At 37.7% G+C, this 1,153,433-nt stretch overlaps 2 protein-coding genes and 1 non-coding gene across 5 annotated transcripts; all 3 read right to left on the bottom strand.

Moving 5' to 3' along the window:
* Positions 1-408,002: 408,002 nt before the first annotated feature.
* Positions 408,003-408,109, bottom strand: LOC127027887 (U6 spliceosomal RNA). Its single transcript, XR_007767850.1, has one exon. It is a non-coding gene; the product is annotated as a U6 spliceosomal RNA (small nuclear RNA).
* A 71,557-nt stretch (positions 408,110-479,666) lies between these two features.
* EFNA5 (ephrin A5) lies at positions 479,667-693,273 on the bottom strand. 2 transcript variants are annotated; one of them, XM_050912579.1, is made up of 5 exons: positions 693,149-693,273; positions 518,515-518,807; positions 488,092-488,157; positions 487,619-487,699; positions 479,667-482,568 (listed from the first exon to the last, which is right to left on the bottom strand). In XM_050912579.1, exons 1-5 carry the CDS (start codon positions 693,271-693,273, stop codon positions 482,447-482,449), a joined length of 687 nt encoding a protein of 228 aa, XP_050768536.1. In that variant the 3' UTR covers positions 479,667-482,446. The 2 variants fall into 2 exon arrangements, with proteins under 2 accessions (XP_050768536.1, XP_050768538.1); XM_050912581.1 differs by lacking the exon at positions 487,619-487,699.
* Positions 510,297-1,062,060, bottom strand: FBXL17 (F-box and leucine rich repeat protein 17). 2 transcript variants are annotated; one of them, XR_007767787.1, is made up of 10 exons: positions 1,061,264-1,062,060; positions 1,049,877-1,049,999; positions 1,047,185-1,047,442; positions 1,046,284-1,046,415; positions 974,289-974,396; positions 963,788-963,918; positions 861,168-861,244; positions 776,496-776,638; positions 760,763-762,161; positions 510,297-510,306 (listed from the first exon to the last, which is right to left on the bottom strand). XR_007767787.1 is itself a non-coding variant. In XM_050912578.1 (9 exons), the coding sequence occupies exons 1-9, from the start codon at positions 1,062,026-1,062,028 to the stop codon at positions 762,024-762,026; spliced, it is 1,875 nt and encodes a 624-aa protein (XP_050768535.1). In that variant the 5' UTR covers positions 1,062,029-1,062,060; the 3' UTR covers positions 760,212-762,023. The 2 variants fall into 2 exon arrangements, 1 of the variants encoding a protein (XP_050768535.1); XM_050912578.1 differs by lacking the exon at positions 510,297-510,306 and having other exon boundaries at positions 760,212-762,161.
* Positions 1,062,061-1,153,433: the final 91,373 nt, after the last annotated feature.

Below are 1,153,433 nucleotides of genomic sequence, written 5' to 3'. Positions count from 1 at the left end.
CAGATCATTGATAGCTGCCTGAGACCAGTATACAGTTCATGGAGAGACATATAGCATTGCTAATGTTCAAATACATAAAATTGTCCTACTGAACAGGCATCACACACATCTGTGTCTGTATAGCAAGGCCAATGTTTAATCAAGACACTGACATCAGGTCATGTTTGAAAATGAGCAGCTGTGAAATTCAATATTAACACCTATTTAGCTGCTCTAAGTATTAGGCAATAGACTTGTGTTCCAATAAGTATATCTTCAGTATGATTATAATTAATTTGCGTCTCAGAAGAAGTAGGAAAGCAAAGTAACTAATGTCATTGAAACACTCAGATGCTCTGGTGACAAATAAAATAGGAACAACTGCAAAGAAATTAGAATTCTGTATTAATTGTATATGTCCCATAATACCTCATAAGACTGTTCTAGATTATGTGGGACAAAGAAAAAAAGGGAAAAAAAGGACAGCAAAGACACACAAAACCTTATATTTTAGATTACATGAAGCAACATTACATGAAGTAAAATTCTGCAGTTAAGCACGTGTTACAATGTCTAACACAAAATTAAGTGAATATGGCTTTTTTTTCTGGATATTAACAGAATACTTTCATATTTCAAGGAACAGAAAATAATACGAGCAAAATCAGGTGATTCCTGTGTTGGTGATGAAAAACACATATTTGAGATGATTCCATTAAGCTTAAATGGATGCTTCAGACTCTTCAACATACTTAAAAGTGCTTTCCTCAAATACAAAGGAGAAAATGCAATGCCTCAAATCTGTGAACTTTTACTACAGATCATAATATCATTGCATTTTCTTAGTTCTTTCATCTACATATATGCAAAAATGCAGTAAGATATCCTGTATCAAGTCATAGTATAAACTGAAGGTAATTTTTTTGTGTAGTACCTTACCAATCAAAAACTTATAGAAGACATGAAAACATTTAATTTTAAAAAATTTTGCATGTGTTTTTGCATTTCCATTTCTGCAGTTGGCAGAAGAAATTTTCACAGATTGTGTGAGGAACAGTGATTTGGATTAGATGCACCCAGAAACAGGAATAACAGAACATGTAAAAACAGTGCATGTGTAATCAGTACACAAAAGATGTACCAGTTTGTTTCTTTAGAAATGAGAACATTCTACTGTATTCCAGCAGGTTACAATAAGTAATAAGACATAAGGCCCTAATTACTGCTGATTTTGATGGATTGATCTCATCCCAGGAAATCCCAGGGAGGAGACAAGGCTAATGTCTGCTATGAACATCCAGCTAACTTATACGAAAATTAGCAGACCTATACATGGTGCATTTAGCCTACAAGAGCATTTTAGTACCATATTTAAGAGAGAACAAGTGCTTATAACCCACTACCCTCTTTAACGTCATGATCCATGACAATTTTGGTGGTTTTTTTTTTATATTTATAGCTGCCTACTTCACTACCTTTAAACTAATTTTCTGCCTAATTAGCTCCCATTCTTACTGTCTGGCAGACAATTCAAAAACTTTGAGTGAGTGCCTTCTTATCAGAAAACCTGCTAATATATAATGTTTCTCATTTTAATATGTTACTTTTCAAATGTTCATCTAATGTATATAAGAATTATTTCAAGGATTAACACTTATTTTGATTTAACTCAACAGTTATATGTTGTTAATATACTATCTTCTTAGGTGGTGAAAGAAAAGACCTAGTTCTATGAAGCTTTGACCTCATTCATTTACCATTTGCTTTGCAGGAGAAGCAGGTGTGATCTCTTTAAAATTAAATACATTTCTGCAGCAGACAGAGTATTTGCATTTTTTTTCTGCAATAATATTATGTAAGATCAGACTCTCACAGATTTCCCTACATTCTTTTAATGAAAAAAAGAAAAAAACTAAAAACAAGAAAAAGGAATATAAGACGTCAATATGAATACATCCTGTCAAAGACTCCTCTGAGTCATCCACTGAATCCACATTGCCAAGGATTTTCTGGTAGGGAACACTTTAATATTATGGTGAATTGTTTTCTCCCACCCCCACCAAAAAATAGATCTCCAGAGATGTGATACAGTCAGACACTGACAGAAAATTATCCCTGAGAACATGTTCTTCTGACCTGCTGTGTTCACTCTGCCTGTATTTCAAGCTGTATAGTTGTATTCCTGAAGAGGAATGGGATTTCCCCCAAGAAAGTGACTCCATTAATCAGTCACTACCAGTTCCTCATCTCCAGTTCCGGTCTCAGAAATTGAGGTTACATTGACCAAAAAGTTCACTGATCAGTCTGGTCACCACCAGGCAGTGACCTTCACAGCACTGTGGGGAGATCGTAGGGCATCTGCTGATGCTTCAGAGGCGCGTGAGGCAGCAAGACTGTGCTTTGCTCATTGCTAAGGGAAGATTTTTACATCCCACTATATTGCCATCCTGGCACCTGAATTCCCAGTTTTCCTAAGAGTCCTTCAATTTCAGTTTTGAAATTCCCTAAAGCTACTTTGGCACCTCCAAATGAAGCAGAGGCAGAGGATGTCCGTGGGTGCTGGAACTGCACTGTTGACCATGTTCAATAACTACAAAAATTTTTTGCAGGGTTTGGTACCAGACAAACTACACTTTCCCAAAAAATTTAAAGACATTATTCGTGAATGGCCAGGCACCATTCCCAGCAGGCAGTTTGTGTGCAGCTACCCTTGTTTCGGTGGCTAAGGAATTGTAGTAGTAGGGACATGTGCTTTTCTGTGCTGATCAGCCATGCCAGCTGACTAATGAATGGTCCCAGGACCATTTAATTAAGTAGTATAGTATGGACTACTTGTCCAGCCCATAATAATAATAATAATAATAATAATAATAATAATAGAATTTTGAAACAATCATTTTGAAGAAATAGCAACATTCTTAATTTAAGATCCTTGATTATGATAGTGTCCTGGTTTCAGCTGGGACAGAGTTAATTTTCTTCTTAGTAGCTGCTACAGTGCTGTGTTTTGGATTTAGTGTGAGAATGATGTTGATAACACCCCGATGTTTTAGTTGTTGCTAAGTAGCACTTATCTTCAGCCAAGGACTTTCCAGTTTCCCGTGCTCTGCCAGTAAGCAGGTGTGCAAGAAGCTGGGAGGGAGCAGAGCCGGGGCAGCTGACTTGAACTAGCCAAAGGGGTATTCCATACCATGGAACGTCATGCCCAGTATATAAACTGGGGGGAGTTGGCCGAGCGGCTCGGATCGCGGCTCGGGAACTAACTGGGCATCGGTCAACGAGTGGTGAGCAATTGCATTGTGCACCACTTGCTTTGTATAGTTTAATTCTTTTAGTATTGCTATTGTCATATTATTATTATTATCATTATCATTGTTTTTCATTCCTTTCTGTCCTATTAAACTGTCTTTATCTCAACTCACGAGTTTTTTTTTTCCTGATTCTCTCCCCCATCCCAGGGGTGGGGGGGCAGTGAGCGAGCGGCTGCGTGGTGCTTAGCTGCTGGCTGGGGTTAAACCACGACAGTCCTTTTTGGCGCCCAACGTGGGGCACAACGGGTTGAGATAACGACAAATCTGACTGGAATGTGTTAAAACAAATTTGTTATAAACATACATTATATTAGTTCAATAGTTGCTGGTCACAATGTTGATGTATTTGCTCTCAAAGTTGGTGCACTTGTTCTTAAAGGTGCGTTATGTAATACCTTACTTGCAGTATACGCTCCCTGTTGTGCTGTTTATCACCCGTGGGAATTGGGCCAGAGTTATCATGTTGTTGTACTTTGTAACACTGGCTTATGATATGACAGAATTGCTCGTTGTGGAACTAATCTGGTATTTGTACTCAGCATTGCCGTCACCTCCGTACTTCGGGAGCCGTCTATCAGAAACTATTAATAATTACACCTTGTACCTTTTCTCATCGGAGAGCCAAGCCACAGGGGAGACACATTTCTTCACCTTCCTCTTCTCCTCCAGGCAAATTACAGTGGCTCTTGAGAATTTTGAATATCCTTGGGATGTTCAAACCAGCATGTTCCTATTGTTATGTCTCCTGAATGTGTTCCAGGCCTTGTTTAAGGTTAAACAACTGTTTAAGAATATCTTTCGGAAATCTGCCCCGAGGCTTAATAACCATGGGTGACATGGCATGTGGGAGAAAATGGGCAGGTATCTAGAGAACTTCTCACCTCCAATGGTTTGGAACTTCACTCCTGAACAACTACAGGACCCTGATAAAATGATAGATTATCTGAAAGGAAAATGCTGTGGCAATTCCAAAGAGGCACAACTTATCGCACTGTGCTGGGCCCTGGCTAGTATCTACCAAACACTGCTCAATACTATGCAGCACCCTCAGGGGGAAGGGAGGGAAAACAGACTGACAGATACTGCGGCTACTCCAACCCCTGCAACAGACACAGCAGCTACTGCAACCCTGGCAACAGGCAAGGCGGCTACTCCAGCCCCCACAACAGACACTGCAGCTACTGCAACCCTAGCGACAGGCGCTGCGGCTACTCCAGCCCCGACAACAGGCGCTGCGGCTACTCCAGCCCCGACAACAGGCGCTGCGGCTACTCCGACCCCTGCGACAGGCGCTGCGGCTACTCCAACCCCTGCGACAGGCGCTGCGGCTACTCCGACCCCTGCGACAGGCACTGCGGCTGAACCAGAGAACCAATCTGTGCCAGTATCAGTCGCCCCTATACAGAAGAAGAAATATACAAAAAAATCAGCTCGTGTAGCGAAGGATGAAGATGAACCAGGGCCATCACGAGAACAGGAGGAAGAGGCAGAACCAGAAGTAATCACCCGATCTCTATCCCTGAGTGAGCTGCGGGATATGTGAAAAGATTTCAGCCGTCGTCCAGGTGAGCACATTATCACCTGGCTGCTCCGATGCTGGGACAATGGGGCTAGTAGCCTGGAATTAGAGGGTAAGGAAGCCAAGCAGCTGGGATCACTTGCTAGGGAAGGTGGCATTGATAAGGCGATTGGAAAAGGGACACAAGCCCTCAGCCTCTGGAGGCGACTCCTGTCAAGTGTGAAGGAAAGGTATCCCTTCAAGGAAGACGTTATATGTCAACCAGGCAAGTGGACCTCCATGGAAAGAGGTATTCAGTACCTGAGGGAATTAGCCGTGCTAGAGATGATTTATTATGACCCGGACAGTTTACAATTACCCAAAGATCCAGATGAAGTTCAATGCACACGACCCATGTGGCGGAAGTTTGTACGGAGCGCACCATCATTGTATGCCAACCCATTGGTAGTACTAACTTGGAAAGACGAAGAGGCACCGACAGTGGATGAAATGGCTCGCCAACTCCGGCAATATGAAGAAAATCTCTCTTCATCCCTACGAGCCTGTGTCTCGGCTGTGGAAAAACTGTCCGAAAAGTCCGAAGAACTGATCGAACTGATCAAAACCTCCTACTCCCCACCTGTACAGACCAATATCTCAGCTATTAGGAGTGAGCGTTCCTCTGATCAAGAGAGAGAATATAGAAGGTATACACCACGGGGTACCCTGTGGTTTTACCTGCGTGACCACGGAGAGGATATGAGGAAGTGGGATAGAAAACCCACCTCGGTCCTAGATGCACGGGTACGTGAATTGAAAGGAAAAACAACCAGAAAAGGGGATTCTTCCAGGAAAGATGACGCTCCGGTTTCTAGACAAAGTAGAAGGGCTTCTGACCCTCTTGAAGGGACCTCTAAGTCATTTTTACAAGAAGTGAGTAACAAATACTCTGACCAGGATTAGAGGGGCCCTGCCTCCAGCCAGGTGGAGGAAAGGGACAACCGGGTTTATTGGACTGTGTGGATTCGATGGCCTGGCACATCACACCCACAGGAGTATAAGGCTCTAGTGGATACCGGTGCACAGTGTACTCTAATGCCATCAAGTTATAAAGGGGCAGAACCCATCTGTATCTCTGGTGTGACAGGGGGATCTCAACAGCTAACTGTATTGGAGGCTGAAATAAGCCTAACTGGGAATGAGTGGCAGAAACACCCCATTGTGACTGGCCCAGAGGCCCCATGCATCCTTGGCATAGACTATCTCAGGAGAGGGTATTTTAAAGACCCAAAGGGGTATCGGTGGGCTTTTGGTATAGCTGCCTTGGAGACAGAGGGAATTGAACAGTTGTCCACCTTACCTGGTCTCTCTGAGGACCCTTCGGTTGTGGGGTTGCTGAGGGTTGAAGAACAACAGGTGCCGATCGCTACCACAACGGTGCACCGGCGGCAATATCGCACCAACCGAGACTCCCTGATTCCCATCCATACGCTGATTCGTCAACTGGAGAGCCAAGGAGTGATCAGCAGGACTCGCTCACCCTTTAACAGCCCCATTTGGCCAGTGCGAAAGTCTAATGGAGAATGGAGACTAACAGTAGACTATCGTGGCCTGAATGAAGTCACGCCACCACTGAGTGCTGCTGTGCCAGACATGCTAGAACTTCAATATGAACTGGAGTCAAAAGCAGCCAAGTGGTACGCCACAATTGATATTGCTAATGCATTTTTCTCAATCCCTTTGGCAGCAGAGTGCCGGCCACAGTTTGCTTTCACTTGGAGGGGCGTCCAGTACACCTGGAATCGACTGCCCCAGGGGTGGAAACACAGCCCCACCATTTGCCATGGACTAATCCAGAATGCACTGGAAAAAGGTGGAGCTCCAGAACACCTGCAGTACATTGATGACATCATCGTATGGGGCAGCACAGCAGAAGAAGTTTTTGAGAAAGGGGAGAAAATAATCCAAATTCTTCTGAAAGCCGGTTTTGCCATAAAACGGAGTAAGGTGAAGGGACCTGCACAGGAGATTCAATTTTTAGGAATAAAATGGCAAGATGGACGTCGTCATATCCCAATGGATGTGATTAACAAAATAGCAGCTATGTCTCCATCAACTAGTAAACAGGAAACACAAGCTTTCTTAGGTGTTGTAGGGTTTTGGAGAATGCATATTCCAAATTATAGTATGATTGTAAGCCCTCTCTACCAAGTGACCTGGAAGAAGAACGATTTTAGATGGGGCCCTGAACAACAACAAGCCTTTGAACAGATTAAACGGGAGATAGTTCATGCAGTAGCCCTTGGGCCGGTCTGGGCAGGACCAGATGTTAAAAATGTGCTCTACACCGCAGCCGGGGAGAATGGCCCTACCTGGAGTCTCTGGCAGAAAGCACCAGGGGAGACCTGAGGTCGACCTCTAGGGTTTTGGAGTCGGGGATATTGAGGATCTGAGGCCCGTTATACTCCAACTGAAAAGGAGATATTAGCAGCATATGAAGGAGTTCGAGCTGCTTCAGAAGTGGTTGGTACTGAAACACAGCTCCTGTTGGCACCCCGACTGCCAGTGCTAGGCTGGATGTTCAAAGGGAAGGTCCCTTCTACACATCATGCAACTGATGCTACGTGGAGTAAGTGGGTTGCACTGATCACACAACAAAGTCGAATAGGAAACCTTAGTCACCCAGGAATTCTGGAAGTGATCACAGACTGGCCAGAAGGCAAAGATTTTGGAATATCACCAGAGGAGGAGGTAACGCGTGCTGAAGAGGCCCCAATGTATAATAAACTGCCAGAAAATGAGAGGCAATATGCCCTGTTCACTGATGGGTCCTGTCGTATTGTAGGAAAGCATCGGAGGTGGAAGGCGGCTGTACAGAGTCTTATATGACAAGGTGCAGAAACTGTGGAAGGAGAAGGTGAATCGAGTCAGTTTGCAGAGGTGAAAGCCATTCAGCTGGCTTTAGACATCGCTGAACGAGAAAAATGGCCAATACTTTATCTTTATACTGATTCATGGATGGTGGCAAATGCTTTGTGGGGGTGGTTGCAGCAATGGAAGCGGAGTAATTGGCAACGCAGAGGTAAACCCATTTGGGCTGCTGCATTGTGGCAAGATATTGCTGCCCGGCTAGAGAACCTGGTTGTGAAAGTACGTCACGTAGATGCCCATGTACCTAAGAGCCGGGCCACTGAAGAACATCAAAACAATCAACAGGTAGACAAGGCTGCTAGAATTGAAGTAGCTCAGGTAGATCTGGATTGGCAGCATAAGGGTGAATTATTCATGGCTCGGTGGGCCCATGACACCTCAGGCCATCAGGGAAGAGATGCAACATATAGATGGGCTCGCGATCGAGGGGTGGACCTGACCATGGACACTATCGCACAGGTCATTCATGAATGTGAAACATGTGCTGCAATTAAGCAAGCCAAGCGGTTAAAGCCTCTGTGGTATGGAGGACGATGGCTGAAATACAAATATGGAGAGGCCTGGCAGATTGACTATATCACACTCCCACAAACCCGTCAAGGTAAGCGCTATGTGCTTACAATGGTGGAAGCAACCACCGGCTGGCTGGAAACATATCCCGTGCCCCATGCCACTGCCCGGAACACTATCCTGGGCCTTGAAAAGCAAATCTTATGGCGACACAGTACCCCAGAAAGAATTGAGTCAGACAACGGGACTCACTTCCGGAACAATCTTATAGACACCTGGGCCAAAGAGCACGGCATTGAGTGGGTGTATCACATCCCCTATCATGCACCAGCCTCCGGAAAAATCGAGCGATACAATGGACTGTTAAAGACTACATTGAGAGCAATGGGTGGTGGGACTTTCAAACATTGGGATACACATCTAGCAAAGGCCACCTGGTTAGTCAACACTAGAGGATCTGCCAATCGAGCTGGCCCTGCCCAATCAGAACTTTTACGTACTGTAGAAGGGGATAAAGTCCCTGTAGTGCACATAAAAAATATGCTAGGGAAAACAGTTTGGGTTACTCCTGCCTCAGGCAAAGGCAAACCCGTTCAGGGGATTGCTTTTGCTCAAGGGCCTGGGTGCACTTGGTGGGTGATGCGGAAGGATGGGGAAGTCCGATGTGTGCCTCAAGGGGATTTGATTTTAGGTGAGAACAGCTAATAGATTAAATTGTATGCTATATAATCCTGCCATTGTATATTGACAATGACATATGTCATCCTGTCATCATTATTATAACTGTTATGTGCTATATTAATGGTATTACAGTAAGAATTACTTAGATTAAAGAAGAATGAACTTTGATAAAATTGAGTGAAGTGCAGTAGTGATGGAACCAGGACTGACTTCAGCATGCAACAATCCGACACCACACACCATCCTCCTGCTGCGCCCAATGTCACCTGCCTGCCACATCACACCGAAGCCCAATCCTGTTCTGCCGACTGAGCGGACTTTGCATCATCCCTCCTGCCCAGACAGACTGTTACGATAGATGGAGCTCAAAGTCATGGACTGAATGAACTCAACAGACATTTGATAGAGACGGCCCATAGACTGCGGGAATGATATCTATATGTATATATTAAAAGACAGGAAAGGTGATGGTGATTAATTGGAAATGTATTGGAAAGTGTGGGATCTGGGCATAACGTAAATGGTATAGAATAAGGGGTGGATATTGTCCTGGTTTCAGCTGGGACAGAGTTAATTTTCTTCTTAGTAGCTGCTACAGTGCTGTGTTTTGGATTTAGTGTGAGAATGATGTTGATAACACCCCGATGTTTTAGTTGTTGCTAAGTAGCACTTATCTTCAGCCAAGGACTTTCCAGTTTCCCGTGCTCTGCCAGTAAGCAGGTGTGCAAGAAGCTGGGAGGGAGCAGAGCCGGGGCAGCTGACTTGAACTAGCCAAAGGGGTATTCCATACCATGGAACGTCATGCCCAGTATATAAACTGGGGGGAGTTGGCCGAGCGGCTCGGATCGCGGCTCGGGAACTAACTGGGCATCGGTCAACGAGTGGTGAGCAATTGCATTGTGCACCACTTGCTTTGTATAGTTTAATTCTTTTAGTATTGCTATTGTCATATTATTATTATTATCATTATCATTGTTTTTCATTCCTTTCTGTCCTATTAAACTGTCTTTATCTCAACTCACGAGTTTTTTTTTTCCTGATTCTCTCCCCCATCCCAGGGGTGGGGGGGCAGTGAGCGAGCGGCTGCGTGGTGCTTAGCTGCTGGCTGGGGTTAAACCACGACAGATAGGAACCCTGTCCAAGTCAGCATTTGGAGAGACTGATATTTCTGATTTTTTTACCCTTTATTACTAGCTTTCTGCTTCCCAGATTGAATGAGAATTTGCTTTGGATTCATAAAATGACATACATTTTTTGAATCTTTTCTAAAAGATAGTTTCCAAATGTGTATATGTTTATTTGTCGTTTAATAAAAACAAACTATCATCTTTGAATCAATATGGTTCTTAAGAACTAATAATATAAGAGGAAAATTATGCATCCTTTCAAGCAAGTAAATACGCTGAAAAATAGTACCGGTTCTTGAGCAAGTGTCCCAGTAATAATATCAGCATCATTTTCATTATCCATCAGCAAGCAAATAAATTATACCCATGCTTTAAAGCTGAATGTGTTTGAAGTGAAATGCAGGAAAGCTAGATTATACAACTCTTCTGAAACTATGGAAGATTTTGTATATAAGCTGCTGGAACACCTCCAAAGAGATCAAGTCCATATATTTCAGAAGCAAGAAAATGTTTTTTTTTTTCCCCAGGAAAAGCCAGGACACAGGTCCAGAAGTACCTCTGGGACCACACATTCCAACTACTGGGGGATCATTCTCATGGAGAGAGTTTGGGAGGGAAAGAGAACCACTCTGCTGTTGTGCTCATATGGCAGCTGTGGCAACAAGGATAACCAGAAGGGCAGCCCTATAAACTGATGCCCAGGTGGTTTGATTATAGTTTCTAATACTCCAGTTACTTATGCCCACACAACAGGTTAAAACAAGGGCAGGCCCTGAGAGCAGTCCTTCCCCAGTCCCATCCTCTTCGTCTCTCTGCCCCTCCCACCCCACCCCACATCCTAACCACTAACCAGCCTTAATTTTAAAAGAAATTAAATTATTAAAGGGAAATGGAATTACATTAGATCGTGATGTTATGTTATGCTATGTTTTTAGCATAGGGCCCAATCCTCTACTGACAACCACTTCTGAAAACTCTGAATTCTTGAAAATCGTTGAAAGGTTTGTGAACTGATTGTTACAATAACTTGTTTTTGTGAGATGAACTTTCATGATCCAGATTGCTCTCTTCCTGCATGACTTTAGCTGATATTGCTGTGTCACAAAATGGTTCCCTGAATATATATGGGCAGATTTTCATCACTGTGAGTCTGAGTCGGCTATTTCTTCCTGGGTTAAAGAATTCCAAACAATGATTAACGTTGGGGAAAAAGGAACATATGAATATTTTAAATATGGCTTTTTCTTTTCTCCTTTTCAGCATGATTATTGTTTTCCTGCTGTTGCTGCTTTAATTGGATCTTAAATAAACTCTATTTCTCTTTAAATTTTTCAGTGACAACTTTAAAATCTAAGTATATTACCCAGGTGACAGACAGGTTTCCACCACAAGTGTATAAAAGTTGGTATCATTCTCTTTGTGCTTTGTATACTCTTTTGCCACATTTAAGAGTTCTCTTCACAGAAACTGAGAAGCATGAGCATGTTACTGAAAAAGCAGCTGATAGAAGTAGTAAGAGCTATTGTATATTGGCTGCAGTTGAAGCTAAGAAGCCATTTTTAAGCTAAACTGCATTTTGAAGAAGCATCCAGCAAATAATGTAACATCACCAATACTTTTTATCCAGACGCATAGGAAACAAAAGCTCTGGAGGTGGAATTGATAGAAAAAGACAGGCTGCTACTTTACTAACTTTGAGTATACTTAAAAATGATACAGAGTACTTTCTCCCCAACCTAGCAGTCTTTCCTGTTCTTTATTGGCTTACAGTAGAATCACAAATCCACAAATCTTTCCCCATTAGTCTTATCAGCTCTACAATAGTGATCATACAATTTAACAAGTAGTTCTACATGAGTCTTTACCTTGTGATTGAATGAAATTTATGATAGACAATCTTGATTTAGAGGTGTTTAAAATGTCCCAGATCCCCAGATAAGTTATTACATTGATTAGTTGCTCTTATTGTTAAAAATTAATGTTTCTTTTCTGGTCTAACTTCCTGCCTTTGGAAAACAAGATCCTTTAGTCTGCTGGACTAAAGAAGCTCCATCCAGTCTTCGCCCTAGGTAGGTGCTTAACGGTAAGTCATCTCTTCATCCTCACCAGGACAAGGTAAACATGTTGAGCTCAATACTTGTTACTAGAGCTGGAATATTGTTTCTTGAAACAGGGTCAGATGAATCCTTTTTGAAAAAGTATCCAAGTAGGTAGTCCAAAGTGTAAAAAAAGTGCCTAGACATACATCATATATGGCATACTCAGTAGAGTGAAAAGGCCTGAAATTAAATAGCTGAGCATTTTTCATACACAGTTGTAAACAAACATTTTGAAAGATTTGGCTTCCCACCTGGAAATTTGCTGACAACACACAGTGATGAATGATGGCTTTGTCAGGTTCCTGTTGACAGCTGTATCCCCCTTTCACAGCCCTGTGTCCAGAAAATCAACTGAGTCAACATAACACCAGACACTTCAATGTTTCACAAGACCAGTCAGAGGCATAAATGGAGAGCAAAGAACATTCAGTGATGTATCTTTGTGGGGCAGAAATCATGAAGCATAAACTGATTTTTGTTCCCCCTTTTTCTTTTGTTTATATTTTCTTGATATACAAGTCTATTATTTTTTCTTCACTAGAATATAATGGAGATATATTGCCTAATAAGTATACTTGAGGTCACACAAAAATACCCAAACTCTAACTATATTGCATTGCAAAAGTGTTTATAGAAGCTCAGAATAGATTTAGTTCCTGCTGATACAAACAGCACAGGGACTACTATAGCAGTATGGTATAAACTTACTGTTTTAGGCCCTTCTTGTTTTGCTGGCGTCTTACTTAAACAATGTAGAAACATGAGGATTTCTATCCTCCCTTTAGTCCTTGAATACTGTTGGTGGAATTGAGGATTAATCAGAATTGATGTTTCCTTGTGTAAGGTTTCTTTTTCTATAAAGAATACTCTTTACGTTCTGTCATTTTTATGACAAGTTTTTATGGCATAATACAAACAATAACATAAAATTTAGTGGCAACCCTCAGACTAAAGATCAGGGATGGTAATCAAAGGACAATACAAATAACCTACAGGTGACCAGGGATGAATGTCAGTTCAAGGCCTGTCTGCCACTTTGGTGAAAAATTTCAAGGTAGTCCTTTGTGGGAATGATAATCTAGATATAATTTGTCAAAGAACTGGTTTGTGCAGAAATCTGGTGCAGGATCTGCAAATCAAATGGAAAAAAAAAAATAGAGGTATGGAGTTGAAGTCTAAGTCATGCTGCTACTCTACCTAGGAAACTTGGTTTAAGAGTTAATCCTATGTCAGAGGCCAGTATTTAAATACCAGTTCACAGGATTTGCTCTGTCTAGGATTTTCAGGGTTGGACTGAACCGACTCAAGATCTAATAGGTAGAAAAGGTACTGTTTGTCAAGTAATTTAGTAGTTGGAAAACTTGGTATTCTGATACTTTAAATAGAGGAAAATATGATTGAGTTTTTTAACCTGTGGCTAACATAGCCTTATTTGTAAGAACAGCATATTAGTATTCTGTGACATAAGAAAATGTGCCATGATCTGACAGATTATTTAATCATACAAATCTAGGAATTTCCAGATCATTATTTACGACAGAAGACAAATTGTAACAAGAAATATTATTGATGCCTTTTCTTATTTTCATCATGTATAAAATAGTATTTTGTGTGCCCTAAAAGCTATAAGACATCTCTCTAAATACAGAATTAAACTTCAGAAAGTCGTATTAATTGACTAATTTTTTGTGGAGTTAAAATTAAATTTAAAAATGAGGTAGCCTTGAAATTAATTTTCTCATGCTTGATATACATAAACATACATCTGGCTACTAATATTTATAGAATAGAATGGTATAAACACTTCCATGTTATTCTAAATTTCAGAGAAGACTCACATGTATTCTAGGGTAATGATGGACAGAAAAATATTTTGTTCTATAAGAAGCTTAAAGATCGTCTGGAATTTCCAGAAAAATGACATTTCTTATTGTAAGACTTTCTATTGTACTCCTGTGTGTTCCCCACAGTTCATCTCTTTGGTTTTTTTTTCTTTTCTTTTTTTTTTTTTTTTCCTATTTAATTATGATATAAAACGTACATTTCAAAATAGGAGGTCGTTCTCTTTTGTTTCTGTTTTGGTTGTTTGTGTTCCTGTTTTGAAAATATTTAAATGGAATGTATTGAGCATTTAAATCATCACAAAAAATATTTTCAAATTGGAAATTTATTGAATATTTTTAACATGCAAGAAAGAAGTACTTAAATATTTTAATCAGCTCTAATTACATTTAAAATATTAATCGTATTTTGCACTAGTTTTCTCATCTGAAAATGACTGTCCATCAGTGACAGTCAAATACAATTCAGCAAAGAACCACCATCTTTCAAAACATCTGTGTATCCCATAAAGGTCAATGGAATTAAGTTTATGGACTATCATTACAAAAAATGGCAACTTGAGAAAGTTGTATTTTTTCCATTCTTCTCAATTGGACTGAGGTCTCCAGCTGCCTTCTCTCTATGTGCTCTCAGCTTCCTGACAAAATAAGGGGCCAACATTTTTCTTTGAGTGCAGCTTCACTTCATTGTCATTGTGACATTTAAAAAGCAATGGCCATTTTAAAAATGGCATTTTAACAAAGGGCAAATCTGACCTCATGTTGTGAACAATAGCCATTCCGAGAAAAGACAGTTTTTTACTCATTGCCTCTGGTAGAGAAAATTTGAAGCATTAATCTCTACCAACGAACAAAAAAAATTAAGAGAGTGCAAAAAAATAGTCATTTGTTTTGGAAAATTTTATGTTGCAACTTATCTGCTTCCTGAAAGGAAGAGAAGGAAAAATATGGTGTGCCTGTATGGGTTAGAAGGAATGTAGGAAGGAAGGAAGGCATACAGAGTATATTTCTTCAGGGGTTCACACAATTAAATTTGGTAGAAGATCAGGAGATTACAATTCAGCAATGACACAGAAAGAAGAAAATTGAAATAATACGGAAGCACTGCAGTGTAATTTAACTTGGGGCCACAAAATGCTCTTAGCAATGTATGTTTACTACATAGTGTAGTTACACAGAAAAGTTAAGAGTGCTTATGTGACTTCACTCATATTCCATATTTTAGTAGCATTGGCTTCCTCTGAATAGCATAAAAAGTCTTGGCTTCCTTAAACGAGAATTTCTGGCTTTTATAGTTTGTTTCTACATTAACTTCATCACAACATTCCTATAACTGAAAGCCATCCTATATTATCTTGCATACTTACCTTTTCCTTCACTTTAGGGCACAGTTTTTCTGTAAGCTCTTGTTGGTATAAAATGTTTGATATGCAGAGATACTTCGTCAGTTATGGCAGAATTTCAGCTTCTCAATTACTTTGATACTAAACCAATGCATTGTATTCAATATTTCCAACTGCATGCCCTCATTTTCAGTGTCTTTATTAATTTTATACCTAAATAAATGAAGTAAAAGACACAAGAAAAACAGTAAGTTACATTAGAAAGCATGTTTTGGGTGGGTTTATTTAAGATTATATAGAGTGTATATGGAAAATGTCAGGCTAACCCCTAATGTGTGAAGACGATGCATTTTTTTAAACAGGGAAAAACATCAGAGCATGGCAGGAGGCCCCACTGAAGGAACATAGTTCCCTTTCACTGAGTTTTCGCCTAATGGTGCTGCCTCTTTAAACGTCAACAATGTATTAATCACAGGAAAGAGTACAGGTTGCAGATCAGGTCTGCTGGCTCCTCTCTGGTGAATTCACATAAAGGATGTTCCTCTCATCCAAGTAATTCAGAAGGTGACAAATATTACAGATGCTGAATTTATGTGAATGCTTGCTCCCTGTTTATTAACTCATCAATCTTGTGAGAAATAAAAGGACCAAACAGCGAGGCAAGTGGGCTTTTCTTATCCTGTCAGCTAAATGGTGTCTAAAAGTAATCAATATCTATAAATACTAAATCCTTCCAGGATATTTTAACCCTTCTTTAGTAGTCTGCTTCCACATCTGACAGGTTGATCAAATCCAAAACTAATTAAAAACAATGAAGTTTTAATTACTGCACTGATGCCTTTCATTTATTTCTCAGTCTTACTAAAATTGGTTCCATCATAATGGCAGATTAAGTGTTTTTTTTTTTTTAATTTGATGAATTAATAGAGCTCTCTCTGTAGAAAAGCATGAGTAGAACAGATAAGCATAAAATATGCAGAGATGCCCTGGGAATGAACAGATCTTTTCTGCCATGCAAGTTTATTTTTTATTTTGTTTTTGATTTACATACATTTCTCTGTGTGTGTGTGTGTGTGTGTGTGTGTGTTCACACTACTTTAAGAATAAATAGAAGCATTTAGGAGCAAGAAATATTTTTTAAAGCTCCAGATCTCAGTGCAAGTAAAAGTTCCAAAAACATTAAAAATGCTAAAAAAAAAAAAAAAAAAGTATTTTGTTAAATTTCAAGATAAAATTAAATTCAAATAGGCATTGTACTCTGAAAATTAAGACATAAAAAGCACAAATATTTATTTTATTCCCATTCTACTTAATTTTGAAAAATATATTGTACTTTTAAGCAGCTACCTTGAAAAAGATTATACACATAATTTCTTCTGTTCATTTACACTATCTGATTAAAGTAGTCTTTTCTTTAATTTCTAAACTGTAGGAAAAAGGAATCCAAGTTCATTTTGAAAATCACATTTTGCCATCAGTAGAGACTAGCTCAACAAGTTCAATGTTCCACACCGGGATTTTAGTCCGAATAATTGCCAGCTAAGAGTATGTTTAAATAAATTCTTGCAGATGGTATATTAGGCAGACTAGAATTTAGAATTACTTCATTTCAATTTAAAAATACAAGCATTGTGGGTAGCTTTCCACAGACACATGTAAAGGTTAAGTTTGATAACTGACCTCTAGATCAAAAAGAAACTGTTGATTTCTAAAAATAATGTCTAGTTACACACCTTTTTCATGCCATTCTCATTTTCTGGGGTGACTTATGCTTATCAGGTTTTGAGTCCACACTTTGTTCAACACAGATACTTGAAATTAGGAGTTAACTTTAGGAGTCAGAAATTATTATAAGTATATAATTTGTCAAATAAATATGACTGTTTCTATAAATAGAATAATATGCTTGATAAAAGTATTTCAGACAATTGTATTTGTATGCCCTGCAATTTTGTTAGAAGTAGAAAGAAACAAAGACTAGCCTTAAGTATAATAATTACACTTCATAACTCAAAATCTATGTGTCAGCAGATGGTCAAAACAATGGATGGGGAGACTTCTGACAATGTTGTCACATAGCATAATAATCTTATTAATGACTGTAGAAGTTATGAACAGAGTATTTGATATGTATACCCTTGACAACTAGAAAGAGTAACTGCTGATTAAGAATCTACTGCTAAAGGGCAAAGACTTTATGTTATTGCTAGAAAGACTAGGAATTTATTCAAATTCTAAGACTATGACTGTGGCTTGATACTAAAATGTCATTCATACATGCTGCCATCCAAAACTTACATATTGCAGATATCAAACTGACCCACTGAGATGGAAGATTTGTTGGAGTTTTTATGCAGAGTCCTGTTGTGAGTAGAATTACTCGTTTTATGTTGAGTAATCTTTTCAGTGGCAATCCTAGATATGGTTGAAGGCTGCTAGTAAGGTGCTTGTTTTCATATCTCTGTATATAATTTTAAAGTTCCTACGGTCCTATGAATAGAAGAACAACGATTATGTATGTCCTAATATGATCTTTCCCGCATTTGACAAATAGTCCTCTATTTCCCTGCTGTTTCAAATACTATTTGTTTCAAGAGCTATCTATATTAATAATGTTGTTGTAATTTTTTTAGGTAGCACATGTAAGACTTTTTTTTTTTTCATTTTATACTGAAAAATTAGTCACTTATTGTGATATTGTGTCCACCAATCTGTGTAGAGCTTGATTCCCATTTATATTATTGTAGGTGTACGTTACCTTCATATGTGTAAGATTTACGACAGAAAAATACTGCTCAAATTCTATTATAGATTCCTTACTGGTCCAAAATGCTTTTCATTATGTAATTCACTAATCTAATTTAGAAACCACCTAAAAATAAATATGCTGAGGACTGAAGAACAAAGTATTCAGAGTTGGACTGAGCTGGTTTTACAAGGGGGTTATTTTTGGAAATTTTTCTTGTAAAAGTTAAGACAGTTATCTTGATTTCACAAACAGAACTACTTTTTGATAATTTCTAAATGTTATGATCAAGTAGGGAGATAGGAAGTACATCAGATAAGAGATATCAGATTGTTTAAGTCTTAATTACAAATATATCTATTTCAAATATAAGATTGTCCACCTCTGTCTGTTGACTTAACTTTACATTGTGAAGCACAGGCATATCCATGTGGATAAAATATTAAAACAGTAGAAAGAAGTTGCATGCACTGCTCCAACAACAGATTCACTGTGGGTCAGAAGTGAAAAACACTCCTCAAAATAGTTAACAGGGCAAGGAGGTGGATACACATCAAATGGGTAGTGCTTGCCTTCATGGACTTCTTGCAGCACTAGGTAGAAATTCAACTTTCTACTTTACTTCAGGAGCTTCCTTGGGTTCAAAGGACTTAGCCTGCACATGGAAACTTAATTTACTGTTTCCTGAATCAACATATATAACATAACCAATACAGACTGAAAAATTATACAGAAAATAGCATGAAATCAGATTCTTCCATGATTTCTCAATCAATTTTCTTCCATTTTGGTCGGAAATTTGACATTTGCAAACCATCCTTGTGTTTATATGTGTGTGTGTGTGTGTGTGTGTGCACAGTAATTTTGTACTAATACTTTCAGCCCCAGCCAGTACTAAACGAGGTCAGCAAAAATGCTTAGATTTTTTTTAACGCTTAAGTAAAAATTTTAAGGTTGAGATCAGTTTCTGAATGAGCTTTAAATGAAGGATTCTGTCTGGTTTTGTTTCAGATGCATACAAGTTATACAAACTGAAAAACTGCATTGCTTAAGGACAAGTGCGATATTGTTTTATTTTTAGTGAAATGAGAAAGCTGTGAAAAAATCATCCACTGTGTATGTAGTATACACAATGATATAGCTGCTGCCAGTTTGGAAAATTACTACAAATGCCAGTGTACGCATACAAGCCATTTCCCATGGTTATAGTACTATGTCTGAAGACAGACCAACTCAACAGCATGCATGGGGACTTAATATCACATGGAGTGAATCCCTACTTTAAGCTCAACCTCACAAATTTGGAGTCATTGTTTCAACACAAAGGAAATTTCTTTTCAGGCAGAAACCAGCCTATACATGTATGCTTCTGTACATATGTATGTGTGTGATCACAAGTGATGTTGTAGAGGTATTGGAGTTTATCCTGAGAGAGACAGAGAAACACAGTCAAAGCTCAAAGTCAGGGTGGAGGATCAGGGATTTTTAGGTTACTTCTTTAGAATGTATCTGCATTAAATAGGAAGAAGTTGAAAGCCAAAGGGTAAATCAGTGCAGAGCTCTGTATGTGTGTGAAATAATCTTTCTAGTTTTGACTAATCTCAGCAGACAGCAATCGGTATAGAGACTCCATTGTGTAGCTCAACAGGACTGAAATTCATAGCTGGAGTTGCAGCAAGTTAGATATGAGCATTCAGGGAGGGTCTTAGAAGGAAAATCAAAACGTTGAAGTAGTTTTCAGTTTATACTTCCACTACTTGCTTTACAAGGTTCTTTGGGTCATATCTAAAGCTTATTTGATTGCTTCTCAGGATTCAGTCCAGCCTCTGTCCCTTATTCTTCACAATACAGTTACTTTTTGCAAAATACTAGTTAAAATAAAAGTGCAATTTGTCATCACAATGTCACCTTCATGGTTTTTTCTTTTCAAGCTAATAGTTGTACAGCTTCAGAAATACCTGGTTTTTTCTAGGTTTTGTTGTTATTGTTGTTTCAACTTAAGAGAGAGTTTATTATAAGAGCAAAATCAAACTACTCCAAAGAAAACACAGTATCACATAATTAGCTACATGTTAGAAGTGGCTTTTTCAACTACTCCTTAATATACTCAAAATTGTCATAGAACTTTATCTTCACAATGTCTACTTTGTTAGGCAGTAATAATTAGAGAATCTATACATGTAAATGATGTAGATCCTGATCCTGAAAGTAAAAGGGTAGGCAAAAGTGAAGAAGTTTTATGAATCTTTTATGGGAACCAAATCCTTTGAGCTTTCTGAAGGGAATCAGTCTAAAAGCTGTACTAACAAAAATCTATACCTCAACATGGAAGTCTACAGCTGTACTGTGAGATTAATATCACATCAGAGTCTCCAAGACACTTGCTTCATAATTCCTTGCCCACCAACATTAAGTTATTATTGAGCTGGACTTCTGACTGTACAGACAAGTCATAGTTTAAAATGATTGACTCATCAAAGCTGCAAAAGGACAATTGATACAACAGAGAAATCAGACCATCAGTTGAGAGTTTTGGTTTTTATTCTTTATTCATCTCAGGGCTGTTACCTTTGTGAGAATAATAATGACTACTTGTTCAGAACTTAATGCTTTTATCATTTTGCCTTTGGGTGGGGTGAGTCCCTTATTACAGGGAACGTTTTGTTTCAGCACAGTGCACTTACCTGACTTTACATTTGAGCAAAACAAATACAGTGCTTTCAGGACAAGCTAGATCCATGCATGCTAAAAATAGTAGGAGACAAACTTAAATCAATGAGAAAGTAAGCAGACTTTTGTATAAACATAGTGAAAAATAAATGTATTTACCCTGAAAAGCATGAGCTAGGGAACAATAAAAATCTGTATTTTTCACAGTTTCAAATCCTAACTTGTGAAGGAAAGAGCCAATAGGCAAGAGAAAGAGCTGGACTTTAAGGTTTTCCTCACAAACCGTTATTTTCAGGATATCTGCTTTAGTGAAACAACACCACTGGTTAAAAAACAAATAAAATAACCCAAGACCAGAACAACATATACCCAGATCTATGTCAAAAGTGCACATTTACCGCTGTCCTTTTCCTATCATTAAAAAAAGTATTGCCTTTAGAAGAACTCATTAGTTAAGGTGAAAGTAATAAAAATTTAAAATTCCTATATCCAGCATGGAGATATGAGTGCCTGTAGATATCTGTTTCAAATCCCTTTAATTATTTTACTTTGCTCCCTTGGTGTAATCTTTACGTGTTCTAACTTGAGGGAAACGAAAGTAGTTTAAAGTCACTTTTCTGTTTCCTTTGATAAGCAGAGTAAAACATCTAGCACTGTCCAGAAGAACACAAAGTCGCCCTTCACTTTTGTCCCTCAAAGCTCTAAAGGACCAATTCACCAGCAAATCGCAATAAAAAAATCCATCATATCGGTGTATTCCCCAGCTGGTTATTTGAGAAAGACATTAAATTTATTTAGGCTGTTGTGCCTGCCCCACAATACCAGTGGATTCAGGCAGGTCTTAATTATTGAAAAGATGTACTGGTGCATAGAAGCAAAGTATTCATATCCAGAACCCAGATAGTTTTATTCTGTTTACAGTTTGGCAATGTGTTCGAATTTTAAAAGAATGCCCCAAGTTATATAATTTAAACAATTATATAAAACTGTGGGAAAATCCCTTTGGTTTATTCTAAAGAAAAAAACCCCATAGGATACACAATTAATTGGAGATTAACAGTTACTATTCAACCAGTTCAAATTATCTGAGCAAATAAAAATGGTTGATGGAAAAATGAGCTGATAAGAAAATTACAGAATAGTTTTCAGGATGTCTACTTCCTGAAGACAGCCTCTTTGTGTGATTGTGGTCATATAGCACCAAGCAAACCAATTTCCTAACATATAGCTGGGGCTGTGAATGCAGATGGCTTGGAAATGAAGAGTTGTTCGCATGATTTCCTTTAATGTTACTTACTCAGTGAATTACACTGCTCACATGTATCACAAAGGTTACAGTCATGATGTTAATCCTAATGAGTTCCTAATTCAAACATTCTTTATGTTTCTTATTCTTTACCCCAAAGCACTGGTAGAAATGTTCTGGTTTTGCGCTAATAGAGCAGGTGCTTTGTGCACACTGAACAGAAAACGCCTTTAAGCCATGCTGCGTCAAATTGGAGCTTTCACAGAGAATCATACTAATTCTGGTGGGGAAAAAAGGGGGATAAACAACAATGAAGGAGATATAGTGCTACCTCTCTGAAATCCATTTAAGCAGTAATACTCTGCAATTAGAGCATACCATCTGATTTATCAGCTATCATAGCAGCAAACTGTTTGTTAACTGTGGAGGATACAATTTCAGGGACATTAATTCTAATGTAAACTATGTTTCATATTATTATTTTGTTACCATCATCGTCATATGTGCACCTTCTTCTACATACAGATCTCAGCTGAAAGACAGTGATGAAACACGAGCCAAGTAGTTGTGAACCAATGCAATTTCATCGCAGTTATGTGAAGAGTTCTCCACACTAGAAAAAATATCAGTAATACCTATCTCTGAGTGTCCTTTTTAATAAAAAGTCCATAGTTTCAGCAATAAGAAAATGCTTTCATGAGTTTGCCTATGAAGTCTTTTTCAGAGTTGTGGACTGCTTTTGCACAGTGGAAATAGGTGCAAGACACTGCGTACTGAAAAGGCTCTTGGTTATTTAATTGGTAACTCTAAGGGTCACTGACAATATTAATGTTTCAGGGAGATATTTAATTTTAAAAAAGTAAATAAGTATTTCTCATTAAACATCAGGAGAATCTTAACAGGAATCTTGAGTGTGTACTAAGAAGTCTCACAGCTGAAGGCTATCGGGACAGAGGAGGTGGACATAAATAAGGGACTGTAGTACTATCTGTATTCACTGCCTGTTGGGTAGAGTCAGGAAAGGGAAATTAATTGGGCCAGACAACCACTTCCCCTTCTCATTTTCTTAAGCATCCCTTAGCAATATGAAAGCTTGATTAATAAGGAGCTGTGCCTCCTGGCATTGTGTGGTTGTGACCAGTCACCTGGTCATGTTCAGGAAGGAATTTTTTTTCCTACAAAGTCATAGCAGCTGGTTCATTTTGTTGTTTGTTTGATTGATTAATTGCCCAAGGAGTCAGAGTTAGGCTGACAGCAGTAGAACATCAAAGTTTATCAGTAAGAAATAAAAGATAGTGGGCTGCTATGATCTTGGGGATAAAAACTAGAAAAGATTATTCCCCAGACACCTGTGATATCCAGGATTTCAGTGGTGGAGTTACGCTTATGGGGGAAACGGTTGGGGAGGTGGATAGACTTTTGCAGAAATATAAAGTTCCCTTCCATGGGGGGAGATATATCACCTTGCACCCTTTATACAAAGTTTGAGGAGGCCAGGGATATTTCAGTGAGGACCTATTCCCAGAATATGTGGTGATATTGTTATTTGACCCTGTTGGAACCAATTAAAACATGGCACATGAATGTGAAGTAAAGAAATCCCTGTCCATTACCTGTGTTGAACCCAGTAAAAGTTCAAATTATCACATAAAGTCTTTCCCGAGTCACTCTTCTTCATTTGTCTGCCCACCTGGTTCAAAGCATTTCAGCTCATGAATGGCCATTCTTAAAATATTTTATATATTCAAATGCCAGGCTTACTAACAAGAGGAGTTTGTCTTGCAAGGAAGAAGGTTAAGACTTTGCATGTTCTGGGACTTCATATCCACAAGTTAAGCTTTGAGTATAAGCTGTAGAGGTTCTGTTCATAAATAAATGAATTTTCACTCAGAATATTTTCATGGAAAGTTTATTTAATGTTCCTTTCATTGATAAAACAATGCCAGCTGTGAAGGATATACAAATCTATGAAAGATGAAAGAAACAAATATTGGAGCAACTTCTGACTACTTCTTCTTACCTCGCTCTTGGAAAAGCTTGAAATGTATAGTTAAGCTGATACATCTTTCTGCATTTTGGGACCACACAATTTTCCTGCTAGCCTTTACCAGCACATTCTTTTAGCATGACTCGCAACCACTTTGTTCTCTTGGACCTCCTTGGTGCAGAGCAGTCAGCACCACCAGTTAGATATTGCTTTGAAACTGAATTCCTTTAATAGAATTTTGCTTCTATGATGTTTCCTGACATGTTTTCCAGTTATACTCCCATTTCCCTTTTCTACATAGTTGTTGTCTTTAGTTAGTCAATCTTGTCTTATTTTTACTGAGTGGTGCAATCTGCAACTCCGGTCTTTCTCCAGCAGAGATTACAAATAGATAACATGCTTGCATCCTGCCTGCTCTTGACACTTTCAAGAATACGTGTCATACTTACGGGTCAGCCAACCTTGATTTGAAGGAAAGCACACTGAGAATAAAACAGCTGAAATGAAATAAAGGAAGGATAACACAACAAATTAATCTCAAGGTTGTTTTAATAGGCAAAATATAATTATAAAGAAAAATTAGTTTTAAAAGTTTAAAAGGAGAAATACTGTTTGTTTATTAATAAATAAATCGTATTTTTTCCCAGAGAACTAAAAACTAATTTCTTCAAGTAAATATACCCTCATACATGCTAAATTTATATTCTAAGAATTCATATATTTCTCTTCACCTAGAAATGAATCCTGTTTGCCAGCCAAGCTATATGACAACCAATCACAGAAAACTTACAAATATCCCAGACATCTATAATTCATGACAATTGAAGCACTAGCACTCAGGAACACTACTCTCAATTTTAAATAATGGCCTATTTTAGTTGTATAGTATTCTTTTCAGTAACAACATCTAATTAAGGCATTTGTTAAAGTTGTGTAATGTTAAACTAACAGGGAGAGCCTAATGGAGTTCTATTGGAATTTTTCCATTAAATTAACATTATGGACTTTTAATGGATGTCTTAATTAGATGCTGTTATTAACAGGGATGATGCACAAATAAAAATCAGGCCCTATGTGTGCAGAATGCCTCATTAGAATTCATTGTGGGACATAGATAAAAATGCCTCAGTCTACCTAGCGCACATCAGAAACAATTTCTTTCCTAAGCAAGCACATGCAGGCAGTCAGAGGGTAAAACAACATGTTCTTTGAGCCTTTTATTTTTAACTGAACTTACAATATTTGTTCAAATTTCGCTCTTATTTACATCAGTGCAACCTTGTTAAATTTAACAAGGCCATCCCATAGATGAAAATACTTGCTTTTAACCATTTGAGATGTGAAGTGCTAAGAAACAGAGCAAGGTATTTTTGCACAATTCTGCCCTTATCTTTTCTTTCCCTTCCTGAAATTAGGTCCAGCACGGTGGGTAAGGTGGTGATGGATCTAAACTAATGCTGTATTAATATGTTCATTGTGCTTTCCCTCTCTATCTTAATTGCACGTGCCACCACAGCTGAAAACTCTGACTGTATGCACAGCAAATAATTAGTCATAGAATCATAGAATCATAGAATGGTTTGAGTTGGAAGGGACCTTCAAAGACCATCTAGTCCAACCCCCCCTGACGTGGGCAGGAACATCTTCCGCTAGATCAGGTTTCTCAAAGCCCCATCCAATTTGACCTTGAAAACTGCTAATGATGGGGCATCCACAACTTCTCTGGGCAACCTGTTCCAGTGTCCCCTTACCCTCATTGTAAAACATTTCTTCATGTCCAATCTAAACCTACCCCAATTCAGTTTAAAACCATTGTCTCTTGTCCTGTCACTACAGGCCTTGGTAAAAAGTCTCTTGCCGGTTTTTCTTGTAAGTCCCTTTTATATATTGAAAGGCCGCAATAAGGTCTCCCCAGAGCCTTTTCTTCCCCAGGCTGAACAACCCCAGCTCTCTCAGCCTTTCTTCATAGCAGAGGTGTTCCAGCCCTCTGATCATTTTTGTGGCCCTCCTCTGGACCTGCTCAAACAGGTCCATGTCTTTCTTGTACTGGGGACCCCAGAGGTGGGCACAGTACTCCAGGTGGGATCTCACTAGAATGGAGTAGATGCACTGGCCCTCAACCTGTTGGCCATCCTTCTTTTGATGCAGCCCAGGATATAGTTGGCTTTCTGGGCTGCAAGCACACATTGCCAGCATGCACACTGCCAGCTCATGTTCAGTTTTTCAACCACTAGTATCCCCAAGTCCTTCACTGGAGGCTACTCTCAATCCATTCTTTCCTCAGTCTGTCTTGATACTGGGGATTGCCCCAACCCAGGTGCATGACCTTGCATATGGTCTTGCTGAACTTCATGAGGTTCACATAGGTCCACTCCTCAAGCCTGCCAAGGTCCCTCTGGATGGCATCTTTTCCCTCTAGTGAATCAACTGCACCACTGAGCTTGGTGTCATCGGCAAACTTGCTGAGGGTGCACTCAATCCCACTGTCTGTGTTGTTGATGAGGATATTAAATACTATTGGTCCCAGTACAGACCCTTGAGAGACACCACTCATTACTGGTTTCCACTTGGACACTGAGCCATTGACTGTAACTCTTTGGACACAGCCATCCAGCCAATTCTTTATCCATCTAACAGTCCATCCATCAAACCCATATTTCCCCAATTTAGCAGTAAGAATGTTGTCGGGTATGAAAGGCCTTACAGAAGTCCAGGTAGATGACATCCATAGCTCTTCCCTTTTCCACTGATGGAGTTGATAATTAATCTACACTGACAGCGAAACTAGCCCTTCTAAGCACTGTTTGTGTAAAAGACTTATTTGTTCTATCACTCAAATATTTGCAGTGTCAAGTTTTAAGGATGTTAGGAAGTTCAGAAATGCTGATAGTGACATTTCAGAAGTGTCTGGCACCTCAGCTCCAACCAAGACACAAATTCTGGCACTTCAGTAGGAACACAGACCACAAAGCTCAGGGATGAGGGGCAGAGGAACGTCATTTGACAGTGCAGATCTGCAGAGTAGAATTTCAAGACAAATCCACACTGATGACCTTGAGACAGCAGATTTCATTCTGGTGAGGCAACAGTCACACCCTGAGCTGCTTTTTTGCACCTCCTCCTTTGTTTTATCTTACACCTTCTAAACTAAAATGCAAGCCAGCTTCTTTAAACCAAGTGTTTCAGAATTTAGAGCTTATACTATCTGCAGTTAAACCAAACCATTTCTCAACTCTCATACGTGTAACTTCTCCCCAGTAGTGTGTTGAGTAAAAGATTTTGAAAGAGAAAAGAAAAATAGAAGCGGAGAGAGTAAACATATCTATAGCATCTTTTCATAGCACTTTTATTACTACAATAAAACAATGATTGCAAACAATATTTTTACTATAAGGTACAGCCTATAACAAAAATACTCGAGGTTCAATTCAGTAAAGTACAGAATAAGCTTATTCTCAGTATTAGGCACATGATCAACCCAAATAAAGCCAGTAGCTTCTCTGGTTCTTTTCAGTGTCATGATCTCTGCAATGTAAAAACAGTATTGTGGAACACAGGCCCTTGTTTAATTCTGTATTTATTTCCTTCTCCACATTTGCCTACTGTATTATTTCTAAAAGATTTACTTTTTCTAATCCTCTACTAGATTATGTAAAAAGGACTCTGATAAAAAGACTCACCAGTGGCTTTAAAAAAAAAAAAAAAAATCAGCTTCTATTGTAGTGTATTTTTTGCATTATAGTTCAATTTTAATACAAATAAAAATGAAGACAATGAAAATTTGATGTTTCTCAAAATAGAAGGCTGTGGATTGTTGCTCTTTAAGTTGTTCCTGTTTTTTAAAATTGCTTTTGTTTTCAGGGCCTTCCACTGAGATCAAGATGGGATGTCAGCCAAAAGGAATTTAACTTAGTGTTTTCCATTAGGGAATAGGCCTGAGTTTTGATCTCTTTCATAATCACTTGAATATGTAAACCAATGATTTCCATCTTTAACGGTTTGGCAAGAAAGATTAGGCAGACTCGTTTAAGGACTATTATCCTTTGAAGCATGCACAGTAATTCCAAATCATTAAATTTTCAAGCTGATTATGTTCTTCCAATGTAATACTTTATTTCTTCTTTTTGTAATTAAACATTTTAAACATGATAAAGAATTGTAAAACAATATAAAACTGAATAAATAAGAAGGTAACCTTTCTGTTGTTGAGGTTTCAACTAAGAATATTTGAGTTTGAGCAGATGCTATGTGGATGGTAGTTGAGGAATGTTAAAATAATATTGCTCATTTTATATTTGCCATATAAAATATTATTACTACCTGCACCACTAATAAATCAATACACATTATGTGATCACCCTGAGTATTCCTAATATTAATTGTAAAGCAGCCACACTGAAGGGAAACTGGTTACCTTAAAAGCAGTTTAAAAACTATGCACGTAATCTTTTGCAGGAATTAATTTTAAAAACCCAAAACTTTATGTTCAAAATAGATATCGGACTAGTTCTTGCACTCTTTGGATTTGATGGCAAAATTCCTACAGAGCCAAATAGAGCATATCCTGCATAAGTACAGTGCCTAGAACCCTACTCTGCAATTTTTTTCTTTTTTTTTTTTTTTTTCCAAAAATAATTTTGCAAACAAATTAAACCAATGCTGGAAATCTTTTTTGTACAAAAATAATAATTTCCAGTTGTGTTGTTGTTATGGCAGGGTTTTGGTAGCGGGGGGGCTGCAGGGGGTGGCTTCTGTGAGAAGACACCAGGAGTTGTCCCAATGTTGAACAGAGCCAGTTCCAGCCAGCTCCAAGATGTCCCAACACTGCCCAAAGCTGAGCACATCAGTGATGTTGGTGGTGTCTCTATGATAACATATTTAAGAAAGCATAAAAAATGCTGCATAGCAGCTGTGAGAGAGGAGCGAGAAAAATGTGTGAGAAACAGCCCTGCAGACATCCAGGTCAGAGTAGAAGGGGGGGTAAGACATGCTTCAGGTGCCGGAGCAGAGATCCCATGGAGAAGACCATGATGAAGCGGCTTGTCCCTCTGCAGCCCATGGAGGACCATGTTTGAGCAGATATCCACACTGCAGCCCATGGAGGACCCCATGCCAAAGCAGGTGGATATGACTTAAACGAAGCTGCAGCTTGTGGAGAACACATGGTAGAGCAGGCTTTTGGCAGGAGCTGTGGACTGCGGAGGGAAGCCCCTGCAGGATCAGGTTTTCTGGCAGGCACTGTGGCCCCACAGGGGACCCATGCTGGAGCAGTCTGTTCCTGAAGGCCTGTACCCTAAGGAAAGGACCCACACTGGAGCAGTTTGTGAAGGACTGTATCCTGTGAGAGGGACTCCACGCTGGAGCAGGGGAAGAGTGTGAGGAGGAAGGGGTGGCAGAGATGAAGTGTTATGGACTGACCACAACCCTCATTCGCCATCCCCCTGCACCACTTGTGGGGGAGGAGGTGGAAGAGTCAGGAGTGAAGTTGAGTCTGGGAAGAAGGGAGAGGTAGGGGGAAGGTGTTTTTACTTTTGTTTTTATTTCTCACTATCCTACTCAGTTATTCATTGGCAATAAATTAAATTTATCTTCCCCAAGTCTAGTCTGTTTTGCCCATGACAGTAATTGGTGAGCCATCTCCTTCTCCTTATCTTGACCCACAACTTTTTCACCTTATTTTCTCCCCCTGTCTTGCTGAGGAGAAGGAGTGAGAGAGCAGCTTGGTGAGTATCTGGCAGCCAGCCAAATTTAACCCCCCACACTGGTTCAAACAAAAAATGCTCTTCCCATACCCGCTATGACTGACCCTCAAAAGCACTTGCGCGTCTCCCACTGCACTTAAGCACTGTAGTAATCTAGACAAGAACAATTTTAAGACACACACAAAAAAAATTGTTTCTACTTAACATATATCCATCTGGGATTTCTTAATTCCTCTCCCAGCAGACTACGGGACTCTGCTTAACATGTCCACAAACTGCATTGTTGTTATTAATCCCTGAGCTGCCAGAGAGCTCTTACTCTACAACTGTTCTCCACTGTGGGTGAGGCTTGTTTTTCTAGAACTCCTTATTTCCCACTGCCAATGAGACAAGGATTTAACATGCAGTGAACTTCCCATACTTTCTCTGAGGTATTTCTGGGCTTCTATATGTCCTCATAGAATGGGGTTTAGCATCATCTAACAAAAGAATAAACTCTGCTTATTTTATCTTTATGCAGCAAGACTCTTACACAAGTACTAGAAACCTACTATCTTATGCTTAAACCTAAGCACATGCTGTTTGTTAGGCATGAAGGATTGTTCCTTGAGCAGCCCCCATCTCCTCCAGGCAAGAGCAATAGAAGAAAACTATTTTGGCAGCAGAGTCTGAATGATTAATATAATTATATTAATATAGTACATACATATGCATGTATACCTATATACATATGCCTCATAAACTACACTGAAAACTTCTATAATTTTTGAGGGTGTTTCTATTTGTAGTGGGGCAGCAATACAGATTTTTCCATTTAGATCTGGGTAAGTGGTAGCACCCACTGAAACATGTGGAAATGAGGAAATGTAAAAAGCTGCACATCAGAAGACGATTGCAGAGCACAATAATAGGCAGCTTTATTGGTCCTGCATTACAAGTTTGCAAATCCTTCCACACTAAGTCCTTGAACATGTGCTGGCTGTCTCCTATTGACAGAGCACTGGTGCAGCCAGCCGCGCCTGTGTGCTGCTCCGTCAGAGCTCTGCACACACACGTCTGTTTGCCTGCACCCTGTTCAGGAACCCAAATTCCTCTCAGGAACCTCTTTCCCTTGCTTCCATTTTCCACATGTTGTTGCAGCTATTTGAAGCAAAATTTCAAACCAGGAATGGCAGCCAATAAAATGAATGTGTTTTACTGTACTTATCAGTCCAGACACCACATGTGTATGCTCTGACTGACAACCTCACTCAGCGAGCTTTAATGCATTGAAAAGGGACTTTATTAGATTTCATGGTTGTTCCATGGGAATGTATAAAGTATCACATACTTTTATCTAGACCTGGGTAGAAAACAGAAAGCCCTATAAAACTTACAGAAGATTCAAAAGTCTTTGCATGAACAGATCAGAAAGATTTTAGAAGATTTCATAGATGATATCACAGGATTGCTAATACTCTAAGAGTAACATATTTTCTTCTTGGTTTTAGTTCAGAGACTTGATTTTGTGAATATATCATCTCTAGTAGTTACCTTGCCCCCAAAAACACGACAGGATTTCACCTTTTTTTTTTCTTTTTTTTTCCTTTTTTTTCCTGGGTAGCTATTCCTCTTAATAAATGATTAAACAGATATTATCTGATTAAAATGTTGTAATCCTGACAGAAAGAAAGAGATGATTCTGTAGCTACCAGGAAAGGAACAGAGCTGCATATGACCAAGTCCCTGCTCTTCCATTTCTCTCACATCTGTTACACTGGCAACTGGCTATTTTGGGGTAGCTTTCTATCATTTGGATTCTACCAAAACTTCTGCTTTGAAAAAACTTTCCTGTGAAAGGTGCTATGTTGTGATTATTTAATTGAAAAAATCTCAGCTGACTGTCTTCCAATACATTTCTGATATGCCTAGCTTTCTGGGGTCCTGTGGTAATTATTTTGAAGCAGAAGGGTTCTCAAATAAAAAAACATCCTATTTTGCTCCGCATACAAAAAAAAAAAATGCCTATTAGTTCACTTGTATGTGCTTTCAATGCATTAATCATTTCCTATAATGCACTGCTACCTGTTGTTCGTTTGCGAAGACAACTGAGAAAGATAAGATGACAATTCCAGACTGAATAGGATATAGGCAAGCTAGCATCAGTTTAAAGCAGAGAAAAAGACCACATAATGAATATGTATAATGTAATAGTTCGGAATAACCTCTCATAATGTATGTGTCATTTATTCCTCAAATGAGGCAAAAAGCTGTGGTTCAGACCACAGTAGATTTTTGCTTTGGGTCTATATTTAAGGTATTATGTTTCCCACATTTATGCTCATTCAGTCCAAACACAGAGCAGGGGGTTGTGCATATACATATATTTGGATACTTTCAACTATTATGCTATGAGTGTTCTAGAAATAGATTTGTTCATCAGACTTAATATAAATTCTGGCAAATACCAATTACCCATTAGTCTACATAATCTCTGTATATTCACTTCTTGTGCCTTTTTTAATTTATATACTCATTATAAGCAAAACTTAGTTTAACAGATAAAAATACATGTGATTCTTAAATCTGCAAGGTATTCTTTAACTTTTCTAAAATCAGGAAAAATGACAGACATTTCAGCTTACATTTGAAAATGTTTACCTCTCACCTACAGCAAAAGTAAGTAAATACTCATTTTATCCCAATATGTTGTATTCTCAAACCTGTAAGTCACCAGTTCATGGTTACCACATTTCATTTATAGACAGTAATCTAGAAATAAAAATTCCTTTTCTGCAAATCAAAAATGCTTTACTACCGCTTCTTACATAAGGTTATCAAGATGGGTGAACTGCATGGATGGGACAGCAAGATTTTTCAAATCTCACACTATTTGGTGATTTGATCTAGTGTAAGCTCTCAAAGTTTCATTTCCTGTAGTTTAAATTCTTATAATTTCAAAGATGATTAAACCAGTAAAACAACAATGTGTTCTTTCAAGATAAAAAAAACACCCACTTTTCTTAATTAGGGCTGAAATATTCCTAAAAAAGAGCTGGCACAGGTAATTAAATAAGATGCTGCTAAAATAAATATGATACTTATGTAATATTTATTGTATTTTTTTGGTAACTATTGCTTTTCATTTGTCTTCTTTCCATTTTAGAAACAACCTCTGTACCTTCATTTCTTTTATAATTTCAACATTTCCTAGCATTCCCTTTTTCTTTGCCTGTGGAAGTGTAAGCTTCTATTCCATTCCTCAGTGGCATGTGGTCAATATGGCATTTGTCATGGACTTAAACTTTCCTGACCTCAGTAGACTTCTGTGTTTAAATTTTTAAATTGCATATTTTCATCTCTAGTTATTGAAGTTGACAATCTGCTGACATAGGAAAATAAAATAATAGATTTGGGGAAGTTTTTACAGATTTTTCCACAGTTGAACATCCAGATTTCCTCCTGTCTATGCTTAGGCACATGGCTGAAATATCTGCATTAAGGAGATTGTCACTCCATTTTCCCTTGCAGGATACAGGCTACCCGAAATTCTTCTGGCTTTATAGAGGAATCTAATCCTTTCAAGTAATATTAAAAAGGAGCTATGGTAATTACACTGCTAATTTATACACCTCAATTATATGTCCAAAGTTAAATGAGGTCAATCCATGCTCACCTCCACTCCATCATATCTCACTGTGGACAAACAAATACTTGCAACATTTCTTAGACAAAATTTTGGGGGACATTTGGTTTATCAGGTAATCAACTTGATTCTTACCTATGTTTTCCCATTATGCAAATTATTGCTCGTGTTCATATAAGGTTATCAGACATTTTCTTCAATAGGTTTATATTTTCCATTCTCACATTGTCCAAGAGAAGTAATAAAATGTTTAATATATGAGGTGTAGGGACTCTGTGTTGGCTGGCCTTAACATTATTAATTTTAGTCATCATATTATTACCTTTATACAGTGCTTATTAAAGAACCATAGGAAGCTGGATTATTTTCTTAATGATATATTATACTGTACAGTTCATTCTTACCACCCACTGAAATGGATCCACCTGTAAATCAGAACATACAGGAAATGTAAAGTAGCACTTCCCAAGTTTAACCAAGTATAATATATGCTGCCAAACTGAAATCTAATAGGGAATGAAAGATAATACTCATATTCTTATTTAGAAGTGTTAAGAATTCTAATAGAAGCACAATTAACCTGAAAAATTCAGATGTGGTTTCCACATGCTTTCAAAATGTAAATATAACAGTGTCACATCCTTTCAGAAACTCTTTGACAGACATTAGTGCTGAAATACAACAGCTGACTCAAAAGTATGAGGTGTAAATCCAATGTTAGGGATGGATGTCCAGAACAAAGTACTCCTTGGGCCTGAGTTGGACAGAACTTTCTGATGCTAATCTATGAGACATTTCTGAGAGTAACAAATGTCGACCACATTCCCCAAATACAAGAATTTACATCAATTTCTGAAATATTTTTCCACAAGAAAAGAAGGAACAGCAGAAATTGTACACAAACATTGAGTTAGTCTCACAAAAGTTCTTTGAAGTTGAATACATTAAGAAAGTCAGTAATGAAAAGGTAAGGCAGAAGAGGAGGAGGAAGAACATCTAAGAATATCTAAGACAAGTAGGCACAATCAAATTCATTTATAAAGCAATATTCAAGCTATCCAACTTGCACTGTGCATATTTTCCTTTTTCCTCTAAACTTTGCTTGAAACCTCTTCATTTAATTTGAATTTATGTACAGTACAAAAATTCTAGATATCTATGCTGCTCCAAATCCATTTTGCTGTTTAGATGTGAGGCGATATTTCATTCAGACTTGGACTAGCTGTACAGTTTTTTATATAAAGTTGTCTCTATTCAATTTAACATAATGATTTTAAATATAAGCAAAACTTAGATCCATCTGCATTTTCAATTAATTTCTCAGATCCTTGACACACGTAAATTGAAAGATCTCTAATGGTTAATGAATAGCAAAAAACCCGCAAACAGTTAATAAATATAAGCAAAGGTCTGAAATTGTAGATAATCTATGGAAACAATTTTATGAATTCTATAGGACACAATGTTTGTCAGGAATCAATTTCAAGTAATTGGTTCCACATAGGCCTGTAAAACTGATGTCTACTTCCCTGCTGACTTAGCAATCTTTTTTTTTATTCTTTTCCTGAGATTGGGAACTTCATTATATTGCTGTAGTAGCAAGGTGTCTGTATGATTCTCTTAAGGCTTGTTACCCCTGACGAGTGCATTTTCTTTGGTCCCTTTATAAATCAGTGTAGTGCATCATGCAGTATTTATCAGCCACCAACCACCAGTGCCATAATTAGAGATTTGCACAGCAACAAGATGCTCATCTTTTTTGCACAAATGTTACATCAGCTTCAAGGAGCCAGAACAGTCAGAAGGGAAGGAAGTGGGCTCATTGCAGAGGCCAGTTCTGGGACAGAGGGTAATGTGCAAAACCAGAAAGTTATCACCTCCTGATCCCTACTTTGTCTGTCAAACTTGTATAATGATTAGCTGTAAACCATGCTTCTTTCCTCAAAGGTTTAGATAGCCCATTTATTCACTTTGCATCCAGCTGTTCTCGGTTTCTCCAGTGCTAATTTTTTTTTTAACCCATTAGAGAGGAGAACACAAGTAATAAAATTGGAAACTAAGGGCTTGTAGAATTGAGATTCTCATCTCAGAGTAAGCTATATTTAGAGTTTTTTTCAACAAGAGACATGATACATAACCTACTTACTCAATGGAAACTAACAAGTTCTTTTAACAATATTTTAATTCCATTTCTTATCAAATAAATACTGTGCTTAATCTACATTTTGACTCTTATTTATGTTTCCTGTTGCCTAAAGACTGATTTCTTGAGTTTTGTTTTTAAATTGCGTAGTTGCTTCCATCACTACAAAGAATATAAGATATATAGCAATAGGTATCACATTTCAGAATCAGGAAAACATCAATTAATGTTTTTGAAAAAGATACCAGCAAACCCTATTACAACATTCTACAAAATCAGTATAATTCCTTGAAAACATTTATATTTTTTCTTGTCTTTAACAGCATTTCTGCTCTTACTGGAACAAAATATGACAACGCATTGTAAAACTGTTAGAAACTTCCTAAACTGTGAATCTTTTTTAAAGTATTACTAAGCAGGTGGTAAAAGTCTGACCTAGTTTCATACATTTCTCACATGCATTTTGTCCTATACCTAAAGTTCTTTAGACTGATTCGCAGATAAGGAAATTTTGTCTCTTTCCATTAATTAGCATTGAAAGTGCAATTCAGCTGTGCAAAAGATGGAAAGATCTCTAATTTTTGATGGCACAGAACCTACATGTAGAGTTTCGAAGTTCTACAAGCAATTGGGCAAAATTACAGGAAAGAGAAGTTTATACAGAGCTTTCCATCTTCTTCCCTATCTCCTTCCAGTGCTACAGCCACAGAGATAAGTGTTTTGTCACTATTGGCTTTTTGTGCAGGATTTATTCTCCTTGCTGCCAGAGATACCGTTCTCTCTAGTAATCATAAAAGCTACTTTGACACAACAGAGAATGATTATTCTGAATTTAGTGTATCTTATATTTTTCTCAGCACTGAGTTGGGCCCTGAAAAAACAAAAAAAAAATACTATTTATTCCATTTACTGCCAACTCTCAACAAGACTTGTAGCTAAACAAAAAACAAAAAAAAACAGAGAATGAATGAAAACTTATTTAACTAATTAATATCTAATCCTTTATAATCTTTTTAAGTGAGTTCTGTGGGCAATGATGCTTGACATACCTACTTTATGCATGCAATATCAGCATTTAGCACCTCAGCAGAACTGAGACTGAAAGCTCTTTATAAACTGCTTTCTTATTATCAGGATCTGCCCCCTGGATTTAGATGCTGGATTTAGGACCCTATAAATAAGATCATCCCTTATTGTGAGACTGTCATTTCCATGGGGAAAGCATATTAACATACAAATATATTAGCATACATTAATGTGAATTTCTGAACATTTTTTTGCTTTTGTGTTTCCTTCAAATAAATGAACATCACAACCCTTCTCTTTTTTCCCCTTTAAAAATCCTGTAAATCAAGCAGACAGGTGTAAATAGAGTTAAATCTGGCCAGGGATGTCAAGGGCAACAAGAAAAGCTTCTATATGTATGTCGGTGATAAAAGGAAGACTAGGGAAAATGTGGGCTCTCTCCAGAAGGAAAGGGGAGACCTGGTTACCTGTGACATGGAAGAGGCTGAGGTACTCGACGAATTTTGCCTCAGTCTTCACTGGCAAGTGCTCCAGCCAGTCTGTCCGAGTCACAGAAGGCGAAGGCAAAGGCAGGGACTGGGAGAATGAAGAACCGCCCACAGTAGGAGAAGATCAGGTTCAAGACCATCTAAGGAACCTGAAGGTGCAAAAGTCCATGGGACCTGATGAGATGCATCTGTGGGTCCTGAGGGAACTGGCAGATGAAGTGGCTAAGCCACCACCCATCGTATTTGAGAAGTCGTGGCAGTCTGGTGAAATTCCCACTGACTGGAAAAGGGGAAACATAATCCCTATTTTTAAAAATGGAAAAAAGGCACATGGAAAACAGAGAGGTGATTGGTGACTGCCCATATAGCATCACTAAGGGCAAATTGTGCCTGACAAATTTGGTGGACTTCTGCAACAGAGTTACAACATTGGTGGATAAGGGAAGAGCAACGGACATCATCTACCTGGACTGGTGCAAAGCATTTGACATTGTCCCACACAACATCCCTATCTTTAAACTGGAGAGACATGGATTTGATGGGTGGACCACTCGGTGGATAAGGAATTGGCTGGATGGTTGCACTCAAAGAGTTGTGGTCAGTGGCTCAATAACCATTGACTGGTGACCAGTGATGAGTGCCATTCCTCAGGGGTCTGTATTGGAACTGGTGCTGTTTAACATCTTTGTCGGCAACATGGACAGTGGGATTGAGTGCACCCTCAGCAAGTTTGTGGATGACACCAAGTGGTGTGGTGCAGTCAACACGCTGGAGGGGAAGGGATGCAATCCAGAGGGACCTAGGCAGGCTAGAGAGGTGGGGCCATGAGAAACTCATGAAGTTCAACAAGGCCAAGTGCAAGGTCCTGCACCTGCATTGGGACAACCTCAAACATGGATATAGGCTGGGCGATAAGTGGATTGAGAGCAGCCCTGCGGAGAAGGACTTCGGGGCATTGGTGGGTGAAAAACTAAATATGAGCCAGCAACGTGCGCTTGCAGCTCAGAAAGCCAATCGCATCCTGGGCTGCATCAAAAGAAGTGTGGCTAGCAGGTCGAGGGAGGTGAGTCTCCCCCTCTACTCTGCTCTGGTGAGACCCCACCTGGAGTACTGTGTTCAGCTCTGGGGCCCCCAGTGTAAGAAAGACATGCACCTGCTTGAGCAAGTCCAGAGGAAGGCCACAAAGATGATCAGGGGACTGGAGCACCTCCCTTATGAAGATAGGCTCAGAGAGTTGGGGTTGTTTAGCCTAGGGAAGAGAAGGCTCTGGGGAGACCTTATAGCAGCCTTCCAGTACTTAAAGGGGGCCTACAGGAAAGATGGGGAGAGACTCTTTAGTGAAGAGTGTAGCGATAGAACGAGGGGTAACGGTTTTAAACTGAAAGAGGGTAGATTTAGATTAGATATTAGGAAGAAATTCTTTACTGTGAGGGTGGTGAGACACTGGAACAGGTTGCCCAGAGAAGTTGTGGATGCCCCCTCCCTGGAAGTGTTCAAGGCCAGGTTGGATGGGGCTTTGAGCAACCTGATCTAGTGGAAGGTGTCCCTGCCCATGGCAAGGGGGTTGGAACTAGATGATCTTTAAGGTCCCTTCCAACCCAAACCTTTCTATGATTCCAGGATTCTATGATCTTCAGTATTGCAGAAGTAAGACATATAAACAACAGCCAGATGAATTCTTCATGAACATATATTCTGGTTTTGATTAAAACTTTGCTGATGGAATTTCCAGATGAGGAAGACAGTGAGGTTCTGGACTAGTCAGACAGTAAAACTATTTGCTGTGAGAGTCGGGGAATATTCAAGTGCCTGACTTGGCGAAGGGCTTTGAAACTTGTTCTTTCAAATCATGGCGGGAACTAGAGTAATTTGGTTATTCTCTAGGACTTCTTATGTCTTTCTGTCTCCACCAGAATTAAAACCAATTTGAAACCTCTCTCTGGTACTGTTGACCTGGATTGGTTCCTTTGTCCTTTATACTCATAGGTGCTTCGCTGTCTACATTTGATCATTTTTCCTCCAGGACTCACGAGCCTGCCTTTTGGGTCTTATACCTTTATCTGATGTGCCTTCTTTTGGAAAACTTCTTTGCCCCATGTTTCCCCACGGGATTCAATTGCACAAGCATTCCTTCCTTAGCTGGAATCCATAAAACAATTCAGCAACATTTGCTGGTCAGAGTGCCTTTGTTGGGCTAATTTTTTCCATAACTGATTTATTTCATCTAACTTTGTGTAACTTAACTCAAAACAATCCAATAAAATGCATGTAAACAACATGTAAATATGCATGTAATTCATACTTCCTTTTTTTCATAACCCAGCAGTATACTTCTTAAGTGATGCATACATACTTTATAGTCTTTCTGTTTGGTTGGTTTTGTTTAAAATACTTGTTCTTCTCCTTCAGCTAATTATTTTTTTAAATCTTGCATTGAGTAACTGAAGTGGCCACTATTGTCCACTTGTTTTTACAGTAATTTTAATGATCCTAAAATGACAGGCAAGCGAAGAAATTACTATACACTTGTGATACATATAAGGGTATGTAGGGAGTACAGCAGACGAACTGGAGGCATGCAAGTGAGCTGCTTTGCAGAAAGTCCTATTATAAACTGAATAGATTGTTCCTATGGTTAAGGCTAAAATGTGTTTCATAACTATTTAATAATGTTGCATTATGGACTGTGGTTATCTTTCCTTGAAAACAAGCAGCTTTTCAATCACTTTGTGCACTGCAAGCGTTCCAGCCCTGAGCCCATACCAATTACAAAGAAAGCAGAATAACTTCCTCTTTCTCATATGTGCTGCTTTTATTTAAAGAGTCATTCCAAGTGGACTAATGCCAGCATTTCTACCCTGAGGACTTCTTCAGCACATTCACAGATGTCTGGCAGAGACCACAAATTTATGCAGTGGCTCACTCACCAGTTTGAAGCCATACTCACCACAACGCCCAGCCACTGAGTGGCCAACTAACATGACCACCAGGGTCCCTTATTAATGTTAGATGTAAATGAGTCCCTCCAAATGCCGGAAATGCCAGTGTCATAAGTTACACTTGTGTTAAACTGTGTGAGAAAAAAACAGTGAAAAATGCACACCCACTAATCCTTTGGTGGGAACTCTTACATTCAGTTTCATTATACAGGATCAGATTTACACATCCTGTCAGCAGCCACCCCAAGCTGAAATGTCCTTATCAGCTAGAAACAGGTGTGCCTCCAGCAAGCTCTCAACTGCACAGGAAGAATGTGAGAGAAAAATTAGAGTAGCCCCTGACCCAGAGCTCTACTCCTCCACAGAAAAGGAGAAAATTCCCAGATGCTTCTATGAATCAGGAGGCACCTTCTCACCTGACATTAATGGGAGTGTAAACTAGAGGCTTGTCCCAGTCATATGTCTTTTAGTTGTCTCATCTTGTACGTAAGTCCTCACATAGGAACCATCTTCTGCAAGACAGGTATTAACTCCTGTTAGCTACCAGTGGGAAGCCAAATCTCTCTTTTCCCAGAACCCAGAAGCTACTTTCCTGGCTTGCTTCCTTCCTGCTTATCCCTGCCAGCAGAGAAGACTGCACTGGGAGGATGGCTGGACATGAACAAATAACCATGAATGGTGTCTCTCTAGTTAAAAATCTCGGGCTGGAGGTAGTCAGCTGGTCAGTAATTACAAGGACCTCCCTCAGAGTTCTGCTACTCCCGTTTTTTTCTCTAAATCCAGCTACTGTTTCTCTTAGCACTCCTGCCTGAGGTCAAGAACTATATCAGTCTACAAGAATTAATGTCTCCTTTTCAGGGAACAATATGAAGAGTTGCTAAAAACTTTACTCCCAAATTAGGAGAACTGCTCCTGAATTAGAAGAAGGTGACATAATGCTTTTAAGTGCACTAAAACACACCCCAGGGAGTGGGGTGTGGGGGGGTTACATGAGCTAAAACTTAACATTCTTGAGATAATTAAAGCCCACATTCTGCTGTCAGAAATTTGCATTATGCTTCTATTTGACTCTAAACAGATCCCACTGGTTAAATGAGAATTACACCATTAGCTTAGGATCAGGTCCATTGACTTCAGAGAATGTAACTCCCTGACATATGACAGCAAGAAGAAGATAAACTTACGGAACACCAAAAAAAGCAAACTAAATATAAATTAATATCTTCATAATCTTTCAAATATGTAAATTTCAATTGCACAAATATTTAAACTGTGCTTATTCTGTGTATTAAATGGTCCTGGCGGTATAGAAATGATTTGCATTTGAGCCTTTGAGAGGGGAGAGTGCTGATTTATAATAAAGGAACATATGTTCTGAAATAACTATATGTGAGTCATATGATACCAAATACATAAATTGTAATGCATAAAACCAGTTTTAAATATTCCCAATTTAGTGTGTGACATTTTATGTATGATAATGGAATTGATGTGCGTTCTAAAATTATACATTCAAAACTGCTTGCATTTTCTTTTACAACTTACCCTGAGCAAAATTTATTTAAGATCACCAATCAGCCCAGTAAAACCCACATCAGATCCTTTCTTTTTTAATGACACACCTATTTAATTAACAGTTGTCAAGATCATGTACCTTGCCCATTCCGCTGACTAGATTGGATAATTTCTTTGCTTTCCTCCACCATCTTGTTAAGTGCAGCAAATTAAAACTTGGTGCTCTTGTACTTCAGGATTTTTAACATTATTAGGCTCTTGTAGCACTTAGAGTATCATCCTTGTCATCTCTGCTCTGCTGTTAATACCAACGTCTAACCCAGTTTGCCAGTTTGTAACACATATGTTTCTCTGTTTTTCTCTGTGCAATTAATTTACCCACAGAATTCCTTCTACTAGTTGATCTGCAAAGCTACTGTTAATTGTTCCATGAAATCATTGCTCCAGAGAGCCCAAAGGAAATTGTCCAGGTGACAATGATTAGGCTGAATAAGAGCTATAATTCAAGAATTAACCAGATTCAGACCATCAATCTGTGCACACTACTGGTTTATGCACTTAGTTTATCCTTGCCCTTCCCCCTCCCTTTTTCCCCATTGCCATGCAGTGCCTCAAATTATTTTGAAAGACAGAGTTTTTATGAAGGAAACATGAAAGAAAGGAAGAGCAAAGAGTTGAATCTACCTTATCAGCTGCAGTGCAGTAAAGGAAAAATCTGGAAGGAAGGAGTTATAGTTTTCTGTAAATTCCCTGTCCTTGAGAGTGATTAAAACCTTTATTTACATCAGCAGAGCCAGACACTGTACATTTTAATCAAGTGTTAATGGGAGCCAATGTCTGATGTACATGCAATCCTTTCAGTACTGGTACACAAGATAGAGTTCAGTAAAAACAGAAGTAATTTGTATTCCCAGAGCATTCCCACATTTCTGGTATTTTTTTTCCCAGTTTCTTCACCTTCTTGGGATAATTTATCAATGCATAGTATTGTTAAATAGGATGGTGAACTGTTTTTGTCTTTTGTTTTTAATGAAACAGATAATGTAGAAATTAGTCAATACTGTATTTGCATAACTACTTTCTGACTCATTTATTTGGTGCCAATAATTTTCTGTTACAAAAAAGAAAAGAAAAAAGAATACTTACTGTAATTTTGTCTTATAAAAAGTGTTCCTCATTTTCTGTGCTTCTAATTACATCTCTGATTGGCTACATATACACAATCAGAGCAGCTGTGATTGGCTGCACATTCACTTCTGCTTTATTACCTTTCAAATTCGCGTAATCATGCAATTATCTTAACAAGCCAATGCTTTCAATGAAAGTGGAATACATGGGCAATTATCCACAAGAGATGGATTTGTAATATAATGCAATCTAAAATATATAATACATATATTTAAATTCCATAGGAAAGATATTACAATCTGCTAGATACATCTGAAGAATTTTATTCTTCATACTAAATGTGTTTGAGATTTGCATAGAAGTACACAGGCACCTGGCTTCAGAATTCACATTGAATATTACCTCAGAGACCATCCTTGTTAGAGAAAATGTTGTGAAAAATAACTCAGTAAGAGGTGAATTCTTCAGTTTTCTGAGAATATTTCTTGCAATGAATATTCCCTTGGGAACTTCTGTACTGATGAAAACAGTCATCCAATATAACGGAAGGAGTGGTGGGAGGCTTTTATATTAACTGTTTCATGATTTGTACAAATAGATAAGTTAAGGTAAAATGTATAAATTAAATTATGTGAATTATTTTGTTTAAATGAAATATAAACATTTTTAAGAAGTTTTAAAGTACGCATTGCAGAGGAACTTTGATTCAGAATTAAATCTAGAAAGAACGATAACATGTATCTTCTTTCTCATCTAACTGTGAAACTAATAACATGGATTTAATGTATATTGGATAATACTAATGAGATCAATATAATTAAAAACAGTGGAACTGGCTAGTGCTGTTATTACTCAATTCAGGTTTCTGTTTTGAGTACTCATACATCATCTCAAAGACCACCGTTTGCCTGTGTGAGGTTTCATACCAGCACATATGAGTGCCTTGTTCAAGACCCGGAAGAATAGAGCCTTCTGTGTGCTCTGGTGAGTTTTTGCATCTTTCATGCTGCACTTTCTTATCTGAGACAATTTTCTGGGTATTCATCATTACTAAAGCCAGTTGCAATAAAACAGTTAGGTATAGCTTGTTGGAACTGCGGATCCAGTCATTCAAACTACTTCTAAGCCAAATGATTTGTAAGTGAACACCTTAAATACCTCAAAATCTGCACTCCTCCTTCACATGTTTGATTTATTTATTTACATTTGTAAATTCTGTACTCTTCAATTAGTTCTTGAAAGGTGAAAATTTCTCTTAACCTAAGGCACATTAAAGAAAGGCAAAGAATAGAGGTACCACGAAGATTTTCAGCGTCACAGTGGTCATACACCAGTTTAACAGACCTTTAATTTCTAAGTAAATCAAGCTAATTGTCAGAAATAGCCACCATTTTGTGTTTTTTTCAATAGACAGTAATCCAAGGTTCTCAGCAATTCATCTCTGCTGCAGTGTGATTCTCTCAGAGAAAGAGAGTAAATTGTTTGAAGAATATTAACAATTTCAGCCTGATTGCAGTTCATTCTAGCTATCTTGTGATCTGCAATGGGGTTTTAAAGGCAAATCTCCTGTATCAGTCATCTCTTTCTCTTGTTTGGTTTGTGTAAGCAATCAGGCAAGAAAACACAATCAGATTTCTTAGGAAAATGTAAATTACTCAAATAATTATGGTTTTTTTTTTTTCTGTTGCTTCATCAGAGTAGCACTGTTGATGTTAGTAGGTAGGTATATTTCAGAAGGCTTTGTTTTAGTGTATGCCCTTTAAAAACAACAGGAGATGGAACCTGATTTACATCATTTTGCTGACTACTTTCTTGTATTCCAGTGTGTTTTATTATTTCAATTACAATTTTGACAACAGTCAGTCAGCAAATACAAGCAGATATGTATGTTATTTTCTTAACAGATAATTAGACAAATGAGAAAAAATGTATATGTCCTGAGGCTGTCCTTTTGTCTTCAGGTATATCACTCCAAATATAGTGCATATCTTTGCAGAAGATTAACAAATTTGAATGTTTAATCAAGTGTTATTTTAAGACAATCTTTTTTTAAATTGATAAAGACCTCTAAGGTGTATTTAAGCTCCATGTGAATTTTGCAGGAAACTACTGACATTAGGGTATGGTCACAATGACCATAATCTGATATGTACATGAATCACCAACTTCCAGCAGAGACAGTGAATTCAAAGTCTTTCAGTGAAAATGAGGTTGAGTTTTTTTCACTTTTTGTTAAAGTTCCTCAGATAATACCTCCTAAACTGTTCTAGTATGAGGCTGGTCATCTCACTGTATTGCCATAATATCTCGTCATGCGAGAAAAGCAAAATACCTCATGCTATGATCAGATTGAATTAGCAGTATTTGGCTTTTTGGAGGTTCTCATACGCACTACAGCAAATCAAACAATGAAAGATTAGCAAGAGGTCTGAAAGTCTGTGCAGTTTTAACAGCTTTTGTTCCTATGTATGTGGGTGTACACACATCACCATTTCATATCCAGCTTCATTGCAAGTAGGTATTACTCACAGACAGGCCAATTTCTTTCATTTCTCGATCAAGATTGGGAAACATATTGCTTGCCATATGTGTGGAGCCTAGGAGCTTGTCTAACTAAACAGCTTAAGCAAAAGCTTTTTAATATTAATCAAAAACATTATTAACAGACATTTTAAGCATCAGGAACAGAGCTTTAAACAGATATTTTGAAAATATTATTTCCGTACACTGGTTATCTAAATCTCTCCAATAAAAGAGTCAAAAATCCTTATTCCACAAAAGTTTCCTTTGCAGTGCAGGATCTGGATCTAAAATAGTGCCACATAAGAATTCATATCTCTCAGTGCATATGTTTTAAAGTAGGTACTAACATAAATAATGTTTCATATCCCCAAATAATACATTGACCTTAATGTGTTTTTTTAATAACTCAAGAAAAAATGGTTAATAGAATAGGACTGAAAATATTTAAGCTGGAGAAGAACAAGGAAAATAAATACTATTATAAAAAATAATGTGTTTATTCTTTAAACAAACCTAAAAATATGTTGCTTAAAATTAAAGCTGAGGAGAGGAGAGGAGAGAGGAGAGGAGAGGAGAGGAGAGGAGAGGAGAGGAGAGGAGAGGAGAGGAGAGGAGAGGAGAGGAGAGGAGAGGAGAGGAGAGGAGAGGAGAGGAGAGGAGAGGAGAGGAGAGGAGAGGAGAGGAGAGGAGAGGAGAGGAGAGGAGAGGAGAGGAGAGGAGAGGAGAGGAGAGGAGAGAGAAGAGTTCCAGCTGGAAGGGACCTACAATGATCATCTAGTGACCACTTCAGGGCTGACTAAAAGTTAAAGCATGTTATTAAGGGCATTGTCGAAATGCCTCTTAAACACTGACAGGCATGGGGCATCGACCACCTCTCTAGGAAGCCTGTTCCAGTGTTTGGCCACCCTCTTGGTAAAGAAATGTTTCCTAATGTCAAGTCTGAACCTCCCCTGATGCAGCTTTGAGCCTTTTCCAGGCATCCTGTCACTGGATCCCAGGGAGAAGACATCAGCACCTCAGGAAGCTGTAGAGAGCAATGAGGTCACTCCTCAGTCTCCTTTTCTCCAAACTAGACAAACCCAGAGTCCTTAACCACTACTCACAGGACATGCCTTCCAGCCCTTCCACCAGCTTTGTTAGCCTCCTCTGGATGCATTTCAGTCCCTTAACATCCTTCTTAAATTGTGGGACCCGGAATTGCACACAGTACTCAAGGTGAGGTCGCACCAACGCTAAATACAGCAGGATAATCACCTCTTTTGACCAGCTGGTTATACCATGTTTGATGCACCTCAGGATGCAGAGGTTTGCCCTCTTGGCTGCCAGGGCACACTGCTGACTCATATTGAGCCTGCTGTCAACCAGCACCCCCAGATCCCTTTCTGCAGGGCTGCTCTTACCATTTTCCCATATACATAGCCAAAATCTTTTGGCAAAGAGGGATTAGAGTAGCGCCACTTTCTACATCTGCAGTTCTGATTGAAAATCCAAGTTTGGGTTGCAGTGAAAATACGTGTAATTTTCTTTCCCTTTTGAAATTGTTATCTTCACGAACTCCAAAAGACAGACAAACACAGCCTTTTTGGATAGTCAGTGGAATATTGAGGATGTTGAAAAAGCAATGAAATCATCCACGGTTTTCATGTCAATGACATTGTTCACTAACAAGGAAGACAATTTTTAAACTAAGATTCTTCATGGGTTTTTGATGCTTTCTGTTACCCACTTTCTAACCAATACTACTTTCTTCTTCTTTCTTTTCCTCTTCAGCAGTTGTGTCACTACTGTAGCGCTTTTTACTTCCTTTCTTTCTTCCTTCTACCTTCTCTTCCGAAGTACAGATAATAGATACTATTTCAGTATAGGGAAGGGCCTACCTGAAAACCTCAAATACATTTGCATTTCAGTAAACCCTATATATAACAGTCCCTAATTCAAGCACACTGAATTAATGAAATTAGGAGTGCTATGATAGATGTACCAGCAGAAGTAACTTGGGTAAGAGCATTCTGGGTAGTGAGATTTTTCACACTTTTTTTGTGCTTCCGTTGCTAACAGAATATTTGTTGATTATCATTATCTTTATATGATGGACTCTCCACTACTGATCACCATGAGCAGATGATGGAGACAGAGACCAAGACCCTCCTTTAGTTTCTTTTACATACAGTGAGATAGCACACATACTGATCCAGATCAAAATAGCTGTGTTGGTTTTCAGCAAAACACAATTGAAATACCAGTTACCATTGTCAGTACAAATACTAACACAGAGCATAGACCCAGCACTTGGAGTGTATTTCGGCTGAGATCCATGATATGCTCTGTCTGATTTGCCTTTTCAAAAGAAAACCTTGTCTCTGTCTGTTAAAACAGACTAGAGTGAAGGAGAATGATCCTTTGCCTCTACTCTGCTGGCATCAGAAAGGAAAGAAATTCAAAGCCACAGTGGGCAGCAGCTGGCCTTCACTGGCTTCTCCGAAAGGGCAGCTTCCAAAGAATGTAGCAGGAGAGAAGCTTCAGCCCTGCATCTAGGAAAGCTACAGTAACGATGAAAGTACTTTTACAATTTTCAGTTGGCTGACCAAGGTCCTGGGCTCTTGGCATACCACTTTTGGCACACTGCTAAAGAGGCCAGAATAAACCCATTGAAATCAGGGCAGCTGAAGGTGCCTTCTGGAGTTTTCTAAGTTTCCTTCAACTTAATTGTACTGCAGGGACATCAAACGTATTTTGTGGAAAGAGCTCAATCCTACCTTGAGTTATGGAATATTAGCTTGTATATATGTTCAGGATTGCACAGCTTTCTCCTGAGTAGAGTTCACACTGACCTCACCAGATGGTACCAACCTATACTGGAAAGAAAATAAACACCTTCTATAATAAATAACCTTAATATTGTCTTAACTTTAATAATCCATTGTCATTACATGCAGTATGGGAAAGTCTTTTCCGTAGGCCCAAGTACAATTTGGTTTCTGTTTCTTTCTCCTTCTTCTATTGTTTTTTCTGACTTCTATTGTTTTTCTGTGTGCTGTTCTGTTCTTCTGTATTTTTATCCCTTCAGTGTCTCCAGGGAGTGGAATGGGACTTTCAAAAAATCATCATCCAGCTTCACAATTGGCACTCCAAAGAACAGTGAGGCAGTTCACACCTTAGTGAATAAGTCCATCTGCAAATTTCTGCCTGAGTTTACATTCAGTTTACATTAATTTCATTTCACAACGTTTCATTTCACGACAAAGAGGGCTTGGCATATACTTGTTTTACAAAAAAAATGAAAAGTGAAATCCTGAGTAATCTGAATATATAGTGAATAGCAAAAAAACGTACCCAGGCCCAACCTGTGCACCTAGATCCATCAGCAGCAAATCTTGTTAAACTTCAACTTAATAATGAGACAGTCTCTGTATGTGACTTTTTTAAGTATAAAGGCTTTCAATAAATGTATGGAGAAACTCAGTGAGATTGGACTCCTCTTTCCTTATGCTTCTTTGAAAACTTCAGCCAAAACCAAACCCAAACCAACCCCACTCCCCCAAACCCCCCAAAAAACCCAGAACAAAACAAAAAATATCTCAGATCTTCCATCTGTGCATACTTGTCTATGCCCCTGAATTAAACAAGCCAAATAACTGTGGCAAAGAGTCACTGGCTCTCAACTGGATGCTGTACCACTAATAGGGAGTAGAGTGCAAATTCCACACACTGGAGGATTTTTTCATGTGGTGACTCAATATTTTTCCAAATTGGACCCAAAGAAACTCCAAGCAGTAACTTTAGTTTTTATCAGAAATATTCATTTTCAGGGGAAATTTCCTTTTTTTTTTCTTCTGGATTTTATTGCACTTCTCTGGTTTCATGAAGGAAATGCTGCTTTCTCACAGTTTCAAAAGGGTAAAGGAAAAATTACTCCTTTACTGTTTTCTGGGTTATTATTTTTGTTCCATACTTGCTGTATGCTCCTTTCCCAGGTAGTCTTTCTGTGAGGTCAGGCTGCTGTTTTGCTTTTCATTTCTGTGCAAGTAATAACTTGCTGGACCAGTCCAAGGCTTTGTCTCTATGCTCCATCCTCAGCCCTTTGTTTCATGACAGTTATTTTTCTCCTTCTGTTGGCAGCGTTTGCTTCTCCTCTGCACTGGCCATTTGCAACTAGCTCTGGTCTATCCACAGCATGCGCATGTGTGGACTTCATGGATTCCTCCAACCAGCACCATGTTGGCACCTGCTCAAAACACTTTCTGACGAGGGCTCCAGCTGCAGCTTTTTCTGCATTGTGCTGGCATTTCCCTTCCTGCTATAAAAAATGATACAAATTTTTTTTTTTTTTCAATCTGATAATAAGTGAAACTTTTGGTTAGTAACAGATTATCAAAAGAGATGTAACAGGTCAACTTCTCTCCACTTTCTACTATAGATGTTGCTGGATCCCCTGAGGATATTATTGCACAAAGTTCTTCTCATTCTTTTGATGACAGCCTTTTATGAATTACAACTTAAACACTATTCATATTCTAATAAAATAAATCTCTAATCATGCATTCAGTTCTTTAGTCTGATTGTTCCCTTTACTTTTTACCTTTTGTATGGTCAGAGGCATTGCTTTTATTTTTTGTTTCTGCAGTGCAACACATGACAAGTTTGTCCATGATTAGGACTCCAAAGTAGACAAGGTTTTCTTGTTCAAATGTAAGGAATGGGGGAGAAATGGACTCAGCATGAATAAAAACTGAATCTTTCCAATGTCTGGGTTTAAGTTAAAAAGAAATATATATTGTTTCCAATAATCTTAATGTGTTTCTTTTAATCCATATAGCATTCCAAGTTTTTAACACTATTTCTTTAACTTACGGTTTTTTGATATGTAACGAAATGTAATGAAGAGGTGTAAACCTAAAAAGTTTTTTTAAAATTTCAAGAGCTAATATCTCATCATTTCCAAAATGGAAATGTTTTTGCTATTAACATTGATACCTCTGTTTTCAAATTAAATATAGCTTAGTACTGAGAATTATGGTCTCATTGCAGGACTAGGTATCTGTTTCCACTGAATTTTGCCAAATGCTGGTTAAAGACCAAAGGCAGTATGAGATTTTTATAATTTTTTATATATCATATATTCTGGAAATCCTGAATAGAAGAAATAACACACTGAAATAATGTACTCTGCAAACTGCTGCATAGAAATTGTTGCTCTGGGAACTTAATTGACTTAACTGACAGTCTTAAGCGTTTCAGAAAGGAAGAAGAGAACTTACTCTATCCCTGCAAGGCACTACAGGAAGATCAACAAAACTGTATAGTCACTAGAATCAAATACTGCTGGCAAAGGTGACAAAATCAGTGTGATTCCTTTACTCAGGTCCACAGCCAGATGGGGATATAAGAAGTAATGTTATCTTCTTGTGCTAAGCTCTGTCCCAAAACTGAACCAAGATGTAAATGCACTTACTCCAACACTACTTGATGGTGAGCAAAGTCACTATAAGATAGCTAATACTGATATAGCTACCATTACACCCATAATTTGGTCGTTCAACGCACGGGTCTATACTCCCAGCTTGAGTAAGACAGGTCTCTCACTTTGTGGTGCATCCTGTCTGTCTGTGTTTTTATCGTAGGTCATAAAATGACGAAAGTGGTTCTTTAATTTATCTTAACAACACTAATACACACACACATGTATGTGTATATTTTAGTGCAGATAGATACACTATAGTTCACTTAATAAAAATCCAGTATTTCAGAAGTATGTATCAGTGTAGAATGTAAAATTCACAGGTGTTGTGAAGCAATACCAATTGTAGACAACTAGTTCTATTAGCCTTCAAAAATAAAAGATGTTCAGTATCCACCACTTCTCTCTTAAACATATTTGAAATTTCTTATCATTAGAATCTTTTTAAATTTTCTTTCACAAATAAACCTGCATCTTCAGAAGTAAGGTAAAAGTTGAATAAAAGAAAAAGAAATTCCCAGAAATTCCCAAGAATACCATGAAATGGACAAAACTCTTGAGAAAACAAAAATTGGTTTCCTAAAAGCTTGTCATACTCAGGTGATTTCAGTAAAACTTAATGTTTTCTCCATTCCCAGCCAAAGTGGATGTCGTGGTTTAACCCCAGCCAGCAACTAAGCACCACACAGTCACTCACTCACTCCTCCCCCACTCCCAGTGGGATGGGGACGAGAATCGGAAAAAAGGTAAAACTTGTAGGTTGAGATAAGAACAGTTTAATAACTAAAGTAAAATAAAATATAATACTAGCAATAACAATGAGATATAATAATAATAATAATAACAACAACAACAACAATAATGAAAAGGAATATAACAACAACAACAACAAAAAGCAATAAAACCCAAGAAAATGCCAGTGATGTACAATGCAATTGCTCACCACCTGCTCACTGATGCCCGAGCAGCAATCCCCCCTCTCGGCCAACTCCTCCCAGTTTATGTCCTGAGCATGACATTCCATGGTATGGAATACCCCTTTGGCTAGTTCAGGTCAGCTGCCCCGGCTCTGCTCCCTCCCAGCTTCTTGCACACCTGCTTGCTGGCAGAGCATGGAAACTGAAAAGTCCTTGGCTTAAGGTAAGCGCTACTTAGCAACAACTAAAACATCAGTGTGTTATCAACATTATTTTCACATTAAGTCCAAAACACACTGTACCAGCTACTAAGAAGAAAATTAACTTTATCCCAGCTGAAACCAGGACAATGGAATAATGTTCATAATACTTGAACTGGAATAAGTACCTGCAAATAGAATAAACAAGTTAAAATATTTTTCTTGTGGAGCAAGGTTTTCTACTCTGCTTACTTTAATTAAACAGAGATTTTTTTGTGCTTGTTCAGTGAATTCCTGCTTCTTGAATTTCCATGTCCCATACGTATTTAATACATAAGAGTCAGGAGAAGTCATAGGCAAGCCTAAAGCCAAATTCACTTTTCGCTAAACAGACTGTTCAGTTTTGACTTAATGTCCATTGTGTGCTCTGTACAATTTGTACTTCACAACTCCAAGTTGACTTACTGCGTTTGCTTTAATCAGTTTTGTTTTCACAAGGCCAGAGGTGCTCTATTTTAATTAGCATAACGAACAAACAGGAGTTATCTCATATCTTAGTTTGTCTCTGTACAAGAGTTCATTAAAATGACTGGATTTATCTTGTTAAACAGAAATACTCATTTTATGCTAACCCTTCCTCTGATACATACAGGATAGAGCTACAGATAAAAGAAATTAATTTATTTAATTGCTGTCCTCCAGTATAGTTCAGCTAGCCAATATGTGATGGCAGGACCTCACTCTGGGGAGTGTGAGTTGTTAACCCTGCTCCCCAGCATAACCACCTTGCCTGGTACTGTAGACTACCTGCAGCTGGTGCCTGCCCTGGTGCTATCTGCTTTCAGATGTGCTCTCAGCATAAGGAGTCACCATGTGTCCAAGACATCAATTTATTCATTGGAACCAGGAAGCAGGTCCCACTTTTTGAACACAGCCTTAATGAACCATTAGAGCAAAAATAGTAACCCAGTCTTTTACTTCAGGCTATGTGAACTTCCAAATACATTGATGGTTGTCCACGCCCTGAGAAAATAGTGAACATACAAAACTGAATTAAAGTTTTTATAGGACTTGTTTTCTGATGGGATTTTAATAAAATGTACTCAGAGGAACCTTACAACTCCTGAAAAGAAAAAGCAAAATATTTCTTTCAGGTTATCATTTTAATCCACCCCAAACCAAAAAAATGTTCACTTTAAGCTTCTTTCCATAGCTTTGATTTAATTTTCACACACCTATATTTTTATCTCATGTAGCTATGTATGTCACAGCTGTATGAAATACTGCCAGGAACTGTGAAGGATTTCCTAGGAAATATATGTTCTTTTTTCAGATGCCTCACATAGCAATTGCTGGTTTATGTACAGTTCAGCTGGGGTCCATGAATGAACCAAGGACCAAGGAGCAAGCTCAATCACATCCTCAGTAAGACTGGATCCTGTGTCACATAGACACCACACATATGCACCAATAAGCTTGATACACCAGAGGGTCTGCGCAGGTAGAAAAAACATATCCTGCATCAATTGTACTGCCTACTCAAAGGAGTCTGTCTCAGCAGCAGCAGGACACTTCACAATAGGAGGAGGCAGGTAAGATTTGTGGGGTTGTTTCTTGTCCCTAGCCAAACCCCTCATCACCACTAATGCCTTGATATTTTGTTGGCAAACAGCGACGAGGTCCTCTTTTGTGCTTCCCTTGAAACAAATTATCTCGTAGTGACATAGTCCACTGTAAGAAATAATACTACTAAATAAATTGGTAGATAACCTAGAATTGAGACTAACTAGGCATTTTGTTTGTTTTTAATGTGACCGCAAAGGAAACTTCCCACGGGGCACTGCTGATATAGAGTAAGTATTAATTCCAGAGGAAAGGCTAAAAAGTTGGGAAGAAGAGAGGAGAGAAGGAGCGATTGTCCTCTTCTCCAGACTTTTCTCTCCCAATGAAGTTATAAAAAGTCAGTTCCAGATGTCTTGCCAGCCCCCAGCTATAACTTTTGCCTTATGTTCATGTCCTAAGTGACATATTGCTCTGCATGCAATTGCAGAGCTCCTAGATCAAACAAGTACTTCATTCACTTCTGTGGGTGATGATGCTTGCCTGCAGGAGGAAAGACCAAAGGGATACTGAATTGTTCTTCAGTAGATGTATACCATGTACTGCAAACTCTGCAACAGCTGTTACACACTGAAGAAATGTGTAGCTGAGGTCTGTTAACATTATTAACATCTCTCTCATAACACTGAACACTAAGATGAGAAATTCTGAAGCAGACAAGGTATAAACAAGAGGTCAAAGTGGATGAAAATAAATTATAAAATTGTCCCTGTGTTATCCTCTTAGGAACTACACATTGTGTCTTGTAAAACACAGATTAATTAGTTATCAAGAACTTTTTGCACCAAAATAACATGTTGCAAAAGTATTGCACAGGTATTATTACTTGATTATTAGAAGTCAAAACCCCATATAGCTAGTTCTGCAAATTGAAGTCCTAAGTTGTGAGCTATGACGCTTCTCTCCCATAGCTGTATGAGTTTCAATGCCAGAGTACATAAGGCATCAACAGGTAGCTTGCAAGTCAGTCCCAAAGCCAGTCCAATTATACATGTACAGAACTTTTAATGCATTATTTTTATGAAACATCCATTTAAGAAAGTTGTGTTTTGTGGACAGATGGTTAAAATCTTTTAGATACATAGTGTATTACAAAACAATAATGACCTTTTAGATACATGCCTAGAAATCTTATACTTAATTGTTACTGAGAGCAAACAAAAAAACATTACCTTAGACAAAACAAAAAATAATCAAGGGAAGAAATCATGTATTATTCATGTATCAATTTGATTCTGAGCAACTTTTTCTTCTATTTTTAGAATGAGGGAAAAAAGCACTACCGGAAATATGAGATCTATTTTGTTACATGGGCTTGATCCTGAGGTTTCTGTAAAGTTGCAGTGGTCACCAGTGTCATTTCTTCAACAAGGTTTGCAAGACCGGATCCGTTGCCCGCAAGACTTTGCTAAAACAAACTGTATAGGACCTGTCTTGAAGAGGATTTAGTGAAAATCAAACAGAATAAATGCTTTAAAAGCAAGCAATGAAATCTCTACAACAATAACAAAGGGATGATTATGTAATAAATCTAATAAACTATCTTTAAGATATGCAACAAAGAAGAACTTAATTAACTTAGAACGTTGAGAAGCCTAAATGTTTATGGAGCATCACAAGAGTAAAATTCCTACTTTCAGAAAAATATTCATGCAAATAATAAGACACTATGCCTTCAATGTGCACATTCATCAACCACTGAAAGAAAGATGTAATTCATTAACTATCTTAAGGAAGCTCTCAGAAGTTAAAAGTTCAAACTGTCCTAAAAGAAGCAAGGGTATTTTTTTCCTATTGCATCTCTTCAAGTTGCTTCTAGTTGTTCTGAGACAGAGCTTAGAGTAACTTTTCAGTTAAACAAGTGAATTGTTGAGTGCTTTTTTTTGATGTGTGCCAAAGATGTCCTATTTATACTTTATTCGTGCTATACAATTGATTTCTGTGATTATGGTCACAGGATTTGGGGGGGGAGGAGGCGGAATTCTCTTGTTATACTCCCACACAACGCTATTCATCTTTAAGATCAAATAGTATTTGAAAAGGTTCCTATGGTGGGTAGGCTCAAGGTTTTAATAACCTTCTAACTCACATAGAACAAGTATTCATCCTACCCTGTAGACCTTTATGTGGGAACTGCCCAATGTGGAAGCATTAAGTCTGATGGCTTATTATTTTTGGCCTCATATTTATACCAATTAAAGTGGTATGAATGAATGAATTGTGTGGCAGATATGTTATCAGTCTGCTTTGGAAGCATTTAATATCTATGTTGGGTTCACTTTGCAAAGGGCAGGTGATTTTACAAAGTATGGTATGGTGGAAATTCAAACTTACAAACTCAGTGTCTTACAAAATCAGATGTAGACTTTGGCAGTGAGCCAACAGCAAGGTCTACGTGCTACTGAAGTTCCACTTATGCCTGTCAGAGGCCACTTGGAAGTTTTACAAACTGTTGAGTTACATTGAGAAAGAGTGGTAATGACAAAAAAAGAGGGTGTTTGGGGAGTCTCCTACAGTCTCAATGCCAAACCTTGACCACTGACCACACAAAAATTTTAAGATCTTCCCAGCAAGGGACATCTTTTTATACTGTTTGTTAGTGACCTGTCCCAGAAAGGCCCAGGTCTGGGACTGGGTTCTGCGTGATGACAATATGTGAAAAGCTCACTTCCTTACTTTGAAAAGATCTCTAAACTCTAGCTTATGTTCTCAGTCTGCTTTTCCAGTCTACTAATAACAGCCTAATGCCAACAAGCCAGTAGATGTTCTCTCCTTTTTTTTCTTTTTTTTTTTCCTCACCCTAAAATGATGTTTATTTTTGCCAAAATGTTCAGGTAAAGGTGTGTGAAGGAAGCATCATCTAAGTAAAACCTCTTTTATCTTGTATGTAGTGATACCACAAAATCTGCTACAAGCTTGGGCTTGAGTGTTGTTTCTCACAGAAAAAGCAAAAGACTCATCTTACTCATACTTTTCTTCTCTAGTTCCTTGTGTCTCAACACAAGCATAGCCACACGTTCTGAAAATGGAAAGATGAAGGGGAAGTACAGGCCACATTTACAAGATGCCAGTGTTTTCCACATTTCTCTGCCAAATACTGTCTTTTCCAGCGACATGACATGAAGACATTAAGCAATGTATGTAAACCATACTTGCTCTCAGCATTTATCAGCTATTAATGTTTTAACACAAAACCCAATGTCTATAATACTTGTGTAAAGATAGATCTTGTGTCCGTATTTCACCATGGTCAGGAAGCATCTTCAAAAGTCTCTAAAGGGATAAATCTTGTCCTGCTCTGAATGTTATCAACATGAACCTGGTTAGACAAGGCAGTTTTAGATGGGTGTAGAGGCAAAATCACAACTTCTTTCAAAGAAAGAACAACAACAGCTGAGCAAAGTGAGTGATGAAAGCATCTATCTAGCTGTTCTAGCTAGCTGTTCTAGGATCTAACCTAGCTGTTCTAGGATCTAAATATAATTCTTAGTAGAAATAGTTTTATTTTTTGACTGCTTGTAAACTTTTCCAACAATGTAAAGTGCATTTGGGCAGATTTTAGACAGTAAAGTAGTACAGTGTAAGGGATAATCTCAAATAGAACATTAAATGCTAAACTAAAGAAAAGAAAAAAGAAGGGAGAAAGGAAGGAGGAAAAATGCTTTTTAAAGTCCCAGATTACTTTTGCCATAAAAAGTTAATAAAATTATAAAATCTGTACCGTAGCCTTCAAGGACCTTCTGAGCACTGTCATGACACATAGTTTTCTGTGTAAGTAGAGTTACTATACTTACAATAAATAGATGATTATGTAGATTTTCGTAGCACCTGAGTCAAAGAAGGTTACTCTAAGTTTATTTTATAATAAATATAGCATTTTAGACAGACAAGAACTTACTTTTACTATCACATTTTGTTAAACTTTTCTAGATATTTGATTTAATTTTTTTTGCATTTTAAAGTTTTATCATATTTTTATAATCTCTAATAACTTTTTATTACACGTACAAAAGCTTTTTCTGAAAATTATGTAAGCTTTTACAAAGTATTGGATCACTTTTCACAAACAGTTAATGCTACTTAATGCAGAATAAGTGTTTCAACTTCCCTTAATAAAACTCTTATTATTGTATTCTTTTTTAAAAAGACATGTATTTTCCCACATATGAAGCATTCTACTGTTCTATTTATAAAAAGCAAACTTACTGTTTAGTCCTAAAGCATAACTTAAATAAGAAATTAGCTGATCCAGGGAAATATGTTTCAGAATGTGAGTTAAAAATACATGGTAAATACCACAGCAGTTCTTTCTTTGTCAAGAAACCCAGCTCAGGACAGGAAGCAAAGAAAGTGAAGCATTGTGTGGACTGTGAAGATGGAACCAACTATTAAAGTGCTATCACTGACTCTAAGTTTGTAATACCAATTCAGTTAGGTTCTTGGCACAAACCTGTATATTACACCTAAATATGAAGCCAGGTGCATGAGCACAGTATTCAATACTCTTTTTTACCCCTACTCCCTCAGTGCAAGAAATAAAAGCAGTGATTCTCTAAGACAAGAAAGTCTCTGCTGGGAGCTAATAGTATTTTACAGTGCGATCCTTATCTGGAACAAAACAGAATTTGCAGGATAGTCATATGTTTTGTATTATGCAGTGATGCAATCCTTAACTTTTCAAAGTACCTTTGACAAGATTCAGAGAGTCATGATGTATTTATAATTATGATACCTGTTAAAAATAAAAAGTAAGTAGTGGGTTGTTTCTATTTTTCCTCTGGCACAGAACATACAGACAAAATAGATTTTCAGATTTCTCTGTAGACATGCATTGAAAGCTGAAGTTTCATGGGGGCTCATAAAAAAACCCTCAATATTCTGGAAAAGTCATGGCATTGCCATGAAAACTGGAAGATCATAATCAAATTTCAGTATGTGATGGAATTTACCTCAAAAAATTATGCATTCAGCAGATTATTAATTAACGATCTGAACTGTTTACTCTAAATCAATTCATTTTAGTATGTTTTTAAGGTGTATTTGCAATACTGTCTAGTTAACATTCAGCCCTGAAAATACAGTAACCTACTCTGTAATCAGGTACTTACTCTTCATTAACATACTTGCAGCTGACAAAGCTGTACATCCATAGGAAAAATTAATTTGTGACTATATCAGGAAAGGAAATTTCATTTTTACATTTCATTGGAAATACAACTTTTTCAATTTTTTGTTCAGCCTGAGTAGATGAACTGGCTCCTGGCTCCTTCAGCCAAACAGGAGACAGAAAGAAAGTCAGGCGGTGAATATAATTAACCAATAAATAAAAAGTTCAAACACTTGCCTTAAAGTGTCTGTGTGCTATCTGCAAGTGAAAAAGGTAGTAATAAAGACATTTTTTAATTACTTCGAGTACTGAAGACATTTGAGGGAAATCGTGAAGGTCATATAGCCCTTCCCCTTATTCCGTAGTAGTAATAAGTAGGCTAGAAATGATCCTGTAGTATTTTCTCAGAGAGGATTTCCATTGGTATAAGAAAATTGTGCGTTAAGTTGTACATACCAAACATGTTGTCAGTATCTTCATTACAAGACCCAACAAAATGCTAAGGCAGCAGAATTGACACTTAGCTGTCTGTAGAGCATGTTAATGAAAAAATATGACTCAGCAAACACATTTTTGAGGCATCAAACTTTCGGGCTGGGAGAACTCTGTAAGTCATTTATTTCTTATTTACATTTACTGAGCAGTATTTACCTGAAAGACTTGAGAAGCTCAACCTTTAGGGTTTCCTGTATCTCCCACAGATAATGTTTTCCACTGAAACTGTGAGTTATTCCAATAGCTCGCTGTCGGAAGATAACGTTCCACTATACTATTTCTGTGTGTTGTATAAATTTTCCTCTGGATAATATGCATAAACAAGTCCTGAATTTAGGCCTGCTCTGTGCTGGCTGTTTGTTTGGATCATTAGATCATTGAAGCAAACTCTTAGCTTTACAGCTGGATAAATAAACCAAACTCAGACCATGTGGTGCTTTCTTTTAGGAGATGTAATTTCCTATCTATTTTTGAAAGAAAATGTAGTGGTGTTTTACAGATGGGTTCTAGCCTGCATTAGAAAAGGATTTAAGGCCCTCTTCCATCCTCAGCATTTCCTCTTTGGTTTGCTGTCACTAGCTTTATCCTGAACAAGTTAGTTTCTGATAAGTCTTCACTCAGTGAAGTGTTTCTTGTTGGTGTTATTCAAAGCTGCCTAGTTGTCCAAGTGTTCTGCATAGACTATGTGCCTCTCCCAGGGTTTGGGATTTCACCCTGAGGTCTCAGACCCTAACTACTAGAAGGTGTGACATACGGAGTTTTAGAGCATAAGTGTTTTGCTTTACTGTAAAAGGAAGTTTACGTGAATTGTTGTCAATTGGCTGAGCATTCACATTATTAGAAAAGCCAGCTAGTTTACAGGTAAGAAATAGATTGACGTTGTGCAATATCCTCATTACAGCTGTATCCCTGGAAAAATTGCCCCTATCACTTTGTATTTGAAAAGAGCAGCATGGAATACGTGGCATGAAGAAACAGTGTCAATAGAGCCAGGAGCAAAATAGCTTGCACGTATGAATAGCATAAGATCTTTATAATTAAGAAAGATTTGTTCATTACAGTGGTGGTATTTCTTTATTGTTTATAAAATATATTTTCCATTCCTTGTGATAGCCTTAAAGACTCCCATTTGCCAAAAGGCCTTACTTAAGTTCACTGCCATAATTACTACACAGTTACTATACATGTACTAATGTGTGTGGTACTATTTCTAAAGTGTATTCTGCAAAACGATCTCCACTCCTTTTCAAATGCAAGAGTCACACAGATACAGGCTTATACTGACTTCACTTGCGCCATGCCTAGACTAAAATGAAGGAAGAGTAGATGCAAATTTGTTTTAACCCATTAATTATTATATAGAGCAGCAGTGCCATCTTTTTAACTACCTTTTCTACATTGTTATTATGACTTTAAAGAAGTGCAGGTTATTGGTTAGCTTCCATAACCAACATGGATACAAATCAGAGGAATCTTAATTTCTGAGAAGCCTTCATACCTAGAAGTGGAATTGCACAGCCCGCAAAGAAGATTAAGGGCTGCTTTTCTCTCTTTTTCTACTTCTGAAATTCCATGATTATGGTGGGAAAAGTGATAGCTCTTGGTATCCCCAGAGAATACTTTCATTTTTTTCAATCATGTAAATTTCATTTGCTCAGACATCTATAATGAGACAGAGGTAGCTTACAATAATTTACATTTCTATCTCCCAAATGCATGTGAAGTGGAAAACAGTTCTGTGACAATAAAATTTTATTAGCTGAGCTAAGTGTAATTTACAGTTAATATATGAAAAACTTCTCAGTTCACTTCATTCTGTCTGATAAGGCAGAAAGAGCAATATATTAACATAATGGATCTGTGAAGTGGTTAACACTGTTTACTTAACCTATTGTCTATTACACGTGGAATTTTAGTTTGACACTTTTTCAAGGAAAGTGACATCAACAATTGACAGTTATTGATTTGGCAGCAAGGTGATTTAACTGTTTTTTCATAAATGAAAATCAAAATCCAATTAAACTTGACTTCCTAGCTGAACTATTTATCACTGACAGAAAGCTGAGTGAAGACTACTGATACTTGGGTAAGCCATACTTCAGTGTGATGAAATCAGATTGCTTAAATATAATACAATCTAAAGAGAGTATCTTATATTTTCTCTTTGTTGTTTGCAGACAGTAGTTAGTATGTATCCACCTTGAACAAAAACATTTTTTTCAGGTATCCGTCCTGAACAAAAGTATTTAACAGTAACATCATGGCTGAATTCTTCCATTTCTTAAGGAAAATCAAGATGGCAAACTAAAAGCTTATCTTCAACTCTCTTGAAAAGCAACAGTTCCCACAAACAATATTATTTTTATTAATAAAATAATAATAATCACTTAATAATAACTTAATAATGAAGTTTGCCTCTAAGTTTAATATTAACTTTAGGTTATTAAATCGCAACTGTTCTATAGAAAGAGTATACACTTATTCCATGAATATGGCCCATGAAAACTGCACTTTCTGAGTCAAGGTGCAGCTTAGCTCCCTGTATATATACAGACGTTCTCTGCTGATGTAGTGGTGTGGCAAAATCGGTGGAGAAAATGACAGAAGCTAATGCAGAAACAGCCCAACTCACTGCAAAAGCAAGACGTCCGTCTATATTTAAATGGTTGTATACAGCATAGGTTTAAACTCCTTAAGTTCAAAATAACCTGAAGGATAGAGGGTTGAGAGCTTAGTAATAAAATGGTATCTAGCACTCTTCATAAATTAAATGGTAAATTGTATCTTAATGGGAACAATGAATTACAGCATAAATTATGATTTAAAAGTAATAGTGCCTACTGCTTTTAGTCACTGTTCGCACTTTATGTTGCTTGGGATAGCGGTACTTTTATGAAGGCAACAAAAAGTGGATAAAGATTCCCCAGTTGTTAGAGCAATTTGATTATGACAGTTGTTCTTCATGCCTTTCTATCATTCCAGGAGCTTGCATGACAGTTTTACTTGCATAGTCTATAAGCATGATTTGTGGGAGCTTTGTACCTCTAGCTTACACACAGTCAACACAGACTGTACACCTGTCCATGGCCTTCAAGTACCACATTTCTTGTAAACATATTTGCATTTACATCCCCAAGTGTTGATTTATATAATAAAAAGGAATGTTTTAAGGTGAAAGAAATATATACCAGGAGTTATTGCAAATATTACAAACCCATCTTATACATCTAAAAATGCAGTAGACCATGGAAGCTATAACAAATGTAATAAATATTCTTATAATTCTATTTTTTATCTGGATTTGTCTTTCAAAAATCCCTTTTTTTTTCCTTTTTTTTCCCTTCTTTTTTTTTCAGAACTGCAACTTGAAAGAACATGGTATTTACCACTTCAGTATCCAGAAAGATACAGATTTTCTGCAAAGTTTGAGATCTGATACACATCTGCTAGGGTAAGGAGCTGAATTTAGAAACGTCTCTGTGCCTTTGGAAATCCACCTCCCATAAAAACTGTATGAATGTGGTGGAGGGAAGATCCTATAACAGTAAACCAGGATGTCATTTTTTGGAGCCACTGGCCGTAAATGTATCGTTTTCCCTTTCCCTGAATGGTGAGTTTATTTGTTGCTTGTGGCAATCCTTCTTGGCGGGAGGCAATGGATGTGGGAGGCAGCAGAGGACACCCTTCTCTATCGGGTGTCCCTAGCACCATCCTGGCCAAGGATTGGATAGTGCTGCTCTGCAGAGCTGCAGCATGCTGGTGTTGCCTCTCATTTGTCATCTTTTTCATGAAGACTTCCAGGGCAAATGACCTTTTGTATTGCCCATGCTAAAACTCTGCTCTGCAGTGATACAGCCAATCCCACAACCAAAAAATGACATTACCTTTTTAATTCAGATGGCAACTGCAAATAGCTGGTATGTCGCCAGAGAGACTAATGTATGGAAACAAATTAAACCTGATAACCCACTGCTGGACCAAGTTAGACCCTTCACTTTACATCAGGAAAAAATGCATCAGGAAATGTAGCAAATATTTGGCAAGTCAAAGGATTTTTGTTATGATATATTTTATCCATTTCATTTAGGTTTTTTTCCCAACAAAGGTATGCAACTAGTGACAAGCTACCTGTTCCAGAAAGTCTATGTATGTTATCAGTTTAAAACCAGATCTCATACACATGCGGCCTATCCTACTTTCAAACTTGGGCAAAAGGAAACGTTTGGATTTGTAGGCAAAGTCAGAAAGTACCAGTACTGGTGACTCAGCTTGAGGGAGCCACTGAAAAATTACACAACCAATGCAGGAACTCTCTGGCATTATCAGTACATTTATATGCTATGACCAGCAGATATTAGCAATGAGAAAGGATTAATGACTTTATTTGTGCTTGAAAATGTCATGTTTGCAAAGTGCTTCACCTGATACAAGAAATGGGCTGTTTTATCTATTCGTGGGTCTATTCCTACAAGATAGCTATACATTTGTCTCCAGGCTGATACATCAATTGCAATGTTCTTTTCTTTCAGAGTTCTGTCTTCACTATGCACTTATGGCAGGATTTATGACCTATTTTTACAAAAACTGTAAGAAATAAGATGTAAGACATGTAGACATTACAAAAGAACTCACAAACAGATCAAATGATGTTTTGTTGTTGAGCAACTGCTCTCACAAATTCAGAAGAGAACTATTTGTTCACCACCTTCTGTTTGATCAGACACCTTTCTTCTACATTTTCCATTCTGTTGGAAGTAGAAACAGAATTTTGCAGGTCAAGAAGTAAATTGCTGCATGAATGTCCTTATCTTTTGATTAGTTTCTTTATAGAGTTTATATCATGGACTTGCTTACAAATTCATGACACCGTCATTACTGAGGTATACTGACAAAATGCACTACGCCTTATACACATTAAGGATTGCATTAATTCTCTCCTACTTCTTTTATTGTCCTCCTACATGTTTCTGTTGCAGTAGACATTGTCATTAAAATAATAAAGAAACATTTTGCTGTCAGCAAGTAAGCAGTGCAGTGAAGATATAAGTAATACCCACCTTCAAGTTTCTAGGCTCAGAGAATATGAAGATTTCTCAACCCATTATAACTCACTTTTGTTTCTTAAAAATAACTACAGTGTTGTTATATGCTAAAGTGTCCATGGCTTATGCTTGTTTGCTTTCTGACACAGGATCTATTCCACCCTATTCCACAGAACTATGGCTGTCAGCGATTACATCACTACGTGTTAATTAAAAGTTTCCATATTCAGCTTCACAAACATTTTTTACCTTCTGAGCATTGCTAAAATGCAATGTGGAATTCAGGCTTGCATTGGTTTAATAGTAGTTTTCAAAATATTAATTCACAAGCTGAAGGTTTAGGAGGTGGGGGTTGTAAAGGTATTCTGAGTGTCAATAATTTCTGCTTCTACTCTACCACTGAATACCTCTGATAACAACAGAACTATTACTTTGCGTGACATTACTGCTAAAAGAGACTTCTGAGAAAGAAGTAGGTATACGTAATGATGATAGAACTTATACACTCTTCCTGGTTTACAGAAAAAACCTACTACCTAGTTATTTCTGTGGAGGTCAGCAATTTCAAGATTCAAGATAAATATTTATAACATCAGACAATAACACTGGCATACTTGCATTTCATTGTAGTAAATGTGACTTGCCAAATAATGTCTGTTATGCATAAGAAGAGATTTACTCATGTTGTCTGAAGACACTGAAAAATCTTATTGTAAAACCTAACATACAGGTACTACAGCGATTAATTTCTAACTTCTCATAGAACCATGTTGTGTATAATTTATAAGTGTAAAGGAACACGTCTTAAAGAAAATTCTCACAGCTCCTTCTCTTAGAAATCCAACACCCGACGTGCAATAAGCTAAAGAGATGTTGCATGACAGTATTGCTGGAGAATGCAAAGCGATTTATACAAGGCTGTTAGGCTAGCAGGACTGGTGAGAGTCTGACAAAATGTTTCAAGAATAGAGAGCTCAAGCAGTGACACACAAAGCAAGAAGTTAATAAAGGAGTTCCGGCAACAGGAGGAGTGAGGAATATACATGTGTGAAAATGCATTAGAGAGAGTGGTAATAAACTGGAAAAAAGATCACTTGGTGGAAAACTTCAGCATGAGAAAGAATGAGGAACTGGCAATCAGAGGACTTCTGAAAGTGGGACTCTTGCTGACCCTTGCAATGGAGCAAAGAGCATCTCAGCAAACAACATTGGAGCTGACCAAGGAAAGACACGTAGAAATGAGAGTATTAAGATGTCTGAGCTTATTATTATGGCAGGTTTTTGCTTTCCATTCATAAAATCCAATCCATAAATGCTGTCCAATGAGCTGGAGTATATTTCTTTTTCAACACAACAAACTTCAGATTTTTTAGAGTAATGCTGTGATATCAGAATGTATGAGAAAACAGAGACAATTTTACTCCTTATTCTCAAATTTTGCAATGTTCTTATTATTCTAACTGGAAACTAATTTCTGACAACCCAGGAGGTGTTCTTTCATTACACTTCCAAGCTGTTTTGAGTGAATATGAGCAGGAATTTTGAACTTTCTGAACAACAGAAGGGTTCCAGCTGGTAGCTGATAGAAACAGATTCTCAGCCAAAACAGGAAGAATAGTAAGAAGCCAAAGTTTGGAGGAATGTATATTAGTACAGCATGTATTACCCATATGTTTGCACATACAAAGATCCATGTACACACATGCTCTCAGTCATATTAACTTAATCTAGGTAAATGAAAACAAGATTTTGTAATAAAAATAGAATGCTGTGTGATATGACAACCGTCACTGAACATACCCACTTCATGAGTTATTCTCCATTTCAAAATAAAGTTCAGTCTAGAAGACTAGAATGAGTGGGCAATTTGGAACTTTTCTGCACACTATGATGACGTGCTGGAGCAAGAAAAATCTTGAGTAAAACTTTCCTCTGTTGGACAGCTGCAATTTTTGGATTATGTGATCCCTATATGACTGGCAATTTTACACATCAATTACAGATGAATAGTTGCTGATTAATTATGCTACAAAGAACACATGACATTTTGTGCTTTATGTATTTCCTTTAATATTTGTTACACTTTGTTACAGAGTGAACTTCTTCCTTATTTCTCACATAAATAAACAATGTGCTTTTTACAACCTAAACAAAACTCCATATCAGGCAGTTGTGCTTGCCACAAACAAGAGCTTTCCATCCATGCAAGAGCTGAATCAGAGCAAAAGTTTAGAAAGACAGCTGATAATATTTTACAGCTGATTCATTCACACAACTTCATATTTTGTTGGAGTTTTTTTAAACTGGCAGTGACTTCTTTGTTAACATACTAGCCCATGATTAACACTCCCTCAATATATACATTTTATTGACTAAAAAAAAAAAAATTCTTGTACAGATATTATTCCAGAGGCACTGACTTCCACAACACAAGATATGAATGAGTGCTTCAGGAAAACAAAACAAAACAAAACAAAACAAAACAAAACAAAACAAAACAAAACAAAACACTGTAAGTAGAGGTACAGAGAGTGGAGTCATACTGAAATGACTATCCATAGAGTTCTCAATTGATTTTTAGAAGAGCTTTTTTGTCATTTTGGCTAGTTGCTATGGCAATCGGAATTCTGTTTTTGTTAATACAATAAAAATTCACTTCACCAACATGATAGAAAGTCACTAATGCTATATGACTTTTATCACATTAGTACCTTTCTCATGGCATTAGAAACTCAATAGAGGACAGGAAAGTCACTGATCCTATGGCAAAGTCCCTAATAGAAAGTAGCAGTTACTGGTGTGATATGAAATATATATTATTTCACAGGACTTCAAGCTTTATTTGTTACAACATTACCTGGTTTTGGAAGACTATTGCTGGTCCAATCATAACCAGCTGATTTTTTGTTGAAGAAATTAGTTTTGGGTTTTTTCATTCACAATTTTTTTTTAAGTTAAAAAGAAATTACACAAAATTCATACAATTATATTATGTTTGGTTTTTTGTTTTTTTTTAATTTGCAGATTTTATTCTAAAGAGGTAGGGCCTGATCTAAAGCCTGTTATGGAAAATTAAAATGTTTCAGTCAAGTGGGTTTAATCTTTTCTTAAGTAGATAGCACATAGATAGCCAAATCTTTAATAAAGTCCTCTGTATAAGAGCCAGAGAGAGAGGTGTTCCAGTGATTCGAACTTCTATATTCACATTCATTTCAAAATAACTTTCAAAAGTCATATAATTTGACCTCAGCCATAAAGTCTTTTCAAGTCACTTTCCTGATACCCTGATCAGGAATTTGGAAAAAAAAACCATATTGCATTAAAAAAATTATTTTGCCTATCCTAATGCAAACTGATTACTATCCAACTCCTTTTTTTTTTAAACTTGGATAGAGCTTTCCTTTTGATTAAATCTGGATTAACTTCCATCATTCAAAACAGTCAGTTACAAAAAATACGTAGAGAACTCATTGACTTCTTTTCCAGTTTAAAACTTTTAAAAAGATATTAATTCAGTCTGTTGTAAAACATCTACTTATTTGTGAAGTAAATGGGTACGAGTGAAACTATGGAACTATGATTGTCCTTATCCTAGAACCAGATCTAGGGCATCAATATCCTGAATTACAACACTAAAAATTAAAAATAAACTGGAATTAAGAGACAAAACATGACAAAACAAGAAATATGACCATACAACCTCCAGGCATAAGGAGTTCTGTAACAAGTGGAAATATTTTCCTATGGTGTCAATACACTGACAATCACTTACTAATACAGAGTGGATACTCAGCCTCTTGCAGAATCATTTAGCCTCTTACAGAGATTACTGACCTTGACAGGCCACTAATCTGATCCAGGATGAAAATTCCCCTGCCATTATCGTGAGAAATGCTGTACTTCTGGAACAGTACTCTCAGACCTCAATGATTTGTTGATAGTATGCTCACTGTCCCAGAGTGCACAGTCAGTATACAACTACCAAGGGAACAGATAGTTTGAAGTCTCATAAGTCTCAAGCTTTGCATTGTGCGTTAATTAGTTCATATTTACACAGCTGTGTGAATCAAGCTGACTTCTGGTCACAATTATCAGCTTTTTTATCTTGAAATCACTGGCATGAATCATACTGGAACGCTTTCTGCAAAGTCCTGCAGAGGGGAAAAATGCCTACCCTCGCCACCAAACACTTAGAAAGACAGCCTTCATTAGCATTGCAGATGTAGTCTCAACACTAGCTTCAGACTGGGAATGATTTGATACTCTGCTATTAACCATTCAACTGGAATTTCAATGCAGCAGTTTGTTTAGAGATTAATAGTATCCTATTACTTTGAGACCACAAAGCTAACCGAACATTTCCTTTTGAAACCATTAGGTGGCAAAGCTTTTAAGGAATGGTTTGTACATTTCAGTCAAGCTAGTAATTAATTACATGCTATTAATAGATTTGATTTGAATTCCCTATTTTGCTTATTTAGTTTGGCAAGAACATTGTATAAAACTGGAAACGCGCTTCCCTGTCAGTGGAGTTCCGGTCCCCAGGAGTCCCACATTGCATCATGAAATGCAGTCACAATGCAGTGGTCTAACAGTGACTTAGAGATGGTCCTTGGCCTTCCCATTGTTCTGGTCTTGCTATAGACACTGAGAGCTTCAGAAAGATGCAGACATGTATTGATTATCTCTTCAGTAGTCATCGGCTGTTTTTTTCACAGAACATATGAGGAGTGAAGAAAGATACTAGCTAGAAAAGGCGACAAATGCCCACCAGTATGTATGTATGTACTCTTCCTAGGGTCTATGGTATTTTGATCACACACTTGTTTGCAGCTGAAATATTGCAGATTCCAAAAGGAAGTAGCACACTGCTGTGTAAACAAACAAAAAAAACCCATCCAACCAAAACACAGAAAACAAAACAAAACAAGACTGCAATATCAGTCCCATCAGCGTTGTCATCTGTAGAGCATCTTTGCAGCTTATTTTTCAAAATTGACTACTTCTTGACGTATATCTAAATGTGACCTGTTTTATTAAGCTAAGCAAACATGAGAACAGCCCAGAGAGAAAAATACCGACGTTTTCCAATGTAATTACATACATATGTATGTGTGAACACATACATATACTTGAGGTTATATGTGTGATATAAAAATCTACAAAAATAATAGTAAATATGTAGTTAAATAGACTCTCCCACTCACAAAATTTCAACCTAGGGAGTGCACAAAACTGGGAGATGCCAAAAATACAACTGTTGTTGTGCAATTACATGTATATTAAAAAAAAAAAAAAAAAAGAAAAGAAAAATAATCCAATTATGTAAGTTGAATGGAACTAGTTGTAAGTTATCTTCTGTACTGCACATTTGACAAGCATCACTGTCTAAATTCTCTAATTAATCTTCTGGCATACTAAACTAGAAACTGGGGATGTGTGTATTTTCTCCATATCCCTCTTCCAGACACTGAGGTTTTCCCTCTATTTTCACTTCACTCAAAGCTTTTCCAACAGACATTACTAGTAGTAGGTAATAACGTTACCTCTCTTCTAATTTGTTAACCCACAGGTATAAAAAGGATTTTTAGTTTCAACTTATCTGATATAAAAATATCAGATATTTCTCTTGATTTTCTTCATGATGTAAGGAGAAATGTCCCTTACAGTGGCCAGATCCCTGAGCTAAACCTGAAAAAAATGCTTTTTCTCTCAGAAAATCAGCAGTTCCTTATGTCAACAGTTGGTCTCTTCACCGTAGATACTCATAGAGATCATAATATTGTTTGGAACCAACACAGACAAAAATGATAGACCTGCTCCAGTGATAATCAGGCAACCATCACCTCCAGAAACTTCAGGATAGTCTTCAGAAATAACGAGTCAGTTGGGTATAAATTGGCACTATTTGTTGTAGTATAAATAAAGTCACAAGTAAATTCTATGACTTAGCATATCCCAAAGATTTGTGCTACTACTGCACTCCTTTCTGCTGCTACAGACATTTAAAGTACCTCCAGCCATTGTAGTTGATTTTTAAATATATGTTTGAAAACATGCCTGTATGACTGAAAAGAGATTTCTGTGGCTTAGCTAGAGTACTCTGGAGAAAGAAAATACCTCTCCTAGAAGAAAAACTTGTCTGTGTATTTATCCAACAGGAGATACCACTAATTCTCAGAGACGTGTTTACTGAAGCATTTTTAGCAGCTCTGCCACCAGAAGGAGAGAGTGAAAAATAAACTGCAAAGTAGAAAACTTTCTTTCTAGTACTAGTCCTGATCATTTGAATAAAAGATTGCACCAAAATGACAAAAACTCACAACTATGCAAATATTTCTCATTTTCATGATGTAGAGGTGAGGCACAAAGGGGAAGAAACCCTGGTGAAAGTTCCTTTCAGTGAAGCACATGCTAGAGTGATAGTATACACATAGAAAGCCAAGTCAGTCAGACAGACTATAAAAATTATCAGTCATACTCAATTTCCAGATAAATGGTTTATGCAATAAAACAATCAAGATGACTTCAATAACATATTCTAAAAAAGATTGGTATATTTCAAATTTTGTTTCAGTATCTAAAAGCTTTCTCCTTAGAGAACTACAAACTCTTCAGCCTGGTACTGATCATAAACAAAATAATGGAACAGTGAATTTGTCACTAAAAAATAAAAAAACAAAAGGTATAACAATGACAACAAACATGGTTTCCAGGAACAAAGGTCTTGTCAAACAGATTGGTTGTCTTTCTCCTGACAGGGTTATAAATGATGCAAATATAAGTGATTCTATTGTTATAGTATATCTGCACTTCTTCATGGTATTTGACATGAAATTATGATTTTAAAAGCTTGTATTATAAGAAAGTAGCAGAGAACATATAAAATTAATTTGGAGCCAGCCCACTATATTTAGAAATCTGCCACCAATTAGGTGTCAACGAGCTGGGCATTTTCTAGCAGCACTTACAGAGATGAATTTTTGGTCTAAATCTATTTAATACTTTTATAAATCAGTTTAAAAATAAAGAAATTTTGCAACTTACATTTGTAGGATTATGAAGAATAAAAATAGATTGTGCAACAGCATAGTTTGTTTAACCTGAAGGTATTGAAGCACAGGTAAATGTTGTATAATGCTTTCTATGATTATCTGGCAAAAAAAAGCAACACAGTTTTGATTATATAAAAACAATTATTTTGAATAAAGGAGAAACTGTCTTGCCTCTTAATTTTAAAATGGTGAGACTTTCATGGGTATATTTTGTCCTGTCCAGAGTTTTCTCCTCGGGTTTATGGTAATCTCAGAAAGTATAATGCAAAGAAGATCACAGAACAGATCCATGTGTTAGGAAAATAATGCATTTTTGAAACTTTGACCCATGTGAGTTATTAAAGAGAAACCTCACTAATATTCACCTTAAAAGTACCTACACATGAAAAAAAGACATTTAGTACTTTGGTGATTTTCAAGACCTTCCTGATAACAGCACAAAATAACATGACTACATTGCTGGAAAAGAAGCTAGAGAAATCTTGTCTAGAGAACTTTCAAAATTAAATGCAATATCTAACTATTAAGGTCCCTTACATACTCAAAAAAACTTCCCAAAATATATGATGAATTTATTTAACTTGACATTTCTAAAATGAGATTAAAAAAATATTGGTTGTGTATGGAAGCAGAGATTGGGACAAAAACACAGCACAACCTTCTGGTAATGGACTTCCACATTTCACTTCTTTCCTCTAAGGTGGCCTGACTGGACCAGCAACACTGAAATATACTGATTCCAACAACCATATTTTCTGATTTCAGCTGGTCAACAGTGGATTTAAAGAAAGAAAAATCTGTAGCGAGGATGCTGAAAATGGTTATACTGAGGTCTTCTCTGATGCCTCACTAAGGTACCTTGTTTCTGAAGTCTGGGATATACTAGTGGTGAGATATGGGTTGGGAAGGAATGTCTCCCCTTTATCATGCTTTCAAGGAATTTTACATGGACAACTGCTGGACCCCTTCCTGCAAAGGGAAGAGGTCACTACACAGAGCCTGGCTCAGCTGCTGTGACCATATCTTCACATAACATAGTCTTTGCCTTTTCCCTGTCAGTCTTTCGCCTCCAAAAATCCATTTCTGACAGCACAAATATTTTGTGTCACTAAAATCTTTAGAGAGGTAACTGAGAATTTGGTTAATAAGAAGCATTGGAGATGATAAATAACAGGTCAAATTGGCAGGTCCTGTGGAATCTGCATCCTTAATTCGTTAATTCCATGAAATATTTAAACTTGATAAATCTCATAAAAATAACAATTCAGATGCTAGCTTTAATTGGTAATAAGAGGGAAATAGATGCAACAAAGAAACAACAGCACATCATATGAAGTATCCTGCATACTTTGCCACTTAATTTCTAGACAAATCTGTAGTCAATTAACATTTTTAAAATGTGGTCATTCACTGCCCTAACTTTAATGTGAGCAGGAAGCAGCAGTTGCAACAACAAAAGGAACAGCAGAGAGGTTTAACATCTGGGAAGGAGTTCAGCAGGGCTGCATTATGCCACTGCATCTGTTCAGGATTTATACTGAAATGGTAATGTACATTTATCTTGATGGTTACAATAGAAGAATTCAAATTAGAGGAAGCAAATGCTGTAATGTCAGGTATGCTGCTGATGTTGTCCTCATCACTGAGTCTGAGGAATCACTTTGCAAGCCAGTAATGAGTGGCTGCGGCGAGTTTGGACTGAGACTACCTGGGAACGTAAAAAAGACAGAGGAGCGATATAGAGAACTGGAAAGCAAAATGTTACAAAAATAACACAAAAAGAAGATCAAGAAGTCAAACAAGTAAAGACTCTTCACAAGGTTTTTATTGTAGTAATATGAAATTGAACTATGCCTAGAAGACTTTAGCATTAGCTATGAAATAAATAAACAAAGTAAGTCTGGGAAGAAAATTGAACCATTTTTTACTCCTGATGATGTGTCTAATCTGACAGTAAGCAGTAAGTCACTGTTATAACCTTCATATCCACTTTTATTTTACTCTCCTGATTTACGTTGTTACAAAATATGAACAATCTCCTTTTAGCATCTTTTTTGTTTGTTTGTTTGCTTGAATGCATTTTATGAAGAAAGTATGTGCGTGGAATGATTGAATTTTTCTAAAATTTTAGTGAAAACCCAACTGATAGTGAAAACCCATAGTGAATATATCTGTACACTTTACAAACAATTATTTTATCTTTATATGGAAAGCAAGTAGACATTATGCTAGCTGGCAAACTGACAACATAACCAACTACTACCATCTAATAAACACAGCTGGAGAATTTGCATTCAGTCAAACTCCACTTACAGAATACAGGGCTTACTACCAGGAAGCTGGATAATAAAACATCTATTTTAAAGAGAAAATACACTATAGTCTGGTATTCTGACTATTTGAAATCAATTGAAAAGATAGGGTAACAAAAATGTTCTGGATAAAAAGTAATAGAAAGAAGAAAAGCAAATAAAACTAAAAGAGGATAAAGATGCAGGCTAAAACAAAGTAAATTAGGAAAGCGTTTGTTACTGGCAGGTAAAGCAGAGTCAGTAATCCTCATTTGATATAAATCCATGAAATGCTGACTTCTGTAGAATCATACCATCTTACCCTGCCTGCATACCTAGAGATTATGTTAATTGGGGGAAAAAAGAGGATACACTTACTTATTTTTCAGACTAACAGAGTTTATAACTAAATAACTATTAAAAACAAGTATTTTAGAAAGCTACTTGTGTATTTTTACAGCAGAAGATTTTTGTGAAGTATTGTACTTAGAACAGAACTGTAATGAAAAGTAATCAAGACTGAGACTATAGTTTCTTTTGCCCATATTTTCCCCAATTCTTTCTGAAGTGGAATGCCTATATGTGGTGGCTATATATACTGTGAAAATCTCATGAAAATCAGATATATAGAATGGATAGTTGCAAGAGCCATAAATTCTTGTCTGATAATCTTGAACTACTTGACTATAAGAAAAACAAGCTTCATTTCACAGGAACTGTTCTTTCTGTGCGTCAAAAGTATTATATTTTTAAGACATAGGTTTTGTATGCTACTACTTTATAATCTGCACTAACTGCTTCTCCAAACTGAAGGGAAAAAAAAAAAAAAGACCAGCAAATCAAATTCTAAAAGTCATATTCTACAAATATTCAATACAGTACTCATTCCATGGTATTATTCAACATCACTTATGTTTGACACAATGGCAATTAAATACATCATGCAATGTACTAAGTGCCAGTAATAATATGTGATTGTAATTTAAGGGTAATTTGAACAAATAGCATAACTACATGATGCAGCATAATTACAAAATAGGAGAACGAGATGATGTAAAATAAGAACTGACAGAGAACTTCACCTTCCCACAAATTAGCTCTTTTCTGAGTTCAGTTTTCAATTCCCTTATATTTAAATCCTTATTTGCACACCTGCTTCAAATAGGGCCTGGAGGCTGCAGTAAAACCAGTGAAATCAATGAAAATATTGGCATTGATTGTAATGTATTTTTTCTCCAGCTCCAGTTCAGGTGACACGCAAATGTTCTCTTAAATATGCCATGTAATTTGATCACATGTATGCACACAATCATGTATTTCCATGTAAACCTGAAGAAATACTCACAACTATAGGTCTACATAGAACTCTAAAGTTCACTGTAGCCCTAGATCTTACAAAAAATGTTATCCTTTTGTGTTCCTTTGTGTTTATTTAAATATTCATGTTAATTCCTTAACAGAAGAGTACCTTTCATTCATGTACATACAGGGTAATTGGGTTAACGTGTTAATATACAGTAAGCTTTCATCTTTCTTACCATGTTTGCAAGTATGTATATATACTTGTAATATATAAACATGTATAGTTTGTGAATACTGAATATAGATGTGTGTAAATACATGCATCTATACATATTCATGTTCTCATATAGGTAGACTCTAATAAACGAAATATTTGGCCATGCAAGCAATGGTGTTAACATGATTCGTATAAGGGACTGTTTCAAAGACATCCCAAGTCAGAAAGCTCAATAATGAGACAAGAATCATCCCTATTTCTGATCAGGTTGTATTCTAGGTTTTTCTTTAATGCAGGGTTATATGAACTAGAATGAGTTGATCTACAGCAATGTTCATCACTGTGAACTTTTTCTCTGTTTCATGTTAATGGCAGGTCATTAATATCAATAGGACAAGTCCTGAAGCTGTTGCACTACATCTGAAATACTCCATTCACTTTGATGAGACAGGCTTAAGATTACATTTGGACTATGGGCAGTTTATCTCATGTTCTTTGGGATTAAATACATGCAATTCATAACATAGCTGAGGAGCAACTGTGGATGCTAAATTTGACTGGTCCTCACACAGAGTTTAAAATAAACAAACAGGTTACATTTCTAAAAGTGACCTATAATATATTTAATTAGTCAACATGCCATTTGACAAGAGTGGGCAAACCCAGTCAAAACCATTTTTTCACTAATAGCGAAGAGATGGAAGTGTCTAGGTATGTTTCATCTTTTCTTTTCTCCAGTGTTGAACTTTTCCATTTTCCTCCTTTAGCTAAATTTGAAAGGCTTTATGTTGAAAATATCTCTAAAGAAACCAGTAGGTTTTAGTGTAAAATTTCCTCCTCAAGGAATAAGCTCTAATTTTTCATTTTTCTGAGGGTAAAAATATTATTCTCTTAACATGAAAGGTCTATGTCTTCTATTGCTGAGGGAAAAAAAAGAACTTTAATATAGCCCAATTCATCAAACTGATTCTTTCTTGCTCTAGGTTATTTCTCACTGATATTCCCTTTGGTTGCTACGAGTTTTTAAATTAGTGTTTCATACATCTATGTAGCACAAGTTATTTAGCTAACTATTACCTTTGATTTGTATTCATTAAGTGTTTGTATGACTTTATCATTGCTCAGCATTATTACACCCATAAGGGAATGCCTTATATTGCTATAGCTACAGAGATAGTATTTCATTTTGAAATCAGTATCTTTTCTGTTCATAATCAGGTGAAGAACCAAACCATCAGTGTAAATAAGTCATTCTTATTTCTCTAGAACACTCTTATTCCTTCACAGCAACAAAGTCTAGCTTTGCCTTTTCTTTTAACCAACACAGGTCATTTTCAACCTATCCTAAAGGCATCTAATACTAATGCTGGAACAAGGAAAATTATAAGCTGCATGTTAGCAGTACAGGAGTTTTACGTCTTGTTTAAACTACAGGGGCCTCCAAACTCCAAACACTAATAAACACAGTTTTCTTTCAGCCTGTATATTCCTCTTCTTTCTTACTTTTTGGAAGTCATGAAAAGCCGCTTTGCAGCTCACTCTATAGAAAGCATAAGACTCCTACTAATGGAAAGCACAAGCCTACCATTTATATTATCATCTGTTCAGCAGATGTCAGTGAAATGTTTGTTTTAGGAGTTTTTATCATGAAAATATTTTTTATTAATATTAAGTTATTTCTCTCTTTGTTCCAGTACCAAGTGCAAGATAGTGTAACCCCTTCTTATAAGCTTTATACTAAGTAGTTCTAAGTATATAAAGTAGTACCTTAAGAACTTAACTTTCTAAAAATTGATGTGACTGAAATTCTGTGTGTGCAAACTCCACATTTTCTCATACAAAATCTAGTTGCTAGTAAGGTCTTGCAAATGCTCGTATTAGTTTGAGCACATGGTTTATTCCGCATGTCCCCCAAACACTTCAGAAGAAAGTCTAAACCCCTCAGTGAGCATTTAAAGTGGGGTGTAGGGTGTATTTGGGGCATTGGCATGGTCTACTAAATTGGTAGGAGATGAGGTACTAACACTGCACTTTTTAGTTTTGGTAGGTGACAACACATGCTGATGCGGGTTTTGTAGCTCATTGAATAGCTGTAGTGTAGGTGGTTTGTACTTGACTGTTAAAAGAAACCATGAATAATCCTTAATGTGTCTGTCTCACAAAATTTCATTTTCCAGGCCAAGATACACCTCTTCAGTTCAACTCGTTTTCAGAGACTATATGCAGAATACTTGGGATATGATGACAACTCCATGTTCCTAATAGTGTTTTACACTACTATGGAACTCATTACTTTTTACTAAAACATTTTAAATATAAAGGATTCATTAAAAACAGTAGTCTAATTGATTGAACTTAGGTTTAAATGTGGCATAATTACACCGATGGATTACAATTATTCCATGTGTGAAAATATGTGTATAAAGTAGCTTATTACACAAAGAGGTACAAAATACTTGGCCTTTAGGGTACAATACATTATCTTCTAAAGCAGTAAGAAAAATGAAGCATGGAAAATCAAATCCTATCCAGTAATGCATTTCTTTATTCCAAGCTATCTCTATATTTTAAGCTAATATCACAGGAGTAAAAAGCTTGAAACAAGGTAAGCAGAGAAATTAAAAAGCATTGTTTCTTTTCAGCTGTATTCTTTGGAATTTCAGTATAACAATAAACTGAGAAATCTTTGAAAAAGATCAAAATTACTTGGCTTTCTTCTCATTATATAGCTTTCACTCAAATAGAAGAAATCAGGATTTTCTTTGCCAAAGAGTTAGTAAAGGGTTAGCAAAATGCAAAGTCTTTTTTTTTTTTTTCCCCCTCTTTCTGAATTATTCATATGGTTGCTGTTGAGAAAAATAATGATTGCTGAGCAGGAAGTCCCAATAATTTTCTTTAAACTGTGTCATCATAACAAAAAAGAAAACATTTTTTCCTTGCGTAATGCCGAAGTGTGAGACTAATTTAAGAGTGTGTATGTATAATATTTAATGAGAAAATTTTGTCCTCAGAAAAGAATAACAGAAAACAAGATGTCCAACATTAGTGGACCACATACTTCCAATATGTGTGCCTGCTACTCAAATATGTATTCTAGCAAATCCCAGAGGTGGTGAAGGGCCAGACGGCTCTTGGGACTGCTCCAACATGTACATTGGTTAAGAGTAATGTTTTCAGTCAAATCAGATCAGGTCTGCGCTGGCACCTGTTCACTCCAGCAGAAATCAGAGCTGGTTCCTGAACTAGCAATTGAAACCTGTGTAGCAAACTGCTACTCTTGCTCCTTTTGTCCTTAGGAGCCCCATTTTTCCATTCCTGCCAAGGCTTGGAGCAGAAAGTCCTCTATTTTTCTGCCCAGCCAATTTACTGTCCCAGACTCAGCTGGTGCTTGTTTGGCAAGATATCCTTGAAGCAACTGGTGATCAGAGAAAACTAAGTTGGATAAGGTTTCCCTGTGCTTTGGGAATGAGTGGAATCCAAATGGTTTTGGATTAGTCATCATGTCACCTGGCAAATCACTCTTGTGGTGCTTCAACATCTTCAAGACACAGCACTAGGGGAAGCATACACCAAGAAAATGCCATTAGCTGACTGTCCTCTCCACCAAGGAGAAGGTAACCTTCAAAAAATGGGTTCATGTTTTGTCTTGTAGCTATTTCACAACCAGCTACCATTGTCTTTTTTTTATCTGCTAGACTTTGTGCACACTAGGACAGGTATGTGAGGACAGGTATGTCTTTAAAACTGGGACAGGTTTTTCACCTCTGGTAAGAGAGCTATAAGTACAAGCTTTGTGAAACTGACACAAAGACCGTGTTTAATACCTATTGGAAATATATTTCTGAGAAAAAAATTGGTGTAACTAATAGGCTTTGCATGGATATCTTTAAGGCATATATTTGTACAAAAGGCATCCTTATGGAGAAAGCGGTTTCTCTGATGATCAAAACACTTCTTTTCTGCAACATTCATGAATCATTTGTGGTATTGTTAGGTCTTTCTTGTTGTTATTCTTAGTCTTTTCTGTCTTTATTGTTTATTTTGTTTTCTTTCAGGGTTGTTCCCTCTTTCTCCATTTCTGCTATTTCAGTTTGGCCATCTCTCTAAATCTACTTTTGACTCTTGTATCTAATAGCAAATGAAAAGTCTTTGTTTGATTGGTTTGTTTTGTTCCACACCAGCCCCCCCCCCCCCCCCCAGCTTTGAAAAGGACTGATGAGGGTAATTTTTCCCTGTGACCTTAGAGCAGGAAAATAAATATACAGGTGTAACTTCTGTTTTCTAATCATTGATAAAGGTATCCTAATTATGACACAAGCCTATTGCTTTAAGTGTTGAAACTTTTCCCCACTACACCTTTCTTTTTTCTAGTTAGTTTTCTAGGATGTTGAGTCAGGGTTTTTTTACTAAGCATAAATATATAAAAATATCACTAGTGCAACCTTTTTCCATTTCCCCATTTCCATTTCGCATTGTTGTTTATTAATTGCTTATTAAAATGGTCATTTAAAATATTGCTTTATGATAACTCTGATATTTTTAACAAAACAAACATTTGAATACCTATGTAAGGGGTTTAATATTTTTTAAACCTGTCTCCTTTTATTATGACAGAAATCTGTTACTGCATTTTTAATTTCAGACAGATGCTAAAGGTAGTTCTAAAGGCAAAAGGTAGTTCTACACCATTCAGTATAAATCTTTCATTTTTTTCAAATACCTATTATTCTTCATCAATTTATACTGCAGCAGCATCCAAGTGGCCCACTGAGGATATGCTTCAGTGTACTAGATGCTGCAGAAACTTAGGAAAACATCGTTCCTGTCTTAAAGAAGATACACCTAGTCCCGCATGGAGAAGCTGAACTCAGTTAGATTGGATGTTCACATGCTTATAGTCATCATGATCAGGAGCTAACCTGAAGGAAAAGAACAGAAAGTACAGTGCTTTTAGCAAAGAGTATGGAATAAGGAAAAAGGATAACAAGATCACACGGTTAAATTCACAGATGCACTGTAGGGCCACAAAGGAGTGCCGTGGTCAATTAATCCAAATTTCACTGTACTTCAAGCCATAAGGCTCTCCATGAAATATGTTGTTTTGAAATAAAATTTATATTCTAAAAACACATGGCATCTTTCCCAAGATGCAGAATCTACTATTTTTGTTCCAACAGTTAACTACACTTGTTATTAGCTAATTCCACCTTATTTTAGCCTGAATTTGCTTACTGTAGAAATGGACATATTTAGCTAGGCTTCATGCATTGTTTATATCAAAATATGTGAGTTCAAAACCCGATTCATAATTAGTTTGAATTGGTCAGCTTCCATTCACTGGTTCTTGCTGGTTGCTAAACTGAAGATTCCATTTCAAAAAGTAGTTCTCATGAGTACCTGTTCAAGGACTGTGATCAAGTTACCCTTTGATATCCTCTTTGATAAACTGAGTAAATGGACCTACTGGAGTCTTTCATTATAAGATATGTGTTCCAATCCTTTAATCATGCACATAGCTCTTCTCTGAACCCCCTCAAAATTATCAACATCCTTTCTGATAGCTCCACAACACTTTAAAGCATTTTCATGTAAGTCAAGTCAGCTATCATCATCACTTAGCCATCACTGATTCCTTATAGGAATCAGTTTATATGTTTTGGCTATTGACAAAACACCCACCATTCACTTCTGAAGTACAGAATCATTTCACTGTTATTTCTAACTAGTGGGAAGAGGTAAGGGAAAAAAAAGAGACCTTTCCGCCAGCCAGAGAGCATTTTCTTTTAACATTCAGCATGCAAGCCAGCGCCACTGCCGTAGGAGTGTAGCAGGGAATTGTATTACCTGAAAAGGCAGTTGCTTTGAAATTGTAATACAGAATTAAAAAACATGTTGTTGCTTGAAGCACGTTAATGTTGATTTACTACCCAATAAATACAACAAGCTTCCACTGAGGCTTACAGGCCAATAGAGAGAAACAACACAAAGATACTTATGTGATTAGTTGTTTGCCTAATTACAAGCTGTGGCTGATTAGAGATGTTTAGTGTGACTTTCATGCAGTGGTTTCATTCCCTGTATCTAAACCTCGGAGTCCAAAAAGCTGCAATCTAGGCTGCCTGTAGGATCCCACCAGAATTTAAAACATTTTAGCAAAGTTATCACGGCCAGTTCTTTTTTACCCCAAATTGCTATGTAATGGCGTATAACAATTTTGGAAATCACCTCTGGTTAAAAATTCTGTTGCTGCAAAATTTTGATTTAATGGCTGGTAATATGTTGTCATATAGGTAAAACACTGCCTTACATGACAGGTGCACCTACTATGGGATATTGCATTAAGCTAATACTTCCCACATGCTTTGATTGTGACTGCCTTGTATCATCCACCTGAACAGTACAGCAAAGAGAAAGAGCAGTGCTAATATCTTCTGCTTTTCTCACATATTCAGATTATAGAGTCTTCTGCAGCACATGTTCTGAGAGATAATTCAAATGCAAAAGCTAGTTATATTCCAATCTTGACCAAAATAGTAAAACACAGGTGTTCTATGGAAAAAGCTAGATCCATCTAAGGTTGGATTAAGCTAACTGCTTCTGATGTCATTTAGAGGAAGAGCTCTTATTTTGTGATTCAGGACTTGTGTGTACATGGACAAGGAGTTCATTTAGGAGAGAAACCGAAAAAAACAGAAAGAATGAGATTAAAGAGAGCAGCAAGGAGGGAGGGAACTTCCTCCTCCCCCAAAAAACCAAAACCAAAAAACAAATCACAAAACTATGACGTGGAAAAAAAATTATCCTCTAAGTATCCTTTCTTCCTTCCACCTTTCTCCCCTTTCTTCCTTCTTGAGTTCTTTCCTTTTCTCTTTGCCTTTCCTTTTGCTGACCCCTCCTTTCCCACTTTTTCTCATCTTCCCCTTTTCTTCCTCTCTTCCCCTGCCTTTCCTCCCCTCCCTTCCCCCTTATTTCCCCTTTTCTCTTTCTTTTTCTTTCTCTCTCTCTCTCCCCTGCACTGTAGATCTGCAGTCAGCCCAAGCAACACAGTTGTTTCTTGCCCCAAATGCAGCTGGGAGCCATATCAGCTAGTGCTATTACAGCTGTTAATAACTGTGGAATGTCTTAGGCTTTACCTACCTGAGAGACTGCCTCTCTCGCTTCCCAGGTCAGGCTGCTGTTTAAGCTGCTGTCAGAACTGCAGCTGGTGGGAGCACTTTGATCAGATAGCCAAGGGACAGACAGAGAAAGAAAAAAATAATTGGTGTAACCTGACAAACCTGAAACTCTGACTCCCATTGCAATGAGAGATAAACACTAAGTGCTGGTGAGAGGGAGTGAAGATTTTCAGAGCTGAGTGGATCAGGTCTCCTCCCTCCTTACCCAGCTGAGTTCAAAGCAGGGAAAAAGCATTTTTGAGCCTTCTTTGCAGAAATATATGGTGATATCCACAGCCTGTCCATAAGAATTATGCTTGAAATATATCAGTTTACAAATAAAATTCTTGCTGGCCATTTAGTCTTACTTTTGGTTCTGCACAATTCTGCCTTACCTGTGTGTCTGTTGTTAGAGTCCCAGGTCCAGGAGAGTACTTTCGTTCTGCAACTCACTTGCCTTATTTCAAAATCCTTTGAACTGAATAATTTTAAAAGGCTTCTGTAAACTCATCCTTTCATCCTTTTATATTCTTCCCAATATTCAGAAAAATATAGAGAAATTAGGAAGGTTCCCTCCCCTCCCCCCCCTCCCCCAAAACATTGCTAAGGTTTTGGATGCACTTAGTTTACTGGCAAGATCCATTACTAACAGTTCTCCCATATGAAACTAGACAGATTAATTAACCAGCTGTAAAACTCCATCTGCTCTGTAAGGTATGCATAGGTTTTGTTATTATAAGCTCCTTCAAAAAGGAAAATCTTAACCTGGTGAATACTCTGTGTATGTGTGAAAAGTGTTCAAGGTAAGACACTGATAATCTTCTACTCAGAGAAATACTAGTCCTGCAAAGAACATTACAGCACGTTGTTGTGCCTCTAATTGTACTATCAGCCTTCACTCTGTATCTTTTCCTAATATTAATCCAAATAATTCCATTAATTCAGCTTATTAATATCTTTTCCAAATCACAAATTAGTTCTATCTATAATCATTGATTTTCCTTCGTTAGCTTATAAATTTTTTTTTACTTCCACCTGAACAAGTGTAGGAACCAAAATTGATGTAAGAATTTAGAGAATAAATACTCATATTCCCACTCCTATGGGAACATAAGTTATTAATAGCATAATTTTACCTATAATTAGAATGTTTTCCTGGACATTTTTTTCTGTTTCCACAGAGTCATTTATCTGGACAACTGATGACTTAACCAAATCAGTAGCTCAACTGCATTGTCCAGCACCAAGAATGCAGAGAATATGGTTTGTTTGCACAGTTCTGGCACAGATGTTGTGTTTGACTCTGAAAGCACATGGTAAGTCTGGTGCATGTTGCTAGGCTGGACTTACTGTGCATCTGCAGGTCAGCTAAGCTGATGCTGTTGATCCAAAATCACAGTGACTGGACAAATCTGCCAATTGCTTGACAGTGTTACTGACTTTAATGGAACCTGAATTTCAGCCACTTCATTTAGGCATTAGAAATGAGAAAAGGTAGAATACTGAGCATAGTTTATAACTTACTTGTGCTAGTGGTAGTCCTAGGGACAGCAACCAATAAATCAAATCGTGTTTGCAGTTTATGGACCTCTGGGACCCACACTTTATTTCTTTTGTGATCTGAGAGAGACAACTAAGATAAGCAAGTTTATATATAATATAAGGTAATACACATGTATGAAATTTTTAGGGGGGTCTGCAATACAATGTAAAATGCCTTAGCAGTCCAGAAATCAGAATAATAGAAAGCTACAAGTGCAGACATATCCTATATATAGCATCACCATCTATTAATTCTGTCACAACAACCCATCTTGTCTGAATCCCTTAGTCACTATAACATAAATAAACTATAACCATCATAATGAGTGTACAAAACTCTTAAATCTACTTTTTTAGATAATAAGGGTGATCATTTGGTTAAGTAAGAAAAAATGCACTTTATAAAGAAACTTCCCAGATCTGTTTATATTCTTGGAACTTCTTTCTTTGCATTTTGCACACATATACCCCCACACACCAAAACATATTTCTGCCAGGCTGAGACCTCTTCTACTAATTTAGCCTAGAACAAATGCCTATTGCTGAGTTATGAAGCACTGGAAATAGGAGTTTATAATGAAAATGTCAGTGACACTATAATAACTTCCAAATCATGTTCCTACAAAACATGCTGTAGTTCTTGTTACACTTAGCACAATTCTGTTCTGTTTCCGTTGCTCCTTAGGTTCTTAGCCTGTCTGTTCTTTTAGGCTGACAAAATCTGCTGAAGCACCCTAAATCTTTATATCTTCCTGTTCTCAGGTCATAATCAGTGTTCTATGGTAATATGATATATAAAATGTGAAAAATATTTTTCTTCCTTCTTAGTTCTAGAAGAAATGTGAAGAAACAAGTTCTAGAGAAATTACTGTCAAATTACATGTCATTTCCTTGTGTATTAGTTATTGCATTGCTGTTAGCTCCTAAATTAAAATAAAATTACTCCTTTCTGTTTATTAACAAATATATTTTTTCTCAATGCCAGTAATCCCACCTATGAAATCACCTATATGAATGCTCAAAAATACTCCAAAGAAGACCTTTTTTTATCTTTTTGCCTGATTCAGTGAGCTATGTTTCTGACATTTTCCCTTTGAGCTTGCTGTTGCTAGGTCCCTTCTTCTGGCTCTTCTGAGTTCATCATGAATGTTAATAACAACAGAGCTTGGTGTTACACCCTGCTGCTCAGCCAGTTTGAATGTTGCTAGGTACCATGCTGCTCTCTTTCAACCCCTTAGGGAAGTTTACAGCTAGTTAGTCCTGCAAACATTATTCCACTCCCTGGGAAGGAAACTATCTTCTAATCTTTTTTTTTTGGTTACAGTTTGCTTGTTGCCTCTGATATGATTACACTGCTGAGGTTACAATGCCTGGCTTTAAATCCCCATGATGTTTCCTCAAGGTTGCAAGCTTTTATGCTGGCTTTCCTGAGGGACTGGCTGTATCCTAAGATTGAGAAGTAATTTCCCTTAGCTGGTGATTGATGTAGGCAACTGCCCGCAGGAGTTACAAGGGGTAAAACCATTCAAAACTTGATGATGGAGGTGCATCAATAGAGTAACTTTTCATAAGGTTTGGGGTTTTTTGTTATGTTATGGTCAAATGAAAATTATTGTGTCAGTCCTGAACAAGAGCTAAGTGAATCAGGATTGGTTGTGGTACACAAAAGGGTTTTTAGTAGATTAAAACACAAAAACAGAGTAGAATGAGAGAAGTTTGGTGGGAATCTGACAGGATGCACAGGATGAGCTTGTGAGGTGACCCCAGGCAATAGACTTGGCTCTTCTGACCAGCTAAGAGAGCATTGCATTGGCTGTTGATTTGCTATGAAATATCATGGGGATCATATCAGTTAATTGGTACTATTAATACTGTTTTCTCAATTGCTTAGTAAAACTGTAGATCAGATCTTAACAGGTTGTGTGGCAGACTAAGAAAAGGGAAGTGTGTTACTCCACTAGAAGTAGCATGTCTTGAGCTCTTTGACCTAGTTGTCAAGCATGCAAATGTGACTCCACTGTAAAGTTACTAAAGTCTTGTAACGAGTATTTGGATTTCCTCTAACGCAGAATCAGCATCAAATAAATGGTGAGATCCTTAGGTCTTCTTTCTCAATATAAGTTTCCCCCACCTGCTCTAACTTGCACTGTTGGGCAGCTAATTTTCCAATATATTGTCTCTATATAGATATTAGAGATCATGGATAATCCAATTTCCACTACTAACAGACAAGACATTTTCCTGAAATACCAAAACAGAAGGTAGTAACACTAATCATAAAATTTCTTTCATAAATTCTCTTCTTCTTATCAAATAGACTTATCTTCATCAAATAAAAGTGGAAAAGAAAAAGGAGTAATCTTTCAGACGATTGATTCCAATCTTAAACATAAAGTAACATCTTCACAAGTATATAAACTAGTGGCTACTCTCACACCCCTCTAACCATGATTAGTTTTCAGCCTTCAAACATAAACTAGTTGCTAAGGTTCTTCTTCTTTGAAGTGTACATTCCATATAGGTTTTGTACTTATTAGTAGGACCAGGTTTTTATAACTTGTTGCTTGCATGAAATGCCAGTAAATCAGTACAGCTTATTTGCTATGAAACAAAACCGTTCTTCCAACTATGCTAAGGGGTCAGTAAACTTAGAAAGGAGCTCATGATATCAAAAAAACACATAAAACACACAAAGATAAAGAAAAGCTGTGCTGTAGACCCTTATTCTTCTATATTGAATTCTAAATGGGAGTATGCATGGTTATTTAGTAACTGATCAATACCTGAGAGCAATACATGTACCCAGATCTGAAAATATTCATTATATTACTCCCATTAACAATACTGACAATTCTATTAGGAAGATAAAGTTGAAATTGTCCATTGCTGTTGTCAAACTCCGTGGAAATATTCAGAGAATGTAATTTCCATCCTAATATTTCAACATTTGTTTTCAACCCAAAAGAGTATTAAGATGTATGATACTGAAAATGTTCATGAAACAAAGAAGTTCAGAAAAAAAAATATTTTGTAAAATGTCAGGATGAGTTGTTTTGACATTTTCAACTAATATGAAAAGTTTTTCTTTGCAAATTCAGAACATTTTACATTACTGATTAATACCAAGATAAACTTTGGTGTACTGCTGAGATACGAGATCCATCTATGGATCCACTGAATAGACATTATGTTTGTGATACTGTCTGTGTGTTGTAAAACATGTCTCAACCTCATAAGGAGAGGAAAGAAAGCAAACAAATCCGATACTACCACTATATTCCTCATGGAAAAAAAATCTCATTTTCTTTTTATTAGTATTTTACTTCTATTTGGTAAAAGTATTCTATTAGTGCCAAGGAAGGGATAAACAGTATCTTATGCTTACTGTAGTTGACTGCCTCCCCTCCTCTTCTTTTTTCCCTTGCCTTGCCTTGCCTTGCCTTGCCTTGCCTTGCCTTGCCTTCCTTTCCCTTCCCTTCCCTTCCCTTCCCTTCCCTTCCCTTCCCTTCCCTTCCCTTCCCTTCCCTTCCCTTCCCTTCCCTTCCCTTCCCTTCCCTTCCCTTCCCTTCCCTTCCCTTCCCTTTTTTTTCATGTAATGTTTTCTCCCATAGAATTGTAGAAGATTTTATCTAAACAACTGCCTGTAGTTATGTGGATACTTAAAAACCTACTCCAGTTCATATAGAATATAAAGTAAGTACAAAAGCTGTTGGCATTTCTGTATTTCATTCAGCAAATGAGAAAAGCATGAAGAGTCCTAACCCGGCAGATCAAAACTAGTTGTTCTGATTCACTTGGCACTTTTTATTTTGAAATATTGATGGAGCCACACCTAGCAGAGCCATTGTAATTAGATGACTCTATCCCATGCTATCATTCTGTCTGGCTGATTAGATGTAACAAGTATTATGAAACTGAGTACTTTAGAGATTAAGACTTGGTGATTTGACCACTTAACTTTAAGAGCACTGCTCCATTCTAGAAAACAGTAATTATATCTCTTCTGCTGAACTGAATAGGGTTAGCAGTGTAAAACTCAGTCTGTTCCTATCTGTTAAGTAACATGTAGTGTGTTTTGCAATTTAAGAGAGACCCTCACTGCTCAGGTCTTATTACCTTGGTATGAAAATTATTTGGCAGTTCATAGTCTTTTTACCCAGGTACACTGTCACAACAGTGTTAGTGATATAGTAGTCCCTAAGGCTCATATAGCATATGATAGGAATGTGAAATCTTTTCTTGCTTCTTCAGCATGACCGACATTCTTCCCTCTGCCCCACACAGCTTGTCCCTCTGCCGTGCTGTGAGTACACCAAGTTTTAAAGCACCTAGATTATCATTAATCTTGAATTTGGATTTTTTGTCTTAGTACCATGCCCACCAGGCTGCCTGTGCAGCCTGTACAATGGGTTGTACAGACGAGATGAGTTAACATGTTGCCACTTTTAAGAAGAAAATTTTGAAACTCACTGATGAAATTTAGACAGGATTTTGTTTTAAGTCCTCTCTAAAGCCTCCATGGCATGGCTGGAAAATGCTATGATGTAATATGAATATCTAAAATACCTACACCCATTCGTGTTAGGGAGTATCATCAAAGCTTCATTGTTCCCTCCCCAGCCAGGTGAAGGACTCACATGACTGAGTTTTCCTGTTTTCCTCCTGTATTAGTCAGTTCCTCTCCCTTAAAAAGTACTATTTTTTTTCAGTGGGTAGAACAGAATAAGGGAGGAAAAAAGTAAATAAAGTTGTCTTGGACATGAAATACTAGTACATGCTAAAGGAAATGGTGCAAAAGGCAGTAAAAAAAAATATTACTTCAAAACATTGACATTTTTTAAGAAAAAAGTATTTATTTAATAGGCAGAAATGTTCCTAATTTTCAGTTATGTTGTGACTACTCAAAGCATGTCCTGGAAAGCAGAAATCCATCATAGATATTTCAGTTTTATCAAATACACTGTTTTCTGCCAAAAAAAGTTTTGACAACTGCTTCGGCCTCCACAGCCATTATCCTGTTACTATTGCAATGACTCTTCTTACACATGGTCTGCTATACAGGACCAAAAAGATAATCCTTTTACCTCTACAGGCACAAAACAATGTTCCTCAGCTGCTATATATAACTAAGAGTGCTGTATTCAGGGAAGCTCTGCTAGTCTATGTCATCTAAGAACCTGTCCCAGTCTAGCAAGAATAAAATTTAAGTCAATTTTTACTGTCACGGAAATTATACTTTATTAATCAAAATACTTTACGACAACTCACTTGCTTTAGCTGGATATGTTTAATAAAGACCAGACTAGGTCATTATAGTCATGTAATCATAATAAACTTGTTGGATCACCCTCAAGATCCAAAGATTCTAGCATGAAATGTGTGGTTGAATTACAGTATATAATTAAGGAAGACATCTACTCATGATTTAAACTTCTGACTGTCAGAGTGTTCATCTGTTGTCTGTTCCAACAGATTAATTGTTCTTTCACTTTTACCTGATTTCAATTTCTGGTCATAGGAGCTTATTATATACCTTTGCCTACTAAGTTAGAGCTCTCATATCACATGTCATCTCTTCAGCTGTTAAGGCTATGGAAAACAAAAAACTCATGGGCATGATTTTTTTTTCTTTTTTTTTTTCCCTAAGATCATATTAGAGAGTTAAGGAAAAAAGTATGTTAGATTTTCTAACATAAAAGAAGTCATGACAAATAAGGGATTGTACTGTTCAGGATTATCAGTTTGAACTGAGTGTCTAATAAAATAAAGAGGTATCTTAATGTAGAAGTTTGTTAATTCATGTTAGGAATAATGAAAATCACCCTGTTTGGTTAACATTATTTCTGGTTTAGCTCTTATGTGAGCTGATCAGGGAAAAAAAGTAATTATATATTTTGGATTTACAGGGATTTTCGAATTTAAAATACCTTGACTTTCAAAATCATTAAAAGATGACCTGACCTTGCTCACATTTTTAGAATGTTAAAACTGTGTGATTTCTATGGACCTGAAAAGCCAGTGTTGACTGTCTTTGAAAACACCTCCAAATGCACACACAGGTCACCTTCCAGTTTTCTATCCGTGTCATATATGAAAGGTGAACATTTCACGGGAAGGTTTGAAGATTTATAATGAATCAAAAATATCACAGCTGTACATGAAGAAAAAAATCTGATCATTGCTGTTTATCAACTTACTGTAGCCCTTGAAGAATGAGGGAAGTTAGCTGTGCTACAGTCATTTTAGCCTCTTTTTGTTTATAGATGATCTTACTTTTTGCTCTTAAACTCATATAACTGCTGAATGCATTTATAGTCTTTTTACATTCAGGAGAGGAAGTAATGTTATTTAATATTGCTTCCAGGCCTTGGAAGGAGTTACTTTCTTCTACTAAAACAAAATATTTTAAATCATTCTATATTTTTATTGTATCAGTCTTTACGGAGCTGGCTTTGCTCCAGCAAAGGAATTTGTATCAGACCTGGAAGTTTCTATTCTGTGATTACTGTCATATCAAACTCTTCAAAACTAAAGACAGGCACTGATAGATAATGGAATTTTTGTAGTAATATTAAAACACATGAAATTGCACAGACTGGAAAAACGTGTAAAGTTTGAAAATAAATATTGTCATGCATCCATTTTTAAGTAAATGCCTTCATTACTTAGACATTGAAATGTCTTCTCCTATTCTTAGAATTTTTGTATGGATAATGAGATTAACATTAAACCCTGTTGTTTATTTGAAAGGGCCTGCATTTTAAGCAATACAGAGTAGTTTAATCTTTCTTTTTTTCTTTTATTCCAACTGTCCTGGTTTCGGCTAGGATAGAGTTAGTTTTCTTCTTAGTAGCTAATACACTGTGTTTTGGACTTGATGTGAAAATAATGTTGATAACATGCTGATGTTTTAGTTGTTGCTAAGTAGTGCTTATCCGAAGTTAAGGACTTCTCAGTTTCCCATGCTCTGCCAGCAAGCAGGTGCACAAGAAGCTGGGAGGGAGCAGAGCCAGGACAGCTGACCCGAACTAGCCAAAGGGATATTCCATACCATAGAACATCATGCTCAGTATATAAACTGGGGGCGAGTTGGGCAGGAGAGGTGGATCGCTGCTCAGGCATCAGTGAGCAGGTGGTGAGCAATTGCATTATGCATCTCTGGTTTTTTCTTGGGTTTTATTTCTTCTTTTTTTTTATATATTCCTTTTCATTACTATTATTGTTATTATTATTATTATATTTTTATTAGTAGTATTATATTTTATTTTACTTTAGTTATTAAGCTGTTTTTATCTCAACCCATGAGTTTTACTTTTTTTTTTATTCTCCTCCCCATCCCACTGGGAGGCAGGAGGAGTGAGGGAGCAGCTGCACGGTGTTTAGCTGCTGGCTGGGGCTAAACCACGACACCAAGTCATGTGCAAGTTCAATAAGTCTTTACTTCTGAAAAGTCATTTTTCCTAATAAACTTTTTTGTACTAGTGCTATACCCCATGTGGTTTTAAACAGACGAATAGTAAGCCATGATTAATAGCAATAACTCTAGTAAACTATTCGTCTAGATGACATCATCACACTAAACCTTCAGCTTCTTGCATGGATTTAAGAAGTGAAGCCTGGTTCACAGCAGATAGAAGAAACATATGGTGAATTTTATTAGTCTTCTGAGACAACTTGAAAATCCCAGGGACTTCTGTGATTGCTTTTTTTCCTATTATGTCCACAACATTATAGAAATCATACCTAGTATAGTAGAATGATGAGGAAGATGGGGATTATCCTTGCATGCAGAAGGTATATTATGCAGTTAGACCTTGGTGCCACACTGAGAGGAAAACTCAGACAATAAATGCCACAAAGCATGTGAGCAGCAGGGAGCCATGAGTACAGTCCTGGTAAAGTGCTCCAAAGTGAAAATCAAAGTAAGCAGATAAAAGCAGACATTGGTCTGGGCTTTTTAATCAGGCGCCTGGAGCAAAGCTGAGGCAGGAATGATAAATCTGTGGCTATGTTATGGCACAGAGGGAGCACTGCAGTCGATCAGGTCAATGTTTACGTTAACTGTGGTGGAAATCATTGAACATTCACCTTTCACCCTTGCGAATGAATCAGCAGGTTAGAAACTGTTGTTAATTTATGAAATAGCATGCAATCTCACCAACTACGTAGATGGAAACTGAAAGGTAGGCAATTTGAAACAATCCCTGGTTTAGATGGGGTGTTGATATAGTGAAATGCATAATGTGAATGTGAGCTGGCATTTTGAAACATCCATTTGCAACAAAGTAACAGGCAATTAGGAGGAAAACGCACAAATTTGGGCTGATGTTAGATAGCTTTACTGATACTTAAAGCACTTAGATAAACGGCTGCATTCTGAGGAGCTGAGCTCCTGTTGCTAGCCATTGAACTACAGATAGTCAAGCCTGCAGTTTCTGGTCTTTAAGTAAGTTTTCATGAGGAAATAATAAAACAAACAGAAAACATACTTATTTATTTTCAAATCATCTTCAACACACCAGAACAATTCTTTTCCTAAGAGTCACACCAAGTGCTCAGGGAGTGACTTAAAAGATGGAGGCATACAAACAATTGTCTGAAGAGGAGTTTTCAAACGTCTCCTCCGTGTGAGCTCAGACCTTCCTCAGCTTCCCAAATGTGTAGATTATACACTGGCAAAGGCTAACTACAGAAGCTGCTATTCACCCCAGTGATGAATTGTAAAGAGCGTAAGAGAGTGACCCGCTGGATCCCCATTAGCCACACTCACTAGCACTCTGGGAGTGCTCTCTGTTGAGTCTTTTCAGAAGACCCTTGGGGACATAATTCCAATCAGTCACTCAGCTACCTCAAGCACTTTCTCATTGCCACAAGACAAACAAACTTCCTCAGGGACGGAAACAAGCAGTTTCAAATTATGTCAGCCCTCTTTGGAAATAACTTGCTTCCCTGCAGAGCTGAGGAAGAGCACACTCTTCACAGTGCTCTGTCCCTGAGTTAAGCAACGTCACCTTCAGACACAGGGAAACACAATTATTCTGCTAACATTTATGGGTGGCATTGCAGTAATATTTTGAGTTGTTTTGCTGTCTTTCCTCAGATTTTGTCCAATTCCTACATCTACAGCCAGTCAGCTCTTGACAGTTCCCAAATTGGAAATGTTGATTTTCACAACTGCTGCATTGTTTGCTCTCAACTCTGAAGATTTCCAGATTTCCTCAGAAAGAGCACTTAAATTCCCTGCTGCATGCCTTTTTAAAGGCCACCTATCCACAGTGTTTAGATGATAGTCACTACCTACTATGATCTAGTACCATGCCCGTGACTAACATATATGGCATTGATGCCAAGCAGGAGGCAAAGAACAGAGGTGGATTTATATTTATGCTGAGGGAATTTTCTAAACTGGAAAGTAAAGTCTACAAAATCTCTTAATGTATTATCTTTCCTGCATCATCCTCCCCTCAATGTTACAAACATAACATTAGTATACAAGCTAAAAAGACTGACACAACAATGCACGCCTACAGAAGCAGCCAAGTATGGTTGAAGCTGATACACAGATTGCTTCAACTCATTTTGGATACTTGTTATTTTTTGTCTCTTACTTGAATTAAGGTTACAGTCATTAATCATAATCTGATTACATTGAAAAACACAGAAACTGAAGGATGGAAGAATCACTTGAATACAACCACTGTGGCTACAGAAAGGAAGCCTACAAGTTCAATAGGGAGATACATACTTTGTAAAAAGTTTTTTGCTAAATTCAAGCTTTCAGGAAAAAAATCAGAGGGCAAAACATCTCCATTATCTTCAGGGATAAGTACAATGAAACACAGAATAAGGCACTGAAACTATTTTGAAAAAAGCTGTTGAGTACATAGAAATAGGTTTTAACTCAATGAAGAGGTCATCGTGTAAATTACAAATAGTGTGATTCTGCTAGATGCAACACAATGATCCACAGCTTATTAAAGACAAGAAATGCCATGTCCTCATTTTGCAGATAGAGTCTGACATGCTGCAATGATTTATACATCTTAAGGCCAAGAGTATGATAGCTGCAACAACCTCCATACAGGTTTCCATCAGCATGAGTGGATAAACATTGTCACAGGTTATGGAATACACCTTTTTAAGTCCTGCACTTACAAGGGGTCTAAATGCAACATCTATCGGAAAGAAGACTTGGAGGGAAGAATAGCCTTAAATGAGAAAATAAATTCTGATTAATATCCTCAGTTGTTACATGGGTTCTTTTTCATAATCATCTGATGATTATTGGAGAAATGATACTGCACTGGGTGGACCAGAGGCTTAATTTATTCTGATTTCTGTTAGAAAACCAAACCAAACCGAATTGAACCAAACCAAACCAAACCAAAACAAACCAAACCAAACTAAACCAGCCATACCAAACCAAACCAAAACACTCACCCCCCCCCGCCATTTTCCATCATTTTCTTTCTGAAGTATGATTGCAGACTTTACATTTACCTTTCTTTTGCATTCTTTGGAATGATTAGGAGGCCCACAAAACAGATGCAGCTGCTAAATGAAGAAGCCCTTTGTGCTTCAGCCAGTGCCAACGAGGCCGACACTGACTGTCAGAAGAACCAGCTCCTGCTGCACTCCAAGGACATCTTGTCAAGTGCTAGCCTTTGACAATCATCACATAATGCAGTTACATGTTTTGTGTCAGCAATATTACAATAGAAATTCCTTACAGTGTCAGTTGCAGGAAGAATTGTAGGATTGCAAACACAGAATTCACCATGTGAGTGTTGAACACATAAAGGACGGAGAAGAAGATGCCTAGGTCACCTAGGCTGCTATTGGCAAGTGCATCTTTGTTGCAGTCTCAGGGAGCTTTATTTACTTATGGTTTTGAAATGAAGCATGTATATAATTCCTTTTTATTTTCCTCCTTTTGATAATTGTCTTCTTTCCCATCTCTATTTTCTTTTTCTTAGAAATTTCATTAAAATAAACACCTAATACTAACACAGAAATTAAGTTACGAATTTAAAATATACAGCAGTCAAGAAATTAAAATGTTAATATTTCCATGCAAAGACTAATTCTGATGTAATACATATACTGTACAATCTGCATGAAAGCACTTCTCAGTATGGCTAGTAATCCAAAATACCACAAACCATAAGTGTAGTGTGATCATGTTAATGTTGCCATGGGAATTTTAACACTGTAATTTCTTGACCCACATGCATTTGATTTCTCACACAAAAGTCACAGTAGATGGGATTTTTAACTGCTATAAAATGATATAGTTGGACTGAAATTATTGGACTTATCTTGACCCCCATGAACTGAAGCTCTACTTTCACGTAATTGGTCACTGCTCTGTCTTTCTTTATGCACCAAAGCACCTCTGGACAATGGCTCTTTTGCATTGTTGGAGTGCACACATACAAAAAATGGCCTTGCTATTTCATTAATAAGTGAAAAAGCTAATAGACTGTAGTCCAAGGTAGGACAATCTCAATAGTGTTCATGACACTTAGTTTCACTCCATGAATGAAATTATAAAATATGGATTCTGAGCCTAAAAATGTGTGGAAGACCTAATATCTGTCCTTGCAATTAAGCAGATTAAAATGATGACTCTCAAAAAAGTTTTTAAATGTCACCAGTCAGTATTGGTAGTGTAGGGAAAAGAAAAGCCTCTGCAGGATATAAGCAGTGAAAATAAGATTCCTGTGGTGAACCAATCTCAGGATAATGCAAGGTTTGGCTGGATCTGGAGATCTGAGATAATCACTGTTGAATTAGGAGTTTAACCTCCAATTCTACACATTCAAATTTTCCAGCTGAGGTGGCCTGATCTTTGACGCTGGGCAACCACAGCATTTTCTCCGTGAAGTTTTTTTAGATCAAAAAAGAATTCATACCCTATAAAAAAGAAATTGGAAAGGGGTCTTTGTAAAGGAATTAATACTCTGTGGCACATCAGTCCAAGTTTACCAACTTTTCTCATTAGATATAGATGAGTGAAGTTCTGTTCAGAAGAAACAGGAGTTTATAAAGCTCAGAATAGTGTCATACTTCAGTCATCCAGAAGGCAAATGTAGTACAGACCATGATCTCTTCAGTATCTGCTTCCACTCAATCAAAGCCAGACTTTATTCTTCCTCCTGCTTCTCATATTGCAATGAAATAAATTGCTATGAAGTATGTTACTTAGTGCCTCCAGTGGTACTATATTTTTGTGAACTGGATACTAGTCGAGTGGTAAACAGCTAGTGATTCATTAATTTGATACATGGTCAGCTGAGAAAAAGATCATCTCTTACAGTGTTTTAACATGAAATCCCTTCTTGGATTTGTTTTAATTAAAGTAGATTCCTTTTTTTGAACCTGTTCAAGAAATAATGTAACTATTATAACAATGTAACTGTATAAGAAGGACATCACACTACTAGAGCGTGTCCAGAGGAGGGCGACCAAGATGGTGAAAGGTCTCAAGGGCAAGACTTACAAGGAGTGGCTGAGGTCACTTGGTTTGTTCAGCTTGGAGAAGAGAAGGCTGAGGGGTGACCCCACCGCAGTCTACAACTTCCTCAAGGCGGGCAGCAGAGGGAGAGGTGCTGATCTCCTCTCGCTGGTGACCAGCGATAGGACATGAGGAAATGGAATGAAGCTGCATCAGGTGAAGTTCAGATTGGACATTAGGAAAAGGTTCTTCACTGAGGGGGTGGTCAGTCACTAGAACAGGCTCCCCAGGGAAGTAGTCAAGGCACCAGGCCTGTCAGAGTTCAAGGAGTGCCTGGACGACACTCTTAGTCATATGGTTTAGTTTTAGGCAGTCCTGTGAGGAGCAGGGAGTTGGACTCGATGATCCTTATGGGTTCCTTCCAACTTGAGATATTCGATGATTCTATGAAATATTGTAACTACAATAAAGCTGACTCAAGACCTTCTTAACTACCTGTGAGCAAGTTGTAAGGACAATAACTGAAATTGCTTGCCTAAAAAAAAGGAAGATGAACTTTAAATCTGCATTCAAAAAGCTTTAAAGAGGAATAAAGCAAAGACACTGCTCAGGTGTCATAAGTGCAAAAATGATACAGTCTGAAGGGGAAAAATTATTTACAACTTACTCAGACAACCTGCTTAGCTTTCAGGCCTTGTCAGAGACTCAATCCTTTGTTACAAAAAAAGACCCCTTAACAGCTCAGGTCTTCTAAAAGTGCTTATTCATAATCAGGCAATAGCCACAGGGAAGAAACAGTACTCTCCCTTGTTCAGAGGAAAGGATGAGTTAAATGAATTCATGAAACCCAGACTGAAAAAGAAGTGGAACATCTAAACACCAACTTTGGGCTGAATTATTTGGTATTTATTAGCACACATACTGCTAGCTACATAATGACTTCTTAAAATTATTAATGGAAGCAAAGCTGAGGAAGCTTTCTCTTTGGAAAATACTTGTGCACATCTGCACTCATATAGCCGCAGATCGTATCATAAATTTTATTTGTCCTTTCCTTTCTTGGCAGCCAAGATTGGTATGAAAGCATCTTGCTTGCATGTGCTAGAGAAGCTTTTATTCTATCTATTAAACTTTAGATTTATTACTCCTTGGATAAATATACTCATTACATTTTTTTACCATATAGTGAATTCACCATTCTTGCTTACCATATGCAATACACCAAAAACCCAAAATACTTTTTTTTTGTTTGAGTGAAGAATGGGCAAATTGGAAGAATTTCCAATCATTATTTAGAAGAACAAATCATCAATATTGATTCTTTGTTATTAATTCTAGTTTGCATTTATTTTAGGGGACATTTAGCTCTTAGTATTAAAATGATATTAAAATAATGCATTATTCCTTTAAAATCCTCAGCAGAAACCAGTTTTAATGACTCTTGCAAAGTAACAGTTTAAAGAATTTAGAAGTATTTAGAAGGGAGAATATTCTACTTACCTATTATGAGGGTAAATAGCGCTGCAATTTTATCCTTTCAAAAATAATGCCAAATTTAGCAATTGTTTGCAAAAAGTTTAATAATTTTATCCATAAGTAGGGGTGGAAATAACGCTAGCTGACACACACCTATACACACCCCTCTTGTATTAGAAGACTCCATGTCCTCTTTGTTTCACTGCATGTTCACAGCTCCTCTCACCAGAAGATTTCTTTCTAATGCTCTGAGTGTTCAAAGATAACCTCCAATTAAACCAAAAGTAATGGGGGGGAGCGTTCTTATTTCCTGTCTGAAAGTGTTGTTTGATCACTGACTCCAGCATTTCAGTATGCATTGTGATATACTTATCAGTCAATATACGGTTTTCCCTCTTCCACGTATTTTAAGGTCAGAAAGAACCACTACAGTTAGTTGTTTTGTCCCCAGTGTATCTCAGTCTCATCCAGTAAATGCTCTGTAAGACGCAGCCTGAGCTATAGCACAACTAGTCTTGATTTAAGACCATCCATAATGCTTCCATAAGAGCTCTAGCAGTTAATAGCCATGGCTGTTTATTATCTGCACCTTATTTCTTCTCTGTATCTGGCTCAGTGCTTTGTGGTAATATTTCTACTGGATGTACCGTGATTACGTGCAAGAATACAGTATGAACTCATAAAGTGAGTTTTCATCAATAAGCTAAAAGTTTCCTAAATATGGAGGATGTGACCAGTGACATATAAATAGTATGATTTACTCCTGAGATATGTAGTGTGGATTTTGCTTTGCATACAGGATGAATTTTCTAAGAATTTACTAATATATCTACAAGTTTCTGGATCTTGTAGGAAATAAAGGACTTTCTCATCTTCCTCTTGGATGTTCCAAGCAAAGAAATAACATGGACAACTGTCATGGTTTAAGCCCAGCCGGCCACAAAGCACCACGCAGCTGCTCGCTCACTCCTCCAGCCCCCGGCAGGATGGGGAGGAGAAAATAGAGCAAAAAACCTCGTGGGTCAAGACCAGGACAGGGAGGGATCACTCACCAATTATGGTCACAGGCAAAACAGACTCAATTTTGGGGAAAAAGAAACCAATTTAATTTGTTAACAACCAAATCAGAGTAGAATAATGAGAAATAGAACCAATAGAACCACTTAAAAACACACCTTCCCCCCACCCCTCCCTTCTTCCCGGGCTCAGCTTTGCTCCCGATTCCTCTGCCTCCTCCCCGCCAGCAGCGCAGGGGGACGGGAATGGGGGTTGCGGTCAGTTCGTCCCACATTGTCTCTGCTGCTCCTTCCTCCTCAGGGGGAGGGCTCCTCACACTCTTCCCCTGCTCCAGCGTGGGGCCCCTCCCATGGGGGTCAGCCTTCCACGAGCTTCTCCAGCTCAAGTCCTTTCCACACACTGCAGTCCTGCATGAACTGCTCCGGCGTGGGCTTTCCCACAGAGTCACGGCCTTCTCTGGGCCCAGCCACCTGCTGCGGTGTGGGGTCCTCCACGGACTGCAGCGGAATCTCTGCTCCACCGTTAACCTCCACAGGCTGCAGGGGGACAGCCTGCCGTCTCACCACGGGCTGCAGGGGAATCTCTGCTGCGGTGCACCTCCCCCGCTCCTTCTTCACTGACCTCGGTGTCTGCATGGTTGTATCTATCTCCCACATCCCACTCCTCACTGGAGCTCCTCTTCTTCTTCCACCTTCTTCTTCTCCTCCTCTTTTTTTACTGTAGCTCTTCTTCTTCTTCTTCTTCTTCTTCTTCTCCTCCTCCATGTTACTCTCCCACCACAGGAGTCTTTTTTTCCCCGCTTCTTAAATATCCTATCACAGGGGCGCAACCACCGTTGCTGATGGGCTTGGCCTTGGCCAGAGGCGGGTCCGAGTTTGGAGCTGAGGAAGCTTCTAGCAGCTTCTCACAGGAGCCACCTCTGTAGCCCCTCCCCCACTACACAAACCCAACACAACAACATAGCATGCATAAAGTTAAAATTAATTGAAATTGTTTGTTTGTTTGTTTTCTTTAAGAAATCAGTTTGTAGCAAGGGCATGATTATGTTTATTTACTTTTACTGTTGAATTCCCTTGCATGAAATCATGATGATTATCAAAGTTCTTTCCATAACCTGGCACTGTGGTGACACTGAGAAAAGACCATATACTTCCCTGCGGGACTTGTAGACGCTGAGACTCAGGAACAGAATTCACACCCTCTGGTGACATCAAAAGAATCAGCAACTCAAAACAATACATTCAGAGAAAGCGTAGATTCAGAGTATTTTTAGCAACAGACTGAAAATACTTCATAGTTATTTTAATTATCCCAAAGGAAAGCTTTAATGTTAATAAGTAATACTTAAGATATGTTTTCCTCCCATCCCCAACTCAGGCAAAAATATGGTAACATCCAGACAACCTTCTGTAAAATAGGGATATCCTATTTTTAACAAAAGGTTCGAACTGAAATGCACACCAGTATGACTTTTTGAAGCCATTTCAATCTCACCTGAAATTATAAACAGTAAAAATCATGACTGCATTTGTATTGCGAAGTATCACCACAGGTCTGAGTAATAGTTGTCTGTAAATCCTAAACGCATAAGCTCTTCTATGAGATGTCTATATTTGTAAAAAGGAGTTATACACTTTCCCTTCATAAATTTAATATTATTAATAAGCTTAATATTATTAATACTCTTAGATTTCTGATACACATGCTACGTTTTAATTCAAGTCTAGCATATTTCCTGCTAGGAAATTCTACGTCTACAATTACAGTTATTTAGGGTATGACAAATGAGTCATGTCGTGTAATTATATGCCATGAACATCAGTGTGTTTTATTGCAGTTCTAGCAATAGGCAGCAGCTAAGTGTACACTGAGGCATTTTGTTCTGCAGGCTGGATACCCTCCTGGTCAGTGTGCTAGTTCCAGAGATAGTCTTGTTATGCATCCTCAGCCACGATTTGAGTTAACATTCAAGGCTCTTAGTTTCTAGGCTGCCAGAGGCTGAACTCATTGGCGAGATAAATTATCCCACCCCTCAGGGACAGAAACAAGCCACCTGTCACTTGTTGAAGAACCAGCACTAGTGCAATGGTACCTAATGTCCCACCATCCCACCTGCAGGCAAAGAGGCTGTTACAAAAGCGTAGCCATGGATAAATGTGATGGAAAATAGGCGAGGATGAGAAGGATTTAGATAAATGACATCAGGTACAATTAGTAGCAAATTGCGCTGGCAATGGCTTTTTTAAGAAAGCTTTTAAAGCAACAGTGACCTTCATTTTTCCTTACTGAATTGCAAAGTAAGGTACTCAGAGAGACTTCTGTGTTTCATATCTCTATGAAATCCATAGCTTACCTTTTGCAAGTCAACCCTCTGTTGTTTATTTCAAGGCTGATACCCATGGTTTGTGTTTTTCTGAGGTTTGGTAAATGTGTTTTTCAGTCAACTGCAAGCAATGAATCAAGGCTACACTACCCTGAAAGTAGACATTTTTTTATCAGTTTTTACAATTAATCAGATCCAGAAGATTAGCAGTCACAGGAGTTACGATTGCACTATGCTTTATTGGCGTTATAAGAAGAGAGTTTCAACGAGCGCCTCTTCAAATTCAGCTCCATTTGTGCTCCACACTAATAATGACTTCAATTGACTGAAACCAGCAAAAAAAAAATCCAATTAAGTGTCATTACATGTTAAATGCCGCTTTGAAAAGTGTCTCAGAAGATATTAAGTTTCAGTGAGTTTACTGCAACATGCTGTGACTGAATGTTTAATTCTTAAAGATGCACTGTCATTTTAAAGCAGTAGCCTGTGCAGTTACAGATTAATTACTAGATTTCAGATTCTATGCTTTCTGTTTCCCTGAAAATTAAGAAACTAAGTGTGACCAAAATTGCCAGAGCACAAAACGAAAAAAAAAATTCTTGAAAACAGATTAATTACAGTGCAGTCTGTCTGTATCACAGCTTCAGGGAGAGAGTATGTGAAACAAAGCATAAGCTTCATATTTTAACTTAGACATAAGTCATGCATCTCCTGCCTTCACAATGTACAAACACAAGCTCACAGTGTAATACAAGATGAGATAGCACATCCCAACATAACACAATTTTGTCTGAACAATAGTTAAATATTTGCTTGATCCTATATTTTACCACAGAAAAACGCAAACTTGATTCTCCGAAGGGGATAATGGCTCTAAACTGGTGAATGGCAGGACATTAAAAACAAAATAAAGAAAGGAAAATAACAATACACAATAAAGCTGGAAAGTGGTGTGTCTAAACAAAATTGAGAAGCAATTACTTTATAAAGCAAGTCAACGGTCAGTGTCTTCTAATCAAAGAAGAGTACAGGGAGAATTTTTTCTTTTAAATCTCTTAGACATGTCAATAAATTATCAAAATTAATAGGTTCAATATGTCTGATTCTAGAAAAAGGGAATGAACATGAACATGAACATGAACGTGAACATGAACGTGAACATGAACATGAACATGAACAGCCTAGGAATTGGGAAAAAAAAACCAAAAATATCTCCACGACGTTATTGATGTCATTCAATGTTAGAGCATAGTCTTCTATTTCTTCTGTATTGTTTTTCTATTTCTCTTCTACAAAGATACAAGCTAAGTCTCAAGGCGCTTTAAATCAAAGAACAGAAAAGAAAGGAAAACTGATGAGTTTGTATGTTTTTATATTTAGCATCAGGGCCAACTGTCTTCATTTACTCCTCAATCCATCCTTTGAATTAATTGAAAAGATACAGTTGTCAAATTGGAGCTTAGTCTTTGCAATGGAGTTTGATGGAAAACAATGAAAATACCCTATTTGGGGGGGGAAGAAAATAAATAATAAAATAAAAAAAGAAATTTTCATGAGAAGCTAACAGCCAGCCAATGAGGAATTGAACATCAGACAAAAGGGAGGGGTCAATTTTGAAAGACCTTTAAAGAAAAGGCCAAATGTGCTTTGCAGTTTGTTCAGTTCCTGCCAAAGCACAATGAACCATAGAGTTTTCCCTTAAAAATGAAATGTGGTGTATCATAATTTGCTAAAATACGCAATTAAACTTGATGTGTTTAGAAGAGCAGATGGCTGTGCCTCCAAGTGTTCTCCCCTTGGATTTCCAAATAGCAGAGGAAGCAGGAGGGAGAAATACAAAAGACTTTATCAGTGTGCACTCATACAGCTTAAATTATGAGCTTCACAATCAAGAATATTTTGTACTGGGTAGAAATTTTCTGAATTTCTTGTATTTGTAAAAAAATTTTTTAAACTATTTTCATCACCTACTTAATATTGAAAAGGTGTCAAACATGTTGGATTTGCAACCATTTTCATGCTTATTTTGGATTGCTCCATCATTGTCCATATATTTGACTGAGAGTTATACATTTTCCATGAACCTACATCAGTGAAAATATATGGCTGTCTGCTTACTTTGAAGTGCTTTTGTAGGGAGATATAACATCGGTCCTTCATGGCTGTCCTGGCTTCCAAATGATTTCTTACTGACGTTAAAAGGGACCTTTAAAAGGTCAAATGGTTTGGTTCCTTGTTTCCCTAGAAAATGCCACTTTCCCAGCATGATACCTCAGCAATTGCCATCAGATTAGTCACTCAACTTTCTGTTCTGTTTCACAGAAAGACAGACTCCTTAATTCCAGAACTTACCCTCTTTTGCCTAGAAGAAGACAGCTTTGCAGACCATCTGGCCTACTCTTTTTCTGAAGTGAATGTGGGCATGGCGAGTGAGTAAGGGAGGCTTGGACTGTCAGCCATTGAACAAGCAGCAGAAAGGATTAATTCACTGACAATTAGGTCACTTGCTTTGTACTGTCGGATGTTTCTTCAGCAGCGTATCATTCCAGCTCAGAGGTTCTTTCCAACTCATATTACTCTACAATTCTATGATGTTACTTCCACTGAGAATTCCAGATGGGTGCTTTTTTACAGCAGAAAAAATACACAAATTGCCTACAATTTGGTTTGCTACGTTTTGGAAAGTGTGAATTTCTATACTTTCATCAGTCCAGAGAGGGAGTGCTCTTAGTTTGTGGTATTCTGTCTTTGCAGTTACATGTAACTGCATGATAAATTCCAGAGCAATGATTGTGAATGGTGGCTACGTGCCTCTCACAGGGTGCCTGGTCACTCTCATCTTCACTGCATGATGTCTCTGGAAGTGATCCTGGAATTTGTAAAAGGAAGAGATGTCTACAAAAGGAATAGCAAGGTGACCAGTTTGGGGAAAGGAAGTTCTCCAGCTGTGCATGTCAGTTCAGCTTGGTTTATTACGTCCTACAAATATAAACCCAGATTTGCAAAGGCAGATACATCTCCAACAGAGGCTTTTACTTATTGCAGTCTGGGTGGATCTTCTAACAACAAAATGAAAATGGAATTTGGGAATATTAGACCATCTGTACAGGCAGAAGTAAAAGGGTTTATAGGGCTGTGCTTAGCCTGGCCATTAAACTTCGTATGGGATTTAGGTCTTATTTTCCTCAGTTTCTTTCCCTGTGAGTCCACATGTCCTGAAATTCACTGTGAGTGCCTGATTCTTGCTTCAAACATGTCTACTGCTAAAGACATAAAAGTCTCCCAGAACAGCATGGTCTACTGACTCTCATCTCAATTCAGGAAGACCTTTAACATCAGAATTCCCCGCTATAAACCCTTTAACAAAGCCAAAAAGAGAATGTGTCACTGCCATCCCAGACAATGCCCTGCCCTGTCCCCTGTGTTAAGTCTTTGGCCACTCCGGCTTGCACACTTTGGAGATCATGATGGTTTGTCTCTGCCATCGCTTTGATACTTCCTTGACCAGCAGCTAAACACAGACTCCCGGTCCTGCTTGTTTAAAGAATGCCTTGCACTGACAAGGTATGGTGCAAATGGTCAACTGAGCATGTTGCAATTTATTCTAGAAGGATATATGAGTGGTTCAAGGATGCTACACAAACTGATTAGTGTGAAATCAAATCTGAGGAAGTGGAGCAGAAAAGTTGTGTCTCTTGGAATAATTTCAGATAGAATAATCAATCCCAGGGTTTACAGGATTTAATAAGGATTTAATAGGGCTTCTCTACTGCTGCACCTCTGAAAGGTTAGCAAACCATTTAAAGAAGTTAAGCTGGACAAATCTCTCAAAGCTCTGAGTATGTACTGCATTAACCCTAGCATATTCCACCTGCTTTCAGTATGTATTAAGCCATTCTTATACAATTCATGGTCTCTTCTACTAATGAGCACACTTCTGAAGACTGTATAAACATACTGTATAACAGTTTGTCCTAACTCAGTACACATCTAGATGATATTATATGAAATACTAACAATTGAAAAATAACATTAAGAAGCATATCACCAAATCTTCCTGGACCCAAGCTAATGCTTGCTTATTTCCCCTCCCTACTGGAAGACATCTAGCCTTACTGATTGACTCAGAGACAATCATAATAGTCTTCTTCCCGGCAAAAAAAAAAAAGAAAAAAAGTCCAAGATAAGGACTGCATTGTTCTTCTTATAGCTTTGAGTAAGGAAAGAACTCTTATTCCGTAAAATACTGAATCACACTAATTGTCTCTAGATTCAAGACTGTCTGTCTTTCTACTGAAGGTTTTGCCTTCAATAAACTACCCAAGTCATATGTTGCAGCCCCATTTCCTCTGTGCCTCTCCAGTATGAAAAACACTTTGGACAATAAAACTGAAATTTTGGGGGGTTGGGGGGGGTGGGGGTTTCCTATCAGTAATTGCTTTTTAATTCAGAGAAACATTACTATTTTTATTTCCCCCTTTTTAATTAAGAAAAGATATACAATTCTAATTTATGAGTGTTATGTTTTTCTGTAATGATCAGTTGCTTTTTTTCTTGGAAAGGTGGTTGTATGTTTTCTTCTGCTCTTTGTTTGCTGAACTGACTTTTCTGCAGAACATATTTACCTTAGAAAAGGTTATAATTATAAGCCATCACACTTACTTTGTTTCCCCCTGTAGCTGTGAATACAAAGTTTAACTGGTCTTCCAGATCTGTCAAACACACACCCACCAAAAAAAACCCCAAACCCAAACCCTAAAACACCCTCCCCCCAAAAAAACCAAACCAAAACAAAAAAAAGAACAACCAAAAAGTGTGTATTTTTGAAAATTCAGAAGGTCAACTTGGTCACTGCAAGCCCATCTTATTCAATAATCCCCCTGAAGAATAAAGCAAAGATAATGTAAAATGACATTTTACGCTGTGCACCAACAAAACAAAGTACACAGGTGTAGTCAATGTAGGATTGGGATAGCAATAATGGAATAGAGGAATAAGAAGTATGGTCTTACATTCCAAATGGAATTGTTCATGTAAGAATTTTTAATTTTTTTTCTTTTAAAGAAAACACTTTGGTCTGCAATGATGATACAAGACTGATGAATTGGGGGGATGTTGATAACATCAACATGGAACAAGCAAGTTTCATTTGCCAAAAGAAGTAATTGAACAAATTAGCTAGATACTGTGTTTGTACCAATGTCATTTTCAAAGGCTTAGAAAATGTTGTATCTTTTTAACTTGACTCATTTGTGACCACAAACAAATAATAAGAAATACAATAATGCTAATCTGGTAAAGTACATACACATAGGCAAAACTTGGTGTAAGAAATATCACTCACTTAAACTGTTTTCTTGTATTCTTGAGTATTTTCTACATGCACTCCTAATTCAACTCTTCTTGAAATGGCAGTGAACACATTCATACGCAATGCAAGACAAAATGAACTTTGAAAAGCTTGCCCTTAAGTGAACCTGAACTAGAAACAGATTTATATTTTTCAGAAAATGTGTTGGAATATCAAGCCTTTGCAGGAAATTCCTTGCTTTTCATTAAGACATTCTCAAAGGATAAGATAAAATACACTTCCTTAGGACTCTGACCTACATCAAGCCCAGCTGGATAATCAAGAGAAAGTTCTGCATGCACTGAACTCAACAGCATGTCTACCTACCTTTATGCAAGTAACTCAGCCATAGCAAATCATTGATTCATTACAGTTGAGCAAAACAAAACTTTTATGTCAGACGTCAAATTTAGTTTCTAGATGTGTGTTAAAAAAGCCTTTGGTAAAAGGAAAAAGGAGAAAGAACATGGGTTGTAAAGGGGATCATAAAATGCAGAACCAGAATTTGGACTCAAACTTTCAAAGACTTATGAGTGCACACAAAAGAGAGATGAAAATCTAGCAGTTCTTTTCATAACAAAACAACTCTCTGAATGAATTATATGTTGTATAAATGGCCAAAGTATAGAACATATTTGCTATGAAACATAGTGCGCTCTATGATTTATTAGACTTTTTTCCTGCAACGTAATGCTTCTCTATTATATCTGAATGGTGCACAAAACCAAGGAAGGATAAAGCCAACTGGAGGAAAAGAGGGGAAAAAACTCCCTTTTTTCACTTTAAAACAGACTACGTCTATTTTGCGAAGCAAAAATTCCCCAAAGCAGCACATGTAATTAATATACTGTGTCCCTATGGGCAACAGCTACAAACGTACACCCAAAAATAACAAGGCAGTTATACACCTTTTTTTCGGCAATGCAATAAAATGTGCGAGCTATTTCCAGATCTCCAATGTCTCATGTCTCATATGCCAGTTCTAGGACCACAGATAGTCTTTTTTACACAGTCATATTCTCACACCTGCATGGAAAAACCTTCTGACAATTTTAATAGTGTTTCAAGGGGAAAGTATATATTATATCAAATTGACATCTTTCCTCCAGGTGTTTTTTAATTTCTTGTTTCAAGAGCACTTTTTTGTTCTACTTAGAGGAGATCTCTTTTCAGCAATAAGACACATACAAGAAAGTTTTAGATTCAGAAGTCCTTTTTCAACAAGGTAACTGTTTTCAAGCTGGTGACTTACATCACTAATGAGCAAAGACACATAAAGTGAATTTTTACCTTTATTTTGTAATTAAACTCACATGAGCTGACCTGTAGGTCGATACAGACACCACATCCTGAAATAGTGGCCCCAGACACTTATGTGAAGTTTTTATTCCAATAGATTCAAGTGAGACCAAGACTTCCCTGCATACTTTTGTAAATCCCCGTGTTCCCAAAAGATGCACCGGAGAGGCCAGAAAATGTAAGCTGTATGGAACATGTTTTTCGTAATTTCTGAAGTCCTAGCTGTTGATTATGAAGATTTTGTTTATCTCATTAAATATCAAAAAATTTTAGTCTATTGATGTTCTCCGCTACAAACAAAAAAATCCCATGCCTGTTATCCCTGTATGTTAGACAAGAGTTTGCAAAGCCCATCTTACTGTACTTCACCGGTACTCACAGACAAATACTGCAAGTTGTGCAGAGATTTTGTGACCATCCAACTGTCATTACATTTACAGACGATCTGAATAACCTAGCCTGTGTGATCTGTGATTTTTTATGTAATCTAAATCACTCCTATTCATCCATAAACACACCTAACTCCTTTACCTTCACTGTCTTTATATCAGGGAAACTCATCTTTCAATATCCATGTAGTTGAGCTACTTTTTCACATCCAGTCTTTGAAAGGAAGTTTGCAAGTCAGGTTTTCTGGCCATCCTCCCAGAAAAAGCTAATATAGAAAAAGAAACAGGAATTACAGCCAGAAGAAAATCCATTCACTAAAAGAAACTGTAAAGATCAGAGAAGAAAAAAAAGGTATCTTTGAGGATGAAAATGAGGTTTCCAAATAAAATCTAAAAACCATAAAAAGTATTTTGTTTTATATCTCTTATCTCTAGCACACACAAAAGTCATCAAATTTACTAGAACTTGCTTAATTTTCTCTCTAACAGTATATCCAGTATGAAAAACACATTCAAAGATGACAAAAGAAAAAAAAAGATAAGATGTCTATCAAATATAAATTGCTCATTAAAAAGGCTTAGGGTCTAATGTGGCACAGCTGGTTCAACAATCATTTCTACACTCCTGTTTACCTCATCAGTTAAAATATGTGAGACTTCATCCTTCTCAACTGCTGAACTTATCTTGTTCTTGCCAGTAAACATAAACCCAGGACAGTTTCGTCTCTCCCAACTGTTGGCACTGCAATTCCTGATACAGAGAATTCAGTGTAACAGAGAAGGCAGCTGAGGGACACCTTGTTGGAGCTAGTACTAGCTGTATGGTACGGATCCATATTCCGTCTGAGATATTTTAAAAAAGCAGATACTGTAGCAACCTTTAGTCTTCAGTCTGTATTCTCATACTGAAAAGATAACAGAAAATCACCCGGCCTGCTCAGGGGTGTTGTATAAACATGGTTTATCTGGACCCAAGACCTGACCCTGATGCTAGCCAGCTCCAGAACAGAGCTCAGTATACTGTTACAATCCCCTGAGCCATGCAGATCCAAAAATGTTTTCCACAGTGTGAAAGCTTTTCTTTTTTTCTCTCTTCTTTTAAAATTATTGAGCTGTTGCTAACCCCTGCACATAACATTCCTTTGTCCTTTGCAATGAGAGTTTTACAAGAGTGTTTAAGGTGTAGAGTGAGTGAATATGCTCAGCAGACAAATGGCCTTTAGATTTAAGAGTCTCCCAGTGCTCTCAGACATGAATGGCTGAAACACCTCCAAAGAAATCATTGCAAACTATTGGATTACAAACCTCCCTTGAACAAGGATAAAATTAAGCAAATTTGAGAGTGCTGAAATATAAAAAAAAATCTCTTTTAAAACACCCTTAATTAAGAGACCAACATGTGATGTTGAAAACACATAGGCATTTTCAACTACAAAAAAAATGAAATTGTGAGAAACAAATTTGTTATTCCTGCTTCCTACACGAGTTATATTTTTTGTAGTAAAAAATAATATTTTTTATGAGTTGTACAAGACTATTTTAAAGAAAAATATTTAATATTTTTATTCATTTATGGGTATACCTAATGTTTTTATTTCTATTTTCTTTTAAGAAATAAAAGAGGAACTTTAAAACAAACTTTTTAAATTAAGTTACTCAAAGTATATTAAACCAGATTGAAAACTCATTGCTATCTTTCCTCACTTTAAGTTTAAACTGAGCTTTCTCTCTTTCATCCGCTTCCATTCTGAAAATCAGAATTAAAAATATATTTGCCTCACCTCCTGAATATCAGCATTGATCACAGATATGTGGTGTGTTCTCTATGTCTCTGGTATGATCAGATACCAGAGACACACGCTCTGTCTAGAGCAGAAAGCCTTCTGGATCATACGATCTGCTATACAGACACATGACGGAATGAGTTATATGCAGATTTCCAAGATTAACTCAGAATGTCTTGGCCTTTTAGCATTTAACCTAGACCATTACCATCATTTTTAACAGAGTTCTTACGTGTGAATAATCTACACCATCTGTTGAGTGTAAAAACACAGTGGAAAATATGTAACCTGGACACAGAAGTATTACTTTTACTGGTGTATTTTATGAACAGATGCTCAGAATAAAATTCAATTCCTGGAATAAAACCTTTATTCAGACAGAATCTAAAGATCAATAAACTTGGATTGTTCTTCCACATCCTAACCCTTCAAAAGGCTGAATATGAGAAAAATACTTATCAATTATGTTCTTTGAATAGCTAAATTACATAGGAAAGTGTCTTTTTTTGCTATGGTGATTTTAAGAAATAGCTATGAAAATATGGAATGTTAAAATGACAAGGTTTTAAAAAAATGAGAGATGTTCAACATGGAAAAAGTATGGTAGATAAATATACAATGGACTAAGAAGGGAAAAGAGAAAAGAAAATCAACAAATTAAGTGGCTAAACTCTATATCTGGATGTTTACCATCATTTGCACCATGGCTGACCAGCCTGCTGTTCATCTTACACAGACCCAAAGGTGCAGTGAGTTTCCTACAACAGTCAGATGTTTCCATGTGAGGAGTTTTGGTATTCAGTCGCATGTGTGACTACACACTGCAAAACAAAGAAAAACATGGGCAGATAACCTTTGATGCCCTAAAAGACAATGGTTACACCATTTAAAAATTTAATGACTCTTTCATTGTCTGCTTGTTCTTCTGTAGTTAGTCTATAGAAAACTGTGCATTACATATGGGATCTGAAAAAGACACAAGCAGCTAAAACCAGCTTCTGTCATCAGTTTGTGACTGCAAATCTTAATTCCAATCTGTCAGCAGCTACATATGTGATTTGAGTTTCATTGAAAGATACCCTGTTTAACTGCATTTCTTATGTGTGATCCAGGGTGTCTTTGCTCTTACTATGTTCAAAATGATAGTGAAAATGAAGATAGACTTGTTGCTATCATCCTTTTTCCCATAAAGTCACTTGTTCAGGTTTCTTACTGAGACTGGACTTTCGTCCCACTCCAATGACTGCACTTTTGCACCTTGCTCCAGCCACTGTCCACAGATCTCACATTTCAGACTGAGCTGTGCCAGATCGTCACAGGAAGATGTGTGGTGGATTCAATCCCCATGATAAGGCAGTTAGGGGCTTTATTAGCAATGGTGTAAACAACAGAGGACTTGAGGACATATGAAGTGATAAAGACAAGCTGGTTAAGTACTGCAGAGCACTTTACAGGGACTCAGTGGTAAAACTGAATTTGCTTTAACCATGCCCATATCACTTTTGTGTTGTTAACATTTGAATGACTGAATCATAGAAAAACAGAGAAAAAGGTGAAGTTCTCACACCTATGTACTTATGCTAGTAGTGCTCATCAGATTCAGAAATGAGACACAATTTTCAAACCCTAATGGTGACCTACCATATATAGCAATAAACACAAAAGCAAGAGTTCTAGCTACTTCCTTTGTAGATAACGTTTCACATGAACCACTGCAGATCACAGCACTCTAGAATAACTAATGTATTGTTTATGGGATTGTACACTATCTCAAAGCAGAACACGTTGTTCTCAAGATTTGTAGCCACTACCATGACAGAAAGTCATGGATTTAGCAGGCAAGTTTTGACTGCATCCTTAAAAGTGGGGTTTTACAAACCTATTTGGGGGTAGGTACAATAAGATAGTTTACGTACTTGACTGTCTTTAATATACCTTTATGTTAATCTAATTTCTGTTTATCTCATCATATTACCTAAGTCTTTTGATCTAGACATGTAAAGGTTTACCTCTTAGTAAAAATCTATAATCCTGTTCATAGGAGCCATTTTTCTTGCTCTCTTGCCCAAGACATTCTCCTTTTCTTTCCCCAGACAAAGTCAGATGGAGTTTTAGAAGCTCTTTAAGGTATTTTTGTGATATTCATATTATATTCACCCGGTTAGAGATACAATGAGAAAACAGAATATTTATATGTGTAATCATTAATAAAAAAATGTGAAAAAAGGTTGACAAGATTGACTTTTAGAGGACTTAAATACATGGTTTTGTGCAACCAGAAAAAGGCTTTGCTGGATTAGTCTGGAGTAAATTATTTTCCAAAAATTAATGTTCTTCCATAAATAGTACCAGTGTTAACTCTTTTAATTAATTTATTTGCTAAAAAACATATTCACCTAGGGAGCACCTAAATCTTGGAAGTCTAAAGTTCATTGTATCAAGACTATGGATGCTTCAGAGAATTTTAAAAATACTGAAATACTTCTATGGTACAGTTTGGCCTGATTATTTTCTACGGATTCTTAGAACTAAAATATATGTCCTTCTCATGTACAGTCTTTGGAGCTGACTTTCTAAAGAGGTCAATATTTTGGAGAAAACTTAGTAAAGTTAAGCAATTCAGTCAAAATCCTTTCCCATACAATATCTGTTGTACAGATTTCAAGCTAAACCATTATTTTTAAAGACTGACTAACTAGTTGAAAAACTCTGATTTTTTATTTTGATGTGCATGCATTCCAATGATAACTAAGTTCTTTACCTACAGCCCAGTGTTTCAGACAAACAGCTTTTGGAAACAGAGTTGCTAGAGAGATTTATATCATGCTGGAATATTTTTCTGTTTGAACTCTGTATCGTAATTTTCTCATGAAAACAGTTTGTAAAAATAAACTTTCCTAAAAGTACTAAACAATAGCTTTCATTATCAAAGTAAAAGAAGTTAAGAAGCCACACAATACAACACTAAAAAAAGAAGTTAACAGAACACAGAAACATAGAAGTCTTCACTTTAGAAACTGTTCCTGAAGATAAAACACACTAAAACCGAAGTAAATCACGCAATGCAAATGTGACTGTTTTGTTGTTGTTTTACAAACAATGTGGCAAGACTCTTATGGCTCTTCTACAGACCATATGAGCCAGAACCCACCTGAGGATAGGTACTGCTGCACAGAAGTGTGCAATAAAATGGTCTTTTAGTTAATAAAAGAAGCTTTCACAAGTGATAATCCTGTGAAAGAATACAGCTTAGAAAATGCAGGCAGACAGCCATTTTGACATGGTTCTCTTTAAATGAGCTGATCTGAATGTGTTGGTGTCAAAGAAACCAAAGTGCTTAGATGGACTTTTAATGAGTTTTATCCACCCAAATAGATCCCTAAAGACAGTGGGATTTCCAAATAATGAAGCTAGTTTTACCAGAATGCATTTCTGGACAAAGAGAGAGTACTGATGGGAAAATATTATTTAACTGGGAAGTGAACAGGACCCTACAAAGTAAGTTTAACGTGTTTTATTTATGCATTTTTATTTCCCAGAAGATGAACAATCACAATCTTTGTGTGGAACCTACAATTTCCAAGTAGCAATACTACTGCCAGAGTAAAATGAACTTCTCTAGATAGAAGTGAAATGATAAAAATTATGTGAGTTTTCAATAAGTGAGCTTATTGATAGTGAGGGAGCACAGAGACAATCTTAACTACATCTAGTTTGGGGTTATTTCTAAATATAGTTTTGTTCAGAAATACTTTTTGAACATCTGACAAGTTCTCATAATATATTACCATTATTTTGTGAGGAGGTGATGGTGGACATTGAAGTGCTTAGCATCTTTCAAACAACCCACAGTAATCTGCAAGAATGGATCTTCAAGCAGTGACCTGAGGAGAAAGTTGAGAAGGTTTGATTCCTGAAACAAAGAAACGAACAAGAAAACCAGCCCAGACACCTACCAAGTAGAAAGTTTTTATATTCAAAGTTTTATGATCTACTAGTGTATTCTTTAATAAATGATCATCTACAAAAGCCACGAACAGCATATCACTAACTCCCCAAGAGTGAAGCAAAGCAGTGAATGAGACAAAGAGGCTAGGGTGGATAGAGGTGAATATCAGAGCTGTTTAAGTATCAGAGTTGTCAAAAACATGAAAAAGTACTAGTTATGGCATCCCTGCTAAGGATAAAACAGGTAAGACTCAGCCAGTGGAGAATTATCAGATTATTAAAATGCTGTCCTATTCTGATATTTATAGGATTCAGAGCTCTCTGGACTGCCCGAGATATTACAGTATGTGGAGCTTGATATGCATGGGTTATATTATGCCATACTCTCACTTAAAATGACCTATTGCCTACTGCAAGTCAGTAGGAGGATGTCTCTGTCTCTGTGTTTTACAGCTAATAAGAAAAGTAGATATAGGAAAGCACTGTCTATTCACTTTGAAGTGCAAATTTATGTGCAAAGTTTATATAAATTTGACATAACATAGCCTACCTTCCATTTTCTTTAAACATTCTAAAAGAAAAGTCTAATCCAGAGCAAAGGGCAATATAGGATCTTTTATACCCATTTATACCAATTTGTATACATCCTACAGCCTGTGCTTCTACTTTTTACAAACCACATTTATTATTTTTTTCTTATAAAGTCTTCAATTAATAGGTAGTCAATGTCTGGCAACCTAGAACACTGCTGGCCTACTAGATCGCCCAGGAACACAGAGCAAAATTATCAGGAGTTGAACATAGTGCGGGATTTGCAAAATGAAGGACAGAAAACCTCAAAACCCACAAAAAGTAAAGGACGCATAGATTGTCATAGTTGAGATGGAGTACAGCAGAAGGCCATGTAAATTAAACATATCAGTAATCTTGTGTTAAACATTTGGTTTGGCCTATGAAACAGAGCAATCACTGAAAGTGCTAGGCACCTTCAGTTCCCTTGGGCCCCAGTTCTTCCAGATACCATTCTCTATCTTGTGTGATTACTTTCTGACTAATTATTTCTTATATTTATTTTTGTACCACAAATGCTGGCTGATCCTAACTTCCCAAACTATATGTAAAGACAATTAATCCTACAGCTTTTAAACCATCCTGACCTGAAAAATATCTTTTCGTACAGAGAACAAACTGAAACAGTTGAAGTTTTGGTTTGCTAAGCAGTTAACATCTCCACGACAAGGATGTAAGAAATCTAAGGGGAGAGGGAGAGAAGGGGACAGTTGCTCCTTTTTTAATGAAGTGCTCTGCAAATGTCTCATAACCAGAGCTAAAATGCTATTGCCCATATCTGTAATTTATTTTTAAATACTTGGTATGTTAGATGCAAAAATACCAAAATTATGTATCAAGCATACACTCTGCAACCACGGCCATCTGTAAGAGTTGTGTCCACTCCAAAGAAAATATCAGATTCAGCACAGACATATGTTTTAAATAATCTAGGGATAGCGTGCAGTCAGGAATAATTTATTATGCACATCTGTAAGAGTGCTACGTTTTAAAAGACATAGTTTTTATTATAGCTTAACATTATTTACTTAGGGGGAGGGGAGAATCCTGACAGTTTTAAAGAATCAGTTTTCTTCTTTAATAAAAAAGAAAAGAAATCCTCCACACTCAATTCAGTCCAGATTGTATTTGATCATTCTGCATGGTTTTGTGACTTTTATACTTTTCAACGCAGTGAAACAAAGGATTAAAGCTCAAAATCCCCCTCTTTAAATGGAAACAGCTTTTACCAGAAGCCAACAGAAATCTTTGTTCCAAGCTGACAGCCAAGGGCTGCATTCTGCCCTTGACACAGCCACCCACTGCCCATCGAGGTCGGGGGAGCTGTGTGCATGGGCTGAGGGGATTGCTATTCTTCCGAGGTTTGCTCTGGTTTCCTTTATTTTTCTTTTGTGGTGTGAGGGGGTGGATTCTGTTAAAAAGAACATCTCTAACTTGCTGCGTGGAAATGTCGCCAGCAAAGGCCGATCATGATCTACAGTGCTTCAGGGCATCGGCTTGGCAGACCCCTGCCAGCACCCCGCATTCCTGGGAAGGTGCTGACTCACTGCGTGTTTCCCTTCCCAGTGCTCAAAGCACTCCTGGCCAGGCAAGGACATGGACATCTCAAGTAGGAGTCCTCCAGGGGAACCTAAAACCAAAAATAAATCTAAGCCATTGGTAAGCCTTCAGAAGGTGAGAACTATGGATTTTTCTGCTTGGAGGTAAGTTTTTCCATGGTATGACAGAAGGGACAAGAACTCATTGCATTTTGCAGCCTATAGAAAAAGGAAAGTACGCTCCAGCTGAAGCTATCAAGTTACTTTCTGTAGTTCTACATAATCACAGCCTTCCAGTCCTTGTTTCCCACAAGTCACAACCCTCAGATTGCTCCTGGCATGAGAAAACTGCAGTTTCTGGCCTGCTGTTTTACTCTTGCCCACAGATCCCGGATGCTCATATCTCTCTGAATGTGATGTTTCTAGAGCAGTGGTGTTTGTTTATTTGGGTAATATTTCCATCTCCCTACATTTGTTTGCACCTCACATCTGTGTGCAGAGCATACGTTAAATAAAAGTTTTGAAGCAAGGACATATTTTCTAAATGTACTACGAGTGGGACATCCTTCTCTTGAAGGAGCCATCCTTTCTACCAAATTCCAACTCTTATTCTTCCCTGCTGGCTATGAAGGCCAACAGCTTTGCTTTGATTGGAACTGCCCAGATAGATTGGTGGAAAAGCCTGGAATAAGCACAGTGACCAAAATCCGATCCTATCTTGATGTTTATTTTTACTAGATAATACTAATGCTATTTTCTATCAAGCATCATTACTTAATTGTGCTTTATGGTATAGCACTGAGGGTGGGATTTGGAACTTCTATTGATTGCGCTTTACGTTCTGCTACCAATTTCAATGGATTACCTGGAAAAGATATCAAAGAACATCTCTCATATCTTTTCCTCTGTTTTCAAAATAAAAGAGAAACTTTTCTGTACTTTTAGGCTCCTTGTTAATTCAATGTATCTAAACAAAAATAAAGAAAATTGTGTATTTCATAAATGAAGGGATTTGGAATCATTTTACCCAAGTAGAGTACCACAGAAATTCAAAGTTGAATATTATTAAGTACAGTTATTAAGTAATTATTGCATAATAAATCCATGAGAAGTGGTAATCAACCTCAAGTTTCTTCCTATATTTTTACAGGCAAATAAAGCTTTCAAACAACATCTTGGCAGGATAATTTGACAAAATTGCAAAATTTACAAATATCAGCAAATTTAGTTTGGATATACTCAGATTTCATAGCAACTGCATTTCACAAAACATGTAATTTTATGTAAATATGAGATATATATTACATGGGCAAAACATCATCAGGGAATTATGTTGCTAAGCTTAAATAATAAACGCATGAGCAATTTATGGCATTATCAGAAAGTGGAGGATACAATAGCTACAGAAATGCAATTTGAAAGAAAGTTTGTGTTCACAGCATAAACTCATAAGAAAAATAGAAAGGTTAATTTAAAAATCAATTATTTGGACTAATAGTTGGATAGTGCCAGCTGGTATATTATTCACAGATTTAATAATACACACAGATGTGATCATTAACAGTAGAATATTAAAAACTTAATGCGTTGTATTGGATCGTGTTGTACTGTACTGAAGCAATGTAAATATGCCTGATTTGGACATCTTACGAATTCAGCATGTGTTAGAGGAGTAAAGCTTGAATGATATTTTTGCTTTTGTTTTAACTAAATCTTGAGAACAATGGTAACATATCAGATTTTGACATCTGTAAATACTGCACAGGACTCTCTGTGATTTGATATAATCTATATCATCCATTAAACTAATTTCTAAAGGAGTAGATTATTTGGACACTCCTCCTGCCCTCCTCCTTCTTTGAGAAGAAATGAAAATAGAAAATTAGAGGAAATAAGAGTGCAAAGGATCTCAAAATATCATTGAGTTCCTTTCTTCTCAGACTGTGCAGTCCAGTAGAGATGCGCAGGGTGCCACAAATAATGACATACAGTGTTCTCAGCAGAGTAAAGGGGTGCATACTAAGAGTCTAGAGGACTGACCCTTTTCACCCTTATGCTGAAACAAACTCAATGTATGTAGACAAGCATACTAGGATATAGAAGATCTGGAAGATAATGGAAAAGATGATAAAAGATGATAAAAAGATGATGGCGAGACATGCCAAATCATGAGTAGTTGTGGCAGCAGGGACAAAATTATCCTCCCTGGTGCAATATTTGATCATGTCTATTAAGGAGATATCTCAAGCAAAGCACTGATCTCTGGAAGTAAAAGACTGCAAGTATATGAGAAAACAAAGTACTGCTGGAGAAGCCTATATGTAGTGGATTCACACTATATAACAATACTCAATACAGCCTTTGTTCAGAATAAAAATCTCTGACAGGGCATAATACTAATATATAGTACTAATAAATAGTACTAATAAAAGGCAAACTGACTGTTTTGTGGACTCTGCACTGACTTCAGCATTTTGACTGTATGCAAACTCCCTTAATCACAGTTTCTGGACTGAAAAATGAAAGTCACAGAAGCTAGATTTTAATCACATTAATTAAAGTTTCTATATTTAGCATCCGTATTTATAATCACCACTTAAATTAACTTAATTTTGATAACAAAAATAATTAAGGTAAAAGACACTATAATAGCTGAATAGTAAAAACCTTATAAAAATATATCCCAGCTGGGATCTATCAAGATGAAGATCTCAGGATTGGGCCCAAATGCAATTTTTGTGCAATTTCAAATTGATTAAAACAACAAATACAGAACCTAGTATTAATCCATTCCATTTTACTCATATTAATCATAATTTAAAGGTAACAGCTCTACAGCCTTCACCGATAAGAAAATCACATATACATCTTATCTTCATCCTCATAGACTCATAATCATGCAGACCCTCTAGATACCAGTAAGAGATGACTGTTTGTGACATTACCTCTGCTATTAATGGTAACACGTACCATGCTTCAACAAAGTCAACAGGCACCAGTAATTTGAGTCTCAAAACTGCACTGTGTGTGTTAAAAAGCTCTAGCTTACATCGTGCAGTTTGGTTTAATTTATATCATGTGTGCTTTTTAGTATGGCACCTTGTATATAAGTGCCCATAACCTTTAATCTAATTGTCAGCACAACTTCTCTACAATCTGGAAAGTGCTTTATCCTTATTTTATATATTACGAAAAAAAGTATAGAGAAAATAACTGATTTGCAAAGAATACTCCAGAATTCTTTCAGAGCAAAGAAATAAAAGTAGGATCATATTGCTATCCAAAACACTGGACCATTTTCTTCAAGATCTTTTTCCATTGCTTATTATTACATCTGAAGCGGGGGGGAAAGAAACAACTATAATTCCACCTAAAAAGTAAAATCAATTGTAATTCTAATTTTAAATGCTAGTTTTTTAAAAAAACAGCAAAAATACAATAACAGCCAAAAGGGAAATTACAGTGGGCACATCTACATTTATTTCCTTTGTGATATTCAAATGTGGTGGGTTTTGTTCTTCTCTCCATATTTTTTTTTTCTCTCCAGCATTTTGGGTGGTCATTGCTAGAGTGGGACTTTTTTGCTAGAGTTGAATTATCTTTCTTGTGAGAGAAAATTCAGTTGCAAAAAGAAATTCCCAAACTGGAAGTCAAAATCTTCTACAAAATGGAATTGCATCTGCCAAAATGGTGCTATTAAGGTCACTGAGATACCATCCTTTCAGGCAATTCAAATGTGTCATCCTGATTTCTCTCTTTTAACTTTGGTTTATAAAATAAACATACTTTCTCTCAAAAATATTTTTGTCATGAATGATAAAAATATCCATTCAAAAAAAAGTCAGACTGGTATATTTTGGTAACACTGAGCTGTTTATTATTGCAGACAAAATGTTTTTCAATAGCAAGATGTTTCTCAAAATATTTACATTTCAAACAATCTTTCCATGTTTTCTTGTAAACACTTTTTTAAGAGATCAAATAAATACAATAAAATATTTTCCATTATTTTTGTTTGTTATTCCTTCTCCAGGTCAGCTAAACATACTTGGATGTACTTACACTTTATGTGTGTATTCACAACTATTTTTGAGGGCTTTTGATGAGCTGCTTCTACAGCCATCTGTGAAGTCATTTCAAGGAGCTTAGCTGCAAAACTGAAAGTGAGTCGTATTAGTGTGACATGCTACATGTTTCCAGCTTTCAAATTGTTATTTTTGCATGATACTACATCAATTGCCAGCTGTTTCAAAGGTAGTATGACATTTTACACGGGCTCGTCTGCGTCCTTTAGGAGATTAAGATAACTCTTTTTTCCAAGGACAGCCAAATATTTGTAGTTTACTAAAGGAAGCAATTTATTCTCACAGAAAATATTCAACGATTGTAAGACAGTAATAGAAGACAAGCAGCATTGGTTTTGAGCACCACTTGCAAGTGTTTGAAATGTGTGGTCAATTCCTGCTGTTGTCATTACGTACATCCAAGAGATCAAAATATTGACAGGAATGATAGAAAGCAAGATAATGGAAGATACCACGGACAGGTTACTATGTTCTTGCTACAGGTACAAATTAATTCCTCCTTTTGACAGCAAATGTATAATAATTTGCTGGAATTTTTGTTCCTCTGGAAATTTTATAATAGATTTTGCTCATTAGTTAATTATATTTGTAGCCGCAGAGGGTTCATTCAGGATCTGATTCCTCTTGTTCTACTGCTGTTTAGCAGGAAGTTAAGATAAAGGAAAGAGAGAAGTCTTACAAAGCTTGCAGTACAAGAAAAAGAAAATACTTAGGGTTTTTGGAATAAAGATTCGGCTAGCACTAAAATATGAATGAAAGAAAAATTTACTGAAAGAAGGAGGCATGAATTTGGAACTACTTAGATTGGGCACTTTAACTAATAAAGAACCTTACTGAAATCATAACTTTTCAAAGTAGAACTACTTTTCAGATTACTTCATTTTGAGAATACTCTCTATTTTTGGTGTGGTTTATACATCACCAAATGCCAGTTGCTAGGAATGACATTTCAGAATTATTTAATTCTTTAAACTGGTCTTCCCTGCCAGAGGGAATCCCTCCTCCATCACAGACTGATGTTCATATCTTGAACTTTTCTTAATTGTTCCACCTGTGACATGTGATATGAGACTAGTATCAGTACTGAGATGAACAATTTTGCCTGCAGTTTCCCTCAAGAGTGTTGCAATCAATCTGTGTAACACTCCAGTGGCATACGCATCCACTGATCACATCAAAGCCTTCAGCTGCCTATGTTCTGCCTTGTCCTTTAAACAGCCTTGTCCATTTCTGTTGCTTTTGTGCAATTTCTTCTGGCAGATAATGTCTCATTCTTTTTAGATTCAACCCATTTCTAACAGTCACAGAAGTTCAGTTATTTATCTGTCTTCAGTCCCATTCCAAAGCCACAGCTGTGATGCCCCTACATGCCCCTATTAATGACACTAGGTGCTAAGGTACTGTTCAGGACTATGTCTATTCCCCTGGTGTTGCTAAACTTCCATGTGACATCTGAAAGTCAAGCACATGTGTGTGTACAAATTGTGGTCACCTTCACCTGCATTTTTTGCAGATTAGTTTTAACAGCTGCTGTTACTTTCTGTGCATTAGGGGATGCCATCATCCTATTTAAAATTCACTCTGTAGAATTTTATAGATCTTTTTCCCTCTTAGACATGATGGAAAACTTTTTTGTAATGTGTCCACCTGCACACTAGTTACAAGCTGTGCTTGAAGTAAAGTCATTTAAACCCAATTCAAGTATAGTACATCAATACTGAGGAGTGGTTTATCTTTACTCACACTTCCATTCACAAACTTGTCCTCTAGTGATGTGTTTTTATTTCTCTCTCCCTCTCATTTCTCCAAATTTTCCTGTGACTGTTCATTAGTGATTAATTTTGAAATATTTTAGCAACTCGGTCATCCTACATAATTTAAATTTAAGTGCCCTCACAACTTTTCTATATCCTCTTTTTCCTATAAGAATAAAATCGAATCTGTTCAATCTCACGTTGGCCACCAATAACTCTTCCTGTTTCTGTCATCTCTTAATTACTTTTGCCTTAAGTCTTTCACTTATGTGTGTTAATATTAAGTAAAGCCTTTCCATCATTGTTAATTATAAGTGTGACTGTGAATAATTATTCTACAAATTTGCAGGGTTTATTTCACATTTACAGTGGAAAAGATATAATTTCTTTTAAAACTATAGTTAGACCTTAATTCACAATAAATAATGTAGATGAATAAGAGATGTTGAGCCTTCTCCTGGTAATAGTCATATATGTAGAAAGATCACAAATCACTGCCTCTGAAATCAGCAGAATTATTCCAGATTCAGGCCACTTTAATGAGAATAGAAATAGATACAAATCATAAAACAGGCAACTTCCAATGCAGAGTGCTCAACAGAGCTCAAGTCACCTAGCCAGTGACTGGATATTTTTGGCGCCCCAGGTACATTTGCAGACCATCTGAGTCTGGTTATATTTTTGGCTTCATTTGTGTGTAGTAAGCAAGTATACTACCAAAAAGCAACCTTGATAATTAGTAAAGTCTGTGATAACATCTGGTTACCAGTTGGTAGGCACAACATCACACAGATGTAATTCTGCCTCCTCCTGCTTGCAGAATACATCATTAAGAGTGAATCCTACTTATGACTCTCAGGGATAAAACAGACTTAAATTTTTACCTGTTCTAAATGAATTCTAGTCACTTGTCTGATTAACAAATTGTATTTCTCCAATGAGAGATTACTGTGCATACATAATTTAAACTAAGGAAATTAGGACTAATTGCATCCCCATGGCCAGCATCTCATGAACCATTTGCACATGCCTGAAGGTGTTCTTTAAAAAATAAGGGCTTCACAAAAAAGAGACGGTAATACAGCTGTCTTCTCCAAAACTCTTCTGTATAGAAGTGACTTAATGCAAGAATTTGAGTACAGGAGAAAAAAGGGGGAAAGATGCAAACAGATGTTTCTCTAAAGATCTACTAGACCTGTGCTATCCCATTGCAACCCATCCACAGGGCAAGGTATTCTAACTTCTGGCCTAAAGCCCAAGTAGCAGCAAAAACAAATCAGGTGGACAAAATAAAGACTATACAAGTTATTGATTTTCTTTAGAATACAAGGAAGTATGAATAAAAGTGTTTATGATGCTCTAAAATAAAAAGCCTCAAAAGGGCCTATCACTGATGAAGCAGTGAGAAGACAGCTAAGGAACCTCTGAGAAAGGCAAGTATTTAATTGTAATATAGAGTCTGAAGGTGAACAGAAGGCCTGATTATAAATTGAAGTTTTGACGAGTAACTTTTGAAGAGCACAGTGAATGACCCTGGAGAGAAAAGATAGAGAAGTCTATTTGAATCCAGACAAGTTGGTTCTTTCTGGCTTTGAGAAAAAAAGGAGAAAAGACTATGAAGTGGTTTGTCCTAGAATAAGAAAATTCTGAAAGGCAAAAAGAGAAATATGAAGACTTTTTTACATGAGGAATGGGTTTATTATCCTGAAAGAGTTAAAATTCTACAGTTGCCTGGTGAACCAATTTATCAGCAGAGATAAATAAAAATGAGCATCATCTCCTGATGTCAAATGTAGAGCAGACCTCAACATTGCTATAATTAACTTCATACAATATCTTAATTGTCTGTAGTCTTTAGTTTTTTACCTTGTATTTTTGCTATTTTTCCTAGTTTTCTTTTGTACGTTTGTAAACGAGAAATAGTCTTTGGGAGAAATCAGCATGAGGAAGTGGTTACATAGTGAACTGTTTTGGAAGAGTGTTATTGATATGTAGGATAGATTGAGATAACTCGTAACAACACCGGTGGAAAAGGAGTCCATTTGCAATAGGACAAGAGGGCTATTGGCTTAAAATGGGTTTACCATTGAGGAGAAAATAACCATGGTACTCTATGACCTCTGTTACTAGAATATTTGTATGCTTCACTGTTATTGATGTATTTACCTTCACAGTACTTCTGTGAGGCAAGGAACTACTACAAACTACTTCTTTCACAAAGGGAACTGAGACACGGCAGGATTGTAAGCAATTTGCCCATGGTCACACAGGATTTATGTGATGGAACAGGGAGCTGAACCCTTGTTTGTCAATCCAATCAACTTTTTAGAAGTACAAGGCTGCCTTACCTCACTAGGCCTCTAGCCAATACTCAAATTGAACTCCATGGGGGACTTCTTGTAAACTGTTCAGATGAATGTTTCTTTACAGGTATTCTTTCTTTATAGGCAGTGAGAGGTGGGAAAACAGTAACAAATAAAATAAAAATAAGAATATAATATATTTTAAAAGTATGAGTTAAAGGAGCTGTATCAACAGGAGTTGTGGATACCAAGCTTCTTTAAATTACTAACCATACATTTAAGGAGCCTCTTCTATAAAGGTCTTCAGGTCAGTTATATATGACATTTCAGATTATATATTTCAAAAGAAATAAAAAATACTGGAAGACTATACAAAAACCAGAAGACTTGGGACTCAAATTTGGTGTACTCCTCATAAGTTAAGAACTGTTGTTACAAACATTATGGTTCTTTGCAAAAAAGATAACAAAAACCTAATTCTGCTGCTGACATGTTTCCCCCAAAATGGCATTTTTAGGCACTATTACTTGAAGAGTAAGAATACTCCCTCTGGTTGGGAGCACTGGCATGTGGCTGGCAGTGGGTGACAGGCAGGAGGGGGGAAAACTTGATTCTCACCTAAGTTGAGCTGACACTAACATGATTTGGGCCACGCAGTTAGCTAGTATCAGCTATGCAGCTTCTGCTTGGGATCAGAACTTTATTCTCTTTATTAGGTGTAGTATCTTTCTAACATTATTTATGGCCCTAGCTCCAACCACTTTCCCAGAAGACAGTAGTTCCAGGAAAAATGTTACTGCTGGAAGTGTTCAGTTCAAACGTACTGCTCCTGGCAAGACTGTGACAGCATGGTATGTGTATGCTTGTGTGTATGTATATCACCACCACGACTTATAGGAGAGGATGTGATTTTAAGTATATTTATCTATTAGGAAGGCTGGTAGCTTTTATTTCAAAAGCATATACAACTAGAATAAAATCTCTCGAGAGGTGCAAGGCAAGGAATAAAAATGTGAATTAATTCTATAAATCCAATTCATATTTTCTATATGACAAATAACCATTATCAATCTCATGTTAAGTGAGTGTTTAAAATTTTACAAGTCAAAACAATTGAAAAATTGAATCCTTCATCATAAAAGTCAACATGACAATTCATCCCTCTCAAGTGTCACAGAGCCCTAAATTCCCAAATCCAATTCATTCTGGAATAATAAAATGAAAAAAGTTCTAAAAATATACAGATGTCAAATTCGCTTCTCAAGTGATTCCACACTCTGAAGCTGCGTCTTATATGTCTTTTTTTTTTAGTTTAACAAACTATTCATGCTATTTTTTTTCCATCTATACTCTACATTAAAAAACAATGCTGAGAATTAGACTGTACAATCCTATCTATTCCAAAAGAAAAATCAATTGAATGATGATGCCATACTCTTACTTCTTTCTGAAAAAAAATATTAGTCGGAAAAGTGATTCTTAGCCTGCATATCAAATTGCTTAGATCTCTTGGGTTTTTTTTTTAAGATTAATTCCTTGAAAATGAATCTGTCAAACGATTTTAAAAAAATAGTAGTACTGAAAATTCCTTCCTGTCTTAAACTCCTCCTTTGTGGATGGTATCTCTCTGAATTTATTTATGGTTTCTTAAGGAAATTTCACTATTATGAGATTCACCATTTTTAGTAATCTCTTCTGTGGTTTTTAAATTTATGAGACTGCCACAATACACCAGAGATAATCCATGTAGACACTGATTTTGTCAGAAGCATTGCTTACTTCCATTGTTCTTTAGAAGTGTCTCCAGCGTGCCATGCACAAATATGATTTCCCTTTGAACATTTGTTTTCCATCATCACGCATTCCTATTTTAACAAAGAAAATGAAGGGAAAAAAAGTCTCTATGTGTTGGCATACGTAATGCAGTGAGGTCTGAGTGGCACATTTTCTCTCTTAAAATTGACAAAAATACCTTTTTGTCAAAAATGTTGTTCTGCTCTTTTCTTTCTTTCCTTCTGTGCCACTTACAGATTTCAATCTTACAGAGTCACGGCTAATGTTCAGTGACCTGCTTTTATGTTCCATCTTTCAGGAAGAAGAGTAGGATTTTTTGGCACAGAATGACAAAATGGGTGACACTACTCAGCTTCACAGAGTGGCAACAGCAGTAGCAAACAAGTGCTTTTCAGGGGCCACTGGCAGCATCAGGATCATCAGCATCTCCCAGGCATTTAGTGGTGTGCCATGTAGTAAACTGCTTCTCCACCCAGCTTTAACATGGTAGTGGAGATTGCAGTATGCTATTAAGTATCACACCATACCAGGATTTCAGAATATATGCTCAGACAAAGAACCCATCAAAGCCTGAGCAGGGGACAACCATCAGGAAAGTTTTTCTTTTGACCTACAGATAGATCAAAAAAATCATAAAATGGAATAATATTGGCTTGTCGTATCTAAGTGTTAATGAACAAGCAGATTTGTTAAAATACTAGATCTATTACACCTTAGTGCTTGGAATTGAAGCCTGTATACTTACACTGCCAATTCTCCCCTCTCTCCTCACTTCTTCTGAAGTAACTTTGCATTCACTAAGTTTTCTAAGAGAATAGGATCTGGACAGAGGAAAATGATTCAAGATAGCACCCTCGGTAAGAGAAAAGCAAATGAAACTCTACAAAAGCCAGTCAGCACATACAAATGATGAGCTAATTGCATGTCTATTTTGGTTGCCCGGTAAGTGTGCGCACAGCTTCAAACTAGCTGTGACGTGAACTGTTTCTTACCTGGACATGGGTCTTGAGGGACTGTAGGCTAGAGAAGAAAAAATATATATTAAAAACTGGGGTTTAAGTTCTTTTGTAAATAAACAAAGGGCTTTAAAACCACAACATTTTCCAAAACCCTAATTATAGTATTATATATACAGATTAGATTTTGCCTTACATTATATACAAATATGAAAAGAAAATACAAGACTACTTCCCACTACAATCTCTGGCGTGTCCAAGGACAGAGGATTTTGCTGTAAGAATGTGTCTCTCCTTTCTTCTGCTTATATGTATGTACACAGGCTGTCTCTTGGATTTAAATCCCCTCAGTCAGAATATGGAATTGAACCCCTGATGTTGAGTAGCTGATCAAGAGCTACCAACATAACAGGGGATGCCAGGGGATGGTAGAAAATTGTAATTTCTACAGCCTTATTAAAATTAAGCTTAATTAATATTGAATTTAGCACCTGATGAGGAAATCTGCCTGTTCTTTAATCTTAAAGACAAAATAAACATGTACTTGAATTTTAAAAGTGACTCATTTTTTTGTAATTATCATGCAACCAGGGGGCATGATTTTTGTTTTATGATTATGTTTTTTACAATACGAATAATTCAAAATACGACCACTGTTTGCTGTCAGATCCTGAACACAAGGATAGGTAAGGAATGTTATACATCTGCGAAACAAGGCAGATTTTTCCACTTTCAGTTATGGGAAATTATGTTTGGAATTAACCTCCTGTATTTCAAGGAGATGCCTTTTTAACTGCCATAACCCACGAGAGAAAAGAGGTCAAGCTAAATAAAAATAACCTCAATCTCTTCCCCGCTATTCCAAATTTTGGAGGTGAATTTTAGCACTCAGCTGCCAAATAATACAATGTCTTTTAATGTCACTGAACCTACTGAAAACAGTGTTTCCCACATTTCAGACTGAAGATTTTCATCCTTTAAAAATATGCAGAGAGATATTCAGAATCAAAGCATACTTGCAACTTCACTATAAAGACTTCCTGCTGTTTTGACAAACCAGTGGTAAAACCATTCAGTTGGTCCTCAGTTCACTCATCTTGTATCAGAGGAAATCTCCAAGACATGAAGTGCCCACCAAGAAACTTTACCAATTGCAACAAGAAGGATAACCTGACTGGGATCGTAGGGAGGATAACCAGTCCATGGGGAGTCTCCTGCTGTCAGTACAATCCAGCTGGTCCTCAGGAATGGCAAGTACTGGAATATCGGGCACCAGGATCATGGGCAAATAATGGTGAATGAAAGACACTGCCCTCTCATCAAGTTCTGCTCTAAGCAAAGTCCACTTAGACCAGATCATTTGATTCTTACTTTAGTTTAAAAACAAACAGGTCAGAGAAGACCTACTATTTTTTCTTTTTGTGTATGTGTGCATGTCTATGACTGAAAATTGATGAGAACTACGATAACAGAGGTTATATCAGTGAAGCTACAATGAATCATTGGAGATGAAAAAAATCATTACTGTCCATAGCTTTCTAAGTCATATCTGACATCTGAGTTGTTCTAATTTTGTTCTAATAGTAGAGTGGATATACAGGGTCAGAGTAGAAGCAGGGTCACTACAGCAGACCAGGATCCACTTCAGAAGAATGGAAGATTAATGGGAGTTCTTCACTTCAAATAAATTATTACAGAAAAGTTCATGATTTGCACCATTCGATTCACTCTCATACAATTCCTAGATAAGTAAAGAAAATGGCCTAATTATGATCTTATTGCTGACGTTTTTGCTGTATCAGTTAAACTGAGAAAGAATCCCTGATCATGGTGATGTTCCTTCTGTGACTCTTATGAAAAGAAAATCAGCTCCTGAAAAAGCCGGGTATTTAAATCTCATTTCATCCCTTAATTGAGGAATGAAACTGACATCAGAGGAGCTAGGAAGAATTCATATCTAGAATTCCACAGGCAATTTCTATGTTTTAAACAACATAAAAAGTTAATTTTAGGAAAGGCCAAGTGAAATGTATGCTGATTTCCTATTATTTGGAAATTTCCAATATACACAGCTAACTTATTTCTAAGAGTATTTTCCTAGACATCTATACATTCACAGGGTATTTTAGTTAGTTAATTTCATAGTTTTCTCCTAAGGAACTCTTTTCCTCTACTGCAACACACATACCTGTGTACAGAACCACAGGCTCATAAATAGCCCTTTTTGTCAATGGCAATTCTGCTGCTAAATTTATTTCCTGGAAAGTTACTTCCTTCATTCCCTTACAAACCAAAAAAATATATACCACATTATCCTTGAAATAAAAGGAACTGATTGAATACAAAGGTGGTTCTGAAAAAAAATTGACCTCCAGCAGTGCTCACATAGGTGATAGGATAAAACGAGCAGGTGCTTTTTCTTTGTGTAAGAAAGAATTCATAAATGGGCTGCTTGAGAAAATGAGTAATATTCTTGGGCTGGTATGAGTCCTGTTAACAATTGCTACAAAAAGGTGGACTAGACATAGATGCCCCCACACTTCAATGGGAAATGATTGGCAATTCATCTTAGAAAGAGCAGGAGCAAAATTAAAATAGAGTGGGAACAATCATACAGAATAGTCACTGTCTGGTTCATCCTAATATGCAGCAATATTAAAATATGATATAGCTGAAGCTCATTTGTTCACATCACGTTACCTGTGTCATCATCATTCTTGATCTTAATAACCACCAGCACAGGCTATTTAAATCATAGCGGTAAAATAGTACTTGAAGAAATCCTCCCAAGTAGTCTCTCCTTCTGAAGCAACCACTGAATCTTAGATAGATAAATGTGCACAAGTGTGGCAGATGCTTGGTGCCTGTTTGTATTCATTCTGATCCTTTCCCTGCTCACTGCCCACCCCAAAATATCCTGCAATCCTGCTTTTAGTGTTAGTTAGATTTACAGTTTTCTCCTGCAAAATGTATTTTTCCAAAGCAGACCTTTTACAAGACAACTTCTATAGCTTATACTTGCATAATATTGTTTGTTCAGTCATTTGTAGGAATTGATGTAAGATTTTATGTCTTTAGATATTATCTGCACAAAAACAGTCCCTCTAACTCACAATTGCACAGTCTTCTCGGATATCTGAATAACCATTTGAGAAATGTCCCTAAACTGACTAATTTGAAAATCCTTTTGTGATTAGATCAGAAAAACATGGGATTCTAAATAAGATCGTGGTTTGAGGTGTATATTGCTGTGGAGAATTAGATATTCCATAAAGCCATCACAAGAGATTTCTTTTTCCAAGAGACCACAAAATGAAAGAGAGGGGGAGTGAGAAAGAGGGGAAGTGAGAAGGAGAGGAAGAGAGAAGAGGCAGAAGCAGAGGCAGAGGCAGAGGCAGAGGCAGAGGAAGAGGAAGAGAAGGAAGGAGGGAGGGAAGGAAGGAAGGAGGGAAAGGGGAAGAGGAAGGCGAAGGAGAAGAGGAAGGCAAAGGGGAAGGGGAAAGGAAAGGGCAGAGGAGGAGAAGGGACCGTTGTTCAAAACTGCACTGAAAACAGTGATTTCTTTGGGCTGCAGGCAGCTTCCAGAAAAACCTACAGGGAGTTAGTGTAAGGGAAGAAAGAACTATCTTATATCTGGGGTTTGTCAGTCATCTGTGGGTTTACAAGACAGAAAACTGTTTCAGATGTTATCGTATGTGAAAGTAGGGTCCTTTAAAAGCATTCATTAACATTGTAAAACTGAACCTTGGATGTGTAAATATGTATAAGAGTGAATATTGTTCTCTTCTCCAAGTCTGGCTTAATGCCACACATATTGCCAAGCACACAAAAAGTTTGCTACATTCCGTATTTTATCATTGCTATATGTATCTATTCTTTTTATTAGCTTGGGTTACTGGCAGAAATGGAGCAATCCAACAAAAAGATTGACTGTGCAACATGCTTAGACTGGACAACATGGAAAATCCTAACAAAAAGCTCTCCAAATAAATAAATGTGACAGGGAGATTTAAGACTGCTGTCTTTTCTCGAGTGAGTGTGGGCTGGTGGACTGTCCTCCTGAGGGACCGTTCAGTGCACAAACAAAAAGGGGAAGGGTCTCTGGGTTTCTCTCTGGTGGTGCACCAGGCCTGGAGCCAGCAGACACCTGCAAGCCATGGTCTGCTTTACTTCTGTGGGAGCTTTGCTGGAGTGAGGGGTGCTGGAGGGAGTGCAAAAGGCACTGGCCCTGCTGCAGCCCCTGATCAGCACCAGGGGAGAGAAGTGGAAGACTGTCTGCCCAGCGAGGCGGGTGCCTTGCAATACACATCCCTCCCTGGTGGAGCTCCCAGCACCTGATTAGTCCTCGTTCAAAACAAAGCTTCAGAGTTAAGGTTTCAGCAAGATAAATAGAGGAAGTTCATCCCTGTTTTGGCACTGTAGCACATTGTTTCGGTCTCTAGCAGGGACAGCAGAGCATTAATTTATGGTCTGAAGGACAGAGTCACAAGAAGAAAAGCCAGAAAAATTCCAGGATTTTTTTCCCCCATCTTTCCCTCTTTAAGGAAGCATTGCTTCTTCAGGTCATACAGAAAAATACAAGATTCTCTGTACCTGTTGGATCCAGTCATGCCTGATAATATGAAAGTGGTTTCTGTGGAATAAAATAAAAACTGATCTATCTGACCCCTGTAAGTAAAAACATGATATGGGGCTTCCATGGCTGCAGTAACTTTAAATACACATGAAAGTATCATAACATAAAAGCATAAAACTAAGAGTAATGAAATCATGCTTCCAAAAGGAACTTCCTCCCAAGATGTTGTTTACATATACAGCATGACACTCAGAAGTAAATGCCTTCTTTACAGTTTTCAAACACTAGACTTAGTTATAGTGTTTAACAGCAAAACACTTTGTTTTGGTTGAGACTTCTGTAGATCAGAATATTTTGGTACCATATAAACACTTGTGTAAGTAAGTATAAATAAAGAATATAAATAAAAGACCATATGTCAAAAAGATACTTAACAATGTAATTTTAATGTTATTGATGTGATAATGAGAATGTTGAAACAATTTTAGATTTATTATCTCATGTAATTTTTCTCTAAGTAAACTGTGTTGTTTGAAAAAGATTGAAAAATATTTAAAAATGCAATTTAAAAATACTTTCTAAAAACATTATTTACAATTTCATCTTTCCAGTTTGATTGTAGCAAAATAATTCACTTAAATATTCTCACTGGGTGTTCAAATGTGCCAGAAACACATTTGATGTGCTAATGTAATACTTCTTTGAAAAGTTTGCTCTATGTCTATTCCCTCATACACCATGGCATGATATTTAGAACCCATGGAAACTGAAAAGAAGGTTAGATACTATACTCTGTCACCCAATGGTATGAATCTATCAAGTAAGGAAAACCTCTTTGTGTATATTAATTTACTTTGTTTGAGCTAGACATGGGGATCTGAACTATTGAGACGAACTCAACCAAAGAGAAAGTTTGCCTAATAGAAATATTTTATAATTGAACTAAAACTAAAGAAACAAAACTATATAGACAAACCTTTTGGCTAAATGCCCTTTTAGTATTTAGCTAGGCAGAGAGTCAAATTTCTTCTCTGCAAAATTTTGTGTACTAAGTTATTCGGATACAGTTGAGTGTTTTACAGTGATGGGCGTTATTAGGACATTTTTCCAGTTTGCAAGGAGAAGCAAACGCCAGCAGAAGCAGGTCAGTATGCCTGCTTAAAACTCATTGGCACCTTTGGGCGTGGCACGTTCAAATGTTTTGCACTCAGGACGACTGGTTAATGGGGAGGAGGGGTCTGGTAGTTCACGCAGCTCCTGCTCAGGTTTTGGCCAAACACACAGCTCATGCCAGGGCATGACGTGTGCTGGGAGCAGCGCCATAAGGTCACAGTAAGAGCAACGCCTAGGCAGGACACAGTGGATAAGAGGAGATACGGGCCATCCTGTAGCCACTATCACCTGCAGCCTGCTGTCTCCTGCAACTGTCACCTCCTGCATCTTTGCATACTTACTGACAGTTTCTTCAGAGTTCACTGACTTATGGAAATGGTTTAGACCAAGCTTCCAAACTGGAAGGTATAAGTATGTCAGCTTATCCAAAAAAGCTTTTGAAGTGGATCCAATAGCAGACCAATGAGGCTTTCGTGCCTCCCAGCCACCTGCACCATGATAGAGGAGGAAGGATGAGCACTCTCTCCATCTGCCAGGTAACTTTTTGCTCATAGGTGTGCATGTTCCTGAATTCATGAATTAATAAAGTAACAAATTAGAGAATTCATGTTAGGCTAGTCTGCACAAAGGAGATTGAGCCCCTGTTAGATTTGTCTTTTTTTTAACGCGATGAGTTCATAAATTAAAGCTTAATTTACAAAATAGAGTGTTACTTAAATTTAAAAGATCCAAGCTGACCATGACAAGAAGATACCTAGAAAAAAGTGAAGTAGCCAAAAACCCTTATAATGCTTTGAAACACTTGTGAGAAGAGCTCCATGCACTTCTGTACTGTTGACATCAGCAGTAAATGAGCACCTCACAAGTCTCACTAGGTCAGATATCATCTCCCATTACGAGCAGATTGTGGAAACCATAGACAGTAATTTATTTTCTCCATTATGCATGTTACTTATAAATGTATGCAAAGACACCATCACTGTTTCAAGAAGTCCCTCGTGGGACTTGGCATATGCTGAAGAAATATTACTGTGGACTTGCCTTGTTTTCACCATCTTCCCTGGGCCTTGGCCCCTACAGAGTACAAAATACTTAGCTAATGGGCCTTTTGTCTGACCCTGAAAGACTAAAAGTGTTTATACTCTTCTATAAACAGATTAATGACTTAATTGTCCTGCATAAAAATTTGAAATAGAAGCTTAAATGTTTCCTTTGCATTTGATCAGATGATTTTAAGGTATAATGACTGGATATAAATGTTTGCTTTAGCTGGTAAACAGGGTTTTTTTCCTCCGGTTCATTTCATTTTGTAGCAACCTTATTTGCCTCTTAACATTGAAAATATAGAACACAATATGTCATCAGAATCACAAACCTTAAGGTTCTATGCATTTCACTAGGAAATTGTATCACACCTTAGATACAAGACGCTGAGAAGATCACTTACAGCCCATTCTTTATGACTCAATCCGTTAATGGGATAAATTCATTTGAAATGGAATAGAGCCTCATGTGTTGATTCACTGTTATTGGGAAGGCTTATTCTAAATCAAAGGATTAAAAGTCAGATGTTTAAATGAGGAAAGAAGGCATAGCTTTACAAATTTTTATTGAGTGCCTTCTAAATTCTGAGACGGAATATCCTCCATGCTTATTTCTTTCATACATATAGATATACAAGATATACTTGAGAAAAAATGAAAAAATATAATCAATCTTTTTTTGAGTACTAATACATTGTTGGGTCACATCACGGGAGAGACAGTACCGTTCAAAAAAGATAAATTGCGGGAAAATGGATATTATTTGTTCTCCATCCTCATTGTAACTTTTGCTCTATGCTTATTACTGTGAATTAGAATTTTTGAGTGAAATCCAATCAGTATAGAAGGCTTTCAAATGGTATTCAAGCTTTTAATGAACTGATGAGAATGAGTTTAACAAATCCTTCATGTGCATAGAGCTTCTGATTACAATGAAACCATTCCAGCACATCCCTGGGGTATAACAGAGTCTTTGAGCAACAAAAATTAAACTGCTTGAATACACTGCAGATACAATGAGCTGCTTCAACCACAACTACATTCAAGCAGTTTCTCGGAGTCAGCCAGATTAGCTACCTGATGTTTATCTAAAATGATTGTAATTTACCAACCTTACATTTCAAATAGACATCAAATGTGTAGGGAGCTGCGTAGAGTTAATTCATACCTTGATGCTCCCTGTTTCAGACCAGTCACAGCACAAATCCTCCATCCTTCCTGTAAGTGGCCATAAGAAGCATTTCTCTGTATTTTGCCAGAAAGTTCACATGTGATATGTGAAGTAATGAATTAATATACATCTACAAGAGAAACAAGCACTGACTTCTGTGTGTTGAGAACAAAAAAAACCAGAAGTGGAAATTTTTGGGTTTGCTGTAATAATGTAGTTATAAAGTAAATCTCATTTTATTGGCTCTGTCTGTGTGCCCTTCAAAATTATGTATATTCATGAATGAGAAAAGGTAGAGCAAGTAGCAATTTTCGTGAAGATCCAGAAAATTTTTCATTTATAGTGATTTTTAAGAGGTTCATTTTGCTTGAGAGCAAGGCTAGCTCCTGGATGTATCAAGCAGAGAAGAAATTAGGATCTGCCCTTTCCAATGCACATTTCATGAGGATTATTCACTTTTTCATAGAATCATAGAATCATTTAGGTTGGAAATGACCTTTAAGATCATCAAGTCCAACCATAAACCTAACACTGCCAAGTCCACCACTAAACCGTGTCCCTAAGTGCCACATCTACATGTTTTTTAAATACCTCCATCACCCATAATAATGAAAAGTGCCCAGTTTGGGGCTACCTTTCAGGACAATCAGGAAATTTAGCTAGTGCAAATTATAGTTCACACTTTTTTGTGAGAATATTGATTTACTTTCTGAAAACTTTACGGCCATTCATTTTTATCTCTAGGTTTAATCTGCTAAATTGTGCAAGATCTGTGCTCCCACTGAAAAATGATCCTGATTTTAGTAGTTGAGACATGTGGGGATGTAGACATGCCATGAATTTAAGCACCAAGGAAGATGGCAGTGCTTGAGTCCTGGGTTTAGCTACAGGTGAAACCCTATACGCCAAGAGGACACAGAGGCAGATTCTGAGTGTGGGCAGCAGAACCAGGACAGGTTAGGAAACACTCTATCTGCTAAGAGGTGCCTGTGAGATGGGATGAGTCTCAGAAAAGTGAAACCTCAGCCTTACCACCTGCAAAATAATTGCAGTGAGGTAACTGGTGATAAGTATCCTTTGTGCAAGGCAGCATCTCCCTGCTTCTGACAGTTTGCCTCTGATTTGAGAAGAAAAATACAATCAAACATGCAACACTGACAACCCCTGTTTCATGTAATTTTCTAAGCCATATAAGAAGGAAAAAAGGAGGCTCACAAAAACTTCATTAACAAGAATCACTACTTTTTTCTATGAGAGAGCCAGAGATGTCCTTGTGTATTTAGCAGACTTTAACACAAAAAAGTAAATCATATTACAGCCTCTACATGTGTATGTTGAATTCACACAACCTGGAATCTCAGCTTTCTTCTTTCAGGTAATTGTGAAAGAAATCACGTATTCTCAGAAATGTAGGAATGAACTTTCAGACTACATATCTTGCAAATAAGTCTCTGTAAGCATGAGAAACTCCTCTTTGATTATTTTCCAGTGTTTTCACTATTACTGTGCCATTTTTAAGTATTGCAACTAGGCAACTATAAAAACTAGTGAATCATAGAATCACAGAATATCCTGAGTTGGAAGGGACCCACGAGGTTCATCAAGTCCAGCTCCTGAGTCCACACAGGGCAATCTAAAAGTTAAACCATGTGTCTAAGAGCATTGTCCAAATGCTTCTTAAACACCAACAGGCTTGGACTTCCCTGGGGAGCTTGTTCCAGTGCTTGACCACCCTCTCACCAACAAGCCCAAAACTGCATACAGTACTTGAGGTGAAGTTGCACTAATGCTCATATAGTGAGCACTTCTTTTGACTGGTCAGCTACACTGTGCTTAATGGACTCCAGGATACAGTTGGCCCTTTTGGCCACCAAGGAACATTGTTGCCTCGTATTGAGCTTATAATCAGCCAGCCCCCCCAGATCCCTTTCTGCAGGGCTGCATTCCGGCCTCTTGTCCCCTGGCCTATATGTACATCCTGGATTACACCATCCCAGGTGCAAAATTCAGCATTTGTCCTTGTTAAATTTCTTACGGTTGATGATTCCCAGCACTCCAATCTATCACAATCTCTCTGTAAGACCTCTTTATCCTCAAAGGAACCAACGGCTCCCCATATTTTAGTACTGTCAGCAAACTTAGTGTGCACTCTGCTCCTGTGTCCAGGTCATTGATAAAAACATTGAACAGAAATGGCCCTAAAATTGAGCCCTGTGGAACACCACTGGAAACTGGCCACCAGCCTGATGTTACCTCAGTTGCTACAACTCTTTGCACCTGACCCTTCAGCCAATTGTTCACCCGTTCTATTTGTGTACATGTCCAGCTGTATGCTGGATATTTTGTTCAGAAAGATACTGTGAGAGACAGTATCAAAAGCTGAAAAATTAAAATCTGAGTACTCTTTCACTGCCATACTCAGTGATTGACTCTTTGGTGTCCTGAACAAGTGTTGCTATATTTGCTGTCCTAAACCTTACATTAACAAAGATATACCTGAATTAAGGTTGTTTCTTTTTTGTTCCTCATTGGAATAGGTTGCCCTATGAATATATCTATATTAATGTGCTACTCATCTGTTCAACAAACAGAAAGGAATTCCTGCATCACCTCTTGTATGTCCATATCTTCTCCGTATGTCAATCCACAGTTTTAACACTAACATCAGTGTTCAAGATAGCCTGCACAGACACATAAGTGAGGTTCTTGTTCCTCCATGTTTCCTAGCCTGTACGTTTGATATGGGTCGCTGTTAAATAAAACCGAATCTATTTACGTATCATTTCTGTGAACTATACTGTAAGTTATTTCTCAGCAATTCTGTGTAGATCAAAGAAAATATGACTTAAGCCTTTATTCAGATTGTCTACTTTTTGTAGCACAAATATCTGCATAAAGTGACTTGGAACACTTATTTCTTTGTTTATGAAAGTAATAAGTATTTATTTAGCAAGTATTTTCTTTTAAAATTTTGTACATGGCCATGTTTTTAAAGTAACCAGATGTGTAAACAAAGTTAATTTTTAGGATTTAACTCTGTTCAGACATAGGAATTACATATCAGATTACATTACTATTATTAAACACTCTTTAAAATATGTTTTCTAATTAAACTGATCCACTCACTATGTATTCTTTTGGTCTTAAAAATAAGCTTTTTAAAACTAAAATTTAAATAAGTGTAAACTAATTTCTTATTTTTGCAATCTCCTGCTCTACTGTGGCACAATAAGTGTAGATCCTATAAAGCAGAAATATGAAAACAGGATTGCAGCTGCAACTATCCTGTAATGTAACATAATAGGTTGCACAACTCAACTTTGATATTTCTTAGCTTTAGGCTAAGAAATATAAAAATAAAACCCCAAACGTCTTTGGGTTTTAGCCTGAGGACTCATATGCTGTTTGTTTTTCCAACACACACAAGGTAATTGAAGCATCTCATTATCAGCATGTCCTACCCTTTTGATGAATCTGGTAATTTCTTAGAAATGTCCTCCATTAGCTATTTGTTCAGAACCTTGTACCATGACATTGTCTCTTCTTTCTAAATTTCAGAACAGATGTATCCATTATTGATATATGACACAAAACTCATTTCCTTCTACCATCAGTGCTTTTTCAGGAAAAAATATGTACCTTTCTGTAATGTTTCAATTTCTTGTTGCATAAATAGAATCAAACCTTCTTTCTAATATTCAGAGATGAAGTTTTGTTCAGAGATGAAATTAAAATAAATTCCAAATGTCAGAATTCTTTGTTAAATAAATTTCCTGTTACCTACCCACTTTTCCAGGACAGATAAACTGAAATCCTTTCCTTTCTGTCGCTAAAATATTGAAACACCTCACTTTATTCAAAACAAACCAAACAGCAACAGCAAAAAGAAGATTGTTTCCAACAAAGTTAAATACCTAGAAAATGTTTTAGTGTTTCTTTGGATGCATGATGGGTAACTTCAGCCTTTTAAGAAATGTGGCTCAGAACAGTACCTAGAAAATTAGATGCTGATCCAACAGCTGAACCGGCTGAACTGGCTGAATATGTCAACAGACCAATCCTTGTCACAGAGTTCAGGACTTCTGTTTCCATAAAGACCTGAAGGTTAAGTTGAAAAAAAAAAAAAAAAAGTCATTTTTTTTGAACTCAGTAAAGGATTTGATTTTGGCCTGGCTGAAAAGACTTAATTCAAGTTTCAAATGAAGTTTAAGGTTTATTTGTTGAGGGAGGGGTTGTGTGACTTTAACCAAAACTGACTCACCTTCAAGTTTTTTGTGGATTTTCCAGTCCAATGGAAATGGTTAATCCTTGAAACTAGCTCCAGCTAGTTGAAGTGATACACACCAGAAGTGAGGGGGTTATTGCTTACTACATCAAGAAGTGTCTTTGAGTCATACAAAGGTATTCAAATACTGGTTTCTAAATTCTGACGGATCAGAGTATGCAGACACTTATACAGACATCATTTTTAAATAGATTTGATCAAAACAGAAAATCAGGCACCAGCACATAGTTACTTGGATTATCAGAACTGAGTGTAGCCTTTGGAGCTATATTGCTTAGCCGATACTAACCCTGTGTTTCAGGAATGTTTGCCTTATGAGCACAACATTCAAATCAAATTTCTCTGCAACTTGTTTCTTGGAAATCAGGAAACATTCTGCTATGTGTACAAACAAACAATAGGCATTTCTATATTTTCTAATTTATTTTTAATTTAAAGGAGTCACGTAACCTCCAAGTTATTTCCTTCCACAGTCTATGTTATTTCTGGTTTCCTATATACTGAATATCATGGTAGATTAAATTATGTTCCAGATTTTAAAGCATGTAGGTTCAATTTCATTATAGTGACTTACTGTGTTGTATATGAAGTAATACAATACAACAGAGCAAGAATGCAAGGAAACTACTACAGCTTGTGCTTGTACTTCTCTTGGGCAGTGCTGAGGCTAAATATAAGAAATGGGCAAACTTCAGGTACATGTTTGGTTACTTTTCTGTAATTCAGAACCCATTGTTTATAACTATTGGTCTCATATTGTTCTGTGTCACTTGACATTACTTATGTCAAATCACCAGAGTGTCTGACATGTCATTTTGTAGTCTAACATGAGGATGTAATGAAATAATGAAAGGTTAAAGAGAAGTCTGTTTGTCTTGGCAACCTAGAGCCACTTCAAACATAGATAGTATCTAAGCATCATTCAAGAATAATATTGTATGGAAAATGGTACATTTCTCTAGCCCTTTATTTTCTGCAGCAGTTCAGAAATGTGCTAAGACTCAATCTGAGTGGACTGCAATCACATTGAATTGTTGACACTTCTTTGCCCTCCCTCCTGCTGAAATCCTCCACCTGAAACCCAGGCATGCTGTCACAAGTCATACTAGATAAGTTGAATGTCCATTATGCGTTGAAAGTTCATTATGCATTGAAATCTCTACATAATTCCATTATGCAATCTATATGTAGCTCTAAATTGACAGCAGAAATGTCAAACACAATTAAGTGTAGCAAATCTTTTTCCACAATCAGAAACTTTTGGCACAAGTAATTCAGTGTATTCAAAACAGAGTATTTGAAGTTTCTTCAAGCTGAGGACAGCGTACTAGTGAACTGAGGAAGACAAAGATAAAATAGTTTTGAAGACACAGGTGGCTTTATTTTAAAATACACAACTCTGAGGTAACTTCTCAAGAGGAAAACTGGCTTGGTAAAAAGATTTTGTGAAAGGTATCCTTTTTGATTGGCACATTGTAGCAATCTTCAGAGTAACACTTCTAGGTAAACTAATGTGAAGCCAAAGACTGCTTTTACTGAAATGAGTGCATTACTGTGTTTCATTCAAATGAAAGAAAAGTGCAACTTATTATGCAAATATACGAATTGTATCTATTGTTATGCTAAAATGTGTATAATTGTGGTAGTGACTATTGCATAAAGATTACGTGCTGGTTTAGATTTTAGTCTTCAATTTCAGTAACACTGAAATTTTGAAAAACTTCAGTCCTTCAGTTTCACCTTGATTCCAAATCTACTGTTCTCAGTGGAAGTCTATCTATACTCAACAGAACTTTTGGAGAACTTAGTGGACTTGAGGTCAGCCCACTGAAAAAAAATCATACTTTTAATTTAGTCTTTATTTTTATTTAATCGTTGTTTATATTTATGGAATTTACACTCCACTGAAAAACTACCTTTTGGGGAATAATCATTAAATAAATATATTCATTCTCATCTGCTCATCTTCACTTCTTATATTACATGACAGGACACTGAAGATACAGAAGAAAAGGCCAAGTTCTCTTCTGTCTTCTATATCATTAGCAATTGCTGAATGTATATATTCCTGCATAATCTTTATCCAAGCTAATATGACCCTCAAGAGCAAAAAAAATGTAGTTAGTTAATAATATATAATTGACCTGAAAGAACCGATTAGTTCATTTATATATCATGTAGTATAGATAGCAATTTGCCTTGATTTACTTGGAGGACGATTTATTCTGTGACAGCCAGCTGTGCCAAAGTGCCTGGGCCACCTTCCACAGTCCCAGAAGTCCTCAGAGCATTACCTCACATACATACCTCAGTTAAGCCATGAGGGCTTCCATTATCATAGACCATCAACTGAGAAAACAAATTAACAACCTTATTGTCCTTTCATTTGATGGAAGACAGATGAACTATCTGAAGTATCCCTTCACTCAAAGGTGTAGTCAGGGCTTTACGTCTCTCCAGGTCTATGCACAGTTCTTGAGCAGGCAGACAGAGGAGTCCAGCTTTGCTGGAAGCTCCAAGTTGCCACCTTGGAGTTATCCTCCAGGTTGCCACACAGCCAGGGCTATACTGAAAATAACAGCAGTGACTAACTGGAATTGATATTTTTCACTCTTAATAAAAGCACTGAAACCTGACAGATACTCAGAATCTTTTCTATGGACTGATACCTATGTGCAGATATTGATAAAAAATACTTCCTATTCCTGAAAGAAAAAAGTTAAAGAACATTTGTTTTGTCTCAATTTGCATCTAATCAAATTTCTAGTAGTTGCAGTGTCTCAGAAACTTGAAGCAGTATGTTTTAAATCTATTATCAGCTTGTTGATGTCTTCAAGTCTGGAACACTTTTCTAAAAAATAGGTTTCATTTCAGTCAGATGTTTGAGATTTGTTTCAGAAATTATTTGCTGAAGGTCCTTGTATTCAGCTGATTATAACAGTTCCTTCTGACCTGGAAATCTAGGAAGATTTTCACAAAAGAAATGAGTCAGGCAATTAGAGAAATTGTATAACAATAATCTCACTATTTGTCCACTGAGCAGGTTTAATGTGAGAGCAGTGTATTTGTCATTCTTTCAGGAGAGGACTGTTTTGGAATACATAAGCGTTACTTTAGTACAAACTGACGAACTAAAATGGTCCTGAATAAAAGCACTCATTATAATTATAATGAATTAGTGTTCAAATTTATTTCAGTTTGTCAAAGTCTTGAATGTGACCAGACCCAATTAACGACAATATTATTGCCAGGAGTAAAGTGTGCTTGCTGATCACATCATGAAAACAGTGCAGTGCCTGTAGTTAAGGCATTAAGCATTTTATACATGTTACTGCATGACAGGTTAGCTTCTCAGACTTTTTTTTCCTAAAACTTTGAATTTAGAGAAGTGTGTATTTCCAGATAAAATAACATATTTATCTTCACCTTTAATTTAGAACAAACCAAATTTCTGTATTAATGATCATTTTAAGTGACTAATATTTCTTGCCTTTGCTATTACATAATTCTCTGGGTCTAACTTCATAAGGAAACTATACAAAATCCTGCCTGGAAAAGGAAAATTACTCCCCAGATTGCTAGCTTTGAAATGACTGAAATATATTTTTGGGGAAAAAGCACATATCTGTTATGATTTATCTCACCTGCTTCCAGATGTCCCACAACTACTTTGACTTTTCTCCCACATGCTTGTTCCTTCCTGCCTGAAAAGGCTGTTGCTTAAATATTACAGTGATTATAGGATACTTGCATGGAGCCTACCATCTGCAGCACATGTGGGTAATGCACATGCATATCATATATCTAGATTACAAATTGAAATATTAGCATCTGTAAATGCTAGTCCTCATCATTTTGGAGTGTAACATCTTCATAAAATTCCCTGTGTACATTACTTTGATTCCAGCAACACTTGTAAAAGCACTTAGCTAACAAGAGTACTTCATATACACTGTTTAAGTAATTTCAAGAGTCTCAACGTAAACAAAGGCATTTTGTGCAATATTGTATCTATGACAAACTCATTTCACGTCTTTGGACAGCTTATTAGATAAACTTTTAGCCACGTTCTCGGAGCTTACTCTGCTCCAGCTGGATCTCCAGTTTCCTTCTGAGGTGTGTTTGCATTTTTCAAGCAGGGGTAACACACTTAACACATTGTCCTTTGCACAGTAGTCTTAACAGACAGGCAGAGTTGCCAAGCAGCAAAACTCCTTCTTTGTCTGTTGGGTAACCAGCAAAAATTTCACAATCAGAAAATAGTCCCTGTGTTGAGGAGATAGCAGAGACTGTCAATATTAATCTTAGATTTCCTTTCCTTCCTTTCCAGTGATTAAAGTGGTTGGGGGAGGGCTAAGGGGGGAGGGAAGAGTAAGGAAAAGGCAGGGGGAAAGCAAAGTAGTCCTTACAGAGCTAAGAGGTTTCTAAATATAGGAAGTGTCAGTAGAACAAAACTTGATCTGAAATGCAAATGTGGTACGTAATGTGCAATAATTGTTGCAAACAGTCATGTAATGATTGTTAATAGTCAATAGGAAACCTGCTCCCTTCTCCTGCCAGCAAAATCATACAATGATCTGCAAAATCCTGTTTTCTCAAAGACCTAGAGAATACAGTTTATAAGATCATTTTTAAAAAGTGAATGATGGAAAACTCACTTCCTCTTTGAAAACCAGCTCTTTTCACAAACATTATGTAAACTATTCTCTGTAATTTACTGTAGACTTCATCTTTTATGTCAGTTGGACATATTTGGGAGAAAGTGTGATTTCCAAAAGCAAGAAATTCCCAACATTTAAAATTCAATATTCAATATATGTTTCTTTATGGAACTCTATTTCCTACCTCATTCTTGTTCCAGTAACACTGCCCAGTCCTTCTACAGAATATTTCTGCTTGTTCTCCTTTTGTTGGATTACACATAGCCCTTTCTCTTAAAACAACAAGGGAAAGTGCAGATGCTTCTGTCTCCATCCTCTGCTATTACATGCATTGGCACATCTACTAATTTTTGATTACACAGATGATAAACCCTCTCTGTGAGCTACTGAGCCAGCCTGCAGACTTCCTTACTGTTCTCCCAAGTGCATGCCTCCTTAAGGGCATGCTTCTAAGGCATGACTTTTTTGCAAGGCCAGAATCTAAAAATTAGAATTTTGGATCATCGCACTTAATGATTTGTGTTTATTTAACCCTCCTTGTATCAAAATTTGTCTATAAAAATAGACTTGATTTCAATAATCAGCACATTACTTTGGTTGGGGTTTTATTTGTTACTTTGTATTGTAGGTTGATTGAAGGTATAGTGGAAAACAAAAAGACTGACAAACTTTATTTTGGAGGAAAACTGTGTGTTTGCTTTTTCTAAATGAAAATCAGATGTACTTTGAACGATTTTAAACTGAATTCTTCTAAGACCTCAACCATTTGATGCTATGTTTGTTTTAGAAGTGTGATATAAAACTTAAATATGACCTGTACTTTCTACAAACTCCAGATACTTTGTGCATTATCTTCAATTAACCAGCATTCCCTTTTTTAAATTTCATGTGGCAACAATATCTGAAATTAGCTTTAAAATTTCCTCTAATAAACACAAATAAAATGAAGTTTTATCTTTTAGTGAAATGTAAAAATTATTTATGTCAATCCAAAGGTTGATTTCAAAAAAATAAAACATTTTACTTGCAAGAGTTTGCAATTAAACATTTTTATTACCTAAACTACTGTCCTCAATTTGTAATCAAGGTTAACTTTTAATCAAAGCTCAATTGAATTTAAATTGTAAAGTTGTTTTCTCACTAAAACTGTATCATTTAGTAGCTGAAAACAGTCTTTTCTAGTTCTGAGCTAAACTAAGACTTGGTTTATATAGGTCTGTTACCTGAGGGTGAGAAAAAAAACTTGTACGTCTTGCATTGTTCATTTGACTAGTTCTGTTAGCATTCTGTTCAAGATCAAATATCTAATTAAGGATAGAGGGCACAACCATGCAAAACACATTCTGGGTTTCAGTGTGAGAAAGCAGAAGACTGTAGCTTGTGGAATCCAGTCCAAAATGCATATCTTTATTTTCAAATTTGATTGTTTTCACTCTTAACTAAAAAGACTTGATCATGTCTTTTTGAACTGCCTAGACCAGCTTTGAGTTGAAAGCAAACCAAGATGAAATCTCTATAGCCGAAGATACATGTCCTGTCCTATTTCAGGGATATGCATTTATGCAACATGCAAACTGTAACCTTTAAGCACATCAATTTTCTTGAACTAGAAAATTAATAGGTATTCCTCAGAGTAAGCAAGGTAGTATTTGCTTACTTACTGAATTCAGTGGAGTCTGACTTTTACCCACAGCTGGCCTGTAAATGGCAAGAAAAGTACTTTCTGTTTTTGGCTAGCCACATATTTACAGTGAACAGTAGAGGGGCATTACCCCTCCAATTAGCACGATCTAGAGCAGTAATACGGCCTGTAGCAGTTAAGCAAGTAAGAAACATATGGCTCTACAGCGCTCTCCCTGTTTCTCTCCGCTTCTTCCTTCTCACCCTAATCAGATAAGGGCTATATCCATCCTGACTTTGTACTACTGTTCTCAACTGTAACTATCATGTGTTACGTGTAATACAGAATAATCTCCTTTCACTTGTACTACTGGTGAACCAGATATGGACAGGAAGATTTCCAGATCTCAAAAGTGATCCTAAAGAGTCCATTCTTGATGTTTATTATGCTACATTAAGCTCAAGAAAGCTGAAAGTTCTCTTCTTTGGAACTATTTTTAATCAGCTGTTTGACTAAGGATTAAGATAAAATAAGATTTATTCTTTAGACATAAAGAAAGGATTATCATATCTGGGACACAGTGACAAAATTAAAACATGAAATCAAATGAGACAAAAATTCAGAAGGCAAATCCTCTTTTGCGTCACACGATATTTATTAGAAGAAACGGTCAAACAACATTATACTATTAAGTTATTACTTTCAGGAAATACAGTTTCTTTTAGGTGAATTTATTTTCCTGAAATTTTGTGACTGCAAAAGCTATGACAACAGATCTACATACTTAAAAGATCAGCTGGAATTAGATAGAAGAAATGCTTTTAAGCATAGGAAGCTACTGACTTTTTAAGATTATTTTACTTGTCAAGGAATCCGCAATGAGTTTGCTTGTATTTACGTTTTTGTCATCTACAATAATTATAATAGATTGGCTTCTCTTTGTGGCAGTTCACAGTACTACCTGAGTTTGCAAAAACGAAGACTATGACCTACATCACCTCCAAAAGTCCTGGGGAAAAAAAAAAATGAAATTTGCTTAGCTAACTGAGTTTTCAATTGTCAAGTTCCCAGACCATTACTCCCTCAGACGTTAGATGCCTGGCATCATCACAGTTCAGAAGTAGTGTCTAGGTAGAGATCACACGTTGATGAATCAGCTATGCTTGCACTATGTGCACTTCTTCCATTACAAAAGGAAAAGATATCCCTGATTAGAAATCGATGATGCAAAACTAACATTAACATCTAAGAGATTTTCATTATGACAATTGCTTCTTCTTAATTCTGTTCCCGAAAGTCACCTAGAAGTTATACTGAACTTGAGTATGCAAACGGAATACCTTATACACTATATAGTTATGCTGGGTTAAAGGCTCACTCAACATCTGCATATAATTCTACTTATAATTTTTAGTTACTTTATTTATGACATTTTCTAGAAAGATGATGAATAAAAGGCAGCTTTGGAGTCCCATAGGACAGTCAATCCTTAGGATATCATCACTCATGTTAAAGAGTCAATGTGTTGTTTTAATCACCTTCTGAATTATAAGACCATTATTCAAGACTGAAACATTTTATACTTTGAACTGTAAGACATTTATATGCTGTAGAAATTCTCAAATTTTAAATTAACTCTAAAGGAATAATGTCTGAACAGCATCTGTTGTTTACTTTTGAAAAGAAATCTGACATTGTGTTTACCCACAGATGGGATGGATTGAACACTATTTTCTACTGCAGCTCTGTCACTGCCTTTCAACAGTGAAAACATTTATCTTCGGGGCAAAATTCTTCCCAGGAAACTAAGCAAGAGGAAACATTGGCAGGAGGATCCCTGCTTCAGCCTTGTATGGTTTATGTGCCTTGAAAGGCCCAGCATGATGAGGATGCTCACAGAAGTGAGTAGTCAGAGAAGGGAATGAATCCAAAACACAGAATTATGAAAACAATAACATTATTGTTCAACTTCATCTTCTAAACAAAACTGAAACAACAACAACAACAACAACAACAAAGTGGAGGCAGTCTATATTTTAATCTTTGTTCTTCTCAGGAAGCGGAGTACCTTCAGCAGTGTATTTGATGCACATTGTAAGACTCTGATCCACTGATTTCAACAACAGGTGATAGATTACATAATAAGCCTTCGGTGCATGCTGACGCAGAGGATTTTTGAGCTTTTTCTTTTTCAGATGAGGGCAAATTCTGTCTTACATCTTTTTCAGATTCTTCATCACATTCAGTTCTCTAAAACAGAGGTACCTGTTATTCAGTTTCAAACATGAATCACAAAGGTGATACAAAGCATTTCTTCCTGTACTTATTTTCCCACCTTGGCCAAATCTGAGGGTTGGAGCCAAAGTCAGACCTGGGTCTCAGAAGAGTAAAACCAGGCTTTTGCTCATGTGGCTGGACCACCTCTGGTTCTTAAACACGGTCATTTGAAGGTAGCTTAGGCAGCTCTGCATAACAAAGCAGTCAGGAATGACTAGCTCTGATCTTCAGGTCTGGCCTCCCAGTATTGCACATAGACATAAAGCATTTTCTGTGGCTTTACTGAGTTTCCAGAACCCCACAGTGCAGACGGCTGCTTCAGACAGCTGAAGTACAAGTCAGTATTGCATTTATGCCAGCCAGGAACTGCTGTGTGCCTGGGGGATTTCTTAGCTGCCCCCAGCTGTGCAAATGGAGCCAAATGAAAGTGAGAACCTGGCCAACTAAATTGTCATAAAATTGCCATTAAAGAATTATACAATTCTTCATTAAATCCTTGGCTTCCTATTCATAAATAGAGATCTGTGGGTAAGTAGAATAATTTGAGCATTTGCAGCTAAGTTACTCCAGGTGTTATTAAACTAATATGATGTAACTGACATGTAGCATATTGCTTATCGTCCCCTAGGACCTGTGTGGAGAAAACATGTTGTATCTCCTAAGGCCAATAAGATGGGGAAAACATTTTAATGAGAAAACAGAACCGTTTTAAGTAACATTTTAACGCCATAATCCAAACCATACTTTTGTATTTTATGAACAAAATCACTTCTTTGGTGTGAAACAGAAAATAATTAGGATATTTGAACTGTGGAAGTTTTGTCAAATACCGAAATATAAAATAACGCAGACGAATGGGCACCTGAATGAAAGGAATACAGCTCCAGAGAGAAATACTCGTAACAAGGAACAGTCAGCCTGTTCGCAAAGAGCCTGCCAATGCACACCTCCATAGATGCACTTCACTTAAGAAGAATAATAGGTATGAAACCGGAGGGGACTAGCAGAACTACTGAATGCTTTGTGCTTGCACTGAGGGTTGACGACAACCCAAGGAAATACTGTGCATGCCCTGAAGGAAGCTGTAGTGGCTGCAATGCAGCACTGCTGACATTCCATCCCTGAAGAAGAGTATTACATTTTTAATCTCTACTGGTATCAAAGTGCAAGAATTATTATTCAGTCTGTTTCATAGCAATAATATCTGACCCAAGGTCGGGTAAAGTTTGTTTGAGGAGCTCTGGACAAGTTATAGAAAAAGAGGCAGCTGCATTAAGAAAAAAAAACAACCCAAGGGATTGAACCTGAAAAATCTTTTGACACAAGTTATTGTGATTACCACATATACCAGTTTCCCAAAGCATAATTATATTGACATACTTCTCAACTTCCCACAGGCGTGTTTTGGATTTTCATTATAAACATTAATTGAAATATTACCATACCACTTTGTAAATGTAAGAAACTACCATGGTTCTTTGAACAGGGTCCTAAGTTCATGTTCCTTCTATGCCTTCCCAAGAGAACAATAGTGATTTGCTGGTGACATACATGTGCTGCACACACCTCAGCATCCACATGCATACATGTTTTTATGGGAAGCAAGACAGAAGAAACTTCATGAATTGGCAAAGGTCTGCAAAAAAGTTTTCTGTCATTCTAATTCAGCAGCAGTGGTAGCAAAAGACAGACTAGCCAAATTACACAAGTCTCACATACATGCTGGAAGATATGTCAGACTCCTGGCCAGTGCTCCATCTTTTCTGAAGAGAGTAAGTTTGTCCTGAGAGTCTGATGCTAACATAAACTGAGTACCAGACAAGCTTCTATTTCCATGGTGAGTACTGTCATGCTCACAGAAGCAGGTTTGTATTTCAAACCAAAAAATATGAAGTAAAAACTATCTTTTACTTCTCTGAACTTAGGAATCACATATTCAGAATAAGAACAGTACAAATTATATCTTCTACGGATTCAGCACAGAGAATTATTCACAGGATAGATTAAACACTGCCACGAACTTTCATGATTAAAATACCACCAATTCCAGTCAAGTATTGGTAAATCATTACATGCTAACCTACTGTAAGGATTTTAGTGTAAAGTAGACAACTTAGCAACAAACCCAGACTTCCTTTATTCCATTTACAGAATATATAAATAAATGAAGGTATCTATCTGCTGTAAAGCTGGTCAAAACCCTTATGGATGAGAAATGTTGTAACTTCAAACTAGGGAAATTTTGGGAAATGTGTCAGTTTCTCTTAAAATGTCACTAACAAGCCTGGGAATTCAGAGAAGAAAAAAACAAACCAAACCAAAATAAAAACTGCAAGACTTCTGTAGGCAGTATTTATACAGAGGAGGAATAAATAGCGTGAATTCATATTCCTACTTTCAGTCAACCAGAATAAGAACTAATTCAGTCTCTGAGTCCCACATAAGCACCAATGTCATCAGCCTATTAGTTATTCTAGGAATTACTTCTCTCCTTCTTAAAAAAACAGTAAAAATTATGGATAAGTAAATAAACAGAAAAGGTGGACTATTCTGTGCAAATTGGCATAAAGGGAAGTTATTTTTTGACACAATGGAATCTCTAAAGCAAAAGACCCTAATCTTTTACCTCTTTTATCCAAGCCTATACAACACAACTGCAGAAGACAGGGAAAGGGTGAAAATCAACAGCTAGCAGCTTCTAAGTAAAACTATTATATTGCTTAGCCCTGCATGCATTCCTACACAGTGCACATAACAACTGACTTCTTGTCACTTGTATCCAAGTCTCTACATTCTATTCTTTGGTTATTTTTTTTTTTCTTTTGGTCATACAAATGAGTATATGAGTTACCCATTTCAAAACAGATTCTAACTTGTTTGGAACACAGATAATTTCCTTTCGTGCTTTTATATGTTTACAATGTTCTTAGCCTGATCTGTGCTTTTGTGAAATGCTGTAGTGCAAATAACTGTTAACTCTGTCCCAGCCAAAACCAGGACAATAACAAAATTTTGAGCAAGACCTGACTGGTAGTTTTCCCATGCAAACTAGTTGTAAACCTGTTGCAAGAAATACAAAACGGTTGGCATTTTGCAATATTCCCTCCTGGATTATTATTTATTTATTTATTTATTTATTTTAAAGCAAACAATATCCTTTGTCTTTTATAAGGGCATTCCATGGAGGATTTATCAATCAGCTTTATGGTCCTTTAGCTTGGATTTTCAGAGAAACAGAGAGACCACTATCAGAGCACTAAAAATGAATTTTTTCTCTTCATTGCTGTTGCTTCCCTTGTTATACTTGATTTCAGTAGTTTCCACTCAAAGAGCAAGGCATCACCTGTGTGGTTCAAGCACTTTAAAGGTAAGGCACAGCCTTGAGCTTAAGATAATAGGTGCTGAGGTATCTGTACTGTGTTTGTGAAATTTAAAGAAGCATGGAGCATTGCCAGCTTCATCAGGTGAAGCTAAGCCACAAAAAAGTTGTGAACATCTGATCTACACCAATTTTCAACTGCAATCTCTTTCTTTCTTTTCCTCCCCCTCCCCCCCAAAGATCATCTTTCCTGCTCTCTGTGCTTTTACTTTTGCTGCCTGAATTGTGCTGCCTGGCAGTGAGAGCTCCTTCAGGAACAGACTGGTATGATTTGATTTTCATTATGCCAGCAAGATGACTTTCTTGTTCCATTTGCAACACACAATCTCCATTTTATTGTTATCACATAATTATGCAAGAAAGGTGTACAGTAATATTTTGATTCAAACGTATAAGCTCTTCTGTAACCCAGATATTCTTGTGAACCTCAACAGAGATTGAATCTGTTCATTGTTCCTTATTTTTATTGTAGTTTAATTTGTCAAAGTATTTTTTACACTGGCATTCTGGTGTCTTTCCAAATATAATCCACAACTTCTCAAATATTTGCCAGCACATTAAAAAGTGCTAATAGTTTTTCATAAATTTAAAAATAAATCTCTTTTTAAGAAATTTTTCACCTTTAAGTTTCTGTATGTTGTCAGTGCTTCAGGAAACTCTATATTTTCTTACAATGATAAATGCAAAATATTTCATGTGCTCAGAGATCACATTCTGCATTATTTAATATTTAATAGGTTCCTAAACATGTACAAAAATAAAAGTTATAGTCCCGGCTCCAAAACAATTACCATGTGTTAACTTCAAGTACAAAACATCAATTTTATAGAATGGTTTTAATGGAGAATCAGATTCAATAAAGTATTGGCTTGTAACTTAAGTGATTAACTCCAACTGCAATTTTGAAGATTTCTGTTCAGTTGCTCACTACTTTGTTGCCTTTCTGAGACCCACAGTCAGGTGGTTACTACATTTTTTCTGAAAGTGGCAACTGCAATTTTGAAACCATGCAGGTGGACAGGAGGTAGGAATTTCAGTCTCCCCCATCCCATACGAGAAGTCTGTTAAGCAACAGAATATTGTATAAAAGATGGAAGCAGAAAAACATGTAATTTTGCCTGGCTAGGTTTTCTAAATAAATGACTGACTCCAACTTAATTTTTGAAAAGTAAAACAGACAGCTATGTCCCAAAGAGGTTTATATGCAACACACGTCTGGTAAATAGAAAGGCCACAGCTGTCTGTTGTCCCCTATTCACTAGCTTCCCGTATTTCTCTCCGGTCAAGGGAACTGTCATCTGAAAATTTACCACAAAGACCAAGAAACATTCTCAGTAGTTTCACAGACATAACTAAGATGCCTAAGCTCAGACTGTGTTACTCCATTACCGGCTTGGATTTGAACTGTCCTTGAACTGTACCTATCTCTCTGCATGGAGTCCATAGGAGCATTACAGTGAAGGTTCTTCTGCATTAGTGCTCATTTTGATGCATTAATCAGGGTGTACACCACTGGATCCACCTCTAAGATCTCACAAATTGCTTGTATCAACTGAGATTGTCACCTAGAATAAGGATGTGTTGAGTCTGCACCAATGAAGACTAATTCTCAATACTTAGAGAACAAGTATTAAAATGACAAAAAAACAGTTAAGTTCTCACCTACCACAAAGTGAACCCAGATCAGGCACATACTTGGCATGCTTGATTTTACTATGATGAGAAGGTCCCGTGAATGGGTCAGGATTAGTAATAAAACATTCTTTGGAAACAAAAGACCCAATTTGTACAATGACCTATCAACACAAGCAAACTCTGACTTCTATAAACCACCTCTACCTATAACATTTTCCTTCCCTAAGCTGACTCATGGAGCCCAGCCCACACGAAAAGAGCCTGAACTAAGGTCCTTGAAGACTTCGGTTCTCATAAATATTCTGCTCCCTCACCCTCTAAAAGTGGGACCCATTTAAGATCCATGTAAGTTTTATATATGAAAGATAAGTCACTCCAATGCTTTAGCCAAAGAACAGAAAAGAAAGATGCCACCTCCAATGCCTCCTAACATTAGTACCATCATATTGGCAATGCAGGCAAGATAATGAGACATAGATGCTACAAGAAGTTAGAACAGCTGATATTCAGACAAAATAAAAATCTGCACTTCTTCCACTGGCCACAAGACTTGGTTGATTATCTTTAAACCTAAATTCCTTTTCCTATTACATCATACATGGGTTTATAACAAGTTATAAATTTGCTTCCAAATAAACAGGGAACCGGAAAATTTTCTCTACCGAATTTTGGCCACATTTCTGAGTATATTATTGTCCATTATGTACACAGACCACCTGATTTATCATCTTTCACTCTGACAAATACATTCTTAATGCAGTACATACTGCATTTGTTGGTAAAATAGCTACGCTCTAAATCTTTTATTTTATGAGGATTTTAAGTATATTATTTTGTGATTATGACGCCACCTCTGTCATTTAAACTACTATTCCTCTGTTATTGTCAGTGGAATGCTGTGAAACAAAGAGAGGGAAGAGAGGAAGCCCGATTCATCTTTAAACCCTATGTTAGGATGAAATATCGGATTTTAAAGATCCTATGTTGGAAGACAAAATGAGTTATAATTTATATAGATATTATCACAAGGTGTTACGACCCGGACCGGACAGACCAGAGGGCCGTAGAGGTTCTGGGATCCCCCCGGGCTAAATTAAGGTGAAACGACACCAAACGATCACTTTGAACGCTTTATTTGAACAATCCAAACTGCGGAAGGCATAACGGTGGGCAGCGTGGGTTGCAGCAAAACGTTCACAAGAAGAGAGAGAAGAGAGGAATAAGGAAAAAAGAAAGGGGGGGAGAAATAAAAGAGAGAGTCACCACCCTTGGATCCTGCGGTGTCGGCGACGAGCGTGGCAATCCTCCAGGGATGGGCGCGCGCCATGGCTCTTTGCAGTTGTGTCTTTTATAGTAAATCTCTGTCCACAGTCACGCCTCTTGAAGACTTATATGGGTTCATTCTAGACAGTTCTCAACATACATGGTAGTGTTCCAGAGGGTTCTTCACCTACTGAGCATGTGCGGCTTATTGGGGTGGTGGTCTTAGGGACTTTCTAAGGAGCTACAAGCCGCCGCATCAGATAAGCTTTGTGTGGCCTCTGGCCATCTGTGGTGGGTTACCGGGCTGGTTCTGCCAGAACACAGGACTGCACACCCGCCAGCACACCCCCTCTGTCCATGCCAGCCAACTTCTTGCTAATGGCCCTCTTTGTTATGCAGACCGCACCTTGGTTGCTACAATGTTTGAGACATTGACAGACATTAACTCTTCCAGTCCCTCACACAAGGGATAATATTAAAAGTATGTATACATTTATAGACACACAAATCCATGTATTTAATATATTCTTTGTCATATACACACAGGGAGGAAGAATATGAAAATATTACCATTTTTCAGTTGTATACTGTCCTTCTGTTGTATCTTGTTTCATTGTAAGCCTTAAATGTATGAGATGGACAAAGATGTTCAGTTTCTGAGAGTCTTTTTTTTCCCAGGAAAGACATTAACACAGTGAAAGTATAGAAATAGTTGCAAGTGTTCCCCCACACAGCTATCCTATCTTGATGTAAGTAGGAAATGTACAAGTTTACTTCACATAAACACATAATTTTATCTCCTTTTCTTTCCTTCTCCTTCCTCTTTTCTTCCCTTTTCTTTCCTTTCCTTCCTGGCCCTGTGTGTAGGAGGATTTTCTTTCTGTGTATTGCATCTTACTATCTCTTCGACAAGGACTCAGTACCACATTTTTCTGGGCTTCAGTAACTCAAGAAAACATGGTTCATTCTGCTAGGATTTCCCAACTGAATTCAAATGAGTTATATAAACCCCAGTGTTTAAATCCAAACCTTAGCATATGATAAAAGTGCTGAATAGCTATCAGATAATACTATAGGCTTCATTCATCTGCTAAGTTAAAGGAAGTAAAAAAATGGTAAACTATGGATGGTGTAGTAAATGTCTGCCACATGACGTTCTGGAGTTGCTTATCTTTTGAACATTTCAATTTTACCTATAATTTTCTTTCTTGTATTTTGTTTGTTACTCCTATTTGGGTTTTCGAAAGTGTAACACCTACAAAATCCCAATTTGTTGAACCACAGGGACTGCCACTAAATGCTTGGGCCAGTCACCAATAAGTCTACAGGCATCTGCCATGTTGGCTGGTTAAATGCTATCAACAGTGCTCCTTCTTGCCATGTGCCTTCTGTCTAGCCGCTTTGTGGCTCTGAAGTGGCATTGGATTCAGGTTCATGAGCCATCCAAGTGACAGTCTTATGACACGGCTTTATCACATGAGGAGCACTAGTCTGCTGAAAAATCCAAAGCTGTAGCTGTGAAGAAGTAGCAGATGCTGTGGGGAAAAGAAATAGAGGTTTCTAAGGTCAATACCACAAAATTTCCCTGTATCTCAGATGAATGTCTAGCCCACTCCCATCTCGTACTGAACCATGAGCCACCAAAGAGCTATTTTCATCTCTGTCCCAGTACTGTCCAATTCTTGGTCATGGACACCAGGGTGACAGACCACTCCTGATCTATTGTCCTGTGTATTTTCTGAGATACAGAAGAACAAGATACTTTTTGTTGATAGATTGCACTATTTGAGAACAACAAAACAGAAACTGAAACGGTTAGTTTAAATCCATATCCTGAATAGAAATGTGCCTAAACAACAGGTGCATTTCTGTCCATTTGCTTACTGCTCCCTTCACTGTGATTTCCCTCTGTCTCCTGTGCCAGTCTGATTGCTGCCCTAATCCCCTTTTTCTGCCAGCTCATCTCATAGTTTTTCATCATGCCACCTCTTGGTGACACAAATTCTGTCTTCCCATGCTCCACCCAGCAAGCACCTCACTGATCAATGAGGCAGCCAGCCCCCTGCACAGGAGTCACCAGACAGAGCAACCCCGATCAAATTCCAGTTTAAGTTTCCCTGCTCTCAGTATTATACTGCACAGCATCTCCTGGCAACCTAGAGGGAAAATTACAGAAAAGGCCTTGCTTGTCTCCTGAAGAGAAAATGCCTGCTTCGCCCAGCCCATGATAGCTCTGAGGAAATTCAGCATGTTCATGACAATCGGCACTTTAAAAGAATTTAGCAGTCAGTCTCTGATAAGTTTTTCTGATGTTGTATGAGCTGCAATTTCAGACTGTTATACTTTGTGAAGTCTGGACAATGTTTCTTATAATCTTAAATGACATTTCCTCTATACTCAATAGCTTGAATATTAGTAAATGCAACCTTTTTTTGTAAACTAATATCTGAAATGGCATACCCACATGGAGTTTGGCTGTTCTCTTATGCCCTTTAAACAAAGGCATGCAACCAGCATGAAAATTCCGTCCAAAAAAGTTGAAATTCGGCAAGCTTTTAAGCTGAGTTCAAGGGTCCCATAATAGAGACCATTACCAAACTAACATTAGGTGTCATCATTGCCAGTGCCATCTGTTTCTTAAAGGACTTTCAGGAAGAAAAATTTGTACAATGCTGATGTAGCATTATGTTGTAGATGAAAATAGGTCATGATAGAAATGGCAAGTAAGAACAGAATGTTTGAGGTTTTTTTTTTTCTTATTCTGTGGAAACATCATTCTTTGTCTGTACATCTGTACATCTGCCCCAGGAACTAAATCATGAAGTTCTCTAACTGCCACTGCACTCTTGGCAACCCTAATAGTATACTCCTCTACTAGAGATGGCACTTAAAGATAGAAGCTCAAGTTTTCTGACCTCTGCAACTCCAGTTTCACATGGACATCAGATTTACCTATCAGCTCCAAACTCCAAACACATTGTGCCACTTCAGTGTTGTCTAGTGCTGGACTTTGCATGAGCCAAGCAGATCTAATTTACTTCTTTTTGTCTGTTTGGTAACTGAAAATGACTCGATTACAGCCAAGTAAGTCAAAGGCTTAGAAACTTGGAAATGAAGGGAGAAAAACTTGGATTTATTTATTCAATTTCTTGCAATTTTATAATTTTGCCTGCCATTTCAAACTATTTTTACTGCCATTAGAAACTGATTGTTAGACTCTAGAGATATACAACATACACAAAACAAAAGCCACCTGCAATTATTCCATTAATCGAAGGAGGTGATGGTTAGCAGTGTAACAGCCTAATGTGTGTTAGGACTATTATTACTAGGATGTATAGCGCCATTTCTTCTTTTTCCCAGAAAATCTAAATAATCCTATAGAGAACAGGCAGTTAATAACATTACAGAAATAAATGGCCCAATTGCTTCTACCTGACATCCTTATTAACCGTATGAGTCTAATAAAATACAGAAGATTCTTGTAAATGAACTAGCACAGACTAACCTGGGGTCTTGTTTTAACATTGCAAACATAATGATTAGCAGCTGCCCGGAGCCTCTAGAAAGAAAACTGCAAGAAACTGAAACCTTTCTTTAATTCTGCATTTTTGTTGTGAAAATTAAGGTAGTATGCTTTTATCTTTCAGTACCTAATCAAATACAGGTGGAGAGGAGCCAAAGGGGGAAAAACAAAAGCAAAAGAGATACTGTAGTTCTAGTGTTTATTGGGGAGGTAAGTCAGTCTCATAAAACAACAGACACTAAGTCACTAGGCTTTCATAAACTGTCACATTGTCAAATTAAATAATATTAAGGTTTTATATTACTCCCCATTGTCTTTTAAAATAATCCCATATACAAGGATGTAGCTAATGTCATATGTCTGTAGGAAGACTGTGTTAGTAAAACAGCTTACTCTGGTTAATTTCTGAATGACACCTACTCTGTATTTTTTAAAAATATTATAAAAATTAGGGATATACATTTTTTCTGGAAAATTAAAGCTCTTCTTTTAATTGGAACCAAACGTACTTCAATGTATTTATTGAGAACGAGAACAAATTTTACATAGTATGTGCAATAAAATAACAAAACCAAAAGTCAACAAAAATTTATGAAAAAAGCCCTCTAAATCCCCTCTATTTCATATTTATTGTTGTTGACATACAAAAATAAATGTTTGTTTCTTTGCAGTGAACATTCTGCCAGTTCCTTTATATTTTGCTTAAGTTCTGTACAATGATAGGTTTTGCAACCAGTGAGACACTTATGTCTTTATTTATGGAATGGGAAATCTTCCCTTCTGCCTTGTCCAGATATACATTCTGTCTCAGTCCAATCTTCATATTAATATAAAACCCAGACATAACCATCCTTGTACTTAGCCAAGCCTGCTTCTTTGGGTAAAAGAAAAAAAAAAAAAAGTGGGAACACAGACTAGAAAAAAGCAATGCTCATTCACATCAGTGGATGAAAGGATGGAGGCACCTGGCCTGTAGGCAACTGTCTTACCCATGACACGTCTAACGCAGTTCCAGTGCCTTAACCTCTGATTAAGAGGATTCTCAAGCATAGATAGTCGTTGTGTTAACTCTAAATTCTAAATACCCTTCTACCATTCGAAATCCTCACTCCCAATTCGGACACACTGGCTCCAGATCTGAGCAGAAGCTTCCAAGGTAACTACGTGGTGGACTTTGATGTCTAAAAAACCAGGTACTGGAGATTAAATATCTAGCCTGTAGGAGACAGTAGCCATTTTTTATATTTAAATTCTTATTAGTATGTTTCCACCATAATTACAGTAACAAACATTACTGTAACAAAAAAAAAAAAAAAAATAGGTGTCCGGCCAGATGGTTCTTCAAAGTGTCTTCGTTTTTTATGATTATCTATGAAGTAGAGCACTTATATAGCCAGTGACTTGCACTCACAGTACATGAGGCTATGCTTCATCTCCAGATTGCAACAAAGTTTAGGCAATAGATTGCCTATTGCCAGTTGCCTATAGGCAACTGCCCTAACTCCCCAGATTTGGACATTTCAGGCAAAGAAATTGCCACAAAAGAGCTTTCAAGTCCTAACACAGGGCATCCTAGGAGTTTTGGACACAGTGAGTGTCAGGCAGCCACTGGAACACAGCTGGCTGGTTCACGTACAAAATAACCCCTTCCATATAGAAGCTCCACCTGAAAATAACTATGCATCTAGGATCACAGTTTAAAATGAGCAGCATTACAGTTTAGAAGTCTTGCATGTTAGCTAGTCAGGAGCTGAATTCATAATGCAAAAAACCACAGAAAGAGTAAGCAGTTTAGAAAACTGTGCAACTCATGGGCATAATATACACAGATTGTGTACTCTTGAGAGTACATATAAATAAAGATAATACTTCTGATCATTGGGCTGCAAAGAAGTGTAGTGGGAAAAGCAAGGAATAAAGATGTTCAAAATAAATTTCCAGGATCACAGCATGCTTAAGAGAGGTCTGAGAATTTATCTGCATCCTCTGTGAGGTTTCTTTCATAGAAAGTATTTTCTTCCTTAGGAAGGATAAATACCACCACTCCACAGGCAGAACAAAACCCGGTTAAATAGATTTCTCGTAGCAGTTAAATTCTTGCAAGAACAGCTGAAACCAGTTCTGTGTTATGCAAGCCAAATTCAGAGCTGATTTAAGTAGGTCCAACTCTGTTTAACAAAGTAGTGCAAGTTTGATTTTAGACCTTTTTCATCATCATAAAATAGTACCCTGTGTCACCTAAAATTAAAAATGTTTTTTCTTCTAAGTTCTCCCTAGTGAGAAAGTGAGTGTTGGTGATCATTACGTGGATATTAAGGTTCTGAATCAAGTGATGCGGCACGTTCAGTGTGAACTCTGACTCCTTGCTTCCTATGCTCCACTGGGACCTGCACCTTTCATCCAAAGAAGAAAAATGTATGTTTTATTTTTGTAAACAATTCCCCACACCAGCAGAAAACCTTTGAAAAGAGAAATACATCTCAGGGCCTGTTGCTGCATTGAATTTGTTTGGAAGGATATATTAAAGGAACTGTAAGCTATATACATAAAGGGAGAAGGAGAAGAACCTGGGCATAAAGAGAAACTGTTAAGTACTGAAGAGCCAAAAGTTAGGTATTGTAAGAAAAAAAGGGACTCTAGAGGAAAGATTTGCAAAGCTACAGTAACAAAAGTGTTCTGATGGCATTTTTTCAACTACTAATGAAAGCAGCATGTAGTTAAAATGTAAATGTTTTTGCCCCAAAGGCCAATGTATTATGCTACTGCATTACAACGCCTGCATGTATAACGCATATTTGTATAAATAAGACACAGCAGAGAACCTAAAGGGCTCAATTCTTTGTTCCTTAATGCTGATGTCAATGGTAACTCTCTGACTATTACAAAGCAGGCTCAGGTTTACAGTGAGCTGGGCTCATGAATTGATTTATGCTGGTTGTGATAAGCTAGTGGAAATTCTGGGATGGTACCATATAACACACTGAGCAAACTGGAGCTAAATTTTAGACTCCTAACTTCTCAGAAATTCTCCAACATTTTACCTTTCAAAAATCTTTGTATCTACATTTGTAGTCTCTTCTCATTTTTGTTTGCACAAATACATCCCCTGATTTCATAATAACTTAGATATATTTTGTATTTAAATGCTGTGAAGTAAACTTACTCCCATTCAGCCATACTTTTGTTGACAATGCTAATATTTTGTTGATGTTAGTCTCATTTACCCTCTAATTTGATTGTATTGATTTACAACCTTATTTATCGGTAAAAAGTCTTTACACAATGTAAAGAATCCTTGGCTGGCAAATGAAGTGTTATGAAAGAGAGGAAATTTGGTAGAGAACAGCACCTTCAAGCTGTATTTCTAAAAATTAGTAAGGAGCATTGTGTAAGACATATTTTCCCTTTTTCTATTCTTTCTAAATATTTATGTTTTCAGAATTCATACAACTGAAAATAACTGTCCTGAATGCCTGGCTCGTGGTGCCTAATGCAGTGGCAAAAGAAAATTAATCTGATGCAATTTGCATGGCTTTTTCTTTCTTGCAGTTATACTGAATATATAACATGGATGAATACATTTTCTCTCTGACTACAGTTTCCACTTCCTCCTTTGTCTCAGGGCTATTTTCACATACCAATTGTAATGCATATGAAAACAAAAGTATCATGTACTTGCTGTTTCAATAGGACAAAAAAAGCTAGGGAAACCGAGATATTTATTAGTCTTTCCCATTGTTTACACAATATATGAGACAGTAATTCACTGATGTGTGCTTTGCCATGAAAAAAAAAAAATCAGTACCTTTACTAAAATAAATTACATTTTTTTCTGTGATTTCAATAAGCAGTTCAGGTTAAGGCCTTTCTATTGCTCTTAATTCAGTGTTCAACTTAGCAATCTGTATTTAATGTATACAATCTTGGATGGTTTTCCTTCACCAGAAGAACTTAAGTGACCAAGTGAATTTACTTAACTAGCATGAGAATTAATATCTAGGAGCAAATCCATCTGAGTGCTCTGTTAATCATTTATTCTTCTTTTCCTGCCAGCATTAACTGCTTTTTTTAATAAGGACACTGATTTTCTTCAAAAACTGATATAAATAACTCCAGTATACTCACTTAGAAAAATTAAAACATTGTAAGCATATTAAAACAGCTTTCCTTTTTTAGCTGTGCTTTACAAGACAAGCATGTCACTCTTTAATAACAATCTTTCAGCACCTAACCAAAAGGTGTATTCCATGAGAAGTCATAACCATACAGAGAGTAGGTGAAGTACAGGTCTTGAATGACATTATAGAGAATCTGTACTGTGGAAAACAATGAAAGAAAACTGCAGATGGTGTGAATCATATAAAAGATTTCAAAGGAAGTTTTAGCCCGTTCTTCGTTAAGTGGTAGGAACATACTACGTAATTGAATTAATTTCAGATCTCTTGTTTCTTCAACATCTAGGCGCTACCTACCCTCTCAAAAGAAGTGACTACTACATCTCAAAGTTGTGCAGGAACCAAGGTTTCAAATTTGGAGAGTTTCTTAAAGATGTCAGAAAGTCATCTGTTTTGGAATGAACAAAAAATTGAGCCCTCAAAATATACCACGAACAGAGCATTTAAAAAAAAATAGTTTCAGGTAACTTTGCTTGTCCTCTTTTGAAAAGAAAAAAAAAAGCATTTATTGCCATTTTATTCAAATTATTCACTTTGCATATGCTGATATGATTATGATTAAGCTGAATTAAAAGATATTTCAAAATAAGAATGTTCTGTTCTAAAAAAGTAAACTTATTGAAGACTTCCACTTTGTATTAAAACAATTTTTTTTATCAAAGGTAACAGATTTCTATGAAACCTGTTGCTACCAACAAATTGTCATTTTCTGAAAGAATACTCCAATGGGAACTTCCAGTCAGCTCCACTACAAATTTACATCACCATTAAGTAATTTGCATTGACACAATCCAGGTGGGGAAAAAAAAAAAAAAAAAACAACCAAAAAAAACCACCAAAAAAGGGACATGTTCTTGAACATATAATAAGTATTTTTTACTTTCCGTGTTTTCTATCTTCAGTCAGGGACAAAGTAAACCCAATTGGGGTTAAAATACAATTCAGGTTAGAGCATTTATTTAGAAATGTTCAAATTCAAAGGGTAAAATCTATGTTTCTTTGTGAGGCTGTGAACATCACTCTTGTAAGATCAAATATTTCCAAAAGTTCCTGACAGCTAAAGTTCTAGAAAGAGTGACCACTTTTGCAAAAATTGGAAAACATCCAAATTAGACAAAAAAAGTTAAATGTTCACAACCGTAGAGCTCAACTTAGAAACAGTTTCAAATCCAGAGAAACCAATCCATGTCTTTACTTCTAATATGAAAAGTTGAGAATTCCACCTATGCATGCCATTTAAGACCCTCATTTCTATAATAATGGTAGTAAAACATCTTTATTGCAATTTTAAAGCTTATAAAGTGGAGTCAAAGAGCTGTTGAATGGTGGACGTGTTCATTATTTTATCCTGAAAATGTGATGCTAAGTCTTTTTCCTTTCTTCAAAGTTTTGAAGGTACAAATTTTAATATAGACCTCCTTTGGCTTTGAGCCTTTCAGTCTTAGCCTTTCCTTTGCATGAAAACAGATTTTTGCATTCAGTGTTCTTTTAAGAAAAAGTTTGTACCTGAGTGCAAGACTCATTGTGCATAATGAGATGACTAATTATGATAACTATTACTACTTCATAATTTAAAACTTCTTTTTTTGTGACCTATTCTTTACAGCATTGACACGGGTAAGTAGATTTCTGAAGAACTAAACCATTAAGTGTATCTTCTTTTAACATTGCATCACTTCAGCAAGATATTTTAATATTTGAGTGAATGAGCTTAATGTTCAAAATATTCCTAAGAAGAAAGAAGAGATTTAAGGCTCATAACTCCTATAGTGCCATGTTTATTTCATTAGGTCCAAATAGTGATGCCATCTCTATCAGTTTCCCTGACTCTAAACACACTGTCAGTGAACAAGCTTCTATACTTGAGCTGTGGCTACGTAACTCCTACAGCAGGAACATTATGGGTAATAGAATGGATTTGGGCATGACTTGGCTCCAGATGCCTTGCAGGAACAGTTCTGATAATTCGGAAACCTGGCAAAGAGAAAGCAATAAGAATTTCTGTGTGGGTTACCTCAGAGCTTAATATTATCTTGTGCAAGATGAAAAGGTCAAGTAACAGCCTCCACATTTCTGTAATATTTTCTCTCTCCACTCTCTGGCCATCACAAATAGCTTAGTGTGATTTTTATTAAACAAAACCCTGCAATGTTGGAGACTGGAGACACTTTTAGATTGGGTTTATTCCTGATGGGTCAGTCTAGATCATATTATTGCCATCTGTTAGTTCATGAAGTCCACTGGAGACTTTAGACACAGAAAAACCATCAGTATATGATCAGGCACAGTTTAAGATAGCATTTTGTGCTGGAATCACTGTTCCTTTGATCTCCAGTGGTCAATCTTCTTTGTTCAAGTGGAATCAGGTATCATTACCTATGCACAGTGAGGTGGTTCAACTATGTTTGCACATGGAGGACAAGAAAAGTAGGCATTGCTGGGCTTCTTTAATATCTTCCTTGCAGTGTTTTTGATGTACACTTAGTACATGTCTTAAAATAACAACATGACAAACAGACACATGCACTGTCTTCCAAGCAGCTAAACCTTGTGTCTTGGTTTCAGCCGGGACAGAGTTAACTCTCTTCTTAGTAGCTGGTACAGTGCTGTGTTTTGGATTTAGTCTTAGAATAATGTTGATAACACAATGTTGTTGCTAAGTAGCGCTTATCTTAAGCCAAGGACTTTTCAGTTTCCCATGCTCTGCCAGCAAGCAGGTGAGCAAGAAGCTGGGAGGGAGCACAGCCGGGGCAGCTGACCCGAACTAGCCAAAGGGCTATTCCATACCATGGAACGTCATGCCCAGTACATAAACTGGGGTGACTTGGCCAGGAGGCACGGATTGCGGCTCTGACATTGGTCAGCAGGTGGTGAGCAATTGCATTGTGCATCACTTGTCTTTTCTTGGGTGTTATTTCTTTTTTTGTTATATTCTTTTTCATTACAATTAGTAGTAGTAGTAGTAGTGTATTTTATTTTTACTTTAGTTATTAAACTGTTCTTATCTCAACCCATGAGGTTTACTTCTTTTTCTTTCCTCCTCCCCACCCCACTGGGAGCGGGGAGGGGGAAGTGGCTGCGTGGTACTTAGTTGCTGACCGGGGTTAAACCACGACACCTTGGTATGTTCTGGCAGCAAAAAAAATGTTGTTCATGCCTACATGGCTCAAGACTGTGACCATAGCAGTGAAATTATGGGCCAGCTAATTTAGTTTCTTTGTTGCTTGCAAAACAAATAATAATGTTTAGGACAAGACTTACGAAGAGAACTCCACACATTTCACATGTATTCTCCTGTCTTTCCACAAAGATTTCAAACCATTACACTTACTGGAAATACAATTAATTTAGTTCAAGTCTCCAAAACAGCACATTTCACCTCAGCCTGGCCGATAAGCAACACTTCCAATGTCCTTTTGTTTTGTAGTGTTTTTATTAATACTAAAGTTTGAAGTGCCAAGAAAAGAACAGGTTTCATATGTTATCAGCTTATCTACATTCCAACCAGAGCTGTTTCTTACCTCAATTTAGTTCTGTCTTTCTTACTTTCCTTCCCATTTTCAGTATGCTAACAGGACACTGTACTTAGACAGCTTCATCTGTTCTCCCTACTCTAGTACTCTAAGCTGATTCTTCTCTGCTCCATCTTGAATACTTTATATCATCTGCCTCTTTTGGCTTATTCTGGACAGAGGCTTGATGTAACAACAGAAGATGCTGTCCTAGCAGCACCTGATGTTATTCTCTACTGTAGAAAGCTTTGAACAGATTTCAAAAGGAAATTGAGATTTTAATGAGAATTTGCTGTTCATTAGAACTGAAAAATATGCAGAAATTATCTGAATTATGTTGCACAATAAATATTATTGATCTGTGAGGAGAGAGAGACACACAATGCTTTTCATGGAACAGGAGACACTTCCTATTTCTTCTTATTATAGTGAAAACATAGAATAGCCTTAGAGATTTTTTGATGTATTTTTCAATCTCCAAGTTTGAGAGATCTACAGAAGACATCTAGAAAAGATCAGATATGCAAATTACAGATTTCATGGAAAATGGAAAACATCGGACTAATTTAGTGTGGTGAGGATCCCTTCATAACTATCATAAACTCCCTCTCATGTTTTACAAAAATTATATGCACACATATAATTTAATTCCTTTTGAAAGTGACTGATCTCTTCATAATAATATCCAGAATATTTTCAGGACCAAGAAGAAAATTAAGTGCTTATTAATAATTGTAATATTTTAAAAGCACATGATCAGGTGATGGACTCTAACTACAACTAGCAAATGTATCTTATTTTAAAGAGTTCAACTGAGAAACAAATTTTTTTTTCTATAAAAATCTAGGAAAAAATTAACACAAATTATCTTTTTCAATGACAAGCCAGTGATAAAAATAAAAACTAAAGTTGTAAAACTCAAGGACCACTTGCAAGAAACTGTAAAATGAGAGAAGTTTAGTAATAGTTATACAATATCGTAAGGAATACTTTTATGCATCTTGTGTAAAAATACATAAATTTAAGAGTTGGTTCTGTACTTACAATTACAGCAATTGTAATTACATGGTTGTTACATTTCACTAACACTAATCACACAAGGTTTATACTTTTGGAAAGCCATTGAACTAATTCATGTAATGTCTGTATTCTAATTATTATCCTTGTGTGAGCATGCTTCCTACTTTTGAATTAAAGCATGTTTCTGCCACTTATTTTCATTATTAAGTTTATAGCTTTTATAGGTAACACAGCAGGTTTCTCTTCTATAAGGGAAAAGAAATGTGGAGCATTTATCTGTCTTCCATAGGCTTTAGGTTAATGGCAGGACTTAGACCTGGTCTAAGGCACTCTGGGCCCAGCCCCATCGCCCTAGGCATCATTAAGGGATGCTTCTCAGTTATGTCCAGCAAAACTGCAAAATGAGTAGAACAGCAAAAGATGGAGTGCAATAAATAAAAGTTTTACAAACTTTGTTGTCATTTTGATCCTGAGATGAGCTGTAAGTGTAAGTCAGACTACAGTTAAGGATATTGACGTCTACATCTCCACCTAATTATTAGTAATTCCAAAAGGATTTTTTTTAGTACTGGAAACCGGCTTTAGCTTCTCAGATCTTTAACGAAATGTAACCTGAATAACGACTTGTTTCTTTATGAGCAAATGTGGGTGTAATCAGTTAATTAGCCATAAATATTTGTCCAGAAGAGCCTTATGGCTATTATACAGGCAGGATTTATGTTCTTGCAGTTTTGATTCTTTGTGTTGCTCTAACATAACTTTGTGTTGCTGCCTTTTACGATTCTGAGTTGCGGTCTCTAATCTTTTGATTGTTCTCCTAGATAGTTTTTTTAACTCTTTACTGATTGCATTTTGCTTAGGATATCTTGAGTGATGTTTATATAGTTTATGTGATATTTATACCAACCACTAGTTTCATAAATAATGTTTATTTATGAAATGTTTATTATCGGACAGCTGACCCGAACTAGCCAAAGGGCTGTTCCATACCATGGAACGTCATGCCCAGTATATAAGCTGGGGGGAGTTGGCCAGGAGGTGCGGATCGCTGCTTGGGCATCAGTCAGTGGGTGGTGAGTAATTGCATTGTGCATCACTTGTCTTTTCTTGGGTGTTTTGGGTTGGTTTTTTTTGTTGTTATATTCCTTTTCATTACAATTATTATTATTATATTATTGTTATTACTCTTAGTAGTGTATTTTATTTTACTTTAGTTATTAAACTCTTCTAATCTCAACCCATGAGCTTTACTTTTTTTTCCTCCTCTCCACCCCACTGGGAGGGGGGGGGGGAAGTGGCTGCATGGTGCTTGGCTTCTGACTGGGGATAAACCACGACACCGTCATTACATGTTATTGTTTACTTTAAAGTTATGTTTCAGAAATATTGAAGAGAGCTTCCTTAGAGACACCTGCAAAGAGGAGGAGGAGATATAAGACAACCTTCTATCTCATCCTCAAAGCATCTAGCAATGTTACATCAAGGGATGAAAACAACCTCCTGAAACATACATCAGAGAGACATGACTATCAGAGAGAAGAGGAAGATCTTGGAATTGTGAGGTACCATTTTTGGGACAGGCCATGAATGATGTTCCATGTCAGCTGGAGTAACATCCTGTCATGTGCTAAACATCTCTTCACAGTTACTGGGTTGCCCTCAAAAGATAAGACCGTCTAATATGGGAAAACGTTGCAGATCTCACTTCATTGCTGTTAAGAGTACATGGCTGGATCTTTCTCAGCCATTGAATGGAAAAGTATAACGTGAATGCAATAACTAATGGTACTTACTGCCAGGTAGGAAGGAGGAAGACCGGTGGACAGGTAGAAGGAGTATATCTCTATATATCTATATAGATATACCTACCTATGCAGATAGAAGGAGGAACACAAGAATACAGTCGCAGGAGAAATACAGATAACAAAATGTTACTGTTATTATTCGCTGAAATGGAGACTCTTGTTCCAGTTTAATGTAACACTCTAGAAAGAGGAAAGGATACTAGTCTGTATCCTCTACTTCTCGTTCACATGGTGGGAAAGCAAGCCAGCTCTTTTACCTATTTGGAAAGAAGTTAGGCTATAGCCTAATGTCTTTCTGTTAATAGTGCTTCCTAAAATTCTCTAGAGAATTTCAGGAGTACTAGGATGAGAACAGAGCAAAACTAACCTCTGCAGTTACAGAACAGCTTGTCCTAGCACCTCATAAGGAAAAAAGCAGGAGGGATGCTATTTTGCAAAGCACACTCATGGTACCATTTCTGGGTTGAATATGGAAGGCAGCCCATCTGCCCACATCAAAGACTGCGACAGCATCATTTGGTAAACAGTTCTGCAACCCGCAAATAGGTGCTACAGTCCCAAATGGGTGCGACCTGGCACATCCAATGTCACCCAAGAATGCCTGATTTTTAGCTCCAGTTGCAGATACTGCCCTGTCCCAATAGGTCCCTCCGGCCCCAGCAGCCAGGTGTTAAGGCACAGATAGAAATGCAACAGATCTGGAAGACATGAGCCAACTCAAGCATCTACATGAATCATTTCACTCTGCTTTAGTGGGATGCTCAAGGTTTCTGCAATGTGCACTCAGCCACAGAAATGTCAGTGTTATTTCAGAACAAAAACAGATCAGGATACTGGCCATCCTACATAAGATTTTTACTAGGCAACCTTACAGGACCACCTGGGACCTATGGGGCAGCAGCCAACACAGCAGAGAACCAGGCCCAGGGGAACCACAGGACAGGTCTCCCCCAACTGTTGCCTGAGCATGCCAACCATATGGTCCCAATGAATCCATCCCAGACCACTTGATGTGGCAGGTGGACTGACATTGCGTATAGTAAGGCATGGGAGCACTGGTTCTCCCTGACAGATCTCGCCACATTGCCAGTGACAGTCAGCTGGACACAACACTTAGTGCCCTATTTCATGCCACTAGGCCAATTGCAATTATAAGGAGAACCAGCAGTGGTTTTGTATGCCTGGAGCACAGCCCTCCATTACAGCCAAGATGCTGCCCCAACTGCACTCCACTTCAAGTCTTCCAAGCCCCTTGACAGGGCAATGGCAACTATAAGTCACCATAATCACTGCTGGGACAGCTGTGCACTTGGTTCCTGTGGCAGGGGTATCCAACAAGCCAATAAAGTATGCCTCAGTTTTATTAAGCAACGTATATGGGACAAATCCAATTATTTCATCAATGAAAGTAATTTCTCTTCTTGAAATCCGTCTTCTCTGATGCAAGATTGCCATTAGCTCCCCCTTATGGTCCCAGCATCCTCAGCATAACCTCTCCCAGTGCAAGGGTTAGGTGGTTTTGGTTAGGTATTTAGATAGCTGAGCTTTATTTGCTATTGCCATTATCAGACAAGTTTTCCTGATTGACTTCTAGCTTATCAGAGAAATATAATAGTCCTTCTAATCATTACCTGCAAGGCAAGAACTTTTAAGTCTTTGTAGTGGTTTGACCCTGGCCAGCAGCTAAGCACCATGCAGCCACTTGTTCACTCCTCTCCCCTCCGATGGGACAGGGGAGAATAGGAAGAGCAAAAGTGAGAAAACTCAAGGGTCAAGATAAGGGCAGTTTAATAAGTGAAGGAAAGAGGAAGAAAAAAACCAAAAATGTTATGCAAAGGCAATCACTCACCACCTCCCACAAGCAGACCAAAGGCCAGCCAGTCTCCAAGCAATGAGACTTCCCAAACTCCCTTCATCTCAGTTTTCATTTCTGAACACAATGTTATGTGGCAGGGAATATCCATTTTGTCAGTCTGGGCCAATTGTGCAGGTTGCGTCTACTCCCAACTTTTTGCCCACTCCCAGCCAGTCCCTGAAGGAGTACAGAGTGGGAAAAAGAGAAATCCTTGACATTGTGCAAGCACTGTTCAGCAATAGCCAGAATTTTGGTGTGTTAACAATGCTGTTTTAGTCACAATTCCAAAACACAACACCATACAGGCTACTATGAAGAAAATTAACTCCATCCCAGCCAGACCCAGTACAGTCCTTATAAGGTTTCCAGGAGCTGTTGGGCTTATGCTGGACTCCAGTAGCCAGCCAGTCTTACTCAGGCATATTGCTCTCCCTCCTGGCCATGAGGAGAGGGAGTTTTAAAACAATAGTTCTCCAAATAATATGAAGTAAAAGAAACCACAAGGCATATCCTCAGTGAGGTCAAAATTCCTTCCACTTCCACTGGCTCAAACATATCTCCCCACCTGTAAGGATAAGGAATAACATTGTGTCTAGTTTCTATGTTCAGTGATACCCACAGTAAGGACATTTTGACCTAATCAACCGCTGTTCTCATCAGTGACACTCCCTGTAGCATTGCCATTCCTACGGAGTGTCTAATGACTTTTGGCATAGTCCTGTCCTGGTTGTGGCTGGGACAGAGTTAACTCTCTTCTTAGTAGCTGGTACAGTGCTGTGTTTTGGATTTAGTCTTAGAATAATGTTGATAACACGCTGATGTTTTAGTTGTTGCTAAGTAGCGCTTATCTTAAGCCAAGGACTTTTCAGTTTCCCATGCTCTGCCAGCAAGCAGGTGTGCAAGAAGCTGGGAGGGAGCACAGCCGGGGCAGCTGACCCGAACTAGCCAAAGGGCTATTCCATACCATGGAACGTCATGCCCAGTACATAAACTGGGGGGAGTTGGGCGGGAGGCGCAGATCGCAGCTCGGGAACTAACTGGGCATTGGTCAGCGGGTGGTGAGCAATTGCATTGTGCATCACTGGTTTTTTTCTCCCCCCCCCTTCCTGTTTTTGTTATATTCCTTTTCAATACTATTATTATTATATTTCATTATTACTATTGTTAGTATTATATTTTACTTTAGTTATTAAACTGTTCTTATCTCAACCCACGAGTTTTACTTTTTTTTTTTTCCTTTCCTCGTCCTCACCCCACTGGGAGGGGGAGGGGGAAACGGCTGCATGGTGCTTAGTTGCTGACTGGGGTTAAACCACGACAGTCCCCAGTCAACAAGTCTTTCTTTCTTGGCTGCAAATTTGAAATCCACAAGTGCTCTCCCTCATGTGGCAGTATTTTCCTCTTGACAGTAGTAGCACAGAACTTTCCTGGCCATGAAACAGAGTGTATGCTGATTTTCAGACAGAAACCATATGACTACACCATGTTAAAAGAGCTCAATATTTTTCCGCAGCCAAAAATGTTCTTACAACACGTAGTTTAAAGTTCCAAATATGTGGCTAATGAAACTCTTTTTATTAATATTTACTTTCTACAAAATTGTGTAGGCCAGCCCAGCCATATCATCCTGAGACTCAGCTACCACAAACCAAGACTTCCAGAATATCTCTTAGCACTAGAATGAATACAGATACTTCAGAGAAAGGAAAGTATTGTGAGAGAAAAAACAATCTAAGACTTAAAGCTTTCCAAAAGTGTCTCTAAGACTCCATCTATTCTCCTCTAATCTGGGAAAAGAGAATGCTGGGAACCCATCATTTGATCTGCTCTCACAAGCTGTATAAACTAATACACATCTACAATTTACACATACCTACTCACACACATATATATGTATTCGGTGTATATGTAAGATGTATAGTATTACCTAACACAAAGGTAACTTATATACTTTTATAAAAATATAAAATATATTAGAGTTCTGCAACCATTTTTCATCATGATTAAAGTTTCAATGGGACTATACACATGACAAAATGAAGAAGCATTACAAAAGTTACTCCCAAATAGTTACCCCAAATGGTGTGTACATAACCCAAAATGAGGCTGGAAAAGAGTCTTCAATCTACTGAGAAGCATTCATGGAATTTTTTCATACTTCTCCAACTGTTGAATACCGTCATCAACAACCTGGATGACAGGAGAGAATGCACCCTCACCAGTTCTTGGATGACAACAAGTAAAAGGAATGGTCAAAGCCCTGGAGGGAAAGGCTGGCAGTTCAGAGGACTTCAGTAAATTGGAGGAATGGGCTGAGAGAAACCTCATGAAACAAAGACAAATAGAAGTCCTACACTGGGGACGGACCAGCTCCATGCAGCCGGGGACTAAATGGCTAGGGCGATTCTTTGCAAGAAAGGACCCGGTGACCCTGGTGGACTATTAGCTCAACTTGAGTTTGCAGCGCTACCTTACAACAGGGAAGACTAACCACATCCTCGGCTACATTAGCCAAAGTAGAGACGGCGGCTTAAGGAAAGTGATTACTCCCCTCTAATCAGCATTAGGGAGGCCATATTTGGCATACTGCTGTGGGTTCCCCACTGCAACAAAGAACAGAGTTCAGTAGATGGCTGCTAGGATGGTTAGAGAGCTGGAGCACAGTACACTTGAGGACAGACAAAGGAAGCACTTCTGCCTGTTCATGCTGGAGAAGAGGTTGAAGGGGGATCCTATTGCTGCCTTCAGCTACTTAAGGGATGTTGTAGAGAAGACAGTCAGATGCTTCTCAGGCATGCACAGAGAGAGGATGAACGGCAACAGTAACAAGTCACAACATGTGAAATTCCAACTAGATGGAAGGAAAACAACATTTCATAATGAGAGTGGTCAAGCACGTATCTCCCAAAAGGGCTGTACAATATCTGTCTTCAGAGATCTTTAAAAATAGCTGGACTACATGCTAAGCAACCTGATCAATTTTTGAAGTTACTTCTGCTTGGAGCAGAACTAGGAATTAGATGTCCTCCAGAGGTCCTTTCCAGACTGGTTTATTCTATGATTCTCTGTTTTATCTGGAGGGAAAATCGTATTATTAGGGAGAAAAATTCACAGAAAAATCAGTTCAATGTTACCGTACACTCTATAATGAAAAGCTTTATAGGCTTTAATAGCCAAAACAGGCAATCTTACACTCTTGTGTTTCTTGTTATAATTTTCATTTTTAAATAAATTATGCAGATACCAAGACTGCAATGCCTGAAAGCATTTCTCATCCAAATCAAAGCAAAGAAAGATATAATGGGATAACCTCAGGAAGGGTAGAGATATTGCTCAATTAATCAAGCATAGGATATATACTAGTATATATCCCAAATAAGCTTCAGGATCAATGGTAAACATTGCCTTTCCAATGCTTCCCCCTCAAAGCATGAACATGATTTGCTACAGGGCATTGCACTTCTTTTTCTCCAGCAGTGCCACTTTCTGTATCTTGAAGAATGGAAGGAGGGCTCTTGTCATTGCCTTGGGATGCAGAATGTTACCAGCCAGTCCTTATCTCCCTGGGTGTGAAAAAGCTGGGAAAGTTAAACCCGACTCTCCTGGGAATGCAAATGCAGCTGCACATGGACAAACTGTCCCATAACGTCATTTACAAAGCAAAACCACCATATATTTAACAGTGAAAGAATGGATTCGTTATTCCAGACTAATGGCAATGTTTAAAGCAGCTTGATAATACATAAGGTAATATAATCATGGTGTGAAGAATTTTCACATACTGTTATTGAACATCACTTAATACACTCCAGTTGAAACTCATTCCAGTGAAAGCTCATTAGAGAAATTGTGACAAGATAAAACTCTGGAATGCATATGTGCACACGACCTCAAAATCAGCACTTCTTTATATTCATATGTGCAAGGAAAATTGAACAAAATATATAGCATTACTTTTCATTAGTAACATTCTTATGGGAATTAGGACTTCAGAATTGAGAAAAAACAGGAATTTACAAACATTGTCAGGTGATCTTCATAAAATATACTGACACAATAAAAGCCTAAAAGCAACCATTTTTTACCAGTGGTGATTTTTTCTTCTATTGTTTCTTTCTTCTTTTACTATTTCTTTTTTTCTTTTTTCCTGTTCCGTCTTTTCCATTTCCCGGTAACATTTTGCCTGAAAGAATATATTACAAGTGATTAAAGAAAGAGAAAAAACTTAGATGGAAAACCGACCACAATATAAAGATACAACATGCAGTTTAATCCATGGCAGAATGAGATATTTATATCTAAATTTTACCTTTCTTACTTGAACATTTAAATATGCCTAACAAAAACATCCTTAAATCTTTACATAGCTTTGCTCCTTTCATACCGACTTCATTTTGGACGCTAGTAGAAATTTACTGAGTTAAAGAAAAAAAATGTTATTTTCAAGCTCTTCAGCACTTACTCTGTTAAAGACTGATTATCACTGTGGTTTTCTCTCCAAGAAGGATAAATATTACTAGGACAGGAAAAATTTTTTGGCTGCCCTTTTTTGAATGATTAGTCAGAATTTGGTGAGTTTTCTATATTTGAAATAAATACTTTAGATTTAACAGGATTAAAACCTTTTCCATGATGAAAACAAAAATAATTTATTGCACTAACATAAAAAATTCATAACTAGAGGTTATAATAAAGAATTCTTTTTTTCAGAATTCTAAAGGAAGACAGGAAACACCACCTTAAACATAATAAGCTTTGAAAGACAATCATAAAAGTACTAACTGTAGAAAGTTAAGATCTGTATTTCGTATTCTTTTTCATTTGGAAGTGTTCAAAGTTGAGATACTTCAGTGAAATTATCTCCTGTTTTTATTATCTTTACACATGTAAAGACTGGCAATAAGTCAATAACTCATCTATATTTAAGAAAAAAAAGCAGCAGATTTTTCAGCAAGTGTGAACTGGCAAAGCTTCTGTGAACAGTAGCAACTTATACCAACTCAAGATCTGATCCAAGCAGTGAAATTAGAAACTATTTCAAACGTGCATGTGTGAAATGAAGTGCAAGACGCTTTTGTCCTCTAGTAGAAAAAAATGGTACAATGTTTGGGCAGATTACTAGCTACACATATTGGTAAACACTTTACCTATTTCACGCAAGGAAATTACAATGAAAGTCAAAGCAGAAAAAAGAACATTTTCTAACTGAATCTGAAGAATACTTTCAATATTACTAGCATAAAAGGTTAAAAAGTAAGTCATGAAATCATAGAACTCTGAAAAAGTTCAGTGAGTCCCTGCATTATTGATGGTAACATTCTAAATTGGATAATAAATTGGCTTAGTGGTGTTGCTGATGGCCAGAGGAAAGTGGTAAATGGATACAGATGGAGCAGGAGGGTGACAAGTGGATTGTCAGTGGGATCTGCGCTATGCCTAATCTGGTTCATACAGTACTGTATATCACTAACCTTCAAAGCAATTTTTCATTAGCTTAGCGATTGCCAGATAGTTTGAATCCATTTTGGTTTTTTCTTAACTCAGGGGAAGTACCTATTAAAATCTGAAACTTGAACTATTTAATAAGCTTATTTTTTTATTTTCTGCCACTCTGGAGTGACAAAGAGATTATGGAAATAAACTGTCAAGAGAATTGTTGGATTAAAAGTCTGCAATTTATATGAAATTATTTAATAATTTCAAGAGTATGTGATAACATGATTATGAAAACACTTTCTCTGTATCCTTTCTCAAATATAAAAATCACTGAAAAGCATGAAGCTAAATTTGGCATCTATACCACAGTTCTCATCTGATGATAGTGTTGAAATAAACTGTATATTAGCTCTTTCCTTGTGATCTGTTGTCTTCATCCAAACTGATAGGAAGGCAATGCCAGTACAAACCTACATCTACCTGAACACTGCATTGTTTGAACAGAAGGCAGTCTCTCTCTCTGCTCAATGTAAAACCTTTTCTGTGCGCTTGATCGAAGACATTCAGATTTGTTATGCCTCAGTTCACTGCTTTACTCAGATCCTGAGATGGTATTAAGTTGGTAGCTCAATGATTAGAGCTTTGTTAATTATACCAGATAGAATCAACCAAAAGAGAGTTCTATCATCACAAAAGTACAGTAAAAAGGGAGTAATATGTTCAGGTTACAGGGTGCAGCCTTAGGAGAGCATTAGTAAGTACACTGGAGTGTGGATAGTAGTCCAGGAACTGCATTAGAAGGAGTTACAGGAGGACACCTAGTAATGACCAGTCAGGAAGGTTACAGCAAGTCCACCTATGGCCAGAGGAGGCAGGACAGCTGTCTGAGGGAACAAGTTCTGCAATAAAGCTTTTGTCATGCAATCCTTGTACTAAACTTATTTGGATGGACAGGGGCAATCTGGAAACTATGAGGCTGATGTCTGATAGGATCATTTAATCCATGTCTTTTATAGCTGTACCTCCAGGAACAGTAGGCTATTGAAAATGCATGACTGATTTGTGGAAAGTCAATGCATCTAGAGTCTGTAGTCTCCAGTAGTCACAATATCTGTCATTCGCATTTGAATAATTGTTCATTTATTGCCAACTGATACTATCTTGGTTGTGCTGTCCTGTACCTAATAGCATAGCAGATGATTCTGTTTGGTCAATCATTTGCCGTATGCAAGAACCACAACTATTAGAGAGGTGTCAAGAAGAGAAAAACAGGGAAGCAAAAGACAGTGGGTGGGTTAGATGTTCCCAGAGATTAGAGATTCCTACCTCGGCAGAAATAGCCAAAAAGTTTAAGGCAACTAGATGGGCAGATCAACAAGACTTACATTAGTCTGTAGTTCCCAGTGATTGAAGAAAGTAAATTCTTCCTCTCCAGGATCTCTTCTCCTCTTCCTTCTCTGCTTATGGAGTAGGGCTTAATCTCTTCTCTAATAACAGGTATCACAGTTAAGCCAGCCATGTTCTTCCATTTTGTCTTTTCTCCGTGTATTCAAAACAGTAAAAATGTATATGTAAGGAGACTCACAGAGGCCTTGTTCTAGCCAAACACAGCTTTCATTGCCTTCATGATTATCATGACCATGCAAACTACAATCCATTCCAAGTATATAGCATGTTCCTTTGCATTTCTTAAGAGACCACTGCAATCTCTTTCAATATCTTTACAATATGGAAATAAATATTTGAAAGCTTTACATATTACAGGAAAATTCTAGATAATTTGTAAAATCCAATTTTATTACCCACTTAGAATGAAATTGTGACCTTGTCTGTAAACTAGTGCTAATTCTGCATCTACAAATCATCTGATGGTAAATACATTTTTAATGCTTACAGCCGTCCCTCAGAACAGATGTTTCCTGAACAGTTTTGTACTTGTTTTTCTGGTGCTAGACCTCTTAAATAAGTTGGCAATAATTTGTTCAGTTTTAAAAGAGAATCAGCCACTGGTGCCAATTTTGTATTGACATAAAACTTTAGTATATTTGGCCCTTAGTTTCTCCCATATGGAAGAGAAGTCGTCTTTCTTATGGCTTTTATTGTTTCATTCATCCATAATTTATGTGCAGATGGAAGATTCATTCCTTGACTCACTCATTCTATATTAATAAATAACTAATGCTAGTACACCCCTAGAGTTGTATAGCCCTTCAGGGTTAATTTCAGAGGCAAAATAGCTCAGTTCCCAAGCAATTCTGCAGGAAAGATAAATGCTGTGGATCATTTGTGTGGTTATAAAAGCAGATCACAGATGGATCATTTGCACAGTTATTGCTACTGTGACTCTTACTTACAACAAAGTTGCAGAAATGAGAATAATATCTATTCTTGCGTAATTCTATAAATGCAGAACAGAAATGTTAAATAATGAGAAACACAGAAACATCCTCTTGATGATCAAGTCCCTGTCACAGAGTCTGAAAATTAATTTCTCTTGACAGGAATCATGACTGAAATCTAAGTTCTGATTAAAAATAAAGCATTTCTAGTCTTCAAGACTATGCTTGTAACTTTGTAAGGCTGATACTGTTTAACAATATTTTCTGCAATCTAGAAATGACCAAAATACATCACTGCATTAGAGGAGATTCTGAAAGCCACAGATAAATTTAATCCCATCATTAACTAATTTGTTCATGAGAAAACTAGCAGAAATTTTACAAAATATATCTACCTCCAGATTCCATGCTTACCTCCTAAAGCCTTTTGGGGCCTAAGCCTCAGACAAAAAACCTAACAATTCCTATTCTGTCAGTAGTAAATGTAATCACATACTAAACCCAGGACACATGAGCACCACATTGAAGAATTTGTATTTAAATTGAAAAGAAAATCAAAGAAGAGGTTTCTACAACCACATACATTTTTTACATTTTCACGTTACATCACCTTTCTTTTCAAACTGAAGGGCTGACAAATCCAGAATCTTGTAGAGTTTAGGGTTTCCAATAGACTGTTTAAATCTAGTTTACTATTAAATATGTAACTTGATATTGCTTTCCTTGGTCAACACCTCAAAACTATTAATTTCTTTCTCTCCTTTTCTTCCTGGAGTTTCCTCATGATGTTTTTGTGGGGGGAGGAGAGAAAAGAGTTGGTTCTTGTATCTGTCTGAAAATTACTTACACAAAAAAAGCTGAAAAATAACTGCATGCCTTAAGTATTTTCATACAACTTGGGAAAGCATAATATCTGCTTTAAAATAATAATTAAAAATCATTGCATCTTAGAGATGTAGAGCTAGAAGGATCTTCAACAGATCACCTAAAACATTGGCTGAAACTGACTTGGTATCAAGGGCACAAGAACCACCCCTGGCAGTTGTTTGCCTAATCTGCTCTTTAAAGACCTTAGAGAAGAGGATTCCATGATCTAATCTACAACGGCAGACTGTTCCAAGGATTTACCACAATAACTAGTTTTTGTGAGTTTGTGATTTTTTTTCTAAGGTAAATGTCCTTTGGTGTAAATTAAGCCCATTTGTTGTTATCCTTCTCCAAGCAAAGCTGATGCACATTTTCATTAGCATGTCAGAACACAGCTATGTCCTTCTTTAGTCTTTTTTTTTTGGACTAAAAAAACCCAGTTCTTTCAGTCTTTCCTTGTAAGTCATATTTTCAAAATCTCTGACTATTTTTTCCATTCCTCTGGCTTGATGCTCTCAAATTTATCATAAAATGTATTTCTATCTAGCCAGAGTACAGAAAGCCAAAATCTCACAAAAGGTCACACGAATGGAATAATCACCTCCAGGTCTTTCATATGACTTTGCTGTTAATACATTCCAGAATCACATTTGCATTGTTTTAAAAATCAGTGTTAGAGTTCAGGGTTCCTTAGATCTTTTTTCTGAAGTTCTGCTACACTCATTCATTTCTACCCTGTTCTAAAATGTGTTTTTATGTACTACTTCCCATTTGCCTTTACTGAATTTCTTGTTGATTTTAGATGTTTTCTTCAAATTACAAAGATCATTTTAATCTTATCCTCTGAGCTTGGCATCACTGATAGGTTTTGTAAACATGCCCTACACTCCAAGAAAATAATTAATGAAAATAACGATTTTCATTATCTATTGAGTACATATTTCCTTCCCACCTGAAGCTTTGTGACATGATCATTTCCACAGCAACCAGTTTTGATGTCAGAAACAAAATTATGGCCTCATAGAGGTACAGCTGGAATAAATGAGCTCTTAGGAGCCAGATTTCATGCATATGTACATAGTTAAGCAGTGAAGTGTCAGGGATAAATATAGCATTTATACAATATATAAACAGCAGCCAATAATTTTTACTCATACAGAATTCCTGCTTGAGCAACAGCAGCATAATTAGCCCATACAGTTAAAATGTCTGTTTCAGAAAGATTTTTTTAAATGAAACTTCTTCTTTATGTGTTAAAACTCACAGTAATTAGGAGTTGTAAAAGTTTACCATATGTGATCAAAAGCGAAAACATTAAATTAATGCCAATGTGAAAGTACTGCAGTGCATTTTATGCACCAGTGACATTTCACTAAAACTTCATCTGAAGGTGTGGAAGACACATACTAATGTCTTGGCACAACATTTAGCTCTAGAAGATAGGAAGCAGTCGGGTATCCAGTCAAACGAAGAAAATCCTCATGAACATAGGTGGGAGAAGCTTTCCTTACGTAGCTCCAACAATATTAACATGGTGCACAGAGCCAAAGCAATTAACGCTGACCAAAAACATTCTAGTGAAACCCTGTTCTACAGAAAAACACAGATTTAACAGAATTTTAATATTGCACATGTAAACTAGAAGCAGAAAGGAAGAAAGGCTATGCAGCTCCTGGAATTGAAGCTACGTCCTTGAGCAGTTGTCTGACCATGCTGATCAATTCTCCAGCACAGCATCTGCTTGGGAAAGCAGACTTCCTGAGAATCGGACAATCAGGAACCAACATCCCAACATCAAAACCAAAACCAAAACCAAACAAAAAATCAAAGAATTACATATCTTTGTTTCAACCCCCCTGTTTGAGGCACTTTCTTCCCACTAAAAAGGTGACATTTCCTTACCAAGGTGAATTCTCTTTTTAGCCACAGCTCCTAAAAACCACTAGCATTTAACAGAGCTGCTGTGTACGTTGTCTTGATATCAGATCATAAGGAATACACTTCTTTTAGAAGCCTTGTTGTTCCCTTCACTCCTCTCAGACACAGCTACTCTTATGAAGCGCCATTATTCATCTGTAACATCCATGTTATATAATTATCTCAGAGGTCTTACACAGAAAGTAAACATTAGAAAGGAGGGCAGTTTTATGGACATATGGAAGTGCCTGGTTAAGTGTTGCTCTGGTTTGCTGACTGTGTAGACTTGATTTCAGGTATGCAGCCACTTCCTTATCTGTGCTTTTCTGTCAAAACTGATGCCTGGATTATGCCCCATTTTACCTACACAGTACTGTTACAGGAGCAAAAAGTAGACAGTGACTTTAACAGGTCAGTTGTTGTTGCCCAGGAACTCCCCTGAGTTGTAAGGCTGTTGTAATCTGCACTTCTCTGTGGAACACAATATTACCTAAAGATTAAAGAAGAAACAGTTCATGATAATCTACACTTTCCTGTAATAGTATCTCTCTCATGACTCATTACCCTTCATAATTTTAGTGTTCTTATCCAACATTGCAAAGTTTGTGGTATAATTGCTTTTATCATTGTGACCATTTATTAAACCTCTCAATGCATGTGACAAATGATGTATTTGCTGACTGAGAGCTATTTTAATGAAGTTTTGTGGAGCTGACACTTAGCGGTGCTTTGAATGTTCTTGCAGTTCTTTGTTCAATCTTTCTTCTGCGCTTGCTTCTTCTTACCTATCTTTAAAGTTTTAATAAATAGACTTAGGGTCATCTGTTACCATGGATTTTCCTTACTTGCTGAATAAAAACAACTCTTGACAACTCCCTAAAACAGCTTCTCCTTCCTTGCCTGCATATCCTTTGGAACAACGAGAATGTAAATAAATTTTATGGGATGAACCAGTGTGACTTTATATGACCTCTTGTTATTAAGTACCTTATTTCCTGACAAAATAAACAGAATTCTGTGTTGTTTTGCTGTTTTCGTTTCTTGCCCTTTAGCTGACTTTTTACTATAAATATCTCACTAATATGAAGCAAGGATTATATTAAGAACCTTAAACTTTGTACAACTATCTGCTTATAAACAAAATTCTTATGCATCAATACTGGAGATACCTCTGACATGTTTAAGGTTTTGTCTGTAAATTAGGAATAGAAATAAGTCAGGAATATCTCAAAATGAAGTGACTAGGATTATGAAATGTAGAAATTCTGTAAGCTGATCAAGCATTACTGGAAAATCCAGTAAAGATCGATCCAGTAAGTACTTACCATAAGTATTTCCCTTTACACATGTAAGCAGTTCCATGGAAATGAAAAAGATTGCTTATCGGTGTCATGACTTAACCTGTTTTGTGGCATATATGATCAAAAATATTATTTACTTTACATTCTTTAAAATATTCACATTAATATCTGTAATGGATTATCTTTTTAAGGAGTTTTAGTGTTAGGGACAGGATTTCATGAGCATCCTCAAATAGATACCTACAAATTCCAATTACATGTCCTAATTACGTAATTAAAGTTAGTACTGTACATGAAATCACATCATTAAAACATGTAATTAAGTAAAAGTTACAATTTTTAATTGACTAACAGAATGTGTGGTGTGTTTAATTTACAAGATATATGAAAGTTGATTAACTATGTATTGCACTGCCACTGTGGATCAGATTTAAAATTACGTTTGGCCATTTCAAAAAACATTTTTGTCAAACTGTCAAATCATTGACTTCTTGGATTTTTTTTTTTAAAGATCTCAGATATTTTCCTTAGATATTTTCAAATCAGAGAAGAGCTGTTTCTCCATTTTTTTAGGTGTAGAACAGAACAAATCAGGCAAGTAACCTTTTAGGTTACCTATAAGGTAATAAACTCCTAGGTGGGAGAATGTTTACTAAATCCTGTTAAGCAAATACTTTAGGTATTACATCAAACATCCATCAAACAAAGCTATCATCATACACCTCTAGGTTAGCCCACAAGTAGGCTCCCTTGCCAGAATTGTAATGGAAATTTAAAAATTTATGGTTGGCTAATTCTCCATCAAACATCTCATTCTTTACAAATTTCTTAATCTCAAAGATAATATGACCACAAAATTTATGGATTTATTCTCTGTTCACTTCAGTATCAGAAGTTCACTATGTTGATGCTCCCGGACTCAAGAAAACCTCCAAAAAAGAGTATTTGAGGGATTTCTTCTATCGGATTCTTTCTGTCTCTCAACATAAGGCAAAAAGTTATAGAAATGTCTTGGTTGACATGATGGAGTTTTTTATTCTTTCCCATAATATAATTTAACCTCCAGCTTGTATTTTACCACATTTCTAACCTTCTTCTGATAGTTCATTTTCTGCAGCACTTACGATAAAATTCTTAGAATTTAAAAGTTTTGAATATTCAAAAATTAGAAAAGTATATAAGAAGCTACATTCATCTTGAACTAGCGAATTTGGAAAGCGTTCATATGAAAAGAGAAATAGATTGGATTTTCTTTGTCAGCAGCACTAGGTTTGGTTACTTTTTCTCCATTAACAGTTATTAACTAACTGTTATTGCTAACTTTAAGTTCATTTTTATTCCTATGATAACTGTTCCATAAAGAAGTGTGTAAATTACTAATGCAAAGAGTTCTCTGTAGAAACCTGGGATCCAGATTTTCTATGTTAAAATGTTTAATTAAAGTTTTATTTCTAACTAGTAACATTTAAATCTTAGAGAATTGAGTATTGAAGATTAATTTTCAAATGTACTTTATGTTATTTAATCTTAGCTTACATTTTTATTTGGCTTTAAGAGACTGTGGTTTCTATAAATTTTTTTTCAGAGATCAACCTTTTTCTTTTGTCCATTTGCAGTTACTTCTTTTTAACTGTAGCTCAGTCACAGTTTTCACTTATATTATTGGCTTAGAAGCACCATACAAATCAGTTCAGATTATGATAGTTTTCATTGATTTAAAGTACAACAATCACCACTTTTCATATATGTAAAATTGAAGGTTAAATTTAACCCTGACCTCAGCTCTGAAACTCAAAAAAAGCTGTTGTGTATACCACATACTGTGGTGGTATTGTCCAAACCCAACTACCTAAAGAAAAGCAACTATGTAAGCAAAAGACAATGAGAAGTTTTAGAAGCTGGGGGGGGGGGGGGGGGGGGGGGGGGGGGGGGGGGGGGGGAGAAAGAAAAAACAAAAGAAAAGAAAAAAAAGAAAATAAAAACACCCCAAACAAACAAACAAAAAACATCCTTCTTGCTGTGTTATGAAAAATAGAGAAGTATTTCTTTTTTACCCATCAGTAAAAGACTGGTTCAAAATACGTTCCAGCTATGCAAAATGGAAATTGTACTCTAATCCCACATTTTTAAAAATTGCAAGGTAATAGTTATAGCAGCAACGTTTTAACAGAAAGATTGTTTTCTGTAAATTAGTTAAGGAGTCCTTATCTTCAGTAGGTCTTCTGCTTATGCTGCTCTATTGTTCTATAGCCTACTGGATAAGGTCCTCCAAAAAACTCATTTAGTGGTGCTAAATAGAGTCTGTATCCATTAGTTGTATTAAGCTAATGGTTTCCTACAAGAACATATCAGACTAACAGATCATGCCTAAGTAATGGTTTTCAACCCTTGTCAGCATTTAGTTAAATCTATCCCCACTAAGAAGCTTCATGATTATTGCAAATCACATTCTCCTCCCAGAATACAACAAAATCAAAGAGAAGAGAAGGCCAGCCACACTTCAGCCAGCTTTTTTCAGCTGAGAAACAACCACATGAAGCATATGAATTCTATAAAATGGCCTGCCTTCCTGGTTCCCAGGAGCTGCAAGAAAAGCAACCTCCTCTTGATCTTTCTGGCAATGGGCTTGGCAAGCCCAGAGGGGGACCCTCTGATTCCACTACCTGAAACTGAGAACATGTAAATCACCCTCAGGGTTTAAACTATTCCACAATTCCTTCCAAACCTCAAAGAGAAGTTTGCCAAACAATGTTAAAACTTGGTACTTCTATATCAGATAATTTTAGAATTCTTCCACTTTATGTATCTCAAACAGCTTGCCTAGTGTTTCTTGAAAATGTCTATTCTGACATCCTGTGTATACTAATGTGAGACTAGTTTTGTCTGATAAAGTTCAAAATGAAACTTACTCTAAGGAATAATACATTTGAATGAAGTGTTGCAAGTAATACATATTGTACATTTAATAAAAATCATAATTAACAGTATTGTGATTCTATAGCTCACCTAAGTTAAAATTTCTATTGCATATGTAAAACATTAACACATTTAGTACATGACAGTTGAAAATATCCCAGCTGCTTCAAAAACTGCAGTGACATCTTACTATATTGTTAGTCAGTTGAAGAGCACTCCTTAATACAAAAGAAAATCACTGTCCCATTACATGTTTCTAATGTGTAGATATGAGTGTGACAACAATGAATTAAATATTTAAGTTTTCTGAAAACCACCCTTTGTAGATATCTTTAGCCTGTACCACAGAACCACGGCTAACTCAAACATGTTAGAACAGTTTGGTTTTATAGTAATGACCGTTTTTTATGCATAACTTCATATAAGCTCACAGTTGAACTACCCGAATACTGTAGGCAGCAGTATCTCTTTCACACATTACTGTCTTACACATTTATTGTGAGGGTTTTTTGGAAGCGTAGTTCACCTCCATTGTTTCAGTTTTTTACACAAAAAAAATTGTGCAGAATTGAGAAGAACTCATCAACAGAGTAGCTCTAAACGTGGTGAAAACTGCTCCTCTCTTTTTTTTCTTGTGTATTTTTGATCTTCAAGCAACTGTGAACTGAATACACCTCTTATTTATTCATTCATTCATTTCTTAATTACTAATCAACTGACTACTGCAATTGCTAAAAAACTGTTCAGATTACTTGAGTGCAATCATTTTCAATCACACAGATCCATAAGCAAGTCCCTCTACAGTGAATAATAAAATTTGTATTGGCTTCAGTGAGATGAGTAATCGTCCAGCAAGTGCAAAGAGGATATTGTAAATATTTGCAGTTCATTCCCCTGAAGAAGTCTAGCCTAGGCTTCTGTTTAGGCTCTAGGACATGAGAACAATTGCCAGCATCATCTCTGCAGAAACTATAGTGGAGAACTCCTCCCACCTCAGGCAGCTGTTGTAATATTTAAGCATCTCCCAGTACTGTGGAGCTTACCAGAGTGTTTAAAAGCAAAGCACTGACATAATATTCCAAAATATTTTCCTAAGAACATTTCTTTCTAAGGTGTCGGAACTGGGCTAGAATGGCAGACATTAACAGAAAAAGCGATTTCTGTCTCATCATAACTGCACTTACCAGTAAACAAAGGAGATAAGAAATAATGCAAATTGGTTTTGCCCACATCAGAAACATCTTCTTCCAAAAACGTCTCCTTACTTAAGTGCACAGAATATCCCAAAAACGCTCTTTAAACATAGTTACTTTTTCCCATTTTATTCAGAACTCATGTTTTACCCTGTAAACTTTATTTTTGCTACTTTATAAATTAGCTATTGGTGTTTCTAATAAAAACAAACCACTCTCCATAACACATACAAAAACCCCTAACTTCAGTACACGTGATCACTCTTCATCACCTCAGAAAGATACCACAATGGGAATCTAGTAATCCTAACTGCTAAATATTCACAGTGGACCATTTTTTTCCAAATCCATAAACTGACTGAATTACAATATCTGAGCAAGATGTCAGCATTTTTTTTTTTAATATGTAAATTGAGTGAGCAGTAATCTCAACATTGACTGAGGATTAAGTAGGTGGTGAGAAAATGGAGGTCCCCTTGTACTCAGCAGTCCTTATAACTGCTAATTTACTACATGACGCTAATTAAATGAGGCTGGCTTCATAATGGAAATATATGGTGCCTGAGTAGAAAAGCTGTTAACATAATTATATCTGTTACACAGGGGGCGTAGCAGACTGCAATTATTAGAAAACTGAGTTTAAGGCTACTTTGTGTACTCTGATGTTAGGAGTGGCTTTTATACTCCTTCACTTCCCAAATAACACTCAAACTTGGCGTTAAAACTTCTTTTTTCTCCTTACAGTTTCAAACATACACTTTATAAAAATTAACTTACTCCCCTAAGTACTAAGTTTCCAAATGCAGTTCATTTTTAACAGTTAAGGCAATTGTGTATATCCCTGGGCATCTTGTCAAAACATTACCACAGCCCTCCTTTGAATGACTGGTTATGTAAAAGCCCCATCTCAAGCCATGCACAGAAAGCTGGCCTGCAAGAACAAAAAACCCTAGCTCTGCCTTGTACCAGTGACTGCTTTGCCTGTCACCCACTTGTCGCTTTCTTGGGGGTTCATGGCAGAGTGTCTATAGAGTTTTCTTAAAGTCAAAGGTTTTCTAAAGCAAGTCTGCATTACCTAACTTTATTAGAGGTTTACATTTCCCAGAATCCCCATTTTCACAAGCTATAAAATATTCCATATTCCATGATCAGGGGACTCTCAAAAACACATTTCAAAATAGCAACACATGATGTTAAAAGCAGGCATATCAGTGTTTCAAATTCAATTCAGCACTTCAAGAAAAAATAATTAAGGGATAACGTTCACTGTGGAGGAGTATTCAGGCTTTAAAAAGCTTTTGCGGATGATTAAGAGAAGTGAAGGGATGCCAAGGCATTTAATAACCACAAAAGATGTTTATTGTGAGTGTTTTTCAGTACCATGAACACTGTGTCTATTAGACAAAGAAAAAGAAAAGAAAAAAAAGATCAACAATCATCAAAGTCAATAAACAGAAACATAAAAATGGCCAACATTGTTTTTCTCAACTTCTGAACACTTAAAAATTCTCTGCTGTCTGCTGCTACAAATGTATTTTGAAGGGTAATGACCCCTAACCTTCCCGTAGGAAACATGCATTTGAGAACCTCTGTTTCAGTCACTAATATCCAAACCGCATTTACTTTTAGCCAATCATCCTTTCACTCCCAGAAGTGGAGACCCAGGGAAGCCACAGAAATACTGCAAAATACTCGGAAGAAAGGTATGAATGAACACTAACTAGCTTCACAGCAGTGTACTTTTCTGTTTCTTTTTCTCTTAAAGCATAAACACAATACCTGAATGTGTAATGAAATCTTCAGCAAAATATAAAGACTTCTTTCTTCAATACCTTTTTGTTCTTATTTTCTCCCCATTTGCTTGCTATTCTCTCATGTCTTTTTCTTCTCCTGCATTTCAGATTCCTGCTTGTACTTTTTCCACTCATCTCCTTTCTCCTCTTGTCCACGCCCTTAGTCCCTCCCCAGTCTCTGTTCTTTTCTCAAGGCCTTTGCCCATCATTTTTCTTGCTCAGAACATTGCTTCAATCTCCTGAATTCCCACATAGATCTTGAATGCAGAAAATGTTTTGCCACAGGTTTGAAAAGCAAACTGGCATCTGCTGCCTACCCGTACATTACATATCCCCCCCATTATACATTCATCTTTTCTTAATTCTCGGAACGAGAGAGGATAAGATATAAGAGGGGAGGAATGAAAGTACTGGCAGCTCAGAAAGCACGAGAAGGAACCAGGAACATGTGACTTCTCTTAACTTGGAGGAAATCATTGCTTGATCAAGAACAACTTGCCAAGACTAGTTCTGAGTTGTTCTTTTCTAAGTCCTCAAAGGCTGTCAGTCTGATGTTACTTAGGAGATCTAGCCAACTAAAACAGAGACATGAGGAAAGGTCTTAAAATTTTATAAGAATCAACAACATATTTTCAAAGAAACAGTATGTGTGCAACTTTGTGCTATCAAAGTATCAAATTCACTTTGCAGCCAGTCCACTTTGTCGAAGTGTCTAATTTGTTTAACTATACTGTATTGCTGGTGTGTCACTCAGATGAAGTGAGACTAAGCATTTGTCCTCAGATTGATCATGCCAGTTCAATGCCTAAGCTTTAGATAAAGCTCACCAATGCATCTGAATTTCAATTCTTAAGCCAGTTTTGGACTACATCTCTAATTTTGCTGTAATGAAGTGATGAAGAAGATTAATGAGAACTCTTTCTCTACCAGAAAAAGCAAAAGGGTATTTCACTGTTTGACCATGAGCTGGAGAAGTCTGTAGTGTGAAAGCTGCTGAAGATAATGCTACAGAAAGCAAATCCCCAGATGCTGAGGTGCTGAGAAATGTGTGAGCATTAAAAAAAAGGTTTCTGAATGACAGGCTAATACATGTCTCAGTCATCAATGTCAAGTGACCTGTTTGTGACAGTTCACCTTGTCTGATGTGACCATGAACAACTGTTTTGCTGCAGCTAAATGGTGTAACGTAAAAGCCAGGGAGGCAAAATAAGTTCAAGTCATTTATGGTCTACCAGTCCCATAAAAAGCTCTGCTTTACTCTGTTCACAACAAAGCAGAAACTGTGATACCAGTGAAGTACTGGAAAAAGCCAAGAGGACTTCATTAAATTTGTAAGATTTTCCATATGACAACCACTTTAAATGTGCCTGATGAATTCTTCTGTTGTGCAGGTTCTTATACTGTGTCATTCTTTGAGTACAAATAATCACTATGTGATTAGAATAAATTAATAGCAATTGTAGTAATTGTATCATGACCTCCTGTTGGTTGGACTATGGCCATCTAATTGCCTGTCAGTGTTCAGGGGCCCAGATCTACAGCTGTGACTGATCATTATGGCTCAGAGAAAGGGCTGTGCAAGCTTATTCACCTGTGAGACAGTTCAGTTTCATACAGTACAATTTAGAACAAATTTTAGGTAGCTATGATTTCTGGGGGGTGCAGAAAAAGTGAAGCTGCTCCATGTGGCAAGGAGCAAAAGCCTTCCCTGTGTTGCCTCATTACACTCATCTAACCCTTCTCAGTACAGGCATGCTGGGTTTAGGACCAAAATTCACACCAAGCAGGACCCACTACATTTGAAAACTTCATCGATTTTCCTGCAGCAGGGAAACATTTTCTCCAGTTTTGTACAGCACTGAGCATGCTGAGGGCATTCAATAATTCATCAACCACTTACACTAGCTAAGGAGAGAGAATCTAAAGTTTACAACCCCTACAGTTATAAAAACAATTTGAAAATTCTTAGAAATTCTTAGAATTCTTACTTCTTCTAAGTATCTTGTTTGAATTTTTTAATACATACAGTGAAATTTTAAACAATTATGCAATCTTCCTGACATGAAACCTGTACATTTTAAAAGCAGTTGTTAGAATATTTAAGTCCCCTGAGGTGTAACTGTTTCAGAAGTATTCATACACTGAACAAAACAATCATGGACAACAAAGACAGTGAGCAAGGATTTTCTCACAGGCCAACAGGGTCAAATCTTTAGAAATAGTTTCTGTTACTCGTACAGATAAGAAGTACCTCAGAGGCCTTGGAGATTAACAGGTTTCTTCAAAAGGGGAAAAAAATGTCCAGATAACTGAGTACAAAAGTAACTCAGCTGCATTTCTCGTCAAACGAGAAACTTCTCCCTCTAAGACAAGCAAACAGACTGTCAGACCTACAGGGGAAGTCACAGAGTGTCTAGAATATCATCAGCTCACAAAATATTCTGGTATTAACATCATCAGGCCTGCTCACTCACCCTACCCCAAATTGCTATACCTGTATATAAAAATAGCATCCTTCTAGGAGCATATTAACAGGATGATATGCCTCTCTTGCAGCAATGGCAGTGCTAGTAAAATTGATAAGCCTGAATTTTTCTGCCTTCTACCGGTACACAGCTAGAATACTGATTGCCTTCTCCTAACCCTCAGCAGATTTTCCTGTTCCCTGCCCTCCTTCTCAAGGATCCTGAGGCCGTTGGACAACACTGCTGTCTAGATGATTTGCTCCTTCAGTGGGTGCAATGAGGAGAAAACAGCAGAGCCTTCAGTCTGAAGGGAGCTTGAGTGTCCAAAGGGATCACATTATTGAGTTCTGCAGATGGTATTTGATAAACAGATTACAGATGATTTTAACAAAAGATTCAATTTTCTTACAGTAGAGAGAGAATGAGGCTCACCCAAACTGTTCAATGCAAATCCCAGAGTAGTGAAGAGACTGTGTTTCTGAGACACTTCTCCACTCCCCTGATCCCCTGCTTGACTGGTTTCCAAAGTGAAGACATGCTTGAAGTTATGTTTCAGATGTGTTACAGTGGTAACAGTGGTCCCCCAACATCATCTGCACATCCTAAAGAGACTGACCTCTTAAAAACCACCCTTTTCCTCTCAGATAATTTCCTCTCTCCAGCAGTGGAAAAACCATAGCACAAAACCAGTCATAGACAGTATGTAGAGGAAAAAAAGCTGCTGTTTCTGTTTGTAATTTCTACTAGTAGTATAGTCAGACCTAACAGTTGAAGGTCAGCCTAGAAACTAGCAGATTTTTTATTAAACCACTATTTTGATGCACCTCTTACTTTAACAGTCATTATAACTGGCAGTGAATGTACACCAAACTCACTTGTTAGCTCAAGGCTAGCATTTTTTTCTCATTACAAATACATACTTTAAAATAATTGGAGCATTTATTCAAGTAACATCTAGACATTCTTAAAAGTGTTACAAACTGCTTGGTCTTTCATTCCTGCATAGTAATTTTCAAAAATATCTTGCTCAGAAAAGATATTTACAATGACAATAAACTGTGAAGACCAAGAAAAGTTAATCAATACCAAGTTAATAATAGATTATTCCATTTCATTTAGAGCTTTCAGAGAGAAAGTATTGGGTTTGGTTTTTAGTATTTCAGCTGGTCATCTAAGCCTCGATTACCCATATCTGCTCTATTCTGTATTATTTCCACTTACACCATCCTAGTAGCATCAGGTAGGGAATGTTCTGCAAAAGCTTCACAACAGGAAATCAGTTCCTGGACTGATTGCCAAGGACTATTGCTGACTTCCATCCTATTAGACCAGTACAAACCTTTAGCACTTAGTGGACTGAGAGGAATAAAACACAAGCCTCACCTATTCTCCACTCTGTGGCTGAAGGTGTAAGAAAAGCTGGCACAGAACTGATACTTAACAATACCAGCTTACCTGGGGAAGATACAAAGGGGAGAGAGGCAGTGTATAACACTGTTTGTTCCTTGTTCCTGATTTTTGCATTGGTAAAATCATAAACTGAACAATATACATTGGCAAATTCCATGTCTTGTCTGTTCTAAACAGGATTTTATATATCATGTACATACATAACAGGTATAAAGACTTACACCTGTATACAGGCAGATTATGGATCTCCTGTCTCTTAAGTTATTAATATTTTCTTTTTTAAAAACAAAAGAGAGAGGAAATCTTTCCCTAACAAAACATTTAAACAGGGGAAAAAGAAAATCTAGCTGAGCATCAGGTGCTCTTTTGGTGTCTGATGTTAGCACTAAACTTCTCATGAAGAACATTTATTTCTGTTACAAAAAAATACTTATAAAAAGTCTGCTCTAGGGAATGAATAATAGATGCTAAACACAAATACACTAAGGGCCAAATTGTCAATGTCTTAAAATTCCATCCTAGGGCTGTGTACACACTGTCTTTTGCATTCTCAGAACCAATGCTTGGATAAGAAGACTGGGTATTCAAGCATGATGCTATTAATATTTGTGCAAAAGTGCCCATCTGTGCATGCACAGCTAGTTTTGGGTTCATCTGTGTACTGGGGATATTCACCTGAACCCGAATACTCTTTTATAATATATGTCAGTTTTTGAAATCCTAGCCTTCACTACAAAGCCACAAGGAGTCTGCTTCACTTTGTCAGAGCCAATCTAATTTGCTGTCCTGCTCCAGGGGTAGGAAACATATCATGCCCCAGCTAAATCAAATAAGCATTCCTCCCTCTTCTTTGAGACAACTGGGACAGCAAAGTAGGTCTTTTGCAGATATGTACCCAGAAAGGGGCAGTTCCCCATCCTGGCATGCATTTATACTTAATTTAAAAGTCAGATAGGGTTACAGTGTCTGTTCCTGTGAGAACACAGCTATGGCACGCAACACTCTTCATGCCCCCAACTTTAACCTCCAAACCATCTTGCGTGCACTGCTGAGCATGAGGCTAATGGCTGGGAATCCTTTTTTGACTTTCTAACAACCAATTAATCTGTCATCCTGATGCACAGTATTCAGCTGACCTTAGCCGTAGCCTGCCTTCTTGCAAATGTTGGTTTTGGTCAGACTGGTACTGAAGTCCTTTTAAAATCCACAGTGTATGTGAAGTAACATTTATTTGTGCTAGTGAAGGTTTGGGTTGTCTAAATACTGCAAAAAGCAGAATTTCTCCTAAATATACCACATTTTATTATTACATATTTATTTCTTACCTAGTGGAAGGATAGAGGCAAAGAGAGATTTTAAATGAATAAAAGTATAACACATTCGTACCATGAATATAGTGCTCTTAAAATAGTATTGGTTTTCTTCAGCCTTACCTGGGAGATGTTTTAATTCTGTATGGCTAAAGAAAAAAGAAGAAAAAAGAAACAAAACTGCAGAAGGATTCTTGCTGCTGCAAAACTGGATGAGAGCATTTACCTTTTCATCATATGTAAAGGTAGAAAATTATTTAAACATGTTGTGACTTCCAAAGCTCTGCTATGTCACTTCAAGGCATCTCTGCCAAAATCTTATTTTTTATCATAATTGCCTTCCAAGGTTTTGACCTCAGCTAAAACTTTTCACTGCAAGTTTTGGTGAATTACCTTAGACTCAGTCTATGTGGACTAATATTCAAATAACAGCTGCAAGATAAAAGTATCTCATATGTTATAAATCATGGTTTTTTCCACACTGCAGGAACCTTTGGACTCTGTCTCAGTGACTATTTCAATGCATGTTACATTATTATTTCACTGGCAGATACTGAACGCATCCTTGTTTGAAGGCACATACTGTCTTAATTATATCACACTCTCAAGTGTTTCGTGCTCCTTTGCAGACACTGTTACTCAGGCTGTAATTGGATTGCTGGCACACAGCTACAAACCCAATAAAGAATCCTCTTTGGGTGCTGCCTAAAATGTTCTGCTATTTCATATGAGAGCTCCTTACACAGCCTGTTTATCTTAGGTTTTTCTGAATAAGTAAGTGGAGAGGAAAGGCTTATTTGGGGTAGATTTTGATCTCAGCTGAACCCAGTGCAAATTTTCATGAATGTGAGCATATTGGATCATTAAAGACTTTTGCTGTCTTTTGTATTTTGCCAAAATTTAATCAGCTGAACTGTGCATGCATTGAAAGGTTTCAGAAAATTGCTGTCTCATATATATCTAAGTGCAGGATGCTAGCCATGTATCTACACTTATGAAAGGTGCTTTGTGCATATCTTTTTTCTTTTTTTTTTTTTTTTTTAATATACTGGAGTTTGTCCTTCTAATTTCTCTAGTATTATAGTATATGTATGTCATGGTTTAGGCCTAGCCGGCAACTAAGCACCACACAGCCGCTCGCTCACTCCTCCCCCTGCCCCAGCGGGATGGGGACGAGAATCAGAAGAAAAAGGTAGAAACTCATGGGTTAAGATAAGGAGAGTTTAATAAGACAACACAAGGAGAGAAGAAATAATAATAACAATAATACTAATAAAAGAGTATACAAAGCAAGTGATGCACAATGCAGTTGCTCACCACCTGGAACCTGATGCCCAGCCCGTTCCCAAGCCATGATCTTTCCTCTTCCCAGCCAGCTCCCACAGTTTATATACTGAGCATGACGTCATATGGTATCAAATATCCCCTTGGCTGGTTCAGGTCAGCTATCCTGACTGTGTCTCCTCCCAGTTGCTTGTGAAAATTAACTCTATCCCAGCCAAACCCAGGACAATGTACCATATTTTGCTATCGTTGTTATAGGAACTGTATATTACTGAGTAGCAGACAACATCTGGTAAACAGGATATAAAAGAACACAAACTGGCACTCTCCTCAGGTAGGCTTTGGATATATTTGGACGTTTGTGAAGCATCTTTTGTGAAAAATAAATCTAATCCTGTTGTTTCTTTTATGGAAGGTCTTAATGCTTATCTGCCTTTTTTCTTCACAGACTCCCTTGCTGTCAACTATACAGCATTGTCCACTAGAAGAGAAGTTAATGAACCAAATAAAAAAGCATATTACTTGGAAGGATAGTGCACAGGACACTCCTAGAAGTGGATTAACTACAGAGGAAGAAAACCTGCACTTCTGAGTATTTTTATAAATCCAGCCCAGCAGGCATGGCATAATATTGAAATTACTTTCTCTCTTTCTCCCTCCCTCTCTCAACTATTAAGCTATCCTATCTCATTCTCATTTTTTTCCCTAGTCCATTTTAAAGAAAATATAAATTCGTGAAAGAAATTATGGCAAGCTACATGCATTTAATTTGTAAAACTAGCAGGACTACATTACAGATAGCGTAAGTGTTTTCTTACCCATGAAGTTTCCTACCTACGGGAAGAACACCCTAAATAACCTTCTCAACACACTTGTCATGTACACTCATGTCATGAGATTCAGTGTAGCTTTTGTAAATGTAAATGTTCTTGACTAAATAATGTATAATAAGAGGCTGAAGTCAGCAATACCTACAACAGTACCAATGTTCCATACATAATTACTAGTCAATGTGCTACATTACCAAAGGAGAATAATTTTGTTTAAAAACTAAGAAGGTTTTAAAAATATGGCTTAGGTCTTTTACAAGGCTACAGTCACTAAGATGAAGCACTACTAGTTCTGTATCTAGCACCATGAGTTCAAAATATCTGACTGAAAGAGGTCTTGTGCTGGTAATGTAAATTACATGTTTCACCCGTTACCTCTCTGACCTCTGTTCTTTCACCTTTTCTCCAACCCCATCATCAGCTTGGCCATAAGATTGCTCTGCCTATACTTCATGCTGAATGGCACAAGCTGGCTCTGATTCAAAAGAGGCAAGGATGTTTCAACACTGGTCTCCAAAGGCAAGAGGTTTACCAGTGGGAGAGGAACAGAGCTCAATGTATTTTCTGTTAATTCAGGACAGCTTTGATCTCCTAAGCTTAGGAAAGCACCAAGGGTATGGCAACTTGTATGGAAGTCTCAATAAGCTTCCAGGTACTTTGAGAATGCATCAAATAAGAAGTCAGCTTGAAACTGACTATGCTCTTCCACATCTCTTCCTGCACCCGAGGGTGGAAGAGAAGAACTGAGAAGGGGCTTTGCTCAGGAACACAGGTGTTTTATTGGTCCTCTGTACCTCATCTTGTTCTCCCAAAAGTATGAGGACATTAGGTTGATAGATTCTTGGTAGTTTTGTGCCATTAAACAAACGTGATTTGAAATAAACCAAAACTAAACCCCACATACTTACACCGCATAAAAATAAGTGACATAATGGATATCTCAAGGCATGAGATTTCATTGAGTCTTTCATCCCTCTTTCTCCCCTATCTTCCTGTCTTTTTCTGATATCACAAACAAACCCATTATCTATCCTCTTCAACGAATGAAGGATAAAGTGACTTATCAAAATGTCTCTTTTCATGATGTTTACTGTTATCAATCAGTAGGCTTTTCTTCCATTTTCTTTGATTTAGATATAAAACCCTTGTTTTGAAGAGACATTATCATTCTGCATTAGGCCTAAAATGTTCTTTCTACCTATGGTTAGTGAAAATCTTGGTTTTGTTTTTCATGTCTCACATATTTCTATGTTCCAGGCTACTACTTATCTTTCTAATTTTCTCTTTTCTTTTGTGAAAATAAGAGTGCAGAAGCAGAAGAGGGTAACAGAGCATAAAATGACTGAAGACTGTGAAAGTAAAGTTATACATAGAAAGTGGTGCTTTTTAAACGGGAGTAATAACCTCCAAGTTGTAGTCTTCACAAAAGAATAATTTCGTCATGGAATCCTGGTGACCACATTCAAAATGAAAGAGCCAGAAGGGAAAAAGAAAGAAGGAAAAAATGTATAAAGAGCGCTGATAGTAAGAAGCTGGCACTTTGTACCATTCAAATACACAAGCTATCGTGTTTAAATAGTAAGGATACCGATGCCCCCATGCACAACTTTTGAACAATATGCAAAGAAACAACAGCAAGCCAGGAAGAAATGTTGTCTTAGCATGACACACCTGTATTTAAAACATTGCCTTGCATCTATTGTGACTATCAAGTCAAGCACATGAAAAGATTTGTTGCTCAGAAACCTCTGAAAGTTTCTGATTGGAAATTGTAAGCTGAAGTCATTGAGGATTTGGTCCATTTTTCATGTAGAGATTAAGACCTAATAAGTTGTCAAAGTGCCTTTCAGATGCTTCTGGATTGCAGAGGTTTTTTCATGCTCTATGCAATTTGATTCATTTATCTCTGCAGTTCTAACTGTTTAAGCAAGCAGTTACGTTAGTACTTAATGCTGCTAGATTCTGAAATCTCCCTTTTGAGCTCATCTCGGCATGCCTCCATGTCCTCTTTGCTCTTCTAGTTTTAAAAAATTACTCTTTTACTGTGCATTGTAACTTTATTTGAGAACCACCATCAATTATTTTACATTGATTATTGTCTAATTTGGCTGATTCTGACATCTCATCTGATGCTATATGCCAATAACTTTTAAAAGTCTCCTCCATTAATACACATTTAATGGGTAAGAGACAAGTGTAGACAGGATGTCTAAAGTTCTTCTTTTATCACACAAAAACATTGATTAAGCAGGTTGAATTTGAATGAAGATTAATCTATCATAATAACAGCACAATTTTCAACCTCAGGAAGCAGGGGTAGGAGTGAATTAAGTGATAACCCAGATAGCTTCAGTAACAAAATGACCTTTTTGCATTTTACAGCAGTTATTTACAGCTTTGGTCATCATTGTATTTTTCTATTGAAAGCACAGCCAGGCAGATCATCAATAGTTCCATTTAGAAGAAAGGGAAGCAAAATGCCCACACTGTGGTGTCAACACAATGCTAAAATAGAGTTCCGCTATCAAAAGAGTAGTTTTTTACTCTGTGCCTTAAAAGCAGGTATCTGGTCTGTCACTGCAGAAGTGGAGCTGGTTTTTTAAATAAATCTTTGCTGACCACTTAATACAGATTCCTGCACAATCTGTTATGCAAAGGAGTGATAAAGATAAAAACAGGACCAAGGTATCTTTATCCTCCTGATCAAAATGGTCAGCAGAGTGAGTTCGCACATATCCAGTTTTTCAGCTGATATTACAATCTACATAACGCCTTTTTTTACAGTTCATTTTCAGTACTCCTAGTTTGTTTGCTATCTCCCTGCTGCAATAGCTTGGATGACAATTCACACTAGGATTACATAAGTATACATACTATAGATATATTAGTAGAATAATACATTAGCATAAATTAGTAAATATATATTAATTATATATGAATTAAGTATCAGATATTAGCTGTATATATAACATATACTGTTAGATACATATATATCAGATATATTAGATATATGTCACAACTGGATATATATTATAATTAAAACCAGGATGACTGCGTCTTCTTGCATTCTTTTTTTTTTTTTTCCTTTTGCTCTAAAGAGAAGTCAAAGTAAGGTGAGGAAAAAAAGCATTACTATGCAATTTCAGAGGTTTTCTACCACCTAGAATCATAGATTCATAGAATATCTCAAGTTGGAAGGGACCCATAAGGATCATCAAGTCCAACTTCCTGCTCCCTGCAGGACTGCCTAAAAATAAACCATATGACTAAAAGCGTCGTCCAGATGTTCCTTGAACTCTGACAGGCTTGGTGCCATGACCACTTCCCTGGGGAGCCTGTTCCAGGGACCAACCACCCTCTCAGTGAAGAACCTTTTCCCAATGTCCAGTCTGAACTTCCCTTGACACAGCTTCATTCCATTTCCTCGTGTCCAATCACTGATCACCAGAGAGAGGAGATCAGCACCTCCTCCTCCGCTGCCCGCCCTGAGGCAGTTGTAGACTGCTTCTTCAGATGAGTCATCTCTCCCTGAGTGTCATCCTAGCACAAAAAATTCCACACACACACAAAAAAAGGGTTTTTTTTATTTCAGTATTTTAGCCCAGTAGGGTGAATTCAGAGATTATTTTCTTACTACTTCACCCCTAAATGAAGACTGAACAAAAATGGATCAGCACCTCAGGGGAACAGATGAGGTCTTCAAGCACAGCCAACAGAAGGTGAAAGATAGGCAGGCAAGCTGGTGAAATAGACACCCTCTTGAGAAATCACACTAAAGTTTAATCTTGGGACTCCAGAAAGAAAAGCACAAGCCACTGCTGCCCAAGATGAATAACTAGGACTGTCTAGCTGAAGTCAATAACAACTCATATACGCTGTGGGTCATCACAGAAGGTGACCTGTAACAAGCGCTTAGCAATAGATGCAGAAGACAGGCCAAAAAGGTCAGTATTTATGTTAATCCAGTGATCATTACATACCACGCATACAGCACAAAGGAGCTGAAAATGCGTCAGCTGATAGTGACAGCAGTCTTTTGAAAGGCCTTGCACGGTTTGGCCTGTCACGTTAAGGTCAGAATTTTACCTTCTCAGAGCCTCAGCTACATACAGATTTGTCACCTGTGTAATGCTGAGCTTTACCGAGCTTAGATATTGTGAATTGCATCCTAAGGACGTAAAATAAAGCTTTGTGCAACTCTCCCTCCACTCACTCTCTACAAAAAAGAGAAATACAATTCAGCCTTGGTTCACTGAGCAAACATGTAGATATACTTACCTTAAACTGAAATTCCCTTTGATGCAGAACGTCACCCACTGCAGCATGAATGGGTTCTATTACAGTTCTCATGCAGTGGATCCCTTACTGGAATAAGCACCCACTGCAAAACCTGCTTGGAAAAGCATTATTACACAGACTCACAGGATCTAATGCAAACACTACCTCAGGGATAATTCCTGAACAAAAGAGAAAACAGGACCTTTCTTGATACCACCTTCTGTACCAAAGTGTCATGCTTCTTCGTATTCACTTGAACCCACTACAAAGGAGAGGAGGTGGTGTTGAAATCCCTGCCTTCATTGCAACCTAATTTAGATTCTTTTAAAACAGTGAGTATAGATTCACCATTAGAGCAGCAGGGACAGTGTAATTTGAACCCCTTCCCTGTAGAATGTGTATCACCATTAGTAACAGCTCCACTGCTGCGACACGGCTCAGGCATCGCCTACTTTAATTGTATTTCAGAAGGGCAAACAACTATATACATCAATTGACTGCATTTCCTTTTCGTTATTATATTACACCTCATTGAGAAACTCTGAGCCATCTAAAAAGAAAGATTAATTTCCCATCTCATTTCCCAAATCTCAAGGGACAATTGGCCCTGAAGTATAAGGACTAAAGTAATTCAACTTGTGAACAAAAATAGGAAGTAAAATGGAAATCTGCATCAGGTCATTGTTTGCTAATGTTTATATATGCATATACTTTGTCACCTTTGTCATCTATACTGAGCGCAATGACAAATATGGAGTTGGGTGTCTCTTTATCCCTTATTTATAAGGGATATAACAGACAGAGTACTTAAGCAGAGCAGGTCAACAAAGTCAGCTGTCGGACCCTGCACAGAAATACTGTATGTATGCAAATAAATCTGCATAGCATTTACAGCATTACACCAGACACTACTCTAACATCCCTTATATGTTTTCTAAACTGGTGTTACTCCCTTGGCTTCAGAGAAGTTACTCCTAATTTGTCTGTAAGTGATGTTAGAATCAGATCTACTCTATTTCTTCAGATAGAAGTACTCTTTTAGTCCTCCAGTTAATCTATGGAGTGAGTGGTTCAGTTTTACAGTTTCCCACAAATAATAAAGGGAGACTTCTACACAGCGATTGAGCTTTCTGTGAAAATCAGTCTTCAGGTGACTCAAGAATCTTGAGTTAAAGGGCTAGAAATTGTATCTGCATTATTTTTTAATTGTCCTACTTTCAAAGGAATACATTTACTTGGAAATAATTTATATATTTGTCTCAATTCCTGTGAAGGCACTATCTACTTCCCTAGTACTTTTATGAGGATTATCTAACACACTATCAGAAGCAAAACCCACATAAAACAAAATTGACATTTACCTGACCTCATGATGGAAGTTACAATAACCTCTGTTCATCCTAAATCTTTCATTTTACCTCTTTCTCATATACTGGTAAAATTAAGATAGGCTTTGTACAACTCTCTGAGGTAACCAAGTCCCAAAACACTTAGGAATAAGACCCTTAGGTTAATTCTAAGCATATTACACCAGCAGCAGACGACTTAGCGCTAGAGTTTTATAGGTTGAAAACAACCTGCAACTAGAACCTAGCAAGCTGCTAGAGCAGCACACATACTGACTGATTACAATTAGCATAAAACTGCACTGGAAAAGTGGATATCCCTGTTCTGAAACAGCTTCAATTTCCAGATGGTCTTATTAAGGTGTAGCCTTGAGTATTACAAATTACATGACTGTAGTCTTTGGACCCAATCCTCAACTGGCACCGAGTCTCATAGCTAGGATATTGCTCTTTATATTTAAATAGTATTTAAATGATGCCAAATCTTACAAACTTTGTTCTTCCTTAAGGGAATATTAACTTTTGAAGTTGTTTGTGCTTGCTGCTGACTTGTATGGGAAAAAGCATGGTGGCAGAATCTCCGAGACAATTCTTCCTATAATGCACATGTGTGTATAGAGACATAGAGAGATAACATAGTTCAAGTACTATGTACTTAAATTCACCACCTGTAATATCATGCTCCGTTCTTACACAGTGCCAGAAAAAGTAGCACCAGATTCACCACTGAGAGGACTCTGCATTTCATATAAAGTTTCACAATATAAAGTTTCACCTGTGTGTCTTCTGGCTGTTTTCTCCTGTTACTGCCTTAGAGTCCAGAAACATCACAGAAATGTTCTTTAAAGGAATTTCAGGAGCAGGGTGGGTGGAAAGAATGTAATAACCACATTGCTGGGGGATGTCCCATCATCCAAACACATAAAATGCATATAGGGAATCTGAAAGTGAGAACAGGAAGAACATGGCAAGAACTCCACAGAGATCTACAGCAGGACCAAGTCAGCCACAGCTGCTGCAGGTGGCTCTGGCAGTCATCTTTAGCAATAGGTACAATGAAGATGTACCTGTAAGGACTCACCAAGGCTCATTAGATATTCCAAAGCCAACTAAGACACAAAGGCAGCTGGGAAAAATTCTCATGGGTAAGTACAGTCTTACTAAAGGGTCTTGTAGTTCAATCTTCTTACTAATCCCTGCCATGTTATCTACAGCTTCAAGTAGCCTTCATTTTTAATCTGTAAGAAAAATGAGTAATCTAACAGGCATCCCATTCCTTTGTGGTCACTGGGGTCTTCAGCTGCTCTTGCAGTACCCTGCAGCACAGTTCAGTTTTCTAGCATATGCATGAAGCTTTTTGGGATCTGGTAGTGAGAAGTGTGGGTGAAAAGCATCTTACACTTAGCCTTAACAAAGTAAGATTCATGGCATGTTGTAGTGGTGTGGGGAAAGTGCCTAAACCCTCAAGGTTTATGCAAGGGATTTCTAACAGGTACTCACAGCAAACACAAGATACTTGAAACCACACAGGTCATGCCCACATACTGAATTCTGTGGTTTCTTATCATACGCAGAGCAACGGCTTCACATATAATCAGCACTTATGCTTTTCAAAGCCTAACTTCAGCAGTCTTGAATATTTCTTTCCTGTTTTAAATAGAACAGTATGGCTTAGAGTCATACCAGAGAATCCATAGCCAAATCTGCCCTAAAACCAAGCAGCTTGGCAGTTTGCTTCACCCTGTCTGTAATTCCCTGAAGGACTGCATTTTCTGTATTACCATTTTTATTGATGGTTCCAGTTTTAATGAGCAGGATGACTCATCCAATGTTTAAGCTATTACAGTATCAAATTTTAGGAGAGAGACGCAAGAATTTGTTTCTAACTTGCACACACTAAAGGCAATTTTCTGTCATAGGTAGATGGCATTTCTTTCACTTTTTATCATGGTTATGCAAACCCATAAAGGAGAGGTACGTAGGCCTCAAAAAGATCACAGGCTGCCTGAGAGCTCCATCTCAGTAACATATGTAGCTAATTGTTATCTTTGTTACTACAAGCAAACTACTTAGTACTGCTTGTAATCCAGAAAATTAAAGGCTATATATAAAAAGAGGATAAGCAAAAGCCACCCACTACTGCAATAAAAGAAATGCAATTAATCACTACATGCACTGCCAAAGAAAGATTTGCTTGTGGTAATTATAGAAAAATATAACCTTCCATGGGCAGAAAGGAGAGTAAAAGAATGAGAATAAAAATAAGTAGCAGAGCACAGCAGACACAGGAATACAATTGCTAAGCCTTTAATAAGTTATCCAAGTGCCCTCCCTGGCTGCTTAGTCCAATCCTTCCTAATCAGTTGGGGGGTTTTATTTATTTATTTCCTTCCATCTGGAACAATAGTTGCTATCAAGGACAGCAGGCCCAGGAGAAAACCTTCTGTAAATAATAAATATTCTTCCACCCTTACTGTACTTCTCTCAAAAAATAAATAGAATCATTGACTGATGAACATGTATTTAGCCAGGCTTCATTTTTCTCCCTTTCCAAGTATCTATCCCTGGCTTTGATTTGCCTGGTTTTGCCTCTTAATGCTTTTTCCTGTACTCACAATAAAACAAGCCTGTCCATTGTCCTTCTGTTTGTGTGTACTGTGTATATATAGTACTAGGTGGGAAGAAGACTGTTCAATTATTAATGCCTTTAAATGTTTTTGATACTCAGTTTGGTTTCAGTTTTCTACTTAGGGACATATTCTCCCTGTTTCTAGCGTGAAAACAAATAATAGTATACACCCTGTCTTCTGTTTACCATATTTCTGTGTTAAATAGAGGGCTGAGGTGATTGAAGCACTCACTCCACATTAAAATTAAAGTCCAAGTTAATGTCCACAGAAAGGAGAAGAGGGTATAAGGAGCTCCTCCACTCCCCTACATGGTAAACTTGCAGAGGTAGGGAAGAGAGAAAAACCTCCAGGCTGATATTCCTAGTTAACTGCAGGTAAAGGGACAGTGGTCACTTTGAAGATGCAGATACATTGTCAAATTTCAGAGTCCACTTTTGGTTGTATGATGAGCATGGTAGCTAGTCATTGGTTTCTGTACCCACAGAGTCCCACCCCTTCTCAGTCACAAAAAGTGAAGCTAAAGCAGACAAACAAGAAAAATCAAGGCTCTGATCTCAAAATAAATGAATATTTACATTTGAATTACAACATGAAAGCATGTAAGCCCAGGTACTCTCTTAAAACCCGTTTTAAAAAGTTTCCACCCAGATAATTAATTCAAATGGTGCATTGACATATGTCTTAAGATAAGAATCTAATACAACACTTCTTGCTAATCACTGCTGTATTATCTACAGCTTCAAGTAGCCTTCTTTTTTAATGTCTTCAATGTTTGAAAGATGGCCCCAGAGTTACAGAGGGCTGTAAGCCTCACAGGAAGCTAGCTATCCGATCATAGGGAAGCTTGGCAGGCCTTGTGTCTGAGTGTAACATCAGATATGGTGGCAGGTTCTTAGTGGTAAATAAAGAATTCAGCACAATGGATTTTCAGTACAAAGAGATTCAGAGGCACAGTTAAAGCCTCTCATGGGCAAAGCAAGGTCACCCCGGGGCTGCCGCTACCCTCAGTGTGACTGCAGAGGCTAAGCCCCAGGACAGACTAGCCTAATTCCAACACTGATTTTTTTCCCTGAACTCAGATATCAGGCTGCATGTGGAGATTCACCCCAAAGAGTTCACTTTGTCTTTCTACAGAACTATTCATATTTCCCCATTGTTAACTTTCTTTTCTGGCATTTCAGCCTGCTTCTCTGAAATGACAAGAGTGCGTTGCAGACTAGTCTATTAGTTTCTACACTCAAATACTGTGCAGCCTGAGCCTGTCATGGATGGCAAAACAGGTTAGTTGTGAGTTAAAACGTGCACTTTATGAAGAAAGTTTCCACAAAGTAGCAGTCCAAGCTCCATTTCCTGAACACTACTCACGCAGTATGACCAACAAGAATTTTAAAAAGGAACAGCTTCATTTTATTACAAGCTTTTAGATAGCTCTTCCTGTCTCAGACAGCTTAATAAAATTCAGAGGTTACGTTAAAAAAAAAAAAAAAAAAGCCTGGAAGGATATTGCTTTTGAAATGTGGACCCAGCACAGGTAAATGATGATTAGACAGGAGACCACACACCTGGACCACTGCTTTGCCCTAAAGGTAAAACTAGCAAGGTTCATATAAAGGGAAAGAAAAACAAAAAAAACAAACAAAGAAAATCTCTTCAGCAGGTAAGAGCTGTCAGTAGAAACTTGATAGCACAGAAATAAAGAATATGAAAGCTACAAAGAGTAGCAAATAGCTAAATTGCCTGTAGCAATCTGTCATTATGCTTCTGGAACATTATGGTAGTTAAAAAAGGCTCTATTAATAATGTTTAGTGGTTCCAAATCTTTAGGAAAGGTCATCTAGCCTGATCCCTTATAGCTACCACTTTCAATACAGCTTCCAAGTATCCCTCTTTGGGTGACTTACATTTCTAATCTGTGCAAATCTGGTAGCTGGAGATCTCATACTCATGTGGAAAGTGGAAAAGACATTGAAAAAACTTTTAAAAATATCTTCTAAGTACATTTATATGTATGTACACACATATAAAAAGAAATCCTTATAGAATAATGGTTTGCATCAATGATAGTTTACTTTTTTCAGTCTCCCATCACTACTTGGGTGTATTTTGTGTTACAGGAAAAGCCTCGGTCTACACATGTAAAAAGGTGAATACAGAACAATTAATTGATTTGCCTAAGGACACAGTCTTTGCCAGAAGTAAGACAAAAACTTTCTGAGTCCAAGGACAATGTTTTATACATAAGATTAATGTTTTCTTTCCTTCCTATTCTAAGTTATTGACAATTTTTGACATCTTGTTGCTACTCATTTAGACAAACTTTGCGTGGTGAAGTGGAAAGAAACAATGCATACCTACATAGGACCAATTATGCTTTCCAATAGGTGTTTTAGAATTTTGACTGTGACCATTAAGGAAATTGTAAGACAGAGTGGAATTACTGTTTTCTTTGTCCAAAACAAAACAAAACAAAAAAACCCAAACCACAAAAAAAGTAAATCACACTATAAAGCAAAAAGCAGACAATAGGAGGATTTTAGCAGCAAAGATGCTATACATCTTCAGAAAATCTGTCTTACTACATTATTTCTCTGCAAGCTTCATCATGATAACTTATCTGAATTTGTTACAATGTTATCTCTTAATTTCCAGTCATTTGATTTTGTATTTTAAAACTGCTTCCCTGAAAGGCTTCACAAGAACATTAAATCAATAAATGTCGACACCTCATACAAAATAGAGATGATTTATTTCTCTACTTGGTCTAAAAAGATAATTGCATGGAAATCTGATGGGTACAAATAACATCTCAAGGTAACTAGGTGAGTCAGTAACAATGTTATATACAGTCAAAAGGGTAAAGAAAAAAGCCAAAGGCACAAATTTTGCAGCTGGTCCTTGATAAAAAATTGGTTTGTATATATGATATATATTTGTTGATATGGTCCTGGAGGTGTAGTTAATAATTTCTCATAAAGCAGAAATTATTTTGGAAACCTAACTGGATTGAAAAGGTGCTTTCTTTTGTTTGCCTTCGTAGCTGCTTACAGTTTGTCCTGAGATTTTACAGCTGTGTGTCCAGTCCATAACATGTACCTCCTGTACCTTCATGTAGTTCTTTGAAAGGGTGCGTAGCCTAATTCATACTATTAATTACTGATATGTCTGAATGCCCTATAGAAATTACAGAAAGCCAAATATAGGCTAAAAACAGATATAGGTTGTATGTTTACTCATTTTTCTTGCACAACTGTTTGTAGGAAACAGTCTACAGTTTGCATTTCTTTTCTCTTCACTCTGCTTTTGCATCTATCATCACTTAGCTACTGTTCCTAGAAGTAGCAATTAGTGTAGAAAGATTGCTATGTAGAGGTTATGTTTACATTTCTTCCTGAACATCTTTCGTATCTGTACAGAGAGGAGCTCCATGTCACAGTCTGAGAACATCTCTCCTTAAAAAAAAATTTGTGCCATTCTTTCCCCTGTTGTCAATGGGGGAGCTTTGCCTCCCCAATGAATCTTGACAATCGAGAGATGAAATCCCTAAGACAACCTGCTTTCAAGTCTAATGAGACCCCTGAAGATCAAGATCAGGAACTTGAATGTGTTCATTACCAGGACATCAAGGTAATAGACTGTATAAGCAGGTTTAATTCTGAGAGTGAACCTGAAATTACTGAAAGCTGTTGCACCTGATGTCATTGACTTACTAAGACCGTTTGAATTTGAGATTGCACAAAAGCAGTGCCCCCTTTGCAGATAGTCCAAAGTGTAAAGGCATAAGTGAGATATGATGGGATTCAAAGACAAAAATATGTTTTTCAGCCTTTGAAACCTTTGAAACACAAAATAATCATTCTCTTATACTTCCATATAAGAATCTGAGAATGTTAGTGCTGTGGTACCATGAATACAGCTCTTCCAAGGCTGGTGAGATTTTACTTGCACTTTTAACACACTTTTTACTATACAGGCTTTGGCTCCAAGGCTACCCAATATATGTTTCACTTAAAAAAAAAAAAAAAAAAAAAGAAAGAAAGAAAGAAAGAAAAAGAAAAGAACTAATAAGGTAGGAACTTTCAAAAAAGTTTCAACCAAGCAGTGGAAATATGGTAAAAATGTATATAAAACCAAGAATATTTTTACAGGGTTGTTTCTTTTGAAAAACTGCTCTTAGGTTTTCATACAGGACGAAAGCAAGACTGGGATACAATTGAAGTCTATAAATAAAAAGTAAAACATAGTTAAGGTTTCAGCATGAAACAATGGGATTCCTTTCCTATGCAGTCCTAAATAAAAAAAATCAGCCAAGTGTGACAAATGAATCATCACACACACAGATTTGGCACTTACAGTAGGTGTTTATGAACACAACCAGCAGCAAGATTTTGGAGCATTAAATCACACAGATCATTAAATGCTTTCAATACTGCTATCATTTACTGCAACCTCCAGATGGAAAGTTAAGGAGGAAGAAGGGAAAAGTTGTCTAATTAAAGAAGATTGTGGTTTACTTTTTGAATGCTGAAATTGTTCAGCTATCTTAACTTATACTCTTCCTATGACAATATTATATCAGCCTTTCTCTTCAGAATATTTTCATTCTGCGGTCCTAATGCAGATTTCAGTCAGAAATTACTCAGAGAAACTCTAACTGAATACAATAGAACTTGGCTACTTACAAACAAGAACCTTATACTTTATTCAGGCTGGTCCAAACCACTTTCTCTGTAGGAAAATTCTCTCATTTACCAAACATTCTGCTTCTGTTTTTCTTTTTCCTTAAATAATTTTTGATGTTCCAGCCAACTCTTTTACCCAGTGTGGTCTTTTCAGAACCTTCCACAAGCTCTTAACTTTGTAGTCTTTGAGGGCTATTCCTGCACAATCATTCTTTAGAGCCTTAGGACTCCCTTCGTGAGTCACCAGAAAACTTAAATATCAGAGAACTGGGTTTAAGACTGTGAACTGCTAACATACAGAGAGCTAGATAGATAAGGGACTACAAAACACTTCTGCAGGTCCCAGTCGAATACAAAGCAGAAATCCCATGCTAATGCTGACTGAAGCAAGCAAGCTAGGACATCCACACAGGCACAACACAGTAACATACAGCCAGATGTACCAATTCACATCTGGAAGTAATATAGCTGCAGCATATAGACCATTTAAGAGCTCCTGCTATGTTGAAATGTTCTTAGACCCATAGCTGACACATTAGGTGTTCGAGTACAAAACCAGATAAAAAGTGTCTGGTTTTGGAACACCTGAAGTTCCAGACCCTCAGTATAGATTTGTATAGCACTGCAACGCTTGAGCTGCTCAGCATCTATCTCAAGCCTAAACTCCAGAGGGATTTCACAGCTTCCATACTTTGTGTAATTCCAAATACCTTCCCAAATAATTTTTGGTTCAGTGGACCAACCAAATAGGTGTCTTCAGACCAACTTGCTTGATTCAGGCTTTTGAAAAGTAAATGGGACACCTAGTTACAGCATGAGGGAGGAAGGACAAGACAGGTAAATTGTGATGGCTGTCACAGGTGAGCAAGAGACAGGCTGTGCAGGAAGGCAGAAGGCAGATTAGAAACCAGAGGATGGCAGTGTAGCTGAGCAGTGATTAAGCTTGCTGGAGGGTCAGGTGTTAGAGATGCAGATGAAGTTCAGGGAAGATAGAGAAAGCCATAGCCTTTGAAATCATTTAACAGAGCCTGGAAAGCAGAAAGAAAGAAGATCTTAATGAACTGAAAGCAGTAAAGAGAAAAAGGAGAGTGTCTTTATCCATCAACACACTGAAGTCTTAATACAAGAAAATAGGAGGGGAAATCCATCCATTTATATCTTTATAATCCCAAGGAATCTCTGAAGTGAAATTAGAGATCATTTGCATCCTTTCTCCAGTAAAATGCAAACCTCTTCAGTAATCTCTACTTATCTGACATGAGTGTGAAATTTCTTACTGAGTGCCAGAAACTTCCATAAATTATGCTTGCGTGGCACAGCAACACAAGTAGGAAAATCTCTCCCCGAAGACTAAGGCATATAAAGAATGGTGAAGAGAAAGATTAAAACCAAAAACATAGAAGAAGGAAGAAAAGGAATGTATGCCACTAATTGTAAGGACTTTCAGCACTCTGGGAGCAGGTGTTTCCAACAAGAGCTACAAAGGGAAAAAAAAGACTGTCTCTTGCACACATTGCCTAATCCTAAGGAAAGGTGTCCTAAACCTGCTTTGCTGTGCAGAAGGGTAATGAAAAACGTTTAGGTCTTGACCACTAACCTCTTGGTAAAGTATAGCAGCATTTTCCCTATTCAAGTTACTAAAGTTTCCAACCCGAATTCATGCCCACTCTGTTTTATGAATAATGTACTGGAAGATAAACCTGTATGTGGAGAATAGCTGAACTGATTGCATGGCAGCCCATTTGATATCATTTTGGATTCCTTCTAAATACTTTTAAATATACTCTGTTGAAGTATCTGAAGTGCAGAATTGAAATATCTACATCAATGTCATATTGTATGGCTTTCTGAGTACTCAGTTGCTAAAAGATGAGGATGCCTCGATGGTGAAAGTTTTTGTCAAAAAGGCTACAACACAGTTAAGTACAAATCTTGCAAAGGCAAAGAATTTACAAAATTGTAAGGCATATTTGTGTATAGGACTAGTTATTAGGAATTTCAACTAATATTTAGGAGCTCAATTTTAGGCTTTTCTTTAAATCTTGGTCAGACCAGAACCTGAAAAAAAGGTAGCTTGTTACTTATCAGCTTGACAGTCATCTGTAGTGGTAAAAAATAAATTGCTGCAGTCACGGTGTTCAACCTTACTGGAATCAGCTTTGTACTAAGAACCAAGGGCTTGAGCCCCTGCAGCTTCCTTTGTGTCCTTAGTTTGAATCACTGAAAACACAAGAGACAATGAGTAGCTTTTTCAGGGTTGTAAGAAATGGGAGCACTAGTAAGTAGAATACACTAAGGCATATGTATTGTCTACTTTCTAGAAATTAAAGCACTTCAGTGCTTCATTAGGGTGAAGGCTGTCACCTTTCCAGTATGTTCAACAGAAAACCTACTCCTAGGTGTTGTCCTATTGCCATATTTGGTGAGAACACCAAGGATCCTGGCTGCCATATTCAAAGTTCAAAATATTTTCTGTGTTTGCCTAGGTGTCTCACTACTGTTGCTATGGTGCCAACAGAAGCCTGAATGCCACGCAGTATACATACTCATTGAACTCCACAAAGGAACAGTGGGAAAAACAAGATATGTGCTTGTAAGTACTCGAGATCACAATAGGACCAAAATCTTTGAAAAGCGGCTGCAGTGTTGTTGTGTTGACACATGGCCAAGCTGAAGGTGAAAAATAACTTTAGTGGTCACAAAAAAACATTGATTTTCTTGCCACTGTTGATTTGAATAGATTTAAATTATTTCTGCTTAACACAGTTCTATGAAAAAGTTAGCTTAAGAAGTTCATTGTCCCATTTTCTTTAAGCAAAAGGTCTGTTTAGACCCCTGCTGTACTAAAAAAACCCTCACAATAAAGCCTTTGTATAGTGAAATGGAACTGAGAGAAAGTGGACACAATGTCATAACCACGTATTATATGTCATTATGAGGCAAATGGGATTTAAACAGATTTAGGCTGCTTATCCAAAATAGTTCTACACAACTGCATAATGGTTTGAGGTTTGTACAGAAGCAAACATTTAAGCTCAAAAAGAATGAGAGTGCTGTTTGTAGAAATTTCACAAAAACAAAAAAGAAAAAATGGGGAATAGCAAAAGATCAATCCAGCAACCATTTAGTTTATTCAGCTGCACTCCCTTGCCAATCTTTTAATCAAACTTTTAAAAACTTTTCTCATGTATTCCTTTTTTCCTTTCACATTGTTTCTCTGTCCTGTCTTGCTCTTTTAAATAGCATAGAGGAGGGGCTAGAGATCATTTTGCCCTCAAACAACCGACTTTTTCCCCAGAAGGCATTCACTAGAATACTATTACCTATAATTCTCGGTGCAGGCCATGTGCAGACAGTTGGAAGAATTGGGGAAAAGAAAAAACAGAGAATTCATTTTGCGTCATTATAATGCCATTGGAACAGACTCCTTCCACTGCCTCCAGAAGCAATTAAATGGAAACAGATCTGTTTCTGTCACTGTGTACACTCCCAAATGCACATCTAGAGTTGCACTGCAAAGCATGTGATAAGGAAGGAAAGACAGCATTGGGCTGCTTCATTTCCATGCACAAGGTGAGGACATGGCAGCTTCTTTCTGAAGGAGAACAAATCATGAACATACGCAGGTATATGTCTTTCGCTCTGCTCCTGCGCTTGCATGAAGGATGGGGCAGAATCTAGCATTAAATAAATAAATAAATAAATAAATAAATAAATGTTGAACTGTCTCAAATATTTTTAAACCTTAGAAATTACAAAAGCCGGGGAAGGCCATTAGGATATTTTTTTCTAGCCTAACAGTAATATGTAAAAAAAAAATAAATTATTGTACTTTGACCTATTGTCAGAGTGGCAAGCATGAAATTTTCATATATGTGTACGTGTATACAAATGTGTGTGTGTATGTTGCATGTTCTTAAGAGTGTTTTAATGAGAAAGGGCGATTCTGGAAGTGAGTAAATTACTAAACTGTTATTTCCTTTGTGATTTACATATGTCTGAACTGTGATTCCTTTGCTTTGGCATGTTCTATAGGGATGTTTCTTGGACCCTTCCTCCAAGAACATTTCTCTTCCAGTAGCTGGCTTTCTGCCTCCTTCCCTCCCAGCAACCTCTAGCTACAACCTCAGATCTATCATAAACAGGAGACTGGGTGAAATGGCTGCGAACTAGAACTGTCCAGCCCTAAGAAAGAGGATTTAAGTTGGCAGTCCTGCCATAGGAAGTCTAGCTGTGAAAGTTTCCATTCTGCCCATGTCAGAGTTCACTTCTGTTTGACAGGCATGACTTAATGACTGTGCCTTGGAAGTGCTGCTGTGTGCATTTCTCTTGAGAACTTCTGTGGAATTTTGGATTAAATCAGAATTTATACTGGATCTCTTAGTGGCCAGTATTGCTGATATAACTGAATAAGTAAAATTATTCAGCAGATGTTATTCAAGAAATATCCCATTTTAACACACACTCTTCAAACAGAAACACTGAACAAATAGTGCTGTATGAAACAGAGTAAGTATTTTTTTGTTCATTAGATGAAAATTTTCGACTTGATTGAATGCCTGAACTTTGAACAGGGCACTTTAATATGCAGAAAAAAAGAAAAAATAATAAAACAGAACTGTAGTAATCATTTAATTGGGGCATCGTTTCGAGCATCTTAGATCCTGGAGTCATGTGAAAACAGAAAAATTGTTAGTTTCTCTGTGAAAGTCAAGACTAACTCCAACTGAAAGAGTGATTCCTACTGGCATCTGAAGAGAGCCTGAAAAACCACTTTCAGGGAGAAAAACAGACACAATAAATCTCACCTCCTTCCAACCATAGTCTTTTCTTTGATGGGGAACAGAGGTGCCTGTTGCCAGTTTTAGTATTTCCTCCTCTCCTACACACATCATTGTAAGAAATACAAAGATGATTGTTCCATACTGTTTCCTGTAAGGTTCCTCTGAGAGTTCATGATAGAGACAGAAACTCAAAGGACAGGGACGTGTACTATGCTAGTGTGCTTAGCAATGCTGTCACTATTATCCACATGGGAGTATAATACAAAGTTTTCATGTAATCTTGTAAATTAAAGCTGACTCCACTTCACAGATAAGTAGACTATTTTGATAAAACATATTGTGGTGAAAAAAATGGCTATGCACATGGGGCATACAGGTATGGAGATCTGGATTCCAAAGAGCTTATTTACATTGTTTTCTCAGCATACATTTCCAATTATTCTAATAAAGTTCCTGATTTACTCTGTCACAGCTAGGAATATTATCCACTCTGAAAAGACTATGTGTTTGAGTAGAAGATATACTGATTTATTACATGATAGTATTTTCATTTAGTAGCCGTACTTTATGTAGTTTAGAGAGAATAAGTCCCATGGAATTTGAGGTTTTGTGAGCTAAACAAACCTGATAAAACATTTTGTATGAGAAATCCTCCTGGATTTGCAAAATTATTCTTTAGTCGTTTTTCATTTTATTTTCAAAAGCGTATCAATCAATTATTTTCATAGTGAAGGGGTATGTATCAAAAGACAGGAAAAAAAATCACAGAAAGATGTTGTTCTGTACTACTGTTGAGCACTCGAAAACATCAACACAAGAAGCCCAAAAGTCTTGGGCTGTGGATCACAATCTGACTGTTCATCCTGGCCTTCAGGCCACTATATCATAAAAAGTGTTTATATACTCCTTCAGCTCTTTTCATGTTCTCTTCTAGACTTTATGCTCCACCAGGGCTGATAATCCTATGAAATTAATACTTCATGCATTTCCCACACAGACACTGATTTCACAGTTTCTTTCATGATTCTCCAATGTCTTTTGTATTGTGACTAAGATTGTTCATTAAGTCACTGTTTTTGCCTTCTCCAAATCCACTCTAGAATCTCATTTATGCTTTGTTACACATAAGAACAGAAAGAAAAAATAATTAGTCCCATTCATAAATAAGCAGTAAATAAATCTTTACAGTGTGCATATGCCTCAACTAGCAGGTAGGCAATACTGCTGTCATCATTTTCCTCCTTATTCTTTTCCTCTTGCACCTTTGGTGAGGTGATAAATAATAAACTGAGTTTTGCAGTGAAGTATCTTTCAGGGTTGTTTTTTTTGACATCTGAAATACTTGATTGTACTGAATACAAAATTGAATTATTTAAATTCCTTCTATGTCATCTCAAGAGAGGTTAGAGTTTAGTTGTCCTGAACTCACACTCTCTTTTGCTGATCAATATACTTGGAAAATTTGTCTTCTCTAGATTACCATGGCCACAACCTTCCTTTGATGCACTCTTTCTTCACATCACACGGAACTGCTGGGGTACATTATTGGCATTACACTCAAACAGGCTGTCTTAGAGTAAAAAGTAGGACCGTGAGACCTTCTTTTAAACACCTTGTTTATCTATTTATGTCCTTCGTTCATTACTTAATGACAGATCTATAATTTTTATTCTTTGTGTTGTAGATTATTTTAGCTTCTTTGCGGTAGAACATCTTAAGCTTACAGGTATTTATGAACTCTGCTAATAGATTGGGCAGTACAATGCAAGAAAAACTAAAATGCAACTCACAGAGTGTACTGCAAACTGCAGCAAATGATGAATTCAATATCACAATGGAACTCACCCAACTCAAACCAACAGCAGACACACTATCTTGTTATTACCACAATGGTATTTTGCTAGTCCATGTATTCTCATTAATCAAGTACTTCTAAAAAACCCCCCTTTCCTCTGTTATTATTGCTGCTTTTACAATGGATCTAGGATGGTCCAAAGCTGCAGTAAATATTAAACCCCAGTTGTGGAAGGTGCTGGTATGAGAACTGGTTAAAACTGCTGATTAAATTCAAGACAAAATGCACATCTCCTTTTGTTTAACAAATACAGTTTGGTTGTTCAATACAAAGCTGAAAATTTCCAAATGTGTATATCATAAAAACTCTTTTTCAGTGTGACTCTTCAATTTTAATAAAAAATAATTAAATAAACAACATTAGTGTTTAACCTGATGTAACAACGAGAGATTGTTGGCTAATCCAGCCCATAAAATTGTAATAGGGTGAAACATAATAAATTTAGCATCAAATGGGGCAAAGATGGAAGAGAAGGCCAGAGTTTCTAATTGCTACCATACAGTGGAATATACCTTGGTCACCTTCTGATTTATAAACCAGCAACAAAGCAATTTCAGAACTATACACATATTTCTAATTCATTCTTGGCAAGTTCATTTTCATATCTACCAGATGCTCTGCATTTTGCAATAGCAATCTGAATCTCTTGTCTGTTATAATATTTCCTGCCATGCTAAACATATCCATTCATGCTAAACATCTATATGCCTGTTGATGTGCAAAAGAGCAATCCAACAGGCTAAACTGGCAAGATCAGACCAGCGGAAAGTTTTTATTACAGGTTTTCAGATGGACAGTTTCTGATTTCTCTAAGTAGCTCATCAAGGTAGAAATGCACCACTGCAGGCAGCAATTGCTTTGCCTTTAGCTGAAATGGTGCAATAGCATTTTGTGCCAGATTTCTCCAGAGGTTCATGCTTTTGAAAGCTTGAGTCACGGTACTTCTGCCATTGACGCTGCTGGGAAATGCTAAGCAGAGCGAGAAGTGGAAATTGTTGGAGCAGCTGCCACCTGTGCTATATATGATGGAGTGGAAGCTGCTGTCATGTCAATTTTCTGTGCTTTTATATGCCAGGAGACCCACACTAACCCAGCCCATCATGTATTTTTTTCAAAGTCACACAGGACCTGGGCCTTTGTTAGTGTTCCAGGGTCCCAGTGTGAGAAGATCTTTATATCCCAATAAAAATTTGCAGTGGTGGTAGCTTTCACTGTAGTTTTCTGAGACAGAAGGAAAATAAGTTGGAAAACAGAAAAGTTAGAAAAACTTGACTGAGCCAAGTTTTTTAGTATTATAGATAACATCCTTGGCTGAAGTAATTTTGGAAGGCTTAGCAGCGTCCATTTGTGACTGGTGACAGTTAGGTCTTTTGACAGAACTGAAGAATCTTTCTAAAGATTATGTCTTATGCAGACCATCTGCCGTTATGTCTAAACTCTTGAGATATTTTAAAATATATTGTTCTGCAAAGTATTAAAAGAGTTTCTTACAGATAGCTTGTGTTTAGAAATTTTATCATGTCATTTAACTAGTAGATTAGGTTGCTAACTTTAAGCAACCCCACTTGAAAATCATGACTTATTGAGGGCTGATTTCTGCTGCAGACAATGAACCACAAGAGGAATTTTCTGCTTCCTGATTCATATTGACACCTGCATGTAATCAATCTGGATAGAGCCAGATGAAAGCCCTCATGAACTTTTATATATGCTGCCTGAAAACATCTTAATTTCCAGATTTCTGCTAAATGTAAGCGATGATGTACTCAATACCTGCCCATAGCAATGTTTGGCTAGATAATGATCACCATGGTTATTTCATTGTCATCTCTAGAAAGGACACAAACTAACCTTCTAATGGAGTACAAATACAAAGACAGGAATAGAATGCAACTCAAGCGGGGATGACTGCTAGAAAAACAGCTTAAATATGAAAGAAAAGATGCCAAACTGCTGGATTCTGATAGTCTAGCTGGTATGAAACACACATCAGAATCTGGAGGCTTCTCTTTGTATATGGCAGCTAGGTTTCCCGCACTTCCACAGTGTAAGCGAATGTACAGTAAAAAATAAATTGGCAATTTTTTTAAAAAATCACAGATTTTATCATAAGGGACTAGGAGGATGAACTGAAATAAAAATTGTCTCTAAAAATTTTTTGGTGTGAAAGAATAACAGAAGCTAATTTTGAAACCATATTGGGGTCACTGATTTCCACGAAGAAAGCAATATTAAGACAATTATCAAATCAAGATATTCTTCATCAACTTACTCCATTTTAATATTCTATCTCTTGTTATTGATAGAGAATACACTTTTCACTTTTAAGTTTTCAGTTTTCAGTTTTCTACTATTAGCATGACACCACTCTATAATCACAACAAATATTATTATGTATGTGCCATGCTGAGATATGGCCATTTCTCAGCTGGTTGAAGCAATATCCCAGCAAGGCACATAGAATATCTTATTCCTTAGTGTTAGAAGTACTTTTTATTTGCCAATAGGAGACAATTCCATATTTTGTTGATATGAATATTAATGGCTGACAGTAACTTTTGGCCAGAACACTTGTATGAATGCCAGCTTTTTTTGTGGGTGTTTTTTTTTTCCTTCTCTCAGATTTTGGCAATTTTCTTTTCTTCTTACTCAGGGATTTAATTCAGCTGGAATACACATAGAATTTTTACACCAAGAGAAATTAATTTTGTGAACGTGCAAAGCTGAAATTTTTGGGAATTTGATCAGGGTGCTGACACTGACTTTTGGTGTATCTTTGAAAGCAGTCATCTTTATGCTTTATGTGACCTATTGCCAAAACTTGTCCAACACACAAGGTTGAGTTTGGAACCTGGCAGGACAAGATTACATTCTCCAAGTCCTTCAAGGAAAAGCCAAGATACAGGACCTCAAAGAAGACAGAGCTCTTTTATCTGTCAGATCTTTTGACATTACCTCAAGGTGCCTTAGTAAATACTATGTCTGTACTTTACCAGTGTTGCAGGTGTACAAATTCAGTTTTCCTAGCAATACATATAAATAATCTTGTAGCAAAAGTGTCCGCCTGGCACAAGAGCATGGAAATAAGCCCTAACTTTTTGACTTTCAAGAAAATCTACAGGCTCTCCAACTTCTATATGGTCTGTTGTGCTTGGGCAGTTGGAGGATGTACCTAAACCACTAAAACATGCTTTCACTAGTGCCAGTCAGACAGGTTCGTACTCTCATGTTCCAGCATTTGAGATCTACTGGTTAGACACTATGCACAGTTTTATTAAATACTTGCAATATTAGTAAATGTCTTTTCTACTTTATTTTACTCAGCTGACATGGATTAGCTGTTTTCCTCTTAGTATAGAAATTCTATTTTCCTGCCTTAACCGTGTTGTTGATAACATCATTCAGCAAAACATCTTACAGAACACTCATTTGAGCACTGCAGCTTGGCAAGTGGTAAACAGTTTGTAGGAGTGAAAATCTTACAACACCATTTCAAGGACTGAACAATTTGAGAAGCATTAACATGAATGAATAAAAATGAAAGGCTCTTTAATAAACACTAATACTTTACTTTTTTAAAAACACGAAGGCCTGTTTAAAGGTTTATTTTCTTGAAAAGAAAAAAAAAAGTAAAAGGTGGTTTTAGCCAGTTATTTTACCACACTGTAAATTACAAAAACAGCCACCTTCCATGGAACTCAGAACTCTTCAGCCCTTTCAGGCAGTAAATAACAGTTTGTATTGTGTTATCTGGAAAAATAAAATATTATGCTTTCAGATTTTTGTACTCAGCTGCAGATTTGCACTGGGTTTAATGCCTCTTTATTTTCCATGTAAATGGATTTTCAAAATTGTTTCTGTGGAAAAGTGAAGGCATTTTTTTTCTATTTTTCCACTTAATGTCATTGAGCTGGCATTTGAGTGAATTATGAAAAACCAAGAACCTGAAAGCTATGGCCCTGCTCAAGTCCATTGTATAGTCAGAAGCAATTTATGCAGAACAATGAGAGAAAATCCAATAGATCTGGAAATGTGCACAGAGAAAGCAGCAGTACTTTGTTATATTAATAATTTAGTTCTCATTTCCATCTTAATTCTTCATATTTTGTTGGGTTTTGCCCTCTTACAGAAGCAGCCACAGCATGAAAAATACCCACTAGCACTAACATTTTCAGATAGTTTCCACCATACTTATACTTGAGTTTCCTGGAGTTCGTTACAGCAGAAAGTTCAAGCCATTTGCTCATGCTCAGTTTTCAGAATGGCAGTGACTAAGCATATCTTTTGCTATTAAGAGAAGACAAGAGAAACAACAGTTCTAGTTCAGCTAAAGTATTCAGTTCCTAATTCCTATTTACGACTCTAATTCCCATTGAAATCAATGACAGCCGGACATGGAAATATCTTTGTGAACTGGGGCCTTTAGTGCCTTATTTACATAAGCAGACACAGCTACCATAGACTTTGTAGCAAAAAGGTTGTGGCTATTAGAATCTGCTTCTTGAAAACTCTAAGTGTTTACTGATTTTGTGTCACGTATATTACAATATAGTAAAGGCCTGAAAAAAAGGAACGTTTAAGTCTGTTACTAGCAACCAAAACCTCAATCGCTTGATTTCTGCTGGAGGAAAGGTCTGTTTTCTCAATTGTCTATACATGAAATAAGTCATACACATTGATTATTTTTGGATTTGATATTTTTAAATAGGGAAGCAAAATTTTCTTTCTGAATTGCAAACATGATGAGTTAGATGTATGTCTATGGCACTAGGTTTCCATATGAACCAAAACCACCTATAGTCACATCAAACAGACAAAGAGGAAAACATAGCAGATTCCTCAGCCACTTGGATACTTGCAATTTCTGCAAACAACAGGCTGTCTTCTCCTGTTGGAGTGCTTCAGAAGTGTCTTAGTTCGGGCAATGCCAAAGACTGTTGGACTGTGCAGTGTCAGAATTAAACTGCTAGAGACTAACAGGGAAACACACAACAAAGACAACGATCAAGTTTCAAGATTTCTAACCAGTGTTCCAGCGGAATCTGTCACTGCCAGCTTTGCAGTGCCTGCTCTGTCATATAATTCATTTCATTTCACAGCTCACAACTGAGTCCCAGAGGCTGCTTAGCTTGTATCATGGACATATGTCTAGTCAAGTAAGGAGGAGAGAACATTGGTCGTGTACAAGTTCGCAAAGTTCTTATTCAGATATTGCTTTTCTGTGTGACAACTAAAAGTATGTTTATAGTTTAATCCTGAAGGTGACAGTAGGACCAGAATATTTTGGCACCAGTAGGGAGACTGCAATTTTCAGTCACCAGAAATTCGTTCCAAATTTTTTTATTTTTACTCCTCTCCATGGATTTTGTTCTACAGCTTTGAAAGCCTGCAGTCATCCACAAATCACATGGTAAAATAATTTCAGTGTCTTCAGAATATTTTTTTTTCACTGTGGCAATTAGTGTGGCTAAAGAAAAGAAAGAATTTGCAAATACTGCAAGTGGAAAAGCAAGCACTGAATGTACCACCACAAAAATCAAGCAGACTAGTTAAGAAAGCTTCTGGAATGTTGGAAATGACCATCAAAATCTTGTAAAAGTGCTCTAAAGTGTCATACTGGGAAACCAAAGAGAAAACAAGATCAATTTTAGCCTATGCAAATCCTGAGTATCCTCTTGGTGCTTTCAAGACTCTTAGCATCGTGCTGTCTCAGCACTGTGCTAACTAACACTTCCTGAACTTTTACAAACAGCCACACACAGGTTTGTGACATTTTCTTAAAAATTCTTAGGGAGTGACAGGTTTAATCTCCCAAGAACAAATGAGGAGCTTGCAGAGTTCTTAGAGGAAAAGCTTTGGTAATTCTACTCTTTTGGCTTGAGGGAAAGTTTCAGAACAGCTTATTTTAGGAAGTATGATGAGTGTCCCTACCTCAGTATCCGGCAGTTAGAGCAGTAATAAAGTTCCTTTCATAGCTAGAAACTTTAAATGAATCTCTCAAAGAGCTCAGAGAAGTGCTTCTCATCACTATCCGTCTGGATTTCAGATCAGCAAACAGGTGTCTCCAGCTAGTGGCTATAATCTCATTAGAATACAGCATGAAAAATGGCCTCAGAAATAGGTAACTCTAGAAATTATTAGCGTTTGTCATGTAGAAAAAATATTATACATCATATAATACTCATGACACTCTCCTCACAAACCTTCCTAGCTTTTAGGGATGTTTTCCTGTAAAGACAAAGGGAATCAAAGTAAAGACACCCAGGTCTTTTCAACTGAAGGAGACAGAAAAGAACAAAAGAGTGTCATGTTTGTAAACACTGTCAGAGAACAACAACCATTTCTTTTTGATGTAAACTTAGAAACCACTATCTGTGCCACTTCAAGACACAATTATTAAAACACATTTCTGCAATACTGTCTTCTGTTCCTGGTTCAGAAATGCAGTCTGGCACAGAAAGCAGAGTCTGCCCATGGCTGCTTTCAGTTACACTAGCTGCAACCCAAAGATCCTCTACAATGCATAAAGGTTGACCATTGCTCTTCAGGGTGAATTTCAGGTGCTGGTATCTGAGATGCTGTGAACACACCCTGTGATATGTTGCAGTGGCTAAGGTAAGTCAGTGTAATGTACCTTCAGGGAATGTAAATAGATGAATATTTTGTTTATAATTATTTGAGTTTTGCCTTCTAGAATTCCTTCACTGCTATGTTATCTAGAAAGAAGAAAGTAGGAACAGAATCTAATAAAATACAACAATAATAAAAGACAACTTCCAAATAGTTAATTGTAATCTCATATTCTGTTTAGTTCTATGACGTATTACAGGCAACAATGCACATTTTGTACAAACGTTTACACATTATATTCATTAGTGGTGTAGAAAGGGACAAGCTATGTCAAGTCCCGCTAAACTGTGAGATGATTTATAGTGGGTAGCTATGCAAGGAATCGGTAGATGCCTATCCTCAATTCTGCACTGTTAACTGTATTATGAAACAGAAAATTAGCCCCCTGCCACATTTTTATTTTTTTTTCAATGAATTCTTGGCTGTCCAAGACTGGTTTTTTATGTTCTGCTGAAAGTCTAATCATCTTGTCTTTAAAGCAAAGCAATAATTAACAGCGAGTAACTAATACTCCCCTGAAACTTGTTTTTGGTTCTTATCAGATCTCCTAGCAGAAGGTTTATGAGCTGAAAAATAAATGCCTTTTGCAGACAACATAAAAGCTACACTAGCTCATAAATCCCATGAACGTAAGCACTACTGGAGTAACATGCTGTACACAGCCACTGGGCATCCATCACAAACACCTATGGAGCACAGCAATCAGAAAACAGATCCAAAAAGCCTGCTGTCAGTATGGCTGTTTGGACATCCCTGGCATTTTCTCTAGGGAATGAGTTCATGCCTTCTTGCATGTGTCTCAGTCAGTAAGATCGAACTCAGACCATAACTTCTAAGTCAGACTAAATTCTTAGTCATTATGATATTCACTGTTTTTCACTGAGTTGTCTGTATTTTACGAAATAAAACATTCAAAGAGTATACTTGGACAATTTCATAGCAGGAATGTAAATGCCCCAAGAAGATCAAAAGTCTTGATATTTTGACATTTAAATAGCTCTTTAAGATATATTTTTATGTGAAAATGCCTCTGTAATTTATTGTTAGAACTCTACATGCTTCTAAAGCATAAACACTTTTTCTTCTGTTGATATTCACTCATGATCATAATTTTTAATGTATTTATCTTGCAGACAAATTGAGACCTGAATCTCATTTTGTTTTGCTGACACACCCTTAATACATCCTACTGGAGTTAAGAAAACATGTATTTAGTGGTTTAGGGAAAAATCTGGAAAAGAAGGTTCATTATTGGTGTTACTAGTTCTTTTTCATCAGAAAAAGATGTATGTATATATCATATATCTTGATACATACATACAGGGCAAGAAAGTTCATTTAACAGGCTTCAATTACCAGTTTGGCATTGTAAGGCGCTGAAGTATATTCTCCAGGAAAAACTAAATCTTTTAAATGAGCTGAAGTAGCTTTACAACAATCTGCTACCTCAGAGTGAAGCCATCAGAGTGTCTGATTTCCTGGAGAAATTGTGGTTTCTGGCAAAGCAGTTGAGGAAAAGGCTTCCCAGACAGAAATGGAAATGAAAATTCATTAAAAAAAGAATACCACAAAGGGTACTGTGGCATAGTATCTTAAATATAGCAGATTTGGAAAAAAAAAAAAAGGAAAAGAAGTATTTATTCTTGGAAATCTTTTAAGAACGTAATTTACATGGCTATATTTCTCATGGCAAAGAATGTTCTCACTGTATAACTCTTGACAGTGTTTAAGGGTACTCTATCCTGAGGACAGAAGGACGTCAGGAAGTAATACAGCTATCTCCTTTCCTCCCATCTATTTGTATAAAAAGCCATATGGCCCAGATCCAGACTCTAGGAAAGTCAGGAGTAGCCCTTCCACAGACCAAAAAACACTTTGAATCATAGATGTTATCTCACTAAATCATAAGGAAGATAGCACTCAGCAGATGAAAGAAAATATATGAATCCCCTAGTAGACAGATATTGAAAGGTTTTTACCTGTTAGATCTTATGCCAATTTCTAAGAAGTAAAAATAAAGCCCTAAAACATGAATTTCCTTCTCCTTAATTAAACACAATAATCATCTTGCTACAATAATCCTCAGGATGCTTGTTACCAGTGTAAAAGTAATTCTCTTCCTAAATTTTGAGAGCTAACAAATCTCTGAAATCTAACCACAGCCTCACCGCATTGTGATGTTTCCTTTTATCACTTCCAAATTTGCAAACTGTTTTGAACAAAACTACTCACCTAATTAGTCATATCTGTTTATACTTGCTGCCACATTCTACCCTTTCCAAGTTCTATCCCTGTATCAACAAAATTTACATATTAATTTTTCCTTGTCACAGCTCAACCTTTTCCCTTGCAACTGTTCTTTTGATGACCTTTGCATAGCTAAAATTCTAGAGGCTCTGATTGTCCTTGATTGTATTGGTTTACACTCAGCTGTATGCTGTCTTTTCCATGGTATTACCAGTGCTGCAATCCAAAATATATTCTCAGCTTTTATTGATGTCATACCAGAATAATTACTTATGACCTTCTCTGATTGATCTAAAGACTTAAGTCAGGCATTTTGCAGTTTTCTATTAAATAGTTCTGTTCTAGACTCTGCTGATGGACATTTTTGATGTATCACTACTAGAAAATGCTTTGTTGTGTTTTGGTTTTTTTAATTTATATTCTATAGTGTTGAACTGAAAAAATTCCTCCTTATCTATTCATTCCTCCAGTTCATGTGGATCACCATAAAACATAACTTCAGCTTTCTTTAGAAACCAGATCTGGTTGAAAAACAAAGTCCCATAGTCCTTCCTGCAGGTCGCTGATCTACAGAGTGAACAAAACTATCCTGCTAATGATTCCTACAGCCCTACTATTCACCTCAGATGATATCCCTTCCACCAATTTCAAGTCCCCTGTTTCTTTCTGATGGCACAAGCAAATTTCCTTCACTTTAGTCATGCATTTAGAGACCTTGGAAGTCACCAAAATTCATTCCGAAATCCAGGATTGCTTTTCTGTTTGGCTGAATATTCAATTGTCTTTAAAATATTCAAATAAGTCCATTTGAGTATTTGCTTTTATCTGTTTCTGGTGAACTGATGTTTCTAATTAAAAGCCAAATCTTCTTTTTCATTTTTACCTTACCTCTTTCCCTACTTCCCTACTTGACTTCCCAGTCAAGTTTAGAGATTTACTATATCCTAGGTCTTTGCCAGATTGCCTCTCAAAGGCATTGTACTAACTTTGTTTTACCATTTCTCATGTATTCAAAGTTTATAGCCTCATTTGGCTTTTCTTTGTGTCTTAAAGATTTTTTTTCCTATGATTTGTTAAGGTCCTGTTGCATTTTCTAGAATTCTACTGTAGATACTTCTTCTTCAAGGTCCTCCGCATTTTTTCTGTTTTTTCTAGTGAGATACCAGTTGTGCAATATGTCTTTATTTCGTAGATTATACAGTTTATAAAAAATAAATATTTCCTTTTGACTTTTGTTTCTTTTCTCACCTTTTGTCTCCTTATGGCAAACACTGTGTTGAGAATTCATAATATTCAGGTCTATTGCTTCTGTTGGTAAGTTTTGCTGGTAGTCTCTCTTTGTGGATAAAGCCATTATTATCTTAGCTATACTTTACACTCTCAACTCATTTTAATATTTTTAGTATTCTCTTCTATGCTTTTTTCTCCAGTCCAAGTTCCTGAAGACTGTGTCATAAAAAGCTGACAAATATTTAAACAAAGATTAACTGTTGGAAATCATATTGACAGAAATTTTAAACATGCAAGTGCCTCTGAAATCAGTAGGGTTGTAGGTGTCAGCATAGTATCGAAATACCTTAATGGGTCTGACTTTCTGTTTTGACTTAGTTTTACAAACATGTTACTGATTTATGACTCCATCTTTATTATTTTCAGAAGTGTGGCACTTTGAATCAGATTATTGTTTCTTCAGAATACCTGAAATCCATGGAGTTATCAGGTTCTCCATCACAAGCTCCTAGAGAGATATCAATCTATTAAACAGTCATAACAGTTAAAACTTTCTTAATTATATACTCCTCAAGAAATCTATTTCTTCTACAGCGTAAGTTATTCTGTCACCATTTGCATCCTGTCAAAGCAAATTTGTACCTGAATTAAATTGGATTAATTTAACTGGTCTGGGTATCATACCCATTTAAATACCTAAAAACTGATCTGGGAATGCTTACAACTAGTTTGGCATCTAAATGGATTCAGTCGTCAGCCCACTTGATTAGAAATAGCACACACCATTTCACAAGAAACAGATAACATCCAGCAAACACAGATTATTGGTGTTATGGCCTAAATTAACTGTGCCTGCAATGAGATGCAGAGAGCAGAGAGATACATACAAATCAGAATTTGTAAGTAAAACTCGGAAAAAACAAAGTTTGGACTGAATATAAAACAGCTCAAACCTTTAAGTGAACATTTCTAATTCAACACATGTAGAGCTACATTATCCAGTATGGATATGTATTTTGTCTATTGTTAAAACTGCAGTAAGTTTCTCCAGGGCCAAGGCTGAATTGTTTAATATTTTGTTCAGTAGCTAAAGTACACATTTATTTTTATTCCCAGGGTGTTTATTGTGGGTTGTTTTGGTTTTATTTTTCCAGTTTGGTCACAGTCAAAAAATATTCCATCAGAAAGTTGGTCTTCATCACAGAAGAACATTATCTAAGGCCCAGATCCTCAAAAGTAACTGAATGAAAAACTGAAAAAAATGGTCATTAGATTAATAAAATGAATTAGGTTAGGATCTAAGCCACAAAGCATAGCACTTCAGTATCTTACTGTAGCTTACATCCTAACGCTATTTTTACATTTACATTTTTGTTCTGTTGCCATCAACTACTTTTTATTTCATTGGTTAATAAAGCTCAAAAAGACTACCTAATTACTGCACCCCAAATAATTTCTTCTGCTGTATTATCAGTCCTACTAAGCCCCTCGTCACTATTTTCCTCCTTCTGGGAACTGTGAATATTACCTTAAACTGTCACACCAAAAATCCGTTTTCAAGACTCCTGTCTCTCACAGCATCCAGTAGGTATTTAGGGGGGCAATACAGGAAACAGTGACAACAGCTCTTTCAGCTCCCGTAGCTAGAGATGTAGGAATTCCTGGCCCAAGGATTACATCCAGGACTGTCACGTTAGAGGTCATTAATGAAGTTAATTCTTTTGTAAACCAGTTATATTTGGTCATGACAGTATTCTGGGGCAATGAATAATTATACATTACTGTGAAAAAGCATTTCTTTCTGTCTCATAGACAGCTGTTAGTTAATCATAACTCTTCTACTGTGATACATCATAAAGTTATTCCCTATGTACTTTTTCATATATTTTATATTTCTTATTCAAATCCTCTTGTTTATTCATATCTCTATTGAAAGGTCAGAAGCCCCAGTCAATATACTCTGGTTTTCAGTTAACACTAACTCGAGAAAAGCTCAAAAATTGTAGCTTGCATCACTTGCAACATCCCGAATTTCCTGCTCTCCACATGTCTAATCTTTCTTATCTGGAATCCATTCCAAGGGGGAAGAAAAAAAAAAGCAAAAAAAAAGCAATGTGAAGACAAAAAATCTAAACTACTCCTGTGGTTGTTTTCCAATAAAACACATTAAACCTATTATTATCACAACTTTTATTCCAGAGTCTCAGGGACTCCTTTCTCTATAAACGTACAAAACAGTTTATTAAGCTATGATATATACAGCTCTACAAGATAACAAATCCATGCAAGCAACATACGAATGATAATAAAAGACAAAGGAAAATATCTCCTGTGAGAAGGTAGTTTAAGTAACTTACTTATTCAGTAACATTCATATGAAAAAAATTAACCAGGCAGACGCTAAAAACGAAGAGTACTTACGAGTAAGACAATACAAAATGCAGCATCATGGATATTGCTACTTAAGTGCCACTTTTTTCATGGTTTTTACAGCATGGTTGAAAGTAAGTTTACATAAAGCCATCAATTTGAGAATCTGGATCAATTTTCATTTGCATAAATAGGCTCCAAGTAACCGAGAGCTAAATGCAAACAGTAGTATTGTCTGTAGTTTATCCTATGATAAATAGGAGAAAAACGGTTTAATAGCAAAGGCCATAATTATCTACAGCTCTTGGTTTACAATTAGTTTTCTTTGACAGTTAAAGTCATAAATGCCAGCTTTAATCATGTGTTCAGGTTGAATTAGGCACTGCCAATGCTGCAAGAGGTCTAATCCTCTTTCTTTCCTTCTCATAATGAAATAATAATGCAAATTCACCACATTGATGGGACGACCCATGTGAATTTATTATAGGCTTGGAGAAGTCTCTTGAAAGGGATAAATTCTTTCTGGGTACAGACTTGAGGTAATTCAAACCAGACAAGAAAAAAAATGGAGCTGTCATCAGAGGCCAGGATATGGAATGGATTTAATTTGTATGAATAGGCTTTTTAATAAGTATAACAGGGCTAAGCTCCAGCTTTACTAAGGGAATATTACTGCTGTCATTTTCCAAATCTGGATGCACTAACTTTATTTGTGGGATGAAGATCAGCTCCAAATCTCATTTCTTGTTACACTGCAGCTTGCAGTGGACAAAAAGATACTGCACAGTGGGCAGACCTAGTGACCAGGTCTTCTAATTATTTGAGTTAAGACAAATGGAACAATTAGCTCCTTGTAAAACCATATGTGGTACTCAGTGACACGTACCAACCTTTCCTGTAGAACAAACTCTACCTTTTAGTTAATGCTCAGATTTTATCAGGTAAGGCTTGTTGTCAATATGATAGAATACTTAATTATTTTAACTTCCAAGGGCCATTTCAGCTAGTGAGAATATATAACACTACCTAAAAGGGTAATTGTTCTCGGTAAATAAACAGATCAAGAACATAGAGATTGAAACTAAAAATGACACAACACAGATGTAAGTTTTAACCATGTATTGCATCGCCGTAAAATACAGCCCAATTAGTGAAATAAAAATATTTCCAAGCAAAAAAGAAAGTCCTAATTTCATTAAGCAACTGTCAGAAGTTTCGAGCTATCTCCATGGGGTTCACAGACATCATTACCACTACCCTGTTTTATGAAACTACTGTTCTGGCCACAGCAGGTTGCCTGCATTACTAACACTAGGTTTCCAGTGAAAAGACAAGGCGAAAGCAATAGTACAGATTTAAAGAGACATGATAAAATTAACCCCTTTCTTTTTACTTACTTATTTGTATGAATTATCCAAGGCATGTTTTCAAGTTTCTCAAACAGAAGAACCAATTATCTCTGCAAAGATAATGAAATCTGTCTTTCTCATCTGTCTTGCATACAAATAAATCTTCAACACAAAAATCAACTTTGCTCACAATCTTGCCAAAACTTGTAGTTATCTGGTTTAACAGCTATAAACATGGCCCTGTTGGATGATCAAAATGAAACCCAATGACAAATGCTTTGTTACCTTTCTATGCAAAGTAATATAATATTCTTTATATATATATATATATATATATATTCTTTTTAATTTCATCCTCTCTTCAGTCTAGCGTGCCTAAAATTTTCCTCTTAATTTTGGTGGAATGGGAATGTATAGCATTTCTGCTGTATGGCATCAGGCTTTTCAGATATTATTGATGAGCAGCTAAAGCTTTTTTCCTTTACCATTTAATGTCTTCAGCATCTTAAAATTTCAGATGAAATACTTAGTGCAGAAATCAGAACCCTTTCTCCAGTTATGAATACATTATTTATAACTTAATTAAAACAAGGTAAATGGTCATTTAAATTCAAAGCAAGGGATACAGAGGGATACAAAGCAAGAGGTACATTTGGAACAAATAATAACTTTCCACTTAGCTCCACTCCTACAAACCTTCAGTTATGTGAAGAATTTCATCTGTTGCATCTACTTATTTTCGTTTTGGTCCCAAAATAGTTTTGATGTATAAGAAGTTGCAGGAGAAAGATTCAGTACAATAATGGTAAAGTAATAAAGCCTGCTGAAAGCTGGTTGGTGCTGTTTCAAGATCTATACTCTCGGTCTGCACTGCTGTACCGGAATATATGCATGCATGATGCCATGTTGATAAGACATACGTTTAAATCAGGAAAAAAGGTTATTCGACAGTGTTATTTAAAGAAATTATTGCATGATTGTCTGAATATGGCACATTTAATCATAATAGGAGTGGGTGATTCACAACACAAATACGTTGGCTATGTGAATTCCACTACTGAACCATCACTTTGTACAGTATCTAGTACCATACATGACGACTAAGTTCAACCAGAATGAACACTACGAACATACAGATGATACTGTAGTTGATTAAATGAGATCCTGAAGCTGACAGCAGAGTGATCTGACTGAATGGTCATCTTGTAAATAACCTGAGGAATATGAAGTAAAATTAATTAAATTTATTCATACGTTACGCTAGTATTGACGAGCAAGTCACTTTTTTAGGAAAAAAAATCTTTGCATGTTACAAGATTTTCTTCCTACAGAAAGAATAATCATATTATGGTAAATGGATCTATATTCTTTCACATCTATTGTACTGCATTTTGTAAAAAATAATTTTTAAAAAGCTTTCTGGAATAGCATAATTTTACCCTAAAATTTCTTACACTTAGGCTTTGATATATAATTTGATTTCACACTACTAATCTGATAAACAACTTTTCTGAAGTTCTGTTTGGTATTTTCTTTAAAAATCTCCCTTGTCCTTTCTATTTTCTCTCTTGAATTTGATCTTCTGCTGATATCGTTTAAATGCACCTCCACCTGTTAAGCCTCACCAATATCATCTTCTGATCCAGCAGTGTTCTCTGACTCAACTGGAAGGGACTGTATTCTTTTATGGAATATGTGGTCCCCTCATCTTTTACCAGAAGGGTCCACATTAATATCACTTGAAGGTGAGGGGTTGCGGTGTCTATATAACAGAAATAGGGAAACAAAAAGTCTGTATTTTCTAAAGGGGAGATTGAGAGCTAGACTTCTAACTCTTCCAAACATCTGCCAGTTTCCTCATACTGCATTTGAGTAGCCAGCACTGCACTGCACTGCACATGGAGAGCTTCAGAAACTGAAATCTGTCTAGTAGGAGCTTGGCATCAGGAAAACCCAAAAGCTTCTAATCATTTTTTCCAGGTCTCAGATCCAGGCTAGGAAAAGGTTTTGGTTAGTTCTGGAATAATCAGTGCATTTGTCATTCTAGAAATAACTATTACAGCTCTAATGTTTTCTAGAGAGAGTATTAAAATTAAAACACTATTGAGTCTATTTTATTTCTGGCTTTCACATACACTTTTTTTCTTGCAGCTTTTTTATGGTTTTCTATATATGATTTTATCATATTTGGATATTTGGGTATCCATATCTGGATGTTTGTCTTCTTTTGTTTAGGTTTCCATTAAATTCTCTAGCTATCACTCACTATTTCATATTGTTTTCACTCTTTTTTACAACAAAGATTAAAGTTCTTTTCATTTTTATTATTCTCTCTCAACTAATGTTTACATTTTTTTTTTCCTAATTTATCTCATCTTCATACCTTCTCAACTTTCTTTGGACTTCCCACCCAATTCTCTCACCTCTTTTCCAATCTCTTTCCATAAATGCAACCTTCCATTGAACTACTGCATGAACAATGGCAAGACCAAAGATAACACTCTTTTAAGAATAAAAGACAGCCTTCAGAAATCAGTCACTGCATGTGCTCATTTGTCAGAGTGAAATATGTTCTTGTTTCCTAGAATGCTATAATGAAACCATTGTACAAATAGACACCTTTTTGTTGTTTTAAAAATTACAGCTCTTTTTCAGCTATTAAAGGGCAAAAAACCATGACTGGAGGAAAACTTCTTGATTTCCCCTCAATGCTTCCCCCCTCTTTGCTCCCACTCTCATCCTACTCAGTATGTCACTGTATTTAATTTTAATTGCGAACAACAAATGTTGTCCTGAAGCAATTTTTCTTTTATAGCTAAGTTAGAAACTTTTAAAAAATAAAAGTGCTAACACAACCTTTAACTCCATGTGAAAATGCTGCTACCACATTTGTATTTTTCCCCAGGTAAATGAAACTCTAGTACAAAAAGGTGTTTCTAGTTAAGAGAGAGATCAATTGTCTTCATATCTCAAACTTAGCCTCAACTTATGTAAAATTGCCTACAGCATGAGATTTTCAAAAAATATTCCTTTCTACAGCTGTTAAGAGGCCATCAAAGTGTGAGGTCCTACCGGAGGAAATAAGACAAAGCCTGTTGGTACACTTGGTTCTGATTTTTTTTCCCCTATATATGAAGACAAATTGGATTTTGGAACATTCTGAAGTGATTAATATGCTGCACGAGCAAGCAAAGGGCATAAAAGGTGAAGCTGTTTTATTTATATACGAGAAAGGTACCGTGCATGGATACTCAATGCAAGTTTTCCCACTGTGCAGAGGAAAAGAGGGTAATATTGTAAGAATGTGAGGATAGGCAGGTTTCTGATGTCCTTTGTCAGAATGCAAGCTAGAATGTTTGAAATATTAAAATTACCTTTGCTGACAAACTTCTTAATAATTGTGTGGTTTATACCAACATAGTATTTCAAAGACCACAAGGGCTTCATGCATACTAGCACTTCTTCCTCTCTCTGAAATGAAACCACTAAAAGAACAAAGGTTGTTCTTACAATGGGAAGCTGGGCTGTAGATAGGACTCATACAGCAGAATAATGCAGGACATAGCCCTTTGAGGAAAATATCTGAGATTCAGTGGCATGAAAGATGCCAGACTAGATTCCACTCCACTTTTTTGTGTTTTCATAGTATCACAGCAGGTTCAGTTCCACCCTGTGCATACTCATTTGCTAGAGATCACCAGAAGTTAATATATCTCCTGTCATCACCCACATGAGGTGACCAGCTTGATGAAGGAAAAATATACTATGCAGAGAAAAGCTTGCAGTAAATTACCTCCCTGATCAGGAAAATATTTCCATTGCTTAAGCAGGTTTTCCTGCATATTGTTGGAATCTTCAAATGCATCAGTACACAGATGGCATATGGGTCAAGTATAAGAAAGTTCGTACGTGGATCACATGGCATGTGGAATAGCAGCAGCAGCAAGACCCATAAATAAACTGCTTGCTTGTATTCTATCCTACTTCCATCCCCCATACCTCACACAATACAGTTGCTTTGTACTGCTACAAAGAGGCTCTCCATGGTGACCAAATGAGAGGCTGAATTTGTGCTTACAAAAGACAATGCAAGTAGTGCTTTTACAATTACACACTGTAAATGTACAGTAGTCATTACAGGAATATTTATCTGAGAAAAAGATCTTTTTCTGATATAAAGAGTATACATACATTAGCTACTTTGACTTCTGTGCAAATCACGTTTACCCTTTAAAGGTAATCTGTCACTTTTCATGTGACACTGTTGCTGAAAAAACAGCTGTGTTCATCTCAATACTGAATTATCAGTTTCCCCTCTAAAAAGGAGCATAATTGCTTGAATGTTCTGTATGCTACTTTTCCCCTTTCAGGTAAAATGCCAGAGCTGAATCATGACTCCCTTAGTGCAGGCCGTTTTTGTCAAAATGAAATGCATAATCAACAGTTAAAACAATTGAGGTGTTTTGCTAATCTCTTGTTTCATAGACCTAAGATTAACTCCACAAGCTGTCTTTCGTTATAAATCAGATAATCAGCACTGCTGCATTGTTTCTTAGCCTGCAGTTATATAGTGTTGAATATCGATCAGATTTTCTTTAGTATTGCTACCTTTTTATAATAACGTTTTATTGAATTTTCAAACAGTAATTACACAATAAAGGATTAAACCAACCAAATCCCATACTGCTGCTGAGTAACAATCAAATGCTTAATTGCTAATAATCAACACATATATCAAGCTGCTTTCTAAGTAAGAATGTTATTTATAACAACTACAATGGCCTCATTTATATGGGGAAGATGGAAAATAAGAATACAATGCATGTGCAAGTGTAGGCATTCACACATAAGACAAAAATAACAACAAACAATGGAGAAATCTTAAGGATAGCATTTTTGGTTGTTACAGTATGTGCACATGAACATATCTGACAGCCAAAGGATAAAAATTCCTGCTGTTTTCACACAGAATAAGATTTAGAGGAAGAAACCGTATGCTCTCTGACAATCTACACCCCTTCTGTGTGGTAGGATTTCCATATCTGCCTGGAAAGCTTTCAAAGACTGGGTTTAGCATCATCTTAGCTAGGAATATCAACTTTTCCTGTTTAACTGCTTAATTGAAAGACGTGAGAGACTTGGTAATGTCTAATCTGGATCAGCCACTAGGGAAAGATGGCCATGCTCATCTACTACTTTTGCAAGGGCAGGACAGATCTTAAAAAGTATTTACCAGAAATTCTGTGAGTGGAAACACTACCAAGGAGTCACTACAAATTGCATTCATATTGCATTTTGTGCATCCTATAATGAGATATTAAATTTGCGGGGGAGGGGGAGAGGTAGGGGAGGAAGGAAGGGTGGGAAATGAAGAACAAATCATTTTGCCAAGAGATTTTGTTTTGCAACAGAATATTGTAATACAAGCTTCTTTGTAGATAATGGTATGGAAGTTAATAGCATTGTTGGCATAATTATAATTAGAGGCTATTTCCTGAAGTTCCAGCAAATCTTTTTATAGCCTTACACACTTTGTCAACATTACATAAATATCTCTAGACTCAGCTACAGGAATACTATACATTTTCCAGGATATGTATGGAAATTTTCTTCCCAAAACAACTAATATTACGAAAGGGCAGACATGCCTATTAACACAAACCAAGGTGCAGGACTGTGAAGTTATCTGTTAATGCACATGGTGACTGATAGTTCTCTTAATATCACCATTATCTCCTGCCTGCCTTTGGTTCTCCATTTTAGGTGCATTCTCCATGTCAGTTTTGATCTTTGGATCCTCCACTAACTTGCTACCTGAAGTCTCTAGGAATATAAGGTTCCCCAAAAACGTTCCCTAAAACTGACTGTTTGCTTCTGTGCCCAGAGTGTTGGAATCTTTTCAGTGTTGAGTAATTAGATGTCTAGCTCATGACCAAATATATTATATTATATGTACTAAGTATTTCTCCATCAACGTCTCCATCTCCATCAAGAGCAGGGCATTCCCAGAGAGGATTCAGGGAACTGGAGTGTGTTCAAAACACAGCAGAGGAAAAATCATTGATAATTATTGTGTGTTATATAGTTTGGTGATTGCTATACCACTCATACAGAATATGCAAGACCCACTCTTTTGCCAGAAGGTATTTCTACCCATAGTTATTTGAAAACTTTATATCAAACATGTAATATTTGTGTGTGCAGGGAGGGAAACCTGGTTCTCCTCCTTTTCCTCCCTAAAATAAAGAAGATCATATTCAGTTTCAGAGAGACCTTGCAAAATCATTGAGGAAGATGCAATTAAGTAAGCATTTGTTTGACACAGAGGCAAAAGTCCGATGTAAGAACCCCTTTTGCCCCACTCCTGAAGAAATCCAGGATGCTCTATACAGACGCAACATTGTTCTGTAAGTATTATCAGTCTTTTTTGGCATGAGTAGGAGCCTTGCCAAATTCAAAGCCAGATTTGCACTCTTCTGCTCTTGAATTGAACACTGACTTTTCCTAAATTTCATTTATTACTTATGTGTATTTTGAAAATGGGAACACAACATAAATTTCAGGGACTTTCTGCTCATAGTGAGAGTATCCTCCTTCTCCTATTTTTACACTGTCTTAGAAAAACAGGTTTTGCTTTTTCTCTAGTTGACTAATATCACTCCTTGGAGCACTGGAGCAATTCCCGATCTAGGACATGACAGACACTCTGGCAGAAGAAAAATGTACTTTTTTGGTTTATTTTTCAGTAACTCTTCTAACTCCATAATCTGTTTCTACATGTGGTGCTGTGATACCAGAAAGGTCATAGCTTTAACAAGTTACATTCCATATTTTATTTTGTAAGTGAAAAAAATATATGTATTTAAAACCTACCTTTCTTTTAGTTCATCAGGATTAAAATTTGTTTCATAGTTAAATGAGTATATAAATGTTACTCTCAGCATTTTAATTTCTTAAGAACTATGGTATTCATAGTATGTATCGCATCAAAAATATCAGAGGCTTCAGTCTAGTCAGGAACTGTTACAGTGAACTGCAAAATATTTCTTCTAAAGCATAGACAACCCAATAAAGTTCAAAAAAAAAGGTTCCACTAAAATGAGGAATAAAGAAAGAGTTAACAAAGGAAATAAATATCCATAATTACAGTAAGATTAGCTTTTGCCTATTAAACACAGGGAAAATAAATCCCAGCTAAGCAGACTGGTAAACAATAACAGAATTAAAGCATAACATTAAATCTATTTCATATCTACAATTTCAAATTGAAGCCTAATAAACAATAAGAAACAACTGAGCCTTACAAAAGCAAGCATTCTGAAGCCTCTTCTTTATTTTTTTAATTCACAGGTAAAACCAGGCCAAATATATATATTTTTTGACAAAATTCTAGCAAGTCAGTAAGCTGGCAGAAACATACATGAAAGTAATAATTGTTAGAAGTTTTGAGGGATAACCTTATAAATACAACTATTTGCATTAGAAAAGTATTTTCAAACCTGATGACTATTGAGGGAATAGAAAGAATAACCTATGGGGGACACTAGCTTTGTCAAATAGATTCAACAAATGTATCAAAATAAACACATTTATCTATTATCTAGCTATTATTATCAAAGTAGATGCAGTGTGATTGATTCTCTGGTCTGTACGTCAAGCCTTCCTGCTTCAAAAGTCAAAGGGTCTCCCAAAAGAACACAAATGCATGCTTTGTTTAATAGTCTTTTTATCACATAGAAAAAGTGTTTGTCTATATTATGTAACAAACATGTTGTTCCAACTCATTTGACAATGGCAAAGATACGCAAGAATAAGTTTTTCCTGTTTATGTTTCACTTTTCCCTCAAAAGCATGGACTCTTTTCCTATGAGCCATTGCTTTCATCACACCTGGAGGAATTAATATTCTATTTTCCTGAAACAGTACCGCTTTTGTGTCTTACAAAATGCATAATGCAGAAAACAAATTTTCTCAGAAGAGTCACTAGTAAGAAATAGTATCCTGTACTGAGAATGAAGGACATTCAGCAGAATAATCTGAACATAATAGTCTTGCAAGAAAGGATTCGGATAAATACTTTCCTAATTTCTGTGGTTTTAGCTTGCTCATTGTGCTGATCAGAATTTTAAGTCACAAGATTTTTCTCACGAGAATAACATCGTCCTTTTATTTCACTGCTCTTAGGAAACTAGCCTGTATAGTTTACAATATCTTCTGAATAATGACTGACATTTTTAAACTCTTTTTTTTATATTTGTTTTTATACTGTGTGGGTCACAGTAAGCCTAAATCCTGGCTGACGTACTGGCAATTCCCTCATCATGAGATCAATTGGTAGTAATAGCAAAGAGGTGATCACCTTTTGCCCATCCTAAATCATTTACTTTAAAAAGAAATTAATCAATCCAACAAAAGATTGATTTTTTTTTTGAATGAATGAATACTGTTAAGGTGTCTTCGATGTAAACAAGAGGCATATTTTTCTTTCATGTTTCTAAGGTTCTGTTTACTTTCTCAAGCTCACCAAAACTCTTCAGGTGACCATTCTAGATCTGATGCACTACTATGTCCTTAATTTCTGTTTGAGAGATAAGCATGCCAAAATTTCAGTTGACTCAGGAGAATCGCTAGAGGCCAAACTTTTTTTTAGAATAGGGACCCTCAAGAGCAAAGTATAAATGAACACAAACATGACAAAATCACAAAGGTAGAAAGTATCTAATTAACAAATGCATTGATGCCGTATGCACTAGGCACCTACACAGTTAGAAATTTTTCCGTGCACACATGTATTGTACAGGGTGCAGAACTGCTCTATATCGAGATTTCTCTGAATGCTCTTGCAGCCATCTCTCTCACCACAGGGGAATCCCAACCTTAACATCATTTGTCACACTATAAAGCATGATATTAGTCCCTTTGGTCTCAGGGAATATCAGTGATACAAATAACTTAGATATAAGGCCACACTTATTTTCTTTAGAGTGCAGTAGGAAAATGTGATTTTTTTTTCAGGTTTTCATAAAAATTATCTTCTCTAAAAGCAAATTCCAGTAAGCACAGATTTTTACGCACTGTACCCCTGAAAAATCAAACAGAGAACATCTACACAAAAATCGCAACAACGGATACTGTGCACAGCTGGTAGCAATCAAAGGCCCAATATACCCTGTCACCGGAGGGACTGCTTGTCAGGACTGCCCTATGACAAACAGCATAGGGGAAAAACAAAATATTTTTTTCCTTAGGAATTAGACCATATAGAAAATAATTTGACACAGAATAAATATGCAATAAAGCAAGTAGTTTTGTTATTTTAAAATGTATTAAACTGTCAGCTCAGGATTTCAGTCCCTGGTCACGTTTTTCTAGGTACTGTCACAGGCACTTTGTCAATAAATAGTGGTAAAATGATTAAAGTGTTAAGATGTGTAAAACAAGAACAGTCTGGGTTAGTAGTTCTGAAGCTTGTTAGAGTAAGTATTTACATTTTTAGCTCTGAATTAATAGAGTACAAAAAGGTACAAGAAACTACTTTTAGAAGTATAACGCAAAAGTGTTGTCTCGATAATCATGTCTCTTGCAAGTATAAACGTATAGGACAATAGGGCTCATTGGCTACTGTGACCAGTAGGCCTACAACTTCTTAAGGTGCAATAGCTATAAAAAAGAAAGAAGCCGGAAAACTCAATAGTGGGAACAGTATAGAAAACTGTTCGAATCCCGCAAGAGACTTACAGCTAAATTCACAGTGTTACCTCGGTGCTGAACACAAGCACTGAGATGACGCTGAGATTCTTTAAGTACTGCTCAAGTGACATCTAAATCTACAGATGCATGCAGTCCTGCAGCATGTGAACTTTCATATCACTTAAGTCTCTGAAGGGGACCATTGACAAAAACCTCCTAAATCCTAATGCTCTGTAGTCCTGTCTTCCTTTTCTGTCCCTGGAGGATGTTTAAATTAGGTATCACTTGGATTTCAGGGCACTGCTTAGTAAATAGTATCACAGCACATCTGCTTGAACTGTTATTGTGTACATCCCTTCCTGTATGTGATTTGTGAACCTGGTCTGTTCTGCTGAATGCTCTGATGGTTGCATTATTCAGTCTGGGGTGGAAGAGACATCCTTTAGACTTGGACATCCTTTAGAGATGAACCTGGCTTTCCCACCTACCAGGAAAACAGTCAAATTCTGTTTCAAATCAGAGCAGATCAGAACTTGTCACTTAAAGCCAATCTAGATGCACGCCTGGGTAAGACAGGTGATGCATCTTCTTTGCTGCTGTATTTTGCTGGAGATTCTGACAGGGCTTGGAGTATGGAGTCAGCTGAAATTTCTGTTGCTCAGCAGTGGTCTCACCTTGTACCTGTCAGCAGTAGAAATTTTATTTCTGGCATTGAAACATAAGCATTCAGCTTAAATGAAAGGTTGAAATATCTTTGCTGGTTCCTTGATAGGGATGTTAAGTGCCTCCCTTTCAGCTCTCTCACAGATTTGGCCCTCTGAATCTCAACTGTCTGCCTACAAAATAGGTATAATAGTTCTTCCCTACACACAAAGCATTCTCTGAAAATAAAAATTTGAAGAATTATGAAAATGTCAGATATTATGGGGTTTAGTGTTAACCATCTACTCGAGCCAGAGAGGTTGCTTAGTCCAGGTCTGCATTCTCAATCTAACAAAAAAACAGCAGTGGCTAATTTCTCACTTTTCTGTTTGTATTTAACTTATTTTGAGTAAACAAGAAACCATATTGGGGCTTTACAAAATTCACAGTGCTCAGAAAGGAAAGGCTCATAAACATGAGGATTCATAATCACACCAGTCTGAAGTTAGTGACTGGATTGGACTTTGACATCATTGGAACATGACCCTGTATTGAAGCAACCATAAAGCAACAGTGAAAAGCTCAGAGCTCGGATATCATAAATGGGTGCTGCTGCAGCATTTAACAATTATCCTGAGTAGTCGATAAAATATAAACTAAGGCAATTTTCTCCAAAACAAAAGACCAATATCCTCAGAGTGGGAAGTATGAAGCAACAATACTGTGCCCAGCTGTTCTCCTAGTTACTTAAGGTCAATAAGACCAGCAATAATGTGTCTGAGAATAGGGAACATCTTTAAAAACATTCAATTCCTCTCTTTCCCCACACTGGCATATAAAAATATAGACAACATAAGCAATTTAATGTAAACTCTGTGTAATAAAATGAACCCTCAGTGCTGTTGCCAAGTTTGTCAATTTTTTAACAACAAAAATTTAGGAATAAAATAAATTCACAATGAAATGCAAAGGATTATGCCTAAGACTTCTTCTAGCATTGACCATACTTGCACATTAATTCTCTAGGGAGGTGACTGACTTGCAAGAGCATCATTACCCATTATATTTTGCTGTCATTGACATACGTTGGAGTTAGCAGGAACTGAAATTGAAACCTGATACCATATAGTTTTGCGTATTTAACCTCAAACCTGATCTAAATCTGATTATAGATAACAGAACATGTACTGAACAAAGGATTTTTTTGATCAGTCTGGAGACTAGACTAATTCAATATTCTCATTCACTGAAAAATGGAAAAAACCCAAAAATTTCCACCATGTCTGAAGAGTTTTCAGCAACAGGAAAGGCAAGAGCTGAAATTTGTTTACAATATCCCAGAAAGCCAAAAACAGAGATAGAGTAAAACTATATCACAAAAGAAGAATAATATAAAATAAGAGACCTGCAAAACCTAGCTCTATTTTAAAAAGAAAAAATTAAATAATAAATCCTTGCGCTATGTTAGATTTAGTGAACGTCAGGACTCCCAATAAAACCTATTCATGTTCATAAGCATAACATTTTCTGTCAAGGATACAGTCTTTTGAAACATGCACATGCACAAGCTACTAGCATCCTTTAAAACATACGTTGTATTCATAAAGTAATTATGAAAACAAAGTCAAATCCATTGATTTATATAGTTTCCAGGCTAAATACAACATGACAGAAAACTTATATCAGTCAAAAATATTTCAGTGTTCTTTAAAAGTAAAATTGAAAATGGAGAGCATAGACTTATCTGAGCTGTTGCTGTTTGGTTGTTTCTCAAACCCTAGGCTTCAGAAGAGATTTCATTCTATTGACCTGCTTACACTCACTGGACAGACTTTCCCCCAATGTCTTCACAGAGAAGCAATTGTACCAAATTATTCTAGTCCAAAGTCCATCTTTATTTAATAATTTAAAGAAACTTACTCTAATTAACAAAGTTAAAAACCATGCCAACCACAGGGTTAGACTTTTCACTGCATAAATGTGTCTGAGATAGTTACTTCCAGAGAGATAAGAAAGAGAAAATATCAGCTATGAAATACTTCTTGCTGTCTAATCAGTATTTGGTAACTTAAATTCCAAAGCAAGAATATAACTACTTTCCTGATGATCAGCCACACTGGAAAAAAAAAAAAAACACCTGGTTGGGGATGTTGCCTAAAGAAAACAGGGAAAAGTGCTGCAGCTTTCTTCTAGTTTTACATGGCAAACCTTGCTCAGGAAAACACTCAGACTTAAATTGTATAGATGGTAAAATATTTCTAATTCAGATATTAAAATAATTAATATATGATAGAAAAAAAGGAAAATATGTTTTAGTATTATTCCCCCGAGACTTAATTTAGCATAATACCACCTTCATTTAAAAATATGTATGTATTCAATTCGAACCACATCTTCCATTTTCCTTTCAAGAGTTTTTTGCTGTGAATGGTGAATACCAATAACATACATTCTTTTCAAATATGATATTTGCAAACAATAAGATTGGAGCCTATAAAGGATTCTTCTTGTTCGCACGTAAAGACTACTTAAAGAGGGAGTGGATCTAATGGGAAAGCATTTTGAGAATTTGCTCAAAAGAAAGCCAGATGAGATCAGATTTCTTCTCTCAATACACAAAGCTAAATTGAAAGGCCAGCTTGTCAGCAAATGTTTAACTACAATGAAATTCATGACTGCCTACAATAGAGTAATTGGATATTTCAACATAATTTAAGTATGGGAAATTCCACATGGTAATCCTATAGCAGCCTTACACTAAATGCTGGTCTGAATACAATTAATAATCTCTGGATATTCATTGTCAAGCTCCTAGGAAGACTCTCCTGTGGTTGAGGCAAAAAGATCTTGAAGTTTGGAAGCAGTTCAGAAAATATGATTCTGGTAAACAAATACTTGTTAGGCCTGTAAAAAAAGGGGGGAAAAAACTATTACCACAAAGCAGAATGCAACATGAAGTGAATTACCTTCATGAAAATTTAATGCAAATGACATCGAAGCAAAGCTAAGTTTTATGAGGTGTTGTTCAAAGGAAGCTGGTAAAATGACAATTTATAGAGCATTTTCTCTTTTGTGCTTGCCACAGGATATAGCAGTAAAATGAGGGAAAGGCTTTTCTGCATTATTACTTTTGTAGAATATTTATATGTTTACAACTTGAATATTGTTTCTGAGAGTAGAGTTTTCTTGTTGTTAAGACCATACCTATTTTCTTCCTTACATCCCTAGTTCCTTCTTCAGGTGCTCTATAGTAGATATCGATGTTCCAAATCCTCCTCTACTACACAACAATACCTGTAACACTTCTTAGACTCTATCTGCAATGATTAAATACAGTTGATTATTCAGACCCTCAGTCAAAATGTTTCTTTAAGGGGAGCAATAATACCTACCTTACTCTGCTTTTGCTTGAAGACTTTGAAGATCCCACTTGGCAATAAAACTGCTGTGTTGTACTATAGAGGGACAGGATACGAACAAGCACCTGCTCTGAAATGTGTGTGAAAGGCTAAGTTTATGCCATAATGAGGAACTGTCTCGGGAAGTTTCAAAGCTATGTTTAACACTATGACCCAACTGCTGCATCCACTTTCATCCCATTGCAGACAGACTTGGATTAAATGGTCATCTACAGATGTTGTGGGTTTACCTTGGCTAGCCATCAGCTGCCCACGAAGCCACTCTATCACTCTCCCTCCTCGACTGGAAAGGGGAGAGAAAACACGATGAAAGGCTCGGGGGTCAAGATAAGGACAGGGAGATCACTCACCAATTAGTGTCACAGGCAAAACACTCTCGACTCAGGGAAATTAATTTAATTTATTACCAATCAAAAGTCAGAGTAGGATAATAAGAAATAAAAAACAAATCTTAAAACACCTTCTCCCCCCACCCCTCCCTTCTTCCCAGGCTCAGCTTCACTCCCATCTCTTCTACCTCCTCCCCCCGAGTGGCACAGCGGGATGAGGAACGGGGGTTGCAGTTAGTTTATCACACACTGTCTCTGCCACTCCTTCCTCCTCACACTCTTCCCCTGCTCCAGCATGGGGTCCCTCTCACAGGACACAGTCCTTCACAAACTGCTCCAGTGTGGGTCCTTCCCATGGGCTGCAGTTCTTCATGAACTGCTCCAGCATGGGTCCTTTCTCTGGGGTGCAGTCCTTCAGGAACAGACTGCTCCAGCATGGGCCCCCCACAGGGTCACAGGTCCTGCCAGCAAACCTGCTCCTGCATGGGTTCCTCTCCACGGGGCCACAGGTCCTGCCAGAAGCCTGCTCCAGCACAGGCTCTCCATGGGGTCACAGCCTCCTTCAGGGCACATCTACCTGCTCTGGCGTGGGGTCCTCCATGGGATGCAGGGCAGACATCTGCTCCACCGTGGACCTCCATGGGCTGCAAGGGGACAGTCTGCCTCACCATGGTCTTCACCATGGGCTGCAGGGGAATCTCTGCTCCTGCGCCTGGAGCCTCTCCTCCCCCTCCTTCTTCACTGACCTTGGTGTCTGCGGAGTTGTTTCTCTCACATATTCTCACTCCTCTCTTCTGGCTGCTGTTGCACAGGGGGTTTTACCCCTTCTTAAATATGTTATCCCAGAGGCGCTACCACGGTTGCTGATTGGCTCAGCTTTGGGCCGTGGTGGGTCGGTCTTAGAGCTGGCTGCCACTGACTCTGTTGGACATGAGGGAAGCTTCTGGCATCTCGTCACAGAAGCCACCCCTGTAGCCCCCCTGCTACCAAAACTTTGACATGTAAAACTAATACAACAGATTATATCACCTGAACCTCATGAAGATGGGACAATTGCTACCTTACTCATTCTTGGCTGACAGAAAGCATGTGGGGTGAATATCTTATCTTAGGAGGCCTTATATCTGCTTGTAAATTAACCCATCCCCCATTTCTGAACACTTCAACAGGCAGAACAGTGTCTCATTTATTACAAAAGCTGGAAAATGTGCAGTTAATAAACTGGGGAACTGAAAGAAGAGAAAGGACTTCTCATGGTTAAAATCAGTGGAACGTGCTTCCTCATTCCTCCCCCTGCTCAGCCTGAAAACATCTTCCAGTCTCTGTAACATTAACAGAAATGGCCAAGAGCCTAAGAAACAAGAAGATAGTTCAGAAAGAGACCAAGAAACACTGTGGACATGCCTGTCCTTTAATTTGCAATGATGAGTTTGTCAGAGGAAACACTGACATGTCATTCTGTAGAAACCAAAGTTTAGTGCTTCAGTACTCTGGTAGCCTAAAAATTTCTGCCTCTTTTCAGCCTGAAAGACTCTCCATTCTTCTGTGGAGTATCCCTTATGGGACCCTTGTAACTGATGGTATGGCTCATTTGAAGAGGTGCTTCCACATATTGAGAAATACTTAGAGAAATCACAACCAATATATAGAAAAAGAGCAGAAATTGAAGGAGTAGATATGGAAAATTGATGGTTTTTTGATAATTATTAATCTGGTTTTCATTGATCAGGAGAGAAATGCCTTCAGATAGCTGTGTAGTGTGAAACAAGTTTATTTACATTTGGCTTTTGTGTGTGAACTACAACGTTTGGTTTTATTTATTCTGAATATATCAAGATACTGTTTTCCTTCTTTACTTATTAAACACTACTACTCCCTTGCTGCCCAGACTTTCATCTCTTTAATACAGCCTCCAAAGACTCTTTAGTGAATGTGTATTTGAGGTATCATTCTACTCACAATGAACTGTGTTGAAAAGTATCATCAAGATTTTAGCACAGAAAGAAATCAATCTAGTGATGGTAAATGGTCTGTGGTCTCACAGAGATAGTCTCATTTGTTAAAAATTTCGAGCCATACAAATGAAATACCCTTTCCCTTTGTAGAGAACTTCATGTGGAATTCATGTGACATAAGACACTTAGAATACTATTGTTTTCCAGGCTGCCAGCTATATGAACAATTAAAAATAAAGAATGTTATTTAGTATATATTAGCTAAATAACTAGCTTATATATATTTTAGAAGAAAATGAATAATATATCTAAATTATTTAATCAAGATTTAGGTCTTCTTTTTTCTGCAGACAGATGCCTATCAGCGTCTGTGAGAATTATCACAGTTCCCACAGCTCACCTAGTTGCCTACAACTTTCCAATAAATTGTTTCCAGGGTTTTGTTTTCTTAAATTTTCTTTCTTCTCTGTTTTGGGGCATCATACAATGCTTGTTCACAACCTATTGGTTATATTCTAAACTCCAAATTTATAGTCTGAGCTGCTAATTAGCTTTTCATATCCAGGAGGTAAGCTTTGAACCTCCTAAAGAAAAGGTGGCATTTAAAAAAAAAAAAAAAAGAAGAAAAGAAGAAAGAAAAAAGTTTTAAACATCTGAGGCATCTTTCCAAGATAAAAAAAGATCAATTAACAGAATTTGGTTCCAGCAAGTACAACATAAGAGCCAATATAGTGATTCTTTTATGAAATAACCAGAAAATTTTCTAATTCAGCAGACTGATTTCTTGAATAACGTCAACCTTATAAAAAATCCTCTCTGCAGCTTAATCCTTCTTTACACATATTCTGATTTATAGTCTATTAATTTTCCTGACAAATAAGGGAAAATTTGTATAATTTTTTTTCTTTTTGAGTGTTGTTGAATCCTCAATGGGAAGGTGAGATGAAGTCTATTCTACTCTCAACAGGGCTGCTAATTAACCTTCAGCTGCAGTTATACTCTGTTAAATTTACTTAACCTCTACAAAGTTTAAGGGCATGTCTAGCTATGCAAGCCTTTGTAGTTCAGAGAAATGCAAGACTTAAAACTGAGCAAGTTCAGTTATAAGAACCAGTCTAGTCATTTGGCACTGAGCTTCTCCAGGAGTGATTTGCCCCACTGGATGATTTACTGTATCACTGGATTTAATTAGTTCATTATCTTTACAAAACATTAAAGCATACCATTATACTGACTCTATGGGAGTCAGCCACAGGTTGCCAGTGACTGTGATCAAAGACAACACCTTCACTGGTTCTCAGAAAGGGACACGTACTTCTTTGCCTCCTTCTTTTCTTCCTTCTTGTGGAAGGAACCAAGGCCAGAGGGACAGGATCCAGTCCGCCTAAACACAGGTATCTACTAGCATTTGAGATGCTCTAAGTTACAAAGACATCTGTGCAGGATGGGCGGAGACGACAGGAGTACACACATCTGGAGAAGGATTGGAGCTGGCTGGAATGCCTCACTGCCTGAAAGAAGATTATTGGCATATGTCCAGGCAACCGACCCTCCTCCCTGGTCCCAGGCAATGTGATCCTTTCAAGGGTGTGGAGATCCTTTCTTCTGTGTGAAGTTCTTGGTACAGCTCTGACTTTGCTTGCTTCAGCACCTGCTCAGGCCTAAATCCTCATTCTAGTTTCTGATTTCAATCTTCTCAGGACTAATTCATAGTTCCCATTTCAGCTTCTGTTCCTACTCCACTACTGTCCCTGCTCTACAGCATCAGAGGTGTTTTCTCAGTTACGATGTACAGCTGAGTCATAACTTTAAGACCATGGACTAGATCCATGTCAGTGAAAGCTGAATTTAGGATTTTTTTTCAGTATGAAAGTCACACTCAGATCTGACAGAGAATTGTCTGCACTGGCAAACATAAAGGTATGTATTTTATTACTAATTAGCATATTTTATGCAGAATGACTGTCTAAAAGTGATTAAGAAATCACTTTCTTATGATTCATTAATGAATGCGGTTCATTAAAGAAATTACCACTTTTTGCCAAGTTACTTTTGAGACAAGAACTCTGCTTCAATAACGCATACCATAAATAGGCACAGAACTAGTACCTTACCCTACATCCCAATATGGAAAAAAATGTTTGAGTTAGTTCAATTGCTACAGGACAAAGCCAATGTATTTTCAGATATACTGTATAATAACCTCACATAAATACTGAAGTGAAGAAGCCTAATCCTGGTCTTTTTGTTCAGGCGTAGTTCTCTTCTAGTTTTAGTGCCCTGGTTTAGGCCTGAAATAAGCATATGAAAAATACTCCTATTATCCAATAAGACGAAAACAAAATAGACAAAATGCTGGTATGGCCTATGATTTGATTCAAAATTAGGAATTTCATGTAGCCAAGACCTCTGCTGGGGATCCTGAGAACAAACTCTCTGTCATGGTTTAACCCCAGCCAGCAGCCAATCACCACTCCGCCCCCTCCCCTGCTCCCAGTGGGATGTGGAGGAGAATCGGGAAAGAAGGTAAAACTCGTGGGTTGAGATAAGGACGGTTTAATAACCGTTTACGTCTTATAAAGTAAAATATAATACTAACAGTAATAATAATGAAATATAATAATAATAATAATAATAATAATAATAATAATGAAAATGAATATAACAAAACAAAGCGGGGGGGGGGGACCAATGGTGTACAATGCAATTGCTCACCATCCACTGACCAATGCCCAAGCAGCGATCCGCCCCTCCCGGCCAACTCCCCCCTGTTTATATACTGAGCATGATGTTCCATGGTATGGAATATCCCTTTGGCTAGTTTGGGTCAGCTGCCCCGGCTCTGCTCCCTCCCAGCTTCTTGCACACCTGCTTGCTGGCAGAGCACGGGAAACTGAAAAGTCCTTGGCTTAAGATAAGCACTACTTAGCAACAACTAAAACATCAGCGTGTTATCAACATTATTTTCACACTAAATCCAAAACACAGCACTGTACCAGCTACTAAGAAGAGAGTTAACTCTATCCCAGCCGAAACTAGGACACTTTCCAAAGACCATGCCCCTTATTCTTTCCTATTTCTTGGCTTTCACAGTCCCCTAAGGAAATCTGGCCCCAGAATCAGAGAGCTGCAAGCATCAAACAAGCCTCATGTATTTGCTGTCTCAGCTTAGAGGTTTGAGTACATCATATCTGCTATGGAAATAAGCCACAATCTTCCACACTGAATAATAAAATCTCCTGATGAAGTCCTCAAATTCATTGAAATCATGGTGATGTTAGAAGGAAAATTAAAGATTTGTGGAATTTACAGAGTTGGACATTAACTCATATGTAATGATTTACCAACTAAGTGTCTAACAAAATAGAAGAGGCAAACTGGGTAACCTAGGAGTCTCAAATTTCCCAAAACATCAGCACATAATAATGTTACTTTCTTAGTTTATCTCATGACAGCAAAGGGAAAATTTGTACCAGTAAGTGAGGCAAGGGCTTGAAGTGGATTTTTTTTTCCTGTGAACAATGTCTTCATTGTGCAGACAGAAATCTATCAATAAAAATTAGAAACAGAAGGTAAAGAGAAAATAAAAGAAGAGGAAAACTGTTTAAAATGTTTAGACAAGAGGTTAGTTTCTTTGCAATTATATCCAACTTAGTATGGTTTTCATTATCTAGGCGATAAAAGATTTAGAGTAAGGAAGTGGTTGTCATGAATTGGAATACTGTGAGTCCATGACATCGAGGACTGTGACTATTTTATGATAACCATGCATCCTAGAATAACCTTTTTTGCCATTGCAATGAAATAAGGAATCTTCATAGTATGAGCCAAGTATGTATTTTCCTTGTTTGTAAAATTTGAACTGGCAGTTCAGAATATTTAACAGCAGTTCCAGCTGAGACTTGAGGTTCATGTGGATTAAACTGCCCACTCACTATGACAATGAAGCAACCAATCCAAACTACACTTTGACATAAGTAGTTTTCTTAGTCTGCTGTAACGAACTCCAGACCAAAATTCATATGCAGGTCTGCAAACTCAAAATGACACTAGTTCATTACTCCTTTTGGTATATATATATATATGTATATACATGCACAGGTACATTTGCTTACCAGGTCAGCAAACATGTAAGAATTCCTTCCTTTCTGTTAAGATTTCTAAATACTTCACATCCAAAGAAATAATAGTAGCATAAAATTACACTGGAAGAATTCAAATGTTGTTCTATAAACTTATTAACTTTCCCAGTCATACAAGTGAAAACTGAATCTCAGCTCCTTAAACAAAAATAACTTGTCTGCTTTAAGAGCAAACATTTCCAGAAGCTGGCTTTTGTTAAACCAAAGTAATTAAAAAGCTCAACTTTTGAGCTCTAAAAATCTTACTATCTGTAATTGTGGTAGGTTATGGCTTAAGAGTTCTAAATTATTAGTTATGAAAAAGCCTTTCTAATGGTATACAAAAGTCATCATTTTTAGGGGAAACATAAATATAATTATAAGGAAATCAAGAACCAAGAAATATGAGATGTAAATGTTAGAGATATTGAGAGAGCATAAATAATTCAATGTTTAAAATCTTGATTTAATATTTTTTCTGGGAGAGATTTCACTAAACTTTCCATCAACTTATCCCCTAATCTCCACCATTTTCTACAAGGCTATGATTTACCCACAGAAAATACCCATGTTGTCAAGAGATCAAGTCATGGCAAAAAGAATATAACAATGATAATTTTTTTTTTTTGGTTCCTAATCTCAGAATTGCCTAATTTGCCTAATTTGGCTGCCTTATCCCAGGAAGTGGAAGGGATTACTACATTCACCATTGTAAACTTTTAGTTGAGGCCTGGGATACTTCAAAAATAAAGGTAGATTCAGAAATTGTGCAACTTCCCTGTAGGTGAAGCAGATTTCTAAACTAGGACAACAGAAATCTGATTTTGAACACTGCTAAATTTCCTTGATCATGTAATTCTCAAGACCATTAGTGGATCCTTCCAAAGAAACTGAGAAGATCAGAAAGGTTTTAAAAAAAAATTAGCATTATTTAGGAGTAAATCTCCTTGTTAAAACCTTCTTACTTGAAGAAGCTTTAATTTTTTACATTTCATTTTTGAAGTTGCATGTTGTTATTTTTCATTTGTATATAAGTGCTAACCCAATTGGTGAGCATTTGGGAACCCAGCCAAGGGATGCAAAACCCAAACATAAGGAAAAATTTAGGAGGAATTCTCATAATTTATGAATTTTCATAATTTATGAAAAAATTGCTATATAAACAGCAAAATAAAAAAAGTTTCAGAACTGTCTTTGATATCAACTATCAAGCTAGTAGGAAAAATTGCTTGTTTTCCTCCCACATTATTGCTAAAAAATCCACTGGTACATAAGAGTTAGCAACTGAATTACGTATTTTCTTCCATAGTACTTTTCATTGCTGTCAAGGCCATCCAGATCTCTAAGTAAATACACTTAATTAATATTTCAGGTAACAAGATGTAAAATTTCCATGGAAATTCTTTAGCTGGTAATCAATCTGGGGATAACAGATTGTTGAAAGCTTCCTCGTTTTGAAAGATTCTTCTTCTACTTGGTATAACAGAAACTCTGTTTTAAAATCAAGGCACATTTAATCTATCTGTCAAAACTTTTCGTACCAGTACTTGACAGCATGGACATATTATCAATCCAGTATTGCATTACTGTTTGTATATAGTCTATACCAGCTCATTTACCCCTCATGTTTTTGTGTATACCCCGTACTTCTGACATCTGGGATGATGGATATTCTTGTAAACAACGTAATTAGTGGTTAGAACTGGAGGAACCTCCCATACTCTGCAAAACAGTGCAGACCTCTGCTAAGTACTGAGAATGCGCATGAAGTTCTACAGAAATTAGCTTGCAAAGAAATTAAATTGAAAAAAGCCTTTCTGGTCTGGTTCTGAGAGAGAGAGTGGTTGACGAAGGAAATATTAGAATTCGAAGAGTAATATGTTAATGTTCGCCAGAAGTGTAATGGGAAGAGAATTTGAAAGAAGTACAGCAAACTCACAGCAATAGTACCTAAAACCACAATAATTGTGGAAGCAGTCCACCAAGCCTAGTTACTTATTATGTGTGAACAGCATTACCACGAGCAAAGAAATTCATGTTGAAAGACATGCCCAGACTTTCTCGTTATTTCAACACTATCACACGGTTATGAATGAAAACTTTCTGCAGCAGTACAGTTGATGATACTTTGTATTTTTCCCATGTAATAATAGAGGCACCATGTGACATCCTCATTACTACAAAGATGTCACAGATATCTGCTATTTAATCATAAGAGAAAACTTAAATAATCTAGTTGCTGTGATGTGGCAGTGGCTGGCAAATATTGAATTGTTGCTGGTAAGCCATAGAATCATTATTGTAAATATGAAAGCAAATACACTGGAAGAAACAGGTAAAATACATTATTGTGGATGTGCTTTCTATCACAGATCATCTCGTGATGCATTATAGAAATAAAAACTTCTCAGCCATGTGGTATGAGTTCTCAGTATCATTGCTGTCTTCTGAGATTTTGATTTTTATCTTTTCTTACCTTTTTTTTTCTTTCTTTTCACCCTTTTTTCAGTAAAAGACAATTCCAGAAGAAGCCTGTGAAAAGCTCATAATGGCAGATAATGTTAAAGGGAATTGCCTTCTCTGTTTAAGAAATCTGATTGTCCATCCCAAGATAAAATGACTGGACATTCATGAAAAGTCATGTAGACAGAAAGTAGACTCTAGAAGCTGGAAATGTTAATTACTATGGAAACAAACTCATTTATAACTGTGAAATAGTTCAGATTAGGCATACTAAAGTAATAATTGAAACTCCTTCTTTAATATTGGTGATATTCTCATGCAAAGTGATTTTTATTCCATCGAGTTCTGTTGAGCAAAATACTTTTGGTTAAATTTTTATTTCTGCAGTAGGGAAAAGGAAACACAAGCTATTAAATACATCATATAGCTTGAAGAATAATCCTGTTTATGAGGCTTCAAGTAGATTAATTATCATAGGTGTTCAAACACAGTTTTTGTCTCCAATTTCTTGAAACCTTTCTCAAATTCTTCTTTATTCATTTAAAAAAACTATTATAGTGCTAATGAAAAGTGTTGGTAACAGGTTCTCTTATGAGTTAGTGTATCCTCTGCAATAAAATGTACTGTGAGCCTGCTCCAATTTAAAAGAATAATTCAGTAGCCTTTTGTAATGGTTTGGACCATGTCTAACAGCTTTTTTCAATGAGCTTTTCAATAATGTAATAAGCTGCAATGCATTGGCCTGTGGCAATATTTCACTAAATGTATGTGGTGGAAAGTGAACTTATAGCATTGTATTGAAACAGAAAAAGGGTGACTTTTACAGGGTTTGCTTTTTTAGTAACAATTTTCATCTAGGTTCACTGGCCACATGGGGATCCATCTGCTGAAATTGGGCTTCGAAGGGTAAAGCCACAGCCCAGCCTATCTAGCTATATTAAGGTAACAGACTACAAAAAAGGCTGGAGCAAGAAATTTCCACCTCAGGGCTGGTGAACAGTAAAAGAATGTGTCTGCTGTTGCCAGTACTAATCCTTTGTCTCTTGATATGTCATATAAAGTCTATACAGCAAAATGAATGTATCACTGTAGCACAGCACTGCTGGTTTAGCACAGTGAAGTGCGGTGGTGCATTTCTGCATGTACTGGTATTCAGGAAACTAATTCCTCCAGGATCCCTGGCTCCATACTCTGCTTGCGGGTGCATAGTGACACCTTGCTGATCCTTCTCCAATTTAGTTGGTGTTCCTGCTAGCTAGAGAAAGCTGGCACAAATGCGTGGCTCACACTTTCCTACTAATAACAAGGAAGTTCCCTTGAAAATTTGGCCCAGGACCTTAGAGGGGCTTAGCTTTGTGTAAAGGTTTACTTAATCCTACTCACATTTCTCTCTGAGGCCTCAGAAGAGGGAAGACCTTAAATCTGTGCCTTAGACTGTCAACTATGTAAAGCTTAAAATGCATTAAGACTTTAAATGCCAATGAATCATATTATTTTCATAGTGTTCTCATTTTCGTTCACAACACAGAGGACAGGTCTCACTGCATCAATTTCATCAATACGAGTAAGTATTTGTAGAGCACATCCTGTAAATATATCTCCTGAAAATGCTACAAGTCTTCATTTAGTGTCACTACATTTATTATGGACTTAAAAATGACCTTAATGCTACAGGAAGTACTGGTGAGATTGCTTGCAGGTGCTCTAGTGTGGCAGCAGTATTGTCTGTAGAGCTCCAGTTCAATACAGAGAAAAGAGAAATATTCCTAAAATAAGCAAAAACAAAAACAAAAGTAAAACCAAAGAAGGGTAACTGAGAAGACACTAGATAAATAAAGCCCTATGTTCAGAAAATGAATACATTATATTTTAAGATTTGCACATCTGAGCCAAGTTAGAAAATGCAGACAGGAACTGTGAGCCAAATTCACCACGTCAGTGAAGCTGTGATGAATTTGTCCCAGGTTTTACAACTGCATCACTCTGTAAAGAGCCCTCAAGTACGAAAAATTAAATATATATAGATGGAGGAACTCATCCACCCTCACATGAATTCATCCTTAATAATCCACTGAAACACATAAAACATAAACCACATAAATCCCCCTCAGTATATAACTAGTTATTAAATGCAAACCCCAATACATGATAAAACTCAAAAGAAAATGGGAAAATGACACTAGCAATGTACTGTGAATGTGAATGTTATAACATATGGAGGCCAAGTTTATAAAACAGCTAGACATGCAGATCTAAAATTAACACACTTCAAGCTCCTGTGGAGATTGTACTGGACCTCAGAAAAGGGATACTAATTATGTTTAAGAGACTGTTACGAATCTTGGGGACATAAAAAATAAACAATGTGTTCCTGCAGTGCACTTAAAGGTCCTGATTTCGATGACATTGCAGTTTAAATTCAGTGTAAAATGTCTGCTTTCCCTGCCGTTCCTTTCTCTTTGTTGCTTTTGCTACTTTGGGAGAAGCTCTCTATCCCGTGTTGAGAAGACAACTCCTTGGCGACATGTTCCCCAGAATGAGAGAACTATTCCAATAATAGTCTCCTCCTCTGCATCAGCTGAACAGATGTATGAAAACAATAAGATTAATATGTTTGTTTATGGAGGTTTTTAATCCTTCTTGGTTGGCAGATGCTGCCGCTCCCTTGCAGTGATGAATGGAAAGAACACTGTAGCTATAGCATATAATCTATAACATATATAATGTTACAACTCACTTTCAAGTACAAATTTAAATGACCACTCAAAAGAAAAAAAGAAAACTTAAGAAATAGGAGAAGCCATCCTGATTGATACTTATCCAGGGAATCTGCAACTTCGTCTGAAATTTGAATGACCTTTTGTCGCAGTTGGCAGAAAGCTCCATTCTAATCATGAGTTTACAGGAGGAAGCTCAGACAGTTTGGAGACTGCTTCAACTAAACAGTTCAGAGATGTTCTTTGGCTGTTCTCGTACAATTTCTATTGCAGTTGGCAGAGATGTACCTACTGCATTCCCTAAATTGTGTGACCAGTTTCATAAAAGTACAACTTAACTTTCATGGCTGCATGGGGTGTTACTCGTAAGTTTTACAAAAATGTCAATTCCCACACTCAAACTTTTTATGAATTTTAATGAAGCAGCCACTGTCATAAGTATTACAGCTGCTGCTAATAACACCATTTGTACTAGAGCTCAACGATGTAGCTGTTAGACTGTGCACACTTTTTCCTAGCCTTATAATGAAGGTCAGCAGAGTAACTAATCCACACGATAAATTGTAGCTGCAGTTAGTTTGTCCTCCTGCCATGCTCCTCTTTCCCTCATTATTTTTCTGAGCTGCATGAGTGAGCTGTTTGGAACAACACCCAAACACCCTGAACATCAGGTGATCAAAGGAGCTAACCAGAGGGGAACATTTTATTCTCACATGTTTGCAGACAGGCAAACAGCAAGAGCACGAGGCCTTACCACATCTTCTTCGCAACAGGACTTGTTTGTAGGTATTGAAACAACACTGGTGTTAGCACCGTCTCATTCTTGGTGCACACTGAGCTTCCCGCTGTACTCCAGGCTGGAGTTCACTGGGTTGCTCCCATGCCGTTCCCTCTCTCATTGCTTAGTTTAGCTTCTAACAAGTCCCTCAAGCTGCTGAGGAGCTGTTGTCCACTTTTCGTACTGAAAATTGTACCTTCAATGCATTTTTGCTAAGGTCGATCAGAATTTCATTTTTAGGCAATTATCATATTAGAAATTCATTTTCAGAAATTTCAATAACTGAAGGAACATCAGGTTTTCTAATGAGTTTTTATGGGTTACAGTTTACTGAGATATGGAAATAAACATTTCTTACAAGTGTTTTCCTCTCCAAAAAAATTAAGCTCTGGGTTGACCTGACATTTTGGGGGTTATAAATAAGGGTTAAAGTCAGTGATATTTTAATCCAGGAAAAAAATAACTCACTTGTTTAAATCATTCATACCACCACTTTCAAGATGATTTTGGTAAGAGAAGGATGATTATAATCTCAAGGAGACTGAGTGTCCCTTGAAAAGATCACAGTGCTTTCATTAAATTCACGTGGATGAAAGTTGTTAGGATGATCTCCCTGAACTGACTACACAGTCATTGATTTTAAGAGTGTCACTTTATTTTCTTATTTTTAGAAATGCTCCCAGACAAAAATAAATGTTTATTTCAACCAAAACTGATTATTTTCTTCAGCTAAAATTTCTCAACAAATTAAATTTGTTTAATCTAAAACTATTTTATTTCTTCAGCCAACTGGAAAATCAATGATTCAAGCAGGATCTCTCTAGTTTAGCTGAAGGGGACTGAATAGCACCCACTCACCAAAAATATGAATAACGTATTTTTAATTCCCTAAATTGTTGCTAATGTACTGGCACTTGTTTAAAAAAAAAGCCAGCTTCGTTGACTGTCCAGGGTTAAAAAATTCTCTTATGTACTTTGTCACATTTTTTTCTAATAATACAAACTAAGTAAAATAATACAGGAGGAAAATCTGAACAGCACTGTTATCTAACTGGTGTATTCACTGTTATATCTGCAAGTTTCTGGTACAGCTGATGTAGTGCAGATTTGAGATTAATCCACAATAATGTGTTAATAGAATTACATTATCTGTTACTAAGTCAGTGTAAAGGTAAGGTGGTCTGTCAAGAAGCCAAACTTAAAATGAAGAGGAAGGAAAATCCAAAAACAATGTAAGTACGTGGAGAAAAAATATCCCACCTCTTCCAACTCCATAAACAGCAGACCAGTAACAGGACTGAACAAGGAAAATGGTTGTTTTGCCAACTACATGTGATAGTCTCACTACTTTGCCTTTAAATTCCCACTAAACAACCAGAACTGGCTCGTAATGAACTGGTAGGCGTTGGTGACCATCTGATACTAGTACAGTCTGGTTGTTTCTGAATTGCAATACCTCTCCGAGCTGCTCCTGAGGAGGAGAAATTAAGGGCCGCTACTTTCTCAGACCTGTGCCTACACTCACTTAGAATAACCCCAGTTGTCTACAGAACAGAAATTAACTGGTCTTTATACAGCTTCATTCTCGTATCAGTTAGTATATGTTTTATCAAACAATCAAAATACAGCTCAAAAGTAGTCCCTTTTTATGAGCCAAAATATTTTCATCCTACTTCACTGTCAATACAGCCTAGCAGAACCCAGCCCCAGATAAGAGCTTCCAATGCAAATAAATTTTCAGGCTTCTTGTACAGAAGTTAAAAATCACCTCCAGGTTATACACGCTGATTCGCAATGGCTGAATGAAGCTTATAATTATGGAGACAAAGTCATCCACATGGCATATGTGCAGGAAAGAAACTTTAATACCTAGTGGAATGCTGTGACAATAACCAAGGACATCTCACCTACTCCAGAATCATTTGCATTTGATAACAGAACCAAGGACAAATAATGAAGTCCTGAATCCTTCAACAAAGGTAAATGTAACAAACAATCCAGAGCAACTGCTGTTAAAAATCAAGGAACGGTTTGACTCATGATGGGTCTGATTCCCCTGATGTAGGCTCTTAACTCTACCAGCTTCAAAGTTACACACATATAAAATACAGCTGCTAGTATATAACCACGTATTTAGAAATTATGTGCTAGCATACATGATGCCAACGGAACTTACTTCATTACTCAGCTCGTATGGAAGTAGATGCTCTTTAATAAGGAAAAGCTCCATCTGTACATATATGACAGTACATATAGGAGCTCCCCACACACTGTAGTATCAAATTCTGGAGTATTCCCTGTTTCTGTCTTTATATTTATCTGAGGCAGGAAGACATCACTAGCTCCATTTTACATGAATAGAGGTATATTTCCTACATTGTCTTGGTCAGTTGTATCTGTGTGTGGTTCAGCCAGCTGCCCTAAAGCGTCTGTAGGATGTATTTTGAGTTCTGTCAGGTTTTGTCCTGCTCTGTTTGTCTTTTTCTGCAAAATCCCATTTTCTGCCTGGAACTAACCTCTTGTAAACTGGAGCTAGAATAAACCTAATAGCAGGAAGCATTAAGGAAATGATGCTTGAGACATAGGCTAAAACCTGAGCCAACAGGACAGAAGAGATGCCTAGAGAGATAGCATCCAGAAAGAGATATAGGTACAGCAATCCTCCAGATCGCAATGTCTTACTTTTAGGTAGCTGGCTTTTGGTCCAAACCTAGGTTTCAGAAATAAGAAAGAGTGACACCTCAAAACGGCATCAGAGAGAAGGGAGCTGTTTGAGTTCGGTTTTTTATAAGATCTTAACTGAGATTTTTAGAAAGGAAAGATCATAACCTGTATACTTTCAGTGAATTTGGGTTCATGCCTTGTACTTCCAAGTGAACTTGTCTTTCTAATCTTGTCTTTCTAATTCAAACAACACTAGTAAAACTAGTGCTGTGCCTACTTTTATGAAACAGTTGTATTTATATGGAAAATCCTATCTCCTGCCCAGTTTAGAATGTATGTGGGACAACCACTAGGATTTGCATATGACTGCCAGGGTGGTTAAACTTTTCTATAGCATCCTCTTAGATTGGGCGTGTAAGGTAGAAAAAGGCTTACTTTAAAACTTGATCAAACTTAGGTGCACGTTGGGTGCTGCCAAGGCCAGCCATGAAATGACTCTAACTTAGGAAACAGTAAATTATTCCGGTACTTTGCTGCAGAAACCTCAGTTGGTTTAAGGGTTACGTGGGAGTCTTAGGATCATTCTCTTAGACTGATTCCAGTATCCTTTTCTAGACCTAACCTAAGTGCTTTTGCTCAAAGTCATGTTGGAGTTTATACTGTGGATTGTTATTTAAAAAGATTAAAGCTTTTACTATAAATGTTTTTGTTGTCCCTGTTTAAAGATAAAAGGTCCAATTGCTCATTTACGAGCCCATAGGTGAGCCCAAAATCATGGAATGGAAGAAGCCCTGCAGACAGACTAAACAGGTATGTGCTATTTACTTATTAGCTCTTTCACAACACACTCTTGCAAAGAACATAGATATTCATTTTTTTATCACAGCTACTTCATCCACACTTAGAGACTGCTTCTGACAAGCTGTGCTTTGTTACAAGAAGAAATGCTGAGAGAAGAAAGAGAGCATCAGGGGTTCATTTCCCTTTGTGTACAATTCTTCTGCAATGACAGAACACAAGAGCAGTCATGGAGTCCTGCCAAGTCAAGGGAAGATTGGCAGCTAACACCACTGCAGCCGCATTTTGAGGAGCCATGGCACTACTTATAACTCACACCAACTAGCAGAGAAGTGGGTAGCCTACCTGACACCTTGTGGAAAGCGAGCTCAAGATCCCTCATCCTTCTTTCTTCATTTGCCACAAACCTCTGCTCACCTCTGTGCTGACTCTCTGGTTCTGAGTGCACATGTAAGATTTCCTTTCCTGCACATGGGAATGGAAAGTGATCTTACAGCAGGAGAAGCTAATATGGTCATGCATAAGGTCAGGCATCATGACCTTATGTGATTTTAACTGTTCAGCAAAGACTGGCAGCTGCAGTAAGAGGCAAACACAGGAGGTATAACATGCATTTCTGGAAGAGGGTTTTTTAGGGGTGTACTTCAGCAAGTGTCTGCAGCATCTTGCAATATGACCAAAGAATTTCTAGCTGAGATCTGAAGGCAGCGCTGTATATAATGTGTTATCAGGATTAGATCCTTAATATCCTCTTCATGACCAAGCAGTCTCTAAGAAGTTACATAAATTCAAAAGCAAACACTTTTCAAAGTAGTCTACTAGTATTTTCAGCATTTATACCTCCATAGAGCAGTTTAAGCCCTTATGCCACCCCAAATATTATTTAAGATGATTTGAAAGTTTATGCCATTTGAAAAATCTGAGGTGGTTTAGGCAATTATGGCACCAGGGGACTTAATGTGCCTTAAAACCATACACTGCTCAGGATTTTAGGCAATTTAAGCACTTATGCCATCATAAAACAGTTTAAGTGCTTAGACTGTCTTGAATGTTTAAGGTGGTCTAAAAGTTCATACTACATCATCTAGGATGGTTTGAGCAGTCAGTTCTTTGCCAGAATACTGTTTGAGCATGATTTGTAAATTATCTAAAGATTTTCTAAAAGTGGAACGTTGCCTAATAACTAGATAAAACTTCACAGCAATTACGAAAATATTTTTACATTATTATTATTATTATGACAGAGTTAGTTCAAGCCAACATTAGCATGTTACCACTGCTGATCAGCACTCTTCTCTAAAAATACAACACAGGCTTTAATTTCTAACCACAGCAAGATTTCTGAAATCAGGGACTCAGCTGCTAGTGGACTTATTTTAATAAGAGACTCACCTAAAGTTTTCAGCATTGGTTATAAAAGATATCAAATAAAACATGTTAGCTACTTTTATATACATTAAAATGATGCAGTTTATAATACCTAGTTCTTCTAAAATATTTCCACCTCTGATTGGAATGAAAATTTAGAATTTCTAGCACACAAATAAAGATTTTTTTTTAATGAAAACAATATATGCTTCAAAAATTATGTATGTCCAGTGTTCTGAGAAGAGTCAGCATGACACACTGTCACAAACCAGTCAGTTTCCATCACTGTTACCATCAGAGTAATAAAGTGTCATGCAAAAAAGTTTATCTAATAATGTAGGTTAACATTATCTGTAGATGGTGCAGACACAAAAATTGCTATAATTAATACTTTCGTTTGTGTATGACTTCTGAATATTCAATGCGATTTCACTGTTTTCTACTGCAGATGTGTAGGGAACATTGTAAAATTTGAACTATTTTCTACCCAGCTCCTACTAGACAAGCAACAACTTCAAATAAAAGCATAAAATCTTGACACTGTTTGTCAGCCTTATTGGTCACATCATGATGGGATACAAAAATGATGGAGAGAGCATATCTTTCTTTCAACTGTGTTAGTGCCTCTATGTGGTCAGAATGGCAAATACTAAAACAGTACAGCAAGCTTGCAGAGTTTCAGCAGTTAACTGAAATCAGCGAAGAATACTGGGGGATTATTTGGTCAGAATTTGCAAACATAGAGTGTTTCAGTCCGATATCTTACTCATCTACTTCCAAAGTCCCTAAAGTAGGCATTTTCTTTCACTTTTATATGCACAATTTTTTTGTGTTGTCAGCATCTAAATAAAAGTATGAATAATATCCTGATACTTGTTCAGGCACTCATCTTTCTTTGAAGACTAGTGCCTAAAAAACCTCCTTAGATCTAGAATGCAAAGTTCTAAACCGTGCTGGCAAAATTAGCTTCACCGAAGCTCCCATCACGAAAAGGAATCCGACGCTGCTTCTACACAGCTCTCGTTCACTGATCTCTTCCCACCATCTCCCAACAATTGCCAGATGCCTGTAACAGTATTTCTGTGTACATACATTAAGCAACATTGTCTTATTACGATTTATTTTTTATTTATGTTAATGCAACAAAATCACTCTAGCAAAGAACAGAATATTTACTGTTCTCATGGCTAAACAACATCTGTGGAAATCTTTGTCAGTCAGGATCCTGAAAAAGCCTTTAAGTCTTACTGGCAAAAGTGCATTCACACACACAGAGAAATACCTGACCAGATTAAAATTCTATCCCTATTAAAATTATATGGGATATACTCTAGGTAGACTTAATTGGTATTGATATGGGAGACGAAGTATCAGTCTAATACTCCACAATTAGTTGTGCAGATCTGTTCAGTCTCCTTTACAAGTGCAGCTCTGTGAACAGCTTCAGCAAGTTAAACCTTAAAAGCCATTCAGATGGGATTCAGGCATTATTCTTTAATTATTATTAAAACTGAAGTCTATAGTGGGAGAAAAAAGCAATGCTGAGATAATCACACTCTTATTCTAGTCTCATAGGGAGACTTCATTTGTGAGTTTCCCAAAAAGGATGACATAGCTGTCATGGGTTCATGATTCCCACAATGCATTTCTTTTTCTCTTCATTAATCTGTCACTAATTCAATCCGTGAAGGCTATGTCATAATCATATCTTACATTTCTCCCCATTACTGTGGAACAAATTACAACATTTTTCATTTCAGAAAGACTCCACTATTATTTCTGCTGTTGATAACAAGTTCATAAGGTAGAGCTCTCAGTCCTTCCAGCCCCTGTCCCTAACTTAAAGCCATTTCTTGAAAACATAGAAAGAATTTACACAGAATATAAAAAGGGCATTATATCATCCCTCATCACACCTATTAGAAGGATGCTAGTTCTTGGATTTAGGAAAATAATCTATTCTTTTTCATGACACTGTTTCTTTCATAGTTGTACTTCTACCTGTTTTCTAAAAAAAAAGACCATTCATAATGAAAAATAAAACCTGAAAATGTATATGATCTAAGCTAACAAAAATACAGATCTCTAGCTTGGGGCAGAACTATTATTGTTAAAGCTAAAATGAAGCCACTTCTAAGACCAGATTGCTCAAAAGATTAATAATATCAGACAGTTTAACATACATATCTTTTCATATTCATTGGCTGTTATCAAAATTGTTACTATCTGATGACTGCTTCCCATTTGAAGCAAAATGGATTTGGTAGTCTCTGTCCTCTTTTCAGGAGACCTTAATCCACTTCACAAAACATAACTGCATTTGACACTGGATGATAAAAGGGCCAAATCTTGAATATTTAAACAGCCAAATTAATTTCTCTCTCCTAAAAGTACCAAATTCAAGAATGTGTGGCCCATTGGAATCTTGCAGAATCACTCACTAAACTGAGGCTTTTGGTGGTGAAAATAGTCTTTTATTCTCCAGGATCACTACTCTAAAACTGAAATACTACCTAAAATGTGATAGTGAATTTATCATAGAGTAATAATGTTTATGTCATCCATAAAGTAATGATGCTGACATTTTAAGTATATTCTGCAGACGCTCAGTGATTCCATTTGTATATTTCTGATCTGCGATCTTCAAATTCATTTTGCAATTACAAGGAGCAAATCTGCCCACCCTAGACATATAGTCTCAAATACCAGAATACTTGGGATGTTATTGATGGCAGAAATTTTAACTGTACCTCAATCTACAGTTCATTTCCTGATTTGTTTGATTGCCTAGGACTGTCCTGAGTAATCCTGGGGTATGTCTATGTTATGTCTACACTAATTCAGTGAAATAGGAGCTGATCAGTAGGTTGAAGCAGGTGGTGCTTGGCCCCCACCACTACATTATTTGCAGCTCAAGGCCTTTTCTTCAGACACATTTAGTCTGGTCTCCTCGTATAGCACACCATATAAACGTAGCAATGTTATCCAAAAAAACATCCAAACCCTCAAATTCCAGTGAAAAGTTGAAACACATCTGGTGCACACCTGGAGGCAAGTTTGTAGTTTCATTTTTTGTTTTAAAAGAAAAATACTTCATGCACACCAAAGTTCTGTGAATTGAACCAACTCTCAGTAACTGGAAAGGATTGAAAGATTCGCTTTAAACTGCACTACTGCTCCAAATCAAAATGCTAACTTTGAGGGAACTAACATTGATTCCTTTCATGTTCCCAAAGTGGATACCGATAGATCTAAGCAATGCCATAAATGGAGTCAGAAAACGAGCAAAACCAAAAGTAAAGTAGCTTCATGCATTCTGAAGCTGTAGTGCAAAAGTTGTTTTCACCTTCTGCTTTAAGCAGTCAGCTATCACAAGAGAAGTTCCGTACATCTGTTCACTATTAGCTGGGGTAGCTGGTTTATCCCCAAACACTTCCTCACAGGGTATACAACCAATCATTAATTTAATACTTTCCTTTTGAACAGGACGTAGATGTTCTAAAGAGCTGTGTTTTTTCTATTATTCTAAAATCTCTCACAGTAGCAGTGCCTCTAGGGTAAAGGTCTGCTTTCCTGTGCTGCTTTTGTTTTCAGTGTGCAAATCTACAGAGGAAGCTGTACCTTCAGCTTAGTTTAAAAAAGTCATACACAAACAAAATTTGCCTTTTATTTGGCATTGCAGCCAGGAGAAGGTTCATTTCTGAAAATGAAGCCCTAGAGCTGTAGTTCACTGTTAGTAGGTCATGCTGTCCAGAATGGCTTTGTTCTGAAAGGTGATTAAGCAAACATTAAATATTCCTATTCAAGATAATTCCTGAACTTGGTATGATTTCTACTTTGGTAAAGCTGGTATGATAACATGAATATGATTTTTTTAATCCTGATTTAGTAATTGCATTTATTTATTTTAATTTCAGAAATAAAGTCAACTCTTCCACAGTAGAATACTAGTGAAGTCCTATATCCACTGTGTGTCATCATCAATAGATATTTTTCAATAAAGTACATTTCATTGCTATCACTGCAATTTCACAGTAGTCTATTTCTGACCTCTAAGTTTAGATAGGTAGCCCTGATGGATCATATTTTGCATTACTGTGCCTTATCTGTTTACACAAGGGATAAGTGAACACATATCTCTTAGACTTCTTGACACATTTGTAGCTGTTGGTTGATGTTTTATTGAAGACAGAAATATCTGTATATAAATTAGAAGCACATAACAAACCTCCATGTATCCATCCATATCCCCACATCCACAGCCACAACTTGCAAGTAGAGATGCTACAAGAAGCCTTCAGCATGAACAGCTGAAAAAGAATAGGATAAACAAGGCTTCTCCAGGCAATAAATTCATTAGGGACCATAGATGACTGATGGTAGCATCAGCAGCAGAAGGCAATTCCAGAACTTCACCTGCTTGCCACCTCTGGAGCTCCAGCATAGAAGGGGAACAGATTCACCACAGGAAAAGGGGGAACCATGCTGTGATTATTGCTGAATCCTGCTTTCTTACTTGACACTATGTCGGAGAGGCACCTGGAGTTAATTTCCCTCCTGCCTTGACCTTCCTGTTGTGTAGATGACCAACGTGACCTTCTAAAGGACCCCAAAAAATCCCTCTCTGCATTTAAGGTTGCTGTCCTGCACCAAAAACATGGCTGTCAATATCTGATATTACTGTTGTTTACATCTGCCCTTCCCGCAAAAAAAAAGTTTGTTCTTTCTAACTCTTTTTCCTCTATTTTTCTCTTTTGATAACACACTTTTTCAAATTTCCTCTTGTTTTACGTACTGTAACTATCCTGCTACTGACAGCCTCTGTTATTGATAGATTAATAATTAGAATTGTGGAAACACTGAACAAATTCAAGACCATTTTGACTTCCTTTAATTAAACAAATTTCTACGCATTTGATTTTTCATTGGATTTAATAAAAATAAGTACTATAATTTTGATCTCCAAGAAAGACCACCATCCTGCAAGCTTGCATATGTTTATGTAAGCACCTGGTCCATTGAAGTTAGCATATGTACTTAAACCGAAATCTTGACATAAAACACATCAGTGTTCTCAAGGCTAAGATCACTGTTTTCCATTCTCTGCTTCTCTGCCTCTTTTCAATGACCTAATGACTAATGCTCAAGTAGGAGAACAGCGCAAAGCTTGAGATGCCATCACTTCCAGATGCGCAGGCCTCTAGCAGAGGCTTTGCGAAGACCTGACTGAACACCAAAAAGCCAAACTATTCTGACAAGACACCTCTGTTTTGCATCGACAAAGAGAAACTCTCCATTGACACAGAGGCGGTACGACAGACACTGCATCTTGCTGTTCTTCTTCACTAGATCACTTGTCCTGTTTCTGGTGAATCACAGCTGCATGACAGTCCTCCAAAATATACTGACTCCTTGCTGCAAACTTGCATCCACACCAAACAGCATTGAACTGACAGGTCTTTCATAGGATGAAAGAGGATGAAAATACATGAGGATATTAGAAAAACCTCAGCTTTATTTTCTCTACAAAACTGCATGAAAACCATGATATAAAGCTATGACGAGTAGAAGATCTGGGACACAACAGTGTCAGGCATTTTGTGCATTTTCTGTTATATGCAGTAGTCTGTGGTTATGTACTGTTATTTGTGATATGGTATTATCAGGGAAATTAATTATGCCATGGATTTTATGTGCAGAATCTAGCTGTATTGGCTTGCCTCTTGTTCTTTGTTGCAACTAGTACTGCAGATGTATTCTCATTCAGAAACTGTTTGCAAGAAGAACTTTCAAACTGAGCCCAAGAATAGGAACAGTAAAACATTAACTGCTTTTCTAAATTAAATACAATAAGGAGGAATATTTTTTCTGTTCTGCTAAAATAAAATAAAAAACTCCTTGCAACTGAAGAGTTGTTAACCCAGTATTAAAATCGTTCTTGTTTAATGAAAGGATTCTTTGTTCACTGTCTTCTTCTTCCATACACTGTTGTAAAAATCTGTGTTTCAATACAGGTCTGGCAGACCTCTTTGTACTGTACACTATTTGTCATTCCAGCTATCCTTATAAGCCACAAAACAATAGGGAAGATTAGTTTATTGGCCTACAGATGAAAAAAGAAATAGTGTTTAAAATGAGGTCTCGGTAATTCTCTTTTTCAAAAACTGAAATATGCTGCACGAAAACTATTGGACATTGCAAAGAAAGTTTCTTCATTGTTTCTATTTTTATTATTATTTACAAATTTTCATAAAGCAATCCAATACAAACAAAGTAATGAGAAAATGAGTCTCATTAACCTGAATTACTTGCATTATACACAACTGTAGCATTGTTGAACTAGATCTTTTTATGCTCTGGTGATCATTTAAAGGTAATCAACATTCCTGTGGAAAGCTTGAGTAAAAAATGCCTTAGGAACTAAAGCTAAATATACAGCACACTGTGTTGGTAGGGACTGCACCTCACAGACCAATTCTCTGTACATTGAACTGTAAAAATAAAAGGTAGTTTCCAACTATTTGCCATTGTAATTATACTATCAGATATTTTTAGAGAACATACCATGGCTAAGTGTCCAAAATGTAATGGATAATAGGCAGCAAATTAATAAGTTATCTGGCTTTTCAATCACAAGGGAAGTCCTGTTCTTCACGCTATCTTTTTTGACACGCTAACCTTGTGTTTGTAGTATCACTTTGGGCCATGTTACTGCAAGCATCAGGACAGGCACACAAGATGACAATTTGATAGGTCATCTTGATATCTCCCTTCTTCTATTAGAAAACAAACTGTTCCTTAAGGGGCAAATCTGGGGATAGAAATAACCGGGGTAGCCTTGTTGTGAATTTCCCAGCATCAAATTTATGAAAAATTCAGGCTCTGCTCTTCCAAACAAACCATCCTCTGAGTCAGCTGTAGTTTGTAGTAGCAGAATTCACATATGCACACATCACAGCCAAACATAGAAGAGTTTTAAATCTTTCCATGACAGATTAATTCAGTGACAGTATCTGATATTTCATTGAATGTTATTTACTAATGTTCATACTTAATAGTTTTAATAACAACAACATAAAAAGCTACACTAGCTTGTTTGTGAGTCCACCTTTTTCCAAACTGTTCCAATTTTTCAACCTAGTATGTCTCATCATTAGTCAGTATTTTATGAGAAAAATAAATGAGTTTGGAAGGGAGAAAGTGGCAAGGACAGCTAACAGTGTCCTTTTTTTGTCCTAACAATGTTTTGGGGGGTTTTGTGTTTTGATTTTGGTAGGAGTTTTTTACTGAGGAGTTAAGTATGCAAGTCCATCTTCTCTTGTTATTTATACCCATGTAAAATCCTTACCTCTGATTACCTTAGAAGAATACAGTAATGTCACAACTAAAAGATGACTCCACGTGGGAAATAACATTAGAGAATGAACACTTATGGGGATAACACTCCCTTTCATTCTAGGATCCCTATTAATAAAAACCTGAAGGAAGTAAGAGTACCTAAGGTATGATACTTAAGCACAGAAACTCATTGAACTTTTCCAAATATGTAGCATTTTGACTGTATTTCCCACCAAAGTTTTGGACTTCAAGAGAAGAAAGGAATTGATTTTTTGTTACTATTTTTCAAAGTGTAATACCCCAAGTAAGAGAAACTTTTATCTAAATAACTGCCAGGCAACTCTAATAATAATCATCTTTAATGGAACATGACTAGAGCTTTTCACATGCACTAGATTTTTCCTCATGAAAAATAAATTGCAGTGCTTCAACATTTATTCCCACTTAATGGAAAATTAGTCTGGATACATTGACATGTACACTACCTAATGCATTTTCTTTTATCAGAGCACTGGAAGGCCTCCTGAAAGTGTCCACTTCTGGAGCTTGGCAGAAGGTTTTTCTCAGGAGTAACTAAGGAGTTGTTATCCAAACACTCAGGAGTGTTCTCAGGAGAACACTCTCTGGCCTGGCCTGGCTGGAATGTTGGATGTTAAACATCTGCAGTCCTATATAAGGCAGATAAAGTTACCAGCAAGAGAAAGACATTTTGCCTCTGTAATGCTACTACAAATTCCTCTGAGTTGATTTCTTTCTTTCTTTTTTAAGATACATATTGGACACCCTTACTCCCACCTCTTACTCCCACCCTTTAGGAGGAACCACTCATAGTGGCTTAGCCTGGGGTTAAGTTGTCTCTTACTACCTTTATACGCCATTGTGAGGCTAAGCAATCATATCATAAGGACTTCAGCAACTGACATAGAACATGCTGGAGAACTACAACCAAAGTTGTGAGTCATTTTCTCCTAATAAGACAAGGTAAGGCACTTTTCAAAATAATGTAGTATAAATAATGATCCATTGATTTTCACAGAAATGTAAGCAGAATCACCATCTATTGCTGGTATATATGTATAGAGGAGTGCTGATTAGAATTAATTCTAGAAAAACAGATTCTTTTTGAATTTGTTGGTGTCAGAGAGTGTTACAGGATAGACAATACACTCAAATGTAGACACTGGCTTACGTAAGAAATAGTGTTTGATTGAAACCTTGTCTGTTTCAGTGTTGTTTTGACTAGACCTTACATATTGACAAGACAGGAAGAAAACTTCATGAACACAATTTGAGGAGAACGAAATTCGTTCTTACTATACCTCCAGCAATTTGTACAGGATGCGTTTTCCCATAGTCTCCTCTTTATCATAGAAAAAAAACAATCAAGGAATGCACCATCCCAAATATAAACTTTGCAAACATAAGAACATTTGGTTCTAGGCTGGACTTTCAGATCAGACTATTCTACCACCTGCACAAAACGTCCTCTTCATTCTCCATTTTAATGGATTGCATCTCAAATCACTGATTGCCAACATTTTGTCCCTCAAGGTCTGCCTTCTTGAGATAGAGAGCAAGCCAAACAGTACATCACATAAAGTCTTCATTCTGAAAACTTTATGTGTGACCTTCTCCTGTTCACCCATGTATGTGAAATCAATCCCACATGACAGTTTTGGGATTAACTTCATTGGACACATGAGCTGAATTTAGAGACATACATAAACAACTCACTAAAAACCAATAGATTAAATATTCCAGTGCATTTTTAACTCAAGAAGTCTGGGTCCTATCTATAAAAAGACAAACAAACAAAAATACCAACATTCAGATCCACCGAGATAAGACTAACCGCATATTCAAATCAAAGAATAAATGTCCAGATTTTTTCTTACCCGGTCTTTCACCCTCCCACCTTGACTATCCCTTTTTGTTTTTTTCTTGGGCATTGTTTTATGTACATGATACTTACAACACTCATAAGTTGGTGTTGCATAATTTGTAAGTTAATGATTTTTAAGACAAAGATGAAGTTTCTACCAGGAACCTGGACTAAAATGCTAGTTCCAGAAGGATTCCTTATCATCCTCAGGTCCTGAACATCAAATACCATTTGAAGACTTTTTGGTTAACTGACCACAAGGACCTGGAGTGCCAGTCTCAAGTAACGTGAAGGAAAAACTTTTCTGTGAGCATAATAATTATTTCAACAGATCCCAGAAAACAGTGGGGATATGAAGAATTAGGGGAACAATTTCATAGAAAAGCCTTTCCATTTTTGTGACAGATGATTGGTAAAATGACATAGAAGATGCGTCACTGAAAGAGTAGGATCAATCTGAATTGGGATATGTCTGCACTAGCAAGGAAATAAAATGTTGCTTGTGGTTTCTCTTACACAGTCATGCTGAGTCCAATTTTCTGTCACGTCCCACATCTCCCATAAGCAACCAGAAGTTACCTTTTAAATAACAGATATCTGACATCCATTACTCTTCCTTCTAGGTCAGTCAATCACTCTAGAGGACAGGCTACAGAGACTGTTATCTAGTAGTGGATTTTTCCTCCCTCTCCCTCTTTACCATCCAACCTCCAGGAGCCGCACCTAAAATATGACCATAAAACATCAGCTAGAATTTGCTATAATTTTCTCTACTCCCTGCGCTAAGCTAATGGCATAGAAATACAACAAATGCTTACTTCCTCACCTCTGTTGCACACAGGTCATAGATAGAAAATATTCTAAGCTTGTTTTCCCAGTGCAAGTCAAGACACACTTACCAGGTGAGTCAAGATGGCTGGAATCATCTTCCAAAGACCCTGATTTTTTCTGATGTTTTACAATCTGAATATTCCCTTGGGTGTGCCTATGGCACAGTGATGCAGGATCAGATCAGAGATGATACAGGCAAATCCAAGAGAGAAGATGTACATACCTAGAAAAATGCACTGCCTGTGACCAGTGCTAGATCAGGCCTTGGAGACAGTTTAGCTTCAATCTGACAGCATTGCATTTGAAAGCACCTCTCCCAATTCCGGCATGCATTGTCATTTCTATATTTTTTCTGGTGTGTGATCAACTCAGGCCACCTGTTACACTGGAGAACGCTATACAGTGCACTATTAGCACTGATAAATAATGTGTAATTCTTCTGCATCAAAATCAGTGCTGCTGTTTTGAAAATAAAGCTCTCTTTAGATGCTGCGATTATGTCAGGGATCAGAAGCAATCTATTCTGTGACTTTGTCATCTTTCTCTCACTTCATTACTATTGGCTGTCCTGCATTAGAAGGCTTATAAAAAAAATCCATGTAGATGGATAACCTCTTATTTTATCCTATTCTAGACTAATGAAAGTGCATTCATGCTAATATTAACCTCATCAAATTACAAGGTAAGTAATTTTCCTTCTACTCCTGCCATTACAAAAGCCAGCCTTTCTGCATTTGCAAAAAGCTGTATGACATACTGACACTTTATATATGCAGCAGAAAGACAGCCAGACCATGACTTCTAGGCTGTCCTTCACATTAAGAGGGTGAATGAACAGCTCTGTCTTTGCTCAGCCAATGCAGCAATTTCATTTCTCTGGTAACAGTTATACCTCTATGTCTCCAATTCCTTTGGATGACAGTGCAAGTGCAAATTACATAGGAAAGTAACAATAAACTTCTAATGAGAACATTAGCTCATTCCAAGTAGGAAAGGTTTTCCCCCCTCACCAGTTTAATACATATTTGTCCTTCATTTTAAAGAAAAAAAAAAGAGGAGGAAGAAGAAAGAAGGTGGAATCACAGCATCAACATGAATGTTTGCCACTGAAGAAACTAATCTAACAGTTTATCACATATGCATGTCCATTTCAAGCATTCACCTTTACAAGGTCTCTGCTAAAGGAGGAAGAATAAACTGATCTGACTATTAGTTATGATTTTGTTTCTAGTAATCCTTCTGGTGAGCTCGGTGTTTTCCAACTGTATACAAAACCAAGAAAAAAAAGAGTCTCAAATCTGATTTGTAAGCTACAGTGATTTTATTTTCAGGTGTACAATTTAAGAAACTTTAAATGAGCCCTTTTTTACAGACTAAACATTGAACACCGAATTTCTTCTCCCTTCAAGATGTGCTAAATTGCATTCCCAAAAAAGCAAGGCACTCAGAATTGCTGACTGATTTTGAAAACTGATTTCATCTTTACACCAGAGAACTGATATACCAAGGAGTAAAAGTGATCTGACACAAAGCTTGAAAAATAAAACAAATGAGCTAGACAAATGGTAACTACAGCTGTTACGCTAATACCAAATTTTAATGAAGACCTAACATCAGTAGTCATATTCAAATTTGTTCACCTACACAAATGTTACAGTATGTAATTCCCTAAATGGATTTACTTTGGTGTAAGCAAAATCTAGGATAAGCTCTAAAACTCTTCATTTTTATACTGAATTATAATATTTAAAACCTGGACTGACAACTTTGACATTGAATATATCAACTTAATTACATTTTGCTTTTTCTCTTTTTCTTACATTATGAATACCTGTGCAATAATAATAATATTGACCAGCAAATCATCACATAGAAAACTTTTCCACTAGCTGGCATGTTCTGTAGAGAAATACATTTGTCAGTCAGTTCTATTACTGTTTGTAAATTGCTCTCCATGGAACAAAGTCACAAGCATCTGAGCCATACATTTTTAAAAGAAATGTTCCTTGTTTTATTGCCTAAAAAGGCTGAAGGAGAAAATAAGCCACAGGCAGGGTCATTAGAAGAATAAAATAGCCCAGGACTGCTTCTATGTAAACTGCATTACTAGCTTTAAAAGATTTCATCTTGAATGTTAAGAAAAAGTCATAAATAGTAGGCACTTTGAGCGTATGCCTTTTTCTGGAGCAATTATGTATCTATAAACCTTAGTGCAAGCAATGAATAGAAACTTGTTCTTAATGAACAGCAGAATTTCAAGAGAAAAAAAAAAAAAAACAAGCAAAAAACCTGAGAGGTCATCTGAAAGCTTCCTACTTTCCAGCAACACTTTTCCCTTTTGGCTAGAATTCAAGTAGTCTGCTAACTAACTGATATTTTGCCCCATATCAGACTAGAGCCTCATAAATGACATATTCTCCTTGTCTTACAAAAAATGAGTTAGATTTATGAAGAAAATCTTTCCCATGCAGTTTCACCAGGCTTGGTTTGAGTTACGTGTTTCTAAATCTTCACTATTTCATAATCACACTGAAGTTCAGGCAAATGCAAAAGTCTTGCAGAAGTCTTGATTGTAGGAGTAAGAAGTTTCTACTAATGCATATTTTGTTATGACTTTCATTTGGAATCTAATGTTTTTTATTTGGGAAATGCTGGTTCACCCCTTTAACTACTGTAGCTTAAGGTAACACTTGCATGTTTTATAGACAGTGCTAAACATGTGTTTGTACACTCTTTGTTTCACAAGATGATTTCACATTACATTTCTGCTAGAATCAGCTCTTCTACTTAGGGGATTACTATCTCTTGGGGTCCTATTTGGCGAGGGTTATTTGAACCTTTCTCTCCTTTACTTTTGCCTGCAGCTAGACATAACAAGGACATCCTGGATGCTAAAGTCAGAGATGCCTCCTCTCCTCCTTTCTCATACTTACAAAGAAAGAAGCACAGAGCTGCAACATTGGGTAATAGGTACTATGTTGGTAAAATGTGGATCAGAGGCCAACAACAGTGCATCCTGGAAAATGTAGTTTTTCAGGCGGTTATGAGTCTCTAGCTCTTAAACCATTAGATACTGAGAGTGTCATACAGATGGCACATTCAGTCCCTGCGGAGTGATGTTGCTGTCAGAAACACTGTACCAGATGTACAACTAAGAAACACCAGCACTCGTGGCTGGAATGAAAATTCTGGGAGGCAGAGAGAAGTGGGAACGCACACAAATGGATCAAACTTAATGGTTATTGTGACAGTCCTTCCATAATTATGGTAAACAAATTTAATGAAAATGAGTCTCTGCCATCTAAAATCATAAATATAAATTCATCAAATGTATGAAAGTCTACATATTAAGCAAAGAGGGCTTACCAGTATTTTTTTTTTACTTGTGTCAATCAATCTGCCCTTTGCTAAATCAAACATTGGACTACTGAAGCTTAATGCTACTATCTTTGGGAAATTTAACATACAGGTGACTTTCCAAAACTTTAGATAATATATCTATAAATATCATTTCAGTTCACCATAAATAAATCAAAATGTTTTTCCCCATTGTGAACAACAGATTTGTTCTCCAGCAGTATAATTTATAATGCTTGCTAAACAGTTTAATAGCAATCACTATCTGAAAATTCTGTTACTCACCAGTCTAATAAGTTTTTCATACAACTCTCTCACAAAAGATTTTACAAGCTTGATAGCTCTATCCATTTCCAACCACTGCTCATCTGCATGGACTACTCAAGAGTTTATTTATTCTGAGCAAATTTTTCTTTAGTTATCTTCTTCCTCCTAACTTTAACCGCATTGGGAAAGGCCCACTGTTACAGTATTAATTCACAGTCTCCTTCACCTGACATTTTAAAACAGATTAAATTCTGTTTCAAGACAATACTTTTTTTGCTAGTCTTCCATGTTTTCTCTCTTTTCTCCTTCTTTTCCTACCTTCCAAGTTACAGTTGGTGGAAAACCTTAACTGAAAAAGGTGTTCATTTAGTACTGAAATCACTGCACTCAGGGATGTTTATGGCTTCTCTGACACATATCTTTAGGGTACCAATTCTCCTGTGGGGATTTTTTCCTGTAACTTGAAGGCTACAGACTAAATCAAATCAAGATATACTGATCGCAAGAGTGTTCACTGGAAAAAAATTACACAAGCAAAATAAATCATACCATCTAAATGAATGACAACAGGAAAGAAAAGTATGGAAAATAATATGCTAATGTTAGCACTGTATACAATGTTGAGTTTATTTTATTTCAGAAGCATTATTTCAGTATCTCTACACAACTCGGCATAGTATTGGAATACACTTATTTGCACTGTGGAAATACTAGACCTAACTATCAGGCCTAATTAACACAACATTTTTGTAAGGCAAAAGTGGCCTTTCTTCCATCTGTAAGACTTGGTTCAAAAGGTAGCTCCCTAATGAGAGTTAGCATTAGCTTAAAATGTAAAAAATCTAAAAAGTCACACTTACAGAATAGAACTACATCCTAATCAGCTCTCTTTGTTTGTACTGTACAACCTGTACTGATACTACATCGCAGAAAAATTTCTTGATTCACTGTAAACTTGTCTTCATTGAAACAATAAATCTATTTATTTTAAAAACGTACACTGAAACATAATTTTTAATTTATCAACAAGCTGTTCTTATCTGATCTGGAACTGAGCAGGTTCTGAAACTATTTTTCCATTGTAAACTTCTAGGTTATGCCCCAGTTTTGATTTTAAAAAATCTGAACAATTTTATCTCTGGTTTTGAAAAAACTTCCCCCCATCCCTTCTTTTTTCTCTTTTGCAATTGACTCCAAATTCTGGAGCTTGAAGAAGTGGCCAGTCGGCCAGTCAAGTTAATAAATTAGTTAATTTATTAGTTAATTAATATAGTTAATAAATTCACTATAATATTGTGAGAATAGGCAGTATTTTAGTATCAAAAAGTGCTTTTCTGAGTGGTACTTCTTGAACTTCCAGAGTAAAGATAGAATTCCCAGGGTCTCATTAATCTTTACCTACTTCCTGTTTATATTTGGACTGGAAGTAGTACAAGACTACATTTCCTCACACCTGCACCAGCAGCTGGACTGAGGCAGTATGCAAACAGTTAAAAAGAAAAAAAAGACAAATAATTATGGAGCTTTTACATTTCAGAAATAATTCAAGAGAAGGCAAGTGTTGGCTCCAGCTTTATGAGAACATATGCTATATTTCTATTTTATATAGGATTTTTCATCTGTAATTCACAATATTAAATATTTCTATTAATTCAACAAAACAGTTTTATTACATGTGCTCTGGAGATTTCATAATTTATAAATCATAACATTGAAAGCAAATATAAATTTATTATTTGACTTACACATATATGTACCTGAGAGACTGGAAAATTATTATGTATATGGTAGCCAACATCATGGGTAGGAGTTTCCCAAACAGAATTAATCAGATATTTTTTGCTACCTCTCCACTTGTTTCCTATTTTCAACTCTCAAAAGTCACACTTCAGCTAATTTTCCTAATTCTTGTAAGAAAAAGTGTTTGAGGAGGAGATCACTTCAAAGGAGGGAAGGTGTGGCCTGCATATACTGAGATATATTTGACATTATGCATTGTGTCCTTCCCTCTTGTGTTTCATTTTGGTCTTACCATCAATAGCTAACTTCCAATCTTTAGAGAGTTCCTGATTTTTGTCAACACTTATCCACTGCTGACTTTCCTTTCTTGCAACAAAATTCAACTGAGGTAAGAAAGCTGAAAAACCATGTATTTCTTCCATTCAGTGTATATTTTGCAAGGGCAGGGGGAACTGTTCGTTGATGGGTTGGTCGGCTTTATTTTATAAATAGTGCATTTTACCTATATAACAAAAAACTAACAAAGCACCAACTTGCCCTTAAAGCTAGAAAAATAATTTTTTTTCTTTCTTATGCTGCTGTAATTAAATGGAAACAACAACAAAAAGGAAGTCTATAGCTTTACAAAGATGCTGAAGAATATGGATACTAGAGACTCAACAAAAGTTGATTCAGAATTGTTTGACATTTAACAACTGTCTCCGTGAAAATAAGACATATCTGCAAGCTACAGCTGAACAGATCTTCCTAATTGAATCTCTTAATTAGCAAAACAGTTCTCAGTTCCTATAATCTAGCATAACTGATATTTTACCAGCTAATCAAGCTGAGTTGTTTAAACTGGAGCAACATTGCAGAATCCAAATAGTCTTTCTTTGCATGTGGATTTCTGTGCAGCTTCTTCATTTCTGCACTTTTCTTTTACTAGTAAATTGGAGGTGCTTTGGGAGCAAGAAATTTAAATTTTAGCATAGATCTTAAATGATCTGTGCAAATAATGATCACTACTTTATCATAATAGACACTCAAAGTCAACAAAAGACTCCTTGTTATAGCATTTGCACCACAGATGGTGGGCAAGGTTTATTATTTGTGTACTGGAGACATTTCTTCTGGTTTGGAAAGAGTTCTGATCAGCATGATTACTGCATTTTGCTATTAATATCAAGGACTTCCAGATAATTTAAAAGTGCAATAGGTAAAAGGGTACTGCAAGAGAAAGATTATCATCTGTAAAGTAGATGAATATTATAGTACATCATACTGTATCTCCTTGTATTTAAAAACATGGAAAACTGACTGACACATAATTCACATGCCCAATATGAAATTTACATAATTTATGAAAACTTAGTGCTATGATGGAAATATAATGAGTCTTTGAGGATATAATTGTTTTATCACTCATACAGTTCAAATCCCACTCTTTAAATTGACCCTTGCCACCCTTTCTGGAAGGCAGTAGCAAACAATAATTTTACTGACAATGAAAGTGTCAGCCAGAAAAAACGACATTTGTGCATGTGCTTGACATCTTAATCCTACAGATCATAGACCCACTTAAAAAGTATATTAGCAACTGGAGCTACAATAGCCAAAAACCATAAAGTAACTTGTACTTACTCAGGAAAAAGAATATAACAGATTTGTTGGGACAGGTCAGGATTTTAACCAATAGGAAATCAAGGGAAGAAACTATGGTCATAGACAAAAAAATGTCATCATTAAAAATAAATGCTCTTATCTTTATAATGAACATTCTCACTAGATTTTCTTTGGTGGGTACAGGCCACTCTAATTCCATCATATTTCTGCACATCTAGCATACCATATGACTCTGGTAGGCTCCCAAGCTGGGTGACTTCATTTAATTTTCCTTTTGGGAATTGTCCCTGCCTCATGCTACTTCCTGAATCATGTCTGCAAATTGTTTGAAAAAGTGCTATTTGTAAACCGTGCCAATAACTATGTTAACAGTGTCCCAGTACCCAGGAACATTCTATGGCACTGTTTAATAGTATAGGTATAACCAAAGACACTACAGTAATGGATTCATATAGCTATAGTTATCTCCCAATTTAAGCAACTAGAAGAAAAAAGATAGAATACAGAAGTGTTTACAATCAAAAGCAATTATTAACTATAAAAATCTGTTAAATTAACATATCTACAAGAAAGGTGCTCTGGAACTTTCCTGGCTTTATTGCATAGGTGAAGGAGAAAATTCCATGAAGATTGGAAGCCAGAGATTCAAAGCCTCCTAGTCTCCAGATGGTACAACTCTGCAAGGGTTAATGAAGTTTAACCCATCTCCAGCATTCCAACATGTCTGTCTGTTTGAGATATGCAACATAAATAAGCCTGAAGGCTCTTCTAAATTGCATCAGCCAGATTAGTGTCTCCAATATTCATTTATAACTGAGTACTCCTAGTTAGAGTCTCTTTTTTTTTAACCAATCACAACCCCATTCTACAGTGAAGAAAGAAGCAGAAAGAAAAAATATGTTTTTATAATTAACTAGGAATCTCTCAAGCAATGTACATTTGGCAATTGCCAAAACAAGTGGTGATGGTCGTTTACAGCAGTGGCAACTAGCTGCCACAGCTCAGCCATTGACAAGTCCAGGAAATTTTTAAAGCATTAACACTGTACTTCAAAAAAAACCCCAAACGAACAAATAAGTCATATTACACAATCTTCAGAATCTTTAAGGAGGGAAATACACCTAAATACTTCATTTTTGAAGTATCCATGGTGTGATGACATTCAAAATGGAACACGTCTGTTTAATTCAGCACCAGTTGACATGCCCAGTCCTTGTCAAACTGCACAGAATTCTTCAGCCATCTACATACAAGATATAGAGAATGTAAATGATTATAAGAGCTAATCTTTTCATAGGCGAGCAAACAGATGAAGGGTAAAGACACAGATTAAAGCTCTCAGAAGCAGGTACAATATCAGTTGCCAAGAGTGAAGGATCTCCTGAGATTACGTATGTTAAGTATTACCTGGACTTGTGGTACTGCTTGTAAAGTTACATTATAAACATTAGTAGGCTACATATATACACGGCAATGAGGATTCATTGTGGAAATAATGTAAATATTGAAGGAATCATTTTTTCATCTTTACTTAGACAAAGTCCTAATTACTTTAGTAGGGAAGAACATAGAGGTTTATTTAAGGACTGAGGATAAAGATTATCAGTCCAGATGGCTAGGAAACTTTCTTTCAGCAGAGCTCACGTTCAAAGGGAAAGCAATCAAGAAGAAAAGATCTGATTAGAAGACAAAACTTCATCAAGTCACAACAAAAAGTAGCACCTTTGGTACAGCAAGAGAGTTGGCTAAAGTGCCATCCAATACCAAAAAAAGAGGTGGGAAAGTGACAGATTGGCAAACCAAACAAAATCTCAGTTAGTTCCAAGAATACATGCAGCCTGTCATTTATACTTCAGCTTTAGACAATAAAGTTAACATAGGTTCTCCTATGTTAACTTCGGCTCTATTCTGATTTAACTGGGAAGTGAATATTCCGGATGGAGTAAAACTAGAGGAAAACAAAGCTGCCAGCTGAAATATGAGCAGGCAGAGTATAGCTCCGTTGGAAACCAATAACCCAACAGAACAGTTAACAAGATTCTGTTAGGACAAAAGGTGATTCATGATTGACACAAAGTGTACTTACTTAATTCATATTGTTCTTCAATCTGCTGTGAAATATTTACTAAAAGTACATACTGAGAAATACAAAACTTGTTGTAATAAGTGACAGCTTGGAAAGGCTAAAAATCAAACTGTCTGGAACTGAGGGTTCTTGTCATCAGAGATACAATTTACAAAACCCATTTAATAGGTGGAAAGAAAATGCTAGTTCTCAGTTGTCTACTTGATTCACAATCCTTTACCCTAATACACTTGACTACTCCGTACTGAAGTTCTTCATGCAATCCTGTCCTGGAACCTGCAAAGAATGGCAAAGAAGCTCTGATTTTTGTCAGAAGTTTGTTTAAAAATCTTATTTTAATGCACATAGGTTTCATTTTTTTCCTTCAACTGTAATAGCTCACTTATTTAGGAACCAAAACACCCCTATTTATTGCAAAAGACTCATGGAATGCTTCGTTAATTGAGAGATTGAATTGATTGGTCGTTCTTAGGAGTTGCATAATTAGATAAAATGATTATTGTACACTGTAGGGAACAATCCTTTACTCACCCCCTGAGGGACAGACTAGGTGACCTAATTGGTCTTTTCCATTTCTCTTTTCTCTGTTTTAAAGTAGCTCTGCAAGACTACAAAATCTAATGAAATGTGCTTGAAATAAACAGATTAAAATTTGTTCTACAGCCTTTCAACAGATCACATCTGTTTATTGAAGGAATATTTCTGTCTTTGATATGCTTGAAAGTATGGGTTTTTTTCCTATCCAAGATGTAAAAATTAAGACTACATCTATCTGTTCAAACAATCCAGAAATTCAACGCACTGCAGGATCTTCTCACTTTACTCTACAAAAAAGAGATCACAGCAGTGTTTGTCAGAATCTGCTGATGATGTTTATGCACTCTTTATCCCCTCAGCTGAATGTGGAGTAGTCAAGGTAATGAGACAAAAAGTAAGCTGGAGATTTACTTTTAAAAAAATTAAAAATAGTACAGTTTTTTCCAATGACAGCATCCCTACTCATTTGTGGTCAGTTTCTTCAGTCAGCCCATAAAAGGTCATTTCAAAATTACAATGATACAACGGTTCTCAAGACAGGGTAAACATTACGCATGTTTTGGAAAGGTAGATATAAATATCCCAGACTGGAGTTAAAAAAAAGACAGCAAATGAACAGATAGAAGAGAAGGTTGAGGACAAATTTTCATGACAGTACAAAGAAGAAAGAGCATGAAACAGTTCAGTGCAAGGTAAAAACTACACCAGATTAAAGCTTTTCTAAATTTCCTCTGAAAAAGTCAAAGTCTCATCATTATTTATTAAACATTGCCAAGTTTCAGTAAAAATGGCTTAGTGTGAAAAGAGACATTAACATCTTACAGTTACATAAAGAAGATATCAGGTTCTCTTTTAAAAAAATATAATGTCTCTCAAAAATATATAAAGTAATATTTTTCTTCTTAATGTGAAAAATGCCTTTTCAGAATTTTGTTCAATCAGTATTCATTAAGAGAATAGGCCACAGATAGATGCCCAGGCTTGCCCTACCACAGAAAAAATGATAAAAGAGATTCTTTTCTTGTTATCTCTGTATTGGTATTCACTGCTTGTCTCACCCTAAGCACATTAAACTGATTAGCTATGTTTATTGACATAATAGTTGCAGATCAGGACACATGTTGAGAAACATTATACGTCTTATTAATAGGAATTATTATTTGTGGACTGCCATAAGCGCTCATAAAGTAAAAGCTTCACAACTTGCTTTTCCATTATTTCAGCAGTATGAGAAATGTCACATTTGTAAACTGATATCTGCTTCCCCAGAAGCTTTTAGAACATTTTAACAGTACTAATAACATCTGATTTTTTTCCCCTGTTTTGGTAAACAACAGAATAAAGAAAAATATAACTGCTGTAAGACAAACACATCCTATTTCAAATTAAGCTTTTTGCTTAACTAAGAAAAGGCAGATGTTTGGGTTTAGCTTTGATGAATATAATAAATAAGGAGGAAGATGAGTAGTTACCTATTTAAGAAACTTCATATTATTCACTCTTCCTATAAGCTCTTGCTGCTACCAAGTTACTAATTTCTCTTCTATAATGCAACTCCACAAAAAATAAAGAGCTTTTCCAGAGACATAAAGTTCAGTCAGTAAACTCCTTCTTGCTCCCAGGTTATGTTATCCTGATACCTATGGTCCATATAGACGCAGAACCTGTATAAACCCCCAAATCAAAATTACAAAATTACAACATTAGTCGTATTGGTGAAATTTAAGTTATTTAAAAGAAATACAGTAAGAGTTCAAGGGGAAAAAAAAAAAAAGAACCCTGCCAGAATTTTAAAATTTCCATTGCAGAATGGTTAATTTTCACTCTATCACCTTACTTGAAAGAAAGAAAGTTCATTTTCCATTTCTATTTTAAAGCTTTTTTCAAAATAATTTTGCAACAATTATACCTTGACTGTCGCCTTTCCAAGAAGTATACTTGAAGCATGCATGCCATTATCTTAATTTTACACACACAAAAAAACCCAAACAAACAAACAAAAAGATTAAAATGCACTTGACAAAATGGACTGTGAATATAGAGCTGTATGTCTCTGCATATCCATATAGAATCAACGTATGAAATCTTGACAATTGAGTAAAAATTTTTGGCATATCATAGAAAATACTTGTTTCTCAGAACACAGGCTCATTTGTGCAAGATCAAAGAAACCAAACACTTTCGTCCTGAAATAGGCCCTACATCCCCTTCTAAGAATAGGTTTTTGGTTGATCCCAGCTTTATTCATCTAAAACACAAAAGCCCCTGGCTTTGTGCAACTCATCTGACCACAGCAAAATTCTGAAGGTTGGTTTAGCCAGAAGTAACTGGCCTGTTGAAAGAAATGGTGAAAGAGAAGACTAGAGACACTATCGTGATAGATATCCAGTCCAGACCACATCCAGAGCATGTAGTTGAACAACAGATTTTAAACTACTTTTTGTTTAAAAGAGGCTTGCTGGACAGTCTATCTAAAAAAGTCTTGGAAAACATGTTTATTTTGTGCTTCAGTCTTTCTGATTTTCTTTTTGTGTTTATCCTTCATAATCTGACCCAAACTCTACTTTTTGTATTTTTCTCTATTTAGCCAAATTTAGTCAAGCTGTTTCCTAATACACTTTTTCACATTTCCACCTTCTGGGATAATTTAACTTGTCCTTAGTATTGCTTCTTTATAAGAAAACAATCTTTTTCCTTAATTCTTTTTTTCCTGAGGAAATTTTTCTACTTGTAAAATTTTACCTACTGATTTTCTGACCTTACTTATATTTGCATTCTTGGAGTCCACTATTTTTGTTTTTCTGTTCCTTCTCCTTTCTTTCAAATGCGTTGTGAACCTTTACTGAAGTTGCCTTGCACTCTCACAGTCTCAAGCAGTTTTCCTCTGAAGGTTAGAAACAAATCCAGAATAGTTTTCCCTCCAGCTTCAAACCTTGAAAATCTCTTTCTTCAGTACCAAAAACTCTCACTACTCTTATTAAATTTGCAGTAACAACAAGATGGAAGGGACTGCAAGTAAGTCGTAAGACATGATCAGAATTCAAAACTGTCCTATTAAACTGGAAAACTGATAAATCAAAAAGAATTTAATTCAGTGGGAATAATTACAATGAGTAAGACAAACTCGTAGGCAGCTGTTTTAAATAAAAGGAATTTAGGGGTGTAGTGAATCACAAGCACAATACCTCAGTAAAGTAATGTCTTTGCAAAAAGGCAAATAAGTAAGATCTATGTATACACTTGCAGAATTTACAGAGTAATCTCTCATGCATAATTCTGTGTCTTGTCTGAAAGGATGCCTTTAAAGAAAGACACCAGTCTAATGGACACCAAAAAGAATGGTCAGGCTTTCTTGTCTTGTGATGAAAAACTGAGAATTAAAATGTACTTATCCTCAAGAAGAAAATATTGACAGTGGAAAAGGAGGAGACTGACGCAAAGAAGAAAGGAAGAAGCTTGTTCTCTATGTTCATGGAGGTACTAGTGGCAATTTCACAATGAAAAATCAGGCTGGCCATTATGAAAAACTTTCTGTCAGCAAGAGCTGCAAAGTACTTTCTCATATCGCCTAAAAGAGAGCAGCCCTCACTTTTGGATTTCTTTATCAAAAAGTTAAAGATAACAAGTCTCATATATCTAGCTGGCAATATTCATCTTCTTCAGAAAAGAAGGACAGATTAAACAGCTCTAGAGAACCCTGACAGCCTAATTCTATTTATCTTCATCTTCCTTGGTATAGGGTGATCAGCAGATGGCCAGAGAGCTATACACAGAGCTCCGAAGCGGTTTATTAGCCTTCTCCCCCTGGATTTTTCCAAAGTCACCTTAGGAGCAAGTCCACTCTCATTTACATTATTTTCAGAAAAATGTCATGACTCATCTTCCATTATATAATGTGTGCATGTGCAGTCATATGAAAGGGGAATGGTTAAGGGAAGATAGCAACTTGATCAATAAAGACATCAAACTTTTTCCTTCATGGGTCTGAGGAGATTATGATGGCCTTTGTGAATTTCTGTCAAGCTGGCAATGCTCTTTCCCCTACCCCTTTTCCCAGACACTCCTCAGGCACTGACAGGGAACAGGATGAGGGCAAAAACATAGCAACGTGCTGCTGCTTCCCCATGTCAGCCTGAAAGTATGTTGAATCCAGCTTGTGATGGGGAGGGCAGAGTACTCTGCCTTCTCCAAGCCTGGAGCCTGCTTTCTTCGCCCAGAAAGCAGCCTGCCCAGCAGGAAAGCTCTGGCCCTGCAGACAAACATGCCATCAATAAATACACTGGATGAAGTTTAGAATGTAGCACAGAGTAACTTCTCCTATGCCATTAAAAATATGAGGCCACATCCACAGCTGGTGTAGCTCAGTAGTCTCATTGTTTTAAACAGATCAGTCTTGATTTATGCCAGCTGAGTGTCCGATTCACACAACATTGGTTCTTTTGATCTTTGGATTCTTGCAGCATTACTAAGGCTGGAGTTCTGAAGCAAAGCGAAATTTTTGAAGCTGTTATACTCATGTCTTTACCAAAAGCTTTTCCAGCTCAGAACATGTTCATAAACATGCCAGTTTCACAGGTCTAAACTTACACCCTACTGTGCATGTTATTAGTCTGTGCAACTTGCCTCTTTAAATTATCTTTTTCATGAGTTTTCTTCCCCAAATCTTTATCTTATTTAAATCTTTCTTCTTTTAAAATGTAACCTCCTTTTGATCTTGTACATATAGGATACCAACAGATATCTCAAAGCATTAATTCCATCTTTGTGTAGACCTTGGTTATTTATCATTTGAAATTATTAGTTTAAATTAGATATGAAGGAAGGAGAAAAAATAAGCTTTAAGCAAAATTGCTTTCACCAAGAAAAGTTGCAGAAAAGTGTCATCTTTCCAGGCATTTAATTTTGACAGATATAAAGGTGAAGATAAGAGAAAATTGCATTTCTGACTACTGCTCACATAAAAAATGCAAGTAATACACATTAGCAGGATTGGCTTTTGACACAATGAATGGAAACTAAACAGGCGTCAGTGCCTGTGAACAATAGGAAGCGTACTCTCACAAACTGAAATGTATTAAGAATACTTATAAATACTAAACACAGAAAGACTTTGCTAGATCAGAAATATTCCTAGGTGAATGCCAGCTGATATAACCTAACTAAAGAACAAGAATGTTGTGAAAATCATCGCAGGAGCTAAAAGGAGTAAAAACAGCTTTACATGCATTCACTCCCAGTCATGAGGGTTACACAGAAGGAGCAACAACACAGTTCTCTAAAGAGTTCATGAATCTCAATGCATTCTTCTTGTTCCAACAAGGTTCTAATTTAGGATCTCTTGCTAGCTGACTCTTTGATATATCTATTTTCAACTCATCATTAGCAGCACTTTTACAGTCATCCCAGGGACAAAAATAGTGGTTGTATCAGTGTTATGGCATGTAGTTTTCAGAGACTGTTAGAAATGCACCCACATTCCGAAGCAGTGGATGAGCAAGAACCCAATAAATGAAAGCCTTTATAAAGCAATTTTCAAGAACAAGTCTCAAGTTTTCACAGAGCTGAATCCTTCTAACTTTCCAAATGCTGTACGTGGTCTTAATGGCGAGTGACTACACCTCAGGAAGCAAGAGTGTCAGTTGTATGGCAGTGACAGCAGCACACATGCAGAAAGGCTGGTGGGTGAGACATGGCATCAGGAGCAACAGATCATTCTGTTGAGAGCAGAAACAAGTGTGCTTCTGGGCTGTTCAGAAGATTTGAAAAATACAGCATCGTTTCCTCTCATTGTTTAGTTAAAAATAGAAAAACAGTTGGCTGGAGTTACAAAACAGAAACCTAGTCTGATGCAGTGGTAAAGTCACTTTACTAGAATAGCTCCCACTCCATTAGCAACAAGACTGTTTGTGCAGTCTTGTACCTCACAACCCGTCAATACTCTACATCGATTCTCAAATCTTAGATGGTTCCCATTTTTCCATGCAGTTCACGCTTTAAGGAGAAGAACACAAATTTGCATAGCTATCAGATAAACTAAGAGGTAATGAGTACTAGATAAGATGAAACTTCTTTCCAAGTCGGACTGAAGATGGCAGGAAACTATGAGCTTTGTTAGTGAATATTTCGTTGTCACCTACGGCACCAAGAAGCAACGTAGCAGCAAATACTAGTTTGCTTTGGAATGTGGTCCTTTTTTTCTCTCTACTGAAAACAAAACTTTCCCAAGTATTTAAGGATCATGAACATCATCTACCTACCTTCATTAATGTATTGGGGCAGTTTCTAAAGTAGTTATAATTATTCCAGTTAGCTTAAAAGGAGTATAAGGGTATACATGATTCTGATCTAAAATGCTGTCTTTTCAGAAAAGATTGTAGGTAATTGATAAATCTATCTTCTAAACAATACTTGACACCCCAAGAGGTATGTGGATTTTCCTGCAAATGATAGGGCTTTTGATGCCAATAGCATAGTTATTTTTGAAATATTTGGTGTGTTGTGCCCTACCCATCAGATACGATTCATGAACACAACTCTTTTAAAACCATCCATTCCTTTAGTCATGTGCAAAACATATGCCCAACTTGACTTCAACAACGACTCATGCACCTGCATTTCCTGGCCCATGACAGTAGATATTAGGACTACACAGTAGAAATTGGTTTACTTCTCTGGCCCAAGTGAAATATGACTTACTCCTGGCTATTTAGCTCTTGCGACACACACAGGACCTATTTCAGTAACTGCTGAGGATGTTGAGTATGTAAGAAGAACAAGAATACCCATGATGCAATATTCTGTGGTGGTCAAAGAGAATTTAGCTGCAAAGAAACCTGAAACTTTTCTAGTTTTTGAAAATAGCAGGTACGCAAATTTGCCTTCCATACTTACAACTCCACTGCAGTATGGATACACTGCAAGAGAAAGCAGCAAGAAAAAGTGTCTAGTATTGCAGAAACGTTGATAGGTTATTCTATTGAATGATTCAGAGGAATATTCAGATGGGTATCAAAATGGGACAAAGCCAAATGAACATTACAAGATGTGCATGAATTAAAGGACAGATCGTGTACTTACATAGACTCATCCTTGGGCTCAAGCGCTTTTAGGGAGATGTGTCCTGAGCATACGTGACATACAAACATTGGCTGTTCCTATGTGCTGGCTATCTCCTTGTGAAGTGCTGAAGAGCACAAAACAATTCCTGAACCATTTTCTTTTCAAGCCATTTTTGCACTCTGAAGCATTTTCTGGAAGGATAAGGAATAAGATAGTTTCTACCCAGGGGAGGAACAAAAGAAGGTGCTTTGAACAAACCTGAGCACTTGAAATGGAAAGAAATAACATAGTGGGTTGGGATAGCTGGGATGTTACTTCATAGCTGGGATGCTATGAAATAGAGACTTTAGAGTCCATAGAATACCTGTTGGAAGACTATTTGATAAATGTGCAATATGCAGAGATGGCAAAAATAGAGGAAGAGTCCTGTAAAGTTTCTCCTGACAAGGCAATCACCAGACAATTGATCAACATTTCTGAAAAAATTAGTTCTGCATTCACTCAGTTCATTTGCTTGCTGCTTTTTGAGGCTGTGCTGTCTTATCCTTTATTTATCTGTGCAGCCTTAACTTTCTTATCATACTGCTAGTGACAGAAGTGCTCCGTCGAAATCGGAGTTTCTACAAGTCAGCACTAGCAAAGTAATTTGTAGTTACTGCAGTGTTTAACAGGTGTTAATAAATTACATTTAAATGGAAGAAGGATGGTAAGGCAATAGCTCATTCTGCACTATGCAGTGTCTGGTGCTCTAAGAGCAAGCAGTACTGCATAGCTTGTACTCTCATAGGCAGCTCTTCAAATGCACACTACCTGTAACACCATAATTAACTTCCATGACTATCACCATTATTATTCATAAAAAATCTTATGTTTATACACATGAAAATTATAGAAAATACATGAGTATACAATAACATCAGCGAAAGGCTGACCGTCTCAAGTATTTTTCCACACCTTTCCATAGTCATCGTGTTTTTAATGAAAACAAAAAGATTTTCACCCTGAAAGCTGTTCTAATTAGGGATTTGCACCAAAACAGATAACCACTACAATGGGCCATAATCAGCCACACAGGATCCTTTTGTGTAACTAGTCACTCAGCCCAGCAGAGAAACCATGGCATTAGAAGTGTTTATCTGTTCATAGCTATGAAGGTCCCACCAACAACTGGTGTGAAGGCTGGATTTGCATAATTAGCACATGCTAACTTTGCCCTTGTCTTTTGGGCCAGCAGAAGTCCTATATACAATTTATAAAGTTAATTTAAATCTTCATAGTTGGGCTTACATGGAAAAGAAGCAGTACAGCCAGCAAGTTTGGTAGGGCTAATTTCACCTTAAGGTCTTGATTCTGCAATGAGATAAACTTATGCTTAATTTTAAGTCCCATCGATTTCTGCAAATATCAGCTGATTTACAGAGCTGAGTATCTTCTATGTGTTTTATCATCTAGCTGTTATATCAATTCTTTACAGCTGTGTAAAAACAAGCAGAAAATATTTCTCACTGAAACAACAGTTCCTATCTGAAAATTTCAAATAAGTATTCCAAATTTCATTGAACAACAAGCTTTGCTTGCGTACAGAATACTGTTCTGAACTATAAGCAGTACTGTTTCATTTTGGCAAATTAAGAAACTGAAGTACTGGTGGATATGTGACCAACCTTCTATTTTTAAGAGAGCTTGCTTTCTAAATCTATGATTTTTGTTCTGAATGGAAGGCCATGTTACTAAACTATGGAAGTGAAGCTATATAGCATTTCTTGGCTCGCTGACTTTTTACAGTTCTCCTTTTCACCCTCATATACTTCAGGCCAGAGTGCTGGCTTTATGATGCATTTTCAGACAATAGGCTTGTTTCGTTTTTTATTGTGTACTATTTCTGTTCTCTACTTTTCGTTCTTTTTGTCACGCAGCTTATGTTGGTATTTTCCTACATATCTTACCTTGTGGACTAATCTCTTCAAGTTCATTTCTAGTATAATACTAACCTTTAAGATGCCTACTAACCCCCTATTTTACTGCCATTGGTAAATTTAATCAAGAAAGAAAAAGAAAAGAAAGGGAGGGGAAAAAAAGGGGGAAAAAAACCAAAACCTGTCCATAGTACTACATTTGAGCCAATGAGCTATCCAAATCAAGTCATAAGATCTGGGTGAAACCCCTGCTCCCAGAAGAAAAAAAAAAAGTCCAGTTGCTGGAACTCTTTGCCTTTCCTGACCTAGCTGAGACCCAAGTCACAGCTCTCACTCTTACTAATAACAAAGAACAGTCTATAATTTCTACTTTCAGCTTTGTTACCACTACCACTATTTCAACACTATATGCATATGACAGCACTCTAGGTCTATTATCATCCTCTTCCACCAAGGTAGCAGATATGGGGGACCCAGGGCACCAAAGACCCTTCGGATAGTCTCGCTGGTCTGTGGGACAGTTCTTCTCATATCCAGAATAGAGTCTGTTCTGTCCTCTTTTGTTAAACCTAAGCATCATTATCCACCACAGTCCATTACTTATGACGTCAAAGTGACCCAAGACCTACAGCATATCTTGTATACTTCTTACAGGTTTTCTTAAGCAAATCACAATAATACACTGTCATGTTTTACATACCAGTATACAAATTCTATAGTAACAGAAGTCAGAATAAACATTATTGTTAATGTAAGTAATGCAAACCAGGGCTGGCGTTTCTTCTTCAGTCCAACAGAAGAGCAGCCATTTTTCATAGCTTTATAGCCATAGGCCTTACATGTATACGAACATGAGTATTCTCACATCAGCTTCATTAATGACAAAGGAATACGTAAATGTCTGAAGTACCATGCACAATTAAGTTGGAGATTGTGGGTTTTTGTCAGAGAATTCTAGCATTTTATCCACAACGTAAAAAGAGTCTAAAGCACTGGTAGATTTTTATCTTTCTCTACATAGATTCAGAGGTCTCTTTAATCAATCTAAAGCAATCAATCAATTTCATCCTAAATGTAGATGTAACACAAGCCACTGCTGAGTCATACAGACTAGTTCAATTATCCCCACTGGAAGGGTAAAAAAAAATACAAGCACTTAAGTTCTGGTCCTCAAGGAAAAAAAATCTTGAAAGAACTAGAATCAAATGAGACTCAACTGTAAGAGATATTTTAGTGTGATATTTACCCCCAGGCAAGGGAACGTGACCTTTCATCCAGCATCCATCAGACCGAAAAACACTGGATACTGTATCCCTGCTCCTGCTATGATTACAGCAAAAAGAGTAAAGACTGTACACATTTCCAGCTTTTGAATTACATACAGAAGAGATACACTGTGCACACAAGCAGAAAGGTAACACTTGTTACACACTTGTAGAAGAAATACAAAACATTATATGTTTTCTGGTTTAGGGCCTAAGGCATCAAATGGGAAAGTACAAGTACAGGAGAGAGAAATCCTGAATGACTGAGACAGTGAGTGACCTGGAGTTTGAACATGTGGGAGTGATGAGAGAACAAGACAGTGTTAAACACTTACCTGCATCTTCTTCCCTATCGGCTTAGAGCTGAGTGAACCATACTACCTGAATATCCTTATCTTTTGCTTCCATTGCCTTTTTAATTTCCCTTCCTTACATTTTAAATGGCATTAACTCCTCTACGCTGTTTTCCATTTCCTTCCCATAGCTACAATGTCAGACTTGTGTTTTCATCCTGTTGAATATTTTGTTTATGGAACTATAATGAATTTTTCCCACCATTCCAAACTGACAAGGTCTCGTGGTCTTCCACTTTATCTGCAGTTTTAGGGAGTTTTCATACATGCTGAAAGCCATAGCCTTGGAAAGTTTATTGGTGGGAAAGATAAGACTGTGAGCTAGATGGTAGTTGTACGTTGTGTTCAGTGAAAGACTGAGGCCAGCTCTTAGGTTTTTCCCTACAAAAGCATCTCAACAGTTTTGTGAACTCAGACTCCTCCAGTAATCTCACTCTCCATACACACATGAGTAAAAAAGAGAGTTCATAAGTGTGGCAAGTAAGTAGCAAAGGTTTACACAGAGCTGTTGGCTGTATAGTAGTATGCCTTAGCATACTTCGAAGCCAGTGAAAGAACTAGCAATGGAAAAGTAAAGGTGGGTGTGGAGAATCATTCTCCACTTTTTATTTATAAGATGACTTTCTGCCACTTAAAACACTCTACATGTCCTTATTTTCAACCATGTATCCTGAACAGTGGAACTGTTACGAATTATGAACTGTAAAGACAAGACGGGGAAAAAAAATCCTAAAACTTGGAAATATTACTGGTACCTGTCTACTGTACTCATATAGAAGGTGTTTTGCAGGGAAGGAATATGCCAAAACATGTATTTTAACTGGAAACAGAATATAGAAAAAAATTGCATGGTGCTTCAGAGTACCTCTGCTTGGCTAACTCTGCCATTAAGCACAGATTTGCTGAAGGTAACAGCCCCAGATATACTCTTCCATATATAATTATTCTAGAGAACAACCTTGTTTTTCAATAAAGAGTCACAGAATGATGTTGCCGTCTGGTTGGATGAGAAAAAAGGGAATTGCACTAAGTGACAGCTGGTCTGTTGCTCTAGATTAAGATTCTCAAAGGCAATGGGAAGATGATTCCATCCTATTAAAGAAAACCAAATTACATCATACTGACCAATAGTACTGGACAGCAAAGCAGTTTCTAATTGGCCAGTGAACATCCTGTCACTTAGCCATGGTGAAAAGCCTGTCATTCAGAATATACTTGAAGCACTCATTACGCTAATTTGTATAAATAGATGAAGGGATACATCTCTAATGCATTTCTCTTTGCAGACAGGTGTGACGATAGGAAACCTGATCAGGCGAGTGATATGGCTTTAAAGGACAGTTTTCTGAAGGGAGAGGAAAGCATTAAGATAGCCAAAAGGGTAATTTGAGAGGTAATTTGATTTTGTGAACTCCATATGACTTCAGAGGCTCCACATGAAATGCTGATGAGTGTCCACGAGAAGACTGAAGGGATGGGAGGTCAGAGTGGAGCCTCCTGCCTGTTTCTGTCTGTCTTTGTCTTTTATTCTTGCAAACTCAAAATGCATTCAGTCAGGGAGGGGCACAAGTACATTGAAATGTAATTGAATGCCTAAAATAATGTTCTACTGCTGTCTTTGTGTTAACATTGTCAACCTTAATATGTCATTCCCTTACATGCAGCTGTCCAAGCAATCTTTGTAGTCAGAATCAAGTTTCCTTATTCTTTCTAGAATATCATAGAATTTTCATTAAGTTGAAGAGTGGATCATTTTGAAAGAGAAACGCATGGGATAATGCAGATGGATTACGGTTGGGAAGGTGGGGGGCAGATAGGGAAAGAAAATCACATTTTAATACATTGAAAGGTAGCCCTGTGAATACATTTTGTGTTGGGGGTGAGGGTGGCGGTGTGGAGAGTGTGGTAAGGGGGGCGAGGAAGATCACCACATCAGAGGGGAGGAAAATTAATTGTTTGAATTTAACAAACAGGTAACAGAAGTTATAAGTGAGGAAATGTATCCCCGCCTTTAACCACTGTCAAGTTAACATAGTATCCTTTACTGTTCTCTTAGTTATATCTTTGTAACACTAGTTATATCATTTTATTATAATTAATTGACTTAAATTTGCTAGCTAATCAGTAATAATAGCCTTAAAATACAACCATGAAAACCCTTTCATCTTTTAGTATATCAGCTATTAAAGTGAATAATCTGTATCTGTTACGAACCTAGCAAGGAAAGTGAATCTCGAGTATTGCTCATATGTTACTACAGATGTTCAGTTAAGGATACATCTGCACATGGAGTTAGCTGTTGCTTCAGTTACATCCCATATTAAACATCTCTTGATTGTTCAGATTCTAGGCGCATCAGTCTGCCAAACTAACCAGGTGCTGCTGCTGCCAGCCTGATCACAACCTAATCTTGAGCTTAAAAATGGTTGTGATTCTCAGACCAGGCACTGTACCTCTTACTTGTCTTGACTGCAGTGTCCAATGGGCTCAGCTCAACCCCCAAGGCTTTTCTCTGTGGTTAGTACCTCCCTCTTTAGACACATTTTTTTTTCAACTTCATGAACTTTACAAATCCTATTTTCAGGGGCCAAGTTTTCCTTGTGTGTTGCATAATTCGGTGTTAAGGGTAACAAAACCCTGCGGGGACTATGCACTAACATGCCAAAGTCCATCTATGGCCTACAGCTTCACATAACACCTGTACGTAGTCATATCAAGCCTTAGGGGATAATCACACAATTAATGTACTGTAGAGTTTCCCTACCTCTTAGGACTTGGCTAAACTCTAATGCTATGCATTCATACAAGTCATTATTCATGTGATATATTTCTTAGTAGAATTACAGAACCATGTAAGTTGGAAGTGGCCTCCAGAGGTTATCTAGTTTGACTCTTGCTCAAAGCAGGTCCAGTCAGAGCAGGTTGCTCAGGGCCATGTTCAGTCAAGTTTTGACAATCTGCAAGGATGGAGATTCTACACCTCTCTGAGCAAAGTGTCTCAGCTTTTAACCTTGTTCGTGGTAAATTGCTCATGGTAAAGCAAATGAGCAGAATAATGAGTGCTCTTATTTAAAAGTTTTTTAGCTTCTGTTTACAGGAAAAGCAAGTTCACTGCATTTGAAGTGGATGTGTACTAATACTCATTTGGACATACCTGTATTGTGTGTATTTTTTGACAGTCCTTAACTTAGTATCCCCTAGTCCTTAGCATCCTATCAGGATGGACTCTTCTGCTTACCTCTGTGCTCTTTCCAGTATTGGGTCACACCGCCAGCCTGTTACGACGATGATTAGTTGGCCTGGATTAGTTGGTTTGAAGCTAGGCATTTCTGAATACTACTGTAGTGTGTTTCAGCCGATGTGACCATATAGCACTGTATTCTACACTCTCTTTCCATGCATTTGACCATTATACCAGAGGGGAAAAAACCTAAGAAATTTGTACTGCTTAAACAGTTCAGCTTTTCTTTCTGCTTTTTGATACTTATTTTTATACTTCCACTTCATACTTTTCCTGCTTGTCCTGTTTGAGAGGAATTGACAGGGAAACAAGAACTATTACAATTCTTCGTCTCAGCACCTATGACCCCTGCCACACTGCACCAGTAAGCAAAAAAAGCCAGTCACCAGAGTCTTCTCTAGCTTTGTCTTAACTCATCTTTTTCCTGCCCTTTGTAACAGGAGGCAGGAAACAGGTCCTGAACTGGACCATTCCTACTTTTTCAGTAACAGCTCAATAGGACTTACTGTTGTGAGAAAGGCTGCTAGGGAGGATTTCATAGTGGAGTTGTTTTCAGTGGTGGATGGGTAGGAATCTGTTTGCAGTCACAGTGTTGCTATGTACATTTAGAAGTTTTAGCCAAATAGTAACTTTCCCATTTGTCATCCCCATTTCTCTTTTCAGGCTACCTCTCCTATCCTACCATAGCAACATCCTTCATTCACACTGGAGTTCCAGCCTGTCCAGTACAGCAGCACAAAAACAGCAACGATGTCCTGGCCATCTGCCAGCCCAGGCGCATCGCCATTGCTGTTATCAAAATATTCCCAGGCACAGCAGAGTAAGATAATCAGCAGTACAGCAGTAGAGCAAACAGAAAAATCAAAAAACAGCCACTAATGAGCACTAGACCTTAATGTACAGTGAGGCAAACAAGCCCCATGGCAAGCACAAAAGCCTGTCAATTAATAGCTAAACAACAATAACAGCTATAAATTCAATCTGGCACATTCAATCAAATCTGTCATTATCTCAAACCCTTCGAGCCCCACATTGGGTGCCAAAAAGGACTGTTGTGGTTTAACCCCAGCCGGCAACTAAGCACCACACAGCTGCTCACTCTCTCCCCCACAGTGGGATGGAGGAGAGAATCAGAAGGATAAAAGTGAGAAAACTCATGGGTTGAGATAAAGACAGTTTAATAGGTAAAGAAAAAGCCACACACACAAAGAAACCAAAACAAGGAATTCATTCACTACTTCCCATCGACAGGCAGGTGTTCAGCCATCTCCAGGAAAGCAGGGCTCCATCATGGATAATAGTTACTTGGGAAGACAAATGCCATCGCTCCAAACATCATCCCCTTCCTTCTTCTTCCTCAAGCTTTATATACTGAGCATGACATCATATGGTATGGAATATTCGTTTGGTCAGTGGGGTCAGCTGTCCTTGCTGTGTCCCCTCCCAACTTCTTGTGCACCCCCAGCCTGCTCGCTGGTGGGGTGGGGTGAGAGGCAGAAAAGGCCTTGACGCTGTGTAAGCACTGCTCAGCAATAACTAAAACATTCCTGAATTGTCAACACTGTTTCCAGCACAAATCCAAAACATAGCCCCATACTAGCTACTATGAAGACAATTAACTCTATCCCAGCCAAAACTAGCACACAAAGCTGCATAGGAGGCAGCCCACAGCTTTTATTCAAGGAAGGTATTGTCTAGGCCGTAGTCTAATCATGGTATATATCTCCCTTTGACTCCTTCTGTATCCCCAAGCCACCTTCCATTGCTAGGTGAAGTAAAATAATACCTTTCTGTGGCACATGGTTTGTTAGCCAGGGTAATATCTAATAACCCGTGTCCCAGGATATCACAGGAGAGGCTGTCACCATTAAATTCTCTTGCTGTGGTAGCAGACTAAAACTTTTATTATGTATTACCTTTTGTTCCATAAATATGTATATATATATACCCAAGCTCTCATAACCCCTTCCACATGAACCTCCACCGATATTAATAATCCAGTCACAGCATCTGAAGCCCAACAGAGAAATATCTCATTCTGATTTTGAAACCAGAAGCTTGGCATAGAGCAAAGAACAACAACAATATGGATTTTATGAATTGTCCCATTCGGGTAGTGTCATTAATAATCTCCAAAATCTAGCAGGCTTTGAAATACACAGTAACAGCCTTTCCTTAGTAAACTATGCAATAGCCTCCATCACAACCACCCCAACAGTTTATCTGCCCACAACAAATGAGCTATCTATTGATAGCTGCAATGGAAGATAACAGATTTCACAAGACAACACTTGTGAGGTTAAGGCTTTCAGGCTACTGTGTTCACATGCACCAGAATGTTGTGGAAGAATCAACGTAAAATCCTCAAAAAATGTTCTGTTAACCATCCTGAAATGTTGTACACATGGCCAGTTTATAGTACAGCCTTTTGCCCTGTTCAATAGTTGTTTTGTGAGCCCATAAATATTGCTGCACCAAGAGAAACCAATCCAAGAAACTGATCTAAGCAGCTGGTCAGTGTCCTTCTCGTCCTCCTCCTTGTTCTCCCACTGCAGCTGTAGGCATTTATCTACTGGTGGTGTTGCCAAAACCTCTGCAAAAGCTGCTTGGTGGTCTGTTACTGGCTTGCAAAACTGAGGCTGATTGTCAGCAAAATGTCATATATGACTCCACAAGCTGCAGCTCATTTGAAATGACCATCATCACAGCACTGACCTTGAAAATGGTGAAGGCTAACTGATAAGAGAGAGATCACAGGGATTTGTGTGCCCCAGGACTTTTAGATTTATATCTGCTTCTGCCCAGTTTCAGGGGGAAAGTAGCGCAGAAGAATCACTGAGAGCGCAACATAAGAGAATCATTTCAGGTGAAAAAAGATATTCACAATGCGTTGGCTGCATAGATAGAGCTACATTGTAGCAGCACATCATGAAGCAATATTCAGCTCTGCATCAACTAGATATGCCAAATATAAGCAGGGGCTAAATGCTTCAAGGATTGTAACACAAAACAATATCTACATCGCTTCCAAGTACTTAGTGTTTTTACACAGCTTTCAAGTCACTTAAATGTTTAAGTGTCATGAGCAAATGTGACCCCAAATGCAAAACACCTCCTTACATCACCATTTGGCTCTTAGGTTCATATTTCCCATCCTCTTCAAACATCTCTCTACCAGCCTTCCAATACCAGTTGCAGTTCATGTCCCATTATAGCTAACTGCCAGCCTAGTTACACTTCTGGCTTGAAACTTATGCACATAACAGAGCAGATTTGACCAAGGCTTGACTAAGAAACAAAGAATTTCTTTTAAAATCTATATACTACTCATAACCATTCTTTATACCAATCTCGGTCAACTCTGAGAAAAGCCAATATTCTAGCTAAGCTAAACATGGCTCCATGAGGCAATGACACCATTCTAAATGAAAATCTGTCAAAAAAATTTGCCTGCTAGAGGGAATTACCATTATCTGTCAATAAGGCTTTGCATTTAACACGTTACTACTTTATCTTTAGTCTAAATACCTAGAGGCACTACCCTTTAATTTAATGTATAAATTGATTCTACTCTCTCACCACACCTAATGAGCATATTTGGTTCTTTGTCAATAAAACCTAATGATTAAATGAAGAAAGTTACCGAGATTGAAATAAAGATAAGAGATATTTCTTTTATACTAGACTGGAATACACTATTGTCACTGCCTTTATTTGTGGAAGAAAAATTTGATCCAGTCTCTTGTATTTGGTTTGATACCAACAAGCAAGGCCTTCAGGCAAGAATTATTTCAAAGGCTATGCAAAGGTATTCATAGATGTACTACTCAATTTGTGAGACAAGGCAGTGGTTCTACTTTGTGTACAAATCCTCATTATACATCAAGAAAAACAATCACATCCTGCCCTTCTTTCTGCAAATGATAACTATTTTTAGTGCAAGGAGAAAATCCTTGAGAAATGCACTGCAACAACACATAGGGAATTTTTATCCCTTTTAACAGAGCTTTAATGTGTATCTTCAAAAAATATATGGAAGCATTAATTTCTTTGGAATATGAGTGAAAGAAGACAGAGACTTTAGATGTTTTCACTAGGGAATAAGCAAGCAAACTAAAGGAATGCAGCAATAGGAATCATTACTTTTTTTCCCTTTTTATGATTGAGAAAGTTGTATAGCAGACATTAGCACAGGTCCACACTGAGCCCCTCCAAAGACTGCAATTACACTATGGTTCAGAATTTTGTGTAAAAAGTGTACTCCTCTGTGATCTAATATCTCCTAATTAAAAACAAAAAACGCTATGCAACTTGCATTACCACAGAACAATCAAAAGAAATGGAGTATGTACGTACATTAGACAAAGACAGGAAAGAATTTAAATTTTTTCTTTTTTGCAAAGAGTTATTATTATACTCTGCTTTCCACCCAGTTCTCAATATAAACTATTTATATAGAGGAAAAATATATATTCACTGTAAGTTGTGTGGATAAAATTTACAGAAGCAAATCTCTGGATTTTTTTCCCTCTTATTTCAGAGCTAAGTGACTATTGTACCTTTACTCTTAAGCACAATGAAAGTTTGTTGAATGTTTAATAGTTTGGATTGCATATCAATTTAGTGGAAATCATTAATTACACTGTAAAATGAAAAGTATGCAAAAGAAAATTATACAGAAGAAGGAATTCAATCACAGTGACAGTTTAACTCTTAAGACAGTGGTTGTAAAATGTCCCTGTACTGCCTATCAGTGAATCTCATGTGGTAATTTTTCAAAAACTCAGTCTAGTTTGGGGTTTTTTTGAAAAGAAAAAAAACTTAATTTGCAGACACAAAATTTGTACCTCCAGTGCTGATCTCCAGCTACACTTTGGGCTGACGTCTGAGTCTGTAACCACTCAACTGGACTGCAAGTCTTAGAATTATCTTGGCGATGCCTTCAGGTTGGGAATTACTATATTTTGTGGATCCATTTGCTCTGTACCTGGTCCTTCAAATTGATCTGTCTCATGGCTAGCCTTCATGTATTCCAGTATTCCAAAGTTAATCACATATCTTTTCTTGACTCCCTAGTAATGTGCTATCTTCACCAGAACCTCATTCGCAGGATACCAAAGTGAGAAATTTTCAGCCTAGATGTACAGCTTAATATTTTTTCTCAGAGGGAATGCTGGAACTACTAATAGGAGTTACGAACCATGCCTGCAAGTCATAGGCACGTTACCAGCAACCTGTTATATTTTCCCCAGTGAGTATTGTCTCCGCTGGTAGCACACATAATGACAGTCATGATAATAAATAATGTGTTTGTATCTTAAACTTACCTGACCTTGGTCAGCCCTGCTGCAGCCAACCTTTCTCTTACTCTATTGTTTGCATGACCCTCTTGAAAGTGGAAGAGTCACTACAGGTTTGAATGATTTTACCATTCCAGTGGAAAACAATCACATTTGTGGAGTGTGTGCTCCAAGCTGTGTATTTTCACACCCTCTTTTCACATCAGATAAGATACAGCATCTATATACTCTCTCATCTCATTGTTAACTCTGATCATCCCAGGACGGAAATCTTAACCTTACTTGTGATCCAGTACTCAAAAAGTCCTAGATCTCATCTCTCTCTGTGGCATCAAAGGAATGTGATATACCAGAAGGGTGTATCTCATGGTGGCATGGAAAACCACCATGGGCCCTACAGTTTACAAAGGGTCCACAGATTTGCTGGAGTGCATTTCACTTCTTTCAGCTGCCAACTAAATCTTCATTCATATCTGGAGTGAAACTGTAACAGAAACCAGTTCAGCTTTAATTTCTGACTAGCAAAACAACAGCACTTTAAGTACTGGGTAGTTACCTCTTAAGAGGCCCTATGTTTGAAAATAACTGATTTAGTCTTTACTCTAATAACACAGATCAGAATGAATTCATTTGTTTTCCACATTTCCATAAAGTTTCCCAGTATTTTATCATTAGTTTATGGACATTCAAAATGAAGGGTAGCATCTACTTCTATCCTTATTTAGATAATTCTTTATTTCATTCGTCACATGAATGGCTGTTCATGGCTTGGATGGGTGTACCCTTCGCTGGGTAAAAAACTGGCTGGCTGACCGGGTCCAAAGAGTTGTGGTGAAAGGAGTTAAATCCAGTTGGCGGCCAATCACAAGTGGTGTTCCCCAGGGCTCAGCATTGGAGCCAGTTCTGTTTAAAATCTTTATCAATGATCTGGGTGATGGGATCAAGTGCACCCTCAGTCAGTTTGCAGACAACACCAAGTTGGGTGGGAATGTTGATCTGCTTTGAGGGTAGAAAGGCTCTACAGAGGGATCTGGACAGGCTGGATCGATGGGCTGAGGCCAGTTGTATGAGGTTCAACAAAGCTAAGTGCTGGGTCCTGCACTTGGTCACAGCAACCCCATGCAGTGCTACAGGCTTTGGGAAGAGTGGCCGGAAAGCTGCCTGGCGGAAAAGGACCTGGAGGTGTTGGTCAACAGCCAGCTGAATATGAGCTGGCAGTGTGCCCAGGTGGCCAAGAAGGCCAATAGCATCCTGGCTTGTATCAGAAATAAGGTGGCCAGCAGGACTAGGGAAGTGATTGTTCCCCTGTATTAGGCACTGGTGAGGCTGCACCTCGAATACTGTGTTCAGTTTTGGGCCCCTCACTACAAGAAAGACATTGAGGTGCTAGAGCGTGTCCAAAGAAGAGCAACAAAGCTGGTGAAGGGTCTAAAGAACAAGTCTTCTGAGGAGTGGCTGAGGGAACTGGGGTTGTTTAGTCTGGAGAAAAGGAGGATGAGGGGAGACCTTATCACTCTCTACAGCTACCTGAAAGGAGGGTGTAGCGAGGTGGGTGTTGGTCTCTTCTCCCAAGTAGTAAGTAATAGGACAAGAGGAAATGGCCTCAAGTTGCACCAGGGGAGGTTTAGATTGGATATTAGGAAAAATTTCTTCACCGAAGGGCTTATCAAGCATTGGAACTGGCTGCCCGGGGAAGTGTTTAAGTTACCATCCCTGGAGGTATTTAAAAGACGTGTAGATGTGGCACTTACTTAGAGACATGATTTAGTGATGGGCTTGGCAATGTTAGGTTAATGGCTGGACTCAATGATCTTAAGGATCTTTTCCAACCTAAATAATTCTATCATTCTATAATTCTGATATGTATTAGTTACTGAAAATAGCATTCTAAAACACATTTTATAAAACATATGTGATCATCTGGGTTACAATTCAGCTCATTTTAAGATCTCCTTTAATTGACATGACTCCAATGTGACAGAATGGCAGTTACCCATAATAAAAGTTCTTTTACATTGTCTAATGTAAGAGGCTAAGGAAAGCTACTGAGTTTCTTAAACATCTCTCAATGGATAAAAGGAGGTTTTCCCCATATCAGAAATGAGGACATTTGAAATATGTAAAGTATGAAGCCTGCAAAGATACGTGCAAGGCTGCCACCTCTTACTTATTATATGGCCCAGTAAAGATGTAAAAGCATATGTGAATGTCTTGAAACAAACAAAGTAAGAAAAAAAAATTGGAAAAACTATAAGCATATGTTTGATATATTTGAAGTACATGTTTAGATATTTTAAATATACGAATAAAACATACAGATGGATTGACCATATGGTTTCGCTAGGGCCAACGTACACAAACTGTCCAAGTAAAAATCTAATTTTTAGATACGACTTTCTGAGGACAATTGTTTAATAGAGATAAAAAATGCCTAAGGCTTAAGGGGCACTGCAAGTATACAGAGGTATACCAGCTGTAAAACCAGTGACCTCACTGGTGTAACAACAGGTAAGGATTTGTCCTACATGTTCACAAACTCTGATAATATCATAGCACACATAATCCAAAAAAAGTAAATTATTGCTCATCCATGACTAAATATCAGTCTGGAACCAAGACAGCAGAGACAGCACAAAATAACCCCAAAAATAACTGCAGACAGAGTCCAATGCAGTATGACTGGCAAATCAATGAAATAATACGATTTCAGCAAATCCATTGTCCAAAATAAACATTTGAATATGGCATCAGTTTGGGACCAACAGATCAGTCTCTTTGCAATACATCCAATCCAATCTCCCAACCCATCAAAAAAATAAAAAGACTCACAAGACCAGCAGAAGTGAGTGAGAAATGGTCAGTGAGATAAGAAAAGAATCAATCGAGGCAAATATCCCTTACCTAGAACGCAGACTCCAGCAGAAGCACCATGAGTCATAGATATATTATTATATAAAGAATTCTTCTCAATTTCTAAAATTATTTCCTGCATTTGGAGCTTTGGTAACATACATTGCTTTATGACATTTTTTTAATAAAAATAAAACCTGAGAGTCCTGTACAAAGACCAGCCTGGTGAATTACATTTTATGGTGGAAGGTGTAGAGAGGATAAAAAGAGGTGGGAGATCTCAAAAGTCAGTGTTTCAGGCAACTTTCATTGAGGAATATCTTATCTTTTCTTTAATAGTTTTTGTTTATTTCTTTGACTTTCTCAACATTTTGTCCAAGATCTCAGAGATAACAACCAAATAGTTTTGTCTTATTTATCAGCCAGGTCGCCAGTGCAATTACTCTGGCATCATGTTTAAATAACCTCACTCTTGATGGGCAAAGCAAAGTTGCTGCTGACATATGAAAGACAGAAAATGAACATTGATTTTTGTAAATAACTCTTCTAACAGGCAGGTTATTTTTATTTCATAGCATCCACAGCCTTTTCATTTAGCCATTGTTTAACATGCCAGTATCTCGGTCCTGATTCAGTAGATCACAGAGGAAATTGCTAAATTTTGATAATGGGTTTAAACCTTTATTATTTATCAAATCATATGTTTATGTCTTGTTTCATTAAGGGAACAGAATTAAGAAAGAGTTCATGCAATCTGTTGAACATGACCAACACAGCATGTTGGTCAAGTCTGTGTGTGCGAATGCAGATATATATCCATAGCTGTCAACATACAGGCAAGAAATGTTCTGATCTGCTTTCTCATCTCTCAGTTAAGTACCTTTTTATTAGAATAACCCACTTCAAGGACAAATTCTTTTGGGAATAAAATGTATCTGAAGAGTTTTTATTTGATTCTCTTGTTCCTAATAAAGTCAGAGTACTTAAACTCCCAAGCATGGATTTCCACTTCAGCTGAACAAACCCTTTGATGTTGAGGAATTAACAAAAATCACAATATTTGCAATGGGAGCAAGGAAAAAAGCGAAAGCTCCCATTGCAGCTTTTGAAATGAGAGAAACTGTCAGACAATCAGTGGAACTAGGATTAACATTAGCACACAACTGGTTTGAGTGGCATTTCCATCCCTGATGACACTAAAACATTAATTAAGTTTAGCAGCTGACTGACATGTATACAAGCTGTTGGGGCTATACTACAATTGTTGATGAAGATCCAGGCTAAGCTCCTGAAAAGATCTTCTAACCTTTGCAGCTTTTCTCTACAAAGAGTTAATATGAACAACAATAACTGAGGGTACATGTCTTACCAAAGCCTTGGAACAGTAGAGATGAGTAACGTCTGGGAAAGATTTTCATCTATTACAGCATTTCTCCTGCAAAATCTGTCAGACTGGTCAAAAGCAGGTGAAACACAAAATCATGAAGAAGTTGAGCTGATGTTGTGAGCAAAATTTCCTCAGAATGGTAAAAAATAAGGAATCTGTTTATTCAGCCAGGCTCAGGAAATCCAAGCAAATAGGGCATGAGATAGTGATATGATACTTCAGGTTTCAAAACTGCTAAATAATATTTATACTTGCCCTAAAAATCTTGAAATAATCTCTTGCCCGATGCTAAAACAACCAGTACAGTCATCACGTTGCATAGTAGGCTCCATTGGTTGTAAGGTAGTACCTGGGACTTGCATAGTGGTTTTGGAACAAAATCAATCCTGATGTAAGCAGTTGCCAATTTCCTTACTCCGATATTCAGATACGTTCAGAATGTAATTTGCCAATAATTTTCAAAGCATTTTATAAATGTGGACTAGTTGATCTTCACAGTATTATTACAAATAACTCATAGAATCATTTGTATTCTTCAGTTCAAAAACCACCAGGCACATGCCCTTGCCTGTTCTTGTGTCTACTCTTTTAGCAAATGCAAATGTCAGAAAATGAATCGGTGTTTCTGCTAAGAGAACCACTTGTTTCTTATTCTATATATTTAAATTGGTTTTAATCATCAACACTTCATATATAACACATCCTTTATCCCTCCCCACTGCACACACGCTCTAAATTTAATTAAAATAACTGAAATGGAACTACAGATAATTTGTTTTTTAAATAGACTGCCACATGCTCCATTTACATAAAACCCATTAGTTTGCATTAAATACAAATTAGCTGCTGATATGAATTAAATCACGTATAAATAGTTCAGAATAGCCTCAAAACCATGCATTTTAATTAATATAACAGTTAACCAGATTTATCTGTAAGGTAATCAAGACTCTTACTCATTCATTTTTCAGTACAATAGGCCAGAGAACGAAGGGCTGTCCTGTAACACTGTTATTTTAACAGTGAAAAAAAGGCATGGAGAAGGCAGGGGCAATGCTTGGATTCAGGTATTTATAACAAATTATATTGTTTTTAAATGATTCTGCAGCTGCCAAACCAGAGGCAATATGAACAAGATCTACATTGCGGGGAGGAAATGAAGATGCTGAAAATCTTTTGAATCTTTGAGGTCTAGTTGTTGCAGAAAATTAAGAGTCTCATAAAGGAACTGTGAAGCTACTGTTTCTTCCTAGCCATTCTAAACATAAAAGTAAAATATAATATGACAAAAGGAGTTTTTAAGACACTTCTTAAGTAATTGTCATACGAGGAAAACAGTCATTCAAAACTCAAGACTCCCAACATCTCTCTCCAAGAGCAACAAATACCAGCAAAATAGTGTCGTTCCTAGGTAATCATTTCCTCATCTTCAAAAATGGGTACAACAATACTTTCTTTATGTGGGAGTTCTGCACTTAGTGAGCATATCAAAAGAGCAAAACACTGTCAAAAGCTCAGCTTAATGACTCTTTGTTAGTAAAAGTTTTCTAAGTTTGTACCTACACAAGACCATAAACCACACATTTTGGCATACATTTTGGGAACTTTTGAATGGAGGCTCCCTCCAAATTGCCACATATTTTGAGAGAGCTTGTATCTAACAGCAACAGAAGTGGTATCCCTGAGCTCCTCATGGCAATTCAAAATTCACAAGATTAGAGTGATCTTTAAACTGTAATGTTTAACAAATCAAAGAAACAGCATCCTGTGGACAGCAACACATGACAAATTCAGTTCCATTGTAGCTAAAGGAGAAACTGGACACAAAAAAATGAGAGTAAAGTAGTCAGGTTATATAAATTCTTTGGCAGAACAGAGAGCAATCGAAGTGGCATTTATGTAGAAATCGTACAACCATTACACGTTTTGAACAAGTTAGACTGTTAATGTTCCAGATGTTGCAAATGATTCGCATGATTTTGCTGCTGCTGTTACGGCTATGGGACATAACAGAACCAGACTGGCTACACAGTGGCTGAGGCAATACTGAAAAACTGTGGATCCAGTTCAACATTACCTGTAAGAAGCTGAGCCACCTCATCATCATATGAATAAGCCAGGTCTGAGTGACTCACTAGCTTGCAAGATCAAGCCCTATTTGTGCAAAAGTTGGGTTAGAAATTGTCTCGCATCCAGTCAGTGGAAAAGGTACTCCTGAATGAATGTGATAGCATTAAACTGCTCTTTGGGCTGTTTAATGTTTGCAGGATATGGCCCTAAACTTACATTTTTAAAAAAGTAAAGATACGTTTTTCTTAATTATACTTTCAGCTGAAGGTATAGCCAATACACTGGAGTTTGAGTTGAACATAAAAACTAAAGTGTCTCAACTGATTGCAGAATTCAACACAGTATATAAGTATTTATATTTAACAGAAGGAGAATTTGATCTGATGTCTCTACAGTATAGATTCAATCTTTAGGACATATTTGGCATGCAAATACACTCAAAGTAATTCTATTCTGTTCAGTCAGGAAGAACAGAGCATAATTAGCAAAGCATTAGTCATCCTAGATTCACTGATTCATCTTAGCTGTGTTTTACATAAAGCATTAATATACAGTGCATAATATGCTATGTGTCTTAATTTTTAAATTATTTAGGAATATTAAATGCATAGTAATGTTCTCTTATGTGGTACGATTGACACTAATATCCCAAGGAAATGTACAAACAGTACAATCAAAAACAATTCTTACAATTCTAAATAATAACAAGGAAAATATGCTACATGATGGCATCTTTGAAAAGAAAGAGGAAAATTCATTATTCATATTAAAACAAAAAATATTTTTAGCACCACATCTGCTTAACATGGATGCTCACTCATACATTTTGCTACCCATAGCAATGGAACAGTCCTAATCCCATCTGCATTAATCCAGAGAGGTAACTATCCATAAAGACTGAGTAGTTTTACCCAGTGAATATCAGTGAAATAAACAGTGGCAAAACAGCTACTTTGCTTCTTAAAAGCCAGTTTTGGCAGTAAATTACACGTTGTGAGAAACAGCAGGGTGGGCTATGTCAGTTACATCTGTGTTGTATTATGATCTGTCCCAAGATATGACTGGCAGACTAAAACAGATATGTGTCACAACAAAAGTTAAAACATGAACAGACAAGTAGCCCCCAAAATAGCCAAACATTTTTTAGTAAGCCCAGTGACTCAATACAAGAAACCTAAATGAAGCAAAATCTAACCTTTTTTACAGAAATGAAATGACTAACTAAAGATCCAAGCCTTGAGAACCTGTGAGTACAACCAATCAGAAAAGATTTGTGAACACATCATTGCTCAGGATTAGAACCAAGTTAATTGAAAAACATACTTTCAATTGTTTTGCTGTGTTTTGGCAAATAAATCTGTTCTCAAACTCTAAAAGCCCAAGAAAGGTTATTGGATGAGTATGCTGTGACAGGAGTGATTAGATAGAATTATTCCAGATCAATTATTTTCTATAATCTAAGGTTATACCTCCCAGGAAAATCCTTGAAATCAGATGTTTCCTGTAAGGCTGCACTGCCCTGTAATCAAACAATAACTGCACTGATTTCTTTTAAAAAAATAGATTCAGAGTAAAAACTCTTAAGATTCCAAATTAACTTCTGAAAGTAGGAGATTTTTACAATATAGAACTTCTAACAGTTATTACTTTTCCTCTCCCATATTCAGAATCCTCTTACATCACTTCATCAATTTTCTAAAACATGCCAAGAGAGGGGCTTCTCAAAGGCAATGGAAAGAGACACAGAAGTTACCTTAAATTGGCACTAATTCATGGCCCTACTAGTTATACAGGCAGCTTTGAAGTTACATTTTAGGCAAATCTAGCTGCATTAAATGACATTGTAGCTACACTTTGCCTGGTTTTGAACAGCAGTTACAGTGTAATTAGTGCCACTTAATGGAAAAATGTAACTGAGGGGCATATTGTTATTAATCAAATTCCAATATACAGCTGGCTGCTGTAATAATGGGAGCAATTATTGACTGATGAACTGTTCAGCCTGGAAACTGACCCTAACTAAATCCTGTCTTTTCAAAAAGGAGTGGACAGGCAGAGAGCTCAAAGTACCTTCTAGCGTTCCCATGACATAGGACCAGTCCAGGTAGTATAAAATGTAACGCATTACATTTTCAAATAAAGAACAAAAGAATATAAGAATATTGGGACCTGAAAATATAAATAAAATAAAATAGTCTGCTTTCAACCAAAGTTGCAAGATCTACCCTCTCCTAGTCACAAAACTTTGTGAGAAACACTGAGAACTTATCAAGGGTTTTTTGATTGCTCCTATCAATGTAAAAGTTTTTAGGTCTTCTGTCTAGGATCTAAAGAGGTCATCATGAATTATAACTTTGCACAGGTAATTATGGAGCAGATAAAGCCAATTAAAAGTTGTTGGGATTCTTACAATTCTGAGGTGATTATCTGCCCAGCATTTGATGGTCTTTGAGCCATGTACTGGACAAACTGTTAGCATCTGTCAATTCTGGAAACAAAACAACAACAACAACAACAACAAAAAGAGAGGGGGAAAAAAAAACAGGATGTGTTTTCCCACCTGGATTTCCTGAAAAAAACTATGTGACATACTGACTGGCTTTGAATAACTTCCCCTCCCAAGATTTTAATTCTAAACTGGCAGTTTCCTGTATTACTTCTGACTTGATCAGGGGAGGATCTAAAACAGTATTCAAGCAGATATTCAGTCTGTCATCTAAGTCTCATGGCTGTTGCAGCAGACTAGAAATGCTATAGAAGCGACAGCTGCCTTCACAAGTAGCTGGGATACATGCAGGACTTCAGAAGGAGAGCGAAGTACAGGAAGAACTTTGTAGTAGTAACCACTGCAATGGCATCAATCAAAATCAATAAGCACAAGAAGACTATGTTGTGAAAGATATTGTCATTATCAAACCAGCTGATAGAGGAAAGTATCCTTGCCCTTCTACAACTGTGAAGAAGGAGCTTAAAGCCAAGTATAGTTTGGGAATAAAGTATCCCATTTTATCTCAATGATTAGGATTATTGTATAAGCAAATTTGGATACTCAAACTAATAATGTCTGCAGTGAGATTATTAACAATATTGGGATTCAGACTATGGTTATTAGATGACTGCTTTGACTTCCCACTAAGCTGCATCGGTTAAGTCATATGTTCCTAGCATACATGATGATTTGTACAGACATGATGTAACAGTTCATGTTTTGAAAACAGATTATTTCTATTCCTCTCCTTCCATTCCCAAAAATAAGGGCAGGAATGTATTGTTTGAAAACTAAAGAATATATCCTAGCATACAATTCTCTAGCAGGAGATTAAGAAATGGTAAGCTCATTAGCTAAGCTTGTTGTTTCATGGTCAACTGAAATCTATCTAAATTTATGCTGTTTGTCCCTGCCCACAGCTGAGCAGAGGTTTCAGGGTGTTCTTCAGATCATTATGTAGGATTTGTGATGTTGATTCGTAGCTCAGTTTGAAGGTTTAGGGGAGATTTTTTAAACAAATAAGAAATTGCTAGGGTTGACAAATAGAGATTATCTCTAAGGGTTTCTATGCAAATAGAAAAACAAACCCTGGACTATTGTCAAAAAACTAAAAGAATATTTTCAGGCAGTAAAGTTTTTGGCTAGGTAGTGCCTCAGTTACAAATATGAAATGATATGACATTCAGATATGCAATCTAGTGAATTATGCTTTCCTCTGATTATATATTCTGTATCCAAATTATAGCTACACTTAGACCCTCTAGGCTGGATTGGCAGACCTCGCACATATTCACATACACTGTTGGTTCATGCATTAGACTTGGGATGAAAAATGAACTTGCAAGTTGACAATAAGGCTATTTATATTTACAGATTTCGTTATATTACTTGACACAGAACCAATGGAAGAGAATGAGATCACAAAGGAGACAGTATCCAAGAGATCTTTTAGGATTTCACAGCAGAAACAGAGTTTGTGTAGATTTGTGTTTCATTTAATTTCCTTTCATGCTATGCAGACTTCTGTGTTTGAGGAGTTTTTAAAAAGAGCTGTATTTACTCAATGCTATTTGAAGAAAGGAGGGATTTTTTCCTTGAGCCTTTCTACAATCCACGTTTACAGTCCTCTACAATTAAAACTGGGATGGAGAGAGGACATTTGAAAAGTAATTTGCATTCACACCTGTTTCAGACATTTTGAAACTTGATCTAATAGCATTTATTGGCCTGGAAAATATGAACATTTCCTTTACTATAGACTATGAATGAACAATTTCTCCCTCCACAGCAATCTTGGGGATTACGTTAGCGACGCTGGTTTGTCAGGAATTCACCCTGAATCTCCGTATATTTGTATAGAATGGTTATGCACTAGCACTCCTATAAATACTAAACACGTCACTAAAGTATCAGATTGGACAAAGACAGCAAACTATGGCCTGGAGGAAATGCAGAGCTACCCTGCCTGTCCAGAGCCCCAGGGCACTTTGCCCAGGGCAGGCTTTGCACCACTGAACCCAGCTGGGGCATATTGCATTAAAAGCTACCCTAAAAACCTTGAAAAATTATTGAGATTTGGGGCAAAGCTAAAACCCTCTCCCTGCAGTAACATTAGCCTGTTATAGTCCTGGCTATCATCTGACAAATAGAAAAGGAAGTGAAAATTTTTCCTTATTTAAATGAGTAACAAAATTCTCATTACCTGGTTGCTATAATTTTTATCCAAAGCAGTTTACAGAGAATACAGCTATCCCCTTGATGTTCCTCCTTTCAGATAGTCACATATTCAGCTCATTCAGCTCCTGCAATTCATGCAGCATTTAGCTCGTTCAGGCAAGGAGATGTTGTTTTTTCCACTGTGCTATGCTGCTGTGTGGACAAGGTGACTAGTGAAATAAAGGCTGTTAGGTTAAAGAGGCTACTAGAACCAACTGAAAATTAGAAGAAATATCCAAGATAATAAGCTTGAAACAGTGAAAACAAACACAGATAATCTATTTAAATAATACCAAAAAAAAAAAAAAAAGAGGGAGAATCAACAAATTAGCTTTAAAAATCAAGAACTTTTAAGAAGGCCTATTTAATGGGCTCACCAAATAATGTGGAACGTTTTCCTCCCACTACCTGTAAAATGCAATAGTTAATTAATATATCACATGAACCAAGCAAAGGATGTGTGCCCCGAGAACGGCAGGAACTCTTCTGTGAATTTCCTGGTTGAGTCAGATGGACATATCCTTTAACTGACCCTACATGTGAACAGTATAAATCCTTAACAGATTAGATAAATACATTAATTACTTTTAAAGTTCATTCTACTGCTATTTAGTAACTGATACACCAGATAACTAAATTTGCAGACTTCTGACTAGAATACTGCAGTGCAGTCCCTTAAAATCAAAATTCAGATTGTTCCTTGACTGCAGTTTTAATCAACAATGCACATTTATATATGACATCTGTCATGAGAGATACCAAAACAAAGGATTCTAGGTAACAGTTAATTAGATATGTGCCTCCTTAATTATAACAATAATTCCATTCCTAATGCAGTCTTTGGACTTGCTATAGGCTTTTATATTTAATTAAAGATATTTCTAAAGCCTTTTCTACTTTTTTGAATATATTTTTGCTGAAGTTACTTGGAGTTCACAAAGGTAATAACTACTTGTTCACTACATTTTAAAATTCTTTTGCATTTTAGTTAAAGCTTTTTTTTTAATCTGTATTTCTCATCTAGTTTTCTACTGAAACCTAAAACTATACAGTTTATAAAATATACAACTTGCAAAGTGATGCTAACTTTAGCTAATTCATCTTTTTTACCTTTTTTTTCCTTTTTACAAGGAACCACACCAAACAAGTGCATCAGTCTCATATGACACAGTACACAAAAGTAAATTTGATTGGTTTTCATTTTTCAGATTATAACATAGATTTCTGTGAAGAAAAAAATGCCATTCAAATGAAGGCACACAAGGTCTGATTCTTATTTCACACTACTGTAAATGAGAAGTAATGCTAACAAACAAACTACCAACAGCCCCACAAATGTGTTGTAAGTGATATAATAGAATTTACTATTTTTATCCCCTCTGTTGTACATCTATAAATATTCACATTCTTAACTTGTTAGACACATTCCACTTTCATCAGCCTCATTCGCAGTATCACAATATTGAGTTATGTGAAAGACCTTCTTTGCCGGAATGTATATGTATCAAAACTTAAAAATTCAACCATAAATTCAGGAGATAGATATATATGTTCAACAAAATTATGCACGGCTGAATAGAAAATATTTCCTTACGAAAGCATTTCAGCATTTTCTTACCACAAGAATGAAAGGGTTAAAAATATGAGTGTCTGCAATACAATAAATGTCTGAGAGTGATTCTATGTGATTTAGAATTAGTGTTTTCTTCTGTTCTTTAAATTATAAATGCTTATCTGCCAAGACATGGTTCAAAAATCTAAGTAAAGCCAAAATCTTTAAGCTGTAGCCATGCAGAATCATCTAGCCTATTCATCTCTAAACGTCCATATTTTCCATACTAAAGTAAGACAGAAAATCTTTACTGAAATTACACCTAAATAGGATGAATAGGAACTTTTCCACTGGGTGACTCCCTGTTCATCTGGGACTTAATTCTTTTCCTTACAATGTGCATTTTAATGCAGCAGCTAAATGTTCTTTACTTCTCCAACAAGCAAGCCTAAAAAGTGCAATGTTATGTACTTCATTATTTTTTAAAAATCCACACCTTTTAAATGATATATTATCTCTTTGATATAAGAGATTTAAAAATCCACACCTTTTAAATTATATATTATCTCTTTTCGGCTTTGATTTCAACAGCTTGCTTTTCTTTTAGCACATCCAACAGTATAAATATGCGAGTTCCAGAGCCCAAAGCATTCCCTGGCACTGTTTAACAGTGTACACAGAGCCACAATGCCTAAAGATAGTCAGCCCATTAATAAATTGTAAACACCTCTATGATCTGGAATCAAGTACATACTGATATCTCTTCTCTAGTTCAAGCACAATTGTTTTTTGCATTCAGTCAAATAATACTAATAAGGAAGTTTATTTCACTTTACCACAACTTTCCTGAAGAACTACTTCCAGTTTATAATATTTTGGTGAATAAAATATATTTTGTTTCAAAAAAACTGCTTGGGTTTTATCATTTATATTTTGCTGAACAGTTGTGTGCAATATTACATATTTCTTATCAGATGATTCATTTCACAGGTTCCCCTTGGTTGATACAAAGACTGCTGAAGCTGTAGGCATTTTTCGTCTGTTTTGCGTATTAACGTCAATGAGGCTGACATCTGATTTAAATGGATTGATCAAGAACTTTCCTAAGTGTTGCCATCACAGAAATATTTTGAAAGATACTTGACATGGCCAAGTACAGACAAAGAAAATGCCCCATCTTTCTTATGCTAGAGAATAATGGGATACTCAAACAGGTGATTGCAGCTTCTTACTTGCACAAGTCAGTTGTGTGTTTCTCAGGGCATCAGAGCAGTAACTATTACTGAGGGAGGGGTTGGCCCTTTTCTTTGGGGCCAAGCAATTTTCACCCTCACTTTTAAAAGTCAGCAGGAACTGCAGGCCTTGCTCTCTAGTTCCTTCACTGGCTTTCTCATGTGCTCCGTCCGTTTCCCCAGCAAATGTGCCAGATCTTTTCCTCCTCTTTGCAGAATCCTCAATGCAACCCTGATTTGCATATTCCTTTTTGCTAACACCTGACTTGCAAACCCTTAAAAAAGTTTGTTAGGTTATTACTTCTTCTATCAGCAGAAAGTACAAACCTCCTCTCTTTGTCAAAATATGTTGGGCTTGTCCACCAAATGACATGTGTAACTATAGCCCAACATCCCATAAAACAGACCTTGTAAGTGTAGACTGAATGATACGATAATCATAACTCCTGTCAGGACATTTCAAAGAATCTGCCATAGGTGTGATATTAAGCAAAAAGCTTCAACATATTTCAGAATATTTCAGCAGGAACTGGTTCCCTTTTATTTAATAATGACAATGTTTTAACAGAAACTGCAAGCTAAGTTTTTACATGAGCTGTAAAACCAGGCTCTTAGTTACTGATGATGTTGCATTTGTTTTATCCCTAACAGCCTAGCCAAAATTTCAATTGCACAACATCCATCTAAATTTCATTTTGCTGTCAGTTTAGCTCCCTAATTGTAGTGTGAAGTATTTAACCACACATCGTCTTTAAAATGGTATGAAATCCCCTGCATTGCTTTGACAATCTTTACTTGCTGCCCGGAACTGGTTGTTATGTCGTGGTCTTCTACCTGCCTCATTACAACCAACCAAATTTTCTTTGACAGAGGAACTATCTATATAACTCTTACAGAAAATTGTATTTTAACAGATATGTATGTATTAATATTACTACTATATTCACATTGAAGTTAGAATCATAGAACGGTTTAGGCTGGAAGGGACCTTTTGAGGTCTTTAGCTCTAACCTCCTGCCCACAGCAAAGCTAAACTTTTTGGCCATTTTGTTAGAGATACTTTATTTTACATTTTTTCTTTAATATTTATTCATATGTTTTACATATCTCTTTTGGTTTCCAAGTGAATTTACTGCTCAGATACTGAGGGATGAGCAACACTGACCAAGTGGATAGGTATAGGCATAGATACGTGGTAGTCTTCTTTAATCATGCCAAAGCCTCCTAGCTCATTCCCTAGCATATTGCTAAAATCCCAGTTCAAAGAGCTCTGCTGTCGATGGGAGGCGCCAGCCACCTTATACTATGCCAGAACAGTTTTATTAGACGAACAAAAAGGTAAAATAGTATTTCAAAATTTCCACTTTTGACTTTTCATCGTATCAGGATAAAAGCTCATGAAACAAAGCTATCCTTAATCCTTACATCCCCTAATCTGGAGGGGGGAAAAAAGGAAAAAAAGTCCGTGGCCTGGATCCACAGAAGTGGCTGGGAAGTTAAACAGATCTTAAGCAACTGCTCAGTAGAGGTAAGGACTTGGGATTTAGGGCTCATACCCATCCAATTACAGAGCCATCAAAGCTGTGAGGCACTTTGCTGCTTACCCTCCTACTTCCCAAGGCATTTGCACCTTCACAGGGCTATATCGTGACCCTGGAGCAAGGCCCAGGGTCTATATGACTCCTCCAAAGACTGGGCATGACTTCCTTGTGAAAAAGCTATACTGATTCTTCCTCATTACTTTTATCCATATGTCTACTAATGGTATTCTTTATCACATTTTTCACAAATTTCTCTGGTACAACATGCAGATTTGATGAACTGTTTTTTTCTAGATTTTGCAGGAACTGGGTTTGGGGTTTTGGGGTTTTTTTTTTAAACACAACATATTTGTCATTTTTTCTGGTGCTGATAGCTCTGATAGACTATACCCTGATTTCATAGATTTTAATGGAAACATATCTGATTCCATTACAAGTTTTAGATAAATATCATAAGACACCAGTTTGTTGCTCTTCATTCTAACATTTTGTTTAACTCCTTTTCTGCTGACACTTTGCACAAAATGCTTTCCAACTCACTCCCTATAATAAAATGCTCCAGCATGGGAATCCCCTAAATCTCCTTCATACTAATTCGTGAATCAAAGAATTCTCTTAACTTTATGGTAATAAATTACGTTGGCCATATACAGTTTCCATATTCTTTGGCAGGCTTCTTGCTTCCACTGTGTTCAAAAAGATTTCGTCACTAGTCTTCATGGTTTACAAAGTTGTTTCTCAACTTTTTTAACTATCATTTTGTCTAATCATATTTTAATGTTTAACTTGTCAAAATGTATGCCCTTTTTCTTGTTTGGAAATTACTACCACTTTTTGAAGGTTTATTTTTATTTCTAACAATAGTTTTTGCTATATGGCTTAATCATGATTCCTATGAGGTGGAATCTTTTTATGATAGATATAATCCCTATCTTCTGTAACCTCTAATATGACGTCTTCAGCACCTGCAAGTAATTAACTCTTTTGGCTGTACCTTTTAATTTCTTTTAACAAGCTTCTTTTTTTATGGAACTCTCTTTTTCACAGCTCAACATTACACCCATGGGTCTTTTTAGAAGGAATTTTTTGACTGATGCATCTTGAATTTGACTATATAGTGGGGGTAGTTCTAGAACAGCTCTTCAGTTGTAGTATTTTGAGGTGAGTCATGTACATTGCTCCTGACTGATGGACTAAGTCAATAACAGCTTCTTCTCTTTTGAGGTTTCTGCCTATTTACTCCAAGATGTTAAAATATGTGCATTATGTTTTATTACTAGGCCCTGCTTATTTGTCTAAGTGTGGTAATTTAATCATTCTAATACTCCTATGGAGTAAGCTTCACAGCCTTTTTCATCTCACACAGTAATTTGTTTCTGAGGACCATTTGCTGCCGTCAACATATGCATATATATATAACCTGCCCATCCTACTCTGTGCAGTAAACTACTAAGTGCTAGTCCTCCCCTTGACTCTGCCTACATTTTTACTTGTTGTACTTGCTTCTCTTTGTCTCTCCTGATTTTTACTTTTATTTTTTAATTCAAAACATGTTGGATGAGAGAAGGCACAGTTATATTTGTGTTTCTTTTGTCTTGTCTTTCTAAGGAGTAAAGCATGCCACTTTTGTCTGGGATTTCCTTCATTTGAGGACAAATAATTAGAAATGAATGAGTAGAAGATGAATAAAATAAAAAAGCTTGTTATTTCAAATATGAACTAACGTCTTTGAATTATTCAATTACATTGTCTTATAGCTATTAACCAAGGACTTTTTGCTGACAGCAGACATGCCTTAGAACATAGTCAAGGCCACCTTACTCAGAATAACTTCTGAACTTTTTCATTGTTTACTGAGCGACAAATTTTAGAGAGACTGTTGACTTAGAGATGCAGTGCCGCTCTGTATTGAAGATGATAAAAGCTGTTTGAGAATACAGTGAAGTGGCCTCTTATTCCGTTAAACAGAGATTCTCATCCTTATTCAAAAGATCTGTTGTTTAATTCTGTATTTTCACTTTTCCTAATTTTTTCAAAAAGGGCCAACACTGAATAATGCATTTGGGGTCATTTTTTTTCCCCTTCTTTTCCTGTGTAAATAATCCCTTTGATAACAAATGACATGGGAAATCAATTTACCTTCCTCTAATGAACAGTGACAGTGTAAACAGTCTTCTGCTATGGACAGAAACATAAGATGAAAAGGAAAGTCACAATATTTTTGTTTAAAAAAAATAGTGAAAGAACAATGAATGCAAAATTGAAATATTCTAAATTCAGGACTTTATACTTGAGATTTGTAACAGCATACACTGTTGCCATGATATAGTTCACCCTTATTACTGCTGTTCTTCCCATGCAATACCAAAACTAGGAAAGAATAAAAAGAGAGTTCCATACTCCCTTGGTCATTTTGCCAATTATTTTTGTATACTTGTAATTAAAGCCATTCTGAGTTCCCATATCAACCTTGGCTTGCCAAGATTAATACCATAGCTTAAGAACAGAGAAGATGATCTGTGTTGTTAGTAGATTTTTCACATACTTGTATAAATAAGATTAGATGCAGTATGTAGAGCAAGCTGTAAGTACATGACATTTTTCCAATAAGTATTTTTCATTATTTTGAAGCGTACATAAAACTCCTGCCACATCCAATCTTCTAACTCTGTTCCACATGTCATTTAAGATTTGAATTCTGCCAGTACCCAAGCTACCTGACAAGAACCATAACTTCTGTTACAAAGTACTTTATGTTTGCATACTGATCCATTTAACCATACAAAATACCCAAGTTTAAACCCATCACGTAGAATAAAACCTTTGAAACTTATGTATACTCAGGAAAAAAACATTCACTGACTTGTCTCCTTGAACAAGAACAGGCAGATTGGGTCAGATATCATCAGGTACTTGTATTCACACCTGTATAAAACTCCACATTCAATCTTTCAGATCACACTTAAGATTTTTAAAATATAGTAGGAAACTTTTACTGCTCTGAAGACCCACAAAAGATTTAAAATTGTGAAAATGGAACCATATATAAATCAATTACAATCTTGCCATTAACATCAATAGTGACCTATTAGCCTTTATAACTAGGATGTTAGTAAAGATTAAGAGCTTTGCCAGCGTAAATGTACAACTATTTGTCCAGGTGGGAGGCATCTTTTCCTTAACTGGAAAAGATACTCTTATTTCAAAATAAGGATGCCTTGATAAGAAACTGTTTCAGGGTAACTACCACAGTACAATTATATTAATACGATCATAGTATATTTCCATGTGCAAACAGTTCCTAAAGCCCTCCCTTATTACAAATGAAACTTCGTAGAATAATTGTTTGTTTTCTCTTTTTTTTTTTAACTTTCTAAAAATATCCGAAATATTGTTTTACATGACATAGGTAAAACCTTATGAGTTGGGAAAGTATATCAGTACGGTTGAAATAGTCCCGGATGCACTATTTTACGTGTGTATGACTCCCAACACAATATATCACTTAGGCAAGGATCTCAGTAGGATTCAGAAGGTTACACATCTGTAGATTTATTAATGACAAAAATTCTACATTTACATGAGGTACATTTAAAAAAAATCCAAGAGTGAGGGCTAAAAAACTGCAGGGTTTAAGCCAATCATGAGCCATGAAAAAAAGTTTAATTCATTCTATGGATATCTATTATAATAAACTCATTTCTGCTCTGAAGTTGCTAGTACTTATTTAAGTCAAGATGTTTGACTACATGTGCAAATGATTTGACCCAACATAATCTGACATACTGATCTGTATATTTGTGCATGATATATAAGTATCATACCACATTTTCTTATCCTTTCTGAACCATTGAAGAAATTTACTTAGTGAGGTGAAAAATGTAGAAAGTTAACTGCAAAATACTTCAGCAACAGATATGAAATCCAAAAAAATATCAGTAATTTGTCCAATTATCCCTCTGTGTGCCATTAATTGCATAGAAGTTAAACAGTTTTATGATGAAAATTGACAATGGATTCTGAAGTTCATAATGTAATTTTAGATATTTGTAACAGATACATAAGAGTAAATGCAGCTTTTCTCCATTTGCTATTCAGATAGTGGTGCAGAACCTAAAATTCACTCATTTTTCCAGGATGAAGGAACATGCTCATTCATTTGGAGAAATAGAAAGCTGTTGCAAAACAATTTATTTTGCTTTTCCAGTTAAACAGGAACTGAAAAACCCTGTCTGTTTTGGAGCATTCTTTCTTTCATTGGCAACAGACTATAATAATATCATAATTTCATTTTATGATGGACCCAGCAGTTTCTCTCCCTAATAGTCTTCTCAGACTTTCAGTATCATTGTAATGATTGCAAGACATGAATGCCTCCTGCCGTGTTTAAAGTGGCTTCAGTGTATAACATAACACATTTTTATAAGCAAGTGACACTTCCTTGTGTTTTCAGTTCTCCAAAATAATTTAGAATGTACATTATGAGTTCAAATAAATGTGTTAACTAATAAGACTGCCTTACTGCAAAGAAAGATTTTTCTTTTTCTTCTGTGAGATTCTTTGTTAAACTTCTGTTGCATCTCATTGCAGTGTTCAAAGAAACTAATAAAATGCGATGAGATATAAAAAAGCGTATGAGAAAATCGTTTCAGATATTGGAGGTTTCTTCTAAATTGAAAACACACTTTTTTTTTTTTTAAAAAGGGAATGTTCCTTTTTCACTTAAAGAGGGCTTCATGTTTTTAATTGTGAGATTCTATACCAAAATGCCAATCCTTTCCTAGCTAGAATGTTTCTAAACCATGGCTCACGTAATTTCTAAATTATGGCTCATTTCAGAACTATGGCTCTGCCTAATCATGACTGTAGAGGAAACAGTTAAGTTTCCCCAGGTTGATAGCTGCTCAGTTCTTTCAAACCAAGAAAAAAATAATGGGGTGTAAGTAAGTGGCCTGGCTGTGACTATCCACTTAAGCTAGGGAACTGCTGTCTTCTGTTTATGGAAGCATACATTGTCCGTTGTCAGTTCCTGGAAGCCAACATATCCATATTTTATGGATTCCAATGAAAAATAGAAGAGCAAAATATCCAGCTCTGACAATCTGATCCATTAAATAAGTGCAGATCTAGGGGATTTTCTACTGCAAAGGGCAATTGAGTTTGTAAGTCAGGGTCCTAATGGTTCATGTAGGGCCTAGTAAGAAAAAAAGACTAGTCTTCTGTTTATCTTCGAATCCAATAGAATATAAGCAAGTTTCATCCCAAGAATCTTTCTGAGATGAAAAAGGGAAGGGAAGGGAAGGGAAGGGAAGGGAAGGGAAGGGAAGGGAAGGGAAGGGAAGGGAAGGGAAGGGAAGGGAAGGGAAGGGAAGGGAAGGGAAAGCATTTGCGTAATGTTAACTCCTGAGCTATGGAGTTTTGATTCATTTTCCTGTGTGTGAGAAAGTTCAGTGAAGTTTACCATCGAGTTATAGACTACACCCACTAATAACCTGTTCTAAACTTAAAATTAATTATATCAGCTAATTAGGACTCAGTGGTGCTGCACAGTGTCCAGCTGACAACTGCTAACTCATTTCTCAGTTATTTAAGTCCCTGAATGCTTTCAGCCAGTCACTACTACCATCAATTACTACTCAGTAATGACATATCTATATATTAGTGCTGTGACTGATTACTGTTCTTCATATATCCCAAACAAACAGCTTGGAGTTTTCAGATGTTTCAGTGATGCGTTCTCAGAGATTTTAAACTTCAGATATTTAATTCAGAGGTATACTTTTATTTCAAAAGGAATTATTACTTGAAGAAAAAGCAAGAAAGATCAGAAAGTTAAATAATGTGATAGGGAAGAAAATAGCCATATCGTTATGGGCACCTGAATGAAGTCTTTTAGAGCCTGAAGGCAGTTAGAGTGAAGCACAGTAATCTAGGTAAAGAAAAAGAAGATGACAAAGGCATGCATTGAGCTGTAGTCATCATCCACTGGGTTGACGATTTACATCTATTCCCATTGTCTGAGATGCAGTATCATTGTAAGATAAACTATAGCACAAATGAAAAAGAACCAGAACCTGAATATGTTCCATCTATAAGCATATGGCCATCAAGTGTGTAATGACTTTTAATTGTCCTTACTTAACAACTGTCTCCTTAGGGGTTTGCAAGTAGGGGATGGAGAACTAAATGTTCAGGAGGGACAGGCAAAGCAGTCCTAAGTCCAAACTGCAGTAGACAATAAATGTTAAGAGTCTCTATGTGATGACAAAAGGGAAGAACAAGGGCATTTTAGAATTATGTCTGCTGCAGGCCACCAAATAAAAGCCTGATAACTATGAAAAACATCAAAAGCATAGTGACTGGTATTAAAAGTGAATCTTATTTACACATTTGTTGGGGAACAGAGACATGGATAGGCCAGCAAGATTTTTGTATGTGTTCTCTGGAGAAAAAGAAATATGGAGAAAAAGACTGAAGGAAGACTTCCTCCAGGTGTGATTCTTCCCAACAGTTATCAACTCAAAAGCAAGAAGTGAGACTAGATTAACTCATGAAAAATATATTTTAAAACAGAAGAACCTGTAGGAAGGATCTCAGGAGAAGTGAATCTAAGGAAAAAAAAAAGGACAATAATTCCTTAAAAGAGGTTCGCAGGTCTTTAAAAAAAAAGTCTTATATGCTTGGTATTCAATGCAAATTTTCCTAAGACAAAAAAAGACAGAAAGTGTAGCAAATGCTTCTCATAAACTGTTCAACGTCCTGAAACTCAAAAAGGAAGCACCAAGAGAGTAATGAAAAAGGCAAATATTTAAGGACAAGCAGGAAAAAAAATCAGAAGCACATAGGCCCAAAATTAGAAAGGTCAAGTCTCAAATGAGATACAACTAGGAGGGAACATAAAGGGCAACAACAAACTATTCTACAATTAGATTAGGAGGAAACCCAAGCAAAGTATCAGTCCATGCCACCATAGGAACTGGGGACTAATAACAAATGATGTCGAGAAGTCTGACATGTTTAATGCCCTCTTTTGTTTCAGTTTTCACTGGAAAGGTTAACTTTAATCAGACAATTAATTATCAATGACAGAAGGCAGTAAGAAGGAAAACAGACCCAGAAAGAGTTTCTTTGTTCTTCACCTACCTGTGTCTGATGAAATTCACCCCAAATTATGTGGAGTACTCCCTGGGGCAATGTCTGATTACCTTTGAGAACTCTTGGAGGTTGGCTAAGAATCTGGGAGCTGGGAAAAGGCAATAAAGTGTAATAAGGTGGAGGAAAATAAGGGAAAAAAGAATTCACTCATAAATTAACTTCAGTTATCTAATTTAGGTGGTCCAAGGCTTCGCAGGATATAATGTCCCTGTCCACTGATAAGGAAGGTAGTTCTGTCTAAACATACTTAACTTATAAAGTAGATAAAATAAATAGTGCATATCTTAAAAAAATGTTAAAGTGGATCATAAATTGTAGACCACTCACCTTAATTATATTTCTGAGAAACTCTGGAACGTATATTTGGGAGATAATGAGAATATGACTGGCAGCAGACATGGACTAGTCAAGAGCAAATCATAGCAAACCACCTGACATTTTTCTCTAGCAGGCCTTTTAGATTAAGGAGAAGTAGCTGACATAATATTGTTCATAAAATTGTTCATTAATAAGGGTTTTTATGGTCTCACATGATTTTCTGGAAGTCAAGAAAGCATATTCTAGAGAAGGGTACAAAACTGAGTAACAGTTGTCTGTGTAACTAATTAAAATTTCAGTATCAACAAGGAAGGACTAATAAAGTTTCTGCAGCACTCAATGCAAAGTCTAGCTCTGTTCAAGGGTTTCATTAGTAACTACGATGACAAAGTATAAACTATAGTGTAAGATAAGTGCAGAACTAGATTAAAGAAAACTATCTTATTTTTATTTTTATTTTTTTTAAACTGGAAGGATAAATACAGTAAGGACTCTGTAGGGATCAGTCCAGGCCTGTTTGAATTTTTTGTTTACAAAATGGATGATAAACTACGACATTCCTATATCACATTTGCAGACATACTGAAGTCATGCTGGATGCAGCTACTTTTAGAATGAACTAATTTTAAAATCACCTTGAAAAAATTTGAAGAATTGGTCTGAAATAACTACAGTTCTGTAATGATATGAGCAATAATGAAATTAATTGAACAGCAACCAGCTAGCATGATTTGGACACAGTTCTACAAAAATTGGTCTGGGAGTTAGAAGGCATCATTGTCTGAACATGCACAAAAGCCATTCTACAGTTTAAGGGGAAAAAAAAAAAACTAAAACTTCATACTGCAATATGAAAACCACAAAAACATACATGAAACGTGAAGTAATGTTTGAATTCTAACTGTGTGTAGTGAGGGCTCGTTTGGTATGTAAGTCTTGATTTTGGCATTACACTTCAGGTTAGATGTAAACCAGTCAGAAGGAGATGAGTAAGAATGGGAAGTGCAAACACCACCACCAATGGGCAAATTACATACAAAATAATTTGAGTGGAGACAGGCCAGGACATCCTATGAAAGAGCAGAGAAAGAGGAGGCTGAAAGGTGACTTGGCATTCCTCCATTTGTATTTTCCATGTTAAGGTTGAACACAGTCTCAGCAATTCACAGCCAGCTCTGTTTTGGTTTCTGCTCTCTGTTATTTTTATAGCTCTAAACGCATGAAGCACTCTTCAAGAAGAGTACTTCAGACTTTTAGAATAAGTGAAAAACCTTTGACTGAAAAAGTTTGCTGCAATAGTTAAAAGACTTTTCAATTTGCATAAAGAAAAAAATAGGATTCAGCATATCCCTTCCTAAATCATTAGTTGGGATAAGAATGTTCTATGTCCTTTTTCCTTAGATTGAAGTGGTCCATCCTGTCACCAATTTACTACCAGGTACAATTTCTTACCTTGTATATGATACCCAACATAGCAAAAGCTGATGCTAATTATGGCATGGTAAGAGCAAGATGGCAGATTTTTTACCTGCATAATACTAGTGCTTCTGGTTTTTTCTTATTTTGTCACTTGCAACACTTTGGGTTATCAGAGCATAGAAGCAGAAACTTCTGGTTAGCCACCTTCTTGAGAAATTTTTATTTTTATTTTTATTTTTATTTATAGTGTGTTTCTATAGGCAATTTCCTGACATCAACAGAAAATGTAAGGTTTATGAACCACAGCAAAAGAGAGGGGTTATGCAAGGCAATTTCAAGGTGAACTCCTCTTGAGGTACAGAACTGCCATAATTTTCAAACTTCTTTTTAAAAAATCTGCTTTTAAATTATTTAGAAATCGTTAAATTGACACCAGAAAGTCTGAGCAAAGACATTTCATTAGTTTGTGCAGATAATGAATACTTAATGATAAAATATATTTTGCCCTGCAAGTAAGCAAAGAATTACCTTATTTAAGTTGCTATGATTTAATGACATCATGCAGCATTAGAATTGTTTTTGGAAAGCTTCATTTCCATTTTTCTGAAAATATTAGATATATTCCCTGACCTTTTGGGTAATATATCACAACCCAAAATGAAATATAGTGCAAGAACCAATAACTTTTTTTGTCCTATTATCTGAGTCATTTCACATTTGTTTTTCTTTCTTTTTGACAGTTGCTTACAGGAAGACAGTACAGAGCATGCTTCTGCATGTAGTCAAAAATCAGTCCATGAGAACTCTTTTACATACACTATGTTGCAGATTTGTGCTATTTAAAAGTGCCTCCAGTGAAGAGAACAAACCCTCTATGAGACAGAGATTTGATCCATGTTATTCTTCTAAAAGTGGCGGTAGCTGAGTTTTCAATACAAATTTTGTGTGGTTCCATATGGGATATCATGCCTTCTATGACACTAGGAAAAGTATAATGCCAGTATAATTTAAAGACAAAAATGCATCAAGCAATTTTCCATATGGTGTCTCCCCCACTAGAATTCATTTTAATATGAATAATATACAAAATACATATATAAACTACAGAAATCAATTTGCTTGTAATTTATGAAAGCAAAAGAGAACAAAGAGTAAACAGGGAGACCTGTTTGCCTTGATGTATATTTGTCCATATTTCACTCAGAATGCTTTGTTAACATAAAATGAACTTTAATGTTTACAAATATTTTTATTTGCAGGTTTCTGCAGTCAAATGATACCAAATCATTAGTGAACCCAAAAAACGTGTTTCAAAGCTTTGTGAGAATGTTGGCCACTAGAGAACTTTATGTCTGGCAGATGCTCAAGACTAATGATACGCTCCTGACTACAATTAAATTCTAACATCCTCGAAACTAAAAATGGGCACAAATTATATTCTAGTGGGTGCCAGCCACAAAAATAACTCAAACAACTTAACAGATGCAAAACATTTTGTACGTTTTAGTTTATAATTTTTAAGCATTGTATAGACTATTTGATTCCAGGCTGCAACTTGCATTTCCTTATTCAGGAACATGTAGGTATTGGTGGCTTTGTCCAATCAAAATGGTTGTCTTTAAAATTGTATGAACTTCTAGTTGCATAGTTCTTAATTTGAACTGAATTATTCCAGAAACAAAACACAAGATCAAAAAGTTTTCCAACGTAAGAAAGGTGAAGTAAGAACTTCTACTAAATCTCTTTAATTGAATTCTGTAGTGAGATCTTATCTGCATTCACAAGCCATACCCAATGAATACAAGTACGTCATCCACCACTTCATCCTGGAATATGTACACTGCTGCCAAGGAGCACTGGGATTAAGTCAAAGATAGTAAGGAATGACAACAGAAGATTGCACAGAACAGCGAAAGAAGTCATTTTGTTGTACATTTTGCATATATTATGTATCTTATGCAGCTAACAAATAGAAAATAATAATAATTTGCATAATCCATTTGGACTTGGGTCCACTCTTAAGGTATTCCTCATTCACAGCTGCTATGCAAACTAATCAAGTCTCATTTATGCTTACCTCCTGCCCAACAGCCTTCATTTTTTAACAAATATGCCAGATTTTCTGCATTTTTGACAGTCATAGCAAAGTGACTGTGTTAAGTTTGGCAACAATTAGAATTGTTGATTATGAGCTCATCCTGGGTATGTTTTCCATGCATCAGGGAAAATGGAGACCGAACTTTCCTGTGCCCACTTTAGCCTACCACCTTTTAGATCTGACCTGTGATCTCAGCCAGATACAAAGTTGTAATAAATTACTAGACTTGAAAGCTGAGTCATACTTCATTTGAAAAAGGAACCATTTCAGGCTATGCAATTTTGAATCAACCTATAACCTTCTTGTCACTGTAATTTGCCAATGTAAATGTATGACTGGGCTGTTTGCAGCTGCACTTGGAGCATAAATTTCTAGAACATCTTAGAGTATATGTAGGAATATACTGGATGTCAAAGTTTGTGCAGGTAGTTTTTTTAGGTTTATTTGGTAATAGACTGCATGTAGAAACTTAATATTTAGCTAAAATGATCTTCCTATATCTCATTCTTAATTATATGCTATACAAATTTTGTTTTAGTTTATACTTCTCTCACATACATACAGTTATATAGACAAGACATTTAAAGTAAACCAGTTTATGTATGGGAAGTTGTTTTTATAGAGAAAGAAACACATAGTAGAACCTGGTTTTAGTTTTTTCACAACTATTTTTACACTAAAAATAAGGCAAGATGCAAATACTTTTCATACAGAATTTGGTACCTACAGTAGTGATTTGCTGACAAAGTTATGCATGTTGGTATCAATTAGAATACTAAAATGTAAACTATAGAAGACAATGCATGCAGCAATTAAGTATTTGAAGACAAATTATAAGTATTTCCCTCCACCCTAACAAAACAAATGAATAAAAGGATATATAAAATGCCAAGTGAGTTACTCTAAGATACATAATCCTACCATACACACAAAGAGCACACTTTGGAGTTTGATGCGTCTTACTTGTCTGTGGTAGCAGATTCATGGGCTTGTGAGAGTTGAAAACTTGTAAGATGATCCGTATTCACTAGCATACTCCAGCCACTTGTCAACTACACTGGTAAACTGTGAAAAAGTTAAGTTAATCCCTTGCTTCTACTCCAAGGAAAACATAAGGAAGTGGAGTAGGGGAAAAAAAAAACAAAAAACACAAAACAAAAGCAACCCCAACGTAGAATATCTATTACCCTTGCAGGTCTCCTCACTCTCACACCAAACTAGAGCAAAATGCCCAAGAACAAATCTATGCCATCCTATGAGTGAAAAACCTATCTATTTTGAGTAGGTCTAGTAAACACTGTACAACTTGCATGCAAAAATTTTTCCTGGTGGTCCTAATGAGCAGAGTGATGATGCAACTTTCTGTTCAGCTATGCATGCAGACTGCATAATGCCAGCCACATTATATGACTACTGCATGTATCACATAGAATCTGAGCAACCCACACTTACGTAATTACTAACCAACATATTGTGAGCATTTGTAATGTTTCCTGACTAAAAACAATGAAAAGAATGTTGATAAATAGTAAGATTAAAATTCATACAAGTGTCACAGATCTTCTGATAAAGCATGTATAAAGTATTAAATGAATGCTTGCAGGAAAAACTTATTGGATACACATTTAAAATAGTGTTCAATAAAGCAGAACACTGTGAATTTGAATTAGTCAGTTTATTTGAATCACAGCACTGACAGTATTAGATCATTAAAGGAATCCAGTACTGTGTACTGAAATTCATATTTCAATAATATGCATTATAGAGAGAGATTTTGACACTGCCATTCAGAGCAAGGCTTGACCTCTTAAGACATAAGTACCCATCATTATTTTAAGACAACAATAATATAAAATGAAACCACTTATCAATCTATAAAAGCAGGACGAATTTACTCAGAATATCTAGGTCAAGAAAGTTGAGAACATATGGTAATAAGGTTAGTTTTGTGATTAAACAGTTCCACAAGGATTTGAAGAGAGATTGCCTACACAGCGTGTAAAAAGGGAGCCTTTGTTAAAATATATGTGCTCACATACTCATATCACCTTTTGCTTGGAGAATGTATAAATTATTTTTCTCTCCAGTAAAACATTTCCTCCCTAACACTTGTTGTGATTTTATATTTATGCCATCACATAAGCTTTCTTTTGTGTTCTTACTTTCACTCTCTTCATCTGACAAAAACTTCGCAAGTATGGGGAGAATTGGCAGTCTTCTGCTTGTGGCCATGACAAGTTTCAGTTCAGGCAATGTGAAACTTAAAAAAAGAATTGCTTCAAATATTTCTACAGCTTTGACAGGAAGTCATACATTAGTTAAATTAATTGTATACATAATACCAATTCACAGATCTAAGTTTGAATGGAAACCAGAGACCTAACCCACACTGATTAGATCTTCTACCTAAGTGCAGAGAAGTGAGAAGCTGACACTATAATTAAAGACTTCATCTCCAAAACAAGACCAAAAATTATTATGATGCCTAAATTTTGCCAAAGTTCTATCTTAAACATTGTGGTGGATTGACACCAGCCAGCAGCCAAACACATACCCCTCCTTTCACTCACTCCTCTCTCCCAGGGGATGGGGAGAAAAACAGAAGGAAAACAAAAAGACCCATGGATCAAAGTAATGACAGTTTGATAAGAAAGATAAAAGCCATGCATGCAAGTAGAGCAAAAAAGAAGAATTACTTCACTACTTCCCATTGGCAGGCAGATGTCCAGCCACTTCCAGGAAAGCAGGGCCTCAGCACACAAAACCACTGCCTGGAAAGATAAATGCCATAACCACGCCTTTCCTTTCACTTTTCCTGACCTTTTATTGCTTGAGCATTTTCCCTTTGGTCAGCTTGTGTCAGCTGTCCTGATTGTGTCCCCTCCCAGCCTCTTGCTCGTACCCAGCCTATTCCCATTTGGGCTGGGCAGTGAAAAGAGAGAAAGCCTTGACACTAAGCACAGTTCAGCAGTAGCCAAAACACTGGCATGTTATCAACACTTATGTTTTAGCCACAAATGCAATGCACAGCACCATACAAGCTGCCATGAAGAAGGCTAACTTCATAACTTCATCCCAGACAGACCCAATACAAACATTAAAACTGAAAAATTTAAAAACCAAAATCTTCTACAGTTAGCAACTGCTTAGCACTAGAAACACCTGCATGCCATACCCAGCTCAATTTAACCTTTCCCTGTGTTCTATTTTGTCAGTTTTGCCAATTCAGGACATAGAAAGAAGGTCCTGCCAGCCCCTCTTCTTTGAACTGCTTCATCTAGGAAACATTCACAAAGCATGCTGGACAGAAGAGCACAGATTGGGAAGGAATTTGCAGTTACTGAATTCCGTCTCCTCCTATCCAGACACTAATCTCCATCATAAAACATTGCCATCATGTCCTCTTGGAAAGCTTTTCCAAAAGCTCTACTTTACCATGGCTAGAATGAAAATTAAGCCTGTTACACTTGTAGGCCAGTGTGTACTTACAGAAGAAGTTCTTAACAGTCCATGAAAGCTTCACACAAATTTGAGCAAAGGGTTGGCAGATTATTTTAAAGGAGGCAGCAAAAGATGGTGGTAATTCTGCCCTGTGCAAGAGCTAAGAGGATAGGACTAGCTCACTCAGGAGAGACGCGACCCCATCCTACAACTTCACGTTCCCTCTGTTCTCTCTCTCACCCCGTGAACTTTGTATTCCTTTCTTTACAGAGGTACATTTTCACATGGCTGAAATAAGGAACCTGAGAGGGTTCAAACAAGGGTTCAAACAAGCTCACCTGCTTGTTTGTGAGCTGTGGCTAGGATAAGTACCTGCTAAGGTACTGGTCAGGTGGGTCCAACGCTACACTTACATGTTTCCCTGTGCCCAAGGGCTCATTCTTTAATCTTATTATGCAGTTAAACAAACAGGCAGAGAGCAGGGACAGAAGACATGATGGAATTCCAGTAAACTATTTTATTGTGGAACAGGATTTAGTGGTGCTGCCAACAACAATGAAAATAGTCACAAATGTTAACTTGAAGTGAAGCCAAATGTTGGAAGTAAAATGTTTGAGGTGAAGTTTTCCACTTGCGGAACTATCTCATCTTACTGTTTTGAGAACAGATACTTATTGTATTGATTCAGATATAAGCTGCTATAGACCACACAAGGCATGTGAACTAAAAGTGGGACCCACAAGTCTCAGGAGAGATGCCTCATAAGAAGCCACATTGAACTGATGATGAGAAAAGGATTTAGAGAAGAGCTGAAAAAGCCTCAAAGGGCAAACTTAGACCTGTTAATCAGCTTTGGAAACAGTCTGGGAAGGAAACAGAGTGGACAGCATTGGAGAAAGTTCTTTGAAATAAGGACTGAGACTGAGAAAAACAAAATAAGTAGTCCAGGGACACATGTGCTTCTTCTTCTGTGATTACCTTCCATTGGAATCCAGAACAAGTAGCACAAATAAGACTGTTCCTCCTCAAGTGAAGTCACTGGGAACTGTGCTTTAAGTATCTGGAATGATGGATAATACTGAACATGACAATACTGAGGAAAAAAAACCCTCTCACTCCTTCAAAATTCTCTAAAACTAGCAGATAATATTTTTCTTAACGTGTCTGTGCCTCTGCTCTCCATACATAAATGGAAATATCTTTCAGAAGAAATATCAGCCTAAAAGTTCACAAACATACCTGTGAAGTCTTCAGCTACTATAGTAATGAACACAGTAGAAATGAGGGAAGTAAAAACTGTGTCTTCAAAGTAGAATTTGGAGAACATGTAGTAAATAAATCACAGTTTTGTATAACACATGTAGATAAAAAGTTGGATAGCTGGCCATTGAGCGATATCACTCACCATTTGCACAGAACAAACCTGGGATCAGACAGCAGTATTTAACATAACAAGAAACTGCTCCATTGTTCAAATGTGCTACAGAGCTATACTATTTTCACACCTTTCCTGGTTTTTCAGCATTTGACTTTGTAACTTTAACAATGTTCTTTTAATGTGATTTTCTCATGGAGAAATACATTTATGTCAAGTTATTTAATTAAAGTAGCTACAGCCAAAGAAATACATCTCAACCTCCCTATATGCTTTATCTACATAAACTTTGCTTAATCTCTCTGAGAGCTCAGTTTCGAATATGTATTACAAACCTGTTTTCATGAATGGATGTGTTAATAATAATACAGCTATTTGTATTCAAACTCCAGATATCTCACCTTTAGGGACCCTTTGCCTCAGAGACTTGATTAATTACTAGTACAGCTAACAAGGTTCCAGTTTCTCAATATCAGTCTCCTATTTAGATCTAATTTGTAATATCACAACCTTTCTAATTTGTAGTATCACAACCTTTGCTTAACCTCATCTGCAGAGAAGTCTTCCTGATTCTATTCTAGACAGCAAAGTTGCATTAATTCCTCCACGCAGATTTAGATCAATGAAAATATGATGTTAAAAAGTCTTTTTCATGCATAGGATTTGATATGTTCTTTGTACCAGCATCTCAGTATGTCCCCAGGATACAAAAAAAGCCCGGTCGTACATCTCTTTGCTCCAAGTAAGAGGATGCCTATACTTGAAAGATTTCATAAGCAGATCTGTATCATCAACATTTCCAGCTTTTTCCAACAGCTCTGTCTTCAGCAAATGTACAGTTAGTGTCTGAGAAATAAAGGAGAATCTCTCAAGCTCAGGACATACTCTATAGTTTTAACAAAATAAAATGCTGCTTTCCCAATCACATTTATCCTATTGTATCATTATAGCTCATCAATTCATTTTGTTAGAGTAATTTATGAAGACTTGCAAGACTGTGAAACAATCTATCATTTCTAAGAGTTATTCAGGTGGTAATTCAGGTACTGAATTATTTCATTACAGGGCAAAGTAGTCATAAAGCTAGCTTTTTTTTTTCAGAAGTGATTAGATTTAAGAAAGTATTTCATTTAACAGAACAGAATAGCCTAGATGTACTAATAGAGGAAAATTTACAATTTTCCTACATTTCCTACATTTCCTCATTCACATCAATAAAATAAATGAGAAATGTTTAGATTGTGTATGTATTCTTCACACATTGATCACCACCACTGCTCAGTCTTGGAGAGTTATTTAGAATTTTGGGGCCTAAACTGCATGTGACTTCCTGGTCTTGCTAATAATAAGTATTCCACCAGACCCTTTCTCTTTGGATAGCATAGACTTATATTAACCTGCACAAACATACAAAATCTTTGGCTCATTTATTAAAATTCAGTAACTTAAGCTCATGTCAAGTTTAAAAAGGATTGTTAACAAAATACTCTAAAATACATTCCCCAGCAAACAGCCAGGACCACTTCCTGGTTGCTTTAATAGCTCAAGAGAAATTATAGAATAACTATATCTTCCTCTCTTACATTTGGCCCAGCTGCTTCCAAACGCACCTTCCTAGAGCTAGAGTGAAAAATTTTTGCACGTTTGGTTGACATATAAATGGTGAGTATAAAAATTCAGTCAACAACTTCCATTGCTTCTCTTACAAAAGCAGCTCAGCAGAAAAGGGAATTTCATTCTTTGGTGCTGAAATTCCAGGTTCGTAGGCTGAACACATACCCTAAGTCCAGACATCTCTTCTGTACAAAGATGAACGATGACCAGCTTTAATGTTTATAAGAGATCATTCAGACAAAATGCCAGAGAGAATTCTTTAAGTTATATAACTTAGAGAATAAAGTCGATGTCACAAGATGGAGCTATCAGACACATCTGCCTGTTTCTTTATGTGGTACCAACTGTTCAGTTTTAGGAAGAAATGCATTTTTAGTGGTACAGGGTTCTGGACAGAGGGACTTCTTGGTCTTTCACTGAAGTCAATGCCTACAACATAGCCAGAGCTTAGAGGCAGACATTAGCACTGAGCTGAAAGGTCTTTAAGAAGTATTAATTTTCAGGACTGACACATACAAAAACCAATGGATTATTTCAGACGTAGCTATACAAATACGATTACTGAATTATGTAAAAAGACAGTCATCATGACCAATGATACTGTAGAAAGTTTCCTACCTCACTTTCCATGCTATTGTAAGTTGTAAACTCTCACATGTTTATACCCACATCTTAAGGAGCTCTGTATTAAGAAGATCATCTACCATCTAGTGTTTGCTACTTTGGCAAGACGAGCTAAAGTAGTATCCTAACTTCGATGACTGCTTGAGAGCATCTACTACATATTTATCAAATTATGCATATTTTTTCACAAAAATGACCCAGTTTCCAGTGTTGATTCCTCTCTGCTGTTCTTAATGTCCATGCCATAACACAACCATAAACATAGATCCCAAGCTGCACTATTTAGAAAACAAATTATTTTAGAGGGACTGAGATTAAAATATTAAGTAGAAAAAGTAGAGCAAAGGTGTATCTCCAAAGTGATTGGAACTAGAAACATCTGAATTCACTAAGCAGGTACAACTAGCTGATGAAGAAGAGCTCTTGTAGTGTTTTCTGGCTTGCAGGTAGGTTTATAAATAGTACAATAGTTCTCTTGTACATATGTTTCCACATGATACTCTTTAAACAAAACAAAAACAAATCTTTCAACTCAGAAAAATACGAAGATATTAACTCGAAGCAGGAAAAAATTTCCAATCACACAAAACAAATCTGAAGTAAAGCTTCTGAGATTTTAAGACCTCAGTGGAGATTCAGCGAATTTTATTTTATCTGACCTAGTGCCTATATCTTAAGCCTTTATGACTTTCAATAGATCTATAGGTTGTGCTATAACAGCAAATAACATACCATCAGCTGCATTTTTCCAATTACGTCTGTCTGTCTTTGGTTTTTTGCCATTTGTTTGCAACCATTTTGCAAATAATTTCATTCTTTATCTTCAGAAGTTCCATTAACAAATCAAATAAGTGAAAACCATTTTCAATGCTTAAAAGATGCATCAGATCTATTCCAATTGTTCATATTTTTATAAAAGGATTTAAATGTAAAAAGAAAGTGTTTCTGAGACTATCATTGAACCTTCTTCACATCATTTCTTAATGATACAAATGTTAGAAATACAGGGAGAAAATTTTTCAAAGAATCACATATTCATTTAGCTGTATAAAATCCCCTGTACATAAAATGAAAAGAATACAACTAGATTCTGAGCAATTTTGCATAAATGTAAGTGTGATTTTCCTTCTCCAGCAATCTTCTTTTTCCCTCTAGATTTGCAACTTCTTTCTTTTGGTATGGACATTTTCAAATTATCTAGGCTGCCTACCATCAAAGATTAACTATCACCCACATCACAATCATCAATAGATACTAATTGTTTCTATTTATCTACCTCCAGGCCCTTAGATATCTAGCTGGGCTGAATGTAATGTCCCAGTACTAGAAACAAACAAGAAGCTAGAAATAAAATATCTATGTAAGAAAGAGCCCATTACACAATCTGCTCTTTTTTGAATAGTAAATATGATCTGTACTCTGCTGTAGAAGCGACCACCAGCTCACAGATTATTACAATGCTAACACTACCCTACTACTGCTAAACCAAAACAGTATCTCCATGCTCTTCAGTATTTCTCCCAATAATAAAAAGTGGGAAAGCAATGCTTTGGAAGAAAAATCAAGCAAGTCAATGGATTTTTTCCTGGGATATGAAGCACGTATAGGTAGTATCACTTACATATTGGAAGACTTCTATCAATTCTTGGAGGTTTCACTCCCCCCTTCCTACCTCCATCAACAAAATTCATTGGTTTACTGTTTGTTTCAAAAAGATGCAGAAAGAATTTTTTCAAAATGTCTTTTAAACAGTCTAGAAATAAGCATTTACATCATTAATTTCTGTAAAATACTCCTGTTGTTACACAGAGTCTTCAGTGTCTAGGGAAGACATAGTGAAAGTTGCAATTATAGTGATTTCATTAAACATATTCAACCCATTAAGTTGTTCAATTTTGCATTAAAATCATTAGTATCTCAAATGTAGCAAGAAAGATCTTTGGTAAGTGGTGACAGTTGTAAACATAAAATAGACATACGTTTTTCTTTACCGAAAACAGATATGTACATACACATATTGAATATGTAAATTTATATGTGTAAAGCTACTCCTTTTCCTTATACATTTTACTCTTATAAAATATTTGCCCAAATTTCCAACTTTATGTATGGAAAATTACTGTAGCAGATTATGTTTAATAGTTGCATCTTTTCACTATAGTGCTATCACACTTTGAGGTTTGGCGTAGGTCTAGTAGTTTGCCTTCCAAAGTTACTCAAAATTAATCATGCTAAAATCAGATAAATGTTGTTTTGACTCCAGTTTGAATCTCCTTACACCTAAAAACTGTTAATGGTGATTACAACAGGATCTAAATATCATTGCCAACTATGGAAGGAGGGAGTTTCATGTGCTTTCACTACTGCTGTTACTTAGCAGCCAAACAGCCTCCCCTGTAAATCTAAAATCTGATTGTGTTACGTATTTCTCAAACACATAAAAAAACTGGCCTCAAACTTACTTACATGATCAACTGAAACACATTACTTGCCTGTTAAAAAGAAAATGTGATCTCTAAAAACGCTCTTCCACTGTGAAAAATTGTAACAATTGTATAAAGAATGAACTGACTATAAACAGGACTGGAAATATAAATTGTTCTCCTGTGAGCTCTCTAAATTCCCTGACCAATCAAACACTATACAATTAAATGGCAAGCAATTTATTTTTACATTAATTTAGTCAATCAAGACCTATAGAGAATTACAAAGGAAAAATTATAGGGCAAATTCTCCATATTCTCATTGAGCAGGAGACTAGCATTATTCCATTAGCTTCAGTGAAGCTACACCAGACAAGATCTGGCATCAGAATGAGGCCCAAAGCTTTTGAACATTAATAGAAATTGTACTATGAAATTTTTAATTTATATTATAATTTCTTTAGAAATGATGCAGTGCTTGTTTCCTCAAGTAACTATTTCAGCAGACATGGACCCCTTGGTTCCTGTTCTGCCCCCAGATGCAAATTCACAACTTTGACATTGGACCCAATGCTTCACATCTTGCTCAAGCGAAGTGTCAGAGGAATTCTTCACAACAAGAAGTGAGGCTGGTTTTTTTACAGTGAGGGTTTCTAAAACAGCTAAATCTCATCCTTTTCTTTTTTTGTTTATTACTTCTTACAAAAAGGTAGAAGTATACAGTACTTGAAATTAAAAGGTTGAACACTGCTGTTTTCACCAAAGAAAAATGCCATTAAAAAAACTGCTTAAAGATGTACAAATGTAGGATCCATACAAATATTTTTAAAACAGAATGAATATCAAAGGGTTGTCTACGTAGTCAGGAGAGTATGTACGCACAGTTCAACTAGGAAATCAGGGCCATAGGTTGTACCTAGCGATACAATCATTGTGGTTGAAAAAGGTCAACATATCATACAAACAGAAGGAACTTTAAGAGGTTGCTTGTTCCACATCTTTGCTATCAGGCACTATGCCTAGATGATCCTGACTCTCATCTATCATACCATCACATTTTCTTCAACAGAGAGGAATATGCATTATTCATTACACAGTAATATAAAAAGGTACCATACTCCAGCCAGTGATTTCTCACCAAATTCTGTTTCTCTATGTTCAGCATTTCTTCAAGGCAACCCGTTAGTTGTCTACCTTTTTTGATACACTTGAGCTTTTTGTGCTGATGGATTACTCTCATGATCTAATTTTTAATTCAAAGGTCACTTTGCTCCATTTATGCATGTTAAATACAAGTACTGAAGTTTGGTTTTAGTTGAATTCATTATTAACCAAGATCCAAATCCAAAAGTCCCTGTAGTCAGTCAATGGGAGTCCTTCAGACCTTACCTCGGTAGTCTTCCTTCTTTGCCAAGTTACCATGTAACCTCAAGTCCTTTCTAAGCACACCTATCAATGACTTTTCCTTCTAAAGATGAACATGGACAGAGTTTGTCAAAAATTTTCAGCAATCTCAAAAATGAGCACACATCAAAAACAATTGAAATAAATAGTAAAATAGTCTAAGAGGTGGGATAGTTTTGTCAACAAAAGGAATATACATCAGAGCTAGATCCACACAAAAAAAAGCAGAGAGTATTCCCTTCAACAGTGTCTAGGGGTATAGCATATCTCATTCTGTGGGACGTCATAGTCTGTATCTCTGCCCTCAACAGGTACAGAAAGTAAGAGTGAGTTCTTCGGATGTGGATACCATTAGTCAAGTGCAGACAGTTAAAAAGACTAAGCACAGTCTGGAAGTGCCTGTTTCTCTACACAGGATATAGATAGACATGTAGGGTGAGTACTTCATATGCATGTATCCTCATCTACTAGTGCCTATCAGCTTGATTATATGAACCCAATCTTAACTAATCTTAGTTGTAACCTGTAAGGGATTATCCAACTACAGGAGAAGAGAATACTCAGAGATAAGAGGTTTTCATTTGTTGGAGTGGTTTTTTGCCAAAGCAGTTTTATTTTGTGTAAAAAGCAAAGGTAAGGGAAGATGAATTCCTAGCCTGGTCTAAGACTGTTTCTGCTGTAAAATAGAGCACTCATGAGTCAGTGGCTCTGCAGACTGTTGACTTGTTTATACAAAGTAGATCAATGTCACCAGGGTATTTCCTGTCCTCCAAAAGTCTGTTGCCTGGTAGTTAAGGAAATGTTTCTGAGGTGGAAATATAAGTTCAAAAACCCCTCAAACAAGGAAAATAATTAAACATAGATTTCTGAGATCTTTGGTGAGTGCTGAGCTATGTCATGCAGGACCACATCACCACCTGCCTTAGACTACAACTATACGAATTAACAACACTCATCAGACTAAATAGAATTTCTTATGTTGGATGAAAAGTAAGTGGTTTTAGCTTACAAAAAGTTAAGGAGAAGGAAGAAAAGGAAGGAAAAGAAGGGAAGAAGGGAAAGGAGATTAGGCTGTCTATGTTTTCCCTGAAAAAAAGAAAAAGGAAATATTGGATAACACCTAACTGGGGAAAAAAAAAAAAAAAAAACAGAAACAAAAGAGAACAACAAGGACATATAATATGAAAACTCATACTGGAAATAGTATAAATGACAGGATACAAGCAGAACAGCAGCATGCATTCAAAAACTAGATCAGGAAATAGGAATTGGTTAAACTACACAGGGGAGTCCTGGTTTCATCACCTCAATATAAACATTTCTCAAAAGATGCAGCTGCAAAGTTACCTGATAGAACAGATCTTCAGAAAGAAATGTTCAAGCATGTCACTAAGGGTTCCTGGATGCTTTTCAGGTTCACAGTTGACCTCGCTGGGAATACCTAGCCTACCTGCCTTCCATTGCCACTAAAGAAACAATTGTATTCCTTATTTGTCACTGACAGAAAGATTAGTTTGCTGAAAATTAAAAAGAAAAAAAAATCCCATTGAGATCTCTGGTATAAGAACACCCGTGAAATGAGCAACGTAACACGTCAGAGAGATTTGGTAACAAAATGTCACCAGGCAAAGCAGCAAATAGATGAGATCGTTCTCAGACTTTAAATCTGTCTGGTGTCAGTTTATAAAGCACATACATGGTGGGGGATGGGGATAAAATATTCTGAACCATTTGCTTGCTTGAACTTAGTAAACTGTTGACAAACCTTACAAAAGCTGGTGCTTTGTTAGCTTTAAAGTGAGGAATTGACATAGATAACAAAGGTGTTTCTTATGTGAAATGGTTTTAAATTATTTTCTCGTAAATATTTTTCAACATATAAAGCACAGATCTCATAGTGGTTTATGATTAAAATACTTCACACCTTCATGTGTGTAATGATACTACTTGTTATAGCACTTTAAAGGCCCTACATGCAGCAACCAGTTCAATCATTCTGAGTGAAACTACTTTTGGTGAGAATACAATATCTGCTCTTTTTAGGAAATCTAACAGTAGTTGATAGGGCTCATAAAGCAGAAGTTGTGCAGGGAAAACAAAGATGAAAAAAAGGCATATTGGAACCTGACCAAGATAGCTATGCCGACATTTCACATCGCCTTGGCAACTCAAGTAGTCAGAGATTATAAAGTGCTTCTACTTTGAAAAATGACTACCTAAAATGAGTATTTTCATACCAAACATACTTTTCACATGCCTTCAGAGCCCTACTTTTCTCACTTTATTGAATGAAAAACAACCCAAAACCAACATTTCTCTACTGTTTACTCCCTCCATCCCCCAGAAGCAGGCAGATTTTATATATTCTGACCACTCGTCTGTCCACAGCCCAGGTGAGGGCATGGCTTCCTCTGGGTGACCTTATACAAGGCAAAAATTGACCATGTCTTTCAGCTGGTGGGTGGGCTGTCAGACTGAAAATACATAATGCCATTGCTACTGTTCCCATCTCACCCAAGGTTTCCTGGATTCACATCCCAGAAGAATACTTGAAACAGATACCACTGAAACACAGACCAGACCTTGCTGTGTTTAATTGGCATAGGCCTCAATAAAGCCAAAAGCCAGTTTACACCTGCTGAGTCTGACTTGAATACAACTACCACTAAATGTAACAAAATTTTTTGTTAAATATAGAAGCAGGTGTCCTTGGATGACCCGCAAATTCTCTTCAGTTTTCTTCCCTGATGCTTCACTACTATTTTTTGTGTTAACCTTTCAATTTAAAGCTGCATCACACAGGAGTATTCTACATCGGAGGGTGGTACTGTTACTTATTTCTATTCAGGAAGCATTTCTTCCTACAATTTTCTCTTTCTGGGGAGAAAAATGAAGAAAAGGGCACCAAAACAAAGTGATAAAATCTTTTTTACTATCTATATCTGGGGATACAGTGTTTTGAAATACTATCACATTTTGTTATTGTTTCTGTCATGGAAAATTTTTCTATAATTTCCCACAATTAATGACGAGAAGTTTTAATCACATATGATCCTAATCATGTTACTCTTCCAATCTTCTTTATCTTGCTATGTCATTCTGATGTCTCCCTTGTCCTGTGGGCGTGAAATGTGCACTATTATTAGCTCATTAGATCTTCTAGCTTCTGGCTCAGTGAGGAGTGATTCACTATATTTCTTAGCCATTGACAGTTTCAATTCCTTAACCTCTAAATTTCCCTTGATATACGTCTTGCCCCTTCTTATTTCAGCCTTCCAGAATATCCCTTGGCACTACGTTCTGAAGGCAGCCCCATCATCCCATACATAGCAAAATTAAGTAAGTATAATTTTCCTCTGCCGGTCAAGCTTTTAATTCCAGCAATTTGTTCTTAATTCATTAAAAATTCAACTAACTGACTAAATCGGTTATTTAGTATTTCCTCATACAATGAATAAGATACCTTCCTATTGTTCTGCTTCTATTTTTCAGTTTGGATTTTTGGATTTAGACACACCACTTCTGTTTAAAAAGCTCATAAACAGTTTTAAAAACAGACATAAGAAATTATTGACTTCCCAACCAAGGTAAATGTCTTCTAATTTGCCGCTAACTGCTTAAGATCTCACAAGTTAAAATTTTGTAATGAGTTTCGAGCATTTTTTCAGATTATGCCTAAAATCTGCGCAATACAAAATTAAAAGCCTGAGCTGATTCCCCCTAATTAAATTGAAAGACTACATTTAACTTGAGTGATATGGAGACAAAGATCGCTGGCTATCTCTTTCCTTATACAGCTGATAATATTGTTCACTCCATACCCTTAATGTTTATCTCTCTAGTTGCTGTAGAAATGGGCTCTTATGTGAGAGATCATTTGGTTAATTTGGGCCCTAATTACTGCACTATTAAAGCATATTCTAGCTCAGTCAGACAAATTCAAAAATGTCTGCTTTCTCATTCACAAAATTATTTGCATAAAAGATGGATATTTGCATTAACAATTTTCTTAGAACATTTAGAGGTAGACAACTTTCTTTTTTTTTTTTTTTTTAAACTCTGTTCACCTGTAGGGGCCTGCATCTGAAACCTTAGTTACTGGAATCAAGCTGGCCATTTGGCCTCTCTGTGCATAATCACAAGGCAAACATCCTACAGTTAAGGGCAACATTTGACCACATGTATTCCTAAGGCCTCGTGTCTACCAGTTGCTAAATAAAAGTGGCGAGATTCTCAGAAGTTCTTGGCATTTGCTAGGCAATCTGTAGTTAGTTGTAGCATAGATATTCAGCATCTATAAATTTCAAACCAGAACCTAGCATTCAGGTTTATGTGCTCTAAAGTTAAAAACGCCAGCCTACTTGTCCGTGTCTATATATATATACTATAATACCCCTTAGATCCAACATTTTCATTAGGTTCATCCTATTTTAACCAGAACCATTGCTATCGCACTTATTCTCTCCTCCCCCTTTCCCATACTCTGTCTGTAATACTGTCTCCAACAATATGCTGGAGACCTTTTACTAAAAACAGTGTGCCTCTTTCTCTAAACAACAGCACGGAAGGAAAGTTAGCAGGAGGGAATTTTTTATATACACCTTTGAGAAGCTTTTATATAGAAAAAAGAGTAACTGAAATCTAGATCACTAATAATTAAAACAATTAAAGTAGCACTTAAGTTGCTGTGTATCTCAACAATGCATTGTTACAGAGAGAATGAAAAGGTTTTGATAGCAGTTAAGAGGGATTTTTAATCCTTCTTTTAGTTCTTAACAGAAAGTGTTTTATTTTGGGGGAAAGAAAGGGGCAAAATGAGCTCTCCCCTTGGAGAATTTTTAATGCTTCCCAAGCCTTCCAGAAAATTTAATTGAAAATGTAAATTGGAGAACCTGTTACTTTATTAAAAAGCTTGTATTATGAGTGGAAATTACTTGCATCTATTTAGGTCAATACATTTTTAGGCTACAAGAAAATCTTAAAATCAAGCTACCTGATGTCCTTCACAGCACAAGATACAGAAACACATCCAGTAATTTCACCGTCAAATCTTAACTTCTTGTTATGGTTGAACATATTTTCTAGAGACACATTAACTGGTAGGGACTACCATATTTTCAGATAAGCTGTTGAACTCGCTGCATGCCCCTGCTGCATTTTTTGGCAGGGTTAAATAGGTTTCCATTATCAGGTATGTATTCTCTAGGTGCCTGTAGGGTAGCCTTTTCTCAATTAAGCTAAGTAGATTGATCTTTCATAGCTTATGACTGACAGCATAGTCTCCGACTTTTTACAGTGAACCTTCTGGAATCTGGCATCAGGAAGGGACAAAGAATTTTATTCATTCTTACAAATGTCATATTCAGAGGTATTACTCTTTCTTACTCAATATTCTGCTTTTACACTTACAGTTTGTTCTCTGAGCTTTGTAATAGGACCTCAGTTAGTGAACCTGTCTTTAATTCTACCTCCATTTCATGGTCACAGCAGTCCAGGATAGTGTTGCCCACTTTGTAACACAAATCTTTTTTTCTCAGAACAAAGAACCCCAGATCTTTGTTTTAGTCCACATTTAGCTGTAGTAAAATGAACTTTATTTAAGAAAACTTGTGTTGTCAAGCAATTCTATCCTTCTTATTTACTTTTTGAAATATTAACACCTTTCTCCACTTTCATGGAACTTTCTCTGTGTTGCCTAGATTGCCTATAACCCCATTGCCACAACTGTGAATATTCAGAGTTCCTCATCTAACTCTTTTACCACTTTTCTGTTCAAATTGCACAGTTTTGCTAATGCAGAGTGTTTAATAAGTCTTTATAACTTTTAAATTTGGAAAAAATCCTTGTCACAGACAGATCATATAGTATCATGATATTCTACAAACACAAAACAGTAACTTTAAAGTTACTCTGCATCCAGTCAAACAATTTTATGCAGTATCCGGTCTATGCTGGTAACAGGATAAGAGACAGGCAGGGAGGAAAGAGAAATGAAACAATTTCTATGGAGCTTGGTGTCATTAGACGGCCCAGAGGATCTTTCCGCCACTAACTCTGCTATTCCCAGGCACAGGTCCAGCACTCCATTCCCTTCTATCCTCTTTGGACCCACCCATCCACTTCCCTAGGATTTCCATATTAACCATTGCTCAGGGCTGGGAACAAGACAAACTAGGGAAAACAGAAAGTCTTGATGGCACATACATAAAGAGAGATATACTTCTCTGTGCCCTATTTTTTTTTTAATACTGCAGAATCTATAAACTACCTTGGATTACCAGTCTAGAAGCCATCGATCTCCTATGACCTACAGCTTAAGGTACCATAGCACATTTTTTAGATCTTCATTTAAAAAAAATCTATAAAGTGCTAGATAAGATAGCGTTCCTTCAAGTATGTACAAGAAGAAAGGAAGCAGATTTTTGCTCTGTTACACATAATTTGTGATTTATTTTATAGTTCAACATATCCCAGCACCTAACAGTTTATCTTACCTCTGTAAATCCTATACTTCATTAAAAGGCTTTCATAAAAGCTACTTCCCCTCAAATTGTTTGTCAATCCACCTAGAGTCTCAAGAAATAGAAAAGTTACATTTGGTGAGAGATTTGACTGGTATCAGTTTACCCACAGTCTTTGAAGAGAGGCACAAGGCGGCCTATACATTCATCTCACAGACTATATCACTGACTAGATCTCCTCAAATCTTCTGATGAGAAGAATTCTTTATTAAGCTTATCCTGAAACTTCTTCTCAGACATCTATCTTGTACTTTTTAGCTTGTGTATTATTGTAAACTGTTTCTAATATTAGCTTGTGAGAGCAATTCATTCACAAAAGGTCATTCACAAAAAGTGCTCTATCTGATTTCCCTTATTCCCTTTGTTATTGAAGGAATCCTAATGTACTGAACTGTTCTTTTTCCTAAGACATCAACTTGCTGGTCACAGCAGATGAAGTAGGATTCATGACTATCTGGAGATAGTTACCTATATTTCATATACTGTCAGTGTATTACTAATTTCAACAAAATGATGAAAATTCACAGGGCCTGGGAGTTATAATTTGTGTCTGCTTAATAAATTAAAATTCCATTGGAAAAAACTATCCCTCTTAACACATCAGATACACCTGCAGATCTGATGCACTCCTCATAATGCAGAATTATTGCAGAAATATCAGGCATCATATTATATTCATCTATTTCATATATAGAGTTAATTTCAGAGGCAGAATAATTTTGCTTGGATTTCTTTTAGCACACATACATTTAAGTTTGCAACAGAGAAATAGACATATATACCAGGTTAGAAGGTTCACGTACAGCAGAGCTGAGAAAGTATCAGACAACTGTTACCCTACATTTACATTTTGGAATCAGCCTTTACTCATTGTATCAGTCAGAAACTTTAAAACTCAGAAACTTCTTTCTTCCAGGGAAGAAAGGTAATGGTCAGAAAAAATAAACTCCCTAGAGTTTGTCAAGTGAATGCTTCTGCTAAATTCAAATTTATATGTCTGTGGTGAAGGTCTCTTTCATGACTCAGTCTTGCTCTCTTGTTACATATTGTTACATCAATATCGAATGGATTTCGTATGTGCAAAAATAGATGACCTCCCTCTGAGGTATTTGCCAATGTAGTGTCACTGCAATGTGTGCTATATTAGTGATGAGGTTGTTAGCAGAAGAGGGAAAGTAAAATTGAGAAAAGTACAATTAGAACAAGATTCTCTGATTTTGCTGTTTCACGTAGCATGAAATTTTACATTTCTCATTTCTGAGCTTGCAATGTGAAATGTGCACGTTCATACATACAGAATCCTTATTGTCTACAAAGAGTGCAGTGGAGCATTTTTCAAAATTAAAGTCTTAAAAATCCTTTCAGTGAAAACATGTTAAGGCAGAACCAGTAAGTAAAAATATTGTACAAAGAGATAAATCCAAATAAATCCATAATGATCTGTGAAAATAAATGTAACTTACATTTTAGCAAATGTTCACCAAAAGTGAAGCCTTTCTATGTGTTTTGTGCCCTTGAACGTTTAAGATTTTATTTTAAACATGCTACAGAAAACCTGATACAGAAAACCTAATATTCATTACTGTGGCAGCTTAGTCAAAACCAAACATACACAACAGTATGGTATCTAAAGGAGAATCTAGGAATGAACATGGCTTGACAGAGAGCTATGGGAAGAAAGTCTTCTGAACCCACAGAAAGCATTATAGTACTGCTTTACATTTACTGCTTACATTATTAAAATGCAGGAGGCTATTAATATTACAAAACAAATTTTGTGAACACAGATGAATCAAAGAACCTTTTAGCCCATTTCCTGAATTGTAAACAAAGACCTCCATATACAGCTACTGAAGGAAATGTAAAGAGCAGAATACTGTATAATCTTTATTGGATTACTCAGAAGCTTTAACAAAGCTACCATCAGAGGCTGTATAAATCAAAAATAACAGCTTCTATAGGAAAGTGATCAAAATCTAAAGAGAATGCCTTTGTTCCCTAAGGTTGCACAGTTAGATTTAGATATTTCTGGTAGATCTTTGATGTAGCACATAAATAATTACAAAAATCTCACCTGGAAAACTCTTTGGAAAAATTTTCTGAGGAATTGATTGGATCCTTCTCTTTCAGTGCTTTAGACCAGTTGGTAATAACGTTATTCCCCTCTTTTACTCTCCCTGCATCCTCTTGATAGGTGAAGACTTCAGCAGTACAAGCTGGATTGTGCATCTTAAGATACCATGATGAAGCATTAATCTTTTCTTCTTCAAAATAAAAGTTAAAGACTTTGAATTGGTCTATCACTATCCAATACATGCTGCGCTTTGGTTAATTAGCGTAGCTACTAAGTTTGTCCTTGGGAGTCAAGAGCTTGGTTACACAGATGGCTCTAAAGAAAGAATTTAAAGAAAATCTTTACATTCTAACTACAATAAACCTCTTTTGCAGTATATTTGTATATATTTGTTCTCAAGTTATTTCAGGACTCTTCATAAAAAGTCAATGCTAAAATGACTGTGCAAATGGATTACACCTTCAGCAATTGTTCATAATGTTAGAAGGTGTTTAACACAAAAAGAAAACATGAAGGTTATTCTATACAGTTTAAGGTAGTTGTACAGGAGATAAAAATTCCTCTTATCCTTTATCTTAAGGGTATTATAAAGCTTAATTAAATAAGGCTTACAAAGTACTTTGGGCCGCTCAAGTCATGAGTTGAATATATGCAAGATTCCATTCTATTTTTAACATTAAAGACAGAAATCATCTAGTTATATTTAGCACTATATAGATAATAGTAGACAGGAGCCTGACTTCTGCTCTGACCCTTACTTGCACAGGTTTCGGGACCACAGAGCTAAATCTACCAGCTTAATATTCTCGAATAAAATATTGTTGTGATTTTCTCAGAAAACTGCCTGAGTCATACAAGTTCTGACATACAATAAAGTTTACTTTTGATTTTCTATTTTGGTTGTTAATGTTCAGAATGAACAAAATTATTATAATATAATAGTTTCTAGCATGCAAAAATGTTAAAGACACTTCAACTATATGACTAAATGACTATACCTCATGTGATGCAGGTAACATGGGAGTTCACTGACTATATTTTATACTGGTAAGGATCTATCACTATCACTTTTTTCACTGAAGACGTGGAAATTAAAACTTTCAGTCTTCGCAAAATTGGATTTCCTGAGGGCAGTGGGTAGCCTCTAGCCACCTCTTCACCCATTACCACCAGCTGCTATGGCTCATGCATCTGCATCAAGCAATGTGATCACAGCAGTGCTCCTGCCTAAGGGGCCCCTCAGTCAGATCAGGGCTTCAGCTACCTTTTTGCTAAAGCCTGTGCTTGGAGACATCAGAATATCTCATAGCAACAGATTCTGGCAACAATGCCTACATATGCAACAAGGTGTTTCCCAAAATCAGGGTCTAAAACTGTTAAAAGCAAGCCTGCTTACAGGAAATATAAAGCTACCCTGCCCAAAATTATGCTTTCCCACAGCCTTTCTTGTGGCATACTCACTGACAAAGCTGGAACACCTCAACTAGCACAGCAATAAATAACTGAAAATGAAGGATGCCTCGTCATCACCAGCCAAATACTCCAACTTAGCTGGGGAGTTTTCCTTCTGAGGGGCAGGACAGGGCAACTTTCAAGGGATGCAAACGCTGTGATTATGCCCAGGTCAGAAGTGAGAACAAACAAGAGGAGCCTCTTTTACATTGTGATCATCTACTAGAAACTATTGCTGCCCTTATCAAATATTTACCAAAATCTCATAAAAATAGAGACTGTCTTTATGACAAGGAAGTTTGTTGATTATTATTATGAATTCATGGACTCTATTTCTTTATTGATCACAGCCATACTATTTAGAGAAGGCTGTAATAATAATAATATATACATATGTATAAAAATTATAGTAATTACCTATAAAAATTATTGTGTATTTAAAAGACCAAACAAACCCAGAAACAAAATGTCTGTGCAGTCTGAATACTTTGGTTTTAGTTATCTCATATTGCCTTCCTTCTTCCCTTTCCTTGACTGATCTGTTCATTCCCTGATTAAAAGTCCAATAATAGATCTTCATTCATATTGACTTCTCTAGAACATTTATGCCACCAGCTTTACACAAGAGAGCAGTCAGACTGACAGCTCCAAGGGGCAGGGATTCTTTTCTGGTCTGGCTAGTGAGACGGTTTCCAACAAAGCCTATGGTGTTTTATTAAAAATAATGTTGTCCTGTAAATACAACAGAAACAAATGGGAGAGGTGCTTGTTGGTAGGACTAGGAATTCATTCTACCTAAATGCCCTGCAGTTTATAAGCAGCACAAACAGAAAGCACAGAGACCTGTTGAGACAGGATGCGCTGGTTTGTCAGACAGTCTGTCTTGGCTTGAATGGGTGGACCAAAATTTGGCAATACTTTTCTATCAGGAGTTTTCATGACTCCTATTTGGAATCTAAAAAGAATTCAAAGAGAAACAAAATGACTTGTAGAAAGCTGGCTCTGATTCTTTGTCGTATACCCATACAGAAATCACATACAACTCTCCTGATAAAGCACTTCTGGGATTTTTCTTACAGCTGACGTTCCTCATGGACTCTCTTCAGTGTAATTTGGTACCTATCTGCACATTTTGCCAAAAATGAGACTGAGGCCCTCTCATTAACTTGTACTAACAGAATTTTATTTTCATTAAAGCAATAAAACCTTAAATAATCATATGCGGAACAAAGGTCCTTTCATTATCATAAAAATTCATAGCAGCTTACCTGTTTAAGCAGCATCATCTAATTAGCCATAACACATTCTCTGGGAGACCACAATTTGATCAGCTGGGAAGAAGACAAAGGCCAGTTTCCAGAACTACAACCTTGATGAGAGCCCAGCTTGCAAATCCATTCAGAAAAAGAGAACAAGAAACATTAGTGAATACGTCCAGTACCCACAGGTTTGATGACTGATCATCCAATTTCACACAGAGCCAACTCTATGGCATAAATAGCTGTCTTGGCAGAACACACGGTCTCCCCTCTAGCACTACTGTTGGCATACATACGCCAATTAAGTGTATATTTGCCTTTCATAAAGTTTCTAGCTGTTTCAGAGCAAAAAGGAGTCCAGCAAACACCTTTTGGGGTACTCAGCTTCCCCTAAAAGTACAGCTGCAAAGTGAAGGGTTGGGACTTGGCTTTATAGAAATTTATTTCAAGAATCTCTGTTGCCATTAAATTCAAGAGATTGTTATTGGAAATTTTCTGCACGCTTTTTTTCACATTCTGTCTCTGAGGTCTTGATCTCAATTTAATTCAGACAATGAAGTACGACTAGCAAGAAAACAACTGACGTTGCCTTTGCTAGGTGCGTTGTTCCTTTACTATCTAATTTGCAGAACTGGCATCAACGTGACAGAAACTGCACTGATGACTTCCAAAAACCCACAAAATAGCTAGAGTTGCATAATGCCCTTCACTACAACCACAGCCCCTGGAGAACAAGCCATCCTAGTCTCTCTGTAAAAAACCTGACTTTGCACTTCCATTCATCCATCATGCCTGCAACTGCACTCATGGGACTATGAGAGTTACTGGAAACAATTTCTGCTTGTACACCATGTCTACCGTGGCTCATTTGGTGGGAAAGCTAAGCAAGTGAGCTCAGAAAGAATCAGCAAAAACCAGTGCCCTTCTTTACCTAGAGGTAGGAAGAGTCAATGCAAAGTCAGAGGGAGATCAAGAAAAGTCTTGTGGAGTTCCCAGGAACAGCTGCAAGCAGGAGGTTGAGCAAAGTACAAGGAGTAGAGAAAAATGCACTGACCGTGGGAATGAAAGTGCTGCTACTGCAGAAAACCATCATCAGTGGGTGACAGGAGATTGCTCTGGCTTGCACAACTGAGCAAGATGGGGGAATATTTTGATCCTGTAATGAGGCTAAAACTTTGGGAGCTACACTGTATGCTGTGTTTACGGAAACTGAAGGACTTCCTGCCACCCCAAAGCTCATTTTAGCTCTGTGCAGTGAAAGATAGATATTCATGAAACAGACGGATGTATCATTTGGGACAACAAACAGTTTTAAGTATTTACATAGATATTCTTGCTTAAAGATACTCGGGTTTAGTCTGTCTTGCTACCAAGAAATACACACTTTACAGATTGTAATAATCCAATAAGTATGCAGATTGAAAGAATTTAGCAATCGTCACTTAGAATTCACAGCTTCAGTTATTTCTGGGTTTATTTGAGCAATATTGTTTACTGATAAATTGAGAGTGTTTTTCAAAGTCAATATCTGCCTTGAGAAAAGATAGGTCTGTCTGAACAGCTGTCTCATCCTGCATACAGAGATCCATGAAGAACAACACTACATGACCTCTTTCTCACTGATGTATTTCTTTGAGTTAAGATAAAGTTTTAATTGTAGCAGTACCTGAACCTACAGTAAGTATTGTAAAAAAAATTTTAAGTCCCTTTATATATAATTGTCATATTCACAGTGAGGTGCACAGCAACATTAATAGCTCTCTAAAATTCAGCATACTTAACTTTGAAAATATTATCTGCTGTACCTTTTCATGTCCAAGTGTCAAGTTCCACTGATCTACTCCACACTTGTTTACTTTATCCTGCTTAAACACTGTGGGATTTACTGTTGGTTGGGTACTCCAGAACAGAACACTCCTTTTAGACCTAGCCAAACAATAGATTTGCACTTCAGGTGCTTTTTAATTGTCAAATATAAAATTTAAAATTGAATAGACTTGTAAAACTCATATCTAAAAGCATGACTGTGATGGGATCCAAAAGCACTTAGAAATTAGCCTTAAAAAAAATGCTCAGATCCTGTTAAAAATATCAGGTAAAACTTGAAGAGGAAAGGAGTGCAAAGAGAGGGGAAAATCAGTTAACAGAGAATTCAGGGAGCACTTCTCAAAAGGGTTCAAACACAAAAATCCTGTGTGGTATTGTAATATGAAACTTTAGTGATTCAATGCAATAACTGGAGATGCAGGGGTCTTTTTTTATTATGAAGGATGTTTATGTGAAGAGCAAAATAGACAAGAGAAAGCAACAGCTAAAGAATACTTGATGGGCACTTTAATCTTCTATTAATATGCAAATTTTGTTCTTTAGGACACTAGAAAGAGATACGTTTTTTTCATAGGCTATCTGAAAAGTGTCTTACTCTCCCAGAGGTCCTTCTTGCATGAATCCAAGTGAAATACTGTATTTATGCTAATTCCCCTGATACTCCTGTATGCACCATTTTCTTTTTGAAATTATGTGGAGTTTATTGAACCACATTTGTAAAACATTCCACAGCTGATTTCATTCTAAAGATCTCCTTTAATAGAGCTGAATCCCCTGTTGATCTATGTCATGTGAGGATGTTAAGAAAATCATCTTCAACCTCAAAGGAAGAAATGAAAAAGTCTGTATGAAAATTTGGATATGAGCTTCTGACCAAAAATGGAAAATTTTGTCTTCATAATCAACATTAGCCACATGTGTGTCCCTGGAAATACACAAAAATATTTGAAATAGTAATATTTTCTTTAGTAAATGCCACTTTTCAGAGCAAAAGCAGCTTTACTGCAGGAATAACTTCTTTATTGGTATATATTAAAAAATGCATTTCCTGATTTCCTTTATACCTGGTCATAAGCGTTACTTTCATAGTGAAAAATAAAAATAAAACCAGCAAAATCTTGCTTGCCACCATCAAAAGGGAAACTAGGAATTTTTTGTTTGAATTTTTTGCTGTATTTGTATACTTGGGCTCCTTCCACCTATTCAGCCTGCAGCAAGTTAATCATGTTCTCTCCCCATATTCTGTATAGAAATGACAGAACAAGATTATGAGTTAAAGTCTGCTTCTCTTGCAAGACTTCCTCACCTTCTGTGCATTTATTCATGACTAAGGAAAACAGGTTTAGCTCTAAAAAGTGTCTGTGGAATCAGGAATCATCATGAAGTTTGAAGCCTTTTTGTCTTATTATTTGAAAGGTTGTAATGATTTGATCTGACTTTCTACTGTGAATCCTATTTGTAACCAATGCCACATGAATGCCTTCCTGCTCAGATCACTCATGGAATGACAGCTTCGGCTATGGATCTCTTTTGACTCTTATGAATTGGGGATAACTCCATCACTGTGAAATGTAATACTTTTGTACAGCTATAAAACTGGTGAGGGAGGGAGACTTATGCACTGGAATTCTAACAACATATCCCATTAAAAGAAAGTACTAGATGGCCTTTTAGCTGCAGGCACAATACTGATAGTTAAACAGGGCTCCAAAACACGACCATGAAAAAAGATGGTCTTTCGTAGGACTACAGACAAGTGGTAGAGAATCATTTGACTTATTTTTTTTAACATTGTGTTGGGTTTGTGTAGCAGGGGAGGGGCTACAGGGGTGGCTCCTGTGAGAAGCTGCTAGAAGCTTCCCTGGCTCCAACTCGGACCCACCTCTGGCCAAGGCCGAGCCCATCAGCAATGGTGGTAGCGCCTCTGTGATAGCATATTTAAGAAGGGGAAAAGACTGCTGAGGAAAAAAGGGTGGAGGAAGAAGAAGAAGATGGAGGAGGAGGAAGAAGAAGAGCTACAGCGAAAAGAGGAGTCGGATGTGAGAGAAACAACCATGCAGACACCGAGGTCAGTGAGGAAGGCGAGGGAGGAGGTGCACCGGAGAAAATTCCCCTGCAGCCCGTGGTGAGACAGCAGGCTGTCCCCTTGCAGCCCATGGAGGTTAATGGTGGAACAGAGATTCCTCTGCAGCCCGTGGAGGACCCCACGCTGGAGCAGGTGGCTGGGCCCGGAAAAGGCTGTGACTCTGTGGGAAAGCCCACACTGGAGCAGTTCATGCAGGACTGCAGCGCATGGAAAGGACTCACGTTGGAGGAACTCATGGAGGGCTGACTCCCGTGAGAGGGACCCCATGCTGGAGCAGGGGAGGAGTGTGAGGAGTCCTGCCCCTGAGGAGGAAGGAGCAGCAGAAAAAACATGTGGTGAACTGACTGCAACCCCCATTTCCGCCCCCCTGCGCCGCTGAATGGAAGGAGGTAAAGGAATCAGGAGCAAAGCTGAGCCCGGGAAGAAGGGAGGGGTGGGGGGAAAGTGTGTTTTTAAGATATGGTTCTATTTCTCATTATTCTACTCTGATTTGATTGGTAACAAATTAAATTGGTTTATTTTTCCCCAAAATCGAGTCTGTTTTTCCTGTGACCATAAGTGGTGAGCGATCCCTCCCTGTCCTTGTCTCGACTCACGAGCCCTGTTGTATTTTGTCCTCCCCATCCCACTGGGGGGGCGGAATGAGGGAGCGGCTGCGTGGTGCTTTGTTGCTGGCTGGGCCTAAACCATGACAAACCTGTTCCTCTAATATTTATTTGCTATTATAGAGAGGACACAAATCACATACCTCTAATTGTGCTGACATGTTTAAGGACAACGCACAAGAATTCAAATTAAAAAGCCACATAGATTTTTCCCTCTGGGAAACATATATTAATCAGATGCAGTCGTTTTTCAGGTTCTACAATGTATGTAATAAGTAACAGTAAAGAGAGCAAAGTCACAAAAAACACAGAAATGTACTGCAGGAAGTGAATATGTGTTTCTCAAGAGAGCTCATGTAGTGTGATATGCAGCACCTAGGATCAGGGAGAGCAACTTTCATCTGTGGTCAAAGCTTACCAGAGTTCCTCCTGCTTCGGTTACCCAGAGATGAGCTTGACACAGTTATAGACACCATTCTGCCTTTGGAGAAAAGAAGTGGCAGGTTGTTGGCAAAAAAAGGAGGCAGGACAGGTAGGGTAAATGCAGGATTGCACAAGGTAAAAGCAACAGATGGTGGAGAAGGACCTTAACAGTGACAGTAGCTGTTGGGATTCTTTTTGCCTCAAGACACAGTTTTAGCAAAAAAAATAAAGAAATTAAAATATGGCCACAATCGAACAGTTTAGTTGGCATTAATTTTGTGAATCAATTTAGTCTGACCAGACATTAGTAAACACAGTGATTGCCATACCCTGCAGGGGAGGATTTAAATATAAAGCACAGAACTGGAGAATGAGAGGGGATATGGTAGACTAAGTGATCACAGCCAGTAAATGCACTGACAACACATTTTCCACAGTCAGCTCCACTCACTCATGAGCTCACTTTGGTTAGCATCCGGAGGTCACATCAGAAAGGCTTGCCGCACCTTGCACCCTCATATTGTTATGGGAAAATTTTTTCACCAGTCTGTCCTCCCCACTGGCGCTCAAGCTGGCAAAAATGCTGCCGTGCTTCTGTGTGTTTTTAAAACTGTTGCAGTGGGGCTAATGCTCCCCAGCTGGATGGAGGCTGAAGTGGCCTTTATGTCCTGTGCGAGAGTAACCTTCCCTTGGCTAGAAAAAAGGCTTTTTGTTCTGGTCCATTATCAGTATTCCTCAATGGGTAATTACTTGACTCATGCACACATGTAACTTCAATGGTCACATTCAGACACAGTGTCTGTCACTTTCCACCCAAGATCTTCCTGTCCCCGAAGCAGGAGGAACTAAACTGCACATGGTCCTTATCTTGAGCTGTCGCTCTCTGGATTTGGTATATTTAACTAACCTGGTGTCCTGGCTTTGGCTGGGATAGAGTTAATTTTCTTCCTAGTAGCTGGTACAGTGCTGTGTTTTGGATTTAGTGTGAGAATAATGTTGATAAAAAGTTGATGTTTTATTTGTTGCTGAGTAGCACTTAAGGATTTTCAGTTTCCCATGCTCTGCCAGCAAGAAGGTGTAAAAGAAGCTGGGAGGGAGCATAGCCGGGGCAGCTGACCCAAACTAGCCAACATCATGCCCAGTATATAAACTGGGGGGAGTTGGCCAGGACGGGTGGATCACTGCTCGGGCATCGGTCAGTGGGTGGTGAGCAATTGCATGGTGCATCACTGTTTTTTTTTTTTTAACTCTTCTTTTTTTGTTATATTCCTTTTCATTACAATTATTATTATTATTTCATTACCACCACTGTACCATTCACTGTACCAGCTACTAAGAAGAAAATTAACTCTATCCCAGCTGAAACAAGGACACTTGGGCTCAGTTTCTGACTGAAACCACAAAGGTTTATAAACTGTACCACTTAGGGACTGCTTAGGGATGGCAAACTGTGGGGAAATGAACAGGACAGACTGTTAGGTTATATGATAAAAGCTAGTCTGCATGCCCACAAAGGAGCACAGAGACAAGGGCAGGAGGGGGAGGTCAAGTAACAACCTGCCAGGTTAATCCCAGGCCCACCTGCACAGGACCCATCAGCCCCTCAAAGGCCCATCTGCACAAGCCCAGCGGAGTGCAGAGACACAAAGGCAGGTGGGAACCCAAGCTTCTCAGAAGGAAGGACACCCTGTCCAGGCCCTTCCCAGGGCTGTTCTAGGAGACGAACTCGCTAATGGGGGGAGGAGGAGAGTCCTGGACATCTTGGAGCAAGGCAGGGGGAGTAAGATGATCTATACCAGCAACAGGAGTGGTCCTGTAGCATCAGGGGCTCATATGCCCGGATGCCAGCACCTGGGAAGACTGGGATCCAGCAGCAGCTAGTGGAGGGATCCATCCTGTATCTATATATATTCTCACCAAGGCACCTCCGTCCTGCTTAGCTAGAGAGGGGAGCAGGATGCAGCCATTGGTGCTGTTAGAGTTCATGTGAGTCCTCAGTGTGTATGTCTGTCATATGTGTGGCCAGACATGTATATCTGTATATTTGTGGTGTATACATCTGGTCTGTGTGCACACGCCTAGTGGGAAGACATTTTCAGCCTTGCTGCTGGTTGGACCTGGGGACATAAAGCTGCGGCAGCCTCACCTCCTTTGGGCTGTTGGATTAGGCACAATATAATTTCATCTGATATAGACAAATCAGAATGCTTCTCTGTACCTCAAAGTGCTAAATATGACCTACCATTTCACCATTAGCCAAATTCAGAATAAGAAAACACCCATTTCTCTGTTAAAGCAGAGTTAAAGATAACAGACAATGAGAATAATTTAATTTCATAGGTGCTGCAAGCAGGGTGTGTTAGCATGTCTTGTAGAGAACTGCACTAATACAGCCAGGTTCATTTCACTATCCAGATGGCCAGTCCTGTATGGGCTACCTCCAGGTGCAGAGAAGGCCATGTCTGATCCCTGTTCCTCAGCACTCTCCACAATACATGTCATATGAGAAGGACAAGGCTTGCAGGGGCACAAACATTAGTACAGAGAGAAGCTTGTGCTTCCCACAAGCCTTTTTGGGCTTGTTACCCACAGCCAGCAGGGGAGCAGAAGAAGCAAACCAGTCAAAAGTGTTCAAAATCCCTCTATAACTCTGCAACGTCTTCTAGATATCACAGTTTTATGTTATAATAAAAAAGAAACTATGATAACTCTGTTCACTGGAGCACACAGAGATGCTGTAGTGGGTGTAACCAAAGTAACTACGGTTCACAAGCTTGAACTGAGCTCTTTATTGCTTTGGTTAAACAATACCCACATTCATAGACAGCTCAGGTAGGTCAGCGTCCTCAAATACAAATAAAATAGCACACACTGACGCACACAACATGCTAGTAAATAAAATTTTAGAAATAAAACCTTAAAAAAAACTTGAAAAAATCAGCAGAATATCAAGGAAGACTCTAAATTCTGAAGATCGTTTTGTTAAATCATAAGGATCTGAATTATCCAACAAGTTTTATAGCAATGTTATACAGAGACATTCTTTGCTGTATCTAAAGCTAGTGGTGTGCAAGACAGTGTGTGTGTTTTAAAATGAAAAACAAAATAAATTATCTTTATGGCATAAACTGTGCTGTGGCAAAGACTAAACGACCTTCAAGTTCTCAAAAAGGCAGCCTATACAAAGTCAGTTCTTCAAAACGACAAAAATGTTACCCCATAAACAGTTAACAGAAACAATTAACAAGAAGATCTGAATTATACAAAGTCTCAGCCAAGCAGATTCTTCTGGATTTTTCTCTTCGTTAATGTAAATCATGTTAGTAATTTCTAACAAATTGAAGGCAGTTTTAACTCCATTAATTCCCACACCCTCTGTCTGTGTGTGCGTATATGTGAATAGATCAGTCTGGAAAAAAAAAATTCATTCACAAAATCACATTATTTCAGTTATTTAGATATGCACCAACTTAGTTACAATGTATTCATCTTGGGGGTTGTAAGCCATTTTAAAAGTAGTCTTTTCATCCGACCCTGCTCACTGGCTTCCCTGTCTAACAATCAGAGTAAAAATGTATGGACTAAAAAAAAATTCCACATTCCACTCCAGATTTTGTGTATGTGTGCCTAACTCCCAATAGTTTTTCTTCAGTTAACTGCAAATCACTGAGAAGTAGATTGCCATATAATGAAAATATAAAACAGTACCACACAGGATTCCTGTCTTAATTCAGAGACTGCTCAAAAAGTAGGTAACCATAGAATAAAAAGATGTAGGTAGAAGATAAGGATGCTTTTACATAATGAGTCCTTTGATCTTGCGTATGCTTATGTATGTCCTTAAATTAAACTGACTAAGTATCCCACTGAATCAGGAAGATTGTTTGCTTGTATAATGTAGCCTGGGTTACTCATCTCTCCAGCTTCCAGTCAAGCATAAGTGTGTCATTGCTCCAGCCACAGAGTTACGTTTTAGATTAATCTGAGATTTTGTTACTACACATTTTGGTGCTTTGCACTAGAAACCTTCTTATTCTGGCTATCAAACTAAAAAAAAAAATGGTTTTGTGCAAACAGACTCCCCACTGTGGAGTTCAGTGGCATGAAAGGATTACATTTTGGTTTTACTAAATAAAGAACTGCATTTGACCAAGACCCTGCAGATGTATGTAAGGAGTCATAAGGAAGAAGATTGGGTAACGGGCTGATGTAACCTTTGCAAGACGAGGAATCAAAAATTGGATAATGAATGGACAGGTCTAAGTTTCCCATTATTCCTGACAGTTGCAAGTATCAATATAATTGCAAGCTATTTATACACCTGTTGTTCATTTAAAATATTGTATGGAGAGACATTTCTGTGTTTCCTAAGTAGACAGAAAAACTTGAGACACAAGGAGCTTTGCTCCTTGAAAAGGTGCATGAGCAGACTCCTGTGTTTTACAATGAGTGTGATGTCCCACATCAAAGACAAAACAACATTACATCAAAGGAATGCTACTTTCACACTTGCAGGCATGAAACGGTCTGTTATTGTTCAAAATGATGCCACAATTACAAGAAAGAAAGAAAAACATTATTTTCTTTTGTTTTATAGCTGATAGGATTACTTTACTCTGACTTCCTTACTGAGTTCTGTACATACACCTAATTCCTCCATATATGTGGGAAATCAGTGCTGAAAACAGCTCTTTCAATTTACCTATGCTTGTCTTCTCTCTGCTAACTCTCTAGGGAGTGCAAAAGATGTGATTAATCAAGATCAGATTAATCTGCACTATCACAAGAGCATTTTAAGGCATCTAAAGCACTTCTCCCTTCCAAGAGTACTTTTAAGAAAGTCTGCTGTGACAATGGCTGAACATGACATTTACTTTTCAAAACAAAATGAGACTCAGCGATGCACTCAATCTTCAGTCAAACTATCCCTTGAAAAAAGTGTGAGAGGCAATGGGAATGAATTGATCTCTTGGGTCATCCACTCCCTTATTATCACCTGATCTCTTTCATAGGCTTACTGAACCTCATCTTAAAGTTACACATTGCCCCTGCTATTTTTATCAGAAGGCCATTCAAGGATTGTAATCGTCGGAAGTATGGATCCTTTCTATCCATTTCCAGCCTAAACTTACGTAAGGCCAGTGTTCCCCTTTCTGTGTCAATACCACCTATTAGCACAGCCAGTGTTGCTTCCATCATGATTACTCTCCCATCTTTCTCTTTCTGCCTTTTCTCTTTCCCTTCCCCTTTCCAACTCTCCTTTCACTAATATACACACTGTCACTACACTTGAAAATCATGATTCATCTGATTTGTTTTTGTGAGGCAGACTTTTCAGACAGACTTGTAACTAATGGAAAGCAAGAAATACTCAACAGTTGCGAACATACCCTTCTACTATCCAGGAACAGCAAGTTTGTAGCAGTGGACTGAGCAGAAGAGAACAGGTGTTGGGAAAGTAGCATCCAGAGATTGGAAAGAGTAAGCAAAGGAAAACAGAACAGTATCAGTGCCCTCAGCACCAGCATTTCCCCACATCTCTACCTGCACCTGTCTTGAGTGCACTATCTTATTTCCAAAGACAGTTCTCTAGTGTATGTGAAAACACCAAAAAACTACTCCAGCCTGAGCAATGGCTCGTGAAGGAAAATACTTGTGGGAGATCATATTCACAAACACATGCCCTTATATTCTTAGCGGTACTGCCATCATCAGGATAGCTGTGTTTGGCCTAATGAAATCTAGCTAAGTTCTACCCATAAGAAGACTATATAACGCTTTGCCTTTGTTTTCAATAGCATCGCTAATTCCTTAGTGGGTACAAAACTGAATAGCAAGAGTAATTCTAGAGTATATGCTTTGTAAATATTAGTTGATGGAAAGGAAAGGGTCAGGGAAAACCAAACTGTTATGAGTTTCACATTATTTTTGCTGAGACTTGCAGCCTTTTATAGAGATTGTAGTTTATTATAAAGACCTCTTCTAAACAGGTAGTACTATACAGTTCTGCGTGTCCTTTCTGGATTTACCCACTGACAGTGTTTCTTTCAGGAAGACTCTTCATTTGGAGAAAGCTATGTAAATTTTTTCATTTTAGTATTTTAGTAATGTCTCAGAAAGCTGTGGTATAAGAAAGTCTCCACTCTCATTGTTTCAGGTCTCTAAGTCTGCTGTGACTGATAACACTCACTTTTTTTGTTACATTAATAAAGTAAATTACGTGAAAAGACATTGTCAAATATTATAACATATAATAGAAAAGCTATCCATTTATTTCTTTGTTCTGCAGTGCCTGAGAAAATTGTATTTTTTGCATGCTCTGTACCTCAGGATACTTTAGAAGACTGATTAAAACACCAAAACAAACCCAAACCTAGATACGGATATGCCAGTTTTACATATTTAAAATGTCCAACACAGCACTAAACTGGCTGTTTTAAAGTATGCACAGCTCCTTGAACAATTTGCATATGCCATTTTAATTTCCTGTTTTAAAGAAAAATGTTGATATCACTTAACTGAGTCTTCAGATATCTTTTACATTTCGGTAATGTAAGACCTTCAAATGATAATGATAAGACCAGCAAAATTGTAAATTTCACAGTTCTTTGAGAAGACAGACGAAATGCAAGAGTATAGGCTATAGAGTGAGTCTTTTCTCCAGAATTTTTACATTACTGCTGATGGGCAAATGACAGAGAACACAGCTGGTGCTTGTAGCTAGACAATGTTATGGATTTATTTAGGTTTTTTTCACATGTAATAAGAGAATACTTCAGATAGTCAGTGACTTAGTCTATCATAACATGACTAACTGGTGTAATCTCGAGCTGAAACAATCAGAGGTTTTCATTGTTCGCCTGTGTTTGGTGTTCCAGACCTGAAAGTTCAACTCTCAGTTGAATATTCTGAAACCTCCAGCCACAGCATGTGTTTATGTGCACATAAACGTGTATATAATGTTTCTGCCCTTAGGGAAATTCTCTTCTAATAATAGCTAAGTTCAATTTTGTTGGCAACAGCCTAAGTTTTTAGCATAAGAAGACGAAGATTCTAGAGTCAGATACTAATAATTCCCATGTAAGTTATTTGTTATTTTCAATACATGGTACCTTGTACCCTGCCCAGTGAAACAGTAATGACACAAGTTCTAAAGGACTAGAAGAATAGTCCTTTCTGAGGATCACTAAATAAATAAATGTGCATGATTATATGGAGAAGAGGAATTTTGCTAACTGCAGAGTACTCCATTACTTTCCCATTTAATTTTTAAGGTCACATATTTATTTACACGGTTCTTAATTTTCATAAAATCCAAAAAAGAACAGAACATAGAAAGATGGACTAAGATTTTCTTCCCACAATTGATATTATAAATATGCTCTGTTCTTCTTCTTTTGAACTGTACACCCAGTTCATTCTGTATTGCACTTTTCTTCAATTCCTGTTGTTGTTACAAAATTTGAGCATTTATCAAACTGCAGTGCTAAGAATGGGAAGACATCAGCAGATAGAAGAGCTAGGGACAGTGTTACATGTGTAGTTGAAATGTTTCTCCTCTGACTCCAGAGTGCTGCCTAAGGTGAAATTCTCCAGTGTTGAAGCCCCAAAAAACAAAACCTGATTATTTTCTGTTCAAAGAATGGCAACCCAGACTGATTATCTGTATTCTGACCCTCGTGAACTGGCATTCCAAAATGCAACAAAAATATTCTTGAACTACAGTATAAGAGACATAGTGATATTGTGTGTTGTCTATAGAGCTGGTTCAAAGTTCTACAACAAGAAGTCACACAAGTTCTTCAGGGTGTGTAACCTGCTCTGCTGCTGACACAGCACCTGTCTTCCCGCCACCTCAAAAATGCAGCCCATGCACAATCACAAGAATCGCATCCAGGTACGCTTCTTTGATACAGGTTTTCAGTCAAGTCAGTCTGTTTAGCTGGCAGCCCCCTAGGAAATCCATGTACTTGTCACAGCCTCTGCTCCCTTGAAGGACCCAGCATTCTTTGTATAACCACTTAACTTCTGTTTCTTACATACATAAATAAATATCATAGGAGTTTCTGCTATTCTCAACTATCACAAGCAGCACCTAAACATCTCTGACTGACACTTGAACCACTCACTCTGCAAAAGTTAAAAAGTGTAGATAAAATAAATACAATGAGTGCTTGTTTTCTCAGCAGTAATAGCACATAATTTCACCGCAAACACTAGAAACGCCTAAAGCAGATAAATATTTCAATATTGTGTCAGCCTTGGGAATTTTACATCCCGTGTTGTATTTCCCAAATTTATCAAAGAGTCTAGCATTTAGGCCAATTTTCATTAAGTCAAACTTCACCATTTTCTGACTGTAGCACAGGCTTCATTGCTTTGTTTCTATGCAATACAAGATAAGAAGAATGCAGACATTAGTGATCTATTAGAAATAGGGTAATAGAATGATTAAGGTTGAGAATCATCCTTGAAGTATAGTGTAATTTCCTTCCTGATAGCATTCTAGCCTTGAGAAAACATGCCTTTACAAAACTTAATGATAGTGCCTCTATTTACAACTTTCTTACTATCAAAAATCAAAGTAATTTAGTAGACCATAGTGGCAAAATTTAACTATGACATTGTTAGTAAACAAATTTCATCTACACCAGAAGGTGAAGTTTTCATGTATGTAAACATTTTGATTTGTATAATGTTAATCTGTAAAGCATCTGAGTGCTTTATACAGAGAGGAGAAAAAGAGAGAGAGCATATATAAAGACCCAGTAAAAGACAAGACAAAGTCAAGATCCAAAGCACGCTCCAGAAGGCATCCACAGAATGGAGTAATCAAAATTTAATGTCACTAGCGGGGAAAACAAACCAACAACAAAAAAACCCAAAAAACCATACAGCCCCCCCCCCCCCCAAAAAGCCCCCACAACGATAACCCAACATTGATAACCTAAGTTGTTTTTAGAACGTAATAATACCAACAAAAATTCTTGCTGTAAAGGTAACAAAGACAGAGTGTGTTCTGTTTCTTCTTTGTAAGAAAGAGCCAACAGGAAACTTACTGAAGAAAAAAGACAATAAAAGCTTTAAAATATACATCAAATAACACAAATTCAGGAAATCTCAGTTGCATATTTTTATGTATATATAAGAATAAGTCATCAATTTAACGTATTAATGTATTTTTCTCATGTTCCCTTGGATAAATGGACAGCCATATGCAAAGATCTAGCATAGCTCTAACAGGGGAAGTACTGATACACTCACAAATGCTCTAGCTAGCAGTTTCTTCTCTTGTATGCCTCCAAGGATTGACACATATGCTATAATAGAAGGTTTATCTCCATCCAGTTGAGAATAAGCTAAAGGTTAGAGGGAATTGAGAGGTGCTTAATTAAAGCAGTTACCCTGACAACATCAAGCAACAGTAAACATTACGGTACAACACAATAACTAGCTGCTTATAGTTATCTATTTGTCTAGACATGCTCCGTTTCTGTGAACTCATGCTTATTTTCAGGAATACGATTATAAACCTTTCTCACATGCAGTCCTAGATCTTTGCATAAATCCTTTGATTTCAGTGGAATTAACACCAGATGGAGATCTGGGCTAAAGATTCAAAACTTCTAAAAGCTTCTTGGTACTAAATATAGATTTCTCACAGCTTTGTCCTTTGTCTTTCTCAGCCTGGGCCCCTTGCCCCTCAAGGTCTCCTGGTGTTTGCTGAAAATCCAGACCTGGGGAGCGAAAGTTTCCCTCATTAGGTCCTGCCTCACTCCTTCCTTTGCTGTTCTTGGCCCTTGCCTGCAAACACCCAATTTCATGTTGGCTTTTTTGGACTCTTCCACCAGTATCAATCTTCTCTTCAAACAGGAGGTCACATCTGACCTACCTCAAAAAAGCTGGCAAAAACATTTTATGCCCAACTGCCAAGGTAGCTGACAAAGAATGAAAGCTGGGTTTAGGGCTGTTCTAATATTTAATTCGTCTTACCACTTACACACACACACACAAAACCCCAAAACATTTCACCCTTCCAAAGGACAGAAATCTGCTTTGCACAGATAAAGAAATCGTCCCCTGCCAGATCACCAGCCTAGTAAATTGATACAAGGTTAGAAAAGTTTCTTGCAAGTACTGCTCCAACTATTGACTGCAAGCCAGTACTCATAACAAGGACTTTTGGGGTTTTTTTAATTATCAATGATATTATTCTCTAGTCCAGCTCAGCTGTCTGCTGCAGACCTATTACAGAAGTAGAATTAATTGTGATAAAGTTTCATATCCAGGAAACACTTCAAGGAGGTCACTGTCAAAAGTATACTTGAAAAATTATTGAAAGCCTTTCTTCACATGGGGAATAAGCTTTGTAAATTTTCCAAACAGGAAGCAGGCTTGGGGTAAGTCTTCTGGAGTGCTGAAACCTTTACAGTGGTTTTTAGGTAGCTTTTCAAGTTAGCATCTCGTACTTTTATGCTTCTCCATAGCTTTCACTGAGTAATAAGACCCAGTTATTTGCCAAGCATTTTTATAGTAGTTTCTTTCTCTACAGTTGGACCTTGGATGTCTGTACTATTGCCATGTGGCACCATGTTCAAAGGAGCTGAATTTTTTAATTAAAACAAACAAGATGCTTGTTTAACTACACTACAGACAATATGTTATTAGTGTAAAATAAATTTTTAAAAATCCTCTAAATCCTCTTGCTCTACAAAGCGCAGGAAATATTAACTCACTACTACTTCTCCCATGTTTTTAAATGAGTTATGCAGTGACAAATACAAGTTCTCAGGTAGAAGGATGTACTAACTTATAAAAAAGTTGTGTTTTTCCCCCCAGCTTTGTTCTTTCCAGTTCTAATAGATTTTAACATACTATTTTTGCCAAAGTTTCTTTGGATCTTTGTTTTTCATCATATAACAACAGGTGCCAGTAGAGCAAAAGTATCACCCAAGTATTAGGCTAGACAGGTTATAACATTTTCATTAGCCACTTCTCTATATAACTGTCAAGAAAAATAAAACTCAGAAAAGGACAGCAGTCCTGATACTTACATTTTTCTAAAATATTTAGCATCTAGGTATTTAAACAACTAGTTCTAACAAAAAAAAAAAGTTAATTAATTTAAGTTGCTTTTTCCTGGGTCCTTCTGACTGCATCTCCCATAGTGAGAGTTCATACTTTAAAATGTTAGCCCAGGGGAAACAATAAGATGCAAAGTTCTACGCAGATTTAATAACTCTATGTGGCAAAGGAATTCAGGAGTTGTGAGTTCCAGCCATGTCCTCTTGTTATAAGGCTACAACTAATATTGCTTCTTGCTTATAGTTCAGAAATACTTCACCCAAAATTACTGCAATAGAATAAGAAAAATTTTGAGAATGTTAAAGCTATCACATTTAATCATTTTCACAAGAAGTGTGTGGTCCTACTGCAAGTGCACAACTGTCTTAATCATTATATTAGCAAGAATACATCCCACTAGTATTTCCAGAGTTTGCTTTCATTCACATATGTTCTCCTAACCTTCACCCTACCCATCATGCTGTAATTACTTGGATCCTCCAGCCAAGAGAAATCCAAACCTTTTGGATGGAAAGGGCATTAAAAAAAAATTAATTTTACCTTCTACAGTGGAACCAAGTTCTCTAACAATGATTTCTTATGCCATTTTGCTTAAAAAAAGTTTGCACTGCCTGAAACATTCTGTAAACACATCAAATTCAAGCTGCACTAGTTAAAAAATGAAAATAAAACCACACTATTTTGATATTTTGAGTGGTTTTGAAGTAATTTAAAGTTTTTTGTTAAGAAAACTAAAAAAAAAAGAAAACCACATAGCCTGAGAATATTAAAAATTACTAAGTTAGGAACCAAGTCTTCAAAGCAAGAATGAGGTAGACCCAAGGAACAGAAGCCACACATAAGCACAGACTTCTAACTGTTCTGTTCTCCAATTCAGTTTTACTTAGAAAACAGCCCTTCTCGCTGTCTTCATCAACATAGCCTTACACCATGCTCCTGCCTCCTCATCACTCTCCATTTCTCCCCCTCAGTGCCTGAACTGACTATTTCACTTCAATGAAAGAAGGAAGCACAGGTTGGAAGTGGGTAATGTATAAAAATTGGTCAGGCCTATCACTCTGTCTCTTGCCATGGCATGGTTAGTCTGTCTTGCTACTGCTTACTAAACCTACTCCGTACTATTCACTTTCTTACTACAGACACCAAATAGCACCAAATATTAGGCATCAATCCTGAGTCTTATCTATCTGACAGCCAATAGTTAAGCCCCTTGTTCCTCAATACTACCTCTTCCAGCTGATGAACTCACCTTCAGATATCTTCTGCTGGGGAGGTGGACTAACTCTGCAACAGGTTTTAATTAGTCTCAAACTTCATTCTACCTAGAAATTACTTTTTTGAACTTTTTTCAGAAAACACAGAGCTCAGGACTAATCTTACCATGTAATCCCTGAGACAATTCAGATATGGAATTTTGTGACTATACTATGTCACCCTAGATCTTCAAACTTCAGAAAATGTCATTTCTCAAGTACCTGGAGAGGGAGGGGTTGTCTATTTAGTTTCACTATACCTTTCTACTTTTCTAAATCAACTTTGTGTCTCATTGTATTCATGTCTTGCTGGCTTCCCTTCACCATAGGTTCCAGCCTCTTTCTCCCTGTTGCGGCAGAAGAGGCAAAGAGTCTTTGTACTTTCTTCCAATTCAAGAAATTTAAACATATTCAAGGAATTCCCTTCCTAAACTGGTCTTATTTCATTTTAAGGCTGATTCCTGCTAGAATTTTAGCACAAAATTGGGCAACTAGAGTACCTATTTGATCTATAGAGTTTAAAAAAAAGCCACAAGAAAAAGCTTTCTCATATTATACCACAAACCTTGCCATGGGTAATGTAGTTGTTACCTGTGTATTACACTGCCAGTTACATCTTGTCTAGTTTACCTTGTAGGTTCCTCCACACGAAAATCAAGTTTTCTTTTTTTCCTTTGGCATATGCCTCACATATCCTTGGGCAACATCAACTGTCCTTGTATATGTTACACTTAAAATGCAGTAGAACTGTGTTTTTGGTGGTTACAACACTGGTGTGAGTCAAGTTTGGTACCTTGGTTTCAAAACAGTTTTGGTTCTAAAAATCTACACAGTCTCACGGCCATGATCCTCCAGCATAAGCACCTTCTACTTTATTACATGTAACCCAATCCACAGGTCAGAACCTTCATTCTAATTCCAAACTAGAAGCCCCAGGCCTCCTTTAAAAATCTTTTACAGATCATTTAGATATAGCTCACCTATCTGCTCATTCCATTTCAACCATCTGCTTTTCCAGGGTCTATTTCAGATGCAATTGATGGCTTCATAATTCTTTCAGGTCATCTCATCCTCTTTTTTATTCTGAGTGATTTATCTCTCATTTCAAAACTTAGTTACTCTGAGTCTTCCCAGAAGAGATTTAGGGAGAGAAGAGGGATTTCCTGTTTTCATCTTTCTTGTCTACTGTCCTCACTGGTTCTGACTTCTGCATTGCTGAGGTTCCTATCCTAATGTGATCTGTTCTCACCTCTTCCCTTCAATTTTTCCAGCTTGCACTTGGCCCAGACACTCTACCTGCTCTGTTGCAACCAGCTACAGAAGTTTCCACAGCCCAATTGGCAGCATCAAACTTTGGGCAAGTTTCCTGACATGTTTGCAGGCAGGGGATTATCTTACTTTCTCCCTAGATGAATTTCAGTAGAAAGTTTTATTACTGTAAAGATCCTTTAAAAGTCAATCTTTTGACCAAACTCTGGGTCAATTATTTGTTTCTTCTGAAAACCTGATTAATTTACTGGCCAGCTTCTCAGTTTCTACAAGTTGCCACTTGTACTGAGTACAATAGAGTTAAAACACTTCTCTCCAGCTAAGGAACTTCCCTATGTTCTTGTAAATGGAAAAATTAGGTTCACCACTATAAAAATAGAAAAACTTTTTCTAGGAAGTATTAAACTACATGTCTTCTTCTCTGAGCAAGATAAAGAACAGCATCAGATCATTTTCTGTCCAAAAGTACCAAGTTGGTATCTGCATTAAATCATACTTCAGCTAGATTTCAATTTCATATTGCAGTCTCTAGCTCATTATCTGCAGTAGCTTAATACAGGTACTTGTGAGAAAGTTCACTACCTGCTTTTGTAAAATATTTTTTTTAAAGTTCAGTGCCCTGGGAAAAAAGAGATTGCCACTGCTAGAACTTTTGTGCATGGTAACAGGCCTAATTCCTATTACAAAGTCATTTTCCTATCTGTATTAACTTTGTACAATCTCTTCCGGACTCCATCAAAATAATAAGTCAGTAACTCAACTTCTTCCCAGACAGCTACCACTCTGCTTCTTAAAACTCTCACTTTTTGAATGGAAAAAATAGATTAAAATCACATTTAATCTGAAACACATCATATAGTCTACATTTGGATCAAACGAGAAATAGACTGTGAAACTGAACCTGCTTGCTTTCGTTAAGCAGAAAGAATCCTAAGAGCAGAAAGACAAAAGAGACTACAAGCAAGATCCTTGGGAAAAGGCAAAAGAAAGCTTTGGAGAGAAGGAAATACACAGAATCAAGAGAATACATGAGAAATGATTGACAAGGTCACAGAATACTATACATTAACATGGGAAAATTAACTGCAGCCTCTTGTGCAGTTGTTGTGGGTCAATGCTGTAGATAAGTATTACTTATCTTAATAAAAATAAAGAGAAAGGACAACTTTTATTTTATACATTTTTCAAACACATTACTTCCTGGTGGATTAAATTGCTTTAGAGAAAATAAGCGAGGGGAGTAACACTTCTAGCAAGCCTAACTATAGGCACTTAGGTGCACTTAACAGCTGACTGCTAACTAAATGCAGGAGACTGTGCATGGACCTTATGTACTGATTGGAAGAGAATTTCTCCCTGCAGATTGCAAAAATAGTTTTCTGAAGAATAAAAGGGAAAGGAAAGAGGAATGAGAAAGTGAATGAAAATGGAAAGGAACAAAAGGTTATCATAGAGAAGAGAGAGAGATCCTTTTCAAAATATTCTTAGGATCATTAAATTATTCAGGGTTGGTGAAGCTGTGGAAGTCATTTCAATGTAGAAAACAAAAAGTAGCCATGCTCCACTAAAAGGATCCATCAAAGAAAATCTTCCTTGCTTGCTTGTGAAGGGAGAACAAGTTTCAACAGAATTTTTCAGGATCTCCTTCCAGTCAGCCCAATACTTCCCTTTGTATCATTTAACTCATTATATATATGAAATAGCATAAAAGGCAAAATGTATGCTGGAACTAATCAAAATTTACCCAGACTTAAGAGGAGAATTAAAGCTAATTTTAATCTTTTATCTTATAACTGAGTTACACTTAAGGGTCAATTTACCTTCAATGAAAGCATGTGTCCTGAAATGTCTGAAAATTGCTGTACCAACAGGAAAACACAGCATCTTTCACATTTCTTCTTATGCTGCCCAGAGTTCTGGCATAGTTCCTGCTCTCTGGTAGTATAACAATCCGGGAATGTAACCAGAGGAAAGATGCATGTCTGATGGGAATGGAAGGAAGGTAACTACTGTCATTCTCTTCCCATCTTACACCTTAACAATGGAAGGGAAAAAGTCACATCACATGACAGAGGGTAGCATGTAGCAGAAGGCTGCAGAGACGGCAACACTAGCAGTTCCCAGCTCTGCTTTATATCACACATTCCTCGTTATAGAGTCAGGGTGGTCTCTCAGAGAGACTATGAGACAATGTGGAGAATCTGCGAAATTTGTGTGTGGAAGCAGAAGACACAAGCACAGCAAAACAACACGTGGTCTCCTCCGGCCCCTAATAAGTCCTTGCTTGGTATGGTAGAACAAGGTAATTGTTTATTTTTCTGCTGAGTCTGTTAGGCACTAAAAAAATATTTTGGACATAACAATATCTTTGTAAATTCATCAACCAGTTCTAACTGAGAAAAAGAAGTGTGCGGTGGAACTAGCACCCTGAAGAAAAAGCAGTACTGCCTCATTGACCAAGTAACTCAGTGGTTTAGATGTTTGCCTGTGAGGCGCTACCAAAATTCATCCCCCTCCTTGATATGTGGTGACCTGATCCAAGCTTCCTACTGTGCTGAATAGCACCTGAGCTGCCAGAGTAATGCTCTTCTCTCCTCTCCACTTGCTAAAGTACGAGTCCTTCTCAGAACATGATTTACTGAGAAAACACCTCTTTCAGTCCCTCTCCTCCTTATGCCTTTTCACTGGGGAACGTATCACTTCAGAGAGGACTGCTGGTATCCCATGGGCTTATTGTTTATGCCAAAGAGAAAATCACCAACAGAAGAGATGGAGACTACCCCTGGCACAGACTATGCAATGGCCTGACTGCTAGGGCGCTCTTTGGGGAGTTCAAGTCTGCTCAGGCAGAAGCAACTTGGCCCTCCAGCAACCTGGTTAAGAGCTCTAAAGACAGGGCTCTCAGAAGAAAGAATCCTGCATTTTCTAACACTATTTTAAAACTACCCTTTCATCTCTTTTTCTTTCCAAATGTCTGCAAATGAAATGTTTACTTTCATATTGAATAGAACATTTTGATGACACAAACCCAAATAATTTTGTTTTAATTCTTGGTTTGGTTGCCAAAAAGCCAAAAACATTAATTATTTACACAGCCTTACAATGCAGAAAATGCCATTTATAGGTATTTTACAATATCAACTTGAGGCTTTACTTCTTTTCAGATGTACAGTGTTGTTGCTGGAAGCAACAGTTTGACAGTCTCACAGAAGGGTTGGTGAACCTTTTTTCTAGCTGTTGAAATTAGCCATAGCAGCAGATTGGAAGATTCAACATGTTCCATCAATAAACAAGTGATCCACTAAAGAAGATTATAAGCAGAAACCTGGCAGGTTTCAGCAAATTTTTCCATGCAGACATGTCAGTATATCCAATTTGGTTATGCTGCTGCCTTTTACAAACTGTCATGAAATAATACTTTTCAAAAAAGTAGTATCTTGCACAGCCTTGTCTCCTATTGAGTGGCTGTCTGCACTGTTTCTTTTAGTTTATTTCCATTAAATCTGAATCATTGTTATTTTTATTTCCTGATCTCTTTTACCATGTTATCAGAAAAAAGCAGAGTCCACGTTGGCTTATTGGTGCTAATGTGGGTTTCAGAAACAGCACAGCCATTTGAAACATGCCAGAACACGGATCTTTGATTACCTCAACTTTCCCATGCCTATTGACATCCCTTTCTTGACTTCTTTCATCAGCTTCTGAGAAATCCAAACTTTTGGGCAGGTAATGCTACCATATTAGTAATTAGCAGTGAATATCTTGTGCCTAAGATGGAAAAATTGCATCAGGAGCATGGATCAACTAGATTTTTTATCAAACCCTAAAATCTGACACAGTTTTACTTTGACTTTAGCCATGCTCCATTCCAAGGGAAAAAGAAGAAGAAAATGATTAGTCAGCAAAGTACGATCCGTGTCATTCATGGCATGAGAGGCTCTCGTGTGATCTGACTTGACATAATTGCACAAACTGTGTAGCACTCATGCTTTCGTGCATATTTATGTCAATTGGCAACGACCCATCACTCCCTAGAAATTACTGGACATTATTAATTATCTTCACAGAAGAGTAAATCATATGGGAAGCAGGACACAGTCTCATCTGTCCTAAACCAACCAGCTGAAGTCAAGCTAAAACTTAACAGCTCTACTAGCACAAACCTGAAGAATCCAAGATTTTCCTGATTCATATCTCTTTATGGAATAAATTACACTGTACTGCATAGCTATTTCAAAGCAATCTGAAACTAAAAAAGGTATAAAATTAATAATTCCAGCAGGTACTAGTTTCTTTCACACTGTTCACAAAAGCAAAAATATCATGTCAAGGGGCATACAGCTGAGGAAAACGTATCTGGATATAACCTGCATAGTTATTTACTCCAAAAAGTCAAACAGGTCTATTTTCAGTATGTCCAGCAGTACAAACTATTCATCCAAGTATTGTAACTGAAAAGAGGAATTGATTCAGCTGTCCATAACTTCTGAAATGGAAATTACCTTTTACAGTAAGTAGGTAGTTCAGTGTATTTACCATGTCTGTGAACTTACTAAGCACTCACTCTCAGGTATCTACAAGGTTAAAAAAAAGAAATCAGGTTTCACGTTAAAGTACTTCATTTCTTTCCCAAATTAGTTCTCCTTCTGGAAGACAATGCTCGATAGTTATCCATGTAGTACTTTCATTATAACAGAATGGAGAATAACTGCATTAGGCGCGAAAGAGATATGAACTGTAGAGGTTGCTTTCTAGATAATGGGATTCATCAAGGAGACTGAGAAGACACTGGGCAAGATTCACAAAGAGATCAATTTCTTTCCTTCACTTCAACAATTTTGAGGGAGAGAAGAAAGTCAGATTCACAAATTCAAAAGAGGTTTTCAGCTAGTAAAGTGATTTTAGTCCATCGCTGTAGCTGTTGAATAGGTTTTTAGTATAGCTATGAACAGGAGATAGTAACCAGCAAGGCCTGAATGATGAAAGAAAACTCCCAGATTCTTCTGATTTCTGCTAATATATACTCAATTCATTATTTTTACAAGGAAAATTGAGTTTCCCACTTCTTTACACCAGTTTCTTTTCAATTTAAACCATAGCTATAATATTTTTCCTGTATTTTCATTTATACAGCATTTTTCATCTCAGAACACTTTAAACAGGTATTATTTGCATTTTATACATGATGAAATTAAAATACAGCCAGGCTAAGGGCCAGTTTCTGTGTCATGTGCAAGCCTGAACCATCCCAGAGAAGCAAAAATATTTCAGTTGAAGCAAGATTCTTCCCAGATCAGCCATGCTACTTTCCTTGCAGGCCAATGAAGTTAGGGGAATAGGAAAACACACCAGTATTTACCTTTTTTTTTTTTTTTATCAGAATGAACCTGCATGAGAATGTCCTCTTTTAACACCAAGAACTGCAGACACAGTAGTCAACTCTCATTTGAGTCATACCCACATAATCGTTTCTCCCGCACACTCCCTCTGCCAATACAAAGTCCAGTCCTAGCCTTGCTCAAAATAAACCAGAATTTCATCTGCAATAGGGATTTCTGCTGAGAACTAAGTAGGAAATCTCAGTGTCTATATTTCTTTGATTTGTCCACTTTACCAGTCAAACTAAGAAGGCTGGGACACACTGGCAGCATTTCCTTACGGTCCCAGCTGGCCTGTTTTTCCACTTCTGCTCTGTATCTCAGCAGATCTTTGCAGGAGAGTAGTTGACATGATCACCTTGCCTAGTCCCTCCTACTGTGTGGCATTTTTTTGGCACAGTTTTTGATGTACTAGAGAGGCATAAGAGTTCCTTCTTTTGTGGGGAATGTCTTGGGGGAGACAACCTCAAGCCTCTGTCATCACACTTTGATTTTATTTCATTATTAAAACCTTAAAGTACACTGGTCCAGAATTACAGTAAATCTTGCATGCACCTAAGCAAAGGAGCTTGTCAATGCACCAACTTTGACAGGAAGATGTGGAGTCGATTTCCAGATGTGCCTGTGCCTTACAGCAGGTGGAAGAGTAGACCAGAATTGTTAATAGCACTAATCAAGCTCACAGGTTTTGATTACATGGTGAAAGCAAAGCCTTGAACAAGCCATCAGAACAATGTATTCTATAAGATGCTATTACTACATCCTAATCCCCACCCACTCCACCTCAGAAGAACAAACTTTCTCTAGTGTTATTATGTATGTTATATTGTGATGCTGATGATTTACCATCTTGATACAAATATAAAAATATATGAAAAGAGATATTAGAAGTTTCTAAGCACATGGATGATCCAGCACTAGCAAATATTACAAATAATGAAATTCACGAGCAATAACAAGCTGGCAGAAGATTCTTCCTTAAAATGTATCTTTTCTCAACTGCTTGTGTTTCCCATTAGAGAAGATCATTTGACCATTTGCAAATAACTAGAAACCTAACTTAGCCACTGAATCATCAGAATACGGTAACATTAGCTTTTTTTTTTTTTTAATGGATGGCTAAATGCCACACGGCAAACAAAACTGCCTTGGAGACACCTGAGACCAAATGCTGAACAATTTTATGGCCACATGCTGTTAAAATATCCTTGGCTTATACGCCAAGCATCCAACTGCTTTCAATCCTGAAGCAGAATGGACCAAGGATCTGGCTCGCATTTTTATTTCCGCATAAAGTACATCCCAACATACCACAACAGGTGCCTTTGGCATTTCATCTTAATGCTAAGTGACAGTTAACAGTCTTCTAAGGACCTCATGGAGGAGAGAGCTGTTGTTTTCCACTGGAATTGTTAACCTCTTGCACTTCCGTTATCGTCTTGCAGCATATACTGACTAGTCACATGGACTCTGAAGAAGGATTTTGCACATGTCAAAGCTACTTTATTTTTCAGGAATCTTCAGTGTATCAGATATTCACATATTCTTGAAACACTACTCATGGCTAACTCAACAAAGCTAGTGATGCAGCCAAATATTTCAAATTAGTATGAAAAGTGTTAAACGCTTCTAAACCTCCCAACCGAAACAAAACCCCTGAAAGTGTTCATTTTTATACAGTATTGGTGCAGGATTTTCATTAATTCAATCCATTGTTGGTGTTGGGCTTGGAGGACTCACTTTAGATTTAATTTCTCTTTAGGCATTAGCTAATACAGTATTTGAATGCTTTGGTGTGTTCAGAATAGCTTTGTTATGGACACAAATCCACCTGGATTCTGCTTGAAATGGATAGTCAACTTAGTGGATTAACTGAGAAGGTAATGAAAATCTTTATAAATCGGTAGTCAGTAGACTATCTAACAGATCAGAGAGGGCTTTTTGATCCGTCTCTAACTCATTAAAGCTACCGTAAATCCCACTAAACTCCGCAACCGTTAGCTCTATGTAAAATCTAGTGAATTAAAGAAAATTAGCAAAAAGTTTCCAGAAAAAGATACCTACCAAATGCTAATGCATCTTGTTTCCTTATTTTCCCAGAACTGACAAGAGATGGAGGAAAAATGTCCCTTTATTCACCTGAACAGTGTGCTTAAGCACAGGCAGCTATTATGAAGACTGATATTTGAAAATAAGTTGGTAAACAAATTTGGCTGAGCATTTTTTCCTATATAAAACATGTATGACTATTTCTAAATACAGCCCAGGCCCTATTAGAACCAAAATCCATGATCCAAAGCCCATTAAAATCAAAGGAATGACCCCCATTAGTATCAATGGCTATTAGATAAGGCCACAAGCAGGGAAAATCCCCACTGAAAACAGTGGGAGTTCTGCCTGCATAAACTCCCCTTGGAAGCTGCTAGTACTTTTTCTTCTTTCTTTTCTTCATAAATATTTTATAAACAAAACTCACTGAACTTAGAACTTGTACATATAACATTATACAACATTTTTGTAAGGATCTTGCTGGTCTTAGCAGAGCTTTCGTGAACATCTCTGTGTCACTTCAAGAGCAATCTGAAGATAGAATCTCCTTTGGGAAGCAAATGCTGTAGTTTATCCTGACGCTGTCACTATATGGAAGGTATGGTAGACTAGAAACAGCTGCTAAATTTAAGTGTAACCTGTGTGTTAAAATGTCAAGCTAAGTACATTTTTACCTTGTTTCTGACAGAAGAAAGTAGTCTTTCTTTCAGAGTTTACTAAAATGAAACACTTTTCCTTGTTTCCATGCACAAAAACATAATATGCTAAGTGTACTATTTAGCTGAGTTTAGTAAATGCACTGGGAGAGTCTGTTAAATGTCATTTGAAATGTCTGCCTCAGAAGGAGAATGGCTACATTGCTTCCCAGGGCTAATGTTGCAGCTTTCCACCAGCCATTGTGCAATTAATGGCACACAAAAATAAACTGATAAACAGGCTTTTGCCATTTGAATGCAATTTTTCATGTCACAGACAGCCAAATGCTAATTAGGGGTAAAGAGATGTTTTAAATTTGTTTATGAATTGTGGATTTATAAAATATCACAGGGAACCATAAAGCTCCCTCAAATGCATTTATTAGAACATACACCTGGGGATGTTTATGCTTTATATTGAGAGAGTTAGCAAATAAAAGAAATTCTAGGCAGTACCTAGTTAATTGTCATCGGTTCCTGTGTAAGCATTTCCTTTAAGTACACCACAGGAGATTTCTGCAAATAGTTTGAAATATGAGTTTTGCTGTTATGACAGTCCACTACTTTTTTAATATAATTTTTCCACCTGTTTTTAAGAAGTACAGTCTTTAACAAACATGAGAAATAATGTCATACAGGAAGAAGTTGAAAATAATTTAGAAAGCACACAAAAAAGCTAGAAAATATGTTAACCAAGCAGTAACAAAAATGCAACACAATGCTGCACAATGACAAGGCAAAATAAACTGTTAGTATCCAGACCTTTAGTAGGCCTTGTCCTACCTCCCAGGTCTGCAAGCCCTGGCATGGATGGCTTGTTGTGGGCAGGATGAAGTGGAAAGGGAGGAATCTTTAGTATGGGATGCTATAACTACTCCAACTTGTTCCATAAGCTTCAGCCAACCTTCAGTTTTATAGTTGAAGATTATACCAAAGCTATTGACTATCCCCACAGATCGGATTAGAGAATGTGCAAAGAGTCACTTATGGGTAGCATTTTTGCCAAAACACCCTAAAAAACTGTAGTGTGTCTGAGACAGAGAGAAGAGCAACAGAATAAGAGAAAATATGAAAAACAAATGGCAAATGAACGACAGAGGAAAACAGGTGAGAAATAACATATGGACCTCATTCCATCCCTAGGGCAAACATTTATATTTGTATTTCTGCATTTCAACTGCATTATATGCCTAAGATGATCTATAGGAGAGCTGGACTTAACTTCTCTAGACTGGTCATGCATAAGCAAAAATAACACTCTAAATATGAAAAATCAGCTTGAAAATTTACAGTACTGATCTGTGCAGAAGAAAGCCTATCAGATTTTGTCAACTGTGCAAATATATAAATATACTACAATTATGCACATTCACAAAACTTTTTTCTTTCCTTTCATAACAGGATTGTTGCTGTTTTAAAGAAGAGCTTGTAAACAGGAGCTCCTCACATTGTTTTAAGATGAAGGTGAACACTCAGGGAGAATAGGGCTATGTTCTAAACTCTTCACACCACTCTATTGCAGCGAGGGCTGAAAAATGATGGTCTCAGCCCATCCAAGCATAAGCAGCTTATATGCAAGTCTCTTTGATATCTCCCACTCAGGACAAGATGGGTTAAGCCCAAAGCCTGATGGTGACAGCCATGTAAGCTACAGACTGCCAGATTTGTCCAGGTTTCAAGAACAATAAAATTCTCCTTTTTTGTTGTGGTTTTTTGCCCAAATAAAAATTCCAGAAGGAAAAGGAGGAGGCATGCCTAGAGTAAATCTGAATATACAGCAGTTTTAATTACACCAGCAAAATTTGATTGCACTGGGGAATGCAATCTTCAATTTTACTTTTGTCCCTCCTTGTTCTATTGATTTAATGGATGAAGGTTGCTAGTATCATAATAAGGGAGCAACTTTTCACAGAGTATGTAAACTCATCTCTCAGATTTCAGATTCATCTCAAGTGTAACTGCTCTGAATTGTCTTATACTTTCAAAATTGAACAAGAATATATTCAAAAAATTGAGTTCCAGCTAAGTTAGTGCCAGCTGAAAGAAGGTGAGGAAACCTGGATTCATAAGAGAAAGAATGAAATTTATAAGCAACCATATTCACTCAGATAGGTCATATACAAACCTGATTTTAAAAAGTTCATTGACAAAGCATGAGCGATCACTTAAATCCTATCAATATTGCTACTACTAAAATCTTTTTGTACCTGGTTATCATTTACAAATACTGTGACTAATTTATACAGAAAGGATGAATATTCACTGCAAACTCAATATTCTTCATTGTTCACGTTGTGTTTGATAACATATGACTTCACACATATGAATATAGAATCCACACAGTAAGCAAAGCAACCATGCTGATTGTCAGGAGACTAAGCCTTATACTGTAGCTTTTGGGTTATTAGAAAAAGTGTCAGAAAGGTTAATCCAATTCCACACTATAGGATTCCCTCAAGACTCAAAAGCAAAACTTAAAAATGTATAATCTTGTCTCCTGTGTCTGTTAATCCTTTGCACCAATGATTAGTTCCTGTTTAGGTTAGCAAATAAAAAAAAATTAAATGAAGGTTAAAGGTTCTCTAAGCCTGTTTTTTTTTTTTTAATAAATCATTATGCTAACAAAACTTAAGTAGAGTTTTAAAGTAGCAACTGGAAATCTCCTTATGATGAAATACGGTGTTCTTTGGATACATAAAATGCATTTAGACACAGTCTCAAATAAAATCAAAGCTGGTGGGTTACAAGGGTCAAGCAAATTAAGCTTTCTTTTAGATTTGCATCAGCATCTGAGCCCAATAACATGCTTCTTAATTGAATAGTAAGCACTGTCAGTCAACCCCAGCCAAAGCAGATCTGATTATGTAATGGCTTTCATTTGTGATTATTTCAGTCTAGCATATGGAATATTTCACATCACACTTTGCTAGCTTTACTACTGCTGACATCTTAATCTGAAGTGGAAGCTGTTTAAAGTCTTATGATCTCTCAATTGGTCTAAAATATGAGCTATTTAAATTATATTTCCCAGCAATTAATGTCTATCAGTAACAATGGCCACAAGTTTTGTGTACCATCTGTAAGTTTATGGAACATAGTTCTGCTGAAGAGTTAAAGGAAAAGTCTGAAAATCCACTCCTCTGTTTTTCCATCTTTCAGGGGTGGTATACTAAATTTCTGGTTCAATAGGTAAACTACTTTTGTTTTGAACATTTGTGGAGTGACCTCTCTAAGCCATTCATCTCTCAAAGTTCTAAAAGAGCTAAGGCACCTGCAACAGTATTTTTGTTACATGTATTGATCTGCCTACCTGTCCTGCATAAATATAAAGTCAAAGCTACTTGAAAATATATATACAAACTGACAAGATGTAAATGATGGTGTCATTACTGGGAGATCGCCCTTTTAATTATGTGCTTCCTCCTCCCCTAGTCTTCATATTTCTTTTTGGGTGGGTGGAAAAAGTGTTTTTATGTTGTACAGTACCTGATACATTGTGAGCAATACGAGCAAATATAAGGTAACAGAGATTACAGTAGTAATTCTGGTAGAAAAGAAAACAGCATGCCAGGTCTGCTGCATCCGTACATTATAATTCCCAGCAGAAGCAACAGGATAATTTCTCTCCCAAGAAAAAAGAAAAAATACTGGCACAAGCTACAAGCCAAGACAAGATCTGTTTTAATACTTTGATATTTGCATGTAATTTGACAAACACCTGATGTATGCCAGGTCCTACAAATCATCCATGAAGTGCAATATGTCAAAATGTATTTTAAATTATACAAACCATACATTTCTGTTCACGCATCATTCTTTATTTTAGAAATATCTTATCACTTCAGTGCAGTGTTTTAAATGTTGATAGGTGATGTATCTGACAGAGAATGAAGCACTTGCCACTCCACATAAAGGTTGACTGAAATGATAAGTATATCTCTTTCTTAGAGATCTTTATAAAATCTAAACACCCCCGCACTTTTGTTTTCTATGGCTCCAGTTTTAAACTGTGCTATGTCTCACACGGCAGCAGGGAAGCAGTCCAAAGGCTCGACTGGAATGTTTTTGATGTAAAGTCTACAGTCAAAATGCATGAACTCACAAGGAACCATGAGCTGATGAAAACAGGAACCACAATATGAATGGTTTAGTTTACTTGTGTACTCTGTAGAGCTGGTAGCTGGCCTACTGCTCTTTCTAAGAGGGAGAAACAATACCATTCTCCCTGCAATTTCCTCCCCTTAATTCACTCTAGCAGAGGCTTTAAAGAAAAGCAATCTGTTAAAGGCATAATGTTCACAAATCAATCAAAAAAATCAGATACTGGTCTCATTTCATTCAACAAATGTTTTGCCAATGGCAGCAGCTGAAACAGGGTAAGAGTCAAAGATTGTAAAATGCTAATCTGGCAAGCAGTCTACTCCATCTTCTCATGAAAAAACTGCTGTGTCCAAAAGGGATAAAACTATGGCTGGAAGGAATACAAAAAACATATGACCATCATCTCAGTTTGCAAATGATACTTGTTTGTGTATGTCATTGAAAACAGTGCAACTACTTCCCTTCTTACATATGCAGAGGAGCAAGATAAAACCAAGAATCTAAACCAAAATGATGATTTTATTTGCAAATTTCCTGCTTTTGTAACTAACAAAATTTAGTCCTAAGTTGCTAATTAAAATCTCTGATTTGTTAGCAAGTATTAATAAGCCACATAACTGATTTCTTCCTGATCCACTGCTAAATATGCTCAGAGTCCTAATTTCCTTTTTTTCACCTTAGCTCTAATAGTAGATAAGCATTGCAAGTAAGCATGCAATTCCAATCTTTTGATCACTTTTCACTGAAAATACTATTTTTCAAAAAGTGCATTTTCTCTCCAAAAATTAGAACAGAACTCCAATCTTTTGTCCTTGCACTGTCAAAGCTGCAAAGTGCATCATCCTTCGCAGTTGACATTTTTCTTTCAGTTACTTCATGCCCCCAGTATCTCAGCAAAATCTGTCTCTCTCCTGTGTGAAAGAACACTTGCACTTACGCAGAGATGTCTATGTACAATTTGAAAAAATTTCATCTGTTCACCCCTCAGAAAGCAAATTTCTTTATCAATGAGTAAACATATTTAGTCAATATGGGGGGGTTGATTATTGTCATTAATTCATGGTAAATATCAAGGAGGGATACTTATACTCCTGGGCTGGTGCGTTTCAATGCAAACCTGATGTGCATTACTGTACTGAGTGCAGGTGTCCAGGTGCTGGCAGGGTTGGCTGCAGGGGTGGCCTCTGTGAGGAGAGGCTGGGGCTGCCCCATGCCAGACACAGCTGATTCCAGCCAGCTCCAATGGACCCACCGCAGGGCACAGCTGAGCCCCTCAGCCAAAATGGTGGCGCCTCCGGGTGTATTTAAGAAAGAGGAAAAAGTACTGCCTGGCAGCATGGGAGAAAGGTAATGGAAAAAAGTGTGAGGAACAGCTCTACAGAAACTAAGGTCAGAGAAGAAGGAGGAGATGAAGTGCTCCAGGCAGAGATTGCCCTGCAGTCCATGGAGAGGACCTACGCCAGAACAGGGAAACAGTGTGAGGAGGAAGAAGCAGCAGAGAGGAGCAGTTATGAACTGACCCCAGCCCCCATTCCCCATCCCCCTGTGCCCCTCGGAGGGGAGGAGGTGGAGGAGTCAGGAATGAAAGAGTAAAGGTGAGCCTCGGAAGAAGGAGGGGTGGGAGGAGGAAGGTGTTTTGTTATTTGTCTTTGTTTCTCACCATCCAAATCTCTTTTAATTGGCAACAAATTAAATTAATTTTCTCCAAGTCAAGTCTGTTTTGCCCGTGACAGTAATTGGTGAGTGATCTCCCTGTCTTTTCTATCTTACTGTCTCCCTCCTGTCCTGCTGAGGAGGGGGAGTGAGAGAGCGGCTGGATGGGGGCATCTGGTAGCCAGCCAAGGTCAACTCACAACAATTATATATCAATAAAACTAGATGTGACACAAATGTAGGCATCCAACCTGATCTTCAACTTGATTTTAATGTTTTTGTTAATTTCTCTGAGTTCAGAAAAAGAAAAAAGTCTCTGAGTACCTGCCATTTAACCAGAATTACAAAATGGAATGGAAATTTCAACAACTTCATTCTTTTTCCTCCAAGAAACCTTTGTAAAAGCAAAAATTAGGCAATCATCAATTTTTCATCTTACTTTCCTCTTTTCCAAAGCTATGTGAAGACACCCACCCATCTGCATGCCCTGATATTAAACCCAGACTGTTTCAGAGCAGGGATGGAGGGCATTAGGAAGTCCTGGGGCACTTAGGGAGCTCTGCCTGCCACCTCTTGTTACTTATACTAGTGGAGATTCAGTATCGCTCTCTCTGATTGTGGCAAATGTAGCAAGAAAAGCAATTCACACACAGGCCATCCCAGCCATCTGGTATCAGTGCAGGCCCCACAGCACAGGTATTTTGTGCTCTCTGTGGATTTCCCCACTCAGTGGGGGCTGTGGCCACCTTTCATTTCCAAAACCAATTAAAGAGGCAGGTCGTGCAGAGCTGAGAGACAATCTAATGACTAGTACTGCCAGGGTTTTTGTGAGATGAGCTAATACCAGCTCATTGTAGAAGACTAAGTTTAGAGTTTTGGTTGCAAGGCAATTAAGGTAGACCTCATTGCATTTGAAAGTATTGCTGAATCCTACATACCACCTATTTGTATGACTGAAAACTGCTTTGACACGCTTTAAAATAGATAAGCCTACCTATCGCATTCATGCTAACAACAATAGCACGTTTTCACATTGGATCACACAAATTTTGTAGCCCAGAGAACATTAATGAACAGTGTTACCTTTGCAACTGAACCAATTGCTAATATTATTGTTTTCATGTCCTTAAATTCAGACAAAGAGATACTTTCACATTTTTCCAATCCATCATTTTGCAAACAAGATTTTGTTAACAACTAGCAGCCAACTGCTTATGTGGGACTTAACAATAATAAATATCTTCCTAACTTCAACAGAGGGGAGCCCACATTAACAAACCCTGCTCTGCATGGAGCACTCTGATATTCAATCAGATGGATTAGCGGTTCAAAAAAGTTCACAAGAAAGACAGATGGTAGTCAGCTAAGATTGTCTTTTCACAGTTCAGCCTCACAGACCTGTCTGTTGCATTCTGCCAATGTATGGCTAGCTGCAGGATTTTGAATGAAACTCTTTTCAGCAAAAAGTTCTTTTTAAAGCTTTCCTAGTAGATTTTCTACCAAATGTGAAAATATATAACAGAACCTGCCTTCATTTGTTCCCATTTTTTTCAATCATTTTCCCTTTTCTCCCCTCTTTTCTTCATGCTTTTAGTTACCGTTTCCCCTGTCTGCTCTTTAACAGGGGAAAAATAAGTGGAAAAAAAAGGTGAAAAAGGCAGTGATAATCAAGGTATGTTTCCTTTTCATAACTGAAGAGCAGAAATGAGTTATTTTAGCTGTTCATGAGTATTTCCCCTCTTTTTTCAACCCACTATATTCAAGCCATTTCCTGGTTTCCCAAATCATTGTTCAAGATGATTCTCCATTTAATGTGTGTTTAATCAATTGAATGTGACAACTAGTAAACATGTATTAGACCAAACAGATATTGTCAGTCAGACAACTGTAGGAATAAGTCATATAATGATTAGAGTTGAATTCAGTGTTTTCTAAATAGAATATATAGTATCAAAATATGCTTCATTGTTGGGGGTTTGCAGGTTTTTTGTTTATTTGTTTTGGGTGTTGTTTGTTTCGGGTGTTGGTTTTTTAGTTGAAAACATAGTGGAACTAAAGAGAAGAAAAATATTTGAGGGTTTTAGGGTTTGGGGAGTTGGGGGGGGGGTTGTACTTTAAGTTTCTGTCTGTATCTCTTCAAGGAATAAAATCATCATCAGACAAGAGAGTGCTGCCCAAAAGCACCAAAAGAGACACATTGTCAGCAGCTGCGCTGGAAAGCAGATTTACAGGAAGACAGAGAAAGACAGAGAGAAAGAAAAAGAGAAAGACAGAGAGAAAGAAAAAGAGAAAGACAGAGAGAAAGAAAAAGAGAAAGACAGAGAGAAAAGAAAAGAATAAAAAGGAGGAAGAATGAGAGAGAGAGAGATGCCTTTCTCTGTTAGTACAAGGCTAAGAAAGCACTACCCTTTTACAAAGTGTTTATGACAAGCAAGTGATTAGGTTTAAATGTTTGATGTGCTCATTCTATCAAGCTCATTATCTGAGAGCGCCTCAACAAGAAGATTAGACAGAGTTAAAGCAGAACATACACATTTCATGCTCTTCTGTTTTTTAAAGGAAGTAAATGTTCTCCTCACTTTCCAAAAGGAGGTTTTCTCTTTTTTTGTTTCATGGACTTTTCCTCATACATGTGTCCCAGATATTTTAACACCTCTGTTTTTCTATCCATGTAAATGGATATCCTTTTTCATTGTCCAAACATATACATTTCCTTATTATTATAGAGAATAGCCTGCACTTATATAAACATGTAATGTATGGAGACAACTACTTATATGTATGTGTATACACACATGTGCACACACACATAAAACCACAGAGGTATACAAAGGTATCAATACTGAGAGAGAGAGATCCAAACACATGGACAGCTAAAGATTCACCATTATCTTGATACACCATGATGATAATGCTCAATGGCACCGGAGTTGAACAACTGAAAATCTCACTGACGTAACCTCCAGTTCATATTTAAACTACAGTTTATGGAACCTGTGATACAGAGAGAAGGGGCTCGTATCTACCCAGTAGGACAGCATGGGAAGCATGATGTCTGCATCAGCTAGGTAATTACAATATTAAGGAAAAGAAATTCACACTATTCTAAGGGTTTGTTTGTTGTTTGGAATTTTTTTTTGTTAGTTTTTTGGTGTGGGATTTTGTTGTTCATTTTTTTTTTTTAACAAGGATCAAATGGATTGCAGATACAGAGATTTTGTCCAATATAGTCACATCATTTCCTTTGATGGTGCAGGAGCAATGGGGTAGAAATTTATAACTTCATGAACTACACGTTCCTGTGTTACATGCCACATAGTAATTTATTGTTTATTGTACTCAAGTGTGAAATATTTTGCAATGTATGTATGTGTTTTCTATATGTTTCTGTATTTTTACATAAATGCATGCACACACAAAAAAACATATATGAGTTGAAAACCAATGTGCCATTGTTAAGAAAGGTAGTAGCAACCCCTCATTACTTTCAAAACCATCATACTATTGCAGTAACTATACAGTGTTTCTCTGACTTATGTATTTTGGAATAAGTTGGTTCTCCAGAGAACCAGGAGGACCTTGCTGAGATATATATTTTTTTTTTTCCCCTCACAGATATAAAGTTATGAGCTTTACAGAGGTACACCTCTGTATTTTTTCCTGAAAACAACACTCTGAATGTATCTATTTGATGCAGATTGTATAGAATAATTGTCTTTACACTGTACTGAAAATATCTTGTACAAGGCACATTTTTTCTACAGTAGTATGAGTTCCCATTTAAAAAAAAATAAAAAAAAGAAAACACATTCAGACATCATAATTCCCATATATTCCAGGCTATTACTAACCCACTAACATTCTGGTTTTTTAGAAGAGAAGCTTCCTCTGTAAATAAACATTTTTGTAATTTTTCACCCTGTAGTGTGAATAGCTCCCTGGTACACAGGATCTTGTACTCTCCACTGACAAAAATAGGACAATCCTAAAACAATGGGGAATTAATCAACAGGGAAAGTAGAATATTCCTATAATATTGCATTCAGTCCTAGCGTAAACTTACAAAGGAAGTATATTTGCAGGCTTACGTATTACATATTATTTTTCTGAGGAAAATAGGGTTTTCTGAGGTATCCAATCTGAAAAAAAATGGGCTAAAATGCAGTAAGCTTTAAAAAAAAAGTCAATGTAAAAATATGCCCTTTTTTTGCTGAAACATTTCATGTTGATAAGTTATAAATTTTAAGATGTGTTGCCAACACTGCATCTAATATGGGAAAGTGCTAATTCCTTGATTAGGAATTATTCCACTTTGTTGGGTTTATCATCACAAAAAATCTATGGGCTTTTATTTCACCAGCATGTAAGGTTGTATTTGCGAAGTGCTGCCTGCCCTCAGACGGTGGTCAGAAAAAGCCTGCATTTCCATGTCTAGCACAGACTATAGGTCCCTGGGTCCTGCAGAAACAGGAGGGGGAAATGAGGGATAGGATTTATGGGTAGGCGACTCTCTGGTGAGCCTAATAAATCCACACAGAGCAAGGATTATCTAGCCATAAAATTCATGACTCCGCAATTCCCTCACCCGCCCTTGCTTCTGCACCCTCTTCACCCTCATGCACTCACACCCCTGCTATGCCACAGCCTCACGGTTTTCATAGGACAATGGTGAAAATTCCCTTTTCAAACTGCCTTTGCTAGATGGCCAGGCATGTATGCTTCTTGGAGATGTGTAGTATAGCTCCAAGAAGAATGTCAGACAACTACAGTCATCATGTCTTCAAAGACCTTTTTCCACATTGTCAAATTGTCCACAGACAATAGCTCAGTGCTGCTATGTTGTATATCTCTTGCTGTCTTTACCCTTGAGTTTTCAAATTATCATACTGCAGAGCCTGTACACCTAAGTAGAGTAGCAAATTAAGACATTGTTCCAGAGTTAATGATATGCCAGCGATCACTGGAAAAATGAAAGGTAACACAGGTTCCAAAATCAGAGGGACTGCCTATGTGTCCAAAATATAAAATGCAGAAAGAAAAAAAATCAGTACCTATAAATAAGAATCAATTATCTCTCCATACATCCTCCTTTTAACACAGCAACACTGCATGTGCATTCAAATTATGTCCCATCAAAAATCACTACTGTACTTTATCATACAGCTGGGTGTACACTCGTATGTTGCTTTTGCAATTTCCCTAGTTAAAAGAAGAAGATACACCAACAGTGTGACAGATAGCCTGAAGCAGTGGGTAGCTGAGAGTAGCAAGTAACATGCAAAAGCCAACAAAATATTTTTAAAACGTTCTAGTTCTGAGATTCTGATATTTAATTTCTACTGCCAAAGGCACATAGTGCGTGTCTGAAGTAAGAAATTGCATTTTACCTACACTCCATTGTCTAGTAACAACGATGTCCAGTACAGCTTTGCAGTACTGCTTTAAAAGGGATTTAAAAAATAATAATCTCAGTATATGATTCTTCTTCATTGTTTTTCTTCCCCACAGCTGTGGCTGTTTCTTGTAAAAACCCCAGAGCTAGAGTCAAAGGTCTTCATGTGCCACTAAGATTTTACACCAAAAAAAATAGTTTTCCATTAACAAAAGAAATGAAGCCTAAAATAAGGTAGATTCCTTTTAGATCATTCTGATAATTTTTTCCTCTTGTTTCTACGCTAGATTATCTTCTCACACACGTTTCCTTTCAAGCAAAAGAAGGACATTTTCTTTTACCAAAAGGGTGAAATTCATCTTTATGAAGAAACTAACCCCAACCTATGAATCACTTTTTTAAACTATTTAAACTATTTAAACTACAGTTGAGGTTAGTTCACAAGAGCGTACAACTGAATCCCAGTAATAAAAATTTTCCAAATTTTGCTCATGTTGTTTGCTGAACCAAATGAAATCTTATAAATATTTCAACCATCTAGCTTCTTTTGAGAGAGTCACATATGGACATATGTGGACATATGTCTCCATCTGGAGTAATATTCCTTGCCTGATACACACAGAATAAATTGGAGTACAGCCCAAGGGAGAAAAATTTGTGCATCACCAAAAAAAACAAAATCAGTCATGTCTATCATCTTATTTAACATAACTATTTATAACTATTTAAAAACAAAGTATTCTTTCTGTATCAGTGTTACACATCACTTAAAAGAACTACCTGTATGATCAGTAAAGGTTGTTAAAATCAGGGATGCAGATATCAATGAAGCTTAGGGAACTGTAGTTTATACACTGTATTTGCACTAAAACACACTAGGTCTTGAACAGAAAAATCAACTAGCAGAGGAGAAACCCCTTCTTTCAAAATACCGTAGCACTAAGGAAATTAATGTATTTCAAGAATTGTCTTCATTGGAAATTTTAAGGTGGGTAGGAAAATAAGTTAATGCTTTGTGCAGTAAGTTTTGCATAGGAACTCACCGGAAAAAAAACCAAAACATCTAAACAATTTCAATCTCTAAATGTGGAGAATTTTTTGTAATTTTTCTATATATAAACAGGGTATGTACCATTACAATGCTGGCACTGTTAAAAAGTATACAAACAAAACATACAAACAAAGCAGACTTTGACTTGTTTTAACTGAATTGAAGAGGGAACCATACTGCAAAATGCACATTGCCAGTAATGTCAGTGTCTCAGCTTCCAGCCTAAGCCAAGAATCTACTTTGGTTGTAGACATGCCATTTTCAGAGTCCGTATTTCCCAAAGCCTCAGGTGTGAGAATTCAGAGGGGATTTCTGAGGCTATCTTCCCCTAGTTGTAATGTAAGAGAAGTGGTTAATTTCTTCTGTTTCCAGAACCAGCTTGAAACAGCAACAAAAAATATTTTTTGCATCTGACACGTTTAAAAATCAGAGCTGGTCAAAAACTCTGGGAGGGAAATGCTTCTGACAGCATTGTTTGTTTGTCTGAAAACGCTGAGTCGGCGGAATTGAAACGCCTGCTCCCACTACCCTTCATGCACACCGAACGAGCAGGCTGGAAGCACAGAGCTGCTCTATTCCCGGGCGCAGAGCTCCCAGCTCCCTTCCCGCCAGCCCCATGCCTGGCTGGCCAGCCTGCTGCCGCTCAGGCACCAGCCCCACACACCCATCAACAACAGGCTTCCTCCAAAGGCGATCATCCCGCGCCATTGGGAAATTCTCCGTCCTCATGTTTCCTTCTGACGCAGAACAAAGTGCAACACCAGCAGACCAGAGTTTCCCACAAAACTGAAATTCACTTCTTTATCAGCTCTGCTTAAAATCTCCACTACAGTTTTAGTGGGAAAGGTGAGAAGGGATGGTTTTTTTCCTCCTCTGTTATCAGCAGACTTTCATTATTGTCACATTCCCTGGACATCTTCTACCCTCAGTACAGATAAGGTAAAGTAGAAAATCATGGAATGAGCTCATCAGGAATCTATTTTGAAGCATTATAATACAAATGCGGAAAAAAACAGGCCCTTAAGGTATCATCTTAATCTGTCTTGAACACAGCATCAAAACTATTCTAATGAAACAGGACAATAATTTTTCACAAAGGAATTTGCAGGTTCAGTAGATCGGTAATACTGATATAAAAGGTCTTTCTAGATAATGCTATATACACAGTGTGAGAATTCTACACTGAATAGCATTCCAGCTGTTTTCTGGACGAGACTATTGAAAATCTTTATTCGTATTAATAAAGTCTGCACAACCAGAACTCTATCTGATATACAAGATTATTTTTTTAGAATTTGGACCCATTCTTGCTGAAACTATGTATTGGTGGGCACTACAACCTGTCATTAGAGATGTCCAGAGGACAGTTGACAGTACAGTCATAAGAAAAATATCTCAGGCCTCCTCAAATGCAGATGGGAAATCAATTTCTATATTCTCAGGAGAGGATTCCAAACGACTCCCAGTGAGAAACTCTCCTGCTGGGGTTTTGCATTGTCCCTTGCAAGAACCAGGGGAATATTAAATGGACAGACTCACTCTGTGGACTTCACTTTATTTCAGTGAAACACATCTCTTTTTTCTATTAAGCCTCTGCACAGAAATGGTTTTGCTCTTACTAGTATAAACTAAAAAACTAAAATGTGATATAATCTGTAGAGTTTCAAAACTGTTTTATTGTTGTTGCATACCTTTGCAGAGTTCCAATCAGCATAAATTCTGAGTATCCACCAGAAGTGTTGGATGCCTACTGGTTAAATATGCAGTTCCTAGTGAAGATCTTTAAAATTTTGCTCTATTCCTATGATTACCATATTTCTAACCCTAATAATGATTTGAGTTACCTCATTTGCAACTGTGTCTCCTCAGATTGAGATAATTCTTCATTCCTGTATAACTTATTACTGTCTGCCTTTTCCTGTAAAGATAGACCATGTTTAACAGCAATCTTACGTAAAATACTGCCTGCTATGAATTCTTCTAGCTTTAGAAGGGCAGTATAATAGTGTTCCACCAAATTTGTCTAGACATCAAACTCTTGGTTTTTAAGATCCCCAAAGTTCTTCCAATAACTGCACCGGTGAATTTTGAACTGTGTAATTTATTTTTATAAGAGTCTGGAGAAGTAAGACTTGAATCAAGATAAAATTTTAAAGAAGAAAAGCACTGTAATTTAGAAATAAGATTTTTTTTTTTTTAGGTAAGTAAGGTAAAAAGCCAAAGAAGTAGATGCATACTCAAATGTCATATTTTCAATCTGGATTCTAGGCCCCAGCAGAAGTCTTCTTATACCTGATGTTTTAGCCTATCCAACTTAGCACAATAAAGCACAAAATCTGGAGTGCTCAGGCAAACACAAAATTTTGCCTAGTTTTTGAAAAGCTCTACTCTGCTGCAACAGATTGTCTTCAAATGAATGAATCATGACATGAGCCTGGGTACTTAGCTATGACATCTGTTATGTAGTAAATTGCATTGCATGCCACATGCATAATGAAGAGGAAAGAGGGATTTTAGCTCCTAAAACATACCTCATTATGTGATGGTGCACAAATGCAGGCAGTGACACCCAGGACAGATGGAAAGGCTGCAGTGCCATAAAATGTACAAATAATGTTGTTGTTTTTATCATTTGGAAAATGAAGATGTTAACTCCCATGAGGACAAAAAAAAGGCAACTCTACACTGAATAAAACAGTAAGAGGTGACAGACAGACTGATAATTAAGATCTCTCTTAAAAGTTGCTTACATGAATCCACTTGCAAGAAGCTTGACTGTTCTTCATAAGGAATACATTCTGTTTCTTTAATTCTCTCATTCCTTCCTTGGTGGCTTGCATTTCAAAAACAGAGTGCACACGTTACAGATAATAATAAATCATTCAAATATTGAAAACTGCACTGCAAGATGGTTTAGAAGACCAAAGTGTGTTTTCCAGACATGCAGATAGTTTCCTACCATTATACAGTCAGGTAGATTCATTAAGCACAGACTAAACCACACAAAAACAAATTTGCAGGTGAAATTTTGAAACTCCAGTCCACCTCCATTGCTAAGACAGATATGGTGCATAAATAATGCTAGCACAGCCCACTAAATTAATACGGACTTCTGAATGACCTGCAAGGACAAGTCCCCAGTAGTGTCATTTCTGAGCTTAACATTAAAATGCAGCTGTCTATGTTTAGACATTTGGGCTGAGGCTCAATATTGAAACAACTGCCCTGGGCACAGAGACCAATATCACTAATGTAAGACTCACAAGCTTGAAAAATGTGGCCTAAATCATGTGAGGAAAGAGTTATAGCACTCATTGAAAACAGTAAGTGATAAAATGGGAAAGTCTGTTAAGAAAATATTTGGATAAGGTTAGGAATGTCTAACTAAGCTCTTTTTTATTGCTCAGGGATCAAGATGGATAGAATAGGACTAGGATTTTTATGGTATTCCAAGAATGGAAACAAGTGAAAGGAAATTCTTCATTTAACACAGCAATACAGCAATTTCCAGGCTAAGCTCAAGTAGAAAATATAAAACAGGTATAAGGAAGTGATTATAATGTAGATTAATGTAGATAATAATTTTAAAAAATCAAGGTATAGAAAGTTCTTCTAATAAATCATCAATACCATGACAACAGAGAAAGGGAAAAATGGCATTCCTTAAGATAGTTTTTTAAAATTGTAATTTAATCATGACAACAGAAGAAAAAATTTCCTTCTTCCTTATCCATGAATTCGCTTCCTGTATTGACAGACATTGTCTTTAAATGATGTGAGAACATTATTCTTCAGGACAGAAAAAAGGAATTTCAATTAAAGCAGGTAATATTCTTATTTAACTGGAAACATTTTAGGAAGTACTAATTTCCAGAAATGAAAAAATGAAGATGTTAATATATTTCTATATTAAAAATACTATTATATCCAACTTTGCTTAATTATTTCCTTCCTCATTGTAGGACCATTGTAGGAAGAGCTGCAAAGAATGGATAGATTTAAAAGTGATTTAACAGATGCTTTTTATTTAGTTTTATTTTTGTAATGTATACAGTCAAGAAAGCATAGCCTAAACAAGGTATTTAAGCAACTTGGAGGCAGAATGATCCTGCTTTCTGCCTGAGTATTATATTGACAGGCATTTATTGCTGCTAAGTTAATTGCATTTGTAAATCATTGAAGGAAGCCACCCACCCATAGTCTGGTTTCCCTATATTTATGTTGCAAATCAGAAGAAATTTTGTGAGATGTTGCATGAAAGACAGTAGATTCAAGCATTGCACAGGTCTGAGAATTAGAAGTTACTTCCAGCCCATTTCCCCAACATCGCAAAGGTTTGGAGATATGGCTGGAAAGAACAGCAAATAAAACTGAGTTACTCGCACTGCTCTTCATTGCCAGCTTGGTTCTTAGAAAGTGGACATAAGTGAGGTATCCCAGCAGACTATAAATAGCATGACATGAAAGAAACTTAAAGCTATCTTTTACTTTACTTCCCCCACACTGATGATTTACTTCAAATACAATGAGAAGTATGGTGTTACAAGAAGAAAATTACCCTTTTTCTTCATTCAAGGAGACCATTTTTTGAAAATATTATGTCAAATTAATTGTCCCAAACACCTCTCAATGTTTATTTTTAAAAAAAATAAGTACTATATATATTCTGTTGGTGCTGTATAAGCATTGACAGAAAAATAATAATAGTAGTCAGTTCTGTACCATTTTAATCCATTTGCTGTTCCAGGAAGCCCAGGTAGTACAGGAAGTGCCAGATATTGCCTCACGTGCCTGGATTTACATCAGGTGCTTGATTTATCTGGCAGATGCAGAGCAGCAATCCGCACACTGCTCTGCCTTGGTGTGTGGGTGAGCAGCCAGCACTGGCGGTAGCTAGGCATGTGCCTTGCAGATGGCCCAGTACCCCTGCCCTGGCATCCTCCTCCCCACCCAGGAAGGTCAAGTGGACCTGACAGCAGCCTTTCAGGGAGGCAGTGGGCAGTCAGGAGGTGCCACATCCTTCCTTCAGCCCAGGAAAGCCAGGTTTCCAAGAGCCAGGGTTAAGTTCATACAATTATTTTGGTTTGGAGACAATTGTGTAGTAACTAGCATGGCAGCTGGGAAGCAGAAAGATTGCAAGTAAAGAGGTAGTACATCTGCGTTCAAATGGCTTGACCAGCTGCTACAGTGGTTGGATATTTCTGTAATATCTGCGTTGTTCAAGAGCCCATCTGAATTTGCAGACACAAGATTCCATCATGGCACCCAACGGCAAAGACCACAGACGTGATGGCAGGCATTTAGTGATCACATTTGTGAACTGAATGGGATTAAGAATAAGATCAAACAACACCTAAAAAGAAGGAAATAGGGGATACAAATAGATTTGTACTACCAGAAAACTGTATTTGCAGATTAAAATAATCATAAGAGTACAGACAGAGCAGAAGTACAAACTGATTTTGCCTGTAAGTCTGACAATGGGAAAAGAATCCAAAAAGAAAGACAAAGACTTTAATAACTTTATGGGAAACTATTATGAGAATACAGTAAGAAATAGCTATAAGGCATAATATTAAAACAAGTGGTAAAAGTATTTCACAACTCAGAATGAGTCTGTAGGAAAATATCAGCATTCTTTCCTACCTGCAAACAGGAAACACAATGGAAGTAGCTACTGTAGAAAATACATATAACAGTGTATAAGCTGAAAAAATTTTACTATTCATGTATAATTTCTGCTTCCTAAACAGCTGATCATTACCTTATAGATGAAGTTGTTAAGACAAATGCAACTAAACCAAATATAATGTTTCCAAATGGCAACAGCAGCTGAACTTTTCACAAAAAGTGTAGAAACAGAAGGCAAGAAAAGAGAATACATTTTCTGTAACTTGTAATTCTCTTATAATGTCATCTCTTAAATCTGCAGGACTCTAGAAAAAAATCCTATCTGAAACCACTATTCATCACTGCCTGAAAACTGGGGATACCTCCAGCAGCTCTTGTGTTGGCAGACCTGACAGCCATCAATTGCTCATGGGTTTACTTTCAGTAGCACCCAAGCCTGGGTGATGCTCTGGAAATGTCCCCAATGTCAGTGAGCACATAACCTGAATGTTAACCTTGGAGAGCCAGTTAAGTTCTGTGTTATTGCCCAGCACGCAGAATGACCAATATATAATATTAACTCTTCATCATTACTGCAAACTGAAAAATGCAAGGTTTGTGGGAGAGGAAAGGAATGCAGTTCTTGGGGCAGGGGGAAGTTTCCCAGTGAATGATGGAAATATCTTGTCAGAAAAAGGCTCTCATCCTCTTCTCTGCCACTTACATCTTTAAAGAAGTAGAATATACCGACAGCAAGACTGTAAGAGATTTCAAGGTGGAGAATATTTGGGGTTGACAATTGGTATTTCAATTTTGCGGGAGTTTTTATAATTGCTCTCCATCTGCTTACTTTTCTCTTGCATTTAAAATAAAAGTAATCTAGACTGAAAGTGCATGTTCTTCTGGCAGTGTACAGAAAGCATAATGAGAAGTACAGGCTTCATTGTGTCATTTCACTAATTCCTGAGCAAAAAGCCAGACTGCATTATGCTGTCTTTCTTACATTAAATACAGATCTTTTACACCTTTAAGAAAGCAACCTTATGGTAAACTGTCATTTTTAACACATGAACTAGTAAATCTATGTTAAACCTTTATAAGCTCTTGCGGGGTTTTTTTAGCACTTTATATATATCCTTTGCATTTATACCTCCCCAGTCCTTTTAATATGCTGAATGTGTATGGCATCAGCATCACACCAGCACTGCACAAGTTAAAGCACTACAAAGAATGTTACACAAACTTTACAAAATCATCCTTTTGTCTTGGATAAATACATTACTGGTTGTATTTCGGAGAGATTTTGTTAAAATGGATACAACGGTCCTGTAGTGGTCTGCTGAGTACATCAGTGTCAACCTTCTCAAGAAGATGAGCACATACTTATGAATCATTTATCTAAAAGACATTCTCAGCTGCCTAGTACCTGCAACATCACCATGTCTTTGGGCACATGCTAAAAATTCTTAAGAAAATTGTTTCAAAAAAGAAATTGGTCACTTTTCAAGTTTTTCATCAGATCTGACTCTAAATTTTGTTTATAAAAATTTATTATATCAAAAGCAACGGTATGTTCAAATTGAAGCATTAATCTTAATGCCAAATGCTACTACGTTAATCAACTGGCAAGAAGAGTGTGTGGAACAGTTTTCAACTTTATGCAAATCGAAAGACCCACAGCTCTTTTCTTTCAGGAAATCAATGATGTTGCAGGAAAGATAAATCATGGCTACAAGATTACCAGCAAAATCAACAATAGCGGCAGCATCTTCACAGGTAAGGAATTGGATGATGGTAAGCAATTGGACATAGGTAAGGAATTGGACAATTAGACCTATTGCACAACACTGGACTGCGTTTCAGGAATATTGCTTATGTGCTCAAGACTACTGGACATTCCTCAAAAGAAGACAACACCATTAATTAAGGTCAATGAGTGATTTTTAAAGACAACATGGCACTCCTGCTGCTAGAAAGTAAGATTTGAGATGAGTACAACATACTCGTGCTGGCCATGGTGGTGCTGTCTTGCTGCAAGCTCCAAGCTTAGAAATGTTCTTCTAGTCTCTTTAAAAAACATTTTTAAAATTTTTAAGTCTACAAAAATTGTGTTTACAGTACTGGAGTCTAGCTTGAAACATTCTGTAAAACACATTTCTGTGCACTTATTACATATTCATGTATTTCATACTTGTCTGGTCCAGAGAAAAGAGTGTGAATATTTTCTTTTTTGCACAATCCTAAAAGCAAAGTAAAGAATAATCAGCAGGAAAATATGCCACAATCATATAAACTTTGAATTCAAACAACCAGGCCAGGAAAAGAGAAAAAGAAAAGAAAAAAATGCTGAGTCACAGAAAACAAAGATTGGATCTACTGAATTGTTTTACAGGTGCGAAAGCCTAGGTAACCTCAGTTTATTTCCTGCCTGAACTAAAAAGATGGTACGTCTCAGGTGCTCTTTTCCCATAGAACCTTCACATGAAGAATCAGTTTCTATCAGACTTCTTTTTTAACTGTATCAATTCCCTGCTTTAACAAATAGAGTCCAGTTCAGAGAATTTTATTACAGCAATCCAAAGAACTTCTCTGGGTAGTTTCCCTGTTGCTCCATTCATGACCTTTTTTAGCTGTTTAGGGGATCTATAAGCAGGTAGTGGCTCTGAAGAACAATTGAACATGAAAAAGTAGCAAAGTGGTGGGTGACAGAAACTAACTAAAAATTGAGAGTCCCCATGAAGTACCAGTCCTTCCTTGAGGAGTAAAAAGAGGGTGAAGAAAACGGTCGAAAACTCTTCAAGAACAGTTCACCTTTGTGAAAATCTGAAGCAGGAAATGTTGCCAAAGGCAGTCTCTGCAATCTGTCATATAAGCAGCAGTTAGGAATGTACAGCTGCCTAGAAGCATATTCAAGTTGCTCACTTGGCTTTTGTGGGAATAGAAAAAGTTTCATTCATAAATCTAACCTTTTAGGTATCTCTTGATTTTTCTTATTTTCTCTACCATCCGTCCTCAAAAAAACAAAACAAAATGAAAAAAAAAATCACAGAAAATTAGGCAGAATGTTTATTCTAAACAAACTACTCCATGAACGAAGTTGTTTAAAGACTCTTTATGACATCTTTCATTAATGTGATCTTCAGAGTTCCCAAAATTATGCACACAGCAGGTGTGCAGGAATAATTTGTATCTAGCCAATGTACACATAAAGCATAAATAGGATTTTTTTATTATATGAATTTTTTTTAATCTCATAGAATGAAAATCTATGTGCCATGTGTCATAATGCAGTAGGTAATAGTAATTCACTTCAGTAAACCACCAGATGTAGTTTTGCGTAAAACATCATTATAGATCAAAAACCATTATATATTAAAACTAGTAAACGTCTGAAGTGATAACACATTTCTTTTTATCTAATTAAAGTGAGATAAACTCTTGTAGAGCAAATCAATTCTGATATGCTGCATTACGATCACTTGCTCAGTACAATAATCCAATTTGAAGCAATTGATCCAAGAAGATCAGATCAGATTTGCTATCAAAGGATTTTAATTTAGATTTAGAACCAAAATATCTTTAGTGAAGTTTTGTCAGAACTCGATACTAACCTACTAATAATATGTCAAATCTTCAAAGAGGAAGCCATCTGTTGTAAACACTGCTGAATTATCCAAAGATTTCAAAGACTTTCTCATGCCAGTCTCATTAGTGGGAAGATTAAAGTGAAATTGTTAAAAATTCTTAATCTGTAAAAGATGTAGAGAACTTCCTAGAGACACATGAAAATCCTTCAGAAAACCAGGTCTTGGTTAAAATTACATTCATGAACTACCTGCCTGCCACTCATTCAGATTTCATCCCAAACCAGGTATTGTGGTTGTTGCCTGCTATCGGTACTTTTGAGATGGCAATTTCTTTAAGCCATATCTACAGGACCTTTGGAACTCTTTCTTTTTTTAGAAAATACTTATTTGTGGTGACAAATATGGACTAGACCACCACAGAATGGGTCATTCCAAATCTCAGCTTTGAATTTCACTGGCAAAGTCACGTTCTTTTAAATTTGCACCTATTTTTAGCTTCCAGAGCTAAAAAATGCTCTCTCTCAGCTGTAATGGGAAAGAATTCAAAATTAGTTTGAATCAAATTTTGAAAAGTTTCATTGAGGACAGAACTAAAATTTTATGCATGGATTTGTTCCTTACTTCTCCAATAGGCAAGGCCAGACATTAGGTAAATCTATATCTTGACTGCAAGCTACGCAGAAATAGAGTTCTATGTGTATTATACATGTCAGCATGCATACTATAGCATGCATACTATACATATGCTTGAATTTGGATCAAAACAAAACATTTATTCTACTTTCATCATATATCTTATTTTAACTCACAGCCTGGCTATATCCTGCCCATCACTTCCTAGAGTTGACTTCAGTGATATTCTAGATAGGAAGTAATTAATATTGCCTAAAGAGTTTGAAAAATATGCCAGATTTGCTTATTGTTCTTTCAAGCCCTGAATCCCTCCTCCAGCAGTGATCATATTTGAGGACTAAGAGGCAGGCAGAACACTTCAAATGAGATTATGAGGTTTGCCCCAGAACTGTGAAAGCTGGTTAACTCTCTCATCAAGTTACACAGCTATATCTGTTATTAGTGGTCATAAAATTATTCATCCATTTTGTAAATCCAGCCAGTAGCTTATTTGTTTTGTTAAGCTCCTGTAAAAAATGAATGTTGGTTTGAATAAACAATGCATATACAAATCATTTTTTTTATTAGTTCTACTATCTGAGAAGAGCAACAAAGTAACTCAGAGCAGTGGGACTCTGGGAGTTGTTTACTAGCCTGTACTACTCTTCAACTGTTGGCATTTAGATTAACTTTCACAGCAAAGAAAAATGGATTTGCATTCAAATCACAGTGAGGAGGTGTTGGTTTGACGATAGGAGTTTGTGCTTCTTTACAGGGCCATTTAAAGGAAACTGGGATTAAATTAAAATTAATGACGTTAATCCTTTGATTCAGCTAGATGGTCTTAGAGCAGGAGGCTTGAGGGCTGAGCTCCCCCAGCAGCCCTGGTGTCACCTTGAACAGAGACTTGGGCATAGCTGGGCAGCCTGGGTGGACCTTGCCCCAGCCCCAGCCCCAGTCCCTGCCCTGGAGCATAGCCCTGCCACAGCACATCTCTGAAGGGACAGCTCTTACCAGGAATGCTAGGAGAGGCACAGGTCCAAAGCCACAGGATTTCTGAACAGGCCCAACAACACAGCCACTCAGTACCTGATACAGAAGAGAACTAAAAAGTTTACTCCCATACTTTGGTCCCTCAGTTATCAGATACTGTGAAAACTGCACGAGGAATACTTAAAGCTCATAGGTAGGAAATATTATGTTGTACTCCAAGTATCTCTATTTCAAGGTTTTTCATGCTGAAGCATGTGATATGCTTAGAAACATCCCCTACCTCCCTACTCCTCCCAAAAAACAGGCCTTAGATCACAGGACCATATAGAATGAAGCAATAGATGATACATTAAAGGCAGGTGGGGAATGCAAAGAAACATTGAAATTATATTCAACCTGACATGAAGTGATTCTGTGCTCCAGCCACTTTTTACTGACAAGAAGCAAGTCATTGAAGAGTTTATTATGAAGAAGGTATTAAAAGAGGAGAATAAGGCAAAGTGAATGCTTAGAGGCGGCTTTTCCTAATCATGAGGGATACTTAGACAAGTAGAAGTAGAAAATGGAAGCTGGCATCCCAGCCGGGCTGGAATCTAGAGTCAATATTTTGACAATGAATTTATAATGTAGTAAGGATAGGTCAGGAAAGCATTTGAATGTTAAAACAGGCAGCTTAGGTTGGATAAAGTAGATAACAAGGTGCCAGATGGTATGCAAGGAACTTTGCATATACAGAGTATTATGGTCAAAATGACAGACTGAAGTGATCACACAAAAATGGTCCTTTCATAAGCATTCAGGATGGATAAAAGCAGGAGAGTGTTGTGTTTCTCGAGTCTGGAGAAAAGCGTTTTGCAGGAATGAGATCTTGGATGAGACTTTCAGCTTTGTAGCTAGCTAAGGAGCTGTTTCTTGATGCCATTAGGCAGAAAGAATCAATAAGATGTAGAAATAGCTCAGAGAGGATGCTTTAGACACTGCTCTGAATATAAAATGACACTCCAATTAGGTGGCTGATTTAACCACAGAAATGACAGATTACCAAATCTCTGGATTAGATTCAAGACTTTTAAAATAGAAGGGACTACGGCAGTAATTCCAAATGGAAAGAAAGCTCATCTCAGCAAAACATACAGTATTAATATTAACATTTCTAATAATAAAGAATTTAATAGAAATCTTGATACGCTGTTTACTGCTCCTTACTATTAAAGATGGTTCCTCATTTCCAGACGATATTAATCTGGATCTTTTCTAATATGTTAAAAATGTTATAATCAAGTTTCCATTCTCCAGCAGGTACTTACAAATTGATCCAGTCAACCTTCTTCTGATAAACTGAAAAAATGGTGATTTTTAGCCCTTCAAATTTTTATCCAAAAGATATTTTTTCCAGTCCTTTAGCCCTTAACAGTATCGTTTCAATGATTGTAAGAGTCATTTTTGGACTGAGAAAATTGGAATAAACTGAGAACTTCAGTGGCCAATAAGCAAGTATTGTACTTAAAGACAGGGAAATCTTCTGACACAACAGCTGACTTGTTAAAAAGTTCAAATGCTATCAAGAGAAACCTATATGTGAATTTTCCTGAAAATAGGTAGTTAAGAAATTACAAACTGGTTTGAATTTTTAAAATAAATAAAAAATGTTCATTATCTGAACTGCAATTTCAAACTATGCTTCCTTAAATACAATTGAATAAATGATTAAGGATTAGAAAAGAAATTCAAGCTAAAATTGAGAATTGCATTTAGTTTGACTAAAACCCTTCAGCCCATCATTTTTTTTTGATGAGCTGGTGAATAAAAGGAGGGCCACTTGCCAGGGAAACCACATGAAAGTAAGAAGGTGTTACACCTCCCTAAACGTATCCTCATTACTGACACAGGAGACCTGTTTTTCAATGGCAGGTCCTTCTCTATCTGGCAAGCAAGATTCAGTCCTTTTTCCAAGTAGACGACCACTCAGGTTGCCACCCTTGAAAAACTGCCAGTGATGATCTACTAAAGGATATTTTCTGCATCTTTATTTTCCTTTTACTTGTTTGCATGTACCAGAATATTAATGTCTTCTGCAGAGTAGATTAGCAAAGTTTCAGTAATCTTCCCAGTCATTGACTGGGACACTTAATAGCTTTATATTAGCAATAGGTCTCTAAATCACATTCAGAGCTAGTTTCCAGTTTTCAGTCACCTTTGGAAACATATAAGCTAACTGGGTTTTTTTATCCATGCCATGTATGACATGTTTTTTTGTACCATTCTTATTTCTCAATTAAAACATACTGTATCAGATCACACAGGAGTCTACAATATCAACAATGTGACCTTTATCAACTAAATTTGTAATCTCACACATATATACAATTGTCAAACTCATCTGACAAGTTCTATTTCCATAAAACTATATTGATTGTCATTATTTGTATTACACTTCTTAAATCCTTTGTTAATCAAGTCTGTAGCAGTTCTTTCATTGTTTTGCTTGGTGTTACATTAAAAAAGGAGGGTTGAGAATGAAGAGGAAAATAAGTGTACTGTACTAGAAATAATGGGTTAAAAAAAAAAAAAAAGACCTGGCAGCCATGAGAGGACATAAAATTAAAAGATGGAATAGCAGTAGGAAAAAGCTTTTTCTTTAAATTGTGAATAATTGACTCTTATGTAGTGAAAGGAGGCAAAAAAAAAATGTTTTAGAGTAGAAGAGTCTAAAAGACCAAAGTAGGTGCCAGTGAGACAAGGAACTTTCTCCACTGCAGAAATCAGGCATGTAATGGAAAAGAAATAGAAGAAGAGGATTTCAATCTAATTGCTGCTGCTGCTCTAACAAACCTTCACATCCTTGGACACTGGCTGTACATTAATGGTGAAAATCTTTGGTGAGTCAGTGAACAGGTCTCTTTTGATTGCATAAAGCAAGCAAAACAGTCTGGATGAGGCTTTCTTTCAGCCTTCTTTTCAGAACGGGAAAGGGGAAAGGGGAAAGGGGAGAAAAGGAAAAGAAAAAGGGAAAAGAAAAAGGGAAAAGAAAAAGGGAAAAGAAAAAGGGAAAAGAAAAAGGGAAAAGAAAAAGGGAAAAGAAAAAGGGAAAAGAAAAAGGGAAAAGAAAAAGGGAAAAGAAAAAGGGAAAAGAAAAAGGGAAAAGAAAAAGGGAAAAGAAAAAGGGAAAAGAAAAAGGAAAAGAAAAAGGAAAAGAAAAAGAAAAAGGAAAAGAAAAAAGGAAAGGGAGAGGGAGAGGTGAGAGAAAAAGAAGGGGAGGGGGAGGGGGAGGGGGAGGGGAGGGGGAGGGGAGGGGGAGGGGAGGGGAGGGGGAGGGGAGGGGGAGGGGGAGGGGAGGGAGGGGAGGGGAGGGAGGGGAGGGGAGGGGAGGGGAGGGGAGGGGAGGGGAGGGGAGGGGAGGGAGGGGAGGGGAGGGAGGGAAGGGAAGGGAAGGGAAGGGAAGGGAAGGGAAGGAAGGGAAGGGAAGGGAAGGGAAGGGAAGGGAAGGGAAGGGAAGGGAAGGGAAGGGAAGGGAAGGAAAGGAAAGGAAAGGAAAGGAAAGGAAAGGAAAGGAAAGGAAAGGAAAGGAAAGGAAAGGAAAGGAAGAGAGCGCTTTCGTTCAGTATAAAATGTCAACATCATTTTAATCGGATGATGACTATAATGAGTACAAAATTTGCCGTTACCTTGATCTTTAAAAGTTGCATTCAGAATTACCACACTTTTATTCTTTGGGATTTATTTTTCTCTTTTATTTAAAAAATCCCAAGTTCTGGAGACATTTGAGGGATAATATTAACTTCTATTTTTAAGACCTTGTAGCAGAAATTGCCTGGAAAATGTTGCTGAGGTACCTCCAAGACCCAGAAGCCAGTGGCCAAATAAAACAATCTCAAAAAATCTTTATGATTTTAACAGTAGTAAAATAATTTTTCAGATAGTCTTACAAGTGCAGTCCTGATTTGGACATTTTAATGCTTGAAATCAACCAATCTGTCCCTTGAACTCCTGCTATTAACTCTTCTCAGCACGATTTTACTGTTATAACTGTGCAAGACATGGAAATGGGAACGTAATTGTCTTTGGGTGGTTATAGCATCTTCATTTGCCAAATATTCACGCAACTTTAACAACAAAATTCACTCAGGTGTTCTGGACTGCAATGGCCCCATTCAGGACCCTGCAGAGCAGGGAGGCAGGGTAGCCTCACCAGCCTGCTGCTTGCTCCTGGTACCCTCAGCTGGCTCCGCAAGCTTCACACCCACCACACACAACCCTCTCCTCCTGGGTTTTCACCGCAGTGCTGACCTTTTCCCTGGGCTGCCCTTCCCCTCACATCCATTGGGGCCCAATTGCACCCTTGTCTCTGTATCTGGGAAACTTTTAGCGCCACACGGCTCCACAGGCTCTTACCAATTGAAAAAGTAATGCAGCTTACTAGAAAATTCTTCCAGAATTGCAGACAAATCACATCGCCTTGCAACTGGAGTGAGCTCAAAACATCTGCACAGGCAGTTAATAGCAGTTACCATGGCTCCGCTGATGCAGAGAAACGTATTAATCCTCTGCAACTCAGTTGTGTGCCTGAGCTGTAGATTTCCACTGTAAGTAAATTGACACACTTTACAGCTAATGATGCCAGCATTACAAGGAAATACAAATGCAGTGATCAGGCATAATAACACAGTTTTTGCCTATTTTAATGAGAACTGCAGGCTGTTAGTTCTCTGAATAGCAGTGTATCACACTGAAATCACAATTTACTCAGAGCTAGACCAAGGTACTACTTCACTTTTACTGTATCACCTGAGTAGAGCTCACTCGCTGTCCATTGCAAGCACTTAGCCCCTTCACTTTTATTCTGTGATTGACACTGCTAGCTAAAAAAAACAGGAGCACAATGACTGCCATATTCTGATAATTTTGGTAAAAGTTATCCATAGCTTTAATATACATAACTTTAATATTGCATTCTCCTATTCTCCACAGAGACAAAAGTGACCTGCAAGAATACTTAGCTGCATCCTTACTGCTTTGAGATGGCCACAGAACAGCTCATAAAGGACTAAGATGCAGGCTATAAAATAGAGATGAAACACAGAAAAGTAAAGAACAGAGCACAAAACCTCCTATTGTCCATAAAATTTACTCCATTCAGAGAAAATCAAGTGAAGCAACCTTACAATAAATGCTAGGTTCCATAGTCATTTGTGTTCTTTTATACTATTTGAGACAGTTTTGTGTCATTCCTTCATGACAGAGTTATTTCATGAAGATAATGTCATGAAAAAGACATTTTTTGCCCTTATGTTTTCTTTAATAAACATGCTTACTATAAAGTACAAAGTAATCCAAAATTACAAAATGTTTTTTTTAATTAAGTAGCATGGCACACATGACAATTTCAGAGCAGATTATGATTTTAAGTCAGGACTCCATTAGGGAATCTAAAATTGTAGTCTTGTGACATCCCATGTTATTACTACACAATGGCATCTTAAGCACATTGCTGGAAAATGCTGACTATAATATCTCTTGCTAGATCTTTTACACACCAGAACTAGATATCTTTCAATTGACTTCACTAGGATTTGGATTGGGCCCTATACAACATTTCTTATTAATCAAAGTATTACCTGCAGTCAGCCTAACATGTTCGAAACATGAATGCTGCTATTCACATTCAACATTCAAAAATTATTATGTTAATTGCTTTAAAGAATGTGTGCAACAGAAATTCTTCCCATGATATTCAGCTCATCTTTAACACTAGCATGCTTTATTTCCCGTAAGTTGGACTGGTGTATTTTGCTGTGCAACTCAGGCAACATAAACATGTGTAATAATATATTTTTATGTACATGAACACTAGGAGGACATTTTCCCATTCCTAGTTTCGGTTAAATCTAAGTTTTAGTAAGGGCAAATAATCTAATTCAACCTCACTAAAAAGGCCTGAAAGCTGTGGGACCCCCACAGGGCCAATAGATGATTAGTTAATAATAGAAAATCTACCAGCTACTGAGATGAGGGATAATTAGAATTACAGTGAAGTGCGATAATAGAATCCAAGTGAGTGGCTGAAATGATACTGAGGACCAACAATGGAAGGACCTCAGATCATCTGGCAAGAATACAAAGTACTCTCATGCTCTGAAGTCAACTTCTTCTTCTTCACAAAGCACATTAAAACCTTGTCATCATTACTTTCTGCCGATGTCCTTTTCTCCAGAAGGCCTGTGTGAAGCCAGTAGCTCACGGCCCTCTTCACTTTCATTGCTACATGTCCTTGAAGGGAGAGTGACAGAGAACCACCTTTCTTCTAGTGTGCTTCTGTTTAATATTGAGTTTTCTGAGGTAAGAATTGTTTTCTAAGGTGGTTCATTTCCCTGTATTTGCTGCGGGTTCAGCAGAAACCAGTAACTGTGACCTGTATGTACTCTCTAGAGAGTCCTTAACAGTTTTAGAAGGCAAAGCAACAGAACATGTTGGAAGTCATGGTTGCTTTCTCGATTGCTTGTAAAAGCCATTCTCCACTGATGGTTAAAGAGCAGGGACTGCATCAGGAAATGAGAGCAGCTAGTAGATGTAGATAACCTGATTTCTGTATCTGTATCGTTTCCTCACTCACACTTTATATGTATGTGCATGGTGGGGTTGTTTCATCTCTTAAGTAAAAAATAGAAAGATATGTCTGATTAAAAAGAAAATACTTACCAAATGTATTGGGTTTGCGTGGCAAGGTTTTGATAGTAGGAGGGCTACAGGAGTGTAGCCAGTTCCTTCTGTGAGAAACTGTTAGAAGCTTCCCTTATGTCCAATAGAGCCAATGCCAGCCAGCTCCAAGACGGACCCACCAATGGCCAAAGCTGAGTCCATCAGTGATGGTGGTAGTGCCTCTGGGATAACAAATTTAAGAAGGGGAAAAAAACTGCTGCACAACAGCAACTGGAAGAGAGGAGTGAGAAGATGTGAGAGAAACAACTCCGCAGACACCAAGGTCAGTGAAGAAGGAGGGGGAGGAGGTGCTCCAGGCACCGGAGCAGAGATTCCCCTGCAGCCCGTGGTGAAGACCATGGTGAGGTAGACTGTCCCCCTGCAGCCCATGGAGGTTAACGGGGGAGCAGATATCTGCCCTGCAGCCCACGGAGGACCCCACGCTGGAACAGGTGGATGCCCAAAAGAGGCTGTGACCCTGTGGGAAGCTTGTGCTGGAGCAGGCTCCTGGCAGGACCTGTGGCCCCGTGGAGAGAGGAGCCCACGCTGGAGCAGGTTTGCTGGCAGGACTTGTGACCCTGCGGGGGACCCACACTGGAGCAGTCTGTTCCTGAAGGACTGCACCCCGTGGAAAGGACCCACACTGGAGCAGTTCATGAAGAACTGCAGCCTGTGGGAAGGACTCACATTGGAGAAGTTTGTGGAGGACTGTCTCCCATGGCAGGGACCCCACGCTGGAGCAGGCAAAGAGTGTGAGGAGTCCTCCCCCTGAGGAGGAAGGAGCAGCAGAAATAACGTGTGATGAACTGACCGCAACCCCCATTCCCCATCTCCCTGTGCCGCTCAGGGGGAGGAGGTAGAGAATCTGGGAGTGAAGTTGAGCCTGGGAAGAAGGGAGGCGTTGTGGAAGGTGTTTTTAAGATTTGGTTTTATTTCTCATTATCCTACTCTAATTTGACTAGTAATAAATTAAATTAATTTTTTTCCCCAAGTCGAGTCTGTTTTGCCCATGAAGGTAATTGCTGAGTGATCTCCTTTTCCTTATCTTGACCCACGAGACTTTTGTTATATTTTCTCTCCCCTCTCCAGCTGAGGAGGGAGAGTGACAGAGCAGCTTGGTGGGTACCAGGCATCCAGCCAAGGTCAACCCATCACACCAACTGAAAATGAAATACCACATATTGAGGGATTACACCACTCTAGCTCCTCTTTACTACATAAAAAGAGACAAAAAAAAGTTTATTAATATGCATAACAGACCTCAAAGGATGTTTGTTTCCAAATCGCAACTGTGTTTGCTAGGTAAAACCCGTGTTCACAACCTAATCCTCAGGTGTGTTGAGAACATTTAATATTAGTTGCTAACATGCACTGGGCTCATCATATATACGACTCATCAACAACCCACACCCATCAGCTCTGGTGGTGCATTTGAGCAATGCTCTTCCTTTCTAGATATCAGAAAATGAATATGGCTAAAGAACCACAAATGCATCACTTATCCTCGTGCCCCTGTCACATCATAATTCTGAAGAGGAGAAATTGTAAAGGTAAACAACAATAAAATTTTAGGCCAGCCTCACCAGTGGTATGTCCAGAGACAAGCAATTTGGGGTCCTGTAAGTATACAAGTATACAAAATTTCGGAGGGGTGGGTCCAACATTTAACTGTGAGTGTTACCAAGTCCCGCCTGGCTTCTTCTCTCCGAGAATTGCCAGGGACAGGTGCTTAAGTGTCATCCTCTATGGTTTCCATCAGGATTTTGAGGAAGGCCTGAATGAGGCAGAAAAGCAGAGCTGGAAAAAGCTCTCTTATATGCATGCTCTCCAGTAAGATAGGTAACACAGTAAGTAAAAAAAAATCTTTTGAGACTAATTTAAGGGAAACTATTTATGCATTGGAGGATGTGGAGTGCTTACAGATCATAGATTTAAGAGGATAGTGCTCCTTTTTACAAACTTGAATATAATTCAGCTCAAATTTCTGCATTTAAACACTGACTGTACTGGACTACATTAATATTTCATAGACAAAGACAAAGATGTTGAAACTCATCTGGGAGAAAAGACAAAAGTTACATCAAGTCTGAATTATGCTCCATAAGGTTTGACTCTGGATAACAGGCTCCAGCAACTCCATAAATCTTATTAGCTTTCATTGACCTGATGGAGTTTCTTTGGCTCATCAACAAGGGATGTCCATGCAGAAAGCAGTTCATTGCCTTTATTTCTAGAAGCATGCAGTCCCCATATACACAGCCCCTAATGGCCTAAAGTCCAAACTTAAACTCCTGGAACGCCTGCAGTGTGTCATATTCCATCAGGAGCCAATGTGCAAATAACATATTTCCATTTTTAAAGTCTGAAAAATGTCACAAAAAGCTTTTGGCATTTACATGACTCAGACAATCACACTTACACCCTCTAATTTTCTCTGCAGATAATTTCTAATGTTCAGTACGTAACCACAGCAGGAAATCAGGAATAACTATTAAAGTAAAAACGAAAGTTCTGCAGCATAGCCATTAAAGTACACCAGACTACAAAAAGATAGTATTTAAAATGACACTATTGACAGTTATTGCTTAAAAAGTGAAAAATCAAAATGTAATGCACTTAAACAATAAATTGTCTTTATACACATAAGGGCTGATTTACCAAAATTCAGCCCTGCAACTTGGTACAAATTATCACATCTGTGTAAGTGAGATTTTCATCTGTGTCTTTACGAAAAAGAAATCCAACAGAAGTAGGTCTTTGTCCTTTTTCCATGTAGCATTTCTTTAACTACCTTATTCAAAAAGGTGTGATAGTTTGTGTTTTCTTCATTTAGTACTTTAAAAGAAACAAATTAATAGTACACCAGTTTTGTATTTGGACCTGATATGAAGACAGCATAGTACCCATACCTGTTGCATAAGTCATGTTTTGAAACAGGAGACACAATGACCAGGTATATGAACTCACAGTGACAATGCAAAACAAGACCCCAAAACCTGAAATCTGTCCTGATGACAGAGAGGAAGCATAAAGGAAAGTTGTCATTAGCAGAGAGAAGAATGAGGGAAAAGGAGCTGCCATCAGAGTGCTAGCAGGAAACATTTACTTCTTACAGGGGTATGGGTCCAGGATGGGATGGGAAAATACCAAATAAAACATAGTCACTTACTCAGTTTGGGAAGAGTTTGTAGGTGTCGGTGTTCTCACATCTTCTTTCTAAGAAAAGAATAAAGTAGAAAAACAGGGAAATAGCTGAAGTGGGATTGCAAAATGAGGGAGGGTGGGGTGTATGGTTTGACGTGTGGGTGTATGTGTACATATGCAGAAGGGGTGCACGTGGCAGAAAGACGAGTATAAATCCACAGCTATATTGCCATTACCACCATTCACCAAGCAAAACACAACAGGCACACTTCAGAGAAAGCAGAGTTCAGTTTTCAATTCTTCAACCCATCTCACGTATCTTCTACAATTGCACAATATGTTTCTACCGTCACATATTTTTCTGACAAAAATAGGATAAGATCTATAAATTGTAAGTCTCACACTACTGTTCTGGATTTTTATGTGAGGAATTAATGAGGATGCTTTTACTTTAAGACAGAAAAGGGCTTGAGAGAATTTTGAAAAGCTGAAGTTCAGTTTCATGCCTGGCAAGCAGAGAATCCATTTATTTCTGAAAAAGGAATGGCTCAGACTTTTAGGCAAAGTGTACTTTAGGTATGTGAGAGATACAAGGCATCAATTAACTTCATAAAAATTGAGCAGTGTGGAGGAAGCAATAAAAGCATCAGGAAAAGGATTTAATTCCCTCAATGCTTATTCAGATCATTTTCTTTTAAGATTATGCATTGACTAATAGCATGACTACTGTTAGCCACTGGCAACTGAATCTATGTACAAAACAGAAAAGTAATTTGGCAACTCAACTTACATGGGAACTATCATCACCATCCTCAAAACGGAAGTGGAAGAGAAAAGCTAGGTATACGGCTAAAGTTTCCAAATGTCAAAATAGTAAATGAACATCACTGGTTTATTTGGCAGCCATTCTTTAGCATTCCCGAATTGCCTCAGCTTATTAGTAGTGACACTGTTTAATTCCATGTTCTCTGTGAAGAACATCTAAGCAGGACTTGCTCCATATTTCATAAACAGTATAGATGAAATTTGGAACTGAAGTTAGAGTGTTCTGACAGAATTTTGCGGTTCATATGTCAAATCTTTCTCCACAACTCATGACATGAGTGTTTTCAACTCCTGTTTTAAATGGAAAAACCTTCAGGAAAGGGAAAAGCAGGTGGAAAGACGGAAAAATGAGAAAGGGAGAAGGACAGGAACAGCTCAGCAGCATACATTACTTAGCAATTGTAGTATGTAGGAAAAGTACACTATGTTTCACAAGCACAGAAAATACAGACACAAGATAGATGGTCCTGGATCTGTACATTGCAGTCAGTGTAGGCATTGCTTCTGATTTTGACAATCAACGCAAACTCAGTTGCCACCATGATGCTAAGCTTCATTGTGAATGTATCTAATCTGAACAACAAAGGCATAGACAAAGGCATTGTGATTTTGGTTTAAATCAGAGAGATTGAATTTCTCATTTCCTTTTGCATTTGGAGGACTCAAATCACATTAAAAAAAAAAAAGTTGTTTGTTGTTACACAGTAAATACTGTAAAACCTAACCTTTTCATGTTTTATGTTGTCTGTGTGGTTCCTGGAAAGGTAGAAAAGCTGGCACATTTGTGACTGGGAGATATACCTCAAAAAATAGCACAGGTTAAGACAGAGATCTTTCTAGATTTATAAGACTATTGCTCTTCTTTACGTGATAGCTATCTCATGAAAACATTGATCATTTGAAAAGAAGCAAGAGGGTTGAAAGGCTTTAGAAACTAGATTTAAAATACTGGGCTCCAGACTACCATCTTACTCTTGTAAAAATGTGCTACACTGCCAGTGTCATGAAGTCATGACTTTCTGGCCTGGACATCTACCACTTAAAGCATACTTGCTCTTATTCCCAGGAGACCAAAAATGAATAAAGCAAGAGGCATTTTGTAATGCAAAGTGAAAACAATGAATTCAGTAATAACCCTGTGAGGTAGTTAAATATGTGTGATTTCCTGAGTGTCAAAAAAGCTATGTATAAAAATAGATCAGTTTCCAAGACAGCATAAAATCACAAGTTAGTAAATGTCAAGAGGGGAAAAAGATACAGAAATTGACACTAGCCTGCAAACTATAGTAAATATACAAGCATGCAATACCAAGCACAAAAGGTGTCAAAGGATGTGTGTTCATAAGAAGCTTAGTTTACAGAAGAAAATAATGGCTTTGATATAATTGTTGCATTCCTTTACTGTGTAGTACCTGTTACAGACACTCCTCATAACACTTTTTATTGCTAGAACGTTAGCACAAGCAAATGCAGAAACAATCCTAGAGTAAAAGGACTGTATAAAGCTGTCGTGGTTTAATCCCAACCAGCAACTAAGCACCACGCAGCCGCTTCTCCCTTATAAGGAATGCTGCATGAATTTGCGTGTCATCCTTGCACAGGGGCCATGCTAATCTTCTCTGTATCGTTCCAATTTTAGTATATGTGCTGCTGAAGCGAGCACATATAACGTTCCATGGTATGGAATGGGGCATGACGTTCCATGGTATGGAATACCCCTTTGGCTAGTTCAGGCCAGCCGTCCTGGCTCTGCTCCCTCCCAGCTTCTTGCACACCTGCTTGCTGGCAGAGCATGGGAAACCAAAAAATCCTTGACTTAAGGTAAGCGCTACTTAGCAACAACTAAAACATCAGCGTGTTATCAACAGTATTCTCACTCTAAATCCAAAACACAGCACTATACCAGCTACTAAGAAGAAAATTAACTCTATCCCAGCCGAAACCAGGACAAAAGCTTATGATAATTGTGACAAGCATCGATTAAATAAATTTTTGCACACAAGTGAGCATTCTGCTGCTACTCATAATATAACATAACCTGAGATGCTTAGCTGATGTTAAGCCAGAAACACGAAATTGTTTTTTTTTTTTTTTTACTGGCAGTGGTAAGTTATAGAACTGTTTTGTTCATATAGAATGATATGAACATTTTTTATTTAGTTATAGTAATTCCAAGTAATACAGAGCCCTGAAAAAGCACAGCTCACAGATATAAAAGTCTAAACTGATCAATCAATCATCCAGAATGATTTATAGCAAGGCTGGTAGAAATTTAAATGGAGAAAAACAAGTCAGTTGACCTAGAATTTTTAAGCAAATAATTCCATGAATTTGTAGAAAGCAGAGAGAATTCAGAGGACTTAAGGACTGCATCAACGAATAAATGAATCTTTCTACCAGGAGGCTTGATGCTTTAAAAACTAAAATACATGCATAATTTTACACAGGTGAATATTTCTAGCCAAATGGAGTGCAAATTTAAGTCAGAAGAGTTGAACAGGTAATCTAGGATGTTTGGAGCAGGTTTCTATGGATTCTGGACATACTAGAGAAGAAAGAAAGGACCAGGAAGTGAAGTTTGTAACACACAGTCATAAAGTTACAACTTTCTAAGCATTATTTCTTTAGGTGTTTGTATGCATGACATCTGTCTGCCACCCACTAACTTCAGAGTGTAAACTCATTCAAATTCATCTGAGCAGTAAAAAGCGGAAAGATAATGAAGATCCTGAAGTCATATGGAACTGAGCACCTTGCTAGATAAGAGTGAGGGACTCATATTCCAGCGTCCCCAGGAATAAAGTGGCAGGGACTGAGCCATTCTCTCTCCCTGAAGCCTGGTTGTCCAGAAAACGTACTCACACTCTCATGACACCAGATATCCTCGGGAATATGGGAGGGAGGTGAGCAGCAATAACACTCAGAAACATATTAAACACAAACCCATACAAAACCAGATACCATTAGACACAATATACATGGAAGAGCTGTTAAAAAATGTGTATATACCTACTCTTCCCTTAAAACTCCAGAACAAGCTGTTCAAATTATATCATTTGGACAGCTCAGCAAACTCAGATCTTTACCATTAATACAAGGGATGAATTCTAAATATCAGTGACAAGGTCAGGGCTAGGTCAAGAATGAATCATGGCTAAGAAAATGCACAGAGTCTCTGTCTGGTATTTTTTGTTTGGTCCTTTTCTTTCTTTTAAACAAGCAGCAGGGTTTTATGACAAAGTTATCATTGACTGCAGGTTTTAAAATATGCCTTATCAAAGCAAAAACAATTTATTATGTTTCTGACATTATTTCATATGGGAAAAATGATAATTAGCTGTACCAAATTATCACCTGTCTCAAGATACCAATTTCAGCTGTTGTCGAGTGCTTGTCTCAGTTGGTCTTCCTTTCCCACATTCTGTGAGTGACAGTTTTTAAATTAACAGCAACTTTATATCATACATAAAAGACAACTGAAAAAATAAAAACCACACAAACATGTTGCTGGCTGAAGAGTTTGACCACATTGTCATTCAAGAAAAGAGCAGTGTATAGCTTGCACGTCCTAAGGGCCTCAAGAAATATGTCATTTCTCACTCCTCAAGACTGAGCAGCTATAACTCACAGCTTAAAGCAAGATACTCGTCGGCTTTCACACATTGTCTTTGGCACAACATCTTAAAATATTGGTTTTGTCTATTTTTACTGTCAACTTGCTGAAGAATGAAATTCTTTTTACAACACAAAATTTAAGAGTTGACAATATATTTTTTGCTCTAGTTTGATGTCTTCAGTCTCTGACAGTGGCTTTAATATATTATAACGATTTCAAGGGGCTACATTTTAGCACTGAGTGCCATAAGTTAACACTAGACACAGAAGCCTGCCAACTCCAATACATTCTGAATGAGGTGAGGGGTTTTTTCCTTATATTTTTCTGGTGTGAAGATGCATGCGTCCTTTAAAACAAAATAACTCAAGATTTTGTGACTTTTAAGCAAGATTTTAATCAACACACATTTTTTGTCCAGCATGCATCAGCCAGGGTTGGGCTGGAATAGGACAGCTTCGGTTTAGACTAACAGTTTGTGAAGGACTTCGCAAAAAACTTGCAGCCAGTGTGGTAAAAGCCATTTAAGGCAGTGAGTTAAGGAAAGAAAAGAAAAGAAATGAGAAGACAAATCAAACAGAATGCAAGTAGGTGGGAAACTTCCTAAGGTAATCCAAGTCTCTATGCAAAAACAGCCATGGAATGCTCTAATTGGAAATAGTTCTTTATAGAGCTGATTATTTTTTTCTGCTCTTGAGGACAGGAATGTGGGATGAAGTAGTAGTGAAATAAAAGCCCTGATGTGACTGAGCTGCCTTCTGGAAAGAGACACTTCAGCTACTAAAATGTTAAGAATTTTATCCCTATTTCCTCTCATTCCCAGTGCGGGCAACCACAGTCTGCACAAAACAATGAAAGTGTACATTGGCCAGTAGTAATTAAGAAAAGATGTTGACAAGAGAAATATCGTTTATTCTGCCGTGACAAGAAAATGAAGCCTGAGTGCCTAGCCAGAAAGACAGTTTAGAGTAACACCATGGCAGCAGTCCTTCTGGTACAAAGAGTGTGAATGGCAAAATACTATTAATGGATGGATTTTGACTGTACCCCTTGTGTCTACAGCACAATGGCTGAGGTGAAAGCCACTTTCTCCGCTACACAGTAGGCATTTATATATAAACATCAATCTGCATTTTCATTTTAGCTCCTTTGTGACACAAAGATAGGGGAAGCAGCCACAAGTAAGGAGAATAAACTAATATTGGTTGTGCAAATTATTCTACAGACAATATCAATACGGGCCACATACTGTGTTGCGTTAGCAAGAGTGTAACCAGTGGGTGGAAGGATGTGATCTTTCCCCTCTATTTGGCATGGATGAGGCCACATCTGGAGTGCTCTGCACAGTTCTGCGCTCCCCACCGTGAGAAGTACATTGACTTACCAGAGCTAGTCCAGTGGAGGGCCACAAAGATGTTTATGGAGCTGGATTGCCTGCTGTAGGAAGAGAAGCTGAGAGAACTGAGATTTTTAGCTTGGAGAGGAGAAGTCTAAAGGGGACCTTATCGGTCTCTGGAACTACCCAATGGGAGGAGATAGAGAAGAAAAGAGCCAGGTACCTCTTGGAGATGCACATTGGAAGGATGGGAGGCAACAGTCACAAGCTGCAAAAAAGGAAATTCTGATTAGATATTAGAGGTGAGGCTAATTAACACTAATCACAGTGAGGCTAATCAAACACTGGAGCAGGGGCCCAAAGAGGCTGTGAAATCTTAGTCCTAGGAGATATTCAAACTTGGCTTGGCAAAGCCCAAGGCAGCTAGGTATAATGGGCCCAGACTTGAGCAGGAGGTTGAACTAGATGATTTTTGGACATCCCTTCCAACAAAATATATTCTAATATTTTACTGTATGAATAAATGTGAAAAATATAAGCTGCATAGGGGCAATCAGCAAACAAAAGAGGTTTTGTCAATCGGTTTAATCATACATAATTATTTGCCCAGCTGTGTGACAACCTCCCAGTTTAATCTCACCCTAAATGAGTTTCAAGATGTGAATTCTAAATCAAATCAAGACTCTGATCTTCTCAGACTTGCCCCACACTAAGTATATAGTACTATGTTATTCAACATACTGCCAAAGCCTGTAAATCCTGACAGGTCCACACATGATTTAAACATGCAGGGAGTTATGATCTCATCAAACACCATACCTAGGACCTAATAATAATAATAGATTAATCACTTTAGAAATCAAGATCTGGTTCACTTGTCTTGTGTTTTCTAGACACCATGAAGTCCATTGTGAATTGTGTGAATCTAAACTTAACAAAGCTGTCTTCTTAACAGGCAGAAATAATGACACATGTCTGTTCCAATTTCATGAAAACAGATCCTTTGGCTTCGACGTTGAAATATTTAATTAACAATAAATGTGCTACCACTATAGGCCTTTGAAAGACAATCTTGTTTCTTGTTTCATTTTCCAGTTACATGGGTAGGGTTCTTTTTATTTCAGTGTGCCTGGCAGTTTAACAGACTCTCTTCCTCCTAAACTTGTTCTTCACATTTTGTATCTGCCACTATCCATCCATTCCTATTATAATTATTGCCCAGGCTTTTACGAATGACTCATACAGAAGGAACATCAAGCATATGTATTCATTTGTGCTGTTTTATGAAGAACCACTTTGTTGGTTGTTGACATAAAACATTTGTGACAACCTGGTAGAAAATGAAGTTTGCCCAACAAAGTTCACAGAGAATAGTCTATCAAAATAGCCATCAACAGGGATGAAAAAAAACCCAAACCCCTTATGGAATTCTTTCATTTATTTCAAGGGATAGGAAACTCCTTCAAGTTTGTAGGTCAAAGGCTACATACGGGGAGCAGAGTGTCAGTCAAGCAGATGAAATGGTGCAGAGATCCAGAGAAAGTTTCATGTTTCCCCTCACCTCACTACTGATCCTTGGTTGCCTTTTTTGACAAAGGGATGTAATGAGAGACAGGTTTAACTGAGACATAGGGGGAAGGCACAGCAACAAAGGAAGGATGTGAAATAGGACCCTGCCTGACAGAACAAAACAAAGCAAATGTTTCCCTACACCTCAGTAACCCAGCTGTGACCATGCCAGAACAGTGTTTCAGCTACAACAGGTGGTTTTATGGCTTAACAAAACTTTTTTGCCCTTCCCTGTGAAATCACAGAGGCCAAACAAGTCCTCAGCCTAAATTATAGATGTGAACAGTCGCTGAACAAGCCTGAGGATGCTTTGACTAGTGCAAGCAGAGAGCACCTCTGACTGCGTTGCAGTACCTAAGATACACAAGAAATAGAAAGATATGAGCCCCTCAAACCACATTCATTCTTGGAAAAAGAATGGAGCTTTAAATATTTTTCATATACAATGCAGTCTTTTTACACCTTTCCTCTTCTTCCATTCTCTATGCCTTGTGGTGGGTTGACCCTGGCTGGATGCCAGGTGCCCACCAAAGCCACTCTGTCACTCTCCCTCCTCAGCTGGAGAGGGGAGAGAAAATATAACAAAAGTCTCGTGGGTCAAGATAAAGACAAGGAGATCACTCAGCAATTACCTTCATGGGCAAAACAGACTCGACTTGGGGAAAAAAATTAATTTAATTTATTACTAGTCAAATTAGAGTAGGATAATGAGAAATAAAACCAAATCTTAAAAACACCTTCCACAACGCCTCCCTTCTTCCCAGGCTCAACTTCACTCCCAGATTCTCTACCTCCTCCCCCTGAGCGGCACAGGGAGATGGGGAATGGGGGTTGCGGTCAGTTCATCACACGTTATTTCTGCTGCTCCTTCCTCCTCAGGGGGAGGACTCCTCACACTCTTTGCCTGCTCCAGCGTGGGGTCCCTGCCATGGGAGACAGTCCTCCACAAACTTCTCCAATGTGAGTCCTTCCCACAGGCTGCAGTTCTTCATGAACTGCTCCAGCGTGGGTCCTTTCCACGGGGTGCAGTCCTTCAGGAACAGACTGCTCCAGTGTGGGTCCCCCGCAGGGTCACAAGTCCTGCCAGCAAACCTGCTCCAGCGTGGGCTCCTCTCTCCACGGGGCCACAGGTCCTGCCAGGAGCCTGCTCCAGCACAAGCTTCCCACAGGGTCACAGCCTCCTTTGGGCATCCGCCTGTTCCAGCGTGGGGTCCTCCGTGGGCTGCAGGGCAGATATCTGCTCCCCCGTTAACCTCCATGGGCTGCAGGGGGACAGTCTACCTCACCATGGTCTTCACCACGGGCTGCAGGGGAATCTCTGCTCCGGTGCCTGGAGCACCTCCTCCCCCTCCTTCTTCACTGACCTTGGTGTCTGCGGAGTTGTTTCTCTCACATCTTCTCACTCCTCTCTTCCAGTTGCTGTTGTAATGTTATTCCAGAGGTGCTACCACCGTCGCCAACAAGCTCGGCCTTCACCAGCGGCAGGTTGGACTTGGAGTTGGCTGGCATTGGCTCTATTGGACATAGGGGAAGCTTCTAGCAGCTTCTCACAGAAGCAACCCCTGCAGTCCCCCCACTACCAAAACCTTGCCACGCCAACCCAATACATGCCTTCTTTCACTCTTTGTCTCACCTTTTTCTTTATATTATTCAGAATAATGTACAGATACAGAGGGATGATGAACACTCAGACCAGTAGAAACTGAACTGTACATGCTTGCCAACTGCCAATATTTTCTCCTAATCTTTCCTCTGTTTTAATTCATGGTCAACGTGAGCTTTCATGGTCACTTACATTCACTTTCATGTCCACTTAAAACAAGCCTTTAAAAAAGTGTTATACTCCAAAGATGTTTTCTAACTACCAGATTCCCACTAAGGTCAATTAATATTAGACTCCACGTACACAGTCATAATCCTTTCTGCATCAGCCTAGAAAAACAGTTGCATGCTTTTTAAAGGATATTTTACCATATTTTGCTAGAATGTTTAATCAAAACCAACATTCATTAGAAGGGGAAAAAATGAGGACATTTTTCCTTTACATAGCTGCATAGAACATGCTGGCATATAATAACTTGGTAAACCACACTTGTTTTGTTTTGATATTTACTTTGACAGCTTATAAAGAGCATAGAACGCACTTATATAATCTCACACATTAGTTCAGACAGACATGTAATTGTCTTTCTATATAGTACAGATCTGTATCTACCAAGCTTCAGACAATACACAAATCTAATCAGGCTGCACATCAGTAGTTGGAAAATGCTACAGACTACTGCTACAGTGTTACATCAATACTGATATAATAAAGTTATAAAGTCATATCAATACAAATATAGATTTTTTTCTGAAACCACACAGATTACAGTATACTCAAGAACACCAGTAAATTGTATTTCAGATATTGTCTGAGTGAACTGCAGTGTCACAATCCTACCAGTCATGTATGCTGTTCAACAAATGTATTGAAATCAAAGTGGAAAAACTGTTTTTACCACATCAAAAAACTGTCATTCACTTTTGTCTGTTTGACAGTGTTTTTTTCAAGAGAAGACCACACATCAAATACGCAAGAAATTTCAAAGTGTTCTCAGAGTGCCTTACAGTGGACCGCATAACATGGCCTAGTGTCTGCCATAGATCATACCTAAGTTAAATCAATTCTATTAATTTCCTCACTTACTTACATGAGCAAGTCACTCGTAAGTGTGAAAGGAAAGGGAAACTTTAAATGCAAGACTTAGGTCACCACTTCTGAAATGGCATTAATGTACACAGTGACACTTTCAAAGATAAGCAGAATGTATGTTCATCAAACAACAGAACAATGTCAAGCAAATGTACGTAAAAGGAAAGAACAGGTTCACTTTTCCTCTGATTTCTGACATGTATAAAACATCAGAGAAAAACTTGGGAAATCCAAAGATACGATGTAAACCCCTTATCAAGCAATGAATGGCTGATCTCTTCATAGAATCATTAATGAATCTGAACATCTACATTATAGTAACTAAGCTCTTGATAACTGATTTTCATTCTTCCTATTTCACGGACCAGAATTTACATTGGATTCCATGGTTATTTAATTGGTACCCACAAAACCCCTCCACACTTGCATTAGCGCTGTGTTTTCCCAGTGCAGTCCCAAACTTCTAAGATCTACTGCTAGTAAAAGAACACAGCTGGTAGAAGATATATTGTTTTTAAAATATCCAATGAAGAACTACAAAAAGAACCCTACCCTACTCTAAAGTAAATTGAGTAGCCCAGTATTATATGAAATATATGGTATATTCCTGAAACTTTAAGGGAGTGTTTTTCAGTGTCTGTTTTAGCCCAAGAAATCTCTAATCTATCATGTGTGTATTTTAGGACATATGAGGGAGCACAGAAACATGCATCCCGGTATAAAATATATTCCAAAATGTTAGGTTACTAGAGCTGTTCACACAATATACTTACTTGGAGGCAATATGAACATCACTAAAATATACATGGCTACTTGAGCTCTGACACAGAAGTTAATTGAATGGCTTTAGTCAGGGTTAGTAAATGAAAACCACCCAAAATGTAATACTTCCCGCATGCTTTTAGAAACAAAAGAAGCCAATATAAATTATGCAGCTCTGTGATTCATACTGCTTGGGTTTATGCAAACCAAATCAAAGATTAGAGCTTCCAAAAGTACACTGCTATTTAGTACAATGAGCAGTACACTGCTATTTAGTACAATCAAACCTCATGCAAGAAAACGTAAAAAGAAAAAAGTGAAACTAAACGTGCTATAAATGTTTTAATGGGTTCAGTATAAATTCTTTTGCAAGTCAGTAAAGCTAAAGTAAAATTTCTAAGCTATTAAATAACATAAAGAAAACATTAGTATAGTTCTCCACCTTTTCCAAATAATCAACATGTAGCAACGAAAATGAGATTGCTGTTACTACAAGTGGAGGGGACTTTGGAAATCTAGTTGCCATAGAGTTCACTTCTGTTTCGGTCTTAAGAAGTAAAATAAAACATAATGTGCCTGTTGACAGGGTGCCAGAGATTTGCAGATAGAGGGTGAGAGATGTTTCAGAAATCCAATGATAAAAAAGATAGCTAAATGATTACCCTCCCAAGCACTGAAGTGAGCAAGGCCAGAAAAGAAATGTTCTGCTATCACTGCTTTGCCAGCTAAGTATTCCACAGTGTAGAGGCTTCTCCTGACCCATCACAGACAGATTGTGTAGATTGAAAGTACATGTAACATAACTAGTCCTCAGAGCACAGATGGTCTCATTACACTAATGAAAAGCAAAGGTTGTGTTTAAGTGACAACGTAGAATATGAATACGGAGCAATAATTTCAAATAAAAACACTGTATTGAGAAACTCCCTTTCTGAGGAAGGGCTAGTGAACTTTAAATAGTTTTGCAGTTCCCATATTTGCTTGCTGTGAGATTAATCTCCAAAAGATTTTTGTGAAATAGCAAAAAACCCAAATGGTTTCTGCTGCTTTGTTACATGTTTTGTGGGCAAGGATGCGTGCACAATCTTAATGCCTCAGGTTTGCTCTACAGCTAAGAGTCATAGTTTAGTGTTCTGGCATGTGCTGGCCATCTATCTGTTGCTTAATCATGCAGAGGATGCCCTTCTTTCTCAAGAGACTCATGATATTCACTGCTTGGGCTGAATAAAAGGTATGGATTAAGACATTAGGACAGAGTGATCTTGGGTACAGTCTCATTTGCATCACACTCAGTGAAACACCAGGAAATCATCATCACCATCACAATGATAATGTAGTGCATGGGAATCAGGAGGAGCTGCTGCTCCTGCTTTTGGTTTCAGACAAGGGATTTCACACAAAAAGAAGAGGACTGGGCTGAAATATATCCGATAGCTGTTAGCCCATTTTAAGGGCTAAGAAATGCATTAAAATGCTTTGTTCATCAAATCCTTAAGGGCCTACTAATAAAATACAGCTGGGAACATTACAAAGGTAATTTTGTGTAGTTTTAATTATATATTCACTGCTATGAAATAATAAGATTTTTTTTCCCTTCTTAAATATATACCTGGGCCCTATTACATTACAGGAGAAGGTGTAGCACCTCTCTTGTTGGTTCTGAGGAGTATTAATGCCTGAATTTTAAAACGCTCTTCAGATACCTTCTGGGAAAAAAAACTGCTGGAAAAGGAGTAGGTCCAGCAAGGCGACTCACTGTGACACCAATTGAGGCCAAATTCAGTCCCATGCAAAAGAACAGCAGAATTCCTGTGCATCTACCTATGAAGCAGCAGGTTTAGCTAAGCTGCAGAAAGCATATGCACCTTTCCAGCCTTTAAAAACCCATGTTTTCAGCCACTGTGAACTCCTGCAGCTCTTAATTCATTAGTTTCATCATTTAGAAAAAAATATTGGACCAATCCATCTTTCCTAATTTGGGAAAATGGTCCCACTGTTGGACCCCATCAAGCAGTAATTTAAATGTGAGAGAAGTCTAATATATTATTGCTGTTTTGCTACTGTAGTATTTGTGGCAAAATTACTTCACTTATCAAAGTGAATGAGAATCACTAGGTGATTCAGGGACATGGGCTATGTCATTGTTTTACTTAGATACAGATATATTATTCTTGTTCATCACAGTGTTTCCTGGGATGATGTCTCATTTTGGGTTCTCTGCTATATCTAGTTTTTTTGAAATTCCTAGCAGTAAGGGCATGGAGATGTATTTAGTTGTCCTGAGAAACTACAACCATCCCCAAGGGATTAGAAAGTTTTAATTTATTTTAATATTTTATCAAGTGCCAGTAATACTAGAAAGGTACAAAGAATGGAGATCTCAGGTTTGCCCTGCATGGGTACCAAGGCACAGATATGTCTTGACTCCATGTCATATGGACTTGGGGGAACGACAGACCAGTGATGGTAATTCTCACATTCACATACCCAAGCAGAAATTCATCAGTTGTCCCAAGTTCTCTCCAACAAGCTTTTTTCTTTTTTTTTTTGTTTTTCAGACAGTAGAGCTAAGCAAAGGAGATCCATAGCATCCTATACCTGAGGTGCAGGATTTCTACAGCAAATTAATATAAACCATAAAAAAATAATAAAGAATTATACAGGATTTTTTTGCTGGAGTAGATAGGGATCTTGGCAGTGAATGAGAAATTTTAGTGTCCTATTCTCCGCATAAACACAGAGTAAAACACAGGCCCTACCCCAAAGAGCTTAGAGAAGAGGGCAAGTAGATACCATCAAGCAGACTCAGGAAAGTACAAAGAAACAGATAACAGAAACCTTCTTCAAAACACATTTTGAACGTTTTATGTATGGGTGTCAAAAGATATGGTAATAATACTAGCAGAATTTTTGCCTTTTTTTGTGTGTTCAATTTCTCCTCCACTGCTGCTCCTGTTCCCCTCTCAGACTGGCCTTATACTTCTGATAAAGTGACTATTTCCATCATCATTCTCCTGACAGATTTTCATTACTAGTGGAAAATGGTTGCTGATCTCCACCAGTTGTAATTGACAAATCTTGTTTTACATTGCACGTTTGCATTTGAAAGGGCATACAAATTATTTATGCCTATAGTCTGGATTGTGTGGTAGATGCTGAAAACCCAACTACTTCACCTGAAACAGTGAAGAGATCATTATAAAGATCTCTGCATAGTACTACAGGGACTGGAGGGAGTGCATTGGAGGACACAGTGGCTGTCCCAACACTTCCAAGTTTGCCAAGAGCTGTCCTTTTCTCTGCCACCTGGGCCTTATAGGAGGGACCTTGTAGGAGGAGCCCTGCTTTGGCTTAACCAGAAGGACCTGCCATTCAGGGCTTAGTATTAGATGATGGGAACTCCCACACTGTCAAATATTATTTGGGAAAAATCACTGTCCAGCCCAGTTTCCTGTAAGCATGTCTTAAGGCACTGATCTTTCCATTTGCATTCTTTTTTTTCTGTGACAGTCATAACTTCCTTTGCCAAATGAGTGGAAGTTAAGTTCTTCATATTTAAATGTAGTTTGAGATGGTTAGAGTGAAGGTCAGATAGCCTACCCTCAGCAGAAGCTTCCATTTATTTCACAGTGATGCATACCAGGTCTGACACCTTAGTCTATAGCATGGCACTGGCTGCTATCACAACCAAGTCACCAGAAAGAATGGATGATTAATTTGACAATTTTTATGTTTCTGCTTACCACAAATATAAAGTTGAAGTCTTTCAGCATATTCTTTGTTCCACAAGCCTTCACAGTATTTTTTCTAAGAGCTTCATTCTGTAGTCACTTCCATGATACTGCAGCTTTTCAGTGAAGGTATCCTGGTGAAGAAGAACTTAAAGATTAGACTACAGCGAGGGAGAGAGACTTTTTTTTAATTGTGCTGTGCATCACTGTAACTATGAAGCTACTTTTGGTTTACTATTTATTTTTTGCCTCTCTTTGCTTATTAGCTTCCTCTCTATCTTTTTTATCTCAAAGATTAAGACAATTTTATTCAGCCTTTTCTTCATCATTTGTTCAGTTCAGCAATTTTTCTTCCACTCTCTTTGAATCTTTAATTTGCATCTTTTTTCTGTTTTAATGTTTGATATTTTCCTTTCTTGTATAAAGCTTTTGAGCTGGACAGTTGTTTTTAATAAAGTTGTGCTAATGTGACCAATACAAGAGAACACAACTGAGTGGGAGCTATCCTTCAATTAATTTAATGTTTCCTTTTGCTTAATTGAATATTGACAAGCTCTTTCTTCCCCCACTCTTATAAACACAATACAATTACCAGAAAACCTTTATTTTATTACAATACCTCACAAAAAGCTATTCCAAAATATCTGGGTCTATTTGGACTTTGATTTAGATACTTAGTCAGGGGGGTTTTGTCTTTTTTAGATAAATGTTACCACAATTTAAAATGTTCTAAATAAATGTTACAGCTATATCAGTGAAACAGCAGGATTTTTGAGAACAAGGAGTATATTTACAGAATTTAATACTTTGCCTTACATATTGTAAGTCTGCTAAGTTAGAATATCAGTGTCGTTAGTGTTCAATCTAGAAAGTACTCTAAAACACAAAACTAAAATTGATGAAATTGAAACTGGGGAGACAAACAAAATTCAGATGTGCCAGCAACTGAACCTGCACTCTGTAGCTGCCTCTTCTATGCCAGCTAGTGACAGAACACCATCCTCCAGATAACTCTGCTCTTGCCTCCTGTTAGTTCAACTTGCTTGTGATATGCTAATTGTCTGGCTACCAAGGACATCCATTGAGAGAGGGTACCCTACATACAGCACATTTCAGGCAGTGATAGACTTCAGTAGCAGGAAGAAAGGAGAGCCTTGAGCCTTTCTTGTACTGCATTATAACTCATAATAAGTGGGAATATGTTTTCTTTTCTCCATATCACACCAGAAACTGTAAAGATGATAACAGATAGGGCAGCACTCTTTATTTTCTTCCATGGAGTCACTGTATTGCTGCCTGAATAGAGTCTTTGGGATGCTCAGAGCCAAAGAGCATATTTACAAACGCTTCTAAAATCACAAAACACAGACACATCACTCATACTAAAAACACTAGCAGGTATACTATGTTAGACAAGTTGACTTGATCTTTTGGAAATGGTTTAGTATCTAAAATTTTGTATGCCATATATGAAGAAATAGTGCCAGCAAGATATTGAAAACCACAGAGAGCTCTGTAGGAAACATTAGGAAAGAACAGGGCAACTAAATGAATACCCAGGGAAAATAGATACTATAAAATTGGATCCCTGCTGTATCAACCTTTGTGGATGATATTGCCAATTTGGAAAACAGTAGATTTCAGGGGGTTTGGTAACCAGAAGTTATATGGAATATTGCCTAAGTCTGTATTTTTGCATTGGAAACTACAACACTTTCAAGTATAATAGAAATAACTTTATCTTCCTAGTATCTAACAAAACTGTTGTCTCAAACTGCATTATCTCTTTGGATTCACAGTAAGATTCTTGAAAGGTGAAACAGTGCAGAAACCATCTGTCAGCTGAGACTGAGGATTAATTGACACAATTTTCTTAACATATTTTACACTTACACCTCGTGATAAAACAGCGCATCTGTTACACTTATCTCCTTATAAAATAAAAGTAAGAGGGGATAAAAGCCACACAAATGTAAATTGGAAGTGAGTTGTATGGGCAAAAATAACTATTGAGTTTTAGTTCTTCAGTTGCTTTATTTTCAACTTAAGGTACTAAATAACATTCCATGACTGTTGAAAACTTAACTTTGACAAGTTTTTCAGGACTCTTAAGCTGCAACTTCAAAATTTAAAATGCTGAAATCATAAGCAATCCTTCAAAACTTTATCTTGTTAATCCTTCTGAAGAAAGTCTCTTTGCTAAGGAATTTTTGAAAGTGGTAACTGGAGAGAGCTTGCAGTTGGAAAAGTCCCTTTCTACCTGTTAGTTTCAAGTTCCTGTAGCAAATGAAAATGAGAACTCTTTAAACAACAATGTGAGAAGTTCACCATCTCCTCTCAAATGCTGGCTTTAAAGAAAATGACAATTATCTAGAAGGATTTTTTTTCCCCTATCTTTTTTTAAATGCTTTATTTTATCATGTTATTTAGTAAGCCTGTTGAGTAAATAATGCCATATCACCCCCCTGTCTCCTAGGGACCCATAATTCTAGGATAAGCAGCCACTTCATTTTGCAGGAGGTTTCTTTTTGGTTTCAGAAATCAGCTGCAGCACGCTGATTGATTAGTACTCAAATGTAATTGTTCTGAAAAGCTATGAAACCTTGACTCTTACAAGATACAGACAAAAGCAGTTTCCAAAACATGCATACTCGACATAAGACAGCCCTGAACTTCAACATGCATAGTAAAAGAGATATAATTTGCCCAAAATGTAAACAGCTGGGATACACTTACGAGGGTCAGAAAACTTATGTGCTAATCAATTTGGATTCATGATGTACAAATAATGAGTCACACTTAAAACACCTCTGTTGTCAAAACATTGTTCTTTTAATCCCTGATAAATTATGAGGTTTATAAAAGCAGATTTTTACAGATAATTGAGGATTATTTAAACATATGTGGAAACTAGATTAAGTGCAAATCCAGTGCCGCTGAAGTAAACGATATGTCTGTCATGAGTCTTTGTACTTCACCATTTCATAGATCCACAGCTAGTTGTATATACATTTTTACTATAATCCAACTTTATTTTATGTCTAGACTTTTCATGTTAAAAAATGCCGTACATGAACTCAGTTTTAAGGTCCTTTCAGTGCATCAGATCAGAATACATTAGGTTTTAAAACAAAACAAATAACTTCCAGACTGAATGACCTGTTTTCACCCCTCTCCACCTGTCTTAAATGGGAAATACAGGAAGACCTTTCCTTAAGGATGTTTACATAGGTCCTTCATTAGCATGGTTGTGTCTTATTTGAAGCTGAGTGGTACATCTGCTTGATTTTACAAAAAACCAACAGTACAGCATCCTATGGCTTCACTACAAAATCTATTTCCAAGTTAGAAGGAAACACACAAATTTCTGGTAATTGATTAAAAAAATTCATATGTTATTTCTTTTTTTTTTTATGATGGGTGAGTGTCTTCTTGTAGTTTATTGACAGTTTTGTGACATGAGGCCAACGGCAATGAGCTCCATCTTTAGGCATCTTTTAAAGTACAAGTATACTAAATGTAATATTTCTAAACATCTATGACCTTAAATAAAATTAAATTAATAATTAAAACCGTAATTTAATATTAAGTGTTCTTTGGCTGGCTCTCCTCCTTCTGCCTTCCCTTCCACAAACATATACAGTCCTTTTTTCTCAGAAAGAACACCATAGGTCATATTGTGATACTGTATTTTGTACATGGAGAAACAGCAGCTGACAGCTAGGCGCTGACATGCCTGGAAAGTTGTCCGCTGAGCACATTCAGCAGAGTGACTCCATTCCTACTTAACGAATGTCAGCCAGAGCCATGGGTAGGAGTAAATCAAAGGAAGAGAATGAGGAGTCTGTAATTAGTGATGCCCACAAAAACCATCACTAAGAATCCTGGCATGGCAAAAGCGATGAAATGCCAAAGAATGAAAGGGTTATCTACAGGGCTAGCTACAAGATGACGTGCAGTGGCCATTTTAAACGCCAGTATACTAATTTCTTATAACATTTGAGATTTTTGTAAAGCAACACCCACAGGGCAAGCTCTGCTGCCTGCATTTCCTTACCGCTTTCCAGCTCTACCTTTGCCAAAATCATGTTAATGATTCTGTACTCTTTGCTGCCAATAGTTTCCTGATAATGTCAACAAAACAGACATGGACAAATCAACTTCCTAAATCTAATAAAATTTAAAAAAAAAAGCCAAACATTGTTCTTCCTGCAGCTCTGAAATGAATAGGCTGACCTTAAACAGTAAAATATTCTATTCTTGGCATCTCTCCCTGTCAACTTTGTGGATTGCCAACTGCAGTGCTCAGAGTTTGTTGCCTTCATTGCCAGATCAGCATCTTATGAATCCACTATATGCCAACCAATAAAAACAGAATTTAGGTGAAGATAAATATCCCTGTGTCTGCTTCTGAACAGTAGTGACAAAGTTGTGGGTAATATAAAGGTGGTAATTGGCAGACTCAAGCCTTTTGTAATAGAGCATACAAGAAAAAGAAGACGTTATTACTGATGTATCTTTGCAGGTACAGAATGCAGGTATTATTCAGTGACCTGGCCAAAAGATCTTCTCTTTGTGGGTCTCAAATCAGATACAGTAATGCATAGGTAAGAAAACCAAAATAGTCCATTTCCTTCTTACTGGGGATTCTTTTTGTTTTCAAAGTAGCTAATGAGACATGTTGTTGCCTTCAAAACTACAAAGTTGGCTGTACATTGAATAGCCTCTTTTTTCAGTTTGCAAGACTTTATTTGGAATCCCTAGGAAAAAGCCCAAAAGGACCTAGACCAATGTAATAAGGTGACCAACCACTACTATTTCAGACAACAGTTGCTATAATGTTCTCTGGGAATAAAAGTTGGACTGATTCACTGATTGGGAAAACTGTAGTTTCAATCCTTATATTTCCATCATTTTGCTACATTTTGCATCTGCAGCTCTCACCATCAGGATACTTACAGAGTAAGGGAAAGACCGCAGCTGTGATCCATATTCTCCATAGAATAGTCTAAATAATTTATCATTATGGGGTGGTGGAGTTACACTCCATAAACTCTTCAGATCTACAAAAGTCTGCATATATCTTTGCTTATGGGAGCATTTCCTGTGCTTGCATTTACAGTCATAAATCCAGTCACTTGGGTCTGCCATTATCAAAATTGAGGGAACACTTCAAAAAAATACAGAAATACTCACCTAAGTGAAAGTAAGTTAAACGTCCTTGATTATGTTTGTGCTGCATTTTTATGCTCACTTTCAACTAATATTTAAACCAACAAACTGTCTGAGAAAGTGTCGCAAATTTTGATGAACACTTTTGAATAATCTCTACATGCTGCGTTGGGTGCAAACCATCACTTCCAGTTTTTTCCAAATTTCCAAAACCTGACCAGTACCTAGTCTGATTGTCCATTAGTGCCTCCCAGAATTTGGAACAAACACTTAGTTTGATTTAATTGAATCCCTTGTGCTTAACAGTCATTCCTCAGTTCCTCTCAGCAGAACTGTCCCAAGGCAGCTGCTTCCCCCAAGGTAGAGGTGAAATGCAATCTTGCAGCAGTAGCAGAGCAGCTGATTTCCTGTGGGGAGAGGAGACAGAGGAGCAGGAACTCTTGGGCTGGGCGATGAGGGGCCTGTGGGAAATTTTTGGAAGCTTCTTGACTTTTCTCTCCTTTTAAGCTCTTTTTTTCCCCTTGGGCTCCTACTTTTTCACCTCACTAATACAGTCCTCTTCTTACCTTCCTTCTTCAGGTACAAATGAGGATTTCATCATTGTCCCCACACTTATCTATTTCTACCCCACAAGAAGTAATGCAATTTCACTGAGATTTGTGTTGCGCTTTTTTTAAGTTATAAAATATTTATCCTAGCATAACTGCATCTACATTAGAATTTCTGCACTGATCTAACCTACTGCTGTAGCAAGACTGCCCCTTTCTTTTTCAGACAGGCAGGAAAGCCACAAAAACTGCAGTTATAAAATGCACTTCCTGGAATGTGTGAGATTTTGAATATTGTGTCCACCAAGATGTTGTTAGAAATTATTTATATATTCTTGCCTTCACTAGTTGGGGTGAATTTATTTATTAAGTAGCTAGATAAGCTTCTTACAGGGAATGATACATCAATTATATGATATTAGAGGACATATCAGTAGGGTTGCAATGCGCTCAAAGAACTTAGGAAGCCTGAAGCACCTCAGAGTTGTCTGAGATAGTAGGATCACAGACTACCAGCCTCTTCACAGTGATGTTGCTCTCAGACCTTATTGAAAAGCAACATCAAAAAGTGTCTTCTGCAGTAAAGTAAAACTGAGCTTGTTTTCCCCAAATTCAAAAATCACAACAGGCTTGTTTGATATAGCAGCAAAATTACGCCAGCAGGCAAAGGGTGATTGTGCTAAGATAAACCGGAAGCTCCTCTCAAATTCTGCTCTGTAGTTAGCTAGATTACCTATTCCAACTGAAACTCTCTAAGCCTGACAAATTTTCTACTTTTTACCAAAATTTATTTGTACTGTGCAGAAAATTTTTTTCCAATATATTTACCAAGATTATTTCTGCGAAGTCATGTAGTTTAAGTAGCCAGTTCATTTTTAATTTGAATGCTCATGTGTTTGTTAGCATGGAATTTTTTTTCATTTTTGAAAGTAATAAATTCTACCTGTATGATTTTTATTCTATCAGGCTTTCAATGCATCCAAAACTTCTACTGGATAATTTGGAAGTTCTTTTTCACTGCTTAGATGGTCCTTTGGAAGATTTGGGGGGATGGACCAGCATCATGCTGCCAGTATCTGCTCTTAATGTATCTTCTAGCCACTTCAAAAACAATTACTTTGTTCCCAGCCCATGCATGATCCAATTTGACAGGTAGACAGGAAGGATAAAGCACCTGGGAGCACGAGGAAGATGAGTAAGGTTATGCTTTCAGTGACAAGTACCCACATTCTCCCCTTCCTTGCCTCGGATGCCTCTCGTTCTGGTTGCAGCTCAGCCATCCACAGCTCCTCATCTTCTGTGCCCCACTCTCCAATGAGCCCTTTACCTGTGTGAAGTAATTAACACTTTTCCTCAGATTTCAGTATTACATTTAAACATTCACTCAACCAGCAAATAGAAACAGCAGCTCCACGTGTCTACAGCAATTTCTTTTGTCTTTTGGTGGGGTTGCCACAAACCATTTTTCTTTAACTGACTCCTCTCTCACTTCTTAACTTCTGAGTCTCCTCCTGCCACCCAAAGAAATGGACAGGGTACAGGTCCCAAATGTGCACTTGTGCAGTTCTTTCTCCCCACTGGCCAAGTATTTCTCGGGTCTATTCCTGACCCAGTCAGTATCAGGTGGTCTGCTGGACATTTTTATCTGTGTCCTTAACCACGACACAAGCTCTGTGTGTATAATAAATGGAGATCCTTTAAAAAATTGTGATCCTGTAGATATTAAGCTCAAATATCTCCTCTTCCCTTGTTTTTCTCTTTCCTCATACCCCTGCTTCACCTTCCCTGCTCTTTTCACACTCTGAGTCAGAAAGGACAGTTTTTGAGGGGACATATTAGCACAGCATTTTTCTGGCAAAGTCAGCAGCTGTGTCTCCAGTTATTTAATTTTTTTTTTTTAATAAGCTATATTTCATGACAGCAACATAACCAGAAGGTCAAATCCTTTGATTTTAAAAGGCATGGTCATATTCTGTGGTATAAAACTTAAATAATCATAAATACTCACATGTGAAGTATGGGGGGGGGTTGGTTTTCCACAGTGTTTTGTCTCCACTTTACTTGCGTTTATAATTTGCATCGAGGTGGAGAGTCTTGGCTAACTGGGAGTCCTGAGATTTTCTGAAAGCAAACACATGAAAAAAACAGGCAATCACAGATATAATCGTGTTTCACACATTTCCAAAAATGGTACTACACAGAACAAGAGTTTTCACTTTCTAATACAGAGTTAGATCACAAGCACATTATGGTTTCTCAGTCAGGATATGTCTATGTAACAAATTGCAGTGCCAGGCAAGGTTACTCATGTTAGCTTTAAGGATGCTAGCTGGAAGCTGGCAGCGGGCCGGCTGCATTAGCTGGGGTTTGCAGGGGCTAACGAGCTGCTCCCAGGGGCAGGCTCTACATGCCAAGGCAGGGCACCGCACTAACGTGAGGCTGCGGCTTCCAGACACCCAGTGAGTTCATTCAGGATATTATTGTGGGGCTCTGCACTACGCTACATTGACATATCTAAGTGGTTCTGCTATTTGGTCTCCTTATGCTTTGGAGGGGAAATAAAACATGAAAGGCAGACATCCAGCATACAGTGAACTGTAATGTGCGGGATGCTCGGTTGACCAACCCAGTCCCACACTCCAGTCCACATGCACTGTGTGACAGAGGCACAATTAAAAGAGCACAAATGCACCAGTTACCACAGGGCTATCAGCATTTTACGCTTAGAGCACACTGTGAAGATTTGGTGATATGCATTTGTACAAATAGAATAATCCAGTGATTAAAAAATCATGCTTGAATTTTTACTGTCTTTTCTTCACAGAGAAGTCATTTGATTACAAGCATTAATTAAGAATACACACATGTTCAAATATACTGAAGGCATTACAATCCTCTGCTATGATATAAAGAAAAAAAGAGGTAATACAGGCCCAGTCTTCCTTGCACTTACATAAATAGTGCTGACACATTAATCCTTTCATTCAGAGATGAATGAATAAGGGATACTGCAAAATTTTTAGGGAGCTATTCACCCAATAGAAAAAACAATAGAAAAGGAGAGACTAAAAGGTAAAACATACTTGACAGATGGGAAGCATTCATCAGTGTGTGAGCTATGACATACCTATTCCATTATATAAAATTATATTTTTAAGACTTTGAAGAGTCATCAGAATTTTTAATACCTTCATTTGAAAATAAAATTGGCATATTTTACTTCATTTTTGTTCTTTGTTAGATCAGTATTTTTTCTTATAGGAGATATCAACTTTTAATCCATAACTCACAGCTGAAATACACATAAAAAGAAATTCAAATATACCTTTATAAGTCACCAGTAGTATACTGTGTGGACTTAAGGAGCACTTTTACTCATCTTGACTCACATAGATAAGTATCTCCTCACTGTGGCAAATTAAAGTTTAAAATCTCACATTTACAGCTAATCCCTGACTGTATGATGGTAAAAAAAAGAAGCAAGGATTAAGAACACACAGAAAAATCATTATTCAGATGTACCTGCACCTCAAGACTATCTCCATTTTCAATGCAGAACCTGAAACCATTGAAGTTTTGCTGGAAGAAGTCATGAATCTATGTGAACCTTGGTTAAAATCCGGCCTGAATTTGTAATAAAATAATAAGCCAAGTGAGTTTGTTTTTCCTACTTTTATGAGCATTTCAGAGATCTGGAGTTCTTACCTAACTTTTCTGGTGGTGTGAAGCTGTGTCATTCATAAGCAACTAGGACTATGATACAGTCCAAATAAACGTCTTACTGAGGTACACTTCTGTTAGTCAATATAAGTGTTTTATAATAAAAATAAACTTGCTCAGGCAAAAGTGGTTGGGGCCTCTTAGCTGGCATCCTTTGGCAGTGCTCAGAAAGCAGCAAGCATGCCTTCCCATAACATTATCTTTACCATTTTATTTGCATTACAGTCATGTCTATAAGTGCTTCCTGGAAGCTTCTGTAGTCTAAATAAAGATCTAGGGTTTCACCTTTGTTATTTCTGCTGCTAATGCACCAAATTAAAAACAAAAACAAATATACCTAAAGAAATTATGTGAGATGTAGCAAACAATGCCAGCATCAAGTTACTTTTCCCAAAAATGTGTTTCATTTTTTAAACAGAGGCAGATGAAACCCAAAACATTACATGAGAACAATTCAGTGCCAACTGGGGAGAAGGATGCTGTAAATCACAGCTGGGTGCTCTCTTGCATACATCTGCCTCTAGTCCTGATCCGTCAATGGGAGAGACCTTCATTGGAGTCCAGAGGCACTTTCCCACCTCACTCTACTTGAGGTTTGCTGGGAACATTCCCATTGATGCTGAAGCCCATGACAACAGGAAATTCTTCACAAGATGTTGACAAATATAGCCCCATATGTTGAGTTTCTCTGCTATATTACAGAATTATTTTTAAACATGCATATACATATATATATATTACTTTTGTTCCTCAGTGCAAGCTATAAAACTTATGAAAGAGTTATATAAAGTTCTGTGAATTATAGTTAATTTACAGATGTGTTTGATTCCTTTTAACAGTGGAGATGAAAAGACGCATCAAGGACACCACTATTCTCTTTGTAATAATCATGAGATCTTCAACCATAGAAAAACTCCACAGCTTAACCTTTCGTGTGGAAGGAGTTCCATTAGAAGAACAAGCTAATAGCATCTGATTCACATCTAAATGAGTCATTCAATTATGCCACGAGCATCAAGGAAACAGAACGGGCTAGGACTTGAGGATAGTCTTGGCCATTGGATACACTCTAAAAGCATCTAAAATCAGTCACTTAAGAACTGTAAACAGAGAGAAGAGATTTATTACAGCATTCAGAAGAGGATGGCACCACTGCCTTTATATGCAGCTATGAAGAGTTGGTCCATGCTCCAATTTCTGAATTGGAAATGGCAACATTCCTTCCAAATACAGGCAAAGAGGAGGGAGGGGAGTAAACTTTGTTCTTTATGCCCTGCATCACACAATATGCTTTTTAGTGGTGCTTTTTGGTGTTTTATGTTTTCACAGTAAACATACACACAAACAAAACAGAAAGGAGAAGACTGAAAAGCAATGTAATTGAATTAAATACTTGCCCTCAGGAAAGCACACATCTTTCACAACTAAGGGCCCAGATCTGTAGTCCACATAGAAGCACAGCTCACATTAAAGCAAGCGAGTGCACTGCCACTGTGAGAACCAAAGGACTGGAATGTAAAAAGAAAAAAAAAAAAACCACTTTCGTGCCATTTCAAATGCACAAAGTAAAATCCTACCTACTATGATATGAAGCTCACAAAGAGAGATGAGCAAATGCAAGATCCTGCAGCTGAGCACAAAACAGACCAAAAGCTTTGCGCCAATTTTGCATCAAACACCCATCCAATTTAGAAGATTTCCATGCCTCCAGCTACTCAGAGCATGTGGGGATGGCACCTGGATAATCACTGAGCTCCTAACCTGACAGCAAGGGAAGGGCAAACTCCCCATGATTGACTGACACTTAGCCGTGTCAGGGAGACTAATTTGATCACCATCCATATGTTCCCTGTGAGGAAAAGGAACAAAAGCAAAAATCTGATTCTGGCTGCAAATGACACAAAATTCTTGCATTTAGCACTTCACTTTAGCAATCTTTGCATCTACAATTGTATTAAGAAAGAGCAACTGTATTAGTTATGCTAATCTCATTCCACCATTTTAAGTGACATGTTGTTTGTGTGGGCGCTTGTAGCTCTGCATACTTGTATGTAAACAAATGGAAGAAAAGCCTGAATGCCTGCCAAATCCAAAAGGAAATAAACAGCAGGGAATGGAATTATTTTTTTCAGACTTCTAAGAAACAATTACAAGGAAGAAAGAGTAAAACCCAAAAGCATAAGAAAGCACTTAGCAGTAACTGAGGCTCCTTGGGACCTGGATCATGTTAAAGGATCTGTTCAGATGTATCCAACCCTAGTGTATTATTGTAAATTCATAGATTTTTAAGGCCAGGAGGGATCATCAGTTATGATCATCTGTTTTCATCTATCACAGGCTACAAAGAATTTCTCCCAATGAGGCCTGAATAAAACCTGACACTTAATGAAGCAGGAGAACATCTTTTAAGACACAGCCAATTTTCACGTAAAACCTTTGGTCCTGCTTTTTCTTGGGAAAACTGTGCTAGCTGTGTATCCTCTTGTGTACATTTTAAGTATATTCATCACAGGACTAGCAGGAGTAATTCTCTCCCTTGCAGAGTACCTGAAGAGGAAGAGGAAGCTTAGATGGGATTTCAGCAGTGGTCAGGGTCTTTTCACTGGCATAAATTTTATCCTGTGCCCATGCATATTCACATTAAAAGCAGAAATCCACAGGGAAGTCAGCAAAGCCTTTCACTTGCCGTTGTAGAGTTTTATTCACATCCAAGGGCAAGAAAACAAAACAAAACACAAAAATGTTCAACATGAAACAACAGAAACAATTAATGCTCAACCTCATAGAAAGGAAGAACCAGTAAATGGAGAAACACTGTGTAGCAAGCAGTCTAGCTGAGCCTGTAGCACAATTTGGTGCTGGGTCTGATATTCTCCTACCCACAGCCTTTTTCCCCTGCATGTCTTTTCTAGGCTCTCTGGCCTAGGTTCTCACCAAATTTGAAACCATCTGCCTTGTTCACCAGCCTCCTCTTTCGTTAGCAGGACAGCAGAGAGGGGATTATCACACTACCTGTTGGCCCTACTTGTGTGTTGCACATATGTATGATAAATGACTTTATTGTAATAGCACAAATCATCAATGAACTAACATCCAGAGATGTGGGATATTTTATTTAGCTTGAATAAACAGCAAGCCTCAACATTTTGTTTCTTTATTTCAACACCGAACCCCTCCTTTCTTGGCAATAGGGCCTTCCTTAATCTCCTTTAACGCAGAGAATAACTGTCATGGATTAATCAAACCTATGATTCAGCTAGAGATTAAAAAGCCCAGTTGCAATGTATAACAGCTATAAGATAGTTCAGGGTAGACTGATGAAGTAGACAATAGACAAGAGCTGAAGTTTACTCATAAGCAAAGATACAATAAAAACAGTTCATGTCTGCTGAGTCCTGCTTTCCTCCTAACCCTGCAGAGAAGTAATAACCAGTAATTACTCAGGCAATAGGGTACAATAATCCCTCTGAGGGACTGCATAGCAATCATTTCAGGAATTTGCATTTTACCTCAAAACCCCACACAGGGGTCTACCTCACATTGACAGTAAGCACTGACTTTCTGTTCAAGGAAAGTATTTCACCTGGGAATACCAACCCCTACGTGAATGGGTTTTGTATACATGTATTATAGGCCAAATTTCTGTCTCCTGTCTGAGAACAGATGTTATCCTGCTGTGACTAGAGGCAAAAAATGAGAGATAAAAAAGAAGGAAAAAGTGACAAGAAGCCACAATAATTTTCCCTTAAATTGTGAAGGTTGTTCTTTCACCTTTGCAAACAGGCTGCATTTTTGTTAGCCTACTGTTACTACTCTGTGTTCTGCATGTATCACACCAGGATTTTAAATACCCAGTACTGTATTTTTGAAATGTTTTGAATTACATGAATATTTTCACTGAAAAGCGTGTCTAAAAACTGAGCTACCACTAAGCCAACCTTCTGAAGCTCAGCATGGAAAGACTTCAAAAAAGCATTTATTCTGAAAGTAAAAAAAAATAGAAAAATGCATTACCAGAATCTAAGCCCCAAATGATTCTGTTCTATTTTATCATGTATTTAATTATTGTTTTTTCCTTTCTGTCATGTTGCCTGACAGTTTTTCTCTGGTTATTTCTAGAAAAGACCCATCTTAATTTCCAGACATAAAAGCACATCAGGACTATACCCAGTTCAGAGCTAGTAAAACTTAGAATATAAAAATACAAACTCTTACCATCTCTTAAAGCTCTTTATATTAGACTAAAGGTAAGTTTAATAAAGAGAAATTGCAAGCAGGTAAAATACTGCTTCTCTTTCTCATTAGGGTGTGGTGAAAATTAATTCCTATGCAGAAAGTGCTTTGAGATCTTTGCATGAAAGGCATTACTTTGGTTAAGAGCAAACTAGTATTATTAAGTGTTATTAAAATAAATTGGAGGCAGGGAACATCATAAATATTTCCCTGTAGGTTAAATCTGAGAACTGGTCTCTGTTGCATTGTAGCTCAAGTTTAACCTTTAGAGCACCGACAACATATGCATCTCATTTACACTGCAGAGATAAGGCTCCCCTGGGCCTTCCAACCTCCTAGCCATGGCCTAAACAGCTAGTTGACAGCCTAAATACTGTAATTGCTAAGGAACTTTGTAAGGTAATTTTGGATTACAAAAGGAAGCAAATAATAATTTCATGTTTAAATTCATTTTGTTTTAAGGATACACAATGGTAAATACACAACCGTGTGGATCAAGTGCAAACCTCTTAGTTTTGAAGACCGTAATTTTATATTATGATCCTCAAATCAGTGCCTACCCACAGAGAAATTCCAAGACTTGGAAGGTTTTGCTGAAAAGGAATGAATAGAAGGAGCAGAACTATCAGTTTTCTCTCTGATTCTTGCTGTTGGTTTTCGTGCTTTAAGATGCTAACTAAAGCTATTAAAATGCCAGCCCTGGAGACAAAGGTCCTCCATGTAATCACAAAACAAGCATATCACAAAGCAGCATCAATGCATACTTGCTAAATCATCAGTAGTGCCCACATGCAGAGGCCTGACAGGATTGTACTGTTCATGAATTTGCTGTTTCAAAAATCAGGCTGTATCTGGACATAGGTAAACATACCAACTTAAGTCACATTCAGTACCCTGATGTCCAACTGGATTGTGAGCTTTTAGGACTTAGGCTTATAAATACAAAGCATTAGTCATAAAGCCTGCTTAGAAATACATTAACCAAGAATGGGAGTAGAAAAGAGAATGTAGCTGAGAAGAGCCGAGACAAGAATGATAGAGTAGACACTTCAGCTATTAACTCTGACATTTTTTGGTTTTGATTAAGATGTTAAAAATGGAGAGACGTTTAGTTTATAAAATTGTTACTAATGACATATAAAAATTTTAAAGCTTTAAAAATATGTAAAGTGGCCAATAAAAGAAAATTCATTTTGTATTGTTCTCATAAGGGTTATTTAGAAAGGTACCTTGACGTAGGCAAAACTGTGTATCCTCTTGTGAACACCTGTGAACTGTTGAGTTTAATTGGGCAACAGCTGGTGCTGATTGTGGGTTTTCTTGCTGTATCTCATTACTGGTTTCCCCTTTGCTCTTTCCTGATTCAGTGTTGCTGGTGTGTGCTGTTTAAAGGACCCTAACAGAAATAGTTAGTCAAAGAAAATGATTGAAATTGTTTCTGTGTACATCTGTGTACTGTTGAGCTTACTCAGACTACAGCAGATGTGTGATGTATGTGGGTGGTGGTCTGGGGATATCACACATTAGGCTGACTGTCCTCACAATATCTTTCATTCTCCATCTAGGCATCAAGCTTTTCTGCAGAGGTTAGGAGAATCTGTGATTTAAAGCTATTTATGGGCTGAAAAGCTCAAAAAAAGCACCCATAAAAACCTTGTCATTTTGCAGTGGAATATATTCCTTGTTTCTCACTTCAACAAAATTATAAAGAAGTAATCATGTATGTCCTACTGCATTATCTTGCTAAGCATTCTGAGGGCAAAGCTGCTGATCCTAAGAGCCAAACTACCATCTTTTGCAATGTTTAGGAGAATTAGGAGTTCAGAGAGAAGACATTTTGAGTGCTGACCTTGCCAAAAGCAGAGAAACTCAGAGTGCACAAAGTAGGAGAGTAAATGCCAGACGAAAAATGAATTTTTCTGGAAAAGAGTAATGAAAGAAAGCTAAAGAAAAAGCCCTCTGCAGTGAAATTATCAGCCAGATGCCTATTGCAAAATAAGAACAGAATTCTGAGAAAGTCTGAAATTGATAACAGAAGAAAAACACTAAAAAGATGTTTGGAAGAAAAGTCACTTACTAATGACTTGAGTGAGATCAGAACTAGACCGAGACTACACTCTTCTGAAAATGGAAAATCCCATCTATTTTCCTGATACATAAGTTCCTCCGCAGAGAGAAAATAGAATTAAAATTAACCCTTCAGCTAGAGCTGTTTTAAACAAAACCCAAGTCGTCAGATACAGTGCTCTGAAATAGCTATTAAGTGAGCACTCACTTTAGTTTGAGCAGATAGGAAGTTTAAATATAGGTCAATGAAGCTGATCTTAACACTGCAGATATTCAATTGATATTTATAAACTAGATAACTTTCAATTTGTGTAACACTGCAACATATTATGAACATAATACTATATACACTGATATTATCACCATGCAATTTACATTAATCTACCATATTATAACCACATGAAACCATTAAATATTTTGTCTTTCTAATACTGTTTTGATTTCCAATGCCTTTAACATTAAGCTCCTTTTTCATTTTCATCTCTTTAAAAACAGGAAAAAGAAATGCAGGCAACAAAGAAGATAGCAATGCTGTGTGCAGCAAGTGAAAAAAGGTTTTAATAACATAAATACCACTTTGGGCTATAAGTATACTTTACTTATATATACAAAGTATAAAGTCTACTTTAAAAATAACTGAAGTGACATGACTTAATCTTTACACAGTGAGCTGATGAAATATCTCCTTAAGTGGTATAGGACGGACATATATTTGGACATATTTTATCTTTGCATAGGGATAGAAGTATTGAATATATAATTATGCTTAGAAATACTTATACCTATGAGAGTACAGGACAATTATGAATATTTATAATCCTGAATTGTGAAGAGTTGGAGTTATATTAATTTGCGTTACCACTGATAGCTTTAGATTTACCTATTAGTGTTCTTATAAATCTCATTAATAGAGGTCCCCTTAGCAATGTGCTTGTATTAATTCTGCAGCTGTAGCAATAGAAAGCATTAAGGTGTTTTGAGACAATTTTCAGCTAGAGTAGTATCCCTGCATCTAGCAAGACATATTTATTGCAGCATTGTGTTTTATGTCTTTATCTTTGCTATTGCAGTATTAGCATAGTTATTACCCTCAGAAGATAATTTCTATATACACAGAATATCTAATAATGAAGAAATAATTTATTTACTGGTTGTTGTTAAGATAAGAAATATGTTTGTCGTGACCTGACAGAAGAAACACATTCTTACTTAAAGATCACAGTCTTTGTCTTGAATCAGATAAATATTAATGTCAAGTTTACTGTCAGTGTCATGTTCCTGGTAACTCCAAAATTTGTGGCTAATTAAGACTATAATATTTTGTTACTAAAATTTAGTTTGGCTACTGGGCTACTGGAGCTTCCACCTCAGCACGAGGTGGCAGCTAGGTTCTGTGTTTGGAAAAAAGAGCTCACTGATCGTTAGGTAGCTGTTCCCAAAAGAAACTGTGCACTTATCTGTCCCATCTCTGTCAGACACACCCATTTTCCTGAGTCAGATGCAATGATAGACCCAGGACAACATCCCTCTACTCTGCTAAATGGTTTCCTCATAAAAGGAAATACAACAGGTCCGTTCACAAGGAGTTAAAAAGTTCTTGTTAAGATGAAGACAGATACAACATTCACCAAGACTATGAAATTATCTCTTTTTAAACACCAGGTAATCAATTCTGGGACTGCAGCATTTAAACAAATCTAGATAAACTTCCTGAAATTCACCACAGTAAAATTAATATATCTTTCCTAAGCTTGGTTGCAAATAAGAGACATGCCCCTAAGCAGCTTATAGCAATATCAAATAAAATCAGGTTAGGGCAAGATACCTCAGTTTCATCATACATTTACCTGCATCTTACAGTTGCAATTTATATCAGAACAAAAGCCGTATTTCCAAAGGCTATAGATTTTTACATCAAAAACTTGATTCTTGGCAGAAACAACTAGCCATTTAGAGGAATAATGCTACAAATGCAGAAATACTAGTTAGTTACGTTCAGAGAAAGTAGGTTAATGACAGCAAAAGCTGCCAAAAGCTTGACAAACACTTTGCTCTTCCAAGACAAATTGCACCATTTTTAGACACTCAGATAGTCCTTGAAAGGTTTTCTACAGGCCCTTATGAGCCATTAGAAAATTCATTGGCTGATTTTAATGTAAGATTCATATAACACACATACACACACAGAATCACAGAATCGCAGAATCACAGAATCACAGAATCACAGAGTGGTCGAGGTTGGAAGGGACCTCTGGAGGTCATCTGGTCCAAATCCCTTGCTTAAGCAGGGCCAGCTAGAGCCAGTTGCCTAGGACCACATCCAGGCAGCTAGTGAGTATCTCCAAGGAGATAGACTTCATAACCTCTCTGGGCAACCTGTGCCAGTGCTTGGTCAGCCTCACAGCGAAAAAGTGTTTCCTGATGTTCAGGAGGAACCTCCTGTGTTTCAGTGTGTGCCCATTGCCTCTGGTCCTGTCACTGGGCACCACTGAAAAAAGTCTAGCTCTGTCTTCTCTGCACCCTCCTTTCAGGTGTTCATATACATTGATGAGATCCCCCCTGAGCCTTCTCTTCTCCAGGCTGAACAATCCCAGCTCTCTCAGCCTTTCCTTGTGGGAGAGGTGCTCCAGTCCCTTAATCACCTTCACAGTCCTTCATTGGGCTCTCTTCAGTATGTCCAAGTCCCTCTTGAACTGGGGAGTCCAGAACTGGACACAGTTCAGTCCAGGTGTAGCCTCACCAGGGCTGAGCAGAGAGGAAGGATCACCCCCTTGACCTGCGGGCAATGCTTTTCTTATGCAGACCAGAATACCATTAGCCTTCTTTGCTGCAAGGGAACATCATTGGCTCATGTTCAACTTGGTGTCCACCAGAACCCCCAAGCCCTTTCCTGCAAAGCTGCTTTCCAGCTGGGGCAATTCACTGTATTCATAATAATAAAAAGACAAAGAAGGAAATTACCGTAGAAAAAGAAGCAAAGAAGCAAAAAACTATTACCTGTAACCATTGTTCTGTATTCACATATAGCCAACAAGGTCTAAGAGCCATATTCAAATTTATGAAATCAAGGGAGCCTACATATGTGTCTAAAATGAAATCTGGCCCAACTAGGTTTTGGTACGTATTTGTTCCAGAGAGAGTCTATGTCCAGAAAGAATCTAAGCTTGTCCTCGTGATGGGATAGATCTATTTAAAAATTGTGCCATCATTTTGTAGCTGTCTTCTTGCCTTGGGAATCTCCATCTCTGAGACAAGCAGAGAGTCTTTGAGTCTAATCTAGGTGAATGGGGTTCACAGAGGTCTGCAAGCTGAATCGTCTCTTCCTGACTGGAGGAAATGCCACGAGGAGAGGTGATCACTGAGCAAGCAAAGATAAGGACCTGAAACATGAATGTTTCTCATGCCCACACACCAGCAAGTAGAAAGTTACATGTAAAGGAGTTCAGGAACCTGTCGGATTGGATGGGAGGACGCTTATATTTTTGAAGATGTCAGCAGACATCTGCAGAGGCAGGGCACAGAGCCTACCAGAGACAGCCGCTGAGGGCGTGATTGTGCACAAACTACATGGTATCTTGTCCAAACCAATCAGTCCTGCTGCTCAGCAGCTTTAATTACCATTAGCGAAATGATGCACTGATGGGGGTCTACACTGTTTCTGGATGAAGTTCTAGTTTAATCATGTTATCTTGGGTGTGACTGGACCAGGTTCCACTGTGAAATGCAGGTATGTCCCAAGCCTCTACAGGTGCTTTGTAACTAAGGCCAGTGGATATTTAGTCAGGTGTGATCAGTAGCTCAACAAACTTCTCAGTTTGAGAGATGAAAGGTGAAAGATATCTCTAAATCAGCAACCAAACCCAATGTTTTGGAATAATTAAAAAAGGACTACAATGAGACAAGATGATAAGACCAGCAGTGCTCAGGAATTCGTCTCATAGCTTACCATGCCTATGCTACTGTTACTGTGGCAGTAATACAGAAACATGTCACTAAGGTGAAAAATTATGAAGTATCGAACAACAAAAGGTGCCCTCAGTCTCCATTGATAAAGCTATAAATTGTAATTTTTCAAGTAGCTAACCTGTTATCACCAATCACTGTTTTGATTACCTGGGTGATTAGGGTGTTTAACATTGGAACTGAAAGTGAGAGAAAAATCATTATGGATCTATACACAATTTCCTATTTAGATTCTTATAAAATTTTCCATGCCAACTGTTAAAACAGCTCACTACAAATTATCACTGAATTCACAGTACACCACAATAGATACATAATTCTCTTCCTACTTCCCGCAGGCAGCTGGGGACACAATCAGACTGTTTTCTCTTCTCTCCCTTGCTATTCCTTCCTTTTTCTTTCTCCTTTTGCCTTTGTCTCTTCCTGGGAATTCTTAGCAGCAGCTTTGGAAAAGTGAAGTTGAGAAAGTGAGCCTTATACTTTGTTATAAAGGCAATGAGATTTGTGGTCTTTCTTATTTCCTCTGATAATGATATCCAAACCCTTTGCCTTGGTGCCAAGGAAGCCCCGTCTCCAGCTCCCACTATCTTCACCCTTGAGGCTGACAAGCTCATAGTTTCTGAAGGAACATAGTTGTCAAAGGATGTCATCCACACAAAGAGAGAGGTCCTCTCAGGGAAATCTTGAGTCATGTTCATTAGTGGTCTTGAAGATTAATAATGAGACCTTTAGTTTGATCCAATATATTTATGATTTCATAATAAATTTATTAAATACATTAGTTCATGAATTTTGTAGTTTCTTTCAGCTAAAATCTGAAAATGGTGTTATAGAATTGAGGAAGAAGAAGAAACCTAGTGACTGCTACTGAGTATGCTTAACTCATTGGAGCATTATTATTTAGTTTCTACCTTCTCTTCAGTCCAGGTACCCCGTGTTCACCAGCTTTTAGTTACTTGATGATTTCTCTATGGACAAACAGGAAAAAGCTAGGTGTGAATCTTTTTTTTTGCATTTCACATCTGAGGGAACTGGCAGGCAAGTCTTGCCATAGGAACGGGATTTATGTGTTACCCTTCTCCAGCTGTTTGTCCTGCTCCTCTACTGGAGTTACCAGAAGCAGGTATGAGCCAGGCTTTCAGCAGCTGTGGCTTACAACTCAGCATATCAACTTAAACTGAAGTTGGAGGTGGTTTAGACTAACACACCAGACTCCAAGAAGTGCCAACTGAGAAGTTTGGCACAGATTCACTCCAGCTGACTCTCCCACAGGGGCAGTAATAGCAGCAGAGGGAAGCGGCAGTCATGCACGCACGAACCACCAGGGCTTATCTGTCAACCCCCTGAGTCAGACATGGCGAGGCAAAACAAAGTCACAGCATATAAAACCAGGACTCTTCACATGCATGTTGAAAGAAGGTTAACTTTTAGCTCAGAAATCGCTGATATTTTCTGCACAGATTGTCTTCTTTCTCTTAAAGACAGGACTTTTTGCAGCCCAACTACTTATAGCTCTCTAGCCTCCAACAACTGTAACGATTTTCATTCCTTAAAATATTGCCAGCATCCATCTTAAATACTGATATCTTGACTATTAGAGGCATTTTTATCTCACTTGATCATATAAAGCCCAGATTATGAGCTCTCAGCTGCTTCTACTAGCAGGCCCCTGGTCTGACATTTAACCCTGTGCACTTTGGTGGACATCTTGAATTTCAACCTCCTGTTTCATTTTATCTGCTCTAATAAATGCGCATGATGTATAGGTTGTATTTTATAATACTGATTCATGGTCTTAGCTCTATTTATGGTAAATCTCACAAGACTGGTCACTAAAGTGAGTCATTGTTCAACCTTTACTACAATTTTTCATCATCTTTCTCACTGACATGGAAATTAAAAACTGATGTTCTATTACTTTCTTGTAAAATAAAAGAAGCAATTCCACTCGGGGAAATGTATTTCCAATTTATGCCTTCCTTATTTATTTTATCACTTTACTACAAGTGTTTATTTCTTCCTGCTGTTTGGGCCCACAATAGACTGCTCAGCTGCGTTTCCACATGCTCTGCTTATACTTGAACTCCTAACACGTCATTTCAAAATAATGGATCGGCTTATTTAAAAATTCCTTCCATGTTTTCATTTGAAAACATGCCCTTTCCAACCCACAGTGGAAAGCCTCCATTGCTTTCACTGACAGCTGCATACAGCCCAGCAGTGAGGCGGTAATGAGGAACCATACCCTGGATGGGACAGTAATGTGGAGGATCATTGAATTGCCTTACTCCCAGCCTAGCAAACAGCAGGAAGCTCTCCAGGACAGTGCTGAAGCAGGAAACCTGTCAGATACAATGAATTTTGCTGACTCACTTGCTGGTACCAGTTCCTTCATGATTTCTTTAATTTGGCCTTTTCCTATTCCTTTCTGTGGTGCTGTCGGCATTGCTGTTTCTTGCCCATTTGTCAGCTTTGATGTTTTTAAGGTGTGCAAAGCCAATATGTCAGCAATGCCAAAAAAATAATAATATTAAATTCCATCTGATTATAATTCAACAAGAGCTTGTACCAGCTTGAATGTCCTTTACCTTAAGGCTGCCTGACAATACCATAAGGCCAATTTCAGAACTAATGTGCAGAGGAGCTTTAGTTCAAAGGCTTTGAGGCTGGGCTGATTAATCTCCCTGGAATGTCAGGGCAGTCTCCTGCCCCACTGCCCAAGCAGGGACGAGCTCAGGTGGAACAGGTGACCATATTCCCACTCCACTCCTTCAATGCTCCTCCAAGGATGTGAGTGGGGGAGGCAGAGAAGACAGGTGAGAAGAGAGCGTGTGGTGCTAGGCTGGAAGGGCAGTAGAGCCTCATGAGAGTACATCATATCAGCTTTACCAGCCTGATGATATCTGGCAATGTGAATGCTCTTAATGCCGTACTATTCTTCTTTTAAGGCTTGTCTGCAATGGAAGACTGCTGTTTAAGGTTGGCAGACCTTAGTGAGAGTTAAAGCCAAAGAAAACCCCAGGAAAGCTGCTCTGCCAAAGACCCCAAGAGCAGGAATCCAGAACCTACATGGATTCTGGGACTGAACTGTGCGTTATTTTCCCTTCCCATTAAAGCTCTGCAGGGGTTTATTTATATGGATCGTTTCTCAGTTCACTCAGCTCCCTTTTTTTGTTTGGTTGTTGTTGCTGTAGTTTTATAAAATAGATCGTTTTCTTATAACCTCTCCTACTTCCTAAAGTCAGTCATAAAAAATTGCTTACACATAACCCCTGAACTTGAATTTATAGTATCTGTCCTCCAGCTACCCTGGTATGGATTGATGGCCATGCTGCTTATGTGCAATACAGCCCACAGAAACATCTAATGGACTTGGCAGATCGTTTAATGAAAGGAAAAGGGAGGACTGCCTGCCAGTTTCATGCAGATCAATATAACAATGTAGGAAGCATTAATGGAAAATGGACAGATTAGTATAATATTTGATAAGACTGAAACTGAGATTAAGTTTACAGAAAAGAAAAAAAGCATATCGATAGATTTTAGACTTCCACATTAATGGAGAGATATATCGACAGTGGTGGAAACCTCACAGAGCAACTACACCCAAAAGGAGGTAAAAATTGAAGAGTATTTTGGAAAGTAGGCACTTGCAAAATTTCTTCAGTGGAGTATGAACTTTCGCTAATAAACACTTATATAACTGTCCTGGTTTCAGCTGGGATAGAGTAGCTGTTAATTTTCTTCCTCGTAGCTGCTATAATGTTGTGTTTTGGATTTAGTATGAGAATAATGTTGATAACACACTGAGGTTTTTAGTTGTTGCTAAGTAGTGTTTATACTAAATCGAGGATTTTTCAGCTTCTCATGCCCAGCCAGCAAGAAGGCTGGAGAGGCACAAGAAGTTCCGCCATCCCACCCTGGGGGTGGAGGGGAGGAGTGAGTGAGCGGCTGCGTGGTGCTTAGTTGCTGGCGGGTGTTAAACCACGACAATAACTATTTTGAAGAAACGCTCACTATCATTGAGAGTAATGTAGCATTCCTCTCTCAGAAAGGTTAGTTTTCTGTTTTTTAAACAAGATGCAAATTTTGACAAGCAGCCAATGAAGCAATAAAAGATATTAAAAGATATGGAAGCTTTCTCTGATTCAAAAGTCATTACAGGATAATTTGAAGCAGATTGCATGGGGTATATTTCCTGTTTCTCTCCTCTGAAGAATCCTATTGTTTGCCTCTGGAAGAAAGTGTACAATAACCAGGAAGGTTTCTCAACAGAAGATGTGATAATTATAAAAAAAATAATTTCTGGCACAGGACCTGGTTTCTGAAAGAGACACAAATAACACAGTAGTGCCTTATCCTCCAAACTAATCAACCAGAAGTCATGTCTAGAATGCTGTCTTCCTCCTTATTTAGCCAGCACAAGAACAAACAAGATTTTCTTGTGAAGCCAAAAGTTACTGACTTCAGAATGGCTCCCTGTTGGCTGAATCCAGAGGTGGTCAAGGAGATGCAAAAGGATGGCTTTACATGTAGCTAACACACATGATATTGTTAGTCAAATCTACCTGACGTCTAACTGTCCCCACCATACTACTGATGTGGCTTCTCCTCTCTCTGGCTGCCTTTGCCCATGTGGTATGTGCACCCCATAGCCATGAAGACTGAGATGCCAAGAGCCCTGCTTCAATCAACTGTGGAGGACTCTTCTGTAGGAGGAGTTGAATGAAAAGAAGCTCTATTCAGTTATTTTATCTGGATCACCACTGCAAAAGGTTCAAGCTCCAGAGCTAGACAACAGCTAGTCTAGCCAGGACTGTCCCCAGCCCTGGGCCAGGGGAGTCTCTGAAAAGCTGCTAGGAGACAGTATATAGAACAGGGTACAATACGAGACAAAAAGTAATCTGTATAGACATTATATGTCTTGTAACAGAATTTCACTTTCCAAAAATAGCAAATCATGACAGAAGTGGGATGTTGTTCCAGTAATTATTCAAGGTAGATGTTTGCTAATAGCCCTTTCAGGTCCTCATACCAGGCAAAAACACAGAGAAAAAGACTGTCATAATGTGATTCTCTCAAAAGACCTACTACATAGATATATTAGTTGAAAAGAACATAGTTCCCTTTAAAACAGAGAATGCAGTCCAGTCTCGATCATGAGGGAGAGGCTACAGGCTGTATCACCTGGCAATAAGAAGATGACACCAGAGTCCTCAGGCAAATCCCTCACGCAACACACCTGGCTCCAGACCAAAAATAATACCAGTGTTTGTTCAGGAATGGTACATTAGTAAGAGAAACAAGAAGCATGTCAGAACGGAAGTGTCTTGGAAAAACTGATGCCAGAAACCTCATCCAGAGGTTGAGAAAAAGCCAGGGCAGGGGTACAGAGTGGGACTGAGAGGGCACTCACTAAACAGGGTGCACAAGCAGTCACAGAGAGGAGCAGAGGCTCTCAGCGCCCATGGTGAGGACAGCCTGGGCGTAGGCCAGCTACCTTGCAAACTGAGGAGCTCAGGCATGGAGAGTTCCCACAGTAAATCCTGTCCATGGGAAAAAAAAAAAAAAGGGAAAGGTAGGAGCTGTTGCTACAGCACTCATGGTGCTGAACTGCAGCAGATTCTGTCACTTCCAAACAAACCTGTGAGGAGGATAAAGCAGGCATTTGTCTACCCCACTCCACTAGCATCACTTCATGTGGTAATGCTCCCTTATCATCTGTGCAGGATAAGTGATTCTGCTTTTTCTTACTCTTCTGCCTAAATTGCATGCAGAATACACCCCTCGCCACCTATAGTTTATATAAACTGTAATTCTGTTCCTTGAAAAAGGCTGTGACTCTGCAGAATATTGAAACTGTAACAGATGTGTTATGTTTAGAGAAAAGTGAAGTTGAAATAGTTACATGGTTCAACCAAGCTTACACAGAAAAGGAAGGAAAGGCAGGAAAAAGAAGGATGAAACGTATAATAGTTTTTACTAGTGGCACAACTGTGGAGCTCACAATGACCAGTCAGTTCCCTCCTCCCTGTGCTAGTGGACCACAGAGGAATGGGCCCTTTTCCAGCAGAGACAGCCCAAGAAGTATTATCAAGTGGGAGGAGCGCAAAATAGAATGGAACAGTCACAATAAGTGCATTAAGCAACCATGACAGCATGGTTGCTGACTTCTGCCCTCCTCAAACAGTTCAAATACTACTGCTCTTGAAAAGTAAGTGCTGGTACACCCTGTGTATTCAAATTCACAAAGAGAAAATATCAGCATCATCCTTCCCCTCTCCTCAAATCATATGATGTTGCAAGTGTAGGATAGGTTGGAGTGACTGAGTCTATATGGCATTAAAAAAATTACCACATAAATAATGGCTAGTAAAATCTTCCCTACCAATCCCAAAAGGGGGGCTGTGGAGGAGGTGGCTACTAAAATGAACTTTGCGATCAGAGTACACAGGAGAACTGTTTGGAAGGAAATCTAATTTTGTAAGTTGCTGTCTTGTAGCAATAATCAAAATGACAGCACTGCTGAGAGTTACTCTTTTCCTGCAGACTACCTAATTTGCGATTGTGGTAGCAATACGTTTCTAGAACCATAGTGAAGCATTAGCTAGGGTTTTTTTCCCCTTAATTTTGTCAAAGAAGAGAAGTAGGGATTTCCAGCCCCCCTTTTCTATTTCTAAACATGCATGTTCATTCAGCAACCAAAATTGGACCCCTCTGCCCTGTGCAATTACATTTCCATGACTCAAGTTGGGTGTTTGTGTTTTATTCTGTTGATTAATAACATTCACGTTTAAATGGTCACAACAGCCTTTGAAGTCATTAACACCCCTTTAAGATGAATGGGGTAACTTCACACCTTTTGTTTCAGTCTCCTGACTGTGGAACCAACAAAACCGCAGCATATCGATTCACAGAGTAACGACTACCTTCACAGTCATTGAAGGAAAAAATATGGAGTTTAAATACACGACAGTGCTTCAATATTTGCTGAATAATTCTGGATAATCCACTATCCTGAAATTTCAACACCTGAAGAGTCATTGCCACCTTAGTAATAGGGTAATGACATTTAAACCACTAATGAGTCTAGCACAGTTTGCACCATGATGCAAATAATTGTCAGTATGAAGCTTCCATTTAACATCTTCTTAGAGAAAATAAATAAGTATTTGCAGCATCTAACTCTTCTGTAGAGAAAACATCTCCCTGGGTTTAAATATCTGCTGACTCTGGTATATATTCTTATACATAAAACAATAATATAATCCCTATTGTATCTCTCTATTCAGAATGCAGCACCGATACACGAAAATCTAGTTAGAATTAAGTGTGTGTGTGTGCGGGGGGGTGGGGTGGGGTGGTGTTCTTCACAATGAGTAATTGTAAATAAAACCATATTGTGTCTACAGTAATGTACTTTGTCCTAGCTCAGCTACATTTGTCTTGCTCAGCAGAAATGTAATTTACATGGGCTTTTGGAACAATCTTTCTACACTAGGCTAATTTTGGATTTTTTGCAGTAACAAAGAAGCTAAACTACGTAATAGACAAAAAGTCAATACTCTTTGACCTGGTAAGCTGTGGAAGCTCTCCCATGATCACATTTAAACCAGAGTGCAATAAAAAGATAACAAGGAACAAAACAGGAAAAAGGACACTATTCAAATTCTGGCTTTGAGCTATCTTTGGCTCATGCATTTCCTCATAGGAAAAGATACTCCTTCATTATTGTAGAAGCAGAAAAATAATTTTCATTAATTTCTACAATACTCTCTTTCTTTTACTCTAGAAAGTAGGAGGTAGGTATCCTCCATCCCTATGAGAAGCTAGCGGATGGTTTATGAGAGATCACAGAGATCAATGATTTTTCAGTGCACTACTCCAGGTTTGAATCAGGTAGTGAATTGGGACTGTTGATATAGGAAAGAACTGTTCAGATTGAGTCATGGCAACAGGTTAATACAGCTTTAATTAACTTCTTAACATTACTGAGGGACTGTTAGGCATTGTTATTGCTATTCTAGAGAGACACAAAGAGCAGCAGAGAGGCAATGACTTGCCCAGGGCACCCACCAAGTCAGTGGCAAAACTGTAATCAGGACTTGGAAATTCCTGTCTCCCTGCTGCCAAGACCAAACTGCCTAATGAACAGCACTCTGCACTGGTTTGGTTTTATAAGGTTGTTCCTTGCTCCAGATCCCTTGTGTTGGGGTTTTCTCTCTGCCACAGTACAGGAAAAACCAACTTAGCTTTATCATTGAGCATTTAAAATGCAACGGACAAGCTGGTTGCAAGGAATCTTAATTTTGCTTTCAATAAGAAGAACTTGACCTGTTATACAGTGCCAAAAGCAGAAAGGCAGCTCTGATTTCCTCAGCACCAAAAGCAGAAAGACGGCTCTGATTTCCTCAGCAGTGATCAAATATCCTTGCTTAGGCGAAATATCTGACCTTCAGACTGGTAGTTAATCCACTTGGGAATTGGAAATTGGATTATTCCCTAGTAAAGCAGGAGATTCCTCTTATTGTCCCTCAAATACCTCCACAGTGTTTTGTTCCAAATCAGTAAATAAACCTTCATTACTGACTGTTGTTTTAAAATGATCATCATGAAAAACATTCTGGTAATTTTCTGAAAATGTTAGTCAGAGAAAGCAATCTGGTTAAATTTAGTTAGTTTTAAGTTTGCTGCTCTGGGGTTCAGTATGTTCTGGATGGAATTAACTTTGTGTGAGCTAGATAGTTTTTATGATTTGGGTCTGGGGTTTTGGTTTTTTCTTTCATTGCTAACAGTCACACAGACATCCCACCAGAAGTGTATTTCGGGACAGCAAAGATTTAAACATCATTACTTACCCTTCACTTTAGGTTGAAATAGGGACAATATGAAACTAGAAGTTCCTATTTCCTGTCTGGTTTTAAACTTTTTTTCCTCCATGAAACATGAAGAGAATCAATATTTCACAGCAAGTCTGTATAAAACACAAAAAGGCTACAAGCTATGTGAAGTATGGCTACATTTGGGCTAGAGTTTTGACATTATTTAGATAGAGAAATCTAGAGCATTTTGTCTTGATTATAAAACCTTAAGGAATGCCCTGGGTGTTTTACCACATGCTAGGAGAGATGATGGGAGAAAACTGGCAGAAGTTATCTCTTCCCACCCAGTTTAACTGATTCAGACAGGGCAATTTTGTTGGAAGAGTCTGCTGGCAATCAATATGTCTCAGCTTGCTCCTATATGCCTTGCTGAGAGAGAGCGAGCTGTTGGAAGAGAATCAAGACATGAAACTTTTTCTACTCTAGTTTAAAGCTTATGAAAGCAAATGATCTCCAGGGCACTAATCCTTTCACCTTGGTAAACATGCAACGAATCTAAATGAAAGAAAAACAGGACTCCGCCCTCCTCCTCCTCCTCCTTCTGCTGCAGCACTGAGTCTTTCAGGCTGCACAGCAGTATCTGCCTTGCCAGTCCACTGCAGCCGTCCTGTAAAGCTCAAATTTGTAAAAAAAATTGAAGAGAACAAAGAGGAAGGAAGAATACATTCCCTGCCCATTTCTCAACATATGTTTTCAATAAAAAGCCAATACCTTGCCCTACATGAACAAGTACAGGTTTGACGAAGGTGAATCAGTTCTGGCAGCCTCTTTGTTACTGCTAATGACAGGCACCCATTCTCCTGATCTGCATGTCTTTCTTGGCACCAACTCCGGAAGTAAGTAAAACAGCCTGGTTTTGAAAAACAAACAAACAGAGATGTTACTTGTTCCTAAAGAGTTATTTAGCCCTGTTTACTTATTGACTAAATATTTTTTTACATAATATAAATAAACCTGGCTAACTGAGCTCAGAAGGCAATAAACACAATCAAGATTTTTACTTGAGGCATTCGCTTATTTACTTAATAATATTACAACGGATTGTCAGTAATTTAACCTGGCAACTCAGATAAAAGTATACCCTTCTGGAACTATAGGATCAGGTCAAAGAAGAAGGCTGTCTCTTTGTTCCTTTAAGGAACAAACAGTGTCCCTAAAAATAGTATTTCATGTATATCCTCCTAAGGTTAAAGTGAAGCAAAGGAGCAGTGAAATTTACAAAAGCTCCAGTCAAGTATATTGTACTTGGACTTTAATCAATAATGTTGCACCTTTCTTCACTGGAGGTGTATCAGTTAACGAACCGTCCCTGCCTGTTTAAGAAACACTTTTCTAAGAGCTGCAAGTCCACTCTGCCCTGGCTTTTTCAAAATCCATTGATTTCTTAGGGAAGATGATTCAGTATCGGTTGTTTGCTGGCTAAATGATATAGACCAAGAAGATCAGATGCTCTGACTTAAATCACCATGGGCTGACTGTGATTAGAGGAAACTGAAGATCAGGCCCAAAAGTTCAACACCACATGAACAGGAGATGAAATGGAGAGAGTTGGATTAGCTTAAAAGAAAAGAGTAAATCATTGTCCAATATTTTACATGATAGTGGATTGATCACATTTTTCTCCTTGGTATTGGTTAGCAATAGACTATTGGCTGTCACAGCTTAAGATAAATTTCCCCATGCTCTAGCATTTTCCTTAAAAAATACATATCTCTGAGGGGAAGGAAAACCTGCTATAACCATATTTATCTGGTTCATACTAAACCAGGTAGGTGGTTACATCGATGCAGCAGGCCAAATTCAGCAAAATCTACCTGATGTGCAGTAAGAGGCATTGCTGTGCACCAGATGTATCCTGGTGAAAAGCTCTCCTCCTAATGTTCTGTGGACAGGGAGCCTGTGAGGGAGCAGTAGGAGTTTTTGTTTTTCTGTCATAAGGCTCTGGTTAAGAGCATTTTTAGATGTTCTCTCATGCTTCCCTTGCACCAGTCGATCCAATACAAGGATTTCATTATCCCACTGCCATGGGACTATGGCGTGTAATACAAACAATGAAGAACAAACAAATGGAGGCATGGATAACCCATGCATAGGGTTATTGGCTAGGGGACATCCTCAGTCCCTACATATCTCACCTCTCACCTAGGCTGCGGTTAGATTTGCCTGCCTGATATTGCTCCCTCAGTGCCATTTCCATGACTGGTAGTTTACTCCAGAGTTTCAGTCAAAAAGCATAGCCTGCTTTTTGAGAAATGCACATGCATTTTCCCCTTTAAGCATTTAAAGAGTTAAAAATAGCTGGTGCAGAAAGTCAGTAGGAAGTTCTCTGTCTCTGAATTCCATAACATGGGGTGGGGTAAAGATTAGGAGCAGGAATGACATTCTCCATTCATGTGCACTGCATATTTGGGTAGCTGGCACAGGCCAGTATTCAGTAGGGAAAACGTATATAGCGAGGAGATCAGCCATATGGCTGCAGAACACAGTCACCAGGACTCTCCCCACAAGCAGTCTTTCAGGAGCCCAAGTGAACAAGGCCCACAGCACAATCCCAGCCTCCATAGCATGCTCGGAATTTCTTCTTCTGTGAGCCTTAATGCAGCACAGCCGTGCAAACCCTGTTGTTCCTTCATCTACATTAAAAACAAACTAGCTACGGTTAAGAAGACTATTCCATGGGCAAAATGATAAAAACAAGCCACTGGTAGCTTTTACAGGTAGTCACTCTATTTCAATGTGTACTTGAAAATATTTTCCTTGCTATACAGGGGCATGAAACCACAACAAAGCTACTCAATATTTGCTTGTAAAGCATATGCACACACAAAGAGCCTGAGACTCTCTCCATGTAGTCTGAAATCTTGGAACTGTGCTTAATGCAATCTGCATGCTGTAATACCAAAGCATGCTTGGACTAGCTGAGAGAGGCAATTAGAGTTTCCTCACTTTGTTGCTTCATCAAGCACTTTGCAGGAATTTAGCATTCTTTTTTTTTTTTTTTGCTTTGGTTTTTTTTTCCTACAGAATGAAAGTGTGAAATGCTCTTCACTTCAAAAATGCTGACTAATTCCAGAAGCCAATCACAAGAGTCATCCAATTACCTGGTTTTGAGAAAAAAGCCAAAGAATCAGTTCTGGAACACATAGAAATTTGTCTGCAACTCATTGACAGGAAAATATTCTGTGACATTACTATTATGTTAATACCAGTATTACAATAGACAGAAGGGACTCCACCCATGATCTTACTTCAGGGCATAGCACTAACACATAATCCTTTCAGCGTAACAGTGACTAGTTGTAATGGTTAATCAAATGGTTTTCTTTATCTCATTGTGTTTGGGGGAAGAAAAAGGAAAAAGATGTTGTTCAAAGAACTGCATGAAAGTGCATGTTTCTTTTATGTTGAAGATTTAACTATTTAGATACAGCTGTATTTAGATAATAAAATTTTCATCTATCATATCAGAAGAATTTAGGAACTTTCACACAAAAAATAGAAATGTGGTCCATCTACTCCAGTATTCTGTCTCCAGCAGTGGTCAACATCAGAAGCTTCAGAGGTAGGCAGCTGTTGGATTATCTCCACCATGACAGAGTGTCTTCTTCACCTTCTCCTGGCAATCAAGATTGTAGTCTTATCTTGATACTCAGAGATAAACTCTGAAGTATAAGAATTTCTGTTAATATTAAGACTTTGGATTTTGAATTGTATTTTATATCCATATCAAATTACCCATTTAATCCCAAATTGTCTCTTAATTCTGGGTCTCAGCAATATCCTGTGGTAATGAGAGCTCACCCTGCAAGACAGAAAAAAGTGGGCTTTTTTCTGTGCCGAATTTGCTACCTTTGGGGGACATCAAGTGGTTCCTTGGTCTTGTACATTTATCAGGCCCTTTCAGACTTGGCAATTTCCCCTCTCATTTTACCCAAAGATTTCAGTGTCTGAATCAAGTGACAGACTTAGTAGTATGGTTAATGCTCAGGAGCCTAGTGAACTGCAAGTGAACTGTTTTTCTAAACAGGAGTAACATTGCTACTTACTGCATCGCAAACAGGAGTTGAAAGACAACACAACTAAGATGACACTAAATAGTGAAGAATGAAACAAAGCAAAAGTGCAGGCAAAGCAAGTTGTTTAGGCAGCATATTGCCAGCAGAGGTGAGATAAGCCCAGTAAAGGCAAAGGCTCTTGCCTGCTTCACTTGTGCTGACAGAGGAGATAGGCATAAGAGGAAATGCAAGAGTTGTACCTCAGCCTGGACTGCTACAACTCTACTTGAGTCAGCATGCAAGGCACCATCTGTATCTGGAAGGAAAAAATCAGAAGAGTCAAAGTCAGTTGGTTCCACCTGTGGACTCCAGGACCATGTGTTCTTCTAGCAGAGACTGACCCTTACACATTGTACCTTTCCAGCACTCAGTTTTGCCCACATCCCAGCAAACCTAGACTAACTTCTGCTTGTCAGCATTCCCATTTCAAGACTCCACGGGAGAGTTCTAGTGATGGATTGGATAGCCTGCTCTAAATATATTGTTATGATTTCATTTTTGCACAGAAATATAAAAACCCTTTTAAGTATTAGAAACATGATTTATGTAAGAAGAAAGGTAATGGCTAGCCTAGAAGACTTACTATTTTTCTAATTTGCATTGAAAGCAACAGTCAAACTTTCAATATATTACTCTTCCTCCAATACTCACTACAATTTGAGCTAGTGTTCATCAATGCTTCTAAATTACTGGGAAGACTGTAGCTAATCATCCATTTCCTTATGTTTTCCAGCAGCCATGCCAAGATCATAAGTTGAAATAAGTCGCTTAAAACTACAAAACGTGCTGCAACTAGTGGAAATTTTTCGGAAATGTGAGTTTAATTATCAGCTAAGAGATTGCAGTACAGACTATATGCCAAAAGGAACCTTACATCTGAGTGCAACTGATGATGTGATGAAGGACAGCTGACAAATTTTCTCTGAGGAACAGTTTCTCTTCTACTGAAGTCAATTAGAGCACAGGAAGGCATTTGGAGAATCCATTTATTGCTCAGTCCAGTTTTCTCTATGCAGTTGCAAAACTAAAGTTCACACTGCAGTTTTGAAACCCAAAAACTGCAGACCAGGCTCTAAGTGTGGGGTCTTTTCTGGACTCCCTTACGTAACTTTTGGGGTTGCCAGGAATGGTTTTAGGCATAACTGCCCCACACGGATAGGTGCTACTGCCGCCTGAAGGGAAGAGACAGTACAGCAACCAGGAAGAGACTATTAAAGGGCGTTTGCCCATAAAATCCCAGTAATAATATAATGTGCCCAAACCCGCCTTAAACAGAAAGCCCAAATCACAGAAAAATTGTCTCAAACTGCATTCTAGCCATGATCCAGAAGGGATTTCCCCCATGCTCTAATAAAAAATAGCTCAAAATCTGAATACAGTGTGAGAGCAAAGGCACAGCTCCCAGCACACCTGCTCAGCACCAATTCCCCATGCCCATTGGAGGCTTCGTCTGCTGACCCAGACCACTTGTCCAGCCTGCTGCAACTCCACAGCTGTGGGTCCAGCAGCAGGTCAGCATATATGCCTGTTTACCCCAGGGCGCTGTGCTCTACCAGCCTGCACAAATCTTTGCTCAGTGTGAAAGGTTGCTTACAAATGATAGCTCACCCAGAGTGGGTGTCACTCACAGGCAATGTCTTCCACTGTGTGGGAGGGCTTGCACATCTCTTCTGAGCATACATCCCTTCTGTCCCGCATGGAGGAGACATCTCACAGACTTTCAGTGAAGCTATCCCACCTCTGCTCGTCTTCTCACCAGGAAGGGTACATGAAGAACAGGAGAAGCCCTTCTTATGATGGCATGTTGTGAAGGGCTACACAACCAACATCTTCAAAAAAATGAGAGGTTAAAACTTAAATTCTCATAATCGTGTTTTGAATGATACCTGTAGCTGGGTAAAAATATTCACAATATTTAGATTTTTGATGGTGTAGATAGAGGTGGGGCGAGATTTTAAAATGCATATGGGTATTCAGTTCCCCTTGATATCACATGAATATAAGCAGCAGGGTGCTACTGAAAATCCTGCTGCCTCTCTGTCTGCATGTTTAGCTGCTAAGTACCTTTAAATTCTGGTTCTTAAGAACTAAGGCGAAAATCCTAGCTCTGTTTGAATCTGTGACAAATTCCTGTTGACTTCCACAGTCCCAGGATTTCATTTTAAATCCGTATTCAAGCATTAAATAAGCAGTCTGTTTTTTTCAGTATTTAAATTCCTAACAGCTTTCATATTTAGGTAAATATGGGTCCTGGAGCCAAAGAGTAAACTTTGAAGGTTAACATCGGACACATATTTTTAGAAATCTTGCCTCTAATTGTACATGTGATCCTTTTAATTGTATTAGTCATTTTAAAGATCTAGAATACCAAATGTAGACTTCCATCTTTTGAAAGTTAAAATAGGCTTAAAATGTCATGTGTTGTACTCCTGGATACGCCATTCTTTTGCAGGATAGCGTATGATAGAGACAAATATGTGCTGCAGCAAAGCTGCATCTGCAGAGCCTTTTAAAGGTCCATTTTAGAGAGTTGCAAATTTGATCTGACTTCAGTGTAGGATGTACAGGGAAGAAAAATAACATGTCTGAGTGTGCAAGTGTAAGAAACTTATCACCAGAATGGCCTGAGTGTTACAGGCCAGATTTGAAAACACATTGGCAATATTGTACCTAAATCTCAGGCAGTACAGGATGAGCTGGTTTTGTAGCTCACATCACTTCTGTACTGAGACAGTAAAAAGCTCCCACAATTGAAAAAAAAAAAAAAAAAAAAGAACAATGGAACACTTGAAACAACCACAATACTCTAGTAAATGGATATTGACATTTGTAAATTACTGTGGTTTTTTAATAATTGATTTTAAAAATTGCTCTTGGTCTGAGACCTCCATTGCAGTTTCTGTCCAGATCAATTTTTACAACTGAAATAATTCCTGAACTATAGAGCTTATAACAGGACCAGTGACAGATCCTAAACAGTAGCCCTATGATCAGGTTCTGCTACACAGGAAAGTATAAAACCCCTAGGATTACTGCATTTTCCTTTGCTTATTTACAGTCCTATACGAAACAAAAAGAAAAAAAAAAAACCACTAAAGGTAAATTCATTACTGTTGCTTTCCTCCTGCAGAGCATTAATAGGTTTTAGAAATGAAATCCTTTTATTAATTTTATTAAGTCAAAGAAAAATCCAAGGTTCCTATGAATAATTCAGATTAACATCATCTCTTCAAAAGTCATATGTAAAACATTGTTGTATCTCAAAAGTCCCTTACAGTCTAACTTACATTTAATTTTCAATAATGTTGATTTATAGTTTTATAAAGCAAAATAATAAATATAATAAATTACCCCTATATTTCCTGATCTCAGTCACTATAAAATAACTGCTGTAGTTTTACATTTTCAGTGTGAAATATTAAATACATAAATCAAAACAAGATTATTTTTCATCTGGTACTGGAAACTGGTTTCTGAAACTGACAAATTCATTTTAGCTAAAATGAATGTTTTAGGAAAGAGATCTTTACTGAGTCCATAACAGCTCTAAAAGAAACAAGAATTTTGCATTCTAATATCCTGCTTTTGTTGGCTTCCCTGTGACAGATGTTGAATCTTGCAAATGTAATGGCTAGAAGCAGCTGAAAGTTTCTCAAAAGCATCGTCCTGTTCTCCTTGCCAGTATTTTCCTCACTCTCTTTGCCTGCTCAAAGATCATTCTCTTCACAGTACACAGCCACATTGCTGCTAGGCTGACATTCTTCTTAGCTGAAATTTTTGCTAGGAGGTGTTCATATGCACAAATATATATATGTAGGTAGGTAGGTAGGTATGTAATCATCCCTAAAAATAATTGTTCACCAAGAAGAACATTAGGGAATAATACGAAATATTCAAGTGACATGCAGAGTTTGTAATGTGTAAAAGCAGATTTAGTTGTTTTTACACATTTGCTGTCTCAACCAGAAGCTTCATTGAGAGCTAGAAATACTGTTTTGCATCCTTGATTAAAAAGAGTAAATCTAATTATAAGGAATCATTATAACATTTAAATACCTTTCAGCTCTCAGAGTGCTTAAATATTCAACCACAATAAGCTTTCAAGAGGAGTGATTATACCTGAATACTAAAGAATTTCAGGGTGCATGAGTGAATAGGCAGGGAAGAAAAATAGAGTCTACCTGAGGCTGGACATTAGACGATTCTGGAAATCGGAACCATACCGTCAGCTAAATGCTCTCCCCAGGGCCTTGCTTGAAACCTGGGACAGATCAAATTTTGGCAGCTTTTTTTGTGTGGAATTCTGTTTGTGGTCCACACATGTTGGTTTTTTCTTATTTGCATTTTAAGACAGTTTTATGTTTAGTAATAATATACTAGAAGTACACCTCAGCAACATTGTATGGAAGAAGCCAATCAAATAGCACCTTTTGGAGCTATGTGCTTACCTTTCCTTCCAAAGAGATAATACTGGATTTTCCTTGTCCAATACATTCAAGAAGTATTTGAATTAACACAAAGAATAAAAGTTCATAAAAGAAAGTCTCTGGCATGGGGCAGTTAGATGTTTTAGCTTGGACTGTTTGTTGGTTTGGGTTTTTTTATTTCAGCCTGATTTCTTTGATTTTAAGAACGAAGGAAAAAAAAATCTGAAGCTCATCTAACCTGTTGTGGAAACATGTATCACATCCATGTGATAAGTTCATGAGGGGTTGTCCCATAGCTGACCATTACCATGGCCTAGCTTCCTGGATAGGCTGGTTAATAGCTTACTGCAGGATGACAGTACACACAGAGAAGAAGTCTTTTGAGCATATTTTTGAATTTTCTTTTACCGCTGCTGGGAAGATAGTGCTAGAAAAAAACTTATGAACAGAGAAGAAAAGAAACTTTTGCTATTGAGTTTGACACTTGAGGAAGCACTACTATTGGCATTAACATAAATGTTTCTTCACAGTAACATTACTTCTGTTATTGCAGTTTCCTTCCTCAGCCTTTATTTGGTAGGTGTGTTTCAACAGTTCTGCTGCTAGCTGCATTCAAATTCTCAAGTTAGTATTTCTCTTCCCAATTGCAAATAGATCTTACAGGAAATTAACTTACATTTGCGGCATTTTAGTATTCAGAGAGCAGGTTATTCTCTTCCAGTTTGAATCACTGGGAGACAGAGGCAACTGGATGTCACAAATTAATTAAACTCAGACAGCCAGGAACTTCATTAGTGGTACCTGTAATTCTCTGTGTTGATTCAGAGCCAAATCTCAAGATCTTTATGTGACTCTCATTAAGACAAAAATCCACTCAGGCAACTATGAATTTTATTTGCTCAAGACCTAGGGAAGGGTTTCAATTTGGCATGTTATGGTTTTCATCCTTCAGCCAAATCCTTACAGTCTGAAAAGGCAATGAATCTTGATACTGTCCAGTTATTTTCAGACTAGTTTGATTTGACAGGAGAGGTGATATGAAATCTGGACTAAAGCATAAAGAGCAATGCATAATATATACTAGTTGAGAAGTCTCTTTGTTTATAAATATTCCACCACTAAGCTATTTTAAATTTTTTATTCTTCTGGAATCAAAGTGCTCGGTAAACCATGAGTAGCTTGCCTGCGGAAAATATTAAATGAACAACTATAGAAAACTATGACCAAATAGAGAAAGAAATGGATACTGGCTATTAACTCTGGCAAGTCCATCTTAAGCTAATATGAAAAGACACAGCCATTAACTTCAGTTATGCAGTCTTGGAGTTTTACTGGATGCTTCAAGGGAGTCAGTGATACCACAGTGGCTGAAAAAAGCCAAGCATTCACTGCCAGGTAAGGAAGAAATGGGGCATGTAAATGATCCAAGAATCCAGTCTGTCATTCTCTTGGGTTTCTCTGTATGCCATAAACTGTGTCCCTTGCCTGTCACTTCCCAGTGGCCTAGGCCTAGAGGAAACATGACATTTTCTTTCCATTTTCTTTTATAGAAAGAGAAAGTCTACCTCTATTAGTCAGCAGTTACCTCATAGAAGCAGAAAGACAACAACAATTTAGAGAATCAAGTAAATGCATTGACAAAGAATCACATAGATTTCTAACACCTCTAGCAGCCTAAAATAAGTTGTCTAGTTGTTTGCTTCTAAATTCCTTTAGGAGTTCTAGTTCAACTCAACTTTTATAAAATTTATCAGACCAGCAATTGTATGAGAGGACTTTTAAAAGTACATCGAACACAGTAATTTATATGTATAGTTAAGCAACAGTCCTTGTTTCATTCATCTCTAACCATTGGCAATTTAATATTGTATGACTGCAGTGCACTGTGTGATTAGAAAAGTATGTATATAGTATGCATATACACAGACTCATCATAAGCAACCACAAGAAAAAAATGTATTGCAACATGCTGCCTCATCCAAACTTTTTAGACACTCAACGAAGTTCTCAAATTTTTTTTTTCTTTTTTTGCTTTGCTTTCAACTGCTATCTTCTGCTGACTTCAAAGAAGCAAAAGAAAACTGAACAGCAATTCTCTTCTGCATATATAAACAGTTGTTTAGGTATCAGATCATCTCCACAATGCAATTAACTTTATCAGGTTTAAGTTCAACAGTATGTGTTGTTTTTAAAAATCACTGTACTTATGTAACTGTCACTCAAAATGTTTTCCTGCATATTTGCCAGTTTTTACGTTCCAACATAATGGTTATGCCTTCATATATTTAAAACATTGAGTTCTTACCAGTCCTCATGGTTAACTTTGAATTTTTATGTCTTTCTGTTTTTTTGAAAATTGCTTTCAAAGTAGAATGATGTTGTCAAAGAAAAGACAACACTACGTACACATTAAACAATTAATATCTGTCAACGTTACAAAACCCTGAGTCAAATTTAGTTTCTATCAAGCCCAAGAGATGATGCTTTACAAATAGATGAGGTGGAGATCAGATGTAAAGAACTTAGAGAAAAAAGAAAAATTAACGTGCTGAGGCTTTGGAACATGCAGAATTGCTGTAGGATTTTTTCTGCTGCAGCATGTGTATGTTGAAGCACTTACAGTGAGAAAAGGACTAACAGACTATATAGGAAAGAAAAGTTATGATAAATTGAAAGTGAGGAAGTGAACAAAGATAAGGACAGTAGGTTAAGAGCAGCATATGAGGAGCTGTGAATTAGGACCTCATCAGTCATCTAGAGAAAGAGAAGAGAAAACTGAAGCTGACTGCAGAACAATTTCATGAGGGGAGAAATCCCAATGGAGCAGCTCCAGAAGGTGTACCCTCTCCCAGGGCAGGCTGGCAACCCCAAACTCTCTGGAAGCCTTAATCCACCGTGCAGAGGGTATTCTGTGTCTCTCACAATGGCCGTATCTTGTTAGGCATGTTAGTCATAAAGCTAATAACTTTGTTTAACTGGCAGGGATCAAGCTCGTGTGGTTTACAGAAAGGCAGGTGCAACTCAGATGTAAGGAAGGAGTCATTGCATCATGTGGAATGGTGCCATGTGCCTTGAAAAGTGGCTTTGGTGGAAAGTGACCAAAACCCATTTACTCTCATGCGTGTATATTTTCTATATGTGACTGACAGAGAGAGAGAGAGCACACCAAGAAATCCATTACTAGTATAAAAACACCCAAGGAAGAAAATCTTACCTGAAGTGGCCAGTTCACATATTTCTGTGATTCCACTTTGCCTGATAATAAATCCTTTCTAGGGTTTGTGTCTGTAAGTAAGGCTCAAGGTTGATTGTTCATTAGCTATCTGTTTATAGGTTTTTGCCTTCAACTTTTGATGGGCTCCATTGGGTGATTCAGCTGTGAGTTATGCTCTGTATGGGAATTGCCAACATCCAAGTTCACTGCTTTCACTTCAAGAAGTATGGTGTGTGCAATGTCCTCAAGAAAGTGCTTTGCCATACCGACTGCCTTTTTGTTTTAGAATAAAGTTTTTTTTAAATAATAATGTCCTTATTTCAGCCATTGGATGAGTTAAAAATAACGGGCCTAAATGTGAAGACCAAGGGCATTTAGCTCCAGGAGTGCCAACTGAGTGAGGCTATTTGAATGGGCGCCAAGGCCCTGACTCAGTTGCCATCACTTATACATCTGGTGCCACATCAGATGTGATGCTGTATCCCACTTGGCCTCCATCTGTCTCTCCAGAAGGCTGCAGGCCTCCTCATGTGTTGTATCTAGCACTTCAGGCAGATGTCTTAGATACCTTAGGGTGTCTAAATATCTACGCTTACACAACACAATCAACCCTCAAATTTTCAACTTCATTCACCTAAGATTGCAATTTGGCTCCAAGACACAAAGTACACACAGCTAAATATGAGCCACAGCCATGTGGAGGCCTCGCTGTCCAAAATCCCATTACAGTCAATGAGAATCTGGTCAGCAGCATCTAGAAAACCACACACATTTTAAAGTAGGCACCTACATTAAGCCTACTGTAGAAGAGCTACTGCAGATACCTAAATTCAGATATTTTAATCTGGATATTAATCCCGTGCTACATACGCAAAGAAAAAGATGCAAAGGCAGTAGAAGCTAATGTACAGGAACCTAGTCAGAAACATATGAAACTAACTTGTAAAAATTCAGAGCACAGAACAGAAATAGAGTGTGCTCAAGACCAAATGCATAATTTTCAACTGAAAAATCATAAGTGTTCAAAATTACTGAAGTAAAGAGAACAAACCAAGTGCTACTGGAGAATGAGAGAACACAAGAACAAAAAGCATAATCTGATATAGATCAAGTTCTCACCATGTTTCTCAACCTTTTCCAGTTTGTGAACTTCAATGGTTTTGCATCTGTAAGCCTGTCAGCTGCTTTGGTCTGCCTATAGATTGATTCACACACTAACTATATAGGATATGTAACAATAGCATTTCCTAATCATGGCACAACATGAACCATTTTGTCAACTAGGAGTAATCTGACTACCAAATAATGCTCACACCTATTTAGACAGAAACCTAAAACCTTAATAAGGTGCAATACTTTAAGCTTTAAAAATGCAGATCTAAAGGGCTGTGAAGATTTTAAATCAACAAGTGAGCATCGCACTGGTCTAGGCAACACAATGAATCACTGTGAATCACCTGGCAGAAACTGCAACTCAACTTCAAAGCAAAAATTAGTGGCTTGGACCTCTGGGTGGAGGGAGCCATAAAATACTAACATCAGCTTTTGTATGTAGCAAGCTCATTATAGAAAGGTAACCCTGCCCAGTATCTTGTATTACTAATCTAGGGACTCTTCTTGCAACTCACCTTCTTTTCCTACGCTCTCTTTCAATGTACATGCAAATGCAACAGGTAATACCACTATAGTATGTGAACACAGTTTCTGTCTGTGCAGCAGTCTTTCCCTTTTTATTTGCTTTGCTCTCTGCAACAGCTTTCTGAAAATTCCTGTTTTCAGGCACAGAACTCCCAGAGGAGGCTTCCAACAGCATTCCCAAGTCATTTGACCAATCTTCTCTAGGATATTCCTCCCCTTCCTGCTCTGTTCAATCCTCTCATCATTTTAAATTGTGAGCAACTAAACTGAGTTCAATAGACTCCTTGAGTTTGAGTCTGTGAGAAGTGGGCATTTGGTGGAAAGCTGCAGGATCCATCCACCTCTCCTGCATCCTGCTCTTCTACTTGCTCTGCAAAGCAGATGCAGAACAAGCTTTTCTTCCCCTAACTGTGTCTTTTTGGAGACCCAGTACTGCGACCAGGCTGGAAACACACCATACTACCCAGAAGCAACACAACCGATCTTAAAATTATTCTCCAAGTATCAGAGAACCAAACTTTTGTCTACAATCAGGCCTTTTCCAGAACTCTGGCATATGTAGGATGAATGCTAGAGATGGTCTTAACCAATTTACACTGTCAGAGCAATGTATTCAAGCCTTCAGTATAGATGAGAATCAGACCCATGATCTCTCAGTCTTGTATAACTCAGCTGTGGATATGTCTGCACACACTAAGACTTAACTAAGACTGAAACTGGACTGAGAAGATACCTCCCTACTTAAAGAGAACTAATTAAAAAATGGAATGCAAAATAAATCAGCTAACTCATCTTAAAAGGCAGAGAAGCACAGCCCACGCAGGAGAAGCAGCCAAACTACTGCCATCCTCCTTCCAGGGGATAAAAGAGGACATCTGTGAAAAGTCCTCCCTTCGGTTTCTCCAGAGTAGCAAGCGCGGGAGTCGAGAAGACATTAATCACATTCCACCCTTTGTATCTGAGGAAAAAAACCTCTGTAGGGGGAATAATATGACTGAGAAAAAACACCTACCTTTGGGATTAGATTTCATGATGAAATATAACCACCTCTTTGTTGGAGAGGTTCTGAATCCCTGCGTCTGTGTAAGTGGGAAGTTAGCTGTGTTTCTCTATTTTACAGAGGGAAGGATTCCCATCAAATCTCTCTGTCTCAGGATGCTTTCCAGCAATGGAGGGGAAAAAATGTACAGCCTTCTTGCAGCCTGAGTACACACTTAAGCTGTCCTTTCAGACGGTGTGCAAATTCAGAGCTTTGATGGTCAGCACTGGTGCCACCACCCAATTAGTGCCTGTATTACTAGGGCTCTCAGATGTGTGGGTGCTCTGGAATAATTGCATTTGAATATGATTAATGTTCTTTACTTTCTAGCTCAAGTTGTTTTCTTGTGTTGCTTTACACAATCAAACAGTTGACACCCCAGTGGTGCCTAAACTTCACATGGTAGGTGAAGTGATTCATACATATACATTATGTCTCTAAAAACACTTTGGGATCCTACAGGATGAAAGACACATTTTGAAATGCAAGTCATCATTATCATCAATAAATTGGATGTTGGAGACACAAAAGCCAAGTTCAGAGGCATGAACATTTTTTTAGTTTCATTTATATCTGAAAATATGGAAGATATACACCACAGTGCTCATGAAATTCTTCAAGCTGATTTTAATAATAGTCATTATGCTAAAAAATGAAACGTCTTGTGTCAGAGATGAACTGGGAAGAAACAAAGAAAGAGAAGTAACTCCTGCAGCACCTTTGTGCCCTTCTAGAATTGCTGCTCATCATTCTTTCTTTCAGCAGTTTCCTTGCTCCTTTTGTGCAAAAGGTGCCACCATCTAATGAAACAATTAAGGCCTGACAGTTTAAATACGCTATTCTGTTCTTTTCAAGCATAAGTGCCAGCCATCAAGACAAACTATACCCACTGCTTCACTATCAGCAGAGTCATTGTTATCGCAGATAGAGTGCCCTAAAAATAAAAGCCATTCTGTATGTGCAGCTTCATCAAGTCAGGTCATGTCAGCCCCGCAGGGTAGACAGCACTGTACTAATTTTATTATTCTATTTTTAAACATGGCCTCCTTAGATCTTTTAGTGTGTCCCACATAACAATGCAGAATTGACACATTGTACTCAAGTTCCTACTCCCAACCACCCCCAATTTCTGAATATCCCACCCAGTCAGTATGTTTGCTGTCCAAAACAATGATGAAGTGGTCACATTTGGCTTAATGTCACCTGTTGTGCATTGCTTGGCTGTTCTGGGGTCATGAGATCAAATCAAAATTAGTATCTGCAAGATTGATCAGTCTTAACAATTTAGTGCCCCGGGCACTGTATTTCACAGAAGGCCGAACCTCCAAAAGCTAAACTGAATTTACAAGCCCACAAACACAGTTGCAGTGGGAGGGTTTCATCCTGAATTACCTCAGATACACTAATAGCTAGAAGTCACCCTGAGTATGATCGTTTCTCAGAGATAAAACAAAAATTCTCATGTCTTTTTGGTACATGTGAGGAATTTGGTCCCTGATAGCTGTCTTCCCACAATAATGAGGTCACCCAAGCTATCTAAGAGTTATAATGCTAGCACGATACACAGAAATAGAAGAATTGCCTATATATTTCAAGGTGAATTGAGGGAACTCCATTGGCACATACATTTACACCAGGCTGTAGCTCTTAGCTTACCTTTCATATTTGAATTTTTTACACCAGCTGACACTGGGCAGGTACACACATTGTAGGGCAGCCTTTTAAAACAAAGAGCTGAACAAGAATGTATTTTTCCTTCCCTTACACCTACTCCTTACAGCACTAAAAATAAAAAGCTGTTTTCACCCAAACCCCAAACTTTTAAAAAATCCTACCCTACATCTGCAATTTGGGAATTAGCACTTAGTCCAGTGTTGCCTAGAAACTTGAAGCAGTTTCAAGGCAAATAAAAGATACTGCAGGTGGTGCCATAGTGGTGATTTTAGAACATAACAAGAATCCATTCAGTGTTCAGCATGTACACAATAAAAAATTACACAATCATACGCGAGAGGAAGGTAAGGAAGAACTAGGTTGTTTTCAGCAGTTTGGCTTAGCAAGTTCCTTAGACATTCAAATTGTCATTTTTATCATAAGCAATGTCATATTCCCAAGGGTCAGATGGGCATTTCTTTTAGGAACTTTAGGCTGAATCTGTGGACAGTGAACAGCTGTCAATACCCTGTCACTGTATGCCCTGAAATAGCCATACTCTTCCCTTGCAATGTTGGCTGGTGTATTGAGTTTACACAGCGAGATTTCGGTAGCAGGAGCGGGGGCGGGGCTACAGGTGTTGCTTCTGTGAGAAGGTGCTAGAAGATTCCCCCATTGGTAGAGCCAATGCCAGCCAGCTCCAAGACGAACCCGCTGCTGTCCAAGGCTGAGCCCATCAGTGACAGTGGCAGCGCTTCTGGGATAACATATTTAAGAAAGGGAAAAAGTTACTGCACAGCAGCAATTGCAGCTGGAGAGCGGAGTGAGAATATGTGAGAGAAACAGCTCTGCAGACACCAAGGTCAGTGAAGAAGGACGGGGAGGAGGTGCTCCAGGCACCAGAGCAGAGATTCCCCTGCAGCCCATGGTGAAGACCATGGTGAGGCAGGCTGTCCCCCTGAGCCCATGGAGGTTAACGGTGGAACAGACAACAGACATCCACCTGCAGCCGATGGAGGACCCCACACCAGAGCAGGTGGATGCGCCCGAAGGAGGCTATGACTCTGTGGAGACCCCGTGCTGGAGCAGGCCCCTAACGGGACCTGTGACCCCGTGGAGAGAGGAGCCCGTGCTGGAGCAGGTTTGCTGGCAGGACTTGTGACCCTGTGGGGGACCCACTCTGGAGCAGCCTGTTCCTGAAGGACTGCACCCCGTGGAAAGGACCCACGCTGGAGCAGTTTGTGGAGGACTGTCTCCCATGGAAGGGAACCCACGCTGGAGCAGGGGAAGAGTGTGAGGACAAAGGAGAGGCAGAGACAACGTGTGATGAACTGACCACAACCCCCATTCCCCATCCCCCTGCGCTGCTTGGGGGGAGGAGGTAGAGAAATCGGGACTGAAGTTGAGCCTGGGAAGAAGGGAGGAGTTGGGGGGAAGGTGTTTTGAGATTTGGTTTTATTTCTTATTATCCTGCTGTCATGGTTTAACCCCAGCCAGCAACTAAGCACCACGCAGCCGCTTCCTCCTTCCCCTCCCAGTGGGGTGAGGAGGAGGAAAGGAAAAAAAAAAAGTAAAACTCGTGGGTTGAGATAAGAACAGTTTAATAACTAAAGTAAAATATAATACTAACAATAGTAATAATGAAATATAATAATAATAGTAATGAAAAGGAATATAACAAAAAAAGGAAGGGGGGGGGGGAGAAAAAAAACAGTGATGCACAATGCAATTGCTCACCACCCGCTGACCGATGCCCAGTTAGTTCCTGAGCTGCAATCCGCGCCTCCTGGCCAACTCCCCCCAGTTTATATACTGGGCATGACGTTCCATGGTATGGAATACCCCTTTGGCTAGTTCAGGTCAGCTGCCCCAGCTCTGCTCCCTCCCAGCTTCTTGCACACCTGCTTGCTGGCAGAGCATGGGAAGCTGAGAAGTCCTTGGCTTAAGATAAGCGCTACTTAGCAACAACTAAAACATCAGCGTGTTATCAACATTATTTTCACACTAAATCCAAAACACAGTACCGTACCAGCTACTAAGAAGAGAGTTAACTCTGTCCCAGCCGAAACCAGGACACCTACTCTGATCTGATTGGTAATAAATTAAATTAATTTCCCTGAGTCAAGTCTGTTTTGCCTGTGATGGTAACTGGTGAGTGATCTCCCTGTCCTTATCTTGACCCATGAGCCTTTCGTTGTATTTTTCTCCCCCTGTCCAGCTGAGCTGGAGGAGTGACAGAGCAGCTTGGTGGGCACCTGATGTCCAGCCAGGGAAATACACCACAGCTGGTAATACCATCCCAAGGAAGTTTTGCACAAGATAAGGAGATCATAGGAGACACCAGGTTCTTAGAAATGTCTGGTGCTTGTTGCACTGTATTCTGTTGGCTAATCCCCGGCTGGGCTTCTTCAAACTTGGCAGGGTGCTGCATAGGTTTTTTTTTCATTTTGCCCAATTCTCTCTTGGTATGCAGGGGTCTGGAGTTTGTTTTTTTTTTTTTCTTTTATTTGTTTGGGTTCCAGCCAGGAAGGAAGGAAGGACGTTGGCCCAACATTTGAATTGCACATTAGAAATTACTTAATGTCTCTCCCCACATACCTCATTAGGTAAGAAAATAGTACTGAAACGGGACTTAGAGGTGGCTATCACTCCTCCTCTGCTTGACTACTTCCACAAAAACATATACACCTTACTACACGTAAATGATCATCTAACACAGTAGGATGATGACCTGAAAGCAACCTTGTTCATCTGGTTTCCAAAGGCTTTTCTGCCAGAACAAAACTGGTTTATTCCATGAACAGCGGACTGTAGAGAACAAAGAGCATGTCTTGGTAGAAATACAATGTCACGAAAAAAAGGTCGAAGCTAACTGTGAACAGGACAGTTTTAGGCACTAGTATGTCTGTGTTAACACAGCAGCCTGTCTGACACACTTGCCTCCCAAGATGTCAGGAAAGTTTGCTCAGGTGATCTTTTTTGCTACCCTAGCACAGCTGTGCTGTTGTCATTTTCCCAGTCAGCCAGATGACACAGAGCCCAGTATCATATCGCACAAATATATCCAAGGGATCAGTGTTAATTGGTCAGATACTGAAATTAAAACCTGACAAAATAGGTGCGTCCTACCTATTTATCTCAGTTTGTTGTTCTGCCTGCTCTTATTTCGTATTCTTTATCTGTCCCTTGAACGATCAAGGCGACAGTGAACAAAGGAGTATAAGAGACCCAAGGTCTGTGTTTATCAGACACAGTCTGAAAGACTTGCCGCCTCCTGAATGTTTCTCTCCATAGGAGGCAACCCTGATGTGTACTCTTGCCATTGGGCAGATCAACCTGCCAGCTTCACACTTGTGTCACCAAAATTTTCTCAACTTTACTTCTCAGACTAATGGAGAAGAGACATACCAAAAACTTCTCAGAAACACTTCCACAGCTTTTCCTTTAACATGTTTTGTAGGCAGGCAGAAGAATGCTGAAGAACAGCAAGCTATGGAGATGCTAATAAGTATATTTGTTTGGCACATATATGAAAAGCTGGGCTCATGCTGAACACATGGAACAGTGAAAGCTTCACACAAATCAAACCAATCAAAAATTATTTTAATCCGTCTCACCAACAAATGCTTATGCTTCATGTCCTGACAGGCTGAGATGTCTCCCCGATACAGCTTTTGGAGTTTGAAGCTTCCACACATGGCCTCTGAGAATTTTGTTCCGGCAATTCCTATCCAGCCATCTTTGCTGATGCAAGCTTCAAAACTGTTGCTAAGTGGCAATTCTACTGGCAAGCAAAGACCTATCTGTGCTATGAGAGCTTAAATCCCCCTAAAATACAAAATGCAGTGAAATGACCTTTTCTTCTGTTTGTTCTGTTGCAGCAGTGTGTTCATGCAGTGATCTTCAGGCCTTGTAGCCGACTATTTCTGCAGGACATTGGCATTCAGTGCTTTCTTTGTTTCTGGATGAATGTGTCAAAACAAAAGTGTCATGTTGTTTGAACAGATTTCTGGCCAGCCTTAATTTAGAACTGTAGTGTGTGTGCATAGTTGGCTATTTCAAACTATCAGTCACTCCAAAAGGTTTGCTTTGTTTAGTTAAGAGGCGAAAAACAAGAGATGGTGAGGCTAATTCTTGGAGGCTGGAATTATCATATCAAACAGTGCTCTAAACTTGTGACAACCCAATGTCTCTTCATCTGGCTTGCACTTTTGGAACAAACAGTGCATGACAGACTCAGTTTTCATACACATCATAAACTCCAGCCAAAGGGAAAAATAAAAAGAAAACCCTAGATTGTTATGACATGACTATAAATACAGACACTGAATTATAACAGTAAAATATGTCGTGCAAATTACAGCTAATTTTAAAATAGACCAATCTGACTGCCTACAGAGTGAGTGAAGAATTATATAGCGTTCAAACTCCTCGTTCATTTTTTACCCCTTCGAACCATTCCTATTACTCTAAGTTTTCAGCTTTAACAGCCATTGAAAAAGGATTTATACTGCTGTGTAAAAATAGAAGTGGGCAGATCTGTAAAGCACTTCGAGTTACAGAATTTTTCTAATTAACATTTCTTATTTGCTTCAGGTGGGTAGCTAGTGATTGCTTCTCCTTGTGCACACAGAGCTTCTGGTGTCTGCTCCTCTCTGTGACGTTAGACAGAGAGATTTACAAAGATGCCATTTGGCAGAATATTTTAGAGAGATTTGTTTTAAGATGAGTGTTTCTTGAGTGTGAGGCATCACAAGTGGTTTTAGCCTCCCAGCTGTGTTTCTCAGCAGATGGGGCTGGCAAAAGCTGCATGTGATGTGACAGCACAGAATTAAGTTTGAAACAACACTTAAAGAAAAGGTTTGAAGAAGAAAACAAGGTCGCTACCCATCTGATGGAAATCACACTGGGTAAACAAATTTAGTGAGAGGTCAATGAATTCTGGTTAAGAAAAAAAAAACCAGATCTTTGGACTGGCAAGAGACAGTGCCTAGGAGCCATTTAAAGAGACCACACTACTTGTCACTGTCCTTTTCTAGCTGTGTCTGTCCTCTACTCCACGTAACATACGTCTTACAAGGAGAGCTTCCTAATTTGGGGAATATCTACCCGCCAGACAAAATGCTCCATCCTTCCCTTCACCTTCACAAAAGTCTCGCCAAGACAGAGTTAATCACTATATATAAAGAGTTTCAAAGAAACAGGGCTGGATGGGGGAGGGGAGAGAGCAGAAAAGTTGTATATTAAAAAAAATTTTGGGAGCCAGCCAGGGAGCAATGCCAACCGCTGATTTTAAAGCTAAAATGTGTTTGTCTTAGGGGGCTTTCCTGTCTCCCTGTTTCTGTGTGGAGGGCCAGACAGGGTTCATAGGGAAAAACCTCAGGTTGGGATGAACTGGGAACTCAGCAGTGCCCGGAGTGCCTGTTGCCTTTGTCCTCACCCTGCCAGCATGTCCCCAGTGGACACACGGCCTATTGCAGTGTGCTAGTTTTGGCTGGGACAGAGTTAATTTTCTTCAGAGCAGCTAGTATGGGGCTATGTTTTGGATTTGTGCTGGAAACAGTGCTGATAATTCAGGGATGTTTTAGTTATTGCTAGAGCAGTGCTTACACAGAGTCAAGGCCTTTTCTGCCTCTCACCCCACCCCACCCCACCAGCGAGCAGGCTGGGGGTGCACAAGAAGTTGGGAGGAGACACAGCCGGGACAGCTGACCCCAACTGACCAAAGGCATATTCCATACCATATGACGTCCTGCTCAGCATGTAAAGCTGGGGGAAGAAGAAGGAAGAGGGGGGACATTTGGAGTGATGGCGTTTGTCTTCCCAAGTAACCGTTATGCGTGATGGAGCCCTGCTTTCCTGGAGATGGCTGAACACCTGCCTGCCGATGGGAAGTGGTGAATGAATTCCTTGTTTTGCTTTCTTTGTGCTTGCGGCTTTTGCTTTACCTATTAAACTGTCTTTATCTCAACCCATGGGTTTTCTCACTTTTACTCTTCCGATTCTCTCCTCCATCCCACTAGGGGGGAGTGAGCGAGCGGCTGTGTGGTGCTTAGTTGCTGGCTAGGGATAAACCACAACATGCAGTTAACACTTTGGGCAAGATGGAGCTCTGTTTCCTATGTTCAATAGCCAGGCTCAGCACAGACTGACAATCTGTTTACAATGTTCCTTAGGGCCTGGAGCACTCTTACCCATGAATATGTAGTTTGTCATAGTTATGGTCACCTTCCTCTGTTAAAAATAGTATATCATATGAGTTTTAGCCTGTGCAAACGCTTTTCAACCACGTATATTTACCCACATCTAGCACTCTCCCCAAACAAGTTTGTCACAGCATCTCTCCTGGCCACCTATCTTACAGTACTAGGTAATGAAGGGAATGCTTTCAAGTTTATTTACTAAGAAACGACTGGCTGCTGGGGTTGGGCAAAAGGGAGAGAGCACACTGGCTCACAAGGAAAAGCCAATGTGTTTCCTTAATTCTACTGTAGTTTCCTACCCATTCTTGCTCTCAGTCCATTCAACAACTGTGTTTCAAAAGATTCAACTTCTGCCCCTAGGTTTTCATTTTAATTCCTAATGGTGGAGTTAACAATTCCCTGAAAATAAATAGACAGGTAAATTACACAGCTGAAAACATACAGCACAGTAGTGTGTGAGCATATTTGTTAGTAGCTGGAGTAGAACAACTATCTACAAGACATACTTTGTGTGATAATACAGTGTTTAAATTTTGTTCTTTCCAGCATGCCCTACAGACAGAATTGCTGTTAGATATGCTACCTTGTCTTCTAATTTAGTTGGAGGCAGACCAGAAATTAAAAGCCAGGGATCACAGCACAGCACCAGGTGCCCAATTCATGAAGTTCCTCTCTGTTTATTGCTAGATTTCAAACACTTGCATTGTTTCTCACTTGCCCTTTTCAACTAACAGTGGATACTCTGAGGTTAGATGAGCTATGATGGTTTCCAGGCTTGGTATCACTCACTCTGTATATGCAATAAGCAGTGTATTGTGTTGGTGTAAACAGCTCCCAAATCTGGCGTGTTAATATTTCTTGCCTAATTTTTCCAAATGGAAACTGCTTGCCCAGTGAGTCACTGTGTGTTTTCTCCCTCCTTCAGAAGATTCCTTTTGGGAGTCTCCACGCCCTGCCGCTCTACCACAAGAATGGCTTTCTTTTTTCATTTCTCTGTAGGATGCCCAGTTAGGACATTCTTTTGCTTCGGTTTCCCCCCCCCCCCAAACTGCATTGCAAGACTTCATGTATTTTCTTTTTCCATTTGTGAAAACATCATGTTTTCCAATTCCTCAATGACAGCGTTAGTGTCTAGGATATATATTCTGAGGACTTGTCCTGGGTTACATCTGTCCCTGCTTCTGCAGATACAACAGGTGCTTCACATAGCAGAGGTGTGTGTTTTCATTCTGGTCTCTTCCACAGCAACTTCTTCAGACTTCACAATTTATTCAGGAGAGGAAGAGGGAAATGCAGGGTTCTTGTAATGTACTCAGCCTCCTGAAGCACAAGCAGCTAGCAAGCTGCATTACATCTCAAAATAGAAGAGTTTTACTATTCTTCAGTGTATTAAACGACACATTTAAGACAGTTATCTGTTGCCTGAGAGAGCTGCAACTAGGGTAGTGGCTGCAATATTTAATCCACCCCTTTGTGATTTTCTTGTTTTAATTATGTTTGAAACAAAGTAAATAGCTTTTGTGGTGGCTTCTGGGACAAGTTTTCACTGAAAGGATGCAAAAACAGCAAACAGTTGAGCAGTTGACAAGACATCCAGATAATACTGTCAGGGATAACTTGCTCCATGATACTGGTTATGTGTCATGTATAAACACACACAGAAAAGGATCTACCTGTTTCATAGCGAGCTTACTGCCCCTTGATGAAAGTTTTAAAAATAGTTTAAAAATAGTTTAGTTGTTTAAAATCTGAAAGAATTTTTCTTCTCTTCTCTTTGACAGTGTTAGATATAATACCAAATAAACTTCCATATGGATAAGATGGCAAGAAAGTAACATAAGATCTATGTTGATTTATTTCAGTCTGCACTGAAGATCAAAAGTCTTCTTCTATTTCCTTGACTGTCCATCCATGCAAATTAAATAAATCTTTTTAAAAGCACTCAGCTGTGACTTCTTTCAAGTTACTGTTTTGTTTTAAATTTTATTTCCTTTTTTTTTAAGAAAAGCAGTTTTACTTCAATAAATTCCTTTATTTTGCCTCAAATGCATGTGATATCATCTGCCTCTCTGACTCATACAGACCCCAGTGCCTAGCCCTAGGCAGCTTTTCCAGTCCAGCTCTTACCTGAAGCATTGTTTAGCTCCTACTTTGAGAGCAAGGCTGCTGTCAGTGGCCCAGTTTGAGGTTTGATCTTCATCATATGTGTAATGAACTGTGGCAGGCAACCTTGCAATGAGCAGTGTGGCACAGCCCTGAACATCAGCCTTGAAGGACAGGTTTGGCCAAAGGTCAAAACTCAGGCAAATGGTTTTTGGTATCTCCAAGTGGAAAAAATACGGAATGGATAGCAGTTACCCAGGATCCAAACCAACCCCTGAATTGAGCCTTTTTACTGGGCGAGTAGCAGCAGGTATGGCAGTGAAGCAGTCTGACAACAGGACAGTGCAGGGAGGTGCTGGCTAAGAGAAAGGGTGAGCACACAAGTCTTTTAAGTGGGTGTTTCTTTGTTTGCTTGTTTGACATCATTGCTTATCTACACGTGCATTGTCTGACACCTGCTCCCACAGGTCTAGCACACCTAGGTATAGTAAACATGTAATAAACTCTTGCTCTAAAATTCATCAGAGGGTAAAATGCTCAGTGTTCCCTCCAAGCATGCTATTATCATGACCTTACAGTGTCTCACTTTTTGACACTAAAGAGATCAGGCTTTTAAGTAGTTGTGGCTATAGACAAGTACAAAGAGGGCTGTAAGTCTTCAGGACCTTGCAGCTTCCCTGTACCTCACCAAAGATGAGACCTTAAACCAATCTACCTTCAGCATCATTCAGCTGGAGCAGGGAGGAGTGGGAATTGCCCTTCCCTGCCTCAGCTCATGAAAACCACGCTGCTTTGACTTACAGCCCCCAAACCTCTGTATCTTGTAAACACTTGTCAGTCAGCTGCTTCTGAAAAGACAAAGCAAAGTGGCAGCTTCAGATTCAAATGCAAACACTGCTGGAGAGTATCTGAAATAAACATAGTGTTCAGAAGTTGAAGGTCCTTTTTTAGTCAAAAACCTTGAACTCCCTCAAAGGAAGCACATAAGAGGTGGCTGTAGCACAAAGCACAGGAAAAACACCTGCTTTCCGCAAAACTGTCTGGAAGAGCTGCATGTCCCATCAGACTAATTTTGGTGCTAGAGGAAGAAGAAGGGAGGGAGGCATGCACTGCCTCTCAATAGAGTCCCTGCATGGAGAGGTTGCTATATTAACCACTTCACTGTTCTGTGCCAATCATGTTATCTGTTCTTGTTAAAACCTTTATTATTCATGGATGCAAAAATCCCGTCATTAAAACAGCATAAATATTCATATTGTGTGCATTTCATTTAGCCACTTGGCAAAACTTCTCTGGAGTACAAGAGTTTTGAGGAAATCTGGCTAATGAGACCAGAGCACAGGAAGTGTGCATGGGTTTTCCTTTCTTTTTACCTGCAAATAAATGCAGAATAACTAATTAAATAAACAACAACAAAAGGGGCACGTATTCACTAGCAAGGATGATATGCACACTTGCTTTGGCTTCTGTGTCAAGGGGAACACAAGGCCCTTTGTAACGCAAGTATGTGCAAGAACCAGGATATTGTAAAACTAATGTACAAAGCCTGATAAGCATCACTGCATGGGTTCATCCGGCTTTGCTTCATATTTAATGTCTAAGCATTAACATCGCGCATGATGTTAATGCAATCCTTTTGAAGGCAGAGCAGCCATCCTTCTCTTTGCAGTCATCCTAAATCGAAACGTTAGCTGTATCCTGCCCCCTGAAAGTCAGTTTATCTGCGCTCTGCACTCCTAATCCAGCTTCAGGATCTTTTAGATGGCAAAGATAAAACAACAACAACAAAAAGTTACTCCCAAACCCAAATTTAAAAACCACCATTAAAGTATTTGCTACATAGAGTGCTCAGCAATGGGGGGAGACCTCTCACAAGGGCCTGATTCCTCAAAATCCTGAGCTGCCAGCTCCATGTGCAACAGCTCCAGATACAGCCTCGAAGAGCCTTCCAGAGTGCAAGATTTCAAGTTTTTCGTGTTTTCGAATGGCAAGGTGAGGTGTATGTTTTTAAATGCTAGTGGGTTTTCAGACCTGATCAATGTTCGCCTGATTGAATGGTAAATCTTACCCTGAATTCCACGAGCATAGTGCTTGACCAGAGAACCACTTCTAGAAAACACAATCTGGCACCTTGCAGGTTTTCTAATGTTTTTATGAATTTCAACAAACAAGCAAGACTTTTACCCATGGAAAGTTTACACCAATAGCCTTTTCCTTGGCTCAAAGTCTGCTATATACTTCCCGCTGCTGCTTAGCCATCTGTGACTGAATGAGCTCTCTCTTTCTTCCCTACCCCTTCTCCATTCCCATTGTAGCAAACAGAAGCATTTGGATACACGCAGTGCTATGTAATGCACAGCATGCCAAGTTTCCACTGAAGCATTCACACCCCGCCAAGGGCCTGATTCTTCTGACCCTCCTCAGGCAAGGACAGTTGCTGCAGGACCACAGCTTCCCATGTGCAATATGTAGCCCTCCATTTATTCCCAATACCCAAGTATAAAAAGATCGGAACTTCAGTATCACATCAGGGTTGCGACTTTACGCCTAAAGATGCTTTGCTTTTCTTGTATTCAGTTTCTAGACTTCTTATTCCTTTGTTTTGCAATAGGTAAAGTGACAGTGAGAAAAAAAAAAAAAAAGCCACCTAAACTTCTTGGACTAGGTGGTCAGTGATTAGTTGAACCTTTAGTTAAGATACTGCAAGTTACAGTACATGAGAATAAAAGGCACAATTGGTTCTCAGCAGTAGAAGGAACAGAAAGATGCTTATACCTACAGTATCCTATCAATTTACTTGACCTTTCCTTTTACAAATACCATCCAGACAAAAACTTCAGTTTTGCCAACAGCAGTTTTGTCCGTGGATAAAGAAATGTGTTTAAATTTTAAAATTAGTACTGGAAAATATATATTGCTAAGTGGGCAAGTGTGTCCTACAAAATAGCACTTTGACTAAGCATGCTTTGAACATAAGCACTGAAAGATAGCTGTGTGTAAGAATGCACTTAAGATTGTATATACAGAAAGAGGTACTTTCCTTCCTTCCTTTACTTCAGAGATACATTACAAGGTGGATGAGCATCTAGAAATCACTCTATACTCTTGATCTTAAATGCAGTGTATGCTTTCATAAAGTTCTAGGCAAAAAAGAAAATTCTTATTCTTTCCCTCCAAGTAGACATCTAGCTTGCCGCCCTGCAATTTCTTGTATTTATATTCCTCCTTGTGTAACCAAATGACATGACAACTTGCTTGAAGAATCATCACAGGAAAAATGTCTTTCAAGATGTGCTGGTGGCTGCAAGAGTTATCTTGTGATTTGAATTCTTCCAAATTAAATACGACTGACAGTGTCAATCAGCTAACAGATTTATCTGGGGGGAGGGAACCAGCAAAAAACTTGCTTAGCTCTTCAACATTTTTTGCAATATCACTTCCATTTTGAATTTTCTTTAAAGGATATTTTTGCATCTAACAAACACTTGGTTTTGAAAGCTTCTATGTGGTCCAGGAGAAAATTTTAACAAAAATTTTAAATTGGTGATACTTCAGCTTGTTTTGATTCATAGCAGCAAATCAAAATGGTGCTGAACGCAAACATACATAAATAGCCGTCTCGTACAAGAGCTGTCTGTACTGTAGCCTTCACAGTGAAGACTGAGTCTTGATCTGGGCTCTTAGGCATACATGTGTAATACAAAGTTAAATCACGTTTTAAACTAAACTTCCAAGTAAGGGCAAATGCTAACAAAAATAAGAGTTATAAGGAAGGAGGCACTTTTCAATCCTGTGCTGTTAAAGCCTGTAAAAAATTTAACCAACCCAGTTGGTTACGACATCCCTAACCTATTTAAATCAAAGCTTTGTTTTGAATGAATAAAAACACTTTGGCACACAACCATATCAGAGTGGTATGATGCATGCCTGAATATTCCTAAGAATGCCCTCAGAGGTACTCTGTGAGCAGAATTATTCTGCAGAAGGAAAGATGAAGAAGCACAAAGGCCCATTGTGCACGCTAATGCAGAAAAATGAAATCAAATACCATTCTCAGCAAAAGCAGAGTGTCTTCTGAGCAAAGGCTATTAAGTGTGTCAGACTGCAGGATATTTTCTGGACATGGCTATTATGTTAAGACATACTGAACATGTGTCACTTATAACCCTGCCCTGGTTGTAACATCACAGCTCCAGAGGAAAAAAGTCCGGTGCATCAATTCTTTGTATCAAATACTCACACACACTTCTCTCATGAAGCTGTCACTTCTCATTTGTAAAGAAGGTTAGAGTAAGTTATAATTAGTACTTGCTGCCCTGTCAACTAATTAAATGTAATAAAAAGCTTTCAGTGAGTTTAATGCTAACATGGTGTAATTACAGCTGAGTTTTGAATGCATGGTGCATGTATTATAGGTTTCGGTATGCGCCCCCCCACCTTCTATGACCTAAATTCTCAGGTTAAACCTATCATATAATTAGTGAGCGAGCACTGCCAAAGACAACCATTTCAGACCTAAATACAAGTCAACCCCAATCCAGTCCTATGCTTTTTTAGAGGCACTACATCAGCCTCTGGGGGCAGGGGTGGAAGGAAGGAGGAGGAGAAACAGCCAGCCAGTTGCTTGCTTCCCTGTTCTGCCTCTTCCCTTCAGGAGAAACCCTTGCTCAAATTCTCCCATCCATGAGGCTCCCACTGCTCTCAGCCCTTTTCCTCCCTTTTGTAAGAAAAACATGGCTGAGATTTCAAAGCCACTTCCAACCCCATCTCTTTGTCAGTCTGAGGAGCATCCTGGGTAGAGGGGCACCACGTGCAACCTCCCTGTTTGCACACCTCTGGGGCTGGCTCTATTCCTCAAGAAGCAAGAGTTACACCATACAACCAACCTCCTGTTACCCAGGGGAGTAAGGAAGACTGCTCGTGAGGCCCAGAGCAGGGCAGAAGTCATGATGGAAACCATGCAGTGCTCCAGCACTTGGTTGACACAGTTCATTACTCTCCTAAGTATTTGGAAGAGCTATGAACACATAAAAAAAAAGGTGAAGAGCAGCGCAGCCAGGCTTTAGATCACCCAGGATGTTGGTAGTTACAGCTCTAGATAGTCAGTTGCCGTGCCCACTACATTCTTCACACTTTCCCACTCATACTCCTCATTGCTTTCCATTGCCCACAAATATATAAGGTAGCTACAAAGAGCCCTCAAAATAAAGATGTAAATCATTGAACAAAAATGTAGCCTAAGAGAACCAATTAAAATGATGAAAATCTTTAATTTTATTTAAGTATAATTGTACAGACACGTGTATATACAAATACAGATCTTATGGGGCAGGGATTTTGGGTGGTTTTTGTTTTTTTGTTTGTTTTTTTTTTTAACATTTTCTTTTAAGTTCATATAATGTAAGCATTTCAAAAACAGCACTCAATGAATAAGTGCAAAGAAACTGCAAAGCAGGGCAGTACAAGCACAGGACCACACTGAGCTGGACTTTCATACCCAGATGCATACACAATGAGTGTCTTCAATGGGGTGTCAAGAGTAAGCATGGAAAGCGGATTTCGCAGACTCATGGGTAACCTCCAACATGCCAGCATCTATTAAACTGTACAGACAATGGCAGCAAGCCTATTGTAGGGAGATTTGTCTCACATCCGAGAAGCTCAAGGGCGAATGCATGGGAAAAACTCAGTGATGCCAGACCAGAAACAGATCTGCCCATTCACAGCTCCAAATTAAAAAAGGAGGAGGGTGGCAGAGGAGGAAGGGCAGGAAAAGGGAAGAGAAGTGTGGAGGGTTGTACATTAAAACTGGTGATTACAAAATCCAAGTGTAATGAAAGGAGAGGAAGAGTTAACACTCTAAGCCTCTGAAAGTGACTGAACCATTGCTCTCAGAAGGCAATGGATTAAGTTCAATTTTGAGGGTTAGGGGTGGGAATCAACAGGTACAAATACAATCATTTTCCTTCCACAATTATAAAGGAAAGGAAACAATCTACTCATCTACTCTCAGTACCTCCCAAATTTGTTTCTAGTTCTTTTGGAACCAAGTACATACATATATCACACATGACACTGGCAAGATCCTTTCCGGAAAAAACTATTCATGGAAACAAAACCAGAAGGAAAACAGGAGGAAAAAAAATAAAGAAAAAAGAAAGAAACAAACAAAATAACAGAAGAGTTGTTATATCCCCAAAGCCTTTTTAGAAACAAACATGATACAAAAGAACAAAAACTAACACAGAAACCACAGGGCTCCAACATCAGACCTTTAAACACTGAGGACAAAACATTGATCATCAAAAGTCATGTTGTTCCAGGTCTTGACATTGTGAAGTCTTGCAATAGATGAACGATTTTCAAAGATGAATCCTGTATGCTGCAGTGTCATGGCCACTTGTCTCTCAGTTCTCAGCCATGATCACACTTGATGCTTCAAAGCTCTGTCTTGTAATCAACGCATGATTTTAATATCCTGAAAGTCTATTGTTCTCACTTACAAAAGACATAAGAATCAAATTAATACTTTATTATCAAACACTATATACAACAGAGGTTGCTAATAATACAGAATTTAAAGAACATAGCTTTAAGTTTTACTTGTCTTTCCTTCGCCATCCAAGTAAGTACAGTACAAAACAACGTTCTAAACTAACACGAAATGTTACCTTGTCTATTAAAGGATACACAGTATCCACTAAACTGACTGATCCCTATTTTCCCTGCTTCACATTGCAATGCCTTGGCAGCCAGGAGTGCAGGTCATTGGGGTAAGTAAGCCACCCAGGCTGAGGGAGAATCAGTCCCTCAGACTTGAGCTGGGGCAGATAAAGGGGAAGGGAGCAGAAATCTTAATTTGCACCAATATCTGCATTTAAAGCATCCAGAGATTTGCAATGCAACACAAAGTCCACCAGCATTTATGTACTTGGTATGACTGGGATTGCCTGATGCCATCAAGTATCAAACTGACAGTATCTGGTACGCTCCCAGCCACACCATGCCAGGCAGCACAGGGATCTGCCTTGCAGCTGTATCACTCGTGTTGTTCCTCATCTACCCAGCAGGGCTTTGTGATAAAACGAAGGGGTGAATTTCACCAGGAGTAACACTAGTGAAAATCCTTTGCTGTGGATAAATGTACGTCTTGAACTCCGATATCATTCAGAGACAAAGGATGAAAAATGAAGTCATCATTTCTACATTAAATTGGCACTACTGGTATGACTGCCTGCAATTGCTGTGAATCATTTTAATATGGTTACCTATCATGCAATATTATCTGTACTCTGGTTAATAATCCATTTGATAAGGTGCATTTTGATTAAGCTCACCTCATCCAAAGCTTTTTAATTCCTACCTACAGGAAGTATTAGTGTGTGTACCAAGCACATCCACATTAGAGAGAGAAAAGTACCAGATAGCCTGTAATGAGATGATGACTTCTCTAACTGTTCAGATTGCATATCTTTATTGTGTACACTGCACACTAGAGGAAATTTCCTACATTCCTCCTGTAAGCACAGACCCTGCATTAATGACTGTGTTGTATGATATCAGGCAAGCCCAGATCATAGTTTAGCATGCCTAAACCTCCCTTTACATCTTGAATTTATTTCCCCCTTTCCTCCTTTTTTGAATAGTGGGCTGCTTCAGCTTCTGGAAAGCTTTTCTTCATTAAAAAAAGCCCACAAAGTGCTGTCCATTAATGGTATCACTCAATTTTGTTACGGCAGACTTTTTCTTCAGAATTAATACAGAAAACCCTTGTTTTGCTTGAATGCGCTCCATGTTTTGTTTTACATTTAACATAATTATCACAGTTTTTGTTAGAAAAGCTCTGTTTCAATCTTGGTCTGATATTTCCCTGATTATGCTTAGCAGTCCAAATTTCATGGCAGCCTAGCCAAAAAATACCCCAAGGCTTGCACTTCCTGGCAAATGACTTTTTAAAGTTCTATGTTAGCCAAGGCTCAGATTTCTTAAACAGGGTCACTCCTAATTCCATGAAACAAGACAGTCCCATTTCCTAATTGCATCAAGGGTTACCACTTCTCTCACATGTTTAAATAGGACAAGCATATATACTCACTCTCAGCATAAAGTATATCTAAATAATGTATTTTCTATTCTAGTGGATTTTTAAAAAAATATTTTGTTAAGTCTTTGGGAGCCCATCTAGTTTACCTCCGGCTGATAAACACGTTTCCTCTACTTTTCAAATTGTGCTGGAAGGGGAAAAGATAAAAAATCAACACTTGAATTCATATTCCACACTTCTTTTCTTTCCCCCCACCAAACAATGCTACTAGACTGTCCTGGCTTCTTCTACATGTGGTTTATTCCCATGATTGAGGAACTTGCAGGAGAGACAAATCAAGAGCACACTGGAGATCCTGTGTCCCAAACATGTTTCCTCCGGCCACTGATGTCCTCTCTTAGCATATATTAACACCCAGAGCAGCATCCAAGGCTATCAGCTACTAAGTCAGCGCTGGGGAAGGTCACTTTATTCTCAAAAGTGCCTCTGCATTTCAAGAAAAAAATTGTAGCACCACGGTGATTTGTTTTAAAATAAAATAATCCGGTGTGCATTATCCCCTTAAAACGAAATAACAGAGGCACTCACACCCCCAGTGAAGTTTCCTAAATCTGACCTTGCCTGCTGTGTGCTAACATTCCTAAATACTAACTTCTTCTTCTCACCAAAGACAGCATTTCTACTTGTCAGCACAAATTTTACTGTCAAAGATGTTTCAAGACAGTCCTATAAGAAACGTTGTCTTTCCCTTTCAGAAGCCTGTTCATTTAGAAACTCCTGGAGGAAATGGTGTTATATTGTATCTATTCTTAATATTTCCCCTCCAGTCCTGACATGGTGACACGATGCCTTGCATGATCATCTTACAGTGCTGAATGAGAAGGCATAAATATTGTATCAGAGAGAAAAACTCTCCCAGGCTTTCACTCACTTTCCTTATCCTTCACTGACTGCATCTGCCACTATTCTTCCTTGTCCACATACGGATGACACAGTGAGCTAACAGAGGTGACTTCTTAAAGGAGAATGCAGAGGAAAATAAGAATCACTAGTGTCACTATTATAGTTTGGCATTTTCATTTGGAGTCCGTTTATTTATATGGAGGGGTTAAGAAAGTCACAGGGTACGTAGGGATGGGTGCTGAAGCTAGTTATCCCCTTCAAATTTTTGCTGAGTTCAGGCTAAAAGGGAGAAGAAAAGGGAAAAGGGAAAAATAACAACTTGACATCTGCAAAAACAATAAAGTCCCTTTCCTGGGATGAGCAGTTAGGTGGATCTTTGATGTTCCAAGACCCTGATATTTTCTGCGACAGGTTGCCGGAGCATACTGTGCTATAATATCAAAAGCATTGCCAGGAGGAACAATAGAGTTGCCAAAAGCCGGCTGGGTATCCTTGGTGTCTGTGCCGCATTCTCACCACGGGATGGCTCGGCTGACTCATGTACGGTATCATCTGTTCAAACAGAAAGCATACATTCCAATGAGATTTTGCATCCTTAATAAACTCTCACTGAGCCGACAACTGTAAGTAGATTTCAGTGCCTTTATGAAATAGGGCAATGAACCTTGTGCTGTCACTGACTTTCACAAGCGTGTAATACCTCATTATGTAACCAACTTGGGGCCAAGTCCTGCATTTCTTACTGGCAAAACTCCCACTGAAGATCAGAGAAGCAGAAAGTAAGTCTGATTTCAGCAGAATGAGGAATGAAAGATCCCTCTTCTAATAAAACACTGTATGTCTAGCTTTCAATGGCTTATTAGATAGCAATGTCAATAGGGAAGCAGCTAAATAAAAACACCTGATTTTCGAAAGGGCTTGAAGAAGAGTTGCACGTGCTTAGAATTAATTTTGCGGTTAAGCCCCTTACTGAGTTACAGATTTTGGCTCCTGAATTTGAAACGACAGCCTGCAAGCCCAAGCATATATTCCACTTCTACGCATAAAATTTCCACTGAAGTATACCGCATCTGGGGGTGCACAGAGGATGTAAGGACAGTCTCCCTTTTTTGAAACAGAATTTTAAAGGCTAACACATGACAATGTCTGATTTTATAGAATATATACTCAATCTGGAAAACCTCATACGTAACAGACTACCTTTTATGGTAGAAAACCCACAGATTTACATATATGCTGCTAAAACTAATGAAAAAAAGAACCAGCTGCGTTGGGAAAACATGCTTATACATTAGTGGCAGAAGAGAACACCGTAGCAAATACTAAATTTATGATACCAAATACAGCTCCGTTTAGTTTTTGTAAACTAAACATCAGACTTAAAGCCACAGCTTGTAACATAAAAAAAGGTAGGTAAAGTCAAATTCCACTTCAGTGTTGTTACAGGTGTGGCATTTCTCTCTGCAAAGCCCTCCACATCCACAGCTATCTAATTTGGCTATTTTAAAAGTAATCTGTCTGAGGCTTGCCATAAAAAGTCAGCTCTGGGTTTGAATTTTCTTAGTACTAAATGAATGAAATAAGCTAAACCTTTTTAGGAAGTGTGAAGTGGCCTCAAAATGTATTCGTAAGTTATTTTAGAGTGCCTAAGTTTCCAGGAAAATTAATAGTATCTCACTACTTAGTGTAACAAGCTCCCCCATTTTATGAGAGATGTCGACATATCTATGATGAATCTGTCTCGTAGCTCCCATCTCAACAAACTGCACTGCCAGGATTACACTGGGCGAGAGCTGTGCAATTCCAATTAAAGGCACTAAGGGAAATGGGAGTCAGGACACTAGGATCACCATGCCGCTTTGGCATGGAGCCTTTCACATTACTCAGCTTTAGCTAGAAACAAGCTCCCTCCCCTTCATACCCTCGACACCTAGCATAAAAGCAGGTAGAACACTTAGCATAACTTAGATTAATAGGCTCTTCAGCCCCACTTTGGTTACACAGCAAGATGCACAGTAAACTGGATTAGCAATTTATCATGTTTTTTTCCAGCACTAATTGACGCTACAATAGCGTAAGGCTTATCAACAGGTCTTCAGTGCTGCTCAAGGCAAAAGTATGAAAAGCAAGCACTGATCAGCTGTAAATACGCTCACGTTTGTAAGAAAGGGATAGCATCAGATTAAAGTCCCACTGATGTCAGTGGGAAAGACTGGCTGGAATGACTTTGGTTACAGCTCCTCACCATGTACGGCAGGGAGATCCTCCCAGGCACTTCGGCCCTGAACGAGGCCCTATTATTTTTCCTCCAGAATTATTCCAAAGGAATGTAAAAATTTCAGTGAATGCTGGCCACTGAAAAGTGCCAGTTCCAGTGGCTGTCAGTACCAAAAGCTGTTTCACATTTCACTTTTGAGTTACACTCTTGTAGTTTGGTGACACTGCAATGAGAATACCGTACTTCACAAGAGCAGCTTCCCAATTAAATCATACTCTAAGAAGTTACGAGGAAAAAATAGCCCTGTTCTAACTGTCAGCTCTACCTCCTTTCATATATTTAGCGTCAGCTCCTCCCAATTTGGAAACATTTACTCACTGCTGATGAACTAAAACTACAGAGGAGAATGATGTGCATTACCTTCTACCTCTTGCATCATCAATAGAATTGCAAATAAGTCTGAATTTGCAACATTGAATGTCAACAGTTTTGTCCTAATTACATCCATGAGTCACCACTAAAACACAATAGGGCAGAACTAGTGTAGAGCGGTAATAAATCCTCATTCTCTGTGATTATCAGCTACTGCCACGACTGGAACACTAGCTACTGCTAAAAAAACTCAATGAAAAAGTCTTAAACTAAAAAGATTACTTCTCTTAAATGAAAAATATGGAGATCTTCTATCATGCCATTTTTATAAAGCCATTCTTCACAGAAGAATTACTTTTCATGTAACGTTAAGGTGTTCCTTTCAAGAAATCATCTGGATTTTCTGTCAACGCAGTCCCAAGGTTTCTGCACTCATATATTAGAGCACACGATTCATCTGTGGTTCTCAAAATCACTTTACAAATACAATTTTCCTTGGAGGTGCAGAGTTATAACACTGCACAATCTTCAGTGCTTGGGGAAAAGGTTTTGCTTTATTTTAAGCACTGAAGGCAAGTGATGAAGAGGACAAAATTCCTGAGTAAACTCTGGAAGGTCACTGCTAAAGACTGGCAATGCCAGCAGTAATTAGAAAAAATTCTTTTGACAGCCATGAATTTTCCAGATCACATATCTTTACATCATATGCTTCAGGTATAATTTTTCCGGATATACACAGCTGCAATTTTTGTTTAGGGACTTTTTATTTTTATTACTAAGGAAGAAGAGAAGGGGAGGACAGGAATAAGGCCAATTACTTTCATCACTTCTGAAACAAGTGTGATCTCTATAGACCAGTTTCCTCCAAATTCCTGAACTAAACCAGTGAAATAACAAGAGTTCAAAAAAAATCACACAAATGGTGATTTTTAAAAGAAAGGTGACAGTAAGTAATGTGCTGAACATGACCCTCCTGCCTCCCAATTCTTCTGTCTACTGTGGAAGAAGACAGTGGCAGGCTAGGGGAGAGCACAGAAGCAGAAGATGCACGTCAGAAGCAGGTAAATTAGTTCACGACACAGATCACATGCAACAAGATCCACCAAGGCAGTGGCAAGCCTAACAGCCTAATAACAGAAAAGTGTGACAGCAGTTGGCAGATCTGGGAATGACTGATTATCTAACGGTGACTGGTCCAAATAATAATGCAAATATACACTGATGGTGGGAGTGGGAACTTTTTGGTACCAAACCTTTTCATTAAAGCTATTATTTCCTCCTGGTAACACAAATAGTATTTCATCTCAGACTGCAGGATGCTCTTTGTATGATTTTGGTTCCCTAATCTGCCTGCTGCTTTCTAACAATATGCTTTCGTGATGGTGCTAGTTAGGTATAGCCATCCAATGGGAAGCGTGCAGCACTGTTGAAAAAAAATGCTCAGCAAGTTCACTAAAATCAGGCATGTATTACTTGGATGATCTCTTTTGCAAACCAGTAACAGGAGAAACACACATTAATTAGCCCATGTTCACCAAATCACAAAACGTAAAAAAGTGCATTGAGTTTCTAGACTCATAGGTTACCTAGAAATAGGGAAAGATCATCCTAATGCCTTCTCTAGAAGAATGCTGTTAATAAATGTACAAATGTATCTAGTGTAAATGCACTCTCCTTGCATTTAGATTTGCTTAGAGAACATCTTTGATTCTCAAAACCAAAACTTCTGGGAGAGTTCCGAAAATCCTCTTAAAGAAAAATAATAAAATCTATTGTGTATCCATAGGTAAATCATTCAAACTGGATAACTTGTGAAAGCCTTATTTATACTTCTGTATAAATAATGACTTTTAGTTAAAGGAACTGCAAATAACAAAAATAAACAAAAAAAAAGTATGTTGCTTCATACCAAAGGGGAAGTCTCTTTCAAATAGTGTAAGAGGAAAAAAAAAAAGATCTTGGTAATCTGTTCTTCAGGGTATGTACTAAATGGTATGTGTGTGATTTTTTTCTGGTGTAATTTGTTTATTTAACTGTGTATTTTAATTATTGAGGCTTGACTACAACAATGTGTGAGCAGTGTGTAGCTACGTGTAAAACAAACAGGTAATACTACTATTGCAAATACCTTTCCTACATATCCACCTAATTTTAACGTCATGAGCCATCCCATTGAAGTTCGTGGGATTACTCACACCCCTAGAATTAAACATGCTTTTATCTGTCATAAATCTGAGCCATACAAACAATACACATGCACTTTCCACACAGAGACACATCAGCTTGATTGATGGTAGAAGTTAACGTAACTGCCCTGGGCAGATAAGGGGCTTTATTATTGCAAGCATTATTCTTATTCTTAAGGCAATGTTTTGCAAAAAAAGACAGAAAAGCCCCCCCCAACTTAAGTTTGGTTCAATAAAAACAGGATAGGAATTTATATATATCAGAGGGTGTTTGTGTGCGTGCATGTATGTAAAAATGATACTTTGCCTAACCAAATATACATACAAATGTGTATAATTTTAAAGGACTAATTTCTTACTTAAACACTAACTCTGTCACTTGCATGCCTGTGTCATGCAACAGCATTCAACAAGCAGTGGTTCTGTTTTTCTGAAAGTCTTTTGAAACCACATAATAAACAAAGTGTGCCCATTGACTTTATTTCTAAAACTTTGGGCCCAGTTAGTAAATACAGTGTTTTGCCAACATGCTGAGTGTTTGGCTTGGATGGGCCAGTGACTTCAGGATACTGGTGAAAATTTTACACTGGCACACACCGTATTTTATTAAACCACGTCACCCAAAAAACCAACAAAGCAACATTTTTCCTCCCCTGCATTAAACAAGGATACAGGAAATATACCATAAGCGATATTAGCACTGCTAGAAATGTGCAAAAGCAGAGCAGTTCTACCATGCAAAGCATGCAGAGAGAAGAGGAAAAAAGTACTGAAGCACCAGAGGGATACACGCATTTGTTAAAAGAGATTCTCTAAGCATACTAACCTGCTGGTTCTAATGAATTTTCTACTTTGTCGTTAACATCGAAAACACGATCATGAACACCTATAGTTTTCATACAGCTGTCTATAACAAAAATAGAGATAACAGCCAAATATGTTAGTGAGACACCCTTAAACTCCCCACTTTCCTTTTTTTCTCTCTTTTTTCTCTCTATTTACTATAAATAATTAAGCATATTTATATTTTAACGTCTGTGGCACTTGTCCAAAAGCCAGTATAGTCTTTCATTTGTACAACAGTTTAAGAAACAACAAGTTAGCAACTGCCATGTAATTAAAACAAAGCTTTATGAAAAATGATAAGAAAATACGATGAAAATCATAACACAAATGTTGCTGTACAGAACAGATACACAAGATTTAACAGTAAAAAAAAGATTTACTGCTGTTTACTAGACCACACAGTAAAGCATGCGCTACAAAGCCACCCTCGAAAGCTTAATCTGAAGAACTTACTTGCTGGTCGCACAAAGACCTTAAGCTTTAGACAGGATCTCCTTCCATTATCTGGGATCGCAGAAGCTGTAAATGGGGAAGAAAGAAAGACAAGTGGAAAGTAAGAGAGTGAAAATACAAATCATCTTTTCTCCTAAAATAAAATATCTTTTATCTTCCTTTCATCTGAAGGGCTGGACACATTTCAGCCTCTGCATGTAAGGACTTCAAGTGCACAAAGTAGCTTGATTATGCAAAAGCAGGGAAAGAACTGAAGATTTTATTCTAATCCCTTTTTTGATTATTTTACATGGGAGAAGTGAAGCACATGGTGTTTTCAGTGTTTCATTATCTCCTTTCACCTTTCCACACCTTTTTCTCAAGAGGTTGTTTAATATGGTTTCTGCTGTAACACAGGCGTCTACTCTGAAAAACTACACTTCAGAATAATTAAGATCACTTAGAGAAAAGCTAGTCTTGAAACACTAGGCCATAGGCTTCAGCAACCCAAAAAGGGATGAAAAAACAAAATGACACTGAAGGTGACAATGCTAAAAAGAGAACTATATACATACTGTATATACATACAAAAGTAGAAATACACACCATTAAATTCTACAGCAAAGTCACCCTCTGTATGCTCCAATACATCTGCCTTTGTTGAGAAAATACTTATATTGCTTCAGTCAAACCATGATTCCTCATGTTATATAACTAACAAACCAAAAGCAGCTTATTCCTTCTTTCTGCCCTCCCTCGTCATTTTCCATTCAAACTATTCCATTTTAAGAGTACTTACTGTATTAGGACAAAAAGAATAAGTGGAAACAACATGTCTAGCACTAATGCAAAAGATCATACACATAAGACTAGTGTCAGCACCTACTTATTTCCCAGGAACAAGTGCTGCCGTGAAAACTTCCTTTCTAGAACTGTGCTTGCCTCAAAATACATGATCATAGGGAAATACGCCTGCCTGTCACCACAGACTGGATTCCCTAGCGTATTGTCTGCCAATCTGAACACACTGGTAACTTTCATCAGTATCTGCAATTTTGAAATTGCACATTGGCCTGCAGTTCAACATGCACACTGGCAACCAAGCAACTTGACTTGGGCATGCAGATTTTCACTTGTGAAAGACCATTCACACACACATTTTTTTCACCCTTGCAAAAACCCTCAAAAGCTATAGCTGAAAAACATTGCCTGAAGCACTGCAAAGTAATTTTTATTTCATTGCATAGTCTCCCCCATCATTCAAAAAGCTATGTATTAGGGCAGAACAAGTTGCCTTTTGCAGCAAATGGCAACTATTGGAAGCTGTCTTGATTTACAAATGATTGGGCTGGCAAGATGTTAGTTTGTTCTGTTTATCACTGTTTCATCCATTTTTATTAATTCTGTCCCTGTTTGTCACAAATAACTGAAATGATTTATACACAGACATATGAATGCACACTGTTTGTTTTCATGCTAAGCTCACACTTGAAGGGCTCCTCAACTAACTTGAAATAAATTCCCTTAGTCTTTATGATGTGTTTCCAAGGTAGGCATCAGCTTTTTCCTAGAAGAACTTACCAAGAAGAACTAGCAAATTCAGTACAAACACAAAAAAGGAGCAAAGTAAAGAGTCCAATACAGCTAATTCTGTGGGTTTGCACCTGTTGGGAAGTGCTTGAAAAACTGTTTCCCTCTTTTAATCAAAAGACAAAAGTGCGTAGAAATGATGCTCCCCCCTTCATAATGACAAGCAGTTAAGAAGTGTTAACAGCTGGCTTTGCGATAGGCTTTTACTAAATCAAAGTCAGAAAAACTCCCTCTACTGACATTTACAGTAACTGGTGTGCTATTTAGGGCACAATATTTGCACTCTGTGGTTATATTCAGGAAATTGTGTCCTTTCTGTGGCCCTCATTGCATATACGCAACTGGCTAAATGCTTTGCTCAGACTAAACAGGCAGTTGCAGATTTCTCAAAAGATAAGAATCCTGTAGTCATTACCACATTACTATCATAAAGGTGGAAATAACATTTCCAACATTAGCCAAAATAGAGTCCCTGCAGTAATTTTATCACTAATGGATTTTTCCTGCTCAGAAATTATTTCAGAAGTGCATCATGACACACATTTATTTAAAGGCAAGTTTTAGCTTTGATGCTTACATGCTGTTGTTTATGTTCATAAAATAAGCACATTTTGCTCACTGCTGTTTATTAGAATACTCTGTTAGCCAGTGACTAACTAGGATACCACTGACTAGCTAGGATAGCTAGGAGCTAACAATATTCTATCTAGAAAAACAGAAAATTAATGTTTTGTACATATAAAGTTTATATGTATACATAATATTTGCACACACTTAAGAGCAAACAACAGCTAGTGATTGGCCATGTTCTTTGGAAGAAAAATATTAAAATCCGTTCCCTGCTTAAATCTTTTTCCACCAGTCCTCACACGGGTTTGCAACAATAGACTATATCATGAACTACAGTCCTATTGCAACCATAGCAGTTGCATTTAAATCATCAGAAACTGATGCAGTTTTAGGAATAAGTACGAAAAAGTGCTTTTTTCATTCCTAGGGAAATTATGTACTGTCAACGTTTGCGGTAAACCCAGAAAGATTCCTTTTTAATCAGTGTTTTACTCCTTCAGAAGGAACAATAATGAATAAAAAAAAAAAAATCAAGTGACATATTGTTCTGCTCTCACATCTGCCTCAACAACCACGACCAAGGTGATGAAGGGATACACTGCAACCTCTTTGGCTTTCTTGAGAAATCAAGAACTGTTTGCCAAGCTGCATGACTGCAATGATCTTTTTTTTTTTCCCCCTTCCTTTTTTCTCTGAATGGTAGGCACATCACACTTGCTCTCTTCTATGGAAAGCCAAGAGTCCTCATTAAATCTGGGTTTTTTTGTAAGTTAATGTCTCGAAGGTTCAACTCAAGTTGAAGTTTAAAGTTCTACTCTATACAAGAAAGTAGCTTTAATGGTAAACTCTTGCTGAAGAGGACAAAACTCCAAAGCAGGGTGACATGTTTGGCAGCATTTGACTAACAGCTACAAAGAAACACCAAATGACCAAAGCAACACAGTAGAAAGGATAAACGGCACATATTAACATTTACTAAGAATAAATGCTAAATTGCTTTTTCTGGAACAGAAGTAATGCTGCAGCTAGGACCTAACAAAAGCTGAGGCTTACATGAAGAATTCTGGGATCAGTTTGAACCAAAAATCTCCTGTCAAACTGACTGCAACTGGAAAAATTCAAGTCTTGACTTCAGGACCTAAAGGTAGGAAAGAGCAAAACATTAGCAGAAAAAAGTTCAGTGGTTTTAAGGTGTTTTGCTTTCCAGGAAAGGTGGGTTTCCAATGCAGCAGAGTCTGGCAAACTCCCTGATGCTCACTTGCATACTTGCAAGAGAGCAACATTGCTGAACTCTGGAAAGGAGAAACAGAACTGCTCTTTGTCAGCTGGGATCTGTTAAAGGTGCTTCCCAGGTAAACTATTGCTGTTGTTGCTACATTCCACTGAAAACAGCTAGAGTATAAGAAAAGATGTCCTTTCTAGGTGGTACAAAGAGAAATTTTATTCGCCTTTCTCTACAAAACCAGGTCAGCCCCTAAGGCTTTGGTATAAGGCTTTTCCATTCACCCTTTTTAAAGGTGATATTAGCTATGAAATAGAGGCCAGTTCTGAGAGAAGGAATCCTCTGATGCTAATGGAACCTGTCCCAAGCAACACTTTCCATTTCAAAAGCCGAAATTCCCAAGTCAAAAAAAAGGCAATTGGAACCTTGCTGCACAACAAAAAGAAACCTTTGAAAAAAAGATTCCTTTATAAGGAGCAAAAGAGGTTATATCCTCTTTTTTCCATGAATTATATTAGAATAGAAAAGGTCTGACTGGTTTAGTTTGTGTCAGGAAGAATCACAATGAAAAACAGAAGAGGAACTCTGCCGTGTTGCTAGTTCCCATACGTCATTACAATTCCTATGATACTTCACTCCTGCCCTACCTCACCTTTACCACCAACTTCATGACAATCTCCTGGGTCTCTCTTTTACAGAACATGTTTTAGACTTCATGGTTACACAAAGACTTGGGGTTAGAAGGAAGTGCACATTAAAATCCCTCTGAAATCAAAAGATATATGAAAACACCTCAATGATTATAAAAATAACTCGTTTGGTCTCTTCATTCTTTTTTTTAATAGGAAAATTCCACGATTCAGAAGAAATTCAGGTCAGGATCTCTGTATTCTTGAGATGAAAATTCCATCTCCATTAGTTGAACTAGGAAAAAAAAAATGCAATAAACTACTGCACACGGGACTAGATCCAAGCTGGATCCAAAAATGGCCCATAAAGACAAATTAGATGAGAAAATTTCTCTTCTCTGAACCACTTCTGGTTACCATTTTTATACCCTGTAAGGAAAGGAAAGAGAGTGAAGAAAATTATTCTCTCCTCATCTAGAGCCAAACCATAAATATTTCAGTATTTGCTAGCTATATTTAAATATTGAAAAAAAAATCCAGCTCCCTTCATCCCACTCCTAAGCAGTTCTCTGCTAGAAAACACATGGTACATTATTAATATATTAGATATAAATAACAGGTTAGGTCCTTCCTCAGCCTGATAAGGCTTAGCAGAGTTATTCAATGACTGCAGGAAGGCACAGAGAGCAAATAAAAAGTAACACACACAGAAAACAGTGTGGGGTTTTTTCCCCAACAGTTTTGCAGTTGAATTTACTGTTAAATCCCAAAAACTCCTTAAAGGAGTCATCAAGATATGGCCCAATCAACCTACAAAGTAAGCTAATTAAAAAGTAAATGTACAAAAAAGAAAAGGTATTAAAATTTCAAAAGTAACTTGGTTATCAGGACCTGGTAGTCAAAAGCTGTAATTAAGTATTTCCTTTCCTGAGACAGGCAGCAGTTTGGCTGGCAACTATCTGAGGCTGTTTCTAACCTAAGAGCAAGTTATTAGGCTGCCGCATATAAGAAGTGTCTCAACTATCCTGTTTACTGATATTCACATGTAATCAGTGGTTTCCTCTACTTGCCTCCTCACTCATTCTTAGCTTTCTAATTACAGCATTGCATCTTTTCCTAAAATGCAAGTCCTGATACAGAAAAAAAAAGAAATCATAAATGCAATTCAAATCCTCATTTAGCACTACAGATATATTTAATATTCAAGGCACAATCCACTATGGGCCCTATTAGACAGCAAAACTGGAACCATTCAGCGTACAAATAGTGCTCCATTTATCTAAGTCACTCAGACAGCACCTTTTTAGGAGGGGGGGACACTGGTAAAGGAGCATCCTTTCCTTACACAGAAACCCAACACCTCCCACCATGTCTCCTCACAGCCCTGATATAACATGCTGCAGATACTCTGCAGATGATAGTTCTCTTACTATTTTGTATTTCAAGTTTCTATTACCAGTTCACTTGGAGTATTCTCTGAAGGATTATAAAGCAGTGTTCATGAAACACTGTGGAGACAAGTCTGTTCTCACTATTTTTTTGAAAACTGTGATGAATGTTTTCTTCTGCTCTCTGCTAAGATACCCAGCAAACAGGGTCTCCTTGTAGAGAAGATCTGAGAAATCACACCAAGATCTCACCTCAGTTCATTGCAGATACATTACTATCAGCACACTCTGTGTGTTACACAAATTCTGGCACTGATAAGTGCTTCCCAACCACAAGCACTGAACAGATGTATTGGTTCAGACTGGGAAGCCAATAGAGAATTAATTTTGAACTTTTCCCCAGCACACTAAATCGAGATGCCACATGCATATAGCTGAAGTAAACACATAACACTTACTGCCCAGTCAAAAGGGTTGCATGTGTAACTTCTGTAATCACCTGGAGAAATACCACAAAGAGAGAACCTTCAGCAACCCCATACACAGGACGCTGCTTGTTGTAAATCAGAAACTCATGTTTACGCAGTCCTTACACTCTTAGGCCTGTAAGTTACAGACAATCTCTTCAGAGGAAAATATTTATAACTGTGATTTGCCTCTAGCCCTTTCAGGCACAATACCTCTCCCATTAGTCAAATCCAACATCCAGGTAACCTTATACAACCTGCAAAACATAATTCCACCAACCTGAAGTGTTTTAGCATCCAATATCCTGTGTCAGCTACAGAGCTTTAGAAAGTTTTATTTTTAAGAACAGTCATCTGCTTCTTTCTTTGTAAAGAAATGAGTATGTGTGAGAGCATTAAAAATGCAGTTTTCCATTATGTTTGCCACAGGCAATATTTCTCAATTTATGCAAGTCAAAAGAAAAAACAGCCTATTAGTTGTTAGAAGACCTGAGCCTTCCCCCTGTAGGTTTTCATGTGATTTACCATACAACACAAATGTATGCAAATTAGCCAGGTAAATGCAGAATTAGTTATTAATATTCTTCTCACAGTTTAGATTGAAAAAAATTACAAATTTGCATAAACGGTACAACTGAAAAAGTCAGCTAGAATTTAGTGAATCAATAAAACACTCCTTTGTGTGCATACATGAAGTAAGGCCCATATCTAAGGACTACGAAGGGGTCTTCAAAATTATTAATCAAAAAAGAAGCTACCTGAAATGATTTACCAATCATTTTCTCCTTGTAAGTGTTAAAATCAAAAATTAAAAATAGATAAATACTGGTCCTATGGAAAGCCCAGCTTTCACCAATACTTGAGTTTAATTTAAAAAAGAGTCTTTGCATGTCTGCTCTTTCATTCCAACATATCAGCAAAAGTTTTGTTCTGGTAGCATAAACACGACTCCATTCTGAGAAAATCAAAATATGGAATGTCCATGACTTACTCATTCTTCAGACTTAGTAATTAAGCACACTTCCTCAGTAAATCGTGCCTAAACTTATTTGTACCTTTGCTATTGCCGAGTCTACCATCTCTTTGTATTTAGTCATCAGCAAGATGAGATCACCAAAAAAAAAAAATCACTGAGCAAGTGAAAGACTCAGAAATCCCAAGCCAACAGTCAGAGAGAGAGTCTCATCTGGAAACCCACCTGATCTAAGACTGCCGACTGCCAACAACACTTGAAAACTAAGAAAAATTACCTAACAAGGAAAACAAACAAACAAACACAAGGTCATAGATAATACTGCTTTTGGCTTAATAAAGGCAAAAGTACTATGGATATTAGTATTTCCAAATGGAGTTTTAAAATCCACAGTATTAAAAGGGCACCTAATACAAATGCATATTTTGCTTTACTCCTGCATGTTCAACTACATCCGTATGAAGTGAAGGTAAAAACAATCATACCGAATTTCTGTACTCATCTCTGTACGTGTGTACATACATGCCTACACACGTACACAGACTTATATTCTGCGTGTCATGCAAAATATAAATCACGAAGTGCACAGCAATGGAGAAAAAGACTTGATAAAAGCTGTGTGCACAACAACGAACAGACTGTGAAATACTACTTTTATTTCCTAATGTCTTATACCTAATTTGCACTGGCTTTGCACTGTGTAAACACACTGGATTATTACGGTCTATCTCACAAGTGACTATATTTCTCAGATCCCCTAAAAATAGCCTAGTAAATGGAAATGACTTGCCAGACAAATGCTATTTTAGTGAGAGTTCTTGGAAGAAAGTAATACACAGTTACTGTTTCTGCATTAGCACTTAATGTTGAATTAACTGTCCCATTGCAACTGCTTGGCCAGGAAGAATATAATTTTTCTTGCAGTTTCCAATCCATTGCAGCTTATATATCTGGTTGAAGGCTGCATGGATTGAAAGTAGGTTTCATATCAAAGTCATACAAAACAAAATCAAATCGTGTATGGTAAGAGATGTAAACCATGGACTCCCAGTTTAATTAAGCCATTTGTCCAGTATTTCCTCTTAGCATGGTCTAGCCCTGTATCTCTCTCAGGAAGGTCCCTTATCTGCTCTAGAGGGTGATTTCATGACAAGACTTCTCTGTTGTTGGCCTGGCTGGTGTACTGGAGTCAGATTTTTTTAGTGCAGAACATCAAAGCATCCCCAAGCCCAGTCCTTCACAGCGCTGGGCACCTCCAGAGGCGAGCAGCAGCTGAGGGCTCATATGAGGCAGACAGCATCACTTTGGATCCAGTCCAAAGGTTATTATACTCATACTGTCATCATCTGTCCTCCCAAGTTGCTGAGTCCAGCTGAATTCCGAAAAACACAAAATCACCTCAGTGCAGGGCAGCCTGTACCCTTTACGCCTTCAGGAGAACAACAAAGTAGACGCTTCAGCTACAGAAAAACCCAACCCTGCCCAAGCTGTTCCTCTGAACCAAGCCCTGAACCAATATGAGAACAAAGCCTAGCTGTTCTTTGCAAAGACTTTTTTATTTTTCTTCCACAAAAGCAAGAACAGTTATGTTTGTTTATGAACCAGGGCAAAGCTGTCATCTAACTGCAGCCTGAGCTTCCCAGAGAATCAGTCTTGACTCTGTGGTGGTTCTTCTCATTAAAAAACAAAGCTCAGCTGGAAATAAATGAAAGGCATATCCTACTTTGAATGGACTTTTAGTTGCACATAAGCTCCTGTGAAATATAAGGAGGTACAGATGAAGAATAAATCATATAGTTGCACACATGAAATATTTGCAGGCCTTTCTCATATAAGAAGGTTTCTCCTTCATAAATGCAAACTGCATTACATACCATAAAATAAGGGCTAACATTTCTGCACTAGCACAATATAAATGACTGATGTCATACTTTTCTATTGCAACAAACCAACACTTATTAACTAGAATGAAATAAAAACCTCAGATCTCATTACTGTTTTCAGTGGCATTAACAAAACCAAATACAGTTATTGTACACCATTAAGACTGTATTAGAGTAAATTGCTAATAAAACAAGTTAATACTATCAAATAGAGCACTTAGAGAAAAATATATCCTCCTCATACTTTTCATAAGCACTTTTGTACTTTGATTTTCCCTTGGTATCACTAGAAATAAAATGTTTTTCTTCAAGCAGGCTATCCATTTTGCTAATTTCCATCTCTAAGAACCAGACATAAGTAAATCCTTTGAAGACACATTATAGTCTTGTTAGTAATGACCCTCTCTTTTTGATCTTTAAAGTAACATGTTCACCCACATGGAATCTGTGGGTATTGTATCATGTTACTAAACCTCATATATTTTAATGGACTTCATATTATCTGTGTCTACCTTTACCACTGCTGACACTATAATTAAAGCAGAGAGAAGCATTCCATTCTACTCCATCTTCATGGGCTTGCCATTATCTTTAAAATATTTAGAAACATTTCTAGCTTCCTATGCTATGCTTGTGAATTCTGTCAGTTTATAAAAACACAGAAGTAATTACAAACGTTGTATTGTCCTAGGAGTGTGACGCGGAAACCAGGACAACATGAAAAGTTACTTCTGCTGACTCATCTAAGCAAAGCAACAAAGTATCTTGTTTACGTCTTGTGGAGGAGGGAGAAGATGTAAAGGTAAGAAGCGATCTTCAAGAAGCTGCTTTAGTATCAGGGGAAATTTAGAAAAAAACACAGACTGCGGGTTGTATTTTGTTGTTATTTAAAATGAAGGCAAATAGTGAGAACAATGCAAGTTTGAATGTGTTTGAGTGCACATGCATGCCCAAAAGTTTGCAAACGCACTGCTTAGAGAGAATACTATTGCTCAAAAGATTTTAAAGGGCTTTTCTCTCGGCAAAATTCTAATAGCACCTTGGCATAGCCTTTACAAAAAATGCATTTATGTGCACAGTCAGCTCTTACACAGATAAATCCAAATTTGTGCAGGATGGAAACCAGATATGAAATAAAAAAGGTAAAGTTTGTAAAACACACGATAGTCCACTGTAACTCAAGCTCTGCCTCTGACAAGTAAAGATTCTCAGGGCAGAGACCTTCTGTTTAAATACACCTACTATGGCAGGGTCCCAGGCCATGACTGAGTAGAGTACAAACACAATAACAGATGCCAGCACTATATTAATAACAGTACATCTTTATCAGGTGAATTCCCAGTTTGCTTAAGTCCTGCAGAGGGACTACTGCACCTTCAATCACTCCACCATATGAGCCAGAATTTTTTCTCCAGTCCTTAGAAGGATTTCCTTAACCCTTCAATTTGTCACCCTTACCATTGAAAATGATGGAACACATTAAGCTGAAGTTTTCTCTTTAACAAAAATTTGTCCATCAGGCGATGGCAGTTTTATTTAAACTTCTAGATCCATGCTTCTTTCTTTCACTTGTCTGGCTTGTGTTCAGTGCCACAGGTCACACTCACGCTTTGAAATCAGTGTTTCAAAAAAGCAAACCTATGTGAGAATAGCTGCAGCCTCATCAAGGAGAACTGCTGCCTTGTCAGAAATTTGACATGTCTCACCTATGCCAGAAAAGGACTGTAGACTGTCATAACTATGACTGTGGGAAAGTCTAAAACACCCATGGGATAGCTAACCTTTCATTTTACTCTGCCACAAATTATTTCCTTCTGCACTTTTTTTTTTTAGATTAATGTGTACCACAGGATGTTTAGCCTTATTTCCAGTGATCATTCCCAGATGAACTCAAAATTAGATATGTATGTGTACATTTTTCCATAACGGGGACTCAAAAGTCCTGGTGGTTTGGAAACCATTTCTTAAAAGCAATGAATACCGCATCAGACTGTTGAAACACGCAGGTACCTCTCTAGCTTTTATCTTCCTGAATGCCTTCAGAACTGCTCTCTCAGAACTGAAGCATTTCTCCACCTCTCTTTCAGAAAAGTCCCTGTTTCACACTAACCATCTTCCCAAGCAGACTGGGAAATTCTCATCTCTATTTTCCACCCGCTGCTTTCTGATCTAAGCAAGCACCTCCCCACTGCCAGCCTGCTCCTCTATTCTTTACATGTTAACCGGTTAAGGAACTCACGTAACCAAGTTGTGAGCAGCTTCTAATGGTGCTTCCCATGTGTATCTAAGATCATACATATGGAAAACAATATGGGACAACACAAAACCACTTACTTGAAACCTCTTTGCTGACGCATACTTCATTTCAAAAGAGATGGACAAAACCTCTGCCAAATTAACTTCTCTCAACCACACAGTATCCATCACTGCTCGATTTAAGTGCCTCTAACCTAATGTGGTGTCTCCACTCCTCAGTGGGTGGAGACCTCAAGCCTGGTCATACTAGAGCAACCCTGGCAGCGAAGTGCACAATCCCTATCCCACGTTCTGTAATCACGAAGATCTACTTACATTTGTATCTCAGTTCCTGGCTAGTCCATATCAACGAACATCTGCACTGGATATAGTTCTAGTAGCTGTGCAGAGCTGCATGACAGTGTGCATCAGTTGCCTCTTTCCTCTCACATTTGAAAGAGGGTTCAGTGTACTGAGTTTCTCCAGAGAAGCCCAGATACACTCTCATTTAGCTTAGTTAGGAAAAGAGTCACTTGAAATGCATGTATTTTCTCCTTGAGGTACTGCAGCAAAACATGCAGCACTCAAAAAACCTCCCAACCGAACAAACAAAAAACCCCAGTCTGAGATCCAATCTCTCACTTTGGGGTGGGGGGAAGCATCAAATCTGCAAATATGTGTGTACTGTTTGATGTGGAGTCTTAAACAACAAGGGTAGTGGACACTTTCATACACATCTATGAATTATACGACATGGTATTGTTGGCTGGAAGGCCAAAAACCCCCCTCACTGTGCCTACATGGATGCTGCAGTACCAGCTAAAGCAGGCTATGCATGCCTGCTGTTTGCCCATCCTGCTCTCACTGCTGCCTCAGGCACCAACTGTCCTGGAGCACGGAGACGCATGGGGTCCAGCATGCCCCAGCAGGACTTCCAGCAAGGACAATGGTAAATTTCTATCTGTCTCATGGCCTCTTTCGGAGACCGCATAGCCAGAACCAATGACACAGAAGGATTCTTCTCGTCCTGTGTTCCTAGTTGATTTTTAAGATCTCTGTACGCTTCCAGTTCACCTTTTAGGGGTCACTGAATAATTTGTTCTTTAGTCAAGTAAGAGTGCTTGTGGTACACTCCTGCGTTTTTCTGTTCTCCCTTTGTGAAATATCCTGCAGAGACAAAAATATTTTTTTTCTTAGATCAAGTTGGATTTTTTTTTTTTTTGAAAGCCCATGAGGTGTGTAATCAAAGCTAGCACTGGAGCATCATAATTACGAAACTCAGCAAGGAACTTTCGCACATATTTTGTGGACTTCAGATTTCTTGTTCACAGAATCTTCTTGCTGAGAAAGTAGAGATCATGAGAAAAGTTCAGGAGACAGAACCCAGACTGGCAGTAAATCATTTTTCACTTCTGCCTTTAATACCAAGATCAAATAAAGAAAAATTGACCCTGTATTTGTAACATGTCATTCCATTTTTGTTCGAGAAAACATCCTGAACTCCTCAGAAGCAGGACTGACGGGGGGGGGGGGGGGGGGGGGGGGGGGAGGAGGAGATCAAGGTTTATGCTTTTGTTTTGTTTTATTCAGAAAAAACATGCATCTTGAAACAGAGCTGCAGAAAAATAGCAGGTCTGAAGTGCTATCAGTGCTAGCTGCTTTCTGCTGTGCTGAAGTGACCATTTTCAGATCCTTTCAATCTGTGGTGAAAAGATCATTACCATGCTACTCCCGGGAAGTCAGTCCTCCTGCAAGTGAGCTCCTTTGTTATGAATATGGAACAGATGGAACCAAATCTATCTGCTCCATAGGAACAAAAACACTTACAACCTAGCTCGCTCTATTAAAGACTCTACTTAGCTCCTTTATAGCACTGGCTTTCTGTGCACTGCTGTGAGGTTTTGACTTTATAGAAAAAGGCACTTCATAAAAGCAATAGTTCTTACTCTTAAACCAAAAGCAGCCTAAGAACTGCAGAAGATGAATGCAGAGTTTAACCCGCATGGCTCCTTGGAGATATGCAAATATTCAATTACTATATTTTTTAAGCTAGAGAAAGGATTTTTTCTGAGGAGGAAAAATAGCCATACATTGCAAAGACTGTGCATCAATGGCAGTGAAGTACATAGATGGTAATATGCTACTCACTCTAATAAAGGTTGAATCTAACTATGTTATTGCAAGAAGGAATATGGATTTTATTTGTACATATGTAAGTGTGGATCAAGATGACACTTCTGCAAAAAAATCTGTATCAGTTTTTCAAAAATTGACTTTTTTGGTAGGAGACAAAAACCCCTGAAAGTACGTCCCTACCATGAATAAAAAAAAAGATTTAATGCATCAATTTATCTCCAAATATTGCATCTTGTAGGGCCTATTTCCTAAGACTTTAACAAAAACTACATCAATATTACACCAATTAACTTTGCAAATTGAAAATATGCATAAACTGTAGCTGAAACCAATAGATTTACTTACTGACTCTGCTCATTAAGCAGGTACATGTAGAGTATCTGTCACTTCTCTTACTGTCAAAACAATAGCGAATGTTTATTCCTAGCCACACATGCACACATACACAAAGATATGATTTATATCAACTTCTCACAAAAAAACATACAACAGAAGTCAGGGGCCTCCTTTACTCACTGTTTAATATGTTAATACATTTACCGTCTGGCTGCTTTTTCAGAAGTAATTGAAAAAAAAGGATTTCTGTGGCAGGATGCTTTGATTCTGACTAAATCAAGTCTTCAGGCAAATCTCCCCCTGCCAGTGAAGGCACAGCTTGCCTGAAGTCGTAACCTTTTTAGGCGGAAGGGAACTGGCCTTGAAACAGATCATGAAGCAGATGTTTTATGCCAAATCAGAGTCTAGGGATACACAGGCTACTGCAAATAAAACTCTTCTCCTGTCTGTTCAATCATTTCAATTCCCTGCAGTGTGAAATACGAACTTACCAACAAATGGCCGGTGTGTTATGCAGCACAGCAGGGACACCAAGTGCCACAGATGCACCAAGGGCTGGAAAACTCCTTCATTAGGTCTGCTTTTCAGCCCAAGCCTCAGCAGTGATATGTGGGAGCCACCTCCAATGGAAGGTGATGGCATTTGTAAAGACAAGTTTCCATCAGCTCCATTTATAGAAATTGTGTGCACTTGCTTGGGGGAGAAGGAGGTTCATATGGCTGTATCCACAGATCACAGTCGTTAGCGCCTCATGACAAAGGAGCGGTTTTTAAATTACTTTTCTTTAAAATTTTCCCACCTGAGACATGACTGCTGATAAAATACCCATCTACGGGCTCACAAAAAAAATCCCATCAGTTCAATGTCAGAGCTCTGCTACACAACTTAAGACAAAAGGCCTACAGGAAATCCCATTGTTGAGTAGTGGAGCACCTTCATACCAGGAAAGCGTACGAGCCCTGCTCCCACCACCTCTGAGGAGCATGGCAGGTCTCTGGTGGCACCTGAGCAAAAGGCCAAGACAGCCCAATGCTCCAGCTCCCTCTGTTACTGGTCTCTCCATCTAGATGTTTCCATCTGATTAAAGCATTACCTGTCTAGAGACACACACTTGCTCTTGAGAGACAGCTGTTTAAAACACCAGTTAAACGTAAAAGAAACCTTGTACTTTCAAGTCAGTTTCCACCCACATCAACACTACAATGACTCTTTTACGTGTTTCTAAGTTAACAGTTGCACTTTGTGTTAAAAAGGAAGAAACAGCTAACAATACTAGACTATCTTAGCCCTTGATTACGGGAGAGCAGAAATGGGGCTCAAGTTGCTCAGAATATTGTATTTGCACTTAAAAAACAAAAACAAAACAAAAAAAACTGGTAAAATACAAACATACTATTCAAAAGAACCTACTAACAAGCTTCCAAGATGTTTACAATCCACAATGGAGATCACATTTTCAGAAGAACTCAGTGCTTCACATGCAAAGCATTTTAGAAATTAGGCCAACTATTTGGATACCTAAGTGACAGCTAAGTACTTCTAAAATTATGACTCTAATTGGGAATGCTAAGCACTTCTGACATATGGCCTGTAATATGGAATCTATTTATTTTACCTACTTTTGGACTGGGATCAAGGAAGAACACGATTGAAGATGCATATGTGCAATTTACACAGAATAAATTACAGACACTATATCTACCCCAGGTTTAGGTGGGTTGTCTTTTTTTTTTTTTTTTCTTTTTTTGAAAATTTGTGTGTTCAGGTGCATTTCAGATCAGTCCCCTAAAGCCTAGATAAAGATTCTACTTAAATGTAGACGCACCAAAATCAATGTCATTTTCACTGATGGTCAAGTCAAAAAAGACCATGATGATCAAGTAATCTGTGTGCACAATTATCAGAATTTTTTTTCAAAGTCCAGTTAATCAAATTAGTAATTTTTAGCATCCAATGTACACACACAATCTCTATTTACTTTTCAAATTTGAAGCAAAACCATGCCTACAAATAAAACCAGCTGTTTCTTCATGAAATGGCACAGAAAAAAAACTTAGCGCTACTTTTAGTCGTTCTTCCCCCCTCCCCTCACAGAAGGCTATTATTTCAGGGTCTTCTTTCTCCAGCCTAAAATACAGTTGCTGAAGAGCTAGGGCAATTTTGTGGGACCTTCTGTTGCTGTTTTATTTGTGTGGCTTTCATTGCTGACTTCTTTGTAGAATGTACATGTGCTTATAATTTTACCTCATACTTGTAAGGGTGGACTGCAGATTTACATGTACATGTTAGCACACAGAATACCATATGCTGTTCATAAGCACTCTGTGGAATGGCATACATCCTTGTGAAAATCCAGCTGTACTCACACAAGTACCAAATGTGTAATTTTAATTTACATTTCTAAAGCACTATGTTCCTCATCCTCATAGTCGATACAGTTCCAAAAATTTTCTCTTCCTTTTCTGCCTGAAACTTAGATGTGGCGCTAGGTTCCCCACGAGATTTATTTTTGTCTTAAGATTATTTTTGACTCAAGACTACTTTTTGACTCAAAATATTCTCTAGTTCATTAAAATGAAAAAGTCCTAGGCAAAAATATCTCTTCTCAGCTAGGTTAGCATATTAAGAAATATTCTCCTTAGATAGTCCTTTGTAAGGGCTTTTCCCAAGCTAACTCTTAATGTACATCTTTTAGACTTGTGTAGAATCTAGAACAGATTATTGGATTTCCAGATTATCCCATAATTTGGTTAGAAGCAATGCCATTGTTTCTGATGAGAACAAGCAGCTGGTGTGGCCGAGCAGAGTGGTTCAAGGGTCTGAGAGTGCACAGCGCCCTCAAAACACCCCTCACAGCAAACACTGACCACTACACAGAATTAGGTGCCAGGTAACTGCAAAGCTACTGGAAAAGGCAGTTTCTCCCTCAATTAAGAAGGCAGCACTAGCATGGCATGACACATAGTTTGGAGAACTCCAGTGAAAATGAGTATTTTATATTTTGCATCCCAAGGATTTTGGTGGCAAACTTTCTGAAAAGTGGACATATTTCCTTAATGAAGCTGGAGCATATTTGGAGAGAATGGCTCCTTCTGCCATTTTCTTCAACAGGAGAGATTTCAGTGGGAATGTTTCTCCTCTAATGCACATCCATTACCACATTAGTTACCAGGAAGAAGGGAAGGGGAACTAAGCACAGCAGGGAAGTAAAGTTAAAGAGACAATAGTCACACCTCTACCCTGAGAAGTATCACAAGCTGCCCCCTATCTAAACTAGGGCTGAATTTATCTTTAACCTCATTTTCATTTTGGAAAGCTTAAGTGATGTGTAGTGACAATAGCATGGTTACGCCACATCGAGGACAAGAAAGAACAACTGGTCAGCTCAGCCCATAGAGGAGAATGATAATCTAGTGAAAGTACAATACAATGCCCAGGAGGCACTTCACTGGCATTTTATACTACAAACACCTTAACTTTCAGTGGAGTTAAAATTATGCATATTTTTAGTTTGACAAAATTAGCATTTTTATAATCACAATAGCTAAAGCCTTTAACACAAAACGATTATTTTTTATCAAAGATTTAACCAATATGTGACTTCTTCATATTATTATTTTTTATATATACGTGTATATATATGCACATATAAGAGCATACAATTCATACACACATAGCTGCTAATAAATACATGATAAATATAGGAAAAAAGGTCAGTCAGTAGAGAAGAAAACACTGTTACAAATATTTTGTCTTTTTTGAAAGAACAGTACTTCTAAGCCAACACTCGGCCTTAGGAAAAAAAGTTAGTAATAGATCCTTTACTAAACAGATCCACTGCAAGTTTCACACATGCTTATACTAAGCCATGGATATGATCAAGTTCTCAGACCCCACTGAATTAATCAGCTGTCCCGTACTAATTTTGAGGAAAGAGAGGGCACATTAACTCCGTGTCACAGGAGTTCCAAAACCTCCATGAAACAGAATCATCCCTGCAGAAATCTCTTAAGTTTGATGCTGAACAGAAGCCTTCCCTATTACAGTTTGAGTATTAGCCATAGTAAGTTTCTTAGGGGAATAACACTACCTCTACTGACTTTATCATGCCCTTTTCTTGTGAAATATTTCATTGACAATAACTGGAACCTAATGACGCTTCAGAGGAGTCTCTATGCAAGAGAAAGAAATAATAGGAAGAAATGTTATGTTTGAGACTATACTTTCTTTTTACAGGATCCTTAGACATCCAATGGGAACTGTCAGAGCCACCAATCAATTAATTTTCTAATCTCTCTGTAATGAGTTTTTTTCTCCTTCAACCCTTGTTTGTCTCCTTTGTAGCAAACAGCTGACTTTTCACTTGTGTTTCGATTTCCTTCATTTTATACCATCCCAAAACACAAAAGTGGAAGAAAAAAGGGAGCTAGCCATAACGGAACAAAATATAGCATATCTATTCTTTAATTCCTTGGAACATGATAAGCTCAAAAAGTAGCATGCTAGGAAATTGATTTTGTCTGTCCAAAACACATGAAAGTGTGAAGGTCATATTGGCAGTCTGCCCTGCATTGCTCTTAAATCCTGCAATATTCATTTTGACCTCTTTCTTATCATTCTAGTCATTTCTTCACACCCTGTACTGAGTTCATGGACCGTTCCTGCAGTATTCCACAGAACTACTTGCAGATGCACAGAATATGAAGCGGTCGCCTGTACTACTTTTTCCTGGAGATCTAGATAGGGCACATGAAGCAATCCTGAGGAAAAAAAAGGCATGATGCGGGCAAAGAAAGAAGAAAGCATGAAGACAAAATGAATCAAAATGTGCTAAAACAGCAGTTAGATAGACATCTCACTTCTCCTACTAGAAATGTGGACTTGCCAAAAAATTAGTAAATGTGGGTCTGGTTTGTTTTTTAACCTCATTCTGCTTTGCTGATTAACCTGTTTCTGCTCTTAAAATGAATTACACCATCTTGTGTCTCCACTGTATAATTTTATCAAGGAGGCGACAAATCATGCTGGCAGTGACAGTCTGCGCTGAAGTGGAATGTATAGTAAAGTACAGTTTTCCTCAAATGAATTGCTGAAACCGTTAATCTTTATCTAAATGACCATAATAACTGTTTTGTTTCTGTGGCAGTTGGGAGAAAAAAATGTCTTCCAGAAAGCATTTTGGCAGCCAATCTGCTTGTTAATAAAACCTGGAGAAACATTTGTGATTAATATAAATTACTAATTCCACTTTTAATGCCTAAACGTGACAGTGACTAATTTACACAGTTTTGCTTGAGCTGCCACTGAGTATTTCAAGTGGGACTATGAACAAAAAATGCTGTTGCACTGATGTATGTTTCTAAGCAAAGCTACCACAAGTGCAGCGCTACAGATGAGAAACCCCATCTCTGGCAATAATTTCTAACCGTGCTGGCTGATCACTCTGCTCGGGCCGGGGGGAAAGGGTCAGCAGTGAAAGCTACCTAACACCCTCCTATTGTAAGGTGGAAGTGGCACATTTTGTACAGACATGGGAGCCAGTTACAACAAACTGCGAGGCTGTGAGGTGGCTGTTGCTTCTGCTACCTAGTCGGCAGCATTTTTTAGTGCTACAATGGGAGACAGCTAAACTCATCCCAGTTTAAGTTTGAAACTCAGTACTGCAGCAAAGTGTGTGGGCTGCAATGTGGGCACTTCGCAGCACATCGCCGAACAGCTGTCAAGGAGACACTTTGTTCCTCAGAGGTAGTCTTGTGACCACACAGATTACTCCACTGAGACCCAGGTAAGAGAGACAGCACTATCAATGGTGAAAAATAAATAATATCCATGTTTCAAGGCTTCAGACAACTGGCTCGACAATTAATATCTTTGTCTTGTTATAAACATACTTTAAATGTATTCTTACACATTATTAATTTGAAACTCCGGTAGCATTATAATTTGCCTGCTTATATTCAGCTGCTAATAAAATAATTTTTAAAGTCTTGTGAAATACAAGAAAATTTGAGAAAAGAGATTGCTAAACAATAACCTACCCATGTCAGTTGCTCACGTCTGAACTACACAACCCTGTCGTCACCCTCACTGGAACATACCTTCACTTCTGAACAAACATATGTTTTGCTTCTGCACCTCTCTCTGAGAAAGAAACACATTTCCTACCTTGCTGATGTGCCTATGGAGTTTTGACCATGTCATTCCTCTCTTCTACTTCTTCATGCTGTTTACAGAAAGGACCTAAGGAAGTCAGATCCCACCTCCATGAAGTACCAAATGGGAACTGCACACATAACTCCATTCCCCTGGGGAAAAACAAGTTCATGACTTTTCTGTGCATCACTAGCCAGAAGGAGAGAGGTGTTAATACTAAGCCCTCTTCAAGAGGAGAGGTTGCATTCTTTTACAGTCCCCAGGATCCTGAAGAAAGACACAACACCTTTTTCAGCCTACGGCTACTTTATTTCTGCTCCAGATTTCTCAGGCAGAAATACATTCACATGTGTACAGACAGCAAGCCCTGCTGCAGCTGCTGCTAGGGATCCTGACTTCAGTCCCAATACAGGGCTCTGTGATGTAGGATAGTGCATTCTTCAATTCCTCACAGCTGAACGTCTTCTGCAAAACCCTAAAATATTAGAGAGAAGTAGTCCACATGCAGTTTTTAATGATATAGGTGTCAAGATACAGGAAGATGACCCAATATTACTAAAACCAGCTGTGTCAAAAAACACATAAAAAGAAATCCAAGCTCATATCTTCACAATATCCCCAACTACAACTCTTAAAACATAATGTACATTAAGTCATTCTGGTGTATTTTTCCCTGAACACATTCTGAATGCTACTACGAGTGAATTGTCAGCGCTCTTTAAATTGATTAATATACTGCCATTCTGATTATCCTTCAAATAATTAAGATCATTTCACCCCCAGAAGATCAGCAACAGCAACGTTATTCCCCATATCCATCATCAGGAGCCTGGTTACTTTTGTGCATAGAGGTATGGCACAAGTGAGATTCTGATACACCTTCAAGCCATTCTTAATTCCCTAAAGCAGTGCTATATCTAGCTGGCTATACCACTTGATACTTTAAATATTAAATACCCATGATGTAAAAGGGAAGCCAGGGAGATTTTGGAGGAGTAAAAATCTCATTTGGCCAATAATGTAGATCTGAGGATGACCTACTGCTTTCCTGAAGGAAAGTGGAAACATTTGGAAGTCTGAAAAGATTTTTCTGTAATTTTTCCGAATAAAGCATTTCTATGCATTTCTGAACACTGTGAAAAATCTTATTCTACATTATTTATATTGACTTGCCAAGAATCCTGGAGATAGGACTATTAACTGCATGTGCCATTTTGAGCCCAGAGTCTTGGCCACCTTGTCTGAAGAGTATGCCTTACTTGGGAATAAGAAGTTATTGAGAATTCCCTAACTTTCTCCTATTTTACAGCCTCCTCTAATATGAGAGGGTTAGGTAGCTTAGAAAAAAATTTGCTTCTTTTAAATCCAAATATTTATGAAAATATGGAGTCGAATGTTGAATACTAACTTATGAAACAAGATCATCAGCAAATTGCTCAGCATATGGAAGCATTTTTTCATTGAAGGAGTTTGGTTTTGCTCTATGGTTGCAGGCATGCGTACATACTCAGTTTGTATCATAACACAGATAGTTATCAGCAGAGAAAGTGCTGCCTTGGTGAGTTAGTCTGAGGAACAGGGAGACTAACATGCTGATGACATGAAGCCAATGAAGTACAACGCTATTATTCCAAATGTCACTGCTACGTTATTTCCATTTCTGTTGGCATCTGCTCCGTGTTACAAAACGCATACTTCCAACACAACAGCTCATTAAACAGGTTTCAGTTTGCTCAGAAATCAAATTAGAACACTGTTACAGAGTTACAAGTCCTCAGATAATTATTAATAATACTATCCACTTCTATGAGTTCTTTCATCCAAGGAATCTACATGCTTCACCTTATTAATCTCATAGCATCTCAGTGAAGTACCGCTGCAAAGAGCCTCACCCACCACTGAAGTGCAGCCACCTCTGAGATGTTAAGTTGTAGCTGTTGAACATCAAAACTGATTTAAAACACGGAATGATGAATGGTCCATCAGCATTTAAAGGGCGGTGTGCAATTCATTCAATTGTACTTCCAGCAGAACAGTGGAATTTAAATACTTCTTTTTAAGAAAGTTGCAATGGGATTTTTACAAGAATCACAAATGTTAAAAATTACAGTAATCCAGAGCCACCAGTATGGAACATTTAGTCACCATTTCCCTTAAGGCAGGTGTGTCACCTATGGCCTTATCAAGTTCCTAATGCTCCTTGGATGTCTTTTATCCAAGGTCTAACTGAGCAATCTTTTTAACGTTTGTGATTTGATGATCACATAACAACATTCAATAAATGATTTATTTTCCTACAAAATGGAACTGGCCGTTGTTGAGCATGTTAGATGAGAAAGAAAAAAAAAAAAAACAGACGAAAGAAAACCCTGTCCCTCATCCCTTCTGTCTGTGGGCACTCTCTCATTCTTCTAACGTCCAAAATCAGTACTTCAGTAGAAAGCAACACAAGCCACTGGTCTTCCTACAGGGGTGAACACCTTATACAATATGATCAGGAGACAGCTTTCAAAGTTGCAGATATATAGTATATCCTCCTCTCTTTTATATTTCTGCTGCTATCAGGATCTTAATGGCACTCGAATTTTTGAAGCACATAAATCCAAATCATCTTTCAACTTGTTATCTGAAAGACATTCATTCCCTTTGAAAAACTCAAACAATAGAGACCAGCACTTCTGTGGGTTCTCTCTTCATTTTCTTACACGGATTTCTCTCGAGTCCCAAATTATTCAACAGCTTTTAACGCTCCCTTTCAGGATTCTAAGAACACTACCAACATCAAAATCTATTAGACACTGGTGATTGTTTCTGCTTTCTTTTTAGCAGGACCAGCACTTAATTCTTCTGATGCTTTCTAGCAGAAACCAGTCCTTTAATCTACACACTAGGCTAAGCATGAATTCCCTTTTAAAGGTCACCTTCCTTGGCTGTCTAATGTTATCACACAAAAATATTTTTTAAAGTATACATTTACCAAACCCTTCCAATTGCTTTGATTTCATTCAGAACATCTCGTAATTCTGGTAAACCAGCTATCAAAGCAGGATTCATAGTAGAGCGGCATGTCTGAGCCCACTGCTGTTAAAGTAGCATCAGTGTTTATGCTGATCAGATCTTGATTGAAAGGTTAATGGGGGACCTGGCAATAAACAATGTTTCCCCAAAAGAAAAGTGCAATTAACACACTAAAAATGTTCGTAATTCCCTCAGCATCCTTTAATAACGTTCTTCAGTTAATCTTCATTTTTTAGCTTTTGGTAAGAAGACATCCAGGATGTCCGGAGCGAGAATTCCAAAAGGGATCTTCTGACCTCATGTCTTCAAAAAGCAATAGGAAAACATAAACACCAGCAGTACCTGCATTAACTAATACCTGTCAAAGACAGACGGCCTCTTTTCACTTGCTGAAAGACAAAACCAGTCTTCCCTTTCAAAGCAAAATATCTGCTACTTAAGTCAACCATTTCCACAAGTAGAAACAATTTTTAACAAAAGTTTAGCCTACGGAGTAAATACAGTGACTCCACTGCCACCAGTATAAGCTGAGTATGGCATGACAAGACTTACCATCAATCTGCTCTACTCATTTCTCTCAAGCTCACACAACTCTCTAAAGCTGAAGTCCAGTCTTTGCCCCAAGCCAAATCTTTGACTTTGAGTCCCACTATTGACAGATTCAAGGGGGGAATATATCCAAACCAGGCCTTTTACAGCATATAAGTTATTGATATGAGGGGAAAAAACCCACCAAAATAGGGGTTTTGCTGAAAGATCTTCTCATACAATGGCAGACTCTGCTCAGTGGAAAAATCAAAATAATCTGTTTTCAGGTATGGATAGTCTTATTTTGTCCTACAGAAAAAGGTACCATGTGTATTGGTCAAGAAGCCAAATAGAGATTTAGCCAAGGAGTTTGTGAGACAGGTAGCATTAGAAGGGTACAAAATGACCAGCTGCCTGAACAAGCAGATACACAAGGTACACAACGTGTGATTGCAAGAGATGTCCAGTCTTCACCGTAACTACAAACAGAAGAACAGAAACTCCCAGAAATACAGAGTGTTGCCATTAAAATGGAAACTAATTTCTTCCCCACAACTGTAAGGATGCTCTGAAGAAGAATTAGTATTAAGTGCATTGGTGAACATCAAGAAGCAATTCTCATTTACATAGAGGCAACTTTAAAATCAGGCTGACAGCGTCCTTACATTTGCATTGGTAAATGCATAGACAGAACGTCCGCTGTGCTTTCCTGGAATTTCCAAGATGGTATAATTTGCCACTTATGCCAAGGTCAGTCTGCTGGTTAAGAGATTTGTCTTTACTGCTATGACTGCTTACAGAGATACCATATATTTTAAGTGTTGGATGCAAAAAACCCAAGCAAACAAACAAAAAAAAAAGGAAAAAAAAAAAAGTATTTCTGGAGTATTACTAGTTAAATATTACTGTGCTACCCCAGCCGGGATACAATAACAAAAGTAACAGCTGACTTCCTCAAAAAAAAGCAAGCAATCTAACCATTAGCCGAACTGTCTACAGTAACCTTTGATTGACTCTAATACTCTCCAGGACGCAACTGAATAGTCACACTGGTTTCTTTACATTATCTCCTTTTCCAGCAGGAATTTCCTCAAATACGTCAGACTCAAAACCTGAGAAATACTGTATTTATGTCCTCAGACAGCACCTCCTACCAGCAGACTTACAGTCAGCAGTATAAACTGCTGTGCTGACAACACCAACTGGTTCTGAAAAAGCAGGATTTCCAGGTCTGTAACAGGATGAAAAAAGAGAAGTGTAGTTTTTTGGGGGGACTCACATTTATCTTTTCTGATAGGTCAAGATTACAGTTCACAGTCTTTCTGTTTTGTGCTCCCATTACAACAAACTAAACCTCTGGTAAACATGTGGATATCCCTAAATCAAATAATCATCTTACAGTGAATTGTGCCTGTTCATGCAAAACATCAATACCCACTTAAGCTCGAGCAAAAGCAATGAGTTCTATGCAGCTGTTTAATACCATTCTTTGAGCACATGAAAAATACCAAGTAACCGTTAATAAACTACATTGTAAAGACTTCTCAGCAGTTTTCTCCCATATAGTACCACAGGCTATTCAACCTGGCCTCTACGAAGTCCCCCTTCTTAATTCTTGCAACACTGAAAGCAATCCTAAAAGAATAATAGCCAAGCTGGCAACCTGGGAAGATATTCCAGGTTCTTAGTCATGGCAAGCTTTTGTTAGGTCTGTGTTAATTTCCATAAAAAGTGGACAGTGCCCTTCCTATGCTAACTGCTGATTTGTATAGGGATAGGTATGGTTCCTCCCTGTGAGTTAGACTTCTAAACTCTGTCAATAATTCTTCATTAATAACCAAAAATCCTTACCACAACCACCACCACCACCACCAAGCAGCCGTGGTTTCGTGTCCTCCCCCATCTCCAGAAATTCAGTGGCTAGGGCACCTGGAGAAAGCATTTCAGTACACGTTCTACCACAAGCATCTCAGGTGGAAAGGAGGGAACAGGAATGAGGCAACTTGATGATAACGATTTTAAAATACGCTTACAGCTTTGAGACAAAAAGCCAGTAACCCTCCCAAAAATTAACCTGGTCATGAAACATGGAATTGCACAGGACAGAGAAACTGCTAGAGGATTGTATGAGAGACTGAAGAAAAATAATAGCACAAACAAACACTCAGTACTTAAACACACAGTCACAAAACACGGCAGAAGGGAGAATAGAGAATAAGTTCATCTTAACTATCATTAGAGACTGTTACTGCCTCAACAAGAGTTCAGGTAGATACCTTATTAATAAGATAAGCTAATTACCTAATTAACAGGCAAAAGTAAGACAAAAAGTAGTGGAGGTATTATAAAGAATTTTTTCTACTACTGTTTTTTCCTTGAGATCTTTTGAATCAGAGAAGCCTCTAAAGGTGTGCAGACGGTTGCAGAGAGATGGTCCAACTACCTGGCAGCTGTTAGAGAAAAATGACAGCAGGATTCAAACAGTTCCACAGTTTTTGGAACATGGTGATGACAACTTCCAGTCACAGAGATGGAACAAGCTAATAGAAGAGAGACAATTTTATATTTGAAATTATGAAAATCACAAGTTCTCCTATAGAAGCAGCAGCTAAGACCGCCAAGGTGAAATGTCATTTGAATAAAAGCCCTCAGGAGATGAGAGTCAGAAATTTCAGGAGAAGAAGGAACTAGTGCAGAGAAACAAGGATGATGGGGAACAAAGGCAAACATTAAGAAAATCAAGGGAATAGGTAACAGCAGGTTCCCTGGGAATATATTCTATGAGGAAAAGGAGTACAGGAGAGCTAGATGTTATTAAGAAGAAGCGTATGTACAACTGTAAGTACAACTTTACAAACACAGTTTCTTAATTTAATCACAAATTTAAGAACGATTAAAAAAACATTATTTATAACCATAACTAAATTCAAATCGTAAAAGCATACTATCCTGGTGTGGTCAGGAGCAATATGGTTACAACTAAAGCTTCCTGAATTGACAATCAGAAGCTTCATGCAAATAAATGGTGACAACAAAGATACAGTGATAATGACACATCATTAAAGGTGACAGAAACAGCATAAGAATTTTGAAATAAAATCAGAAAGACACATGCATGAGATAAAACTAGAAAGAAACAGTAACAAAAAAGGTTACACAAATAAACCACAGGTAAGACAACAGGATTTTTAAAAGATGAAAGGAGCTCTTTTCTCAATAAGAACGGAGAAAGAACCACTTAAGTTGTGTTTAGATACATTAACTGTAAAGCTTGCTAACTGCTAGCAAAAGCCTTCAAGATCTTGCGGAGAACAGGAGAGCAGCAAGAGGACTGTGAAGAAGAGCAAACCTACCTGGTCTTTCTAGGAAAAGGATATAAGCATATATAAATGACAATATTCACAGTGATCAAATGACTAAATAAACAAGACATACAAAGTCTTCGAGGGTAAGATGATAAAAACAGCACGGATTTCTTAGGATAAATCATGTCAAACACTGAATTTTTTGATGGAGTAACTGGACTGATCACTCAGAGAAAAGCATATGCTACAGCTCAATATTAGTACAACTTCTGATACTATACCAATGATACATTGCTTTCAAGAAAAGAGCGATGTGGTCTAGCTTAAATGGACATGGGAGCTTGGTTCAGAAACTTGTCAGGATTCTGCAGTAATCTGTATCAGTCTTCATTCTTCTTACTTCTTTACTTCAACAGCTCTGATGTATATTTGCCAAGTTGTTACTGGTATTTTATTCAATACTTAGCACATTAATAAAAATAAAACACCCATAATTGAGTTAAAGTAATGAAAATTATACCCTCATTTTGAATTATATAATTATATAACATTATACATTTTAGGATCTTTTTTTCCCCCCTTCCTTGCTTTTGCGTTCATCTCCCCTTGCACAGTACCCCACCTTAACCTGCATACCCAAACTTACGTTCCCTTCTGAAGGACATTAAAATCACTGTCATACCACTAAGTATTTAGTTTCTGCTTTCTCTATATTTCATTTGCTTCTGTTTCAGTAGTAATATTATTTTGTCTGTTTTCAGGCTAGCATACACTAACCTGAGGTGAGCACCTGCTAAGAACTAAGGAAAAATTGAGGCTTCAGGTCATGATCTATTATGTACTTTCCCCAGCCCCGCACTGTGCACTCCCTAACTAAATAAAAGTTAATTTCTCTGTAAATATTTAATAACCTTTTCTTCTTTCAAAAGTAAACTCAATCAGTACTTGTTGATTGCATGTCTGCAATGTTGGATTCACTTCTTCAATGTAAATGTGATATCAGAAAGATAGATTTTTTTTTCTTGTATTTTCCTAGAATGAACATGCAAAGAAGGGAAATCCAAGTTCATCTGAGCAATATATGAAGGCAATGGCATAACAAAGAAAAGTGGCGTTTTCCAAACCAACAGTTCAGAAAAAGACACAGTGATTGTTCTCAAATTATTGCATTTTCTGAAAATAATGGAAGCAAGAGAGGCAATTCACATCCTTAAAAGGTAAACTGTGAAGATCTTCGAAAAAGCACCAGACAGTAATTAAGCTAAATACCTAATCAACCACTTGATATTTCTGTCTTTCCAGAGGTCTAGACTACACAACATATTTTGTAACCCTTAAATAGAATGTACCAGACTGATGTCACATAGTCAGCCTTCCCCCTCTCCTGCAGAGAGGGCAAAGGTTTCAGATCTGCTGAGGAAAGGAAACCTTCCCTGGTGAAGCAGCAATTTCTTTAACATGCAGATACAGAAAGGTAACAAAGGCGGTCTCCATAGCCTGGACTGGAGCCTGCTCACAATTTTGATGAGGAAAAAAGGAACAACATTTCACCATCTTGTTTCTTCAGCACAAACTAAGAGAAAAACATTCCAGGATGGACGACTCTCCCCTGAGAAGGTTTGCATATAATTGTTAACTCAGCGTACAGTGCTTCCCTGCAACTGCTGCAATGCCAACCTTGTTACTGTCCTCAGCAGAACAAAGGATGAAAGCAAAAAATACTTAAACTACAGAAAACGAGGAAAAATGCTTTTGTGTCTCTGAAACACGCATAAAAATTTAATTTCAGTGAATACCAGGCCAATAAGCTACTAGTAAACAAACATCTCTTTGCTGGTAATTTTTTTGCTATTTTACCTTTCATTAAAAAAAAATAATTCCATCTAAATGCAGTTGAATATCATAAAGCTCTTCTTATTTTAAAGCATTTTGGAACAATTATTTTGAAGGGAGCCCTTGACAGTTAAATGACTCAGTTAAATGAATGTTATAGAAGATACATAATGATTTTTAGTGAAATATTGAATTTAACCACAAATGAGGAAAACCAGGCATAAGCAACCTGGGTGTTTTTGAATAATAATGTCTTGCTTGAGAGTTCAATGGATTTTGTATGTTCTAACAATGAAGCTATTACCTAGAAAGACCAAGCTGAGATTTCTCATATTTTTTCCTTCACTTTCATGTTTGGTTTTCACCTTTATTAAACATTTCTCTTTCTTTCTTTTTTAAAATTTAGAAAACCAATTTTTTGTTGTTTTGTGTTGTTTTGGGGTTTTTTTATGCTTGCAGCTACTGATGCCATCCCTGTGCTACATTATATTGTGACCATGTGATGGTAAAGACTGCATTCCCTAGCTTAAGTATTCCTGCGTGGTTTACTGATGATGTTCAGGAACTGAATCAAAATAAAACCCCAAAACAAACAAAAAAATACCCACCAAAAAATCCAGTGTTCCCGGGTAGCCTGATATCGGAGTTTTGAATGACACAAAACTCCTGTTGAAGTTAATGGGAAGCTTTTGTGAGTGACATGAGTAGGACTGCGCCTACACAGTACAGATTTATTTATCCTAGAACATTATCCACTTAACTCTGATATCTTTACATGATTTCTCATGACCATATTAAAAAACAGTTTTGAGTAACATTACAGTTTGCTTTTAAAAATTATTTTTAGTGGTATTATTATTATTGTGCTTCAGCACAAGAACAAGGCACTTTTCTTCTGATGCTGAACCACCACTCATTAGAGGTTTTTGTTTGCTGGAAGAAAAACAAATGAATGGAAAACTATCCATTAGGAATGTATTTCCCCGTGGATTAAGAAATGGAAAAGAAAACTCTCAATGCTGAAGAAATGAGGCTGAAAAACATGGATCATACATACTCAGTTTCTCTGCTGAAATGAGGTGGAATGACTGTTTCACAGTAGAAAGGCCAGCTACACATATGAAGGCAATATTTATTGGGATCTACAGTCTGCCTAAAGCTTTCAACTCTCCAGTCTAACACTAAAAACAGAAAAAAAATATTGCTGGAGCCATCAAAACTTGTTAGAAGATTCAGGTACAAAACAAATTGATGAAATAAGATCTTTGTTGGAGGATTAAGAGAGACAGCTGAAGCAGTATCAACTGCACAGTGGGCTCAGGGAATCAGTTTGCTTAACACGCTGGTTTTTAACCTCCTGATGTTTTTACTTCCTTAGCCACAGATGTTATCCTGTATCTCCTCTGGGTGCCCAGAGTAGCCCCGATGCAGGCTGCCGTGGAGGAGAGTGCAGAGCTCTGGGAGAGTCCTCCCCATTGCTTCGGGGAGCAGGCGTGAAGGTGTGTGAGCTCATTCACACTCCCTTGATTGCTGCCTGCTCCCACGGCACCCCACATTGCCCACGCTGACAGAAACAGCTTGTCCAAGAAAAAGGGCGGGTGGAAAAAGGAAGGAATAAAAAAGGAGCGACTTGGCGTGATGCTAGGAGCATCTGCCCTAAGAAATTACAACTTTAAATACTGCTGGACTACTGACATGAGCAGCCTTACCACTTACAAACTGAACAGACCTCACTTTCCTTGGCTGATAAATATTACAGAGATAAGAGTACTTCATCTGAGCAAATAAGAAAATCCAGGAATTTCACATGCAAAATATTAATTATTTTTCCTCATATTTGGGGACAGCTTCCATCCTACCCTTCTTGCCCCCTCCTCCTCCTCCTCCACCTCAGAGTGCTGGAATAAACATAATAGTGCGTTTTGCTTTAAAAGCCAGCCATGGTTCAGTGAATAGGCTGACATGCTATTTCATGTGAGAAAAGAAGCTGTGATTTAATCTCATTTTCACTAGCTAGATTCCTAGTTACTGTATCTGGGGATAGTTAAGCCTACATTCAATGTAAGACATTTGCATTATATACCGTTTAGCCCTCTGTATTTCCACAGAGCATAGGTGAAAAATTAGCTGGGTTTCTTGCACCTGCTGTGCAACAGTGGTAAATCTCTATATACTCACAGATGTAGAAATATTCCCGGCCTGGCCTGAACTCAAATCCTAGTGAGAAGGGCGTGAAGAGCTGGAACTTTTCCGAGAACTTCAACGGTCCATTCGGGGAATGCGGCCGATTACACTCCCACCTCTTGAACCCTTTGGAGGTGTGATCACAGGAGCTGTAGCCATCAAAGTTCACCATGTACAGAACATAGCGTTCGGTCTTATCTTCCGGCACTGAGTCTTCATAGTGAGGGCAGAACACATCCAGGTAGTCATTGATGCAGACATCGATGTGGTAGTCACCCCGCTGGAATCTGAAATCACAGCAAGAGTTCAGATGTAAGCACCGTTAACTCAGGATGACCTTGTTGCAGGGTAATGTTCTCATAAAGGGGGCATCACTAATGGCACTTCATTTCACTCCAGCCATGTACATTCACTCTCAGAAATAACCCTTACAATTCACCAGAGCTATCAGAGACTGCTTATGCAGGACTATGATCATATGACCTTCTAGATAAAGGTTTTGCTCTCTTCTCTCACAAAATGAGTCTGTTGCTAATGCACACCCAGTTATAGGCTATCTTTCCCTATGGTTTATTGAATAAACAAACAAACAAAGTGTCTGCTTTATCTGGTTGTGGTGTTCGTTTTTTTTTTTTAATTGGAGAAAGAAGCAAGCAGCAGCAAATAAGCAAAAACTGCATCAGCCTCCCCAAATCAATGTCTATATAAACATCTACATATGCATGCAAATAAATAACCCAAACATATCCTCTTCTCTGAATCAGGCAGTAATCACCCCCGTGCTGAAAGCTGATTCGACTGCAAGTACTTATAGTTACTACAAGAGCACAAACAGGTTTATTCTTTCTTCATGATTAGCAGCAGTTTGTCAAGATGCAAAGGAAAGCCTGTATTGCTTTTTAAAGATATTTGAAAAGCAGTGCATCTCCTTTGCCAAAAGTACACAGTGGAGATGTTGCTCTGTTCAGATAAAAGGATTCTGGGATACGAATTATCAGCACTCAGCCTGATGTGACAGTTCTGAATGAGTGCCAGCTGAGAAATGCAGTGCAAAGCACCAGCCCAGATACACTTTATTATTACTATTATTATTACAGAGGACTCCTTAGAGACATGGGATTCTTGTTTTGTTGGGGGTGGGGAAGGTGTCCTTTTTTCTGCCCTCCATGTTTCACTTACATTACTTCTCTAATGCCTACCATAGTACCTGGAAGAAACTATGGGAACAAATTCACTGCCTCCATGGGAGCTTATACCATTATGGATTTAATGATTCCATAAACCAGCTCTGTACATCTATAAACTCCCTGGGGCAGCCAAAGAAACCAACCACTGACCTACTCCACTCCAGGCTGACTGGGCTACTTGTAGCTTCTCTCTTTCACGGCTGCAGTTGTCAAGTGTACCACAGAGCAATAAAAAGGCCATGACAGATTTAACTATAATACTTCTTTTTAGCTGAGGGGCATATTTTAAACACCTGATGGGCTTGAAATCTGCCATCTGGATCCTTCTATCTAATTTCAGAGAAAAAGCAATGATCTGCTGGCCCTCCAAGGATAAATTCAGAGCAAACTACACCTTTTCATATCCCTACAATAATTTAACTTCAATAAAATAGCTTTTTAAAGGGGAAAAACTGAACACGCATCAAAGCATGATATATCTGTATAATTTCAGCCAGTGCACAGCCTCACGGTTCTGTTCTGTAACATGGAAAAGCCTCTCTGAACCACAGTTCCTCGAGAAGAATTTACATTTATCTAAATCATTAGTTAAAAATATATTTTTGTACTCCAGCACTTTTCAAACCTGTCACCTGAACAGATACTGACTTAACACATTTGCAGAAATGTATTGTTTTCAAACTGGTGTCTGTTTGCTGTATCAGTTAATAGTATGCCATTTCTTACAGGTGATGAAAAAGAGTATCTTATAAGTTATGAACAGGAAAGCCACATTCTGGCAATGATATCTGTATTTTATTTTTTTTTAAATTACAGTTTTAGTAAGTAAAAATATATATTTATTTACATATTTGTGTGTGTGCATGCTTTTTTTTAACCACGCAAGTGACAGACAATGATGTTTTCTCAAGGGATTCTCAAGGTTACCTCTTATGTCAGCCTGTGCCTTCACAATAATGCCCAATTATGGTTTTGTGACAGAAACCATATGCTTTCAGAACGACACTTACATAATTGTAGACATTCAGGATCAGAGTGGTCTCCTTAACATTAGACTTTTACAACACAAATAACCTTAAGAGAACTGCTTCTCCACATTCTCTTTAAGTCAATGGAGAGAAATAGGAACTTCTCGAGTTGAATTCTTCTGGCCTGTTGATGCAATGAGACACTGCAATGAGACGGATCACACTCCAGAAGCAGCTATTTCTCTCCTTTAACCAAAAGGAGAGTCTAGAGAGACATTTTCCAGAGAGAGTCTGTACTGTAAATAGCTGAATTGGAAGGGAAGAATCCAACCGCACAGTCTATGATAATGGAGATGATAAATACAAAGAGACAGACAACTAAATTTGTGATCACACCTTAAATCCACATCAGCAATGAAATCAAACTTGTAATCTGCACCAGTGAGCTGTTCTACCCAATACTGCACACAAAGAGCTCATCTGACTCCGTTTTGGCAAAGTCCCCTACTGTATTCTCGTTAAACAAACAAAACCACAACCGTCCTCTTTGATCACTGGTATTTTAGTAGATTCATTCTTATTTCTGCTTCCCTAAGTGCTGAAGCAGTTAAGTGTCTTCATTTGCCCCAGCACATAGTTGCCTGTCAAACACATGGAAAGTTAAGAAGCAAGCACTGCCTGCAAATCAGGTCTGAGGGTGAAGCACACAACCAAGTCCTTTTTATTCCAGTGTCCTTCCCTCCCTGCTTCCCTGCTCTCTCAATATTTTCATTCCACAGTCATTCACCGTAGCCAGAAAGTGTTTACATTTACGCATCTAGAAAAGGAAGAAGATGGTGCATATTTTAAGTGATCTAAACTGGCCTTTAGCCGATATTGCTGGCACAGCAGTGAACCTGCTCCAGGGAAAACATGTACCAAGGTATTTTATCAAGCAGCCCTGAGTGAAGTCTCTTCACGCCATATAGTAACAGCAATACTGGAAAGAGTATTAGCCAACTAAGAAGCAGAAAGCAGGTATTTATTTCCCCTCTTGTAATATCTTAAGGAAGTCAGTAATCAAAACCTCAGCATGTGCACTGAAGAGATGTAGAACTAATTTTATTTTTCCAAAAGAGGCTACAACATCTCCAGTGTGCCTCTTGGAGTGAACTGAGACTATTCTTGTTTCTCCACCTACAAGGCAGCATATTGTATTCAGCTTCTCGAAGAGGAAACACAAAGACCTCTAACCTAAACAGAAAGGCAAGGGATGGCCATGAGTAACTCAAAAAAATTCATAAGCTCAGACTCCTCAAAACTATTAAAGGAAATACTTCAGAAACACATTTCCAAGAAATTTAAACCACATCTGAGAGGAAAATACTTAACATTTACAGGCTGAAAACCTCTTCTTAGTAGTATAATGTCAGGTATTAGAGTGAAACAAAAGTTCCACTTCAAACGAAAACATTTATCAATGTTTAGCAAATGTTGTAGAGATGACAGGAATAGCAGATCTCCTGTTGACTGCATTTCAGGTTTAATAAGTTTGTCCCTTTTTCCAGTCCCATTCGGAATAGAAAGCTTGCTTTCCTACACTCTCTAGTAATGCTACTGATGTAGTTTTCCTTTTCTCACTTAGGTCTTCATCCTGTTCTGGCAGATCCTCATCTGGACTCCCATGCCCTTCTGGAACCACACAGTGATCAGGATCTTTATATAAATCCCACTACGAGGAAGAAACCAGTCCTATCTAGATTTTGCATAACAGAACATTGTGTTGTGGTAGAAACCAACCAAAAAGGCTTCTCCAAAACTCTGACAGGATCTACAAATCTTCTTGCAAATAATGTCATTTGTCTCCATGCTCTCTGGCTTACACACAGCAAAACACAGCTATTCTTCAAACATAATTAACCTTTGTTTTGTGTCAGGTGGCATTCAAACAGTGTCTCAGAAACCTGCATACTACAAAGCTAGCTATTAGGCAGTAGGGCTATAAAAGCCATTTTGAAGACAGAGACAAATAGTTAAGTAGCTTCTAAACCTAAACATTTCCATAACCAACAAACATCAGCTTGCTACACAAAACTTGCATACTGCTTCCAGCAAAGACAGTCATATGAATGCTTCTGTGCTCAAGTGCCACTTGATGAAATGTCCAGGTATTCAGGATGCAGAGAAAGAACTTCATGGTAATTTTAACCACAGAAACACAAGACTAGCAAAACATTTTCAAAGTAATTAATGCCTTCTGTATTCTGTTTATTCATTAACACAAGTGAAAGTACATAGTCTGTGTGCATGCTTCTCTTCATAATTTTAAGTTCTGAAGCGTATGTGGCTCATCTTGAATTTAATAACTTTGCTGGTCACTGAAACAAGTGACGATTTATTTAAACAGATATTTAGAATGCGACAACAGTTTTGTTAGTTTGTTTTTTGTTTCTTTCTTCCTTTCTTTCTTGGAATAAACACTATAAAAATCCAGTTTAAGAACAGCACAAATAACACTAATTGCCCATTATCATTTAGATAGATAAAAAATTGCAATAGCTTCTGCTTGTTGCTTCCCATACAAATCTTATTAGTTATATTCTATCACCCTTCCTGTAAAATCGACATACCAGATGCTCTACTTCAAGATAAGTGTACTGGAAAATTTTCCTTTTACTACGTCAACCTTTCTTTATTTGGAGTCTGTTCTGTCAAATGTATGCGGCAAGGCTTCATGGTGAACCAGAAAAGACTTCAAATAACTGCTCTGACAATGAATTATGAAATTCTGGTCTTCAGTCTGACATCAGAAGGGATCAGATGCAACTGGCCCCAGTTCTGCTGCCTGGAGCCTGCACAGCCTGTAACACCAATGCACAGACGATACTGCCACTGCTGAATGCCTTACACCAGTTGCCTTGCTCTCAAATGATAATCTGAAATGCAAAGAAACGTCAACAAAATTCACTGAATCAATGTATTCTTGAGGTAAATACAAACCATAATTACCCATAGTTCTTCAGAAACAGCACAGCAAGAAGTTCTTGTTCTGTTTCCTAAGGAAAAAAGGCTTCTGTGAGCAGCACAGGTGCATACCCCTGTAACTGCTGGTCACTGAGCTCCTCCTTTTTACTTTCACAGCCACTAAGCCAGTTTTAACTAAATTTAATGGACACAGAGAGGTCTCAGAGAGAAGTCCATACCTATAAGTATCATGAAAAAAGCAGCCAGGTGAGAAGATCCCACAGGTATCCCAACAAAGGGTGAACCACCAGTAGATTAAATGTTATTAGACAATAGAAACATCTCTTACAAATGCTCTAGACACAGGAAAAGCTTCAACTGGAAAAATATAGAAATAGGTTGAACATTAAGTTTATTTCTGTTAGCTAGTTATGAAACTATTTGCTTAAATTATTAATAACGGAAAGATGAGTATAAAGTAGGTATTTGTACATGCAATAATATACAAACCCCAAACATTTTCTGGAAAACGTTAACATCCTTTAAAAGGACAACATTTTAATTGCTCTTAGGATGTGATGATGTCAGTTATTTACCATTCCACACTACTGAGCTTGCTCACAGCTTTTGCCTCTGTTTAGGTGGCAACTGTAGTGCATTAGACCATCCCAAGCTCTACTCACATGCTGTGACTGGAACACAGCAGGGTAACTTGTGCCTCGTTATTCTTTTAGACAGCCCAAGCCCTCCCATTTCAACTAACTTAAAGGTGTTATGTGTGATGGGGGAAATCTTGTCATTGTTAATTATCTGAGGGGTTGTGGGATTAAGTGTACCATTTTACTGCAGATAATTTTAAAGATGCTATTTCTGTGCTATGCAAAAATAACCTCTTTAATGCTTTTCTGCTCTTTTTACTGGCTTTGTCACAACATTTAATAAACTCTGTTCCCATAGCTCTGCTGACATCAACAATGATTCTGATGCACAAACAATGAAGTAATCAAAGTGCTATTTTAATTTTAGCTCTATTCAAACCAAAAGAAAATTCAACATTTTCCAGATGCTAAGAGAAGTGGGTTTGCTAACAGTAGCAAGCCAGTGACATTTTAGATCTCTAGCAGGATATTGCTACCCTGAGCAAGCAAACAAAAACCCCCTGTAATATAAAGGAGCTCTCTATGACCTTTTAGTCCTTCGGTTACAGTTTCACAAGTTAAGACAAGTTCAAAACACCATGAGAAAACACTATGTAGGAAGCAAAACACTGACTGACAAAACAAAAGAGAAACAACTAATCAAGGCTGTTGTTAAAAAAAAACAGTATTCAAAAATTATGCCTAGAAAAGACTGCAAGTTAAGTACACAATGCAGAAAGAAACTTATTCTCTTGTCATTAAGTCCTCTATTCAATTACCATTTATTGGAGTAATTAAACACTGGGAAAGCACGCCAGGCTAATTGTTAGATTATGATAATTATACAGCTTTGCTGTGCTACAGCTGATCAAAATAAGATGTGGTCACATGCACTCAGCTAAAGCTTCTCTGCAATCATCGGGCTTCCATGGGAAACTTATTACTATAATAAGGCCACTTATTACTAGTTCATTATCAATCAGGCAGAGAAACTTATTATTTGTAACCTTTGTTTTACTCTCTCACCCACTCTGCCGGAACAAGCTTCCCAAAAGGTTGTGCCCAGGTCTCTGCCTTCGGCTGGCTCCCTTCCATCACAATTACACAGCTGAGCAGAATCAGGCTCCTGCACTTGAAAGAGTTCATCAGACTTCAAATTACTGTTTCACAACCAGCTGCAAGAGCCTATCAAATTTCCTGAAAGAGCTGAGTGATGTCCCTGCATTTCACTTCACATGCATCTGTCGGAGATCTACCTACCCCTTTTATTCCTGCTATGCCCCTCTTGTCTGGAAGATCTTTCACACTACTTGAATAGATCCAAAAGCAAAAACCCCAAACAAATGAAAATCAGAAAGAACACAGCTGCATTAAGTTGGACTTCATAAGAAAAAGTGTCAGTTTTACATGGCTTGTCTCCCTGGAGAATCTCATGCCTTTACCCCTTCATATCAGCCAATGGTACAAGAGAGACATTGTGCCTTTCTGTTTGGAGGGCTGGGTTTTTTTCTTGTTAAGTAGCAGGATTCTGATCAGTTACCATTGTATCTAGTACTTCATACTGTCTATTTAAATGAGACAAACCAGTGATCTGCTATAGGGACTAGGACATGGGAAGAAACATGAAACAAATCAGTTTGAGCTAGCATTTAGGTTTTTAAAGAAAAGAACTCACTAAGCACTGAGTAGCTCTGAAAAGTCAAAGAATGTTTGGCCAGAACAGAAAAAATTCACCAAAACCCACCAAACTCATGATAATTATTTTTATTCTGTGCTGATAAAAATCCTAGACCTTTTGAAATGTCAGAAGCACCTACCCCTGCATAGGCACTTGATCTGGAAACTGTCCTTAGATAGGACAGGCCAAGGTTTACAACATTGGTAAAGTAACTGCTCAAGCTTCACTTTCTTGAACTTCATTTTTCCCATGCTATCTAAGTTTACAGCTATCCTGCAGGTGACCACTTACAACCTTTTAATTCTCTTAACTTCCAGAACCAAGATACCTCCTCAAAACCAGTCTGGTAGAAGTCTTTAACTTTCTGGAAAAATAAAAAAAAAAGGAAAGAAAAAAATCTTCACTTTTGTTTTTCCTTCTTTTAATAAAATCTGATTGTTGAAAACTTCCTAATGTGCCTTGACTGAAACACATCCTTTGCAAAACAAAGAAAGCCTATATCCAGGAGGAGGAGGCTTCTATTAGCAGAATCATGGCAAAAAGACTGCAAAACACAGGAAGAAAGGAGCAGGATTGAATGGGAAAGGGATATAACCTATTTAAAATGACATCTGTTGTGTTAATTCCATTAACCTGAGAGACCTGAAATACCTCTTTCCCTGACTATATTGCTGAACAAAAATTTCAATTGCATCATAACAGTTAACAATGACATTGAATTTAAAGTATAGACACAACTTTTATTTATTTTTATGCTTTAAAAGCTCTTTAAGAAATAAATTCTGCAAAAATGTGTTTACTCCACTTACTGTTAATAATTTCCCCCTTACACTCATAACTCTGTTTATTTGTACAGCTGGGTCCTGTATTGACTTTTTATAGCTGGCACTGCAGAAAGATATATGTTCAAAGATAATGCAAACATTAAAAAATAGAAACTAATTGCTCTTCCCTGAGTACATATTAGGGAGGGAGGGAGGGAGGGAGGGAATAAACAAATCAACATTTATTTCCCACCTATAAATCTCAGTACTCCAGAGATTCTCAAGTACTGCAACACCCTCACCCACTTAACTTCGCATCATTCTGCACCTCCTAATCGATGAGCTGGACATTTTTCATTCTGTTTATTAAAACCGTTTCCTCAGACTCTGCATTTGTAAAATTTGTTCAAAACTGGCACACATGACTTTCACCTGATCTCTCAGAATTTCTCTTTTTCTGCAACTTCTGAAGCGAAGCACTCATTGCATCTTGGGGGCTTCAGTGACACAGTCATGCTGTCGATGATAAGGGTGATAAAGGGATAAAACATGGCACAGCATTGCTCCTGAAGAGGTCAGCCTCTCATTCTCAGCTGTCCCAGCTCTGATAGTTTTAATCCCCACGACTACAGACTCTACCTGGCTATTGATCTTCCATTGCTGTGAGCATTTAACTTGCGGAGATGGATGAAGAGAGAAGGAGGAAGGGGAAGGTAAACGAAGAGTTACTATTCTGTCAAAGGCATCACTCTACACTTACAGGAAAAACTTCAGTGTTGAAGACCCTAGTAACATAATCTGAAAGGTACCACACCCAACCAGATACTCAAGGCAGCCTGAGATTTGTGTTTGGAGCCTCTATCCACATTGTGAATCCAAAATGTCTGGGCTGAAGCCAGTCTCTTTGTTAAGTCGATTTATGGACACAAGCTCATTACTTGTGTTCACATTAGTACTACTCTGGAGTTCACCAGCAACACTTATCCCACTTTATTTGAGTTGGAATGAGGAGATCTGGTAATTACTACTCACATATTTTTAAACGTGGTCATCGATACCATCCACACATGACTCTCCATCTGTCTACTTTAGACACTAACATCACACAAGATGTCAGCTTCATCTTCTATTCCATGTTTTTGCTTGGAAATACAAAACCTACCTCAGCTACCTCTGGCCTATACCAGAAAAACTGCAGTTTGCTGATTCATTAGCATATCTACCTTTCTTAAAAAAGCAAGAAAGTCTTACCTGATCTCTGCTGTACTAACACACACTTTACTATGAGACACATTTGGGAGAACATAATCTATTCAGAGTTTAAATTCTTAAAAACCAAAATAAAATAATAATTAAAAAACGTCACAGGTAGGAGTACTACTGAAGAGCCCAAACTGGACTCTAACAACATGTGTTGGCCATGTGTCTAACGCAGAAGACACAGGCTATCAGCCTTGATGGAATGTGATTCTGTGACTGGTATTTGCTAACCCTGCCCGAGGCATGTGCTGACATCTGTTAATGGATATGGAGAACAATGCCCTATCTGCAGAAAGGTCTTGCTTCTCACACTCACAAAATGAAAGAAAAGAACACTTGCCCAACAAGCATGTTGACCTGCACACTGAATAATAGAGATAAACTGCAGTCTGTTTCCACAAGGAAGTGTACATAATGCAAGTCAGCTTTGCAAATTTATTTTTCCACTAATATATTAAAAGCAGAGTGATGGCTAACTCATATAAACTGAAATCTCCATCTCTTCCATACTCCTAGGGAAAAAATGCTGCATCAATTTGCACCGGTAAATATATGGGCAGTATTTGAGAAGAAACATACATTTTGATAAAAGTGCCGATCTGTTGCATATACACCTACGCTTGGTGTTGCATTAGAAATGTTCTTCCTCTGACATTAAGCTATAGCTGATTATTAGTAACCTCTCAATCTGTCAACAAACTTAATTTAAAATATTTTGTGATCAAATTAGAATTTGGAGACTCAGACACCCTAATAACTTGTAACTGGTAAAATCTACCCCTTAATTTCCCAGTATGTGAGTGTATAAAATGAAACTAATCCTCAAGATGTTTCACAGTATTTTTATGTTTAATAAACTGTGTTTGTTTTAATAAGCTATGGTCATAATCCACATTCTCCAGCTAAAAGGAATGAATCCAGATGTAATATAAAATAGCCTGAGCAAAACGTAGAGGAAAAAAAAAAATCACAGACCCACACAAACAGACCCAGAAAAATAACAAGAAATTCCAGTATCAAACCACGACTTGCTATTAACATGAATAACCTATATATACAAATACATTCTCAAAAGCTATTTGAACTTGTTCACATAAAAACAAAGTTAGAATAGCTAACAAGTGCATAAATATATTTGCAGACAATTTGCTATCAGGAAAGCAGGCTTCAATCAATTAATTTATTTCTTGCTACACAATTTTTTTGTGTTTATTTAAGAGACGCATAGGAAAAACATTTCCTTTCCTGACACGGAAACGGTATTTTAGAGAAAGTTCTACGGAGAAATCTAGTAATTTAACCTTGTTCCTGTTACACTTCCATATTAGTCTCTCTCTTATGCTAGGCAAACTAGCAAAAGAAGAACCACCAGAGTTTTAGATTACAGACTGCAGTAGCACCAAGTAGCATGGCTATTATTAATGTTAGAAATTTTTTCTTTCCATTCCTGTAATTTCTTCTAAAGATTATAGCACATAGACTATAACATTTTCCATCAGGTTTAATCTTTATACACATGGTCTCTGAACAATAGGACTTACTTAAAATGTTTTTTCACCTAGAGAAATTTATCTTAAGCTTTGTATATCATATGAACAAGACAGGTCCTGATCCAAATCGGTTTCTCTGTTTACAAATACGATCTGAAAAGCTTTGCACTATAAACTGCCAGTTAGTCTGTAAAACATCTAAGACATTAGAAGATCACAACTGATGGGCAACAATTTTTTTTTTAACTGAATGAGATCGACAAATGGTGGAATTCAATGCAGCCTTTATATTATCCCCACCACCACCCCTTTTCAAATTATGAATCTCCAATAATGTAGTTCCTATTATGGGGTTTTGGAATTCTTATTTCTTCAAGAGTGACAGAAACAGTTTTTCAGTATGTATAAATAAAGCTTGAATTGATAAAAGGTGCAAAACCTGCTCATTTACTTTTATATGCATGTGTAAAATATTCATACAGGAGACAAATAGGGAGGAAAAAAATGCATTGCTCTCAGATCAATCAGAAATTTCAGAGAGGTAAAACTGAAGCTATTCTCTTAATTTCCCTATTGCATTTTTCCTAAAAGTGTTTCCAAATTAATCTTAAATGAATTCTAATCTTCAACCTGTAGTGAAATTGCTTCATTCACAACTGAACGATGATCTTGTCTGCATAAAACATAGTAACTATTTTTAAAAGTAGAGACACTAAGGTTTAAGATAAGAAGCAGAGAATATCACAGACAAATTAAACAAAAGGTTTCTTCCCCTGCCCTCCCTTCTTCTTCCTACTTATTATAAAGACACCAGAAGGCAGGTGTGAGGAAGGGACAGCACAGGTCTGGCAAGAACCATTATTGTCTATTGGGAAGCCTTTGCCTCTTTCCTTAGATGTTAAAATGAATTATTGACCATATGAACTATTTCTTCCTTGCATTCTCACTCTTAAGTACTAGTTTAGCAATAAAGAAACAAAACAAACCCTAAAACTCAAGAATGAAGTGTTTATAGCTTAAGCACATAGTTGGGGCATAAACACATAACCTGAGGCTGAAAAGACAGCACATACAACTTAGACCAATTGTGTGGGCAAAATCCCAATTACAGAGCATCAACGTGAAAAGCAACGACAGCAGTCATCCTGGGCCAGAGCAAATTCCCATCAAGGCTGACAAAATACTCCCAACACTGGCCAACTGAAGATGTCTAGACTATACTAAATATCTACATAGTCATACCTCCCCAGCATATTCTCACAACGGCCACCAATCTTTGGCATAGCCAGAGGTTCAGCCTCTTTGTGCTTAACAGAGAATGATGGATTTTTCTTCATCAGTAGGGCTGATCATTTTTTGAACCCCTGGAAACTTTTGGAATTTGGTGCACTACAGTCTGTGGACATTGAGTTGTACAGCTTGGTTGCCAAATGGAAAAGAACCCGCTCCTCTGCATTTCTGAGCCTCACACCTGACAATTTCTACCAGAGATACAATTTGTACCACGAATTTCATAGCTAAGGAAGTAATTTATAATCCATGATGCTGCATTGTTTAGAAGAAGAGTGATATGAAATTATACAGCTGATGACAAGTGTCCAACCAAATGCAGTAGTCCTCAAACGTTTATCAATTGAACATTTTCACCTTTGCTACCTGTACCAGTCAGAGGCAAGAGTGCACCTCGTCAGCCTCTCAGAGACAAGATTCTTTTTTCAAGGCAAATTTACTCATTGGAGAAAAAGTAAATCCTGATTTTTGTTATCCCAATTCGTAATTTTAATAAAAATAAACACCTACGTAAAAGAATACATTAAAACCGCTGTTTAAATGCATCTCACGAGCTCTCCAAGGAGGCTGCCACGTAAAAAAGCCTAGACAAATGAAGGCTGCCTAGTTTTCTACTGTCTGCAATACAAGTTTAGCTAAGGATTGACTGAAACAGAACACAGACCCCAAGATCTGTCCTTTCATTTTGTATGTTCTGACTCATAACAAAAATAATATAACTGAAAATCTTTTATTGCACTTCAAAGATATCTTAGACTTTTATATTGCTCAGCTTGTCCTGTGCTTTTGGGAATGCACACTTCATAATCAGATGGCCATTTCTTTAAGAACACTCTTCTACTGCTCAAGCTTGCTCTCTAAGGTTGTTGAGAGGTTACCTATGCCCAAAGATGTGTTGCAAGAATTTTTACAATGAAGCAAACGTAATCAAACTTGGTTTAAACCTGCTTTTTCCTACCACATGGCAAGAAACATCTGTAGAGACCTCCACTGCCTTCCCTCAAATGAAAAATCTTCTCCTAAATTATGCCTTCCAAGCTCCCAGCAGCAAAAGGCAATTTAAGGCTTTGGTGTTCACCAAACTTGCAGACAACATGCTGAAGAGCTGGAGGTCATTTGCTTTGTTTCCCTAACTTTTCCCTTCATCAATGAAGTGAAAAAAAATCATTATTTTGTATATTAAATATGTCAAATGACATACAAATCACAGTTTTAAATATATTATCAATAAGTTTCAATTTATTAAGACACTAACTTAAGTATAATAATGTATCTATCTACTTTAGGTTTTATATCAAAGAAACAAAGTGGCCTGAACCTTCCAAATCTTTTAAAAATGGTTAACAGTTCCTTGGATTACAGAAAGAAGTAAGCCAACAGAAAATTATTGCCTTTTGCTAAGCTATTAGACTGTTTTTGCTGAGTTGCTGAATCAAGCTGTTTAACTGTTTTTTTCCATGTCATCAGTTATTTTGCCTTTGTTTATGAACTAGTTCTGTTAATGATCAAGCATCTTCAGCTTTTTAGTGCATTTTTGCCCTTACACCTTGGCATGTTTTAACTCAGGCATTTAAATGCACTTAAATATATGTTAAGAGATCTTTTGTTAGATTACAGAATGGTCTGAGTAACAGCACATGAATATTTATTCTTTATTTAAATCACAGCTACGACTGATGTAAAAAAACCATCCTGACACAGTAGCTCCAAAGTTCCCAAAAGGTTACAGATATGTGACTATTAAGGTCTTCTGTTCTAATAAGCAGCTCTGTTCAAGACAGCAATTAAGCTGATGCTTTAGAATTAAGCAGGTACTAAGCCGAAGGATTTAGGCAAATGGTTAAATGCTTTCCTGAGTTGAGGCCTAACTGTGCCAAAAGCATTCAACAAAGCAGTGAATCTGCATGGAATACATAGTGGTGTAAAATTGTTCATTATTATGCTGATGTCAGAGGAAAACTACCTCAGCCAAAGAAGAAATGTGTGAACACACCATTTTATGATATGAAACATGATAACGAATAACTTCATACTGAGAATCATTCATTGCCAATATTATTACAGTAATTCCTCTTATGACTTTCATTTAATTATTCTGTCTCCGGGAAACTGAACTACAGATATCTTAGCGGTCAAGACTTGACTCTTAATCCACAGAGGGAAAGGGTTAAAAAGCTTTTACTTTAATGAGCGGGCATCTTTTATAGCACAAAAGAAAAAATTCTTACCAGGATTAACATTTTAAATATGGTTCTTTGGTCTATTAGAAGGTCATGACATCACCACCACTATCCCCATGCTAAGCAAGATAAAAAACCACCTGAGACTTTATCAATACGCTACCATTGATCTTACCAGTAATATGAACGTAGGTGGCAGCACGTAACTCCTATGTGTTCAAACATTAAAGCTTAATTCACTTCACCCATGTAATTTTCTCACTTTTATGTGCTGAGATGATGCTCTTGATTAAATACCCAGGCAGCAACAGACTAAATTGGCTCCACTGTTAGTATCAGTTATGTATTTGTATGTTGCATAGAAACACACAGTCTGTTCAAATGTGTGTGCTCATAACGCACGGGGTATGGAACATCTACTCTCGTTAATGCATTACAAATGGGTAAACTTGCATTAAGGCTAATTGAAACCTGTTCTTCCTTTCAAAATCAATTATTTTAAACTTCTCAACCTGAAACACAGACTTCATTTTCCAGTGCAGCACAATAGAGATGATGACTTCTTAATATGTTGGGGTTGATTGGCTAAACATTGTTTCACTCGTGTCTATACCCTTAAAATTAGATTTTTTGTCTGCTGAACATTGTTATTTAAATTCTTCAAAGTTGATAAAACTCAAGAATCTCCATACTGCTGTCTAACACTACAAAAAACAGCTCCTGCTCCCAAAACTTTGTTCAGTTGCAGTGGTACCAAGATCACATAGCTAAAAAACAGCCACTTAGCAAGCTGAGTTTTTTCATCAATAAATACAGAAAAAGAATCATCTTGACATGAATAATTACTTTAAAGAATGCATTAAATTTGGTGTAAAACTCCCAGATTGTCCCAAGAAGCAATTCTTATATTCAATAATAACTGAAGGAATCCATATTCTTAAAAAAAACTTAAAATTTTTTATGCTAGAGAAATATTATGAAATTTACATTAATAGTACCAACAAGGTTCAGAGAGTCATGGCAGGTGTTGAGAGCAATTACTGGTTCAGTCACCTTCTGTGCTCTACTTTTTCTTTTGCCTATGTTAGGTATAAGCTAAACACGCCTTTTATATTTTAAATACGTTAGGCTTGTTTCATTTTTTTAACAATAAACCACACACTATACTAAAGACGAGAAGCTGAAGGAAGAGAAGCATTAGTGAGTCATTAAGGGTTTTTAAGAATACAGCAAAGAAAGGGGACGATTAAGTCAATGTGACAGCTTGCAATTTACTTCAGTTACATGCAACCTGTAGACAAAAAATGTCCACCCCACAAGAGCTACTGGATCAAGTTTCACCTTCTGTTGCAGTAGGGCAAAACAGGGAGCAACTCTCTGGTTTCAGCACATGGGATGAATAGGACAAAATCAGGCCTACTAACTATAATATTTAGTTCATTTAGATATCAAGTAGACGACTTGGGTTGATAAACTCCAGCTACGCAGAACAGCATCGGCTGTGTGCAAAAATAACAGGGGAAAACCAGAATTAACGACTGAAGACTGAAGCAGGCTGCTGGCAGGAGCACGTTGCCATTTACAAACACAAAGCTTCACCACATGACACACCCAAGTTGTATATTCGATTACATAGCTGACTGTTTAAATATATGTGTTTGCTCTATGTATGAAAAGAAATGTTACTGATAAAAATACAGAATTAGGTACACACTCACAAACACACACATGGTATATCAACATAATGTCTACAATTTTATACTACACACTAGAAACTTAAACTCTGTATTTATTATCTAGGCTAGTAAGCTTTCTCTTTTGAAGGACAGCTAATGCCTTCCGGCATTAGTGTGTAATATAAATTATTAGTGTAATATTAATAAGCATGCACACAACCAAGCACTTCAATAGAAGAAAAGAGGGTCTTAATGACAACAGGTGGAGCAAAACAGGTATTACTCAAATACTTGTTGATAGGATTCAAGAGTGCTCAAGGCCATCTGATGCTTAGGGCCACAGGAGAAATCAGCAGAGACCTAACCTAGCTAATTGTCTGCCTTGATTGTGATGGTTCTGATTAGAAGAATAATCAGCTCTCAGCAGCCCTTAGGCAAAAATGCCAACCGAGGGCTTTTTTTTATTTGTTTGTTTGATGATGATGCACTGCAGAATAAATGCGAGACTACATCATTAAACCATGCTTCCAAATATTAAAGGGGTTCCTATATGAACAAAGCCAGTAACTCCCTTCGTAATTAGCTTCAACATTCTCTTTCTGTCATTTTGAGATTGCATCCATGTAGACTAAAAAAATGCTGATCTCCAGGTTTTCTTGGATATGGAGAACTACTCACACTTTGTGGCTGAAAAACAAGAGTTGTGAAATTCCAGCAGTCCCTGGATCAGCAAAAGGTTATCTAATGTTAAATTAAATTATTAAGAGCTGGCTGCATACGACACAAATTCATTTGAATTCTTTTTTAGTGGTATTTTGACTGATTTTATCTAAATAAGTCCATCCACAATAAAACATCCATTTTCCTTTCTGTAGTTGACTACATCATCTCTCCCAGTTTTTTCAGTACATTATTTACATTCCCAGTCACCAGTAAAACTGCAAGCCAGACATATTCAAACCAGATTTCATACTATGTTTTCTCAGTACTGCTCTCTTCTGTATTCTAAGACTTTTGGTTTCTGACTACAATAATTTAATCCTTCCATTAGTTGCTTGCTGCTGTAAAAAGCGTGAGTATTCATTTGAATGCAGAGTAACGTGTATTGACAATTACATTCCCAGGCTAGTAATTTTAAGAAGCACATCTTGCCACCATTTTTGCACCATGGTAGATTAGCTGATTTAATAACTTCCAAAACTGTTAAGCATATCACACACAAAAAGCTTAAAAGCAAAGGACCAAAGGAGCTCAAAACAGTTTTTCATAATGATCTAGCTATCTTATACTAGAAGGAAAGGCTTAAGACCAGCTTTCAGTGCGTAAGTTATGCATGGAGATCTAGACATCCTTCCACACGGCTGACTGAAAAAGCAGACCAAAAGCATGTCTTCAAAAGAATTATCTACAATGTGATACCAGCCATTTCATAAGGGAAAGCAAAGTGTGAAACAACTGATCTTTCACGTCCTCCCTTTAAGAATGTCCACATTAATAAAATTAAATACCTCACCGACAACAAGGTATAAATGTCTGAACAGCAAAAAAAATTAAAATCTACAGTCACTAAGTACACTTGACACCTGAAGGTAATTATATGTATGGGAATCCTGACAGGAGCGATTTCTCCTGTGTCCATTTTGAGCTATTTGTCTTCCAGAAAGTTCACCGAAAGAATGTGTCAAACTGTCTATTAAAGGGACAACCAAAATATGCAATAAACACATCCATATTTTAGCCTCTGACCCTTGAAAGCTGGCACATTTTTTACATTCTTCTTGTCAGGATAAGCAAGAATCAGCTAGCTGTGCGTATCTGCGCCCAGACCTGCTCACACTGCTAACGGGTCTTGTCCGGGGAGAGATGTGCAGGACCCTTACATTTACAGCTGTCAAGTGTGTTGCCGGAAATAATTTAACCAAAGAAGGAATGAGTAAATGTGTGAAAGAGCTTACTGCAGATCTAGTTTATAGATCCTCTACGTGTCAGGAGACCATATGCCTCTGCTAAGTAGAAATCTTCTTGAAACAATAACCGTCCCCTGCTCTCAGAATGCTGTGCAAGTACTGAAAGAGAAAATACTTTTTTTCCCAACCCTAACTCCCTCATTCAAACAAATGTCAACTGACAAAAGATCAGCTGTCTCTCCTCAACTTTGTAGTTGGAGCTCAGAGTATTCTAGAAACAGAAACTTTTTCAGATGGCTCAGTGTGAGCTGTTCGTTTTACCAAGACTGCTAATGAACTGTAAAACCAACATTTTGGTTCAGTTAACATCGGCATCCGAGCTCCCAAAATAGATAACCACACAGACTTACTGAAGCAGAACCTCTGTTTTGAGTCTTTAGCATGTAGATTTCACCTGCATCATTTTGTTATGCTAGCAGGATTTTCAGTCCATTTTTAATGCATATACACACATGCACCTCCTATACCTTACCTTGGTAAACATATATATATTACTCCAACTACTCTTCTGATACGAAATCCAGTAAGGCACTCAACAACACTGTAATTAGAACCAACAGCTAATTAAATCAACTTTTGATTGCACTGTTTTTTTCAATCATTAACATTGTTGATGCCTGCTGGTTTACACTGATGTGATTGGTAGCAGTAGTCAAGGGCACTGTCTATGCTCCTACAAAGCCTGGCCACTGCCACAATCTGAGCCAGGTCAGGATCTTGCTCCTCTGTCTATAACCTGGTTCCCAGTCTCCACAGAGATGTTGGTGGACCTCTTCTGGAAAAGTGTTTGCAGCCCTCTCAACTCAAAAAATTGGTCTCTGGGCTAAAGGCTTCCCTCAAAAGCAGTGTACAGTAGTAGGAGTACACAGCAACACTACAGAGAGCAGAAGAGCCAGCTGCTCTCAGACTGCCATGTAGCCAAGAGGGGGTTGTCTGAACAAGTAGGGCATGAAGTTGCACTACTTTCAAGGTTCGTAACAGTATGACAATGACTGCTTCAGCTAAAAGACACATCCCAGACCTTTCAGTATCCATTAAGACTGCAGAAAATTTAAACATCCTCTTGGAACAAATAGTAAAAATCTCAGTGTAAACAAATGTTCCTATGAGCTTAACCAAACCACTGATGACCCAAAAGTAGTCTCATACGAGGGTCAGTGCAGAAGAGCTGCCTTTGTCGCTGACTTATTACAACTTCAGGAAATAACTTAGGTTTTTGCACTGTAAATTCCCCGTCAGTAAGCCTTAGATTTACATCACTGATAAATGTTCTGCAGAGATGGTTTAGATTGGGCCGGCAGGGTTACATCCAGCATCTACAAAACTGCTCTCATTTTTGTTTCCACCTTGCTCTGAAGGATTTTGCAGGTCAGCATCAAACGTTTTCATTGACACTCAGTCAGCAGAATACCTGTGTAGAGTCCTACTATTTCACTATTTGCAGCTAGGAGCTGTAAGATACTGTGTCCTAACCTTAGGACAGAGACAATACTTCCACACTCTTCTCTGTTTTGGTCTAAGGCTTTGACAACTCAAGTCTGTGTTATTTTCCATCCAGATAGCATTCTCCAGAGCAGAGCTCATTTGACTTAAACAGAGCTTCCACAGCAGGAAAGGTAAGTGACAGAAGACAGCTTTTAAGGCTCTGCCCCTCTAACTGACAAAGTGCAAAGAAGCTCTTCCCCACACCTACAGACTTCTTATCAGGAACTTGAATGCACTGAGGACTGCACCTCCCAGCCACTTAGCACCTGACTACATACTACACTGAAACCCATCAGCTGATGAGCACAGGGTGTCACAGCACCATGATGAGATTGTTATTGCAAGGGGCTCCCTGTTACCCTGTTTTATCCTGCAAAGAAGCGAATTTCTGCACAACTTTAACATAAAGAAGGAGGAGCTCATCAAGGCATTTTGAGACACTGGAAAGAGCATGATGCATTAATAAATACATAGAGTTAGACCCTACTGTGACTATCCACATTATTTCCTTAATATTACGCATTCGTGTCCATTATGGCCTGCAACAAAAAGGTGGGCAGATAGCCTCCATGAGAGAAAACAAGGCACGGAGCAGTAGATTAGGGACCTGAACGACGTGGTCCAGTGTTGGCCTAATAACAGATTTCCTGTATGCTGTCCTACCTCAGGTGTTCCTTGGCAAAAACAGCAGTATTTCACTGCTGTGGGAAAATAACCACTGATGACTGAGTCATTTGGATACTATGAGGCCACATAAATATCTAATTAGGAAGATGAGATGAGCAGTACATCCAACTTTCAGATTTGTCTGCTATTCCTGCAATTTCAACACCCAGTTTTGTTTTCTGCAATGAATTTTGAGCAGCTGCACAGGCAGGAGACCTGCCAACACCAGGAGTAGCTTCTGCCACCTGAACTTCACCCAAATCTCTTCATACAGTCAGAAGATATAGGGGCTTACACAATACCATTTCCTTGCTGAAGCAGTCACCATAGGAATCAGCTGGAAGGAACTAGCTGTAGTGTATAGGATGAATAAAATGTGAGCATTACTGCTGTGCAAGTAACTTTTGGTTCTGGGGCATGGGAAAAGCTTATCTTTTATAATTTAATTAACACTTTTTAAAAATTAGGTTTTCTTTTTAAATGCCGAAATGACTGTTTCACCTTTTGCAACTGTTTTTCCTAAAACCACCCAATGAATTGAACATGAATTTATGAATACCTTTAGTCCACCTGAATCTGATTTTTTAATTATTATTTTCATGCAAAGAAAAACAGTTGAAAAATAGAATTCAATGAAACACACAATTTTATTTTCTTCCTCTCTCAATAAAGTCTAAACAGATGCTTCAAAAGCCAAACATAACAGAAGTCAGCTCCTTTCACAACAGGCAGAACTCCCCTCATACAAGTGGAGAATCTGGGTGAGAATTTAATACAAGAAATAACAAAACAACATTCAGGATCTGTATTAGTGGGTGATCATACACATAAAAGGAGCAATGAGAAGCTGAAGCATGTTAACAGAGGACTAGAACTTCCTGTGACAGAGATCAGTTTCAGCTGGGCAAGGGCTCAATGGTCAAAAGGAGTCCAAAGCAACCGCTTCCTCCTTCTCCTCTTTCTCTATGCCTGCTTCTGCACTGTGTTTTACCCCAAAAGCGATGCCTGGGGCTAACCTCCACTCCAGCTGCCTTCCTGCTTCATGGCTAGGGACACCTCCTGAGGGCAGCAGCGTATGTGCTTCTTCTACTCCCTCTGCACCCCACACCCCCAGCTGTGGCTTTAGCATGACGGCTGGGATCCAGCAGGGAGAGTAACACTGCTTGGTGGGCAGGATGAATCACAGGGGAATCCTTGCTGCTTCCCCGCAGACTGCATCAGGACTCGAGGATGCGCTTGCCAAATGCACATCACCAGGGATATGTGGCACTTGGCAGTTGTGCCTAGAAACCTGGCTGGAAGTTTCTCTCCCTTTTAACCTATTTTTTTTTTCACTATTGTTTTATTTTGTTTTTAATAACTGTGTAATGTTTTGTTTAGGCACTTTACAGCCCTGCTGCAACACTGTAAAGTCTCAAGTGTGCACAGTGATGAAATGCCTCAGGGACCTAGTTTGCAGAACATGAGGTAACATCAGCTTTGTAATTTAATTCCCAGTGCATTTAGCACAGCTGAGAATTAGAAATAAAATCAAACTAAGTTTCAGAGAGCAAGTTTCATCAGGCAGTGAGGGAAAAAAAGAAAAAGCTTTTTGTCTTTTTAATGAGGGACAGTGAAGTCCACTCCAGAGAAGGAATGCATTAGCTCCAAGCATCAGAGAGGTGGGTGACAACTGGCAGTGAAGGACTACGCTGGAATTTGCACTCAGTGGATACATTTATAGCATCAGCTGCCAAAGATCAATGACTCTGCTTGTGTACTTTACAGGGAAAGCAAACAAGGGACAAGGCAGAGAGCAACAGTAACTGCACTGCATCCAACAGCACTCAGCTAACTGCAGAAGTCATTCTGGCACCCTCTTCTGATTGATTTTATATCCTGTACTTTCAGGTTGCCATCTTACTTCCAACTTGTAAAAAAAAGTTTCTGAGATAAATCAGGGAACAGAACTGGACAGTAAGAGTATGACACTATCACAGAGCATGCATTCCCCAATTCCTAAACACATGCAATACACCAGCAAGTGACACCTTCTAGATTTCTTTTTCTCCTTATTTACTAAGCTTGTAACAACATATTGCTCCTTCATTCATGCCATGAACTGCATCTCAGCAACACAAGAAATACCTTGTGCTTTGTTTTACACTAGTCTGGGTTCTGGCAAGACCAGCCTGCCAAGTCAATGCCTTTGAACAGAATTACATCCAATAAGCAATTACAGCTAGGCATGGCCCTTTTCTGCCTATCAGACAAGATAGAGACCTTTCCCTACCCTCATTTAACTTTCTTCCTGTTACAATGTAAAAGGATTGATTTATAAAGAACTAAGAGTGTATCTGCTTTTTGACTTAGCATCTGTTTTGTACCTATTGATGAGACAAGGTAAAAACTGAAAGTGGTTGAAAGAAGGACCTACTGCTACCAAGAAAGAGGTTGTGGACTCCATCTGTTTTTTGCTCTGTCTTCTACTATTGCCAGCTGACTATTTCTGCTCATAAGAGAGTGCAAACTATCCATAAGTGCAGAATGGATACAGCACAAATTGATTTGGTAACATTACACAGACATATTGTATGAATAATGAGGTTCAGTTGCAGCCTGTCACACAGAAAGCATATCAGCATAACTGATTTTTTGTAAGTTGAATGAGTAACATATAATTCACCAAAGGAAAAACACAAAAAATAACATCTACTCTTGATATAACTTTCCTTTGCATTTTTAAGAAATTGTTTGCTGGGAAAAATAGTATTTAAAGTTACTCTGAATCATATTCCCCTTACAATTAACTCTGATAACTTCAAATGAAAAACTGAGACCATCTTGCCTAGGTAATCTTTATTACCAGCTAAATTCAAGTTCTTCTGAAAGAGCTTGTTCATTGGTGTGAAAAACTCCAGAAAAAGCAGCAGCTCCATCTGAATATCATCAGTCTTTAATTTCCAGTTATCTAGATTCTTCACAGCTATTTCTAAACTCAGACAAGGTCATTACTCAAAACGAGAACGGTAAGCAACATTATTTCATTCTGACCAATTCACAGGCTATGCACATTGGACACCAATTTATTCTCAGTCAAGGATGTAGTCTTTTTACATACTCACAGACAGTATTTTCCTCTGACTAACCATTCAAGCTGTTCAGTATAGTTGGGTGACTACTGTCATCTCTGAATTACCTAAGGTAAGAGGCAAGCAAATACCATGGGTAATAGAAAAGCCTGGGTAACGTACCACAGGATATTTTACTTCAATATATTCACCTAGGTTCATAGAGTCCCACTAGCTATGCATTAGCACGGCTTTGTCAGCCCTACACTGGCTCCATAGGCACTCAGCAGACATACCCATCTCTTAGGTCTTAGACACATTAGACTTGAATGCAGGACAAGTGTCTTTTTACTAGCTTTCTGCCCCAGAAATATTGTCCCCTTAGTAGCTCACGCTTGGAAGTACTGCCTAGCCTCTCTCCCTCTCCACTCCAGAAGGAAACCTCCAACCCAACGGGGTGACGATGGCCCAGGGTAGCACAGCTCTGATCAAACCCCCTACCCTGCAGCCCAGCACAGCTCTCCTGTTGCCATGCACAGCTCATGGTATTGCACCAGGTAACTTGCTTGACTGTGACCCACACAGCTTCAACATCAGGAGAGCCACTTCCCCCATTCACCCCCTGCACCAGCTGGAGCCTCCCAGAAAGCAGGGGACATCCCAGGACCACGCTAGCTACTTGCTGCTCGGCTAGGTGGACATGCCTACATCCAGGCAATCCACATTGACCCCTCGCTCATCACCACACTGTATTAGCTGCCACTTCAGGTGAAAAGTGTAGTACCACTGAAAAGTGTAGTAAATGAAGATGGACTTGAGGATGCCTTCTTATGCAGAAGACCACAATAACAATCAATTTAAAGCACAACAGACATTAAACAAATACAGCAATAAGCTGATTAACTGATTTAATCAAGCTGATTTGTGAAAAAGTCAATTATCTAATACAGGCAATACCTTTAAATAACCATCTAACTTACGCAATGGCTCCTGCAATATTGTAGACTTAAAGAAAGTTATACTGAGTTCTGAATTCCTCGCCAAATACTTTTAGAGGTTTGCAAAAAGGCTTGAAAGGAAGAAGGAACTTTCTGCTTCAGGCTACACAAATTCCAGTGTGTCCTACATACTGTAACCTCTTGATCAATTATTTCCTGCAACTTTTCAAAATGTTCTTTTTTAGGTTTGCCTTGATATGCCTTGGGTATATCAGGTGATCAATGAAACTACAATAATTGTACTTCATGCTGAAGATCTTAACTGCATGCAGTTATTTGACAGACTAAGACACAAGCATTTTAGATGCATGTAATAAGCTTTTGGCCAAAGCACCAAGGCTTGCATTGAAGAATGTAGCAAATAAACAGAAAATAAAACATCTGCTCCACTGCCGAGTTGGTGTTAGTACTGTAAATTCAATTGCAAACTTTGTTCCAAGCAAGCCACCCACAATGCTGCATAAGAGACAATTTAATACAGAAGGTCTGAACCTGTTTCCATTAATGTCACTGGGAATTCTACCACTATCTTAAATAAGATTCCACAAGACCTCTGCTTTTTGGCTGCAGATAAAAATAAATAAATAAATAAATAAATTAGCACCTGGGTGGCTAGAATTTTACTTGTGATTTTCTGATGAGTCTCACTTGTGCTTTTAAAGCTCTCTTTTCTTGCATGTTTAGAGTAGCCTCTGGTCACTTTACAAAACAGAAAAACTTTTCTCTTTCCACTCAGGCAGCCTGAAGAAAAGGAAAACAGAAAACCAACATAACGCAAGAACTTTATTCAAAACAGCTGGACGCTAACACTGTGCCTACAAAAAAAGTTCTTTTTTTTAACAAATACAAGGAAGTATTCACATTGAATTGCTTCCCTTAAGGAGTGATCCTTTTTCTCTATCTTTGAGACTTATTGTTGCTTTTAACTGTATGACCTTTCTCTGAACAATCCCAAAAGCCTCTTCCCAGCCAAACATTAGAGAAATGGATCGAATACCTCTTAAATCACTATGTAGCAAGGAAATAGATTAAGCTAAAAATATGTTTTCTAAAAAAGCATTCAGAAATAAAATCACTTGGGCTTAATACTGCAGACAGTATAAGAATGTAATGCTGATATAAAACGGAACTGTAACCAATGGAACGACTAGATCTATAGTTGAGAAAACTCCTGCCAGAATTGATCTATGAATGATATAGCTGGATATGTTTCGCCACACAACAGCTCACTATTATGTTTTACATAGTTTTAAATAAATCCATAAACTTCCCCACATCCCATTTTTTCATTCCTTTTGAGGAAGAGGGAGGGAAGCAATATGTAGAGGAAAAGGAGCGAGAGACTTTCATCTGAAAATGCTACAATTGTACATGACTCATGATCTGTTTTAAAGGTATAAGGATGCAGTTATTGAGCTATATATCTGGGAATTAAGTGTTTAGCTGGCAAACCTCTTCTAAGCACAGCAGTAATTTTCGTATGCAGGGTCCACTTTCAGTAAGGCAGGGTTTAAGTGTGAAGGAAAGTTACTCAAAGCAACACATAAAATTTAAAGAGCACTGAAGAACTTAAAGTATGAAAGGCTTTTAAGATACAGTAAAAGCAATTACTTGCTGATACAGCATCAGTAGCAAATTTATCACACGCAATTTTACTGAGAGACAAGTAAGAGGCACTCTTGCACTGGAGCAAGTTACCACGAAGTATTTTGGCCCTGGCTTCACCCCTAATATATTGTAGCTTTAGCCATTCCCTGCCTGGCACATAATTCCGCTTCTTGACTGAGGTACTAAAGCAAGTCAATACAACTCAAGCTTCCACCAGACTCTCAGCTGTCCTAAATTCAGAAAGAAAGTTGCTGCAGGTTGCATCTCCTCAATCAAACAGAAACAGAAACAAACTTCAGCTGAAATAAACTTCCTTCCTCAATTTCTCAATTATTACTTGCTTCAGCAGAACCAGGGATGAAATCAAATACTGTACATGTCAGGTAATTGCCTCACACACAAAAGAAGGAATGTAAACCAAAGAGATAAACATCTGGAGAACAGTTTACTGCTTCTCATTCCAAGCTCTTTTGTTTAACAGGGATGGGATGGCATTTCATGGCAGACTGTGCCCCCTTGACTGAGGGATGATACCTGTTGGGAATGTAAAACTCTTTTGTTTTGTCCTTGGTGTCAACTCATGGAGCTGTGGGTAAAACAGTACCAAAAGGTTTGTATCTGTGACCCAAACATAACCAACCCATGTTTTCTGCAGTGACCATTTTATAATACACATTTTTGCTTTCCACCAGGCTGGTATTTTCACAGGACAAGCAGGTGACTACCTGTGTCCCCTAAACTCAGGAATATTGCTAGGACTGTTGCTTTTAAAAAATACAGCTCGCTCTTCTACTGATTGCATTGCTTCTATAGGGTAGCATAGTCTTTCACTGGCTTAAGAATTACACAGAAATGAACTGGCACTTCCCTTTATTGCTCTTTCTATTCCCTTGAAAACTTCAGCTTCTTTCTCCTCTTTAAAAAGAGAGAGTGAAATGCAACATATTTAGGATTCTCTTATGATAGCTATTTAAAACTGAAAACAAAACCTCTGGCAAAGGAAAATCATTGATGTATTCTTTTTGCAAACATGGCTCAAACACGTTGGCCAAGCCAGACTGTTAACTATCGTGTCACAGTAACTATAGAAAGAGTTCAGACCACTCCAGCTGAAAGCATATGAAGCAGATAATCAAAATACTTATTAGACTTTTCTCCTAAGTAAATTCATCATAGGTTGCAGAAAAAATTCACTGAACACTTAATCATGTAGAGTTCCCATCAATTTCTATTCCTAGTTTTCTAAGGAGATTTCCACTTAACAAAATGAGTTTGTCCAAACACATCAGGCTCACAGCTTGGGGACAGCAAAGAATGTAGACAAAAACCAGACCAAGGTCACAGCAAAACAGTCCTCCCAGATTCCCTGGGAGGGAATGCATAGCCATGCTTTTTACACCCCTTGCCTCCTACACCATCCGCTGGAGAAAGTTGCACACATCACACATCATGTATCTTGTGACTATAAAAACACTTATGAAACTGTAACTGGGGCCCAGAAAACAAAGAAGTTGAGAGCGAGTGAATGAGCAACCAGATGTATACACATACATGCTACAGCAGAAAATCTCAGGTCAGATTCCTTGTAGTTGTTAGAAAGTTCATACATATCTTGTCAGGGGCTGTGAATAAGCCTAAACACAGCCAAAGTAAAACTCAACATCCCACTTAGATCTGTTAATTCAAATATGAAAGCCAAAATGTGCATGTACTGATCTTTGGTTTTGAATATTTCTTAGTGGGGATTACTTCTCTTTTATGTTGGTTAGGATATATTGTGCTCACACGCGCACACACACAGACAGACAAAGTATATTCATCTAGCACTTGCTGTGACAATCACCTGCACAATCGTGAAGCCAGCACAAATTATAATTTGCATGGATGTTAGAAGAGAGCGTTCCAGCAGATGCAACAGTACAGTACAAATCATAGAGAATTAGGAGGAAAACAAATAAATGCTTGTTTTACAGCAACAGAGTTTTTCCAGACTGCACATACTAGAGTAGAAAAGCACATATTACTAAAGGACTGAAGCTAGAAAAATGTATGGCACCTGTTACTTAAATCCTCATTTCATATTTCATGTCCTTAGCATCTACTTCTCAGCTTCTTTTACATGTATTTTGTAAGAAATAGGTTTGCTAGGTTGTTGATATGGGATTATTTGCCTTGCCTGGCTTTTTTGATGAGAAGGATGTGTTTCACTATTTCTCTTTTGGTCTCTGCAGAATTCCAGTTGTGTTTGCCTTGAAACAGAAAACTAATATGCATGTCAGGTGCACAGCTAGTATAGATTAGATGGAACAAATATATCTACATAAAATCTGTCTTGCATGATATTTAAAGCAACATTAAAACACAGATGCTTATTTATTTATTTAAGTAGGAGAACTCCTGAAAATGTTTTTTCTCCCAAAGCCTGACAGTTGCAAACCAGTTTATCACCAAATAAAACGGGATTATAACACAGATTTAAACAGGCAAGACCCATATCATTTAAAAAATGAAGATTTCATTTTAAACAATCTTCCTTAGGCAGAGAAGAAAAAATTTGCTTTTAATGACAATATTTTTAGCATGTACTTTCAAGAAAAGGGGGGGGAGAAGATGTTTATGAGAAAACAAACTAATGATTGTATTATTATGACAGTAGAAGAAAATAATTTTATAGTTTCTCTACTTGTCAGCAAACTACTTCATAAGATATCAGCTCATGCTAGAAGTGATCCTTTCATAGACATTCCTGAACCATAACTGTGCTAATCAACATTATTTAGAGGAGTGGGCTCACTTTCCAAAGGTGTTTTTGAAATACTCCAGTATTCAGCTATCACACTCCTACAATACAAGGAGTTCCCTGGGGTCCTACAATAAAACCTCTCCTCCTCCTCCCTTTTACACACACATGTATTTTGTTTTTAGGAACCAACTTTGAATCAGCAGCTCTGACAGATCTAAGAACTGTAATTATATGCTAAAATCACATGACTGAAGATTAACCATTTCCATAACCATAACCAACTCCAACAAAAGAGAACACAGCTGCAATGTGCTCTAGTGATTTAGTGAAAATGGACCTAAAGAGAATTGTTAAAATATAACTGAATGCTAGTATGCATAGCATTATGGAGCATTGGCTCTAGACAGCTGGTGGACAAACACTTTTTTATATGAAGTTAATATCCTCACAATACGATGTCTGCTGATCTCCAGTTGACAATGGAAGGAAGTGAATAGAAGCAAGTAAGACAAGGACAGTTTTCCCCTCTCCTCTGTTTTCCCTTTCTTTCCTGTCCTCCCCTGTCCTGGAAAGCTCCACTCCTTTTGCAGTTTTCCCGTCTCAGACAGTTATGGGAGAACCTCCTAGTGAAGGAAGTCTGAAGAAGCAGCACAACAGAAGGGCATCCCCTTCAGGGAACCTCTCCAGCCAGTAGGTAAGGCAACTTGAAGGGGAAGGAAGTTTTTCCAGTCAAGAAATCTCCTATCAATCTTTCTTTCCACTTACCTTGCCAACCTCCCACGGCCCTCTGTCATGCTAGAGAGAAAGACTCAAACTATATTTTTGACAAATTTTCTTTTGAAAGAGTGAATAGAAGAGGGAAACACCTGGTAAACTGTCACTCATTTGTACTTGGTGCTAGTTTGGCACTAATCTTCCACCCTAGTTGGTCCAAACAATAGCAATGCACAGTCCACAGACTGGCACAAAAACTGCTCCACTGCCACCTTCATGAATATTCTCTCTACTGTATTTAGGAAGTGGACCGTGTTAAATGCGTGTTGCTTTGGTGTACACCTACTTATACTTGCAGACTTCCACACTTTTTTTTCTCTTTGCTCAGTCTCACCAGACAAAATGGCACTCAAACCATGTGGCCATTGCTAAAGTTGATGAGATGATCTTACTACTTTGAACTGCTTTAATGACTGAAGATAGCAATCCTTCAATGCTTTCAAGGCAAGCATTTGCTTGTTTTGCTTGTTTTGGTAAAGTGAAGAGACATTGTGACCATTCCCTGTGTTTCTACCCTTCCCTATGTTTCTACAGTACATCTGAATATATAAATGTTGGTGGTCAGTGGACAGTCAAATCCATGCCTAAGGGTTGTTTTCATAAAGAACTTGAGTCTGGTACAAAGGAACAAGTTGCAGTCATCTGGAAGGGGAAAACTGCAGACCACCACTGTCAGCCTGACCTTGCCCCTGTGTAATTTTTCCATCCTTACTAATGTGTCTTTCAGCACAAGACAGAATGTACAAATGAGATAAAGCCACTGCCCTTCTCTGTCAGTGAACACCATTATAGTATTTATACCACACAGAAGTTCCTGATTCTGTACAATAAACAATTTTGTCAGTGCAATTTGGCCTCTAAAAGAAGTTTGACTACACAAAAGACAATAGAAACAAATTCCAAGAAAATAAAGATACATATCTAAATTATACCTTCCCAGCTAAAGATATGTCATATGTAGTCTTTCCTTACTCAGTGATTCCAAATGCTCTTCCAATGTAAGAACGTTCTCTGGTGATGAAATACGAAGAGGTGATGATTTCCTCAAATTAGGAGGACATTAACAATTAAGTGTTAATGTGAACATCGTTACAGTAAGGCAATTATAACTGTATTCCATGAAGAGCAATAGGAAATAATTACTCTTATTCTCAAGTGATAGATGTAAGAGAATGAGATTCCCAATCTTAAATTTATTAGACGGGCAGCTCTCATTTCCTAGTCTAGGAAAGAATCAGTCTTTCTTTATTGGAAAAGTATCTCCTATCTTTCATTACTGAAGTGTGCATGCACCTTCACTTCTGTTTGATAAAATCAAGCAGTGAGCTGAAGACATTTTCAGGATATCCATCTGTCTCCAGGTGCAGGTGCAATATCCTCCTCACCAACACTGTTCACCTCTTCCAGATGCCTCTAAATGCAAAGTTCACCCAGAACCAAGGAACACTCATGTTCATTTAGCACAAGAGATTCCTCATGTATATGCAAGTACTCTCCAATTGATGGTTCTCTGACCCAGTCTGAGGAAAAAGCCTGTGCAAGGACAGGTGCAAGTGCATGACATAGCCCAATCACCTCTTAAAATTTGCAATACAAAGAAGTTGGCCCATAGTACCTTGCATGCCAATGCTTGGCTGCCAATGATCTTTACAATCTAAATCTTCCAAGAAAGCAAGAATATCATAGTCCTTCCTGTGGGTTATTAAGCTTTGATAAATTACTGGGGGGATATGGGGGGTGGGGAGTGGGAAGGGAATCTTATTTGTGACTTTAATCAGCAAAGAAAGCATAAGTGCATTTTTGGTGCAAAGCAAAACAATGTAGAAAAAACTGTAATCGGGCATAATGGCAGCACCAATGCTTCTAACCACAAAACAGATACTGAAACCCTTCGGTCCTCAGAAGCCTGCATTCTTTGCTGACTTTTAGACGCTATCACTCCACACTCTCCATATTAAACACAGAGGTACTGGTTGGCTGTAATAATTAGGAAAGCTTGCCAAAAAGGTGTTAGCACAAGGAATACGTCAGGTGACAGAACAGCGCCTCCAAGGACTCTGGGACCTGTCAACCTCTGTAACTATATCCTCCTGGCCTGTCACAGTAGAGTTAATTAGAAACATCTGTAGTATAGATCAAGCAAAGGCAGTAGCGGCAGCTTATTTGCACAAGAAAGGTACAGCTCATGTGGGAGGTAAAGACAGTAGAATCAGAAACAGATACAGATCAGTTACATGAACCTGATCAGTTATCTGAGTTATATGCACTTCTGAATTAAAACTACGTAAGTAACACAAATGCAAGACTGATGAAAAGCCTTAAGTTTAACGTTGGCAAACTGACTTACTGAAATCTTTACAGTGAGAACAAGACTTCAATGACATGCAAAACGCCATTCATCTGTTCAGACATTATGGCGTAGGCGGCTCCACATGTTCCTCTGAAAAGCAAACTATGTTGCCTTCACCTTATATTTTTGCTAAGGACCTTAGGACAAGCTAAAAATGCCAATTTGTTTCATCACAGTTCTTGCTGCTGCAGTTTATGGCAAGCAAGTCCTTTTAACTGTGAATTCCTTCCTCCCTCCCAAAACGACATGTACTTTTGGAAAAGTCTCTGTTACAGGTGGAACTAGAATTTTTATTTCTGCCATTCCCAAAGCACAGATCTTTCAGTCTATTCAAGATAATGTGCTACTATTTGGGGCTGAATGATTGAACATTATACACCAAAAAGAATTCAAGAAATTCAAATGGTAAAATAAGTTTATGGCTGGAAGAGAACTTGGCAGAGTTGTACACATGCACAAATACAACTCAGAGAACTTTGCATTCCTACAACTCTGTCCTCCCACATCCTCATTAGAAACCAAGAGCTTTCAATAAATTAGTACAGGAGAGCTGCAGACTTTTAGGCTGATCCCTCGTCTTTTCAACAACACAGAGTGCTTCTGTGCTTGGGCACATCAAAAGTTGTCAGAGAAAAGAAACAAAATGAAAAAAAGAAGAATTGATTTTGTTTAATCTGTAAGATACATGATTAAAGAAAAACAGGATGCAGAGTCCTCGAAGTGAGCATGAAGAATTGCATAAGCAAAGATAAAATAAAATAAATTATAAAATATAAATCTGTAACCAATTTTTGGTAGGCATTTTCTGAAGCACTGATTCTCAATTTAATTTTAATTTGATACATTGCTGACCCTTGGGCCCCCAGCACATATTCCCCAAGCAAACAGTTGCAGCTGTTTACATGACTCTCGCCCCAGCACACCTCAGCCCTCACAAGCTGCCTGTTACCATGTGAGTGGTGGCACACGGGGAAACACTTGCCCATGAATCAGTAGGTCCACACTTTGGGCATGCTTGTCCATAATCTTAGCACAAGCAGATTTCATAGGCTGTCTAACGAGGTAAGCCAGAGTCCCAGGGCACGGGCACTTTCTGCCACCTCCACTGCTGCACCAGGGTTGGCAGAAAGGTGTGACGGCCAGCTGTGGGCAGCAAGACCTCAAAGTACCAAAGCTACATTTGTTGAAGGTAATTTGTTAGAAATACTAATTTCCCTGAGGATTTTTGTGAAAAGAAGATCACCCCCAGAATTCCAGAGGAATGCCTGTTTGCTGACTGTAGTCCTCCTCCCTTCCTCTCGTGTCCAGCAGTCCCGCTTCAGAGTCTTCTGTTTCAAAGCTCAAGAAGTCCCATCTCTTCTGTAGTCCATTTGTACTTACTCCTTACACGGCTCTTTTTTTCTTTCAATCCCGGTTTCTTCTGCTCAACCACTTGGAAATTTAGAAAGGTTTGTATTACCACATTGCTAAGGAACAATTTATAGTCATGGTACTTAAACAACTAATTATCAGATTTTGACATGTATACACTTTTAAAACAGAGCTTTTTTTTTTTTTATAAAAGAAAAGCTCTCAACACTGAAGAGCAATATACAGAGCTGCATGAAATAACAGCTGGAAGTAACCACATTAGTGCTTGGTAAAGCTGGGGAGCTAATAACTCAAGCCTGCAGAGATTTACCCACTTTGGTTACTGATAACTCCAAATGTCAATGTTACTGAATTCCGTAGGACAGCCTGCAGCCATGCAAAACTGAGCAGAATGCAAAGATCGTGGGTTTCAGTGTTTCATTTTCATCCAAAAAATGCCATCAACAGTTTTGTATGGGTAAAATCTCATCAGTTTATTCAAATTCGGAGTGTGTGTCCCTAAAATCCCTGGCAGGAAGTCGAGAAGGACCTTAGTATTCAGACACTCCTTTAATATTCTATTACATGTAAGGTACATCCTGGAATAAATCCAATAGCCTGTGCTGAAATGGAATAACGCTTTATTTTTCCAGATCACTTTTGCTGATCTGAAATGTCTGCATCACATACCATTGCAGAAATACTTAAACCAACAAGGATATCAGTGTGTGACTTAATAAGGTACCTAAGCAAGACACTTGCTGATACACAGGCTACATAAAGCAAAGATATGCAGAAGTAGGAACAAATTTTTCAGGGGTTTGTTTTTGGGGGTTTTTTTGGTATCTCCTTTTGGCAAAAGAAGTGTTCCCTATGGAAGGAAAATCTTTTTTCTTTCACACCACCAGAGACTGCTGGCTGTTTCAACTGCTTTCAAAACCAAGTGTCTGTGCAATTACAAAAAAAGAACTGTTGTTAATGTGTTTCTTCTTTAACAGTCATTAGAAAATAGGCATATATAACATTTTCAAAACATGCAGGTACAGGATGCATTCCTGACCAAAAGAGGCATTAAAAATTTGTCAGGAGTTCAATTACACAGATTTCTAATTACAAAAAAAATTATCTAGATGTAGCCATGCTGCCTAAAACCTTTCCAAATCCACACTCTCTGTGTCAAGTTACAGCTGTGTCCACACAGCGTAGGCTGAGCTCCCCATGGCTTCCTAACTCAGTTTAACAAGCCATCAATTAAAGGCAGATATTTAGAGGAAGCAAAACTGATTGGTTGCAGAGGGATTTCTGGACATTTTAACTGATACCCACTGAAAATACATGAGAAGGATTTCAAACTCAGAAAAAATTGACTGCCAAAAGCCCTGACAGATATATACTACACATTATGTCATATCTAATAATCCACTTGTGCCACATTACACAGCTGTTTTTGTTACTCTGCAGTGCCAAATACAGTCCTTTCTCTCCCTCCTCCTCACTCTAAATTAACAAAGAACAAAATTAAACTAGCAGTTTTGTGGACACCACCTCTATGCAGAACACAAGTTTTACCCTAAACTGAAGTCACAAAGATGAGGTAAGTAATCTTCTTGAGAGTAAATGAAATTTTTAGTTGCTTTCCCAAACTCATTAAGAAAGGGCCTGATTCCCACAGGTTTACCCAGAATAATTAGCAGCAACAAACACTGCTATGATTTCAGTGTGTAGGTCAGCCTATGGGATTAGTCACAAAGGTTTTGTAAATTTCAGAAGATATCTACACGGATGTTGGGGGGCAGGGGGGGGAAGAGCGGGGGGAAGGACTATATAATGGATGCAGCCAGAACCATTAAGTAGTTTAGAATTTCTAAGGCTCCTACAACTAATAAATTTTATGGAAAAAGTCATGAAAGTCAGATGGTAAAAAAATATATAGCATAAAAGTTGCAAACTTCTAGACAGCTTGTAAAACAGTGGTAATGCAAGAGGGAAATGGTAAACACACTAACAAGAGTTCATCAGTCTTAATAAATAGGACAGGGTCACACGGGTTTACTTCTGGAACCCATAAAGGTCCCCAAGTATCTAATTATTTCTGAAAAAAAGTCTGATGTTTTATTCCCTTCTATTCCTCAACAGATTAGCTCATTCTTCATCAGATACCATTTTAAACTGAAATATACTCCTTTTAAGAGGCTAAGGTTTGTTTCGTATTGACATGATAGAATACTACGTACCATATGTTCTTTGAAGGGAGTATTACTAAGCAATATTAAACACAACATCCTAATGGAAGTAACACAAAATGTCTTTCTTAGGAAAAGACAAAAAATTGGTCACGGCATGGGACCATATAGTAGCCCCAGATTTTGAAGAAAATGTTGGATTACGATCAAGAGGTTTCACTTCTAGATTTCTACTTTACTGCAGACTACAAAAATGTCTTTTCTATCACCTTGCCAGGGGAAAGATGGGGCTACATTGTCACCTTTACAAGGAAGCAATCATCCTCCTCACTAGGCAGATTTTTAGTTCATTGGGCCTGACATAAAATTGACAAGTGCTGCTTGTTCATGTTTTTGTGAGCAATGATTTTATAGCGTTGCTCAGGTTGCTAACTTCAGAAATCACATGTAACAAATGCTACCTTTGTGACCAACAAAAACAAATAATGAATAACGCATCTGTAACTGCAGGGTACATATGTAAGCAAATGCATTGTAAAGGGTAATAAAAATAGCACTTTGTTCTGACTGTGGTGCTAATTAGAATCTGATTTGCCTATTTAAAAGCCGTAATTGAGCAGAACCCACGTTACCAAGACTCCCAGGCAGGTTTCACTTTTTAGGAACTAATGTACTGACCTCAACAGCCGAAAAACAAGAGCACATGGGAGTAAGAGGTCTGTAAACATACCCCTGCCCTCTGTTACTTTGGCCAAATAATGATTTGTGTTCAAGCGAGGTGCTTTTTTGCTGAAGATGCCACTGCAGAACTGGCTAGGTACCTCTGCTGCCAAACTGGGCACTACCAGGGAGCTTTAGAAAGTAGGACATGACACAGTAATTGATTTTGAGAGTGTCTTACCCTCCCTTCCTTTCCCTGGTTCCTTTTTTCCCTTTCCAAATCCTTTGTATTCTTTTTCGAGCTACAAACCTATATTCCGTAGTAGCATACTGAAGAAATTCAACCTCAAACACAGCAGATGATTACCACTTAAGACATAACATTTGCAAAAAGATTTGTAATCATTAAAAACATAACAAAACAAAACAAGCTAGACAGACAGACTTCTTTTCACAGGTAATAGCGTAAATATCAAAAACTCCCAAGTTCCGCACTGGTTATATACAACAGAATGTTATATGTGTCCCATGGAAAGCAAAAATCATTATGAAACTCAGGGGAAAAATCAAATCTCCTCCTCCCCTCACCTCCAGAAAGCAACTGATCAAGCCTCAGCTAAATGATGTATCCACTGTGTCCTTATTACGTTCTCTCAGCTATATATTCAGTGCCCCTCAGATATTACTTAAAACCCCTTGGGCTATTGTCTAAATTGAAATGTTCACTATCCTCAGTATTTCAGTACTATTAAAAATACAACCTGAAGTCACAATGGGATTTCTCCCTTCTCATTTTCTCTAAGCAAAACTATTCTTATACTTGTGCAGGCACCCCCAAGCACTACTCTCTGATGTTCTCATCTGATATGAAAGTTTATGTAGGGTTCCATACAGTCGTATCCCACATACAGCTATAAATATTTTAAAAAAAAGTCAAAAAAGAGGAATCTATATTGCTCTATTTCTGTAGAGTGGCAAAATCCTGGGTATTCTGTCCAGTATCAAGAAATAGGAATATCTTCTTACAAACATGACAATACTGGACACATCTGATCAAGTCTTTAGGTATGGTGCAGAACAAAAAGAACAATTTATCAAACTAAATATAATTTATCAAGTTATATTTTTCAAATTATAATAATAAATAATTACATTTATTAAAGCTACTGGCTTCCTAAAGGAAAGCCACTTCAATATGTAGACAAATGTGTGTTCTAGAGAGTATATGGAACATGTGCACAATTTGGCCTGCTACTCAATTCACGTGTCAACTGACAGAGAAAGACAAAAATCCAAAGCTGTTGAAACACTTACCATGCCTAACACCTGTCATTGCTATTCCCCTGTCCAGCCAACCTCCCGCAACGCACACAGTCAAAGCCCATGCAGTGTCCCCGTTTGCCTGCTTCTTCCCCAATCACCCCGATGCTGGGCGAGCTAATTAGTGACTTGTCAGCTTGCTTGTGCATAGCTTAGCACGGAGCTGGGCACAGGGCAACAACAGGAATCCCTTTGGGCCTCATCACAACATCATTTGGGCAGTGTAGCCTGTGATAGCAGAAAATGAAGCTGATATTTATACACAGGCATTACAAGGGGGCCCTCCTGTATCAGGCTTAAGATGACAAAATGTCAGCTTCAATCATCTGACAGGCTTTGGTCTCCCTCTGTAACCTCTTTCTTTTTGGCTGCTCTTTTTTTATATACACATATGACACTAACAGAAAAATAAATTGAAAAGAGCACTGAGGCACAGTGTATTTCACGCACTGGTGCCAATGTTTCATATCTCATGAACCTCAGGAAAACAATTCGTCGAACTAATTAGTTTACAGTGTTTAAGCAGCTTGTTTCTCGTCTTTAATCTTCTTTATGTAATACTGTGAACAAAGTCATATTATCTTCTGATTTTTTTCTTATACAGTTTAACAAATATAATCTTTTTTGTTCCTGAAGATTACTTCATTTAGACATCAAACTACCCTACCCTCCCTTACTTTTTTTCTTCTTGGGGAGAACAATATAAACAGCACCAATTCATTTGTTTTTCAAAGATCTTCAAGATTATGCTATACTTTTTCCTCTTCCTCTTTTTTTTTTTAATCTTATCCAGCTCATTTAATTTCTCATTTTTAGCTATCCCTCAGAAAGCAACTGCGTTTGCCTTCCTCTGAAAATAAAACGACTGCTCTTCTCCCTCATGGGTCCTAGTAATCGAAGAGTGTCCCTAGCTTACAATCTTTGTTCAACTTGTTTTAAAAAGTACTGGAAAAGCTAATAACAACTAGTTAAAAATAAACAAAGCAAACCTTTAAATCTGAAACAGGTTCTCCTTTTTACTTTCATCAGCAATGATTGGCTTGAATTAGAAGAAAACATGTAAATAAACAAACCAACCAAATAAGCCTGATTCAAGAGCCCGGAAGCATGTCTATTTCCTAATTCTCTTAAAAGTGCCTTTGGTGATGTCCAGGACTGTGAGTGTGTCTGGAGCTGGCTCAATCACAGCAGCTGATTACCATTCTCCCTATTTCACACTAGGGTCCAAAAACTTGAGCAAGTCCTTTGAAAGGCTTGACCCAGTAGGGACACGGTACGAAACCCGCAGGAGGCCAAGACATTACTGTCCCCACCTGGTCATTCTGCCTTTTGTCATGACCACGTGATAAGCAAAATCAGCAAAAACCAGCCAGGTGCATACTGAGCTGCATCAAGGCAGCCAGGCTAACTTCAACCAGCATTGAAGGTGGGTTAAGTAAACCCATACTGAAAGATTAGATTTTCTCAGAGAGCTAGTTAGATTTTCAAGTCAAAACATATGCTCAAGTGTACTAACGGACAGCTGGGGATAGCAGCTTTTTAAGTGACTCCAACCAGGGTCATGGGAGGATTGTCTTTTATGCCCAACACATAGAGCCAGGATTGGACTTTTTGCAACATACAGTCATAGCCACTGTCTTTTTAAAGTATGGAAATGGAGATCACAGTACATGGCTTTTATCCAGTAGTTTAGTGGCACAGTCTACCAGTAATGTACATATTACTGGTATAGTTCCTGCCTTTGGCATTATTTCTGGTTTTACACAAAGGCTGCCTGATGTAAAATGCACAAACCATCCTGGAAACAGGAAACCAATACTCCAGCCACAAGGTGAGAGACGAAAAAATATTCTTCTGTACTTTTTAACAGCTTTTATCTCTAAGCAATATGTCAAACATCTCAGTGGTTAGTTGGTAAGTGCTAAACCTTTTCCTTAATATTGCGCTCTCACAAGGAGGTGTCATTTGTGAACGGTGACCAAGTCCTCTACTTGGACATTTATTTCAGGCAGATTGTTGAAGTCCACGCGGTCAACATTATTTTCCTTTCTGATTCTTTGCTTGCTTTAGAACTGTCTGCTATCCCCCATGCTTATCCACATTAAAGTTCACGCTGTCCTTTTAGTTGTCAGATTCCCAGTAACTCTCAGTTAGTACAGAGAGGTGACACCGCTGTGGCTTCATGAGCGCAAGAACACCAGCGAGAGCTCTGCCCTGTTGTGTTCAAGGGTCTTCTCCCTTCTTCCCCAAGGTTAACGTCTGTAACTCCTCTGGGCACTAGCAGCTACACAGGCAGCTTAACTGAAGATACCCAAAATATCCCAGCTACTTGGGGATTTAGCAGTGACTGAAGACCGCTTGCATTATTTCTGAATGCCTGAAAGGTTACAGGAACAAACTTTGTAAATGAGTGAAAAGTGTGAAAAATATTAATGCTATATTAACTTCCATTAACCTTCAATTTACATCCTAAACTACTGGATTAAAACTTCATGGGTTGAAGTTTTGCTTAAAAATTTTCTCTTTAAGAATACATGCAATCCCAGAACTGTCTAATGTTAAATATATGCAGGCTTTTGTATTCAACAGACTGGTACCAGTAAACAGACTGGGAGGAAAGAAAGATGAGAAATGACAAAGCTGCATAAGCATATAAATATTTAACCCTTTATTCACAGGAAGATTTTGCAAGCTTCTTAATTTGTCTCCTTGTTTTATGGTTTAGTTTCGGACTAATTTAATGAGGAGTGAAGAGGCATGAAAGATGTCTGATTGTTCCCACTTCCCTTCTCTCATTTAAAGCAAAAAGAATGTAATTTTTCAACTTACATCTAATACTTGGCAATATATGAAGCAGACCTGTTATTAGTTTTAATATAATCCATCAACGTATCCCAACATCCTCTAGAAAGATTTAACAGTTCACAAGGAAAAAGAAGAGTTTTCTTCCTAGAAAAAACAGTGTTTGTGACTAATGGGAGCTGATGAAATAGACGAAGTTTTGATGTTTGCAATACTTCTTAAGAGAATTAACTGCATCAGCTGAGACTGGATAAGACCAGTTTGGCAATAATTTTTTTTCTGATCAGCAGGAAAATTAATTCTGCAGCAGACAAGTCAAGTCTCCGTAGGCTCATCTGCACAGATGAGTCTTTTAGGTTGTTTTCTTCTGATTTTTCTGAACCTATTACCGTGATTGACAAAAGATTATGAAGTATCATATTAAATGTATTCAAGTGGATGAAATATTCTTATACAATATTTCATGTTTTGTTTTATTTCTCATCTTCATCCTGTCACATTCCTGATAAGGTTTTTTTTTTTAATTTAAGAGTAAATAGCTACGTGATTTACTGTGGCTAGAAAACATCTATGCATATCTAGGAGAGCTCACATGTTCTTCCTTCTCTTCAGTTAAAGTCTACAAACAAGACTTCTCATTAAATGGCCATGTGACAGAAATCTATCAAACACTGTTCCTACCAAATGCAACCCCTCAACCTACCTACTTTGCAATCAAGCAAAAATACTACTCAATCAATATCTGGCTCACTTCCATGATTTTTTTTGTTTGTTTGTTTTTTTTTTAAATCACTAGCCAAAGCCTGGCTAGATTCCATGTGTGTGATGTCCCACTACCTTTTCTCGGAGTTTTTTTTCTACCTTCTGAGTTTTGTTTTTATTACAAAGCACAAATCATGCTTTGTACCTGATGACTGCTTGCACTGACTGCACCTGCTATCATAGTTCAAATCACAGTGCATGCACTACACCTGGAACTCTCCCAGGCCAGCAGCAGCCACTGCTAACACCTCCTCCCTTGACTGACAGTGGTCCGCTTCAAGACTGACTCCAGTAAGAATTGCTAACAGACACCTACAAATACAGATTAAGCCCAGAAATTATATTCCAAAGAGAGTTGTTATTATAAAAGATGTATTCACCCACAGCTACTTTTATCCAACGCATAAAGCTAGGAAATTCAACATAAATTGAATGTAGAGCACAATTACCAATAGGAGGGATTTCAGCCTTGATTACACTTGAAAAAACCCCACCAGTTTTTTCCCTAAGAAATCCTTTACACAGCTCTGTGTTACAGATGTTGTGTTATAGCTGCTCTTTCCCAAAGGAATTCTCACTCTGTCTTCACACTCAGACATACACACACCTCTGCCTGAAAGGGTGAATGCTACAAGCTCTGCTTGCCCTTCACTGGAGAAAATGTCCCCCCAGCACTGCAGGACTGTTGCACTCTGCACATCAGCAGGAGAGGCTCACCAGTTTCAGCTCTGAATGGTTTCTTACACAACTCAAGTGTTATGCACACATCAGTAAATCCCTAGTCACTAGTGGCACAGGCAACTACATGCAGCTCCTCAGGTACATTATTAAAAACATTAAAAAAATAAAAAAGGTAATTGAGAAATAATTGAGAAAGACTGCAAGGAACTGCTACTTGTCCTCTCCTGCTGCAGTTTGATCACAAAGCAACACCACTGGGGTTTGCACTTTGTGTTTATGGGCATCAGACTGTTAATTACTAATCAAGCTGGTTCACAAGTATTAGTCAAAGGTGCTTGTTGAACACTAATAAAAATCTCACACTCATAACAGTCTTTAGCTTATTACAGTTTTACCTACAAGAAAAAATAGATGCCGCTCAGGTTCCCCAAAGGATTATGGAAGTAAAAAGTGTTGCAACATGTTTTAAAACAGTTTGTTATCTACCTATACAGCCTCATTTGCTTTTTACCAATAGAAGAACAGCACTCCTACAGTAAGGCTTGCTTCTCAAAGCTGTATTTTGATCTTTAAAAACATTATCAAATTCATCCCACCTACATTTTCAGTAACATACCATCTTCTCTTTTCCATAAAGTCCCGCTGCTGAAAACCATTACCATAAAGAAAAAGTGCAGGACTTCATTCAGATGTGTACAAGTTCTCTTCAAAGCTGAGAGCCCAAAAGATAATAAATTAGACTGAAGTTGCTGCTGTGAATTGTGTTTCTGGCTGAGTTGATGCTCTGAGATTTTTCAAACTACTCCAAATAAGTGATGGCTGGTACTCTTTCTACCTTGGTAAAAAGAAAACTGTTAGGTCGTAACACCAGTGGTGGCTAATGTAGGATTTAATACATGAACCTGATCACCTTTACCAGCTCATGTAGTAATTACTGTAGCTAAAAAGATATCGTAGGTCTCAGGAATAAGGGGAACATAAGCTAAAAATGTTAAGAGACATAAAGAAGGTTTATCTAAAAAAACCACTAAGCAATTACATGTCAAATACCCTCACATTTGTATGAATGTGAATAAGAACAGTCTTAAAAATATTTAAGAACTATATGAATGGAAACAGAGGATAAATAGGCATTTTCTTTACTTGAAATGCTTGACAGCATAAATTTAATGAACCTAGTGTAGTAACAATATGGCATAATTCCTTATTTTGCCAGTGAGTAAGTCACAAGAACAATTATATTCCTACCAGACGTTATCTGTGGCTTTGGTCAATGATAACAATGATCAGAAATAATACTTCTACCTTAACAACCTATGAGGTATAACTCATAATAATCCAATACGTATTTAGATATGGATGCACTTTTAGTGTTTTCTTGTACTAAACCCTCTCTTTTTATCGTTTTTAAAAAAAAAAGGTAAAATATATTTTGTGAATCCAACTAGGGTATTGTGAACTGTTTTATGGCAGCAGGCACCCTGTGAGTTGCTAATTCAGTGTGTAAGTATTTGACCAGAAAAATTCTGAAGTAGTAATTCTGCAACTTTATTTTTTAATGTCGACTGTATGAACTACAGACCTTTCTTTAGTTTTTCCCCTTTTTGTTTGAGAACATTCAAAAAAGAAAAAAAAGTATCAGTATATGAACGTGCTGTTTCTTTGTTATTACAGATCCTTTTGATTTAATGGAATAGTCTAATCTTTCACCTTCTTTATGTCCCAATATGAATTGGAAGGATTCGGCTTGACTCCAATATTCTGTCTCTCTCTCGGTATTTCATATGACTGAATCTGAACCATATCTCATACATATGATAGGCAGCTGACACAGAATTTCGTCTTTTGAAAGTACCCAATGAGCATGCTCTGCTTAGAATAAGTTAGAACACTCACAATCCAAATTCATTTCCACGTTACCTTTTGAATTATCTGGACCATCTCACTTAAAGACATTCTAACGATAGAGAAAGAATATTTTGGCTTAGTATGCGAGTCAGCTTTAACACTTTGAAATTCCAATTTTGTCTTTTTGCATGTGTTTCAATGTCTTTCAGAGAAAACCTGAGGAGCATGCATACTGAACAGGTATTTCTTCTGGAAGGCAGTCCTGTATTTAGAAGGGAAGAGGTGATCCTTATACCTCAGCCATCATCAGTAGCAAGCAATAGCTGGGTGAATGAAAATTTAGCCATAGAAACACTTGTGTGTTTTTATGGTCAATGCACTAGTGCTTTTGACAGCAGAAACTGTCTGTGAAATAAATTTTAAAACTTTGTTACCTTTGACAAATGACAGAAAATAATTCCGTTCTTCTCTGGTCCTGCCTGTGTTTGCAAAACTAAAGGTTGGGAGAGCAGATGCACTTAGGTGAACTGCAATACCAAAGAAGATGTGCTTTTCTTTCTAACTGCAGCTGCACTTCTTAAATAAGCATAACTTATAAAACTATGCAAAGAGGCAACAAGAGAGATGAAAAATGGTAAGGAAGTAGCCACCACATGCAGAATTGTGGGTGAAAAGGGCCAGCTGGCTGGCCTACGCTTACGAATCTGTATTGTTTTTCTAGAATCTAACTACTCCTACAGCCCTGCAAAAGAAAAAATATCTCAACCCTCCAACAGAGGTACAGAGTTCTCTATGTGATAAATTAATAAATTACCTAACTGCTTGTTAATTACATCCTTCCACCACTCATCATCCCAAGTACCCCTACACTATCACAAGCATCATCTCATCGTGTGAAAAAGGAAGATTACATGATCACTATAATCATTATTTTCCAACAACAACGACACAAAAAGCTAGGTAAGTACTCTTATTTGAAGCCATCAATGTGCAGAGAATCATAATTAATCTTTATGTAGCATTGCAATTTCTCCTCAACTACTTAAGTATCATCATAATTGCAGGTCCAAAACAGGAACCTCTTGGCTTTGCTTAATGATTCTCTCATATGCTTTTCTCCCAAGACAAGGCTCTGATCTGAGAGCAGAGTTGTGGACAAAATGAAGTGAATACAAATGAGAGCAAGAGCAGGGCAAGTCCTAATGTCTTACCCTGAGCGCAAAAAAGGGTTAATCTTAAGTAGCTGTTCATTGGAATGCTAGAAATGAAGACAACCATGGTGACAAGGAGCAAAGAAAAGACAGGGCCAGAGACCAAGGAAAGGCAAACACATTTCAGTCTGTATTTGCCCTCACTTGCGACATTCGTTTACTACGGACAGAATAGTTTTGGGTTTTTTTAAAACGTTTACAGCAAAATGTCCTTTAGAATGAGCTGCTAAAGGCCAACAAAACCTCTGTTTCCTCCCCCTTTCTTCTCCTTGAAGATCAACTTTATCGACAGAATTCTTATCTTAAGTGAATAACTGATAAGAAAAATTAAAGGGCTCAGCAGCAGAATGTGTTAAGTAATTGGACCCCAGCTCCCACACCTCTTTGTCTCTCTACTAAATCTCCTGTCTCTCTGCTAAACCAATCCACTCTGAATTATCAGTCACTGTTGATATCCAGTCGCTGAGGTTGGAAATCACTGTTGGACAAAAGAAGTAATAATAATAAAATTTAAAAAAAATAAAACAAAAACCTCCCAAGAAAACCCACACCACTTTGACAAGGGCATAATTTTCTCTGATTTCAACCACTGCTTCATTCCTTCATAGATTTATTAAGACCTTCTGATGCACAGTGGTACCCCCAAAAGCCCAAATTTGCTTTGCGCCAACTCAGAGGTAAGCACCTAAAGACAACCTCTAAACAAGCATCCCTCTGGCAAGACAGCCTATTGCTATAAAAGGAGTTATTTATCCAGAAAGATTATTATATTATATATATTATATATATAAATATATATTATATATTAGTATTATCAGATATTTATCTATCTGAGGAAATCAAATCATACTACTACACCAGAATAATCACACAACTATGACTATATCGCAAGAAATTCCTGTACAAAGAGCTTCAGAATTGACATGCATGAATATTTTGGGGTTTGTTTTTCTGGTATGGCTTACACTGCTTCCAGAACAACATGAACTAAAGACCAATGAAATTAATCTGTTTTATTCTGTAGTAAGAATGTGCACTGGTGAGCCAAAACCCCGTAGTCACTCTCACAGCTGAGCCAACAGAATGGAAAGTGTGCGTCCTCCTCCTGCAAAGTCAGCTAAGTTTTCTTGAATGACCTGAATTCAGGGGATTTTGTATCAGTAAAATTTCTTGCACAAACAAACTCTAGCAATGTCAACTGATCTTTTTCTAAATCCCATACGTCAAACTCATATGCATTCTAAATAAGAGGGGCTTATCTCACCGCTACTCTGAATCCTCCAGAACACTTCTTTTGTTAAAATTATGTGTCAGCTGCTTAAGAGCCTACAAGAAATGCAAAATGGACCAACTATAAAACTGTTAATATTTAGCAGGATATAGTACTGATTTTAGATATGATTTTTTTTAAGTAACCCAAAGCAAGTTTCCACAACATTGAAGACTACTCTACAGGTGCAAACCAGAGCTCCTGAAACCTAGCCCATAATCTTCAGATAAATTTCTCACTGAATTTCTCTGTAAAAGAATTAGGTGCATCTTACCTATCCCAGCTTGTTAAATGAGGCAGAGATCTAGGGGGAAGAAAGAGAACCCCCTCGTTCATAAAAAGCTCTGTTTTGAATGATTACATTTGGAGCTTACGAGTTCTTCTCTGGTCTGCACCTGGATCAATACTTGTAAAGTGTCTGTCCTGCATGAAGAATTCTGCAATCAAAGAAATATCTTCCTAATCGCATGGGTACACTGAGCAGCTGCTTCTGTCTTCCTTGGGTCTTGTCTACATGGCAAAATTATTCCCAAATACAACAGGCTATGAATTTGAAGTGCAATAGCTGTTCCAAAATAGCCACCCATAGGACACAGTTACTGCAGTCTAAGAGCATTCAGCAGGGGTGCTTTTTTTTTTTTTTTTTTGGGGGGGGGGGGGCAGGGGCGGAGTTACATTCAAAAAGGCTTTATCCTGCAAAGATTATTCATGTCCACTTCTGAGTGCCCCTAGTGAAAAGCTTTCTCAAGGTAAGGAGTGTTACAATGTTTCTTTTCTGAAGTCCAGGTCTACTCAGCTAGACCGCCATAATCAAGTGTTACAAGGTAAAGTAGCCCTTCCAATGGAAGATACTTCCAAATATATGCCAAAAAGACAGTATGGGGACTAAAATATCATTTCCAGTTTCACTGTCACAGAGCAGATCTAGAAACAGTGACAGTTACAATAGAAATACGTCACTTTTCTAATGGCATATTCTTTGCTTCTCTGTTCTTCAGGGTGCTCTGTTTGGAGGAGAAAAGCCTTTCCGTTTTTTCCTACTGGCATATATGAATTATGTTACCACTGTAAAAATCATGCATAACAGACCCAATGTTCAGGCTTGCCAGTTGCTCCACAAAAAATATTATAACAGCTGTTCTAGTTTTGTAACATTTTCTCCAGGTTATGACTTCAGCCTGCAGGCTCTTCAGTAACAGTTTAATGCCTGGATCTACTTTAAATAAATCATCATACAGGTTATACTTCAGAATACCTGCTGACTCAAAATAGTATACAACCAGTCCTCCTCTAAATCCCACGACAAAAATCACATGCTGTTAGTGGTGAAGAACTTTGTTTCTCACCCATGATCTACTATTCACTTCTAGGGTCAAGGAGGATGTCATTAGGGAGCACACAGCAGTATCCAGGTTAATTTATATTAAAAAGATACAGTATATCTGCAACCAGCAGTTTAAATTTAGCAAGCAAACATAATCCTCTCTGCTTATTTTCTATCAGTACTTGTTTATACTTCCCTTATTTGGAGGCATTTTCTCCACATGTTCACATCACCCTTGCTTTATGCCTTTTGTGGCATAAAAATCCTGACATATTTTCACCCCGAAGCTGTGATCATCATCTTTTGAAACTAACAGGCACAGACAATGACGAAAAAGCCCATAAACCCTAACACTTGAAGTAAATGCCTGGCAAAAGTTTTAGCCCAGATGTATGCTAAATATAGAGGTATCAACTAATGACTACACCAGAATAAAATATTTTTTCTGTTTTTAATTAAAGCTGCCATAATGGGGCGTTTATTTCTGCCACACTCACTCTTTCCCTGTCAGTGTAAGCCATTTTATTGTAATGCTTTATTTCAACATGGGAGAAAAGATATGAATGCCCTGAGGTGGAAGTATTACCAACACAGACGGATCAATCTTCCAAGCACAGAATGACACAGATCACAAAGCAGGTAAACCGTACAGAGTATCTGGAGAAAGCTAAATAAACAAAAACAGGTCAGTGACTCAGTTCTGTGGTGCTCTACAGCCATTCTGGTAGAGATAATTTGCCTGGTGAAATCGTAGTGATCAATAGCTCCAAGGCAGCTGTGACTTGGCTCTGTGAGAGTCTACTGACTAGAGCCTTTTTTTTTCTTCCTTAATCCAAATGCCATACTTTTGCAGCCTGACCCAAGCTGCAATGTCCCATCAGCAGATGTTGACATTATCTCGTCCTGACTGTAACAGCTCATCATAAGCAAGTAGTCTGCTTTTTGAGCTTTGTTTTGGTTGGGTTCTTTGAAAAAAGGCCACATAGGGGAATAGAGGGGGGAAAGAAAGATTATCATTTATAACTTGCTACAGAATGCATGTTGGCACTTCTATCGTGTTTCCATTATGATGAAAAAAGCAGGATGTCATTAATCTGTATTCTCCTACCTGACCAAGTGCTGTTATGTTCAAGTGAATGTGTATTGCCATTTCATTCAATAGACCACCTTACAAAATGTCCAAAAACAACGGGTTTGTGCTGCTGTTGTCTAGTTACATTTCTAAAAGTATCTCTCTTTTCTCTTTTGTATCATACTGCCAGGCATAAAAGCTGAATTCATATATGCTAGACCTTCACCCATGCTTAAGGTCAATGACACATGCATTATTTGTTTACTGTTTTACACTATGTTGAACAGTCAAGAATCTGAGAAGCAGTCCTGTGCTACAACCATGATCTTTAAATATGTCAAGGTAAGGGCCATACTGCACCATGTAACCTTGACACTACAATATCAGAAATGAAGATTGAACTGTTCCTCATGCATCACCAAACCAGATACAGCAGAAGAACAGAGTGCTACTGAAACCCTCATGAACAGCCAGCTGCCGTGACCTGGAAAAAACCAATTCCTTTTGATGCAGCTAAGAGACTTTTCAAGCATGGCCTGGTGCACAAATTTATTCAGATGGTTTTATGATTTAAGCTATTGCCTACGGAAGCCTTCAAGGAAGCTACTGAGCACCATTTCAGGAGGAGCATTAGCTAGAACTGACCTGAAATACCACAGTTAAATCTGCAAAGAGCTCAAGACTAGCTCCATCCAAAAATCAGAGGGATTTTTTATGTTGACGTCAATGAAAGCAGAGTGGGATTAGTGGGGAAATATGAACCCAACTAACAGTCACACCTACAAATGCCTTGTTTTGGAGTCAGTGAGCAGTTATACAGTCAAAGTCCAGTACCCAAAATGAGCAAGACGAAAAGCTCTATACAGAGATTTTGATTATTACTCTATTTGCTTGAGGTATAACCTGACAGGAAAGGCATGTAATCTAGCAAACTGGCCACTACATTCAGCGTAGTCATCTATCTCCAAATCCCAGTTTGATCAGTAACATGCTCTATGACCCTGAATAACATGCTGCTTTATACTTCTGTTTCCCCCTCTAGTCTTGTGCCTTTCCTGCACATTGCCCAGCCCTCACTTCAATGCAGTACACTCGCCACAAATGAATCCAGCTTATGATTCCAAAGGATATTGTTACACAAATAATTCCTATAATTTGCAGAAATAGTTGAAGTTTGACATTTGTTTTTGGAATCACTGGCTACCATAACTAAACGTAAGATTTGACTTCATTCAGAAAAAATGAAAAAGCTATTGAAGAATCAGCTCCAACTCACACATTTAACTCGTCTCACTTCTTTTGTGCACTCTATATACTTGTGCAGTTTCTGCATGGAATTATACCTTATACCGTGGTGCTGTGTCAGAAATTGTGCTCATTTACTGGACTAGTGCAATCATTGCTGAAGATTAAATCTTGCATTTGTTAAATTCCAGCATTATAAACAGAACTGTCTCAGGCTATTCAGAAACTCGAAGTACTTTCACCTCTTATTCCACTTCAAGAAGGGAAAATAGTCAATACTGAACTACTGACAGGTGATACTGAATACAAATCAGCAATCTTAACTCCTTAGCCACCCATTTTATATTAAATATGCAGTCACAACATTTTGTCATAAAACTAAATCAAATACACATTCACTATATTGTTAATTCAGGATTCCAGGAACTTCTGGCAGCAGCATAAGATTTAGTGACTCTCACTACTTTCCTTTTCCTTGAACCAGGATACACGGATTTTAAATGTATGCAGTGGGTATGATACAGGAAGATTTTGATGGATGTACAATTTCTTTCTTGTATCTTCCCCCTGCCTTTCCTGGTTCACAAAACCTGTGAGCTGATGGAAGTGCCCAGATTGTATGGTTCATCAACAGAAACTGTAGATCAAGTGGAGCCTCCAGAGCATACCATGTTATCTGAGCAGGATTAACACTATCTGGACTGGTAAATTCTCCTTCCACCCTCGCTGACTCAGAAAAGAGATTTAAATGAAGCTGCTAACTCTAATGAGCAGCACATTGCTGTTTGTCTGAAGAGAGCTATACACCACTTACAATCAAACTGTAAACCAGTCATTTCACTTCACTGATCTTGTTCAGGCTTCCCAGAGTTTAACAGACAACTCATTATCCGGTCCATCACACTGCCTGTCTACCTCTCTCTCCCAATTGTTTCAAGACACAGGATGAAGCAACTCATGCTATCTTATACAACCTGTTTTCTGAGTCTCCCTGCAAAAGAAAGCTGCTGCTTATAGTGGACTGAAGGGAAAAAAACTCTAAAACAAAACAAAAAACCCCACACCAGCAGCGGACTTACTCACAGCACCTTTAACAGTGCTATCATCAGCAACAAGCAGTTACAAATTCTCCAGCATGTCAAGGATGGATTTCCTAAACATGATCTCCTAAAATGGTATATTTCATCTGGCATCTTTTTCATCCAAAGTAAATTAACTAGCAGGAACCTCAGTAGTGGAAATGGAATTAAAATAACCTAACCCTGACACTTTGGGGTTTACTCATTTTGCTATGAATAGCAGCTGTATCCTATTATTTGTGATGGGAGTCTTTTGACAGCCTGCTGCTGGAAAGCACACACGGTCATGCCCAAGTTGGGGAACAACACTGAATAATCAGGCCTTTTCTTCTGTTCACATACAAAACTGTGCCTTCAGAACTCCTCTCCATCAAAGCCCAGCAGAAATACTTGATGAATGGGCCCTGAGAGAGCACTGCTCCTTGCCTTCGGCTGCAATGGCTTGCAGGCATATGACACTCTATCAATACTGAGAGTTGGCAGCTTGAAAGGCGGGAAGGATGTTCACTGATAGCACGCATCTGCTTCCTAACAGCATTGGTGCTCCACTCCTTTTCCCATTCATTGCCTGCAGGAACGACTCCATTGAGAGGCTCACCATCAACAGATGGTCCCAGGCCAAGGCATAATCAGGAGCAGCTTGCTAAATTTACCCCAAACAAATAGAGTCACAGGCTTTTGCTGAATCTGAACTGAATTGGGAACTTGGTTGGTACAGTCAGTGTTAACACGAGTACATCCCAAAACGATGATCTACAGTTGTTGGCGAAAATCAGCTCTGCCCTGAAGTTGCATATTTATACTCATGCTGCTTATTGCCTCAGCTTGTACAATAGATGCTTATTTTGAGAGAATTTTTAGCTGCATTCTAATTCAGTCATTTACCTCCTACAGTCCTCTTTTCCCCTCAGGATATACTCTGCTAAAAATGTTTTAATGCAAAATCTACACTTCCATCACCTTCAACTTGTGAGTATTTCAATATGTCGGCTTTTTACTCTATTAAGAAAATAAAAACTACTATTAAAATTGAAAAAGTCTTTACCAACACAGAAAACTATGTTATAACATAGGATTGGATGTGTATATGCCTTGAAAGCATCATTACCTTGAAGTTATTTGCTGTTTTGTTGAAGGCAACATTTAAGTTTGGAATCATGCCCTGTTACAATTTAAATAGCAATTCCAAGCAGAAGCAAAGGAAAAAAAAGATTAATTTCAAATGTAAGTTCTGTATTGAGATTTAATATTTCAATTTACATTCACTGTGCAGAAAACAGATGTTTTCTTTTTAAACAAAAGTTTATACAACATCACCTTATTGGACAACATATCGTATTGCTGATGTTAAGACCTACCTGCTGACTCTAATGACAAAAATAAGATTTTAAATATGCTAATTTCTTGTAGTCACACTGCATATAAAAAGATTTAATAAAAATCACAGCCTCATCTGCCTCAAGAGAATTCTTTAGTGAATTGTACCAGAGAAAAATCAGTCCTTTTCTACAGACTGGCATACACACGTAAAATAATATGAGCATGCAAGTAGGCTGCACTAGTATAACTACGGATCTAACCTCGCCAATGGATTTAATACAGTAATTGCATACAAAATAATGTGCATTTGTGTGTCAGTGATTGGACAAATTTCATTTGTAGCAAAACTGACGACCATCTTATGTATTAATCACTTCAAGAGCAAATTGTCCAGGTGACAAAAAAACATGGAATATCAAAGTCATGAGTGTCATTGCTGAAGACAACATGCCAGTGCTGCTCTGTGGTTAAAAACTACACATATGAAATGTAGCATTGCTCCATTTTATGTGATCCCACCGCCTTCAGGTGGCAAAATCTGACCTAACAGCGAAAGCACAATAAAAGCTAATTTCTTCAAACTAGCTTTGAAATAATTAAGTACCTTTGTTTACCTTGTAAAATGTAGGCCACTTTTACACAATTGATGAAAATAGCATCCCGAGGCTGTAGTTCTTCAGCAACACAACGTTTTCAGCACTGTTGTTCAACTAAAGGAGTCCCTAAACTTCTGTCACAGGGCAGTGTACTGCCCACTAATTGTACCAAAACAACTGTTTTTGGGGCTAGGAGGTGGACCCTCATACCTGAAGTGATTTGGTTAAAATAACAATAGATGGCCCATAGCAGTTATTTGTGATCTTGATCAATCCCTTGATCCATTTCATAGTGTGCAAGCTGTCAGCACAACTGAGAATGACAAATGCTTAACTACAGGGAGATGTCAGCAGTCAGCCAAGGAGTAAGAAACGAGACCTAAAATCAGCCGATCTGCCAAAACCCTTCACACCATGGAGCAGTGGCTTAGAAAAGAACTTTCAGGGCTGGGTCGTACATCACAATATCAGCCTTGAAGTTCGCACCACCGTTTGTGCAGTCACCTGCTTAACCCCTTTTCAGCACTGAATGCCTGCCATCAAGAGCTCCTTCACAGTTACCATTTCTGCTATGTAAAACTTTAGGTCAAAGTTTACTGCCCTTATGGACCAGAAACTCTCCTTCTGCGTAATTACAATCTACTACATCTAGTTGGTACACATACCTGCACTGCAAATGACTACAACTATGCTTTTTTAAAAAAGCAACCTACAAAGATTATTTTTAATCCTTGCCAAGATCACAGCTACATTCTTCTTCAGTTCAGTTATATTACAAATATTGACTTTGATCTAAATATTGGTCAATGTCAGAAGTATTTTTAAAATCAAATCAGAAGAGGTACCTAGTGTGAGACCTCTTTTTATCTCGTAAGTTGTTTTTTTCTTAAAAAAAGTAGCTGTAGATATTTATCCTTTAAAAAACAGCCAAGATCTAAGTGTTAGGATTTAGCTGATAATAAATGTTTATCAGTTTATAATGGAAAATCTGGCAAACGCGTAAGTACTGTGACAGAAACGGTGAGGTGCATGCCAAATCCCTCACAAAGCCTGTGGTCCTTCATGAATGCCAGGGGCACACCCGATACCTCCTAGTGAGCTATGGAAAAAGAGATGCTTCTACAGTAGTCCCCAGATGGGCAAAAACTACCATCCCCAGTCATGCCCCTAACTTCACCAAGTGCTAAAGCTGGGTTACCCCGGATTGGAAGCCACACTCGAACCATTCAAGAGGTGCAGACTAGTTGTCCACTACATACAATACATGGCCAAATACAATTGCAGCTTTGGGTAATACAAGCCTCTGTGTAAAAGCAAAAAGTTTTCTACTCATTTCACTAAGATTATTAAGAGTTACCACGATGCTAATAGCCAGTGACAAAGACAGCCCAAGTGAATGAAAAGGAACTAGAAAAGAGATACTGTAGGAATGCTACAGTAACGCTTTTCAAAATAGAACAGATATATTCCAGAATAATAGCAAAAAAGGCTGAGAAATACATCTTCCCTGAGAGATTCTGTTTCAGATTTGGAACTATATTCATTACTGTATAAATTTTTCTACATTTATCACATGTACTTTGTAACTAGTATTAATGTTCTGTTTTTAGAGCAAAATTCATTTTGTATGAAGAGAACTGGTGAATACTTACACTTGAAGAAGACTCTGCAAGCTGATGTCTGCCTCCGTAGCACCAGCATTATCATATAAATTTAATGGAGCGGAGTAAAAAGACCAAGCTATAAGTCTTACCACTTACGTGGGAAAAAAGGTAATAAAGTAATAACCTCAAGACTGCATAGAGCGGCCTGAGATGTACTGTGTGTAAATTGCAGATCATGTACTAAATCCACCTAAGGAATGTGTAATTTGTAAATGCAAAACCTACCATCCATCTATCCGATTACAAAATCTAGATGATAAAGCTGTTTCATAAATGAGTCCTAGGTGGATTTTTCTGTAACATGTGCTGTTTTTCTGTTCCTAAGTCAAAAACACAAATTAAAGTGTTCTTTGTGATATTTACAAAAATTGGCATTGAATAATTTTCTTTCTTTTAACTTTGTAAATCTGTAAGGTTAGCAAGCCTATGTAAGCATTAGCAATAGTTTTTACTCTTTAACTAAGGTGTGTGCCAACATATAGAAGCCAGAAAAATCACACAAAGTGACTTCTTCAAAAGCCTTCTATTTGAGAAAGTTATTAAAGAAGCAGGCCTCTTCCCTGGGAAGTATGGCTTGGCTTCATAGCCTTGGATAACGACACTCCTCAACTTGAGGTGCTCTGCTATGCTGCTGATCATAGAAAATCTGCCCATCTGAAGTAAAAGAATTATCACCAGCATGGTACTAAATTCCTGGTAGGTGGATCTGCCAGCAACACATGCAGCCTCTGGCAAGTTCAAAAGGACATTTCCAGTGTTAAGGGTGCAGAGGTTCTCCTTTGCCCATTCTTAAGTCCTGGTATTTAGGAAGATAAGGAATTGCCTAATGAGACCCCAATCTTTGTTTCTTTAGGTGTGGGATCAGTGAAGAACTTTTTAGCAATGCTGATCTCTCCTTGCTTGCATTCCCTGAGGTCTCACATGTAACTGGATCCACAAAAAGGCATTCAGGAGCACAGCAGAGGTACTTCTTTCTATCAGTCTCTCCTGTCTTGCCTCGGTCCCGCAGCTTGGCCCCTTTCTTTCGCATGCCACAAAACCAGGCGGCTTCATAAAAATGCAGTATATGAAGTGCCTCTGCGGGGCCTTAGAGGGCACCTCTGGCTCTGGCCATGTCAGCGGTGCCTTTCAGAGAAGGCAAGGGGAGGCTGCCGGGTGGGACAAGATGTCCTCCTTGGAGCCCTCCGGCATGGGAGGGCTGCCCTGCACAGCCAGCTTGCTTCTGCTAAGGCTTTGAAGGCTCCCAGCCACAAGAGCATTGCGCAGCAGCCATCTTGCTTCAGTACACTTCCAGCTTCATGCAGCAAGCCTCAAGCAGAGGCTTTACTTTTTGTTCTTTATTATCCTGATGTCAATGTAAAATAAAGGTAATTTAGGCTCAGGTTATAAGCAATATAAAAACAGAAGGAGGAAGCTGGCAGCAGCAGCCTGACTTCAGGCTTCAGAAAGTCTGTGAGAGCCTGCCAAAACACAATCTTAGCTAAAAGCATTAGCACATTTGAGACCCCCCGGATGCCTAAAACCAAAACCAAAAACAAACCGAAAATGCTCTCTAGCAATGCCGCTGTCTCCACCTCCTGGTGGGGGGAGAAGCAGAGCCTATGCACGGGTTTTGGCTGAGAATCTAGGAGACACCAGTAACTACTTCCCCAGATGAAACTATGTATGACAAGTTCAGCCTGCAGCAAGTTTGTGCAGCCAAGTTATAAATCCCTCAAATAGGGTCTCATAATGAAAATGTGAACACTGTCTTAATAGATGGCACCTTCACCTGACAGAAATTCGGCCTCCATTCCTCTGCCAAAGCAGCCTTGAGACACAGAAACGAGCAGTCCCTCCCCCACCTAGGACGTGCGGGGAGGGAGGAGGAGGTTGATGGATGGTTTTGTGGACAGAAGAGAGAGGGATGAGGAATAAACTGCAAATTGATCTGTGCAGCAGAATAAAAGCAGGATGTGGCAAGGTAGACCTAGGTCAGTGTCACACAGGTGCAAGCCTTGGAATTAGTTTCCTGAACATCTGCAGCAAACGTAAAAAACAACTGCCAGTACCAAGGAGGGAGAAAAAAATAACACATCTCATGTTGCATGGAGCAAACCAACCAACAAAACAACACAAAAGCAAAAAAAAAAGTTTATTCTGGGACCATCACATTCACTGGCTGCTCTATTCCTAATTTCCTGGTTTAAGCTGTGTGTTTTGCCACATCATTAAAGAAAATAATAATCCTTCGGCTTTCCCTGAAACCGTTTGGAAACATCCCCCTGTTGAGACCTTAACAGAGCCAGTCTTCCAGACCTAAACAAAGGAGGACCATCCCACAGGGCCTCTGGCATGCCCCTCCCCAGCCCCCCCCCCCCCCGCCGCCGAGTACTTCAGACTAAATACAAATTAGAGTCTCCTCCTAGGAATCCACAAAGATCCATCTTAACAAAATGTCCAAGTACGTGATAGGCAAGGAGTCATTTGTGTGTTTTTCTTTGCCTATGAGAACGTCTGGGAGAAGAAGAAAAGGTTACTGTTTTGCCCATAATTATTTCTCCTCCCCCTTTCATCCTTCCTATTCCCAGGGTAAGCAAACGAAACAGCATACCAGCACCCCAAACTGAATTAATTTAAAAAGCTTTAATTTTTCACTTAGCTGCGTACAAAGCAAAGGTACTGAGGAATGACTGTTCACATGTGAAGAGCTAACTTAATTTGCCCAAGAACGTGAGCGCCTTCAGCACTTACTGAAATAACCCAAACAAAAGAGATTCTCCTACCTTGTCAGGAAAACAAACTCCTTGCTCAAAAAAAAGAAACAAAAAAAGTACACATCCTAAAAATTCTTCAAACCTGTTTATTGAACCTGATGTTTTCCAAGTGATTGACTACTTTTTAATGGTCAGAATATTTTTTTTAACTACTTGGGCTTAAAAATTTGACTTTTTATTACTTTTCCCCTCATACAGCTGCTACTGCTTTCCTTAACTATCTGTGGTAAATGAAAAAAATTTCCTCAGCTAGAAACATCACAAAATCCATTAATAAGTATTTATTAAAATTATATATCTAAAAAAACCCACACCTCCCAAAAGGGTCTATTCTGACAAAATGAAAAGATTCCCACAAAAGCATGCTTTCAAAACACAAATCTGGCTTAGCTTTCCAACAGAAGCTGGTAGAAAAATGTACATTACTTACTACAAAAAAAAAAAAAGGATGAAAGAAGGAAGTACTAGGAATAAAATAACTATTGTGGGAGAAGACTGAGAGGAAGAGTTATTCAAACTACCTAGTGATTTGGGGAGCTGGTATCTTTTCTCCCTCGAGATAAAATCCTGGGCACTAAACAACTCACAGCTTGGAATAGCTCACAGCTGCCCCTGAACATGAGTCTTTTTATGAAGAGTATGGAAAATGTCAGGGAAAGAGCATAAAAAATTAACAAATCCTGCTACATTTATCTCTTAACAGATGACGTCAAAGGTGCAGGAAGGGCTACTGTTTTTCTACAGGCACATCTGCTCCACAAACAATAACATAGTTTGAAGGGTCCATCTCCCCACCTTGGCACAAGTCTCCTCCCCACCGTCTGCCTGACCACAGCCTGTAACTACAGCACCCCTAAAGAGCATAAGAAGTTCTTCAAACAGCTCCCCTCTTCCTACTGCAGCTGTAAACTTGTACACACATGCAAAAATACCTGTGCTGGAGGCAGCCACAGGTAACACACTAGCTAATTTGATGGACACCAGAGCATATTTGCCCAATTTTGACAAGGACCAGAGTCCTTTTTCACTCTCCTTTCACCTTCCTTTTTCAAATCAACTAAAATTAAAATGACAAGAAGGCAGCATAGGCATTCCTGATGTAACAAATCCAGCACTGCTAACATACTGTGGTGAACGAGTTTTCTCTCTCCTCTGCAGCTGACAACGTGACACTGGTACTACTGGTGGGAAGGTATCATACAGAGAAACCTGCGCTAGCTCAAACAGTGCAGTATGTCTGAGCAGACCAGTTCAGATGGACAGGTATCTCTTCCCTTCTGCAGCCCGAGCTGGCTCAGACGTCTTACTGTATCACACAGACCAACCGAACAGGGAAAAGAGGGAAGGTCGCTTTGGAAAGAGAGGCAACAGAAGCTTCACTTCTTCACACAAACCTTGCCCTGTTGTGCCTCCTACTTCCCAGTTTTATCCCTTCTAACACCCTGTCTTGCATAAAAGACATTTATTTAATAACAGTAACAGAGCTGTGGAAGAAGGCTTTGTAGTTCCAGTCTGGAGTAAGGACAGAAGGAATACTGGAGATGGCGGGGGACTTTTGCATCCTACCTCTTAGTAAATGAAGCCAGGGGATACTTCATGCTGAATTCAAGCCTGGGAAAGTCATCTGTGGCTAGGATTCGTCTTCAATTTTTTTGTGTGGGTTTTTTTTTAATTTTTTGGGAGAAGGGGACTAGATAGGTGTTTTTATTTAATAAAATGTAACTAACCAGAATGCAAAAAATGTGTACAATCTGGATAAAGGACTTTTTAATGAAGGCACTGCAAATGACATTTTCCCTCTACTTTAGAATGCTGCAAATAGCAAATTAGCATACCTCGGAGTGGAATTTCTGCTACAGGAGAGATGAAAGGTTAACTGTCTAAAGAGTGAAGAATATGTTTGACATCTATTTAGAAAAGAAAGAATCTCCTAATAAAAGCAGAGGCCCCACTTGATGCTCCTAATTCTCCTTCAGTGTTTGCATACACTTTCAAATAATTAGAGAAACACACTCCAAAAAGCCTGACTGAAAAATAAAAAAAAAAAAACCACTGCAGACCTCAATGCCTTGTTTGCTGGGCTTGTTAGAGGGCTCTGGAGGTCACAGTGATTGACAAGCCTTTGGTGCCTGTAGGAGGGCTGCTAATGCATACACATCGCTTGAGAGGCAAGCTCTGAGTACTGACCATGCCTAGTAAGCAAAGGGCAGCCAGTAGGCTGAACAATGTAGCAAGCAAACCCTCATGAACTAAGGGTGGCTGAAAGATTGCAAATTACATTCTCCATCAATTAGTACCATTTAGAAAGCGGGAGGGTATGGTATAACATGCAAATAAAGATGTCCCCCCACTCCAAGGCATTTTCATAAAGCTACCTTTGTTGCCACTTCTTAGCATGCACCTTACTGCTGCACACACATGCCTGGGCTCCCATGAGGGAATTTGCTGTACATGTTACTAGAGCAGTAAAGTTGTTTAGAAAAGCAATTTGAGCCAGGGCACACAGGCTTGAGTTTCTACATCCTACCGTAACCTAAGCACTAAGACTGGGGTTTCATAAGGTGTGACAGAGACAGGAAACCATGGCCTCAAGCCAGACAAGGCTCCTTCCAAATGAATCCCACCCCAAGCGCTCACTGCGGCCTCACACAACCACCACCCAGCGCATCGCTGGACAGCCAGCAGCTCTCAGTGGCTTCCCATTCAGTCCCTAGTCGTCACTCGGGCAGTGTGAAGGAGGAGAAACACCACTGGGGAAGCAGATGATGACTCTCCCTTTTTCTAACTCTTTCTAAACCAGGTCTTGTGGAGTTCATGTGTTTTTTCTATGTATGGCAAACTGCTTCCACAGGTGTGCTGGTAATGGTGGTTTATGATGTGACTCCACAGATTTGTCCTCCTGTGTATGTGCTTGTCTACTTCTGCAGCTGTTTTAACTTTTCCTTGCTGTTTTGAAGGCATGGTGTAACTCATTAGGTTACACCTCAAGTTGCATCTAACTTCAGCTAGCATTTCAAAGACAGCTGTGTCTGTTTAGCAAAGGAAAAACAGCCCTATTCAGTGTTTAAATGTATACCGTCAACGAACAGAACTATTGACCGATAATATTGACTATGCTTTTCAAGCTTTACTGAATCTCTACATAGGCTAGAGAAATAATAATATAAATGTGATTAAACTTTCAACAACAGTAGGTGGCAAGAAAAAAAGAATCAGTGTTATTTTATTTTACTGAAGTCACCTTAGGCACCGCACTTGTAATAAGAATAATACTTTGATCTTAGCACTTTTCACTAGTAAAACTCAATAGTATTTTACAAAGGAAGTCAGCGTTGCCATTTACATATAGGGTACCATTACTGCACAAAGAACTACTGTTCATTTCTTTTCTCATGCACTTTTTCAAGTGCTATTGTGACAAATTGAAAAAAAAAATCTAGTAAAAATCACGGAGCCTTGGCACAGTTATCTTTCAAAGACCTGCTGGGCCCTCATCTTTTTCCCATTCACCAACAGCTGGCCTTTTCTGTCCAGAAAGGATCTGGGGCTTGGTCCAGTACTGGAGACAATGACAGCACCACTGTTGTGCAACTGAGCTCAGTGGGTAGGGCTGGGCGCTTCAACTATTTCATTTCATCTATTGTTGTGAAAGCCTAGTGTGCAGTTCAAGTGCGATACGGAAACAAGACAGAGATAAGTGCAGCAATAAAGTACCATGGAAAAAATAATACATTCGACACTACAAGAAAACTGATGCCAGAGCCAGTGAAGTCTATTCTTTTTTATACTTTTTTTAAAAAAAGATAATTAGAAAGCCTGGCCAGGTGATTATTTTTGGCAAAACACAGGCATTCCTGGAAAAGCATGTAACACAAAAAAAGAATAAAATATGAGTGTACCTCTTAAAAGTGAAATTAAGATCTTAAATAAGGGCCACAGTTATTTCACAGACTTGCTAAAAATGCTTGGGGTTAAAGAAGAATGGAGTCTTACTTAAACAGCTTCATTTGGTTATTTTCTTTGAAAGCAAAACAAACGAAAAAAGGCCATGCACACATTTGAGAAGCATTTTAATATTTCAGCAGCTCTGGAACTGAAACTAAATGATACCAGAGCGAGGACTGGTTTTCTCCTTTGAACTGTAAGTACTGCTCAGCTTGTGTCAGGTGTGATAAAATGAGTGCAACTGTGACAAAGCACAGTGACTCACTTTCCCACTCTCTCCCAATTTCTCATTCATAGCTTGTTTTTTCCTATTTGGAAAGAAAGAAGGGCCTTCCATTCATTTCCAACAGGGGCACAGAAGTATTTCAGGAGGTAGACGGACAGGATGTCACCAGGACAACACAAGTAATCACAAAAGACAGATACAAAGAACAGAATTCTTCAGTGGCATGTTTGTCGGATGTTTCATAAATCACAGTGTCACTGTATTACAACAATAACGGCTCTCTTGTAACGTACTCTGGGTTATCCCTCTGTATGGGTTAGTTGATACAGTTTGCAAATACCACAGCTGGCTTGCCACTGACTACTATAAATGGAATAAACCAACAGATTGTTCCTCAGTTCATGATATGCTATGTTACAGACAGCTTTCACAGACAGAGACCACATGAGGTACTACCAGCCAAGGTTGCCACCTGAGTCTGTTCATTTTCAAGTGTTTCAAAACGCTGGTTTTTTTCTACCTAATTTCATCCAATCTAATCTAGTTTGACAGTGATAAAGGATGGGTGGGGTCTTCATGATACTTCTTCTGAAAATTCACTTTTATTCCAGCTCCATAGCATGAGTAATCATCAGCTGCCACAGACTATCTATACAGTCAAACATAGTGCTTTAAAGTTTGTAAGTAGGGCCTTGGTTTCCCCTCCTCCAAAGTCTCTGGCCCACACCATTGCACACACTTCAAAATATTTAACTATATTTAACTGGTAAACCAGTTAAAAAGTGGTAGTCTAGAAGGAAAGCTTACTTAAACATATTGAGGCAGCGCAGAAAAAAAAATGAGGTAAAAAAAGAAACCCTCTCCAAAATCATTCCCATATTGCAGCAACAAATGATACAGCCACTTTGGGACAAGTTTATGAAAAAAAAGGACCTTTACCCATTTCTGCAAATTGCATTTTCTAGCCTATTTTTTATTTCCACTACTCTTCTGTTGTTCTCCAAGTCCTGGTTGGTTATTTATTCACAGACACACATACATGGTGGTCATGTCCATGCAGTAAATTGGATTCACCATTCATTTCTGATTACTTCATTTTTGGCTTGCCCATTAATCCCAGTCATTGTATCTTTCCCTAAATTTCAAGTCTTTGAGTAGCTTCAAACTACCAGAGAAATTTGTCTTCATTTCCAAATATAAAAAAAAAATTAATTCCAAATTACTCTACTGTTGAGCCCAGCATAATTTTGTCCTGCAAAAGTGACAGATTTAAAGGTCTGATTTCTTGTAACCCTTCTCATCTAGAAATTTCTATGGCATGGGAAAAACATCACTTTCTAATCCCTGGATATTTTAAAGATAAGGGACTCCTTTTTTCTTTTTTTCAATGTAGAGAACCCATTTTAGATTTTTTTTTATTTTTAGTTATCACAGATCCAGTTATGGTAAGCTCATGAGAAACCATGAAGACCTCTAAAATTATGTAAAATTTCTTTCATGTAACTAAAAGCTACATGACTTTGTCCATTATCTGAAGCTTCCCCATGGCCACAACATTATTTAATTCTGGTAGCAGTGTGGCTGGCAGGCAGGACGAAAATATTTATAGAACATATGTATACTTAAGCATACCTGTTTAAATAAACAAAGATACATTAAAGGACAAATGAGGCAGTCAAACTGACTTAGATATTAATGTTTCACATTCTTCTGACATTACCAAATGACTCCTGCCTTAATGTACCAAGTGTATTCAGATATTATTTTATCCTATTTCTACATTTACTAACATCTGCACTTGTATTTTATCAGGTATTTAAAGCAGGTGGACCGGCTGAAGTAGAATACAAATATATCAACTATGAAGATGACTTATCAGTGCTCTTCTGAAAAATAAAGACTGCAAAGCCACATAATCTGTTATAGTAATCTGCTCAGATCACTTAACAGATGTTGGTCTGAGAACCTAAAAATAACAGCAACTGACAAACAGTTTGTCATCATTTTCAAGTTGAACAAATACTCTTAACACAACAGAATATATACGCATATATTTTTAGGAAATGTGTTAAATGTGTAAATTAACTTTGAAATAGCTCTAAACTTGTGTGATGCACTTCCATTGAACATGTTTTTGTAAAACCCTGACAGTCCTTCCTTTTCTTCGTCCCTTTGGCCAACTTATGTACCAACATGCTTAATATTAGCTCCTGTACTGCCATTACCCAAGCACATCCCCTCAGAAGACGCCATCCATTTTGCAAACACAAAATGCTAAAGCCAGGTCACCCCTTCACAAATGCAACATTGTGGGTTTTTTCCTTCCACAACTGGAAATAAAAAATTACTTTCTATGCAGGGGGTGCGAAGGCAAGAAAGCTTGATGTTTTGAAGTTTTTTTGGAGCTTGACATTTACATTTTTGAAGCTATGCTCATCCTACCATAACGAAGTGAGTGACAGGGAAAGGCTCCTTGCATGGGCAATTGCAGCATGTCTGGTTTTGGCAAGGTAGAGGAAGTGAATTATGTCAGCTCAGCTACTACATTTCTGAGGCCACGACGAAGAGTCAAAAGGCAGTTGCATGACTTTCCCTTTTTTGTAAGCATCAAGCCATCAGATGTTTTGATCAGTCACTTAAATCTGCCTACCACACAGAGAGCTCTGCAATGAAGAAATCTCCAAGTCCCAAACGGAGACGCAACATAAAAAAAAAGGCGGAAGTGCTTGCATGTATATATGTGAATGTAAAACAAACGCCACGGATTATGTCACTGAAAGCAGGGTGTCCTTCTTTTCAAAGGTAACCAGAAGGAAATCTCAGTAGTGCACCTGCAGACCAGGCTTTCTGCAAGGATCAATGCTTCCAGAGAAGCATGAAAGGAGACCACAGGCCAGGCCACATCGTATTTTCTCAGCAAGGCTCTATCGCTAACAAAGAAGGCAAAGCTTATCGTGCTCGGTGCCCATATTCTACAAGCTTGCTGTAATGCTCAAAGGGCTTAAGTGCCCTTATCTGCCAACCCCCTGCTTCATTTCTTCATTGAAATAAATCCCGTTGTAATACCAAACGAGACTTGCTACTTAGCCTGTATGCAGATGAGGAGGGACAGAGCTGCTTTTACATCTGGCTGGCAAAAGACAATCCATACAGGTAGCGTGAACTGTTTAGGGATTACAGACAAAATTAACTAAATGGATCTCCTTGTTTCCCCTCTTCCCCCACTAAGTTCTTTAACCCTTCTTATTATAACAGAGTAATTCCAATGCACAGTGATTTAAAGCTACAGCTTTCTACATCATTTTGGCAACTGTAGTTTTATTTAAATTATTTTTAAATTAGTGATTTTTAAGAACACATTCCTGGACTTGGAGTGAGAAACAAGGAATGAGGGGAGCGGTTTCTGATTATTTATACAGCACCAATTCCTGCAGTCCTGCCATAGGCTTTCAAAGGCTAAGTCACTTACAGAGTTCAGGATACCCTACAGTTCACCAGCTTAGGAATGCTTTTAAAAATTGGTTGTGAAGAGGAATACAGATGTTCATTGTAGTTATTAGAAATAAAAGGAAGGGGGGGATGACCAAAAGCTTATTACAGAAAAAGGATTTCCTGAATGTATTTACATATTTCTTAGATGGCAATTTATAAATTACATGTTTTTCAGTAAAAATAGAAATTAGAAAGTTACAAAAAACCTATTGGAATAATTTAAAAATATTTTAAAAGCTACAGAAATAGCCTGAGATTTTATTCGGCAAAGGCACAGAAGTCTTGACTGCATCTGTGATTTCTGTCATGTGGGGCTTGAAGACAAAGAGGACATTCACATGAGAAAAGTTGATAAAGGATTAGTTCCAAAATGCGGAATTGTCCATTATAAAACAAATTACACAAGTTTCCTCTGCAATTTAAGAGCCCTAATGTTTTACACTCCAACAACTCAAAATTAGTAAGTCACACTGCAGTCTATGCATGGTCAGAATTAAATAACCTCAAAAGCACTGTAACTAAGAAAAAAATAAACAAACTGAAGAGATAAACATGGCTTTACCTTTCTTCTCTTGAGCACTTAGTAAATATTTATATAGAGACTTAAAATTTAAAACATAGATCCATATACAGAAATCAGGAAGGGCTCAATAAAGGCTCCAGGCCCTAAGTACCTTCGGAATTTTCTAAAAATAGAACCCAAAATCCCCACCCTTTATGTTGATTCTAATACCCTAACGTTATTTGTACAATATACTTTGACTACAGCATTTAAAAATAAATTGGGTATTTATGCAGGTTATCAACACAAGTTTGTGCTTTGGAATGTCTTCCCATCCCTTTCTTCTCCTACAACAGCACTCTTATTTATTACCATATTTATGTGAAATAAAAACATAACATTTTTAGTTTATTCTCCATGCTTTCTTAGTAGACTTCCTAATCTGTCCTTCAGTGCACTGCCTGTGTAACAACCTTCCTCCCTGCAGGAGATCATAAGCACTAAAAATACTTCAAAGATTTTTTTTTCTTCTTTTATACCACAATTGGAAGAAACTTTTGTTTTTTCATCTCTACTTGCAAGGCTGTTGATTAATAAGAGTTGTGATTGCAGACACTAATGCAAACACTTTGCAGTCAAGAACTGTCCAGTTTCTGGAGAACAGAACTGGACAGGTAGAGAAGCAGGATGCAGGACTAATTTCTGAAAGAAACTGCTGTTCCTCTTACACATATCAGTATCACTGAAACCAGTACTTACCTATCTACGAAAAAAAAAGGATTTTAATTGAGCTTTAAGATACCCTTTCATGTATTCTACCATAACATGGAAATAAAATAAATTTAATGCTTAAAACACCCTACCATTTTTTATTTGGTAAGGGACTATGTAATCAAATTGGGCTTCGTCCGGCTTAACATGGATACTCTTAACATAAAAGATGCAATCTGGTTCAATAACGGGCTATAGTGTCTGTACATTTTCTCTCAGTTGAAATAGCATATAAAATCTTATGACCACAGTTTACAGACCCAACTAGCATACAGAAACATACTGACAGCAAGACTGACAGCATATATTCCTTTATATTTACTTGTACCACCTTTGAGGGAGTTTTAGGGATTCTCAAGTGAAGAACTAAAGAAAGTAATAACCAATTTAGAAGTTCCTGAATTGTGTATTTCCAGTGCCCTGAACTCACACAGTTCTGCTGAATATGACAGATACCCACTGCTCTTAGTTTTTAAACATGCTACCAACAAGACATATAGAAAAGTTTATTTCTCTCTCCAAACAATGTTTGGAGAAACACTGAAAGTCTTCTCTAATTTTGTAAAAGGAAAAGAGAGCGTACGCAAGCAGAAGAACTAGAATTGTGTTGCTGAATGACCAGAGAGTTCTATACATTTCTTCTTAATTGAAAATGATCATTAAAAGGGTTCACTTTAAGAAGTACTATGACAGCCAAACTTCAGTCCTACCTGTATATGGGCTTCTTTCATATGACTAAATTGGTGCTGCATAATTGTTTCAGTAATATTATTGTGGTGAATAGATCATGTGAATGATGAGAAGTTGAAGCTGAGCCACATAAAGAAGACATTTCATGCAGTCCCCACTTCCAGCACTCTGAGACCTTCTCCTCCAGCCTTCTAGCATAAACCAACGTGTAGCTAGCCCTTAATTCCTCAGTATCACCTGGGTTAGTTTATACACTTAGTAGCATTTTAAAAAATAGACTGAATCAGGTTGGAGCATAGCCACACATTCAGTAATGTCAGCAGCACAATTAGAAGCAATAACCCCTTTAACCTCAATCAGGTGCAGCTGGAATAGCACATCTAACCTACCTTCCATATATGCTATCTAGAGTTTAATGCATGAAAGTATTTCCTTCCTTCCATACACCTGCAATTCCTGAAAAAGTCCTGGTCAATCACATTTTATATTCTCTATATTGACATCTGCACTTACAGATACAACTGGACTGTTTGAATATTGAGCACATTGCATCTGGAAAAGGTTTAGAGAATTACATTGGTGGTCACTTCTCTCTATGATGGACATTAATTATGATTTGATGAAAATACTCATACGCATAATTATCTAACACCCAGCACAGCCTAAAAACTTTCCAAAAAATGCAAACATTTGTCCTAGCATACAGATCATTATCAGAAAGAAATTCCAGGGTCTAAATGTTAGTCATATTCTGACACCTTATCAAGATGTAGAGTATGCAAGTAATACATGATTGCCCTTAGCATCAGCATTTTGATAGATGCATCAAACAGGTGCCCCCTTCTCTATATCCATTTCTGCATCTTGCAAGAAACATAAAAAACATTCTCTCTAGAATGAAATGGTTGATATATACAGACTAACTGCAAAAATATTCCTAGCCATCTTCACCAGAACACAATACTGTTCCATACCAATAACATCTCTCTCTCAAAAATAAACCAAACACTGTGGACTAAAATAACAGTGAACCTGCTTCAGGAATTAATTTTGCTACCATTACTCAAATCAGATATTGAGGCATTGCATTTTTTCCTAATTATTTTTTTAATAAATCTGTTTACCTGTTCTACATTTACAGTCTGTAGGGTGATATCTATCTAAGAAAGGCACATTACTGTGAATCGCCTCAATTACAGTATTCTAACGCAGATTTAGTAACATGTCTGAGAATTTGACTCATTGTCTTCAATCAAACTCAGATTGTTCATGTTGTAAGAACTCATGTTTATAGAGCAGGTGAATTAGGCGCATATCCATTAGTCTAAAAGTAAAAGACAGATAATTTTTTATGCTAAAGAGAGCATTTTAAAAAGCTATTATATACTTCTAGACTGAAAACATCTCATTAGAATGTGATGTTTGGGGCTGTCCTAGAATTTTAGTTTGTAAGAGTTCAGACATGACAGCAATCAAGCCTATGCTGCTATATAATAGGTTTTCACTGTGAATATTAACAGACTCTGAACTGTGACACAAATTGGTAACGTGTATTTTAAAACTGAACTCTCATGAAATTTCTCAGTATAGCAAACTTTCTGGAGGGCTGAAGGATGTGATCGAAGCTGTAAAGCCAGTGCAGCCTGGACTCCCGGCCGCTCAGCAGGGGTGGTGGAAGAGTACAGGAGCACTTTTGCTTCACAGTGAATCAAGGAACTCTTTCTGGCCCCCTGAAATATCACCAGCATCCTACTTTTCCTGAAAGCAGCAAATGCAGTGCTCGGGAGTCTTGTTCTCATCTTAAAAGGCAAAGGTTCATAGTGTGTACTGCAGAGACTGGAGAAAAAAATCTTTTTAATTGACAGGCTTGCCTCTCTAACAGCGTCATCTTCTCCCCTTACACCACAGGTCTTACAATTTAATTGTATCATCACTGAGATGAATAGGTCAGTTTACAACTCTCAACTACGGACTTCATCAAACATCACTGCATTGAGACTAATACTCAGGCAAACCTTTTTTCACAGTCATGAGGGGCAAATGCAAACATAGGATGCCAGAAGCTGAGACCCTCAGAATACCTCTGGTGTGCTTATGCCTTAGTCCAGCCAAACCTCATGAAGTTAAGAAAAGGATGTTAGCAGACATATTAAAAAAAAAAAATTCAAAAAATCCAACCCCCTACCCCAAAAAAAGCCACAGAGGCTGAAATGTCCACAAGCTTAGTAAGTACTGGCGAAATCAACATTTAATCCACACTTGATGCTGGGGGCACAGGTGGCAATAGCCAGGCTCTCTGTTTTGACAGTCCTGCAGACATCTAAATTCTCGGACCCATTTTTGCTCAGTTTATTATCCTTTACCATACGAATACCAAGTCTAAAATTCTCTGGACCTTTTTCTGTCCTCCTGTAGCTAGCTGCGCTCTCAGAGCATTGGAGTTTTTGTCACCTCCCTTTATGCAACACTGCTCTCAGCTATAGCATACCTATTGTTGAAGATTTCCTATCGCTTTTATTTTTTCCACAGTGTTGTGCTATGGACTCAGAAGATAAAAAAATCAGTAGCACATGACATAGAAGTTAAACCCTGAAGTTAGCACATGCAACTGGTAGGTCACGTATGTTGAACTGGAACTTCTAAGAACAACACTTGGAAAAGTCATTAATCATTAAGCATGTCCTGCACACAACAGACAGAGTAAATGCTTGTCACATTCTGGAGGAAACCCTGCTTACCTCCATCAGCATGAGTATCATCTTTCCAACAACCGCAAAAATCTTCTACTCCAGCAAGTGACCTCCCATGTTACCGCAACAGCCTAGGCTTCACAGTCACTGGAGGGATTAAGTTCCCTAAAACCTACCCAATGTTGAGACTGATGACACCTTCAGAATGACTTTTTGGGTCATGTTTCCCAGATTTTTCTTATTCCTCCTCTATCAAAATTTGATTCCACAGAACAGCACGTATTATGCTAAGTATGTGTGGACAGTCCTTTACAATTGTCTTCTTTTAAGACTAAAAATGACAACTAAAAGTCCAAATAAGCTAAACGGAACAGCCTTGTTTCTCAGGAGAACAGAACTGAATGGGGAAAGCATGAATGGAATAAAAATATTGGAATCAAAACAGGATTTCTTAAAGTATTTATTAACCTGTGAAAGGTCTATATTCTCAAGGATCATGATCAGAGCTACTTTATTCTATTTTGGAAAATGTTCTTATAAGCAAATAAAACTGGCTGACCCAAAGCTGCTAGTGTCACCCAATATAATGTCAAATCATCACTACAGGGAGACTGCTTTGAAAAAGGATAACACGAGGTCTCTCACAGGAAAGTCCTGAATTTTAAATAGAGTCATTCCTTGCTATAGGAAGCTACAGATAAACAGAAAAATAGATTACTGCAGTATTCCATAAATTACAGTATGTATTGAACAGTGTGGCAAGGCAAAAATACTGACGTCATAATTTTCATAGTATATGCTGCATGGAGCAAGTATGCTCTGCAAGGTAAACAAAAAACTTTGATTTTTCATTTTGCACTGCAGTCATTAAGTGAATTTATCTGCAGCCTGTTCTAAGTGCACTTGCACAAGAACATCACAGAAATGCTCAGAAAGCTCACCTCTAAAATGCTTAGCTGTAATAAAACTATAATAATGGTTTTATTTTGCAGCTGAGCTAAGGAAAGCTGGAATGCAGGCACATAAATCTAAATTGATTTTTTAAATACTTGTATTTAGGATTCCTTTGGAAATTCACAATGAAAACTTAAGTCTGAATTCCCAATATGGAGATTTTATGCTTTTATTAGTCATATTTTTATTTCTTCTTCTGCCATAAACTTGTTTTTACCTATATAAATAGATCCTAATAATACAAGTGGGGTTCCATTTAAACTTGTTAATTCTCTTTTAGAAAATAAATTCCGTAATATATACAGGGATCAGTAATAGTTCCCATGGTAATATAAAAAAAGAAGTTTAATATTTGCCATAAATATTATTATTGTAAGAAACACCTTTCCTGTATGCTTAAAATAGCACACAAGACAGTATTACACACAATAATTTAAACAGATGTATGTATCGTTGACAGGTAAATCCTGGTTATATGCTTGCATTTATTATTTGTATGCTTCTTTATTTTCCAGATTACAATGTATTTGCATGCTAAAGCCTTTTTTTAATGTACAAATTCTATCAGACCTATTTATAAAGAGCAGTACTGCAGAAGTAGGTGTATATTAACTGGAAAACAGTAATGCACTCAGCTGAAAAATATACTGTAGTTCAGCTGAAAAACAGGCCAAATCCATATACACAAATATCTCACTTTTATTACTCTTTCTTTATACTCCACTGAATCCACATGCGTAACCATAAGGAAAGGCAGTTTTCACTGGATATCACGTTTTTAATGAGGAAAGTCAATGTAAGGATTCTACTGTGCTTTAGCACCATTCTTCTTTTCATTACAAAATCATGGCAGGGGCTCTAACTCCAAGACAAGTTTAGCTTAAAACTTACTTTCTCCATTTTTTTTACAAGAGGAAGTGTTTGGATTTTACTAGCCAAGTCTGAGATAACTGTTTGGGTTGTTTTTTTTTTTTGGGGGGGGTGTTTGTTTGGTTTTTGTTTTAAATCAAGACATTTCATAATTTAAATTTCAAAAGCTCTGGTTCAGAACTAGAGAATAGTGCTTACTGCTGTGGGAAAGGGATGCTGTTTTGCTGGACTGCCTCTTCAGGATCTCAGTATTTAAGATCATCTGGGTATCTGGATAGCTCCAGTGACAAACTTAGCACTCAATTACCACAAGCATCTATAAACTGTCCCACCCTACTGGTGGAGGAAAAAAGGAATTAAAATCACTTCTATGTTACCAGACAGAGAATTGAGGAACAGAAAAAGTAAGTGGCTTATCCAAGGTTATGCAGAAAGTCTGCTACAGAATACAAATTATCTTCAACACTGTTCTAGCCACAGGGCCCGCACCATCATCCTTCTGTTCCCTTTTGAGTGTAAACAGTTTTAAAAATGAGAGTGTAATATGCACCATCCATATCAAGTGTACAAAACTGCGTGCCACAGCAAAAGGGACAGAAAACACAGTCAGCAAGAGAAAAATCACAAGAAGGTTGTCTTTTCAGAGTGTACTTCGACATAATCCCTGGACCTTAAGGGCACACCAGAGGAAAGATCTCCCAGAGTTCTCTAAGGTCTCAAAAATCCATACATAACCTAAATTTGTTATGCTAGGAAACCTGTTTTGTTCATATCATTCTCCTCCCCCCCCCTTTTTTTAGTGTGTCAGCCATAAATAAATGTCAACCGTATGAGCAAGGGAACAGCACATTGTATAAAAGTGAGTAACAAGCGGGAGTGACGCTTCTCAAACTAAGGGACAGCTAAGAAATATACTGATAGCAAACAGTTCGTAGACAAAACAAGTATGTATATCAATTAGGCTCAGGACATGGAGCCTAATGGAGTACGGGGACAGCTTTGTTTTATGGGTCCTGCTGAAGATAAATGATTGTAGAGAGGAGCATAAGGAATTCTCTACTATTTAGAAGGTAAGCTTAAAAGACAAAGCAATGGAGTGTGAACGCTACATGGGACAGTTATGGTGAAGACCCCTGGCTGAAAGTGAGCAGCCTGTTGGGATACGTAGGACATTTGATAGGTAAAATCACTCTTGCCATTTGGGTCACAACCTCAATAACAGTCAAACAGCAGTACTGAAAATTAATGACCTGCATCTGACTGCCCAGTGAAAATCTACTCTTCACAACAATGTTTACATTTGAGAATGGATTTAGCAGGTAGCAGTTACTGTAGACTATTTGAGAATAACTAATTCTAACTAGAAAGCATTAAAGCAGAAGAAATAAAAATTACATGCTGTATACTCCATAATTTGTAAGGCAGAAGGTGGAAGGATTTGGATGGAGATGCAAGTGTAAAGTTCATGAAAGCTCTCTCAGACTCAGCTCCTCAGTGCAGAACACAGAAAAACCACATAGGATGTTCAACACCTCATACACTGACGCACACCAGCTAATCTGTAAACAATAATCTGGAGGCCTTTACAGCATATCAGTGATAAAGTACACAGCAAACTGGATGCTTTACATCAAAATGTATCAGAAAGCATGAGGGAAATGAGAACAATGTATTATGTTAAACACAAAAATACTAACCACATATTTTTGGCATTATGCTGACACCAAACTATTTAAACTGCTAAAGGTTCAAGCGTACCACATAATGATTAACCTACAGGTAAGCATTTTTTATGTAATCATAAAGTTAATTCGTTCAGATAAAGTATGATTTAAAGTGATGAAATAAACAAATAATCAGTATAGTAGAATTACTTTCCGCTAACCATACCCTGTGTACTCAGACTACTAACCTACCTTTGCTTCAGTTGATCCCTCTAACCTGGATTTTCCAGCTAATGAACAGCAGGAGAAATGTCCTCAAACAAAAGAGTTTCTAATTGAATCAGCTGATGCAGAAAAATTAGAGAAAGGGAAAAAGAGGCAGGAAAAAACTTGATAAAAATAAAATAAATGTAATTTTTCAACTATTTTCTCTGACTCAAACTAAAACTTTATCCCATTGAATTATATTAGGGAAAGACAAAAGTTTAGCCTCTAGCTTCAAAAAGGAGTAGGAATGCCTCAGTCCCTTTCCTCGCTTTTTTCCTAATTTGTATCAACATCATATTTGCAATGTTGTGAGAGTGTCATCTCTGCCTCCGGGGTCACTTCTGAAACAGTTTCTTATATATGAACACAGTAGTCTGGGGCTAACTGTGGCTGTATCAGACAAAGATGGGATGATAACAGTGAAGGATGATAGATAAAAAGAAATAGAAAATAAAAGAAGTGAGGAAAGGAAAAGAAGGTACAACAAACGTTCTAGCTGAAGTGCAGTTTTGATTCTTCACTGTTGCACAGCCCATTTTATTCTACTTCCTTCTCCATTTATCATCTGAGGATTAAACAACAACATCCTAAAAATAAGGTGTACCCCAATACCTAAGTAATAACATCCTAACAGAACCTTACCATTTTGGCCTTGGAGCTTACTTCAGAGAATGATTTGAACTTGAGAGAATAATCAGCACAGAAAACAGTTACCACATGCAACAAGAAGCCTCTCCAAAATGGCATGATAACATGTAGTAACATTAATCCAAATCCACTCCCACTGAAATTAAATGCTAAAATTATTTCCTTTATAAATTTAGCTATATTTAAACTTTTACCTACATATTTTAGCCCCCTTTGCTTTCAGATTTTCTCAAAACTTATTTTTCTTACATGCTACAGGACCCTTTCTTGGCAGATCTTTTGGACTGTTGCAGATTTGCTGCCAAATTTCAAAAAAACAAACCACATTCTGGTGTCCTAATTTCTGAAGTGGGAGGGAATTCTTCCATTTGCTCTGCTTAGTAAGATCTGGAAAGAAGAATATTCCTGGTTCTTGCCTTCCCTATTGTGGGAAAGCAATTACAGGAAAGCCATTGATGGAATACATTGACCTGAGAAATGAACAATGACAGGACAGAAGCAGCAGCATGCTGAATGGAAACACAGGGGACATAGAGGAAAGGATCAAGACCAAAAGTAGTATTGCACTCTGAAGGACAATGGGAGTAAAGGAAAGCAAATGACAGGAGAGGTCCTACTGAGCATGACAGCTCCTACTAGCTTGAAGAAGTAAAGGCACATGTGAAAGACTAAAAAGCATGTAAAAAGGAGCAGACAATGAGAGGATCTCATCATACAAAACTCTGAAAAAGTGACCCAGGATGGAGAGATAGAGATGTTTTCTCACCTCAAAAGTCTTCAGTTGTCTGCCAGGGAAATCTTTCTCCTGTGAGATCTCCTTCATGAGCTGACCTAATCGTACTGGAACATGGGCTTTTAGAAGATCTCCCAGAGACAGGGAGCATCAGGCCAGAAGAACTGTGTTATTCAGCCTTCTGCCTGGAGCTTGTGCAGTCCAAAGGGGCCATGGAGAGTGTAGTTCCAGAAAATCTGTCCAGTTGTGGACAGGGAAGGATTTCTGTGATGATCATCAGAAAAGATTCATTCTAGAGCCAATCTCAATGTCACTGGCTTATGTACTTCACAAAGGTGATGATGAAAGCCCAATTCGCAAAACTTGGTAGGAATGTAGCCACCTTCGGACACAAGGGGACTCCTGAACAATCACTAGAATCTGTTGTACTAGTTATTCACAACTGCTCTGAGAGGATAAAGCTATTGATCAGTCTTCTTAAAGAAAACTATTACTTTCTTTGGCTACAGGGGAACTGGAGAGCTATCGCTTCTATTAAACAAAACAAGCACAATGATCTTCATAATGTGTATGTGAATATATCTTTACTTTCAAGAAAAGAAGTGCTGTCTCCAAGCGAAGGATGGTTTAAAATAAAAAACAAAAACCTAATAAATTTAGCAAATAAGAGCTTCTAGCATCTCAAAGACAGAGCTCCTGAGATTTACCTCTATATATTAGGGGTGTAGAGTAACAGTTCTTGTATTGGATGGTTTACGGTTTGTAGATCTATGGGGACCCATCTCAGCTGAATTCTTTAACAGCTGGTATGACAGAGATGTCCATTACCCAAATGGACAGCACTCTCTATTGATCAGTGCTCCACTTAGCAATCCCATTTGTCATTCTTTTGTCTCTGCCCTCATCTGCACTAGATAAAAAGAAGGAAATTAATCAGGCTCTACAATAGTTAATCCACCTATAAAGCACAATGAGCAATTAAAACACCTAAGGAACAGGATCCTTAGCATAACTACCTCAAAAACAGACATACTGAGTTTCTTTGTATCTTTCCATATCACAGGCAGGGAGAACTGAGAAACAGTCTTAGTATCAAAAAGGAGCTAAAGAAATGCTACAGCCACTGCAAACTACTTACGTCAAGTGTCAAGTTCCCTTCACAGCTTCTTTATGAAATGTTTTTGTTTCTCTCAACATATAGTAGGGAAGAAAGCCAAAACCCCAACAAAATAACAGAGCGACTACCTAATCAACCAGTGAATCATCTGGGGAGATGCAACTGCAATTAATTGGATTTATGCAGTTAGATTGCAGTCATCCAGTATTCCCATACACACAGTATGTTTTTTACATAGTTCTCATACAAAAGATTAAATTAGCCATGAAAAAAGCAATACTGAAACATTAACGTTCTCCCTCATAGTACACATAAGCACCCATGTCACGGAGACAGAAGCTTTTTTATTCCTTCACCAAACACAGTAACAGAAATAATTAAACATCTTCCAGACCTGAACTGCATAGTCATTAGACAACAGTCAATTATTTGAACCGCCACTAGAGCTCAAACTGCACTTTGCCCAGGCTTTTCAACCCATTTCCATTCAGAAAGCCTTCCATATCCAGATTTCCCCCGAGAAATGTTTTATGATGCTATAAAGACTGTCAACCAGAGACGAGAGCTCCTCAGCACCTGAGCCACAGACAGAACTATCAAATAACACTTAATTGCTGGATGACACTGGGTAGCTGGGCTTGAATTCTGATCTCCAAATATTATCCATGCAACTGTCTGCAGAGATAAGACTGTTATGATAGCAGCAGATAAAACCAATTAAAATGGGAAACAGTGAGCATATCAAGACCCTGACTTTCACCATACAGTTTAACACACGTAAGTGGCAAGATGTAAGGTGCTCTCTGCTACATCAAGAACACAGCCTAGGACCTAACTTTTCTGCACTGGGAGGAGGCATATGCATAGCTGAGGGAATAGCATAGCGTGAGTGAAGGAAACACTGCATATTCAGGACTAAACACAGCAGCTGTTAATGACTTTTATAAACACTGCTGGATTGCAAATACTGATACCAATAGCAGACATAGGTTCATTTTACATTTAGGAAGATGTTTATAGCTTCAGCCACCAGCATGAATACTCCAGAAGAACTACAGGGCATGTATTTTTCTTCTGCCTCACGTCTGAGCAACTTCTGCTTTCCAGTTCATGCAACTCCACTAGAATCTCTGTCTGGTATTGTTCATACCCTAATCTACTTCATGATTTCTCTCCCAATGTTGCTGCCAAAACCCTCTGGCAAGGCTGTAAGCTTTAAATTTTTATACACTCAACAACTAAGGAATACAGCAAAGATATTGCACATAAAAGGGACAGTGAATAAGAATTTCTTAGTAAGCATATAAAATTTTGTTCATTTGGCAGGAAAAGGCAGGAATACAGGAAGAGAGCAAAATGGCAGGGTTGATATCAAATCTAACTAATGGATCCCACAGGGCAAAACCATAATTGACTGCTGGGAACTAGTGTTAATAAGGAGAATCTGGTTAAATGAATCATGGACATTAAGAAATAAAATTTCAACTTTAACCAAAGAAAGGCTAAAACAGCACCATGCAACATAGTGTTGCTTAGAACACCTTCCCCTTCCCCCCCAGGTTCTCTCAAAATTCAGTTAGACCTTTGTAATTGAGAAGTCATTAGAAAAAGTGTTAATCTCGTCTGAGTTGAACAGTGAAAAAAAACTTTAAAATTTATCCATACATTATTTTTTTAGTGCTACTAATCTCTATTTAACTGTGAGCTCTCCATAAAAAAATGGACTAACAGTACCAGAATTAAAAGTAGAATGGAGTCCTGGCTCTCATTTTCCTTTCTGATTCTTTCCTTTTTAATACTGCATTGCTGTGACGTTATTTAACCATTTAATAGTGTTATTTAAACCTTGCAAAGTGAATATTCCAAGTGACATTATGTAGACAATCTTTTACTTACTGTTTCAGTCAATTTCAGATGAAGCTTGCTCACATTAGAAAGCAAGAACGTGTACTTTTTCTCCCCCTTCACAACCACCCTTGCAAATACTCAACCTAAACATCTAAATAAAAAAAAAAAATCCCACCCCTCCAAAAAAACTTATCTTTTTTCTATAGCTAAAGATTTTGTTTGTCCAAGCCTACCCACATGGACATATGCTGCATCCTTCATATTCTGCCTCCCTGTCTCTCACCTTGTGAGCATAACTCACGCAGAGAACAGAAAGGGGAAAAAAAGTGATTTTACTATTTAGTATAGTTGATTTAAATTTTTTTCAGGTATTTTTAGTCCATTTATAAAAATGTGCTTTTCTTTAAAACCTCCTTTTATCTTAATCAAAATAATAGCATTATTTCTGTCTGTATTGGTATAATTTCTGTATCACCATGCTTTGCTTTTAGTCTGTTTTGATCCTCTAGTCTGCTTCATTTGAATCAGTCAAATAATTCTTGGATCACTACCCCTTTTCCCAAAAATATGGCCAGCAGAAAGGCTTAGTGGCCTATTCCAACTACTTACTTTATGATTCCAGTTTTGCTCATTTAACTACAAAAATATGCCTGGTACCAGATACATGCAGTGCAACCCTGCGAGCAACACACTATTTCAGGTATGTATACTGCGTCTCTTCAGCATTCAAACCATTGCTCTGCATCTTATTGAGATCAATGGCTTGCTCATCTTCACCTCTCCAGAGAGAATGAAATACTCCCTTTAGAGCAAAACATGTTTCAGGAATGAAGATAGTCTGGCTGCTAATGCTTCCATATTACTCTTGGGGGGGGAGCGGGGGGGGGGCACAACTTGGTTTGCCTATACAGAATTTTACTCCTCTATAACACCTTTTCTGTTTACATTCACTGAAGTTTTCTCCCCTCAGGCTTCTCCCCTCTCTGCCCTCTTCTTACTTGTTTTGATATGGCTTGCACATTTCCTGCTATTACAATTAACAATGCATGTACAGAAACAATAGCCACTGTCACAACATTCACAGCTTCAAAGCTCGCTCCAACTTGCAAGACATAATACACAGAGAGGACACTAATGAAAAGGCTGAATTTAAAATCCCATTTATCCTGAAAAGGTCATGCCACATTGAGATGTCCTTGGGAGATTGCTGGGAGACACTGGGCTCTTTGAATGTTGTCGTGATCATTTTCTCAGCAAGATAACTATGCTTTACATGTCTGGACTGTTTAAGGGCGCAACACATGCTAATTTAATTTATGTTTTTAGGGGAGCTGAAGCTTTTACAGAGAAAATGCAAGGGGCTATAGTTTGCACTGCATGCACAAGGGATTATGCCCGTCTTTCAAGAGCTAATGGCAGAGCTGCAAGAGGCAGCAATGAACATCAGTTTCCTGGGAGTGTTCTTAATTCGTGATCACTGTCTTGCAAAGAAACTACTCCCATACACAAAAGGGATTTAAGAAAAATCCTCCTGGGCTTTATAAAGATCTTGAAAAGATTTGGACCATTTATACTCTAAATAATTAGACAAACCCATACCGTGTATGGATATATTACTACAGGCAATGGCTATGCTACGGCTGTTTTGCTATTTGAACAGCTTCATGCCATGAGTGTTCAAAATAACCTTTAAAAAAAAAATTAGTCTGTAGGCTTTAGTCGCTTAGTACACTTAGAGCAGGTACCAGCCACAGCTATTACACAGCATTTCACACTAAAAGACTCATTAGCTATCTTATGGCCATGACTATTTGTTCCAGACTATTTTAGGAAGGCTAGGAAATTCTGTGCACTGAGACAGATGGCCTGACAGACTGAGATGAAACAACAGAAGCAAGGGAATTTCAAAGAACAAAAAAATTCTAGCTATTTCTTCTACTATGAAATATTGCCTATGCTGAAATACAATTCATATGCATGTGGATGTAAGCAGCACTACAATCACACACTATCAATGAACTACTGTTTTCAATTACAACCCCTGAATTCACAAGTGTTGTAAGCATATGAGGAGAATAAATCCTTTCAAGCCACACCTTCAAACAGAAGACTTATTTGAAATTCAAGATCTTCTTGAAGTTTCATTCATTTACTATTATTACCTTCCTAAGTTTGAAGAAAACATGTTGTGTGTCCCAGTTGAAGGCTACGTCTGAGGGCTATTCTCTTTTAGGTTTTCATTACAGAAATCAGTACAATATTGGGCATGTGAAGACTGGTGTAAATGATGTCCAGTAATGAGGACTACAGGTTAATGTGACTTCACCATACTCAACATTAAACTTTCCACTTTTGTTAACAATCCTCCTTGTCCTCCACTATTTCGCCAGTATCTTCACAGATTATGGCCTCAACTAGATACTAGTCAGAGGCCCTGGACTACATCTCATCACTGAAAGGATGAAAGAAGAAGGAACAAACACAGTAGGAGAGTGTATTTTATATCTTAATTCTTCCACTTTCTTAACCATCTTCTTCAGACAGAGCAGTTTTGTCTATGTTTTTGTTTTATGACTGGGAGACACTTGTGGGAAGCAATGACAAAGAGCCTCAGGAAGTAAGTAAAAAATACTTTGACAAACTAATATCATGGTACTGATGAAGAGAACTGAATGTAAAATATTCTTTTTTATGTAGTCCTTTAGGCATCAAGGACTTATGTAGTCCTCTGCCATCAAGAGGTTGCTGTGCAGAGGACCAGGAGCCTCCATCTCCAAAGGAGGGGCGAAAAAAAGGAAGATGCAGATTCAGACCTGGTCCAGTGAAGACAGGAATGCTAAACTCAAATGTCTGTAAAAATCCTACTTCATGCAGGCATATAGAAAAAGACATGCCTTCTCTACTAGTAGCAAACAGCCTTCATGTGTACTTGACCAAGGAAACAGAATCCAAGCCTGTGTGCTCGTGATTACCAGACAGCGTGATTCAAAAACACTTGACATATTAATGCAGCAAGACTCAGAAACTCAGTGCAGCACCTTAGAAAATACCTAAGATATCCATTTCTCAATTTCATGTCATTAATGGATTTTTTAAATCCAATTCAAGTATGTATCATTTCCCCCTAAAAGGGGCAAGATAGCATTCTTTACTGTCAACGTTAAGGACTGAAGAGCTGAATTCAAATTGTCTTCCCTGCTTCCTTCGTTCTTTCTCTTTCACTCAGATCCCACAAACACAAAGGCTTGTGAGTTCGTTCATGTAAGAAACTGCAGCAGAACTCATATGGAAAACCAAGTCGGTCAAGCTTATGCATAAACATTGGAGGGACTGAGGCTTAAGACAATTAGAAGGGATACTAACAGGCAAATTTAATTCTTCATTGGTGTACCTCATGCTAAATAAAGAAAAAACAAAAAGAAAAAAGCTCAAAGCAAGCTGACATCTGGCAGTTTCTTCTCAGGAGAGGTCCAAGATGAAAATAGCTGGGGCTCTGAAGAGCAAAATCAGCGTGCACTGGCAAAGGTGTCTCTTCAACACAGGTGTTCTCTGTCTCTCACTTTCACGAGTACAAAGCTAACTTGCACATACAAAAATAGAAGACAGGAAAAAAAACAATCCCTCCTACTCTTGAATCTCTTGCAAGTAGCATCAGCAACTCTATAATTTATTGTAATGTGTCCACTTTCTATTAAAAAAAAAATTATAGTGCTGTTCTGGCTGTGTTAAGGATTTTGTTTGGAAAATGTACATGGTCTTCAGGTATATTAATTGCTATGGATTCTGCCTATTTTTTCAAATTTAGGATCATATACATTTGAGCATAGTCTTCTCAGTAATTCAAGCCCCAAAACAACAAGGTAAATAACATGGGCAATACATCTGCTTCCATAATGGGAGGTCAGCAACTATTCTGCAGATGGGAGCATGACATCTGGGATTTCCGTTCATTTCTTTATTCATTTGTTCCTTATTATTACTACAATCCTGACACCAGGGCTGAACAATAACATATAGAACTAACTACTGCAACTGAGAAATACATCAGATGTTTCAGCAAAGACATTTACATTGAAAGTAACACTGGAGGCAACATCTATGAAGATAATCCAGCATTTCCTATGTATAAAACCCAGTTTTTCATATTGTTCTTATTTTGCCCAACTTTCCACAATTGGAATATTTCTGTTGGGTATTTGAAACAGGAAAAAAGACACAGGACAGTACAGATGAGAAGGCAGAAGGAAGGACAGCAGAATCTGTTCCCATTAGAAAATGCTTCCCTATAGAGCCTGGCATGGGGATTCCCAACTCCCATCACTACCCTGCTGTCAGAAGATACCAAAGCCCATCGGCAAACCCCTCCCTGCACAGTGCTACTATGCAAAAGATAACAACCTGCTGCTGTTACCATTATTCAGTTAGCTCAAATAGCAGAGAACTATGGAGTGAATTACAAATTTCAGCATTCCCAATCATCCCTGACAGTTTGATTTGTTATGAAAAAAGATGCACTTGCATACTTCAGAAGAGTGTTAAAAACATGTCAGGTTGCAAAGTCAAGCTTTTCAAAGTTTGGAAATGCTGAAAAGTTGGCATTTTACCTTGGTCTCTGTTTGCATTTACTACAATACAGTCCGTAACTACATGATCATAGTACTATTTGTTCTATGGGACCCCTGCCTCATTCAGTCGGAGTGAGAAGAGTCCATTCAAGGAACAGTTAATTTTTTTCAGTAGAAAACATTTCAATTAACAGAGCTGAGGGGTTTTTTTCCCTATTTAAAAAACAGTTGTGCAACAAAAAATGTCAGAAGCTTCTCATTGCCTCTTACTTCAGTATTTACTTAGGTTGCAAATATTGACAAACCTTACATTTTAACACGTCTGTCAGCTGAAGGGTATTATTAACTGTACTGTACAGAGATGGAATTGAGGCAGAAAAAGGTTAATGCCAAGAGTGACCAACAATTTGGGCCCCTCGATTTGCAGTGGTTCAAGGTGTTTACCACTTCATCATTCATGTTCAAAGCATAGTTCCCACTGACTACAATTGCACCTGTGAGAGTTCAGCACTTTTGCAGATCCGATCCCATAGTTTCAACTCAAGTGACCCAGAAAATGAGGAACATGCAGTTAGTAATCACCTGTGGAAAGTCTAGGTTAAGCCATTTGCCTAAAAACACACAGAAACTCTTTTTAAAAAGTTTACTTCACTCAATAAATCATATTCTTCCTGTGCCCACTTCATTCCGAGCACTAGGTAAGAATTAGGCCCTGGGCATAAAGTAGCTTATTACCATATAATAAACTGTACCACTTTCTGTCCAAGAAGATGCCACTGCAGCTAATTCTACTTCGTAAAGGAAATCAATAAAATAATAAACCACGCAACAACAAAATTTCTAACAAAAGCAGCGTTTTTACTTTGAAAGAGAAGGACCCAAGAATCCTTCAGATAACCCCAAACACTTGGCTATGACTATTAATCTTTCATGAAAAGTCCTTACATCATAGTAAGGTGAAGAAGAACAGTAAAAAAGGTCTAAGATAGCTAAGACATATAGGAAGGAATGCACAGAGAGAATTTGGTTAGATGACTAATTTCTTTTCTCTTTAACCAGGTCAAACTAACTAACGAAAGGTAGGAGGCAGAAGGGAAAAAACCAGCAACAGCAAGAACCCCTATCAGCATTTATATGGCACTTCACACGTGTAAACTACTTTTAAAAATTAACTAATTAATCCTCACAACCCCATATTCCCATCTGATGCAGTCAAGTATTATAAACCTGCATTTTACAAGAGGAAACTAGGGCACAGAGATTAAAAGCTATATTTCCAAAGTGTCCATTAATTCTGTGCGTCAGTCTGGAGTGCCCAACTTGAGACATTGAAAAAGAGGCCATAAGATATTCTGAGGACCCTCAGCTCCTGAGAAAGCCAGCACCAGTCATAAAAAAGGCATCTGAGAAAAATATCTGAAGTTTGGCACTGTGATAAAAACATTAGAATTTAGAAACATTTTTTGAAGGGATTGCTATTGATACACAGAAGTCAGAGACAGAGCTGGGCCTGATATTAACTTAAAATTGAAGGCAAGACACTGAATTTAATATTCGTTTGTTTAAGGAAAGGCAGCTAGCACTGAAAGAAACCTCTGAATGAAGCCTCTGTGCTAGGCAACTAAAACAATCTAGGGAACAGAGGAAGAGGTCCACAGAGAAATGGGGAGCACTAAGTCATGGCCAGTCGGCACAGTTTAGCCAATGCAGACTGAATCTTGTATTTGTTGAGTTAGAAAGGCAGGCAAGGAGAAAACCGCAGTGCTGGTACATACAGGAGGCCTTTCTACCTCTGAAGAGCACGGCAATAAGCAGTACACAGCTCCTGAAATACAGCATCCGCAGCAGCCTCCCAGAGCCCCCACTGCTGGTCAGACCGCAGATGAGCTTCTTCCTCTGCAACCTGTGTGGGTACCAAACCACAGCCACCCTTCTTGCCATGTGAAAACATCCGCTCCTCAGAGACTCTTGTGATTGCTGGCAGAACTACAGGTTTTGAAGTAGGCACAAGAAATGTTTGGAAAAAAGCAAATACTGGACTTTTGTGAACTTCAAAAGTAATTCTTTTTAACCTTCTGAAAACTGGACTGTGGATCAAGACAGCACAAATAAACCCTTTGAAGGACCCTGTTTTCCTGTGGACAGACACAATTCTTAAAAGTCACACCTAAAAAGTGATAATCTCCTCTTAATTTTTAAACTGTGGCTTCACACAAGCCTACCTATGATATTGACGATTTGCAATGAATGCGTTTCAATACAGTGGTAACAAACGTAGCTGACAGCGTGCAGCAACCCTGAGCTGAATGCCAGGCTTGGAATATATGTTCTTCCCTGTCGTCTAAACCCTTTCTTCACTCCCCAGGAAATCAGGAAATAAAAACTATGCATTGAACCTCTCACGTTTCTTAACACATGAAAAACACATCTTTCACAAACATTACCTGCCCGTCAAGACATCAGGCCTTGGCATGCCAAACAGTGCATGCATTTTGTGATCTCAGCTGCTAGCCATATATATTTACTCCATCAGCTGCTGTATCAAAAACCTTATGTTTGTGCATCTTCAGTAGAACATGAAATATTACTGGCATCAAAGAGGTTAAGCAGTTCATCCTCCTTTTGTGGCATAAATGAAGAAAACCATTATGAAATAAAAAACTCATGCTGCAGAAAACATTCAGACCTGTATTAAATACACAACTATGTACAAGATTTCCAGTTTCTAAAGGAAAAATATTCAACTTTTTCTAAGCACATTTCTTATACCAGTCTTGTTTGTAGAGCACTGAACACAATGTGCTCCCTCATCCACCATTCTGACCAGGACATTTCACAATAACCCCTCTCCCCTCCACCCCAATCCATTTACAAAGGTTACAAAGAACTCCATCTCTGCTCTCAGCTCTCAATAAAAAAGAATGTCTGCTTCCAAACCTTTCCATTTTTTGAAGAAGGACAGGTATTTTTTCTCAGCAATTCTTACTGAGCACTGCATCATTCCAGAGGCTGTTGTTAATTACTTAGGGCTGGGGTCAGAAACCTGTGGTTTGAAAGCCACATGTAGCTCTTCAGCAGCATGTGTTTAGCTCTTCAATCCTCTGGCACCAGCCCACAATTTTCAACAGCGCACAAGCGCAAAAGGAGGGAGTTTTTGGCAAGAAAGGTCCTTAACGGCTGTATAATCAACACAGCTCCAGCAGTTCTCTTCTGTATCTGCTAAGAACAAATCAAACTTTTGAAAGTCAATTTCGACAAGTAACGTTATCTCTCGCTTCCCATCAACTTTGCTGAAACATTGATATGCACGCAAGACAAACAACAATTAAAGCAAATCATCATAGCAAGAGCTTGATAAAACAGCAAGCAATACTTCCTAAAGAGTTATAATTCTGCATTTTGCGCGCTAGGGATTTTGCTTTGTTTTGTTGAAAAAAGAACAGTAATACTAAATGTTGCCTTCCCTGATGGCATGTTTGCAGCAGAGACATTTCAGTACAGACTGTCTTTGCCTTCTTTTTGTCTTGCACTGGAGAGTGTCTCTCCAAATAAAAACAAACTTGCACACACACGCGCGCACACATGAACGGGGTTTTTCTTTCCTCCTGTAACTTTCTGGAGGACAGTTAATGACTGAAAATAAGAGGTGGATGGAGGGGCCAGAACAGGAGGGAGATACAGTTTGTAAAGGCTGCCCTCTAACACTGGTACTGCTGTTCAGTTTATCCTTGTGATCAATTTGGTTGTCTCCAGAACATCTGCTCAGAAGCTGACAAATGATGAATCCCATCTCAGAATCCGTAAGCAGAAAAACAGCAGTCTGATAAACAGCTAACAGAAGAAATATATGCACCTTTCATAAGGAAGACAAATCACTCATTCTCACTAAGTGCTTCCAACAGGAACACTAATTCTGTATTTATTTGCAGAGCATATGTACTGTGTCCAAAGCAGTGCATTAAAAAAGATCTCCGGCAGCCAATTGGTTTGATTACATTACGTTTCCCCAGTGTAACAACAGCTCTGAAAGAATAATAAAAAAAGAGCCTCTGTAGAAAGAAAACCCTCTAGCAACATTTTGTGGGGTTTAATTTTTTTGTTCTTGCTTTGGGTGGGGGTGGGGAAGGGGGCGAGGGGAATATTATTTTGAACATTTTTCTCCAAGAAATACCTACAAAATATCAAGGTCACCCAACAAGGGCTTTCATGCACTTTCCCTTCAACACAGCAGTTATTTTTATTAATAACTCCAAGAATACATTGCAGGATTCTCTTTGTTTTAGATCGTCATGTGATTTTCCTGACACCAGGGGAGACTGGGTAAATTGTAATGCTCTTCCAAGCCAAAGAATGGTCTTTTTTAAAGCTAGGATGTTGATGAATTGTTATTTGCCAAGGCCTAAGCAAGCACAGAACACTATATCTATTCCTCCTTCTGTGCTCTCAGGAATGATGGATGGAAAAATGAGGCAGGAAAAGAGCTGGAGACCAGCCTGAGCTGACAACCTAGCAGATATAAGCAGGATTGTTTTAATCAAACTGTAAGAAAAAGCAGCTCTTTGTATTATTCCTCTAGTCTTGTTCTCTTATTGCAAACATAGAGCATGGGAAATACTGAATCGTCTATCTCTGTCTGAAAATTGCAACACATTGAAAATAACACAAATGGTCACCCCCCACACCCTGAGACACAGAAAAGACTCTTTTAACAAAAGCAGCTTCATGTATACCCTGACTTATAAGTTATGACCTGCTTGTAATGCCAACAAAGATGCTGGGGTACACACAGATTCATTAGTTTGTAAGTGCAAAGTAATATTTACCTCTCCTAGAGTAGCTGGATGACTTATATCCTACCATCTAGTGCCTACGCCATGCATATTCCACACGATAATAATATTTACTCACACATCATGGATAACAGAAAACAATTATCAGTTATGCAAGTTTTCATTAATTTAACAGGGATATCTAATAAGATCCAATTAGCTGTTTCCCAGGAGATGGATTGCACTGTCCACTAAACGTATGCACCCCTCTAATTCTAACGGGGATTCAGATAGACAGGCTTAGAGATGGGTTTGGGATGCCATTCAGAGGGACTTGGACAAGCTCAGGAAGTGGGCCCATGTGAACGCCATGAGGTTCAACAAGGCCAAGTGCAATGTCCTGCACCTGGGTCGGGGCAACTTCTGGTATCAATACAGGCTGGGGGATGAAGGGATTGAGAGCAGCCCTGTGCAGAAGGACTTGGGGGGTACTGGTGGATGAAAAACTGGACATGATCCGACAATGTGTGCTTGCAGCCCAGAAAGCCAACCGTATCCTGGGCTGCGTAAAAACAAGCGTGGCCAGCAGGTCGAGGTAGGTGATTCTGCCCCTCTATTCCACTCTGGTGAGACCCCACCTGGAGTACTGCATCCAGCTCTGGCGTCCTCAGCACAAGAAAGACATGGACCTATTGGAGCGGGTCCAGAGGAGAGCCACAAAAATGATCAGAGGGATGGAACACCTCTCTTATGAGGAAAGGCTGAGAGAGTTGGGCTTGTTCAGCCTGGAGAAGAGAAGGCTCCGGGAGACTTGCAGCCTTTCAATACTTAAAGAGGGCTTATAAGAAACATGGGGACAGACTTTTTAGTAGGGCCTGTTGCGATAGTACAAGGGGTAATGGTTTTAAACTAAAAAACGGTAGATTCAGAGCAGACATAAGGAAGACATTTTTTGTGATGAGGGTGGTGAAACACTGGAACAGGTTGCCCAGAGAGTGGTAGACGCCCCATCCGTGGAAACATTCAAGGTCAGGTTGGACAGTGATCTAGCTGAAGATGTCGCTGCTCATTGCAGGGGGGCTGGACTAGATGACCTTTAAAGGTCCTTTCCAACCCAAACCATTCTATGATTCTATGACAGCAGAGAGATCACTGCTTTGCAGTCTGGTGATGCTGCATAGCTGGCAGGCAGACTCAGGGCAATGATCTGCCTTGATCCAGTGTCTCTGCTTCACAGAGGATAAAATCCTTCTAGCGCCTCTCGGTTCATGCTGGGTGGGCAAGTTTCTGCTGTGGTTAGAAATGCCTCCCATGGTGTGCTCTCTCAAACATACACACCCAGCATGAAGGAGCGGGAGATGCAAATTTTGTGTGATCAGAATCAAGAACTGCACTTCTTCTTGTGTCTTCACTGAAGTAATACAGTTACGATACAGTAATGGCATGACCTCCAGGGCAAAACCATGAGTCTTGCCACCAGCGTTAGCAAGAGTTTTCCAAGGGAGGAGGAAGGACCCAAAGGGAGTCTCAGAGCTGGAGAAGGGAAGCTGCGTTAGCTGCCACCGAGGCAGTTCTGTGACATTTAATTACTGCCTTTAGCTTCCTGCATTCACTGATACTTGCAATCAGTGCAATCCAAGCATATCTAGCCAAAATTTTCCTTGACAGTGAGACAAATCCACTTTGTTCCACCTCCTGAGAAGAGCTGGAACATATGGAGTAAGAATACTGTTAATGGGGTGCAGGAGGGCTAAGAGATGGAGTAATCTCTAGGCACCTGATCTCAGTACAGTCCTGGTTGCTGCTAACCAAATGAAATATGGCTAGAAATATAGGCTACTGACCTATATGAAATTCATCAGCGATTTCAGTTTTATTCCTACTGGCAAGAAACTGAACGCATGGCACAGAAAGAAACGAATCAACCAGGCACAGAAAAAAAACAATCAAGCAGTGGCATTAATTGGCGTATTTATAAGACAACTTTGCCAAGCAACAGAAAACAGAACAAACCTACAGGCTGAGCTTCTGTCACTGGCTGAGTGAGTTGTACTTCCCACACCCTGTGCTGCACAGAGGACCTGCGATGACATCCTGCAACAGCAACTGCAGACCATGGATCGGAGTGAGTGAGTGACGCAGCATGCTGCAGCAGTGTGCACTTCACAAGCCAGGCAGAGAGCCACCACACATACAAGCAAACTATCATCTCCAGGGCTATTAATCCTGTGTTATACTTGTCTACTGCATGTGCCTGTAAATATATATGAAAGAGAAGAAATAAATAAAATGAATGAGTTCTTCTTTCAGAGGTTCTTCTTGGGCAAAAGAAGAACACTGGTAACATAACACTGGTAATGTCCAGGAATGGTGTAAGTGCATTCTTCCCATACAGGTGTAACAAATTTTTTTTTTAGCCTTGACATTTCTTGAAACATGGGACTGTGGATAAATCAAACTTCTTAGCTGCTGTAACAGCTCAGAAGTGATACAGAAGTGCTTAGAAGCAACACAAAATTACTTCAAGAAGTTCCTCAAGCACAGTGACAAAACACATAAGGTCTCCTATCAGCTGACATACCTTAGTAACTATAGGAAGTAGGTTGATGGTCTTCATCCATGCAGACAGGTACCAATGCATGGGAGCTACCATTACTTTTGAAATAGTCCTAAGTGTTGCTAATAGTCTTCTGCAAAGAAGTCAAGGCATGAATAAACTGATCTCCACTTCCCTCATTCAAATAAGTGCTTTTAAAAGCCAGACAGGAAAGCTGTGCAGTGATCTGAACGTTTTGTTTCAGTATTTCAGATAAATGTAGTCTGTGGATAAAAATTCAAGAATGTCTCTTGCAGTTTCATCTAAACCCATCAGCCCACTTCAGAGGGACTTCTAGAAACATGCCAACTGTTAACTTTCAACAAACTTGGCTGTACACACAATCTACATATGCACGCAAATAGTAAACCAGTTTTTCCTGTTCTGACAGAAGTCACGGCTGCAAGTTGGGTATATAATTTTGCATAATTGAGTTCCAAAATCGTAACTGAGAAGTGGGGTTTAGATGGCAGAGCAATTAGATGCATTTAAAAAGATAGCTCAGCACACAAGGAAACCACGAAATTCTTCACAGTCTGCCTGTGTATTTTAGCATTGATCAGTGCCAACCACATAGTTCAATGCTCTTCCATAGCAATTTGAACATGACTTACTGAAATAAGTTAATTCAAAGTTATTAAAACAGATGCGTGTAGTGCTGCATAGTTACAGAGTTCTCTCCAATTACAATTACAACTGGAATTTCCATTACACAGATGATGCTTTGCTAAGATGGCATTTTTACTTTGTTTTTCTTCCCACTCCAACCTCCTGCCTATTCTTAGTTCTCAAATAAAATGTTTTCAGGTTTGTTTTGGTTTTTCCCTAGCATGAGTTTAATATGGATTTTCCTCAGAGAATTTCTTGCACACAAATAAATTTCTCAAAATTTAAAAAATGACTGTGGAGGGAAAATGGGACTTTTACAGTCCTCAATAATAAAACTTAATAATAAAAAATCAACTCAATAATAAAAACATTTGAGAATCCCTGGACAATCTTAAACTGTTTTTCTTTCTTTTCTAAAACAGGGAAGTTCAAGGGTTTTTTTTAAAAGACAGATTTAAGGAATCACTATTTGTTTTAGTGAAGAACAACAAAGGACAGAGATATTATCTGGGCTTTGGCTGTGCTTAAAGTACAAACAAAAAGCAAAGCAGACATTATTTTGCCTTTCTCCTACTTCACTACATTTGTTACCACATTTCACTATGGTGGGATTCTGTTCCCGCGATCACTGTGCCACAAAGGCGCCTGAAGTCATTACTCACTCTGTTAATCACTAATATGGATGGGGAAAAAGGGCCAGAACCTTTTCACATTACAGTCGCATATTGCTCAGGGGGAAATAAATGATCGAAGTGTTGAAAGAGGATGAAATATAAAATGCCCTCCTTATAAACTTAAAGGTAAAGCTGCCACTTGTTTCTAAACCTTAGCTACTCTTGCAGGCTGCATTATCTGTGGTCCATTATACTTCCATAGCACTCGTTACTAATTATTTCCATTGTTTTCCAAAGCATGAGAAAGTACTTAAATACAATTCTAAGTGTCAAATTTAAGCACTGTAGTTTCCCCGAGTTTAGCACCATTCCTCATGTAAGTCAGGAGTAAAATTTGACCTTAAGAAACCAATTCAGTTAGAAGTACAGAATGTATTTCTTTTCTACATGCTCCAGCAATGCAAAGACCGTCTTCCTTTTTGCCTTCCAAATAAACAAGCTAAAGGAAAATGCTGGAATGGTAAAAACACTGAGGTAAAAATACCTGCATCTCTGCTCCATACACTTACAGCACAGCTCTTGCCTGCTTTGCAGCCCAGGAATTCTGGTTTCATCTCTTCTACTGAGTAATGTAAAAACCACTGTACAGTTCAATACCCCTGTTTCAGTGACAAAATTTTCACAGCTGTCCAGGAGGCAAGAAACTGACATTTCTTCCACAATTAAAGAAGTTAATACATTGCATCAATTTCATTGAGGGAGAATTGAAAATAGATTCCCGTGTTCTTTCAGGACAAGACTAAGACCCATGCCCACTACCCTTCAAAATAAACACATCAAACTGATCTATAAAACTACAGCTTAAACCACACTGCTCACACATGCAGAGCCTCAAGTTCCTGCCAGACTATACTGCCGTAACTTTTCACTACAACTAACAGGAACCCTTATTGTTACTAGCAATGTTTTCCTCTTTTTATTGTGTAGCCAAAACTTGCTCCTTCAGTACAAATTAATAGCACACTTGGGATAGGAGGTCTTTAGGAGACCATTACAGGATTTCAACACTATTTGTGTCGTCACGGTGTGGCGCCTCTTTTACAAAAGGGTAGGGCAGTAGGTTGTGCAGTGTGCTTGCAAGACCTTAATGCTGAAGATTTTGTTTGTATATCCAGATAGAGGAAACACTTGCCTTTACTGGCTTTAAAAAGGTCACTGTTTGATTTAATAAATTCCCTGCCAAGAAAGCAGACTCCATTCTCAAAGGTTTAACACTAGCACTCGCTGGGTGGCTGGGTGTCTCAGAGCATTGCTAGCAAGCTACAAAGACTTTTACATCTGTGGATTTCCCCAGTTTGAAATCAGTCCAATTCAGCCATTTCTATACTTAGCAGTCTCTCTAAATACATTAGAGATGAGTTTGGCAAGCCTCTGTTCCAGCTCTGCATTACAAACTCGTTGCAACATCCTGTAAATTCAGAGGTTAAAAAACCATCTATGGGGAAATCCACATTTTAAATTAAAGTTAATAAACCTGTCTTCCTTGTGTCTGTAAAACATACTGCAGTTCTGCTGCTTAAGTTACGCATGCCCAAACCTTTGCCCATACAAGCAGTCCTATTGACTTACTTCGGTGAAACCACTCATATGAGTTCAGTCATACACATGCTTAGACATTTGCATGATTAGGCTAAAATGAGTAAATGTGAAGCAAACTGTCAAAACAATAATTTAAAACTCAAGTGCATAAACGCTGCAGGCAACTGAATATAAAGTTGAAAGGAAAACCTCATACTCTCAAGGAAAATTGATTTAATAAATACTATAGCAATAATAACAATTATAACAGCTACACTAATATACTACTTTCTAACTTCAGAACATCCTAGTAACTACAAATCAGTGACCAGAGACAGCATCTATGTATGGTAGGTATTTGTTCCTAAGTCCATTTAATGGAAGGGTCACAGAGTCTCATTTTTTTCCAACTTTTCTGGGTAGATAAATTAAAGGAGATTATGGCCCTTAATCATGTATTCAAATTATGCACAGATGCTACCCTTTTGTCCCTGCCCTCACGAATCTTGAAAAGAAATAATTAATAATGCATGCATTACATTTGCAGTGTTGTATTTAGTCAGATCCATCTAAAGACAGCAACAAAACTCAGAACCAAATATGTGTGCTGTTTCTACTTCCATGAATGTTTTTTTCAAGTGTTATTTCCTCAGTAATAGTTTGTGTCCTAAGGATGATTCATCTAAAAAGGAAACAGTAAAAATCAAGATAGATTTTACCTATGAAAAATAACAACACTCTGTATGTACTCAGATATCATTGCACTGATGCAATATTTTAACACTGCTCTCTGTGCCACATCTGTTACGAGACCTGGCTCCTGGTTGTCCTACCAGTCAGTCTATCACCAGCATGCAAGATTGGGAACATGACAGAATTTGTGCTCCCCCTGTTGGCTACTTTGCTCTTTGGTAGGAAAAACATGAGCTATTTCACGTAAACAGAAAAAATTCTTACTGAGAGGGAACGCTGTTTTAATTTTTTGCATAGGACGTGAAAAATTATTCCCTATGCAACAGAGAATGAATTTAGAAAGAGAGCAAACACACAAGCCATTAAATGTCTGAACTCCGACTGGGACTTGACCAGGCCTTAAATTTTGCAAGCATATCTGCTCTCAGAGTTTTCTGTCTGTAACGAATCAATGACACATATTACTAAAATCATCAGGCTTAGGCATGCGAACAAGTATTTAGATGTCAAAGTACTGGCATAATGAAGCACAAAAAACACTATCAAAAACTGTGCAGCTGCTTGCAAATGCCAAAGTTTAGCCACAAAAGCAGATTTGGAAAAATACTGGACTATATATGCATTTTCACAGTATGTCATACCAAGAAACCTAAATCAAACTTTCAAATTTGGATAGTAAGAAATCTCCTTTTAAAAGGCTTTAAAGGAATTCCTACTTTATAGAAATGAATGCCAACAGCTATTTGGCTCAGTAACACAAATCAAGTAATTATATTGCCTTAGTAATTACGAACTCTCAAAGTGGTGATACTGGTCATAATGTTGCCTCTGCTTTCTAGATAGGTAATTAACTTGTATGATGTCAACAATTGAGACCTTCTTACTCAGTAACACCATCAAACAACTGTATTGCAAGCCCACCAGAAACGCAGGCGCATCTCCTGCCAAAAGCCTTCGCCCGCGAGCTTCTGAACCCAGCAGAGCTCTGAGGCAGGGGAAAAAGAATAAAACAGGGAGAGACTACAACGTGAACAGGGCTCTCCTGCAAGGCCCCAGGTTGTTAAACAAAAACATATTAGGTAACGACAAGGCTTAGCGAGCCACTGACTTATTAGTCAACACATGGGTGTGTGGATGGCTGGAATTCCCAAATCAGATTGTCTGCCAGACAGTCAATTCCATTACCCTACTCTGATAAAACCTGCAAAACCTTCAGACAGCTATCCTCCCCTGTCGTCTGGCAGGACATCCAGCAAGCAGATCTGTGTGGTCCCAGGAGCGCGGGTGTATTCTCTCTTAGCTTTCTAGCTGTTTTTATTGTGACTTATTTCTTTGTCTCTCCCACCCACCATAAACTGAACTTCAGCCTGCACAGCTGTGGCAGTTTACCGGTTGACATCCTTGCCACAAAAATAAAGGTGCTGCTTGGAGCATTATTGTGACATTGTATTTAAAGTGAGTATCAGTCATCTTAACGTATTTTGGGTGCTAAGTATTGTATAAATTGTAAGGCAACTGAGCTATAGTTTTTGCCTGCTGAGGAACTGGTGTGTATGGAACACTGCTGAGGAGTGGATATGAAATATGAACATCTATAGATATTACGTATTTTTCTCTTGACAGCTCAGAAGTGAAGACACCCTGGTCTTTATATTGCAGACAAAATGTTACTAGATTGCAGCTAAGACTAATGGTTAGAAAAGCTTGTCCTCATTCTGTAACCTGCAGAGATGAAGATCATGCATGCCCTTGACACTAATCAAGTTAACACATTCCCTTACCTTCATTTTTTTTTTAAGGAAAGAAGAAAAAATAAAAGCATCATAGTCTATTATATGCTGGTTATTCCTATATGAATATTTCTCTGCCTCCAGCAGGACTCAGAAAACAATAGCTGCATCATTTCTGCTCTGTGGGGCACATGCCTTGGATTGCTAGGGTAAAATCCTCATATCCGCTCACACTCTTTACATACCAAAAGGGATGAGAGTCATCTAAAGCAGACCTTGCAGTACGCATTACTCTGGCAGAGGATATACCTCAAGAGCAACAGAAAGCAGCTCTGTAACTTCTCCCTGAAAAGTGTTCTGCCTGTGGCACTGAGGAACCTTACAGGAATCCAGGCTGAGGGCAGGGAGTGGACAACAGTCTCACATGAAAAGATTTTGGGGAATGATGGCAGAAGGCTAGAAAAACTCCAAAACCCCAAGACTCTGGGACTAGGATGACAAATAGCTTATAACTACCCGTTATTTCTACTGACTCCTCAGCTCTGAGTTTTGCATTTGCATGTTTCTTGAAGAAACACAAGCACAGCATTAATACTGAGCATTTTAGACAACAGATACAGAAAGAAAACTCAAAGCCATGTAGCTGTCCACCCATGCTATATGCCATACAGAGCAGGTCTTATCTACAAAGATAAAAAAAGATCTCGAACAGTTCGCCAACTAAGACAGTCATCCATCAAATATGCAGAAACCTAGCATACAAATACCATGTACGACAGTCATTTTGAATCTGGGAAGCCATGATATTAGCCAGTGAATACTCCCCCCAACAACTCCCTTCTTTTATTAAAGAAATGAAATAATATAGTAACATTATTTTCAAAAGAGAAAAAAAATTAGGGGATTTAGAGGATAAGAGAAGGTCAAATGTAGCTGGGGGGGGGGGGGTCTGCTCCATAGAGTTTTAATAAGGAGAATCAATGTGCTTGTTTCCAAAGAATTATGAAAACAAATGTGACTAAGTACTTATTTTCCTATACAATCATTGCTTAAAGGATATTTAAAAACAAAGGTAGAAAGACGGTTCCAGTGCCATCTGTCCTTTTCAGAAAACACATATACAGTGAATTCTTCAAATCCTTAGTGCAAAACCTAGTAATAATCTGTGGCACTGCTGATCCATCTGTGACTAAATGCAGAATGACTGTCTCAAGGATTTCATCAGCATGTACACTGAGTTAAATAACATAAAGAGTAGAAAGAATATCTTCTCTCAAAGCAGGGGAAATAAATTATTGAAAAGAAGTTCTTTTAAAACAACTCTCTGCCTCGCTGAAGAGGGAGGCTTCCATAGTGATCTCTGCAGTACAATGAGTGGAATTACTGAGAGAGAATGTCAGTCGCATTATAACTCAAACATAAACAGAAAAGATAGTGGCTGATACATCTGGAAAGCCCATTATCCTTTAGAAAAGAAACTTATTTAGATTTGCAACTGCAAAATAAAAAAATCCAGAGTGCTTTAAACAGAAATGCACATACATATATAGCTTACCTCAACATACATTTTGAAATTGACAAGTAGACTAGCTTTTGTTATAATATATTCAGATTGGTTCTAGCCACTAACCAATTATTGTGAAGTACTTTGAGATACAAAAAATCTGAAAGATGCTATATAAAATTTACTTCAAATTCCTTAGATTCCTACCACTGAAGTTTAAGTTCCTTGCACTTAACTTTTTTTTTAAAAAAGATTTTTCTTACATTATGAAACGAATTACAGTACAAATGTATCTATTCATAATACAGCACTGACATAAGAAATATTTGCATAATGGACAACAGGAGAGAATCAGGTAGTCAGCTCACATACTGTGTAAGTGCCTATAATACAGGCCTGCTTTAATACAGCAGCATGCAGAAGTCTTACTGCTGAACAGCATTTCACTGAGTTTGAGAGCACACCTGCGAAGATCTGTACTACCTCAGGATCTAGGTGATCTACAAGAGGCAAACATACTTTTGTAAAGGCTAGAATCATTGACAGTTAACCAAAATATAATATATAAATAAATATAACCGTACAAATGCAAGTAGTTGTAAAAGGGCATTTCAATTTTAACTACATTAAAAAAAACCCCAAACACAGCAATAAATCACCCCTCAGGCTACAAAAAATTACTTTGTCCTCTGACAGCTGTGCAGTGACTATATAACTGATACATTTTTCCTAACCATACTTCAAAAAACAACAAAAAAACAAACAAGCAACAACAACAAAAAACCAACTAAATAAATCTTTCAAAGTGAACCAAATTCTGAAGTTTAGACAAGGGGGGGTTTGAAATAATAAACATTCTTCTTTTCCTGCCTTTGAGACCATGCTGGACTATTTCAGTAGCTATTTACACCTTTACTACAGACACAGCTTGACTTAGGATATAGGTTCACAATCCCTTTGAACTGGCACAGGTCCACACTGCTGCAGACAGATGTTTCTGCTGACACAAAGGAAGAGGTAATGAGAAAGGAGAAGACGGGGGAAGAGCAGATAGCCTTTTGCAGTAACAGCACCACTTTACAGGGAACATTTTACTACAGAACTACTTTACCACGTACTCTACTCTGCCGGACTACACCAAATTCTTGATAAGATACTGCATGAACTATTTAGCAAGTGACAATCTTCCAGATTCTTCTTTTCACAGGTATCCTAAAAGTCCAGACACTGGATACTGCTCTGACATGTCAACAACATTTTTGACCTGTCAAGGATTCCTTCAGATTGCTGCAAATGGAATTGGTACCAGTTTCCAGATTTGTTTATTAGTCTACTTAGGGAACAGCAATTACAATTCATCAGCGATCAAGATGATAGTATTTCATGCCTTTAGAGCACCATCAGGGTTTCCACATGGTTTTCTGAATACTATGGTTTCTCAACAAGAAGTGATAAGGAGACTAATAAGAGCTTGTGATAATATGAGTGCTCCAAAATCATTTATGAATAGAAAGCAAGCATCAGCTGTCAACAGCCCTGAAGATGCACGCAGTGCAGAACTTGTTCTGGTGACAGGAATATCTAATAGTAGTTGTTATTGTACTGCTAACTCCATCTCAGTCATTGACAAAATCGGCCTTTCCCCACTTCGATTCATATATTCCTCCTTAAAATGATACTACATTTGAATTTGGGGTAAAAATTCTGTACCTACAAAGGTGGTGGTTCAGGGCTGACCTGGTTTCAGAAATCTATGTCTTTCAGTTAGTTCTGGAGTACTTGCAAGGCATGCTTTTCTAGCATTTTCAGCATTTCAGACAACAGTGCTGCTCACTTTGTTGTACAGCAGTTTCCACAAGCTATTTTCAGACAGAGATGAAAAAAGGATACACAGACAAATTTCTAAATAACACCTATGAGTAATGAACGACCAAGTCTCTGCAATTCTTCTATTTCCTCCTTTTTCACAACTTCCTAAAGGGTGCTTCTTGAATATCAGGTTATGAATATGATAGGGACAGCGAGTAATGTGAGCCAGCCATTTGTTTAACAGGGCTAATTCCAAGCCGCTAGTGCTTGCACAAGCTGTTAAGCTCTGTCATTATACCAGAGCTTCCCAAAGGCCAAGTGCAGAAGGGTCATCTCTTTGAGAAACTGTATACCCTTTACTTCATGTTTCACTCTCTGGGGTTAGCTGTAATGTGACCTTTGGCATGACTTGAGGCTTGAGGTTGGAAAAGTACAGATGCTGCAGCAGATCTGAAGGGCAGCAGTGGTGTGAGAGCAGCTGCGAGGCAAAGTCATGAAGAAAGTCCACAATGGGACTAAATGATGCTGCACAGGAGATGTGTGCCCCCCTCCCCTCAGCCCCCACCTCCCGCTGCAGGCTCTGTGTGCTTTCTACATACAGAAAAGGAAAGAAGGAAGAAAAGTACACATGATGCAGAAAACAAGCCTTATGAAGATTTAAGAAAGAAAACAATACAAAGCCTGCAGCCAAAGAACTCAGGCTGCACACTAGAAATGACTTTCAATTTAGCTAGGATGTTCAGGTGATCAGAAAAAACAGAAAAAGTATGCACGCTTGATGCTTTGTATTTATTATAATCTTTATGTAAATGTCACGGTATCTTTTATTTTCTTTGCTAATACGATTTCTGGCCTTCCACAGTGAAGTTTGTGTTTGTCAAAAGTACACTTTCTCTGTTAGACTAGATTTTTTAGCATCTCAGGGTAAATGTTTAAACAAAGGACTAGGGAAAACAGCATTCAATTGCAGTTTTTTGATGAGGCAAACACCACGCTTTTAACACACCATTTAAAAAGTTGTCCTTTAGCTACCGTTTCAGTTCATGTTCAGCCCTGTTATCATAAACTATTAATATAATAATTACGTGTATGTTCTGACAGTGGCTGGTATGTGTCTGCTTTCATGCATGCACCTAAATAGAAACTGTTTCTGTTCCAAAGAATTTGTACTCCAAGAATCCTGTGAAACAAAGGGCCTCAAAAGTTCTCCATCTATCATCCCTTTATGTCCAAGGGACTTGAGGAGAAGGGAGGGAAAGCACAATACCCTTCTCTTCAGGCTCAGCATTACAAGCGTGCCCCAAAGAAATATAGTAATTATTCTTGCCTGGACTCCTGACTTGGTTGTTGGGTGTTTTGGGTTTTCTTTCCCCCTCCTAAATTACACGAAGAGAATGATTCAAAATCACCTCAGTTTTCAGATAGAAAACATAAAAGAGAAGAAGAAAGACAAGACCAGAATGCATAATGCTGGCCATTCACAGATACCTTTTAAGGAATTCTTATGCACAAATGGGTATGGAGAAAAAAGGTTAATTATAAATGACACTGTATAATTCCTATCTAAGAATCCTGAGGTTTGCAAAAGGAAAGGTTATCCCAAAGTCTAATAAAACATTATGCCTGAATGTCCCTTTCTCACATGCCAAAGGGTACTGCTATTGTTCCCCAGCAAGGCAGACAGCTGGCACTGCGCTCTGCGCGCCAACCCGGCCGCAGCCAGCAGCTCATTTACGACCCCAGCATCAGTCAGTCAAAGCAGATCATTTAGCAGAAAACCTCCCAGGCTGGTCGTCTTCCCATCCCTCACTCCCCCCACATGGTAGCAGGCAGGTCCAGTCAGGCTGCACAATTCCCTGGCCTTCAAAAGCCCAACATTTTTCATGTTCATTTGAGAGGTTCTTTCCCTCGGATTCAAAGCTGCTTTCACAAACGTGTTAGTGGGTGAGAGCTTTCTATTCTCACGCTAGATGTGATTAATTTGTGGCATTCACGTGGCTAGTTCTGCACAGACAATGGGAATGGACTAGCTCACACCCCATCTACAAGCAATTTATGCCACAGAATTTCAGACTTAAAGAAAAAAGGCTTTGACAGTAGCAAGTTTCCTGCTTGTTATGGATGGCGCTGAGTGAACTGCAATCAAATATTTCTGTGAAGATAGCACTGTTACCATTAGCACCAATTATTATTAAAACAAACCTGATAGAGACAGAAGAGCATTTTTCTCATAGCTGCACAGATGACAACAAAACACATTAAAAAAGCAAAACCTGGTTCTTGCATTTTCTTTGGTTCATCCAGCAAACAATATGCACTAAGGAAGCAGGGACATGAAACCTTAATAGAAGTATCTGCTTTAACTCAGATACTCAGACCTCCCTCTTCCATTTACAATTACAGTTGCAGAAGTGTAAAGTTAATAAATAGCAAGAGGAATATTTGTTGAATTCTCTTCTCTCGGTATATTATTCTGGCTAAAGCCCTACATGACAGTCCTATCCAATTCTGCAATCAATCTTAGCTTACCTTTGATGGACTAAGATAGTAAAAACTCAAAAGCACCTGCAATCATCTCTATCACAGAATACTCAAACTTTCTTTATTCCAGTTTCCCTTCTGTACAGGCAAGTGTTGAAGATCACCTCTCAGCCCTCCCGAGTAAGCTCACTTGTACCATACCTCAGAAAGATGCACTGACTCAAATTTATACATAGATACATAGATATGAAAGTGCACTGGACTGAGATTTTATCTCTTATATATATACATTTGCTGGCCTAACAAAATGCATAGAGTGCATTATCAGATGCATATGGTAAACATGCACACATTCTAATCTGCATCAAAAAACCATCCCTCAGTGTTATTCACAAAACAGGGTTTTGCAATTCTTCTGAATGTCTAACATAAGCTAATGACATTCTGCACAGCAGTCTCAGAGCATGCTGCCTATCATTATTTGAAGTATTTCATTGTTTGTTGCCTCTCTGGTAGGGTTTAAGAGAAAATTAAAAGGTACAAAACAGGAAAGCAAAAAATAGGCAAAGTGTAATGGATGTCTACTTAACCATATATTGGCGTGTGTTTAAAACTAACTGGACCAAATTGCAAAGAAGGAGCCAGTGTAGTGAGCTGGTATTCTGAAATGCAATGTCAGTAAATGGAAGGTCCTCTTAATTTCTGTCAATTAACCCAGTACCTTAAAGTCAGTAATTACATACAGAAGCATGCCCTGCACTGGCCTTGAATTTGTTTCATAGCCAATGCGTATAATTAGTCCTGATTAATATCCCACATTGCACATCAACAGTATCAGCAAACCCAAATGATCTACACTGCTGCTGCCACAGGAAGCCTTAGCGGTCTGATTGGTGCCTTTATCAAAGCACTCTGCCCAAATGGGATCGAGGGCTGATTTGGCACCCACACTGCCTGATTTATTAAGAGAGAAACTGCACTACCTTCCACATAATCATCTTAATCCCTTGCATCAACTAATTAAAACACAGGGAAAGCTTTTACTTCTGTGTGAGCAATTACAAGTTCCTGGTTGGTGTCCAAATGGATTCATGACATTAATTTGTGAACAATAAAACCTCGTGTATTAGGGAATTTTAACAGGTGACTTTACATACAGTATACACATTATCATTAATTGTGAGCACATTAGGGAGCAATAGGTGTGACCCTTACCCAGACCGAATAGTGTTCACAAGACTATTTCCAAAGGGAAATGATTAAAAATTAAAGCAAAAGAAATTTGCAACGATATACACAAAAACTGACAAAAAAACACACTGCAAGAGTAACTAATTGTCTGCAGCATGTAATTTCAACTGCTCTGACAGTATGTACATTTTGTTAACATTACCTTGTTGGATTAGATACGTCTGTAAGTGAAACTGAGTGACTAATAGTAGAACTGGTAGCAGCTGTTATTGGGGATCATTCCCGGTTAAAGAGAAAGTGGTCTGTGCAAAAAGCTTCATCAACCTGCTGCGTGGCTTCTGTTCCTCTGGTTTGCCTCAGTTAGAATGGGAAGCGCTCCAGCATCAGGGATGCACGTAATCCGACATGGGGGATAGTGCATGGGAACCCACTGGGTTTGGTCATTCAAGCCAAGGCACTCAGTGATAAAGCAACACATTGTGGTTACAAGCTTGAAGCGCACAACCAGTGAACTTTTCACTGTGCAGATGGCTTGCTGTCTGGGTACAGCATAACACACCTAAAGCCAGTAAAAGGGACCTCTGTTTTGACTTTTTTTTTTTTTAAAGTGTTACTTAGGTTTTGGGGGGATGATGCTAAATTATGCCACTTGCCTTACGGACTGCAATGGGAGAAATCGACATCTGCCAATTAAAATCTAACAGCAAACAAATCTATGTCAGCACTTCGCTTTCTGAATAAAATTGCACCACAACTAATAATCCACGTTCCCCTCCAGGCTACAAGAAAAAATTCAGTGGGATCCTCCTGCCAGAATTTCTAGCATGTTTCAAATGCAAGGGCAGTGAATGGTTCTCATACTGACAAGGGAGTGTACATACACCTTTGTATGTGGAGGAATACACAGCAGAGGAACAAGCATCCCTTACTCCAGAGAAATGAAATGCTTGACATATTTTAGCAACTACATAACATAACCTGGGAATATTACTGTCTGAAAAGTAATGGTTGTTCCCTAAAGATGATGTTTATTATTCATACACAGCAATTTCCCTACAGCCCAGCAAAATCTCTGTGAGAGCAGCACAATAGAGAACCTGCCTGCTGAAATGCATTTTGAACAGACACAGGGTACTAAATATTATAAAGAATGCACAATTCCCTGGCTTCTGTCAAGAGCAAAACAGCATCACTGGGTTTTGCGGGGAGGGGGAAGGGGTGGGAAATACAGGGAAAAAATCTGGAATTGCTTCAGTGCTGACTAGTAAAAGCAGAGAAAATTAAATTGATTGTGTGAACTCCTCCTCTCTCTGCTGATCTGGTACCCTTCCCACATCTGTCTTTAATTGCCCAGGGCACCTCCTGCTGTCTTCCTCAACATGGGCACTCTCCCTTGCCAGAGAGATCCTTAACCTGATCGGCTGTATCCCGACCAACTGTGCCACCACAAGATCTTATCACGGGATAAAAGAAAATGGCTCAGTAAAATAACAAACCTTAAGCCCCAGGACTTTTCCAGCCCCAGTTCCCTTCAAAACCAACGCAACACAAGCTGGCACCAGCAAGCGGCTGGCAGCCCTATGGCTCTGCACCCCGGCAGCAGAGCCATAGCTTTGAGAGAAACACACATGCTTCCTTCGCTGAAAACTAGGAAGTCAAGCAAATGCTCTAGTTTTATAAGCAAATATTTATGAGGCACAGTCATAAAACAATTTTCCATCCTGCTAGTCAATACTAGGGCACATTATTTGGAGTTACTCTAATACAAACTAAGAGCTTTGTATAGAAACTGAATGTAAGAGTTTTGTATCTCTTTCTCTGCCTTCCATCATGCTCCTATTCTTCCTCCCACCTTCACACTTAATTCAACCCTCCCTTTTCACATTATTTTGTGACTGGGGTTTGACAAAGATATTTTGTAGCAACTGTTTTCTGTACCACCAGAGTGGGGCCCCTTTTATCAACACTCCTGTAGTACCTCAGGGTTTTGACAGAAAATCCTGTGTAACACAGGCAGTGACCTTGTCCGCCAGCACATTCTCACCATCATCAATTGGAAACGCTTACTTAAGAAAATCTGCCAATATGTTCCACTTGGCTCTGCCCACTCCGACGAGAATGCCACTGCTTGAAATGAGCACCAGGCAACTTACTGCGAGGACTGCTGCTGCCACCCCTGAAAGCATCCCCTCTCTTAACTACCCTGCTTCAGATGTGCTATCCCAGGGTAAAAAAGACAAACCTCCTGTTCGTCACCTGTGGGAAAACAACCTGCCCTGAGGTGAAGATGGGCTGGCTGCCCTGGGGGGACCTCTGCCCTGCTCCTGCACCCATGTCTCTCCTCCAAACATCCCGAAGACAAGGGCATCTACAAGTGAGCAGAGACATAACGGCTAAAACAAATCAGCAGTTGTAACAACCTTTCGTTTGTCTGGCCTTGTTTTACTGTTCTGCTTTAGATAAGACGCTAATCACGTGGGAAGGGGGAAAGGGAAGAAGAAAGTACTAGCGAAAGCAAGTATGCTGTTCTCTCCCAAACACATCTTACCTTCTGGCAAAATATTCTGGGTATGAAGTGTCTGGCAATAAAACATTATAGTTTCCTTCTATTGGCCATTATTCTTAGCATGCAACATTAAAGTCTGTTTTCTGCAATAACAAGTCTTCGAGGGTTTCACTGGTGCAATGTTTTAGCCTATCAAAAGGTCTAAAACAGAGTTCATGGTTTCTCTTTTATTGGGGGATAGGAGGGAAGCTGTGAAAAATTTCAGAAAAGAAAAAAAAAATCAATACATATCAACTTTGGTAACAGCAGCTGTTGGCAAGTGTTCCTTCTTTGAATAAAGCTGTCAATATAGCTAAGAGCTTAAGGGCCAATTTCCAGAGAGAGTTACCTTCCCAGACTAAAAAATTAATGATTATAAACATTCTTTGTTTGTTTCTGCCCCATCCCCACACTCTTTGTTTTCCTGTGGTAATCGGCAGAGGCAAGCTGTCACTTTTATGTGCATGTTGTGAGCACAAAGAAGGGGAGTGTGATGTGACGGCAACCCTACTCCCCCCAGCCTGCCTGCTCATAAAACAAACAAACAAACAAACAAACAAACAAACAAAAAGCAACAACAAACACCATGCTAAATCCTTCGGGGGAAGGGGGGGGAAAACCCCTTAATTTGATAGTAAAATTCAGGCTGTGGAGGAGTCATCCACAAATAACTACCACACTGGATCCTGGCATGCATCCAGAAGTTTGAAGCGCTAGAATTATATATGGTGGCATGTGTCAGGCCATCTCACTGCACCTAACAGTTGTCTCCAGCTTCATTTCAAGCTAATTAGCTGCAAAAGTCACTTGAGAAAATTCTCCCCTGCATGGGGATTTCACATAAAGGGCTCTAAAAACATCATCACCTACTAAGGAACTGAGGAACTGGGAAAGACTAGAAAATTCTGTACTAAACTGAGATGACCAACATTTATTAAAAATCAGTCAATGCTATCAAGTACTAATAGGACAGAATCAAAATTAAAAAAAAAAAAAAGAAACCAATAAATTCGCTCTGGCCAATGATAAACCTCATGGGTTTAACTTGATATGCCATTAATATGAAAAGAATTTGACAGTTTACATAAGGGATGTGACCTAGTGCCAACAACCTCTGGCTTCTACATTTTCCAGATGGCAAGAGATTAGGCTAAAGTCTTTATTCTCATAAGAAGATTTTTTTCCTCCATGGAAAAACTATAAAGGACAATTCTGTTCCAAACTTCAAGTCTCCTTCACAAATGTCTACTCAATTCCGGGCCTTAACTAATGTCTATTAAAAGAAGTCTTTGCGCCTGAAGCTGTGAAGAAGAATAAAAAAAGAATAAAGAAAAGAAAGACTACGGCAAACCTAAGTTTAATGCTTGCCTTTAAAAGATATATTGACAAAAGCAGTGGGGGAGAGTTTGGACTACCATTAACGTAAAGGAAAAGGCTGGCAAGTTTTAATTGTGGATGTGAATGCCTGCTTGAGTTTGATCTTGATGGACTTAAGACGAGGAAAAAGTTAAGCCTACTTACATATTAAAAAATGCAGTTATGTTAAATTCAGTATGTACCGTTTTTCTCACTTTGATTTATACCCATCATTGACAAAGACTTTGAAGGACATTCCTGTTTAATATGGTAAAGAGCCACAGCACAGGGCACTGTCTCTGCTTTGCAAACGTTAATATGAAAAATTGTCCCTTGACAAAGCATGACACTATTTCCCATTAATCCCTGAAATACAGCAAAGAGGGAAACTGGAGTCTTTCATTGCTTCTCATCCAGGGGAAGACATGGATGATTAATCAAAGTGGACCGTAAGGTGAAAATATACTGTGTGAAACGTAACTCTTGCAGACAGAAATTCGTAACTGATTAATCAGATTAAACATTAAAAAAAAAAATTCAAAACATATTCTTCAGTGCCCAAGGTATCAAAAAAGTCATCTGTGAGAGTTGTTCACTTCCTCCAACCATCACAAAGTATTACCTCATTTCTTGCTTTACTGGCATCACCATAGTAACCTTTCCCCTGCAAGAGATATTCCCCAGGGGCCACCACCCCCTCCAGCACATGCCTTCAACACCTCGTATGCTGTGCCGTATAAATTGACTCGTTTCTGAAGACTCACAGTAAATTCAAGCGTTCAACGCACACCAGACTTCAGCCATTAAAGGATCATCTCCAAATGTAAGCTTAACAAGTGCTCTACACAGAACAGATTTTAAAGTGATCAACATTTTGGCTCAGTCCAACGCGTGGAGAAACAGAGCAACTATTACCACAACACTGTTTCCTTAACTAACCCCCTCCTCCCTCCGACCTTTGGTAAGACGTTTTACACATGATCATCTTTCATTCCCAAACATAAAAACTGGTAAAGTTAAATTTATAGTACTCTCCACATAACAATTGCATCACTTAGACTCACATGCTAGAACAGTCCTGCAATCATATAACTTTAGAATGTTATTTAAGGAAGTGAGTTAAGAGGATTACATCATAGTGCCAGGTTTGCCTTGACTGTCCAAAAAAAAAAAGAAAAAAAAAAAGAAGAAATTTGGATAATATACCAAGTGATCATTTTGTAGACTTCCCTTTGGAAGGAATAAATCTACAGTTTTGTTTGTAAAATAATCTGGGGAATAGTCAAATACTCAAATTAGCAGTAGGGCTCAGGGATGTAAAAATATTTGCCATAAAGTGGTATCTTACAAAACACAGGAGTTGTTTTTCCAGGCAAGGTATTTTACCATTTTGCACCAATTCTGGAATCTTCTGTGATTGTCAAATTAGAAAAACAGAGGGATTTGACACACTCTTAAATGACATTTCTTTTCAGTGCCGCCCTTGGCCAGTCTTGGGCTACATTGATCCTACCCAGCAGGTGGGGACAGTAAATTCTCCCAAACTCCTCTCCCCACCTCCTCACTAGCAGAGGTCTGCTCCACACCAAGTAATAGGGGTAAATCGATTTCATGATGATTCAGAAACAAACTCTCTCAAACTCTTTGCCCACTTTTCCGTGCTGCTGCTCGGGGTGACAGCCCCTCTGCCCCTCCCACCCCACCTCTGCTGCTTCTGCAATACAGCTTGGTATGGCCCCAGTAAGTTAGGGCAGGTTTGTACACCTTTACCAGTAGGATTTTGTTTTAAACCAGGACTATTATAACCAAAGCATGACCATTTATTCCAAGAACTCTGTGGCAGCACTACCTTCTGTAAGAGCATTGAAGTGGCAAAAAGCAACTACGGGAGCAATCCCTTCAGCTTGCTGAGCTTTAGCTAAAAACAAACCATGAAGTTTCTGATATTTCTCAAATGCTCAAAAAAGATTTGATTTGTTTAACGAATAGGAAAATTTAGAAAAAGGTTAATTTGGCACAGTAGAGGATGGAAGAAAGCCATATAGATCTAAGTGCCTTTTAATGTTCAACTTAGTAGGTCGGCAGCTTCTTTTTCTGCTTTCAACAACGCATCATCTGCCCAGTATTTCTGAGTGCCCTTTGAAAAGACAAATTTCTTCAGATCCTCATGAAGACTCAGCTCCATCTCTGTTTAAGTGTGCTTTAAGCTCGTCCCCTTCTCCTTCTCAGATATCCCTCAGTTTCTATACAAACAAACAGTTTTGTTTTCTCTTTAGTTGCATTGTACTGCACTTCTACTCTGTTCTCTAATTCATAATTGTTTATTTCATGCTTTCCAGGCATACTCAGCAGAGAAGTGCAAAAACAGAAGAAAAGGAGAGTCTAAATTGCTCCATGTCTGTAAGGAATTTTATAGGGAGAAAAGATCTGGTATTTGACTGCTATTGAGGGAGCACTAGATTCTAGAGATGAGTGGGACAGCTGGAAATGCCTTGGATATATTTTGCCTTCCAGTTCCAAAAAGCCAGTCTCTTTTAGGATTAAATTAGAAGGTTCTTTCTCGACAGAGAGAGCTATAGATTTGTTTGTCAAAAAAACCTAAACAAAAAAACCAAACTACAGTTCTACAAAAAACAATGCAAGTATAGTACAGTCTAACAAAGGAACCCTGGTAACTCAGTTTACCCAATTAATTAATACATAATTTGAGGCAAGATTCAAATATGATTCCTATGCAATCTAGACAGCAGTGCACACATCAATAACGACTAACTAAAAATAAGTAATATTAACAGTAGCAAACCTCAATTTTTCTTTGCTAGGTTGTAGTGCTCCTTTTAAAAAAAGCAGCTTTGCAAGTATCTAAAACTAGTTTCTGTTGTTTTTTGGAGGGGAAAGCCGAGGGTAAGGCGGGAGAAAGCATCTTTAAAGCCCTGCTAATAGATTGTAATAAGGATATGATTAAATATATCCTTGCAATTTAGTATCCAGTCACTGGGATAACTGTGCATTGTACCTTGCAGATGTACAGTTCTAGTCCCTTAATCAAAATGAGACTGAACAGATTCAAGAGCAACAGAAATTAAAGTACATTTGGACACTGTTCTTGGTTTGTCTACTTCCTCTCTGTGCCAGTAGAAGACATTTTCCCCAGATGGTATGCTAAATTGTGTTCACAGATCAAAAAGACCACAGGCCAATCAAACAGGTTTTCACCTTTCATTGCCAGCACTTCTTTTCAGGTCACAAAACCTAAGCCAAGATCCTCACTTTCAAAGCAGCAAACAGCATTCTCATTTCTTGTGTCCTTCAGAGTACATCTGAAGCCATCATTCACATTTGGTTATTGTTTTCTTGAACAAATAAATCACAAATATATGAACAGTACCCCCCTGGGATTCCAGCAAAGGGTTTGTTCGTGTGTTTTTACATAGATGCTGCTTATACAGCAGTGTTTTCAGTACAGGGAAAAAGCACATCTACCTTTGTCTCAAGGATGGTGACCCCTACCTGTTAAACCCCTAAGAGGTAATGTTGACAGAACCAGAGTTGCAATTTGTCTGGTAGCACTTGGAAATTAGAGCAGCTCTTCGCAACAGTGGGATGTTTCTACAATGCACCTAACATTCCAGATGGACTGCATCCAAAATCCACTTGTCCAACACAGAACAAGAAAGAGTATCATTACAAAATATAAAGGGAGATCTGCTTGGCCTCTCCCTACTTAGAAGAAATCTGGTCACAGTGTTTTGCCAAGTTTGGAAAGGCAAAGATGATTTTATTTTAAATTGTTGAGCTCCATAAAGAGCCGCTTTTGTAGAGACCTAAAAAGAGAGATTAGTTGGGTGATCTTTAAATGTAAAATGTGTCCCTCAGTAGCTTCAGCCACTGCTGAAGAGCTCATCTCTCCTTTCTGAACAAAGCCATATACCTTGCCAAAAGTTAAATTGTATCATCGACGGAAATCACAGATCTTGTTTACCATCCAAAAGCTGAAAAAATCTCAGCATGCTGGAGTTTAAAACAACTTAATGGAGCTTAAGGGCCCCATTTCCAACCTGCGGGCTATGCTTTTCAATTGGGATTTGGCTGGAGTGGAGGGTGGGGACACCCTCTTCTAATCGCAGATTTTAGGTATGCCTTTGATTAGAAAAGCATTGTTCTCTTTGTACATACAAACACTTTGTTTTTAAAGGAAAAAATTAACTGCACTGCTCCATCCTGCTTAGCAGAAATCTGTGCTAAACATTTTGTAAAATTTCAGTCAGGCAAAAGACAATCTTCAAATTGGGAAGAGGCAAGCAAATTGATTTTGCACTAGTAAGCACAAATCTGTACACACAGTGGAGCGGAGTGCTTAGTACACCAGCTTCACAGCTAATCCGAGGGGGAGCTAAGGTTCTCACTTCAATGGGTGAGCTGTCTGGCAGAAAGTAACAGGCAGCCCTCCTACCTTCAACGATAACCAAAGCAAAATGTTTTGTTCAAGGTCAGCTCATTTTCAAGCTTTCTCTGTGCTCAAATGGCTCAGCTGCTCCCATGCATATCTTTGAAAGATCCCTGCAGTGAGCTGCAAAAGTCCTTCAAATCCTCACCAGACTAAAACCGGAAACTCAGGATGAGGGGAAATTGAAAAGGAGCAACAGCAAGCCCCAGGAGGCTACTGGAGCACCAGCTGCACTCTACCTATCTGTTTTAAAAGACATAGTTTGTGATCTCTTACATCACATGTAAGATTGTATTAAGCCGTAATTCTGTTGCTGCTTTGTTCAACAATTTTATATGATGGTTATTTTCACTCTTCCCTGCTTATAGCAACTGTAACTTGTGAGGAAGAGAATGCCTTACCAATTAAACAATACAGAATGCTCACTCTTGAAGTCTTTGTTAATAAATCTTTCGCGAGGTTTAAGTATATCATTGACTATACAGAACATAAAACCAGATCTTACATGCTCTGGACAAGGAATGCAGCAATATCTCAGTCCTGTCATAAGGACAACATATTAGTCAGCTACGTAATCACATTCTCGAAGCTGCAAGAAAGCATATTTAGCAACACAGACATCCACGCAACGGCTTCTGACAGCCACACAGCAGCCAGAGTACTGCTTACTACTGAAGGTCCATGGATTTAAAAAGCAAAAATAAAAAATTACCCATATAAATACCTTTGAAGTTTATTCATCTCTGGGTCAACTTTGTACTGAAGTTCTATTCCCCGGCTGTTTTAATTTCAGAATGACATTCATAAAAATAACATTTTATATATTTAATCTGCTTCTACTACTTTTTCACTACTTTTTGAATGGTGTCAAGATCTTTAGTTTCAGAAATTTTATTGCCAGCAAAATACCAGAATCTATCTACTAATTGGCTTTGGGATGAAGGTATTTTCAAATAGTGTAGCATTTTTTGCAAGATCAAAACACACTTTGGTGAGCTGAACAATTCATAAAGAATTGTTCTGCATAGACACAGCAAAGCATGTAGGAAGACTAGTCAAATTTTTCACTAGAGCTCTAGCAGCTTTTCCTTCTGTTTTTTAACTCCTTACAACCTGTGGGCAACTAAAAGAATTATTTTGTGCAATTTTAGGCCATCAGAAGTATTCATAGAAGTATTCCCACACAGAGAAGAAAACCAGTGTCTGTTCAAAATCTCAAGAAGTTAAAATGCTTCCAAATCTCATTCTTAACCAATATTTTAACTGAATCTCCATTTCAAGTATTTTTTTTTTCTTACTGTAAGTCACCAACTGCCAAACGCCAGGCTAGCACACCAAGGAAACATATTGATTTATATTTGCAACATTTTTCTAAACTTTCTTAGAAGCCTTCAGTATTGTTACTACCAGAATCAAAGATCTGATTCTGTGCAAGATGGAGCCAATACTGCTGCTCTTATCATCCAAACTAATCTGTGCACACCCAAAGTAAAAAAAAAAAGAATTGATTCTCTGTGAAAGCATCGACAGCGTTTCTTCCGTACTTACAAACAGATGCTTAATGACTCCTTCCTTGGAAGTTTATAAAACTTACAAAGCAATTGCAGTAATGGCAGGTGCGTAAGTACAGACCAAAATTAGCAACAGAAAAAAGCAAGCTGTTGTTACCAATTTTGCATACACTAGAATAGCTAGAACAAAACTAGGCTCTTTCCAGCTCCTTTCAGAGACCTCAGTGATATCAGGCAACTTGAAAATAACCCTTCCAGCACAATGTTTTCCTACCTTTACCAACAGTCATGCTCAGAACTTAAATTAGACAGCTTGCTCCCCAGCTCAGTTCAAAGAGACTGTTTACCACTGAATTGGAAATTTTATTGCTTATGGTGCTTGCACTCAATTCTAAAACGACAACAAGTTTAACTGCTCAAGAGATTCTGCTCTGAAAAAAACAATTCCTGTAAAATCACTGCTCCTTTTCTTCCATATTACAACAGAGAATTTCTTTACAGCCACAGTTTGCTGTATTAAAAAAGTATGAGAGACACAAAACAAAACAAAGCTTATGAACATCCATCCAGTCATTTTAAAAAACAGACAAGGAGAATTTTGGCTTTTTGAACAAACAGCTTAACTTACAGTCAGGATTTCTTTTATGGTTTCAAAGAAGAAGAGGAGTCCCCATGCTACATATCTACCCCATCATAAGAAAGTAGTTGGGTACTTCCTGAGGTGCAGGGTAATTATTTCATATTTTAGATACCCCTAAAATAATTCAGTGCAGAAAAGAGTTTATCATGCTCTTTTCACAGCTTTTCATTATTTGGGTAAACATATCACATCTTTACAAAATAAAATGGAAACAACAGCTGAACCACAACTTTTCAGCTTGCCAAGATCTACAGTGTGTGACAGAAGATTAAAATAAAATAGGGTTAGTAAAGCTGGAAGCTTATCCAAAATATTACAGCAGAAATGCCTCATTTCTTGGTTTGCATACATTTTTACAGGAGAAGAAAAAAAAATAAACTTTTTGGGATGATTTACATCTGCAAAGAGGGGCAAAATGAAAGCTGAGGGGACTGAAAGCAACTGTTAAAAAGAATTGATCTTTCACAGAAATCTCTGCAGATTCAAATATGTGGATGCTGTTGGCTGAAGCTGCTTAGAAAACATTGCCAATCAACATGCAGCTCTTCAGCAAAAAGAAGCCTTCCTCCAGAAATGTTTCATCCCAAGAGAAACTCCCTCCACAGTACAGCCCTGGAGAAACTATGTACTAACAATCAGTAGGAAATGGAATCTGGAAACACACCACTTTGGATAGGAAGGCTGACATTAGTCAGGTAATAAATCAACATAAGATCCCACTTAATATGAAACACATTTATGCTATCCTAAATTACATAGTTTAGGAGCAAGCTGATCCAGTAATATATTTTATGCTTTTCAATGAGCTGCTGCAAGTTGGGACAACCATGTCATTACTTCAAAACTCCTACAAAAAGCTTTGCCTCTTGCTAATCTTTTGTTCCTGAAGGCAAAACCCCAGCTATCACTCCCAACACGGAAATCAAAATGAAATTTCTGCATGTTTCTTTTTCTTCATCATTTCAGATGTGCAAGCCCTCAGCTTTTTATAGTTTCATTCTCAGATAATTTTAGCAGGCCATTTAAAAAAATTCAAATCTGAGAGAAGTACTAAGAATGAGTAAGCTGTTTGTAAACCCCATAAAATAAGATTTCCAAGGTAAATTGCACTTTTTACTGTTTTAATGGATGAAGATAATTTGGAGGAGGAAAATACTCAGATATACTATATACTTGACAGAACAAAAAGGCCCTGTTAAACCAGCATCACGCATCAAACCTGCAGCAGAAACCCATTTAACCACACAGCGTTGTCCTAGACTATCATAATACAGGTGTAAAGGGTAAGACAAAAGTTAGCGATGACATGAGCTCCAGGCTGCTCAGCCAGGTTCTCAAGGGTAAATTTGCAATACATACACATTTTTATAAAACTCACTGGTGCAAGTTGAGCAGCAGCTCCTGGGACCTCTCCCACGAGCCAAAAAGGTGCACCTGCAGCTCAAACACAGCATTCCCAGTGAAAAGGTATTTACAGGATGGACTCGTAAGAAAAAAGGTCTCTGCAGGTGCCCAGATATCCCAGGCTTAAGGACTCTCTGCCCATGCAGCTGGTACAAATCTCTCAAAATATGTTACTCTACAAGACCTTTTTTCTTTAAAATTTATCTTCCTCAGCCTGGACACCAACATGCTTAAAACAAAAACCCCAGGTTGGTCAAAAACGGCAAACAGAGGTAGCACCTGGAAGGAGCATCAGGAACAGAAACCTGTTGATTTGGACCTGCAGTCTTGCAGATCAGGACGAGAGAGCAGCCAGTGTTATGCTCTGCTCGCCTGCCCAGGAGGCCAGCTCTCCCTTCATTTTTTTGTCCTGCTGTGTTGCCCTACCCTTGAAGCACAAAAGGCTCATGAGACAGGACAAGAAGATTGTGGAGTTGGGGGGACTGAGGAAGGGAAACAATCCCATGCAGATTTTTCTTTTTTTACAAGTGATGCTCAAGTTCTCCCCATATTCATAGTTTCCTTATCCTGTTTTCACTGCACTGACACTAATCCGCCTTGAAATTGGCTGATTCTGCCCAAACCATGTTTACACGGAAGCAAGTTTCATCTGGTTGTCCTCATTCAGAGACCAGTTTCTGCTCTGTGGCAGGAGAGATTATTAAAACCCGTATATTACAAGCACATGCTTTAAAGTGACTCAACTTGGGAAGATAACTGTATTGTATCAGCCTTCCACTCCCTAGGTCACAGAGAGGGAGAGGTAGCAGTAAAAATCTCAAATGGAAATTGCTTCCTAAATATATTATCCTCCATAAAAGCCATTTAGCAACTGCTAGTACCCACAAGACAAAGGAAAAAGATAAAAAGTACATGTGACAGGACAGAGTAGCGAGCGATACGGAGGACTCATTTGCATTATCACACTGAACATTAACCACAAGAAGGAAAAAAACAAATGCTCCCTGTTTTGCACAAACATCAATTACGTCTAGTAATTTCACTGATTGTTCTTGTGGAGCAGGTGCTTTGCCTCTATGGCAAAGCACAAATGCATACACCATTCTGGCTTTTATGGTGCATGCAGCGTTTCATTGACTGGCTCTGTATCAGAATTCCCCTTCGTTTGGGGGAGAGGAGGAAAAATTTTTATTTTCTCCTACGATCAGCAATATGTGCAGTCTCACATGAGGCCTCAAGCTATACACAGTACCTAAACTTGCTAGCATATTTTATGGCAGAGAATACATGATAATTTTATATAAGCACACTTCAGTGCAACACAAACACACTTTTCCACCTACGTTTTGGGTAATACTTTCCCACTTTACAAGAACTCCAGCAGAAGGAAGGAGGGGCACTTCTTCCATTTGCTAGAAAAGGAGGTAAAAGTCCTTTGTTGCTGTTTCCTCATTACCGTTCTAAAACATTCAAAAATTACTAGCTTTTAATTCCATGTTTATTCATTGCTTCAGCAACTGCTACTAATCCCAAGAGAGCAGGATTTCATTCCGAATGCCACCAGTCACCTTCGTTGGTGACTCTTCCAGTCCCACCAGCACCACAACTCTTCCAGTAAGTAAGGCAAAAATAATGTTAGTCTTTCCCAGTTGCTAACTCCTAATTTTCTAGACCTATGAGCCAAGCCAGAAAAAAGAAGTGTTACTGGTTTGCTTTCCATCCATTCATCTTACACAAAAAAAGGAAAGACACCAGCCACATAAGAGGGAGTGTTAATCTACACTTTCTTGTATGTTACCTTTCAAATAAGATCTAAATTGCTATCATTTGCAATTCCAAATAAAAGGTATCCAAATTAAAAAAATATATATTCCTTTATGAGTTCAACAGCTTTTCAGCCTCCTAAGCTATGCAGCTGATAATTCTATGCAAAAAACCCATCTGTAGTTACTACAGCAGCATCTTGAATTCAAAAAGAAATACAAAGCCATCAGCTGCCTACATACACATGCACTGAACCCCTGTCCAGGCAGACTTGCTCAGTTCAGTAAAATAGGCAAAGCTAAAGCAGGTCCTTACCACATTCTGGAATAACAACCACAAACTAGAGATGGAAGACACACAGCAAAATCCAAATCCTGATAATAACTGCAATTAAGGTGATGTAGGGAGGCTGAGGTACCTCCTATTTATCCTGCCCCCCAAGAGATATTTCCTAAAATTATTGCAATTCCAAGAGGTCCTTAAAGACAGCAAGAGACAATGGAGATAGGGATGAATGCAGCAACTTGCCAAGAGGTCAGCAAAGACACTTTTGACTAATCTGTAAATGGAACCCAAATATACTCTGTCCCCTGAAGACAGAGGAGAGGCAGAGGCAGATATTACTTACCCACAAAAGGCCTTAGGGAAAAAATACATTTGGCAATAACCACATATTTCATCAAGCTTAAAAAAATAATCAGACACAAACTGCAGAGTATTACCAATCCCTAAACATATATTTAAGCTTCACAAATGCAAACAGAATTTGACCCTTCTCCTGGGATGCGTTTCTTCTCCAAAATCTTAAACTCTAAGGGCAACATTGAGAAGGATGGGATTCTTGAAGTGCTTGAAGAAATACATTCAAATGCCTGTTAGATAAAGGAAATTTATAGCTCAGTGTCAAATATCCATGTCCCAGGGCTCCCTTTGCAAGTGTGAGTACAATTTGTGCTACACAAACAAATCTATTGAGGAGATGCCCACAGCTCCTTTACCATTAGCAACAGACTCAAAAAAAACCCCCTATCACCAAAAGCTGAAATTAAATGTGGTCTCATTTTTAGCTCCCATAATATATTGCTACTTTCTGAAATAGATGTTAGTATGTAAATTACACAGTTGTGCACGCTTTCCCAGCTACATCAAGAGTTAATTAAATGGCAACACAACTAAGATTATTTCTGCAGTACCTCAATACTTGAATGGACTATCACTTCGAGTATACAAACTGACTCAGTCTGCACACCACGTGCACACAGTTCATACTGGTCTTCAGTCCACAGACAGCAATGATGAGTATATTGCTGCCTGTCTCTGTCAAGAACATGGCAGGCAGCATGGTAGGGAACCAACTGAAATGTAAGGTAAAGAGGAATCAAATGTGCATCATTTTCAACTGCAAAAAGAGTATTAACAGTGATTAACAAACATTTAACCCTTTGCTCCAGAGCTCCCTGGCCATTCTCAAATAATACGAAGGCAAAACCTCTGAAACAGATCCAAACAAGAACACAGGCAGGGGTTGAGCACTGTAATTCACCACTGCAGGCAGGCAAAAAATAACCACCTTTATAACAAAGAACTGAGGGCACTGAGAGATGTCTCTGGCAAACCATGCTGGGACGGCTGAATACCAGCTGCCCGCCTGCCCCTCCATCACTGAGCAAGCTCTCAGCCATCTTCATCCACAGTCTTCAGCACACTTCCTCTCCTCAGCAGCTCAGACTAATGCACTGACCTGTGAAGGCGGAAGAGGCACATGTTCCCTTTTAGCACTTAGGTACAAAGCTGGTAACCTCTGGCAGAGGGTTAAGTGAATACATCACACTGAACAGGCAGTAATTTTGAGTGAAGGGGTGAAGCAGATTGCCGGGGGAAGTAAGCTATTAAAATTGACCAGAGAAGAACTGTTAGATCTCAGTTCTCAGACCCTCAAATCTCTGATTTGCAGGAATTGCCTAATACTCATGCCGAAGATCATCTGTCGTGTTGCATGTTCATTTAGATCGACGTAGGAGCACAGCATATTGCAGAGGACTACAGACTGCGAGGGGAAAGAGAAGCTGGGGCAGAAACAAACACAACCACTCACTGGATGAGGTGAAGAATCACCCATAAGGCAAGATGAGGAATGGATTTCTAAAAGCTGATTTCAGACATTGACCATACTATTTAGCTATCATCAGTGGAACAACCAGGTATTCCTTAAAGAAAGGGATTATGTCAAGCAAGCAATCCAGAGATGTCATTTTCTTTCTTCTTGTAAAAACACTATCATTTAAAAGATAACCAGTGTAAGCCTAGATCAGAAGCAACGGATGGCTGGGAAGCAGAAGAAAGTAAGCTTTACCTTCAGGTACTTCCTATGGACTAAGTGAGAACACAGGGGAGAAAAGCAGAGAAAGGTAAGAAAAGATGCGTACATGTAGGGTGAGAGAGAAGGAAAATTTAACCTTGTGCCAAACACTGCAATGTGATTATCTTGTAGCTGCAGGTCTTGCACTTGAAGTGACACGTACATTAAGATCAGATCCCCAGTGCCCTTCACCCCTGATGGAAAAATAAATCACCACTCGACCCTCACATAGTATTCATCTTGGTCTATCAGGTTTTCTTTTCAGATTTCTTGAGAAAGAAAGCCAAGGCTGTCTGTTCATGCCAAATCCACTGTTGACTAAACGCAAGTATATTCTTACGTATTCAATTTATAATAGCAAGCAACAAGATACTGACCGCTACAGATTTAGAGGAAGCCAGAATATTAAAAAGATTTTCATCCAAGAGCTATGGATATTTGGGCATTTTGTGTTTGGAAGCTCTAGTTTGTATGAGTTTTATTGAAATACTGATATACTCCTCTTGGCAGAGTGGCATGTTTCTGCTATAAGACAACAGAAAAGCATTTGCAGGACTTGCCCCACATGATCAGCTTCCCTATCACTGATGGCAAAACGTACGCTGAATGAGGCATAATAGAGGAACTTGGCTTTAAAATTGTTGTTAAAGTTCTCTTACACAGTTGGGCGATTTTATGAATATGGTAATAACTATAACCTTTAGAATTCAAGACAGGAACAGCAGATGGAACCTAATTAAGAGAGAAAAATTATTAATTCATCTTCATAAGGAGTGGGAAAGGCAACAACTCTTTGCAAAGGGAAGTGCTCTGTGTCATTTAGTAAGTGCAGAAACAACTAACTAGACCAGGGACTCGTTGAGAAATAGATACACCTCATACAGGAGGCCAAGATCTATTACTTGCAGCTTAAGACACTGAATAGACAAGAAACCAGAGTAACAGTGAACAGTAGCAGCTTCTTTAACTGTATATGACTGCTGTGGTCTGACTGCATCCTCAGCTTTAGCATACACAGAAAGACCGTGCAGAAAATTATATTTCTTTCAAGCTATTTCAGTTACCTTCACTTCAACTTCATGAAAATCTCTGAAGAACTTGCATTACTCTGTCCTTCTAACAAATACTGCAAGACAGTAGTCACATGTCTTCACCATTGGACTGACTTCCCCTCATACAGCTTAGGGTACGAGACAGAGTAGGAGGCAGGAGGAGATTTTTTAAGAACTTGGGGAGGAGGGGCTTTTTTGTTCTTTCTGCTGGAGGGAAGGATTGGGGATGGGGGGAGCAGACAGGATATGGATAAATACCATCTTAGAAAAATCTAAAGAACAAATCCAAAGCAAAGATCTCAGCAAATATTCTGTTTTCTTATTAAGCTTCTGCCATGTCAAGAATGGAACCCAGACTATGTTTTACTTCTAAAAATGTTAAGATAGTTCAAAGGGAAAAAAAATAAATAACAGAGCAAAAGATCTCATTCCCAACTACGTGCCTCAAATTCATCTTCTCAAAAATCAGCTGGCAGTATCTGTACCTGATCCTCTTCTCTTTTCCCACGCTTTAGCATAGAAGTCAGCAAATATGTAGAGATATAGCTGATGTATTCCTCTTATTCCAGCAGTGCTGAGTTAACTTCTAAGGCAACTCAAGAGAAGGTAATGATGCAGCTGAAGTAAAAGCATGTAAAAACAGGTGAGAGATGACAGCCACACAAGGCCCTTCCTGTTAAAGGGGGGTGGAGAGAGAGAGAGTAAAAACAGTGAAGCTGAATACTTACACATACACACACACACAAACCACGCAGCTTCTGCTTCTGTTTACGCAGTCCTTATCCAGGCCCATTAAACAGCATTAGCTGGAGATGAAAGGAATGTTTTGCAGGAGACAAGCATGTGTTACTATATCCAGTTGGGCAAATAGTGGTGCCAGCAATAAAAATCCCATAAACTGTGCATCGTTGATACTTATTTCGACACCTACAACTGTCACAGTAGTATAAATATACACCACCCCTTCACAGTAGCATAAATATACACATTTGCATACACACATTTTGTGTGCATGTGGTGTGTGAGCTGCTTTGTCTCTTTGGCACAAAGTACTCATTCATGTCTGCCTCCTTATTTCTACTCCAGCTCCCAACTCCTGCAGAGGACACCTCTCCTCCTTCCCAGCCCCCTCACCAGTTCTGCCCCCCTCCCGCTCCCTCACATTTCCTTTAACTCTTTAGAAAAAACTGTAACTAGGGAAATTAATGTATAGTTCACAACATAACTTCTTCACTTAGACATAAACCTCCAAGAGAAATACTTCTTCAACTTAGCCATCTGATTACTGGAAGTTTTTTCTAACTCTTGTTTTCTGGGTTTTTTTCCCCAGAAGTGAGCTTTTCTTGATGTATGTGCTGATAGGCTCACTGAAACAATATGCCATATCCTTTCTCCAAAGCACAAAACCAAATCATAGCATACACAGACACACAATTTTGACAATAAAATGGCAGAAATTTAAAAAAGTCCAGCACTTAGGTGAAGTAAAAGTGATAAAATGAAACCAAAACATCAGCGAGAGCAACTCTAGCCCTAAAGCTCCCTTGTTGGTTGTCCACAAGATACACGTAAGATCCATTTCAATAAATGTTAAACAAGAAATTTTCTATGGGATAAGTAGACATATATATAATCTATTTTTACAACTGCTAAAGCAGCAGAAAACTGGAGATTCCTGTGTTTCTGATAAGGTGTGGACTGAGTTCATGCCTCAACAGAATTTTAAAAATAAGAATAATCAGAATGTGTGTACATACACACTGTTCCCTAGTGTCAAGCTGCACAGGGACTGCTCTTTCATTTGCATAACTTTGGGAAGAGGGAAAAAAGTAACCCTACTGCTGTGCTTTACCAAAACAAACACTGAGACAGTTGCAAAATATTGGGAGGGCAGGGAGGAATTTGGGGTATTTTTACGTAGATAAAAATTTACACAGATAGATGTCATGGCAACATGGTAACAGAAATAGTCACAGCAAATGCTATGAAATGTGTTAGCTTTACCAGTCACTGCAAACAGAAAAAGCCCAAATTCCTTGTTTAAAGAAATGGAGAATTAAAAATTGGTACTGTTAACAGTGAGTAGCATACAGATGGCACACCTACTGTCTATATTGAACTATAGTTCAATACCTCAGCTGCCCCCATCCCAGAAGACACCTGTATTTGCCCCTATCAGCCTCCCACTGGCATCCCAGCAGCAGTCATCACATGCACAGACCTCTATGCTTCTCAGACGTTTCACTAGGCAGCCCTGCAATTTCATGAAAAAACACGAGGCACCTTATGCCACCTACAGGCTCTACCGCTTTCTTTCTCTGAAATTCAGTGTTCATTTAAGCTTGCTTCTGTCTTTCTGTTCACAACCTTGGCTGCGGCCAAGCTCCAGCCCTCCCTCCCACCTTCCCAGAGGTGTCCTGACCCCAAGCTCCCTCTAACTTGCCTGTTCCCTCTCACAAGGCCTGACTGATCTCAAGGTCCATTTCTGCCATACACTTCTCTCCTCACTTTCAGCAGATCTGACTTTTCCTGGCAAACACACCCAAGCCCCAGCTAGCCCTCACTATGTTGCTTTCCTACAGGACTACTGCAAAGACTAGAGCTTATTTTACCCTTCAGGAGCCTGAGTCTCCCTTGGATCCCCCTTCTCCCTGAAGTTCAGATGAAGCCAACAGGACTATTTGCTTGAGAAAGAATTAGGTATTCAAAGGCAATTGCATTATTCTTTATCATTAGAGAATGACTTTGGTATTAGTTATTTCAACATAATGGAAAACGATGAAAGCAAAATTAAGAAACACAGCTCACTTTCTTCTAATGGATCACTTTTTTTGACAAATGAGAGAACCTGCAGAACACCGCACTAAGCCCTGAGCGCTGCATGACACAAATGTACCACATATCACTACAGCAGGAATCATCTTTCTGAAAATCATTCTCATACAAACTGTAGACAAGATGGAAAAAATCTTCACCAGTCCTCCTTCCCCTTCTCCACTCAACCCTTATCCCTCTCCACCCCCCCCCCACCCCCACCCCCCCCCAAAAAACCCTGTAGCCCACCAAAGCTAGGAAATGACAGGAAGAGAGTCTATGTAGACATACCTCCAAACTTCAGTGGAAGCAGAGCTTCAATAATAGAGTGATAGGTTTTCGCAAACAGACCTAGATAGCTGGCAAGATAGGTTTTACTCTAATACTGTAACACAGAGCCGATAATGACCTGTAGGCAACTAGCTACAATGCCATTTATTTTGGACACCTCAATATGAAGTGTATTATTTTGGCATCAGTTCTTGTTTTGGGTTGGGGTTTTTTTGGAGGAAATGCCATGCAAATCCTTTAGATCCTTCCTAAACATAGACTAGAGAAGTTTTCAAGTGACATGATAAATGACTTTGTTGAGTTTTACAGGCATGATAAGCAATTTGTACTTAGAAGAGATTAACCTAACTGGACAGGCAGGAGAAAGCTGCTCTGACATGCTCTATACATCTCTAAGAGAAAGGTGGGTTATCTCCCCTGCTCCTAGACACTCCTTTACGTAAAAGGAAAGATACATTCAGACTTTGTAGGAAACCTCATCTTAAAAATCAGCAAACAAATGCAGCATCACCATATTTGGCAGCTGCAATGTTTGCATACTCCAACAAGTCCCTGTGAAAAGGGTCTTGAGATCTCATGAATTACTAGGAAAGTGTTGTGATTTTTTCCCTTGAGTCATGCACCCCATATATTTTTAATCTAAAAGGCTTTTTACATGAAGAGGTTTGTACACATATTAACAAAACAAAATCAGCCCTCCCAAAATTTATCTCCTGGACAAACTGTGACCACACTGTCTTAAGCAGACTTGACCTGGAAATATTTTTCTGGTCCACACAGGCATCAGGTTTCAGTCCTATTTTCCCTTCTTACCTACAAAATAATATGCCCTCTTCTTCCTGTCCGAGACACCTGAAAGCTGATGGTCCATTGACAGCAGCCTGAATTGGTTTATTCTTTGTTAACTGTTTACTTTGGATCAAATGAAAGCAAAAAGGAAACGGAAAACAGCCCCACTGGGAAAAGACTCATGTGGGACAAATTAGGAGCCACTGTAAGATTTAAAAGTCTGGGGGAAAAACAGGGCTAACTGGAGGCAGCTGTCAGGATGTGGTTTTTCTGTTTATATTCTTCTCCTTCCCGCCCTTAACCTCCTTATGGATATTATGAGAGAAAGTAAGCATGTGTATGTGTGTATGCACAAGTAAGAGCAAGTGAGCAAGCATGCAACACTGACCTCTCTTCTCCATACACAAGGCATAAGAACATAATGTAATCTGTATGAGAGAGGCAACCTGGTCATAGAAATAAAAAAAACTGGTAGCGCCACTTATTTAAGAAACAAGTTAGTTTTTAAGAAAAAAGTACCATAACATGCTGTAAAATTGCAATTTTAGAACATCAGTTTTAATTATGAAGTAAGTGACCTGCAATCTGGAACTGGAGACCTAATGCTCCACTTTGGTTTTGTGAATGGCAGTCCTGTTGCTGGATCAAACTTTCCTTGTACCTCCCCCTCTAAATACCAAAACACCCTGTTAACAAGGGACATCACCATGTACAGAAGAGCTGTTGCTTATTCAGGGGGAACAAAAAAAATCTCAGTAGTTTAACATACAGTAAGTAATGCATACATGGTACCAAAACCACAAAAGATAAAGAAGAAAATTTCATCCCCTGGAGGAATTCTCCCCTTTCACATCTTCTCATGACTACCTCCCCACTTACTACTGTAATACTCCATGTAATGCACTCAAAGAGAACAAGTTCAATAGCTGTTGTTAACTAGTAGCTAAATCCGTACTCCCAGGGATATCAGCCCCCTATCCCTTACCACAATCTTCATCTTCATGTCATATCAGCTCAGGTCATTTTAGGGTGGGATGAACACCAAAGTCACAGATAACAGAAGAGGAAACAGAAGGAAGGAAGGAATGGGACACAGCACAGCTGCTTGTTCCAAACCACTGAACAACTGACAATCCCCAGTTCCTCCAAAGATAGTTCTGCCTCTTCCCATTTTTATTCTCTACCTTTCCTCTGCCTCTTGTTTCTCCCTCCATGCTTAGTCACCTATGAAGCCGTAAGTGAAATGGCAAATAACTGGATTTCAAACTTCCAGGCAAATCAGAATTGCATAGAAACCAAGTTATACCAGAGCCAAAGAAGTCCCCTTCACTCTTTCTGTTCCTCTTAAGAAGGAGTACATCAGAAAAGCTGATCTGACTCCATGGGTGATCAACATATTGAGAGGCAAAAGAGCATAAAAAGTTTTAAGTGCAATCACAGAAAAACAAAACACAAGTGCCTGGCCAGAGCTGACGGATGCAATCAAGAATGATTTTCCTTTAACTGTTCAAATGGTTTGACTTTCCCTGCCGGGTGAATGAATCAGAGATAGCTTAGTAGCAGGCATGTACCTTTCACAGTCCACATTTTCTGTGTAATTATGTGCTTTGGTCCTAGTTTGCCAGGGTATTATTGCATTAAGTGCCTCAACAGGTGATGCTAACAAAGACAATACTATAACAATATGCCTTTCTGCAGTCTAGCAGTCACCTAAAAGTAGGCTCTCAGTTTGCTGTGAGCATGTCCCTAAGTCATACGAACAAAAAAACCGATGAGGTTTTGTCCTTCAGTGATACTGACAAAAAGTTCTAAATCTGATAACCCCAACAGCAGGCTACCTGGGACCCCAGTCAGAGGCTGCTCCTCTGTTTGTTACTGTCTGTGATTAAATATGTTCTCATTTCTTTTGAAACAAATGATCATGCCTTTCAGTTCAGTCCTCAAAAACAAAATTTTTCAGTAAAAATACAGAAGACAAAAAGCATCTGGTTTATGAAAGGTGAAAAAGGAAGGTTAGAAAGATTTTTTTCTGAATGTTTTGCTTTCATGTCCTTTGCAATAAACAACAGAAAACTTACCCAGAGCTAATGATTGCATTTTATTCACCTACCTTCCGATTTCTTGAGAAAGTTAACTAACTCACGATCCCACCATAACACCCTTAATGACTTTAGGCAGGAAAGGTATTTCTCCTTGCTAAGAACATACATAACAGAAAAGACTGTTTTCCACACCAAATTACGGGTTCTTCTTGCAGTAACTACCATTCCTACTGTTATTTTTATGACGCAGGAGTAATTCTAAAAGATCTAAATGTGTTTTTTGAACTACCACTCTAAGGTGATGCCTAATAACTTCTGGGAAAAGGGAGCAGCATTTTCTACATGCTCATACAGGAAAACACCATGCCCTCTCAGTCTTTTTAGTACATGTATTTATATGAACCCATTCACCATCGTAGAGTGCAATGTTCAAGAAAGCAATCTGCCACACATGTAATTAAGACTTGATTGACAGAGTCCAAAAAACCAGGATGAAGCTAAGCCAGTGAGCTATCCCTATCACCCTCAAGGAAAAAAACCAAAACAAAACACAAAAACCAAAAAAGAAAAAAACCACCAAAAAACCCTCACACAACAAAACAACAAAAACCCCATAGCTGTCTTAGCATTGTTCTTGTATTTATTCTCCCAGATGTTCACAGGGAGCTGAGGCTGTAGAGGCTGAAACTTGAAAAGACCTGGTCTTGTGACAAAGCAAATTTAAATTTTTCTAGACAGTTATGCCCATTTGTTGTTACATTAAAGGCATCAATTATTCCTGTCTGCATGAGATTAATCAAAAAGAAAGAAATACGAGCTAGTGTCACCACAAAAAGTTGCAAGGGAATGAGAGAAACAAAAATTTTTCAGGTGCCTATGAATGGCCTTTAAATGGCAGTAACCTAGAGCAGGCTTGACCTACTAAACATTTCCTGCATTGCTTCCCCTGCTGAAAAGGACCAAAGCAGACTGACTAGGAGGGCGGAGAGTTCCTGCACTCCTTACTCCTGTATTCCTCAGATTCTTTGCTGGTTGGAAGGGAAGGGAGAAACGGAGGAAGGGGAAATAGAAGATGGGCAGGAATAAGACAAAACCTCCTAAATAAATAACTCCAAAAATGGCGCAGGGAAGAGCAGCAGAGCAGCCAAAGCAGACATTAGCAGTACCTTTCTTCACTGAACAAAGTATCCGGCGTGTTTGCCACCGTGGTTGGCAAACATTGCTCACTGTCTGACGAGTTACAGCTACAGTACAGATGCAGTGGATCAGACACTTAAAATTAAACAGCTAACACTCAGTTTTTTATTACCTAAGTGTCATTCAATAAATCTGTCCGGCTGCTCACCAAAAGCTAATCTGGCAAGAGCCCAAGGCTCAAGATTCAAAAATGGCTCCCTCCACGCAGACCGTGTCTGAGCACATTTGCTCCCTCCTGAACAGACTTCTCCTTGCAAAGGAGATTTCCAACCCACGGCTGAGCTGTCCCACATGCTGCACAGTGCCAGGCTCTCCTCCCTCGGCACACATCCCTTGCCACATGATGCCTTTCAGTCCCAGGCTCTGAAATGTGACTCTCAACACCGCTCTTAACCCAGACAGACTCCCAAATATGGTGCTGACAGTTAAATTCACATCTACACAGTTAATTCAGAAGCACGTTACTTTATTTAAAATCCATTTCTTTCCATAGCGATTTTATCAGTCAACACAGTGCCACAGTATGGGAGAGGAGTAGCACATCAATCCCTACCCCAAGACAAAAGCTGTAAGGATGCGTCTACTGGCTGCTTAGTGTGAGTGGGAAGAAAAAAAAAAAAAAAAAGAAATGCCAACCCGGCTTATGAGTGAAATAAAGCTGCAATGTTTTGCTTTACTGCCATGCTGTGGAAAACACAGTACAGCATCCAAGACAGGCTTCTTTTTCCACAGCGTGGCAGTAAAGAGAAGCAGCACAACTGCAACCCACCTTGGGATGCAGAATGACTGAAGAAGGGCAACAACTGGACTACTTTACTACTACTCAAACAACAAAGACGCGCTTTAAAAAGGAAACTGATTATGTCATTTAATGGAGAGAAGAGAAGAGAAGAGAAGAGAAGAGAAGAGAAGAGAAGAGAAGAGAAGAGAAGAGAAGAGAAGAGAAGAGAAGAGAAGAGAAGAGAAGAGAAGAGAAGAGAAGAGAAGAGAAGAGAAGAGAAGAGAAGAGAAGAGAAGAGAAGAGAAGAGAAGAGAAGAGAAGAGGGAAGGCCTGCTAATTAAAGGCAAGGATCCCCATCTTCTTCCAAAGGATGCAGTTCTTCCTCCTTACTGTCCGTCTGTTTCTGGTTCTGGCTCTGACCAAAACATTCACTCCACTAAAAATGTAGACTGCAAACCTATGCACAATAGCATCTGGGACAAATCATTGCAAAACCAAGTCCCCTTCTTTGTTTGGTGTTAATCTAAAACAGTTATTAAAATGGTTTTGGCTAAACCTCTGCTCCTCCACAGCAGGTCCTTCAAGCACTTGGTATGTACATTACAGATAGACCTGCCTCTTTGGTAGTTTCTGTGGATTCAGCCCTGTGACAACTCATGCTGTTCCGCATGGCACCTACTAGCCTGAGTCCTCCTGTTCACCAGGTGGGATGCCAGCAGCCTTGCTCATATTGTTTTCACGATTAGGACAGGGCTCCACGTCTGCATACAAAAAACTATTATTCTTAAACTGTCATGATTTATCATTGAGAATACTTACTTAATTCACACAATTTCCATTACTAAAGCTTTCCTATAGATTAAAGAAATAATAATCCTAACAATTAAAATTAATTGCCTTTTGTGCCAATGAGGAGTGCCCTACTTCCCTCTTTCTGGGGCTCTGACTCCTTTGATCTCTCCATCTCTGTTACAAACATAAGCTGCAGGAGTGGCAAGTTCAAGTAGGAATGAAGCAAAAAATTCCTGAGTGGAATAAAGCCGAAACTGGCAAGCAGCCGAGATGCCAGCCTGAACTGTTCAGAAAAAATAACAGTAATAACAATAACAATTTTTTTAGTTACCACTCCAAATAATCCCAACAAAAACCGTGGCTGGGAGATTCAGCATCATGCTGAATCACTGGTAAAACAGCTTTCTGTCAGCATACAGTCAACCACAGCTAATCTTGAACAATCACAAGAAACATTCTTTTTAAAAAAAGTTTTTTTTATTTATTCCTTTTGCACGTAACTTTCTAGACAACAAAATATTTGTGTGTGTGTCGTGGTTTAACCCCCGTCAGCAACTCAGCACCACGCAGCCGTTTCCCCTCCCCCTCCCAGTGGGGTGAGGAGGAGGAAAGCAAAGGGAAAAAAAAGTAAAACAACTAAAACATCAGAGTGTTATCAACATCATTCTCACACTAAATCCAAAACACAGCACTGTACCAGCTACTAAAAAGAAAGTTAACTCTGTCCCAGCCGAAACCAGGACAGTGTGAAACTAGCCTCCCTTATTTCAACACTCAACAGCTAATTAAAAAAAGATGACCAAGTTGAACATCTCAGAAGATTACAGTAACAAATCCAATTTATTATCACCAAAAGAAAAAATAAAGTGAAAAAACATGAACAAGAGCAAAATAACAAATAAAAAAAATGAATGTGACCAGTAATGACGGTGAGAATAAAGGATAGGTAATGCCCAAAAGGATGGCAACATAAACAAAAAAAACCCCCCTTCTGTTCAAAACACGGGCTTAAATTAACTCGCTCTTTTACTTCTAGGCTTAAATAGACAGATTGATAAGGGTACAAAACACCACGCAGCACTGTAATTTTTTACAGAGGGAAAAAACATGCTTAGACAATTTTCACTTGGGGAAAAAAATTATAGCACTTTGTGCCAACTATAAAGACTTTTAGAGGGGTTTTTTTTGTTTCTTTACAATACTCTTATTAGATTCTCCCATTTCTGAACAAAGACAATATAATATACAGAGAATTTCTGCTGAGCACAATAGTTTTAGGAAGTATGAACTATTTTTTTCTTTCAGGTTCAGAGGTTACAGTACCCATTTCAGACAGGCTAGTAAACACTGCATCATTGGTATTTCCGTATTTTCCAATAAATGAGGATTTGAAAGCCTAAACAGTGTAACAAATGCATGAACTGGCTTCGCTATTCAAAGACAGTCTTTGTAACGAAGTCATACTAACAAATCTAGGTAGAAAGCAAAACAACCCCTTAAACTGCTGAGCTATTACCTTTTACACCTTATCACGAAAAAATGCTGAACCACACCCTTTCCTCATTGCTTCATGGGTGATTCTTTCCCAGTGTTTTGGGTTTTACTTTGCTGAGAGTTGGACAGAAGATAAAAACCACACACGGCTGTCGGAGAGCTACGCTTTTAGTGAGAGTTCCACAAAAAAGGCTAGCTGCCATTTTCAAAGCAGCACACAGGTTTTAGGCATCAAATCTAAGACTATTAAAAACGAACCGCAATGAAACACAATTACGTGACCGACCGCTGCTGTCACCCATGTTTTATCACCATGTCAGCTGGCACTTTTACTGTGATCCCGATGCCATCACCTGGGGGTGCTCCCCCTGCCTGGGAAGGAGGAGGGCTTGCCTTTGGAGAGAAATTTCTGGAAGGGCGTATTTGGGCTGGTGCTGCCTCCACCGCACTCCCTGGAGCATTGCGTGCCACGAACAACAGAGGAGCATGCGGGAGGCGCTGGCAGTGGGTGATGCACCAGGCGGTCACGGGGCTGCAGCACCGAGCCCGGCACGCGCTCCCCACTCTGTCTCCAATCATTTCCATACCCACAGAAGCATGAAAGAGGGGCAGTGACAGACACGAAACCTTGCACGAAACCTTGCATGAAACACCGAGGAGGAGCTCCTGTCTAGTATTCATTGGAAATTAACTCCTTACTGACCTACGTGACATTCAAACAGAGCAAAAAAAAAGATCGAAGGAGGGGGGACTGACGACGGGGGGTGAGCCATAAATCAGACTCGCAACCCAGCATGGGGTGAAAAGGCAAACATTGGAATTGACCTGCACCCAAAAAAGGTGGGGAAAAAAAAATAATCTCTTCTTCACTTGTACACTGAAATGAAATTATCACCACTCGATGGCTCACTCATCCCAAACCAAGCCTTTGTTCAGGACACCACCTCGCTACCAGCAAGACAAAGTGGAAAAAACCAAAACATCTGCTCATTCAAGAAGTGCCATTCTCCCTCTGCTGCACAAAATGTTCTCTCTGGAATTTGGCTACAATGAAAAGTGGAGGAAAATCAAAATAAGGAGCATTAAACAGAGTGTGGTTTCAGCTCTTCCTCCCTCTGAAATGCTGCCATATAAGCAGTGAAAATTAATTATCATGTTTTACAAATAATTTGTATATTTATATACAAATGACATTTATTTAAATTCAATGTCATTGCCATGTTAGAAAAAACAAATTGTTTTAATTTGGTTTTTTGGAAAGAATATATGCATATACACACAGATCAGAAGAGATGCACACATACACTCTCACAGACATATATATACATATATATTTATGTGTACAATGTACAGATCATAAAACTCTGTTATTAACCATGAAGTCAGGAAAGTAAATAAGTTAGATGTACATTTATTTTAAAAACTAAAGAAAACCCATGACCTAATTAAAAAACCACTCAAATATTCTGTTGTGTATACATATTTTTAGATTATTTAGACTTTGCTAGGCTATTTTGTATGCATTTTTGCTCTGCTCACATTCGTGTTGTCTTCTTATTTGATATGTACTGAGATTTAAGTGTCACATAGTTAATAACTGTGTCAGATAATGAATGCAAATTACAGTATAACTAAAAAAATGGGAGAAAAAGCCACCTGGCATAATGCAAAATATCTTCTCATAAAATAAAAGGATTATATCTCTTCAGTATCACACCTGACTGAATAATCCTAAAATCACCTTTCCAAATTATTTGGTCTATTCCCAGACTGGTGAGATTAAGAGAAGGTTTCTTGTTACTACAAAGTGCGTATTATAGGGCAGTGATCCAAATAAGCACAAGAAAGGTACATGGTAAGGTAAAAAATGCTTCTTTTAAACTTCTGTTAGCTAAAAGATCAACATATTTTTAAATCAGGTTTCTGTATTTCTAACTGACATAAGACCTCTCCCCTTCCTCTGTGTACTTAAAGTCTGCACGAAAAAAGGGAAGGGAAGGGAAGGGAAGGGAAAGGGAAAGGGAAAGGGAAAGGGAAAGGGAAAGGGAAAGGGAAAGGGAAAGGGAAAGGGAAAGGGAAAGGGAAAGGGAAAGGGAAAGGGAAAAGGGAAGGGGGAAGGGAAGGGAAGGGAAGGGAAGGGAAGGGAAGGGAAGGGAAGGGAAGGGAAGGGAAGGGAAGGAAGGAAGGGAAGGGAAGGGAAGGGAAGGGAAGGAAGGGAAGGGAAGGGAAGGGAAGGAAAAAAAGCAAAGCAAAGCGAAAAGCAAAGCAAAGCGAAAAGCAAAGCAAAGCGAAAAGCAAAGCAAAGCAAAGCAAAGCAAAGAAAAGAAGAGGAAAGAAAAGAAAAAAGAAAAAAGAAAAACCACCACAAACCCAAGAAGATGGAGGCAGAGAAGCAATGATTAAAAGATTAAAAATCTAAAAATTTCTGCGGCTGCACAGGAAAAAAGCTGCCAACAGTACGGCAAAGCACAACGTTGTACAGAACTGACTGACTGGGGCACCTTATGTGGAACTGCAACTCCTGGTGTTTGTATTGGTCGTGGTATTAATACAACGGAGTAACTGCTAAAGGAAAGGAGCTCCTAAGAAACTTCCTATTTACTATCCTGTAAAATCTACACTACGCTGCCAGAATCGTCTTAGAGGAAAAGCTGCTAAGAAATGAACCTTCAAGCACACACCATCAGGCAAAAGACAATGAGGAACCAAACAATCACCCAGATGAAACCACTAAAAAGACACATTTTCCTTGTTCACAAGCTGCAAAACAAGCCTCATTTTCTTCATCAAGTCATAAAAGAACATAAAACCGGTAAAGAAAATTTCCATGATGCCTAAGACTATATAACCCTGACAATTTTCTTCTGCAATAAAAAAAATTAAATAGTAATAATGGAAAACCTTGGGAAATGTAGAGATTTTATTAGTTTTATTAACTCAACAATATAAACTTGAATTATCTCTGTTTGTTTATTTGCTAGTTACTCATTTCAAAGTGCCTCTCAGTGCTAATGAAAATAAAATCTCAAGTGCTTTATAAAAGCAATGGGGTTGGCTGAAATGACTAGAGATTTTTATTTTATTTATGTTAAGATGTTTTCTCCTCATTTAGTAACTAAATTGTTAATTTAGGAAGCGGTAGTTACATTTTTATATCTCCTGTATTAGTAATGCCATGAAAATAATCGAAGCCAAACAAACAAAAAACCTGAGTATTAAAGTAAATATTATTTGGGCAATTACTTTTTATTTATTGTCACTAGATATTTATTAATACCAGAATGCTAGAAAGGGTTATATTTAACCTTTTTGCCCCATCTCTAAATTCTTTAACTGTATGGCACAGTGTGACTATTTATGCTTAATCTCTTTTTTCCTCCTCCGTCTACTTGTTTTCCTGCCAGTTTGCGCTCCCAGCCTGAACTAAATTAAAAAACTATTTTCAACCAATTTGGAGCTATTTAAACTTATTACTCCTTCAAGGATATTTTTACTTGAAGCACTTCAGGAGTTAAATTGCTAAGTTAAAATCAAAGTAATGACCCCAAGCAGAGATTACTGAGTTTCAGAGTAAATTCATATAAATAAAATTGGACTGAAAGGCATTTCCCGCTGAATGATAGTGTCTCGATTAAATCTTGTACTGGCACTAAGCATGCCTTGTGGTTCTAACAGCCCATCACTTGCATTAAGACTATCACAAAGCGAATGAATACCAAAAAAACCCAATCAGAACTTTGCCCTCAAAGCTGTGAAAGTCTCCAATTTCCTAATATTTCCAGACCACTTGAGTGACTGCCTCACAAAACATACGGATAATTAAACTGACATGAAACAACTGCCCTGTTTAAATCCTAAGGGCAGTTTGCCTAACCTTCTGATCCCAGGGGAACCTACAGCCACTCAAGCACCTGTATGTGGTCACTATCTGACAACCTTCACAAAAATACTCTTGCCGGTGTACAGGACTGTCTACCACATGAACTACTGTGATCCACATTTTACTCTCATGTATGACATCCAGCAAATGCAAATCTTACTCTCATCTACAAATGTGAAACAACTTTGTTACGGTTGAACGTTCCATCAGCATCTTCTACCTGTAAGAAAACCAAATACTCTGACCAAGTCAAAACATTTGATATCTCTTTATAAATCACCTCACTTTTAAATTATTAAAACTCACAGAAACAATAATCACCAAAGCAAAAAGTAAGCATGTGTGACTTGCCTTAAAAAAAAAAAAAAAAAGAAAATACGCCTGGAATTATCAGAGGTTAAATCAATTTTTGTTCTCAGAAAGATCACCCTCCTGATTTTACTTAAGGCAATGGCAGTTTTTTCCACTGACTTCAGTGAGATCATGAGTTGGACTTAAAAATTGCAAAATAACACATCTCGTAATTTATTATCCACACTTGCTGCCAATTTTCTCTCTTAAAAAGAAAACAAAAATTTTCATTGTTAGGCCTTGTAAATGATTCACTTTGCCAATTCTGTTCTTAATTGTGGTTACCAATTTCAAATACATTCACATGTTTTATAAAAGCCAATTTCCTTCTGTCATCTTGGATACTCCACAGCATATAGGTTTGCAGGGACAAAAACCATTTTGTTCACCATTAAACTGTAAAATAATAGAACAAGAAATTGCTGAATCTAGAAGGAGCTCCATCAGTACCTTAAAAACCTCAGTCTCCATCTGCATTATGAGATAAAACAAAAACTACAAAGTCAAATGTCTGAAGGACAGGGGAAAAAAACCAACTCTAATACCTGTAAAAAGAGAATCTGCAAGTAGCACTATTTTTCCCTTATTTAAAAAAATAAACAAAACCAAAACAAAACCCCTCTCTTTTGCATGTTTTTCCTGAAAATAAAATAATCTACATTTTGACTATTCCAGTGTCATGATCCTTTCAATTTAGGACCAACTGAAAAGCTCCTCCTCAGGAGTTTCTCTCATTATGGAAAAAACAAGACCACTCATCTGTCTAAGATTTTCTTATCTGAGAAGCGGTTTAGCAAGACTGTAGTGTGCATCTTTCAAACATTGATAAAATTTGCATATAGTACCATTTTATTCTAAAAATCAGTTCTTTCGTTAGCTCATTTATAGGTATCTTTCTGAAACTTCACAATGACTTGGCAATCTCAGAAAGGATTTCAAAGGGTCACTTGATTTTCCTCTCATAGTACATTTGCAATATTAACCACACTTAGCATAACACCATCAGGGGCCCCAGTGTCATTATTTCTATGTACCCTCCAGGGCTTCCATTTTCATCCTCAGAGCTCAATCACAGTTTTTCACACACTGCTCCTGCCCAAGGATAGAACAGTGCTTACCTTTTTTTTTTTCTTTTCAACTATATATTCAGATGAATGTCAAGTGCTGATTGAGAACACATTCCATGATGATCCCTATTTTGAGTTAAAATACATACTTACAGTTTTAGATTTAACTCCCTGCCTTCTCAGTCAGAGTCATTTAGCTGGAGTCAATCAAGCGTGTGATTAGAAATAATAACTCACAAGCAATAAATTCAAAAAGATTAGATCTTCACCAAACTATGTGTGGCAAACGGCTACCTCTCCTCTCATACTTCTAAAGAAGACACTAAAAACATACCTCAATAGACACAATTCTTGGACCTTAAACACTGCACTTGTGACTTACAATACCCAACATTTAAATTCTTGCTTTCCATAAGGTGCAATCAATACAGGTGTGGCTTCCCTTGGGTGGATACCTCCTATTAACAACGTTGTTGAATTAGCCATGACCAGAAACAAAAAATGTGGGGAGACTTTCAGACACTTTTCAAAAAAGTGAAACTATCCGCAAGGCAGAAAATTGTCTGTTTTCAAGTAAAAATCTACTGCTAATGATCTAAAATATAAACCTGTATGTTAATGAGATTAATGATATCTTAGTTAATCTTCAGTTACCCTCTTTCAGAAATGACTGATCAGTGCGAAGTATAGTTGTCAAAAATGGCAGAGCAGAACTTCAGAAAATGGCATCTTTAAGAAGGAGAAAATACAGTTAGCACTCTCCTTAGGTTCTCTCCCTCCAAAACCAAAGGTCAAAAAATGGTCTTTTTTTTGTTGTTTTACTTAACTAAATGGAGAGCCAAATTCCAGTGTCTAGCGTGCAGATTTCAGAATATTCAGCTACTACTCCACCTGGTTTGTATTAACAGCCTCCAAAGAATTACCTGCCTTTAGAAAAATCTACCATGCTCAGATTAGCCTTAACGGGTCTCTGGCTTCACCCATCTCCTTTACCATCTATTTCCCACTGTTTTACTGATACCAGAACACAAATACAGGATTTTAAAAACATTATTTGGCAGCAGCTCTCAAGAACTGTATAAAGCCCTGCTTTTAATGTCAGTTTTTACAGTTGAGATTCCTGGCAGAGAGAAATTCAAGTGACTTACAATAGTTTACTCAGCAAGCTATTCATCAGAACATCTGGAGGTGCTCACAGTTCAACGACCTTACTAACTTGCCAGCAATCCTAATATATTGACCAACAAATACGTTTCAATATTGTCCTTTCTGAGGTTTCCTCTGGTACATGTTAAGTGCCCTTTTCCGTTTCCAAAGATGGGTATCGTACAACTTGCCATACAGTCCTGCTCTCCAACTGCTATTCTACATCAGCAATAGCAATACCTATTTGTCTCAGACCAACTGTCCGAGCAATCAAAAGAAGCAAATAAACTTGGTAAACTTTGAAATAGATCTGAAATGCATCTCACATCTCAGTGTCAAAAGTTTAGATGAACACTGGATACAAAGAAGGATTTGCCACTACCTATCATCTAATAAAAAAACAGTACTTAAAGGGAAAACTGCAGCATTTTGCTGCATTTCCCATATAAAGTGAAAAAACTGCCACATAACTGCTCTGAAAAATTACATACCATCTTTCCAGAACAGTCCTTTAAATCAGAAACGGCACTGAAAACATCTAGTTCAAATGAAGGAGGATGAACCATATACGGGATACCTTTCAAATCAGCATTTTTTTAGCAAGTTGCTTTGCTTTTTTGCCTTTTTTCTCTTAGACATTCCTGAAGACAATAAACATTATTTTCTTGAGAAAAGAATAATAAAGGAGTCTATGTTCTTGTTTAGTGTATAATTGTCCTGGTTTCGGCTGGGACAGAGTTAACTTTCTTTTTAGTAGCTGGTACAGTGCTGTGTTTTGGATTTAGTGTGAGAATGATGTTGATAACACACTGATGTTTTAGCTGTTGCTAAGTAGCGCTTATCTTAAGCCAAGGACTTTTCAGTTTCCCATGCTCTGCCAGCAAGCAGGTGGGCAAGGAGCTGGGAGGGAGCAGAGCCGGGGCAGCTGACCTGAACTAGCCAAAGGGGTATTCCATACCATGGAACGTCATGCCCAGTATATAAACACGGGGGAGTTGGCCGGGAGGGGCGGATCGCGGTTCGGGAACTAACTGAGCATCGGTCAGCGGGTGGTGAGCAATTGCATTGTGCATCACTGGTTTTTTTTTTCTCCCCCCCCCCCTTTTGTTGCATTCCTTTTCATTACTATTATTATTATTTTTCATTATTACTATTGTTAGTATTATATTTTACTTTAGTTATTAAACTGTTCTTATCTCAACCCACGAGTTTTACTTTTTTTTTTTCCTTTGCTTTCCTCCTCCTCACCCCACTGGGAGGGGGAGGGGAAGCGGCTGCGTGGTGCTTAGTTGCTGGCTGGGGTTAAACCACGACAATAATATAAAATAGCTTTAAAAATGTTTCTGAGGACAGAAACTTCAGAAAACTCTTTAATTATGAATACATGTAAAGCTAACTACTGTACTTTTATAACCCAATTCCTGTTGTAAGACCCCACTAATAATTCTGTCACATAATCTATGACCAGTGAAACATTTATCTCCCATATGATTTCTTTGTAGGAGTTTACATTCTGTGTGTAACTTTTACTGTCTTCACAGGAGGAACAGATAGGAACATGAGCATGAATTTAACTAGTACCTAGAAATAGCAACACAATTTTAATATTCATCCAATAAAAAAAAAGATTATGTTAACTCTCCAGCTCTCACATTTTCTAACATATAACATATTCCCACAAATTCCTACTGTCCTACAAAAGGGACAGTTAGCAATATTTTTAAAAAACTCCTCACAGGCACACTGGGCTCTCCTCAAAAACACTTAACCACAACAATCTTCCCCCTCCACAAAACCGCAGTCACGCAAAACTAGAGAGCTATCATTCGTTTTCACATATACATCTATAGAAAAATAATCAACAAAACAATTTTTTAAAAAGTATCTTATTTAAAATACTGGTAGGAAAGCACATTTATTACTCCTTAAGTGAGCTGTTCATACACAGTTATCAATTAGTAACATTTTTAGTTGTAATCTGTTACCCACAGCTTTTACATTTATTAAAGCAAGTGCAATGAAAGATTATTTTTAGGGGATGAAGGGTGGACAACATGACATGTTCAAGATAAAAAGTAATCAAAGCAGCAAGATTTCTTTATCTAAAACTCAACTGAAATCCAAGAATATAAGAAGGAGAACAATTCATTCTAGAGCATGACAGCTATTTTATACAAATTTGGAAAATAATCAGGAGAAAAGAAATTGAATTATTTCATCTGCTGCCCAAGCTGTCCCCTTCAAAGATTAAAAAAAAATCTGTTTCAAAAAGGTACAAACTGCATTTGCCCTTCAGTTATATATACAAAGCAAATGACTTTTGGGCCCAATTCCAAAATCCATAGACTAGTGAAAATAATTCTTTTTCACTTAAAAAAGTATCAGTGAAGTCAAAGAATAATGGCTACTTGATTACACAGAAGATTTTCATGACTAAGCCTTTAATTAAGTTTGGTTAGTACGTTCTATTGTTAGAAGCAACTTTCAATATTTGAGAATAAAAAATATTATCTTATTTCCTTTTGTAGGTGAAAAGGTATTTCTATCTGATTTAATTATGTCATATTACTAATTACAGCAATTGCCATATTACCATTTGTTGTCCATGAGTTAATAAATGAACACACACCCTTCTACTCATTTCTTATGAGAAAAAAAAAAAACAGAAAAAAAATCAAAACACCAAAAAGTACTTAAACCTTAATGCAGAAGTAAGAATCGTCACAGGTGGTGGGGATATCCTGCCGCACCATTTGTGGGCCTCCAGTTTGGGAAAAAAGAAGAAAAGACTGTGACATTAAGTAAATCATGTGAAATATATGGCAATGTACTCTTTCTACTAATCTATATTGGTAATTTATAGCTGCAGGACATTTGTAAATTTAACAGCCCATCAAAGCATTTGAGAGGACTCTGTCCTAAGTACTCATTAAGTGAAATTAAACATAACTTTCCATAAAGTACTGACTATGCAGCATGAATGGGTGGGCAAGCTTGTGAGTAGCTACCACTATAATAATTTATAGTTTGTAATCCTACCTTATTACTTCCAAAAACATAAAAAAAGGCACTTGGCAGCTACAAAAAATACTTAGTCCATGCTATAAATTACTCTGGCAGAAAAATCTTTTATGTCCCTGAAGGATGCACTAATTCTTCCTTCTCCAGTGGAAAAGGATAAGCTACATACAGAAATACAGCACCTCCCTTTATGTGCAGGATAGTATTCCCTGCATGTTTTTCTCCCCAGCTATTTATGTTCTCTCCACAAGCACAAGTCATAAATAAGGCAAGTAAGATTTCAAGAACACACCATGGAGCTATCCAGACCATCCAGATATGCAATTCCCTAGAAACAGTCTATACACTTTAATAGGTATGTCCTCCCTCTAAACATACCTCTCTCTCTACAAAATCAAGCACAGAACTTTATTTTTGGACACAAAAAGAAAAAATACAAGGACCATGAAAGGAAGAAAGGAAAACTACATGTGACAGAAGGTACCTATTCAAATGCACATCTTAGACACAAGTTTCTGAGATACCTAGTATAATTTTAAAAGCAGCAAAGAAGGTAACTGGCAGCTATTGTAATTTAGCCTGCCTGTGGAAATATCTGTCTCAATTTTAATTTTTTTTTTACCTAGGAAGCACACCAAAAAAAAAGCACAGACACACACACAAAAAAACCCCCACAAAACAAGAGCAACTTTTGATATCAAGATGTTTTGAGATTTACATCTGAGAGTGAATTACACCAAGCAGTATGGGACGTAGTATGTGAAAAATTCATAAAAAAGACCCAAAACGACCCTAAGTATTAAAATAAAAAATGTTTAAATTTACTTAAGGAGAGCAAAACATTTTTTAGAAGCCTCCACCTCCTGCATGGTGAGCTGACTAATTGCAGGATAGGCAATGCCAGATTAATTTCCTTCTCGGGTGCCAGCAGTGCGCTCCCTCTGCAGTGAAAGAGTGCAGAGGGCAAGCCCTGTGCTCACGAAAAGATTTGATGCTCGAGTGAGCCTGAGTGGTCAAAATGGCAGTTGGGAGGTGGAGACACCATCTTAGAAATATACCCTCAGCCCCTCCTAATTCAGTGTGATAGATGAGTGGTTTGGACACCCTGCACAGAACCCTCTGGGCACAGCTCTAGAAGGTCTTCTGTTTTATGTATGTTATGTGTAATTCTCTCGTGTACTATTGCTCCAGATAGACTGGAGTGAGTTGAGCTGGAGGCCACAGAGACCATCACGGCTGCAGCACAGGCCCTGCGAAGAGAGGCCAAGGGAGTTGGGCCTGTCCACTGGGAGCAGGGAATGGCTTCAGGGGCACCTGGCAGCACTAGACACCTCCTGAGGTCCCTTTCAGCCTGGATAGTCCTGTGATCCGAGATTTAACTGTCATCCTTTTGACAGAAATCTCATTAGCCATCTACCACCGTGTCACAGGATGGACTCTCACCAGCCACCCCAAAGCACACCTCTCCAACCAAACCAAAAATGGCAGATTTTACAACATTCCCCAGTGTTAACTCTACTCATAAATATTGGCTACTATTTACTAAGTAGTAAAGATGATTAGTGACCTGCTACACCACTTAGACACACACAAGTCTATGGGGCCGGATGGGATCCACCCAAGGGTACTGAGGGAGCTGGCGGAAGTGATCACCAAGCCACTTTCAATCATTTCTCAGCAGTCCTGGCAAAATGGGGAGGTCCCAGTTGACTGGAGGTTAGCAAATGTGACGCCCATCTACAAGAAGGGCTGGAAGGAGGATCCGGGGAACTACAGGCCTGTCAGTCTGACCTTGGTGCTAGGGAAGGTTATGGAGCAGATCATCCTGAGGGCCATCACACGGCACATACAGGACAAGCAGGTGATCAGGCCCAGTCAGCATGCGTTTATGAAAGGCAAGTCCTGCTTGACTGACCTGATCTCCTTCTATGACAAGGTGACCCACTTAGTGGATGAGGGAAAGGCTGTGGATGTTGTCTACCTGGACTTTAGTAAATCCTTTGACACCATTTCCCACAGCATTCTGCTGGAGAAACTGGCTGCTCATGGCTTGGACGGCCGTACTCTTCACTGGGTAAAAAACTGGCTGGATGGCCAGGCCCAAAGAGTGGTGGTGCATGGAGTTAAATCCAGTTGGTGGCCAGTCACAAGTTGCATTCCCCAGGGCTCAGTACTGGGGACAGTTCTATTTAAAATCTTTATTAATGATCTGGATGAGGGGATCAAGTGTACCCTCAGTAAGTTTGCAAATGACACCAAGTTGGGCACGAGTGTTGATCTGCTTTGAGAGTAGAAAGGCTCTACAGGGGGATCTGAACAGGCTGGATCGATGGGCTGAGGCCAATTGTATAAGATTCAACAAGGCTAAGTGCCGGGTCCTGCACTTGGTCACAGCAACCCCATGCAACGCTACAGGCTTGGGGAAGAGTGGCTGGAAAGCTGCCTGGCGGAAAAGGACCTGGAGGTGTTGGTTGACAGCCGGCTGAATATGAGCCGGCAGTGTGCCCAGGTGGCCAAGAAGGCCAATAGCATCCTGGCTTGTATCAGAACTAGTGTGGCCAGCAGGACTAGGGAAGTGATTGTCCCCCTGTACTCAGCCCTGGTGAGGCCGCACCTCGAATATTGTGTTCAGGTTTGGGCCCCTCACTACAAGAAAGACATTGAGGTGCTGGGGCATGTCCAAAGAAGGGTAATGAAGCTGGTGAAGGATCTAGAGAACAAGTCTTCTGAGGAGCGACTGAGGGAACTGGGGTTGTTTAGTCTGGAGAAAAGGAGGCTGACAGGAGACCTTATCACTCTCTACAACTACCTGAAAGTAGGTTGTAATGAGGTGGGTGTCAGTCTCTTCTGCCAGGTGACAAGTGATAGGACAAGAGGGAATGGCCTCAAGTTGCACCAGGGGAGGTTAAGATTGGATATTAGGAAAAATTTCTTCACCAAAAGGGTTGTCAAGCATTGGAACAGGCTGTCCAGGGAACTGGTTGAGTCACCATCCCTGGAGGTATTTAAAAGACATGTAGATGTGGCACTTAGGGACATGGTTTAGTGGTGGACTTGGCAGTACTGTAGGGTAACGGTTGGACTTGATGATCTTAAAGGTCTTTTCCAACCTAAACGATTCTATGATTCTATGATTAACAGTTTAATTTTGGATCAATAAGAAATGTAGTTCTACAAAACAGATTCACTATAATTTAATGCTAATTAACAATTACAACAAAATATTAAAGGATCAGAGCCTTCTCCTTACAGTCTAACAAGGAACATGGCTGGACAGATTTGAGAAAACAGAGCCCATCTTTTTCTGGAGAAGTAGAAAGGAGACTCTTTTAATTTCATATCTTTACATATTTATAGCTACTAAATATATAGCTATCTTACAAATATACATTACATATATACATGTATACAAATTTATATTACAAATAATATATATAGCTATCTTACACAAAATGTCCCAGAAACAGAAGGTAACTCAAAAACAAGACACAAAACCTTGGAGTGCTGAAGCCCTGGGATGTAAATGATGCATTAAGAAACTCACACATATTAGTAGCCCATACCTGAAGTTGTTTCATAGATTGATATATCCCATTTTAAGAACTTTTGATCGAATACCTAACTTCTTAAATTGCAACTACTTACATTTGCTGACTGACTAAGCTGTATAATACAAAGAAAAGGTAACTGCACTTTGAGTTATCAAAGCAGACTACACATCTGGATTTTTAAAGTGCTGGCACGTGAGAACTTCCCTGAACAACCTTTAAAACTCAGCCTGTCACCATTGCCATTACACCTCTGCAGCTGGGATGTGAATTTCCGCCAGTGCTAAACCCTTCACTCACCTAGAGGACTACAAATCTTTTTCTTTAAAGTAGATGTTTTGAATAACGAATTAAAAGATGGAAGCCAAGGAAGAACAGACTCCGATTCATACCACAAAGTCTTCTCTTCCTCCTTCTCTTCCAAAGCCAAAGGTAGGCTGGAGTCTTGATTTAGACAGATATTCATATACTTGTGGTACAGAGTCTGCAAAAATGTGAGTTTGTATAGCAATTATATACACACAAGCACATGATCATTTATCTATACAAATAGATACATAAACGGTATGTACCTATCTGAAAACACTGATTTCCTTATTCTGGAACACAAAAGTAATTTCCAGTGTGCAAATAACTTTGACAAAATCAAATTCTTCAAAATGTTTTCTAATTGAAAAAATATGCTTCTTAATATCATATCCTTACAGCTCTTGTTTAACGCAGTGCCAGGCAAAAAGATTGCTTGAGGATTTGTCTTCCTCAGTGTCTAATTAATTTTCTCTCTGTTTTTGCCTCCCTAATGTTGTGGCACAGGACTTTGCTATATATTATTTTCAACAGGACACAGGTTCCCTTCTTTATGGCTTATTAGGGTATTTTATAGCACCATCATCTAAGAAGCAGTAAGGATTTGTGTTGCTTCATTAAATGTTACAAGGCTGCATTTTCTATATGTAATATAATTTTGTACATTTTTTGTCATTTTTATTGTCATAATAATCTTTGCAAGATTTCCTTCATTTCTTTTTTTCTTTTCTTGCTGTTTGTTTGTTTGGGTCTTTTTGGCAGAATTAATATAGGAAATATTAATGAGAGAAGCTTATTAAAGCATAGGGATGAAACAATTTGGGATTTCTGCACTATTCTTAACAATGAATGGGGATGAAACATTCATTTTCTCTGCTTAGAAATAATAATAAAAGTTATTAGCCACTTTATCACCTGAAGAATTGTCATAGAGTGAGCATTTAGCATGCAAATGCCAGAATTAGCACAACCTCTGTGTATGAAGGTAATATAAGCAGAGGTTTAGTTAAATAATGAGTGGTCATTTACAACATGCACACACTAAGCGTTACTTAGTATAAAAATATATAATCAGTTCAAGTGCATTAAAACACTGTGTTTGGGTCAAGGGCTCCAACTATTAGGAGTGCACCAATTTCTATCAAAATGAAAGTGAGGTGCACAAATGTTTCATTATTTCAGCCATGCATCCCTTGTCACAATATGTCCATTTCAGCTACACCAGTAGTGTTTACACAAGCTGCAGCCCCTGTTTTCACGAGTGGAGAAAGTCCTGCTCATTAGCACTATTCATTGCCAGTTACACAAGAGGTCTACTTGCAGCTACACCACGTGGCTAAACACTAGTTGCCTCAAAGACAAATACCGCTACGAAAAAATTTCAATGTACCTAGAGGTTGATAATAGAATCCACAATAACTTCCTGACTAACTTACTTCGTTACTCTGACCATCTTTCTTGTTTCTGTAGTGAAACACCCCTTTTTTATCCTGATGATAACAAAAAAGAAATGCTGCGAGTTTTGGTGATTAGGACACTCATCTAGAAAAACCAGCAACAAAGGAATTGCTGCTGTTCCAAAATAATTTAGTACTGAACTTTCACAGACTTTATTAGATACAGGCCAAAGCCCAAAAGCAATCATTCCTCCTCTGTCATATCATGGTGTGAGGTGCATTACCACACAAGACACATGTAGCATGCTGGAGAGACACAAAAATAAACCTGCTGACTTAAGATTAAAAAAAAGCCCAACAAAGGGAGGGGAGGGCAGAAATGAACCTTTAAAATGAGTTCATATTTGTAAATCACATACATTCTTTACAGGATATTTCAATATTTATGTCAGAAATGAGATATTAAGTTGCTTTATAAATTAGCAGAAGCTCCTGGAAACAACATAACTGATATTTTCAAATAATTGGGTGTATTTTATATTGTACTAATTTGCATCCAAGATAGCCAGAATATTACAAAAGTCATTCCAAAATAGGGCAGTCTTTGGATTATTTTTGTGTGTGAGAGATTCTTGTGTATGATAAAACGGTCAGAATTTCTGAAGGTCTGTAGCCTTTATAAAATATTCCTGGTTATGCAATTCTCTGTACTAGAATGACTAGGGCATTACGACCCTTTTGCCATCTACTGACACCTGTCACTGTACCATCAAAAATCATGCAGGATTCATGGTAAACTACCCCTTTCGGAGAATACAGACTTCTAATTCCTCTGAAAGCTTTACAGAAGTGATTTGCAACAAACTACTAAAGCCTTCAAGTCCTTGCTAGTCACATGGCTCAGCTGAAGAAACCCTTTCCCCCTCAAATGCGAAACCAAGCCCCTGACACGACGCCCAGTCCCGGCCCATTACCCTGCCTTCTCCAGGCGGCCGCATGGGCAGCTCAGCCCAGGCAGGCTGAGCCAGCTGGAGCTGCCTCACTCAACTTTCGCATCGCATTACTTCCGCTTTTCTAACTTTTCCACTACTGAGCACCATCAATTATGCACTAGAATAACAGAGGCTTGGCTCAGCAATGTAACATAAAGGCCGATTATGAGTGTAAATAATTTAAACATCTGCGTGCCATGTTTCTTTTAGCAGTGATACGTGGCTGGCGGATGCGATGCACTCATAGGAAACGCTCAGCCTTTTAACGTACTCACGACTCCCCTGTTCAGATGATGGGGAAGGCCTACTGCAATGCTGCTGTTGGTCTAACAACAGAGAGGGTAAAGAAAGAGTTTCTTAATTAGAAAAGAGCATCTCTGAGAGTCACACATGTGAGAAGATGCAAATTTCAAAGTCTACGGTCCAGAGAAGTTGGCAAACTCTGTTTAAATCTCTAGTACATAGCCTGCCTCACCTCTAACTCATTCAAAGGAAAGGTTAAAAATGAGTTTTCAGGCAGGGAATGCAATGTTAAAGTTATAAAAGGCAGCTATAAAACAACCTTAGGCTACTTAAGAGTGGAAGAGAAACCTGCCTTTTTAAGGAACACCGTATTAGAAAAATTGATTTTGTACTATTAACTATAAAAACTCCATTTTCCTCTGCTAGGCTGTTGAGTACATCGGTGCTGCCACTTAGACACTGATACCAAATTTTACAGCTTCTATTTCAGAGATTTTAATTTTGTTCCTAGTATGTGACTCAGAGGTATCTCACAAACAGCCAAAGATCAAGCACCTGATACCTCCTTCAAAATGCATATGTAAAGGTCAAAATGGGGCCCTCCTCAGATAAAAATGGCTAAGGAACAAGTTTGCAATATCTGGATTAGTTTAAGTATGCTCCGAGTTTTCCATAATATCCTTTGCATGATTCAGCATTTCTGTCACCAGCCTTCACAGTAATAAGATGTGGGACAGCTCTAACATGCTGTTTTAAAACAACCAGGGGACTATTAAAAAAACCTGCAATTGAGACAGATGGCTTTAAATTACATTTTTTGTTTACTTTGAAAATCCACTAATAATTTGACATTGTAATGTAGGATACATGGAATGTTTCCACTTGAAAAACATAGTCCACACTCCAGTTAAATGAGTTTTGAACCAAAAATGCACATACAATAACACAGTTCATAGTTTCACATCTGAGCTGAGGGTCATGCTACACAGAAAAACTCCAAAATACAAAGGGGCAGGGGGGGATGGCCAAGGGGACAGAATTAAGAAATATGAAACCATTACATGTGTAACTGAAATACACAGTCTTTCAAACTGTGGTTTCAAAAGTGTGTTGGGATTTGACCATGTCAATTGAAAGAAAGGGGTGAAGGGGGGCAGTGGGTGTTGTTGCTTAAAACAGCAAACCTTAATAGCATCCATATGATTTAGCAAATCAATGTGGCCAAAGTCAATAAATAATCATGCAGTTATTTTCTGAAACAATTTCATTACTTGCTTTGAGCTAACGATTGGTAATTGAGGAAAAGTGTTTTCATATTTCCTCCTGTTAGATGCATCTTTGCTAAGTTCCCTTCAAATAAAGAGAAGGATTTGCACCTTTATTGTTGTATGAATATTTCAAAGCAACTTCTTTGGAAGGTTACTAGGTTCTTACTGCATATTTTTTCCAGTATTGATCGATGGCAAACAGCCTTGCTTAACTCCTTGTGCACCATTTTCTCCCAGGGCCAGCACATTCATTTGTAACAGACTAGAAGGGCACACCGGACTGTAGGAGTGCCAGTAAGTCCCTCTGTGGCATGCATGAAATTGTTGCTGTACCACTGCCAGACAACTTGGAAATCTCCTTCATCAAAAAATGTGCAAATGAAACCAAGTATAATGTCTATTTATTTATTTTTTACCCAGGAGTTTTATTTTATGCTGACTGGTATGCAGCACACAATCTTCACACAGCAGTTCTTTGCAGCCAAGCATTTCATGTGCCATAATGAGGGGCATTTTATAGACACAGTAATTATCATGGATTTTAGGGCTTAGGTAGCTGACAACCTCATAGTGGGAGACTTCCCTACACTTAAGACAAAGTTTCTCAACAAGTAATGTAGATACATTTCAGTTCGGTTGCACACAGGCAGGCTGACAGATAAGGCCAAACTTGTAAAACCAGCCATCCATGGGATGAAAGGTCTCAGCAGTGAGCCAACATGTAAGGTAATTTTAATCAAGAAGGATTGCCATGGACAACATCTCTCTATAGGACAATTACCATTTGTGTAGTATTATATAGTATTATGAATATTAGTCAACACTATAGAAATTCTTCTCTGACCAGCTCACTATATATGTAATGACAGTATGCTATTATGTAAGCATGTACACCAAGTATACATATTTACAAAAAATGTGAAATAAAGATGGATGACTTACACTTAACCCTTTACATTTTAACCACCCCACAGCATCCCAAAGTATTTTACTTTCCCAAGTGGACTCTGTCATTTATTGCTTTCCTTCCCAACTGTAATTAATCTGTTCTACTGATGAAAACGAGAGCAGTACATCCACACCCTCTCATTTGCAGGAGCATGTCTTGCAGGTTCCACGGTTTCAGGAATGCTAGATTGGGAGAGTTCATTACGATTAGTGATGTTTACTGTGTTTATGAAACAGTTTAAGTAGCCACAGTCAACGGAAGGATTAAGAAGTACATATGGTCCAGAGATGCTTACAAAAATAATTAAAAGTAGTCATTCAAAATCATGTGGGTGGAGTGTCCTTGCATGTGGGAGGGAAATACTACCAGCAACCATGAATAAATCTCCTAAATTCGGGGTTCTATGGATGCCTCCACCTCAGTCCACTCCCCCCCCGCTTCCATGTGCGTGCGAAAGTTTGCCTGCCCTACTCATCTGTGAGATCACAAACAGCCTTTAATATTTCATTCAGCCCAAAGCACAGAGCGTGCTCAAATTCAATACAAGGAAATGCTTTATCTCTTCCTTCACAGACTAATAATCCAACAAAACCAGAAGCGCCAGGGAGTCATGGCAAGTTGTGAGGAAATGACGTGCGGACACTTCTGAACACTTTTATACCTGTTTACTGTTTGGGACACTTGGAGTGAATAAACACCAACTAAGTGCCTTTTGTTCACTGATGCATATAACCAGACCCAATATCAAGGGCCCAACTGGTTACCAGAGGCATTTTACTCTGAGTTCTTTGACACATTTTTCCCCTCTAGCTTTGTACATGTCATTCTTTTCCTCATTTTTTTCATGTCCTGGTTTCGGCTGGGACAGAGTTAACTCTCTTTTTAGTAGCTGGTACAGTGCTGTGTTTTGGATTTAGTGTGAAAATAATGTTGATAACACGCTGATGTTTTAGTTGTTGCTTAGTAGCGCTTATCTTAAGCTAAGGACTTCAGTTTCCCATGCGCTGCCAGCAAGCAGGTGTGCAAGAAGCTGGGAGGGAGCAGAGCCGGGGCAGCTGACCTGAACTAGCCAAAGGGGTATTCCATACCATGGAACGTCATGCCCAGTATATAAACACGGGGGCAGTTGGCCGGGAGGCGCGGATCGCAGCTCAGGAACTAACTGGGCATCGGTCAGCGGGTGGTGAGCAATTGCATTGTGCATCACTGGGTTTTTTTTCTTTTTCCCCCCTTCCTTTTTTTGTTATATTCCTTTTCATTACTATTATTATTATTTCATTATTACTATTGTTAGTATTATATTTTACTTTAGTTATTAAACTGCTCTTATCTCAACCCACGAGTTTTACTTTTTTTTTTTTTCTTTCCTCCTCCTCACCCCACTGGGAGGGGGAAGGGGGAAGCGGCTGCGTGGTCCTTAGCTGCTGGCTGGGGTGAAACCACGACATTTCATGAGGAAATGGGTTTAATTCACAAAATGGAAAAAATACTGCTAATTTAACAAACCCACCCTAACATACAAATGGGAAACTATATCCATAGAACGCTTCAAAAAAGACTCCTATTAACTGCTAAATTTCACTACATTTCTAGGATTGCCTTAATTTTCCCACATACTAAGACTATCATCTCATTTCCCTAAAGGACACCTAAAAATATTGGCCATTTACATTGTATCAGATTGTGTTGTGGAACAGCACTTTGAACAGCGTGATCTGGACATGCTCACGGAGACATTTAGATAGCAACACCCTTCTCCGTTAACAGAAATCTAAAAACGCAGACTTCATTAAAGACATGAGACAGAAATCCAAAATTTTAGAAGTTCTGAAGTGAAATTACTTAATATTTTATCACTTACAGAATGTGATTCTGTAGTTAACAGAACAATAGTTGAAGGAAATACCTGTTAATAAAATAATTTATATTTGAATGTTAAACTATTACATCCACTAGAAGGAGACTCAAAATTGCTGGTTAAGTTCACAAATAGTATCTGTAGATTATGGTAGTGGCCTATCAACCACCTTTTAACTGTTTTTATTTTATCTAGCTGATCTAAGCTTATTAGAAGTATTTCCACAGTGATTTCTGAAACTATTCAGGAGGAAATAGGAAAACACACAAAAGGACGGTCAACATTGTTGGTAAATGAAAGGAAAACAATTTTTTACACTGCCTTTATGATGCTAGGATCTAATAATTATTTCATGGCATATATTATTAACTAGGAAAAATGCATAAATTCTAATTAACGGTTGTACCTTTTTTAAAACAAAAACTGGAGAGAATCCTTTCAGGCTGTAGGAGCCCTTAGCTAAATGCCCATGACATTTAGAATGACAAGCACTATAATGCTGTTCCATGACTCCATCAGGCTTCTAGACCTGGCAGCAGTAGACACTGTCAGGTAAATTACTGCACATACGCTGTCTGCTGACACTGAAATAAAAAAATGTGAAAAGGCTAACATGCTGGAAGATGGAGAAAGGGAATAAAAATATTCCAGTGCTATATGCTTTTATACGTTACAAATAGGCCTTCAAATATGGCATCTGTTTTTCAAGTCCTGTCCTTGCATGTATCACTAGCATTCTTTGCTATTGACAAAGAATCCTGATAGAAAACAGCGAGTGAGAAATTAATCTCTTAAAGGTATTAAAAATTAGACCTATTCTAGTATTGGGAAAAAATAAGAGACCAAAAAAAAATTCACAAAAACCTTGAACATTGAGAAGGAACCTAGATGTCGAACGTAGTCTGAGGAATCATAGGTCTTACATAGGAAATATCACATAGGAGCTTAAATATTTATTTTGATCAATATTTGGACATTGCAGCAATGCTCAGAGGTGAGGGGATGCACATGGCCTTGACTTAGAGACCAGAAGTCCTTCTGAAAATACACCATTCCTGACATAAATCACACATATCAGAAACCAGAAATATCTTGAAATGATCCAAAACTATAATAAAAACTAACAGCCGATAAAACAATTTTAACGTTACATTGACACATAGAAACACTGTACTATTATTCTAAATAGTTCTGCACATCCTAGCTGAAGTTTTAGCCTGATTTGTCATGACACTGTTAGTCCAGTCTTATATTCACCCAATTCTAGGACAATCAGTGAATCACACTGATGTCCCTGAACAGCACAATTGCTATTATATGTAACATTACACATGTATCTATTATTAAAATAAAAGCCTAGATGTTCCAGCATGAAACTACACATCCTGCAACCCATAGCTTAAATGCAGCAGTACATACGCTGGATGTTCTCAGAAGTGTCAAACCATATACAAGGCTGTTTGAAGCACTGTTTATATATACAGAAGTAATCTCTAGATGAAGTTTTCCAGTCTTATCAACTCAAATTGAACAGAAGACTCAAGTTTCAATGTTAAATAAATTGTTCTAATTTATAATGCTGTCTCTCATGCAAAGTGAATTTGAGGACTCAAATATGTAAAACGGTGTTATTTCTTAAACTGCACAAATTTTACTCACCTTATCCACTTTAATGATTATCCCAATTATTTCAATGAGCCTACTCATCAAAGTATGGCAAGCAGAATTTGTTTCAATACCTGTAACACTTAGAAACTGCTGCAAGCGTTGCACCGTCTGGCTCACTTGGCCATTGATACCAGAGTTGTTAACATGTCAGCAACCTGCATCCATTACTAAAGTCAAGTCCTCTCTGATGTATGAACGTTTTATTTCTTTTTGTTATCCTAGTAACACTTAAGTACAGAGGGAAAAAAAGGTCTGATAGGACTGCAGGAGAGAAACAAAGCTGATCGTTCAGTTTCAGAATGGGAGTATATCCAAGCAATCATACTTATCAGTTTGAAAGGGGCTAACGAAACATCACCTTCAGGTAAGCTGTCTTCCTATATTACTATTTCTGTTACCAATGATATCTTAACCACAGAGGTATCCCTCAACACAGCTACTCAAGAAGTCTGAATATTCAGAGGAAGGAGGAAGAGTTCACTAGTGTTAAAACAAACAGGAAGACCTATCTCTGTGCGCTAGCCATCACCACACGTTCTAGAGTAAGAAATTATCATCCTACTTTAATTTGGTGTAATTCTTTGCAATCAACCATTTATGAAGCAGAGCTGTTTACATACACATTATCAGCATGCAAAATTCTATCACCAATTCATATCTGTTATTTTTCTCGGAGAGCAATCAAATACTCTTTTTAAAGTTTGAATCGGAGTTTCAGTCATTCCACAAATTAACTTGCTACAGCTTACTGGGGTATGGGAGAAGAAACCTCAAGATCAATAACTACAGAATTAGCCCCATTCATCCAAACTATTCAGCCATAAGACAGTCCAGCTGTATGCTTTTTATTTAAGGCTATTTATCTCTTTTATGACATGATGCATTTTATTTTCTTATTAAATATGATTTAAAAGAATGAAATATTCACTGTAGAAGTCAAAAGCAAATGGGCAGCAACTGAGCTCTGTATCACAAACATTAACTTTAATGTGAAGAGGCACAAATTGGTTTTTCTGCCATCAGGGGGTCCAAGGATTAAAAAATTAATGTCTGTCCGTCCAGACAGAGAACAGCTGTTCAGCTAATAAGCCACATTTTCCACTTTTTGCACAGGACTGCAAGACCAAAAAGCTCTGGCTGTACTGAAATTAGCTTTGCAACCACTTAAGTCACTAAGGAGTGCTCCTTGCAAAAATAACTCCAAACTTTCTCTCCGAAACCCTGCACTTCCCTTATTTCAGTGGCTAAAATTTCATCCAAGGAAAAAGTCTTTTCAGAAGTCCACCATTTCATTTCCATGTGCTTCACCTAGAAGCCATGCCATACTGCAGGTAAAAGCAAACCTAAATGAGCAATTCCTTCTCACTAAACGTTTGCCCTCTGTTAATCAGCTGTACTTCCCAGACTTTCCAGACTGTCCCAGACATCCACAGCTACCAATTAGTTCTGCCTGCAATTTTTGTCCTCTGTTCCCAGTACTGAAGTAAGAAGAGATCTCGTTCTAGCCCTTTGCAGATTATTTCTTCCTGTGGGGGCAGCTAACAAATGCTCCTCATAATCAGGGTTATTGTGTTTTTAAATTACAAAGAGCAGCTGCCTTACAGTGAATAGGGATATGTAACCTCAAATTGCTGTTAAGAGGTCACAGTTTAAATCCAGTTATGTATAGGAGGATGAGCAAACTTAGCTTTGATTAGCTGCAAAGTGATAGAACCCCCTTATTCACTTCCTTTTCTCCCTCTCCCCACTCCTCATCCTAACCAACAACCACCACCACCCAAAAAAAAAAAAAAACAACCCAAAAAAACAAACGGTCGTCTTTGCTCCAGTGATCTGTTGTTTGGGGAATGCTATCTGCCCGTGCACAGCCCCTCAGCCATCTGGGCCATGAAGGGCCCTCAATCCCAGCCCTGAATAGTAATTGTCTCAGAGAGCACCCTCACAGGCATTTCAGGCAGTGGGGCTTATTAAAATCCTGAAGGGCAGTAATCCCTGAATGCCACTAAAAAGATCTCCAGCTGCTACCGTTTATGAAGTGGGCTTGACAAGAGAGAGAAAAGGAGAGGGAGCTGAAGGGAGAGAGGGAAGGGAAAAGAAGAATTTAGAAGAGGCAAGTTATCCAAACAAGGCCCCCATCAGAAGAGTCACGTTTTATCAGCTTAGGCTTTCTTGCCTCGGTTCCCAAAGGTATCTCCACCCCAAACCCACATTAAGTCTTCCTTTTACTTGTTCCTGATGGGGTAGGGAAGCGGGGGGAACACCTCATGAATATATGCTTACAGAAGATCTAAAATCAGGTGGGAAAGTGAAATGAGGAAGGCAGGTGAGGGAGCCAGAAGCAAAACTGAGGTCTGCCTTTTCCCAGCTGGTATGAAGAAAATTTCTAGATGTGAAAGCATTCAAAAACAGTTTTCTCTGTATATGCATATCTCTCCCCCTGTAATTCTGAAAAGGTCTTTTCATCTCATTAGGTTAAGCTGACTAATAAAAATTCAGCAGTTTGCCCATTTCTTCTTCAGAAGTGTTGAAGCAAGTTGAAAGATGCAGGCAGAAGGTTTTTGTGTTGGAGACAATAAGTGGGATGACTTCTTAAATCCTTCGTTGTCATCCTCCATTAGAGATAAATAGACACCTTGGCTCAAATTCTTCAAACAAACACTACATTGCTACACTTCTTTATTTTCTATTAACCTTCATGAAAAGCTTTAACCCTTCCGAAGTGCAGGGATTTGTGTGTGTGTGTTTTATAATTCACCAAATAAATGAAAGCTTTCTCTCATTTCAGCAATTATTTAGACAAGCTGTTGAAAAGGCATTATTGAACACCTATCTGGAAAACGGAGGCTGTGGAAAATGAAGAATATGAGCTGGTCAATTGCTGTATTTTAGTACAAAAATGCACTCAAAACTGAAGTTGAATGTGCAATTTGCATATCTTCAGAAACTACTATAACTTAAATAGGGTTTTAAAAAATATTCTAGAGGCCAGAATTAAAAAATTCTGCACTAATAAAGTTGAAAGCCATTTCATGTATTTGTTTTTTTAAATACTATGAGTGAATATAATTTATCATCTAAGGCCCTAAGGATAAAATGATACATCTGTTCTCTAGCTGAAAATTATAAATTTCGTATTTTGAGGTGTTATATTTGCAAAATCCATTTCTGAAAATAAATATTTTTTTTCCCAGTATGTCAGAGGTTGACTGCTCAAGTAAAAGATCAGGCTGAAAAATCAAATCACTTCTACCTGTTTCCTGACTATTCATGACAGAGCCTATTACAAATTATAAGTTTCTTTAAACTATTTTAAGCACAAACATCACAGTATCTTAATTAATACAAATAAAACCAGCCCTCCACAATTTCATACTTTTCTAAAATGCTACAATGTCCCTGTACTTCAGAGAGGTGCCTGATCAGACAGGCACTTATATGACATGTTCGAAGTATTTTTACAGATATTAGACCAGAATTTCAGGACATTTTTTGAAAAAGGTGACTAATAAGACTAACTCTTATGCGTAAATATACATATATATGAATCTGTATTGTTTTCTTTATTCTCCATTAAGGCAGTGTGCTAGACCAGATATCACGAATCTTATCTGCACAAATTGTTGTAAAACATGTGCCGATTTTGAAATTCCATGAGGCAGAGTTACTGCAGCTTTTAGCAAGAATCCTTGTGTCAAACCACTGAGTATCCTCTCTAGGCATTTGCTTTTTAAGGATGATTTGGGCTTGCATCTAACATCCACAGAGATTAAATAAGCATTTTCATGTTCTGTTTACAGAAATGATATAGAACTGTTAGTTCAGATAAGAGACTATAAACTACAATGGAGACCTTCAGGAACCCGTTGGGTTCATACCTTGTTATGCCCTGTTTCATACAGCCATTCTAATACTTTGCAATAGGATAAGTAATTATGCAAAAGAAAATGCCCATGCATGTTGTGGACTCTATACTATAAAGAAGCAAATTTTAATGCTTCAGAAAGAACTTTCATTGATGCATCCTGAATTTTCCTGGCTGTAAAATGCCAATCATAATATTAAAACTCTTATGTTAGATGAGAAATAAGGAAGTAAGGCATACACACAAATGTGAAGAATATAGAAAAACAGAAGGAAACTGGCTTAGACATAACAGTTTGGTAAGAACTGCTTTTATTTCATTGGTGTAAGTCACAACTGTTTTTTTCAATAGAAATATGAAATATACATACAGGATATATATGCATATCCTTAGTGTGGGCAAAAGCAGCAATTCCAGTAATCCTTCCCAAGAATAATTGAAACGTATCATAATAAAAACATACACCTGTATATTGTCCTGAATTTCACGTCCTAAATTATCCTCTCATTATAATGAAAATATAGCAATGAAACCCAGTATTGGATTGTCAAGAAATGAAATTATGTTGCCCAATTACAGTACCATTGTTTGCTATTGTTTCTGACTAATCAAGCCAAGTTAAGTTTAGTTCTGCTAAACCTCAATTTTACATTTCTCATTAGTCACAAATGAACAAGTCAATGCAGAATCTGGATAACAGACAAATATAGAAGAACAAGAAATTCAACTCCTTTTTGAATCCAAAACCCAGAGGCAAAGACACATGAACTGTGTTCAGTTAGGAGGCTGTGTACATCCCTGCTTAATCTACCTAAAGCAATGGACTAGCTGGGCAGAAACCCCATGCTCTAGGAGAACAGCTCTTTATCATGTTTTGTGATTTCAGTTAATTCATCAGAAGGCCGCACTGCCATAGGAAACAGGCTGTACCAATCAAACCGGGAAACTGATTACAGTGAAGTTGAACTGAAAATCAGTACCTGCACAGATGATGAGGGGTTTTCTTCCCTTTGTTCTCAAGCAGGTATTTTTCAATGTGAAAGGTGTAAATGGTAGCAGTGTGCTAGGCAACGTAACTCTATGTTGCTGCCTACCCCCACATCCATTGCTTCAGTCTTCATGGAGACATGCCTAATAGGTCTTCGTATGATTTTGGTTTTTTGCAGACTCCTACTGTAAAATAAAACACTATTCTTGAGGAGAGTGTTGAAGAAATTCAACTCCTCCCAGCCCTTACAACATTTTAATTCTTTAAGTTCTTTTAAGATAACACTGGTAGAATTAGATTTAAAAAAATAAAATAAAAAGATTGCAATAAACCCATTCAATTTTGTGATAATATTTGTCCATCATAAAGTTTTGTTATTATAAAAGAGGAAAGATAAATGTAGAACTTCTAAGAGAAACAGTGGGCATGACTGCATATGAAGGAGAGTATTCTGCATTAATATGGTACCGTTATTGTACTCACTTAAAATTCAGATAAATGTTCACAGAATAAAAGAATCAAAATTTTGAAGAAAACAAATGCAACTCAGTGCACAGTGGTAAGTACCAACAACTACCTGTTTTTCAAACTGACTTCTGCTAAAATGGGAAAACAGCTGGTTAGAATGTTAGCATACAAAATAGAGCTGCATTATGGAGCTGTCAGGCAAACTCAGCATTACAGAGACAAAAAAAAGTAAGACCATATCTCTACAAAGACTTACAAGCTTTCTAAAAAACTCATGGTTACAGTTGAATTATCAGCTACAGTAGTGAAGGAACACAATTTTTGGGTTTTTTTAGCATGAGACTGAAGAAAAAGAGCACATAAATACATTACAATTTTGATTGGTCATTCTTTTTTACTAAAAGCCAGTCAATTCACAAATGAGTATCATTTAGAAAAGTTGATTTGGTAAGTACAAAGAAACAACTCTACACTAAATTTTAGAAGTAGAAGAGGGATAATTCGTACAACAATAGGTCGTTTTGCAGTCTGAACAATAAACCCTTCCAAAATGCAGGCATTTTATGCTATCTCATATACACATGCTTTAAGGTTAAAATAAAAATCTTATGGCTCATGTAACAGAGAAGTGTTCCGATTGTTGCAGAAGCAGTAACTGAATTTTCCTGTCTGTAAAATATCAATCATAATATTAAAATTGTTGTGTTAGGTGAGGAAGGAGGAAGGGAGGCATACACACAAATGAGAAGGATATTAAAAAAGGAAAGAAAAGAAAAGTGGCCTAGACAAGAGTCTGGTTACTTGTTTCCTTACACTAGCTTTATTGAAAGTCACTTTGCATTCAAGGCATACACAAAAATTCTTTCTAATGACGTTTAACTTTTTCAAGTTGGTGTTTGTGATGCAGTCGTTTTCAGTAAAATGTATTTTCCAGCTGTTGGTTTAAACTCCAGGACAGAAGGAAACATAAGTAATGGTTAAAACTGGAAAACTAACAAGATGTAAATCTGTTATGTCTTTAAAATACTAGTTCAAAGGAAAACAGATTCACTGCAGAAAAAAAAAAAAAACATAAACCTTCCTCTTCTGTATCACAACTACAAATGCCTCAACTATGCATTTCTGTCTTCAGAACAGATAAAGGAACTTGAACAGGATCTGGTGATCAGCATACAATACTTACATAGAGCATTCTTCTCATTAGGAAAAAAAAAAAGGAAAAAATGTTTGCGGGGGGGGGGGGGAATCTACTTCAACCTAACAGATTTTATATTCTTAAGTATTCTACACACCAAATCGGCTCATCTCTAGTGAAATGAAAATCCTGGTTAACTAAAATTCAATCACATTGCTCCACAGCAATTTATAATAATGTGTTACCTACTTATCAAAAGTCACCTTTTCTGGCTTTTAAATAGTACTGCTCTCTATAAGCTTGAAAAACAATGCTTTTGCTAGCTTTAAGGCACTGTACTTGAAGCTTCTCATCAATAGTATATTCATATTTCAGGTAATTCCCATCCTTGTTTCAACTTCTCCTACCCACCCTTGAAGACTGGGTTTCTTCCTGCTATAGTGCTGCTAGAGGGTGCAAGCAAAGCACAGTGCAAACTCATTGTTATTAGTGCGGTGTCAAGCACTTCTCCTTCCTAGGTAAAGGACCAGTGCAGTAACAAGACAATCCTATTCCCATCTGAGGAGAGTAAACAGAATTTGCTTTTATACAGCTCCTTTCATATTCAAAATATCCCAATATGCTTTACAATAATGAGATAGATACACTGTCATTTCCGTAATCTTAAATGCAGAGGGCAAGGCTTTGTCTTGTGAGTAGGAAGAAAAGGAGATCATGGGTCCTTTGATATCTCCTTACATCATCTAGACCGAAAGACAGGAGGGAATGGAGAACATAACTGAGACAAAATAGAAAGGGAGGAGGACAGCTGACCACTGCAAAATGTGTGAGACATCTCTTTTATCACATTCAAGGAGCACCTATCTAGAAGCAAAAATGAATCAGCAGGAAAGATTTATTTTTTTTTTAGGACTGGCAACAGGCACAATGCTAATCATGTTTTTCTTTGAAGGCTTTTCTTGCGCAGGAAGGGAGAGAGGGAGCTAGGAAGCCTGGTGAGATGAATTTCACTTTCATCACAGCAAGTCAGGGTTCTATATGAATACAAAGATTCAGTTCAGGTGAATATAACGTAGTAAGCTGTATTACCCACACAGTCAACACGAGTACTCATCCTATAAAGAGGTCAAATATCCTGGCAAACGAGAATTTGAAAGAAACTTAGGCAAAAACACTCCTAAGGAAAACAGAAAGGGGACAAGAGGGTACAAACAGATGAGACAGCTCCCCATCCCGCCTTAGAGCAAGGGTCCATCACCCGCCCGGCACTGGCTAGCAGAAGCTTCTCCAATGAGGATGGACTGGCCACGGAAAGTACAACAATCTGCAGTCTGTGTTTTATTGCCAAGCTGTGTTCCCAAATGAATTAATAAAAAGTGGTGGCCTAATCAAACTACATCCTCTGCATCTTGCCTTCCTTCTGCACAGCCAAGACAACAGCTACATGGAACAGAACAGCAGTGGTTAAACTCTCCAAAACACTTCATCCATCACTGCTCTTATTAGACACTCAAACAGTGGGGGAGAGAGAGTTGCCCAAGAATCCACCTTCATTGCCTAGCTGTTCACAAAGGATTGCAGCATCTTTGGCAGGAACCGTCCCCTGAAGGAAGAAGTTGGTACCCCTTCTCCACATCCTACCTAAATGATGCTAAGGCTACATTCATCTAGCACCTCACACAGAAAGAGGGTGGATGGTGTTGGACACTCCTGCAAAGCTTTATGCAACATGCAGCAAGTCCTTGCCCCTTTTTTGTTGGAGCCTTCCCTTTTCTCTGCACTGAGCAGTTATGCGTTCAGCTGTGTTCACTGTTTAATTTCCCCTGCTGCCTTTCTTCTCCTAACACATGCATACTTCAGCCTTGGCTATGGAGTGCTGACTGAGAAGGAACAATAGGAGCCTTTCAGGTCTTGGAGTGAGCTTTGAGCAAGGCTCAGCTCAGAGACCCAGTCAATATTTACTGCAGTTTGAAGCCACTGTTTCATGGCTCCTTCCAAGTGAAATGCACTGGTCGGGAACCTCGAGACCTTACTTGATTTTATTCTAACAAGGTAAAAATAAGGGGATAAACAGATTACAACAAAAAAATTTTTTTTTAAATACTCATGATCATAGAACAATAAGAAAAAAGGAGAAGGGAAGGGGGACAGGAAAGGTACAGAGGACACTGAACAATATCACAACTTATGTTTGAAGAGTAATCAGCCACTTATAATTAGGAAAGTAATTTTTCCCCTAAAGTTGATGAGCAAAGTTTGAAAATCACACATCAGACAGCTACCATATGCAAATCCATTTAAAGTGACCCAAGCAAACGAAGTATGCAAAGAAACCATCTAAAGCTCTCATTCTCTTTGCAACACCTAGGTCACAGCATGACCACAGATTATAGCATGACCATAAATTATAGCAATGTACCTTTTTGCACAGATACAACCTTCTGATGTTTAAAAACCAGAAGTAAAAAACAGACTTTCAGCTTATTGAGAAAACAAAGACAGAAAAAGGGTTAAGAATTGACAGTTTTCACATTAAGGACCTAAGTCATATGCAAGATGTAATTACTTGCCCCAAAAAAGAGATGACTTCACATGTAATGGAAGTACAATTAAATGTTTTCAAATAAACATTTTTCTAATTAAAATCTCAGCATTTTTTTTCTTTTTGCATTGCAATCACATTTCTGTAGAAGTATTCATCTATTTCCAGAAGCTTGTAGAACTGCAGCAAAACCAACAAAATCAAAAGAAGCGTCCTGGAGGAAAACTGAGGTTGTCATTTGTAGAATCTCCCTTCCTTCTTCTTCAGCTTCTTCCCTTACTCCCCATAACCATCCACATTACAAAAAAAAAACCCCTCCCAAAACCACGTTTCTGACAGTGAAATACAACTGGATTGACAATCATCATTTACCTGTTCAAACTGAAAGGCAGCTGTATGATTTTTTGTTTTAGAGTGGTTGGAGTCCTGTCTGAACATGCTTTCTCATGTTAGACTCCACTGAAAGTTTTGAGTCAGTCTGACAAGCCACTGTTAAAACAGGAAAAATTACAGCTTTATCTTCAGATGTGTCAGGATCTTTTGAAAAACACATTTTATGTCAGCCCTGAGGTTAAAGGGCATGCAACAGCAGAATACATGCACCTTTCCACCTCGCATGTTCAATTTTCAGATGTATGGAGTTTTGATTGTTTGAGTTGCTTTATTTGAGAATGTTGCATTATTGCCATGGCATTTGTTTGATTTTTAAAATTTGATAACATCAGATGGGATTCCCAATTCCACTCCTCTCACTTTAAGGGAACGCAGGAAAGCTTCTAAGCACCAAAAGACAGGTAGAAAGAACCAGTACAATTAAAGGAAGACACAAACACACCTGCAACAGAGATAAGACTCCTGAGTAACTGAGAAATGCTTGCTTCCAAAACAGAGTTCAAAAGAATAAAGTTATGAGGCTTCGTACTCCTAAGGAAATAAATACAGGCTTCCTTTACATCAAAATCAGTTTGTAACAAATTTCTTTTACCCATCTTTCGTATTACCTTCTTCTAACATCATATGCAGGATAGGCATTTTAATCAATATATGGATAAATAAGCTTTAATATATACAAAATAAATATTTAACCACTCCCAAAACAGTACCTAAGATGGAACCAAAGTTTTGAAGTGGAAAAAACATTCAGTGAAAAACAAGTGAAATAAAAAGTAAAACGGGCTTTGCAGAAGTGGTAAATGAAAACACACGGTAAATCTTCTTAGAGAGATTTAATCATGTTCTATTTTTTTAAATAGTTTAGCATTACTAATAATTTTTTTGAAATTTGGAGAGGAATAAAAGAGAATGAGGCACAGTGAAGTACTGTCAACTGAATAGTTGATACTTACTTCATTCTCTTCTATTACTGCAACTTAAAAAATAAAATAACATCCCCAATGATTCAGTGAACTGAATGGGAATTTCATGCAAATATAGCACAGCATCTGGTCAGAGTATGTTAACACACTATTTCTTTTACCCTCTGTTCATAAGATAAATATTGCAGAATATTACTTACAGTCTATTCCTGATGACTTATTATGGAATACTGCAGAAAAAGGTAATTAGTAATCCCATATTCTCATAAATCAAGATATTCTGTATTAATCAGATAATTTCTCAACTGACAAGCCATATTTGTGCAAACACTATTCTTGCTTCTGATATATTATTTAAATAAGAACATTACTGCAGTGATGTGGACCACAATAAGTAGAGAGTGCAGGAAAGGTACTCTCTAAAACCTACAAATTTATCTTAAAAAAAATAATTATTTCTTTTCCTTCTCAAAGGTGGGAATGTTTCTGAGACCAAAACCATTAAGAATACTATCCCTAACAGGAATCACAGGTAACAGTACTAATCTCTAGCACATTTAACTGAAAACCACAGAACTTTTTCACCTGGGAACACCACCATACTTTTGGGACTAAGACACTACCAAGACTTGCTTTGTCTCTGACATTTTCATTACAGTGTGGAAAGCAGTGGACATTTTGTCTTAAGGGTAGGGCTGAATATGAAAGAAAACAGGTAATTCAGGAAGATTGGGTTAAAGCTACCTGATACTAATTCTAATCTAAAAATCAAGTCTTGTCAGCATCCACTGTACTAGTTTTATGAAGAAAATAACCACACAAACACGAAGAAGATGCAATCATTCCTCTGTTGTACATAAGAAAAAAACAGTACAGAAATCCTAATTGGGCACCGCAACGGTCTAATTTACTCACAGAAGTTACAAAGGCAAAAATGCTTTCATCTGTAATAATATATTAGCTCCAAACTCTGCACCTAAAATAAAGTGCTTAGGAAACTCTTCCAAATGCTTTGTTCTGAAGAAGGCCATTATATCAGCACTAAATCAAGACAGCTAGTATGAAAAATGGAAAACGGAGATTTCTTTTTACAGTAAGCTATAAAATGTAGTTCAGTCAGAGACAGGGTCTGAAAAAGTAATATTAAAATGATGCTGTAAATCACTAATTTTTTTTTTTTAAAGCTAACTATCATGCTTCAGACTAGAAACAGTGAATATGGAGATTCTCTTCATAAAGTGTTCTTCACAAGTAAATTTTATATAATTGAGATATAGAGAAAGGGTTTGCTTGGAATTTGAATGCAGTGAATAGCCATGATATAATGAGAAACAAGTATGATCTACCTCTCTAATTAACTTTCCTTCTTCACCCACACTGTCACTTGTTATGATAATGTGAATCTTAACCTTAATGAGAAATTTCATACCGCCTTGATTAAAGATACTGCAAATAACAATACTCTATTTTATTTTATTTTTATTTTAATGAAGAATCTCTTTATACTCTCAAAACCCTCAACAAACGTACGGAAGTTCTGCTAGTGAAGTTCCTATCTACAATACAACTTTAGAGAGACTGATGTATAGTTCATGTTTTTAAATGAGAATTATGCTATTAAGCATGTTACAAAATGATCGTGTTCTCTGCAGGAAGCATTCCTAGTATTTTTTGTAAAGGTAGTTTGTCTGAGGACTGTTTAAGACATAACTTCTTCAATAAAATTGTGTATGCATTCCTTTACAACATTTGTGAACTCAACATAAAAAGCTATTAAACATTCACAGGACATTTTTAAAATATATTTAAAAAATCAACTTCACAGAAAATTTTCAAAGATTTCTGGGAACTTTGCAGGCAACTCACTACAAATACATAGAAGTAACATTAAACTGGGCCCAATGTCTTACAACTGGATCTACCAACACAGAGACTACAAAACACGATCAAATTTCAAATGTATGCACGATGAATACAGTTTAAGAATCAGAATTTGATTTTTTTGCAAGACTCGATTTTAAGAAAGTTTCTTTCATCAACATGTGTCTTCTCAAATTAAACATGTGCCACATTTCCTCAAAGATGTCTTCCTCTCTTTATGTTTTATCTCATAGCCACTAGACATCAGCAAGTCCACTGGAAATCAAGAAAAATGTAATACTTGGTACTCCATTAAATTAAACTGCTTCAAGAAAAATTGCTTTCTTATTCTCCCAGCAGCCTCAAAATACAGTGACATGCCACACAACCAGAATCCCTGCTCACCATTTTGGTAAACAGGTAATAAACTATATGGTTTCTATACTAAAGAGTTTACATTTGCAAGAGGTAGCATTCTCCAGCAAAATAGGGACTTCTGTTTTGTAGAAGACTATTGTTCTGTTTTCTAGAAAACAGAGACTTCTTTCCTGAATACAGTGTCTTAATTATTTCAGTGAGGAAACAATTCTATTCTATTTGGGCATTCACAAGATCCATCTGGTCTTTAAGGAATGTCTTATCTAGAAGAGAGCAGCATATTGCATATAGTGCTTTGGAAAATACATCACCTGTATCCCAGTGGCGTACTACTATATCTGATTAATTTTACCTTCATGATCTTAAATTAATGATTTTTTTTGGCACATACCAAATTGTCCTCCACTGTATAAGGCGTCCAGCACCTCAGACTTTCACTAATGCCTGTCTGCTTATCACGTATGATAAGTCAATTCTCGCTTTTGAAACTGCTGATGCAAAGCAACTACTCATTCCACCAGGTTCACTTTTAACCCCTTCAGCCCCCCAAAGGTGGAGGACCCAACTCTGCAAAAACTGTTCAAAAATTCTCAGTCTAGAACTTATTTGGACCCAATCTAACAAATACCCACAGAGATATATAGTCCCTGCTGCTATGCCCTCTCACTAGATTTGATTCACACAGACTGCATGGCCTCACAAAAAATGACAAGCCTAACTACTGAAACTCTTATTCATGAACCACACCATAAAATCATCAATACAGGACCTAAATCAACTCCCATCCAAAGCAGCGGGAGAATCTTTTTACTTCAATAGAGCTGGATCTGAACACTGCCGAAAATGCTGCAATAAAAAAGCATCAAAAGCTGGTGTATTAAAAAACTCAAACAACCAACATTAGATCCTGTAGTATCTATCTAGACATACAATTCAAATAAATAAGACAGACTTCTATTCCTCATTAGTACCCATCAGCTCCTACTGACGTCAGCAACTTTTAAAAACCAGGATATTTATTTAAACTACTTTCCTTAATCAGCTTTAGGGACCATTTTTTGAAAGGTATTTAAGAACCTATAGGTGTAAAAAAGCAGAAATAAAATCTAAGACAGTTAGGCACCAAACAGTCTCAAAAATCCCACATGGCTCCTGTCTGCAACTCTAGGTACCTAAATGTATTCAAATTTCTGGTTCTGAGGATCTATTCTTTTTTAAATCAGTGGACTAAAAAACCTGCTTAAATAAATTACTCATTTTACAGGCTACAAAAAAAAATTAGTAAATATTAGTGTGAAGGCACAACTTTACTCTTTCAATGTCTTTAAGGACAGCGTTCAAGATAATTCACTCTGCAATTATGCACTTATGCTTACATTCAGAAATATTTGTGCATTGATAAATAGAACTGGCACACATTTCACCAAAGCCGCTACTGCAGTACTCCAAAATCTTAACCTGATTTTGCTGAAGATGACCTGCACACCATGGGCTGAAAACAGAAAAAAGGTGAACATGCAAACTAGCTGCTTTCATTCAGCTTTTTTTTAAATCCAGTTTACTATGCAGGACACAAGGAAAAGCATACAAAGGATAAGATGATTTGCACCCACTTAATAAATGCAGGCAAATACCAGCTTTGATCTCAGCAATTTTATTGGAAAGCTCAGTTCACCAGAAAGTGTGCAAGACAGAAAGAAAGAGAGAAAGGCAAAAGTGACTGAAATGCAAAGAGAAAAGTGTATGCAACTTAGGTGTAAGTGAAGGGACAAATAAAAACCTAGAATTAAGACCTTTTGAATGCAGGAACAATAAACTTCCAAGTAAATGTCACTTCACTATGACTGAGTTTCCCCAATTGGGTATTGTATATATATAATTTTATATATATAATTATTAGGCACACACTTCCCATGTTCTTTCCCCCCAAAAGCAGAGCTGACAATGGTGACAGCAGAGTGTGTAATTAGTTTTTATTGTTCCCCTGACAGCCACAGCTCTGCAAGGACCCCTTGCCTTTTCCATTGTAAATGTTATGGAAAAATACACTAATGACAGGCATTTAATTATGGGCACAGCGACCATGATGGGAGCTGTGCCAAAAGTGATTGGCAGCTCTGGATACCAGATATTCACAGCAATGGTTCTTTTTCTCCCATACCTCGTAACCCAGATTACTGAACATATGAGTTTTTTGAAATATCTTTTCTAAAGCTTTGCTTATTGTCTATGGATATTATTATTAATAACCACCACCTTAAAAACACACAGAAAAAATAAATAGACAAAATGGTAATTTTTTTTTTGTTCAAAAGTAGCATGAGGTTTTTTGAAAGAGGTCTATCCACTGACAACGCCATCAACATAAAAGAAATCCGCACCAACTCTGGCACATAGCTGACTTTTTTTTTTTTAATTATACATAGCTACAAACAAAAAGATACTATGCCCCCTTAACATATCTTTATTCACTATTTACAATAAACTGTCCCACATTCAACTGTAGTTGCTGAGGTGCTTTTTCGCCTGATTAATTAGCAATTGGGAGACACGCTTTTTGGCAGCTTTTGTATCCCTATTATTTCTTCTGGTTTGGCACAAAAAATCCCTTTTGGGCGCACCAGTATTTGTACTGTACCCCGCTTAGTGATGGATCACTAATTTTTAATAAACTAAGCCCCAAGAGAACTGCAAAAAGATGTATAAGTGTATTGGAGCAATAACTGTAAACAAATTAAAAAAAAAAAGGCGGGGGGGGGGGGAAGGAAGAGTTGTTGCAGTACACAAAATATGAGGTCTTTTCCATGACTATGCATGGAGAGCCTATCCAGATCACATGTAGTCTGAAGACATGGGTCTGAATTGGCTTTTAACTACTTGATCCAAATCTCTGCCTTTATCTTTAAAAAGCTTTAAAAAAGCGACTAGCTAATGTGGATGCGCATTTTCCTTGAAGAATGCTATATCTGAATGTCCCTTCACTGTTTCTCATCCCTCCCCCACTACCAGATGAATGAAATTACTCTGTGAAGCAGATCTCTATGAAGAATGACCACACAATTCTGGACCAAACGGTTCTAAGTCTATGTAGCAGTCACAAATCCCTGGCTAAGCTGAACAAAGCGACATTATTCCTGAGTGGTAAGTTTGGGAATATAAAAGTGAAGCTGTCTGGCTCTAAAGTGGTAACTTGCAAATAGCTGCAGAATCAATGTTGGCTGTCCATCCCCCATCCAGCTGGCTCTCATATCACTAACTTCAAAAATGCAGTTTGCCATTATGGTGGCTTAAGACACTTTGTGTGCCAGTGCAATGACCATGCTGTGTGTGCATGTCAGAAGGTTAATACTTTCAAATTCCAGAGTCTCTCTTTATTTCCCTCTTTTCTGGAAACAATAGGAAAGAGAGCAGGATTGATAGCTCCTACTTTGTTAACTTCTGCTCACCAAACGCCCTGCATGTATGAATACATAACTATTTTTTTTAAATCTGATTAGGCATCAACTAAAGTAACAAAAAAACCCCAACCCACAATGCAGCTAGTTTTCCTGCTCATTAACAACATTAATTAGCAAATTTATTTGCAACAACTTTTAACAATTCCAAGGGACCCAACATCATTAAAGCTGCTAGCAGTCCTTACCCAACGCTGATGAACTAGCATCGCAGACTGATAACTGTGCTACAAAGATCATCATCAAATCTACCAGTAAGTAAAGTAAAATACTTACTTTTCTCTATCTCCTCACAAAAAATACATCTATATTTTATTTATACAGCACTACCAAAAAAACAAAATATTAGACATTGAGAGATTTGGTATTTTTTTGTTTAGTTTTGATGGAAAGATATAGAATGTATTCTGCTCCAGTTTCAAAGGCACAGACTGAGATACTCAAATTTATTTACAAAATTAAAACAAATGTAAAGTAAAAATTGAAATAAAAAATCCTATGTACAGTACTAGTATGATAATAAAAATTTATATATTTCTTAGCAATTCCCTGTGTGATAAGATAATGTGATTTGAATGTCTGTAGAGAGAAGGAAGTTCTGTAATATGAATATGAAAAATACTACTTTGAAGTCCACAAAAGCAAAAAGGTAGTGCTTCATTGCTACCCACTAGGGAAAGGCCGCAGGGATCAACTACTACTGATGAACAACTCACACAATGTGAATATGCCACCCCCAAGCAAAAAAGAACGAAATAATTTCAGGGAGGAAAAATTATATTATTTTAACAAATAAGGAATGTCAATGCTACACAGCAAACACTAATTACGGCACAAAATAGATTGTCAAAATATGCATCCTTTTAAATGTCACGAGGCCAAATTTTATCTTTCAGAAAGGAACAAAAAGATATTTTAGCAGAGGGTGATCAGAGTCAAAGCGAACATATCTCCTACTCCAGTTTTTCACCTCACCAGATGATTCATAAGCAAATCATTCCTTCTCTGCACTCCACTACCATTTCATTACTGTCATCAAAAACTAAAAATGGTGCCTATCAAATAAGATGGTTCTTCAAGAGTCCGATGAAAACAAACAAAAAATATAAAGTTACTCAGTGATAAACATGAAGTAAAATTTTTTATTGCAGGTATTACTGTTGAACAGTTCCTAATTAGATTAATCTGCTGACTTAATGACAGAAAAGAAAATAACAAAGTGAAAATTAACTAATACTGCACTTACAGGTTTTGTCAGTCTAAGATCCTTTTTTTCCGTGCCATATATCAGCATGGATAGGTAAATTCTTCCACTGTATTATAATGCAAGTGACAATAAGAATTGTAATTTTCAAGGCTTTCCAAGTAAAAATTGCCGAACCTGAAGAATTTGCTATAAATTGGTATTAGCAATTCAAGCAGATCTTGCTAATTAACAGGACTCTTGTGTATCTTCTCGTCAGTTGATTTTTCTTTTGACAGCGTTTTTACTGGTCGTACATTTAAACAGAAAAATGGCCATAAAACTCCTAGCATACCAGTTAATAGAACATGGGCAACAAACAATTTCTCTACATTTTACAGCAGTCAAAAATAAATGAAGCCTTTTTTTTTCCATAAAACTAGGATCTAACAACATATTTTCATCAATCTGTTAACAGTAAGATATGAAGGATGTTTCCCCAGATGGGAGGGGTGGGGTGGGGGGGGTGGGTATTTTTCTTTTATGGGAAACCCTGGCGTTCTACAGGAGAGAAATACAATCTCAGTCCTCGCGGAACAGCATCCTTTTTTAATATATTTTCAAATACTTGATTTTAACATAAATTATTTTAGAAAATGTGTAGGCGTGGGAATTTGTGGTTTTGTAATGTAACAATCTATGCTCAGTTTCTTAAAAAAGAGGATTTCAGACATCTATACGTGTTTGCACACTATAAAATAATACCCACCATTTTAAATGAGCTCAACTATAATCTACCTTGTAGAGACTACAATGAATAGGGAGAATGCAAAAATGCAAGGAAGACTTCTAATGCATGAAGGATTCTATTCTTCCATTCAGCTATGCTGAAGTACATTACAGTAGGGCTTACTCACAATAACTGTAATACCACCAGAAAGCAATTTCAATAACGTGTCTGTTTATTTTAAACCAAACGTTTCCATTTCATTATGTTGGTGTGCTGCTGACTGACTAAATTTTAAGCACAAGTGCAACGAAAACTTAAACAAAACAAGGCTCTTTATTCTCAACAGTGAATTACACCATTCAGAACCACTGGACGATTAGATTAATCACAAGACGAAAGACATTTTTTAAAAAACAATGCTCAGAACTGGATAGCAGAGCAAAGAGTGATTATTGGAAGAAAATCCCAGTTCGAAAATACTTCTATTTGCATTTAAAAAAAATTGAAAAACTGAGCCAAAGCAAGAGGGGTACATCTCACAGCTATGGACAAACTACCTTCTACTCATCCTTTCTCCACGAAAGCTTGCATCTTTGTTAGCATCTTCTCTAAGCTGATCTAAATGACCAGCCTTCTTCACGCGCTTTCTTAAAGTCTCATATTTCAACAATGCAGAACTCTGCCCAGCGACAGACTGGTTTAGGAAGAAGCAGTAACAAGGTACTCTAATAAGCCCAGAGAGTTCTTAAAAGCATACCGCTGTAATCTTCTCTGTTTCATTTTATATTTGTGTGCCTGAGTGCTGGCTTATCTACCTGCCCACCTACTGACCCAGGGTCTAATAGCGTGCAAAGAAACAGCACAATGGGACAATGGCCAAGAACTAAAACACAGATTCTATAAATAATTTTTTTATTATTATTTTTAATTTTAAAACAAAAGATCTTAGCTGGAAAGTGGGACCTGGGAATTACGTTGTAAAGCTATTCATTTTCTAAACATTTAAGAGTTCATCAATTAAAAAATTTCATTTTCAGAGATTGTTTTCCTCACACAACATTCATGATTTGCTCTACACCACATCACCTTCTAATGACACACTTCAATGCACACATACATACATATGTATATACATGCTTGTGTATACATAAGCATACATATACATATATTGAAATGCATACATATTTGCATACAAATGTATATATATTACATATGCCTCTCCATATGAATGCAAAGACCATGACTCCTGAAGGACTAATTGCATTCATTCATTTTCTCAGCCCAGCATGAAGCTGGTAGATTGCTGGGATCATAGCAACAGGGGAGAGAAAGGAAGGCTCATCTTTATCTGTCCCTCTCCAAAAGGATATAGGGCTAGCAGAAAGAATGCAGTGAAGTGTCCTCACTATCTGCATTTGGAAAAGATTTAATAAGAAGCATTTCATGAAGACCATGTACCACTTAACAAGGTGCCTTTCATACAAAGGTGATACCAGTGAAACTATTGTTCTTTGTGTAGTTTTTTCCATAGAATGTTTCAAACTCTTTCAAAACCCCACTTTTAAAATAAACACCAATATTCTCTTGGAGACAGAAGGTGTTAATGAAACTATTAAAAGCATAGAAAGTAGGTGTAAAGAATTGAAGGCTCTGCCACTGATCTTTTAATTACAAGAAATCAGAGATTTCTTCAGCTCTCAGAGCAAGCTGCTGGATAAAATGCTCTCAAAATACAAGCTATGCTGTTTCAAAATAGTTACATATATACATATATGTGTGTGTGTGCGTGTGTGTATATCCCGAGTACTTAAGCTCTTATGCTTCCCTTGACATATAAAAATTATATCAAATACAAAAACCAAAGCAAACGCCTTGATTTTGCTCCTCTTCATCCCCAACTTCTTAGTTGTTCTTAACACACATAACTGCCTTCTTCCTATTCCAACCATTTCTGCACGGTTTCCCTAATCTCTGTACATAGGCAGAACTATTTCTAGATAGAAAACAAACACGCCAAACCAAACAAAAAACCAGCCACATGACCTCAGCATATACTACCAGCATGCCACGGTGAAATCTGCAAACACGTACGAATTGATGGTTGGATATTCAGACATCCATCCAGCCGGCCAGCATACTCCTGAGAAGTGCCAGGTGTGGATGAGCAGCCACGGTCAGAGCTTCTCAAAATTAAGTCTATGCACTTGGCTGGTTCAGGGAGGCACTTAAGTACACATCCATTCATCCACACAACTGCAACAGAACTTAACTGTGTCAGTATGCACTTCAGGGAAGTCAGATGCTTTTCTGAATCAGTGCCTAAACACTCAGCTACAAAATTCACCTAAGTTTGACATGCAGGTTGTAAAATTCTGGTCTATGCATACAATTTTCAGAAGCACCCATTCATTTTTCTGTTCGCTGCTCCCAAGTATCTCTCTTAAAAAAAAACTCTAGCAACATTGATCAAATTGTGGTATCCAGCTTAATTACGGGAACTCACCAGCTGAAGTTGAAATGATTTTTCAGTATCTAAATTCTCTAATTACCATCTGATTTCTTGATTTTATTATCCACATAAATACACAAACAGAAAATATATCAGCATCCTATGACTCTATAATAATTCTCTTGTGGATGTAACTTTATGCACAATTTTCTTGTGTAAGATACTGCCAAATCCAATAATACTCCTAATAAAAAATATTTGCTTTCGTGAGACTACAAGGTTTGGCCTCTATATATGACCAGAAACTAGACTTGAAATGCAAGTATTTTTAACCACCTTGAAACTAGTAACAATTTATGAAGCTACATAACCTGCCACTGAAACAACTTATAGGGAAATACCTAAATATAAACCACAATCTTGAAGCACAATCCTGCAAGCAGAAAAATGTAGCAATAATTACAACAAGTAGTTCAGCTTGAACTCTGACGATTAAAAGCAGTAGCAAGCACTAAGCAAGTAGACCGCTTCAAAATTTGGCCCAGGTACATGACATTTTGGCTGAATTCTAATTACAAGGACACTAGTAATCAGGTTTAAATGAATATGCTCCACTACAAAACAAACTCCCCAAACTATTTCAAGTGTTGGATTCAGAATAATATTCTTTGACAATACTATTTTGCTGTCCCATATAAGAACACATAAGCAAACAGTGCTGAAAGACAAATGCACTTTAAGGTGATAATTAGAATTTACGTACACTTAATTCTAAGCCTACATAAGTAACAAAAATATTAGAACACATTTTCAAGCTTACTTGAGGATTAATTTCCTATCCATGAAAAAAGGATTAAAAAACCTTATTTTATTATACTTCAAAATCCTAATGCTTAAACATATTCTCATCTGGAATTGGACTACAGCATTTATGGTACTTCACGTACATTGATAATTAAACACATAACAAAAATAAGGCACGGGAATACTTAAAACATTTCTAAGAACAGACTTAGGCTCTGTAAGAATATACAACTTTGTTACTCATACCTGCTAACAATAATGATCATAGAACATTTTTTAATTGTTCTAGCAGAACTTTGGCAACTAACCAAGAAATGTAATATGAATTTTGCTAATACACTCTTAGGATTTTTTATTTACCAAATATTGTTCACACCAGGAGCACTTATCAATTGGGCCACTCATCAGTTTACCGATGTGTCTTTTAATAGGGATGAGATCTTTATGTATTTCAATAAATTGCTGGAGTTTCATACTAAAACCTAAACATCATCATATCTGAGGGAAGTAAAATCATTATTAAATTCTTCAAAGTTTTGATTAAACCTTAATTTAGAGTGCCTTTAATCACTATCAAAATGATCAACATTTCATTTTTAAAGTGAATTAATTAGTTCTACAGCAGTTTGTTAATTCTGAATAAATACAATAAAGAAGTAAGCTAAAGCACAATGGTGGCATTTGTGTTTAAAGGACAGTGTATTTTGTCTTCTAATTTCAAATGGTTATCACCAAGTAAGCATCCCTACTTAGGTCTACGTGTATAAAAAACAGATTGTTCATCTCCTGAGTCTGTCTCTGGACGCAGATAAATCACTGCGAAGTTATTCCTGCAACATTGTTAACTGCTCTAAAAATTTTGATAACCACAGCAAATTTTGCCTTCAGCTTAGATTCTGACAAAACGAATTCAAAACAGAAGTGTTTTCTTTTCTTTGGGTTTCTTACACCTACCATTCAGGTGTTTGCCTGTTTTTCTCTAATGATCATGTAACTTGGAAAGCACACAACAACTGGCACACTGTATAAAACAAAGGAGAAATACATCTGCACCCTGCTCTTTCTCATATTTTTAATTCATGGATAAACATGGTATGTCCAAATAGATACTTCCATTGTGAGAGCGCAGTGAATATTTTAAGACAAGAAGAAATGTTTGTTTTTAAAAGGGAAAGTTTCGAAACATCTTACAATTAACTCTTCCTCTAGTGTTTGGAAGAATAACAAAACTAAGTTTTCTTTGCAGTTTGCTGATGTTTAATGTTGGACTAAGAAGAGATTTAATTAACAGTAATGAAATATGATTAAACTTACTAGAATCCTTACAAATCCATTCAATGCATAATACCTACCGACTATGTAAGCGTTGCTTGTACCTTCAACTATCTTTACCTATGTGCAGTTATTGTGTAAGCTCACCACACACGAGAGAGCAGACGTGAAAAATCTTCAATGTAAGGTTATTTTTGAAGTATTTTAGCTGTTATGCCAGTGTGCATTTAGTCAAACCTATTTCTTTCAACAATCCTCCTTCTGCCCAGTGGGATTTGCGAGTATTACTTTATTTTTTTTCCAGTAGTTACATTTCATTTTGCCTAACAATAACAGAAAAAACTCTGGTTATGAGAGACAAGCAATTTTTTGGGATATATGTTCTTTGATGTGTGATGTAAGATGAAACTTTTTGTCTTATTTACTCTGAGCAATTTTTTTCAAGTAACACATGTAAAAAGAGGAAAATGTAGAGATAGGCATTTAAAATTATAGATGTTCATCATTCCCAAGCATGAGTGTTACTTTGGATAAATCCTCTCTGTCTCAAGCTTTTTGTGCCATTTATCACTGAGGTGTTGTTACCAGGAACACAGTATTAAAGTGCTGGACAGACTAGCTAACTCTGGGCACTTGAAAATTCTGCCCATTAACTTCTGCATCACCTATTTAGAAGCCACTCTGGAATACCGAGTAGAGGAGTTTTCTGCAGGCAACACAGATCTATTAAAAAACATGACCTGTGACAAAAATCAATGTGCTAATCTCAAACCAAACAGCAGTATCAGAAGCATAAAAAAGAGATAACCTAAGATAAAATGTCCCCAAATTTACGTAGACTAGCTTGACAGGTTTAAAAAAAAAAAAGTAAGTCTGCTCACACGCACTTTAACAAGGCAAAAAATTTAATACCCAGGTGGCTTTTTACCCAAACACATGGATACCATTTGGAGCAGGACTGAAATTTTCTAATGCTAAACATGAGGGAAAACTCCAGAAAAATTAAATGAAACCTCCCTTTCCAGTAGAAGGCTCGTTGAACTGCACGCAAAGCCTGGCGTCAGAAATCCTCTGGCGCGCCTCGGCGCGAGGGGAGCGGGGAGGCTGTGTCAGCACCGCTCAGCCCCGACGGGGACACCGGCGATGCGCCGTCCCGTTCCCGGCGGCACCGGCATCCCCCCGGCCCGGGACGGCGTACCTACCTCGCTTCCTCACGGTTACCTCTAGCCTGCCCGGGAGAGCCCCCCGCCGGGCGGGCAGGGCAGGGCAGGGGGAAAGCCACCCGCCCGCCGCGGCTGCCGCCGCTGACAGCGATGCCGCCCGGGGCTGCCGCGAAGCCGGGACCGGCCGCCCCGCTCCGTCCCGCCGGGGAGAGAGACCCCCGCCTCCCTGCCCGCGGCCGGCTCCCCGCTACCGGCGGGCGGCTCGGGGCCGCGCCCCGCCTGCCGCAGGAGCCCGCCGAGGCACAAGCGGGGGGCCGCTACCTGCGCCCCCTCATCCCACCCAGGGAGCAGGCTCGGCCGCAGGCGCGGCTTGCCGCGCTGCGAGGGGCCCCCACGCCGCACCGGGGCCACATCTGCCCGGCGCCCGCGGACCGGCGAGGGCCGAGCCCGGGGAGGCGGCTAGCCTGGCGCAGCGCTGGGGGGAGCGGGGGGGGGGGCAAGAGGAGAAAAATACCATCACCACCCGCCCCACCGTCGCTGCCTGTAGCCGTAACCCTCCGAAAGTTTTCCACCCTGCCTTGCAGCCGGGGTCGTTTCTGCAGGCGCTGGGCAAGAGCCGCCGGCGCTGGGGCGCCGCTCCCCCCCCCGCACCCGCCGCCGCCGCCGCCCGGTGCGCGCCCGCGGCCGCCCCGCGTACCTGGGGTTGGTGCTGTTCCAGTAGACGGCGTAGCGGTCGGCCACCGCCTTGGCGCCGGGCTCCTGCCCGCGCACGCACACCCACAGCGCCGCGGCCGCCAGCAGCAGCATCTCCACGTGCGGCATCGCGCCCGGCCGGCGGCGCGGCGAGACGGGATGCGGAAAAAATTAAGAAAGGGGGAAGGGGAAGGAAAAAAAAAAAAAAAAAGGCGGGGGGGCGGGGGGCAGACGGGGCTGAGCCGGGGCGCGGGAGGTGGGGGGGAATAAATAAATAAAAAGCGAGGCGCAGAGGCGGGTGGGCTCCGCGGCGTGCCGCGCCGCAGCGAGCGGAGGGCGCCTGCCGCCGCAGACGGGCAGCCGACAGAGAGGCGCGATCCGCGGTCCCTCAGGGAGCCTCACCCCGGCAGGGGGAGGTGGGGGCCGAGGCGGGCGGCGGCGGCAAGCGGCGGGCGGTGCTCATTCACCGGTCGTCCCGTACGGAGCCCACGGCACGACATACACCGGCCGCCGGCGCGGCGGGCGGGCGGGCGAGGGGCGCCGCTCCTCCGCCCCCTGCGAGCGGCCCCGGCGGCGCTGGCGGCGCGGCCCCGCGGCTCGGGGGCGGCCGGGGGGACGCGGGGATGGAGGGAGCGAGCGAGAGAGGGAGGAGAAGAGCGGGGAGGAGAGGAAGGAGATCTTCCCCCTGGAAGCCCAGGGAGGGTCCTGGCAGTATATTAAAGGCCGCCGGCTGGGAGAGGGGCGAGAAGCACCAGTAGATCTTAAAGTACAAAGTTTATGTCTTTCTTCCTTCCTGGCCCTCCGCCACCCGCAAATGAAAAACAAACAAAAAAGAAAAAAAAAAAAAAAGAAAAAAAAAAGGGGAAAGCAAAAGCCCTGAGGAGTTTGTTTGCTGCGCTGATGGAGTTGGGGAGCCTGTTCTGCAGCACAGAGAGTGTCTTGAAGGAGACTTTGTGGAGTGGTTTTCTTGTCCTTCCTGTTCCTGGGCGGTGGATGCACCAAGGACTGAGCAACAGCAAAGGAGGGGGAAAAAAAAAAAAGGCAAGGAAAAAAAGAGGGGGGCAGAAAAAAGAACGGCCAATCCAAGAAATACTGCGGCGTGGAAACCAAGGAGATGGAAATTAAAAAATTGTTTTATGAGAGGGCGTGGGAAAAAGCAAAACCTCGGAGAAGTGGAAAATCAAGCCTGCAAACTCCTCTGATGAAGCTGGTCTTGGCTGGCCTCTCCTGCTCGGGGGACGAACGGAGCGATACGGCGAGGTGCGGAAATCTCCTGCTTCAGCCTCCCGGAGCCTCTCTGTGATAAAGCAGGGTCCAGTCCCGGGAACATCAACTTCTGCGGAAGGACAAAACAGTTTGAAAGAGCACGGAAGGGTGAGAGAAAAAGAATCCACCCCTCAGATGACTACATAAGGAGATCGAAAAAAAAAAAACAACCCAGTTCTTCTTCTCGGTCTTGCCCAACAGCTGCTCCCCTTTTCCCTCTGAAGCAGCAGCAAGAGCAGCAAGGAAAAATATACCACGCCAGCAGGCAAATAAATAAACTTGAATGCAGCGGCAGGCAGGGAGGGATCGTAAAGAGCGACGAGGATTGGAGGGGCAAAAGTCAGTCCGGGGAAAAAAAAAAAAAAATGCTTTATGGGAGGAAAAAAAAAATCTTTAAACAGTCACGCCCCCTTTTGCAATGACCGGTCCCTTCACTGCGTGTAAATCCGACATCAGCAACCTGGAAAAGCTAGGAGCCTGGCGTGCTGGGTTGTCTCTGTGCATGCGTGTGTGCGATAGGCAGCCGCAGAGAGATATACGCGGTATACAGAGGTACACACGCATACATACATGCACACGCGTGTGTCCGAGGCGGGATCTGGCGCCGGTGTGCGTGAGGGATGAAGGCGAGGAGGAGGTGCAGCCAGCCAGCTCGGAGCACGGGCGCTGCTGCTTGATCATGTGGGATTTTTGCATGCAGTTTACTTGGGGGGGGGGGGGATTTGCCGCCGCAGCCAGTCAGGGCGCAGCCTGCTGTTTGCTTACAGATTGCCTTTTTTTTTTTTTTTTTTTTTTTACACCTCGACCTGATTGGCTTGCAACACGAGAAAGGAGGCGTCGTCCCAGCCTTCTCCTCCTCCATGCCAAAAAAATACCCAACCCCACCTTCTGGAAACCTGACTAATTGAATTACTAAGACGTCGGAGTGGTTCCTGTGCAGCCTTACTGCTAAGTGTAACCATTTCAACGCCGGATGCTACGACAGGGTTTACGCGGGCTGTGTACGGATGAGTTTTCGTCTGCCACGGAAAACAGTATGCCGAGTAATGCAATCGTAAAAGAAAACTGCTTCCCCACTTTCCCCCGCGGCGGGGCTCGGCTCGCACGCCCCGGGGGATGCGCGGCACCGGCTGCGCGGCGGGACCGGCTGCATCGCTTTGCAAACCGCAACTGTACGTTCAGGCGTTGCATGAGCCAGCGAAACCCGGGCGGCTGTTCCGCGGCCGGGAAGGAGACTCCGCTCTGCTCTGCTTCGCCTTTCACCCCCCTTCTGCAGGAACCGCTCTGGCGCCGGCCGCCACCGCCCGCACCCCTGCCACCGCCAGCAGGGGAAGGCGGCTGGTGGGCACCGGGGCCAGCGCTTCGCCGCCAAAAAACATCAGCTCCGAGGAGGAGGCGGCGGTGAGCCGCCGCTCGCCGTCACCCACGCGCCGCCAGCCGCCGCGGGGCCGCGCGGCGCGGGCAGGTGAGCGGCTCCCGCGGGAGGGGCGGGGCGCGGCGGGGCGGGGCAGGCTGGCGGCCAGGGCCTCCTCCGGGGGGGAGGGCGCTCCCGCCGCCGCCGCCCCCGCCCCGCCGGCGTTGCCGGGGTGACGGCGGCCGTCGCGGCGTCCCGCCGCCGGGGCCCCCGGGGCTGGGCTGGGGCGGGCCGCCCGCCTCGCCGCCGTTCGGAAGCGCCCCGACTCCCCCCAGCGGCGGAGGCCGGCGCCGCAGGGCGGCGGGAGCGCGGGGAGGCGGGGGCGCCCGCCGCCGCCCGCGGGCAGAGCGGGCCGGGCCGCCGCGTCCCTCGCTGCGGCGGCTTCGCGCCTGTGGGGGCCGGGGTGTCTCGGCATTTCTTTTCTTTTTTTTCCCCTTGTTTTTCTCTTTTTTTTCCTTTTTTTCTTTTTTTTTTGGTATGGTTTTTCTCAGCGTGGAAAGAGGTTCCAGGTTAATCTTCACCGGTCGCACCACCTTATCTGTCCGGCCTTTTGCCGGAGGACAGTGGGAGTTCTGGTCTTTGCCCTCCCTTCGGAAGTGATTGAAGCGAGGGAGCACAGACCGAAGTTAAACACTCGAATCCCTTGATTTTTTTTTTTTTTTAAGCAAAGGATCTGTACGGTTTTGAAATCTTTATTATCAAATGCCTAAAAACTTGTCTAAATTTCGTCTCCCTATGGTCTCCTTCAGCCTTGCTTTTAGTATGTTGATGTCTGTAGATTAATCTTAGTAGGATATGAAGTACGTCAGCCAAATACCCCAGGTATAACAGGCACCATAAAACCAAACTTTTTTCATTCCTTTTCATTAAAAAAACCCCAGCATTTCGAATTATTTGCTATCTTTGAACTGAGTTCTTTGAATAGGAATGGGCACATCCAATCTTTCCTTAGTCTATTTTCTCCAGCACGGACAGACATGTGGAAATCACTGCCATTACAGGAAGCAGAATAAATAACACTTTTTTCCAAAGAATCTCCTCAGCCACATTTGTAAAGAAAGCTTAATGATTTTTTTTTTCTTTGTTCATGCCTTGTGAGAAGCATCACAGGGAAAGAGGGGTCAGTTTGTACAACTTAAAACACCTTTTACTAGCAGAGTCAGAGCTTAATCTAGTATATAAAACATCCTTACAGGAGTATAGTGCTTGGGTTTTTCTTTAACACATACAAAGCTGTGAAAAGGAGTCAAACTATTAATAACTGAAAAAAACCTCCAAAAAGACTAACTATAGCAGGAAGATACCTTTTTTCCCTGCTTTACTTAGCAAGCAAGCTGTAGGTGGCTGTATCTTATTAGTTTCTAAACAATACAAAGACATAAATCCTTTGGACTCAAAATAAGAAGTAAATTAATTCTGTTAGTAAAAAATAATACTTTAATGAACAGAAAGTGAGCTTTTTGTTACATCATAACCAACTCATATGAACCCATCAAATACTCAATACCCAGAAGCATGCCAACTCCTAGTCCACTCTCTGTTTTCATGATTACATGATTAAACAATTATTGATATCATAGTTGTAAACTACTTCTGTATACCAATGGCCTCTGGCGTTAGCCTTCATTTGGCAGAAAGGTAAAGACTGTTAACAAGTGATTCAACATCAGTTAAACTATTTTGAATACAGTGTTTAGAAAAAATAGTACGTATGCACACTAAGTGTCTGAAACTGCCTCTGTCAAGCCTCTGTAGCTGCCCCTGGATCTCCAGCTTCACAGCATAAATGAGCTTTTAACATACACTGTACAGCATGTACTTTCTTGGTAGTTGCATAGGATTTCAGTGTATTGATATGCTGTGCTGCAGTTAACATGCTAATTGACCGCATACCTCAAAATAATTAAACCAAGCACAGCTTAAGACTTTGTCTCAGGGAAAAGTGATAAATCTGTAGATTTTCCTTCTTTGCTGATTTCCCTTAAAAATACACACAGTATTTCTATCATTGTTCAGCAATACTTACTATCTTAAACAGGTACAAATGACTTCTGGCGTTACAATGTAGGTAGTATTGTTAAAATAATTTTAAGTAATTTGCTTTGCCATTCAAAGATACTTTAGCACTCATGAAACACAGAAAATAACAAAGATATCTCCACGTTTTTCCTCTAGCTTGTGTGTATGATTTTTATCTTTTGTGAATTTGAGTAGTGCCTCAGAAGTAAAACTAACTAGTAGGGCCCAATCCAGCTTTTACTAATGTTAGCTCCAGTGACTCTAAGTGAGTTAAACAAGCAAATCCCATGGTTTTTTTCCTTTTGTTAAAGCCCAGAGAATTAAGGAAAGATCTTTCTGGAAAAATGGATGTGTACTGCAAATCAGTGAAGAATATAGCTGCATTTCAAAACTTTTTTGTCTAAATTTTGTGAAAATGTGTATTTTTAAATCGTGTGTTAACATTTCAGTAGAATTTGATTAAAGGTAGCTGGGCAGAAAAATATATAATCCTCTGATTGGTCTGTATTTAAATCATTTTTGATGTTTTGTTAAAAGGACTGTACAAAAATACAGCTTTTTTGTTTATAAGTGGTATCCCTAGAAACGTGTTCTTCAGGACCTGAAAGCATCATGCTTTCTTATATTTTTAATCACTCTCTGATCCCATAAATATGTTGCTGAAAAATGACTTAGAAGCAATCTCAGCTTCAAGTTTTGCAAATTAATAACTGAACAGAATGGTTAATCATTACAAATTGTCTCATCTTTTACTGTAATCCCTGATACTGTAAGCTGTCAATGAGTAATACAGAACAAAATCTTAGACTAATTTCCATAAGAGAGGAGAAGGTACCAAAGGCATAAATAATACTGTTAGAGAGAATCACTGAATTCTTTATAGAGAAGTGTATTCATCGTTTGATTGCAGACACTCTCGAGTAAGATAAGAGCTTTCTTTCTAGGTGATTTCTCTAACTCAAAGATATTTTTTCCTTCTCAGATACATTTATCTGTGAGAGAGTGTGCGTGTGTACTGCATAGATGGATTTTTTTTTCCTTTTTTTTTCCCCCTAGGAGAAAGAAATAATCTTATGGAAGAGAACAGAATGAAATGGCTGCAGACAAACCTGACCCAGTATTTACTTGTGTGTGTGAGTATTTTTGGCTGGCTAGAACAGAGGAATTAAATTAAGATTCTTGATATTCTTTTTATTAAACTGTCTGGCAACTCCCTTGCTTCTCTAACCCCCGTTTTCCACTCTACCATCCAGAGATAACATATATGCTTACTTTACTGTGATGTACTGAGGCTCAATAACTTCATGCTTTCAGATGTTCAAAGGAGTAAGTTTGAGATCCTTGTATAAAAAAAGAAAATGCCATAACACAAAATACAGTAATGAATTCTAGGCAAGTTTTGGGGGGGATATCGTCCAGAGACATTTTCAGGCTTTTTATTGTGTCCAGAAATCATACATATTTCTTTTTGCATATGGTTCTTAAGAATTTGCGATAGTTTCTAATGAAAATTATCTACAGTTATCAGCTGTGCTTCCATTTCAATTTGTCAGTTCAAAATCTGTGTGCCTGGGTGAGCAGTCAAAAGAGCTTCAGCTCACAAATTAGGCAAGACCTCTTCAGCACATAACTATTTGGATGTTAGTCTGGAAACTTCAGAAGTTTAATACATTGGGGAAAACTTCTAGAAGAAAACAGAAGATTTCCTGGCTTCATATTGACATTTTGTGATTTTTTTTTCAAAGTTTACAATAAAAAGAATTACAAAGTAGGAAATTTTTAAAAACATGAATGGAAGCAGGGTACTCATCTACCCCTTGAGACAATAGAAAAATCCACTTTGAAGTTCAGTGTAATGTTTCCTCCATATATATAGGCAATAAATATAGTGTGTTGCCATTCAAGTTCGTGTTTGTTTGTCGTTACAAATACTTTTGTTCATGTTTGCTAAATATCTAATTATGAGGAATTTGTTTGTTGACACACTTTAAAGAGCTCTAAATTTGTGTCTATGTGTTAAATAGACACAGTTAAATTATTTTTAATAAGTTAAAATATTTTTAATACTGTAATTTTGAAAGGCCAAATAAAAGCATTTGTTTCTACCCAGTCAAGATCCTATGTGTAGTTTCTGGCTTTACAAAAAGTAAAGCCCATTGCACTGATTTGTCGTCAATATTGTGTCAATAAGAATAACTGAAATATCCCAGTAATAAAGCCAAAGCAAGAGAATCCGTGGCCCTAGGATGAATGTATAGCTTTGCATTTTGCCATCCACTTCAGTTCTTCCACACTCTCCAAATCAAAGACATTAATTTAAAGATTTTTTAGAAAGACTTTTGAAAGCTATCGCTCAATCTTAATTTATTAAAGAGCCAGTATCTTACAAAACTTCCAGTTTTGTTATTATCACTGTAGAAACCACTACTTAAAGCTCGTAGGTGTAAGAAAGATTAAGTACTATACTGTGAAACTAAAGTATAAGACAAAAACAAGCAATCAAATACAGTGGACAATATGAATATAGCTATCTCAAAGACTGCTGTTCACTCCTGCAAAAAGCTCTGTATTGAGCAGATAGACTATACACATTATACAGATTACGTTACATGAGCAGGCTCTCATTTCAGCATCTGTGCATCTCCTATGATGACATAGCAGGATTGAAACCAGTTATGGTAAATAATAATCCTGTTTGACCTTGTGATATTTTTAAATCATATTTTGTGTTGCTTGCTGTTCAAATGCCCATGCTGAGACTGCATTTTTCCAAAGTCCTCTTGATGAAAGTTAGCTTTTCAAGATGCTTTCTCTGCACTGAGTCACTGCAGCTGGTGGTCTAGAACATCAGTGTTTGCTTAGAAACCCTGTTTTTAAGCAGTCTTTTCAAAATAGACAGAAGGAGATTAAAAAATCAACAGACAAACAAAAAAACAGAAAACCAAGACAGGTACACCTGCAAGTAAAACTGAATACTGAATTCAAAATAATATATGACAAGAAATATGTGTTTGCAGGTATAGGTGGTTCTTGTTTTTGTAGTAATACATTGATTAGTAGACAAATCATTGATCTTGTTTATGGGCATGCTGTCTTTTTTTTGTTGCTTGTTTAAGTCTTGTTGCATGGGATGGACAGCTAGCAGGGTTTTTTTCTGTCTATGTCCAGATAAGTGAAGAAAAACAAGTCAGAAGATCAAGGCAGGGGTGGACTACTGTTATCATCTGGAAACATGATGGAAATCCTGTACTTGATTGCCTTCAAGCCTTATGTAGTAAACATGATTATTAATTTTTATTATTAATAACGCACTTTACAAGAGTAAAAAAATTCCCAAGATACCCTTTAACACTTCTCAGAATTTAATCAACTTTCAGGATCATTTTCAATTTAAGTTTGCAAAATTGCAACCATTATTCTTGCTGCTCGTTTCACATATGAATCATAAGCTGTAAAATCATAAACAGTTCCTATCTGTTGCAAAACCCTGTGCTTGCTTGTGCATATCTTCCAGTGCATAGCAAAGTCTTAGACTTTGACACCGTTCCCTCCTCACACAGCACCACCCATCAACTAACGTTACTCACATTACTGAATAAAAAAACCTTTTTTCCTGAATCAACAGGAAAAAAAAAAAAACCACAACAAAGAGCTGCAAAGTAGGTTATTACAGATCATGCTACAGCTCTGCTTTGTTAGCACTGGAGGCACTTGCCCTGATATGTAGCACAAGTAATAAGTAGAGTTTTATAGTCTAAAGACAGCTCTAAGAAGTTTGTATGCAAAGCTCGCTAAATGGCACAAGATAGTCCTTCCACGTAGGACACTTCAGAGCTCCTTTGCTGGTGCAAGCTTTGTGTGCATTACATGCTGGAGAGCCATTTGCAGAGGAGCTGCTTTCTTAACAGAAGCAACAGACCTGACAGTGAGTTGTTATGTGCCACGGATAGCACATGATCCACATGCAGATGGTGGTCTTCAAGACAGCTGTTGGCACGACGTAAAGGTTACCTCAGTGGATACTGGGGTGTAGCTTCTCACCAGTGCTGTTTACTTTATAGAACAATGGTTCCACTGGTACAAGCAGTGGAACAAGGTCCTTTGTGTTGTGGAGAAAATCTTATCTGGTTAAAAGAACAAACAAAAACAAGACTGATACATATTATTATGATTAATTAGCAAGCAAATTCTGGAGAAGTCTGTGTACAGCTATGCACCTGGGAAGATCTTAGTTGGATGAAAGAAATCTCAGAGGTTTCAGTGATGAAATGCTGAAGACACATTTACTTTAGGCAATGTGGAAGACACTTGCAGTGTCTTTAGCTGTACTGTTTGTACTACAACAGTGTTTTTCATGAAAAAGCCAGTTCTTAGAATCATGTAACTAAGAGAAAATCCACCTTTTCATTTAAAAAATACATTTCTGCACAGTTTGCAGAGCAGAGTTTGAGAGTGTTTTTTAAATAGCAGATCTCACATTCATGACTGGGTGCCTGGTGTTTTCAGTCATGTGTTTGTGTCAATTCCAATACACAATAGAAAGAGGAGAGTTGTCAAAGACATTTTGGAAAGCAACTAAACCACTACTTTCAAGACAGGGGCATGAGAGAAGGGACTAGGAGAACATTTTCTTAACCCTCTTTATTCCTGAATCAGAGAGGTCCACTAACATAGCACTTCTGTTGTAGATTTCATATGCAGCCTTTTCCATTGCATACAGTAAACCAAGTTTGGCTGACTCTGGAATTCCAATAGATTAGACTCAGCCGAACAAGAACACAGCCGAATTAGCTGCTGTGTGTGATCTATGCCAGCAAAACAGACGTCAGCTTGACAAATGCCAGTCTGATAATTGTCATGGAAAGCCAGAAGCAGAAAAGGAATAAGGTTAAAATTTTTTAAGCCTGCTTGGCAAGACTTTGATTATTGTCTCATTGTCAGTGAAACTGCTGTGGATGTAGTGGAGAATGAATTTATGAAAACATTGCAAAAGTTTGAATGACATCATCTGCTTTGTGCCAGTTCTAAGTGAATATTATTCTCCTTATCATCAGCCATGCCATAGCCTTGCAAAGCATTGTACCGTTAGAGAAGAAAATATGAGAATTTTATTTTCTTAGACCATAATGTCAAAAACGTAGATGAGAGAAAGTATTCTTTTGGCACTCATGATCCCTCTTGTTTCATTATGATTGGGTTTTTTTACCTGTTCTTTCTCAGCTTAGCTTTTGTACAGACTTTGCACTGCTTAATGAAAATTGTTCATGAAAATACTACTTTTTGAAATTGAAGTTACAGAATACTTGTACAGTTAAGAAATTAATTTCACATCTTTTTGGCAATCATTTGCTTTTACTGTCCTTCATTTTGGACCTTTGCCATATGCACTCCAAAGACATGCATCATATATTTGACATTGGAAAGGTGTTCTCAGAACTAATTATATCAAACTTCGATTTCAAAGTGAAGAAACCAGAGGAGATAGTGGAATCCAGCTAACAGATGACTAGAGAACAGTTCTGAAATGTAAGACTATCTTACAATTGTGGAGGGGACATGCTGAAGTCAAGAATTGAGCAATTACTGATAAATCATAAAAGGATAGAAATATGATCACAAAAAGAATTCATAAGCAGATTTCTTAATTAGAAGGAATTATTAAGATCTTGTAAAACCCACTGTATTCTTTGCATTAGAGCATTTAGCGTTTCTGCATAAACAAAAGAAAACAAATGGTAATTGTTTTATACTTCTGAAATCTTTTGTGAACAGGCATATGGCAGAAGTGGAGTGGAAAATCATGTTACTCTAAAGGCTGCTGATGAAATCAACAGATCTGCTAGCACTTATAACAATAAAAAGGTTTTCATTTTGAGTGACAATTGATGTTTTCTGCTGTGCAAATGTCGCCACATCTTCTCTGAGCAAAGAAATAGGAGTAACAATTAATTTGTGTAACTATTAAACCTTACTTCAGAGGGAAAAAAAAAGGAAAAAGAGAAAAGGAAAAAAAAACCCAGACAAATCAAACCAGAACGTGACACGCGATGTCTGAGGTCAGCAATCACAGTGGGGGGTTTTATTACTAAGTTACCTAGGATTTGACCAGTTTGACATTCTTTTAACATGTATTAGAATATCAGAACTTTATAAGAAGGAATTTGCCACGTAACTTATTACCACATCTTCCCATTTAACAGATCCTTGAGGTTAAATTCCGTGGTTGTCTACATGACCTAATAAGCAGTAGAATGGATGTTCTTTATTCAAACACAGTGCACCACTAACATTGCAACTGCTGTATAGTAGTGCTCAGTTAAACTTCCTGCTCCTGGAAGGCACTGAGTGAGACTGTCACACGCTGATCATATTCATTTCTCATTATTTTCGGTGCAGTAAAGGATGCCTAGAGTTTTATGGGACTGAATTCAACACGATTATGCTTACAGCGTCTGAATCTTCCACGAGTTACAGTAAAAGAAAATTAGTGTATCATTAGAAAACATAACTGATTGTGCCCAGAATCCATGCAAATTGTCAAAAAGAGTGGCTTGCAAGTCACTTATGAGAAAAGCTATAGCAACACACTTAACACAGTCCTGCCAATATCATGCAGACCTGCCACAGCAGGGTTTCTCTTGCATGGCTTGTACCTGTAAGATCATGCTCCACCGCATAGGCTTTAGGACTTTAGGGATTCTTGTATCTGTAGTGTAAATTTAAATGTGTGATAAATGAGAAATCAAGATTAATAAAATGTGTGATAAATTTTCATTAATAATGAAAAGCTTATGTGAAAAATCAAAGAATATTCAACTGAGTTGAAGTTTTACCTGCAAACTTACACTTGCCAACAAAAATACTGTGCATTGTAGATCAAGAAAGTGTAGTACATGGTATTTAGTGTAACTGGGCAAAACAGCAAAGGATATCATTACAGCACGATAAATAACCCTATAGTATAAAGCCTGATATGACTGTTTATATTGCTAGGCTAAATATGGAACTCTGAAGCTTTTTTGCAACAAAGTCCCTTTTTATACATATATATCTGGAAGAAAGCGTATTTTTTCTGAAAATCTTGAAAGGTTGTAATCATGGTTTAAAATAAGTAACTTTCAATTTTTCCTTTGTGGTCATCAATTCCACTTCTCTAAAGAACCTCATAAACACAATGGGCCCAATGCCAAAACAAAAATTAAATGCTTGTGTGATCCCCAAGGGAAGACATACTTTAACTATGAAGTATTCTCACAAGAAACCTTGTAAACCTTACATGAAAGTGAATGATCTAGAGTTTGTGGCATTCACGTTTGTTGCTTTGACAGCACTGTTTATCAAAATAACTACAATTTTCAAAGAAAGACTACTTAATTTTGACTATACTGCTTTTCTGTTGGAAAGGACCTATAAATAATAAGTTCACTAAGTTTTTGGGTTAGTTTGCAGTTCATCTAGTTTGTTCCACAGCAGTCAGTTAATCCCTTCAAAGTATCATCTACTCATCAGTTCATTATTTTCTCTAAGCTTAGATGGAATACATTACAGCTATTTGGAAGCATTTAAAAAGAAAAAAGGTTGGAAAAGAACAGTACCCTGCATGTCAGCCTTTTAGAGAACTGAAAAAAAAGATGCTTTGTTGTATTTTTTCCCCAAGATACTTCTACTGTCCTTTCCCCTTTTCCTCATCTACTGTATTTATCTGTTTTTCTTATACTCATTTAAGCAACAGCACTTAGAAAGCAAGTCAGGTTACATTTGACAGCCATAGTTGCACTTGTATTACCCCGATATTCTCTAGCTTCTCTTTGCTTTTGTTACTGATTTATAAGAGCTGGCTGTAATTTGGTAGCATGCATTTTAAAAGAATTGGCAGTTTAACATCAAAAGATACAGCAGCAGTAAAGGTCTCAGACTTGCACAAAGTTTCCATATACATAATATACTATTGTTTGTACTGCATATGCATAACAATTGTTTGAATTCAGCCTTGCTTGCCAATAACTTCTCAGTCATGTGTAGGGGCCTAGACCTTTTACAGTTGGAGTTTTTTATTTGGTCTGCTTAGAAAGATAGAGGCAAAATTCCTCCTGGACTTCAGTGAGATCTGGATTTTACTCACAGTGAGTAAGTAACCTAACAGCACCAAACAGAATATCTGCAATATGCAACTCAATGGTCTTAAATCTCAGAATACTGTGCCAGATCTCCTAACATAATTGTGTTTTATTTGCAGCTAACAGAAAAAAAAAAGGTATATATTTTAATGGATTTCAGAAGCTTTGAAATTTCACTCTAAAGTATAAAAGAAAATTCTCTGATTTGTTGCATTCTGCAGGTATGAAGATAGATCTTGCTTAGACAAGGAGCGTGCAGGAGAATGTATGGAAAATATAGTTGGTTGTAAACAGGGCAAAATATATGAGGCTGAATGTGAGTTGGAATGAAATAATGCATTACATTCAGTCTTATATTAGCATTTTTACTTGACATTATATGCAAACAGGAGATGATTCAAACAGACATAGAAGTCATAACAATCTAGCAGTGATGAACTAGCCCATGGTTATTCAAGCAGTAATGTGAAGCAAGGTTGCCTACAGTAGCAAGGCATTGAATTCATAGTCTGAGTCCCGGGAGATCCTTTCCTCTGTTGTATTCTTGCGTTTCTAAGAATCACCACTGGACACTGACAATCCACCCTGAAGCATGGCCCCACAGGAACAAAAATTATAAAGTGCCATGTTTAGGTACTCAGCAATTTAAATATATTTTACAAAGGAAGGTAGAGAAGAGTTTTGTCTTCTCCTTTTTTTGCTGGGAGGTCCAAGGCATTTGAGTTTGCTACTTTTCTAGGAGTATCTGCTTCAAGTCTGTAGCTGTGACTTTTCTGTAGGTCCCTGAAGTTAGGGATGGCTGGGGATCACTGCTAGGTCAGAAGGTTGTTACCCACAAATACAACATTATGATATTGTAGTTCTGAAACCTACAGTTCCTCTTTGTGTGTTTTCCTCAGCTGTTCTTGAATAGTCAACAGGAAGACTTGCCTAATGGTATCATGGTTTCTGTAGAAGCCATCCCATTAAGAAACCAGAACTGTGGAATACTGCTGTACTGGCTTCATTGTCCAGCGGTAACCAAAATACTCTTCTATTAGGAACTGCACTAGGACCAAGCTCCTCAGCTCAGGAAGTATGCTGCAGAGAAGACACTGTGAAAGGCATGCCTTAGAGCTTTCATTCCATTTTCACAGGTTCTCCATGGGCCAGTTTAGTAGGACACTGCAAACAAGAGGGAGAAATTACTCTGCAGGCAAGCATAAGGGGAGAAATAAAATGTAATAGTGAAAACTCTAATTTGGACTGAGAGTTTGGAGTGACACAAATTAAAAGACTGAAGTCTGGAAGAGTTTTACTACTGACTTCAGTGAAATCAGAATTTTGCCCAGTTTAATGTAGCATAATCCAGGCCAGGATTTATGAGCACCCTGCATGCTGATACCAGGCAGCACCAAGCTGTATTTAATCAGATAGGGAGTGGAAAGTCAGAGTATGCTGTCTGTGGTGTGTAGCTTCAATAAATAGTGCCTTTTAAAGTCTTTACAAATGTGTTCCACCATCTTTTTTAGACAAAGAAAAAGCACTGCACCCCAAACTTTATTAATATCATCAGCTGGTTTTGGTTTTGTTAAATAAACTGTATTCTCTTCTTGGTATCTTTTCACTAACCTCTCAGCTTCACAAATCAGCACTCCAGTCCCTCACCTCCTCTGTTTAGATCTGTTTCTTTACCATTGCAAATACTTAGTTAACGCCACCTGACTGCTAAGAAATCAAAAGATCAACGTTGTTCTATCCAGAATATCATACAGTTATTATAGTTGTAAGACTACTCACAACCTAGATTTTCCAGCAGTCCAGATCTGATATTTGCTTGTTGCACAACCTTTGACAAATCATTTAACCTCTCTGATCCACAGCTTACATATCTGCAAAGCAGATTTAGTGATAATTACCTACTTTTCACAAGTGTTGAGGGGATTAATTAATTAGTGTTTGTTAAGGACTTAAAATCCCTTGGATGAAAGGCACTAAATTTAAAAAAAAAATACTTTTAGGCTCAGAATTTTAAATGCCAGAAAGGACTATTGTAATATTTCATCTGATCGTAAATATTAGAGTCCCTATAAATTCACTGCATTTGGCTATGTGATTGCTCTCCTCCAATCATGTCTAGTCTTGGATTTAAAAAGTTTGAGAGATTGACAATATGATATCCCTGGACAGCTGTAATCTGGTGATACTATAAAACTAGTTGTTACACAACTGGATCAAATTTGCCAAGCTACAGCTTTTATCCTTTTGATTTCATCTAGCCTTTGTCTGCTATATATAAGTAAGTGCTCTGTTATCATCCTGTATCTTCTCTTCTAGTTGATGCTTATATTTCTCTCTGACTGAAAAATCTCTTTGATAAACTGGACCAACTGAGTGACTCTAGGAGCTCAACAATAACCTACTTTTCAGTTTTCCATTCATTTCTGTAGTTCTTCACAGAACAACTTCATAATTTACAGCATTTTTTGGTGTAGATACTAGAACTGGATGCAAATGGACTCAGCAAGCCACATAAAGGTAACAGATACTCTCGCTTCTCACAGGTAAGTATTTCTCTACCTACACCTCTGGCTATTGCATTATCTCTATGAGTAAAGTTGAATCAAATAAATAAAGAGGCTTGTAAGCACTTGATTTCACCCTAAAGAGAAAAGCAGTGGCTTTTAAAGAAGCCTTTTAGCCTATTGGTCTGCCAAAATGACCAATGTTTTCTCTATTCCGTTGCTTGTGCATTAAATAAGAAGAGTAGCATAAATGAATGTTTTGCTACATTTTAATCCACTCAAGCATCATACATAGGAATATCAGACTCTTCATTCACAGGAGTAGCATGTAAAAATCTATGTGTTCCCCTATTGCAGGGATACATTTAAAATTTTGGGGAGACTAAAGGTATGAGTTGGTAGCCTTTCTATGCACCATATTTTTGTAGTTTTACATGCTTTAGCGCTTGTGATCCCCAGGCAATAACTGCATCCTGCAAGAATTTCTTTCACAGAACTTTTTTTTTGCTTCCCCACATTTCTTTCCTCTGCTCCTTTCTTGCATTTTGCTTTCTTTCAAACTGACTAGAACAATCCTTAAGAATACTGTCTCCTTGCTTTGTTCCTCTGGGACCTCCATCTTCATACTCATCTGAACAATGAGTAAACTGCATTTTATTCAGTTCTTTTTATTCTGCATTGGTTAGATCACTGTAGCCTGATTTTCCCCCTGAAAAAATCTATATTTCCCATTTAATAACATAAATCATATTCTTGACTTTCTTTGTCCTGTTTTTAAGATAATGGTAAAGACATCAGTGACAAGAAAACCAAAGACTCTTATTAAGTTAGAAAGAAACAGTATTGTAAGCATATACAGTAGATGATATAAAAGAAATTACATGCTATAGAAAACAGAAATGGACAAACTTCCTCTGGTGTAGTCCCTAGTGATTTTGCCAGTGGAGTTTCAAATGCCAAGTGTTGAATCTTCACCTTCTATTCGGAAGCTATTCCATAATGTTGCAGACCTAACCATGAAGATTTTTATTCTGACATTCAAACTACCTTTCCTTGTACTTTAATCTTCTGCCATCCTTGCTGGCTGTATCCATAAACAATTGCTCTTCCTTCATGGGATTTACAATCTTGTAATGCATGTGTTTGTTTGAATTTAATTAGAAGATGTTTCAAATCAAAATGATCAAAATTAGTTTTGCCTCTTATTGGACTAGGTTGATGTTAGAGTCCAATACTCTCTGACCAGGTTCTGTTAGATATTCCACACGAGGACAGTTTTCATGTTTTAATACCAATGATATTTGATGTTACATGGGATTTTGATTCAGCGGAGTGATACGGCAATATACTGAAATCACAATACGAGGATAATAAAGCAATTGCAATATACAGTCAAATAACAATAAAAATGTGATTCCTGTTACCAGTCTCTATATGCTTACCATCACGGTGCTGGGCATCCCCAGTTGCTGGGAAGGAACACATGGGTTGAAGCCTGCTGCTCTCTTCAAAGTTCATTTTGTTGGTGGCTCAGTTTTTATACTCTATGTTGGGCTGAGCCACTTGAACGCTTCCCCCGTGCTGGTCTGGCTGGCTTAGGAAGACGTTCACACCTTTTTGATTAACTCAAGGAAGGCCATTTACACAACTAGTTGATCCACTCAACTGACAGAGCCATTGATCTAAACCAAAGGCCACCCTTGTGTCCCCTTTGTGTTGGGTAAGTTCAGCTTTCTTTACAACAGCTGTGGTCACTCCTTGTGTTCTTCCCTGAGCTTCACGAGCACATGTCTTTGCCCATCTCCTCTGAGCCTTCTTCCATTGTGGGGTTTGTTGATCAGTTACAGTTGACGTGACCTGACCCTTAGTGATTTTGCAGTTATTTCCACAGAGAGAGGAAAACAATTATGTTAAGATACGTGCACTTTAGCTAATGCACTAGTGAGGTCATCAGGAATGAAAACAGCAGGGATGGCACAGGCTGTTATACACATACCACACCATTCTGAAGAAGCAGATAGCATAATAAAAATACAGTTGAGATCTATACATTAGACTAAGTACTTCTAGCAGTGAAGTCAGAGTGCATTTGCCATCCAAGATTTTTTTATGCTTATCCTTTCCTGACACGTTTTTTCCTAAGTGTCCCTGACAACACTCTCATGACAGGACACTGGACATGACAAACCTTTTGTCTGACCTGGTGCAGCTGTTCTTACGTTCTTAATGTAATAGGGGCCACTAACTAGTGTCAGTCAAACTTGAGAAGTGTTTTAATCCAAAAATCTTTTGAAAGAAATACATTCCTTAAATGGATCATGGCCCTTTTTCTTAAATTACCTTAAACAGCAGAGAAAAACAAACCAAGACTGATATGCTTAAAACCCAGCTAAGGTTTATTGTAACTCCTTTCAGGCAAAGATCTCAAAGTAAATACCAATCTAAGACCACAGTATTCCTCTGGGAAGTACGCTGGACTCTGAATTATTCTAATAGCTTTACAAATGCATGAATAAGCTAAATGAATTATTCCACCAAACTCTGACATAATACTGTTGTTACATTTGACTTGAAGACTTGAGCAGACCACGTACATGTGATGCCTGAGTGAATTAGTGGTACACAAACACAGCTAGGAACAGTTGCTACCGCAGCAAGGTTATAACCTTGTTATTATAAAGTGAATACATTAATATATGTATTTATGTATCTACATTTAAATGAATATACGCTAAAAAGCTGTATTTTTGGACACAGAATAAGACACAGATGAACACAAAAAAGCAAGAATCCTCACAAATAAAAAAGGACCCTCCCTTTCCACTGCTGCTTACCATCCTCCTCCTGTAGCACAGTGTGTAGGTTCTCTCCAGTTCCCAACTGTACATACCAGACATGGGAGTCAGGTAGTATTTGACGGATGGAAAGTGTAGCCACTTTTCATGATTTAAATGACGTCACAGGTCTTTCCTTCTTCCCCCATCCCTCAGATGCAGTACAGTTTCAGAGAAGGATGTCCCATCACTCCTGTTCCTTCTCACACGCATACAGGCTGCCCATTTCTGAGGATTCATTCCAAGATGAAACTTCCATTCTGAAATGTCCTACTAGTTTCTTAAAAGGTGGAGTACTCACTGGAAACTCATGGTGTTAATCAAGCCCAAAACCCAATGAAAAATAGTTTATCTGTAATGATAGAGCCAGGACAATTATTTCAAGTTTCTTCCAAATTAATGAGCTGTGCATGAAAACTAATTGTTCAGCACATTGTAATTCACTATCTGAGGGAAAGATAGGAGATGAGTAAATGTTCAATCTGCATCATAACTAATATTTTATATACAATTACATACGTTTCATTAATACTCAAGTGCATTTGTGAAGTGGGCAAACTGGTATACATAAATGTAAGGTCTGGTTTATAAACCATAGTTAGCAGATAGGGATGCAAGTGGGAAGGAGACTTCTAGTAGAAGTGGACATTGGTGATAATACCCTCAAATGATTTTCTGCTGTCTACAGTTGACTGTAAGTCTTTTCACAAGTTTATGGGTCCAGAGTTCTCCAGTGAACAACTCAAATTTGTAAAATACAGCGTGATCATCTGAGGGCTTGATTTATCTGCTGGATACGCACTGTATTCTCCCCAGAGAAGACCTATGTAAAAACCAATGTAGGCATTACTAGCTTTCTGAGTCAAGTCCCTCATCTGAAAATAAATTGCAGCAATTGGTAAATACCATAATTAATTTTTTAAAATTTTGTAAGATGATACCATTATTTCTAATGGTAGCCTAAAAGTTGTTCATGTGTTTTGCTAATTCTAGCCATTTTTGTCAAGTCATATGCTCTTGGGGAATCTCCTATCAGAAATACGACTTCTGCATTCTGAATGACAGCTCTAAATTAACAGGTCAACAACATTGTAAAAAAGTCATTGGCAACTCCTCTGACAGACAGATTGGTTTGAGTTTTAAGAGCTTCCATGTACATCTGGCAGAAGGACTGGGCGCTACATAAGATAAAACTTTCTAATAAATCTTCAGGAGACTAAAGAATGAAGTGGAACAGTCAAGTAAGTGGAATGAAGTGGAATAAGCCCAATCTTCATGGCATGTTGCCACTGTATTCCCAAATGGCTGTAAAATGAAACAAGGAGAGAATGTGTGATCATCATGGAGCAATATGAGCAGCCAGAGAAAAAGAATTAAAGGCAAAACATTTTGAGGCTGTAAGGGAAATCAGATCAAAAGGGCCAAATTCATATCACATCACCACTGGCTGCTAAGGCTTTAGCAGATTATTGTGTATGACAGATAGCTTTGAGAACAGGCGAATCACTTTTTTTCTTTTAGGTCTGTTGCCTCATTGCCTGCTGTAGCAGCTAGGTAATGGAGATTACTTCATGGCCAAGTGGGAATGAATAGGCTACTGTGTACAAGTCTGTTGGGAAGAAGAATATTTTGGTTATCTTCAGCTCAGAGCAGGTTATTTTTGCAGACATTTCGAAGCAGAGTCATTAGGTTGCAGTGAACAGGGTGATAGAGTACATAAGAAAATAATAGGCAGTTTGGGTAACCTTAAAAACAGTATTAATTTGAGTTAATTTATTAGTCTTTTAGAAATTTCACATTTGACTGTTTCTCTTCCATCTGTGGCCGATCCATGGCAGTCTTTGCTGCCTTGAGGTTAAAAAAAACCCCACTACCTTTCTTGGGTATAGCTGTGAGTACTGAGACCAAGATCATTTAGTGTTCTTCAACAGGCAGCATCTTACTTTGTGAAGTTTCTACTTTACAAATGTCGTGACAACCTTCTGCCACAGAGCAGTGCAAAACAAGTTCCTACACTTCTGTTTCAGGACAGGTTAGACAGATATGACACTGTCAGAGTAAAGAACTAATATGTTCCTTTGTCCCTGCTGCAGTGTCACACTAGGTCAGGGACTGGCCCTGGACAGTGAAAAATGGAAGAGCTTGAGAACTGAGGCTTGGCTAAAAGTGTGATGAAAACCAATTTAACTGTAATCTGGCAGCTGTAAATTTAACTGTGATGGCAGAATATCTATAATTAGGAACTGGACAGGCAGGCAGACAGTATAGAAATAGCAAAAGAGCTAGCAAGCTTTTGGTGAAGTTTTCTGACTATGATGGATGATTCTGAAACTGAAAGAAAGTTATATTAATGAAGATGGCCCAATTAATTTTACAGTGTGTGTTTTGTATATCAGGGACCAAAACTAGGGCAGTAAGACAAAAAAACCTCAGTTATGATAGTTTTATCACATAAAAAAATTTAAACAAATTAACAACTAGCGAGGCTAGCAAAGGTACTTTCCAAACCAGAAGATGGTAGCATTAAGTCAATATGGTGTATTTTTGGCTTTCAGATGAAACTGCTTGATGATCAATAAGTGCACTTGCTGTGTGCGTGAAAGGAAAAGACTGGCATGAACCCTGCAGAAATGTTCAGCAACAGGTCATTAACAATTCTAAGAAGTATATAAAGTAAACCATAACAAAAAAAAGAAGCCTTGGGATTTATCTGAGATTTCCCCCATTAAGGGATGTGGCAGTATACACTTTGCTTATGCTGTCTGCACAAGTGAGAAATTCAGTCCAGCGCTTCAGGCACTGCTATATTAAATATTGATGGGAATTCACTGTATAGTAGATTTTTCCTTCCAAGGAACTGATAAATAGTTAATGAGGAGTTAGGCAGCTGAGTCCATCCTGAATGGGTAATTCCTTTAGTAACAACAGTTTGTTTGCCCCTTGAGGGTTCATTTTTTTCTCTCTCATACAACAAAATATAATTTAACTTAGGTTTATTATTTTGTAACCTAAAAAAATATATAGGTATTGATTGCTGGGTTCTAAATTATCTGAACACCTTTGGATCTTTCCCTGCTCATAAATAAACAATGAACAAGTAGCTAGTCAGCATCTGTCTGATGAATTACAGTGTTTGAAGCATCACAGTCAATGTGATCTAGTCAATAATAGCAGCAAAAAAGATACCAGCCTACCAGGCACAAAATGAGTCTCTCTGTTACTTTTACTCATTTCATCCTAGCCACAGTGAATAAATATACCCTTGCACATTCTAAACCTATGCTACTACTGTGGCAAGTGTCTCAATACACTGAGCCAGCTGTTTGCCCACTGTGTGTTTATCAGCTATCAGCTGACTGCTTCTTTGTTAAAAGAATCTTTCCTGAGGATTTTGTTCTTAAAGAAGGTGGCAACTGGAGGTGGGACCCCTTTATGTATCTACAGAGGAATGCAGAGGCAGGAAATGTTTCCTCCACAGCACACCACTAATATCCTTCAGTCAGGCAATGAAAGAAGAAAGCAGTGCTGCGAATCCTCAGGAACATCCACGTCTGGGAAAGTGTATGTTATTTCTTTTCAGAAACTGACCCCAAGTGAGTTTTGACTTGTAGCTTGCATTAGAATAGAGAAGGTGAATGCTCACAGGCAATAGTCACCAGTTCAAATCAAATACAAGTAAGTCTTCAGCTGCATCACCTGTTCAGCAGCATACGCAGAGGTCTTGCTCCAGGTAGACAAGACACAAGGAAGTGTGTAGAGACTGTTGGAAACTTGTGCAGGCTTTCCAGGTCACCTGTTATGAGCATGTCCAACTTTTCATAGTGCCTCTATCTGTTCAGTAGCTATTCCTGTTCAGTTCAGTAGATAAACATAGGTCATTGGGTTGTTGAGCTAAATGTTTCTAAAATCCAGTAAGCATTTCACAGGTATTTTAAGAGAAAACATAGCAAAGAATATTCAGGTTTTGTAGTTGTAAAAGGGGTGTTAAGATACAAAAACATACCATTTTTTTTATAAGTATTTAAACATTTTGCTAGAATGGGTAGGCACAGTCAGCTCAGTGCATGAAACAATAATATTGCTGACAATGCAACATACCGTATGATACACTACCTTGTAGCAGATAAACTGAATGCTTTTATAGCTGGGCCATCTTCACTCCACATTACCTTAAACCATCATAAAGCATGAGCTACTCCATTGCACAAATAATGCTTGCTATTTCTGCTATAAAAGGACAATCCTGAACACAGTGCAAAAACCAAGCAGACTTTGTGATATGCGTTAGAGAGATCCATAGAGGAGGACTGTCAGAACATAAACATTTCATAAAGCAATAAATCAGTATTATATTAAATAAGAAAACCTGAGGATTGACAGCCACCTCTCAAGTTAATGGGGGAAGAAATTGTTTGGCTTGCATTTTTATATTTTACAAGTAGTCCTATTTTCCCAAGACAATATATCTGAGTATTAAGGAAAAGAATTTATCTGAATACAATAGAATACTATACCTGAAGTATAGTCTTCTGATCAGTTAGTCCCAAAACCTTACTACCACAAAATAAGAAGGGATACTGACTATTTCCACACACCAGGTGCAGAGAAATATAAAGAATGCATATTTTAAACCAAACAGGCCCTCTATCCCCAGGGGAATTTATCTGAATGAAGAAAGTTTGTGTTTGTTGCTAGCAGTCCACAGGAGTCTGGGTTGTCACTACAGCTATTGATCATGCTGATAGCACCCTTTTACCAAAAGGCACTGCTTTTCAGCCTCTTCCCCAGATCCCCCCATATCTATGGGTAGAAGAACAATGTATGCCGTTTTCTGTCACTGTAGCCACTCTCCCCTGTTCTGCAGCTTTTCTCCTACTGTGGCATTAGTCACCTTTAACACAGACAGGACTAAATTTGGCTTCTCATTCACAGATTTTTTTTTCCTCACAAAATCATAATTCTACAGAGAGTAACCTGATTACCTAGGAAGCAGAGCACAACCCAATGTTGCAAGCAGCTGCCTGCAGTAAGACAGAGTGTATGTAGCAGACAGGGCCCTTGTATTACCCTTTTAGGCTCTACTTTGAGTCATGAAGGCAAGACTATAAGAAGATGAAATTAGTCTTGGTAGATCAGACCAAACCATCCAGCACAGTGTCTTGTCTCTGTCAATAAACAAAAGCAGATGGTAAGGGAAGTTACTTATAAACATGGTGTAAGCTTATGAGGCACTTTCTCCATGTTGGTACATTGTGATCCACCATGAAATGAAAAGCTGAGGCTTTCTTCTCAACCTAACAGAGAGGAATTGATGCCAGCAAAAGATGTCGTTTGTGTACTTTTATCAGAGTTCCCATTAAAAAGAAATAATTCATCTAAGTACTGCTGAGGATTGTCTGATGAAAATAAGGTGATAATGCTCCTATGTTTATAATGTCATGCAATTTAGAGAGGAACATCAACAGTCCATGAAGAGCAGCTAAATCAGTCTGCGAACCACAGCAGTGATGACAACAGCTCTTGAAGAAACTACTTCAAGAATTTGTTTGCTTGTATAAATGGATGTTTCTAGTAAGTCTTCACCAATCTTGGGCTGGGTGATCACCTTTGAATAGGTGCCAACAACAGTTTAGAGTGAGGCAAACTTTCATTTATTTATTTGGTGGGATGAAAACCACAAATCACCAGACCCCGGATACGGTTACATTTACAGACTATGCGGCTAAAAAGCAGATATTCTGAACAATTTGTCTGAGAAGGAGGAATGCTTGTAGAGGTTGTTCTTTACAATGTACTTGGTGGATTGTGCTAAAGTGAATAGGTTAATAATTATGAAACAGTTGTTAGAGAGTTTGTCCAAGACAGCATAGACTGGAGCAAACCTCACCCATCCTGACAGATTTTGTGAATAAACTGGAGGGCAACACAGAGAAGCTATCATGGAGGATACTGTGGCTACAATGACATGCTGGAATGGAGCACTGTCAATGGGACAGATGGCCAAAAGAGTTATGGAGAAAAAAAGAGGGACTCCCATAGATTTTGGAGACTAATGGCCTCGGCAGACAAGTATGCAAATACCAGAGTGATGGACATATTGCTACAGTGAATCCTAGGGAGCAGCTCCTGTAATTCAAGTACAGCAAATCACATTGCTCAGATAAAATTCATTCAAGAGTACCAAAGGAAATAAAAGTGTGAAATAGTAGAAACACCAGTGAGGAAGCTGAATATAATGGCAAGTAAACACAGAGCAAAAGAAGAAGCAACTGTTTTGAACTCTCTATATTCTACTTGCAGAATTCATTGTCAGAGTGGGGTCACTGAATGAAACCCAGACACAAGCAAGGAAGTGCTGGTTCATGCTGTGACTTAATGATAACTCTATGGTTATCCAAGTGATAGGCAGTCTGCTCTCAAGTTTTGGCATGCAGAGACTTAAGGGGGAAGGGAAGGAGGTTAGAAAAAAGTGTCCCATGCCTCAGCCACCTGTAGCATTAGTGGCGGGTACATTATAATATTTGCCTTCTTTGCAGGATCAAGACTGGCCATTACCTAGGGCCAATGGCTATTTCTGAATGATCAGAGTTGCCCATTAAAAGCAGATTGTTGTTTCTCCTTTAGTATGTTTCTCTATGAAGCCTCCGATCTTTGATCAGCTTCTTGGTTAGCTTTGCCACAGCTAGTGTATTTCTGTGACAGAGTCTGCTGGCCAGTGAATCAAGTCTATGCTCAGAGGCAAATGCATTCTGAGACCTACCTCTAGTGTCTCTACATTAGTGTATGGAGCTTGAAAAATTGCAAGGTCATGACTGGTTGCAGGGCTACAGTGTGAGCACAGTCACAGAGATTGAGTGGGACAGCATGTGCACCATGGGCACAGGCTTCTTTGGGGACAGAAGAAGAGGAGGGAGGATTGCATCCTGTATAAAGGAGCCTCTTGATGGTACAGCTCCGGTATGAAATCAGAGGCTTGTCTTTTGGTGATCTTTGAATCAAGACCAATGAACCCTGGGGATATTATGGGGATATAACAGGGAAAACAGTTTAGAAAAGAAATGTCACATGCCTCAGCCACCTGTAGTGATTGGGTAAAATGTAAGACTTGTTTGCTAAAGTACTTAGGGAGAAGGCCAAAGCTCAGGTGGAACTAAACCCAGGTCTAGACTTAGAGGATAATGTAACTTCAGTAAGTATACTAGTAGCAAAAAGAAGTTTGGAGAAAACATGGGCCTGTTGTTCAACGAGGAAGACAACCTAATCAGTAGTAATCAATAGCTTGGTATCTGCTTGGCAGCAAGGAACAAATGGAGTTGAGGCCTATATGCTTCAATAATTTAAGCAGTAACTTGGATGCTAAGAAAGAAATTTGTGAATGATAATAAATAAGGGAAAGAGATTATTAAGCAGGAAAGTAAAACCTCAGTCCTAAGGGACCTCAAGAAAATTGAAGATTGGTCAACAGACATCTTATGCAGTTCAAGAAGTGTAAATTCTGCGCAGGGCATAAAAGCCTAATTCATGCACAAATACAGGCTGGAACTAACTAGCTGAGTAGTAGCCCTGATGTAAATGCCTGGAAGTGGTAGTGAATACCAAGCAAAATATAAGCCAGCATTGCAATCACATCACAAATAAGGGAAAGTGCCCACTGCCTGTTAGGAGGAGCCTGGCCAGCAGATCAAGGGGAGTTACTATACATGGTTTCTTGGTCCCTGTGAGGCTGCACCTAAAATATTGTGTCCAGTTTGGGGTTCAAGATCAAGAGGGGTAAGGACAAAGAGTGCCAAACAGAAGCTACCAAGATAGTTAGGAGCCTAGAGCACATGACTTTAAAGAAGAAGTTGAGAGAGATAGGCTTGTTCAGTGTGACACGGAGGTTGTCTGATAGCAGCCTACAACTACTGGAAGGGAGTTTATCATTTGATGGAGCCAAACTCCTTCCATTAGAAGAAAATACCATCAAAAGGAACAATGAACACTTAAAGCAGCTGGGAGGTTCAGATTAAATGTTTGGGAAAAATTCCTAAAAAAGATCATAAACACAGCACTGGAATAGTGAGAGGTTGTAGGATCTCCATCCTTGGAGTTTTTCATTACTTCACTAGGCAAAGTCATGCCTTACCTGATCTACAGCTGCTGATAATTTTGCTTCAGGGGAGAGGCTGAACTAGATGACTTCCAGAGGAACCTTCCAAAAAACGTTCTCTGAATCAATGACTACCTCATGGTTAAGTATATAATTTTCTTCACACACTGTATGTTGTTTGATTTCCACTGCATCAAAATGGACTAGTTTAGATGAAGCTCAGAAGCTACTCAGAGTGTTCTTTTAAACCTCCTTTGCCTTAAAGGAAAGACTAGCAAGGGAATTGTGCTTCTGTAACTTGGCAGAAGACCTTTAGCTTAGGATAAAACCTATTTTCATGTTGGTTTGTCCTATATCACCTTTGCCAGGAAGAAATGCATATTTTGCTTTGCAGTGTCACTTCATTTAGGAGGATAGTCTTGAGTTAGTAGCAGCAGCGAAGGTCAGGAGATTAGGGAGAAAAACTAATTGCATGCTATAAACAACCCAAATATACTTCATTCTGCACCAGGGCTTTTATCAGCTCTTGTTTTATCAGAAATCAATCCATCCCTTCACAGTTTACTTGTTCTTAGGATAAAAAATTACAGCTTGCAGTAGTAAATATGGAAACTATAGCTATAATTCATCAGTTCTTTTATCTCTGATAAGCTTGCATTAGTAATGATAGACGCTCCATGTATCTCTCATTTTACCAAGGAATGTGACATTTATTTCTATAAACCATTTATACAGATAAACTCACAAAACTGAGTCCACAGACATACTTGGAGTAACTTCCCAGTGCAGTTATACTGAAAAGACTTTATTGGTCATTTATAGCTTGCATAGCTTCATCTAGCTCAGAAACCTTAACTAGCTGGAAGCCCCTTTCTTTTCAGGTGTTATAATGTAACAAACCTGAGGGCTATATTCTCTCTGTCTGAAAATGTATAATGGCCTTTGTCTTCAGTATATGATTTCCTTGAGCTTCACTCAGAAACCCATGCGTAGCTAGAACACAGACTTTTAACAGCAGTCTTCAGTTTTCTTTCATAGTCCTCTAAGCTGAAAACTGAGAGGGGAATGTGTGATTAACACCAAAAAAAAAAAAAAGATTCAAGCCATCCTCCACACTCCACAAAAGGACTTTTCAGAATGCTGTTGTTTACCCGTCTGGTGCTGCAGAAATGTGGGGAAAAGATCAGGCCCATGCTCTAAGAAAGATATAGGAAAAGATGAAGAGCAAATAGAACAGAGAAAGGCACAAAAATTCAAAGACAGATCTCTCCGGGACTAAGCTTTGCTTGGCGCAGTGGCGGTCGGTAAGGCCTGGCAGTAGTTGCTGTCTCCCCAGCTGACAGCACTGATCAAATGGGATACCCAGACTTTCCTTTCCTGGGCATAGGCTCTCATGGACCCACAGGCAAAGCACAGCCACTTGCCATGACGTGGGGCAGAGGGGAAGGAGCACTCGAGAGAGGAGGGGAAGCAGCCAGCACACTTTCAGCTACCTCCCCTGTGCTTCCCTCTGGCCCCCAGCTTGGTCCAAGTCCTGCTGGACCCAGGCCAGAGGGATGCATCAGGAGCAGGGGGAGTGCAGGCTGCAAGTGGTCTCATTGCTAAGTGTGGAGAGGCGAGAGAAAGAGAGAGAGAGAGAGGATGTGTCTCTGAAAACCTGGTATGCCTGTTACTATTCTTTTCTCACCTGTCTCTGGCTGCCAATTTCTTTTTTACTTCTTTCTGTCTCATTTGATGCCTGCTGCTGGCTCTTTTTTTTTTTTCTGTCTCAATCTTTTTATTTGGACATTATTAAAATTTAGTCCTTTCTTTCAGAGTGTAGCCCTCCTTGCCCTGTCACAAAATCTTATTGAACAGAAAGGCTTTACTTGGAGCTCAGACAGGAATTAAACACACCAGTTTTAACAAGAACATACATAAACATTCCCAGACTTCTTGTACTGCCAACGTGAGCTTCCTTATTCATGTTAAGATATTGACAATCTATTTTCAAGGTAGGATACATACTGCTTTGCAACTTTTATGTATGAAATGTTTTTCAGCACTGTGAATACCTCTCAAATACACCATCACATCTAGTCCTCTTACAGTCCTTGCTATCTAACCACCGACTTTTCCTTGCAGTTAATGCATCTCAATAAATGCCTTAAACTGTATTAAATATGTATTATTTACGTACAGTTACAAGGGAGCAGAAAAAAGTCCTAGCTTTGACAGTGCGTTGCTGCTGATTTAATCAGTGTATATTTGCAAGCCAGTAAAGTACACACAATATTTTCCTTCTGCCTCCTGCTTGCTCTCCATGTCTGTTGACAACATGGATAATACTGGAGCTGCTAATTCTCTGCTTGTAGTGCTTAATGCTCTTGCCAGAGCACTCATTACTAGAAAGACACTGAGGATCAAACTCATCCCGAGAGTAATCCAGCATAGCACTGACTGAAGTCAACAAGAGTTGTGCCTCCCTATGCCAGGGTTGTATTTATCGCTGAAACTGTCTCCAACGCAAAGATGCCTTGCTATGTTTATTCTGTCCCACCATGTCCTGTATAATCAGGAGAGAATAAGAGACAAAAGGTTTATACTGTTGTTTTAATGTCTGCCAATAACAAGGTTGGAGATTCACAGCATCTGAAACCAATCAGTTCAGTGAAGTGCTCTGCAGCTGCATAAAGCACTCCATCTTAGCGTTGTATCCAATTGTGCATTACAGGGGATCTTTCAATATGCTCTTCTAGGCTGTGCTAGCAAACTTAGTAATATGCACTCTTGCCTTACTTGCTGACTTGCTTAAAAAAAGAAAATTAAATACATTTCTCATATGGCTATATTGTAGAATTTTTCCACATCATTAAATAAAATGTTGCTCTAGTTTATTGGCATTTTCTGAGAGAAAACATTTCTTAAGTTAAACTAACTGAGTTGTGTGGGACATTTTGCTTGTGCATACCATATTTTTTTCTTCAACACATATAATATTTCTGCTATTGTGCCAGCAACTCATCTAAGGTAGAAAATCAGCAGCCTCTTCATCTCTCACCAGCATAAATCAAGTGTAACTCTTCTGAAGTCACTGGATTTAAACCAGCGTACAGCAAGAGAAAATCATGTTCTGCCTGATCAGCCCTGTAAAATAAAACAAGATGCAACCTTTATTACGAACAACCAAGTTACAGAAACTTACTCCTTACTGTGCTTTTTAATGTAGTTTCAGGGACAGAGAGTGGGACACAATATCAGCAACATTTCGGGAGTAATTAAGAAAAATAATTGGATGTGATGTGCATTTTTTTGCAGCAACAACCATGAGAAAGAAATTCTTTTAAACAATAGTATTTCTTTGTTCGTGTATTATGCACACACCTGTGCATTCACATAGGTTAACAGCAGGGCAAAAGGAGCCTTAGTTTAAATGTGATAGCCAGAGTAAAGTAAATACAAAGGAAAGTTATACTGACAGACAGAAAGGTTTAATGTTAGCCATTGGAGCTACTGGAACTGATACTTTGAGCTAGGGTTTCTTAACATTAAGGCTTCCTTCTCTGTCTTCCTGAAAAGCCTATTACATAAGTCTGGTTATTGGGTTAGACTCATTTAAAATCCAGCCTTGTGTCACCTATTGAGCTAACAGATGTAGATCCATAGATGGATGAATTACTACTAGCTTCAGAGATGCATGGCTCATGTAAAGGGATTGAGGTGCTGTATGATGCTTGGGATTTTTTATTTTCCCATTGCCTTATCCACATGAGATATACTTTGCTAGGCACTAACTTGCTTGGCCTTTTTGTCTCAGACAGAAATTTTCTATTAAAACTAAAAAATGATCCTAACAGAGAGATACCAAACATCCATGGTTTAATCTCTGGGGTCCTTCAACCAATTTGAAAGTCAATATTGGAGGAAGTAATTTTTTTCTGTTTGTTTCAGTCTGATCTCCTACAGTTGTATAAAATGGACCAGCACCCAGGAGTTTTAAATTAACTGACTAGGAAAATAAACCTATTGCATATAGCTTTTATAACATTTGCAGAGGAAGATATGGTTGTGTAAAAAAAAAAAAAAAAAAAATTTAAAAAAATGCTATGGACTATAAGAAGGTGTCCTTACCACACAATAATACAGAGATACATATTATACAACCAAAAAATCCTTCTCTGTGAATTCTGTCTTGAGCAGGTCTGAATCTCAACTATTCTATTCTTAGTGAAAGATCTACTTTTGGTCCTGTGCAACCCTGTTTGAGATACAGATAAATCATGCACATCTATGCAGACCAAGTCATGTGTATGCATGTGCACAAGAACATCTGTGCACATACTGAGATCTGCATGTGCTATAATGTAGTATAGTGTGTGACAGGCCACTCAGAAAGATAACACAGAACAATCTGCTCTTAAAGATGTTTGATTAAATCATTATAATGCGTTGCTAGGGTTTTGGCACTGATCTCTGACCAAAATAAAATCTCCAGCACAGTCCTTACTCATTTTGGGAAAAAAACCCCAAACAAAAAACTGTCTGCTGAGTGAAGATTTATTGTTTTAGAATCAAAATTTCTTATAGTTCTTCAAAGGGAGGCAGAACTCTGAATGATTTTATTAGGATTTAGAAATGCCCTGGGGGAAAATGTTAGATTTACAGGGGATCCCAGAGAAACATGTCCAGTGAGACTGTGTTGCAGCATACATCAACATAAAATTCATTTGCCCAATGCTGCTGTTATTCATTTGGAGTCTGATAAAAAAACCATCAGATGGTTCAGCTTATATTTCGTTTAGGATAAAAATAATATAAAATCAGTCCAATGATATCCTGTTATAATTACATGTGTTACATCCATTTAAAAATATTAAAATCACTGGGCTGCAGACATTTGTATCAATGCAGCCAACTGCAGGGAAACCACATGGTAACATGAGGTCTTGCTATAAAATGTTAAATCCTGTAAAACTAACTAAATATTGACAATGAGGTAATATAAAATATAAACGTGCTAAATATTGACATTCAGTGCATTAAAGATCACCCCAAGTGAAGAACAGTGCAAGACTGCTGTTCAGTGAAAGCAGTGGTGTTATGGAATAAAAAGGTATTTTCCCTATTCCAAAGTGCAGCTTCAGTTTGGCCCTCTGAAGTGACGAATTTCACCTTCACAAAAACACAACCTGCCGGACAATTTGCTAGGTAGATGTGCCGAGATTCCCAGGTCCCAGCCTCTCTAGAAACTGTAAAACAGCAACACCAGAAAACAATCAGCAGGGGGAGGCTTAATTGGGTCCCCTGGATTTAGTAATCTCAGTAGTCCTTGAAGCAAGAAAACAACAAACAGGCCCAGCTTTCTGCAAACTGGAACAGGTGCTGTATGGTGGGAGTCTTTCTCAGAGACCTGATGAAAAAAAAATTGTTTAGAAATTCTATTTCAAACTGTGGTTTGTGACATAGCAACTTTCCCTTTTTTCTCCTTTGCTTTTGATTTTCACTTTCAGAAAGGAAAATTAAGAGTCATCTGTTGTGTATTAAATATTAATTTCTAGATAGCCAGTGCTGTCTGTTCCAGTGTTTGCCAAGTTTTAAGAAAAGAAAAATTATTCATCTTTTGCATTTCCTTGAGGAATTTGGAGGCTTCCACAGCAGTGGAGCTCCATAAAGAACTCTGTGGTAAAAATTAAGAGATGCTGAGTAAGGGCAAGATTTGGCATTATACATTTGTTACTCCAGTGTTTCTATCAAGCAAGTCCTTCTGGAGTTTTATAAGAGGAGGTTCAATACAGTGAAAACGGTGTGTGTGATCTTGGGGTAGCCTGGTTTTCCTATGCCAGCTCCTCTGTTTCATTTGATTTCTGAAGACAGCAAGTCTTAGTTAATAATATTGTTTCCCTCTTGCATGGTTGCAAAGAATCTCTGTGTGGTGACCTGATGTTTCACAGCAATGAAGTGTAAGTTCATGTTCAACACAGACCACTAAGCTCAACACACACCAGTATGCTCGAGTTCAAGTAGTTCATGAAAATCATTCTTCTCTTTTCTTTCTTTCTTTTTTTTTTTTTGAGAAACAAATAACTCTTACAAAGGGGAGCTGAAAAGAGGAAGAGCTGAGACCTCTGAGACTTTGCTAAAATGTTTAGGTGCCAGACAAACACTTCTGACTGGGTGGCAGTAGGAGACCTCCAGCAGAGTTGTACCAGACCCCAGGAGCTGTTCCTGCCCTGGGTCTTCATGCAGTGGGCAAGCATGGGGCTCACCCCAGTGTTCTCCGTATGGAGAAGGCTTTCAAGCCTGTTGGTGGATTCACTGCCAAGACTTCAGCTAAAACAGCTGATTATTTGGGAACTGTGGCCAAAGTCCTTTTAAAATATTATTCCTGATTTCCCTGACTGCACTTGACGGTGAACACACACTGGCTGTAGGGATTTCATTTTTTGGAACTTTAGCTCGTGTCCATTTTTGGCCAATTAAGCTTGGCAATTTCTCTTTAAATTGATGTTCCCTTCTTTCCCAACAATCGCTCTACATACTGTCCTTGGAAGTCCTCAGAATAGCCAAAAAAAAAAAAAAAAAAGAAAAAGAAAAGAAAAGAAAAAAGGAATAAAGCCCCCAGTAAAGGAACACAAGGCACATCTATGTCAGAAAACTCTTGTTAGTGATTTCTGAACCACTTTTGTCACTGAAATTTAAAGCAAGAATAACAAAACCCTACTATAAAGGAGGACTGAAACATTGTTTCTCCCTTTTACTTCTTTGTATTATCATGTCACTCTGATTCAACTAAAGCTGCACAGAGGGAGGAAACCACGGTCTCAATCCCTCTGATTTTTGTAGCAGACCTAATTTTAGAATCTGTTGTGTCAAGTTTTTCTAAACCTGTCAGTTTAATTTGGCAGATGCGGGTTAATGGAGACCTACTGAAAGCAGGGTGAAAATCTATCTGGGTAGACGAACATAATTCATGATTTTCACAGTGCAGCAGTAAGGTAATAGATAAATGTCTCTTCCTTGAAGTTGTAGCAGGAAGCTATAGACAAAGGTACCTTTTTAAGGAAAAAAAAAAAGGCACTAAAAAAGAAAAAACGTTAATGGCCATGGAAAGAAAAAAAAAATGCTGCTGTGTTAGATGGCCCCTTATCTTCAAATTCTGAAGTGGCAGCTGCAAAAAGATCAAGACAGGTAGGGCAGCAGAAGGCAGAGGCTTAGGCACAAAAAGCTTTAAATGGAAGCAGAGCACTTCAGGCACCATGATACAAATCAGCAATGGCGGAAGGAGCCTTTCAAGAAAATAATTTAATATTTGCTAAACAATTTGTAAGAATTATTACAATATTACTTAGCTCACTTCAGTCCCAGAACGCCAGTGAGTCAGGAGTCCGGAAAATGCTGTCCTGACTGGACACTGGTGCATTTAGGTAACTTAATACATAAATCTAATGTAGAGAGGTGAGGGACATTCAACTTTTAATTACATTACATTAATTCTATAGTGATTTTCATTCTGGTAAAAAAATTTATGAGTGAAAGTTCACAGCAACAGACCCCAGGATAGTGAACCGTACAACCCTTGGGTCCTCTTGGGACAGTTCAAATCCCACCTGTATCTCTAGAATCTCAGGGGAACCTCCCCTCAGGGCTTCATGCAGGGCCTCTGAATTACTCCTTGGAGACTGTCAGAGGGTCCAACTTCCCGTAGTCTCTCACAAGGAACTAGGCAGAATTTAAAGACCCAAATTCTGAAGAGATCAGCTTTCCAAGAGCTCCTCTCTTTAAGATAGGGCACACAAAACAGTACAGCCATTATCTGGAAGTATATTTGTGCAGGCAGATTAAAGAAATACATAGGCTTCTAACTTGCTTGTGAAAATGTGAGGAAATGGGCTATTCTTCAGTTTTTGATGGTGCACTCTGTAAGTCCACCTGGAAAAGAAAGCATGGAGAGCTACAGTGGAGTTTCCTTATATACATCCAGGACTTGTCAGAAGCTGCCACAATCCACTCCAGAGTGAGCAATCACAGCCATGACGTACATCTGATGGCCACCTACAGCAGAGCAGGGAAGAAGGGAAGGGAGGAACCTCCCTCCTGTATTAGTGCCATGCCAAATTGCACTACTAAATACTGTAAAAGTCAGGCCCTTTAATTTTCCCAAGAATGAAGAAAAAACACTTATACTTTTGAAACTTCTTCCTGACTAGATTTTTGCTTATAGAAGATCATTTGCAGGACATGCTGCAAGCCAGCAGGGAAGCAAGGGTGGCTAGCATAGCACCCCTCTGGACACTTGAATCATTAGGCCCTAGGTATGTGTTTGTCCATGCTGGCCCTGTGTAGGTTTCCTTTATCACAAAAGGGCATCTCAGTTATAAATGTTGTTCCTCATATACCCCAAACTGAGGACCTCTAGAGCACTGTGACAAAAAAAAAACCCCAAAACTGCAGAAGAGAAGTGAAATGCAGGCTTACCAATCTTACTGCTTTTGGCAGTCAACTGGCCTCCACCCATATTAAAGAGTTCTCCATCTGGCCTCCCTGTACCTGGTAAACTCCAGAAATCCTGGACAAACCCTGGGGCAGGGTGATTGCATGCAATGTGGTAATAGGTAATATGTATGAAACAGTTTAATCAGATCTATGACTTTTGGACCATTATTCGTCTGCTTATGAAAGGCTCTGTTTAGACTTCAGAGAATTCTGAACAGCTTTAGTTTTTCAGTGCCCTGGATGTGAAGCAGCCCTGCCACACACAGAATCAGTATCTGCTCAGTGTGAGAAGCTTCTAGCATATCAAATGACAAAACCAATCAGTGAAAGTAACTTGGCTCATTAATAGAAGTTACATGCTAATGAATAATGTTTGGGCAATATTTTTGGTATGTAAAAGTTACATTCGTCCTGTATTCAGCTCAAAATTCATTGGAATACCTCTAGTTGACAGTTTGAATCATGGAATTATAAGGAAAAGGGCTGGAGGGTCCTTAGGAGGTCATCTTTCCACCCCCCGTGCCCTAAGGCTGAAGCCCCAGGGGTGCTAAGCATTCAGGAGTGATTATCTCCGATTCTGTGAGAAGTTTGCCTTTCAGACATGCTGAAGGGCAAAGGGCACTAAGAACAACTCTGATCCGTTGTACCATGCTTGAGACATTCACTGTTGTGGGTTAAGGGTCAGAGTCTATCCAGATTATTTTCCATTGTTGCCTAAAAAGGAAAGGCCTCTTTGAATACTGAGAAATCACTTTAAAGCCTTGATTTAACAGCACAGGATTTGCTATGCTGGATCATGGCACCAGTTCCACTGAGAGTGGTTTCCCTCCTCATTCGACAACCCACACTAGAGCCTTCAGAAGGGGCTCCAGGCACCTGTGTGCGAGCAGGGGAGATACCCCAAGTGCATTGAACGTAAGAGAGAGTGTCTTTTGGCTCACAGAGCTTCTATACTATGCTTATTGCTGTTCTAATTTGCAAACCTATACATATTGTGAGCTGCCATAAGTTTGTAAAGATCTTTCAAATATCCAGAGTAGTTAACTTGGCGACCTGCCACATCAGTGGACACCATAGACTGGCTGCTCCCTAGGAGAATCAAGATTTCCTTGTTTGTGTTCTGAGTGTACTTTTACCTCCTTGTAATCTGCCAAGCTGTGGGGCAAAGGTAAAGAAAAGAGTTTCCAGTTATACTGTAATTTGCATAAGTGCCTTGCAATTATTTGAAAAACTCCTTCCCATTTTCACTATTGTTTCTTCGTGCCTAGTTAATCTTATTCTGTGCAATTTTTTCTCTTGTCTTACCATCCCTTCAACAGTTTTTGTTGTCTGTCTCAGGTTTTATGCAACTCCTGCTATTGCTCTCTTTTGTAATAGATTTTACTAGCATCTGTGGGCCAGATGCAACACAGCTCTAACCAGTTCAATAAGCACTGGTGTCATTTCTGGAGTCAGAACTGCACATTTCCTCCAAAAACTCTCAGCTTCTGAAGTATAAGTAGGAGTTAAAGCAAGAAAAAAATTTAACCAAAGAGTGATCCTAAGCCATGAAAATTGTCAATAGCTACATTTGCTCTTTAAAAATCAGTTAGGACAGCAGAGGGTGTTGCTTAAGTCCCTGAAATTAGTGTGGCTCTTCAAGGTCCTTGAGCAGAGTTGGCCGAAGGTACCAGTCCCAGTTCCTTACACAAGCTCTAGTTCCCAAAAGGTGATTAATCCCTCTGAGAATACCTGAAGTAAGATACATCCTCCACAGCTAGGCAAAAGTGAAAAGTAACCTTTTTTGCACATTGATGTAGTATTTATACTAGTTTCCATCTCTTTCAGACACAAGTGTCTCGACTGCCAGTGGTTGTTACAGTCCTGGTAATGACATCTCAACCATGACAGCACAGTGTCTTTCAAATTCAAGGCTCATCAGCAGAAATCACAGGTTAAGATTACCTTGATAAGGTTACCTTACCAGATCCTTAGGGGATAGATCCACAGGAGAGACTGGGGCACATACCGACAATCAATCTTTCAGAACCTTAGTCCAGGTATTTTCTTGGGTGAAGTCCTGTCTTGCAAGCTTGAATTAAGTGCAGGAGAAGAATTAGGCACCTGAGAATGGGGTCTAAAACTCTGAGAAAGATTTGCTTAAGTGAAACAGGAAATGCTGAGGAAGATTGCAGGGACCTGGATCCATTTAAGATTCACCCTGAAGTCTCTTTCAAAGTCTCCTAGCATTGTCCACACATCCTAACAAAATCTGGTCAGAGCCATGAGAATTAGACAGTCTGAATTTCAAGGTTCTCAGATTTTGAATCTTTGTATCAAATTCTTTTAACTTATTTAAAAGTAAGCTGTATTTATTGAAGGGAAGAAATTGCTTTGTCATAAATTTATGGCATATTAAGCCATATTTGCAGTTTTTTATTAAAAAACATTACCCACTAAATTGAACCTTGTTCTTTTTCTATTTTCTGGAATATATGTTAACTAAAATAATAGGTAATTTTATTTCCTAATTAATTCTCTTTAGAAAAATGCATTTCTCAATACATCATACCTAAATTGTATTTTTTTGCTTTAAAACACTTTACCACCATTAACAAATTAATTTTTATTGCCCTTTCATAAATGGCTGAGTGCCATGGAACAAAAAACATCTTAATCATTCCATTGTTATTTTCTGAACATTCAGAGCCACGGTATCCAGGATTGCTGGTTTCAATGTACAAGTCATCCCTATGGTCAGTTAATGGAAAGAGTCTTCTTGGTAGAGGACCTGATCCAACTCCAATAGAAATCAGTAAACCTGTGCTTCTCCACTGTATACATTATGACTGGAAGAATTAAAAAAGTTATTGAGCTGATAAAAACAAACAATAAAGAGGTCTGGGGAAAATCTGCTGTTACCTGAACTGGACTTGTTGAACCACCAGCAATTTGGCATCCTGAAAGGTTGTTTCATCTTGGAGTGCTGCTATTTCCACTTAGGAGAATTGGCACTCAAAGATGTCTTGCCTGAGGAGTAGGAGAGCACTGCAGTGAGCCACGGGATCCTGATCTCCTAATTGTCCAGTTCCATTTCAGCCCGTGTGTTACAACCCAGACCGGACAGACCAGAGGGTCGTAGAGGTTCTGGGATCCCCCTGGGCTAAATTACGGTGAAACGACACCAAACGATCACTTTGAACACTTTATTTGAACAATCCAAACTGTGGAAGGCATAACGCTGGGCAGCATGGGTTGCAGCAAAACGTTCACAAGAAGAGAGAAAAGAGAGGAAAAAAAAAGAAAGAGAGGGAAAAGAAAAGAGAGAGAGTCACCACCCTTGGATCCCGCGGTGTCGGCGACGAGCGTGGCAATCCTCCGGTGATGGGTGCGTGCCGTGGCTCTTTGCAGTTGTGTCTTTCATAGTCTAAATCTCCGTCCACAGTCACGCCTCTTGAAGACTTATAAGGTTCATCCCAGACAGTTCTCAACATATATAGTAGTGTTCCAGAGGGTTCTTTATCTACTGAGCATGTGCGGTTTATTGGGGTGGTGGTCTTAGGGACTTGCCAAGGAGCTACAAGCCCCCTCCTCAAATAAGCTTTGTGTGGCCTCTGGCCATATGTGGTGGGTTATCGGGCTGGTTCTGCCAGAACACAGGACTGCACACCCGCCGGCACACCCCCTCTGTCCATGCCAGCCAACTTCTTGCTAATGGCCCTCTTTGTTATGCAGACTGCACCTTGGTTGCTACAATGTTTGAGACATTGACAGACATGAACTCTTCCAGTCCCTCACACCGTGTGCTAAGCCTTTCCTCCAGAAGCCAAGACTTAGGAAGGGCACACAGCACAGAAGTTTCCTGAGTTGATCTGCTGAAGAGCAGCCCAAGAGTCCCCTTTTGTGCAGGAAAACAGTTAGGGCCAGTTGTAGCTCTTCTCCTCCTGAACACCACCAGAGTTACAGTTTTTCTAGACTAGCAGCCCAATATGCATGATCCCATTGGAGAGTGTACAAATTAGGCTTCAGACTCATTTGAACTCACTAGTTCATTAAACTGTCCTAGAGTAATAGATGGTATACCAGGATCCACTCCTGATAAGAGTGCCTGGGTTGTCCCAGAGGAGCAGAACAGTAACAAGTAACAGCTATGGTATTTTAAACAGTTGTCATAACAACAAAAACATTAAATTATTGCAGTTAGATGTCTACAAGCTAAACTCTATTTTCTCCCAAGTGAGGCTGATTTTGGCAGGGAAAAAAAAAAAACAAACCAAAATCAAAACACCTCCAAAAAGCTGTAAAAGAACTGAAAGATAACAACACTGCAATCATAATAATTCTCCAGAATCTCAAAACTTGGGATCCGTAAAAAATTACAAATTTACCTTCAGAACAAGTTTTGGGAGTGTAAGTTAATGTTGCTGATATGCAAACTCATGCAGAGAGAGTTCTCAGGATTTACATAGCAAGTCAGTGGAAATTCTGGGGGAAAAAATCAAGACATTGGAAATTCTGGGGGGAAAAGTCAAGGTATTTTGATGTGTAATGACTCTTCTCAAACTACAGAACTGTATTTCAGTAATTTTGACATTTTGTAGGTTCACTGCTTTCTTCTCTCCCTGCTAATATTCTATAAAAGTCATCCCTTGTTCCCCTGCACTCCCTTTTCAGTGTTGTAACCCTTCTTAAAATATGAATTGCAGATTTTCTCAGTTTTTGTACTTTACTCTCATTCATTATCTGATCTATGGAAGGCAAAAGGTGTATTTATATTTTTATAACAAGCTTTCAGTTTATCATCAGATTAATTTTCTTCTTTCCTCCACCTCTTCTGTATTAAGGATGTTTGCATGATAACAATTAATAGAAGCAAAAATTTTTATGATAGTGCCTAGGATCAAGTTTTCAGCTTTAAAATTCAGACTATATACATACAGATCATATTACCTTTGGGAAAGCTTTTATTAATATCAATGTCAGAGCTGTTTCAACAAATCTACTGTAATAATGAAAATACATCTTATCACATTTTGCTTTCAGTAAATTTACTATTCTTTGATAAGGTTGCAAACAACTGGGAAGTAATTGATCTGTAATTAGGGTGGCAACTGCACAAGATAGACTGCACTGGGATTTCATCATTTATCTGCCCAGTGCTGTGCATCCTGCTCTGTAATATTAAATTATTTAGCTTCTCTCTTCAAATACAAATGGTTTTATGCATCCTCCATTATTTTAGGAACTCTCCAAAGATGAGAATAACATTTAAATTTCTGATTATCTGTCACCGGTAGAATTATTGCTGGAGAGATCATTTTTCACACATGCTTTGCCATGTCCTTACTTAGCAAGTCATTGTCTGCCCATGCCTGTGAATGGATGCTAGGAAGACCCTTTGATCTGCACCCAATTTGCCCTATTTATCACTTGGCTGCACTAAGCCTCCTGATATATGTGATTGCTGTAGCTGAATTCTTCAAGAGCTGTGGTAACTAAAGGGCACAAGTTTAGCACACTGTGGTGCAGGATCACCACCATCATCTACATCACAGTTTCCAATTGCTCAGGCTCTGTCTGCCACCCTTTCCAAGACTATGCTCCAGGCCATTGCATGAGTCCACAGTGAAAACAATGGCTTTTTGACACAGTTTTTTATAGCATGACTTTTTAACGTTGTAGAGGCATATGAAGCGTATAATTTTTTTTGGTGCTGTGTTCCTTCTTAACTGTGAAGACTGGGAAGAAGGAGGTAGCATGTTCGTTGACCTGGGAAAAGAAGTGGCCATAGTTTAATTTACGTAATTGAAGACATAATTTCTTCAACAGATGAGGAAGAGAGAGATGGCATTACCCTTTTGTCGCTCAGCTTCATTTTCTTTTCATTAATAGTTACATTAATCAGTTCACCAAGAAGTCGAAAGGAGAGCCTGTCACTTGAACTCAGAAGTGTCAGGACAGTTATGTATTAGTTCATATCTAGCCTCTGAATCTTTATTAATTTCTGCTGTATAACTGACACAGGAAAATGAGCAGAGCAGAATACCAAGTGAAGGTGCTTCAGTGCTGCTGTATATAGTGACATCATAAAATATTAGTTTCTATTCCATTTCTTACGCATTTTAAGTCTAGCTTTTTCTCCACAGCTGTATAACCAGAGGTTTTTGATGAGCTGACTAGACTGATGTGCTGTGTTGTTATTGTAAAACATAACAATTAGCCCAAGTGCTTAAAAAATTCCTCCCAGTATATATTTTCCACCAGCTACTTTCATTTGTTCGTTGCCTTAACTTTGTCATGCCCTCTGAAGTGTCTCACAGTGCCATCCATGCCAGTGAAAATGCCTCGGTATTCCTGCTTATTCTTTTTTCTCCATCACTAATATATTTACACCACCAGTCCTGCCTCAGAACTTTGAACAGAGTGTTGGTAATCGTCCATTTCTATTGTATGCATGCATTACTTCTCATGTTTGTGGTATTTAGTGCTCTAGGTATCTCTTTTTGTAGCAACTCCCTTAAGATTCACCTGTCTTTCCATATTACAGATGGAGAGTGGCTAGCCAAGCAATAGAACATGGGCAGTGTTTTTTCCTGCCTTCCACTGGTAGCATATGTTTTGATGATTTGCAGGTTTCCCCACAGCCTGTTTTCTAGCAAAAATTACACATGTGATGAGAAATAGACATCTTCCCAAGTGCCTCACCAGATCTCTGTCATGCAGAGCTTCACAGATGGTGCTCAGCCTGGTGCCAGGTTTTCCGTGAATGGAAGCGAGTAAGTAGACCTTGAGTACAAAATGTCTGCAAACTGCTCCTAATCTCCTGCAGTACCAAAGTACATTTTTCAGTGATTTTTGTTGGACCCCTGAACTGCTGACAGGAATTTTGACTGGGAAGTGTTCCTGACATATGTTAAATCAAGTAAAGTCCTAAACTCTAAATACATTCATTTACGTATTTTACTTACTCAAATATTTAACATTTTCTCTACCCATAATACCTGCAAATCTCCCTCGCTCTGATCCTAATCTTCCTTTTTAATCTCTTAGCTAAGCAGGAATTACAGATTGCAAATTCATGCATTAGGTTGCTCACTTGAACTGCATTATAAAGCAAGAAGCAAGAATTGTATCCATGGGAGCCAGATGTTTTGTACTTCCCAAGATTTACCATGTTACGAGTTACGGGTAGTGTGGTATATCCCAGAGAACAGCGTTCATATGACTTTTCACTCGCCTGAACTCACTGTGAAATGGGAAGGTGACAAGTTAGAGCTTTTTGAGCAAGTCCCCCTACACAGAGCAGTACAGCAGAGGTGCTTTGGGAGCCTCAGAGTTAGTGAGATTTAACTTGAAATCAACTTGAAATGTATTAGTGAGAAAGAAAAAAGGAAATGAGAAGAAGCTCTAATGACATAACGCTGTAAAGCTCTTTGTAGGCCCAAGATGCTTAGAACGCAGAATTAGAGGCAGGAGGAAGAAAAGCACTAAGGTCTGACCAGTTTAAGCTGTTTTACCCTTTGCTGTCCCCTCTAGGTTTAGTTGAGCTCAGCCATACTTCAGATCCGGTTGCATAAAGTGTCTGCCCTTATTTGACTTTTCGTAGGCTCTCCTGCTCAGACTTATTGTGGAAATCAAACAGAAGCTGAACCTCATTACGATACACTAATGAGGAATTGGCAAAAAGCCTCCGAACACACAACTAAATGGCAAGGGTGGTGTACTGCAGGTAAGCAAAGGGGAGCGTGCTATGATGCTGGGCCCTCAGATGAATATTTTGCATAGGCTTTATGGGTGGCTGTTAAGGTAGCCTCATGCTCACTCATTCCCCTTGGCTTGCGCAGGCACTGCTGAGGAGCTGCCTCCTCTGCCCTGTGCTTGGGTTTTTTTTAACAGTGAAACCTTGTCAATAAAAACCGTTCATGCATTTGCCACGTAGTTTCCAAAGCATGTACATAAGCCAGCAAGTACAGTTTAAAGCTGTCAGGCCTGATCTCAGATCTGTTCCAAGAGATGGGTTTTAGTATATAAAAAAAAAGTCCTCTGTGTATTTTTTCAGAACTACGATAAGAAAAAACAGGTGTATAAATATGCAAAGATTAGCAGTTGGCTCAGGAGATTGGTTGTGATGATTCGTTCACTGATTTAAATCCAGTCTGTTCAAATGACCCAAATTAACTGCCAGGTGACTGACTGATGGGCTGGGTGACATGGGTTTGGTGCCCTTGGTCCAGAACAAAAGACACAGCCCCAGAATCCCACTGCTGACACTGTGGGCTGGCAGAAAGGAGACTCCCACAGAGGCTCTAGACGATTTCCCGCACAGCACTTTTGGCGCTGGGCCTGCTAAGCAAGGCCACGGGGTGTGCATGTGTGCGTGTCTCCAGGACACGGCAGAGCATGTGCCACAGCAGGCTGTGGGGCCACAGCAGGATGGGCAGGACAGTGTGGCCCTGCAGCCCAGACAGGAGGGGACATCTCTCCTGGGGCGGGCGAGGGGCAAGGGGGCACCACCAACTCAAAGCCAGAAAAAGGGACACCTTGAGCTATCCTTAATCATTAAGTAAGAGCAAATTTGATGACAGACTGAAAGCAAAGTTAAACACAAATTATTGCCATAAACAAAAGTGAATGGAAATGGGCTGAATCCTGATGAATCCACACAATGGTTACATAGTGGAATGGAAAGACATGAAAGCCCTGCACATGCACACGTACGTATAGCCTGCCAAAACAACATATGATCAAAGCAAAAAGAAGCAAACATATGGACAAATTTTTAGCAAGAGGAAAGTGTAGCCAAGTTCACTGACCTTTATTTTAATTTTCTTTAGTTCTCAGCCTTATGAGGAGTGCAGGAAATGGAATGTGCTAATCCCAGCTGATACAATCTCCAAGAAAGGTGCAAAATCTCCCCAAACTAGAGAAAATTGAATGCAGCCAGAAGCCTGTTTAATCTGCCCTCCACCAGTGTCCTTCCAAATAAAGCTCTCCTGCTGCTCTGTCAGGGGCCACCAAATGAGTCAATAAGGAATTTGCAGCATGGCAGAGAGCTTGTTTTTTAAAATATATTAATACATCTCATAGAAAGATGACTTGAATGAGATGAGAATTTATTTGAAACACTGGGGAATATTTTTTCATATGAAGAGCTCCTGACTTTTTTTTGCTGTTGCTCCATTTCCAGTGCCTCTGTTTATTGTCACATCATTTGATAGCACCCAGCAGAGCAATAGGGGAATATTGCTAGGGAGTGCACTGGCTGGGGGTTTAAACTGACTTCTGGAGGTCTGTATTTGTTTTTTATCTTGTGATGTTTTCAGCCTGCTGCTACATAAATATGAACACTGAGGGTAGAATTTGAAATTTTCACATGGTTATTATTCCTTTGCATTTACAGAGCCATTTTCATCCCAAAGTATAAATTTAAGGCAGTGAAGATCCTTGTGAAGTAGTCAATTTTACACTGGTTTTACAAATGAACGGACTATGGCAGCAAGATAGATAGAAAAAAACCAAGCCGAGGGCATAAGGTAGACTTGCCAGCATCTCATTCCCAGCTCCAGGCAGTACAATAAGAGTATAAACTTTGGCCTTTCATCACAGAAGGCATAACCTAAACCCCTCCCTACTCATGCCAGTGGGAGTTTTACCACCAACTTTTGTGGGGCTAGGGAGTTTTACCACTGACTTTTGTGGGGCTAGGATTTCATCCATGGTTAGTGAGAAGCAAGGCTGCCAAATTGACTATTAACTTGGGTTGACAGCAGAGCAATGCTGTACCTGTGCCACCTGCCAGCCCCAAAGCTGACGGATGGATGCATGTAGTGTGCTTGAAATAGTCTCCTCATGAATACCCAGTTATTTAACCTTTCTCTGTTTTCCCAAACATTCCTGAAGACAAGCCTTTTCTTTCAAGGGCCCATTGAAGCTGAAGGCCCACGATGTGTAGTGGGCTACTGAGTTGTGTTTTAGTTTGTCCTGACTTGCCCCACACAGAGATTACCCAGTGGAGTTTACAAAATGCAGTGATGAACCCTGTACAAAACCCAAGGAAACCCATACATTAGACTGTCTGAATCTTGAGCTATTTTCTTAAATTACAGTGCAAGCTCTGTAATATGATAACTCTCTGATTTGACAATTATGTGACTGCCTATAGAAATTTTTGTCTAAATAAATTTTTAAAGCAATAAAACATGTCAAAGATTTATGACTTGGCACTCTATTAGACTATACAGTAAGTTTTTCTTTGATTTTTGCTAGAAGGTAATGCAGGTCCATAGGTTATCCACTTATAATACAGGTGATGGAGCATCACCATACCAGTATATACCGAAAGGGTTATGGTTTTAACTGACCACTGAACCTCAGATCAGCAGCTACAGTGGGACCACAGAAGTAGGAGCATGATTGAGAATCTAGGTATTAGTGACTGGAATAAGAGGTTTTAGTAGGAAGGATCAAGGGTTTTCAACTAAATGTTCCCTTCATGCTAGAACTTTTTTTCAGAGATGGATTTATTTTGGTGTATAAATGTCATTGTTGATTTTTATCTCGGGACTTTGGAAAAATTTGGGAATGGAAACATTGTTTTTGTGGTATTTCAAAACAAACCCAAAATTTGTATTTATTGTCTTTTTCCCTCTGTTGCCTCTGTATAAAATAAAATATGTGTTTTCATTTTTGTTTTTATCTCCTCATTCCTTTCTGTTCAACCAGTTTTCAAATATTCTGCAGTGTTTTCAAGTTGCAGAGTAAAAATTCTGCAGCATTTCCATTCTTTTGTCACTCTGTAAGCTTTCTAAGCATGAAAATGTATGGAATATGGAAAGGTGGAGAAAAGTAAAAGTACAAATTAAAATATTAAAAACTAGCCTGCCTAGGTATAGGCAAAAAAGGAAAAAGCAAGAGAAGGAGAAAAAAAATTTAAAATGGCAACATCTGAAGCTTTTACACCAAAAAATAAAAAAGGAGTTTCATAGGAAAAGTTTAAAATTAAACGTTAGATAGGAGAACTCTACCATACACTCTTTTCTCTTTGTAAGTTGCAATTGAGAAGGCAAAAAACCAGCTCCAACTTATATAAAGCAGCATGCTGAGAGGGTATGATGGCATTATAATGCTGCACACTGTATCACTGCCAGACACTCTGGAGCTGTTTTTTTGCTATTTCTGTCCCAGTCCTCCCTCTACCCTGCCTTTTGCTTGGTACGTTGGTGCAAAATTTTGTGAGGTAATATTTAGGGGCAGCCAAACTATTTCTTGTCACCTCTGACCCACATTATACAAATGAAAAATTAAAACCAAAATAAAATTATTTTGGAAATTAGCTAAACAAATTTAAGCAATATGCAGTTTTGCAAAGAAGAAAATGGCAAAGAATATTAGTTCAGAGGAATGAACATGCATATTTCAAGCTCCTAGTTTAGTAGATAAGTCCATTAGCAAATTTAGAGAGGCTCATAAACCTTGCAATATCTCCCTGTGATGAATGAAAGAAATAGAAACTGAATATATCAGTAGGACAGAGCTGTAAAAAAAGCTGTTCTTTCTTGTATATTTTCAGGTACATCAGGCTGAATTTGTAATGGTTTTCGTTTTGCATACAATCATATTCATCCACTAGTGCAGACATCCAGTGGCCACATTTGTATGGGCAAATGAGTAACTATACAATTAATGTTATCTGATCTAGGCTCAGAAATACAGCAACTGTGTGTTGAAAAGTCTATTCGCTCTAAAAAGTATGCCTTTTGAAAATGTGACAATAAACATTCTGTGTTCACGTGTCCACAGAGAAACCCCTAGCTTTAGTCATTTTGATAAATGCAGGAAGCCTTACCATTAAATTAATCACAGCCTTCTCTCCTGGGTTTAAAGAGAGAGGATGCAACACAAGCATCATGCAAATTGCATTGTCAGGGCTGACACACACCTCTACATGTGTTTGCTACAGTTGTTGAAGCTTTAAACATAAAGGAGGAAATGCAAATTTGAATGAATACCCAAAGGTTTATTTAATAATGTAATAATTTTCCTGGTTAAAACACAGAGTTTTAGAAATGGCTCCCAGAGCTAATAAAGCCGTGTTCTTAATCTGTATTTCTCTTCCTGGAGAGACCCAAAATAGGCTGTTTTCCCTTTAATCCCTTTCTCTTTAGGTGATAAAGGAAAACACTTTCGTCAACCTTAGCCTGAAGGCACGTGCAAGAGAAACTGAGAGCCCTCCTGTTTTGGCATTCTCTCATTCCAGTATCTACCGCAGTCCCACTCTGGGTATAGTACTATGCATCTACCAGTCCATCTGTTTTCTACCTACTCTCAGCTTTGGATGTAGAGGTCATTATCCCCCTGTTGTACTCTGAGCTTATCAGACTGCAGCAGGGATCAGCCCAAAAGGCCTGTGCATTGCATGCAAACCCTTCAGGTCTGAGCGATGCATCATCCTTGCGCCTGCGTCCTGCTGAAGAGGACCTACAATCTGTTCTGTACAGCAGGAGCATCCTGTCCTTTTACAGCTCACCCAGCAGAGCTGTTTTGCCCCATCTGAGGTGCTCTTCTCTCTGCTATTTCCTCTGTTCATCCATGTGTGAATACTGTGAGACCTGACTCGATTTTCTAGCATTTATACTCTCAAATTTACTGTTTTATGATGGCCAATTAATGACTTTTACAGCTAAGATGTTTGTTCAACCTCTCCTTGCATGCTGTTAAAACTGTGCAGTTTTAATAGCTGTGAGCCCACAAGATCTGATCTCTGCTCAAGAATATTTATGTGTGGTAAGAGTATTCAATTTGCCAACAAATGAGGTTACAGTGCCTTGTAAGTCATTCATTTTGGTGTTTATTTCCTCTGGAATTGGTCTCAGGGGTAGGTCGTCCTTCCTGTCAAATGGCTCCACATTCACTTCTCACCAGCTGTTCTTCTGTATCCCCGAATGTTTCCTGGACTGAGAGAAATGCATATTCCCTGATTTGCTTGATTACAACCTGTGACAAAGAAAGCAGAGCCCAGCCTATTGTTTTAATCAAACGCTATGGGAGGAAAGGGAGGAATGCTGGGAGAAATAGATTAATAGTTTTTTCCTACTGCTTCACCTTTTCCCAGTGTAAAAGTGTAGTCTGTGGGTGCAGGTTGAGCAGAAGTTCCTAATTGCTCTCTTGGTCTGGACCTGAGAGTAATTCTGATCATTTGGTTCAGAGGACATCACTATGAAGAACTGTGTTATGCTAGCAGTAGATATTCCCTTTCCTTCACCTCATCTCCTCTAAGCAGGCCATTTGTGTTTACAAGAAGACTTAAATAAACGCCCGTGTAAAGATTGCAGCCCCCACTGACAGGACAAATAAAATCCCTCCAAGCTTAGCAGTGAGGAAAACTCAATCAACTGAGCCAGGGCTGCATGTCACATACTGGCTGCCTAATGCAGATCTGATTAACAACACACTCATACGTTGGAACCAAGTCTTGAGTGCAGGCTAATTCTTGGTTAAAAAAATCCTAAAAGTAAATGAGGACAACAGGCCTCTTGCAATGCAAGTGCTGTTGTATAAGCTCTGAGTCCCCGTTCCAATGACTTTGTGCTGCTCCCTTTTATTCTCTTTTTTTTCTTCTTCTCTCTTTTTTTTTTTTTTTCTGTTGAGCCTTTTACCACTAACGAAAACAGAAGTTGCAAAGCATGCATGTCTTCATATCTTAATAGGTTTTCTACTCTACTGGGACACCTTAGCATCTTGAAAGTTTTAAGTTGATATAGAGTGTAACAGTAAAAAATTAATTATTATTAAGGTTTAACCAAGGACCTGAGTGGTAGAAACCAATCCAGTTGTGTATAATTAGACAGTAGCTACCTTGTAATATTGAAGCTGTAAATAGGCCCAGCGGGTGCCCTGACAGAAGGCTGAGGTGTTTACAAGGCACAAGAGATGCTGCCTCAAAGTACATAACTCCTGTTGCCAGAACTATTGCTGATATAATGGATGTGTTCATTAAAACCAGAGGATTATTTGTTTATCCATCTTTTTCTATCACAGGCGCTTCCTCAGAGGAGGGGGGACAGCATCCTTTCAATACAAATTTATAGTACACACTTTTTTTTGCCCAGTCAGAGGAATATTAAAGGATTGCTTTATTGATTGCTAACCAGAGGTCTGCTCCCCTCTGGGAAAACCCACTTCTCTGAACCACTTGCAAACAGCCCCACAGAACCCAGAAGGGAAGGAAATGTGCACATTTTTAGGCTCCCATTGGGTCTTGGGAGTGCTGGCACTTAAGTCTTTGTCTGCAAGGCACATGCTGCTTTCCCCGGCAGGGCCATTACGCAGCCTCCTTATGTGCTCAGGTGGGCTGGCCGAAAACTCAGCCTGGGCCTGTCTCACATCAGAAAGGAGGTAAGAAAGCTACCTAAGGAGGAAGGAGCGGCAGAGAGGAGCTGTCATGGACTGACCACAACCCTTGTTCCCCATCCCCCTGTGCTGCTTGCAGGGAGGGGGTGAAGGAGTCAGGAATGAAGGAGAGATGTTGAGCCTGGGTGAAGGGGTGGGGGGAGGAAGGTGTTTTAGTTTTTGTCTTTCTTTCTCACTTTCAAACTCATTTTAATTGGTAATAAATTAAATTCATTTTCCCCGAGTTGAGTCTGTTTTGTCCCTGACAGTAACTGGTGAGTGATCTCCCTGTCTTTATCTCGACCCATACAAGCTTTTCCATCTTGTTGTCTTCCCCCTGTCCTGTTGAGGAGGAGGAATGAGAGAGCAGCTGAGTGGGCATCTGGCAGCCAGCCAAGGTCAGCCCATCGCAGCCCCACAGCCACCTGACCCCACAATCAGTCCTGCAGCCCTCAACGCTGCAGTCCCACTCCACTACACAAATACAGTTCACTATATCTAAGCACTATTCCTTGACTTCCAGCATATGAGCATGTACAGCAACACGACAAAAGACACTAGGACTGCAACAGTAGCAATATCAGGTAACTAATAATAACCAAGCAGATAACATCTCTGCATGGGTCTTCATAGCTTGTTTCCAAATGATAAGACCACACATGGCTGGGGTAGGCTGTCAATAAGATGACATCTTCACAGGTTTTGCTGAAGGCTTCATCACAGCTCCATGCCCCTGGAAACAGGCAAAGGACTGTTTCACAGATTGCTGTTTCTGGGTGGGCTTTACATGTAAGCTAAACCTAATTTTTTTTTCCCCATCAATACTATATCTGAGGTGTGAGATCATGACTTGGGTTTAATACATATTGTGCATTTAGCTCTAGAAGATGCTGCTCCAGGTGTCCTCAGGCTGGTATTCTGCCATTGCTAGTATGCTGGAATGAATCACTTGCTGATTTTGAAGCAAATCTGAAGAATCAACTTGGGTTTCAGAAAGTGGAGATCCACTATCAGGCTACTGAGAGCAAGCACACTTGCATGCATACTGCAAGCATGATATAAATAGTAAGTTAGTTACATGTGCTCTTCCTGCAATGGCCACTTCAAAATGAACTGTCCTGCTTGGGAAAGAGTAACTGCCCTACAGACGTCCATAAAATATATCACTTAAGCTGCATGCTATCAGAGTTTCCATGCACAACTGTATCTGAGAAAGGATTAATTTATTAAGAGAAGCCAGCTTTGCCCATAAGAAATAAGAACAGTGTTTTTCTCCTAGCATTACCTGTAGTCTAAATATTTCTCTTATCACTGCTGCTATCCTCACCTATTGTGGCTCATTATTTCAGATGTCAGACCTCCGTCCTGTCTTTGGTGTGTACTTTTATCCTCCTATATCTTTATATACACACATATTTATCTTAGTCAGATGTTATCACATGTCAAATTTCTGTCACATCTATACCAAAGCCCAGAATTAGAAAAAGTGTATGCAATTTTTTTTTTCCCCAGTCTGCCTACCCTTTGTACAGTGAAACTTTTGTGACTTGGATTCCTGACCAGCATAGGGTTAGACCAGCATCTCCAAGATGGAGTAAATGCAACGGGTTTGGCACAAACAGCTTGGTCGTCAGCTTGCAGGATAAACAACGGGTGTGGTATTGGAGGCTGCCAAAGTCTGGCAAGGTAAGAAGAAAGCCTCAGTACAACACGGACCAGTTTGGGATCTCTAAAGGTCAGTCTCAGCATCCAAAACTCTGTTTTGCTCTCATAGGTTTGGAAATGGGGGTTTTTGTTGTTGTTTTTTAGGAGGTTTTTTTGCCTCTCAATTTTTGCGGTTGCAGCCTAGATTTTAGCAAAGGCTCAAAGTCTTTCAGTCTGCTTTGGTGTCTCTGCCTGTGCTGTGGCTAACCTGCCACACTGGCTGCACAGCCCAGACTCTTGACAAAATCCAAGCGAGCCAAACGTATACATTATCATTTCCTGCCTGCTGATACCATCAGAAAGGCAAAAAAAAATCCCAAACATAAGTAGGTCCTGGCCAGTTTTGCTACTTACAAGAAAACATGTTCAAGAATCCTCCACTGTCACCAGTGTCTAGTTGCTGAGGAGGAGTCTGGAAGTCAAGGCTTGTAAACCTGTTCACAGCTAAATGTTTCACCAAAGGTTTCCCCTCTCCAAGTGGTAACAATCTCTTCACATTTTACTGAGGCTCATGAGGGGAAAGCAGCTCTGTAGAGAGCTGAATAATAAGACGATAAGACAATGTTTCAAAGGAAATTAGCACTGTGTTCTTAAACAGTATGGAAACGCTATTGCAAACCAGCTCCTGGCCAAGTGGTAAGCACGTGCACTTTATTTGAAGTATTGATTTCATGATTTAGCACTATCCACAGTATTGACATATGTCCCTGAATCAGGGCCTTCAAGTGTGCAGTTCTTCCAGAATCTGTTCCCAGAGGAGAATGGCTTTTCTAATTAGCTACTTCTGCCATTTCTCCATAACCTCTTCATATTATATGATTGGAGTTTTACTTGCTTATGAAAGAAAATAAAAGCATTCAATAAGAAAGCAGGAAACAGTGAATCAATTTGGTCCTTTCTCATGAGACATTTGATCCTGGGATATGCTGAGCATTGACAGTGCTTATAGAAGTCACCACAGAGGCCATTGTATTATTTAACGCAGCTTCTCATTAAAGCAAAGCATAAACTTTTCTGGTTATTCATGTTTTTACATACCAACAAAAATCTTAAAGCATAAAATAGCAGCATTCTTATTTAAAGGGGTCTTGAGAGATTGAGGCATTTAGTATTCAGCAGTGAATGCACCGGACAAACACTTTTGGTACTAGCCAACTCTCTTGAAGTATTTTTTAAAAGGTGGCAGCGCTAAGACACAAATTCTGAAGACATGCACTGCTGAGTATATTTGCAGTGGGAAGTACGGAGTTTTAGCAAGCATAGCTCTTGCTAGTTTTCAGAGAGGTTGTAGTTCTGCCATTGAACAGAAAATTGTCAATTTCAGCACCCCATTCCATCCCAAAAATAGATGAAAAAACTCATTATAGCTTGACTATGTTTGTACAATTACAGTGACCAGAAAACAGTGTCACAAAATTGCTTATAAATCATCCTGCAATTCCACCCCATATAAATATATGAATACAATTCAGACGTTACCTTTTTGGTATTGATACAGTATTGCTACCTATAAATAAATAAACTTTGTGAGATTAGAAAGTATAGGGACCTTCATGTAACAGAGTGGGAAAGCAATTAGCTCAAGGTCTCTTACAGATCAGACTTGCTCAGGAGGACAGTTTGGTCCTGAGCTGCTGACCAGGGCAACGAGATTTATATATCTGTGTTTGTAGATAATATGATATTTGTTTAACATGTCTGTCTGGATAATATTTACACTGAACAAGCAGGAAAGGAAAGATGAGAGAGCCAAATGTCAGCTATTTTATGTTTACGTGTACAACGAAAGGGAGAGTTTACAAATGTCAGCAACTTGGTTTTGTGTTCCACTCCCTCAAACGATCTTGCCACTAAAAATTGGATGTGACAAGAAATTAATCCATATTGTGATCTAATTATTGTTGGAATTATGGGAAAAATGTAAGATGTCTAAAATATTTAATTGTGAGAAGTGTTTATCAAGCTAACTTTGCAGTGAACTTCTCATAAGATTTTTAAACACTCATTCCATGTTTGAAATAACTGTGATTTTCTCATTCTGGGATACACATGGAGTCCACAAAAAAACCCCTTCTCTGGTTCTTACAATCCAGCCCAGGGCCTGGGCACAGTGTCTTCTTATTGCCATTGCATGGGCACAGGGAAAGGGGATTTTTCCCTTGGGCAAAGGTGACCAGGTAGGTGGGAGAGGTGGGCTGGTGTGCCTGACCCCAGGGGAGGGCTGGCAGAGCTGGGGCTGCCCTGTCGAGCCCCATCCTCCTGCCAGCCTGGCTGTGGTGGAAGCAGTTCCTCATTCACATGGTGAAGGCTCAGCTTTGGGGATGTGTTTACACAGAAACTGATAAGAGCTGAAAAAAACTATTTTTGTATTTTAAAGCTCATTAAATTACCGCACTTTATCTCACTAAACTATCTCTGCGACAGATTACCATTTCAGGCAGTGTTGTTAGGGGCATCTACACCATGACCAAAAGCCTGTAAATACTTGTTTACATGCCTTTCTACTAACACAGTCTGCTGTTGTGTATTTTCATATTAGGCTGTAACAGGGCAACGCAGCAGTTTGCCTGTTCCTTGTGCAAATCCAGGCAAAAAGGAAGCGCTCACCCAGGAGACTCTCCAGAGGGTTTTCCAAAAAATAACATGTGCTGAGCTGACCTGTGCAAACCAAAAACTGACCTGTCATGGACACGATCATTGGCACAACAAAGTCATCCCTCATTATGGTCGAGTAACTCACTCACATACAATGTGGAAATGAAGGAGTTTTGCCCAGGTCTTTTTTTTGGGCACCTACTAGCTGTAACCAAATAATGTAAAAAAGAACTAAAGAAAGATCAATTTTTTTTGGGGGGGAAAGATTTCTATTAGATATCTCTTTCTTTCTGCTATTTGCAATATTCAGTACAGGTTTTTAAGGTTAACTCATTAAACACATTTCTGTCTCTGGCTAGTCAATTCCACAAGAGCATCTGGGACTGTGCTGGTTGTGGAGAGAGTAACAACTCTCCCAGGAAAAGCACTCTTGGATCACCACTATCCACTAAAGGTTAAACAAGGAAGGAAGGAGGGAGGAAGGGCAGAAGCACTCAGGCCCCCACTCTTCCCCAGCTCCTCACATCCTCAGTGTGACCCCGGCTCCCGACCCTCTGCCCTGGCCTCCCCATCGCCGTGCCCCATGGAATGACCTCAAGGGCATCTCCCCATCCTGCCCCAGCCTTCCCCCGTGCAGCACCTCTCCTCCCAGGTGGTGGCCAGGTCTCCACCACCTCTTCCGCAGTGTGAGGGCAGGAGGCAATCCAGTGTGGCTCCAACTGCAGGGCTCCCTGGGGCTTCCCTGGGTTACCCACCTCTTTCCTTATACCTTGAGCAACCAGCACGGCCCCAGGCACTCCTGCTCCATGGAAAGACTTTTGACAGGGGACGGTATCTCTCATGCCAGGTGCTCAGTGCTGGCCTGGCATCCAGTGGTTCCTCCTGGGCTGGAAGTGCCCCATGGGCCACCAGTTCAAAAGCCCCAATATTCAGGTTTGCTTTGCTTCCTAGTCATGCTGATGGCAAAAATCATCACTACAAGTTTTATTTTGGTTTTTTTTTTTTCATATTTTTTACATAGATTTCTAAAATTGTGGCAAATATTTTAAAACAGTGATGAATTGCTTATAACCAAATGATTTGGTAACTTTTCACATTGTCTTTGATCACTTCATTAGGTCAAGTATATCACATTTCAGAGAACAAAATAATAAAACTTATTTGCATTTATATTAAAATTTTGACATTGTACAAGGCTCCAGAAGAAGGGATGATGAGTCTTTCCATATTATTGGCAGAACAATGTAACTAGCACCAAGGAAAGTAGGAATCAGGCTCATTGTATCTGACAGAGATACTGATGCTTGTGAGAAATTCTTACAAACACTGTGACAGTGATTATGGCTTTAATGATTGACTACAGCCAGTTTTCACAAGTGGAAATGACTGCCAGAGCTGCAGGCAAGAGAAAACATGGGGTTTGGGGTCTCCTATGATTTTACCCTCAAACCACTGATATAAATGGCAGTCTTTTTCCAACAAGAGGTCATTAGGTCAAGAAAGTGGTTAAGTTCCGAGTAGCTTAATTTTAGTCAAAGGGACTGCATGATTGTACAACCATATGAAAGTATCATCAGGTCCCACAGGGCTGCAGACAAATTTTGCTCTTGTTTAACTTGGTGTAGTGTAAGAGTAGATTCTTGTCATTAATGCAATTAATCCAAATATATACCATTATAATCCTCAGCAGCATTCACCTATTCAGAAGCATGCTTTCTCTGTATTTAGTGCACATAACTTCCCTTGACATTAACAGGAGGGGATAATAGACATGGAAATGTAAAGAGAGGTTAATACTCTTCCCCGTGACCTTCCCAGAGACATCATATTTTCTCAAGCTGACCCCTCATTATGCTGAAAACTGCAAAGAAAAAACCCCATGGTTTCTGTTGCTTTTTTTGTTCACTTCAGAGACTACAGACACCTGCCCTAAGTACATTCTGTTAATAATTATTTTGAATGTATTCTAAAAATCCACATCATTCCCAAAGAGGGGAAAAACACAAAAGAAACCCCAGTTGGTGAGGGAGGACAATGTGCGACATTATAAGCAGAGCTGGAGCTGCCTGCCATGATTGCCACTCCGAGATAAAAATCATTCCTCACACTTTGAGGCAAAAGTAAATGGCGGTTTGCAATGTTAAGAACCCCTGTGGAAATAAGATGAAATGAGACGAGGCTTCCAGACCTGTGAGAAAAATCAATCTGATGGAAAATTGACAAACTTGTTTAACGTGTCGGCACAAGATCCGAGAGTTGACCCGTAGAGACCTCCACTTAGGCATACCGTGAAGTTACTGTCAGTTCTCTTAATCTGTTCAATTACACAACAGGATCTCAGAGGGGACTTTTTACCAAACATCACTTTAAATTAACTTTTCTCCTTCGTGTTTTAAACTTCCAGTCCTTCCCCCCCTCTTTGCAGCAACATGGGTAAATCATTAAAAAGCCCACTGGCTTATCAATGTAAATGCTATAGAAAGATTAGTTTAAAATTTTGATTGGAAAGAAAGAAGATTTGTGCAGTTAAAAAGAGAAAAATGCTCATCTCATTACATGTGGCCAAATTCATCTCCACTATAATTTCTCTGAGGCAAAGGTCCGTTGTTTTTCTGTTTTGAGGGATGAAGAAATGGTAGTAAAAAGCAGCACATCATCATTTTTATTCCATTAGAAATATGAAACTGTGCCCCTTTTCACAGCCACAGGCCACAAAGCAAAATAGAGACGGGTTTGAAATGGAAAAAATACTGCTGTACTGAGCTGACCCTAAATGTCTGGGTTTTTTGCTTGAGAAAGTGGAGCAGGAATAGGATAGGAAAGGAACATGCTAAAGAATCCAAGGGATGAAACAAATCTAATTTTGAAGATAGGTAGAGAAGGATTTAAGAGGGAGAGATTGAACTCCAGATGGCCAGAGAAGAGAACTTGGGCTTTTCCTTGTTCATTATTTTATTAAATGCAGCTTTGAAACAAAAGATTCATTTTTCCCAAAATCTGTTATATTTGAAGTCTGAAGTGAAGGACTCTGAAACTGAGCAGAAAGAGCAGCAGGAATGTGGCCTATCAATTAAACTCAAGTGTCAAGACTCAGTTAGATTGATAGGTGTTACAGTGCAAGTGCCCAGCAATATTATTTAATAGGTTCATTCTCAGTAAATGTATGAGTACCAGCAGTAACATAGCTTTCTGTTAACCAGCAAACTCACAGAGAATGTCCCAGTAGCCACAGTAGTCTGTCTGCTATTGATTTGAAGCAGGGGTGGATCATGTGATGGATCTTGCTGATGAATTCTTGGTCTTGTTGATTTCAGTGGAATTAGGCTTTGTACCAGATTCCTTTCTTTTTGTCTGTTTTATAGTTTGTTTTTTTCTGTTGAACAGATCAAAGCTGAGAAACAAAAATGCATTTAACATAGTAAGAAATGAAGAATGGAATACTGAGGTGAATGATAGTGAATTTTTTTGAAAACAAAATGTCCATGGAGCATGAACATTGAGAAGAGATTGCATCTAGGAAGAGGGCAGAAGCAAACAGCTATTTTTTTTTTCATTCAGAAGGGATTAAGTGATTTTCTACTGTGCTTGTTAGAGCAACTTGAAGGAAGAAGACTTACTTCTGTAACCACTTAAAATACAAAAAAGCATCAAATTTAGAAGGTCTCTTGTTAGTTTTGTTGGAAGCATTAATATCATTGTAGTGTCAACAACTCTTGATAGAACAAAATACAATCAACTGCTTAAATAGATAGGACTTTAAAAAGTTCTGTTCCGATTAATAGTATGTTCTTTGTCTGAAGATTTAAGGTAAAGGTTAACTGTAATTTATATTAAATACCTACTTTATTACTGTATCTTGCACTGCTACCAGAGATAGCTTTATTTTAGGAGTGAAAATAATTTCTAAATGTTTTCTCCTCTATAAGCCACTGTTAAGTCTCATTGGAAACTTGTTAAAAAGTAGTATTAACTCTTTTCTCACTTCCTGACTGACCTGAGGAAGACCTTGTTGCTCTTTTCAGCACCAAGCACTTTATAAAAGCTATACTTCTCAATGAGAAAATGTTATTTATTCTCTCCAGTAGCTTTTTCACAGGCTTCAAAAACTTCAGCCTCCTCAGAGTCTGCAGAAATTGGCAGAACTCAAGTTAGACACTCGTACGTTTGTTGATTTTTAATGCTCTTTGGCACTCTGTAGGTCCTCAGCTCAGACTATGAACACTAGAGGAACAAATTCCAACCTAGGGGAGTAAGGAGGTAAGTTCCAAGGCGGTGTGAGTATTAAGACTGTAACTGAGGTTAAACGGGCCCAAATTCATGATATCTCAATTTTGAAGGATTGTCAAATGGTTAGCCCTCAACCACTCCTTCAAGCCTGATCCATTAATCCAAGTGCGGAGGTGGCACATTACTGGCTAGTGATTCCAGCTGCTAGCTCCTGTATATTACTTACTTGGAAACTACAATAGACACCACAATTTTTAGATATATCCTATGTGTCTAATGGCATTTTTATTGAAAAGACTAAGGTCAAAGTTTGCTCAAAATTAGAAGGGTAGCAGCTCTACTCTTTTATGGAAGTTTTTGGTGGATATTAATGCTTTCTGACTTTGGCTACAAAGAATATTCAGTATTACTGAGTATTAGCACTAATACTAATGCTAGCACAAATCTAATGCTGTGTACTTAATAGTTAACACTAAGTATTTCCTAAGCAAAGGGTCAAGAACAAGGTGTAACTAAGATGATAAATCTCATTAACATATATATAAGTACATAGATTAATGTAATGACAATGAAGAGTCCTTCATATTATGTTTTAGCTAACTGATATAAAAATGTTAACATAGTAATAGTAGCTTCAGAAGTGGGTTTAACTGAGCCTTAAACAATAAAGACTGTGGTTAAAAAGTACTTTAGGGATGACTCTAGGCAAGTCAATAAATTAAAAAACAGTCTTTGCAATGTAGCTGCCAGCAAGTTAGGCTGATTGTTTTGCAGACATCCTAAAAGGAAGCACAATCTACATATCACTTGTTTCTTATTTATTTTACTTGTGCTTTCTGGCAGGGGAAAAGAATCAGCCCTTTATTAGACATCATCAAACAAGGGGAGGGAAGGGCAGATGTATGTGCAGCAAGGAAGTCCTTATTTTTGCTTTTAGTGATGCAGGCTTGACTTACAAAGAGAAAGAGCAAGAGAGAAATTTCTATGGCCCTTATCATAACAGTATATGGGCATCTTCTGTTAAATTTCCAAAATGCATCAAGGACTTAATCACCTAAGTCACGTAGAGGCTTTTGAAATTCTTGCGCTTTGTCTAATACCAGTAGTAATCTGTGATTCTTGTCTGTTACACTCTGATGATGCAAAGATATGGTCATTAGCTGTCCCAAGGGTTTTTTTTGTTTTCCAATTGATGTATTTCTCTTATCCCCACATGTTCACACTACAGAAATACACCTTTCTCCTCCCCCAGGTATACTGGGCAACTTCCCAGACTAGAAACAAACGGATAGGCTGATCTTACTTACAGGGAATTTCTCTTCCTTTAATGTTGCCCTTGCCACTTCCCAAACATATTCTGTCATGATGACAAAGATCCTACACAAGGCACCTTTGTTTCTGCCAAGTACCAAATCGTATCCTTATGTCATGGTATATTGAACTGTAGAATATGTAAGAAAGTTAGATGGCTTTATTTGGTTTTTTAATTAATTCAGATGTAATATTTCTCTCTGGTTTTCAAGAGTATCAACAGAACTTCATTTAAAAAATGATGGGTACACACACTCACAAACATACAAAGGTCAGAAAAACAAGTTTTTGAGGGCTGGTAATAATTTCAGTATTTAACAGCTACCTGCATTTGCTCAGCTCTACGTCTGCTGAAGAGGCTTCCACTCATGGAAGATTTACCCAAGATCTTTATTTTTCAGAGGCAAATTTTTCACAGGCAAATTTCTTGAGCTTAATTTACTGCACATCCTTGCTGGAATAGTTCTCAAGCCTTTGCAGATGCAAAGTTACAGGGAGCTGCCTGGCTATATATGATTTTACATGCCTTGCAGATAGCTCAGAGATGCAATTGCAAAATCTAGCACTCACAGACAGCTGGGAATTTGTGACAGTCCCTGAAGGACTTTGCATCCATAAACCAATGACTGGATTACACTGATCCATAAATGCATTTTTCTCCTATCTCTGGCTAATGCAATACAAATAGTCTTCCTACTGTTAACTATTCCTGAAGCCACACACAAGAGAACATAAAGGAAATGGCATATATTCAAACAGAAAGGCCATCAGGTCATTTGCTCTTTATGCTAGCAAAAGACTTCAATACCTGTACTGTTGCAGGAAGCACTAAGTACAGAAATATTCCTTAATTTAAGTTCTGCTTTCAGAAAATTTTGCTAAAGTGTAGTGATTCATTCAGACCATAGAGGGAATTGGTGACTTCTGCTCTAGAACAGGAAAGCTCAACTTATGCCATTAAACCTTTGTGCCCTCAGGAAGCAGTGGCTGCATCCAGGGAGCCTAAGGAAATGGCTACTGTGCATTGCTAACACCGAACCTGTTTAGGAGAGAGTCAGCAGTCATGGGCCAAGAGCGTGCCGGTGACTGCTGGAGTGATCTGACAGCCCAGCAGTGCTCCTGGCACTGCTCATGTTACCAGGAGAAGTGTAGCCACAGAAACTAATGTCACGTGCTGAAAAATACACAGTGCCTAGTCAAGGGCGACCGCCAGACTGAAGCTGTATCTCCTGGTCTTCAGACCCATTTTATACTCCAGTTCAGCCTTACTGCCGTTTTAAACTACATTGGTCTGAACACTCCGCAGTGTCCCTAGGCTGTCATGACTTCTATTGCTTTGAAGATGTTGTATTAAACTTTATTCATTGCTTGGCCCCTATTTTTCTTTAATAAAAAAGAATAAAATTTGAAAACTCATAATGAACAAACCCTTCCCTTGTTCTTCTGTTGGGAAGATCATGAAGGCATTTGAACTTTGGAATTCTCTCCACACTTCTGCAGGGTCATTAAAAAGTAATTTTTCTTTAGCTGCAACCATTTTGTTTGCCATTAAAGATTTCCAGGTGCATTTGCTCCCTAATCAGGGAGCAAAGCAAATCCTTTGTAGCAAGCTTCTCTTCAAGAAAAATATTTTTTTCTATTTTCTAGCTTGCTTATTCACCTCAGTGTTTGAGTGTCTTTCAAAGCATCAAGCAAGGTGATTAACATTTACTACATTTGTTTCTCATCTGTCTCCAAGGAAAGAAGGATATGAAGCATTTTGTTTTGTATATAAATATTACTTTGCTGCCTATTTTAGAGAAAAAAAAAATATCCGTCCCTTAGAGCAGAGAATTATTTAGTTTATATTGGTTCAGAGACCACGCCTCACATAACATGCTTTGCTGTGGTCCAGAGAGGTGACCATAGACTGAAACAACAGCATGAAGACAATCTTTTAGTCCATCAAAGGTAAGGACTGAGATGTTGATCTTGATTCAAGAAGCCAGAACAAGGCACCTGGGACAAGTTGACTGTGCTTACTGGGAGTTAGTGTTGCTAAGAAATTTCTTGCAGCTTTCTCTTAACAGTTGGTATTTTGAAAACACCAAAGGCTGTAGCACTTTGCCATACGGTACATGATGAAAGCATGAGATTATGAAATTTTCAGTCCAGAAGCCTTTATAACTTCATAGCAGCTGGAAATGTCCAATAATCCTGGTTGCAAGATTTTTAATTTTAGGACTCCTAAAGCTTATTCATACACAAACACTTTTCATAAGCTACATATAGAAAGAACTGCCTGAACACGGAAGTGGAAACAGTTCAGCTTGCTCTTATTGTTGATTTTTTCCCAGATATAAATTTGAAACATAGTTCCATTAGTAAAACTTTATAAAGCTGGAACACTTGGATTTACCTTACATAATCCTGACAGCCTTTACAAAAAAACAACAACTCTAAACCTAAATAAAAAAAATGTTGGCCTGAGTTTCTTTTTAACAACTGTGGAGATGCAGCTGTTGTACAGACCTTTATTTCAGTGCTATCTTATTCCAGCTTATGAAAGTGTCCTCCAGTCAAGCAACCACAGCTGCAGTGGTGGGACTTAGTCTATTTATTCGTGTTAATCTGAGCCTAATGCAGACAAAGATCTAGAAGAACAGCTGAGCTATTTGACTGTTCTTCAGCAACTCAGGTCATCTACAGTGATTGCATCTGTGGACAATACAGGCAAGAAGCCAAGCACAGGGAGGTAAGGAATCTCAAATAATTTAGTGCCCTCAGTTTTGTGTAAAACAAGACTTGGAAATATAAAAAACCATAAAATAATGAGCTGTCTGCTAGAAACGGGACACTCACTTTTTAATGAACAGCCAGTGAATTCTTGTAATTAACTTCAATATTGTCCCCATTTTCTATTCTGCTTTCTCTACTGAAAGGAGAAACAGCCCTTTTCATTTGTATGAGAAGTTAGGATGAGATATTTCATGCTGCAATATGTAATGTAACTGTTGTGTAACATCTTATCCATATGACAGCTTTGTTTCCTCAGTCACTTTGTCCTTTGGTCCCCGTTTTGACCTGCAGCATTGCAGCAGTCGATCAAGAAGTGCTCAAGAATAGGATATTATGTTTTTAAATTCCTGGAAGTGTATAAGCAAAGAACATCACAGAAACACAATAGCGAATGAATCATTTGTTTGAAGTGTGGATATTTGACATATGTGTAAGTTTCTTACCCTGAGGTCATTGAGGCCTGTAGTTTAGTTGAAGATATTTAGTGGAGGCAGTCAGTTTGGCCAAAATTTCTTGGCTGTAGAATAAACAGAAGTGAAATTTTGGAAATTCTTCTCATTACCTAATCATCTTGATCTCTAGTTATGAAATAGTATTTTATTTTATTGCTTGAATTTAGCCCTGCAAGCATGAGATATATAAAATACTTTATAGATATCTTAAAAAAAATTCTAATTTTTTAATCTTTATTTTATGACATTTCAGTATTTTCATTTGCTTTAGACTTGATGCCCAGCATTAAGTATTTCTGCATTTCTGTCTCTTTCTCAAAAAAAAAAAAAAAAGGAAAAGAAATTGTGTGCAGTTGTCTGATCAATAAGCAGCTGTCTGTAAAGCTCAATGTTTTGCTCTGCATACACCCACTTGTCAGCTCAATGCTACTTCCCAGGGTGAGACTGACTAGAAGCAGAGAAAAGATGATATAGTAGCTCAAGACCAGTTGAAGCGTAAGAGATTACAGGGATTTGGGAGCTTAAACAAGTATTTACCAGTAAGTCCTTAGCTTAATTTTGATAGACTTTTGCAGTTAACTGTCTATTTCTTTTCCTCAGCAGAACTACAGACAATTTAACTAGTGGACCTGTTTATAATGTATCACGCAAACTAGGAAAACACCACACAATTCAACTAATAAAGGTTCTGTTCCTAACCTGAAAGAAGACCTCAGTTTTTTCAGCTTGCAAACCTGATCCAAGATTTAGGCAAACACAAGCTCTTTCCAATTCCTCTCCTCCAATCTGAAAAACAATTAAATGCAGAGTTTTCACATATTTCTCAGTGAAAAATAAATGTCTTGTGATCAATGTCTACATAAACTGAAGAGGAAAATAGTACTTGAACTTTCCATCCCTTATTAAAAAAATTTTCAAAACCAGCCCCTATTTTAAACAACTTGTATCATATTCTGTAGTCTCAAGATAAGTACAATACTGATACAAGACAATTTCAGATATACTTTTGTATAAAGAAATTATGTTACCAACATGTATATGGTAATCCAACAGCTAATGCTACTTTTCCTCATCAGATGACTCAATTGTAGTTTTAAGGGTCAGCAGACTTCTGTAACCAGTGAAACTGAAGAAAAAAAGAAGTATGTTTGTAAATGTCTACATTTATTATAATCTTATATGACATTATCATATATGGGAACTGCGACATGAATTCATGTCCTGGTTTCGGCTGGGACAGAGTTAATTCTCTTCTTAGTAGCTGGTACAGTGCTGTGTTTTGGATTTAGTGTGAGAATAATGTTGATAACACTCTGATGTTTTAGTTGTTGCTAAGTAGCGCTTATCTTGAGTTAAGGATTTTTCAGTTTCCCATGCTCTGCCAGCAAGCAGGTGTGCAAGAAGCTGGGAGGGAGCAGAGCCGGGGCAGCTGACCGGAACTAGCCAAAGGGGTATTCCATACCATGGAATGTCATGCTCAGTATATAGAAGGGGGGGAGTTGGCCGGGAGCGGCGGATCGCTGCTCAGGCATTGGTCAGCGGGTGGTGGCAACACCAAGGTCGTGGGTTCATCCCCGTACGGGCCACCACCAAAAAGGACTGTTGTGGTTTGACTGCAGCCAGCAACTACGCACCACGCGGCTGCTCACCCCTCTCCCCTCCCAGTGGGATGGGGGGGAGGGATCAGGAAAAAAAGTAAAACTTGTGGGTTAAGAACAGTTTAATAACTAAAGTAAAATAAAATACTAACGATAATATAATATTGTAATGAAAAGGAATACAACAAAAAAAGAGATAAATAATCCCCAAGAAAAGACAAGTGATGCACAATGCAATCGCTCACCACCCGCTGACCACTGCCAGAGCAGCAATTCGCCGCTCCCGGCCAACTCCCCCCTGTTTATATACTGACCATGACATTCTATGGTATGGAATATTCCTTTGGCTAGTTCGGGTCAGCTGCCCCGGCTCTGCTCCCTCCCAGCTTCTTGCACACCTGCTTGCTGGCAGAGCATGGGAAACCGAGAAATCCTTAATTTAGGATAAGCGCTACTTAGCAACAGCTAAAACATCAACGTGTTATCAACATTATTCTCAGACTAAATCCAAAACACAGCACTGTACCAGCTACTAGGAAGAAAATTAACTCTATCCTAGCCAAAACCAGGACAATTCATCAACTCAATATTTTTATTTAAGACAGCCATAATATGCTTATTCTGCATTTCCCTATGTGATAACGACAGGAGAGAAGACAAAGAAATTACAAGTAAAAAAAAGGCAGGGTGAGAAAAGGGCAGGGAGAAGAAAAGTCTTCAGTCAATGCGTATCTTTTCTACAGGTTTTCAGAAAAAAAACCTGAACCCAAAGAACAAAAACAAGAAGACACAAAAATTCACCAAGTACCCACCCTGTTTAGATTGACAAAATAAAACTACTCTCACAAAGCATTATTTGGCTTTTAAGTGGTGCCAATCTATGGGAGATAGCATACTCAAGCCTGGAGCATCTCCCAGGGTGTCTGTGGCTTGAAAAAACAATTTGGTAACTCTGCTTCTAAATTTACCAGAACTTCAAATAAAATCTCAGTTACCTATACTGCCAATATAGCTGGTCACTCATGGAGAAGGCTGGGAGAAGAACAACTGCAGGATGAAAAAAGTAACATCACTTTAAATAATTTTATTTTAATGGACTCTTTAAATGGATCTGCTTTAAAGTCACTCTCTGTTAATATGGAGTTTCATAAATGAGCAGCACAAATTCTCACCTAATTTAAAATATAAATCTGAATATTTACAAGATCAGACATCATCATAGTCTTTTTATGTATGCTTTTACAGTTATTTTGCAATCCATTCTTTTATTAGGAAGCATTTCTTTACTGAGAGGGTAGTCAAACACTGGAACAGGCTTCCTAGAGAGGTGGTCGATGCCCCAAGCCTGTCAGTGTTTAAAAGGCATTTGGACAATGCCCTTAACAACATGCTTTAACTTTTGGTCAGCCCTGAAGTGGTCAGGCAGTGAGACTAGATGATCGTTGTAGCTCCCTTCCAACTGAAATATTCTATCCTATCCTATCCTAATTATTTTTTAAATGTAAGAGTCCTTTTCTTGTACAAGATCACATCACCTGAAGAAGGCTGTCAGCCTCCTAAAAAGCTTGCTTTGTGCCTCTGTTATGTTTTCATGTAATCATTGTGTACGTGACCTGCTGCCTTTCTTGATTTTGTTCCTATTAACACCACAGTTTATTAAGCATTAGCAAGGCCATATTTATTTCTTGAGAATCTGGGTGGACGTCAGTGAGCACATGTGGAAGCCAGCTGAGAGCCTGAAAAAATTAACTGTTGGTTAATTAGTCTTACTAGGGCTATTTTCTCATTCAAAAGGGATTACAACTTGTCTTACCAAATACTGTTTTTGAAAACCCAGCTAGATAGATTGGTAAATTTAATAGTTCTAGGAAACTAACAAGGATGGCTCATACTCTTTTGCAGGACCTACAGGGGAAGAAATGTTTTCTGAGTGAACCCAGTGGGGTTCTGGGGCCATGGCTGAATTTTGAAGGTTAAGTAGAGTCAGTTGCTGTAGGAGTAGCACAGAAGTCCTTTGGGTAATGATTTTGAGAATGCTGAAAGTCACTCCCAGTAGCCACCTGTGGCCATACGGGGATCAGTTTATCCTTATCTATATTTTTCAGAGAAATTCACTTTGTCCCTGCTCAAAGATGACTAGAAGCTGCCTAGTACTACACAGAGCACTTGCTGAGAAGGGGTGTATGCCAGCTTGGATTTGGCAATTCACTAAACTTCCCCCTAATCTGGGAGCCTGGGCAGAGTGAATTTGAATCTGCATGCGAAACACCATGGTAGCCATTTCCCCTGCTGGGACAAATTGCGTGAGGACACTCCTCTCCACATTGCCTTTAAGTGGTGAGAGATGGGTAGAGCAACCACCAAGTGAACTACTTGAGTGGCATTAAAAGAGTGAATGACTGAAAATAAAGGTTATCTGTCTTTTTTTCTACAACCACCTATTGCTTAGTTAAGAAAGCAGTTAGAGCTTGCCTTCGCCTCCTCTTCTGCAGGTTGAACAAGCCCAGCTCCTCTGGCCTAGAAACATCTCTGATAAGACAAATGCTGAGCCACAGGTTACCTACCTTAATGGCAGGTTCCCACAAAGATCTTCAAGGAACAAAGACATTTTGTCAGTAAAGTAGGCCTGTTGGAACCCAGGAAATCCAGCATGTAAGCTGCCTGAGTTTTTGAATCCACTGTAAGTTTTGCGTATGAGAAAACAGGGGTAATTTTTTTTTTTTTTTTCACAAGAGGCAGTAGCTTTTCTTTTTCCCCTAAATGGTACTTCCCCTAAATGACATTTCAAAAATTAAAGTGTGCAACATTGTTATTTATTTCTATAAAACTACTTAGGAAACATTGATTTATTATAAGGAAATTAAAGAGCTATCTGTGACAACACTGCGGTTAGAAGAACATATCTCCATCTAGAATTCTTATACCACATAAACTTCCAAATTATGTAAATTACAAGATCCATGGAAATTAATTAGCCACACTGAGATCTATAAAGATTAATATGTTCAGAAAAATAAGAGAGAGATGAATAGCCAGTAAAAGGCAAAACTACTGGAAGTGACTTAATGGCAGAAGTGAAGGAGATGACCAACTAGATCCATAATATATTAAAAAAACCTTACAGTTACAAAGTATTTTAGACTGAAAAAGATCTCTGGAGGTCATCTAGTCAAATTCTGTCACTCACAATGGGGCCAGCTTGGATCAGTTTGCTCAGGACCATGTCCAGATGAGTTCTGCATATTCAAGGATGGAGATTTCAGTCTTTCTGTTAGCATAGTCAAAGTACAGTTAGCAGCACAGATAAACAGAAGACACCACATCTTTATTCCTTTTATTAAAACCCATTGCAAGATCAAAGGTTTCACGAAAAAATAGAAACTTACAAATTGTGTGAACAGTTTTAATGCACTCATAAAAAGGCATTAAATGAAAAATGACTAAGATTCTGTACTATATCTGCAATATAATCCATTGGCTTTATTCTGAAAATATTGTTGCCATTTTGGAGTAAATAAAAAGCCTAGCATTACACATGTTCACATGTATTTACCATTTATTTAAAGCAAAAACTTTACCATATATTTTTTCCAGAGAAATTAGTTCATCCCCATTTTGAAAAGTCTAATAAGAAAACATTCAACACCCTCACTGGAATTACTGTGAGCTGATGTTTCTGTTGTAAAAAATTATGCTATGGAAATCAACAAACAGTTTTACAGAGAGTTATACAGCCATACTAAACAAGCTTCTAGGTTATGCTGCATTAGACCTTCCGGATTAGCAAAACATTTTGACAATAATGGCAACTCTTCAGCTGAAGCTTAAGCATTTCATACTTTGGATTAAAATGCTCTAACCTTTGAAAAACAAATATCCAGTGTTGCACACCTGAAAACATTCTTAACCAAATGGTAGTACCCTAAAGGTTAATGCAACTTCAAATTGAAGCTGCAAAGTCTGTATTTTCACTATCCCCTGGTCAAATTTAACTCCTTAGAATGCAATGTGACACACAGAAAATTAATTGTTTTACGTATTTACTCTGGGTATTTTCTTGCATACACTGTACTACGAAGCATCTGATGCTACAAAATTATACCCATGATGGGACTCATGTTTAGATGGCCTTCTCGAGGTAAGAACTCTTTGCATTGTAAGATCTGTTGTAAAATAACAACCACACAGGAAATGAGAGGAATCCTGTTATTGGCTTATACCCATTCATCTGAATTTACCAATTCAGCAACATAACAGCATAGTCAGAGGAGACAAGTTCACTTAAAAAGGAAGTAATTTTTTCAATCAGATATTTAAACACTGTCTGTTAACTTATTTCTGATAGTTGGTGTATTCAATTACTGTTTGACTTTATGAAGTGGGAACTGGTTATCAGTGTTAGGTTAAGCACTGTTAATTATTATAAAAATGGCAAGGTAGAAAGATTTGGAAATCTCTACAGCATCTCCTATTTTAAACAAAACGAAAGAAGATATCAATTCTGTTGAGCAACAGAAAGAAGTAAGATTGCCCGTTAAATATCCGTTCTGTTATTATCATCATTTACTACTCAGATTTCTGTTTAAAATAATGGATTTGTATAATCATCAAAATGTTTATAGGAAAATCACAATTCTTTGTAGATTTTCTTATTACTGTGCATCTTAGAATTCCTGGGGTTGCTTTAGTAAATAATAAGCATCAAGTTTAGCTCCCAGTTTCAACACAGGCCTCTGCTGATCAACTGCACTGGTGCTAGCACTGAGTTACCATTTACAAATCAAAGGAAACACACATGACCAAGGCAAAGTAAAGTAAACAGTGGAAAACAAGCTTAACATCTTCTATAACTCAAACTATCCAGAGAACTAGTAAGAATCCACTTCAAGAAATCTGCCAAAGGCTTTTATATCTTTTATGCAAACAAAAACACAATGCATTTCTAAAGTTTTGCTTCAATATTAGTACTTAGTTGTACAGCACATTACAATCAGCGTACAGCTTTTGCCATTTTACTGTAACCTCTGTAAACTCACAATTATATTGCATCATACAAAAGGTTGTGAACCCTCTGCAATCCCCATTAATCTACTAAATGCAGCAGAGTGGAACTGTCATGTTGGTATAGGAGGTTAAGAGGCAGTAGACATATTGGGTGTCCAGCCCATTTGATAAGCCCGTTCCAACGTCCTCTTGCAATCCTGTAGTACAGTACTGAAGGTTATATGTGGATACTGCTGCACTAGCTGCTCCACTGTGGCTTCATTCACCTGCAATCGAAGAAAAGAATCTGTGATGTACAAGAAGTGAATAAAAAGGGCAGCATTATGCAAGCTAAATGAATGATTGAACTTTGGAGTCCTGGGAGGACTTGCAGGATTGGGCTCTTCACTAATACTATAGGTTTGGGTGCATTTATCACAAAACAAATATACAGAATGTAATGTTCTGTTAGAGAATTAAAAAACCCCACCACATCTCAATTTTATTGTAAAGGGTGAAGTTTTATATAATATTCTAGTAAATACTGTTTGATTATTTGCGATTGAAAGCAAACAGGAAAGACAAATAGTCTCCATTTGAAAACAGCTTTGTTTAGAAAACTGCAACAATGTTTCACAATCTATTAAACTATTTTCATTCCATGCTTGACTATGCTGACCACTCATAGAGCCCCAAACCTAATTATTCAAAGAAAAGCCATCCTGTTTAACAAAGTGCTGCCCAGAGTAACAGATTTCTATCTTGAAATAGAAGTATATTTATTCAAACTCGCTCAAGCAGACATACGTTTGAAATACAGGATTTTCTTGGCTTTGGAAAATGAAAATTGATCACATCTATTAATTAATTTATGGCACAGTTATGATACTTTTACACATACTACGTAGTAACTCCACAATTAACCTTACTGAAATGAACTTGCACTATATGGTAGCTATCAACGTGGCTGCAATGAAAAATAAGGGATAACTGGACTAAACATGGGGAAAAGAATGCATACTATTCTATATTGCAGGTAGATCAATTTACCAATTTACCAATTACCAATGTAGGTCAACTTTTCCAAAGGTTAAAAGTCCTGCATGTCTTCACATCCATCACTGGTAGAAGTTTTTATTTTAGCCTTTTGGTGCGAGGCTAACACTGCACAAAGGGTTTTGTGGGCAGAAATGGTGGGATCAATAATTAAAACATACAAGCTTGTCAGGTCTGGGATGTCCCTCCTAAATCTTAGACATCAAAGGTAGCACCTTTATTCTTGATTAGACAAGGCACTCAGACAAGCCTAGCTAAACCTAACACCTTTACAATTGCAGCACTGTGAGGGGATTAATTTGTCAATTATTTTTAAGACGACTGCAGTTCATATCACAGAAGCAGACAGCTTTCTTCAGCCTTTAGCTAAATAAAAGATTAACCTAAGAACCATAACTCCCAGGTAGTTCTCTTTGAAATCTTTGCTGAACACTTGGGCATTTTAAAATGCATCAATACTACATTTAAATACTGAACTACCTAGATCAGTAAGAGGTACAACCAATATCATCATTTGCTTTTTTCCCCACGATGTTCCACATTCAAGGCCAAAAGTAAAAAACTAGACTAAAATGTTTACTACCATTACAAAGATCCATCTTGGGAATAATATTTTAAAGCACAGTGACCACAGTAGCTAATAACATTTTTGTCCTTAAAAGATAACAAGGAGCGCATCCTTCTGAACAGTGATTGCGCCCAATGACAAGGATAAATGAAAGGTTTAATATCCAGTTCTTCTACTTTGATAATAGAAACACTCAATCTTCATTGGAAGTTTCATCTAGCTGAGACTGACTTGGATTGAAAACTGGTTTAACTTCCCTTCATAGCACAAACTGTACTCTTTTGGCAAATTACTACGTTACAGTAACATCTTCCAGTGCTGAAAAACAAGAAGTGACTTTTAATAAATCAAAATGAAATCAGAGACAGCACAAGTCCTCCAAAATATTTGATATTTATAGCTGAATACATACTTTCAAACTGTCAGCAACACTTCATGGAAATATTGCTTGGAAGGCAAGAATCCCCTAAAGCAGCAATATTTGCTACTTTTTGCCTATTCAAAAATATTCAAAAGCCTCTTTTCTTTAGATTTGTGGTGCAGAGAGCCATGGCAGAACCTATCATACTACCACAAACTTCTCTTAATGATTAACTCAGCCACAATGAAGATGCTTACCACAGACAGCTGCTCATTCTGCTCTTTCTTGATGGGAAACTTAAAGAAGAGATATTGTTTATCTACTAGATACCTGCAAATATTACTGGTAGATAGAGATTATCATGATTTGACACTTACCTGTTGGGCTTTATTTGTGAGAATAGCATGGATATTATGGCTTTACAGCCAATATCATAAGCACATTTTCAGTTACAGGAAACAAATAATAAGGCAAATTTGTTACAAAGATGATGTTCAAACACAGGAAGATAGGTAATGATCTCTATGTCCTGGTGGACATGATCTCCATGTCCTGGTGTCTTTGATTCAGGACTGAACGCATTTACAGAAGCTACAGTCTAGCTAGATAGAAGCCAATGTATTTACTACAAGGCTAACTTAAGTGAAATAGCATGGCCCATGATACTCAGGAAGACAGATAATGTTATAATGGTATCTTTTAGTCTTAAAGCCTACGAAGAAATCTATGGTAAACCATCTAGCACTAGCCATTTGTCCTAATTTTTTTCTGATACAATTATTACTGGATAAAATAATATTTAATACAATTGTTACTAACTGCTATTACTACTTTACTAAACAGGAGAAGGAAACTTTAGTATCGAGTGCCAAATACAGTTACAAAATAAACATGAGCATGCAGAAGGCAGGTAAAACCATTGCAGAAGTGACACTGACAAATCAGCTATTTTATGACCAAAACCTGAAATGTAGAAGGTTTTCTGCATTTTTTGCTGGAGTGTTAAATGAACATTTTAAATTATTAGTTTGATCCTAGACAACAACTTGAGTGGTATTAAACAGCAAAGTAACGACAAGTCCTATGTACACATTTGGAACCGTAACAGTTACAGAAAGAAATTACTTTGAGTTTAAAAAATTGAATTTACTCTCATGATAGAGGAAAAAATTATCCTACCAAGCTTCATGATAAAGGATCAAATACATGTAACTTTTAGTTAAGTGTAAATATTTTTAATCCTAAAAAAGTAACAGCAAATAGTTAAAAATTATGCTGGACAAAATAAATTCAGTGTAAGATTACACAACAGAAGAGGGGGAAAAAGGATCTTATTTGGCAGTGGGACAACCTACATGGATCCCACGATGAGAAACAATTGTGGACAGTTAAGGCACAAATGATCCCCTTTCAGAAGATTTTGAAAGCTTTTCTTTTACCATGAGAAAAGTCAGGTCAAACAGTAAAACAGTGTAAAACTTTTAGTATTTTAAACTTTCTGTAGTATTGGACTAAAACTGCACTATCTAAAAGGCAGGAAAATAGAGAAATCAAAATTTTGTTCTTTGTTAATGAATAAGATAAGTAATATCCAAGTCAACTCCCTTAGTATCCTTGTCATCAGTTCCTCTAATGGTAGGATTAAGATGAAAAGAAGTCTTATGCCTAACCATTAGAACACAAGCCTCTGTCTCTTTGTTAAGATACAGTCTGGCTGGTGATAAAACAAAGTACTGAATGCCATTCCCAAAATAAATTCATTACACAAACAGAGCAACTTCTGAGCTTGAACAGTCTTATTCAATGAATGAAAACTAAAAACCTTCACATCTTAATATGCTTAAAAATGTCATATTTCTCCTCCACAGAACTTTCATTAATCTTCATCTTTTGAGTTGTCAAAAGGAAGGCTACTGTCTGAAGATAAACTAGTTAGATTATCTAATACATAATCATTCATTTGAATTTGAATAGCCGTTCAATTATGTTTTAACACATAATGAAAGAATGCAGTCCTTATCATTAAGAGTCAAAGTAATAGGTTTGTGTGAATCCTGGTCATCAAACAGAAAAAAGAAAAAAACAACAAGGATTGGTTTGAAACTTATTTTTTCTTGCTGAAATAAAAATTTATTCCAGGCCAAAGAATAGATTCAAAAAAACAAAGGAGAAGATGAGTTACAGAAACTGGCAGGATGAAATGATATCATCTCCTTTTAACTCAATTGGAGCAGTTACCTAGAAGTCAGAATTTTTAATCCTTTTTGCTTAAAGACATCTGAACACATATCTCCTGTTTCCCAGGAGAACAGACTTGACTTTGTGACAAATGTTATCAGGGGTAGGAACTCCTTAATTTCTTCTTCTGATGATAGTGTGGTTGTGCAGAGAGTATTTAAATATTATCTGCACTAGAGAAAAAGAATACTTCCTCATGTGACAATTAGGAATTCATCTGGGAAAGAAGAACACGAATACCCCTCTAGTCCATGTGAAGTGGAAGAACATTCACAAAAGGGTTTTGGGAGTCCTGCTTTGGAGGACTTTAATCTCACTCTGCTAGGTATACACATAACGTGGGTGAAATATTGAGAAAAATGGGAAATCAGTGTTCAAAACTTTCTCTCCTTTAGGTAAAATGATCTACCTACAACAGAAAGCTTGAAAAACCCCTCCAGTCTGTAAATATTTTTCCCAGAATAAACTAACTGGCATTTATGAGCTGATTTTGCCGGTTCAGGGTAAACAGAAACTACAGTTTTCAATTTATAAGGCACTCACAGAAAAATATTCACTCAGATTTTTGATCTGGTATGCTAGACTTACTCATCCAGTCTGATTGCCAGTATTTACTGATATAAGTACATCACTTATATCTGCCACAGTCCACCATGAGTAATTTCTTTTATGCCATCTTTCACAAGTTCTCATGGAAAATTCAAACTGCAAGCATAAATAGTTACTAGATAATTTTTAGGTTTTTCTTTTAAATGTGCCATGTCATTTGACAGAATTCTAGTGACCATTTCAGCACTGTTTTCTTTCATTTCTAGATTCTAAAATCAGGAATTTCTAAAGATATCAAATTATTCCAAAGGGCTAGGATCTATTTTTCTCTACTTTTTTGCTTCCATTATATTCTAGGACAGATCTTATTAAATTCAAGGGAGTCACATTTTGCTAATCCTGTTAAGATAAATTAGCGATAACGATTGAAACCATCTGTCGAACTAGACATTTCTTTTTAATGAGACTGATACCTTCATTCACAAATAAGGAACAGAAACAGAGGTTTAAGGACTTTTCCTAAACAGGACTTTCCTACTTACTTTTAGTTAACTTGCCTTTAGTTGATATCATGTCCAGGAGATCTTCTCTTGGACTGGAATACTAAGTGGCACATAAAGGTGCTTTAAAAAGCTTTAGTTTTAACTGAGAGAACTCCTTTACTCTACTTCTAAGAAGAATTGTAAGACTGCCTACTGGTCTCAAAAACTCCTCCTATAAGTGTATCAAGGGCAGTCTTAGAATGCAGTTCTGATTCTAAAGCTACTAAAATGTCCCAAGAATGTCTGTGTTGTGTCATTTAGAGCAATACTGAAAAGGGAGAGTAGAGTCATCACCTGAACTGCAAGTTTTATGCTGCTCTGCACAGTGAAGAAGTATTCACCGTTAATCTAAAAGGTTTCCTGTGTAAGGAAAAGCTTCAGGGTAACATCCAATTCACTTGATAATTGAAAAGAAAAAGTTATCTCCATTCCAAGTTCATAACTCAAATCAATAAGCAGCCATATAATTAAAAAAAACCAAGTCCCCCAAACCTAGGCTCACATGCAAAAAGCCCAGACTTGCAAAACTGGATTAGTGCAACAGTGCAGTATCAGAACTTCTTAGGAAAACCTGCCTATGCTCCTCAGTGGTTCATAACATCATACAGGGATGGACTGTTGAAATAATTTTTGCATAGTACCTAACCTCACCCTTGGAATAGGCATGTGGCTAGCTGATTTTGGAGAGTGCTGACATCATGGGCACTCTCCTTCTGAGCACGATACAGGTAGGTATCTTCAGTTATGTAACTTTATAGGCCAGTCATTAATAAAAATAACAGACCAAGTTATAATACAGTTAGTCTGCAATATCTGTGCAGAAAGGCATTAATAATTTATAGAACTGCTAGCTTAATTTTAGAAATCTAGTACTTGCAAAGATTTTTAGGGAAATGTTAGCAGGTGAGAAGTAACATTCACACCAAAAGATTTTGAGGTCTGCCATACAGATAATGTTTGATAATAAAGGTTAACAGGGCACAAGTATTATCGTTATGTTTCTACATATAAAGAATCACAAAGTCAACTTTACACAAAAAAAATGCACATTGATTTGTTCCAAAAGGGTTTTCTTATCAAGTTATTGACATTTTTGCTTATGGAGTGGTATTGCAGCATCAGGGGTACTGAAATTTGTGTGCATTTCTGTCTCAGTACACACAGAGAAGTATTACATGAAAGCCAAATTCCTATGTAGAAGAAATTACTCTCTAGTCATTGTGTGCATCCATAATGATGGATTTCAGACACATTTTATGTTCCAATTTCTTTAATGTTTTAAGAATAAAATAAAAAATATACGCACTTGGAGTTATTAAGAAACACATTCTCATACACGCTTTCTCTTCTCTAAGCTGTAGTTTGCTTCCTCAAGTCAGTGTCTTATAAAAAGTGCACTTTGTTTGATTTTTTTTCTGCTAATAGTTGAATGAATTATATTCTCAGGTGGCCCAATTATAACTGTTGCCTGTAGCCATAACAAAATTAAAGATTTCTGGAAACATTTTGTGTGAAGTGCACTTGATCAGCTAAGGCAGACATATTCCACAGAGCTTCAGTGACTGCCCTCATGCCCAGGGGCAGAACCTTTGTTTAGGACTTTAATAAAATAACAGCACTACCAATATTAGCACAATATCCTATAGTCCAAATAAAGTCCCTTACGATTTCAGCAAAGAATGTATTTTGACTTAATGGATGCTGTTATTAAAAAAAAAAAAGTAAAAAGCACACATGCATGCACATACAAACACTGTATTTGTGGACTCATAAATAATGAAATTGACAAGTACAGTCTGACATACTATTTTTATAATGACATTCGACAACTTAATTGTGTTAAATCTTAGCAATTAATTTCCCACTTACATTTGGAAAGGGGAAGCAGCAGGTAAACAGAAATATCTGTAATCTTTTCTGCTGTGTGAAGTGAAATAAATGGAATACACAAACCTTCTAATATTCAATGGTAGCACTTCTGGAAGGATTTCAGAAAATGTAGCAAGGTTGCTTGTGGAGTATAGCTCCTTTACAGTTCTTTGCTTAAGTCTTGACAGAAAGGTAGAGTCCTAGAGGGATGAAATTCATTGTTGTGGTTGTTTACACAGGTGAATGCTATTGCCTCAAACTGCCAGTCCCTACACAATTGCTGCAGTGATTGCATCACTGCAAACTAAGAAAATAATCCATTTCAGGTCTCTCTGAGTTTGCATAGTGTTCTAGCAGAGCAAAGCCATCATTTCAGGGCTTGCTGTCCTAATCATTACTGCCAACACAATATTGAATATTAAAGTTGTATAAGTGATAAAGTTTTCATTCTCAATTCTCTTTGCTTATTGTGAGGGTTTACTTTTCTATTAAATCAGAGAAACCATTCTAAAGGAGCCTTTTAGTTTGGCTGGTTGGTTGGTTTGCTAATTCTGTTCATTTCAATCAGATGAACTTCTTCTAGACTCCACCTATACAAGATTTCAAGGTAAAAATCTTACCAGTATCATAGGCATTTCAGATTTATGATGAAACTCTGTGCATTGCTTTGTTCTTACTTATAAAAATTGCAGTTAATAAAGACCCATATGCAGTGAAATGACAGTGTTTATTTATATAGTGATAAATATTCTTTCAGATTACTTTCTGCCTGTTGAATTAATAGCATTGAATATTTTTCTTCCTATTCTGCTACATTAACAATAATTTGAGCATGTTATTGTAATGCTTGTCAAAATGACGGTGTGTAAAACTAACAGAGAAATCATTCTCAAAAGTTGCCAGCTGGCAAAAATGACTGGAAGTTCCAGGGGACAATGCTTCTAAAAAATTTCTCTTTTTTTTTAATCATAAAAATGCTGACTACTTCACATTGCATTTTTCCTTAATAGTTGGCCTTATCCTGATTTTGAACCATTGATCAGTATGTGAGGGCCCATCTTTCTATTACAGTATGACATGGTCAGGTGGTTGCTTTTTAAAAACAAGGACAGACTCATTAACTCAGGAAGATTCCATCTTCAGCTTACTGTCATGGATTTGTTGCTCAACTATCAGCCTGGAAGAGAAAAATCTTTTGGTAAAGAAACAGTTAAACTAGAAGTAAAAAAAGTTCAATTTGTATAAAGAATCCTTTTTTATATTTTAGCAGATGCTTCCGTTCACACATGTAATGGATCTGTTATTCTAGTTAGCTAGGGGAAAAAAAAGAAGTATTGTTCATTCTTTTAAAATTGTTGTATTGAAAACCAAAGTGAAATAAATGCTATTTTTCTTTTGTTGTGGGTTAGCAAGGATAACTGTAGTTTCCTTCTAATGGGATTCACAGATTTTATGAATCTAAAATCTTCATTATTCATAGAGAGACATATCAATCGCAGCTCCTACATTATACATATAAAACTTTAAAAAATACAGCATATCCTTTTTAATATGCAGCAACGTAACTTGAACAAATTATAGTGATTTAAGAGAAAATAATTGCTATAGAATTTTTCTTAAAGGGAAGGACTGGATATTTTCAGTCCCCTTCAATATCACAAAACCATAATTTCAAATCTCAAAATGAACCCCTTAAAATATAAAAGAAGAAATGGTAGCAATTTGTCAGGTTTTTTGATCAGGCTAATGATAGTTAGCATTTTCTGAAGGTGGAAGGCAAATTGCTGTGACAATTATATTAAAACAAGCCATGGCTCTGTACTCTCGCTGTTCTACTGTTGATTAAGAACAGTTTAGCTCAAAAACGTATTTGAAATTTAAAGATGTATCTCTAGAACCTAAGATCTTATCTCTTTTTCACTTACTTAACTTCAGTTACAGACTATGTAAATTACAAGTTTGTGGATGAAGGGTAAAAATGTTTCCAGTCATGCTTACTAATATATATATTAAATGGAAAACTCTTTTTGCCCTGAGTTGGTAAGTTTTTTCACAAGCTGGCATTTCGTCATTTACAACAGGTGCTACATCCCAGTTAGGCGAATGATTTGCAGTTTGCACAGGATATATATTTGCAGATATTTCTAAAAGAGATTTTAGGGAAGGATAAAGGGATAAATTATTTTAAAAATTACTGATTTTCTAAAAATCTTATTCTTACTTAAGAAGCAAATGATTTCTTAATGGGCCACTTTTATTTTTAGGGGTCATCTATCTTCCTCTCTGTGGTAATATAAAAGAGTTTGTCTTTTTGTCAGTTGTACTGATCATCAATTTCTGTGCTTTAACACCTCAGTAAAACTCTAATAGGAAATACATGCTACAATTCATCTGAGAAAGTCATCTGGAATAAGCTACAGGCTTTCAGAAGTATTTTCATGAAAAGCAACCTGAATTTCTCAAAAAAAAAAAAGGAAAAGAAAAAAAAGAAAAAAGCAAGGAAAAAAGGCCATGATGATTTATTAACTGAAGTTGTGTATCCATTCACAGCCAACTTTGTCAGACTCACTTCATTTCATTTACACATAGCTGTGAATGTTGAATTTTGCGGCCTCTGTTTTTCAGTGTCATTTTTCTGCATATTTTCCCAAGAAATGTCTCCTGCATTTACGTGGTAGCACTGCTGATAACCATTGCAAATAGCTCCACAGCTATAGGAAAAGGACCTTGAAGTATGAAAATCTGTGTGAGAAAAGTTGCAAACTCCACGGGAAGATTATTCTGACACATTGTTCAACCAGCCAAGCTATCAGCCAGAAAAACAGATCAAGTTTTTAGCCAGCATTTCCTAGGTGACATCCAGCCATTTTCCACAAAGGTGAGGATTTCAAACTGCCATTATTTAAAGCTGTTTGGGTTGTTGTGAAAGCACAATAAAGTACTGCTACATCTTTAAAATGAGTTCTGGCAATAAATAGCATAGAGAACATCGCCCTCTTTCTCCAATTTATTTTGGAAATATGAAATAAGAAATATTTAGAAATAATTAATTGAGTAACTACAATAAGTAAATATGATCTAGATCAGTTTAGGGGTAGGAATGTATACAATTGTGTTCAGAAAAAGAAGGTTGAAACGTGGATTTGAATCTGTGCATTTGATGTAGGTATCATTGTATGCCCTTAGGATGCAAATACGGCTCTTACGAATCCTGATGTCAGTGTTTGTGGGAGAAAAGAAAGTACCCCAATACTGCCCATACGTCTCTCAAAGTATTTATAGTATTGAAAGGAAAGGACGAATTATACTTTAAAATATAAACTTTCCTAAGCTGTGATAAAAAAATACAGAGCTACAATTAAAATTCAGTTTGAAGAACTGAGAACATGAACACAGTCATGTTCTCCTTCTGCTGTGGGGGGATTGAATTGAGGTGAATTGGATATAGCCCCTGGTTCTGGAGACAACTCTACGCCTTTCTCAGTATTTACTGAGGTGACAAATCAGAGCTTCAGTGTACCCTGGCAGTACACAAACCAGCTACGTGTTCCCACACACCCATGTCAAGTCCCAAAACACAACCTTGGACTGCAGCCCACAGCAGCACAGCACTCCTCTATGCAGAGAAACTGGGAGTTTGTGGTTTTGCTGTGCTGCCAGAGCATCGGGAAGAGACGACACGAGGGAATGAAGCCTGGCTCCCCGCCCTTGGGAGTGCGGCACAGTGCGAACGTAGGCGGTAACACCAGAATGCAAAACAGACATACTATGTCTTTTATGCCTTTTCCAATTACAAACCTCTAAAATGTCCTGCTTAGGCCTTAAGTAACTACTGATTTTATCTCTTACTGCTTCCAAAAGAAATGGAGACTTAGAATGGCAACATTTCCTTTGTATGAAACACATGACTTGTGCAGTCCCAACTGCTGTCAGGTGCCTGTACAGACCCACACATACCTATGCACACAAATACATATTTGCACACAGTTGATACCCTGTACTGTGAGAGAAATCAGAAGGGAGAAGGGTCCTAGCTGCTTCCAAGTACGTGTTGATGTTTGTATGCAGGCAACTGGGGAATTTCATTGTCCAAAATATAGGTACTTAAAAATATTTACGGTCTACTTTCTGAATGCCTAAATACTTTTGGAGGTCTGGATCATAGTCTCTCAGAAGCCTATCTGATACAGAAAACTAATGGTATGTGTTTCACTGCACCTATGCTCTACAATGCAGGACCCTGCAGAGATCAAGCTAGCATTTCCTGAGCTACTCATGGAAATGGAAGCAGTAAGTTATATTACCACATTTATATGACAGTATCTCATGAGCCTTGCTGAGTGCTAATTTTCCTGGACAAGGTGCTGTACTTTGGCAGTTAAGCTGCTATCAGGACTTATGACCATGTGTCCACACTGCCCTGCACCTTTCCAGTAGTACCAGTTCGTTCAGAGCTCTCTCCAGGCCTCTGACACCACTGCTGTGTAGTGCAGGGAAAGTCAATTTGCCTAAGTCATGGAGGTGCTAGGGAAAATCAGAAAAAAAGAGACATTTGCTCAGTAACCATGCCTCTAATATTTTTACATTGAAAAGAATATTTAGATTTTCTGTATCTAAGCATAAACATGTTTTCTAAACCAAAATTCTACTATGGATCGTTCTGAAAGACTTTCAGCATTGAATAATCTTTGACTTTTTTCTGTATGTGATTTGTAAATAGTGATTATGTTGCTATTTAGCAACAATTAACTGTTGAAAAAATAGTGTTAAAATGCTTATTAGAAAACTTCCAACTTAAATATATGCCCTTATTATGATGATCTCATGGTAAACTCAGCATTTTTTATGAGACTTCTCAACACAATGACATTTATTTTAAGGCAAAGACCATATTGCTCCTATGGTGTGCATGTCAGATGGTAGGAAACATGATGAAAAGAAAGGTCATGGCAACAGCAGTTTGATGAAAAATGAATAATTTGATTATTTTCATGGTGTGGATCAATAATGCTCTGCATCTACTGAAGCACATTGCCTGGAGGCACTCAGATAATCAATGGCATAAAACAGAGCCTGCCTTTACCCAGGCTTGCAGCCTCTCTGATCTTTCTTGGGAGGACCCTTGACGCCTCTAATTTATGTCAACTGCATATCAAAGAAATTCCAAAGAGCCTGGGTCATAAAGAGTATTTTAGTGGTAACCATTTGAAGTCTACTTACATATGTTCCTTATGTAACTGTGTTTAAGTATGTCCCCTCCAATGCCTGGGAATTCCTAGAAAGGCATAAATGCTACCTGGTACTAGCATAACAGTCAGTACCTTAGAAAAGGAAGGCTGGTTAGAAGGGGGAAATCTTCTAACCCTTCTTCACTGCAAGCTGACAACAGTCCAAAGACAAGAATTTCAGTCAATGAGGCATGTAAATAAACCCTTCTGCACCACCCAAGAATTCTCTTTAATGATGTGCCGGACACTGACATTTTTAATTTAATAGAGCAGCCACTGGAAAAAATTAGTTCTGCATGATATTGGGGAGAGACAGTTGAAGACATGATTTTGTTCAGTAATTTCTCTGTTCATTTGCAGTGGAAAAAGGGAGTTGGCATCTTCTAGCTGCCAAAAACTCTTAAGTCAAGGATACTTACTTCATTCTGTCTGTGCAGCTATTTTTCCCATCAAGGCTTTGCAAGCAAGAAATAATTCCCAGTGGTAGTCCTACTACTACAGTGTTTGCTGTAACAGCATTTACTCATTTCTTAACAAGTTTTAGCTACCATACTTTGAATACTCATATACATGCACACATGCATGTGTGCACACACACAAACACACACACACACACACTTGCAGGCATGTAGTCAACACTGCTCTTCTATCTTCCTTGAAGCTTTCTCTCTTTTTTCCTTTCAGCAGTTGACTTTCGTAACACAAAAGATGGTGTATAATCCTTTGTAAAGAACTAGGAAAGCATTAACCAGCAATTAGAGGAGTACAGACTGTAGTATATATAGTTTAACTGATGAGGTAGTAAAACTTGTTTTCAGCATCAAGATCATGGATTTTCTATAGCAGCTGAAGACAGGATAAAATTATTGCACTTATTAGATCCTTGTTGATTGTTCAACATTAGCTAAATCCACAAAATAAATATATGTGTAAAATTGATCAGGTGATTCGGGGTCAGACCTAATTCCCAGGGTCAAGCAACCCTTTGAACATTCTCTAAGTACATAATCTTAGCACAATCCATCAAAGAGACTCATACGCTCTTTTTGTCTGTTGGCTCTTATAAAACACTGATGTTTAGGAGATTAAGTGGAGTCAGCTTTAATAGGCAGAGAAATTCTTCCAAAGTGCTCTACCTCCCCTCAAACTGGAAACTGTCTAAGGCTGGGTTTGCAAAATGCTGTTTCTAACTTTAGAACTGACCTGGAAATTATTATTCCTTGCCAGTTGAAATACTGGGTTTTGTAATTGTCTTCTATAAAGCACTGCAAGGGATGCAAGGTAATGGTTTTGAGCATGAAGCTTCTTAGACTAAAAACCTGTGTTTCCACAGGCTGTATCCAATCAGAAATTCGCAAGCCTAAGAGACATGCTTATGACGGGCATCACAAGCTGGACATTTCGTTCATGACGTCTGGAAAAGAAACAATTGCTGCAGGTACATTTCAAGATTCGAGATCAGAGACTCTGAAACTCCAATGACTTTTAGCTTTTTCTGCTGTGTTCCCAGGCCTCTTGATCTCTCTTCTCTCAACAGAGACATGATTCCTGAAGGCTATATACAGGGTGATGTGGAGCTGGACTGCCTTGTCCTCTTTTCTTCTAATGACAAAGTGCTAAAACTTACAGACATTCTTAATATATTCCAAATAGGAAAATGATACAATAAGAAATTTAGTATTTTTTTCTTTTTTTTAGCATTATGGTTTTATCCAAATCCTTGTCCTTGTGTTTTCAAAACCATTATATATAAGAAAGAACACAGACATATAGAAAACCACTCTGGAAGTAACACTGAGGTATTTTTATTATTCTTTTGTTTCTTTTTTCCTTTCTTTTTAAAAATCAAAGTAGTCTGTCATAGTAATGCCATGACATACCAATCACTTTTAGCCAAAAATATTCAAAACTCTCAGAGGGCAGATTTTACATAAAACTTCTGTGAGTACCTCAGGCTGTGGGTGTAGCCTGTGGGTGTATTTTGAAAATCCGTGTCTGCAAAAATTTATAATGCTCTTTTTAGTTCTCTAGATACTTTTTTAGCTAAATACGTGAACAGAGTACATTAAGAGAGTTACCACAGTAGCGAATACCAAACCTGTTTGCACAGAAAAACATAAATCTTCCTGTCTCTCTCCCTCACTCACACATGAACACTCACTCTCACACGCACTCAGCAGCAGGCACCAGTTCACGTAAATGCTCCTTACCTGATCGCATCTCATCAGCCCTAAATATCTGAGAGACTTGCTGCTTTGTGCAATTTGGGTGGCTCCATGGTCTGTGATTTCTTTGCACCATCCAACATCCACTGTCTCTATTGTCATGCTGTATCGTCCAATGGCTATCAAAGCTGTAAAGATATTAAAGGTATGAACTATATAGCTCGTGGAGATGTTAAGCTCAGTTCTATGTATATACTAAATGATGTTAAATCAAATTTTGAGAAGCAGTTGTCACGTACTTTGTAAAAGACCTTGTATTTCAGCATTTTTAACTATGAAATAGCTATCTCTTCAAATTAGGAATACACACATGCAAACACATACAAACACATAAATAAACAGATCTTCCTATATATTTTTCTATCTATCAATCAAGATAAATAGTCCAGTTAGCAGAGATATTCTACACAAATTCTTTTAATTACTTTTTTCCAAAGGATCAAGGATCAATTAATTGAAATTGAAATAACTATAGAATAAAAACAATTCTACCTCACTCTTCAGAGAAAATAACTGATTTTATACTATTAACACTTTTTTTTCAGCAAAATAATACTGCAAAGACGGCACAGAGAATAACAGGACATTTTCTGTATCAATAAAACAAATGGTTTTAGAAAACCCTGCAGGTATCTTATGTCAGACATTTTATAACTATATTCTAAAATTGCATTTGTTTCCCATTGTTCATATTGATGATGTAATAACAACGATATGTCTCACTTTCATGTTTTCTTCATGAACACTTTTCCAATAAAAAATAAAATAAATTAAAAAGGCCAGGAGGAATTAAAACAAAAACTTGAACCTTTATAAAAGGAAAGGAAAGAGGATCTGGAAGTTCTGAAAGGACTGAAAAACAGTAGGTAGGAGAAACCACGAGGCACCTGAACAGGCTGGGAAGGCTTTGTCATGACATGGCTAGTCTGGAATGACAGAAAGGATACAAATCACTAGCACCCTGGTCACCATGGACTACAACACTTTTCAGGAAATACAGGCTCGGAAACTGTTAAGTCAAGTTGGGATTTATTAACAGAAAATGAGCAACACCCTTCAGCAGCTAAAATCTCAGCTTTAGAAAAAAGTCCAAAGTTTCTGGTGTAGAAGTCAGCCATCTGCATGTAAGCCAAGGATGCTTGCAGTTTTTAACTCTAGTTATAATGCAGTTGCTGAAAAGGAAGATGAATGAGTGACTTAGTTCAAATAATGCCAGTATCTTTAAAGTGATGATTTTTCAGCAACTGTGGGCCAGTTCTGTTCATACTACAGAACCTACTGTCGGAAAAAAAACCCAAACCAGTTATGAAGAGCTGGTAGCTCTTGATATGCCAATGTCCATCTTAGCTATATAGGGTGTAACTGAGATCTAGCAGCAGAAAGAAAGAACCCACCTGACCTTGCAGTGGTTCTGCAAAGACCTGTACTGATGGTAGACAGCAGTAAGAATAATTTGATAATTTATAAATATTTAGGTGGACTTGATTTGCAAACAAAATCAGCCAAAAGAGGCCAAATACATTCTCAGAAGCTGTGGAAGATGCAGTACTACTTTATTTTTTTCTTGCAGTAGTTCACCTGAAAGGGCAATGATAACTGAATTTTGTAACTGACATAATGAACTTATGGTACAATCATCTATGTAGTTTCATTACGATTTCATTAATTTTTATAGGATAATACCAATGTCCTGTTCTCTTCCCAGTACATCCCCAGAAAAGAAGTCCTAATTTTGCAAATACGTAAATATATGTATAGCAGAACATAACTTTGTACTTTTTTTTAGAGTCCTTTTAAAATATCACTTTAATAAAAACTATAGAAAGAGAGTCAGAAACTTTCTGCATATATTTTGCAATAACAAAAGCCATAGCAATTATAGATTATTGTAATTCCACACAAAATGTTATAGACTTGAAGTAGTGCAGGAATACTGAAAGCCTGCCATTACATTAGAATATTGTCAGTTAAACAAAATTTCAAATACTGTTTGTATTTGAATATTTCTGCTAGTTTTTGTGGAGTTACAATCACATTCTCTCATTTTCAATGCTTCATGTAAAACTGAGAAAGAGAAGAAAATCAACAGAGAATACTTTTATGGGAGTGACATAAAAGATCATCAGATCACACTGGTGAAGAATTCTCCTAGTAAAAGCATTAAAGGAAATTAGAGAGATAATTTCTGGGATTTCCCTCACAAGACTTAGATTAGAGAGAAAGTAGGGGATGATGCTGTTGAAAGACCAAAAAAGGGTGTTATAGTGTGTGCAGAACGCCCAAGACTAAAATATAACCTGAGCATCATTAGTCCGAGAAGCTGCCCTTAATGTGGCAAAATGATGGCTTAAAGCATGAAATTTCATGCAGGCATCTTTACATGCACATATTAAACAAATTGGAAGAATAAAAGATTCTCTGTCTTACTCATATACACCATTTTATAACAATATTCATAGAAAACCATTGTATAACAAAACATAATTTAAAACACATTAATTCATCGTTTGATATGTTACTCTGTATTTTGGCATTTTGGGGGGTAACATGTTTAATTTCTAGATTAGCATCTTAATAAAATCTCAGTTAAGTTTTATGGATTTTTTATACAAAGATAAAAATATTTTTACCTTTCACATAATGGAAAAAGGACTTAATAATTATTGAAATAATTACAAAATAATTATCAAATAACAGATCATGAAGCCTCTTTGCAAAACTGGCCTTCACTGCTTGTCTTCTGAACATCTATACTTTAACCAGCCAATTGTTATGTTACTTCTCTGGAGTATTAAAAGAATGAAAAAGATCATCCCTGGGATTTGGAAAGCATAAGTAAGTTTCCATAAATCAAAGTGTGTATGTATGATTTTTGGACTACATTGTCATTACTATATTCTGTCAATTATCAGGAAAGCCAGAACACAACTTTAAAGATACCATGAGACAATCACCATGTTTTTTGGTATGAGTAACAATACTTACAAGAACAATACAAAATGGAATAAAAAAACCTCAGGATGTTACATATCAATATGATACATAAAAAATGGAATGGAAACCAAAAAATTCCAACTGTGACATTTGAGGAGCAGGGCTTTCTAAGTGAACATATTTTGCAGTTCAGAAGGTCCAGACTGATTTTCAGACAACTGTCAATCTGTTCTCTTCACCTATGTTCCACATTTGTATATATGCAAATAATTGAATGAAATTTCATGCTTTAATCAATCTATGTGTCTAATCTGTGCATCAGGTATGTCTTAGGCTAACCATGGCTGGGGTATACTTTAGATTAGGGACTGCTGAATGGATAGTATTTTTGTCTGGCTGGCCTTTCCCTTGCGGCATTCCTCACCACTGCCTCAACCCAAATCATTCCTACAGAGCCCCCAGATGTCATATGCACATATTTGATTTTCTGTTCAGCAGTATAGCTGGATATTCTCTAATACCTAAGAAAAATTGACATCATTTTTCTAATTTAATTACAAATGACACTAGAAATGAATTACTGCATTACAGATGGCTGAAGACTTAAAATATTCTGTCATATGCTAGTAGAAAATAACATATTTAGTTTGTACTTTGCAACTTTTTGTCCCCAGATTGGCAGAGATCTTTCTGGAAAACCAAATATTTTGAGATGAGTGTACAATATTACACTGTAGTCATATATTGCAACAGTTCATCTATTAAACGCATAGAGAGTATGCCATTTTAAAACACCAATGACCGTATTTTCAGAAAATTTCAATTTGTTCAACTGCACCCTCACAAGAACACTCTTGGTCAGAGAAAAGATACACTATTCAGTTTCTATCAGCACCCAACAGTGGGAGATAAAGAAAGGCCATGAGAACACATGAAAATGTAACCATACTTTCCCAGAACACTTTCCTCATGAAAAAAATTGTGGTCAGGGACCTTCTGAACTGTGATTTATGCCTCTGTACTTCTGTAAATTCGTCTAATCAGTCTTGTAATCCACAAAATCTTTTAGGCTCCACAACATCCTGTGGCAAGGAGTCCCTCAGTTCAGCTACCTTCTCTTTTGAAAACCACCTTCCCTTGCTTGTTTTGAACCTGCCCTAAAACTTGATCCAGGACTTCCACCTCTATGACTGCTTAGTTCCTTTGCAAATGCTTTCTGGAAATCCCAACAGACTGTATCAACCAGGTTTTACTTATTCCTTCCTGACTTCTTCAAAGTACTCTGTCTGATGTGAGTGTGAAGCACAACCTCTCTTAACAAAAGCTGTGTCAACTCTTCCCAGATATGTCATACTTATTCATGTGTTCACTAATCGTATTCCATATTATTACTAATTTGCCTTATATAGACATCAGGTTTATCAGTTAATATTTTTCTGATCTTCCCTGAAACTTTTTTTGAAATACCTCTGCCAAGCAATCCTGTGATAGTCAAGCAGGTTTAAGCGAAGCATTACACAGTGCAGTTAGGAGCTCGGCTATTTCATCCTTGAGTTCTTTTAGAAGTCTTGAGTACATACAGTTCTTCTGCTTGTGTAAGCAAAATACTTTATGCCACAAGCCTCAGCTAAAAAAATGTTTGCATTGCTCAACAGCTTTTCTTCCTCTCTTCATTTGCCCACAATAATCGGAATACATTGCTATTCTCAGAAAGCCTGGCAGTAATTTAACAAGGAAACATGCAGTAAAAGACTTATAAACTAAGTTTGGATTCTGTGACTTAGGAACTTGTAGCACAATCAGCAGTAAAGAACTGTCAAAGGTGTGTTTCAATACTAATGATAACTGGGCTTAAAAACATAGTGAGTGACCGACCAGAACACCACAATACATTGAAAGTAAGTAGAGGGTACACAAAAATCCACCACATAGTTTAAAGATGCTGGCTTTGACATATGAACCTCTCTGTATGTGAATATTTAACAATACATCCAATTCTTTTCTCTCCTTCTTTATACTCCCATTTATTTTGACAAAAGCAAGATTTCATATTTCTTTTTCCAGCACTAGGTTGGTGGAATGGAAATCAGCTGATGTACAGCTCCTACATAGCAGAAGATAAAGTGTAATGTCTCTAACTGGAACTGGAGAATCACCCCCACAGCCTTAAGCTGTATTAAGCAAAAATGTTTTCCAGTTGTAATGGTACTTTGTTGTAGCTGAGAAGATGAAAGGACATATGCAGGACCAGGTTTGTAGGCAGAGGTAGCATCTTTTAGACGACCAGCTGGAACAGTTGGAAAAATAAGACAAATTTTGTCCTTAGTGCACCACCATTTAAAGCAAATAGTAATTTAACCTCATTTTATTTTAAACTGATTAAGTTAAACTGACATAGCTAAATGTATCTGCTACTACAGGCAGAAATGACTGCCTTAGTTAGAGAGGAAAGGTCTCCGTTTAACTATGTAAACTGTGAAACCAATGGTTGCAACGTGAATGTTGTCATGGTTAAACTACTTCTGGACCTGATGTAGGCAGGCACTGAGCTCTCACACCTAACAAAATTGGGGGGGATGAGACTGCTGTATTTATTTTGCAGGATTTTTTTTGGAAATTATAGTTGGCAGTGTATCATCTTGAGGCCTTCCTCCTTGATTTTGTATATATTCTAAAAAAAATGAGAAACAGATATTACACTAATATGTTACAAAAATCAGTAATCTAACATCTGTAATTTAGTCATGACCATTCCCAAGTTTAAGGTCAGTACAACACAAAAAAGAACTTATATATCTTTGGTATGAATAACTGATATTTGGCCCACTCTTAATTTAATTTTAATGTATTTTTAAATCTGGAAACAAATATTCCAGGTTTTGCATAATTTTACCAAATAAAATCATTTGGAAATCTGGTGTATTAAGCAGACTTACATCCAATTAAACATATTTTTACTGACATGCACCTACTACACAATAGAGTACTTCCTTAATCAATATATCCTAGTTCAATTTAACTGAAAATAAGCTTCTGTGAGGTTTAACTGTGTTGCTGCTTTTCTCCTATCATCACCTAACATACTGTGTATGTAAAAGGCACTGCATTTGGTCAGTCTTCAGTGAGGACTGGATAGAAATGTTCTTAAAATTTGATTATGATTGACATCACGCTGACACCAGGGCATTACACATATATATGCATTCATATAAAAAACATTCTAGCATTTGTTTATTAAGTTCTTTTTTCATTAATGTCAAAAGCATGTAAATGTGCAAGAATTAGAATTTAAAATTTCCAACCTCTCTAAGGGTTTTACACAGAGTAGAAATCAATCCGTCAACCAAATATTACCAAGTAATAGTCTTCTTATGGAACTTTCCATTATCTTTTATTTATTCTATAGCCAAAAGCTATTAAGGTGGCTTTGATAGCCATCTACTAGCTCCTGAAGAGCCTAATGTACAAAAAAACTGGAAGGAAGTTTATGAGAGTTAAAATTGCAATAAGCAGATGTAATAAAAATAAAATTAGCAAAGAAAACTACACATTTAGATGTTAAGAAAATGGTGTAATAGTTTGGCTTAGTAGACTGTGAAATATTCTCCTTCTGTTGGTGGAGTTACAGAGCTAGTCTCATCTACCTCAGTTATTTAAAATATGAGTGGACAAAGCTCTGGAGAGGCTACAAAGAAAATGTTGTACAAGACAGACCAAACAAGCAAATTTAAATGGTCTTTTCTATCTTTCATTTACATTATTGATATAGAAACAAAAGAGAAAGATGTAAATGATGCGGATAAATTATAAACAGTTGATTGCATTCAAGCTTTACGAGTCACCAAAATTAGTTTGATATTCCATTTCCAGTGATTTGTGGAAAAGCATTTATAAATTAGCCCACAATTAGGAACGAACACTTGTCAACTGTAAAATACAGTTGAGTATAATACACTGCCTACTAATTTTAATATATTATTATATTTACAAATTAAAACATTAACTTATACATGTTATTAATATCCTCTATAGTATACAACAGATTAAGTATTGAATATTTAGTTGACATAAATATTGCTTATACATAGAAAAGGTTCTTCTTTACAAGTGCATACCTATAATAACTTCTTTTCAGAAATTTTTTCAGCAACTTCATTTTTTTCCCCTGAATTAGGGCAACAGAATTTGATTCTTCAGAGCAAATCCTGATGCCATAAGCAAAAGCTTGGTAATTTTGCCCACATGATACTAACAGACAGGATTTGTGTTTACCCCCTGCATCGATGAAGCTGATGGTTATCTGTCATGCAAATTATATGTGGTCTTGCAATTTAGCTAATCTGTTATGTGCAGAGACAGAGTACATGCCTAATCCCGCTTCCATGTGTCAAAAGATGTTTTGCTGCTGTAACTACAGACAGTGGTTGAAGAAATCACTGCTTGAGTTCTCTGCTACTTTGCTCATCCAACAGAGGAATCATAGCCTTTGCCTTAAATGAAAAACATTTGTATAAAACTCACCGCACGATACAACTTTTTATAAAATTCATCTACTCCTGTTTCAAATTTATAAGGGTATTTTGATGACTAAATAAATGTTTGTTCATCAGATACTGATATAAATTATGCATCAAGCACTGTAGTTCATCTGCTACCAAATAAAGGCTACCATGGGTATATCACTCCAAAATTTCAGTTTGGGCTGGTTTCCCAGTCAAAAGTGTAATTCTGCTCAGGCTTTTGCATGTCCAGCTGACAGGTAGTATGACATGTATTTTTTTCTTTTATAATCATGACCTCACATAACAGCTACCTTTCAGTGCCACCATGAAATAGCAAAGCAAGAGAGACAGAATTTGTACAAGAACTGGCTTTCTACCAGGGAACTCAGCCAATCCCATTTATAATCAAGCACTTAAATACACTCCTGGTTTTAACTGCATGAGCAGTTCCCTTGAAATAAAAGTAAATACATAAATAGAGGAGGTAACCATGAACTTCACCATTCTCATAGTCAAATGTCAATCTTAATTCCCTAACTAGTTTCCCTTACTGTACATACATCCATGTAATAAGCAAACAGGGAAGCAATTAAGTCCTTTTCCCGATGGTATGGCAGTGATGCAAAAGGAAGATTGGTCACGTTTGGTTTTTTTTTATATTTTACACTAGTGGTATTTTAATATTTATAGCAAGTGCTCACAGAACACAGTAACCAGAAAGGTATGTAAATAGGTAAAGACTTAAGCTTTTGTAAATCCTAAAGAAGGTTAGAAAAAGAGTTGCCCAGCCTGAAAAATTTTCCCGATGGAACGCTGTATCATCTCTCTGGATGGCAAGCCTGCATTTTAACATACTTGGTGTATTTTGTTTTTCCTATTGTCTTCACCTGCCTCAGGCTGCTTGAGGTCTCCTGTGATAATTTTATTGTTATACCTTTGTGCATATGTGGCTATGGGCAATGTTTCTCAAGAATGAAGTACGGGACGGCAATAAAATGCAGAAATATAGGGGCACGACCACATTGGAAAACCAATCTAATAAGATGCCTCAAGGAAATGAAAAGAAGACAGACTATATCCCTTGAGCAAACCTGTTTTCTCCAAGAGTTTAGGAAATCTGGTTAAATCTCTTCTCTCTGGATGAATATTTTGACCTTTATTTGGAAGTATGGTGGCAAACCACTCAACTAGTGGTACTACTGTAATTTCGGCTAAAAATCTGTTTGAAAGAGATAACACATACATTTTAAAACAATGTATTTCTGGTTTCCCTTTTGAAAATAAAATTTCATTATTTAAAGTATTGGTTACCTAAAGAAGCCTAAAGAAAATCCCCGGAGGCAAGAAAAGTCCCAAGGAACTGAAAAGACCTAATGCCTGTGAGAGGAAAGATGGCAGAGACTGCTTCTATGCAGGAAAAGTATTTTATTTTGTATTTTTTTATATAAAATGTATTTAATACAGGTAAATTTTTTTTTTTTCTGTAAGAAACATAAAAGTAATTGGTATATAGTTACCTAGCTATGGTCTGGTTGTGGTATATGGTTACCATTAAGTTGGTACAGTATACACTGCCGTACTCAATGCCAACTTTATTAGCTGGTGCACAGAAAAAGGGCAACTGCTAAATCAACTTTTATCCTACAGTTCAAACCCCATGAAACATGGCGCAATTAGAGGGCTATGATTTCCCAAGTAGAACTAATTTTAGTGCTTGTTTTACTTTTTTATCTTGCATATTTGGCCAGACTAAAATCATAAACAAAACAGTACATTTGCACTGTTTATTAAAAAACCTACCTGTTGTCCTACAATGTAAGCAAAACTCTGGCATACACTAGAAATGAAATTGAAAAAGCAGAAAAGAGTGATCTTTCAAAATCATCTTTAACATAAGAAGTATTAAACAGCTGTTTCCCCAGAAGTCCACACTAAGAACAAGGTTAAGCTATGGACAAAATTATACAAAATGGTTTGTTGTACTTTATACAGAACTCTTAAGAAGAAATTTCAACATTGACAACAATGAATTAATGCTAAATACATTTATATTCTTGTCCTGGTTTTGGCTGGGACAGAGTTAACTCTCTTCTTAGTAGCTGGTACAGTGCTATGTTTTGGATTTAGTGTGAGAATAATATTGATAACACGCTGATGTTTTAGTTGTTGCTAAGTAGCGCTTATCCTAAGTTAAGGATTTTTTTCAGTTTCCCATGCTCTGCCAGCAAGCAGGTGTGCAAGAAGCTGGGAGGGAGCAGAGCCGGGGCAGCTGACCCGAACTAGCCAAAGGGGTATTCCATACCATGGAACGTCATGCCCAGTATATAAAAAGGGGGGAGTTGGCTGGGAGGGGCAGATTGCGGCTCTGGCATCGGTCAGCAGGTGGTGAGTAACTGCATTGTGCACCACTGTTTTTTTTTCTCCCCCCCCCTTTTTTTGTTATATTCATTTTCATTATTATTATTATTATTATTATTATTGTTAGTATTATATTTTACTTTAAGTTATTAAACCATTCTTATCTCAACCCACACGTTTTACCTTCTTTCCCAATTCTCCTTCCCATCCCACTGGGAGCAGGGAGGGAGTGAGGGAGCAGCTGCATGGTGCTTAGCTGCTGGCTGGGGTTAAACCATGACAATTCTAAATAAACTCTACCAGTGCAGAAGAAAGGCTCCATGACATTTCAGCCATTTCAACATCTTTTACTCAATGCATACCAACAGCAAAAACCAAACCAAAACAAAGAAAACCCCAAAATCTTCAATACAAGGATGCAAAAAGATACTAGTACTGGAAACTGAAAGGCATGCAGCGCACATATTTGGTTCTGTCCTGACTGTAGACCTCTCATAAAAATATTAAAAAATACCCATTTCAGAGATGGATTGCGAAAGTGGTAGTAGCCATGGGTTTTAACCCCATGGTCTTAAGACAAAATAGGCCCTGTGGACCAAGCTGTTAAAAACAGCTCTATTTTCACTTGCATGAGGACACCAAAACATAGCTTGTTTTCTTTGCATTATTTTGCACAGGAGTAATTTCCATCATTGCAACAGACATAGTCTGATTGCAAATGGAAGACAGTAAGCCTCACTTCAATCCCCAAGAAAATCATGGAGCCAGTTTTCCTGGAAGCCACATCTGAAGGACACAAAGATGACTGGGAACAGCCAGCACAGATCTACCATGTGCAAACCAAGCCTGGTCAACCTGATTGCCTTTCTCTGATGAGATGACTGACTCTGTGGACAAGGGATATGTAAATAATTTTTTTTTGCATCAGGAGAGTATTGAGAAGAAGTGCTATAGACTCTTAAAGATGACTGCTTCCTTTTCCAGTCCAAAGATGGAAACATTTTTGTGTCGGGGTAACAAAGACCCCCAAAATTACCTGAACCCCTTAAAACACGAACACGAGATATACAAGGAAATTTAAATACAATCTTTTCAAAACAGATAATGGGGTTTGAGCTTATTTAAACAACATGTACCTAATCTATGAAAGCTGTTACTCCAAGCTGCTATTGCATGCAGGAGCTTAGTAGCATTCAGAGATGACAGTCACTAGTGATGACAGTGAAACCCCAGATCTAGATAGCATTAAAAATACAGGCTCTAACCCTGAATGATGTGAGGTACATGCAACACATTAACCTAGAGAGGTAGGAAAGAAACAATCTTTTTTGAAATCTGGCATTGTTTGGAGAACTGGTGTATGCACTGCTTCTGAACTTCTGTGAATGCTTTGGAAAAGCTGGATCTTGGAGCACTTCAAGGGGTATAGAGACAGTCAGAGAATGCAGAACATCACATACAGACCAGATGTGAAGTTCACTTAATGTTTTGCTGGAACAGCTCAAGACAATAAACTGGCAGAAGCTAGAAAACTCACTTTATATTACTTATTAAATATATATTTATTAATATACAATTATAAGCTATTAGATAATAATATGTATATAATTGTACATAGATAATAAGTATATATAAAATTAATATTATTACAATCACATATTACCCATCTCTTATTATTCCAAACTTCTGGTGAATGGCTTGGGTTTGGCAAGTCCAAATTTCACAGAAGAAATAAAAATCAGGATGTTGAGATGCTAATTGTCAAAAAAGCAAGATTTTAGTTAGTTCTTAGTCACATGGGATTCTAAGAGAGGGGGTAGAGACAGAAGAAGATGTTTTCACAGTGAGGGAATTTAACTGTTTAGCCTGTTCAATTGTGGGATCAGCCAAGATAAGAAAGCGCCTCTTTGGAGAATGACAGAAAGTAATCCTAAATGATGTGGGAACATACCCTTTTGCAAATTTAGCTTTGTTCTTCTCGCCTAAGGACTCTAGCTACTGTATTCTTCTGATTAATAAATACTGACTTTGAAAAGGCTGCTCGATGGTCTGCAAATACTTGCTGAGACAAAGGATGACATCTGTGACAGAGGTCTATACTCATTCTGCCAAAGAGGGAAAATGCTGAAAAGAAAGGTCCTAAGCTGAAGAACAATAGAATTGTGCATTTTGCCCTTTCAAAAGGAGGACTCATAAGTTTATCAATTTGAAAGACTACACATCAAAAAGACTAGAAGACTGGAGGAAGGAGAATATCTAATAAATGCGTGACAACATGTTACTTCTGTCATGCACTAAAGAATTTCACACTGTTTGATGGTGAGAACAATGACTACTTAAACCATGATTCAGTATAACAATTCTTAAGTTTCTATGAACTTATCAGCAAATAGAATACAATAGATACAATTTTAGTACATAAAATTGAATCAAATGGAGACAAAGGAGCCAAATAAGTACTTACTAGAAGATAAAACTGCTTACAAAAATAAAATTTTAGGTATACAATCTAAAAATGGAAGAAAATGGCTATTGAAAGTTTTGGATTTCATTGTAAAACTCCTGGTGTATAACTGCTCAGTACTCAGCAAGAGGGTAGATAATTGACTGTTCACCAAAACACACAAAAAGTAACAGGCAATAAACACAAATATACCATAGAGCATGAGGTGTTACACCAGACAGACAGTTCATGTACTTCAACAAACATATGCGGGCAGTACTTTTTAACTCCCAGAAACATACCCAATGCCTTTTTAAGATATTGATACAGGATTTACAGTTCTTTAAGAGTACAGGTTATTTTACATGAAGAATTGCATATTTATTTTTCTAACTCAGCCAGTTCATACTCACTCTCCTTACTCAGTCTTCTTGCAAACTGGTAAGCGAAGACTGGAAAACTGAGATTCATGCAATAGGGTTAGAATTGTTGCATAATCTCGTAAAGCTGTATGCCTAGGAACTCAGAATACGGGCTTGACAGAACAGCACTGAACAGAATGAAAACATTTCTGTGGACTTCAAGACACGATGGATTATGTTATAAAAAGGCAGCTGGCCATGTGAAAGGGCTAGGCAGGACAGAAAGTGAGTGATCATGTGAAATATAACACATTTTGAAAGAAGAGAAGAGCAGACAAGACAATGAAATTAAAAAAGTGAAACAAGAAAAAATTCCTACACAAATATACACAGACATATCTATATAGCCCACATAAATCCATGAATATATGACAACATAGAATATTAACATCTTTATTAAAACTCTTTACAGCCCTGGAATATCATTCTCTAATACGTTATGTTTCCTCTATAACTACTTTTGGGCTTTTTTTTTTTATTTTATTTTTTCCTAAAAAAATTAATGTTGGCATCAAACATTGTATTTTACTTGCCCCATGCATATCTGTAATAATTTGGCTGTGCAGTGAGCTGCTAAAAATGTGAACAAACCACTTCAACGCCAAACCTCAATATATCCCATAAACCATCACACATCCTGACTGTCAAATATGCCTGCAAAAGACCTGTGTTTTTAATAGTGGTCCAATGGCTACTTCCCACAGTACTGAGGACGACAGTTTGAAAGCCGCTATTTGAAAAACAGGAGATTCAAGAAGTCGATAAAGAGAAAGAAGAAATTATTCAGCTTTAGATGGTGGCAGAAAAGTCAGAATTAGTCTAAAACATATTGAAGAAATGAAGAAATGCTTAGGCTTATATTAGAAAAGTAATCTGAAAAATAGCAGCAATAATAGATATTACCTAGTAATGTGACTGAGATACTATTATGGCATTTCCACAGCATTAAAAAAAGAAGTCTGAAATACAGCATTGAGACAAAATAATTCATGTGCACCATCACTGATCTTTCAACTGTTTCTTACTTTTCAGATATTTTATTTTGAATGTCTGTCTTATTTAGCTGGAGTAAAGCAACTTCGTACACTAGCTTTGCCTTCTTTCATCCAGAACAAATCTTTGTCTATGGAACTAACATTAATATGGCTACTATATTTAGAAAACTTCTCTAAAGACCTAGAGCTGGTGAGACGGCACCTCGAATACTGTGTTCAGTTTTGGGCCCCTCACTACAAGAAAGACATTGAGGTGCTGGAACATGTCCAAAGAAGAGCAACAAAGCTGGTGAAGGGTCTAAAGAACAAGTCTTCTGAGGAGCGACTGAGGGAACTGGGGTTGTTTAGTCTGGAGAAAAGGAGGCTGACAGGAGACCTTATCACTCTCTACAACTACCTGAAAGGAGGTTGTAGCAAGGTGGGTGTCAGTCTCTTCTGCCAGGTGACAAGTGACAGGACAAGAGGAAATGGCCTCAAGTTGCGCCAGGGGAGGTTAAGATTGGATATTAGGAAAAACTTCTTCACCAAAACGGTTGTCAAGCATTGGAACAGGCTGCCCAGGGAAGTGGTGGAGTCACCATCCCTGGAGGTATTTAAGAGACGCGTAGATGTGGCCCTTCGGGACATGGTTTAGTGGTGGATTTGGCAGTGTCAGGTTTACAGTTGGACTTGATGATCTTAAGGGTCTTTTCCAGCCTAAATGATTCTATGATTCAAAAGCATTTGGACAGCGATAGCTATGGAACAACATAGTTCTTCCCAAACTGAATCTTACCACCAGCAACATTTTTTTGAAGACAGTCATCAGCCAATGTGATTACATAAGAGTAATACATATAGTGCAAGTATAGTGGGAACAATGTTGTTTCTATTTCCACTGCTGATGGGGGAAAACCAAGTAGGACAGGAGAGGATATGAAGCTAGGATATGGCAGGATGATACGAATATAGGCAGTGATAGTATCTATTTTACAACCTTAAGTTTGTGCAGACTTCTTACCTAGTTATGCCTGAGTACATTTGTACATGAGTGTTCAAGACAGCTCTGGGAATACCATTTGCTGTTAAAAGCTTTGCAGTGATCAGCAGAAGTACAAGCACTGCGTTTTGTCAAGGAGAGCTGAATCTTTACAAACAGAGGAGACTGGACACCCATGGAAGAACGTATGAAGAGGGTTCATGCAAATAATTCAAGGTCCAGATTAACCTTCCAGATGTGCAGTAATACATAATAGAATCACACATATATTTGCCAAAATATATTTTAAGCTGTTGTCAAGATGTAACTCTACGTCATATTTTTATTAAAAATAAAGTAAGATTGAAATACATGAAATACATAAATCTATATGTATTTATTTTACTTCGTGAACCCTGGAATTAATATAATACTTTTCTTAAAATTGCTGAGTTAAAAGTATATCACTGAAAGTATCTTTTAGATCTTTAAAGATATCCAAAAAGGACAATAAAATTTGATGCAGTGGCTGACAGACTGCTCTGACTGTTTCCCATTGTGCTGATTGTTGCTTAGGTCTCAAATCACAGCATGAAGTTACATACTGCATGTGCTGCAACAAATCTATACAATCAGGAAAGGACAGACTGTCAGCCTCAATTTTGCATTTTTCTGTTTATGTCACCATGTATCACTCCACAGCTCAAGATAAATTAACTTTAACACAGGATTTTGTGTCTGTTAACATAACATTTAATACATTCCAATGCAGTTATATTGTTCTGCTTTGGAAAACAGAGTCAGAGAAAAGTGATGTAACTTGCCATTAATTTCATTATGACTAATGAAACTGAGGTTGTTCATATAAATCAATACAACTGGATGCTGAGAGTGAGTACAACTGACAAGGAAAAATGAAGATAATTTAAAAAGGTTCCATACTGTGAATCATCACAAGCAAGCCTGAAAAATAATGAAGGAACTACTTTCAGGGAACTCATTTTGAAGATCCTCCCTGTTAAATAGCCGAAATGTGCAGTGAATATTCTAGTACGACAGCTAGAGCTGAGTTTCCATGAAAAAAAATGAATTTATCTGTAATTTCTTAAAGAATATTTCAGTGCAGTCATCAAACTGCCTTCAAATAATGACACCTACAGTACATCTGCAAGATGTTTGTAGCTGAACGGTTACACAATCTTCCTTAGAATAATAACATTTCCAGCATTAATTAGCTGTCCTGTGTAATGAACAGAATGAAACTTCATAAAATTAGCTGACTGTAATCACCTAAGGAACTCTTTAAATAGCATGATGAAATGCAAACAAAAAATGTTAGCTCCTAAGGGCTTGAAAAACACTTGTTTTATGAAGTATTTCTCCAGTGTACTTCACATTCAGGCATCTAATCTATTCTCTTAATAATAAAGGCCATTTTCTTGGGAACTGTACAGGAAAGCAGTTTAGCACAGCAGAACCTTTTCTCTCTGACAAAATCTGGAATTTTTATCTAGCCAGATCAGAAAATACAGAAGAGTTTATGCCAATAGGATAATTTCTAATTATTAGTACTACACATTAATAAAATTCCAGATTTACAATATAAATATTGTAATTTATTTTGTTGAAATTTTCACCAATAAAAATGCACAGCCATGTTGCTTGCTCAAGTGACTGCTTATCTAAGTTGCTTAGTGGGCATTAATTGTCCTTCTGGCTGCTTAATATAAACATGGAAGTTTTTCCCTTTTTATGTTGTTATGTAAGAATGCAATAGCTTACCTAATAACTTCATTCAGGACACCTCGTTCAAAAGAAACTAAAAACTGAAATAAAATTCAAATTTTTAATGAAGTAAAAACTTTTTCTTTTTTTTTTTAAATTGGCTAGATAAAGAATTGGCATGCACACAGGCAACACAAGTTTAGAAGATAAAAATTTCCTCAATTTTGTATCAGGTACCAATTTTTCCAAAAAGTAGAATGCCTTAATACTGAAAAAGACACTCCTTGTTTGCAAATTGGGATGTAACCAGTGGCCCAAGCATAAGGTCAACCAAAGCTGTATACTGGGAGCTACATGGTTCAGTAATAAAGTCGATTTGTGGGTCAGCTATTTCTTTTCTTTGCAGTTTGTGCTGTCATGGTAATAACAATTTTTGATACACAAAGTATTAGATTTTCTTTATGCAGGTCTGAAAATCATATTAAATACATGTTTGCCATAAATGATAGGCAATGTCTATGAGTATTATCTGTGATAAAGCTTGAGAGGAAGAAAAAGGTCCCTCATAAACTGTGGATATGACATTACTTAATAATGTTTGGAAGTTTTTAATGACACTGCATGTGTTCATTTATATACATATATACAATTAAATTAATAAACTACTGAATGCAAGCTCAAGTGAAAGTCATCTCAGTGATGACAGAGACAGTCACATAGAAACACATCTTAAGTCAGACAGCCACTGGAAGTTTCAGGTTCTGGTACCTTTACTTATTAATAAAGTTAAAAACTTGGAATCTAAAAATGGTCCTATAAAAAAATCTATTGGATCTACATTTGAGTCTTTCAGAAAACCCTTTGCTTCACTTTGTCACAGGAAAACTCCTTCCCTTCAACAGTGGTATCATTCAGATAAATGAGTCCAAAATCTTGCCTTGTCTTCTGTAAGAACAATCTCTCTGGGAATGTCAAAGCAGTCTGTTCTATTATCAGGTAAACTTCTTAAAAAATCAAGCAAATTTTAGCTCATGGGAAGCGTCCAAACATTCAAACATTATCCAAATGAAGAGTGGTATACATGGAATCTTGTTAGAGGGTGGCAAGCATTTATCTGTAGCACTTCTGCAGCAGTTTTGAAGTCTTTTCTTGATGTGTAAGCAGTCACACAGGCTGAAGAAACACATTTGCTCTTTTTTGCTGGAAGAATAATTCCTTTCAATATTATTTATACTTTTGAGCATGGATTTCAGAATTTTATGAGGAATAACGTGGTGAATCATTCTCTGTTTTGTAATCCAGAAGGGTAAGCAGTTGTACTGTTAGCACAACAGTGATCATGAAAGTGAAAGCCAAACTGCTACTAACTGAAATTTCCAGATACATGATCTGAGCAGATAAATTCACTCTTCTTTCACTTGTCCTCTGACAGCTTTTACAGGGACCGTACTGCTCTATGTTCCATTATAGACCACTTGGTGTACGGGTGACAGGGCCCCAGTCCTTGCTAAACATTCTGGCTCAAGAAATCCCAAGTGTACAGATGTATAAAGGCAATTTTCTTGTGGGGGATATGTTGGTAAGTTATTTCCAAACTTACATCTAATTTACGTGCTCCTGAAATTCCAAAACTATTACTATTTAGTTGAATTGTATGCTCATAAAAACTACTGACCAAGCATGAAGGAGACAAAAAGAAAAGGTCAATATAATGACATTTAAACTCAAATCCACAGTTCCTCTTTTCTTCAACAGTAAGAGGAGAATAAGTAAGACAAATTTCTGTCAAGGAGTTAAAGAAGTATTTTTTCCCTCTCTCTCTGCTAGCCATAAGTTTCTGTGAACATTACTCAGAAATATCAACAGTGCTGCTACAGATAATTTTCAACAGCAAACACACCTTTGTGCATGTAGTGTAAAAAAATAATTTTGATCCTTGCAATAGATCAATATCTCTGTTTTTCTCAGCTGTGAGCATTGCTTTTATTCTGGATGTCTGTTGTTCTACTATATTGCAGACAATACGTCTGCAAACCTGAAATGGACTTCCACCACATTTTGTTGTTATTGCTTTTTGCCTCACTATCTCTGTCTTCAATCATATTGACAGTAATTGTCTTAAAAAAAAGTTTAAACTTCTTTTCATCCAAAACAGTACTTGTGCTGTGCTTACTGCTGTAAGCCTCTATCCCTTGTACTTAAACTTTTTGGTTGTTCAGAAAAATATGATGTTGCATAGAACCTACCTTGTAAAATCCATTATTAGCTAGGACATCAGTCAGGACACTGCTAGATAACAGTATCTTCTGATAAGTCTATATGTGATAGCTCTTCTTCCAGCCTTCTGAAGCCAGCCATTTCAAATATTTTCTGTCAATTCTGTTACTTTTTTTTTCTTTCAGCCCTTTTGTTGGTTAGAGTTGTACTCAAGAACATCATAGCTTCTACCGTATTAAGTAATTACGAAAATTGCTTCATCTGTAAATTGAACCGTAAAATTCAACATGGAATCAAACCCAAAAGAATACCCAAACCCAAAAGAACAATGAGCACATACTATTAACTACTGATTTATTTCCAATGCAAGTGACACTAAAATTAGGGTAATTAGAAATTATCCATACACCTACTTTTTAATTTACTTTGGCAAACAAATTATGTCCTCAAATTTGTTACATTGCAGAATCACACAGGAAATGAATAAGATGTCGTTGAGAAGCTAGCACCATATATATTTCAGAGGTGTATGGAGTACTTAACTTTTAAGAATGGTAAACTGAACAGAAGCCATAATCCTCTTTCACTGCACTCCACAACACAGCCACATTAAAAATTCAGGAAACTGAAGCTGCTTCAGTAAAGCAAGCCTTATCTTGGAGGGAAAAAAAATATTTTATTTATTCACATACAGAAAAAGTTTCACACATGTACAGCAGCTATAACTTTCACTAGTGGTGGGAGACACAAACTCCATTATGGTTGATGATCTTCATTTACCCACTAATCTTTTTTGCCACCAAACTGCTGTAAGCAGAAGAAATCTGTGGACTTTTTTCTCCCTTGCTATTGGCCTATTAGTATTCAAAGGATGACAGGTCCATGACAAAGAAAGTAAGAAAAAGAGAAAAGAATAAAGCTAGCTGGAGGTTTGGAGATGTCAAAGTTTCTCTACTCTTCTATTTTCCAGGTTCCACAGACTTTATGCCAAAGTCACTCCCAAAGCCTCTAAGAAGACTGAAAATTCCAACAAATGAAATCCCCAAACTGCAAGACCTCTTCTTCAGTCTTCTAAACTTTAGTGCAAGTGATGAAGAATACACTTGACTTTCACGTAACAGTTCCAGTTAAAAAAGACCCAGCTCACCCATTTTCTTGTTTTCTTTGAAATGGAGTGCATTTCTGACTGATTATATTGGAGTATGGCATTATCACATACCGTTAATATAACTTATATCCCTTTACTGAAAATCTTTCATTAAGATGACAAGCTAGGAATTTAGCCTTAAATTGTAATTACAAGTACATCACTAAGTCATAGTCCCTTTTTGTCTAAGAATTCATTTAATTTTCTATGCAAATCAGATTCTTTTAAATAAATATTCCCTTTCTGGGATGTCTATGTAAATAGAAAGTAACTTTTTCTCCTATTCCCACCTCAAAAAGCTAAACAAAACAAAACAGATTCTGTTTTCTTGGCAAAAATTACACTGAAAGTTATAAGAATGGTAGATGAATTAAAAGGAGACAAGTCATAACTGTATCATAAACAGATGGCCCCTGTAAGGACTGATAAATAGTACAGTAAGCAACAGACTGTTGTTTAATTAATCCAGTCATGTTCAAGTATATCTTGTTGCATATCAAGTTATATCTGGGTTGCAATTTTAAACTCAGTAAAGGAGAAGCAGAAGTCTGAATTATACCAGGTACAAATTCCCTTTATCTTTCTAACAGCCAGAGGTAACAGTGTAACACAAACCGAAAATAGTACAGCCAAGACAATCAAGAGTTCTAACAGAATTACACTGTAAATCTGTCGCAAAAAAAAAAAAAAAAATTGCTTATAATGCAATATTTTCTTCATTTTTTTTCAAATGCAACAACGAACTAATCCGTATTTCTATAATATCACTCAATTTACGACTGCATGATTTGCTTAAGAGAGAATGAACATAGACTAGCTTTTTATTGGTGTAATGCAGTGGTTTTCAAACAGTGTTCTGTGGACCGTAGGAATCTGCAATACTTCCTACATGGAAGGCTCCACAGAAGACTCAAATACGACATATAGTAATCTATACATATTTCTAGAACATCCACATTTCCATTAGAAAATTTTTAGAGATCCACAAATTAAAGAAGGCTGAACACCACTACTATGAATCAATAGGTACATCGATGTAGGTATATTTAAAAGAAAAGTGCATTTATATTTTGTATAAATGCATTAGAGGTCTGGAAGAGTTTGTCACATTTAAGGCAGCACATATGCCATATTATAAATATCAAAGATGCTTAATTTTAAACAAAAGCATGCATTTATTAAATGCCGAAATGTATAAATGTATTAATCAAATCTGCATGGACATCTTATAAAGATTAACAATGCACCCAAAGAATCAATTGCTTCATCACTTGGCTCAAAATCTCTAAAAATTTAGAAGAAACACTCCCTGCCCCCAACCCTTCCACAAACACCCACTCCTTCTTTAAAAAGACTAAATAGAAAGATAAAAATGTAAACACTACACTCATGAAGACAGACACTCTGTGGTTCATTGGGAGATTAAAGTCCAGGATCCTGAGACATTGAATGAAATCATCAGTCTTTTACAATGACGTACTATAATATCTTTGTCTGTTCTAGTTGTTGGAAGTTAGCTGTTGAACTAAATTCAATTTATAGGCCAGAACATGCCTAGAGAAATTATCTGGAACAAAATCATACAAGGTCTTACAGTAAAATCAACATCTTGAATGCAGTTAAAAACTATCTGAAAACTAGAGCATGCTCTAGACTATATATTGAAAAGTTCTGCAGAGAATCCATTGAAGCAGCAGGCAGCAATATTCTGTTCTAGCCAGAATTTCACAATAGGTTTCAGACATAGCTTCAAGAAGAGCACATTGCCTTAATATGCTCTCAAGTCAGTAGATGAAGGAAAGAGTTAATGGATTGGAGACCATAGCCAGGAAAAAAATTTGAAGCTTCCTCACCAAACATAATTCCTGCTTGTTTACTTCTATTTAATCATTTCAAAGCAGAGAACAACTGAAAAATTTTCATATATGGAACACTTCATCAGCAAATGTAAGTATCATCTGGTATAAAATCAATTGTCTGGGTGCTTCTTCTAAACTAATCGCTTCTGCTGAAAATGATCACTTTCACATAGTATAACTTGATAGCTATGTAGGCAGACCTCTTCCATATCTCTATGCTTATTATACATCTGAATTAGAAAGAAATTTCTTCTTTCATCTCAATGAAAAATGCAAACTTGACTTTAATTGTTTGGATTCCATTATAAACCAAAATGTAAGCATCTTCCCCACTGACTAAAGAAAAACACTGGAAGACCTTAAAGAAGGGAGTGTATTAACCATAGAAGAAGAGTTACTTTATTACGTTAACCAATCCTTGGACATCAGTGGAAAAAACACCTAGATTTAGGTCTGTTACCTATTGTTTATTAAAAATACCTCAAAGATGTCAAACACTATTGGGAGTGAAAAAAACCTAGCTATTTAAGCCTTATGTTCATGAGTTTGCTGCTCAATTTTAGAAAATACACTCATGTAGCCAAAATGTTTTTAATGAGTACTGTTAAAAGAAACAATTTCTTAAAAGAATAGGTATTCTACATTGCAAGACTTCAAAGACAATTTTTAGAAATCAAATGCATATAATAACCTGTTTGAAATCAACTGAACTCCTCACCAGTTCAGATCAATACTACACATACAACCTAGTCATCTGAAACAAGTACCTCATACAGCAATAAACCTGTTGCTGAAGCACATTTAGTGTTCACTGCGGCTAAATGTTTAACAGGCCTCCAAAGCATAACCTGTCAGTGCTAGAAGATTTTGCTGCAACTTTAAAGCCATGGAAATAGCTGCACAGCTCCACTAGGAACTGTACAAGTTCCATGTATCAGAACAACTAGAAGAGATACTTGCCAGTTCCACAGGGCCCGAGCACAGGTTTCACATTATCTCCCACCTGCCTGCATTTTTATTAAGTAGTTAGATGATGCGCATGTCCCTAGAATATATGTTCACTGCCAACAGATTTAGAAAGTTCAGATGGAAGGCCAACTTCATCTCTGCACCCGTTCGCAAACTCTATTTCTACAGGGATTGTAAACTATATAGACTAATGAATCCATTTGACATGATTCTATTTAACCTCTGAAATCTTTTAGCCAGTGAGACTACACTCAGATAAACTTCACACATAATCTTAGCAAAAGTGGGTTACCCACAATGTTACGACACCAAAATATACTGGTGAGCATACATAACCATATTTGCCTTGGTCATCTGTTTTTTTAATATATTTGTCCCCGAACTAGGTAGACCAAATACTAGGGAAAAAAACGCACTGGAAAAATCATTTAGTATGATTTTATACCCTTTCACCTCAATGAGACGATGTTTCCTAATGCAAAACAATAACAAGATTTGTCTCCTTTTTTTGGATTTAATAAATGTAAAATACACATTTTTTTGAAACAACACTTAGAGAATTTCTCTGCCATGTGGGAAATCCTTTAGTTCTGAAGTAAATTAACAGCTCAGATTGAACTACTATAGACGAGACACGATACAGAAGTGAGATGCTGGTCACTGGAGTGATGGTGCCAGATGTACAACTCCCACTGCAGCAACCTGTCAGCTAACACGCATGCAGCTGCCCTCAGTTTGCATAATACATTATCAAGAAATCAATGTCTAGTAGTGTTCAATAAGCATGATAAGGACTCTTTCAGTTAAGATACTTTCACAGAATGTTGTTCTCTTCAAGCAGCTTTACAGAGATAATAGTGGCCATTTCTGTTTGGCTGAAGGCTTACAGTAGCAAACATCAGTTATGTGGCCAAGTGGGCAGTAGAACTGACAGAGTTTAGTATTAATGTGCCCCCAGGATTCAAGAACTCATAAAAAAATCCTAGTGTGTAAATATTTTGTATTTATGTAAAGCAATTCTGTTCTATAAGTTACCTTTGTGAGACAAAAATGACAATTCTCCTGGCATTGATATTTTATATGAAAATTTCCAAAAGAGAAGCTATGGATGTAGTCAGACAATGGCTTCAGCTGTATTCTTCTTCAGCAACAAGTGAAGGTTATTCCCAAAGAAAAAGGAGTTGTTCCCTAGGAAGTACTCTACAAAATCATCGCGAAGAATTGTTACTTTCAGCATTACAGGCTGGCAGGAGCACTTTGAATCAGAGAGAAGCTTGCTTCAAGCAAAACATAAGAAATTTTTCATGTCTGTTAAAGATTTTTGTTCTCAGTCACACCTACAGTTCATTTTCCAGATGTGCTGAAAACAGTATCTTAGTATGGCAGCACAAGTACATTATAATAGGCATTATCAGTCATTCAGACAGACCTAACGTGTCATAATCTAAAGTTTCATTCACTTCAATGGTACTATCCTGGTTTTCATGACCAAGGATCTGGACCATTTTGTGGCTGAATTAAATTACATTAAATATTATATTTCTCTAAACCACTATCTCAGCAGGAAGGTTTACCCATGCCCATGACAGACTGTAGAATATTGCTCATTACTGACAAATAGAATATATAAACCAACATTTCTTTCCTGAGCAACCACTATCATTAGAAGACTCCTCACTCTGCTTTAGGTGTATCCTATCAGCACAGAATCCTAAAACAGCAAAACCTGGAGGCTTGGGCAAACAATTTCCGGGGGACTGTAACAAACAAATAATGAAACTGAAGACAAAATAATGTTACAGAAAATAAAATTTGAGATAACTTTTTAGGTTTCTTGAAAAGGGTGATCCAGCTTTCAGGGTAGTGCAAACAGTCAGACACCAGAACTTGGAAGAAATACTTTAACACTTGGCCAGGTGTACCAATGTAACAGGCATGTATGCACCGCTCAGTCAATTTCATTGAAGTGACTTCCAAAAGGGCAGTAGAAATAAAGGCAAAAAGGTTCTTGGGCAAAAAAGAGTTCACGCTTACACCTTGCATTAGAACAGATTACATATTGACTAGACCACTTGGAAACCTGTTTAATCAAGTGAATCAAGAACAGGAACCTGACCAAAAGAAAAGCTAATGGAGAATATTTATGAAAAATAGTAGATCATTCAAAACCAATTTGGGATGTGGACTATTATAAAGGCAGTTCTCACTAAGCACAATTTGCCAATTTCTTCCTGAAACCCACTGCTTTTCATCAAGATCCTGATTTTTCAAGAGCTTCCTATATACAAAACCAAAATCTTGGATTTGATATTGCGTTTTAAAATTAAAAATAGTTTTAGTATCTCCATAACTGAAGAATAAAAAGGTAGCCCATAGAATTTATTTCAAAACATATTAAAAATTGTTATCTTGATTTTTTTTCCTGAGTAGTAGTATTTTTCTGACTGCAAATGAGACACCTGCACATGCATTTTTTTCAAATGCAATCTCCTATATAATTCAGAAAAATGCTGAAATAAAAACTCTCCTTATTGGAGAATTAAAATGTAAATGTAAAATACGTGTAGACTAAATCAAACTAAGCTACTTAAACACGATTTTGGAGGAATAGGTATGTTCTTCATAAAATAGCTTTCACAGATTAGAAAAGTTATTATCTAATTAAATAATATTCTTTTTCTTTTATCCTTTTTTGATCTAACTGCTCTAGTTGCAAACTTGAGGATTATTGCCAAATAGTTGCATTGGTAATAAATAAATAAGTATAATAATTTACAATCAATTTCAACAGGTTCTTTTGTTAACTCATCTCTGTTAATTATGTTTTTGCTCTTTCATCCTTCATATTTTATGAATATACATAGATAGAGACAGAAACAGAGGGAAAGAAAAAGACCAAGTGTAATGTTCAATGAAAAAATGATGAAAAATGTAACTTGTGAAATGTCTCTTTAGGCCAGCTGATTGCAGGGTGACTACTGAAAAGCTGATACACACACTTTTATTTATATCTACTCAAAAGCAAGAAAATGTCAAAGAATCAGGATGAAGCTGATTTCCCTCTTGTGTATGTGCATAGGTTTTGATTATAGGCTTTTTCCTCAATTGGTGAACTATTGCGTGGAGTTCTGAAAATCACTTTACAAAAATAGTGCTGTGCTCGAGGTCAATACCTCTCCAACAGTCAGCTATAAAGTTGCCACTGATTTTTTTGAAAAGAATTGGGATCAGGTCCTCTTTATTTTGACTACAGAGATTTTGGAAATCTGCTTCCAGGAAGAATAAAAACCCCACATCTGATTCATTTGTGGTATTAATCTTTTTTTCTGCTAAGAGGACAAACTGATTGTTATTTTACACAATTTAAAAACTATCTTTCAACTTGGGAAAGAATATCAACTTATCTGAATGTTTTGCTATACCAGTAAATACTAGCTGTACTAGTAAATACAGTAACTATCAGAAAAGATTAAAAAAAAGAGAAACAACAAATACAATTTTGAAGTTAATTTTCCCCATTATCAAAGGACCACCTTCCTCAAGATTTTGCATAGTGCATTTGTTTTGACCCTTCTTTAAAAACTTCATTGTTTTTCAAGGTTAACTAAGGAGTTTACAGAAGTGTCTTCCTACAACATATGCAATGCATCTAATATCAGGTATCATCCATATAACTGGGAATCATGGGTGATCTCCTTATACGGAAAAACTTGGCCCCTATTTTTCACTTTTAATGATATAATATAAAAAGTCCGAGTACTCGGAAGACTTGAAAGTCTTCACGCACACAGCTAATCCCATAGCAACTTTCCACTATTTTGTCTGCTCTCCTGTTTCTAGCATTTTCTTCACTGTATCAATTTCCTCACAGAAGATAGAAACAAGTGTAACAACAAACTCATACCTAAATTCCATGTTTACACTACAGCAACCGATAGGAGTCTGCAGTTCATGTGCTGTGTTGCACTGCCAAAGCATTTGACTACGTCTATACTAGGAACACTTACTGGTGATGCACCAAAATGAGATTCAGTCTCCATTAGGGTCTTGGAGCACTATTCCAATGTAAACACGTAATTAGAATAAAATGTGCTTGAATAAATGCTTGCCTGCAGCATAGGTATCATAGGTAGAATATACCATTTCAAAGCCCTTTCAGAAAACGTGTTTTTATCAGATAGAAAAACAGAACAAGGCAGATTAAGTGTAATTCCTAAGACATAATGAAATCTATGACAGGGACAGGAACAAAGCATAGATCTCCTGATGTTTTTCCTCCAGTTTATTTAGTCTTTTGACATGCTGCCTTCTCCATATGCAATACAAACATAAAATCAAATTTAATTGACATTAATTATAGGGCATTATTATGCTCTGTTCATTGCTTTTCATGTTTTTCTTTAATAATTTCTGCATCTTTAGAACCAATATATAGCCACTCCAAGTTTTGCTGCAGAATGCCAGAAAGGGAAGAGAGGAATAATAAAACACTGTTCTTTAATTCAAAGCTGAGCATTTGTTCTGCAAGCACTACCACTCTTCCCACGCAACAGCATGAATTACACTTTTTCCACCTAGGTTTTTTTTCCTGACCTTCTCTGGCATTTAAGTGCAGAAAAGAAAGTATTTCAGGGCTGCATGTGTCACTCTCAGAGATCTGAAGTTCCGGTTGCCTGCAGAGGCCATTTAAAAACATTAGCGTTGTCCTGGGAAAAGCAGCCTTTGGACATACTCTCATCCATAACAAAAGAGATTCTAAATAATAATATGTGTGAGAATATATTGTTTCTCTTTGACCACTGGTGTAGGAAACCTGGTTGTATCATAAAGTCTCGTGAAGAGAACAAGCATGTAGAGGCAAATAATGGGAAAATAGGACGCCTATGGTGCATGTTCAAACTCTCAGGAATAGCTTTTACCAAGATTAAAAAGGGAAATGAAACTGAATCCTTTGACTAGCTTTGCAGTGAACCTTTGACTAGCTTTGCAGTGAAGTGAGTATACAGTAGCAATCCGTTCCACTCAGGGCTCTAAAACTTTTTTTATGCTGTATTTATGTAAGACAGTTCTGTTTTATGATTTGATTTGGCAAGCAGGAAGTTGATTTCATTTTCAATAGAGATTTCTTTTCTAAACAATAAAATTGCATTTTACCTGTAGACACAGGCACTGTCTTTAAACGCAGAGCAATTTTATTTCTTCAGTAAATGTTAATGTTTAAAAATGAACTTAGGTCAAAAGCCTTTAAAAATGATGGCAGCTTTTTTGATCAGTGGCATTAAAACAAGTTGACAGCAGCTGGATGGACAGTCCATGCTTTCAGAAAAAGGATCTCTTTTCATTAAAAGGTTTACTGTTGATCTAGAATTACTTCTTACAAAGAGAATAGAAAACAGTCATCATTTCTAATATGAGCACTTTCACATTTCAGTTAGTTGCACATCTACTTATAATTACACCAATTATTCAAACAGCATATAGAAGCTTCTTTAAAGCATCACATTTTAAAATACTATCCATTTTAAACTGAAGATACTTTATTTGGCAAATGTCTACACTTACATACTGAAAGTATAGAATATCTTTAGATATAAAGGAAGAAATAATTCAAACCTTGCTTTGTCAAACACAGTCTTTTATTGTTTATATATCCACAAATCATTTAATGGAGGGCAAAAAATATTGGCAATGAAAGGTAAAATCTTTCTCCCTCTCTCTCTGTATATGGTCCCTCAAAGGATCTTGCCATATCAACAGTAAAAAGAAACCTGACTGTCAATATTGAGCACTCTGACAACTGAAAACACACAATAACCACTTCTGGTACTTTGTACCCAAGCAAGTAATCTTTCTATTTCATTTTTTGGGAAGGAAGGGATTCAGAGATTATATGTCAAAACATTTTATCACTCCTAACTCTTACATGCACGAATTTTGTGTATCTAAAATACTTTATGTCCTGGGAGTTCCCAAAACAATACATGAATTACTAACAGCTTTAACAGTTTCAAGCAAATGCATAGCTAAATGGTCTGCCTTCAAATTCCCTGTAAGACTATGTAATAAACAAAAATAAAACATTGAGACTACAGTTTAGTGTAATTAGATATAATAAGAGAGACATATAATGAGACCACTCCCGGAGCTGTATGAAAAATTTCATACAAATACAATGAGTCTTTGGTAGAGGCTGATTTAAACAGCTAGGAAAATAACTGTGACAAACATGCCAGTGTGCCACAATCTCAAATTGTTTGCTACACCTTCACAACAAACTGCAGAAATCTACATGAAAAGTTAAGAATCAGACGCTAACCATGTGTCTGGGATCAAACTGGATGAGTCCAGGGTATTTTCTTTCTTTTTTTTAAATCATGCTATGAACATATGTTCAGCTGCAAATTTCACCAGAATATTTTCAAGGCTATTTCAGTTTGGTAGTACCAAAAGAACGCAGAGTACAGAAATCAGCACAAATGCATTACAGGTACTGCAGACTCCTTATCATGAACTTTGATATGAAAACAGAAATCCTGACAAAGTGCATGTGCTGAAAATAAAAAGAGATGGATCATTCATGTAATAGCTCAGATTTCAAGCTTTACAGGGCAAAAGCCCAGTACCCAGCATGTACTGCAGAGTATCCAGAGCCCATTAAGAAGAGTTATAGAAAGGAAACTTAATTACACTAATAGACAGTTGGGAGAAGATAACAATTTGGCATAAGATTTACAATATGATAGTATTACAGATCTATTTTGAAATCTAGAAAAATAAAGAAAAAATTTTATCTCAGGAAAACAATGTACTTTTTCTGAGGTGAACAAGAGATTTGAATTTATGCTGATAAAAGAAGATTTTAAGTCTATTCGATTTTTCACTTCTGCAGATGGTAGTTCATGAGATGAGAAAACAAAATGCCAAACTCTAATCCCCTTGCATAGGGTCCCCAGTGTCTTTCAGTTGTGAGGGCTCTAGCATTTTACCTGATGTGAATTAAACTATGGGGTTTATCCATAAAACCAGAGGAATCCTAGGGGTATTATGAGAGATCAGACCCACTTGCACGGACTAATGGACGTCCTCTATTCTCCTAGAAATGCTATTTCCAAAGAGCTGCACTACTCCATAATTACTATTATTTTCCCCTGGGAACCTTTGTCTAAGAAAGGATCACTGCCTATCTGGTTTTTTTGTGGAACAAAAGATGACAAATTTAAAGTTTTATTATGCAGTCTTTGACAATTTCAATGAGAGAAACAATTTTTAAGTAACACAGCATGTATCTTCCAACATATTTTAAAAGCTGACAGAAAGTATCTATTGCCTTTTTACATAGGAAGTCACAGGCACCTAAGACCAGCTTTGTTCAGGAATACTGACATGCATTATAGGTGGATCATTGGCAACATATGTAATCATATTATGCAAAGTACATCTATCAAAAACGTTGTTGTTAAAACCACAATTTAAATTTAACTTTCTGGCATATAAAATAAAAGCATTTAGTTATGTCTCTGACTTGAAAGATCAAAATTACTTCACTTTCCTGCAAAAAATACAGCTAGATGTTTGTTAATTGAACCTTAGAGGATAGAAGATAAAAAAATAACTAAAAATGAATTTCCTTGTTCACTATTATGTACACTGTTCTAGTTTGGATTACAAAGTAAAGCTGAATACAGTTTCCCAAACTATTACCCAAAGTACCTTCACATAAAACAAATTATATTTCTATTTCATTTTTTTCTGTCAAATCCAGAGAGTGTGAGTTTAACCCAAGCCCACTAAAAAAACTGAAAAATTCTAATTGTTGACAAGGTGTACAGCAACATTTAGATAACACTTCTGGTGAAGGAACAATATTTACATAAGCCATCAGATTTTTCTCCTCAGATATTTGAGATTTATTGTTGGACATGGAAGGACATTAGGGGATTGGACTCAAGTTCCCAAGATCATTCTATAAAAATTCATACTGGACCAGAAAGCAGAAATGTTGAAAAATTTTCAACATGAATTCCAGCAATTAGTTTTTTGGATCGACTTTCAGAATTTATATTAAAAAGATCAAGGATTCCAAATTATATGCCTGCATTGTGTTACTGCTATCAGTTAAATCCACAATAACAGATAATAAAGAACAGTGAGGTTTATTTTCTTTCATAACGTAAACAGCTTCTTTTGATGAAATCATTCTAGAAGTATATTTTTGCTTCTGGACAAATTAGTGAAGTGAGCAATTATTTGTTATTTTGTGCACATCATCATGATTGAAACACTGAGAAAAGTTACAACGTCAGCTGTCAGAGATTCTAGACCTCTCAGTTCCAAAAAGGTGAATAGTTTCCTCCCTCTAAAATAAAACCTTCCTGAGCAGAACCACCAAGGAATCTTAAACATGATTTACAGATATCACAAACCTGTCCTAAGCTAAACTATGTACTCAAACCTTCAGCCAATTTACTTAGAAACAAAAATAAGTATTTCAGAAAGGTGGGGGTTTTTTTGCAAGACCCGTGCTTCACACAACAACAAAATTATTTAAGTAAGGTCATGCCTATACAAGGAAAAATGCATCGATTTAACTAAACTGATTGATTTTAAATCCAGTTAAACTGGTGCAAACATCTAATGTAAATGCACTTACCCCAGCTAAGACCTCACTTAAATTGATTTAGCTTACTTCAGCAATTTATCAATGTTAGCTAAACCAATTCTAGCAAAGGTTAAGCAGGTTTAAGTGCTTCTGTATAAGGAGTTTGAACAGATTTAACTATATTGACTTAAAAATATTTTAATTAAAACAGTGTAACATCTCATATGGGCAAGATTTAAATCCCCAAGGCAGAGAAGCAAAGCAGCATATGTAGTTGTATTGCATGTAAACTGAAATCAGTCCTGGCTTCCACTTGGGTACCCCTCTGCTGATAATGGGTACATATACTGTGTAACCAGCATTTGGGAGGAGGCACAGTAGAATCAAGATTAATGTTCAGATGCCAAAGGATTTTGCAGGACCAGCAGAAAAAGGAGAGAGTCAAAAAAAACCCCAAAACCCCAAACACATAGTTATGAATTGAGGAAACCTGGTCTGGGTATACAATAAAAGTAGAATTCTAGCATGGCATTTTAAAAAGTCACTTGTCAGAATGGAAACTTGTACATCTGTTTGAGACATTAAAAAAATACTAGTGCAGTATTCAAAAAGGGTTTCTCTTTTACATATCAATTCAGTTAGTCTGGGAATTTCCTGGTGTGTATGTGCGGTAGTCTCCATCACATATATTTTAAAGTGAGCCTCATAAGAGGGATGACCAGTGGCAAAAGGCATCAACATTAATTTTCTCCTTCCCATCAAAACAGTAGCCACTGCTTGCTTTTAAGCAAACTGTTATACCAGCTCATCCTTGGTAGTCTTGAGAGGCATGGATCTACAGACAGGTGCAGGGCAAGTCCTCCACACTGTATGGCTGGGGAGCAAGCCTGTGTAGTCCAGAAGTGACACAGTGTCTTACTCTGCCTGCAGTAACATAGCTGTACCCCCGTGTCTCATAAACACATCTATTCCACCTTCTTGGTACGTGAGCAGAATCAGTGCAGCTACAGGCACTGAAGGCATCTGCACAAATCCACATTAACTTTTAACTTTATGATCCTTTACTTTGTTAGCTCAAGATTTTAAAGGAATATACAACTACTAGAACACAGAAGGCAGCTACAGTAGGTAGGCTTTCATTCCCATTAATCCCAAAGTAGACAATAACCTAAACTCACTGCAGCTGGCACAGTTGTATGTGACACTTCTGCTCCTTATGTTCTCTTTCCACCAGACTACTTTCTGCCTTTCCTTTTTTATTTCACAGCTATCCTTCTCTTCTTCCAGAATTTTACTGGCACTCTCAGTGCAATTCCATGATTCTAGCTAAAAAGCTCTTTAAACATCTTTCTGCCTTTCTAATGCCAATCCTACTAGATGAATCAGCTAAGATGTTATGGGTGGGATATAGGTCTGAATCCCTCCCTCGACACCTGAGATCATCACCATTACAATTTGCTTAGTCTGCTGGTCTAACTTTTAGCATCCAAAGTTACCTTTCTCACAAAGACGTATCTCATAGCAAATGGACAACTAAGTTAGTGGTTGCATAAGCTCAAAACTGAAGCATTTAGAGAAATTTAATAACATGTTCCCAACTGAACTACATATTGTATTGCCTCTCAATTTTTAGGAGGATGGTAGAAACAATTGTAGTTAAAATTTCTGAAAGAAAATTCTCAGTTGCTGAGTTTTGGTGTTTTAAAAAGAAGTCTGTAAAAATACTGCAGTATGTGTTGATTTGATAATTCACTAAGATACAGAAAAATATATCTGTGATTTTAAGAAGTGATTAAAAAAAGGGGCTGGGTGTTTTAACTGCTTTTTCATCAAGCAACTTTGTCTTTCCCTAATTGTCCTGGTATTCTTTGCTAATTCTGGTATTCTTTGGTAAGCTATTTTCAAATTATCAGGCAACTAACTGCATGGTTAAGGTTAATGTTAAATGCTACTGATATTACTAAGTATGAAAGATAGGACTATATTTGCTTATGATATCACCAGGTGCTTATGATATCACCAAAAAAAACATTTTATGAATTGTTTGCCAACATAAAGCTGTATTCTCTCTTTAAAGGGATAGTAATAACATTTAAAATGAAAGTTAAGAACAGATTAATCTCATCTTATTTTAGCCATGGAAAGTTAGAAGTCTCATCTTTGCTGTTCGTCTAACTAAGCTCTGTACTCAGCTCAGTGGAGGGGTACTTCTGGAGATGCCTGAGACAGATGAATCATCCTGGGGACACAGGTCTCGCTCCTCACCAGCTGAGGAGGTACAGACGGCTGAGACTCATGGTTAACACAAGGTGCGATGAATCCCACACTATCTGACTAAAAATGCAAGGCAAACATAAGCAACTTGCATAATTAATTACATATTTTCTATGAAAATTGCTGTTATTTGTATATGGTCATAACATAGGGAATGGTCATAGTCATGCCATACTTTGAAAGTATCATTTTTATGAGTATAATTTATTTTGTTTTGTTTTAACAAAATCCACATTATTAAAATATGATACTTGCTAACGATGCATATGAACCAATGTGTAATAAAAAGTTTGCAAGTTTAAACTTCATCTAAGAGAGGGTTTTCATAAAAGGAGCAAACGGGCTTACTTAGAACCACCTAATCTAAGATTCTTTTATAGAATTGTTTTTCACCCTGTACCTTACATTAATGTCATTTAGAGAGCTTTAATCACTTCCAACTCAAAATCTTCTTAGCATATTTTTACCCTTTTTTTAGCAAACACATTTTTGCTTTATTATAGATATTGCTATATTTCATGTTGTTGTTCATCTTAGTGTAGACTTTGTATGAACCACTGCAAGACTAGCACTGAAAGCAAGTCTTGCATGACTAGCATTTCGCTAGCATGCCACAAAAGCATATTTGTTTTCTTCAATTGCTACACGTAGGTATTGTCTAGAAGGTTGCTGCAGATATACACCTCAGATTAATACATAATCCATTTACACACGTTAAAAAAAAAAGGAAAAAAGAAACATGCACTACACAATGCTTGGCACTTAGGTGTTCTGTACTGGGCACAGACTTTAACATCATCAGACTGGAATATTATTACTTTTTATTAGCCTCACCTGCAAAAATACCTTCAAGCACACCTTCAAGAAAATCTATGAATGTTTCTTCCCAAGATGGCTTTACTTTAAGATGATTTCTATTACTGAAAATCTTAACAAGGCTAACAAAAAATCTGATAGAGATCTTTGATAAAAGTGCTACAAATTTCTGCCAGCAATCTTGATTTTGCCACCATCACTAACATCTCTGATTGCTGAAAATAAAAGTAGGCAGAAATGTGAATAATCTCTGAATCAGCCCAGCTGCAAACTAATCACACAGCCAAGTGTTTATGCTGGAGAAAATCCATCCTAGCCATAAGTAAGAATGTGTTGTACCTGACTACCATGTCTTTCTGAAGCACCTACTGTCTGTGATGGATCACATATATAACAATACAAATTTTAGCCTTCAAAACTGTTAACTCAAATGCTGGACCAGACACTGCTGGCAAGTGCTCATGTTCCTGATGCAGCGCAATGTCAGGGCAGTCCGGATATTTTCTCCTCATCTCTCAAGATCATATACAGGAAAACCCTCCTGCTCCAGATGTTACCAACAGAAAATAGCAAGAAAGGTGAGTATAGTCTGAACAAAGAAGGAAATAAATAAGGTAGAGAAAAACATTACATGAGAGGATTGGTTGTTTGCCAGGTATGAAAATGGGGGAGCACACAAATGCCCCACTGAATCCCTCCCAGTGAAAGGACAGAATAAATGAAAGAACTTCACAAGTGGCTTAAGAAACACAGCTGTGGACTATAACTGAATCACTATAGCATGAATCACTTTGTTTTAATGAATATAAACACATTTATTTTTTGATGCAGAGTACAGTAAGGACACTGTTACAGAAATGCAGTAAGTTGAATTAGATTCAGCTTACGAATCTATCCCAATACTCTATAGCTGTATTTTACAATTTTATAATCTATGCCTTTACAAATAATCACTCTATCTACCCTGCAGCTTTAAAAAAATAAACAAAACAAAAACTTCCATTATAATAGCAAGTGACCAAGACACATTTTTGTATCTCCTTAGTAGTGATATATTAGTTTAACCTCTACAGCACTGGCAGTGCAATCCTTTCCATACGGACACCCATATGCTATATTACTAGTAACATATCTTCTAGGAAATAGCCATATGTTTCACTTTTAAACCTGTATAATTTAAAGACTTCCTTGTATTTTTACAGTTCTCACCGTGCGTTTGAAACACCTGTGGGCATTAAGTAGCATGAGAATAATTGATGTTATACAGAACTCTGCCCAGTGCTATCGTGACAAGTGCTTCCACACTCTTGGCTGTTTTCAGCAATGATTTTTAAAAAAGGAGAAATATTTCTTGACTTCAGTGTTGACTATGCACACTTTTTCCTTCTATGCCTAAGAACAGTGATAAGTATTTATTAATGAAATACAGAGCAAAAAAGAACATTTACTCTTGAATTTAGTCCACTAAAGGCGATTCCATAGTCCACATCTTGGTGCAGCTGCAGCATTGTTCTGGAGTACTGCGGGACCCTTTGAACGTCCATCCTATCAGGCCAGGCTCAGGCTATGAGCCTGAGACTGAAAAAATTGTACTCTACAGGACTGGGCTGGAAGAGGATTGTCCTCTCCATCCATTCTCCCTCTCCGTTACATCTCTCCGCTTACACCACTCAGGAGTCTTGGCAACAAGACCAGACTGACATTTTAGTTAGGGAATCCATGCAAGCCTCACACACAGACTGGCAAAGAGACAGCTGGAATTAATACAATTCACATGCCGTCTTACTCCGTCCTCTCTCTGTATAGCTTTGGCTCTTCCTAGAGACTCAGATACACTATGGGCATAGAAAAAGATAGTGGGTAGGCTACTAATGACAGAGAGCATTAACTTATAAGATTCCTGTAGGTCTGAGGAAACAGATGTCATGTAGATGAGCTATTTCTGAACCCCTAAGACTCAACCCCTCATCTTCAAATCCAATTGCAGAGGAACCTCCATGTTACTGAGGAAAAAGAATGCCGTTGTGGAAAAGTAAAATAAGCTCATGGTCTTTTTCATGTCACATTTTTCTTGCCATGTCTCAAATTATAAAGCTTAACTAAAAACAAGTGTTAATGCTCATAAAGAAAAGAGAACTGATGAGACTGGTATTGACTTTGCAAGATCTTTCTAAACACTTTTATTTATTGGTTTTGAATTAAAAAAAATATATGTAAAAAATTAAAATTGTCCAGTGAAAGAGTCTAGTCAGAAGTTCTTTTCTTTACTGCCATTTGTAATAACATTTTCACAACACGATGTTCTTTTATTGATCATCAATTATATTTTTCGTGCTGTTTCAGTATTATGTCACTATTTCTTGTTTTATTGCTTGATTTCTTCCCACAGAGATCAAAGAAAATCTGTTTATCTGAAGTTTATTTAGTATGCACTTAATAAGATGTTTAATCTCAGCAAGATTTTGCAGTTGCAGTCCTTATTTAGAAACACACAACAGTTCTAATAAGTTAATTATTATGCATTTTTAAAAAAAATTCTCTATCAAAACGTGGATTAAAAAATATTACCTAGTTCATTTTCAGTTGATTTACGTCGTTGTTTATCCAACTAGAACACACTAGGCTAAAATACCCATCCTCCTAAACAGAGAGCTATCTAGCTATCAGGTAGTATATGTTCTTTCCTTCTAGTGCTCACACAAGGTGAAAATGATAATAAAAGTGCAGGATATTAAGAGACAAGGTAACTTTGCCTGGTAACTGATGTCCTCCTCTACACTTTTATCCACTCTCTTCAAAAAGAAATACAAATTTCCAATTAAGGTTGTGATTGTAAACATAACTAATACATGCAGAGGTTCTGCACCTAAGTAACTACACAAACTGCAGTTACTTTATATCAATGCATATAAATGTATCTTTTTGCACACTGAACATAATATACTTCAGTGGGACTACTTATAGCAAGAGATCTGCAAAATTAGACTCCAAATATAGAAATGAAATATATATAACCCAACACTATATTAAACGTGATTTTATTTCTCTTCTTCTGCCCTTGGTTTACGCCAGCAGCAGAACATGAATTTAATTTGAGTTATACTTCCCACATTCATGTGTGTTTATATACACTAATTCATCACTGCATAGAAAAGCCCTAAAGTATATTAACATAATGTTATGACTTCAGAGATCTGATTTGAGAACCAAAATAGATAGATGATAAAATATTACTACCAATCTCATCTACAATAACTCAGTACTTTACTAAGAGTTAAAAAATATTTCTATCTATAAAATATAGCCATAAAGAAAACCATGTACAATGTACACATGTACACAATAGTATATTAGCCTCTGATTTTGAATTTACTTATAATCTGTGATCATTTTGCACCACACATCTCATGATATGTCATTGAAATACTTATTTCAGAAACAAAATAATTAGCGCAGAAAAAAACAACAAACTTGGAATTTACTAGAAGAAAATTTAAGGAGTATCACAGTTAGTAACAGCCTTTTCTACCACCTGTTTTATATTCTTACAGTCCAACATACAAAACAAATCGAATACATTAACATGCATTTTTCCTGAATGTTTCAATCCTGAAATTTTTTTAAAGGATTTTTAATTTCAGCTCTTTTAACACTGATTATTGTTCTTCTTAATAGTTGTGTATCACAATGTAAATATCACTAAATTCCACTCAGTTCTGAAACTGAATCTTTGAAAACTAGAAGTAAATTGATGTGCAGAGCTGACTACAGAATTCATTTACTAGGACAAAAGTACAGATTAGAGCATATGAAGACTGCCATGACATACTACTTTCCCTATTTAGTCACGTCACTGCAGGAAATTTACTGTGGTAAATTCCAGGCTTCGTAATTCTTTACAGTGGACTGTGCACCTATGTACACTGTCAGCATGGTCACTCGGGGCAGTAGGACTAAGATTAGACCTGTCAATAACTGGCACTGGGTCTTTGGCCTGGCGCCCTAAGGAAATGGAGGGTAAACTAAGCAAATTCAGTGCCTGTGTGTGTCTGTGTGCCCAAGTTTGCCTTTTCCTGACCTCCACAAACCAACAAAACCTGCAAAGCCCAATGCCCCATTTGAACATGACTCATTGCTCAATTCCAACCAAGTCTCCCAGAGGAGGAGTCTCAAAGTTGCTAACTTCCTACGAGGTTTTTGAGAACTGTTTTCTGAGGACCCATCAATGCTCACATGGAGGAAACAATTGCAGTGTGAGCTCATCCTTGCTTTTAGACATCAGGGGCTCAACATGAGCTCAGCCCACAAATGCAAATCCATAGGAAACCATGCTTCATTGGTTGTGCCACTCAGAAAATAAATTGTTTTCTAAAACCAATATACTGTAACATACAAATATTAAATGGAACAGAAAACCATGACAACTAAACTGAAAGTTTGAGATTTCTTCTCGATATCTTTGAAGTGATGCACAAAAGAGTGGTATTCTATTCATGTCTCATAAAATCTCAGCTTGCAGAGGATGTATACCCAATTTTAAGTAACTTGGCCATTTTAGCCCAGAGTAAACAATGGCTCTGTGGTAAAGTACACAGAAACAGATCCTCCCTATCCTAAAATAATTTCAATATTCAAGTTGTTGTTACCAATATTAACCCATGATTTTTACTCCTCCATGTTCACATAGGAGCAAAATGCAGAAGAATGGGTTCATTCTTCCTTTTCTTTCCTCCTAAATGTCTTCCTGAGCCGGGGTGGGGGTGGGGGGGAAGCAGGTATACATAAGGAAAATCAATGGATAACATCAGTATAACTAATGCTGTTGTATGAGCCCATTAACTGTGCCACAACTTCCTACCACTCACAACAGGGCTGCACCTACACCATATCACAAGACCCATTCTGAGTCTTGTCGCATAGGATGGTAGGTAACACTCACTGGCATGAAGTAATTGATCAAGTTTGGTAAAAACTAAGAAAGCATCATTCTGGGAGTTCAATGTGAACATAAATCTATATTATGTTCCAGAATATAGCATATTTGTACAAAGACAGACACATAAATGTCATAAGTTCATCAGATATTCTGAGGTGATATGGCTGAAGCTGTCAATTAGTATAAAACCAGCACAAGGCTCTAAGACAGTTTAAAGACAATTGCCATAAAAGTTTCCCTTTTCCCTAATTTTGAGATACAGTAAAATATTTTTCAATAGAAATTATCCCCATCAAACTTTGCCAAATACAACACTATTCTTTTGAGAACTTTTATGTATATATGCATATACATCCATAGACACACACATGCACACACACATTCATATACATATGCCCCTCACCTTCATTTTGGTGATGCTAGAAATATATTCAATCTAAGATGCTTAGCATTTCCTAGATGTAAAAATTTGTTTGCCTTTTTTGCAGCTACATAGTACAGACACTACACAGCGCCCTCCTCATTTTAAAAATGTTCTTCCTTAAGTTTAAGATATTGAACACACAAGGATACTGCCAAGGAACTTATGAATGTATAAGTAGCTTTATAGTTTATAGATATATAATTTTGTATGTAGACATGTAAATACATAGAACATTTGGAAAATAATTAAATATTAGTAATGAGTAATTGTAAGCTATATTTCATGCACAGTAGTGATTCATGAGTCGTTATCTGTGACAATCATCACATGTAAATAAAGGCATGCTAGTTGATTAACATGCTGTCTGTAATTCCAGATGCCATATATTAATACAGGCAATGTTTGAATAATGAACTTCAAAACTGTTGTTTGTTGTCTACTTTTCTATGTAGAACAAATATACGTATTTGAAGAACTGACTGGTTTTGAGGTCATATTTAAGAGCAGAAGAAGCCATCAAGACCTTTGCCTTGTAGCAAGCAGCACACAGATGATACTGCTAGCATACCAGACTACCCATGCATGAAGTCAGAGGTTACTGGCGTAAAGCAAGTTTTATTGCTGGCTCAGGGCAATGTGTTTGAGAATTCTAACTCACTTCTCACAATCCTGTTTTCCAAGTCCGGCAACACATTTTTGCTACGGCTTTCATCTATATTTTCAATGATTCTGGTCACTCACAATGTAGACATTATGTTTTTACACAAGACAGCAAATCAGTAAGGACTGTTTTTGCAAGGCACCTCCACTATTTACTATGGTTTCCATCATTCTAAAATAAAAAATTAATATGAAAAACAACATTAGAAGTGGCTGAATTACACAGGTGTGCATTTTTATTATTATGCGTACTGACAGGATGTTCCAGAAAATTATCCAGACTCTGTCACATACTTTTCTCAATTTCTTTTTCTGTCCTAAAAACAGTGTATGTCAATTCATGTTTCTGTTTGATTTCAAGATTCAGTGACCAATTTAATCTCATTTTGCTTTCAATCTCACACACTATCTTCTCTAGCAATGAGACTGAGGTTATCATCTTTGTATCTTTCCACCTTCCCAGGCATTATATGTCTTTCATGTTCTTTGAGAACAAAAAAGACATTATCTTCTTTTTAATGATTTTTTTTTAAACAATCATGTAAGAAAGATTTCATGTAAGAAGGATTTCTTATATCCAGTATACATTTCTATACATTCAGGCACACTCAGATTTGAAAGAGTATCTCAAACGTCCATAATTAAGGTTTTATTTCAGGGAAGAGTTCTGAAGTTGTTTATAACTCTTCAGTATTTCTGTTGTCTAGTGAAACCAAACAGATTTTTTACCAGAAAAAGATGAAATTTTAAGACAGACTGGAACTGGATTACTTAAATATTTTAAAGCATAAGGATTAGCATGTACTTCTTCCATTGTTAAAAAAAAACTAATGCTGTCTAAACTGAACATGCTGAAAAGTCCTGACAAAGGACATGAGTGACAAAAACCTGAAAAAGGGGAGATAGTTTAAAGGACACACAGGAAACTTTCAGAATTCTGGTGGAAAGGCCTTATCATTTATAAAAGGTCTAGTACAGCATACTCAGTATCACACACAATCGGTCAGGAACAGCTACTTGGGAAAAACCATTCTCAAATAACTTCAAATATACATCACCCTACAGAAAGTGCATGTGACACAAGTAATAAAGATGTCAGACTTCTCTTACAATCTCTTACCTTCCAGCCTCTAGTAACTTTTGATAGTTTAAACATGCTAACTATCACAGATTCTCAAAAATCACCATCAGTGTCATACCACTGGCATGCTGAGACTGCTGTCTTTCATGTTGACCAGGATTGCCTCATTGATTCTTTCTGTTTTCCAGTTTCATTTTATTTACCTCTCGTCTCAAGTTTTATACATGGAGTATGAGCTCTGAAGGGCAAGGACCTCAGGGACCTTTTTGTTCTGCTTTTAAACAATGCCTTGTATAAGTGGATTCCCCAGTTTACTGCTAGAGATTTTACAGTCACTCACGGTGCAATAAATAGTGCAGCAACACTGCAGATTAATGACTGCTCTTGTGCAGCTCAGTGTGAATGGGAATAACAGTATCATGATAGCAGGCATTACCCCAAGTAGTGAAGGCATACCTTACACACACAGTACCAAATTCAATAAACTGTTTCAATAAGCAAAGATAAATGCTTTCAAACATGGCAAGTTTCTTTATTTTGGTATTATACTGTGCCAAATACACTAGTATGTGGGCCCAGAATCCAGCCATCTACTGAGGACACTGTACAGGGAAGAGAAACTTTGTCATCGGTATTGGTTTTAGAAGCAACAAGGCACAAAATGTACTGTTACACATGGCAAGAGACTGGACACAGTTTGCTGGTGGGCTCAGACCCAGTCTTTAGGAGTCCTACACTGCAGATGGGATGTGCATGATGATGGGATCTACTGGCCTTAGGTCACAGTGTGCACAACAGAATCATGAGTTCTTGCAGTGACACAACCTGTTACTACAAAATGGTTTTCAGCATTTCTCCCAAAGTATTTTAAAATCACATGAATTGAAAAAAAAATGAAAACAGAAGATGAAACAACTAGCTACAGCATCTTATGAATTAATGACACCTGGTTTCCAAAGGATTTGTGTTGTTGCTGATTGAGTTTTTAATTGCATTACACTAAGACTGTAGAGGAAAACCTCTAATTTTTTATATATCAAGAGAACCAACATAGGAAGGAAAAGCCATCAAGGACTAAAGAACTCAACCAGAAAAGAAACCCTGACTGAGGATGAGGTACTCTGACATCTAATATAGCATTCACTCTAACAATTAGAGCATTCATAGTAGCTCTTTTTTACCTGGATCTTTGGACATCTAATAAAAATTGACATATGGCATTTGGGACATTTTGCTAGGTGGGGCAACTACTGGTGTTTCTCTCTTCTACCCTAAGGACTGTTTTCATGAAATTTGTTGGAAGTTAATACATCTGAAATTTAGCTGAAATAAGCCAAAAACCTAAAATATATATATATTTGTAGGAGGGGGAAAACAGATGCAAATATGCAAGCAAACATAGAGTGATAAGGAACACTGTAAATCCAAACACACAAAAGTTAGGCAAAACTAGTACTGAGGTTAGCTGCTTACCTTAATTTCATCCTTCATGCCTCCATGTGATGATGACAGAATGGTAATTAAGCATGAGATCCCAACAAACCCCTACTACACTGAATGTGCACAACAGATTGCTTGCCACTGAATGAAAATCTATTTAATATTTCTTACTAACCTCAAAATGTACTAAGCGTTATTTTTGCATACAGTATGCTTTTATGCTTACAACCTAGGGATATGGTGATACTGCTACTGTCTCTTTGTTCTTTATAAAAACTAAGATCTGATGGTATGTCCAAAACTGTATTGTGAACTAGATAGAATTGTGTTATCATCACAATTTTACACACGGGCAACCGAGATGCAGATTAAAGCCAGAAACGGCCAGAGGGCTGAAACCATCAAATAATGTTGAAATGCCTGACAACAGACTTTTTCACCAAACCTCATGTGAGCATCTTGACTTCACCTATGCATCCTAAATATCGTAGATAGAACTGGAATATACACTGGAACACAGAGGGGCCTGTAAAAAGTCTAGATATATCCCTTGCCCAGCATCACACAAGAACCCTCTGGCAGATGCGTGCAGCAATTCAGTTCTCTGGCAGAGCATTCAGCTGCGTTAGCATGACACTATACTTTCTTCTACAGTCTCCAATTCATCCACTACATATTTTCCAACTTCCGCAATAAAAAAAGCAGATGTACTACAGACAACAGTCTCATTGCAACCCCAATGTGTTCTCAGTACACAATTCATCCTGTTCAAGGGAGAGGACAAAAAGCATTATGCAATAGATATTTAAAATCTATTGTGCAATGTACACAAAATAACCAGGCAACTAATAATTCAGAGTTTTCCTCACCAGTGCATTTGATCTTAATAAGTACTTGGAATCTTAATGTCAAATACCCTTTTTTCCATACAGTTTTCTTAAGATTTGTAAAACTATAAAATTAAAAAATCCTCAAATACCATCAACAGGTCTCGTACAAACATGCAACATCCTGTTTCTCCTTCTTGAGACTAAGCTGACAAAAAATCTCTGGATTCTGGAGGAATATGCTCTAGTGAGTATAAACTCGTTTGTCCTGATCCCCTCTTTTCTTGTTGTCTCTAGCTCATGTTGTCCTCTTTTCCTTTGACCAGCTCCTAATTCTCACCTCCCGACATTTTCTGCCCTCTTCTCCTTAGCCTTCAAACTGTTGCCTTTTTCTTTGTAGCTCTAATTCCTCCCCTTCAGTTTGATTTCACCCTCCTCCCATGTTTCCAGCAACCACTTTCTACTCTCCTCCCAGCATTTGTTTGCATGTCTTCTCCCTTGACCTCCACTTTGAAATTCTCTGCTCTTTCCTCCCCATTCCTAATAATTTCCTTCCTTTTGGCTTGCCAGGATCCAGAATGCTGGATGGAGGAGTGCAAGGTGCACAGGAAAGATTTTCTTCTCTGACTTCCCCTGCTGCAAATGGTTGGTTACTTTCCAGTTGCCATTAGCAGCTGAGAGTCCCTGAAGACTTGTGCCACAGAATGTTCCCTCTTTCAAGACATTTTACACGAAGAGCTGTGAAGGGATACACAATACCCACTACAGACTGAGTACTGCCAATCTCTAATAAGTCTTCTCTGAATATATGCAAACAGATTTTTTTTTTTAAATTTATAATTTAGCCATATGTGGATGAATTTGTACAAGGAGAGCAATTACACCAGTATGACCCTGCCTTCAAACTTCGTGTCATTTCAAAGTCATGACAGCTACTCAATGAAATTATTTTATTAATGGTTAACATGCACAAAACAACCTAATTTAATTCTTGAAAACTGCTGAACTGCTTGAACAAAAATCTTTCAGGAGGTTAAACTGAAACATACATCTCCCATGGAGAAATTAATCCCAAAGCTTTGGATAAATTGTAAAGAAACTGAAAACAGCTATCTAATGAAGAGTGCCAAACAGCCATAGTTAATGGACTGCACTATACTTATCACTGACAACTAGTAAAACTATTTGAAGTAAGTATGTTATTGATAGTATTAATTATTGCATAGAAAACTTTTTTGTACTACAAATCTACCATATTTTTCTTAATCATTCCTAAGAAAACACTTTACTTTCATGTAATTTAAGGTTTAGTAAGCTACATTTGCAATTTAGGAATTTAATAGTGAAAAGCATTGTCTTGAAGGAAGCCACCAACAGTGCTTCACCTTCTCTAAACCTCATTTGAAAGCATTACTAAGTGTTGAATCTTCTAAAAGGAGTAACTGCAACTGAAAGCTATTAGAGTGCAATGCGACAGCAGCCTGCTTAGGAGATGAATGAGACTATCCTATTGATAAGGTCGCAATCGATCTGAGGCAGACTTTTTTAAATTAGTAAAATGTTGCAGCACTTTAGAAAGTGTCACCAACAGCCCTTCTCCATGAAAAATGCTCCAACTTGTCGGAAAACTGTAATTTATTATTTTAAACAAAAAAATTTGCTTCATAGTGATAGAGTATCATCTGTATCTTATTTATTTCAAACATATCCTTTCATTGAAAATGAGCTTATTTTTCTGAAGATAATATTCAGATCTGTACTCTTAAGTTCCTTCTATATCTACTCTTACAATGATGTTCTTCAGGACTCATACGAACTGCTTGAAAATACAAGGGTAGTGGTGAGGGTGGTGAGACCCTGGAACAGGTTGCCCGGAGAGGCTGTGGATGCCCCATCCCTGGAAGTGTTCAAGGCCAGGTTGGATGGGGCTTTGAGCAACCTGGTCTAGTGGAAGGTGTCCCTGCCCATGGCGGGGGGGTTGGAACTATATGACCTTTAAGGTCCCTTCCAACCCAAACCATTCTGTGATTCTACGATTCTATGATACACTGAGATTCAAAACACACTGAGAATAGTATATTTTTAAAAAAAAAAAAAAAAGAGAAAGATAGCAGCCAACTTTAATTTCATCAGAATAAAAAACTACGTAGGAATGCTTAGAATGGCCTAGACTTCCAATCACTTCCAGTCCTTCAGCACATAGGACAGGGAGGTGAAAACTGAAAAGGACCATGACCTCATGGAACTTGAAACAAAAAAGTGGATGCTCATCCTCAGGGCCTTTCAAACAAAGGCTGTTCCTACGAGTTGCAAAGCACCCTTATCCTCCATTGTATTTCACTGTGCTCAGACCCTCGCAGGATCTGAAGTTTTGAGAGCAATATGGTAATGATTTTCACACAGACACTGTGAAAAACTAAATCATTTAAAAAAGAGAAAGGCATAAAGGAGTGGAACACTTCAGTCTTTTAATGCAAATTGAGCTAACTTTTTTTTCATAGACTTTAGAAAGAATTTTTCCCAAACACTTTAGCTCCAGTTAAGCTGGTGCTTTTCAAGTTTCCTTTAAAAATATGTTTTTGAACACCAAAGAAGGATGAAAATGCCAATGACCAAGGTCATACAAGGACACAGTTTCTGACTGAACTCAGGCACTAACAGTGAATAAACTCCACTTCAACACATTAGTAGACATAAAAGCTGTGGTGCAAAGCATGTATTCTGTAATAACAAAGCGTTAACTATTTCCATGTGAAAGAACAGAATAAGCATTAAATATAAAATGTGTGTCGGCTGTCCCAGCTGTATTTGAAACAATCTCTTATTAATGCTGAGAGTTTTCAGTTCTGCTTCTAAGTTATTTAACAAATAATCTTAACTCACTAAATTACAGGTTCTTAACTGTTGCCAGTCTCAGCTGAGGAAAGACCAAGAGCTGAGCCAATATGAAAACTGTTTATGAAAAAGAGGAATAATTCAACAGGAAATAAAAACAAAATGGGAGAAGTCTTTCGCTTGAAAGCTTATATTGGAGTTACTGTTTTCATGATACTTGATCCTTGGATGAGTAACAGTTCTAATTTTTAAAAAGGATAAACATAGCCATACAGCATGTAGTAGGGGTACAGTTCATGCTGTCAGATTTATACATGCATATATTTAGAGTTTGTTTTATCTAAAAGCTAGAAGAATTTCAGATGACATTAGGTAAAAGCACAGAATGTACTGCTATAAGTAGAAATTAACAATGTACTAAAACTAAGACTATAATCTTGAACCAATTTCCTGTTAATGTAAGGTAACAACAACTGTAGGCTGATAAAATACAATTAAAAAGTCACTAAATGGTAAATTTAGTAACAATACCATTTACACAGCTACAGTGCATATTCTAAATACTTGGCTAAGTACTTTCAAAAGAGTAAGCAGTGACATTATTTACTTTTCATTATAAATATAAAACATTAACAGAAAAGTATGATAAAAATACTTAAATAAACAATTAGACTATGTTAACTTTACAGTATAGCATTTACCTCCTCATGTCACAACTTTTAGAAAATGCTATAGCTTGATTGTTAACAAGCTGGGGTTAGAATTAATCTTTCTCTATAGACATGTTATTTCTTTTTTATCTTCCTGTAAAGCATGTGATCCTAGTTATTCTTAGATGCAGGATTTACTGGCCTATTGGTCTAGTCTGGTAAAGCAAATTATGTACTTTGGGCCCTGAAACTCTCACATTTCATTAGCACACTAGTTTTTTGTTCGAGAGCAATAAAAATGAACTGCAACTCAAGAAGACTTCACATGCAAGTATGCATTTTGCATGCAAGTCCTATGCAATTCATTTCAGTGACATTCTCTGTTGGATGTCTTCTCACAGCCAAAAAGCAATGAAACTAGGTCTTACAAGGTGAAGTTAACAGTTTCTAAAAACAATAAATGTTTCTCAAATTCAAACTCAATTCAAAAACTTTAAAGAAAATGGCTTCAAGGGAACTATATGTTCCCTTAAAGTCAAGCAAATATTCAAATGACTAATCAGGAATATATTGTCTTGCAACGCTCTGAAACAAAAAAAACCAAAATCTTGAAATCAGCATGACAGGCCTGCTGCTTATGTTGCCTCTTAAATTACGGGAGCCTTGGGTGAAAGACCTTAATCACAATAAAATGCCAAGTGTGTAGCATGAGGACTTGTCAACGGTGTTTGCTCAATGGAGTACTTAGATTTCGAGCAACCATCAGAGAAATAGTAAACCTCATAGTTTACCAAATAACCAAGGGCAACAGTAAATCCCACAGTTCGAGGGAAAACCTCTGCATCCATATTATATAGTATCAGTGCATGTTTAATATAAATTGCATGTTTAATGTAAAATGCACAAACTTAACAGGGAAGTAGGACACTCGTCACCAAACTCAAATGTTTTCCTCTAATTCAAGGGTCACAGAACCATTCTGGTTCCTATTCACTCTTCTGATTCTATGAATCTTCAGTCCCTTCTGTACAGGGTCTCAAAATGAAGATGTTGCAGCACCCAGTTGGTTTGCACCAAAGTCCCTTTCTGCATCTAACCTTAAAGCTCCTGACTACTAATCACCTCACCCTACCTTTCCACAGTTACTCCACTGCACATACAAAGGGTCCAAGTCTGCTACAATTAACTAACTAACTGAAGAGAAAAACTCATCCCAAGGAAGTACAAAACCCAGCGGACTCATCCCAGGGGCTCTGTAGCACAGAGGGAGGAAGACAGCACCAGCCAGGACACTGTGACTACAAAAGCACGGCTTACAGTGTGAATACTCAGAATTCAGGTAGGGTCACTTGCACAGTAACGATGTGATGAATCCCCACGACCACAATGCATGGCAAGATCTTGGTAATCTGGGTGGACTCTGGTTTACACAAGTCCTTTTGCTCTATTAGGGAAATCTCAATAGGACTTTTGTGAGCAATTTCTGATGGGATTTCATACAGAGTTCTTCAAGGACGCATGATGTCACTTCCAGCTCAGTGAGTCACAGAAAAAAAAAGCATATTGATTTAGAGGTTCACTACATCCCTATTTAGACAAATCTGCTTTATGCCTCTCTTCCATCAGGCTAGAAAGTCTCTGCTTCCTCAAAATCTCACTACAGTTATGACTGGATGAGAGCAAGTTGTCTAAGCATCTGCTGGAGGAAGATGTAAGACTCTTGAGGACACAGAAGAAATCTTGTTAGGAAAACAGTGCATCTGCACCTTGCCTAGAAGTATTACCGTTTATGAGTATTTGACATAGTTCAACTGCTGGCAAATGATAGCTTTTCTGAAACTGTATGAGTTTTATCAGTTATCACTACTACCTTGGCTTTTTGCGCTTTTATAAATATGTATGACATTAATTAAAAGTCATAAATAAAGGCCAGTGAAAAATCGTCGCAGTAACTTTTACAAATACGAAAAATACAAATTAAATTATTTAAAAAGTTAAGAAAAGACTGCAAATTTTCCCTAAAAAATATTAAGAGTAGATCATTCTGTCTAATTAACAGAAATGCAGAGCACAGATAAAGCCTCTGAAGACAAGACTTTCCTCAGGCATCAAAATCTCTCTTTAAACACTATGTACCAATGAACTAAGTTAACTGTAGCTTTTCTATTTTCTAGCACTGATACCTAGATGACAGAATATCTAGATAATTGTTTACCATATAGTGTGGGGTTGCTTTGCTCCTTATCTATTCATCCCTGCAAGCCTAGTAACACAAACCGAAAGACCTCAATTTACATAAAAAGAAGGCACTACTGTTTTTACACAGGTAACCCCAGTTGCAACTGTGCAGACAAAAGTTTTAAAAATCGTAATCTCTTCTTAGGTGGATTTGGTCAGGGACAACTGGCTAATTGGGGGAAACACATGAAAGCACCTCAAAATCCAATTAGCACTTCTGTGCAATTAAATAGCTTTGCTATTCTGTAGAGACACGGCTTTGATCTTGCACTGAAAAGTGTCCTTCCTTAAAGCTGGTGTTTTGATTTTTTTTCTCCGTAATTAGTGCTAATTGTATAGTCATTCCTGACATGCTATAAACAGAATATTTTGCTGCATTTGACACAATGACCTTAAATCAGTGTTCTCTTTTGTCTGTACTGTACTGGTTTATTATTGGCCTAGCTACTTTGCTCATTATTAAATGCACAATATGTAAAACATGTGAAAGTCAGATCAAACAAATTACGTAGGCTTAAGAGCTTGTGTGGATACCTTCACCAGTGTTTTTAAAACTTTGATTCCAAAGAAATAGAGGAGAGAATATAAAATAATAATATTATTACAATTACACTAGACTGCTCTTTCAGATTTCTTTTCTTTTTCATCCTGAACTGGAAAAGATGAATTTTGATTTACATTTTTTTTTCAGTCTGCCATAAGATGCACACTGAATAACGACCTGAACAAATCATTCTTACTCCAGTTGTCTTGACCACTCTTCTCTCTAAGCTACACTTCTTACACCTGTGAGTTTCCTAGCGGAGTTACAGACCTCCGTCCCCATTTACAAGAAGGTTGTATGTGTCAACTCTGCCATAAGCTTTCTTGCAGGTATGCATTCTTTAGTCTTGGGTTACACTGTTAAAACCTAAAAATATAGGTTTAGAATTAACACCACAGTAGCAGTGAGAGTCAGCTGAAAAGAATTTTCCATTTTAAAATGTTCCATAAGAAAAAATGTATTTCATGAAGGGAATAAACTGAATGTAGTACACTACAACAGCTACAAAATCCTGCATATAGCAATGCCCTTTCAGAGTAAGTATCTGGAAAGAAAGAGCTCTTTATAACATACATTTTGATCTCAAATTTAATCTCAGTAACACAAAGACAGGAACTATTTTATGCACTAATATTCCACTTCACAGGAAAGATGTCTCACCACTATTCTTGTTTCATTTTAAGGAATCTCTCACAGATATAAATGCTTTCAAAAAACATCAAAAATTTTTTTTGAACGTCAACTACTGCAAAATAATATTTTGATGAATTAGGATACTTACAGATTCACACAAGACTTTGCTTACACTATAGTTTCAATGTTTAGATTACAAGACTCATAAGAGATAATTATTTCTATTTAGAAATGAGACAAACTTTCTGACAAATAGAGTCCCTTTTAGAAAAAACAGTTTCAGCCATCCTAAAATATCTGGGAACATGGCAGTGTTTTTGGTTGGCATTTTGTTTGCATAAAGCTGTCGGAAAAGCAATTGTCGATTTCTATTGTTTCTTCTTCTTTTCCTTGTCACTCTTAATTCCACAGTTCAAGAAATCACCAAGATACAGAAAGCACAACTTCAAAGTTTACCTGAGTCAGGCCAAGAATTTGAAACAAAACTTCTTACATTCTCAGATAATAAATTAACCACTACCTACATAGAATATTCAACATTTGATCTTCCTCAATTCTTCCTAGTTGAATCCGATTAATTTTGTATAAAATGCTTAGACACTAAGAGTGTGTTTAGTTAGTTATGAAAAATAGTGATGCATCACTAGAAGGGAGTGAGAAATTCAGCTATGGAGTGATATAAAGCAGAAGCTTCCCTTTCTCTGCTTTTCATACAAATATGTAAGAGGAATCATTAGCAAAGAAAAAAACACAGCATCAAACAAACATATTTGTTTTCTTCCATCTCATTAAATAAAAAATAATATTTTTGTCTTTTCTGTTTCAGGAGCTGAAAGAAAAAAACAATTAATTCACATACTCATAGCCAGAGCAGGTGTTAAAAGGCAGGAGGATTGTGAAACCCAACAGCAATCACATTACTCTTCTTAGTTCCATACTTTACTACAGTCCTTCGGCCTGATATTCTTCATGTCCCTGAGACAAATTTCACCCTGCTGTGGTTATCTCTTCGATATTCTACTGAGATTTCCAGTTTTGTGAATCCAAACTTGCACCAACACTTGAAGACCTGAGCTGAGCCCAAAATGGCTGAGTCCAGCTTGTCGCTTTGAAACGACACAGCTTTACTCAGCCATGTGCCACTGGAACAGAATCAGAGGTGGATACACCTCAAAGCAAGCTAGGTAATTTTAATGTTGTTCCCACTAAATAATTCTACACAGACTAAAAAAGTTAGTCTTTTAGTAACATTTAGTGACATAGATATACACACGTCAGGCAATAGGCTCAATGTTTTAATAATCTGTTTTCAGGGTTGAAAATATGATAATATCTGCTAGATTTTAAGAAAAATATCTACGTTACCTCAGAAGCATTTTTTCCATCGACAAGCTTTGAACGAGCAACTAAACAGTTAGCTAAACATTGATCTTTAAAAAAAAGACAGAGCATTTTATATTGAGTTTACTCACAAAAAAAGGCAGATCATATTAAGGCCTAATCCTGCACTTTCTGACGTCAATGGGACTCTTGCCATTGGCCTCGATAGGAAAAGAAGAGGGTCATTAAAATATAATTTTACTTTTAGTCAGTCTTAATTATACAACGATGGAATGATTCATTCAATTGTTCAATTCATAACATTTTAGCATTTATAAACATGATTAAAACAGCTTTGAAATAATAATTAAATTTTAGGGGCATCTTTTAAAATAACATTTACCTATTAACTCTAGTAACAAGCATTAGAAATAAACCTAAATGGCACACATTCAGTTTGGAAGCAAAAGGTGCGTCACTGCTAATGACACTCATATGTTATATCAGTATGTTCTACAAAATCAAATGCTTTGATAGAATACCGATGAGGCCGCCAGATTTTCCCCTGCTTTAGTAGCAGTGCACTCCATCCCATTGGCTGGTTTCCACTTCCCCACCCCTCCACCCCGCCATCTTTCTGTCTTTTTAGCACCTTGTAACAAACTTATAACTGGTAGATACTGAGACTAAGGCCAAATTCTAGCATTAGAAATTCCTTGCATATGTGAAGAGAAGGACGCTCTCCCTTTTCCCAATGTTACAACCCAGTCCAGGTCTCCACAACGAAGAATACTTGATGACCAAGCACTTTGCAAAACACCTCTCTGAAATACTTATCTTAAGGTTAGTTAGCTCTTCTGACACCCTGACTTGCAAGGTTGGTTACCAGGCACAGACAATACTTTTGCATTCTAACCACACCAGGGATTAGCCTTCAGTACTTTCTAGTATCTCAAGGTTATCTGTGCCCTTACTGACTATAGTCAAAATGGATACAAAATGGGCAATTCCATGTAAGAAAAGAAAATAAGAAATAGTAAGAAAATAAGAAAAGAACACAAAAAATTCTCCAGTATTATTTACATGAAAGAAAAACCGTGATGATTTAGCCTATCAATAATTCAATAAAAGAATATCTTGTCATTGGGTTATATAGCCCTTCAATAGCTTCATCCTATATTGCACCAGGACTTTCCAGAATGTTGTAACAATGCAATTTAAATCCCCAAAGTCAGATCTTTCTGGGTGCCAAGCAGGACCCACAGTGCAGTTTGTCACTTTTCCCAGATCCCAAAACTGATGATCAGCCAAGCCCACAGCCTCATAAGAAATCCAGAAAGTAGTTTAAAGATGAGGCTTTTATCTGTGAAAGTAATCTTCCACTCCTTAATTAAAAGTCTGGCTGTAAGTCAGTCACCTATCCTACTTACACGGACAGTGGGTTTAGCAAGCCTACTCTGAGACACAACATCCTCAGGGTGAGCACTCCCTAAACACTGAACGCTGTTTTTTCACAAATATTTCAACACAAAAAATAGAAGGCCATTTACCATCTATTTACTTAAAAAGCAGAAGAAAAATTAGGCCAAAAAGTGATTTGCTGTATTTAAATATCCCTGCAGGGAAAGAAAGAAAAGTTCCCAAACAAACATCAGATCATGTATTTCTGTCAGAAAGAAAAGGGAAGCTACTGTATCATAAGCATCTATGACTAAGTGATAGTGTCCTGGCATGTACAGCACCACTTCACAGTTAAAGCCCAGACATGCTTCAAGAGCACACAAACACACTTCTAGTTTTTATCTAAGAACTTCTTAAGGACAAACACCTTCATATATAAAAATAAATGCATTATACTATGGACAACTCTTGAATAGCTAAGGAATGTCCTGCACCACCTTAGTAACATTCACAATAGGAAAATATGATGGAAACACGAGGGAATAAAGAAACTCTCCACTTTTCTCATATGGGGACTGTATTTACTCAAAAGCAACAGAAAACCTTTTAGAAGGTAAATAAGAGTTTAAGATCTGTTTTGCCATGTTTTAAATCCTACCATTTGGTATTCATTCATCTTTTAGTACCTGTGGCAATAGGTAGGCAGTGAACTGTGAATGCTGCCCTAGAGAGTAAAGAATTTCAGTGTCTGGACTGTTAGTATGAAACCTATTTTGATAAGCCTTTTTATTTTCTTATGCATTCCATGCATTCACAGTAGTTTTATTTAACCAATAACACCAAAAATGAAATGTTGTTTTGCACATTTAAATTGTACTCCCAATTTCTAGGCAAACGGTGCCTGACACAAATCACAGGTATGCAAATAAAAATTTAGAAAATATGACACTTGCTGTGTTCTACCTTAAAAACATAAAAAGTAAGCTATGTTTTTGCTAAGTCATATAGTTGTTTAAATGAATTTCTGGTGATACAGGATACAATCTTGATTAACAAAAGGAATGACTCATTATACAAACAGGCTTGTCCCACATCTTTAAGTCACTCATAGTGGTTTTACATACATATCTGGCTACTAAGCTGTGAACACCTAAATCTCTTCCTAGGAGCAAGAAAAATCTTGTCCTCATCAAGGGCTGGGCAGAATTTTTGAATACCTTTGGCTGCCAACACATTGATGCTTCTTGGCCACACTTTCTAACCCCAGAACCACTCGGTAGTACCTGATCCTCAGCACTTTCAATCCAAGTCACTCTGAAAGGATGGCAACAACTTTATGCTACTCTATCTCCTCCAACATCCTGAAGCTTTCAAAGCAGGAGTCAGTACTGCTTTGTCAAAGAGCTGCCCTAACTTAAAAGCAGCTATTTCCTACCCAACACCCTTGGTGAGAAATGGTACCCACTCCACAGCACGTGTCTTAGTAAGGCCCTCCCTTTCTTGAGACCCAACACTCTTGGAGTCTGTCGCACTTTACGTACGATCCACCCTAGCCTCATAAATATTTATATAGAATCATAGAATCATAGAATCTCTCAAGTTGGAAGGGACCCATAAGGATCGTTGAGTCCAACTCCCTGCTCCTCGCAGGACTACCTAAAACTAAGCCATATGGCTATGAGCATCGTCCAGATGCTCTTTGAACTCTGACAGGCTTGGTGCCATGACCAGTTCCCGGGGAGCCTGTTCCAGTGACTGACCACCCCTCCGTGCAGAACCTTTTCCCAATGTCCAATCTGAACTTCCTGACACAGCTTCATTCCACTTCCTCGTGTCCTGTTGCTGGTCACCAGAGAGAGGAGATCAGCGCCTCCCCCTCCGCTGCCCCCCTTGAGAAAGTTGTAGACTGCCATGAGGTCACCCCTCAGCCTTCTCTTCTTCAAGCTGAACAAGCCAAATGACCTCAGCTGCTCCTCATAAGTCTTGCCCTCGAGACCTTTCACCATCTTGGTCGCCCTCCTGTGGACACAGGCTGATAGTTCGATGTCCTTCTTATATTGAGGCACCCAAAACTGCACACAGTACTCGAGGTGGGGCCGCATCAGAGATTTTATGAGAGTATACATCTATATGTATATACACACAGACATATATATACATAAGAGAGATTTTATGAGATTACACACACACACAAATAAATATATATACATATATATACACCCAGAGAATGACCATCAAGAGCTACCAGCTCTAACCAGTTCACTCTAGGTAATGGGAGTTGTCCAAGGAGACTGTATTATCGTGCCTGGAAGGAGAACTGCATGATCATGCATTCCCATCCCATGTTCACCATAGGCATTGTGATCCCTGTGAGCTGGCACAGCAGTGTCTACTTCATTCAGAAGCATTTTGAGACTGACTGCCCATCAAGCCCATTTCCTCTTCTTTAAACAGCTCCTGCCCGACTCACCCTTAGGCGTGGCTGGGCAAACCCAGGCAAACCTGAGAAAACCAAAAACCTTGTTTAACTCTTGGAGATTCCTTCTGCTTCAGCCAGCATGGCTGTGAGTCTGGATTGCCTGAGCGCAAGCTGGGAACTCTTCATTACAACATTCAGCCTCCCCTCTCTCTATTCCCTAGATGACTATCCAGTCTTATGGTCCTCATTCTACTGTTTTTGATCCTTCCTTATTCATCCCTGTCTTCTTAGTTTCTACCTTCCTTTCTGTCACTCCCGGTTTTCCTTTTTTCCAGCTTCCAGTTCATATTCTTTGAACTGTTTCCTATTCCCTTTCCCTTCCCTTCAGTATAGTTTTGGTTGCTCAGCTTTAGAAACAGAGCCTTCTTTGTCATGATACCAAATTGTCAGCAAAACGGTTATTGCCAGCAAAGAACAGACAAATGCTCTACTTCCAATTACAATGGCCAACCCTAGCTCAGCCCACAAATGGCGACAGCAGGCAAGGCAGGATGAGTTCTGCACTGAAGCACTCTCCCCGATTTGTTCTTTGTTCTGCGGCCATGGTAGGTCTGGTCAGCTCAGGGAGCAGTGGGGACTTAAGCCTAATACTAATAAGGCTTCAGATTTTTCATTCTTGCAAATTCTATCAGCTTGTATGAGCTGCAATGCTCCAAAGATTTATAGCTTAGATTAACGGAGTGGATTTTCCAGAGGAGTGTACTCTCTGATACTGAGACCATGTGCTTCCAAATGTCAAGTCCCTCTTCTGAAGTCTGCAGGTGCCTCACCATTTCAAGCAAAAAGCAGAACATTTAACATGGGGAAAGTAGTATTTTTCTTCTTGTACTGTTCTGCAGAATAATTAACCATTTTGACAAACACAAAAGGGTTAGCCTGCGATGAATACTAAACACGGTAAAATTTCAACCCTAAAGCTACTGCTTCGTAAAACGTTATATGAAGCAATTGTTTTATGAATGCTAAGATATTGTAGCAACAGAGGATACTACCACTCTCACCTATAAAGAAACTTTCATCTGATTTTTCTGAGTGTAAAATTTAATGAACATGATAATGACATTCCATCTTTTGTATTGTTTTTATTTTATTTTTAATTCTATCGCTTTGTGTAGATTAAAGTGTAAATGTTGGCCTTGCAGTACCTCACAACAGGGTCCTAGTTCATGATAGGGACTTGCTGGAAGTAACAAAAACCGAACCAAAACAATGACAAATGCCTGCCGTATTCAAACTTCTCTTTGGGTATGGATTACAATAGAATGCATTATTTGAAGCTTCTCTTTCAGGTTCAAAACACTCAGTGTTAATAAAACTTCAGGGCCTGACATGAGGCTCATTTATTTTCCTGTGACACGTGCCAGAAAGAATACTACAGGAGACTATACATTTCAGATCTTGGATATCTTTTCAGTTGCTGGGTTTTCCTTTTCAAACAAAAGAAGCTTAACTGAGCAGTCCCTTAAAAATTTGTGAAGAATGTAAATAAAATGTAATAAAAAGCAGCACTCTTGCATCTTTTGATGGCTGCCTACAGACCACATACAGAATACACACAAATTTACATTCACGCTCATAGTGTCCATTTTGTAAATAATTCTCAACCTCTTTGAGACTTATGTAAGACACTAACATTTACAGAAACATAAAAGCAATGACATAGTTAGTGTACAAACTTATGTGGATTTCCTTTAACGCATAACAACTGCAAAGTCATTGCTCAGCCATGCTGTAGTTCGACACGTGCTCTACTGCCTGTTTGTCAAGCTATACTTGGAAGCAAAAGGGATACATTTTTTAGGTACCTGCACTTTCAGTTTTAAGTTGTTTTTATGACATAGAATATATACTTACAGTCATATCTCCTTTTACATATTACATATTTCTGTGTTTTGTTTGGATTAGAGTCTCCTTAAACAAAGCAGAATATGACGACAACAATAAATTTTGTGCCATTTGGTATCCACTTGAGAGACAGTAATACAAAGATCTCACAGAGGAGGTATCATTAGTTAAACAGCAATCTCGTCCTTTATGTTGTTGTAAATGGATGTTTGATTTTACAGCTCTAAAGCCCTTGGTTCACATTTAAGCATCAGAAACATTGCTATGAACTTTAACATGTTCTGAAGAAATTACACATATATCAACAGGACTCAGAAGTTCAGAAAAATACTTGTTGTATGCTGAATGTATTTCTACAACTGGAAGTTCTTCTGAAATTACTAGGTTCCACCCACCTCATTTTAGTCCGAATTTCTAGCCAACCGATGGACCCTGCAGACAACATTTCTGTAAGTTGATCTTAATTACCATATGCACCGATTATAATGTCATTCAGAAAGAGACCACAATCCATCTTCCTATCATATTTAATGGATGTCTAGAAAACAGCCTAAATGTACAGAACAGGTGATGAATTACACCAATGCCCTGCACAGCCTTTCCAGTTAAAGTTCTGTCATATTTCCATTATAAAATACCTTCACTTTCTACCTACATCAGCCATAAATTATTAATGTGTAATTTGCGAATGTTAGCTTTTAAATAATAAGCATGCACTTATACAGCACCTAGCACATCGTGAGATTTAGTAACAAGCAGTATCAATATGAGAAGGATGAATTTTAAAACTCCCCAAAACAACTACTAGCTCCTGACCTAATCATTAAGTTGTCAGGCACACTTCCTCACAGCAGCATGTATTTTTCAAGAACTACCTCCATCTACGATTCTGACATTCTCCAGATTCACCAAACGTCTTTCCATCTTCCTTGCATAACAATTTTTGCTGCTTTTGATGTAAGGAGATTAGTGCACTCAAATACAGGGCTGAAGCTAAGCTGTACTGAGGTTCCACACCTGAAGGGGAAATCTGCAGAAATCGAGTAATGCCTGAGTAACATCAGTAACATTATGTAACATTAGTAACATTATTATTAATGCCAGAGTAAGTCCCATTATTGCTAAAGCATCTGCCATTTATAACATTTTGGGATATAGACATCTCTTGAAATAACTGGGGCCATACATATTTACCTCCCATGTAAGCTTACTCAAGGGAAAGAAAAGTAAAGTTTACAAAACATTCCAATAACTTATAACATTAAATTTTAGTGACAAAGATTTAAAAGGGAGACAAACTGAAATAATCCAAACAAAAGGCCCACTGCTATAGCTTACTGTCATAGACTTAGCCTTAGGACACTTAAGAATTTATCTTGAATTCTGTAGTTTATGTATCATGGGATTAAGTCGACTGAGGCTTCTGTATTTGAAACTCAAATCTTGGTTAATTAACACACAATAAAAATGTTGTGTTAAGATTTCTGGCTCAGTTGGCCCAGTTAGCACACACCTCTTGCAAAATAGGTTACATATGCAGCACTTACAATCATATGAACATGCTGCATCTTCATTAAAAGCAGAGTTAATTCTTACAGAACAAGATGCTGGAAAAAAGTACTAGAATGGTAACATATTAAAAAACTAAAGTAATATGTCTACTAAAAAAAAATCTTAAAACTAAAAAAAAATCTACTTAAAAAAATCTACTTAAAACTAAAGTAATATGTCTACTTAAGTTTTGGTCCATATCCATTCCAGACTGTTCTGTCACAGAAATAGTCCTAGTCAAAACAGATATGTGGTAAGCACTGGTAAATTAATTTTAAATAGTCAGTGTGATATATTGAAGATCATGCAACTAAAGTTAGGTTTTTGTGAGACAATAAATGACAGTGTTTAACACATATAGGGTTTAAACCAGGACATGAAGAGTTATAACTTCTCTCTCCCCACATTGCCCTTCATCCTTCATCCTAGAAACACAATCAATCATGGAACTAGAACAAATGAACTTTATTATGGAACCAGATCAAATTAACATGAAGAATACTATAATCCACTATGTCATTACGCCAGAGGTACAAACCAATTCCTTCTCAAGCAGCTTTGCAAATGTCAGGTTTCTTTTTAACCACATGGACAATTTTAAATCGAAAGTGTCAAAAAGGAAATGACTGAAAAATAAACCATTGCACCCCATTTTCACATGAAACTAGGTCTATCCATGTGAAACAGGTCTATTACAAATTCTTGTGACAGGATAAAAATGACTGATAAACTTCAGTGACCAAACTAATTGAAAAAACATGTCTCAGTCTTGTGATCAGATTTCTGTTTTTGAAAGATTTCTACACATCTCTGTAGCTGATATGTAAGGGTGTTTAGAGATGATGAGCCATTTACTTTTGGCATCAGGCTGTTATGGCACATTGCCAGCTGTCTCAAGAGAAAACTAAAAATCCAGTACATGAGGTACAGATGGTATAGCTATTCTTGGGTTACCTCGGAGAACAGTCTGACTCCTCTGAAGCCGTGTCATTCCTTGATATGTTAGAGACTGTCCTAGGAAGCATCTCAGTTTGGCCTCTTGATTTTTTTCCCCTTTTACATTACAAAGTACGTAGTAATGTGGCAAACAGCACTACTTAACATGTTATTTTCTATTGATGTAACATCAACTTTTCCAGGTTTATAGACAATCAATTGGTATTATACATTTTTTTTTTTTCTTCCAAAAAGTAGACTGCTAGCAAGGTTAAAGTGAAAAGTTATTTCTGCAGCTTTTAAAGTATTATTGAAAAACCTACTATTGCATGTGCACATCACTCATATTTTCATAAAGGAACACCTGAACAAAATGAACTGCTACTGCACTGAGGATAAGTAAGTGTGGACAGCCTATATCATCACAGCCTATACCTCTGACAGCAATGGTATTAAGAGTACATACAAAATTAATGGTAGAAGTTGGTCAATGCAAAACTACTAGAAGCAAAATCTCCCACATATGAGGAATAGACAGGATGTTCCCTACAGAACCTCCATACGTGCTTTTAAAATAACTGCTGGTGCCAAGCAGCTAACTTCTGTACAGCTAACTTGTGTATTGTACTTGTTTGCTGATATGCTGCTTATTTAAGTCTTTGTCTTGCTTCCTAGTTCTTTTAGCAGATTCTCTTAATCTTCCCCCACAGCAAGAAACTAAAACATGAGCAATATTCACAATAATGATTTAGATATTTCCCAGTATATCCTATAGGAGAAAATAGAAAATATTTCTCAATGGAGGATTACAAGCAGCAACTTAAATGGATGGTCTGCATGTGACACAATCAATAAAGGATAAATAATCAATGGGATGGGTTGGTTGTCTTGGTTAAGCATGATACATAAAGGCAAAAAGGTGAATTTTAGCTTGCATAAGAAAGGGTGGTAGAGGTATGTATGTATTTGAGATCATGTGCACATGGAACAAAATATCCAAGGACATAGCTGTGCAAACAAGTTTTAAGATGCTACAGAAAGATATCCCTGGGGTGACTCTGCATGCAGGGTGCATGCTTGCATGGGTAGGAGGGGAAAGGATTACCTAGTCCATACATATTTTTATTCTAAAAATGCTGTTACACACTTTTTGTAAAGGATGATGTTATCTTGACAATTTTGCAAATCTGTATTCCAGTTATGATTGCCACAATAAAATATCGATATATAAATTATAAACAGAGTATATTTATAGAGAATATTTGATAAGGTCTGCATTGAGAACTGTATCACTTGTTAAAAATAACTATCCTCCACTTTAAAAAACCCCAACCTGTCATACATCAAAACCAATATTCACTGAAACAAAAATCAAGATACAAAATTAATGTGTCAGCTACTTAGTTCAAGACACTTAAGCACAGGCATCTATGTTTTTATCTTTGCTTATTAACTCTTTCAGTTTTCTTGTACCTCAGATTATATCATTATTTGAAAACATGCAAGTCAATAATTGCTCTAGTACACACACCATGTTTCTTTGCTTTCTGATCTAAGAACTAAGTGTTTCTAGTACCTGCCCAGTGCTTGGACTGCATTTTATAACAACTATATTTAGGAAGTAAAAAAAGTCACGAGGAGACACATCTTCTGGAGCTGTGTATGTAACTTGTTCAGATAAACTTAGCATAAGGCTATTAACAAACAACACCAATAAATAAAGAAGCACCACACATAACTAGTAATATTCTTACATATAGCAAACACAAGCATTACTTTCAGATAATAGTTAAACCTGCATTTAAAGCCATCTCTATTCATAGCAGCTGGTACTTTAATATTTTCCTGAAAAGGGATGCTCTCCTGAACTGTGTTCGCAGTAAACAGAAGTAGGACTGTTGACGTTGGTTTGCAAACACAATGCATGAAGACATTCAGCTTTAATCATTTTTTTCAACTGCTAAAAAATCCTGAAAACAGTTTGTGTTCTTCAAAGCCAGATAAATTGCTACCTAAGTATAGGTCATTTATTTGTAAGAAAAATGTTTCCTACAATACTAGAAATTGGTCTTTTTCCTTGCTAGTTCAACAAACACTTTTCTACTTGTCTAAATCATACGGCAGAAATCTGCTGAAGAATCACTGCATGTCTGGAAAACTGTTCCATTCATGGAAGTATCACATCACAATTACCAAACTGCTTATTTGATAAAATCATCATCCCATTTTTCAATTTAATACATCTATATTCCCTAGAGACCACGAGATATTAAAGTGATGAAATCAAAACACTGCTGACCAGTTAAGTTACAATTCCATTTATAAGCTTTGTTTAAGGGGTTTAGGCTTTACCCTAGCATACGCTGTGACAGCTGTTTGTAAAAAAAAAGACCATCAACAACAAAATAAAAATTCTTCAAGAAAATCTTTTAGGCCCTTGAAATGAAAAACATTACAAAAAGATTTCAGGTTTCATACTTGATAAACTGTTTCCTTTTGTATCTTCTCTTCCAGCTTTCATGTAGCTGCATAAGATTTCCTTATGAAAGGTAGAAAGGTTTTTTTATTATTCGTGAACATAACACAGAAACATTCCTTTAAAAAACATTATGATTCCCACCTATAGAAGACTTTGCTCATTATGTGCTAGGACTAAGAGATGATATTAAACGTTTTCGTTACATATAAAGTATGTCAGACTATTGCCTTGCAGATGGTCCATGATATAGTATCGATCCAGAAGGTACAGGATAGCTCTACAATTCTTCTGGTTTGCCTACCTAGGAAAGCTGTAGCAAAATAATTCAGAGATGAACTTGGTAATTGTACTTTATGCTTCATTAACTCCTTGAGTAGACAATTATCCTGCACCTCAAAGTTTGCATAATCAGTCTTGTCCCACACATAGAGAACATAAAGCATTTAAAGCTCCCTGAATAGCACATGGAAAGTACTAGTAACAATAGAGGGCATATACTTTCTATTATGTAAGTTACAAGAGATATAAATAACCCCAAATATCAAATTTTAATTCCTTTTTTCTCCTAGGAAGAAGCAGAACAAAGGGAAAAGTGACAGCAGTCAATTTTAGAATTTGTCTTTCCCAGTAGGTAACAAGACTGGGAAGACAATTCAAAAACAAAGAAGTAGGGTAGATTACACATTAAAGCACAATTTAGTTTTTTTCAATCATGTCATATATTCTATACCTCCTCCTCTCTCTCCTCCTCCACCTTCCTTTAAATACCTCTTGCTTCTTCAAAACTTTTCTCTCAACCTCTGCCTTTATTTCTCCATAAGACTTGACTCTGCCCTTCTTCTGACCTACTCTGCTACATAAAGCCAAAAATTACTCTCAACAGAGCAAACTGAATCTTATTTTTCACTAACTCCTTGAGTAGACAGTTATTCTGCATCTCAAAACATGCATAATTTGTCCTTCCTACCAGAGGCAGTAAAAGAGAAATGTAGGAAATGCCACCATCCACACGAAGAGAGGCCGAGCGGAAGTGAAACATGCAGTCATAGTGGGCACGAATGAACAACCTGACCAAAAAATACTTACTGAAGAAAAGACTAGAAACTGAGCAAAATGTTCTGCTTTGCACAGACAACCACGAAATCATGGCAGGCAGGCTTGGATTTTTATGTCAAAGCATAGGGACTTCAGAACTGTGCTACCACTGCAATAGACAAGAAGATACAAAGACCTGAAGAAGAAAAATTTTCAGGGTTCTTCCAATCCCATCACTTGAAGCAACCTTATCTTTCAAGTGTAAAAACCACAAGAACTTACTTCATCATTAATTTTGTTATAATTCTGCAGGAAGCCAAAGAGTTACAAAACGGAGGAGTCTTGACCTGATAATTTATGCAGATCTTTGCAGGAAATAACAGATGTCAGTTTTCAAGACAATAGAGAAACACTTAGGCAAGATGAATGGTTTTGTGCCTGTATAGTGTAGCTGACATCTGGGACTATGAAAATAGTATTTACTAGGTACAAAATATGGTCTTTCCCATGAAAACTGCCTGCTTCTTTATATCATATGTTCTAATGCTTACTTATTTTGCTGGCTGCGAAGGCTTTGATAAGCTCCAAATAATTCTAGTCATCTATGATACTCAAAAGCAAAACTTCAGGAAGCCAATTTCCACAAAGCAGAGAAAATAAATCCCTCTCTCTGCTGCTCATATTTTTCAGTCCTGTCCTGATGACTTCTCTCTGACTAATGCATTTGCAAAGCTTCTTATATTAGGTTGTGTCCATTTTTCTTTCTGAAGTAATGACTCTGCAGGTCAGCTTGCCTAATTTGGAGTCTAAAGCAGACATGTATTTTGTGCATAATTTTCCCTGTTTATTTGCTGCCAGACAGTTTGAGGCTTACCTGTGCCTACAGGACAGAAAAGATGTCTCCTGGACCTTGATAGCCAGAGAATTATTTCCCAGGTTCCTTTCAATGCAGACAGTTTTTCCTAGTATTTCACATCTTCCTATACTAAGTTTTCCTTTGTTCATGAATCAAACTAGAAAGAAGCTTTTAGCTCTCTATTTAAACTATTAGAGTAACAGATCAATTTGTGAGCTTTCTGGATCATATCACTTTTATATCCATTTTTTATTTTCAAACTTCATTTTCCCTTTAAAATGTCACTCCGACTACTTATACTTTATAAGAGCAATCCATACTTTCATAATTACATAAAACAGCTCCAAGTATATTATGGATCCCTACCACAAATGCAGTTATTTTTCCCACCTAACTTAGTTTTATGTAATTTTAGCCTATCCTTTCTTCAGTAAGAACAATGAATTGGTGCCAAAGATTCTAGACAGAGCGACAAATATTTTATCAATCAATATTGCTCTCTTGGTGCTCAGAAGCTATCTGGATGCACAGAAGTTTTTTAAAATGTCTGCTAGCTAATTCCACTTTTAAACTGACAATCTTGATACTCACAAGAAGCTCACAAAACAGCTTTCAAATGCAAGATGATACAAACAAGATTTGTGAAATCTGCTTAAAAGTTGTATGCCCAAGAGTTTGTACAGGACCCATAAATACTGTACCTAGTTTTAATGAGATTACTGATGTTCTAGTCTGAAATCCACATGTAAATATTTAAGACAGAACTATGTACCTTTTATTCTATTGCTGTTTGTAAACAGAAACAAAACCCAACTTCAGACGCGTTCTGTCCTCACTATCACAGCTAAAATGTGGAAGTATTTGTTTTGCTTGCTCCTACACTAACAGGTAAGATGGAAAACAGACTCTTGGAAAAGGTAAATATAAGTCCCAAATACTGAAATCTGAAATTAGACATAAGCATGGAGCTGGAAAGAACAACTTAAAAAACTAAGTTTCTTTCTCATCACAAAGAAGCCATTTTTGAATAGGGGATTCTTCTGCTTCAAGAACAAATGAAAACTGAGGGCACAGGACATATCTGAAGAAAAAGCGGTTTAAATCTACAGAGGCTAAGACAATTTCCTGCAAATATGCAAGTAACAATGGCAAATTAGAGAAACTGTAATTTGAAAACAACACCACCAACACCACCACCAACAGAGAGGCAGCAGAAATGCTTACTCTATAAAGTACGGACTTGCTAAACAAGAATGTGTGGTAAAGCTAATGTTTGTAATGCCACTCTAAGTTGAAAATAGAGATGGACATCTATTATAACTTCTAGTCCAAGGATATAAAGACAGTAGAGATTCTTCATATCTAGCCACACAAAGTTACTTATTAAAATAATAGAATCATAGAATAATTTAGGTTGGAAAAGACCCTTAAGTTCATCGAGTCCAACTGTAAACCTGACACTGCCAAGTCCAGCACTAAACCATGTACCTAAGCGCCACATCTACATGTCTTTTAAATACCTCCAGGGATGGTGACTCCACCACTTCCCTGGGCAGCCTGTTCCAATGCTTGACAACCCTTTTGGTGAAGAAGTTTTTCCTAATATCCAATCTTAACCTCCCCTGGTGCAACTTGAGGCCATTTCCTCTTGTCCTATCACTTGTCACCTGGCAGAAGAGACTGACACCCACCTTGCTACAACCTACTTTCAGGTAGTTGTAGAGAGTGATAAGGTCTCCTGTCAGCCTCCTTTTCTCCAGACTAAACAACCCCAGTTCCCTCAGTCGCTCCTCAGAAGACTTGTTCTCTAGATCCTTCACCAGCTTCATTGCCCTTCTTTGGACATGCCCCAGCACCTCAATGTCTTTCTTGTAGTGAGGGGCCCAAAACTGAACACGGTATTCGAGGTGCGGCCTCACCAGGGCTGAGTACAGGGGGACAATCACTTCCCTAGTCCTGCTGGCCACACTAGTTCTGATACAAGCCAGGATGCTATTGGCCTTCTTGGCCACCTAGGCACACTGCCGGCTCATATTCAGCCGGCTGTCAACCAACACCTCCAGGTCCTTTTCCGCCAGGCAGCTTTCCAGCCTCTCTTCCCCAAGCCTGTAGCATTGCATGGGGTTGCTGTGACCAAGTGCAGGACCCGGCACTTAGCCTTGTTGAATCTTATACAATTGGCCTCAGCCCATCGATCCAGCCTGTTCAGATCCCCCTGTAGAGCCTTTCTACCCTCAAGCAGATCAACACTCCTGCCTAACTTGGTGTTGTCTGCAAGCTGAGGGTGCACTCCATTCCCTCATCCAGATCATTGATAAAGATATTAAACTGGCCCCAATACTGAGCAGGCCTAAAGTAGAAGAGTAGCTAAAGACTTTATGAATGTAAATAGTTGAATTTACAATAGTCATGAAGAGTGAAAAAAACCTAAGAAAAGTGTCTGACTTTCTGTAAATTTCTGACTCCAATATCCCACCACTGCATGGCAATTTTCTTCCTGTCAGCATTTGTACCAGATGGTCTAGAATATTCTGTTTTTTCAAAATACCAAAATATTTTTTTTTTTAAGAAAAAAATACTTTCCTATTACACAGAGCTTTAAAACCAAATGAATACTGGCTCTCCAATGCATCAGACAGCAAGAGGTTCCATGGTTTCAGATCTGACTCTCTGCAACTTTTCTTCTAAACCTCTAGAAACACCTATCATATAAAGCAGATGATTGTAAGAAAAGCTTTTGAATATATGATGCATATGTGTCACTGTTGCAAAATAATACCATTTTCTAGTTCTCAGTCTTCACCTGGAAAAGAAAGAATTTAATCATAGTAGAGATAAGGCTGATTTAAATGTTTAAATTCTTGGGGCAAGAGGGCATGTTTATTAAAAGCACTCTTACATACTACGTTTCTGGTAGCAACAGAGAAGCTGAATGGGTTGGGAATTAACAAACCTGTACAGGGAACAAGAAGGATAAGGGCGTGTGCCTACATGTGGATTTTTTTCCCCAAGCAAAGGGGTGGCCAAGGCATCCCCTACCCCTCACTGAAGATGTTCTCCCTACCCCTTTGTCCTGGTTTTGGCTGGGATAGTTAATTTTCTTCCTCGTAGCTGGTATAGTGCTGTGTTTTGGATTTAGTAGGAAAATAATGTTGATAACACACTGATGTTTTTAGTTGTTGCTAAGTAGCATTTATACTAAGTCAAGGATTTTTCAGCTTCTCATGCCCAGACACCAAGAAGGCTGGAGGGGCACAAGAAGCTGGGAGGGGACACAGCCAGGACAGCTGACCCAAACTGGCCAAAGGCATATTCCATACCATATGACGTCATGCCCAGTATATAAACTGTGGGGAGTTGGCTGGGAGGCGCGGATCGCTGCTCAGGAACTAACTGGGCATTGGTCGGTGAGTGGTGAGCAATTGCATTGTGCCTCACTTGTTTTGTATATTCTAATTCTTTTTTTATTATTATTATCATTATCATTATTTTTCCTTCCTTTCTGTCCTATTAAAGTGTCTTTATCTCAATCCATGAGGAGTTTTTTTGGATTCTCTCCCCCATCCCACTGGGTGGGGGGAGTGAGCGAGTGGCTGCGTGGTGCTTAGCTGCTGGCTGGGGTTAAACCACAACACCCTTCCACTCTAACATCCATACCTGCTATTCCTCCTATTCCTGAGATAAAATTATCTATGCTTTAATACATGAGTACTTTCCAAGCCACGAATCCTCTATTCCCCAATTTTCTTGAGGGTCCCACCTCAGAGCTCCCCATGTCATAGCCCACATTCCCCTGGCTGAAACTATGTCCTAACTCCATGTGGGCCAGTCAAACTGCCAGAGCAATCAAATCCCTGGACCTCTGTTATTCCCAATGGCCACCAGCACCTATTAGTGCCTTCTACGTGAGCCTGCTATCTTGCTTGGCCCTTCAAGGAAAAGGTGGTTTGGCTCTTAACTTTGGAAGAGATTGAAAATACCTGTGCTGCACTTAGGAAAACATTAGGAAAGTGAAAAGAGCCCGGTCTAGGTAAGAGGGCACCTACAGTAGTATTCCTCAAAGTGACTGAAATTCAGCAATACATATCCAAAATTTACAATGGCCAAAGTTAACACTTGATTTTTTTCTTTTTTTCCCAAACATTCTGGAATATAACAGTGAAGGCCAAAGTCTCCAAAACAGATAAAGGTTGCCTTGAGACCATCAACAGAGTTGAAAGTTACCATAAACTCTGTATTCAGTGTAGCAGAATTTGAAAATATTTTACATAATCAGTTAAAACTTTGAAAAACAGAGAGAATCTTTTGAGTTCCAGAACAGATCAAGGTTCCAGCTGACAGCAAAAAATACACGGATTTTTTCCCTAAACCATGGCTGCACATGTTATTGCTGTGACCGATTGGTTTTATTTTGAATTCTTTTGCTTTTGTTCCCATACATCTAAAGCTGCTTTTATTCCCTATGTGATACCATCAGATGTTCAAGATTTACAGTCTATGTCAGCAAAAAAACCTACAAGGCTTTCCATCTTTCACAATCTGATGTGCACCAACTCTCATTCAACAAAAGAACTGTCAGTAGCTCCATTATCAAGTACAGTAATAAGCTTAACTTTCTGTGTGCAGTTCTAAGCCACTTCCCATAGGAACTACACAAATGCTTCCTTGTCAAATCTTGATGCAAGATTATGGACTTTTTATCTGCCAACTGCGAGGTGCTTCAAAATCTCTAGTACTGGAATTTTTGGTAATCAGATGAGTGACAATACACAAAGTTGCAACTATGATGACTAGAGAATCATAAGCACCTTACATAGGGAACAGAGTACAGGTGTGTGGATAGGTAATTTCACCCATCTAAAGAAAGAGCTATGTGTACCTATACTAAAAAAGTATTACAGGGTTTCTGTATGTTATCTGAAACAACCAATCTTTCCACATGACCCATATAATGAATTAAATCTCCATGAACCGGGGAACTGGGTTATTGTGTGACGGGTTGTATCATTAGTCCCTACAGCTTTCAGAATCACGTTTAATTTTTAAAAATTTTTTTTTAAATACCACAGGGCAGTTAGATACCTCAATGAGATTCAGGCACTTTGTAAATTTGAAACAGGTTTTGTGCCTGCACATTTCATAGATATTTCTCAAAATTGTCTACAATTCAAGTGTTGTTATTTCTTTGTTTGGCACTAGCAGCAATATTTACAATTGCATGAACAGGGGTAAATACAAGAGGGCACACCTAATTTATACAGTCCATTTCCCTTCCATTAGAAACCTTCCTCTTCCCAAAATCAAATTAAATGTTATTATGCATTAGCAGAAAGTAATCAAATTGTACTTTATTTTACCAGAAAGACATTGTTGACCTTTTTGTTTTGATTAAAAAAATAACAGGAGTGCATGTGAAGAAATTCACCAGTAATGTACTTAACTTACAAAATGTTCAGCTGCATTATAAATAAGTCAAATATGTAAAAAAAACATTTTAAACTGCTATTTAATCTTCTTTCTTTTCCCTTAGAGACATCCTTGTAAGAGATGTCCTATTTCTGTACTCTAAAGGCAATTTTTCAATTATCATTATATAAGAAACAAATATAAAGACAGGGTATTCATCCAAGGTATTTTTTCTGTGTGCATGTTTGAACATGCATGTGCAGTTATGGTTAAACACATACAAGTGCAAACACATGGCTGTTGGCAAACCCCTCTACATAAGATCACAAAAAGATTCTGTGCAGATGCAAAGCCAATGTATCTTTTAGCCTCTTTTACAAAACCTGTGCAAAACCTGAATGGTCATAAATCATAGCTCATAAAAAAAAATGGATTGCAGGGGAATAGAGACCTCGATGAATTAGATTTCTTTCAGTTTGCAGTCTCTATTAGTTTCAAGGTGTACTTGTATATTTATTGATTAAAGGACAAAATAGATTTCTTTTTTCTTTCTTTTTTCTTAGTAATAACATTTGATCAGAATGGCTTCTTAATCCTCCTCCTTTAATTATCTGACAAGAACACAGCATGGTAGAGAAAACAAGTTCTGTTTACATAAAATTGTCGAACTACATCTAGGAAAAATAAAGAACTGATTTGTCCCTAAACTACCAAAGAGACACAAGAGATCATTTAAGCAGCCAAAGTAAAATCTGTGGGTATTATAATTTCTTTTAGTGACAGACACAAGCATCACTTCAAGGACTTACAGACAAAAAATGGATACTTCAGCCCAAGATTTGGATCAAGTAAGTATACTGGTTAGTAGCTGCTGAAAGTATCACCCTCAATAAAGTACTTCTTTTTCACTGAAAATTCCCTATCAACGTATTTTTCCACTTTCTCAGTATACACAAAAATTGCCCTGATCTAAACAGTCCTATGTGGACCCAGAAAGAAAGAACAAAGTCCTCCATGGAGTCATTCCAGTACAAGGGCTCAAAGAACTCCTCACATGTGCTGGTGCCACCAAATTCAACAAAAAACACACCAGCCACCATCACTCTCATTGATGATGTAACTAAATGCACAAATCAAAGAAAAGGGAGTGAAATTATAAATGTTACTGTGCTAGTTTTTCCTTAAAAACGTAGCTCCAAATAACTTTCCATTTAGTGTCATCTTTCCGCCTGGCCATCTCAGGTACCCAAAAACCTGAAGGATACCATGTTCCCAGTCAGTAGTTCTGGGTTCCTCTATGTGACCAAGTTCCTAAAACTTAGGTACAGCAATGCCACTTTAGGACATCATTAGTTATGACCCTGACTCCCCAAGTTTGGGTCTGGAAATAGCTTCCAAATTCTGTTACACTGTTTTTGTTCCTCCTTAACATTAATCAAGACAAACTGTTACACTACATCAGACAACAAAGTTTTATGGTGATAGAAGAAAAGAAAAAGACCCAACTGTAGACTAAAGGTAAAAGTTACATTCCACTGCTATTTTCCTCTTCATTGGTCAAAAGAGGTACAAAGCTCTGCTTCTAGGGAAATAGCAGGGATTCAGAAGGGAAGTAAGAGGAGTACAAGAGATGTACAATACACAAATTTGGGATTCGTTGCACCAGACCAGCAACTGGTTTCAGTTAATTATGCTATGTGTCCTTTTACTAGGCAGCACCTGTTAAGTACTATGACCTCCTCTCTTTCACTTTTCGTAACAGAGATGCTACCAGAAGAGCTAGTAGGTTAGGATGTTAGAGAACTTTAACCTGTATTGCTGCTCAAATATAAGTTTTCTTCTTTGTGTTTGCTTTCAAAACAAAATGAAACTTAAAGAACTTGTGGTTTACCAAAATGAAAATACAGCAATATGCAAGTAGCCAAAAGAAGATTTACTTTTTTCCCAATATCCCCACTGGTTTAAAACAAAACTGTAGGCAACACTGTTGCTGACTTTTAATAATATTTCTATGTAACTGCAAAAAGAAAGCAAATATAATTAATTCACAAGGCATTAGTTTTTTTCTCTAAATAGTAAGTTAATAAGTGAAAAGGAAATAGTGAAAAAAGTGCTTGTGGCCTAAGGAAAAATTCAATGTAATAAATATGCAGCATAAAAAACTCCTGATAGGAAAAGCCATTGGTTGACTAACCAAGAAATAGAAAGTTCTTTCTATGAATATTTGTTAACATTTGTTCATTTCCAATGTTATTAAGTTCCAGGTTCATTTCAAATGCAAAAATAACACAGACTACTTCTTCCCACAAATACAGTACTGTGGTAAGATCTGAGTTGTATTGAAGGTTATGAAAACGATGGAATTAAAGTTGACTCACGAGCTCAACAAAAGATATAACAAGGTCAATGACCACACAGTGTGGCTTGTGAGGTTTAGGTTGGGCATTGGGGGCGGGAGGGGGGGGAATCTTCAGGAGGGTAAGTGCAGCACTGAAACATTGTCCAGAGACGCGGTGGAACCTCTGTCCATGGAGGTCTTCAAGAAATAGCCACGCAGAGCCACAGTGGACCTGATCTAGGGCTGGTGACAGCCCCACCCTGAGTGCAAGGCTGGACTGGATGACTCACAGAGGTCCGTTTCAACCAAAATTTCTATGATTTTTTGATCATACCATATAAATAGTTCGGTTCATGTTCATGTTCAACCTCTAATGCAGCAAGACCTGGATCTTTGAGAAATTCTTACAAACCATAAAGGAGCTGATGAACAACTCTAATTTCACCCTTGACATTTTTGTGTCCTGGTTGCTTGCTAAACTTCAGGAGAGTAATTTTTTAAAAAGCAAGTAGTTATTCTAGGATGCTTTCTTTGTATGTGAGTGAGTAGCCAACTTAAGATACCTGACAGATGCTTAAACTGAGAAAATCCTTTCATTTAAATTGCATTAACGCAGATACTTGAAAAGCAAGATGCACGAACTAACTAGTTATTTACAAAAACACAGGTAAGGGACTGTGAATTGCTAGCACTGTTGACAAGTTGGTGTTTACTATCATTTAAGTTGGTACAAATAAAGATGACCTACAGTATTCTTAAACATAAATTTGACACTAGACTATTATTACTGATGTAGGCCTACAGATTTAATCAAGGAACATATATGCTTCCACACTTGAAGCTGTTGTAGTTTAATGCCAGCCAGCAACTAAGCACCACGCAGCCGCTTCCAGCTCCCCCCCTCCCAGTGGGGTGAGGAGGAGGAGGGAAAAAAAAAAGTAAAATTCTTGGGTTGAGATAAGAACAGTTTAATAACTAAAGTAAAATAAAATACCCTACTAACTAATAATAATAATAATAATAATAATAATAATAATAATAATAATATAATAGTAATGAAAAGGAATGTAACAAAAAAAAAGGAAATAACACCCAAGAAAAGACAAGTGATGCACAATGCAATTGCTCACCACCTGCTGACCGATGCCAGAGCAGCGATCCGCCTCTCCTGGCCAACTCCCCCCTGTTTATATACTGGGCATGATGTTCCATGGTATGGAATACCCCTTTGGCTAGTTCGGGTCAGCTGCCCCGGCTCTGCTCCCTCCCAGCTTCTTGCACACCTGCTTGCTGGCAGAGCATGGGAAACTGAAAAGCCCTTGGCTTAAGATAAGCGCTACTTAGCAACAACTAAAACATCAGTGTGTTATCAACATTATTCTCACACTAAATCCAAAACACAGCACTGTACCAGCTACTAAGAAGAAAATTAACTCTATCGCAGCCGAAACCAGGACAGAAGCAGAGAGAGATGTTTCTATTACATCTTTAAATTAAAATGATTTATGCAAAATGTAAGCTACAATTTCAGTGCTTTCAAATTTTGGTAGTATGGAAAATTTCTTTTACATTTCATCTTTATTCTAATAGCCATACATGGCAGAACTACCAAGTTCCTAAAGTTCCTGAGTTCCTAACAGATAATTTAGTTGCATCATGTATAACATAAACTTTATTTTAACAAGTTTAAAAAACCCCAACAAAACATTGACCTGGACAAAAAATAAAAAGTATTAATATCTTCAGATTACTGAAAAGTTTTAGAAGTTTGCAAAACTGGATCAGTATATTTAGCTAATAACATTCAAACATTTCCACTATTTGTGTTCTTTTTTGAAGTATCTGAACAAGTTGACATCATGGAAGTTATTTCATTTATCAGTTACAAAATATGTATAAAAATGAACAGAAGAATCAAAATCGCATATTTTTAAAAATTTCATATCTATTAAATTTGTTTTCTTACATTATTCAAGAATTCCCTTTATCTACTTTTATTCCTTTCTCTTTATACTAACAACCTTGTACCTATATATTTTTGGACATATTTTACTATGCTTCTGCATTAGGCGTCTTGTAATTAGAAGTAATATGGTTCAGTATGTATAGCTAAAAATTAGGGGTGATGGTACCAAGTCAAAGAGAACTGCAAATAAAGCAATCTTGTTATCTGAGTGTTTTGGAAAGACACTTGACATTTCAAAAGCTAAAATGATCCCACTTGACTTATGAGGAACTAAAATACATAACTTAAAAGCTACTTTAACACTAATTTTTTATAGAAGTCTCTTCAAATATGTGAAGTTGACCAAACTAAAATTTTGATGTCAATTTATCAATTTTTGAAAGCAGAATGATTACTTGCCTTTCAGATATTTATGAAGTGTATCATGTCCCCTGCATCAGTAACAGAAGAGTTTCTACACTCTGTTGTAGTGTGGTGTGGAAAGAGTTTACAGTTTACAAAGACAACATGAACTTCTTTGTATACTTCATCACAGAGGTAAAAATCAAATGCTTTTGTCACAGCAAAGCTAACCCAGAATCACCACAATTAAAGGAATGCAGAGCAGAAGTACCACTCATTCCACTTCATTACCTAACATAAAATATATTTTGGATGCATCCTCTGTTCTTAGACAAGTTGATAAAAACCCATGTAATTAGGATTTTTATTATTGTTTTTGCTGTTGACTCGTAATTCATGTGTCAAACTAATATGAATAAAAAAATAATACAGTCTCTACTTCTTCATATTTAAATATTGGGCCACAGATGCCTTACTTAAACATAACAGATCTATTCATGTATATACATAATGAGGCCTTGGTAATATGCCACAAGGCAGAGATGCAATAGATTTAGAATTTCATTTCATATTCTACTTTCCATTCTTAAAAACATTTAACCATTGAACTGGTTTCATTAAGCATTTTCATTTTTTATTTAAAAAATAACGCTCTAAAATAATATTTATCATATTGCTGTGATATTAGCTATTTGTTTTTATTCCTATTCTAGTGAACTACATCAATATATTAATCAGTATTTTTTCAGGCGTTTAAAGAAAAAAAATTTTTCTAGGTATTCAATCTCTTAGTGCAATCCTTGAGACTACAGAAATGACTAAAAGAATAGAATCATTTTTTTCTTAAATTTAGGCATTCAAAATAATTGCATTTTTAGTACCTATATGAAATACTTCATATATTTTTTTTAAGGCAGGCAGTCAGATTATTGTCAAAATGAGCCTTCCCTTCAGTAATCTGAGCATTACTGGAATTCAACAATTAGCCAAGAGAAGTTACAAAACAGAATATAGAAAGGCAATCCTACCACCAAAAAATAGTATTTTTAAAGACTTAACTTAGTTTGAGTAATTATGTTGAAACAACTATATTACTTGCTAAGAAGTTTAAACAACAGTTACTGTATTTAAGCAGTCTGAATTGAAATCTCCCTTACGGATGCTGCCTGAAGAAAATAATCACTTTTATTTAGGCAACACTGAAGTAACATACTAATTTTAAAATGTAATTTGTTAGAATATATTTTATAGTGCATTAAAAAGGGGATCATAAAACTGGCTCCTAGAATTTAGAAGAAATAAATTGCAACTGCAAACTAGCACAGTCACTTTAAAATATGGTGCAACTCTTTACTTGTATGATTCCATATATCAACCAGAGTTTTGTACCATAACTGATTAAATAGAAAAAGACTCGGTAAATTCCTTTTTTTCCCTTTTTGAGTTTTGTTTCCTCTAACTTAAGAAAAATACAAACGCTGCTTTTAAATTTAGAATTATGAGAGGGACCCTTAAATAATCCCCACTGAGACTAACACTAGATTTTATAACAATAATTTGAAATGTAGTTAATGGATGGATTTTTTGAAATATACTAGTAATTGCTACTCAACAAATGAAGTGGTTTAGGGGTAAATTTTAAATGAATTCAAAAGTTTAATGAATTAAATATAAAACTGGACTACAGCAACAGTGTGTTAATATGAGTCATGATTGGTGTTTGTCAGAAAATATTAAGTGTTTTAAATGTTTAAATTAAATTATATTCTAACCAAGCCAGAAATAGATTAATGTTAAATACAAGTTCCACAGTTGTTTTATCAAGTAAATCTACCTCTGACTGCAAATCAAATGTTCTGTTGGGAATGGTATTCTCCATTGCAGTATGAAATTAACAGATACTGTTTGAAATGAGAGATAAGACAAAAACGTAAAATGACAATACATTTCTTTGGTAGTTTGGCAGGATTTATCAAAATACAAAACCAAATTGCAATGACCCTAATGTTCATAATATGATCATAATTGCATAGTTTACATGTAATAATTTATTTGCACTTTTGTTGTGGTTTAACCCCAGTCAACTGGGGGTCAAACTGTCAAACCAGGACAACTTTAAATCAGTCTTGAGCTGCAAACAACAAGTTTTTAGACATAATAATTTCAAAAATATTTCTGCTGTGTGGTAGCTCACTGAAGAGGCACCTAGCACACTGTTTTCACTACAGGGGTTAACATGCGTGCTGAAGGAATAAAGCTTTATGTTATTTTTTAAAGGTCACATAAAACAGGAAATAAAATATCACAAGAGAACAGAAGCTGGGTCCTGGGTCAAATGAAAGTTCAGTATTATAATACAGTTTCCTAACACAGTAAATACAGCAAATGAATAAACAAGAACCTGAAAATGTATTTCTGGTAACACAGGCAGAGGTTGCGGCCATTTCAATTTTTGTTATATCAGAAATATATTTTGTGTTTTGGTACTCAGAAATGAGGTGCATTTTTCCAAAGATTAACTAAAGCACCTCTCTCTAGAGATAAAAAAGCACAAAATTAAACTTTCTATTATGATTGATAAACTACGGCCAAGTTTGTCACCAAAGAATCGAAATAACAACCGAAACCACTGAGTTTCCCACAGAAGAAAATAAATTAAACAACAATACCTGTGGATCTCTGTACAAGACAAACGAAACCTGAAGTACAACGCATCTCCGTTTTCCACATTTAGAACAACCAACTGGGAACAAACTGTGTACAAATCATAGGCTTCTGCTCTGTTCATCTTGATGAATCAAAAGTGCATCTACATCCAGTTTCCTCCAACTGGTTATTATACTACATTATTTTTAAGGGTACAGGTTAAAAGGGACAACTCACCTTCTAGTATGACAAAAAATAGTTTGGAAGTTTGTCTCATCTCATTGCTCAAAGAGAAAATCCTTTATTATGTACTGTATGACAAAGGATTTGCAACTATCTGTTATTTGAGAAATATGTTATTGCAGTAATTTATCTCACTGTATGGGTCTTGAAGATGCATGGTGGTATCTCAAATCAACTTTTAAAGAAAACTGCATGGAATTTTCGTGACATTGGGAATACTGATAAAACTTACACAAAGAAAATTTGTTTTTTGATAGTTACGAATTACATATGGTGTTGACAGATTGTTCAAGGGCTCTCTTCTGCTTCAGGGATTACTTTTGATAAAGTTTTAATTTGAGTTTTTCTTATTAACAATTTGTACTCAAAACTCCAGACAGGTGACTAAAGTTATCTATTCACTCCTGAACACTCTTAACAGAAGTAAAGAAGATGTTCTCTGACAGGGTTCCAATCCCAAAGTACATGAGTATACAGCTATCTTTCCTCACATTAACAATCTTCTTGGTTTCAATGTCAACAGGATCTCTTATGGAAATAAAATCAGGTGTCAATACATGCAAGGCTGTATATGAACAACTACTCCAAACTAAAATAAAAGGAATATAAAAAATCAGAACAAACAAGTTGAAAAACGTCCTTACAAAAGCTGTATATTCTATAATTTTTTTCTCCCAGCTAGAGGGAAACGTACAGAAGTTCTGAAATACAGGAAAAGACAAAATCTTCACTCTGCACACTCCAACATAAACAGTAATGCCATTTAAATGGAGGAAGGGATAGTAAGTTATACTGTGTATTGCTGCTTTGTTAAACTACATAAAACTCTGTAACTCACCTCTTATTCCTAGAATAAGCTTTCAGTGATCCTTATAATTACCAGTTTCCACAGAAATATTGGCTTCAGAATTTTGAAAGAACAAATATTTTAATATAAAAGCAAACAAAACCACTTTACTAGCTGCTAGAGATTTTGCCAAAGGAAGGAAGTATTATTAATACATACAACAGGGTACAGATTGCTTACCACCTACTTATTCTTCACGTAATTAATTCTTATAGTCTACTAAAGTTGCAGCCTATCCACAGAAAAGGAACCTTAAAACTAAGTAAAGAACCTCAAAATTTGGCACTAAACATCAACAATCCTGCTGATTTACTTTAGTGAGTTCAGGTTTCTGAATAATTAAGTAACAGACCAAAAAGTAGAGAGAAATGCTTTTGTGGAAAGGAAGAAAAAATAGGTTTATAAGAAAACAATATATATATATTCTTTTTCTTTCGTATGTATATAGCAATAAATACATAAAGTTATTAGATAATATAATATGACCATTTTATATACACACAAACACACATATATACATAACATACATAACCACTAAAGGTAACAGAGGCACTGGTCCTTAAAAGATTATCTGTACGCTTATCTACAAGCATAAACATAGTTCTCAGTGTGATTACTATTTGCATGCATTGGGTCATTAAAAGAGTACAAAAGAGAAGGAAATATGCACAGGATAGGAAAACATAATAGGGGAAAGATTGATTCTGAGAAGAAAGGAAACTTGGAACTCAATATAGCAGCAACTCAAAATAATTTTGAAAGAGAAAATGAAAGCTATATATATTTAAATGACATAAATTAAGGAAGAGATTGCAAACCAGTAATGTGTGAGAATGAAATCTTTTTAACTCAAAAATGTATTTACTACCTGTTCCATTCTGTCTATCCTTAAGTGCTGCATTTATCCCACAAAAAATGTATTTCCCTTCCAAAAGACACAGTGTTTTAAAAATAGATTTAAAAAGGCTAAAATTAGAAAAGGAATCATTTTAGTGAGATCAAGCATTAGAGAGGTTTGCTAATCCAAATGAGAAGCAGAAATGAAACATTCTTTTGTGAGGAAATACCCACAGTATGCTTATTCTTGATGATTTACATGACAAATGCTAAATATTGGAGAGAAAACTCAAGTGACTGTCATAGGATTTATCTGTATTATTCACCAGGAAGATCTGATCCCCTGATAATTAAAATATTCTATTTTAAAATAGAAAACATATGTAGCCTAAATATTAAAGTATTAGAATTTAACAGCATCTTGGAAAACTATTTTAACCTTGTTAGCTGTATCTCACTTCTCACAAAAGAATCCATAATCCAGTTATGAAGAAAAAAAATGCAACTTACAGTTATGTTTTGTCTTGTGACAGTTGGACTTGACTCAGTATAAACACTCTTATCCCTCCACACATCTACTTGTAACAGCTATGCCCCATCTATAACATTTTAAAATAAAAACTACGTAATTCAATTATAGTTTGCAGAAACTTGTTTTTTGCTTCAGCAAACTTCCTCATAGAAGAAAAACCTTTTAAAAAAATCATGTGTCCTCAGAGACACTAAATATATCAGTAAATGATGAAAAGAGGCAATATGAAAAAGGAATACTCACAATTTTAGAAAACAAAAAGGCTACATATCTAGAGAGCTCTTTTTCAATATTCAGAATCTTAAAGGCATCAGCAAAATACCACAGTTCATCTCAGGTCCTTGTGCCAAGCATTTCATCTGAAAAACTTTGTGCAATTACTTTACAGCTAGAAATAGAGACTTTTTAAGTTAGGCAAAATCCAGAACTACTAGGTAATGGAAATTCTACAAGACAACTATCGAGACAACTGTCATCTTCTGCAGGTTACTTGACAGGAATCGTTATGAGATAAACATATTGCCCGAACTGTGCTAACCAGACTCCTATTAATAACAGTTTGGGCACTTCGGTTTTTCAGAAATTTAAATTAAGATTTCTCATGGCGCAGCTATATGAAGTGCTGATTTTGAACATTTCCTTCCAAACTTTTTAGAAAAGTTGGGTTTCAGGTTTTTTTTTGTGGAGGACAGCATTTGGTTTGGTTTGGGGTTTTGTTTTTTCTTTTTCTTTTTTCTCTTAGTGGAAGCCGACAATTTAAAGCTTGCCTTGAAATGACTTTCTGCACATACGCACAAAAACCACTGGTCTGACTACTTTTCTAAAGTAGAAGTAAAGCATCAGAGACTTTTATCTTTTACTACTGGTAACAATGCAGTTTTTAAGTAATTCTTAGTAAATTTACACTTAACATTACTGCAAGATCAGACCCTTAAAACATCTAGTCCTATTTCACAGGCTAGTTTCATCAAATGTTTTCATCTTTGAACACAAAATCTTACTTTTGTGTTTCAGAGTGCATAGCACTCTGCACCATTGCAAACTTTATAAGCAATAATTTACTTAAAACAAATTCCCAGCACTAAGGATATCAACAAAATCCAGAACTAGAGCATAAAATTCAAAAGACAGTTACACAATTCTGTGTGTACTTGTTGCCCCAGCTCACCGCTATACATCTTCACATCAACCTAATTCATTTGACACACAGTCTCCCCACAGCGGAGAAAGCCTAGCTTTCTTACTAGTTCTTAGTAAAAGCTTGAATAGAAAACCGCCCATGTTTAAATAAAGTTAAGGTTCTGACACAAATTAACAAAAGGCAGGAAATTCAAAGACAACACTGACAATCCATGCTTAACTCATGATTGTTTATACAAAAGGGCAAAATGATATGAGTAACTAATGTCAGCTTTAACTTCACCCTGTCTGTGTTCTTGGGCAAACAGGTGTTTATCTCAAAGTTTACACTAATTCAGTCTCTCCTGTCAGTCTAGGTAAATTCTAGTGATTATTTAGCATTTAACAATGTGCTGGATATAAAGAAACTTTCAAACTCATTTTCAGCATCCTAGCGTGTTACACTGTAACAAACGTCATTCATTAAAAATGGATTTTTAGAAAATTATGCTAGACAAACATAAATAAAGGTATCATTCTATAAATTTTTCAGAAGTAAACAAAATATACTTTGTTGTATACAAAAATGTACAAAGTTAACCATTTTGTAATGTAACATGAAATAGAGCAAAATATTCTGTTTTTCTCACAAGTTAACAACTCTTAGTACGTACACATACTTCAATTCCTCTTTGAATCCTCTTCTGTCTGTCTTTTTGTATAATATAACGAAACATTTTTCTGGGCAGCAAATTGTCAGAGAAAGTAATGTTGGTTTTGGCTACATCATCAGGGCATAGCGGTTTTTAATTCCTCTTTTAGGCTTCAAAAAAACCCTTAGTATTTTAATGTGTTTTAAAAATACTAATTGCATATAAGTGTGGTAGTTTTGCATACTGTCTTATTGTAGAAATCAGAAAACAAAAGAATGAAATTAATAAAATGACGAAGTTCACATTTCACAGTCTTCACTAGAGTACATGAAATTACCTCACACATACATACCTATAGCATTAATTGCAGGGCAACAATAACAGTTTTTGCTGTAATTATTTTCTTTATTTACTGCAATTATTATTATTACTATTGCTTAATTAATGTCTCAAATGATTACAAATTTTGATGGAAATTAGCAATATTACTTTTTTTTTCCAGTTGAATTGCTAAGCAATTATGCTCTTGTCCCAGAGGTCAAACTCTGCTAACTGCTGTAGCATCAAAAATCGTTGTTGAACAGTTTCAAAGAGGGCTTTTAAAATCCTGCATCTGTACTCCATGCCTGCATATGTACTCCATCAAGCTGCAAGAAATCTGGTTACCAGCTCTAGGTATGTTTTAAAAACTCAGTGAAAATGTGTACAGTTACAATTTAAAGTTGGTGTCAAGATTTTAATTTCCAAAGCAAGGACAATTATGTGTTTCACCCTCAGGATTATCAAATAAAAAGGCACAGTTGCATATGGCTGTATGTTCCCACCTAGTCACGGCCTCACGGAGCTTCAGACTCTACTTACTTCCTGGTGGAACCTGAACAACTATGCATGTGAAGCTGTAAGTCTGTGAAAGACCACAGGAGACCACCTGAATGATCTTACAAGAAGTCAGGCATGTGCTTCTCAGCTGTTCCTCTACTTGCCACAAATGCAAAGGTGCAGAGGACACGAGGGCTTGAAAAGCCTTTGAGGAAGAGAATGGCTGCTCTTTTCCCTTTGTAGAAGAGAGGCAGCTTCTTTGATAAAGGAAGTTCAACAACAAACTGAGTTTGCAGCACTGTAAGGAGCTCACTTTTTAACTTAACAGTACCACGAACAAATGTGCGAAAGTCTTCCACTGAAGTATCAGGAAATAAATGAAAAAGGAAGAAAGGAAAAGGGTGAAGCCTGGCTCCACCTTGCAACACACTTGTTAACCTAATCAATGTTCACTTGTTATCACATTTTTAATCTAATGCAAAGATTTTACTTCCTTATAAAGCATAAATTATGCTTATAAATTCTACTTTGCTACAGTTTATTTTGCATTTTCAGCTCAGATATGACAAGCAGATGAATATATTTCTCAGGCTGGCATGCTGAGATATGCTGAAGATTATGATGATTATCAATTAGTCTTAATAATGTATCAAAAATCAGTCAGTAGCACAGCTGTTTTGCTGGATGTCTTACTGATCCTTATCAGCATAAATAGTCAAATTTTTAAGTGAATAGTAAAACCTAGTTTCAACACTATCAACTGAAAATGTTCTCAACGTCCCAGTAACTGAATGCAATAACGTTGAATGACTGCAGAATCCAACACATTAGTGACAGGTGAGCCTTAGTCCACAGAAGTCAACAGAAGCTCAGGTTGGATGACTATGGTTGCCAAGCTAATCATCCAAACTCTACATATATTCTCCCCTCACTCATTCTGTGAAATATACTTTCCACTTTTCATCTAGCCATGGACACCTCCTTTCCGCTCTCTCCATTCCTTCATAAGCAAGACTTTCCCTATCCTCAGTTTTTTTGCTTCAGTTTCTCAATGTGTGTTTCTCTGCTTTTGGGAGAAATTCTGTTTTCCTCTCAATAACTGCAGCCAATGAAGGGTGAAATCAGTTTGAGAAATTATTGATCCTCAAGATGTGGATTCCATTATTCCCATGATAATTCTTTCTACATGGGTTGTCAAAGTCAGCAGGGACAAAAGTACAGCTAGTAGATCTATAATACACAAATGAACAGTCTCACTTCCAACTGAGGTCCTGCACCTCTGACCCTATAGCAGTGACAAGAAGCACTTTCATTCCATAGCAGTGACAAGAAGCACCTTCATTGTCATTTTGCGTTCTACAGACAATTCCCCTCCCTGAATTTCCAGCAGACAGTTCCCATTTCACAAATTCACAAATTCATCTTGGCCAAGTGGTATCAAGCCAAGAAAATCTATGTTTTCAACTTTGGCAAGATCTGTTCTGCACATGGAAGTACAAACAACCGCAGACCAGAGAAAACAGTGGTATAGGCCCATGCTCCCTCTCCTCTGCCATGCCCCAAAGCTCCCGCAAGTGCTACAGTTGTATTGTGAGCTCATGTGCAAATACTGTGGACATGAGGCAAGCTGAACTCTGCAGACCAACATACCCTTGAATGCACCCATGCAAACCCCAGTGAGGTGCAAAATCTGAATGGAAAAATAAAAGAATGAGTTTGTGACCACTGGAAAGGGAATTTATCACTTTGACACAGTAATTCTTTATAAAAGCTCTGGAGTAAAAAGCTGAAATAAAAAAGAGTGAATGAGAAGCAAAATAATCAGAAAACCTGGGATGCACATATAAAAGATACTCTTTGTAAATCCTACTGAAATTTAGGCATGTAAGTGGGAGATAGACGTTTGAGAATTTGGTCTTATTGCAGAAATAAGTGTCTCATTTGAGGTCAGTATCTTATTTGAAAAAAACAAAACAAGATAAAACAAAGCAGCATCTGCAAACACGCTCAAGTGCTAAGAAGTTCTCCTATTCCAAATACAAATTGTGTCTCTCTAGATGACCTATCAGACAGAAAGCCTAATTCCTAACGTGCTCCTCTCTATTTTATCATAACAGCATTTTTAAGGGATCATCAAGTTCATTCAAATTTTATCACCTACAATCAATCCACATTCATAGTTGCATAGTTATGCTTTTACAGCATCTAGAAATGCACATGTATTTTTGGATTTTCTCTCAGATGCTCTCCTGGTCTCCAGGACAATTCAAAGGGCACTCTACGCACTCTGCCCAGTAACTGTCAATTCTAACACTTTGCAGCACATACGTACACTGACTTTCATACTTCTAACCAGAGATATTTTTAAGCATGTCAAACACTTTTTGTACTTTTCCTATTTTTATGGATAAAGGTTTTGAAAATTTTTATCTATACATTTCCAACACTTCTGTAAGAGTCCCTGTGCAAAGTTAGTAGAGCTCAATCTTCACAAAAACAAAGATATAGGTATCTTACATACCATAGTCAGTGATCTTACAGGATACTAAATACAGCTCTTTCAGGTTCCGGCCTTCTTTGGCAATCACCTCCACACATCTGGAAGACACATACAGTAAAATCACAGTTAAAAGACAATACATCATTTTAAAATAGCAAGAGCACAATCCACAAGTGTAATGTACTGTATCTCAATTTCTTCATTTTGTGAATTGTTCCATAGAATTCACTGAAAATGCATATGGATACATGTATACACTGGAGAAAAATGCTATTTTACATTGAATGCTTTTATATCAATATTCCCATAAGTCTTTGAATATGTGAGTTGCTTGAAAAATACACAGACAAGTCCTTTGGAAAATAATACAAATGTGAATTTCCATTTCTTTATTACTGTGTAACTTTGGAAAATTTCTATTGTAAGATTTAAGCTTTGAGAGTTTTCTTCTAGGGAAGAAATACAAACGCACTCTAATGAGGACAAAAGATAAGAAAATGTGATTTTAAATTCATGTTTGTATTTCTTCAGTGATTATTGCAGGAGTCAGCATTCATCAGGTCATGAAATGCTACATGCCAATGGTGTTCCAATATGTTGCTAGAGAAGCTTGTATGGATGAGAAGACAGCTCATTTGTTTGCGTTGTCACAACTATGATGAATTTGCAATGAAACACATCAGCTTTCTTCTGTTAATCTCCTTGATTTCTTGTAAGCAAGAAAATGAATATGAAAACTAGAATTGACTTGTAAAATAGGAGCTTATTACATACTTGCGACCAAGTCTATATTATGTTTACAACTGCATTGTTTATAGTGTATCACTCAAAAATATAGTTTATAAAATATATTTTCAGTCCCATTAATGTAAAATGCACTACTGTTCATTAGATCAGCTAACATGACTATTGTGCTATTTTCTACATAGAGACATTTTTTAAAGTGTATTTTATAGGATAAATCATAAGAATTTCTTCTGATCCAACATATTCCTCTTTAATTTTCAGATCAGTTACCCAATCACCTACTCTGCCTCTTAAATCAACCCTCCTACAGTACACAAAAAACCCGAGGACATACGTATTGCTGAATTTGTCATAACTTTTGGAAAATGCACCTACATCCTCAGGGTCCTTTTTCCTCCACTTACCACCACCAACAGATTGTCTCCCAATCTGATTTAACTGTTCATGCTGCCAATTCTAGATTTTAAAAGCAACTACCTAATTCTTATAGCTTACAATAACACAATAACAGAATGATAGCCTTTCACATCTATTTGTCCCCTTTCTGCTTCCCTCTTCTAAAATCTAGAATGAAAATTCACTACTACTAATAAAACAGCACGCCTCTGACAGAGTACCTTAATCATAGTTCCTTCACCACTATTATAAATTTTCAACCCTTGAAAACTGTGAGAGCCTAATATTTAGAAAATTTTTGCAATGCTTGTCATTGAGGAAAGGTTGCCTTACTTTATGAATACGCAATGAAAAGAGAGAAATATTTACTGTGGTAACCCCTGACATGGAAGCAAAACCGGGTGAGCCTCCAGATTCTATACTCGTTTAAACCTGTGTCGTGGTTTAACCCCAGCCAGCAACTAAGCACCACGCAGCAGCTTCCCCCTTCCCTCTCCCAGTGGGGTGAGGAGGAGGAAGGAGGGGGAAAAAAAAAAGTAAAACTCGTGGGTTGAGATAAGAACAGTTTAATAACTAAAGTAAAATATAATACTAACAATAGTAATAATGAAATATAATAATAATAATAATAGTAATGAAAAGGAATATAACAAAAAAGGAAGGGGGGGAAGGAAAAAAAAAACCCAACAAAAAAAACCCCCAGTGATGCACAATGCAATTGCTCACCACCCGCTGACCGATGCCCGGTTAGTTCCCGAGCCGCGATCCGCACCGCCCGGCCAACTCCCCCCTGTTTATATACTGGGCATGACATTCCATGGTATGGAATACCCCTTTGGCTAGTTCGGGTCAGCTGCCCCGGCTCTGCTCCCTCCCAGCTTCTTGCACACCTGCTTGCTGGCAGAGCATGGGAAACTGAAAAGTCCTTGGCTTAAGATAAGCGCTACTTAGCAACAACTAAAACATCAGAGTGTTATCAGCATCATTCTCACACTAAATCCAAAACACAGCACTGTACCAGCTACTAAGAAGAAAATTAACTCTGTCCAAGCCAAAACCAGGACAACCTGCAACTTCTCTGCTAAGAAAATTAGCAAGCATGACAGTTATTTTTCTTTTAGAAGTTACATCATGACTACGTTTTTTAATATAAACTAACCTCAGAATTACACATTTTCATCAGGTTATTTTCCTAAAAAACAGGTAAGATTTAGAGCATTAAACACATTCTACATATGTGAAAAACTACTTCTGTTCCTGTAAGACATGATTTTGAACATGACACTCATCTTTAACTGGCTTATTGAGATCACCTAGGCCATGAGAAACATTTTTTGTTATTTATTCCAGAAAAATACTTCCTAATAATGAGATTTTATTGCTAATATTAGTAATATGCATAAATAGAAAATAATTATCCTGTATTTTATTAGACAGTATGTTCATTAGACATTTCAGCATATAAGATATAATTGAAAAGTGAGTGGACACTGCAGTTAAAAGAAGCTTTTATTAATTCTTATTGCATATATCATTTAGCAGAGTACTGAGATTATGAAACACTTCTTACCTTGGATAAAAATTCTGAACCTAGAAAAATATTTTGAAAATTTTATCTAATGACTCTACAAGTCTTCAAATTATTTCTGATAATTTTTACTTACTCAGAGACAATTAATTGATCAAAAATACAATATCGCAATCAGTGTCTAACAATACCACCACAAGACAGTCAAGATGACATAAAAGACTACCTAATTTTCCCTACAACTTCAGTTATATAAATTTTCAATCAATCAGGGTCAAATTGGTATTATCTGCACATAGACATAGCTGCATGTGCATCCTTCAGCATCCTTGTATACTTAAATCTCAGGATGCTGGCCATTCTCTGACCTCAAAAAAAATCAGTTCAGCTGTGAAGAAAGGAAATTGTAGTTTCTGTCCCCCCTTCCTTAAGGGTGCCAGTATACAGTTACAAGCTTCTCTTAACAAATAAAGAGTGCTAGAAATCCAGTGTTTAAGAAGGATGCAGTCAATCTAGGAGGAAAGGACAAAAGTATTTGCCTGTGTGGCCTTTACAATTACATCCTTTAATCCTTCCAGATAGTGCCACCTCTAAGGGTTAAAGTTTCTTCAAGTGGCTTGAGTGACTCCAGTCCTGTTCTTAGTGACATCTTGGAGTCTAAATGAAATACTGTTCACTTTCTCTTAATGGGAAAAGAAAATCTTCACAGTCTTTAGCTATTTCCACTAAACAGAAAAAAAAAGGCAAAAAATGTAGCTTTGACTGCCTCATTTCTTCTTGTTTTTTGAAAATACTAAATCACCTAACATCTAAAAGAATGAGGTAACGACACATCTAGTTTGGAGAAGAAAAAATTTAAACAGAGCTGAAACATTGAATTTAAAATTTTTTTTGTCTGCCTTCTATAACTTGCATAAGTCAATCTAATTTCAGTTTTAATTTTTATTACCCTTTCTATAGCCCATCCCCATGTAAATCAACTTGCAGAGACAGAAGAAACACTGTATGTGGCCTCATTAGCCTCTGTTCTGTAGAGGGTCACACAATACATAATTGTTAGTAAGAAATGATTTCTTTACAACCTAAGGAAAAATAAGAGTAGTTGTGTATTTATTACTTTTACCTTTTAATCTTTGTTAAACATGACAGCAAAGAAAAAGGTTAAAAGAACAAAATGAAATTAACCTTTTCTAGAAAGCAAGGATCAAGTCATGTTAATTCTGTTGTAATAATCCATCAAGATTATATCAGATTATTGCCATATCTATCTTTGGAAGTCTTTATATTTACAATGTTGCTGTATTAGACAACAAAAAAGCCTAACCTTAAACACATGAGCATAATACCAGTAAACAAGAGAAGTATAGTTATTATTTAAAGCAGTAGCAAATGACAGAAGTGAGCAAAACAGATAATTGAGCCCAAAAAAACTTGGGGACTAACCCCTATCTGTCAGGGAGCTAACATGATGCCTCTTGGACATGGTAACAACAGCTGTGTGCCACGGCAAAGAGATGTTTTTAAATCTCTTAACCCAAGGTTACTGAACAGGCTTTTATCAGCGCATCCTACTAATTTTAATTACAAGAAGACATGCAACATCTAGATGAAGTAGCGAAAGTTAGAGGTACACAGATATTTATTTTTTATTTTTCCTCCAAATGTATTAAAATATAAACATCCTTCCAGAAAGAAAAGTAATTTTCACATTCAAAATAACTTATTACCAAAAATGACACAAGGGTTCATTAGCCAAGGAATAAAGAAATAAGACTATAATTAGAGCTTTGATAATATACAGGTCTGGATCAGAGCTGGCCAAAGCTAAAATCTCTTCAGTTCTTACTTTGTAAATGAGTATTATTTAGAACCGTGTAAGACACGAAAATATCAAAACAGACAACATGAAATACTTACTTTAGGAAGAAACTGCTTATTCATTAAACCAGAAGATATTATCTAACAAATTCTTATGCCAAGCTTTCCCTAGATCTACTCAATATTTTATGAATGCTGTTCTCTGATAGACTGATATGCAATTCAGTTTTATTGCATTTGATTCTAAAAGTAAGAAATTAATATCACACACTACGAAATTTACAGTGCAATCAGGAGCAAGAAAAAGGCAGAGCAGAAACTGATTTCACATAAACAAGCCAATCAAACAATATTTCAGAAACCAAGAATGTAACTGAAAACATACCTACCTACTGTTAATACGAAATAGTTACAAGACCACAGATGTTTGTAAGACAACTAGAGCTTGTTCAGCACTGTAATGTTGAACACATCAACATTCCAACATCCCAGAGTCCATTATGTTCACACTAACAAATCTAAGATTGCCTCTTACTGTTATAATTTCTAAAAATGTCTTCCTACTTGAAAAGCTAAACAAATCTCAAGAAGAAAAGGATATAACTATAATGTTGCTAAAATTCCAGCAATTAATATCAGGAAAAAACTCTCAATTTGGGTTACAGAAACTATGGAAATTTGTCTACTAGCATGTACTTGCATATACTGCTCTTCCCACCTGGTCTGTATACATGACCAGAAAAATTACTTAAGTGTACAAAGATTTACTCGTATAAAGCTTGTCTGCAAACAAGACTCTTCTTCAAAAGTAGCAAAACTGTATGACCGAGACATAGATATGTCTACTGATAACTTCAAATTTAGGGTCATCATCTTGACAGGTCCCACATATAAATCTGTGCAATGAATTCACAAAGTCAAGGTTTCTGACTTTCCATGATGCAATGCAAAATGTAAGAGCTTAAAAATAATTTTTAAAAATGACAAATTAGAAGATAATTCATTCAAAACCCTGTAATTTTCTTCTCTTAGCCAACTGATCCCTACATTATTTGACTTAAATGAAAGCTTAGGGTTAATGAATTAAACTGTGCAAGCTTCTAGAAAAGATACAAAAGATCCTTGAGTTATGGAAAATAATTGTCTTTTCTATATACATACACAGGTTTTATGGTTTTGGTCTAATTCTAAAAACATTGGAAAATCATATTTGTGACAACCGAAAGGAACTAATGAGAAAATATGACTACAGTATTTGTGGTGTAAGTGGTCCTGGGAGACCTTGTTACAGTCTGAGATGCTCTTCAGCCCCGAGTGAAGCTAATTGGAGTTGCCATATACTGGTTAGGAGATCACAATTTGAGGGAGTGAGTTTCACTCACCATAGAGGTGTAAAAAACGCAATACACTTTCTTGGTAAGATTCAAAATGAACATGAGACCGTTTACATGGCTTCTTTGCATTTGCGTGGCATACATTTGTCTCTAAGCAGTGAAGTGAACACCTTACTATCCTTCAAAACATAACCAAGACCACTACTGGGAACCAAAAGAGAGCTTGGAAAGAACAAGAACACTAAAATATACAATGGAAAACCAGAAAACTTTCTCAAAGAAATATACGGAACTCTTAAAAAATTACTTTTTCAAAGGAAAACTAATTATGGAAGGCAATAATGCAATATAATAACCAAGTCTGTCCCACAACAAAACAAAACCTCTTACCACAGAAGCACATACAGAGTATTAAGAAACTGATGTAATCTGAGGCCTTCTGCACTCAGAAGGAATAATTTGAAGGCTAAAATAGTGAAAGGACTAACATTTTACTGAGAGATCTATAAACTCTTGTAAAACCTCATAACAATAAATGATGAACTTCACATGCTGATGGGTACATATTCTTGGTTCAGGATTCTCTTTTATTGATCATTTTATTTACATTATGAACAACACACCTCTTTCAATATATTTGTTTTCTAATACTTTATACTAATAAGAGGAATGATTTTTACTTGTCTTTCAGTTATCCTGGAACACAGTTTTTACTGCCATTTTAACATTCCAATCACATTCAAAATATGTATTTTAAAATTGTTTTTACTTTGAAAACCAAGAACTGCATCTGTAAGAAACAATATTAATCACAGAGCCAGCAAAACAGGGTAAGACTTTCAATCAAAACCACAAACTGAATTTGAAAAGCACTTTTTGTCTGGAGCCAATATGCAAAGTGTCACTAGTTATACAAGTTAACAGCAATTATCTTAGGGCAGTCATTAAGTTCTGATTAGCAGGGACGTATTCTTTAGAAAATCAATGTAATTTAAAATTAGGTTTACCAAACAGTTTTGCCATTTACAGCACAGGAAAATAGATAAGCTTCTTTTCACACTGGAACTCACAAACTACAGAGGTAAGGGCAGACAAGTCCCACAGTGTCTGCTTGTGCTCTGAGCTAGTCAGATACAAGCAAGCTCCAATCAGAGAGCTACACAGATAAATTAATCAGCAATGTGCTTAAGCCATTAATCAGCATTGTGCTTAAGCCATTATGCCCTGTCTTTCAGCAATAAATATCTATTTTCAAATATTTATTAGTAGTCCTATCTAAAATCAAATGCCTTTATAATTCCTGTTACCCTGACTGCATGTAAATCCAGCAAGCAATTAAGCCAAGAAAGGAGAGATTTAGCAAATTGTTTAATTCCACTATCTGACATTTACATGTAGTAGTATTCCAGGTGGCCTTTGGTTCCTTTCTGACTTGGACGAACTAGATACCATAATGGATTAAACAGAAATAAACAAGTATGAAAAATAATTTTATTCTAAAACCCTCATGGATCTGATTTTCCACAGCTAATCATGCTAAAGTCCGGAAGACAATTAAATGGTATCTCTTATTTTTTAAGAACTTTGAAATATTTTGGAATTCAGATTTGAGATGAAAAAACTCATTTGATACAGTACTTCAAATACAGTTTCTTAAATCCATTGTGGCAATTTGTCTACTGTTGTAAGCAAAACCAAGTAACTGTTAACAACCAGCCAGCCAGTGCACATTTCTTAGCAAGCATTATGTTTTGTATTATACAAACAAATAATGTCTTCCTTCCTGAACTGTTTCAGTCGTGCCCTTCCACTGGAAAACCGTTAAAGTACTTGCTTTACAGGTATGATACAGCTGGATTACTCTGCTATGTTAGGGTGCTGGTGTAGAAAAGGAATTGCTTACATACATGTTGCTTCTTCACGCAGTTAATGTCATGATGGCTTTTCCTACGACAAGCATAAAGGTAACTATCATGTTATCTACTTGCAAATGCAAAAATGTATAGATTTAGAAAATAATGACTGCATAGTAGCTATAGACAGGATCGCGAGTTGGCAACTTGTAGATTCTATTTCTATGCACATAAACAAATCCTCGTGAATTCAAACAAGATACTTGATGTCCCACTGCCTCATTTTAATTTATATGAAGTGTACTGCAGTGTACAGAGAGGGTGCGGTGACATTCAGAATCTGAATGTGTGTTCTTGACAAGTCTTTAGTTGAAATGATTAGTAATTGATGCTGCACATGGAAAGAAGTTCAGAGACAGACCACCACACATGCTGCAATTTCAGAGGAGTGCAAAGAAGAAGAGACATTCAGGAGAAGGAAAGCCTGAAGTATTGCTACAACTCTCTCTCCCGGTACAAATCACTCAAGGGCGTACAACACCACAGTAGCACCATTTCTTGCATGGAAAGACTGGGCTTTGAGAAGGGGTAGCTTTACTTTTTCCTGGCCTTTTAGAGATTATACTTACGTGCTTCAGGCCGCAAGATTTTTCCCAGAGTTACAGTGGCCTCAGTTTTGATAGACTTTTTTTTAAGTAGTCTTGTGCCATCCCATTAAGGTATAGTACACAGAATAAGAGTATTCATAATCCATTTGTTTTTACTGTATGCAACATAGCCTTCTTTCCTCAAAAAAAGCTTCCAAGTTTAATAGTAAAAATAAGAAATGGGAACTGTACTGCTGTGCTCTAACTTCCCCAAAATATTCTTTAGACTGTCCTTTTAGAATGCTTGGATAAACTTTAAAATACTTCCATAAAAATCAAAAAACTTCACCTGATATTTTGAAAATAAAATATTCAGTGTTTATACAGCTCTGTCCTTCTTGATCTCAACAAGGACTGCACATATACGAAAGAAGATTTCACCACATTCACTGCTTGATTTTCATATCACAGAGGTTGACATACACTTCACTGCGCTTTGCACACAGGCAGCTAAACTAATCTATTGAGATTTTCCCTTTCAATCCCCCCTGCATCACTTTTTTCTAATCCAGATAAAACCCTAACCTCTACCAGCTATTCTTTCACGTATACCTTTAAAGACTATCCTTTCTTGAAATGACAGTGCAGATCATGGTCAATGGGTGAACTGGATGAGAATAGGCTTCACCAAGGGTCTCCCACTAACTTTAAGAAAACAGCAAAACCTCTGCCTCAGCTTCTCCTTTCCAAAATGGAAACACATTCTATTAACCTATTTTTTTATTGTGTTGTAAACAGAGGTGATTAAATATTGGTAAAGGCTTGGTTCTGTGAAAACATAAAATCCCTATAAAAGTTTGATAAATATTCTCAGTCTTATTCTTGGGAGTAGTAGTATTGCTAAGAGTTATCATGATCTAACTTTATACAAGATGAACAAGGTTTACAGGGAGAGGTAATCTCTTTCATTAGACAGTAAAAAAAGTAAAGTCTTTTACAGGACATAAGGAAGTTTTCTGCAAAACAGGCCTATCATCAGATCTGATCTTTCTCCTCTACTGCTGAAGGACATTCAAGTTTGTAGAGAATTTCTCCTTATATAAAATGATGATAGAGCAGCAGAAGAGCCAAGATAATCAAAGAGGAAAAAAATAAAAACCAGTACTCATCATAATTCATATATCTTTGCAATTGATTTGGGGCCCAATTCTCTTTATAGTTTACGAATTAGGGCAAGTCGGTAGATCTGTTACATTAATTTAATGCTGCTGATGTTAGTAAAACTGATGAAAGAAAAAATCAAGCTCAATGCATTTTGGACAAATGCTATAAACAAGAGAGATTAAAGAATGTGAGCAATAACTGAATTCTACAGTTCTCAGGCAAGGCCAGTACGCTAAGGTCTCACCCAAAAGGGTAGCATCACAGCAAAGCCTGTATGTGAAATCTGGTATATTTCATACATTGTCAGAAATTTTTTAGTATACAAATTTTAGCTGAGGAAAAAACCTCCATGCCTACTAAAGTCTTAAAAGTCTTGACTTGCCAGGAAGTACTACATAAATATTGATAAGAATGCCAAGGTTCTTAGAAACTTCACTTTAACCTAGAGAGGATGCACTGAGACAGCAATGACTTTTAAAAAAAATATGCTTAAAAGCAAATTTCAGAACCTCTTCATGAAATGATTATGAATTCCTTTCCATAAGGCTGTCTGGCTAGCATTTCTATTACTGGTACACTGCTTGGAGAAAGCAAGGAAAAAAAGCATGATGGTACTGTCTGTGCTTTGTGTGAAGTAAAATTGCCTCCTTTTAACTCAGACAAGATACTAGCAAAAATATTTATTAGAAGCTGAAAGAGTAGTATTTCTTTCTATGTCTCATAATCCTAGTAAATTGCCAATTATACTCTGTAAATACAGATTGTAATACCACCTAATAATGTATGAACTTCACCTAATATTATTCAATACTTAAAAGTACTTAACAGAGTAACTTTTCATGTATTCTTACTGGAAAATAATCTGGCTATACAGAATACTAGGATATACTGTGCCCTTTTAAACTGTAGTGAGAAAACATGGCAGTTTTCAGTAGCTGGAAAATTCATAACTGAGCAACTACAAACACAATGAAATGAAGGAGACGTTTGTTTGTGTTCCTGATTTAAAATATCACCAAAAAATCAGAAAATTAGTCTAAATTGCTGTTGTAGGTAAAAATAGAAAAGTTTCAATGGGTAGGTTAATTCATAGTTAAAATCTGTAAACTAAAACTAAACCTTAAGAGATATTACACGTCAGTCAAGGACTTGCATTTTTACATGGCATGTATGTAATTTGTAAAAATTAGCTTTATTAACCGAGCCTGAAGGCTGATCCCTGTGACCACTTTGAATCTCACAGAAAATGCACAGTTTCCCAGACAGTTATGCAGCAACAGAAACAACTTTTGGCACCTTGAACATATTTGCAGAATTCAGAAGTCCAAAAGCACAGGAAGATTATATATTAGCTTTATATAATGTGATGACAGATGCTGTACACAGTAAGAGATAAGTGAAGAAACTTTTCAGTTCCTCCTGTCTTAGGGTCCCCTGAGTCTTGACGAGATGGTTCTGATTTTGTTAGGGTATTGAGCATGCTCATAATTATTTATATTTGGAGTATCATAGCATTATTTATATTTTTGTAAAAGAAACATCACTTAGTGTTATCTGCCTGCACTTGCATCTGCAGACGGTGTTGTCTCATCGGCTACTCCAAAAGCTATCTAGTTGTTAAAATGTAATAAATTGCCACCCAAAACAAGAGGAAAAAACTTAAGAACAAGTAGAAGGATTTTGACTGAAATTTTATGAGTTTAATAATTTTTTCTTCCTAATCTATCAGAAGCATTTAACAAACCATCACACTCAACAGTTCATATCATCTTGTAGCTCTGTTTCTTTGTTCATTGATGTAAATATCCTAAATCTTGACAGTCTAAGTTTAGATGTCTTTCCGGCAAGCCTCAGCTAACTTTGCACTGAAACAGAACAGAAATAGTCATCTAATTCCTTAATGGCATCTCAGCTATGACAGTGATTATTATGTTCTGCTGCAAGACAATCAGAAACAGCTTCAAATGATTTCTTAAATTGATCCAACTGGACCCACAAGGGTGCAACTGTCTAAACCATTAGAAATTATGCAGTCAATTAAAATCCACATATTCAAAAAGTGAAGGAAATTTCCATGGGTTGTATTTTTGCCTCTCTGGAGACCTCAGGCAAGAATTCTGTGATAGAGTCATAAATCATTATACGTAACTATCATTCCACAGAATTTTTAATAAACCATTATTAATAAAATACGAAAAATCTTTGAAATCACTTAACTGCAGATCTGTCTTTCCCTACTTTCCTGTAGCAACATATTTAAATTAGGGTTAGAGCAAGCCACATTTATTTCATTCACAACTTTAAAGATATACCTTTTCTTTCTAAATATATTGCATTAAAGTAATATACACTGCTGATGGTTGAAACTTTCCAAGGAAAGGACAGTGTCACCACATTAGTCTTAGCTCTAAAACTTGGCAGCCACTTAAACCAGGTCAAACAGAGTTGGAATTGCCAGTCTCTTTGTGTAAGAAGTCATTTCTGTATGAAAGCAACACAGGCACATTTCTTCACCCACCAGGGAAGATGGGGGAAAAGCAAAGTAACTAGTGTGTGCACTTGATAGAAACAGTGGGGGCCAGGAAAATGTTACATATTTTCCATATGTCCAACTTCGAGAAATCACAGAAGGAATAGCACTAAGAAGACATAAGCTCACTTTGCACTTTTATTTCCAGACAGCTAAGCAACCCAGACAGCAGAAGGCTGATGGTCAGCTGGAGCAAACATGTCCACCATTCAACACAATGTTTCAGGCTATTAAGAAATTAATTCAAAGCAGATACTGTTTGCCAAAGTTGTTCCGACATCTATTGTGTTCAGAATTTCTGTGGCTGCCCCTGCATTTGCTGTACCTCATTAGAAAAACTGTAAGAAGAAATCTCTAAAATAACATAAGCACATTCTGTACTTTAAGAATAAATACTATGTCAGAGGACACTTTGTTTTCAGTAGCATCCACTGTGTACTAAGATATTCACAGGTTATAGTGACAAAGATAATTGGAAAAGATTATGCTCTCACTCTCTTAGTTCTGATTAAATTACTAGTTTTCAAGGTTCACATGGAAGCCCCAAGTAATTCCCGGATTATTGGCAGAACACATAAGGGAGTTTGTTACTCATTGCTAGACAGAGTCTAGTACCATATTATGAATTCAAACTGTCACCTGGATAAAAGCCTTCTTTATATTCTTACTAATCTGCCTGTACCTAAGATAGACACAGGTAAATTTGAGTTTATTTGTCTTTAATAAGACAAAATTTACAGCAGGCCTGAAAACTTGTTTTCTAAGTGCAGGGTTGGAATTCCATTAGAAGGTCAATGGGCAGGCAAGGCAATTCACAAAGCACAGGCAATATGTTCACATCGGATTGAAAGATGAGTTTCTACCTGTTGCTCCAATTTAATTTTTTGTCTGGTACTTGTTACTTTCAGCATCAAGTACAAAGGATGAGTCTGGTTTAGACAGAATGATCCTCCCCATGGAAGAAAAATTTCTCCATAAATCATAAATGCAAAATTCTTTGCCATGGCAAGTAGTTTTGAATCTGTAACTCAAGGTACAGATTCTCTGTGATGTGGCCAGAAACAGTATTAGGCCTTCAAACTGGCTTGATGACAGGTTTAATTACCTCCACTACTGGTTACTTCAAAGTGTTGACAAGATCTTAAAATATTTCCTTTACTAATTAGCATCATATGTGCTTATGGAGATGCGCTTTAGTTAATGTTGGTCTTGGACATACCAGGAAACATATAGGTAGTGATACGGTAGGCTAAATCTGTTGCTTGGGGCCATCAATGGAATGAATTAGCATTATTTAACCACTCAAAGATAAGATACCAGCTTCTTCTAAAACAAATAAACAACTACCAAATTGTGCCACAAAACCAGAGCCAGACTCTTCATATTCACATTCTAGCCAGTTGTTACACAATTGTATTTATGAAGTTTTCAGTAAGGCAACTCCATTCATAAGTAGAATCCTAATGCCTTTTTTGATTCCAGCGACTTTGGGTTTAATCCTAGATTTAGAAAAGAGTTCACTTACTATTTCCTTCTGGCATCAGGATGAATTCTTCACATACGTGGCTAAACTTCTGTTCAGTATCTCTACTGGTTTTGTTGAGAAAATGACGACAGTAGCTCTGCTTATTTCTCTTGCAGCAAAACCAAGGGGAGTATCAGTAAGCAGAGCTCATGCGCCTTGAGATCTTTCTCCTCCATTGATTTTAATGTGATCACCCCCTCCTGTTTGACTTGTTTGTGTGGCTCTGGCAGAATTAATCAGCATATCCTAGGCACCTAAAGATATGATTTTGTTCATCGTGATGAAATAAGGTCTGAGAATCTTCAAGCTAATTCCATCCCCTCTAACCTAATGAATAAAATTTACCTACTCTGTGATGGGGTTTGGGACAGCAATGAGACTTAACCTAGATCAGTGTGAAATAATGTTTCTATGCTAAGTGGAGCAACCAGTTGTAGTAGCAGATCATCAAGAGTACAGGTTACACGTCACAGGAAAACCAACATCATATCCTTTCCTGAGACTACATCAGACTAACAGAATCTGTAACTCGGGCTGTCACCAGTCATGTTTTTCAGTTCAGCAGGTTCCCAACCTAATATGTGGTCAAACAAGATGCTGACCATCATAGGTACAAAAACAGATAAAGAATTTGTATCCATACTTTTAATTGGTAATTCAGTCACCACTAAATGAATTTTATACCTGCACCCCATAGAGAAGTTTTTGAAATATGTTTCTTACAAATATTTTGCTTATATATTTCATTCTTACAAAGTAAGATTTTCTGAACCTTTCAAAACTGCAAATAGCGAAGAATGTGACTGATTGTTTCCTAGTAGAATTCTCCTACTAGACTTTTCTTGATTCCTGGTTACAGTTTGTATTTTCACTTAAAAATTTATAATTGATGAATCTTGGCTGACAAAGATTCCCTCCCGTTGTATGATACAGTTACAAGCAGAGGGACATACTCACGTTAAGAACACTGGCTCAGCAAGGTAGAAGAAGGAAAAGATCTCTGAATAAGGTATTTATATTTCACTTGAATGATCTCCAGATGAGGGTTAACTTGTTTTGCTAAAGATTTAGATATTTCTGATAACATTAAAGAGGCAGGTACTATCACTGCAGCATCAAGACCTCTGAATTGTATATTTAAATAGAGTACTACACATTTATGCAAGTAAATAATAAGCAGGCATCAATTTAGATAGAAATGATAATGATTATGACGTAGTTTGCTGTCTTTGTGATCTTCTTTAATGCTAAGTTTTTCAGATAAAGATTTCTGTGTGTACTGTAAATATTTCAAGGTTGAAATGTTAGGCCTTCAAAGATGTATTTAAAAATATTTTAATGCTTTAATATTTCTAATTAATAACATAGATGAAAACATACCAGATATACAGTATCTGCATATTTTTCTATACTTCTGTTAATGTAGGATTTTCCCATTTTTTTTGTATAAGAATACGAAAACAATGCTAATGATATTACAGTAGCGTATTGTGTGCAGATATACGGGAGAGAGGACAAGGTTTTACAGGATCTAATTCTACCCTTTACTATCACCCCCAAAGAAAGCACTGCCACCTTGCGTACATAAATTAGACGTATAAAACGTGAGTGTAAGCCAGTCCATAAAACAATGCTAGTTTTCTCCTAAGGAGAAACCCCACAAGTATGAATACAAACTTTTTAATGTCAGGGATGGATATGGTTGCAGTCACACTGACTACAGCACAAAGAGCTGCAACTAATATACAAGTTGACAAGAAATGCTTGTTGGAGCACTCCTCTTAGCATTCATCAGAAATAATTAATTTCAAAAGTATGTGCCTTTCAGTCACTCTGGAACAGGCATTCTACAGGATTTTATAATTATTAGAGACAGTGTGAACCCTCTGCCCATAGATTTCTTTGATTTTAAATCCAGGTAATTAGCTAATATCACTTAGTCAACACTCAGTGTTTAAAAAAAGGTAGCCCCTCTTTTAAAATGAATTTTAATTAATCTTATTTTGGATATAAACAACAGTTATTAATGGATAATTTAGAAGAATAGTGTTTCAGTGAAATGGATGCAACATAAAAGGCATCCTAAAATAATCCATAAGCCTTTATTACTGTAATATGCTGTTAGAATAATAATCCACAGTCTTTAGCATCATGATGTAAGAAACTGAAATTGCGCTAAGCATATGTAAGTGAGAGAGATATCTAACTGAAATCTAGGTACCTCTTCAATTGAATCCGGATTTTCTGTCCTTTAATAACTTCATTAGTGTAGGACTAAAGAAACAGCCATAATTCTTGCCCATCAGCTGGCATCAGCTATCATAACTGCCATCAACTCCTGATACATTATTCTGAACCATTTTCACTCTCCTTCAGTATGAGAAATTATGAAACCAAGGTCTGTCCCTGCACAAAATACCACAGTGATTAATCTCAGATCTTGGTTTCTTGTATCTCTCGTAGGCAGCTGGAGACAGAAAGAAATTTCCCTCTTCCCCTCAGCTAGTTTCTTTTTACCAGTGGTAACCTGGCGATTTCTAAAATGTCTCGACTTTTCAGCGTGGCTCGTCTTTGTGAGAAATGCTTGGACAAAACTGGATAACTTTGCCTTCACTGCCACCCTCTGGGCTCCTTACTTCAAAAATAAGACTATGAGCTGTGGCACAGGGATTTCAGGATGCCTTGACACATACCATCTTGCACATACTTATTAACAATAGTAGTAACTACTTACATAGCACCTTTCTCTAAAAAGATCTCTGTCAAATGGCTTTACAGATCTATTGGCTGGATTGCAGCAAAAAAATTAAAACCAAGAGCAGTGAGAATTATTTTAATCCCAGAAATTAAGATGACCTTACACTATCATATAATCCAAATCTTCACAACTGATTTGTGACTGCAGATGAGAACATGTCCTATTGCTAAGAGGTTACCATTTACATTCCTATTTCAGTTAAAAGTATCAAAAACTACTGATGCGCCGAAGTCCTCAGGGTCCATTTCTATTTTACCTAGCTATACAGTTCCACCAACATAGGTTCCCATACTAAATATGTGCCTATGATACTGTTTGTCAAACATCCCAGAAGCTTAATTGGTCTGGTTTTTTCACATAAAAACAAAGAGGCAATGGTAAAGGAGCCCACACAGACTTGGGCTGCAACAGAGGAACAGCTCTTGATACGGAATTCGGTGCCTGTGTCCACTTCCTTCTGTTGTCTTAGATAATCATTGAGTGCTGTAGCATACTCTGATGATAAGGAAGGCAACTAAATCACTGTACACAGGTGGCTACAGTCTGAAATGGTTAGGATCTGCTGGCAACTACTCTGAGGAGTAGCTTTTCCCCAAAAATTCTCGAAGTACTGAAGTCATGGAAAAAAAAAAAGATGCTTTGCAAACATCCAAGAACTTTTAAAATCTGTTTTTCCTCTTACCATAACAAAACAGAGGACAAAAAGAACAAAGAAAAAGAATATACTCCCTGGGTTTATATATAACATGGTTCTAAATTTTGTTTATGCCTCACATAAAATTATTCAGCTATGATCTCAGTGATTTGTGTAAACTAGCAAAACCTCAGTCATTCAAATAATTCTTTGTAGGCCTCTCAACCCAACAAGATCAAGGAAGACAGAAGTGGCCACTAATCTTTAAAAGCAGTCAATTTAGGGTCAAAGACATATAAAGGTTCTTGATAAGCTGTTCTTAAGGATTCCCAAATACTTCAGCAGTGGTCTTTGAAGACAATCACAGTGATATAATTAACAACTTATCATACTTTGTAATCCCCTACAAACTCACACTCAAATACTAGCATCTGAAAGAAAAAACAAATGGATAAAAAAAATGTGATTTGTTTTCCACTTTCATAGAAAAGGGAAAGAGAGCAGGAGGAGAGATATAATCCATGAAAAGCTTCTAAAACTGCAGATTGCAGTAAATAACACACTGTAATACATTAATCAAGTGACAAGAAAAATAAACAAAAAAGAGTAAATTAAGACTTCAGGAAAAAACGTATTTCCTGGTATAAAAAAAAAATGAGCTAGATAAAGTTTTATGTAGGAAAAGGAATTCTCTAGGTTCAAAAAGCATTTAAAGAAAATCATGTTTAAAAGAACACCTTTTGAAACAGTAATATTAAAAATCAAAGAAAAAATTAGACTGTTTTAACTTATGTGTTGAATCTACCAGTTAACAACCCAGATGCTTATACTGTATCTTATATCTGCCAAAAAAATGCAAGGGCATAAAAGTATTGTCAATGCAGATTTTTCCCTGCAATTACTTAGTATATCCATATACTTCCCAAACATACTGTGAGGCCTAATGAAATGTTTCAGGGTTCTTTTTAAGACCTTATAGAGGGCAAAAAATAGCTCCTCACAGTTCTGTTGAAGCTCCTTATATTAAGCATAAATACAAATTAAAAAAACATGTAAAAACATAAAGCACCCCCCAAAATACTATACATAATTCCAAGGGGAAAAAAAAAAAATCTTGTATCTTTAGAGACTAATGAAAAATGGATTTACAGATCTCACAAAGAAATAGTTACAAGTTAGATACCTTGAAAATTAAAAACAACAAAGACTTTTTAAATGTTGAATGAAGTTCAAAATAGTTGTTTTCATTTTCTGCACAATTACAGAAAATCAAGGAAAAAACCAATACAAGTAATTAACATAACCATCACTGAACACTAAATACAAGTAGTTATAATAAGATACGCTATGTAATAAGTATTAGAGGCCTTAATACACTAACAGTCCATGTTTTTGGACAGCAGTCTGAGCTGAGTATTAACTTTAACATCTATTTTGTACACGTGACTACAGTCACAAATAGATACATAGCTTCCCAAGTAACCCTTATGAATAAAAGCCAGATAAATATCTATGACAATACATGTAAATTAAATACTGAATTTTGTTTCTGAAAATGTAAGTTGTTACACAGTCACATGGAATAATTTGTCAAATGTGACAAGGAGCCAAAAAAAAGAATATGTGCACAAGTGAAATGCAGAACCAAACTTATCTGAAGAATTTTACATGAACTTGCCTTCCTTTGGCATTTATCTACAGGTGAGGGGCAGGCAGACAGGAATGGACACTTTATATTCAAGATCAAAACTTAGAAAATTGCAGAAAACTGATGCACAACTGCATCCTCAGTGGGTTTTTATTGTTCAGTTCCAAAGTGAGTAAGATTTCGTCCCAGTCCTTCAGAAAGATGTCTCAACACTTCCTCAAGTGTTTCATGCTGACACTGATGTTTCAGAAAACTGTGGCAGCAATCAGTAGTCATGAAAGCAGCTGAAATTCTGAATCTTAAAACATGTAGTGGGAATGCATGAGACAGGAGAAAATCAGTCCAGCTTTCCAAAATAAGTGGGAAGTTCAATATGAATGATAGAGGCTGCTATCTGCAGCAGATCAAAGAGTTTCAAGCTGTGAATTAGAGGTTGCCTGCTCCATACAGATAACCCTCGTGCGGGAGCCTAAGCACCCTTTATAATCCTCAGGAAAAGTCCGTAAAAATCAAGATTCCAAATGAACCTCTGCACATTGTGTATCATACATTTAGACATGTGTCAGAGCCAATAGTAGTTTACTGCAGAAATAAACACAGCAAATACGATTTCACTTCTACATATAGCCTTTTTTAAAATCACAGCCTCTTAACATCAGTTCATTTATTTCAGATATGAAAAATACATATTCTTTGCTCTTTCTGCAACAAAAACATCAATGCAGTTCCTTTTAAGTGTATTGAAAGCAGATGCTTCAGCTGTCTGGTTTTTGTAACTAAGATAAAATATGTTGCCTTATGTATAAAAATAGGAATATTTCTAACAGTAAGGTTATTTGCCAGCTGAACTAAATAGAAAGCCTCTTGACAACAGCAGTGTATGGCAACAAAATTAAGAAGATAATTCAACATACAATGCTAAATAGGAGAACACTCTTGAGCCACTTTTCATGAATTTTTGGAATCTTAAAAAAATCCTTACATTTAACAGTACAGTGGCTACTGTAATAAGCCAGGAAGGATCTTTTGCACTGAAAAGAAGAATAAAACCTCATACAAGTACAAACTGTCTCAAATTGTATTTGAGAATAGGATTGACAACTGGCTTTCATTAGAGGAAGCCATATAAAAGAAATTGAGGACTATTGGAGAGATCTATGCTCCTAAGGAGATGCATTTTGCCTGAAGCTGGGTATTGAAAACATCTTGTTTTCAGTGTTTCATGGTAAACTATACAAACATCAAATGTTTCAAACAGCTCAGGGTACATGGGGAAGTATTACCTGAAGACAGTGGGGTATCCAGCTACAAATGTATACTTTCATATAGTTTTATATCAATACTGTTGAAGATCTACAATTATGTTGACCTGTGTGTTTCAAATAAGGTAATCAGACATTCCCCTTTAGTCAGAACACTCCCAGAAAACTAAAAATGACTCCCGACATCTTGTCAAAAGTATTTGCAGTAGGATTTTGTCACAGATTTTCAGCAAGAAATAGATTTTTCCCTTCATCCTTCTATTATGCAAGTGTCTTGGATCTAACCATCCAAGTTTCTTTCTTCAACATCACAGAAAGAATGGACATGACTCTCACTTTGACTCCCACACCCAACTCTTGTGTTGTATTGCGTACTCTGATGGAAAGATCCTTTCGCATATGATCCAGGGCAGGGAGCATGTCATATGCATATCTTTGCTCTCTATTTTCTTCCTTTATTTAAGTGGCTCTTTTAGTTTGATTCCCAACATTTCTTGCTTTTCATTATGAGAAAGGGTAACAATGCCTCCAGACAAACACAATCAGCTCAGAAAGCGTAAGGATAGCAGTTATCAACCTAGAAATCCAGGGTACAGAAATCCATAGGGTACAAAAAAAGGTACAGTATGTATCAAGTTATAGTATGTATCAGCACTGATTAACTTTGGTACCAGACAAAATGGTAACACCTACACAGAAATATGGGACACATTGAAGGCCACCACTGTAATTAACCAATACAATATACATTCAAGCACAATTAGAATCTACATTGCAAATAAAAGACCCTTGGCCTTCACCTAGAGATCTCAGTCTGCTTAAGAACCATGCTAGAAAAAGGAGGACCCTGGATTAACATCTCCCTCCCCCAGGGTTAAAGGTTCCCAAACCTATAACCAAGTTGAATGTTGCCCTTTTACTTTTTCAACTATTTGGCCATGCCATCAAGTTAAAAACATCCAAAAAACCAGTGACTGTTTCCAGCTTTTGATCAACACACTACTGAGCCTGCTGTATTCTTTTCACCTTACCACCTGGCAGTTTGCCCTTCCCTACACAAGCTCTGGAAGAAGCTATTCTGTTCTATGATTCTATGATATAAAGTGGGTTGGAGTAGAAAGATGGGGAAGATAACTGCTGACAAGTCTTCCTGCCAGACATATAAAAAGAATGCCGCAATTTGACCTCCAGGGCCTCATGGATTTACCTTGTTGTTGGTTGAGACTCACGATGAACAATAAAGAAGTTTCCTCTGTCCCAGTGAAAACAAATATACAGTTCATCCAGGTTCATACTGGGATGAGCAAACTATTTATCTGCACTCTAACAAGCTAGAACCTCAAGAACAATTAAGTGGCTCTTTCCATAGAGGAATACGGAGCCCATAATATCTCCCTAAGCTATTAAACCATCCATTAACACCTCAGACAAAAGCCATCAAATGCCCAGATCCTACATGAGAAGAAAAACTGTTTTCTTCTTTCATGAGTCTTGGACAACCTACAGAAAATCCTCAATAATGCAGACAAAAAGCCCAGCTCAGTCAACAACCTTGCCTTGAAAGTTTGAAGAATAAAGCTTGTCAGGAGACTAATAAGGCTATTTAGAAAGAAATTTTGAACAACTCTAAATTGTAGCTGCAATTGTCCAAGCCAAAGTAAAAAAATGCCCCTAAATATCAGTCACAAAAACTACGTTATCCTCTTTATAGACAACTGCAAGAATAAAAATGTATCAGAACAAAACGCTCAGTCCAGATGTAACATTCTTTCTGCAAAACATAGCATATAATGCATCACCTTCAAAGGAGCAGAGAAACAATCCATCTACAGGTTCTTATCCTTTAATAACTCCTTTAAATGCCAGCTATACAAGTAAGTTTTTGGATATGAAAGCTACCTCCACTATTTGCACCCAAGTTCCTTGTGCTCCCTGAAGACCATAAGTGCCAACTGTGAATCTGTTCTTTTCAAAAAAGACAACACGCATAATATGATAATATTGAGGCCTAGGATGTGAAATATTTTGAAAAGGAGGTCACAACATAAGCAGTGAAAGCCAGCAAGAACTTCACTTGCTTTAACACACTGAAATGTTGCTAGCCTATCCTCCCTCCTGAAAAGCTTTTTTCCCCCCTTAAAATCATCATTCCAGATGAATTTACTAAAATGCAGAGGAATTACAAAGTGATGAGTCACACCCTGCTATACATTTTCTACTTTTACACAATAAATTGGGCACTTTTTTGCACACCATTACTACTTAAAATGAATCCCAAAGTGCTCAAAGCCAGATAAAGCTGATAAAACAGAAATTTTCTCTACAGAGAAGTAATTCAGCATAGCATGGCAAACTTACCACAGAAATGCTTAGAGAAAAAAATCCCTACCTGCCAGTAATCCTTCATTCACTGAGTTAACCAAACCCAGTAATGCTTCTCTGATATTTCAAGAATTGCTGCAAATACTATGTACAGAAGCCCGTACTAGATGAAGTTGACATGCAAGATGCCTGAACACGACATCCTGGCTGATTTGAAGGGCTCTCTAAAGGGTATCCTGAACAGTGTATTTAGCTGCCACCTGGTGTGCATGACAGCTCCATCCATGTAAGTTTTTCCACTGCCAAACACTGTCACCAAAAGACCCTTCCACCGTATTACTATAGGCATACTATGATGGCCACCATGTTACTAAAAGAGTCGTTCCCTCACTTAGACAAGTCATTGTCTCTGGGAGATGACTATCTGCATCATGGCTCCAGTATAAGTGGATATCTATTCCAAAAGTAAGTGTGTAATACAAGTCCCTCTTTGTCCCAATACACAGAGGCTATGAGCTGCTGAAACTCATAGTTACAAAGCATTGGCTATTTGGCCAATCTGGAGAGGTTTTTAGCTCTGGGGCTTGGCGATTCAATTCCCTTTATTGTCAAGGGAGCAGTTAACCACAAATGCATTTGTTAAATTAATGCATCTGTGAGAGCTGCTGTAGCTCATTTAATAGCGTGTAAATTTAACCCTTCAAAACACAGAGACATTTTGTAATATAGTATCTGCTTCATAAACCAAAGCAAAAACAATTTCCACTAGGACATACTATGCATGGTCACATTTAAAATAAATCTCAAACATGCATGTGCTTTCACTAATTTCTGTGACCTGAGAAATGCTGCCCTTTCTCACTTATACTTCAATAAGCTTTATCATCAGCATCATCAAATAGCTGCACAGGAAACTGGGAAAGAAAATTCTGAAATAAAATAGCAGTTCTGTTCAGCTTTCTTGGCTGTTAAAAACGTAACCGTAAAAAGCATGAAGAGGAAGGGTAAGCAGGTTTAAATGTGACATATCCTCATTTCTGGTCAAGGGACAATGTAATTATTTCCTGCCCCAGACAGAGGATAGACTACAAAGGGCCAATCTTGCCATAAAGATTGTACTGGTTAATACAGATTATACAAGTTAATAGTGGTTTATACATTCATCATAAGAAAAATAATTTACATTACACCCTTTTTTTAGTTGTTAGTCAATTACAAAACAGCTATGCATGATTATTAAGTCATTACAGAACACATTAAAAGAAAATAATACTAAAGTGTGATCAAACTAGAGAAATCTAAGAAATAATGCCAGTATATACACTCCTGTAAACTGAGAAGAGTTTATGTAAGCTAACAGCATCACTGGAAGTTCAAGCATATATGGTAATCCACATTGAGATTCTATCTTCATACAATAGACATCAAAAAGAAAATTTTTTTATATAGTTCAGTTCTATATTCTTAGAAACAAAAAGTTATTTAGACCCCTGCCTTGCAACACATCATTACAAATTTCTGGCACAATAGTAGAAAATCTGCAGTCCTACACTTCAGATATATCTTTCATACACTGCTGGGCTAGCAACAGCATTCAGAAAATGTCTCTTTGAATATTAGTGTGAGTTACTGGGGGAAAGGCCACAAAAATAGCTAGAGATCATGTGGGGAAGAAAATTAGATATACTAAAGCAAAGCAATTTCCAGAGATCAGTGTCTGTCACTATGTATAAGGTTTTATCCCATATCAGAAGATGACACAACTGTACTCAAATCTTAAAATGTTCTTAATAATTTACAGATAAAGCAATGTCAATGAAAGAAGCAGCAAGTATAAAATTCAATAAAAACAGGGTACATGACTCTTGTGGTCCAAGTGATCACCTGAGAGAGATACTCTGCTTATCAATACAAAAGTGTTAAAAGAAAAAAACCAACAAAACAAACACTGTATAATATAAAAGCTTGAATGTCTCTTTTTGGTGAATAAAATAGCTGCTGCTCTTAAAACAACCATTTTTACTTTGTGACAAAAGACTAAATTAGGTCATTTGTTGAACTTCCTGGATTGCCTGAAAAATAGAAAGCACAATTTCATATATCCATCCTATTTTTCTCCATTCAATATTTTGAGTAAACTGATAATAATGACTTGATTATCAAGCAATTAATTAATATTAAAACGCATTTTTAAAAAACTGAAAGTCCAGGAAAACGAAATGATACAATCAAAGTGTTATTTATGCTCACATTTAGGAAGGCCAATAATTTGCTTATTGGGCTAATTAAAACTTTAAAGTGAGGACATAAAAGAATGCATAAAGGATGAAAAAATAACTACTTGCTGCATTCTCCCTTACATTGTCATGATTGTAAACATACCCTGAAAGAAGGACAAGATATAAATGACAGAAAAATATGATTATATGACAGAAAAAAAAGTAAATTAGAATTAACCTAGAGAAACATGTAAGATTAGCACAGGTAACAGTAAAAAATATTTTAAAAATGTAACTACATTTTTGATGTATGTGATATATGTGATGCGCTGATATATATGAAAATGATATTTTTGAGATTAGGCATTAAATTGTAAAGCTGTGTTCTAACAGACGTTCATTCTAAAGTCATCTCATTGAGTAGGTGATGGAAGTTGTTCTTTGACTTATTTAATGACAGATATTATAAACAATCCATACTGCAGCATGGTTTAATTTTTTTTGTAATAATAAAGCTACTGGATAAGACTTGGATACTACAGCTGTTTGATACTTTAATGCTAATTGAACTGATTTATTACCATTACTATCTGACAACCTTTATCATTCATACAATTTTTATTCACATCATTTAATTCCCGTGTCAATAATATTTTAAAACATTTAATTTGAAGGGAAAAAAAATTAAACCATGAAAGAACTACAAAAAAGACTTAATAAAAAATACCAGCTACCAAAACACCAAGCATGAAGAAAATACCAAGAATAAACATGCAAACAAAGGTTTGCAATTGTTTTTTAAAACATCAGTATTCATATCACTTTATTTTTGTTTCAAAAACCCAAATATTTCTTCAAGATAAAGTAAGCATATGAAGGACAGCTGTACTCAGCACCACAAAGGTACTGCCCCTGGCACTCCAAACAAACAAACGAACGAATACACGAAAATTAAGAAGCTTTTCTATTTTCAACGCTCGCAGCTTTATAAGGACTGTGTAAATAAAAAAACCCCTATTTTAAAATAAAATACTATATCATATTTGTTTAGTGTTATAGACCAGTGTACAGTTGTCTTTTCAGTTATCAGCTTGGCAGCTACTGATTTCCTAAGTAAATTAGTTTGAACTGATCAATGATGGCAGACACATACCTGAAGACTATTAAGTCTTGCTTTGCCTTGTGCTTGCTTTTATATCCAGCTTCACTTTTGCCTGCACGAAATCTCTGTAATTAATTGCCATTTGTGCTTGCATTTCATTCAATCCACAGTAAAATCATTCATACTGAAATCACCACAGTCCATGTTTGTTAATTTATTCATGAAATGCTTAATATTAAAAATCATGCATTACAAGACAGAATCATGCACAAGCACTTTTCTAGGGATCATGAGCACTTTCCCATTAATCTCCAAAACAAGATTCAAAGAGACAAAAACACATCCAAGTTGTTCCCTGTCCTTCCACAGACGTGATGTGCAGATGAATCAACAATCTCCAGTCAACAGTACAGAAAGAAAACAGACACACATGCTAATTTCAGCAATTTATCTGACCTCTAGCAATCCTAGAAAAGATCACCTACAACAGTAACAATACAGTATCCCTTCCATACCTATTTCAGTGTCTAAACTGATGATTATAAAAAACATTTATGGGCAGCAATACACAGTAAGAATTGTCTCACTACAGACCTTCCAACGTTGCAAATCAGAAAAACAGAAACAGGACACAAGGCAATAACCTGCCAGGGTGTCAATATCAAGTGATAGTACATGAAGCGTCAATAATATAGAAAAATTTTTAGGATGAGAAGTAAATCTGACATGCCTCAAGAACGTACTGAAAGAACTTGATATTTCTTAGCATGATTTTCTCCAACGAGGAACCATATGCGTCCTCAAAACTTGTTAAGGATCACAGATCAATTAAATAACTAACTTTGTAAATTCTATCATTAAAATGTTAACCATAAACTATCTCAGTTTTCGCATCTCTTCATAAGACAATTCTTTCTCTTGTGTGCATTCCTTTAATGTACCATGAGCACCCCACAGAATACAGTACTTCTAATGGTAAAAAATAATGCAAGAGCCAACTGGTTTAAATTTTGTTTAAAATGCAGTTTTGTTCCCTCCCTATCTGCAGAAAGCACCTTTTCTAAGAAATCTAAATAACTCTAAGTTCATATTACATGATATCAGCCTGGGGAAGAGGAGATTGTGTTTAAATGTTAAAATATATTTACAGAGACATATAGATATACAATCACATGTAAACACACATCTCAAATTATTTTGTCTGATTTATTTAAAATGTAATTATATGCATCTGCATCAGAAATAAAGCTACTGAAAATTAACTATGAATACGTGATGTAAATCAAGAGCAAAAATTACTATGAACTATTAGCTACATAAAAATGATCAGAAAATGATGTTTTGTGCACTTCAACCAAATCCAATGCTCATCCAAATGTACCTTACCACACACTGCCAGTAAAGAAAAAAACCCTCATGCCTTAACCTCATCGTTTTCTAATAAAATGTAAACAATAAGAATCCATTTATACGTATATTGAGTTCTGTGAATACTTCAGTATGTACAGAAATAGTATATCTTCTTAACTCACAAATTAAAAAATGAAATTTAGGTACCATCTACACAGCACAATGCAGTGCTGTGCAGATGCAGATAACGCTCCTCAGTAGGACAAATCAGCCACGGCGGAAGGCTGCATTAATGTAGGATGTGACCTAGCTTACTCCGAGCACTGCACTGTGTCATATGAACACAGACTTCTCAACCATTTAGTTACAAATTGTCATGCTTTGATGACTAGTACCCAAAGAGAAACATCAGGTGAAGAACTAAAAGTACAAACGCAACCAACAGCGTTTGAATCCTGGCTTCCTGCTTGCTAATTTGATTTTGATAAGCCTGAACCAGTGCTATCTGATGAGAAAGTGTACCGTGTTGCCTGTTCTGGAGATGATCTCGGGCATGATGACTTTGCCTCAGTAGAACTCTCAGTTCTTATCAGAGTTGGAAAATCAAATTGTTTTTTCAGTTTCCCATCTTAACCCAGCTCTGACCTCAACCTTCTAATTTTATCTAAATTCAGTAATTTAAAAGCAAAAGTAGTTTTTCAATTGGTTTTGTTTTTCCTAGTAATTCATTTGTAAGGAGAGCTATTTGCATTTCATATTGCAAATATAAAGGACTATCGGAATTTCTGACAGTTTCCTTCTGCACTTTCTCACAACAAAGGGTCTGAAAGTTGCTGCTGTACTGCTAAGTGTGCAGCAAGAGGGGAAAACCAGAGGGGGGTAGAGAGATAGAGAAAGGGAAAAAAAGATAAAAGGGAAGGGGGAGGGGGAGAAACACGAGTGAGAGAGAGAGAAGGGAGGGAGGGAGAGAGTCTATATGGTATGAAAATGGAAAGGGGAAGGTTGACAGCTGTAGTAGCAATATATATTTAATAGATTTAATACTCTATTAACAAGTACTTGACTCAAGATTTCTGATTACAAACTACTTAGACAATTGTCATGCTCCACAAATTTCCATTAATTTTCCAAAAATTACTCTTACTCACCCCCTCACGAGCAACTGACAAAAAAACTTCTGTTAATCACAAAATCCTCCTTTTTGGTTATGGAGTTAAACTTTATATTTTACACACGACAAAAAACTAAAATACTATTTTCCCACTTTTCCTGTAACTCAGATCGTGCCCAGAAGTACTCAGGAGTTCATTGGCAAGCCTTGAAAAATTAAAAATAATTTATTACTCATGATACCATAATATAAAACCAAATTGTGATTTCAACGTCTGTTTTTTTCCTAAATATACACGAATTTAGAACCCTCTGCAGACTAAAGCAGAAAAAAAGAACAGACAGAGATTTGTTGTTCCCACTTCGGTAAAGATAAAAGCAAACAGAACAAAGATTGGTAGACTATTTCAACTTATTATGGACTACTCAAGAGTCAGCAGTATGATGCAAATGAATCTCATTCAGCATTGTATTAATAAAACTAAGTCGTGTGAGGCACAACAGGTGATTTCTACTGTTGAGTTGCTTCACGCTGCCTTCTGTTTCCAGCTCAGGATACCCATTTCCCAAATGGACAAAATCAGCTCTAGATTGATTTTTAGCAACAAAATGACAGGTTGAGGGTACTAGGTTTAGGTGGTCTGACAAAAAGGCTAAGATGGAGACATATAACAGATTGCCAATACATCCAATGTAGCTATTAAAAAAGATACTGATATATTGTTCTCCATGATCTTTGGAAGAAGAAGAAATCACTAGTAGCAAAGACTGTTTTGCTTATATTCCCCCACCTTACCGTCAGAATAGTTAAGTACTAAAACAGGTTTCCTACAAAGTAGCGTGGTGTAAGAGGTTAGATATAGCTTTGTGATGAATATTCCTAGTACACTTGACAATTGCATCAGAACACAGAATGAATTTAAAATAAATTATTAGTCTTCCAGATTTACATTTTTATGATCCCATAATTTTCATAAAGACTTCTAATTTCACCTCTCAAAACTCAGTAACTGCTTTCTGCCTTCCTTTCCTTATCATGCAAAATGACACTTGGGAGCAAAAGCAGTTTTGTAAACTTTACCAAAGTGCAACATATTCACGTCCAGATAAACTACAAGTAGCACGATGAACTGCTCCTCATCTTCCATTAGTTATCATGGCGATCATCAAACTAAAATTACCACCATTTCCTCTGCGTTTTTTCCCCTAGTTTTTACCACTGTATTCCAAAGTCTACTCCATACACATAACGGTACAGATCTATATCAGGTAACTAGCATGACATATTACATCATTCTAACTTTGAGGCAAAAGATTATACTTAAGTTTTTCATGCTCCTGTCTTATTTGCAGTGGAAAACTGCAATAAACTAAGATTTTCAATATTTAATTTTAGAAGTGATCATTCTTTATATGTGTGGTTTCAGGAGCTGGTTTTTTAAATGCATTTAACATCTGAAAAAACTTACATTGTTTAAATTCATGAAAGACAGTTCAAACCTGTGGATATTGTTTCCTCTACAAACTAAAGGAATACTAAAAATAAGTGTAATTGTTTTTAAAGAAGTAAAAATTCTCCAACATTAAAGTATCTGGAAATGTGTAATAAATTGAAACAGGAATCCTAACAGGCGCTAAAAAGTTAAAGCTTTCTATTTTTAAATAATATGTGAAAAATCAGATAATGATCAAAACCAGAAGTAACTGTGCACCAAACTGCTAATGTTTTATTGATTTAGTTAGATTAAAGTCTTTCTTTTGCCAACTGACAGATAAACAACACACATAGATCCATTACATCATTGTAGCTAAGACACAAATCAGGACTGTGCTAGTAAACCGTAATCAATTCCTAATTAACATAAAAGACCTAATATACACAATGGTTTGAGTTCATCATAACTTGTAATGAACACAGCTTGGAGGAGCTACATGCAAGAACTAATACACACATATCCACCTCTTTATCTGCTACTGCTTCTCATTTGAATTGCTTGCAATCCAATTTAGCATGCTTTGTTTCCAGCTTAGTTCAAATGAAGTGCTCTCACAGGCTCCTGTTTCCCTGTCCTAGAAAATCCGTGAGGTCACTTTGTTCTCAGTCATTTTTTTCTCCAAAGGTTTTGAACACCCCTTGGCATTGGGATTTCAGTGATCATATCTTTTGATGCTTTCTCTTTGTTCTAGTTTATTTTACTGGTGGTTCCCATTTCTACTTCTTTGTCATTTTATTCTCTGTTCTTGTGTGAATTCATTCACATGCTGATGATTCTCAAACTTCCTTCTGCACTCTTTTCCTTTCTCCTCTTGCTAGTTTGCAAAACAGAAGTCTGAATCTACAGAAATATTATTCAAGGGAGATGATAATACTTTATTCTGCACCATTTCCCCATTATTTAAGGTCAGAGGTTTCAATTCAGTGTTGTCTCCTTCCTATCTCTATCCACACAAGCTGTTAAAATGTCTAGTTGCTTGTTTGATATCACTCCCACCTAACTATTTTAAAACACGTCCTACAATGTGCCACTTGCTGTCAAATTGTATTGTCCTTCGAAACAAACCTCCTCATAATTTTAGTCTGCTTTGTCTTCTAAAAATCTTATGAGGATCTATTTAGCCTAGACGTTGAATAGCTCTTAAAAATAATATCCCTTTTTTGACCAGCAGCATTGGGTACTATGCCTTTTTTGTATCTCTTTCCTTCAGCTCTCATCAGCCTCTCTTCCTGTATGTATACAATGACAACTCCATAGCAGTATGCCAAGCAGCCAATCTCTTCTATTTTCACCCAGTCCACAAGAACTCTGGCACCATTTTCTTTTGTCCTGATCCATCTTAGGTCTGTGAAGCCTTTGGGTACACAGGCCTCCTATTTCAGGAGACGGTTAACAGTGCCTCTTCCCATCTTCTACAGCAAGATGTCACAGAGGAAATGAAAAAAGCAGAAGAGCTGTCCCTGCAGTTACTGTAAATGTGAGGAAGCAAACAGTGGCCTTCGTTTACTCCTCCTCCAACAGCACACATCTGCCTCCTGCAGCAACTTCTGCTCTTGCAAGGCAGATAAGTGGAGGATGGAAGAGGGAAAGAAGAGGCAATGTGAGGCAATGTGAAAAGGTGCCCTCCTCAGTAACCAAGCTCGCTTTTCAGAAGTGTCTGTTCCATAGTGAGTTAGTGTACTTCACGCACTGGTTTGATTGAGACAAAGTTTTCAAAGGCTGGAATAATATTTTTTTGTGTCTTGTACAGCTTTGAGCAAATTGTCAGCACTTAAATAATTAATAACAACAACAATAATAACAACAAGCAATGATAAGTGCACTCTATGGATACTGAATCTCTTTGCAGGGTCCCCTAGAAGACATTATGTGTCCACCTCCATAAATATTTAATAAAGATTTGATTTCCAGGCACTTCCAGTGTCTAAAATGTTCTCTTGAAAAGCCTATGAAAGGACACAATTGTTAAACAAAGACCAAAAAGGGATATTACTTCTGCACTTTACAAAGTTTGAGCACTTTATGTCAAATGATACATGCTGTTATTACAGCTCTGTCTTGAGTAATGGTTTTAATTTTCTATTTCATCAAAGGAGACAGACCATTGTGTTGCTAGTATAGGGTTAGAAGTGACTTATCTGGTTAATATTTTAGACAGAGGTAACCATACTGCAACTTAGACATTAAAAGTGGAAGTTGGCGCACCCAGATGTACCATTAAAAGAAGAGACCATGAGGTGGCCTTTAACCAATATTATTTTTAACATTAACTCTGGGGATGAAAAGTCAATCCCAAGGAAGCCAGAGGCAAAATCAATATTTTACTGTTCTACAGAAACATGTTGAACACAAAATGTATCTGTAACTCATGTGGCATATCTGAGAAACGTGTACAACCTTTGGGGCACATTCTCTTAATGGTAAAACTGCTTTCAATTGGAGAAAATGGTATTACTCTATTTTTCCTTTTTTATTGCTATATATCAGTGCTATATACTTATGAAGCAGTGGTATGGGAAGTTGGAGGGATACCTGAAGCATTATAAATTTAATAACTACAGAAATAAATTATTTTTATTTTTAACCTCAATGTGTATAAAAATTTAAAGGTTTGAAAGCAATGTCTCTGAAGGGATTCCTGAATACAAAATTATGCTACAGTACAAAATAAATGAAACTACATAGTTAATATCACATTAAGACTTCCATAATTATATTCTGTTTATTACTGTGCACCTATGGCACGCAATAATAACAAACACAGTGATTCTGCCCTCTATCACCCCATTTACTATAATTTAAATAATTTTTTAAAACTTTTTTTTTCCTGTTTCTTGCTAGTTCTGTTGCACGAACATCACAACCCAGTAAGAGCCTCAGTGTGGGTTCGCTTCAAGGCAAGGCTTTAGCCCTTGAAGCTTTAAAAAGGGATAAAAGGAAGACTGTTCCCTATAGCACTTGTCCATAGAAAGACTGCCTTAGCACAAGATAGGCATGACACTGACGTGGGGCGGTTGTCTCACACAGGCAGGAGCTATTAGGGGAAACTCATTACAAAGTGGAGGAAAGGAGGGCAGGGAGACTGGAAGCATGGCTCTGAAGCCCTGGGGAGGGGGAGGCTGGTACACCTGTGACTAGCAGGACCATGTTGTGCCTGCCTTCCTGCCTATGCTGACAGCACCTTGGGATACCTCTGTTCCCTCACTAATGGCATCACTGAACTTGATGTTCTCCATTACAAGCTCAATACAAATTCTTACAGCCTAATTGAGATAAGTTTTGCTTAGTTCCCAGGGTTGTTGCCTCCTCACAAACACATACATATAGTTACACTAGAATACATTAAAGTTATTTAGTACTTTGAAGGTATTTGAATCATCATGACATATGAATAAACAAAAATTCCTCCTGCGCTCTGCTGTCCTGTATGTTTTATCCTAACCTATCTATCAGATTCACCATTCAAATTTTATGCTCCCCAGATCACATACCTGACCTCTGTATGATCTTTAAGGCTAATAATAAACTTAGAAGCAGTACAAAATAACAGTATGAGAATAGTGTATTTGCTTTGAAAGTAAGCAAAAATGTTTCTGGAAAGGAAAAGACAGTGATGATACATTTACACCTCCAGATAATACTCACTATCCTTGTTGATAGTAGCGTGGAAATCGGAACTGGCACAAGTGTACCAGTTCATTCCCATTAGCCTCTGTCTTGCATCCTCACCACAAGCATGGCAGCACAGTCTCACTGTGACTCCAGCACCTCACCTGCCACTGCAGCTCCAGGAAGCTGGGGACAACCAGCCTGTGGCATGGTGTCGCCTTGCTGTACCGAAAGCATCTCTCCCTCGTGGAGGTCCCGGGTTGCTGGTCCATGACTGTTGCAGGTGGTGATGCAGGATGGAGCCCTGTTCTGCACCCTGCATCAGAAGGAGCCTTGTTCACCTAGGCTGCAACACTGCTGTACAGCTCTGTAACATCCCCTTCTGCCTTACTAGTGATCCTCCCAAGCTGCCTACCTGGGAAGCAATTTCTCTGAGAGGGATGCTACCAGCAACAGACAAAAAGCTCCTTCAGAAAGCAGGCAGCAGAAATATGTTGAACCCCTGGCAGTCCACTGATCACTGTTTTACATTTCTGCTTTTATACATACGTACGAGAATATACAGTGTTTGTACACACAGATGCATTTTTAGTCCTTTGCAGTGTTTTTAAACTGTAAAACAGTCCAAATTTTACATTAAATGAATTTTTAAAATCCAGTCTCTGTAATCTCTAATTCCTAATTTCACAAAGCTTAACAAGATGGAACTTGCATTATCTTAAATAACAGCACAGAAAAATATTATGCTGTAACTGATTTACTGTTTGAAACGTATGTATAACTTAGTTAAAAAACACTTACTGTACCAGTGTTCAGCCATATTGACTGGTTTGTTGGACAGATCAGTTTTACTGTGTGACTAAGGCACACATAATGGTTTTATTTAATTTATAATTTAATTCCATGCTTTGTAATACATAAAACATCCTGAAGATACCCTTTTCATAACATAAAGAGCCTCTAAATTCAAGTAGAATGATACCCACTTGTTTCAATCCTGTATTATGTAATGGCAGAAACCTTTCAATAATTAACAATTTCCACTTAAGAATAACTGTTTTGTATCTGGATATAGATGGGAAAAATATATTGCTGTAAATAAGAGCATTAAAAAGAAGTTTTATTACAAGATTCAGGTGGAATATTCTTCTACATAGGTATTTTAAATTTAAAACTCAAATAGCATTTTACTCCAGGACATTGTTTCATAAAGACCTGATGAAGTTTCTTCTCAAAGCAATTAAATATAGATTATGTATTATAAGAATTTAAGTTTTGCCACTATGATAGAACCCCAGCAAAATAATCACTGAGTACACTATGTTAGGCCGAGATATGCCAGTAGAAATTTTACTGTGAAGTCATCTGTGGGGAAAAAAAATTATTTACAATCTCTTAACTGAAAAAAGACTTATTATTTAGGAGATAATTATTATATTTACTCCTACATGAAAAAGAAAATGCATTAACACACAAACTATGTTAAAGATGAATAATGCCTTTCTTATGGAAATGTAAAATTACACTTCACTAATGCTGGAAACAAAAGGAGCTTCCTAGCTGTATTTTCACAATATTAGGGCCATCTCACACAGTTATTTAATGAGTATTTAATATAGATTCCATGAGCGAGACCAGCCTCATAAACAACTCTGTAACTTAAGATGCCACATTCTTAGTTACTTAAAGTTAATCATCATACTAAGATAAGCTGTTAATTACTGATTTTTCACTGGTTATAAAGAACTTAAGAGAGCAACCATTACAAGTATGTATGTAGTAAGCTACGGTATTATGCTGTATCTCAAATGGGTTTAAAAGCATATAAGAAGTTATGGTAGTAACTGTGCACATACATGCTTTTTTTTCCTCAATAAAATGTTTTGAGCTTATAAGATAATAAGTAATTTCCAAATTCTAAAAATATTGAATGTTACTGAAAAAAAAAAAGTAACACTAGCTATAATGAGGACTATTCAGTTGAAACCTGAAGTACAGAATCAGACTGGACACGGACTTTGCATTTTCATGGGAAGAACTTGCTAGAGAGCAACATCACAAATAAGGCTTTTTCTGAAAAGGACGATCTGAATTAGGAGACCTGAGACTTCAGTCAACTGCAGAAGACAACAGACAATTCCCAAATGTTTTGTAATGTGATTGTGGCTATTTTTGACAAAGGAGGCAACTAGAACTGAGACTTTTTAGGACACATTTTAACTAGAGGGCTGAGAATGTAAAGTTGAAGACAACTTAATGAAAGTGATTATGAAATAAGAGGTCAAATCGAAGTCACTATGTACTGATTATATTCCAAGTATTCCAAGTCTTGAACTAACTGGTCTCCTTTCTCTTTTTCCTTCTTTCTTTCCAGTCATCAGGGGAACAAAACTACTGGTCAAACAAGCACAATTTATCAGAATCAGGAAGAACAGCAAGAAAAAGCCGTTGTGGATAAAATATAACTCTTCAATAATCTTGAACTCAGAAGTGATTAAATAGAAATGGATACTGTGTCAAATGAGTAAGCACAATAGACTGACAATTTAGGGACAAAATCAGAAAGGACCAGGCACAAACTGAAGCAAAACTAGCAAGGGACAAAGAACAACACAAATTATGCCCTAAGTATGCTCAGTAGTTACGGGAAGATCTGGGAAAGGATTGCTAGATCATTCTATAGCTAAAGAAATCTGTCAACATGTGATGCTGAAAGACCAGAATTAAATGCCTTTTTCACTTCAGACTTCACTAAAGGAATCACCTATGACCAGATGGCTAACTCAATTACAACAATAACAGAGCCTCAGACTGACCCAAACAATGGACTAAAATGTGTGCTCTTTAAATAAAAAAGCAATTTGGATAGCTGAATTAGAATTCAGAATGATAGCAAGCAGTTATAGAAATGATTAAAAGATACGATGAAATTCAAAGAAGCCAAGTGAAAAGACCTCTGTTTAGCAATAGTCAAATCTACATAGCTCCCATAATTACTGTTACATCCACTACAGAATAATGAACAGAGCAAATACAGAGCAGGGAATAACTTAAGAAAAAAAACCTGTAAACTATAATTTGTAAAAAACTGAAGATGAATGAATACTACGATGTTGTAAAACAGGCAATCATCATGTAAGATTGTATAACCTGAACAACTAAGTCATTCACGACTTGTGAACTAATTCTTTTTATTCAGTGCTGCTGATAAAGAGTATCATAGCAAATTTGGGGCCCTGTACTTCAAGAAAGTTGTGGACCAATTGCTCCAGAGATGAGAGACAAGCAGGAAGAGTGATCAAAAGTCTAGAAATCATGATCTGCAAGGACTGAAACTGGAGTTTTTGGGAAGAGGTGACTTAAACACACTCATCCACTCCAAGCCCTGCAAACAGGAACAGGATATACTATACTCTCTGCTTTTGATCAATAGTGAGGTTGTCTTGAGTTGCACTAAGAAATATTCAGTTTATATGTTAACATAAGCTTTCCACTGGTGAGAAAATAAGACACTGCAATAGATTGTCTAGAAATAATGCGAAATCTCCAGGAAGGGAATTTTTAAGAACAGGACAGATTGAGATACATCAGGATACTTCCAACCAGAGATGAATTTCAAGCCTCGTTTTCTATGGCTCTGTGGCAGTCTACACGCATATGGCTCTGAAAACCTCTGAACAGTGATCACTGTCATAATCTGGAAGATGTTACAGGGTATAGAACATTATGCTGCTTCTGAAGAGGTATCAGTGCTTTGGCCTCCATCACTTCACGCTTGTAGAAGACTTGAACAATCACTGTATTGTGCTGGGAAAATCATAAAACACGTAGAAGCACCCCCATATTTGTTGTTTTTTTAAACCACTCGTGTTGCTGTAGCACAAGGTTTAGGAAGGAGAGGAGGAAGGATGAGAGAATTCAACAGAAAAATGTGAGGCAGACAAGAGGCGAATAATATAGCAAGGTATAAAATGGCAGAGAAAACATCGTAAGCAGGCCTTTCTTTTTCTTATAATAGAAATTGAACTGCACTGATCTTTTATGTACCATACAAGAACATATTGAATGAGCATCTAGATTAAGAATTATTTTAGCACTATTCCACATCACAAATTAAAAATGACAGGTAGGCAAGATTTTCATGCAGTGTTAACAAACCAATAGAATGCCTTGCTGCAGTGAAGGCAGAGACACAACTGTGTACAGCTCAACTAAGTAACTCTCATGTTCATTCCCCCTGGCCTCTTTAGCATAGAGCTTATCACAGGAAAACTGTTTAAACTTTAACCTGAGCTCCCCAATCCTTCCAACCCCTTGGTCTGAATTTGCCTTTAGATTAAGTACCTAAATCAGGCCAGAGCCCAACAGCCAGTCTCACCCAATGGTTACGACTCCTAAACTTCTTTTATCCTGCCTTTTGTTCCCTGATAACTAGCCTATCCAGTGCAAAATATCCAGTACTTGTATTAACTTCACATTTATTTTTGCCTGCTCATACACTGCAGCTGCAGATCCCAAGCTCCTGCTGCCCACTGGCCTCAACTGCTGTCATCTGATTGACTACTGAAGCTATTGGAGTTTGTCTCTGAGCCTGCCCCTCAGATTTATACATAAATCCAAGCTAAAAATAGCTGCAGGGAGAAAACACTGATGACTGGGCTGTTCTCAATAGGTTTTATTTGAGAAAGCAACACAATAAGGTACATCAGTGGTGCTGTGGAGAGTGCATTAGAACACATTGCACTTGTTTGAATACGAGAGTACAACTGTAGTGGGCTCAAGAAGACCAGTATAGTGCTGTGATGCTAAAGTTTGAAAAATTAGCTGAAAAGTTGTGGTAGTGAGCCGTTTCATTATACAAAATCTTGTAAGACCACCCTATGAAGACAAGGGATCAACAAGCTTTAAAAAGGACACATATCATTTCCAGAAAATTTTAACATGACTGCTACAGAACTTATCTGGAGATTAGGAGGTCAGAACAGCTTCCAGAGTTGTATATACTTTGTTTTAGAAGCAGCATCATAAATTGGACTTGATTAGGCAGGCCTTGTTTAGTTATCTTGTGAAAAATCTCTTAAAAAGACTATGTCAAAATGTAGGAGCACAGCAGGAATCTGAACAGTAATAAAAGCAGCTTCTCAACAAGAATCCTCAGAAAACATTATGGAGAGAGGGCTTACAAAGCAGTAAGCTAGAACAGTATAAATAAACCTTCAGAACAAGGGCTTCTACACCTGACGATTATTTACAGAGGAGCTTATAAAATGCACCAATGTCTTCATTAATAAACTTTTGTTATACTTTAGTGCAGTAAATAAATTACTGAATAGGAAGATTGCTAAGTTATAAAAACATTACTTCTTAATAAGCAATTTTCTATTAAAAAACAAAGCACCTTTCAAAAGCAATGTTAAATTGTTCCAAACATAAAGCCTACTTTACAAATACTTGAGCTATGGCTAATATTCCACTTGAAAATATCATGTAAAAGCATATGGTTTCTAACATCAAAATGCTCAAGAATGAAACTCTTCCAAATGAGTTACTGAATACTAGCTGTATTATTAGCATTTTTCGTCCAACTCTAAAAATTTATTTTTCTTTTATAAAATGTTTAAAAACAACAACAAATGCATTGGTATTGCTTTATTTGGTAAAGAAATATCTAAGAAGATTAACATACAGAAGAAATAAACGGATTTTCACTCTAAAAATATAATTTACAAATTGAAAATGTTATATGCAATATAAGCAAGAGTGCAAAGTTCTGGTCAAATCAGGTTTAATATTAGTTAGTTTATTGGTGTCCTACTCTCTCTGCATGATAAAAGTTTAAAAGACTGACTCTTAAGACACTAGTTCTTTCTGGTAAAAACCACAGGATTAGACTTTCATCAGTAAAAAATCACATACTAAGTTAGACTTGGTCTTTGTTGCTGCTTTATATAGAAAATATAGAAAAACTACTTTAATTTTTCAAAGAAAAGCTGTATTTGTATTATATGTTTAGCAATAAGAAATTGTGTTTGAATAATGTGAAGTGTAAAAATAATAGTTTTTATGACCTATACTTTTCAAAATTGTTTAGTATTTTTGGCCGCCCTGTAAACACAATGCAAAAAGATCTAATAATTACTTTTTCAACAGGAGGTGTTCAATACTGTTTGAAAGTGGGAACATCTCAGCAAATTCCCTGAAGAACTGCTGTTCAAAGTTCAGAGTAGTGATTTTTCTTTGATGAATTACTAACAATTAAAAGATGACAGAAAGTATGATTGAACTTGTCACTGCTGGCATAAAGGACTAAACCAACACACAAGTTCCAGTTCTTGGCTGCAATTTTAATCAGAGTCAAACGAAATATTAGAACAACCTGCTTCCTTTAGTATGCGTTTTAGCTAATTGTTAGAGTTTTATAAGTTAGGACTTTTCTTTTGGCGGAGGGGTGGCTAGAGGAAGGGTGGGGAATGAGATAAAACTCACAGCTTCCTCTCTCCTTCCTCTGTATTTTTCTCAGTCTTCTACTGTGAAGAGACTAAGACAACCCTGAGAGCACTTAAACATTCGAGTAGGTTTCCTGAAAGTGGTGGAATCTCCCCCAATGGAAATACTCAAGACTTGGCTTGACAGGGCCCTTGATAACCTAAGGCCCTGCTTTCAGAAGCAGGCCGGACCAGATGATCCCCACAGATTCCTGCCATGTAGACTTTTCTATGATTCCATATTAAATTCAGAACACTGACCTTACCATTGCAAACCTCAGTTTAACTGGCTGCCTTGGTTATCAAATGTATTATGTTGAACAAGCTTGCAGAAAATGTTAAAATACGTAAAAGAAGAAAGTGCTACAGGTGTTGCTTCTGTATTTTAAACTGTGAAATAAGGAGCCAAATAATTAGGGGTTTTGTTCTGTTGCTTGGGTTTTTCAGTTAGACTGCTAGAACTTATTCCATATATTTGCTATGTTAGGGTAAATAAGGTCACTAGATAAGCAAGTGAATAGCTGAAAGAGTATCAGCTCATGCACTCATGTATACTATAATGTAATGAAACTGTAAAAGCTAAGAGTTTTGAATTTGTCAGAGGAGCATCAAGAAGGGATTTGTAAAAAAATGAACCACTGATTATCCAAGGACAGACCACCAATCTTACATACGGAATTCCTCATCAGCTGAGTAATTACTTGGGTAATTTCAGTGCTTGTGGTCCAAATCTCTCTCAGGTTCTGTTAAATAATTGACAGATGAGCTCCTCTTTGAAACTCAGATGGTCATACCTCAACTTGCTAGTGGGGAAGTGAGAGAGTCATGAAGACAAGTGATTTCCATAGTACCAAACTAACAAACTATCCAGTTTCCAAAAGATTTCCTCAGTCTGTTATTTCTCTGTTAGGATTGCACATATTTATTTTTGTTCTGTAGGGCTGATGGGGAAATATCTTTTAGGTAGTTATTGGCATTCCAGATTGATAAAAACTTGTGTAGTGTACTCAGTATGAGAAAACTTACTGAAAACATAAAACTACCACCATAAACATTTAGTGACAAAATTTAGTATCTAATTCAATGACTGGAACTGCATAATCAACTCATCCTGCTACTTGTTTGTAAAAATGTGAGATTTTCCCAGTTATCACATTAAGGTTTGAGAATTATCAACTGCGTGGTACATCATATGTTATACAATAATGGGTGGTACCTTGTTTATCACACAGCTATAGCAATGGGTCCAATTTACACAACAATTACTCAGAAGTGACTTAAGAAAACTGGACAAAGATTAATTAACTTTGCTCAAGACACAGGGTTGTTCCTATGGTGCTGTTCACTTCAGCCTCATGCCCCAAGAGTAAATATCCAATTAAAATCTGAAGTCAAGATACTGATATTAACCTCAAGATTCTACAGTACATTTTTAAATACATTTAACAGAACATATATGCCTCATTGTAAGCAAGCACTTCATGTCTGCTGCACCACTGATGATGAAGCAAGGAAATGTACTGATTTTGAAAGTATATACCAAATTCTATCTGAAAAAAAACTGAAAGGAGGAACTAATTGTCCTGCTAGTCAAGACCCAAGTCAATTTAATTAGAAAGATCATTACTAGCACACAAAGGAAGCTAAAAATTCATTTTAGACACACTTAACCCTGTTTGTGGTATGTACACGTTAAGTTAACATAGAAGAGACAGTTTCAAACCAATGGCACAGGGTTCAATGAAGTATTAAACACAACAGCCAATCCGTGACCTTGTTATTCAACAATTTAATCAGAACAAGAGATGTTCCTTGTTTTGAAAGAACAAATGACAAGCCTGAAGAAACAAAAACAGCATCCTGCAGCTTCTTAATAAGGGTTGCATTCACGTTGCATCTACAAACATGGGTTCAAGTTCTACTACATGGGCAAATTTTACCACATCTTCCACAAAATTACAAGTTACATAAAATGAGTATGTAAGCAATTTTATGAATCTTGAAATATGCACCTTAAGGTGTTTAGTTGAAAAATGCATTTTGAATATTGGTCCTGCAAGAATATGAGTATCAAGAGGGATATTCATAAAGCTTAATTTCAGCAAGGCCAGGTTTCCTGGGCTCTCTGTATAATCAGTAAGAAGTAAAGAAGTGAGACTGACTATCCAAGGTAGCTTTAAGCTTTGAGTTTCTCTCTGGAAGACCTTCTCGGTAGTGGCTAACTATATTTGAGGTACTGAGATATTACTGACTCTAGGACAGATAGATGAATAGCATAGATTTATGAATACCATTCAATGAGATCTTTGTGGTCTCCAGTAATGCCAACAAAACAACGCAGGGCATTTCAAATTTCTCATATAGAAGGGCCTGTTAAAACGCAGTAGAAAAGGCAGCACTCAAGTTCAAAAATACTAGATTATCAGAGAACTTAAAGAGTTGACATCTTTCAGATTTGTTATGATATATACTACTGTTTTCAACAGGATTGCAGCCACAGACTTGCCCTAGTAAGGAGGGCTATTGCTGTCCCTATTAGCATGCCTTTTTGTCCCCTAACAACATCTCTTAAAGCATATTCCCACAGGAATATTGAGTGGTGGCTACCATTCTTCAAAGATGATAACATCTTGTTTTCAGTTGATTTCACTGTGTGTCTATACATGCAAGCTGGGTATGATGGCATGTTTACACTTCCACTATGTAGGCAACTTAAAAGAAGGCAAAAAATTTAGCTTGTCTGTCCATTGTGTTGCTTCTGTGCAACAAGCCAAAGAGTGTGAGTGAATCTGTATCTGAAAGCAAAAATTACAATATCTGTAAAGACTTGAAGAGGTGCAGTATCAAAACTATATCTCACAGGAACTCCTCAGTTTACATATTCAGTGCCAATGTTTAATGAAAAAGTGAAATATCAATTAAAAAAAAAAAGCAAAGATTCCTTAAAAAATCTATTTTAAGAGTAAATTTCAAAGCACAACTATTATTTAAGGCTAAGATACATGACAGGGATGCTTTGATTACTTAAAAAATGTATTTGCAATGAAAGTAAGTTACTATAAGTTATTACAATCAAAGTAAGTTCTATCAAACTGAAGTATAGAAATGTACACTTCAGAAAACAAAAAAAAAATCTTTTTTTCTGCCATATAATGATATCATAAAAAAAAAGAAGAAATTAATGTCTCCTGCAACCAGTCAAGTGTAATCTGAGACATAAGACACAGAAGTTTTTCCTAGAAATTAGTTAACAGTCTGGGAAAAGACAGTTATAAAAGGAGAGTTCAGCTGCTGTTAATACGCAGCCAGTTCTAATCACTCTGAGTGCTGCTGCTAAGTTAACTAAGGCCCTCATGTTGGAGAGTGCTCCATGTGAATGGACTACTATGGTTTCTTAAGAATCGTAATATACAAGAAGTTCACTAGGAACTTCTTGAGAGTTAAGATCTTTTATTAACTATCTGAGGACATCCACAGAGTAGCTACTACTTTGGTTACCTGAATTAACTTCCTTCATCTTGTTTCCATATGCTCATTTATTGCTAAAATATATACTTATTCTATATTTCTATAGCTGTGAGACAATATTTTAATTAAAATTTTACTTTAGAAATTCCTGGCTTCTTAATAGATTACAGCCTATCCATTTTAAATAAGTTTTACTGGAAGCTTTTATTTAAAAATCTGAGTTGAAGATACCTGAGTATTCATTCTATGTCACAGAAAAGATTATTTGCTGCACATATTGGAAAAACTGGAAATTTAATAATAGCTAGGGTTTCTAAACACAATTGGTACTAAAAGGAATATTCCACCTTTTTTGCTACACATTTGTTCCATTAAGTGGAAAAAAGAAAAAACTTAATCTGTAGGTGAGCTCCTGAAGTCCTGACCTTTAAATTCAGTCTATATGCTAATCCCTCCTAGCTAGGAATCGGTTCCCCAAATCAACCATATGGAACACTAAGCATAAGCCTGCTCTGAGATTCAAAGAAGTAACTTTGTAAACATGAAAGTTTTCAAACTGATTTTTGTTAAAAAACGTTTGAAAACTCATTGTTTTTAAGAGTTTCAGCTTGCCATAGAATTCATCTTTCATATTCCTATATAGTTGCTTTCTTCTATGTTATCAATAAAAACGAACACTGACCTTCCTCCTAGAAGGTTAAACTTCTAGCTTCTGTTTGAAACGCTAGAGTGCCTTTTCTCAGAAGAAATGCTACATATACGTGCCGTCAGCAACAAGAAAGAATACACTATTGCTCCGGCCCTTCATTAGTCAGAGGATCTTGGCAACAGCAATACTGCTTGTATACGATCTCTGCATGAAAAACTGTTTTCAAAGGTAACCTTGCCAAGGGCTATGTTCTGTCTTGGCAAAAGGAAGCAAACTTTCCTTTTCTACCAATGAGTTCACTCTGCATGAGAAACAGGTGTTATGATAGGAAATGGGACTTGGAGCAAGAGCACAATAAAATTCTCTAAAAATAAGTTCGGTTTGAAAAAAAATCGGAGATAATAAGCCTGCAGGGCTTACATGTTTTTGCAAAACGCAAATCATGAAAACTGGTTAAGGGATTGCTTTTTTTCAGAAATGACCATGGAGATTATACTCATTAATTAAAATAATGTAAGTAATACTCTGAAAGAACTCTTCCTTTTTATATCATAGGTTTCAAATGGCCTAACGGTAAAAGGTTTAGACTCAAAAGAGCTAGTCTAATTAAAACTAAAAATTTAGTTAATTAATAAGTGTGACTAAGCTTGCAATCTCATCCACTTGCTATGACAATTTTTTACCAAAGAAATAAAATTATATTTTTAAGTATCATTATACCAGGCTACAACGGATTATATTCTTATATGTCTCCTTATATATTTTCAATCAATTAAATAAAAGCTGTGTATTGGGTTTGCATGGCAACGTTTGGGGGGGGGGGGGGGGGAGGGGCTACAGGGGGGGCTTCTAGGGCTGCTGCAAGCTTCCCCTATATCCGACAGAGCCAATGCCAGCCGGCTCCAAGACGGGCCCACCGCTGGCCAAGGCCGAGCCCATCAGCAACAGTGGTAGTGCCTCTGGGATAACATATTTAGGAAAGGAAAAACGTTACTGTACGGCAGCAATTGCAACCAGAGAGAGGAGAGAGAATATGAGAGGAACAACTCCGCAGACACCAAGGTCAGCGAAGAAGGAGGGGGAGGAGGTGCTCCAGGCACCGGAGCAGAGATTCCCCTGCAGCTCATGGCGAAGACCATGGTGAGGCAGACTGCCCCCCTGCAGCCCACAGAGGCTAACGGTGGAGCAGGTATCTGCCCTGCAGCCCATGGAGGACCCCACGCTAGAGTAGGTAGATGTCCGAAGGAGGCTGTGACCCTATGGGAAGCCCGTGCTGGAGCAGGCTCCTGGCAGGTTCTGTGACCCTGTGGAGAGAGGAGCCCACGCTGGAGCAGGTTTGCTGGCAGGACTTGTGACCCCGCAGGGGACCCACGCTGGAGCAGTCTGTTCCTGAAGGACTGCACCCCGTGGAAGGGACCCACGCCGGAGCAGTGAAGAACTGCAGCCTGTGGGAAGGACTCACATTGGAGAAGTTTGTGGAGGACTGTCTCCCATGGGAGGGACCCCATGCTGGAGCAGGGGAAGAGTGTGAGTCCTTCTCCCCCTGAGGAGGAAGGAGCGGCAGAAACAACATGTGATGAACTGACCGCAACCCCCATTCCCCGTCCCCCTGCGCCATTAGTGGGGAGAAGGTAGAGAACTTGGGAGTAAAGTTGAGCCTGGGAGGAAGGTGGGTGGGGTGGGGGGAAGGTGTTTTTATGATTTGGTTTTATGTCTCCTTATCCTACTCTGATTTGATCGGTAATAAATTAACCTAATTTCCCCAAGTCGAGTCTGTTTTGCTTGTGATGGTAATTGCTGAGTGATCTCCCTGTCCTTATCTTGACCCATGAGCCTTGCGTTACATTTTCTCTCCCCTGTCCAGCTTAGGAGGGGCATGACAGAGCGGCTTTGGTGGGCACCTGGTGTCCAGCCAGGGTCAACTGACCACATGCTGTTATTAAAACCTTCTTGACTTGTGGTCACCCATTACCACTACTCCTTAAAACTCTGCATATCATAGCATTTCTTCTGCCCACATTGTAATACCTTCTGTCATTCATCTGTAGTGATGTATACTGGAAACACACAAAACAGACAGACTTAGTAAAAATAATTACAAAATAAAATGTATCCATACAGCACATGTATTGTCTCTCTATTTTGTAATTTCTCCACTGGAATCCAGTGATGGAATAATGCCCTTTTTACTCACTTTTTTCCAAAACTTCGAAGTGCTCTGGCAAGGGAGAGAGAAGTATCTCTTGTGTATCATCTGTTGAGGCTCAGTTAAGATATGTTGTCTTCTTCATGGAAACAAGAGGGGAATTCACTTGCTCCATGTTGAACTCAAAGTATGCTTTTAGGAGTCCTTAGCTGTGTTTACTGTACCCATATAGATGGATGATTTAATCTTTTTGCAGGAAGTACAGTAAATGAGAAGGTAAGAGCACATTTAATGATCTAACATAAATTGCATTGACATTTGAAGAAAAAATGTTTTCTAAAAAGAAAGCTTGAAAAGTTTGAATTATGTTAAAAGCTATTTTTCAGTTTTGAAGCATATTGAGAAACTGAGTCTTTTAGAATCTGATTAATTCCCTCCCCCCCCAAATTTCAGCAGAGTAATTGTAATCTTGACGCATTTCACTGGGATAAGAATGGTAACACATGGGCACAACTACCCCATGCAACACTACAGGCTTGGGGAAGAGTGCCTGGAAAGCTGCCTGGCGGAAAAGGACCTGGGGGCGTTGGTCGACAGCCAGCTCAATATGAGCCGGCACTGTGCCCAGGTGGCCAAGAAGGCCAGTAGCATCCTGGCTTGTATCAGAAATAGTGTGGCCAGCAGGACTAGGGAAGTGATTGTCCCCCTGTACTCAGCCCTGGTGAGGCCGCACCTCGAATACCGTGTTCAGTTTTGGGCCCCTCACTACAAGAAAGACATTGAGGTGCTGGGGCATGTCCAAAGAAGGGCAACAAAGCTGGTGAAGGGTCTAAAGAACAAGTCTTCTGAGGAGCGACTGAGGGAACTGGGGTTGTTTAGTCTGGAGAAAAGGAGGCTGACAGGAGACCTTATCACTCTCTACAACTACCTGAAAGTAGGTTGTAATGAGGTGGGTGTCAGTCTCTTCTCCCAGGTAACAAGTGATAGGACGAGCGGAAATGGCCTCAAGTTGCGCCAGGGGAGGTTTAGATTGGACATTAGGAAAAACTTCTTCACCAAAAGGGTTGTCAAGCATTGGAACAGGCTGCCCAGGGAAGTGGTGGAATCACCATCCCTGGAGGTATTTAAAAGACATGTAGATGTGGCGCTTCGGAACATAGTTTAGTGGTAGACTTGGCAGTGTTAGGTTAACAGTTGGACTCGATGATCTTAAGGGTCTTTTCCAACCTAAATTATTCTATGATTCTGTGATTCTAATATTGATGGACTGGAATATATTTTAAAATGTATTTTAGAAATGTATTTAAGAAGAAAAAATAAATGCAGCTAACAACCACCTTTGACTTCAACTAAAACCATGAACAGCTGAAACAAGACTAAAAAATTTTCAACCTATTTTTCCATTCATCCTGCTACTACGTAGTAATTTGTTACTGTTATGCTTTAAACAAATACGATCCAAATAATGCAAGTGCAAAAGGTTTCTGTTGTTTCTTAGAATTGCTGTCCTGTTCTATAACAAAATAAAAAAGCATGCCAGTTGTTCTTTTTTTTTAAGTATCTGACACAGTAAGAAAAAATATGAAAGATGCAAACAGAACACACTAATATAAGATGGTAAAAAATACTTGCTTTGAATTTGAATATGAAACTCATCTTGCAACTTATCTAAAAGCCACAAACACAATTTGCACTGCTACACACTCATAAATACTCTCACTACATTGAGTGCTACTGTCTCTTCACATACACCCTCCCCCAATAATTAAATCTAACAACTTTTAACTTCTTACAGGATTATTTTCACAACTTCTCATAAGTGCTGTACTGATAACTTAAAACATCTTCCAAAACAGCACTCTCGCTGCATTTTGATTAATAAGAGACTATACAGAGAGACCTGTAACCCAAAAGGACAAATATATTTAACTGTAATAATGTTGAACAAGCTGTCAAATCCTAAACTTTGATGATGTCTCTATTTTAAACATCTCAGGGCATACAAAAGTCATATTGTAGAAGAGTAGGTAGCTCGGAAAAAGCAAATGCACCCTCTTAAAGTTCGTTTTATTTTAGATTTAATTGAAATGCTCTATGAGCTAACCCAGTTGAATTGTTTGCTGTCATCTCAATAAACATGAAATCAGAATCACTAGGCAACATATGAAAAGACATACAGCGCTCCTAAAATGAGCATTTAAATTTCCATTTGTGCTCAATAACAAAGCACAGATTATTAGATGAAGTGGAATGCACAAATGACTCAGTATACTAGTATTACCTACTAACCCCTACGTTCCGTGTTACAATCATACAGGCAGCCCATTTTACCAGAAATGGTGAGTAAATTAGAATACATATATCATGGTTTTGTAAGGAATTTACAGTATTGTACTGCCAATCTGGTACTAGTCAGTAACAGACATTTATGAAAATTCTCTTGACTTACATCATTAAAGCACAGGTCTGATAAGCTAACCTCTAATACTCAAACATGCTTTTCCCTCACCCATTATTCTATACAAATTGAGTGCCATGAGACTACTGAGTTAAAGAAGAGACTCAAACCACAAGGAAAACGCACTCCTGCATAAACAAGTTAAAAGTATCTCTAGATCTTTTTAAGCACAAAATGAATTATATACTCATTGGTGATTGTTTGAATCTTCTACAAAGCCTGATAAATTACAAACTTGGTAAATAGTTAAGGAAAATATGAGTAAAACCCAGTAATACCTGTACTACTTATAAAATGGTTTTACAAGAAGAAAATTGTTCACAAAAATTATTATTCTTCATTCCTAGGTGAACATGTCAGGCACACATTTTTCCACCATACATGTGGGAGGATTGCCAACACTGAGTCTATTTTTTTTTTTTATTATAGTGCAACCAACTATCTTTTCTGAACTCCACAATATTTTAAACTATCAGTTTAATCTCTGCAAATGTAATTTATAAATTTATTATTATAAAACACTGTAAAAAAATCATAGTTTTCCATTCACTTTTACAAAAACAAACTTTGCTTTCGAAATGGAAAGAAATTCACTACAGAACTTCAGTAACTTTTTTGTCCACAAATAAGTGAATAACATAATATTCAAAGTCTATAAAGAATGTCATTTTGTGTTACCGAGAAGAATGCTGTCAATTAAAATTTGCCCGTAATACGCATTGCACTGATCCAACGTTGCTAATTTTGCTCAACTGCAATTAATAAATGTGTCAGAACAACTTTTGGTAGGTGTACACTTTCAAATAATCACAGTACTCTCCTAGTATGAAGTACTCTTCATCTATTAGAAAACACAGGCATCATAACTGAGTCACAATCTTCTCATGCAAGCCCTTATAGTGTAAAGGAAGATCACAGAGTCTGACACACAGAACATTCATTCCTTCTTTCTGTGGTATGCAGCTTGTGAAATTACCTTACACAGGGCATTTAACTCCAAAAAAACCAAAGGGGGTTAAACCACGCAGATTCTCAGTGCTACAATATCCTGAACTACTCTTAATACAAAGTTTGGCCATAATCAACTCACATTGCTTTGGAGCACACTACTTTAAATGACATGAAGACATATTGGCTGAATGTTGAAGGCAGGCCAAAGAGAGAAGTCTGCTATAACACAGTGTTTTAGAATGATCAAGGGAAGAGGAAAGCAGGAGTTCAGTGTCAATAGAATTTCAACTGCAATACTGGGTATTAGGCATTTAATGTTATGTTGACACTCTACAGTGTATATCATTTCTTCTTCATATGTTTCTTTAGGTATTACAAGCTTGTTCAGTGAAATTAAAAGAAATTCATGGCAAGAATTCAGAAAACTTGAAATCTGCAATGTGCACTTCAGAAAGCAGTTGTGAGATGTTAAATTCATGGAAGATCACTAAATTTGACTAGTATTTTTCGCATATGTTAAAAAAAAAGTATAAAGACAAATTATTTGTCTGGATTATTGTTCAACTGTAAAAATTTACACAGCAAGCACTGCAAGGCAAATATACTTTTGCTCAAAGCAACAAAGTCCAGCAACATTTTCTATGCAACTGAAAAATACTTGAGGCATGTAACAATATAAATGTATCTGCATACCTTCCATGTGGCAGCCACTTAGTAAGGCTCTGGAGAATACAGATCTGGCACATTTTGTAAAAGTGTATTTATTTCATGAAGAAGTATTACTGTTTCTTATAAGAACAGTTGCTAAACATTCAATTTCCTCCCCACCATGAAGTTAGCTCAGAGTTCAAAAGTTATGCATAGTAATGATTTATGTTTCTTTAAATAATTTTAGTATCTTTTCTATGACCAAGGGAGCTTTGCATGATCTATCGAAGACTGACACTTTCTACAATCAATTACATGACTGCAGAACCACTAAACACAACAGTGAGTCATATTGAAATGCACGATAAAAGGCCTGTATTAACCAACCTGTTTTTCTCAGTTATCTCTCATACTGCTAAGTTACTAAATTCAGGGGACAAGAGGAACAGTGCTGAAAGTGTTCAAGCAGGAGAATTTTAGAAACAATAGCCAGATCAGTTTTCACGACCTTACACAATAACTTTTCTTTCATATTCTTCTGCACTCATATAGCAGACTTCTGTTAGAAGACAGATTCTTCAAATTTATTCTGAGGTGGGTTTGGAAGTGTGACTGCAAATTCAGGGCTATTCACGATATAAATGTGCTGTACATTACATTTTAATTGCAATTTTCATTTTTACTACAGAATTTATAAGCACTATAATACCAACAGCCATAAATTTTTATGCTAGTTTGTAGTAGCAAATGTAGATAGTGCAGTAAGTTTGTTCTTAAAGCTGTTGAATTGAATTGAACGGAACTGAATTGAATGGAACTGAATTGAATTGAATTGAATTGAATTGAATTGAATTGAATTGAATTGAATTGAATTGAAGAATGCTACCAAATAAAGGGAGAAGACTATGTCATCCTTACATCAACAACTTGTTTCAGGGCATAGCTGAAGATCGATGCATTCAAGAACCTCTTTAGAACTTTGCTTTAAACATTTATGAATGAAATACCACAGACTAAAGACAAATTCAATACGTGTACACAGACCTAAGGTTCACTGGTCAAGACTTAATTTCCAAAAGACACAGAGACTTCTCAGTGAACAATACTTATGTTTAGCTCATCATACTGGTTGTGCCAACACACTTGAGCCTTTCCATGTTCCACTATTCATTACAACACACACCAACATTCTCTGGTTCTTGCCAAGCTTCAGCCAGAGCTCATTCAGTGCAAGCTGAATGCTAGGTGCAACCAAAGGAGCTCAAGGAGAACATGAGCCAGTGTTTTGTATGCAGAGCTCAGCCACTGGCATAATGTGCTAATGTAGTACTGTTCCTAGTTCTTCTGATTTATAAAGTGGCTTTTGAACTACATCAAGTTACTTTTCTCTTGAACTTCAGTATCACCCAGCATAAGTGGGGAAATACTTAATTACTGAATTAGAAAATAAAAGTTTTATCCTAAAAAAATGAACTTTTAACTTGCTCTGCAGTACAGAATGGGCCATAGAAAATGAAAACCCATATACTATCAGGACAAATTTAAAAGAAACAGAAGTTACATATACTTTATACTACAGTATATAGAGAGTACAGTACATAGTTTTGTGTGATCTAGAGAAGACTCACAGTTTCCTTCCTTTTTCTTTCAAAAACATATTGCCGGTATTTGAAAGGGATATACCTAGCACCCACACTGGTAACGTCTCAGCCTGGCCCCAAAGTTCGCACCACATCATTTCTGTATTATTGGCTGGAAAAATGGGACAATAAAAATCCCACACAGCACCCTGCACAGCAATCTGACTAAGCTTTAAGTTCTGAAACTACATTTATTGGATAGAAACTAGAAATGGAGCTAAAAAGTGCCACCGGTAAACTAGAAATGAATTGTGTCTGCTTACAGCTCAGCTCCAAATTATAGCCTATACTAACCAATTATTTGGAATGTCCAAACATTTGGTTTTCCATGGAAATTCTCCATATTAGTCTAAACCTAAAAATTACTTTTACAACATCAAACAAATATAATTCAAGTAGAGCTTGAAGTTGTCCTTGGCAAATTCAGTTCATCAGATGATTAGAACATTCAGTGTTGATTGTGTTGCTGCATGTCAGTAAGACTTGAAAAATGAGAACAAAACTAAGGCAATCTGAGGAAGCTGAGTAGTTTTTTAAAAGTTTGGGATATCTAAATCTGTCGACTTGAATCCCTCATACTTTAGCTCAATTCAAAGCCACAGCTCTTTAGCATCCCATTTCTGGCAAAAGCCTTAGATTTGTACAGATCTGAAATGTAACTACAGGTAATCTATCTTACAGATTGGGTTCTGGAAGTTCTCTAAGTCAGAAATGGTTGGGAAAAAGGACTTCATGCTTAAGTTTCCAGATCAGAGTATTTTATGCAGAAGATCTGCTGATGACAGCATCTCAACTGAATTCTTCATCTCCTTAATTCCCTCCAAAAAAGCCATGACAATAAAACAAAGATGAAAGAATTCTACAATTAATCCAATGTTATGACTGAAATAACAAAGATTGTCCATTTCAAATTTCAGAAGGGAAAAGTTTCATTAAGTTTGCATCAGATTTTAATTTCTATATTTAAATTTGCATTATATGCAGCTTTAGATGTTACACTATGAAAGACAAAATATATGCTTTACGCATGCACTGTTTAAAAGAAGCAAGCATATGACTAAGATGCACAGGACTTGGAAAATACTCATTTCACAAACAAAATTCATTCATTAGAGGATAAGCACAAGCAAATCAATTAAGGCAGAAATTCATATATGATATTAAGGGCTTCTTGACTTTTAAGTATTTGGTTTCCAGATTCTTAATAATGCTTCCATTTTTATATTTAACAAATACATTTGATCCAATTCTGGAAAAAGAAATCAGTAATTACAGTGAAAAAAAAACATCAAAAGTCTCTATTCACTTGCTCTTCATTATAATTTTACTTAATTCTGGTGGATTTTCAGGATGCTCCTTGGGAAAAAGGCAGTCAGATTATTCTTCCATATCATATTTGAAGATGCTAAAAAAATCTCTAAATCTATTATTTACAAGTAAGCAACATTCAATACTTGAATAAGCATAGTCAAAATGAACCATCAAATCGGTATAACTGAATCTCTTTACAACTAACTGAAAATAGAAAAGAGAACAGAACACTGTACACTTTATTTAGTATTTGAATGTGTGTACTGTGGCTACTAATATGTTTCCTGGATGCATCTTCACGTCCTATGAGGAATAAGCGTAATTTAATTAATTTGCTGGCAAAATAATGTTTATACAACTGGAAATTTGTACCTTATTGTTGATTTATAGCCAACCACCTTCTCCCCTAAGATTAGCTTCTGAATCTGAGAATAAAGTTCAAAATATTTTAAATTTCTCCAATTCTTTCTTGCATCACTGTCCCTGATCTGCTTTCAGTATTCTCTGTTAGGTAGTGAGAGGCTACAGTCTTTTGCTTACAGTACAGGTTATTGGCAGATAAATAGCATATCACATAGCCTTTTAGGTCTTTAGCTTCATGAGAAATGCTGAGTTGAGGTGCTCATGCTGAGCACAGCGTGACTGAAATGAAAAGACCCACTCATGTAGTCTACTAACCTCTCCTCCCACTCTCAAATTCATATGCACAAATAACACATGCAGAAGTGGCACACAGAAGCTTATACTGATAAAATAAAAAGCACAAACTTGATTGTCATGCATTTCAAAATGAGGCACAATGACTTCTAACATTAAGAAAGGCAGAATCAGGACTCAAGTAAGAGGTTTAATTATGCAGATGACATGGGCTCAATTCTTCAAAAGGTGCTGCAAACTAGAGGGTCAAAATTAGGAGAAAACACAGAAACTGGAAGCATCAAAGATCAGCATGTATTTTTCTTTGAAAAACGAAAAACTCAAAACTTTGGATGACATGTTAATCCTTCTAAAATGATTCTAGTCAAATTTTTGGTTACAACAGTGTATTATCCCATAGTGCATATGCGGTCACGTGACAATTCATACTAGCATTAGGTTTCTAGCTTTGACGATGAAGCAACTTCAAACACGTGCTCATCTAAGCTCTTTTCAACAGGGCTATTTGAGCAGCAAAAACTGCTTGAAATTCAGTAACATTTCTCACTGTTCCAGAATGACCTGTTTTGCACTAAAATGAACCAGTGAATGTATACATATAAACAACTATCTGCAGACAGTGATTTTCAGAACACAGACAGCAACAAGCCAAAAAGGGTTAAGGTACTAAAACCTAATTAAAGAATAGCTTAGTTTTCAACTGTCTGAAGTGAAAAATAGAAGTCATGACGTCCTTCATTATTGATTTCATCTTATATGATTTTTAGAATAAATTCAATTATTTGTCTTAAGCAATTAACACACATCAATGAAAATACAAAATGAGAATTTGAGCTAATGTAATAGTATTATAATGCCTTCCACAACAAATTATGGTACTAAGTTAGAACAAAATCATCTTATTATTCAATATGTCTTTCTCAGAATGCTGTAATTATCTAAAGTATTAAAATACTTGTATTCTTTGAACACAAAAAAAGCCCCAAGTCTGTATTTGTTCACAGATTTGACTAAAAAGTATTTAAAAGTTTGTTAAAAGCTATGTTAACATGTTAGATTTACTCTTAAAATAAACATTGTTCCTATCTCTATTTTCAATTTATTTTTTAACACAAAAACCTTTTCTAGAAAGGAAAAAAATTACCTGCAGATATTTTAAAGCTGCACAAATACAAGCTTCAATTCAGCCTGGATTATATATCTTTTAAAATACATTATATACTTCCCGACAAACACTTTTAGCCAAGACATACTCAGCTCATTTTAAAAAAATATGCATTGATTATATGAAGACTCAAAATACCCTAAAAAAAAAAAAAGACTGTATTCCAAGGATACAACAACAGATGATCCTAAATTTGAGCCAATGTGTTACACAAATATCTGAGTTGTACTGTTATCATAGAATATCTTACTTTAATCACCTATGCCTATTGGTTAATGTTGTTTCAATCAAAGTCTCTCTCTTAGTTACATTCTGCTTTTTTCTGAAGAATCTGCATTGAATAGCAAATACAACAATTCCCATAAACTAATGCCAAATGAGAAGGCCAGTTAATTGATTTTCTGATTGTTCCTACTGTAGCAAATACTCAATGATAAATCTAACAGAAGAGTTGGCACTTCATGATGCAACTACAAATTTATTAATTTTTGCCTATGCCACCTCTCAGAAACTGCACAATTGCTTATTGATTTATTGTGCCCTTTAAATATTTGGTGGCATTGCAACCTTTAAAATGTGCTTACTTTTAAGGTGCTTTTCACTTGTTAATGAGTCATTCCATTGCATTAAGTTCCAAATAAGTTAAGGTCTTTGATTTTAAAATTATTATAAATCCAGTATGAAAATTAAAGAAAATTAAATATATATCATCATTTGTCATAACTGAATTTCATTGTTATTGAAGGACAACTATACACACATCACTAAACATTTGATTGAAGCAAATTAGGCAAGAAAATAATTTTATAGCCCATAATAGGAAATAAAGCTGTTATATTCAAAACTCCACAATTCTTAACATATGCTTAAGTAAGACAGAAACACTATAAAGCTATTCTTATACATATACTTGCTTTGTAGAAGGTAGAAATTTAGAAAGAGATCCAATCTGCAATACTAACAAGCGGCCAGCATACATCTGTAACAGAATTTTTGTCTGTACAAACTGGGAGGCTTGGATCTGCTGTGATTTTGACTGGATTCACTAAGTCTGAAAGCATACTACTGATACGTTGCTGAACACTGCTCATACACGTACAGCTATTCAAGAGAAACACATAGGCTGTGGGAAGAGTGCAAGGAGCAATAATAGTTCTGTTTGTGCTTGGAACATAAAAATTCCTTTTCCCAATGCCTGCTATCCGGAGTGCAGCAGCATAGGATACTTCTTTACTTAGTTTACCACATAATCTAATGTGGTTTCCACGAACATTATACTTTAAAGAGTATATCATACTCCCAACTCTTCAGGTACTCCCTCCTTCCCTCTTAATTTCCCAGTGGTACACAGGTCTCATGATGTCTTATTGAACTCAGAGTTTGAAGTCAATATCCCACGTTTAACACTGCTAAAAATTTATGACACTGAGTTCGTAAGTGGCAGGGAACAATATATTGTTTGTTCATACATTTGGGTTTTTTCCCTTTTGTTTTTGTTTTTCCTTTTGGGCTAGGGATAATGTAAAGAGACTACACATAGGTAATTACTCCAAGTAGGTAATACTAAAGCAGAAAATTCCATTTTATGAAATTTTCCCATAATCTAGAGAAAGATAATACTCTAATCTGATTACAAATAATGGCATAATGCCTTTCAATCATTATTATTTTTTAGCAGATTTCACAAGTTTGGTCACTTTACAAATAATTAAAAATTATTGCAAGACTACAAATGTATCCTCTAATATGAAAGTCAAACTGTAATCATTCCATTTTATGCTGTAGCATGAAAGATAAAGAATCTAAGCCTAAAATTAGCTCTGTAAGACTTACACAAACTCCTTGATAATAAGAGATTCTTCCCACTGACAGGAGGTGGGAAAAACTGATAAATTTATGATAACTCAAGATGTGGGGTTTTTGCAAGTTCAGCATTTGGAAGACACAAAAAAGAAGATTGTTCTTGACAGACTTGTTTTATATGACTGCCTGCAATCAGCTGAGGGAGCCTTGAACTGAAAAATAGAGGAAGGAAACTGGGAAAGACACTTTCATTGACCATATTTGAAGACAAGGGACAAAGTAGGCTTAAAAAAAGATCAGAAGACATAAGCTAGGAAATGGGCTAACATTGCCAAGATGTAATTAAGAAATATGGACATTAACTGAAGAAACATGGGCCAAACACTTAAGAAAGTAGAACTAGGGGTACTGGACATTGTGGAATTACAAAAACATGGTCATACATTGATCTACTGGTTCATTTGGGGAAGAAATCAGGAAAGCACAATATTTAAGTTAATCCTCGCTCAGCAAAGCACTGAATTAAGTACTTAACTTTAAGTTACTGCATTTACATTGAAGCTTGCTTGTTTTGCTGACCAGGAATATTTTCCTGAACTGAGAACTATCCAAACTGGTTTAAACTTCTTGAATATGACACGGCAGTGCATCACAGCAGATCAGAGAACCTCTTCACTAGAACTTTGGAAATTGGTCACAAACACACAAATAAGGCTATTTTCCTGTACAACTCATTTCCAGTATGGGGAAAAAAACAGACTTAAAAACTTATGCTTAGTGCAGAAAAACAGAGGTAATTGTAACTCCTATAAATTAAAAATCCATACTCATCTTCATCAATAAGGTTAGTAGAAAAGGTCAAAGAGAACAAATTCTTTTTTGTGAAACTTACTTTTTAATATTAAGGAGGGTAATGCTGAAAATTCAGTGCTGGAAAGCACAGTGCAATGCCTCCATCTATAAGCCAAGTGGTTTCTGCTGCAGAATGATTACAATGTTTTTACTCTACCTAACTACTAGAATACTAAAGCTGTCATTGTGAACCTAAAACCTACCTGTTAGTCCATTATGCTTCTTTATCTCTGAAAAAAATCTCTCTATAAAGCATTAAATACATAATATCTTAATTCAGTGCATTCTACCATTCCATCCTATAATTCCTTCCTGTAGTTCTGTTAGCTCCATTTACTTTGGTTTTGAACCACCTAACTCCTTAGCTGGTATATGGTGTATTGCCCTGGCTAAAATTTTAAAATAAATATATACGAAACTTAGAACTCAGCATAGTCTCAAGTATAATATTTTCTGCTGCTCCACTTTGTGGGAACATTCAAAGGAGAGGCAAAAGCCATGATGAATTATTGAGTGATGTGTCACAGTGTGGTCTGACTTGACGAAAGATGCTTACTTATTCTCTCCCCCTCTAGAAAATGAGCCCCTGTTTCTGTTTTCATATATGATATACCAAGTCTATTATTTTGTTTCCTCTTCATTAATATCAAAGTGCCTTATCTATATCATCTCAGCTCAACGTGAGAAAAATACTTAAAGGAATTGGACAAGCGTACAGATGCAAGTCTTTCTGTTTGTGTGACAGTACTTAGGTTTACATTTAATATTGTGGGTTCTACGTGTACCCGCTAAGTCCTTTCTACCTTGTATTATTTTCTATCAGTCCTCCTACACCGTACAAATACACTTCTAATGTATCTACATTGTATTCCAGATACTTTAATCCTGCCAGGGTGTCATATTGATTCTCTTTGCAATGGGACATACGTGTAACCACAGGTAACTAAAGGAAGAACACACCAACCCTAATACCAAAGACTCCATTCTCCATACTTCACAGTACAGGACTCAGCTAAACTTGCCTTTGAATTTTTGATGTTTGTATTGCCCTTGAAGGGAGCATTTTGAAAATCGTATATCACTCTGATGTAGGGAAAAGGCACTGAACTTATTTGCATGGAAATTCCTATGCAATTCAGATACTATGATATTATTAAGGGAATTAAATACTTTGTATATAAACACACAAACTCACTCACACACTTGCACACATATATGCAATGCATTCAAGTATCTAGGAAATTTTTCTTAATGTGGGCAAAGGATTCTGTTAATTAGTAACCGTTCTTTTTAGTCCTTTCATACCCTGACAAGCCTTTACATGCTTCCTGACAACGAAGTAAGGGAATGGCTTTTGTTATGAAGCTTAAATGCCTTAAGAAGAGGAGGCATCATTTACTCCCTACACACATACACTATATATCTATTTCCTTAAGCAGATCATATACTGAGAACAACTGTGTGGCAATATAAGGATTTATGGTTTGTTAGCAGAACTATGAGGTCTTTATGTGGTAAACATCTATGCCCTCAGTGGGCAAGGAATGACTGCATAGTGTCTCTTGTCCCAAAATACCTTTTATAATTTTATGAGCAAAATAGCATACATAAATCTGGTTTGTGTTAAAACTTTATTAACAAAACAACTGTAAGGGTCTTTTCTGTCCTAAAATACTATTCTATAACAAGATCTTGGCTACAGAACCAGCTCTGTATGAAAATATACTGCAAAAAAGGTTTAGGAGGTGTAAACATTCAGGCAATAACCTCTATCATTCTCAGAGGAAAATATCTTTCCCAGTCTCATTCTTCTATCCCACATAAGTGTGGCAAACTAAAGAATATAAAATTCTAAATCTTGCCGCATGTACCAATTATATTGTACGTAAGTCCCTGAACAGTATTTAAAAGACAAAGAACTGAAAACAATATTCCACTTGCTGACAACACAAAATCTAGCCAACAGTGCTTTAGAAAGCTCATCACTTTTAAAAACTGTAAATACTGTTTTCCCACAGATGTAGCTTGTTCAGGAAACTGTCCCAGCTACAGTGGTCTATTATATCGGTTGATATCTTGGGGGAAAAAAACAAAACCAAAAAAAACCCTGTGCATAATATTACTAGACAGTGTTATTTATAAGTCATTACACTCACCAACATTTTATTTTTATAGTCTGATAAAGATGGTTTCAGTGCTATCCATATGAACAGAACTGTTTGTATGGAATAGAGAAACACATAAACAACAATAAAAGAATAACTGGCCAAAACCATCTAAACTAAATGCCCACATGTGTGGCGCTAGAGAAAATGAACTTCTGTCAAGGGGTTCAAAGAAAACTTAAAAAGAGTTCCCACTACATGAGTAAGAGTCAAGCTCTCAGAAATGAGACACTATTGCCCCTCATGCTTGCTTTCTGTAACATAGTTACATACTCCTGAAAGTTGGCTGGCCTTAGAGCCAGAAGATTTTGTCCAGCTATGCGAAGAAATAGAAAAGTCTTCAAAGGAAGAAATAGAGTTTTCTGACACCATTCTACATTTCAAATGAGCTCCCACACAACTTCCTACGATCAATACAAATAAGCTGAGATAATAAAGAACATAAAACAGAGTACCAGACACTAAACAAAGAAATCTCATACACAGAGACATTTATACAAAAGTTTGATAAATCTGCCTCAGGAAATTCAACAACACCTCATGTAGCAGACAAAGGTGTTGGCTCCCAATATTCCTCCTGCAGCAAGTGGAATATTCTTTCCTCTTGGAAAGAAATGGAATAAAGTATGCTTGCTTAAATCCTCTGATAATTGTTTAATGATCTGTATGAGCAGGAGGAATACCAGCAATTCTGTGTAGGTCTTTTCTACAAAAGAAATAGGAATAGAAGCTCCTGGCAAAACTCAGACACAAAAAGAAAACATGCAGAAGGTGGAAGCAGGGACAGGTAACGTGGGAGGAATACAGAAACATTGTCCAAGCATCCAAGAATGAGGTTAGGAAAGCCAAAGCCCAAATGGAGTTGATTCTGGCCAGGGATGTCAAAGGCAACAGAAAGGGCTTCTGTAAGTACACAGATGACAAAAGGGAGGCTAGGAAAAATCTAGGCCCTCTGCTGAATGAAGTGGGGGGACACAGGACATGAAAAGGCTGAGGTACTGAATGCATTCCTTGCCTCAGTTTTTACTAGCAGGCCTTCACGAATCGAAGCTCCCGGAGACCAGGAAGAAAGTCTGGAGCAAGGAAGATGTACCACTGGTGGAAGATACTTAAGAATACTTAAGCAAATTGGACATAAATAAATAAATAAATACTTAAGCAAATTGGACATAAACTGGACCATGGGTGCAGATGGGATGCATTCAGGAGTGCTGAGGGAGCTGGCAGGTGTCACTGCAAGGCCACTCTCAATAACCTTTGAATGATCACAGCAACTGGGAGAAGTGCCTGAGAACTCAGGGACACCAAACATCACTCCCATCTTCAAGAAGGACAAGAAAGATGATACAGAAAACTGCAGGCTGGTCAGCCTCACCTTGATCCCTGGGAAGGTGATAGAGCAGCTAATCCTGGAAACCATCTCCAGGCAGATGAAGGACAATAAGGTGTCGTGGTTTAACCCCAGCCGGCAGCTAAGCACCACGCAGCCGCTCGCTCACTACCCCCCACCCCTGGGATGGGGGAGAGAATCAGGAAAAAAAAAACTCGTGAGTTGAGATAAAGACAGTTTAATAGGACAGAAAGGAATGAAAAACAATGATAATGATAATAATAATAATATGACAATAGCAATACTAAAAGAATTAAACTATACAAAGTAAGTGGTGCACAAAGCAATTGCTCACCACTCGTTGACCGATGCCCAGTTAGTTCCTGAGCCGCGATCCCCCTCCCAGTTAACTCCCCCCAGTTTATATACTGGGCATGATGTCATATGGTATGGAATAGCTCCTTGGCCAGTTTGGGTCAGCTGTCCTGATGGTGTCCCCTCCCAGCTTCTTGTGCCCCTCCAGCCTTCTTGCTGGCTGGGCATGAGAAGCTGAAAAATCCTTGACTTAGTATAAACACTACTTAGCAACAACTAAAAACATCAGTGTGTTATCAACATTCTTTTCCTACTAAATCCAAAACACAGCACTATACCAGCTACTAGGAAGAAAATTAACTCTGTCCTAGCCGAAACCAGGACATAAGGTCATCAGGAGTAGTCAGCATGGATTCACCAAGGGCAAGTCATGCTTGACCAACTTTATCACCACCTAGGATGAAACAACTGGCTTAGTAGGTGAGCGGAAAGCCGTGGATATTGTCTACCCTGACTTCAGTTAGGCTTTCAACACTGCCTCCTGCAAGATCCTCATAGAGAAGCTGGTGAAGTATGGGCTGGATGAGCAGACAGTGAAATGGACTGGAAACTGGCTGAATGACCACATCCAGGGAGTGATGGCAAGCAGTACAAAGTCTAGTTGGAGGCCAATAAGTAAGGGTGTACCCCAGCGGTCAATACTGGGTCCTGTTGAACATCTTCATTAATGATCTGGATGACGGGGCAGAGTGCACTCTCAGCAAGTTTGCTGATGACACCAAAATGGGAGGAGGGGCTGATACACCAGAGGGTCGTGCTGCCATCCAGAGGGACCAGGACAAGCTGGAGAAATGGGCTGACAGGAACCTCATGCAGTTCAACGAGGGGAAGTGCAAAGTCCTGCACCTGGGGAGGCACAATCCCAGCCACCAGTACAGGCTGGAGGCTACCCAGCTGGAAAGCAGCTTGGCAGAAGATTTCTTGGGAGTCCTCATGGACACCAAGTTGAACATGAGCCACCAATGTGCTCTTGCAGCAAAGAAGGCCAATGGTACCCTGGGCTGCATTAGAAGGAGTGTTGCCAGCAAGGAGAGGTAGGTGATTCTTTCCCTCTACTCAGCACTGGTGAGGCCACACCTGGAGTGCTGTGTCCCATGCTGGGCTACCCAGTACAAGACAGACATGGACATACTGGAGACAGTTTTGCAAAGCTTCATGAAGGTGATGAAGGGACTGGAGCATCGCCCCTAAAAGGAAAGGCTGAGAGAGCTGGGACTGTTCAGCCTGGAGAAGAGAAGGTTCAGGGGGGATCTTATCAGTGTATATAAATACTTGAAGGGAAGGTGCAAAGAAGACAGAGCCAGGCTCTTTTCAGTGGTGCCCAGTGACAGGACCAGAGGAAACGGGCACAAACTGAAACCCAGGAGGTTCCTCCTGAACATCAGGAAACACTTTTTACCTGTGAGGGTGACCAAGCACTGGCACAGGTTGCCCAGAGAGGTTGTGGAGTCTCCCTCCTTGAGGATATTCAAAAGCCGTCTGGACATGGTCCAGGGCAGGCTGTTCTAGGTGACCTTGCTTGAGCAGGAGGTTGGACCAGATGACCTCCAGAGGTCCCTGCAGACCTCAACCATTCTGTGACTCTCTGAATAGGAAGACATAAGACCCTCAGAGCAGATCCATACTACCTGATCTCCTACACATTGTCTAAGAGACTCAAAGCTGCAAAAGCCATAACTGAGTCTTGTGGACTTTGGGGAGCTTAACCTGTTGCTCAGTCTAGGAGTCCTCCAATCAAATCAAAGAATTTAACTACCACTGGTTGGGTCTGAGATGTACTGTCTGTAAACAAGTTTTACAGGAGACAGGATAGGATAGGATAGGATAGAATAGGATAGAATAGAACAGAACAGAATAGAACATACTCCAGTTGGAAGGGACCTACAATGATCATCTTGTCCAAATGCCTGACCACTTCAGGGCTGACCAAAAGTTAAAGCACGTTATTAAGGGCACTGTCCAAATGCCTCTTCAACACTGACAGGCTTGGGGCATTGACCACCTCTCTAGGAAGCCTGTTCCAGTGTTTGACCATCCTCTCGGTAAAGAAATGTTTCCTAATGTCTGATGCAGCTTTGAACCATTCCCAGGTGTCCTGTCACTGGATACTAGGGAGAAGAGCTCAGCACCTCCCTCTCCACTTGCCCTCCTCAGGAAGCTGTAGAGAGCAATGAGGTCACCCCTCAGCCTCCTTTTCTCTAAACTAGACAAACCCAGAGTCGTTAACTGCTCCTCACAGGACATGCCTTCCAGCCCCTCCACCAGCTTTGTTGTCCTCTTCTGGACCCACTCAAGTGCCTTAACTTAAATTGTGTGGCCCAGAACTGCACACAGTACTCAAGGTGAGGCTGCACCAATGCTAAATACAGTGGGATAATCACCTCTTTTGACCAGCTGAAGAAAACGGAGAGGCAGAGATGCACATGCCTCTCCGTTTTCTTCAGCCACCATTCTGAATTTATCCAACATGGTTCACATTTCCCATTTGCTGCTTTCCAGAGTATCAGACACAGAAGGAAGCCACAATGAGAAATTATATATGGGAAGTTGCAGTTATAACCAAACACGTTCTCTTTCTGCTTTGCATGCACATTTCACTGTGGTTGACTTCAAATAATGCCAGTCAGACTCAGATTACAGAGTGAAGAGCAATAAGGTGATTATTTTGCCAAACATAGCATCTGTTTCAAATCCTTCTGTGCTGAAAAGACAGCTGAAGGTATGCATGGAGTTCCAGCTGATCATTTTGCAATGTCCAGATTAAAGGTAGTCCAAAAAGTCCCTTCAATTCATGTAGGCTGTAGTGAAATCCAGTAGTACTTAGTGCTTTGTAGCATGTTGACACAGTAGAAATAGAAATAAACAGGCCTTGGCAGAAACTGCTGTTTCTCTCAACCTTTTGTTTACGGAACCATGTACCACAGAAAATTTCCAGGTAGGTTTGCTGATGTACAGCTCAGAAACACTACCTAAAAGTCCCATCTAAATATCTATTATGGTGACCAGGAAGAAATCTCCATGTTTCCTCTCCAATAATTACGCCTGCCTCTGAAACGTAGCTAGACATACGTCATCACATAAATTCAGGGCACCTTGCATGCTAATATGAACCAAAAATCCTTGGTCTGGGATCCCAGTGTCCTCAGTCTTCACAATGCAACTACCGAAATCCTATCTTCAAAAAGATAAGCCTTTGGCTACGAAGTCCAGATCTGCTTCTAACTTGAGCAAGTTTAGGGCTGATCTTTGAGGTTCACCAAGAACCCAATTTGCAGAATATTTGGAATAATCTCTGCCATAGATTGGCAGAGGTACACCACAATACCTAGATAAGAAAAACTTCCATTCTTTGCCTGAGGCTTGCTGCCAACACAATGACCTTGCCAATAACTCTTGGTGTTCTTGAGTCTCCAAAAAGAAATACTATAGAGTGACAGTAGCCCTCAGATACCATGAATCAAGAATACAGCTATCACCTATTATAGACCCAGAAAGCTCCATGTTCTTCTGAAAAAGAAATCTGGACAAATGAGAAAAACAGCAGAAACAGGTGGCCACTAGACAAGAAAATTGTTTGGAACAGTAAAAGACAAGCTCAATCTCAAATCAAAGGTAGTTAAGAGCGTATCTATAAAACCTTTTTGTCCTGTCTTCAGAGCACACATATTTGTTTTGTTAGTGAGAGAAAAGCCTGATGCATTCAAAACTGAACTGTCATTATGTGAAAGATCTGGCATTTTTTTAGAAAGTTTTCTTCTTGTGCCATAAAGTAACTATGGAGAAGCTATGCAGAAGTTAGTGAAAGTGATTTTTGGCTTGGGTTTTTTTGTTTGTTTTTCTTTTTTTTTTTTTTTTTTAAAGTCTTACTGTGCAGCTACTACGTGAAAAAAATCCTCACATTCAAAAGTAGGACCAAGACATAATCCTGTGAAAGAAGCAAAAAAAATTCCTTTAGATGTTTCCCAAATGCATACCTATCAGCCAGAGATTTAGTTAGCATTACAAGAGCTCTGATGTATGAGCAATGACAGAATAGTTTCACCTGGTTAGTATTGGATACACCTCCTGTCTCGTAACGGCAGATGTAAATAGTTGGAGACTTGCAGCCAAACCAGCCTGGTCACTGCTTTATTATCAAATCAAAAGCGTTGTAAAATAAATAGAGAATGGAAAGGGTTAACATCACACTGACTTTAGTTTGTCACCTTATCATAACCTGCGCTGAAGCAACTAGTATTCCAGTATGGGGGGGGGGGGGGGGGGGATATGAAAAAATCTTCTGGTGGTTGTCATCTCACTTATCAAATTTCAAATGTAATAAAACTCTACAAAGCACAGCTGAAAATCATGAGCAGTTCCATAGCATCATTTTATTCCAAAGTATTTTTAAAATTTAATGAGATGTTGATCTCTTGTATCACTTGTTAAAAGAAGCAACAGGGAGACACTTCAGTACACAGCTGATGATGATTCCAACAATGAGCTTCAGAATATGAAGTCATACATTCAGAAAAACATTTTTTAATTATATATTATTTAAGAGACAAAATTTACCAAGAGTATTTTCACAAAATGCATAATCAAATAATGCCAGAGAAATGCTATCACAATGATAATTGCTGCATCTATGTTTAATTAATATAACTTAAAAGATACATTTTCCTATCTGATATTTAACAAGATAGGATCAGTTCATCTGCAGAGTTTTCCTGGATGAATTACATCTCTTCTTTATTGTAAAACTAAAAGCTATTTTGAAAAAATCCACTTACTGATACAATGAAATACGAATACAGGACTTACTTTTCCATTACATGACATTTATCACATGTGATGTTTGCTGTGTGACAAATATCTTAACTGTGAACTAGATCTGCAACCAGTTAGGATTCACTTAGGCACTGATCCCTAGAATCCATGCAAAGTTCCTCATTTTTCAGTGGAGTCCCACAGAGTTGTTGCTGTCTGTTGCTGGAAAAACCATGAGCTGGAAGAACTTTAAGAGCTGGTAGTAAAACCTACCATGTATTATAAGACTGCCTGTCAACCACAGACACGCAAGCCTTCTGCTTTCCAATATATGCAATCTAAGGCACAACCCAGCAACCATTTACAATCAAGAGTAGCAGTTTCTGAATAAAAATAGATTGGGACATCGTCATAGAGGCTGATATATTTTGGAATTACTTTGGCATTGTCAGACTGTAGAAAGAAAAATGGAATCAGAGTATCTGATTTCCTTAGATATTACAATTAGTGTTTTCAGTCACCTGTGCCAAAAGAAACACTGCATTCATTGAGATGCTACTATCTATTTCATTTAATGATTCTCCCCAATTTTGACTAAGGTTTCTTTTGAGTAGTCCATTATTTTACTATCAGGGAAGACAGTACCTTCTGTCTTGCACTTTAATTTAGCACATACTCAAAAGGATGACTGGAATGGAAACTTATATAACAATTTAGCCTGCAGCTGCTGACTTTTACTTTAGACTTTCAAACACAATCATTTTTCTCTTGTTTGTCAAGATTACACAATCCTAGAGACTGATTTTGGTTGAAAAAGTAAGAATTCTGTATTTTTTCAAAGCTAGCAATAATGCCATATGACAGCGAGAAACTGGAATTCAGACCTGAAAAAGCGCAACTTAAATGCGTTTCCAACTAATAAGCAGCCTTCATTCACTCTGGAAGCAAGACATCAAAGAATGGGTCTAAACTGTGGTACCTGCAATGTAAACAAGCATTACAAAAAGCTTACGTCATGACTGTAACGGCAAGACATTACACACTCTTAAGTAAAATTTGGTATTGTAACTCTTCAAGGAATCTTTTAAGGAAAACAAAGATGTCAAAACTGGTTCTTCCACACACAGTTTTTCCAAAGGATCAAAGTTACCAGGTGCCCTTAATCAAATTTATTGAGAGATTTTAAGATAGCAAGTGTTAGATCTATGAAATGATCCATGGTTCTCAAAAGCAGTGAAATGTCTGTTATGCTTGTTTAAATAGTTTGATTTGTGCAAGAGAGTGAAAGAAATCAGGCACCGATGCACATGGATGATTACTTTTTCATACAATTTAGTCGAAGTCACAAACAAATAGACCAACATGGACAAATAAATATATCCTAAAATACTGACTGTGACTACATAATGAGATTAATATGAGTTTCAGTTGTACTGGCCACTAAAAATCAATGTTTCTAACTATAGTTCACAAATCCTTTTTCCAAATGTCTCAGCCCAGGTTTGCCGGAAGAGTTTGGTTGAATCCACAAGCACACTAATGTAATCTAAACAGACAACCTGACCCTGTCACGTACTCACTATGCAACTAACCAAGTTAGCATCACTGAGATAAGCTACTAATGGTTAGAAGATCCACAACATCAAGATACTCTGATGAGTTTATTTTCAAAACAGTGAGCAAGACAAAATCTACAGGGATACAGGTGACGGAGGGGAACAATAAAAATAAATCCAGCAGAGAGGAGAGAGCAGTATTATTTTTTAATTGTAAAAGTTACAGGAAATAGTTTGAAGAATAGTGCTACTGGGAAGGATAATGAGAACATCAGACAAGGGAAGAATTCTGAGTGTGAAAAACTGCATGCGTGAAAGTGAACAGGAAGAAGTTGGAAAAGTGTTAAAACACAAACCTCATTTCAGTATATGAATGTTAATCAATCTGGGGAAGTTTATTTAAATTACTACTCAAGGAAACCTCTTCAGCTCAAACCAGTAACTACTCATGAAATACAGAAAGACCAGAAAGTTCTGGAGGTTGATGCAACAGCCCAGAACTTCATAGGCCACCTTCATGCACTAAATTTAGAGAAGGGAAAGCAAGAAGAAAACACTATTGCATTATGAGGCAGAGAGAAAAAAAGGTATGAGCAGCAGCAGGACAAGTATAAGAAAAGCAATCATGACATCAGATACCTAAGGTGAATAAAACTGCAGAAAGGACGACAGGAAAGCTCATAGCCTGCAGCTAATCCAATGGCAACATGAGTCAAAGTCATAGCTTTGGGAAGGTACAGGCACCACAGAATTTCCCAAGTGAGTGTAAAAATATTTGGTGCAACTGCACTATATACTGACATAGAAATCTCTCTATCTCTTGTTTTCAAAGAAACTGTGAATATGGAGAGGCACCTCAGGACACACAAAAAAGTTTTGTTTGGTGGTGGTTGTTCAATGAATTAACGTTAATGAAACAGGTTTCATTAATCTGAGCTCCCCCTGATGCTGCCTGTCCGCATAGAGCCTCTCTGCAGGACTCACTGCAGTCCTGGCATCATGCAGGTCAGCACAGCTGGTCTGCAGCTGGCAGATCTAGAAAGCAGATCAGATCAGAGCACATGCACTTGGCAGCACTGCTCTATCATTGCTTTACATTTTAAAACACTGAATAAAAAGCACAGGTTTCTATGGGCACAAGCAAAATAACTGCTGAGAGTTCCTCTAGGTCTTTACAGGTTTTAGAGATAGCTTTGAGGGACTGAAATGTTGAAACACACAACTGATGTGCACAGGTTTCAGGCCGTATATATCTAGTTATGCATCTAGTAGGTGTCCATTTTCGTGTACAGACTTTTTCCGTGCAAATACTTTCTCACAGATAAAAGCACGTGTGTGTAAGAATTCTTTGCAGCCTTAACTTTGCATCCTTAATTGTAGAAGTTAATCTGAGCCAAAAAAGTCAGCAATCCAGCACTGTCTGTACAGATGAAAGTCTAGAATGCCTCTAGACACACCTTCCTCCTCCTGCAGTTCCTCCTTCCCCTGTCTGAATATAAAGTAAGATAAATGTTATTTTAACTAAGACCTTGTTGGAAAGGTAAAGGGGTCTTATTCCAAACAAGGAAAGGTAAAATAACACTGTACGAGAAGCAATGCGAGGGAAGAAGCAACGTGCTCCAAATCCTTCAAATATCTAAATCTACAAAATGTCCCAGGCGGCCTTGGAAACCTTCTTCTAACCCCCAAATTCCCTGTTGTCAGACTCTTTTCCAAGTATTTTCCAGCTTGTACTCAAAAACAGTCTTAGCAAAGTTCTATTTAGCTGTAATTAGCAAAGTTATTTTATTTTTATGTCATTAGGTGCCTTCTCTAGGAAGAAAATTAACTCTATCCCAGATGAAACCAGGACATCAGGAAGATTTTTATTTAAGAAACATTGATCTAGCTTAGAATCAAAATGTGCTGGGGCTTTATGATCCTTATACAGTGGATTTAACACCATCATCTCATGATAAGATAATAGAAAGAATATTTAGAATTTTAATAACCACAAATATTTCTACTTAGTTGTATACATCTTCAGAATTGCATCTTTCTTGCAAGCTGTATCACAGCTTCATGGGAAAAGTTAGAGCCTATGCTGTAACTGTAATTATTTTGCAGTCAATGTTTTCCTTCTCTCTCTTTTATGGGAATTTTTTCCCCCCACTTTATTCCAGCAGCAGGTGAGTCTTAAAAGGTGTTTAATGAGCTAAATCTATATTCATTTCCAGAATTATTTGTGTTTTAAACTTCCAAATGTTCCATATCTTTTTTGCAAGTCTACTCAAAGCAACTCAATCCAGAGTTGACAATCTCAATCCACAAAACAGTGGGCAATTATTTTTTAAAATGTCAGTTTGTTACAATATGTTGACTCCTTTTGCCTCTACATTTCACATGTAATCGCATTTTAATTCTAATTATTGCTTTTTTGAAATACACTTTGAGTTTGAAATTTGAGAAAAGAATGTGCTGGTTTCAGCTGGGATAGAGTTAATTTTCTTCAGAGCAGCTAGTATGGGGCTACGTTTTGGATTTGTGCTGGAAACAGTGTTGATAATACAGGGATGTTTTCGTTACTGCTGAGCAGTGCTCACACAGAGTCAAGGCCTTTTCTGCCTCTCACCCCACCCCACCAGCGAGCAGGCTGGGGGTGCACAAGAAGCTGGGAGGGGACACAGCCAGGACAGCTGACCCCAACTGACCAAAGGCATATTCTATACCATTATGATGTCATGATCAGCATATAAAGCTGGGAGAAGAAGGAAGGGGGGACGTTTAGAGTGATGGCATTTGTCTTCCCAAGTAGCCGTTATGCGTGATGGAGCCCTGCTTTCCTGGAGATGGCTGAACACCTGCCTGCCGATGGGAAGGAGTGAATGAATTCCTTGTTTTGCTTTGCTTGTGCATGTGGCTTTTGCTTTCCCTATTAAACTGTCTTTATCGCAACCCACGAGTTTTCTCACTTCTACTCTTCTGATTCTCTCCCCCATCCCGACACAGGGGGAGTGAGCAAGTGGTTGTGTGGTGCTTAGTTGCCAGCTGGGGTTAAATCACGACAAAGAAAAGCTTTACATCAGTAGTTTCTTGTTAGTTTGCCGTGGTTTAAAGAATTAAAAATGCAATAGTATGATGGCTAAATGAAAGGTATGTAGACAGACTACATTAGTACACAGTACTGTGTAGAGAAAATGTATTATGAAACAAAAATTTGATACTCTGTTGGATGATACAGGAACATTAAGATCAAGGTTAGAATATAATTTTTTTCTCTTTGGAGGGCCCTCTGAAATGATTCTGCCTTACATATTTCTGGGCCACTTGTTTTCACACAGCCACTTAGAAACTTTCTGGGATCACTTTATTGAGAAGTAACAGTAAAATTGTCAAAACGTGTTTCCAAGTAAGTTGCTAAATTTCATTAAAGCTCCCACTTACATTAGGAGATATGCTTAGCCAGATATACACACTCCATTATTGGGAAGCCTAGAGGCTACTGGGGGTGCTGCTCGCCAAAGCCCGAGTCAGCAGGTGCCCCAGTTGCTCTCCAAGGTCCTGAAATGCCCCACAGTCCAGCTGTGTCATAGCTCAGAGAAGCAGCTGGTGAAGAAAAGAAAGAAAGCAAACATACCAACCAACAAACACCAGCATGGTTTAACTGCATCCATAAAAGTTAAGGGTCTATAGTCCTCTGAGCTATGACTTTATTGTGAATACACACACTTTAAGATGACAATTGGCATATTGCACTAGCTTCAGCCATTTTTCAACAAGTATTATGAATTAAAAACAACTACTATTTGCCCTCTAGCTATCTGGTATCTGTATAATTAAAATATAACTCTAAGACAATATTTTCAGGTTTTGGCTAAAACTAAATTCATAAATCTTGTATCACCATTTCTTTTTAAAAAAGCTTTTGGGAAATAATACCAAGAAAACTACTTCTGAAGAAAATATTTCTCCTTTCCCACTACCATTTAGCACAGAGATTTACAGAGAGGGAACCTAGTGTGGAACCACTGCAGACAAATCAGAATTTGTCATGTTTTTTATAAGGTAGATAAGGTAGGACACGAGTGAACTGGGCCAACAGAACTAATACAATGCAGATCTGTGAGAAGTAAGAAATACTGTGGTCATAAGACTCAGGCCCCGAAGCAAATACATTTGTCTAGATCTTTTACCATACATCTGAATTCCTTTGTCTCCACAGATAAAAATTCAATATGCTTAACTGGGTTTTAGTAAGCTCACAAGCAATACAAATTTAACTACCACAACTGCTAGTACAGACATTCCACAATCATTTGCCTGTTGTCACTGTCAAGCACTTCTATCCCGGAACAAAGCTTTGTGAAGTGCTTGAACTAACATCTGCAATTCTCTTAATTAAATCAGTTCACCAATGAAAGAAAAGTTGATTTGTACATATTCCTCACAATAGCAGTTTCATTCAAATCCAGTTTTTGAAAGATGAAGTACCACAGAACAAGCAGATTACAACTCCTTCTTCCACTCTCCCAATTTAAGAGTCAATTCAGCAAAGTATTTCAGCATATGCTCAAGTTAATCACTTGAATATATCCAAATGAGATTAGCAAGATTTTAGCAATCAAAAGAAGCACAGGATTATTCATGTGCTTATTTTTAAGTAATTTTGTGACTTGGAGTCATACACAAACAAGTAGAAAAAACAGCAGATTATTAGTTACTTCAGATGAGGGAGTTCTAACTTCTATCAGGCATAACAGTATTATTTTGTAGGAATCTCTTAACAGAATATACATCCGTGTCGTGATAGTCTTCCAGCACCCATAAAGCACTTGGCTCATCACCTTTTCATGAAACAAGTGACCCCCACTGCTCTTACTTTTACATACTCCATATAATGATTATCCATGATGTTACTTAATTAGAGTATAAAAGTTACATATGCAGAGTCTTCAGACAGTAACAATAACCAGCGATACAGGAGTATTTTGCTCAAGCTAGTTTGGAAAGTGAATTTCTAGGAACAGAGACCAATTTATTCTCCTGGCATTGCTTAAAAGCCCTAGACACAATATAACTTTGGTATTCTTTTCTTCTGTGGTAGACCAAACATACCTCTTAGCAATACATGGCACCACTATTTTGAGTAGCCCCATAGCAGGAGGCAGCTTCCTGCCTTGTTTTCCAAAGAACTATCAGCTGAGTATTCTCTTTCTGCTCAGACTTCGTCAATCACCTTCACTTTCAAGGCTCAGAATGAATCTCTCTCCTCAGAATTTGTCTTCAAAAGACTGTTTTTCATTTAGACTATGCACAGGGCATAAATGGATGACTGCTGTTAGCATGTTAACATCAAGCTACCATCCCTGCCTAGTCAAGGATCATACAACCATGTTGCCAGCTCTCGGCCACCCAAAACAACACAAGTTTGCCTAATACTCCACTGAGCACTACAACAATGAACCTTTTCTCCTTTGTACTGCAAGGGAATATCAGTATGTACATGGCCACCTTGCAGATTTCAATGATTAAAGCACTAAGTGATTGCTATGGAATGATAAACAACAACTATGGGGTAGCAACTTATTAAATATTCAGTTCCTTCCTAGATACTTTAACAATCCCTTTCTAATAACCTGACACAACATTTGGGCATTGCAATATACACATCTGCATCAGAGGATATAACATATTCACAGAAAGATAACTGTAATGTTGTACAGTTCTCCATTTATGTGGTTTTTGTTTTGTTTTGGGGCTTGGTTGTTGTTGGGTTTTTTAGTTATTATGCAACTGCAATTCCATTTAAAGACTAAATCCAATTTACTGGAAAACGAAAACCAAACTCAGGCAACTGTAGCCCTAAACAATTTCTATGTATATTAATTTCCAAATATAAAGGGCACAGAAATTAAATACAATAAAAAGGTGGGGGAAGAAAAAGACATCACACTTGCAACATCAATACCAAATGCTGTTTTAAAGTTCCAAAGACAGTATTAGTTATTTTTAATATGGGTGAAGCATACATAAATGATCCTGACAGCTTTTTCCAGGAAACTTTTTTTATCACATAAGTGGCAGTAAGAGGAAGAAGTGCAAAAGTATTTCTTTATCTGTATTAATCATATTAATCTCCATTAACAGAGAGAATAAAGAACATTAAAGGTTTTAATAGAATCTGTGTAAATTACATCTGCGAACATAACTTCATCAATATTCTTCATAATTCCTCATTTTAAAAAAAGGTGAATTCTACTAAAATTAAGTGCATAAGTTCCAGTTTTTCACAAAATATAAATAAAGTTTACTGGTCTATTATTATCAGCCTCTTCCTGTAAAAAGAAAAATTTACTGATACTACACCCATCTTATCTAAATAACCACAGCAAATACCTTGAGTTGCAAACTGAAAATAAGTGTTTCTCAGTGTTTCTTCAAGAAATACGTTTAATTTCATTTAGTTTCTCATCAGCCCTAGTGTTTTCCCAATGTCTTCTAAGTATTCCAATAAGCAGAATGTACTTTTTTTTATTTAGGAAAAGATATATATCCATAAACAGCACTTACATCTTGTCAGTTTGATGTTGAGTATCTCCTCTTCAAATATGCTCTCACAAATTACTTAAGTTACTTGACTTCTTTCCTGAATTTCTTTCTTTTCCCATAAGAAAAACTTAAATCTGAATAAGTTAAACACAAGGCTCAAATGAAAAGATTACATAAGACATGGCTTGCATAAAACATGAAACAGAATCATGATTATACGCAGTAAAAAAGAAGAATGTCACATTTAAGTTGTTGCAGCCATGGGACAGTACAAACCATTCAAGAAGGCTCTTTAATAAAACATGAAGGGCTTATGCCATTTTCCCTGGCTCAACTTGTAATCTCTTAAAAGCTCTTTAGGTTAATTATATCTAAATACCAATTTTTTTCTGAGACATTACAGAAGCATTACACAATATGTAAAGAAAAAAACATGGCCTGTTTAATGTCCTGCTAATATCCTAAGGCTTCAACAATAACTACACAGATGTACTGTGAACCAGAATTTATGAGGCTAATCACTGCCTAAAGCATACATATGAGACTTTCTTTAAAGGTTACTGCAGGTTGCCCCTACCCACTATGGCCATGCTTTCAGTTATATGAAAAAAAAAAAAAGAGAAATCAAATAACTTACATGTATTCTTGCCCAATTTTGGCAGGCATATGAGAGTCCTAGGGAAGTTGCAGGGATCTATTCTAGGGCACCATGCTACATCAAAAAAAAAGCCAGAAAACGGGTAGAAACTAATCTGGATTTACTGATAAAAAACAGAGAAGAATTTTGTACAGTATTTTTATTTATAAAATATTTCCACAAATACTAAGAATGTGCATGCAGTAGCTATGGAAAAATTGTGAATATTTTTCAGGAACAGTAGTAAAATGAAATTTGCCATTTTATACATCTAAACAATTCCATATTCACCCACTCTGAGCTCTGTAGCACAGTACCAACAGTTAATCCATTGGCATTCTTATCCTCCCAAAAGACACTATTATGACTTTCTGAACTAGTTACTACTATTAGGAGCAACATTCAACAAGCTCATCTTAGGACAGAGAGGTTAGCCATGATAAATTTGTGCAGCTACCAAACTCCTGATATAAATGGCAAGCAATCCTAAAGCATTTATGTCACACAAAGATCCTACAAAACAATTTGTTTCTCAGGATTTTCAAACATCGGCAGAGTTTATAACAATGAAAGAATTTCAGTCAGTCAATTTGAAATTTATTAACTATCTTCATCTGCACTTGTCTGCAAGGGGATGGACCCCATGCAATGGTAGAGACTGAGTGGGGAGCACTGCAGAAAAGGACTCAGGGTCCTGGAAGACAGCAAAATGAACATGAGCCAGCAGTGCATCCTGGCAGCAAAGAAGGCCGACAGTATCCCTCCATGATGGTCTGGGCTGGAGCATAGGCCCTGTAAGGAGAGGTGGAGGGAGAGAGGCATTTTCAGCCTGGAGGAGAGATGGTTTGGGGGGACATAAAGCAGCTTTCCTGTACCTACAAGGTCATCAACAGGACAGACTGAGGCTCTTAATAGGGGTGCATGTTGGGAGAATGAGAAAAAACTGTGTAAGTTGAAACAAGAGTTACAAATTGGGTATCTACTTCAGACTTTTTCCCTATGAGGACAGTCAAGCAGTGGCACAGGTTGCCCAGAGAGGTTGTGCAGACCTCATCCTTGGAGACTTTTGATACTCAACTGTACTAGTCTGGTCTCACAGCTGATCCTGCTGTGAGCAGGGGGTTGCACTAGAGACCTCCTGAGGTCCAGGCTGAAAGATTCTATTCTAATTATATTGTATACTAGTAAGCCAGTGGTTTATGGAAAATTTAAGACATGTCAGTTACAATCTGAAAACGCAAAAAAAAATTGCAGAACTCACTTTCCTTTGTAATTCATTCTAAGATATAATTATTATTTAATTTCAGATTTAAATGTCTATTTCCAAATACAAGACCTTTCATTCCTATTTACAGATTTAAAAATTTCACGATTATCTTAAAACTCTTCTACACCTGTTTTGCAAGTCAATTGCCTTTGAATCTTTCTGAAATGTTAGAAGACCATATTCCTTTATTTTAAAAAATATTAATATGGGAACTGTTTGTCACATTGTGATGTTATCCTTTTTAAGGGTATATGCAAAGATGAAATAAGCGCCTTCATGCTAGCCCCTTTCAACAAATGCTTTTTTGTCACGTTTAGATAGTAGCATGAGTTCACTTTACTCTTCATAATCCCTAAATCTGTTTCAGAACCACTGCTCTCAAAGGTGTAACTCTTTCCCCATTGTGTAGGTATATTCTGCATTCTTTGTTCCTAAATATACAATTTTGTATATGGCTATACTGAAATGCATGTTTCTCAGCATAGGCTTAGCTCACTAAAAAAATCTAGATGGCTTGGCATCAACAGTCTATCTTCACCGTTATTTACTACTTCCCTCCTTCTTGCATCATCCACAGATTTTTACCAGCTGTAATTTTATATACACCTAGAAGATATACATACAAATAATGAAAGACTGTCGATCTCTTACCAATCTCTTTCAATATATGACACCAACCTAGGTTCAAATTAAGAAAGCAAAATGCATTGAAAAAATGAGTAAGATTCTAAAGTAAAAGAAAGATGACATTAACTCCACTCTGAAGGATATAAAAATCGGATTTATAAATATGAGCTAGACTAGTCTTCAAATTTATGAATAAATAAATATCTCATAGTCCCTATTCCATTGCTTGAGAAAGAAATAAATGTGACAAGACTACCCAGGAAGAAGAAAGAAGAAACTTCCCAAGCAGTCAAGTGTTATGTCCCTTGCAAAGGAATACTACAGCTACAAATCTCAACTTCTGTTAAGTATTAGAGAATTCCCAGTACTACAGCAGGAAGTGACGCATTCTGATCTCTTTCTGCAAGTATTTAATAGATTCTTATTCCTTTTTTGGGGAAGCACAGCACAAATGAAAAATTTAATACAGTAAATCTCTAATCTATAAAATGCTGTCTTTATAAATAAATGATACTACACCCTACTTCATTTAGTCTTTTTTCAATATATGAAAAGAATCCTGCAGAGCTACAAATGCTACAAATCTGAGGTATGGTATCAGACTCTTAAATCTTAAGACAGATACTAAAATTATTAGATATTGAAATATAGCCATTTTTGCTTTTCTTAAATTCAATCCCCAATTTATACAACGAACGATCTCTCTCCACTTCAGCTGTGTTTTGTAGCTGGAACAATAAATATTTGTGATCTTTTAATTAGTAGTACTTAAAAAAGATCATTTCCTCCTCTTATTTTATAAAGGAAGAAATGGAGTCATTGAGAGTTTAAATGAGTTAAGCTAAAAAAGACAGTAACAGTAAAGCCTATAATAGCACTCAACTCTTATACCAATACTCACAGGACCATACAGTTTCCCAAAATGCCTCAGCATTTCTTAATTTTCTTTTTTAACCAACCTATTATGCAAACAAATACATAATGTTTTCTTCTTTAAGTATAAAGCTTATTCTGCTTGCGATATAGGATGATGTTAAAAATAAAATCTGTCTTCCTCAGGTACTTGCTATGTAGTGTGAAACTAATTTAAAACTTCAAGATACAACTACTCTTTCATAACTTTTGAGCACACATTATTTAATCTATAGCATTTAGCAAAAAATGTAGGTCAAACTTGAACTACTGAATATCATACACAACACTGTTCCAGCTTGTTAATTTCAGTGTCTCAATCCATCGATCCCTCCCAAAAGTCCAGTATCCTGCTCTGTGTACCAAGAGCTCAAGACAAGCACTGCAGGTGTCCAGGCTCTACTTCTTTGTAGATCCTCAGAAACACACTTATAAGTAATGGAAAATAATTTTACAAGGTCTATCAAAGCCCCCAAACAACAAATATCCTACATACCCTGACCTTTCAAAGGTTATGAAATAATAATCAATTCAACAGCTTCCACGTTGTCCCTCGTTTTCCATACAACAGAGAAGTGCAAAGGGGCCTCCAAACCCTGGCACAATTCTTCTCCCTGCAATCCCTGGCACAATTCCAATCCCTGCAATCCCTGCAATATAGCTTCCTGTTGAAAGTACTAAGATTTATCTGCCAGAAAGTTTGACTCTGTAACCAGATGCTAACACAGACATATGATGAACGGGATAAACAACAGCTGCAACTTCATATAAAACATAAATTAACACAAATGTCTAGACATAGTATCTAGCCCGACATACTATCAGTTTATTCTTTCTTTTGGAAAATAAGCAGGAGACTCTAGTCTGATGAGACCTTCACTCCACTCCCACTTCACACACACAATACCTGCAATCCTGAGGCATACATAGCTCCTAGTAATACCAGCTCTATTAGATCTCACCATTTCATCAAATGTTTTTTTAAAAAAATCAAAACAAAGCCATAAACACAACCAAAAAAGATGCTATACAGAGTACACAGAGTATGGAAGGAGAGAAGATCATGGTTCATCTAACATTGATTTGGCCTTTCAAGATGATTTCCTCACGAGCTCTGAAAAGGAAGTGAACAAAAATGCACTGCATGGCAAAAATGTTTGTTCAAAACACAACAAATGACGGGATGCTGAAATAACTCCAAGCCTGCTCTAACCAAATATACCAAGGTCAGGTTGTTCAGGAACATATGGAGGACCTGGTAGGACTTGCAGTCAGTCAGGTGACATATGGGAAAATGCTTCACAAGAAACAGCAGCTGCATGGCCATTCTGTCACATGTGTTCTTTTGAATTATGCCAATCTACACACCTGGACAAAAAAAATACAGCTGACTCACAGCTCCTATTCTTCTGGGCCCAGCTGTAAGCAGCTGTCTATGCCTCTGCCTTTCGTTACTGTTCTACGCCTTCTTTCTAAACATGATGCCTTGGTATTTGCTGTTTTGCCTTCCGGGTATTTTGGATACCTCCACTGCTATTAATACCTCTGTGAGTATCTCCATCACGTTGCTAGAGAATGTATCCCAAAAGCAATCCATCTTTCAATAGTATATTACCTATGTTCATACTTCCTATGTTCCTATCATATGTTAACAAAATAACTCCTTACGTTAAAGGCATAATTGAGAGGTTCAGTCAATTTCTAGTCTGCTTTTTTTATTAATTTTGAGTCAATGTTCCAATCTGACATATACAGTTCTGTTAGGTGTTGGCAACATAAGAAAACAACCTGTGGTCTGACACAGTGAGAATCTTTCTTTTTTGAGGTATGATGAAAGACCCAGCTTTCCTCTTAGGGTATTTCCAGGCATGTGGATTAATAACTGGCTCATTTGGAGAAAAACGCTATTTTTTCATTATGTTCCAATAGCATAGAAATCTGTTTTTTACGTTTTTATATCTTGAGTGATTTCCATTGAAGACAAGAAACAAGGACTTCAAATGCACAAATATTTAATCATAGATTGCTATATAGTTTTATGTTCCTCTACTGAACTCTTAAGAAAGCAAGCCAATACCAACTTCAATACCAAGCTTAACCTTGATTGTAACTGTCAGTCTTTAAAAGACATTTTGTCTGTTTCCACTGAATTGGTTCTCGTTTCTGCCAGCTTGCCCCTCAACAACCTATCCATTTTGGTGCAACTCCTTTGAAATTATTTCCAATTTTATGAAACTTTTAGTGTTCTTCCATTTCTGAACATTTCCCTTAAAATTAATTGATTCCATGCTGATTATTTGAATAAGAACAGAATTTGCAGATAAGATATTGCCATACACTGACAATCCTTGAAACTTTTTTTGGATAAAAAATAGTCTCAACAATTTCTTAGCACAAAACACATTTTCAGGACAACCTATAGAAACACAACCACACTTAATACAGCTGTCAGGAGTGTATTTATATTGAATTATGCTGATAACTGACCTCTGTTTTGTGTATGTATCCTGGAGAGGATCAAGAGTGAAAGAAAAAGAGTAGGGAAAGAAAAGAAAGTAGAAAAAACATTGTCATGGTTGAGATACTGCTGTCTTTTTTGATATGTACTATACCAAAATTAGCTTAAGTATTTCAATATTTAACATTACTACGCATTATAAATGCTCTTTGTCTAGCCTTATTACCAGTTTGAGTTTTTGAACAGATGATAATCTAGATATTTGCTGTAACTCTGTAACCATTTCAGATTATGCAAGTTCAATACAAAGGTTAAGGAGGTCTCAAAGTCTTTGTAAGCAGGAAAAAAATAGGCCTTCTAACAATGTAATTTAAGCTTATATTTGCATCACATGAGTTTCAATATTAATGTCACCTTCTTAAATAAAGTAGGAATCTGAAATAGAATTTATTCTGCATTACTGAATGCTGTTCTCTCATTCAGATGGATTTGATGAAACGGTCAGTAACTTTTACTGTTTCATTTTGAATTAAATCTACTACTTACATATTTACTATTTTATTCTTAATCAAGAGCTGGTTGGTTGTTTTTCTCTCATATACTCGATGTTTGTGTTTCTAGAGTAATCTGCACAATATTGCCTTAATGGTGTGTAAAAGATTGTTTACCTAAAACCAAACACTCCCCCCCCCCCCCCCCAAACCCCAAAAACACCATAGAGGAGAGAAAGAAATACCCTGGTTAATTTATTATATATTCCTTTAAATTTCAAAATACTGCATACATCTAATCTCCTCATGTAATAACATGGTAAGTCTTTGTAAGTTTTATTATTTAATCATTTTTGTGTACAAAATCCAACAGCAGGTGAGGAAGACAGTGTCTTCAGTTATAAGAAGCTAAAATAATGACTTAAAGACAATGAGAGTGGCTCTATTAAACTGTTCATTCCCTTTAACAAGGAAAAAACAAGTTTATCAAATTATTTTGCCTATTTTAGTATGTAGGTAAAAAATAGGTTTATGGTCTTCATCGTTCCTACTCTCTACTACACCCTCAATGCAATTGTGGAATAGACTCACAAAAGTTTATTATGCAGCTACTAACAAGAAACCATGTTCTTCATTTTTATTGCCTCCACCTGAAAAAGTGTCTTCCTAAAAGCTGCATAAGAGACAGACAACACTGGAAAATACTGTACTGCTGGAAAATACTCAACATTTTCTTCTCAAGCACCCATTTTTTAATGACATATTTTGCTCTAATGGCACTTGAACCCACAAGACTATTTCCCATTATTCCTATGGTTGTGCCAAGCTCTTCCATATCCAAAAATGTTAGTCTGCACCACTATGATCAGAAGACTGATTGTGAGGGCTGATCTAAGCTTGACCTGGCAGAGCAACAAGTGATGAAAAAGAATCATAATTGCTCCCTAAAGCTGCAGAGCACAGCAAACTCCTTTTATATTGTCCACCCATATACAGCTAAACTTGACTAAGTTAGTTAAAGATGGCTGCAGTAACCAGCCAGACCAATATGGAGATGGTACTGCCGCTGCAGGTAACAGCCAACAGTGCAGAAACAGGATTGCTTACAGTGGCAGAATAGCAGACAACAACAAAGCCATTTATTCATTATGCCTGAATATGCTCCTGGGCAATATAACTCTTCCCATGAACAAACTAGCACAGTGAAAAAGAGAAGGAACACATCAAAAGGGGGTCACTTTGTCAATCATACTGGAGTACAGGACGGAAAGACAAAACGACTACTGGCCAATCATAAAGGCTGGAGTTTCATTTAATACTTGTACCCACATGGTTGATTTACTTTATCATGCTTGCTCATCACCTTGTCTCCTATCACTTAAGAGTAACCATAGTACACAAAGTCCTTACAAAAGAAGTATTCCCAACAATAGTTCCCACAGGAGATACTAAACTTTCCCAAAGGGCAGAGAGGGTATCTAAAACAGAGCATTTCCAATTTTAACAAGTATCCCTTAATCATTTGTTGAAGTTGATGCCAACACAACCATAGCAGCTACAAGCTACTGATTCAGTCCTGTCACCCATCATGTCTTAACTATGTGGAAATAAAAGGGTCAAATTGCAATGCGGCACATCCATTTCTATTCATTAAAGTACCCAGGTTTTACTGTACACAAATCTTGAGAAACATGCAACAATGAAAGAATGTGCAATTAACAGACAATACTTAAGGTTATCTCCACTCAGCAGCACCAAGTGCCTGTAACAGAGCAAGTCAGCTGTTATTCCAAGAAAGATAAGATTTATATATCGTAGTAAACATGTTATACATTGATGAACGGCATAAAATTGACATAATGGTTCTTCAGGGCTATAAACATGTTTTCTTTCGTAGTTTAATTGACAATGACTAGATTGACCTTTTCTCTATAATTGTGACTACAGTAGAGCAATTAGACAAATCATCACCTCTATCATTTCCCACACGTATTAAATGAAAAGCAAAAGTACGGGATTCTCAGTCACCTTTTCGTGCTGATGTTATATCAGAACAGCATTTTACACTTGCATTCATGAGTGAAAGCTGGAATGAAAAAAATTGTCTTAAATCATATACTATAATGAAAAGTGACAAATATGTTAGAAATACTGTACATCATCCAATCTCCCAAATACTGTATCTTAAATGAACATTTGCATCCTTCACTATTACCATAATAAAAGATTTTTTTCCTGACAATTCCCACTTTCACTTATCCTTCGGCTCACTTAAGAGCCTCTGTTTTGCAAGTAGTACAATGAGTATCTAGTTTTATACAGACACAGTCTAAACCACCTGTGCATGTCAAGAAGGCTTAGTAATTCCTAATAGTTGGATTTCATATCGGATAATTCAGTACTAGAACTGTCTCCTCGTTTTTCATTACCCCTTCCTCCCCTCTGCAGGTACTTACTGCGTGATGCCAAAGGTGAGATGACAAAAAAATAATATATTCTGATCTTTTTGCTACACCATTAATCAAAATACCCATGATTGTTAATGGGAAACTACAGAGTATCCTGGTTTAGGGAGGGATTACTTCACAAAATAGACATGGACAGATACTAGCAATGTACATGTGGAAAAATAGTGAAATGAGTTTCTTGTAGAATGTGTAAGTGTAATTAGGATTTTAATTCTGTTTTTAAAAGTGATGTTACGATGAGCTTGGGGAAATATCAATTTTCTAAGACTAAGTTCATAAAACAGATGTAATAATATATTATTAGCTTTAATCTTATATTTCTAGAATATTATTTGATACTGATGTATGACTTTAAAATCTTGACACTGTACATTTATCAGTAAAACTTCTCCTCCTATGTTCAAACATACAGTCTTTATGGACAATTCTGTACAAAAATTCACTCTAAAGTTCCTGAACAAATTCTGCACAACATGCATGCATGTATATGTATTTATGTATATGGATGTTATACAGGATTTCATATTTCAGTGCAAAAAACTATCTTGAAATTTCAGGAAACATTAAATTTTTACATTAGATGATTAAACCTTTATGGTAAAAATTGTAAAACTTCATCTGTACTTACACAGTGTGAGTAAAAATAATGGTTTAAATCACATGCAAGTCTCACATTCTGAAAGTATTTTGTAAGAGTAATTAACATTGTAGGTATTTGTTGAAAGAATTTCTGTTTCCAAAAGTGGAGGGATTTTTGCGCAACTCCTGTCTCTAGACATTTACAAGTGCATTGCTATTCAAATGGTGTTTTTTAACTTGAACATAGCTGGGTTACTTATCTAAACTATACCACCAGTGGATTTTAAGATACTGTAAACTGAGACCTGGTGCCAAAGTACCTAAAACAAATTAACTATTTGCTCTTCCTGTAGCCCTTTTAAGATGCAATTGAACAATATATATGAATCTTTATATGACTGTATGACTTACTATAACAAAAGCTACTCTGATGCAAGTGTCTACTTAATACCACTATGTTCAAGGCATTTGCTGAAAAAGACTAATTGTGACAGGCAATAGGCAGTATATGAAGAAGCGTGCGTGCTTATAAGGCCTATCTCTGCTGATACAATGACTAGCATAATTTGCAGTCTCAGAAGGAGGAGCTTTACTTTGCTCTGCAATACTTTATTTTACCCTTTGAATACTCAAAGAATCTATGTAAAATGAAGCTTGAAAGAGAAGTGTGACAAAATAATTTCCTAAAATTAAACTGAAGATCCGGTGACATAGTTTAGCTGTAAGCTCATTTTTTGAGTTCTTGTCTTAGGACCTAGGGACTGCAAAAATATGCATTGGGAATGTCTAGGGAAATGGTTACTTGAAAATCATCACCTAAACCACCAGTGAACTATAGTACAACACCAGTTTTGTTCATCCACTGTCCAACGGTAGCATGCAGGGTCTGGAATCACAGCTTCTGACTGCAAGGACAAATTTACTAAGACATGGAGGCATAGCAGCCTGCCTTCTCATCCCTCACAAGCTAGGGCATATGGCTGGAGCCCTGTCTTGCCAACATGAAGACTGGGTTGAAGATAGTGTTAAATGCTGTACAAACAGGAGACACAGGCTTGACTTAAAATACTAACTAATAAAGACAATAACAAAGACAAATAAAGGCTAATGTCCAAATAAACTGGAAGGGATGATCACTGGTAAGTGAACTCTTTTTAAAGAACAATTAAGTGAAGCTGCTGGGAGCACCTGGACAGTGCATGAAGACAACCTGAAGAAGCCAATTACCAGAGAGCAGAAACTGCCCAGAGACGAACTTAATAGAACAGTATCAGATAAATGTCACTGTAATCAATAATATTCAGAGTGGCTGAGGGCAGCCAAGTAGCCTCAAGCCCATCCCTGTTCTTTCCCACAGAACACAGTTCCTGCCAACGTGCAACTCTAGCCCTCAAACTGTTCCCAGCTGCAGGAGCACTGTCACTGTCTTCTGGTCCAGCCAAGTAGCCACAGCTATTCTGTGTTCTTGAGATCACAGAGTGCATTTTTATTTTTAACAACATGAAACTATCTCCACCACAACATGGTTTAATTCCTGACATAATTCTTGTTTCAACCATGGTTACTTGTTTGAAAAGTCCTAATTTACCAGGAAAAAGTCCACTGTTCAGCTACATTTTGAATACTGCTTTATAACTGTACTAATCACCTCTGTTCCAAAAGAGATCTATGCACTAAAAAAAAAAACCAAGAAGCCTACAGAGCATGTTATTTATACAAATGGAAATATTTCACAGAAATTCAGGACAAACTTAGAGACCTTAAATGCTAAATTCTGCAATCGTTAGACGTGTAAACAATCAAATCTGAATTGAAGCCAGTAAAAACTGAATAAACAATAGTTAATGGTTTAATAAGCCTGTAAATGAAAGGATCAGAGACTAGTGCAAGATTTAGAGAAGACAAAACAAATAGGCACCTGTTATTATTTCCATCCTGGCAGTTTCCATTTTGGCAGCCAATACAAAAAAATGCTTCAGGGAGGTTTTTTACGAAGTCTATCCTTCACTTACAGCTATTTGTAATGCAAAATTATGGAAAACTATTTTACAAAAAAAGGAAAAACAAAAACAAAAATCAAATCAATGTGAAAACAGCATATTCCTTTAATTTCTAAAAGGTGCACTTTTTATATTACTATACGTTACAGTACAGTTTTGTACATTCATTGTATTAAGTTGTTTGGAACAGTCCTTAGAGAGACCAATCGATCTATAATTTTTTTTTTTAAATAAATAATAAACCCCAATTTCTATGTTTTATGATTGGTATGTTAGCAAAAAATGGCTATAACAGTGAAAATTCAAACTCTAACTTTTGTACTGCTTTTTAAAAATAATCATAGTTTTCACATTGCTTCACCTTATTTATTTCATAAAACTCATAGGTATTCAGATTCATAGATATACTAATATATCACCATTTAGATCAGGGCTAATCAGGACACACTTTTGCAAACTTCATTCAGCAAATATTCTACAGTATTGACTATTGAGCTACATATACTATATAGGAAAGCAATGAATCAAAACAATATTACAGGAAAAAATAGAAGTGTATGTGCTATTGAAAATTCTTCTGAAATGCTTATTTTAAAATTTGACCTCAAGATTTTAAATATTTAAGCAAACTCTTAATAGCCTTCAATGCTATAATAAGATTTCTTTTTTCAAAAGAAGTTTTACTTAGAAAATGAAATCTGTCAAGCAGATTGACGAAGTATGTTTTGTTACACCAATTACACGGTAACCAGAATAACCAAACACATTTTTTAGGAGAGAATGACTCAAGAATCTCCTTATAGTAAGAACTTTATCTTTTTGCTTAGAGCACATGTTTAAGACAATTCTTTAGCACTGCAGGTAAGGAGAAGAGGGAGTACAGAAGAGGTTATTCTGATGAGTTCCCTAAAGAGTATTTCTATATAGTACTTACTCTTTGAAATGTAATTCATGTAGACTGCAATTCACTGAGCTGCAGAAAATATCATAAAATATTATTTGTAAAAATGATTAATTGGTACTGCAAATGGGATGACCTGAAGTTTAAGAAGTGCATCTAAAGGCAAGAGCCTTAGTTTTCAAGTAATGTTTGGAAAAGTAAGATATTACTGGAAAATTGAGTTTTTAGTTGTATTTCAATTCTCTTCTTTTGAATTCTGAATGCTAAATTTTTTAAAAAAAACATTATTTTGCCCTGGAAGTTTACAGAATACTAAAATAAAACAGATTTTTGCAGTTCAATGATGAATTGAAGGTTGAAGGTAACCTGAAATTTCTGAGCTACTATTGCTATTATGTAAAATCAGGAATGTCCGTTACGGTCAGCTCCAAGCTACAACAAATATCAGCAATTCTGCTGCTACTGCCATCAACAGAGAGACCAGAAACAGGCAGGAAAACAGTCCAAATGGAGACCACTGAGCACAACTATGTTGCACAGAATGTATTTTCCTTCTTCTCTGGTTGCCCCGAGGGAGTCTAATATCATTTTAAATTCCTGCCACAGTCTCCCAGGCCAGAAAACAACTAATGGATGAAAGCTTGTGCATACACTTTTTATTTTTCAGCTGCTGAAATGCTAAAGAATGGCACAAACTTTCTAAGTCAAATTCAGCTTGCCAATATTTAATTGATATGTCTGAAAGTAGAAATGTGACTACAGTTTGCAATACAGATTAGAGAAACACTTTCTTTAAAGTTTAAATGATCAATTACATCTCTCTTCTATTAGCTAAAAGTTTTAAACATTGTTAGAACCCAGAAACTGAATTTACATATGTTTATATGAGAAGAGTCTAAATGACTACAGATTCACACTATCTATATAAACTGTTTTTAGTGAATTGGGTCATATATCAGTAAACAAAACAAGTATAGTCATAATACACTACTAATCATGTGAATTTTTAACTAAACCTTTTCATGTTTTTAGTTTTTCTGCAGTTTTTAAAATGCAAGTATAACAAAACATCTAGCCTATATCAAATACCTGAAGAAAGGCATTCTCTCAATATAGCCTACATGTGTCAAAATTTAAAAGATCACTTTAAAAAAAAATCAGAACAACTGCATACAGATTTGTAGAAAAAGTAACCACTAAAAACTATCAGCCAAAAGAAATACATAGATTGTAAACAATAGAGCTATAAAATTCTGAAGGTAAGACCTTCTGCTTTAAGTACTTTATTCACAGAAATAGAAAAGTATTTCAATATCTGAAAAGACTGCATGAATATTTGAATGCCATCTGACAGGCTTTGCTTAGGAACATTTTATACACTGTCCAGTCTAACAAGCTTATTGTTATGCCTTGCTGATAGACAGCTGCCAAAATCAGCATGGAAAAGCAACTTCTACAATAGAATGATATCTAGACTTTGCTAGTAAAATTTACCTGAAGAGAATCTAGTAAGGAAATAAATACTTGAAGAGTGCTTTTTATTCTGAATTATACGAACAGTAATCAAAAACATACAAAATTAAGTTTGTTACATCCTAGGTCAATCAATGTATGATTTATAAACATGCTGAAAATATGTCTGAATGAATACATTTTATATCATATACCAAGTATATAATTGAGAACTATAAAAGGCCTTTTGTCTGTTAGTATTGTGAAACTTATATTTATCTCAGTATTCTTCCAATCCAGTACGCTTTTTTTTTTCTTTTTAAATAAACTCATGGTTGATTTTCTAGACTGAAGTAAACTGTGCAACTTCAGTAGCATTGAAAAGGACTTTCAATGAGCTTAGCATTATGCATTGGCAGTACTGCATAACTTAATAAACTTTAGCTAATAGTAATTTGTAGCAGAAAAGAATCAGAGAAGAGCAGAACAACTAACAGATAATCCACTGTACACATCCATGAGTTCAAAATTCAGTTTTATAAGCGAATTCCCATTGTTTAATAATCGATGGATGACCAAAATTAGCCTTTGGGTTCTGTTATACTCTGCACTGGACAGGGTCCGCAAGCAGCAAATGACTGCATCTTTCTTGCAACCAGGCTTTTTAGATGCTGCATCCAGCTGCAGGTTTGGCACAAACGGTTTAGCATATCTAACTCTTGGTAAAGTCTGAAACTGGTACACAGTGTGGCTTCAACTAATACTACTGTCTGACATGTTACTCCTGAAGCAAACAAATTATAGTAACTCAGATTTAGAAACTTACCTAGATGTAACTCTTATCTAGACTTAGAGTTCCCTAAATAGGAAGCATTCATTCAACACCTTTAGCATGCCTATACAAATGCAAAAACCTGTTATCACAGAAAACATAGCATACTATGTTCAAAGTTCTCTTTGTTACATACACACCATATTATATATGTGTACATTTGCATACAATATAAATATGAAATAAAGAAACAAAAGCATAAACTTTAAAATATATACATTTTGAAAGAAAAATAACTAAAGAAAAATAAAATGGGAAAAGTATCAAAATATATCAGAAATCGTTCCAAAACTTCAATTTCACTAACCTTGGATAACAAGTGTAAGGTCTATTTTAACACATAAATTTTTTTGTGTGATGCCAGACATATAGAACGTTCATTCAGAAGTACATTAGTTCATTTTATAGGAATGGAATTAAAGTATTAATCATTAATGACTTGTCATTTCTATTTGTGAAGACTCTTGTCCTAAAGGTGAACTGAAGAGAAATCTATTTATTTTACTAGCCACACAATTTAAACAGCTTTCCAAGCAGATTAATATTTCATTGTAGCTTGCTTTCCCTCTGACTGTGGAAAACTTAAGAAAGAAGCTAGGAAAAGACTACTGGCAGTGCCGTTCCTCCAGAAGATACTTCTCTCTTTATTAGGAGAACTTTTCCTTTATTAGAGATCCATATGCTTCACCAAAGATCTAGAAAAAGCCGTTACTAATGACAAGCTGGCAGGTCTTGGTAAATCCAGCTAGCCGCAGCATCTCAAGAGGTAACATGATCTCTTTTCACAATGGGAACAGAAGTACTACTGTAAAGGACTAAATAGACCCAGCAAAGCAAAGGTGGCTCTTTCCGTGTGTAAAACTAAACAGTTAAATATAGATGGGATTTTCATCAGAAATACTGACTGATCATGTGAATGGCAATAACCACCTTTAAAAATGTTTTAAAGTTATTGAGAAAAATCTGAAAATCTGAAGTACAAAGTGCTAAGTACTTCTAAACTAGTTTTATTTTAACTCTACTCCCTTAGAAAGAGGGAGAATTTATAAAGAAACTGCTTTTCCAGCAAACTTTTAGGTCATATAAAGATTGTATTAGCTGTCCTCTTTTTTGGCAAAAATCAAAACGACTTAAGATTAGGCATTGATGATGGAACTAAGATTGTAGTCCTGATTTTTCCTTTTTTTTTTTTTTTTTTTTTTTTTTTTTTTTTTTAAAAGAGAAAGCAGGGAAGTGTTGCCAGGGGGTGGGGAAGGAGGGATGATATCACATATAGAAAACAGTCTCTGTCTTCGGAAACAATGTTTTCAATCATGCTGCAACAGTAGGAGACTACATACCACAGTCTGGATTGAGTGCAACCTGGCAAACCTGTCCAGTGTACAGCTTTTGGCATTGCTCTTAACAATCCCACTACCATAGGCTCACAACCATCTGTTAAATGCCATTAGCTAGATAAATTAGAGTTTTATTAGATTAAATCTGAATGAGAGGAAAAGGAAAGACAAGAAATAAGACAGAGTAGGAGGAGATAATTGGTACTGAGGGAGACAGGGAAAGAATGAGAGCAGAAACCAAACTTCTCACTCTTCACTGTAAGCAGTAACATCAATGATGATGATGTTAGTATGTCTTACTTTCCCTGAGAACCTTCCTTACATCCTGCTTGGTCAACACATTTTCCAGAATCAGGAGATAATGGTCTGTCCAAACACGTCATGACAAACCTTGAAAAATCGGGAGCTAGCAAGGAAGATGGTTGCTATGGTGAAGCTCACTTATTCTACCTCCAGTTTTCTTAACTGAACAATCAAAACACAAACTACCTCTAACAGCAAGTGTTACTACGAAGATCACAGAATGGTTGAGGCTGACAGGGACCTCTGGAGGTCATCTGGTCCAACCTCCTGCTCAAGCAACGTCACCTAGAGCCCTTGTCTCCAAGGATGGAGACCCCACAGCCTCTCTGGGCAACCTGTGCCAGTGCTTGGTCACCCTCACAGGTAAAAAGTGTTTCCTGATATTCAGGAGGAACCTCCTGGGTTTCAGTGTGTGCCCATTGCCTCTGGTCCTGTCACTGGGCACCACTGAAAAGAGCCTGGCTCCATCCTCTTTGTACCCTCACTTCAAGAATTTATATACGTTGACGAGATCCCCCTGAGCCTTCTCTTCTCCAGGCTGAACAGTTCCAGCTCTCTCAGCCTGTCCTCACAGGAGAGCTGTTCCAGTCCCTTCATCATATTTGCGGCCCTTTGTAGGACTCTCTCCAGTATGTCCATGTCTTTCTTGTACTGGGGAGCCTGGAAATCGACACAGTATTCCAGGTGTGGCATAATGCCAGAGAACGCTCTACAGATTACAAAAATGGTTGCCAATGAAAAATTCAGGCTATACTTAATGAGCAGGCAGGGTGTTTCCTGTCTTCTCTGTGTGTGTTAAAACTGTGAGGCCCAGAAACACTCTGCCCCTCCAAAGGATAGCTGTACAAGCTGGCTGAGTCCCAGCTCCCTTCTAGCACGCACAGGTGGGTATATACCAGTTTCTTCCTCACTCCATGAGATTAAAACCCAGATGCACGGACTGAAGGAAGTCTCAGACCACTTCACCACAGTTCTGAAAATCAGCAGATCATGATCACAGGGTACGCAGAGAAGTCAATGAGACTCCAAGCCAAACATAAGTCACTGTTCAGCCTTTTTTTTTTTTTTTCCAAATTTGCATCACTCACTTGTTGTTCACTGCCTATACCCTACAGGCGTTCACCATGATCACCACTTTCAGTTTAAGTTACTGCTTATTTTCCTCATTACATTATTACTGCCAATTACAGAACTACCTAGTCATTCATTCTGTCAGCTCAACTTCGATTCCATCACCATCTTCCTCTTCAAGCTTACTACAACTTCTCAAAGGTACATTAATTTTTCATCTCTTTTGTAAGTCAGTACTTACTGGTTAATCTTGAATTCTAAACACACAAAAATAACTACATTTAACATCACAGAAAATTCAGCATATACCAGAGAAAAAGGGGGGATGATTGAGTTAACCTGATCAGGATTGAAAGCAATTAGCATATATAGCATCTGACACACTTCCTGTTTATATGATGGCATGATCCCACCAATAACATGGATCTTACGCTCACCTACACACAAAAAACCACAAAAAAATTGCAAAATTATTTTAATTTTGAGCTTATAACCCATGCAGCAAGGAACAGCCTAAAGCAAATTTAGAACACGGTTATGTTGCTTTCAAATGGTATTTATAATGGATATACTGACAGACTTTAAACAATACAGTTAGTGCAGTAAAACATGAAGACAGTCATCCCTTCTCTCTTTTCTTCCAAGTACTGTGTCTACTCTGACTGCATGGTGAATTACAGGCTGAAACCTCAGAATGCAATGGTAATTGCAATAAGGACTACATCTTCTTTTCTGAGCATTAGTAGGTTGGATTTTTTATTTTTCTGTACCGCTTCAAATTCTAACACTGCAAATATTTTATCTGTACAGAAATTATATATATACAAAACCTTTCATTTTCATGATGCACTAAGGACTCAGATGTCATTTCTGTGCCTTCAGGGAACACTGCATTTTCTTAATTTCTGTAAGGAATGTCATACAGAAAATAGTCAAGCCACATTTGTGCCAAGTCTGCCATTTTTAATTACTAGCAATCAAGTCTAAGCAATTTCTCCTTTGGTTTAACAAGTGCATACCTATCTTCCAAAATTTTTCTTTATGCCACAACTCATAAAATTGTTTAGGCTAATGCTAGTCCCTTGCACTAAATTAATAACTAATCACAGGAGATATTTATCATCTCTAGTTTTTTTATATGAGAATTGTCAGACTTAATCACCCTCCTCATATTTTCACTATTTACAGAGCTTCATTTATCATACATTTCAGCAGTATGACAACAGTGGACTATTTTCCCCACTTCTCAAGTACGTAAAGAACGATAAAAGGGTGAAAAATCATGACAATAGCTTGAAAGTTTTACTCTTTCTGGTAACATCGATTTCCACCAGAAAATGATTCCTAAAAACCTATATATTTTAATACCAGTCAGAGAGAGAAGTAGAATTAGCAGTCTAAAACCTCAATAAATGGACAGTTACACTTAATTATAGAAAATGCATTCTGATTTTTATCATTGGTTAAACTTTGCAGACAGTATGAGAGTGATCTGTTCCAAACAACTGTTTGTAAAAAATAACTTCTTTGATAACAATGCCAAAGAAACTGTTCTCAGAAGCCTTTATAAAGTGGGTTCAGGGCTTATAACTAGAAGCTGAAAGGACTACTAACTCTGATAAGGATAGTGATTTGGGAGATAACTGCTGAGATGTGTGTTGAACCATACACCAAATTTTTTTCAAACCACTTGCTGACTGGACTGAAAAGTAACATAACGTTTAAACAAAAGTTATATAGAATGGCACAAATGTATGGCCACTGCTGGATTCCACCGGAAGTTCATCCTGCAGTCCTGGGCATCTAAGATGTCATTCTCACACAGTATTGCACAACGAGAGCGAAAACTAAATTATGCGAGATATCACTTCACTGAAATAAGGTATGAGTGACAACCCCCAAGTCTACCCATTGAAACATTGCAGCATAAATGCTACCTCAATGTTGTGATGAAATATTACAGAATATCTGGTTTGATAATCACAGTAAGAAGAATCATGCAACTTCACATTTTAATTGGTTAGGGGAAAAAACTGACCCCTGGTAACTTGTTCTTAGTTATGAAATGAAAACCACTGTACTGGGTGCAGATGCCCAGGTGCTGGCAGGGGGAGCTGCAGGGTGGTCTCAGTGAGGAGAGGTCAGGGCTGCCCCATGCTAGACACAGCTGGCTCCAACAGACCCAGGGCACAGCTGAGGCCCTCAGCCAAGATGGTGACACATCTGGGAAAGCATATTTAAGAAAGGGCAAAAACATGCCAAACCAGACCAAAAACAGAGAGGAGGAGGGAGAAGAAAGAGCATGAGAAACAGCAGTACAAACACCAAGGTCAGGGAAGGAGTAGGTGGAGGTGCTCCACTGCACTGCAGCAGATAACTGCGCTACAGCCTGTGGAGGACCCACGTCAGAGCAGATGGATACTCCTAAAGGAGCTGTGGCCCATGGAGAGCCCACATCAGAACGGAGGAAATGTGAGGAGGAAGGAGCAGCAGAGAGGAATCACTGGTACTGACTGTAACACCCCTCTCCCCATCCCCCCCTATTGCTTAGGGCAGTAGAGGACTCAGGAGTGAAGACATGAAGTTAAGCCTGGGAAAAAGGCAGGAAAGGTGTTGTTTTAATGTTTGCCTTTTTGTTTCTCACTACCCGAATCTATTTTAAATAGCAAAAATTAGAACTAGTTTTCCCCAAGTCAAACCTGTTTTGCCCTTGGCAGATCTCCCTTTCTTTATCTTAACCCATGAGCTTTTTCATTCCAACTTTTTCCCTTTTTTTTTTTGAATGAGTGGCTAGGTGGGTGTTTGGCTGTTAGACAAGGCTAACCTATGACAAGAATAAAACTGGAGTTATTTATGGAAGAATATAAATAGTAGAGATAGCTAACACACAACAGTGTTTTATTTTTTGTTTTCTGTATGTTTAGGTCAAAGAAAGTACCATAAAATATCTTAGCAGAGTTATATCAGGCCAAGATGATAGCACCTCTACGAAAGCATATTTAAGAAAATGAAAAAAGGCTGCACAGCAGAGTGTGAGAGAGAGGAGTGAGGACAATGAGAGAAACAACCCTGCAGACACAAAGGTAAGAGAAGAAGGACGGGGAGGAGGTTCTCCAGGCATCAGAGCAGAGATTCCCCTGCAGCCTATGGAGGACGACGTTGGAGCAGGTAGCCACACTGCAACCTGTGGAGGGCCCCATGCTGCAGCAGATGGAGATGCCCTGAGGGAAGCTGCATGGGCTTCTCTCCATGGGCTGCAGGAGCATGTTTTCTGGCAGAAAACTGTGGCCTGTGGGGGACCCATGCTTGGAGCAGCCTGTTCCTTATGGACTGTACCCCACGGAAGGGACCCATGTTGGAGCAGTTCTTGAAGAACTGCAGCCCATGAGAAAGACTCACACTGGAGCAGTTTGTGAAGGACAGTAGCCTGTGGAGAGCTGTGGCGAGTTAACATTGGCTGGCCACCAGGTGCCCACCAAGCCTCTCACTCCCTCTCCTCAGCAGGACAGGGGGAGAAAATAAGAAGAAAAAGGCTCATGGGTTGAGATAATAACAGGGAGATCGCTCACCAGTTACCATCATGGGTAAAACAGATGTGACTTGGAAAAACTGATTTAATTTATTGCCAATTAAACAGAAGAGGATAATGAGAAATAAGAAAAAATTTAAAAACACCTCACCCTCCGCTTTTTCCTGAGCTCAACTTCAGCCTCAAGTCCTTTACCTCCTCCCCCAAAATGGCAGAGGGCAATGGGGAATGGGGGTTGTGGTTAGTTCATAACACTTTATCTCTATCACTTCTTCCTCCTCATGTTCTACCCCTGCTCCAGCATGAGGCCCCTCCCACAGGAGACGGTTTACACAACCTTCTCCAATGTGGGTCCTTCCCACAGGCTGCAGTTCTTCAAGAACTTCTCTAGCATAGGTCCTTTCCATAGGGTACAGTCCTTTAGGAATGCACTGCTCCAGTGTGGGTCCCCCACAGGGTCACAGTCCTGCCAGAAAATGCGCTCCTGCATGGGCTCCTCTCCATGGGCTGCAGTTCCTCCCAGAAGCCTGCTCCAGCATGGGCTCTCCACAAGGTCAGAGCTTCCTTCAGGGCACAACTACCTGCTCCAGCGTGGGGTCCTCCATGGGCTACAGGGTGGGTATCTGCTCCATCGCAGACCTCCATGGGCTGCAGGGGGACAACCTGCGTCACCATGGTCTTCACAACAGGCTGCAGAGGACTCTACTGTGGTACCTGGAGCACCTCCTCCTTTTTCACTGACCTTGGTGTCTGCTTCTCTCACATATTCTCATTCCTCTCTCCTGGCTGCTGTTGCGTAGTGGTTTTTACCCTTCTTCAATATGTTATCACATTGCTGATTGCCTCACCTTTGGCCAGCGGCAGGTCTGTCTTGGAGCTGGCTGAAACTGGCTCTGTCCGACATCAGAGCAGCTTCTGGCATCTTCTCACAGAAGCCACCACTGCAGTGCCCCAACTCCCAAAACCTTGCCACATAACCCCAGTACAATAGCCCATGCCAGAGCAGAGGAAAAGTGTCAGGATGGAGGGGCAGAGATGAAGTCTTATGAACTGACAACAACCCCTGTTCCCCACCGCCCTGCACTGCTTCAGGGGGAGGATGTAGACGAGCTGGGAGTGAAGGACTGAAGTTGAGCCTGGGAAGGAGAGGGTGAGGGAAGGTGGTTTATTTTTGCCCCTTTTCTTCCTCACTATTCTACTCTATTTTTAATCAGCAATAAATTAATCTGCCCCAAGTCAAGTCTGTTTGGCCCATGACAGTAATCAGAGAGTGATCTCCCTGTCTTTATCTCGACCCATGAGCTTTTCCATATTTTCTCCCACTGTCCTGCTGAGGAGGGGGAGTGAGAAAGTAGCTTGGTGGGCACCTGGCAGCCAGCCAAGCTTAACTCACCACAGCTCTCCATGGGCTACTGTCCTGGGGTGGGGGTGGAGTGACAGAGCAGCTGGGTGGGCATTTGGCAGCCAGCCAACATTAACCCACCACTCTGGAATAATCACAAAGAATTATTTTTTCATATATTTTTTCATAGTCGGGGGGGGTGGGGCGGAAGCCAGAATAGGTAATTCACCAAAGTATGCCATTTATCTTTCTTTGTCCAACTTCTATCCTTTATTTTGAAATTTAAAAAAATCTGACAGTCAGAATCAAATCATCTTACAAAACACATCTGCAGGGTGAAGCAAATTTTCTTACAAATTTAATTAAAAAGTATGACATTCAAAAGAGTAAGTAATTTTAAAAGTAAAATTAATTTGTGTTACATTATGTAACTTTTTATGGAGTTCAGGTTTTTAATGTAGCTGACTAAACCCCTGATAAATATGCAGAGAACTCAAAGGAGATCATCTTTCAGATAACACTGAAAAGATGAAATTAAATTAGAATTAAGAAATGCTAGTTTTCACCTAGAATGATTCATGACAAATATCATATAAAAGTACAGTTACTTTTCTGGAAGGCTTTACTATATCCCCCAGTCCAGCTTATACAAAATGACAGAAATAAGTATCAGTGTTCCTGAAGCACATTTCCACTTCAGTCAGTTGATGAATACTAAGATGATATATTAGCATTTGTGGACACCACAAATAAAATCAACATTTTTGCCTGTGCAAAAATATAGGCAAGCTGGAAGCTTTATACATTTTCATTTTAGAACTATTTATTAAAATAATTTCCACATCAAATATGCAGAGAATTATACTTTCAGGAAGAGTAATTTTATTATTTTTCTTGAAAATAACTCTAATATTCACTAATCCTGCATTTTATTAAAATATACTGTAAGAAATGAGCTACTATTTTGATGCTCATGTCTGCTAATGAAATGTTGGGGCACTCACATACACCAGCAGCTCTGGGACTACACATGGTGAGCTAATCACCTGCTGAGACCACCATCAGCACTGTATCCTCTACCCACAACATAAACAGCTCACAGCAGATGCTCCTAAGGCTTATTACATGGGTTCACATGAATTCATGGTAGGCAGTCAACACAGATTTTTTAAACACTTCTCTAGCATACGGAAGACCACATTAACAATTTACTCTGCTAAGTAATAATGTCGAAACGCCCATACGCTCTAGGCCAACAAGTACGATACCCAATCCTGAGAAAATGATGCTGCATTAGTGACCCAGCAGAATAAAGCAGATGGAGCCTCTTCAAAGGAGAAAATGCTGTTTTCTCCTGACTGTGCTGCTGTGCAAACATTTTGGTTTTCAGGCTTATGGTCTAGCTTCCAACCATTTACCATGTTTCCTCTGAATTTCTTCCATATCTTGACCTCCTGACTACTACCCTTGTCAAAAGTCTGTATTTCCAAGTTCCTCCATCTTGGACTCCAACCAGAATCCTCACGAACAAGTCTTATTCATTACAGTATGGGGAGACTGTCCCATTACACCATTTACTCTCGTTTATCCACAGTGGTATTTCATGAAAGCACTACAGAAGGACAGCAGTTTTCTCAGAATTGGTATAATTACACCAAATCTAGGTTTCCCATCTGTGCTGAAAGCTCAGGGAGGTGCATATAACACTTATCTTCCCCCACATCACTAATCAAAAGTCTGATGGTGGTAAGCGATACCACTACAAGGTCATCAACCAACATTACTCGCTGTTTTACTGTGCCAGGCAGATACTGCATATCTGCCTCCGAGTCACAACCATAGCTTACTCTCAACAACCTCCAGATGCTCTGCAAATCTCAGCACCTGCTAACAGTCACATACAATCAGTATATTATAAATTATGTGAAAAAATACAGCTCTCCAGACATTATTACAAGAACACTTGGCACCACCTACAGAGGAAGGACCAAAATTCTCGATTGGTTGGGAAATTATTGTCCTGTGACTGCAAAACCAATCATTTATTTTGTTATGGAACCTTATCCTGTTTTGTGGAACCTTATCCCGGACGACTGGCAGTGCTATGGCAGCAAAAAATCTCACTGTAGCTCGACATAAAGTTCCTTACCTTATCTGCACTATTCCCCGCACCGCGATGTTTATTAGAAGAACCATAGATACAGCAGGGGCTGGCAAACATCCTGTATACAAATATAACTGAGTGTTTTAGTAAGAAGGATGACTTAAGCAAGCAGAAATACTCTAAAGACTTCACAGTCACTGCACAGCTTTTAAATGTCCATCTCTAGGTGAATTATGTAATACAGAAGTTGAAATGAATCGCAACTCAAAGTCCACAGTGGTAAGATTCACAAAAAAATGTTGGATTAACTGCTGCTTGATCCTTGATCATTTATGGATATAATACATAAGCAGATGTTCCTCAAACTATTAGAAAAATCACGCACACCAGAAAACTTTGCTAGTACTACATTTTCCTGAATCCCCCATGAGATTTATTTCTAGATGTCTGTCCTGGTTTCAGCTGGGATAGAGTTAATTTTCTTCTTAGTAGCTGGTATAGTGCTGTGTTTTGGATTTAGTGTGAGAATAATGTTGAGAACACACTGATGTTTTTTAGTTGTTGCTAAGTAGCACTTATCTTAAGGACTTTTCAGTTTCCCATGCTCTGCCAGCAAGCAGGTATACAAGAAGCTGGGAGGGAGCAGAGCCAGGACAGCTGACCCGAACTAGCCAAAGAGATATTCCATACCACAGAACATCATGCTCAGTATATAAATGGGGAAGAGCTGGCTGGGAGGGGCGGATTGCTACTCGGGCATTGGTCAGCAGGTGGTGAGCAATTGCATTGTGCATCACTTGTCTTTTCTTGGGTTTTATTTCTCTCTTTTTTTGTTATATTCGTTTTCATTACTATTATTATTATACTTTTATTAGTAGTAGTATTATATTTTATTTTACTTCAGTTGTTAAACTGTTATCTCAACCCACAAGTTTTACTTTTTTTTTCCCTGATCCTCCTCCCCATCCCACCGGCAGGGGGAAGAGGGGAGCGGCTGCATGGTGCTTAGTTGCTGGCTGGGGTCAAACCATAACAATGTCACTATTTTTACTGTATCAATTTAAATTCAAAAGAACAAATGCAGTGACCATTAAGACAACTTCAAGGTGATAAGGTTATTTAAATCAAGCCTCACAGTATATTATTCACATCACCATGTACAGAGAACTCACTTTTACTCCTTTCCAAGTGCAAAGACCTGAGATAATCAACTCATGATACATACTAAAAGAATTTGCAAGTTTGGTTTTGTTCATATTTGAAAGAAGTAGTAGGACTGTTTCTATAACATATTTAACCAACACGATAAATAGGATATGAAGCTTTTGAGGGAGCTGTAATACTTGCAGAAGAAATCATTAAGTTAGATTACTTGAATAGGTCTTTTTTTTATTTTGCTTAACTCTCAACTTATGACGACTTGTAAAGAAGTCTCTAAAAGAGACCTATTTTTTTTTTTTTAATGTCGAGAGTATCTCAACTGAACATACTGAACATATTTTTTGCCTTAGGTAAAAATAAGTTATTTTTTACTGCCCTACATAAGCCTTTTAGATGCATGCTTTCAAAACCAAAAATAGCTTTAATCAAAACAGAGAAATAATAGTACCTAATTCTTGCATGTTCAAAAGAATCATAGCACCAAAAATCTTAGCAAGTGCCTGCCATGCAGAGATGTTGCGCTCTAACTTTCAGTTCCTTTCAGTTACTTAGCAAGAAATGTAATGGTCACAGCATTAGATCTAACACTGTGTCACAAGCAAGAGAGCGCTATAAACGTTCTGGGGCCACAGCCTTACTTATGGAAAGAATTTTTATGAATTTCTGGAAACAATAAAGAACTCTAAAATAAAGTTTTAAAACCAGTGATTTAATTCTGCTGTAAAACCTACCAATAACGAACTACCTTTAAGAGATAATTCACAGATACATCTTCAAGCTATACCGGTATTTTTGAGAACTTTCCAGTTTTCTTTCACCCTTGAGTCTGCACAAAGGAATGGAGGAAAACAGTTTTCCAAGGCTTTAAAGAAAAGAAAAAAAACCCAACCCTCAGTCATTCTAGAGAGAACAAAAAAGTGTCTCGTTAAGTTTGAAAAAAATCTGGAATACAAGCCCTATGTAGTTGGATCTCACAAGTAAGCAGGCTTGATAATGGGGGGTGGGGGGTAAGCTGGTGGAACTGATCTCTCCATTTTAAAACCAATAGTCAGGTAGAACATTAGACTGCTACTATCTCATATGTGTTGGAAACAATGATAAACAAAAGGTTTACTCAAAGGTATCAAGATGCAGAATCTCCTCTGACATCCCCTCTGTCGAGGAGTCATCAAATGGCATCAAATAAAAAAAAAAGAATAAAGCTCATCTTAAATCATTAATAAACTAATTTACTTAGTTCAAACTAACTAGGATTTTTACCCAAAGCAAGCACCTGAACAGTCCTGTGAAATTCTGAAGGATCACTCATATCTTCAAAGTGAATATGCTCATAATACTCTGCCAAACTGGTGCCTACATCGATTAAAGTCCAGTGGTTGTATCACGTTCTTTTTTATATAGTTTTCAGCAATTCTTATTTCAACATTTAGCAGGAGTAGGGGAAATGACTTTATTCAGTTAAGACTAGTATTTGGAGCTTCACGTCACTTGTAAAATAGGAAAAATACTTGAATTGCCAATGACTGCCTATGAATAAGATTTAACAAAGGCATTAATTATTTTCTAAATTCTCTCTTTGTTTGCTTTCAGCTAGAAGCTAATTTAAATAGCTAAACTTAAATGTGTAGTCAAGTTTTAGTTATCAGTTGCATGCTGAAAAAGTACGGACGGGTATGATCAGAAATAAACACAAAAGGGAAAGAACTACAGAGACAAAAGTCAATGATCTAAAAGTTTACATACAACAGGAGGTTATCTGTCATTGCTGGAAAGGGTTTCCTTTTCTTGTTAAGCTTCATAATTCTAACTATATTCAATATGAAGTTTTAGAGTCATATGCATATAATTAAAAGATATATTTCTTATTCTAGTAATTCTAATAAAGTAATTTCAAGAACAGTTGGACATCAGTTTGGATCATACTTAGCAGATTGTCCTACTCAGAACGTTCATGCAGAGAAGTATACCATTTCTAAGTACTTCAATTAAAACCTGAAAAATGCCTGTCTTTTAAATTTACATTTCTCTTCTTAGTATTTTTTCTGACTTATTCTAATATTTTCCATTACAGTAGCCTTGTTCTGCATATGAAAATAAGGCCTTACAGACAGAAAGATCTGAGGCAACTAAATGCTTTCAAAAATCAGTGAAGTTACATTAAGGGTCTGACCTAAACCTACAAAACCAAAAAAACAGTCTCAAAGGCTAAAAGGAGTTATAGTAAAAGTTTAATGGTACTTCCTATTCAACACATTTCAATTTTAGTATTTTTAGAACATTACACTTTCACCAAAGTCTAAGCTCATTTACACTTTAGTACATACTTAAAGACTTCAGAAAACCCTGAACAGAGTATGTTACAAAAAAATCTGTAACCATGGGGAAGAAGTACAATTGCTAAAACACATCATTCTGGTTTATATGAAACTGTTTTAGAACCCCTCTCTGTTGAAAGTATCTCTCTCCTTTTGTTTAAAGCACCAGTTATAACAAACCAGTCTGTTAAAAGTAATTAAAAATGTTCTTTCCTGTGCACCTTGAGGTAGTGGCTTTGCTCAATTTTCTCATTTTAAAAGGAAACTTCCACTTTTTAAATTCTCAATATTTTTCTTTTTTCATCTGATCTGCAATACAACTATACATCATCTGTGTGCATTTACTTAATGATAAAATAAATTACTTGATCAAAAGGACAGAATACAGCAGGATAGGAGGTATTCTGGTCAAAAGGAAAAGCCTATGGTAATATCCCAGTTATTCTTTCAGTCTCATTCTGGAGAGTCTCTTTGCCAAAAAATGAAGGACTTGTTGCTTTCTAAAAAAACATGAATTCCACTACTTAACCCACAGGTAGTTTATTTTTCCTTATATAGTCAAAAATATGCTTCATTGTTTGTACGCATATAAAGCTGTTTAAATCCTGGCTACCTACTGAAGGAGTCATAATTGCAACTGTACATTTCAATCACATATGGTAAAGAGCACATTCTCACAAAATCTGCAGGAAATAGATTAGTGCTGCCATCCAGTTACAATTAAACTTTTCTCCACTACAGAAATACAAAAACACTCTGTAAAATACGTCTAGATGATTTACCCAAAACAAGCAAGAATAAACACTCAGAAAACACTGCTTGCTTTTATTGATCTCCTCCAACCCCTGAGCCATGAGGAATTATCCTCAACTAATACAACTATTTAAATTTGCTTTATACTGGGTTTAGATGCTACAATGAAGTTACCTGTCATTAATGATCCAGTTCAGACACAGATTGAGGGAATTAAGGTTTTTGCATCTCTTTACTATTTCCATCACGGTTTCATTGTCCAGTTCTGTGATATGACGTAGATCCAAGCTGGAAAGATTTCTTAGCTATTGAGACAAATACGATAGAAAGAAATAATCTGAAATTTGTTCACATACGTAACTGTTACAAAAACTGTTAAACTTTTTGGAATCATGTATAATATGTGCGAGCTAGTCAAGAAAGATGAGATTATTATATTTTTCACAAAAAGGAAACAGAGATATTCATAGAATCCAACTTTAGCAAATTTGGAGTTCAGGCACTCAATTACTCCATGAAATCAAGACACTCTCACTCATGGTCCAACACATCTGCAACAGGGGCCTAGGTCTTCTTCATTTTAACCATATGGAGTGTAAGATACCAAGGTAGCACACCAACTCATTTAATTATAAGAAAAATAGGGCATGGAACGAAGGGGAGACAGCACATTTGTGCTTAGATTCAAATGCGTGTGATCAAAGACTCCAGAGTCTCAGGCTTTCACACTAAGTAAATATTAAACACTCCCTGGAAAATACAGTATTTATACTGCAGTCTCACCTGCACAGCTATCAATAATAACCTGGATATTCTGAACAACAAAAGTTGGAGTCACGGAACAATATGATTAAGATTTATGCACAGAGTAATCTGATTTATTACTATCGTTAATCATTATAATGTCCTTCAAAAGCAAACAAAACCCTCTTACTACTTTTATGAGCTATGGATTCAAAGAAGAAAATTTTTACAGATTTCTGCAGTATCCCTAAACAACGGATCAGTTTAATCATAATAACTTCCAAGTGCTGTTTGCTTTTTAAGCTGTCTGAAATAACCTCTGTTATACTCTGGAACAATAAATGCATTAGGAAATACTGACACTTTAATTAAATTTACCTTCCCTGTAAGAGAGAGAAAATAATCCTATTCAGTGATTTAAGTCACTAAGGATTTGATTAAGTAAAGGCATACAACTGAGATCATATAATCGGTCCTCTTCAGTAGTTAATTATTAAGTCAATGTATTTAAGGCGGGGGGGGGGGGGAGGGGGGAAGGAAAAAAGATAAAAAGAAAAGGAAAAAAAAGAGGACTTCAAATGTAGATAGTGTTCTACAGAAACTGGTGTTCTGGTGTTTTGTTCCAGAAGTTTTTAAATATTTTCCAAACTGAAGCTGAAGATAAACCACATACTGCTTCCAAAAATTCTGCAGAACAAGCATAAAATTAAGGAACCTGACGTCTGAGAAACAACTGCAGGGTATGTCTATAGGAAGTAGGACAATAATATTCCTATTCTTAACATACTACCACAGGTGTACTGTCGAAGTGCTTGTTGTAATCCCATTGAATTTCTGAAAATCTTATTTGCCTATTAGGGACAAAAGCACATAATGACTGATACTGTGTTGGTAAAATGGACAGATTTTACAAGCTCTGTCTCTCTGCATTTCATACATACTGCTCTAGCAGGAAGTTTAAAAGACTTGCCTTCTATGCACCCAAAAAGGCTCACAACCAATCCCTCATTTTTTCTGCATAAATTACAAGAAGGGGAAGCTTAGAGCAACTTGAATTTTCCTCACCTTCATACAGCTATTCATATTAGATACTTCAGCCTTTATACTATGTTGGCAATAACATGGCCAATACCTACGACATTGGAAATAAACCTACTGGACAATTCAACAATGCATATATTCTATCACAGTAAACAAGTATTTACCAGGAGACCTCAAAGACAAGTAGAAACTCTTCCCATTAAAAAAAACAGAATTCTTAACTAAAACACGCTTTCTTTCACAACCACACTCTTCTTATGAGAAAGTGACAATACTCGTGATTCTTTTGTCATTACTAACAGAGTAAAAAACTTGAACTTACACTAAAAATAGATCAATCCATGGAGGTCAGTGCCTCTTTAAAAAGTGTCTAACTAACACGGCTTCAAATTAGGTAAGAGGTAACAGTAGAGTATCTACCTCATTGAGGCAATGATGAATGCAGCAGAAAGAATTTGTGATTTCCCAGGAAAGAAAGACTTTTGCATTGCATGGGTAGACTTAAAAACTAAACTGAATTCGTAGTATTCCTAATGACCGAATTAATAGGGTTTCCAAGGTAGATTTTATCCTTTACCACCACAGGAGAATGATCATTCTTTCATTGTTTCTTTCCTTCATACTAATAAAGGTCTACCATTATATTCAATATACAGTAACTCAACCATCACTTGACTTTTTTACTGTCACATTCATTCATTTCAAACAGCCTACCTGACACCTGACCTGCTTGGTAGGTTAATTCTTCTTTTTATCAGGCACAACGTACTCGATTCAGAAAACCTTACTGTCTTAGAATTCTGAAGAGACTGCTTCAGATTGATACAAACTCCTCAAGTACAATTTGATGTATAAAACCTTAGTATTGCCATTTCAGATGAGTGAATGACTTTCAAGAGCTGCAGAACTGGATACACGTTCCCGTAAGTACTGGACCTTCTGCCATGATTTTGTATCAATCTGAACATGACAAGTGAAAAGAATACCCCTTTGCCTATTTAAATCAGAGGTATCAACATCTTATTACGTCAGAGAATTGTTATAAATGTGTAACCATTTTTTATTAAAAAAATGGGACAGATACTTTAATGACAAACGTTCTATTTTACATTTTACCTGAAAAAGTAATTGTAAGGGGTTAATGCTACAATGATGAATTCTTTATTAATCACCAGTATTATAAAAAAATGGCAAGAAAAATTACGTAAGTTTTATATTCTACCTCTAACCGTCACATCTAAAAGTAGTATGATATAAAAAAAATTAAACTTCTCTGAAGCAGACAATTGTACAGTTGGGATGTTCGAATCTTCAGTGAATGTATAAATCTTGAGATTAAAACAGCATACCTTCAATTAGCATTTTTCCACAGGAAAAGGATATTCTGTGACTTAAATACTCAGTCTTAGGGCATCAGGATAAATAAAGTTTTTCCTTTTGTTTTTTTTCAATCAAAAACAATTTTCTTCATGCAGCAATACCATTTTATTGAGCAATTTCAGGGCTATTCTTCTACAGATATTCACACTTTTCTTCACCTCTTAATTTTATAGCTCTACAAAGAATGCTCAGCATGAGCAGAATTTAAACTTTGAACTCAGCTCCAGCAGACAAAACGTTTTAACTGAAAAAGGAATATTTAATGTGACAATAAAACAGACAATGCAAATAGTAGACAGAGGTCTTAAAAATATGAAATAGAAAATAAAAGAATTATTCTTTTAATAATAATAATATTAATAATTTTAATAATAATAAATTATTATTAATATAAAATAAAAGAGAAAGGAAGAACAGTTAAACTAATTTTGTGTGCTACAGATATATATACAACCTGGCTGAAATTACTGAATATTGACTCTGTTAAAATTGCATGAGATAGTATAATAATAGGATTTAAATGTCAGAGGGAGTCTAGTTAGATGAATGAGATTAGACGAGAATAGGATGTTGGTCCTTTCCTCTCAGCCCCACTAACAGATAGAGAATTGACAGCCCAGTATGTAAAGGTTTTGTGAGGAGACTGCCTGTTAAAATGTACTGAAAGGGAATTGTTCCACTGTGAATGACAGACCCAAAAGAACCACTTAGATCACAAAATGGTTTTGGACAAAGGAATTTTGAAAAACAGAGCTTCAGTTCTTTTAAAAAGATATTAAAATTAAAAAATTAAATACTATTATCTTTAAGAAATTACCTACTACTTTTGGATCTCAAATATATTAAATGATGACAAAAACATTTTTGTTTAATAATTTCATTGGTTAGTTTAAATGAAATTTTATGGAGGTTGATATATTTAAAGATTCAGAGATTATCATACTACTTGTGTGCCTGAATGTTACGGAGTTTGTAAGACTTCTATCTTGATTACTGGAACTTGTAATATTAAAATATGTGCAATGCTAATCAAGAAGCTAGAGCATGGGGGGGGGGGGGGGGGGGGGGGAGAGAGGGAGGGAGGGAGAGAGAGAGAATATGCCTGATTTGTGACTGGTCAAGTTTAGGATACATTTCATATACTTTAGATGATGAAAAATTACTATTACCATTGGGATCACAGGCAATTTTTCAGTGTGGGTGTATCAACTCCTATGAATATTTAGCTGTTATTGTAGGGAACTACTAATATGAGTATGCAATTCCCCCCCCCCCCCCTTTTTTTTTTCCTTCCTCCCCCGACCCCCTCTCTATTCCTGTAGAGACATGCTTCCTTAAAAATCATAGAATAGGATCATAGAATCATTTAGGTTAGAAAACACCTTTAAGATCGAGTCCAATCGTAAACCTAACGCTGCCAAGTCCACCACTAAACAATTCACGTAAGATCAATCCTCTTCAGAAATAAAGCCAAACTATTTCTGAAGGAAAGTGCTCAAAAGGACTTAATGAGCTTTAAATTCACATCTTTTGCTAATTAAGCTTAATTTTCTTGACACTCTCTGTGTTTACGTGCCTTCAGAGAATAAACTGCTCTCTGATTTAAGCCCCCCAAAGCAAATGTATCATAGGAAATAAAAAATAGCAACCCCCAAAAATTCTAAATCACATTCTTTTTATTATTATGTCAATACAATCTATAAACTATTTTTTAAAAAGTCACATACATTAATTTTACTTAAGAGCTAAAGTAACTGAACTATATTATTGAGATATACTGTCTTCCTGAAACAGTAATCATACATGGTTTAAAGAACTGGAAAATGATTGAATAGTTACAGAGGAGACTATTTTCACATAGACTGTTCCCATTTAATGTTCTGCACATTCATAACTTTTAATTTCATTTCTTAAAGTTAAATATTGCAGAACACTGAGCTCCCATTGCTTAAATAACAAATGCACATTCAAAACCTGTGTTATAAGCACAGAGATTTAATTTGCATCACTTACAAAAAACAAGACAGGAAAGGTTTGTTTTGAAGAGTGTAGTATTTGTAAAAAACCATGCCTGAGAAAAGGGAGTTGAAAATACATGTTAACTAAGGAAACAAATTTATTTAATAGATTCCTTTGTTTTGTAAGGTACCACAGCAAAACACAATAGGAAAGTGAATGACATCTGTATTCAAGCTGCTACTCCTTCCAAGATGACTGATAATAATTTGGGTTTTGATTTAGTGCATGCATACTTTTACAAGCTATGCTACAAAAACAAATATATTGCTCTTCCTTCTAACATTAAGACCCACTGCAGAGGAGCTACTTGCACACACATATAAAGTGCACATATAGTACCCGCATCACAAGACTTATTTCCAGTTTATAAACTCTAAAAGTTGCTGTTAATTACATGATCACCAAGTCATAGTTTACACTCTCTTTGTGTCATTTACTCTCAAGTACCTCTACTGACCTTTTTTTTCTTCCTTCCTTTTTTTTTTTTTTTTTTTTTTAAAGTTTCACACACCCACAGAGCACTGAAACCCTTTCAACCATGCAATCAGTCTTCTCTGCAATGTCTTTTTTACTTCATTGCAACTTCAAAGAAGCTGCAGTTGGGTACAACTATCAAATTCTTAAAAATGATGAAAAGAATCTCTTAGGAGAGACACAGTTAACTTCATTCAACAAAATGGTCAGCTTTAATTTGACAAGACGTAAAAAAGTTCTCTTACACAGTCTATAGCACCACATCATTTAAAATATCAAGCGAATCCTCATGAAGAATCTCCCAGAATCACTATGTTCAGAAATCCTTACTTAATGACTTTTTCATATGATTGGAAGACTAACATTTAAAAGGACATCTTATTAAATGCAAACAGATTCAAATAAATCATATGCCATCTCATAAAATATAGTTCATTATATAAATTGATTAAAAAACTGTTTTTTCTAGACCTAGCCAAAGAAGAACAATCATGTTCTTAGTTAGGAAGCATGATGATTTTAAGATTAGAAGGTATGCTGAAATATTACTATAAAAAGAGCATAAAGCAGAGCACTTTGTGTTAAAACAAATCTGTTACTAAAGAAAGGGACCGTGCAGTACCTCAGTTTAGAAAAGGCTCTTGCAAAATCAGTCTTGTCATGTGTAGATTATCATTATACATCTGTCAAGCTGATCATGTCTGCACTGAATGAGTCCTAAATATTTGCTCTTTATATCTCAATTTTGACTTCTTACTGGCCACCAACTCAGACACAGGTATGACTGAGTTAGATTGGACATGACTCTCGGTAACAATTATGAGACAGAGAAAGAATAAAGATCAAGTTATTCCAAAATAGTTCTTAGATAAACTGACTTCATGTACTTGTGATTATAAGTTAGAACTTTTTTCTATAAAGATGTTGCCCAAGGATTCACACATATTTAGATGAAAATGTCTGTAATGTACCAGACATAGTCTATCAGAAGTACATTGGTGTAGAAGCACAGAGTTATACTGCTACAAAGCAATTACTCTTGCATATATATCAGAACTCAAAGAAAGAAGCCAAGGAAGTGGCTTGGAAATAAATCTATGTCTAGATGTCAAGATTTGCTGATGCCAGCTGTTAAAATTCTATTAGAAGTGCAACAATTAAACTGCTGAGAGGCAATTACCACAACAGGGGAAGAAAATACCACCACTTTTGGGGCCAAAGTTGTAAAATAAAAAAATCACTACTTCACTAGTTAGCATACAGAGTTTCTTACTCACACTTAGTTAATCAATAAAAATTACCCATCTGGTTATTCCGTCTTCAACGTAATTACCTAACGTGCATAGGTACTTCATAGATCTTCGTGCTTACAGGAGAAGAAGAAAGTGAAAAGGAAAAAATAACCAGCAATAAACTCTTGAGAGACAAGGATGTGAGGAGGGGAGGAAGGCAGAAAACAAGAAAAAACAAATCATGTAGGGAAAGGTAAGTAAATAATAAAACTAGTGAGAAAAAAGGTAAAACAAGGAAACAATAGTTGGGGATGTACTGAAAACAGAAGATTAAAAACTACAACACTATATCCAGTACACGTTCTTCCCTCCTCCACAGAAACAAAGTTGATAAATGTTGGACTAATTTTTCTGATGTCATAGAATGGATCATTCATATCTTCTGTGACACTGTTTCACATATTACAGCTACAAAGCAAAATAAAACATTCTAGGTTATCAGAACAAACAACTGGTTTCAACTGGGAGTCTAAGTGTGAATTGCATATACACACACTCCCTCTTCCCCTTTCTCTCTCCCTGTGTTTTTTTTACATGCAGTGCGTCTCATCTTGCCCAATAATCATTATTTACTTTAGGTGCATTTTTTGTAGTTCATAATAACTTCAACGAAAAAAGGCACTAGTGTGATAACATGGTTTTGCTCAAGAAGCAAATTTTTTTGAACATCACTATATTCAGTAGAAAAATAATGAAAATAAACCCTGAATGTTTCTTCTTTTTCTAAAATATACAACTTTTTCACTACCATACCCCACAATTAGCTATTAAAAAAGCTCTGTGATTCAGCAGCACTGTAATTCAGAATTTTCAAATACCAGTATTTTTAAAGCGGGCTAACATTACTAAGGGAAAAATACAGTAATAATAAACCACTCAATTTTTATACATCCATCAGCCTCAAAGCAATTTTACAACAGAGGCCAGTGCTGTTATCTCCAGTTTGCACACAGGAAGCAGAAGGACAGAAGGGAACTAGCTCTGCATAGCCTTGTGGGACACACTCACAGGCCATGTAGAGCAAAGAACAGATTCCACGTTCTCTAAGAACATGGGAGTGGAATCATTACTAAGCACTTACAATGTACTAGTTAAGAACTCCACACAAAACTGACCACAAGGAATACATGATGGTTAGAACAAAAAAATTATGTCATCAACAGATGAATTCTGGAAAAGACAGATGCAGCAGTTAAAAATCATGTTACTACTCCCCAGGTATTTGTTTTAACTCCCTGCTGGAGCTTATTTCCTCCAAAGAACTGTAGAAATGGAATATGTGTCTGTGCTGGATGCTTCAGTGCAATTCAGAGTTCTAGGTAAAACTGCCTGCTGTACTTACGCGGAAGTAACACCTGCCAGAGGAGCCAGGTGCAAACACTACTGAAGTCACTGCAGCAAGATTAACCAGATATCACTTGTCAATAGCTTCAGAGTAAAGAAGCCTGAATTCCAATACAATTTCCCAGTCACTGTATGACTAGGAAAATCTCTTACTCGCTCTTTTTCCTCTCAATATATGGCATCATCCCACTTGCCTATATATTATACAGGCATATACCTCAGCTTAAACTAGCAATAAATGTAAAAAACCACCTTGTTATTGTGCACAGAAAGTCACTTATATGTGAAAGAATACTGAGCAAACCTTACAAAAGACGTCATATCATAGAATCATAGAATAGTTTGGTTGGAAGGGACCTTGAAAGGTCATCTAGTCCAACCCCCCTGCCATGAGCAGGCACATCTTCAACTAGATCAGGTTGCTCAGAACCCCGTCCAGCCTGACCTTAAACGATTCCAGGGATGGGGCATCTACCACCTCTCTGGGCAACCTGTTCCAGTGTTTCAACACCCTCGATGTAAAAAATTTCTTCTTTATATCGACTGTGAATCTACCCTCTTTCAGTTTAAAACCATTACTCCTTGTCCTATTGTAACAGGCCCTGCTAAAGAGTTTGTTCTCATCTTTCTTCTAAGCCCCCTTTAAGTATTGAAAGGCCGCAATAAGGTCTCCCCAAAGCGTTCTCTTCTCTAGGCTAAACAACCCCTCACGTTCAGTGTTATCACATTACTGTCTTTGCAGTATTAACAGCCTACAGAAAGTTTCTATAGATACAGCTTCAGGGAAGGAAACCGGAATCCCCAAGTCCCAACAAAAAACACATACACCAATTACTTATCCCATATGACTTTTTCCAAGTTTGTGACAAAGCAGCCTCCTAGATATTTTCTGAAGGACTATGTACAACGGTGTCACTCCTATGTAAATCAGGATTTCTAATCATTATTATTAAATCCCATGAAAATCAGAACTAAGTGTTAATAAGAAAAATCAAGATCTTGACTTTTGTTTAATCAAGCAAATGGGATTATAAAGTCACTTGGTTGAAGAATAAGACATCTATTAACTACTTAATAAATCTAGGCCAGAATAATGCAGTAACCAAAGCATGCACCTGAAAAGCGATCTGTGCAGGAATTTCCCACAAAGCCTGTCTATGTCAGATTTCTAAATTATGTACCTCCTATATTTATGTTGTGTATATAAATATAACCTATAGTTACATATATACAGTTTTCATAGGACATGAAAATTATTGTATTATTTCTCTCTCCCACAGATATATGCTATTTTTACACATCATTTCAATATACACAGAGTCCTTTCCAAATTGCATCCTTTGAGGTGCTATAACTTTACCATGCAAATTAATTTCTCTGGCTTATTTCTTTTTGCACGTGTTCCAAAATGTTTTCAATTCTTCCGTATCTTCAGCTACTGAGCTGCCCTAAACTGATGAAAATATTTTACATATATGCTGAATGGTTCCGTACAAGAACAAGAAGGCTGCACAGCTGCATCAAAAAACCCTGTATTTTCTTCAAGCACATTCTGTTTTTATTAAACGTGCTCTCTACTTGCTACTTCAAGATCTCTAACTATTTTTATGTTTACTAGAACTTTTTGAATGCATTAGCCATTTCTACAGTCATCTTTACCTGTTACATTAAGTTCCATTTTCCCACTTGAACTTTTTTAAAAATTCTCAGCTATAAATACGAATTTATCTATTCCAGATGCATTTTTCCTCTGTTCTCCCTGATGCTTGCATGATCCTTGAATTTACTTTCAGTTATGAATTTTAATTAGTATGCTGTTTGTCCACCTCATCCAAGCCATTCATTTTATTGAAAGCTTCCATTATTTTCTGCAGGTTCACTCAAGTTCTTTCTCTCACAATTCACTCCTCTTACATTTTATTTCCTTTCCTTTTTCTTTTATGTATGTCACACTATCTATGTTAAAATACAAAGATGGCTATACAAAAAAATGTATGTGCATAGGGGATATACTGTTGCAGTAAGGGGTCTGTCTAGATCTCTCACACTAAGAATTCTGCCCTTCCAATTACAGAATTTTGTTTTGTTACTGAAAACAATAACAAATCTGGTACAACTAGGCATTTTAAAGACTTTTGACACGAACAGTATTATTATTTCCGAGAAAAAGTATCATCCCTTGAATAGGTTTTTGCTACAGTGTTTTTACACAGGGAAATCTGAATGTGTCTGCTCAAATAATGCAAAGTTCATTTATCTTGTCATGTTTCTATCCATGACAGTGTTATTCATCATATGTATAAACTTATCCTGGCTGATACATATGGTTTGGCAATAGGCAAACACACTAATGACTAGCTAAAAGTAGTTATGATACTTACATTGGTGAGGTGAATGACTCCTTTTGACGTAACAGAGCAGCCCATAAAACCAACATACTGCAGCTCAGGACAATGTTCAGCAAAAGCCTTCACTGACTGATCTGTCACCTACAGGAAAGATATACAGGTAATAGTTGAATAGCTGATATGAGCACATACTTAATACAGTCTAAGCAGTTTCTCTGTAACATTAGCAAGCTGCTCATTAATACTTTTATTATTAATATCACTACTAATTTATTTCAAGAGTTTGAGAGAAAACATCAGGTATGCACACACATCTATATATGTGCATGGAAAGGAAGGAAAAAAGATCATCTTTGGCAGAGGGGGATCATCTTCTTGGAGGAGGAGAGGAAATGGAAGAAAAGATAGAATGATGGCCACAAATTCAAATATTGTCATCTTGTTTATCTGCAAATAACCCAAGAGACCATTCTATCCACTATTCTCATAAACTATACACAAACATGAAAATACTAACAAATTTATGTTACTGCCATCCTGCAGACTCATGCTATACCCATTACTGACTTTGCACAGAATTTGAATTGTGTGATATCTTAAGTTCATATTCCTTTTCTAAGCATTTTTACTAAAACAAAGCAATTGATGATTTTAACTTAAAGACAATATTACAGTTGTTTCCCACATCAGACTTGTATCTCATGGTAATATATCATTGTGTCAGTTATCAGTTGAATGGAGATGTTACCTAGTTTATTACTGTGATTTATTTATTTCTACAACTATTTTTTTCTTTATAATTAAGTTTGTCTAATAAAATTCAGTAACTATGAAACACTATCCATTGCATAAAGGTAATGCTTTGTAGGTAGACTAAATATTCAAAAGGACAACATTTTGTGAACTTTGTGAAGAATATAATATTGACATGGGTACACTTAAGACACCTGCATATCTTCCTTTACGCAAGTTTGGATGGGTTTTTTTTTTTCCTTGAGAAGTATATATTCCCAATGCAAATAACAGTAATGCAAAACTCTATATTGATTTTGGGACAAAACCTGTATTTTCCAGCCAAACTGCTCAGGACTGTCTCACTGTATCTGGAATCGTAAATCCTGAATGCCAAGGACATTCTGGGTTTGTAAGGATGTCTTCTTGTTATCACAGAACTCAGAAGCAAAACAAGTTTTGAAATACCTAGTCCACAACTGAGCCTCAGGTGAATACATACATAGAAACATTATTCCTGCTGCGCTGTGGATCCCCTTTATCCACAGTTACAACTTGCCTGACTAACATGTCACTTATGCTGCATGCTGGCAGCATATGGTAACCTTGGTGAAGACTCTAGCAAGAAGATTTCTGAAAACATAGCCCAGAGTTAAGGGAGGCCAACAAGATTATAGGTACAACACCACATACAAGCTGTATTGGTTTGGGGTTACTGAATACGGTTATAGGTCTAATGCAGCTTTCTCAAAGCAACAACTTCTCACTGAGTAAAGATTTTTATTGTTGCACACCTGCCAAATAAAAGTAAAAGCAAGCCTTTTGGGAGTGTGTATTTAGAAGCCAAAGAAACGGAAAACAGGCCAAAAGGAAGGGGAAAAGGGTCAGCTATACACATTCAATCACAAACTGGGTAGTGATCATGTCGTATCTGCATAGACCCATGTCTCAGGTCTGCCTACTTGAACAAAAAAACCCAGTGTAGTAAGAAATTTCTTCTTTGATTTTGATCTGACACGATCTTACATTTTTATTTTTGCACACTCCTCTCAGCTGAGGACAGCCATACCAACTATTTGGGAATTTTAAGATATTGACTACTAAAAACCTTTGACAAATACTATCAGAAGTCAGACTTACAGATTTGCACTATTTAGCATTGTACCAGCACCGGGGGGAGGGGCGGGTGGTGGTGGTGGTGGTATCTTGTCTGTAGAAGACAAACTAAACCCTGTTTCAGCTAACGATCTAAGAGAAGGACCCTGTTACAATCTTACCCTCCTCCCTCTACAGAGGATTAGAGTGTGATTCTCTGTTGCAGACAGGTTTGCCCTAGCTAGCAAGAAAATGTAGTTATGAAAAATCAATAGTATAAAGGCCTAACATCACATATTCATTACAGAACGTAAAACTTTAAAATATAAATCATTTCTTACATATAGCTGACATCTGGGTGCTTGAAGATTTTTAAAAAAATTATGCTTTGAATGCAAATAATAAAATTACTAGGTCTTAAAATATCTTCTGTTCATACTATGCAATTTTCTGCATTCTAAACAAAATTTGTGAAAAAATAGTTTTGGTAAAAGTTAAAAACAGTTGATGATGACTATATATTAAATAGTTTACAGATTAGCAGTGAACCTTTTCAGTGATCGTTAGATATGCAGCATTTATCTAGTCAGAAAAAGATTATTCATTACCTCTGTATGCCATGCAAGCCTCATGATTTTCCAGCTTTGGAAAAATTATTTACAGTCTGTCAAAAGTACTGTGACATTACCTGAATATGTTTTACAACTACTGTGGCAGAAATCACCACTTTAGACAAGCATTTTGCTACTGCAAACAGCAATTTCTGTTCTTAAATCTTGACTTATAAATAAAATAACAGTGCATTGAACCTGTTGCTGTCTTTAAGCTCAGTTCAATAACAGATCCTGTCCTTTTGCTGTCAGCCAACAAAAGTCCACCACCTGCAGAAGCTGACTTCAAGTTTTATTGGGCAACATTGTAAAAATTCTCTCTTTCAGCACTGTAATGTCACAGTCAGCATTCTTTACTATACCAGTGTCTAGGAATACATTACTTCTTTTTCAGACCCTATGTCACTTATAGCAATTGATATTTTAATAACATGATTCCCACCCAGACAGCCTGTGATGAAGGCTACTTGATATTCTGTTTGGTTAGCTACTCTTAACACATGACCACACTCCCCTGTGATTGTATTAGTTGGGAAGGAAAATATACATTTCTATATATACATATACACACACACACTTGTAATTTCACAAGAATGGCTTCCCATAAAAAGACTATAAGATACTATGTATAGAAATATCAGATCAAAACACCTGTAAAACTAAATACCTCATGAAAGAGTAAAAAATAAAATTTATATTAGGGTTTTTTGTTCTCCTTTTTGCAGGGGTGGGGGAGAGTAAGAACATGTAGTAGTTTGGAATTTATTTATAAACATACGTGTAGCATTATAGTCAAGTACAATTACCTAGTCTGCAGTCAGAATAATGGATAACTGAATCCTATCTGTCCTTATTTATAAATGGCTCAAAAAACATAATAAAACAAGGTTTGTATGCAGAAGTATTATTTTTCATTAGACCTATTTGTATAAGGGAGAAAGAAAAGTAGGTACGTTTCAGACAGATCTGAAATAGAAGCAACAAAGCTAAATTTAAAGCTCAAGTAAGTTTCTAAGACTGAAAACAACTATTCTTCTGCGTAATTAGACTTTCTTCTATTTTATCATCTGCAGTGTCTAGCACAGATGGCTTCTATACATACTTGAACTTTTATATTTAAGCTCAAACATGCAGGCCAGCTCACTATTTCTACTATAAGTAGCTGCCACAAATAGTAATCTCTTTTATCGTACAAATGTGTTTTATGCTCCCAAGAGATGGCCTGTTCTGCAGAATGAAACGTAAGGGACTGATGAAAAAAATGCATGGAAAATTAGCAATGGCATGTATGCAATGATTATGCAATCTTAACTCTGTCTCTTTGTAATGCAATATGTAATTGTATGTTACATTTTCCTCCAAGACCTCTTCACAACTCAGTAGATAGAACAGGTACATGAAATGTGTATCATAAATATGGCTTCTGCAAACTAACAAATATTTTAGAGTATAAACAACTGACATTCAGACGGACTATACAGATTAGACTAGCATAATCTAAAAACAGATTACTATAGAAAATATACTGCAGTTCTACAGAAGTGACCGCTGTCCACAAAGATACAGAAATTCACACCCAATTCTTTTATAGATCACAGTACTGTTCTTCCAAGAATCTTTAATAATTGGATTGTCTAGTCGACCTTCATTGACTTTCATTCATCCTGTCTTGCTTGATGTTAGTCTTGCTTTGAAAAAGTAATATAGGATGATGAGGACAGATTTATAAGTTATGCACTAAAGCATTGTGAATGGGAAATACGCTGGTCTGGAACTAATGGCACAGATTTTGTTCCTATTAAAAAGATCTATGATAAGTGAGATATGGTTTAATCATTTTCTTTTTATGTATAGCATCCTATTACATATGAATTCCAGTTCTGCATTATTTTACAGAAATTCAATATTTTGACTATTCTGAATTAGATTCTATAAGTTTTAGTTTATTTTACATTCTATTCAATAATTGAAGGAGCAAAAAGGAACAGCTCTGAAGCAAAGATGGTAATTCAAAAAGAAAGTTTGGGGTACAACAACGCAAGCCACTTAAATTCCAACTAAAAAGCCTTGCAATTAATAAAAACTTAGAGAAGCTCAAACAGAAATAACTGAAAAAGAGATAGGAATATAAATAGTAACTGGCACAGAATGAACACCACATTCTCTTATTTAAACAGGTGCACTGCAATGTAAGCAGATCTTAATGTGCAATTTTTTCCATGTAAAATACATAAATAAAAGTTTGTAAAATATGTAAAATATTTCTCAGAAGAAAGACACCTAGCAGGATAAACTCTGCCAGAGTAAAATGTTCTCATGTAAGCAGAGAGTCAGTCTGCCATGAACGTAACATGTAAGTATCCACTGCAGAAGTCAGCACTAACGGTAGAAGAAACCCCTTCCTTACTCCATAAATCTTTACCTGTCTTGGTCAGACACCAGATTAACCACATTTATTTTGGGGCAGCACCGGAAGAAGGGAAGGGTCAGGGAAGACCTACTAAAATCCAGTTTTATGTTTGAAAAGAGATAGGTCTACAAAAACCTCATCTACTAATTCAGTCCTAAAACTTTCTTGCCTTACCTGTGCATTATTATATACTACAGAGTAAGGCCCACATACAACCCACTCAGAAATCTGCCCTGCATGAAGAACGTGGTTAGGCCCTCCAATACTGTGTTTTATACCATATGCTCAAACAACGTGCATTTTCCCTGGTCTGTTTTTCCTGAAATCCTTGCATGCCATAACCGACCATAATGTGCAGTTAGGCTAACCTCAGGCATAACTTTGTTTTACTCCTTTTTACCAAAACTGCTGAAATGCATTAATTTCACAAGATACAGGCAAATCACACATAGCGAAGGCATTTATCCTGGACTAACTCAGCTCACCAGCCTACAGGTGAGCTCAATTACATACACAAGGATGTAATACATACAAAAAAAAAGAAACATAAAGCAATGAGATTGCTCATATACAGAAATATCTGTATCTACTGTAAACAAAGGCAGCCAGGCTACTACTGTTCTATCAGCAGGAAAGACACTAAATATCATTAAATAAAATTAAAAAAAAAAATAATCACAGCAATGAAATAGTTTTGAGAGAAACTGCCTGACTACAGATGTATGTTTACATAGGTTCTTCCTGCTTAGCTTAAAATTTGCATTGCTACCCCTATACTAAAATGCTTGCCATGATGCAAAGTAAAAGTTGTTGAATTTATTGCACTTTGTCCAAGGGTGAAGATGGAAATAAAGACTAGTCATTGCAAAGAATTACGATCAGATGATCCCTCTCTGCCACAGAGGGAAAGATGACATTGTCTCTCTTTTGACCAACACTTTTTAAATTACTTTTTAACAGAGGGTCAAATAGAGATCACAATATTACACTAGAAGTTAAATACTAGTAAATTTTACACTTTTAAACTAAAACATACACTTACAAACATTTAAGATTACATATACCTTCCTAGTACAATGAGTAAGAAATTACAAGCAAATTGGTTTAATTTAACCACTTTTGAATTCAAATACAAATTCAATTTCATTTTTAAATTCATTTCTACAGGAAGCTGCAATACTCGAAGTATTTACTTACAGATTTAATCCTAAGGTTCCACCAAACATGCCAGGGTACTCATTAGCATCAGTTCCTATCCTTATTTTAATAATACAATTTATTAGAAATAGATTATACTGTTTGATAGACGGTGAATATAAAACCAACTCATTTCAAATTAAATGGGAATATGGCACAAATGTATCTTACAAACACATACAAATCCTGATAAAGGGCTCTTTTGCTCTCCCTCCTCCAGAAAACAAAAGGCTGAAAAGGTGAAAAATCAAGTTTATGTTTAAAAGATTTATTTCAAACTTAAACTGGAAAAGACTTTCCCTATTCAATAGTAGTGATACATTGTCTGCTTTCCACAAGCATCAACTTAAATGATATTTGTCATAAAAGCTGTGACAAAGTAATTATTATTGGCAAAGATGCATTTAATTCATGACCCCATATTGCAATTACAGAACATTGATAATAATAAGGCATGGATAATCTGTCATCATGCTCAAGTTTTCAGGACACCCAAATTTCATTAGTAAACAGCAGCAAGACAAGGCTCATCTTAACTAACTGCCATTGGACAAACTATATATTTCTTCACATTCAGTAACATACATGGATAAACGTAACCATTTGCTTAATCACAAAAGAAATTCAACAACTGTCAGCTTTAACTTGCAGTAGTAAGGGAAGATTTAAGAAGTCCTGCCAATTTCTATGAGCACTCAAAATAGAGAAATATAAATATTTCTATTCCGTCATCTTTGAAGAAAACAATTAACTGAAAAGGAAATTATCCCCATTTTTTAACATATATTTGTAAAGTTTAGGCTAGATCTTCAATCTTTTCACAATCTGGGTTTATAAGCTTTGATTGGTTTCTTTTCATTATAAAAAAGATCTTTATACAAAAAAAATGTGCAGTCTTTCATAAAATAGAATACTGCTGCTTACTAATGGCAGTAAAATTTGTTTATTAACTGAAAGGGATGACTTAATCCACCAATTTAAGTGACTTCTTACAAACAAGGAAAAGAAAACAAAAATTCTTCTACAGTATTTTAAGATCAACTTAATTTTTAAATGTTAATTTACTTCAGAAACCTGTTTCTTTAAATGGGTCTCACCATTTAAGCTGAAATGTAAACATGAAATACGATCGCAGAGCCTGTATTGTAAGGTGAACCTTACAATATGAGCTATTCCATCAGAATCAACAATTCACAGCACACAAGACTAATACAATAATTAAAGCATGGACTCAGAGGAGGCCTTAGCTGCCTGAAGCAGCATCTCAAAATACAGAACTGGTTCTGGCAGTAGTCCTTATGTGCTTGCTGCCCTGTATCTGTGAAGCACTAACTCTGTGGCTGTATTATTTTGAGATGAGAACGTGACATCTGCCTGGAGTTTTGGCACTGTGCACCCCTGGCTGCCTCAGACCTCATCAGAACTTACTCTCTTGATGAGGCTCTGTGCAATGCTATGCTACCCCACCCTCACATTTGAGAGGAGCAAAAGAGTAAAGAGGACTGCATTGCTATCCTTTCCTTCATCCTTATACATTAGCTCAGGAGTTAGTATTACTATCTGCCCACGATATTAGAGGAAAAGATAGACAAGAGTGTAAGGACTAATGTAAATAGTTGAAAGGAGTATTTTATTTCATGTTATATTTACCAGCTGGCCTCATCAACTACTTTAAAATACCATAAGTATGAAAAAAAAAAAAAAACATGAACAGTTTTGCAGTATACTCAGTTGAATACTCAAGGGAATTATAATTTTATCAGGTATCCTTTTAGAATGTATTTGGATTTAATGTTTCTTCCTCATTTTTACGAGGATTGAACAACTGGCTATAACAAATGGTGTTCCTGTTTTATCTTGATAATAGTGCAAGCCTATACAATTCTTCCTAATTAATCTAATGTAATTTTTCAATGCAGAACTCTAGTAGCTCAGCTAAGGGCAGTACAAAGTACTCCTTCAGTTTCTGTGGCACAGAGTATCACTCCTGAGTCTTACTCTCTTCTCATTACTGATGACACAGCCATCAGAACAGATGAGTTCCTCTACCTATTTTGATCTCTTTTATCCCCTGAATTAATTAATACTAAACAAAACAACATACTTGGAATATACTAAGTTTGAAATAACAAATGACTATAGACAACCACTATCTTCAAACTGGTTTAAACGTCTGGGTTAGAAAACAAATCTCAATTCTCAATATAAATTATCTCTGATTCCCATTAACTCACATTTTAATAAAGTACAGTTTGAATGCACTTATATTGAACAAGGCTATCAGCCCACCCTAATTTGTTTGTTGCAAAATGCAAATAAAATTGTAAAAACAATTCTTCAGCTTATAAAATATTGCCCTCCTACCAAAAGACAAAATTTATTATCAAAATGTGTTTACTCTCGATTGGCAAAACACTGCTTCCAAAACAAAACTCTGCATCTTTCGTCAAACAGCGCATATACATAACCTGATAACCATTAAAATTTCAGAAAATTTAAAAAAATTATATACTTATTTGCAGACAGATAGTGCCACTGTATTACAAATTATGTGATGAGAACCACGTATCAGGAACACTGTATATTCACAAAACGTTATGGGAAAACTAAGTGTTGCTCAGCATATTGTTTAAACAGAAGAATGCATAATAATTTCTAAAAATTAAAAATAATATCCTGACTATCCTTTTTTAGTCATAATACTGACTCAAAAAGACTGATGTGTCCACATGCTAAGAAATACATATCAAGCATTTTCATTTGGTATCATTCTAAATACAAAGGAAGAAAAACATTTCTATGTAACTGCAAAATAGGTCCATGGTTTATTGGTCTAGCCACTTAATCTTTCCTTGTGTAAGGACTGTACGAATCATATATTCATCCTTTCTGTGACAGAACATGATTTTGCATTATCTCCCCTTCTAATGCCCCCCACAGCTATACAAACATATTTCCTATTATGTATTATGAGTAGAAAAACAACACAAACCCCTCGTTTATTCAACAGCTTTATTGTTCACCCTAACAGAACACATCTCATTCCCATTTAAAATCTTTTTGTAAAGAAATTAACTTTTATTTTCACTTCACCTATGCAATTTGATCTTACACATTCCCATTAAAATTATGTATTCTGGCACATTTATCTATTTACCACAACTTCAAGGCTTCTAAAGGGGCTGGAAGATTATTTTACAGTACACATTCACATAACAACTGCTTTGTGCTCACACTCTTTCCCCTCTACAATGGACCCAGAAGAGCATTGTTAGTGTTCAGAAATACAGGATTCCTTGTTCACACACAACCCTTCAACTACTTAAGTCATTGTGCCTGCAAACTATTAAACACTGTTAGTCTACTTCCTTTTGCTTTATTCGAAGAACGTCGTCATTTTCACACATCAAAAACATTAACTGTTTCATTTTGTTCACTACTCTGGTTACCTTCTGAAGGCCTCCTAACTGCCCAAATAAACCCTTTCACAGTCTTGTTGGTCAAGAATCTGACAAATTCATGTTCCTTTCATTAAAAGCACCATCACGATCGCAGCATAAGCTTGCTCTGTTGTCATATCATTGTCATGGGCAAAACTAATTTATTATTCCCTCAATATTTTTTATTTCAGGTAAGAAACTTAAATACCAACTCAGGCAACACTCTCACTGCTATTACACCAACTCAGAAACAGTTGTTTCTGACAGATTTTCACATATTAAAGCTGTTGTACATTAACAAAGCAACGGAGCAGTATGAATGTACTGTAACTCTCCTTCTACAAAAACTTACTATATGCATCATTGTGGTATGCTATAGGGTTAAATATTTGACATATTCTTCATTATGTCTAAAGAAGTTTCCTCAGTGAAACAGTGATAAACACACTGAAGCAAGCCACAACACTGATAAAAAGTGTGATATATCTAACCAAAACCCCAAATCTCTCCATCTTGCCAACACATAAGCATATTCCCAGTATGCAATCCAATCAATAATACAGGCTTGTAACACCTACATAGCATTAATACATATGACAGTGGTAACAGGCATTGTAACCTCTACGGCTAACATGCACACAAAGACAGCAAATATCTGGTATTTACTCACATCTACAAAATCATCCAGAAATCTTAAGAGGAAAAATAGGATACAGCCTTTGGTATCACATGTTTATTTTAAGGGTTTAAAAGGTAATCTTTTAAAATAATGTGAACATTTTCTCTTTTAAAAATTAGACACTTGGAACATTTAGTACAACTATAAAATTACACAATTCCTGTTCAAATCTTTTCTTCGAGTTTCAGAGATACCACGTAATTTTAATGAGCGGGGAAACTCTTGTAGCAGTTGAAAAGGTAATATAATGTATACACACTGGACATTCTACACCATAAAAACCACTAAGGAAACAGCATTTGCATCTGTTTTTCATGCAGCTAACCTTGTTTTTTTTAAGTTAAATCTACTCATACTAGCCATACATAAAACTACCTAACCTTGTTTTTTTTAAGTTAAATCTACTCATACTAGCCATACATAAAACTACACAACTGAAATACAGTATGACATCATGAAGCTGATATAATCAGCTATAATATATAGGTAAGGCTGCCACCAGCAAATATCTAAAGATTGCTACTGCAGAAACTGAAAGTGGGCACAAATACCAAAACCTTTCTTGCCAACCCACCTTCAAGACATTTCCATCCTACGGCATTCCATACACACTATTTACAGATTCATCACCTCCTCTTTCACAAGCATAGAAAGACAAGATTTCCTAAGATTTTCCAGTATAGGTCACAGGTGCAAAAGTTTTGTCTGCCCAATCCACCAAAATGAATTTCATCCAGGGAACCGTTCAATTCTGATTATGCGGATTCCATTTGAAGCATATGGTCACCATATGTTACAACTGATGGGATAAATACACGTGTTAAGGGGGGAAGGAAAAAGTCTTATGTTGCAAGTTATGCTCTTCAACATGAAGCATAGGCTCCTTAACTGGTGAAAGGTCTCCCATGTCACATAGGGAACAGGAGAATAAATAAAATGAGAGAATTTCCCACATATTGCAATAAATACAAGCTAACATGAAGATGGCAGAAGAACTATGGTAACAACTGCATAGGTCAAAGAAAGTAATTTCATAATTAAGTGTTTTTCTTCTTCCATACTTTAATAGCTTTACTCCACTAGAAGAAAAGGGAGAACATGTTTTATTGAAAAATATTAAATGATTTTGTATGTAGTATCTAAAACAAACATTCTACAGCAAAGCTCACAAAAAAATACCAATCATGTAATGGACATTGTCATTCACTGGGATATCACAAGGGCTTCTTAAAATAGTTACATCTTGCTCAAACAAATTTACATATTAGCCTTCTTGGGTAACACACTTATTATACAATACATGCCATTATGTTTAAAACAAACAAGAAAACAACACATAGAATGTCACTCAAATTTCAGATACAAACCAGATTACTGGCTGAATTTATTTTAATGCATCTTTTAGGGAGGACAGAGAACTTAAAAATTTTAACCAGCCTTGCAGATTTCCTTCTGCTATAGTAAGGTGTTAAAATGAAATTACATTTTCCCTATGAGAAGTCCTTCTAAAAAGAAAAAAGGATGAATCAGATGTGCAGGGAAAAAAGTTTCTTGTAATATAGGTTAATGGACATGGTATTATATCTTTATTACGAACAGACAGGTTATTAGGTATTCAGTAGTAATGCTTATTCATCCTGCTCAATCTGAGTACTAGAAGTCTTCAAGTTTCAATAATGAAAAATGTAGAATATTCCATACTATTCTATCCTATAAAAACCAGGTAAAGCCAGAATCCAAATCCTAACTGGAGCAGACATTTTTTCAAAGCACCTGTATTCAGAATCACAAGTTCAGATAAACTCAGGAAATATAGCATGAGCTTACCATCAGTGAAAGTGAGATACATTGCATAGAAATTGAAATGTTTTTGGTTTGATTTATAAATGATCTTCACACAACAGAATTACCATTAAAAGGAAACACTTTATAATTAGAAGCAATAGGAAGAGATTTTTTCTTTGTAATTTTTTCCTTAGTGAACTGCATGCATTACAACTAATTTAATTTAAAATAAACCACTGTTACAGCAGTCTGGTCAAGTAGTACATCAACTGACATATTCTATCAATCTGAAGCAGAATCAGCTTTAAATCATGAAGTAGTTAAAATCTTGAAATGCATCAGACATGAGGAAAAGACTAACAGAAAGAGGATGTGATTTAATATAGTTCTCTTAAGTTTTGCACTTGTTTGAAATATGTTTGTTTTCATGCTTTCTGATCTACTCAGCACTACTATCAGTGGACATATGGTCTGCTCAGCAAAGATGCTAGCGTAACAGGCTGGACATCATGATTCTCTTAACAGCAGCTTTAGAGTCTTGTCCCTACATTTACGAATTGATACAGAGTTCTCCAAGACATTTTATGGTAAGAAGTAAACATGCTATACCCTGTGAGAGTTATTACATGAATGGTACCGGCCTACAATGAAAACCTGCAGGAAAATTAGTCATTAAAATGGTAATCTTCAGCATTCACTACTGTGATTGACTACTTCATTACAATCACAGTTTGATATCAGCAGTAACTGGTAGGAGTAACCTCCAAACACAGCAACAATAAAAAAACCTAAACCAGCAGAAGTAGAGCTTTAATATGCATGTACACAAGGACTCAGACTCAAATAACACAGTTTGGTTCAAAAAAGTTAAAATAAAAATTGGTATCGCATAGGACACATATACACATTCTTGCATACACTTCAGTGGAAATCTAATTTATAGATTTTAGCAAACAAACACCTCTAGCCCAGAAAAGAAAACTCCTAAGTGGAAGTTCTGCACATTCTATGCTTTATTCCTTATAAATCTTTCTTTGTTCAGCTACAAATAGTACACTATTATACCTTGGGACAAAAAATTGAAACTATTAAAATAGAAACTGAGCTGCATTTTTTTTTTAACATTTGCACTAAAAAACCCAAACACAAAACAACTAAATAAAAAACACTAAAACTTTTGCTTTGTCCTAATCACAGTAGCAAGTATTAAGTATTAAAGAAAAGGTGTTTATAGCTGGTAACAAATAATCTACCCAAATTCTTCATAACAGACTTGTTTCAAGTTGATTTTTTTTTTTTAACAGACCTTTGCACCAGGTAGTTCGTCAAAACACAAAAATAGGGGGATTTTTTTGGTTTGCTTTATTTGTTCTCATAATATTTAAAGCAGTCTTGATTTTTTCCTTTCTGAAAGCTGGGCGAACAAGGAAGTCATCGGTGTTATTTTGTAAGAAAATCATATGTACAGTAGTGTACCTGGTTGGTATCATTCACATCACTAATTTTGATGTATCAGAGTTAAGTCTGAAGAGGCTGTCTGGATGCAGATCGCAAAAGAAACTCAGAATATGTAACAATAACCACAAATAAAATATAGTCAGGGAGGCACTTAAACATATTAATGACAGCCATTTGCCTTTTTGTCATCTGGATTAAACAATTTTACATTTCCAAGGCCATAGTCTAAAATAGGAAGACGAATCATCTCATAAGGAGCCTCACTGACACAGTAGAAAGTGAAGGAGTAGGAATCTACAGCTCCAAGAGAAGCACACATATACAGAAACTAGAAATTAAGGATGTTTCTCTCTGTCATCATACCGAGGCAGAACTTGAAATAGGCCTATAAAATTACAGCTGAGACATTACAAAAGGTATTAGAAGCAAGTAGGTGATATGATGTGAATGTGAACACAAGTTAGATTTGATTTTTTTATCCTTACAAGTTGTTTAAAAAGACCTGTTCAGATTATTTCAATCTATCACTGCATACATGCATTCAAGAACAGCATCTTGCTGATGAGAAATGCAAGTGGGACTGCTATATTAGTTATGATTGGAAGCAGACTACAATCCTGATTAACCCTAGTGCACAACCAGACCTCCATGCAGACAGGCTGAAACAGCAGAACTTCTCATCACATGGATCCACAACCCGACAGTTGACAGACTTGTGTGAAGCCCTGCAATGCTGTGTGATAATGGCAGGACCAGCACAAGAGGGTGCTGAAGTTCAGCAATCCCATTTTAAAAGGAGAAAAGAAAAGAAAAAGAAACACCTGCTTGCTCTTCCCAGAGTTTAGTACATTCAGAAAATGGAGATCACAACTGCTGCTAGTCTCTAGGCCATCACAGAGAAGGAAAGGGAAAAAAACAAAATAAAAGTAAGGAACAAGCAAGCAGGAAAAAAGAAAAAGAAAAAAAAATTTTTGAAAGTTCTTCAATTTTACTTAAATCACTAAGTCAGTATGTCTTGGTTTAACCCTGGTAGGCAGCTAAGCACCACACAGCCACTCACTCAATCCCTCACCCAGTGGGATGGGGGACAGAATCAGAATGGTAAAAGTGAGAAAACTTGTGGGCTGAGTAAAGACAGTTTAATAGTTAAAACAAACAAACGAAAAAAAAAACCAATAAAGAAGGAAAAAAAACGCAAAGTAAGAAAAAAACAAATGATGCAAAAGAAACCCAAAACAATTGCTCAAGACCAACTGAGCAATGACCAGCCAGTCCCCGAGCAATGGCAGCCTGGCCAACCTCCTTTTCTCCCCAGTTTTATTACTGAGCATGATGTCATATGGTATGGAATATCCCTTTGGTCAGTTGGGGTCAGCTGTCCCGCCTGTGTCCCCCCACCAAGTTCTTCTGCACCCCCAGCCTGCTCGCTGGAGGGGCAGCATGAGAAGCAGAGAAGGCCTTGATGCTGTGTAAGTACTGCTTAGCAAGAACTAAAACACCCCTGTGTTATCAACACTGTTTTCAGCAAAAAATCCAAAACGTAGCCCCACACAAGCTCCTATGAAGAAATTTAACTGTCCTAGCCAAAACCAGTACACAGTATTATCACAAATTCTCATTTTCGTTTAGGAAAGTCAAAGGTTTAAAAACCCCAAAAACCCAAACAAAACCCCAAACCACCACAAAAGAAACACATCTTCAAACAAACAAACCCAATTCTGAACAGACAGATAAAATAACAGATGTATCAAGTATTTTTTTCTAGTCAAGCTAGTCAACAAGGTTTTTTTGAAAGAAATAACAATTTTTTTCCCCGTGATCTTTCTAATCTTTGCCAATATAACACCCTTCACCTTTACCCCACCCTTCCCTATTGGTAAGTATGACAATTACAAGCAGGAAAGTCATTTTATATGCCAGAGTTGTAAAACAAGCTATATAAATCGATAAGGGAAGATGAGCCATTACCTTACTGAAAAACACATAAACTATTGCCAGCCTCCTAAATCTTTTGATGAATTTCTTCACAAATCAGCTGCAATTTTGTGAAAACAGCAAACTATACAATATCCAGTGCTTTGCATAATCAATGTATTTCAACATCTCCAGCTTCTGGCAAAGCAATCAATTAGGTCAGTTCTCAAATAATCATCAGTAGTGCCCAAGTACACTGTTTAATGACTTCCAGTTGTACTGCATCAGCAATTTTTTTTTTTTTTTGGGGGGGGGGGGGGAGCGGGGAGGAAGGGCAAGAGAGATAGAGACAGCAAGAATGAAGTTTTCCCTACCCATAAGTATAAACAGAAGAACAATTATGTTACTTCTATTCCCCATGTAGTATCTGGAAAGGTGTTAGAAATTTGTTTTTGTTTCTTGTCTTTCTCCATCCCCAGCTCACACTCCCATCCTCATACATCTGCAGAACCAGCAGATTATAAATGAGGGCTCAGGCCTCTTCATGCTCTCCTTGGCAACCTCTTTCTTCAGAAAAAACAGAATAACCAGCTGGACAATCACAAAAATCATTTCCTGCCTTGTTCCTTTATCCTTGGATAGTTGGACCCTTAGCTGTCTTAGTCTCATTACCTTGAAATGAGACTTGCAGAGCCAGACACTGGCTCTGCAAACTCATTAACTCCATTCCTCTTCTTCTGACCTCCTTAGTATAAATTATTCAAACAATTACCAGCATAAATTTTAAGGAAAGAAAAAGGATGCAAAGGTAAATGAAAAATCTAAACCACACATTTACCTACAAACAGGCTACTGTCAACTTAGCATCTGTATTTTTTACAACTGTTTCGTGGAGTTTTCTTGAATGAAGAAAATGCAGCAACAATTTATACAAGGAATGCCCTTCACAGAATATCACAAAGTTATTAAACTGAGGAAGGTGGAAATCAATATAAGAATTAAAAGACAGGAAAGGAACTGGCTAAGATGGAGATATTCTCTATTGAAAGGAGAATAACTGAGCTTGGTGGGGTGAACAGTCACAAGCGGAGTTTGTAAAATAACAGTCTTCAAATAAGTATTAAATAGTTTTATTAAGAATAATACATAATCCCCAAAAAGCAGAATGCAATGAACTTTACTGGTGAAGTTGGGAGTATAATCAACACAGATGAGAGTAACACGCCTGTTCACGAAGAACTGGATGAATTTGCAGACTGGAGTAAAGCAAACAGGATGAAACTGGAGAGCATTATGTACAAAGTCACTAGAACTTCTGCTACAAACTCAGATCTTATCAGCTAGAAACACATCAGAGGAGAAACACTGGATATACTGCCTGGTTACAGATTAGTACTACAAGTACCAATTAGATGCAGCCATGCAAAAGACAAACTGCCTTATAATGTAGCAGGCAAGGTTTTCCTAGAAGAGAAGGAACGCCATTCTGCAATGCATTCAGTAAAAGTATGTACAAGTTCTTTGCAATTCTGTTCCCTCATATTCAGGCCAGAGAAATGCAGAAAAGAGGAACCAAAATCATGGAATGGAACCCAATAAGACACTTCAAAAGAGCACAGAGTTTATCAAAGATAAAGCCAGGATCTGATCTCTCACCTGAGATACACCAGGAGATGAGAACATAAGGAAAAATTGTCTTAGCTAAGGACAATTATAACCACAAATCTTATGTGGAAAGACTGGTTACAAACGAAGACTAGGAATTCAAATAAAACTTCAACTTTCACAGCATTTCAACTTCCCAGTATTAATAGTGTAAGCAATGTAATTATTTTTTGGATCAAAACAGATACACTTCCGAACAGCACTAAATCACGTGATTAGCTATGGTAGCAAGCAATGAGACTCCCTGATGCAATAGGTCTCTCTTCCATATGTTCCCATATATTCCTTACACAAGTTAAAATAATCAGCCAAGTCTCATAGACTTTAGGAACCTTGAGATTTAATGAGAAATTCCAAGGAGTATGGACTACTTGGCAGAATTCAATGAATACTACTACACAGAAAAATTCTGAAACAGTATTGTAATCTAGTAGCCATCCTGCTGAAACAGCAGTATAGTAGTCAGAGCATAAAAACATAACTCAACTGTAGTCATGGCTGCCAGCAGATTTGCTTACTGGTTTTTACTCTTCTCAATGACTTAAAATGCCAAATAGTCCTCCAGTGCATGACGACAAATCCTTTGGAAAGCACATCAAAGATAAAGGCAGAAGTAAAAAAAAAACACCAAACCCCAAAACCAAAACCAACACCACCCACAAGGCTGGGACTCTCACTCAGCAGAGTGACCACAGACATATATATTTGTAAGCAACCAGCAGAAAATAACTGTTTCAAAAATAAAAATGTATAGTTGGGGGAGTACCAAATTTGGTATCTCCCCAAAATGCATATGTGACAACATCAGAAGCTTATTAGGTAAATGTTTTCAAGGGAGTGCAATCAGAAAAGACTTTGCTTTTTGAAGGAAAAGGACAATATCCTTGCTACATATTGAAAAACTTTATTATGAAAATTAGAATTGCATCTATATTAATAAACCTTTTGTTTTATCAATTGGGGGTTTTAATTTCATAAGATCTTATCTAAGGGATGCACATTTGTTTCCACATGCTGCAAAGTCTGCTGGTAGTTTTCTTCTGAGAAATAGATCCAGTAAGTGCCCTGTGCAAATATACTTAACCCAAGGCCCATGGAATGCGCTTTACTGGGATAAAGTCATTTAACAGGGACTGGAAAAACAGGAGGACTTAATACCTGACAGTGACCATCACTAAAACGGCTGTTTTCCCCCAAAGTTAGAACTCTTAGCCTGAAAATGTGCCCTACACAAATAGGAAAAAGCGACTGCCTCATTTTGCAGCTGTTTTTATTTCTTGTCTCATTGCTCCACTGCACTGCAAGAACCCCAGGGAACTGGACATGCAGTTTATTCAAAGCACTCTTGTTGCTGTAAGAATATGAAAACAATATCCCAGCTTCACTATGAAATGACCTTGATGATCTGTGTAACATTTGTCAGACTAATAAAATTTGTAAAGATACTTGCTGATATGATTGATTGCGTTCTTCACTGCTTCAGTTACCTCAAACCAAATTGCCTGTCATTATAATGATGACTTCTGTAAGCGCAGTTTCTTAATTTTTTCCTCAGTCTTTCAACAGTGATCTCACAATAGATTCAAAGTGTTTATGGATCAACAACGTGCAAGAATAAAATACTGCATTCTAACAAGTATTTTTAATCTTTCTGCTTATGAGGTGCTGTGATGGAGCATTAGCAGAGAACATAATTTCTAAGTAACAAGAAAATAATATCCAAATCTAGTTTGCACATATCCAGCAGCACAAACAGCCGGAGAATCCTACAGATTCTGAATAGTACCAGGTGCTGGTGATTCATGGTTGTCCCAATGGACAAAAAAGAAAGTGAAAAAATTAATAAAAGAAATTGTAATCAATGCATATATTCTAGACATACCTGATCACAGACAGCCTGTCCTGCTGAGCTACTCAAGTGTGCCTGACCTGTTTTATCCTGGCACTGAGTTCAGGGGCATCACATGATGCAATGATAACCACAAAGGCTTTGAAAGGAGCCAGAAAAGATTCAGAGCATTTACTTACTTGGGCTCTAGGCATGATAAAGATGTCTGTATCACTTTCAGTCTCTGAAAACAGCACATCTTAATTCATGTGGGAACCCACTTAATCAGGTCATGCTGACAGTGCATTTCAGGATAGGGTACTCAGGAAGCAACTGTATCTCTGTACAAAGAACAGTAAATCTTCTGCATGAGATCAGGAAGCTTTCTCATTCACAGCCAGGTTCACAAATGTCAACAGGTCCAAATGCTCTAAAAGGAGCTCTCCTCAGTAATTCACAAAGGCAAAGTTGAGGGAATTGCCAGGAAAGAGGAAATTTCTCTGCAGACCAACTTTGTTCACTAAAAGTTGAGCCAAAAAGAAGGCAGCCTCCAACAGGAACTTACGTTTGGACAGGTTCAGGCACCAAACGAGATTTACTGATTTGTACCAGCTACAGACACTGCAAAAGATGGCACACTAAATTGTTACAAGCAAAACTGACTATGGTGGGCTGACCTTGGCTGGCTGCCAGACACCCATCCAGCCACTCTCTCATGCCCTCTCCTCAACAGGACAGGGGGGAAAATAAGATGGAAAACCTCATGGGCTGAGTTAAAAAGATCACTCATCAATTACTGTCACAGGATAAACAGATTCAACTCTTCCACCTCCTCCCCTCCCTGAGGGGTGCAGGGCAATGGGGAATGGGGGTTGAGGTCAGTCCATAACAGATTCTCTCTGCTGCACCTTCTTCCTCACACTCTTCCCCAGCTCCAGTGTGGGGTCCCTCCTACGGGATACAGTCTTTGATGAACTTCACCAATATGGGTCCATTCCACCGGATGCAGCGCTTCAGGAACAGACTGCTCCACCACGGGTCCCACACGGGCCACAGTTCCTGCCAGAAAATCTGCTCCTGCGTGGGCTCCCCTCCAGGAGCCTGCTCTGGCACATGCTCTCCATGGCTGTAGCTTCCTTCAGAGCATCTCCACAGGCTGCAGTGTAGAAATGTGCTCCACCGTGGTCTCCAGGGGCTGCAGGGGAATCTCTGCTCCGGTGCCTGAAGCACCTCCTCCCCTCCTTCTTCACTGGCCTTGGTGTCTGCAGGGCTGCTTCTCACACTTTTTCCTCACTCCTCTCTCACACTGTGCTGTGCAGCATTTTTTCCTCTTTCTTAAATATGTTTTCTCAGAGATGGCACCATTGTGGCTGAGGGGCTCAGCTGTGCCCTGCGATGGGTCCGCCGGAGCCAGCTGTAACTGGCTGTGTCCAGCACAGGGCAGTCCTGGCCTCTCCTCACAGAGGCTGCCCTGCAGCCACCCCATTGCCAGCACCTCACCACAGACACCCACTACACTGAAAAATGAACAAAAAAAAAAAAATCTAGAAAAGAACCCAGTAAACTGGTTGGGACTTCACCAGGTAGGAGCAAGTTAAAGATATTATATAATGTATCTGAAGGTGGCAACTAGATGTAGACTGCTTAATAGTGATGACTTCTAAATTACTGCTTCTCATTATCTTGGACTCCAGGAAGTGAAGGTTTAAACCCATGCCCTGACACATACTTCTGGATTCTAATACACAAAAACATTTTATAGCAAAGTTATATTGCTAAAAACATATTACCTAGCTCTGATTTTCATTAGCCAAATCTCCACAGTTTTTAATAAAAGTGCAATATTATTCCATTATAGAGAGACAAATTCAACTGCTTCAGGTCACAGACCTGATCTGAAGCAATGTCACGAAAGACTGCAAATCTCTTCAATCCCACTCCTTTGCTTTTACCACTGAAGCACTGCTTTAGCTTTAAACAACTCTCAGTTCAAATCACACCATCCTATTCATTAATATTTTCAACTATAAACTATAATTTCACATACTTCAATTAGGCTACTCTAAAGGTTAAAGTAGCATCTTCAGAAGCTAAACTACAGAAGAAGAAACTGGAGTTACAGCAAAACTATGAACATCCCCAGTATTAGAAATACCTGGTCTTTTAAGGTGGTAATAATTTTTCACTTACTTTTCAATAAAGCTTACCTCTCCCCCTTTAGCACTTCTTAATACTTGAGCTACGAAGCTATATAAAGCATTGCAAAGCTATACATAAAACTATACGTGAAAACTCAGCCTAAGAAACACTTTTGTGCTACTACATAACATCTTGACCTATAAAAATATATACACTATATTACAAAACACATCAAATATATATATGCATTAGCCAAGGACTACACACATTTTCAGACAGGTGAGCATACAGTATGAGGGATGTTTCACTTTGTATTAATTTTCCAAAGCCAAGTTCCTCAAAGGATCCCACTCTTTCTAATGGGATCATAATTCTGAGGAACCTGCTGGCTCCATGCATGCTATGTAAAATGGTGCTATGAAGAAATCCCAGCAGGTGCACAGACTGTAAAGCACAGGCTAGAACAAACCAAACAGTTCACCTAAAATCTGTATCTAATTTGGTTATACAAAAATAACAGAGTGAAAACACATGTACTATAAATACATCATTGCTGGTTTGCTCAACATTTTTGAGGATCAAGTCACTTAGCTTTTGCGCATTTTGTCCTAGTCATGTTGCTTTGTACCAACTTAAGTCATTCTTTCCCTCTATGTTTACATCTTTCAAGTGCTTGCAGATAACTTGTATGGCTAAAAATTTGAAGCTCAAAGCCACGAATAGTTAAAGAATTAGTACTGCACTGACAGTATCTAAATAAGACCATATTGTGCTGTGCCTGCTAAACCTGTAACCAGATCGTTCAGAAAACTGACAATCATTTTCTGATTACTAGGATTCATCAATATCAGTGATAATTTTGAACTGACTTAGAAAAAAATACACTGTTCTCCTCTTATAATTAGATTTGAATGGATACCCAAATAGATGCCTTTGACAAAAACATGAGAAATCTTCCACTTCAGAAAGACATACTGTTGTAAACAGATCAATCACATCTCCTTTCACTGCTGTAGATACAAGGTGGAAGAACACAGACCTCTCTTCTTACTTGCAAAACTTACACCAAAAGACATGATACAGCCTCGGGAAAGGACTGAACTACTTTCTGCTCATCATTAACCAACAGTGAGAAACTAGAAAGAACATCCAAGTTTTTCTTTTAAAAAAAAGCACCATTTCTTCCCCTTGTTCTTAAAATCAGCTGGAAGACTTTATATGATAAGCTTACAGAGATTTTCTTCCAAAATGTCCACTAGTATGTAATTTTCTTAGGCAACAGAAGGGTGCATCACAGTTTTGAAGAGCTTCTGAATTCAGGTAAACTCAATTTAGAGCCTCTTTTAAAGTGCTAAATTGTTTCTGGGAAACAAAATGTTTTGTACCCAAAACATGTATCAATGTTTTGTACTAACTTTTGTACCTATTTGTATTTTGAACACAAACTTCTCACACGTGAAAAAATACAAACACCATCAAGAAACAACATTTTTTTTTTTGGTGGTGTTGCTTCCTGCCTCCCCATCTGCGGCCTTTCAATACTTGAATGGAGCTTAGAAGAAAGATGGGGACAGACTTTTTAATAGGGCCTGTAGCGATAGGACAAGGGGTAATGGTTTTAAATTGAAAGAGGGTAGATTCAGACGAGATACAAGGAAGAAATTTTTTACTATGAGGGTGGTGAAACACTGGAACAGGTTGCCCAGAGAGGTGGTAGATGCCCCATCCCTGGAAACATTCAAGGTCAGGTTGGACAGGGCTCTGAGCAACCTGATCCAGTTGAAGATGTCCTTGCTCATTGCAGGCGGGGCTTGGACTAGATGACCTTTAAAGGTCCCTTCCAACCAAACTATTCTATGATTCTATGATCTCCTTATAACAAAGTGCCAGAATAGCTGATGCTACCCTGTTGTCAAGTATTTTCCTAAACTGAAGAAGTATTAAGGTTATTAGTAAAGATATTAATAATGTGAGAAGCTTATTAACTAATTAGAAAAACACACAACCCTGAAATGCCCTTAATCATTTCACTGTATATTTGAAATCAGCATAGATTTGGTCAAATAAAACACCTCTGGTTTTAATAATTTCATAATAAATAATCTGTTATTCAACTCCTTGCTATAATTTAAATAATCTCTTCATGTATATTACCGTATGTTCACTTTGCTACATCTTCTTTAAAATCAGAAGATAAAATGGAAGACACACACTGGAAAAATTAAGGCTAAAAATCTGACACAGAGAAGTTGAAGGTATTAAAGACTTTAAGAAATATTTTTTAGTCAGAACTTCTAAGTAATGTCCCCAGTTAAACTTTCTTCATTATGTAACAACTATATAAAAATACGCCAAGTAATTTTATTGACTAAAATAAAATAAAATTGACTAAATTCTTTTCCAGTCTGCCTTAACATGATCTCTGCACATAAAAGGAAATAAACATAAAAAAGTGTTTAATAAAACTAACCTTAAATATACAACAGCATATTAAAGAGCAATATCACCAATAATCAAATTATTCTTCCACACATAATTAGCTATAACCAATATTAAAAAACAAAGGCATAAAAATTACTTCCTTGTTTATGTAACAGTAATACAATGCTATCCCTCCTTAGATAAATATGACAATCAACAAATTTAAATGTGTACAAAACAAACAGATCATTTTCTGGTCACTTTAATAAAATAAATTTCAACTACTAAGGCCTCTATATTACACTTAACATGGGTGAGCAAAAAAAGTGAAATAATTATTGCTTAATAAAACATGATTTCAAAGCTACATAAAGATCAATAATTCGTGTAACTTCACTTTTTAAACTTAACCGACAATCTATTACCCCTACCTTTCTATTTCCTATGTTTTAAAGTATTCCTTAGTCACTCAAAGATATTCCCTCTCATCCTACTAATGCTTAGTCTCCTGAGAAGCTTTTAATGGGTGGCTGTAAAAAAATAATTTTTTTTTTTTTTTTTTTTGGAAATCCAAATGGACCACATCTACCAAAACATTTTTTCTATGATTTTTAATCCTTTCAAAATAATTCTCTCTTTAAACAGTATTCCCAAATGGATCTTACTCAAGTGTCCACAAATTCCACTTTCTATTATCATTTCGGCTACTTTGTCCAGTGCATTTGCATGGCTTACTGTCCCATAATTCCCTGGATCATGGACAGAAACATTAAAACAACAAAAACAGGCAAGCAAAGTATCTAATGTCGCATTTGTCACCCTGCAGTCCTCAGGTATAAGGCAGCCCTAAGCAAGAGGTTATACATGTCCATTAGGAATTCAGATATTTTATGCTTGAGTTCCTTAAGAACTCTGCAGTGAATGCCAGCTTGTCCAGCAACTTGTTTACATTCGTTTCACTACAAACGTGAACATATGTGCATATGCTGCCCACTTCTTCCGTAGGCATTCCAATTTCAAACACAACCTCTGATGAGCTCTCTATGAAGGGAGCCTCTGGCCTGGGAGTCCTCCACAGTGAATAGCATTGTGAGAAATTGACTTAGCATCTGTACAAGCTGGCCCTGCAACCTCCCCAGCAATGTTCCCACACCTGAGTCATCTGCAAAAAGGTTCCTTAATAGTTCCGTTCTTTTGCTAGCTGTTCTTCATACTGTTTTTTATTGCTTTACCACATACTTAAATTTAATCTGCCAGATTTTATGACGCTGTTTCCTTCATCTGACTGTAACTTCAACTTTTAATGGATGCATTCTTGCCTCCAATGATTTCTCTCACCAACATGTTTAACCTTGCTTGTTAACTTTTTGCCATTTTTAAAATCTTTCTTACTGTATGCTTCCTCTTCTTCCTTAAATATTTTCCACTGACTACATGGATTTAATTTCTTTACTGTACATTTTAGCTTCTTTTCAATAAGCTATTTTGTTTTATTTATTCCCTTGAAGTTGTGCTCACTAACTGGGGCTGGGGGGCATGTTCTGCTGTTGGTTTGGGGGTGGGGTGGGGTTGTCCTTCATTTTTTGTATTGATTCGCAGTATGTAATGGTCACTTTTACTGACAGGTGCTCATATTGTGAGATTTTGCACCAGATCCTGTGGACTAGTCAGCACCACTCCTTTGGTTAAATGTCCTCTTACACGGTCCGTAACCAGTTCTTGCAAATCACTGACAGTCTATAAATCTCACTTTAGTTGCATCTCAGTGTGAAATTCTCCCATAACTGTTGTCTCCCATGACTACTGTACTTCATTATATTTCTTGCTCTTTTATCTCTTTCAATATATTACATACAGCCAGTGCCATCATCCTGGTCAAGTTGTCGGTAACCAGAAATTATACTGTGTTATTCCTTTTTAGGCCTCGTATTTCTACCTATAAAAATTCTGCATGGTGAGCTGATAGTTTTGTTAAATTGATCCAATCCTAAACTCTCTTAGCATGTGCCACTACCGTCATGATGTCCATTACGTCTCTGTCTTCATCTGTGAAACTTTATTAGAAGCAAAATATACATAGAATCATTTTTCCTTGTGCATCCTCTCATGGTTGCATAGTACCAAATAAAGACAGAACATTTTTTAAAGAAAGCTAGAGTTCAAAGAATACTGGGGAAGGTATCAAGAAGTTCAATGTACTGGACCACTACACCTCAGTCTTTCTAAAAAAAAATTTTCAATTTTCAATTTAACCAGGTGCTAACATAATGGAAAACTCACAGAATTTTTCTGTCAGTCTTTCAGAGTGAAAATATAAAGATATTGCACACAAGTTACACATTCCTTGCATTAGAAAAATCAACAGAAAATAAATTTTCTATGATGTGAAAACTTTTTCTTCTGGCTCCCATTTTAAACTATTATTCCGTAAGTGTAAAGAATCAAATTCATCTTTGAGTTCAAATCACTAAAAAAAACTTAGCATCAGATAACACCTATTCAGAATTAAAAATGAAAAAAATTGAAGACAATAACGAATACTGAAATTCAGGTTAGAGATTTTCCTAAGTAGATCACACTTCAAAAAAAAAAATTTAAAATGGTGGTTTTTCCCTTATATTTCTTACTACAATGGACAGAGATTCAGTGGAACTCAGCATACTTGTAATATAAAAGCCTTTGTTTGCTAAATGGTCAATTAACAGACCAACGGAAATATTTACCTAGCACTGCTAGGCTTAAAGACAGCGATCTAAAACAGATTGTGTTGGAATTCATCATCATGATAAATACAGGTAAATATAAAATAAATACATGTAAAATGTTTCTAAAATATAAAATAAACATATAATAAATATAAACAAATACATGATTCTGAAACATTTTAAAGTGCCTCTTCAAGGAAAAGCCTTTACTAGGCTTTCATTCTTTTCCACCCCCATCTTGAGTGTTCCCTCACTTTGACTTTTTATGAAAACTTTTCTTAAAATAACCCAAGCATTCAAAAAATGTTTGCTATTCTAAATGCACTATGAATAAGATGTATTTACGACATGAAGCTTAGATACATAAAACACCACTTTAAATTTAAAAATAGGTTGCCCCAAACTTCACACACAAATAGTACCCAGTGCAATTCTTGCTAACGAACCACAACTTTCTAAGCTTACACAAAATTTCTGGACATCAAGGTTAAAGATAATTTCCCCTCAACTGCATATAAATGTAAATTCAAGCTCATGAAACAGCTTTATACTAACAGGAAGTAAAACGCTGCTTCTGCAAATACATAAAGTCTAAACCAGAAAAAAAAAAAAAAAAAAAAAATGTTCATCTACCTCGTAAGAGCTCACTTGGAAATACTCATGTTATAAAGGGTAATCATTCCTTGCTCATGTTACCTTCATACTTCAGAATTCCAAATAAAAAAATAAACTCATCATTAATATACTATTTTTAAACTGACATGTTTTCAAAATTTTACTACAATATCATGACTGTAATATTTCTGTGTTTTTATTTTTAGCAAATGAAATATTTTAACTTTCGATTCAGAAGGACAAAGTCATTTACAGTAACATATAAGAACAGAAAGCATGCAGTAAGAATTATAAAACTCACATCTTCCTTACAAACTATAGTTTCTGATTAAAATTCTGTATCCACTCTTATTAATAGCACCAAACACAAAGTTCTCAAATAAAAAATGTTACTTACAAGATCTATTTTCGTTGTATTAATAGTCTGAGATAACCGTACATCAAAAAAACTACACTACTTATTTATTATCCATTGATAAAGATTAAGACTTTGATGCAGTTCTAAAATGTCAGTAGTACGGGAAAAAAAAGCCGCCGATTCCTTTGTCACCTTAAAGAACAACACAGATTTTCAATGCCTTTTTTGACACAACCAAATGTCAGCTTAGACTTATTCCATGCTGCACGACAGGTATGTTCAGAGATTCCTGGAAGCACCCAAATACACTGCACTAGTCATTTACTTCCTTGTTTCTCTTTAAGAAAGGAAATACATACACCTCTACCACAGATGCCACAGCTATCCAAAGAAGGGAAGTGCTTTTAAAGTCATGTTCTGGATCTCACATTTCCCGATACCCCTGAGTTTAATAAAAGACAAATGAAATTTCATAAATAATACTTACACTTGATTATATCCATGGTTAGAAACATTAAAGCAGCAAAATATGGTAGACTGAACATAAACAGAAGATTTCGGGGGGTGGGGTCATTGTTTCTTTTTGACTTCTTGTATTAGCCAATGAAAAAAAACCAAACCTGTAGTCTGTTGCATCTCTTACTGACAGTATTCATAAATACAAATACATACAATCTTGAAGTCAGTTTGCTAAACAGAACCACTACCAGCAGGCAACGGGACCCCATGCTTGTAAATACCCTACTGATTTTAGTCCAGAAAATTCAAGCACATGACCCAAAGCAAGAGAGAAAGATTAGCAAAAGATAAATAAGGCAAAATTGGGAGTGGAAGGATGATATAAAATTATTAAAATTTATAATGATTTTGAAGACCTCAATGAGCATCTTTTATGAATGGCTAATTGGAAATGAGCTTAGTGAGTCAAGTACACTGTCAAGAACTCAAGTTCTGTCGTTATTCTTCTAACAACCTTGTGATTTGGAATAGGCAAATTAAATTTTTCTTCACCTCAGGTTTCAAGGTACAATGCAGAAATGATATCCTTGGTTTGCAGGAGAGCACCATAAAGAAAAACATATCTGCAAGACATAGACAGTGTTGTGTATTTCCTCAATCACTTGTTTTTCTGCTAACATTAAATAAAGATAACCTGTGATTATTATGGCATCTCATCCCATATAGTCCAAAAAACAAACACACAAACAAAAAATCCTAGCTTTCTAAATTCAAACTGCTTGAATACTACCAAATAAAGACATTTACTCCAGAGAGAAACATTTTTCACCAACTGCAAATGTGTGTCTGACCAAGACAACACTCATGCAACTGGATATAAACTTGCAGCCAATGAGTCTTTAAATCTATTTTATAGTGACCTAAGAATGAAGAAAATTTTTTTAAATTTAAATTTTAATAATTTAAAACAGCTTCCAAGACTTATATTTTCACCAAACTATTTCATTTCAGCATTCTCACTTCTTCTCTACAGAACAAAAATCTTACATTGCAATTCTACTGACTGAACTAATGAATGTTCAGCAGTTACTCCTCCTTAGGAAATACATCAGAACAAAGAAAACTGGAAGAAGAGACATACTGTACAATCATATCTGAAGACTCAAGTCCTTCCTATGAACATATTTTTCAAAATTTTATAGAAACTCAGATATTTAAGATCAATTTCATAATGACAGTATCAGCTTCAAGGAAAACTAGAAAAAATAAGCAGTGAGAAAAGATTTAATTCATTAGTCTGAGCTTCTAAATTTAACTGAAGACATTTAATCTTTTTTTCCTAGGGTAACTCAGAATCTAATTATTCTATTTTTCAGCAGGAGGAAAATGTGAATTACCAAATAGGTCAAAAGTATATACATATTTTTAAAATATCTATAGGTATCATAAAGATAACAGAAAAGTGACTTTTAGTCCATTAATAATGAACCGGCTTGCTGAGTTTGAGAGATAACTGTTTCAGCCACAGAATTAGCCTTATTTCTTATTTTTCACGCAATATTTAGTTACCTTATACAACTATCACAGAATCAGGAAGAAGTGATAGGACAATGCTAAAAGGCAGAACAGTCTTCAGCGCGTTCTACACATGCTGTTTTCTAGAAGTAAGCAAACAATCACAGACAATGAAGTCATAGTGAAGATGAAAGGCTGCAACTACATTTGTAGGTAGGTAGATAGGTAGGCTGGTGGCAGGCAGTGTTTGGGGTGGTATGTGTGGTAAATATAGAGTCCAGCACAAGAACACAGAGGCTCCTTCCCTATGTTTCAGTATACCAACTCCCCTCCCCCCCAAAACCAAAACTCAATTGAATAAGTACCAACATAAGAAAAAGAAGAGACATCGTCTACAAGGATCCAACATGTTTGGCCATCCCTCAAAGCAAAGGCATCCCTCTGCGCCTCAAAAATCTACTTTGTATTTCTGCAGTAAGTCCATCCTCGGCATAGTCCCTCCTATAAATCTTCTATTTGTTAACACCTGTCCATTTTGAAATCTTACACAGGAGTGGTGGGCTGACCTTGGCTGCTGCCAGATGCCCAGCCAGCTGCTCTCTCACTCCTCCTCCTCAACAGGACAGTGGGAGAAAATAAGATGGAAAAGCTTGTGGGTCAAGATAAAGATAGTTTAATAAGATAAATCAAAAGGTGCGTGTGAAAGCAAAGCAAAAAGAGGAGTTCTTTCACTACTTCTCACTGGCAGGCAATGTCCAGCAACTTCCTGGAAAGCAGAGTCACACCGTATGTAGCAGTTGCTTGGGAAGACGAACTCCGTAACTACAAATGTCCCTGCATCCTCCCCCTTACCCTCAGCTTTTATTGCTGAGCATGACACCATATGGTATGGAAAAATCCTTTTGGTCAGTTTTGCCACCTGTCCCAGCTATGTCCTCTCCCAACCTCTTACCCACCCCCGGCTTACTGACCTTTGGGAGGGATGTGGTTGGACATAAAGCCTTGATGCTATGCAAGCACCTGTTCCGCTATAGCCAGAACACTGGTGTGCTATCAACACTGTTCAGACACAAATGCCAAGCTCAGCACCATATGGGCTGCAATGAAGACAGTTAACTCCATCCCAGCTAGACTCCCAAGAGCAGGGTGCAGCAGCAGCCCACTGGGGGTCAGCCATCAACCTCACCCTTCCCATGAAGTGTATCCAAACACTAGACCTAGTTACCACACACAGTATTTATAAGAGACGAAAATGGTCTACTGACCTTTTAGTTTCCATGCTTTGCTCTAGACCCTAAAATTTAACTCATGTTTCTATTACAATCTTTGACAATATTCAAATTAACATTCCTAGGATATGAAGTGTTATTTAGCATTGATGATTTGTATAAAAAGCATTGCTGCAACATTCTTTTTAGCTCTGAAATAACTGAAGATCCTTATATCTATTATTCTTAAATCACTTAAATTTCTGTAGTATTTGTAATGATTAATTTCAGGGTTTTTCCTGGTATTTATCTGCTTAGCAGAGTTTAAGGCAATAAACTGTACAATTGATCTGGAGCCTTTGACAGCTTGTCACTCAACTGTCACAGTTTTCCGATTTGTGTCAAAATTTGTTTGCTCAAACCCTGACAGATGACAAGAGGGTTTGAAGAGTTATGTCTATGGCAAAATGAAGCTCTTATAGGGAAAATACATACTTTTGAATCATTACAGTGAAGATTTGTGAGCATGCTAATACTGAACATTATACCTGTTGCCATAGGTAACTCAAAGCATGTAGTTCAGTTACACTTGTCACACACTTTCACCTCATCATCAAACATAATCATCAACTTACCATCATATCTTCAACTATACCTCTCATCAAAGAAATATCCTGCATTTCTGGAAGCTCCTATCAAAATTTGAGTATTTGTTCTGAACTATGTCACCCTCTCTTTCTTAAGCATATGAAGTTAAGAGCCATTTTCTATCTAATGCATTGTTTTGGAACATAAACATCAAAACCATTTAAGCTGATGTGGAACTTCACTGCCAAAACAGTTGCGGGGAACAATTCAAGCACTGTAATTAAGGTATCCATATACGCGCTCTCTGAAGTCCAGTCACTCTGTGATATTTCTAAAGAGAAAATAGCTTTTTCTTACCATACCTGTGCTTATAAAACTTAATGTTTAAAGCAATTGTATTCAAGGAAAAAATAACCTATCCAAAATAGTGACACCCCATTTCTGGAACATACTTTTCTGTCTCTAGAAAACTAAGGGTTTTTTTCCTCAAGAATGAAAACAGGAAGAGAGCAAAGTGACATGCAACAAATCATTTGTTTCTAAGGATTCTGAGAAAAACAAGTATTTCAAATCTTTTGAGTTACGCATCAAATAGGATTTATCTGAATTACAGATATTCTATTGTTTGTTTGCAATAAAAATCTTAAGTGAACACAAGAAGGTAAGGACAATCAATCCATCGTCCTAGATGATCTATTATTTTCCTACAAAACCAAGTTCATATACCTGTGTCATAGAATAACACAATTTGTCATTCCAGCAGTAAGTTAGATTGTATTACTATTTTAAAATGTCTTGTAACATTCAGTCAAAACATGCTACAACAATGAACCTACTTTTAAACTATTTCCCCTAAACAGACACAGAAATAAAACAGTTTTTCTCCCTTACAACAGCAACTATCACCTCTTCGTGAAGCATTTGATCTCACAAGATGCTCCTGGCATGAATATGAAGAAAAAAATGAAACTCTTGATCCCTTCCTGGACCCATTTATGAACAACAGAATCCCAGCCTACAGCATATTAACAACATGCAACTGTTGGCTCTTGAAGCTTTACCAATGAAGTTTCCTAATTCTATTGAAGATCATCTGAAAGATATGATTATCCTGAAATATTCATAAGTTGGGTCACATTTAGCTTTGTCTGCTTTTCATTATCCTCCCTTTAGAATATTAAATCATTAAAATCACAAAAAAAAACCCTCAATAGGACAAAATAGGTTCGAAAATTCTCTATTTAAAAAACTTTACACCATCCTTCAGCAGCAGATTTTTCATACTCTCTTCTCCAAACTGCTACAGAAGCAAAGCTGAAACTTTCTTGTCATGGTTGCTCCCATGGTCACCCTAACTGCTGGATCCTTTAGACTTAACCCACTCCCCACTTCCTCCTTAGTTCAACAGCAATTTTTTTTAAATTAGTCGGTTAATATTTGTGAGGCTTTTACATCTGTGAGTGAACAGGATATAAAAAGTTCTGCCTTCAGAACAGTGCATGAACTGGGGAGCTAACAGTAAAATATGACCAGTGGCCTCAATCTGAAAAATAAGTGAAAAGAAAATATTGGCTAAATTCCCACTAATTAAGCAACATCCATTTTATGTTTGAATAAAATCAAGTTCTGAAGTAAGAAATGGAAAATATGATCTTTTAAATTAAAAACTGTATCATAGTATGCATGTCAAGAAGGCTAAGAAAGGTTACACGCACAACCTTAAGTCAGGTTTTCCTAATTTTTGACCAAAGTTGCCACTAAATACAGGACTCAATTATAAACACATTACACATCCAAAGTATTGCTGTAACTCTGTAAAGAATCCTACCTTGTTATTTGCCAACTTTACATGAAGTAAGTATGTTGTAGAGCAGTAAAATAACTAGTATCAGCTATCACTCTTACTTCATACAAGAATAACAGCTTAATTTAACAGGTGCATAATTTTCCCTACACTATTTTAAAAGTCTTCCTAGCTATACCTGTCTGATCTTTCTAAGAGTATGGTAAAGTGAAATGTAAAAGGATTCTTCAGAGATGCTCATTCATGTTGCCAAATAATCACTGACAGATAGTTGAAGTTTTCACCCTCAGTGTTATAAATTAATACATTGTCATTTTTTAAGTACGGGTTAAAGAGTTAAATGCACATGTTAGTTTGAAAAACACAGTTTCTTAAAGAAATTATCTTTAAGAGTTTACACTAGTAATTTTTCCACTTCCAATATTTTTCATATCTGTCTCATGTTTATACTGTGGTAGACTGGCAAGTTATTACACTTTCTTTAATCTCTGCTTTAAATACTGCCTTGTTATAAGTGATATGTTTAACTAAAAACATGTGCACAGCTTAATACAAATTTTACCATGACAATTTTTGCTGCAGAGCAGAAGCAAAACACAAGTCAATTATTTTCAATATAGAAAGAACTGACTTAAGTTTTACTTCAAGCAAAACAACAAAAAAGATATATTGACACCGAAAATGTTTAGAAACCTCAGTAAAAATGCTCTTTCTGAAACATTTCTTCATCCTAAGATTTTTCCACTACGAGTGTTATATTTAATATAGTACCTCCGTTTCTCCTTCACCCTCCAAATCTTACTGAGAATGACAATATAATTGCTATTAAAGACATGTATGTTGACAGGACGCCACTGAAAGCCTTGAATTAAGAAAGCTGCTCTCAAAGAAGAAAAACAAAGTTATAGTTTTCTAAAACTAAACATGAAGACTTTCAGTAGCTTCACAGAAGCAATTCTAAGCAGATAAAATTCCAAATTAATATAAATTGTACTGTTTACTTATTACCTCAAACTTCTTTGTCTTGTTTTTTCTGTTGCTTTCTAAATAAGTACATCCTCTAAATGTGTTTCCTAATTTTGGTGTTCTTGAATATGTTTTTAAAAGGCCTTGGGAAGGTTGGGAAAAAGAGGGGAAGGAAACATATTTTACTTAGTCAGATATAACACTACATCTACACTTCTTCTCTCCTACAACAGATTAATTTACTCCCCGGTTTCTACACCACACTGCACTTGAGGTTGGGAAGGCGGGAGGGTGAAGTGTGGGAGATGGGACAGCAGCAGGTACCCCAGGAAGTTATACTGCACAAAATATTCTAAAATATAGCTCAGGAGAACATCCAAAATGCAAACACTTACATAGTGAAATAACTACAAGAAGCCTTTGGAATTGGATTCAGGATAAAGAAAAATCCCTACTATTCCTTTGTTCATTTGGTGTAATGACAGAGTAACACTTTTGAACTAAAAAAGGAAGGAATTCTGTGTTGACACAAGGTGGACAAAGGCAAGAACATGAAACTTGTGGGGGTAGATATGATGTGAAATTTTCAGATGAGCTAAGGTAATTTGGAAACAAAATTATACAACAGCAGAATGATTCAGAAGTGATGTGATCAGAATAAACAACTGCATCTTTCATTACATGAAGAAACGATTTGCTTGATATGTCCAGTCTAATATTCCTAACTAGTGCAGAAGATATACCGGCTGTACGTTTCTTTTTGTAAGTATTTAATACCAATAGTACTGATAGTGGTTCCCCAGCTATGAGTGTCCAACTGAAACCCTGGGTTTACCTCCTCAAGTATACTGTAGACCACAAAGAGAATTTCCAAAGACAGGACAAAGAGGTAATCACTGTGTTCTACCTCCTTGATCCTGAATCAGCTATATACCATACTACACCAGCTCTCCGAAGTTGGAGAGAGCAGGTTTGCATCTGATTCTGGCTACATTATTTGGTAGTTTCCATAAGAGCTACAGAGCATTCAGTGACAGCTAACCATATAAAACACAAACCAGCGCCCTTCACTCTTACTTAGTAACCATGACATAAAGGCCACCAGAATTTCATCACTAGAGCACTAACAATCTTCATGTATTAGTGATCTTCTCACAAACCACTTAAAAAACCAAAATCTGTTACATTATTTTATTCTGAACCGATGTTTTAGTAGGCACTATTCAAGTCCCTGCCATTATTCTGTTACAGTTAAGTTAGTTCTATGGTTACAAGAACAGGAAGCACATATGCAATCCCCTGGTTGTAAAAGACATAAGTGGAGGTAAATGAATTCTTAGAATACAAATGTGTTTATAATATTCTGAAAAAGATCACATTAATTACAGACATTCACCATCAAAATACGATTAGAAAAAGACCCTATGAGAAGGCAAAAGAAGCTTTAATTCTTGTGGGCCTGAGGATCTGAGCTATCAGAAAAAGTCTGGGTTTCATGAAGCTTTTAATTGTTTAATATTGATACACTTCAAGAGGATTAACTACTCCATATTTATAGAGTACTTTAGAAATGCAGAGAATTGTGTAAGAGTTAGGTACTATCATTCAAAACATTCTGGCCAATAAGCTAAAGACAAGATACTATCCTTTTCCAAAAAATCAAATGCATTAAAAAGAAGATTTTGAAAATTACTGGACTGCAGTTCCTAGAAGGAAGATCTTAAATTTTTTCTAATTCCCGGAGAGGTTTTTTTATTACATTTTTATTATCTAAAACATTCTATAGCATGGCAGCATATCTAGAGAGACACATTTTATATGCTTTGGCCTAGTCGAAATAAGGTAAACTTTAAAAAAAAAATTTTTTTAGAACCACCTGTCAAAGCGCATTGGGTGAACGACATCAAATATATCTCACTTGACCAAAGCTACTGAGGGTTACTCACAAAATGACAGTTTTATCTATATACCAAATAAAAGAGTAGTGAACAGTGTAACAGTTTTCCTTTAAGATCAGAATATCAACCATTAGAGAACAGGAGACTAAGAATTCCTATACCTGTCCCACCAGCATAAAAAAAAATTGTCTCCCATTACAATTTTATAATTACAAACACTCTCCAGCCAGAGAACTGAGCTTAACAACTTAAACTGTAGCAGAAGCACCTACTCACATAATGTTCCTTTCATTTTTCCTTTCTCAGATATGTAGAAATACAATAAAATAACTAAACACTTTCCAATTCTCAATTCCAGCAATTGAGGGTCATATTTTTAGATCAAAAAAATTATTATATATTTAAGAACATCTGAGTCCCCTACCATTTCTTCTCAGGTCAATGTCCTTACAAAGCAGCTTGTCAACCACAAATACAATGACAAATTCTCCAGCACACATACTTTCTAACGTTCAGCTGATTTGTTTAAGTTACCTCCACTCTTTTCTGCATTTCGTATTAAAAATGTCAAAGAATGCAGTGGTTCATTCAGTACAATAACTGGAGGGGGGGTGTCCTGGTTTTGGCTGGGACAGAGTTAACTCTCTTCTTAGTAGCTGGGAATTTGTCAAATGATATTGTCGCCTTCATTAAAAGTATAATCTGTACATAGATCAACTCCTGCTGCCCATATTTCCTTAAAGACTTCTGAAGACTTCCCTAAAAGGCTTCCTTATTGTACAGGATAATACCACTCACTTCATCTGGAAATTGTGCTTGCTACAGAAGTATTTTCAGAGTTTTGTGGGTTTTTTGTTGTTTGTTTTCTGAAATTGTCATTTCCGCCCAAAAGGCTATATGTGCAGGTGCCAGAAAAGAAAGGATATAGAGATAGCGCAAAGACAGCATCAACCTTTTTCTTTGTCAGAAATGCCATTCCTCCCACTGTAAAGTCATACAGCAAATTAGCAATATAATCCAAAAACCAGCCACTGCCCCTACAAAAAGCTTCATTTACTAAAAAAAAAAAACTATGATCACTACCAGATCTGATGGGAGAACTTTCAGAGTTCCTCATCTCTTCAGTTGTTCCGTACTCTTTACAATCATATTTCTCTAGCAAACAAAGTCTTCCAAATAGGGCAGTATCACTGAACTTTCTCTAAGATGTTTACATTTCTGTATCTTAGTGAAGTGTTGAAAAGGTCAATATCCTTTGCTCACTAGCCTCAAAAATGCACAAGAAATTTCTCACCCGTTTATCTTTATTATAACCACCCCTCCCCAAAACTGCCAGATGAACTACTCAGACACAATTCCACAACTACGATACACCATAGTACATGAACTGACAATCATATTCTTACAACTTCCAACTACTTTTTTCCATTCTGTTTATCACTACATCATTTTTCATGCTCCTATCTTAAAATATTTCTCAATATACTTATTTTATACATAAATAAAGGTTAACATATGAAAACATATAAAAATCTTAGTCCAGTTTCTTATTCTCGCTAATAATTATTTAATCCCTGATACGTAGAGCTCTTGTCCACTTACACATAAAGTCTGGAAGAAATAAAACCCATGCTTTTGATTTTCAAAATTATTTCCTATTTTTGGAAAAATGACTCAATTTATCAAGCACTACAGTCTGACTGTAATTTCTCCATCTCCACCAGTGAAACAAAATATTGCTACACAGCAGATGAAGGGATATTCCAAGTATTTGCCTCAATGGAATGAGTAACAGGCTGTGCTAGCAAGAGTACAACAGCAGGAGGGTGGTCAGACACTGGAACAGGTTGCCCAGAGGGCCTGTGGAATCTCCATCCTTGCAGATATTCAAAACTCACCTGGGCAAGACCTGAAAAACCTGCTCTAGCTTTGACCAGGAGGCTGGACTAGATAACTTCTGGAGGTCCATGGACTAGACAACTTCTGCAGGTCCATTCCAATCTACGTGATTTTATGACAGACAACTCTAGGACTTGTATGAGTAGGTTCTTTTTCCTTAGTGTTAATTATTGGCAAACATTTTAGCGTATAGTTTAACAGCTATTCTGACTCCCAGCTGAATTAGGATATTTTCAAGAGTCAAACTTGAACAAGTCACATAACACCGTCCGTGAGGCTTAAGTCTGAATCTTAAAAGCAGACTGAAAATACTAACTGTTCTTCAAACAGTTCATGAGGTAGCGCTTATTAGCAATGTTGTGTCAATGGGGAAACTGATCCACAAAGGAGTTAGGTGATTTACCCAAGATGACAAAGGAAAGCTTCTCCTATTTGGAAGACTCTAGTGTAACAGTATCTAGAAAAGCTTGCCACAGAGAAAGAACAAACATTTCCTCTGCCTTGACATTCTGCAAGCTTTTAGCCAGCTCCTGCTGGCAGTGAAAAAAAATCACTTTGACTTCCAAGTCAAATACATATATTGCCTGTATATTGCCCACTTCTCTTCAGTCCTAAACTTGTCTTATGCACAGGACCACCTGATGAAATTGTAAAATAATAATTTGATACATTAGATAGTACCTGAAAATATGAATGCTACTTCAAAATATTTTTAAAATATTTTTATGTCTTTCAAGTGATACATACACAAAGGCAGCAAGGAAATGCAGAAAAAATTAATTATAATCAAATTTCAAACCAACTGTTAGCACATGAGCTGGTGTGCAACAGCTTTCTTAATTAGAGTGCAAAAAACTAAAATGAGCTACATTTTTCCAGCAAAGTGCTATTTTTCTTTTTATCAAGAGCCGAATGTTTTTACAAATCAAGGGAACAGAATAAGCTCATTTCAAGGTCAAAATGACACATGTTTAAATTTTGTTAGCTGTAAATACAATATTACTATCAAAAGCCGACAAAGTCATACATCATTACGTACACTGACAAGGTTCCCTGATATCAATTCAGAATGATAGACAGATTAATCACATTCTAGTTTGACAAACTGCATTGAAAAATGTGACTCGTAAGTACAAAATTTGAGAGCTCAGCCATCTACATCAGATAATAAGGATTCAAAGACTTCTTTTCATCAGTGTCATTTCATTAGTCACTCTTCAAAAAGGAGCCCCTTCCTTGCGATGAGGTGCTTTCTTTTATGTTTCTTTCTTCTTTTTCTCCAGATTTTTTATCCATATACTGAGATAAAAACAGTGAATAGTAAGGTGGCAATCTGTTTTGGTTTTTTTGAGCTATAAATAGAGCAAATGGAGCTACTTCCTTTCAGCACTATATGGATCATACAGTGTAACACTAGTCAAGAACAAAAAAAAAAAAAGGGACTTGCTCAAACAAAAACACCTACTATGAAAAAAACCTCCTATGAAATAATCACATAAGGATATATTTTACATTGTACAGCCTGACCTTTAGTATTCATTAGTTCTTTTCAGCTACACTGAGTCACTTTTACCTAAACAAAAGTAAACATATATTTTAAATAACCTTCACAAAATACTGAACCTGAAGTGAGATCCTACACTAGGGCACAAAAGAGAAAGGAAGACCTAAAAAAATCCACACACAAAAAAAGCTGTTTTAAATGTTCACAGCAGCAAGAAAATAGTCTATCGTATCACAGGAACAAAACAATTACCTATTACACACACAGGAAAAAAAATGGTGTAAATAACAGTCTTTCATTGCTAATGATCTCAAGCTACATGAAACTACCCAAGGTATCATGCTACCATTTCCCTTATTAACACACCTTCACAACAATTACATTGCTAACTAATGAGCACACTAAATGTTCTACAGCTATAACAATTTTATGTTAGATACTGTGGCACAAACAGCTGACTTTTAATACAAAGCTATCGAGCATCAAACCTAAAACTGCTTGCTTATTGCCCCTCAAGATTATTTCTGTAATTTAGGAGACAAAAAATATTCTGATACTCTATCGGTATCTGGTATAGCACCCATTGATTTTTAATACTTCACAAATACTATTTAAATTAACATAATATTACAGAATAGGCACTATTAACAAGCAAACTGTGTGACAACAGCGTATACAAATGGTCAGTATGAAACTACCTCTGCAATTTCAAAGTATAGCAATGACTCTATTCTACAGAGCCACAGCATTGTTGATAATAATTAAAAGTACTACTACTTTTTTTTAATGGATTGCATTTATTATATATTAAATTACAATTCTGCAGAACAACCACATAATGGCTAATCACACACAAATGTCAGAAGTTAAGCTTGCATTATTATTTTTGTCTTCTATTACTGTTCAGAATAGTTGGGAGTAATTTTAAAAGAAAAATAGTTTAATATTAAACTGAATAGTACTACATAGTGATTAATTAGCTGCATTTTTTATTCAAAGATTTTTTTAATTTAAAAGGTACTATTTCCATTAATTTAAAAATATTTTCTGTTACACATGCAATTTACAGTGATTAAGAGAGAGCTCACTGAGAAAGGGTACTGTATACCATGTCTTCAATTTAGAAGGAGATATAAAGGCTTGTAACAGCCTTGTTTTCAGTTATTAAATTGTATGCACACACGAACATATGACCTGCACTTATCCCCAAACAATTTCTTTACAATAGTTTATTAGAAAGTAAATGTCAAGTCCTTGCATTAATTTACAAATTCTCCTTCTGTTTCTCAGAATTTGCCACATGCACAAAGCTTAAAATTAAGGTATACACACACACATATACACACACTCACATTCCCTCATGTGTGTGCCTAGATACTGAACATACAGTTGATGGGAATTCAATAATGCATTCACATTACTGCATGTAGAGTTTTTCTCCCTGTCTTTAAAAAACATTGCATAACACCTAAAAATTAACTTAATGTGTGTCTGGAAATGCTGAATAGTTTCTGTATAAACAGATATATGTTAACATACATTTAATTATACATTCAACTGTATAAAGACAGAATGATTTTCTGTTATGCAAAATCACTGGCACACTCAGGTCACCTCTTATAAACCAGAAGATTCTTAAATTCAGGACTTAAATGCACACATATGTAAAATATTTTGAAGTAAAAGAGTATTTTTACAATTCCTTATTTTTTTATTTTACTGCAAGTATTGTAAACAGATTGCTAATTGCAATATTATTTTATAAAATATTAAATTTGCGTTAAGGCAGTTGCTATCATAGCACACTGGCATGATTTTGGTCATTTTTCGTATGAACTGAAAAGCAGACCACCCTGCTGAATAGATGCTGTTATACATACCAATATTGAGAATACCGCTCAATGCTCACTAGTATTAAAAGCACAAAGATTATGACAACGTAATCTTCATCTTACTTCACAAAACACAGCAATAAGCACATTGAGCAAAATGTAGCCTTTCATCAACTTTGACCTCCAACGTTCCAATTAAAAACAGAAAAATCTCAAGTTGTTGCCACATAACCATATTGCCAGATAGGACTGGCATAATCTCCAAATTCTTCTTGCTTATGGGGAAGCTCAGTAAACATAACAGCATTAATGTCTTCACTAAAATAAATAAATTTTAAAAATTTAAAAATTTTTAAAAAGGAAAAAGTGAACACTAACTAGAACGTATTTTGTATTGGTAAGTAAAAGCACATTCAAATAAAATGTATTAACTGTAAAATAATTTATTTAAATTTTAAAAACAAGCATCTCAATAAATTTAGCATAGCCTTTAGAGTCCCCGCACAAAAAACACCGCAACAAAATAACAAGTGCTTAGAATAGTATTTTCTTGAATGATAAACAAAAAGCATTTTCTAGTTGAAGCTGAAAATTAAGAACTATGAACAGTATTTCCTTAATAAAAGCTTGAACCTAAAAGGCTGCACTGCAAGAGGTTTAATAAAAATATTAGTTTTTCAAATAGTTAAACACAGTCTCAAAAAGAAGTTCAAAATATAGAAAACACACTGGAAAAGTGGACATAGGACATTTCTATCCATTATTGCTTTGCTATTCGGTTAATATTTTTTGCATTCAGCTTCAAACTTACGTTTCTGAACTAGTAAATATAATAAAAATATTAACATACATCCCTTTTGAAGGATTTCATTTCAAAATTTACTTGTTCTTTATTTTGTAGATATTTGTGGTGTGATTAATAATAAACAAAGCAAACACTTCTTCCTTGAAGTTAGTTAGTTATGTTCATTAGGCCTACCAGAATTACAAAAGAAAAGCTGGGTCCTTGTTCGATATAGTCACAATTGTTTAAGTGTCGAATACAGTTACAGAAGAACAAAAAGGTATGAAATGCATACACAGGGCTAATGTAAGTCCCAGGGAAACAGACAAGAAAAAAATCCTAACAACTAATACAGCTGATTATATATTTCTATTAAATTCATGTTTAATACTAAAATTATAAAGCAATAATGAAAGTAAAATTCTGGGGATAAGGATCAAATCATCATGAGTGAACAATATGCCAAGTGAGACCTTGCTAACATGTTCAAGAAAATGTATTGTCTGTCACAAAAAACGGCAGCGGGAGGGGAGGCATGACTACCACATTAAATGTTTTCTTAGATTTTCTTCATTTTAGATAAACCCTTCATTCATATGTCTTGAAAATATGAAATGCAATGGTAATCTAGTAATATGAAAATGAACGTGCAATAAATGAAACAAGATGGTAATCTAAGACCCTGCTCCAACCCTCTCCTGCTAAATCATAGACTAGCAACAAACAACACACTTTGATCATACTTTTACTGTTAACTTCTACAAAAGCTTTTCTGACAGTGCAAAAATGACTGATACTAATTTGTAATAGTAATTAGATATATTCATGAGGTCATGAGCTAGTCGTATGCGAGGCTGCAGAAATCGGCACCCCAGAAATAACCTGAGTGCTGTATGACTAGTGTTCTATCATTGTCCTTTGCTGTAAAGTTTATTAAATTTTTTCAAGAAAAAGAGTAAAAACATAATAGATGGATGAGGAAAAAGAAGTATTAGATTTCACAGAATTTGATGAGCACGTCAACTTTCATTTTTGTTTTTATTTTTGTTTTTGTTTTTAATAACACTATATTTGTGTTTTAGTAGTGCAAGACTAACCAGCAGATGACTGGTCATCAAGCCTGATGTAGAAAAAAGGACAATGGATGAGAGTAATTCATAACACTTATCTACATTAGCTATTTTCTATTTTTTTAAACCAAATATTTATATTTGGGCTTACAAATTCAGATACTAATAGAAGGTCTCATCGCTGCCAAAGCATGTGTAGACTGTATTCATCAGGTATTAAAGTTAAAAGTGTAACTAAATGAGTCAAGTTATGCATGGCACTTTTTTTTATTTAATACCTACCGCCTTTTACATTTTAGAAGTTTACATAAATACTTGTACATTATTTTAAACTCTTCCACACTTATTATAGTTTCATGCAATAAACCCAGTTCATGTTGCAACCAATATTACAAGATAGTCTTAAATATAAGGGACAAACACCATGTTCAATATAGCCAATGCAGACTGCACACACATGACCTGGTATTTAACCATGCTCAGACACCATCTGAGACTTAAAATGCTTTTGCATTAAAAAAAAATAAAATAAAAAATATGAGATGTTTATGATATTTAATATTTAAGCTAAATCATAGTGGGTTACTCATATTAAGAATCAAAATTAATTAGATGAGATCAATACTCGAAATACGTGGCAAATTTCTGACTTGATTTATTAGGAGTAGAACTTTATATATTACACAGTTCAGGCAGACCAAAAAGAATTAGCAGCATCTGTAACTACAGTGAAGTTTTGTTGTGTGAAAAAAATCTAATCTAAAAAACACAAGCATCCTTTCCCTTCAGAACAGTAAACAAAGACTTAAACATAATGTAAAAACAAGTAATTTAGAACTCGTGTTAGCATGTCAAGTGCAGAATTTCTTTCAATCCATTTTCAGACCTATCGCCCTCCTTTTTAATTTCAATTTCCTTCCTCTTTTTATATAAATTATTTTTTGTGATGTTCATTAATATCTGTTTTGCACGTTAAGGGGATCTCTAAATTATAGAGGATTTTGCCACCTCAAAGACACAGCTTAGACAAGAAAGAAGAGTAAAACAAATATTTGAAGAAACTTCTTTCAAAAACAAACATAACAAGCTACCCTGCAAAATTATTACAATAGGGTCAACAACCACATGGCCTTGACAAGAAATACCATTAAATACTCCTCAAATTTCACCATCCTGATAACTGTTTTATCATTACAAAGCACACTATCACTGTACAATAAAGATCATCAAAATATTAAATGCAAATTCTACTGCATTTCTTGTTGCAACAAGAGTGCCTACCATACAAATACAACTTCCTAGAGCTCATTATTTACCGCCATTTCATTTCTTCACCATCCCTTCCTCCCCTAAGATTTCCCTTTTCTTTCTTATTCCTACCTTTTGTTTTTGCCTTTCTTCTTCCCCTCTCTTACTATGCACTTCTGTTTTGTCATCTGCTCTCATTTGTTACTTTCTTTCAGCTGGCAGCATGTGAACCCTGGGCCGGAGGTCCCATTTAGCCATGTCTCAGAATGTCAAACAATTCTGGCTATGAAAGCCAGATACCACCTGGGAAGGGATGGAGGGAGGCTTTAAGCCCACCAGAAAAGCCTGCCCAATAAAAGTCAGCCTCGCAGCCTGTAATTATAACTTCTCATACACACACACTGGGGCCTTGGAAACTGTCCAAGCTTTCCTTTTTCCCACCTCTCCCCTCCTGTTCGTTCTCTGCACTCTAGCAAACACATAAGAAACCGAAGTGGTAGTCAATACTTTGGTACACCTCAAGGGTCTTATCTTACTGCCGAAGTGACGCATCTTCTTGCAAACAGGTACTCCACCGACTGTGAAAGAGCATTCAAAAATGCACAAAACATATTAATAAACTTTTTCAGGATTTCAAAGTTGTTTTATTCACTGAAGTACAAAATGCTCGAGCAGGATTTTTAAGGTATACTGCAGTTCCAGTGTAGTTTGTAAGGTCAGTTTGCAGCCTTTTTTTGTAATTGTAAATACATTCCTTATGCTGGAAGTACTATCACTGGTGTACTCACTGTTAACAAAACAGTTAGTTTAACAGCCCTTTTTAACCTACTGAAATTATGTTAGAACAATCATTTTAACTGAATCCTTAAAAATCTGTACAGGCTACACATATTACTAATGCTATCAAGGGAAACTTACTGGCACGTTCATCTCAACACACTATTTCATCAGTTACACACATCCTACGCAATGTATGTGAAACAGAGGTATCCTAACATTAGTCAGTACATAAATAGCTGACACATCGAAAAGATACGTTTGCAGATCAAAAAGATCTTCATTTGTATATCTGCAGTATTTCTGATATGCCAAACTGCAATGTTATTTTTGTCACATTTAAAATTTCAGAGGTGTGTTTTAATAATTCAGAATAGTTAACAATGAGCTCTGCCTTCCATTACTAGACCATACCCTGTGTAAATGCATTACAGCAACAATGAAGAAAGCACACTGTGCCAGCGTAGTGGCTTCAAGAAGAAAAAAAACAAAACAAAAAAACCACCCAAACCCACCAAAAAGCCCCAACCCACAAAACACTGCAATCAGCAGGATACTACACAGGTTTTGGGATGGAGCCTTTGTTGAATAATTTCCTCAAATACTCCAAAAGGTAAGATGAACCATTATCATTAATTCTGGACTTGAGCTTTAACAAACAGGGTGTCACAGTGTCCTATGACACAAATTTATCTTGTTTCATGAAATGAACTGTATCACTATTACAGAATGCTTATTGAAGCAAGTACCTAAAGCATCCAACTTACACACACAGAGTTGTACTTTCAGCATTAACTTGGCAATAGTTGGCACAAGATATGCTCTAGTTCTTGCTAAAAGGAAAAAACTGAAATTGGAAGCAAGATTATAATCTCACACATACTGAGAAGTCTTATGAAAAACAATTCTTAAAGGCAAATCCAGTGGGCACAGCAGAAAATTTCTCAAGACATCCAAAGTAATGAATCAGCCCAAATTAATACCTTAATTTACTTTCTCAAACTGTGATACATTTATCAGATAGCTCAAACGAGTTAAAAACAGTATGCACCATGAACCTACAGGGAAAGCACTTCATACCATTTTCAAAAGACTACAGAATTAAACATCTGTCAGTATGCAAACTACTTCTGAATTCATTTACTAAGTAAAATAGTTTATGCTTATATTACTGATGGATGACTCCATACATACCAATGCCAGATTAAGACCACACATAACATTCAAACGCCATTATGGCAAGTTTTGTGCTATGTAGTCAACTAGTGCAGAACAGAATGACCATTTTGACTCCTATTAGTTGCTATTGTTCCTACATCACAGCAATGCTCTTGTACAGTAAGTGATATAAACAAGGCTTATACCAGATTAAGAGCCAACCACTGCCTTAAAAAAATCTTGAGTGTATAGCTGAGATTATTACCATTAGATGACTCTGTGTAATTCAGAATTGCAAACTTAAGAATACAGTTAATTTCTACTTCAAAATTTCTAGTTTTTAAGTTAGTACATATTTCAATAGTTATGTCTCTTAAGTGACTTTTCTAATAGATTAGAAATCTAGAAGTACTTTTACTCAGTGTCCTAAATCTATCTTCCCTTTCAATTTCCCCAAGTTCAAAGATCTTTACCTGTATTAGCTAAAACACTTTTAATGTGATATTTTCCGCTCCAATTACAGCACACTAAAAATAAGGAACCATTGTTTTGGGACTTGGATGGTCGTGGAGGGCTCTTTGTTCATTTTCAATGAGCAGAAAGATTTGATTTCGACCTTTCTAGCAACTATTAGCTAAAAAGGCTGGCTGACTGACTTTTTTATTCTTTCTGAGGTCTAATGTTCTGATTAGCTTGTATTTACGTAATAAAAATACCCATTTACCCTTTATTTAGTCATATTTTTCTCAGCTTTACTCTACCCAAATTTCTCTTATGGTAACATCCCAGAGAAGCTCAGATGATTTCAGTATTCCTGCTAAGATTCAGAACTTTCATTTTAACACTGCAAAGAGTTATTTAACTTCTGAGTGGAAAAATGCGATCCAACAGTAAAGTAAATCTAAATAAAGCAAATTCTTTACACATTCAGAATTTAAAAAAAGGAGGTTTCAAAAGTAAACATGGAAGGAAGCTTCAATTTCACCTTTCTAAACAAGGTAGAAATGCTATGAAAAAACGAGGAAGGCATCTAAATTTGAAACAAATGTAAAGGGAGTCAGTATACAAAAGAAGAACATAAAGCCTGAAGAGTTCCATATTCCCTGCAACTACTCATGCATTTATCATCACAAGTCATTATGGTTTTAGACATAAGTTGGATAAGCATGTAAGAACAAAATGTAAAATACTGGGGATTAAAAAGCAGATGCACAGGCTCACGCTACTTCTGAAAAGCAGACTTTTCACAAGGGAAAACTTTTTTTTAAAGAAGAAGAAAACCAAAACCCACCAGCGGAGGGAGGTAGAACAACAATTCAGGATAGTCTAACAATATGAAAAAGACCTCAATTCCTAGATGCATGAAAGCTACTTCTAAAATTATGCAATGCTTTATGAGAAGCAACTCAAGGTAAACAAAATTAGCCTAATACAGAAGGCTGCATTCTTTATAAAATTTGGGCAATTTCTGGTGTCTGTTTTTTTGGTTTTTAATTTGAGCCTAAAGCTAGAGCTACAAAACTTACGAAATGGGTATATCACATTAAGTAGCTCTAGTAGAGTCTATACAGATGCAAAGAAAAAAATAAAAATAAAAAAAAAAAAGTCAAACAGCCCATTTCTTTCAGAAGGGTCTCACACAAGTTTTTTTCCATTGGTTGCAAGTCCCGACAGAACACAGAACGAATTTAGGAAGACATTTTTGTTTTGGCTAGGGTTTTATTTTTTGCCAGTTGGAACATTAACTTTCAGAAGATAAACACGCCACCTGAAGCTAGATGTTAAATGATAAATCTGTTAAGGGAACAAAAGCTATAGGCAAAATGTAATAGGGTTCTAAATTTTTAGGCCAAAGTGATTACTATGAGGACTCAGATGGCATCACAGCTGAAGTTGTACTACACTTCACCGCTCACAGGAACTTCAAGATTGCAAGTGCCACTGTATTTAATAATAACAATAACAGAAATAAGAAAGAAGTCACATATGCATAGCAAATTCATTCCCATTTATCTAGACTACAACCACTACAACATGAAAACCATATACAACTTCCTCTCTGAATACAAAAGTGCATTCTGAATTTTCTTTTTTTGTGAATTTGTAGTTATTTCTCTGTAGCTCAGAGATGAAAACAATAAACCAAACTAAATATGCTTTTCTCCAAAAGACATACGAATACTAGTCACTGATTGCAACTATTGCACGCGTGAAAATTATTTTGATTTTAAACCACATAGTCACTTGAAATGCAAGACTCTGAGGTCATTTAATGTAAAACTTGAAAAGTTCCATGAAAGCTGAACTACTACACAACCAAGAACAAAAGGCCTGCCACAAATGTCCAGAACGATCTCAGAACATCAGTATTTTTTTAGGCATTGCAATATCACAAATATTACTATTTCTGTTAATTCTGCACTATCTTTCAAATGCTTACAGAGCTGCACAGACATTTCAATTTTGCTTAGTCAATACTGAACTATGTTAAGCTCTTCCAACTGACAATAAAACTGCTGGAGTTTGTTTAAGTAAGTTTCATTTTGTTTTTATTCTAAGTTATCAAGGGAGATAATAATGGTCCCTTTTACACCCTGAAATATTTGGCAATATACACGCAGTCGCACCTCCAGATTTAATAAAAAACACCACGACACATACTCATTGGGACAAAAAAAAAAAAAAAAAAAAAAGAGTTGGGAATCTCTTTCAGAAAACAGTGAAAATTTAGAGTATAGTTAGAAGCAAAAAGTATTATGTAATTGTTAAATAAACTAGAGAACAATTTCTAATAGTTGATTTGATTAAATTTTATTTCCAACAAGACACACTACAAGATGTATATGGATACTTCTTATTTTCAGAGCGGAAAAAGAAATTTATAATTGAAATGTGACAATTATGCATCCTAATAAAATAAACTTCTTTTGTTCTTACTTTCACTGTATAAAGACAGCCATCCATAACAAAAGGTATTGTAAAATATCTTTAATAGAATAAAAAGGATGCAGAAATTAGGAAGTTAGCTTAAGTTCCAGTAAGTTTGCTTAATAAAATACAATAATTTACAGAATTACGTATGAAACACCATGAAAAACCAAAGCCATAAAGTTACTTATGTTTTGCAAGTGTGTATATATAGAGATAAATATTTCACAAGCGGAACACTATTTGTGGAACACCAAGTATGGCATATTATCATCACACTTGAAATGTTAATAGGTAATCACTTATAGTTACTTTATAGCTAGCTAGACCTTATATTCTGAATTATAGTAAAAATCTTCACGCATAAAAAAAATTGTGTGTACTTGTAGTAGACACTTCTACATCTCCATTCCTGTTTAAAGAAATTTTGATAAATTTATGAAATTTTGAACAGAATGCAGAAGCCAAGCCTAAGACATGCCTTAGTGAGTATATTAACTAAAAAAAAAAAACCCACTAAGTCCTACAGTTCTGAGCAAATCCACAATGTATTAAACTCTTGCATGCAGTAATTCATTCAACAGCTTTCAAAAAATAATAGTATTACAATAATCTATCATTTTCTTCAAGAAACGAAAATAAAATATTAATGTCTGTTTTTTCCTCAGTCATCGAAATGCAACGCCATTGAAAAGTTCGTCAGTAAGACACAGGGCTGGAAATAGAAAACCCAAGCCCTGAACATTTTGCTTCAAATAGGGGTCTTCCAGAGATTTTTTTCGGCTGTGAAGGTCATGTCAGCATTACATAGCAAAGCACCTTTAATTGCCCCGAAGAAACGGGAAATAAAACTCTTCCCTCTCCACTTCAGTTTCCATCTTCACTCATTCACCATACATCAAAGGGAATCAACGCAACCTGACACACAAGGACTATTCCCCTCAGTGATCCGGCAGGTGCTGAGGCCAGACAGAAAGCCTGTTTTCCACAGCCCTCTACCTTGTTTGATCGCTAGTTACTTTTGATCTGACACTGCCCTCACGCTAGTAATGACTTCCCCCTCGCAGAACCCACCTCGCATCTGTCACCCAGAATAAAGGGTATCACACTGCGCCCTGACAAGGCCTATGGCCATGAGATGTGCTGCCAGCGAAAGGCTCCCCAGCTCCCACCATTTCCAATTCAGCTCCCTTTGTTCTGCTGGGTACCGGGGCCAGGGCACCAGTGACAACAGAAAGGATTATACACCAGCTGTGAAGCTGAGCCTTCATGAATTTATATCTTTTCATCTCGGCTTCATCGTCTCCTTAAATGCAGTGAACTTCATTGTGGTTACTATGAAATACACGTCCAACAAATGTTATGGAAAGTTTGTTTAAATCCTCTTTCCCTGGAAAAGAAAAGCCAGTAAATGTCCTCTACTTAAACTGAGAAGCACTTTTTTTTCCCCCAACTATTATTGTTAAAGTTTTCCAACTGATGCTGTAGGAGGTCACTAAAGGCCAGCTGGCTGGTAGCACTGAAAGGGCAGAGAAAGTAAGAGGGGAAAGATATGATTTTTGGTTTATTGACAAAAAGCGCTTGAGAGTTAAATGATTGAGGTTTTTTATATCCACTTTTTCTTTGGAACTACTGTGTGCTTTAACGGCAGGTGAAGAAAAGTAGAGGGGGATTTTAAATCAGATCATGTTACTGGGAGAATATATAAAAAAAGGATAAAAACTACACAGGTAGTACTACACAATAAGATAAAATGGATTTTGTTTTAGCTTTTAATTACAAGTATTTTAATGGTATTGTTGTTTGAATTTCAGTGTGCTAACATATATTTGAAAGACATAAAACCTTTTGCTTTCTGGAAGTCCAGTTAAAGAACGCACACTCACATCAGACAAGACACAATCTCACTCTTCCACTACTATGTAAACATAGATTTGCATGACGTGGATCAGAGTTTATTCTTAAAGATTACATATTTGATACCCTAAATAAAAGGGTCCTGACTTCCAGAGTATTGCATACTCATATTTTAAAATTCATAGGAACTGAGCATACTAAGTCTTTGGAAATAACTTTTTGAGGACCTAAGCATGAGTTTAGGAACCTAATTATGTAAACTGCTCTATTTCCAAAACTGAAATGAGATATTCTAAAGAGCTGGAGGTCTAATTAACACTTACATGATTCAGAATCAGTACCTCCAGTCACTATTTAAATTTTAACTAAGTTCTGTTGAAAATTCAACTCATTTTTCCAATTATTTCCTCTTAAAAATAATAATCGAACTCTAGAATCTAGCTGTAACAGTATCTGTCGAGGCCTACTGAACTTCATGTGGCAAGATAATCATGCACAGCAATAGTGCATCATAACCTGCTGACATCCCCACATGCACTCCAGAATAATCCTGAAATGAAGTGAAAGAATGAATAGAAAGTGAGGTCTCTCCTCAACCCTTTTCCATCAAGAAGCTCTAGGCCACTATATCAACATCATCATGATTTACTGAATACTGAAGTCCATCGTTGCAAGACCAGACAAAAAACATAACAGGTAAAGGAAGACACGACAACAGAAGGATTTGTCAGACTTTGTGCAAGGCACTAATTGGGAATGCTAAAGCACTGCAATTGTATGACTGTATTTAAGGAAGCTGGTTACCTTAAAAGTAAGACAGACAATGATTCTCAGAGGTTTTAATACAACCATGGTTTCTTGACAAAACTCAGCATTTTCATTTAAAACAATCACAGTTTGCCTGACAACTTAAGTCTATATGTCACTGTCTATCCATACATCATCTTCGTTGCAAATGGCTTACTGGATGAATATAATGGATACAAAATAGATTTTCAGAACAAAATAATACAGGGAGGGCAAGTATACAAAATTGTGAGAATTAAACTGGAACAGATCTTTCTCTGATTTGAATTAAAATATGAAGCTACAGGTTTTAAAAGAAAACCGTGAAGAGGACAAAAACATTTTCAAGACCCAAGGAAAAGAAAACAAAAAATATCTGCAATACTTCTTGGCTTATCTGAGCAGAATATAACAAAATGCACATGAATCAAACTGATGAGACATCTTTGCATACGGCAAGCTATGTGAAACTTTAAACACAGCCTAGAAGACAAATATTTCAACTATTCTGGAATTAAAAAAAACTCAGACAATGGAAAAAAGAACAAAACCTAACTTTAGCAATCTTGAAAGACAATCAAAGCAATAATTAGAAAGATAGCATGCATTTAGACACTGCTAGATACTTTTCCACAAACAGTTGAAAAATTCATTGAAATTACAACTTTCATGGGAATAGATGACCAACTGCAAGAAGGAGAAACATGTTTTCCCTGTCAAACAAGATAAAGAACATAAAACCGTACAGATTCTGCAACGTGGACATTGAGGTACATTTACAATGACTGAGCATAAAGTTGTATCAATACAGGATTTATTTCAGGCTAATCTTTACTTTAGACTAAATGGAAGCCATCTGAACAAGGTCAGCATAATGCCAAGTCTGAGCCTGTCTTATATGCAAGCCAGGCCTACACACTCAGTGCTATACTAATGGCATGCACTCAATAACAGTAGTGCATACAATGTGTTTGCACCTGCTACTACTACTTGGGTGGAGGGGGATGGGGGGGGGGGGGCTAGGAGGGAGGAAGGGGTAAAAAAAAAAAAACCTCAACTCCCCCCGACACACACCCACACCCACACCAGTTTGTCCTCTACAGATCCAAATCCTAGTGAATAACTGTTTTGTGCAAAGCGGAACAGATCCTACTGTCAGCTGGGTGCCCTTAACTCGGGGATTCTTGCTGGCAATTTCTCTTCCCTCTTCATAGAAGTCTTAACACTCTTGTTCTGATAAGAAACAGCAATCTTTTTGAAATTTTATTTTTTTGTACTAGGTGGAGGGAGGATGCCATTCTTAATGGCATCAGACAGATTTAAAGCTAACCAAACTGACCTGCAACAAACTTCATGTCAGTAAGCGAAAACTGCAAATAAACTGTGAAAGTATACCAGGCAAAGAGAAAAGTGCTCAACAGAAGGGGGGGGGCATGGGAAAAAATAAAAAAATCACTTCAGTCAACTTAAAAGAGTCTCAATAACACCGAATAACAACAAGGTGAACATTACGGGGTCACATCATAATTGTAATCTACTATTTGTATTTGAAAAGGAATTAAGGTCTGCAAAGACAGAAGCCCTTTGCCTCCTTCAAACAGTATGCGAGACAGAATAATGGAAAAAAAAATCTTTGTGAGAGAAATAACAACTTTCAATAAGCATTTTCGATACAGACCACTTGCACTATGTAGAAAAAAGTGAGTTAGTTACTGAAGAAAAGACATGCTGTTTGTATAACAACTAGATGAGATTCAATAACAAAGATAAAACCTCTGCAAAATCATTTAGCTTTCAGAGAGGAAATGGTAAAGAAAAAATGTGGATATACAAAAATAGTTATATAAAGAATCAAAAAAAATCCCATACTTTGTATAAAAGTTTACTTTTTTTTTTTAAATTAAGGTCACCACTTAATGCTGCTACCGTTAAATCAAAATTCTCAATCAACAAGAGAGTCCAATTTTTCCTTTTATCTGAAGCTTTGGAATTCTGTTTTTGTTTGCTTGGCTGGGGAGCAGAGAGAGTTTTGAAAGAGGTAAGAGACTCTAAAACCACTTCACAGTCTAACTTCGATTATAATAACAAATAAATAGTTCCCCTGAAATATACAATAATTAGGTAGAGGAAATTTCCTCCTTTTCACCCTCACCCCGAGCAGTCCACAGTGGTCAGAAAAAAACCATTCCTAACAACAGGAACAGAATATTGAAGCTAAACTGTCAGCCTCAATCCATCAGAAGAACTCACACTTTGGCAATCACTCATGAGAGTCACCAAATAATGTTGTGTTGGGCTTTTTTAAAAAAAAAAAAAAAACACCACCAAACAAAACCACAATTTTGACACAGTGGAGTTCTTCACCCTATACAGATGCATACAATTTACTTCAACTAGGTAAATTTTAAAATAGCAAATATAAGCATTTTATAAATTGATACTGAAACTATTTACATAATATTAAGTTTGTGTTTAGAAGGAGGAAAACAAGCAACAAGATGAACAGTGTATGACAAAATGCCTTCAATTCCAACAGTAATTCAAGAACTATACAAATAGCAGCTACTGGGTAGTGGGCAATTTAAAGCTTCACTATCTGTGTAATTCACACATAAAAAGTCTAAGAACCGATTTTGGCACTTGCTGGCTCAAATTCATACAGAAATAGTTTAAAAACTGACTGATAAAAATTTTTTATTTAGTTGATAAAAATCACAGTGTTAGTATAATAAACTGGACTTCACCAAGACATCAGAGTACATGTAAATTAAGTTAAAAGTTCCCAAAGTTATAAATGAGGCACCATCACTGAGTGGGTACCTATCTACTAGCCAGTTCTTAGCCTTTACTCTACTTAACACATTTGTCTTTTTTGAAGACGGTTTTGTATAACTGAAATCCATTGGTAAATGCTCATAAAATACACATGGTAGCATAGGACAAAACACAAAAATATCTGTGTCAATTTATACCTGCAATCTATATGGTAGATGTCTACCTCTGGCAAAAACACTCCAGCTCAGCAGTGATTTATTTTTTCACACTGTGCTGTATAGCTGTCTGAGATTTCACTTTTCAAGATGAATCCAAAACCATTTTTCATAATTCCTATCAGCAGACTCAACGGTTTAAGATGTGATTCCCCCCCACCTTTTCATTTTGAGGAAACTATACACCATGGAACATGTTCAAGAATGAATTTTCCCAAGCTAGTCTGATGCTCATAATCTACACCTTCTACTCCACACCAATATATTACTTTAGTAATTTTTTTTATTTTGTTTTTAAAACAAGATCATGAGGAGTAGGCATTAGTAATGCTCTGTGATAAAAGCAGCTTACATTTATTCTCAGAAATAATACTAATAACACTGATGACTTAAACATGTCCCAAAAATGGGGGGGGGAAAGTTGGTTTGGGGGGAATTTGACCACCACTTCCCGTTCTTTTCCACCAGAGAAAAGCCAGAACAGGCTGTAAGACTGCATATGTTTGGAGAGCAGCATCACTTATAAGATGACTGACCTATCCTCTGATTATGCCTAGCCTCAACTTTCAGGGAATCCATGGGAAAAAAAGTAGGAATTAAGTTTAGAGCACCCCTTATAAAGTCTCTTTTCAATATTACAGAACATATGACTTCTGGGAAAGCAAGTGCAGTTTATTGATCTTGAGGACTTGACCAGCAAGGCTTTTCCAGAACTTTTCTCATTCTTTTTGGTCACCAGGCTATATTCTCCAGTTGATCATCTAAAAAAAAAACAAACAAAAAACCCAAAACCCCCAAACCTCAAAAACAAACAAAAAAACCCAACCAAAACCCACCACCAAGCAACTTTATTCTTAATCTTTCCAAAACAAAAGTTTAGCATCTTAAAGCTGCCGGGGGGGGGGGGGGGGGGGGGGGGGGGGGGGGGGGGGGGGGGGGGGGGGGAAGAAAAAAGAAAAAAAAAGTGTTTTATGGTACTGCACTGGGCTGTTCTTCAGCACATTCGCTCCACTAATTTTTGCTACAGGGATGGAAAGCCTCTCAGAGAAGAGTGGGACCTCTTTTTAAACTGTTGCATCCATACGCTATACGAGATAGAGTCAAGAGCCTCCCAGTTTCCTCATTTTTCCATGTTCCTCACATAAAACCACCAAGGTACAAAGCACAGATGAAGAAAAATAAACCAACAAAAAACCAACACAAAACCACAGTTGCCTGCTTTTACTTGATCCTACACTTACAGCAGACCCTAGCATCTAGGGAAAGAAATTTCGGGTAGCCTTACCAAATCTTTTTGGATCCTGAACAGAAAATGCTCGTATTGTGCCATGTCATTTCACATTGCTCTCTATATATTTAGCTAAGTAATCCATCTCAAAATAAATTATCTTTAACATGGACAGTATGTATAGGCAGAAAACAATAATGCTGATTTCTTTTCAAACCTTGGCTTGAACACAGGCAAGCTGTATTTTTCAGAGGACAATAAAAGAGTAAAAGCACATCCTTTATACTGTGGCTGTTTCCCCTGCCAATTGGTACAGAAAAACTGAATTTTAAGGATTCATAAGCAGACACTCATACAGATTTCTTACTTTTTTTGTGAAAAATGAGACGTTTTCTAAGCAAAATCTTTGCTCACACACATACTCTCTAGCTAGAAGGGAAATTTCTGTCCAAAATAATCAAGGAGGGAATGTTATATGCAACTGAAAACTAAGGTCTTAAAATGGAAGTTGTTGTGCTATATTTATGTAGGTAATACAAACTGCACAAACAGTAATATTAAATGAATTGGTAGTTCTTCAATAATATTTGTTTTTAAAATCAACAGCTGCTTTTACAAAAATGCTGATTTTGTGGTGTATAATAGACTAGTAACTACTCCTTACACTCATGAGCCAAACTTTTCTGTATGACAAGCTTAAATCAAGAAAACCATAATCATACGTCTTCTGAATACAACTACAAACAGGTTAACCAGTAATAATTATGTCCCCGTTCCATGTAGTTCAGCAAGAAAATAATTTGCAGTGCTTACCTAAAAAAAAAATAAATCTGATTTCAACTTTTAGAAGTTAGAGAAATTCAATGTTATTTTTAAGATAGCCAAATTTGTCAGAAACAAATACTCCTGGAGAATTAGACAGATGGAAGAGGATTACACTCTCCTATGATGAACATTACTGCAGAAGTCAATTGTCCTAGTAAACACAGCCACAGCATACCAACGATTCCAGCATGGCAGATTTGATACATAAAGAATGACATCATTAACAGAGTTACGAGACAAAAGGAACAATTTATTTTGGGCACAAAGTGTTAAGCAAAGGTATCTAAAACTTTGATCTGTCCATAGCCTTTTATTATGCATCGAAATTTATTTTCTTTCAAAGCAGCATTTCCTACAAATACCAACTGCAGAAAGATATAAAGCATGTTTAATTCAAGAAGAATCTATTAAAATTTCTTTTTGAACTACTGGACAAAAATATTACATTTTTGCTTGCAAATTTTCTTTAAAAATATAAACCCAGTAATATTATAGAATGAAATACTGGAATTCTTGTTCTTCAAATAAAGTGCTGAAAATGGTGGAGCATTTATATATATACACACTATACTACAAAAATTTCTGCACAGCTAGTAACACCTGAACGTAAACCAACTGCAATGAGAAAGATACTCTTCAGATCAAAAATGCTTATACCACCACAAATGCCAAGTTTTCAACTGTTTTTAATGTACATTTAGTATCTTTAATATGCTTCAGTACTTCTATCACCTCGTTCATCTTCAAACTTAAAAGCCAGTACTAAATGACAAGTAGAAATTGTTCTGCAGACACAAAAATATCTACACTTTACGAATGATGAAATTAGTGTCACACGAAACCACTTTCTTTATGCATAAGTAAATAGCTTAAAATTTACAAAAATGGTCAAAATAGGTATCCAGATTTAGTTACTTCTTGTTATAACACTTATTTAAAATGTACTTGGTATTTTCCTTAAAAATAACTGTAGTTTGAGAACAGGAGCTTAAAGTATTTGTGTCAATCTTCTACTTGTGTCTAATGTGATGTACAAACTGTACTACTATCATCTTCATAGGATCAGAGCAAATTACTAACAAATCCCAAGTTAGTGTAAAAAATAAAAAACTTAACATAGCAACTTTTTGCATTACCTCACCCAAGTTTTATTTTAGGGAAGTAAGGTGTAGATTCACAGATATATTAGACCTGTTCCTACAGTCCAAGATACCGCTGAGTGAATGGCTACTTCCACGTAAAAGCAGCAAGAAAAGAAACCAAAACAGCAGTACCTTGCCATGCCAATACAGGATATCCCTTGTTTATATAATTCCTTTCAGTCCAAGAAGAGAGTGCTTTACAGGAGAGCAAAACAATTACCTACACAAGTATATGTTACCCAGTCCTTTACTGGGTCCACACAGTAAGGCAGCTAAACTGTCACCTGCATCTGAAATGTCTGAAATTACCTTCAGAGTCAAAGTAGTTTTGAATTTTCAGGTAACTGCACCCACAAGAGAAATGAGGCATACGGAGGAGGCAGGTAGAGACTTTCACAGGACATCACAGCCCAACCAGATATAATCACAAGAACTTTGTTACCTTGTGCCAAAAAAAATTACTTCCTCCAAAGCATGACCATGTTCTTTGTTTTCAGTTTGTATAATAGCATAAGTATCAAAGTAGCATCATTCAAGTTTAAAATCCACTGTCCAGACTTCTTTTCTTCCAGAAAGAAAAAAGATCAACCACTTATCTCTACAGCCACCAGAGTTCCACAAGTTTCACATCATTTCACTGAGTATCACAACTGAAAAAACAAAAGGTCAGCTGTAGCAACCCTTCCACAATAGTTTACTTGCAACACCTTTCCCAAGTGAGACAGAACGTCTATAGTAGGAGAAAAAAAACCAAGGAGGCAAAGAACATCTACACGATGTACACACTGTAAACAACTTTAGCTCACATGCATAACATTTCTGTCTCATTAAATGCACTGCAATGTTCATTTGTTACTGGAAGTTTGTTGCAAATACTTCAAAATCTGGAGAAATTATCATCTATGAGCAACAGGAACAGTACAGTGCTTTTCAGACTGTACAGTGCCAAGAGATTTAAAAAAAAGAAAAACAAGACATTAGCACAAGAATTAGTTCCTCCTACAGGAACAAGAAATTTTCTAACATATTCTGAGATGTAATAGGCAGTACTAAAAATGAAAGAAAATGGTACTACATACAGCTGTTCTGAAATCTATAAAATACAAATTTCTGAAGTATCCACCATTAAGGTATTTTCAGAAATGCCTAAAACCACAGAAATTCTCAACCATTATTTCATTCTAGAAATTCACATTTTCATAAAATAACAACTATATTTAAACAGATTTATGTAGTATGTGTTGAAATCATCCAATTTCAAGAATATAATCACAAACCTCTTACTCGTGTTATACAGCATAGGTATTCTCTATATACTTAAGCAGTCCTTAGCATTTTCAAGAGGCTGCACAAGATTAACAGTTATCACTCCCCCCAAAAAGTCAGATGTCAGTTCAACCAAAAACTTTAATTTGCACCTAGTTTAAATAGGACAAAGTATTAAAAAGTATTAAGATGATTTTAAAGAAAACTATAAAACTGCTTTTATAATACTCTCTTTTCAAAACTACAAAATGTCTCCAAACATGAACAGATTTGGAAACACAGTAAGAGAACTGCACAGATGCAAAGAGTTGCAAAGTTGACATTCTGTGCAAAGTAAACACCTCCTTTGTAACAACTACATTCTTGTTGCAAAACCTGACTGTAGTAAACTGGGTAACCCTACCTCTGACGTACAATCACAGAGCATCAGAAGTGTAACATCTCCAAACACACAAGGCTTAGAAACAAATCCTTCGGGCACATGACGTGTGTTAATAAGGGAGACAACAGCAGAGGCACAGCTACGCCTTTAACAGCAGCACTGTTTGTGTGATCGTCGCTGTAAAAACGCAATCCTTGGAAGCAGTCAGAGGAAGTCTTCTGGAAAACTGTAGTTGCCATTCCACACTCACTCACATCAAAGCAGGCCCATTGGCATACGTTTAACAAAAACAGTAATTTTTTCTCTTGGGGGGGAGGAAAATACTTTGTGAGAACCGTACTAGTATTTTTTTTTTTTTTTAGTATGGGGAAGTTCCCAGAATTCATAGTACTGTTTAATGAAACAGTAAAGTTATCTTAACAGTTCACAGCTGCCCGCTCCTGCTTACCCTCAAGCACGCTCCTGCCCCTGTATTAGCCATGCTGCTTGACAGACCTATTACCTTCTCAAGCTCACTGCACAGTGAGCTCAGCTTATCAACCCAGCAGAAAACTACTCATTTTTAACACCCCCCCACTCCACAGGCTGAGATCACCCAGGTCAGAACAGTGGAGATAGCACATGGGAAGAAAGTGGCAGCGTGCAGTGGAACCGATTCCTTGCAACAAAACCGGTTTTGCAGAACTCAGTCATAGCCTGTGATTGCTTTTCACAAATGGCATACAAGCAGGTAGCAAGCTCACAGATACTCTTCTACCCTACACAGCACTAATCTCTTAAGAGCTGGAATATCAAGTCATACAAGTTAGCTAGCGGGTTTGGTTTTTTTTTTTCTTAGCCCTTACCAGTAAGTCAAGTTCATTTCAGAGCATTTCTTTGCATTTGTTTGTTGCATTCTCAATTAACCACTCTGAAGCCTAAAAGAAACAAACTTACTCTCATTTCTTGTATAGATTAGTCCTCCAAATACCAATGCTGTCCTATGACATTTAAGTACTAGTCAAACAGTAGCAATCATTTTTTGTTCACCCTTCAAAATGTTATTACTGTTTTCCATTTCAGGTTATACACAGCTCAGACATTTTCTCTATGTTTAAGCAGAAAAATATTAAAACCAAAAATACTTCCCATTCACATTTGATCTTTTTCACCATAATTTTGTAACCCAGATTTTTTTCTAATTTACATTTTCATAGTTTAAAAAATATTTTTAAAGCATTCTTATAATTTCACCAAACTGGTAGGAGATGGAACACCAGCACAATCTTTTCCAATGTTGTGGTTTAACCCCAGCCAGCAGCTCAGCCCCACACAGCTGCTCACTCACTCCTCCCCCGGTGGGATGGGGGAGAGAATCGGAAGAGTAGAAGTGAGAAAGCTCGTGGGCTGAGATAAAGACATTTCAATAGGTAAAGCAAAAGCCGCGTGCGCAAGCAAAGCAAAACAAGGAATTCATTCACTCCTTCCCATCAGCAGGCAGGTGTTCAGCCATCTCCAGGAAAGCAGGGATCCATCACACTAATGGTTACTTGGGAAGACAAACTTCCTAACTCTGAACGTCCCCCTTCCTCCTTCTTCCCCCAGTTTTATTGCTGAGCACAATGCCATATGGTATGGAATATCCCTTTGGTCAGTTGGGGTCAGCTGTCCCAGCTGTGTCCCCTCCCAACTTCTTGTGCACCCCCAGCCTGCTCGCTGGTGGGGTGGGGTGAGAAGCAGAAAAAGCCTTGACTCTGTGTAAGCACTGCTCAGTTATCAACACTGTTTTGGTCACAAATCCAAAATCTAGCACCACATGAGCTTCTATGAAGAAATTTAACTCTATTCCAGCCAAAGCCAGTACACTCAAAATCATTCCTATGGTCAGTTTAGTCACACTCATGTGTCCATGTCCCAGACAGACATATATCTATATCCCTCAACCCTCGAAAAACTTAAAATGTTTAAAAATAATTTCATATTTTTAGAAAACAGTAATTTCTGCATAATGTCAGAGGAAGGTACAAACCCAACACAGACAAAAAAACACTTGGATGCAATGGAGCAAGGAGACCAGAATACAGTCACAAGTCAGTGCGTGAAGATCACACCAGCAAGACAGTCTTTAGGAAAGCCTCAGACACAACAGAATTTTCAAATGGTTAATATGGGGAAAATAAAAAAAAAAGTTATGTTACAAAACAGAAGAAAGGAGGAACACTAAACTAAGGACTCTGGGAAAAATACTGGCGCAAAGCTGCACACAGCGCTGAAAGGCACAACAGGATGCTCAAGATTAGCTACAGTAAGTACAAGAGTACCTATGTCTAAAGCCCAGACAAACAGTTTCTTAAGCATTAGCATTCTGGATAAAAAGAACAATGACAGCTGAAAGACCATAGCAAATTCTACAGTAAATAAGGCTGTAATTTCTAGGATGATGAAAGTACGTAAAACATGGGACACCAAAAACAGGTTTAGATATGGATGATAAATTTACAATGAAAAGCCTTCAGCTAAGTGTAAATCCAAAAATTTATGCATCTGGGGCACTGATGTTGCAGTTCAAAAGTTACAACAATTTAACCTAGACTCAAAAAAGACAATATTTAGGATAGTTTGAACAGTTCATTCTCCACGCCCACTCAATTCGTCCTGTAATGTATGTGCCAACAATGTAATATTTTGGTGAACACAACTACCTGGAAGAGCACCTCAAGATATCCATGACAGAAGAAGAACATATTCGTTCCCAGACACTGGTCACTACAGCTGCATGAGCAGAGGGAGTGTAGACATTTGTAGAACTTACTTCCATTACACCTAACTGCATACAAGGTTTGATCTCTCATACTTAAAACTTTAAGCTATGTAAAGTTACATTCAAGTTCTTTGGGAAACAAAGTGTTTTCATCCAGCTTCAGAAATTTGACGAGTTCATTTTTCTAGCTTCATAAAGATAAAAAGTTCAACTGGAATTTGCTGGAACAGATGATATAAACAAAGATGCCTGTTTGTCATTCATTATTTGTACATGATCTTGTCTTTGTCCTATACAAATAAAAATACATTTGTATGATCTTTGATGGATGCAAATTACCACCATTTTAAAATAATGACACTGACAGTTTTAAGCATTTGCTTCACAGCATCACACTTGTGATCTCTTTCAGTAAGAAGCATGACAGCTCACTGGGAGCAGTATTATCAGTTTTGATTTATTGCTATCCTTAAGTGAATGGCTGAAGATTTTTACAAAGTACGACATGGGTCAAGATACCAACTTAACAAACGAAGAACTACAAGTGATTCATCAGGAGTTTGCCAGTGGTCTCTGCCGCAAGATATCACTAGATTAAAAAACCAAAACCAACCCATTCCTCCCCCCCCAAAAAAACCCTACAGAAATTGAAGATTTTTGTTACAACTCAATTTAGGTGACTTTAATATCTAGCAGCACACATTCTATTAAAACACATTTTAGTTGAAAGATTTTTCACTCTAGTATCACGGAATTCTGCTTATGACTAAAGTAGTGCAATAATACTTGGACCATAGACCCAAGGGGCAATTAAATATGGGTATTTCAAACAATCAAAAAGGCTCCATATCCAGCTACCAAGCCCTGGTCACCAAGTTTTTAAATTAGATTAAAAGCTCAAATAACTTGTTCAACAACAAAAGCCAACAAAACCCACAAAACAAAAGAACAGGGAAAAAACCAAAGAAGTACCTACACTCTAGTTTAATTCAAGATCTATTATGACCATTAAAATTTATATAAATCTACCCTACATAATCAAACATTTTGCTTAGTTCAATAACAATTTATCATTTCAGTATAATGAAGTATAAATTTTCTTGTAAAGTTTATTAATTACTGGAATCCAGAGGGAAAAAAAATATATAATTTCACTGCATACATCTTTTTCAGTATAGCAGTTACATATTATTACAGAGGTTTTATAGCTTCAGTAAAAGCCTCTTTTGAAGGCAATGTGCTATGGCAACTTTCTATTAATTTGCTTTTACTTACATTCATTCTTTGTACATAAAATGCTAACAGGTCAAATTAGACAAAATACCACAACAGTAAAGAAACTGTACGGGCATCTTCTGAGCTGACTACTAATTACACTTTAGCTTTCTACTTGCAGTTTGACAGAGCACTTAATGAAACCAAAACACGGCATGCTCTAGAAATATAGAAATACCCTATAAATACTATTCATGTCTGTACTGCCATTGCCTTTGGTATGTATTTCAATTACAATATACAATGGCTCTTTCAATAACTATACAGAAAGCATAAAAACTGACTTATATTTAAAACTCTCACCTTGGTGCAATTTGCTTGTAGGTTGCTTTTAGGTTTTTCACATTACCTCCATCCATTTGGATTTTTAGTACCTGAATCTTCAATATTGAGAATATTATTCATCACTGTACTTTGTAAGTTTGATCTTAACATGCCAGTCGTTAATGCGCAGGCATTAGCAGACATCACTTGAATGTATAAATAAATGTATTTAACCTTTTCTAAAACTGTATGCAAAACATATCATTTGCAAGTATCAAATCAATAATCATCTTATAATGTGGACTAAAAAAAATAGAAAAAAGTTCTGCAACAGCCACTCTTCCACTCCTATTTTATTCCATCCCTCTGTTCTTTGTCATTATGTTAATTTACAGTGTATGTACTACACATTTGTATACATAAAATATTCATTAAAAGTGGTAATAAATTACAGCCTAAAGAATTATTGTAAGCGGTATAATATCTAATTTTATATCAACATAAAAATTGGAAGTTTTTTAAACTGTAGAGTAGGTAGAGCCATTAATCTACCACATGTAACCTAACAAGAGTCGAAAAACGTAATTAATGCAACAATATAGATTACAACTCCAGTTCTTAGTTGCTTTTAAAATATATATATACACACACACACTGTACATGACAAGTCAACTCACAACATCGAATAGTTGGTTAAAAAGCTCAATAAATGCAGTATTTGTTTAAAAAAAGAAAAAAAGCACAGAGTAGTGAAACCATATAGCTGACCTTATTATTAAGCCAGAGTATTTACATGTACAGTCAAGCATTTGAAAGAGGTATACAACCAGCTTTACAAGAAAATTACAGTCTATACACACATTTTGTTTCTGCATAGTATATAGTAAAAAGCCACAGTAACGACTGAGTGAGCATGGAGACTGAACAAGCCTCTTAACCCTTGCTAAAGGTCTCTCTCTAGGTCAGGGTTTGCAGCACTTTGGTGGGGCAGTGGGGTGAAGCTTGCACTGCTGCTGCTGCTCACGCTGTACCTGTTTAGTGGACAAAAAGAGGACTTCAGTTTCCAATGCTGTCAGTCTAAAGAGTTTCACAAACACTGAATTCATGTTAAAATGAAATTTTCTTTCACTTGGTTAACGACAAAGTTTCCCCATTGAAGACAAATATTTGGAGGGGGGAAGATGGGGGACAGAAATCATACAAAAAGATGAAAGCATTAGCAAAGGTTAACAACAAAACAAGAAAAAAACAAAAACCCACACCCTGCAACTCTTGAGTAAAATCTCCTCCTGCAGAGATAAGATGTATTTTGAACAATACCACATAGAAAAATACTTTCAGTATAACTTAAGGTACTGCATTTAAAACCCAAAATGTGGTGTCAAGCATTAGGCTGAAAATTATTACTTTAAGGGGCTCCTAATTTATCTGACACCAAGGGCTTAACCAGAATTAGTTTGCCTCTCTGACGCATACCCTTGAAATATACCTGAAGAGCGAGACATTTGAAGTACTTTTGTTTTACACTATTAAAAAATAAAATTAATGTAGTAAATAAGAAAATCCACACTATTAGACAAGGGTGCACACAAAATAATTTGCTTCAAAAAGCAAAGTTTCCTGTGTTGTATTCCTAAATATGCACCCCCAGATTCTTGGCCTTTAAGAAGCCACAAATTCAAAACTGCATTATCATTGCAGAAGGTGGTCTTATCTAGGAATGGGTAAAAAGCAAACCAAGGAACAACAGCTGGTTTTCTCCAAGGTTTCGCTCAGGATCTCCAGTAGCAGTTAGTTTCAACTCATTCACTTTATACTCAGTATATCTAGTATAGACCATAGAATCATAGAATAGTTTGGGTTGGAAGTGACCTTTAAAGGTCATCTAGTCCAACCCCCCTGCAATATGCAGGGACATCTTCAACTAGATCAGGTTGCCCAGAGCCCCGTCCAGCCTGACCTTGAATGTTTCCAGGGATGGGGCATCTACCACCTCTCTGGGCAACCTGTTCCAAGATATACACATTTCCATTGTGTGTTCTTCGAACTCATTCTATTTTAAAAAAAAAGCACAAAATATCCCACAATGTCCCAAAATACTATTAGTTTTCTCCTTCCTCTTTGGTAATATTTAATGAGCTACACAAAGCAAATGTCCTCAAATGCATCAATAAGAATACACCTAACTACACTGCAAAAGCCAAATGGTATTAACTGAGTAGGCTTTGTTACACTAACAGTCTGAAGACATTTAAGAACTACTTCGACAGCGATCCTGGCAGCCGAACCGAAGAGAAAATAGGATCTGTGGAACCAGCACAGTATTCAGAAGTTATCTGTTGTGTATTGACAATTCACTATAGCAAGGACTCAAAGACCTGTTACCACTACAAAGTCAATACCGCCACCTAAAGGTGATGACAAAGTGTTGTATTTATTGCCAGATTATTTACAGAAACACTTATATAGAAAATAAAAGCCTGACACCTGCATAGTGGTTTAAATGCCTTTACAGCAAACACATATTTATGCACAAGCACACAATCTTCACTTTTTTCCTTCTATTAACATCAAACTCGGCATGAATGTTTTACCTTAAGAACAGTATTACAGAAACTGCCCAAGTCAAAAAGCAACAGTTCTAAACAAAAAAAGCAAAAAAAAATTATTAAACTCTGAGAAATAAGGTTGTATCAGTTAGATTTCTAAAGAAATGATGGAACCATTTTACTTTGTTGTAAAAACGAACAAAATGAGTGTTTCAGAAGGGCTTATTAAAAGACTAACTTTCCGACACTGCTTTTAATACTGAACAGATGTCTCAAAACAGTTCTTACGAATGTACGTTTTCCCATATCTCAGCTTAGTTTCAGTAGAGTTATTCAATGCATTTTTAAAGCACTGAACATTATTTTTATGGCACATTAGTAGTTTTTGGTGCATATGTAACGTGTTTGACAAACTAAAATACAAGAGGGACTTTATCATTACTAGTGAAAACTACCAACAATGTCATCGGTAGGGAGCTGTTGCTTTAGAAAGTTCTAATTTAATACTTGACAGAAGTATCATTGTCCAAAGCTATGCTATACAGTAGAGAAATCGGTCCCAGTATTGGCATCACCCTTAATATGTACGCATATGTTTACCAAGTAACTACTCCTATATGTGCTTTCTGTGTCTACAAAGAAAACCAGCAACATTCTCCTGGAGAACATGAGTTTTTAATTTAAAAAAAAAAAGAAATTGAAGGGGAAAAGTCTGGAACAACTACAGTTCTTTTCAAAACCTCAAAACAATGAAATAAGCTAGTTAGAAAGTATTTTGGGAAAGTATTCACGAAGAAGCATGGGAAAACGATTCTTTTTCTGAAATTTCTCCAAGTAGAAGAACACATTTAAGTAATTATATGTAAAAATTGAAATAGTACATGGAATATGCTGGGGGGAGAGGAGGAAGGGCAGGGAAATCACACTTCTTTAGGAATATTTTTCCCCAAAAGTCTCTTTCATTTACTTGTTACCAGTGAAAAAGTTATTTCTATATATTCTAAACTTCAGTAGTTCCTATCATCAGATGGTGTGCAGTTTATATGCCTCATAATACTGACTTTTCTCCTCAAACAATTTGCCCGGGCTAAACTCAAAGAAAAATACTCTCTCCTCTCCACGTCTGCCCTGTGTCATGCACAGGGGACACTGCTGAAGTAAGTGTTTTGTAGCTGACATGTATGGAGAACTGCTTCCCAAAGTCAAAAATAGGAGGGGGTGGGGAGGAATCTCAGTAAAACACATAAGGATAAATAAATCAGATTACACTATGATGTGATTATTCAGAAAACATGACAATTAAGTTTATTTTGTCCTATAGATTTTTATACTAGGTTGATTCCAGTCAATGCTTTAAAAGGTTAAGTATTTAACTACATGTCATAAAACTGAAATGTTTGTTCTAGTCTATCTTAATTCTTTTTCACTGAAACTAAGAAAGTATATTATTCACATATCTTAAATAGTAAGTTTCTATCAAACGTAGCGTTACAGTTAACATGAATTTCTACTCTGTATTATCTGCTACAAACTGCAAAGGTGGGCACAACACCAACAGAATACTCATCTTTAAAAACACCATTAAATAATTATCTGTAAAATATTTACTATAAAAGTGTTCTCACACATCGAGCATTAAAAAGAGATTATCAAACACACTGCCAATTGGGCCACAACTTGGTTATCTTGAAATGTCCTCCACTCACAGTAGACACTGTTCCTGGATAGAGTCAAAAGACAAACGAGGAACTAGAAACCTGGCCAAGTTAGACGGTAACCACCTTAATGAACCTATCTGGGAACCATCAGACACATGATTTGTCTTTAAGTGCTGTACTTCACAAGATCATTTTATTGGAAAGGGAGAAATGATGCCAGCATTCCAACTGTAGTAGCTTAGTTGCAGTATTATTTCCCATCTACCCCTAAACAAGCTTGAAAAAGAGAAAAGAGAGGAAGGGAAGAAAGTATACAGGTAGGAATGCTGTCATCCTGTTACAGCATCTAAAACTCCATCTCCCTTCATCTTTAGAAGATCCTTCTCCTCACCCACATCTAATTCACCATGAAAAAACACAGACATTGGGTGGAATAGAGAGGTACAAATCTATAACTCCCACCTGCTAAGTTCCAGCAACCACTGTATTATAATTTTAGCCATTAAGTCACTCAGTTAAGGAAAGGCAATGAAAAAGAAATCAGTGTGTGAAATCAATGTAGTTAAGTGGAGAAGGTTCTTCCCAGCTCTAAAACGAGCTCCCAAATCTAGGTCTACTCCATTCATAATGAGGAAATGGAGTTTACACACTGCTTGTACAAAATTGCTTCTGGGGCAATCCTTCCCTTTGGGTACACTGTAGTCACAACCTTGTGACTTCTTCGTAGAGAGATGCAGAACAAAACCTTTAAAACCTTTAGGCCTCCGTTCTTCTAGGGAAGGCTGGAATGAAAAGTGTTAGTTTTCCTTGACAATTCAGGTTAAGTACAGCCCACTCCATGTCTCAGTGAGAGTACTGCATGTTAGTGTGGAGCAGTTCTCTGATTTTGCAGCTGAAGCTATGTACTGTCTATCTGGGGTGGAAGGACAAAAAAAAGAGTTGGTAGAAAGTTAGCAATGAAATCAACCAATTCATCTTCCACCAGCTTCATTCACATTAATCATTCATATGAGGCAAACAGGAAAGTTATAGCATTCAATTCCAGCCATGACCATAAAATAAGTCGTTCAACTAAACTCAACCAAGAAGCTAGGAAATTTCCTAGTTTTGTCCGGACAGTTATAATCTGTTCTTCCATTTACACTGAATTTCTGTGAGATTGTTTGACTGTATCAGACTGCTTGGGGACAGATAAGGAAAGACTACGCAACATACTGGCACACTTCTTAAGTCCTGTAATTCCCCCCCCTCCCCAGTTCCCAATTCAGCCAGTATGCTTCAGAAAAGAGGCTTTGCATATAATTACTCTTCTATTCAAAGGACAGAGGAAAAAATAAACAGATTTTGAGGAGATACAAACCATAAACAGTTATGCAAACAACAAAAACCTTGTGTTTTTAAGTTAGCCTTGCAATGTTAACTTTTTCCTCACACGTCCTTTGCATCCATTTATTATTTGCAGCTTTCACTTATTACCATGACATAATCAGCGTTTCAAAGAAAGATAAGGGTCTATTTTTCTGTGAAATGCCTAGTATATTAAACAATCAGAACATAAATTCTTCTTTCGCTGTTTCTGCTCAGCAGTCTGATAATGGAGTTACTTAGCAACAGATGAAGCAACTGAACTGTGTTGCCTGATCCACATTTCACTGTAAAGTAACACTCAAAAAGGCATTATTTAGCTGCTGGTTGCCTTTGTATAGATGTATTTTTGAAGTATAAAATCCATTAGTCTGAGACAAGCCTACGTGAAAACCCAGCCATCACGTACCATCTATAATGGACTACACATTTTGAAATTAATAGAAATTGCCTGTAAGAGTCACATGATTTTGAGCACCTCTGAAAAATGGAGAAACAAGAAAATACAAAACACAGACTCGATTTACAGTATTTACACGGAAGCTACAGAAGCTGTTTAAAGGGGGGGGGGGGGGGGGAAGGAGTCTTCTTTCTATAGTAGACTGACAATCTATGAACTTCAAATACACAAACTAAGCCCTCCTATAGCAAGTACACTTTTCTTGCCACAGAATATTTTCATTTCAGAGAATGAATACTTACTTATTTTGGAAACAAACACACACACACACTTCCCCAAATCACCTTCTTCACCAAAAGAGTAGGAAGTAAGATGTGCCACAGCAAATATTAACAGTGGTTTTATTTTAGAAGGCAGTCTTAAAACCAAAAGTAACCCACAGAATTTGACAAATCAAACAGTGGATTATCATTTGCTACCAACCATTACTCCCTTTTAAGCTAACTCCACGGCGTTAAACAAGTCCTATCTTTTTTTTTTTTTTTTTGGAAGGTGAAAATTTTTATTTTACAACTGCATGAGAACTTCTTACAAGTTGTCTTGGTTCATCACACAAAATTACACTTCCAGCAAGATTTGAAAGTCTCTTGCCTCTAGCAAGGGGAAAGCACGTCCGTTTCTGCAGCTTTGTCATCTAGTGGAATCATTCAAGTGTTATTTTATTCTAAAGATTCAACATCCTGGAGTTCATAACAGCTTTATAACTTATTTCATGTTTACATTTCTAGACTAAGATTTAAGGAGTTGAATTTGGACTTTACAAAGCTAAACCAAGTTTGCCACAAGTTTATTTTTTCCTGAAAATTTAAGATTGGGATGCAGCTTTAAATAAAATTAGACATTAAAAAAACTATATTCACGAAAAATTGTACAAAGGGTTAGTTTTGATAAGTCAGTTGACAAATTTTCAGAAGTGATGAAATAATTAAAAGAATTTTCCTATTTATTTGAGAGTACATATTTTTGTCTTATTTCCAATGAAAAATTAACGTTGTATTTCCAATAATGAGGGCAACCAAATAAAGTGCAAGTGAAGAACATCCTTCATGATTGTCTTAAAAACAAGAAGATACTTCCTATGTCCCATTTCAACTGAGAACTTAGATTACATTTCAGATAATAAACCCACAGAACTTCTAAGTGCTCACAATTGTAATGTCAACTTCTTAGGTTACATTTCAGACTACAAAGAGAATAAAAACTTCAATGGCAAGAAGCGTAAGACTTATGTATAAGGAAGGTCAAATTAACACCTTACCCACATATTTGCCAATGATCATGCACTTATGCAGGTATTTATAGATACAATAATCTTTATGTACAATTAAGTAATCTTTCATGTACAATTACGCAGATCTTGAATATGCACAAGTTTTTCCTCTTTCATTCAAAGATAAATAATATTTTGAATTTCCCTACCTCTCTCCAGTTAATTTTTGCAGGAGTATGTTTCCTTCCAGGCTTCTTGGAACTTTCATTTCCTTTTTTTTTTTTAATTAAAAGATTTTCATGTATTAAGATAAATATTACAAGAACTAATTTTGACAGTACTCAAGATTTTGTTTTGATACAGGAGGAGGGGACACTACATTTTTTTCTGCATTTGAATTATTTTGAGATCTCAGTTTTGGTCATTATCTCCTATTTCTCAACTTCCTACAATACTGGTCAAAACAAATAAATGGCTTTTTTTTTTTTTTTTTTTTTTTTTTTAAACAGAACCATTCTCAAATGAACCATCTTAGGCATTAGTATCTGTTTGTCTATTTGAAGCCAAATATCAAATGATTCTGAGTACAAAGTATGCTGTTTTCCTACAAATGCAATTTATTTGTTCCAGTTCAGCAGTTTTCAAACTAAAGGTTATAACCCTGACATTAGCTGATAGTTAGGAATTCAACTGCAAGCAAGTTTTTCTACTTACTTGCAAGAAAAAATAAAAAATTAAAAAATGAAAGTCAGTGCTCTACTAGACTATTTAGTAGATACTGGCTTTCAACATTAGAAACCATCATTTCAGAGACTGCTTAAAATTACGACACAAGATAGTTTTATTACTCTTCAACAACTTCCTTCTACTAGCACAGGAACACTACTCTACTGCATCCTGATGAGAAAGTGACATATTTCAAGAAAAGATTATCAGAGTGCATTATTTCTAATCAAGAACCCAACCTCCAAAAATCTTTTAGTTTAGATAAGTTTGTATTTTTTACGGTAGAAAAACGTACTGGTATAAACAAAAGAAACATTCCATATAGACTAAGCATTTTCCTACGCAAATCTGGCATCTCCCAAACAATTACTCCTGGAATGTCATGTCGAAACCAAAAGTTAATATGTATCTGGAATAGCACTAGCTTAACTTGTACTTTGAGTTATCTTCTGAGCTATCCCTGTAGAACCTAAATTTTCACAGCTAGAAAACATTTTTTAAGCAATTCACTGCCAAAGAGCAGCTATTCAGAAGAAAGTTTAAAACAGATAAAAAGCAAGAGAAAGCTTTGACAATGAAAACACCATGGAAAAAAAAATCATGCCATGTACTTACTAATTTGTTTTCTTGCATGTATATTCTTTGCAACTTCAGACAGCCTTTAGCTATAATGATCATTCCTTCATCTGAGATCTTGTAACATTGCCCAAAATGAATGTCTTTCAGTTCTCTGCATTTTGAACCCAGCTGCAATTCATGAAATGAAAGGAAGTATTTAAGAACAAAGGAAAAAAAACAACAGGATCTGACTGAACTGGAGAGTTGGGAGTTAAGATTTCTTTCTGCTTCTCCGCCCCCCCGAAAAATTATCTTTCTTTATAGGTTTTATAAGTACTACGCACAAACAAGAAAGATTATAATTACATACAGTCAACAAAACGGAGCTAAGAGCAGCACATAAGAACTAACTTATTTATTGGGCATATATATAAGTAGCTAACAATGCCTGTATGCTAGACCATTGACAGCATATTTGCTTTAACATAACTACTTCATAGCTCACCCTAAATGCTCCTTTAACACAAAGGAGAGAGTTGATGAACCTTCCTGCATGCCTAACAAATAAAGATCTCAGTCACCTTCGGCTTTCATGATGCAAAAAAGAGTTACTTAAACACTGGTTCCAAATAGCAACTAAGCTCAGGAAAACCGAATCAGCCAGAGGTGAAGTACAGGATGTCAAACTGGAGATTTCATTATAAAAGGGATCATTTAAACCCTGGATAGTTAAAAAAAAAACCAAACAAAAAAACCCCTATATATATGTGCAGTCTCTAGAGAACAGCATTTAATGCACCAAGAAAATATGTCCATAAACCAATTTTTAAAGTAGAAGAGGTCATCTGACTAATTAAATCCTAGAAGAGGGTACCTTCTTCCATGTCCCTTTCGGCACTTGGTTAAGAAGTCAAAAGATACTAAATTTACAAGAGAAATTTATGGAATGGATGGTTACCTGCTTTAGGCCTTCATCAGTGAGTCTGTCTTGATTGCCTACATGCACTTTCTGAAGAAGAGGACACTGAGAGGCAACTGCAATAATAGAGGTGTCAGAAAGCTGTTTACACCTGTAGGCAGTATACCTTAGGAGTCCAGGACATTTAATTGCTAATATGCATACTCCTGTATCAGACACATTGCGACAATCAGAAATATTAATTTCAGTAATATTCTGGCTTCTTGATGCTATCTTTTCCAACAGCTCATCAGTGACCTGCAAAGAAAATCCAAATACTCAAATTTAACTTTTTTCATAAACATCTTTCACTAGCACAAAAACTACTACTTGTAAAATGCATTTCCATAAGCTACTGGGAGAATGAAAAGATTTGTTTTCCAAGATAAGAGCATACTGGTATAATCAGTTTTACAGCTATTTTTAAAGAATTCTGCTCCAACGCTTGGAGAGAATAACAGGTAATGGTCCCCTTCATATTTTAGACAAAGAATTCTCCATCCTTTAGAAGAAAAGGATTTGCTTGCCCTTCTATAGCAGCACTCTACTTAGGTACCCAAGGTAGCATTTACAGAGAAGTAAATGGTTTATATGTCTCTGAAATGCAACAGGTTTTTACTTAGGCTTTGGTAATCATCCAAAACCAGGTGCCAGTGGACAAATACTACAGTGATGCAGGTAACAATGGGCTTCTTAAAAATGGAAAACAGTCCCCTAAGGCAGCAGTGAACAAAAGGGATGAGAAGGAAAGAACACCATAACAGGAAAAAAGCTAATTAAAAAACAAAAGTTTCCTCCTGTTATTTGCTCAGTTTTAAAACAGAATACTTGCATATTTTAAGTGTTAGTCTACGAAAGACCATTAAATCAGATGCATGCACTATTTTCCCAGAGTTCCTTTGAAGAAAAAAGATTCTATCCACTTTGTACCTGTACACATTGTAGTTAGCTAACATGCCAGTAATTTTAAAAGAAGTCAGTCCTATAAAGCAGGTAAGAAACATAAGATATTCTTCATGCTCAAGCTTGTAAGTTAAAACAAGACAAACAAAACCAAAGCAGGTACGACACAAAGCATAGAACTCCCTCACTTTAAAAGTTCAGTTTCAAAAAACCTGAGGTGTCATATGACAAAAGTCTTTCTAACAAAACCATTCAGGAATACTTATCCACCACTTAGCATAGATGAGATTTAGCTTTAAGCCTGCAGAGGGCAAGAGAGCAACACGAATCCCCCTTTTTTTTTTTCCTCTTACACAGTCGAGAAACATACACTTTCTTTGCTGCATTCAACCTGTTTTCCATTAGTAGCAAGTCTAATCTTTTTTCTTGCTATTTCATCAGGCAGCTGTTAGCTAGAAAACACGAAAAATTGCAAAAAAACCCCAAACCCAAACAAAAACCCCCAACCACCCACCAAAAGCCACAAACAATGCCTAAACAAACAAACCAACCCTCCCCCCCCCGCCCCCTCCCCCCCCAAAACAACCCCAACAATAACCAAAAGAAACCAAAGCCACCAAACCCTCCCCACACACGGAGAAGGATAACATTTGTGCTTAATACTGGTTTAGGAACTCAATAAAAAATTGGCAAGAAAGGTTTCTTAGGGCAATGCCACAACTGATAAACTTTAGTGAGATCCCAACATACCTAACAGGCAAAACCATTAAAAACCTTTGTAGTAGAAATAAGGCTACACCTCATGACAGTGAAGAAGAAAGACTTTTTTGACACATAGTGCCTACAGAGCAAAAAGATGGACCTCAGGTCTGAGTGTGCTTTGGAGTCACTTGAGAAAAATCAGACAGTCTGCTATATAACTTTTGCATAGTGGTTCAGAAATACGTTAACTAGTAACTCTAGAAGCAAAGAACTTGCATGCTTTCTTATGAATTGGTGATCTGAAAATAATATCCCATGTACATTCTTTATGTCCAACATAGATGAGCTCATGTTGCTGCTTCTTCAAATGGGACCCTCCAATGGCTGTTCCCCTGCACCTTATATTTTCATGAAACTCTCAAGAAATTGTTTTATAAACCTCTGCAAGCAACTAAGTAACAAGAAAACTAAAGGGGGTGGCCAAACGGCACCATGGGCATCCTTTAAAAAGTTTTCCAAGGAGGAAAGCTACCCTGAACAATCTAAGGCCAGGCTGTGTAAGGATCTCACTAAATGAAATCCATGTATGCCAGACATATTTAATTCTAGGATCAGCTAAAGGCCTAAAAAGACACAATCTGTCTTCTCATCAGTAGGAGCCACATCAGTTGAAGAAAAATTAAAGAAAGTTTGCTAAAACAGAGCAAGCACCAGTTAGGTGACCATTCTTCAAACTAGAGCATCCTCGGAAAAGCTCACGTATATCCTTCAATTAATATGAGATCTGATAGTTCTTATGAATGGAACTACCACTACCTGATGCAGACCTGAGACAGGTAAACCACAATCCATTTCAAACAGCACTTGTCCTCACACTGTTTAACAACCGATCTCAGTCAAAAGAATCTACATTAAAGGAGTTAATCTAAGGGTTCAGACATTTTCAGCCTCTAGTAGAAAAATCCTTGAAAGCACAGACATCATCATTTTATGGGTTTCTTTTGTTTACTTTTGGTCAAGAGTACAAGTTCTGAGAACAAATTCTGAGTCATCAAAACATAATTTTTCCACAATGATACCTTCATACCTGTTGACGACTACTGAGATCCAGTTGCTTCCAAAATTGAAAATCTAAACAGAGGTCACGCCAGTATTTACAGACTAATGACGCTGAAAGGCAACGCTCATTCAGGGATAAATTGGAAAATATCTGCAAAGAAAGGGGAAAAAATATTATTTGTCAGAAGTAACCATATTTTAGAGACAGAAGTGTTTTATTACTGAACTGTCTTGTAAAAGACAGAAAAGTACTAGCATGCATTGCAACACACAGTTCTAGAACTTGCCCCAACTTGATTAGTCAAATACAATAACAAAAAACCCCTACATCCCACAACAGCTGACACTATTAATAAGTCACATTAGCACAACCAACAACAGAATGTATCCTACTTAAGCACTCATTTCTTAGACCAAATTTCAGATGTGCTTCTGAGATGGCATACATAAAGAACTGCAAATATAAATATTAGCTCAATGTTATTTGCAAGCCATTTAAAAGGTGTTTTAACTCCCGTTCTGATTCAGACAGAAAAACCTTTCCTTTTATTTCTTAACTGAATTGAAAAGAAGAATCATAAAAGTACTAAAACATCAGTCTTGTGGGAAGGGGGCATGGGATGGTGGAGCAGATTAGCAGAGCAAATCAGTGTCATACAAGGAAACTAAGCACAGAATTAGCATTTTATACTGCAAGGTTTTGAGCACTATAGCAGCCTGCAAAAAAGAATAAACTGTAACTTTATGGTAGGCTCATAAATTGCTGTTACATTTATTATATTCAGCCCTTCCTCAGAACTACTGTTGTTTATTAATAAATATAAAAAGGTCTGTCAAGAGTTACATATGAAGGTACCCTTGTAACCACAAGTGAACTTTAATCTACGCGTCATCCTATAATGAAAAAAGGCAATCACGGCATTAACATACCTATACGGAAATACAGACTGCAAAACATGAAACAGTTAAGTAGAAGCACTATACCCAATCTCAGGCAATGTGCTCAAGAACATCTGAAAATACTGTAGAGTGTCCATAGGAAAGCACCAAGGTCTAGAAAACATGAAAAAACATTCAAAGAAAAGACTAATACTGTTTAAGCAAGGAAAAAGGATGGCAAAGGGGGTAAACAAACTAGAGAGAATAACACTTTCATCTTCTTTGTGGTGGGTACGACAATTAGTCTCAAAAATTGTTACACTTCTAAACTAAGGATAATGAAGCACTGGAATATAATACTTAGTAACTTACAGAATTTCCATCATTGGGTGGTCTTTAGAACAGACTAGACAATCAACTGTCAACAATAACAACCATTACTGCCCCCTTGTTCTACTAGATGGCTTAGCCTAACAGTTTTAAATATGTATATCCCTATAAGACCCCTTGTCAAAGGAGAGTTGGTTGACTATTCCTACGAGATCTGCAAAATATAATAAGGGGAAAAAAAATTAAAAAAAAAAAAATTAAATTCACCATCTTCTGTAAATGCTTGCAAGATTTATCACTCCCATCTTCTTCTTCTAGCTATGAAAAACTCAGTCTCTTACATAAGACTCCTCGCAGTGTTGAAGGATTGTGCGTGAACCCTGTTTTCCTGCAGGCCTTTGCTTGACCATTACCAGAGTCAATGGATGTTTCTTATTAGTGAATCAGTTGAACACGGGCAGACAGAAGTGCAGATGAAACAATCAATGCCTGCTTCCTCCCTGCAGTTCTTTGTCTGTACTGGTGAATGCATGCACAGAGCAAGGAGGTGGCTGTGATCAACACCGAAAAAATACCATCACCCCCACTCAAGCAGAGAAAAAGCACTAAATAGTAAGTGGTAATTTGGCATCTGACATTCCTACTGCAAAAGTGTAATTCTAAGTATTAGAAAAAGATGACAGTCTGATGATTCTCAGCAACTCTAAGTTACTAAAAGCAGTAGGAAACTTGCGTTCCTACTACCAGTATGAAACAGAAGACTGAATCTTTTAACAGTTACAAAACCCTCAGAAGAGAACAAGGCCATGTGTTATGTTTAGACGGACATCAGACTGATTCCAGTCAATACTATGAGGGGATGCCAAGGTTGGCATTATAAAATACTTTAATCTTTGCTACAGTGGGAAATAAATATGCTTATTTGTGGAAATACCACCTTCACTTTGAGAAACAAGAGCTTGCAGTTCTTAAAACAAGAACATAGCAAACAGAACAGGAAAGACTGTTGCTAATCCAGCTGCCACTGTGAATATGAAAGTCCTTAAATAATTTTTGTTCCAACTACCATCCTATCAAAAACTGAAAGCCCTCACAAATCACTGAAGACCTACTGCTACTGCTTTGCTACTGCATGAGACGCAGCAGTAGCTATGCCAAAAAAAAAAAGCAAGTTTGATTCACTACAGACACAAACAGTATTTCTGCACAGACAATATTATCCTGGAAGAAATATCTGAAAGCATTGGTGGTCATGTTTTAGTCCATGCTGTACTTAACTCTAGCTGCAGAGACAAGTAAGGAGTGTACAGGTGTTGCAAATTGACTTCTTAGAGAAACAATCATCAGAGTGAAGCCACCGGGGGAAAAGGAGCTGCTGACGAAGTCATTGCAGAAGTTCCAGCACGGACAGGAGTAGCCACAGAAGTTACACAAATGGTACATGTTCAAAGACAAGGCCTTGCCGGTTTTGTTGTCTGCAGTAGCTATAAAAGTTCCAACTATAAAAGGATTCTGAATAATGCCATGCAAAACATCGATTTCTCTTCAGAGCTTGCAGTTGTTAAAAGACATACTAAGTTAAACTAAATGGAATTTAGTAGCAAAGCCTATACATATTCCAGTTTCATGGCACATCATCCTTATGTTAAGAGACTATCTTAGCTGCTGGTTAAAATACTACACTAATGCATAAAATGCTGCAACTCACTTTGATGACCTTCACCACCCTTTAGTTCAGTTTCATTCCCTAGATAAATACTGATACTGTGGCAGCTTAATTGTCCTGAGTTTTAAATTGTTTTCTAATTCCCAAGGCTGTATAAACACAGCTGAAAGCTAAAACCATTCCTACTCCCAAGCTTGTTCATTTAACTCCTGCTTATGATAGATGAGGGCAGTGAGTCCACTAGTTAGCACATTTAATTCCTGAAAATTGTACTCAAGCATGTACACTTGCATGTCCAATACTCACTTTTTTCCCCCTCAGCTCTCTGTCCAGTCCCCCTTCCAAGCACCAGAGAGACTGCAATATCCTTCACCACTCTCAAAAGAAAAAAATACAAATTTAATAGTATTTTCTAGATGCATTTCACACTTTTTTCCCTGTTGGCAAGAGGCAGGGGTAGAGGAAGCAGAGTTCTACAAAACAAGCAAACAAAAAACCCTACTCGTGTTCCTTGCTCTCTCTCATCTCACCCTCTTTCAGCTCAAGCTCCTAAAACAGATGTCAGTGCCTCCTGCTTCAACCTTTCAAGTGCTAGTTAACATTAGTGGGTTTTTCCTTCCCCTTCAATGGATGCAAAAGACTTTCTGGGCCTTCAGGCTACATCCTATTTAAGGATCAACACCCATAATGCTCAACACTGATGACCTTATCATACCTTCCAGATATAGTCAGTTCCTTAATGCCAAACTCTTGCTTCAAAATAAGTGTTCACACTGACTCATTAAAGACCATAGTGAAAAGAAAAACCAAAAATGCAATGCCCAGGACAGCAACAGTCAGCTAACAGACATAGCTGGCTTTCAGTCAGACCACATTCAGTCTGCTGAACTCAAGTCAAACAGTCCAATTTTATGTCCTTGATAAATACAACCATACAAATCCCTTACAGGAGAAAAAACATGTAAACAAGTTGTTTTACCTTCAAGCAACAAAACACAACTAATTTCACAGTACTATGTTCAGTGTGTTGGCACCCATCTGTGGCAATCCACAATTCTGGACCAGGTGATGGTTCGACTGATTCTAATCCAGCCAAATTAAGTCCTTGCACATCACACTTCAGGCTGTCAGAAAACAGTGCCTGACCAAGTTTTGGGGTTTTCTTCAACTTTCTGGAATAAACATTTTGTAAGACAACGGATGAGGAAGAGAGGAAGAAGCTGCTGATTAATACTATTGAAGGGTCCAACCACAAAAGCTAGAAATAAAAGTTCCGTGTAATTGTCTCCTTCACCACCAAGTCTTTATGTGACGGGCTTCTGACGTTACACCCTTAACACCTCCCCACTGTTTCTCCATTAAATGTATGCTAGATATTTCAAGCTGTGTATCCAAAAACAACTTCTTTGAACTTCTGTGCTAAATGTTAGCATTTCAGCAGGAATGGGGCACGGGGAAACAAACATCCTATAAATATCTTTTCTTAAAAGATTAAAGATAAGATTTAAATATTGTAAATCCATGTATTAAACTTAATTAGTTTATCTGTAAATATTTGATAACTTTGGCCTTAAACCAAGTTCCTCAAAGTTCAATCAAGTGAAGGAGATACCTAACTGCACTTCTAATCAAAGTAAATCATGAAAAGTCAATCACACCCATGAATGTTACTACAAAAAAAAGTACAACACTAGAAAATTGTGCATGTGTTTGCTGACACAATATCCTCAGCACGAAGTTTTCCAAAAATCAAGAATTCACATCACGCAAATCAAATATGACGTAAACATCAGCATAATTCAAGAAAGAATTTTAACTTAACAAAAGACAATCCTAATTCAAAAATAAGAGATTTTTAAAAACCACAATCAAGTGGTTCTTACATCTGTGGATTGCACAGACCTAAGAAGCTTTTGCCTCAGGAACAGAGGCAAGAAAATTCTATTCATTGCTAATTTCATTCTTCAAAGATACTACGAACTTTAAGAACAAGTTACAGCTTTACGAACATGAACAAAATATAGACCACAGACCCCACCGCAGAAGAGAGACTGTAAAAGGTGAATCCATGCATCCCCTATTTCTGTCCATTGTTTTCATTTGAAAGATCTTTCGATCTAACTAGAAGAGTAAAGATTTCTGTGAATGAAGCTTTCTTTTCTCAATAAAAATCTTTTGTATCCAAAAAGAATAGATATCTATGAAATTGTTTTCATTACATTGCATCAGCTAGATTTGTTTTGAAACCACAAAGTTCATGGAATTAACAACAAAAGAACATTAAAACGTGAACTTAAAACATTTTGTGGTGCCTAATGAACTTGATACATTTATTCTTGGAAAACTGCTCATTTGTTTCATCAACTGGGTGCAAATTTTTTCAACAACTAATTGAGGTTTCATTATCAAAAATAATTCTAAAGTACCATATAATAGAAGGAACATGCTTAGTACATGACATTTTACTATGAACTGTTAAACACAGTATTTGTTAATTGCAGGCATAGAGAAGTTAAGCTTCCAGTGGTTTTACGTTTATTAAAGGTTGTTTTGTTCTATTTCAGAAAATTAAAGAATCATCTATCAACAGAAGACAAATGAAGGACAGAGAAATATTTGCTTAGTTTAAGAGGTTTCATCACTTTATCCACACATAACCCCAACTGAATAAGGGAAACATGAATGATTCGTGAGCACCTGAGTATATGAAAAAGATATAAGCACTCAAGGCACACACCTCTGAAAGGAGCCTCAGTACACTCATAAATGGAACCAAGTTAAAAATGCTCTTGTGATTAATAAAAGTGTGTCAGCTAGGAAAAGTGATGGTGTGATTTCACATCACAGCCAGGATTCTTACGGCAAGCTGCCATTAGTAGGAACAGTTTACTGGTCCCCTACTCCTGGTTACCTGAACTTTTCCACTGCATTTAGTGACTGTACCCAGAGAAACTCTTTTCAGGCAGCTGATCCTGAGGAGAAGTTTTGCAACGTTAGATTGGTGTCAGATTAGCCAGCTGAATCAACTCACTCAGCAATTGCATGATCACTCTACAGAGCACAAAGGTAGCAGCAGGAACATAGAGCCAGACGTTACAAAAGGGAGACAGACACTGCCCTTAACAGCCACTTGCTAACATATTGCCTTAGCTGTAATGCAAAACACAACTTTAGTTTCTGTCTGTAAGAAATGACAGGAGATGCTGATACCATACCCTTCCTACTAATGAAAAGAAAGGGTTCTGACAAACTAGCAGAATATCTTTACGTGAAGGGGCTGATAAAGTTTTACTCCCAGCCATCCAACTGTCCTCACTAAAAGACACCTGTGCTGCTTCTGAATCACCAGAACAGTTTAAAAACAGAGAGACTAAAACGTACCAAAATCTGTGAAAGATCAAACATAGGTCAGGCACCCTGAACAAAAGAAACAAATAAATGAATAGGAAATGAAAGCAAGAGTTACATTTAATTTACTTTGCATTCAAACACTGCACAACTTGTAATCTATTAGTTTTCTCCATCAATAATACATAGTTTTGGGGATGTAGAGCTAGCCAAGCAACACCTAAACAACATTAGGAAAAGTTTTATCAGCCATGGAGGTGTGAACGTCAAGGCACCTATCTGCCTTCAGGAAAAGCAGAAATTTCATTCCAAGACATTTGTCTCCTTCATCACATAACTCATTCTGCAATGTGAAAACCTACACGCTTACATGAAAGCCACCTTTTCACACACACCTGTGGAAAGCAAAATTTTTTTTTCTAATTCTGCAACAAATCACAAAATATATCAGGACTTCTTTCAGAACTTTATCATTGAAATAACATCCATATACTATCTTTGCTTTTCTTACTAGTCCACTGGCACACTTTTCCTTCACAGGCACAACTTTCCTTCACAACTGTGTCCCTCAGCTGCACTTCCAGAAGCTCAGCAACAGCACAGTGAAGTTAAAGCTGGTTCATTTCCCTACTGCAATCACAGGATGAGTGAGCTTCATGAAAAAAATCGATGTTGCTGTGTTGTCCATTGCTAGAGAGAAAGGAGTTCAGCAGAATAATTAAGATTGAAATAAAAAAACACTTACCTCCCTGCATCAGCCACAAAGTTTCAAAACCCCTTCCATTTTTCTCAGTGCTAGAGCTAGAAGTGAGGCTCGACATAAATTCTAGACAGGATAAACTGATGGGAACACCAGCATAAGAATGAAAGAAAGCTGGTATTACATCAGTGACTCCATGAACTTGTGGATGAAGTCCAATCCAAATGATGTATTTTGATGCCTCTGCCTTCTGACTAGGCCAGAAAAAAAAAAAAAAAAAAATCACAGTGCAACTATAACACGTATATCCAGTCTTTTCAGGTATAAGTTTATCAAAAATAAATGCCAGCGTTCAAAAGTCAGAAGACAAAGCCAAAGGTCTAGCTCTGGTCTATCAAATCCACTTCATATCACTCAGATAATCTTAAATGCAGTGCTAGTAGCACAGCGATAGCACCACTGCATTTAGTATCAACATTATCAAAAGCAAACATGTATGTTATTACAGCAACAAAAGCAAACATGTAAGTTATTACATGGGAAGGGAAGAATGAGAAAAATAAGTAGAAAACATTGAGTAAAGATGCAAGAAAAGGAGCCAGTAGTGCCTCAAATAATAATATTTATGAAAACCTTAAGTTACATAAAATACACACACATATATATATACATACACACACACTTATCTTCCCTTCAGAGTGTATTAGCTTTACGCTAAAACTGACAGGGTCTCTGCTGCACACAGCAGCACGTGTTCATGCTTTATAAAAATAAAAGGAGCAAATCAAGAAAGAAGACATCAAAAAGGTCATCTATTCCAGACACTTCTCTGTTTTGAAACAAGTTCAAGCACACCTAGAACATCCCTGATAAGGACATCCCCCTTGTTGTTAAAAAAAGAATTAATAAATAAAAATGCCAACTCCTCACATAATGTCAGAGACAGGAAACCACCTTTGCCAAGACTTAAATGTTCTCACACTGTCTTGTTTTCCAAGTACCTCACTCAAATTTCCCTCACATCAAATTAAGCTTATTATTTCTTTTTATTTGACAAAGGACAGGAACACAGTCGAACTTCTTATCATTTTCTTGCAACAAAAGAGTGCATCTCAGTCTCCTTTCTGAACAGAAGTGTCATTCAGTTTGAACAGAATCTTCCAACTACCATCACAGGCCATGTTTCCACGACCTCTAGCTCTCCTTTGATGCCTCTCCAATTTGTCTGTGGGTTTGCTAAGGAGACCCCAGTGCCTACAACCTAATGCAGTACTCCCGCAGAGGCTTTAAAAGCACCAAGCACAGCAGAGAACTTCCTTTCCGTGTTCTACAGGCACAGTTCCTGTTAATATAGCTCAAAAGGAAATCTGAAGTGTTTGAATCGGCATTACTAAGTTCACTCAATCTGCAGACCGTTTTACACCAGTGAACTTTTTTTATTAAGCAGCAGCACTGCAAAAAGGTAACAGGTACAACAGGAAGATTTATTTCTACTTTCCAGAAATTGCAATGGGCACAGATTTGTGATACACAGCACAAAGTTTTGAAAACTCAGTGATACATAGCACAAGATTTCATAATCTTCTGCACTGCATGCTTACAAACAGCTCCCTATTTTTTTCATTCACACATCTATCTAGGTTACAGTCAAGCTGACTGATCTAGAACTCCTTAGTTCCCCTCAGATTTTGAAGAGAATGGATTTATATTACCCTTTAGTCAAAGGTAATCACCTTCATCTACAAAGATTAAAGATGAAGTTTTGCCCGTTGTATAAGACTTTTTTCTGATACGTGTTTCAGTGACCAAATGAAAAGCAAAACAACCTGTAAGCTTGTTTGATCTGTGGAACTGCAGTTCTTTTATCCCCCCATACTGATGAAGAGACCTCTTCCCCAGCCAGGGGAACAGGATCAACTGGCAAATTGCACTATGAACTTCCCCATTCAGTAGCGCCCATCCGATGATCTGCAGGCCAAGTTCAGTCTGACAAACCCTCCCATCCAGCCCTGTATCCTTCACTTAGGGGAGACTTAACAACTGCTTAACAACAGAACAGCACCTGAGCAGCCCATGGCAGCCACCTCTAAGTGGCCAGCTATCACTCAGGAGTTCCTACAATGTTTCTTTGGGCTTGTCTGCAGCCCACATACAGACACGGGTGACAGCCACTCCTGCGCTAGCACCACTCCATCAGGAGGTCACAGGGAAGCAAGTGAAGGAAACTTAAAAAAAAAAAAAAAAAGAGAATCTGGCTCCTGATACTTCTGAGGATAGAATCTCTTGTCCTTGTATTAGGCTTTGTGTCTCCACTACCTACTGTGAAAAGTTCAGTAAAGACTTTGGGTATATTTGTCTCCCACCCTCTCATAATAAAATGGCACCTTTGGAGAAAGGATTATATTTGGGATATTCTATCTGTATCAAAACCCAGCATATGAAGGCCTTTATGCACCTGTATAGTCCAGTTAACAAGACATCTGGTCAGAAATCTGAAGTTAAAAGTCCCATAACAGAATAGGATGCTATGGAAGCATCCAAAAAAAAACCCCCCAAACAACCAACTCAATTCATAAGTCTAGCTAAGGATTGAAGGGCAAAAGGGGGGGGGGAGGGGGGGGGGGGGGGGAGGGCAGGGTGTGACATTATTTAAAAAAAAAAAACCCGACAGGTGTGTAGGTTGGTTCCAGCTGCTGGAATTAAGGGCAGGCTTTTTCAAAAACATTGCAAAACGAGCTGGACTACAGGGGACTAAAGAGAGGTGGGGTACATGTCAAAAAGACCTCTTGAAAGTACAGATACAAATGAGGTACTGTGTTAATATAAAATAGAAAACCATACGGAAAAAACATTTAAACTAGTCCACAGGTGAGATAGGCATGACATACCTTCACTATTAAAAGAACTGGTTTATGGCAGAGTTACAGATTGATATTTTTGAAAAAGTGAAACTGAGTACTAAAGTAACCACAGAAAAGTACTCATACTATTGATTAGAAAAAGTGCTTAAATCATACTAATCAAGCCAGTCTGGTTTCAAATCCTAAAACAACACAATATTAAAGAAAAAATTATCTTCCAATAATAGTGGCAAAAGGCTTATTTTCTAGAACTACAAGACAAAGTTTCAATTCTGCAATCACAGAAGAGATTAATTCAGATATGACAGTTCACAGGTTTTAAGTATTTGCCAAAAAGAAAATTGAATAGTGCATCTATGACACATGATGTACCTTTATTAACACATTCATGTGTACCTAAAAAAAAACCAACAAAAAAAAAAAAACAAACCAACCAAAAACCCCACAGACCTGTCTGTCTTCCACATAAAATTAGTTAAGTAGATAGTTATCGTTTGACAACAAAAGAGTAAAGCAAGTACTTTCTACATTGCGGTTATACAACTAGCAGTATATGAAGAACAGGAAGAGTCATCTGTCTCACGCTCCTCCATTATCATGCCCTGCTTTAAGTTTAGCCATCTGACTCCAGAGTAAACTGCTGTAATACTCAAACTCTATTCCCCAAAATTTAAAGACACACTCACATCAAACTATGGAAAACATCACAGGCTTCAGTTGCAGCCAGACTAGTCTTTTTAGCTAAGGTTTAGCTGAAGAGTCAGCATACTGACTAGATCAACAGAGTAGCTTAAAAATGGAAAGTCATTCTAAAAAGAGAACAGTATTAAAGGAACCAAAAGACAGCAAAAGGGACAGGAAAGAAAGCGAGACTGTTCTTTGAAGATACAGAGCAAGAGGGTACGAAAGCATGTAAATCAAGAGGGCTACAAATACTCAGGCTGACTGTGAAACCGGTAAAGGCAAAATTGACTCAAAATACACAGTAATACAAATTTTTTTCCCAATCAGCATTGAAAACTTGTCTATGTAGCTCCGACCTACACAGAAGCACTACATACAGTGATTGTCCCCCTTGCTGAGTACTCCATCAGTGATACAAGAAGCTACCTGTGAAGGACACATTACGAAGTTAGCAGGTACGAGTCAAAATATTTATGGGGCAGCTTCTGGAGCAGTTTTGTCTGTCTTCACTTCCAGTTCATGATTCACAACGCCATTTACAACGACAAACCAAAACAAAGGGGGGAAAAAAAAACCCAAACAAGAACAAAAAGCACACTCGCAACGCTATTTCTCTCCCAAATGCCAGGTGCGCGAAGTCGGCTCCCCGCGCACCCGCGGTGGCTGGGGCACCGCACTTCCCGGCGGGCCGCCCCGCTCCCCGCCAGCCGCCGCAGGTGGCGGTGCGGGAGGCGACGCGCGGCCCCAGGCCGGGCCGGAGGTGGCGAGACCCCTCAGGGCAGGGCTGACCGCCTCGGCCCCACCGCCTCCGCCTCCCACACTCCACCGAGCCCGCCCGGGGCCACCGGCACCGCCGCGGCCTCCCCGGGGGCAGGCCCACCCCGGGCCTCCGAGCCCCCGCCCTGCGAGAAGGGAGTCAGCCCGCCCGCCCTCCCGTCGCGACCCACCTTGAGTAGGATGGAGGGCGGCAGCTGGTTAATGTCCGGGGCCGGCGGCGGCAGCGGCTCTCGGCAGCAGGCGCCGGGCTGCTCCAGCGGCTCCTCGCAGCCCGCCTCGCCGCCCCTCTCCTTCTCTTTCTTCCCCTCCTCCTCCTCCTCCGGCGCGGGGCGCGGCGGCGAAGCGGGCTGCACCCCGCCGCCGCTCTCCCCGGCGGCACCCCGGGCCGGCGCGCCCCCACCGCCCGCCGCGCAGCCGTCGGCGGCGGGCAGGGCGCAGAGCTGCGCCTCCCCCGGGCACTGGCAGGCAGCGGCCTCTGGCTCTGCCGCGGCGGCGGCCGCGCAGCGCGGCTGCTTGCAGGGCGGGCAGGCGGGCAGGCCGGCCCCCTTGCGCTTGCACACCATCTCGGAGGCGACCTCGCCGGGCAGCCTGGCCGGCCCCAGGAGGCCCCGCACGGGCGAGGGCAGCAGGCCCGAAAGCAGGAGGCGCTGGCAGCGGCCCCGCGGCTCCCAGGCGGCGGGCGGCAGGCGGAGGAGGCGGCGGGCGGCGCGCTGCTCCGCGGTGGCGAGGGCCGCGTAGGGCGGCGGTGGCAGCAGCGGGTCCCCGGCGGGCAGGGGCTGCTCCGGGGCGGGCGGGCTGGCGCTGTGCACGATGAAGCAGAGCATGCAGGGCCCGCGCAGGAAGCAGCTCCGGCTGCGCGGCGGCACCTTCCTCCCCCGGCGGCAGCGGCGGTCCCGGCTCAGGCTGCTTGCCTCCTTCGAGAGCAGGTGGCCCATATAGAATGAGGCAAAGGCGGAAGGGCCCGCGGGCTGTCACCTGCGGGAGGCGGCGGCGGGCGCTGTCATGCTGCCGGCGGGGGCGGCAGGTGGCGGGACGGTACAGGACAGCACAGGACACGGCGGCGGGGCTGGTTCCGGGACGCGGCGCCGGGAGAGAGAAGCTTCCGCTACCGCCGCTCTGACCTCCCCCGCGGGAGGCGAGGGGGCGGCGCTCCGCGGCCTAGCGGCCGCCCGGCGGTGCTGCCGCCAGCGGCCGGGCCGACAGCCGACGACGGCGGGGAGCGGCCTTGCGGGTGCCCCGGCGGCAGAGGCGGCCCCGGCGGCAGAGGCGGCCCCGGCGGCCTCCCCTCGGAGCGGCCCGGCAGGGAGCTGCGGGGGCGCCGGTAACAACGCGCGCCGGCAACGGCTCCCGGGCCGGTGCAGGCCGCCCGCCCCCCCCCAGCTCACACCCGCTGCGCGTGGGTGTACATATCCACTGTGTGCCTCTGTGTGCCCAAATATGCAGAGTACATGCATTATTTAAGTGCACTGTGTGTATAAATACAGATACATAGAGTGGAGCCAGTATATAAGCATATATTATATAGGTGTATATATTATATATAATTTGTATATAGTACACATTTTTGAATACCTAAAATAACGTTTTTTTGGTTACAGTTTGTAGGGAATGGTAAGAGGGCTTCTGCCCACTGGCGTGGGCAGATTGTACACAGCTGTGCCGGACTGCGGCTGGGTTTTTGCAGTGGCAGAGTAACACAAACTTTGAGACCACCAAAAGCGTTCCTCCAAGTTTTCTGTGTCAACGCTTTCTTCTCACCAACGCGCTCCACCAAATACCTGGTTTCTGCTGTTTTAAATCACCATCTGGCCAGAACCAGGGCCCCTACGGGGCGTCCGTCCCTGTACACCCGAGCACCTCCTGAGGATGCTCACCTCCAAGTGCGGTGTGTTGTACCTCGATGCAGGTGCCCAGGGTGTATAAATCTTTGCAAATATGGACTGTAATGCTTTAATTAAGACTCTCCTCAATGCCTAGCAAAATTCATTTGCATGTTTCAGCATTCAATTCTAAATTCTTGATGTAGATTGACTTAGATATATGGGTTTAAATACATATGGAATTTTGTCTGTAGCAAAAGGTGTTTGGGGAGGGAGAAGGCAAGATATAGCTAGAGTATATATCGGGCAGTACTACTATTAAATAATAAAGGGCAGCAGAAGACATGCACAGTATTGTATACTGTGAAGAAGCAGATCTTTTGGCCTTTTGCCCAGGAACAAGTTATGTTAGGATTAAAATACCCGTAATGCTATTAGGGTTTTTTGTTACCTGTATTATTAGTCTTCAACAGCTCAGTAAAAATATGTTTGCTATGAGAAAAATACTAAATATATCATTGGATAAAAGTAGCATAATAGAATATTTTATCTGAATTTATAACTCACTGAGATCCATCAGTATAAACTACAGTAAATTTTGGCAAAAATTTGGCAAGGTCTTTTCCTCCCTCAGATTTCGAAAATATGTTTCAATAAGAACAAACAAAGACAACATTAAAAGAAGATGAAAGTTCAAGTCAAGCCTTCAAACCAAACAGCATTCAGAATAAATGCTTGCAATGTCAAATACTCAAATTTCGCCTTTGAATCTGGCTGTGCAGCTCCTGAATAGTCATTGTGACATGGTCTTTACTTACATCATCACATACTAGTATTTCCTGCAGAAATACTGGCAAGGGTCCCTGACTTCTGTATGTCACTTTCATGTCTGATAGTCTAATATATATTGCCCCGTTATTTTGAGATATATACACACATATCTCATATATGGAATTCTTACCATTCCTTTATATATTTACCTTGACATGATCCATCGCTGGTACCTCCTTTTGAAATAAGTTGACTTGTAGAGAGCATAGGCAAGGACACGTCATCTTCTCTTTCTGAAGCAATTTCACCTTCAGATAATTATCCTACCTAATTCTTGTCATTTTTCTCCTGATAACTAAAGCTCAATCCTTGAATTTGGTCTTTGGGACCCTGTTCCTGAGGGTTTTTTTGTATCTGCTATAAAGATTGCAGAATGAAAGAAAGAAAACTAAGACGACAAATGGTTAGTTTTCATACACTACGCATTCCTTTAGTGCTCTGTCACTTAGCTGGTAACAAGATTTTGGCCCTAAAGATGGCAGCAGAGCTGTTCCACTGGTAGTTTTATTGGCAGATATTAGGACCATAAATATCTGCACAACAACTGCTGCTGGTTCAGTGTAGTGCATGTGATTTGTCTGCTCCGGCATGAGATACCAGAAGTGTTTTGACTGTCCACTGAGCAGGAGTGAGAAACTGAGACAATAATGTTTAGAGAAAAATAATCTTAGCTCAAGGTTTATATTTTTGTGAACAGAGAAGGACTTATGGGTGATGTGATGGTTGGAGGCTATTTTGGGCACAGTGACCATGAAATGATAGAGTTTTCACTTCTCAGAGAAGTAAGGAGCGGTGTTAGCAGAACTGCTACCTTGGACTTCTGGAGGGCAGACTTTGGCCTGTTTAGGGGCCTCGTTGACAGAGTCCCTTGGGAGGCAGTTCTGAAGGGCAAAGGAGTCCAGGAAGGCTGGACATTTTTCAAGAAGGAAATCTTAAAGGCGCAGGAGTAGGCCGTCCCTATGTGCCAAAAGACGAGCCAGCGGGGAAGAAGACCAGTCTGGCTGAACAGACCTTTGGCTGGAACTCAGGAAAAAAAAGAGTTTATAACCTTTGGAAGAAAGGGCAGGCAACTCAGGAGGACTACAAGGATGTTGTGAGGTTATGCAGGGAGAAAATTAGAAGGGCCAAAGCCCAACTAGAACTTAATCTGGCTACTGCAGTAAAACACATTAAAAAATGTTTCCATAAATATAGTAACAACAAAAGGAGGGCTAAGGAGAATCTCCATCCTTTATTGGATGCAGGGGGAAACATAGTCACAAAGGCTGAGGAAAAGGCTGGGGTACTTAATGCCTTCTTTGCCTCAGTCTTTAATAGTAAGACCAATTTTTCTTGGGGTACCCAGCCCCCTGAGCTGGAAGACAGAGACAGGGAGCAGAAGGAAGCCCCCATAGTCCAAGAGGAAATGGTTGGCAACCTGCTGCACCACTTAGACGTACAGAAAGTCTATGGGGCCGGATGGGATCCACCCAAGGGTACTGAGGGAGCTGGCAAAAGTGATCACCAAGCCACTTTCAATCATTTCTCAGCAGTCCTGGCAAAATGGGGAGGTCCCAGTTGACTGGAGGTTAGCAAGCGTGATGCCCATCTATAAGAAGGGCTGGAAGGAGGATCTGGGAAACTACAGGCCTGTCAGTCTGACCTTGGTGCTGGGGAAGGTTATGGAGCAGATCATCTTGAGTGCCATCACGCGGCACATACAGGACAAGCAGGTGATCAGGCCCAGTCAGCATGCGTTTATGAAAGGCAGGTCCTGCTTGACTGACCTGATCTCCCTCTATGACAAGGTGACCCACTTAGTGGATGAGGGAAAGGCTGTGGATGTTGTCTACCTAGACTTTAGTAAATCCTTTGACACCATTTCCCACAGCGTTCTGCTGGAGAAACTGGCTGCTCATGGCTTGGACGGCCGTACTCTTCACTGGGTAAAAAACTGCCTGGATGGCCAGGCCCAAAGAGTGGTGGTGAATGGAGTTAAATCCAGTTGGTGGCCAGTCACAAGTCGCATTCCCCAGGGCTCAGCATTGGGGCCAGTTCTGTTTAAAATCTTTATCAATGATCTGGATGAGGGGATGGAGTGCACCCTCAGTAAGTTTGCAAATGACACCAAGTTGGGCAGGAGTGTTGATCTGCTTTGAGAGTAGAAAGGCTCTACAGGGGGATCTGAACAGGCTGGATCGATGGGCTGAGGCCAATTGTATGAGATTCCACTGTGCTAAGTGCTGGGTCCTGCACTTGGGTCACAACAGCCCCATGCAACGCTACAGGCTTGGGGAAGAGTGCCTGGAAAGCTGCCTGGCGGAAAAGGACCTGGGGGCGTTGGTCGACAGCCAGCTCAATATGAGCCAGCAGTGTACCCAGGTGGCCAAGAAGGCCAATAGCATCCTGGCTTGTATCAGAACTAGTGTGGCCAGCAGGACTAGGGAAGTGATTGTCCCCCTGTACTCAGCCCTGGTGAGGCCGCACCTTGAATACCGTGTTCAGTTTTGGGCCCCTCACTACAAGAAAGACATTGAGGTGCTGGAGCATGTCCAAAGAAGAGCAACAAAGCTGGTGAAGGGTCTAAAGAACAAGTCTTCTGAGGAGCGGCTGAGGGAACTGGGGTTGTTTAGTCTGGAGAAAAGGAGGCTGACAGGAGACCTTATCACTCTCTACAACTACCTGAAAGGAGGTTGTAGCGAGGTGGGTGTCCATCTCTATTCCCAAGTAACAAGTGGTACGATAAGAGGAAATGGCCTCAAGTTGCGCCAGGGGAGGTTTAGATTGGATATTAGGAAAAATTTCTTCACTGAAAGGGTTGTCAAGCATCAGAACAGGCTGTCCAGGGAACTGGTTGAGTCATCATCCCTGGAGGTATTTAAAAGACATGTAGACGTGGTGCTTAGGGTCATGGTTTAGTGGTGGACTTGGCAGTGCTAGGTTAACGGTTGGACTCAATGATCTTAAGGGTCTTTTCCAACCAAAATGATTCTATGATTTTGTGTTATCTCCATTGTGAACGCTGTTTAGGAACTGAGACTGTGTTCATAGCTTGTTCGTAGATGTTGCAAATCTGAACTTACCTGTGCAAGTTGTTGACTGGTTATGCTCCGTTTGTAGTAGACCTATACCAGCAAATCCTTTCTGCTATTCTAGTTAAATGTTTTCTGGTTATAAGTAAGGAAAGAGCATTCCCCACTTCCCTTCTTGCAGTTGATGTGGCCATGCTGCCAAACTTAAGTGTAGATCAAGCATAGAAAATTAGAGAATTTCATTATGGGTGCATAAAAGAATGTTTGCATGATGATTTGTTTGGGTTCTCTTAAAAAATGCAGCACAGTATAAATATGTCAGGTAAAATGCATGAAAAGTACATTATTAACTAGACACTATTTGAATAGGCAAAGTAAGAATCCCCAGGTGCACACTTGAATATGTATGCTAATTACACAGTGTATGGATAATCTATTTGAAAATTCAAAGCAAATATAGTATGTTCACCTCAGCTGAAGATGACGAACTACTTCTGAGACTATTAATCACCAAGGATGGTTTTCCTACTCAGCCTTCTGAGGACTTTGAATAGGAGAAGTTGGGGGAGGGACTTCTTTTGGTTTTCTTAAAAGGTTTTCCATCCCCCAAGCCCTCTGCCTAAGAGCCAGACAGAACAAGCAGAACTTGTAGGAGATTGAAAGAACATTGAGGGTATGGCAATATTCAAAAAAGGGACAAGTTATCCCATCAGAGATAACTGGTTGTTCAATTAATCTGATATAAATTCTGTTGATAGTAGATGCATTACACTTGCACTTTTCCAAGTTACTTCAGCTAGTAAAAGAAACTCTTGTTTTAAAAGTGCTGCCTAAAATATTTATTACACTGATTAAGAATGATTGGTGGCCAGGGTCAATCCACAACAGGGCTAAAACATAAATTCACTGTCAATAAAATTACAGATAGCACAAAGATTTGTGGCATGATGACAAATGATGGCAGAACAGTCACAAAAAAATATCATAAGAATTATCAATTACTTCTTTTTTCCAGTACAGAATTAAATTCAATTTTGTAGTTAAAGTTTCTTTTCTATAGTGTTACATTAAGACAGATTTATTCTCTTTATCTGTGAAAAGACGAATTCTTGTTTTTAATGTCTTTCAATTTTCTGGATCCCTCAGAATTCTTCTTTAGAGAAATCCCTTTGGAAATGTTAACTCCTGTAAATTGTATATGCTAGTAATTTTTTGCTCTAGAAGACGTCAGATTGAAAACCAGCGGCAATTAAATTGGTAGAGTGGCTTTTGATTATGACAGTAACACATTATCATCATCTTACTTTTTTAAGCCTTGCAAACGAGGGATTTCTCTTAATGATTTCAACTTCCCTTACCAAATTTTTAATGTAATAAGTAGCTTCTAATTTCTGCTTGCTGCTGCTCATTTTTTCTGCCTCCTCTGCCATCTGTTATATGGATATTTTAATTCACTGAATTCATCTCACCACCCTGTCAGGATCAGAATTTAGCCAATTCTGTCATGAATATGTAGAATCATGGTTTTTGGTCATCTGATAAACGCTTTGAAAAGGTCACCTGGATGCAGTCTCAGAGGGTGGGATTCAACTGCCTACAAATAGTTGTAGCACTTTCTCAGATGTGCCAGGTGACTGAGCTGTCTGCAAAGGGCTGGGGTATGTCATGGAGGGCATAGCTACAGCCTGCGGGAGCACCAGCTTCAATATGGTGTCCTGTGTTTAGACAGCTGAATGACCCCCTGTAATGTATGGAGTGTCAGCAGATAATTTTTTTACCGGTCAGTATTCTTTTATGTAGCCATGTCCTTTCTTTTGCAAAATCCTATTTGTTTCACTATTGTACTGGTTTTGGCTGGGATAGAGTTAAATTTCTTCATAGTAGCTTGTATGGGGCTATGTTTTGGGTTTGTGCTGAAAATAGTGTTGATAACACAGGGATATTTTAGCCTCAAGGCCTTTTCTGCTCCTCAGACTGCCCCACCAGCGAGTAGGCTGGGGGTGCACAGAAAGCTGAGAGGCGACACAGCTGGGACAGCTGACCCCAACTGACCAAAGGGATATTGCATACCATACGACATCATGCTCAGCAATAAAACTAGGGGGGAGGTTGGTGGGGAGGCTGCTGCTCGGGGACTGGCTGGGCATAAGCTTGTTGGTGGTGAGCAATTGTTTTCATTTGCATCATTTGTCTTTCTTGGGGTTTATTTTCCTCTCTCTTTGTTTTTTGGTTTTTTTTTCTCTTGTCCTTTACTATTATTATTATTATTAGTATTTTTAATTATTAAACTGTTGTTATCTCAACCCATGAGTTTGTTTCTCCCTTTAACCCTTCCAATTCTTTCCCTGTCCCATGGGGCAGGGGCAGGGAGTAAGTGAGGGGCTGTGTGGTGCTTAGTTGCCAGCCAGGGTTAAACCACAACAACTATGTTTACCATAAATATGTTCAGTGTGGTTTTTTTCCCCTCCAAGTAGATTGTTGCTCTGCCACCTGTTTTATGCCACCATTATCTCAGAATGGAATATTTTGTACAGCTGGGCCAGTGTCACAAAAGAGTTAGCAGACATAATGCATATCAGAAATTATAATATTTCTGAAGTTGCGCCATGTAACAAAATTTTTGAACACCATAAGTAGGCAAGTTACAAGCCAATGATGCTGTCAGGGTGCCCTGGAGGCCAGGGCACCAGGGACCATTGGGGTCCCCATGGGGCAGGCAGAGCAGGACAGGGACTCACCAGCTGTGGCCAGATGTAACCTTTATCCACATCCTAATTAACAGCATTATTTTCAAGTATCTTTATTACTTAAATACATGTATTTGTGTCTAGTCATCTAGCTGTTTCAATCAAGTAGGTCTTCAGAGTTCCCCGAGGATTTGTAGGCAATATTTGTAGGCAGCTGGAGAAGGCCAATTTCTTTCCATTGCTTTCACTCTTCCATCTGAAGTTGAAACCCATTTCTCTCAAAACACTATCCGCTACAATTTCTGAACTGTGAAACAAATGCAATCTGATCAAGATCTAATTTCAGAAGGAAAATGGTGTAAGTACCATAAATAAGCTTTAGTTTGTTTTTAATAATCTAGGCAAGACTTTTACATACAAACATACATATATGCAGGAAGGCTTCAGACCATATTTCAAGATGGTAGACTGTTCTTTTTCTGATAGCCTGCAAAAGCTGAACAAATTTTAAATTACAACGTTGAAAAGTAAGAAACATAGGGAAGTGCAGGGTGCTTCTGGTCAATACAAGGATTTTGACACTGGGTGTCACTATTGCTTCATGCAAGGGAAGCACGGTAACTGCTTGCTGTAGAAGCAGGATGAACTATTAAATGACCGACTATCTTTATCAGCTGTGAAATCTTCACCGCATTAAGGTCAGAAGGAAGATATAACTAACAGTTCATTTCTTCATTATCACTGCTTGTATTTCATGAAATCAGAAGTCATAAACCCAGTAATGTTGGAAGCCTGAAAGCTACTACAACTAACACAATCTAGGAATTAAGCAGTAAAATCCTCTCAATTTATGGTATTAAGGTTTATTGCACATACAGCAATAGATTGTGACATTTTTCATTATTATGTCTGTGCATATTTAAATAGGCCACACGGACTGATGACCCAAGAATAGGATGGTATTTAATTTTTGAGCTACAAAAGAACACAAGAAATAATAATTAAAAAAATAGTTACAATATTGTATCTGGTCCTGATACCCATAAGTGCATGTTCATCTGGATTTCAGGACTGACCTTTAGGAAGCTGGGTCTATACGAAATTTTTGGCAATACTGCCATAGCTTGTTGCTGGTTGATCGCACCAACAATTCGTAAAATTACCAATTCATGAGAACAGGTTCTTAAAGGATGGATTAGCTTTTAAATGGTGTGTTAGGAATGCCATTAAGAAACAGATGGAAAGAAGTAGCAGAATTTCCACCTTGGGTTTAGAAACAGCATAAAAGTAAGTACAAAACAGAGACCTAAAGTTTTTCCTTATTGGTAGTTTTTTTGTTTTATTAATATTTTTACAACAATCTGTTGTAACTTTCTCATCAAAATAAGTATGTGTATATGACAACTATAGTGTGGATAACTTGCAACATTTTTATCGAGGCAGTAAATTATGGTATCTGCTTGGAAGTGTGCTCATGAAAAACTGGAGAGAGAGGTAAGCCTCATTTTCCCAGGCACTTTATGTGCACTTCATGTGCACTTCAAGCTCTGAAGAGCTTGAAATCTATGGTGTGATACAGTGGAAAGTTTATAATGGGAAAGTAATAACTCATCCTACAAATGAACATTTGCACATCTGAGAACAGCATGACATAATGCCTGATAAACAGGTGACCTCTGTGTAAAAGGCATAATGACTTAGTATCTATGTTCTGAGACATCCAGTGTTAACATGACGGATTAAAGACTGTGTCCCGTTTTCTGATCATATGCATATATTTAATCAAGTTTCATCTTTTCAGAATCTATATAAAAATATAGGGCTGAGAGACACCTCCAGAGTCAATTCATCTTCTGCCATCGTGGGCAGTTACATTGCACAATCCTGTTAACTACATTTATCAAGCTCCATTTTAAAGCTAATTATCTTTCTTGGTCTCACTACAGCCATGGAAAAGCTATACTACAATCTCACATCTTTCATGATTGGATGTCACCTACTTGGTTTCAGATTAAGTTTATTCATGATCAATTAAGCTCCCAATTTCATCCCTTTATAGTTAGTTTATACCAGATCTGCAACTTAGTTTGCAAAGTTCTGGGATCAATATAGCCTTGTTCTTTTGCCTTTAGTGTATTAACTGCTTTGCAATTGCTTTTGTCTCAGTGCAAGCTAAAACAACACTGAAAAAACCTGAAAAACAGGAAGTCTAATTATTGTGGCTGTGCAATTGATGTGTTGGGGTGCTTGCACATATGACTGATAAACAGTTGGGTAACAGACTGAACAAGCAAGATGTGTGCATACACAGCATTAATGAGGTGTACACACTACATGTATGATATTGATACAACGAGAATGTGCAGACCAGCTATGAAAATAAAGAATTTAAGAGATATGGCATGAGTTGATCACATAGGACTGTAAAGGACTGAAGTCTGAGTGCCTGCTTCACATATGAAGAGCATATTAATCAGATAAACAGATGATAGAAAATTCTATCTAACAGAGAGATGCAAGGTACTGACAAATTGTATATAAATGGAAGCTGCAAATTTGGCTTGGACTGCTAGATGCCATTGCATGCTGTTTGGTTACCAACACTCAGTATTGTTGTTGTTACTTGTCACACTACCGGAAAAAAATCACTGGGGTTTGGACAGATTCTTTGGCTGAATGTCATCTAAAACCCCTCTTGGGTGAGAGGAAGAAACTCTGGAGCAGCCAATATTAATACTGTCTGCAATATAAAAGTTCAGCCCTGGAATACCTGAGTCAAGGTCCCAGAAACATTAGCAGAAGCCAGTGGAAGAGGCAGAAGATCCTTTGCAGAGAGGTGACCTTGAAGATCTTGCCTTTGTCTATGTTATCTGGATGTCTACTCTGTAGCCTCACTTCTTTCTTCCTTGTTCTCTTTCTGTATATAGAGTACTATAGAAACCCAACGGAACTGCAGTCATGACTGAAATACAAATTTTGAAGGGTAAGTGCTATTAAAGAAAGAAAAATGCATGTATAGAGTAAAGGCTGTAGATAAGGCATAAAGCCTGTAATAAATTACACAAAAATAAGACCTGGCACAGACCTGCCTTTGGTACCTGTCTCAGTTTTGGCTGGGATAGAGTTAAATTTCTTCATAGTAGCTTGTATGGGGCTGTGTTTTGGATTTGTGACTAAAACAGCATTGATAACACAGGGATGTTTTCGTTATTGCTGAGCAGTGCTTACACAGCATCAGGGCCTTCTCGGCTTCTCACGCTGCCCAGCCAGCAAGCAGGCTGGGGGTGCACAAGGAGTTGCGGGGGGACACAGCTGGGACAGCTGACCCAACTGACCAAAGGCATATTCCATACCATATGGCGTCATGCTCCGCAATAAAGCTGACGGAAGAAGGAGGAAGGGGGACGCTCAGAGTTACAGCATTTGTCTTCCCAGTAACCATTACGCATGATGGAGCCCTGCTTTCCTGGAGATGGCTGAACACCTGCCTGCCGATGGGAAGTGGTGAATGAATTCCTTCTTTTGCTTTGCTTGCACATTTACCTATTAAACTGCCTTGATCTCAACCCACGAGTTTTCTCACTTTTACCCTTCTGATTCTCTCCCCCATCCCACTGGGGGGGTGAGCGAGCGGCTGTGTGGGGCTGAGCTGCTGGCCAGGATTAAACCACAACAGAACCCTTAGTCAACATGAGTATGAATGGAGGTTCCCCAGTCCTACGTCCCTGTAGACCTACAATTTTTATCAAGCTGCAAAGATTACACCAATATGGAACAGTAATGTATTGCTGGTGGACAGCAGATCTCCTCAGCTAGAAGACTAGATTGGGAAGACAGAATTTTTAAAAATAAAAAAAAAGGCACTAGCAAAAGGGGCAGAACAGTGAAAAGTACAAAGATACTGAAGGGATCAAAAAATTATAAGCCTATTAAGTATTGACCTGAGTCAGCCAGAATTTTGAAAAGGATCTACCTGCATTTTTTTCTGCTAAAAACACCTAGAGTTTTGGAACTGTACAGCTGTATTTTACTGGGACACAGACAAGAGCAACAAACTTTAGGCAGAGAAATCTCAGACCTGCTGGATGAGACCTAAAAAGGTATACATACAAATCTTTCTGCATTCTGTGTTCTTCCAGAGTTAGTGTGTTGCTTTTGGCTGGCATAAAGTTAATTTTCTTCCTAGTAGCTAGCATGGGGCTATGTTTTGGATTTGTGCTGAAAAGTGTTGAAAATACAGGGATGTTTTTGTTATTGCTGAGCAGTGCTTACACAGAGTCAAGGCTTTTTCTGCTTCTCACCCCACCCCACCAGCGAGCAGGCTGGGGGTGCACAAGTTGGGAGGGGACACAGCTGGGACAGCTGACCCCAACTGACCAAAGGGATATTGCATACCATATGACATCATGCTCAGCATAAAAAGCTGGGGGAAGAAGAAGGAAGGGGGGACGTTTAGAGCGATGGCGCTTGTCTTCCCAAGTAACCGCTACGCAATGGATCCCTGCTTTCCTGGAGATGGCTGAACACCTGCCTGCCAATGGGAAGGAGTGAATGAATTCCTTGTTTTGTTTGCTTGTGCACGCGGCTTTTGCTTTACCTATTACGCTGTCTTTACCTCAACCCATGAGTTTTCTCACTTCTACCCTTCTGATTCTCTCCCCCATCCCACTAGGGGGGAGTGAGTGAGCAGCTGTGTGGTGCTTAGCTGCTGGCTGGGGTTAAACTAGGACAGTTAGTCTCCCCAGCAACTTTTAGTGACTGTGGATTACAGCCACACCAAGACAGGGATGTAAGGGATGTGGGGGAGATATGGAAAGTCTTTCTTTTTAAAGCCCTGCCTATGCCCTGCCTCTTAAAGACTCCTGTGCAGCTCCTCCACCAGCTTGCACCCCAGGTCCATCCCATCCCAACTCCTTTCTTGGGTTAATGCATCCTCCAGATCATGCTAGCTTCTACTCAGGCAGGGTACAAGAGGTGGGGAAAGTACCCTTCCTCCTGACTGTTTTTGCCACAGAGAAGGACATGTGTTAGCTGGCAACAAGGCAATAAGAGAGAGAGAGTCCACTGTGCTGTGCTGGATGAGCACTGGTATAGAACTTCAGGCATAGGAGCGAGGAAAAAAGGGAAAGGAGGAAAGAGAAAAAAGGCAAAAGCGGATATCTTCCATCAGCCTCTAATTTCAAATTATGCTTCTGCAATGTTTTTCTCACTTTGCCTAGTTCTCCTGGCCCTGGAATAAAAACTGAGGTGAGCCTGTTTCTTGGGCAAGTAGAGGGGGTGCACGCTGAAAGGCATTGCTGTGTCTTATGTTGTATGCTGACTGAAAGGGTGAACCCAGCTGGATTTGCTTAGAGCAGCTCCCAGAAGAAAAGCGTGTAAGACAGTGAAGGCACTTTTTCATTCATTTCCTACAGAAGATGGATGGCAGGAAGTGTATTTTGTCCTACTGATAAAGTAGAAGATCTAAATTCTTATCTATAAATGTAAAATGACCCTGAAGAAGCTCTTCCAGATTTATGGAAGGAGAGCAGGATTCATCTCCAATGTGAAGCTGGAAATACTCTATGTATGATGATTTGCAGTAGACATGCATGAAACTGGTGGGCTGTTCTAGGAAGTGACAGAGACCTAGCTGTAAATTACCTGGGAAGATGGCACCTACGTAAGTCCATGTCATTACTGTGATCATGCCTGGAAATTATTAGTAACACAGTCTTTCATTTTATCTGCAACTGTGGAAGTACATCTGGGCATGTAAACTTTATCCATACTTTTACACAGTGCAAGCATGGGCTACTTGAGCAACTCCTTAAGAGCAGGCTGATTATGTTCAATTTTTCACCCAATGCTGCAGCTGGAGGAAAGGACAATGGATAAGTTTCAGCTATCTTCATTTGTCTGCATTTTGATTTCTACAACCATTAGAGCAAGTACTAAGCTCAGTGTTTCAAAAGCATTGTTTTGACAAAGTAAATTTTCCTTTATTGTGTGTTATTTTTTTAATGCAATTTTTCGTATTTCAAAGAGCAAAATGTTAATTACTAAGGATCAGATGAAGTATGCTCCTCCTTTCTGTGGGAGAGGCAGATTCAGCGCGGTCATGAGTTCCTGCTCCTGATGGACCAGGAGGCAATTATTGCGGGATGAGGAGACTCCAACTGATAAGATAATTCAACAACATTCATGTTCCGTGTTACATACCTTGTAATAATGCAAGCAGGTGCCCAAGAGGGCTAATTAGAACAACTATTGAACACCTGAGAGCTCTACTTAGTTTACAAGTTTGTCCATAATATAAGGAAATTTAAAAAGGCGGTATAGGAGAGACTAAAAGAAGCCATAGATCTTTTTCTGACACAAAAGGCTTAAGCAGAAATAGGAAAAAAACATTTGGAAAATGGTAAGACAGGGCCAGCTCTTACAGTAGGCCCAGAGAAGAAACAGAATTAGAGGGGACTAATGTCTTATGTCCCTTATCCCGAAAACTTAGCAGAGATTCGAATCTCAGTCTGTGCAGTGTGGGAGGTTCATATTTCAGTATGTGTTTCAGGATTAGATGGAGAAGTTGGGAAGAAGATTTTCGAAGTCATTACATGTTTGATGAATTATATCATCAAGTTTCTAAAGATACTGTTCCTCTGCAAAAAAGTGGTTCTTTGGAGGATGGGAGGAATCACTTTAAAGGATAAGGTCCCCAACACAGAGGCTGGATATTAAAGTATAGAAGAGTATTCCAGCATAGAGAAGAGATAAGACTTTCTCTGAGATCAGAGAGCTCACACCTAGTAACAGATTTCAATTTTAGAAACAGCACAAACAAGAAGTGAAACATCATAAAATCTGTGAGGACATAATCTAGAATTTTACTTTTCCTTCATCGGATATTAAGGAATATAAAAAGCATACCTAATTTTAACTGACTTGTGTGCTTGTTTGAAAATGGCAGTCAGGATCCGGCTGCTCTTGACTTGTTTTTTGTTGGCTGGCATTCTTTCTGATGTGTTTGCACTGAATACAATATGTATGTATTATCATACCATATCCTGCCAGTACAGTAAGATAGCAGCGGGTCACATTATGAAAAAAATATTTTGGGGAAAATATAAGTATCTGATTTTGGACTCTAATAAGGAATTTAAAAAATCTGTGTCTCAGGGTTTAAATGAAAGACTTGGCCACTTATCTGTATCTTTACAGACCTAGTCTTCATTTCAACTATTGTACTGTCTAATTCATTATGTGGTCCTTATGGCTGAATACAGTAGGTCATCTTAATTTCAGGGCACTGTAAGAGGAAAAGGAAAGTTAATGTTACCGCTCCACTGAATACTTGGGTAGTCTATACTGTACAATTTACCTGGTTACTGGGGTAAATTGCCTTTTCTAATTTGTTCTGCAGATGTAATCATCTCATGTTCAAATGCCATCTTAAAGTTCTACTTACTTTGTTGGAAGGGAAGAAAAAGATGTATAAATACGACACATAATTTCAACCCACTTAATTGTAATAGTTTACACTCTGCTTCTACAATGACCTGCCTATGTGTTTGACAACATGCAGTATACATACTCAGAAGTGTTTAGCAGTTAGGGTCTCAAGTATGGCTATAATCTTAACCACTTATCTCTCATTACAACAAGGGAAATAGTTGGATATTTTCATTAATGTTTAGCCCAACATAGCGGCTAGGTGTGTTTAGGTAGTGGTAACCCTATACCCTAAGGCAGAAGGTAACCTCTCAAGGTCCCCTTCCATCTTATGCAAGGTATCAGTCCCCTGTCTGGCAGAGCATAAAAGTAACAAGTTTTTTGTTTGTTTGAGATGATGATCTACTCCGCAATTTAAAAATCCTCGAACTGGTAAACATGAAACATGGTCTGCCAGAAGATGGCAGTATTTGGTTTGGAAAAATAAATCCTGGCGAGAACTGCAGCTTGGCTCCTGTTTTATTATTCATCCTACCACAGCACCTAAGTGACAGGCTGTCAATAATTAAAGGGAGGGTAGGACAAGAGAGGGCACATGTTTCACAGTCTTCTGACCTGCCATAATTTTTCCTTCTCTCTCAGCATGAAGATTCTCTAGTAAGTGTGTAGCAATAATCTATTTACAGGCATTACAACACCTGCATTCCAGTCTCCAGCAACCCTTTCCTACAAAATCGTTCCGTTCAGGGTTTTTTGTTTTTTAATCATTTGCCAATTAAGATTTGTCCTATAATGAAGTGACGATGCTAAAAATGTCAGCACTGTATTGCTTCCATGTCACAATTTTTTTAAGTGTTTGAGAATACATTGAATTTACAGTACTAAAAATCATTTTGTATCCAGATATTTAAAGATTAGCTATGAAGTACCATGTTTAAGTTAAAATTATATGCAACTTTGAAGGGGCTACCGCCTTAGGAGAAAATAAATTTGATAACTTACTAAGTATTCACTCTAGATTTCTTTCAGTAATTCACAGAATCATTACAGTTGCCTTGTCGCAAATTTCTTCTTTACAAGAGTATGGTGTGAAAACCTTGTGTAAATAACCAAACCAACCAGCCCAAATCAAAATAAAAGCTATTTTAAACAGAATACTTGGGCTAGTCTTATTTTCAATGTATCCATGGAAATCCTATCTGTATTATGCATAACTGCTTTTTTCGCCATCCCAAATAATTTGTTTCACTGGGTTATACGGGTGTATGAAGATCTTTTTATTGCTTTGATTAAAGACTCCACAATACTCCTGAGGTTGAATGCAAGTCGTAAGTGGGCATCATAATTACAATGCTCCTGGCTGGTTACAGAGTTGAGAAATTAGTTTCTGGTAACGTGGTCACCTTTTATCATTTATGATAGTTGCTTCCAAAGTAGAGTTGTGATTCCCAAACTGGGTTATGAGGCTTGCAAGATCAGAAGAAATGTAAAATTGGGGCATCCAACCAATACTGGACTCATAAATCCTCTCCTCATCATAACAAGAGGTAAACTCTTGTGCTCATAAATGCAGTTCTCCAGACGACGAGATTAGTTGTGCATCTTTTATGGCAGATTTTCGTAACCTGAGAGATGTAATTCTAATCCCTTAAAGGGGGAAAGGTGACCTTTTACTTCCTCTAAAAGATGTGGTGTCTTCTGCTCCTCGCTTATTATGTATGTAGGAAGTTTGCTTTCCGTCCTGGGCTTGCTTGTGGTACTTTTAAGATCACAGACTCTTTGCATTCATTTGATGTACTAGTGTGTGCGGAACACGTCTCTGTTGTCACACTCAAATACTGCGTGTCAGGAAAGGGGCAATAGCTTTTTAGGACTCTCACAGCTGAAAGTGAATATGAAATGCGACCAAATCTGTATCAGTCAAGTTTAGGTCACATTAGAAGAATTCACCTTGAAACAGGCTTATGAGCATTTACATCCAGCAGCTGCCTGCTACTAAGATGTGGCAGGTAGCAGTGGAGAGCTGCATGTGCACCCCGCCTGCCATCAAGGGACAGCTTGCTGCAGGACTAGAGCTGTGCCCCTTCCCTTTCTCTCGCGCACACCAGGTTGGGCAGGGTGATATTCTGCACTAAGTTAGCCATGTAGACATACCATTTACTTCAGTAATTATTTTCCAAAGCTCAGAGGCTTACTTACTTTACCTGAGTGTATATAGTCCCCACAACTAATAGTCAAAGCTAGGAGTTCCTGTAAGCAGTGCCATGCAAAGGAGTGATGCAGGAAGCATCATATCTGCAGCTTTTGATGTTCCAGTCCAAGTGACTGGTATGCATTTACAACTGGACTGAGCAGAAGAAGCCTTTGGCAAGTCTAGAGCAAAGCTCAAATTTTGCACCTGAAAGACACCAGAACTTTTACCCAGTACTCCAGAAACTGGGTGATTTTTTTTGCAGGATTTTTGGTTTATGTTCATTTTGTGGCTACAGGGGTCACAGTCATTTCAAGGACACAAAGAAAAAGAAAGGAGAAGCTGTATGGGAAGTTCCTTAATGCATAGAAACATGACATTTTAAGTAGTTCCTGATTTTAACTGGGGTCATTATTTCTAACCAAGGCTTGTCAGCAGATTTCACTTCATCTAGTCTGTGTTGGAAGGTGAACTTGGAAAGGATTTATAATAAAACCAATCACAGTAATTTAAAAGTGTTACAAGAGATGGGAGAAATTTAAAAAAAAACAGCCAGGATGGCTCCCAAATAGGATTCATACATGTACCTTCAAGTACAAACAAACAAACAAACCACATCCCATCTGTGCCACTCCTCATTCTCCCATATAACTCTAAGGAAGAGGAGCAGGAAAATTAGATTGTAGGAAAAATTAGATTGCAGGCGCGCACAGACAGAGAATACAATCTGTCTAGGTATAGGATGTCTAAGTATAGGAGTAGATGCTAAAGCCTTCTGAGAACAACCCCTGCCAAGATAAGATTCTCTGATTTTTTTTTTATGGAAATTAAATGGGGCAAGTTAAAGAGGATTTTGTCTTGACAACCCCCAAGATAGCAAGTAAGATAGCCCATGATAACTTTCCATGAAGAGAGATGTTTGAAGAACCACTTTCAAGCAAAATTTGTAAATCTTTATGATAAATTTATAAATTAGTAACATAATTCATGTCATATTCTATTCCTTCCCTGTCTGGACTTTTATTCATCCCTCTGTCCTGCCCACAAATGTTTCTGTTTCAAGCAGCCAAACAGCAGAATGGCTGAAAATAGATGACTCCCACTGCTGTATTATTCTGCCTAGTTAGTGTCTGTCTATTAGGCTGATGGTATAAACTTATAACCTTGGCAGATGTGCATATATAAAAAAAAATACAATCAAGCATGGCTAAAAGATTTTTTTAAAAGGTAGTCTTTGGTTTTGTAGCAATATTTTTAGGCAGTGCCAACTCCCTGCAGTCTCTGTCTTTGAAAAGAAATTGGGGCCTTTGCCAGAATTCATGTTAACTACTGCTGGCAAAAACCTAGAGGCAAACTGGCCCTTTATCTGGAAGCAGCAGCTGCAGCACCACATTTCAGAGAAACTGCATCTCTCAGTAACCTCTCAAAATTTCATCACCTTGCTCCCACAAGAGCAGCTATATTAAACATTTGTACTCTTGCAAAATGCATATCCCTAAAACTAAAGAAATATCTAACAGGCAAATATAAAAAGTCTAGGAAGACAAGAGACACCTTGACAGGTTATATGAATGCTGCTGTTAGGATAGTTTATTGTTTCTGCATTTTGCCCATTGTAAGATAGGACATATTACTAAAGGGTTGACCCATACTGAATGAAATGCACATATCTTCCATTTGTCACGGAATGGATGGCAGGGAAATGCATGTGGTATGTATTATGAGATCAACTAGCCTAGGTAGAGAACGAAACACATTTCTGGGTGCACAAGCCTGTTTGGGCTCCATGCTGTCCCATGGCTGAGGGATGGGAGGGAACAAAACTGATTGAATTAAAAAATGCATAAAATAAGCTTTGCACATTTCATGTGCACATTTTAACTTTTCCTACTGGTGTGTTTCCAAAGAGAGACAGAGATTGTTTCAAACCATGAATGTTCTGCCTTCGCATGAAACTGTCCCAGTTGCTATATGCAATATTGCATGTACATTGTTGAATGTTGGATAGACGGACCCAACTCTCCAGTTTTTATCCATGTGCAAAGTCCAGCATAGCTATGTGGGACTTAAGTTCGTAAGGTCAAGTCCTGAATTATGTACTGCAACAATTCCACTGCACTAGAAGATTAAATGAAGGGTCTTGCCGCAAAAGTGCAACAAGTGTGTAGGAACTGCCAGAGACAGCTGTGGACAACCATTGTCTCCTGCGCTCAATGCGAGACTTAGAAAATTGGCTGCTGCTTCACTCTCCCTATGCATTTGTCTAACTATATCTGGCATGTGGGCATGGAGTGAAAAGATCCTGTGATGCAACCGGCTGGCCTGAGCTGTTGAGAGGCTGTGTGTCTGGTAAATGGGATCCCGGGCTGGGAGAAAGCCGATAATGCTGCTTTCAAGGAAGTGAGCAAGGCCAGGGACCTCTCTCCCACCTGTGCATAAACATACTGTAAAAGAGGTGCTCTTTTTGCTACTTAGGCTCAACTTCTCTGTCAGAGACTTAATGTGCACTTTGCATGCTCATGTTTAAATATACAGGGGCTAAAAAGCTAGGGACAAAAAAAAAATTGTGACACTTCCTTTAGACTGAAGGAACTATGAGGTAGAAATAAGGGAACATTTGAAGAGTGTTTCTCCAAGTATTAAAACAGGAAAAGTTTAGCTCGCTTGATACAGGTTTATTCAGAAAAAAAAAAACATCCGCAAAACAACTATCTGAAAATGTTACATAGAAAATGTGATTCTTGCTCTAACTGCTCAGGGTGTTGCAGACACCTTGAAAAGTTCTTTAGGTGCTTTAGAGGAGTCTTGAAAGCTGGTGACTGTTATAGATCTTGATCACTTGGGGAAAACATTTAGCCTTGAATGTCTAACTCTGGTTTTGAAAATGTGTCTTGGGCATACAAACCAAGACCATCAAAGTACCTAAGGAAAAATGTAAAGCTATTCTTTAATTTATGAATGTATCCAGTATTTTCACCCATATAAATGAAAGCATACTCTTTTGCCCACCTGAACCCTGATGAGTGGTGTTTGCTTTTTTCTTTGGCAAAGTCTACATCTCCTAATACTGTTGTTGCAATCCATAAAGTACAGTATACTCGTCTTCTACCTGTGTGTGCAGTGCATGACATCATCTAGCCTTCAGGCAAATATAATTCAGAGGATTCAGAGAGAGGTGGTTCCATTTTGCAGTACAAGCAAAGGACAGCATGGCATGGCTATGGTAGTTGCAGAAAGCGTCATACCGTTACAGGAAATCAGTAGCAAAACAACTGCATGTCAGTGGCTGCAAGAACTAGAGCATATGCTACCTAATTTTGCAGAATGACTTAGCTATACTTCTGAAATTTAATATTTACTCAGCTTCTTTTCAGAAACCTGCAAACTGTCTTGTTACAAAGTGGGATTATTTAGAAGTAATTGCACAAATTGCTTGTCACATACGATATCCCTTTACTGCTTGAGAAGTACTCTCTCAGCTGCAGTTAATTTGGGCAGTAGTGCCTAATATTTGTTAATTAAAGATCTATATTCCCTGTGGATTATCCTGTGTCTTATTCTTCACTCTGTACACTGATGTAAATTTGAATTGGTTATGATTAAGTTTCCTGTTAAATATTCAGAATTAAGTTCTTTACTCAAATAAATGCTTTGGTCATAATCTGGCTGTTTAAAATAAGCTAAAGTCGCTTTTCAATATTATTAACATAGTGTTAAAGTTGCCCTGTGGTGCCTTACGCTCTTCCAGAATGTTTTGCGCAGTGACAAGTTTTGAAAAGCAAAAAGTATTATTTTAACAGGTACCTCAGATGTATCATGACACTTTCTGTGCAGGGGCTGGCAGTAGATGCTGGAAATTATCTGTATGAAATCAAGCTGTATTAATTGCATGAAATGTAGTTATGTTGAATGAGGTAGGAATGATGGAGGGACTAGTAGGAACAGCTTGGTGAAGCTGTGGTTTTGATAGGCAGACTACTGGAACATAGAGTTAAGATCAAAGGAAAGATGCACTTGGCCTGCCTCATTTTACTGTTTTCTGTGTTGTCTTAAAAGTGTTTAGATACTTGACATAGGATTGTCAGTACTAAGGTGGGCTACATAGTACAGTACAAGTCGGGGGGTGATTGTTAGGTAAGTCCTTATCCCGTGGGAATCCCTGCTGGTGAAAGGAAAAGTCAATTAGTCCTACCTACAACTCTTCAAGTCCTCAAATGCTGTAGTAGGGCATGCACAAAGTAATCTTGTGTTTCCTTCATAAGGCATGTGGTACTTACATTCAAAACATTTTTTCTAAGAGGAATAGTATTTCAAGTTAAAAAAAAAAAAGTCTTTTCTCTAAAGTTATTTTAATATAATTAATATCAGAGGCTGCAGATTAAAGCTTTGATCTGACTGTGAGAGAACAGTGAAATACAGCTATTTCAGTTTGCTTATGCTCATTTCAGCGGGCATACCACTTACAGGCATACCACTCCAGGAAGCCGTTAAGCCATGAAACTTGGATCTCTTATCAACAAAAGCATTTTAATATTTCTACCAAAATCAGCCATTCCAATCAGTTGTTTGCTGATCATTTGATTTGCCTGTTCCTAAGATAACACACTTTTCGTATTTAATTGTTAAGAATTTTCGTGCACATCAATGGAACACTTTTGGGAATAGCATAGATGAACTTGAAAATAGATTCCTCAGTAGCAGTTACCTAATACTTATCTTTCTGGAAGTTAATTGAGAAGATAAGCTGCCCCTTCTCTTTATTGTAGTCCACAGTTCTCAAACAGCTTTTCTTAAGGAAGAGCCTTGATGTTGGCACTGGCAGTCACAGCCACAAGTGAGAGAAGGACAGAGGGCTTTTCTGCTGTCTTTGAAAGGAAGTCTTAGCCGATACTGAAATAGCTATGGCTTCAAAAGTGCAGGAAAGAAGAAAAAAGAATAATGTGAGCTTTTTCCCTGTTTACTGAGGGAGCTGTACACAGCAAGTGTGTCTCTTATAGGAGAAAGTGACTTCTAAAGATTAATGAATTCAGATTCACATCACCATGAAAAGAGAAAAAAACTGTTATCTACATGCACAGAAGAGGAATATGAGGCACAGGCAGGATAAGACAGCCTATAGTCACACAGGAAAGCTGTGGCAGAATAAGAAATAGGATACAAAACTTGCCAGTCATTTCCTATGATCTCCTTACTTACCTCATTTACCCCATAATGGGGGCTGGGAATGAATTTAGTTCCATATCTTAATACTAGAACCGCATGTGGGGAAAGGGGGAGAAGTGTTCAGGACTGTCGTTCTTCCCTGAATAACACTCTCTCTGAGACAAATCCTAAACCACTGGAGTGTCTTAAAATGTCTGAAATGATTCAACTTCATTAGGATTAAATGTTCTGAAGACTTCAGATGCAAAGTGTGTGAAATAATTTGGAGATGAAAAGGGAACAGTTTCCAGTTTGAAGAGATTTATTTTGAGTCTTCAGACAATTTTATATTATTTCTTGACATACAACTTGTGATCTATCAGCATGAAAGGCTCCAGAATATAAGAAAATTGAATCTTAATTAGTATGTAGATGGAAAATTATAAACTCATCCTACTTCCTCATCTGCACTGCATTCAATTTGACAGCATTTTAAAGTCATTACTAGAATTTGTCTTTTTTTTTTTTTTTTTTTTTTTTACTTTAACAGGATTATATCAGTATTTCCCAGCTTTTGGTTCACAAGCAATATATTGCTCACAAGATCTGAAAATAGTACTTATGGCCACACAAATCATCTGTCCTTGCAGCCCACATTGACAGGAAGTGCAATTAGGGTATTGCCTTTATCATGCTACTTGCTCCACAGCTTTCCAAGGGTCAAGTAAAAGTTGAAGGCAACTTACTCATAGGAGTAAAACTGTTTGAAAAAAATAGCTCTAGTCTGGACTTGGGGAGAGTAATTGTGGTGGGTTGACCTTGGCTGGCTGCCAGATGCCCACCCAGCTGCTCTCTTCCCCTCCTTATCTCGATGGAGGAGAAAATAAGATGGCAAAGCTCGTGGGTCAAGATTAAAGACAAGGAGATCACTTACCAGTCACCATCACGGGCAAAGCTCGCTGGACTTGGGGAAAATTAATTTAGTTTAGCTCAACTTCACTCCTTCATTCCCAACTCTTCCACCTCCTCCACACCAAGCAGAGCAAGGGGACAGGGAATAGGGGTTGTGGTCAGTCTGTAACAGTTCCTCTCTGCTGCTCCTTCCTCCTCAAACTTTTCCCCTGCTCCAGCATGGAGTTCCTCCCATGGGATACAGTCCTTCATGAACTTCTTCAGAGTGGGTCCTTCCCACGGGCTGTAGTTCTTCAAGAACTGTTCCAGTGTGGGTCTTCTTCATAGGGTGCAGTCCTTCAGTGATGGACTGCTTCAGCATAGGTCCCCCACAAGTGACAGATCCTGCCAGGAAACCTGCTTCTGCATGGGCTCCTCTCCACAGGCTGCAGCTCCTGCCAGGAGCCTGCTCCAGTGGGGGCTTCCCACAGGCTGCAGCTTCCTTCAGGGCATCTCCATCTGCTGTGGCATGGAGTCCTCCATGGGCTGCAGTGTGGCTATGTGCTCCACTGTGGACCTCTATGGGCTGCAGGTGGACAACCTGCATCAGCATGATCTTCTCCAGGGGCTGCAGAGGAATCTCTGCTCCGGCACCTGGAGCACCTGCTCCACCTCCTTCTTCACTGACCTTGGTGTCTGCAGGGCTCTTTCTACCACATTTTCTCACTCCTCTCTCACAGCTGCTGTGCAGCATTTTTTCCCTTTCTTAAATATGTTATTACAGAGTCACCACCATCTTGGCTGAGGGGCTCAGCTGTGCCCTGCTGTGGGTCCATTGGAGCTGGATGAAATCTGCTGTGTCCAGCATGGGGCAGCATGAGCCTCTCCTCACAGAGGCCACCCTGCAGCCCCCTCTGCCAGTGGGGACACCCAATGAGTAATGCAGTACTTGATGGAGAATCTTTTGGTTTCTCTGTTAGAAGTTAGGGGCTGCTCTATACGTTTTGTGGAAATTATGCATGAAACTATCATAAATACCCATTTAGAATAGAATAGAATAGAATAGAATAGTTCAGTTGGAAGAGACCTACAACAATCATCTAGTCCAACTGCCTAACCTCTTCAGGGCTAATCAAAAGTTAAGGCACGTTACAAAGGGCATTGTCCAAATGCCTCTTCAACACTGACAAGCTTGGGGCATTGACCACCTTTATAGGAAGCCTGTTCCAGTGCTTGACCACCCTCTCAGTAAAGAAATGTTTCCTAATGTCAAGTCTGAACGTCCCCTGGTGCAGCTTTGAACCATTCCCAGGTGTCCTATCACTGGATCCCAGGGAGAAGAGATCAGCACCTCCCTCTCCACTTGCCCTCCTCAGGAAGCTGTAGAGAGCAATGAGGTCGCCCCTCAGCCTCCTTTTCTCCAAACTAGACAAACCCAAAGTCCTTAGCCGCTCCTCACAGGACATGTCTTCCAGCCCTTCCACCAGCTTTTTTGCTTTCTTCTGGATGCATTCAAAGACCTTCACATCCTTCTTAAATTGTGGGGCCCAGAACTGCACACAGTACTCAAGGTGAGGCTGCACCAACGCTAAATACAGTAGAATAATCACCTCTTTTGACCGGCTAATTATACTGTGTTTGATGCACCCCAGGATGTGGTTTGCCCTCTTGGCTGCCAGGGCACACTGCTGACTCATACCGAGCCTGCTGTCAACCAGCGTCCCCAGATCCCTTTCTGCAGGGCTGCTCTCCAGCCACTCCTCTCCCAATTTGTACTTGTGCCTGGTGTTAACTCCATCCTAGGTGCAGAATCCAGCATTCGTTCTTGTTAAATTCCATGCCAATGATGATTGCCCAATGCTCCAGTCTATCTAGATCCCTCTGCAAGGCCTCTTGTCCCTCGAGAGAGTCAACAGCACCTCCCAGTTTGGTATCATCAGCAAACTTGCTAATGGTGCATTCAACTCCTACCTCCAGATCATTAATAAAAATATTGAACAGAACTGGCCCTAGAACTGAGCCCTGAGGAGCACCCCTGGTGACCGGTCTCCAGCCGAAAGTAGCCCCATTCACTACCACCCTTTGAGCTCTGCCCTTCAGCCAGTTCTTCACCCAGCTCACTGTGAACGTGCTTGTCTCACAGATGGACAACTTGTCCAGAAGGATGGTGTCAGGGACAGTATCAAAAGCCTTTACATAGCAAAAGGTATCCTCTTACAGTATATACCCTTTTATGAATATTTCTTCAGCGTCTTTAGTACTCATACCTTTTAAGCCAGAGAAGGCAATCTGCAAATCAAGCAAGTCATAGTTGAGTACATTGCTGTTTTGCAGTGCTCACAGCTACTTGCTCTGGTGGCAAGCTTTTCTTTCAAGTATTTATGTAGCTGTAGAGCTGCTTAGTCATTCAGAGTCTGCTGTATAAATCCTTGACAGCTGGGCATGTTCAATGGGGTGGCTGGGCAGCAAAGAAGAAGGTAGCCTCTTTGCTCTGCCCGGGGCTGCTCTGTGCCTGGAGGGAAAAGATCACACTCTCCCTGAAGGTCTCTGCAGCATGGGCTGGGACAGGAGAAGATGATGACAGCCTACAGGGCGAGGCCAGGCGGAAAGCAGCAACAAAGGACAGACAGAAACACCAACTTTCCATAGGGATTTGGAGGAGCCCAGAGTCCTGAAAGTCCATGGCAACTCAGGAGGCCAGTAAAAGTTTTTCACCTCAAGGTAAGCCTAAATGAGAGGGCTGCCTTGGCAGGACAGCAGACAAGGCAAGGAAGGTCATGTATGAATCTTTTAATTTCAGTGTGTCTCCATTTTCTCCATGTTTTCTAAAAACTTTGCTCTATCCTAGTTTGTGTTCAAATGAAAGACAACCTTAGACATTCAAAGCCACTTTGTTGTACAGGTGGAACCACTCCAAAATTCTCATTAAACTGGGGTCCCATTATAATTTGCATTGCACTTTTATAGGTTATATACTAGCTGCTTCTGTCATCTTGCTGAGTCACAGTGCTTTCAAAAAAGGCAATAATGTTCTTTGCTTAACATGCATTTATTATTTGTAGTCCATTTCCTGAGTATTTTGTACAGCATTTTGAAGGGACTGATTTCTGGGGATAGGGATATCATTAGTGAACATACCGGCTGAAAATAACTGAATAGGATGATCTCATCGTATTTATAGCTTCACAGATGATAGGAGTTAACACCACAGGCCAGGGGCTAATGTCAAATTATTTTCTGCTACAGCCAGTAACTTACAGTGAATTACAGTGGGGACCTACACACCAGAAAAACAAACCACCCCCCTCCCAACTATCACGTTAAGTCTTTTCCTTGTATTACAGCTTTTAAAAAGATTAATCGCTCCCTAGATAACAAAAGAAAGGTGGAAAGAGAGCAAGAACCCAAAACTTGAATGCCATTCAAAATCCAGACCCCATTGACCATAGGTGCTTGGTAACTCTGTTGCAGACCTGTGCATACAGCACAGCATTTTATTTTTTTCTTTTCTGAGATGTCATTACAGCTAGCTGTATAGTTTACAGGACTTTCTTCCTTGCTGATGTGAACTGGCTTTGATGGTTGGGTCAGATACACTCTTTTCCTCCTGCAGTGCAAACTGTTTTTTGATGGCGGGCCACAGTGGCTCCAGGAGCATATCACACATGAGACAAGCTGAATGGTCAAAAAGGAGTGCTAAGTGTGCCCCAAACTTTGCAGTTACAGGGGGTTCCTAGGCACGATGTGCTTGTATGGGCCTGCCCAGCAAGGTCTGCCTCTGGCTATGAAAGGAAGGTGCGAAATATTGCTTTGTTTTTTCTTTATCAGATTGGAAATACCTACTAAATCTAAACTGCAGATCTGGGAATTGGTTTCCTCTCAGTATATGAGTTTGATACTCATATCAACCAGAAATCCAGGTGGCTCACATTGGATGCAAACCTTTAGCTAGGGAAGTGATTTCAACTGAACAGCAACTTGTCATCAAGTTTAGCATCTCCTGCTGTGTTATCATCAAAGTTTATCAGTAGAGATTTGACTTCCACTGAGTTGCTGAGAAAAATATCAAAATCCTGGGCCAATGCCTGTTTCCTGAGAAATCTGTGTGCCCTGTTTGGTGGCCTCACATCTTTGACACCATCTTAAGGTCTGCCAGAAAGAATTTTTAATCCAATTGAATGTTTTTGTAACTTGCAGTATTAGTAGGACATACATAAAGGAATTATGAAATATCGTTGACATACAATATTGTGCTAAGCAACAGAAGTGTAAGATGGTAGTAAATGAAGTGTCTGTAAAAATCCAGGTCTACAACCATCAATACCCTGTCGGACAAACATGTTTCTGACAGAACTACAGGTTTCATCTTACAGTGAAATTATTTTGATCAGAATTGATTGTTTCTTGGCCTCTTTCTTTGCATTCTTCAATCATACTGTCCTACCTCTCAAGGATGCCAGTCCTTGGACTAGATGCAATTCTATATTTAACTGGCTTTTCCATTCCAAAGGAGTATTACTGTTGTGATTACCTTGAATTAAAGCTGTTAATGTTTTTCCAAAAAAAAAAAAGGATATGGGATTGATCTATCTGTCCACAATACCATTCTTTACAGCTACAATCTCCAACATTGTTCCAAATACAAAGCAGAAACTTCTGCTTCTTTTGCATTGCCATCTACAGTTTCACCATCTGCATCTTATTGTCAAATATCTGTTATCAAAGCAATGATCTCATTGACTTAGTTATGCTGCTGTGGGCATGTGATGCATATATAGTACAATAGTTTGCCCAGAACTGTTTTTGCTGGGTCCTTTCATTGTGCTGAGCAATTCAGAGGTAAGTCACTGAAACATTACAAGATTACACTTACAGGAAAATCTTCAGTTCTTTGGCATTAGCTCTGAGAGCTGTGGATGTAATATCCCATGCCACCTGCATGGGATACAGTACTCTGGTGCAGCCAGTGCCTAAGGGCAAGGTCACATTTGTGCTCTGTAGCGTCAAAGGTCCTGGGTACTGAATATGGCTGTATTGTCCCACCTGTGACAGGCAGTGTTCAGTGAGTTACATTGATGTTTCCACCAGTTAGGCTATGAAAGCCAAACCTTCACACAGCGAACTGACAGGTCTCTATCATGATCTGAATACAGGACTTAAGGAGACCTAAGTAATTGTTTCCTTGATTGTAGTGGCCATTGATATGTATTTAATTTTCCTCATTAAGAACCTGTGTTTACATTTTAAGTGTATATTCATTGGCGTTTAATTTCCATGTTTTATACTCTATTTAAAAGCACATTCACCATGAAAAATGCTTTATCACCACATCTGCCTTAAATGACTTCTTGCACACTGTAACTTCTGTTTGTGGAATAATGGCTTTTGGTATTCAATAAGGTACCTTTCAAGAGAATTTCTAGTTTTCATTAGTACTTTTCATGTTTTTAGTTTAAGAGAGTTTCAAATCATTATGATAATAATTGCTTTAAGCCTAGTTGTCTCTTTAGAAGATTCAAACTTGGGTTTTGCATGCTGGCACTGCATTGTGTACATATAGAATGTATAAAATTAAATGATGATCATTGGCACTACAGGCAACCACTAATTTTTAGCTTTAACTCTGCATTTCTGCATGCATCTGATAGGGTGTTACCACATGCAAAAGAGGAGACTTTTGGTGTTTAAAAGGAAAAAGCCTTTATATTTAGAAACTCTCAAACAGCTTTGTTACTGGCTGCATAGGAATACTTAGGAAGAACCCTCGAAGTTGAAAAGGTCAACTTTGAACTATATGAAAGGTCATAAACGTGTCTGGGACTGAATCTTGATCTCACTGAAATGAATCAGAGATTTGTTAGTAATTAACTTAAAAATGTATTTCTTTTCTGTGAGTTTGTTGCATGAAAGCTATCAGGTTCATCCTGAACAAATGCTGCTTAGCATTTTAGAGAGACGACAATTTGCACCATAAGCTTATCCATAAATATGGATTCTATACTCACTTAAAATTCAATGACAGCAACTGCTTCAGATACAGTGAGCTCAAGGTTAAAGCCATATTCTATGGTATGAGACATTTAGATGAGGCATTGGCAATTTAAAAAATGTAGGAGAACATAAAATGTACAAGTCCCAGGTTATAATAGTATTGAGCCTTATTCCCAGATGGTAACCATACTGAAGGTTATAATACTCTACAAATTTGAGGGGTTTTGCATATTGAGTAAGACCATCTTTAATTGATGATGGGTTAAAAAAAGTCCAGTAGAAAAGTTTAGGCAATTTGAATTATTTTAGAGTAAAAAAAATGCTTTGGGGGACTCTGGGAAACCCGGGATTGGTTTTCTACCTGTGTTTTCTTAAAGTAGTCAAATCAGCAGCAAGATTTTTTCAGAAGTTTGCAGAGGAACTAATTACAACAGCACCTATGCTAAATTCCTGAAAAATAATTAACCGGGAATCTGAAAATAATAATTTAAAAAAACAAACCAAAAATCCAAACAAGAAAAACAACAATTTCCTCTCTCCTCCGCACATCCCTACCCCCCACCCCCCGCCCCCCTGCCCCCATATTGCAGGATCAAGATACATTTCTTATCTGAGTCAATTCCTTGTACGGTAATTTATTGTAATGACTTTTACCTTAGAAGAGTACTACCTATAGCAATAAGTAACCCAGCAACAGCAAGTTTTCAAAAAACAAGCCATAGAAGTATTGATCTATGGAGACAAGGAATTTCCTCCTTTTTCCTCCTTCCAGAAAGAAAAGGGTAGTATTTTAGATGAATGCAAAAGGGACCTTTTCTCTTCATACAGTTATTAGTCTTCTGAAAGAACACAAGCCCAATAATTGTATTTGAGCAACTGTAATATTATTTTCCACTTCACTTAATATGGGAAATTTTAATATGAAAGTGTACAGTAAGTACTGTTGTCATAACTCACATTGTACACCTGCAAAATAACCATCCTCAAGGAGTGCAGAACTTCAACCGGTATCAAATGGTTGAGTTATATGACAGTGATTTACTAAGATTAAACATGGAAGTTATAACATAAATATTGTGCCTTTGCAATTCTCTCAGAGGTCACCTGCATACTGACGTCCTCAAGGGGAAGTGCAGCTCCACGATAGCAGAAGGCAGTGGATCTCAGACGTGCCAGCAGCAACAGGTGCTGCTGCTACACCACCAGTGAAACCCTCTTCCAAAATACACAACAGCCAAGGAATCACAATACCCTCCGCATGTGTGATGTATGTAGGTAGTATGTGCATTTTACTACGATTGCAAAATATTTGTTATAAATTTCTCATTAATGGCTATTATACAGTTAATATAACAGAGATACTCCAGCTGCCATTGCTAACTTGAGCAAAGCAATTAACGTAGTTACTGTACTTGACTGAGTATAACAGCTATGAAAATTCCCTCTGCTCTAACTAGTTAGTAACCTAAGAAATATTTTTAAAATATCCATGTTACGCCACAAATTTTAAATAAAATTACACAGTGTGTGTGTCCTCCCCTTTGATAAGGGGTCTCTCTCTCCATCAGTCAGTTGGCAGTAGATACTGCTCATCTTTTAGATCCCAGATCTTTGGTTTCAGGTAGAGACGGAGCCTAAATAGTAACCTAGAAATGAACCCTTCTCGTATGAGAAATTACACTCTCGAAGAACAAACACAGCGTCACATGGTAGTACATGAGATAGTAGCTGTGGAAAGGTATGAAAAGGGCATGAAAAGATTGAGAGGAATATTGAGTTTGAAAGATGTGACAGTTTTATAAATAACATAGATGAAGAGAAAAAAATCAGCACACGGGACCACCAAGCCTCTGCATTCATCAGCCTGTAACATTGTGTAATGCAAATGAAGACACGGCACAATATGACGAAGATAGGATCCTTTTGCTGAAGGCTGACAAACTGATTCTGTGGATCACAAAACTAGTAATGTGGTTTGCTTACTATATGGAGTTGCCCAGGACAGTGCACTTACATACTGGAGAGAGTTGATAAGTCGTGGACCATCTATAACATATGCTAGTAGATAGAATTATTACCTCTTCTGTGCATTGTCTCTTTAAGAAACAATAGATGTTAAAAACAGGGATAAAAATGGAAGTATTCCTAATTCCAAGATTAGTACCTGAAAAAAGAAAACTTGGCAGAAGATAAATATTCAAAAGTTATAGCTAGTTTGAAGTTACGATATAAGAAATTAGAATAAAGTTTTCAATATATTACATTGCAAAATAATATTAATAAAATGTTGTTTGCAAAACTGGCAAAAGCTATTTCTTGGACTAATAGTCTGAAAGTGCTAAAGCAAAAGGATAGGTTTACAAAATGATCTAAAGACTTAAGTGTTTTTTCCAATGGAACTGATAATCTAGAATTAAGTGTCTTAGTTATCCTGTTCATTGTGTGTAGAGGATTAGGAACCTGTAGAACCGGATTCACAGAAATCAGCGTGCTCTGAATATACTTATCACATTGGGCCTCAAATAAGAGACAGCAGAGGAACATCTGGTATCTAAATCCTACTGGAATACGTGTGATGGAGTACCAAGAAGCTTAGCATTGTTAAGATTTAGGTTCTGCTCATGCCTAAAAGTCAGACGTTATGCTTTGGGGGACTGAGCTGGTGAAAACTCAATACGGTGGGATTAGGCACCAACTGAGCGGTTGTCTGCCAAATACCGGGCTCGAATCTGGCTCCAGAAGTAGCATTTTAGCTCAGTATAGAAGTGACAGTAGATACAAAGGGGGAAAGATTCTAAATAAATCATTTTGAAGTGACGAGGAAAAAGAATTTAAACCTAGCAATCTACATATTTAGGATTTTTCATAAGTGTCTCCAGCTGCTTTCATTTACTACAAATTCAGTACTTAATGCTGGTCTGTTTCTTCTCCAGAAATGAAAAATCCTGAAGACAGTATCTTGTCCTTTTCAGTCTACCCTGCATTGTGTAAACAGCAGGTTATATACTGACCTCTGTTCCTCCACATCAATATTTCTAATGGTTAATGTCTCCAAATGGAGAAACTGCTGGGCTACAGTAAGATATTTGGCACTGTTGGCTGCATGCCAACTTGTTAACATCAGCGCTCCTTTGCATTAGACTGAAGCATCAAGCAGTAAACTGTTTACAGTCTGCTCTTTTTTCTGTCCCCTAAAGGGTGTTTCCTTGAAGAGGTGAAAAAATTGATTTTTCTCTGTCCAGTAGTTTTCATCTTATACTTGTGTTGCTTAAGTACCATTCTGTACCTAAGTTGCCATTGGAACAAGAATCATTGATAATGGAAGAGCTTTAGCTTTTTCTAATAATGTTTGGATTTGAAGTTTATTCTGTTTTGACAACATCCTCCAGCAATAGGTCTTAAAGCAAGACAGTACAAAATTCAATTAAAGGACAATTTGAGAAACGGATTTGAGTTCAGCTAGGTGAAGAAGGCCTAGAATTTCTCATTAGCCTGTGATATGCTTTAGTAAAAATTACCTTGAATACACTACATTTTTATAGTCATTCCTATAAAGGAATGACTTTTCGAACCTGAGTTGGGTTAGGCTAGATATCTATGTAGAGCTATATGGAGAAGAAAAACAGATAACTGGTGCATTCCTTTTCTAGCAAAGACTCTTTTCTGCTCTTGGACATGACAAGAGAGATGTAAGTATCTTCACCAAACAAGGAGGCTCTAGCCTACATTTCTGTAGTATAAAATCGTTTCAGTGGATTTAATTTTCAATCAATTTCAGAATTGACTCAATTCTTTTCACAAAATTTATTTTCATTCTTGTTGTTCCAAATGTAAGGTCACATGAAGATTGTCTATGTAGATTTCATAAACACTATTCAAATATATTTATTGGTTCAGTTTTCCCTTTTAAAGCTGAACTTTAAAGCAGCAGGCAGCAAAAGCTATCAAATATATGTATTTCTTTTTATGTAGCTAAACCAGAAAATTTTCTCTCACAGTGCTTTGCTCTGATTTTTAGTTAACTCTCTCTTCCAAGCTTTGTTCTGAAGTTATTCCTGCATGCAACTGTCCCAAGCAGAAAGGATAGAAGCTCCACCTATCTTCTCTTCCTCAATTTTTTAACTCAAAATATGAAAAAACTGTTCAGCCAAAAGAGCTAAGCAAAAACTAGTTCCTATTCCTTACCAATAGGAGTCTTTGTCTAGAGCAGCTTTGATAAGTGCTCATACTTTTTTAAAATTTAACTAGGTGTTGTAGTTTAACCCCAGCCAGCAACTCAGCACCACGCAGCCGCTTCCCCCTCCCCCCTCCCAGTGGGGTGGGGAGGAAGAAAAAAAAGTAAAACTCATGGGTTGAGATAAGAACAGTTTAGTAACTGAAGTAAAATAAAATACACTACTACTACTATAATAATAATTGTAATGAAAAGGAATATAACAACAACAACAAAAAAGAAATAACACCCAAGAAAAGACAAATGATGCACAATGCAATTGCTCACCACCCGCTGACCGATGCCCAAGCAGCGATCCACCCCTCCCAGCCAACTGCCCCCTGTTTATACACTCGGTATGATGTCATATGGTATGGAATACCCCTTTGGCTAGTTCGGGTCAGCTGTCCTGGCTCTGCTCCCTCCCAGCTTCTTGCACACCTGCTTGCTGGCAGAGCATGGGAAGCTGAAAAATCCTTAACTTAGGATAAGCGCTACTTAGCAACAACTAAAACATCAGCGTGTTATCAACATCATTCTCACACTAAATCCAAAACACAGCACTGTACCAGCTACTAAGAAGAAAATTAACTCTATCCCAGCTGAATAGGGTAAAAAAAGATAAGTAAAGACCCATTCATGGTTTTGAGGTAGTGGAATATACTAGGGTTTGAATTACTTAAATTATATGAAGTCACAAGAGCAGAAAATAAGTTTAAAATCATTTAATCCCAGAGTATTGAATCAAAAATCACACTCCTGGAATTTCTCCTATGCAGCCTTTTCTCTGGCATCAGACACCTGGTATAGCTTACACTGATTTTTCTGTAGACAAAAAAATAGATTCCAAGCAAAAATAATAATCATAGCAAGGTGCTTTATATTTAACCTTTATCTAGCACATAGATCAGAAAAATAAGACCATGTGTACATTGAACATTTTGTATTTGCTGCACCATTGTCTTTTTCTCATTTTCAAAGTTAATTATTGTTCAATTAATGTAATCCTGTAGGTCATTACTAATACATGAATTACACTTGTTTTCATATTGAGTCCTTGTATCAATACATTCATTGCTGTGAGTTCACCTGATATGAAAAAAAGGTACTCCCTTATTCTATACTGCTAACAAGGCAACATTTTCTTGCTGTTCCCATGAATTGTCTGTGCTGTATAGTTAGATGAGTTTTGTTCAGATGCATTGCCTTTATCCACTGAGACTGTGTGTCAGAAGAGACATATAAACTGAGTTTGCTGTTTTCTGCTTGACAAACCTCTGCTAGCTTTTTTTCCTTAGATACTTACTTCCTGTTAGTAGGAGATAAAATTCTTTGAAAATACCAGCAACAGACAAGTCTTTCAGTGTTCCCTTTACTCCGTTAGCACTTCTGCCAGATTTGAGCTTTAGATACCTGTTGTTCAGATAATTTCATCATATCCAGTCCTCATCTATTTTAGACAAGCATGCTATACCAACATTTTCATAAGGAAGCCCAAACTGTTGCTATTCCTACCAAAAAAATGTTGCAGAACATTTTTAATAGTCAGAAACACTCCTCTACTTTACAACCTAAATATATTTACAAGCATTTTATAACCAGTTGATCTTCTGTCAGCAATATCCATAGGATTTTTTCCTAATATGTCATTCACGTGCTTACAAAGAGCAATTGTATCCTTTTTTCTCTTTCATGTTGCTAGGCCAAAAAAGTGATGCTTTTCCAGACACCTATTCTAATATGGATCCTTCATTCCTGTGATCTTTCTAGTAGGCTTCCCCTACACCTTTTCCAGTCTCTGTCTTAAATCCACTGTCGAGGTTGTTGTGAACATATTAAATTAATCTTAATTCTATGCATTTCAGGCTTGATTCTAACATTGACCTAAGTGTACTATTTTGAAAATAAAAGATGCATAATATATTAGCATCTTAGTACAAGTAAGAGTTAAATGTCAGAATCAAATATGAAAAGAAAAAAAATGATAATTTATTACAGGGAATTATTACTTTGAACTGAGTCTGGGGTTCTTCTTACACAAAGAATTGTGGTAAGCAAGAATACTCTGCAGAGAAAACCTGTACTCAGTCATAAAAACAGAATTTGGAAGGAAGGGAATTGGATAAAAAGGAGGGAGAAAGGGTGTAATAAAAGCAGCTGCTTTCAATCTTAGTCCTTCTCTCTCAGTTTTCACATCAAAACTTTAATTTTTTCAACTTCTCAACTATCACTTTATTTTGATGCAAGTGTTTGTTACCCTTAACTTTCTGGAAAGCTGGAACAGAGAATGTTTCACTACACAAACAAACAAAAGGCTTTAAAATTGTGGCTTGGAGCCAGTCAGAGTGGCGAGATTGTAGTGATCAGTTTAGAGAGATGCACATTTTCATTTTAGCTAGGGAAATAATAACATTGACATTATGCAAATCAATGACCTAGAACCACTCAGAATGCAGACAATGGACGGCTGAGAGGAATCCCATCATTATGGGTCAGCAGCTGCACAGACTCACTGCAGTTTGATGGGGTGAGCTAATTCTAAGTCAATTCCTAAAAAACTTCATTAATATTCAGCATAAACATGTAATTTAGTATTATTGAATTCACTCTTTATAATAAATCTGTCCTGGATTTTCAGCCTTCGATGTAAAGTTTAAAAAGAGTGATTCCTTGTAAGACATCTCTTTCCAACTTAGTATGAATGCTAATATCTGTTTTGAGTTTTCAGAGAATGCATTGATGGTCTGTCATCCTGAATAGCAAAATGAGCAGCTGGAATACAATTTGACTTTATTTCATCATGTGCAGAAGTGAAAGATCAACATACGACTACTTCAGCACTGTTCAGCTGTGGCTGCAACTATGTCTTTAAACTTAGCTGTAATTTGTCCTGCATTCCCAACACTCTGGCCAGCAACATCCTTTTTAAACTGATTTGGGGGCTTGACTGTTTACAAAACATACGTGAGCCTTACTGCTCAAGTACTTGTTAAGTTACCAAAAGAAGTACTTGCACTGATACTGAGACAGAAACAAATAAAACAGCATTTTAAAGAGAAGTGACAGTGGAATAATTTTCAGAAACTTTGAGCTGTGAATGTCACTTCAGAAGAAAATATTGTGGACTGTTATTTCCAAAAATTGATATGCCATACAGTATTTAAAATGTAGATGTCTTCCAAGAAGATCACATAAGCGTAATACACAAGAAAAAAACCCACAGAAAATCAAGACCTCCCACAAAACAAATTGAAAACTAACATGTTACAGCCTTTATATACAACCCAGGGGATAATCTGGTACACACACAAGGTCTTGCAACATGATTCCACCCACAGCTGTGTTAGTTTCCCTCCATTATATTACATATGAAATCAAAAAACTGTGTTGAATAAAATTATGGTTATTTGGAGGGGGCAGGGCGGGTGTTGTCTTGGTTTTTTTAAAGACAGGCAGATCCACTGTTTTTTGACTTGACTTTAAGGTGAAAAGAGAAAATGAAACACAAAAAATGTTAACAATCTAGCAGTCCCCATGCTTAACAGACTGGCTGGCACAACAGTTACAGAATGTGTTGGCTGGGTTCCCTTACCTGCTGAAGCACTCTCTAGTATGCAAACAATAAAAAATGAGCTTAAGCCAGATTGTGATTTCCAAAGGAGGACTTTCCTCACGTAAGGGGAACATCTGTTTTCACCATCTCTTTCCTCTCAATAGCAAAGTAAGAGGAAAAGTAGATCTATGGGGAATGGCTGGAGGTGCAGGGGTTCCCTTGCACACACAAGCTCCACTGAAACTATGAAGCAGATCTGTTTGTGCTCTTATTCTGCCAGAGGCCTAGTGGCTGTGTTTCAGGTAGTCTCACTGGCCTAGTGGCTGTGTTTCGGGTAGTCTCACTGGGTTCCAAGCACACCTTCATCATACTGGAGAACTTCTTACTTATTCAGACTTTCTGGTTTATGTGTTTAACAAAAGTTCCCCGAAGTTAAAGCAGATGTTCTAGTTTTGTTTGCTTGGTTTTTACTTTTTCTTCCTATTTTTTGCAACCTCTTTAGTCGTCTATGCTTCAGAGAAATTGTATCTTTCCACACAAGTTATTTCTGAATGCACTCTCAGTGGGAAGCAGTGAAAGGCAGCAAGGCAGCATAACAGCACACTGCTTATCCCTTGCCTCTGCAATGGAAGGAAGGTCGTTTCCTTGCCCCTAGGTCAGACCTAACCACTAGTTCTCTCCTTCTCACTTCTTCTAGTTATGACCCAGGGGTGGTTGTTTCAAAATTACTTTTAATGTGAAACAGTTTAGAGGACAGAGTCAAATACCTCTGCAAATGTAAGACTTGAGTTAAAATTTCAAAGACAGATTATAAACACCTGGCAAAACAAAAGGGAGCTCCACAAATCTGCCAAATTTAAGAAATATATTGTCAAGCAGGTGGTCATTAAGACATTTTAAATACAGGACCCATTTATCTCACTAGGAACTGTAATTCTAACTCAGCCAGCCAGAGCAATGTGTCCCATGAGAGTTGTTTGGGATTTTTTTTTGCCTACTCATTTGCATGGTCTCCTAGGAGGCAGAACAGATACCTACCTGCCAGTAAAATGTAAAATATACAAGAACTGCATTCTTAAAATCTCACTGTTACTTTATAAATGTTCTTTCCATTTAACTCATTGTCTCAGGAAGTAATTGTCTCTGCGATAGGGAAAAAAAAGTCAAGTATCCATAAATTTTGAGTATTAGAAGTTATTTGTGAGTGATAATTGCTATTCACAAGTATATCTTGAGATTATTACAACTCCTCTGAAAAAAAAAAAATCACAAAAGAGCTAGTAGTAGTATTCTCAAAACAGCACATAGTCACATCTCTTTAAAATTTGATAGTCTATACGGGGCAAGAAGAAATACTAGAATAAAAATGAAAAAATGAAATTAAAAGCAAAAAGCTGTTCAACTCTATGTAATGAACAAGATAATTTTGACCTGAGCAATCACCAGACTTTTAATGGTATACTTCAACCTACAAAGAAAGATTAGGGGCTCATTCCATTTATCACATCCATGAAGTGAAGAGAGTATTTTAGGTGGCAGAGGGTAACCCATGAAAAATAGACATAGATTACATAAACGATAAATTGATACAGTGCATTGGTTAAGCTTGATGCCTATCCCATTCAGTAGAAAGGTTTGCAGACAGTATATTGTCTGCTAGAATTAAAGAATACAGATTCAGGATCTCTTTGCCATAAAAGATAACATAAAGTTGTTTCAAAATCCTGAAGCAAACACAGCAGATGTATTTTCACATTAATTTTTGCCCTCAGCTAATGTACAACCTCCTTCCATTTGTCTTGCAGAGAGCACCACAAAAGTTTCCAGCAAGTAACTGAAGAGAATCCAAAAAGCCTCTGAGCAAACAGTATGCTGGAATGCAAGCATAAGTTCGAGAGGCATATGCTGAATGGGTACAGAAACGTTGCCTTCTTATGTTACTGATCAAGTGTACTGTTGACTGATTATCACATCGTAACATTTCCAATAAGCAGACTATGACTAACATTGCATACTAGTACATTTACAAACTGTCATTTAAATAATATCCTCCATCCCAGGTAATCATCTAGCACTGCTAAGTGAACTGCGTCACTTCGGTTAGACTGCTGATCTCACTGGCACCATGTGCTTCCTACTTCTGTACTCATCCCGCCAAAGTTTAATTTCCTAATATTTTGTAACGCCATAAGAGGTACCTAGGGTCACTTACTGCAACTTCTGCAATTGTCTTTAGTATTTAATATAATGGCATGCTTTTAAACATACATAGAATATTATGGCAAATTGCCATAATTGCCAGATATTATGTGCCATCTGAAATCATAGGGTATTCTTTTGACTTCAGAAGTCGCTTCAGGCACCAACAGTTCTTGTTATTACATTGCAGAATAAACATATATTTTGCTGAGTGGTTTACTCCTTATTTTGTATCACTTGTGTCCAGTACAATTCTAATGCAGGATTTTCTAAGGGGAAAACCCAGTAAATTTCAGGGTTTAGGACTGAAGAGTAATTCAGATTTCAAAATGAGAAGCTCTTTCTTTTCTTTGAGGGGCAAGTAGGCAAGGGGAGATTAACTGGAAACAAACTAGTTGAATGAACCAAACTCTATAAAACTTGGCAAGGAATTGCTATTTTTAGCGAGGTTTTAAATACCTGTTAAACTGTAGTACTCTACTTTGAGGTGATAGTGGATTTGGGATAGCTCATTCCTGCCGCTTTTTCTCTTAAGTATGATACTTGAATATTGGAGCCAAACCAAAGTTTGATTACAATCAGACTGATGTCCCATGTCACTACACTAACTCGGGGATGTGATTAACTCTGTGTGACTCTGAAGGCACTGTCGGTCCAGTCCAAAACTACTAAAGTCTCCCAGAACCAAAAGTGAGCAGATACCTCAGAACTGGTATTTTTACCTTCTTGTATTGCTAAGCCTAAGGAAATAAGCTCTGCCAGACCAAACTGGCACCATTCAGAGCTAACTCCAGTGTTCTTTATCAGTGGCACTAGATAAAGTAAAATAGCTGGGAGGGGAAGCAGAGTCCAAAATGGTAAGTTTTTGTAGGCAGTAGAGATGAAAAGATACTCTTATTTCTCTCAAACTAAATCTGCATCCTCATCTATTACATTTTAGACTTGAAAGTAGTGACAGGTGGGTAACGGGTTCTCTAGTGTCCTGCAGGACTCCAAAGAGTTATGCATATTTCCATAGGTTCCCTAGATGCAGACACTTTCTCCTTTAAGAAGGAGGAAAATGAAGTTTTCTGCTGGTAAAATACACTTACGGGGGGTTTTTTTGAGGGAGGAGGGAAGGCTGTCGGGGGGGAGGTAACCAACCCTCTTAAATCTTAGTCCTTACAGTGAAACCTATCCTGAGAGGGTGAGTTTGTGTTAAACTTGAGCCTTCCGTGACAAATTTATTTGAACATGAGCAAGATAATTCATAAACAGTAACAGACAAACGTGGGAACAATATATATGCCTCCCTGTTGATAGAGTTCCTCGACTTCAGTCAAAAAAATCTTATTTTAATGAAACAATCAATTTTCTTGCATATGGCAATGTAAATTTGACCATAAGTAATTAAAATATTGAAATTCATATTCTCTATTTTCTGATGCACATGTGCAAGATCAATATATGACAACTAATATTTTCCCAGCCAGGTGGAGATTCATAGAGGGCATTTCCATTTCTAAGCTTTCCTTTTTCCTCTCATCTGGTTTTACTAAGCTACCTAGAAAAATGTTAATTAATATTTTTGCATAATATCCAGATATAACTTTTGAAGATCAGGAATTAAATCACATAAATAAAATGCTCAGATTAAAATTACTACACATGATCACTTCTCTTTACCACATTTATATGAATTAAAATTGTTTTATGCACATACAGGAGGAGAAAGCTCCACAGTAGGAAAAAGCAACTGCTTACAAACAAACCTCACTTTAAAAACTGTAGAGCAGAAAAAAATTTCACATATTAGATTCTGCCTAACCCATTAGCTTGAAAATACAGACAAAATTAAAATTCCCTCTTGGCAAAATCCCAGCTTTAAAATGCAAACTATCTATCCATTACTGTCTAGTCAATTTTTAGTGCAATTGACTTGAATTCTAAAAAAACCCAGTACTATCCATATCTACCAAGTTAAAAAGCCTTTGAGGTTTAGTGATATTCCTTCCTGACATTTCAGGTTTAGCAGGAGGTTAATTAGACACAGTTTCAACACTGCTGTGTTGCTTTAGGCCATAGCACAACAGGCCAGTTTTTAGCTACTTGCAAACTTAGAAGCCTTAGGAGATACCAGCTTGAGACCTATGGCAGGTTTAAATTTTCTTTTTTCCTACACATGTAGAAAATACAGTGAAATTCTGTTCCACAGCATAAACTAATTGGACAAACTTTTGTCAGTGATATGCTGCTTAAAGCCAAAATGGAGACAATCTTTATCTCTTTTATGTGATGACTTTTAGGCACAGTGAAAATTATAACATCCAGATGTCCATATCCACCAAGGCTTAGAAAATTGCACAGTTGTATGGTTCATCTTGGTCACTGCCAGCCTGCTACTGCATTTATACTTGGATACACACAAAATGAAGAATAAGAATTAATTTATGAAACTATTTTGCTCTGATAATTCCTTGTAAAGCACTGAAGATTAGCATTTTATCACAAAAGGGTGAAAAAATCACATAAAGAAGGAAGTCAATAACTTGTCTATGAAATGATAACTTGGCATGGCATTAATAAGAAGTGATGAGACTGAGGTGAAAAATATATGTATATATTGCCTCTTTTATATAATACAATCCTAAATTGTCTCTTAACCCCATAACAATTACTTTTTTCAGGTGATAGGGTTACAATGTCTTGATGCATCCCAGATATCCAGTTAGCATGTTATATGTTATGCTGTATGTTAGCAAATTCAGTTAGCATGCCCAGACAGGCAGAAAAACACTACTTTCATTTCTATGTTTTTGCCTCTTCATTGCGTTCATGTTTGTGAACACTTCAGCTGTTTCAATCATAACCTCCACTTAACTGATACTTTTGAAGTTCGGAGTATGTAGAGGTACCACATATAAGACCTTTGTGGAAAAACTGTTCTGTACAATATCATTCTGTTAAGGCAATGGAAGTAGTCTCTGAAATGAAATCTGATCTGACCTCTTCACCTATTAAAATTCCATTTACTCATGTTTTATCACATCAGCATCCCAATAGATATTACAGAAATAAGGATGATAAGACTCCAGACAACATCATGGGGCAGAGGTGGTGCTAAACAGGAGTACAAAAAATTGGATTTTTTTGTAAGCCCAGTTAGACAGCTTTCATTTTGAATAAGGTTTTCTTTTAAAGTCTCTTACCCAAGTACTCGCAGAGTCCAATCTTTTTTAATTATAGAGAACCAAGTTTGGAGTGAGATAAAATGGTTCCTAAACATTTCTCTTTCCTTTTTTTTTTTTATTCAACCTGTACCATTAATATCATGTACACCTCTATTTCTTGTGGAATCATTTGTATGGCAGCATTTTTGTTGAAAAACCAGGCTAAGACACATGAATTCAAAGAAAGACTTCTTATCCTATTTTATGGCCCATAAGATATGGGCCATGGGATATACTAGTGACATAAAACTCAGTTCAGTAGAACTACAGAGGGAAAGCATCATGGACCATCAAGTAAGGAGGGCATCCACTCCTATCGCTGCTGTGAATGCTTAAAGAAATAGCGTACCCTTCCTTGCTCATCCTTTATTACATGAACAAAGCTTTATGGTTCCCATGAGAGAGCATTGAATAAGTAAAATGATACATGTTACTGACAGCACAGAAGCCTGGATTTGGGCATTGCTATTTCCTGAACATGGAAACTTGCTATGATTGAGATGACACATGGTACAGACTAAGATAGGAAGGCCATGAAGACTACAAGGCAGGTTAAGCTCTCTCCGTCTTGAATGTCTTTCACAGAACAGCTATTGAAAGTTTTAAAGGCAAGACTTTGGTACAAGATGAAATACACGTGCCCCAGGATGAAGACATTTCATCCCAGGGCTGTTTTTTATTCAACTAGCGTTCACAGGTATGCTTGCTGCATCCCTCAGGTTTCCTCAAGAGGCAAAGAAACTGCTCTATGTCTGTGTTGGTCTCCTTGGAGAAGATACGGAGGGCTTTTGACACAGGCAATGAAAGTTTGCCTTCTCTCAGGCACCTGCCTTGCTAAAAGGTACCCACTTGTCCAGATGATTCTCACTCATCCTCCTCTGTTCTCTAACACACCTCCATTATTTCGTATTCTTAAAAATATGTATTGTTTAAAACACTACAATAAAGCAAAACAATTACAGTCTTTAAGAATATATCATCTGAAGTCCTTTCTAAATAATGTATGTTTATTATGGCTGAAGGGCTTATTATTTCTGTTTGGTTCGAAAATATAGAATCAGTCTATACTTTCAAAAACTTCTTTTTTTGAAGTTTTTAAAGAGGTGCATAATTTTAAATACATGGAAAAAAGACAGCATTTCTGACTGTTAAATTGATAAATTGCTTTATAGTTTTGCAATTATAACTTTGAAAATAGAAATACATAATTTTTTTTTAAACAAAATAATGCTTTCAAAATAACCAGTGGAAAAAAACCTAGACTTGTAACTTCATTAAATAATTTGCTTCTTCGAATTTTTATAAACTCAGCAACTGAAAATGTCATTTGAATTTTTTTTCTTTTTTGGTAACTCAGAAATACTGTTATGAACAATATCACCTGTTTTTTCAATATGTAAATGAGTTAGGGCATAACTGAAGTAGTTCAAGAAAACAGCTATCCAGTTCTATTCCTGAATAAAATTGCCCCAAATGCAAGAGAGATTTTTAAAGTCTTCACATTGTCTCAATAGAAATACAAGAGCATGAACCATATTTTAAAAATTAATTTAAACATCATTAAGAGTATAATCCTGATCTTCTGTATGTTCCAAAATTCTATTTTGAAAGTAGATTAATTCTAAAAGAACTAAGTTTCCTTTCCATTCTTTTTACTATTTACTTAATTATCTTTGAAAAATATTAATTTTTAAATCTTATAATGCATGAATTAGATTACTAAAACTTACCATACTGACACAAGAGTATGAGGTTGCTTTTTCTGCATTGAATCCTTTTTTTTTTAAATGTCTCTTCCTCCTTTACTTTTATTTTCTTTGATTTTTAAAAATCTCCTTTCGTGTTCTGTTTTCTCTTTCCCAAGCTCTAAAGTTTCAACAGTTTCACTGTAAAGACAAAAACAGTAAAGGAATAATTATGAGTCTGAATAAGAACCACAACTGAATTACCTACAACACTGCCTTAAATCTGTATCTGTTTACTGTTTTGTGTTTAAATTAATTAGTAATATTTATTTCATCTGGATTACATTAAGCAAAAATAAACAGTGGCTATAATTATTCACAGATGAAATCCACATGCTTTAGTCTTGGTTACCCCATGGTTTTGTATTAGTAACAAGCCCGTCAGTGCATCCTTCTGAATACATATACACAATTGCTGGATTAATTTAAAAAAAACCCAAACATAAGATATAAAGACTTTGTTTTTCTTTGAAGTGGGTTGCCAGGGGATGAATGCATGTGCAAGCTACCTTAAGCTGAGGAAAAAATATGATCTATAGATTTTCCATGTTAAAAAATATAGAAGGGAAGATTATCTCCATGAGAACCCAATTGTGGTTGTTCCCAGTGTTCTATGAAGTTTAAGGACTGATTCCCACCAATTAACAGAGATCTTGTTTTCCTACACAGATATTGTGGAAGTGTTCTTTTTCTTTTTTATTTATGTCCCATGTCATTTTTTCTCTGCAAATTGACTGTTCTTCCCTGTATGACAAGTAGACAGGACAAAAAGTATAATTCATCCAAGATGATGTGATGGATCATATTGCCCTAAATGTTCCTTAATGGCATTCCAGCATCATAAAAAGATAATTTTCTCTCCTGCATGTATGTTGGGGGGACAACTGTGTTTGGAACTGATGCTTAGCAATTTATTTCTTGAGGAATCTGAACATGTTTTCCAGTCTGACCTCGGCTGACTCAATACCCAAGACAAACCACGGAGTTGTGTTTGGAATATGACGGATAATGCAATTTTGTATTGTTTCAATTTGTCCTTTTTTTTTTAGAATGAAGTCTAATTAGTTTATTTTAAATTAAGCTATATGACACAGTTTAGATTCAATATAATGTTTAAAAACAATTCTTATGAAGATTTAGCAGCTTTTGGAAATGGTTTCCTCTTGCACACAAAGTATGTACACTTTTTTATTTTCACACATAAGGATACTGTGTATAAAAATGGAATTGTCTGTAATTTTCATCAGTTTAGCTATTTGCTCCTCTGTGACCCAGACTTAAAAAACTTGCATTATCAAGCTTGGATAAAGACATTTGAAAACCTATCTTCTCTAAGGATCCTATCTTCTTCATAGGATCTTGAAATCCTGTCTTCTTCTACTTGCAATTTTATCTGTAACGCTTATTTGGTTTTAATAAAGAGCTTTGCCTGTTTTGATAACGACTTAATATTTTACTTTTTTCCCCTCAAGTTCTGATTGTTTGTTGCCTGTTCTCTCAGAAATCACTGAATACGCTTGAATCAAAGCCGAGAGAGTTTTCTGGGAACTGATTTCATCATCTCTTCTTCTGAATAGGCTTTTTGGAAGAGATTCTTTTTCTAGGACAGGCGGCCCAAGTTTACCTCTGTTGCAGAGCTGCCTTCACTGGAGTATTTGAGATATAGCAGGATGGTGCAGAGTCAGGGCATCCCTGATTTTCCTGATCCCTCTGCATTCTTTTACTGAAATGGCACAGTAGACAAGTTACTCATCTGCAAAGACAACAAAACATTTGTTTTGTCTTTGTTTTGTTGATATTTTTAATCAATGTTGTCTCCCCTCTGGCACTAAACTTTTCCATCATATACGCATCATGGGGGGGGAAGTCACAGAGAGAAACCCTGACTGGACTGGACTACAAAGGCAAGTTTATTCTGTAATTCAGCACTTGAAAACTCCACTTCAATTTGTCAGCATCAACACGTCAAGCATATGTTGTCAGCCTAAGTATCGAGCATACTACGATATGCTTATATTTCTAATTCTTTAGTGCAGGTCCTTGTTACTTTCTCAGTGGGCTATGCAGGACTCTTTGCTGCCCGTAAATAACAGGTCAAATGCTCTTTAGTTTTCTTCTCCAACATGATCACAGCGACAAGAAGATGCCTGTGGGTACAAATCTTCAAACTCAGTACTGCGCATATTGCAAACCTGATAGTCCACACAGCCAGAAGCGATTACTCAAATACAAGAATAAAGAAAACAGAGTTGTAATCACCATTCATTGGTTTAGAAATGTCATGCCAGCCACATTTCAGACATTGTATGATATTAATACTAATCAGCATATAGTAGCAGCCAGACATGTTCACAACTGTTCTAACAGCTGAGTGCCTCCAAGCTAAATTGATTTCATCCCTTAGACACCCATTAACACCTCTCCTTCCCATTTAGATAATAGAACACAGTTGTTCAGGGGTGTTTATGAAACAGCATTCATTTGATTGATAAGTGACCTTGACTGAATGAGAATATATGCTTGCTGAAATTTAAAGGATCACCTTCCTTTCCAATAACCTTGTCAGAGTTACAGGCCTCCAAATCCTTACAGAATTCATACGTGCACAATCAGTAAACACTGATATAATTTTTTTTCCATAAGAAGTGTGTTTGGGAGGATTAACTTTTAAATAGCGTCTTACATATGCATACTAATATTCTAATTGTAGAAAGTGCTGAAGAAAACTGAGAATGATGGTCTGGTTTTAAAAATAAATCAGTGTTTAACTATGTTCTTTGTAGCTTAATCTATTTTGAAAAACTCACTGGCTCTAGTGGACCATTCTTACTAAGATCAAATGAAATATTGAAGCTTCATATATTGTTAATTTTATAGGGCATATAATCTAGCTATGATTAATTAAGAATATTGGAAACCTCTGATGCAATGCCAGAAAAAACCCTCAGTTTAGTATAGGAAGGTTTTCTAGAGCTGCATTATGAGAGTTTTTCAATAATAGATTAAACAGACTAAATAATTAAAATGTCATTTGATTGAAATCAGACTATTCTCCTTGTATTTCAGCATTACATCCTGTAACAGGAAAGACTGTCTTTTCAGCTCCAAATAGGGAGGCAGTCCTTCCTTTTCAGTATGTTACTTCAAGGAAAACATCAGACAGAATTTAAAAGCAAATGACAAATACTGACTTGAATATTTATTTACGAATTTAAATAAAAAGCTAAGGTTGGGATTTTCAGAGATGCTTGAATGTACTTAAAGTCAGATTATTTGGGGGAAATTACTGAAACCCACCTTTCTTTGTTCCAGAGAAGGTACTTGGGATGTGAAGATGCAGGCACTGCTGAATATCTCATCCACCCCCAATGTAATCCCCAGGTGGACGCACTTGAAGACTGGAGCCCTGCTCATTCCCTTGTGCAGCTGCTGCTGCTTCTGGCAGGATAGGAGGACACCTGAGCAGCAGCATCTTCGTCATAGCAGCCCCAGCTGCAGCATTTTCTGAAGTTTCTGTGTCAGGGCAGGCAGGCACTCAGATGCCCTTGATATGAGGCTGGATACAAGCAGCCTGTGAGCCAGATCTGGTTCACCAATCACTAGTTGGACTGTGTCAATTAGTTGCTCTGCTGCGATTAACCATTTTACAGCCCTTTTACAGCCCTTCCTGCTAAAGCTGTTTAACCTATTTTTTTTTAATATTAGAAAAATAAATGCTAACTGAAATAGAAATTTTCCACTTGCAAGAACTCCCAAGTGCAGGTGTTTCATGTATAGCTGGAAAGCTTCAGCAGATGAGACAGTGGGAAACCCATCCCAGCATATTCCACAAAACTGGCAGATGTTGATCTTAGCTGGAGGTTACAAAGAGATCAAATACATTAATTGCCTGATTCTGAACAGGCATTTGAATGGATGTCTTCCCCTTTACAAGACACCACACCCAACAGAGAAACATTTGTTTCTCCTTTAAAATTTTTAAATGCAAAGACTAATTTAGAAATGTTTTTGCCCCAAATTTGCCAGTAACTGTTACAAATGATTTCCATTGTATAGAACAGCTGCTTATACTCAATCTCATTTACGTGAGACACAAATGGAAGCAAAGGCATTCCAGACTCAGCTCATAGTTCTTTGCATAGGTTAATTTCAGGTTTTTTGGAACCATATTTTCTCTGTTCCACTACTATAAGTCTTTCTGCATTATTCCTTTTTCTCTCTGCTGCTGGAAGTGAAAAGATCAATCAAGTATGATCCTCATGATGTGGGGATCACACAACTGTGCCCTTTTCCAGGATATTCTTTACACTAATCAAGGATCTCATACAGTTCACAGTTCAGCAACCACAGTAGGTAGTACGCTTTTCATCTCTTCCTAGTGAACAATGCTCTGTAACCTACGTTTCAATAGCAAGCTAAATTGGTAAAAGTGAGCAGGTGCCTTCGGGGCCATGGTAGCAGGACATCTTGAGCTTGGGCTCCACTGGGGTGCTCACCACTGGCTGCAGCACAGTGCCACAGGTTTTCCTGCTTTGGGGTTTGCATACAGCAGGTGCAGGGAGAGATGCCATAGCAGCACACTGCAAAAGCAGGAGATACCAATGCCATTGTTAGGGGCTGGGAGTAAGAAGCCAAACGCATCTTGTGTTCATGGTATGAAACTTGACAGCCTGAGGTAAAGCTGAAGACTTATTTGAAGACCAGGATTTAACCCTAAAAATAGTCAAGAGAATGAGCTTTTGACATAGGCACAGCTGAGATAACATAAGATAATGAACATGGGATAAATGTGCTTGTTCAGTACTTCCAGCGTTCAGGAAAATAGAGGTTAATACAAACAAGAAAGTTACTAGGCTACTTTTGAATAAAATACATGGAGTTGTTAAAAGGGCATCAGCAGTCTTCTTCCTAATTAGAACAACTGGCAATAGTCCAGGCTTTTGTCTAGCTGCTTGGGTCAAGAGTGTAGAAATTATTTGAATGTAACATAAAATAAACATCACAGTGGATATTACACTGACTGTAATAATATTTTTACATGTAATGCATCATTATCTCTCATATTAATTTTGAACTGACATGGTATAAAAAAGATATGGGGCATTGTCATTGAGTTTAAACCTGGCCTGTTGCGTTCACAGAATTTTCATTAAACCTTTAACAATTGATTCTTACATCGTGATATTTGTGCTTTCACCTTTATTGATACAGGAATGGACTTCTTTAAAGCACTAGCAGCAAAGAGAGGTGGAAAACTAAATTATAACTTGATATATAGAAATAGAATAAGTGTAAAATAGTTTGTTCACATGTATTATTGGTAGATACTATTCTCTCTGATCTTAAAGACTTCAGGCTGATTTTCAGTTGCCAGAAGCATACTCCTATTTACTTTTGGGGGTTGGACAGTTAAAAAGGGTGAAAGTTAAATGTCTAATTTGTGATTATCAGATGTTTTAAGTTACTGAATGATAATTGAGTAACCATTGGATCACCATGATTGCCAATCCAGGATGTGTACATTCAGGATACCCTGCTTACTCCTGCTGTGAACAAGTCAGATTGGTTGCCCAGTTAAAAGAATTGACGTCTGTATCCAATCCAACAACAGATGGCATCATTTTTATATTTTTGCCAGCACTGATGTTATATCATATCACAGCAGATCTATGAGCAAAGCTTTTAAATTGAAGGTATTGTGAGAGAAGACTGCTGATGTCTTGAAAAATTAATCATTTTATTATCCTGAATGATGTTTGAGATGAGGAAGAAAAAAAGTCAATAGATCCTATAAACTCAATTTCACCATCAGGGCCCCTGGTACGGTTGAAATTCCATAGGATGCACATATTTCACTGTAATGTCTCCTTCCTGAAAATAAAGGTCTCAGCAGTGATATGGTTCTACTTTTGACTTAGCTGCTCCTCATTTCTTAACTTTATCCCAGCCAAAACCAGTACACTGACTCAGCGCTACTTCTGCATCACAGAATCCCCCTCCATCCCCATCCTTAGTATTGCCAGCACAACTGCTTGTGGGGACATCCTGTGGATAAAACCAGGGAACTAATCTGACCAAAAACTTGGCAAAACAGAAGTTTCAGAACTGAGATTAGTGTTTGTACATGCTGTCCTCCTTTCCCAGGAAGTTGTGTTTACACAACAGATGGCTTTCACACAGGGTGGAGACAAAGGAATAAGCCGCATGAAAACACACAGCTTACAGTAATACACACATTTTTAATCTACCCCTGATGAATAAACCAAGATTTTAACTTGCACTTAGTTTTCTGTAGTCCTGACAACTTCCCAGAATACCTTGGGGAAAAAAAATGAAAAAATTGCCCTGAGTTTATTTGCATCTGCATTTATTCTTATTGCAGCTTCACCTGCACCAAATTTTCAAAGAAAAAGTAATAAAAGGAAGACTCATCTCAGTTTTGGGGGGTTTTGCTCTCTTATTTTTGTTTCCTGAAGAATTTGTTTTTGCATTTTCTGTGTAAATATAGAAGTCACACTAGAGGTCTGCTCAGTCAGACTAAAGGTCCACTAGCTCAATATCTTACCTGCAACAGTAGCCAAAACGAGACAGCTAGTGAAGAGTATAAATATATAGTAACATATTTAAACGTTAACACTCATTGAAGAACAGTCTTAGCTTTATTTTGCCAAACTCATTAAACTCCGTCGGATATTCCAAAGTGTTTCATCCTCAGTATCAGAGAGAAAAAGAGATATTTGCCAAGAAACCAATTGTTCTAGACCTGTACTGTAATACATTGCTCCATGGAGGTAGTAAGAACCTTCCTTCCAACTGCAGGCTGATTCACCTGTGACTGGGATAAAAAAGAAGCAGGAAGAGTGAGTTGGTACCTGGTGGAAACTTTGCATGGCTTGGAGAGAGGCTTGTTTGCCTATACTGACTGAGACTGAAGAGCTGGACCTGGCAAAGGCCAAAGACAAGAGGGTATGGTTGCTAATTTGACCAAACAGCACAACCAAAACTAAGACAGGCAGCTCAGGTGGCAGTGAAAAAGTGTGCTCCTCACATGCCCAAAAAGGATAATAAGCAATGCAGAGACAGTGGTTAATCCTTACCTAGTAAAGAAAGAGTGAACTTGGGGAGTTGCTGCTAGGCAGGACACAGATAGGCTGATGTGGCAGTTTGGCAAGGAGGATGGCATGATTTATGTCAGACAAATTTACTATACATTGTAATCTGAAACAGGTTTTTGTTTTGTGTGTCTTATAACCTGTCTTAGAAAGGTATAAATACTAGACTTTAGAAAAACTCTTATGCAATAATGAAAGGTGGAAGAAAAGGAGTAATTTTAAAGTACCGTAACTGCTCCGTAGGGCAGAAGTGACTAAGAAGTCACACTATAATTAAAATACCCTGCTCTCCCTGTTCCTAGTAAAATAACAATGGTGTCAGTTCTTTATATTACCTTAGTGGCAGTACTGGAAACGTTTGTCAGCAAAAGCCATGTAAATACAAAAAACTGCGTATCTGTTCCTGCACCAACCGTACTGGAATATTATGATCTGGAGACAACTGGATCATCTCACTGGTAGAATAATGGCATTTGGAAATTAACATGGCCCAAACTAACTATTATTTACTAATATTGCACATCTCAAAGCCTTCCCAAGTTTATAGAGGATCAGATTACTAAGCAGATAGAAAGGACTGGCTAGAAGTGGAAGTCACTATGCAGAGCAGTAATGATAGTAATGAATACAAGGACCATTGCATTTATGACTGATTTTCTTTTTAGACAGTTTCCATGGTCTGCGAGGACTCACTGGCTACACAAAGTGACAGATAATCACAAAAACTCTCCAGTATGACGGATTTCTAATTTTTTTCTTAAAGTTCTAGTGGGTTGCCAGTGTAACTTTTCTGGGGATGGGGATATATTGTGCATGGGAAGACCATGTTAAAGAATTTTGTATGAAAAGTTCAACCTCTAATTCATGGAGAAGAAAATGTTCTCTGAGAAGTCTTCAAATTTCTAGGCATATCACTGCAACAGGAATTAATAGAAGCCCCAAAATGTATCGAAGCCCTTCCCTCCACTTCATTCTTCAAACGAAAACTGCATGGTAAATATAAGCAAAGTAATATTCAGTCAAGTAGGTTTCAGGTATCCAGGGTCCTTTGCCTTTAGCTCTCTCTCTTCTGAGACAAAATGAAGAGGCAGCCAGAAAATACTACTCAATCCCTTCCAGCTCAGCTTTCTCAGCCCTTTTTAGGAATTGCCTGACCCCTCTATCTTGGGTCCAATAACTGAACAAATATAGCATAAAAAGGCAAATCCATTCTGCTCATTGTGCCTGTGTTCTCAATTTTGTGGCCTGGTGTTAGATAGGTTCTGTTCATAAGCCTCATAGGAAAACAGTTCAGCATCTTCATCAGCTCTTCATCAGTTTGAAAGGAGCCTCTATAGGTACAGCTCTTTGGGTACCTGCTCTAACTTTTCTTTAATGTGTTGGAGTGAATGCCTTTGCTTAGAATAGGCAATTAAAGACTCTCCTGATAGATTGGCGTGTATGTCAAAAACTACAAACCTGATATTTTTCCGATAAGCGTATTTTCCTAGAAAAAAAATTATTGAAAAGTAATTCTTTGTGTTATGTCTAAACAAGTAATTAGTCAGGCCAGCTCTATTTCATCTCTATTTTAGATAAAAGAGCAACTCAGTCACTAAACTTATTCATCCCTGAGTTGAAATGGTCAACCAGTGATCAGTTCTGTTTAATTTCACCATTGAAGAGTTTTGTTGTTTGTGGGAAATGCACTATAAAGACGTTTATTTCACATATGATAAACGAAGCATCCCTCAGATAGAAAACAGATTAAGAACTCTGAAACACATGATCAAACAGCTGTGGCTATCTATGATTTGCAGTTGCTTGTCACCAAATCTCTGGTAGAAGTCACTTATATGTGGCAAAGTCAACATACTTCACAGTCAGCCATTCACAGGTTAGGATCATAATACAGCCCACCTTTGTCAGCCAAACTTTCCATTAAAGGTTTGGCTTATAGAGCAACTGAAGCTCAAAAACTTACTTCTGTTTTCTGACTCTGCCACTAGACATAATCTTCAGCACAAGATCAGTTAGACAGCTGGGGAAATAACATCTTAAAGCACTGCAGTAAGGTTTGCCAGAGCTCATCTGTCAAAGATCTTTGCAGAAAGTAAAACATCTATGCATGAAGATCTTTAACAGTTAATAACTTCGCATTTCTGGGAGAATGTTTTCCTCTCCTTAGGCCTATGCTGAAGTGATCCTTGAAGAAGCTGGAGACTTCAAGTTTCCTAGGCCACTGGCAATTTGCTTTTAGATCTCTTCATGGAAACTTTCATAAAATTAGAAAGAACATTTCTCAGTTATGACCAGCTTGATCATCTCAGCAGTTATTGATACCACTGACCAAAAAGTGATACTGAGATCTTGCCTGTTCTTAAATTTAAACTGGTCCTGTCTTTTGTTGCTGTTCATAACTAGAAATACAGCTACACCTGGATTCAAATGCTTTTAGAAAGAGAGGGAACATGCATCTGCTTGCAAACACTTTTGCAAAGATGTGAGATTCTGGACAGACTTGCTGGCTGTTCTGTCCTTAAACTTGTGGATAGCTTCCCTGTTCCTTCATTTGAATACGGTATGTTAATTGTCCTAAATTTAAGCCATTCCGGTTTTCAGTAACTGACATGGTAAGGGTAGGTGATGACATAGCCTTCCAAGCAGGTACAAAGGACACAGCAATCCTTTTGTAGCTTGCTCCTCTCACTAAGCAAATCTTGGCAAAGGAGGAATCCAAGTAATTTAACAGATGTGAAAAAACATGTATGTTTGCAAAGGATACCTATTTTAAATGGCTTTTTTAAAATCCAACCATTTTCTTTTGCAATTGTTACATGTTGATGACAGACCTATGTAGCTAACAAGAGAAGCATTTAGTAGAAGCTAATACTGGACTGTAGGTCTAAGACAAACTTAACAATTTCAGCTGGTTAATGATGGCCAAGACTTGACCTAGAGGTTACAATTGCTTAAATTGAATAATTATTTTAAAAATTACATTCACCATTTCTTTTCCTAATTCTGTCAGGTAGCTGTTTGACAGTAAGGTAAAATTTTTGACAGAACCAGAGTGAAATCCCAGTGTCTCCAGCCTGCTTTTGTACTGCTTCAATAATTAATAAGAAAGGCTTTTGTCCTTGGAATTTAATTGAATAAAAAGATGTTTTAAATTTTCAAGTATCATAGCTCTTATTAATTGTTAAACAGTATAAATGCAGCCTGGAGTCTAATTTACAGGCTCTGGGTGAGCAAGATGCCTGTGTTGGTAACTTTTTAGAAAGATGGACAGCATAAACTATGGACTCCAAATGCCATTTATGTTTAAGATCCTTAATTTTAAATACATACAATAGCCAGTTCCCACTGGACAGTGCTTCTTAGTTTTACTAACTTTCAGGTTAGCATGCCATATAAGAAAGACTAATTCAAGTTACTCCTAAAGTTGACTTGCAAAGCAATTAATATAATTGCAATTCAATAATACACTTTTAATTAATTATTTTGATAAACTTATTATCATGGATCTAAGTGTATTAGAGGTGGACGTAAAACCTGGAGATATATCCTACTCTTCCCTCATTAGGCGTGTTCTCTCTGAAAGCCTGCTGGAAACTCCCTGGTCTTTGAGAGCACTGGGTGTCTCTTCTGCCTGAGGAAGATCCAGACACACATCTCCCTCATAAAGCACATATATCTTCACCAGCAAACTATACCACAAACTCAAGGCAATTTTAGCTGCTTTTGCTGCCCGTTTTTACTGTGCTCAAAGCTTACATCTCTTTAGGCTGTGAGTCTGTTTGGTGTATAAATAACTGGATCAAGCACCACCCCTGCAAGGTTTGGGTCATGGATCCAGAGAGAGCTCTGGCAGTTGGTAGGCAGTGAGCTGGTCAGCACTGAAAAAGCTGAGCTGTATCAGGAGAATACCCAGAAGTCAACGTTAGGTACCCAGCGCGTGCTGGTGTCAGCAACTGAGACTTTCATTGACCTTGTTTCCATTGCGCTAGACTGCAGCTTACCTGGAATTTGGAAGGCTACAGTTTTGGGCTTAAGTGCCTTAGCATGGCAGCCACTAAGACTTACAAATCCATTTGTGAAGTCTCAAGTATATGTTGTGGGACTGAGTTCTGTTTTCATGCAAGGGTAATCAGTTACAATAAGCAATCATTCAGTTCCAAACTCATTTTTCATCACAAAGAAACGTATCACATTACAAAATAATGTCTGATATAGAACACTCTCCCCTCATCTTGGATTAAGTTCAAGACTTTATTCTTTAGGATTTTTAAAATTTTCAAACATATTATAGTACTGGTAGGAAAGTCCCATGGCATATGTCATTCAGCCTGGTAACTCAGGGTTTTTTTTTCACCCTACACATGATATATTATTGTGCAATGAGCTGCTCACCCAGCACTTCAGTGACGTTTAGTAATGTATGGCATTTACATGATGTATAAAAGACACTGGTATGTGCTTTACCTATTAGAAAATATTTCATATTCATTCAAGATAACTTGCTTCCAGGTTGTAAATTACTTGAAGCAGGTGATGTCAATTTTGGCATATAGTACCACATCCTATTTCTTTCTGAACAATCAACGTTTTCCAAATAGATTATGACAACTGGTTTTCGTCTCTTATATGAATCATTCTGACATGTTTCATTGATAGATGGGCAATTACAGATTTAGGTACGTACTCTACATAGATTCTACTCAAAGTAGGAGTTAGTGCCTATTTCTATGATGTTGTGGTTTAACCCCAGCCAGCAACTATGCACCACGCAGCTGCTTTTCCCTCCCAGTGGGGTGGGGAAGAGGAGGAAAAAAAAAGTAAAACTCGTGGGTTGAGATAAGAACAGTTTAATAACTAAAGTAAAATAAAATACACTACTAACTACTACTACTAATAATAATAATAAATGTAATGAAAAGGAATATAACACACACAAAAAAAATAACACCCAAGAAAAGACAAGTGATGCACAATGCAATTGCTCACCACTCGCTGACCAATGCCCAAGCAGCAATACGCTGCTCCTGGCCAACTCTCCCCCGTTTATATACTGGGCATGACGTTCCATGGTATGGAATACCCCTTTGGCTAGTTCGGGTCAGCTGCCCCGGCTCTGCTCCCTCCCAGCTTCTTGCACACCTGCTTGCTGGCAGAGCATGGGAAACCGAGAAATCCTTGGCTTAAGATAAGCGCTACTTAGCAACAGCTAAAACATCAGCGTGTTATCAACATTAGTCTTACACTAAATCCAAAACACAGCACTGTACCAGCTACTAAGAAGAAAATTAACTCTATCCCAGCTGAAACCAGGACATATCATTAGGTAACTAGTCACAGAATGAACAGAATATTTAGGATCCTACTACCCAGTTAAGGAAATTGATAGAAAGTTGAGGTCTTAAACAGGCATTAGGAGCTTAAATATTCTTTTGGATCTGGGATATGCATAGCTTTGGCAATCTGGTTTTAGTGTGAGATCATTTTTTGAAAAGAGACTCAGGCTGTCACACTGTGAAATTTTGAAAATTCCACTCACAGTAAATAAACACTGATAAATTCACATGCAATAACTTCCAGCCTCTTTTCTTTCCAATAAAGCTTATCAGAAGACTGAGAAACTTGAGTATGAATGTCTTTGAGATTCAGTAATGTACTAAATAATATTGGTCTTTTCAACAGTCTATCTTGTTTGATTCAATAACAGAGCCAAAGGAAGTGAGAGGCAGCCAGATGGCCAGAACACAGCATCTTAAAGGGAAAAAAAAAAAAAAAAAATCAATGTGAGAAGATTATACAATAGAACAAAGTATTCCTTCTTCATTGAGAAGATCTTTTTTTTCCAAAGGATGGAAAACTGCCAGACTGACCATCTTGCATTAGAAATGTCACCATTTGCAGTAAATGTGAAATGTAGCCAGTTTCAACCAGTCAATATTAACCCATCAGTCACTCCAGAATCATCCTCTGTGAACTTAAAGAGGAATACATTGATCTGTAACCCTTTTTTTCCTGTGCTGAACTGTCCTATCATTCCCCCTCTCACTTCCTACAGGAGTGCTCCTTTCTTGAGCTTTAATAACCATACCACAGCAATCTCCCCTCACATTTAGCTGAACACTTTCATATTATCTAATTTAACCAGTCCCATCCACGTAGCATAAGCCCAGTTACCAGTCACAGGAAAATGTTCAAGAACTGAAAGATGGGGCTACGGAATTACCTTTTTCTAAATTGCCTGCCTGTTATGTTCATTTTTAAAACTGCAAAGTACTTTAAAACATCCAGTACCATGCATTAGTCTCTGCTCCAAGAAATAGACAAGAAAAATGTGTCCTGTCAGCTTAAGGAAAGACTATAGCAGTACTACATGTACATGATATACTATAATGGATTATAAAATAAATATAAGCTACAAAAAATAATCAGAAAATACAATGTAATTTATTCCTTATCATACCACAGCATGGCTAAGGTTGGCAGGGACGTCTGGAGGTCACCTGATCCAACCCCCCCTGCTCAAGCAGGGCCACCGGGAGCCAGCTGCCCAGGACCATGTCCAGATGGCTTGTGACTGTCTCCAAGGAGGGAGACTCCACAACCTCTCTGGACAACCTATGCCAGTGCTCGGTCACCCTCACAGTTTGTGCCTGTTGCCTCTTGTCGTGTCACTGCGCACCACTGAAAAGAGCCTGGCTCCATCCTTTTTGTATCCTCCCTTCAGGTATTTATATACATTGGTAAGATACCCCTGAGCCTTCTCTTCTCCAGGCTGAACAGTCCCAGCTCTCTCAGCCTTTCCTCTTAGGAGAGATGCTCCAGTCCATCATCTTCATGACCCTTTGCAGGACTCTCTCCAGTGTGTCCATGTCTCTCTTGTACTGGGGAGCCCAGCACTGGACACAGTACTCCAGATGTGGCCTCACCACTGCTGAGCAGAGTGGAAGGATCGTCTCCCTCGACCTGCTGGCAACACTCCTCCTAACGCAGCCCATAATGCAGGATACCATTGGCCTTCTTTACTGCAAGGGCACATTGCTGGCTCATGTTCAACACTTGGTGTCCACCAGGATACCCAGGCCCTTTTCTGAAAAGTTGCTTTCCAGTTGGGCAGCCCCCAGCATGTACTGGTGCCTGGGGTTCTTCCCCAGGTGCAGGACTTTGCACTTCTCCTTGTTGAACTGCATGAGGTTCCTTTTCTCCAGCCTGTCCAGGTCTCTCTGGATGACAGCACAACCCTCTGGTGTACCAGCCACTCCATCCAGTTTGGTGTCATCAGCAAACTTGGCTGAGGGTGCACTCTGCCCTATCATCCAGCTCATTAATGAAGATGTTCAACAGGACTGGACCCAGTATTGACCCCTGGGGTACATTGCTAGTCAGGCCTCCAACTAGACTTTGTGCCGCTTACCACTACCCTCTGGGCCTGGCCATTCAGCCAGTTTTCAATCCTTACTGCCTGCTCATCCAGCCTGTACTTCAACAGCTTCTTTGTGAGTATCTTACAGGAGGCAGTGTCAAAAGCCTTACTGAAGACAAGGTAGACAATGCCCACTGCTCTCCAATCATCCACCAAGCCAGTCATTTCATTATAGAAGGTGATCAGGTTGGTCAAGCATGACTTGCCCTTAGTGAATCCATGCTGATGACTCCTGATGACTTTCTTGTCCATCATGTGCCTGGAAATGGTTTCCAGGACTAGCTGCTCCATTGCCTTTCCAGGGATCGAGGTGAAGCTGACCAGCCTGCAGTTCCATGGGTCATCCTTCTTGTCCTTCTTGAAGATGAGTGACGTTTTGTGCTGGGTTTGTGTAGTGAGGGAGGGGCTACAGGGGTGGCTCCTGTGAGAAGCTGCTAGAAGCTTCCCTGGCTCCAACCCGGACCCGCCTCTGGCCAAGGCCGAGCCCATCAGCAATGGTGGTTGTGCCTCTGTGATAGCATATTTAAGAAGGGGAAAAAAATCCTGAGGTGGTGTGAGAGTAAGATGGAGGAAGAGGAAGAAGAAGAGGAGGAGAAGGAGGAGCAGGAGCAGCAGCAGCAGCAGTAGCTACAGTAAACAGAGCAGGAGAGGAAGAAGAAGAAGATGGCAGAAGAAGAGGAGCTCCAGTGAGGAGAGGAGTGGGATGTGAGAGAAACAGCCATACAGACACTGAGGTCAGTGAAGAAGGAGAGGGAGGAGGTGCGCCGGAGCAGAGATTCCCCTGCAGCCCATGGTGAGACGGCAGGCTGTCCCCCTGCAGCCCATGAAGGGTTAACAGCAGAGCAGAGATTCCCCTGCAGCCCATGGAGGACCCCATGCTGCAGCAGATGGCTGGGCCCAGAAAAGGCCTCGACTCTGTGGTGGAGCCCACGCTGGAGCAGTTTGTGGAGGACTGCAGCGCCTGGAAAGGACTTGAGTTGGAGAAAATCGTGGGGGGCTGACCCCCGTGGAAGGGACCCCACACTGGAGCAGGGGAAGAGTGTGAGGAGTCCTCTCCCTGAGGAGGAAGGAGCAGCAGAAACAACATGTGATGAACTGACCACAGCCCCCATTCCCGTCCCCCTGCGCCGCTGGCAGGGGAGGAGGTAGAGGAATCGTGAGCAAAGCTGAGCCCAGGAAGAAAAGGAGGGGTGGGGGGAAGGTGTGTTTTTAAGATATGGTTCTGTTTCTTATTATCCTACTCTGGTTTGGTTGTTAACAAATTAAATTGGTTTATTTTCCCCCCAAATCGAGTCTGTTTTGCCTGTGACCATAAGTGGTGAGTGATCCCTCCCTGTCCTTGTCTCGACCCATGATGGGTTTTTTGCCATATTTTCCCCTCCCCATCCTGCTGGCGGAGAGGAGTGAGCGAGCGGCTGCGTGGTGCTTTGTTGCCAGCTGGGCCTAAACCACGACACCACATGTTTGCTTTCCTTGAGTCCTCAGTCACTTCTCCCAGTCACCACAATTGATCAAAGATCATTGAGAGTGGCCTTGCAGTGACATCAGCCAACTCCCTCAGCACTCATGGGTACATCCCATCAGGGGTCACGGACTTATGTAAGTCCAGTTTGCTTAAGTATTCCCTGACCTGGAATTCCTTGGTGGAAGAGGATCTTCCACATCTTCCTTGCTCCAGACTTTCTTCCTGGTCTCTGGGACCTGGGATTCATGAAGGCCCATCTTGCTGGTAAAGACTAAGGCAAAGAAGGCATTCAGTACCTCAGTCTTTTCCATGTCCTATGTCACCAGGTCCCCCATCTCCTTCAGCAGTGTGCCCTAGCCTTGCTTTTGTCACCTGTATACTTACAGAAGCCCTTTCTGTTGCCTTTGACATCCCTTGCCAGATTCAATTCCATTTGGACTTTGGCTTTCCTAACCTCATCCCTGGATAAGCAGACAATGTTTCTGTCTTCCTCCCACATTACCTGTCTCTGCTTCTACCCGCTGTATGCTTCCTTTCTGTGTATGAGTTTTGCCAGGAGTTCCTTGTTCATCCATGCAGGCCTCCTGGCATTTTTGGCTGATTTCCTACTTGTTGGAATGGACTGCTCTTGAGCTTGGATGAGGTGATCTTTGAATATTAACCAGCTTTCTTGAGCCCCTTTTCCCTCCAGGATCTTATCCTGTGGGACTCTACCGAGCAAAGTGGCCAAAGTCTGCTCTCCTGAAGTCCAGTGAGGTGATCTTGTTCTTTGCCCTCGTCCATCCTCTCAGGATTCTGAACTCTGCTATTTCATGGTCACTGCAGCCGGTGCTGCCTTTGGCCTTCACAGCCCCAATGAGCCTCTTGTCACTGGCAAGTATGAGCTCCAGCAGAGCATCTCTCCTCACTGGCTCCTCTGTCACTTGGGTCAGGATGTTGTCATCAATGCACTCCAGGAACCTCCTGGATCGTTTATGCCCTGCTGTGTTGTTCGTCCAGCAGATATCAGCGTGGCTGAAGTTCCCCATGAGGACAAAGTACTGCCAATGTGAGGCTGCTTCTGTCTGTAGAGGGCCTCATCCACTTGTTGGTTGCCCTGGCAGTATCACTGGTGTCCATATGGAAGAACAAGACGGGGTAGCAGAGGGTTGGACAAGCTTTGACAGTTCCTCCACAACATCCAGGATCCAGGCCCCCACCAGCAGCAAAACTCTCGGTGATAGGTCAGGTCAGCAGATGGTTGCCTGTCCCCCATGGCAGGGACTTGCCCATTACAATCACTCACCACTTCTTACTGGTGGTCTTGCATGGCTTAGGGTCAGGTGGCCCAGATCCTTTACTTGAAGGCATATCTGGCTCCTCTTCCACTTTGAGAGTGGTTAACCTGTTTTGTGATTGTAAGCCCTAAGGTGGAGCAGAAGCCTTCCCACTGAAGCCAGAAGTCAGAAGCTTCCATCCTTCACCTTCTCCAGAGGCTGCCCTTACCTTAATACTAGGGGTAGACACTGCCTGATGTTCTGAGTACAATGCTACTGAGGGTCTCTAGAAATTTAAGCGCTATATATTGAATAAAAGCAATGTTTGGACATGCAGTTGGTCCACAGTTATCTACCACCAGAATGGGGTGTCTGTCTTGTTTATGAAGTGCCTTGTGTTCAGTATGACCCCTAAGTATGAGAGCAGCACTGGATAAAACAGGTTTTTCTCTCGAAGAGGTAAGCTATTCCTGCAAGGAGCAGGCAGTTGGACTAGATGATCCTTATGGGTCCCTTCCAACTTGAGATATTCTATGATTCTATGATTCTACTGCAGGTGGAGTCTCTTCAAGCTGTTGTGTCTCAGAGAAGTTCCTGTCTATTTCCCTTTTGTCTTCTTTGATGCCTGCTCACTTCCTCCTGTAACTCCTCCACTTGGTGGCACAGCACCTCAAAGACAGCACTCCTGCAGGACAGAGGGCCATCGCTCCTGGCATCAGAGAGAGGCCCCAGGTGCTCCCTGCAGCCCGGAGCTTGGAAGGCTGTATCCACCATCTGAAGATTTGTCTGCATGGAAGTGTCTACCCTGGCTGGGGCAGTGGCTCCAACACCTGATAAGGAGACTGCCCTGTGGCTTGTCACCACCATACCTGAGATGGTGTCGCGGTTTAACCCCAGCCAGCAACTAAGCACCACGCAGCCGCTCGCTCACTCCCCCCACCCAGTGGGATGGGGGAGAGAACTGGAAAAAAAGTAAAACTCTTGGGTTGAGATAAGGACCATTTAATAGGACAGAAAGGAAGAAAATAATGATGATTATGATAGTAATAATAATAATAAAATGATAATAATAATAAAAAAAGAATTAGAATATACAAAAAACAAGGGTTGCACAATGCAATTGCTCACCTATTGCCGACCAATGCCCAGTTAGTTCCCAAGCAGCGATCCGTGCCTCCCGGCCAACTCCCCTCAGTTTATACACTGGGCATGATGTCCATGGTCAATTCCACCCCTCGACCATGAGCTCGTCTGTATGTTGCATCTCCTCCTTGATGGCCTGAGGTGTCATTGGCCCACTAAGCCATAAATAATTCACCCTTATGTTGCCAGTCCAGATCCACCTAAGCCACTGCAATCTTAGCAGCCTGACCCACATGCTAGTTGTTTTGATGTTCTTCAGCGGCCTAACTCTTGGGTACATGGGCTTCTACATGACGTACTTTTACAACCAGATTCTCTAGCCGGGATGCAATATCTTGCCACAGTGCGGCAGCCACAATGAGTTTACCTCTGCATTGCCAGTTACTCTGCTTTTATTGCTGTAACCACCCCCAAAGAGCATTTGCCACCATCCATGTGTCAGTATATAGATAGAGCCCTGGCCAGTTTTCTCATTCAGCAATGTCTAAAGCCAGCTGGATGGCTTTCACCTCTGCAAACTGACGTGATTCACCTTCTCCTTCAGCAGTTTCTGCAACTTGTCGTATAGGAGTCCATACAGCCGCCTTCCACCTCCGATGTTTTCCCACAGTGTGACAAGACCCATCAGTGAACAGGGCATATTGCCTCTCATGTTCTGGCAGTTTATTATATAGTGGGGCCTCTTCAGCATGTGTCACCTCCTCTGGTGATATTCCAAAATCTTTGCCTTCTGGCCAGTCCGTGATCACTTCCAAGATTCGTGGATGACTGGGGTTTCCTGTTCAAGTTCATTGTGTGATCAGTGCAACCCACTTACTCCACGTAGCATCAGTTGCATGATGTGTAGAAGGGACCTTCCCTTTGAACATCCAGCCTAGCACCAGCAGCTGGGGTGCTAAAAGGAGCTGTGTTTCAGTACCAACCACCTCCGAGGCAGCTCAAACTCCTTCATACGCTGCCAATATCTTTTTCAGTTGCAGTATAGTGGGCCTCAGATCCTCTGTATCCCCAACTCCAAAACCCTAGAGGTCGACCTCAGGTCTCCCCTGGTGCTTTCTGCCAGAGACTCCACATAGGGCCATTCTCCCCAGCTGCGGTATAGAGCACATTTTCAATATCTTGTCCTGCCTGGACTGCCCAAGGGCTACTGCATGAACAATCTCCCGTTTAATTTGTTCAAAGGCTTGTTGTTGCTCAGGGCCCCATTTAAAATCGTTCTTCTTCCGGGTCACTTGATAGAGAGGGCTGACAATCAGACTGTAATTTGGAATATGCATTCTCCAAAAACCCACAGCGCCTAAGAAAGCTTGCGTTCCCTTTTTGCTAGTTGGTTGGAGACACAGCTGCTATTTTGTTGATCACATCCATTGGGATCTGATGACGTCCATCTTGCCATTTTATTCCTTCTGTGCAAACTGCTGCCTCTGTTGGCTGTGCTCTGGGCCTGGCCTCTCCTGAGCATTGGCTCAAGGGCCCTTGACCCTCCCTAATGGGGGCCAGCTGCAACAAGGGCTCCAGGCACCCTGGGTCAAAAGCAGCTATCGTGCCTGGTAGAAGCTGCTATAGCTTCCATGGGACCACAGCCTTGTGGCTCCCCTCACCTTACCCCTACCTAGCGGCAGCAGGCACCCTCAAGTTTCTCAGAAGTTCACAGGTGTTCCCCGGTGATCCTGGACCTTGTCCCTGGAAGGTCCAGAAGTTCCCAAAGCAGAACCCAGAGACTGCTGTGCAAACTGTTGCCTCTGTTTGCTGTGCTCTCAGGAGGGTCACGTAAAGATTGAGGTACCTGCTTTCAGGTATGGGAGAGAAAGTACATGAACTCAGCAGTCAGCATTTTCTATGTTATTGATACAGTGAAATTGCCTTCTTCCTTTCTAGTGTAATAAGTTTGAAATGGAACTGTACATTTTTTTTAATGGGAAGTTTAATGTATCTAATATTTTCATGGACATTTCATGCCTGTATTTTTGTTTTGACTAGTTGTTTAAAAACTTTGTCATTAACATATAGGAATTGGGTATTTTAAAAAATCTAACAAAGGAGATATAGATAAAAATGTTTGCTTCTGGCTCAAATACTGGAATATGGAAGAGAATAATTAGTAACAAATGTTGCTAAGACCACAGCTCTACAGTTCTTTTAGACTCACATTTGTTTCCAAACTTTTCTTCACACAGGTGCTGGCATTCCTCTGCTAAGTGGGGAGGCAGACTGAGGAACTGATGAAACTGAAAACTCACCAAGGAAAAAGATACATTTTCAGCAATATTTATTCCTTAATACTATTCACTGTGATACCTATTACTAGTGCTTGGACAAGGAAGGATTTGGATATAACAGCTCCAGAACTAAAAGCAGCCAATTATTAAATGCACCATAGCTTTTGATAAACATATCTCAATACATTTACACATTGTTTCCCCTGTCCTAGCCTCATCATCACAGAGCTGGTACCCAGTCTGACCTTTTATCCGTAGCTGTCAAGAGTGCTACAGTCTCTGCCCACAAGAGTCTGTTGTTCCCCAGTCCCCACCCAAAATGGACCTTGTTCAGATGAGGGAGATACAGGAGAGCTCACTGAATGACATAATCAAGTAGCTCCACAGAAAATACTGTTATGATCAGCCCTTTGTTTATAAGAAAATCAAACCCAGAAAATTCATAGGACCTTCCATTTAAAGATTTTAAAGTTGTTTAAGAAGTGCCACAATGAGTTACATTATTCCCATTTTAGAGGTGATTTGTCCACAGGTCGTGTGCCTAGAGTACCTCCCAATCTCCTTACTTCTTGTGTCATAGATGTCAGACCCCATGCTATTAAAGCTTCAGTGCTCTGTACTATCAGCTCAAATCAGCACATCTGCTCTATCCAGAACTAGCAGAAGATAAGCACAGAAACCTTGTAGGAAGTGTTCATAGTAAGATGCTGTGCTCTACAAATAAGCAGCTTAATTCTGCATCAGTTCCAAAACTGGAGAGTCCACTGTAATATTGTGACCTGATCCAGGTTTAAAAATAAATAAAATGCCACCCAGATCCATGCAGCTACATGGTGATGTAAAAGCTGCAGAAAATCTAGTAAGATGCCCTCTAACTTGGAAGTCACCTAAAGTGACAACTGATGGATGCACACCCTCAGTAAAAGGGCTGACATCTTTTCCGTATCCTCTGGTTGCTTTTGCCAGTCTCATCATCTTAGTATTAATATCCAGACTGAACTTTAATCAATTTGCTCTCAACTATGCCACAGTCTCTACCAAGCTCTTAATGAGATGCTTGATCACACTGTCTGTCCAGGGTGAGCTGCAGATACAAGATGAGTGCATGCTGTCGTCCTGAAAATGTTTCTACCTGTTTTTCCTCATAGACTCCCCTAATTGCAATTCCTGATATTTATATTGAGCAGAACCATGACACAGAATCCCATCATTCTACCTTCAGGGTAGAATAACTACAAATCATTTAATGATTATTCACTTGCTTGTTTAATGCAGAAATCCTAACACTGCATAAAGCAGATTTTTAAAGGATATTTTCATGTCTCAAAATGTATTTAATTTAGTTTTGGCTTTTTCCTGCTTTGGAGGATTCTTGCATCCTACTTCGCTACAGTAATAGGATTATTGAGTTTAACTGCTTATGTTGGAAGATAAAATACATCCACACAGCCAATGATGATAAGATAGAATTGCTGCAGCCTGAGGTGTTACTAAGAAGCATCTGCATCTTCCACAGATTGTTTCTTCCTATGTGTAGGTTGGTGTAATCAGCTCCCATCCTCCAGCAAAATGAAATCAAAAACAGATCACTGAAAAAGTAGTGAAAAAGAAACATTCCTGGGTGCCTTTTTTCACTGCATGCATATTTCACTGCATGCATATTTCCCTGATATGTCTTCCTGTCCTGCTCCTGTCCTAAATGATTTATAGTGTTTTACCATTGTGCTGCTGTTGTTATGCCCACTGCCACACAAAATCATTCACTTTTTGAAACTGGAATGAACTGGTACTACAATGGTGACTGTGGGATTTCTCAGTGAATTTTATTTAAGAACTCAGTAACAATAACTATCAGTAATGAATATCTGCAAGACACAGTGACAACATATATATATATATGTACATACCTGTCCTAATTACTATGCACTTCTTTTATTCCACATATAACTAAAAGTCTTATTTACATTATTCCAGGAGACTAATTCTCCTCTATACCTTCTGCTTTTTTTTTCTTCCCCCTAAACTGTTTGCTTCCTTTGAACAAACTTTTAATTTTCATGTTCTTCAACAGTCCTATTTTTTCATATGTCTGCTGCTGTAGATACTATTATGATATAGTCAGAGTCAATATCAGATGTGTTCTCCTTCTAAAATAAAGACAATATTCTCCTTCTAAAATAAATGCAATAAATTCTTAAAATCCATTTATATCATGACTGACTTACCAAACAGGCTTTGAGCTGAATCACTGCATATTATCCTGTGCAGGAAAAGAAGAAAATTTTGCTATACCTGATCTTTCACACAGTACCATGTATGTTTTATGTGCTACATAATAACTGCTGCCACTCTGCTGTTATTTGCTGGAACTATAATAGAGTTCAAAGGCCCTAACTGAGATCAGGATCCTATTACAAAAGCACTGCCAAGGGGCAAAAAAACTTCAGCCTCTGACCCTGTGAAAATAGTGGAATTAAGCACAGTAATAATGTTAAGCATGTCCGTGCTAGACATGAACAAGAAAAACTGTGGATTAAAGAATGGAAATATTGCTACCCCTGTTTTGTCCATGGGCTAGAAAGTGACAGCGAACTTATGTGATTTATCCAGGACACACAAGAAATTCATGGCACAGCCAGATACAATTTTTTCTGTTAGTAATCTTATGAATCTTTCTTTTTTCCAGCTTATTTAGCAATAGAAGGAATAAGGTTTAAGCTAAAATAGCATAGAAATGATAGTATTTTGAATTGTAATGCATTAAACAGGAGTATAACAAATGGATTTGTGAGCATACAGGTATCATTTAAAAAGCAACACTATGACAATACTGCACTAAAGGGTGTTTTGAAAGCCATTCTTTCTGACGTCTTTCTGTGAAGCCTGAGGCTTGATTAGGGACCCTAGAGGAGAGAGCAGATTGAATAAGATGATAAGAACTGTGATGAACAGGGAGAAAAGGGCACCTAGAGGAAGCAGGACTCAAAATGGGAATAAAGCAACAAAACTGGATCTGTCATAGACTGGAGGGAAAGCACCAGAAAGAGGCAAATTTGCAAAAGGAGCATGAGCTCACAGTGGCACAATCTCCTTTAGAAATTAGATTAAAACTTATAATTCCCAAATATTACAGTCCCTGGGCTATCAGCAAATTATTCACAAATCCTTTTTACGGTGTCCTGGTTTTGGCTGGGACAGAGTTAACTCTCTTCTTAGAGAGAGTCAGTTTAAAGAGACTATTGCCTCAGCTTGGCTCTGAGCTGTCTAAAGACTCAGCATGAGCCAGGTGAGTATCTGTATGGTGACATACAGTTCTCAGCTTTGCTTTGCTTTTTTTTAAAAAAAAAAAACAGGACTCACACGCAAAAACATAGCTTAAAGCATTACTGAAGCTTCCTACACAAACTTAATACATCCCTCTTGTGTCTTTGCATTATAATTTGGAAATTTATTTTATACAAGATTTGTTCCTCATCCAGTGCTGTCTGGACAGTCTTGCTCTGGGGACAAATCAGAATTATACAGAGTAGGATGCTGTATAATCCCTACATTACTTTTGCAGAAGTTGGAAGATGTGCAGTGGTGGATGCAGTAGAAACTAGATGAAAAGAAAGGATGGTCTGAAAATTCAGGACAATGGAATGGTGCCCTGAATAACTGTATCCCTCTCTCTCTCACGGATCTCTCACAGCCAAATCACTTAAACAGAACTTTTTGCAAGTGGTCACTACCTCTGTATTCCTCTTTCTTGCAACTCCAGGCCCTTGCTGTGGTTTCAAAACATTAAGTACCTACACCTGCAACATAGGCAACAGGCACTGGATGTATCCTGTACTGTATAATACTAAACCATCTGAAAAATCAGCTCATAAGCACCTCAAATTGACTGTCAAAAAAAGTGGATATTTTCTAATTTATTCTGTCTCTGTTCCCTCTCTGTCAAATTAGAATAATAATTCCTCTTCAGTGCACAGAAGTGCTGTGAAGATAAATTAATTAAGATTCATAAAGCACTCGGACACTGTAGTGATGAGCACCACAGAAAAGCCCAGGAGGAAATTAAAAATTCTGTCTTCAGAGCAGAACTTAAAAATGTGGCATGGGACCATACACTGAACAATAAAAAAGAAACAAAATGATGAATAGTTACTCATTCAGTGAGCATTATCTATATATTGTGCACAGCAGCAGACAAGAGTCCGGGGCGGGGAGGGGGGCAGACCATATGTGATCAGTTAATTAAAACCAGGCATATAAAGCATGCCAGAAGATGGGGAAATAAACATAGGTGGACAATCCAAATTCTGGCAATTCCAACAGTTGAGTACTTGACTATAAATACATAGCAAATTTTTTTCAATATACTTTTTATGTTTAATATGGAAAAAGCTTAAAAGAGCTCTACCTACCTTAATTCCTTCCACTGAGATATGACAGTAGCCATAGTTTTTTCTAATGTTACAGCTGATCCCCTAATTCAATAGATTTGCTGTGGTCTTTTTCCTGCCTCTCTCAAGTCAGTTTGATACTTTCTTTGAAATGCGTAGGATCCTACCAGAGACAACTGATTTTTTTGTAATAGTGATATATAAAATGAATGCTGATAAAAGAATCTCAAGAAAAAGTTAATTGTACGATCTAAGACGTGTTATATGAATGAAACCTAAAATTTGCTGGCTGAATTATTTGAAGAATATTAATCCCACCTGAGATTAAGTTATGCCTAACTACAGTACTGTCTTTTTCAATTTAAACAAATGAAAGACTGCTTACAGCATTTATTAAGTATAAAAACTAGATCAAAAATTTACATTGAGTTTGGTTTTGCCTTCAGAAAGTCACCTTTCTAATTCAGTTGACATTGCTCTGATTGTCTGATTTTTTTCATTGCTCTGATTGCTGCATCATCCCTTAACAAGTCAATCAGCAAATTCTGCAAGTTTCATAGTGTCCTAGTAGCCTATATCCTCTTGCTTCACATAAAGCTTTTAATAAAACACGGACTAATGATTCTTAGACATACGGGATGATATTTCTTTAGCAATAAATTTCCTTTTTCTTATTATCAAAAAATTCTTTAGAAGGGGGAAGAGCTATTCTTAAGATCTCTGCAGAACAAACAGATACAGGGAAGTATTTTTAATGATTTTTTCCTAAATTTTTAAAGTTTATCCTCCATTTTGCAGAATACTGTTTTTTTTTTTACAAAAATATAAACCTGGGACATCACTTTTCCTAGACAGTACTTAACAATCTTAATATTCTATAATTTCTTATACCTATGAAACAAAAAGCAAAGGCAAAGAAGGTTAAATTACTAGTTTATTAGATAAAAGTACCTCTATAGTAGTCTTGTACATAACTTCATTTCACAATGAAGGTGAATTGATGAGGTATAAAGTAGATCAAGCTTAACAGTGGTAAGGTATATTTTAATTTATATATTTGAGTCTTTTAGGCTTCCTTTCTATTTAGATATGGGTTTAAAGGTTAAAAGTTAGAAATATTTTAAATATCATTATAGGGAAAGGGAATTTAATTGATCTGCCTTAAAAACTACTTGGAGTTCATGAATATGAATAGTTACTTAGTAAATACAATGAACATTTCTGTAGTTGGCATCTGGTGGTTGCTAGGTTTAGTGCTCTTCCATTTTTGTTTTTACCACATTGTCAGGACTCATGTGAACACCAAATATGACTGTAACCTAGGAAGAACAAAATCATAGATGTCAAAACTGTAACAGATTTTATAAGTCAACAAAATACAGATAATGGTAAAGTTAAGTAAGTCTGTCTCACTTCACCGGAGAAATGTTGCATTTTTGAAAGACATCAAGCAGTATTCCTAATTTAGGACAGTGTATTAACTTTACCTGAATCACTGGGCATCTTTCCAGAAGCGAGGCTAGAATGAGACAGACATAAGATCAGCCGTAATCGTAAAGCTTGAGAGAAGAAAGAGTCTGTATGGAACCAAATGATGAATTGTCTGAACTCATCATCCATGCCAAGTACAAACAGATGGGTCTAAGGTGGCACCATGTGACAGTATACAGCACGTCACTTGGTGTTCGAGGCATCAGTTACCATAATAGAGTTTGAAGTTCTCGTAATTTGTCTTCATTGCCCTGACAATGGATTTTAGAGTTCCAAGGAATTTTAGAAATCCTCTGCTCTAGATAAATTTAAATGATTTAGAGAGGTAGACAGAAATTTCAGCCACTGGCAGGTGTTTGCTAAGAAGCTTCAAGAAGATGCCACACACTATGGATGAGCTTCAGCATGCCTAAGTATGTCAGAAATCTCTCTTGGTCAGTTAAGTGTAACAAAAGCTTAATCCTTTTTAATATAATACTGTAGCAACTATTCAGATCTGATTTTTCACTTTGGGCAAAGGGGAAGGGGAGGTTCAAGAGACCTCAGCAGAAACCCTAATCTCTAGTATAATGCAAATTGTTGTGGGTTTTAGGCCACAAGCTTCACTAGTAATACCTGCTGTACGTACTGTAATTGTTCTGTATATTCCGATACTGGAAAACAATGAATAGGATGTCTAAAAAGATATTCTGTCAATATCTCTTTTCCACCTAGATCTCACACTCCTGCTGGTAGAAATTATTTGCTTTTTCAAAAAAGATGAAGAAGCCCATTTGCCAAACAAAAATGCCATCATGATGAGGTGTAGGACAGGTTTCAAAACAAAAGAACGGAATATCAGAAATTAAATTGCTCATCTAAATCACAATGATGCAGCATTCCCAACTTTCTTTCACATCCTCCTTAATGTGCGTATAAATATCAAGAGATCATGTTTTGCTGAAACCATGCGTTCCTTCAAAATTGGACAATTCACACATTTGAGTCTCAGAAACAGGCAACTCACCATGTTGCACGGATCCAGTTTTTAACTCCTGTTTTGTTACATTTTTAATCGAAAGCCACTCTTATGAGTAGACTTCATACTAAAAAAATTCAAATGTACCCTGAATTCATAAGCCTTGGTGAACTCTTTGGCATCATAGCCCTGTTTAGCAACCAGACAATAACTACCATGAAAGAAAGAAGTCTAAGTTGTTGAGTCTAAGCTTGTAGAGTCAGCATTACTTAGCCAAACTGACAAAGCAGCCTAGCCGGCTTTAACAGAGGAAACAAGCACAGAACAGGCACAATACTGGACATTTACTCTCACCCCAGAAAATATGAATCGCAGGTCAAATGAAACAGAGGGGGGAACTTCAGAGTGCCAGTGCCCTTGTTTTTCCAAGGCCTGAAGATAAATAAAAACTACTCCATGTAACTCGGTCCTCCTGTCTACTAGTAAGTTTGAGCATTATGTTTAAACATTCAATAAATGTTTAAAAATAAACAGCATACAAACATAAGTTCATATTCTTTCACTCCTTCTTCTCAGCTCGATCTCTAAAAGTTATCTGAAAGTGAATAGAAAAGCTGTGTCTTCTTATGATCCTGTTATCAATGCCCTGCAATCTCTACTCTACATTGTAGTAAAATAAATCTTACTATATTTTAAATAAAGTTGTATAAAGTTTTTCACAAACCTTACGTAAAACAGCCCACTATTAAAGTGTGGCACACAACTGTGTTATTAAAGCTGAGTCTACGTTTTCTACGTAAAATGAAGATCTAGTCTTTTATAGAGCCTGTTACCTAGAGCATATAATCCCCAACCCTCATAGCACTTGCTTTTTGACACCAGAAAAATTTGGACTGAGATAGTACAAATCAATATATTAGATTTATTTTAAGTAAATTAAAGGGAGACTCGTAGTTTATCTGTACCAAATCTTTCTTTGTCCTATTATTCCATAAAAACTGAACAACACAAACTTTAAAAAACTGACTTATAATTAAAGTGGTGTAAGATTTTATGCACAGGTGATATACAAAGAAATCCATTTGTAAGTCTGCTAATGCATAATTTAATTTTTATGAACAACTAAGTCACAGATCAGGCAATTCTTACAGGAAGTCATTAGGATAAAGAAAATACAGCCAATTGCATCCTGTTTCCCTCTAGTGCTTCTGCAGAATATTTGCATGTTGGTGTTCTGTAATTTTGCACAACGATATTGCTTCAGTGAGTCAGTGGTCTAAAGGAGACCAGACATACCAAGTTTTTTTCGGTGGTATTTTTCTTCATCTAATTGTCCTTGTTTTTTAAAGATTCTGTAACCATGGACGCTTTTGGGTACCTTGGGTATGCCTGAAAGGGGATCTCCATAGCAGTACGGACGGTCTTCATGAATTTGGATTCAAGGACTGGATTCTCTCTTCACAAAGCAATAAACTTACTAAAAGCCACAGAAACAAATAAATAAAGGCCAGATTTGCTAGCATCCCCTGGACACTGATCTCAAATATATTATATAGCTTCAAAAAATTCAGTAGCATACAGATTTTCAAAAGGGTTTATGTCTTGCAAGTTCATTCAAACAGCTTGTAAGTTGTAGTTTCATTGTGTGAAATTTAGAGCTATTATACTCACTTTTTGTTTTAAAATACAGCATTTTAAGACAGATAGAAAATTGCTTGGCCAAAATTCCTGTATGGGAGGTTCTTGTATAGCAGGTTACAAGACTTAGCATTGTACACTGGTGAAGCAGATCATACGTAATAAGTTTCATGGCAAAATTTCTTCCTGATATTTCTAATGCTTACAAAAGCTGTCATAAGATACAGCATCTCATTCATATGATGGTTCTGTGGAACAGCACACAGATTATATATTTATTCCAGTAGGATGCATCCCTTCACAGAGATCAACAATAGCAGCTATCTAAATCTGTCAGATAACAGGTGGTATTCAAGGAAAAATTTTATAATTTGATTTCTGAAGTATAACATGAGGTATACTGTCCCGAATCTATCAATCAGAGAAATATAAATTTTACAAACACACATATGGAAAAACAGTACAAATTCTGATAACAATGGATGAAAGGTACTTTTCTTTAAAAAAAAAAAAGTCCAGGAGTGACAGGAAATCTAAAAATCCTCTAGCTACCATAAAATACTGTTAGTTACAGGAAGACAGTAAACCAAAAGTATCATTATAATGGAAGCAAAAAAAATCAGTGGGAATTTAGTACAAATATCAAGCTTGGAAGAAGTGAAGCAAAAGGTAAAAAAAATCCAATAAAGTAGAAAATTAAGCAGAAAAAAGATTTCCATAGAATTATACTTCCATGATACGTCAGTGGCTGGAAAAGTTATATCAGCAAAAAACAACAGCACAGCTCTGGGTATGTTATGCTGTCAGCCTGCATGGCCAAACAGCAAATAAATTACAGCAGAAAAACACCCTTATATCATTGACACTTAGTAAATCTTTGCTCTTCCTTACCTTTCCAATTTCACTTAACATATTCTTCTTTTGTATCAGAATTTTTATCAGAATATGGTATTCCTTGCTGGAATCGGCTGTGTGAGAAACAAGGGTTCTTCTTATCTTCAGGGATAAGAAGAATAAAATGAGTATGAAATGAAATGGTATCAGAGATTTTGGAAGTCACATTTCATCCCTAATATATTTCTGGTCATGTGCTGTAGTGCAAAATTCAAAGGGAGATGCAGTTCAAGGGTACAATTTTTAAAATGGGGCACAACAATTTGGCCTGACAGCTTATTGTCGTTAAAGGATCCCTGACACTTTTTCAAGAGATCCAGTATTAAAAACTGTACTAACCAGTTCCCGATTTGGAAGGCTTGTTAAAACCAGATCTTTACTATTTTGAATAAACCTACACAAATTCTTCACTTCTTTTCTTGAAGCATTACTGCCACGTGTAGCACAACAGTTTATTTTGTTTAAAAGGAGCCATATGCAAGAATGGACTGAATAATTCATAACTACAGACCTCATTCCCTCAGGTGTAACACAAGAAAAACTTCTGGAATCAGATCCTCCTCTGTTAAGACAGCCTTGGTCAATCTGGTAGCATGAAGAAACCTTAAATTTCCCCTGACCAGATACTTCTAGTGCTATGACACCTTTCTTAACAGTCTCAGTAGGTAGCCATGGGAAAAGAGTATTGATGTACTTCAGCCATTGGCTGCTGGAGCAGTCCATTGGGACTGTGACCCAGAAAGAAGCCTCATTATCAAATGAGGGATAGAGGGTAAACCCTGCTGACTCAGCTTTGTCCAAGCAAAACAGCTTATGATCAACTCTGTCATCACTATTAGTATTATCTGCCCTCAGCAGAAAGCCTGTAACACATCAGAGATCCTAGGCATCATACAGTTTGTGCATGACTAATGTTTTACGTAATATTTAATATATGAGTATACAGTCAACATTGGACAAGATGATTTCTGCTGGCTCATGCTGACATGCTGATGTTCTTCAGTGGCTTCAGTGTCAGCAAATAATGACAGAGGGTAATGTAGGTAAGTCTTAAGGAACTCACAGCCTGGGATATATTTAGGGAATTAGTAGTTGGGAAGTGCTTTTATACTACTTGGCAGAGATCATTCTGACAAGGGGTAAGTTTTAGGTCACTTCAGCATGCACAAATTGGTGCCCCTTTTAGAAGAAACATGTGAATGAGAAACCCTCTTCCCTTTCTCCCGCCCTACAGATGTGAATGCACCCTGAAACAACATCGAGGGCTACTGCAGCTGATGCCAAGTATACTCAGAGGCTTCATTCACACCAGTAAATTAAATGTGCCAGGAAAGTGTTCCTGAAAATTGAGGCCAACTGGCACAAAATGACTGTAGCTATTCTAGTAAAGTCTCTAGGTGGGTCTCCAAAAGAGGGGCTGTGAGCAAACTACCTGTCAGAGGGCGTGTCGTGGCTTAAGGCCAGCCGGCAACAAAGCACCACGCGGCTGCTTGCTCACTCCTACCCTCCCTGAAGGATAGGGAGGAGAAAATACAACAAAAGAAAAGGCTCGTGAGTTGAGACAAGGACAGGGAGGGATCACTCACCAATTATGGTCACAGGCAAAACAGACTTGACTTGGGGAAAAAGAAATCAATTAAATTTGTTACCAACCAAATCAGAGTAGGATAATGAGAAATAGAACCATATCTTAAAAACACACCTTCCCCCCACCCCTCCCTTCTGCCTGGGCTCAGCTTTGCTCCTGATTCCTCTACTTCCTCCCCCGCCAGCGGTGCAGGGGGATGGGAATGGGGGTTGCAGTCAGTTCATCACACATTGTTTCTGCCGCTCCTTCCTCCTCAGAGGGAGGACTCCTCACACTCTTCCCCTGCTCCAGTGTGGGGTACCTTCCACAGTGTTCAGCCCTCCATGAGCTTCTCCAATGCGAGTCCTTTGCATGGGCTGCAGTCCTCCACGAACTGCTCCAGTGTGGGCTTTCCCACAGAGCCACGGCCTTCTCCGGGCCCAGCCACCTGCTCTGGCCTGGGGTCCTCCACCGGCTGCAGGGGAATCTCTGCTGCAGTGCACTTCCTCCCTCTCTTTCTTCACAGACCTCAGTATCTGCATGGTTGTTTCTCTCACATCCCACTCCTTTCTTCGCTGCAGCTCTCTTTTAGGAGTCCTTTCCCATCTTAAATATGCTATCACAGAGACGCTACCACCGTTGCTGATGGGCTCGGCCTTGGCCAGAGGTGGGTCCGGGTTGGAGCCAGGGAAGCTTCTAGCAGCTTCTCACAGGAGCCACCCCTGTAGCCCCTCCCCCGCTACCAAAACCCCACCACACAAACCCAACACAGGGGGAAAGTCCCCATAAATTCTGACTCCAGAATCATGTCCAAGGATAATTTTGGGCAATGTTAGTCACAGGACAAAAATATACCAGGGAATATACTAGGACAGGCTTATCCAAAGAGTTTAGTCGCCTTAGGATTTAATAGCTGTGAAAGTAACCTTCGTGACTTATCACAAATTGCTTCACCCACAGATCTGGACTGCATTGCTAGCACTGTGAGTCAGGAATAGAAGACTGAGTGCAGTTTTTATAGCATTTTTTGTTTCTGGGGGATGATCAGTGCTACATAAATTTTGGAGATTTTATTAGTAGGCATTCCAATCTTAAAAGTATTCTGGAAAGCATTGCATGATTTATGCAGTCTTAATCAGAGATTTATGCCTGAATTCATAGCTATCACCTAGAAGCTTGAGAAGAAAGTTTAAAAATTTAATACACAGCTAGAATGTGGGGTATTTATCCTACTAAAATAAGAGGTGGATTCTAAGCTAAATTTCATCTAAGCTAAATTTCGTCTTCCCTTTTCTCAATAAAAGTGTGAGTGATTTTATGTGAAAATCAAAAGGATGGCTACCAATTAAATGAAAAGAAGCAATTTAGTAGGTGAACAGTTCGACTTTGACAGTCACCTAAGTTGGTGACCATTTTACAGTTTCATGATCTTATTGCCCATTAAATCTATATTCACTCTCAATTTGTTAAGTTACAGTGAGGAAAAACACTTATGAGTCTGATTATTTTTAATCCAGTTCACCAGATAATAATTTTCAATTGTAGCTGTCTACCAATTTCTTCCAGGGATAGAATAAGAAACATAAAACAAAAACCAGATGAGTATACCACAAACCTTTGCAGGTCTTCTGAAGAAATGTTACAGACTTTCACAACAGAGAACGAACTTTTCAGCTTGCTCACTAGTGAGACTCGACATCCATTATCTACAGAAGCCAATTTGTGCGAAGTAAGTGATGAGATTCAAGATGAAAGCAACACAGGCTTTATTCCTGGATTTGACGATAGCTACATCTCTAAGCTATCAATCAAGTGAATTTAGATTTAGGGATGGATATGACTCCATAGCTTACACCAAAGTTATACCAGATTCTCTGTAGTGCTGTCCTGTGACAGCTGGCCATATGCAGACTTGAAACTGGACTATTAAATATTCATATGGCATTTCAAGATGAATGTGACAAACATTTTTAGATACTGCTGTTGTTTTAAAAAGCTGAAGAGTGGGAAAAAAACAGAAAAGAGACAGCTATTACTGCTTATATTTAAAGTTACGAAATTATTTCTGTACTGCATGAAAAACAATTGCAGGGAAGAGAAGAACTTAGTGAACTTAGTGAAATTTTGTTTAATTGCATATAAAGACCTATCTTAAAATAGACTCATTAAAGTTGCCACATCAAATACTGTAAGACAAGGAGCCAGTACTGCGGTCAGTACTGTTTAGTATCTTCATCAATGACATAGACAGTGGGATTGAGTGCACCCTCAGCAAGTTTGCAGATGACACCAAGCTGAGTGGTGTGGTTGACATGCCTGAGGGATGGGATGCCATTCAGAGGGACCTGGACAAGCTCAGGAAGTGGGCCCATGTGAACCTCATGAGGTTCAACATGGCCAAGTGTAAAGTCCTGCACCTGTGTCAGGGCAATCCCTGGTATCAATACAGGCTAGGGGATGAAGGGATTGAGAGCAGCCCTGCAGAGAAGGACTTCGGAGGTACTGGTGGATGAAAAACTGGACATGAGCTGACAATGTGCGCTCGCAGCCCAGAAAGCCAACCGTATTCTGGGCTGCATCAAAAGAAGCATGGCCAGCAGGTCAGGGGAGATGATTCTGCCCCTCTACTCCGTTCTGGTGAGACCCCACCTGGAGTACTGCATCCAGCTCTGGAGCCCTCAGCACAGGAAAGAGATGGACCTGTTGGTGCGGGTCCAGAGGAGGACCACCAAAAATGGTCAGAGTTGGGGTTGTTCGGCCTGGAGAAGAAAAGGCTCCAGGAAGACTTTATTGTGGCCTTTCAATACTTAAAAGGGGCTTATAAGAAAGATGGGGGCAGACTTTTTATTAGGGTCTGTACCAATAGGACAAGGGGTTATGGTTTTAAACTGAAAGAGGGTAGATTCAGAGTAGACATAAGGAAGAAATTTTTTACGATGAGGGCGATGAAACACTGGAACAGGTTGCTCAGAGAGGTGGTAGATGCCCCATCCCTGGAAACATTCAAGGCCAGGTTGGAGGGGGCTCTGAGCAACCTGATCTAGTTGAAGATGTCCCTTCATATTGCAGAGGTGTTGGACTAGATGACCTTTAAAGGTCCCTTCCAACCCAAACCCTTCTATGATTCTATGATTCTATGAAATATCAAGTTCATGATTCTCAGAACGGCTATTAAGGTGCAAACACAACATAAGGTCTGCACAACAAAGGCAGAGACAGAATTCAACTCCCGTGACCAACATTCCTTCATCTTAACCTTTAAATTTTTGAACTACTTTTTTCCTTTGCAGTTTGCAGCTTCGTTCACTGACTATATTGCAAGTCTGGCAAGGCTTTGAACACCCTCTCCTGCAATATTCTTGTATCCAGGTTAGGATGTTACAGATGCAACAACTAACAAACTTGGGAGCAGCTCTGCTGGAAAAGAGCTGGAGGTCCTGGTGTACAGCAAGCTAGGCATGAGTCAGTTGCGTGCCCTGGCAGCAAAGAAGGCCAACAGCATCCTGGTCTATACTAACACAAGCACAGATTAAAGGAAGTGATTATCCAGCACTTGTTAGAGCACATCTAGAGTACTGCTGCATCCAGTTTTGGACACCCAGTACAAGAAATGTTGACAAACTGGAGCAAGTCAAGCAGAAGGCCACCAAGAGGGTCTCCATCTCCCTCAAATATCCCTTCTTGGTAATCTCCTGGTAGGGCAGTAATTGACCTTAGTGGCTCTGATCAGCCTCATATGGGACCGTCACCCATGTGATGGACTGCCACCCTCCCCCATGGGCACAGGGGCTCCATTTCAGCTCAGCCCTGGGCCTTTGATCCCTACCTAGGAGTGCTGGTCTCCAGCCACATCTGCCCATAGACCCTACCAATGCCGACCTGTGGTCTGATTTCCTGGCTTGATCATGGACATGCCCCATCCTCAAAGATTTGTGAGATGCCCTGGACTTGGGGCTGCCCTTCCTTTACCCACCCCCCAGTACCTGCCCTGCTCCCTTCGTGGGGTGGTGAGATGGCTGGTGAGGTCCTTGCCCTGCCAGCCCTGGGGTTCCCCTTGACTCCCTGGGCCTGGGGAGATACTGACCCTTAGGAAGCAGCTGGCGCTTACTGTGCTCTGGCACCTGGCTAGTCTTGATCACATTTGGGGGTGGCTAGTTCTCTGCACTCACTTACAACTCAAATGCTTAAATGTAGGTGCCTGGGAACAAGGCATCTAACATTGTAACATGGTGACAAATACTTGTGGAGTTCACGGTTCTCCTAATTATTATAAAGGGGGTTCAAGATAATAATGCTAACCATGTCTTGCTTGAACTGAGACAGAACGTGAGACATCGAACTTACAAATGTTTATTTGGGTAAGCTATAGAAAAGGTGCCAATGGAAATCTTGGACTATATACTGTATTTGAAGATCAATTTAGTCTTCTGCAATAAGTAAACTCACCATAATGCAGCAAGACCAGTCTTGCTACATTCTCTCTTTTCAAGGTTAGGCATGTTGTTGCATTTATAAATTATATAAAAAGAGACTCAGATGAAACAAACAAAATGTGTCTTTAAATGTGCTAGCCCGATTATCTAAAAGGATCATAATAAATCAGATCAAAACAATATTTCCTACAGTTGAAAAAGATTATTTTTTAGCTAAGCACAAACACTGTTCCAGATATTTAATATAAACTAGCCAAGCAATTTCTGTAATTTGATATTTAACAGTAAGTGAGGAATGCTGGTAAGCTACAGACATTTTATTTTCTGTACTTCATCAACAATTTTAGTGGAGTTTTTACTAAAATGGTGTCGACATAATCCTAGAATATCTATTAGAGCAGAGACAAATCTTGTGTTTTACAAGAAACACTACTTATAACTACATACAATATGAATAAAATAGAGATGAGGTTAACATGAAACAAAGCAAACTATTTTGATAAACTTTTCCTTTAAAATATCTTTTGCTGACTTTCGTGTTTAAATAATGCAATTGAATCAAGTCAGAAGCTTGTCTTATCCTGCTTTGGATTCCAGAGGGCACAACTGATTTACTGTAGCTGATTAGACAAGGGCAAAAAAGTAAAAACCACTAATCAATTTTTTACAGCTTCACCTGCAGGTGTTCAAAGCTGGAAGATGGATATCTGCCTGTTTTTCATTTGATGTATATTGCTGCAAGCTGTGGAATTCATAGTGTTGGCTGTTGGATGTGCTCCCACTCCATCGATGTCGATATACATTGGCTTCAATATGCAGGGTATCAGTACCTTACAGGAAAAGTTTCCCACTGTGGAATAATGATTGCTGTTGCATAAAACTCGTTTGCAAATCCTACTGCTGGTTTCAGTGTGATTCACTGACCAAAGGTCTCATGAAAAAGTGTTGTGCATGTACTCACTCATCCTTAAAAGATTGTGTAGGCCTGCCAGGGGCTATCTAAGCTGTATAAACAGGGTACAGTCTGCTAAACACTCATTGAATGTCCAGTGGCACATGATGTTAGATATGCCAGGAAGCACCAGCTTAATTTCCAGGGCCATGAGCTGATCAACTTGCTATAATTTTACCAGTAGCATGTAGTAGTAGAAGAGTTCTTATTAAAATCTAAGAAAGCTATTGATCCCCTTTCTCTGTTTTTGTTCCCCCCCCCAATTCACTTTCTGAGAGAATCTACTTGTTAATATATGTATGCTTATTCACAGACCTCACTAGCTGGTCTTTTCAGGCAAGGATATGTGAGCTCTTACATAGTTGGAAGAGGTTTGGGATGGAGTCTGAGAGACAGAAACCGTGTGGCAGGTAGCTCTTTGTACCCAGTTATTGTTGCTGTGCTGTGTAATACTTAAAAGACTATTTTAGTTGTGAAATACACTCTGTTTCAAGACAAGTAATGATGTGTAAAGTATCCCAGGGGACTGAGCTCCAGAAATCTAAAACAGTTTCTGATAAGAAGAAATTCCATTTTAGAGACCTTCTAAAGGAAGTTCCTGTGTCTCTCCATAAAAGCTTCAAAGTAAATAATGACAAAATTGACATTTTTTGCCTTGGGAACTCCAGTGTTGTCTCTTCCTAAATTCTCCTGCTCTGTAGTTTGCAATGACATGGTGTCCCTCCAGGTACTCTTACTAATAGGTACTGAAAAATATTGCCAGCCAGGACAGTTCCATTATGAAAAGACACGGGACTTTAATAAGATGTTTCTGACATCAGGCTAACAATAATACTTTGGCTCTTTCCTTGAGCTCTATCTAGGTAGCAAAACCAAAATTTTAAAACATGGGGCAACTTATACACCACTCAGAAAACAAACTCCTAAGTATGGAAATGAGAAAGTGAGGAAAAGATTTATACAGGTTTTAATACTGAAATTACCCTTGGCACCAGACAAAGGCTAAAATAAAAGTAGAGTAATTTAATTCCACAAACCAGGTGTGTGCAACTTGTTTGTTAGGTCTAGGGAGAGATTTAGAGGAAGAGTTACATCTATTGGTACACTAACTCTGAGAAACACCTCTCTTCATCATTCACCTATAAAGATGTCAAGTCACTTAACCAGCCATGGTGCTGTGGATACCAATTTATACAAACTCTTCATCCTAAAAGCTTTTCCTTAAAGGAAGAACACCTAAGAAATGTGTAATCTTATAAACTCTCCCTTCTGTTTCCTGTCTGCCTTCCTGAGGATTTTCAAGTTAATCAAGATGTTGACCTTTATCATCTGCTGCTGCTTACATTTTAGAAAGACTACTGTCCTTCACCATAGTAGGTATAATCATAACCTGTTCAGATGGATTAAATCATCAACCTGTTCTGAAAAACATGCTGATGTCTCAAGGCAAAGGCCCAACTTCTAGATCATGGATTAACAAGACCTGTCTTAAAGATGTTTTTGTTTGTTTGCAGGATTTTATTTAGGCTTATCTGTTTTGTTCACAATGTAATCCTACCAACAGTTGTGTCAGCACAACTTAGAGTAGTAGCATATTGCAGCACAGGAGAAGGAATGTGCGTTGTGGGAGAGAGGCAGGAATACCTTAAGCTGGAATTTGTCCTCAGTGTTTTTTTTTTTTTAATACACTGACAGCTGTTTCATACAAATGTATGCACAGTGAAGGCCATGATTCATTTAAGCATATAAAGTTGCTTAGCATGTGCATTGCATTGCTGTCTCCTCCTCAGAGTAGATAAGACAGTGACCAAATACACTGAAAAAGAGGTGGATTTCCTATCCCAGGCTTGGAGGGCTATTATGATGCCACCAAAGAGGTAATCTCAGCCTGCCGCTTCAGAAATTGTATTCTTTAGTGGCAATAGTAGACTGAGGTGTTGCCGCACTCATCCCCCTTTCCTGACTGCTCATACCTCGCCTGGTGTGGCTGAGTTGTGCTGGCCCAACAGTTGTCTGGCTGTGGCGTTACCCAGATAGGGAACGCATCTGGTTTAAAAAAGCATAACAAGACTTATATAAAGAAATTATGTATATTTAAAAATAAAGCAAGACTATTTTTTAAGCTGGTCATCTCTTTTATCTACTTTGCAGAACAGTTGCATAAACACTTCTGGGGGCAGAAGTGAGGGAACGGCATGCTGAAGACCGAGGAGGGGAATATGTGGTAGTGGAAGGGTGGCAGAGGGAGCAACACGGATTTAAGGTATTGTATCCAAAGATTTCACATCATGAATCTACAGTTTGAGAGAAAATATCAACAGAAAGCTCAGTGTGCTCTTACGTAGGTAGACCAATGTACGGCTGTCATGCTTTCTTGCAGTTGGAAAATTAATTTGCCTTAATACTGCTGAACTCTTTTAAGGTGGCTTCTGTACCATGTGAATTGTAAACATTCACACTTTTCTCCAGTCCAGGTAAGTAAGCAGCAGGATATAAATCCCGTGACTTTCAAGGACAGACATTTAGCTGAGACATTATTATTCCTCAAGCTTAAGAGTAATAACTAGCTCTTCAGTCAGCAACTGAAGGGGAATTTGAAACAGATTTTCCCAGCAGACTGCACTTTTTTTTTACTGGTCAGGAGCATAATATTATGGATTAGCAATGCTTGCTGTATAGAGCTAGAGGTAAGAAGATGAAAACAGTGTGTCAGTCTGTAATGCCCTCTGATGTACAGCATAAAACCGGGGTTTGTCATATTAGAAATGGGGGCCCAGTGTTTGTAGTGACTTTGCATAAACTCTGTAATTATTTTTTTAATTGGTCTAAGTCCTCAGGAACTTATCCGTGGGACTTCTGTCCCCTCCCTTATCACTAGTTGATGCAGTGCATCATTTAGATCCCACATTTAGATTACAGTGTGTCTGTTCCAGTACTTGAGCAATGTATCTATGACCACCTATTAGGTTGCAGCCTATGACTCTAATTAATAATAAAGCAGTAAATTTATCAGGAATGTAAATAGTCTTAGGAAATCAGAGATTTGAATGCTTGTCCTTAGCTTTGGATTATGAGTGGCTCCTCCATTACATGCTTGGTTTTTGTATTCGGGCATTAGCAAGGATCAGTAGCTCCTTTTAAGAATGAAACCATGACTTGAATTCCCTCACATCATTGGTAATCTTTCCTTATGATGTCTGCTGAGTTTTAATTCATTACTTTAAAACTAAACAGAACTTGCTGGCTTCTTTTACTTCTCTAAGGAGTTCTGTGGCAGAGTCCAGCTTGCACACAGCTGAAAAACAAATTGCATATGTGCAAATGTACATGTGCCTGCCTATTTGTATATGTATATACATATGTGTGTGTGTGTGTGTATATATATTTATATATATGGAAAGACTGACAAATATGCCTCCTTCTGTTAATCCCACCATCTTCTATTTAGCCACCATGCCTGGAGAGGCAATTATTCAAAGTAATGTGTACAGGGATAGAAAAGCAATGGCAGGTACTAGGATTTAGGAATGCATATCTGCACCATAGCTTATGATTGGGAAAACCCTGTCAGGTTATTCTAAGGAAATCTCCAGGCACCTTAAACACAAAATGTGTAGTTTTAAATAGCACAGCGTAGATTTGAAAAGCGTCTGAAGGCAGCACTAGTCTGATCGTGGTGTTGTCATAGCAACAGACATTGAAATTCAAAATATGACGTACAAAATGGGGGTAGGAGAAAAAGAAGGGTAGAGAAGAGAAAAATAGCAAGTAATAATGAAAATCTGTAAAAAGAATATGAAAACTAGACTTCTATAACCAATGATAGAATAACTAAAATATCCTTACTCTGCATACTTATTTGCATTTTTTTACCTTTTCCATACAACAAATTGAAAATGCTTTATAAATATTAAAAATCTATGCCTTCTAACATCCCTCAAGGAAAGTATTGATGTTGCCATTTATAGATAGAAATACTGAGGCAGACAGAGCTTTGCATAAGTAGAATGTCTATGGCAGAGGTGAAAAGAGAGCTCAGCTGTTTGCTCAGCTCTGTACTCACATGCTCTTTGTTTCATTGCTTTAACAAGCCTGATTATTATGATGTTATCTAGATCGATTATCTATTAGATATGTAGTAGAAGAACTAGATTATCTAGATATGTAATAGAAGAACCAGAGTAATTTTCATAATAGTGGTAGTAACAGTATTCTGTTTCTGGCAGAAAAGCTCCAGTGCTTTAATACACAGTTTGTGTAGTTATTTAAACTTTTTACTGTATTTATTTACAATAATAGTGATAGTAAATAGGGAAAGAATGAGTAAAATGGTAAACTGCAATTTTTTTCCAAAGATGTACAATAGTTTAGAAAAAGATACTCATTCGTGCCTAACTTCAAGGAACTGCAGCAAATCTAACTCAACAGGAAGGAATTTGTATGTCCTTGTTGGGGATCAAGGAACCATGTTGTTGCTCAAAAGCCTGAGATTACTGGGGAATTTTTTCTCCATTTATTATTTTTATCCCTCACAGACATCTCTTTGCAATCTTTTATTCTGAGTATACCTCCATAATAACTTCTCTGTATTACCAACTTGTGTATAATAGAATTCTTTAGTATATCCAGAATATTTTTTTTTAATGTTGGATTTTGCAATGAATCCCATTTTACTTTAGCATTTTGAAGGAGTGATAATGAGGAACTTTCCCTCTCTCGCTTTCCTACATTTGTATTTCCCCTCCAGGCATGTAATTTAATTTAAAGTTGTTATCATTCTTGAAGTAATATAATGCTACAGTATCTGTCCCCTAAGAATAACTTTAAGGTTTTCAACATGACTATCAGCAGTATAAAGCAGATAACTTGCATGTCACATCCAGGAATTTTAGGCAATGAGCCATAAACAAAGAAATCAGATAAAGGTAGAAAAGAAGCATTCAAAATTATGAAAATGTGCTGACTGAATTATAGAATAGCAGTGTACCAGAAGAGTTGCAGCAAACAGAAGAAGATAAAAAAAAGGATTCTTGAAACCTAGAGCTTAACTGAAAAGGACAAGAGTTTTACTATTTAAGGAGCAAATCCTCTGGTATTTCTAGGGTCACAACAGATTATAATAGAAAGATTGATAATCGTCTGGTAGTTGAGAAGCCAGCAGAAATGAAAGCATGCGTTTACAGATGAGTCATGTGAGAGGAGAAGACAGACCCAGGATGCTAAACTGAATTTTTCAGGTGTTTTTACTAGACAGCTGCTATTGTTTCAGCTAGTTGAGCCATGAAGTGCGCTGCCTGGTAGGTGTTGAGGTGTTGTACCACAGAACTCAGCACGTGTCCAGGTGCTTGCCGAGTTTCTTGGGAGGCGATTTTGCAGTAAGGTCTAAAACAATGCTTCAATGCCACCGTTGTCTAGCAGGTTTAAAGTACTGATGTTGATCAGCTTTGGTTTAACATGAAGCTATAGATTTAATGTGTAGGATTTAACATGTAGGAGCAAAGAGGAGAGCCTGGAAGAAAGTATGTCCAGAGATTGACAGAATGTGCTGAAGTAAAAGCATGTTAATTTTCCCGATCCTTTTTGTCTCCTTTGGACACTTATAGGACTCAGCCTCTCCAATTCTGGAGTTAGACAGTAGGCCCTGGGTCAGGCCAGGTAGGAATGGGGCAGAGGAAATCACGTATGGGGCTGAGTGGAGGAATGTGTGCAGAACCGGAATACTGGGATAGGGGAGAAACAAAAGGATCAGCATCTGCAGCCTGGTAGAAATAAAGTTGTTAATTTGGCTTTTAATTGCAAGTGCTAATATACTTCTAAAGCTTTTCATATTCAATTAATAATTGCACTTTCTAAATAAAATTAACAATTTTATTTTCAAAATAATTTGCATATGTCTACACTATGCTGCAGTGACTACAGTACAGGCCTATCTTTTTTCATCTTTATTTACAAATATCTAAAAGCTTTGGAAAAAAAAACTTACTAAAAAGAACAAGGAATCTTTTCTTCCTCAAAAGTCAAGCAGGTTCTTCAGTAAAGTTTAAAAAATTCTGATCAGAAAACTAATGAGACTTTTCTACTCTCATACCATTGTCTACCAGTTTTCATGAGGTTCAAGGGTCTCAAGGTCAGCTAAATTACCAAACCGTAGACATAATCATAAAAGATCTTCTTTAGGCATGTGAGCAGCTGGACTGACAAGATATCTGCCCAATAAAATAGGTTATGTTTGAATATAGCTGAACCAAGACTGAATCAGGACGTTTGCACCTGCATTTGTCATAAAATCCTGTCATTGATGATTTCTTACACTGAATTCAGTATTTGCATCTAAATTAAGATTTTTATCCCAAATATAACATTGTCGAAAACTACCCAAATGTAAATTACATCTTAAAAACCCACTTTCTACTACAATTAAAGAGCTTTTTTTTGTAGTATTATGGAAACTTGCTTCTAACTATATATAGGTCTCAACTTGCCTCAAGGTGCGTACGGACAAGTGTTGTGGTTTAACCTCAGCCGGCTACTAAGCCCCACATATAGCCGCTCGCTCACTCCCCCCCTGGTGGGATGGGGGAGGGAATCAGAAGGGTAAAAGTAAGAAAACTCACGGGTTGAGATAAAGACAGTTTAATAGGTAAAGCAAAAGCTGCGCACAGAAGCAAAGCAAAACAAGGAATTAATTCACCATTTCCTGTCGGCAGGCAGGTGTTCAGCCATCTCCAGGAAAGCAGGGCTCCATCACGCACAACGGTTACTTGGGAAGACAAACGCCATCACTCTGAACGTTCCCCCCTTCTTTATTCTTCCCCCATGCTGAGCATGGTGTCGTATGGTATGGAAAATCCCTTTGGTCAGTTGGGGTCAGCTGTCCTGGCTGTGTCTCCTCCCAACTTCTTGTGCACCCCCAGCCTGCTCGCTGGTGGGGTGGGGTGAGAAGCAGAAAAGGCCTTGACCCTGTGTAAGCACTGCTCAGCCATAACAAAAACATCCCTGAATTATCAACACTGTTTCCAGCACAAATCCAAAATATAGCCCCATACTAGCTACTATGAAGAAAATTAACTCTGTCCCAGCCAAAACCAGCACAATGAGGTACAAAAGAATGTAATTCTTTCTCATTTGATAAACAGGTAAATAAAATAAACTTTCTGTAAGATGTTTATGGAAGAAAAAGGCATAAATGGCTTAAACAGAGGTAGAAAACTGCACAGAGCAAAGTTTCACTAGTGTTTTTTAAACACTCTGGTCTAAAAAGAAGCTGTGGATTGGAATATGATTGCTCTGCCCACATCCTCTTTTTTGGGCTCCTTCCTAAATACCAGCGACTGGCAACCCCTTGAGAAAGGATATTTGTCTGTAACTCTAATCTAATCTGCTATGGGGTTCTTATGTTCTTCTGTATGTATGAAATGCATCGTGGTATCAGACTTCGTTATTACTACTTAATTAAATTAAATTTTTCATTTGCTTTAAACACAATCTGTTACAAAAGACAATATACAACGCTTTAATATTCATGAAGTTTCCCTAAACCTGTCAAGTTAGTCTCACAATAATAGCTCTTTTTTTCTTGTTTTCTTTTTTCCTTTTTTCCTCTCTTTTTTCCCTTATTTTCCTTTCCCCCCCCCTTCTTTTCTGCTTCTCGTTACCTGCTGCTGATGCTAAGTTGGTGAGGTAACAAAACATCAGACTTCTTGTCTATCTGTCCATAAGCTGCGATGTCCAGGAGTTTTTTGCTCAGGATTTGCCATCTTTTAGTCTCATACACTTCTTTTATGTTCGCACCTACATTTCCATGATCGAGTAATAAACAGCACAGGAATTATACAAATACTTTAAACCCGGTGTACATTGTATCGTAGTGTTGTAATTACGTAAATATTCCTTACCAGTTATTAAACCTCGACTCTAATCTTCTGTGCTCATTCTCCACTAAGCCTAAGGTATTTCTAGGTGTGTCTTCCAAAACAAGAAGTCGTGAGGAGAACCGTTGCTGGGAAACGGACACACCGCGCGCCGGAGACGGAGCGGGGAGGGGCAGCCCCGCCCCCCACAGAACGCCACGGCTCCCTTCCAATCGCGCCGTGTCTCCGAGCCGGGAGGCGGCAGCAGTGGCGCACCTTCCCTCGCTGACTGGCCGCCAGCTGCAGCGCGTCACCAGGAGGCGGGGAGCGTCCGGATTGGCTGGGAGGGAGAGGGGGAGCCTGGCGTTGATTGGCCCGTGCCGGTCACGTGGCGTTGGTGGGGCCGTGACGCCCGCGGTGGCGGAGGGGCTCGGCTTGTCAGGTAGGTAGGTGCCGTGCGCGGCGCGGCGGCGCCGCCGCTGGTGCCCGCGCCCCGGGCGCGGCGCCCGGGCCGGGGTGCGGCCGCCCCACCCCCTGCCGTGTCCTGCCGGCCCGCCCAGCAGGCAGCCGGTGCAGGGGGGCGGGTAGGCCCCGCGCGGGGACGTACCTGCGGGCGGGCACCGGCGCCGCTCGCGCTTTCCTCTGAGGGGGCGGCGGCGGCGGCGGCGGCATCCGGTCGCCTCCCGCGGCGGTGGCGCGGGGAGACGTCAGGGGCGCCTCTCGCCCGGCGGCGGCTCCGCCCCGGCGGGGCAGGCAGCGCGGCGGGTGCGGATCCCCGCCCCCGGGGCTGCCGTCGGGCCGGGGGCGCGGGGCCCTGCATGGGGTCGGGGCGGGCCCCTGGGGCGGCGGGGTCCGGGCGAGGGGGCGAAGGGAGGGAAAGGGCTGACTCGGTCAGGTTCCGGCGGCGGATGTCCCCGCCGGTGCCCGGCACGTCTGTTCCCCTCCGGCGCTCCGGCTGCGCCGCGGCAGGCTGGCCGGGCTGTGACTGCTGCGGATAACGGGAGGATGCGCCAGCCACCGCTTGAAACTTTGTGGGGTGTGGCACCCCCACCCTTAAATAAATACGACGCGCCTGGTTTGTTTTTTTCGTCCTCTCCCCTCCCGTGACAATGCTGTACAACTTAGTGACTTTCTTAACTTACACGTTAGAGTTAGAGCCTGCACAGATAGGGCCTTCTTAGTGCTACTGTCCTGGCTTTTTTCATATGCATTTTTATGCTTTGTGTGTTTGGGGGTTTGGTATCTGCAGTGGTCCTAAATGCTCACATATTTGATATTTGAGAACGAAATATATAGGAGGGCATTGAACATCCCTTTTCATGTTGGAGCATGTTTCTGTTTTGTTTGAATTTACATGAGCATCCACCCTTGGAAGTGATACATCCTATGTGAACACCTAGGGTTTTGTTATACTTTTAAACAAGCCAACTCATCTTGTGTTTGCAAGAAAGCAGCAGTGCTTTCCAAGTAGTTGATGTAACTTTTCCCCACTTTGTAACAAACCTGCACGAAGTGACTTTGATGCTCTGCTGATTTTAATGCAGCTTTTTTTAACAATTTGCAATGTAAGAAAAACCTGGGCGACATCTGAAACTTTTTGACCAGAAGAATTTACTGGGTATTATTTTGAGTTAATTGTACCTACTAAATAATGTTTAATAAAGAGGTGACTGATACAGTTTACTACATGGATGTGCTAGTCTTTGGAAGACTCGGAGGTGGGATGTTCATATTTCTAATCCGCTCACAGTCAAAGCAAGTTGCAAATGATGGACATATTATAGGTTGAGTTACAGTAATGATTATTGTTGGTGAGACAAATGTATGTTCTCTCATTTTATAAATTCCTTTTTAATGTTTTGAAGCAAATTGTCCGTACTCTTACAACTTTAAAATATACACACGTGGAACGTTAACCGCAGAAGAGCTGTGCTTTGGGGATATTTTTTTGAAGGAGAGTATCAAGTCTTGTATGTACAAGGTTGCTTTTTAACTGAGCAAAAGCTCTGTTAACCATCACCAAGATCCTTTCCTGCTTTCCTACAACTATAACTTCATGTCACAACTGAATATTTCAAAGGAAGGTTTTTCTTCAGTTGGTATTTGGATTGCCAGTGTATAAAGTGATTATGTAGAAATCATTCTGAGGAAACACTTGAAAGTAAAGACAGGCCGAAGAAGAGGTGGGAGGATTTTAAAGCAGAGTGATACAAAGGAAGATAAGATGGGTCTCTGTTAAGGGAGGGGGAGAGGTAACATTTGCTTCGCTGGAATAAAGAGATTTAACACGGGGAAGCAAGATTCAGCTACGTGAGGTTGCACTGCAGTTAGGTAATGTAGGATGTATTTCCATACTTAAAAATGTTCAGCGTTCAGTTTAGTTCTTCATGCAAAGGAGAGGAGAGGTACTTTGGTGATACGAAGTAGGTTTATGCTAGACGCGAGTCTGGGGCAGGTGTCTGGCGGTCTGTTCTTTGTCCATGCGGAGACCCCTTCTTCCTGCCAGGCTTGCCCCCTCCGCTTGCTCCCGCTTCTCGATGTTCTTTCAGCTGGGAAGCAGCGGGGTGAAGGAAGGTATGTTGCCGTGTCAGCCTGAAGGCGGAGAAAGCTGGCAGCAAGCCCGGAGTTGCTCCATACAAGGAGATG

Source organism: Gymnogyps californianus, chromosome Z, assembly GCF_018139145.2.
Source record: "Gymnogyps californianus isolate 813 chromosome Z, ASM1813914v2, whole genome shotgun sequence".
Lineage (NCBI taxonomy): Eukaryota > Metazoa > Chordata > Aves > Accipitriformes > Cathartidae > Gymnogyps > Gymnogyps californianus.
Note: the sequence above shows the minus strand (reverse complement) of the source record. Positions and strands in the feature narration are given on the sequence as shown.

Bases quoted from the DNA above. Each gene is read 5' to 3' on its own strand.
- FBXL17 (XM_050912578.1), bottom strand. From the start codon at position 1,062,028: ATGGGCCACCTGCTCTCGAAGGAGGCAAGCAGCCTGAGCCGGGACCGC. The intron at 1,047,443-1,049,876 runs GTATGAAGGTAT...TTTTCTTTGCAG, and splicing joins ATCTCAGTAGTCGTCAACAG to GTCACTGATGAGCTGTTGGA. The intron at 762,162-776,495 runs GTAAGGAGCATT...CTTCGATTGCAG, and splicing joins GGCTGATGAGATGCGATCAG to GTGAATGAAGCCACAGTGGA.
- EFNA5 (XM_050912579.1), bottom strand. From the start codon at position 693,273: ATGCCGCACGTGGAGATGCTGCTGCTGGCGGCCGCGGCGCTGTGGGTG. The intron at 518,808-693,148 runs GTACGCGGGGCG...CTGTGATTTCAG, and splicing joins TGGAACAGCACCAACCCCAG to ATTCCAGCGGGGTGACTACC. The intron at 488,158-518,514 runs GTGAGTATATAG...CCCCATTTACAG, and splicing joins CCGGGAATATTTCTACATCT to CTTCTGCGATCCCAGATAAT.